We start from the raw sequence: 1,153,433 nt of genomic DNA on the forward strand, positions 1-1,153,433 counted from the left end.
CAGTGAGAATTTGACCAGCCCACAAATGAGATAGAGAGTGGGATTTAAGGCTCATGGAAGAAGTTGAGTATTATCCGGGTGGATGAGAAGTGGCTTAGTAACATAAGACTAAATTCAGTGCTAACTATTCCTCAAGGAGTTTGCTTTTATCTCCACTGCACATCATGTTTCAGATTTGCAGCTACAAGATCTAGTACTGTTCCCCGTGACAACTGTATACGACAGGTAGTGAGATGAAATAAACGTACTTTCAGTCAGGCATGCACGAATCTAACAAATCGATTTGAAATATGCAAGATATGAAACAATATAAGAATATACATATAATAACATACGGCAGGCCTACAAATCACCGGAGCTAGATAATCTACATCCTAGAGCGCTTAAGGAAATGGCCTTAGAAATAGTGGATGCATCGGTGGTCATCTTCCAAGATTCTACAGACTCTTGAACAGTTCATACAGATTGGAGGGTAACTAATGTAACCCCACTATTTATGAAGGGAGCAAGAGAAAAAAACAGTGAATGATCAGCCTGTAAGTCTGACGTCGGTAGTGGGAAATTCTAGATCCATTCGCAAAGATTTTATAGAAGATCACTTGGAAAACAGTGGCAGGGTCGGATAGAGTCAGTGTGGATTTTTGCTTGCCGAATCTACTGGAATTATTTGACGATGTAACTAATAGGGAAGCGAATGGATTGTGGTTTACATGGACTTTCAGAAGGTTTTCAACACAGTCCCACATAAGCGGTTAGTGTGTAAAAGTAAAGCGTGTGGGATTAGGGGTAGCATATTGAGAGGAATAGAAAATTGTCGGCAGGCAGGAAACAAGGACGAGGAACAAGTAGGTATTTTTCCACGCAGTGACTAGTGGGGCACTGTACGGACCGCTTAAGGGTGCCCAGCAATTCAGAATATATGTTAATGATTGAGAATGAGGGAACGTAATGCAGGTGACACAAGGCTAGGTGAGAGACTGAGCAGTGAGGAGGATGAGGAGATCCTTCAGTGCGGCTTGGACAATTTAAATGATGGTAAATGAACGGCAGATGCAATATACTTTGCATCAATGTGAGGTTATCCACTTTGGTACCAAAAACGGGGCGGCAGATTATTATCTGAATGGCCACAAATTAGGAGGGGGAGGGCAGCACGGTGGCTCAGTGGATAGCACTGCTGCCTCACTGCGCCGAGGTCCCAGGTTCGATTCCAGCTCTGGGTCACTGTCCATGTAGAATTTGCACATCCACCCCGTGTTTGCATGCGTTTCGCCCCCACAACCCAAAGATGTGCCGGGTAGGTGGATTGGCCTCGCTAAATTCCCCCTTAATGGGAAAAATATAATTGGGTACTCTAACTTTTTTTAAAAATAGGAGCGGGGATGGGCAGCGAGACCTAGTGTCCACGTACACCAGTCCTTGAAGGTAGGCATGCGGATGTGTCAAGTGGTAAAGAAGGCATTTTGGCATACTGGCCTTCATATTGATATCATTCGAGTACAGGAGCCGGAATGTATTCCTGCAATCATACCTTGTTGAGGCGACACTTGGAATACTGTGTGCAGTTCTAGGCTCTGTATCTGTGGAAAGGTTCTTGCTATAGAGGGAGTGCAGAGAAGGTTTACCAGGCTGTTTCCTGGGATGGCAGGACTGACGTTGGATGAGAGATTGAGTCGGTTAGGATTGTATTCACTGGAGTTCAGAAGAATGAGGATTGGCCTTATAGAAACCTCTAAAATCCTAACAGGACTGGCAGGGTAGATGCAAGAAGGATGTTCCAGATGATGGAGGTGTGCAGAATCAGGGGTCACAGTCTGATGATACGGGGTAGACCATTTAGGACTGAGATGATGAGAAATTCCTTCGCCCAGAGAGTGACCCACCTGCGGAATTCGCTACCTCAGAAAACAATTGAGGACAAAACATTGTGTTTCCAAGAAGCAGTTAGATATAGCACTTGGCGTGAAAGGGATCAAAGGATGTGGGGTAAGATGGGATCAGCTATGATCATAATGAATGGATGAGCAGGCTCGAAGTGCCGAAGGGCCTCCTCCTGTACCTACTTTCTTTGTTTCGATGCAATCCTGTGCACAACAAGAAAACCTTTCATAACGAGATGATCGCCGATCATGCCCTGAAAGCGTCTCAACAGCACCAAAGAGTGAGGAGTAAGGCAAATCGAGATTGCAGACATGTGTTTAAGGGACTGGCGTTTTACTCATATGAAATGATGTTGCGATTGAAGAACTTAATAGTCTATCTAGTTTTGGTGTGTAGTTTACGGGTTTGACCATTCTTTCTCAAAAAAACATTATGCAAATTTAAAGAGATATGAATGGTCCAAATGGTGATTCGGGAACATAGGGAATTAAAGTTTGAGGGAAAGGTTTAGGAGACTGAATTTTCACTTTAGAAAAGAACATTGATGTTACGGCATCCAAACGTTTATTACTTTTTCTGAGTTACAAAGCCAGGGCTCAGAGTGTGGGTCAGGAGCAAACCCCTAATCCAGCTCCTCGCCTGCTCCAAAAAGACTAATTCAAATTGAATCCAATTCATGGTCCCCACAAGAGAGACATACCAAATCTGAACCAAAGGCTCAATCTACATTACACTTGATCTTAGCCAAAAGGCCGAGAGCAGTAGACAAAATTGAAGATAACAAGCTGTTTAACGTGGGCTTGTGTATAAGTTTGGAAAGTGGAAAGATAACATTCTCAATATTAGAGCATGGTGAGAGATTGGAAAACAAAGAGCTTTCATAATTTAGTGGACGTGTGGTATCATAGCCATAGAGCGAGCACAGATAGAAGCCCTTCAGCCCACCCTGTCTACACCTGCCATCAAGCACCTATCTATTCTAATCCCATTTCCAGCACTTGGTCTATAGCCTTGTATGCTGTGGCAATTTCAGTGCTCATCTAAATGCTTGTTAAATATTGCCACCTCTACTACTCTTTCAGGCAGTGAGTTCCAGATTCCCATCACGCTGTGTGTGCACACGTTTTTCCTCAAACCCCCCCCTAAATATCCAGCCCTTTCGGTTAATGCTATGCCATCTGGTATTGACCCCGCTCCTAAGGAGAACGGCTTATTCCTACCTATCCTGTCTACCTCCCTCATAATTTTGAATACATCATTCAGTTGTCTATACTCTAAGGAAAACAACCGCAGCCGAAACAGACCCTCTTCAGAAAAAGCAAATGATTTGAGGTCAAACAATATATTTATAAAGCAACTGGGTGTATCTTCGCTTGGATGTCAAGCATAGGATTGCTTAAATCTTTATCGGAGAATCATAGTTTTCCTAGAGCACAGAAGGAGGCCATTCGGGCCATCGAGTCTACGCCGGCCCTCCAAAAGAGCACCCTACCTAGCCCAATCCCCCACCTCAGCCCCATAAACCCAGCTAACCGTTGGACATTAAGAGGCAATTTAGCGTGGCCAATCCACCTAACCTGTACATAGTTGGATTGTGGGAGGAAACCAGAGCAGTGGAGGAACATCATGCAGACGCGGGGAGAATATATAAACTCCACACAGTCACCCAAGGCCAGAACTGAACACAGGTACCTGGCGCTGAGACAGCAGTGCTAACCACTGTGCCACCGTACCGCCAGGGTACCGATTCATTGCTTCCATTTGAGGATTGCGGACTGATTAATCGATTTCAAGGAGCAATTACAGTTGCTGGGCATTACAAAACCATGATGGAGTATCATAAACGGACGATCAATGGAATCCAATTGATCGTCCTAAATGATATGGGTGATTTAAAATAAAAATCGAATACGTTTCTTCATGAATGATCTGTGAGATATTCGATGCAGTTTTCATCCGGAGATAAGTTTCAAAGGAGAAAGAAAAGTGTGGAATAGTGAAAGAAAAGCTTAATTCAGATTTTAGTTGTACAACAGTAAATAAAAATATTTTGAGCAGGTTTGAGGCGTCTCAGCTTTAAGAAATCTAGAGCACTGTGATTGGTTGTAATTTCGAATGCTCGTGTTCACCAATCAGAGGCTGAAATGCAACTGGGGATCTGGACTGCTCCCTTCACAAAGCAGACACCATCGCGTACGATCAGACTCGGTGTAAAATTGGATAGCGAGCGGCTCGGTGAAGGATTTGTGCCCGAATCCAGCGGCAATTTAATACGTGAAAATTAAAGTTGAATAAACCGACAGAATCGCAAACTGTGAAGGTACTTTAAATGCTGTTGTTGTTCGAGATTTTTTTTTTTAACTGTTTGAAGGATATGAATGGTACCGCGTCAGACTAAAAACAAATTGGAATGCTTTACGCTGGAAATGAGATATAAAATATATTGGTTGCTAAAATGCCAATTATTTTATTGTGTGTTTTCGTGGAACCTGGTTTCTGGGCAGATTCGTTACTCGATTCCTGAAGAACTGCAACTGGGCGCCTTTGTTGGGAATATCGCCGCCGATTTGGGTTTAAATATAAAGCAGCTCTCGGCTCGCAGTTTACAGATTGCGCCAGGGCCCAGGAACCAATATGTGGACGTAAATTTGAACAATGGGATTTTTTTCGTGAAGGAAAGGATTGACAGAGAACAGCTCTGTGGGCGTAGCCTGACTTGTGTGCTATCACTGGATGTTATGCTGGAAAACCCCCTCAGTCTGCACCAGGTTTCAGTGGAGATTCTCGATGTGAATGACAATGCTCCCGATTTTGCAAAGAGGCAGCTCCGCCTTGAAATCTCAGAGCTTTCTGCACCGGGAGCGCGTTTCCCCCTCGAGTCCGCGCACGATCCTGACATTGGACCAAATTCCTTGCAAACCTATGACCTCCTTCCCAACAATTATTTCATTCTCGACGTACAAATACGCAGCGGAAAGGGGAAATTGCCGGTATTGGTGTTGGAAAAGTCCTTAGACCGAGAAACAGAATCGACGTACACCCTAACTCTAACAGCCAAAGATGGCGGCACCCCTGTGAGATCAGGTACAGTTCATGTTATAATCATAGTAAAGGATGCAAACGACCACGCCCCTGCTTTTTCTCAGTCAGTTTATCGAACCAGTCTGATGGAAAACGCACCTCGAGGAACACTGATAATCACATTAAATGCCACTGACTTAGACGATGGACCCAATGGGGAAATAGTTTACTCTTTCAGCAGTCATAGTTCTGCTAGAGCTAGAGAGCTATTTGGCGTAGATTCGAAAACAGGTGAGATCAGGGTGAAAGGGAATTTAGACTATGAGGAAAGTAGCGCCTTTGAGATTAACATTCAAGCAATGGACAAGGGTCCATACGCAATGTCCGGACACTGTGATGTTTTGGTGGATATTATTGATGTGAATGATAACGCACCTGAGGTAACGGTGAGGACTTTGTCCAGTACAGTTTCAGAAGATACTCCCGTTGGAACTGTAGTCGCTCTTTTCAGTGCAGCTGATAAAGATTCGGGGCAAAATGGAGATGTTCAATGTCAAGTTTCAAAAAAGCTGCCCTTTAAACTAGATTCTTCCATGAAGAACTATTATAGACTGCTTATCCAGCATCTCCTGGATCGTGAAGATACCTCCAGGTATGATGTCATTATAACATGCACGGATGCAGGAAATCCTCCCCTCACCAGCAAGAAAATAATTCGGGTAGAAGTAGCAGACATAAATGACAATGTGCCACGGTTTACGCAGCACATGCACACAGCAAATGTGATGGAGAATAATGCTATCGGGACGTCCATATTCTCCTTGTCAGCTTTTGACGCAGATGTCGGACAAAACGCACGTCTAAAATATTATATTCTGGAGACTCAAGATCAGAACATTTCCGTACCGGCCTACGTTACTATTAACTCCGAGACTGGGGTCATATATTCTCAGAGATCTTTTGACTACGAGCTATTGAAGGCATTTCATTTCCAAGCTCAGGTCATGGACTCTGGGACCCCACCTCTCGCCAGTAATATTTCAGTGAATGTTATTATCCTTGATCAGAATGACAATGTTCCAGTGATCGTGCACCCATTAGCCGAGTATGGTTCAACGGTAACAGAGACCATATCCAGGTTTGCTGAACCAGGCTACTTGGTTGCTAAGGTATCGGCCACTGACGCTGACGCCGGTCAGAACGCTCGCCTTTCTTATTCCATTTTTCAAGCTACCCAGCTTAACCTTTTCACTATTTCATTAGATACTGGGGAAATTTGGACTATCCGTCGCATTGAGAATAAAGATGCCTCTAAACAAAGGCTGGTGATTGCGGTGGAAGATAACGGAACACCATCACTTTCTGCCACTGTGACCATTGTCTTAACTGTGGTCGGCACTGAAGCTGAATTACTCTCTGATGTGAACAGTTTATCAGAAGCTCCTGTTTTCACACCGGATCTGAGCATTTCCTTAGTCATAGCCCTAGGGATCATTTCTGCCATTTTTCTGATAATTCTGATTGTCCTCGCTGCAAAGGTTCATCGAAGCAGAAGTGGTTTGGGTGGTCAGCACTGTTCCTTGGGTGTCTGCTGCTGCTTTGGAGCAAGACATTCTATGAATGGAATTCAAAAGGCCAGTAGAAATCTTCAGATTCCACCGAACTACATTGAGGTATTCGGGGGTGATCCACTTTCTCAGAGTTTCCGCTACGAGTCATGTTCAACATTGCAGTCAACAAAGAGAGACTTCATAACGCCAAACACATGTGGGCCTTCTACACCCAAGTGCAAGATACAGAATATGTCTACTGGGAAAGACATGTCAGTGTTGCTGAATTATGAAAAGTACAGCAACATCATAAGCAATGAGGTGAGGAGGTGGCAACCAAAATAACAGTCTCACATATTATTTTTAAGTCTTGGATGTCTAAGGGAATATGTAAAACATTGATAGAAGGGATTGAATTAATACCCTGACTTTGAAATCTTTAGCTGCCTGTGCTCTATCCTGCAACCACTACCCCGTCATATAGCTCTGTAACGATGTCTCCCACGATGTGATTCTGCTCTGTCCTAATTATAGGTAATTCAGGTGCATTGTCCAACTGAGTGTAACAGGTGGCCGAGAAGGGCATCAATCTTTTAAACCTACTGTGTTTTATTTACATGCTTAAAAAGTGCGGACATTGTCCCACACTTGCTCAATATTTCCATTTGAATGAATTGGTGATAAATTCATAGATTGTATGTAACCATGAAGGAACAGACCACTTTCTGTTGTAGCAGTCTTGGACTTCCAGTGAGATTGTTTAAATAAGTGATTTTTGCTGAACGTGATCTCAGATCGAAAGCTCGGAAAACTGAAGAGCAGCTGCTTTCTCAATTTGAGATAATCTTAAAAAGGACATCTTGACTTGTATGATTGGGCTTCTTCCAATTTTCAAGATAACTGAGATCTCTTCAGCTCAATGATTTAAAATGATGAATTCTGAATCCATTCAGCATCGGCAGGGTTTCCGCGGCCTTTTGTGATCTATACTCATCAGCTAGGGATCAAAGAGCGTATTTACTCATTGAATAGGAGGACACGGCTGAGGTATTACCTGAATACTATGCTCCTATTTTTTTTCCGGGAACACGGCCATGGTAAAACAGAAGGTAATTCAGATGCTGAAGGGGTTTAGTGTGATAAGGGTGAGATATTATCTTGGCTGTCTGAATTTAAATGTTGACAAGACAACAGGACCGAATGCCATGTCACCAAATATACTGAGGGAAGTGAGAGTCGAAATTGTAGAGGCACCAGCTATAATTTTTGTGTCTTCCTCAGACGTAGGGATGTTTCCAGTACACTGGAGAATTGCAAATATTACACTACTGATCAACAAAAGGCGCAAAGATAAATCGAGCAATCACAGGCCAGTTGTTTAACTTAGGTGATGAGGAAGCTTCTATAAATTATAGTTTAGTGCAAAATTAATTGTCACTTGGGAAAGCGTGGCTTAGCTATAAAAAGCAAGCAAAGATTTGTTATGGGCAAATTGTGTTTAACTAACTTGCTGAAGTCTTTTGATGAATTAACAGAGAGGGTTGAACAACTTTTAAGTTCAGACAGCCTATATAATATCTCACCCTTTAAACCCCTTCAACATCTGACTTACCTTCTGTTTTACCATGGTCGTGTTCCCGGGGAAAAAAATAAGAGCAGAGTTTTCAGGGCACTGCTCCTGATGTAGTGTGCATGGATTTCCAGAAGTATAAAAGTGAACATCACAAAATGGCAGAAATGTATGTTCTACCGACACGATTGAAGGTAGAAGTTAAGTGGCATCTTCAAATGCAGTATGGGGCCTGCCTGCCATTTAGCCAACTGCTCCCAAACTGTATCCCATATCATGGGAGGAAGTTATATTGCGGAGGTACGTAATGACCGCATTCCTCCCCACCACTATTTTACCCACGGCATGGGGAGGACCATTAGGTAGGCTGACAGAAAGCCAGCATGGTGGCTCAGTGGTTAGCACTGCAGTCTCATGGCGCCGAGTCCCAGGTTCGATCCCGGCTCTGGGTCACTGTCCGTGTGGAGTTTGCACATTCTCCCCGTGTTTGCGTGGGTTTCGCCCTCACAACACAAAGATGTGCAGGGTAGGTAGATTGGCCACGCTAAATTGCCCCTTAATTGGAAACAATGAATTGGGTACTCTAAATATTTTTTAAAAGGTAGGCTGGCAGCTTCAACTGCACAGGTGGGTGATGAGTAGGAATGGGTACCACCTTTGGGGTACATTCTCTGTCTATCAAAGGTACCACCCAAGGTCATGCGCTGCCTGTAACTCTATTGCTTTTGGCCTCACAAACCCTGCTTCTCACTTCCCTTTCTGGAGTCTGTAAATCAGTCCCCATCGATACCATATACTGACCTCAGTCCAGTCTCCAATAGCTCCTCTTCTTGTGCTTCTGCCTGTAATACTGATGTGGAGATGCCGGCGTTGGACTGTCCAACGCCTGTAATACTGGCAGTGGCCACACTCGACCCTGGCGCTGCTAGGACTACACAGCTGCTAGCCATCCGAATGGCCATAAGACCATAAGACATAGGAGCAGAATTAGGCCACTCGGCCCATCGAGTCTGCTCCGCCATTCAGTCATGCCTAACATTTTTATCTTCCCCATTCTCCTGCTTTCTCCCCACAACCACTGACCCCCTTATTAGTCAAGAACCTATCTATCTCTGTCTTAAAGACGCTCAATGATTTGCCTTCCACAGCCTTCTGCGGCAAAGAGTTCCACAGAGTAACCACCCTCTGGCTGAAGTAATTCCTCCTCATCTCTGCTTTAAACGATCATCCATTTAGTCTGAGATTGTGTCCTCTGCTTCTGGTTTTTCCCACAAGTGGAAAAACCCTCTCCATGGTCCACTCTATCCACGCCTCGCAGTATCCTGTAAATTTAATTAAGATCCCACCACATCCTTCTAAACTCCAACGAGTACAGATGCATAGCCATCAACCGTTTCTCATATGACAAGCTCTTCATTCCAGGGATCATTCTTGTGAACCTCCTCTGGATCCTTTCCAAGGCCAGCACATCATTCATTCGATACGGTGCCCAAAACTTCTCACAATACTCCAAATGGGGTCTGACCAGAGCCTCATATAGCCTCAGAGGTACATCACTGGTCTTGTATTGCATTTGCCTTCCTGACTGCCGACTGAACCTGCACGTTAACCTTAAGAGAATCGCGAACAATGACTCACGAGTCCCTTTGTGCTTCTGATTTCCTAAGCATCTCCCATTTAGAAAAGTCTATGCCTCCATTTCTCCTTCAAAAGTGCATAACCTCACACTTTTACACATTGTATTCCATCTGCCACTTCTTTGACAACTCTCCTAGCCTGTCCAAGTCCTTCTGCTGCCCGCCTGCTTCCTCAATACTACCTGTCCCTCTACAGATATTTGTATCATCTGCAAACCTAGCAAGCGTGCCTTCAGTTCCTTTGTCCAGATCATTAATGAATGTTGTGAAAAGCTGTGGTCCCAGGACCGACCCCTGAGGCACACCACTAGTCACCGGCTGCCATCCTGAAAAAGACCCCTTTATCCCCACTCTCTGCTTTCTGCCAGTCAGCCAATTCTCCATCTATGCCAGGATCTTACATTTAACACCATGGGCTCATAATTTATTTAAAAGTCTCCTTTGCGGCACCTTCTCAAAGGCCTTCTGGAAATCTTAATAAATCACATAGTTACGAGAAGGGACGGGGATTTAAAACAGGAATTTAGGGAGCTAGGGTGGAAGCTGAGAGCCACGAAAAACCATGTTGTCACCTCTGGTTTGTTGCCGGTGACACATGCTAGTGAGGTGAGGAAAAGGGAGAGAGTGCAGATAAACACGTGGCTGCAGGGATGGTGCGGGAGGAAGGGTTTCAAGTACGTGGATAATTGGAGCACATTCTGGGGAAGGTGGGACCTGTACAGACAGGACGGCTTGCACCTGAACCAGAGGGGCACCAATATCCTGGGAGGGAAATTTGCTACGGCTCTTCGGAGGGTGAGGGGGGTTTAAACTAATTTGTCAGGGGGATGGGAAAACGAGCTGTAGTCCAGAAGCCAGTGTCGCGAGTAGTGAGGTACTGAGGAGGGAATCAAGGTCGCAGGAGTGTACCGGCAGTCAGAAAGTTGGGTTGAAGTGTGTCTACTTCAATGCAAGGAGCATCCAGAATAAGGTAGGTGAACTTGGAGCGTGGATTGGTACTTGGGACTACGATGTTGTGGCCATTACGGAGATATGGTTAGAACAGGGACAGGAATGGTTGTTGGAAGTTCCGGGGTATAGATGTTTCAGTAAGAGTAGGGAAGGTGGTAAATGAGGTGGAGGAGTAGCATTGTTAATCAAGAATAGTTTAACGGCTGCAGAAAGACAGATTGAAGGGGATCTGCCTACTGAGGTAATGTGGGCCAAAGTTAGAAATAGGAAAGGAGCGGTCACATTGTTAGGAGTTTTCTATCGGCCCCCAAATAGTAATAGAGATGTGGAGGGAGAAATTGCAAAACAGATTATGGATAGGTGTGGAGGTCTCAGGGTAGTTGTCATGGGTGACTTTAACTTTCCAAATATTGATTGGAACCTCTATAGGTCGAACAGTTCGGATGGGGCAGTTTTTGTACAGTGTGTGCAGGAGGGTTTCCTGACACAATATGTGGATAGGCCGACAAGAGGGGGGCCACATTGGATTTGGTACTGGGTACATTTGTTTTTGGGAGAGCACTTTGGAGATAGTGACCACAATTCGGTGTCTTTCACTATTGCAATGGAGAGGGAGAGGGCCATACAGCAGGGCAAGGTTTATAATTGGGGGAGGGGTAATTATGTTGCGATTAGGCAAGAATTAGGGAGCATAAGATGGGAACAGAAACTGTCAGGGAAAGGCACTAATGAAAAGTGGAGCTTGTTCAAGGAACAAATACTGTGTGTCCTTGATAGGCATGTCCCTGTCAGGCAGGGAGGAAATGGCCGTGTGAGGGAAACATGGTTCACAAAAGCGGTTGAATGTCTTGTCAAGAGGAAAAAGGAAGAGTATGTAAGGATGAGAAAACAAGGTTCAGTAGGGTCGCTTGAGGGTTACAAGGTAGCAAAGAATGAGCTGAAAAAAGGACTTAGGAGAGCTAGGAGGGGGCATGAGAAGTCCTTGGCGGGTCGGATTAAGGAAAACCGCAAGGCTTTTTACTCTTATGTGAGAAATAAAAGAATGACCAGGGTGAGGATAGGGCCGGTCAAGGACAGTATTGGTAACTTGTGCATGGAGTCAGAAGAAATAGGAGAGGCGTTGAATGAATACTTTTCTTCAGTGTTCACAAAGGAGAGGGGCCATGCTTTTGAGGATGAGAGTGTGATTCATGCCGGTAGGCTGGAGGAAGTAGATGTTCTGAGGAAGGATGTATTAGCAATTTTGAAAAACCTGAGGATCGACAGATCCCCTGGGCCAGATGGGATATACCCAAGGATTCTTTGGGAGGCAAGGGATGAGATTGCAGAGCCTTTGGCTTTGATCTTTGGATCCTCGCTGTCCACGGGGATAGTGCCAGAGGACTGGAGAGTAGCGAATGTTGTTCCTCTGTTCAAAAAAGGGAATAGGAATGACCCTGGTAATTATAGGCCAGTTAGTCTTACTTCGGTGGTTTGGAAGATAATGCAAAAGGTCCTGAAGGATTTTTGACCATTTGGAAAGATGCAGCTTAATCCGGGATAGAAATGGCGGATTCGTGAAGGGTAGGTCTTGCCTCACAAATTTGATTGAATTTTTTGAGGAGGTAACTAAGTGTGTAGATGAAGCTAGAGCAGTTGATGTTGTATACATAGATTTTAGTAAGGTGTTTGATAAGGTCGGCTCATGCAGAAAATAAGGAGGTGTGGGATAGAGGGAAATTTGGCCAATTGGATAGGTAACTGGTTATCACATAGAAGACAGAGGGTGGTGGTGGATGGAAAATGTTCAGGCTGGAGACCAGTTACCAGCGGTGTATCACAGGGATCAGTGCTGGGTCCTCTGCTATTTGTGATTTTTATCAATGACTTGGAGGAGGGGGCTGAAGGGTGGGTCAGTAAATTTGCTGATGACACCAAGATTGGTGGAGTAGTGGATGAGGTGGAGGGCTGTTGTAGGCTGCAAAGAGACATTGATAGGATGCAGAGCTGGGCCGAAAAATGGCAGATGGAGTTTAGCCCTGATAAATGCGAGGTGATTCATTTTGGTAGAAAAAATTTGAATGTCGATTACAGGGTCAACGGCAGAGTTCTGAGGAATGTGGAGGAACAGAGAGATCTTGGGGTTCATGTCCACAGATCTCTGAAGGTTGCCACTCAAGTGTATAGAGCCGTGAAGAAGGCTTATAGTGTGTTAGCGTTTATTAACAGGGGGCTTGCGTTTAAGAGCCGCGGGGTTATGCTGCAACTATACATGACCCTGGTGAGACCACATTTGGAGAGTTGTGTGCCGTTCTGGTCACCTCATTATAGGAAGGATGTGGAAGCATTGGATAGGGTGCAAAGGAGATTTACCAGGATGCTGCCTGGTTTGCAGGATAGGTTTTACGAGGAAAGGTTGAGGGAGCTAGGGCTTTTCTCTTTGGAGCGGAGGAGGATGAGAGGCGTCATATTGGAGATTTATAAGATAATGAGGGGGGTAGATAGAGTGGACGTTCAGAGACTATTTCCTCGGGTGGATGTAGCTGTTACAAGGGGGCATAACTATAAGATTCAGGGTGGAAGATATAGGAGGGATATCCAAGGTAGATTCTTTACTCAGAGAGTGGTTAGGGTGTGGAATGGACTGCCTGCTGTGATATTGGAGTCACATTTTAGGAACTTTCAAGCGGTTATTGGATAGGCACATGGAATGACAGGGAGTGGGACAGCTTGACCTTGGTTTCGGACAATGCTCGGGCACAACATCGAGGGCAGAAGGGCCTGTTCTGTACTCTACTGTTCTATGTTCTATGTCCTACGTCCTCTGGTTCCCCTTTGTTTAACTTCCTTGTTAGTTTCTCAAAGAATTCTAACAGATTTGTCAGACATGACCTCCCCTTGACGAAGCCGTGCTGACTTATCAGATTTTATCATGCAGATCCCCAACGAGTGACTTCCTAACTGCTGGAGGAAGAAGCCTTGCCCTAAGCCAATTGACGCTGCACCAATTATAAATGACTGTGGTGGCTAGTGAACTAGAGTATTGCATCCAGTTCTGGGTACCACACTTTATGAACGAAATGAAGGCATTAGAGAGTGCAGGAAAGATGTGTCAGAATTCTCCCGGATAGAGAATTTGAGACTGCTTCTCTGCAGAAGAGAAGGGTGAGAGGAGATTTTTTGAGGTATGCAGAATCACGAGGGGTCTAGACAGAGCTGAGAGGGATAAATTGTTCCCATTGTTCAAAGAATTGAGAACAAGAGGGCAAATATTTAAAGTAATTAGAAAAAAAGCAATGGCAGCACAGGAAAACGTTTTTCATGCAGCAACAGGTTGCGATCAGAATACATTGCCTGGGAGTGTGGTGAAAAGTAGGCTCGGTTGAGGTATTCAAGAGGAAATTGAATTGTGAAATTAAATAAAAGAATGTGCAGGGCTATCAGGCGAAGATGGTGGAATGGCACTAGAAAATGGCTTAATTGGAGTGTCAGCACAGATCCGAAGAGCAGAATTACCTCCTCTTGTGCTCTCACAATTTGGTGCTTCTGACATTTAGAAGCCAGTGAATGAAGCTTACTCCACTTGCATGAAATGATATGAAAATACCTGATAGCCTGTGAAGAGAAAGCACACGAGAGTGTTAGCCCATTGCCATCTAAAGACGTGGTAGGAGACTGGTACTTATAATAATCTGACCCCTGAGAGGAGAGGTAAAAATTGATCCAATTAGCCTTATTGGAGTTCGAGCCCACACCTAAAGGTAAAACACAATTGCAGTGTACCAAAATTCTCTTCGAGATTTTATTTATTCCCCACGTTGACACTATGATCAACCTTTGCAAAACAAAATGCGATGGTTGAGTGCAATTATGCTGACTGCACGATGGCGCAATGCGTAGCGCTACTGAAATGAAAAATGAAATGAAAATCGGTTATTGTCACAAGTAGACTTCAAATGGAGTTACTGTGAAAAGCCCCTAGTCGCCACATTCCGGCGCCTGTTCGGGGAGGCTGGTACGGGATTGAACCGTGCTGCTGGCCTGCCTTGGTCTGCTTTAAAAGGCAGATATTTAGCCCTGTGCTAAACCAGCGCCTTACCTCCCCGGGTTCAATTCCGACCTTAGGTGACTGTGGTGTGTTGCACTTTCTCCCCGTGTCTGCGTGGCTTTCCTCTGGATGCTTCGGTTTCCTCCCGCAGTCCAAAGATGTGCAGGTTAGGTGGACAATTGGGAAATGGTGGGGGTGCTCTTTCGGAGGGCTGGTGCAGACTAAGTGGTCCGAATGGTCTCCATCCGCACTGTAGGGAATCTATAGTTCTATAAGATTTCGTTTTATCGCCATAATATTTAATATTTTAATATGATTCCAATGTAATTTAATGTTATTCAATGTTCTATTCAGCAGTTTTATTCTAAGCAACTCGGGGACAAAGCACAATAATTGTAGTTTCGATAATCAGAAAGGGAAAATGAGATTCCAGTAATACCATATTAGTAGGTCTACCAACGAAAGTGGAATTATTTAATCTGGTCCGCACTTCACCCTTTCACTTTCATTTTTTGCTGACACCACGCCGACACCCACTCCGCCCCCACCCCAACCCATCCTCATTTCCGCTTCTTTTGTTGCTTCTCACTGTGCTTTTCACAGTAACTTCATTGAAGCATACTGGTGACAATAAGCGATTATTATTATTATTCAGTTGCTCAAAATCTATTACATTTCCACCGTTCTTCAGTTCTGATGAAGGTAATTAACCTAATCATTCATCCTGTTTCTGTTTCCCTCCGAAAGAGCACCACTCCCCCACCCTTTCCCCATAGTCCACCTAATCTGCATATCTTTGGACTGTGGGAGGAAACCGAAGCAGCCAGATAGTGTCTGGCCTCCTTAATATTTCCTGCGTTTTCCATTTTTATTACGGATTTTGAGCATCTGCAGTATTTTTCTTCAACAATGAGAACTCTTGCAGGATGTTCCCATTGACAGATTTCCTAAGAAGCCTTACCTAACAAATATAATAAAATAATTTGAGAGGCGACTAAACCACGATAAATGAATAAATGTAGCTTATTTACGTTTTTAATGGATGTCCCATAACCAGTGGGATTGTCATGATTGTCTATGGTTTGCAGAACATAAGACATTTTATATAGATTGGATAAACACTGGCTTTGCACCAAAACGCAGAGATCTGTGGTAACCGTTTCCATGCGTATTCCACACAGATGTTTCCTTTTATCCCTACGAGTAGAGAGAGGGAATGATATTAATTTCTTGAAATTACTTGATGGAATATTGGCATCGTTGCCTGGTCCAGCATTTCTTGCCCATCCCTGATTGCATGGCCATTACATTCAAGACCAATTGTTGTGTAAACCCACCTTGTTCACTAAAGCCCTTTACGAAATAAAATCTGCCATTGGTACCGGGTCTGGCACAAATGTGACTTCAAGCTCACAACAATTGACAATGGCTTTATCATCATCGTTAGACTTTAAATTCCTGATATTTAGTGAATCCAATGTCTCCATGGTATATTTCGAACCTGCGTCCCCATTGACCTCGGTCACCAGATTACAAGCTCAGTGAAAATGTCACGGCACCATCGTCTTCCCAGAAGCCACTAACTTGAAGTGGGCAGATAGCAATATAACTTGAATGTTATTATTTTCAGGGAGAATATTTTTAACATAAAATTGAAGTGCAAAGTATTCAGTATTCAGTTACAATATCAGTACCCATGTTTACCACAAAGATAGATCTCCACTGCCAGAAGTTGAAAGAGAATAAATTGATATGGGAGCCAGATTGAACATTTTATGAAAGCAGTAAGTTTTGAAAAAAATAGCAATCAGACAAAGCGAGAAAGGAGACGCACATGGAAGGTGGTAATTTTGAAGTTCTACTGGCATCATTCAATTGAACTTGGTTTGCAGAACAGAGGTCTCCCTTCTAGAGTTTGGCCTACAGGTTTTATCACGTGATCTCAGAAATAAAGTAGCTGCATTAGCAACAGTTTAGGCGATCTGTATTCTGACTTTATATATTCAGAAACTACATTTAACATTTACAGAACTGAAATTGTTTCACGTTGCAAAACATGGTCTACACAAGCGATTGCTTAAATGTGAACAGTTATAATTAAAATTAATGACAAGATGCTACTTAACTTTGAGTGAGTGTAATGTGATGAGTTGCGAACATGAAATTTGTAATAGTCGAGTAGGGTTAAATATTGAGGTATAAGCATTTTTCAATAGTTTAGTAACAGACTAAAGAACACCTTCATGAAGGGTCTTAAGAGGAGGTGATATTGTCACTGGGCTAGCAATCCGGATACCCAGAGTACTACTCTGGGGTCCCTGGTTCAAATTCCGCCATTGCAGATGAATTCAATAACAAAAATCTAGCGATGACCATAAAACCATTGTAGGTTGTCATAAAAACCCATATGGTTTTATGTCCTTTAGGGAAGGAAATCTGCCATGTGATCTGGCCACAGTAATGTGGTTGACTCTTGACTGGCCCTCAAGGGCAATTAGGGATGGGAAAAGATGCTGGTACAGACTGCGGCACCCAGGTCCCATGAACCGAAAAGTTCTATGGCTAAGAGGCGGAGTGTATATATATCATAATAGTATCAATTAGATGTTTTTCCATGGGAAATACTTTAATATTATTAAGCGGCACTCGACAAGCGCTGGTGATTAGAAAACAATGGAGGAATATTCAAACCGTGATTATGCAGGGAATTCAATTTCAAACTCATTGAGTTCTACTGCCATCATATATTTTTTTATTTAAATTCCTTCATCACGTTGACAAATCTGTTGATTCCTAGTATGCTAATTATACGGCTATTCTGGAGCGAAACATTTACAGCAGGCAGAATTAGCAACTCTGATAAAAAAGGATAAATCAATTTTTGATTGTGCACCAATAATTACAGATATTTTACACTGGTTTTGAACATTCCAGCTTTAAGAAACTGAGAGCATTCTGATTCGTTGAACTTCACAGTGCCTGTGTTCACCAATCAGAAGCGGAGATGTGACTGGGGATCTGGACTGCCCCCTTCACTCACCAGACACCATCGCGTACGATCAGACGCAGTGTAACATCGGATAGCGAGCAGCTCGGTCGGATTTGTGCACGGATCCACTGGCAATTTTAGGCAGAATGCGAACATTTCAATGAAGTCAGACGACTGTTTCGCAAAACGTACAGGTATTTTTCACATCGTAGATGTTCAGATTTAAAACAAATCCCCAAAAGACTGTTGAAACGATATGAAAAGTACAGTACCGTACTGAGAAAATTGGAATGTTTTACGCTGGAAATGAGGTATAAAATATATTTATTGGTTAAATGTCAGCTATTGTGTTGTGCATTTTCATCGTGGAATCTAGTGTTTGGGCAGATTCGTTACTCGATTCCTGAAGAGCTGCAACTGGGCGCCTTTGTTGGGAATATCGCAGCCGATTTGGGTGTAGACGTAAAGCAGCTGGCTGCTCGGAGGTTGCAAATTGCTCCTGGGCCCAGGAAACAATATGTGGACGTAAAATTAGACAATGGCGTTTTATTTGTGAAGGAGAAAATTGACAGAGAACAGATTTGTGGGCCCACCCTGACTTGTTCATTATCTTTGGATGCTATGCTTGAAAACCCCCTCAGTCTGTACCAGGTTGAAGTAGAGATTGTCGATGTGAATGACAATGCTCCCAGTTTCCCAAAGAAACAGTTCCTCCTCGAAATCTCAGAGGTTGCTGCTCCCGGAGCGCGTTTTACCCTCGACTCCGCGCACGATCCAGACATTGGAAATAATTCCCTACAGACGTATCAACTCCTTCCGAACGAATATTTTGTTCTGGATATACAAATACGTCGCCGGGAAGGAAAGCTGCCGGTCTTGGTGTTGCAGAGGCCTTTGGATAGAGAAACGATATCAAACCACAGGTTAACGTTAATAGCCAAGGACGGCGGGATCCCTGTGAGGTCAGGTACTGCTCATGTTATAATCACAGTAAAAGACGCAAACGACAACGCGCCTGTTTTCGCCCAGTCAGTATACAGCGCCAGTGTATTGGAAACCGCTCCGCTAGGATCCCTAATAACCACAGTAAATGCTACTGACCCGGACGCTGGTCCCAATGGAGAGATAATGTACTCGCTCAGTGGACATACTTCTGGGATAGTGCGTGAATTATTTGGAGTGGATTCCAAAACTGGTGAAATCAGAGTGAAAGGAAAACTGGACTATGAACAAAGAACTGTTTTTGAGATTAACATACAGGCAATGGACATGGGTTCTGATGCAGTGCCCGAACACTGTGATGTTTTGGTGGATATTATTGATGTGAATGATAACGCACCTGAGGTGACGGTGAGGACTTTGTCCAGTACAGTTTCAGAAGACGCTCCAGTTGGAACTGTAGTCGCTCTGTTCAGTGCAGCTGATAAAGATTCGGGGCAAAATGGGAAGGTTCAATGTCAAATCTCAAAAAACCTTCCCTTTAAACTAGATTCTTCCATGAAGAATTATTACAGACTGCTTATCCAGCATCTACTGGATCGGGAAGATACCTCCAGGTATGATGTCACTATAACGTGCACGGATGAAGGGGATCCTTCTCTCACAACCAAGAAAACCATTCCGGTAGAGGTTTCAGATATAAATGACAATGTGCCACAGTTCATGCAGGGTTTATACACAGCAAACGTTGTGGAGAACAATGTTATTGGGAGCTCCATATTCTCCGTGACAGCCATTGACCCAGATGTGGGACAAAATGCTCGACTCAACTATTTTGTTCTGGAGACTCAAGTTGAGAATGCGTCGATATCCACTTACATTTCTATAAATTCGGAGAGTGGTGTCATATATTCTCAGAAATCATTTGATTACGAGAAATTGAAATATTTTCAGGCCCAAGTTCAGGTCCAAGACTCTGGAACCCCACCACTCGCCAGTAATGTTTCAGTGAATGTTATTATTCTTGATCAGAATGACAATGTTCCAGTGATCGTGCACCCATTAGCCGAGTATGGCTCAACGGTAACAGAGACAATATCCAGGTTTGCTGAGCCAGGCTACTTGGTTGCTAAGGTATCGGCCACTGATGCTGACGCCGGTCAGAACGCTCGCCTTTCTTATTCAATTTTTCAAGCTACCCAGAAGAATCTTTTTACTATTTCATCAGACAATGGCGAAATTTGGACTATCCGTCGCATTGAGAGTAAAGATGCCTCGAAGCAAAGGTTGGTGATTGTGGTAAAAGACAATGGAACACCGTCACTTTCTGCCACAGTTACCATCATCTTATCTGTGATGGGCAGTGATAGTGAAACGTTTCCTGATGTGAGCAGCTTATCCAATGATCCTGTTCTCACAGCTGATTTGAGCTACGCCTTAGTGATAACCTTAGGTATAATTTCTATCATTTTTCTGGTAATTTTGATTTTCCTCGCTGTGACGGTTCATCAAAGTAGAAATCGTTTGGGTGGCCAGTATTGTTCCCTTGGTGCGTGTTGCTGCTTTGAAACAAGACATTCACAGAATGGAATTCAAAAAGCCAGTAGAAATCTTCAGATACCACCCAATTATGTTGAGGTATTCGGGGGTGATCCGCTTTCTCAGAGTTTCCGCTACGAGTCATGCTCAACATTGCAGTCAACAAAAAGAGACGTCATAACCCACAACCCATGCGGGTCATTTACAGACAAGAATTACATCTGGAATAAATCTGACGTGAATGAAAATCCAAGGTTGATTAATTCTGAAAATTACCCTCACACTGTAAACAATGAGGTGAGCCCCAACTTAAAGGAGAATTAAATACTGACAGGTTTTATGTATGTACATATATATTCGCGGAAATTCGGCATATTGAAAGGAAAGGAAGAAGTGGTATCTTAAGTGTGTCAGTCACAGTATTTTGCAACATTTCCATTTTTAGTTAATGTGCTAGTTTCCTTGCTGCATTGTAGTCACTCTCAGGATGTGTTTCCAGCCTTTTTACGTTGCTAGGTAAATGTTGAGTACTGTTCAGTTAATGTTAACAAGTTTACCGAGGCTCAAGGGAGTGTAAAGACTTTTTTTTTAAACCACTGGAGCTTGGCTAAATTCTTAGGACATGTTTGGATTTCCCTCACACCATCAACGTTTACATTTTAACTTTATGGAGAGGAGCACTGAGCACCATGCATGTCCATGCAAGTGCAGAGCAGTTTCTTTGGCAGCAGAAAAGGAGTACGGATTGTGTAAACAGTTTGGTTAGTTCTCAGATGAAGTGGCCTCAGCTCAGTGTTTGTAATTAACTAATATCAGGATGTTACTGAGTCCTCGGAAAAAAATGGTCAGGACAATTTTTATCACTATGCTGCTCACAAGTTACAGAAATATGGAGCTGAGGTCATGTCAAAAATTAAGACTACTATTGTTGAATATTCATCTGTCAACAGGGAATTAATGATTACATCAGATACAAGTGAAAGGATTTCCGTGCATATGTATGAACATGTGCAAAAATGCCTTTTATTTATTGGGAGACGAGACCTTACAACTCCACCCACTGCTTCAAACACCATCGATATGAGACTGGTGCCTGTATTATGTAGCCTTTGACAGAAAAAATAGTAAAGATCATTTCAAACAATAATTCTAATCGGAATTGAAGCTGATGCACAAGAGCAAAAAGGGCAATATGCTCATACATGTGCCAATCATGTTCTGGATTTGAAATTTCATCCACATATGTGAATCTACGAATGTACTTTGGCACAAATCAAATTAAAGGGGGCAATAAAAACATTATGGGCTGGATTCTGCATTCCTGAGTCTAAGTGCTGACGCCAACAGAGAATCCGTGGCGATTCATGTCAGAAAGATCGGCGCCACACCTGCACCGATTCCGCTACCGGTGAGTGGCTAGCACTGGCATTGCATAGATCAGCAGCAAAAGCCATGAAAAAAGGTTGCCAGTATCGCCGGGTCCATGATGGACACTCGCAGGGCTGACAAACAGCAGCCGCGCTTAACCTATACTCCCCCATACACACACACAATGAGCACGGCCGAAAAGATGGGACAGGTTGTGCTGGAGCGCCCAAACAGATAATGGATCGGTTGGGGCCAGAGGGCACCCAGTGGGGTGCCCCGGTAGATCACCTGTGCAACCCAGGGTACCAGGATTATAGCGGGCTGTCAGCGCCACGCGCAGATGCATGGCTGCCTTGCTGGCTGTGGTAATGGTGTTGCGAACCCGTCCACCCTGACACCACAGCTCACATCCTGGATACCCCCTATTACTCCCTCTAGCCCTGGCAGAAGCCCCCCGACGAGCGGTACGGCTGTCGGCGATGTATGTCTGTATGCCATCTCTCTCTCTCAGCAGCCACGATACCAGGTCATAATTTGTGAGAGTACACTTGGACCGCGCCATCAGCGACTCGGCCAATTGGAGGCCGAACATCGCGAGTGGACCCACTAATGAGATGCGAACAGTTTTTCAACTACTCGCGACGTACATCGCCATTGATGCAATTTTCGCGGAGCCGGAACACCACGGGCTGAAATCTCTATTTTAGAGACAAAGTCCCCACGCCAGCGTGAAAACATTAGTCTTTTACGCCAGGAAAACAGAAGTAAAACAGCCACCGATTCCCCGTTTTGCTCGGGGCTAGAAGGGAGGCAGCGTTGAGCCCGCAGCCCTGGCTGCTCATACAGCCCTCAGTATGTCCAGCTCTGAGGCCGCGCATGTGCACGGCGGACTGCAGTGTCCATGCCGGTACTGACCCCCGCCGGCTCAGAAAAACGCCAGGGCCTGGCGTGAATCTGGCCCCCATCAGTTGCCGAATTCTCCACACCAGATATTCGGCGGGGGTGGGAATCGCGCCGCGACAGTTGGCGAGCCCCCTCACCCCCCCCCCCCAGCGATTCTTCATCCCGCGATGGGCCAAAGTCCCGCTGCTGGAATTCCAGTCCCGCCGGTGAGAATGTAATCACCTCTCTTACCGCTGGGACCAGGCGGCGTGGGCGGGATCCGGGGTCCTGGGGGGGGGGGGGGGGGTGGATGCGGGGCCATCTGGCCCTGGGGGGGGGGTGCCCCCACGGTGGCCTGGCCCGCTATCAGGACCCACCGATCCGCAGGGGGGCACTCTTTTCCTTCCGCCTCGGCATAGCTTCCGGAAGCTATGCGCGGGGATGACGTCAGCAGCCGCAGGCGCTCCGCGCATGCTCGGACTTCCGCCAGCCAGCAAAGTGCGTTCGGCCCGGCTGGCGTGGCGCCAAAGGCCTTTCCCACCCGCAGGAGGCGCCAACCACTCCGGCGCAGGTCTAGCCCCTCAAGGTGAGGGCTTGGCCCCTAAAGGTGCGGTGAAATCCGCACCTTTGGGGCGGCCCGACGCCGGAGTGGGTCCCGCCACTCCATCCTGTCCGGACCCCCGCCCCGCCGGGTAGGGGAGAATCTCGGCCCTGCACCGTCAATATAGTGCCCTCCAAGCAGCCTGGATCGTCCGACCACAGTGCCCCTAGCCCTGGTTGAAGCCCCCCCCCCCCCTGTCCGTGGACCGGCTCTCCCCCACTGTAGCCTGCCCCGGACAGAGTCTGCAGCCGCTATGCCAGATTCATGAATGGTGTGAGCGCTCGCAAACCACCCCATCGGGGGCTTGGCCAATCAGGAATGGAGCTTCACAGGGCAGGCCCAGGCAATGGCCTGAGGCCGTGGATAACCTGTGCGGTGGACTCCTAGCGTATCCACTTTTCAGGGGGTGGAGAATTCAAAAACCGACGCCGCCCCCGATTTTGGCGGCAAAAGGGATTCTCCGCACCGTCGCCGAATGCGATTTCAGCGTCGGGGAGCGGAAAATCCAGACTCACAATTCGCCGTCAAAGTGGCGCCTGCTTTGATTTCAGTATTGGGGGCTATTCTTCAGGTTTCAGCCACGGCCAACAGAGAATCCCGCCACATTGTATGTTTGCAATGTGTTAGTACATTTCTAAGTTTGATAAACACAGCGCCTAGCAAACTAAGGGTAACTAGCTAGCCTCGGTGTTCAGAAAGATTTAAGGTATTCTATTGGTAATTACCCAATAGTTTTACTAATGTCTCAAGTGAGGAAATACTTGACACCCTGATCCCCTTTCTTCCGTTGACTGGAAAAAAGGTGCGGGTGGTGGTAAGGGGTCCATAAGCATTTCCCAGGACTATTTGCATATGGGGAATCCCCTGCGTTCCAAAGCAGTGCATATTAGGTGGATTGGCCATGCTAAATTGCCCCTTGGTGTGCAGATTAGGTGGGGTTATGAGGTTGCAGGGATAAGGACTGGAGTGGGCCTAGGTAGTGTGCACTTTTGGCGTGTCAGTACAGACTCGATGGGCCGAATGGCTCCTTCTGTACTGTGGGAATTCTATGATTTTATAACTGCATGTGCCGACTGCTGTGCTGTACCTAGGTACAATTCCGACATGTGTAAAGTCATCGCCAAAGTAAAGAAGCTAATCGACCTATTCTAGCAGGAAAGAATGTGTTTTGCTGCTGCCATGGTTCTGAGTCTCCCCGTGTGTGCCCATACTCAGGTTGTGGCTTTCCACCTTCAGGCATTGCAAAGATGACAGTATATTGAGGAACGTTTCAGATGGAATGTGACAACACCGGATTCCTCCTGCCAGCTGCATGTCCTCAATTATGCCATGCAGCTCCTCTTTGTACACCCGGAGGGCAGAGGGCCCTCCGTTAGGGTGCTCTCTGTTTTTTTACCAGAATCTGATTAAACCTGGAACTGTGTCCAGCCAAACACAACTTTTCTCATTGCGACAAATGTCCTCTGGGGGTTGCTGCTCACAATTATACATTTCCGTCAGTGCAATTTAAGTTGGTTGGCAGAGGTCAGGGACGTGGTTGTCAAGCTGATAAGAGTTGCATGTGTACTGCATTGTGGAGGAGAGACTGGATTATTTCCAGAGGAGCTGACGCAGCATAGCCTTTGGGACAGCGTCTGTCTCATGGCCATTAATATGATCAGTATAGTACTCCATCCTAACTCTGTGATATATGCTGAGGAGCCTCAGGCATGTGAAGCGATTCTATTTGAGCTAACCCACAGTCAGGCAGAATATCCCATCAAACCCCAACCCCAAAATCCGCTCCCAGTAGCTGGTGCCTCACAAATTGAGCAGTCAATTAAAATAACCCCGTGTACTCCTGCTCTGCGCAGAGAAGCATCCTCTTTTGGCTACCCCTGCTGTTTCTACGTCACGATCTTCAAATACATTTCAGACATATCTGGGGTCGCCGGTGAGACGTTGAATAAGTGGGAGTCCTCCCCTTCCATTGGGATTTGCTCTGAAGGATGGGGCATAAAGCATTCCGATGTAATAGCTATTTACGAGGTTTCAGTGACACTCAGCCTGGCTGGAATTCCTGCAGACTGAATATGTTGAGCTTAATGTACATGAAAAAGGTTGATGCCCATCTTCCAATATTTGATCAAATCTAATTAAACTTTGGTCTTACGTGTTGGATAATCACTCCAGTTCCCATGAGCCCATTGATCTCCAAATATACCTGGCGCACGAATGGATACCACGTACTCCCAATGCAGGAATCCCCAGATGTGAAAATAACATTGAAGAGAGGCATTGGATGAATGATCGCTCGACTGTGAACTGCCTGGATCTGTTGATGCCTTCCTAGGCCATGTACAGGTAAGTACTACACGAATATTTTCTGATCTGTCCCGCCCCAATTGCACTTCCACTGTTTGAAAAGGTTGTTCCCAGTTTTGTTTGCGGCACACCTCGGACCTTTGGCAATCGAGTGCAATTGGGGCGGGACAGATCAGAAAATATTTGTGTAGTACTTACCTGTACATGACCAAGGACGGCATTAACAGATCCAGGCAGTTCACAGTGGAGCGATCATTCATCCAATGCCCCTCTTCAATGTTATTTTCACATCTGGGGATTCTTGCATTGGGAGTATGTGGTATTCATTTGTGCGCCAGATATATTTGGAGACCAATGGGCTCATGGGAACCGGAGTGATTATCCAACACGTAAGACCAAAGTTTAATTAGATTTGATTAATTTGGTGGCTCAACGCCACCATTTCTCAAGTGAAATTAGAAATAGGCGGCACATTCTGGTATTCCCAGTGATTGGTCACATCTTATGAATGAACTTCCCAAAGTTTTATTGAAATGTTATTCAATGTGCAATTATTGATCTGCTAAACTGGATTCCAAACCAAAGTTTGAAGTCGATAACATAATCATTCTAACTGAATAACTAAAAGAGCAGAACTAACTCCCAGATGCTGCAAATGACCGGAGGAGCCATAGGTATCGCAAAAAGGTTTTGGAAGTAAAGGATTTATAGGTGTCACCGTAGCACAGTGGTTAGCACTGTTGCTTCACAGCGCTAGCACCCAGGTTTGATTCCTGGCTTGCGTCACTGTCTGTATGGAGTCTGCACATTCTCCCCGTGTCTGCGTGGGTTTCCTCCGGGTGCCCCAGTTTTCTCCCACATGTCCCGGAAGATGTGCTGTTAGACAGTTTACACATTCCGAATTCTCCCTCAGTGTACCCGAACAGGCGCCGAAGTGTGGCGATTCGGGACTTTTCACAGAAATTTCATTGTAGTGTTAATGTAAGCCTACTTGTGGCAATAACGATTATTATTGTACTGACGAAGGTGAAATTATTTCAGAGATAAAATTTCTACTCCATGATTAAAGGATACCAATTGCTTGTCAATTCGATTTTGTTTCGATGCAGAGGCATGGAGAATGCAGCAGGGAAAATTTATCCCACAAGCTTTGTATAAATCTAACGAAGGAAAGCAAAATCAGATCTGTTGAGGCATTGTCATGGGCCATTCATCATGGTGAATGAACAATGCTGAGCTAAGAATTACACTAACAACCAACTGAATGTTAACTGTCAGGCTGTCTATGTTGTTCACTTCCACTTTTCCCTCTACATTGGGCCTGGAGAGCACAATTTCCATATTTGCAAATGATGCAAATGATGCAAAACTTGTATTGTGAACTGTGAAAGGGATAGTGATAGATGTCAAGTGGATATAAAGGTGGCCTGGTGGGATGGGAAAACACAGGATAGATGAAACTTAGAGAAGGGAGGTGTGGGTGATACCTTTAAGTAGGACGAAGGATGAAAGGCAATATAAAATAAACGATACAATTCAAAAGTGGGAGCAAAGGGTCCTGGAGACATGTGTGCACAGATCGTAGAAGCTGACTGAAAATGTTTTGAAAGTGAGAACAAAGTAAAGCAAATCCTAGATGTACAAATAAAGGCAGAAAGTGTAAAACCACGGGATATTGATGAAAACGAAGCATGCATTTTATGTGCACTCATCAGGAAAGATGCACGAATACCAAATTTCAAAGAAAACAATTTATACTCCATGATTAAAGGGTGCTAATTTCTTGGCACGTCGATTTTGTTTGGCTGGGGCACTACATGGGGGATTTATCCCATAACCATTTTTTATATCCAAAAAGGGCAAGCCAACTCAGATCGGTTGGGGCATTGCCATAGGGAATGCATCATGGTGAAAGAACAATCCTGAGTGTGCGAGGAATTACACTAACAAACAATTGGATGTTAACACTCAGACTCGCCATCTTGCTCACTTATACTTGCTGGAAATTATCTATATTCATGCACATGGCTATGTCCTCTGCAAACGGAAATATGATGCCCAGACATTGTACTTTTCAAATTAAACACAATCATGGGAGACAACTGTCCCCTAGTGCATTTTCCATGGCAGAGCCTCAACCAATCAGACTCCACGGGTCAGTCAATCAATATCCTTGTCTCATGCAGTATAAATTGTTATTACCTTTGAAATTCTCTTTCTTCATCTGTCCTGAGCAGTGGCCAAAAGCATCGAAAGCATGTCTCAAATTTTAGCAAGATTTAATTCAAGATTTAGACTGCCAAAAGCAAGTAAGTTATGGGTAACCTTTCTAAACCACTGCTGGGCCTCACCTCAAGTACAGTATCCGATTCTGAAAACCACACTTCATGAAAGATGTGATTAAATTGGTGTAGGCGAAAAACAAAATAGGGAATGTTACCAGAGATGAGAGACTTCACTTACATCGGGGCATTAACAAAGCTTGGGTTGTTCCCTTTAGAGTATGGAATCTTGGGGGGAGATTTTACAGATGTGTTCAAAATCATGTGGGATCTGGACACAGTAGAAAGAGAAGAACACTTATCCGATTGGCACGGGGTCTAGAACCAGAGGACACCAATTTAAGAGGTTTGACTAAAGAAGCAAAGGCAACAGAAGGAAATGCATTTCTATGCTGCAGGCGGTTAGGATCTGCAATGTGCTTCCAAAGATTGTGATGAAAGCACATTAAACCATAGCTTTAAAAGGGAATTGAATAATTATGTGAAGAGAAAAATATAGTCGCTTGACGGCAAAATGCAAGGAAGCGGGACAAAATGAGAATCTCTTGCAGAGAGGCGACATGCACAAAGAATGGAATGGCTTCCTCTGTGCGGCTTAACCACGCTTAGATACCATGCATCTAAGCTAAAGTCAATCAAAATACGTATGTTATTTAGATTTTAAATGGACGTTTGACAACATTCCACAAGTGATACGGGTTCTGAACTCTCAGGCTCATAGAATCTATGAAATGAAAATTGCCTGAGTGCCAGAATGCAGGTGTCATTGCTTATTATTTCCAGGAGTATTTTCCAAACATTGTTTTTCAATTCCTTCAGTTCACAAATGTTGTAATTCAAATGGAAAATGTTTAATGGTGTTAATACTCTCCTCGGCGACAAAGGGGTATGCGGGATGTTAGAGGTGAATGAAACATAATTAATCTCAGAATCGCTTGTGCCGATTACAAACATTGTGTTGAGGTATAAAATAGGCACGTGGATTGAATGTGAGGTCATTTCTATGGATAATTCGTTCTAGCAAGCATGCAAGCAGAAAGAAAAGCTATCCACTGCCCAAGGCTGATAAATCAAATAAAAATAGTTATTGTCACGATCGTATACCATAACCTGAAAGATCCCAGTCATGGTGAAAGGGGTAGAAATGAGGCCAATGAGAAATGCCTGGAAGGTGGTGGTTTAAATTCATGACTTGCATATTTTGCCAAATATTGCTGTGACCTGTTCTGAAGTACGACCTGTTTCAGAAGGATGCATTAGAAAGAGCTTGAACAGAGGGGGTGATTTGAGATCTTCTGGAGTAGGTTTTCATCAAATTAATCCGGGTTCGCTTTCATTTTAGAGAAGTAAACATATGCATATATTGACTCATGCATTTAACATATCCAATGCTCTCTGTCTCCTTAGAGATAACAAATTAGTTCGCCCGGACACTAATTGTAAGACTAGTTGTTGCATTGGGATCTCAATAATCGAGAAGGTTAGGTAATTAAATCTATTTGATTTTGAGCTTTGACAAAGGATCATCTGGACTCGAAACGTTAGCTCGTTTCTCTCCCGCCGGATGCTGCCAGACCTGCTGAGATTTTCCAGCATTTTCTCTTTGGTAACAAATTTAGTGGATGTGTGGCACAGTGACTGGAATTAATGGAAAGACAATAAATACATTTACAAACCGACTGAATGGATTTTTGATTTTAATAGATTCCGCTGATTGATTATTTTTGTGCAATAACGAGATACTAATTTAGTCTTCCTTAAGGAGTAATCAGCATGTGGTGGGATTGAGAAACTTTAATGGGTTAATCATAGAAAAGGTGTAAATGGAATTGAATAGATTAGCGCATTGAATTATGTTGGCTCCTTCCCTTCTTCTGTCTTTATTTCTCCTCAGCAGATTGGTCTCTTATAATCTTATACTATTCATCAGTTCAGCTCAAAATAATTTTTCACAAAAACTGGAATATCTACTATGCTGAAAATAGCTTGACACAATTGTCATTGTGCAACAGAAATTGTAAGCAATGTGGACCTTCTGGCTTTAAGAAACGAATATCGTTCTGATTGGTTCAATATCTGTGTGCCGCTGTTCACCAATCGGAAGCGGAGCTGTGATTGGGGATCCGGACTGCCCCCTTCACTACCCATCTACCATCACGCAACGACCAGACGCGGTGTAAAATTGGAGAGCGAGCAGCTCGGCAGGGTTTGTGCGAATTTAGGCGAAATATACAGGTCTAAATGAAACAAAAATCAAGCGATTCGCAAAGCTTACAGGTATTTAGCACATCGTAGCTAACTGATTTTATTTTTCAAACGATACGAATAAAATTTAAAATGATAATGTTTGGTGCGTGCAACTGCTGAACAATTGGAATGTGTTGACTGGAAATGAGATATCACATATACTGCTTCCTAAAATGCCAAATATTGTGCTGCATATTGTCGTGGAGTCTCGTTTTGGGTCGGATTCATTATTCGATTCCTGAAGAGCTGCAACTGGGCGCTTTTATCGGAAATATCGCAGCGGATTTGGGTTTAGATGTAAAAGAGCTCTCGGTCCGCAGTCTACAGATTGCCCCCGGATCCAAGGAGCTGTATTTGGGAGTAAATTTAAACAATGGAGTTCTGTTCGTGAAAGAAAAGATTGACAGAGAAAATCTCTGCGGGTCGAGCCTCACGTGTGTATTATCCTTGGATGTTGTGCTTGAAAACCCCCTCAGTCTGCACCAGGTTGCAGTGGAGATTCTCGATGTGAATGACAATGCTCCCAGTTTCCCAAAGAACCAGCTCCACCTCGAAATCTCAGAGGTTGCTGCAGCTGGCGCACGTTTTCCCCTCGAGTCGGCGCACGATCCGGACATTGGAAACAACTCCCTACAGACGTACCAGCTCCTACCGAACGATTATTTTATTCTCGATGTACAGATGCACAGCGAGGAGAGAAAGCTACCGGTATTGGTCCTGCAGAGTTCCTTGGATAGAGAAACGATATCAACCCACAGGTTAACGTTAATAGCCGAGGACGGCGGGATCCCTGTGAGGTCTGGCACTACTCATGTTATAATCACAGTAAAAGATGCAAACGACAACGCGCCTGTTTTCCCCCAGCCGGTTTATAAAGTCAGTCTCTTGGAAACCGCTCCGCTAGGATCCCGAATAATCACGCTAAATGCCACTGATTTGGACGCTGGTTTAAATGGAGAGATTATGTATTCGCTCAGTAGCCATAATTCAGCCAGAGTTCGTGAACTCGTTAATGTAGATTCCAAAACTGGTGAAGTCAGAGTGAAAGGCAAATTGGACTATGAAGAAAACAAGGCCTTTGAGATCAATATTCAAGCAATGGACAAGGGCCCTCACGCAATGCCCGAGCACTGTGCTGTGTTAGTGAACATTATTGATGTGAATGATAACCCACCTGAGGTGACAGTGAGGACTTTGTCCAGTACAGTTTCAGAAGACGCTCCAGTTGGAACTGTGGTCGCTCTGTTCAGTGCAGCCGATAAAGACTCGGGACAAAATGGGCAAGTGCAATGTCAAATTTCAAGTAAGCTCCCCTTTAAACTCGATGCATCTTTGAAGAGTCATTATAGATTGCTTATTCAGCATCTACTGGATCGCGAAAATACGTCCAAATATGACGTGACTGTTACCTGCACCGATTCAGGAAATCCGTCTCTCACATCGAAGAAAACCATTCGGGTCGAGGTTGCAGATATAAATGACAATCCGCCGCAATTCACTCGGCGCTTGTACACAGCAAATGTGATGGAGAATAACGTTGTTGGGGTCTCTATATTCTCCATGACAGCCTCTGATCCAGATAGAGGAGAGAACGCTCGACTAAAATATTCTATCCTGGAAACGCAGGTTGAGAACGCTTCAGTGTCCACTTACGTTTCCATTAACGTGAACACTGGGGTCATATTAGCTCAGAGATCTTTTGACTACGAGAAATTGAAAAACTTTCAGATCCAAGCTCAGGTCACGGACTGTGGAACCCCACCTCTCGCCAGTAATGTTTCAGTGAATGTTATTATCCTTGATCAGAATGACAATGTTCCAATGATCGTGCGCCCATTAGCCGAGTATGGCTCAACGGTAACAGAGACAATATCCAGGTTTGCTGACCCAGGCTACTTGGTTGTTAAAGTATCGGCCACTGATGCTGACGCTGGTCAGAACGCTCGCCTTACTTATTCCATTTTTCAGGCTACCCAGCATAACATTTTTACTATTTCACCAGACACTGGGGAAATTTGGACTATCCGTCGACTTGCCACTAAAGATGCCTCTAAGCAGAGGTTGGTGATTGTGGTAAAAGACAATGGAACACCATCACTTTCTGCCACTGTGACCATCATCTTATCTGTGGTCGGTGGTGACACTGAAACATTCTCCAGCGTCAGTGAATTATCTGAAGATCCTGGATTCACTTCTGATTTGAGCTTTTCTTTGGTAATATCCTTAGGGATAATCTCTGTCGTTTTTCTCGTGATTTTGATTATCCTTGCTATTAAGGTTAATAAAAGTAGAAATGGTTACATAGGTGCTTGCTGCTGCTTTGAAACAAGACATTCACTGAATGGAATACAAAAGACCAGTCGAAACCTTCAGATACCACCCAACTATGTTGAGGTATTCGGGGGTGATCCACTTTCTCAGAGTTTCCGCTACGAGTCATGTTCAACATTACAGTCAACAAAGAGAGACGTCACAACCCCCAACACATACAGGGCAGCTACAGACAAGAATTATGTCTGGAATGAACCTATAAGGAAAGAAACCACGGGAATGAGCAATTCTAAAAATTACAGCAACCCTGTAAACACCGAGGTTAGTTGATTTTAAAATTAGACCAGTTTTCCCAAATTTACATTGGATGTGCAGGTATATTTGGGAAAATGCTGTACATTGAAACGAGACGGTTGAATGTAATAACTCAGATGAATCAACTGTTTTCTGCACGTATTCTGTTTTCTGTCACCATCCCTGTATTACTTCTATGAAGTAGTAAGATGCATATACATTCGTCTGTGAATATATGTCATGTGTTACATTGCCAAACCATGTTTGAAATGCATTATGAAAGTACACGCTGCCTGTTGGCAGTCTCTAAATCCACTGTAGTGTCCTTAAATGTGTGACAATGGTTGATTTTGTTCCATACACTCGAAACGTTTACATTTCCTATCTTGTGAGGGAAGCTGTTCACACACGAAAACACGCAAGTGCAGGATACATCTCTTACTCACAGAACACAAGGTGCGCACAAGTACTGTGGCCACTTGGTTATCCCTTAGTTGCCACTGTTTCGGTGTGATAGTTCTAATGTTCATCAGTGTTCCTCAGCATCAGTTGATTGTAAATTGATGAGGCAATCGCAAGGTATTAGGCTTTACTGAAGCAACAAAAACATGACTTTAGGTCAATTCAATGCTAATATTTGAAACCACTTTACTATCAATGGGTCGCCATGTCATATTTTCCTAACTACAATATCGATATCAATGAACAGATTGCTGTTCGCATGTGCAAACACGAGAGGGGTGGATCATGTTATTTGGAAGAGGCTGCAGGTGGACCACTATACAAATTCATCCACACCCTTGGGTCCCAGTGTGCTCTGAAGATGCGGCAAGAATCTGGCATCTGTATCATCTGCCCTTAATAACAAAAGTACACGGGTGGAATTGAAACCCGTGCTTTAGAGCAAAATGGCAATGTACCCCAGTAGTATGCCAACCTGGATGTGAAATTTGCGGTCCAAATGTGTATAAATCTGCACCTTAAGTGCTGTAAACTGCAAGGCTATGGGCCGTGTGCAGGAAGATGGGATTAGAAAGGATACCTAAGTGTTTTGGGGACAACATGGACAAGATGGGCTGAATGGACCCGTTCTTTGCTGTATCATTTTTATAGTTCTGTGTTTCTATCTCAAATCAAGATATATAATTAAATCAGCAGGTTTCAGCTTTGGCGTATTCACCACTGCGCACGCGTAATGCAATATTCATTGAGATTTGATTGTCATGCAGTCCTCTACAAATACAGCACCGAGGTATCTAAAGATAACTAATTGGTTTCAGTATTCATAAAATTAAGTAAATAATTATTCTAGTGATAACATAGCAATCCATCCACCACTCAATTTGAGCAAACAGTTCTGAATTACATGCAGAAGCTACAAATGGCAGTCCGGTTGCACAGGTATCCTAAAAAGATTTTAGAAGTGAAAGATTTGACCTTCAACCATAATATAATTCCAAGATAGGGAAAACCATTGGAAATGTTGACTTCTATTTACAATGGTCATTTGACATCAGCCCAAAAGTCAGACCGGTTATGGGGTTTTAGACTAATTGGACTGACGCAGGTTATTTATATTAAATGAGAATTGGCATGGTGCTAAAATACAGAGGTCAGTCGTTTTCCTACAATACAGAACCACAGACTTGTTACGTTGCAGAAGAAGGTCATTCGGCCCAACATGGCTGCACGGGCTCCCCAAATGAGCGTGATGAATTCTTGCCGTTCTCATGCGTTTTCCCTTGCACTTTGTTTCCATGTAAATTATCATCTAATGCCCTCTTAATGCCTCGATTGACCATGTCTCCACCACACTTCCAGGCAGTGCATTCCAGACCCGAACCACGTGTGCTGTGAAAAAGTTTTTCCTCGCCTCGTATTTTCTTCTTTTGCAAATCACTTTAAATCGGCGCTCACTTGTTCTTGATCCTTTCACGAGTGGTAACAGTTTCTCCTTATCTACTCCGTCCCGTTTCCTCATGAATTCGAGCACCTCTCTCCTGGTGGAGTGGAGTAGCGACAACACTCTCCCCCTCAATGTCAGCAAAACTAAGGAGCAGGCCATTGACTTCAGGGTGCGAAGTATTGTACACACCCCTGTCTGCATCAATGGTGCCAAGGTGAAGATTGTTGACAGTTTCAAAATCCCAGGTATGCACATCACCAACAATCTGTCCTGGTCCACCCACATCGACGCCATGACCAAGAAAGCACAACAGTGCCTATACTTCCTCAAGAAACTATGGAAATTCGACAAGTCCACATTGACTCTTACCAATTTTTATAGATGAAGCACAGAAAGCATCCTATCTGACTGCTTCAAAGCCTGGTATGGCAACTGCTCTGCCCAAGACCATAAGATACTGCAGAGAGTCGTGAACACAGCCCAGTCCACCAAGCGAACCCGCCTCCCATACATTGACTATGTCTACACCTCCCCCTGCCTTGGGAAAGCGGGCAACATGGACAAAGACTCGTTCCACCTGGGTTATTCTCTCTTCCAACCTCTTCAGTCGGACAAGAGATACAAAAGTTTGAGAACACGCAGTAACAGATTCAAAAACAGCTTCTTCCCCGCTGTTTCCAGACTACTCTTCTGGACTGAACTAATCTCTCCACGTATCTTCTCTACTACGTAGCACTACGCTCCGTATGCTTCACCCGATGTCTATATCTATTCATTTACATTGAGTATTTATCATATGTCCTATGTTTCTCGTGTATGGAACGGTCCGTCTGGTCTGTACACAGAACAACACTTTTCACTGTAACTTGGTACACGTGGCAATAAACTAAATATAAATCAAAATCAAGGAGAACAGTCCAAACCTCTCCAATCCATCCTCATAACTGAATAACTGAAGTTTATCATATCTGGAAACGTTCTCGTCAATCTCTTCTGCACTCTCTCCAATGCGTTCACATACTTCCTGAGCTCTGGTGACCACAATGTAGACAATAGTTCAGTTGAGGTTGAACTAGTGTCTTATACAATATACAATGGAGACAGCCGAAACAATTTCGGATGATCTGACACGCACAAATGTCCTGATATTAATTATTTAGAACTGTCGCACTGAGAAGGTCAGAAGGAAAATCGAGCCAGCCTGTTTAGAGTATCTGGGTGAAACCTCTGCGCTGATTGCAAGGTTAGTTTTGTGTGCTTGTAGGGTTATGTGCAATGTTTAGAGTTCCTCACAAGAATGTTACATTTAAATGTTGACAGGTTGGAAAACATTTAAGTTTTGAAACTGCCAGTGTAACGTCCTGATACCTTCTTCAAAGATCCTTTCTCGGATATCTACCTTTCACAGTGGTTATGGACGTGGTGTATTCCTGAAATTACTTTTCCCAGTGATACATAGCTGTGCGGGGACATGGTGATAAGAGTCATAGATGGTTACAGCATGGAAACAGGCCCTTATGTCCAGCTTGTCCATGTAGCACAGTTTCTATCACTAAGCTAGCCCCACTTGCCCGCATTTGGCCCATATCCCTCTATACCCACCCTGCCCATGTAACTGCCTAACTGTTTTTTAAAGGAACAAATTGTACCCGCCTCTACCACTGCCTCCGGCAGCTCGTTCCAGATGCTCACCACCCTCTGTGTGAAAAATGTTCCCCTCTGGTCTCTTTTGTATCTCTTCCCTCTCACCTTAAATCTATGCCATCTAGTTCTAGACTCCTCTGCCTTTGGGAAAATATGTTGACTATCTACGTTATCTGTACTCCTCATTATTTTATAGACCTCTATAGGATCACCCCTGAGCCTTCTATGCTCCAAGGAAAAACGTCTAAGCCTATCCAGCCTCTCCTTCTAATTCAGACCATCAAGTCCTAGTGGCATCTTCGTAAATCTCTTCTGCACTCTTTCTAGCTTAGAAATATCGTTCCTATAATATGGTGACCAGAACTGAACATAGCATTCCATGTGCTGTCTCACCAATGTCTTTTACAACTTCAACAAGACTCCCATCTCCTGTATTCAATATTCTGACCAATAAAACCCAGCATGCTGAATGCCTTCTTCACTGCCCTGTCCACATGCGATTCCACCTTCAAGGAACCCGTAGATCTCTTTGTTCTGTCACTCTCCCCAACTCCCTACCACTAACTGAGTTGGTCATGACATGATTTGGTCTACCAAAATGCATCACCTCACATTTATCCAAATTCAACTCCATTTGCCATTCATCGGCCCACTGGCCCAATTGGTCAAGATCCTGTTGCAATCTTATATAACCTTCTTACTATCCACGATGTCACCAATCTTGGTGTCACCTAAAAAAAAAAAACCTTGGTGTCATCTGCAAACTTACTAACCATGCCTCCGACATTCTTATCAAATCATTAATATATCTAACAATTAACAGTGGACCCAGCCCCGATCCCTGATGCACACCACTGGTAAAAAATGATTATTTTCAGAGTCGCAGGTAACGATTCAAAAACTGTTCAAGAGTGAATGGTGACCAGTGCTCCTGTCACTGGTCTAGTAAACCAGAGGCCTAGATGAATGCTGGACATGGGTTCAAATTGTTTAAATGCCGGTGTAATAAATAATTCCGAAGTGTAAAGCTGGTCTCAGTAATTGGGACCACTAAACTTTAATCAATTCTTGTAAAAAGCCATTTGATTCACTAATGTCCTTTATGAGAAGGAAATCTGCTGTCAGGGATGGCCTGCATGTGACTCTAGACGCATAGCATTGTGCTTGAGTCTTGATCCTCTTCATTGAATTATCAAACCACTCAATTCGAGGGCATCAAGGAATGGGCAACAAATGTTGGCCTTGCCAGTGACGTCAAGATCACATGAAAGAATTATACAACAATATGGAATGTATGTAACATTGAAGAAAACAAGCTAATAGGTATGTAATCTAATACAAAAAGTAAGAACAAATTGGAATGATAATACATCAAACGTTGAAAAGCTCCTCGGCAGAATGGAAGAGGTAATATAGCAAACTGAATATGCAGTGGCGCCAGGCAGTTAATGGTTTTGGAGTCATGACAAGTTATTATGCCAGCATTATGCCAATTATGTATATGGCCAATTATTGAGCATGGCATATAATATCTATCTTTTTTATTGTCTTTGCACTTGAAAGAAGAATATGATGATTAGGTCTTTCAAATTCAACCCGCTTAAATTCACTTTAGAAACGAGAACAGAGAGGTTAATGTGTGCACACTTTTAATACATTGAATATTACAGACAAAATTGAATATAACAAAAACATCACTTGGAAATGACTGTAAAACTGGAGTGTTCAGGATGTAATTCTCAACATTCATGCAAGGTTTCGAATTAGAACACTAAAAAAATCTTATCATAGAATTTACAGTGCAGGAGGAGGCCATTCGGTCCATCGCATCTGCACCGGCTCTTGGAACGAGCACCCTACTTAAGCCGACACCTCCACCCTATCCCTATAACACAGTAACCCCATCTAACCTAAGGGCAATTTAGCATGGCCAATCCACCTAACCCGCCCATCTTTGTACTGTGGATCAAAAGCAGAGCACCCGGAGGAAACTCACAACAGACACGGCGAGCACGTGCAGACTCCACACAGACAGTGCCCCAAGCTGGGAATCGAACCTGGGAACCTGGAGCTGTGAAGCCGTAATGCTGACCACTATCCTACCGTGCTGCCCAAAAACTGTGCATCCTGGAAATCTGGAATAAAAACAGAACATGCTGCAAATACTGAGTGGGTCTGGCAGCATCTGCGGAGAGGGAAGTAGAATTACAGTAGAATCAAATAAGATTTCTTCAGAATGTTTTCAGCACTTTTTCCTCCAATTTCAGATTAGAACGTACTTTAGTCATGGATCAATTGATTTGAGATTAAGTGAATGGAGTTTACTTTAGGTCAAATAACATACTGATACGATGGTCAGCTGGTTCTTTGGTAGGGAAGTGGAGGATTTTGGAAATCCCCATAAAGGATTGCTGTTACATTAAATTTACAGTGGAATGAGGAAATAACTGAGACTTTATTCAGTAGCAATTAGCAGCTACTTAGGGTTGGGAAACCAGGACAGAAGTATCATACATTGTTTATCCATTCAACTAAATTGATGGGATCGCCAAAGAATTATGCTGGCACCTTAAAAACCTATTCTCTTTTTTCTTTCTGTCATATGTTCTACTAAGTTGGTGTTTAAGTTCATTGTAATACGATTGTAGCGATAACGGTTTGCAGCACAGTGAAATAATACAGAATGGTGAACGAAATTAGCGAAGCAAATCAATTTTAATTGTGCAACGATAAATCGAAGTATGTGCGCTGATTCCAGCTTTAAGAAATGAACAGTATTTTCATTGGACGCATTGTAATGTGCCTTTGTTCACCAATCAGAAGCTGAGCCGTGATTGGGGATCCGGACTGCCCCCTTCACTACCCATCCACCATCACGCACCATCAGACGCGGTGAAAATTGGTGAGCGAGCAGCTCGGCAGCATTTGTCCACGAATTCACCGGCAATTTTACACAAAAATAGAACATTTCAATTAAATAATCCGAGCGATTCCTAAAGCAATCAGGTATTTGCGACATCGCAGTTGTTCCAGGTTTAAAATATATTGCTTTAACTGTAAAAAGGATAATTGAAGATACGGGCACGTTCTGAAACAAGGGGAATGTTTTTCGCTGGAAATGAGATATAAAATATATTGGTTGCTAAAATGCCAATTATTTTACTGTGTATTCTCCTCGTGGAATCTGGTGTTTGGGCAGATTCGTTACTCGATTCCTGAAGAACTGCAACTGGGCGCCTTTGTTGGGAATATCGCAGATGATTTGGGTTTAGATATAAAGCAGCTCTCGACTCGCAGTTTCCGCATTGTACACGGACCCAGGAAACAATATATGGATATAAATTTGGACTCAGGCATTTTATTTGTCAAAGAGACAATTGACAGAGAAGAGATTTGCGGACCTAGTTTGAGTTGTGTGATATCCTTGGACTGTTTGCTTGAAAATCCTTTAAAGCTGTACCAGGTTTCAGTGGAGATTCTCGATGTGAATGATAATGCTCCCAGTTTCCCAAAGAGAAAAATACCCCTTGAAATCTCAGAGCGTTCTACCCCGGGAACGCGCTTTCCCCTCGAGACCGCGCAAGATCCGGATATTGGAACAAACTCCTTGCAAACCTATGAGCTCCTTCCGAACGATTATTTTAAACTCGATGTACAGCTGAGCGACGGGGTGGAAAGAATGCCAGTATTGGTGTTGCAGAGTTCATTGGACAGAGAAGCGGAATCCAGCCACATGTTAACGTTAATCGCCAAGGATGGCGGGGTTCCTGTGAGATCCGGCACGGCCCAGATCTCCGTCATAGTAAAAGATACGAACGACAACGCCCCTGTTTTTACCCAATCGGTTTATAGAGTCACCCTATTGGAAACAGCACCCACAGGAACGCGGGTAATCATATTAAATGCCACTGACTTGGATGACGGTGTCAATGGAGAGATAACGTACACGGTCGGTACCCAAACCTCTGCGAGAGCTCGTGAATTGTTTGAAGTGGAATACAAAACTGGTCAGATTCGTGTGAAAGGGAAATTAGATTATGAAGAAAACAAAGCTTTTCGTATGAATATACAAGCAATGGACAAGGGTTCGGACGCAATGTTCGGGCACTGCGATGTTTTGGTGGATATTATTGATGTGAATGATAACGCACCTGAGGTGACGGTGAGGACGTTGTCCAGTACAGTTTCAGAAGATGCTCCAGTTGGAACTGCAGTCGCTCTGTTCAGTGCAACAGATAAAGATTCCGGGAGGAACGGGCAGGTACAGTGTGAAATTGGAAATAAACTCCCCTTTAAACTAGATTCTTCTTTGAAGAATTATTATGAATTACTTGTTCAACATCCCCTGGATCGCGAAAATACCTCCAAGTATGACGTCACCATAACATGCACGGATGCAGGAACTCCACCTCTGATGTCCAGGAAAACCATTCGTGTAGAGGTTTCAGATATAAATGACAGTGCGCCACAGTTTACCCAACCTTTATACACAGCAACCGTCATGGAGAACAATGTTATTGGCGCTTCTATATTTTCCATTACAGCCTTTGATCAAGATGTTGGACAGAACTCTCGACTAAAATACTCTATCCTGGAGATACAAGTTCAGAATGCCTCGGCATCCACTTACATCTCTATTAACTCGGACAATGGGGCCATTTTTGCTCAGAGATCATTTGACTACGAGAAATTCAGAAACTTTCAGGTCCAAGCTCAGGTCACGGACTCTGGAACCCCACCACTGACTAGTAATGTTTCAGTGAATGTTCTTATCCTTGATCAGAATGATAATGTTCCAGTGATCGTGCATCCATCAGCCGATTATGGCTCAACGGTAACAGAGACGATCTCCAGGTCTGCTGAACCAGGCTACTTGGTTGCTAAGGTATCGGCCACTGACGTTGACGCCGGTCAGAACGCACGCCTTTCTTATTCCATTTTTCGGGCTACACAGCATAACCTTTTCACTATTTCAGCAGACACTGGGGAAATTTGGACTATCCGTCGACTTGGCACGAAAGATGCCTCTGAACAAAGGTTGGTGATTGTGGTAAAAGATAATGGAACGCCATCACTTTCTGCCACAGTGACCATCATTTTATCTGTGGTCGGCGGTGACACTGAAACTTTCTCCAGCGTTAGTGAATCATCTGAATATCCAGGATTCACTCCTGATCTGAGCCTTTCTTTGGTCATAGCGTTAGGAATAATTTCCTGCATTTTTCTCGTGATTTTAATTATCCTCGCTGTGAAGGTCCATCAAAGCAGAAATGCTTTGGGTGCTCAGTATTGTTCTCTGGGTATTTGCTGCTGCTTTGAAACAAGACATTCACTGAATGGAATACAAAAGGCCAGTCGAAACCTTCAGATACCACCCAACTATGTTGAGGTATTTGGAGGTGATCCACTTTCTCAGAGTTTCCGCTATGAGTCATGTTCAACGTTACAGTCAACAAAGAGAGACTTCATAGCCCCCCACACATGGAAGTCAGCTACAGACAACAAGTATGTGCGGAATAAGTCTATGAGGAATGAAAATCCGGGAATGATTAATTCTCAGCATTACAGCATCGCTGTAAGCAACGAGGTGAGTTGTTTTTAAAAAAGATTGCAAGATCTTCCCAGATATTGTTTGACAGATATATTCGCTAAATCCTGCTCCTTTAAATGAACTGGATGGAAATAATAGCGTAACATTATCATTGACAGTTTTCTGCTCTATTTCTATTCCCGGTCAACAGCATGCTCGTTCCTGTGTTAAAGTCTCTTTAGGGTGAATTAGCATTGTTATGTGATTATATGTAACGTATTGTCCAGTCAATTTAAATCATGTCGCACACTTTGTAAATATTTAAATTTGTCTATCGTTTGAGAATCTAGAAAGTGCTGGTGTTGGTTATCGGTATCAGCTTAATATTCATCCGGTAACCACAGGGACATCGGACTTTGGAGCAGAAATAGGCACTTCGGCCTGCTTCCCGCATTCTTTAAGAGCATGGTTGGTCTGGTTGTGGTGTCAACTGCACTCCCCGCCCCCGCCCCCCCCCCCCCCCCCCCCCGCCGCCCCATCTGCAACCATAACTTCTGGATCCCTTGTTTATCGTAAATCTACCTAAGTCAGAATTCATTCATCCAAGGACCCAACCTCTACTGCTTTCTGGGAAAGAATTCCACATACTAACGACCCTTTATGAGAAATCATTACCCCCTCATCTCAATCTTGAAAGGCAAATTGTACGATCTTATTTGTAAATCATGTCCCCTTAGTTCTTCTTTCCCCACACTAGAAACAATCCTCCTGGATAGCCACTCCAACAAACCTCCTCGGGATCTTGTACGTTTGAATCCGGTCATCTCGCATTCTGGTAAACTCCAATGGATATAGGGCAAATTGGTCAGCCTTTCTCCATAACATAAGGCCTTCTGTCCAGGAAAGTGTCAAGTGAACCATATCTGAACTGATTCGAATGGAATTGCATATTTTTTCTAATAAGGAGGGCACAATTGTGCACAGTAATTCACATTTGGTCTCACCAAAGCTCTCTGTGGCTGCAGTGACACTTCCCTACTTTTATATGCCATTCCACTTGCAATAAACAACAATACTGCATTTCCTCCCCTATCACTCGTTGCATTTGCATCCTAGATTTTTCTGATTTATGTACCAGAACACCCACATCCCTCTGTGCCACCAAGTTATGCAATGTCTCTCATTTTAAATAGCATCCCGATGTTCTATTCTTCCTGCCAAAGTTGACACGTTCACATTATGCTGCCTTATTATTATCTGCCAAATTCTTGCGCACTCTTTATTTCATCTATATTTCGATGCAGTGCCTTTACCTCCTTTGGAAACTTACTCTCCTACCTATCCTGGTGTAATTGGCAAATTTTATGTTACTATATTGGGTCCGTCTATCCAAGTCATTGGTCTAGATTGTAAATAGTTGATGCTCCAGAACGGATACCTGTGTCACTCCACTAGTACCAGCCTGCCAATCAGAAGAAGCGCCATTTATTCCTGACATCCTTAATGAACAGAGATACACCACCATCTTTTCTGAACTTCGTATCTTTTCGAAATGTCAGGCACCGTTCAATATTCAGCGCCGAGATTTAGTCACTTTGCACCATGTCTCCCTAATGGCTATTGGTGTTAACGATTCATCCATTCTTGAAGAATGTTATGGGCATTCAGATGCAAGGTTTTTTACTCACTTTTTAACATTTTGCACGTTAACGTAATTTAATGCCTGGCCTTCTAATTGGTGCACTTTAAGGTTTGTACTGGGTTGTGATGAACCCATTTGTTATTATGAATGGATAGGAAGATCCTAGAGTGGGACCCTGGCTCAAAATATTGTAACTCTCACTTTTAGTGCATTAACTGTGGAACAACAGAATCATAGGACCACTAATTAATGTTAACAACAAAGAAATAACATTCCTCAAACATGGAAAAATTGGATTATAATATAATAGTTTTTTTCTGTCCCCCACGCCATCCACCGACCGCCCCCTCCCATTTTAACAAATACACACGGGGGTTTGGATTGACACGGATTGCAACGTACATATTAATCAACAATGGCTTCATTAACACAGAGTTCCTGTTAAACACACAAGATGACTATGAGCAAATGCACTCTCCATTCTGAAACCCAAGTGAATGTTTGTGGATGATTCCTCAGATTCCGCCAGCCACTCCCCCCCTCCCCCAATGCCCCCAGATGACTGTGACGTGAGAGGTTACAACCTCCCTCCACTTCCAAAAACACGTTTCAACATAGTGCCTCAGAAGTATGTTTCCCTTTAGCAGTTTGAATTCCGAAATCCAGACCAGGTTTTCCAAATTATACTTTTAAACAAAGCTTCCACTCCACTTTTAACGGATAACCCATTGCACTGTTGACTCTTAAATGCCCTCAGGGATGGACAATAAATGCTGGACCAGCCAGTGATGCCCACATCCCATGGACGAAATTTACAAAAACTACGAGAAGTTGTATAAGGCTAAGCCGGCTGGAGAGGTGGGGGATATGGGACGGTTTCTCGATGGGTTGGAGTCCCCAGTGCTGGAGGAGGCAAAGAGGCAGGCACTGGAGGAACCGCTGGGGCTGAGGGAGGTGATGGATAATATAATGGGATTGCAGTCGGGGAAGGCTCTGGGGCTGGATGGCTTTTAGGTAGAGTTTTGCTCGCGTTTTACCAGAGAGTTGGCCTCCCCCACGCCCCCCCCCCCCCCCCCCCACACCACAACTGTTGCCATGTTCAGTGAGGCGTTGGAGAGGGTGGAGTTGCCAGCAACATTGTCATGGGCATCGATATCTCTGATCCCGAAGACGCGGAAGGAGTTTGGAACCTACAGGTCCATCTCTTTGGTGAACACAGATGTGAAAGTACTGGTGAAGGAGTTGACATGTAGGTTGGAGGGGTGTGTGTCAGATATGGTCTAGAAAAATCCAACAGATGTTTTGAAAAGTAGGCAGCTCTCCAGCCACATTAGAAGGCTGTTGAATGTAGTTATGACTCTGTCAGGAGGCGGTTATCGGACGTTATTCTAACCATGGACGCGGAAAAGATCTTTGACCGGGTGGAGGTACCTGTTCAGAATTCTGGGTAGGTTTGGGTCTGGGCCAAAGCTTGTGGCGTGGGTGCAGCTTTTGTATGCGTCCCTGTTGGCAAATGTGCGTATGAACGAGACGAGTTCAGGCTAATTAGGGTTACACAGGGGAACGAGGCAGGGGTGCCTGCTGTTGCCTTTGTCATTTGCGCTGGCGATCGAGCCCTTGATGATGGTCTTTCAGGGATTGGCTGAGTGGCGAGGGATTGTGAAGGGGGCAGGGAGCGCCAGGTGTCACTGTATGCAGACGATCTGTGCTGTTGTTTGGTTCGGACCCACTGGAGAGTAGGGGCAGAATTATTAGCCTGCTGGAGAGGTTTGTGGCCTGTTCCAGGAATAAGCTGAATGCAGAGAAGAGCGAGGCGTTTTCGCTGAATGAGGTAAGGCAAGGGGCCAATTTGGGGGCGCTATCATTTAAAGTGGCAAGAGAGTTGTTTAAGTATTTGAGGATTCAGGTAATGCATGAGTGGGTCACGGCGCATAGGGGGAACCTGGCAGCATTAGTGAAGGTTACGGGGGATCTCAAGAAGTGGGATACTTTGCACTTGACGTTGGCAGGGAGGTGCTGGTGGTCAAGATTAATGCAATGCCAAGGTTCTTGTTTTTCGTTCAGGTCCTCATGGTCATTTTGCCGAACACTTTCTTCCAGAAGGTGGAGGCACTGATCTCGGAGGATATTTGGGCGGTGAAGGTATCAATGGTGAAGAGGGCTCTGTTGCATAGGCAAGGACAGAAAGGGGGGTTGGCGCTACCAAGCCTGCTGTGTTATTACTGGGATGCAAACGTGGTGAAGGTGAGGCATTGGTGGGTGGGGGGGGGGGGGGGCGGGGCGGTTGCGAAGTTGATCAGGTTGGAGGAGTCCGGCAGGGGGTCTCGTCTGAGGGCCCAGGTGATGGCGTTGTTGCTGTTGGCCTCGGGGCAGTATAGGCGGAGTCTGATGGTGCAGTCGGCGATCAGGATATGGAACCCGGTGAGGAGGCACTTGAACTTGGATAAAATGTTTGTGTTGACGCCACTGTGTGGGAACCACTGGTTTAAGCCAATGGGGAGGGGGAGGAGATGGACGGGTGTATGGGAAGTGGAGAGAGGCGGGGATGTGTTCTCTGAGGGGAGTTTGTGGGGCTTGATGAGCTGCGGGAGAGGCCTGAACTGGCCTCGTGCAGTGAGTTTAGGTATATGCAGGTGCGGGACTTTGTGCGAAAGGAGTGGCAGGACGTTCTCCAGGTTGCCAGAGTGCACATTGTCGGAGCAGTTGCTGCTCTCTGGTAATTTGCGGGAGGGTAGGATTGTGGAGATATACAGATTGTTGAGGGAGCAGGGCAAGGCACAGGTGGTGAGGATAAAGCATAAGTGGGAGGAGGAGGTGGGGAGGGAGATAGGTTGGGGACTCGGGACTGAGGCAATACGGCAGGTGAACTCAACCTCCAACTGTGCGAGGATGAGCTTGATTCAGTTCAAGGTAGTGCATATGGTACACATGACTCGGGCGAGGATGAGTGGGTTCTTCCAGGGGGCGACTGATGGGTGTCAAAAGTGTGGATGGGGTCCAGCGAATTATGCTCACATGTTTTGGGGCTGCGAGAAGCTGGAGAACTTTAGGGAGGTGGTGTTTGGGACGTTAGGCCAGGATAGTGGCGGCTTTGGTCAGGTCAGATCCTATGGTGGTGAACTTTGGGGTTTTGGTGGAGTAGGAGCTCCTGGAGGGAAAGGGGACCGGTGCAGTGGCCTTCACCTCTCTGATTGCCCAGCAAAGTATCCTGTTGAATTGGAGTTTGGATACTTCGCCAGGGGTGGCTGCCAGGCTGGGTGACTTGTACAACTTCCTGTGGCTGGAGAAGGTAAAGTTCACATTGAGGGGGGGTCAGAAGAAGGTTTCGAGGTGCGCTGGAGGAAGTTCAAGGTCTTATTTGAGGAACTGTTCATTTCAGAGGGGAAGGGGAGGGAATAAAAGGGGAAAGCTGTACAAACTGTTAATTATGCTTTGATGCTTGGGTGGTCTGTGTATTCTGTTAATGGTGTGTATGTTTACAATATAATATATATTTTTTTAAATAGCTACCCTAAAACCTAAAGGTTTATCTACCTTACAAGACCCCAGTTGCTAGGTAACACCCACAAATCGCTGCTGGCCCTCTTGCAATACAACTAGAATTTAACCAACCCCACACATAAAAACACCTTTGTCCAGCATTAATCTAACTCCAGGTTTTATTCTTCTCGGGACAGAAACATTAAATTAAACCAACCTAAAGCTACACATTAGTTCCAAAGTTTTCCAATACTAATATGAATCCCTTAAAATTATCTTTGTTTTCTAAACAATTCCCCCGTTGAAAGGAATAAATCTTCAAAATAATAAAGCTTTCTATACACAAGATTTACATCCACTTCATACAAACAAAACGTGACAAGTATCTAAACACAGTAACTCATTATATCATACAAGTACAGTCGATTTAGTTCACAATAATTAATGTAATACAATATGATCACAATAATTTAACCAAAACAAAGACAATAGTTTAACATCATCATCAGAATCTATACATGGTAACATTATCGTACTTACGTCTCGTGTTTATTTTTCTTCTGATTTCCAATTTTCAACTCAGAAAAGAATATTACATTTACGTCGACAGTGCAATCGTCCTTTTCATCAGTTGTAGGCATAGGTCTACTCTTAAGCCTACTTTCCAAATTCACATGCGATAAATTTGCATGTCGATTTAACACAGTCAAAATGTAATTTTCTTTGTTAACATCTCTTTTCTTCTCTTGTCAAAATCTATTTCACCTGTTCCAATAATGTCGTTATGGTGCTTCTTAGGTTCTCTCAAAAGAGTATTGTACTCTTGCTATGTTTGATCTTTGAGGTTTTTATGATCTTGTTGTTTCTCCCAGTTCCATTTTCTTTTCAATTCAATTTGAACCACGTCAATTACTTCCTCTCTAAAGTTTCATAGTTCGTTCTAACCCGTTAACTCGTTTGCACAATTTTGGAACTATCTCAGTAGATTATCAATGGTCTTTGGCAAACTGTTCACTTGCCTTTCTTCCAGCAACGACATCTTGTGTAGTATTGCTGACCTGAACCGTTGAATTGGCGCCTCTGGTCATCCACATACAAGCATCTTCACGCAGCATGACTCAACTCTAGGTTTTACTCTTCCAAGCACATAAATATTACATTAAACCCACTTAAAACTATGCCTTTTTCTAATGTTTACGAATGCAGCTATAAATTCCATCAAACTACCTGTGTTTCCCGAACAAATCATACTGTCCCTTCCTGCCACACTCTAGTTGTCATTACCCAAATTGCAACCTTGCTCTTTTTCCTCGTTGTTTTTCTTAGGTTTGTCATATCTCCTTGTACACGATTCTCCCTGAAAACCGTTTCACTTTGTCTAATTAGTCTGAGTGAAATTGAAGCCCCTGAATTCAAAATGACACTATGTGTTCATGGAATATGTCAAGCTTCGATCCTGGATTTGAAATGTGATCAGCATATGTTAAAACGGAGCCCAAACTTTCATAACCAAGATCAGTGTGGTAATTGTAACAGGAGTTTGGACTGGTAAAGCACCATAACATGAACAAAATGAAGGGTGGCACAGTACACAATGTCTAACACCGCTGTCTCACAGCACCAGGGACCAGTTCGATTCCGACTTTGGGCAGCTGTCTGTGTGGAGGCTGCACATTCTCCCCGTGCTGCGTGGGTTTCCTCCAGGGACTGCGGTTTCTCCCCACAGTCCAAAGATGTGCAGGTTAGGTGGATTGGCCATGATAAATTGCCACTTTGTGTTCAGAAGTTAGATGGCGTTACGGGTTTGCGGGGGAGTGGGTGTATGCAGGGTGATCTTTCAGAGGATTGGTGTGGGATTGATGGGCCGAATGGACTCCTTATCGACTGTAAGGATTCTATGATTCTCTGAAGTCTGCAGTTAGACCTACAAATGTTTTCAGACTCAGCTGTATGACCTAACGACAACAAGCCAGTTTCAATATTCAAAAGAGCAGTGTCAAACAAAACTGTGATTGACATCCAGTACACCTACCATCCAAACTGAGAAACATTTCTGAAATATTCGCACAATGGCACAAATGATAGCACAGGTATCCGAAAGAAGTATTTTAGAAATAATAGGCTGCATCATAAAATATAATAATTTGTCTGGTACGTAAGCGAGGGAAGGTATTGTTTATTCAGATTTTCGATGGATATGTGGCATCTGTCCAAAAGCACAAAGAGCCTGTTAATACTACCATTATTGAATGGAGAATGTTAATAATGGCAAAGGTAGGATAGCAGAATGTGTTAATAGGAGAAGAGAGGGCAGTACTCAGTGAACGCAAACTGAACAACATGGGACAGTGGCCATGTGTGTGTGTGTGGGGGGGGGGGGAGGCTTGTGTTGGCACAAGCCAGGAGATAAAATAGGGCTGTCAAGATGGAGGGGAGAGTTCACAGTCTGAGGTTGTTGAACTCAATATTGAGTCCAGAGGGCTATCAAGTGCCTAAACGGATGATGGGATGTTGTTCTTACAATTTGCGTTGGGCTTTAATGGAGCATTGCAGCAGGCCAAGGATGGTGTGTGGGCACAAGAGCAAGATGCTGCATTGGAATGGCCAGTTACTGAACGGTTGGGATCATCCTTTTGGATGGAGCAAAGGTGTTCTGCAAAGTGATCATCCAGTCTGCATTTAGTTTCCACAATGTGGAGGAGACCACATGGAGGACACCACTTACAGTGTATTCGAGTGGAAGATCGGGTGGCGCATGGCTGAAGATATAATTGTCCATCGACAGTCACGTTTTTAGACTTGAGCAATCATGTTTAACAGTTTAATAGATGCCTGTGGTTTATAAGTCAAAGAGCACATTAATATATTGTTAGCTGAAGATCTGGAAAAGAAGGGGGGGGGGGTATCGAAGTCTCAGTTAATCCAATTGACCATATTTCTGTGAATGGCAGTTAAATGATTTTGTTAACTTTCAACAAGAACAAAAAATTGGGATTGGAAAGCCATGACGCAATAATCATATATTTAAATAGTTCAACGACTTGTGACCAGTAATGGACTCGTATTTACGGACTGATTGTTTTATTTTATATTATGTTTCCGACAAATATAACATCTGCTGTAATTGGGTGCTCGAGAACTTCTGCAACAGACAGAGTCCGGCTAACAACTCAAATAAAATCGAAATTTTATTTTTCATTGTACAACAATAAATCTAAGAATCGACGCTAATCCAAACTTCCAGCTTTAAGAAATGAACTGTGATTTCAATGGTTGAATTTCAATGTGCCTCTGTTCACCAATCAGAAGCGGAGATGTGATAGGGATCCGGACTGCCCCCTTCACTACCCATCCACCATCACGCACCATCAGACGCGGTGTAAAATTGGAGAGCGAGCAGCTCGGCAGCATTTGTCCACGAATTAACCGGCAATTTTACACAAAAATAGAAGATTTCAATGAAATAATCCGAGCGATTTCTAAAGCAATCAGGTATTTGCTACATCGCAGTTGTTCCGGGCTTAACATATGTCGATATAACTGAAAAAAGGTAATTGATGATACGGGCACGTTTTGAAACACGAGGAATGTTTTTCGCTGGAAATGAGATACAAAATATATTGGTTGCTAAAATGCCAATTATTTTACTGTGTATTCTCCTCGTGGAATCCGGTGTTTGGGCAGATTCGTTACTCGATTCCCGAAGAACTGCAACTGGGCGCCTTTGTTGGGAATATCGCAGATGACTTGGGTTTAGATATAAAGCAGCTCTCGGCTCGCAGTTTTCGGATTGTACCCGGGCCCAGGAAACAATATGTGGATATAAATTTGGACTCTGGCTTTTTATTTGTCAAGGAGACAATTGACAGAGAAGAGATTTGCGGACCACGTTTGAGTTGTGTGATATCCTTGGACTGTTTGCTTGAAAATCCCTTAAAGCTGCACCAGGTTTCAGTGGAGATTCTCGATGTGAATGACAATGCTCCCAGTTTCCAAAAAAATGGCTTCGGCCTTGAAATCTCAGAGCTTTCTACTCCGGGAACTCGCTTTCCCCTCGAGTCCGCGCACGATTCGGATATTGGAACAAACTCCTTGCAAACCTATGAACTCCTTCAAAATGATTATTTTATTCTGGATGTGCAGGTGCGCAATGGAGTTGAAATATTGCCAGTATTGGTGTTGCAGAGTTCCTTGGACAGAGAAGCGGAATCCAGCCACATGTTAACGTTAATCGCCAAGGATGGCGGTGTCCCTGTGAGATCAGGCATGGCTCAGGTCTCAGTCATAGTTAAAGATGCGAACGACAACGCCCCTGTTTTTCCTCAGTCAGTGTATAGAGTCACCCTATTAGAAACAACACCCGCAGGAACGGGGGTAATCATATTAAATGCCACTGATTTGGATAATGGTCCCAATGGAGAGATAACGTACTCGTTCAGTGGCCACACTTCTGCGAGGGCTCGGGAATTGTTTGAAGTGGATTCCAAAACTGGTGAAATCATATTGAAAGGGCAACTGGACTATGAAGAGGTAAAAACCTTCGGCTTTAACATACAAGCAATGGACAAGGGTTCAGAGGCAATGTTCGGGCACTGTGATGTTTTGGTGGATATTATTGATGTGAATGATAACGTACCTGAGGTGACATTGACATCTTTGTCCAGTACAGTTTCAGAAGATGCTCCAGTTGGCACTGTAGTCGCTCTGTTCAGTGCAACAGATAAAGATTCGGGGAGCAACGGGCAGGTACAATGTCAAATTTCAAAGAAACTCCCCTTTCAACTAGATTCTTCCGTGAAGAATTATTATGAATTACTTGTTCAATATCCTCTGGATCGTGAAAATGCCTCCCATTATGACGTCACTATAACATGCACGGATGCAGGTAATCCTCCTCTGACATCCAGGAAAACGATTCGGGTAGAGGTTTCAGATATGAATGATAATGTGCCACGGTTTACCCAGTCTTTATACACAGCAAACGTCATGGAGAACAATTTTATTGGCACTTCTATACTTTCCATTACAGCCTTTGACCCCGATGTTCAACAGAACGCTCGACTAAAATACTCTATCCTGGAGACACAAGTTCAGAATCCCTCGGCATCCACTTACATCTCTATTAACTCGGAGACTGGAGTGCTTGTCGCTCACAGATCTTTTGACTACGAGAAATTGAAAAACTTTCAGGTCCAAGCTCAGGTCATGGACTCTGGAACCCCACCACTCGCCAGTAACGTTTCAGTGAAAGTTATTATCCTTGATCAGAATGACAATGTTCCAGTGATCGTGCACCCATTAGCCGATTATGGCTCAACGGTAACAGAGACAATGCCCAGGTTTGCTGAGCCAGGCTACTTGGTTGCTAAGGTATCGGCCACTGATGCTGACACCGGTCAGAACGCTCGCCTTTCTTATTCCATTTTTCAAGCTACCCAGCATAACCTTTTCACTATTTCAGCAGACACTGGGGAAATTTGGACTATCCGTCGTATTGAGAATAAAGATTTGTCTGAGCAAAGGTTGGTGATTGTGGTAAAGGACAACGGAACACCATCACTTTCTGCCACAGTGACCATCGTCTTATCTGTGGTTGGCGGTGACACTGAAGCATTCTCCAGCGTCAATGAATCATCTGAAGATCCAGGATTCACTCCTGATCTGAGCCTTTCTTTGGTCATCGCGTTGGGAGTCGTTTCTATAATTTTTCTCGTGATTTTAGTTATCCTCGCTGTGAAGGTTCATCAAAGCAGAAATACTATAGGGGGTCAGTATTGTCCTCTGGGTGTTTGTTGCTGCTTTGAAAGAAGACATTCACTGAATGGTATTCAGAAGGCAAGCACAAACCTTCAGATGCCACCCAACTATGTTGAGGTATTCGGGGGTGATCCACTTTCTCAGAGTTTCCGCTATGAGCCATGTTCAACATTGCATTCAACAAAGAGAGACTTCATAACCGCCAACACATGCAGGTCATCTACAGACAAAAATTATGTCCGGAATGAATCTATGAGGAATGAAAATCCGGGAATGATTAATTCTCAACATTACAGCAACCCTGTACACACTGAGGTGAGATGTTTTCGAACTTGTGAAATTTTTTTCAATGAACAGGGTGGAATTTGAGATTGCACTTTTCCTATTTCCTGTCATCATCTATGTGCCATTGCTCTCTCGTGGTCTCGTCCAGCATGTATGTGCATTTTTCTCCAATTATATGTAACGTACTTTCCTGTCACACACTAGTATAAGGTTGAGGAAGTCCGTGCTCTCTGCTTGAACTTTCCAAACCCACTGGAGCGTATTTAAATATATAGTGGTTGTGGACTTTATCACAGGCACTGCAAACGTTTAAACTGTAAACTATCCTCTGACGGATTTTGTACATACACTAATCCGTGCAAGTATAGAACACTTAGTTGGTAGCAGAATAGCATTTCCAGACACGTACTTTAAACCAATGTGTTAGTTACTAGTTGTCACAGCCTTAGCTGGGCAGTCCAATTACCTAATAGCAGAATGTTTCTGAATGTCAGAGCATTCTAAATTGATCAGATTCTTTTCCAATATTAACTTCAGCGAAGCTTGTGAAAATCTGTCTTTTGCTCAGTTCATTACAAGGTTTAAAAATATCCAATTTGAATCGCTTTAGTGTCAACACGGAATGTAGATCATATATTTTCGAACTGATATTTAGAGAGCTGTGAATGAAGAATTGTTCACATATGTAAACGTGTGAACATAAATGGCCCTGCTTTGGAGAGGCTGAAGGTGAGACCGTCATTCACCTCCAGTCACTTGATTGGCTCTCATTTCGCTGTGAAGTATGATAGTAATGTTGTTTCTACAACAGCAAAACTGGAGCTGTCGATTTCATAAAATTAGTCTGGTTGGAATTCAAGCCCCTCTATTAGAACAAAAAGGGAAATATGCAACATGCCAATCTTCGCCAATGTCTTGAAATCTGGTCGCACATGTTTAAAACTGCAGCCCAAAATTGCGCCCAACATTGCATAACTGAGATCAAGTTCTATAATTAGAACAGGAGCTTTTCATGTTTGGTAAATCACTACAACATAAGCATACTGCAATGGTTATTTAGACCTGGTAACGTGTTTTAGAGGTCTCTACATGGAGCAGCTGGGGATCTAAGGACAACTACTCAGTTACAATTTTCAAAAAAGTACAGAACTATACTGGTGATAACATACCAGTCAGATAAATATCATCTCATTTGAATCTTTCGACAACTCTGAATCTTTCGACTAGTGTACAAATGACAACAGGAAGCGTAGTTATCATAAGAAGCTTTTAGAAATTATAGGCTGCACCCTAAAAATCTAACATAATACGTTGAGAGGCACCTAAACAAGATAGCCTGTCGTTTGCTGAGATTCTCAACACTAATTTGCCAACAGCACCATTATTCAAGAAGGGATTAACCAGGAAACTATCGGTCACTCAGTCTACGCTCATTGGTGGGGACACTCTTGCAGCAGTTCTGAGAGATAGAATTAATCTGCATTTGGAGAATCAGGGATTAAACAAGAACGATCAGGATGGTTTTGGTAAGGGAAGGTCATGTCTGACCAAGTTGATTACATTTTTCGAAGTGGTCACCAGATGTGTATATGAGGGAAATGCATTTGACGTAGTCTACTTGGACCTCAGCAAGGCTTTTGATAAAGTCCCCCATGGGAGACTGATAGCGAATGGAAGAGCCTCTGGGGTCCAAGAAAATTTGGCAACTTGGATACAACATTGGCTGCGTGGCAGGAATCAAAGTCGTGCGGTTGAGGGGTGTTTATCTGACTGGAATCTTTTAACCACTGGGATCCTATAGGGATCAGTGTTGGGGCCCTTGCTGTTTTGGGATGCCCTTGCTCTTGTGATGCTAAGGCATACAAGGCTACGAGCCAAGTGTTGGGAAAGAGGACTAGAATACTTAGATGTTTGTTTCTGACCGGCACAGATGTAAAGGGCTGAAGGGTCTTTTTCTGTGCTGTAACTTGTATGATACTCTGATTCTTTGACATCTGCCCTGCCACCTTCAATGATCTCTGCACATATAAGCTCAGGCCCCTCTGCTCCTGTGCCCTTTTCAAAATGTTAAACTTTATTTTATATTGGTTCATCATATTGTTTGAGCAAAATGCATCAACTCACTCTTCTCTGCATTAAACTTCATTTGTCGCCTATCTACCCACTCCACCAACGTACCTATGGCCTTCTGACGTTCTAAACTGTCTTCTTCACAGTTTACAATAATTACAAGTTCTGTATAATCCACAAACCTTCAAATTGTCGCCTGCAGGTCAAGACCTAGACAATTAATATAAAGCAGGAAAAGCAAGGTCCAATACTGACCCTGGGGAATACCACCACAAACCTTCCTCCAGCCTGAAAAATATTCATTGACCATTACTCTCTTCTTCCAATTATTTTACCAATTTTGTATCATATTGATACTGTCCCTTTCATTCCATGAGACATGACATTTTTCACAACTCTGTTGTGAAAAGTATGGAATGCTTTCTCAAAGTCCAAGACAATCATATCAACAGCAGCACCCTATCGACTCTTTCTGGTACCTCCTGAAACACTCCAGTAATTTGACTCAACACGATTTTCCCTTTATAAATCTGTGCTACCGCTTCCTAATCAATCCACATGTTCCACGGTGACTGCTAATTGTATCCCAAATAAATGTTTCCAGAAACGTATCTATTACTGATGTTAACCTGACTGGTCTTTCATTGGTGAGTCTACCCTTACAACTTTTTTTCAACAGTCTTGATAACATTTCAAATCCATGAGCGAAGGTTGGCAAATTACATAGCACGCAACCCTTTTTACTTTAATCTCGGGGTTTCAATTCCAGACAGACTAATTCAATGTAATTAATTATCTTTCCATTTTTGCTGCTATCGGCCAGACATTACAGGTAACAAACTCTGACCTTTGGAGTACAATGAGATCAGAGGGATGAGTGGATTTGGACAGTGGCCCACCTGCAGTCTCTCCCAAACAGCAAGTTTTTTTCCACTTATTTACGCATGTGAACAAGTATCCTTACACTGGACTCTAATTATTAGCCCGCATAAATATGGCACCTCTGCCATGCTGACAAGAAGATTCGAAATGAATATATTTTAAATATTAACTTGACCTGAAATTAGTTTCTCTGTGGCTCAATGAAACCAAATTATGTATGAATAGCTGATCAATATAGAAGGGTTTCACACTTGGAAACATTATATTTTTATTCGTTCATGTGACGTGGGCATCGCTGGCTGGGGCAGTATTGATTAACCACCCTGATTGCACTTGCGAAGGTGTAGAAAGCGACTTTCTTGAACTGCTGCAGTCTCTGTGCTGTCGTAACACCCACGGTGCTGTTGGGAAGGGAAGTCAAGGACATTGACCAAGCAACCGTGAAGGAATGAAAATAGAATTCCAAGTCAGCAGAGTGCGTGACTGAGAGGTGAACTTGCAGGTGCTGGTGTTGCCATACATTCACTACTCTTGTCTTCCAGGTGGAAGATGTTGAAGGTTTGGAAGATGCTGTGCCAGGAGCATTGTTTAGTTGAGATGCATCTTGTAGATGGCACACACTGCTACTGTTGTGCGTTGGCAATGGAGGGAGTGAATGTTTTAGATGGTGGTTGGTGTGGTGTTCATTTGGGCTGATTTGTTCCGGAAAGTGTTGATTGTTGTTGGCGCTGCTGTCAGCCAAGCAAGTGAAGGCTAGCCCATCACACTCCCGACTCGTGCCCTGTAGATGGTTCTGAGGCTTTGGGGAGTCAGGAGGTGAATTCTTCTCTCCAGAATTCCCAGCCTTAGACCTACTCTTGTGGGCAATATATGTCTGGCCCGCTTCAGTTTCTGTTGAATGGGATGTTGATGTTAGTTCGTGTGAACTGTCGAATAGAAACTTTGAAAACAGGACTGGCTGAACCAGTCCGGCCATTTCTGTGCTGTAGAACTCGATCACGATATGGCCACAGAACTGAGAGTTTTTCAGAATTTTAAAGACTCTTCGAGTTGATGGACGTTAGGCAGATGAAATGCGAATTGGTTGCTTGCCTGAAGTCAGCTATCGGTAATTTTCCTACAGTACAAGAGGATCTGATCAATTTAGAATGATCTGATACTCAGCACTCTGATACTGGGAGTGGAATAGTTAAGCGCTTGATGGCCGGCACAGGCACAATGGTTCGAAGGGCCACTTTGTTTGACATAAAACTCACTAATTCTATGAACAAAAACTCTTCATATCAATGAATTGGAACTGGCGCACGGAGACTCTAAAAACTAGGAACTAACCAAATTGCTTAGAGTATCTGGCTGCAACTCTTGGTCTGGTATGAATAATGTGCTCAATATCTGCACAGTGATCTGTGCGCTCAGAGTTCCTCACATGATAAACAATGTAACTGTTAGAGACAATAGAACGAAGTAACAACACTTCTCATGCATTTAATTTTAGAAAGTAACGATAAAGCTTCCTGGCATAGTCCTCTTGAACCCTTGCCTGGACTCTTACCTTTCACGGTGTTTGTAAACCATAGGGACATGCTGTAATTTCTCACAGCGATACAGAGGTATGTGGCTGCGAGTATGGAGAAAGAACATTGGTTATTTTCAAAGTGAACGCTAACCAAGAGAAAAATTATTTAAATATTTGAAGTGTATTTGACGTACATACATAAGAACATGTGTATTGGGAGCAGGAGGCAGCCACTCGGCTCTTCGGACCTGCTGCACCGTTGACCAACGTCAATTCCACATTCCGACATCGCCCAATAACCTATCGCCCCCTGATGATCAAGAAGCAATCGAGATTTTAGAATATGTATATGATTAGACACATTGTGCCACCGGGCGGCAAAGTGGCACAATGGTCAAGCACTGCTGCCTCGATTCATAAGAACTAATTATGCCACCATTGTGCAAATCAATTACATGACCCGTTCTGGAGTATTCCCCCTAAGGTTGATCAAATATAATTTTCCAGTATAGGAACTCGAAAGGTGGCCATGATGAACTTACGCCTTTCGGATTAGGGCTTTTGAATAGTTTAGGGAATTGCATACATTGTTCACTTAAGAAGAGACGATGGGGAGTTCCTCAAAATATTGAACGCTTTAGATTAAATTGAAGATAACAAACCACTTAGTGTGCAGTTAACTGTAAGCCTGGCGTTAGGATGACGATGTTAAAGACATAACTCTATACTCATGCAAAGTTCGAGATGAGAAGCCCTATGTATCCACATGGTAATGGATGTGTTCCAGGGAGATTGGAGTTTATTTCAGATCAACCAACACTTTAGTGTGATGACACGCTGCATGTCTGGAAATGAAAAATGGACTTATGGAAATCTTAGCCAATGAGTGGTGATTGATTCATTTTTCGTAGGAGAGCAAGGAAATAATTTAGACTTGTATGGAAGAAAAATACTGCGGTTTCTGGAGATATGAAATTAAAACAGACAAAGCAGCAGTTTTGGGAGCATCCATGGAGGGAGAAACATCAGTACGTTTTGAAGCCAATATAATGCTATGTCGCAGTATTTCGGAATAACTTAAGGTTATTTTCAGTAAAAATTAACAATGAGTTGGAGCTGCAAAGCCTTCGCTTAATAATCATAGGATCATAATTTGAAATAACTTAATGAGAACAATCTATCATCCTGAAAACTTGGGTTCGTATCTTTGAATCATTGATATTTTTATCATGAATTCTACAAACTTGAGTCTGAAGGTGTTCATGTTCCAGAGATACGTTTTGCATCAGGCAGAAAAATGCAGAATACCGAATAAAAAGTAAATTTATTTTTAATTGTGCAACAATAAATCTAAGTATGTGAGCTGATTTCAGTCATTCCAGCTTTAAGAAATGAACTGTAATTTCATTGGTTGAATTTCAATGTGCCTCTGTTCACCAATCGGAAGCGGAGCTGTGATTGGGGATCCGGACTGCCCCCTTCACTACCCATCCACCATCACGCACCATCAGACGCGGTGTAAAATTGGAGAGCGAGCAGCTCGGCAGCATTTGTCCACGAATTCACCGGCAATTTTACACCAAAATAGAACATTTCAATGAAATAATCCGAGCGATTCAAAAACTCATCAGGTATTTGCTACATCGCAGTTGTTCCAGGCTTACAATATATTGCTTTAACTGTAAAAAAAAAAAAAGATAATTGATGATACGGGCACCAAACAAAGGGAATGTTTCTCGCTGGAAATGAGATATAAAATATATTGGTTGCTAAAATTCCAATTATTTTACCGTGTATTCTCCTCATGGAATCTGGTGTTTGGGCAGATTCGTTACTCGATTCCTGAAGAACTGCAACTGGGCGCCGTTGTTGGGAATATCGCAGAAGATTTGGGTTTCGATATAAATCAGCTCTCGGCTCGCAGTTTTCGGTTTGTACCAGGACCCAGGAAACAATATGTGGATATAAATTTGAACTCTGGCTTTTTATTTGTCAAGGAGACAATTGACAGAGAAGAGATTTGCGGACCTCGTTTGAGTTGTGTGATATCCTTGGACTGTTTGCTTGAAAATCCCTTTAAGCTGCACCAGGTTTCAGTGGAGATTCTCGATGTGAATGACAATGCTCCCAGTTTCCCAAAAAAACGATTTCGCCTGGAAGTCTCAGAGATTTCTACTCCGGGAATGCGATTTCCCCTCGAGTCCGCGGACGATCCGGATATTGGTACAAACTCCTTGCAAACCTATGAACTCCTTCCGAACGATTATTTTATTGTCGATGTACAGATGCGAAATGGGGTTGACAAATTGCCAGTATTGGTGTTGCAGAGTTCCTTGGACAGGGAAGCGGAATCCAGCCACGTGTTAACGTTAATCGCCAAGGATGGCGGGGTCCCTGTGAGATCGGGCACTGCTCAGGTCTCAGTCATAGTAAAAGATGCGAACGACAACGCCCCTGTTTTCCCCCAGTCAGTTTACAGAGTCACTCTATTGGAAACAGCACCCACAGGAACGCGGGTAATCATATTAAATGCCACTGACTTGGATGAGGGTCCCAATGGAGAGATAACGTACTCGCTCAGTAGCCATACATCTGCTAGAGCTCGCGAAATGTTTGAAGTGGATTCCAAAACTGGTGAAATCAGATTGAAAGGGAAATTAGACTATGAAGAGAACAGGTCCATTGGGGTTAATATACAAGCAATGGAGAAGGGTCCAGACGCAATGTCCGGACACTGTGATGTTTTGGTGGATATTATTGATGTGAATGATAATGCACCTGAGGTGACGGTGAGGACTTTGTCAGGTACAATTTCAGAAGGTGCTCCAGTTGGAACTCTAGTCGCCCTGTTCAGTGCAACAGATAAAGATTCGGGAAGGAACGCGCAGATACAATGTGAAATTGAAAAGAAACTTCCCTTTAAACTAAATTCTTATTTGAAGAATTATTATGAATTACTTGTTCAACATCAACTAGATCGCGAAAATGCCTCCCAGTATGACGTCACTATATCATGCACAGATGCAGGAAATCCGCCTCTGACATCCAGGAAAACCATTCGGGTAGAGGTTTCAGATATAAATGACAACGTGCCACGGTTTACCCAGTCTTTATACACAGCAAACGTCATGGAGAACAATGTTATTGGCGCTTCAATATTTTCCATGACAGCCTTTGATCCAGATGTTGGCCAGTACGCTCGATTAAAATACTCTATCCTGGAGACACAAGTTCAGAATGCCTCGGTATCCACTTACATCTCTATTAACTCGGAGACTGGGGTCATTTTCGCTCAGAGATCTTTTGACTACGAGAAATTGAAATACTTTCAGTTCCAAGCTCATGTCATGGACTCTGGAACCCCACCACACGCCAGTAATGTTACAGTGAATGTTATTATCCTTGATCAGAATGACAATGTACCAGTGATCGTGCACCCATTAGCCGATTATGGCTCAACAGTAACAGAGACAATATCCAGGTTTGCTGAACCAGGCTACTTGGTTGCTAAGGTATCGGCCACTGATGCCGATGCCAGTCAGAACGCTCTCCTTTCATATTCAATTTTTCAGGCTACCCAGCCTAACCTTTTTACTATTTCACCAGATACAGGAGAAATTTGGGCTATCCGTCGTATTGTCAATAAAGATGCCTCTCAGCAAAGGTTGATGATTGTGGTAAAAGACAATGGGACGCCATCACTTTCTGCCACAGTGACCATCATCTTATCTGTGATCGGTGGTGACACTGAAACATTCTCCAGCGTCAGTGTACCGTCTGAAGATCCAGGATACAAACCTGATCTGAGCCTTTCCTTGGTCATGGCATTAGGAGTAATTTCTACTATTTTTCTCGTGATTTTAATTATCCTGGCTGTGAAGGTTCATCAAAGCAGAAATGGTAGTCACTATTGTTCCCTGGGTGTTTGTTGCTGCTTTGGAACAAGACATTCTCCCAATGGAATTCAAAAGTCCAGTAGAAAACTTGAAATACCACCGAACTATGTAGAGATATTTGGGGGTGATCCACTTTCTCAGAGTTTCCGCTACGAGTCATGTTCAACATTGCAGTCAACAAAGAGAAACTTCATAACCCCCAACACACACAGGGCAGCTACAGACAAGAATTATATCAGGAATGAGTCGATGAGGAAAGAAAACCCGGGAAGAAATAATTCTGAAAATTACAACAACCCTTCAAACACTGAGGTGAGCTGCTTTGAAAAAGTAAATAAGATCTTTACAGATCTCATTTGGATGTACATATGTATTTGGGGGACTTGTGCACGTTGAACGGAAAAGCATGGAGGGAAACGGCAATTTCAGGGAGAAACAGAAGCCCCCCCCCCCCCCCCCCCCCCACGCCCCCCTCCCCCATCAGAACTAAAAAGCAAATGTATTTCTGTAGCATAACAACCTCAGTCCGGATTTGAATTTTAATCAAGGCATGTAACAACAGTGGCCCAAAGTGCACAACTGAGATAAATTGAACGATTAGAACAGCAAGTTGGTACGTTTGGAAATCACAACAACAAAAGCACAGTGAAATAGACCATTTAGACCTGGTGACGTTTATCAGAGGCCGGCAACTACAGCAGCTGGGGATGGAAGGACTGTTAGTCAGTTGCAATATTGAGAAAAATGCAGAACTAAACTGGTGATGACCTACCGGTCAGACAACTATCATCCAATTTGTGTAAACCCTTCTGAATATTTCAAAGGATGTACAAATGACAACCAGTGAGCACAGTTGTCGTAAGAATCTTTGAGGAAAGATAGGCTGCATCATACAAAATTCAATGTACTTTTTTGAGAGGTAGATAAACAAGATAACCTGTCAGTTACTGAGGTTCTCAACAGAAATTTGCCAACAGTCCAGAATTGATAGTGTTTCAGGATTTTAAAGTCTCGTGGAGTTGGCGGGCGGTTATCCAGAAGAAATGAGAATTGTCCAAAGGTTAAATGAGGTTAACAGGATATGGCGGGGGGGGGGGGGGGGGGGGGGAGTGCGTTCTGTCTGGAACGATCTATCGGAGTATTGGTGCAGACTCTATGGGCCAAACTCCTTCTTCTGCACTGCAGGGATTCTATAGTTCTATGTGTTCCACATCTGCACATTGATCTGTCTGCACAGCGTTCCTCTCAGGAAACTCGCATTTCAAACTTTGGAGGCAGGAGAACGAAGGACAACGCTTCCTATGCATTCCGGTGTAGAAAGTAGCGGTAAAATGTCTTGGCATTTTTGAATTTGTTTTGCTGGTTAGGCCAACATTTATTGCCCATCCCGAGCTGCCCTTCTAAAGGTGGGGGGAGTTGCCTTCTTGAACGGTTGCAGCCCCAGGAGCGTTGATACACCCACAGTGCTGTTAGTGAGGGGGTTCCAGGATTATGACCCATCCACAGTGAAGGAACGGCAATATAGTGCCAAGTCAGGGTGGTGAGTGACTTGGAGGGGTCTTTCAAGTGGTGGTGTCCCCAGGTATCTGCTGATCTTGTCCTTCTAGATGGTAGTTGTCGTGGGTTTGGAATGTGCTGCCTCAGGAACCTTGGTAAGTTACTGCAGTGCATCTTGTAGACGGTACACACGGCTGCCACTCTTCGGCGGTGGTGGAGGGAATGAATGTTTGTGGAAGGGGGAGCAATCGAGCAGGCTGCTTTGTCCTGAATGGTGTCGAGCTTCTTCAGTGTTGCTGGAGCTGCACTCATCCAGGCAGGTAGAGAGCATTCTATTCCTTCTGCACTGTAAGTTCTATGATTACACTCCTGACTTGCACCTTGCAGGTGGTGGACAGGCTCTGGGAGGTTAGGAGGCGTGTTACCCATAGTAGGATTCCTAGCCATTGACCTGCTCTCGTAGCCACCGTATTAAAATGCTTTGTTGACTTCAGTTTCTGATCAATGGTAACACATAGGATGTTGATTGTAACAATCATAATACAACAATATTTTTTGTCACAAGTAGGCTTACATTAACACTGCAATGAAGTTACTGTGAAAAGTCCCTAGTCGCCACATTCCGGCGTCTGTTCGGGTGCACGGAGGCAGAATTCAGAATGTTCAAATTACCTAACAGCACGTCTTTGTGGCATGAAACTGGAGCACCCGGAGGAAACCCACATAGACACGGAAAGAAAGTTCAGACTCCTCACAGACGGGAATCGCCAGGAATCGAACCTGGGACCCTGGTGCTGTGAGGCAACAGTGCTAGCCATGGTGCTACCATGCGCGATTGTGGGGATTCAGCAATTTAGTGTCATTGAATGTTAAGAGGCGAAGGGTAGATACTCTCTTGTAGTAGATGGTCATTGCCTGGCTCTTAATGTAACTTGACACTTATCAGCCAAAGCCTGGATATTGTCCAGATATTACTGCATTTGGATATCGACTGCTTCATTATTTCAGGAGTGGCAAATAGTGCTGAACATTGTGTAGTCATCTGCGAACATCCCCACTCCTGACCTTATGATGGAATGGAGGTCATCGATGAAACAGCTGGAGATGGTTTGGCCTCGGACACTAAACATAAAACATAGAAAATAGAAGCAGGTAGAGGCCATTCGGCCCTTCGTGCCTACTCTGCCATTCATCATGACCATGCCTGATCATCATTTCAATATGCTAATCCCACCTTCTCTCTAATATCCCTTGATCCTTTGAGCCCCGAGAGCTATATCTAATTGCTTCTTGAAACTGCACAACGTTTTGGCCTCAATTACTTTTTATGGTAGCGAATTCCACAGATTCACCACTCTCTGGGTGAAGAAATTTCTCCTCAACTTAGTCCTAAAAGGTTTACCCCTTATCCTCAAAGTATGTGACAAAGTTTTGGACTCGCCCACCATCGGGAACATTCTTTATGAATCGACCCTGTCTAATCCTGTTAGAATTTCGTCAGTTTCTATGAGACCCCCTCTCACTCTTCTAAACTCCAATGAATGTAATCCTAACCGACTTAGTCTCTCCTCATATGACAGTCCCGCCATCCCAATAATCAGCCTGATGAAACTTTGCTGCACACCCTCCATAGCAAGAATATCCTTCCTCAGATAAGGGCACCAAAACTGCACCCATTACTCCAGGTGTGGTCTCACCAATGCCCTATATAATTGCAGTAAAACATCTCTATTCCTGTATTCAAATCCTCTCGCAGTGAAGGCCACCATACCATTTGCCGTCTTTACTGCTTGCTATACCTGCATGCTTACTTTCAGTGACTGGTGCACGAGGACATCAAGCTGCCGCTGACTATCCACCTCTCTAAGTTTACACCCATTCAAATAATAATCTGCCTTCCTATGTTTGCTACTGAAGCGGAAAACCTCACATTTATCCATATTATACTGGATCTGCCATGCATGTGCTCACTTAGCCTGCCCAAATCCTGCTGAAGCATTTCTGCATCCTCCCCACAGCTCACCTTCCCACCCAAATGTGTATCATCTGCACATTTGGAGATAATACATTTAGTTTCCGCGTCCAAATCAATAATACATAATGTGAACAGTTGTGCACAGATCCCTGCGGTGTTCCACTAGTCATTGCCTGACAATCAGAAAGAAACCGATTTATTCCAACTTTTTGCTTCCTGTCTGCTAACCAGCTTTCTATCCATTTCAAGATACTGCCCGTAATTCCAATTTTACATAGTAATCTGGTATGTGAGACCTCGTCGGAAGCCTTCTGAAAGTCGAAATAAACCAGATCCACCAGTTCTCCCTGGTGAACTCTATTAGTTACATCTTCAAATAATTTGTCAAGCATAATTTTCCTTCCTATACGGAGGAACACCTGCAATGATGTCCTGGAGCTGAGATCTTTGACCTCCAACCAACACAGCCATCTTCCATTGTGCCAGGTATGACTCCAATAAATGGAGAGTTTTCCCCCTTATTCCCATTGACTCCGGTTTTGCTAGGGCTCCTTGATGCCATACTCGGTCAAATGTTGTCTTGATGTAAAAGGTAGTCACTCTCACCTCACCTCAGGCATTCAGCTCTTTTGACCATGTTGGAACAAAGGCCGTAGTGAGATCAGAAGCTGAGTAACCCTGGTGGAACCCAAACTGAGTATCCGTGAGCAGGTTATTGCGAAGAAAGTGCTGCTTGATAGCACTGCTGATGACTCCTTCCATCACTTTGCTAATGATGAAGAGTAGACTGATCGGGTGGTAATTGGCTGAATTGATTTGACCTGTTTCTTGTGTACAGGACACACCTTCTGAATTGCCGGGTAGGTGCCAGGGTTGTAACTGTACTAGAATCATAGAACCCCTACAGTGCAGAAGGAGGAAATTTGGCCCTCGGAGCCTGCACCGACTCACTGAAAGAGCACCCATGCCCTCACCTTATCCCCATAACCCAATAACCCAGCGTACCTTTTGGACACTAGGGGCAATTTAGCATGGCCAATCCACCTTTCATGCACATATTTGGACAGTGGGAGGAAACCAGAGCACCCAGAGGAAACCCACGGAGACATGTAGAATACGCATACACCAAATAGAGAGTCACCTGAGGCCAGAATTGAACCCCGGTCCCTGGCGCTGTGATACAGCAATGCCACCATGCTGTTTGGCGTGCGACAAGTTCTGGAGCGCAAGTCTTCATTATTACTGCCAGGATATTGTCAGTATCCAGTGCCTTCGGCCGTTTCTTGATATTACGAGGTGTGAATCGTATTGGCTGAAGACTGACATATGTGATCCTGGAGACCTCCGGAGGAAACCGAGATGGATCGCCCACCCGGCACCTCTGGCTGAAGATTATTGTTTATACTTCAGCCTTGTCTTTTTCACAGATGTGCTGGACTCCTCCATTATTGAGGATGAGAATATTTGTGGAACATCCTCCTCTGGTGAGTTGTCTAATTGCCCACCACCATGCATGGCTGGACGTGGCAGGACTACAGAGCTTAAATCTGATGTGTTCATTATCGAAACACTTAACTCTGTCTATTTCTTGCTGTTTAAGCTATTTGGCACAGACGTAGTCCTGTGTTGTAACTTCACCACGTTGATACCTCATTCTTAGGTATGCCTGGTGTTGCTCCTGGCATACGTTTAGAACTCTCCATTGAACCAGGGTTGATTCCCCTGGCTTGGTCGTAATTATAGAGTGGTTGATATGCGGGGTCGTGAGATTGCAGATTGAGTACAATTCTGCTACTGATGATGGCCGACAGCGCCGCATGGATGCCCAGACTTGAGTTGCTATATCTGTTCAAACCCATCCCATTTAGCACACTGGTAGTGCCACACAACATGATGGAGGATATCCTCAATGTGAACACCGGACTTTGTCTCCACGAGGACTGTATGGTGGTCACTTCTGCTGATACTGTCATGGACAGGTGCATCTGCAGCAGGACGGTTGGTGAGGATAAGGGCAAGTATGTTTTCCCCTCTTGTCGGTTCCCTCACCACCTGCTGCAGTCCCAGTCTAGCAGCTATGTACTTCAGGACCCGGCCAGCTCTGTGGTACTACCGAGTCACTCTTGCTGATGGGGATTGGACTCCCCAACTCAGATTACATTCTGCTCACTTGCCACACTCAGTGCTTCTGATTCAGTTCAGTTGGCTGACCGGAAGGATCGTGAAGCAGAGCGAGGCCATGAGCACAAGTTCAATTCCCCTACTGGCTGAGGGTATTCTCAATCTTGCCCCTCACCTGAGGTGTGGTGATTCTCTCATTAAATCACCACCAGTCAGCTCTCCCCCTCTAATGGAAAGCAGCCTATGATCATCTGAGACTATGGCGATTTTATTTTAATAAGTAAAGTCGCATATTGAAAATGGAGAAATATTTGAAAGGTAACGGTTTTCGAGTCAGAAGAAATGATTATGCCGCTGTTGTGCAAATTAATTATATGACCCGTTCTGGAGAATTCCCCCGAACGTTGATCAAAAATTCTGTTACAATATTGGAACTTGAAAGACGGCCATGGTCAATTAAAATCTCTCGGATTAGGAGTTTTCGAATAGTTTAAGGAATTACACATATTGTTCACGTGTTCACGTAAGACGAGAGGATAGGGGGTTCCTTAAAATATTGAACACTTCAGGTTAAATTGAAGATAATAAACTACTTAGTATGCAGCGAAGTGTAAGATTGACGGTGGGATATTGTTGTTAACTAGATAATTCTTCCTATTCATGCAAAGTTCGAGATTAGAACCCCTGTTTTTCCACAGGGTATTAATGGATGTGTCTCAGGGAGATTAGAGTTTATTTCAACTCAACCAACATTCTGATGAGATGACAAGCGGCAAGTCGAGAAATGAAGGGGGAAATTGTGGAAATCTTATCCAGTTACTGAAAATTGATAGATTTCTCGTAGGATTATCGGAAAATAATTTAGTCTTGCATGAAAGAAAAATTCTGAGACTTTCGGAGAAATGAATTAAAAACAGAAAATGCAGGAAAAACCCAACAGCTTTGGAAACGTCGGCGGAGAGAGCAACAAAATTAAACTTTGAAGCTAATATAAAACTTCATCATAGTATTTCAGAATAACTAATTAACTTTCAGTCAAAATGAACATTGATTTGGGGTTGCAAAGCCATCACTTATTGATCATACATAGCTCATAAATTGAAATAATTTAATGGGATCAACATGTTATGCTCACAACTTGGATTCGTATCCTTGAATCATTGATATTATTAACTGTATATTCTACAAACCTGACTATAAAGGTACTCATTGAATTCGTGTTCCAGAGGTATTTTTGCAGTCGGTAGAGAAATTCAGAATAGCGGGAAAAAAAGTAACTTTATTTTTAATTGTGCAATAATAAATCTAAGTAGCTGCTCTGATTTCAAGCGTTCCAGCTTTAAGAAATGAACTGTGGTTTAATTGGTTGAATTTCAATGTTCTTGTATTCACCAATCAGAAGCTGAGCTGTGATTGGGGATCCGGACTGCCCCCTTCACTACCCATCCACCATCACGCACCATCAGACGCGGTGTAAAACTGGAGAGCGAGCAGCTCGGCAGCATTTGTCCACGAATTCACCGGCAATTTTACACAAAAATAGAAGATTTCAATGAAATAGTCCGGGCGGTTCATAAAACCATCAGGTATTTGCTACATCGCAGTTGTTCTAGGTTTAAAATAGATTGTTACAACTGTAAAAAGGATAATTGATGATACGGGCACGTTCTGAAACAAGGGGCATGTTTTTCGCTGGAAATGAGATATAAAATATATTGGTTGCTAAAATGCCAATTATTTTACTGTGTATTCTCCACGTGGAATCTGGTGTTTGGGCAGATTCGTTACTCGATTCCTGAAGAACTGCAACTGGGCGCCTTTGTTGGGAATATCGCAGATGATTTGGGTTTAGATATAAAGCAGCTCTCGGCTCGCAGTTTTCGGATTGTACCCGGGCCCAGTAAACAATATGTGGATATAAATTTGGACTCTGGCTTTTTATTTGTCAAGGAGACAATTGACAGGGAAGAGATTTGCGGACCCAGTTTGAGTTGTGTGATATCCTTGGACTGTTTGCTTGAAAATCCCTTAAAGCTGCATCAGGTTTCAGTGGAGATTCTCGACGTGAATGATAATGCTCCCAGTTTCCCCAAAAAACAATTCCACCTAGAAATCGCGGAGATTTCTCTTCCGGGAACGCGCTTCCCCCTCGACTCCGCGCACGATCCGGATATTGGAACAAACTCCTTGCAAACCTATGAACTCCTTCCGAACGATTATTTTATTCTGGATGTACAGATGCGCAGTGGAAAAGGAAAGTTGCCTGTATTGGTGTTGCAGAGTTCCTTGGACAGAGAAGCGGAATCCAGCCACATGTTAACGTTAATCGCCAAGGATGGCGGGGTCCCTGTGAGATCGGGCACGATTCAGGTCTCAGTCATAGTAAAAGATGCGAACGACAACGCCCCTGTTTTTCCCCAGTCAGTTTATAGAGTCACCCTATTGGAAACAGCGCCCACAGGAACGCGGGTAATCACTTTAAATGCGACTGACTCGGATGAGGGTCCCAATGGAGAGATAACGTACTCGCTCAGTAGCCATACGTCTGCTAGAGCTCGGGAAACCTTTGAAGTCGATTCCGAAACGGGCGAAATCATATTGAAAGGTAAATTGGACTATGAAGAGAAAAAGGCCTATGAGATTAATATACAAGCAATTGACAAGGGTTCATACGCAATGTCCGTGCACTGTGATGTTTTGGTGGATATTATTGATGTAAATGATAACGCACCTGGGGTGACATTGACGTCTTTGTCCAGTACAGTTTCAGAAGATGCTCCAGTTGGAACTGTAGTCGCTCTGTTCAGTGCAACAGATAGAGATTCGGGGAGGAACGGACAGGTACAATGTGAAATTTCAAAGAAACTCCCCTTTAAACTAGATTCTTCCCTGAAGAGTTATTATGAATTACTTGTTCAACATCAACTAGATCGCGAAAATGCCTCCCAGTATGACGTCACTCTAACATGTACGGATGCAGGAAATCCTCGTCTGACATCCAGGAAAACCATTCGGGTAGAGGTTTCAGATATAAATGACTATGTGCCACGGTTTACCCAGTCTTTATACACAGCAACCGTCATGGAGAACAATGTTATTGGCGCTTCTATATTTTCCATTACAGCCTTTGACCCAGATGTTGGCCAGAACTCTCGACTAAAATACTCTATCCTGGAGACACAAGTTCAGAATGCCTCGGCATCCACTTACATCTCTATTAACTCGGAGACTGGAGCCATTTTCGCTCAGAGATCTTTTGACTACGAGAAATTGAAAAACTTTCAGATCCAAGCTCAGGTCATGGACTCTGGAACCCCACCACTCGACAGTAATGTTCCAGTGAATGTTATTATCCTTGATCAGAATGACAATGTTCCAGTGATCGTGCACCCATTGGCCGTGTATGGCTCAACGGTAACAGAGACAATATCCAGGTTTGCTGAACCAGGCTACTTGGTTGCTAAGGTAACGGCCACTGATGCTGACGCCGGTCAGAACGCTCGCCTTTCTTATTCCATTTTTCAGGCTACCCACCACAACCTTTTTACTATTTCACCAGACACTGGGGAAATTTGGACTATCCGTCGTATTGTCAGTAAAGATTCCTCCAAGCAAAGGTTGGTGATTGTGGTAAAAGACAATGGAACACCATCATTTTCTGCCACAGTGACCATCATCTTATCTGTGGTCGGTGGTGACACTGAAATATTCTCCAGCATCAGTGAATCATCTGAAGATCCGGGTTTCGCTCCTGATCTGAGCCTTTCACTGGTCATAGTGTTGGGAGTAGTTTCTATCATTTTTCTCGTGATTTTAATTATCCTCGCTGTGACGGTTCATCGAAACAGAAATACTTTAGGGGATCAGTATTCTTCCCTGGGTGCCTGTTGCTGCTTTGAAACAAGCCGTTTTCCCAATGGAATTCAAAAGTCCAGTCGAAACCTTCAGATACCACCCAACTATGTTGAGGTATTCGGGGGTGATCCACTTTCTCAGAGTTTCCGCTACGAGTCATGTTCGACATTACAGTCAACAAAGAGAGACTTCAGAACACCTAACACATTCAGTTCATCTACAGACAAAGGTTATGCGATGGATGAGTCTATGAGGAAAATAAACATAAGAATGAACAATTCTGAAAGCTGCCGCAACGCTGTAAACACCGAGGTGAGGTATACTTAAGAAATTGAATATGACCTTCGCACAATATGTGTTGGATATATACGTCTTTTGAGGAAAGTCCTCCATGTTGAATTGGCTGGAATGGAAGTAATACCATGAAGGCATCATTCACAGTTTCCTGCTATATTTCTATTTCATGTCAACATCCATCTTTCCTTACTGTGTAATGGTATATTGTAAGATTTTTTGGAATATTTTCTGATTATCTGTTAAATCGAGGTGCAGTTTTGTCCTGGTAGCCCATATTCTCTGTTGGTACTTTGTATCCCACCAGACATTAGCTGAACGTATGGGAATGTGTGACTTAGATCCACACTGTGTTTAAATGGTACTGTTATATGAGGAACTTTGTGCATGACAAAACTGTGCAAGTACAGAACACATTCATTGATAATGGAATAGTAATTCCATACAGCTTCTGTAAATGGCTAGTTCTTTATTGTCAGTGCTTGAATTATTTAACTAATACCACATGATTCTGAATGTCAGATCATTCTAAATTGACCAGGTAGTTCTTTGTTATCATTTACAATTGAAGATGCAGAAAAATACTCAGATTAATCTATGAGTCAGAATATATTTATTTTGAATCGTTTTATTGTTCACAGTGTACAATTGACCTATTTCTTCGAACTGATATTTAACATCCAGTGCAAGGAGATCTCTGCACACACATAAATACGTGAAATCAAACTGCCACATTGGGAGATTGCATAGAATTTACAGTGCCGAAGGAGGCCATTCGGCCCATCGAGTCTGCACCGGCTCTTGGAAAGGGCACCCTACCCAAGGTCCACACCTCCACCCTATCCCCATAACCCAGTAACCCCACCCAACACTAAGGGCAATTTATCATGGCCAATCCACCTAACCTGCATATCTTTGGACTTTGGATTGTGGGAGGAAACCGGAGCCCCCCGAGGAAACCCACGCACACTCGGGGCGGATGTGCAGACTCCGCACAGACAGTGATCCAAGCTGGAATCGAAACTGGGACCCTGGAGCTGTGAAGCAATTGTGCTATTCACAATGCTACCGTGCTGCCCTACAGTCCAACAGCAGCCATTCCCTTAGATCCCATTGCACTGCAAAGTATGGTAGGGTTAAGGTATCGATCATCTCTCGCCCTTTATAGTAAAGACCGAGATAATATTTTTAATGCAATTACACCGAGCACCATTGAAGCCTCTGGAATAGAGCAAGAAGGGCAGTGTATTCATGCATGATACAACCTTCACTATGGATTTAAAATTGGTCAGCACCTGGTAAAACTGCGGCCAAATTGCCATGCCTAATATAAAATTGGGTAATTACAATTGGGGTGCATAGGATCTGTGATTAATTACAACATAAGCATAATGAAGTAGTCCTTTCGACCTTTTAACATCATCCAGAGATTAATAAATACAGCAACTAGGGACCAAAATGCAGCTCATGATTTCAATATTCAAAAAATAAATAAAGGACTGCATTTTGCTACTTTCTGAACCCATTGGAGTTTACTGAAAGGTACGGGAACTGTTCACTTCGTGTCACAAACTCTTAAGTATTTCGATGTACCAAATTGTGAGGAATTCTGTGAATTCATAAAACTTTGCAATTACTTTCATTGACTAGTGAATACCAGTTTCACTCAGGCCATGTAAACCTTTTTCTTCATTCCCAGTGGCCACAGTCTCAGCTTGGTATTTCTAATGAACTATTATCAATATACCTCTGAGTGTCAGATCAACCTAAAGCCTTCAGCTGATGACATAAAAGTCCGCCCACCAGACAAATTGAGAAAACATTCCTGAATCATTCGCAGGTTGCTGTAGGTGACAGAACGGAAAGAGAAGACATCCTAAGACTGTACTGGAAATGATAGGCTGCAACATAAAATATTAGGGAATGCTCTGAGAGTTATCTAAGCATAGATAAATCAAAAGAAATTGTGAACGAAGATTTTCAAATACCATTTGACAACGGTTCGGAAGTGAGACTGGTTCTGGATTTTAACACTGAGAGACTTGATGGAAGATTGCCTAATAAAACGAGAATAGGCTTGGCGATAGCAGAGTATGGTACATTTCCAATAATACAAGGCAACCTGATCAATTTATGATGACCGGAAACTCAAAAACATCCTGATCGAATTGGATAGAACTGCCTCCCTGAGACAATGACAATGTGAACCATTCGGTTTACAGTACCTCGCTGAAACAGCAAGTTCCTGTTAAGAACACAGTCCTGTAGTTACACTGTTCTGCGTATGCTGAGATTTCCTCATAATGCTCATATGTTTGGAATGTCACACTGGGCTAAATCGCTGGCTTTTAAAGCAGACCAAGGCAGGCCAGCAGCACGGTTCAATTCCCGTTCCAGCCTCCCTGAACAGGCGCCGGAATGTGGCGACTAGGGGCTTTTCACAGTAACTTAATTGAAGCCTACTTGTGACAATAAGCGATTTTCATTTTTCATTTTCATGTGTCAAACAATGTCAATACTTCCTATGAGTTTCAGTTTAGAAAGCAGCAGTAGAACCTCCTGCCATATTCTTCATGGATCTGTTGTAGGATCCCACCTTTCACCATTTTTGTAAATCATATGGACATGTTGGCACCGTGACGCACAGTGTGGCATCCGGTACCAAAGGAAAGAAAAAAATGGGTGTGATCATATTGAAAAACCGAAAGCATCTATGCAGTATGGCAGCAGTAGCAATATGGCAAATTGAAAATGCGGAACTTCCTGGAAGTTAATGGTGTTGATTCAGGAAAAGTTATTTGTTTTCATTTATTTATGGGATGTGGGCGTCGCTGGTTATGCCAGCATTTATTGCCCATTGCTAGTTGCCCTTTAGAAGGTGGTGATGAGTTGTCTTCTTGGACCGCTGCAGTCCTTGAGGTGTAGGTACACCCACTGTGCAGTTAGGGAGGGAGTTCCAGGATGTTGCCCCAGCGACAGTGAAGGAACGGCAATATATTTCCAAGTCAGTGTGGTGAGTGAATTGGAGGGGAACCTCCAGATGGTGGGGTTCCCAGGTATATGCTGCTCCTGTCCTTCGAGAAGGAAGTGGTCGTGGGTTTGGAAGGTGTTATCTAAGGAACCTTGGTGACTTACGGCAGTGCATCTTTTAGATAGTACACATGGTTGCCATTGTTCATCGGTGGTGGAGGGTTTGAATGTTCGTGGAAGGGGGAGCAATCAAGCGGGCCACTTTGTCTTGTATAGTGTCGAGCTTCTTGACTGTTGCTGGAGCAAGTGCACAGTATTCCATTGCACTCCTGACTTGTGCCTTGTAGATGGTGGACAGGCATTGTGGGGTCAGGAGGTGAGATACTCGCCGTAGGATTCCGAGCCTTTCACCTGCCCTGTTAGCCATTCTATTGATGTGGCTAGTCCATTTCAGTTTCTGATCAATGGTAACCCCCAGGATATTGATTGTGAGGGATTCATCGATGGTAATGCCATTGAATGTCAAGGAGTGGTGGTTAGATCCTCTCTTCTAGGAGATGGTCATTGCCTGGCACTTGTGTGGAGCGAATGTAGCTTGCCACTTGTCAGGCCAAGCCTGGATATTTTCCAGGTCGTGCTGCATTTGCATATGGACTGCTTCATTATCTGAGGAGTCATGAATGGTGCTGAACATTGTGCAGTCATCTGCAAACATCCCCACTGCCGACCTTACGATGGAAGGGAGGTCACTGATGAAGCAGTTATTATGCAAGTGTTAAGCACATTAGTTAAAAGACTCACTCTGAAGGTTAGCCAGGAATATTCATCAACATCATATTTCCTACTTTAGAAATTGAATGGTGACCAGAATTTGGTCCTTGGAATAAGATGTTCCCAAAAACCTTCAGAACTTACATTTATGCTGGACTGTAGAAAAGAGAATGGAACGATGCATGTATCCATGCCTTTGGAATGTGGTGTAAGTCATGAAAGGCTCAAGATCACCAACACATGTTTTCAAAGAATATTGGGCGTGTCACGCAGTAAATGGAGTTCATGATTAGTCACATAACACTTGTATAAGGGGGTTAGCTAGATATTTGGCAGAGGATTATGTATATCTGTACAACAGTACCTACCAATGTATGAACTTTGTAAGAGAACGAGGAAGTAATTTAGACTTATTTTATTGAGAAGAAATAGCTCTTAAATGATGGAGAATATACTGGCAGGGAGTGAGAAATGGTTAACACAGAAAACAGAGCACAGGAATAAATGGGACATTTTCAGATTGGCAGGCTGCATTCATTAGGCGGCAAGGATCAGTGTTTGAGTCTCAGCTATTCACAATCTATATCAATGACTTGGATGTGGGCATTCATTCTATAATTTTCAAGTTTGCAGGTGACCCAACACTCGGTGAAAGTGTCAGCTGTAAGGAGAATGCAAGCACGGTTCAAGGGGAGTTGGACATCCCGTGCTCATGGCTAACAAATGACAGACAGAATGCAATGCAGAGAGGTGTGTGGATTTCCACTTTGGTAGAAGTAAACATAAATACAGAATATTTCAAGAACGGCGTGAGGCTGTGAAGTGTTGAACCTCAAAGGGACTTGGATGTCCAAGACCATGAGTCACAGAATCCTAACATACAGCTACACCAAGGAATTTAGAAGGCAATGGTGTGCTGGCCTTCATTACAAGACGATTTGAGTATTAGAGTAAAGGTGTCTACTGCAATTGTATAAAGCCTTGGTGAAACCACAACTGGAGTTAAGAGATCAGGTTTGCCCTTCTTACCTACGGAGATTTATACTTGCCTTTGCCAGATTGCAAGTAAGGTTTACCTGAGGAATTCTTGGGATGGAGGATTGGCTGGTGAGGGAAGAGTAAATAGGCTGGGCTTTATTCTCTGGAGTTTAAAGGAATGAGAGGTAATCTCATTCAAACATACAAAACTATTATAGATCTCGACAGGGTAGATGCAGAAAAGATTTGGCCGCTGGCTGTGAGGTCGAGGACCAATGTACGTAATCTCAAAATGAGGTGCAGGCGATTAAGGACAGAAATGGGGAGGAACTGCATCACTCAATGGGTGGTCATTCTTTGGAATTCTATACCCCCAGAGGGCTGTGGAAACTCAGAAGTTGAATAAAATCAAGACATCGAGCTATGGATTTCTACGGAGGGAAAACAACAAGGGATAGGGGAAGAGTGCAGTGAAACAGTGTTGAAGCAGCCGATCAGCATTAATCTTTGTCTGCAGTTTCAAAGGGCCCATTGGCCAACTCCTTCCTGCTGTTATGCTGTATGGTCCCATGACTGAAATCATTCCCGAAACAATCATTAATGTAATATTAATTGAATTCAATCATAGTATGAATAATTCACGCTGGATCCGATGGTGCTTTTTAAACTTTATTTTATTGACTATTTAGCCAAGTTGAGTCCAACAATGTACATTGCAAGTAGGTTCTAGTGGGAACATAGCCACAGACAGAAATAATTCAGAATAGTGAATGAAACTCCTAGGTTTCATGAGGAAATTTTTAGTTGTACAACAATAATTCGAACTGTCTGCATTCCTAACAGCCCTTCCAGCTTTAAGAAATGAACAGTAATATCATTGGTCGAATTTCAATGCGCTTCTGTTCACCAATCAGAAGCGCAGCTGTGATTGGGGATCCGGACTGCCCCCTTCAGTACCCATCCACCATCACGCACCATCAGACGCGGTGTAAAATTGGAGAGCGAGCAGCTCGGCAGCATTTGTCCACGAATTCACCGGCAATTTTACCCCAAAATAGAAGATTTCAATGAAATAATCCGAGCGATTCCTAAAGCAATCAGGTATTTGCTACATCGCAGAGCTTCAAGATTTAAAATATATTGATATAATTGTAAAAATCATAATTGATGATACGGCCAGATCCTGAAACAAGAGGAATGTTTTTATCTGGAAATGAGATATACAATATATTGGTTGCTAAAATGCCAATTATTTTACTGTGTATTCTCCTCGTGGAATCTGGTGTTTGGGCAGATTCGTTACTCGATTCCTGAAGAACTGCAACTGGGCGCCTTTGTTGGGAATATCGCAGATGATTTGGGTTTAGATATAAAGCAGCTCTCGGCTCGCAGTTTTCGGATTGTACCCGGGCCCAGGAAACAATATGTGGATATAAATTTGGACACAGGCATTTTATTTGTCAAGGAGAAAATTGACAGAGAAGAGATTTGCGGACCGAGTTTGAGTTGTGTGATATCCCTGAAGTGTTTGCTTGAAAATCCCTTAAAGCTGCACCAGGTTTCAGTGGAGATACTCGATGTGAATGACAATGCTCCCAGTTTCCCAAAAAAACAAACCCGTCTTGAAATCACAGAGCTTACTACTCCGGGAACGCGATTTCCCCTCGAGTCCGCGCACGATCCGGATATTGGAACAAACTCCTTGCAAATCTATGAGCTCCTTCAAAACGATTATTTTCTTCTGGATGTACAAATGCGCAGTGGAAAAGGAAAATTGCCAGTATTGGTGCTGCAGAGTTCCTTGGACAGAGAAGCGGAGTCCGGCCACATGTTAACGTTAATCGCCAAGGATGCCGGACTCCCTGTGAAATCCGGCACTGCTCAGGTCTCAGTCATAGTAAAAGATGCGAACGACAACGCCCCTGTTTTCCCTCAGTCAGTTTATAGAGTCAACCTATTGGAAACAGCGCCCACAGGAACGCGGGTAATCATATTAAACGCCACTGACTTGGATGAGGGTCCCAATGGAGAGATAACGTACTCGCTCAGTAGCCACACTTCTGCTAGAGCTCGGGAACTTTTTGAAGTGGATTCCAAAACTGGCGAAGTCAGATTGAAAGGGAATCTTGACTATGAAGAGAACAAGGCTTTTGAGATTAACATACAAGCAATGGACAAGGGTCCGGACGCAGTTTCAGAGCATTGTGATCTGTTTGTGGATATTATTGATGTGAATGATAACGCACCTGAGGTGACATTGACGTCTTTGTCCGGTACAGTTTCCGAAGACGCACCAGTTGGAACTGTCGTCGCTCTGTTCAGTGCAGATGATCGTGATTATGGGCAGAACGGGCAAGTACAATGTCAAATCTCAGAGAAAGTCCCTTTTAAAGTTGACTCTTCATTCAAAGAGTATTATGGGCTACTTCTCCAACATCCACTGGATCGTGAAAATGCCTCCCAGTATGACGTCACTATAACATGTACGGATGCAGGAAATCCTCCTCTGACATCGAGGAAAACCATTCGGGTAGAGGTTTCAGATATAAATGACAATGTGCCACGGTTTACCCAGACTTTATACACAGCAAACGTCATGGAGAACAATGTTATTGGCGATTCTATATTTTCAATTACAGCCTATGACCCAGATGTTGGACAGAACGCTCGACTAAAATACTCTATCCTGGAGGCAGAAATTCACAATTCGTCGGTGTCCACTTACATCTCGATTAACTCGGAGACTGGGGGCATTTTCGCTCAGCGGTCTTTTGACTACGAGAAATTGAAAAACTTTCAGTTCCAAGCTCAGGTCACGGACTCTGGAACCCCACCACTCGCCAGTAATGTTTCAGTGAATGTTATTATCCTTGATCAGAATGACAATGTTCCAATGATCGTGCACCCATTAGCCCAGTATGGCTCAACGGTAACAGAGAGAATATCCAGGTTTGCTGAACCAGGCTACTTGGTTGTTAAGGTAACGGCCACTGATTTTGACGCCGGTCAGAATGCTCGCCTTTCTTATTCCATTTTTCAGGCGACCCATCATAACCTTTTTACTATTTCACCAGACACTGGGGACATTTGGACTATCCGCCGTATGGAGAATAAAGATGCCTCTAAACAAAGGTTGGTGATTGTGGTAAAAGACAATGGAACACCATCACTTTCTGCAACAGTGACCATCATCTTATCTGTGATCGGTGATGACACTGAAACATTCTCCAGCGTCAGTGGATCATCAGAAGATCCGGAATTCACTCCTGATCTGAGCCTTTCGCTGGTCATAGCGTTCGGACTAATTTCTGTCATTTTTCTCGTGATTTTGATTATCCTCGCTGTAACGGTTCATCGAAGTAGAAATGCATTCGGTGGTCAGCACTGTTCCCTGGGTGTGTGTTGCTGCTTTCAAACAAGACATTCTCTGAATGGAATTCAACAGGCCAGTCGAAACCTTCAGATACCACCCAACTATGTTGAGGTATTCGGGGGTGATCCACTTTCTCAGAGTTTCCGCTACGAGTCATGTTCAACATTACAGTCAACAAAGAGAAACTTCATAACCCCCAACACACATAGGGCAGCAACAGGGGAGAATTATGTCCTGAATGAGTCTATGAAGGAAAACATGACGAGACTGACTAACTATGAAAACTGCCGCAACAGTGTAAACACCGAGGTGAGGTATTTTTCAGCAACTGAATATCGTCTTTGCACAATTTGTTTTGGATTAATAGCTATTTTGAGGAAAGTCCTGTACGTTGTATTAAGTGGAATGGAAATAATACCTTTAAGGCACCATTCGCAGATTCTTATGCAGTTTCAATTTCATATAAACACCCATTTGTCCTTGCTGTGCAATGGTATATTGTGGGATGCATTTGCAATATTTACAATATTTTTGACCATATGTAATTCAGGACACTTGAGGCCGAGGAGCAATTTTACCCAGGGAGTCCGTGTTATCTTTTGGTACTTTTTATCCCGCCATATTTCAGCTCAATGTTTGGGAATGTCTGACTTTTTTCCGCACTGTAATTTTTTTAATGTAACTGTGTTATGAGGAAATTTGTGTATGCAACAAACTGTGCATGTACAGAACATTTTCATTGATGATTGAGTAGTAATTCCATACAGCTTCTGTAAGTGACTTGGTTCGCCCCCTGCTGTCAGTGTGTGGGCTCTTTGACTAATATTACATTATTCTGAATGTCAGATCATTCTAAATTGATCAGGTATTATCACTCACCATTTAAGATGCAGAAATGTTGACTTCAGATCAATTTACTATTCAGAGCACAGGGCGGCACGGTAAGCACAGTGGTTAGCACTGCTGCTGTCTCACAGCTCCAGGAGCCCGGGTTAAATTCCGGCTCGGGTGGCTGTTTGTGTGGAACATCGAACATGGAACAGTACAGCACAGTACAGGCCCTTCGGCCCACGATGTTCTGCCGCCCATTTCTCCTAATCTAAGATCAACCTAACCTATACCCCTTCAATTTACTGCTGTCCGTGTGTTTGCCCAAGAGTCGCTTAAAAGTCCTGAATGACTCTGACTCCACCACCTCCGCTGGCAGTGCATTGCACGCACCCACCACTCTCTATGTAAAGAACCTAGCTCTGAAATCTCCCCTATACCTTCCTCCAATCACCTCAAAATGATGTCCCCTCGTGACAGCCATTTCCGTCCTGGGGGAAAGTCTCCGGCTATCCACTCTATTCATGCCTCTCACCACCTTATACACCTCTATCAAGTCACCTCTCTTCCTTCTTCGCTCCAGTGAGAAATGCCCTAACTCCCCCAACCTTTCTTCATCAGACATGCCCTCCAGTCCAGGCAGCACCCTGGTAAATCTCCTCTGTACCATCTCCAAGGCATCCCCATCCTTCCTATAACGAGGCGACCAGAACTGGATACAATATTCCAAGTGTGGTCTAACCAGTGTTTTATAAAGCTGCAGCAAAACCTCGCAGCTCTTAAACCCAATCGCACTGGTAATGAAAGCCAACACACCATATGCCTTCTTCACATCCCTATCATCCTGAGTGGCAACTTTGAGGGATCTATGTACGTGAACCCCAAGATCCCTCTGTTCCTCCACACTTCCAAGAATCCTGCCGTTAACCCTGTATTCAGCATTCAAATTCTACCTTCCAAAATGAATCACTTCACATTTATCTAGATTGAACTCCATCTGCCACTTCTCAGCCCAGCTCTACATCTTGTCAATGTCCTATTGTAACCTGCAACAGCCCTCGTCACTATCTTCAACACCCCCAACCTTCGTGTCATCGGCAAACTTACTAACACTCCCTTCCACGTCCTCTTCTCAGTTATTTATAAAACCCACGAAGAACAGAGGTCCCAGAACAGATCCCTGCGTGACACCACTGGTCACTGACCTCCAGGCGGAATACTTTCCATCCACTACCACTCGCTGTCTTCTTTCGGCCAGCCAATTTTGTATCCAGACAGCCAAATTTCCCTGTATCGCATGCCCCCCAACTTGCTGAATGAGCCGACCATGGGGAACCTTATCAAATGCCTGACTGAAATCCATATACATCACATCCAATGTCCGACCTTCATCAATGTGTCTCGTCACATCCTCAAATAATTCAATGAGGCTTGTGAGGCATGGCCTGCCCCTCACAAAGCCATGCTGATTATCTTTAATTAAACTATGTTTTTCGAAATAATCAGAAATCCTATCTCTCAGAATCCTTTCCAATACTTTGCTCACCACAGACGGAAGACTGATGGGTTTGTAATTCCCACGGATTTTCCCATTCCCTTTCTTGAACAGGGGAACAACATTCACCTCCCTCCAATCATCCGGTACTACACAAGTGGAGAGTGCGGACACAAAGATAATCGCCAACGGCGCAGCACTCTCCTCCCTCACTTCCCATAGTAACCTTGGGTATATACCGTCAGGCCCAGGAGACTTGTTTATCCTGATGCTTTTCAAAATTTCCAGCATATCCTCCTTCTTAATATCAACCTGTTCGAGTCTATTAATCCGGCTCACACTGTTCTCATGAGCAACAAGGTCCCTCTCTCTAGTGAATACTGAAGCAAAATATACATTTAGGCACTCCCCCATCTCCTCAGACGCTAGGCACATGTTCCCGCCACTATTCCTGATCATCTACTGTCACTCTGATCATCCTCTTATTTCTCACATAAGTGTACAACGCCTTGGGGGTTTCCCTAATCCTTCCCGCCAGTGCTTTTTGATGCCTCCTTCTAGCTCTCCTCAGTCCATTTTTGAGTTCCTTCCTGGCTAAGTTGTAACCCTCTCGAGCCGTGCCAAATCCTTGCTTCCTCAACCTTATGTAAGCTTCCTTTTCCCTCTTGACTAGAAGCTCCACTTCTCTTGCCATCCAAGGGTCCTTCACCTCATCATTCCTTCCTTGTCTCAGTCAGACAAAACTATCCAGCAAGCGCAGCAAGTGCTCCTTAAATAAACCCCACATTACTGTTGTGCATTTCCCCAAGAACAATTGTTCCCATTTGATGCTCCTCAGCTCCTGTCTAATACCAGTACAATTTTCCCTCCCCCAACTAAATATCTTCCCATACTGCCTGTTCCTAATCCCTCTCTATGACTATAGTAAAGGTCAAGGAGTTGTGGTCACTGTCACCGAAATGCTCTCCCACCGAGACATCTGACACCTGACCTGGTTTGTTGCCGAGCACCAAGTCCAATGTGGCCTCCCCCCTAGTCGGCCTATCTACATATTGAGTCAGGAATCCTTCCTGTACACATCTGACAAAATCTGCCCCATCCAAACCATTTGTAGTAAGGAGGTTCCAATCAATATTAGGGAAGTTGAAGTCACCCATGACAACAACTCTGTTACTTCTGCACCTTTCCAAGATCTGCCGCCCAATCTGTTCCTCTAACTCTCTGCTGCTATTGGAGGAGTATATAGAAAGCCCCCAATAAAGTGACTGCTCCTTTCTTGGTTCTGACTTCCACCCATACTGATTCAATAGACAAACCCTCCTCAATTACCTCCTTTTCTGCAGCTGTGATGCACCCCCTAAGTAACAGTGGCATCCCCCCTCCTCTTTTAGCTCCCTCCCTATTCTTCTGAAAACATCTAACCCCGGAACATCTAACAACCATTCCTGCCCCTGTGCAATCCATTTCTCCGTAATGGCCACAACATCGTAGTTCCAATTACTCATCCATGCTCTGTGGTTAGCTCCCTTGTGCCTGACACTCCTTGCATTGAAAGAGGCACACTTTAACCCATTCCACTGAGTGAAACTTTGTCCTATCAACTGTCCATCCTTCCTCACAGACTCGATGCATACTATTTCTGCCTCTTCAACAGCTACCCTCTCCGCTGATCCATAGCTCTGGTTCCCATTCCCCTGCCAAACTAGTTTAAACCCTCCCAAAGAGCTCCAGCAAACGTCCCAGCCAGGATATTGGTGCCCCTTCAGTTTAGGTGCAATTCGGCTTCATGTACAGGGCCCACCTTCCCCAGATGTTATCCCAATGATCCCCATGTCTGAAGCCTTCCCTCCTGCACCAGCCCTGTAGCCACGTGTTCAGCTGCACTCGCTCTCTGTTCCTTGCCTCATTTGCACGTGGCACCGGTAGCAATCCTGAGATGACTACTTTGCTTGCCCTGCTCTTTAGCTTCCAACCTAACTCCCTAAAATCACGTTTTAGATCCTCATCCCCTTTCTTCGCTATAACTTGGTGCCTAGGTGCACCACGATTTTTGGTTGCTCACCCTTCCCCTTAAGAATCATGTCGCCTCGATCCGAGACATCCCTGGCCCTGGCACCCGGGAGGTAACATACCTTCCGGGAGTCTCGTTCGTGACCACAGAATCTCCTATCCCTTCCCCTAACCATTGAGTCTCCTATCACTATTGCTTTTCTATACTCCCCCCTTCCCTTCTGAGCCACAGAGACTGGCTCGGTGCCAGAGACCTGGCTACTAGGGCCTTCCTCCGGTAGGTCATACCCCCCCCCCCCCCAACAGCATCCAAAACTGTATACTTGTTCTGAAGGGCCATGAGGGATCCCAACACTATCTGCCCGTTCCTTTTCCTTCCCCTGACTGTAACCCAGCTACTCCTGCACTGCATCTTGTGTGTGACTACCTCCCTGTAGCTCTTCTGTATCACCCCCTCTGCCTCCCTTGTGATCCGAAGTTCATCCAGCTCCAGCTCCAGTTCCCGAACACGGTCTCTGAGGCGCTCGAGTTGGGTGCTCCTCCCGCAGGTGTAGTGAGCGGGGACTCCAGTGGTAACCCTCACCACCCACATCCTACAGGAGGAGTATGCAACTGCCCTACCCTCCATCCCTCTGATCTGAATTCCCAAAGAGATTTAAAGGGGAATAAAAAGTTTGCACTTTCACCCTGTGTCTGCGTGGGTTTCCTCCGGCTGCTCCAGTTTCCTCCCACAGTCCTAACATGGGCAGGTTAGGTGGATTTGGTCTGCTAATTTGGCCCTTAGTGTCCAAAGGTGAGGTTGGGTTACGGGGATAGGTAGAGGTGTGGGCTTAAGTGGGGTGCTCTTTCAAGGGCCGGTGGCCCAGTGGCCTCCTTCTGCACTGTTGATTCTGTGAACATATTTATTTTGAATCTTTGTACTGTTCACGGTGTAGACTTGACCAATTTCTTCGAGCTGATATTTAAATTTCAGGGAAAAGAGGTCTCCATGAATGCACAAATTAGTAAAATCATTCCACCTCATTAGGGGGTTCCATGTGAGACAGCAGTCCAACCCCAGTCCCTCCCTTAGATCCCATCGTACTGTAAAGTTATGGAAGGATGCTGATATCGATCAACTCTGGCCTTTACAGCAAATAGCGATATAACATGTTTTCCTCAGTTAGACTGAGCGCTATTGAAGCATCTGAAATAGAGCAAGAAGGGCAGTATATTCATGCAAGTTGTCAACCTTCACTTTGGGTTAACGTTTGATCCGCACCTGGTAAAACTACAGCCAAATTGCCATGACTAATATCAAGTTGGCTAATTATAATTGGTGGTTATAAGTACTGTGATTCAGCACAACATAAGCATAATGAAGTAGTCATTTCGACCTTTTAACATTATTGAAAGATTAATACATACAGCAGCTGGGTACTCAAGAACAACTGCTTATTCCAATATTCGAAAAAGTTGTAATCGTCTATCATTTTGCCATTTTCTCAACCCTCTGGGGGTCACTTAAAGTTATGGCAATTGTTGACTTTGTGTCACACACTCTAACTGTTTCGATGTAACTGACTTGTGAGGAACTCTGTGATTTCACGATACAGTGCAAGTAAGGTGTATCGAATCTTAGTTAGACCACACTTGGAATATAGTGTTCAATTCTGGTCGCCACACTACCAGAAGGATGTTGAGGCTTTAGAGAGGGGGCAGAAGAGATTTTCCAGGATGTTGCCTGGTATGGAGGGCACTAGCTATGAGGAGAGGTTGAATAAACTTGGTTTGTTCTCACTGGAACGAAGGAGGTTGAGGAGCGACCTGATATAAAATTATGAGGGGCATAGACAGAGTGGATAGTCAGAGACTCTTTCCCAGGCTAGAGGGGTCAATTGCTAGGGGGCATAGGTTTAAGGTGCAAGGAGAAAGGTTTAGAGGAGATGTACGAGGCACGTTTTTTAAACAGAGAGTAATGGGTGCCTGGAACTCGCTGCCGGAGGAGGTGGTGGAAGCAGGGATGATAGTGACCTTTAAGGGGCATCTTGACAAATGCATGAAAGGGATGGGAAAAGAGGGATATGGACCTCGGAAATGTAGAAGATTTTAGTTTAGACGGGCAGCATGATCGGCACAGGCTTGGAGGGCCGAAGGGCCTGTTCCTGTGCTGTACTTTTCTTTGTTCTTTGTTCTAATTATCATTTCCACTCAGGTCACCTGAAACATTTTCTTAAATCTTAATTCCCAGTGGCCACAGTCTCAGCTTAGCATTTCTAATGACCTATTGTCAACATATCTCTGAGTGTCACATCAGCCTCAACCCTTCAGCTGATGACATACAAGTCCACCTGTCAGGCAAGTTGAGAAAATCTTTCTGAATCAATTGCAGGTTGCTGTAAGTGACAGGAGAGGGATAACAGAAGCTGGTAGGGGCTGTTTTAGCACAGTGGGCTAAACAGCTGGCTTGTAATGCCAGCAGCACGGTTCAATTCCCGTACCAGCCTCCCCGAACAGGCGCTGGAATGTGGCGACTCGGGGCTTTTCATGGTAACTTCATTAAAGCCTACTTGTGACAATGAGCGATTATTATTATTATTATAACGGAAGCTGAAGATGGTATTCGAAATTCTAGGCAACACCATAAAATATGACAGAATTCTCTAAGCTGCCTAAGCTTGGGTAAATCAACAAATATTGTGAACGGAACTGATCAAATATTTCAAGCATTTGGTAACAGTTCAGAAGTGAGACTGGTTCTGAATTTGACAACTCAGAGACTTGACGGAAGATTGCTTAATGAAACGAGAATTGGCTTGGTGCATCTCCTTTTTAAAAAATATATATTTTATTAAGGAATATATAATTTTAACAATTTTCAAAAGGAAAAGCAACAAAGCGAATAACACTCACCCAACCAATCCAGCCAACATGGCTTGTGTACACTATTCTCCATCGTCCTTTCCCACTAACTATTTCCCACCTCAACCAACGCCCCATACCTCCCTTTTTCCTTTTACCACCTCCTCCCCCACCCTCTGCTGACCGCTTAATTTTCCCAAAGTCCATAAACGGCTGCCACCTCCGGGCAAAACCCTATCATCGATCCTCCCAGGGCTTCTCAAGCCTGAGGATCCCGGTCATGTCGCTAACCCATACCCCCGATATTGGGATCTCCAAGTCCCTCCACGCCAATAAGATCCATCTCTGAGCTATTGTGAAGGCAAAGGCCACAACGTCAGCCTCTCTCGCCCCCTGGACCCCGGGTCTTCCGACACACCAAATATGGCCACCTCTGGGCTCGGAACCACCCGGATCTTCAATACCATTGAAATAGCGTTCGCAAATCCCTGCCAAAATCCCCTAAGCCTCGGACATGCCAAAACATGTGGACATGATTTGCGGGCCCTTGCGCACACAGCCCACACCTATACTCCGCACCTTCAAAGAACCTGCTCATTCAGATCACAGTTATATGCGCCCTGTGGACCACCTTAAATTACACCAGCTAAGCCTGGCACACAACGAGGACGAATTAACTCTACACAGGGCATCCTCCCACACACCTGCCTCTAATTCCCTGCCCAATTCTTCTTCCCAGTTTCTCTTCACCTCCCCTATCGGGGCTCCCTCCCATTCCATCAGAGATGCATTTACCAGTGCCCCTAAACTTGTGCCCATATCGGGCTCCATCCCATCAACTCATTTTCAATCCATGATACCTTCCCCTCCCCCACTCCCGTTTTCGACACCACCTTGTCCTGGACACCCTGGAGCGGCAGGTGAGGAAAGGTCAGGACCAGCCTCCGCACAAAATCCCTCGCCTGCAGGTAGCGGAGCCCATTCCCACTGGGCGGCTGAAACGCCTCCTCCAAGCACGGAAAGCTGCCATCGACAAACAAGTCCCCAAACCGCTTAAGCCCAGCTCGCTGCAATCTCATAAACCTCCCATCCAGCCCCCCGGTGCAAACCGCTGGTTGCCACAGATTGATCATACTGACGCCCCTCCACTCCCATATGCTTCCGCCAATGTCCCCACACACTCAAGTCAGCCACTACTACCGTGTCTGTGGAGTACCAAGCCGGCGAGAACGACAGAGATGCCTTTGCCAGTGCCCCGAAACTTGTGCCCCTACATGAGGCGCCTCCACCCGCCCCCACACTGACCCCTCCCTCACTGCACAGTTCCTGACAATTGGTATGTTCGCCACCCGGTAGTAGTTTCTGAAATTCGATAGGGCCAGACCCCCCTCCCCTCGACCCTGCTCCAGCAGCAACTTCATGACCTGCGGGGTTTTACCCGCCCACACAAACCCAGAATCGCCGCATTCACCCTCTTAAATAAATCCTTGGGGATAAAAATAGGCAGGCACTGCAACACAAACAGAAACCTCGGGAGAACCGTCAGCTTTACCATCTGCACCCTCCCCGCCAGTGACAACGGGAGAATATCCCACCTTCTGAAGTCCCCTTTCACCTGCTCCACCAACCCAGCCAGATTCAGCTTGCGTAGCTGCTCCCACTCCCGCACCACCTGGATGCACAAATACCGAAAGCTCCCTCCCACCACCTTGAACGTCACCTCCCCAATCTCCTGTCCTGTCCCATTGCTGGAATTAGAAAGGCCTCGCTCTTACCCATATTCAATATCTACCCCGAAAACGGGCCGAGTTACTCTACAATGCCCATGATTTGTGTGGTGCATTTCCAACATTACAAGGCAACCTGATCAATTTATGATGACCGAAAATCCCAAAACTTCCTGAGAGTAATTAATTAGAACTGCCTCCCTGACCAAGGACAACGCGACCCATTCGGTTTAAAGTACCTGGCTGGAACTGCACGTTATTGTTAGGAAAGTGTCCTGTACTCGCACCGTTATGCATATGCTCGGATTTCCTCATAATATAGTTACATTTCGAGTGCGTCAAACAAAGCCAAAATTTCCTATGAGTTTCAGTTTAGAATGCAACAGTAGAACTTCCTGTCATATCCATCATGGGTCAATTCTCGACCCCACGTTTCACAATGTTTGTAAATGTTATGGACACGTTGGAACCGTATAATTGCTTTTCCAAGTGACCCACAGTATATGGGCAGGAAGTGAGGTGAAAGAAAAATGATAATTTTCAGCGTTTCATTTAACCCTTTCTGTTAAAAATTCCTTATAATAAGAACTATATTTAAGATGCTAAATAATAAGTTCATACATGTAGCATCCGGTACCAAACGTAAGAAAAAAACGTGAGTGATCGTATAGCAAAATTAAAAACATCTATGCAATGTGGAAGGAGTCATAACATAGCAAAGTGAAAATGCAGAACGACGTGGACGTTAATAGTGTCGATTCATGAAATGTTATTCTGTTCGTTTTAAGCACATTCATTAAAAGTACCAGTCTGATGTATGGCCAGGAGTATTCATCAAAGATGTGCAGGTTCGGTGGATTGGCCATTCTGAATTGCCCTTAGTGTCTAAAAAGGTTAGGTGGGGTTACTGGGTTACGGGGTTAGGGCGGAGGTGTGGGCTTAAGTAGGGCGCTCTTTCCAAGAGCCGGTGCAGACTCGATGGGCCGAATGGCTTCCTTCTGCACTGTAAATTCTATGATTCTATAAAAATTATGTTTCCTGCTTTAGAACTTGAATGCTGACCAGGATCATTTTGGTCTTTGGGATTAGCTTTTCTCAAAAACCTTCAGAACTTACATGTGTGCTGGACTTAACAAAAGAGTATGGAATGGTTCATGTATGCATGCCTTTGGGCGTAAGTTGATATAACTCGCTACTCATGAAAGACTCAAGATCAGCAATTCTTCACAGAATGATAGATGTCTGACGCAGAGAATGGAGTCCACGATTAGTCAAATAGCACTCGACCAAGATAGCTAGATGGAAAAGAATCAGAGGATTATGGAAATATCAATGCAATAGTGCCGATTTATTAACTTTGTGAGAGAATGAGGAAATAATTTAGACTTATTTTATTCAGAACAAACGGCTACTCCAGGACAGACAATATACTGGCATGGATTGAGAAATCTTTAGGAAACAGAGCATAGGAATTAATGTGTCATTTTCAGGTTGGCAGGCTCTGACTAGTGGTGTACGGCAAGGATCGTTGCTTGGGTGTCAGCTATTCGCAATCTATAGCAATGATTTGGATGTGGGGAATAAATGTCATATTTCCAATATTGGAGATGGTCAATAACTAGGTTAATTATCAGCTATGAGAAGGATGTAAGGAGCTCTGGAGAGGCTCGGCTAATGAGCAAAAAGTTGGCAGATAGAATGCAATGCAGAGAAGTGTGAGATTATCTACCTTGGTAGGAAAATAAACAGAAATACGGAATAGTTAATTAACCGTACGAGGATGCCAAGTGTTGAACTTCAAAGGGACTTGGATGTGTTTCACCCTGAATCTCAAAAAGATAATATACAGATACACCAAGTAATTTAAAAGTCAAATTTTACGTTGACCTTCATTACAAGAAGATTTGAGTATAGGAGTAAAGATGTCTTACTGCAATTGTATAAAGCTTTGGTGAAACCGCACCTGGAGTTGTGTGATCAGCGTTTCATTCCTTACCTCAGGGAATATATACTGTCCATTAACAGAGTGCAACTGAGATTCACCAGAGGATTTCTTGCAACGGGCAATTGGCCGTTGAGGGGAGGGGAACAGTAAATAGCCTGGGTCTTTATTCTCTAAAGTTTAGACGGATGAGAGGTGATTTCATTCAAACCTATAAAGTTCTTCCAGGGCTCGGCAGCGTAGATGCAGAAAGGTTGTGTCACCTGGCTGTGAGGGCAAGGACCAGTCTGCACAGTCTAACAATATGGTTCAGGGATAGAAGGACAGAAATGGGGAGGAATTTCTTCACTCCGTCGGCGATGATACTTTGGAATTCTATTCCCCAGGGGGCTGTGGAAATTCAGTCATTCAATATGTTCAAAACCAAGAGCGATGGATTTCTTCATAAGGAAAACAACAAATGATGGGGGAATAGAGCAGGAAAACGGCGTTGAATCAGACGACCAGCAATGATGTCATTGAATGTGGGTTCAGAGGGCCTAATACTTACTCCTGCTACTATATCCTCTGCAGTTATGATGAAAGCATTGATGAATAATCGTGCACGGAATTTAAACTAAATTAAATGACAGAATGAATAAGTCATGCTGACACGGAAGTTTCCTTTACTACTTCTTTGATCGCATTTTCAGCAAACGTGAGTTTGCAGATGTTCATTGCCGTGCTGTTCTCGAGGTAACATCGCAGAAATAATGCAGAATAGTAAAAGAAACCCCTGCTTCAATTTTCAGTTGTGCAGCACAAAATAAAGTAACTGCATTGCTTTCAGCTCTTCCAGCTTTAAATAATGAACGGCAAATTCATTGGTAGAATTTCAATGTGCTTCTGTTCACCAATCAGAAGCTGAGTTGTGATTGGGGATCCGGACTGCCCCCTTCACTACCCATCCACCATCACGCACCATCAGACGCGGTGTACAATTGGAGAGCGAGCAGCTCGGCAGCATTTGTCCACGAATTCACCGGCAACTTTACACAAAAATAGAAAATTTCAATGTAATAATCCGAGCGACTCGCAGATCATTCAGGTATTTGCTACATCGCAGTTGTTCCAGGTTTAAAATATATTGATATAACTGGAAAAAAGATAATTGATGATACGGGCACGTCCTGAAACAAGGGGAATGTTTTTCGCTGGAAATGAGATTTAAAATATATTGGTTGGTAAAATGCCAATTATTTTACTGTGTATTCTCCTCGTGGAATCTGGTGTTTGGGCAGGTTCGTTACTCGATTCCTGAAGAACTGCAACTGGGCGCCTTTGTTGGGAATATCGCAGATGATTTGGGTTTAGATATAAAGCAGCTCTCGGCTCGCAGTTTTCGGATTGTACCCGGGCCCAGGAAACAATATGTGGATATAAATTTGGACTCTGGCTTTTTATTTGTCAAGGAGACAATTGACAGAGAAGAGATTTGCGGATCTAGTTTGAGTTGTGTGATATCCCTGAAGTATTTGCTCGACAACCCCTTAGTGCTGCACCAGGTTTCAGTGGAGATTCGCGATGTCAATGACAATGCTCCCAGTTTCCCAAAAAAACAAACAAGCCTTAAAATCTCAGAGCTTTCTCCTCCGGGGTCGCGTTTTCCCCTGGAGTCCGCTCACGATCCGGATATTGGAACAAACTCCTTGCAAACCTATGAGCTGCTTCCAAACGATTATTTTATCCTGGATGTACAGGTGCGTAATGGGATTGAAAAAATGCCAGTATTGGTGTTGCAGAGTTACTTGGACAGAGAAGCGGAATCCAGCCACATGTTAACGTTAATCGCCAAGGATGGTGGGGTCCCTGTGAGATCGGGCACGGCTCAGATCACAGTCACAGTAAAAGATGCGAACGACAACGCCCCAGTTTTTCCCCAGTCAGTGTATAGAGTCAGCTTATTGGAAACAGCACCCACAGGAACGCGGGTAATCATATTAAATGCCACTGACTTGGATGAGGGTCTCAATGGAGAGATAACGTACTCGCTTAGTAGCCACACTTCTGCTAGAGCTCGGGAAATGTTTAAAGTGGATTCCAAAACTGGCGAAGTCAGATTGAAAGGGAAATTAGACTATGAAAAGAACAAGGTTTTTCAGATTAGTATACAAGCAATGGACAAGGGTTCAGACGCAATGTCCGGGCACTGTGATGTTTTGGTGGATATTATTGATGTAAATGATAACGCACCTGAGGTGATATTGACGTCTTTGTCCAGTACAGTTTCAGAAGATGCTCCGGTTGGAACTGTGGTCGCACTGTTCAGTGCAGATGATCGAGATACTGGACAAAATGCGCAGGTACAATGTCAAATATCACAAAATCTCCCCTTTAAACTGGATTCTTCATACAAAGAATATTATAGGCTTTTTGTTCAACGTCACCTGGATCGTGAAAATGACTCCCAACATGACGTCATTATAACGTGTACGGATGCAGGGAATCCTCCTCTCACATCCAGGAAAACTATTCGGGTAGAGGTTTCAGATATAAATGACAATGTGCCACACTTTACCCAGTCCTTCTACGCAGCAAACGTCATGGAGAACAATGCTATTGGTGCTTCTATATTTTCCATTACAGCCATTGACCCAGATGTTGGACAGAACGCTCGATTAAAATACTCTATCCTGGAGACACAAGTTCAGAATGCCTCGGTATCCACTCACATCGCTATTAACTCGGAGACTGGGGTCATTTTCGCTCAGAGATCTTTTGACTACGAGAAATTGAAAAACTTTCAGATCCAAGCTCAGGTCATGGACTCTGGAACCCCGCCACTCGCCAGTAATGTTTCAGTGAATGTTATTATCCTTGATCAGAATGACAATGTTCCAGTGATCGTGCACCCATTAGCCGATTATGGCTCAACGGTAACAGAGACAATATCCAGGTTTGCTGAACCAGGCTACTTGGTTGCTAAGGTATCGGCCACTGATGCTGACGCCGGTCAGAATGCTCGACTTTCTTATTCCATTTTTCAGGCTACCCAGCAGAACCTTTTTACTATTTCACCGGACACTGGAGACATCTGGACTATCCGTCAACTTGCGATTAAAGATGCCTCTAAGCAAAGTTTGCTGATTGAGGTAAAAGACAATGGGACACCATCACTTTCTGCCACAGTGACCATCATCTTATCTGTGATCGGTGGTGACACGGAAACATTCTCCAGCGTCAGTAGATCACCTGAAGATCCAGGATTCACTCCTGATCTGAGTCTTTCCTTGGTCATAGGGTTAGGGGTAATTTCTACAATTTTTCTGGTCATTTTGATTATCCTGGCTGTGAAGATTCATCGAAGCAGAAATGCTTTGGGGGGTCAGCACTGTTCCCTGGGTGTGTGTTGCTGCTTTGAAACAAGACATTCACTGAATGGAATTCAAAAAAACAGTAGAAACCTTCAGATACCAACCAACTATGTTGAAGTATTTGGGGGTGATCCACTTTCCCAGAGTTTCCGCTATGAGTCATGTTCAACATTGCAGTCAACAAAGAGAGATTGTATAACACCTAATACATGCAGATCATCTACAGACAAGAGTTATGTCCGAAATGAGTCTCTGAGGAAAGAAAAGCCGAGAATGATTAATTCGGAACATTACACCAGCCCTGTACACACTGAGGTGAGATTTTCTTTTAATCGTGATTGAAGTCTCCTAGATTTCATTTGGATTTATCGATAATTTTGGAAATAGTGTTTATATTAAATCAATGCGATGGATCTAATTGGTTTCATCGCCGCGTCCTGGTCTATTTCTTTTTCCACTCAGCATTTCTGTGTTACCGTTGTGTCATGGTATTTGTAAGATGTATTTGCATTTGTTTGCAATTGTATCCGACTTATTACATTCTTCTCTCGGTAAGTAGTCTTACAACACCAGGTTAAGGTCCAACAGGTTTGTTTCAAACACTAGCTTTCGGAGCACTGCTCCCTCCTCAGGTGAATGAAGAGGTATGTTCCAGAAACATATGTATAGACAAAGTCAAAGATTCAAGACAATGCTTTGAATGCATTTGCAGGTAATTAAGTCTTTACACATCCAGAGATAGGGGTAACCCCAGGTTAAAGAGGTGTGAATTATCTCAAGCCAGGACAGTTGGTAGGATTTCGCAAGCCCAGGCCAGGTGGTGGGGGATGAATGTAATGCTTTCGTTTTTGAGCAGGCTGCAGGGTGTGTTTTAGTTTCAATTTCAGAGCTGGATAGCTGCAGTCACAGCCAGAAGGTGTATGAATCTCTCTCTGTAATCTAAAGCCTGTAAATCGATCCTGGTGATTGAAAACTAATAACAATAGTGACTTTAACCTGATGTGCTTCTGGTAAAAGGTGGTTTAAGTCTAATGGATGTTAAAAAAGGAAAGCTTTACGGTTTACTTAGTGTTGCAGTCTTTGGAGGTTGCATTTGAATTAATGGTTGTTGAGATGTTCATTGTATGTTTTTAAAAGGTTAATTTGAGTTCATAGAATAAACATTGTTTTGCTTTAAAAAATACTTTTCCATTACTGCTGTAGGGTGGGCCGTGTGCTCCCCATACCACAATCTATTAAAAGTTGTGGGTCAGATGAACTCCATGATACACTTTGGGGTTCTCTAAACCCTGGTCCATACCAATGTTTATCAATTGACTCTGATTGGTCGAGGAGTTATCATGAAGATCTATTGACCCTTTGCATTTCTTTAGTTCACAAAAACCTGCGATGCTGAAGGTGTTCGTTTTCCTTGCAGAGCACATGTCCTATGTATATAGATACATAGGATAACAAGCTTACAGAGTAACATACTGAACCCAAATTATAACGTTAAAATGGTTGTTAGTGTATTTTTATGACACTCAGTATTATTTTAAAAAGCTACCCAATTGCAAATTCCATCTAATAATAGACATGTGTCTGAGCTCTGCAAGCCTGGCCTGGTTTAATACAGTTACGAACCAAAGGAACACATTATTTTATACAATTAACCAGTTTTGGGATGTATGACTTTGCATCATAGTGTTTCAGAACCCCATATTTGTGGTCTGATGGCAGTACCCTGGTAATGAGAAATGTAACTTGTGTTGCTACCGCATAGTAGCTGAGTGACACAGTTAGCTTCAGCTGTTGCTGTTTTTTCTTTTGATATGCCTAACCGTTCAAGGGTTGAAGAAGGCTGGGCACCGACCAGCCCGTTTTCAACCAGACTATGTCTGGAAAACATCGCAAATGCTATCCAACATTAGATGTAGTTCTACAATTGGCAGCACTTGCTCGCCAATCCCTAGACCTTGAAGAATTAGATATTTTTTTTAATATTATCATTGGGGCACGCAATGTTTCTCGCATATGGTTGGTAGAAGCTTCATACATTCTATCCATGAAGAGCCCTGTCATCTGCAGGCAAAATGAACTTGTCCATGCCTTTTCGAATTAAACAAAACCATGGGGGACAATTGTTCCCTCCAGCATTCTCCAGGCCAAAACCTCGACCAATCAGACTGCACATGCCATCTTATCAAGACCCTTTTCTAATGAAGTGGCATCCCTTAAAAATGACATTCCTGCACCCTTCCCGATGAGTACAAGTCAAAAATATTTCCACTGAACGTCTCTTTTTCAGCAATACGCAACTGCTGAAATGTAAAGGAGACGAATTATTTAGAGATAATCAAAAGCAACATTTCAATGGAACCCTATGAGTGAATAATAATGAACTATTTATAAGTTGCATAAAATTATTTGGGCACATGTGTTATGCACATTCCTTTGGTACTTATTTATCTATGTTTTCATTTCTTTGATATTCTACAAAACGGACTCTAAAGCTTCGTTGTAACTGCGTGCTGGAATTCCTTTTCAAAAACAATGCAGAACAGTGAACAGAAATCTCCAGGTATTTTTAATTGTGCAACCATAAATCTAAGAATCTGAGCTTATTTCAGCCGTTCCAGCTTTAAGAAATGAACTGTCATTTCATTGGTTGAATTTCAATGTGCCTCTGCTCACCAATCAGAAGCGGAGCTGTGATTGGGGATCCGGACTGCCCCCTTCACTACCCAGCCACCATCACGCACCATCAGACGCGGTGTAAAATTGGAGAGCGAGCAGCTCGGCATCATTTGTCCACGAATTCACCGGCAATTTTACACAAAAAGAGAAAATTTCAATTAAATAATCCGAGCGATTCCTAAAGCAATCAGGTATTTGCTACATCGCAGTTGTTCCAGCTTTAAAATATATTGATTTCACTGTAAAAAATGATAATTGATGACACGGGCACGTTCTGAAACAAGGGGAATGTTTTTCGCTGGAAATGAGATATAAAATATATTGGTTGCTAAAATGCCAATTATTTTACTGTGTATTCTCCTCGTGGAATCTGGTGTTTGGGCAGATTCGTTACTCGATTCCTGAAGAACTGCAACTGGGCGCCTTTGTTGGGAATATCGCAGATGATTTGGGTTTAGATATAAAGCAGCTCTCGGCTCGCAGTTTTCGGATTGTACCCCGGCCCAGGAAACTATATGTGGACATAAATTTGGACTCTGGCTTTTTATTTGTCAAGGAGGAAATTGACAGAGAAGAGATTTGCGGACCTAGTTTGCGTTGTGTGATATCCTTGGATTGTTTGCTTGAAAATCCCTTTAAGTTGTACCAGGTTTCAGTGGAGATTCTCGATGTGAATGACAATGCTCCCAGTTTCCCAAAAAAACAATTTCGCCTTGAAATCGCAGAGATTGCTGCGCCGCGAACGCGCTTTCCCCTGGAGTCCGCGCACGATCCGGATATTGGAACAAACTCCTTGCAAACCTATGAGCTCCTTCCGAACGATTATTTCATTCTGGATATACAAGTGGGCAATGGAGTGGAGAAGTTGCCAGTATTGGTGCTACAAAATTCATTAAACAGAGAAGCTGAATCCAGCCACATGTTAACGTTAATCGCCAAGGATGGCGGCGTCCCTGTGAGATCGGGCACGGCTCAGATCTCAGTCATAGTAAAAGATGCGAACGACAACGTGCCTGTGTTTCCCCAGTCAGTTTATAGAGTCACCCTATTGGAAACAGCACCCACAGGAACGCGGGTAATCATATTAAATGCAACTGACCTGGATGATGGTCCCAATGGAGAGATAACGTACTCGCTCAGCAGCCACACTTCTGCACGAGCTGGGGAATTGTTTAAAGTGGATTCCAAAACAGGTGAAATCAGATTGAAAGGGAAATTGGACTTTGAAGAGAACAAGGCCTTTCGGATTAGTATACAAGCAATGGACAATGGTCCATACGCAGTTCCTGAACATTGTGATGTATTGGTGGATATTATTGATGTGAATGATAACGCACCTGAGGTGACATTGACGTCTTTGTCCAGTACAGTTTCAGAAGATGCTCCAGTTGGAACTGTAGTCGCTCTGTTCAGTGCAGATGATCGAGATTCTGGGCAAAATGCACTGGTTCAATGTCAAATTTCAAAGAAACTCCCCTTTAAACTAGATTCTTCTTTGAAGAATTATTATGAATTACTTGTTCAAAATCCTCTGGATCGTGAAAATGCCTCCCAGTATGACGTCACTCTAACATGCACGGATGCAGGAAATCCTCCTCTGACGTCCAGGAAAACTATTCGGGTAGAGGTTTCAGATATAAATGACAATGTGCCTCGGTTTACCCAGTCTTCATACTCAGCAAGCGTCATCGAGAACAATGTTATTGGCGCTTCTATATTTTCCATCACAGCCTTTGATCCAGATATTGGACAAAGCGCTCGACTAAAATACTCTATACTGGAGACACAAGTTCAGAATGCCTCGGTATCCACTTACATCTCTATCAACACGGAGACTGGGGTCATTTACGCTCAGAGGTCACTTGACTACGAGAATTTCAAAATTTTTCAGATCCAAGCTCAGGTCACGGACTCTGGAACCCCACCACTCGCCAGTAATGTTTCAGTGAATGTTATTATCCTTGATCAGAATGACAATGTTCCAGTGATCGTGCACCCATTAGCCGAATATGGCTCAACGGTAACAGAGACAATATCCAGGTTTGCTGAGCCAGGCTACTTGGTTGCTAAGGTATCGGCCACTGATGCTGACGCCGGTCAGAACGCTCGCCTTTCTTATTCCATTTTTCAGGCTACCCAGCATAACCTTTTTACTATTTCAGCAGACACTGGGGAAATTTGGACTATCCGTCGACTTGCCACTAAGGATGCCTCTAAACAAAGGTTGGTGATTGTGGTGAAAGACAATGGAACACCATCACTTTCTGCCACAGTGACCATAATCTTATCTGTGGTCGGTGGTGACACTGAAACATTCTCCAGCGTCAGTGAATCATCTGAATATCCAGGATTCACTCCTGATCTGAGCCTTTCCTTGGTCATAGCGTTAGGAGTAATTTCAATCACTTTTCTTGTGATTTTAATTATCCTCGCTGTGAAGATTTATCGAAGCAGAAATGCTTTGGGGGCTCAGCACTATTCCCTGGGTGTTTGTTGCTGCTTTGAAACAAGACATTCATTGAATGGAATACAAAAGTCCAGTCGAAATCTTCAGATACCCCCTAACTATGTTGAGGTGTTTGGGGGCGATCCGCTTTCTCAAAGTTTCCGCTATGAGTCATGTTCAACATTACAGTTAACAAAGAGAGACTTCATAACCCCCAACACATGCAGGCCATCTACCGACAAGAATTATGTCCTGAATGAATCTATGAGGAAAGAAAATCCGGGATTGATTAATTCTGAAAATTCCAACAAGTCTGTACACACTGAGGTGAGATGGTTTTAAACGGGAGAAAAATCGTCACAGATTTTATTTGCATTTATAGATAATTTTGGAAAATCCTTTACCTTAAAATGGATAAGATGGAACTGACAGGTTAAACTCGCCATCGTCACTTCTTGTACTATTTCTTTCCTCTCGGCATTCCTGTGTAATCGCTGTGTAATGGTATCGTGTATGTTGCATTTGCATTTCTTTGTGATTATATCTACCTTATTACACTGTCAGGTCTATTCAAAGGGATGGGCTGTGAGTCCATGTTATGTGCTGCCACTTTCTAAATCCTCTGGACTTTATTACCTGGTGGAGAATTGTTGTATTTGTCCCACATTCTCTAAACAATTAATCGTAATCATCTTGCTTGGAAATCGGTGCATACACGAAACCGTCCAAGTACAGAATACTTTCATTGATATCAACTCCACAAAGGTCCTGAAAGCCAGTTTTTAGTTCTCGTCATTATGGTCATAGCATGATAACTGTCACGTGTTTCTGACTGTCTGGTCTAAATTGTGCAGGTAGTCCTATATTTTAATTAAGCTTTCGAGAAACTTAGTTGGGTCAATCATTATTTAAAATAAAAATTTTGAGCCGCTTTTGCGCCATCTGGGGGTCTGTCTGGGGGTATTTTTAATTGATATTTAGATACCAGTGACATTTCTGATCGCATGGGAAAACAAGTGGAAGGAAAACCTTTCTATTTGGGAGACCCTTCCGCTGAGACCACTGTCCAAATGCACTCATCCCTAATTTCCCTTTCACTCACAAGCTACCGTCGAAGTCTGGTATTTTAATACCTTAACAGCAAATTTCATCCAAATGGTCTGAGATCAAGTGAACTCACTACAATATGCAACAAGGACGGTGTGTTAGTGTAATGTGCCAAACACCTGGCCGGGATTCTCAATTTGAGAAATACTTGTTCAAATAGCGGCCAAACGTTGCCTAACAGGATGATGAATTACAACAGAAAGTTGTAGCTTCGGTAAATCAACATAAGCACAATGAAAAAGTCACTTAGAGTGGAGCTGATGCCGTCCTTCAGCCTTCTAGAAATCAACACCTGCAGACCTAAGGGCAACTGATCAGTTTCAATGCTGTATTTAAACAAAATAATGAACATTAGTTTACATGCCAGTCCACCTACAATCCAAATTTAAAAATCATTTCTGAATCAAATGCCAGCCATGGAGGAGGGAAATGCTAGGACAGCCTGAACACCGAGAGGCTGCAACATAAAACATAATAGCATTCTCTGAGAGCTACCTAAACTAAGGTAAATAAATAATTACTGTTAATTAAACCTTTCAATAGGCATTTCACAGCAGCCGAAAAGTGAGAATGGGTCTGAATTGTTAGACTCAGAGAACTGGTGGCAGGGGTTCCAGGTGAAATGGGTAGTGTTTGCTGCCAGAAGATTGTCAGTTGCATTCCTACAATACGAGACAACCGGATCAATAAAGGATTAACTGATATTCAAAACGGTCCTTCGGTTTATTCGTTGGAATTCCCATACTGACACCATACCCACTAAGATCTAACCACTTGGTTTAGAGTACCAGCCCGAAATTCGCAGTCTATTGCAAAATGAAGAATTCTGTGCTTGTATGGTTGTGTGTATGCTCAGACTTCCTCACAAGATACTAATATTACAACATTGAGAATGTGTAGAATGAAGTCAACATTCCGTATGCGTTTAACTTTAGAAAGGATCAGTACAATTCCTGGCATATTCTTCAAAGACGTTCCCCAGTGTCACATAGATGAGTGGAGAGGTAGCGAAGTGGTATAAAAATTACTATCTTCAGGGTGTCATTTAACAACTATACAAATTCCATCAAGGCATAACATGTATTTGACAGTGATGAAAATCAGCTAGTACATCTGTGATCAGATACAAAACGTAAGGAAATAGGTGTGATTGTATAGTAAACACTGATGCCGATCCCGGCAATAGGAGCGGAGGAGTGATCTCACAAATTAAAAATGCAGAAGCACCTGCACGATAATGGTTTAGAGTCATTGTAAGTTATTATCCAAAGTAATTATATGGCCAATTGTGGAGTATGATCTGTAATATTGATCAAAAACATATTTCCTCTGTTAGAACTAGAATGACGACTATGATGATTTTGGGCCTTTGGGATTTGCGTTTCTGAACACCTTAAGGAACGACATGTGTAGGAATTCAGAGCAGAAGTAGGCAATTCAGCCCTGTATGCTACACTTTCATTTCATAAAAGAGGATTGAGGAGTTGATGTTTGCAAACCTTTGAAATATTAAACACTATGGATGAAATTGAAGAAAACGAAATATTTACACGGACCTGATAGCAAGACCAGAGGAAGCTGGAATTCAAGAATGTACTTCTTGATATCCATGAAAGGTTCGCGATCAGGATGCACTTTTGAACAATTGAATGCATATGTAGCACAAAGAATAGAGTTTACCATAGGTCAGCTAACACTCCAATGTGATGGTTTTCTGGATGTCTGGAAGAGAAGTAGACGATTATGGAAAATTACAATATGGTAGTGCCAATGGGTAACATTTAGAGAAGATTGAGGAAATCTTTTAGTCTGTAGTACTGCTGAAACAATTTTCTAAAAATTAATTTGTAGATAGTACACATGGCTGCCAATGTTCGTCGGTGGTGGAGGGGTTGAATGTTTGTGGAAGGTGGAGCAATTGTCGTCGCTAGTTAGCCAGCATTGTATTGCCCATCTCTAGTTACCCTGCAGAAGATGGTGGTTAGTTGCCTTCTTAACAGGCTGCAGTCCTTGACATGTAGATACACCCGCCATGTTGTTAGGGAGGGAATTCCAGGATGTTTCCCCAGCGAGAGCGAAGGAGCAGGGATATATTTCCAAGTAGCGAATGACTTGGAGGGGAACCTCCAGCTGGTGGGGTTCCCACTTATCTGCTTCTCTTATTCTTTCAGATAGTAGTGGTCGTGGGTTTGGAAGGTGCTGTCTAAGGAACCTTGGTGAGTTCCTGCAGTGCATCTTGTAGATAGTACACATGGTTGCCAATGTTCGTCGGTGGTAGAGGGGTTGAATGTTTGTGGAAGGTGGAGCAATCAAGCGGGCTGCTTTGTCCTGGATGGTGTCAAGCTTCTTGAGTGTTGTTGGAGCTGCATTCTTCCAGGCAAGTTGAGAGCATTTCATTACACTCTTGACATGTGTCTTCTAGATGGTGGACTGGCTTTAGGCAGTGGGGGGTCAGGAGGTGAGTTACCCATCGTAGATTCCTAGCATTTTACCTGTCCTGGTAGCCACATTATTGATCTGGTGAGTCCAGTTCAGTTTCTGATCAATGGTAACCTCCAGGTTGTTGATTGTGAGGGGTGCATTGATGGAAATGCCATTGAATATCAACGGGCAGTGGTTAGATCCTCTCTTGTAGCAGATGGTCATTGCTAGGCACTTGTGGGGCGCGAATATAACTTGTCACTTGTCAGAAAATGAACATGCTGTCAATGCTTTTCATCTTTCACGATCAGGAAAGCTGCAAGAATGGTAAATTTGAAAGGTACAACAATTTATACTGTATGGCAAAAGAGTGCTGATTGGTTGTCAATTTATTCTGATTGTTCAAGGCGTTTTCGTGAAGATCTATTAACCTTCATGCTTTCGTTTATTTTTTTTAAACTGCAATGTCTGGACAAGTTCCTTTTTCCTGCAGAGCCCAAGTCCTATGTATGAATATGTGTATCTTCTAACAAGTTTATAGAGACCAACTGGTAATTGTTAAACTGGTTGTTAATGTAATTCTGACCACACTCAGTATTTTTCAAAACGTGCTACCCATTTGCAGACTCAACCTAACATCAGACACACCTGAGCTTTCCAAGCATTGGCTGGTTGAATACAGTTAAGAGCCAAAGGTACATATAATTTGATACAATTCGCCAGTTTTGGGGTGTATGCCCCATATACCTTGCATCATAGGGGGCGGTACAGTGGCCCAGTGATTAGCACTGCTGCCTCACAGTGTCGCTGTGTGGAGTTTGCATGTTCTCCCCATGTCTGTGTGGGTTTCCTCCGAATGCTCCAGTTTCCTCCAACCATCCAAAGATGTGCGGGTTAGGTTGATTCGCCATGCTGAATTGTTCCATAGAGTCCAAAGGTCAGATGGGGTTCTGGGCATAGGGCGGGGAAGTGGGCCTTGATGGGGAGCTCTTTCAGAAAACGGTGTAGATTTAATGGGCCGAATGGCCTCGTGCTGCAGTATAGGGATTCTATGGTACCAGGATAGTGGTACAGAAACCCATAGACCCCGATACACATTGTGCAGTAGGAATAACTTATTATTGGCTTGACGGCAATATCTTGGCAGTGGAAAATGTAACCTGTGTTGCTACCACGTAGTAGCTGAGCGAAACAGTGAGCTTCAACAGTTGCTTAATTTTCCTTTGAGATACCTAACTGATCGAGGGTAATTTGAAGAAGGCTGACACCAACCAGCCCGTTTCAACCAGACTATGCCTGAAAAACCTGGATAATAATGTGTATACGTAGTTCTGCAATTAGCAACACTTGCTCACCAATCCCTAGACCACGAAGAATGACAGTAAGGAAAAATATCAGTTGGGCCCGCAATGTTGCTCACTTACGCTTGCCAGAAGCTTTATGTATCCATAGCAGAGCGGTCCTCTACAGGCAAAATGAATTTGTCCACGCCTTTTCGATGTAACAAAAGCATGGGGGAATGATAGTTTCCTCTAGCATTCTACATTACAAAACCTCAGTCAATCAGACTGGTCATGCCAACTTGTCAATGCCCTTTTCTAGTGCAGTGTCGACCCTTACAAATGACATTTTTGCATCCTTTCCGTTGGGGACAAGAAAAGGTTTCCACAGAACGGCTGTTTTTTAAGCAATGTACCTGACGAAGGAGCAGTGCTCCGACAGCTAGTGTTTGAAACAAACCTATTGGACTTAAACCTGGTGTTGTAAGACTTCTTACTGTGCTCACCCCAGTCCAACCCCGGCATCTCCACATCATTTTCAGCAATACTCAAGGACTGAAATGTAAAGGGACTAATTCAGTCGCCTTTTAGTGATAATCAAAAGTAACATTTGAATGGAAAACTGGGAGTGAATAACTTTACATGGTTTATTAACGAAATTAAATGAATTGGAGCAGTGAATTATGCCCACTCGTTTTGATGTCTTCATTCGCAAATTCTAGGAAACTGACTCCTGAGGTGTTCGTTGTAGCAATGTTCTGGAATTTCTTTACAAAACAAAGCAGAATAGCGAATAGACAACCTTGATTCTATTTTTAATTGTGCAACAATAAATCTAAACATCCGCGTTTATTTCTGAACTTCCAGCTTTAAGAAATGAAGGGAATTTTGATTGGACAAATTTCAATGTGCCTCTGCGCACCAATCAGAAGCTGAGCTGTGAGTGGGGATCCGGACAGCCCCCTTCACTACCCATCCACCATCACGCACCATCAGACGCGGTGTAAAATTGGTGAGGGAGCAGCTCGGCAGCATTTCTCCACGAATTCACCGGCAATTTTACACAAAAATAGAGGATTTCAAGGAAATAATCCGAGCGATTCCTAAAGCAGTCAGGTATTTTCTACCTCACAGCTGTTCCAGGTTTAAAATATACTAATATAAAAAGAATAATTGATGATACGGGCACGTCCTGAAACAAGGGGAATGTTTTTCGCTGGAAATGAGATATAAAATATATTGGTTGGTAAAATGCCAATTATTTTACTGTGTATTCTCCTCGTGGAATCTAGTGTTTGGGCAGATTCGTTATTCGATTCCTGAAGAACTGCAACTGGGCGCCTTTGTTGGGAATATCGCAGATGATTTGGGTTTAGATATAAAGCAGCTCTCGGCTCGCAGTTTTCGGATTGTACCCGGGCCCAGGAAACAATATGTGGATATAAATTTGGACTCTGGCTTTTTATTTGTCAAGGAGACAATTGACAGAGAAGAGATTTGCGGACCTAGTTTGAGTTGTGTGATATCCCTGAAGTGTTTGCTCGATAACCCTTTAAAGCTGCACCAGGTTTCAGTGGAGATTCTCGATGTGAATGACAATGCTCCCAGTTTCCCAAACAGGCAAATGCTACTTGATATCGCAGAGATTGCTGCGCCGGGGACGCGCTTTCCCCTCGAGTTGGCGCACGATCCGGACATTGGAACAAACTCCTTGCAAACCTATGAGCTCCTTCCGAACGAATATTTCATTCTGGATCTACAGATGGGCAATGGGGTTGAAACATTGCCTGTATTGGTGTTGCAGAGTTCCTTGGACAGAGAAGCGGATTCCAGCCACATGTTAACGTTAATCGCCAAGGATGGCGGGGTCCCTGTGAGATCGGGCACGGCTCAGATCTCAGTCACAGTAAAAGATGCGAACGACAACGCCCCTGTTTTCCCCCAGTCAGTTTATAGAGTCACCCTATTGGAAACAGCACCCACAGGAACGCGGCTAATCATATTAAATGCCACTGACCTGGATGAGGGTCCCAATGGAGAGATAACGTATTCGCTAGGTAGCCACACTTCTGCAAGAGCTCGGGAAATGTTTGAAGCGGATTCCAAAACTGGTGAAATCAGATTGAAAGGGAAATTGAACTATGAAGTGAAAAAGGCCTTTCGGATTAGCATCAAAGCAATGGACAAGGGTCCAAACGCAATGTCCGGACACTGTGATGTTTTGGTGGATATTATTGATGTGAATGATAACGCACCTGAGGTGACATTGACGTCTATGTCCAGTACAGTTTCAGAAGATGCTCCAGTTGGAACTGTGGTCGCTCTGATCAGTGCAGATGATCGAGATTCTGGGCAAAATGCGCGAGTAAAATGTCAAATTTCAAAGAAACTCCCCTTGAAACTAGATTCTTCCCAGAAGAATTATTACGAATTACTTGTTCAACATCCTCTGGATCGTGAAAATGCCTCCCAGTATGACGTCACTCTAACATGTACAGATGCAGGAAATCCTCCTCTGACATCCAGGAAAACCATTCGGGTAGAGGTTTCAGATATAAATGACAATGTGCCACGGTTTACCCAGTCTTTATACACAGCAAACGTCATGGAGAACAATGTTATTGGCGCTTCTATATTTTCCATTACAGCCTTTGATCCAGATGTTGGGCAGAACGCCAGACTAAAATACTCTATCCTGGAGACACAAGTTCAGAATGCCTCGGTATCCACTTACGTTTCTATTAACTCGGAGTCTGGGGTCACTTTCGCTCAGAGATCTTTTGACTACGAGAAATTGAAAATCTTTCAGATCCAGGCTGAGGTCACGGACTCTGGAACCCCACCACTCGCCAGTAATGTTTCAGTGAATGTTATTATCCTTGACCAGAATGACAATGTTCCAATGATCGTACACCCATTAGCCGATTATGGCTCAACGGTAACAGAGACAATATCCAGATCTGCTGAACCAGGCTATTTGGTTGCTAAGGTAACGGCCACTGATGCTGACGCCGGTCAGAACGCTCGCCTTTCTTATTCCATTTTTCAGGCCACCCAGCATAACCTGTTCACTATTTCACCAGACACTGGGGAAATTTGGACTATCCGTCGCATTGAGAATAAAGATGCCTCTAAACAAAGGTTGGTGATTGTGGTAAAAGACAATGGAACACCATCCCTTTCTGCCACAGTGACCATCATCTTATCTGTGGTCGGTGGTGACACTGAAACACTCTCAAGCGTCAGTGAACCTGAAGATTCGGGATTCACCCCTGATCTGAGGCTTTCCTTGGTCGTCACGTTAGGAGTAATTTCTATGATTTTCCTCGTGATTTTAATTGTCCTCGCTGTGAAGGTTCATCAAAACAGGAATGCTTTGGGTGCTCAGTATTGTTCCTTGCGTGTTTGTTGTTGCTTTGAAACCAGGCATTCACTGAATGGAACTCAAAACGCGAGTCGAAACCTTCAGCTACCACCCAACTATGTTGAGGTATTCGGGGGTGACCCACTTTCTCAGAGTTTCCGCTACGAATCATGTTCCACATTGCAGTCAACAAAGAGAGAGTTCATAACCGCCAACACATGCAGATCATCTACAGAGAAGAATTCTGTCCGGAATAAGTCTATGAGGAAAGAAATCCCGGGAATGATGAATTCTGAAAATTACAGCAAGCCTGTACCCACTGAGGTGAGATGGGTTTTAAAAAGGAAGAAATTCTCTCAGATTTTATTTGGATTATAGATAATTTTGGAAATCTTTTTAATTGAAATGAATAAGATGGAACTAACAAGTTAAAGGCACCTTCGCCACTTCTTGCACTATTTTGTTCCTCTCGGTATTCCTGGTTAATCGCTGTGTAATGATATCTTGTATGATGTATTTCAATTTCTTTGTGATTATATCTACCTTATTACATTATCAGCTCGATTCAAAAGGATGTTCTGTGAACCCATGTTCTGTGCTGCCACTTTCTAAACCCTCTGGGCTTTATTACCTGGTGGAGAATTGTTGTCTTTGTCCCACACTTTCTAAACAGTTAATCGTAACCATCTTCCGTGGAACTCTGTGCACATATGTAACTGTCCAAGTACAGAATACATTCGCTGATATCAGTGCCACAAAAAAAACTGTCACGTGTTTATGACTGCTAGGTCATTCTAAATTGTGCAGGTAGTCCCATTTTTAATTAAGCGTTCGAGAAACTGACTTGGGTCAAATTAATATTCAAAATATAGCAGTTTTGAGTTGTTCTTATGCCATCTGGGTGTGTGGCGTGTTTCATTGAATTGGTATTTAGATACCAATTGCTGATCACATGGGAAAATAAATGGAAAGAAAGCCTTGCTGTTTGGAAGATGCTTCAGTTGAGACCATTGTTCTACTGGACTCATCACTAAGTTCCCTTTCACTCCCCGGGTATGGTCAAAATATGGAACTTTTACTATCTGGATCTTAACAGCAAATTTCATCCAAATGGTCTGAGATCAATTGAACCCCTACGATATGCAACATGGACATGTGTTAGTGTAATCTGCCAAACATCTGTCCTGGATTCTCAATTTCAGCTACACTTGTTAAAATGACGGCCAAACTTTGCCGAACAGCATGGTAGCATTGTGGATAGCACAATTGTTTCACAGCTCCAGGGTCCCAGGTTCGATTCCCGGCTTGGGTCACTGTCTGTGCGGAGTCTGCACATCCTCCCCGTGTGTGCGTCGGTTTCCTCCAGGTGCTCCAGTTTCCTCCACAGTCCAAAGATGTGTGGGTTAGGTGGATTGGCCATGCTAAATTGCCCTTAGTGTCCAAAATGACCCTTAGTGGGGTTAGGGTGGAGGTGTTGACCTTGGGTAGGGTACTCCTTCCAAGAGCTGGTGCAGACTCGATGGGCCGAATAGCCTTCTTCTGCACTGTAAATTCTATGATCTATTCTATGAATATGATGGGGAATTAGAACAGAAAATTCTAAGCACAGTGAAATAGTCACATAGATGGAGCTGCTGTCCCCCTTCAGACTTCTATAAATCAGCACCTAAAGACCTAAGGGCAACTGATCAGTTTCAATGTTGTATTTTTTTTAAAGTGAACATTCGGTTTCATGCCAGTCCTCCTTCAATCCAAATTCTGAAATCATTCCTGAATCAAATGATAGCCATGGAGCAGACAAATGCTCAGACAGCTTTAAGGCTGCAACATGAAATATAATCCCATTCTCTATGAGATACCTAAGCTAGGTTAAATAAGTAATTACTGTTAATGAAACTTTCCCATGGGCATTTGACAGCAGCCGAAAAGTGAGAATGGTTCTCGATTTGTAGACTCCTAGAATTGATGCGTGGCATGATGGCGTAGTGTTTCGCATTGCTGCCTCACAGCACCAGGGAGCCGGGTTTGATTCCAATCTCAGATGACTGTCTGTGTGGAGTTTGAACTTTCTCCCTGTGTCTGCGTGGATTTACTCCGAGTGTTCCGGTTTCCTCCCACAGTCCAAAGATATGCAGTTTAGGCGGATTGGCTATGCTAAATTGGACCTAGGTGGGGTTACGGGGATAGTGTGGGGTTTGGGCCTAGGTAGGGTGCTCTTTCAGAGGGTCGGTGCAGACTCGATGGGCTGAATAGCCTCCTTCTGCACTGTTGGGATTCTATGATTCTATGTCAGGGATTCCAGATGAAATGGGGATTCCTTGCTGCCAGAAGACTGTCAGATGCTTTCCTGCAATGAAAGACCACCTGATCAATATAGGATTAATGGATATTCAAAATGGTATAGCTTTAAGTTCCCGGAGGTCCCCATCACCAACAGTCTATCCTGGTCAGCTCACGTTGATGCAACAGTCAAGAAAGCCCAACAACGTCTCTACTTTCTATGGAAGCTAAGGAAATTTGGCATGTCTGCATCGACTCTCACAAACGTCTACCAATGTGCCACAGAGGGCATCCTATCCGGCTGCATCACAGCTTGGTATAGCAACTTCTCGGCCCAAGATCGCAAGATAATGCAGAGTGTGGTGAACTCAGCCCAACACATTACACAAACTTGCCATCCTCCCATTGATTCTGTATACACCTCGTGCTGCCTCAGGAAGGCGGACAGCATTGCCAGAGACCCCTTACACCAAGGCTTTGCCCTCTTCCAGACCCTTCCATCATGCAGAAGATACAGAAGTCTGAAGATCCGCACATCCTGACATAGGAAAAGCTTCTTTCCACAGCTACTAGACTCCTCAACAACTCTCCCTTGGACTGATCGGTTCCCTGTAAGAACCCTATTGACGACGCCCTAGGATACCTTTGTTTGGCCTTGATCCGCACTGTAACCAATCACTATTTGTTGATGCATGACTGTCGATTATTCTTTTACCTACTATGTACGTACTGTGTACGTTCCCTTGGCCGCAGAAAAATACCTTTCACTGTACTTCGGTACGTGACAATAAATATCAATCAATCAATCAATTGCAAAATTAACAACTTTGTACTTGTTCGGTTGTGTGCATGCTCGGAGTTCCTCACAAGATACTTACATTCCAACATTTAGAATGTGTAGAATGACGTCAACATTCCCTATTCATTTAACTTTAGTAAGGATCAGCAGAATTCCTGGCATATTCGTCAAGGAGTCTTCCCAATGTTACATAGGTGTGTGGGCAGCTAGCGAGGTGAAAGAAATACTACTATTTTCAGGGTGACATTTAACAACTGTAGAAATTTCTTCAAGGCATCAAACGTATTTGAGTGATGAAAATCAGCTAAAACATATATGCTCAAATACAAAAAGTAGGAAAATGGGTGTGATCATATGGTAAACACTGATGTCGATCCTGGCAAGAGGAGAGTAGTGATCTCGCAAAATTAAAAATGTAGAAGCACCTGTAAGTTAAGGGTTTCGTGTCATTACAAGTTATTATGCAAAGTAATTGTATGGCCAATTTTAGAATAAGATCTGTAGTATTGATCAAAAACATATTTCGTCTTTTAGAACTAGAAAGACGACGATGATGAATTTGAGACTTTGGGATTTGAGTTTTTGAACAGCTTAGGACCGAGATGTATAGCCATTAGGAGCAGAAGTGGACAATTCAGCCCTGTATGCTACACTTTAATTTTATAGAAGACGATGGCGGAGTTGATGCTTGTACGCCTTTGAAATATTGAGCACTATGGATGAAATTGAAGACAACAAAATATGAACTTGGACCTGAAAGCAAGACCAGAGCAAGCTGGTTTTCAAGAATGTAATTCTTGATATTCAAGAAAGGTTCGTGATCAGATGCAGTTTTGCACAATTTAATGCATATGTAGCACAAAGAATAGAGTTTGCTATAGGTAAGCTAACACTCGAACGTGATGGTTTGCTGGATGTCTTGAAGAGAAGTGTAGAATTATGGAAAATTACAATACAGTAGTGCCAATAAGTAACTTTTAAAGAAGACTGAGGAAATATTTTAGTCTGTAGCATTGCTGAAACAATTTTTTAAAAATTAATTTATGGGATGTTGTCAAAGCTGATTAGTGAACATTTAATTGTCCATCTCTAGTTGCCCTTCAGACGATGGTGGTGAGCTGCCTTCTTAAACCGCTCCAGCCCTTGACATGTACGTACACCCACCGTGTTGTTAGGGAGGGAGTTCCAGGATATTGCCCCAGCGACAGTGAAGGAGCAGTGATATATTTCCAAGTCAGGCTGATGAGTGACTTGGAGGGGAACATCTAGGTGCTGGTGTTCCCAGGTATCTGCTGCTCTTGTCCTTCTAGATGGCAGTGGTCGTGAATTTAGGAGGTGCTGTCTAAGGAACCTTGGTGAGTTGCTGCAAAGCTTCTTGTAGATGGTACACATGGCTGCCACTGTTCATCGGTGGTGGAGGGTTTGAATGTTTGTGGAAGGTGAAGCAATCAAGCGGGCTGCTTTGCCCTGGGTGGTGTCAAGCTTCTTGAATGTTGTTGGAGCTGCAATAACGAAGCAAATGGAGGGCATTCCATTACACACTTGATTTGTGTCTTTCAGATGGTGGACAGGGTTGGGGTGGGGGGGGGGGTCAGAAGGTGAGTTGCTCGCCGTACGATTCTTGCCTTTGACCTGCCCCGGTGGCCACAGTATTAATATGGCTAGTCCAGTTCAGTTTCTGTTCAATAGTAACCCCCTCCCCCCCTCCGACATGTTGTTTATTATGGGGGACGTATTGATTGCACTGCCGCTGAATATCAATGGGCAGTGGTTAGATCCTCCCTTGCAGCAGATGGCCATTGCCTGGTACTTGTGAGCGCGAATATACCTTGCCACTTGTCAGCAAATGAACATGTTTTCAATATTTTTCATCTTGCACGTATCAGGACAACTGCAAGGATGGTAAATTTCAAAGGTAACAGCAATTTATAATGCATGAGAAAAGAGTGCTAAATGGTTATCAATTGACTCTGGTTGGTCGAGGCGTCTTCGTGAACATCTATTGATCCTCATGCTTTTGTTTATTTTTTTTTTTAACTGCAATTCCTGGACATGCTCATTTTCTACACAGCACATGTCCTATGTATGAATATATGGACCTTCTAACAAGCGTATTGTGCCCAACTGATAATTGTTAAACTGGCTGTTAGTGTCATTCTTATGATCTCAGTATTATTCACAACGTGCTCCCCAATTGCAGACCCAATTTAACATTAGACATGATATCTGAACGTGGCAAGCATAGGCTGGTTGAATATAGTTAAGAGCCAAAGGAACATATTATGTTACACAATTGGCCAGTGTTGGGATGTATGCCCCATATACCTTGCATCATAGCGAAGGCACGGTGGCACAATGGTTCGCACTGCTGCCTCACAGTGTCGCTGTGTGGAGCTTGCATGTGCTCCACGTGTCTGTGTGGATTTCCTCCGAGTACTCCAGTTTCCTCCCACAGTCCAAAGGTGTGCATGTTAGGTGTATTGGCTATGATAAGTTGTCCCATAGAGTCCAAAGGTTACGTGCGGTTACAGGGATATGGTGAGTAAGTGGTCTTTGATTGGGTGCTCTTTCAGAGGATCGGTGCAGATGCAATGGGTCGAATGGCCTCGTGCTGCACTACAGGGATTCCATTCCACCATGATAGTGGTACTGAAACTCATAGACCCCATTACTCGTTTGTGCAGTCGGAATAACTTATTTTTGGCTTGTTGGCAATATCCAGGTAGTGGAAAATGTATCTTCTGTTGCTACCAAATAGCAGCTGAGTAAAACAGTTAACTTCAACTGTTGCTTAATGTTCCTTTTAGACAGCTAACCGATCGAGGATAATTTGAAGAAGGCTGGCCAACAACCAGCCCGTTTCAACCAGACTATGCCTGAAAAATTCGAAAATAATGTTGAATGCCTAGATGTAGTTCTGCAATTGGCAACATTTGTTCACCAAAATGAACTTGCCCACGCCTTTTCGAATTAAACAAAAGAATGGGGGATAATATTCGCCTCCAGCATTCTCCACTGCAAAACCTCGACCAGACTGCACATGCCAACTTATCAAGACCATTTTCCAATGCAGTGTCGTCCCTCACAAATGGCTTTCTTGCATCCTTCCCGATGAAGGATGAAAAGGTTTCGACAGAACGGCTGTTTTTTCAGCAACACTCAAATACTGAAATGTAAAGGGACTAATTCAGTCTCCATGTAGTGAAAATCGAAATCAACATTTGAATGGAAAGCTGTGAGTGAATAATCATACACGGTTTATTAATTGAATTAAATGAATTGGACCAATGAGTTATGCCCATTCGTTAGGTAATTATTTATTTGTGTTTTCATGTCTTCATTCGCATTTTCTAAAAAGCTAACTTCTAAGACATTCGTTGTAACAGGGTTCTGGAATTCCTTTTCAAAAACAATGCAGAATAATGAATAGAAAACCTTGATTCTATTTTTAATTGTGCAACAATAAATCTAAACATCCGCAGTTAAGCCTGAATTCCAGCTTTAAGAAATGAAGGGAATTTGGATTGGACGAATTTCAATGTGCCTCTGCTCACCAATCAGAAGCGGATCTGTGATTGGAGATCTGGACTGCCCCCTTCACTACCCATCGACCATCACGCACCATCAGACGCGGTGTAAAATTGGAGAGCGAGCAGCTCGGCAGCATTTGTCCACGAATTCACCGGCAATTTTACACCAAAATAGAAGATTTCAATGAACTAATCCGAGCGATTCCTAAAGCCATCAGGTATTTGCTACATCGCAGTTGTTCCAGGTTTAAAATATATTGGTATAACTATAAAAAGGATAATTGATGATACGGGCACGTTCTGAAACAAGGGGAATGTTTTTCGCTGGAAATGAGATATAAAATATTTTGGTTGCTAAAATGCCAATTATTTTACTGTGTATTCTCCTCGTGGAATCTGGTGTTCGGGCAGATTCGTTATTCGATTCCAGAAGAACTGCAACTGGGCGCCTTTGTTGGGAATATCGCAGGTGATTTGGGTTTAGATATAAAGCAGCTCTCGGCTCGCAGTTTTCGGATTGTACCCGGGCCCAGGAAACAATATGTGGATATAAATTTGGACTCTGGAATTCTATTTGTCAAGGAGACAATTGACAGAGAAGAGATTTGCGGACCTAGTTTGAGTTGTGTAATATCCCTGAAGTGTTTGCTTGAAAATCCCTTAAAGCTGCACCAGGTTTCAGTGGAGATTTTGGATGTGAATGACAACGCTCCCAGTTTCCCAAAGAGGCAAATCTCCCTTGAAGTCGCAGAGATCGCTACCCCGGGAACGCGCTTTCCCCTCGAGTTCGCGGACGATCCGGACATTGGAACAAACTCCTTGCAAACCTATGAGCTCCTTCCGAACGATTATTTTATTCTGGATGTACAGATGCGCAGTGGAGTTGGGAAATTGCCAGTATTGGTGTTGCAGAGTTCCTTGGACAGAGAAGCGAAGTCCAGCCACATGTTTACGTTAATCGCCAAGGATGGCGGGATCCCTTTGAGATCGGGCACGGCTCAGGTCTCAGTCACAGTAAATGATGCGAACGACAACGCCCCTGTTTTTCCTCAGTCAGTCTATAGAGTCACCCTATTGGAAACAGCACCCACAGGAACGCGGGTAATCATATTAAATGCCACTGACGTGGATGATGGTCCCAACGGACAGATAATGTACGCGTTCAGTAGCCATACGTCTGCTAAAGCTCGGGAAACGTTTGAAGTGGATTCCAAAACAGGTGAAATAAGATTGAAAGGCAAATTGGACTATGAAGAGAACAAGGCCTTTGAAATTAGTATACAGGCAATGGACAAGGGTCCATACGCAATGTCCGGACACTGTGATGTTTTGGTGGATATTATTGATGTAAATGATAACGCACCTGAGGTGACATTGACTTCTTTGTCCAGTGCAGTTTCAGAAGATGCTCCAGTTGGAACTGTAGTCGCTCTGTTCAGTGCAGATGATCAAGATTCTGTGCAAAATGGGCAGGTACAATGTGAAATCTCAGGAAAATTCCCCTTTAAATTAGATTCTTCCCAGAAGAATTATTATGAATTACTTGTTCAACATCCACTGGATCGGGAAAATGCCTCCCAGTATGACGTCACTCTAACGTGCACAGATGCTGGAAAGCCTCCTCTCACATCCAGGAAAACTATTCGGGTAGAGGTTTCAGATATAAATGACAATGTGCCACGGTTTACCCAGTCTTTATACACAGCAAACGTCATGGAGAACAATGTTATTGGCGCTTCTATATTTTCTATTACGGCCTTTGATCCAGATGTTGGACTGAACGCCAGACTAAAATACTCTATCCTGGAGACACAAGTTGAGAATGCCTCGGTATCCACTGACGTCTCTATTAACTCGGAGACTGGGGTCATTTTCTCTCAGAGATCTTTTGACTACGAGAAATTCAGAAACTTTCAGATCCAAGTTCACATCACGGACTCTGGAACCCCACCACTCGCCAGTAATGTTTCAGTGAATGTTGTTATCCTTGATCAGAATGACAATGTTCCACTGATCGTGCGCCCATTAGCCGAGTATGGCTCAACGGTAACAGAGACAATATCCAGGTTTGCTGAACCAGGCTCCTTGGTTGCTAAGGTAACGGCCACTGATGCTGACGCGGGTCAGAACGCTCGACTTTCTTATTCCATTTTTCAGGCTACACAGCATAACCTTTTTACTATTTCACCAGACACTGGAGACATCTGGACTATCCGTCGACTTGCAAATAAAGATGCCTCCAAGCAAAGGTTGGTGATTGTCGTAAAAGACAATGGAACACCATCACTTTCTGCCACAGTGACCATCATCCTATCTGTGGTCGGTGGTGACACTGAAACTTTTTCCAGCGTCAGTGGGTCATCTGAAGATCAAGGATTCACTCGTGATCTGAGCCTGTCCTTGGTCATAACATTAGGAGTGATTTCTATCATTTTTGTAGTGATTGTAATTATCCTCGCTGTGAAAGTTCATAAAAGCAGAAATGCTCTGGGTGGTCAGCACTGTTCCCTGGGTGTTTGTTGTTGCGTTGAAACAAGACATTCATTGAATGGTATTCAAAAAGCCAGTCGAAACCTTCAGATACCACCCAACTATGTCGAGGTATTCGGCGGTGATCCACTTTCTCAGAGTTTCCGCTACGAGTCGTGTTCAACATTGCAGTCAACAAAGAGAGACTTCATAACCCCCAACATATTCAGGTCAACCAAAGATATGAATTTTGTCCGGAATGAGTCTATGACGAAAGAAAACCCGGGAATGAGTAATTCTAAGAATTACAGCAACCCTGTACACACTGAGGTGAGATGTTTTTTAAAAGTGAATCAGGTCTTCACAGATTTTATTTGAATTTCGAGATAATTTTGGAAACTCTTCACGTTGAAATGAATAGGATGGAAGTAACAGGTTAAAGGCGTTATCGCCAGTTCCTGTAGTTTTTTTTTCCCTCTCAGTATTCCTGTACCATCGTAATGGTATCTTGTACGATTATTTGCATTTCTTTTTGATAATATCTAACTTATTACATTATCAGCTCTGTTTAAAAGGATGTTCTCTGAGAATGATCTAAACTCGGGTAAATAAACAGTTATGGTTAATGAAACTTTTCAATGGGAATTTGACAGCAGAGTAAAATGGTCTGCATTTTAAGACTCATAGAATTGATAGCAGGGTTTCGAGATGAAATGGGGAGTGTTGGCTGCCAGAAGACTGTAGTAACCTTCCTACAATACAAGTCAACCTGACCAATGTAGGATTAACCGATATTCAAAAAGACCTGATGTTGATTAGTTGGAATTCCCACACTGACACCATAACCCCTGAAAAATAACCACCTGGTTTATAGTACATGCCTGAAATTCCTAGTCTAGTACAAAATTAAGAGTTCTGTACGTTCATGATTGTGTGCATTCAAGATATTTACATTCGAACCTTTAGAATGTGTAGAATGAAGTCAATATCCCTGTGCATTTAACTTTCGAAAGCATCAGTTGAATTCCTCGCATACTCATTGTGGACTTTTCCCATTGACACATAGATGTGCGGAGAGGGAGCAAGTTGGTAGTAAAATTATAAATTTGAGGGTGACATTTAATAATTATAAAATTTCCTTCAGTGCATAACATGTATTTGACATGGATAAAAATCAACTAATACACATATGGTCAGATTTTAAAAGTAGAAAAATGGCTGTGATCCTGTAGGATTATTACAGGCCTCATTACAGCCCTGAAAGGATCCCAGCAGCAGGAAAGGTGTAGTGATATAGCAAATTAGAAATGCAGAGGCACCTGCAAGTTTTGAGTCAGGACAAGCTATTATACAAAGTAATGATATGCACAATTCTGGAGTATAATCTGTAATATTGATCAAAAATATATTTCTAACCTTAGAACTAGAACGCCGATTATGATGATTTTAGGCATTTGTGATTTGTGTCTTTGAACAGTTTAAGGGCCGAGATGTATGCTCACCTTTGATTTTAGAAAAGAGAATAGCAGAGTGATGTTTGCATGTCTTTGAAATATTGAACACGATAGATAAAGTTGGAGACTACAAACTATTGTACCGGAACTGAAACCAAGATAGAGGAAGCTGGTTTTCAAGAACATGATTCTCGATGTCCATGTTCGAGATCAGAAGCAGTTTTGCGCAATTTAATGCATATGTAGCACGACGAATAGAGTTTACCATAGGTCAGCTAACACTCTAACAAGGTTGTTTTCTGAATGTCCGGAAGAGGAGTGGGGGATTACAACACTTGCATCTACCCGGCAATGTGGAAAATTGTTCAGGTGTGTCCTGTACACAAGAGACAGGACAAATCCAACCGAGCCAATTACCGCCCTATCTGTCTACTGTCCATCATCAGCAAAGTGATGGAAGGAGTCATCAACAGTGCTATTAAGTGCCACTTATCATAGATAATAGAATTGACAGTGCAAAAGGAGGCCATAGGCCCATCGAATCTGCTCCGGCTCTTGGAACGAGCACCCTCCCAAGCCCACACCTCCACCCTATCCCCATAACCCAGTAACCCCACCCAACACTGAGGGAAATTTTGGACACTAATGGCAACTTAGCATAGCCAATCCACCTAACCTGCACATCTTTGGGACTGGGAGGAAACCGGAGCACCCGGAGAACCCACACACGGGGAGAACATGCAGACTCCGCACAGACAGTGATCCAAGCCGTGAATTGAACCTGGGACCCTGGAGCTGTGAAGCAATTGTGCTAACCACTATGCTACCGTGCTGCCCAGTCTACTCTTAGTCAGCAATAACCTGTTCATTGTCGCCCAGTTTGGATTCCACCAAATATACTCAACATCTGACCTCATTACAGCCCTGAGGTCAAAAGAGCTGAATGCCACGGGTGAGGTGAGGTGAGGTGACGGTCTTTGACCGAGTATGGCATCAAGGTGCCCTAGCTAAACTGGAGTCAATGGGAATCAGGGGGAAAACTCTACATTTATTGGAGTTATACCAGGCACAAAGGAAGATGGTTGTGGTGGTTCGATGTCAATCATCTCAGCTCCAGGACACCACTGCAGGAGTTCCTCAGGATAGTGTCCTTGGGCCAATCATCTTTAGCTGCTTCATCAATGACCTCCCTTCCACCATAAGGTCAGGAGTGGGGATGTTTGCGGATGACTGCACAATGTTCAGCACCATTTGCAACTCCTCAAATAATGAAGCAGTCCAGGTCCAGATGCAGCAAGACCTGGATAATATCCAGGCTTGGGATGACAAGTGGCAAGTTACATTCGCGCCACACAAATGGAAGGCAATGGCCACCTCCTAAAATATGGATCGAACCAACGCCCCTTGACATTCAATGGCATTACCATCGCTGAATCCCCAATAATCCTGAGGGTTGCCATTGATGTGAAACTGAACTGGATTGTCATGTTAACATTGAGACAGGGCAAGGAAAAGGCTAGGAGTCCTACAGTGCACAACTCACCACCTGACCCGCCAAAGCCTGTCCACCATCCATAACGCGCAAGTCAGAAGTCTATTGGAATACTCTCCACTTGCCTGGATGAGTGCAGCTCCAACAACACTCAAGAAGCTCGACATCATCCACGACAAAGCAGCCTGCTTGATTGCTCCCCCTTCCACAAAAATTCAAATTTTCTACCACTGGTGAACAAGGTGTACCATCTACAAGGTGCACTGCAGTAACTAACCAAGGTTCCTTAGCCAGCACCTTCCAAACCCACACCACTATTATCTAGAAGGAGAAGAGCAACAGATACCTGGTAACTCCATCACCTGGAAGTTCCCTCCAAATCACTCACTACCCTGACTTGAAAATATCCTGAGAGACAGGATATTTGCACATTTGGAGAAAAACGGACTAGTTAGTGACAGGCAGAATGGTTTTGTACGGGGAAGGTCATGTCTCACAAACTTGATTGAGTTTTTTGAAGAGGTCTCAAAGAAAATTGATGAGGAAAGGGTTGTGGATATAGTTTATATAGACGTTAGTAATGCGTTTGACAAGGCCTCACATGGCAGACTGGTACAAAAATAACATCACGTAGGATTCGGGTGGACTGGCTAGATGCATACAGAACTGGCTTGATTATAGAAGGCAGCGAGTAACGGTGGAAGGATGTTTTTCTGAATGGAGATCTGTAGCTAGTGGTGTTACACAGGGATCAGTACTGGGACCTCTGTAGTTTGTATTATATATAAATGATCTGGAGGAAAATTTGGATGGTCTAATTACTGCGTTTGCAGATGACACGAAGATTGGTAGAGTTGCTGATAGTGCCGAGGATTGTCAGAACAGGATATAGATAGATTGAAAATTGGGCAGAAATGGCAAATGGATTTTAATCTGGACAAATGCGAGATGATGCATTTTGGAGGATCAAATCTCGGTATCAATTATACTGTAAATGGCAGAACCCTTAGTAACATTAACATAGAGAAGGATCTGGACATGCAGGTCTACAGTTCCCTATACGTGGAAGGCGGCTGGGAAACCGGAGAATCCCGCCCTATGTCTGAGCTGTGCAAGCATGGGCTAGTAGAATACAGGTATGCGCAAAAGTATCACATTATTTGATATATATTTGCCAGTTTTGGGATGTTTGGCATAAATGTCTTGCATCACACAGGCAGTGAAACCCATGTACCCCATTACGCATTTTAGTAGTAGGAATAACGTCTTTTTGACTTGATGGCAGTATCCCAGTCGTGAAAAATAGAACTTGTGTTGCAACCGCATAGTAGCCAAGTGCTACACTTAGCTTCTACTGTTGCTTATTTTTCTTTTGAGATACCTAACCGTTCGATGGTAATTTGAACAAGACTGGGTACCAGCCAGCCTCTAATCAACCAGCCCATGCTTTCAAGTTTTAGAAAATAATGTCGAACATTAGATATGATTCTGCAATTGGCAACACTTCCTCACTAACTCCTAGACCACGAAGAATGGAATTTTTTTAAACTATTTAAAATTATCATTGGAATGGTAATGTTGCTCAGTTATGTTGGCCAAAAGCGTCATATATTCATAATCAGAGCCCTGTTCTCGTCAGGCAAATGAACTTGTCCACGCCTTTTCGAATTAAACAACAGAATGGAACATAATATTCCCCTCCAGCATTCTCCATGGCAAAACCTCGACCAATCAGACTCCACATGCCAACTTATCAAGGTCCTTTTCTAATTAACTGTCGCCTCTTAAAATGTCAATTTTGCATCTTCCGATCAGTGCAAGTCGACATAATTTCGACAGAACGTCTCTTATTTCCGCAAAACTCAAGTAACAATAATAATAATCTTTATTTTCACAAGTGGGCTTACATTACCACTGCAATGAAGTTACTGTGAAAATCCCCTAATCACCACATTCCGGCTCATTTTCGGGTACACAGAGGGAGAATTTAGAATGTCCAAATTAACTAACGGCACATCTTTCCGGACTTGCGGGAGGAAACCGGAGCACCCGGAGGAAACCCACGCAGATACTTGGGAGAACGAGCAGACTCCGCACAGACAGTGACACAAGCCGGGAACCGAACCTGGGACCCTGGAGCTGTGAAGCAACAGTGCTACGCACTGTGCTACTGTGCTGCCCTCCTAAAATGTAAATCTAGTCTCCCTTTCGCGATAATCAAAAGTGACATTTGAATGGAAAGCTACGAGTGAATATTCATATACGGTTTATTAATTGAATTAAATTAATTGGACCAATGAGTTATGTGTGTTTTGATTTCTTCCTTCGAACATTCTACAAAACTGACTCTCAAGGACTTCGTTGTAAATGGGTTCTAGAATTCCTTTCCAAAAACAATGCAGAATAGGGAGTAGAAAACTTCGATTCTCTTTTTAATTGTGCAATGATAAATCGAAACATCCGCGCTTATTTCAGCACTTTCAGCTTTAAGAAATGAAAGAAATTTTGATTGGTCGCATTTCAATGTGCTTCTGTTCACCAATCAGACGCGGAGCTGTGATTGGGGATCTGGACTGCCCCCTTCACTACCCATCCACCATCACGCACCATCAGATGCGGTGTAAAATTGGAGAGCGAGCAGCTCGGCATCATTTGTCCACGAATTCACCGGCAATTTTACACAAAAGTAGAAGATTTCAATGAAATAATCCGAGCGATTCCTGAAGCAATCAGGTAATTGCTACATCGCAGTTGTTCCAGGTTTAAAATATCTCGAGAAAACTGTAAAAAGGATAATTGATGATACGGGCACGAAACAAGGGAAATGTTTTTCGCTGGAAATGAGATATAAAATATATTGGTTGCAACAATGCCAATTATTTTACTGTATATTCTCCTCGTGGAATCTGGTGTTTGGGCAGATTCTTTACTCGATTCCTGAAGAACTGCAGCTGGGCGCCTTTGTTGGGAATATCGCAGATGATTTGGGTTTAGATATAAAGCAGCTCTCGGCTCGCAGTTTTCGGACTGTACCCGGGCCCAGGAAACAATATGTGGATATAGATTTGGACTCTGGCTTTTTATTTGTCAAGGAGACAATTGACAGAGAAGAGATTTGCGGACCTAGTTTGAGTTGTGTGATATCCTTGGACTGTTTGCTTGAAAATCCCTTAAAGCTGCACCAGGTTTCAGTGGAGATCCTGGATGTAAATGACAATGCTCCCAGTTTCCCAAAGAGACAATTTCGTCTTGAAATATCAGAGCTTTCGACGCAGGGAACGCGCTTTCCCCTCGAGTCCGCGCACGACCCGGATATTGGAACAAACTCCTTGCAAACATATGAGCTCCTTCCGAACGATTATTTTATTCTCGATGTTCAAATACGCAGTGGAAAAGGAAAGTTGCCAGTATTGGTGTTGCAGAGTTCCTTGGACAGAGAAGCTGAATCCAGCCACATGTTAACGTTAATCGCCAAGGATGGCGGGGTCCCTGTGAGATCCGGCACGGCTCAGGTCTCAGTCACAGTAAAAGATGCGAACGACAACGCCCCTGTTTTTCCCCAGTCAGTTTATAGAGTCACCCTATTGGAAACAGCACGCACAGGAACGCGGGTTATCATATTAAATGCCACTGATTTGGATGATGGTCTCAATGGAGATATAACGTACTCGCTCAGTGACCACACTTCTCCTAGAGCTCGGGAAACGTTTGAAGTGGATTCCAAAACTGGTGAAATCAGACTGAAAGGTAAATTGGACTATGAAGAGAACAAGTCTTTTGAGATTAACATACAAGCAATGGACAATGGTCCTGATGCAGTTTCTGAGCATTGTGATCTGTTTGTGGATATTATTGATGTGAATGATAACGCGCCTGAGGTGACATTGACGTCTTTGTCCAGTACAGTTTCAGAAGGTGCTCCAGTTGGAACTGTAGTCGCTCTGTTCAGAGCAACAGATAAAGATTCCGGGAGGGACGGGCAGGTACAGTGTGAAATTGAAAAGAAACTCCCCTTCAAACTAGATTCTTCCATGAAGAATTATTATGAATTACTTGTTCAACATCCACTGGATCGTGAAAATGTCTCCCAGTATCACCTCGCAATAACGTGCACGGATGCAGGAATTCCGCCTCTGACATCCAGGAAAACCATTCGGGTAGACGTTTCGGATATAAATGACAATGTGCCACGGTTTACCCAGTCTTTATACACAGAAAGCGTCATGGAGAACAATGTTATTGATGCTTCTCTTTTTTCCATTAGAGCCTTTGATCCAGATGTTGGACAGAACGCTCGACTAAAATACTCTATACTGGACACACATGTTCAGAATGCCTCGGTATCCACTTACATCTCTATTAACTCGGAGACTGGGGTCATTTTCGCTCACAGATCTTTTGACTACGAGAAATTGAAAAACTTTCAGTTCCAAGCTCAGGTCATGGACTCTGGGACCCCACCACTCGCCAGTAATATTTCAGTGAATGTTATTATCCTTGATCAGAATGACAATGTTCCAGTGATCGTGCACCCATTAGCCGAGTATGGCTCAACGTTAACAGAGGCAATGCCCAGGTTTGCTGAACCAGGCTACTTGGTTGCTAAGGTAACGGCCACTGATGCTGACGCCGGTCAGAACGCTCGCCTTTCTTATTCCATTTTTCAGGCTACCCATCATAACCTTTTCACTATTTCACCAGACACTGGGGAAATTTGGACTATCCGTCGTATTGAGAATAAAGATGCCTCAAAGCCAAGGTTGGTGATTGTGGTAAAAGACAATGGGACACCATCGCTTTCTGCCAGTGTGACCATCATCTTCTCTGTAGTCGGTGGTGACACTGAATCATTCTCAAGCGTCAGTGGATCATCTGAAGATCCAGGATTCACTCCTGATCTGAGACTTTCCTTGGTCATAGCATTAGGAATAATTTCCATACTTTTTCTCGTGATTTTGATAACCCTCGCTGTGAAGGTTCATAAAAGCTGGAATTCTTTGGGGGATCAGCATTGTTCTCTGGGTGTGTGTTGCTGCTTTGAAACAAGTCATTCACTGAATGGAATACAAAAAGCCAGTAGAAACCTTCAGATACCCCCCAACTATGTTGAGGTTTTCGGGGGTGATCCACTTTCTCAGAGTTTTCGCTACGAGTCATGTTCGACATTACAGTCAACGAAGAGAGGCTTCATAACCCACCACACATGCAGGTCATCTACAGACACGAATTATGCCCGGAGTGACTCTATCAGAAAAAAAAACCCTGAAGTGATTAATTATGAAAATTACAGCAAGCCTGTAAATACAGAGGTGAGACACAGTTAAAAAAGTGAAAATGATCTTCACAGATTTCCTTTGGATGTACAGAGGTTTTGGAGGGAAATCGTGCATGTTGAACTGCATAGAATGGACGTAATATCTTAAGTAGATTATGTGTAGTTTTATACAATATTTCAATGTCCTGTCAACATGCAATTGTCGCCACTATCTTCTGGTTAAATGTAGCATTTGCATTGTTTTGTGATCATAGAATCATAAATTCCCTACAGTGCAGAAGGAGGCCATTCGGCCCATCGAGTCTGCACCAACCCTGTCCAAGAGCACGCTACCGAGGCCCACTACCCCGTCCCATGCCTATAACCACGTAACCCCACCTAAGCTGCACAACTTTGAACTGTGAGAGGAAACCGCAACACCTGGAGGAAGCCGGGTTAAGGTTTGCACTGGGAGTTCATTTCGTCTGTTTTTTAAACTGCTGGGTTTTGGTTAAATCTCAGGAAAAATTGACTTCATTGCACACACGGTAAACGTTTAAAGATAACCGTCTAATGAGGACCTCTTTGCAGTCAGGAAACCGTGCAAATATAGAACGCTTTCACTGATAATCGAATAACTGTTCCACAACAGCTCCTCTCAGTCACTTACTTAGTTTTGAGTGGCCATGGTCTCAGCCCGCTGGCTCATATTTACGAATAGCAGCATTTTTCCAAGTATTGGATCATTCCAAGTTGATTAGCCGGTCCTATTTTATTGTTGAGGAAGTTTGCAGTGGATATTTGATGGAGGAGCTGTGCTCCGAAAGCTAGTGATTTGAAACAAACCTGTTGGACTTTAACCTGGTGTTGTAAGACTTCTTTTTAATGCATCCTGAAATTGATTGGTTAGAACTGCTTACCTGAGAATGTAAATACGACGAACTAATCAGTTTTACAGTACCTGACTGAAATTCCCAGTCTGTTGTCAAGGGAACTTTCCTTTCAATGCACGGTTATGTGCACGCACAGAGTTCCTGGCAGCAGACTTACATTGGAGCATTACTAGAGTGTGTGCAGCGAAGTCAACACCTCCTGTGCATTTAAATTAACAAAGTGGCAGGAGAACTTCCTGGCATATTCGTCACAGATCCTTTCTGGAATACCAACATTTCGCAATGTTTGTCAGTCATATCATGTACACGTTTTACCTGTGCACTTGCATTTCCAAGTCCAAGGAAGGCGAGTCAGATGGATCGGCCATGCGTATTGCGCCTTAATATCCAAAGGTGTGTTGGTTAGGAGGGTTTACAGGGATAGGGCGGGGGGATGCGCCGAGGGGGGGTGCTTTTATAGAGGGTCAGTGCAGACTCAATGAGCCGAATGGCTCCTCTGCAGTGTAGTAATTATCTGATTCTAAGTGATGCATACGTCGATGAGCAGCTTCTCAGGTCAAAGGAATATGGTTATTTTCAGAGTGACATTTAACAATGAGAAAAAATGTCGCGAAATATATTCAATATGAGCCAAAATAAGCTGATTGGTATAGGATTCATGATTAATAGTAAGAAACAATGGAAATGATCTTACATTGAAAAGTGTGAGGACCATAGCAACGAGAAAGGGGTAGCAATATAGAAATTGTAAATGGAGATGTAGCTCGAGGTATCGAGTCGTGGAAACGAATTATGAAAATGTATTACCTCGTCAATTCTGATGTACGGTCTGCAATATTGTTCAAAATATTGGTCCTGCCTTAGAACGTGAAATATGACCATTATGATTTTTGGTGTTGGGACTAGTTTCCGATAATTTTAAGGAATTACATGTATGCTACAGATTAGAACAGAGGATGAATGAGCTCCTGCATGTCTGCTTTTAAAGTACTGAACTTCACAGGTGTAACTGACAAGAACAAAATATCTAACTTGATTGTAAATATAGGGGGTGCAAAATATGCAATTATTGATATTCGCCCAAAGTTCGAGATTAGACCACATGTTTTTTCACAGTGGGGTTTGTGGTGCAGAGCGTGGAGATTAGTGTAGATCCAAAAACACTCTGTCAAAATGGCCAGCTGAATGCCTGGAACAGAAGCAGAGGATTTTGGAAGTGTCTTTAGAGTAATGCCCAGTGTTTAATTTTATAGGAAATCGAAGAGATAGTTTTGCCTTCCTTTAGTGATGAATTGCAGCTTATTGGGAATGGAAATCTAGACAGACCATAGAACATACAGTGCAGAAGGAGGCCATTCTGTCCACCGAGTCTGCACCGACCCACTGAAGGCCTCACTTCCAAACTATCCCCGTAACCCAATAATCCTCCTAACCTTTTTAGTCACCTAGGGCAATTTTTCATGGTCAATCCACCTACCTGACACGTCTTTGGACTGTGGGAGGAAACCAGAGCACCCGAAGGAAACCCACACAGACACGGGGAGAACGTGCAGACTCCGCACAGACAGTGACCCAGCGGGGTTTCGAACCTGGGACCCTGACACTGTGAAGCCACAGTGCTATCCACTTGCTGCCCATAATTTGAATGGAATCATCATACATCAAAAAAGGAAACATACAAAATGAGCAGGAGTAAGTAATCTGGCTGTTTGAGGCTGCTACATTATTCAATGTGATCACGGTTGATTCTTTATCTCAATAGCACAAAGCTCCATACCACTTGATGCCTTTAGAGTCTAGAAATCTACATTTTTCCTCCTTAAATATATTCATAGACTTGATAACTCCAGCGTACTGTGCCAGAGAATGTCAAAGATTGACCACCATCTGAGTGAAGAGGTTTCTCTTCTTCTCTGTCCTAAATGGCATTTCCAGTATCGTGGGGCATTACCCGCTTCTGCTAGATGCCTCGAACAGAAGAGACATCACCCTTGCACCCATTCCGCCTACTCCAGTCAAAGTTTTATAAGTTTCAATTTAATACCCTCTCATCCTTCAAAATTCCAGTGAAGATAGGCCCGGTCAACCGAACCACTTCACATCCCTCCCATATATCAGTCTGGTTAACCTATGCAGCGCCCACTCTGTGGAAAGAATATCCTCTCTTACGTCAGGAGTGCAAACCTGCACACAGTACTCCAGCTGTAGCCTCACCAACGCCCCATAAATCTACAGCAAAACATCTTTGGTCCTGTGTTCAAGTCAAGCAATGAAGGCAAACATACCGGTTGACTTTTCAACTGCACACCATTAACAAACTGATTATGAATTAAATTCAATTGATCATGCCCACGAGATTTAGTGACACAGAACGTACTTTTGGTTCTCATTTTCCTGCCATCGATGATATCAACATCACTCTGAAGATATTCACTGTAATTCAGTTCCAGAGGTATTTTCGGTGACATAGAAATATGCAACTATGAGAAGAAAATCTTCATTCAAATTTTAATTGTGCAACAATAAATCTAAGTATCTGCGCTCAATTCAGAGCTCACAGCTTTAAGGAATGAACGATAATTTTATTGGTTGAATTTCAATATGCCTCTGTTCACCAATCAGAAGCTGAGCTGTGATTGGGGATCCGGACTGCCCCCTTCACTACCCATCCACCATCACGCACCATCAGACGCGGTGTAAAATTGGAGAGCGAGCAGCTCGGCAGCATTTGTCCGCGAATTCACCGGCAATTTTACACGAAAATAGAAATAATCCGAGCGATTCCGAAAGCAATCAGGTATTTGCAACATCGCACTCGTTCCAGGTTTAAAATATATTGATTAGGAAAAGGATAGTTGATGATACGGGCACGCTCTGAAATAAGGGGAATGTTTTTCGCTGGAAATGAGATATAAAATATATTCGTTGCTAAAATGCCAATTATTTTGCTGTGTATTCTCCTCGTGGAATCCGGTGTTTGCGCAGATTCGTTACTCGATTCCTGAAGAACTGCAACTGGGCGCCTTTGTTGGGAATATCGCAGATGATTTGGGTTTAGATATAAAGCAGCTCTCGGCTCGCAGTTTTCGGATTGTACCCGGGCCCAGGAAACAATACGTGGATATAGATTTGGACTCTGGCTTTTTATTTGTCAGGGAGACAATTGACAGAGAAGAGATTTGCGGACCTAGTTTGAGTTGTGTGATATCCTTGGACTGTTTGCTTGAAAATCCCTTAAAGCTGCACCAGGTTTCAGTGGAGATTCTCGATGTGAATGACAATGCACCCAGTTTCCCAAAAAAACAAACACGTCTTGAAATCTCAGAGATTGGGAGTCCGGGAACGCGCTTTCCCCTCGAGTCCGCGCACGACCCGGATATTGGAACAAACTCCTTGCAAACCTATGAGCTCCTTCCGAACGATTATTTTATTCTCGATGTTCAAATACGCAGTGGAAAAGGAAAGTTGCCAGTATTGGTGTTGCAGAGTTCCTTGGACAGAGAAGCTGAATCCAGCCACATGTTAACGTTAATCGCCAAGGATGGCGGGGTCCCTGTGAGATCGGGCACGGCTCAGGTCTCAGTCATAGTAAAAGATGCGAACGACAACGCCCCTGTTTTTCCTCAGTCAGTTTATAGAGTCACCCTATTGGAAACAGCACCCACAGGAACGCGGGTAATCATATTAAATGCCACTGACTTGGATGATGGTCCCAATGGAGAGATAACGTACTCGCTCAGTAGCCACACTTCTGCTAGAGCTCGGGAAACGTTTGAAGTGGATTCCAAAACTGGTGAAATCAGATTGAAAGGGAAGTTAGACTATGAAGAGAACAAGGCTTTTGAGATCAACGTACAGGCAATGAACATTGGCTCAGACGCATTTCCGGAACACTGTGATGTTTTGGTTGATATTATTGATGTGAATGATAACGCACCTGAAGTGACGTTGACATCTGTGTCCACTACAGTTTCAGAAGATGCCCCAGTTGGAACTGTAGTCGCTCTGTTCAGTGCAGCTGATAAAGATTCCGGGAGCAATGGGCAGGTACAATGTGAAATTGAAAATAAACTCCACTTTAAACTAGATTCTTCCATGAAGAATTATTATGAATTACTTGTTCAACATCCACTGGATCGGGAAAATGCCTCCCAGTATGACGTCACCATAACATGCATGGATGCAGGAAATCCTCCTCTGACATCCAGGAAAACCATTCGGGTAGAGGTTTCAGATATAAATGACAATGTGCCACGGTTTACCCAGTCTTTATACACAGTAAACGTCATGGAGAACAATGGTATTGGCGCTTCTATATTTTCCATTACAGCCATTGATCCAGATGTTGGACAGAACGCTCGATTAAAATACTCTATCCTGGACACAGAAGTTCAGAATGCCTCGGTATCCACTTACATCTCTATTAACTCGGAGACTGGGGTCGTTATCGCTCAGAGATCTTTTGACTACGAGAAATTGAAAAACTTTCAGATCCAAGCTCAAGTCATGGACTCTGGAACTGCACCACTCGCCAGTAATGTTTCAGTGAATGTTATTATCCTTGATCAGAATGACAATGTTCCAGTGATCCTGCACCCATTAGCCCAGTATGGCTCAACGGTAACAGAGACAATATCCAGGTTTGCTGAACCAGGCTACTTGGTTGCTAAGGTAACGGCCACTGATGCTGACGCCGGTCAGAACGCTCGCCTTTCTTATTCCATTTTTCAGGCTACACAGCATAACCTTTTTACTATTTCACCAGACACTGGGGAAATTTGGACTATCCGTCTTTTTACCAATAAAGATGCCTCTAAGCAAAGGTTGGTGATTGTGGTAAAAGACAATGGAATACCATCACATTCTGCCACAGTGACCATCATCTTATCTGTGGTCGGTGGCGACACTGAAACATTCTCCAGCGTCAGTGGATCATCTGAAGATCCAGGATCCACTCCTGATTTGAGCCTTTCCTTTGTCATAGCATTAGGAATAATTTCCATAGTTTTTCTCGTGATTTTGATTATCCTCGCTGTGGCGGTTCATAAAAGCAGGAATTATTTGGGTGGTCAGCACTGTTCCCTGGGTGTGTGTTGCTGCTTTGAAACAAGACATTCACTGAATGGAATACAAACAGCCAGTAGAAACCTTCAGATACCCCCCAACTATGTTGAGGTATTCGGGGGTGATCCACTTTCTCAGAGTTTCCGCTATGAGTCATGTTCAACATTGCAGTCAACAAAGAGAGACGTCCTAACCCCCAACACACACAGGGCTGCTGCAGACAAGAATTATGCCCGAAGTGAGTCTATCAGAAAAGAAAACCCCGGAATGAATAATTATGAAAATTACAGCAAGCCTGTAAATACAGAGGTGAGCCACAGTTAAAAAGTGAAGATGATCTTCACAGATTTCCGTTGGATGTACAGAGGTTTTGGCGGGAAATCGAGCATGTTGAACTGCATAGAATGGAAGTAATATCTTAAGTAGAATATGCGTAGTTTTATACAATATTTCAATGTCTTGTTAACATCCAATTGTCACCGCTATCTTCTGGTTAAATGTTATATTTCCATTGTTTTGTGATCATAGAATCATAAATTCCCTACAGTGCAGAAGGAGGCCATGCGGCCTCTCGAGTCTGCTCCAGCCCTGTCAAAGAGCACGCTACCAAGGCGCAGTACCACGTCCCATGCCTGTAACCACGTAACCCCACCTAACGTGCACACCTTTGGACACTAAGGGGCAATTTTGCGTGTCCAATCCACCTAAGCTGCACATCTTTGGACTGTGCGAGGAAACCGGAACATGTGGCGGAAGCCGGGTTACATTTTGCACTGGGAGCACATGTCGGCTGTTTTTTAAACTCCTGGATTTTGCTTAAAGCTCAGGAATATATGACTTTGTTCCACACACGGTAAACGTTTAAAGGTAACGGTCTAATGACCAACTCTTTGCAGTCAGGAAACCGTGCAAATACAGAACACTTTCACTGATAATCGAATAAGAGTTCCACAACAGCTCCTCTCAGTCACTTGCTTAGTTTTGAGTGGCCATGGACTCAGCGCGCTGGCTCATATTTACTAATAGCAGCATGTTTCCAAGTATTGGATATTCCATGTTGATCAGCTGGTCCTATCTTCTTGTGAAGGACGTTTGTAGTGGATATTTGACAACAGTCCAGTAGCGAGACAGCTTCTGGATTTCAATATTTAGAAATGGTGGCAGATTTAGTCGGTGAAATGAGAATTGGATTGGTGCCAGAAAACTGAAGATTTCCTGAAAATACAATCCAACTTGATCCATTTGGGATCATCCGATATAGACAAACATCCTGTGGAGCTTCCGGCGTTGGACTGGGGTGGGCACAGTAAGAAGTCTTACAACACCAGGTAAAAGTCCAACAGGTTTGTTTCGAATCACTAGCTTTCGGAGTCAACTCCTTCCTCGGGTGAGTGGACTCACCTAATGAAGGAGCTGCGCTCTGAAAGCTAGTGATTTGAAACAAACCTGTTGTAATTTAACCTGGTATTGTACGACTTCTTACTAAAAGCATCCTGAAATTGAATGTTTAGAACTGCTTACCTGAGATTATAGAAATTAGGAACTAATCAGTTTTATAGTACCTTACTGAAATTCCCAGACTGCTGTCAAGGAATCGGTCCTTTAAATGCATGGATATGTGCACGCACTGCACGCACAGAGATCCTCGCAGCATACTTACATTGGAGCATTTTTAGAGTATGTGCAATGAAGTCAACACCTCCTGTGCATTTAAATTAACAAAGTGGCAGGAGAACTTCCTGGCATATTCGGCACAGTTCCTTTCTTGGATACCAACTTTTCACAATGTTTGTCAATCATATCATGTACACGTAGTACCTGTGCAATTGCATCTCCAAGTCCAAAGAAGACGAGTTAGATGGATCTGCCATGTTTATTGCGCCTTATTATCCAAAGATGTGTTGGTTAGGTGGGGCTGTACTTTTCTTTGTTCTTTGTTACAGGGAGAGGGTGGTGGTATGTGCCTTTGGAGGGTGCTTTTGCAGAGGGCCAGTGCAGACTCAATAGGCCGAATGGCTCGCTGTAGTGCAGTAATTATATGATTCTAAGTGATGCATACGTCGATGAGCAGCTTCTTAGGTCAAAGGAATATGGTTATTTTCAGGTGACATTTAACAATGATAAAAAAGATTGCGTGAAGATATGAAATATATTCAATATGGACCAAAATAAGCTGATTGGTATAGGATCCATGACGAATAGTAAGAAAACAATAGGAATGATCTTACATTGACAAGTGAGAGGACCTTAGCAACGAGAAAGGAGTAGCAATATAGAAATTGTAAATGGAGATGTAGTTCGAGGTTTCGAGCCATGGAAACGTATTATACAAATTTATTACCTGGCCATTTCTGATGTACAGTCTGCAATATTGTTAAAAATATTGGTCCTGCCTTTGAACTTGAAATATGACCATGATGATTTTAGTTTTGGGATTAGGCGTTTCCGAACATTTTAAGGAATTAGATGTGTGCTACACGTTAGAACAGAGGATGAATGACTGTCTGCCTGTCTGCTTTTAAAGTACTGAACTTCACAGCTGTAACTGACAAGAACAAAATATATAACTTGATTGTAAAAATAGGGGGTGCTAAACATGTAATTATCGATCTTCGCGCAGGGTTCGAGGTTAGTACACATGTTTTTTTCACAGGATAGTGGGGTGTGTGCTGCAGAGCACGGAGATTGGTGTAAATCCAAAAACACTATTGAAATGGCTAGCTGAATGCCTGGAAGGGAAACGGGGGATTTTGCAAGTGTCAGAACAGTGACATCCAGTGTTTCGTTTTATAGCAAATCGAGGAGATAGTTTTGGCTTCCTTTGGTGATAATTAGTTGCGTTTTGGGAATGGAAACCTATAATGGAATCAACATACATGGATTATAGAAACATAAAAAATGAGCAGGAATAAGTCAATTGGCTTTTCGAGGCAGCTCCATTATTCAATATGTTAATGGTTGATCCTTCATCTTAATGCCACAAAGCCCCATACCACTTGATGCCTTCAGAGTCTCGAAATCTATATTTTCCTCCTTAAATATATTCATAGAGTTGAACTCCCCAGTCTTCTGTGCTGGAGAAGATCACAGATTCACCACCCTCTGAGTGAAAAGGTTTCTCTTCTTCTCAGCCTAAATGGCGTATCAAGTATCGCTGGGCTGTGACCCATTCTGCTAGATGTCTAGAACAGAGGAAACATCACTCATGCATCCATTCTGCTTACTCCGGTCAAAGATTTATAAGTTTCAATTTGATCCCCTCTCATTCTTCTAAACCTAGTGAATATAGGCCCGGTCAACCGAATCACTTCTCATACGACATCCCTCCCAGGAATCAGTCTGGTTAACCTATGGGGCGCTCCCTCTGTGGAAAGGATATCATTTCTTACGTCAGAAGAACAAAACTGCACACAGTACTCCAGCCGTCGACTCACCAAGGCTCCGTGAAGCTGCAGCAAAACATCTTGGGTCCCGTGTTCAAGTGAAGCAGTGAAGGCAGATATACCGGTTGACTTTTCAACTGCTTACCGTTGCTAAACTGATTATGAATTAAATTCAATTTGATCATACCAACGAGATTTGGTGTCACAGAACGCACTTTTACTTCTCATTTTCCCGCCATATACGCTGTCAACATCACTCTGAATATATTCACTGTAATTCAGTTCCAGAGACATTTTCGGCGACACAGAAATACGGTACTATTGGCAGAAAGTCTTCATTCAAATTTTAACTGTGCAACAATAAATCTAAGAATCTGCGTTCAATTGAGAACTCACAGCTTTAAGAAATGAACTGGGATTTCATTGGTTCAATTTCAATGAGCCGCTGTTCACCAATCAGAAGCGGAGCTGTGATTGGGGATCCGGACTGCCCCCTTCACTACCCATCCACCATCACGCACCATCAGACGCGGTGTAAAATTGGAGAGCGAGCAGCTCGGCAGCATTTGTCCACGAATTCACCGGCAATTTTACACAAAATTGAAGATTTCAATGAAATAATCCGAGCGATTCATAAAACCATCAGGTATTTGCTACATCGCAGATGTTCCAGGTTTGAAGTAGATTGATATAACTGAAAAAAAGGATAATTGATGGTACGGGCACGTTCTGAAACAAGGGGAATGTTTTTCGCTGGAAATGAGATATAAAATATATTGGTTGCTAAAATGCCAATTATTTTACTGTGTATTCTCCTCGTGGAATCTGGTGTTTGGGCAGATTCGTTACTCGATTCCTGAAGAACTGCAACTGGGCACCTTTGTTGGGAATATCGCAGATGATTTGGGTTTAGATATAAAGCAGCTCTCGGCTCGCAGTTTTCGGATTGTACCCGGGCCCAGGAAACAATATGTGGATATAAATTTGGACTCGGGCTTTTTATTTGTCAAGGAGACAATTGACAGAGAAGAGATTTGCGGACCTAGTTTGAGTTGTGTGATATCCTTGGACTGTTTGCTTGAAAATCCCTTAAAGCTGCATCAGGTTTCAGTGGAGATTCTCGATGTGAATGACAATGCTCCCAATTTCCCAAAAAAACAAATCCGCCTTGAAATCTCAGAGAGTTCGACGCCGGGAACGCGCTTTCTTCTCAAATCCGCGCACGATCCGGATATTGGAACAAACTCCTTGCAAACCTATGAGCTCCTTCAAAACAATTATTTTATTCTGGATGTTCAAATACGCAGTGGAGAAGGAAAGTTGCCAGTTTTGGTGTTGCAGAGTTCGTTGGACAGAGAAACTGAATCCAGCCACATGTTAACGTTAATCGCCAAGGATGGCGGGGTCCCTGTGAGATCGGGCACGGCTCAGGTCTCAGTCATAGTAAAAGATGCGAACGACAACGCCCCTGTTTTTCTTCAGTCAGTTTATAGAGTCACCCTATTGGAAACAGCACCCACAGGAACGCGGGTAATCATATTGAACGCCACTGACTTGGACGATGGTCCCAATGGAAAGATAACGTACTCGCTCAGTGACCACACTTCTGCTGGAGCTCGGGAACTGTTTCAAGTGGATTCCAAAACTGGTGAAATCAGATTGAAAGGGAAATTGGACTATGAAGAGAACAATGCTTTTCGTATTAATATACAAGCAATGGACAAGGGTTCAGACGCAATGTTCGGGCACTGTGATGTTTTGGTGGATATTATTGATGTGAATGATAACGCACCTGAGGTGACATTGACATCTTTGTCCAGTACAGTTTCAGAAGACACTCCAGTTGGAACTGTAGTTGCCCTGTTCAGTGCAGCTGATAAAGATTCCGGGAGGAACGGGCAGGTACAGTGTGAAATTGGAAAGAAAATCCCCTTTAAACTAGTTTCTTCCATGAAGAATTATTATGAATTACTTGTTCAACATCCACTGGATCGTGAAAATGCCTCCCAGTGTGACGTCACTCTAACATGTACGGATGCAGGAAATCCTCCTCTGACATCCAGGAAAACCATTCGTGTAGAGGTTTCAGATATAAATGACAATGTGCCACGGTTTACCCAGTCTTTATACACAGCAAACGTCATGGAGAACAATGTTATTGGCGCTTCTATATTTTTCCTTGCAGCCTTTGACCCAGATGTTGGACAGAACGCTCGACTAAAATACTCTATCCTGGAGACACAAGTTCAGAATGCCTCGGTATCCACTTACATCTCTATTAACTCGGAGACTGGGGTCATTTTCGCTCAGAGGTCTTTTGACTACGAGAAATTGAAAAATTTTCAGATCCAAGCTCAGGTCATGGACTCTGGAACCTCACCACTCGTCAGTAATGTTTCAGTGAATGTTATTATTCTTGATCAGAATGACAATGTTCCAGTGATCGTGCACCCATCAGCCGAGTATGGCTCAACGGTAACAGAGACAATATCCAGGTTTGCTGGACCAGGCTACTTGGTTGCTAAGGTAACGGCCACTGATGCTGACGACGGTCAGAACGCTCACCTTTCTTATTCCATTTTTCAGGCTGCACAGCATAACCTTTTTACTATTTCACCAGACACTGGGGAAATTTGGACTATCCGTCCTATTGCCAATAACGATGCCTCTAAGCAAAGGTTGGTGATTGTGGTAAAAGACAATGGGACACCATCACTTTCTGCCACGGTGACCATCATCTTATCTGTGGTCGGTGGTGAGGCTGAAACATTCTCCAGCGTCAGTGGATCATCTGAAGATCCAGGATTCACTCCTGATCTGAGCCTTTCCTTGGTCATAGCGTTAGGCCTAATTTCCAGCCTTTTTCTGGTGATTTTGATTATCCTCGCTGTGGCGGTTCATCGGAGCAGGAATTCTTTGGGTGGTCAGCACTGTTCCCTGGGTGTGTGTTGCGGCTTTGAAACAAGACATTCTTTGAATGGAATACAAACAGCCAGTAGAAACCTTCATATACCACCCAACTATGTTGAGGTATTCGGGGGCGATCCACTTTCTCAGAGTTTCCGCTACGAGTCATGTTCAACATTACAATCAACAAAGAGAGACGTCATAACCCCCAACACACACAGGGCAGCTGCAGCCAAGGATTATGCCCGGAGTGAGTCTATCAGGAAAGAAAACCCTGGAACGATTAATTATGAAAATTACAGCAAACCTGTAAATACAGAGGTGAGACACAGTTAAAAATTGGAGAAGATCTTCACAGATTTCCATTGAATGTACAGAGGCTTTGGAGGTAAATCGAGTACGTTGAATTGCTTCGAATGGAAGTAATATGTTAACTGGATTATGTGCAGCTTTATGCAATAGTTCTGTGCCATGTCACCATCCGTTGGTCACCGCTATCGTCTGGTATCCTGCATGTTGTATTTGCATTGTTGTTTTGAACATAGAGTCATAAAATCCCTGCAGTGCAGAAGTTGGCCATTCGGCCCATCGAGTACCCCGAACCTCTGAATGAACACCCTAGGTATGCCCCTATCCCGTCCTATCCCTGTAACCCCGTAACCCCACCTATCCTGCACATCTTTGGACATGAAAGGGCAGTTTAGCGTGTCCAATCCACCTAAGCTACACATCCTTGGACTGTGGGAGGAAACCGCAACAACTGGAGGAAGCCGGGTTAAATGTTGCACTGGGAGCTCATGTCGTCTTTTGAAATTTTTTTTAAAAACTGGATTTTAGTTAAACCTCTGGAAAATTTGTCTTAATTTCACACACTGTAAACACTTAAAGGTAACCATCTCATGAGGAACTCTTTGCAGTCAGGAAACCGTGCAAATACAGATCACTTTCACTGATAATCGATTAACTATACCACATCAGCTCCTCTAAGTCCCTTGCGTGGGGTTGAGTACAGCAAGCAGTCTTAGAACACCAGCTTAAAGTCCAACAGGTTTATTTGGAATCACTAACTTTCGGAGCATAGCTTACCTGATTAAGGAGCTATGCTCCGAAAGCTAATGATTCCAAATAAACCTGTTGGACTTTAATCTGGTGTTGTTGGACTTCTCACAATGCCCATCCCAGTCGAACGCTGGCATATCCACATCTTAGTTTTGAGTGGCCATGGCCTCCGCGCGTTAGCTCTGATTTACGAATATCAGCATGTTTACGAATACCGGATCATTCCAAGTTGATCAGCTGGTCCTATATTATTGCCAAGGATGTGTTCATTAGACACTTGACAACAGTCAAGTAGTGAGACAACTTCTGGATTTCCAGACTCAGCAGAGATAGAGGATTGAGTCAGTGAAATGAGGATTGGATTGGTGCCCAAAATCTGTGACGATTTCCTTGCAAAACAATCCAAACTGATCAATTTCGAATGATCCTATATTTTTTTTAAATCCTGAAATTGATTGGTTAGAACTGCTACCTTGAGGCTATAAAAATTAGAAATTAATCAGTTTTACAATACCTGGCTGAAATTCCCAGTATGTTGTCAAGAAAACTTTCCTTTCAATGCACGGTTATGTGCAAGCACAGAGTTCCTGGCAGCATACTTATATTGGAGCATTTTTAGATTGTGTGCAACGAAGTCAACACCTTCTGTGCATTTAAATTAACAAACTGGCAGGAGAACTTCCTGGCATATTCTTCATAGATCCTTTCTTCGATGCCAACTTTTTACAATGTTTATAAATCATATGATAAATCACGATGAGTCTGTGTAATTGTATCTCCAAATCCAAAGACGTGTGAGTTAGGTGGACTGGCCATGCTTAATTGCGCCTTATTGTCCAGAGATCTGTAATTTAGGTGGGGTTATGGGGTTACAGGGTTAGAGCGGGCGAGGAGGCCTAAATAGCTTTTGCTTTCAGAGGGTTGGTGCAGACTTGATGGGCCGAATAGCCTCCTTCTGCATTGCAGGAATCATATGATTCTATGATTCTAAGTGATGCATTGACCTATGAGCAGCTTGTGAGATCAAAGGAACATGATCATTTTCTGAGTGACATTTAACAATGATAAAACATATTCCGTGAAGATATGAAATATATTCAATATGGACCACAATAAGCTGATTGGTATCGGATCCATGACGAAACATAAGGGGAAAATGGGAATGAATATCCATTGAACAGTGTGAGGACCTTAACAACGAGAAAGGGGTAGTAATATAGTAAATTATAAATGGCCAAGTAGTTGGAAGAAAGTGGCATCGAATCGTGGAAATCTATTACCTGGCCAATTCTGGTGTACGGTCTGTGGTGTTGATCAAAAATATTAGTCCTGCCTTAGAACTTGAAAAGTGACCATGATAATTTTTGGTTTTGGGATTATTTGCTTTTCGAACATTTTAAGGAATTACATGCATGCTACATATTAGAGCAGAGGATGAATGAGCTCCTGCATGTATGCTTTTAAAGTACAGTACTTCACAGGTGTAACTGACAATAACAGAATTTTTAACTTGATTGTAAAACTAGGGGGTGCAGACTATGCAATTATCGATATTCGCGCAAGGTTCGAGATTAGAACACATGTTTTTTCACAGGTTAGTGGGGTTTGTGATGCAGAGCACGGACATTGGTGTAGATCCAAAAACACTCTAATGAAATGGCTGTCTGAATGCTTGGAACAGAAGCAGAGGGTTTTGGAAGTGTCTGTACAGTAACGCCCAGTGTTTCTTTTTATAGGATAATAAGGAGATAGTTCCGACTTTCTTTGGTGAGAAAGATAAGGTTCTTGGGAATGGAAATCCATAATGGAGACATCATGCATGAATTATAGAAACATAAAAATGCGCAGGAGTAGGTCATCTGGTTGCTCCACAATTCAATATGATCATAGTTGGTTCCATATCTCAACAGCATATTCCAACGCTCTCCACATACTACTTGATCCTTTTAGAGTCGAGAAATCTACATTTTTCCTCCTTAAACATATTGAGTGCCTTGATCACCACAGCCTTCTGTGGTGGAGAATTCTGCAGTTTCACTACCCTCTGAGTGACGAGCTTTCTCCACCACTCAGTCCTAAATGTCCTGTCCCGTATAGTGGAACTGTGGCCCCCTCTGCTAGACAGATCCTCCCCTGCCGCCCTCGCCCCTGCCCCCACCCTCAGCCAACCCCTGACAGAAAAAACATCACATCTGCATCCATTTTCCCGACCGCAGGCATAATGTTATCAGTTTCAATTTGGTACCTTCTAAACTTTTGAAACTCCAGTGACTAGAGGCCTCGTCGACCAAAGCGGTTCTCATACTCCAGTGCAGCCCTACCAAGAATCAGTCTGGTGAACGTATGCTGCACTCGCCCAATGGCAAGTATATGCTTTCTGAAGTAAGGGAACAAAATTGCGCATAATATTCCCGGTGTAGCCGCACCAAGATGTGGAGATGCCGGCATTGGACTCGGGTGGGCACTCTAAGACGTCTTACAACACCAGGTTAAATTCCAACTCCTTTGTTTGGAACCTCTAGCTTTCGGAGCACAGCTCCTTTATCAAGTGAGTGAAGTGGTGGGTTCCTCTTCAATGTGACTGTGGAACCCACCTCTTCACACACCTGATTAAGTAGCCTCACCAAGGCCCTGCACAGCTGCAGTGAGACATCCGTGCTCCTGTCCTCTTGGAATGAAGACCAACATACCTGCTGCCTTCACAACTGCTTGCAGCTCATAAATTGAATTATAAATGAAATTCCATTAATCAGACCAACGTGTTTCGCTGACACAGGTGGCACCTTTTTCCTCATTTCTCTCGTGATATATTCTGTAAACATCACTCTGAATATATTCGCTGCAATTCAGCTCCGGCGATATTTTGGCGACGTGGGAATATGCAAATATTGACAGAAAACCTGGATTCAGTTTTTAGTTGTGCAACAATAAATCGAAGTATCTGCGATGCTTTCAGAAGTTCCAGCTTTAAGAAATGAAGGATTTGTTATTGGTTGAATTTCAATGTGCCTCTGTTCACCAATCAGAAGCGGAGCTGTGACTGGGGATCCGGACTGCCCCCTTCACTACCCATCCACCATCACGCACCATCAGACGCGGTGTAAAATTGGAGAGCGAGCAGCTCGGCAGCATTTGTCCACGAATTCACCAGCAACTTTACACAAAAATAGAAGATTTCAATGGAATAATACGAGCGATTCCTAAAGCCATCAGGTATTTGCTACATTGCAGTGGTTCCAGCTTCAAAACATATTGACATAAAAAGGATAATTGATGATACGGGCACGTCCTGAAACAAGGGGAATGTTTTTCGCTGGAAATGAGATATAAAATATATTGGTTGCTAAAATGCCAATTATTTTACTGTGTATTCTCCTCGTGGAATCCGGTGTTTGGGCAGATTCGTTACTCGATTCCTGAAGAACTGCAACTGGGCGCCTTTGTTGGGAATATCGCAGATGATTTGGGTTTAGATATAAAGCAGCTCTCGGCTCGCAGTTTTCGGATTGTACCCGGGCCCAGGAAACAATATGTGGATATAAATTTGAACTCTGGCTTTTTATTTGTCAAGGAGACAATTGACAGAGAAGAGATTTGCGGACCTAGTTTGAGTTGTGTGATATCCTTGGACTGTTTGCTTGAAAACCCCTTAAAGCTGCACCAGGTTTCAGTGGAGATTCTCGATGTGAATGACAATGCTCCCAGTTTCCCAAAAAAACAATTCCCCCTTGAAATCTCAGAGACTTCTACACCCGGAACGCGCTTTCTCCTCGAGTCCGCGCACGATTCGGATATTGGAACAAACTCCTTGCAAACCTATGCACTCCTTCCGAACGACCATTTTATTCTGGATCTACAGATGCGCAGTGGAGAAGAAAAGTTGCCAGTATTGGTGTTGCAGAGTTCCTTGGACAGAGAAGCGGAATCCAGCCACATGTTAACGTTAATCGCCAAGGATGGCGGGGCACCTGTGAGATCGGGCACGGCTCAGGTCTCAGTCATAGTAAAAGATGCGAACGACAACGCCCCTGTTTTTCCTCAGTCAATTTATAGAGTCACCCTATTGGAAACAGCACCCACAGGAACGCGGCTAATCATATTAAATGCCACTGACCTGGATGATGGTCCCAATGGAGAGATAATGTACTCGCTCAGTAGCCATACATCTGCTGGAGCTCGGGAAATGTTTGAAGTGGATTCCAAAACCGGTGAAATCAAATTGAAAGGTAAATTGGACTATGAAGAGATCAAGTCTTTTCGTATGAATATACAAGCAATGGACAAGGGTTCGGACGCATTTCCCGAACATTGTGACATTTTGGTGGATATTATTGATGTGAATGATAACGCACCTGAGGTGACATTGACGTCTTTGTCCAGAACAGTTTCAGAAGATGCTCCAGTTGGAACTGTCGTCTCTCTGTTCAGTGCAGCCGATAAAGATTCGGGGCAGAACGGGCAGGTAGAATGTCAAATTTCAAAAACGTTGCCCTTTAAACTAGATACTTCTTTGAAGAATTATTATGAATTACTTGTTCAACATCAACTGGATCGTGAAAATGCCTCCCAGTATGACGTCACTATATCATGCACGGATGCAGGAAATCCTCCTCTGACATCCAGGAAAACCATTCGGGTAGAGGTTTCAGATATAAATGACAATGTGCCACGGTTTACCCAGTCTTTATACACAGCAAACGTCATGGAGAACACTGTTGTTGGCGCTTCTATATTTTCCATAACAGCCTTTGATCCTGATGTTGGACAGAACGCTCAACTAAAGTACTCTATCCTGGAGACACAAGTTCAGAATGTCTCGGTATCCACTTACTTTTCTATTAACGCGGAGACTGGGATCATTTTCGCTCAGAGATCGTTTGACTACGAGAAATTGAAAAACTTTCAGATCCAATCTCAGGTCACCGACTCTGGAACCCCACCACTCGGCAGTAATGTTTCAGTGAATGTTATTATCCTTGATCAGAATGACAATGTTCCAGTGATCGTGCACCCATCAGCCGAGTATGGCTCAACGGTAACAGAGACAATGCCCAGATTTGCTGAACCAGGCTACTTGGTTGCTAAGGTAACGGCCACTGATGCTGACGCGGGTCAGAACGCTCGCCTTTCTTATTCAGTATTTCAGGCTACACAGCATAACCTTTTTACTATTTCGCCAGACACTGGCGAAATTTGGACTATCCGCCGTATTGAGAATAAAGATGCCTCTAAACAAAGGTTGGTGATTGTGGTAAAAGACAATGGGACACCATCACTTTCTGCCACGGTGACCATCATCTTATCTGTGGTCGGTGGTGACACTGAAACATTCTCCAGCGTCAGTGGATCATCTGAAGATCCAGGATTCACTCCTGATCTGAGACTTTCCTTGGTCATAGCGTTCGGAGTAATTTCAATCGTTTTTCTCGTGATTATGATTATCCTCGCTGTGAAGGTTCATAAAAGCAGAAACTCACTAGTTGTTCAGTATTCTTCACTGGGTGTTTGTTGTTTTCGAACAAAACATTCTCTGAATGGAATTCAACAGGCCAGTAGAAACCTTCAGATACCACCCAACTATGTTGAGGTATTTGGGGGTGATCCACTTTCTCAGAGTTTCCGCTACGAGTCATGTTCAAAATTGCAGTCAACAAAGAGAGACTTCATAACCCCCAATACATACAGGGCAGTGACAGACAAGAATTATGCCCGAAGTGAGTCCATCAGGAAAGAAAACAACGGAATGATTAATAATCCAAATTACAGCAAAGCTGTAAATACAGAGGTGAGACATAGTTAAATTTGAAGCACATCTTCACAGATTTCTTTTGGATGTACAGAGGGTTTGGATTGTAATCGAGCATGTTGACTTACTTAGAATGGAAGTAATACCTTAACTAGATTATGCACAGCTTTGTACCATATTTCTATGTCCTGACAACATCCGTTGGTCACCCCTATCCTCTGGTATCCTGCATGTTGTAGCTCCATTGTTTTTTGTTCATAGAATCATAAAATCCCTAGAGTACCGAATGAGGCCATTCGGCCCATCGAATGATGCCAGACATTCTGAAAGAGCACCCTCGATATGCCCCTACTCCGTCATATCTCTGTAACCACGTAACCCCATCTAATCTGCACATCTTTGGGCAAGAAAGATAAAATATTAAAACATGCTGCTGTGCAGAGAGACCTGGGTCTGCTAGTGCATGAGTCGCAAAAAGTTGGTTTTCAGGTGCAACAGGTGATTAAGAAGGCAAATGGAATTGTGTCCTTCATTGCTAGAGGGATGGAGTTTAAGACTAGGGAGGTTCTGCTGCAATTGTATAAGGTGTTAGTGAGGCCACACCTGGACTTTTGTGTTCAGTTTTGGTCTCCTTACTTGAGAAAGGACGTACTGGCACTGGAGGGTGTGCAGAGGAGATTCACTAGGTTAATCCCAGAGCTGAAGGGGTTGGATTACGAGGAGACGTTGAGTAGACTGGGACTGTACTCGTTGGAATTTAGAAGGATGAGGGGGGATCTTATAGAAACATATAAGATTATGAAGGGAATGGATAGGATAGATGCGGGCAGGTTGTTTCCACTGGCGGGTGAAAGCAGAACTAGGGGGCATAGCCTCAAAATAAGGGGAAGTAGATTTAGGACTGAGTTTAGGAGGAACTTCTTCACCCAAAGGGTTGTGAATCTATGGAATTCCCTGCCCAGTGAAGCAGTAGAGGCTCCTTCATTAAAATGTTTAAAGATAAAGATAGATAGTTTTTTGAAAAATAAAGGGATTAAGGGTTATGGTGTTCGGGCCGGAAAGTGGAGCTGAGTCCACAAAAGATCAGCCATGATCTCATTGAATGGTGGAGCAGGCTCGAGGGGCCAGATGGCCTACTCCTGCTCCTAGTTCTTATGTTCTTATGTTCTTATAAGAAAGGACAGTTTCGCGTGTCCAATCCACCGAAACTGCACATCTTTGGACTGTGGGAGGAAACTGCAGTACCCGGAGGAATCCACGTTAAATGTTGCACTGGGAGCTCATGTCATCTGTAGAAATTTAAAAACCCGTGGATTTTATTTAAATCGCAGGAAATTTTGACTTAATTTCACATACTGTAAACGTTTAAAGGTAATCATCTCATGAGGAACTCTTTGCAGTCAGGGAACCGTGCAAATACAGAACACTTTCACTGATAATCGAATAACTGTTCCACAACAGCTCCTCTAAGTCACTTGCTTAGTTTTTCATACAGTAAGAAGTCTTATAACACCAGGTTCACGCCCAACAGGTTTAGTTCGAATCACTAGCTTTCGGAGCGTAGCTTCTTCATCTGATGAAGGAGCTACGCTCCGAAAGCTAAGGACTCCAAATAAACTTGTTGGTCTTTACCTGATGTTGGAAGACATCTTTCTGTGCCCAACCCAGTCCAACGCCGGCATTTCCACATCTTAGTTTTCAGTGGCCATGGTCTCAGCGCGTTAGCTCCCATTTACGAATATCAGCATGTTTCCGAGTATGGATCATTCCAAGTTGATCAGCTGGTCCTATTATATTGTTAAGGAAGTGTTCATTAGACACTTGACAACAGTCCAGTAGTGAGAGAACGTCTGGATTTCCAGACTCAGCAGAGATGGAGGATTGAGCCGGTGGAATGAGAATTGGATTCGTGCCAGAAAACTGTGAAGATTTCCTTACAGTACAATCCAAACTGATCAATTTGGCGTGATCCGATATTTAAAACTATCCTGAAATAGATTCGTTAGAAGCGCTAACCTGAGGCTACAAAAATTAGGAACTAATCAGTTTTACTCTACCTGACTGAAATTCCCAGTCTGTTGTCAAGGAAACCTTCCTTTCAATGCATTGTTATGTGCATGCACAGAGTTCCTCGCAGCATACTTACATTGGAGCATTTTTAGTGTGTGTGCAACGAAGTCAACACTTCCTGTGCCCTTAAATTAACAAAGTGACAGGAGAACATCTTGGCATATTCTTCATACATTCTTTATTGGATATCAACGTTTCACAATGTTTGTAAATCATATGACATGTCACGATGTGTCTGTGTAATTGTATCTCCAAATCCAAAGAGATATGAGTTAGGTGAACTGGCCATGCTGAATTGCGCCTTCGTGTCCAAAGATCTGTAATGTAGGTGGGGTTATGGGGTTACAATGTTAGAGCGGGCGAGTAGGCCTAAATAGCTTTCTCTTTCAGAGAGTCGATGCAGACTCGATGGGCCGAATAGCCTCCTTCTGCATTGTAGGAATCATATGACTCGATGATTCCAAATGATGCATTGACCTACGAGCAGCTTGCGAGATCAAAGGAACATGGTCCTTTTCAGAGTCACATTTAACAATCGGAAAACATATTGCGTGAAGATATGAAATATAGTCAATGGTATAGGATCCATGACTAAAAATAAGATAAAATGGAAATGAACATACATTGACCAGTGTGAGGACTTTAGCAATGAGAAAGGGGTAGTAATATAGCAATTTCAAAATGGCCAAGCAGCTGGAAGTTAGTGGCTTCGAATCGTGGAAATCTATTACCTGGCTAATTCTGATGTACGGTCTGTGGTGTTGATCAAAAATATTAGTCCTGCCTTAGAACTTGAAATATGACCATGAGGATGTTTGGTTGTGGGATTAGGTGTTTTTAGAACATTTTAGAGAATTACATGTACGCTACATATTAGAACAGGGGATGAATGAGTTCCTGCATGTGTGCTTTTAAAGTACAGTACTTCACAGGTGTAATGGACAATAACGAAATATTTAATATGCTTGTGAAAATAGGGGGTGCTAAACATGCAATTATCGATACTCACGCAAGGTTCGAGATTAGAACACGTATGTTTTCACAGGATAGTGGGATTTGTGCTGCAGAGCACGAAGATTCATGCAGATCCAAAAATATATCATTAAAATGGCCAGCTGAATGCCTAGAACAGAAGCAGAGGATTTTGGAATTGTCAGTACAGTGACGCCCAGTGTTTAATTTTATAGGAAAATGAGGGAATCATTTCGACTTCCTTTGGTAAGAATTATCAGTTTCTCGGGTATAGACAACCATAACGGAGACATCATACATGCATTGTAGAAACATAAAAAATGCGCAGGAGTAGGTCATCTGGCTTTTCAAGGTTGCTCTACTGTTCAATATGATCATGGTTTGTCCCTTATCTCAACAGCATATTCCAGTGCTCTCCACATGCTATTTGATCCTTTTAAAGTCGAGAAATCTATATGTTCCCTCCTTAAACATATTGAATGACTTGATCACCACAGCCTTCTGTGGTAGAGAATTTCGCAGTTTCCCCAGCCTCTGACTGACGAGCTTTCTACAATACTCAGTCCTAAATGTCTTGACCCGTATCGTGGGACTGTGGCCCCTTCTGCTCGACAGACACTCCCTTGCCGCCCTCCTCCGGCCAGCCACCCCCCCCCCCCCCCGCCCCCTCCCTGGGCCCCCCACCTCCCATCAACCCCAGGCAGAAGAAACATCACATCCAGTTTGCGTACCCCGGACATAATTTTCTAAGTTTCAGTTTGCTCCACTCTAAACGTTTGAAGTTCTCGTGATCGCAGGCTTCGTGGCCCAACCCGCTTCTCATACGCCAATCCAGCCCTCCCAAGAATCAGTCTGGTGAACTTATGCTGCACTCGCTCAATGGCATGTATATCCTTTCTGAGGTAAGGAAACAAAATTGCACATAATATTCCCGGTATAGCCTCATCAAGGCCCTGCACAGCTGCAGTGAGTCAGCCGTGCTCCTGTCCTCTTGCAATGAATGCCAACATATCTGTGACGATACGGAAATGTGCAAATATTGACAGAAAACCTTCATTCAAATTTTAATTGTGCAACAATAAATCTAAGTATCTGCGATGATTTCAGAAATTCCAGCTTTAAGAAATGAACGATTTTTTTATTGCTTGAATTTCAATGCACTTGTGTTCGCCAAACAGAAGCGGAGCTGTGATTGGGGATCCGGACTGCCCCCTTCGCTACCCATCCACCATCACGCACCATCAGACGCGGTGTAAAATTGGAGAGCGAGCAGCTCGGCAGCATTTGTCCACGAATTCACCGGCAATTTTACGTAAAAATAGAAGATTTCAATGAAATAATCCGACAGATTCGCAGATCATTCAGGTATTTGCTACATCGCAGTTGTTCCAGGTTTAAAATATATTGGTACAACTGTAAAAAGGATAATTGATGATACGGGCACGTTCTGAAACAAGGGGAATGTTTTTCGCTGGAAATGAGATATAAAATATATTGGTTGCTAAAATGCCAATTATTTTACTGTGTATTCTCCTCATGGAATCTGGTGTTTGGGCAGATTCGTTACTCGATTCCTGAAGAACTGCAACTGGGCGCCTTTGTTGGGAATATCGCAGATGATTTGGGTTTAGATATAAAGCAGCTCTCGGCTCGCAGTTTTCGGATTGTACCCGGGCCCAGGAAACAATATGTGGATATAAATTTGGACTCTGGCTTTTTATTTGTCAAGGAGACAATTGACAGAGAAGAGATTTGCGGGCCTAGTTTGAGTTGTGTGATATCCTTGGACTGTTTGCTTGAAAATCCCTTAAAGCTGCACCAGGTTTCAGTGGAGATTCTCGATGTGAATGACAATGCTCCCAGTTTCCCAAAAAAACAAATCCGCCTTGAAATCTCAGAGAGCTCGACACCGGGAACGCGCTTTCCCCTGGAGTCCGCGCACGATCCGGATATTGGAACAAACTCCTTGCAAACTTATGAACTCCTTCGGAACGATTATTTTATTCTGGATGTACAGATGCGCAGTGGAAAAGGAAAGTTGCCAGTATTGGTGTTGCAGATTTCCTTGGACAGAGAAGCGGAATCTAGCCACATGTTAACGTTAATCGCCAAGGATGGTGGGGTCCCTGTGAGATCGGGCACGGCTCAGGTCTCAGTCATAGTAAAAGATGCGAACGACAACGCCCCTGTTTTCCCCCAGTCAGTTTATAGAGTCACCCTATTGGAAACAGCACCCACAGGAACGCGGGTAATCATATTAAATGCCACTGATTTGGATGATGGTCCCAATGGAGCGATAACGTACTCGCTCAGTAGTCATACTCCTGCGAGAGCTCGGGAAGTGTTTGAAGTGGATTCCAAAACTGGTGAGATTCGACTACAAGGGAAAGTAGACTATGAGGAAACAAGCGACTTTGAGATTAACATACAAGCAATGGACAAGGGTTCAGACGCAATGTCCGGACACTGTGATCTTTTGGTTGATATTATTGATGTGAATGATAACGCACCTGAGGTGACATTGACGTCTTTGTCCAGTACAGTTTCAGAAGATGCTCCAGTTGGAACTGTCGTCGCCCTGTTCAGTGCAGATGATAAAGATTCCGGGAGGAACGGGCATGTACAATGTCAAATTTCAAAAGAACTCCCCTTTAAACTATATTCTTCCGTGAAGAATTATTATGAATTACTTGTTCAATATCCTCTGGATCGTGAAAATGCCTCCAAGTATGACGTCACTCTAACATGCACGGATGCAGGAAATCCTCCTCTGACATCCAGGAAAACCATTCGGGTAGAGGTTTCAGATATAAATGACATTGTGCCACGGTTTACCCAGTCTTTATACACAGCAAACGTCATGGAGAACACTGTTGTTGGCGCTTCTATACTTTCCATTACAGCCTTTGATCCAGATGTTGGACAGAACGCTCGATTAAAATACTCTATCCTGGAGACACAAGTTCAGAATGCCTCGGTATCCACTTACATCTCTATTAACTCAGATACTGGGGTCATTTTCGCTCAGAGATCTTTTGACTACGAGAAATTGAAAAACTTTCAGATCCAAGCTCAGGCCACGGACTCTGGAACCCCACCACTCGCCAGTAATGTTTCAGTGAATGTTATTATTCTTGATCAGAATGACAATGTTCCAGTGATCATGCACCCATCAGCCGAGTATGGCTCAGCGGTAACAGAGACAATGCCCAGGTTTGCTGAACCCGGCTACTTGGTTGCTAAGGTATCGGCCACTGATGCTGACGCCGGTCAGAACGCTCGCCTTTCTTATTCAATTTTTCAAGCTACCCAGCATAATCTTTTTACTATTTCATCAGACACTGGGGAAATTTGGACTATCCGTCGCATTGAGAATAAAGATGCCTCTAAACAAAGGTTGGTGATTGTGGTACAAGACAATGGAACACCATCACTTTCTGCCACAGTGACCATCATCTTATCCGTGGTCGGTGGTTACCCTGAAACATTTTCCAGCGTCAGTGAATCATCTGAAGATCCACAATTTACTCCTGACCTGAGCCTTTCCTTGGTCATAGCGTTAGGAGTAATTTCAATCACTTTTCTGATGATTTTGATTTTCCTCGCTGTGAAGATTCATCGAAGCAGAAATGCTTTGGGGGGTCAGCACTGTTCCCTGGGCGTGTGTTGCTGCTTTGAAACAAGACATTCACTGAATGGAATTCAGAAGACAAGCAGAAAGGTTCAGATACCACCCAACTATGTTGAGGTATTCGGGGGTGATCCACTTTCCCAGAGTTTCCGCTACGAGTCATGTTCAACATTGCAGTCAACAAAGAAAAACTTCATAACTGCCAACACATGCAGGTCATCTACGGACAAGAATGATGTCCGGATTGAGTCGATTGGTAAAGAATGTCCAGGGTTTTTGAGTTCTGAAAATTACAATGAGGTGAACAATGAGGTGAGCCGCTTAGAGAAAGGAAAGAAATTAAATTCAGTTGGTTGTCCTCATAAAACCAGCACCTGTAAATGAGAGAATTAGAGATTTTCTAGATCCATTCCCTTGTTCCATGCTGGGTGTTGGTATCTGACAGTATGTGTTTACAATGTTTTCTGATTAGATGTAACTTCAGTTCATTTTCAAGCTGTGCTTAGCATAAGTTCTGTTATCCACATAGTCCCGTGGGTGCATTATAAGCGGGCATGCCTTTAATTAAATGCTTAGCAAGTGCAGACTCTACCTACACTCACTATAACATTTAATTTTTAACTGATCAGAAACTCTAAGCTTGGACGTACCTATGATCGAGAATTGCAGTACGAGCTAGGGCTCGTAAAGCCTTTCCCTATTAATGGCATCTGGCATAGGTCCAAAATAAAGAGAGCTGAAATTTGATGACCCTGTGACTGACACTCCTCTCTTTGCCAACATTTCCATTTAAAAAAAATAACTGATCACCTTTCTACTCGCGGAACCCTCATTTCCGTAAAACTGGAAAGTGCTGTCCAGTTGATCAGCACCGAAGCGACTCGTGGAATATGCTGTTATTTAAGCGCTTTCTTACTAACTTAATAGCGTTCTATACAACTGCAGTTCCTTGCGGTTGCAGCACATCACACTGTTGGGCTAAACAGCTGGCTTGTAATGCAGAACAAGGCCAGCGGCGCGGGTTCAATCCCCATACCAGCCTCCCCGAACAGGTGCCGGAATGTGGCGACTAGGGGCTTTTCACAGTAACTTCATTGAAGCCTACTTGTGACAATAAGCAATTACTATTATGTGTGCTGAGTGATAAGGAGAACTGTAGGGAGGTTCGGCCGTGCGCTTACAAGCTGTGTACATTACATATTCTACCTGGCCAATTTCACTTCACCTCCGCCTATACCCCCTCCCACTCCCACAGTGGATACCGTGCCAACCAAAATCCACCTTGTACTGGGATGAGTCACTCAAATCAGACTTCTCAATCTTTTCTTTTCTCCAAGCAATACTATTGCTGAGTCATTAAATATTGCCGCTGTAGATCTGTAGGTAATGAATACTATACGTTGCCAAGTATAAGGTTAACTTCAAGTATAAGGTTAACTTCAAATAAATGTATTTAATGGAGAAAAACACAGAACATTAATAGTTTTTGTGATAAGTAGTGCCCAAAGAGATCTGTTTTGCTGAGCGAGAAGGAAACACTGATCCAATATTCAACATAAAATATTTCTCAATGAATACTTTATCACTGGGAACTAAAATCATGAAGGAAAGAAGATAGCCATATTTTTAACTGCACAACCCTAACAAAATGATTTGTGTAGACATTCTAGCTTTAAGAAGTGGAACGTACAACGATTGGTCGAACGTGAGAACTGATGTTAACCAATCAGAAGCTGAAATGTGACTGGAGATCTTGACTGCCCCCTTGCTTGCTCACCAACCATCACACGCAATCAGATACACTGTAACACCGAATGGCGAGCTGCGTAGCACATCTGAGGTCTTTGCGGCTATTGAAGGTTTTTAAGAAAACAGGAATGTTTATCGGCAACGATCTCGGTGGGGCGAAAATCGTGCAGACGTATTCTGCCTTTTAGGTCCTCTTCTCCAAGAAAACGATGCATAAAAGACCCCGACTTTAAGGATTGAATGAACGGCGCTGTATCGCGCTGAAGCAATTGGAATGCTTTGTGCTGGCGATGGGATATTATCAAATATACTGGTGGCTACATTGGCAACTGGTGTGCTGTTTGCCCGTTTTCTGGGCTGTAGTTTCTGGACAGATTCGCTATTCGATTCCTGAGGAGCTACAACCGGGCGCCTTTGTTGGAAACATTGCAGATGACCTGGGTCTACGTGCAGAGGAGCTCTCTGCTCGCAATTTTCGCGTGGTGCCTGGTCCCCGAAAGCAGTATTTGGAGGTAAATTTAGACAATGGGATTTTGTATGTCAAAGAAAAGATTGACAGGGAACAGTTGTGTGGTCCGGTCCTTGTATGCATGATATTTCTGGAGGCCGTGATCGAAAAACCACTGACGGTGTATCACGTCGAAGTGGAGCTTCTCGATGTAAACGACAACGCTCCTCGTTTTCCAAACAGCCAGTTTCGCCTTAAAATCTCCGAGCTCGCTCCAGCGGGAGCGCGCTTCGCCCTGGAGTACGCGCATGACCCGGACGTTGGAACAAATTCCCTACAAACCTACCAGCTGGTTGCTAACGGATATTTTGCATTAAATATCGATTCGCGGGGTGCGGACGGAAAGCTGCCGGTATTATTACTGGAACGGCCCTTGGATAGAGAAAAGCAATCAACCCACCGGTTAGAGCTGACTGCCAAAGATGGCGGGATTCCTACAAACTCAGGTACTGCTGAAATAATGATTGTAGTGCAAGATGAGAACGACAATGCACCGGTATTTTCAAATTCATCTTACAGGGTTAGCCTGTTAGAAAACTCCCCTAGAGGAACATTGCTTATCAAACTAAATGCCACTGATTTAGATGATGGGCGCAATGGAGCGATATTGTATTCCTTCAGTAGCCATACCTCAGTTAGAGTCCGTGAAGTGTTTAATGTGGATTCCAAAACTGGGGAAATCAGAGTTAAAGGGAATTTGGATTATGAAGAAGACACTGTGTTTGAGATTAATGTGCAGGCGCTAGACCAGGGGATCAATCCAAATATCGGATACTGCCATATTTTTGTTAACATCATCGATGTCAACGATAACGCGCCTGAGGTGACACTAACTTCTTTATTCAGTCCTGTCAGTGAAGACTCCAAAGTGGGGACTGTGATTGCTCTGATCAGTGTATCGGACAAGGATTCAGAAGAAAATGGACAGGTAGACTGTGAACTCGCAAAGAACCTGCCTTTCAGGTTAGATTCGTCATTAAGGAACTATTACAGGCTACTGACTCGGCAGCTGCTGAATCGAGAAAAGACCTCAAAGTTTGACCTTTCCATTATCTGCAATGATTCAGGTTTCCCCCCTCTGTCAACCAGGAAAACTATTCGAGTGGAAATTTCGGACATAAATGACAACGCGCCACACTTTACGCAGACTGCCTATACAGCCTATGTGATGGAGAACAACGTTATTGGGACTTCGGTCTTCGCTGTGACGGCTCTTGATCCAGATTTGAACCAGAATTCCCGGTTATTCTATTCTATCCTCGAGAGCCAGGTTCAGAGCGAGCCCGTGTCCAATTACGTTAAGATCAATTCCGAAAATGGGATCATATTTTCTCAGAGGGCTTTTGATTACGAGCAACTGAAAAACTTTCAGATCCATGTCCAGGCACGGGACTCTGGAGTGCCACCATTGGTGAACAATACTTCAGTCGATGTAATTATCCTTGATCAAAATGATAATGTCCCGGTGATCACCCATCCCTTCATGGAGTACGGCTCAACGGCGATGGAGACAGTGTCAAGGTTAGCAGAACCAGGCTACCTGGTCACTAAGGTAACAGCCACTGATGCTGACTCGGGCCAGAATGCTCGACTGTTTTACCAGATACTCCAGGCCACTGAACCTGGACTTTTCACCATCTCATCTGATACAGGAGAAATCTGGACAATCCGTGGCTTCATGAGCCGAGATGCAAATAAGCAGAGGCTGGTTGTTGGGATAAATGACAATGGAACACCAACGCTTTCAGCCACAATGACACTCGTCTTGTCAGTGGTGGAGGGCGATACAGAAATTCTCGCTGATCTGAGCAACTTATCAGAAGGCCCTAATTTGACTAATAATGCAAGTTTCTACATAGTTATATTTTTAGGGATAATGTCGTCCATTTTTCTAGTCATTTTAATTGCGCTTGCAATTACAGTCCATAAAACCAGGAATGACTTTGGTAGCGATGCCTGTGCTCTGGGTATGTGTTGCTGCTTTCGAACAAGGAGCTCGCTCAATGGGATTCAGAAAGCCAGTCGAAATATCCAGATCCCCCCGAACTACGTTGAGGTATTTGGGGGAGATCCACTTTCCCAAAGTTTCCGCTATGGGACCTGTTCGACTTCAGATTGGACCAAAGGAGAGGCACTGTACTCCGACAGGTGTAGTCCCTCTACCGGCAGGAACAAAACCAACAACCAATCTAAGTGGGATAAAGAAAAGCCATCGGCATCACATTCCACCAATTGTACGAATATTAGTGAGGTGAGCCAGTTGTAATGTAACTTTCGAAGTTACAGCAATTCTGAAGGAGAGTCAAATTGGACTCGAAACATTAAGTCTATTTCCTCTCCACAGATTCTGCTGAATCTGCTGAGTGTCTCAAGCACGTTCTGTTTTTATTTCATATTTCCAGCACCGGCAGTATTTTGCTTTTGTATTGTAACTTCATTAGTTACATCTGACCCACGCATATATGTTGTAATTGTTCATTTGCTGGTGCTGAGTTGCAATATGGATAACTAAACTTGTTCAGTCTCGCTTTGCTTTTCTGACTCATCGTGCTCAAAGCAAGCACCAAACTATGTGTGGTATCCACGAGGATGCTTCCCTCATTCAAAAAGGTTCTTGGCATACTTCTATGCTCCATCTCACCGGCACGATGGCACAGTGGTTAGCACTGCTGCCTCACAGCTCCAGGGTCACAAGTTCAATTCCGGCCTCGGGTGACTGCCTGTGTGGAGTTTGCACTTTCTTCCCTGTATGTGAGGGTTTCCTCCGGGTGCTCCGGTTTCCTCCCACAGTCCAAAGATGCGCAGCTTAGGTGGATTGGCCACCCTAAATTTCCCTTAGTGTCCAAAAGGGTAGGTCGGATTACGGGGATAGGATGGAAGACTGGGCTTAAGTCGGATGCTCTTTCTAAGGGCCGGTACAGATTCGAATGAGCTGTACATTTTATGAGTAGCTGAAATTAATTGAATGAATGGGAAGATAATATATTTTGGTTGAGTGTTAAATGTTGACCAAGACATTGGGACAACTCTCTTACTCTTTTTTGAAAATGCCGTATGATCTCACAGTCAGTCAAGAGGGCAGATGGGTTGAATGGAGGTTCGCCAGCCTGATTCTTGGGATGGTTGATTGACCTACAAAGAGAGATTGCGGAGATTGAGCCTGTATTTCCCAGAGTTTAGAAGAATAACAGAATCTAATTGAACCGTACATAATTCTTAAATGGCTGGACAAGGTAGAAGTAGGAAGGATGACTCCCCTGGCTGAGGGGAGTGGGGGACTGTTGACGGAGGAGTGCTGGAACCAGTGAGCATAGGGCCAGAACAAGGATAAAGCCATTTGGAACTGAGATGCGCAGCAATTTCTTCATTCTGATAGTAGTAAATCTTTCCACCGGAGGTCTGCGAATGTTCCCCAATTGAATGAGTTAAAGACAGAGATCGATAGATTTCTGGCTATTGAAGATATCAACGAATATGTGGATAGTGCGGGATATTGTCGTTGAGGTAGTTGAATGGCAGGGCAGGCTCGAAGGGCCGAATAGCCTACTCCTGCTCCTCTTTCCTATGTCCCCATATCGCCATGTTAATGTGCATTATACATCAGATCAATTCATTGTTAGTTTACCATAAACACGCACCACAATCAAATAAAAGGAAGATGTCCATCCAGAGACTACTTAGTTGACAGATTTGGACGGAATGTCAGGTGTATTGCTGAAACATATACGATGGAAGACATACAACTAATAGGTTCAGTAATGTTATTTTTATGATTCGTCTAAATTTACTTTGGTGAAGGCATGACGGCATCAAAAGCGCGCTCATAATCCAGAAATGTGCAGGTTAGGTGAATTGGCCATGCTAAAATGTTCCCTTAGTGTCCAGGATTACGGGGATAGAGTGGGGGAGTGGGCCAAGGTAGGGTGCTCTTTCAGAGTGTCGGTGCAGACTTGAAGGGCCGAATGACCTCATTCTGCACTGTAGGGATTATATGATTCTATAGACAGGTATGCGTCTATAGCACGTGATCAGGCAAATAACGAACAGTATAGCTGCACTATTCAGAAGCATTGAACTATCTGGTAACTGGGGCTCTGGGTGTCAAATCCACCTCAATATTATTCAATGGGAAAATCTTATAATAGACGCAGAACCAAAAGAAAGGAGAATGCCCGAACTGAAAATCAAACTGTGCATAGGCGAAAGTCATACGAACGATAAAAGATTGTGCGTGTAGTGTGGGGATGGACATTAATCAAATCAATTCAGTGCAAAAAGAAGAGCATGAAAGATATAATGGGAAGATAACAGGATGTCATGATATGTGAGGATGAACAGTTCTATTGATCTGAGTGGCAATATTTTGTTCCTAAAATGTATTTAATTTATCTGAGATACTTTAGAACTCGGGATCAGTTTGACATTCCAATTAAACAATTCAGTGCAGTATCAAATACTCTCATGTAAGATATAATACAGCAATCCGTACAGTGACACGCCAGATAATCTTACAACAAACTACCTGCACAATAAAACATCAAATACTCGTATCTAAGTAAAGCACAGCTATCTGTACAGTTGAGCATCAAATACTTTCATGTTAGGGAAAATACAACTCCCTGTGCAGTGACGAGTCAAATATCCTTGTTGACTAGAACACAGGTACCTGTATAATGAAGCATGAAATAATCGTGTTTTGGCTATAACATAGCTATCTGTACAGTAAAGCATCAAATACCTTCCTGCTCGGTATAACACAGCTACCTGTACAGTATAATGTATAATACTCTCATATTAGGTGTAACACAGCTACCTATACAGTGAAAAATCAAATACTCAAATTGTTGGTAGAACACAGCTCCCTATACAGTAAAGCATCAAATACTCTTGGTTTAGTTACAATACAGCCAGCTGTACAGTAAAACATCATATGCTTTCATGCTAGGTGTAACACATCCATTTCATCAGTAAAATAAATCTAATACTCTCCTATTAGGTATTACACGACCTCCAACACCGTAAAGCATAAAGAAGAACTCTCATGTTAGGTATAATAAAGCTACATGTACAGTAAAACATCCAATATTCTCCTGTTTGGTGTAACACAGCTACCTGAATAGTAAAGCTCCTAATATTGTCCCATTAGGTGGAAAGTAGTTACGTACAGTAAAGCATCTAACACTCTTGTTAGGTGTAACGCAGCTACCTGTACAGTAAAGCTTGTAATACTCTCCTGTTAGTTGTAATGTGGCTACCTGTACGGTAGAGCATCCAATACTCTCCTGTTAAGTGTATTACAGCTACCTCTACAGTAAAGCTTCTAATACACTCTTATTCGGTGTAACAGCTACCTGTACAGTAAAGCTTCTAATACTCTCCTGTTAGATGTAACGCAGCTACCTGTACAGTAAAGCTTCTAATACTGTCGTGTTAGGTGTAACACAGCTACCTGTAGGGTAGAGCATCCAATACTCTCCTGTTAGGTGTAACGCAGCTACCTGTATAGTAACGCTTCTAATATTATCCTATTAGGTGTAAAGGAGCTACCTATACAGTAAAGCTTCTAACACCCTCTTGTTAGATGTAACGCAGCTGCCTCTACAGTGAAGCTACTAATATTCTCCTATTATGTTTAAAGTAGCTACCTGTACAGTAAGCCTTCTAATACTGTCTTGTTAGGTGTAACACAGCTACCTGTAGGGTAGAGCATCTAATACTCTTCTGTTAGGTTTATCATAGCTACCAGTACAGTGAAGCTTCCAACACTCTCTCGTTAGATGTAACGCAGTTACCTCTACAGTGAAGCTTCTAATATTCTCCTGTTAGGTGTAACGCAGCTACCTGTACAGGAGAGCCTCTAATACTCTCCTGTTATGTGTACCAGAGCGACCTGTACAGTAAAGCTACTAACATTCTCCTGTTAGGTGTAACGCAGCTACCAGTACAGTAAAGCTTCTAATATTGTCATATTTCGTGTAAAGTTGCTACCTGTACAGTAAAGCTTTCAATGCTATCTGGTTAGGCGTAATAGAGCTACCTGTACAGTAAAGCATCTAATACTCTCCTGTTAGGTGAAACGCAGCTACCTGTACAATAAAGCTTCTAATATTGTCGTGTTAGGTGTAACACAGCAACCTGTAGGGTAGAGCATCCAATACTCTCCTGTTAGGTGCAACGCAGCTACCTGCACAGTAGAGCTTCTAATACTCTCCTTTTTGGTGTAACTGAGCTACCTCTACAGTAAAGCTTCTAATACTCTCCTGTTAGATGTTACGCAGCTACCTGTACAGTAAAGCTTCTAATATTGTCCTATTAGGTGTAAAGCAGCTACCTATACAGTAAAGCTTTTAACGCTACCTTGTTAGATGTAACGCAGCTACCTCCACAGTGATTTTTTTAATATTCTCCTGTTATGTGTAACGCAGCTACCTGCACAGTAGAGCTTCTAATACTCTCCTGTTAGGTCTAACAGAGCTACCTGTACAGTAAAGCATCTAATACTCCCCTGTTAGGTGTAGCACAGCAACCAGTACAGTAAAGCTTCTAATATCCTCCTGTTAGGTGTGCCACAACCACCTGTACAGTAAAGCTTCTAATAATGTCCTTTCAGGTGTAACGCAGCTGCCTATTCAGTAAAACATCTAATACTCTTATGTTGAATATAACACAGCTGCCTGTACAGTAAAGCATCAAAACCTCTCCTGTTGGCTAGAACACAGTCACCTGCACTGTAACACATCTCACACTCTCCTGTTGGCTAGAACACAGCTCTCTCGACGGTAAAGCATCAAATATTATCCAGTAGACTAGAACACAGTTACCTATACAGTAAAACATGAAAAACTTTCCTGTTGCCTAGAACACAGCCCCCTATACAGTAAAACACCAAATATCCTCCTGGTGGCTAGAACATATTTACTTTACAGTAAAACATCAACAACTCCCATGTTGGGTATAACACAACTCTCTGTACCATAAAACATAAAATATTCTCTAATTGGCTAGAACACAGTTTCCTGTACAGTAAACCGTCAAATGTTCTCTTGTTGTCTCGAAGATTGTTACATGTACAGTAAAGCATCAACACTCTCCTGTTATGTGTAATACAGATACCTGTATAGTAGAGCATCTAATACTCTCCTGTGATGTGTAACACAGCTACCTGTACAGTAGAGCATATAATACTGTCCAATTAGGCGTAACACAGCTACCTATTTGGTAGATCATCTACTGCTCTCCTGTTAGCTGTAATACAGCTACCTGTTCAGTAGAGCGTCCAATATTGTCCTATTAGGTGTGATGCAACTACCTGTGCAGTAGAGCATCTAATAATCTTCTGTTAGGTGTAATACAGCTATGTGTACAGTAGAGCTTCTAATACTCTCATTTTAGGATAACACAACTACCTGTACAGTGGAGCATCTAATACTCTCCTGTTAGGTGAAACACAACTATGTGTACAGTAGAGCATCTAACACTCTCCTTTTAGGAGCAACAGATCTACCTGTACAGTAGAGCGTCTACTACTCTCCTGTTAGGTGTAACATGGCTACCTGAATGGTCGAGCATCTATTACTGTCCTGTTAGCTGTAACACAGCTACCTGTACAGCAGTGCATGTATACTGTCCTATTGGGTGTAACGCAGCTACCTGTACAAGTGAGCATCTAATGTTGTCCTATTAGGTGTAACACAGCTACCTGTACAGTAGAGCATCTAATGCTCTCCTGCTAGGTGTAACATAGCTACCTCTACAGTAAAGCATGTAATATTCTCTTGTTAGGTGTAACACATCTACCTGTACAGTAGAGCATCAATACTCCCATGTTCGGTGTAACACGGCTCCCTGTACAATTGAGCATCTAATACTCTCATGTTACGGGTAACATAGCTACCTGTACAGTGAAGCATCAAATACTCTCCTGTTAGGTGTACCACGGCTCCCTGTAGAGTAGAGCATCTAATGCTGTCCTGTTAGGCGTAACATAGCTACCTGTACAGTAAAGCATCTAATACTGTCCTGTTAGGTGTAACACAGCTACCTGTACAGTAGTGCATCTAATACCTTCCTGTTCGGTAAAACACAGCACTATATACAGAAAATGCTAGATAAACTCAGCACGTCTGGCAGCACCTGTGGAGAGTGAAATACAATTAATGTGTCAAATCCTAATGAGCCATCAACAGTTCTCTAGGGGGGTGTTACGGACTCCAAACGTTAACTCTGTTCCAGTCTCCCCAGGTACTGCCAGGCCTGTCGATTGTCTCCAGCATTGCTGTTTTTATTTCAGATTTCCACCATCCGCAGTATTGTGCTTTGATTTGAGGTAGAACAGCGGTAACTATACACTAAAGATACAGCTGAGAAAAAGAGCCAGGGGGGAGATGAAGATTTTTTTTTATGCAGCATGTTGTTAGGTTTGGAATACGATAGATACCTGAAAGGGTCGATCAACCCTTTCAATACACTTGGATATATAGTTGAAAAGAATCATTTGCAAAGCTATTGGGACAAAGGAAGTGTGTGGGACAAATAGGATTAGTCTTTCAAACAGGCCACACAGGCACGGGGGATCAAATAGCATCCTCTCTATGATACGATTATGTGATCTTCTCTGTCCAGTGCATGAACCTCGCACCGGTGGTGAACTGATTCGTCACTGAGCTCCCTCTGTTGAAACGTTGTGAATGTTGTTCCCAAAAGGCCAGCAGACCCGTATGTTCTCACGGTAGAATGGACCCGGATCCATGGTTCAAGGTTTACTGTTAAGCCAATGATCTATCTGCCCTTTCTCATCAGAATCTCATACGGACTTTAGCATTACTGGCTTCTCGTAAAGCCACAAGCAAAAAAATATTAGATAATGCCAAACAAATCTATCAAAAGGTCAATAACATTTAGCTGCGTGTCCTCGGCGTTTCAAAGATGAAATGCCGATTTTAAAAAGGTGTTCCTACCTTGTTCTCTAAGCATTCTGAGTTTTCATATATCCATTGTATCCATGACTATAAAATAGTTTTGTACAACGAAGAAAAATGTCAAAGTGTTTTGAAAATATTATATTTTTGGTTGTACAACAAAAAACAGGAGATAATAAGGCCTTAACAGGACATCCTAGCTTTAAGACGTGAACGGTATTTTGATAGGCTGGATATGAGTCAGCCAATCAGAGATAAGTAAGTGCCTGGTGATCCGGACTGCTCCTTCCCATCCACCCTCATACTCCACCCGAAACAATGGGAAATTGGCCAGCGAGCTGCAGAGGGTGACAGCAGATATTCGCCGATCCGTGAATTGGAGGTTTTAGCAACAACGATGGAGACAGTTCTGACACCACTTCGACGATTGCTTAAAAATGAAGGTATTTTCTCTAGGCTGCAGACTTTTTAAGCAAAGAAATTAGGCAGCCATTATTCCAATCTCAGGAAGAAGCAGAACGCCTCGGAGCCGAGCTGGAAGAATTGAAATGTTTAACACTGGCGATGAGATGTTATAACGCATTCTGTATTTTGAAATGGAAACTGCTATCTTGCCTCTTTATCGCCTGGGATCTAATTTCTGGAGAGATTCGCTATTCGATTCCTGAAGAATTGCAATTGGGTGCGTTTATTGGGAATATTGCGGACGATTTCAGATTGGACGCTAACCAGCTTTCTGCTCGGAATTTTCGACTTGTGCCAGGTCCAGGAAAGCGGCATTTTGAAGTAGATGTAAACAATGGGATTCTATTCCTGAAGGAAAAGATTGACAGAGAACAACTGTGCGGCCCGAGCCTGACTTGCGTTTTGTCTCTGGAGGCTGTGCTTAATAATCCTCTAAATCTCTACCAAATTGAAGTGGAGATTTTGGATGTAAATGATAACGCTCCCAGTTTCCCAAAGAGTCAGATCCGCCTTGTAATCGCCGAGGTCGCTGCGCCGGGGACGCGATTCGCCCTCGAGTGCGCGCATGATCCGGACGTTGGAACTAACTCGGTACAAACCTACCAACTGGCTGCTAATGAATTCTTCTTGCTGAATGTTGAGGCGGGTATTGGAGACGGCAAGTTGCCCGTGCTGGTGCTGCAGAAGGCCCTGGACAGGGAGAAGCAATCGACGCACAGATTACTGCTCTTGGCCAAAGATGGCGGGGTACCCAAACGATCTGGCACTGCCCAGATCCACATCATGGTAGAAGATGCAAATGACAACGCGCCGCTTTTCCCTCAGCCGGTTTACAGGATCAACCTCGCTGAGAATGTGACGAGAGGGACCTTGGTACTGCAGGTAAATGCGACTGACTTAGATTCTGGCTCCAATGGGGACATTGTGTATTCATTCAGTAGCCATACAGCTGCCAGTGTCCGTGAGCTGTTTGTCTTGGATTCCAAAACTGGTGAAATAAGAACTAAAGCGAATTTGGACTATGAGGCAATGAGTGTTTTTGAGATTATTGTACAAGCAAAGGACAAGGGAGCTCACGCAATCCCAGTGTACTGTAACGTTTTACTGAACATTACTGATGTAAATGATAATGCGCCTGAGGTGACACTGACTTCATTACCCAGCCCAGTACCTGAAGACTCTGTGCCCGGGACTGCAGTCGCTCTGATCAGTGCGGCAGACAAAGATTCGGGTGAAAATGGCCAGTTACTCTGTCGAATCGGAAACAATCTTCCTTTCGCGCTTGATTCGTCCTCGAAGAAGCACTTAAAATTGCTCACCCAGGACCCGCTGGACCGCGAACATATCTCCACCTACGACGTGACTATCACCTGTAGCGATAGAGGAACCCCGCCCCTCACAACCAACAAAACCATTCTGGTTGAAGTTTCAGACAAAAATGACAACGCGCCGCAATTTGCGCAACCGAGCCTAACAACGTACGTGATGGAGAACAATAATATCGGGACGTCCATTTTCTCAGTCACAGCATTTGATCCCGATATAGGTGGAAATGGTCGGCTAGCCTATTCTATTCTGGAGAGCCGGGTTCAGAGCGAGTCAATCAGAAATTACATCGACATTAATGCAGAGAGTGGCGTTATATATTCCTATAGATCTTTTGATTATGAACAATTAAAAAACATTCAGTTTCACGTTGAGGCGCATGATCTTGGAGTGCCACCACTCGCTAGCAACGTTTCTGTCGACATCGTGATCCTGGACCAGAATGATAATGCCCCAGTGATAGTGCATCCAATACTGGGGCACGGGGCAGCAATGGCAGACAGCATATCCCGATTCGCGGAACCAGGGTACCTGGTAGCTAAGGTCACGGCCACTGATGCGGACTCTGGGCAAAATGCTCGCCTGTCCTATAGGATGCTCCGTGCAACCGACATGGGACTTTTCACTATTTCACTGGACACGGGCGAAATATGGACTATCCGCAGCATTACAAAGGCAGATGCAACCAAGCAAAGGTTGGTCATCCTTGTAAAAGACAATGGGACACCAGCACTCTCAGCTACAATGACTATTATCTTGTCAGTGGTGGAGGGAGATGGAGAAATGCTCAACGACCCAAGCGGTTTGTCTGAAAGCCCTGACTTCACTTCGGATACAAGATTTTACTTAGTCATATCGTTAGGAATCATCTCATCCATTTTTCTGGTGGTTTTAATCATCCTAGCCGTTAAAGTTCATGAAAGCAGGTATCCCTTTGGTGGGCATCACGGTGTTTTGGGACCGTGTTGCTGCTTTGAATCAAAGAATTCACGGAATGGAATTCAGAAAGCCAGCCAGAACATTCAGATAGCCCCCAACTATGTGGAAGTATTCGGGGGTGACCCGCTTTCCCAAAGTTTCCGCTATGAGACGTATTCGCTAAAGAGGGACCTCCAGTTTGCCAACACATGCAGTTTGGAAAAGAACAAAGCCAGAAATGAAATCATTGCAAACGGGGGGGAGACATCGTTCTCACATTCTGGGGATGCTTTACTTAACGAGGTGAGGTGCCTGAATGGAAAGAAAATTCGATCTTAATATAGCAAAGGCAGGTGAAATGGAATCAGGAATTTAGAACACTCGCTTTACTGTTGATATGCAATTTCCAATGGCCATTTAACAATCAGCCTGGAAGTGGGTGAACAAATAGATGTTTTAACATTCGTTTACAGGTGGCATTTGGTGCAGCTGCCGCTATACTGTACCCCACCCCAACCTGCCTCCTCTATGACAACACACAGTGGGTTATTAATTAGATTAGGTGTTTATTTGTTACAGCTAAGATATCTGCTCATGACGAGAAAAATAGGAGCATGAGTAGGCCATTCGGCCCATCAATTCTGTTCCGTCAATCATGTTTGATCATATTCTGGTCTTAATGTCACTTCCTTGTCTGACTCCCATAACCCTTGACTCCCTTACCAATCAATAATCTGAACATATTTAATGACTCCGCCTCCAAGGCACTTTGTAGAATTCGAAGATTAACGAGCCCCCAAGAGAAGAAATTCATCTTCATCTCCACCTTGAAAGGGCCACCAACTATCTTTAAACTGTGCTTCCTAGCTCGAGATTCCCTCCACGAGAGGTAGCACCCTCTCAGCATCTACTCTGTCAAGCCCCTCAGAATCATACCTGTTTCAATAAGATCACCGTTCAATCGCCTAAATTAAAATGAAAAAGGTCCAATATGCTCAACATTTCTTTATAATAATAATAATAATAATCACTTGTTTGTCACAAATAGGCTTCAATGAACTTACTGTGAAAAGCCCCTAGTCTCCACATCCCGGCGCCTGTTCAGGGAGGCTGGTACGGGAATGAACCCGCGCTGCTGGCATTGTTCTGCATTACAAACCAGCTGTTTAGCCCACTGTGCTGAACCAGCCCCTTCTTCATAAGACTACCTCTTCATCCCACTTCTAAGGTTAATTTATCGGGCTAAATCGGAAAGATTGTCATTGATTCAGTAATTGTGTTTAACAGTACATCATGGATAATTCATAATTTGTTTCTATTTTTCAGTTGTAAAACCAAGATCTCTAATATGAGGCAGTATTACTGTAGCAACCAATCTATTTCAACTCAATGGGGGGGGGGAGGGGCGTGGGGTTGCACCCTGTGGAAATATGTATTACAGGAAGAGTTTATTGAAATTCATACGTCTTATTTTTTTCCAGCAGAGAGTCACAATGTGCCCAAATGTACTAGATATGCTTAATTGAGAAATGAATTGGACAACCTGAGCACAGTGCTGAATCAAACGCTCGGCTCACCAATGAAGCCTTCGCTGATGTGTATCGTTTGATCAGGTTCTGTTATCCTGCCAATTAAATTTCGCGTTTATCCAAAGTATAATTATAAGTGCAACTGAGTTAAAGCAACACCAAAATAGTAAAGGAAACGGTTAGTTGGATTTTACATTGCACAACGTTAAATGTAAGTATTGCGCAAAGGTTTAGAAAGACAGTTCAGCTTTAAGAAATGCTCTGTGTAGTGATTGGCTGAATGTCAGTCAGCCATTTTCACCAATGAGAAGCTGTAATGCGACTGGAGATCCTTACTGTCCTCCCCTCCCCTTCCGCCATTATACACGGCCATATAGTGTGTAACGTTGGATAGAGCTGCATCTTGTTACATCAGATATTCTACATCCACGCACTTGCGGTTTTAAGAAGGAATGAGAAGGTTTGCCAGAAACGATTTCGCAAATTTTTTCAAGTACGTTTGTTGATTATGCAAGCTCGCTGTTTCGCCAAAATGGAAACATAATTGACGCTTTTGCGAGGAATTATTCAACGGCGCCGCGTTGTGCTCAGCCATTTGAAATGCTTTGTGCTGGAAATGGAATATTATAAAATACATTGGTCATTGAAATGGCAACTTTTATATTGTATCATCTATTCGTGGGAACTGGTTTCTGGTCAGATACGTTATTCGATTTCTGAGGAACGGGACCTGGGTTCCTTTGTTGGGAATATCGCAGAGGATCTGAGCTTGGATAAAAAGGAGCTTTCAGCGCGCGGCTTTCACATTGTGCCCGGCCCCAGTAAGCAGTATTTGGACGTAAATTTAGACAACGGGATTCTGTTTGTGAAGGAGAAAATAGACAGAGAGCAGCTCTGTGGGCCGAGCCACACATGCATCTTGTCGTTGGAAGCCGTGATTGAAAATCCCCTGAACGTGTACCATTTTCAAGTGGAGATTCTGGATGGAAATGACAACGCTCCGAGATTCCCAGAGAGCCAGTTCCATTTGGAAATCTCAGAGGTGGCTGCCCCGGGAACGCGCTTTGCCTTGGAGTGCGCGCACGACCAAGACGTTGGAACCAACTCCCTACAAAGCTACCAGCTGGAATCCAACGATTATTTCAGCCTGGATGTGGAGACGCGGGGTGGCGATGGGAAGTTGCCGGTTTTAGTCTTGGAAAGGCCCCTTGACAGAGAAAAGGAAAATACACACAGGTTAGTGTTAATTGCGAAGGACGGAGGGATTCCTGAAAGATCAGGAACTGCTGAAATAATGATCGCAGTGGAAGATGCCAACGACAACTCACCTGTTTTCTCCCAGTCAGTCTATAGGGTCAGTTTGCTGGAGAATGTGCCTAAAGGAACATTGGTGTTCAAACTAGACGCCTCTGATTTGGATGTGGGTCTCAATGGGCAGGTAGTTTATTCATTTAGCAGTCACACTTCGAATAGAGTCCGTGAACGTTTTGGGCTGGATTCAAAAACTGGTGAAATCAAAATTAAGAAGAATTTGGACTATGAAGAAAACAGTGTTTTTGAGATTAATGTGCAAGCAAAGGACAGGGGGCCTAACGCAACCCCTGTGTACTGTCACGTGGTGCTTGACGTCGTCGATGTGAATGATAACACACCTGAGATGACCCTAACATCTGTGTTCAGTCCTATCAGTGAAGACTCCCTCCCTGGAACGGTGGTGGCTCTGATTAGTTCAACAGACATTGACTCGGGGGAAAACGGGTTCGTGCAATGTCAAACCCCTGATGCTCTTCCTTTTAATCTGGATTCGTCCTTAAATAACTATTACAGATTAGTCACTCGGGAGGTACTAGATCGCGAGCATGTATCCAATTACAGTGTAACTATCGTGTGCACAGATGCAGGAATCCCTACACTCAGCTCAAACCGAACCATCCTGGTGGAGGTTTCCGATGTAAATGACAATCCACCGCAGTTTACTCAGCCGTTATATTTGGCTCATGTGATGGAGAACAATGTCATTGGCGCATCCATATTCTCGGTGACTGCTTTCGACCCGGATTTAAATCAGAACTCTCGCCTGTCCTACTTTATCTCGGAGACTCCGATTCAGGGTGAGTCAGCCTCCACTTACGTCTCTATTAACTCGGTGAACGGCGTCATCTATTCTCAGAGAACTTTCGACCATGAACATCTCCAAAGTTTTCAAATCCAGGTTCAGGCACGGGACTCTGGAGCGCCGCCGCTTTCTGCCAACACTTCCGTGGACATAATAATCCTTGATCAAAATGACAATGCCCCGGTGATCGTGCATCCATTACCCGAGGTCGGCTCCACGGTACGGGAGACGGTATCCCGATTGGCGGAACCAGGCTACCTGGTTGCCAAGGTTTCTGCTACTGATGGTGACACTGGTCAGAATGCCCGCCTTACTTACCAGATTCTGCAGGCTACTCACGCTGGCCTTTTCACCATTTCGCCAGATACAGGGGAAATTTGGACAATCCGTCCAATTATGAGTAATGATGCCACTCAGCAGAGGCTGGTCATCGGGGTGAAAGACAATGGATCACCGCCCCTTAAAGCCACAGTGACATTCATCTTGTCTGTGACGGGGACCGATGTACAGATGCTCTCCGATGTAACCAGTGAAGATCCTGGGTTGATGCCTGATACCAGTTTTTACCTGGTGATAACCTTAGCCGTCATCTCGTCAGTTTTCCTAGTGATATTGATTACTCTGGCTATTAAAGTCCACAAAAGCTCCTCTCTAGACACGTGCGGCTGTTTCACAGGAACTTCCCGACATGGGATTCAAAGAGGCAGCAGAAACCTTCAGATACCACCGAACTATGTCGAAGTGTTTGGGGGTGACCCATTCTCTCAGAGTTTCCGCTACGATACATGCTCAACGTCACGATCCACGAAGAGAGATTTGCCGCCTTCCAACAGATGCAGTCTGTCCACGCGGAAGAACAACGCCCCAAGTGGCCCTGTGGGGAATGGAATTCCCACACGGACGCCAATGACTGCGCAGTGCAGAGACTCTCTAAATAATGAGGTGAGGTTCTTATTCGAGTGCGAAAAGAACACCTCATGGGTTTGATTTGGAAATACAAACACCAACTGGAAACATATCGATGGTGGAGATCGGATTATACCCAAGAGGGAATCTTTTCAATCTGCTTTGCTATCTGAATTCCCAGTCGCTAATCCTGGAACGGCTTCTGTGCTATTCAATAAATTGTCGTTCGGTGGGTTAATATGGCTTTACCATCAGGCTAATTGCCATTTAAAGGAAGCTAAGGGGTTGTTTAGCACAGGGCTAAATCGCTGGCTTTGAAAGCAGACCAAGGCAGGCCAGCAGCATGTTTCAATTCCCGTACCAGCCTCCCCGAACAGATGCCGGAATGTGGCGACTAGGGGATTTTCGCAGTAACTTCATTTGAAGCCTACTTGTGACAATAAAGGATTTTCATTTTCATTTCATTGTGCACCATCCACAAACCCGGTGTCATCTCCACTTTAGAAACAGAAAGAACTGAAAGATTGGTCCCTCTAGAATTTCACCTGGGCCTGTGATATTGATGGTGGTACTCCACATTGCTGGCAAGAGTTATAATAATAATATAATAATCGCTTATTGTCACAAGTAGGCTTCAATGAGGTTACAGTGAAAAGACCCTAGTCGCCACATTCCGGCGCCTGTTCGGGGAGGCCGGTACGGGAATTGAACTCGCGCTGCTGGCGTTGTTCTGCATTGCAAGCCGGCTATTTAGCCCACTGTGCTAAACCAGGCCCAGTTACAGTTATTGTTTTACAATTGCATTTTTACGGAGAATTATAACCTGGCCTATAGTTCCCTCAGTGAAATATTCAATCAGAAGTCAGACAGCTGTATATATAACTGAATGGACTCGGTGGGGTTACAGGTGAACAAATTGGGATCCTGGCAATTTCTGTAGAGATGGGTCCTCAGGCGGGACATTCTGAGTCAATTCTCGTAATGTGTCATTCAGAAAAATGATAACCCAAATGCAGTTTTAAACAGGTTCTGAAGCTGTACTCCTTAGGAAATCCACTAAAGTTTGGAAACGGGAAAAATAATCTCCAAAACAATTCAGGGGAAGATAGGAGACATTTAGATTGTACAACATTAAATGCAAATAACACAGTGACTCGCAGAGACATTCCAGCTTTAAGGACTGTTCTGAATGGTGATTGGCTCAATCCCAGTTCACCAATGAGAAGCTGCATTGTGTCTGGAGATCTGGACTGCCCTTTTCCCTCCCCATCCACCATTACGTATATTCAGATACAGTGTAAACCCGCACAGCGAACTACGCGGCACATTATCCGGTTTTGTTTCCGCATAAAGTGGTAATTTGTGAAAGAAATCAGAAGAATAGAACCAAATCTCAGTGATATTTGCCAAATGCAGGTATTTTTCTGCAACATTGCTTCCTTTTATCGTTAAAAATGGTTTCTGCTGAATCTTACTCAAAAGAATTATTGAATGGCGAGTCGCGCTGAAGTAATTGGGATGCTTTGTGCAGGAAATGGGATTGTCTGAAATATACTGGCTGTTAAAATGGTCACTGTTATACCGTGTCTTATTCTCCTGGGTTCTGGTTTCGGGACAAATTCGCTATTCCATTCCTGAGGAATTGCAGCTGGGCGCCTTTGTTGGGAATATCGCAGACGATTTGGGGTTAGATGTGAGAGAGCTCTCGGCTCGCAGTTTTCGCATTGTGTCTGGACCCAGGAAGCAGTATCTGGATGTGAATTTGGACACTGGGATATTGTTGGTGAAAGACAGAATCGACAGGGAACAGGTCTGTGGGCCGAGCCCCCTCTGCACCCTCCCTTTGGAAGCCGTGATCGAAAGTCCCTTGAACGTGTATCATTTTCAAGTGGAGATTCTGGATGTAAATGACAACGCTCCCCGTTTTCCCAAAAGCCAATTCCGTTTGGACATTTCCGAGGTAGCCGCGCAAGGGGCGCGTTTTGCCCTGGAGTCGGCGCAGGATCCCGACGTGGGCATCAACTCCTTACAAACCTACCAGTTAGTCGCCAACCAATATTTCACAGTCGACATCCAGTCGCGCAGTGGAGATGGCAAGTTGCCAGTGTTAGTGCTGCAGAGGCCGCTGGACAGAGAAAAGCAGAGGACACACAGGTTGATGCTATTGGCCAAGGACGGGGGCATCCCTGAGAAATCTGGAACTGGTGAGATCATTATTACCGTTCAGGATGCTAACGACAACGCGCCCGTGTTCCCACAGTCAGTGTACAGGGTGAGGCTGCTAGAAAACGTGTCCAAGGGAACTCTGGTAATCAAACTAAACGCTACCGACTTAGACGATGGTCCCAACGGAGAGGTTGTTTATTCTTTCAGTAGTCACGCCTCGGCCAGAGTCCGTGAACTTTTTCAGGTGGATTCCAGAACTGGGGAAATTAGAATCAAAGGTAATTTGAACTATGAAGAAAGTAGCCTTTTTGAGATTAACGTGCAGGCGATGGACAAGGGGCCTTCTGCAACTCCTGTATACTGTGATGTGCTGGTGAACGTTACCGATGTCAATGATAACGCACCTGAGGTGACTTTGACTTCCATGTTCAGTCCTGTCAGTGAGGACACCCTGCCAGGGACTGTGGTGGCCCTGTTCAATGTGGAGGACACAGATTCCGGAGATAATGGACGGGTCCAATGCCAAATTGCAAATGGATCTCCTTTCAGGCTAGATTCTTCTTTGAAGAACTATTACAGGTTACTCACCCAGCAGCCACTAGATCGTGAAAATACCTCAGAGTACGACATTACAATCCGATGTAGCGACAGAGGAATCCCTCCTCTCGCAGGCAAGAAATCCATCCGCGTGGAGCTTTCCGATATAAACGATAACGTGCCAAATTTTACCCAATCTTCGTACACTGCCTACGTAATGGAGAATAACGTCATTGGTTCTTCTATCTTCTCAGTGACAGCTTTTGACCCAGATTTGAACCAAAACTCTCGCTTGTCCTATTCCATCCTGGAAAGTTGGGGTCAGGACTTGCCAATATCATCGTATGTGCACATTAATTCAGAAACTGGGGTCATATATTCTCATAAAACGTTTGACTACGAACAGCTGACAAGTTTTCAGATCCGGGTGCGGGCAGAGGACTCTGGCACGGTGCCACTGAGCAGCAACGCTTCAGTGGACATTATTATCCTGGACCAAAATGACAATGCCCCGGTCATCACACATCCAGCCCCACAATATGGGTCTACGGTGACAGAGACTGTATCGCGATTCGCCGAGCCGGGTTACCTTGTTGTTAAAGTGTCTGCAACAGACGCAGACTCTGGACAGAACTCTCGCCTCTCCTACCAGATTTCCCAGGCTACCGATCCGGGACTTTTTACAATTTCATCTGACTCTGGGGAAATATGGACAATCCGTGCTATCCTGAACAAGGATCTCAACAGGCAAAGGTTGGTCATTGTAGTCAAAGACAATGGGGCACCATCACTTTCAGCTACAATGACCATCATTATATCAGTGGAAGAAAGCAAAACAGAAATGTTATCCGAGGTGGACAGTTTATCTGAAGGACCGGCTTATGTTTCGGATAGAAACTTTTATTTAGTCATATCTCTGGGCTTACTTTCCGTCGTTTTCCTAGTGATTTTAATTATCCTCGCTGTTGAGGTTCACAGAAACAGGCAGGGCGTTAATGGCCGGGCCTCTTGCCAGGGTGCCTGCTGTTGTTTTGAGGCAAGAACTCAAAAGGCCGCCAGGAGCCTTCAGATCCCCCCCAACTACGTTGAAGTGTTTGGGGGCGATCCTCTTTCTCAGAGCTTCCGCTACGAGACGTGTTCATCTTCAGATGCGATCAAGAGAGACTTCATGTTTCGCAACATGTATAGTTCGCATGGGGGCAAGCAGAACACCCATACCGGGCCTATTGGCAAGGAAGAAACCCCGCCGTTGTTGAATGCTGCAAATTCTAGTAAGACTGCTGATAGTGAGGTGAGAGGCCCGCTGAAAGGCTGGGGTGGGAGAAGACGGAATGTGTTTGATTCATATTTACACATAGCACCCTGAAAATTCCTGCAGGTGCGCGTGAGGAGGTGGGAACGTTGTCTGCGTGGGCTATCAATGTTCCTGACATTTTAAATCATTATCTCTTTTAAAGTTAAACTAGAGAGGCATCGTTATCATTTCCTTTGTGATTATTCCGTTGTATACTTAATTGATATTCAGCGTGAAGCTATATTTAAAGTGCTTTGATACATGTCACAGAATCTGTTATTATACTTACATTTTTTTTTAAAACATGTTTGAGAAGCTGAGAGGCTGTTTTCCTGGGCTGGAAATGGAAAGTGTTTGCTCAGTGTGTCAAGATGACGGGCCAGCCATTTTACACTGAGGTGGGGGAACATTTCTTCAGTCAGAGGGTGGTGAATCTTGGAAATTCTGTCCTCCGGAGAGCAGAGGATGTTCAGTCACTGAGCACATCAAAACAGAGATGGATAGAGGTGTGGACATGAAGTGGGATAAGGGAGGAGGAGGTAATGCAGGAAGGAGGTGATGAAATAGCTGAGCCGCGATCTTATTGAATGGCGGAGCAGGTTCGATGGTCCCTCGAACCTGTTCTTATTTCTTATGTCCTCATGGTTTAGCATGTTATGACAGTAGAAATATCAGATTGTTTTCTGAAACACATATACCAAACTAATGAACAAGCTCCATTCCCTGTTTCATACAGGATCCTTCATTAGTGATTTTAAAGGTGAATTTCACGTTGGCCAGAATCTGCCCTGCCATTTACACATAAATAACAACAAGTGTCATTAACTTTACCGTTATTTTGTCGGCAAATTATGTCTCATAGTTTAAAGGGTTATTTGGCCGAGAAAATAAAATCAAAATATTGAAGGGAAAGGGAGGAAATATTTTTGGTTGTACAGCCATAAATATTACTTTTACGCAGAGGTTTAGAAAGCCGTTCTCGCTTTAAGCGATAGTTAGAGCCGTGATTGGCTGAATGTGAACAAGCCTACGTCCACCAATCAGAAACGAGAATTTGTCCGGAGATCCCCTTTCCCAACCCATCCACCATCAACGGAAGATCAGCCACAGTGTAAAATGGACAGCAAACTGCGTGCCGCTATATTAGGATTTCTACAAGCGTCTATGGATGTTTTTAGAATTTATAAGAACATTTGTCACAAATAACGGCAGGATGTTCAAGTAGTACAGGTATTTTACACGTTGTAGATCTTTTAAAATGATATTTGAAGTTTACTGAGACGATTTTGCGAACGGAGCGATGCTGTGCTGAAGCATTTGAAATGTTTTTCGCTAGAAATGGGATATGATAAAATAAATTGCTGGGGAAAATGGCAACTGTTGTGCAGTGTATTCCCCTTCTGGGTTCTGGTATCGGGACAGATTCGCTATTCCATTCCCGAAGAGCTGCAACTGGGCGCCTTTGTTGGGAACATCGCTGACGATTTGGGCTTAGACATGAGAGAGCTCTCGGCTCGGAATTTTCGAATTGTGCCCGGTCCCAGAAAAATGTATTTGGACGTAAATTTAGACAATGGAATCCTGTTTGTGAAGGTGAAGATTGACAGGGAGCAGCTCTGTGGGTCGAGCCCCATTTGCCTATTGTCTACAGAAGCTGTGATCGAAAGCCCTTTGAATATCTACCGAGTGGAAGTGGAGGTTCTGGATGTAAACGACAATCTTCCCCATTTCCCAAAGAGCCAAATCCGACTGGAAATCTCTGAAGTGGCGGCACCAGGAGCGCGCTTCCCCCTCGAGTGCGCGCACGACCCGGACGTTGGAACCAACTCCCTACAGAGCTATCGGCTGGTTGGAAATCAGCATTTCGCCCTCGACATTGAGACTCGTAGTGGAGCCGAGAAACTGCCAGTGTTAATCCTTGAAAGGCCACTGGATCGAGAGAAAAAGTCAACCCACAGGTTAGAGCTAATTGCCGAAGATGGTGGGGTCCCTCCGAGGTCCAGCACTGCTGAAATAATGATCATGGTGCAGGATGCCAATGACAATTCTCCTGTGTTTTCCCAGTCGGTTTACAGGGTCAGTTTGAATGAAAACGAGTCCCCAGGAACTTTGGTGATCAGGCTTAATGCAACTGACTTGGATGATGGTCCTAATGGTGAGGTAGAATATTCCTTCACCAGCCACACCTCCGGGACTGTGCGTGAGCTCTTTTGCCTGGATTCCAAAACTGGAGAAATCAGAGTGAAAGGTAATTTGGACTATGAAAAACACAGTGTTTTTGAGATTAATGTCCAAGCAATGGATAAGGGGCCGACCGCAGTTCCTGTCTACTGCCATGTACACGTGGATGTTACTGATGTGAACGATAACACACCTGAGGTGATCATCACCTCTCTGTTCAGCCCTATTCGCGAAGACTCTGCCCCCGGGACAGTGATCGCTCTGATTAGTACCACAGACAGAGACTCGGGGGGAAATGGCCAAGTCGATTGCCAAATCCCAAAGAACCTCCCCTTTCAATTGAATTCGCCCTTGAGAAACTATTACAAACTGCAAACCCAGGGACAACTGGACCGCGAAAATATCTCCAAATATGACATCACTATATTCTGCAGCGATTCAGGATCGACTCCTCTCACTTCCAAAAAAACTGTGCCGGTGGAGCTATCAGATGTAAATGACAACGCGCCACGTTTTCAACAGTCTGCCTACACAGCCTATGTGACGGAGAACAACGTCATTGGAGCCTCTATTTTTTCGGTGACAGCGTCTGACCCGGATTTGAAGGAGAATGCACGGATATCTTATTCCATTCCGAGGGAGCTGATCCAGGACGTGTCAGTGACCAACTACGTGTACATTGATTCGGAGAGTGGAATCATATTCTCTCGCAGAACTTTCGATTACGAGGAACTCAAAAGTTTTCAGCTCCAGGTCCAGGCCCAGGACTCTGGAATCCCCGCACTCAGCAGCAACATTTCGGTGGATGTGGTTATCCTTGACCAGAACGACAATGCCCCGGTGATCCTGCATCCGCTCCCCGAGTTCGGGTCGACAGTAATGGAGACGATGTCTCGCTCCGCAGAAGCAGGTTACCTGGTTACCAAGGTGTCTGCCATCGATGCTGACTCCGGCCAGAATGCTCGCCTCTCTTACCACATTACTCAGGCTACCGAGCCAGGACTTTTCACAATTTCACCTGACACAGGTGAGATCTGGACAGTCCGTGGCATTGGGGACAAAGATGCAACAAAGCAAAGGATAACAATCGTGGTAAAAGATAAGGGAACCCCAGCGCTTTCAGCGTTCACGACTATCAGTTTATCGGTGATCGATGGGGACACCCAGCTGCTTTCTGATGTTAGCAATTTGACCGAAAATCCTGGATTTAATTCAGATTTGAGCCTTTACTTGGTGATATCTTTAGGGGCGGTTTCGTCCATTTTTCTGGTGGTTTTAGTCGTGCTCGCTGTGAAAGTGCACAAAAACAGAACTGGGTTTGCTGTGTACAGTTGCGGCCTGGACGTTTGCTGGTGTTGTGAATCAAGAAATTCGCTCAGCGGGATTCAGAAAGCCAGCAGAAATATTCAGATACCCCCGAATTATGTGGAGGTATTCGGAGGCGATCCACTTTCACAGAGTTTCCGCTACGAGACATATTCAACTTTGGGGCGAGATTTCGCCTTTCCCAACACATGTGCATTGAAATATAACGTCAGTGGTGAAACTATTGGGAATGAAACTAATCCACACTCATCACCTTCCGCAAATTATAGAAAACCTGTAAACAGTGAGGTGAAGTATTGTTTCAAACAGGGCAAAATAGATACCTCACAAAGTTGATTTGGTGGTACTTAAAATGCAAATGATGAATTTCAATGCATAGTTAACTATTTCTGTGTGGTAATGTGAAGTTAAAGGCGATGCTAAAAATAACAATCATTTCCTTGTCCTTTTAAGCCAGCAATCAATGGTTTAGTGACACCGCCTGCTCAACTTGATTTACGATTGATTGTACATCATGATCTTTTCAGGAACTTACTCCCAATTGGAAAGAGATACACAATATCATAATAATGTGTTGCACATAAAAATATTGTGCGATAAATAAATGCATTTCCAAGTGAGGAACTTAAGAACAAATCTGTAAAATATCCTAACCCTAACGTCACTGGCATTACTCCAAATGCTGAATTCAGCTCTGAAGAAGAAGCCAAGCAGACTCGAAACTCTAACACTGTTTCCCTCTCCACAGATGCTGACGGACCCGCAGCATTTTTGCAGCATTTTCTGTTTTTATTATTGCTGAATTCAAATTTGATCTGGGAAAAGTTGTAACAATCGTATTTGTCAATATATTTGTTATTTGGTGACAAAGGTCCAGCATAACGTATGCATGAAAAAAACAGAATGCTGCAGATGCTGGAATTCTAAAATAAAAACAAAAAATGCAGAGTATTTGTGAAGAGGGAAACGCGGTTCACATTTCGGGTTAATGACCTTTCATCTGAACTGGCAATAGTTGGAAATGTGATGCGTTTTGATCAAGAAATGAGTGAGAAAAAGATAAAGGAAGGTTGGATTGGATTTGATTGGTTTATTGTCACGTGCACCGAGGTACAGTGAAAAGTACTTTTCTGTGAGCAGCTCAACAGATCATTAAGTGCATGAAAATAAATAAAAAGAAAATACATAATATGGCAATTTGTGATTGGGTTGAGTCTGGGAAGTTGTAAAGAGACCAATTGAAGGACGAGGTGCTGCATTCGCTATTCACAAACAGGTGTCCTCTCAGATTGGGTGTCTGCTTTGCAAGACACCCTATTTTGAGTCCACCCCACTTTTCCAGCGGTCTGTCATTTTAAGTCGCCACCTTTCACGCTGACCTCTCTGTCCTTAGCCTGCTGCACTGACTCAGTGGAGTAAGCTTGAGCAACAGCACCTCATCTTTCAATGAGACACTTTGCATTCAGTTCACCTATTTAACCCACTTCCTAATTCATTTCCTTTCCTTTTCTTTGTTTGTTGGGTTTTCTCTTGCTTCTGCCTTCAGCCAGCGGCAGCGCCTGCTCCAGGGACTTTTTTTGTTCTTTTCTTTCCCCATCACCATTACCTTGCACCCTGGAAAACTTACATATTTTCACTCAATCTTCGCGCCGTTCCCCCCGATCACAAATCTTCTTTTTGTCCTTGTCCACCCACCCCTTGCTCAAAACCTGTTGCTTTTCCAACTTTCCACAATTCTGATGGAAGGTCATCATTCTAAAATGTTAATTTTGTTTCTCTCTACTCATATTCTGCTTGACTTGCTGAATATCTTCCGAATCTTTCTGTTTTTACAACTCTTATGTACGATTCAGAAGTCAGAAAGAATATCAAAAATGCATACAGGATTGAGTCAACTAGAACTTTCGTATTAAGCTTCGAGTTTAAACAGTTCAATTAGGGATTTTAGTTAAAATCACTGTAGATGGCTAATTTGCATGCGTGGCAACAGATGTTTTGCAAGGAATTTCTATAAGATTGCTCCCTTGCTGACGTAAACGTAACTCCTTAAGTTCCTAACCCTAACCCTTCCTGAGGCTCCTCTTGAAAATATTTCCGCGGAATATTACATCTCTGACGTAATGGGTCAGCGATGCTGGTTACATTTTTGATTGCACGGCGTGAAATGTTGAACATCGAAGGCTGCTCGCTTTAAGAATTGCAGCCTATCGTGATTGGCTAAAGACGGATGTGGCTCCATTCACCAATCAGGAGCTGAACGGTGACTGGAGATCCCGACTGCCCCCTTCCCTTCCTGTCCGCCATCACATAAGACCAGATACAATGTGAAATTGGATAGCGAGCTATGTGACATTATTTGTATGTCCAACTAATAGTGATTTTAGAAGGACTGGGAGGATTTAGCAGACATTATCTCGGAGATTTATTCTGGTACAATGTAGTTCTTTCGTTTACGTTTTGAAAAATGATACGTAATCATTTTATTCCAATGAATAATTTGGGCAGCGCTGTGACGTGCCGGAGGAATTGAAATGCTTTGTGTTGGAAATGGGATTTTATCAAATATATTGGCTGCTAAAATGGCAACTACTGTGTTTAGTGTCCTCCTCCTGGGATGTGGTTTCTGGACAGATTCGCTATTCGATTCCTGAAGAGCTGCAGCTGGGCGCTTTTGTTGGGAATATCGCCGCCGATTTGGGTTTAGATGTAAAGCAGCTCTCGACCCGAAATTTTCGCATCGTTTCGGGTCCTAGGAAGCAACATTTCGAAGTAAATTTAGACAAGGGGATTTTACTAGTGAAGGAAAACATTGACCGGGAACGATTGTGCGGATCAATCATGGGCTGCACTTTGACTCTGGAGGCTGTCATTGAGGAGCCGCTGAATGTCTATCATATCGAGGTGGAGATTCTGGATATAAACGACAACGCTCCCCATTTCCCAAAGGAACAATTCCGTTTGGAAATATCCGAGTTAGCCGTGCCTGGATTTCGCTTCCCTTTGGAGTCCGCGTCCGATCCGGATGTCGGCACCAACTCCTTGCAAACCTATCAGTTAGCTCCTAACCAATATTTTAAGCTGGATGTACAGTCTCGCAGTGAAGACGGTAAACTCCCAGTTCTGGTCATGGAGAAGCCCCTTGACAGAGAGCAGCAGCCCACACTGCAGTTACTGCTCACTGCCACCGACGGGGGCATCCCAGAGAGGTCTGGCACGGCGCAGATTACCATCCATGCACTGGATGCCAACGACAACATCCCTACGTTTAGCCAGTCCCTTTACAGAGTCAGTTTGTTAGAAAATGTGCCCATAGGAACGTTGGTGACCAGAGTGAACGCTACCGACCTCGATGAAGGTCCCAATGGAGAAGTGGTTTATTCCTTTGGCAGCCACGCTTCTGCTAAAGTGCGGGAAATGTTCAGTGTGGACCCCAGAACGGGAGAGATCAGAATTAAAGGACATCTGGATTTCGAAACAGCAAAGGAGTTGGAGATTAATGTGCAAGCGGAGGATAAAGGCACATTATCTGTGCCTGTGCATTGTGACGTACTGGTGGGGATCGTTGATGTGAATGATAATGCTCCGGAGATAACACTCACCTCTTTGTCCAGTGCAGTCCCTGAAGATGCTCAGCCCGGCACTGTGGTAGCTTTAATCAGTGTCACTGATGCTGATGTGGGAGAGAACGGAAACATTCGCTGTCACATCCCAGATCGCCTTCCTTTCAAATTGGATTTAACGTTTAAAAATTACTACCGATTGGTCACCAAAGATTTACTAGATCGGGAAGTGGTCTCGCAATATGACATCACCATTAGCTGCAGAGATACAGGGTCGCCAGTGTTGACTTCGAACAAAACCATTGAGCTGCAGATCGCAGATATAAATGACAGCCCCCCACATTTCTCACAGACTTCATACACAGCCTATGTGACAGAGAATAATGTCATTGGGAGTTCTATCTCCTCGGTGCCAGCCTTTGATGCAGATATAAATCAGAACTCTAGATTGTCCTATTCCATTCTAAAGACTCAAATCAGCGATGTCCCAGTTACTAATTATGTCTCCATTGATTCAGACAGTGGATTAATATCTGCCCAGCGTTCTTTTGACTACGAAGAATTGAAGAAGTTTCGGATCCAAGTGCAAGCAGTGGACGCTGGGATTCCACAGCTCAGCAGCGAGGTTTCAGTGGATGTGGTCATTCTGGATCAGAATGATAACGCCCCAGTCATCATAACCCCAAGACCAGAGTATGGGTCCACATCGATGGAGACAGTATCGAGATCAGCGGAGCCGGGTTACCTGGTGACCAAGGTGTCAGCTATTGACGCTGATTCAGGCCCAAATGCAAGGCTTTCTTATCAACTGGCCCAGGCCAGTGACCCTGGTCTGTTCACTGTTTCCCCATACACGGGAGAGGTCTGGACCATCCGTCGCATTGTGGACAAGGATGCAGTTAGACAGCGCCTGGTTATCCTGGCAAAAGATGATGGGGTCCCACCGCTAACTGCATCAATTAGCATAATCTTATCACTGGTGGATAGTGATGCCGAAATTCTTTCTGAAGTGAGTAATCTAAGAAAGGATCTCGGCTTCCCTTCAGCTATGAGCCTGTACTTAGTCATAGCTTTAGGAGCAATCTCGTCCATTTTTCTGGTGGTTTTGGTTATCCTGGCTGTTCATGTCCACAGAAGTAGGAACGTTTTGAACCGCCGCCGCTGCTCTCTGGATACATACTGCTGCTGTGTGGGGTCAGCGCATTCCCTTAACGGAGTACAGAAGGCCAGTGTAAACCTTCAGATCCCCCCGAATTATGTTGAAGTTTTTGGCCGCGATCCAATGCCTCAGAACTTTTGCTACGAGGTACGTTCTACATTCAATAAAGATACAAGTGGCCACGCATTTCCCCAGACTGAAAGTCCAATAGCGACGAAAAACCGCATTAATGTGGCCAAAAGATATGTTCAGGCTTCAAACATTGTAAATAATAGAACCAATATATTCAATGAGGTGAGGGACATCGTGCAGGATCCTGCTGATTCTCAACAGCCGCCATTTGATTTGTGAATGTCCTCTGACTCACTGTCAACAATTGACAGAATATGTATCGATTGGTGTGTAGAATAGGTAAAATTGCGCCCCCCTCAGGCGATGTTTTCTATTGGCTGTTCTCCAAGTGCACATTATTTTCTAACATTTAAATTGGTCCAAATCGGTTACCACCTGCGCGAAATTGAGACAGCGCTGGCGCTAGTGTTGCCCATGTTAGATTCAGATAATAGAAAACAATATGAATACAGGGCAGCGGCGGGCATTGTGACCTGGATTATTCATAAATGCTGAACAATTTCAATATTCTGGGTGCTTAGCAAAACAATGTGTACTTCAATCACAGGCATGGTCTCGAAGCATTGGAGGAACCTTGGCAATATAGCTTGTTACTCCACCCCAGAGTGGTAAATAATGTCAAAAACTTTAGTTTCGGGCGTTAATTTCAATTTAAAGGTTAAAATTGATTGAGCAAGTAAGATTGTTCAAATAACAAACCAGACCAGGATGTTGTGTTTCTTTTTGAGAATACTGTATGAGAAAACAAACAAATCTTTGCAGTATAATCAAGTTTAATAGGATGAACGTTAATGGCTGGATTAAAGATATTTGCAAGTGACGGTCTTGAAATAAAAGCATATGAGAGCGGGATAATAAGCAATGAAATGCAAAACACTTGATTTGAGTGAAATCGTGGAGCGGTAGCATGGATACATCACGGTTAGAAAGTCAAAAGCAAATACTGTGGGTACTGCAAACTGAAATCAGAAAATGCTGAAAACACACATCACGAAGAGAAAGACAGAGTTAACTTTTCAGATTAAAGGCCTTTCACTGGAATTCCCCTAGAATGTGGTGGATGCCTTTTTGAGTAGGCTTTAATTCTTTTGCAGATTAATGGTACATTTGGACTTCAATGCTTCGGTTATTTTTGACCAATGCCTCACAGTTTACGGTCTCTGTAGGTCTAATTTCATTAACCAAGTAATAACTTCACATAAGTTTAGAGAAATATGGGGGTCATCTCTGTCCCTATTTTGGAATCCAATTCTTTGCAAATATAAGATGTTCTCGAAGGGTTGAGTCAGGATAGCTTGCTTTGGACACTTAGGTACAGTATTGTTGCAAATGTTAGACAACAGGCAGCTCAGCATTGACTGCTCACCTCTGACACCAATAAATTCCATTTGGTGAAAGGTTTGGAGATCTGTTTCTGAATCGAAAGATAGGAGACCTTTCAGAAGCAGAAACTCTATTCTAGACCAACCTTGGAATACCCTGAGGAGTGCACTCAACTGAAGAAGTGGATGTAGATGAAAAATTATCCCAGTTTTCCAAGGCATGAAGTACCACTCAAGCTGCTGAGTTTGCTACTCTACTGCACCGGGAGCGCATTTACATGAACTGTGTCCCAAATGGATAACTAAACACCGTTCCAACTGTAAATACAACTGACTGAGATTCTGGCAAACCCAACAAAATGATTTCTATGAAACTCTCTTGAAATTGAACTTGTTAATATACTGATCATCAAATAGATTTTGGGCTGTGGATTCGTTTCCATTAGAATATTGTCCACAATATCAAGAAAAATGGATTGCTTTCTCTAATTTAATCAGCCCGCTGCAGATTTCAGGTGCGAATGGAAATGTGGTACATTTTAAATAGCATGTTATATATTCCCTGCCTGCTGAAAAATAATGCCAGCATACATATGCTTCATGATGTTTCCAGCAGAATATATGTTCTGCTGCTCTACTCTGTAGATCTATGTAGTGGAGGGCCTTCCACATATTTGTGTATCTTGGTAAAATCATACAATGGGAACATCTACCCACTTCTTTCTTTTGGTTATGAAAAACATGATGTATATAGACAAGTACAACATGAAGTCCAGAATGCTGGACTCTCATCCTTAGCAGCAATATGAACACCTCGGCATTGATACACATAAGATTTGACAATGGTTTTAGATGCCAAAAAGTGGTAACTTCTCAATTCCACAATGAATTGCCTTATTCCATTGCGTGCATTCAGATAGACCTCTTGGGAGTTTTGTTTTTGGTGAATTACCTTTAGAGGTTTTCTTTATCTTTTTTTTGTTCGATTTTCCACACATTGAAAAATTAAGTTAAATATCTAATTCAGTTGAGTTCAACTCAGCTATTTTTTGAATATATTTAATAAAATGGATGAATGAATAACAGTAAAATGTCAAAAGCGATATAAGTCAATTGCAAACTCAAACATTCCAATTAAAATTTCACAGCAAGTTTGCTCCACGTTAGGAGATTTGTTAATTTCTGAAGGCTGAGATTTGTTTATCGGTAGTGTTCCACCACAACTTCTGAGCTGTTTTCCTTCACTCAGAAAATAGTTTTTGCTATTATATTGAAATTCAAGTTGTAGTCACTACACCTGTGCAGGTTTTAGCTGTTAAAGGATATATGTTAGCTGAAAGTAAGTTCTTCTGATTAGAGAAAGATTGTTCCCATGTTGTGGGTATCTTTCTAAACCCAATACCTATGCGAAGAATCCAGAAGACCTAAGTTATATTTCCAGGTCTTAGGTCCAGGGAAAGTGGAGTAAGGTGCTTGCAGACATGCATGAAGTTTTGCTCACTGGTTAAAGTTTAATGTTCAGAGAGAGCTGCCTGTCCATTTGGCCAAGTGAATCGTAAAACATTAAGTTTGATTACTTTTCAGGCCATATTAACAGTCATATTGAAGTTAATGTGAAGCTAAAGTGATGAGACTACCCATGGAGAGGCACTCCCAATAATGCGGTAAGCTGCAGTGATAAGGCCTGTATTCCATCAAAGCAAAGAGGCAGGATAATTTAAAAGTCATACCTGATTCTGAGAAGAAGCTGTCCAACACTACTTTGAGTACACACAAAGTAATCCAGCCAGAAGGTAGTTTAAAAATCGTTCATGCAATCTGTTGATAAACGTTCCTGATACTGTTTAAAAATAATATGGAACAGAGACATTTTAACTGAATCTACCTCAATATTAAACAGTAACAACAGAAAACATTCCATTTTTTTTCATGTGCAAACTATGCACGATTTCCCCAGTATAACTGGGATCTTCTTGGCTGGACTACATATTATCATTGCTACTCACTGCGAGTTCTAAGGTCTGGGAAGGGGCTTGAGTGCTTTAGGGACCTGCATATGGAGGGACAGTTTGCCAGCCAGGTGGAGTTTTCGGCAAAATCTCAATCATCAGGGCACACCTGTTCCGATATTTTCAATTGTGCAACTTTGTTTGTCGAGGTTGTCCTACTTTTACTTCAGCACCGCAACTCTCCATGCTGGGAAAAACATTGTTGTTGGTGAGGTCTGGAGGGGGGAGCATCTCAAATATGTATGGGTGGATAGTTTCAGTGGAATCTGCGCCGCTGGAACGGATGAGGGTGAAATGGGAGGAGGAGTTGAGACCCATTCTGGGTGAGGAAATGTGGATGAGGCCCTTTGTAGGCTCAGTTCCACCTCCTCCGATGCACGGCTCAGACTGATCCAACTCAGGGTGGTACACAGGGTGGTCCTGACTAAAATTAGGATGAGTGGGTTTTTTGCGGAAGTAGAGGACAGGTGTGAGAGATGCTCTCATGGACCCGCTAATCACACCCACATGTTCTGGTCATGTCCAAGAATTGTAAGCTTTTGGGTCTCCTTCTTTAGCACCATGTCAGTGGTTCTTAAGATTGATCGGGAGCCTTGTCCGTTGGTGGCCATTTTTGGGGTATCGGACTCGCCACAGCTGCAGACCTATGTGAAGGTGTATTCTCTTGCCTTTGCTCACCGATAGCTAGGAGAAGAGCAATTCTTGACTCTTGAGAAGGTCAAATTTGAACTGAGGGGAAGGATGGAGGAGTTCTACAATTCACTGTGCACTTTTGAGAATTGGATTACATTGAACATTCGGGGTTCAACATTCATTCCTTCTTGTTATTTGTTTATGTTAAAAAGCAGGCTAATGTTTGGTGGGTTGATGGGAGGATGGGATTGTTGCTATTGATATGGGGATTGACATTGCATTCGTTGTTTATTGTTGGGTGTAAATTTGGGAGAAAATGTGAAAAAGGAGGAGGATAAAAATATTTAAGACAGCTAGGAGAAGAGTTCTGCTAGGATAGAGAGTGAGCGCCTCGGCCTGGTTGGGTGACCTTATGGAGTTCTTATACCTGGAAAAGGGCAAGTGTTAGGGTGTTGGTCGAGGGGTTCTACCTGAGGCCATTTATCTCATATTTCAAGGAATTATTTACCATTATCTGTTAGGGGAGGTGCGTTAGGGTATAATTGTGGGACTGGGGGGTGGGGGGGGGGGGGTTATACATGTAGTTAAATGTGGCTTTTCTGTTTTTTGTTTTATTAGCCCGACAAATGTACCAGCTGTTTTCTGGGCTGTAATGAATTTGAGATCGTGTGTGTTATCTTTGAAAAATCTTTAATAAAATATTTCATTAAAAAACTCATTGCTATTCACAGCTCAGTTGTACTGTATAGTTTAAAGCAAACCCAAAATCATACTAAATATATGTAAAATGTATATCACCAGAAACTAAAATAATTTGTAAGAAGAAACCACATTAAAGCTTCGAGGAGATTTGAAAGGGTAGGACCGGAACTCAGATCATCACATTAATTATTAATTTTCACAGAATTTATTTGAAACTTTGTCATTCATTTACAAAAAATGGAAAGTTGCACCTTTTTTTTGTTCTCTCACCATTCTGCAGAATGATGTGATGTTAAAAAAGGGTTTTCCAATTAACTGAATAATGTGTAAAGGAATGGGTTCTCATGCATGCATTGAATAAATGTACTGAGTACTGGAATGATATATAAGCTAAATCATTGGAAATGGGGTTGGTGATTAATGAAAAACCTTAGATGATACGCTGCAAGGAACCATTCCTAAGCAACAGGTATGTTGGAGGGTCCAAAGTACATCAGTAAATCACAGATTTAATGGACACAGACCTTTTTCAACTTAATATTAGGCGTCACATAATGTGTAAATAGTTTTAACATTTAGAATGTGCTTTTATTTCATACTGATTGAGTGATGGTGAGTTTTATTTCCTTGATGTGATATACTAGGTCCATTTAGTTGCCTGGACAACGTAATTTTTCTATTTAAAGATCAATTATACAACTTACTTTTCCTTTTTTATATTTGGATAAAATATATAGAATAACTCTAATGAAAGTTCCTAAATCGTGTTTAGGTAGGGACGTTGGCAACACTTCCTGAAATAATCTTACTGCACTTTTATATTACAACTGTAGGAAAACTGTGCACTGCTGCTGCATTGTCTGAATCCTGTGCCTGTGACAGACTTGACACTTGACAGAGCCAATGTGAGAGTCCCTGGAAGAATTCCCTGTTAAATCAGACTTGCAAAATTGATATATGATCTCAGTTAAACAGGAGGGAACACATTTTTGGTTTCACACCTGCATAAAACATGAGGGGAGTCAGTGCACCACTTAAATATACATACACAGCATGCTTGCAATGACACCAACGCTGGTGGTTTAACACCAAAGCTATAGATCTCGGACTAGAATATAAGAATGACCTTCAGTATTATGACATTCAAAGTGCACAGTTGTACGAGGTAATGTCTGGTACATTCCGGTGTGATAAGATTAATCAGTTGTTGGTCTCTTCCCACCTAATGCTGGAAGCTGCTCATGTTTATTCAGAGATTTGTAGTTTGCCATAAACTGGGGCATTTCTGGCTGCTAGCCAACTCCTGGTTGCTTTGTGCTAGCAATGAACAAACATTTTTTACAGAATTGATTTTCAACTTGGTTATTTTAGTTTTTTCTGGTCATAGCTAGTATAAATTTTAAAATGCATCTTTTACCACAGTAGCAGTGCCAATAACCTATTCAAATACTGCACTGTCAACATTACATTTTTCTGAATAATTTCGCTTGCATTTAGTCCATTTTGTCTTCTTAGACAGCAATATTCATGATACGTTTGAAAAATTGTCTGCTGTGAAACAACTCTAATATATTATTATCCTCTGCCATTAGAGAACACAAGGTTTAGGTCAATGCATTTCTCAGCCGCTGCAAATGCTGATCTTTATCTGGATACTCTCCTGCTTAATTTTCACAACATTTTGAAGTTTAAAAATGGTTCTGCAGAGTAACTGACCATAATCAGCAATATGGCATTTTGAGCTCTCTGATTTGCTCTTAAGTCCCATTGTTCGGTAAAACTCAGTTTTTGAGTGAGCATTGCAATTATGATGCCCTGATAATGATGTTATTCCAATATAATTTACTCTGATCAAAATACATTAAATAGATAGTATTCACTAAATTAAGGCTTCTTTGTTCAAGAAAAATATGAATTTTTAGAGGTATAAGCTAAGAAGCAATGATGAGGCTGTGTAAAGTTTGACTTAGCCTTCAGAGTACTCTATGACTCCACACCACAATGAGAATCCTGGAACTTTGGAAAGGCTACAAAATACATGACCCAGATTCTGTCAGTTAAGAGACATTACAAAAAAGGCTTGAAAAATGTAGGCTCTTTACTGGAACAATGCTGATTATGGGCAACACAACGGAAACTTTCAGAATTCTGAAAGAATAGGACAGAGTAGTTAGAATTCAGTAGCATTGGTTATGGGGTTAGGAATCATTTCATGCTATTGGTTTAAGGTAAAAGATTTAGAACAGTGACCAGGATAACATTATTTGCATAAGAAGATATGAGACTGTGGGACTGATTTTCAGGGTTATTGATTGAGGTAGAACCTATGCCAATAGGTAATATTTTCCTGTGGGTTGCGGGTCCCTGACATCAGGACCAAATGCATCTCCCAACTCTGCACCCGCCAGCAGCCAGGCCGGTGAGCTATCGTTTGGGAGGCCACTTCCCAATTGGCATCTTCCTCCCTTGATGTCCTACTAAGGAGGGCAAACAAGTTCACAAGGCAGCTGGCACAATTGCAGGGCCAACAGTTATAAACCTTTGCCAACAATTCCCACCTTAACTACGTAAATTATAGAGGCGGCACGGTGGCCCAGTGGCTAGCACTGCTGCTTCACAGCTGTATGGTCCCAGGTTCAATTCCGGCCTTGGGTGACAGACTGTGGAGTTTGCACTTTCTCCCGGTGTCTGCATGGATTTTCTCTGGGTGCTCTGGTTTCCTCCCACAGTCCAAAGATGTGCAGGTTAGGTGGATTGGCCATGCTAAATTGCCCCTAGTGTCCAAAAAAAAGGTTAGGTTGAGTTACTGGATTAAACGGGTGCTATGGATGTGTGGGTTTAAGTAGGGTGTTCTTTCCAAGAGTCGGTGCAGACTCGATGGGTCAAATAGCTTCCTTCTGCACTGTAAATTCTCTGATTTACGGGATACTAGGATTCTATGAAATGGGTCGCTACCTGCATGCACCTGGCAATGATCAGGGGCCACAACTACATCAGAAATGGACAGGGTTTACCACTGGTTTCCATACACCCCACCGTTCTACCCTGCTGCCCCACTCTCGCTACCATAGAGCCAGGAAAACCCAGCCCAATGTTCAAGAGCAAGCTGGATTGGGGAAGAAGGGAAAATGGGTTGCAGTGATATGGGAACAGAGAGGGAGTAACTGGGATTTGAACTAGTTTTTCACAAAGATCGCAAATACTGCAATGAGTAGATTGGTCTAAATAGCCTCTTTCTATGCTGTAATGTCCGTACATTTATATCTTTATTTTAGGAGGAGTACTTTCCAAATTTATTTTCCTCTAAGCATTCAGGAAGTACTTTGATCCGAAATAACAGTCCTTTATCCATTCAACCTCTTTAGATGCGTCTTTCTTTGGAGAGTCAAAGTGGTAGACAAAATTTAAAACTTAGGTAGAATATCGTGCGTGCTAACCTGTGATAATATTTTCTTTGTAGGTGAAACAACCGAATGCTGACTGGCATTTCGCTCAGACTCACAGAGCTGAACTAAGCAGGTATTTGTTAATTTTTTTTTTCTGGAATTTGCTTTGTGTGCAGTGGATTCAACCTTCATGGTTGTGGATATTGTACAGGCATTGACAATTTTTCAAAAATGTATCCTTCCACGGAATATGGGTGTCACTGGCTGGGCCAGCATTTATTGCCCATCCCTAATTGCCCTTGAGAAGATGGAGGTGAGCTGCATTCTTGAACTGCTGCAGTCCATGTGGTGTAGGTACACACACAGTGCTGTTAGGGAGGGAGTTCCAGGATTTTGACCCAGCAAAGTTGAAGGAAATGCACTGCATCAATAACACCATATAAATAAGGGCTGGTGCAGACTCGATGGGCTGAATGGCCTCCTTCTTCACTGTAAATTCTACGATTCTATGAACTTGAGTTTTACATTTCTGGCAGCTAAATAGTTTGTGGACACTTGTTTTCTAGATTTTCACATGAAATGATGTATGAGGGAATATTTTGGAAATTGTGAAAACAATTATTGTTTTTTAAAAAAGGTAGCTGAGGGGCGATTTAATTGTAATGTATAAAATTATGAGGAATCGAAGTGAAGTATGTGGAAAGGAGCAATTTGCATTAACAAAGAGGTCAATAACCAGGGGGGATTACATAGAAACATAGAAAATAGAAGCAGGAGGAGGCCATTCAGCCTTTTGAGCCTACCTGCCTTTCATTATCATAGAATTTACAGTCCAGACGGAGGCCATTGAGTCTGCACCCACCCTTGGAAAGAGCACCTTACTTAAGCCCACACCTCCACCCTATCCCCATAACCCATTGAGCCCACCTAACCTTTTTTTGTACACAAAGGGCAATTTATCATGGCCAATCCACCCAACCAGCACATCTTTGGACTGTGGGAGGAAACCGGAGCACCCGGAGGAAACCCACGCATACACGGGGAGAATGTGCAGACTCGGCACAGACAGTGACCCAAGTCGGGTATCGAACCTGGGACCCTGGCTCTGTGAAGCAACAGTGCTCACCACTGAGCTTCCGTGCCACCCCATGATTATGATCATGGCTGATTGATTTAATTTGATTGGTAGAGGATTAGAGGGTAGGGGAGGAGGAATCTTTTCAACCAGGAGGATGATATGAGTCTGAAAATCACTCCATGAATGGGTAAGTGAAAAGCATGAAAATTACTTAGAAATGCACCAAAATTGACATAACTTGTAGGGCTATGGGAAAAAAGCAGCACAATGGAATTAGGCTATTTGTCCTACGGTGCTTGTGCCAGCTGCTTGAAAGAGCAAACCAAACAGTCTCACAATATATTTCTCAAAATATATTTATCCGTTTCAAGTATTCAGCCAATTTCCTTTTCAAAGTCGCTGTTGAATCTGTTTCAATCATCCTTACAGGCAGTGTATCCCACATTATAGCAACCTACTTGGTGAAAAAAATATCCTCTGCTTCTCATACCAATTATTCTAAAACTGTATGGTCTGGTTACTGACCCTGCTGCAAATGGAAACAGTTTCTCCTTATTTACTTTCTCAAAACTCTTCCTAGTTTGCAAACTTCTATTAAATGTTCCCTAACCTCTACTCCAATTAGATCAGCCACAGATTCCCTGGTCTTACCAAGGAACTGAAGTCTCTCATCATTAGTTTTACTCTAAGATACTTGTTTATGAGCTTATTCAGGTACATAAGATAGCTCAGTGAATAGATAAAAGTATATGACAAACATTACTTTAAATTAAACTGCAAAAGCTGGACGAAGTAAAAACATGTGTCAGGAAACTCTCGAACTGCAATTTCCATATCAAGAGTAATCAAGGTGTGAAATATACCCCTGATAGACTGGTGAAGGAGAAAACCATGAAATGATTTAAAAAATAAATGAAACACTTATGGTGGAGTTAAATTTTAAGATCCCTCAGGATGAATAAAGAATTAAAATAAGCTAAATAGATTTTCCCATGAAAGTTCTTTGCTCCAAAAACCATAATCCTGTGACCCTGTGAAATAAATGAAAGGAAATTCAACTAAATTAAAGTTTAAACAGAACCAAGTAAAATATCCCCACAGTAACAAAGTGAAAATTAAAAGCAGGTTTATTTTTACGCTTTGCAAATGTGACTAAAATCTGTTATCTTCCAGCAGAATTGAATACCAGCTGGCTTGTAAACGAAGAAAAATTTGCAAGCTGTTACTCATTCTACTTTGCAAATATGTGCTCCTGAACTTCCTATAGGCTAGTTTAACTGATACAAAGAAGTATGAGTATACATTGTTCCCAATTTGAGTAGCTAATACAGCACAATGTTACTTGCTTTACCAATTTCTGCATGGATGTCTGAAATGTCTGCCCCCAATCTGAGAGTGCTTTTTGTTACTGGGGCACTGTGGTTAGCACTGCTGCCTCACAGTGCCAGGAACCCGGATTCAATTCCGGCATTGGGTGACTGTGTGAAGTTTGCTTGTTCTCCCCATGTCTGTCTGGATTTCCTTCGTGTGCTCCGGATTCCTCCCACAGTCCAAAGATGTGCCGGTTGGGTGGATTGACCATGCTAAATTGCCCCTTAGTGACCAGGGATGTACAGGTTAGGTTACGGGGATAGGGCGGGGGCGTGGGCCTAGGTAGGGTACTCTTTCAGAGTGACAGTACAGATACCATGGGCCAAATGCCCTCGTTCTGCACTCTATATCGGTTTGTCTGAAGATTATTTTAAATGGGCTACCTAGTGTTTGCACTGGCTGTAGTTGAACTGCAATCCCCACTTTAAACGTTACTTTTAAAATTGAATGTGATTACACTGCCTTTAATGTGAAAAATGTTCACTGGTAGAAAGCGGATGTTTTCCTTGTCCTTTAATAAGAACAGGCTGTGAAATGAAGGAAAAAAACAATTCCTGGACATAAAGGGACAGTAATAAAGTGAGCACATGCTTACAATTTAAAACCGTTTGATCTGTCAGCAGATGACAAAGATACAGCAAAGTACTATAAAATAGCACTAAAACACACACACATTAATCTTCATTGTATAAATATTTACTTTTCCTTTCATTACTTATCCTGAACAGAATCTCCAAACAAGTTAAACAGAAATTGCCGAAATAAACAGCAAGCCAGTTAATATCAGCAGAGTAAGGATGGATTAAGGCATTTTGGGTTTGTGATGTCGACTGGCATCCATGTATTTCCAGCACTTCCTGTAACTATTTTCAACATTCAGTCTTTTAATTATGAGTTTCTTCAGTCAGTGACTCTGGATAATTCAGGGAATCTTTTCATGCACACTGGAGCACCAAATGAATAATTTTATAATCAGTGCCATTTTCTGGAAAGTTTTTGGCCTAAGCTCTCGGTTCAAACAATGACCATTTGCTCAAATCAGGGCAAGTCACCAGAGAACTCTGGAACCCACTCAACTCAAGAATATGGGGAGGAAGAGGAAGGGCCCGCTTGCCCCAATTTTGTCCACATTTTACCCCCCAAAAGTGTTCACTAATGCTAAGGTGTAGCGTACAGAGATCCCTCTACTTTTGCCCAATTGACCATTTTCACATAAGAACTTGCCAAGTGTGAGCTGAACGATTATTTAATTGAATCACAAAATATACAGCCCATCATGCTTGTGGCAGCTCGTAGGAAGAGCTATTAAGTAGCTATTCACCTTCTCTTTCAACATAGAACATAGAACATACAGTGCAGAAGGAGGCCATTTGGCCCATCGAGTCTGCACCGACCCAATTAAGACCTCACCTCCACCCTATCCCCGTAACCCAATAACCCCTCCCAACCTTTTTGGTCACCAAGGGCAATTTATCATGGCCAATCCACCTAACCTGCACGTCTTTGGACTGTGGGAGGAAACCGGAGCACCCGGAGGAACTCCACGCAGACACGGGGAGAAAGTGCAGACTCCGCACAGACAGTGACCCAAGCCGGGAATCGAACCTGGGATCCTGGCGCTGTGAAGCCACAGTGCTATCCACTTGTGCTACTCTGCTGCCCATTAACATAGTGCCACAAATTTTTATTTTCAACTACATATCTAATTCTCGTTTTATATCAGCCATTCAGGCATTCATTGCAAATCATTAAAACCCGCTGTGTAATGCGGACAGGCGGCGGAATATGGCGAGTAGGGACTTTTCACAGTAACTTCATTTGAAGCCTGCTTGTGACAATAAGCGATTGTCATTTTCATTTCATTTTCATTTCTCCTAATCTCCCCTTTCGCTAGTTGCCAGATACCTTATATTTGTGGCACTCAATGTACCTGAAGCCCTTATTTGTGGAAAGTTCCGGAAAATGCTCTCTGCACCCTCTGCATAGCTTCGCGATCCTTTGAAAAGCATGGTGCCCATGATTGGGCCCAATACTCCAGCTGAGGACTAGCTAGCGGTTTAGGAAATTCCAGCATAAATTCCTTTCTTTTGGACTCTGTGCCTTTATTTAGAAAGCCCAGGATCTTACATGCTTTAATTCAAGAAATAGATCAACTTGTGCCACCAATTCCAAATTTAAGGGTGCCAGAAACATTAACTTTCCTGTCACCAGACCTTTGAAGCTGTCGCTAGAATCTTGCCCCATCTTAAAAATAACAAAATCTTGCATTTATATAGTGCCTTTGATTAAATGTCCCAAGGCCCCGCAGAAGACCAATATCAAGCAAACTGCAACACCTAGCTTCATATCAAGATATCAGAGAGGTGAGCAGAAGCTTGGTAAAGGTGAGAGTTTTAGGGAGCATCTTAAAGGAGGAGAGGGTGCATGAGAGGAGAGGTTTACACAGGAAATTACAGTTTTCTGGGACAAGGACGCTGAATGGACATCTTGGGCACAATAGTGAAGCAATGTAAATCCTGCAGCTTCAGGAAATGAGCAAGAAATTTGAGGAAGGGAAGAAACTTGGGGAAAGAAAATCCTTGATTTGAAGGATAAGCGTAAGAAGAATTTGCGATGGAAAGCAAAACTCCCTAGTTGGCTCAGCTCAGCTCAGCCACTGGTACATTCATCCGTGATTTTCATACATTCCTAAGCATGCCCGGTGACTGTGTCCCTGTTGTTTCTACAGTGCTCAGTATCTGGAGGAGGAAGGGGTGCAGCGTGAGATACAGCGTGAAGTCCAACGAGAGGTGCAGTGCGACGTGCAGCGTGAAGTACCTCGTGACGTGCAGTGTGATGTGCCCCGTAACATTCAGCGCGAGGTTCAGCGAGATGTGCAGTGTGACATGCAGCGTGTTGTCGAGAAAGACCCTGGTGGACCAAGGAAGCCAATGTGTGCGCGGCCTGTTGCCATCCCTGGTCAGTGCTGGACAAATAGCAACATTCATGTTGGAGTCTACTGTTCAGATAGGTCAAAACTAACTTTTCACAGATGGTTTCCTTTTCAGTGTCATAACAGAAAGATATACTTATTACAAGATTCGCCCTTAGTGCGTAGAGCGTAACAGACTTGGAAATCATGCTGTTTGAATATTAGCATAAAAACACATGGGCCAGAATTCTTTTGGATTCTCTGTTCCTGCCGGCAGCGCATCCCTGCCCACAGGCTTTCCGGCACCGTAGGTGGCTTCAATGGGAAATTCCATTGACAAGCAGCGCTAACAGAGAATCCTGCTGCCAGAAAACAGCGCGCTTCCGAGAAACACAAACTGATGGATCGGAGAATCCAGCCCATGGTCTATATCCCTGAAATGCTTTCCTCCATCTTCTTAACAGAAATGCTATAAGCCATTGGCATTTCTGTTAAAGCAGACAAAGGAATATCATATGACCATACTTCAACGGCAGAATTTCACTGCATAAGAAAAATTAATTCATGTGGCTTGTGAAAAAAACTCCAGCAGATATAAGTTGGGAAAAATAATTTTAATTCAGAACATCTGGCATGTGATGTGCTTAGTAAAAGAATTGTTTTGTGACAAACCGTTTTGATGTCAAGCCTCATAACTTAGAACCAATCCAGACACTAACAAGTTCCGTATGTAGAGTGCACAGCAATCTATGGCCGAAGATCCCATTGCCATTTTAGTATCATCGCCCACAAAATGGACAAGGAGCCTGGGATCACTGTCAACAATATTTGGAGCAAAAGAGATGCTGTGTTGTGTAGGAAATTCCTGGATATTACTTTAATCCATTTATTAATCCATTCAACGTCAACAGATTAACAAATGCATCATACAGAGTAATTTTACCACCCAAATACTGAAAATATACAACTTTAATGAGCACCTGAAAAAAGAAAGAAGGCCCTCCAACCAAAACACAAAATATGCTTTGAGTGCTGGAATAAGTGAGAAATTAAAAGTCCAAATGCTTAATGCATTCGTCTCAAATTTCTCTCTCTGCTCTTTTTAGGGGAGGCTGTACAATATAATTTAAATAGGTTACAGCCTTCACTAAAATACTACTGAATGTGTTAAACATTTGTGCGCTGGTATCTCACTGTGGGGGCCTGTGTTTCCTTGAGTAAATGGTTTGTTCTGACAAAGAATGAACAGGATGTGAAGGTCTCTGGATTTGCTCCAAATGTCCTTTCTCCTTAATAAATAAAACATAGATCTAAAGAAAAATCACTGTCTTCAGCTCGACAAAGTTTTACCCGGTCAAGATTTCCTAAATAAGGCAGTGATAAAATTCATCAACATTTGTGTGCTATTTTTGGAAATAAATAAGAACACAATAAACTCCAGAGTAAGTTAAGATTACAGAATTCAGCAAGCACAAAGTAGAAACACATGCTCTATTTCCACATCTGGAGATTGGTCTGAATCTCAGCTGGAACAATTTAGAGGCCAGCGTCAGGGTGTTCACTCTCTCCAGTAAGTTATATAAACTGTATCAGTTTTGTTACTGAAATCCCTGTTCGGCCCACTTCTCCTTGCCAGGAGTGAGCAGGGACAAAAACTAACGTTGTTATCAATGTAAGTCTCCCTATCTGAGGTATATATCACACCATTGGGCTAACCTCAGTGCTTGCATCCTTTGAAATAGAAGATCTCGGTAAATATTGTTTAAGAACATGACTTTCAGAATCAGGAAACGTTATTCGTTCTGTCTAACAATGTCCTTTTACAATCGCTGTATAATCATCCTGAACCGGCAGGCCTCTTTAATTTTCTGTGGGAAAAGAGCTACAGAAATATTCCTTAATTCCACAAGGTCTAAGAAGCAAACTGGAAGGGAGTAGGAAAGAAGTTGGCAAAGTCACTAACTCATTTGTAGCAGTGTCAAAAGAATGGGGAAAAAAACTTGTCGCAAAATTTACTCGAGAAATTAGTTTGTACCATTTTCCTTATTATTTCATATAGCAGTGCCATCAGAAAGTTATAGCAATGTTCCCTACTTTCTGGAATATAGACTGAAAATGAGGCCACATTGAACGTCAAACCACAATTATGCTTATACGGAAGTTTGTGGGGAACTAAGTTGTGTCCTGTTTCATAGTGGAAGATTAAATGCTATCATCTGCACAATATAGTTGAAACCAGCCTAATTACTAGCATTAATCCAAACCTAACATGACTTCCTTCCTCGAGTTGATAGATTCGTGATGAAAGGCAGATCTCACATGGATCTCGCAAGAATGATCCCACACGCAACTGGATCCCATTAAAATTCAGAGTGCCAGTGCTTTTCATGATACAGCATTAAAATCCTGTGCTGCAGGATGTTGGTACACACTGTGTGCCACGTACAGTATGTTGCTTAATGTGCTTGTGCACATAATATCCCCATTGATGATAACATCAATGTCAATCAAGCCTTTGTGGGAAGGGAGTCATAGAGGCTGAAGATCACACCCGTAGGGAGTCGGGCAAAGGCACAGGAACCTGTTGGTAGAATCACTAGGGATTCTCAAGCATCATTTCATAGGCAGTTTCAAAGCAACAGTGCTGGAGGCCAGGGAACAAGTTACCTGAGGTGTTGGTCATGAGTGACATTGTTGGCATCATCGCCATCGTTGTGTTCATCCTATGTAGTCAAAGGTGACAATGACTAAGAATTCAATGTGTTTCACGTGTGATGTGCTCAAAGCTGACCGCTCGGTCGAATTTGAGCGCAAAACAATCTGTTACATGATGGACAAACATGCATTGTTGGCACAGAAGAGGTGCTTGAAACTCTAACTTCCTGATGGCCAGTACAATGCTGTTCTGTCTGATGAGACGGGGCCTTTGAAATGAAATGAAAATCGCTTATTGTCACAAGTAGGCTTCAAATGAAGTTACTGTGAAAAGCCCCTAGTCGCCACATTCCGGCGCCTGTTCGGGGAGGCTGGTAGGGGAATTGAACCGTGCTGCTGGCCTGCCTTGGTCTGCTTTCAAAGCCAGCGATTTAGCTCTGTGCTAAACCAGCCCCTTTGCTGTTAAGATATAGAGTGATCCTGTGTGAGGTTCTCTCATGTCTCAGGGACAATGTTAAAATTGTTTACTAACAACTTCAGGTTGTCCTGAAAGCACTTTCTCTGGCCTCCATGGGAACATTTCCTTTCAATTAGCTTGACATAGAATAGCTTTTTTGACAAGCATTCCTCAGGCATTCTGGCAACATGTGCTGTCCATATGACCTGAGTTCGCCTCAGCAGATTGTGGATGTCAGCCAGAGAGATAGTCTCAGTTTTTGGAACCTTGGACATATGACACTCATGACCAATGTCTAAGCCTTAAGCTGTGCCAAAACATCATTCAATGTATTTTATGCAGATCCAAGGGCGAAATTCTCCCGAAACGGCGCGATGTCTGCCGATTGGCGCCCAAAACGGCGCCAATCAGATGGGCATCGCGCTGCCCCAAAGGTGCGGAATGCTCCACATCTTTGGCGGCCGAGCCCCAACATTGAGGGGCTAGGCCGACACTGGAGGAATTTCCGCCCCGCCAGCTGGCGGAAACGGCCTTTGTTGCCCCGCCAGCTGGCGGGGAAATGACATCTCCGGGCGGCGCATGCGCGGGAGCGTCAGCGGCCGCTGACAGTTTCCCACGCATGCGCAGCGGAGGGAGTCTCTTCCGCCTCCGCCATGGTGGAGACCGTGGCGGAGGCGGAAGGGAAAGAGTGCCCCCACGGCACAGGCCCGCCCACCGATCGGTGGGCCCCGATCGCGGGCCAGGCCACCGTGGGGGCACCCCCCGGGGCCAGATCGCCCCGCGCCCCCCCCCCCCCCCCCCCCCCGGGACCCCGGAGCCCGCCCACGCCACTTGTCCCGCCGTTCAAAAGGTGGTTTAATCCACGCCGGCGGGACAGGCAATTTATCGGCGGGACTTCGGCCCATCCGGGCCGGAGAATCGAGCGGGGGGGCCCACCAACTGGCGCGGCCCGATTCCCGCCCCCGCCGAATATCCGGTACCGGAGACTTCGGCAACCGGCAGGGGCGGGATTCACGGCAGCCCCCGGCGATTCTCCAACCCGGCGGGGGGTCGGAGAATGACGCCCCATGAGTCAGATGTCACTTGGTAAACTAGACGCTGGGCAAAATAATTTTTGCATGCATAACTAGCATTTGTAGGCAAATTGTACAAGTTCTCAAATGGTTCACAACACTTACTGGAAAGCAAAACTTGATTTTGAACCTATTTAATATGAGGATACGTGTGTCAGATGACTCTTCACATATGGATAAGCAGGCAGATGCAGAACTCCAATCTGGTGTAAAGCAACATGGGAGCTGGCAGCTTAATTTCGGAACTGCAGATCTGTGAGCTATTCCACACATACTGTGCTGGAGAATGGTATCTGTAACATAACCTACCACTCAGCATGTATTGGCAACACAGCAGTAGTTCTGCTGCAAAGCACTTTCACTTAACAACAACGCTGCGATTATAATACAAGTGCACTCTCAATCCAGAGTCAGCAACTGATCTGACAGTGGAGCAGTGCAACCTACTCCTGCTCCTAATTTCCTTGAGCTCGTAGCAAGGGCATCTTTACAGGGTTGGGGGAGACAAGAACGTGGAGTTCTGGCCACAGTCAGTTCATCCTTATCAAACACGAAGGGCCGAATGGTCTACTCCTGCTCCTAATTTCTGTGTTCTTGGGTTCTTATGTTGTTTAGTGCAGAGAGATTCCCTAGCTCAGGAAGTTTGCTCTGCTACATATTGACTCCAGTTTGGGTCTTGACACATGATTTACATCCCACAGGAAGGATTTAAAATCAGAATGTGCTGAGCCAAGATGGAGTGCGGCTTGACCCATCGCAAGGCCCCCGGTCTTATTTACATGTCCCCGGCAACCTGCTGGTTATAGGAAGTTGACAGGCTCCAAAGCTGAGCAGTCCGACAGCCCAAACCTTGGGTGGTGAGAAGTGTTGCAGATTGGGATAATGGCCTAATTCAGGGCAGCAATATACCAGCTTCACCAGCAAAGAAAGGTCAAATCTCATTGGGCCGTTTTGTAAGTGGCCTCCAGACATTCATTTAAGAACCATTAATTAGTCTGTTAAATGCTGGGACAAATGAGAGGAGCGTGTGCTGCACTCAAAACCCATTTGTTTATCCATCAAAATTGCAATTTGGATTTTATGTGTGTGATAAGAACCCAACTTGCATGTTATAGTGGCTGCCAAGATGGTGGTAGCGGGGGGGCGGGATTTCCACAGTAACTTCATTGCAGTGTAATGTAAGCCTACCTGTGACAATAAAGATTATTAGCTGGAATGCCAGGGTTAATGGGACAGCAAGTGACCCATTTCCGGGCTGTTACCATAGTAACTGGAATCGAGTTAAAATCAGGCCTCACATGTATAAATGCACAATTCAAATCACATCACTCCAACATTAAACTTGTATGATGAATGTTCTGAGGTGATAAAGGAAAATTAGGGGACAAGGTTACTTCATGATAAAAGAGAATCTAACCCCACCCCCAGGTCTAGAGCGAATCAAGCTCCCTTTTATTCTTTGTGCGTCTCCCTCTCCATCCCTATTTATAAACATACTCATCTCTCTAAAGCTACCTGACCTCCATACATCCCACTGGATTCTGTCCCAGATAAGTCCCAACATGTTAGATGCTCCATCAATTGCTGTGGCACATTTTTTACTTGGTTTTGGATTTATTTTATTCCAATGAAACAAACACTGCAAAATTACAGCAAGAGCCATAGAAAATGAAATATCCACAGTGGAGGATAAATCCTGCACAAGTGTTAAAATATTTGAAAAAATGGCAAATTTATAATAAGAATACAATGTTTTCATGTATTGTTAGGCAAATCTATATTCCCGTCGACTGCACATTTTAAGTAGCCTGTATATTAGCAGAAAATGCTGAAAAGAGTGATCAGGTCTGGCAGCATCTATGCAGAGAGAAACAAGTACGTTTTGAGTCCGTACGACTCTTCTTCCGAGCTGCAGACAGGGTGATGTGGCATGGATTATATACTGTGTAACAGGGGGTGCAGCAGCTGCAGCAGAGTACAAGGTCAGTGGTAGGCCACTTTGGTGAGGCCACAGCTGGAGTACTGTGTGCAAGTCTGGTCACCAGGATATTGCCTGGGATGGAATATTTACGTTATGAAGAGAGGTTGGATAGGCTTGGGTTGTTCTTGCTGGAGCAGGGAACTGACGGGCGACCTGATTGAGATGTACAAGATTATGAGGGAAATGGACAGGGTGGATGAGGTACAGCTGTTCTCCTTAGTTGAAAGGTCAATTACGAGGGGCACAAGTTAACGGCGAGGGGCAGGAGGTTTGGTTGAGGGAGAATTTGAGGAAATTCTTTTTATCCAGAGGGTGGTGACGGTCTGGAATGCACTACCTGGGAGGGTGGTAAAGGCGGGTTGCTTCACATCCTTTAAAAAGTACCTGGATGAGTATTTGGCATGCCATAACATTCAAGGCTAGGGGCCAAAATTGGATTAGGTGGGCAGGTCAGGTGTCTTTAATGCGGCAGACTCGATAGGCCGAAGGACCTTTTCTGTATTATTCTGGGATTCTGGGATAGATGGGAGCTCGGAAAGATTACAACAAAGATGTGTCAAGCACAAGACAGAGGAAGTGTTAATGGCAATGTGAAGGATTATGGAAGGTGCTAGCAGTGGTATTAACGTAAAATAGCAGAAGATGTTAATCGGAGATCAAAGGGTGCCCAGTGAATACAAAACATAAGAATGAATGACAAATGGATGAGGGGGGGGGGGGGGGGATGAGGGGGGGGGGGGGGGGGGAGGGGGTGGTTGAGTTCAGAAAAAAAACTTTATTTTTAATAAAAAGGGGTCAAGATATAAGACAAAGGTCACAATCAATGTTGTTGAACTCAATGTTGAGTCTGTGCGCTGTAACGTGTCTAATTGGAGGGTGAGGTGCTGTTCCCCCAGTTTGCGCTGGGCTCCACTGGAACATTGAAGCAGGCTGAGGACAGACGTGAGGGCATGAGAGAAAGATGTTGAGTTGAAAAAGCAAGTAACAGGAAAGTTGAGATCATGCTTGCGGACTTAGCAATGGTGTTCCGCATAGCCGTCACCCAGCCTGCATTTAGTCTCCCCTGTGTGAATGGTCAAACCATCATTAGCAGCATCAGAGAGCTAAGCTAATATCAAAGCAAACAACTGCGGATGCTGGAATCTGAAACAAAAACAGAAAATACTGGACAACCTCAGCAGGTCTGACAGCATCTGTGGTGAGAGAATGTTTTGAGTCTGATGTCTTTGAAAAAGAGTCATCCAGACTCGAAACGTTAGCTCCCTTTTCTCTCCAAAGATGCTGTCAGACCGGCTGAGATTGTCTGGTCTTTGCTGTTTTTGTTTCTAAGATCTAAGCAATGAGTGTTTTCCATCCTCTCTGAATGGGGGGTGAGTGAGGCTGCAGATGCAGTACATGCTGCAAAACATTAAGTCAATCTGTCAGCATTTCAGGATCATGTTGTAAGGTATTTTTGAAATCACTCAGATTCTCTTTGAAGGTAACATGTGGCAATGGCAAAGTTTTGGATTTTGGGGCCCATTGTGTTGTATGCTGTTTTATGTTGAACATGTCTGCTGTCAAATGAAGATGAGTCTTTTCATTATGAAGGGTCAAGTTAATTAATTTCATATATTTTGTTCAGCCCTTGATTCAAAGGGACATTTTATCTGCCTTTGTTGTGCTGATTCAGAATTTAATTTTATTAGCAACAACCTCTTTATAGCCCTCATTGACAACCATCGCTCTAACAGACAGTACTGAGGCGTCACTAGGGAGAAAGAGAACACAGATTGTTCACGCATGATTTAGGCGTAGGCTTTTAAAAATATCAACTATGGTTCAGTAGCTAGCACTCACACCTCAGAGCCAGCAGATTCCCAGTTCAGAGACTTAATCACATAACCTGGGCTGAGACATTGTGTGGTGCTGAGAGAGCGAGGTGCTGTGTTTCAGATGAGACATTAAACCGAGGTTCCATGTGCCCTCCCAGTGAATGTCAAAGATCCACGTTATTGTTCAACAAAGAGCACGGGAGATTCCTCCAATGCCCAGCTCAATGTATATTTAACAATAAACATCGCTAAAGATTATCTGCAACTAAATAGATGGACAGGATACCTGGTCATTGCTGTTTGTGGGACCTTATTATGGACAAATTGACTGCCACATTTCCTTAAAAGTATCCATACCCCAAAAGCATTTCATTGTCTGTTATCACTTTCGGCATCTTGAGATTGTGATATGCTCAGTAGAAATGTGAGTTATTTGGGGTTTTTTACGGCTTGATTCACTTACTCTTATTATGGGCATGAACTTTTTCAGTTAACCAGAACAAAGATTGTACATTTTAATGTGGAGAAAGATGGACCTATGGTCGCTGAGTAGCTGTGTTATTTTGTGTGCTGCTAAGACCTGTTCTAAGTTGGCTGAGCTCAGAAAGGCCAGTGATAGGGACATTAAAATTGGCCTCAAGGTCTGTGCTCTAGAGAAAGAAAATCCAACCTTATTTAGAGAATGGTGTTGGAAAGTGAGAGTGTTTGTAGATTTTGGTTTGTGCACCATTGTTGAATTCATTAATGACTGAGATAGACAGATTTGAGGTCTCTTAGGAAATCAAGGGATATGTGGGTTGGGCAGGAATGTCGAATTGGAACCCAAGGTCAGCCATGATCGTATGGAATGGCGGAGTAGGCTTGATGGGCTGTATGGTCTACATCTGCTCTTATTTTGTGAGTTTTTAATGTCCTTCTGTATGAGTTAGAACAGTTTCACGCTGAGTTGAGATGCCCAACGCAGTTGAATAATTTGTTCTTTAAGCACTGTTGGAGCTCATTACCTGTTGCATCAGGCACTACATGAACTTAAAGCCCATTTGAGCTGACCTAGCATGAGGTAGTCCCTTCAGAAACGATTTTAAAAAATCAAATATTTGGCCAAAATCATAAGCACTCAATATCAAAAGCCTAATTACAATTTTATGACAAAAATTCATCTTACAGGTAGAGGCCCCACAATTTCTTTTATATTACTTTAGTAGAAAATTAGAATCAAATGAAAAAAGATGTGCTAAAAAATAGTTTTTAATTTTTACCCATTTATTTTCATTTAACCACACCCTCTTTTCTCCATTCCACCTCTCACCCTCCACCCAGCCCAATATCCTGTTGTAGCTGCTATTTGCTGATATATGAGGGTCGTCAAAACCAACCCAAAACCTAACCCTCACCCAAGTGCAATAGACTCACTTTCCACCAGGGGTCAGTACATAGAGGTTGGCAGCAATGACCAGGGCTATTTTTTAAAAGTATTTGTTTATGAGATGTGGGCATCGCTGGTAAAGTCAATTGCCCATTTCTAATTGCCCTTGGGAATGGCAACTTACCTGATCGTTACAGTTCTGCACCATAACTCACACTTACTCAAATAGCCATCGAAAGACCAACCCTGGAAGAAACTACCTTTCTCATTTTAAGCTGCAGTTCCCAACATGCAACTTAAATGAGCACCTTTAGAACTAAAGCACTTTGGGTAAAGTTTAATTTGCATGAGAAATTAAATCACAGTTTCTAGTGGAATTGCAATATCGATACAGCCAGAACGAGATTCTGCAAAAACATCAAGTAAAATTGAAGAATGTTTAATTCACTTGTAGCTTGCAACAAGCTAATGTTCAATAGTAATGCAAAATGTTAATGCCCAATCACTTGTGAAGAATTAGAAATTAAATCTATCTGAAAATAACAACATGATAAACGACTGCTCTGCAGCCTGAAACTGTTTCATATATACAAATATACACTTGAATTGTATCATTGCCCCTTTAAAATGTTATAGTTACACCATAGATTTCATTTTGAGTACGGATATAGTTCAAACTGACATACAAGCTTAGGAACCAGGATAGGCCATGCAGTACACCACTCAATTCAATCGTGCTCATGTGTACCTCACCTCCATTTATCCGCCTTTGATTGGCATCCTTACATAACGAAAATCTCTCGATCACAGTCCTGGAAATTCAAACTGACCCCCAGCACCGACCATTTTGTGGTGGGGAAGAGAGATTCAGATTTTCAAATATTAAAAAAACTGCTTCCCAATTTCTCCAGTGAGCTCATATTCACATTGTGTCCCCTTGTGCTGGAATCCCCAAACCAGAGGAAGTAGCACAAGTTATACTGCAGGCACCGTACAAGTTCCTGTGCATGGGCTCAGCTGTATGTGCTTGCTGATCAGTGGCAGATCCTTGGTGATTTTTAAAAAATGAATGATTAGTGGACTGTCTTGTTAGCTCTTAATTAAAATGTAAAATGCGACAGTGCTTCCAGCCTGGTGATATCTTAAACTTGATTTATTTTACAGTTTATAAACTCACGCAAAGTCAGTCAATGCAAAGATTGGAGATGAAAACTGAAACCTTGGATTTTCTTTTGTTTTAAGGTGGGGTGTGGAATACATTGGCCACTGTCCCCAAAGTGGTAGCACATCCAGGCGAGGTGGAGGCCAGGCCAATCTTAATGGTTGGGCATCCTTTCCATATATGTTTTCAGGGACCCACCTGGCCCCAGCTAGGTCCACTGCCTGGGTGGGAGATGTAAGGCTGCAGATAGGAAGCGACAGTGAAACACATGATGGGTGGGACAAGGTTCTCTGAGGTGGTCAGGACAAATGGAAAATGTACCCAATCCCTCCCAGGGGAATGGTACTGCCCTCCTGGTTTACAAGGAAGTAATAAAAAATCTAAACAAGCTAGATTCCTGGACGTCTTCTGTCCCACAGTCTCCCTCCTCATAACTCCATCCTGACAGGAAATCTATCACTGTCTCATTTTCAAGCTTCTGACGAACCATGCAGATCGGGCATAATTACCAAATTGGGTACCGAACTGCATGTTTAAGCGAGGCCCAATGGCTGGGTAAGGTTTAATTAAAAGAGCAGGTCAACTTCAGGATGCACTGGGAATGCAGTGGAATCAGAGGGGGTCAGATGCTAGCCTCATTTTAACTGTCTTTTCCTGCCCATTTTCCGCCTGATGTGGGTAGTTCATATCAGGGTCCTGAACTCACAGCAGGCCCCAGCGCACAAACCAGAAGGCTTTTTATAGTGTCACAAAATCTGCAGGAAAACCCCGGCAAGAACAAGCTGAGGCAATGCCCCTAAGGCGCATTCCTTCTGCAAAACAACTAATAGCCATATGTTATGTCAAATCTGATCTCATCTTTGTTTTAATGGATGTAGTTATCCGGGCTTTGTTAATATTTAGCAGTTAAAGGCCACACACCATGATGCCATAAAACATATTACATTTTGTTGCATGCAACAAATAAAGCCGTGGCATTCAAGGGGCATTATGTTCATAAAAATGCTTGGCACACCTTTTATACTTTCCAAACATACATAATGATCTAAATTTCCTTGCAATCCATCCCTGCATTGTTTCCTCATTGAAGCATCTTGAAGTGTCACTTGGATTTACATAGAATTTACAGCACAGAAGGTGGCCATTCAGTCCATCAAGTCTGCACCAGCCCTTGGAAAGAGCACCCCACTAAAACCCACACCTCCACCCGATCCCTGTAATCCAGTAACCCCACCGAACCATTTTGGATATTAAGGGCAATTTAGCATGGCCAATCCACCTAACCCGCACATCTTTGGACTGTGGGAGGAAACCGGAGCACCCGGCGGAAACCCACGCACACACGGGGAGAATGTGCAGATTCCGCACAGACAGTGACCCAAGCCGGGAATCGAACCTGGGACCCTGGAGCTGTGAAGCCACAGTGCTAACCACTGTGCTACTGTGCCGCCCAACAACTCCATTATTGTTCTAAAATCCAAATATCAGGATGAATAAAAGGCATACTAGATGGAACTCAAAATAAAAATGGAAAATGCTGGAAAGACTCAATCCATCTGGCGACAACTGTAGAGAGAGAAACAGAGTTAAAACAAGTCTGTTGAGCAATACAGACTCGAAAGATTAAATCTGTTTCTCTCTCCATAGAGGCTGCCAGACCTGCTGAGCCTTTCCAGCATTTTCTGTTTTTATTCCAGATTACCAACATCTGCAGTATTTTGCTTTAATACTCGAATGTCAGTTTCTTTCTGTCTAGTAATTCCTATTGTGTTGGTGAAGATATTCAGGGGTGGGTTTCTCCATCCTGCTGCACCAGATTTCTGGTGCACGCGCCCCCGGGATTCTCTGTCTCGCCAGCCGACCAATGGGGTTTCCCATTGTGGGCAGTCCCATGGCGTCAGGAAATCCCCGGGCTGCCGGCGCAACAGCGGAGAATCCAACCCACAATCTTTCGGTTTCCTTTTACTCCGGGTACAAAATTATTGCTGACATTATTTTTCATTATGCCAGTGTTCTCTTAATGTTTGAATACGACCTTCCATTTCAAGACTGTGAATGACAGTATCAGAATTGATTCGGAGGGGATTTTCACGTAACAGAGAACATTAAAGAACCAATTTTCCACACTGTCAGAGGACGATCAGTTTGAAAGCAATAATTTGCTTTTCTATAACGCCTTTAACTGCCTCAAAATATCCAAAAGCATTTAACCACCAATGAAGTACTTCTGAAGTGCAGCCATTGCTGCAATGTAAGAAATATGGTAGCCACTTCAGGCACAGCAATCTCTCACAATGTTACAGCAATCAGACCATCGGTTTTATTGTGGTTATTAAATACGTATTGTCCTGGACATGAGGGAGAAGCTTCAGAATAAAGGGCAGGCAGGGCCTCGGATTAACGTCTCATTCAAAAGACATCTCCGAATGTGACACATTTCCTCAGTCTTGCATTGGAATGTCAGTCTAGACTTTGTGCTCAAGTCTCCGGAATGTGACCCCGTAACCTGTGACAATTATTGAGCCCCGTATACATTTGTTAGAATTGTTAGTAAGGAATAAGTGAGTTTAGGGCATGATTGTCTGTTGTTTAGATATATTGTAACTGATGATTCACTCAAGAGTTAAGCATTGCCTACCAAGCTTAGTGTTGTTCTTTGACGCTAACATGTTAAAATCCTAATATTTCACTTGCACAAACTTCAAGCGCTGCAAGCTCATTGAGAATTGTATCTCAGAACAAAGGCACACTTGACCAGACGCATCTTGCAGAAGGACCCACCCTGTGTCCTCGTCTGTCCACAGGAGGATTGCCAAGCCTCCAGGAGTTTATAGGGATCAAAGAATAATTTTCAGGATACTGTTATGAGCAACTCAGAGGAAACATTTTACGGGCAATAAAAAATTGTTATTTTGTAATTTTATTGGAATACTGTCATTTATTGATATCAGGCATACTGGAGATAAGCTAAGAAACTGTTTCATTGGCAGTCAAGAAACATCCAACTGGGTAATAGTTCACTTTCCAATTGGTGTGGAAAGGTTAGATACCAGAAGGGTGGACATGTTGGATGACTAATGGAAGAGGTATGGGGCAAGGTCACGAGATATCTCCAAGACTATGTCCAGCCAAAGTCGTCAAACCCATGCGCATGGTCCAGACATAACTGTCCATGTGGCCAAACAACTGCAGCAGGAGCTGTAGCGCAGATCTAATTATAAATCTTACAGTTGAATGTGGGCTGGTATGAAAGGAAAAGAAAGTTTCCTTCCTGTTCCCTTGGCTTCCACAGATCACTCAGCAGCCTGGCTGCAGGATGTGAACCAGTCTGGAACCCATCAGTGCTTTGTTAGAGACTGGCAGCTTGTGTACGAATATTTTCATTCAGTGCCCAGACACGTTAAGTGAGGACAGAATTGACAGAGTGCGAGAAGCTGTCAGAATCTGGGACTTGCATGTACTGTGATATCCCAGATAAATTAGCTGCACTTTGTTTACCACAATCCATGTATCATTGTTGATTTGAAAAAATGATTTTCCCGTAAGTAACTTTGCCAATTATAATAAAACACAAACATTGTCTTCACTGAAAATGTCTGAGAGCTGCTTCAAATATTAATTCTTAAAGCTGTAATTGCAGAATTTCTTGTGTTACTGGATCTGCTAAATTCATGTTCATTTTGCAGATTAACGGTTAAAATTTGTTTTGACCACCCAATGTTCACGTATTCGTATATAGTGGCAGTGCTGCTTATGTGATTGTGAAGGGCAGTTTCTATTTAGACAATAAAACCATAAGAAATAGGAACAGGAGTAGGCCATTCAGCCCTTTGCGCATGTTCTGCCATTTAATAAGATCGGACGTGATCTAACACTCACTAAGTCCGCTTTCCTGCCTTCTCGCCGTAAACCTTAATTCCCCAACAGATTAAAAGCTTATCAATCCCAGCCTTGAAAATGTTCAAGGGTTCGACCTCCACTGGGCTAAATATTTCCACAGATTCACCGCTCTTTGAATGAAGAAATTCTTCCTCAAATCCATCTTAAATGAGCACCCCCTCTATTCTGTGACTGTGCCCTCTGGTCCTACACACTCCCATGAGTGGAAAAATCCTCCCAACATTTACCCTGTCTAAACCCTCTAAGAACCTGACATGTTTCAATAAGATCACCTCTCATTCTTCTGAATTCCAAGGAGTACAGACCCAACCTGGTTACTCGTTCCTCATATAGCAGACCCTCCACAACCAGGATCATCCATGTGCATCTCCTCTGCACTGCCTCCAATTTTTAAAAAATATATATTTATATTCTCCTTTTTCACATTTTCTCCCAAATGTTCACCTACCAACAATAAACAATAAGCGGTAACGAATATGATGTCAATCCCCATATTACTGCCTCCAGTGATAACATATGTTTCCTTAAATAAGGGGACCAAAACTGTACACGGTATTCTAAATGTGGCCCGACTAGTACCTTGTACCTTTCCAGCAACACTTCTTCACTTTTATAATCCAACGCCCTTGAAATAAAAGTCAGAATTCCATTTACCTTCCCTATTGCCTTCCACATCTGTGTGCTAACTTGCTGGGTTTCATGAACAAGGACCTCCAAGTCCCTTTGTGCTACAGCTTTCTGCACCCTCTCTCCATTTAAATAATAATCCGCTTTCTCATTATTTCTTCCAAAATGAACAATCTCACATTTTCCCACATTGAATTCCATTTTCCAATTTTCTGCCCACTCATGTAACCTGTCAATACCTCTCTGTGAACTATTTACAACCTGCCTTCCCTCCCACCTTTGTAACATCTGCAAATTTGGCCACAGTGCACTCTGTTCCTTTCTCCAAATCATTGATGTAAATTGTTACAGTTCTGTGTATATAAGGGGCGACTTGATAGAGGTTTATAAGATGATCAGGGGAATAGATAGAGTAGACAGTCAGAGACTTTTTCCCCGGGTGGAACACACCATTACAAGGGGACATAAATTTAAGGTGAAAGGTGGAAGATATAGGAGGGATATCAGAGGTAGGTTCTTTACCCAGAGAGTAGTGGGGGCATGGAATGCACTGCCTGTGGAAGTAGTTGAGTCGGAAACATTAGGGACCTTCAAGCAGCTATTGGATAGGTACATGGATTACGGTAAAATGATATAGTGTAGATTTATTTGTTCTTAAGGGCAGCACGGTAGCATTGTGGATAGCACAATTGCTTCACAGCTCCATGGTCCCAGGTTCGATTCCGGCTTGGGTCATTGTCTGTGCGGAGTCTGCACGTCCTCCCCGTGTCTGCGTGGGTTTCCTCCGGGTGCTCCGGTTTCCTCCCACAGTCCAAAGATGTGCGGGTTAGGTGAATTGGCCAATGATAAATTGCCCTTAATGTCCAAATTGCCCTTGGTGTTGGGTGGAGGTGTTGAGTTTGGGTAGGGTGCTCTTTCCAAGAGCAGGTGCAGACTCAAAGGGCCGAATGGCCTCCTTCTGCACTGTAAATTCAATGATAATCTATGATTAATCGAGGACAAAGGTTCGGCACAACATCGTGGGCCGAAGGGCCTGTTCTGTGCTGTATTTTCTATGTTCTATGTTAGGAGCGAGGTCCCATCATGATCCATGTGGCACTCCACTGGTTAAAATTCATTCTGCGATCTGGCTGTCACTGATTCAGCATTTATTGTCCATCCCTAATTGACCTTAATCAGTCATTTCAGTGGGGGGCAGTTAAGAATCAACCGCATCGCTATGTGAGTCTCTTGCCACATGTAGGCCAGACCAGGTTAAGACGGCAGACTTCCTTTCCCGAAGGACATTCAAATAGTAGAACCAGATGGGTTTTTATAAACAATCGGCTATGGTCTCATGGTCATCATTAGACTCTAAATTCCAGATTTTTATTGAATTCAAATTTCACCATCTGCCATGGTGGGATTTGAGCCCAGGGTCCCAGAGCATTATTTCTGGCTGTCTGGATCACTAGTCCAGTGACAATGACACTACACCACCGTCTCCCCTTCCAACTGCCTTCCAACCTGAGAAAGGCCCACTTATCGCTGCTCGCTGCTTTCTGTGAATTAGCCAGTCTTCTATCCATGCAACACGATGGTAATAAGAAAGGCAAATGGAATTTTGGCCTTTATAGCTAAAGGGATATAGTATAAAAGTAGGGAAGTATTGCTGCAACTGTACAAGGCATTAGTGAGACTGCACCTGGAGTCCTGTGTACAGTTTTGGTCCCCTTATTTGAGGGGGGATGGAGCTACATTAGAGAAATTTCAGATGACGTTCACTAAGTTGATTCTAGAGATGAGGGGTTTGTCTCATGAAATTAGATTGAGCAGTTTTGGCTTATACTCTCTCAAGTTTAGAGGAATGAAAGGAAATCTAATTGAGGTGTGTAAGATGATAAATGGTATTGAATAAATAGTTGTAGAGCAATGTTGCCTCCTATGGGGCAATCTAGGATGAGAGGTCATAGTTTTAATGTACGGTGTAACAAATTTAAAACCGAGATGAGAAGAAATTACATCTCCAAATGGGTCTTGAATATGTGGAATTCACTCCCCCAGAGTGCAGTGGATGCTGGGACAAAATTGGAGGAGATAGACGGATTGTTAATTAGTAATGGGTTGAAGGGTTATGGAGAAAAGGCAGGAAAGTGGAGTTCAGGCAGAGAGAAGATCAGCTATGATCGTATTAAATGGCAGAGAAGGCTCAAGGGGATGAATTGCCTAATCCTATTCCTAGTTCCTCTGTGTTCTTTATGCGCAGCACGGTCGCACAAGTGGTTAGCACTGTGGCTTCACAGCGCCAAGGTCCCACGTTCGATTCCCCGCTGGGTCACTGTCTGTGCGGAGTCTGTACGTTCTCCCCGTGTCTGCGTAGGTTTCCTCTGGGCTCTCTGGTTTCCTCCCACAGTCCAAAGACGTGCAGGTTAGGTGGATTGGCCACGCTAAATTGCGCCTAGTGTCCAAAAAAGGTTAAATGGCGTTATTGGGTTACGGGGATAGGGTGGAAGTGAGGGCTTAAGTGGGTCAGTGCAGACTTGATGGGCCGAATGGCCTCCTTCTGCACTCTATAAGCTCCTATCTTTTGTATGGCACCTTATCAGATATCTATACACTTTGAAATCTAAGTTTCACATCTTCTTTCTGTACTGCACAAAATCCAAAGTATAAAATGCATCAAAACAAAACAGTGTAAAGTTCTCACATGTCCATACCATGCTGATGTAATGTGTTGATCTTGGTTTCATAACATCCTCGACATAACTTGTTTGTGATTTGACTGACCTCTTAAAAATCCTTTTTATTAGCATTTTCATGCAATTGTCTATGATAGTTAGGACAATGTAAACCACTTTGGTATGAATGTGATTCATTGTATGAAAAGATGCCAAAGCTTCATCAACTTGGAAAGTGATAAAAGGCAATTGAAAAGGGCAGTTATTGGGAACCTTTTCCATTAGACAAGTCGGAAACTGCCTTTGCAAAATAAGCTTTTGTTTTCTGTTTCAAATGCAAGGCAATTTTGGTTTTCTAATCATGAATGGTTCTTTTTCTATTTTGCTGGGGACATTTAGAGTGTTTACTTAGACTTACTGGCACTGATACGAGACAGCAGGCTCACTGATTATTCCAGAAATCCCGCCAGCTACGCTGGAAAATTGTATTTAGGAGGATATAAGTTATGGGGTTCTAATAATTTGGAAATTACTTGCATTTGTATGAGCACATATAATGTAGCAAAGCTTCCCAGCATGCATCAGCAGAGCTAAGGAAAACATGTGCCGAGCCAATGAATCATCAGTTAGGAGGGCTGAACAAACAGCTTAGTCAGAAAGTCGTATATTAAAGGCGGAGAAGGAGAAAATTAGGCAGAGAATGGCAGCAAGTGAGAACTAGATGGCTGAAATCATGGTTATTAAAGTGGGCAAAAGGAGATAAGGTTGGAGCAAGACAAATCAAATATGGAATTATGTGAAATCCACTTTATAATAGTTTGTTCCCTCACCTCCCCTCTTCTCTTCAAGACACCAATTAGTGTTGAGATCTGAATCATAGAATGAAATAATCATAGAATCCCTACAGTGCAGAAGGAGGCCCTTCAGCCTATCAAGTCTGCACCGACCCTCCGAAGGAGCACTCTACCTAGGCCCACTCCCCTGCCTTATCCCTTTTGATCATGGTCAATCCACCTAACCTGCACATCTTTGGACTGTGGGAAGAAACCGGAGCACCTGAAGGAAACCTTTGCAGGCATGGGGGAGAAAGTACACACTCCACACAGATAGTTACCCAAGGCCGGAATTGGACCAGGACCCTGTTGCTGTGAGGCAGCAGTGCTAACCACTGCACCACTGTGTTGCCCCACCATTCCAGAGGGAACAACTAATGCCATATATCACCCAAGTGGCCATTCTACATAGGTGGGTACCAAGCTATAGGTTATAAGCAATGGCTGCTGCGATTTGATTGCCCATTGATACTCCTACATAGAATCACATGTAGAAAATTAACACTTGGGTGAAGTGCCAGAGGGCTAATGATCTGGAGATATGAGTTCAAATCCAATCACAGCACCTAGCCAATTTGAATTCAATTACGTGAATCTGGGATTTAAAACTAGTATCAATAAATGTAACCACAAAACTAACAGATTGTCATAATGATCCAAATAGTTCACGAATGCCCTAGTGTGAACTACATGTGGCCTTATTTTTTTGGATGGTGGGATTTCTTTTCCTGCCATCTGATGAGTTGGTGGGGTGGTGCTCCAAGTGCCCTGAACCATTCATGCTTGAATGGCCATTTAGTAGCTCCAGCAGGGTTTCTGCCCTTCACTCAGGAGGAAGGCCTGCCTGAGAGAGCTACTAGTCAATCTGATTGGCTGGCAGCTCCCCAATCCCTGCAGTGACAGCGCTGCAGTGGACAGAACAAGAAATGCAGGAGGACAGTGGATATTAATGGCAGGGAATTTGGTCCTGCCCATCCCAAGACCAGAAATTCCTGCCCCGTGGTCAACAGTCCTTTCAATGGTCCATAAAACTGTCCGTCCAGCCCGTGACAATTCCCACAGTGGGCGAGACGGAAGATTTACCCCTAAATCTGGACACCAGAGGCCAAGTCCCCAACAATGAAGTTTGCTCTAAAATGGTTTCGCAAACCAGTCTCATGTACTTAAGAAGACTCCCAAGGGGTCCCAGAGCGGGAAGGTAGGGAAGAACTTGGGGGGGGGGTTGCAAATTAAGAGGGTGATTGGGATCTCGATCTGGGGAGGAGCGAGGTCTAGAAGCCACAGGATTAGGCTTCTGATGGATGTGCCGCTTCCCAACCCCCACCCAGAGTCTAACTCTGCTGATTTTTAGCCTTTCCCTCTGCGAGCTCAAGCCTAGAAACCTCCCCAGCATAAAATCACTGTGTGCTCAGGACAAGCAGGAACTCGTACAAAATCCCATCCCTTAAATTTCACGCTCCAACCTGCCTAATAACCTACTGAAATGAAATGAAATGAAAATTGCTTATTGTCACAAGTGGGCTTCAAAATGAAGTGACTGTGAAAAGCCCCTAGTCGCCACATTCCGGTGCCTGTTCGGGGAGGCTGGTACGGGAAGGGTACTGATGGGGGAGGGTAAAATTCTGGCCTATGAGTCCCAGTCTCCAACAATGAAGTTTACTCTAAAATGGTTTAGCAAGCCAGCCTGATGTACTTAAGAAGACTGCTCGCCACAGATCTTTTCAAGGGCAGTTAGGGATGGGAAATAAATGCTGCCCTTGCCATGTTGCCCACATCCTGTAAATTAATGAAAAGAGAGAATTAAAGGAAAAGACATGTGTGACACATTAATTTATAGATTACTGTTCTTTGGCAATCAGATGCACCAAGGAATAGTACATCAGCAATGAAGGAGACCATGAATGCGCTGTAAAATGCATTCTGATTTTGCTATTGCTTGTTTGTGCAACCAGCCCAAAGCAATTTCATTCCCTTATTTCCTGAAGATAGCTTTGCAAACTTTAAATAAAGAGGCACTTCAGTACCACGATGATAGGAGTGACCCTGCTATCCAGTGACTAGTCCCAGCCAGTATAGACCGGGTCTGATCAAATTAAAAGTCTTGTATTACTATGGGGCATCGCAGACCACAATTGGATGAATGCAGGAGATTGCCTTTCTGGTCACTGCCTGTCCAGCCATTATTATTTCGCGAGTTTGAATTTTATACAATTGTACGAACAACAGAAGGAGGCCATTGAACCCAAACAGTTGGGCCTTTGAAAGAGCAATCAACCCCATTCCCCTCTGCCTCTTCCCTATAGCCCTGCAATTCGTTTTCCTTTTTAATTCGAGATTGAATTCCCTTTTGAAAGTTACTATTGAACCCACTTTCCTCACCCATTCAGGGAATGCATTCCAGAACATTCCAACTCACTGATTAAACGTTTCACCATATCTGCAACCAGTTCTTATTATACTTATCCTAATCTGCATCCTTCGGTTACTAACTCTCACAGCATTGGAAAAAGATTCTCCTTATTCCTGATTTATTCCATCGAAAGCCTTCAATTGAGTACATCTATTAAATGTCCCCATAACCTTCTCCACTCTAAACGGAATCATCCCAGCTTCCAATTGGTAAAGTTTATGCATGCGTCCATTCAGTATTCTCGATGAGTTTAATATACCTTGTAGCATGTGACAGTTGTGATGTTTTTTTTTACAATCTTTCCATATTGTCCTTCATTATTTAGTCTTCGAAGTCTTGTTGTCAGTCCCTTTCAGATTTTTTGTGTTCACTGGTCATTGAAGTTAGCTTAATGTACAGAGTGAGAATGTATGATAATCACCAGCAAGTGAGCTGTGATCAAGTTTATGGAAGTGATCAATAAGGGGATCAGGGGTTATGGGGAGAAGGCAGGAGAATGGGGATGAGAAAAATATCAGCCATGATTGAATGGCGGAGCAGACTCGATGGGCCGAGTGGCCTAATTATGCTCCTATGTCTTATGTTCTTATTGTCTTATGGTAGCAGGCCTCGTGAACTTGAATTAGACATTTACAGTCATCAGTTGTGAGGAATTTCCTGTCTCTGCAATGGTACCTTCCTTATGTCAAGCCCCAAACCCACTTAGCACAAGTGTTCTTGGGAACACTATGTTGTGCCAGAGAGTACACAACCAATAGTCCTGGGGCATAGGCCAACCCACAGACATCAATAGCATTCTAATGATGTCTTTCAAACATGTTTTGACCTAATGCAGAGTCTTTTTCAAAGCAAAGAGTAGAGGGCTTGTTAAGGGGAATCCAGCTTCCATATCCAACATACAATATTTTTGAAGGTTCTTGCCTGCAGACTCGACAAAGGATCTCTGGTCTGGGCTTCGCAAATTAAACTGTTTATACAGGGCTGGCACTCAAGAGACATACCAGACAACTAGTCACTGTGATATGTCAATGAAATAGAGCCAACACAAGCATTTGACCTTGTCATTTGGAATTGATTCTCAGCATGATGTACCTAATGACCTTGAATGGCACATTCAGAAAATTGATTTGAATGATATCTCACTGCTATAATATGGAGCAAAGATGTGCAGGTCAGGCAAATTGGTCATGCTAAATTGCCCTTCAGTGTCCAAAGATGTGCAGGTCCAGGTGGATTAGCCATGATCAATGTGCGGGGTTACGGGGATAGGGCAGGGGAATGGATATGGGTAGAGTGCTCTTTTGGAGGGTCATGCAGACATGATGGGCTGAATGGCCTCCTTCTCCACTTAAATCTCATCTGGAAATGTAGAACTCCCTCAGAAATCGGCCTAGGTTGTGCTCTCGTGCCGCGGGGGGGAATGCACATCCTACGGCCTCAGAGGCGGGAATACTCCCCAAATATATTCAAAAATCCCAGCCCAACACAGGCAAGGCTGACTGATTGCTGAGCATATCAGCAATGCTGAAAGTGTGAGGCCTGCATAATGGAAGCATCCTGCCTTTCTGCCAGCACATCTGGTGACCTAGATAGATGGAAACATCCAGTCACATCATCTCTCAGAGGTATGCGCACAATAAAGTCGATTGCAATCCCTCGCTTGTATGCCTCCTCCTCACATTGTCAGTCAAGGCTCCAGCTCTGCAGGTGTTGGTCTAAAAATAAACCCTTGCTTCACATCAGCACAACCACATGGGATTCAGTGCTGTTCAGCAATTACGCTCTGTAAAGAATTCCCCTTCCCCCACCCGCCTCTATCAAAACCCATTCATTTTCAATTTTCCTGCACTGATATAATTATCTCCTGAACTGAATTTGCTTGCTGAATTTTACACGCTACACTGTGGACATCCTTAACATTTGCATTTAAAAAAAGACATTTCCTCGGCTGGCAAAATAAATTTAAAAGCACGCATTAGGTTAGGCAGTATCTGCATGTGTACGAGGTGCAGGTGAATCCTCATCAATTTTATTCTGATTAGACATCTCATTCAAAGCATTAATCCATGTTCCTCTTTCAAATGTTGACCAAACTACTCCGGATTTCTATTTTTTTTGTTGCTCGTGTATATATCCTGTTTAAACACGACAAATTAGGCATGAGTTAAAATTCTTTGTGAGCTTCTTGGCTTCAAGCGTGTGTCCTCTGGGATGCCAGTGATTTGGTTGTTAAATGCATTATGACTATGGAATGTGTTCTGAGCTATACAGTGCAGGAGGATCTTGGACATGTTCCCAGGTCTAAGCTGAGCTGTATATATATTTTTTTTAAATTTAGAGTATCCAATTCATTTTTTCCAATTAAGGAGCAATTTAGCGTGGCCAATCCACCTACTCTGCATATCTTTGGGTTGTGGGGACAAACCCACGCAGACACGGGGAGAATGTGCAAACCCCACACAGACAGTGACCCACAGCCGGGATCGAACCTGGGACCTCGGAGCCGTGAAACTGCAGTGCTACCACTGCGCCACCGTGCTGCCCTGAGCTGAATATTTACCCTCCTTAAGTCAGAGAGGTTTCTGAATTAACTTCACCACCACTAGGCTAGGGAAGAGAAAATTAACCCAGTATCTTCTTGTGTATCAGGTAAGGACAGACTTGGGCTCAACAGCCTTCGCTGCTCGAACAGCCTGCTAAAACCGACTACCAATGTTTACACATGAAGAATGACTATTTGCCTAAGGATATCTGGTGCCTGAAGAACTCAATTCGAGAAGAGATCAATCATTTCATAAGAGGAGGCAAGGGTAGAAAATGGTTTTGATCAACATTTTAAATTTGATTTTATGGTACTTTCCTTTCTCACGGCACTCCTCCCCATCCTGCAAATAATTCCAGTAATCTAGCTTTAAGGAAATGTCTTTAACCTTGAAGAAATGTAATATGAGTCACTGGGGAGACTGTGTCATTATTATAAAGTATTGGGTTAACTCTGTACTGCAGAATGATTCACTGTATTTCTGGGAACAAAGCAGTGTAAGCCAATTATCGTCCACAGGCAAAGGAGGTGACAGGACCATCACAAGATTATTTCCCTCGTTGTAGCTAGTTGGCCCAGATCTACACAGGAGCTAAATATTTCCAAAAATAAATTTACTCTCCAGTGATTTAAAAAAAAATGTAAAATTAAAATTTTGTTGAGTGCACTTTCTTCAAAAGGCCACGAAGAATGGCATCAAAATTTTAACATAGTTTAGTTCCAAATCTACCTTCAGTGCATAGATAGATAGAACTTACAGTGCGGAAGGAGGCCATTCGGCCCATCAAGTCTGCACCGGCACTTGGAAAGAGCACCCTACCTTAGCCCAGACCTCCACCCTATCCCCGTAACCCCACCTAATCTTTTTGGGCACGAGGGGCAATTTATCATGGCCAATCCACCTAACCTGCACATCTTTGGACTGTGGGAGGAAACCGGAGCACCCGGAGGAAACGCACGCAGACACGGGGAGAAAGTGCAGACTCCACACAGACAGTGACCCAAGCCGGGAATCGAACCTGGGACCCTGGAGCTGTGAAGCAACAGTGCTAACCACTGTGCTACAGTGCCTTTGTGTCTGGGTTCCAAAAATGAAGCAACGCTTTTTAAATTTATCCCTTCATGGGATATGGGTATCACTTGCAAAGCCAGCATTTATTTTCAATCCAAACTGCCCTTTGAGAAGGTGGTGGTGAGCTGCCTTCTAGAACTGCTGCTGTCCGTGTGGTGTAGATACACCCACAGTGCTGTTAGGGATGCAAGATGTTGATCCAGTGACAATGAGGGAATGGCAATATATGTTCCCACACATTACTTCAGTTCCCATCAAAACCTCGTGTGGCTATTTGAAATGGAATATATGTGTTTTAGCTCTCGGTATTTGGCTTCATACAACAATGAGCAGCACACAAAACCATTGGTCCACCAGAAGGTGGGGTAGGGGGTACAATAGGAATTAATCCAGTGATCCTTTAAGGCTGTGATGCTGATGGCAGTTTCTGACTGGGAACACAAAGCACTCACCCAGAGTCAATCTTGTGAATTTACAGTGACAATTCTCTGTGTTGTGTACTTAAATCCATGTCCAAGGGCCGATCTCAGGGAAACTAGACCCCATGACAGTCCAGAATATCCCTAACTGGTTACAGATGTGGAAAAACAGACAGGCATATTCCCATGCATTTGTATTGTACCTTTTGCAGGATTGGGACATCAAGGAACTGTTGAATTGTATTCCTACTGTAATGTAGGAAATGCAGGAACTGACTTACACACAAGCTCCCACAAACAGTAATATGACAACAACCAAATCATCTGTTTTCAGTCATGTTGGCTGAGGGAAAAATGTCCCTTCCATCAACACCCTCAGCGGGATTCTCCACCGGCAGGAATGTGCGTTGCGCCAGCATCGAACCCCGCCAGTGGGTTTCCCGGCCACAATGGGAAATCCCATTGGCAGGTGGCGGGAATGGAGAATCCCACTGCCGGCGAGGGTGCGCCACCCAGGAAAACGTGGCTGGTGGACCGGAGAATCCCACTCTCTATGTCTGCAGTTGTTCAGCAAGTGGATCACCTCCTTCTCAGGTGCAAATAGAAAAGGGCAAAAAAAGCTGACCTAGCCACTGGCACCCATATCCCAGAAAAGAATAAATTTTAAAAATATCAGCCAAGACACGAGGAGAACACTCCTGTTCCTCTTTGTTACTGTACATTGGAATATTGTATGTCCATCTGAAGAGGCCAGGTGCGGCCGCAGTTTAACATTTCACCTAAAAGTCATCACCTCCAACAGTGCAGTATCCCTTTAGTCTAGATTTTGTGTTCAAACCACGGGAGTGATTCGACCCCCCGGATCTCCATGTTCAAAGGAAGCTACCACTGAGGCTAAGCCAAGCATAAGCACAAATCTACCATTCATTTTCAAGTTCAAGGACACATGTGGGGATGCAGGAGGTACTACTCAGCCGAGGAAGTCAGTAAGATCGAGGTCTTCAATATCCAGTCAGTGCTGAGTTAGCTAATCTCAGACATGAAACAATAGGAATTCCCCAGTGTCAGAAAGTGGACAATTACACAGACCTCCCTCTATTAATTGGACTAATGATTCAGTCTGGAAAATATACATACATGGACAATGGGTGAGAGTCATAGTGAACTTTGCTCTGATGGCTTCCATGATGAAACAGTTCACTGATACTCAATATCTGGGCTCACAAATGAAGAATAGCCACTGAGTGAACAAAGAAAGAGTGAAGCGCAATTCTTTAGATTCTCAATATGTTTTTCACTTCAACACCTGATTAATGTGACTTTATTAGGCAAAAACATAAAATCAATAATAATAATCTTTATTGTCACAAGTAGGCTTACATTAACACTGCAATGAAGTTACTTGAAAAATCCTTAGTCGCCTCACTCCGGCACCTGTTCGGGTACACAGAGGGAGATTTCAGAATGTACAAATTACCTAACAGCACGTCTTTCTGGACTGGTTGGAGGAAACCGGAGCATCCGGAGGAAACCCGCGCAGACACGGAGAGAACGTGCAGCCTCCGCACAAACAGTGACCCAGCTGGGAATCGAACTTGGGACCCTGCCGCTATGAAGCCTCAGTGCTAACCACTGCACTACCCTGCTCCTCCACAAGAGCAGGCACCGCTGAAATTCAAACCTAGGATCTCCTGTTTACTAGACAGGCGCTTTAACCGACTAAGACACGACGCCATTAATAGATTGCAGCATTTAGGCAGTCTTTGCCAAAGTACAATCGAGAATTATATTACCCTGTTGTCCTTTGGGGAGAAGCTCTGACTTAATTCCACAAACGCTGTACAATTACTTGCCCACTTGCATAATGCCGTCTGCTCTATCCTCTACCCTGAGTTGATTTTGAGTTGTCTTCTTATTCCCTGGATGTCCCTGTTTGCGCGTTTTCATATCATGCCTACAACAGTTATTGTAGCCTATCATATTGTCCATATAGCCTATGGAGGGCACCAGTCGTGCCGTAAAATATGGCGCCGGCCATGGTCGAACCCTAACCCACCACCGCGACCCCACAGCCCACACCGTGGCATCCCCCACCAGACCCCCCAGCCCTAGCAGAAGCCCCCCCCCCCGCCCCCAGCCAGCGGGACAGATCTCCGGTGAGTGGGGCAGCGCTGGATACTGTCCGGAGCCGGCACACTGGGTTGCCGACTGCTGGGACCACACATGGCCCGCACCGTCGGGAACTTGGCCCATCAGGGGAGGAGCATTGACGGCCAGCCAATGACGCGCCAACGGTGTTGCAATGGCGTGCGCCGCATGTCACAATGATGCCAGTTTGCAGGGGACTGGCATCAAACCGGCGCAGGCCCCAATTCTGGCGTGGAATCATTCTCTGCTCGGTCCCCGTTCACGATTTTGGTGTCGGGCTACGGAGAATCCAGCCCTTAATGTTTTCAAGTCAATCTATCTTATTTCCATTATCAAGCTATATTTCCTTACAGAGTGCACTGCACCTGAATTTTGAAAGATACGATGGCACAGCTAAATGAAAGAGCTGCTGAAACATATATACTTAGTAAGAAATCTTACAACACCAGGTTAAAGCCCAACAGGTGATTCATCTGAGGAAGGAGCAGTGCTCCGAAAGCTAGTGATTTGAAACAAAACCGTGATTTGACTTTAACCTGCTGTTGTAAGACTTCTTACTGTGCTCACCCCAGTCCAACGCCGGCATCTCCACATCATATATACTTAGAATATGCGGTCATTCACAAAATGGCTCAGTACATTTTTATAATTCTAGTTTATAAAGTACAGGAGTCGAAGGTATATATAAAATAATTTCTTAACTTTTAAAAATTAATTCATGATGTTTGGATCTCGCTGTCTCATCCAGCATTTATTGCCCACCCCTAATTGCCCTTGAGAAGTGGTGGTGTCTTCTTGAACCGCTGCAGTCATGTGGTGTAGGTCGCCCAAAGTGTTGTTAGGGAGGGGGTTCCCGGGTTGTGACACAGTGCCAATCAAGCGGGCTGTTTTGTCCTGGATGGCATCAAAGATCTTGAGGATCATTGGAGCTGCACTCATCCAGGCGAGTGGAGAAAGTTCATCACACTCCTGACATTGTGCCTTGTAGATGGTGGACAGGTTTTGGGGAGTCAGGAGATGAAATACTCACCACAGGATTCCTATCCTCTGACCTGCTCTTGTAGCCACAGTATTTATATGGCTAGTCCAGTTCAGTTTCAGGTCAATGGTAACCCCCAGGATATGAAAGTGGGGCATTCAATGATGGTAATGCCATTGAATCTCAAAAGGTGATAGTTAGATTCTCTCTTCTTGGAGATGGTCATTGCCTGGCAGGAATGTAGCACAAATGTTACTTTGCAGAAGATAATATGAACATTGGAGCAGAAGTAGGTCATTCAGCTCTTCAAGGCCATTGTACTATTCAGTTAGATCATGGTTGATCTGCACTTAGAGTCCATTTACTTGCCTTTGTTCCCTATCCCTCGCTACATCCACCTGACATAAATCTATCGAGCTTGTAAATTTTGATTGTTTCCCAGCATCTGCAGTCTTTTATGGGAGAGAATTACAGATTTCTGCTATACTCTGTGAGAAGACGTTTTTCCAAGTGTCACTTCTGAATGGACTGGCTCTTGTTTTAAGGTTTTGTCTAATAGCGAAAAACGTATATGCATGTTGAAAGTGGCAGAGTGCATTTGTATTCAGTACTTAATCAGGTAACGCAGTTGAGTGTGTGAAACAAAGAATTAAAAATAGAGATGTGAAATTCTCTCTCATATATCACGTTAATAACAATTTAAGGTGGCTGCCTGTAAATGTCAGGCAACAAGAAAGATAGCGAAAGCAGAGGTTAACATAGAAACACAGGAGAGATTTGAGCCAAATTCGAGATGCAGGAAAGCAGCTCAGGAAGCAGGTTACCATGGAAACCCAGGAAGAAAGAACAGAATTGAATTAATGGTGGGAAGCTTGGTGTGACAGAAAGGGGGGAGGGGGAAAAAGCATTAAATATCTCAATTATGAGTTATGATGCTGAGAGCTGCTTGCATTTGGAATGCATTACAGTATGATATTAAATCACAGTGTCAGTTTTATTATCGTGTTAAATATGGCTTCTCAATGGATGATATTAGACAAAGGAGGAAGCATGATTAATATGGTAAGAGGAAAGCACTGAGACAAATAGAATAAATAAGTTCAAGCTTTCATTTATGAAGGAAAAAAATGATTGGAGCTGGGATTAAAAAAAAGACAAATTCTCTCTATCACGAGAGAATGGCTGTTTTGACCCAAATGAACTAAAAATTCTTATCCTCTTGCATTCACAATGTTCAGATGTTCATCCCAAAATGATCAGTGTAACTCTTGACTGTAGTTTTAAATCTGAGGTTAACAAGTTTACTGATTCTCAGTGAACTGTGAAAATGCTAAATATTAATCCAATAGTTCAGAGTGATGTAATTAATGCCTTGTGCCTCTCAGAAATATCCTAAAATATTCCTCATAATGTTTGGAGTGCAGTGACAATTAGGCAAGTATGCAGAATGATTACAAAAACTGCAATGAAATGAATCAAGTTATCAGAGAGGAATAATAAATCTGAGAATCATAATCCTGAGCAGGAGGCCATTCAGCCATTATGCCTGTGCTAGCTCTTTAGTAGTACTGTCCAACTAATGCAGCTCCCCTGTAATTTGTTTTTCCTTGTAGGTTTGGCCAATGAGAAAGCTCCTTATTTTCTTTCAATAGTGTCATCTGATCCTTAATATTTAATCAACTGAACTACTGTAGGGACAAGGGATACGTCTGGTTTAACATCGCACCTGATATTACAGCAGGCTGATGAGATGCATAAAGGCCAGCATGGTGGTGGTAGGCCGAATTACCTGTTTGTCACAAGCACATGCTCAGAATTGTCCTGCACCATTGGCCTAAATTGCTGCTGTGACTTCTGGGCAGCACAGGGGCTGGAATATACTGGACATGAGCAACAATATTATTAACTACTTTCTCTTCGTAGTTTAGTTCTTTATTAGTTGTGCCCCCCTTTAGAGAGAGGAGACATTTGGTTAATAGCACTGGGGCAAACTAGAAGAATAGAATAGAATAATCTTTATTGTTACAAGCAGGCTTACATTAACACTGCAATGAAGTTATTAGTCTCACCTTATTCAGTATGTGGATGGACCGACTAGAGAGGGGGCAAAACTTGACCTCGTCTTGGGAAATAAGGAAGGGCAAGTGATAGAAGTGCGAGTGAGGGATCACTTTGGGACAAGTGACCATAATTCCATTAGTTTTAAGATAGCTATGGAGAATGATAGGTCTGGCCCAAGAGTTAAAATTCTTAATTGGGGCAAGGCCAATTTTGATGGTATCAGACAGGAACTTGCAGAGGTAGATTGGGGGAGACTATTGGCAGACAAAGGGACGGCTGGTAAATGGGAGGCTTTTAAAAATGTGTTAACCAGGGTGCAGGGTAAGCACATTCCCTTTAGAGTGAAGGGCAAGGCTGGTAGAAGTAGGGAACCCTGGATGACTCGAGATATTGAGACTCTGGTCAAAAAGAAGAAGGAGGCATATGACGTACATAAGCAACTGGGATCAAGTAGATCCCTTGAAGAGTATAGAGATTGTCGAAATAGAGTTAAGAGGGAAATCAGGAGGGCAAAAAGGGGACATGAAATTGCTTTGGCAAATAATGCAAGGGAGAATCCAAAGAGATTCTACAGATACATAAAGGGGAAAAGAGTAACTAGGGACAGAGTAGGGCCTCTTAAGGATCAACAAGGGCATCTATGTGCAGAGCCACAAGAGTTGGGTGAGATCCTGAATGAATATTTCTCATCGGTATTCACGGTGGAGAAAGGCATGGATGTTAGGAAACTAAGGGAAATAAATAGTGATGTCTTGAGAAGTGTGCATATTACAGAGGAGGAGGTGCTGGAAGTCTTAAAGCGCATCAAGGTAGATAAATCCCCGGGACCTGATGAAATGTATCCCAGGATGTTGTGGGAGGCTAGGGAGGAAATTGCGGGTCCCCTAACCGAGATATTTGAATCATCGGCAGCCACAGGTGAGGTGCCTGAAGATTGGAGAGTGGCGAATGTTGTGCCCTTGTTTAAGAAGGGCAGCAGGGAAAAGCCTGGGAACTACAGACCGGTGAGCCTAACGTCTGTAGTAGGTAAGTTGCTAGAAGGTATTCTGAGAGACAGGATCTACAAGCATTTAGAGAGGCAAGGACTGATTCGGGGCAGTCAGCAAGGCTTTGTGCGTGGAAAATCATGTCTCACAAATTTGATTGAGTTTTTTGAGGGAGTGACCAAGAAGGTAGATGAGGGCAGTGCAGTAGACGTTGTCTACATGGACTTTAGCAAAGCCTTTGACAAGGTACCGCATGGTAGGTTGTTGCAGAAGGTTAAAGCTCACGGGATCCAGGGTGAGGTTGCCAATTGGATTCAAAATTGGCTGGACGACAGAAGGCAGAGGGTGGTTGTAGAGGGTTGTTTTTCAAACTGGAGGCCTGTGACCAGTAGTGTGCCTCAGGGATCGGTGCTGGGTCCACTGTTATTTGTGATTTATATTAATGATTTGGATGAGAATTTAGGAGGCATGGTTAGTAAGTTTGCAGATGACACCAAGATTGGTGGCACAGTGGATAGTGAAGAAGGTTATCTAGGATTGCAACGGGATCTTGATCAATTAGGCCAGTGGGCCGACGAATGGCAGATGGAGTTTAATTTAGATAAATGTGAGGTGATGCATTTTGGCAGATCGAATCAGGCCAGGACCTACTCAGTTAATGGTATGGCGTTGGGGAGAGTTATAGAACAAAGAGATCTAGGAGTACAGGTTCATAGCTCCTTGAAGGTGGAGTCGCAGGTGGACAGGGTGGTGAAGAATGCATTCGGCATGCTTGGTTTCATTGGTCAGAACATTGAATATAGGAGTTGGGACGTCTTGTTGAAGTTGTACAAGACATTGGTACGGCCACACTTGGAATACTGTGTGCAGTTCTGGTCACCCTATTATAGAAAGGATATTATTAAACTAGAAAGAGTGCAGAAAAGATTTACTAGGATGTTGCCGGGACTTGATGGTTTGAGTTATAAGGAGAGGCTGGATAGACTGGGACTTTTTTCCCTGGCTTAGGGGTGATCTTATAGAGGTCTATAAAATAATGAGGGGCATGGATAAGGTAGATAGTCAACATCTTTTCCCAAAGGTAGGGGAGTCTAAAACGAGAGGGCATAGGTTTAAGGTGAGAGGGGAGAGATTCAGAAGGGCCCAGAGGGGCAATTTCTTCACTCAGAGGGTAGTGAGTGTCTGGAATGGGCTGCCAGAGGTAGTAGTAGAGGCGGGTACAATTGTGTCTTTCAAAAAGCATTTAGATGGTTACATGGGTAAGATGGGTATAGAGGGTTATGGGCCAAGTGCGGGCAACTGGGACTAGCTTAATGGTAAAAATTGGGCGGCATGGACTGGTTGGGCCGAAGGGCCTGTTTCCATGCTGTAAACTTCTATGATTCTATGATTCTATGATTAGTTTAATTAGAAGAGGCATACTCAAATCTTTGATCTCACAACCTCCTGGCTGACAGATGTGAGTTCCGGTATTTGAGTCAAATACCACCCATAATAATAAGAATCACATATTGTCACAAATAGGCTTCAATGAAGTTACTGTGAAAAGCCCCTAGTCGCTACATTCCGGCGCCTGTTTGGGGAGGGTGGTACAGGAATTGAACCTGCACTGCTGCTGATGTTCTACATTACAAGCCAGTGATTTAGCCCACTGTGCTAAATTCCACCATTTCAGTCAATGCATTCCAGACCATTAAACCCCTTCTCTGACATTATTACCCTCCATCTCCCTGGCAGATTTCTTTTTCAATTATTTTACATATTTGACCTTTGGTTATTGACTTATTTGCCAGAGGAAACAGTTTCTCCCTACTTGTTCTATCAAGGTCCTTATAATTTTGAATCCATTATGAGCTCTTTATTCCATTTATAGACTTTTGGATTTGAAGCTAACATATGTCAGAGCGAATATCTGGAGGGATCTATGGCTGTGACTTGGGATTTGAACCGCAGGATTTTTGTCCCATGCTATTTGAAATTCAGTAAGCCTGAGTTTTATTTCAGTCTATTTACAGGAGAATAAGTTACCTGTGCAACACACTCCAAATAATGCTGATAATTCTTCTTCTTTGGCGATTTAGCAGTATTAATGTAAGGATGTTGAATGCATAGCTATGGCCTTAATGTCTCTGCTATTTCAATGGAGGCATTGACCCCTGTGAGATAATGGGCTAATACCTCCCCTCGAGCAGCAAGCAAAGTAGTTGCAGGACTGTTGGTGTGCAGTGTTGCAAATCAATACAGCATTTTCACATTGAACAATGAGTTTTACTGTCACTGTTAACAAGAAAGCTGTTACACGTACATTTTGGTAGAAATAATCAGGAATGTGAATAGACACTCAGTGAAATGAGGAAGACTGTTTTTACCAAAACTCTTGTAGAAAATGGTACCAAAGAAGCTCATTGACGCAGAAAACATCAATGTGATCAAGAGGTTATCAGATCTGAGAAAGATGGATTGAAGGATAAGAACATAAGAACTAGGAGCAGGAGTAGGCCATCTAGCCCCTCGAGCCTGCTCTGCCATGCAATGAGATCCTGGCTGATCTTTTGTGGACTCAGCTCCACTTTCCGGCCCGAACACCATAACCCTTAATCCCTTTATTCTTCAAAACACTATCTATCTTTATCTTAAAAACATTTAATGATGCAGCCTCAACTGCTTCACTGGGCAAGGAATTCCATAGATTCACAACCCTTTGGGTGAAGAAGTTCCTCCTAAACTCAGTCCTAAATCTACTTCCCCTTATTTTGAGGCTATGCCCCCGAGTTCTGCTTTCACCCGCCAGTGGAAACAACCTGCCCGCATCTATCCTATCTATTCCCTTCATAATTTTATATGTTTCTATAAGGTCCCCCCTCATCCTTCTAAATTCCAACGAGTACAGTCCCAGTCTACTCAACCTCTCCTCGTAATCCAACCCCTTCAGCTCTGGGATTAACCTAATGAATCTCCTGAAGGGACGGGCGATGGCCTCCGTTGCCCTCAGCCAGGGCAGCACAGTAGCACAAGTGGATAGCACTGTGGCTTCATAGCACCAGGGTCCCAGGTTCAATTCCCCGCTGGGTCGCTGTCTGTGCGGAGTCTGCACGTTCTCCCCGTGTCTGCGTGGGTTTCCTCCGGGTGCTCCGGTTTCCTCCCACAGTCCAAAGATGTGCTTGTTAGGTGGATTGGCCATGCTAAATTGCCCTTAGTGTCCAAAAAGGTTAGGAGGGGTTATTGGGTTATGGGGATAGGGTGAAAGTGAGGGCTTAAGTGGGTCGGTGCAGACTCGATGGGCCAAATGGCCCCCTTCTGCACTGTATGTTCTATGTTCTATGTCCTCTGCACACCCTCCAGCGCCAGTACATCCTTTCTCAGGTAAGGAGACCAAAACTGAACACAATACTCCAGGTGTGGCCTCACTAACACCTTATACAATTGCAGCATAACCTCCCTAGTCTTAAACTCCATCCCTCTAGCAATGAAGGACAAAATTCCATTTGCCTTCTTAATCACCTGTTGCACCTGTAAACCAACTTTTTGCGACTCATGCACTAGCACACCCAGGTCTCTCTGCACAGGAGCATGTTTTAATATTTTATCATTTAAATAATAATCCCTTTTGCTGTTATTCCTACCAAAATGGATAACCTCACATTTGTCAACATTGTACTCCATCTGCCAGACCCTAGCCCATTCACTTAACCTATCCAAATCCCTCTGCAGACTTCCAGTATCCTTTGCACTTTTTGCTTTACCACTCATCTTAGTGTCGTCTGCAAACTTGGACACATTGCCCTTGGTCCCCAACTCCAAATCATCTATGTCAATTGTGGGCCCAACACTGATCCCCGAGGGACACCACTAGCTACTGATTGCCAACCAGAGAAACACCCATTTATCCCCACTCTTTGCTTTTTATTAATTAACCAGTCCTCTATCCATGCTACTACTTTACCCTTAATGCCATGCATCTTTATCTTATGCAGCAACCTTTTGTGTGGGACCTTGTCAAGAGCTTTCTGTAAATTCAGATATACCACATCTATTGGCTCCCCTTTATCTACTGCACTGGTAACGTCCTCAAACAATTCCACTAAGTTAGTTAGGCACGACCTGCCCTTTATGAACCCATGCTATGTCTGCCCAATGGGACAACTTCCAACCAGATGCCTCGCTATTTCTTCTTGATGATAGATTCCAGCATCTTCCCTACTACTGAAGTTAAGCTCACTGGCCTATAATTACCCGCTTTCTGCCTACCTCCTTTTTTAAACAATGGTGTCACGTTTGCTAATTTCCAATCCGCCGGGACCACCCCAGAGCCTAGTGAATTTTGGGAAATTATCATTAATGCATTTGCAATTTCCCTAGCCATCTCTTTTAGCACTCTGGGCTGCATTCCATCAGGGCCAGGAGACTTGACTACCTTTAGCCCGATTAGCTTGCCCATCACTACCTCCTTAGTGAAAACAATCGTCTAAAGGTCCTCACCCACAATAGCCTCATTTCTATCAGTCACTGGCATGTTATTTGTGTCTTCCACTGTGAAGACCGACCCAAAAAACCTGTTCAGTTCCTCAGCCATTTCCTCATCTCCCATTAATAATTCTCCCTTCTCATCCTCTAAAGGACCAATATTTACCTTAGCCACTCTTTTTTGTTTTATTTGTAGAAACTTTTACTATCTGTTTTTATATTCTGAGCCAGTTTACTCTCATAATCTATCTTACTCTTCTTTATAGCTTTTTTTAGTAGCTTCCCGTTGCCCCCTAAAAATTTCCCAGTCCTCTAGTCTCCCACTAATCTTTCCCACTTTGTATGCTTTTTCCTTCAATTTGATACTCTCCCTTATTTCCTTAGATATCCACGGTCGATTTTCCCTCTTTCTACCGTCCTTCCTTTCTGTTGGTATAAACCTTTGCTGAGCACTGTGAAAAATCGCTTGGAAGGTTCTCCACTGTTCCTCAACTGTTTCACCATAAAGTCTTTGCTCCCAGTCTACCTTAGCTAGTTCCTCTCTCATCCCATTGTAATCTCCTTTGTTTAAGCACAAGACACTAGTGTTTGATTTTACCTTCTCACCCTCCATCTGTATTTTAAATTCCACCATATTGTGATCGCTCCTTCTGAGAGGATCCCTAACGATGAGATCATGAATCAATCCTGTCTCATTACACAGGACCAGATCTAGGACCGCTTGTTCCCTAGTAGGTTCCATTACATACTGTTTTAGGAAACTATCGCGGATACATTCTATAAACTCCTCCTCAAGGCTGCCTTGACCGACGTGGTTAAATCAATCGACATGGAGATTAAAATCCCCCATGATAACTGCTGTACCATTTCTACATGCATCCATTATTTCTTTGTTTATTGCCTGCCCCACCATAATGTTACTATTTGGTGGCCTACAGACTACTCCTATCAGTGACTTTTTCACCTTACTATTCCTGATTTCCACCCAAATGGATTCAACCTTATCCTCCATAGCATCGATGTCATCCTTAATTTTGCCCGGGTGTCATCCTTAAACAACAGAGCTACACCACCTCCCTTACCATCCACTCTGTCCTTCCGAATAGTTTGATACTCTCGGATATTTAACTCCCAGCCATGACCATCCTTTAACCATGTTTCAGTAAAGGCCACTAAATCATAGTCATTCACGATGATTAGTGCCATCAACTCTTTACCTTATTCCGAATACTACGCGCATTCAGGTAAAGTACACTTATGCTGGCTTTCATACCTCTGTTTTGAATCTTAACACCTCAATCAGTAACCTCTCCGAAATTAATTTCCTCTCAACTTTTCTCCTAATTTTCCTTGTCGTTGAACCCATATCTTCATGTAACAACCTGCCGCGTCGCTTACCATTTATGTTTTTCCTTCCCGTTTTATTCCTTTTAGTATTACTGGGCCTATTCACTGAGCTCCCCTCAGTCACAGTACCTTGTACTGTCGCCCCTTTTGATTTTTGACTATGGCTTCTCTGCCTTACACTTTCCCCCTTACTGCCTTTTGTTTCTGTCCCTGTTTTACTACCTTCCGACTTCCTGCATCGGTTCCCAACCCCCTGCCACATTAGTTTAAACCCTCCCCAACAGCTCTGGCAAACCCACCCCCGCCTCCCCTAGGATCTCGGTTCCAGTCCTGCCCAGGTGCAGACCGTCCAATTTGTACTGGTCCCACCTCCCCAGAACCGGTTCCAATGCCCCAGGAATTTGAATCCCTCCCTCTTGCACCATCACTCGAGCCACGCATTCATCCTATCTATCCTGACATTCCTACTCTGACTAGCTCGTGGCACTGATAGAAATACTGAGATTACTACCTTTGAGGTCCTACTTTTTGGTTTAACTCCTAACTCCCTGAATTCAGCTTGTAGGACCTCATCCCATTTTTTACCGATATCGTTGCTGTCTATGTGCACCGCAACAGTTGGCTGTTCACCCCCCCCCCCCCAAGAATGTCCTGCAGCCGCTCCGAGACATCCCTGACCCTTGCACCAAGGAGGCAACATACCATCCTGGAGTCTCGATTGCGTTCCCAGTACCACCTGTCTATCCCCCTTATGATTGAGTCCCCTATCTCTATAGCCCTGCCATTCTTCTTCCTGCCCTGCTGCGCAGCAGAGCCAGCCACGGTGCCATGAACCTGGCTGCTGCTGCTTTTCCCTGGTGAGCCATCTCCCTCAACAGTATCCAAAGCGGTATATCTGTTTTGCAGGGAGATGACCGCAGGGGACACCTGCACTGCCTTCCTACTCTTGCTCTGTCTTTTGGTCACCCATTTTCCCACTCCCTCAGTAACTTTCACGTGCGGTGTGACCAACTCGCCAAACGTGCTATCCACCATGTCCTCAGCATCGCGAATGCTCAAAAGTGAGTCCATCTGCAGCTCCAGAGCCGTCAAGCGGTCTAACTAGAGCTGCAACTGGACACACGTCTTGCACGTGAAGGAGCCAGGGACAGTGGACGTGTCCCTGAGCTCCCACATCGCACATGAGGAGCATGACATGGGTCTGGGATCTCCTGCCATGTCTTAAACCTTGGGTTAACTTATACAACTACAATTCCAAAAAATGAAAGAAAAAATAAATAAATAAATTAGACAATGAAAAGAAAAACTACTTACCAGTCACTTACCAGGGTTAAAAAGCACCTCCTCCCCACTCAGCTTCGAATTCCCACCTAGCTTCAAATTCCCAAACTCACTATTTGCTGTCTCACTCTGGCTGTGTCTTCTCTGGCTCACTGGGATAACTTCTCTAGAACTTTCTATGTAAATCAGAAGCTAAGCACTGGCAGGGAATGCTGCCTTTAACAGTTATCTGTTTACCTGAAGCAAACTTGCAACTCCCACATATGTTCTAGAGACTGTGAAGTACAAAACCATTAGCTATTTCCTTGAGAGTCATGGTTGAATTATATTAAGTGTGTAAGATAGTTCCGAACTTTAAAAGAAAAGAAAATCTATCTATTGAAATTTTAAATTGGTTATGTGCTATTTATAATTAAATAATATATATTTTCTGATAGTGCAGTTGTCCACCTTTATCTCCCATACAGTTTCCATGTTTCACAGAACATCATCTGTTTTTGCAAAAGGGCAAAACTTTGCAAAATATATCTATGTTTCAATTTTCTGTTGATAGATTTATAAGTGAGAAGGAAGGAAATTGTGAATTTTACAGCAACTTCCATTTATATTGTGACTTTAACATAGAGAAATAACGCACAGTGCTTAACAGAGGCGTAATGAGACAAAAATAGAAGACAAAGGATATCTTAAAATGGGTGACTATAGCTTTGGTTAAGGAGATGTGTTTTAAAGTGAACCTTTGTCTTATGAAGAGAGATTGGCTAGTTTCGGCCTATGCTCTCTCGAGTTTAGGAGAATGAGGGGCGATCTAGGGTATGATTTGCCGGCCTCTCCACGCCAGACTCAGCACCGTGACAAGGCAATTAAATTTTTTGAGTGTCTCTCACAAGATTTACAGCCCTCGTAATGCCTCGCGGGATCTAATGAGACCTCGCGATGCGTCACAATCTGGATCCTGCCCAGAATAGGCAGAATCCAGATTTGCATATTCAAGAGCGAAGTTAGCCTCACTTGAATATGTCTACACCAGAGATACCTAAGGCATGGGGCCGAATGACCTCGCATTGGAGACCCTGACTGGGTGCCATTTAGCCAGTAACATGCCGCAGGTGTAAAAGCAATTAGAGGGGGGTCTCCCAGGGTATCGGGTCCCCCGAGTGATTGGGCTCTGGATAGGATGGTACTCTGGCACTGTTGATGCTGCCTGGGCAGTGTGGCACTGCTAGCCTGACACCCTGGCAGTGCCACATGAGCACCCTGGCATTTTCACCCAGGTGCCACCCTAGCAATGCCAGGGTGCACAGGTGGCACTGTCAAGCTGGTAGGGATGCTGCCAGGGTGTCAGTCTGGCAGTGCCAAGGTGCCCTGGTGGCAAATTTTTAACTAATAAAGGATTGAAGGGTTCTGGAGAATAAGCAGGAAAGTGCAGGTGAGGCTGAGAGGAGACCAGCCATGTTCGTATTGAATGGCGGGGCGGGCTCGAGGGGTTGAATTGTCCACTCCCGCTCCTAGTTCTTATGATCTAAGGGAAGGCAGGAGGGAGGTTCAATGGTGAAGGAAACTCCAGAGTGTCCGCTCTAGATCGCTGAAGGCACAGCTGGCAATGGTGGGCGTGTGGGTTGCCAATGAAGGTCAAAAAACAAAGATTTCAGGGCAGGAGGTAGTGCTGTGTTGGGCTGGAGAGGTTTGAAAGGTAGAAAGGGGCAAGGCCATGAAGGGATTTAAACACAAGTTTGAAATTGTTTAAATTGGGGCAGTGGGTGACTAGAGCTAATGTAGATCAGAAAGGGCAGGATTAATGGGTGACATGGATTTGGCCTGAGTTATGATACAAGCAGTAGAGCTGGGGATGAGTTCAAGTTCATGCAGAATGGATGATGGGAGGCTCTCCAAAGGAGTAGTGGAATAGTCGTGCCTGGAGATAACATAGCCATGGGCGAGGGTTTCAGCTGCAGATAGGCTGAGATAGGACAGAGGTGGGTGATGCAACACAGCTGGAGGTAGTAAATGCTACACTGAGATTCCAAACAGTCTGGATCAGCCTGAGACAATGGCTGGGGACAGGAATGGAAATGATTATTGAGACTGACACTGCTTAATCTCTTTCAAAATGTGAGCTGGAAAAAAAACAACCTGTCCAGACTCCAAATTGTAGAACAGATTTTTTTCTTCACTGAAAAAGTGATTATAACCTGGATGTTCATTTCAAGCACTTAATGGATTGAAATTTCTGTTCAAAGTACTTGACAGAGGAATTCAGTAAAGTGCGTTAAGTATTCATATGATAATTTGGTAATATTCAGGTTTATGCATCATCCCAATTTAATATTTTTTAGGAGAACGCTTAAAACAATTCTGTTAACGTATCAGTGCATATAACCGTTTCCGTCAGGTAGATATCAAATTAAGCACAAAATTAAATGATCACACACGATATTATTGTAAATTAAAATTTGTCAGCCAAATGTTTTATGGGAAGTAGGGTTTCTGAAAAAAAGAAATCAAGGTATTTAAATTATTAAATCAGTCATTTATTCATAAATATCAACCAGTGCACAATGTCAGGGTGACTTAGCAATTAGCAATCAGCATCTCTGGTCTGGGGAAAGAAATCAGATGTCGCTGCAATATTCAGATTGCTTTCCTGCCCAATTGAATTAACTGGCAAGGTCAGGGCAATGTACCAGCAAACCCTGATTGAATTGATGTAGCAGTGACTTGTTGATTATTTAGGACAGGCGTAGCATGTCTATATAATACACTGTAATTATTGGCAGAATATAAATAGGCTCAGTATGCTGTAACAAATGGCATGCTGCAGTAGCTGGCAATAGTATCTTTTGTCAAGATCTGGGTGAGGCAATTTGCTTCACTTCCTATCTCCAGGTTCCACTGCCTGAGATCAGTCAATCTGAAAATTCTTACTCAACACACATTGTACATTAGTGACCATTTATTCCCTTCATTTTGCTTTCAAATTTCTCTCTAGTCTCATTCTCGAAATATCCCGAGAACTCTCCCAGTGCTACAAACCTCCAAGAACTTTGCGCGCCTTCTGTTCTGGACTCTTGCGCCTTCTGACTTCCTTCGTTTCACCATTGCTGACCATGCTTTTCACTGCTTAGGCCCTAAACTTTGCTATTCACTCACTAAACATCTCTGTTTCTCCCATCTTTCTCCCCTCCTTCAAGTTGCTCCTTCAAACCTACCTCTTTGAAAAAGTTTTGGTCACATATCCTAATATCTCCTTATTTGGTTTGATTCAGGTCTGGTCTGGTCACGCTGCTATGCAGCACCGTGGGACATTTTATTGTGTTGAAGGCACAAAATAAATGTCAGCTGTTGCTGCAATTCCTTTAGGCCAAGAACTAAAAGTCTCAAGTTTTGAAATCAGATTTTGGCAGCTCACTTAGTATTTTGTGATCTCAATGTTTACGGCATGGAGTGAAGCATGTATTACATTTTCTTTATGAATTTAAAAACATATGAGTGAATGCAGTCTGTCAGCTACACAAACTAAGAAATCTCCAGACCCTAAGGTTGTGAAAGGTGTCACTGGTGTTGCGATCAGCGGTGGACTCGCGAAATGCAATTTTGGGTTTGCAAGTTCTGAGGCAGCAAGGCTACCATGGAGCTCAGAACTGAATGCAAACAGCTGTAAGGCCCTTCTAATTATTCCCATTTTTTCTCATGATGGGCGTGGCTTAACAGACAGATATTTGGGGCCTGGATGCCGTTGGAAAAAAACCTTGCAAGAAAGTTGGTGTTATTTCTGACAAACCTACGTTTAAAACTTCCTACCATGCTCAATCTCACTCCTCCCAGCCTTTCAAGAGGTGAAGCTCACCCAATGCCAAACAGTTGAAGATCACCCTCCCACTGCACCCGCCCCCCCCAAAAGAAACCCCACTTAGCAGCCGTAGGCCAATCTTAACCTCACCAGTTAAAAACTCTCAGATCTGCGCCCCACCCCCCCTAGATTTTCCCACAAAGTCAGGGACATTAAAATGGGTGTCACACCGGGAAAGGTTTTGGGAAACACAGGGCCATTTATGCAAGTTCCACCTTTCTGCATTCCTCATCTCCACATTACCAATGAATTTCCCAAATGAGTTCCACAGCTTGGGCAGAACAGATTGCATGTATTTTTTAAACAGATTGCCCGCATGTTTATACTATTTTTAGCCACTCCCTGATGGCTCCGTTGGCAAAGGCAGTCTATAGCTCAGCCGCACTAAAACTAGAAACTCAGCTTAATCAATGCCAGCCTGCATAGGAGCGCAGTCAGAGCAGCAGTTTCACGTTAGCATCGATGGACTTGGGAAGAAAAAACAAAACGAGTCAGGTCTCACAGCTGTTTGTTACTACCCACTGACCCGAGCTGGAGAAATGCATGCATGTGCCTGTGAGGAGAATCGTGACCTCTGCCCCGTAAGTCTGCCAAAACCCACCAATTAGGCTCTCAGATAAGCAATGGCTACTTGTCGCCTATCACTTGTACAAACTCTTCCCAACATGAGTCAGCGCCTTTGGGAAAATACAGGCAAAATTTGGAAGAGGAGGGGTGGGGTGCTGGGGGGGGGGCGAGGGAGTGCCAAATATTTTTTTTAAGCATTCGGGTCATCATGGTGTGATCGAGTGCTCAATTTGCTTGCTGGCAAAGGCCCACATTCTGAAGCATTCTGCTTGCAAGATAGCATCGCACTGTATTTTTAGGCCTACACACACTTCCTTTCATTCAGAAACCAACAAAGACATCATACAATTGAAATAACCCATGAATGAATTTAACGAAAATGGATTTAATTCATTGAGGACTCACAATAAATAACACGTGTGGGCAGTGTTATGTCTCCAACACATGCTTTGGTTGACGTCAGTGTAAATGGGCACTTGCAACACGTGAGAAAAAAATCCTTTCTGTTTTGTAGGAATAATAAATGTCTTGGAAAAAACACTGAAGCAAAAAGCTGTGAAAGCAGCATTAATAAAATGTATTGCGTTGAACTGTGGGTATTGGTTTGACAGACTCTCTTGCTGTCTGATTGGTGTGAAAAGACAGCACTGAGCAATACCATTTACTTTCCACTGCCTTCCCCTCAAACAAGAAAGAGCTCTGCTCACAAGCATATCTTAAAACCAAAGCATAGCATGTTGGGTTTCTGATGAATGAGGACACTGAGCTCCTCAAGCTCGCGGTAGTGTGGCAATTTATTGGACGGAAAACCTTTTTTCCATCTATATCGAGCAGAAATATGGCTGAACAGCCAAAGTTGGTGTAGAGCCTACCAACGAATTGTAGATGCCAGGCAGATGGTTGTGGGAGCTGCTCAGGGCAGGCTGGGCATAAGCAATCCTGCAATATTGAGGAAACTCAGACACAGTATTACTTGTGAGTTCCAGGAGTCACTCTCCTGCTTCTGCTTGCCCCCATGTAATGAAAACAAAAATACACCCAGGCCATTTTCTGAACAGTTTTGAACCCTTCTGAGATACCTGGATAGCCTGCGCAGTGCCTGGTCCAAATGGGCAAATTTATTTATTTCATCTTAGATCAGCACTGCACCAAGGGATGTTTTACTCCATTAAAGGTGCTATATACATGGAAATTGTTAATGCTGCTGAAACCATGTATCTCCTCTAAAGCTCTGTGTGTCTCCGGCATTATTATATGTACATATATCCCTGGATGGCACGGTGGCGCAATGGTTAGCACTGTTGCCTCACTAACCGAGGACCCGGGTTCGATCTCGGCCCCGGGTCACCGTCCGTGTGGAGTTTGCACATTCTCTCCGTGTCTGCGTGGGTCTCACCCCTCCGAACCCAAAAATGTGCAGCTCGGTGGATTGGCCACGCTAAATAATAGCAGCCTTAATTGGATACTCATAATATTTTTTGAATAAAAAAAGTTAAATTAAATAAAAAATATGTACACGTATGACAATTATATGGAAGCAATCCTGGAACAATGCTTCAACATATGCCAAGAGCAAGTGAACTATAAATACATAGTTAGATTTGACAGATGCCAGGAATTTAACCTTTACACTGAGGGTGCTTAAATGGATTTTCAGGCCAGACTGGACTACTTTGCGAGGCGGCTGGACGAGGGAAATGAGAAGATTATAGAGTTGGTGTTCTTGGATGATGAAACAAAATGGGCTGAAGAACCACCATCATCCAGATCTACCTTGTGATGCAAACGGTATCATAGTTAGATTTACCACAGAAGGAGGCCATTCAGCCCATCATGTCTACGCTGGCCCTTTATAAAAGTTATCCAGTTAGTCGCCAGTTCTTTTCCCATAGCCCAGCAAATTTCAGCTTTACAAATATATATCTGAGTCCCTTTCAAACGTTATTATTGATTGTGCCTCCGCCTCCCTTTTCAGGCAGTACATTCCAGATCATAACGACCAGGCTGCATAAAAGATTTCTGCTCTTTTTCCTTTGGGATCTTTTGTCAATTATCTTAATTCAAAGTGGTTACTGACCCTCCTATTAGTTACTCCCTTTCTACTCTATTACTTGTATGATTCACCACTGTATTTCTACAATGAACATTAATGAGACTCTGTGATCAGTTGGTCAGAGGAGCAGTTCAAGTGGGGTGGAATGGACAAGGTCTGCCTTCCTTCGACAAATTGCAGTGCACTACCTTGTTCTGGTGTGCATCCAGTATGTGGTCAAGGATTGATCACACTCACCGGACAGAGGTAGGCTAACCTGACTCTCTTTGGAAGGCGAAACATCACTGAGTGGGTTATTTATTATCACATGCATTATGCTCACTTTATTGCTTAAAACCTTTCCACTTTTTCTTGTGTTACATTGCACCTTTTCCCCCTTTAAATTTGCTATCGTCATTCAAGGTTACTTTTTATTTAATTGCCATGATTCCTTTCTGCAGCAGGAGCTATAATTTCTGCATAACTTCACGACTTACTTATTTTTTGCATTTATTTCCCTGATTTTGTTATATTTCTCCCCACGTTTCCCGCCTCCATGTACCCTCCATCAGCCGGTAGAGACGGGTGGACACTACCACGGACAGCTCCGCGAATGCAGTTGCAGATGACGCTAGGCGCTCACGTACCAGGAACCTTGCGAAGTCAGTATCTCATCCCCCGAGGTGAGCTCCTCAGCCAAGATTGGTGAAGCTCATCACCAGGGCTTCCTTCTGCTTTGCTTTCAAAGTTTTTTCCTTACTCGGTTCTTGAAAGTTGTTACTGATGATTACTAATGCTGGCTTTTGCACTTGATCTTCTAGTACGTTTTCATTAGGTGTGCAGTCATCGCTCTGCTGCCAAGAGCTTAACCATCAATATGTTCATTGTCCGAGGCTGCTCTTGCTGACTCCAGAGCTTTGTATGGCTGCTGCTGCACAAACATTTCTGAGTTTTATAACTTGCCATGTGCTTTTATTTCTCCCCACTCCCCTAACAATGCCATCCCATGATGGCAGCCCTCCCTCGCCTCAACCAGCTGGCTACTCTTCAATTATGAGCTTCAACAATGGGAGCCAGTAGGGTTTTCTTGGGCACCAATGCTTCCTGGTTATTGCCCTGGCCTGGTCTACCTGCTTTGGCACTGTTCAATACAAATGACCAGAGAGCAATCAGGAATCCTGAATGATAACCCTGAATGAGGGGTGGCATGGTGGCTCAGTGGTTAGCACTGCTGCCTCACAGCGCCAGGGCCCCAGGTTCGATTCCAGCCTTGGGTGACTGACTGTGTGGAGTTTGTATTCTAGCCTCGTGTCTACATGGGATTCCTCCAGGTGGTTCAGTTTCCGCTCACAGTCCAAAGATATGTGGGTCAAGTGGATTTGCGATGCTAAATTGCCCCTTAATGTCCAGGGATGTACAGGTTATGTTATCAGGTTATGGGGGAGTATAAATGGGTGGTGTGGTCATTTGAAGAGTCGATGGGCCAAATGGCCTCCTTCTGCTCTGTAGGGATTCTATATTCTACTCCCTCCAATAACACTGAGGGTGATTGTAGCATCCCTACAATGCCCCAGCTGAGGTTACTCAACACAAACTGGTGACTGAGCCTGGGACCTTTGTCCAACCTTATGATACATGGTGTCCTTTGCCACTGAGGAGCTTTACTTTTTACTTGTAATAGTCTGCCACCTTTCCCCTCTTTGTGTCTTTGTCCTGTGCTTTTCCATTGTCGCACTGTCCTGCTCCAGGTGAACAACAGTACAGTCTGAGCCACAGATTTCATCATAAGCCTACCATGTAACAGTAAGGTGTGTCTTACAGGACAGGTAGGTTCTCTGATCCCTTGGTGATTTCCTGTCATCCTTGTCCCGTGAGGGGACTTGGCCACAATGAATTTTAACCAAACGCTCCATCTATGAACCACTAAAGTGAGCCCATGGGAAATCGCTGGGGCTTTATGTCGGTCAAGGATCCGATTCAAAACTAGGAAAGTGAGCACTCAGGGTTTGGGAGCTGACAACACAGTAAGTTTCACAGTTGGCAGCTGGACAATAAGAAAGTTAAATTGGTCAATTGGTGGTAGTGGGGCAGCATGGTGATGCAGTGGTTAGCACTGGGACTGCGGCGCTGAAGACCCGAGTTTGAATCCCAGCCCTGGGTCACTAACCGTGTGGAGCTTGCACAGTCTCCCCGTGTCTGCATGGGTTTCACCCCGATAACCCAAAAGATGTGCTGGTTAGGTGGATTGGCCACACTAACTTGCCCCTTAATTGAAAAAAAGACAATTCGGTACTCTAAATGTATTTAAAAATTGGTGGTTGTGGAAAATGGATTGATAACGAATAAACATTTTCCTTTTTAAGCATTCAGTTTCCCTTACATGTGACCCTCCTCTTTGTTCGATAGTCTATCATTAGAACGATCCGGCAGACACGGGTTATTTTGTCCATTGTAAGAAGCTACAAGAATCTGAATTAGAACATAGAACATAGAACAGTACAGCACAGAACAGGCCCTTCGGCCCTCGATGTTGTGCCGAGCATTGTCCAAAACCAAGATCAAGCTATCCCACTCCCTGTCATTCTGGCGTGCTTCATGTGCCTATTCAATAACCGCTTGAAAGTTCCTAAAGTGGCCGACTCCACTATCACAGCAGGCAGTCCATTCCACACCCTAACCACTCTCTGAGTAAAGAACCTACCTCGGACATCCCTCCGATATCTCCCACCCTGAACCTTATAGTTATGTCCCCTTGTAACAGCTACATCCACCCGAGCAAATAGTCTCTGAACGTTCACTCTATCTATCCCCCTCATCATCTTATAAACCTCTATTAAGTCGCCTCTCATCCTCCTCCGTTCCAAAGAAAAAAGCCCTAGCTCCTTCAACCTTTCCTCATAAGACCTATCTTGCAAACCAGGCAGCATCCTGGTAAATCTCCTTTGCACCCTTTCCAATGCTTGCACATCCTTCCTATAGTGAGGTGACCAGAACTGCACACAATACTCCAAATGTGATCTCACCAGGGTCATGTATAGTTGCAGCATAATCCCACGGCTCTTAAACTCAAGCCCCCTGTTAACAAATGCTAACACACTACAGGCCTTCTTCACGGTACTATCCACTTGAGTGGCAACCTTCAGAGATCTGTGGACATGAACCCCAAGATCTCTCTGTTCCTCCACATTCCTCAGAACCTGCCTTTGACCCTGTAATCCGCATTCAAATTTTTTCTACCAAAATGAATCACCTCGCACTTATCAGGGTTAAACTCCACCTGCCATTTTTCGGCCCAGCTCTGCATCCTATCAATGTCTCTTTGCAGCCTACAACAGCCTCCACCTCATGCACTACTCCACCAATCTTGGTGTCATCAGCAAATTTACTGACCCACCCTTCAGCCCCTCCTCCAAGTCATTGATAAAAATCACAAATAGCAGAGGACCCAGCACTGAATCCTGTGGTACACCGCTGGTAACTGGTCTCCAGTCTGAAAATTTTCCATCCACCACCACCCTCTGTCTTCTATCTGATAGCCAGTTACTTATCCAATTGGCCAAATTTCCCTCTATCCCACACCTCCTTACTTTCTTCATAAGCCGACCATGGGTAATCTTATCAAACGCCTTAATAAAATACATGTATACGACATCAACTGCTCTACCTTCATCTATGCACTTAGTTACCTCCGCAAAGAATTTAATCAAATTTGTGAGGCAAGACTTACCCTTCACGAATCCGTGTTGACTATCCCGGATTAAGCTGCATCTTTCCAAATGGTCATAAATCCTATCCTTCAGGACCTTTTCCATTAACTTACCAACCAGCGATGTAGACTAACCAGCCTATAATTACCAGGGTCATTCCTGTTCCCTTTCTTGAACAGAGGAACAACATTCGTCACTCTCCAGTCCTCTGGCACTATCCCCATGGACAGTGAGGACCCAAAGATCAAAGCCAAAGGCTCTGCAATCTCATCCCTTGCCTCCCAAAGAATCCTTGGATATATCCCATCTGGCACAGGGGACTTGTCGACCCTGAGGTTTTTCAAAATTGCTAATACATCCTTCCACAGAACATCTACCTCCTCCAGCCTACCCGCCTGTATCACACATTCATCCTCAAAAACATGGCCCCCCTTCTTGGTGAACACTTAAGAAAAGTATTAATTCAACGCCTCTCCTATTTCTTCTGACGCCATGCACAAGTTCCCTCAACTGTCCTTGACCGGCCCTAACCTCACCCTGGTCATTCTTTTATTTCTCACATAAGAGTAAAAAGCCTTGGGGTTTTCCTTGATCCGACCCGCCAAGGATTTCTCATGCCCCCTCTTAGCTCTCCTCAGCCCTTTTCTTAGTTCATTCCTTGCTACCTTGTAACCCTCAAGCGACCCAACTGAACCTTGTTTTCTCATCCTTACATACGCTTCCTTTTTCCTCTTGACAAGACATTCAACCTCTTTTGTGAACCATGGTACCCTCACACTGCCAAGTCCTCCCTGCCTGACAGGGACATACCTATCAAGGACATGTCGTATTTGTTCCTTACAAGCTCCACTTTTCATTTGTGCCTTTCCCTGACAGTTTCTGTTCCCATCTTATGCTCCCTAATTCTTGCCTAATCGCATCATAATTACCCCTCCCCCAATTATAAACCTTGCCCTGCCGTATGGCCCTATCCCTCTCCATTGCAATAGTGAAAGACACCGAATTGTGGTCACTATCACCAAAGTGCTCTCCCATAAACAAATCTAACACTTGGCCCGGTTCATTACCCAGTACCAAATCCAATGTGGCCCCCCCTCTTGTCGGCCTATCCACATATTGTGTCAGGAAACCCTCCTGCACACACTGTACAAAAACTGCCCCATCCGAATTGTTCGACCTATAGAGGTTCCAATCAATATTTGGAAAGTTAAAGTCACCCATGACAACGACCCTGAGACCTCCACACCTATCCATAATCTGTTTTGCAATTTCTTCCTCCACATCTCTATTACTATTTGGGAGCCTATAGAAAACTCCTAACATCGTGCCCGCTCCTTTCCTATTTCTAACTTCAGCCCATATTACCTCAGTAGGCAGATCTCCTTCGAACTGCCTTTCTGCAGCCGTTAAACTATCCTTGATTAACAATGCGACTCCTCCACCTCTTTTACCACCTTCCCTACTCTTACTGAAACATCTATACCCCGGAACGTCCAACAACCATTCCTGTCCCTGTTCTAACCATGTCTCCGTAATGGGCACAACATCATAGTCCCAAGTACCAATCCACGCTCCAAGTTCACCTACCTTATTCTGGATGCTCCTTGCACTGAAGTAGACACACTTCAACCCACCTTTCTGTCTGCCGGTACACTCCTGCAACCTTGATACCCTCCTCAGTACCTCACTACTCTCAACACTGGCTTCTGGACTGCAGCTCATTTTCCCAGCCCCCTGACAAATTTAGTTTAAACACCCCCGAAGAGTCGTAGCAAATTTCCCTACCAGGATATTGGTGCCCCTCTGGTTCAGGTGCCAACCGTCCTGTCTATACAGGTCCCACCTTCCCCAGAATGTGCTCCAATTACCCATGTAACTGAAACCCTCCCACCTACACCATCCCTGCAGCCATGTGTTTATCTGCACTCTCTCCCTGTTCCTCACCTCGCTAGCACGTGGCATCGGCAACAAACCAGAGATGACAACATGGTTTGTCTTGGCTCTCAGCTTCCACCCTAGCTCCCTAAATTCCTGTTTTAAATCCCCGTCCCTTCTCTTACCTATGTCGTTGGTACCGATGTGTACCACGACTTGTGACTGTTCCCCCTCCCCCTTAAGGATTCTGAAAGCACGGTCCGAGATGTCACGGACCGTGGCACCCGGGAGGCAACATACCATCCGTGAGTCTCTTTCGTTGCCACAGAACCGTCTATCTGTCCCTCTAACTATCAAATCCCCAATAACTATTGCTCTCCTGCTCTCCCTCCTTCCCTGCTGAGCCACAGGGATGGACTAAGTGCTGGAGATCCATTCACCGTGGCTTACCCCTGGTAGGTTGTCCCCCTCAACAGTATCCAAAGCGGTATACTTGTTACTGAGGGGAACAACCACAGAGGATCCCTGTACTGACTGCTTCCTCCCAGCCCCTCTCACCGTCACCCATCTATCTTGATTCTTCGGAGTAACTACGTCCCTGAAGCTACTATCTATGACCACCTCTGCCTCCCGAATGATCCGAAGTTCATCCAGCTCCAGCTCCAGTTCCCTAACATGGTGTCTGAGGAGCAGGAGATGGGTGCACTTCCCACAGGTGAAATCAGCAGGGACACTGACAGCGTCCCTCACCTCAAACATTCTGCAGGAGGAACATTGCACTGCCTTCCCTGCCATCCCCTCTAGATAAAACAAGAAAAAAAAAGAAAGAGCTTACCTGTTATTCACTCTACCCCTTAGGTTAGAGGAGGTTGAAGGGTGACAGGTAATTGACAGGTAGTACTTCAGATTCACCAATTTATAATTGTAACTGAAAGAAAGTTAATAAGCAACAGACAGTGTTTTCAAGCATTATGACCACATTAATATTTCAGGCATCTCATTGACTCTGGTTAGATAACTGTATGTGTTTTGTCTAAATCATGGACATGCTAATATATAATATAGTAATGTTAATGACCTGGTCTGCTTAATTTATATTATTTAAGCACATTTATTCATCACATGCATTTAAATCTTTGCTAATAAATCTGATCAATTTATTCACATTTAAAGAATAACATATCATATTTTCAAAACTTTCTAGTCAGTGAACATGAAGATAAAAAAAATGTATCTGGAGTCAGCAGGATGCAATTAATTTTTGATGTGTTTCAGAGAATTCAAAGCTAAGGTGATGAGTGTAAGGATATATGAGCATGGATTATTACTTAGAATAAACTGATAGGCTTTATATGGAATTATACATCTAGCTGGTCTGGAGTATTGTAGAGTTAAAGCACACTTTAGGCAAGTACACAGATTTGTCGAGCGAGCTGTTCAGCCCAGCAGAAGTGAGGCTGAGAATAGTGTGCCAATTGATGAATTGGTACCAGAGTGACACGAGAAATACCCTTTTGTAATAAAGATTGGAAGAGATAAGGGACGAAGGGCTACATATGGCCACACATGCATGAAATAACAAACCAAAAAGACAAGTGAAATGAGGAAATGTTCCTGACTTAACCACTGTACAAAATTGACGCTGCAAGAGAACATGCACAGAAGGTAATGGCATGATGAAATCAGTGATTAACTATACAAATACAATCTACACTGTTGTACTTTAGGAACTGGGCTGAGTAAAGTGACAAAGAAAGACAAGTTAGAGGGACTCCAGTGATTCCAATAGTTGTTCTTGGGAGCAAAGGTAAATTGAGTGAAAAATGAAATCCCAGACTGTGGAAGCCCGGAAAGGATTCCAGTAAAAGGATGATGTGACGCGCTTTGTTTCCAGAATAGGAAGGACCCAGGCAGAAAGAGCCATGTCTACAAGGGAGAACAAGCACCAAATGTTCAGAGGATGAATGAATAGCAGTATTGGGGGGCAAGGAGAGTGAATACTTCTGTCCTTTCCCTTCTTGGACCAGATTTGCATCTAATTCAGACAAATTGTCGTTTTATCCCTGGCAGCTGTTCAGCGTGTTTAGAAAATAACTTTGGCAGGCCCTACGCCTGTATTCAGTGCACTGAATTTCCCACAGGATTACAACAGGAGTATAATAAATAAATAGAGTCAATTAGTTCTCCATTAACATTTTGAAAAACACATCACTAGCAAAAACATAGTCAGTGCCAAGTTTAACTTAACTCATTGAGAATTGGTACAGTGCAGAGCACTCTTTTATACCATACAACATGCGTTAATGATATACAGTTTGAAAGAAACAAAACCTATTTTCAGGAACAATAAGGCAATGTGGGTCAAATAAAGTCTTCGACCTGAAATATTAATGCTAACATTATTGATGACCTGGTCACTCATCTCATTGCTCTTTGTGAGACATTGTTGTGTGCAAAATGGCTGCCTCATTTGCCTACATGACAACAGCGATTGTAATTCAGTGTTCGCTTTGCAATGCTTGTGAGGGATGTGATAAGGTATTTTATAACTGGAAGTTTTTTCTTTTTCTTTCCCTAGCATAGGAGCGATGAAGCAAAATGTAGAAACTCAGCTTTTGCTCTGGTTGAAATCAGCTAATTGAGCAGAGCCCAGGGACCTTCTGCACAATGGGCAGTTTATGGACTCACTTACCCATTGGGGGAAACTATGATGTATAAATATTCCCATTCTGGCAAATGCCTGGGCTCATGAATGGTTTCCAAATCTGACCAGACAATGAATACAGCATTAAAGAGTAAAGGATTGGTTTGCTGTGGTGCATGAGTTTCCCCACGGTTAATATTTTGAATCATTGAGTTAACTTATTTAGACACATCAGCTGTTCTTGCATCAGCTTTGTGGTGGATGCAGATACCTGAATCCTATTTTCCGAACTAACCCTCCACTGTGTTGCATGTCTGTTCAGAAGGTTTTTGTTCACTATAGTACGGACACCATTCGTATGCATTGGTGGTCTGCACACTGAGCTGCTTGTCATGGATGATGTTACTAATGGCACTTTGATTGATGGATTCATTTCTAGGGGCTGGTTTAGCACACTGGGCTAAATAGCTAGCTTGTAATGCAGAATAAGGCAGCAGCGCGGGTTCAATTCCCGTATCGGCCTCCCTGAATAGGTGCCAGAATGTGGCGACTAGGGGCTTTTCACAGTAACTTCATTGAAGCCTACATGTGACAATAAATTATTATTATTTTCTGACTTTCCGACACAAGATGAGAAGTGAGCTTATGCAGTTCCTCTGAAATATCTCAGGATACTGCATTGTAAATTCTATGATAATCTATGCTGCCATTTATTCTTTGAGAGCTCTTGACATTAACAGCATATACAAAATGCCCCAAATTACACCTTCAGTGTGCCTGAGTTACATTGATTTCATGTTTCTGTAACTATGTTGTGCAATTAATTTGTCTCCATTTTGGGAAAGGTTTGTTTTATATTTTTGATTTCCATTATTTATTATTTTTCCTGTCCTCCCCCTCAGATCTATTGACGTTAAAATTCCTTTGGTTGCTTTGTGCAGCTATGCTAAAAATGTATTTGTAAAGATTTCCTCTCATCAGTATTTCTGGTGAAGTCATATCACTTAGTGATAGAATAGGGAAAATGATCTGATTGGTATTGTTCTACTAATGTGCGATACGTTTGTCGTGTTGGGTGTTCTGGTTCACAAACAAGCCAACAATGCTGGAAGTGGTGTGACGCTATTTTATTAACTGTTCAACTATGCTAACATACTGTAAACGTGGGTATGAGCAATACCAGCTTAACTGTGGACCCTTTCCTATCGCTAGCTATGGTGAGGCACCCAGCACATGGTGAATGTCTGTGATGCAGGCTGTGAGCTCTGTGCTCTGAGCTGGCTGCTACTAGAATGAGTGGGAACTCTCCTGTCCCCTGTCTTTATAGTGCTTGTGCTCTCACTGGTGATTGGCTGCAGTGTTATGTATGCTGGGTGGTCCTACTGCATGTCCATCAGTGTGTGTATGTGATTGCACCATAATGTACTGATGTATATTATGACAACTTTCATACTAAATCTGTCTGCAATATTTTTAACTCTGGTATTTAACCATTTAAGAATAACAGAAAATATACTTTTAGTAACTTGAGGACTCCAGTGGTTAAATTAACATTAATTTATTAAACTATTTACAGAGGTCTGCGCAAAGCAGCATATCGTTCCAGTAAAGGCCATGCGAGGACAGCTAGCCACACGAGGCCCGGCTTTGGGCAGCTTTTATATTAGTACATAACGAGCCCAAGGCAGGTGGCCTCCGCCTCCTATCTGAGGAACTCGTACTCCACGAGTTCCATGGGGAGATCAATGATAGTTTCCCTGTGCTTCTCATGGGGAGCATCACAATACTTCAAAGTGGTTTGGATTTTATTGAAAATACCTGAGTCAATCCTCACAACATAATTACAAATGCAATCATATCTAAGCAGAGTAATTCTTACACCCCTTTCTTCAGGGGTGGGGAGCAAAAATTGGAAGGATAAAAGAAAAATGTATTAGAAAAAAGTCAAATGTATCATTGTATATATTAGTCACTCACACCTCAAAAGATATATCAATTTTATGTGTTGTGAACTGTTGTATAAAAAAACGTTGTCATTCTTGATCAATATTCAGCCTCGGATGAGACACAAATTCTTCCACACACCATCAGGAATAGCAAAGTCAACTCTTCAGCATCACTGCCGCCCACCCCTGTTAGGAATGTTGATGTCTTATCAGAAACTGAAGCCCCCTGCCCCCCAGAAACCACATCCAGCACACACACACCACCACACACGCACACACACACGACACTTGGTATCTTGTTCAACCTTGAGTTTAGCTTCAGACCCCACCACAAAAAACATTTACTTTCACCATCACAGTATTTCTTACCCTTGTGTCTACCTGAGCTCTGAGCCATTGAAACCTCTTTTAGCTCACCATCTGTTTTCTTCATTGCAATCTGTGAAGCACTTTGGGATATTCTTTGTTTGAGGTGTATGACAGAAATGTAAGCTGTTATTGTGTCCCTGTACTTATCTATAGCTACATCCGTAGTCTTGCCCTACCTAATCTCAAGGACTTTGTCCCCTCACTTCCACTTTGCTCCTCAGACTTTGGCCTCATGTGACCCCCCCCTCCATACCTATTTGCCCATCATAGGTGACAGAGCCTTCAGATACATTTACCCTCATGACTAGAACCCTCTTACAAGACTGCTCTGCATCTCCATTTCTTACTTCATCTTAAAAAAAGGTTTCAAAATCCTTCTTTTCAACCAAACTTTAGATCATTCGGCCTAATGTTTACCATTGTAACAGGATATCCTGTCTCTTACCTACCTCTATCTTGAAAATTGCTGAAAAAAGAAATGCTGTTGAAGTTTTTAATCTTGCACTCATCAGGATGATGTCTCTTTGCGCCCTATCTTATCAATGACTGGTTCTGCACATCTGCAATCAGTTCTCAGCATATTTTCCACATACATGGTGAAAGATCCTTCACCTATCTGAAGACCATCTCGGACTTGCATATCGATAACAATTCTGTGCCCATGTGCTTGATTGACATTGTTAGCCTACTCACCAATGTACCACTCCAGGAAGTCATAGTCATTGGAACTGCATCACTGTATCATGGTGATCTAGACATGCCACTATTGTCTGTACCTGCAGTCACTGAATTTATGAACTCAGCAACTCGTGCAGTTGAGTTCAATTTTGATGGCACCACGTATGCCCAAATAGGTGGTATTCTCCGTTCCTGCAGCCGGCCAATGGGGATTCCCCATTGTGAGCCACGCCCATGCCACCAGGAAACACCCGGGCATGGGTGCGTGCCGGCGGGAGGAGGATCCCACCGACGGAGAATCCCACAGCACATGTTTGCTATATTTGAATCCACCACCATATGTAAGAATTTCTTTACACATCTTAACGGACTCCATCCTGCTCTCAAATTCACCTTTGAAATGGAGCAGAGAGTCAAATCAGCTCTCTTTCCTTGATGAAAGCAAGTTGAGAAATCTGCCAACAATCCTTTACTGCTGTCTATCTCAAGCCTTTCTTTACTGGTTAGATTGACGGCACCCTCATAGATAGGGCGAGAGCCACTTGCTCGCCATGCAAGATTGATGTGGAAATAAGGTGCATCAAAGCCATCCTGTGGAAGAACAGATACTCTGATCAGATCATTGCTTCTTGTATTTCACAAAAACTCATGAATATGTCTGAGGCTGCCTCTTTCAGTCCTGAAAAGTACCCAATCTATCTCAGATTACCCCGGAAGGGTAAGTCTTCGCAAAAATCCCAGCAACTGGTGGAGCTAGCCATTTCACAGTATTGCTATGCAGTAACAATACAAGTTGTATGTTCCACAAGCTGGATGCTACCATCAAGCCGAAAAGACATTCTGCCTATCACACAAATGCTAATGAGGCATGTAAATTTCAGTGCTGGCCATATGTCCCAGTGGTTGGCGGATTGTATCGAACAGCACGTCCCTTTGCTGTTCGCAACAGGCAAAGTACCAACTGTACCCAACCAGCCCTTGCTGTCAAAACCCAAAACATAGTATCCAACATTAGGTGTGATTTTGTGTTTGGACAGCACTTGCTAAACAATTCTGAATGTGCTAAAAATGACACTGCAAACCAATTTAAGATTATCGGTCAGGATCGCAGTGTGATTCATTTGTGCATGCGAGAAGCCGTATATACTCACATACAGGGTCTTGTCCTTTGCACACAGAAGGAGCATGTCCATGTATTGCACCTCCTTTGACTAAACAGAAGCCTGGGGAACAGCCTTTCCCTTGTTCATTCCCCATGGAAATACCTGAAACAATCAATAAGAAGTCTTACAACACCAGGTTAAAGTCCAATAGGTTTGTTTCAAATCACTAGCTTTCGGAGCACTGCTCCTTCTTCAGATGGCCTTTCACCTGATGAAGAAGCAGTGCTCCGAAAGCTAGTGATTTGAAACAAACCTGTTGGACTTTAACCTGGTGTTGTAAGACTTCTTACTGTGCTCACTCCAGTCCAACGCCGGCATCTCCACATCATGGCTACCATTAAACAATCAGAGTTGATCTGCCGAGTTTGAATTAAATTTAAATTATTGGAGTTAACTGTTCCAAGGTGCATTTTGCATGGCAATGCCTCTACCTATCAGAGTCCACTTTCCAACGCATCAGCACTCACTTCTTATGCAGCATGAATTGCTGTTCCCTTTACAATTGGTGTTCTTGCCAATCTGTCCTGATGAGTGCAAGACGAAAAACGTCAACGAGTCTCTTTTTTCAGCAATACTCAAGTTCTGAATGGCCAAATGAGTATTTGTCCACCTCAATCTGTGAATTGCATTTGGATTTTTTTTGAGTTAACATGTCAAACGTCAGTGGCTGTTGCCATTGTTATTGTTGCTGCTGATGTTGTGTGATAGAGTTTGAATTGTTGAATGTGCCTAACGTACACCCAGATGCACTTTTGCAACACAAGTGAAACTTTAACTTTATGTACCTTCTTTTATCTTCTTTACAGAGCTTCATACAAGTGGAGCATGTATCAGTAATTCAAGCGTGGAGTTCAGTGCACCTCTTATTGGCAGCCTGCATGGTCCAATGGCTGCAAATCAGACACGGTAACCGCTACACTTGAATTCCTGATATGCGCTTCAATCTGTGCCTTGAGCACACAATGATTGCACTAACCCTTTTGCACAATAGCTTTAAAATTATTTTATGTGTATGTCAGTGTGCTGCTGCTTAACCTTCTGCTCTATACTTTAGCCGAGGCATTAATCCATTTGAAATAAATAAGTTGTCTTTTAATAAATCAATGCAACCTCCTTAATATGCCATAATGTCAAGGCCAACAAGTTTTTAAAGACATTCTATAGGGAGGTGGCTGTACCTGTTTTCACTTTTTGATTCCCAAATGCTTGGAAACCTGCCACTACAAGCAGGAAACGTGAAGTCTATTCTTCCCATCTGTGTTAAATATTCATTTGTTACCTCTTTTTGGAGTTATTCACTAAATTCTCAGGGTTCATTGAAGTAAGGAGCCAGATCAAAGGTCCTTAATGCCAGGATGGGACTAAACCCCCAATGGCTAAGTTGGGAAATGTATTATGATTGGTTTTGTGTGATTTATTGACACAGACAAGTAAGGTCCCATATCCAATCCCTGGTCTGCACTGAGTCCCCTGAGATGGCAGTAGAAATGCTGTACGTTATTGACAATACACTGTTGAGAAAGGCAGTCGGGTTCACATTACTGATAGTTTGCCTGCTGGAAAGTGTTCACATGTATGGTACATGAATGGTCCCTTCCATAATATCCCCACAGGTAAACAGTCTGAAACACTCACTAATTTCACAAGTGGTAAATAGAAGGATGCACTAAAGGGCAGCCAGCACTAGGAGAGGACGATGAAGAGACAGGCAAGTTGAAGGAACAAAAGGATTGCAAAGAAAAGTAAAATATAGTTTCACATCCTTATGATTCTTATATCCAGTCATTTATTCCACCGCTTTAAATTAGTCATTAAAATTCCCCATCTGTACATCTTGTTTATTCTGCATGGGATATGGGTATCACTCACAAGGTTAACATTTGTCGCCCATCCTGAATTGCACTTTGATACTCTGTATCAAAGTGCAATGTACTTTAATACATTGTTGTGGATCTGGAGACACGTGTCGGCCAGACCAGGTAAGGATGGCAGATTTCCTTCCATACATGACATGAGATGCCCTTATACAATGTTAAAGTACTGGTTGAGCAAAAGGAATGTTAAGGAATGGAAACTCTCCTTGAAACATCCTTCGATCAATAAGTAATTGGAATTTCATTTTTAAGTACAAATTTAAATAGGAGCTCGAGTAGATCATATGGCCCCGCGGGCTGGCTCTGCCATTCAGTACAACCATGGCTGCTCATCAGTACTCTACTCACCCACATTATCCTGATGTCTCTTCATCCCCTCAATGTTAAAAAAAAAGCTACCGCTTTCATTCTTGAATATATTTAACCACTCAGCAGCCAGGATTCTCTAGAATAGAGGCAATGAAATGCATGTAGGGTCAGTTAAACGAAGGACAAACTAAACCTCTCTGTATTATAAAGGAAATTAGTGCGGGCAAGAAAAATGTGATGTGTTCAATAAAAATATTTTGTTTTAAGAAGATTCACAACCCTCTGAGTGAAGGAATTTCTCCTCATCTGAGATTTAAATAGCCTGTTGTGTTCCGTAGTTCCCCTAACGGTGAAGACACATACAGAACATAAATGCGTTGAACCAGAATGATGGTTTATTGTTAGTCACGTGGGAAGATAACTAACAGATCTATGTATAACCAAAGTTAATCAAGTTCCTAGGGAGCTACTCTAAGTGCGAATGTCCTTCTATCCGTACTACCACCAACTACCAAGTCCCGTCAGTCACATGATGCATGTCTGACGCCATCCATTGGCAGGAGGTCTTACCTGTGATTACATACATTGGTAAACGGCTTTATACACTTGTACAGTTATATACAGATGTGCATGTATGCACATCACCACATAGCCAACCAGCAGAGGGCAGTAGAGCGGAGCTGCTGATTGGCTGTTGAGGGGGCAATTTGCATACATCTGTTGTGCTCACCCTAACTTGAAGGTGTAACTGAGCAAGAGGCCCTAGCTGTTCAATTGAAGACAAGCATCCAGCAGAGGGCAGTAGAGTGGAGATGCTGATTGGCTGTTGCAGGGGCAATCTGCATACGTCTGTTGTGCTCACCCTAACCTGAAGGTGTACCTGAGCAAGAGACCCTAGCTGTTCAAGTGAAGACAAGCATCCAGCAGAGGGCAGTAGAGTGGAGCTGCTGATTGGTTGTTGCGGGGGCAATTTGCATACGTCTGTTGTGCTCACCCTAACTTGAAGGTGTACCTGAGCAAGAGACCCTAGCTGTTCAAGTGAAGGCAAGCATCCAGCAGAGGGCAGTAGAGCGGAGCTGCTGATTGGTTGTTGCAGGGGCAATTTCCATACGTCTGTTGTGCTCACCCTAACTTGAAAGTGGTTTGTGGAGGAGCTGTTGTCACGTCGGGTACAGGTTGGGCCATGGGGTACAGGTCTCTGGCACAGAGTCTGTCCCTGTTGCTCAGAAGGGAAGGGGGGAGAGGAGTAGAGCATTAGTCATTGGAGACTCTGTAGTTAGGGGGATAAATAGGAGTTTCTGTGGGAACGAGAGAGACTCGCGGTTGGTGTGTTGCCTCCCAGGTGCCAGGGTGTGTGATGTCTCGGACCGTGTTTTCGGGATCCTTAAGGGGGAGGGGAAGCAGCCCCAAGTCGTGGTCCACATAGGTACCAACGACATAGGTAGAAGAAGGGATAGGGATATAAGGCAGGAATTCAGGGAGCTAGGGTGGAAACTTACATCGAGGACAAACAGAGTTATTATCTCTGGGTTGTTACCCGCGCCATGTGATAGCGAGACGAGGAATAGAGAGAGAGAGGAGTTGTACACGTGGCTACAGGGATGGTGCAGGAGGGAGGGTTTCAGAATTCTGGATAATTGGGGCTCATTCTGAGGTCGGTGGGACCTCTACAAACGGGATGGTCTCCACCTGGACCAGAGGGGTACCAATATCCGGGGGGGGGGGGGGAATTTGCTAATGGTCTTCGGGAGGGTTTAAACTAGTTCAGCAGGGGATTGGGAACCTGAATTGTAGCTCCAGTATACAGGAGGTTGAGAGTAGTGAGCCATTTCGGAGACATGGATAGAGCAGGGACAGGAATGGTTGTTGCAGGTGCCGGGGTTTAGATATTTCAGTAAGCTCAGGGAAGGTGGTAAAAGAGGGGGAGGGGTGGCATTGTTAGTCAAGGACAGTATTATGGTGGCAGAAAGGACGTTTGATGAGGACTCGTCTACTGAGGTAGTATGGGCTGAGGTTAGAAACAGGAAAGGAGAGGTCACCCTGTTAGGGGTTTTCTATAGGCCTTCGAAAAGTTCCAGAGATGTAGAGGAAAGGATTGCAAAGATGATTCTGGATAGGAGCGAAAGCAACAGGGTAGTTGTTATGGGCGAGTTTAACTTTCCAAATATTGACTGGAAACGCACTTTACTTGGGTCCGTTTTTGTCCAATGTGTGCAGGAGGGTTTCCTGACACAGTATGTAGATAGGCCAATGAGAGGCGAGACCATATTGGATTTGGTACTGGGTAATGAACCAAGACAGGTGTTAGATTTGGAGGTAGGTGAGCACTTTGGTGATAGTGACCACAATTCGATTACGTTTACTTTAGTGATGGAAAGGGATCGGTATATACCGCAGGGCAAGAGTTATATCTGGGGGAAAGGCAATTATGATGCGATGAGTAAAGACTTAGGATGCATTGGATGGAGAGGAAAACTGCAGGGGATGGGCACAATGGAAATGTGGAGCTTGTTCAAGGAACAGCTACTGCGTGTCCTTGATAAGTATGTACCTGTCAGGCAGGGAAGAAGTGGTTGAGCAAGGGAACCATGGTTTACTAAAGCAGTCGAAACACTTGTCAAGAGGAAGAAGGAGGCTTATGTAAAGATGAGACATGAAGGTTCAGTTAGGGCGCTCAAGAGTTACAAGTTAGCTAGGAAGGAATGAAAGAGAGAGCTAAGAAGAGCCAGGAGGGGACATGAGAAGTCTTTGGCAGGTAGGATCAATGATAACCCTAAAGCTTTCTATAGATATGTCAGGGATAAACAAATGACTAGGGTAAGAGTAGGGCCAGTCAAGGACAGTATTGGGAAGTTGTGCTTGGAGTCCGAGGAGATAGGAGAGGTGCTAAATGAATATTTTTTGTCAGTATTCACACAGGAAAAAAACAATGTTGTTGAGGAGAATACTGAGATTCAGGCTACTAGATTGAAGGGCTTGAGGTTCATAAGGTGGAGGTGTTAGCAATTCTGGAAAGTGTGAAAATAGATAAGTCCCCTGGGCCGGATGGGATTTATCCTAGGATTCTCTGGGAAGCTAGGGAGGAAATTGCTGAGCATTTGGCTTTGATCTTTAAATGACCTTTGTCTACAGGAATAGTGCCAGAAGACTGGAGGATAGCAAATGTTGTCCCCTTGTTCAAGAAGGGGAGTAGAGACAACCCCAGTAACTACAGACCAGTGAGCCTTAATTCTGTTGTAGGCAAAATCTTGGAAAGGTTTATAAGAAATAGGATGTATAATCAGCTGGAAAGGAATAATTTGATTAGAGATAGTCAACACGGTTTTGTAAAGGGTATGTCATGCCTCACAAACCTTATTGAGTTCTTTGAGAGGGTGACCAAACAGGTAGATGAGGGTAAAGCAGTTGATGTGGTGTATATGGATTTCAGTGAAGCTTTTGATAAGGTTCCCCACGGTAGGCTACTACAGAAAATACGGAGGCATGGGATTTCGGGTGATTTAGCAGTTTGGATCAGAAATTGGCTAGCTGGAAGAAGACAAAGGGTAGTGGTTGATGGGAAATGTTCAGACTGGAGTCCAGTTACTAGTAGTGTACCACCAGGATCTGTTTTGGGGCCACACGGTGTCCATGTACATAGATCCCTGAGAGTTGCCACCCAGGTTGAGAGGGTTGTTAAGAAGGCGAATGGTGTGTTAGCTTTTATTGGTAGAGGGATTGAGTTTCGGAGCCATGAGGTCATGTTGCAGCTGTACAAAACTCTGGTGCGGCCACATTTGGAGTATTGCGTGCAATTCTGGTCGCCGCATTATAGGAAGGATGTGGAAGCATTGGAAAGGGTGCAGAGGAGATTTACCAGAATGTTGCCTGGTATGGAGGGAAGATCTTATGAGGAAAGGCTGAGGGACTTCAGGCTGTTTTCGTTAGAGAGAAGATGGTTAAGAGGTGACTTAATTGAGGCATACAAGATGATCAGAGGATTGGATAGGGTGGACAGTGAGAGCCTTTTTCCTCGGATGGTGATATCTAGCACGAGGGGACATACCTTTAAATTGAGGGGAGATAGCTATAAGACAGATGTCAGAGGTAGGTTCTTTACTCAGAGAGTAGTAAGGGTGTGGAATGCCCTGCGTGCAACAGTAGTGGACTCGCCAACACTAAGGACATTCAAATGGTCATTGGATATACATATGGACGATAAGGGAATAGTGTAGATGGGCTTTAGAGTTGTTTCACAGGTCGGCGCAACATCGAGGGCCGAAGGGCCTGTACTGCGCTGTAATGTTCTATGTTCTATGTTCTTATCCTGAGACTATGGCCTCGAGTTCAACTTATCCAACCTGAAGGAACAGCCTCTCAGCATCTCTACTGCCAATCTTGCAATTTCTCAGTTTCATTAATTATCTCTTGTTCCTCTAAACTCCAGAGTATAATCGTGTATTTTACTCATTCTCTCCCCATAGGACTCTCATCTCAGAAATCAATCTAGTCTTTACCATCAGAACCACCTATTCATTGAAAGATTGGGAGGCAGGTATACAGTTCCATCCCATCAGGAACCATGTCAGTGTCCTATCATATGACCCTTTGTATTTAGTTTGTGAATCTAAAATGTGTCTGCACCCTCGGCTTCAGAGGCACTGACGATTGTTGATGTTTGATTTGTACTGCACCTCACCAAAATGACCAGTATGCATGTGAAAGCCTGGACAAAGGTGTTGACAGGTGACTCGTCCATCTTGCATACCATATATGGGCCTGATCATGACTTTGCCACATTAATTAAAACACACTTTCCAGCAGGAGTCACGACATAGTGACCAGGAGTAGCGGCTGTGGTTGAGTTATTCACCCTCCCTTATGCAGGATCATGGACATTTCTATTGCTACCTCAGTTGACATCAGCACAAAACCAGGGGATCAAACTGGGGCGGCCTTCCCTGTTTGTATGCTAGGTGCATGTTTCATAAAACGTTTTTTCTCTGTGCTGCTGAAGACCACACAACAGATGAAGAAATTTGCCTCTTCCTATTAAGTCCACTCAACAAGAACTGTCCAGAAAGCCCTTAAATGTAACTTCTTTATTTCTGCGTGTGCCTTCCATTTGACAAAGATATCCTCATTAATGAGCTGCTACTGTGCTGTGAATGAATATTTTGCAGCACTACACTGTTTCACAACATGTTCCTGGTGTGCTAAATCTTTCACATAATCCAAACTTGCAAAGAGAAATGTTTTACTCTTTCATTTACAGTGCTGACTGAATGTTAATCCAGGAGAGTGTAATCCTCTTTCAAATTGAACAGATTAGTATTTGGCAAAGCTATCTCTGCTTTCCTGCAGAAATGATGAGATATCAATTATTTAATTTAAGAGAAATATCATCTGAAATATTTATGTTACCAGTTCATGAGCATTAGCGTAAGAAACAATTCAATTCCAAGGCACACAACTGCTGGAGATATTTATTTGAATTTCTTACTTGGGAATAAAAAGGTTGCATTGAAGTAAAACCAGGCTTGACTCTGAACTTGGCCTTTAGATGCTAGGACCCTAAGATTTAAACAAATGACAAAGACCATTTCACCACTCTTCGCTCATCTTTTTGCCAAGGCCGTTTTGTCATCTGAAAATGAAATGAAAATCGCTTATTGTCACAAGTAGGCTTCAAATGAAGTTACTGTGAAAAGCCCCTAGTCGCCACATTCCGGCGTCTGTTCAGTGCCTGTTATCTTTCCACTGAAGTCCTCCATCACAGCGCCCAACTGTTTCTGATGTGATTCAGAGGTCTTGTTTTCATGACCTTAACTCCACTCCAATGGCAGAACTTCACTAGGAAGGGGGTTTGAAACACTGCCCCCACCTCAACATGGAGTAACCACTACAAACCCAGCAAATATGGAGCAGGATTGGCTTCAAGACCATCAGGCCCAATTTTCTTTCAATAACTCGAATGTTTCTCTGCGAAATATTTTGATGGTTGAAAACGTTAGCCCGATGTCCATCTTTTTTTTTGGAAAGGAAAGAAAGCTTTGACAAATCAACACAGAATGCGTAGTGGAATCAGGAATATGTTGCGCTGTGAACTGCTCGTTTAGGGAATGCTTTGATTGAAAGAACAGTGCGTTGTACTTTATAAAGCATCCTTGAAATTGCACCAGCATCTGGAAATCATGTTGGCTGAAGCTCCACATGTTGATCTAATTAGGGTTACATGAACAGTTTGGGCTTCCCTCACCGTCTAGAGGCATTTTCTTTTTTTCCCCAATTGATTTGAGTTTGGAAAATAGGAATTCTCACTAATAAGCTATGATCTTGTAGTATTGATAACCAACTTTCAGATGACACAATAAATAAATATCGCATCTACGCTCTCAGTTGGAAATAGTAATAACTCCCCTGATACTATTCGAAGAGTAGCAGGGGAGTTCTCCCTGGTTATTCTTTACAAACAGACATTCCCAGGTCAATGTACTATTGCTGCTTGTAAGATCTCACGCTCAACAAAATTGCCAGCTGCATTTCCTTCATTTTTTTCTTTGTTCTTTGTTCTCTTTGTTCTTCGTTTCAAGGTTTTTGATTTTTTTTTTTCCTGAGATACATTCAGACACTCTGAAGTCATGAAAGGCGCAGCGTAAATACAAGTCTTTCTTTTATTTTTTACATATTTTTGCCAAGAGAGAAAAACATGAAGTAAATAATTTTTAAAATTGCATTTTGGAAAACTGATTCTGGCCTCAAAGACAAGATAGCCAAGATGGTTCTAGTAATCAAGGACCCAAATTATCAGCGAAAATTAAGGAAGATTTATTCTAAGGCAGTTTTGTGAGGATATTGTTGGCAGCGACATCCCCACCACCCTCAGCTGTGATGCCCCCACCACCCTCAGCTGGAAGGTGTTTACACAGGTTGCAGAAATAAAGAGAAGAACACAGAAAAAGAGGCAGAATTTCCTGTAAGATTCTACTCACGGGAGAGGGAGAGCAAATGGCGTAATTAAGGGCCATTTTAGTGATAGGAATAAACTTGTGCCTCCAGGCATCCACATACTGGTGTTCAAATCGCAGACTGGGTAACAATTCCCCACAGTGCCAAATTGAAGAGCAACAAAAAATAAATGAAGCTTGGCCAGCTCTCTGACAACCATGCGTGAGGCGAAAGCAGTCTCACATTATTGTCTCGTCCTGGGGCTATCATTGACATTTTACTCAAAATCTCCTTTTCAGAGATCATCGAGGCAACTCCAGTCCGGGTAGCAGGAGGCCAGAGTTGGACCCCCAGGCTCGCGGTGAAATTCCCTGTTCACCAACAGGCCAACGACTATCTACACAACGTCTACATTCCCGGGACCACCACCACGCTCTCCGGGAAGTCAACTACTGAGCGTGAAGGGAAGAAATCTTTCATTACGTTTGGGAAGAAGAAGAAGAGTGGTAAATAAAGCTAAAAGGAAGCAGAATGGAATAGAATATAATGGTGAGAATTATAAAATAGAGCTGCATGACTGAAGCACGTTTTAAAAAAAAAAAATTACTAAATGTCACTTAAAAAGAAAATCACTGGGCCGGAGCAGGTCCTTTGCTGCACTAAGTATTAATTTGATAGGGAATGGAGTTTTTTTTATTGCATTTCCAATGAGCACTTCGGTACTCCTCAATTAAAAATGCTTTGGTACTCCTCAAATAAGCAAACTGGTGCCAACTGCACATACTCCGTTGGTTAAGGTGAGAGGCAGATAATTTTCCCTGGCAACCCAAGGATTCAGCGAACTTACTCCTGACTATGTGGATGTGATTCTGAGTATCATTGCCACATGGAACTTGCTAGGGATGCTGTCACTTCATCAAAAATGCCAGGAAACAAATACAATTGTCAACATTTCCGTCAATGAGGTACAAACACTAGCATTGGCTTTACTAAGGGACCATTTTGGGAATATTCCAACATAGTGCGCTATGAACTGATGGGATTTGAGTCCTTCTCCACCTCTGTGGTTCCTTCCATGGTAGGCTCCTGAATTCAGTTCTGCTGTAGGGGATGCTGGGCCCTGGGCTTGCATTGTCACCAAATAGCATTTCTTTGCTGTTTCTGTATAAATTTCACGAAGTGAGGGAGTGTGCTGAAGACCACCAACATCTGGGATGGCTGTAACCGGAGGTCTAGAAACAGATAGAAGAAGCAAGTTTTCTGAGTTTCTCAGTAAGGAGGAGGTAGGTTGCGAATAGCCCTTGGGCCATCCAATGAGAATCACTGGCATAGACCCATTTTGGTCATCACTTGTCAACTGAGGAGAGAGAGCTTTTCCAATTTAAGTCACAGAGAAATTGTGCCTTTCCTGGAGAAATGGAAGATTGATTCCTCCTCACTACCAGGATGGAGGGAAATTAAGGAAAACATTTAAAGAAAGTCCATTCCCTTCTGTAAACAACTGTAACACAAATGCTAGCAGCCACAATTTTAATTCAGTCAACCATTCATTGTATCGTGTCTTCATTTATTCAGTCCAACATGTTAAGCAGCCTTAATATGGATTAAGGTACAGTTTAAGAGTCCATTTTCTCATTGTGCATGTTGACCACACTGAGGGTTATCGCTTGCATTATATTTTCTGTAATTTATTCACTGTTTAACACCCCGTATTTAGCTTTGGGGGGGGGGGGGTGTAACAGATCAGAAAAGAGCAAAGAGAAGCAAACAATTGAAAAAGGAAAATAATTGAGGCCTCATTTCCTCCAATTGTTGAACTGGATCAGGTGTCAGACAGGATTGCCAGATGGAACTGCCATGAGCGCATCAAATGGCAGGGCAAGTCTGAAGGGCCAAACGGCCTGCTCCTGCACCTAAGTCCAAAGTTCCTACGTTCCTGTGGAGTACTAACTAGAAACAATATCGGGCCAAGAACATAATGTTGTCCATCTTACTGCTTTGGAGTGCCATCTGACCCTAGGATGGCAGTGGTGATGACTGGTCGGCATTCAGAAAGTCATGGCTTTGAGTGCCCTTTCATCTGCCTGGTGTAAAAAAAATGATGGAACAAGGTCTCTCAAGAGGGAAAGAATGGGCAATAAGAAAGGAAGAAAGAAGAGTATAATGAAATACCAAAAAAAAAGACAAGGTTATAAATGGGGCTAGGGTTGCCACCTATTACTGAAAGACCCCAAACTGGACAGGGCAGTTGGATCAGACAGAGCTGCAGAATGGAATACTGGGCTTGTGTTCTGAGGTACCCTTTGCTGAGGATGGAAATTCATCAAAAACGTAATAATTCCTCCACTCAAGAGACATGGAAGGGCGAATAAAACCCAGGAAGGTTTTAGCGTCTGCTTCAAAGTTTAGAAATTTCCAGACATGGGATAGATTTTGACTTTGATGGTGTAAAACAGATGATAAGTAAGTCAGCAAGCTCAGTTACCTCTCTCTAGATGTTTCTCTCTCAAAGTAGGTAGAAATAAAATCTGGTGGAGATGTCGAACCTGTTGCCAACTCGCTGTCATGCATGCGACAGCTTTGCACAACGTTAAGATCAGCAACCCTGGGCGTTGCTCTCAGCTGACCTCAGAACAGATAGTAAGGAGCGAACCTCAGTATCCCGAGCTCAGTGAGGAGCAATCACCTTGCCTTCCTGCTCCAGTCTTCAGCCTAACAATCGCTACGAAAAGATCCATGTGAAAAGTACCACTGGGACAAGGTGCGGGAGTCCAGGCTGCGCCCATGGACCCCTGCAGTCAGAGTCAGTGCCTTCAGGAGCAGAGAAAACACAGGACAGGGAGGGAAAAAAGCAATTGGAAGAGGGGAAAAGAAAGCGGGTCGTCCAGTTCAATCCCAGTTAGGTGGTAGACATGAATGGGGCTAAAGTTTTGTGGAACAGAGACTTGAACTATTTAGAGATTCTAATTCCTGTCATTTAACTTTATTTAAATACTAGCGATAACCCTATAACCTATTTTCTCTAACATTGGATCAATCAGCCATAGCTTTGAGATTAAAGCCTTGGTAGCCAGTGTAGGAGAAGTAGTCTGTAGCTGTTTTAATATGTAGGCATGCTGAATGTGTCCTGTGAGTATTGAAAATGAATATATCCATATTAAAGTATCTGTCCTATTTCTTAGAAAAATTAAAAGACTGAATTAGATCTGGAGACATTGTGAATCTCTGTAGTTTTTTGAAGTTTTTTGCTAATACTTGTTTTATTATACTGTGTGGTGTTGTGGATTTCTTATACACTGCTTTTTAAGTACAATAATCCTACTGTAGTGAAATATGAAGTGGTAGATTCTTTCTAATAATGTACATGTCTATTTCTGAGCTTTGCTTGCAATTGCTAACATCAGGATAATAGCCTGTATTACACCGAGTGAGTATATTGTGTCCTGTATTTTTCTTCGAAACTAAATTGCTGTAATCCTAGTGCAAAAATATTGCTTTCCTTTAATTGCAGTAGATTGTAGTAGTAATGTTTTGCTCTAAATTCAGTCTTTCCATTAAAAATTATTCCTTTAATCCAACCGTTGTGTCTGTGTTTTGATATTCAGAGGTTCTCGTTCAACAGGGTGACAAATTCAGATTTGGAATATATTACTGAGCTGCGTTTTCACATAAACAAGGGCTTGTAAATAACAATGAGGGCAAAGAAAGACTTTTTTTAAAAATAAATATTTTATTGAAAATTTTTGGTCAACCAACACAGTACATTGTGCATCGCTTACACAATATTATAACAACACAAATAACAATGACCTATTTTATAAACAAAAAATGAATAAATAATAAATACCAAAAATGAAAACTAACCCTAATTGGCAACTGCCTTATCACAAGTAACACTCTCCAAAAATATAATTTAACAGTCCAATATATAATTATCTGTCGCAACGACCTATACATATTATACAGTATATATTAACAACCCTGATTCCTTTCACCATTTCTTCTACCTCGATCTGTGCTCCCAGTCCCACCCTTTCCTGCTCTTCTACCTTGGGAAATTCCAGCCGATCCAAGAAGCCCATCATTCTCTCCCTCCCATCCGGGGGTTGAGCTTCATATAATTTTTTATAAAATGACTTGAACACTCCATTCACTCTCTCCGCTCCCCGCTCCATCTCTCCTTCCTCATCCCTTACTCCCCCTATTTCCCTCGCTGCTCCCCTTTTCCTCAATTGGTGTGCCAGCAACCTTCTCCCCATATTCGTACTGTACACCCTGTGCCTTCCTCCATTGTGCCTCTGCAGTGCCCGTAGTCAGCAAGTCAAATTCTACATGTAGCCTTTGCCTTTCCCTGTACAGTCCCTCCTCCGGTGCTTCCGCATATTGTCTGTCCACCCTCAAAAGTTCTTGCAGCAACCGCTCCCGTTCCTTACTCTCCTGCTTCCCTTTATGTGCCCTTATTGATATCAGCTCCCCTCTAACCACTGCCTTCAGCGCCTCCCTGGACCTCCCCATTATCATTGAGTTCCAAGTACTTTTCAATGCACCCCCTCACCCTTAGACACACCCCCTCATCTGCCATTAGTCCCATGTCCATTCTCCAGGGTGGGCGCCCTCCTGTTTCCTCCCCTATCTCCAAGTCTACCCAGTGTGGAGCGTGATCCAAAATGGCTATAGCCGTATACTCCGTTCCCCTCACCTTCGGGATCAACGCCCTTCCCAGCACAAAAAAGTCTATTCGCGAGTAGACTTTATGGACATAGGAGAAAAACGAGAACTCCTTACTCCTAGGTCTGCTAAATCTCCACGGGTCTACACCTCCCATCTGCTCCATAAAATCTTTAAAGAAAGACTATTTATACCATTAAACTCTTCCCTCTCTCTTACGCAAATTGTCTCAGCATTATACCCAACTGTACCTTGAAAACCTAATGATTTGCCACAACTGGGTGAGATATTCTGGCCCTGCCATTGGTGCATCCCGTCGCAGGTTTCTCCGCAGCATGGGGTGGGTTCAATGGGAAATCCCAGTGACAACAGCAAGACCAGAAGATTCCCCGCCGGCCAACAGCAGGCGGCCTCCCACCGAGCAACACATTACGGGGAGGCCAGAGAACCTCACCCACTGTCTTATCTTGAAGATCATTCCAAACATTTCTCACTCATTCAGTAACAAGTTCTCCCTGATGCCCCTGATAAATGCCTCACGATAAGTGGACAGTCGTTTTGGATAGAGATTAGGAGAACTTTCTTAATTCCAAGGGTGGTAAATCTTTGGAATTCTCCGCTCCAGAGAGTTATACATTGTTGAACATATTGAAGCAGAGAGTGACAGATATTATAATTTAATAACAATCTTTATTATTGTCACAAGTAGGCTTACATTAACACTGCAATGAAGGTACCGTGAAAAGCCCCTACTCGCCACACTCTGGCGCCTGTTAAGGTTCACAGAGGGAGAATTCAGAATATCCAAATCACTAACAGCACTTCTTTTGGGACTTGTGGGAGGAAACTGGAGCACCCAGAGGAAACCCACGCAGACACGGGGAGAACGTGCAGACTCCACACAGACAGTGACCCAAGCCAGGAATCGAACCTGGGACCTTGGAGCTGTACAACCGTGCTGCCCATATTTAGCCTCTCAAGGAATCAAGGGATATGGGGAGCAGGTGAGTAAGTGGAGTTGAAGTTGACAATCAGCCACAATCATTGAATGGTGGAGTAGGGTCGATGAGCTGTATGATCTACTCCTGCTTGTATTACTTATGCTCTTGCCCGGAATGCTCCGGCTGTTGTGTTATTTGTTCATGCAGGCAGCACACGCCCGCCTGAGGGATTCCCGGTGGTGTGGGGTGACTTCAATGGGAAGTACCATTGACAAACAGCAAGAATGGAGAATCCCACCGGCAGCGATCGGCGCACCACAGAGAAACACACGGCGGGGGGCGGGGCGGGGGGGCGGAGTATTCAGCCCCTAATGTTAAATTCTCTCAACACTAGAATCAAAGAATCAGAGGACAGTTAGATCACAGAAAGTGACCATTCAGTCCATCGTGCCCATGCTGGCCCTCGACAAGAGCAATTTCATTAGTTCCACTTCCCCAACCCTTTTCCTGCACGCTGGCACTTCATTTTCATTCTAGCGCATATCATATTGCCTTTGGAAGGGAATGAATGATTGTATTCATCCCCATCACCCTTACAGTCAAGTGCATTCCAGATCAGAACTACATAACATTCATTTCTAATTTTGTCCGCATCCTAATTTTTTGTTTCATGTGAGTTACATTCAATTAAGCATTTTTAAGTATACTGCTGCAAGTAGCAAGATTTTCTACAAAGAGTACATAGTCCGATTAATCTTTTTTTTTACGCCATAGACATTGTGTGAGAGGCATGGGTGTCAGTTTCCTCAATACTTGACAAAGTGTCTATTCCTCTTGTATTTTTTTATAAAGTTAGAGTGCCTAATTAAGGGGCAATTTAGCAAGGCCAATTCACCTACCCTGTATTCCTCTTGTATGAGTCTAAATGATGAACGTACAGCATTATGCAGCAATCAAGCCTGGCCCGGATCTCACCCAGTGTCCGCACAGGATGACAATCGAAAGCAAGACATTTGAAGCTTTTTCCCCTCCGCCCCTGGGGTTGAGAGAATTTGTAGCACTTCAAAGAGATGAAATGTGCTGATTCAGATGAGAGACCAGTGGCGGGACTCTCCCATTAATCCCAGCCGCGTGTTTCCCGGGAGCGGGAGACATTGCTCCATTCGCTGGTGGCGGGATTCTCTGCTCCTGCCGGCACTAATAGGATCCTCCGGGGGGGGTGGAATGTGCCCCCTGGACAGGGCCAGAGTATCCACATCTAGGATTTTGACCCAGCGACAGTGAAGGAGCTGTGATATATTGCCATGTCAGGATGGTGAGTGACTGAAATGGCCTAGCAAACTCTGTAAAAACATCCAGAACCAATGAGCTGAATAGTTTATTAAAATCCTGCTCCAGTGGCACTTACTGGTGGAGCAGCATTGGCAGGCAAACTACTTGGTTTATAAAAGCAAATTACTGCGGATGCTGGAATCTGATACAAAAACATAAAATATTGGACAATCTCCGCAGGTCTGACAGCATCTTTGTAAAAGCTAGATAGAACTGGAAATGCGGTCAGATTAATACTGTGGTGAGGGGCGTGGAGCGGTGGAGCTGAATAGGGGGCCAGCGACAGGCCCTACTTGGTTCTCTTTGAACAGACAACCCAACCAATGTTTTAATATCCCTCCCATCTCCAGCGCTGACTGCAATAATACGCTGCAGTATGAGTTTCCAATACGTGCACAAATCCTACAGTGAAACACAAACACACAGCTTTCTGGCTCAGAGGGAAATGCTGCAAATTGAGCCAAATTACTTATTAATCATTTGAGATTTATTTAGGGAGTTATTTATTTGGCAATAAGCACTGGCCTTGCCACAGGCTCCCACATCCCATCAACAGATAATAAAACATAAAATAGTTTGAAATCCTCAAACAGTCAAGTGCAGAGTTTGATTACATTAACTACATTCAGGTTTTGCTCTCATAGAATTATAGAAACAGTCCAGACAGAAGGAGGCCTGTTGGCTCTGTCAAAGAGTGATCCAGTTAGTTTGACTGCCCCGCACTACCAGCATGTTCCTGCAATTATTTCACCTTTGAGCATTTATTCAATTCTCTTTTTACAGCAACAATTGATTCGGCCATAAGCAGCATATTCCAATTACATGCAATTCAATGCATAAGAACATAAGAACATAAGAACTAGGAACAGGAGTAGGCCATCTGGCCCCTCGAGCCTGCTCTGCCATTTAATGAGATCATGGCTGATCTTTGTGGACTCAGCTCCACTCTCCGGCCCGTACACCATATCCCCGAATCCCTTTATTCTTTAGAAAGGCATCTATCTTTTTCTTAAAAATGTTTAAAGAAGGAGCCTCAACTGTTTCACTGGGCAAGGAATTCCAGAGATTCACAACCCTTTGGGTGAAGAAGTTCATCCTACACTCCGTCCTAAATCTACCTCCCCTTATTTTGAGGCTATGCCCCCTAGTTCTGCTTTCCCCGACCAGTGGAAACAACCTGCCCCCATCTATCCTATCTATTCCCTTCATCATTTTATATGTCTCAATAAGATCCCCCCGCATCCTTCTAAACTCCAATGAGTACAGTCCCAGTCTACTCACCCTCTCGTCATAATCTAATCCCCTCAACTCTGGGATCAACCTAGTGAATCTCCTCTGCACTCCCTCCAGTGCCAACCTGTCCTTTCTCAGGTAAGGAGACCAAAACTGAACACAATACTCCAGATGCGGCCTCACCAACACCCTATACAATTGCAGCATAATCTCACTAGTCTTGAACTCCATCCCTCTAGCAATGAAAGACAAAACTCGATTAGCCTTCTTAATCACCTGTTGCACCTGCACACCAACTTTTTGCGACTCGTGCACCAGCACACCCAGGTCCCTCTGCACAGCAGCATGTTTTAACATCTTACCGTTTAAATAATAATCCATTCTGCTGTTATTCCTCCCAAAATGGATAGCCTCACACTTGGCAACATTGAATTCCATCTGCCAGACCCTAGCCCATTCACCTAACCTATCCAAATCCTTCTGCAGACTTCCGGTATCCTCTGCACTTTTTGCTTTACCACTCATCTTAGTGTCGTCTGCAAACTTTTACACATTGCCCTTGGTCCCCAACTCCAAATCGTCTATGTAAACTGTGAACAACTGCGGGCCCAACACTGATCATTGAGGGACCCCACTAGTTACAGGTTGCCAACCAGAGAAACACCCATTTATCCTCACTCTCTGCTTTCTGTTAGTTAACCAATCCTCTACCCATGCTACCACTTTACCCTCAATGCCATGCATCTTTAGTTTATGTAGCAACCTTTTGTGTGGCACCTTGTCAAATGCTTTCTGGAAATCCAGATATACTACATCCATTGGCTCCCCATTATCTACTGCACTGGTAACGTCCTCAAAAAATTCTACCAAATTAGTCCGACACGACCTACCCTTTGTGAACCCATGCTGCGTCTGCCCAATGGGACAATTTCCCTCCAGGTGCCCCGCTATTTCCTCCTTAATGATAGATTCCAGCATTTTCCCTACAACCAAAGTTAAGCTTACCGGCCTATAATGACCCGCTTTCTGCCGACCTCCTTTTTTAAACAGTGGTGTCATGTTTGCTACTTTCCAATCCTCTGGGACCACCCCAGAGTCTAGTGAATTTTGATAAATTATCACTAGTGCGTTTACAATTTCCCTAGCCATCTCTTTTAACACTCTGGGATGCATCCCATCAGGGCCAGGAGACTTGTCTACCTTTAGCCCCATTAGCTTGCCCAATACTGCCTCCTTAGTGATTACAATCATCTCAAGGTCCTCACCTATCATATCTTTATTTCCATCAGTCACTGGCATGTTATTTGTGTCCTCCACTGTGAAGACTGACCCAAAAAACCTGTTCAGCTCCTCAGCCATTTCCCCGTCTCATTATTAAATCTCCCTTCTCATCCTCTAAAGGACCAATATTTACCTTAGCCACTCTTTTTTGTTTTATATATTTGTAGAAACTTTTACTATCTGTTTTTATATTCTGAGCAAGTTTACTCTCATAATCTATCTTACTCTTCTTTATAGCTTTTTTAGTAGCTTTCTGTTGCCCCCTAAAAATTTCCCAGTCCTCTAGTCTCCCACTAATCTTTGCCACTTTGTATGCTTTTTCCTTCAATTTGACACTCTCCCTTATTTCCTTAGATATCCACGGACCAATATTTACCTTAGCCACTCTTTTCATAAAGTATTGGGCGGAATCTTACCGGAATGTCAGGCTCAGACAGAAAACCGGGGCGGTTTCTCCGTCCTGCCGCATCAGATTTCTGGTGCGGCATGCCGTTGGGATGCTCCGTTTCGTCGGCTAGTCAATGGAGCTTCTCATTGTGTGGCAGCCCCACACCGTCGGGAAACCCCTGGGCAACCTGAAAAACGGAGAATCCCGACGGCGGAGAATTCAGCCCCTGGTGTGTGACTTTCCAATTGCACAAACTAGTTTTCTCACGGAATCTTCAGCCTTTTACCGAAAGTAACTGAGTGGATGGTGTTTACGATGTCACTCTGGTGGCGCAGGTCCTCATAGAGCCAAGGACCGGCTCCAAAGAGATCGGGGTGCCATCTTTAAAGGGCGACCTGACCAACACTGCAGCCTATCGGCCCCCAGCCATATCACGGAGCTCTCATGGGCTCTCCATCGCTGGCATTCATCACCGGCAAATCACCCTCCCCCACCTCATCCTTGAAATTCGTCACCAGCATCACCCCCACACAATGCCGCTCTCCCTCGCCCTTCCTGCCACACATCAACGCATCTGCTATGGAGCTCCCACTAGGGTCTGCCCCATCACTACCCCCAGCACAGTTTGGCACTGCCAACCCGATTATGTCCCTCAATCGTCCCAGGGGCCATACTGACCTCTGCACCCCAGAGGGATCTGCTCGACTGCCTTCACGCCTGGGCGAACCTGTTGTAAGCCTCACTGACATGATTTTAGTGAGGGGGAATCATGTGGCAGAGGGGCTACTAATAATATTGAAATCGTAGAATTATGGAATTTACAGTGCAGAAGGACGCCATTCGTGCCATCGAGTCTGCAGCGGCCCTTGGAAAGAGCCTACTTACGCCCACCCTATCCCTGTACCCAGAAACCCCACCTAACCTTTTTGGACACCAAGGGCAATTTAGCATGGCCAATCCACCAAACATGCTCAACTTTGAACTGTGGGAGGAAACCGGAGCACCCGGAGGAAACCCACGCAGACACGGGGAGAACGTGCAGACTCCGCACAGACAGTCACCCAAGCCGGGATTCGAACCCATATTCCTGGCGCTGCGACGCAATACTGCTAATCACTGTGCTCCCGTGCCACCCCTATTGAAATTTATTAAAACGAGATTCACGCCCGTGAATCTCGTGATGTCATCAGCGAGGGGAGGGCAAAAGCAATCTCTCCGGCAAGAATCTCGTTTCCCGATTCTCGTGAGACTTTCAGCCCTTATTGCCGATCCCCTGGTGGTGAGTGCAAGATCAAGATTCAGCCCGTTACTTCTCATGTCACTTCCGCTTATTTTGTCAATCACCTTAAACGTGGGTACTTGGGCCATTAACCCTCTAGCCGTTGGGAATTCTTTCTGTCTTTGACTCTATCTAAACCTTTCCTGATTTTAAACACCTGATAAAGATAAAATCTCCTCTTAGCCTTCTCTGCTCTAAAGAGAACATTCACAGCTTCCCGGGTCTATTCCCATAACTCTAATTCCTCAGTCCTGGGAACATTCTAGTAAATGGCAACTGCACCCGCTCCAAAGCCTTAACTTCCTCCCTAATCTGTGGTGCCCCGAATCGTTTACAATATTCAGCTGAGACAGAACGAAAGTTTTATAAAGTTTAGGACGTCATGTCCTTCCTGTTCTGTGGCCCCGATTTCCATGTGGGTTCAGGAAGACCAGTCCCGCACATATTTGTGCCTTCCGAAATGCAGAGCTAACCTATGTGCAACTTTGCCCGAAACCTCTGTCTTTTTGCACAGTAGCCGAGTTTGAAGTGCATCTTGCGAGCCACGATAGAGTGTGTGAAGAGTATGGATGCACAGACCGGCTGGTTAAAATGCAAACATTGCCTCTCCAAAACAGCAGCATAGCTCCCAATATTTTTAAAGGAGCCCCATGTCCCCTCATATCGTCCATGCCACCCAATGCACCTCACCCCTTCACTCCCATGGTCCCTCAGATCACCCATGCCACCTCCATGTCCCCTCACCCACCCCCACCCCCATGATGCCTATGCCTTCTCAGATAACCCATGCTATTCATGCCACCATATGCCATCCCATGCCTTCATATGGTCGTTCCATTCCATGCCACCCCCATAGCCATTCACCCAGAATGCAGTACGTCCTCAGGGGCCATGGAATAGCAACAGGAACCATTTAAAAATAATTGAAAACAATCAAGCCTCTAACAATCTAATGAAGTCCTGAATTCAAACACATTATCATTGATACTAAAGGAAAAGAATCCTACTCCATGATTTAAAAAAGTGTAATCCCGTAAGTGGGGCCGGAAAGTGGAGCTGAGTCCACAAAAGATCAGCCATGATCTAATTGAATGGTGGAGCAGGCTCGAGGGGCCAGATGGCCAACTCCTGCTTCTAGTTCTTATGTTCTAAGTGCCTATTAGGTTTCTAAAGAACCAATAAACCAAATAACAGGCACATACTCTGTTATTACAGCCTCTTAAAACTTTATTCATTGGAACAATAGGCCACTTTCTGAGCTGAAGCTGCCAACAGCATTTGAAACCCAGCCAAGGATTCATAATGATGCAGTTGCCATAACAAGAACTTCCAACTATTTTGCCTGAAACTGACAGAATAGATGGTGTCCATTTCCATTTTAAATCAGTGTCTGTTAGTCAATGGAGGAGGGTCAGTGCTGGGATATTTTCAACTTTCAAAAGAAGGATCTTTATTTAAACAGCTTAGTTGTCAGTCAATTTAAATCACAGTACAAAATATAGCAGCAGAGGCTGACAAGAATATTTTTCAAAGAATTAATACATATGTCACTTTTGACCACAGGAGCTGTAATACATGACAACAATTACAAAATCCTGGTCCATGTGAGGGACAATTTACCTCTGCAGGGCAGGTTCCAATGATGAATCACTGCATTAAAACACACCTAAATTACAAAATGCCACCTAATACCCATACGTGAAGAAGGCAAAACCTTTTACACTTATCTGTCAGAATATTCCCAAATCCTCAGAAGGCATCCCCTTGTACTCACATCCTCTTCAAGAAGATTTACATATATGCATACAAATTAGGAACAGAACTTTGACAGATGCACCATAGAAACCATTCTTTCTGGTTGTATCACAGCTTGGTATGGTTCCTGCTCAGCCCAAGACCGCTGGAAACTACAAAAGGCCGTGAATGTAGCCCAATCCATCACGCAAACCAGCCTCCCATCCATTGACTCTGTCTATAATTCCCGCTGCCTCAGAAAGGCAGCCAGCATAATTAAGGACCCCACGCACCCCGGACATACTCTCTTCCACTTGCTTCCATCAGGAAAAAGATACAAAAGCTTGAGGTCACTTACCAACCGACTCTAGAACAGCTTCTTCCCTACTGCCATCAGACTTCTGAATGTATTAAGTTGATCTTTTCTCTACACCCGAGGTGTGACTGTAACATTACATTCTGCAGTCTCTCCTTCCTTCCCTATGTACGGTATGCATTGTCTGTACAGAATGCAAGAAACAATAGTTTTAACTGTATACTAACACATGTGACAATAATAAATCAAATCAAATCAAAACCAAAGCAGAAGTAGACTGTTCAGCAACTTCATCCTGTTCCACCTTTTAGTAATATCGTGGCCGGGATTCTCCGAAAGCGCCCCCCCCCCCCCCGCCCCGCCCCCGGCGATACTCCAGGCCCCGACAGGCCAAGTGGACGCCGAGTTTGGCCGAGTCCCACCGGCGTGGGTCACGTATGGTCCCACACAGCGGGACCTGGAAGTTCCATGTGCAGGGGCCATCCTGGTGGTGGGGGCGGGGGGGGATCCGACCCCGGGGATGGAGGGGTGCCTCCACGTGGCCTGGCCTGCGATCGGGGTCTACTGATCGGTGGGCGGGCTGGTTCCGTGAGGGCCTATATTCCCCCGCGCCGGGCCCCTGTCGGCTCCGCATATTGCCCGGGGGCCGGCGCGGAGACGGAAACCCACATGCATGCGCGCAATCATGCCGGCCGTAGTGCGCATGCGCAAACTCGCGCCGGCCGCGCCACGGCGGCTGGAGCTGCCGAGACCGCTCCAGCGCCGACCTAGCCCCCTAGGAAGGTGAGCATACCTGATGATCGAGGACCATTGATGCTGGAGTGGTTGGCACTGCTTTTCACGCCAGCATCGGAACTTGGCAGCGGGATTGGAGAATCCCGGCCCATGGCTGTCATGTTTGTGTTTCGAATTCCACATTCCCATCTACCCTAATAACCTTTGAATCCCTTGCCTCATAAGAATCTAGCTACCTCCATCTTCAGAATATTCAATGACACCCCATCCACTGACTTCTGTTACGATCCCAGTTGATGTTATAACTGAACGGGAAGATCTCAGAATGGAACCCTGCCTCAAAAGACTGTGGTCCGGATTTTCCGTTTCTGAGACTAAATGTTGATGCCAAAGGAGCATGTGTGGACTTTCACGACAGACAAATCAGTGGCAAACCCTCACTGATTCCGATACCAGTGAAGGGCTAGTCAAACTCACTCGGATCGAGACAAAAATGGCCAGAGACTGGCCGGGTCCCGGCCGCATATGCTCACGGCTGATGACCTGCACCAGTCACGCCGTAAAACATGGCGCCGGCCATGTGCGAACCCAACCCACCAACCGCGACCCACAGCTCACCCCATGACCACCCCACATCAATCTCCCAGCCCTAGCAGAAGTCCCCCCCCCCCTCCTGGTCAAGTGTGGCGGCACGGGACACAGTACACAGCCGGCACATCAGGTTCCCACAAGTTTGGGACCACACGTGACTCACCTCCTTGGGAACTCGGCACATCGGGGCAGAGCATCGCGGGTGGGCCAGCTTATGACGCGCCAACAGCGTTGAAACAGCGCGCGGCGCGTATCACGATGACACCGGTTTGGAGGGGGCGGAGCATGGCCGACCGGCATCAAACCGGCGGAGGCCCCCATTCCGGCGTCGGAATCCATTCTCTGCCCAATCCCCGATCACAATTAGGTGTCGGGCTATGGACAATCCAGCCCTGTAACTTTTATTCTTTTAAATAAACCGTGAAGGAACAGAGCTACACAGATTGCTAATTAATTTTCACAACAAGAAAAAATTGGATTATGATACACTACCCCATTACTCCCCCCCTTAGTTTAACAATTACATACAGATTTGAACACGGATTACAAAGTACATCTTAAGGTATGGTCTCATGAACACACAAGTCCCTTTTAAGCACACAAGGTGATTGTGGTCAAATATACACATTCCGCTCTGAAAACAAGTTATTATTTGTGGATTTCTTCTCAGAATCCCCTCAGATGATTGTCACATGAGTTTTCAAACACCACTTTCAAAAACATACTTTAAAATTTTTTCTGATGATAATACTTTCCCTTTATGGTCGCAGTCCAGATTTTTCAAATGACACTTTTAAACAAATCTTCCACTCCATATTTAGCAGTGAATCAAGTCCAGGATTTTACACCAGCCCCATTAGGATTTATTTGTCTTGACTGCTGTACAAACTGCTCACATTTGCTTTGACTATCGATTTTCACACTCTTATGAAAATGGTCTCAAATGTTTCATTTACCTCTGAAGTCTGCTGCCCCACTTTAAATCTGACATTTGTCTCTTTTACACTTCCTTGAATTCTTCTGATAAATAATTTGGTTTCTATTCTTTTAACTCCAGCTGTCATGGACATTCTTTCAGTCCCAATTCCATGCTTATCTGAACTGTATCTTGTTCCTTAGGCAGCTGCATCTTTGCAACTCCCTTGTGTTGTCCAGCTTCTCCTGGCAGAGTTGAGAGATATTCACTGCCCAGTGTCTTGTCTCCAACTGCATTATATTCCGCTAAAATTAAAACTTAAAAAGCTTTTTCCCTTAAAAGGGCCTCTAGTTGATAAGCAACACCCACATGCTTGTGCCTTTTATTTATTCTTCACACTGTAATTCTCTCGAAGCACGATTGGAACACAATTGGAACTGAAACCACACATTCAAATCCCTTTGTTCAGCATGAATCTAAATATAGGTTTTACCTTTCCAGACACAGAAATATTGAATTAAGCCTACTTAAAATTATACTTTACTTCTAATGTTTAAAGCTACCTTTAAATTAAAACTACCTTTGTTTTCCTAAAACCTCTGAGACAGAGTTCCAAACTTGTACCACCCTCTGAGAGAAAATATTTCTCCTCATCTCTCTCATAAAAGTGTAACTCCTAATTTTAAAATAGTGCTCCTTAGTTCTGCATGCATCCACAAAAGGAAGCATCCTTTCCACATCCCCCTTGTGGAGACCATTCAGGATTTTATAAATGACAATCAAGTTACCCCTCATTCTCCTAAACTCCAGTGGAAACACACCCAGTCAGTCCAACCTTTCTTCATAAGCCAACCCGCTCATTCTAGCTATCAATCTAGTAAGCCTCCTCTGAACCATTTCCTACACATTAACATCCTTTCTTAAATAAGCAGAACGAAACTGCACACAATATTCAAGATGTGGTCTGACAAATGTCCTGTATACCTGAGTATAACATCCTTACTTTATGTTCAATTCCTATCATAATAAGGGATAGCATTCCATTTGCCTTATAACTACTTGCTGTGCCTGCTTACAAACCTTTTGTGACTTGTGTTTTATTAGCGCTTCCAAAACTCGCACTACCACATGAACATGGGGCAGCACGGTAGCATTGTGGATAGCACAATTGCTTCACAGCTCCAGGGTCCCAGGTTCGATTCCGGCTTGGGTCACTGCCTGTGCGGCATCTGCACATCCTCCCTGTGTGCGCGTGGGTTTCCTCCGGGTGCTCCGGTTTCCTCCCACAGTCCAAAGATGTGCAGGTCAGGTGGATTGGCCATGATAAATTGCCCTTAAGTGTCCAAAATTGCCCTTAGTGGGGTGGGGTTACTGGGTTATGGGGATAGGGTGGAGGTGTTGACCTTGGGTAGGATGCTCTTTCCAAGAGCCGGTGCAGACTCGATGGGCCGAATGGCCTCCTTCTGCACTGTAAATTGTATGTATGTATGAAACATGGTCTGCAGAAGGAAATAGACATTTCCTGTGGTCATCAAAATGGGGACCCTGCCCTTGAAATGAGGTGCGCGTGTGTTTTGCACATCACGCCTTCTAGACCGCAAATCGGTCACATGAAAATGGCGTGGGGTCGGAAAGGCAGAGCAAAATGGGCGTTTTGCACTCTAATTTCCACCTCCATTTGGAGACAAAAATTCAGCCCCATACATCTAAAGCCTAGGGTCCCACGTGATTGAGCATAGTTACATCTTTATAGAACTTATAGGGCATGTCAGTGCATCTTACTGGAATTTGTACCTAGCAGGCATGAAGCGTGGAGTTCTACAATTCATTCCATGTTCAATGCGAATGATTTTCAGGAGGGGGTAATAGAGGTCAAACTGTTGCCCAGGTGGTGTCATATGCCTCCTAGTGGAATGAGGATGACCGGTATCAATAGATATCTGTTCCCTTGACCACAGAATGTGTTGGACCAACACAGTCGATTCTGGGAATTAATAAAGATGTTTTAATCCTTCAAGTAAAGTACTTCCAGTTTTCATATCTTTTTCCCAATTTGTTTAATACATCCCCTAAACTGAACCTTTTTTGAAATTGGTGCCAGCTATGACTCTGTTGATAATTCCCTCACCTTTGAATCATAGAGTTCTAGGTTCAAGTCCCACTCCCGTCCTCGAGCACAAAAAAGGTTGCAATACTGAGGGAACATTGCATTGCTGGAGGAGCCGCCTTCCTCATGAGATGTAAAACGTGGCCCCATCTGCCTGTTCAGCTGGATACAAAAGATCTCATGTCATCACTTTGAAGGACTATAAATAAATAAGCAAACTTTTATTGTCACAAGTAGGCTTACATTAACACTGCAATGAAGTTACTGTGAAAAGCCCCGAGTCGCCACACTCCGGCGCCTGTTCAGGTACAAAGGGAGAATTCAGAATTCTCCAAAATGTGAGGTTATCCATTCTTGTAGCAAAAACAGGAAGGCAGATTATTATCTGAATGGTCATAAATTAGGGCAGGGGGATGTGCAACGAGACCAGGGTGACCTCGTACATCAGTCGCTGAAGGTAATCATGCAGGTGCAGCAAGTAGTAAAGAAGGCAAATGGTATGTTGGCCTTCATGGTGAGAGGAATCAAGTACAGGAGCAGGGATGTCTTGCTGCAATTATACAGGGCCTTGGTGAGGCCACACCTGGAATATTATGTCCAGTTTTGATCTCCTTTTCTGAGGACGGATGTTCTTGATCTAGACGGAGCCTTTAGTATTGGGTGGGGTTGCTGGGTTGTGGGGATAGGTTGGAGGTGTTGCCCTTGGGTAGGGTGCTCTTTCCAGGAGCCGGTGCAGACTCGATGGGCTGGGTGGCCTCCTTCTGCACTGTAAATTCTATGAGTGTAGAGAAGGTTTACCTTATTCCTGGGATGGCAGGACTGATGTGCAAGGAGAAATTGAGTTCAGAAGAATGAGGTGGTGGTGGGGGGGGGGGGTGGTGGTGGGGGGGGGGAGATCGCACAGAAATCTATAAAATGTTATCAAGACTGGACAGGGTAGATGCAGGAGGGATGTTCCAATGATGGGGATGTCCAGAACCAGGTGTCACAGTCTGAGGATACAGGGTAGACCATTTAGGACTGAGATGGGGAGAAATTTCTTCACCCGGGTGTTGTGATCTTTGTGAGGGGTTTCCAGGATGGAAGGTGCAGTGATCACAAAGATACATGAAGCTCTTGTGAAGAACTAAACTAATTTTATTAACACTACGAAATTTGAGTTCGACACTTATTCTGAATAGCAAACATATATGTAAGAATTAAACTACACTCACTAACACCATCTCTCCTAATTATAACTATTATATCTTAACTAACTCTGCAATATGCTATGAATCGTAGCATTGTCAGCTCCAATCTAATCTCCTCCCTTTAGCTTAAGAGCCAGTGCAATTTATAGTTCTATCCGTTAACTCCCTCTAGTGGCCAGGCTTAACATAACATTAACTCTTCACATGCTGTACATTTGTATAATGTCACATCGGGGAGTGGTGAATCTGTGGAATTCACTACCACAGAACGCAGTTGCGGACAATACATTGTATGGTTTCAAAAAGTAGTTGGATATAGCACTTGGGCCTTGGGTCCACAACCCTCCTTGTTGAAAAGGATCCTATCACTCGCTGGGTCTGGTGTGGGGAGCATTTCAGGTATTTATGGGCAGGTCCTGTCCACGGAGGTACCTCCGCTGGATGAGGTGTAATCAAAATGGAAGGAGGACTGGGACCTACTTTAAATGAGGACGTGTGGTGTGAGGCCCTTAGGGTAAACCCCACATCCTCCTGCACACGATTCGGCCTAATTCAGCTCAAGATGGTACATAGGGCTCACTTAACGAATGTGGTTTCTTTTCGGGAGTGGAAGACAGGTGTGAGCAGTGTTCTCTGGGATTAGCTAATCAAACCATGACGGTGAGCTTTTGGGCGTCCTCCTTGAGCGCCTCCTTCTTCAGCACCATGTCAGTGATTCTTAACATTAATCTGGAGCCTTGTCATTTGGTGAACATTCTGGGGGATCGGACTCGCCGGGGCTACAGTCGCGCGTGAAGGCGGATGTACTCGCCTTTGCCTTGTTAATGGCGTGGAGGTGAGGTCAGTTGGGATGGAGATCTTGTAGTCCGCCCAAGACCTCGGCCTGGTTGGGTAGCCTCAGTCCTAAATGGTCTACCCTGTGTCCTCAGATACATCTGGAGAAGGTCAAGTACACCGTCTGAGGGGTTCAACTGAGGTCGAAGCCATTCATTTCCTATTTTAAAAAATTAGTCGGCATCAGCTGTAGGGGGGGGCGGGATTAGTCAGTACTGTTGGGGAAAGGTTGTTTCTTTCTTGGGGTGGTTGTGTTTTTCTAATATTGCATGATGTAATATCTGCTCTCAGTGTTGATACTGTGTTGATATTATGTTTGCTATAAATGAAAATTTTAAAATAAAAATAATTTAAAAAAAAGTTATAGCATTTGGTGTGAAGGGGATCAAAGGATATGGTGGAAGGTGGGACCAGTTGAGTTGGATGATCAGCCATGATCGTAATAAATGGCGAACCAGGTTCGAAGGGCCGAATGGCCTTCTCCTGCTCCTATTTTCAAAGAAGAGTAGGGGAGTATCCTGACCAATACTTATCGCTCAATTAACACCCAAAAAAACGGATTAATTTCTCATTACCACATTGGTCCTTGTGGGCGTTTGCTGCAGACAGAATAGTTGTGGCGTTTCTGACATTACAGCACCTGTATCTTCGTCTGGAAGTGCTCCAGGCTGACAGTGGATGCCTGATATGAAAGCGGTTGTATTGTCCATTACTAACACCTTGTAAGAGCAGCACTTAAATGTTAGTATTCACAAGGAATAGTTGAGGTGAACAGCAGAGATGCATTGAAGGGGAAGCATGAGAGGAATAAAGGAATAGAAAGTTACGTTGACAGGGTTAAGTGAAGGGGGTAGGATGAGATTCATGCAGAGCAGAAACAGGGCACAGACCAATTATACTGAATGACTCATCCCTGTAAAATAGATTCTACGTAACATGCAAGTTGAAAAGTCTCTGAATTGGAAGCTTCATTCTCTCCCTCACCCATTTTGAAGAACATAATGTTCCTTCCATTTTTAATTAATCTGGAATACTGCTCTCAGCTGCTAGCCAAGAGAAGAATTATGATTCACATCAGAATGACATATCGCACCCGTGAGTCATTATTTTAATGAGCAATCAATTTTCATTGTATTTAATGTACACTCAGAAAAGTAGATTGATCGTGACACAGCATTAATCTGAGCCTTTCATTCTTAATGCCATGATTTAGAATGGACTGATACAGTTAATTGCAGAAATCTAACCTGACAGAGCCAGAACTTAAACAATGAGTCAGTATAATATGCAAATATAGTTATACTTTTACAACCAATAAAAGCATCAACCAGGGATAACGTGGTTCTACTACTAAATCCAGGATACATGTGTAAAATCATAGAAATCATAGAAATTATAGAAATCATGGGAATCAATGGCCACGCCTGCGAGACCTCAACAGGACACCATTTAGCACTGCTTTCCCAATGCACCAGGTGTGACGGCACCTCGGGGGGTCTTGCAGACCATTGGAGACCCCCGGGTGGTCGAGGACAGGGCAGGGTAGTATCCAGACACTCCCCCTGGCGCCTGGGCACCATGGCACTGCCAGCCTGGCATCCTGGCAGTGCCACCCTGTGCTCGCCAAGAAATCAACTAAAGCGTGGCCTCGGTGGGGAGAAATTCCCCGAGGCCCATAAGCCAGTAAAGTGCCTGTGGAAAGCGCGGTGAAGCTCGGGCCTGCCTGCCAAGAAACACTCCGGCAAACCCATCCAAAACCCGACTTAGTTTCAAGCCCTCTGAATCGCGCCCGTTATTTCCAATCAGTCACAGAATTAAAATGTGAACTGGAGCAGAAATTGGATATGCTTTGCTGAAGTAACAAATGATCCACAGGGTGTTGTACTGAGCAATAGCATCCCAGATATGGGGCAGATAGTGATGTAATGGTAATGGCAATGGACTAAAAATACCGAACCCCATACTGGGGCAGATGGGTTCAAATCCCATGGGGGCAGGGTGTGGAATAAATATGGAATTGAAAGTTAATCATCCGTAAGGATGGAACTATCACCAATTTTTCCATTTGTTTCCCCATTCCTAATTGTCCTTGAAGGGGGCGTCTAACCGCCTTCTTGAACTGCTGCAGTCCCTGTGGTGTAGGTACACCCACTGTGCTATTAGGGAGGGAATTCCAGGATTTTGACCCAGCAACACTGAAGGAAATTAAATTAAATTAAATGAAAATTGCTTATTGTCACAAATGAAGTTACTGTGAAAAGCCCCTAGTCACCACATTCTGGTGCCTGTTCAGGGAGGCTGGTACGGGAATTGAACCATGCTGCTGGCCTGCCTTGGTCTGCTTTAAAAGCTAACTAATTAGCCCTGTGCTAAACCAGCCCCCAGTTCCAATTCAGGATCATGTGTGACTTGAAGGGGAACTTCCAGGTGGTGGTGTTCCTCTGTGACTGCTGCCCTTGCCCTTCGAGATAGTAGCGGTCGTGGGTTTATAAGGTGCTTCCTAATGAACCTTGGTGAGTTCCTGCTGTTCATCTTTTGGTGTATACACTGCTGTGTTGGTGGTGGAGGGAGTGAATGCTTGTGGATGGAGTGCCAATCAAGCGGGCTGCGTTGTCCTGGATGGGGCCAAACTTCTTGAGTGTTGCTGGAGTTGCACTCATCCAGGCAACTGAGGAGTATTCCATCACACTCCTGACTGTGCCTTGTCAATGATGGAAGTCTTTAGGGAATCAGGAGGTGAGTTCACTGCAGGATTTCGAGCCTTTGACCTGCTCATGTAGCCACAGTATTTCTATAGCGAGTCCAGTTCATTTTCTGATCAATGGTAACCCCCAGTGTGTTGATAGTGGGAGATTCTGTGACATTAGTAGCATTGAATGTCAAGAGCCGATGGTTCGATTTTCTCTTATTGGAGATATTCATTGCCTGGTACTCTTGGAGCGCGAATGTAACTTGCCACTTGTCAGACCAAGCCTGGATGTTGTCCAGGTCTTGATGCATTTGAGCATGGACTGCTTCAGTATCTGGGGAGTCGCGAATGGTGCTGAACATTGTGCAATCATTGGCAAACTTCTGACTTTACGATGGAAGGGAGGTCATTGATTAAGCAGCTGAAGATGGTTGGACCTAGGACACTACCCTGAGGAACTCCTACAATGATGTCCTGGAACTGACATAATTGACTTCCAACAACCATAAGCTAGCGCTCGCCAACATAGTCAGTTCAAACCACCCTAATTGCTGAGAGGCAGTTATGTGGCAGTCACCTGAGGCCTGTTTAGGGGCACAAAGGTACACATTGTATTCTTCTCTTAGAAGTTTTAGTGTGAGTCATCCTGAAGTCTGTATAAAAGACAGACAGAAAGCGCACTCAGTAAGCGTTGTGCTGGTCAAAGAGACACAGCCTGAGTGAGTGAGACACAGACAGAGTGAAAATTTGAAACTTTGTAATTTGGTGCAGTGAGGTAACCAGGAAAGGTAAGTAGTTAATCTAATTGTGCTGTTTTTCAGTTAAAAGTGCAGTGTAGATTAGTGTCTGATTGGCTGAAGCTGCCCCCACCCTAATTGCTGAGAGGCAGTTATCTGGCAGTCACCTGAGGCCTGTTTAGGGGCACAAAGGTACACATTGTATTCTTCTCTTTGAAGTTTTAGTATGAGTCATCCTGAAGTCTGTATAAAAGACAGACAGAAAGCGCACAAAATAAGCGTTGCGCAGGTCAAAGAGACACAGCCTGAGTGAGTAAGACACATCCAGAGTGGGAATTTGAAACTTGGTAATTTGGTGCAGTGAGGTAATTCGGAGCAGAGTGGGAGAAGGTGCTTTTTCCCTACTGTTTTGTTCTCTCTCCTTCTTCGGGCCTAATTTCGGGAGCCGTTCAGAGGAGGAGCAGTCTCTGTGAGTATAAAAATGGTAACTTCCTGTTTACCAGGTTTTTTTCAAAAGTGACGTCAGAGGGAAGCTGTGATCTGATTGGTTGTTAGCAAATCTGCCCCAAATTTTAATAAAACACAGCTAAACTCGTAAACTTAAATTAAACTAATTAATTAATTAGAGATGGCTGGTCAGGTGATGTGCTTGAGCTGCTTGATGTGGGAGCTGGCAGATCCCATTGCGAGCTGCAGCGACTACATCTGCAGTAAGTGTTGGCTGCTCAAAGAGCTCCGGCTCAGAGTTGATGAGCTGAAGTCTGAGCTTCAAACACTGAGGCACATCCGTGAGGGGGAGACTTACCTGGACACTGTGTTTCAGGAGGCAGTCACACCTGTCAGAGTAAGTAGTTTAAATCCTGCCAGTGGCCACGGACAGCAGGGTGTGACTGAAAATCAGGCAGGTAAAGGGAACCAGGAGTCAGGAATTCAGGAGCCTCAGCCCTTGACCCTGTCCAACAGGTATGAGGCACTTGCTCCCTGTGTGGATGGCGAACAGGGCTGCAGGAAGGATGAGTCAGCTGACCAAGACACCATGGTTCAGCAGGCCATTCAAGGGGAGGGAGTAAACAGGCAAGTTGTAGTTGTAGGGGATTCTATCATCAGGGGGATAGATAGTATCCTTTGTGAGCAGGATAAATAGTCCCGCATGGTATGTTGCCTGCCCGGTGCTAGGGTGCGGGACATCTCTGACCGGCTTGAAAGGATACTGGAGAGGGAGGGGGAGGATCCAGTTGTTGTAGTCTATGTCGGTACCAACAACATAGGCAAGTCTAAGAAAGAGGACCTGTTCAGAGATTATAAAGAGCTAGGATTCAAATTAAAAAACAGGTCCTCAAGGGTCATAATCTCCGGATTACTGCCCGAGCCATGTGCAAATTGGCATAGGGAGGCAAGAATAAGGGAGGTTAACACGTGGCTGAAAGAGTGGTGTGGGAATGAGGGGTTCCTTTTCATGGGACACTGGCATTAGTGTTGGGACAGGGGGGACCTATACCGTTGCGATAGTCTCCACCTGAACCGAGCTGGGACCAGTGTTCTGGCGAAAAGAGTAAATAGGGTGGTCAATAGGACTTTAAACTAGAGATTGGGGGGTGAAGGGAAAGTCAGGGAATCAAGAAGTGAAGTAATCAGTGGGAAGCGTAGCTGCTCAGGAATACAAAAAAGCACGAAAAGACAGAACTCAGGAGAGGTTACGATAGTCCCCATCTCACAAAATATGACAGTGTATGGAAAGGCTCAGTAAACCAAGGTCCACCACACTAAGAAAACAAAAAGGGACGGTCAATAGAGAATTAAAGGTGCTATATTTAAATGCGCGCAGTGTACGGAACAAGGTAGATGAGCTTGTGGTCCAGATTGTGACTGGCAGGTATGATGTGGTAGGCATCACAGAGACGTGGTTGCAGGGGGTTCAGGACTGGCATTTAAACATCCAGGGATTCACAACCTATCGAAAAGACAGAGAGGTGGGCAGAGGGGGTGGGGTTGCCTTGTTAATTAGGAATGAAATTAAATCAATTGCACTAAACGACATAGGGTCAGATGATGTTGAGTCTGTGTGGGTAGAGTTGAGGAACCACAAAGGCAAAAAAACCATAATGGGAGTTATGTACAGGCCTCCTAACAGTGGTCAGGACCAGGGGCACAAAATGCATCACGAAATAGAAAGTGCATGTCAGAAAGGCAAGGTCACAGTCATCATGGGGGACTTCAATATGCAGGTGGACTGGGTAAATAATGCTGCCAGTGGACCCAAGGAAAGGGAATTCATTGAATGTTTACAGGAGGGCTTTTTGGAACAGCTTGTGATGGAGCCCATGAGGGAACAGGCCATTCTGGACTTAGTGTTATGTAATGAGCCAGACTTGATTAAAGATCTTAAAGTAAGCGAACACTTAGGAGGCAGTGATCATAATATGGTAGAATTCAATCTGCAATTTGAAAGAAAGAAGGTAGAATCAGATGTAAAGGTGTTACAGTTAAATAAAGGTAAGTACAGGGGCATGAGGGAGGAACTGACGAAAATCGACAGAGAGCAGAGCCTAGTGGGAAAGACAGTAGAACAGCAATGGCAGGAGTTTCTGGGAGTAATTGAGGACACAGTACAGAGGTTCATCCCAAAGAAAAGAAAGGTTATCAGAGGGGGGATGAGGCAGCCATGGCTGACAAAGGAAGTTAGGGAATGCATCAAAGCAAAAGAGAAAGCCTATAATGTGGCAAAGAGTAGTGGGAAGTCAGAAGATTGGGAAGGCTACAAAAACAAACAGAGGATAACAAAGAGAGAAATAAGGAAGCAGATGATCAAATATGAAGGTAGGCTAGCCAGTAACATTAGGAATGACAGTAAAAGTTTATTTCAATACATTAAAAACAAACGGGAGGCAAAAGTAGACATTGGGCCGCTCCAAAATGACGCTGGTAATCTAGTGATGGGAGACAAGGAAATAGCTGAGGAACTAAATAAGTACTTTGCGTCAGTCTTCACAGTAGAAGACATGAGAAATATCCCAACAATTCAGGAGTGTCAGGGGGCATAGTTGAATATGGTAGCCATCACAAAGGAGAAAGTGCTAGAGAAACTAAGAGGTCAAAAAATTGATAAATCTCCGGGCCCAGATGGGCTACATCCTAGCGTTCTAAAGGAGATAGCTGAAGAAATAGTGGAGGCGTTAATTATGATCTTTCAAAAGTCACTGGAGTCAGGGAAAGTTCCAGAGGACTGGAAAATCACTGTTGTAACCCCCCTGTTCAAGAAGGGAACAAGGAAAAAGATGGAAAATTATAGGCCAATTAGCCTAACCTCAGTTGTTGGCAAGATTCTAGAATCCATCGTTAAGGATGAGATTTCTAAATTCTTGGAAGTGCAGGGTCAGATTAGGACAAGTCAGCATGGATTTAGTAAAGGGAGGTCGTGCCTGACAAACTTGTAAGAGTTCTTTGAAGAGATAACAAATTGGTTTGACTAAGGAGAGCCAATGGATGTTATCTATCTTGACTTCCAAAAGGCCTTTGATAAGGTGCCACACAGGAGACTGCTGAGTAAAATAAGGGCCCATGGTATTCGAGGCAAGGTACTAACATGGATTGACGATTGGCTGTCAGGCAGAAGGCAGAGTTGGGATAAAAGGTTCTTTTTTGGAATGGCAACCGGTGACGAGTGGTGTCCCGCAGGGTTCAGTGTTGGGGCCACAGCTGTTCTCTTTATATATTAACGATCTAGATGACGGGACTGGGGCATTCTGGCTAAGTTTGCCGATGATACAAAGATAGGTGGAGGGGCAGGTAGTATTGAGGAGGTGGGGAGGCTGCAGAAAGATTTAGACAGTTTAGGAGAGTGGTCCAAGAAATAGAACATAGAACATAGAACATTACAGCACAGTACAGGCCCTTTGGCCCTCGGTGTTGCGCCGACCTGTGAAACCACTCGAAACTCCATCAACACTATTCCCTTATCATCCATATGTCTATCCAATGACCATTTGAATGCCCTTGGTGTTGGCGAGTCCACTACTGTTGCAGGCAGGGCATTCCACGCCCTTACTACTCTCTGAGTAAAGAACCTACCTCTGACATCTGTCTTCTATCTAACCCCCCTCAATTTAAAGGTATGTCCCCTCGTGCTAGACATCACCATACGAGGAAAAAGGCTCTCACTATCCACCCTATCCAATCCTCTGATCATCTTGTATGCCTCAATTAAGTCACCTCTTAACCTTCTTCTCTCAAACGAAAACAGCCTCAAGTCCCTCAGCCTTTCCTCATAAGATCTTCCCTCCATACCAGGCAAATTTCTGGTAAATCTCCTCTGCACCCTTTCCAATGCTTCCACATCCTTCCTATAATGCGGCGACCAGAATTGCACGCAATACTCCAAATGCGGCCGCACCAGAGTTTTGTACAGCTGCAACATGACCTCATGGCTCCGAAACTCAATCCCTCTACCAATAAAAGCTAACACACCGTACGCCTTCTTAACAACCCTCTCGACCTGGGTGGCAAATTTCAGAGATCTATGTACATGGACACCGACATCTCTCTGCTCATCCACACTGCCAAGAATCTTACCATTAGCCCAGTACTCTGTCTTCCTGTTATTCCTTCCAAAATGAATCTCCTCACACTTTTCTGCATTAAACTCCATTTGCCATCTCTCAGCCCAGCGCTGCAGCTTATCTATGTCCCTCTGAAACTTGTAACATCCTTCCGCACTGTCCACAACTCCACCAACTTTAGTGTCATCTGCAAATTTACTCACCCATCCTTCTCTGCCCTCCTCCAGGTCAGTTATAAAAATGACAAACAGCAGTGGCCCCAAAACAGATCCTTGTGGTACAGCACTAGTAACTGGACACCAGTCTGAACATTTCCCATCAACCACCACCCTTTGTTTTCTTCCAGCTAGCCAATTTCTGATCCAAACTGCTAAATCACCCTGAATCCCATGGCTCAGTATTTTCTGTAGTAGCCTACCGTGGGGAACCTTATCAAACGCTTTACTAAAATCCATATACACCACATCAACTGCTTTACCCTCATCCACCTGTTTGGTCGCCTTCTCAAAGAACTCAATAAGGTTTGTGAGACACAACCTACCCTTCACAAAACCGTGTTGACTATCTCTAATCAAATTATTCCTTTCCAGATGATTATACATCCTATCTCTTATAAACCTTTCCAAAATCTTTCCCACAACAGAAGTAAGGCCTGGTCTATAGTTACCGGGGTTATCTCTACTCCCCTTCTTGAACAAGAGGACAACATTTGCTATCCTCCAGTCTTCTGGCACTATTCCTGTAGACAAAGATGACTTAAAGATCAAGGCCAAAGGCTTAGCAATCTCCTCTCTAGCTTCCCAGAGAATCCTAGGACAAATCCCATCCGGTCCAGGTGACTTATCTATTTTCACACTTTCCAGAATTGCTAACACCTCCTCCTTATGAACCTCAAGCCCTGGCTGATGAAATTCAATGTGGGCAAGTGCGAGGTCTTGCACTTTGGAAAAAAGAATAGAGGCATGGGCTATTTACTAAACGGTGACAACATTTGTAATGCTGAAGTGCAAAGGGACTTGGGAGTCCTACTCCAGGATTCTCTAAAGGTAAACTTGCAGGTTGAGTCCATATTTAAGAAAGCAAATGCAATGTTGCCATTTATCTCAAGAGTCTTGGAATATAAATGCAGGGATGTACTTCTGAAGCTTTATAAAGCATTAGTTAGGCCCCATTTAGAATACTGTGAGCAATTTTGGGCCCCACAGCTCAGGAAGGACATACTGGCACTGGAGCGGGTCCAGCGAAGATTCACACGGATGATCCCAGGAATGGTAGGCCTAACATACAATGAACGTCTGAGGATCCTGGGATTATATTCATTGGAGTTTAGGAGGTTGAGGGGAGATCTAAAAGAAACTTACAAGATAATGAATTGCTTAGATAGGGTGGACGTAGGGAAGTTGTTTCCATTAGCAGGGGTGTACCCGGGGGCACAGCCTTAGAATAAAAGGGAGTCACTTTAGAACAGAGATGAGGAGAAATTTCTTCAGCCAGTGAGTGGTGGCTCTGTGGAATTCATTGCCACAGAGGGCGGTGGAGGCTGGGACGTTGAGTGTCTTTAAGACAGAAGTTGATAAATTCTTGATTTCTCGAGGAATTAAGGGCTATGGAGAGAGAGCAGGTAAATGGAGTTGAAATCAGCCATGATTGAATGGTGGAGTGGACTCGATGGGCCGAATGGCCTTACTTCCGCTCCTATGTCTTATGGTCTTATGGTAGGGGCTTCAAACACCTAGCCCTTAGACTGAAAACAACAACTTATATTTATGTAGCTCCTTAAGCTAAATGAAAATCCCAAGGTGTTCACAGGATTATAAAACAAAGCATGATTCTGAGGCACGGGAAAACACCCATACACACACACGACACCCCAGGAGAACCCCCACACCACACCACCCCCAATCCCAGCCTAACCTATCCCCCTTTTTCCAACCTGACTACTACCCTCCAGCCCGATCCAGCCCTCTTATGGCCCTATCCCCACCCTAACCCCCAGGCCCCACCTGGCCCGATCCCCCCATTCAGAGATGCAACATTTCAGATGACACAATAGAATAGAATTCCATCGGCCCCTCAGGTAAATTGACTTGTCACATTTCTGACATTACGGCCTAAATCCTCCTGACCCGCCCACCACAGGAATCATCACGGGTGGGATGGCGAATTCAACATACAAGCAAATGGCCTGTTGACCTCAGGCTTGAATTTCTGGCACTGGGGCAGGTGGGTAGGACTGGAAAATCCCACCCTACATGAAGCATTCAGAGATGTCTGCAAGAGACGCGACGAGGTGTTACATAAATACAAGGTAAAGTGCTACATCACCGTGAAACTAAAGATGGTCAAAGATCACTATCAGGCAATATCACCGCCCTAGTGATGAAAATGGAACTACAACAGTGAAATGTTCCTGTGCAAGAGCACCACAATATGGGAGATTAACGACAGTGATTTGTTATTCTGAATAAATTATTAGGATGGATCATTTTAGCACCTAATGGGAGTTCTTTGATTTCTGACATTGCAGCTGATTTCCTGAGATAAGTGTCAGAATGAGCAACCTCACAGACACTGGTCTCTGAGATTACAGAAATAATATTAAATGCATTGCCCTTGAATCGTGGAAGGGCACATTAATCCACTGTAGCACCACCTACCAGTATGTTGTTTTCATCGTCTGAGCTTTAAGGCTCAATCTGCCAACACCACAATTATATTATAAACTTGAAAAACAATCCTTTCCCCTGCTGCTTTTATTTTTAATAACTCCTCTGATGCCTACATTTGATTCCTGCCTTTTGTGTACGTTTGATTCCAAGGCTGCCAGTCACCCGCTGGCTCTTTGCCCAATGGCCATTCTTCACATATGAACATTAACAGGCTGAAAATAAAAAGCTGGGCGTCAGTAAAAATTACCCCGAAGCTGTTGAGTTGTCTTCACACTTCGGCATCAACTGTCTATTGCACCCTGGAGTTATCGCAACCAAGCTCAACACTATCCTCACAGACTCATGTCCTCCTTTCGGGTGACGTCAGTGGAAGGTCATGGGGTCAAGGGGCAGCACGGTAGCATTGTGGATAGCACAATTGCTTCACAGCTCCAGGGTCCCAGGTTCAATTCCGGCTTGGGTCACTGTCTGTGCGGAGTCTGCACAACCTCCCAGTGTGTGCGTGGGTTTCCTCCGGGTGCTCCGGTTTCCTCCCACAGTCCAAAGATGTGCAGGTTAGGTGGATTGGCCATGCTAAATTGCCCTTAGTGTCCAAAATTGCCCTTAGTGTTGGGTGGGGTTACTGGGTTATGGGGATAGGGTGGAGGTGTTGACCTTGGGTAGGGTGCTCTTTCCAAGAGCTGGTGCAGACTCGATGGGCCGAATGGCCTCCTTCTGCACTGTAAATTCTATGAAAAAATTATATATATTTCAGAAACTTGAGCAAATCATGTCTGCTGACACTCCCAGTGCAGTACTGAGGGAGTGCTGCACTGTCAGAGGTGCTGCCTTATGGAAGAATCCATAAATGGTGCTCTTGTCTGCCTTCAAGGTGACTGTGAAGATCACAAGGCACCTTTTGAAAAGCAGAAATGTTTTCCCCAGCACCTCTGTGAATGCTCATCCTGTAATGGGAAAGCGGTGGCGTAGTGGAACTATCACTGGACCAGAGACCCAGGGCAATGGTCTAGGGACCCCCAGGTTCGAATCCCACCACAGCAGATGACAACATTTGAACTCAATTTTAAAAAGTCTGGAATTAAAGTCCAAAGATGTCCATAAAATCATGGTCAGTGAAAACCCATCTGGTTCACTAATATCCTCGAGGGAAGGAAATCTGCCACCCTTACCTGGCCTGGCCTACATGTGTCTTCAGATCCACCACAAAGGCCCAGCAAGACATTCAGTTCAAAGGCAACTAGGAATGGCTAATAAAACCCATTTTCCATGAAAGAATTTAAAAAAAAATAATAGAAATTCTCAAATTGCCATGGCGGGATTCAATTTACATTGTCTGGATTCTTGATCCAGGCCGATAGATTATCGATCAGGTAATATAGCTTCTAGGGCGAATTCTCCCATTTTGAGTCGAAGTGCAGTTGTAGGTGGCTACAGCGCCACCTGTCCGGCAGACCAGCATGGTGGGATCCTGCACCAGATTCTGCACTTGGACATCCATTAATTATGTACAAGTGGGTTCCCCTTGGCCTGTTGGCAGCTGATCCATCTGCTCGCCCTCAGCTGATGGTTTAAATGTCCCAGTCCCGTATTTAAACATTAGTCTTGCACTCTCATATCTCTCTCTCCCTAGCTCTGTTCACCGGACCGTGCATAATGTCAGCAACCCAGAGGGTGGAGCCCAGCAACCTCAAGAAGAAGTTTGTTCCTTGGCTCAACCACCACTCTCGAACCCACCACTCCCCTCAAAGTCTCTGGCGAACTGGGGACTGCCTTGCGCACGGCACTCTTCAGCGATTGGTTTGACGCCGACGAGAGTTACCCCTAGGGTAACACAAGATTGAAAGGCCTGACGGGATAGCGGCGGGCAGCTATTTAATGAACAGTTGTGATATGCAAATTAATGACACCACTTGCCAGCGGAAAGAGCATCTCGTCATTAACCCCACATTGCGAGAATTGCAACAGGATTTTACATCGGCGGGTTTCTGACATTTTGGCTCCTGACAAATTCTCTATCCTGCCCATTACCAACCTGCCACCAAATCCACCACAAAACCCGTCACTAGACTCATCACCAAACCCACCACCATATCCACCACCAAACCCACTGCAAACTCGGCACCAAACCCACCACCAAACCTGCTAAATCGCTGGCTTTTAAAGCAGACCAAAGCAAGCCAGCAGCACGGTTCGATTCCTGTAACAGCCTCCCTGAACAGGCGCTGGAATGTGGCGACTAGGGGCTTTTCACAGTAACTTCATTTGAAGCCTACTTGTGACAATAAGCAATTTTCATTTCATTTCATTTCATCACCAAACCCACCACCATATTCACCACCAAACCCACTGCAAACTCGCCACCAAACCCACGACCAAACCGGTCACCAAACCCACCACCAAACTAGTCACTAAACTCATCACCAAAGCGACCACCAAACCAGTCAACAAACCAGTCACCAAACCTGCCACCATACCCACCACTAAACCTCCTCACCAAACCCACCACCAAACCGGTCACCAAAATCATCACCAAACTCATCTTCAAACTCACCAGCAAACCGCCTGCAAACCTGCCACCAAACTCACCACCAAACCCACCCTTCGGATGAGATTCAACTAATTGGGAACAAAATCCCACACTGAGCATGTTTAGCTGCGTGTTTCCCAGTGTTCACAGCGCTGAGAAACACATGGCGATACAATGTGACTCGAGTTGTATAAGGGGCCTCAGTGGGGAATGCGCAGCCAAGGCCCCACATAGCCCCGTTTTATATACTGGGGAGCACCACCACCCAGAACTCCGAGGCCCTCGAAGCGACCCCCCCAGCCCGAAAGCAAAATGGGAGGGTCCCCATTCCCCCCCCACGCCCACTGAGGGCATCACCAGCCCGATAGCACAGATGCATAAAATGCCAGCTTGCCACCTTGGCAGTCCACAAGACCTGTACCCTGCTACCCTGGAAGTGACTGTGTGAGCTGCCAGTGCCTTGTGGGCACCTGGATAGTGCCAGGCTGCCACCCAGATGGCATGACCAGGGTGCCCGGATGGAACCAGCAGTGCAAGGGCACCACCCTGCCCAAAAGCAATGCAACTGGTGGCCTCTGATCTCCTGGGAGACCTCCAATAGTGCTGTTCTGCCTGGTCCCCGTTTCTGGAGGCCAGTACCAAACGACACTCACCCGAGGTCTTCAAGGCAAAGAGGATTATTCCCAAAGCATCAGGTACCTCGGGAATCTGCATATTAGAGTGAGACTATCCCACAATGGCCGGGATTTACATTGCAATGTCTCGCGAGATTGCGTTTGATCCCGCGAGGCGTTGCAAGCTGGGTAGAACCCGGCTTTCATCGGCCACGCTGCACCGCAGCGAGCTGCTTTTCAGGCGCAGTGAGGCCACTAGATCGCGCCCAATGATTCAGTTCTAAGTGCTAAACCTTTGCTGCAAACACACATTTCTGGGGGTTCTGTTGTTATTTTGTCAACATTTTCCTCATGGAAATTAGGAGAACAAGATTGAAATCATCACAGCACCATGCATCATTTATTCATTCATTTTCACGTGGGCATGTTTAACTGTAATTTAATAGGGGAGAAATTAAATCCAGTATCAGTAATGGTGAGCATGTTGCTTTGTTACAATATCTATTTGCTGTACATAGTTCTGATCATTACGGCAATTTGGGCCATAGCAAATCAATAAGGAGCATCACAAATGGGATAAGATATGTGAGTGCAATGAGAAATCAGACCAGGCAGCCAACTGAGAGCTTATGTGCCAAGTGCGCAGATTCTCTGCAAGCGTCAGGTTTTAATTTTTTACATTTTGCAAAATAAGGTCTCAAACGGTTGTTAGAGGATTTACAGGGTGGAATGTGTGTGAAAACAATGTTCCTAAATGCCATATTATGCTGCAGCCAGCACAGAATGAACATATCATGTGGTCCCAGTTTTTAATCCCTATTTTGTACTGAATATGGTTATCTCAGCGAGAGAAGCAGTAGAGGGAATAGCTGCCCCCAAAGGCCTCTCAATGTCACTGTTCCTCAGTCTCCTTCCTCTTCCCGATTGTTTGAACTTGGCAGGAATTGTGGAAAATTAGGCTGTTCACTTTTCTGGGAGCCATCCACATACTGCCTTTTATCCACATCTCTTTTGTTATTCCAATTGCCTTTTACATCATATTATAGCCTCAATCCAATAAACTACTTGGGTTGAACCATTCCTTATTCCAGTCATTTCAAAATCATGGTCATGACCCGTGTGGGTACTGGGAGGGTTGCGTGGCCATCGGTCACGGCATTCCCGATCGTGGGAAGAAGTGCACAACATCCGTGATCGGCTTTTAAAAAGGCATGCATGCCCCCTCAGCAATGTGCAGGCCCAGAGTCCAGCGAGGCAGACTGCCTCCTCCTAACATCAACACGCTGACCCAGGAGTAGATTCTTTTAAAATATCGATGGAGTCTTCTTTCCAGAGCGGCGGTAGAAAGCAGATCACACGCCCCGCATGCTGACATCACGTGCTTTGGGGGCAAGAGAGATTCCTCCATTTTTTAGCTGCCAGCAGTGCTGGTGTGAGCTCCAGGGCTTCTGGTGAACAACCCATGAAGAAGAAGCTGAAATCAGGGACAAAGCAAAAGAAAGGTGATTTTTTTTAAGGTATGAGTTTATTAATTGTGCCACAATAAGGATACAAAGATCATGTATGTTATATGCAGGGAAGTACTGGCGTTTAAAACTCTCAAAACATCAAGGGCATTTGAAGACAAGTTCAAGGACAAACTTCTTGATTTTTTTTCAATAGATGCAGTGAGAACTTCAATTGTCAGCTAAAGTCCTCAGTGTAAATGTAACATTGAATGGCAAAGCAAGTGAGGTTGTGAGGACCAAGCAAGCTCACCTGGCACATTAAAGGTAAGCGAAAATGGTAGGTCGCGAACGTCGGCTGGCGTGGGTCCCGCAGAATAGTCGGTTGGTAAAAATGGGTCTCGGGCAAAAATGTTTGAAAAACACTGCATTATTCAATATTAAAACTTTCTCCCAATTTCAATATTAACCCTATCGAATCTTTCATAATTTTGCAAATCTGTTTGAGCCTTCCTTCGTATTGTGGGGGAACCTTTTTTTTGAGAATTTCTTCATAATTATAACCTCTCATTTTTGGTATTATTCTTGGAAATCTGCACAGTAACATGACTTTGGCTTGAAATCTGGATTTACAAAGTTGGTAGCAGAACTTCAATAATTATCGAACCAAGATCTTATACTAATTGAATATTAATTCTTTATTTTTCGATACAATATTTATAGAATTCAGAGTCCCCATTTACCTTTCTTTTTTTTCATATTTGTACTTCCAACTTAAGGGGCAAATGGAACGGCACCTTTACAAATTTCAGTTGCTCTTGGTGATGATCTTACCAATTCAGGTACCTCTACATTTAAGAGGAAGCTCATCACAATGAAAAGAATAGAAAGTTATCCTGATATGGTCAGGTGAAGGGGGGATAGGAGGTGTGGTGCTTTGTGAGGATTGTCCCTTTCAGAGCAACACAGCAGAGTGAGGGTCACCTTGGGGGACCTGTTTGGGACGCAGAGTGGGTAATCATCCCATGGGGTGAAGTCCTCTCTTATGTAGGAAGCATCCAGGAGCTGCTGGCCTCTGTATAGTTTTTCTTATTAATAAATATCTTTTGTATTTCTAATGAAATCTGTGAGCATCATTACAGGAGGAGACCGATGTATAGCATAGGTCAGTTGTGCCGAACAGCCTATTTCTGTTTAGCCTGCTATTTGTAATACTCTCCCTTTAATGCTCTTTTCCTTAAAATGTGCTACTTCACATTTCTCTACATCAAACAAATTCTGCCACCTCGCTGCCTTCTCAATTGGCTTGTCTAATTTGTCATGCCCCTTACTTGGAATCATTTTTTGACGTATAAATGCAGTCTTTCTTTCTTTACTTTTTTTTGTTTATGCATAATGGAGTTTAATATTATTCCTCGAGTTGATATCCAAATCACTGACAAACATAAATCAAAATGGCCTCCTCTAAACCTTAATCTACTCTGGTCCTTTGGAATATTTATCTCCAGCAGTGACTCATCCACTTTCCGTTGCTACATTCCTGTTGAAAATGGATTCAGATTGAGGCTGATGTGGGATGCCCATTACTGAGGACCATCATGGCTTAAACGAGCACACTTGGGCAAGGTATGAGACTGTGCAAGTCTCCATGCAGCAGGAGGGAGTGCATTCACGAGGCGGATTGGGGTGGATAGGGGTTGGGTTGAGGGTTGAGGGGCGCGGGGGGGAGGGGGGCATAGGAACAGGAGTAGGCCATTCAGTCCCTTGTCTCGCCATTTAATGAGATCAATTAATGTGACCTAACTAGCTAAATCTATATCTGAACTAAAGTAAAATATTGCTGGAAATCTACAATAAAAAAAGAAAATGCTGGAAATGCTCAGCAGGTCTGGCAGCATCTGTGGAGAGAGAAACTGTGGGGGACTTTAATCCAGGTCACCATGGTGGGAAACATGACAACAGAGGGGGAAGGGGCCAATGTAAGAGACTTGCCCGTGAGCAGCAGAATGTTAATTACGCTCATTACTGAGACAATTCATACTAATTACCCCTGAGCCCACTGGAATTCAGTGGTAGTTCAGGGATCAAATGGGGGGCACACAGCTTTCCCATGCCTCCCAAAGACCACCCGCAAATCATGCTAGTTTTCTAGCTGTCTACCCCAGGGCGGGGGCATTCAGTGCCCCATTGAGGGGCCCAGCATTGGGAACCGGGGGGAACGGAGGGGAGGGGGTAGTCACCAACATTAAATCCAGCTCAGAGTTAACCTTTCATGACCTTTCATCAGAACTGGGAAAAGTTAGAAATGTTAAATTTACATTTATCTATCCGCCGTCTATTTGGGCATCATTGAATCTTCAGTAGGTCACTTGAGGCAGCCTGTGTTTCAGTTCTAAGAGGGATGAGATGTGGCTTGCACCTGTCAGAAAGATTTATCAGCTCCTTATATTTGTCCCCCTTTAGCAATAACATTTGTCAAAATGAAGAGACGCAAAGAATGTGCCGCGCGGAATAATAAACCATCGGTTTATTAATTAATGGATCTCCAAATTCCTTTGTGAAAACCACTTGATACTCTGTTCATGATGCTTGACAATCTTTGCTGTTTTTATTACTGCAGTGAAACATTCTCGTTGGATTAGCTCCGGAAACGCTCTGAACAGTAATTATCAAGATTAGAGGGGTGTTTTTCTACTCTCGATACAAAAGAGCTTTCGTGCAGAATGAAGTCAAGATCGTACAAATCATTGGCAAAATCCACACCCTAAATTGAGCACATGAATATGATGCTCAGTTTTATTATCCATGTTGTAGCAAATCTTCGGGAATACTCAATCCCCCATTTATCAGATTAAGGTCCATGAAAGCAAAGGCAAAACAGGGTTAATTAGTTCAAGACCAAGAAGCTTCTCCTTAGAGCTGTTATCACAACTTCACCACGTCAATCCAGTCGTCATAAATGCAGACGTGAGAGTCTGCAGCCTAGCAACCGGCAAATTAATGCAGCTGCTGCTTCACTCTGGCTTTGTCAAAGCTCGGCTTTTAAAGGGACTGTAATTCTTTTAAAAATAGAATTTGTTCCCAATCAAATTAAGCAGCCATTTAAAAAAAATCTTCAATGTCCCTCTTGCAGGCATTTTTATTTGAAGCCGCAGACTCTGGGTACTGCAGTTTGGCTGCTCTCTGGAGCCTCCTGAGAATTAGACACAGAGTCTGTTCCAACAGACATGCAGCCACACAGTTAAAATAAAACTAGGTCTTGCCAGAGGGAACGACACGACGTACTGCAGCAGACTCCCAGCGTTTGGCTCAATTCCAGAGTTCTGAATGAATCAAAGATGAAGCGCTCCCCGCCCCCCGCCCGCTGCTCATTTTCTTCCAAATGGAAAAATAAAATATGACATCTTTCTGAATTCAGCGCAAGGGAACAACATTGCAGACAGCAGCTCAATAACACAGAACATGCAAATACCCCATTAAAATGGAAATGAGGTTGGTTAAATACATTTTGTTCCAAAATAATTTAATTATAAATAAATGTCTTCACATTTTGAAGAAGGTTAAATTGCTGCCTGATTGGAGATCTGTCATTATGCATCTCCCTCCCTCCAAAGCTGTTCTCCCAATGTCACTGCTGCTGGGTTGAATGCTCCCTTTGCAAACTCAGGCTGACTATGCCCCAAGCCTTGGTTGAGCAACTTGCAGCTCATTGGATTTGATAAGGAATATTTCTCATTGGGGAAAGCTATTGAACTCTGTGGTGTTCTATGTGTTGCTAAATTTAGGATGGTCGGCACAGTGTTCACAAAGTCCACAAGATAGCTTTAAATTTGTTAACACTAATTTGGATTTGACACTTACTCGGAGATAATTAACAGTTGATGATAAACATATAATCTACACTCATCTACTGCGAATCTCTACACTATTACATTAACTATGATCTGCTCTCACTCACACTATCTTTCCTTCAGTCTGCTCTCTCGCCTTCTCCTCAACCTCTTACCACAGAAGGCTTAGCATCAATGTCTGATATACTTGTACATCTAGCTCCCTCTAGTGTTTGAGTTTGACATTTCATTAACCCTTGCAGCTCCTACATTTATGATAATGTCACAAACTCCATAATGAGCAAATTAAAAACTCTGCAGTACAGAAAGAAAGAAAGCATTTATATAGAAACTTTCACGTTCTCTGGATGTCCAAAGCATTTTATTTTTCTTTATTCATTTTACCGGATGTTGGCCTCTATTGTCCATTGTTAGTTGCCCTTCAGAAGATGGTGGTGAGCTGCCGTCTTGAATCGCTGCAGTTCCTGAGGTGTAGTTACACCCACAGTGCTGTTAGAGAGGGAATTCCAGGATTTTGACTCAGCGACAATGAAGGAGCGGCGATACATTTTCCAAGTTGGGGTGATGAGTGACTTGCAGGGGAACCTCCAAGTGATGGGGTTCGCATGCATCTGCTGCTCTTCTAGATGGTAGTGGTCATGGATTTAGAAGGTGTTGTCTAAGGAACATTGGTAAGGTACTGCTGTGCATCTTGTAGGTGGTACATACTGCTGTTACTGTGCATCGGTGGTGGAGGTTGAAATGTTTGCGGGAAAAGTAGCAATCAAACAGGCTGCTTTATCCTGGATAGTGCCAAGCTTCTTGAGTGTTCTTGGAGCTGCATTCATCCAGGCAAGTGGAGAATATTCCATTACACTCCTGACTTGTGCCTTATAGATGGTGGACAGGCTTTGGGGAAGTGGGGGGGGGGGGGTTGTCAGGAGGGGAGTTACTCGCCGTAGGATTCCTAGCCTTTGACCTGCTATGATAGCCTCAGTATTTATATAGAAACATAGAAAAAAGAAGCAGGAATAGGCCATTCGGCCCTTCAAGTCTGTTCTGCCATTCATTATGATAATTGGCTGATCATTCAAGTTAGTACCCAGTTCCCGCTTTTCCCCCATACTCTTTGATCCCTTTAGCCCCAAGCTATACGTAACTCCTTCTTGAAAACATACAGGGATTTGGCGTCAACTACTTTCTGTGGTGGAGAATTCCACAGGCTCACCACTCTCTGGGTGAAGAAATTTCACCTGATCTCGGTCCTAAATGGTTTATCACATATCCTTACCCCTGGTTCTGGACTCCCCCTCCACCTGGAACCTGTTTCCTGCATCTGCCCTGTCTAGTTCTGTTAGAATTTTATAACTTTCTGTGGTAGCGTGGCTATTTAAGGGGGTGGGTTCTCACAGTGTCACGTGACCCATGGGGCCAATCGGGCCTGAGCACTGAGCACTGAATCCTGAGACTGAGCGAGGGTTTTACTGTTTTTGCGAAATACTTCTATAGCTTTTCCAAAATATTTTCACAACCATATTCATACAGCAATTACAATATCTCAACCCCCCCCCCAAAGCCCCCACCCACAAAACCAAACCCACAAAGAACAAAAACAATCCCCTCCCTCGCCAGAACCTGACGGTGGCCAGCTCCTGAAGTGGGAAATGAATGGCTACCACCTCAGATAGAACACTTCCATCGACCACAACTTGCGCGGATGATGCACCAGAGCCCTAGAACACAAAGAAACCTTTCATCTACTTCTGAGAAGAACCCACACATCCGTGCCCTGGTCAGATATGCCCTATGAACCAACTTAAACTGAATCAGGCTGGGCCTAGCGCACGAGGAGGTGGAGTTGACTCCGTGTAGTGTCTCACTCCACACACTCCCCGCAGCTCCTTCTCCCACCTCCTCTTGACCTCATCCGGTATGAAAAAAATTGAAATGAAAATCGCTAATTGTCACAAGTAGGCTTCAAATGAAGTTACTGTGAAAAGCCCCTAGTCGCCACATTCCGGCGCCTGTTCCGGGAGGCTGGTACGGGAATTGAACCCACGCTGCTGGCCTGTCTTGGTCTGCTTTCATAGGCAGCGATTTAGCCCTGTGCTAAACCAGCCCCTAAACCAGTAGAGCCTGTTCCATTGACACAAGTTTATGAATATCCGACATCTTCCCTTCCACTACATCAACCACTGAAAGAACCCTATCCATCAACAAGGGCGAGGGTGCCAAGGGGAAGGAGAAAGCTCTTTGCGTACAAAGTCGCGTACCTGATAACACCAAAACGGATTAGCTCTCAGTAGCCGGTACTTTCCCAACCACTTCTCAAAACGAGCAAAGGCCCTGGGCTGGATTCCTCGCTCCCCGACGCTGAAATCACGTTCATTTTGGTGCCAAAATCAAGAGCGGTGCTGGTCATGAATTCTCCGTCCCCTGATGACCTTATCCACGGCCTCAGGCCATTGCCTGAGGCTTGCCCCGCAATGCTCCATCCCCGACCGGCCGAGTTGCGAAGGCGTGGCTTATGTGTGCTCACACGGTTCGTCAGCTCGGCCTGGGGGCTGTGGACTCAGTCCGGTGCCACCACAGTCGGTGGAGGACCAACCGGCGGGCGGGGGGGGTGGGGGGGGCACTGGGGGCCAGTGGGGGCCACTACTTTGGCAGTCCAGGTCCGCGGGCTGCATCCGCCATGGAGGATGACGCGGCCGCTGCAGGCCGCCGCCGCCATGCACAGGCGCGGCCTCTGAACCAGAAGTGCTGGGCCGTATCGGCAGCTCGAGCTGTGAGATCTACGCTGCCTCCCTGCTAGCCACCAGCAAAGCAGGAAATCGGTGGCCATTTTACGTCAGCTTTCCTGGCGTAAAACACCACCGTTTTCACACTGGCGTGAGGACTTAGTCTTCAGAACGGAGAATCCAGCCCCCCATCTACAAACAAATCCCTGAACCGCGACCCCACAGCCCACCCGCTGGTCACTACCGACCAGTCCCCCCAGCCCTAGCAGAAGTCCTCCTGGCCAGTGGCACAGATCCAGGCCGAGTGTGGTGGTTCTGGACACAGTCCGCAGCTAAAACGCTAGGTTCCCGCACCATTGGGACCACACGTAGCCCGCACCGTTGGGAACTCGTCTCATCGGGGGCAGAGCATTGTGGGTGCGCCTGCCGATCTAACGCCAACGCCTTTGAAACGGCACGCGTCACGATGGTGGAGTTTGGAGGGGGCGGAGCATGGCGGACCGGCGGCAAACCGGCGGCAAACCGGCGGCAGCCCTGATTTCGGCACGAAAATCCATTCTCCGCTCGATTGCCGAATGCGATTTCGGTGTCGGGCTACAGAGAATTCTGCCCATGATTTTTGTAATCACATGAAGACGTGCAGGGTAAGCCGCGCCAAATTGAACTTTATTGCAATACAAAGCAGCCCTGGCCTTGTTATTGCTGTACGCTTCTTGGCCAGCTCCGCTCCAACACCGTGACAAATTCCCATCGCACGGACGTCCCATCTGCAATCACGATGATCCTTTGTCCACAATAAAACTCTTTCTTTCCCCTGGAAGCAGTGGAAACGTACGATGATCACACGCAATGGCTCCCCTGCACGCGGCTTCTGCCTCAATGACCTGTGGTTCCGATCCAACTCGGGAGGGATAGCCTTTTCACTCCCCCGCCATCTTCCAAAACACTTGGGACATGAGCTCTGTCGGGCTCCGGCCCTCCAGACCCTCCGACAACTCAACCAGCCTCAAATTCTGCCTCTAGACCGATATTCCAAGTTGTGCACCTTGGCCTTTAATGTTTTGCAGTTGGCTGCCACCCGTGTTATCTCCACTTCCAGGAGATGATGTGATCACTCTGCTCCGCCCCCCCCCCCACCCTCCACCTCTTTCAGCTCCACGCTCTGCACATTCAGGAGCTCGTACATCTTAGCCAAGGCCACTCAAATCGAGGATATCGCTGCCAAAATCACTTTCTCCGAGACTTCCCGGCGTAATTTAGGACGCTCCCCCGTAACGATGCCTGTAAGCATCTCAGCAGTTAGTTGACTGGATCCTGATACCTCAGAAGTCTCCGCCTTTTTTTTTTCCGAACAGGGCTCTCAAAATTGCAAAGAAACTCTCAACAGAGGCAGACATCACCTTAAAGAAGGGATTAGAGATCGCCCAGGCAATGGATAGTGCGGAAAGGGGAGGGACGATGGAACAGTTCCAGAGTGTGCACGCAGGCAAGGTCCACCATGTTTGGTAGGTAGCTGCTGGTAGTTGTGATGCCAGTGATGAGGACGCAGAGAGTAAAGAGCAACGAGGCTCAGAGCAAAAGAGAATGCAGAGATGTGGGACTGTCCATTCCAGAAGCCCGAAACCTGTCTGGACGGCAGCGAGTCCCTGGGATCAGCCCCTCCTCCAACAGTCTGCCTCCTCGGAATTTCCTACCTCCACCTGCTGTACTGGAGCATGTCTGTGGTGCACAGCAGATAGTGCCCCAGGAGCCTCTTCACTATCATGGACCACCGAGGTGAGTGTCTCTGGGATGGTGGAGGGTGTTGGAGACAGCTGTAGCGGGAAATCTGTCTCATCCTCGGACTCGAGGCCCGGGGTCTCCTGGGATTTGGGTCGAAGGCTCCCGTCTCTGTCGGTGTCGTACTCGTCGCTGGTCGGCACTTGGGGTTCTGGCTGTGGCTGTGGCTGGGGTCGGGGGTGGGGGTCACAAGACGGACCCGCCCCACCACCAGCAGCTCTTGCAAGATACAAGACAAGACGCTTGATTAGACTGCGGGCCGAGGGGGAATGGGTGTGGTGGATGTGAGTTGGGGAGGGGGACGTGTAGGGGTGGTGGTGCTGGTGGAGCGGGAGAGTGCGGGTGGTCTGGGGGTGGTGGGTGGGGGTGCATGGTGACACACGTGTCATAGAGACCGTAGCTCAGTGGGCTCTTACTTCATCGCCCGATGCCGACCTCAACCTCGGCGACCTTACGCCCAGGGCCCTCTGCTCTGCTGCGGTGAGGGGCCGCAGGTCCGGCGGTCTCCCTCCAATCAGCTACCGCTCCCGGCGGTTGTGGACAGTCTTCTCCTGTGGGCGGTAACAGAAAAGGCACAGTGTTAGACAGTCCGACGCACGCAGCCCAGGAGGTGGGTAGCTGGTGGCTTCAGTGGCCAGTGTGGGGGATATGGGTGCTGGCATGTGGTGTAGGGTGGGGGTTCGGCCGCCCTCCGGATGGGCGGGGGTGGGGGTGGGGTTACGGGTGTCTGTTACGCGGGTTAGTGCCAGGGGCACAGCGCTGCCTACTCAGCCTGGCCTCCCTGAGGAGGCTGTGCAGTTTTTTCCTGCGCTGCTGGCCAGTCCGGACTGTGTTGCCCACGGCCCTGACCACATCTACCACCTGCGCCCAGGTACGGCGAACGGCAGCAGTGGGCACCTTCCCGGGCCAGGGTACAGGGTCACCCACTCCTCCTCCACGGTGGCCAGGAGGGTCTCCAGCTCGGCGGCTGTGAGTCTTGGGGTGGCTCTCCTCGCTGCCGTCTTGTTGGCTGGGATGAGTGTGTGTGGGGAGTGCAGTGTGTAAATGCGGCTGCAGCTTCCCAAACTCGGCAAACCCGGCACCGTTTCTCATTGGAATTGATTGTGTTCCACGTGGCACCGGTGCTAGCCCCTTAACGGTTGTTGGATCGGTCCAGGTGCTGCTTTGCTGTCATAGAACACAGCGAATCCTGCCCCAGTGCCAACATTTAGTCTCAGAAATGGAGAATTCCATCACAAATCTCACCACAGGGCTCAAAGCTGATGTGTTGCTAATGGGGCAGACGTATCTGAACACGATTGGATCTGATATTTCCAAATTTGGCAGGGAGGGTGGAGGTAAAACAGAACATACAGAAGAGACATCATGACTCGAGAAAACCTGAGAGAACATTTGAGATGGACGACTTGGTTTTTGTGAAGAATTTTGGTGCTGGTCCGAATTGGATCCCTGTTACAGTCATGGCCAGAACATGTCCAGTGTTGTATGAGATAGATGTCCAAGGAAACAGGGTGAAGGAATGCCTCGACCATTTGAGAGGGAGGGAATCTCACACTGGGCCAGTGGAGCGGATCGCCCCCAGTCTGCCTGTCAGTGATATTGTGATGGATGAAAGTATTGCTGTCGCAGCTACCCTGAGGAAGAGCCCAATAATGTCCCTGGGGAACTGGGGAAATTATCTGCACGGACGCACCTTCAGCAGATGAAAGTTAAACCATTGAGGTTCGAACCAAAGTTACCTCCCCTGTGGGAGCAGCCGATTGTGAATTACAGTACTCCCAAAGGAGCAGGATGTCCTCTGACCGACTTACCCTATAAGAGACTGTGTTAAGATTTAATTGTTGTATAATGTCATAAAAGTTCCATTGTTGTTGTAATGTGTTAATCAGGGACTTAAAGGGGAAGGGATGTAGCTTGCCCCTTTAGGGGGCCGAGTTCTCAGAGGATCATGTGATACGTAGGGCCAATCAGGCCAGAGTACGCGAATCCTGTTAGGAGTTTGGAGTCGTGGAGTGCAGTATCCTTTATCTCAATCGCTGTAAATAGTTATTTGCTGTAATAAACCGTTTATCTGTTAATCTACTTGATAGTCGCCAATCTTTCAAGATAGTACAGATTCTCTGCGATCCCCCCTTATTCTTCTAAACTCCAGTGAATATAACCGTAACCGACTCAATCTCTCCTGAAACGTCAGTCCTGCCATCCCAGGAATCAGTCTGGTAAATCTTCTCTGCACTATTGCAAGAACATCCTTCCACAGATAAGGAGACCAAAACTGGACACAATATTCCAGGTGTGATTGCAACAAGGCCCTGAATAATGCAGCAAGGCATCCCTGTTCCTGTACTCGAATCCTTTCACTATGAAGGCCCGCATACCATTTGCCTTCGTCACCGCCTGCTGCATCTGCATGTTTACCTTCAGTTACTGGTGCACATGGACACCAAGGTGTGGTTGCAAGTTCCCCTCGCTCAATTTATAGCCATTCACATAATAATCTGCTTTAGAGTTTTTGCTATCAATGTGGTTAACCTCACAGCTCCAGGGTCCCAGGTTCGATTCCCGGCTTGGGTCACTGTCTATGCGGAGTCTGCACGTTCTCCCCGTATGTGCGTGGGTTTCCTCCGGGTGCTCCGGTTTCGTCCCACAGTCCAAAGATGTGCGGGTTAGGTGGATTGGCCATGCTAAATTGCTCATAGTGTCCGAAATTGCCCTTAGTGTTGGGTGGGGTTACTGGGTTATGGGGATAGGTTGGAGTGTGGATCTTGGGTAGGGTGCTCTTTCCAAGAGCCGGTGCAGACTCGATGGGCCGAATGGCCTCCTTCTGCACTGTAAATTTTATGAAAACTATGTATCCGCATGATACTGCATACCATTCATTTGCCCACTCACTCAACTTGTCCAAATCACACTGAAGACTGAAGGATCTCTGCATCCTCCTCAAAGCTCACCCTCCCACCAAGTATTGTGACATGCATAAATTTGGAGTTATTAAATTTGTTCCCTCATCTAAATCGTGACTATACATTGTGACTAGCTGAATTGCAACATAATGAGGGAGCATTACCCTATCCCCAAGCGCGAGGAGATCACGTGCGAGATGGCTCGGGCCAACATCTTCACCAAACTTGACGCCTCGAAAGGATTCTGGCAAATTCAACTAGACAGGTCCAGCAGAAAGCTGTGTACCTTTAATACCCCGTTTGGCAGATACTGCTACAACAGGATGCCGTTTGGGATTATATCGGCATCAGGAGTATTCCACCGGATCATGGAGCAAATGATGGAGAGCATTGAGGGCGTGCGCGTCTATGTTGACGAAATCATCATTTGGTCCACTACCCCGCAGGAGCATATCAATCGCCTCCAGCGCGTTTTCAAGCGAATACGGGACCAAGGCCTTCGCCTCAACAGAGCCAAATGTTCCTTCGGCCAGACGGAACTCAAGTTCCTAGGGGACCACATCTCCCGGTTGGGTGTGCGGCCGGATGCGGACAAGGTGGCAGCCATCACGGCCATGCAGAAGCCAGTGGATAATAAAGCGGTCCTCCGATTTTTGGGCATGGTCAACTTCCTGGGGAAATTCATCCCCAACCTCGCCTCCCATACCACAGCTCTCCGGAACCTGGTCAGGAAGATGACAGACTTCCAATGGCTTCCCGCCCACAAGCGCGAATGTGAGGAGCTTAAGACCAAGCTTACCACGGCCCCGGTATTGGCATTTTTTGATCCCACGAAGGAAACAAAAATTTCAATGGATGCCAGCCAATCCGGCATTGGGGCAGTGCTCCTGCAACACGATGAGGCCTCATCATGGGCCCCTGTTGCATATGCGTCACGTGCCATGACCCCCATGGAACAGCGCTATGCGCAGATCGAAAAGGAGTGCCTGGGCCTGTTTACTGGGGTCGACAAATGTCATGGTTACGTGTACAGCCTCCCCCAATTCACTGTCGAGACCGACCATCGCCCGCTGGTCAACATTATATAAAAAGACCTGAATGGTATGACCCCTCACCTCCAGCGCATTCTGCTTAAACTCCGGCGGTACGATTTCCAGCTCTTATACACCCCGGGCAAGGACCTGATCATAGCCGACGCTCTGTCCAGGGCAGTCAACACCCCGTGTGACCCAGAGGGGTTTGTCTGCCAGGTTGACGCCCATGTGGCTTTCACGGCCTCCAATCTTCCGGCCACGGATGAACGCCTGATCCACATTCGCCGCGAGACTGCGGCTGACCCCCTACTACAGCATGTAGTGCGCCACATGACGGACGGGTGGCTCAAGGGCCAATCCCCGCAGTTCTACAATATCAGAGATGATCTGGCGGTAGTCGATGGTGTCCTCCTGAAGCTGGACCGCAACGTGATCCCGCACAGCATGCGCAAGCTCGTTTTGGAACAGCTACATGAGCGCCATCTTGGCGTGGAGAAGTGCCGATGGAGGGCCCGAGAGGCTGTGTACTAGCCGTGCATCAATGAGGACATCGCCAACACAGTGCTCAACTGCCCCACCTGTCATCGGTTCCAGCCGGCCCAACCACGTGAGACCCTACAGCCCCATGAGTTGGTCACGTCCCCTTGGTCTAAGGTTGGCGTTGACCGGTTCCTTGCGCTCGGCAGGGACTATGTTCTGATTGTAGACTATTTTTCAAACTACCTGGAGGTCGTACGCCTGCACGACATCACATCATCGGCGGTCATCCGTGCCTGCAAGAAGACCTTTGCTCGTCACGGCATCCCACTCACTGTGATGTCGGACAATGGCCCCTGCTTCGCGAGCCTGGAATGGTCCAACTTTGCCAGCAGGTACAACTTTGTGCATGTGACATCCAGTCCCCTGCACCCCCAATCCAATGGCAAAGCGGAAATGGGCGTCCATATCGTCAAACGGCTCCTCTGCAAGGCTGCCGATGCAGGATCCGACTTCTACCTCGCCCTGCTGGCCTATCGTTCGGCCCCACTCTCCACGGGCCTGTCGCCATCCCAGCTGCTCATGGGTCGCACCCTCAGGACCACGGTGCCATCCATTCACATCCCAGACCTCGACCGCGTTCCGGTCCTTCAGCGGATGAAACAGTCTCGTGCACAACACAAGGCGGCGCATGACGCTCGGGTGACTGATCTCCCTGCTCTGGCGCCGGATGGCAACGTCCGCATCCATCTTCCGGAGGGTGGCTGGTCTGCAACTGCTGTGGTTCTTCGGCAGGTGGCTCCCAGCTCGTTCCTGGTTCGTCTGCCAGATGGTTCCATTCGCCGCCGCAATCGGCGTGCCCTTCGTCTTGTTCCACGCTCGCTGCGTGATCCTCCACCGGTGCCACGCCATCCTGCTGTCCCCAACCTGGACTATGTGGAGATTCCGAATACTCTGCATCCTCCTCACTCTGCCGTGGTCCAGCCCGTTCCTCAGCCGGTGGCTCCTGACCCACCCTTGAGGCGGTCAACCAGAATTCGTCGCCCACCTCAGAGACTTGACTTATGAGTTTTACAAAGTTGGACTCTTTGATCTGTTCTGTTATCCTGTTTCATCGTTCCAGTAGTTTGTATATAATGTTCATTTCGTTGTTGGTGTGACAGGCACCTTCCCGTGTAAATAGACTAGCCTCATGTACATAGTCATGTAAATAACACACACACACATATTCAGGCACATTCACTACACAATATTTATTGTCACGCAGGCACATGTTCTTTATATAAAAGGTGGGATGTCATAATATACACCAGTATATTATGGTGCAGACACACACACGCTGATGGACATGCAGTGGGACCAATCAGCATACACAACACCGCAGCCAATCACCAGTGAGAGCACACGCACTATAAAGACAGGGAACAGGAGAGTTCCCGCTCATTCTAGTAGCAGCCAGCTCGGAGCACAGAGCTCACAGCCTGCAACACAGACATTCACCATGTGCTGAGTGCATCACCTGGTTAGGACGAGGCAAGGGTCAACACTTAAAGCTGGTATTGCATTTACCCACAGTTCAAGTATGTTAATATAATTAATCTCATAATAAAATAGAGTTGCACCACTTCCAGTGTTGATGACCTGTTTGTGATCCAGAACACCCAACACATCAAGACCAATTTACTCAATATCTCCTAATGTCATTATGTCAGTGGACCAAACATAGAGAATGCAATGTAAGGCTCCTTCCACATATAGAACTGAAGGGTGAATGAAGCACAGAATGTATTGATTTTTTTTAGAAGTAACACACAGCATATCATTCTGATGCTGAAGCCATATATAAAGGAACTTGTCTCTTGAAAGCCCACAAGGATTAATTGGTACAGTTATGCAAGTTCTGATGTCAATCACTGTGGCTGTTCATGTCCCTTTTCCTGAGATGAGACTTTGTCCCTGGGTTATTATCTATTTATGATTTGTTGTTATTTTATGATTATGATATTTGAAATGGTCAAATTCTACATTGGCAGTAAGAGTTACAGATGCACAAGGCTCCTTCCCTCTTTCCCTGGCAACTGCCTGAGGAAGAACCAGATTATTCACAAGCTTGGTGTCCTATTTGACCCTGAAATAAGTTTCTGAGCACATACCTCTGCCATCACTAAGACTGCCTATCTCCAATTCGGATATATCATCCAACTCTGTCTCAGCTCATCTGCCATTCATCTCTGCCCTCGTTATCTCTCGACTGGGCTATGCTAATGATCTTTTTGGCGAGGCTCCCATCTCCTCTCCTCCATCAACTTGAGCTCATCCTAAACACTGTGCCCTCGATTGTACCGAGGTCATATTTCTGCCAACTTGATATTAGTAATATGAGAGTGCAATGTGTTGCAACTCTAAAAATATCTGCTACCTTTATAAAGAGCGTCAAATTTTCAATTCTTTTAAGTGAATCGGATATTTTAAGTCTTCTGATTTTGTCCTCGCTAATCCTCTCTCTTTCCTGTCACGCTGTGAAATTCTGCTGAAATCGTCAGTGTTCCGAGCTCTTATCTCATACATTTTCTTATTCCAATCATCATTTCTAAGCATTGTGGCCTAATGTGGAACTGGCAGCAGTGAGTGCTGTTCCACACTGATTTTACATGTCCAAATAGCACAGGAAAATAGAAAACGACAGCTCATCCTCTTAAAGGCTCAGTTCATTAAAAATGCAGTATTGCAGCAAATGTAAAGAAACGACAGTGGTAGGAGTGGCTGGAAAAGGAAAGAGAAATAAGAGGGACAGGCTGATGAGAGGGCGACACTATATTTTGCGAATAACACACATTGGTTTAGTGAGAACAACTGAAAAGATTAATCAGGAAAATAAGTGCACAGATGCTATGGTTCTGATGTGAAAGAAGTCTGACAACACCAGGCCAAAGTCCAACAGGTTTCTTTCGAATCACTAGCTTTCGGAGAGCAGCTCCTTCCTCAGGTGAATGAGGAGCAGTGAAGTAGCAGTTCTCCGAAAGCTAGTGGTTTGAAACAAATCTATTGGACTTTAATCTGGTGTTGTAAGACTTCTTACTGTGCTCACCCCAGTATCTCTACATCATCTGATATGAAAGTCGCCATAGTCCCTTGGAAACATAGGCTGCTCTCCACTTCTGAGAGAGAGCTGACTGGTGGTGATTGAACCTGAAGGTCACCACACTTCAGGAAAAGGACAAGGTAAAGAGAGCAGGGCCTCCAGGATTGCCTTGACAAAAATCTTTGGATCCTCACTGTCTTCAGGTGGTGTCCCGGAGGACTGGAGAATAGCCAATGTTGCTCCTTTGTTTAAGAAGGGTAGCAAGGATAATCCAGGGAACTGCAGGCCGGTGAATTTACGTCAGTGGTAGGGAAATTACTGGAGAGAATTCTTCGAGACAGGATCTACTTCCATTTGGAAGCAAGTGGACATATTAGCGAGGGGCAGCACGGTTTTGTGAAGGGGCAGTCTTGTCTCACTAACTTGATAGAGTTTTTCGAGGAGGTCACAAACATGATTGATGCAGGTAGGGCAGTGGATGTTGTCTATATTGACTTCAGTAAGGCCTTTGACAAGGTCCCTCATGGCAGACTGGTACAAAAGGTGAAGTCACACGGGATCAGGGGTGAACTGGCAAGGTGGATACAGAACTGGCTAGGTCATAGAAGGCAGAGAGTAGCAATAGAAGGGTGCTTTTCTGATTGGAGGGCTGTGACTAGTAGTGTTCCGCAGGGGTCAGTGCTGGGACCTTTGCTGTTCGTAGTATACATAAATGATTTAGGAAAATGTAACTGGTCTGATTAGCAAGTTTGTGGACAACGCAAAGGTTGGTGGAATTGCGGATAGCGATTAAGACTGTCAGAGGATACAGCAGGATTTAAATCATTTGGAGAATTGGGCAGAGAGATGGCAGATGGTGTTTAATCCGGACAAATAATGCATTTTGGAAGGTACAATACAGGTAGGGAATATACAGTGAATGGTAGAACCCTTAAGAGTATTGACAGTCAGAGAGATCTAGGTGTACAGGTCCACAGGTCACTGAAAGGGGCAACACAGGTGGAGAAGGTAGTCAAGAAGGCATACAGCATGCTTGCCTTCATTGGCCGGGGCATTAAGTATAAAAATTGGCAAGTCATGTTGCAGCTGTATAGAACCTTAGTTCGGCCACCCTTGGAGTATAGTGTTCAATTCTGGTCGCCACACTACCAGAAGGATGTGGAGGCTTTAGAGAGGGTGCAGAAGAGATTTACCAGAATGTTGCCTGGTATGGAGGGCATTAGCTATGAGGAGCGGTTGAATAAACTCGGTTTGATCTCACTGCAACGACGGAGGTTGAGGGGCGACCTGATAGAGGTCTACAACATTATGAGGGGCATAGACAGAGTGGATCGTCAGAGGCTTTTCCCCAGGGTAGAGGGGTCAATTACTAGGGGGCATAGGTTTAAGGTGCGAGGGGCAAGATTTAGAGGAGATGTACGAGGCAAGTTTTTTACACAGAGGGTAGTGGGTGCCTGGAACTCGCTGCCGGAGGAGGTGGTGGAAGCAGGGACGATAGTGACATTTAAGGGGCATCTTGACAAATACATGAATCGGATGGGAATAGAGGGATACGGACCCCGGAAGTGCAGAAGATTTTAGTTTAGATGGGCAGCATGGTCGGCACAGGCTTGGAGGGCCGAAGGGCCTGTTCCTGTGCTGTACATTTCTTTGTTCTTTGTAACCTCAGCCAGCACTGGAATTGAATCCATGCTGTTGGTGACACTCAAACCAGCCAACTGAGCTAACCGACCCCAGTTCCGATATATATCATTTTGACCACACATTCTCTTTTTCCTTTAGACATTTAATTATGATGATCCGATCACATGGAATATGTCATGTCCTCTTGATGTTTTGTGGCAGGGCTGCAGTCGAGATCACATGCTCTGTATTAGTTTACACCGTACCTTCAGTTCAGATATAGGCCATTTTGTTGAGAAGGTCTCTGTCAGTGTTTATGCTCTGTTCAGACCCTCAGGATCTTAAACGTTTCAATCACGTTGCCTCGTACTCTTCTAAATTCCAGCGGATATCTAGCCTGTCCAACCTGTCCATATAAGATAACTCACCCACTCCAGGTATTAGTCTAGTAACCTTCTCTGAACTGCTTCTAACACATTTACATCTTTCCTTAAATATGAAGACCAATACTGTCCACAATACTCAAGATGTGGTCTCACCAATGCCTTGCTCAACTGAAGCATAAACTCCCTACCTTTGTATTCAATTCCCCTCTGTTACGACACCGTGGGCGAGTGCACGGTCAATTCCAGCTCCACAGGCCCCGGCGTCATTACACAAGTGAATTAACCAATAATTCATAGAAAAATACCCCAAAACTTTGGCCCTTGTCTGCCCAATAATTACAGTCACCAGTTTTGTAAGTTGAAACACAATTACTGTTTATTTATTACACCATTGATGGTGAAATAACATAGAATTTACAGTGCAGAAGGAGGCCATTGGGCCCATCGAGTCCGCACTGGAAAGACCATCCCACCTAAGCTCACACCTCCACCCTATCCCCACAACCCAGTGACCCAGTAACCCCACCTAACCTTTTTGAACTCTATGGGCAATTTAGTATGGCCAATCCACCTAACTTGCACACCTATTAACTGTGGGAGGAAACCGGAGCTCAAACCCACGCAAACACAAGGAGAACATGCAGACTCCGCGCAGACAGTGACCAAGCCGGGAATCGAACCTGAGAATCTGGAGCGGTGAAGCAACTGTGATAACCACTGTGCTAACATGCAGTGAACTCAGTTGAGTAACGACAAGCTAACGTACTACCCCCTTTAACTTTCCCACCCTGTACCCACACACACACAAGACAGACAAACACGGAGGGGGAGAATGTGTAATAATAATAATAAGGATGAAGGTCAAAAGATAAAGGGTGGGATTCTCCGCGGTTCAGCGCGCCCCCGCCAGCAGCAGGATTCTCAGTCCCGCCAACCGGCCAATGGGATTTCCCATTGTGGGCAACCCCACGCCATTGGGAAGCCCCTGGGCATAGGTGCTTGGTCGGTCAACCATGATCTTATTAAATGGAGGAGCAGGCTCGAGGACCTGAATGGCCTTCCCTTAATCCTTGTTCATACGATATGATGATTACTCTTTCCCAAATGCTCACTCACAGACACCTGATCCACTTTGCTTAGCTCATTCCCAGGATAAGATCCAACAATATCCCATGTCTAGTCAGGCTGAGAACATACTGATCAAGGAAATTCCCATGAACACATGTCAGAAATTCCTTCGCCTTGTTTCCCTTTATTCTAACTTCATCCCAATCAATATTCACATTTTTAAAGTTCCCCCAATATCACCCCTTGTCATCCTTGCACATCTCTGTGATTTCCCTGCAGATTTGTTCCTCTATCTCTCTGTCACTATTTGGAGACCTACACAGTAAGTGGTGTGATACTCACTTTGCTTCTCAGCTCTAACCCATGTGGATTCTGTCCTTCGCCCTTCAAGGACCTCCTCTCTTTCCAACACATCAATGTCTTCCCTAATCCAAATTGTCACCCCATCTTCCTTTTTCCCTTCCCTATCTTTTCTCAACACTTTATATCCTTGAACTTTAAACACCCAGCCCTGAAGTTAAAAACTCACCACTATTCTTAGAATTCCCCCTATACCAAAAAGGGTCGATATTCTAAATGGTGAACAGGGATTCTCACTCCCCGACTCCAATACAGGCTTCAGTGGGTGCTATTCAGGTCAAACTATATTTTCAAGTTATGCCCCGGTATAACCCTTACCTTCACAGAAGAATTTTATCTACTTACCACTTAGTAGCATCGATCCTGAGTCCCGCGTTGCTAAGTAAGTAAAGTAGACTTTGTAATAACCACTGTTCCAGGTTAAAACTTTTAAGTTATTTTATTATTATATTTTTTCTTTTAAAAGGTGCAATCACTGTCTTTACAGAGAACTAAAAAGATCTGGGGCGGGTTCTCTGACCCGCCCCCCCCCCCCCCCGACAGGTCGGAGAATCGCCGGGGGCTGGCGTGGATCCCGCCTCTGCCGTGTCCCAAAGTCTCCACCACCAGAGATTCGGCGGGGGCAGGAATCGCGCCGTGCCGGTCGGCGGCCCCACCTCCGCCGATTCTCCGGCCCGCGATGGGCTGAAGTCCCGCTGCTGGAATGCCTGTCCCGCCAGCGTGCATTAAACCACCTTTTGAACGGCGGGACAAGGCGGCGCAGGCGGGCTCCGGGGTCCTGGGGGGGAGGCGGGGCGATCTGGCCCCAGGGCGTGCCCCCACGGTGGCCTGGCCCGCGATCGGGGCCCACCGATCCGCGGGCGGGCCTGTGCCGTGGGGGCACTCTTTTTCTTCCACCTTTGCCATGGTCTTCACTATGGCAGAGGCGGACGAGACCCCCCTCCTCTGCGCATGCGCGGAACCACGTCGCCTGGCGAAGACCTTTCGGCCCCGGCTGGCGTGGTGCCAAGGCCTTTCCTGCCAGCCGCTGGAGCGGAAACCGCTCCGGCGCGGGCCTAGCCCCTCAAGGTGAGGGTTTGGCGCCTAAAGGTGCGGAGACGTCCGCACCTTTGGGGCGGCCCGACGCCGGAGTGGTTCCCGCCACTCCATCACGCCGGGGCCCCTGCCCCACCAGGTAGGGGAGAATCCCACCCCTTGCTTCTGGATTCTCCTGGTTGGTTGAAAAGACCTTCAGGTCCACCTTGACAATCACTTTTCTTTAGCTTTTGGTCTTCCTCAGATGGATTCACTGTTCTGCTCGGTTGCTACGCGCTATCTTTCCCATGTACCGAGCTATGAGAGCTGGCTCTGAGCTGACTCTGAGCTGACGCTGCTGGCTGTCCCCTTCCTTAGGGTTTATATCTCCCTTCTAGCAGTTATTAAGTTTTTATGACTTTATTGTAAAGTAACTGTTATTTCACTTGGATTGTAAAAGGTACCTTTAATTAGAATTTTTCTAACACTACTAAGCCTTCATTTTGAACATGACCTCATCTCATAGATCTCTGATTAAATTGTATCCTTTGTGATGTTCAAAAATGCTTTGATTTCAAAGTGGTGTGACTTTTGATTGCTGTCATTTCTATAGGTTTATTATTATAAAATTGTGTCCCCAGCTCATAATTTTGACTTTGATTTGGGTCTAATTTGTGTTCTCGTAGATAGGTTGTCTCCAGCTTTCTTTAATTTACCTGATGTCAGCAGACCATCACACCTATACTTTTGTCACCTAATTCAACTGAAAACCTCCCCCATTCTTTTCCAGCTGCTTACTTAGATAGCTAACTTCAAGCAGGTGCGAAACATTGCTTTTAGCTTTAGACTAAAATTCACTTGATTGTGTCTTGAAAGACCTACTGTTTTGTTTGCTAAGCCTGCTGGACTAAGGCTATCTGCATTTTACAATCGTCTCCTGCAGCTGCTGTTAACCCTTCATGTGATTTTTTTTTCCTACATTCTCTCATGTTTCTTCGATCAGGTATTGCCAGACCCCCATGTTTCAAATGGCATATCTTTCCATTTTTTCCATTACAGCCCTCAGCATTTTCAAACCACGTTCCCGTTATTGCTGCTGCATCATATTCCCGCACTGCTCTTTGTGTTCTCACCAGACCTATTTACCACAATTTGTGCATTTACACGTGTGTATTGTAAATGTCTCTTTGTACTATTTGCAGACCTTCTTAGTCCGGTCCTATCTAATATGGAAATATTCCCTTCGCTAGTACTGCCTAACACTCTCACTCAATGCACCTTGTTCACCTTTATTTGATGCTGGTAGCCACCCACTTCCAACTCAATTTAATCCCTCCCCAACCACACTAATCAACCTTCTCATGAGAACTGGTTCCAGTCGTGTTGAGATAGAGCCAGTCCCTTTGGGTGAAGGATTTCCATTGGATTTATTAACGACTACACTTCTCGTCCCCAATTCTGTTTTTCCCCCACAATTTGAAACATCTTCTCTAGATCTACCCTTCAGAAGATTAAAGACGTCTATCAGGGCAACCTTTTCTTTTTTGGAGACAACAGCACCAACTTGCTCAATTGTTTCTGATAGATATCATTTTATTAAATCTTCGGTGCACTTTCTCTGATTTCCAGAACACACTGTCTTGTTTGATGCACTGATATTTACAACAAAGCGTCTAGCTCTTTAAGCAGCCAAGCACAGTGATGTACTACAGCTGCAGAAGGTTCACCTTCGTTTCTGTTCCACTCCACTGGGATCCAATAAAGCAATTTCTTTCTAAATCAACATCTCTGCTCAGTGACGTGGAACTGGCAAATCAACCAGAGGCACGTGTATTAAAGAAAAGCCTCTTGCAGGAGGTAGGCAAGGACTGAAGCATCTCTAAAACTCGACCTGAACATGAGGCAGCACCAAACAGCACGCAGTCAAACTGGGAGGGGGTGGAGAGACGGGATAAGGAAGAGTAAAAGTCATTTCTTCATGTATTGATTTCTATATCTAATATACATAATTTATTTAAATATTCTTAGATATACTTCTCAGGGAATGTTACAACCATTACTGTAATTTCTATCAGCGATGCATACAAATGTACAGACATATATAAATCCATACATACATATAAATTAGAAGCAAGAGTGGGCCATTCGGCCCCTCATTCATGCTCTGCTATTCAATACGATTATGGCTGATCAGACTCTGTCCTCAATTCCACATTGCACCTACCCCCAATAACCTTTGACTCCCTCGTTAGTTAAGAATCTATCCACCTCTGCCTTAAAAATATTCAATATCTCTGCTTCCACCACTTTCCGGGGAAGAGAGTTCCAAAGATTCACAACCCCGAGAGAAAACATTGCTTCTCATTTCCATCTTTAATGGGAGACTCCTTATTTTTAAACTGAGTCAAGATAGGGAGAAATGAGTTCAGTTGGACAGGAAGAGGCTGATGCGATGGGTCTACCTGGACAGTCATGTTTGTGAATTTCAGGAAGCAGATAGAAGTGGGCTGTGTGGGGTCAGGGGACTATGAATTTGGAGACTGTAGAGGGAGAATCTCCAGAGGCGATGAGGTCAGTGACCATCCTGGAAAAAATGGTTGATGTTTGGTGGTGGAGTCTAGGTCCGGTAGGAGGAAGTGTCTGAGCGTTGGTACTCCTATCCTTTATTGGTGCCCAAAGATATGCAAGTTATGTGGGGTTACGGGGTAGGACGGGAGAGTAGGCCTAGGTCGGGTGCTCTTTCAGTGGGTTGGTGCAGGCTTGATGGGCTGAATGGCCTTCTTCTGCACTATAGGGATTCTATGATTCTATGATCTTGACTCTGTTCTTGCTCTCCTTGTCTTATCCCATCACCTATATTCGTAATTCTTCCATAGAATACTCACAATGCAGAAGATGGTCATTTGGCCCTGCAATTCTGTGCTGACTCCCCTGTAAGAGCACTGTCCAGGCCCACTTCATCCATCCTATCCCTGTAATCCCACCTACCCTGCACATCATTGGACTGTGGGAGGAAACCGGAGAACCTGGAGGAAACCCACAGACACAGGGAGAATGTGTAAACTCCACACAGACAGTCACTCTGAGCTGGAATTGAACCCGGGTCCCTGCCGCTGTGAGGCAGCAGTGCTAACCACTGTGCCACCGTGCTGCCAGTCACATCAACAATTTCCAGTTTCCTGGCCTTTACCACCTCTTCTTCACTATAGATGTCCAATCCCTCTACACCTCCATCCCCCACAAGCAGGGTCTGAGTGCTCTCTGTTTTTCCCTCGAGCAGAGCCCTGGACAATCCCCATCCACCACCACTCTCCTCCACCTGGCTGAACTTGGAATCTCACTCAACAATTTATCCTTTACTTTGTCTCACTTCCTTCAAATAAAAGGTGTGGCTATGGATACCCGCATGGGCCCCAGTTCTACCTGTCCTTTTGTGGGGTCTGTGGAACATTCTTTGTTCCAATCTTACTCAGGCCCTCTCCCAAAACTCTTTCTTCATTACATCGCTGACTGTACCAGTGCCATTTCATACTCCCACCTGTGCCTGGAAAAATGTTTCGCTTCCAATTTTCACCCTTCTCTCAGCTTCACATGGTCCATCTCCCTTCCTTGACCTCTCTGTCTCCATTTCTGATGATAGACTGACCTCCAATATTCATTCCAAATCTGCTCATTCCCACAGCTACCTTGACTACAGCTCCTCGCACCCCACTTCCTGTAAGCACTCCACCCCATTCTCCCAGTTTCTCTGTCTCCACCAGATCTGTTACAATTATGCCACCTTCAAAAATAGTGCTTCGGACATGTCTACTTTTCCTCAACTGAGGTTCTCCCTCCTTATATCTTTTAGTCATTCTTTGCTGTTTATTATATTCTGTGCAATTTTCTGATCTGCCATCCATCTTTGTTGACTCAAACACTTTTTCTTACATGTCTTCATGCCTTCACAATTTCCATTATTTAAGTTTAAAACACTAGTCTTAGAGCCACCCCTCACTCCCTCAAACTAAATGTGGAATTCTATCATATTGTGATCACAGCTACCTAGGGTACCTTGAAAATGAAGTTGTTAATTCTATCCCTTTGAACATCACCAGATCTAGCGTAGTCTAATCTCTGTCTGGTTCAAAAATGTGCTGCTCCGAGGAACTATGAGAAAATTATGAACTCATCATCTAGGCTACATTTGGCAATCTGATTTGTCCAATCTATATATTGAAATCGCCCATGCTTATCACCATACATTTCTCACAAGCTCCCATTATTTATTCTTATATACCCTGTCCTACAGAGTCGTTACTGTTACAGAGCCTGTAAACCACATACATAAGTGACTTCTTTCCTTTACTAATCCTGGTCTCAACCCAAACTGATTCTACATCTTGATCTCCAGAACTGAAGTCATTGCTCTGTACCAATGTCATCCTTAATGAACAGAGCTCTCCCTCCACATGTTCCTGTCCTTCCTAAATGTTACATCACCTTAAATATTCAGCACCCAGTCTTTGCCATCCCAAAGCCATGTCTCTGTAATGGCTATCAGATCATACATATTTATTTCTATTTGCATTGTCAGTGCATCAGTTTTGTTACGATGCAACATAAGTTCAGGTGCAAAGCCTTTAACTCTCTCGTATTCATTTTTGTAAATTTAGGGTTATTCATTCTGTATCTTCCTGCCATGCTCTGATTAGTATCTCCTTTATTTCTACCTTGCCCTCTTGCATTGTCTTCTCTATTTCATTATCGCACCTTCCCAAACTTGATCCCTCACCCCCACTTTTTCATTTAGAACCCTCTATGTTGCCCTCGTTATATGACATTGGTCCCAACACAGTTCAGATGAAACCATCCCAACAGCAATGCTTCCACCTTCCCCAATACTGGTGCCAATGCCCCATTAGTTGAAACCCGTTTCACCCACAGCAATTTTGAGCCACATATTTAACTCTCTGATCTGATTTACCCGACATCAATTTGTTCACGGTTCAGGTAGTAATACAGAAATTCTTATCTTTAAGCTTCTGCTTTTTAATGTAGCCCCTAACTCCTCATACTCACTCAGCAGAATCTCTTTTCTAGCTGTATCCATGTCCTTGCTACCAATGTAAACCACAACCACTGGATCCTCCCCCTCCCACTGCAAATTCCTCTCTAGCCCAGAGCTGAGGTCCCAAACTCTGACCCCGGGAAGGGAACACAACCATCTGGACTCTTGCGCCTGGCTGCAGAGAACCATGGCTATTTCCGCTGACCATACTGTCCCAAACTACCACTACATTTCTATTAACTCCTCACACTTGAATGGCTTCCTCGACCATGGTGCCTTGGTCAGTGTGGTAATACCAGGTATTGCAGTATCTGAGAGGTGGATGCCCATTGGCTAGACCTAGGGGTCTACCATTGGCTAACGCACATAGGTCCACCCTAAGAGGCGGGGTATAAGAACCCAGGCCGTCCCAGCAGCCTTCACTTTCTGTATCGAAGCTGCTGGGTACAGTTCTAGCTGATTAAAGCCGATCAGTACGACTCTCCTTGTCTCACGAGTAATTGATTGTGCATAAATTTAATCAGCTATTACTTCTGAAAGGATGGATCTCTGCATCAAGCCCGAGTGCCTTCAGCTCAGTCCCCACGCAGACAACTCCGCTGGTATTTTTAAGCACTGGCTGGCGTGTTTTGAGAGCTTCATCGACACAGCCGCCGACACCCCCACGGAAAGGCAGAAGATGCACCTTCTACTCTCCCGAGTCAGCCCTGCAATCTACCCTCTGATCGAGGAGGCGGAGAATTATGCTGCAGCTATCACGCTGCTAGAAGGACATTACATCCGTCCCCTGAACCAGGTCTACGCCCGTCACCTGTTGGCAACTAGAAGGCAGAGCCCTGAAGAAACACTGGAGGACTTCTATCGGGCTCGACTAGTGCTGGGCCAGAACTGCGGCTGCCCACCAGTCACGGGGAATGAGCACACGGAACTTTTAATTCGGGACGCTTTCGTGGCAGGTATGTCTTCTCCCGACATCCGCAGAAGGCTCCTTGAAATGGGCACGCTGGGCCTCACTGAGGCACGGGCCCTGGCAGGGTCTATGGACGTTGCGTACAAAAACGCACTGGCTTTTGCTCACGGGCGCACGGCACCCCCCTAGGCTGCGTGGCACCCCGTCGCGGCTGCCCCCAGACTTTCCCGCTAACCCCGCAGGCCTGTGCCGCTAGATGGCCCATTTTCACCGCCAGCCAACGCTGCTTCTTCTGTGGCCAAGCGAATCATCCGCGCGCGCGCTGCCCGGCCCGCACCGTCACCTGCAAAGGGTGCGGCAAGAAAGGCCACTATGTCGCGGTCTACCAGGCCCGTGCCGTGGCAGCGGTCGCCAGCGACTATCAGCAGCCTTTGTTCCAGGCCCCGGCCGTCCTAGGCCCACCGCGCCCTCATACCCACAGGCAACGTGCGACCCACGGGCGCGGCCATTTTGCCCCCCGGCCACCACGCTGGGTGGATGGGCACCGCCATCCTCTGTATCCCTGGACTCCATGTGCGAGCCATGGCTGACGCCATCTTGGATGGGGCCTCAAGCCCCCAGCACTGCCGACTCCACGCTGCCTGACCAGAACTCCTGCTTGCTGCAACTGGCCTCCGTGACCCTGGACCAGAGTCGGCCCCGGACGCTAGCGAAAGCCACCACAACGATCTCTATCAACGGCCACGTGACGTCGTGCCTAATCGACTCCGGGAGCACGGAAAGCGCCAACCCCAACACGGTAAGGCGCTGTTCCCTTGTCATCCATCCCGTAAACCAACGGATCTCCCTGGCCTCCGGGTCACACGCAGTGGAGATAAAGGGGTTCTGCCTAGCGAACCTCACTGTCCAAGGCAGGGAATTCCGCAATTTCCGCCTGTACGTTCTGCTGCACCTCTGCGCAGCCACCCTCCTTGGGCTGGATTTCCAGTGCCATCTGAAAAGCCTGACCGTTAAATTCTGCGGCCCTAATCCCCCCCTTACTGTCTGCGGCCTCGCGACCCTTAAGATCGACCCGCCTTCCCTGTTTGTGAACCTCACCCCGGATTGCAAACCCGTCGCCACCAGGAGCAGACGGTACAGTGCCCAGGACCGGACCTTCATCAGGTCCGAGGTCCAAAGGCTGCTGAAGGAAGGGGTCATCAAAGCAAGCAACAGTCCCTGGAGGGCTCAAGTAGTGGTGGTAAAGACCGGGGAGAAACATAGGATGGTCATCGACTATAGCCAGACTATCAACCGGTTTACGCAGCTGGACGCGTACCCTCTCCCCCGTATAGCCAACCTGGTAAACAGGAGTGCGCAATACAAGGCCTTCTCCACGATGGATCTCAAGTCTGCCTACCACCAGCTGCCCCTCCATCATGGGGACCGCCAGTACACTGCCTTTGAAGCAGGTGGGCGGCTTTATCACTTTTTAAGGGTTCCCTTCAGTGTCGCGAACGGGGTCTCGGTCTTCCAGCGTGAGATGGACCGAATGGTTGACCGGTACGGCTTACGCGCAACGTTCCCGTATCTTGATAACGTCACCATCTGCGGCCATGGCCAGCAGGACCACAACACCAACTTCCGAAAATTTCTCCAGACCGCGAACCTCCTTAATCTGACCTACAATAAGGAGAAATGCGTGTTTGGCACCGACCGTCTAGGCATTCTAGGCTACGTAGTGCGAAATGGAGTCATAGGCCCCGACCCTGAACACAGGCGCCCCCTCATGGAGTTCCCCCTCCCTCACTGCCCCAAGGCCCTAAAGTGCTGCCTCGGCTTCTTTAGCTATTATGCACAATGGGTCCCTAATTACGCCGACAAGGCTCGACCCCTAATCCAGTCCACAACCTTCCCCCTGTCGACGGAGGCCCGCCAGGCCTTCTGCCGCATCAAAGCGGACATCGCAAAAGCCATGATGTGCGCCATCGACGAGTCCCTCCCCTTCCAGGTGGAGAGCGATGCGTCCGACGTAGCTCTGGCGGCCACCCTCAACCAAGCGGGCAGGCCCGTGGCTTTCATCTCCCGCACTCTCCATGCTTCCGAAATTCGCCACTCCTCGGTCGAAAAGGAGGCCCTGGCCATAGTCGAAGCTGTGCGACACTGGAGGCATTACCTGGCCAGCAGGAGATTCACTCTCCTCACGGACCAACGGTCGGTGGCGTTCATGTTCGATAATGCACAGCGGGGCAAGATTAAGAACGACAAGATCTTGCGGTGGAGGATAGAACTCTCCACTTATAACTACAAGATCTTGTATTGACCCGGGAAGCTAAATGAGCCTCCTGATGCCCTGTCCCGTGGCACTTGTGCCACAGCACAAGTGGACCGCCTCCGATCCCTCCACGAGGACCTCTGCCACCCGGGGGTCACTCGCTTTTTCCATTTTATCAAGACCCGCAACCTGCCCTACTCCATCGAGGAGGTCAGGACCGTCACCAGGGACTGCCAAATCTGCGCGGAGTGCAAACCGCACTTCTACCGGCCAGAGAGGGCGCATCTAATAAAGGCTTTCCCGCCCCTTTGAACGCCTCAGCATGGACTTCAAAGGCTCCCTCCCCTCCACCGAACGCAACACGTACTTCCTTAACGTGATTGACGAATACTCCCGGTTCCCATTCGCCATCCCCTGCCCCGACATGACCGCAACCACCGTCATCAAGGCCCTCCAGGGTATCTTTACACTGCTCGGTTTCCTCACGTACATACACAGTGATAGGGGGTCCTCCTTCATGAGCGACGAACTGCGTCAATTCCTGCTCAGCAAAGGCATCGCCTCCAGCAGGACGACCAGTTACAACCCCCGGGGAAACGGGCAGGTAGAGAGGGAGAACGGAATGGTCTGGAAGACCATCCTGCTGGCCCTTCGGTCCAGGAATCTCCCAGTCTCCCGCTGGCAAGAAGTCCTCCCAGTGGCCCTTCACTCCATTCGGTCGCTGCTTCCTACTACCACAAACCAGACACCTCACGAACGTCTCCTTGTCTTCCCCAGGAAGTCCTCCTCCGGGACCTCGCTCCCAACCTGGCTAGCGACACTCGGACCCGTCCTGGTGCGGAAACATGTGAGGGCGCACAAGTAGGACTCGTTGGTTGAGAGGGTCCACCTGCTGCATGCCAACCCCCAGTACACCTACGTAGCGTTCCCCGACGGCCGGCAAGACACGGTCTCCCTTCGGAACCTGGCGCCCGCCGGAGCCCCACGCGCACCTGCACCATTGCCCCCACCCCCACCCTCCCCGCAGTACCTGACCGGAGGGTCAGAACTGCCGCCGCCCCTACTCAGCGTCGAACAGACACCGATGCCCCCTACAGGCGGCCCTCCCCCCTGCCCACTTTTCGCCCCAACAGCGCCGCCTAGGGGTGACGAAGCTGCCAGGGAGGAAGACACCACGTTCCCGGAGCCACAACCGCCGGGGCCCCCACCAGGTTCATCGCCGAAGCCCAGATGCTCCAGAAGGACAACCAGGCCACCCGATCGTCTGATTGCTGCACCATAAAACAATAAAAACTTTCTCTGTTACCCTCGACATCACGGTACCTGCAATACCTGGTCCTACCATGCAAAAGGCGACAGTAACACTGGCCATCACCCCGCTGGGTCCTTTTTTTAACAGGGGGTGAATGTGGTAATACCAGGTATTGCAGTACCTGAGAGGTGGATGCCCATTGGCTAGACCTAGGAGTCTACCATTGGCTAACGCACATAGCTCCGCCCTGAGAGGCGGGGTATAAGAACCCATGCCGTCCCAGCAGCCTTCACTTTCTGTATCGAAGCTGCTGGGTACAGTTCTAGCTGATTAAAGCCGATTAATATGACCCTCCTTGTCTCACGAGTAATTGATTGTGCATCAGTCAGTTTGCTCAACCACCCTGTAGCCACCACTTTCATCTACTCATCACAGATTAAATACGCCATTTTGTCTTCTCAAAGAAGTATTCGCCGAAAGGACAATACGGAAGGTTTTTTTAAACAGCATTCTTTAACAGGGGGCCTGATGGTGTAATGCCAATGTCACTGAACTAGAAATCCAGAGGCTAATACTCAGAAGATGAGGGTTCACATCCCACAATGGCACCTAATAGAATATAAATTCAGTCAAGTATATCTGGAATTGAAAGCTGGTCTAAGGAATGGTGACCATGAAACCGTTGTTGTAACACCCCACCTTGGTCACAAATCTCTGCTGTCCTTGGTCTGGTCTACATGTGACTCCAGATCCACATCAATGTGATCAACTCTTACCTACCCTCTTCAATGGCCTGGTAAGCCACTCAGTCCAAGGGAAATTAGGCAACTAATGCTGACCTTATCTGTGGCACCCACATCCCAAAGAATAAAAAAACTTGATAAATCTCTTGCTGAATGGGACAGCGAGAGCAGTAGGATCCCCTGTTACATTCCCAGCCTGTACTGAGTTAACTAATTGGGGCTGATTGGAGGTGTGAGTTTTCACAGGTACACTGTTGACACTCAGCTCTATCACTCTTGGCTCCTCCACTGTTGCTAAATTATTCGACTAAATTTTTGACATTCAGTACTGGATGATCAGAAATTTTCCCCAGTAAAAATGAAGAATACCGAAGATTGTTTTTAATAGATACCATCTCCAACTATCTCCTCCCTGGCAACTGCCTGAGACTGAAGCAGACATTTCACAACATTGGTGTCATATTTGATCTTGCGATGATAGCACCTACGCAAGTATGAGGCAGCACTTCTAACAAGCAGTCATACTGGGAGTGGAGGAGAGGAGAGAGTAAAAGCAAAGGTATTTTCTTTATGCATTCTTCATAAACTAGAGGTCACCCAAAACTCTTCTGTCTGTGTTTCAACTCACACTCAATCCCATTCACCTCTCACTCCTGTGACCTCCACTGGTTCCCAGTCAGGAAAAGTCCTGATTTTCCTCCGGGGGACACAATCCCCGAGATCGCCACACTCATTTAATTCTGGATCCTTGAGCATTCCTGATTTTAATCATTCGACCATTCTGGTCGTGCCTGGGTACTAAGTTCGGGAATTCCCTCCCCACATCTCTCTGCCTCACTACCTTCAGTTCCTCCTTTGAGATATTCCTTAAAATCTACCTCTCTTTGACCAAACTTTTGGAAATCTGACCTAATATCTCCATATGTAACTCTGGGTCATATTTTGCTTTCTGGTGCTGCTCTGAAGCACCATGGATATTTTGTCATGTTAAAATTACTCTCTCTCTCCCTCTCTCTCTATATATATATAACTATAATATATATACATAAGTTGTTATTGTTGTTAGTGCTAGAGTACATTCCTTCTCCTGATTATTAATCCATTTGCCTTCTGGAATCAAGGGGCAAGGAGGAGAAAGAGCATTTACCAACCCAAAAGGAGAAACTTTTCAATTCATAGAATTTACAGTACAGAAGGAGGCCATTCAGCCAATCGAATCTGCACCATCCCTTGGAAAGAGGACCCTACTTAAGCCCAGGCTTCCACCCTAACCTCTTAATCCAGTAACCCCACCTAACCTTTTGGAACTAAGGGGCAATTTAGCTTGGCCAATCCACCTGACCTGCACATCTTTGGGCAGTGGGAGGAAACCGGAGCACCCGGAGTAAACCCAGGCAGACACGGAGAGAAAGTGCAAACTCCACACAGACAGTCACCCGAGGCCGAAATAAATCCTGGGACCCTGGAGCTGTGAGGCAGCAGTGATAACCACTGTGCCACCGTGCCACCCAGCTTTTTGGAAACTGAACAAGCAATTGACTCGATCTAAACCACCTGCTGCCTGGGGAAAGCGGCAGCATATTCAAAGACCCCTCTCACCCGGCTTACTCACCCTTCCAACTTCTTCCATTGGGCAGGAGGTACAAAAGTCTGAGAACACGCACGAACAGACCCAAAAACAGCTCCTTCCCCACTGTTACCTGACTCCTAAATGACCCTCTTATGAACTGACCTGATCAATACTACACCACTGTATGCTTCATCCGATGCCGGTGTCTATGTATTTACATTGTGGACCTTGCGTTGCCCTTTTATGTATTTTCTTTTTCTCTTTGGCTTTTCATGTACTAACTGATCTGTTTGAGCTGCTCGCAGAAAAATACTTTTCACTGTACCTCGGTACACGTGACAATAAACAAATCCAATCCAATGCAGAGCAGTGCATGTGAAATGCCAACAATCATTGAAGGATCAATTTGATGTTACATTGGGGAACTTTGGGATCCTTCTGAATGGATTACTCAAGAGGGGATGGATGGCCTTCTTCATCTGTAATGATCGGGTTTTAGCATCATGATAATAGTTTGCAATAGGGCGAAGGATCATTGAGATTCTCCAAAGACCAGATGAACTGGAATGTTCCGTTATTCCGCTCTGAATGTGAATGAACACTTCGGTCATTCCCCTTATCCAAGACCCTTCCTTACCGAGCTCAACTGTTTAGGATCCAGTGTCCCCAACCGGTGTAAAGTGTTAGCTTTCTGTCTCAGGATGTCAGTGCGGAACTCCACAAAATCCATCTCTCTTCACGGGAAGGAGCCTTTTGTTTACATCTGGTCTCAATTTTAGAAAGAGGATGTCCTCTGCTTTGATAGCTCTGCCTTGCATCATACAATTTCCTTTCATTTTTTCCCCCTATCGTAATTGCATATTTTACATTGTTTACATAATGTCTGGGGTAGTTCCACATGGGAGGCCAATTCATTCAGCGTTGGAACAATGACATCAGCCAAGCCCCACACTGACCCCAGATACTAGGTCCACCCCCCAATGACAAATTGCTCATTTTATTCCGTCAGTCAGGAGCTTTTGTTTCTAAATTGTCTTGGCTTAAAGCACAAATTTAAATAAAGTTTAGGACATCTCAAATGCAGTTTTCTGATCGGTTACAGAGAAGCTTCTGAATAGTCTGTCCAAATCTCCCTGCCCATAGTTAACTCTGAAGAACAGATGCTTGGCTGAGTTACCAGAAAAACACTAGTGTCCCAGGAACTCCATCTCAGTTACAATGGGACTGAACAAAAGTAAATAGCTTGCAAAATGTGTTTTTAGAAAATACTCAAATTTATACCTTTCAAAACCTCAGGTCGTCCCAATTTGTGCACAGCAAGCTCCCACAAGCAGCATCTAAATAATAATCAGATAATCTGTCTAAGTTGTGTTGGCCACAGGATAAATATTGAAGAGGACACCAGGGATAATTCTCATGTTTATTTCAGCAGAACTCCACAGGATAATTTACATTAACCTGAGAGAGGGTTGACAGGGCCTTCAGTCTCAACCAAAAGATGGAACCTTAAACAGTGTAGCACTGTTAAATTAATCGCAGATTCACTGAAAGATTACAACTCAGAAGGGCGACACGGTAGCACAGTTGTTAGCATTGTTGCTTCGCAGCACCGGGGTCCTAGGTTCGATTCCTGGCTTGGGTCACTGTCAGTGCAGAGTCTGCACGTTCTCCCTGTGTCTGCATGGGTTTCCTCCGGGTGCTCCGATTTCCTCCCACAAGTCTCGAAAGGCGTGTTTGTTAGGTGAATTGGACATTCTGAATTCTCCCTCTGTGTACCCGAACAGGCGCCGGGTACTCCATGTGTGAATCGGTTCTTGAAATGAGCAATTCACTTATTGCCATTCCTCGTCTTCTCTCCATAACTACTTTCCCAGAGAACGGTCTAATTCTGTTTTGACTGCTTCGATTGAATCTGCCTCCACCGCGCTGGCAGGCAGTGCATTCCAGACCTTCATCACTTGCCGAGTGCAAAACGTTTTCCTCCGGTTGCTTTGGGCTTCTTCTGCCAATCACGTTAAATCTGTGCCCTCTCGCTCTCAATCCTTTCACAATTGGGAACAGTTTCTCTGTCCAGATCCCTCATAATTTTGAATATGTATATCAAATCTCCCTTCAACCTTCTTTTCTCCAAAGAAAATAGCCCCAACTTCTCCAATCTATCTTCGCAACTGAAGTTTCTCACCCCTGGAACCATTCTAGTCAACATTTCCTGAACTTCCTCCAATGCCTTCACAGCTTTCCGAAATTGCGGCATCCACTATTGTACACAAAACAGCTGAGGTCACAATAATGTCTTATATAAGTTCAACATAGCCTTGCTCTTGTGCTCTATGCCCTTAATAATAAAGCCCAGGATAATGTATACTGTATTAACTGTGCCCTTAGCCTGACCTGCCATGTTCAATACGCACATATTTTTTAAAAATTCATTTATGAGGTGTCTAGGCTAGCATTTATTGCACTATCCCTAGTTACCCTCAGAAGGTGGTGGTGAGCTGCCTTCTTGAACCGTTGAAGTATAGGGACACCCACAGTGCTGTTAGGGAGCAAATTCCAGGACTTTGACTCAGCGACAGTGAAGGAACGGTGATATATTTCCAAGTCACGATGGTGAGTGACTTGGTGATGAACCTCCAGGTGGTGAGGTTCCCAGGTATCTGCTGTCCTTGTCCTTCGATCTTGTCCTTTCTGATCTTGTGATGGAAGGCAGGTCATTGATGAAGCAGCTGAAGATGTTAGTGGCCTTGGTTTTAGAAGATGCTTAGGGTGTTCCTGCTGTGCATTTTGTAGATGCGGTTACTGTGCATCAGTGATGGAAGGAGTTAATGTTTGTAGAAGGGGTGCCAATCATGTGGAATGTTTTGTCCTGGATGATGTCGAGCTTCTTGAGTGTTGTTGGAGCTGCACTCAACCAGGTAAGTGGAGAGCAGTCCATCACACTCCTGACTTGTGCCTTGTACATAATGGACAGGCTTTGGGGAGTCAAGAGGTGAGTTACTTGCAGCAGGATTCCTAGCATTTGACCTGCTCTAGTAGCCACAGAAATTATATGGCTCAGTTTCTAGTCAATGGTAACCCGGGATTCAGCGATGGTAATGCCATTGAATGTCAAGGGACGATGGTTAGATCCTCTCTTGTAGGAGATGGTCATCGCCTGATACTTGTGAGGTGAATCGTTACTTGCCATTTGTCAGCCCAAGCCTGGATATTGTCCAGGTCTCGCTGTATTTAGTTATGGACTACTTCAGTATCTGAGGAGTCGTGAATGGTGCTGAACATTGTCCAGTCATCCGCAAACATCCCCATTTCTGACCTTATGATGGAAGGCAGGTCATTGATGAAGCAGCTGAAGTGGTTGGGCCTCAGACACTACACTGAGGGACTCCTGCAGTGATGTCCTGGAGCTGAGATGATTGACCTCCAACCACCACAACCATCTTCCTTTGTGCCGGGTATGACTCCAACCAGTGGAGAATTTTGCCCCCTGATTCCTATTGACTCCAGGTTTCACTGGAGCTATTTGGTGCCATACTCAGTCAAATGCTGCCTTGATGTCAAGGGCAGTCACTCACACCTTACCTCTTGCATTCAGCTCTTTTGTCCATGTTTGAATCAACGCTGTAATGAGGTCAGGAGCTGAGTGACCCTGGCGGAACCCAAACTGAGCGCCCGTGACCAGGTTATTGCTGAGTAATGTTGCTTGATCATAGAGTCATAGAATTTACAGTGCAGAAGGAGGCCATTCGGCCTATCAAGTCAGCACTGGCCCCTGGAAAGAGCACCCTACCTAGGCCCACACCTCCACCCTAATCCAGTAACCCCACCTAACCTTTTGGACACTAAGGGACAATTTAGCATGGCCAATCCACCTAACCTGCACACCTTTGGGCTGTGGGAGGAAACCGGAGCACCCGGAGGAAACCCACGCAGACACGGGGGGAACGTGCAGACTCTGCACAGACAGTGACCCAGCGGGGAATCGAACCTGGGACCCTGGCGCTGTGAAGCCACAGTGCTATCCACTTGTGCTACCGTGCTGCCCAAACTAAAAACAGAAACCTACCAGGGACTGAAAGCACATTAACTCCCCAGGGACTTCCCCTAGCAAACCACAGTGTACTAGCCCAGACTGATAAACACATTCCTTCTATTGCTTGCTGCTTATATTGTTTAGCACAGAACTAGTCCTGTGTTGTAGCTTCACCAGGAACAACACCATTTTTCGGTATGCCTGATGTCGCTCCTGGCATGCCCTCCTGCACTCTTCATTGAAGCAGCGTTGATCCTCTGGCTGGGTGGTAATGGTAGACTGGGAGATATGCCGGGCCATAAGGTTATAGATTGTGTTTGAGTACAATTCTGCTGCTGGTGGCCCACAGCACCTCATGGATGCTGTTACGATTCTAGTTGATGTTATACCTGGATGGGAAGATCCCAGGATGGAATTCTAGCTCAAATGACGGTTTTTACTTTTTTAATCAAACATGGAGGAACAGTGTCACAAGACTGTTAATTAGTTTTAACAACAAGAACAAAAGCATTTATTAAACATGAAAAAATCGGATTATTGTACAATACTGCTTTCCTCCCCCCTAGTTTACTGATTACACACAGATTTTAAGATTAACACAGATTACAAAGTACATCTTAAGCTACAATGGTCTCATTAAGACACAAAGTCCTTTCTAAGCACACAAGATGGCTGTGGTGAGACGCACTCCTATCTGAACCCAAGAGAATGTCTGTGGATTTCTCCTCAAAATGGCCGACACGGTAGCACAGTGGTTAGCACAGTTGCTTCACAGCTCCAGGGTCCCAGGTTCGATTCCCGCCTTGGGATACTGTCCATGCAGAGTCTGCACGTTCTCCTCGTGTCTGCGTGGGTTTCCTCCGGGTTCTCCGGTTTCCTCCCACAGTCCAAAGAGGTGCAGGTGTGGTAGATTGGCTGTTCTAAATTGCCCTTAGTGTCCAAAAAGGTTCCTGGGTTACGGATAGGGTGGAGGTGTGGGCTTAAGTGGGGTGCTCTTTCCAAGGGCCAGTGCAGACTTGATGGGCAATTTGGCCTCCTTCTGCACTGTCAGTTCTATGATTCTATGAAACCCCCCAGATGATTTTTATACTGTGAGCCACTTTGTCTTACTGAATTTCAGCTTCTGCGCGAGTGATTTCAAATTCTGTTTCCAAAATGTGACGATAGGAAGATTTTAAGACAACTGGATTAAAAATTTATGAGGCAATTTAAGGGTTAAACACCTGGGTTTAGAACCTGTTTGACTGCAATGGTCTTTTTAAAAATAAACAAATTCTGTTCTGCAGGGTCTGGGTGAAATTGCCGAAGGAATGTGTTTATCAGTCTGGGCTAGTGCACTGTGGTATCCTTGGGGAAGTCCCTGGGGAGTTAATGTGCTTTCAGTCCCTTGTAGGTTTCTGTTTTTAGTTTGGGGCGATGAGGTCATTGCTGGATGGAGCCAAGGAAGGGAGGCATTTTGAAAGCATTAGAGAGACAGGGTTTTGGTCAATGTGTACGCATCGAACTGGGATGACATGGCATTCATTAACAGATCTTGATTCACAACACAAGGTGCTGGCGTCTAATCCAAACGTTGATTCACATCAGCTAATTAATGGGGGTGGGGGGTACTTCAATTATGTTTTGGATCCTAGATTGGATAGGTTGAGACCCAAGACTCGGGGTCCATCAAGGGTGGATCATAGAATCCTTACAGTGCAGAAGGTGGCCATTCAGCCCATCGAGTCTGCACCGACTCTCCAAAAGAGTACCCTACCTATTTCCATGTCCCAACCCTAACCCCGGAGCACCCGGAGGAAACCCACGCAGACATGGGGAGAACGTGCAGACTCCACACAGTGACCCGAGGCTGAAATTGAACCCGGGTTCCCAGCGCTGTGGGGCAACAGTGCTAACCACTGTGCTGCCCAGAAGGGTGGGGAAGGAGTTATTGGTGTTCATGGAAGAGATGGGGGGGGGGGGGCAGACCCATGGAGGTTTAAGTTTCCGAGGGGATAAGGTGTTTTCTTTTTTGTCTTATGTCCATTGGGTTTACTCCCGGATTGATTTCTTTGTGGTAGATAGGTCTCTTTTCCCTGGAGTGAGGTGGGGTAGGATACTCGGCAATTGTTATATTGGATCATGCGCTATATATTGTGGACCTGATGTTGGAGCCGGGCCGCTCTCACCGACTCGGTGGAGACTGGGCACGGCGTTCCTCGCGGATAAGAGTTTTTGTGAGCAGGTATCCCCCTCTGCTATTGGGGAGTATGTCAAGTTCAACAGGAATGAGGCGGTCTCATCTTCAATGCTCTGGGAAGCCATGAAGGTGGTGGTCAGGGGGAGATAATGTCTTTTAAGGCACACAGGGATAAATCTGGGAAGGTGGAGAGGCAGTGACTCGTGAATTCTATTCTATTGGTGGGTTGACCTTTCCAGAGGTGGAGCAGGAGGGAAGGCAAAAGTTGGTGACCCCGATTGGGCTGGAGAAGATCACAAGTTGTATTCGGTTCATGCAGATAGATGAGCAACGCATCAAATCCGGATGGGTTCCCCATTAAATGTTCCAAACATTTTGCTGGTCAATTCGTCCTACTTCTGCTGGATATGTTTAATGATTCCATGCCCCGGGAGGTGATGCCGGCCACCCTGACACAGGCTTTGATTTCCTATATGCTGAAGGACAAGGATCCCATGGAATGTGCATTGCATCGGCCTATTGCGTTGTTAAAGGCTGACACTAAGTTGTTGGCCAATGTATTGTCAATGTGTTTGAAGCCCTGCCTACTGAGGGTGATTTTGGAGGAGCCAATATTAGGAGATTGTTAAATGTTGTGTTGTCCCCCTCCTTAGGGATTGAACCAGCGGTGATTATTTTGATGGATGCGGAGAAGGCATTCGATGGGGTTGAGTGGGGGGGGGGGGAACCCCTGAGATCCTGGGGGAGTTTGGCTTTGGGCCAAAGTTTATTTCATGATTAGACTTTTGTACAGGACCCCACTTCGAGTGTACGTTATTTTCAACTGAACAGGGGTTCGGACTCTTGTCTGCCCATTTCGCCAACTTATCAATGTCCTTTTCAAATTCGGCACTATCCTCCTCATAGTTCCCAAAGTTTTGTGTCGTCCGCAAATTTTGAAATTGTTCCCTGTACACCAAGGTCTAGGGCATTCATGTATATCAAGAAAAGCAAGGGTCCCAACACTAACCTCAGGGGAAAATATCTGTACAAATACTCCTCCATCACAAAAGACATCTATTGACCAGTACCCGCTGATTCCTGTCACTCAGTCAATTTCATACTCATGTTGCTACTGTCCCTTTTATTCCATGAACTGGAACATTACTCACAAATCTGTTGCGTGGCACTTTATCAAATACCTTTTGGAAGTCCCTGCACATCAGATCAACAGTACTGGCCTCATCAACCCCCTGTTATCTCTTCGAAAAACTCCAGCAACTTCGCTAAACATGATTTTTTTCCTTAATAAAAATGAACAGGTTTTCCTTCATTCGTCACATTTTCCCCCAAACCATTAATTTTGTCCCAAATTGTTGTTTCATGAAAGTTTCCTCACCACCAAAGTGACCTGTAATTGCTGGGCTTATCTTTACATCCTTTTTTGAATAAAACTGCGACATTTGCAATTCTACAGTCCTCTGGCACTAAAACCTGAGTCAAACGAAAACCTGAAAATTATAGCCAGTGCCTCCAGTTTCCAGCCTCTCTTCCCTCAGTATCCTTGGGTGCATTGTATCTAGTCCTGGTGCCTTATCGATGTTAAGCACAGGCAGCCTATCCAATAGCTCCTTATCATCAATGTTAAATACTTATTACCACCTCTTTCATCGTGGCCCAAGTAGTATCTCCTTCCTTGGTCGAGACTCACACACATTATTCATTTAATACCTCAGCTATTCCCGCGGCCTCCCTGTGTAATAATAATAATAATAATAATAATCACTTATTGTCACAAGTAGGCTTTAATGAAGTTACTGTGAAAAGCCCCTAGTTGCCACATTCCGGCACCTGTTCAGGGAGGCCGGTACGGGAACTGAACCCACACTGCTGGCATTGTTCGGAATTACAAGCCAGCTGTTTAGCCCACTGTGCTGAACCAGCTCCTAATGTGTAAATGTCCTTTTTAGTCCTTGATATGTCCTACTCTTCTTTTTACCATCCTTCTACTATTTATAATGTGGAAATGCTGGTGTTGGGCTGGGACGGGCACAGTAAGAAGTCTGACAATACTAGGTTAAAGTCCAACTGGTTTGTTTTGAATCACTAGCTTTCGGAGCACAGTTCTTTCATCACTCACGTTTCGAATCACTAGCTCCGAAAGCTAGTGATTCGAAACAAACCTGTTGGACTTTAACTGGTGTTGCAAGACTTCCTACTATTAATAACACATCTACAGAAGACTTTGGGATTCCATTTTATATCAGCTGTCCACCTCTTTTCATACTCTATCTTTGCTTGCTATTTACTTTTTCACTTCCCCTCTGAACCTTTAATATTCAGTCGGTTTTATTATTCGCCTGATATTCATCATTATCACACTTTTTCTTCCTCAGTTTAATCTCCATCTCTTATTATCGATGGAGCTCTGTGTTCTTTCCCTTCGAGGGAATACACTTTGACTGTGCCTGAACCCTCTCTTTGAAGGTAGTCCATTGCTCAGCTGCTATGAACATTGTGCTTAAGACTCTGCATTTGGGACTTGAAAACAACAAACTTCTGAGTCAGAGACAAAGGTTTTGCATCGATGTGTAGGTGAAAACATTCACGAATAGACCTTTGAGTGAGTAAAGAAGCAATTTATTAATTTTCAGAGCTCTGGGAGAAAAGGCCTTTGACCCCCACGGTCTGTGCAGCACCTTTTCTCGCCTGAGCTGAGGTCGCACTGGGTTAATATACAGAAGGAAAGCGGAATTAGTTTGAATTCGCATTTACATATACCCAATCAATTCTGTTGGCGTCACAATTCATAACATGCATCTTCAATGCCGTAAATGGCTACAAGTTAGCTCCTATAGCCTCTAATTGGCAGTTTGCCTTACCTGATCAATTCATTACATAGATAACGGATACATAAAGTCATGGGGTCAATAGTCCAGCCACGTTGAACATGTCCTTCCTCATTCCTTGCTAGTTCCTTAATTTGGGGCCCCTTTGTCAGTTACAAGTAGCTAAGAATACAGACATTGGGCAAAGGTTGCCCACGGCTCATGGTCTCTCCGGATGCATCTGGTTGTGGATCACTTGTTTTGAACAAGTCTTTACTACTTCAGCAGCAGACACTGATAATAACATAGGGTCAAGAACATTGACAGAGTCTATTTTATATCAGGCGGCATCCATTTTGTATTTTCTGTAGTCCGTTCGGAATTCTACCTCTTCAGATGTATTATTACAGTGAATCGGAGTTTCAGGAAAACAGTCCCATATCTTAGGTAATTGACAGAATGAATGTTCAGGATTGCGCATTAAAAATTTCCCAGTTTATTTTAGTGATTTATTGTTCCATTTTTTGCATCCTGTACTTGGAGCTAAAACTGTACTAGCCTCACCTCCTATCATGTCTGCGAGGAAGCAGCTGTGTAGGAGGTTGCAGCTTTTGCTCACGGTATCCCATCCCCCCCCCCCCACCCCACCGTGTCCATAAGCTGACATGTTCAGAGTATTAAACGTGAATTCGATCTCCAATGACAGTAATGAAGTTGGAGAATAAATCAGGTCTTGTTTATTGAACAGATCCTACAATTCTTTCACACTGTTCTGTGGCCGATGCACAATTCTCTACAGAAACATCAAAATCAGCAAGTATACACAGGGCAATAACTGCTTCAGTCATCTTGGTTCGATTCATACTCAGCCAAGCCAATGTAATTCTGTGCGTGGGCCCGAACCTAACAAAGGCTCAGTGATGGTAAGAAGTATGAGTCACTATTCTGACTCATTTTAACATCTAAACAGTCATAAGAAATAAAAGTATTTTTATTATGTTGTTGGTTTTCTTGAATATTTTTGCATAAGCAATGCTGTACAGGCAGAGATTTTGCCTTTTAGATTAGACATTAAATCGAGGCCCCCCTCAAGTGGATGTCAAGGACCCCAGGGCAGATTATATTTCAAGAGGTAGAGGGAAATTCTCCAATTCCCGTCCAATGTTTAACACTCAGAATTGCCACTAACTCTGGTCTCTTTTGCATTAGTAGTTGTGCCTTCAGTTACTTCGGCCCTAAGCTCTAAAATGCCCTCTCTAAACCAATCTGCCCCTCTATCTCTCTCTTCACCTTTGAAAGTCATTAAAACGGACTTGTCCCAGTTTTTGGGCCCCTGCCCTAATATTCGCTAATGTGGCTCTGTGTCAAATTTTGTTTTGAAATGCCTGGGGGTGTTTTATCAAAGGTGTTTCATAAATACAAGTTGTTGTTGTTATTGAATACTACTGGGGAGTAGCTCTACTGGCGTCTCACTCATGCTTCATGTGCACCGCTAGCGGAACAGGCTATTCGGATACGTAGGTCACCCACCAGCTTTCCAGCATTTTATTTGATTTTTACTTATCTGTACTCTGGAACGGGGAGCCCTAAGCCAGCAATCGGAGATGCTGATTTGGCCCCCTTCCATGCCGCAGATTACTGAAGCCAAATGCGGCATCTCCACTACTGTTCCTGTTCAGAACAGCCAGTGCCCTAAATAGCAAAGAACCAAACCTGGCAACTTCCTGCTCGAGATCTAATCACCTCACTGGCCTGTGTATTTACTCACAACTTGGGAGGTTTGATATATTTATGCATGGTTCTGTGAATCATTTCAACACAGTGCAATGTTTGCAGTGTTAAGCACCAGTCACCAGACTGATGATGCACTCAGCACCTTATCTAGAAACTACTGTAATCAGCTGCATCTGCTAAGAATATATTGAAGAATGACGTGATTTCTTGCCACTAACCTTTGCTGTCTGATAATTTTACGGAACTGCTCAAACAACAGGATCAGGGACAAGTTACAATTAGCAAACAGGAACAATATGCAGGTTTGAGTTTATTTTGACTACCCCAGTGTATGAGGCAAACTATTTATTGGTATAATCTTGTTCCTTTGAGAAGAAATCTCATTAGAATTAACAGTTTAGATAACTCCAACATTCAGACAGCAGCTTAGAATATCCAAGCAAACATTTCAATACTACATTTGACATATTGCGCAAGAGTGAACATCACATTTGCAAAGAATGACAAGGCAAAGTAGCAGGAAAATTCAACATTTTAATGACTGCTAAATAAGCTAGTTTTAAAAACATCTTCCTATTTCTCTATTTTTCTACATTTTCTATTAAAGACATCCTCTTGGGTGACCTCTCAAATTTTAACCTCTTCTCTCTGTCCTGCAGCGCGCTGTGACATCAACACCTCCATCGATCTTCTCTGCTTTTGTCTCACCTTGACTCAAACATAAACGGTCTTTTAGAAGGCATTCAATAAGGTTCTTCAGAATTGGTAGCACAGAAAATTGTCATTGACAAGTAGAGAATTGATTGGCAGGTAGGAGCCAGAGGGTGCAGACAAGGAGTGTCCACCCCAATTGGCAGGATGCGACTACGGTGCCCCTTCCCCCACACGCGCCGTCTGTAATGGACTTCAGCAATTCATTATATTTATAAATGACTCAGATGAAGGAAGAGAGCCATATATCCAAGATGGCTGGTGATACCAATTTGGGTGCCACAAGAAATATTGTACACACAAGTAGAAAGTTGCAAAGGGAATGTGAAGGCCTTTTCTTTAGATTCAAGATCAATCAGATTACTTACTAAATGGCAAAGAACTAGGAGCGGTCTGTTTAGGGGCCCCAAGTACAGAAATCACAAGTTAGTGGTCAGGTATAACTAATCATTTAAAAAGGCTAATGGGATGGGGTTGGAATACAAAGATGTGAAAGTTTTGCCATCATAACTCAGAAAGGATATATTGGCCTTGGATGGGGTGCAGATGAGATTCATCAGAACGATACCAGATTAGGGGGAGTAAATGATGAAGACTGGTTGCATAGAGTATTCCCTGGGTGTGGAGATTAAAGGTTGGTCGAATTGAAGTGCTTAAGATAATCAAAGGATTTGATTGGCAAGGTAGAGAGAAATTACTTCCTTTGGAGGGTTGGGCTGTCAAGAACAAGGGAGCATAATCTTAAAATGAGTTGGACCATTCAGATGTGATGTGACAAAGTACATCTTCAAAGAGGAGGCCAAATTGAAATTTCAAAACGGAGATTGCTGGATATTCGGTTGGCAAGGTCTTGACGTAAAGGACCTGAGGCCGGTAGCGGAGTGCAGAGCTCATCCATGATCTAACGGAATTATGTCACAAGTTCAAGTGGCTAAATGGCCTATTTCTGATGCTCCTAGATGAAGATAATGATACCACCTTAGCTCACCTATCCTGCACTCCGATAGCCCACTCAATCTCGATAATCAAGTTTCTTTACAGTCTTCAACTGCCTCCACTGCTCAAACCAGAACTCCATTAATTCCACATGTTGATAGGTGTGCGTGAACTTTCCTGGTGTCAATGCGAATTTAAACTTCTATTATCTTGAGCTCATGCCCCTTGTCCTGTCAGTATCAGCAAAATCCAGTTCAATTTTATCTACACTTAATTGGGTCTTTTTCCTGTCAACTGCCTTTATGTAAAGCACTTAGACATGAAGAACACTCCGCCAGTGTCTACTCTGTTGTTGGGAGTAGCCTGTCTTTATTGGAGTTGGTTGAGGGATGAAAATAGGCGAGGGCAATGCGGCTCATCTTCAACTGTACCAGGACATTTTTACATCGACCTCTGAGGTCAGCTGGAGGATCACAGTTTAATCTCTCATCACCTCTTGTGTCAGTCAAGATAATATACTCAGGTGTCTGGAGTGGGGCTCGAACCCTCAATCTTCCAGTTCTCCCAGTGAGCCAGAGAAGACACAGCCAGAGTGAGACAGCAAAGAGTGAGTTTGGGAATTTGAATCTAGGTGGGAATTGAATCCAATGAAATTGGTAAGGCAGTTCCTTTTAAATTTCAGGAGTTTAAATTAATTAATTAATCTAGAATTGTGCAGTGTAGGTTAACAAGGGCTGCCCCACCCACTCACATAACTGGTTGGCAGTTAAGTGTCAGTCACTTTAATCTACTTTGATCTAAAAGCAGTTGGGGGAGGGGAGTCAACTCAGGCCAATTTAAAAAGAGCAACTTGTAACTCACTCCCAGTGAGTTCTCCCAGTGAGCTGGAGAAGACAGCCAGAGTGAGACAGCAAAGAGTGAGTTTGGGAATTTGAATCTAGGTGGGAATTCAAAGCGAGCGGGGGGGGGGGGGGGGGCGGGGGGGGGGGGGCGGGGGGGGGGGGGGCGGGGGGGTGAACAGCCAGCTGTCGTGGTGCACATAGGCACCGACAATGTAGGAAAAAAATGGGACAAGGTCCTACAAGCTGAATTCAGGGAGTTAGGAGTTAAACTAAAAAGTAGGACCTCAAAGGTAGTAATCTCAGGATTTCTACCAGTGCCACGAGCTAGTCAGAGTAGGAATGTCAGGATAGATAGGATGAATGCGGGGCTCGAGAGATGTTGCAAGAGGGAGGGATTCAAATTCCTGGGGCATTGGAACCGGTTCTGGGGGAGGTGGGAACAGTACAAACCGGATGGTTTGCACCAGGGCATGACTGGAACCAATGTCCTTGGGGGGGGGGGGGTGCTAGAGCTGTTGGGGAGGGTTTAAACTAATGTGGCAGGGGGATGGGAACCAATGCAGGAAGTCGGAAGGTAGTAAAACAGGGACAGAAACAAAAGGCAGTAAGGGGGAAGGTGTAAGGCAGAGAAGCCACAGTCAAAAGTCAAAAAAGGCGACAGTACAAGGTACAGTGACTGAGGTTAACTCGGTGAATAGGACCAGTAATACTAAAAGGAATAAAATGGGAAGTAAAAACATTAATGGTAAGCAACACGGCAGGTCGTTAAATGAAGATATGGGTTCAACGACAAGGAAAATTAGGAGAAAAGCTAAGAGGAAATATAACTTAGGAGAGGTTACTGATCGAGGTGTTAAGATTCAAAACAGAGGTAAAAAAGCCAACATAAGTGTACTTTACCTGAATGCTTGTAGTATTCGGAATAAGGTAAAGAGTTGATGGCACTAATCATCGTGAATGACTATGATTTAGTGGCCATTACTGAAACATGGTTAAAGGATGGTCATGGCTGGGAGTTAAATATCCGAGAGTATCAAACTATTCGGAAGGACAGAGTGGATGGTAAGGGAGGTGGTGTAGCTCTGTTATTTAAGGATGACATCCGGGCAATAGTAAGGGATGACATCAGTGCTATGGAGGATAAGGTTGAATCCATTTGGGTGGAAATAAGGAATAGTAAGGCGAAAAAGTCACTGATAGGAGTAGTCTATAGGTCACCAAATAGTAACATTATGGTGGGGCAGGCAATAAACAAAGAAATAACGGATGCATGTAGAAATGGTACAGCAGTTATCATGGGGGATTTTGATGTACATATTGATTGGTTTAACCAAGTCGGTCAAGGCTGCCTTGAGGAGGAGTTTATAGAATGTATCCGCGATAGTTTCCTAGAACAGTATGTGACGGAACCTACGAGGGAACAAGCGGTCCTAGATCTGGTCCTGTGTAATGAGACAGGATTGATTCATGATCTCATAGTTAGTGATCCTCTCGGAAGGAGTGATCACAATATGGTGGAATTTAAAATACAGATGGAGGGTGAGAAGGTAAAATAAAGCATTAGTGTTTTGTGCTTAAACAAAGGAGATTACAATGGGATGAGAGAACTAGCTAAGGTAGACTGGGAGCAAACACTTTATGGTGAAACAGTTGAGGACCAGTGGAGAACCTTCCAAGTGATTTTTCACAGTGCTCAGCAAAGGTTTGTACCAACAAAAAGTAAGGACGGTAGAAAGAGGGAAAACCGACCGTGGATATCAAAGGAAATAAGGGAGAGTATCAAATTGAAGGAAAAAGTAAACAAAGTGGCAAACATTAGTGGGAGACTAGAGGACTGGGAAATTTTTAGGGGGCAACAGAAAGCTACTAAAAAAGCTATAAAGAAGAGCAAGTTAGATTATGAGAGTAAACTTGCTCAGAACATAAAAAGATAGTAAACGTTTCTACAAATATATAAAACAAAAAAGAGTGGCTAAGGTAAATATTGGTCCTTTAGAGGATGAGAAGGGAGATTTAACAATGGGAGATGAGGAACTGAACAGGTTTTTTGGGTCGGTCTTCACAGTGGAAGACACAAATAACATGCCAGTGACTGATAGAAATGAGGCTATGACAGGTGAGGACCTTGAGAGAATTGTTATCACTAAGGAGGTAGTGATGGGCAAGCTAATGGGGCTAAAAGTAGACAAGTCTCCTGGTCCTGATGGAATGCACCCCAGAGTGCTAAAAGAGATGGCTAGGGAAATTGCAAATGCACTAGAGATAATTTACCAAAATTCACTAGACTTTGGGGTGGTCCCGGCGGATTGGAAATTAGCAAACGTGACACCACTGTTTAAAAAAAGGAGGTAGACAGAAAGGAGGTAATTATAGGCCAGTGAGCTTAACTTCGGTAGTAGGGAAGATGCTGGAATCTATCATCAAGGAAGAAATAGATAGGCATCTGGATGGAAATTGTCCCATTGGGCAGACGCAGCATGGGTTCATAAAGGGTAGGTCGTGTCTAACTAATTTAGTGCAATTTTTTGAGGACATTACCAGTGCGGTAGATAACGGGGAGCCAATGGATGTGGTATATCTGGATTTCCAGAAAGCCTTTGACAAGGTGCCACACAAAAGGTTGCTGCATAAAATAAAGATGTATGGCATTAAGGGGAAGTAATAGCCTGGATAGAGGATTGGTTAATTAATAGAAAGCAAAGAGTGGGGATTAATGGGTGTTTCTTTGGTTAGCAATCAGTAGCTAGTGGTGTCCCTCAGGGATCAGTGTTGGGCCCACAATTGTTCACAATTTACATGGATGATTTGGAGTTGGGGACCAAGGGCAATATGTCCAAGTTTGCAGACGACACTAAGATGAGTGGTAAAGCAAAAAGTGCAGAGGATACTGGAAGTCTGCAGAGGGATTTGGATAGGCTAAGTGAATGGGCTAGAGTCTGGCATATGGAATACAATGTTGACAAATGTGAGGTTATCCATTTTGGTAGGAATAATAGTAAAAGGGATTATTATTTAAATTATAAAATATTAAAACATGCTGCTGTGCAGAGAGACCTGGGTGTGCTAGTGCATGAGTCGCAAAATGTTGGTTTACAGGTGCAACAGGTGATTAAGAAGGCAAATGGAATTTTGTTCTTCATTGCTAGAGGGATGGAGTTTAAGACTAGGAAAGTTATGCTGCAATTGTATATGGTGTTAGTGAGGCCACACCTGGAGTATTGTGTTCAGTTTTTTTTCTCCTTACTTGAGAAAGGACGTACTGGCACTGGAGGGTGTGCAGAGGCGATTGACTAGGTTAATCCCAGAGCTGAAGGGGTTGGATTACGAGGAGAGGTTGAGTAGACTGGGACTGTGCTCGTTGGAATTTAGAAGGATGCGGGGGAATCTTATAGAAACATATAAAATTATGAAGGGACTAGATAGGATAGATGCGGGCAGGTTGTTGCCACTGGTGGGTGAAAGCAGAACTAGGGGGCATAGCCTCAAAATAAGGGGAAGTAGATTTAGGACTGAGTTTAGGAGGAACTTCTTCACCCAAAGGGTTGTGAATCTATGGAATTCCTTGCCCAGCGAAGCAGTAGAGGCTCCTTCCTTAAATGTTTTTAAGATAAAGATAGATAGTTTTTTGAAGAATAAAGGGATTAAGGGTTATGGTGTTCGGGCCGGAAAGTGGAGCTGAGTTCACAAAAGATCAGCCATGATCTCATTGAATGGCGGAGCAGGCTCGAGGGGCCAGGTGGCCTACTCCTGCTCCTAGTTCTTATCTTCTGGCTCAAAGGCTTGAGTGTTACTACCGCTAAGTTAGATAAATGCAAAAGGCTTGAACTAACTGAGCCTCAGTAGTTGTAATGGCAGAGATCATGTGCATGTGCTGTGCAGGCTGCCATTTGGGTATCTTGACTTACAGGAGCCTGGTTTAGCTCAGTTGGCTGGGCAGCTGGTTCATGATACAGAGCGAGGCCAACAGTGCGGGCTCAATTCCCCTAGGTTAACTGCTGAGGTTATTTATGAAGGTCCCACCTTCTCAACCTTGCACTTCACCTGAGGTGTGGTGACCCTCAGGTTAAATCACCACCAGTCAGCTATCCCCCTCAAAGAGGAAAGCAGCCCATGGTCACCTGGGACTACAGTGACTTTACATTTTATATCTTGAGTTACAGGTTATACAATCGAAACAATTCTGAGCACATGTGGCAACAGACATGTGGCCTTGCGACACAGTAGAAAAGCAGCTGGGTTAAATCGCACAAGATATGAGATTTGTGGCTGAAAAGTCATAAGCAATTCTAAATTTGTAAATAATTCAGACATGACCAGTGTCTAGCAGAGTAAAGACAATGACAATGGAAGAACTCCAGAATAAAAATTCTTGTTTTAATTCCAAATGTCTAATGTAAGCTAGCTGCAGTATCGATCACAATTAGAAACAACTTGTGGGATATGACCAACTGAGAGGAGGAGAGTTAGAATCATAGAATCTACAGTGCAGGAGCCATTCGGTCCATCAAGTCTGCATTGGCCCTTGGAAAGAGCATCCTACCTAAGCCCACACCTCCACCCTATCCCCGTAACCCAACCAAACCTGTTTGGACACTCAGGGTAATTTAGCACGGCCAACCCACCTAACCTGCACATCTTTGGACCGCGGGAGGAAATCGGAGCACCCGGAGGAAACCCACGCAGACACAGAGAGAACGCGCAGACAGTGACCCAAGCCAGGAATCGAACCCAGGTCCCTGGCGCTCTGAAGCAACAGTGCTAACCACTGTGCTACCGTGCTGCCCTAAAGGGTCAACAGGTAGTAATCGTCCAGAGAGCTTTCATGTGTAGAGAACATAATCCGCTTAATCTCTCCAGCACCTGAGAGCAGAAGCTTTTATTTACTCTTTTATGGGATGTGGGTTAGGCCAGTATTTATTATCCATCCGAAATTACCCTCGAGAAGGTGATGGAGAGCCGTGCTTTAGAGCCACTGCCATCTATGTGGTGTCAGTACGCGCACGTCGCTGTTAGGGAGGGAGTTGGGAGACTCTGTTGCCAACTCTGTCTCACTCAAGTCAGAACCCACTCCTGGCTGTTTGTTCTCATTCAGTTCAACTGTCCATAATCACAGTAACCCTGTATTCACCTTGAGTCAAACTTAAAACCACATGTATCCAACCAAGACCACTGTGGGACTATTGTCTGCCACCACCTGCAATTACTCAAGCTCTCTTCCATGCCGTCATCAGGTTTAGGTTTAATTCCTCCAAAACATTCCTAATCGAGTTCTCAAACTCCACCCTATAAAAGCTACAAATTATCCAGAATTCATGTTTAGACACTATCTGATACAAACTTCCACACATTTCTCACACCATCCTAATCGGCCTCCATTGGTTACGCATCTCCATATTGTATTGCTTTTCAAATCCATATCCTTCTTTAAAATTGTTTTGTACAGCATTGTTGCGATCGTCGCCAGTCGTAAATGCCAGCTCACACCATCTGCTCTACTGTATGCGCCACATTCACTGCATTCAATCAGCAGTAACAAATACTAACCATCACCCAGTCATTTTCCTCATTAAATAATATAATGGTAACAGAACACAGAAAGAGCCACTGGACCCATCTTGTCCGTGCTGGTTCTCTGAAAAAAACTTGCCAAGTTTCACTCCCCGAACCTTTCCCTCTAACCATGCTATTTTTCTCTTCAGATATTTATCCAAGTCCCCTTTGAAAGCCATGTGATTGGATCTGCCTTCAGCAGACTCTCAGGCAGTAAGTACATTGTGGATATTTTGCCATTTGCCTTAAATTGGCGGCTCTGGACCCTTCTATTAATGAGCACAGCTTTTCTCTATCTGCTGTCCAGATCTCTCTCAATTTTGAAAACCTCCATCAAATCTCATCTCGACCTTCGCTTCAGTAAGGAGGTGTACATCATTATTCAATTTGCGTGAGGCAGTTGACAGCCAGGCTGAGATGATTTTCAAAGGTTTCATTCAAGTCAAAACATGCTTGCATAGTTCATTTGCAGTTTGGATACAATACTGTAAATAGTTAGACTTTCTACCCTCCTGGCAAAGTAAATTTATTCAGTTAAACTTGGTCTTCATGGAAAGATTTAAAACATTATAGGAGCTTATTCAGCTATACTAACTATAGACTTGGTCTAAACATCAAATGTCCTCCTTTCCAGGAGTATTTAGGCTAAACAAAGATATGTCAGAATAAAATATCCTGAGAGCAGAATAACTCCTCTGAATTAACCACTCTCAGTACACAGAATTTCCCATTTAAAAATAGAGAAATTAGGGATAAAGAGTGAGGTGCAAAGAATGAGTCTACAACTTTTACAATATTTACTTAACATTTTATTATAAGGTTAAATCCTGAATTACAATATCGTAATGGTTACAACAATACAAAGTCATTCACCTATAACATAAATGCAGAATATAAAATCCACTGAGGAGCAAATGAAGGACAACAAACACACCTGAAATTAAATGCAGGACATTTCAACAAACAACATACAAAATTTATACTCACAATCAAAGTATAAAGTATAGCCTTGTCTGGTCTCTATGAGGTGATCTCAAGTATGAGACATCAACTCTGTGGGCCAGTGGCTGCAGATCTGACTTAGTGCCTACCTTTTTAAAGAAATTCTGTCGGTTTAAGAACAAGTATTAATATCAATTTTCTTAAGACTTTATTGAGAATTCTTGAGGGTTAATGAGTGCGTGTATTTGTGCAGGTGTTTTCCAGCTTGTTTTAAACAGCCTTAAGGCCTTGGCCGGCAGCAAGCAATCTCAAGTGCTTCTGCATTTTCTATTTAATGTTGTCTCTCCCTGTTCTTGGCAAATATTTAAATTCTTCATTCGTTGGGTTAAATCCTTAACAATACAGTCAAAGACAATGGAGAGGTTTTAAGAAAAAAAAGGAAGAATTATTAGCATGAATAAAGGCTTGGTTTTTCAAGTTGGCAGGCAGTGAATAATGGAGCGCTGCAAGGATCAGTGCTGCAGCCTCAGCTATTTACAATCTACATTAATGACTTTGATGAAGAGACCGAGAGTAATGCATCTAAGTTTGCTGATGATAGCAAACTTGGTGAAAAGGTAAGCTGCAAGAGGCTACAAAGGGATATAGACAGGTCAGGTGAGTGAGCAACGTAGCAGATTATATAATATAGAGTGTGAAATTATTCACTTTGGTCATGAATAAAAACGCTGAATATTTTGTTTTTAAATTTAGAGTACCCAATTCATTTTTTCCCAATTAAGGGGCAATTTAGCGTGGCCATTCCACCTACCCTGCACATCTTTGGGTTGTGGGGGCGAAACCCACGCAGACACGGGGAGAATGTGCAAACTCCACACGGACAGTGACCCAGAGCCGGGATCGAACCTGGGACCTCGGCGCCGTGAGGCAGCAGTGCTATCCACTGAGCCAACTTGCTGCCTCTGAATATTTTTTATAAGGTGAAAATGTGCAAGTGTTGATGTTCAAAGATATGTGGGTGCGTTTAGGAATGCAGGAAGTTAATATGCAGTTGCAAAGAACAAAGCAGCATAGGAACAGTTCCTTCAGCCTTCCAAGTCTGTACCCGTCATACCATCCTTGGCCAAAACCCTCAGCACTTCCTAGTACCATATCCCTCTATACCCATCCTATTCATTGTCGAGATGCCTTTTGAACACCGTTAATGTATCAGCTTCCAAACCCTCCCCTGGCAGCACATTCCAGGTACTCACCACCCTCTGTGCACAAAAACCTGCCTCGCACATCTCCTCTAAACTTTGCCCCATGGACCTTAAACCTATGCCCCCTGGTGATTGACCCCTCCACCCTGGGAAAGAGTGCCTGCCCATCACTCTATCCATGGTCCTCATGATCTTGTAAATCTCTTATCAGGTCACCCCTCAAACTCCATCATCCTAATGAAAACAGTCCGAGTCTATTCAGCCTCTCCGCATAGCTAACACCCTCCAGACCAGGCAACATCCTGGTAAACCTCCACTGCACCCTCTCAAAAGCCTTCACATCCTTCTGGTCGTGTGGCGACCAGAATTGTGCGTAATATTCCAAGTGTGAATATTGCAGCAAACAATTAATAATAATAATCTTTATTGTCACAAGTAGGCTTACATTAGCACTGCAATGAAGTTAGTGAAAATCCCCTAGTCGCCACATTCTGGTGCCTGTTCGGGTACAGAGGGTGAATTCAGAATGTCCAAATTAACTAACAGCATGTCTTTCGGGACTTGTGGGAGGAAACCGGAGGAAACCCATGGAGACACAGGGAGAACGTAGAGAGTCCAGACAGACAGTGATCCAAGCTGGGAATCGAACCTGGGACCATGGCGCCGTGAAGCAACAGTGCTAACCACTGTGCTATGACATGTTGCCCATTGTTGCATCTGGAGTGGTGTGCACAGTTTTGGTCTTCACATCGAAGAGAAGAAATGCTTGCCTTGGAGGTGGTCCAGCAAACGTTTAATAAATTGGTACATGGGATGAGGGAGTTGTCCTATGATGAGAGGTTGAGTAAATTGGGCTATTTCCTTAAGTTTCTAAGAATGAGAGACAATCTAATTGAAACCTATAAAATTCTAAAGGGGCTTGATAGGGTGGATGTTTGTTTCAGATGGTCGGGGAACCTAAACCACAGGGGACAGTTTCAGGATAAGAGGCCAATTACTTTGGACTGAGTTGCAGAGAAATTGCTTCCCTTAAAGGGCTGTGAATCTTTGGAATTCTCTACCCTCAGTGGATGCACCATCATTGAATACATGTAAGGCCGGGGACAGAATTTTGATCTCCCAGGGAATGAAGCACCATGAAGAGTGAGCAGGAAAATGGAGTTGAAACCCAAGATCAGCCATAGCCATATTGAATTGGGGAGCAGGGTCAATGGGATGTGCGGTCTACTCCTGCTCCTATATCATGTGTTATGTTCTTATTGAGGATATAGCGCTCTTGGCTATGAAGGAACACATCAACATAATTGAGGCATTTGAAAATGCAGAGAAAGAACAATAATGCAAGCAGGTTGGGTAACACTGATACGTATCAAACCCAAGGATGAGTGTGTAGAGCTAATGAGCCACAAGCAATATTAGAAGAACTGCGAGTTGTTAAAGGAAAAATTTCAGCGAAGCAATTGGTGCAGGATTCTATTTGCTCGATACTCCACCAGCATTGAGCAATTTATTCAGTGAAGGATTTGCTATTCTCAATAAGTATATTTTCACAAATCAATCAGGACTACGCTGCTTATTAACCTTTGGAAAAATGGCCACCTTGAATTGATTTTTAAGATGGGTCGCATTCCCATGAAGTCCAAGACTGCTTTGAGTATCTTCTGTGCTGTTATGAAAAAGTAGACAATTTGTATTTAAATAGCATCATTCACGCCCTTGGGATGTCTCAAAGTGTTTTGTAATCAAGCAGCTACTTCTGAAGTGTAGTCTTGAGAGTAAACCTGGTCGATATCACAGCAATAACCAAAAGTACAGAATATTGTGTGTGAGTATGTCGAAACTTTGCAGCAGTGGGGTAGTACTGTGATAGGTATCAGCCATATCGGAGAGCAGTTCAAAATCTGATAATAAAGCAGCAAGATACCAGTGATCAAAAAAAGCTCACAAAGCAATGTAGTTTGATAAAATACTTTTTTTTATTTACAATTCAAATCAGAAATCTGATATAATTAGATTTCAAAGCAAGAAACAAATTTCAATGAAAAAACAAAATTCATTATTTTCACAATAATCCTACCGACCAAAGTCTCAGCTTTGGCCCATTTAGATTCTTGGTGCCTGCACTGTGAAGTGAGATGAAATGACTTACTGTATCGGATTATATAGTCACAAGACGTAAATACCTCAGGCCGTAGGCTTTTTTTTCCCACTCCAAGCATTCTGAATGTATATTTCAATCACATTCAAGTGGTTTTAAGAAAGAGAGCAGGCAAAAGTGATGCTGATTCTCATGCATCTTACAGTTTCATTGACATTGCTAAGGACAACTAATACTTATTCAGCCCTTCCAGTGACATTGCTAAGCTAAAATGAAAAAGAACTATCCCCATTACTGGTGAAAACAGCATAACATTCTGGAAATGTCCTTGCACTCCCTCCCCCACTAAGGCAACCTCCTGGCTGCAAAGTGGAAATAAATTGAATATATTCCTTTAATTAAAAAAAGTCTGACAATGCTTTAAAAAGTCCCTGAGTAACAAAACACGGAATGAATATCAATCTTGGCATGTTACCCCGGACAAGTATAGAGAACATCCTTACTTACACTCTTGTTACATGGTGCCTGGTATTGCTGTTGGGTTTGCTTTTCAATTGGGCCTACTTCAAAGTTATGGATATTAACTGGCAGTTTTGATGACACCCTACTGGATAAGTTGTAAAATATACAATTTTGGTGTAATATAGCTTCATTCCAGCAGTTACTTCCAGAAAATGCTTCAAAAGCAGCATACATCACTACATCATTCAGCCACCACTAGTGTCTCCCTTACACAATAATCACCCCATATCCATGAAAATATATAATAGTTCTTTATTATGTACTTTTTAACTTATTAAAATATGCATGAAACAGTGGGGCAAATGGCTGTGGAAAGAAATTAAGAAGTTCAGCATAAGGTAATCTAACTCGGGAGCTCTGCTCTTCCCAGTGCTGGTTAAGTGGGTCGAGGTCACTTGGTGCCTTTTTTGCAAAACTACTCAAATTTATAATCTGGAGCATTATATGATTGTGTCCAGAAAAACTATCAATCTGGTCATTCCCTGGAAAAAAAAAACATTCATTCTACAGGGAGGGAGGGAGGGAGGGAGTGGGCATTTCCTGATTCACGATTCATTTCAGAAAATGACAAGACCAGGAAAATGATCGATGTTACCGTGGAGGTACCATCTTTAAAATATTGCAGTAAACAGCATGTGAGAGCATAGAGGACAAGAGAAATTCAAAATGAGCTGACCAGCAACCTTTACTAATGTAGGCCTGTTTGCAGACAGAAATGCAAAAAAGGTATAATCAAAATAATTTTCACATATATATATATATATATATATATATATATATAAATGAAACAAACGCAGAAAATAAAACACCAATTTACAACTTTCCAATATTTTCTACTGCAGCCTCTAAATATACGTAAATCAAAAGAAATAAATCTAGCCCTGGCACCACTTTTTCATGGTACCCTAGCCATGATTTGAAATGACGGATAAGCTGAATTAACGTACAGGTTTACATTAATTAAATGTGTTAACCTACAGGTTTCAGATATAAATGGAACACACATTTCTCTGATCTTCCATAAAGCAACAATCAGTGTGATTAAAAACATGTCCGAAGCCCGCCCGCCCCCCAAAAAAGACACATGTTTTTTATATTTCAATGTGTTCATTTAGCAGAATCCTTATTTGATATTATCATTCCTTATGATTACCTCATCAGTGTCCTCAAAGTGCTTATAAATATTAGTTTCAGGGGGAATGCTGGCATCTTCAATAACTTAAGTCAACTACAACCATATTTACAATACAAATTCATGAATCATTCCAGCAGGACTTTTACTCAGTGATAACCTAACTCTGGAGTATCTGGTGTTCAGTAAGCAGGGGTTTTAGTAATAGGCTCGGTGATGTCTTCCAGGGATGTCTAGCTGGCAATCATTCACTGTTAAGCCTCATGTATAAAAGAATGACCACTTGGATAAGGTGTCAAAGGGGCTGCAAGCACCCATCTCACTGGGCACCGTGCCTTTCAGGGTGGAGTATTAACAGTTGGGAGGAATTTCTTCCTGGTGCAACTCACATATCCAAAGAAATTGTTGTCCCTCACCACAAAAATGCCTGTCCTTAAGGACCCAGGTCCTTTCTAACATCAGTGTACTACCATTTGCACTAAATTTTGCGAAAATTCTATGAACCTAGCTACCATAAAAATTGGTGAATTGTGATCGTTACACTGGGTTGCTGGCTACAAAACATTTCCCTCAGATCTAAAGATCAAACGTGCCCAAGGTCCAGTACATGCACTGAACTTTACAAAATCAAGAATCCATACCCAGATTATGCTTCCATTAGAAGCCAGTTTCGAAGTAATAAGAAATCACGTGCACAACAGCAATGTTTACAATATTTACCATTGAAACACCCACTAGCAACATAAACAGGGTGGTGGTGGGCATTAATGAACAGGCAGGGGAAATGGCAATAAAAGAAATGGCAAAATACATGGGAAAATACTAGCAATATCTGGTTCACCAAACCCAATTAACCCATAACCACTTCATACGCAACCTGCTAAATACTTATTGCAAACACCAGTCAGTCGTGTATTAAAGGGTAAGAATACTATGAAAACATTCAATGGATAATATCCAAAGTGTTTCAGTGCAGAACAAGTATGTTCTTTCTGAGAACAAAATCACTTGGTATACAGACTTAATTTGAGAGAAAGGGAGGAAAGCTCAATTGCATCTGATCTTAGGTGGTGTCCTGGACATTAGAAAGATGTTTCAAATTGATCATTATTTAATCAGGATTCAATCCTGTATACTGATTTCAACAGGTAGACGATTAAAATTGCTCGAGTCAGACTCGACTCACAGTATCATAGCCTAACCGCACATTGCTGTCAGGGCAAGTGATTTCTTATTACTTCGAAACTAGCTGCTAATGGAAAATTACAGTATTGGATCGTAAATCAAATTACACGTGACAAATAGAAAAGCTATCTAGTTTGATGCACAGCCCCGGTCAGGGTTGGTGTAAAATTAGCTTTTAGCTTAATTTTGTTATTGTATGAAACAGAACATTTCAAACATCCATTCAAAACCTCTTAAAAAATTATTCGAAGAATGTTTTGAATCTCTGAATGCTCATAAACTCGTGCAAATACAGGTTTGTGAGCTGAAGGGATTTTCTACGAACGAGTGCAGACACATTTATATTGTTGAAAGGGTTTTGCTTGCTTAATCCAGCTCAAATTTGGATGGCAGCAAAGAGAAGGTGGTGTTAATCAAACACCAGTGGAGGTCTAAGGGATGGTGGGTATTTGTTGCAGTATAATTGCACGGTAGCAACGTTTTTCCTTGGTTAAAACACCTCAAGCGCACATAATGCTTTAACTACGGGAAGATTCTGCTAGCCAAACACATTATTTAAAAAATTTTTTAAATAGAAATTCTGTAGGAATTTCACTTGTAAATTTGGGATTTACTTGCGGGTAGCAAAACTTGTTTGACCAAATGATGTGAAGTTGCATCCCAATCACGGAATATTTTCAAAACTTAAGGAATATCATTTAGTGGAAAAAGAAATCTCCAGACAGCCAAGAACATAGCTAGCAGAGCAGTTACAAATTGGAAGGGCAGCTGAAAGGGTCCAACACATACTCTAGAGTTTGCCTACACATACAGTGGTAAAATCCTATGAACCTGAAGCCAACTCCCGTCACTTAATGCAACTGACAGCCTCAACAGGGATCAATCCTAAATAAATACAGCAGTACATCACCTGAATTGGTACATCAGAGCCACCCAAAATAAATTAGTAGTTAAGCACTCTTTCTGATCAAGCATTCATTTAATCAGGGTTTTACAAAAACAGTGCTAATTGGGAAAGTTTTAAATGAATGCATTTTCAATTATACCCCAATTGTGGCATTATTTTAGTAAAATAATGGATGACACCTCAGGGGGGCATTTTCCTCCAGCTCTCATTTCCCCTCTAACTTCAAGTTATGAAAAAGCAGAGCTTTGTTTGGAATTACTTCTTTACTTTTTGTCCTGCAGTGTGGATTTAACATGTTGTGAGTGGAACTTAACTGGATGGACCTTTAATGGACAGGACATCTTCTTAGGCAGATCATACCTTTGTGATTATGACTTATCAGATGCTGTATTAAAGTTACGCATTAATATGTGTAGACAGTCCTTTGTTACACATAACATGCTTATATGAAACTCTTCAAACCAGTGTGGATATTAAAGGGGGGATATTTTCCACAGGCAACAAAATATACAACACAATTTTCAAACATCTTATTTGTTATTGAAGGTTTTTTCCCCCAATGGTGTCGACGAAGGATGATCAAACATACATGATCAACACATCTGGGGCATGGGAAATTCTCTTTAGGGTTTTATCAATAAACATAAAATATGATTTGGAAATGGAATCTGGTGAGAAATAACCGCTGAGGAATGATCCATCAAAGTGTTTAGAACATTAATGAAACTTCATGTGAACAAGGTGACGGAAATCATTTAAGGAAGTTTGTACGTACTAATTCAGTAATGGGTTCCAAATAAGTAAAAATTATTTAACCATAAATTTCAATAGTGGCTAATTAACTATCATTAATTAACTATTATTAATTAATTAACTATTCATTGACTAATTTACTATCTTTTCCTTTTTTAACAGTTCCAACTTGTGACCCATAGCAAAGTGGAAACTATTTCTACTCAACGGTCTGGTGTAGCTCAGAAAGAAAATGCTAGAAAATACTTGGACTTGTGAACTTCTAGTCCCAACGCACCAAATTTTCAGTGTGGAGGTAAGGCGAGATTAAAAGTGAGGGAGTAGCGAAAAGAGAATAATATAAAAAATGGTGACATTCCGGTTTATCTTTGAAAGTTGCTAAAACTAGACAGATTTCTGCCTTTCCAACTGTGTAACATATTGACCACCGTTAATATTTTTGAATCTTTTAAACTTTATAGCACATAACAAATTACCATTACTGGTTTCTATACACTAAACCTACACAGTATTCGTGTTTCAACAGTGCTGTGCACGGAGATGTGTAACTTGGTCACAATGGACAGAATTGCCTCCTTTCGTGCTGTTTTAACATTACCATTATCTCTGGTCAGCTCTGGAGCTGTATATCAAATGTCACATGTGATCGATGGTACAGTAAGAATGACCCTCTTCCACTTCCAATAAAATAGATGGCAATACTACGAAGAATGAATGTGAATAGAAACACCTACTAATTTACTTTAAGTGGCCTATGAGGCTGATGTGCAAAAATGTTTATTTTAATCTCACTAATTTGAGATAGAAATAAGACCCATCAAAGATGGCAATCAACACATATGTTTAAAACTTGAGAAAAATAAGCAAAGGCACCCAAAATATGAGGGGACCAAATATGAGAGACAAAATCTGCACTGCAGCATTGCCAAAAACTGATGTAGTAGAACAGTATTACACGTTGAACTATCGGCTGCCGTGCTCCCTTCAAATATACAAGAAGCCACCTGTACACGGTCAGGCTACTGCCATAAGTTTGAGAGATAAAATTAGTCCAGAAAAATCCAACTGTAACACATTCAGATTATAAAAAAAGCATCTAAACAGAAAAGTGGATTTATGGCACAGAATTAAAAAATCCAGATATTTTCCTATGGGTTTAACTGGAGCGCGTAAGAATGCCCTCCAGCATTTCATCTTGTTCCATTGGTGTTGTGACATCCTTGGCTTCCTTATCTACCTTCTGCTTCTTACTCATGGTCTGCCCGGCGGCATTGTCCTTGGTAAGTTCTTTGGCTAGAATAGAAGTCATAGCATTGCCTCTTCGATTAGCTGGGGAAAGAGAGAAAACAAAGGGCATCAGACTTCCTATTAAATTGCAACATAATACTCGTCAATTTTAGAAAATGGATATCAGACTACTGAATCCATGAAGTTTCCAATATTTCAGTTAAGACTCTGGGACAAAGGAATTAGAACTAGGTGACAGCATGGACAACCATAAAATGACGATTGGCCATAAAACGATTACAGCTCGGCTTGCCAAAATGACAACTCATAGTCACTGATTGCTAGAAATTAATATGGGTAATTATATTTACACACAATAGATCAGTAATGTTACAATGCCAACCGGTTCATTTAAACATTTGGAGAGTCACATCAGGTACGCATTGACCTTGCCTCACTCCAATCTTCATATGTACTGGTATTTTTACTTGGAAAGGCTGCAATTTAATTAGTGCTGTTTGTAAGTGAGGGTGCACTTTTCGTCACCATTTCTTTCCCGAAGACAGTTTCACATTTGCGAAAAGGCTAGAGATGAAATTATTCCTTTCACTGACCAGGCATGTCAAGTTAATGGCTATCTTCTGTCAAAGTAAATGGAGATTTCTGATAACGTCTATGCTTAATATCACTGAAATAACATGCAGGCATTGTAAAACAGTTAAGACTCACTGTCAGTAAAGCATGCTGGGTGCACAGAAGGGGAGAGGGGAGGAACAACAACATGAATTCAAAAAGATTAGTAAAACCACACAAATGCACAGCATGTCATTTTGGATAAACTTCTCACCAGTCTCGACTTGAACAAAAATGGTAAAATCACAACAACAAGTAAAGCCATCGGGGAAATGATCAGATAATATCAAAGAGGCTCTGGACTTTGTGAAACCTCTATTTTTATCATCTTATTCCAGCAGGCAATGCTGGATTATTTCACAATTGAGAAACATAAACATGCGGAGTCTGCACGTTCTCCTCGTGACTGCGTGGGTTTCGGTTTCCTCCCACAAGTCCCGAAAGACGTGCTGTTAGGTAATTTGGACATTCTGAATTCCCCTGAACAGGTGCCGGAATGTGGCGACTGTGGGATTTTCACAGTAACTTCATTGCAGTGTTATGGTAAGCCTACTTGTGACACTAATAAAGATTATTATTGGGCAGCACGGTAGCACAAGTGGATAGCACTGTGGCTTCACAGCGCCAGGGTCCCAGGTTCGATTCCCCGCTGGGTCACTGTCTGTGCGGAGTCGGCACGTTCTCCCCGTGTCTGCGTGGGTTTCCTGCGGGTGCTCCTGTTTCCTCCCACAGTCCAAGGACGTGCAGGTTAGGTGGATTGGCCATGATAAATTGCCCTGCGTGTCCAAAAAAGGTTAGGAAGGGTTATTGGGTTATGGGGATAGGGTGGAAGTGAGGGCTCAAGTGGGTCAGTGCAGACCCGATGGGCCGAATGGCCTCCTTCTGCTCTATGTTCTATTATTATTCCAGAGTTCATTAAGACAAATGTGGTGAGTTTGCGATGGTATTCAGTAGTTGATGGTGATAGAATATGGCACCTTGGGAAAAGGAGAGGACAGACTAATGGATGCCACCTACTCTCAGAAATGAGAGCAGCAATTGAGCAAGGACAAGAGACATACTTGACAGAGATTGAGATTCAAATTTTTAATCCTGGATTTAAACCTGGCTCGTGGAGCTGAGTTTCTGTGGAAGGCTTACTGCATAAAACGGTCATGAAGCAGTCCATGGTTCAGATAGTTCTTCTATCACAACTGAAATGAATGGGTAACAGGATGGTAGAAGGGCTACAAGGTAGGGGGAAATGGACAGGCCTCTTGTGGTTAATTGCCACAAGGTAACTCTGATGGAAAAGCATCTCTGTGATATCAGGGGAGAGGAAAATTAGGCTGAGTGAAGGTGCTGCCGAAGGTCAAATATTTAGACAATAGTTACAGCTTTGGGTCATTTGTTGCGATACTGTAGCCATTTCTTACTCCCACATTCCCCATTTGGAATCCTACCACAGGGAGAGGTTTAAAAAAATGGAAATAGATCATTTGTTCCATAATGAATGATCTTCACCTTGATGCAGAAATGCCTCATTACTTAAATCAGAAAAAATGACAACTCTTTCACAGAAGACCAAGAAAAATCTTTACTGCTCCTGTGTGAGCACCACTGAACGTAGCAGCAGGGAAGAAAGAATGGGGAAATTGATGACACACTGTCTGACAACGACATGTAGAGTTTCTTGAAGTTAGCATTGTAACCGTACAAATTATCAGAAGCTTATCTCACTGCAGTGACTGCCTCGTCAGGTTCCTCGCAAGGGATCAAATGCCTCCCAAAGACTTCACAGCAAGTGCCACCACTGGAATTTAATTAAAATGTCACGGCAGGTACATGAAATCTTCACTGTAAAAGCCCGGGAAATGTGAAAAACACCTAGTTATACGATTACAGATCCAGGCTTGATTAACGTGGGCTGTGTCTGTTCAATATCATTGATAGTTAAATGTCCGATAGTGTGTAGGGTAAATTACTGGAGGTTACAGGTCTGTTATTAGCAATGGTTAGTAACTGGCAGTTACAGATAAGAAACTTTAAATATGTTTTTCTTTTTTTCAACAAGCCTTTTTGCATTGATGGATTTAATATAACCTTAATGCCAGAGTGACAGTTTCATGTCATCTGAGGGATTCTTCAATTAATTCAACTTCTGTGCAAAGGAGTGGAGGGAAGAAAAACAAGTTGTAAATGCATTCCCTTTACTTTGTCCAAAGATGCACAGCAAAATTCAAACTTCACCCTTCAGCCCAAAGGCTCTGTGGTAGGGATTCACTGTTAGCACTCAAGGGATTGAATGGGGGATTAGGAACAATGCAAGTAGGAGGGAATAAACCAAACTACAGTAAAGCTGGGAAGAATTTGCTGAACGTCAGAAAGCCGGGATAGCCAAACACTGAACCTGTCACCCTTAGAGAAGCTTTGTCGAAAGTGGGTGTAAACTGTCCCTGGATGAAGGAGCCACCGACAAACAGTAGCAACGCCACTGGTAGTTTGCAGTAAGTGAATCAACTGCTTAAAATTACAGCCAAGATTCTTGCTTAAGAATAAAATTACGAGTGTACTGAGCAGACTACATCTATCTCCTTCACCTACATCGGCACAAATTGGAATTTAAGTTGTAATATTGTGGATACCAGCAGAATTACACAATGTCTCAGTGGATGGGACGAGGAGAAATAAAATGACCGAAGATTCTCACTGCTTTCTATTGATTTCTGCTGGCAAGTGCCTGCATGTGCATCTCAGATAAGTACAGGATTGCAATCCCCATCAGAATGCGCAGTCTATTAAAGAGCTACTGGTGTGTCTGTGCAGTTGGACTCCGGCATGAGGTCACTTTCTCAGAAGGGGGTGGAAAATCAGGGGGAATGAGCACAATACATTCAAATTAATTTTAGAATACACATCCTTGGGTGTGACCAAGTGGTTCCTATAGACTCTTATATTAACTTTGTTATTTTTGGACTGAAGGGAGACAAGTTACTTATAGACAGCCTTGCTAGACTGGTGATATTTAGAGCTGGAAGAAAAATCACAATAGAGATTTAACAGGAACTAGTTGAACTCAATATGGGAAGCATTTTCCTTTGCTTATCTCATCAGCAGTTTGGCCTCACCTCATCATCATTATAAAAATAATGCTCTCCCTTCTTTAATGTCACATTTGGTCAATCATTCAAGGTTGGGAATGCAACCAATTTCCAATCCTCTGGCAATGCAGTTGCACATCTCGGATCCTGCCATCCTCAACAGAGTCAAAATTGGAAACACATTGGCAAAAGTGCCAAACATCTCAACACCTGTTTAACATTTACGCATAACTACTTATATTCTTGATTTTAAAGTGAAGTATTTTCGGCAGGCATTGCTGGCAACTTTGAAATTGCTTGCCTGGGCAGAAAACCGGCGGAATAGAACTCGCCAGATTTCCATTTTGGTCAAATGAATGAACAGATTCTGTAAAACGCCAGATTACTACTCGGGCAAAGATGAAAATCACTCCAACGATTCAAGAAATCTTTCATAAATTTATGAAACAGATTGACATCATTCAGCCCATGATGCTCATACCAGCCATCTGTCTCCCTCCACCATTCGATTCCTGTAGCCCTGAAAGTTTACTTCCTTCAAGTACCCATCCAATTTCCTTTGGAAATCACTGCTTGTTTCCACTTCCACCACCCTTGCCTCCACTAAACCACAGCCAGTCCAAACATTAAAAACATTCACTCAAGGAATATAGGCTTCGCTGGCTCGGAGAGCATTTTTTGCCCATCCCCAATTGCCCTTGTAACCAAAAACACTATTCCTGAAAACACTCTTTCTAATTTATGCTTGCAGAAAACTATCTGCTCAGGTGATCTGCTAATGGTGTTAATTTTTGGTACTAAATAGACAAACTTAAATATTATTTACGGTTTCTGGTGTTTTGTCAATCTTTTAGAAACTGTAACAAAAAGATTGCTATCCTCAAACCTTTTCCAACTCCAACCAAACGTGGTTTACATTCCTGTTAAAATTATTTAACTTTTGTAGATTTCCCAAATATTACAGAACATGGATTTCACTTTAATTACATTTTTCTCATTAAGTTATAAACTACATGCCCACTTTACATTCTTTATTCCCCCGTACCCATTAGAAATACTTGATTCCAACAACAGAACATAAATATCAACTGAGTTTAGAGCAAATGGTTGCTATGGTGCCACATCTCACAAACGTCTGCCTTTACTGAAAGTACTTAAACCAAGGGATGGAAGATCAGATTGAAGCTGTATTGCCAGAGGACTTCAGACCAGGATTGACAAAGTGGGATTTGTACAGACATGAGTCTAGGCCTGGGCATTTTCACTTTGTTCACCAGCTTGGAAGTTCCCACCCACTGAAGTGAATCACTGAAGAGGAGGCCATTTGGGTAATTGTGTCTGTGCTGGCTGGGAAACTGTGTCGAAGTAGAAAACATGATCAACCTGTGCTTTATATTTGTTACCCATAATTATATTTTCTTTGCAAGATAAAAAAAAGTTAGCATGGCAGGTTAGGTATGCAAAATACTTGACTCTTAATATTTTCATTTTCTGCTTTAACGTCGCTAGCCAAAAATGGGGTTTCCCAGCATTACTGAAAGGGTTAAGATTACGGGATAGGAATCTGGAACAAGCAGGTAAACATTCTCATTTTTTACCAGATCACTGCCGTCACTGATATCAGAGAGAGACAACATTGAGTCTAAAGGAAATAAAGAGAAAATGTTAACTGTGCAGGTAATTTCAATAGGTACTGAAGTAGATAAACCACTAGAATATTTCTCTTTTGCCTGGGGAATGAGAGGGGAGGAAAAGGAGGGGAAAAATTATTAACCAAAAACTAGTTAATCACAATTAATTCTAAGTAGATTATAATAACTACATTTAAAAGATGAAATTAAACGTTGTACAGTAAGCCACCATTTTGTCAAACCTGATTCATATCAGAAAATGGAAATGGAGGCTGGAAGCGAAAAATACCATTTGTGTTATTTGATGCATGCAACCTGCATATTCCCGTCAAATTTAATGATTGCACAATTGCTTCACAGCTCCAGGGTCCCAGGTTCGATTCCGGCTTGGGTCCCTGTCTGTGAGGAGTCTGCACATTCTCCCCGTGTGTGCGTGGGTTTCCTCAGAGTGCTCCGGTTTCCTCCCACAGTCCAAAGATGTGCAGGTTAGGTGGATTGGCCATGATAAATTGCCCTTAGTGTCCAAAATTGCCCTTAGTGTTGGGTGGGGTTACTGGGTTATGGGGATAGGGTGGAGGTGTTGACCTTGGGTAGGGTGCTCTTTCCAAGAGCCGGTGCAGACTCGATGGGCTGAATGGCCTCCTTCTGCACTGTAAATTCTATGAACTCGGGCCGAATACTGACAAGTTTGCCATGGAACAAATCAGATTTCATCAGATTCATCAAAAGGAATAATCATCATTGAAGGCACATCTTAGATGTACTGTTTCTAGAGTGTACCTCTTGACTTCTCTTTCCGCCCCACCTAATTTCCTCCTCAGTGTCAGAAAGTGCCGGTTAGTCTTCAGCAAGCTACCAAAGTATTCATCCCGTAGCCAAGGCAGAGTGTGTCTGCCTTCGCACAACACGCAAATGAACATTCACTGAGTAATAAAGTAGAATGGAAACATTGCCAGAGTCCTCTTTGCCAGCCCAACTCTAGTGTTACAGCTGGCTAGAGGTGGAAAATATGGTATACATGGAGATTAAGCCTAGGAACCTTCTTCTCCATAGCTGAATTCAGCCTGACCTACGAGTAAGTCTATATCCTGTCCTTGGTGAACATTTCCAGAATATATTCGAGAAGGATCACATTATCTTCTGTTTGGGCCCCAAATATTAGACAGCGCTTTGCCGGGCCGTCAATGAGGTGATCAAGATTCCTTAATTTAGTGGCTAAAACAAGTTTTAAGAATTTATTGTAATAACTCAAAATAAATCCGTTGTGCTCTGAAATGCAGACATCAAATAGCAACACTGCTCATTTCTCTTGGCTGCACTGCCAGGAATGATATACACATATTTAGATTATGGCAGAATGGGAAATTAATAATTCAATAATTTCAAATAAATATTTATGAAGTACTGTTCAACAAGCACGGAACTGAATATGTGTTCGGTATTTGGGAACCCTAATTTGAATAGATCCCAGACTGGCGGAACTGAATTCTCCTCAAATGCTTTTGAGGGTCTAAAGTCAAGAAACATCAACCTCAATCTCAGTGGAAATGAAAGATCAAATAAACAAACAGCACATAGACACTGATAATTAATCGTAAATTGCAACCAAATGTGTGCTGCCACCTAAAGGCCACAGTAATAAGAACTTTAATATTCCGCTGCTGCCTTTGGATAGCTGACTGAATTGGGATCATGGGACATTGATGAAGATGTAAAGGGAGCATTACTCCACATCACCTATGATTAGTTTAAAAAAAAGGGTGAAAAATCCTGTTTTTCCTCATGATGAGTAAAATATTCTGTTCAATAGAAAACACAAGTGAGAAGAAACAATGCATTGGAACAAAGGAGTTGGTGACATTTTTTATAACTTTCTAATCTCAAGTTGAAAAATGAATGGAATTTTGAGACTTCAAAGCATTTTATTTATACAACTGCTTTTATTTAAATTTAGCTTAATTACAAAGCAGAAACATTTCATCTCAACATTAGAAAAGTCCTGTTGTCTAGATAAATACGGGATTGGGGAGAAAGAAAAATAGTATATTTGCACTTTTCCACTAGAGAGATGTTTTATGTAGTTCCTGCAAGTAATTAATGTTTAATTAAAAAGTAAAACTTAGGGGATTCACTGATCATCTGCAGAGGATCCACTACTTGATGGAATTCACATTCGATTGAAATACGATTTCCCAACACTGTCGCAATCGCCAACAATGTGTGGCGTTGAAAAACTATGCCAGGAGATATGTATTGCCACAAATTGCTGGGCGATGGGCTCTGCCCAAGGTTAGCCTCATTAAAACGTGACCTTGCTGTCAACCGCCTGGAGTGTGAGAAGAAACGTTTGGATTTTGTGCTATGAGAACTTTTCTGCAGCCTCTAGACTTGTAATTCTTGTCACATGAATCCCGCTCGTGATGCCATTTGTGGCCCTAACATGTAACAAATTCTAGGAGGCCAGAAAGGAAATCTGAAGCTAATAGGATGGCCAAGAAATTGTGAAATGGTGCATCTTGTGGCAAGTGCGATCAATTGGAATTTTTCCATCATTCTTCAGGTAAACAAATGAATTAATAATTTACTTAACTGTTGCTCATGGGACCGAGTTGCACACAAATCTTGGGCTGAATTCACCGCTGGCAGCGGGAAAAATCATGATTTATGCCTGGCACCAATTCTGATGCCTTGCTTCGGTCCCCCATGGTGGCAACATTGGTGAAGTTTGTGCCCTGCGCTGGCTGGCCCATGCAAAACAGTCATTTGCATGGATTTAAATCTCATTTGAGGTTGAACTCATTCATGCTGCAGCCGCTCAGGCGGACGTCACGTGGGCACGCTTTGGTACAAGTATTTACAAGCAGGGACTGAGCGCCATTGCTGTTGAAGACGGGGGTGGGTGGGGGTGAGAGGGTAAAAGAAACTCTCAAAACTTGTTGCGTTTGCAACATGAGGGGGGGGGGGGGTCGCAGGGAATGACTGGGTGCCAAGTCTGTGGATTCAGGGTGTTCCCCTTGGGATCAGGATGGCCTGGTTCAAACAGCCATTGCTGCAGTATGTGATCCAAATGCACTGCTCTGGTGCTACTTACAGGCCCCAGAGCTGTTCACATCGCTGACTACTGTAAATGTTCAGAGAGCCTCTGGTGATGTGGCCGCCCCAGTGGAAATCCTCATACCCCAGAGGTATCATCAAGTCGATGGGCATGTCCATGCTCAATCAGTGGCCCACCAGGTGTTGGCACTCCTCAAAAGTGCATCCTCACTGCAGAGGAAGCAGGGGATTACCAGAGCTCACCCTAACCAAAGGACTGTTTGGAGAGTTGGGCGGAGAGATGGCAGATGGAGTTTAATCCGGACAAATGTGAGGTAATGCATTTTGGAAGGACTAATGCAGGTAGGGAATATACAGTGAATGGTAGAACCCTCAAGAGTATTGACAGTCAGAGAGATCTAGGAGTACAGGTCCACAGGTCACTGAAAGAGGCAACACAGGTGGAAAAGGTAGTCAAGAAGGCATACGGCATGCTTGCCTTCATTGGCCGGGGCATTGAGTATAAGAATTGGCAAGTCATGTTGCAGCTGTATAGAACCTTAGTTAGGCCACACTTGTAGAGTAGTGTTCAATTCTGGTCGCCACACTACCAGAAGGATGTGGAGGCTTTAGAGAGGGTGCAGAAGAGATTTACCAGAATGTTGCCTGGTATGGAGGGCATTAGCTATGAGGAGCGGTTGAATAAACTTGGTTTGATCTCACTGCAATGACGGAGGTTGAGGGGCGACCTGATAGAGGTCTACAAAATTATGAGGGGCATAGACAGAGTGGATAGTCAGAGGCTTTTCCCCAGGGTAGAGGGGTCAATTACTAGGGGGCATAGGTTTAAGGTGTGAGGGGCAAGGTTTAGAGCAGATGTACGAGACAAGTTTTATTACACAGAGTAGTGGGTGCCTGGCGGAGGTGGTGGTGGTGGAAGCAGGGACGATAATGACATTTAAGGGGCATCTTGACAAATACATGAATAGGATGGGAATAGAGGGATACGGACCCAGGAAGTGTAGAAGATGGTAGTTTAGTCGGGCAGCATAGTTGGCACGAGCTTGGAGGGCCGAAGGGCCTGTTCCTGTGCTGTACTTTTATTTGTTCTTTGTTTTTGTTATTTAACACCTGCACAATGGCCATTGGAAATCTCCATGGCACACTGCCTCTCTCAGAACAGAGGCCTCACCAGTCACACCCACAAGCCGTCTCTTCCTGGTGAGGCTGGCTGCATTGACTTTCTCCGCCACCTCCTCCCAGGCACTGTTCAGGAGGGTGGGCTCGAGTCTGCAGCCCACCTTGGGAAAGAGGGTGTCCCTCCTCTCCTCATTGGCATCAGGAAGTGGGTCCACTTCAGATTCCCGATATTCGGTGGGTAGGTCTTCTCTGAGTCATCTTCGTGGCTGCAATGAGTGTGTGATGAGTGGATCACTTATAACCAGCTCCAGCTGGTAAGGCTCTTCAGCACCAATCCCAGTCCCAGTGGTTACACGGCTCTCTGGGCTGAGAATCGCTTCCAATTTAGGCCGACAATGTGTCCTAATCGCAGAATGAATCCCCCTCCCCCACACCCAAAAACGGGAACACGAATTGCATGTTATTCAGTTCCAGCAGGAAAACTACAGGCTGGATTGTCCAATTTTGCAGTTATGTTCTGAGGAAGCATCTGGTCTTATGACCAAAACGTCAGCGCCGCACCCGCACCACGATGCTCTGCCTGGAGGGGGACTAGCAGCCGCACCTCGTCACCGCCGGACCACCCTCCAAGTCCCCCCAGCCCGCATCAAAGCCTCTCTCTCCTCCCCCCCCCCCCCCCCCCCCGGCCAGCGGAACGGCTTCCTCCATCGACTGTGGCGGCCCTGGACACAGTCCGCAGCCGCCACGCGAAGTCCCTGAAAATTGAGGACACGCGACCAGCGTCGTCAGGAAGTCGGCCCATCGTGGGCGGAGGATCGGGGGAGGGCCTCAGGTGACGTCCTGAGGTTGTCCCAATTACTTGTGGCGTACACAGCAATTATGCCAATTTTGAGGGGGTGGAGCATCCGAAGAAGGGGGTCGCCCCCCCCGATTTCTGTGCAAAAACGGATTCTCTGGCCAATTGCCGAACGTGATTTTGGTGTTGGCAATCGGAGAATCGTGCCCTAATTCTCCCAAATGGAGAATTCAGACTCTTATTTCCTACATTTCAAAACTACTTCATTGACTGTCAAGTTTTTTTGATGCTAGATGTCATGAAAGATGGTTTAGAATGCAAGTTCTTTCTTTCAGATCACTTGTGAGCAGCACCAAGCAATAAGCCGATTATATTTAATTAGGTTTGCTTTAAATTACTATTACTTAGATGCCCCTGAGCAAAAGTGATAATGTGCTACAAGGTTGACAATACATGGGTCTTATCCTTTCATATGGAATTAAGAGCTGATTTTAATCAAATTATCTCAGATTGGAGTACAGAATTACCCTGACCATAGGTTACGGGAGCGATTCAACCAAAACCTTCCAAAGTGTCATTTTGGTCGGGTGACTTGCCAGCATTTTGGGTGAGATCCACACCAGTATTCACCCACACAGTCATTTCTTTTCTGCATTGGGGAGTTCCTCCCCGGTCCAACCCACATTTAGGGCGCGATTCAACAGAAACATTTCTAAGTTCATTTGTGGCAGGTTTTTCAGGGAGTTTAGTTTCCACTGCTATCCAATGATACTTAGTCACTTTTTTGGGGCCCTGGCGAGTTTCTCACTGGTTTAGCCCACAGGGAGCTGAACTGAGAGATCAGGCTGCCATTCTGAAAGGATGCCGTAATCTCTAAGTGAGCTTGTGAGTCCCCACACTCCCCATGCATGGACAATGTCACCCCCAATCACAAGAGGCCCCCACCTCTTCATGCCCTCCCATGCAGGCCCCTCCTTTCAGGACCCCCGGACCCATCACCCCCACAATCACCCAGAGGCTCCTACGTACCTGCCATGCACACCCCGCAGCCTCCATACTCCCCACCCTCTTTTCATGGGCATGGCCACGCTCTACCCGAGCCGTGGAAGTGTCACCTTGGCACTCAGGCACCCTTGCACTGCCACCCCGACAGCGCTCCTGCCAGGGTGGCAGTGCCAAGGTGCTAGCTCGGCGGTGCCAAGCTATCCATGTTCCAGAGGGAGGGCCAGGGGACACGTTTGTGTCCAGGCTGTGGCCTCGTTGGGGAGGCCGGCAGATCCCGGTAAGTTTGCCGAAGAAACTTTAAAACCGACTTTGGTGTGCCCCATTTGGTTTCACCCCTTTTGGGTGTGCTTCTGACCCCACTTGGGTGGATCCTGCAAGGTGCGAAGGCTGCCGGGAAACCCGCGGGAGGGGAGGCCTCTTCAGGCTGACACCAGCCGCAACTTTCTTGCGAGTGGATCGCACCTTTAGGATCATTGGGGAGCTGAACCCGTCGATGAAACCAGCTCCTCAGAGATCGTGGCCATCATTTGAAAGGGTGTTCTAATCTCTAAGTGAGCTTAAAGGCCCCCATACCCCCACCCGTGGGCAATGCCAACCTTCACAGACATGGGCATTATCCTGCCTCCCCCACCTCCCAAGTGAGGACACCCTGTTATGGGTTCGCTGACGGCCCCCACTTTTCAGGCTCCCTCTTCCCCTCTACAATCTTTGTGAGGCTCCTTCATGTCCTCCCCACTCACCCCCCAACCTTCATGCCACCCCTTTCATGGGCATGGCCCCTCTCAGGCCCTGACCCTCGGCAATGCCAGCCTGGCAGCCATGCCCATGGCACCCTGACATGCCGTTTTGGCACGGTCAGAGTTCCCAGGTGTCACGAGGTGTGCCAAGGTACTGTCCTGCTCCCAATCACCGGGGGGGGCCTCCAATGGTCTTAGATCCGAGTGACCATCACAAATGGTCGCAGTTTGTGGCACCAGGTGAATGCGACGTCAGCATATTTAAATGAGCCTAATGCCTCATTTAAATATAATCTGGATGGCGCCCAGTGAGGGTGTGATCTAGATCGCAGTGTAGAGAGTTGGGTGCCTTACGCTCAGCCTAGCGCCCGGTGCAAAGCCAGATTGGGCTCCCTTGCGCCCAACTCCATACCGGGCACAACGCAATAGCTGAACTGAACCCTACATCCTTTTACCCTAGCTTTGTAGCACAGAAACAGGACATTTGGCCCAACCCAATCATTCCTGGGTTAATGCGCCACTCAAGCCTCCTCCATCTCTTATTCAAGAGATCCAAATGTTCATGGCACTGTACAGAAACATGAGCTGCATTCTGAGAATGCATTCTGAGAATGGAGAAGCGAGCTGGAAGGTTGTGCCCGTTTCTTAAATTGATGCTACATATTGTCAGGAAACAGAGGTAGTTTTAAGTGACATACGTTTGTATTGTTGGATATTAGAAATTAAGGGCGGGAGTCTCGGCCCCGCCCCGCCACATATCTGCCCCGACCGGCCGGCGGCGTTCTCAGTTATGCCGGCTGGTCAATGGAGTTTCCCATTGTGGGGCAGCCCCCCGCCATCGGGAAACCCCCGGGTGCCGGTATAATGGAGAATCCCGGCCAAGGTATAGATTTAAAAACATAAATAAATTTAGAGTACCCAATTCATTTTTCCAATTAAGGGGCAATTTAGCGTGGCCAATCCACCTCGCATGCACATCTTTGGGTTGTGGGGGCGAAACCCACGCAAACAAGGGGAGAATGTGCAAACTCCACACGGACAGTGACGCAGAGCCGGGATCGAACCTGGGACCTCGGCGCCGTGAGGCTGCAGTGCTACCCACTGCGCCACCATGCTGCCCAGGTATAGATTTAAGTGATTTTAATTTATTCTCTCTGTGTGAGAAGGCATTAAAACTTTAGTTACAGATGAATCTACCAGGGTTTTGGTTTTCATTTCAAACCGTGTCTGCATTGTGATTTGAGAGTTGACGATGTGAAAAGCAAAGAGAGCTTAGAGGGGGACTGGGCTGTTCCTTAGCAACCATGGGCCACTTTAAGTTAGACGTCTTTTGAGTCTAGTTTTAACTGGACCCATTGCAGTTGGAGCTTACCAGCTAGAGAGGAAACAGATCTCACCGCTCTGCCAGAAGCAGGACAATGAAGTAATGGGAAGAAAGCAAGTTCCAGAAACTAAAGAGCAGCTGGTTCTCGAAACCCAGGAATGTAATGAGAGGTTCCAAGAAGATTGAAGTCAGAGAAACAAAGGGAATTGGAATTTGAACAAAGTACTGTTCATTGGAATTCAAATGAAAGGCAGCGAAAATGCTCTGAGTTAAAGAGACATCTGCAGTAACCAGATTTAAAAGTGAGGAACCAGACATCAGAGGTAAATCAAAAGTTTGATGTCAGCACGGTAGCACAAATGGATAGCACTGTGGCTTCACAGTGCCAGTGTCCCAGGTTCGATTCCCCGCTGGGTCACTGTCTGTGCGGAGTCTGCACGTTCTCCCCGTGTCTGTGTGGGTTTCCTCCAGGTGCTCCGGTTTCCCCCTCACAGTCCAAAGATGTGCAGGTTAGGTGGATTGGCCATAATAAATTGCCCTTAGTGACCAACAAGGATAGATGGGGTTATTGAGTTATTGGGTTACGGGGATAGGGTGAAAGTGAGGGCTTAAGTGGGTCGGTGCAGACTTTATGGGCTGAACGGCCTCCTTCTGCACTGTATGTTCTAACTTAATACAGTCTGTGTTAGTAGTAGTGTTCTATTGGCATGATAAAGTACCGGAGAGATTGTGTGAAAGCTTGAATGCATGTGGCAATTCAAGGCAGAGAAATACGGAAAAGAGAGTTGGAAATCCTGGAAGTGGATCGTTGCAGAAATCAGCTGAGAGGAAGCACTGTTTGAAAGAGATTCTAAGGCAGGGCTATTTGAGAGTAGTGTTTGGAAACACTTGTGTGGAAGCCATCGTCCAGTGAGACCAGATGCTCAAGGGAATTAATCGTCTGGGGGGATTTGAGGAAAACTCCACAGAAGTTCAATTAAGAAACGAAAAATGAAATGAAATGAATGAGGGTGGCATCTGGCCCTTGGTTTCAGAGTGAGATATGTTTGACCACCGTTAGCTTGTTGGTTCACAGGGATCATGTATTTACTAAGAACATTATAGTATAAGATATAGGTTGTAACCTGTGTTATTCTTAAAATCTGCGTACATTAGTGAAGATAAATGGGAGTGAAGTAGTATCATATTAGAACATAGAACATACAGTGCAGAAGGAGGTCATTCGGCCCATCGAGTCTGCACCGACGCACTTACGCCCTCACTTCCACCCTATCCCCGTAACCCAATAACCCCTCCTAACCTTTTTGGTCACTAAGGGTAATTTATCATGGCCAATCTACCTAACCTGCACGTCTTTGGTCTGTGGGAGGAAACCGGAGCACCCGGAGGAAACCCACGCAGACATGGGGAGAATGTGCAGACTCCGCACAGACAGTGACACAGCGGGGAATCGACCTGGGACCCTGGTGCTGTGAAGCCACAGTGCTATCCACTTGTGCTACCTTGCTGCCCAATTATAGTCAAGCTTTTCAGATTTAACCAAGTTTTTCTGTTGTTAGAGGCTAATTGCCAGTCCTGTGATTGTTCATCCATGTTTTCCAAGAAAAGTAAAAGTTACGGTGTTCTGAAGCAGGATTCCATTGTGGGACCTTCCGGTCCAATAGTATCAACTGGGGCCGTAACAATATTAACCGTTTTCTAACTAGGAATAGTTAACAAACCGATCAAAGTACAGGACAAAGGTATATTTTTCTCCTCTTCTGAAGGACAAACATACAAACGGGTTAGGAGGAGTAGCAAACCATTCGGCCCGTCAAGCAAGCTCCTCGGGATACGGATCCAATGGGTGTCGGCAGCTTTTTAGTGCCTCAGTTATCACAATTTGCCAGGGCCCAGAGCGGGTGTTAACAGGCTATTTGACATTTAAAGACATCACAGCAGAGTTTGATTATGTCTACGTCCGGCAATCCTGACTGTTTTTTCTCCTCTTTTATGTTGCTGATTATGTTCCACTGGATGAGTAACCAAGGGAACTGGACTTATTCAAAGAAGGTGAGTTCAATCCCACCATTCCAAGTTGAGAATTTGAATTCAATTTTAAAAAGCTGTAAGTAAAATGCTTGGATCAGCAGAAGACACCATGGAGCAGCTGGATTGACATAAACTCACAACTGACTAGCTAACAACTTTTGAGGGAGGACATCTCTCATCCTTATGTGCTCAAGTTTACATGCGACATCGTCTCAGAAGAGGCCGAGCAAGCCTCTTGTATTAAGGCCTAATCAGAACAACTAAGGATGGGCAACAAATGTCAGCCTCCCAGTGACACTCATGTTCCAGGATGGAATTAAAACAAATTATGCAACATAATGACCTGATTATGAGAAAACAGTATTCTTTCCGAATGAGTAATGATATTTCAACTTTCCCTGCTTTGGTGAATTTTTCCACAAATTAAATAAAGCACTCAGGGCAAATGGTAAAAATTTCACTCTTTAACTGATGAATTCCACAGAACGGAGACAATAAACCAAGAGCCTAAACGCAAATGATACTGTGTGCCGAAATATAATTCATCAGAAATTAAAATGTCAAATCAGCCTCGATTGAATTTCCAGGGCAGAGGACACGTTTGTACAAATTACAACTGCTGACCTGACAAATGACTGCCAGCCATCTGCTTTCTCCCCTAATCTTCCTATTCTCTGATTTTCAAGGCGATGGGAAGTCTTAAGGGAGGGAGGGAAGAATGCAATACCTCCTTTCACTAGAGGAAAATTATAACATTAGCAAATTCATTTCATGTCTTTTCTGGAAATGTTAATTTTTCTGGCGATGTGCAGTAGGCTCCAGTTGGGCTATTTGTAATGCAGCCAAATCCCAGACATACTGTGCGGTCATAGAAACTGACATCATTGAAGCAGCCTAGAAGGGCAGGAAAGCACCAGAGGGACTGTGTAGTAGCACGTAAATTAATGGTTACAGAAAGATCCAAATAATTTACAAGTAAATTTGTTAGTCTTCTTTCAAGAGGACGATGAAATGGGAGTATTTTGAATGAGTACTCTCCTAGACGTTCCTTTCCCATAAATAGTTGAAAAAAACTTGCATTTATATAGCACCTTTCATGATGTCAAGATGCTCCAAAGCACTTTAAAACAAATTAAATACTTTTGAAATATTGTCACCGGTTGCGAGAAAGCAACAGGCAATTTGTCCCACAGACAGCAGATTAAACAACAGATAATTTGCTTTATTGATAATGGCTGAGGGATAGAAAATGGCCGGAATATGGAGAGATCTTCCCTGGTCTTCTTTGAATAATGCTATTGACTCTGTTGTACCCACCTGAGGGGGCAATGGGGCCTCAGCTTAACGTTTCATGTGAAAGGCAACACCTTTGGCAATACAGTACTCCCTCAGTACTGCACTGATGTGCCAGCCTACATTATGTCAAGTCGTTATGACACAGAGGGCAGTCATTTGGCCCTTTAGCTATTCAAAGCCAAAAAACGTGTCTATTTCTTAAATAGATTCAATGATGGTGCATCCAGAACCCTCTGGGTTTGAGTATTCTAAAGATCCACAACACTCGGAAATGAAGAATTTTCTCCTCATCTCGGTTCCAAAACATCGATCCCCTGAAACTGTCTGCCCTTGTTCCAGACTCCCAGCCATGGGAAACGGTCTCTCAGTATCCACCCTGTCAAGCCTTTTTACAATTATGAATGTTTCAACGAGATCACTCTAATTTTTCTAAACTAGAGAATATCAACCCCCAATTTACAACCGTCTCTTGTCAAGGATCCTTTGCTGTACTGACTCCAACGCAAGTGTATCCTTCCCTAAACATGGAGACATTTTACATAGAACATTTCATAGAATTTACAGTGCAGAAGGAGGCCATTTGGCCCATCGAGTCTGCACCGGCTCTTGGAAAGAGCACCCTACCCAAGGTCAACACCTCCACCCTATCCCCATAACCCAGTAACCCCACCCAACACTAAGGGCAATTTTGGACACTAAGGGCAATTTATCATGGCCAATCCACCTAACCGGCACATCTTTGGACTGTGGGAGGAAACCGGAGCACCCGGAGGAAACCCACGCACACACGGGGAGGATGTGCAGACTCCGCACAGACAGTGACCCAAGCCGGAATCGAACCTGGGACCCTGGAGCTGTGAAGCAATTATGCTAACCACTATGCTACCGTGCTGCCCACACTAAAATTGCACTCAGTATTCTAGGTGTTGTCTTACCAAAGCTCCTACATTAGTAGCAAGACTCCTTTGTTTTACTCCAATCCCCTTGTAATAGGCAGCAACATGCTATTTACCTTCTACGTTGCTTGTTGTATCTGCATGCTAATTCTTTATATTCTTTGCACGAGTACAACAAATTCTCTGAACATCAACATTTACAAGTTTCTCACTTTTTAAAAAATATTTTGCTTTTCTATTCTTTTGATCAAAGTGAATAACCTCACATTTTCCCACATTATACTCTATCTATCACACTGTTGCCCACTCAGTTTGCCTGTCCGTATCTCTTTGGAGCTTCTTGGTGTCCTCCTCACAACTTGCACTGCCACCTGGCTTGGCATCATTAGCAAACTTAGATACAATACTCTTGGTCTCTTTATCCAAGTCATTCATATAGATCGTAAATAGCTGAACTTGTGCACTGTCCACCAGTGACAGCCTGTCAACATGAAAATGCCCCATTTATCCCTACACCCTGCTTCTGATTCATTAACCAATCCTCTATCCATGAGTCCTTATCTTGTGTGGCACCCTTTCTAATCCAAGTTTGCTATATCTTCTGGTTTCCTTTATTTACGCGTCTAAATTTGTCAAACAGGATTCCTCTTTCCTAAAACCATGTTAACTTGTTGTAATCAAACAGTGTTTTTCTAAATGCATGGTTAAGACTTCCTTCTGGCTCAGATGTGTAGGTGTTACCACAAAGCCAATGGTTATGCTTGATTATTTAATAATTCTTAGGATACGTGTATCCCTTAGATTCTTTCTTTCCTTTAACCCTAATATGGTATAATCCGTAAAAATTAACAATGTATGAGATTGTGCAATTCAGTAACAATTGAGTCGGATTATCCTTTCTTCGATCGCAGAGTGGTATATTCTGCTCTATTATTAAGTCTGTCTGCCTGTACTCTGTTCCTTCATTCCTGCACTAAAGCTGCATCATCGCTTCACTTGGGAATTATTATATATCTTTAAAATGTGCACTGGGTATAAAAAGAGTGAATCTCAAGTTGGGGGACAGCAATTCATTGCAGAAGACTGCGCTGCAGGTCATCAGCTGACTCTGAACTGAGGGTAGGAAAAGTGGTAGCCGAGCATGAGAGATTTGTACTTCACCTTCAACTATTCCAATATTCCAAAGGAAGGACAAAGAACAATCAGTACAACCTCAGTATGTGGAAAGGCAATTTCCGAATTGTGAAATGGATTATGCATCAACTTCATTGTTTTAGTTTTAAAATACGTGACATATTCAAGCTTTCTCTGGAGAATTCCTCAAGTGCAAAGCTTTGTGGATCACACAAGCAAGACAGAGTTTTGCATCATACTCCTTGTAGTGCGAAAGCCAACCAAATCAAAAGCCACGGTTTCTCAGCTTTGAGAAAAGCCTTACATTACATGCAATAAAGATGGAATTTAACTACAACCTTCACAAGCCAGTGGGTCTGATTATTTGGCAACTGCAGCCTTTTACATCGTTAAACATTATAAGTATTCTATATTCACTGACGGATATCCCAATGATTCTATCAGTCGCCCTCATCATCTAGTGTAGAATCCTTCCACAAGATTCGACAAACTTCCTTAGCAAATCTCCAAATACGCTGAACATTATGGCATCACTTGCACGTTTTCACTTTTGGACACCCAATAAATGTTATTCAACGTTCAAAGTGTGCATGTCAGTCGAGAGCTAAACTAATTGTAGCATATCAGCTGCTCAGTGTGTGCACTCAATTTTAATTATAATTTTTATCAATCAGGAAAAGGGAAATAAATAATGCATTGTGTGAAGAGCTCTCTCAAAGTGCCAGTAGTGAATCAGTGATTGGAACACGAAGTTGCAAAACCGAGGAAGTGCTGCACTGTTGGAAGTGCCATCATTCGGGCGAGATATTAAACCAATATCTGGCCTCTCAGACAAGCAAAAGATCCCATGGCACTATTTTGAGACGAGCAGGGAAGTTTCCCCAGTGACCTACATGAACAATAACATTAAAATGAATTCACTGTATATTATCATATTGCTGTTTGTGGAAGTTTACTGTGTGAAAACTGGCTTTAATGCTTTTTGCATTGCAACAATACTTCAGAAGTATTAATTGGCTGTGAAACGCTGTGGGACATCCTGAGGTTGTGAAAGGCACCATACAAATGCACACTCTTCCTTCCTAAACGGCGTGAAAATAGAAACTGAAGTCTGTTCTTCACCTGACTCATTCTTAAGCCAGCCTAGTCTTTTAGAGGAGCAAAGGCAAAGGTGAAATGAGGGCACTTGTGTATTACATTTACTGGATTGAAATTCTGTTCAGGAAAGAAAATGGGTCTGCACTCGCTAACATCTGAATGCCAGTTAAATTTAATGTCAGCAAAACATACATTGCCCAATTTTCTCCCAGCTAGCAGTTAAAAATCGACAGTTCAAGCTGGATTAGAAGTTGCAGGATATACAATGGATTGCTTGTGACCTTGTTCAAGCAGCACTTTATGTTGATTGCATCAAACCCCAGTGGATGTGAAGTTGGAGCAAGATTATCTGCCTAACTGCACTTTGGCTGACATTCGCAACCGAATTAGACTACAGAGCTGGCACTGATGCAACAACAAAACTACTTTGTGCTGAGATCATATATAATAAAAAGGTCATCTATGGTGCTTTAAAGGTTAATACACAAGTAGCAGATGCAAGTCTTTTTATGTATTATAGATAATGCAAAATTCAAATTAGGCCTGCTAATTTCAGTTACAATTGTCAGGAAGCATTATTCTGCTCCGTTTGAGAAAATGGGACCTTGGCTTGCAATCTTGTGTTATTGACCTTGATCGTGGCGGAAATGAAACTGCAACATAACCTCAATTTTCAGATTAATATGCTACATAAATGGTGAACTTTATTATCTACAATTGTCCTCAAATCCATATATAGTTGAATCTCTCCCTCTTCACATGCTTTTTGAAATTACTTACTAGATTCTGGAGCTTCCTCAAAATAAATTATTCAGTGCAAGATGGTTCAGAGCTCACGCCTGCACTGTAAATCTGCTATCTGTCAAAAAAACATGCACCTTTTTTGACCCATCTGCAAACTTTTATTTTTGTTAATAAACTTAAGTAAAAGTTAATGCTCGACATCTCCTCAGACAGTTTCACGTGTGTCTATACCTTGAATGCTCTTCCCTGAAGATAATCTGCAGTCTAGGCACTGAGCATCAATAAAAGAATCACAACCAATAGAGTGAGCATGCTCTGGCAGCTGACGTGCACTGGGCGTGTATGCAGAAATGTCAAGCTGTATCGAGGCCAGTGAAATATAGTGCTGCAGTAAGGCATCAATGCGACAGACTCTGGGTCAGGCTGGTGGGTAAAAATATAAAGGGACTTCTGTACAGAACCAGTGTGAATTACAGATCCTACCATATGAACTCATTGTGGTGACATTCATCAATCAGTTCATTTCTAATACATTGACACCATATTAAGTGTAGTGGAAAGCAAAACCTGAAAGCAGTTTGCTAAGCAATTAAATAAATGGAAGTCTGGCAGTGGTGGTTTGAAGAAATATGCTGATAATTTGCAGCCAACAGCAAATAAAATTAAAACCTGACGGGTAATTCATAATTTCTCCAATTCTACTCGAGGTTTATTCACGAATAAAGCAGAAACTGCCGCTCTGGCTATATTATATGGCAAACACAGCATCAACATGCGGGCTTCTCGTGATTTGTGTCATCTTAAACATTGATTGGGCTACAATCAAGTGACTCACTCGCCGGTATCTATCACAGTAAATGTATCAGCACAACAAAAAACAGGTTTTTACAGCAGAACTATGGAAAGTGTTAAATTTGTAAAATGTTGTTTGAATCACAAAGCAAAGCCATGAGCCGAACATATTCTCTTTCCTGCTACAGGACTGTGTCTGGAGCAGCTTTAATCTATAATGGAGTGTAATAATTTATGATTTTTAGTGCATTTGGCACTTAGATTGATGATATCGGTGTGTTACTTGCACAGAGACTGAATTAGATTGCATCGATTTTACTGTGATGGTGGTTTAGTGAAAGATGCTTTTAAGGAGATGCAATTTGTATTATATGTATAATCAGAATCACACTGTATTGCCATGTGGTGCAATATAAATACAGGTTATGCTGCGTAGGCGCGTCTGTGCTGTCTGGATCCGCCTGGAGAGAGATTTGCTGATTGGATTGCTGCAGGGTCATGTCTCAACTTTCAATTGGTTCTGATATGTGTTGTGTGTTGTTGCTGAGAGCTATCCTATTGGGTCGTTTCTGATCTGCTTTTCTCAGTCAAATAAAGAAACAGTGATGAATCAAAAAAATCTGGCAGATTCACCAGCCCAAAATAAAAGGTCAAACATCTGCTTATTATGTGCTGTTCCAGGGTCTTTGGGACTTCAATCTGACAGTCAAGAATTAGCACTCTGGCCTACAAATTCATCATCTCACCTTAATTTACAGATGTGGAGGTTATGAATCAGGTGGAAAGCAGATGCCAATAATGTAACATAATGGACCATTTTATATGACGGCAATTGGAAAGTTTTCACATGGAAGCAAGATGGGCAGCTATAATTAAAATTAATTTAGGCCAACTAGCAAATAGGGATTCACTTTCACACCAGATGAGAGATAAAAAGAGGAAAAAAAACCTTGGAATTGTATAATTAATCTCTTCAGTATTTACTAGATACTTGATAACCGTATCTAACGCTATAGTTCAAACAGCGATTAATTGTTGGCACATACTTGAGTATCAATTTCCTTGGCCATAATTTGTTGCGAAGCTAGTGGTAGAACTCAGCTTCACTTACCATGAATTGCTCATGGCAAATATCATCTCAAATTGCTAGGTGGAACTGCTTAGCTGCACTTCAGGAACAGCGTGTAACATAGCAAAATTTGTGGACAATACTAAAATAGGTGGGAAAGCAGGCAGTGAAGAGGAGATAAAGATTTTACAGACGGATAACAATAGGAAAGGAGATTGGGCCAAAATTTGGCAGATGGAGTTTAATATAGTTAAGTGTGGGGTTGTCCATTTTGGCCAAAAAAATAGAAAGGCAAATTATCTAAGTGGAAAGCAGAGTCAAAGTGCGTCTCGGCAGAGGGATCTGGGTGTCTTTGTTCATGAGTCGCAGAAAGTCGGTGTGCAGATACAGCATGTAATTAAAAATGTAAATAGAATGTTGCCGTTAACTGCAAAAGGACAGGAGTATAAAAGTAGAGAAATGTTGTTGCAATTGTACAGGGTGTTGGTGAGACCACATCTGGAGTATTGTGTCCAGTTTTGGTCCTTATTGGATGAAGGATGTGGTGGCATTGGAGCACTTCAGAGGAGGTTCATCAGATTGATTCCGGGGATGAAAGGGTCGACATAAGAGGAGAGTTTAAACTTATACTCACTGGAGTTTAGAAGAATGAGAGGGGATCTGATCGAGATACTAAAGCATACTAAAAGGAATTGATAAAGTAAACATAGACTAAATGTTCCCCCTTGTAATCTAGAAGAAGAGGTGACAGATATAGGTTAAGCAGCGGTAGATTTAGAACGGAGATGAGGAGGAACTACCTCTCGCAGAGGGTGGTGAATTTGTGGAACTCGCTGCCTCCAGTGTGGTGGAATCTGAGTCAGCAAATGGTTTCAAGAAGGAGAAATATATATTTCTGATTTCAAAAAATGGTTGAAGGGATACGAGGAAGAGGTCTGGAGGTGGATTTGAGACCAGGAAGAGATCAGCCATGATCTGATTGAATGGCGGAACAGGCTCAAAGGGCTCAATTGCCTACATCTATTCCTAGTTCCTATGATCCTATGCTAGTGGCCTCAATCGAGGTACGATCACTCTGTTAAGAATATTCTTTTGGAATTATTTTAATTTTAAAACCAAATGAGAATGTGTATGTGCTGTGTTCCTCCTTTCCTAATCTTCTCCTTCTCCTAAAAAAAGCACTGCGTCCTTACTGATGCCCTTGCACCAAGGTAGAGTTTCATACCACCTTAAGCCTCTGGTACCTTAACCATCCTTAACATAAGCTGAGAAAACATAGTCCACAGGGCGTTCCACTGGGAAAGTTTAGGGGGGAGGGGTGCAGGGTGGTGTACCAAGGTCAAGGCACGTTCCAACCAATTGCTATACAAGTGCACTTTCCAGCAGGGTTCACCCAATGGAAGGAAGATGGATTGATGCTTTCCCATCTTAGGCCCAGGTACATGGAGTCCCGAACAGCTGCTCCAATTTGGATCAGCTATCTCAGCACAGAAGAAAAATTAAAGTGCGACCACAAGAAATAGGAACAGGAGTTGGCCATTCGACCCCTCGAGCTTGCTCAGCCATTCAGTTGGACCATGGCTGATACAACATTCCTCATGTCCACTTTCAAGCCCTTTCATAAAAACCCTAAACCTTGCCCCTCTCACCTTAAACCTATGCCCCCTAGTAATTGACCCCTCTACCCCAGGGAAAAGCCTCTGACTATCCACTCTGTCTATTCCCATCATCATTTTGTAGACCTCTATCAGGTCGCCCCTCAACCTCCTATGTTCCAGTGAGAACAAACCGAGTTTATTCAACCGCTCCTCATAGCTAATGCCCTCCATACCAGGCAACATTCTGGTAAATCTCTTCTGCACCCTCTCTAAAGCCTCCACATCCTTCTGGTAGTGTGGCGACCAGAATTGAACACTATACTCCAAGTGTGGCCTAACTAAGGTTCTATACAGCTGCAACATGACTTGCCAATTCTTATACTCAATGCCCCGGCCAATGAAGGCAAGCATGCCGTATGCCTTCTTGACTACCTTCTCCACCTGTGTTGCCCCTTTCAGAGACCTGTGGACCTGTACTCCTAGATCTCTCTGACTTTCAATACTCTGGAGGGCTCTACCATTCACTGTATATTCCCTACCTGCATTAGATCTTCCAAAATGCATTATCTCACATTTCTCCGTATTAAACTCCATCTGCCATCTCTCCGCCCAAGTCTCCAAACAATCTAAATCCTGCTGTATCCTCTGACAGTCCTCATCGCTATCCGCAATTCCACCAACCTTTGTGTCGTCTGCAAACTTACTAATCAGACCAGTTACATTTTCCTCCAAATCATTTATATATACTACAAACAGCAAAGGTCCCAGCATTGATCCCTGTGGAACACCACTGGTCACAGCCCTCCAATTAGAAAAGCATCCTTCCATTGCTACTCTCTGCCTTCTATGACCTAGCCAGTTCTGTATCCACCTTGCCAGCTCACCCCTGATCCCGTGTGACTTCACCTTTTGTACTAGTCTACCATGAGGGACCTTGTCAAAGGCCTTACTGAAGTCCATATAGACAACATCCACTGCCCTACCTGCATCAATCATCTTTGTGACCTCCTCAAAAAACTCTATCAAGTTAGTGAGACACGACCTCCCCTTCACAAAACCATGCTGCCTCTCACTAATATGTCCATTTGCTTCCAAATGGGAGTAGATCCTGTCTCGAAGAATTCTCTCCAGTAATTTCCCTACCACTGAAATAAGGCTCCCCGGCCTGTAGTTCCCTGGATTATCCTTGCTACCCTTCTTAAACAGAGGAACAACATTGGCTATTCTCCAGTCCTCCAGGACATCACCTGAAGACAGCGAGGATCCAAATATTTCTGTCAAGGCCTCAGCAATTTCCTCTCCAGCCTCCTTCAGTATTCTGGGTTAGATCCCATCAGGCCCTGGGGACTTATCTACCTTAATATTTTTTAAGACGCCCAACACCTCGTCTTTTTGGATCTCAATGTGACCCAGGCTATCTACACACCCTTCTCCAGACTCAACATCTACCAATTTCTTCTCTTTGGTGAATACTGATGCAAAGTATTCATTTAGTACCTCGCCCATTTCCTCTGGCTCCACACATAGATTCCCTTGCCTATCCTTCAGTGGGCCAGCCCTTTCCCTGGCTACCCTCTTGCTATTTATGTACGGGTAAAAAGCCTTGGGATTTTCCTTAACCCTATTTGCCAATGACTTTTCGTGACCCCTTCTAGCCCCCCGACTCCTTGCTTAAGTTCCTTCCTACTTTCCTTATATTCCACACAGGCTTCGTCTGTTCCCAGCCTTTTAGCCCTGACAAATGCCTCCTTTTTCTTTTTGACGAGGCCTACAATATCTCTCGTTATCCAAGGTTCCCGAAAATTGCCGTATTTATCCTTCTTACTCACAGTTACATGCCGGTCCTGAATTCCTTTCAACTGACACTTGAAAGCCTCCCACATGTCAGATGTTATTTGCCCTCAAACATCCGCCCCCAATCTAGGTTCTTCAGTTCCCGCCTAATATTGTTATAATTAGCCTTCCACCAATTTAGCACATTCATCCTAGGACCACTCTTATCCTTGTCCACCAGCACTTTAAAACTTACTGAATTGTGGTCACTGTTCCCGAAATGCTCCCCTACTGAAACTTCTACCATCTGGCCGGGCTCATTCCCAAATACCAGGTCCAGTACCGCCCCTTCCCTAGTTGGACTGTCTACATATTGTTTTAAGAAGCCCTCCTGGATGCTCATTACAAACTCTGCCCCGTCTAAGCCCCTGGCACTAAGTGAGTCCCAGTCAATATTGGGGAAGTTGAAGTCTCCCATCACCACAACCCTGTTGTTTTTACTCTTTTCCAAAATCTGTCTACCTATCTGCTCCTCTATCTCCCGCTGGCTGTTGGGAGGCCTGTAGTAAACCCCCAAGATTGTGACTGCACCCTTGTTATTCCTGATCTCTACCCATATAGCCTCACTGCCCTCTGAGGTGTCCTCCCGTAGTACAGCTGTGATATTCTCCCTAATCAGTAGCGCAACTCCGCCACCCCTTTTACATCCCCCTCTATCCCGCCTGAAACATCTAAATCCTGGAACGTTTAGCTGCCAATCCTGCCCTTCCCTCAACCAGGTCTCTGTAATGGCAACAACATCATAGTTCCAAGTACTAAGCTCCAAGTTCATCTGCCTTACCCGTAATACTTCTTGCATTAAAACATATGCACTTCAGGCCACCAGGCCCGCTGTGTTCAGCAACTTCTCCCTGTCTGCTCTGCCTCAGAGCAACACTGTCCCTATTCCCTAGTTCTCCCTCAATGCTCTCACCTTCTGACCTATTGATCCCGTGCCCACCCCCCAGCCATACTAGTTTAAACCCTCCCGTGTGACACTAGTAAACCTCGCGGCCAGGATATTTATGCCTCTCCAGTTTAGATGCAACCCGTCCTTCTTATATAGGTCACACCTGCCCCGGAAGAGCTCCCAGTGGTCCAGATAACGGAAACCCTCCCTCCTACACCAGCTGTTTAGCCACGTGTTTAACTGCTCTATCTTCCTATTTCTAGCCTCACTGGCACATGGCACAGGGAGTAATCCCGAGATTACAACCCTAGAGGTCCTGTCTTTTAATTTTCTGCCTCGCTCCCTGAACGCCTGCTGCAGGACCTCATGCCCCTTCCTGCCTATGTCGTTAGTACCAATATGTACAACGACCTCTGCCTGTTTGCCCTCCCCCTTCAGGATGCCCTCTACCCGTTCGGAGACATCCTGGACCCTGGCACCAGGGAGGCAACATACCATACTGGAGTCTCTTTCACGTCCACAGAAGCGCCTATCTGCGTCCCTGACTATAGAGTCCCCTATTACTATTGCTCTTCTGCGCTTTGACCCTCCCTTCTGAACATCAGAGCCAGCCGTGGTGCCACTGCTCTGGCTGCTGCTGTTTTCCCCTGATAGGCTATCCCCCCCCGACAGTATCCAAAGGGGTATACCTGTTCGAGAGGGGGACAACCACAGGGGATTCCTGCAGTGACTGCCTTCCCTTTCTGGTGGTCACCCATTTCTCTGCCTGCACCTTGGGTGTGACCACATTTATACAACTACGATCTATGACGCTTTCCGCCACCTGCATGCTCCTAAGTGCATCCAATTGCTGCTCCAACCGAACCATGCGGTCTGTGAGGAGCTCCAGTCGGGTGCACTTTCTGCAGATGAAGCCATCCGGGACGCTGGAAGCCTCCCGGACCTGCCACATCTCACAGTCAGAGCACTGCACCCCTCTAACTGACATTGCGTCAATTAATTAGTAAATTAAAATTATAAGTTTAAAAAAAAAAGTTACTGTTAACTATCTGTTTCCTAGCACTAGATTTCCACTATAAATGTGAAAGCTAAATATAGTACTCTCCGATCTCTGGCTTAGATATCCCTCTAAATTATAATTAAGTAATTATGTTTAATTAGTTACCAATGCTTAATTTTTTAAATTTAGTGTAGATTCCCAACCAGCCACTCGGGTCACAGCTTTTCTGTGATGTCACGTCAGTTTCTCCCCCCCTCCCACACACACACACACAATTTGAAAAGGTAATAAAAATGAGTAAAAATCACTTACTTACCTTCTTACCTTCGGAGGGTCTTAGATGTTCTCAGCTTCTCTCCCTGACAGAGACTGCTCCTCCTCCTCCGAACGGCTCCCGAAACTAGGCCGCGATCTTTTAAAATCTCCGCTCCGACTCGCAGCTCCCGCTCTTTTTAAATCCTTTTTAAACGGTGTTCAGAAGACAATCCCTTCATACCAGGGATCATCCTCGTGAACCTTCTCTAAACCGCCTCCATTGAAATACCTTTCCTTAAATAAGGGACCAAAACTGCTCAGTGGTCCAGACATCCCTGCACTTAGACTCCAACCACTTCGAAACATTCCAATACCCTTCCCGATTACCAGCTGCACCTGTGTGCTACCTTCCTATGTTTTGTGCACAAGTATCCTCAAGTCCCTTTGTGTTGCAGCTGTCTGCAGTTTTCTCCATTTAAATAATACTCTGTTCTTTTGTTCTTCGTTCTGAAATTAACTCCACATTTTCCCACATTATATTCCATTTGCCAACTTTTTGCCCACTTACTTAACCTATCAATATCTGTTTGTATCCCTCTCGCAATTTGCCTTTCCACCTATTTTTGTGTCGTTTGAAAATTTGACTACAGTACATTCGCTTCCTTCGTCCAAGTCATTAATATATATTGTGACCAGTTGCAGTCCCAGCACTGATCGTTGTGGTTAGGTCGCCAACCTGGAAACCCCTTATCCCCACTCGCTGCTTCTTTATTTTTTTTTTTTTAATTGATTTTATTACAAACATGTATCAAAACAAGTTACAGCGAACAAACACCCCGGGAAACATGCTTCCCAACAATCAACTATACAGTCTGCATAGATTTTTCCCCTTTTTCACCACCCCCCCCCACCCGTGACAAACAGCCCCTCAAACTAGGTCACAAACATCCCCCATCTTGTTTCAAACCCCCATGAAGAGCCCCTTAACTCATACTTTATCTTCTCTAATCGCAGGAAGTCGTACAGTCACCCAACCAAACCGCTAGCCCCCCCCGATGGCGATGCCGACCACCACTCCAGTAAAATTCACAGCTGTGCAATCAGAGAGGCGAAGGCCACGACATCGGCCTTCCTCCTCTCCATGAGCTCCAGCTTCTCAGAGACCCCAAATATCGCCACCAAATGGTCCGGGTCCACCTCCTCCTCCACTAGCCTGGCTAAGACTGCAGCTCCACCCTCTCCCTTAGCTCCTCCAGACTGGCGAACCCTTCCTCAAAATAAAGATCCCTCACCTTGACCAGCCCCACATCCCTCCACCTCCTGTATACACTATCCCCCCGCCCCCCCCCCCCCCCCCCCCCGGCTCAAACTCATGATTCTCGCACAGCAGTGTTAGCACCGTCAACCCTTCCCCCATAAAATGCCTCCTCAACTGAGTCCATATCTTCACTGTGAACTGCATCACCGGGCTCCTTGAATACCTACTCGGAGCCATTGTCAACGCTGCGTCACCATAGCCCTCAAACTAGACCCCTTACAAGATTCCTCCTCCATCCTAACCCACTCTACCCCTTCTCCTTCCCACCACCGCCACACGTTGTCCACATTCACTCGCTGTTTCCTGCCCATTAGCCAATTCTCTATCATGTCCAACACTATGGGTTCTTATCTTATGACTTAACCTTTGTGAGAAATCGTGTCGAACACCTTCTGGACGTTCAAATGCAACACATCTACTGCTTCCCCTCCATACACGCTGATTGAGATTTCCTTGAAATATTAAAAATAAATTAGTCAGACACTGGGGGAGATTCTCCGTTGCCCGACGTGTCCAGTGCCACCACACTCAGCTGGGATCTGTACTGCTGGCCGGGGGGGGGTTTGGGGGGTAGCCTATGGGGTCACAATAGTCTTAGATACGGGTCGGGTCCACACATGCCTGCCGCCATGTTTAGTCGCGACCGCTGCAGGTCGTCGCCGTGCACATGCACGGCCAGGGACCCGGCCATGTTCGGCGCGGGAGCGGGGAGTTTCACCTGGCGCCGCTGCTAGCCCCTCACTGGTCCCGGAATATGTGAGGAGTCGTAGAACTCCCGTGAATTCTCCGTTTGAACCGGCAGTTAGCTGTTGAAACGGAGAATTCAGCCCACTATTTCACTCTCATGAACCCATGCGGACTCAGCTTGATTCGTTTATCTTTTTCTAAATGTGCTTACTTCCTTAACAATTAATTCCAACATTTTTCCAACAATTTGGCGTTTGGCTAATTGGCTGACAGTTGACTACTTTTTGCCTCCTTCCCTTTATGAATTGGGATGCCACATTGACAGTTTTCCATGCTTTTCCAGAATCCAAGGATTTTTGGAAAATTACAACCAACGCATCCACCATCTCTGTAACTACTTCTTTTAGGATCCTAGAATGAAAGCTATCAGGGCCAGGGCTTATCTGTCTTTAAACCCATTAGTTTCTCTAATACTAATACTGGTGATGCCATTTAATTCCTGCCTTGCATTCTTTAGTATTAATGGGACATTCGAAGTATCTTTCATCGTAAAGACTGATGCCATTTGCTCGTTCCCCACATCTATCTCCCCAGGTTCATTTTCTAAGGGGCCGATGTTGATTTTGACCTCTCTCTACCTTTTTATATATTTAAAGAAGCTCTTGTCAGTTTACATATTTCTCACTAGTTTGCCCTCGTAGTTTATTTTCTCCCTCTTTATTATCTTTTTAGTCCTCCTTTGCTGGATTCTGAATTTATCCAATCTTCTTTCAACTTAACACTCTCCTTAACTTCCTTGGTTAGCCATGGTTGGTTTATCCCTCTCTTAGTCGCTTTCTTCCTTACTGGGATATATTTTTGCTGAGAGTCACAAATTACCTCCTTAAATGTCTGCCATTCCATGTTTATTGCCTTCCCTACTAATCTATTTGCACAGCCCACTGTAGCTAACTCTATCCTTAATTCTTTGTAATTCCCTTTCATTTAAGTTAAACACAGTTGTTTCTCACTCTCAAACTGAATGTTAAATTCTGTCATGTTATGATCACTACTGCCTGGTGATCGTTTACTCTGAGGTCATTCATTAAACCTGCCTCATTACCCAATACCAAGTCCAAGAAAGCCTGTTCCCTGGTTACTTTCATTCTGAAATAGAACTCACAGAATGACTTAAAGAGTCAAAGGATCATTGTCGAACAGATCTTAAACATGCAATGTTCCAGTAGCCTTCAAAAGGCTTTGTTTAATTGTTTTATACACTTTGATTTGTGATTTAAAAATTGAAATCAAATTGCCTGGATTCTTTACAAGCCTGTAATGGAAACATAATACAAAAGAATTTACCTGGTTGTATTTCACCCATATCACTCATGTTTAAAAAAGCCTGAATTACATTATAGTGGACATTTGAGGACAGCAAACCATTTCTTCAGAGTAGAAAATTAACTGAAACAGGATCAAGAAGGCTCTCAAATTGCTCAGCTAAGATAACTAATTAGTACAGAAGTGAACTCTAAGTAGAGAGTTCCAAGGTTTGCTCCTCATCTGTACTGAAGTTCACTGGTTGTGAATGGAGCCAGACTGTGGGCTAAAATTGGTCTGGGCACATTTAGGATGCTGCAGGGAAAAAAATAAATCACTCGGGATTCCTTCTCCAGATCCCTACCTGTACTTATTGACTGAAAGAAGGGCAGGGCTGTGATACTGCACAACCAAACCATCTATTAACTCTAGAACATAGAACATACAGTGCAGAAGGAGGCCATTTGGCCCATCGAGTCTGCACCGACCCACTTAAGCCCTTACTTACACCCTATCCCCGTAACCCAATAACCCCTCCTAACCCTTTTGGACACTAAGGGCCAAAACATGGCCAAACCACCTAACCTGCACGTCTTTGGACTGTGGGAGGAAACCGGAGCACCCGGACGAAATCCACGCAGCCACGGGGAGAACATGCAGACTCCGCACAGACAGTGGGGAATCGAACCTGGGACCCTGGCGCTGGGAAGCCACAGTGCTATCCACTTGTGCTACCGTGCTGGCCCTAGCACAACGCTATTTGGTTCAGGTGCTGAAAGTCTACTGCCATGAGAAACCCATAGTATTGGTGGGGGGGGGGGGGTGCAGAGGTTTGTAGAACCCATAATACTGGGGTGTAGACGTGCATTGAGCCCTTATTACTGTGAAGTATAAATGAGTACTGAGTGGGGAGCTTGGTGCTGGGACCACAACAGCTTTTAATTTGCATAGGTCAATTGCTCATGGCAAAGTAGTCATTTGCAGAGGATGTCAAACTCGGACATGGAGGAAGTAGCTCACAAACTGCGGAATGAGTGGGACAAAAGCTGTAAGAAGGCAGAAAAATACAAAGATTTATGCAAACCGATGTAAATAAGCAACACATGAATTTTTGCCATGGATAGTGAAATAGCCAGACTAGATTCATGGGAGCTCTAGGCTATGAGTGGATTCTTCCGAAATGAATATTAATGTGAAACAAACTGCACTGCTTACTATGCATCAGACACATAGTTGTTACTGAGATTCTGCTGAAGTCCAATGGTAAATATGTAACATTTACCTCCTTGCAAAAACATTCAGCAACATAATCTTTTCCAAACGTGGGTTACGTCTGGAGAGCTTCCGGAGTGATCTAACACCAGAGTGAAGTATTAAGTGGTTGTCATTGATGATGGGCTTAGCTTGAGGAGATGAATTGAGTTTTGCATAAGACTGTCACGCAGTCTTGAAGTAAAATGGTTTAAGTGCAGCATTCACCCAGCATTGTCAGTGTTTGGCTCCATAAGACCACTGACAAGCCGATGCTTACCAGCTGCATACCCAGACGTAGAGCTCCATTATTTATCGTTATTAGAAAATCATCAGTTGTTTCCTGTAATGTTACTAATTCAGCTAGGACTCACCCACACACACAGCACTCTCAGAAAATCTATTTTGGGTAATGGTTGCACAGCTGAATTTGAGATAGAAAGAAAGCCTTTGATCTTATTCTCAATGTCAGGCAAAGTATTATTTACATAACTATTCCCTGAAAGCATTTCATGGTCTTATTTGACATATCTTTTATAAAACTTGCTTGTGATCCAGCTGCCGTTCCCAATCTTCAGTCTATTGTAACAACACAATAGCCAATTGAGTTAGCCGCCAGTCTAGGTGTCTAAAACACCTTTTTAAACCCACCATTTCGTATTGATTCAGAAAAGGCTGCATTAAGAAATAATGGGTGCACGGTCTTGCCAACATGAAAACAGAGTGAATAAATAAATATTAAGTCCACTAATCTTTCAGCCGATTATCAATTTGGCAAATCAGGGCACGTATAATCCAATAATGCTTTTCAAGTATACTGTAATATTTTCTCTATCTTCAGATTTATTCTTCTGTTTCTTTTCCTCAATTAATGTGAGCATAGAGGAAAAAAATGATTTTGTTGCATTGCCAAAGCTACCTAGTTTGGGAGGTGGGGGAGGGTGGTCCCTGTGAACAGATAAGTGATGTCTTATTGCAGGTTTCATGTCAACACCAAGTATGACACTGGGCCAGAAAGTACACATGGTCTTAGACCCAACTCCAAGTGTGAGCTCAGTAGTCAATTTGACCAAGCATAGTGATCCACGCCACTAAAAAAATATAAAAGGTTTTGGTAGTGTGCTGAACTTTGGAAATTGCAACTCAAATACCACCAATGGCAACCTGTAAAGCTACATGCAAAAAATCAGTCTTATTGACTCAAATAGTTGAAATAAAACACCAATGGGTTCACCAATTCCCTGTTTCTAGTTCATATTGTATGGTTGATTCTAATCCTTTGTAATGACTTTTCTGCTATACAAGCACTTAATTAAAAAGATCCACTATCACATTTTTCTGTGCAACCAGCTCTTCTCTCTGACATCATAAAAACAAGCTGTGATGACTTCCGGTTGCGGCGGTGACCAGCTAAGCCGCACGTTTCGGCGGCTCCAGCTCCAACGGACCTTCGGGCTCTTTTAAGAGCCCCAACGGGAAATTTTCGCGCGACGAAACCCAGTGTGGGGTGAGTGAATAGGGAGTCCCCCCCCCAACGAAAGAGGAAAATATCGGTGGCGGCGGCTGCAGCGCGAGGAATCCTCGACGATAGGGACAGAAAGGAAAAAGAAACAAGATGGCGGCGGAGAAAGCCCAGGCGACATGGGGGCCCGATCAAGACAAATTCCTAAGACGGTGTGTGGAGCTACTAAAGAAGGAGGTGCTGGCCCTGATGCTACAGGCAATTGAGGGGCTTAAGGAGGCACAAAGGACCCAGGAGACAGAGCTCCGCGTGGTGGAGCAGAAGGTGACGGATAATGAGGACGAGATCCTGCGCCTGGCGGTCAAAACACAGACGCACAAGGCGCTCCACAAAAAGTGCATTGAAAGGATTGAGGCCCTAGAAAACAGAGCACGAAGGAAGAACCTTCGATGCTAAGCTCGCTGATGGGAGCTGAGGCCCCTTTGGGCCCCTTAGAAGTGGAGGGGGCTCATCGGATCCCGGCGAGGAGACCAAAAGCGGGAGAACCACCTAGGGCGACAATCGTGCGATTTCACCGCTTTAAAGATAGAGAAGTGGTTCTGAGATGGGCCAAAAAGGTACGGAGTAGCAGATGGGAGAATGCAGTGGTACGGGTGTACCAGGATTGGAGTGGAGAGGTGGCGAGAAGGAGGGCGAGTTTTAACCGAGCCAAGGAGGTGTTACACAAGAAGGTGAAGTTCGGGATGCTGCAGCCGGCACGACTATGGGTCACGTACCAGGAGAGACATCACTATTTCGAAACGGCAGAAGAAGCATGGACCTTTATTAAAGATGAGAAATTGGATCGGAACTGAGGGACTGATATTGCAGGGAAATGTTACTGTCGATGTAAATAGAGAAGTAAATTGGGAAGGGGGGAGACACTAAGAAATGTGGGCGCCGGTGGGGGGGAAAAGAAGGGACATAGGCGGAGGATGAGGAATGGGAGTGGGATGGGAAAGGGAGCTGCGCCACAAGAGGCGGGTGAGCTATAGAGATGTTCCCGCGCCAGAAAGATAATGGCGGGAAGATAGGCGCAAGGTAGATGGGAGTTCCCCACACGGGGGGGTCAAGGAGTGAGCAGGAGTAGCCGGGGTCAGTTGAAGTCAGCTGACTTGCGGAAGTAATATGGGGGAGCAATCACGCTAGAGGGGGATCTAGCGGGGGGGGGGGATAACTGGGTTGCTGCTGCGGAAATCAAAGAGGAAATGGCTAAAGAGTGGGTGGTCGGGGCTGGAATGCGACACCTGGGGAACGAGTGGGAGCGCGGAAGCGGGACGTGGGACTGGCCTAGAGAAGGTGATGGCTAGTCGACACGGGAAGGGGGCAGGTAGCCCCCTAGTGAGGCTGATCACGTGGAACGTGAGAGGCCTAAATGGACCGATTAAAAGGGCCCGAGTGCTCGCGCACTTGAAAGGACTAAGGGCAGACGTGGCTATGGTCCAGGAGACGCACCTGAAGGTGGCGGACCAAGTTAGGTTAAGGAAAGGATGGGTGGGACAGGTGTTCCATTCAGGGCTACATGCAAAGAATAGAGGGGTGGCCATACTGGTGGAGAAACGGGTAGCATTCGAAGCAAGGAGCATTGTAGCAGATAGTGGAGGTAGATATGTAATGGTGAGTGGCAGGCTGGAGGGAATGGAGGTTGTGTTGGTTAACGTATATGCCCCTAATTGGGACGATGCGGGATTTATGAGGCGGATGTTGGGACGTATACTGGACCTGGAGGTAGGAAACTTGATATTGGGAGGAGACTTCAACACCGTGCTGGACCCAGGGTTAGATAGATCCAGATCTAAGACCGGAAGAAGGCCGGCAGCGGCCAAGGTGCTCAAGGGGTTTATGGACCAAATGGGGGGAGTGGATCCATGGCGATTTCTTAGACCGAGGGCCAGGGAGTTCTCCTTCTTCTCCCATGTTCATAAAGTGTACTCCCGGATAGATTTTTTTGTTTTGGGAAGGTCGTTGATCTCGAGGGTGGAAGAAGCTGAGTATTCAGCCATAGCTATTTCGGATCATGCCCCACATTGGGTGGACCTGGAACTAGGAGAGGAGAGGGAGCAGCGAGCACTCTGGCGATTAGATGTGGGATTGTTGGCGGATGAGGGAGTTTGTGGAAGAGTGCAGGGATGTATTGAGAGGTACCTGGAGGCCAATGACGACGGGGAGGTCCGAGTGGGAGTGGTATGGGAAGCACTAAAAGCGGTGGTCAGAGGAGAGCTGATCTCCATCAGGGCCCACAAAGGGAAAACAGAGGCCAAGGAAAGGGAAAGACTACTGGGGGAGATCTTAAGGGTGGACAGGGAATTTGCGGAGACCCCGGAGGAGGGACTGTACAGGGAGAGACGACGACTCCAGACGGAGTTCGACCTTCTGACCACCAGGAGGGCGGAGGTGCTGTGGAGGAAGGCACAGGGGGTGAGGTATGAGTATGGGGAAAAAGCTAGTCGCCTGTTGGCCCATCAGCTGCGAAAGAGGACAACGGCGAGGGAGATAGGGGGAATTAGAGACGAAAAGGGAGCTAAGGTGCGGAGAGCAGGGAAGATAAACAAGGTGTTTAAGACCTTTTACGAAGGACTGTATAGGTCCCAACCCCCGGACAGAAAAGAGGAGATGCGGCAGTTCCTGGATCAATTGAGGTTCCCGAGGGTGGAGGAGCAGGAGATGGAAGGCCTGGGGGCACCAATTGGGGTGGACGAGGTTATTAAGGGGCTGGGGAATATGCAGGCAGGGAAGGCTCCGGGACCAGATGGGTTCCCGGTGGAATTTTAAATAAAAATATGTGGACCTGCTGGCCCTGCTGTTGGTGAGGACTTTTAACGAGGCCAGGGAAGGAGGGACTCTACCCCCGACAATGTCGGAGGCGACGATATCGCTAATTTTGAAGCGGGATAAAGTTCCACTGCAGTGCGGGTCCTATAGACCTATCTCACTATTGAATGTGGACGCCAAACTGCTGGCAAAGGTGCTGGCATCGAGGATAGAGGACTGTGTCCCGGGGGTGGTGCACGAAGACCAGACAGGGTTCGTAAAGGGGAGACAACTAAATGTCAACGTGCAACGGCTATTAGGGGTGATAATGATGCCCCCAGTAGAGGGGGAGGCAGAGATAGTGGCGGCAATGGATGCAGAGAAGGCATTTGACAGGGTGGAGTGGGAGTACCTATGGGAGGTGCTAAGGAGGTTCGGGAAGGGGTTTATTAGCTGGGTCAAACTCCTTTATGGGGCCCCAATGGCAAGTGTGGTCACGGGTCGGCAAAGATCGGAGTATTTCCGACTATACAGGGGAACAAGACAGGGATGCCCGCTATCTCCATTACTGTTTGCATTGGCAATTGAACCACTGGCCATGGCGCTGAGAGACTCCAGGAAATGGAGAGGGGTGATTAGAGGGGGAGAAGAACACCGAGTGTCGCTCTACGCGGATGACCTACTGTTGTACGTGACGGACCCAGTGGGGGGGATGACAGAGGTCATGCAGATATTGAGGGAGTTCGGAGATTTCTCGGGATATAGGCTTAACATGGGGAAGAGTGAACTTTTCGTGATACACCCTGGGGACCAGAGTAGAGGGATAGAAGGCCTGCCTCTAAGGAAAGTGGAAAGAAACTTCCGATACCTGGGGATTCAGATCGCCAGGAGCTGGGGAACCTTGCACAGACTTAATCTGACACGATTGGTGGAACAAATGGAAGAGGACTTCAAGAGGCGGGACATGCAGCCACTGTCGTTGGCGGGCAGAGTGCAGGCAATTAAGATGATGGTCCTCCCGAGGTTCCTATTTGTATTCCAATGTCTCCCTATACTAATTACTAAGGCCTTTTTAAAAAAAATAGACAGGAGCATCACGAGCTTCGTGTGGGCAGGGAAAGTCCCGAGGGTAAGGAGGGGGTTCTTACAACGTAGCAGAGACAGAGGGGGACTGGCGCTGCCGAATTTGGGCGACTACTATTGGGCCGCCAATGTGGCGATGATCCGTAAATGGATGATAGAGGGAGAGGGAGCGGCGTGGAAAAGACTGGAGAGAAAGTCCTGTAAAGGGACGAGTCTAGAGGCGCTGGTGACCGTGCCGCTACCGCTCTCACCAAAATAATTTACCACGAACCCAGTGGTGGCGGCAACATTAAATATCTGGGGACAATGGAGGCGACAGAGAGGTGTGCTGGGAGCCCTGGTGGCGTCCCCAATCAGGAACAACCATAGGTTTGCCCCAGGGAGGATGGATGGAGGATTCCAGAGCTGGCACCAGTTGGGAATTAGGAGGGTGGGAGATTTATTTATAGACGGGACGTTTGCGAGCTTGGGAGCGTTGGAGGAAAAGTATAAGCTGCCCCAGGGAAACCTTTTTAGGTATATGCAGGTGAGGGCGTTCACAAGACAACAGGTGAGGGAATTTCCATTGCTCCCGACACAGGGGATCCAGGATAGAATGCTCTCGGGGGTGTGGGTCGGGGAGGGCAAGGTGTCAGAGATATACCGAGAGATGAGAGAAGAGGGGGAGGAGCTGGTGGGCGAACTAAAAGGAAAGTGGGAAGAGGAGCTCGGGGAGGAGATAGAGGAGGGTATGTGGGCTGATGCCCTAAGCAGTGTAAATTCCTCTTCCTCGTGCGCCAGGCTTAGCCTGATTCAATTTAAGGTGCTACATAGAGCACACATAACGGGAGAAAGGTTGAGCAGGTTCTTCGGAGTGGAGGACAAGTGTGGAAGGTGCGGCGGAAGCCCGGCAAACCACACACATATGTTTTGGTTGTGCCCGGCACTGGAGGGGAGTGACGGGAGTGATTTCAAAGGTGGTGAAGGTCCGGGTCAAACCAGGCTGGGGGTTAGCTTTATTTGGAGTTGCGGATGAGCCGGGAGTGCAGGAGGCGAAAGAGGCCGATGTCGTGGCCTTTGCGTCCCTAGTAGCCCGGCGTAGGATTTTACTCATGTGGAAGGAAGCGAAGCCCCCCGGACTGGAGGCCTGGATAAATGATATGGCGGGGTTCATAAAACTGGAGCAGATGAAGTTTGCGCTGAGAGGATTGGCTCAAGGGTTCACCAGGCAGTGGCAGCCATTCCTTGACTACCTAGGGGAACGCTAGAGGGAAGATAGATGACCAGCAGCAGCAACCCAGGGGGGAGGGGGAAAGTTTTATTTTATGTTAAATGATTAGTTTACCATGTTGGTTAGTTACTTGTTATTAGACTGTGGTTACTATGTTACATGTACTGTTAAACTTTCTTTTTCTTATGTTTGATGTGTAAGGGGAAAAAATTGTGATCGAAAAATTTTCAATAAAATATATTTCAAAAAAAATAAATAAAAACAAGCTGTGATAGCCTCCCAGAAGAGAGTAGTTTGTTTATATAGTACGCACTTGGACAGTATACCAAAGAGCTATCTTGTCCTGTCAAATGCTACCCGGCATTATGAATTTTGTGTGTATATTTAGTAGGATTTGCACTGGGAAAGCAGCAGCCCACAATAATGCGCAGTTTACTTCAAGACCACTTTTCAGAATTTGGGGATATCCAGAGTTATCATTTTGATGCATTGATTCGGAATTAAACAAAATCACGGAAGCAAACTTTCAAACCCAATTTCCCAAGCTTTGAAGTGTGATACAGACTGGAAACGCTAACTCTATTTCTCTTTCCACAGATGCTGCCAGACCTGCTGAGTTTTCTGGAATTTTCTGCTCTTATTCCCAAGCAAATAGTTTTGTGTCGAGATTGAAAAGTCCATGAAAAAGCAGTGTATGTAATGAATGATGTGATCATCTATCAATTTGAGGCAGGTTAGGAAAAAAAAACAACTTGTATTCTGAGGAAATGCAGCAGACAATTTGGGAACATCAAGGTTCCAAAATTAGCAATGAGATAAATGATCAGATCATCTGATTTAGTGAAGTTGTTTGAGGGATAAACATTAATCAGGAGACCACAGGGAGCTTGACTGAATAGTGCCAGGAGGTCTTTTTGTCCTTCAGAGGGCATGGTTTGGTTTAGATGTTGCATCCTAAAGGTGATATCTCCAACACTGCAGCACTGCGTTGTGCTCAAGTCTCTGGATGAACTTAGCACACAACCTTGACTTTAAACCGATTCGCACTGACGGCTGACACGTGTGTTAGATGTGTTTTTCAGATAAACAAGTGTAGAAAATGAACAATTCCACAATATGATTGCCTTGTTTCAGAAACTAACAGCAGTGTTAGTGCCGCAGTACTGTACTGCAACATGAATCAATTCAACATCTGTATTCGTTCAAATAGTTGCTGATTAAATGCAAGATGATGGTCAGTCATTTGGAACCTCTAAAATAAACTCTTTTGCTGACAGCTTCGAAGTTAAGACTGAAATTATGCTGAAAAGATAATATGGATTGCATTGATATCTGCAAGTTGTATGTAAATAAATAAATGTATATATTATACATCGATTGGCTGGATGGCTGGTTCGTTATGCGGAGTGACGCCAACAGCACGGGTTCCATTCCTGTACCAGCTGAGGTTATCCCTGAAGGCCCCACCTTCTTGATCTTGTTCCCTTGTCTGAAGTGTGGTGACCCTCAGGTCAAAGCACCGCCAAGTCAACTCTCTCTCAAAAGGGGAGAGCAGCTTATGGTCCGCAGGGACAATTGCAACCTTCATTACATTTTCATATATATAATGAAATTGAAACCTCATGTTTTGGTCAGGATACATGCAAAATACTGTAACATTCCTGTACCACTCAAGATTAAAGATCTGATTGAGCTATTTAAGATGTTTAAAGGAGTTGATAGCATAAAAAGAGAAGCTATTTCCTTTAGTGTGGGAGTCCCCCTAGAACAGGGAGTCAAAATTTTAAATTAGAGCTCAGGAACCATACTTTCACTCAAAAGGTGGTGGAAATTGAAAATCTCCCTGTTTGGACTGGGATCAATTGAAAATTTCAAAACTGGAATTGATAGATTTTTGTTCAGCAACGGCATTAAGTGTCACAGAACCAAGATGGGCAAATTGAGTTAAGATACAGATCAGCCATGATCTAACTGAATGGTAGACCAGGTTTAAGAGACTGAGTGGCCTTCCTGGATTCATATACGTCCATTACAAATTGAAAATGGAGCAGAATTGGATGGATTCCTGGATCCTAACTGTTTCCCTTGCCAAGCTATTGCAAATTGCTTCAGAAAAATGTAATCAGTTTTCATTTGCCTTGCTAAATGATCCAAGGTCAGAATGAAACCTGATTTTGAAATATGTGACAGAAAACCCTCAAGAAAATCTACAAAAGCAAAATACCGTGAATGCTAGACATCTGAAATAAAAACAGAAAATTCTGGTAATACTTGGCAGGCCTGCGGCATCTGTGGAGAGAGAAACAAAGTCAACGGTTCAAGTCAACGACTCTGTCAGAACTGAAAAAAACAGATGCTGCCAGTCCTGCTGAGTAATTCCAGCATTTTTTGTTTTTATTCTGAAAAAATTGTGTTTATACATAAAGTGTGTAGAACAACAATGTGACATTAGTAATGCCAAGGCCGGAAATACTTTCTTAACTTTTTGTCACAAGACTGTTGGAAAATCACAGCTTGTCGGTGAAGTTCCACAAAATTTCACTGGCACTCCTTCAAACCAACACTTTCCAGTTGATTAATAATGGTTTAAGGCCTTGTAAGTGTGCAGAAATATGTTTTATATTGTACATTAAAAAGCTGAAACTGTTCTTACCAGCTTGCCGCGGACCTCTCTTTCTCCTGAAGGCCGCTCCTGATTGAAGGGCCTCCATTAGGCTGTCCATCACCCCTGTGGAATCACCCTCTGCATGAGGATAAAGCACAACAAACAAGACGTCAGACAACAGTTAATCCAGTTAATACCGCAAGACAAATCAGAAATCTCAGCTGGCTCAGGAATTACAATGGCTTTAAGCATGAACACGTGCTACTGAGCTGACCTTTGGAATGGCCAAAATTAGTAGAATATAAGTATACAACAACAACAACATGTATTAATGCACAGAATACCTTCACAAATGCAGAATTCCACAATATCTAACACAAAAAATGACAATACCTTCTAGTTAAGTATGCATATCCCAAACAGCAATCTAAATTTCAATAATTCACCTATCCTACCTAGCTTTTGTTTCCATTCTTTCATGCAGGTATGGAGTCCTGCTGGAATTTAATGCTATAGATACCAGATTTACCTTTCATTATCCCCCCTGGCAGTGATCACCCATCATTTGTTTGACTGGGGATAGAGAGCACCATATCCATTATTACATGACATGTACACTATTCCCATTTGTAATCACTGAAGAAGAGCATGCAGCCGTGTGAACCATGACACATCTTCTTTCAAAGGACAACTTCCTCGTGTAAGAATTGATAATTCAACTCGGACAATGAAATCAAATCGTTAGACTCTCCTGGTCTTTATGACACAGTACGAAACAAAACAGGGAATTTATCCATTCATTACTGGAGAAGGATTTAATACTTTCTCAGGCTTTACACAGAATTTGCAGTGCAGAAGGAGGCCATTCGGCCCATCAAGTCTGCACCAGCTCTTGGAAAGAGCACAAGGTCAACACCTCCACCCTATCCCCAGTAACCCCACCCAACACTAAGGGCAATTTTGGACACTAAGGGCAATTTATCATGGCCAATCCACCTAACCTGCACATCTTTGGGCTTTGGGAGGAAACCGGAGCACCCGGAGGAAACCCACGCACACACGGGGAGGATGTGCAGACTCCGCACAGACAGTGACCCAAGCCGGAATCGAACCTGAGACCCTGGAGCTGTGAAGCAATTGTGCTATCCACAATGCTACCGTGCTGCTTATTAGAACAATATTTCATTTGACTAATAAAAGGGGAAATTTAAATTGAGAGAGATGCTACAATATTCATGAACATTTCACAGAATCTATATCTAGATACAAAATGGTATCAAAGGAGATTACTTGGTCTCTTGGTAAAAAGTGAACTCCAAAGGGCAGCACAGTAGCACAAGTGGACTGCACTGTGGTTTCACAGCGCCAGAGTCCCAGGTTCGATTCCCCGCTGGGCCACTGTCTGTGCGGAGTCTGCACGTTCTCCTCGTGTGTGCGTGGTTTTCCTCCGGGTGCTCCAGTTTCCTCCCACAGTCCAAAAACGTGCAGGTTATGTGGATTGGCCATGATAAATTGCCTTCAGTGACCAAAAAGGTTAGGAGGGGTATTGGGTTACGGGAATAGGGTGGAAGTGCCAGCGTCCCCGAAACAGGCGCCGGAATGTGGTGACTAGTGGCTTTTCACAGTAACTTCATTTGAAGCCTACTTGTGACAATAAGCGATTTTCATTTTATTTCATTTCAAGTGAGGGCTTAAGTGGGTCGGTGAAGACTCGATGGGCTGTATAGCCTCCTTCTGCTCTATGTTCTAAAGCAAAACAGCAGGATTTTTCAGACTATTTGTCCAGCCAGAACCAGCCTCCATATAACAGGGACACTAAATGTAGGTACACTAAATCATCTAACAATGCAGGAAAAAGCCCAACAAACAAACCTCACATATTGCTGGGAATTCAGAACAGATTCTTAAGCATTTGGAAGAAAATGTTTGTGACTCTGTCAGAACTCAGCTAATCTTTTCACTGTCAGATGTTAATCAACTTCCAATACATTTCTAGCAGTTAACATGTTTATTATTTTTGCATCAAAGAATCACTGGCAAACTGCCTCACCCCATCATAGTGTCACAGAAATTAATAGGGGCTGGTAAATGCTGAAATGAAACTAAACATGATACTGTGAGAATATACCTTTGGTAGTGAAGGTAAAAATGGTCTGTTCTCATTTCATCCCATTTACTTTCTCTCACTTTTCTACACTACAGCACACCAAATGTTCACAGTCACACAAAGGCCAAGTCAGCCAGGCTGTGCTTCTGATGTGGAACCCTGGTAGATGTGGGCAACAGTCCAGTTAACAGCACTCGAGTCCTGATTCTAATAAAATTCAGATTTGCTTAATAAAAGAACTTAGGGATGGATTTCCTATTGGTGAACTGACTGCCAGGAATGATATTCCTCTTCCATTTATATATTTGAAGGTGACACTGCCATTCCTACAACGTGGTTCAAAGTTTCAAAAGGTTAAGAGAAGAATCCACTATGAATAAAGAAATATACCATATGTCATTTACTTACTCAACTATCAAATTACAAATACATTTCTGATAGGAGTACGGAACAGGAATTTGAGACTGTCCTCTCCCACATAGGGTCACCCAAACATCTGCCCAGTGCCTCCTTCAGCGCTTTGCAGGTGTCACAGAAATAATGGCCAATTATACTGTAATTACATGGCATGCCACAATTAAGCATTGTCCCTATAATCCAGAAATGGACTGGTTTTATCTAAGAGTACCAAAGTAAAAGGGAAAAAAACCCAAATTAAAGCAGCTGCCTTCTGCTCCTCCAGGCTATTAGATTTCATTTTACCATTGCACAACACTGTTAATCATGGCACATGTCCAATTTAAAGAAACATCAATTTTGGATGTTTATCAGCTTAAATTGATTAAATGGATTCAACAAGAGAAAATATACTTAAAGCATGCTCAAGAATAGCTTTTCTGGTTAACTATGTTGCCAAATGTAGATTTGAGACAAGAAAGGTACCAAGCAATCAATTTTCTGTGCTGAGTGAGCTGACCACAGTTGCGAACAGTGGAGTTGCTGCAATTGGCCTCAATGCATGTGCATTAGAAAGGAGGAAAACATTACTAAGGGTTCTTCCACTCACTCACTAATTCACAACTCTTGCACGAACATACACATGGCCAACACCATTTGAGAATAAAATCAGTTTAGTTTCTGATCGTGTCAATTCCCACTCAACCTCCAATGGTTTGGCTTGTACATCACCATCAACACCTTCTCGTTCCATTTCTGCAGTTACCTCCGGTGTTCCCCAATGAGCCATCCTAGGACTCCTCCTCGCTCCTATCCATAGGCTGCTCCTAAGTAACATCACCTGAAAACACAATGCCGGTTTCTACACATAGAACCATAGAATTCCTACAGTGCAGAAAGAGCTCGTACAGCCCATCGAGTCTGCACTGACCCTTTGAAGGAGCATCCAATCTAGGCCCACTACCCCGTGCTATCCCTGTAACTCCACCTAACCTACACATTCTTGGACATTAAGGGACAATTTATCATGGCCAATCCACTCAACCTGCACATCTTTGGACTGTGGGAGGAAACCCATGCAGACACAGGGAGAAAGCGCAGACTCCACAGTCACCCATGGCCGGGATTGAACCGAATCCCTAGCACTGTGAGGCGGCAGTGCTATCCACTGTGCCATATGCTGACGACAACCAACTTTATCCCATCATCACTCTTTTTCGCATCAAAAATCATTGGCAAACTGTCTCACCCCATCATAGTGGCACAGAAATTAATTGGGGTTGAAATGAAACTTTAACTGAGAATTGAGAGAATGCAAGGTGAAAATAGTCTGTTCTCATTTCATTCCATTTACTTTCCCTCACTTTCCCACACTACTGCACACCCAACTGTTCACATACACACAAAGACCAAGTCAGCCACAGTTTTGAATCCTCTACTGACTTTAAATTGCCAGGCCAGCCTCAGTTAACATTCAGTACTGAATGGGCAGAAATTTCCTATAATTAAATATTGCGAAGACTGAAGCCATTGTGCCCCTGCCATAAACTCTGCCCCCATGACACTGACTCAATCATTCTCCCAGCAACCATCGGAGGCTGAACTGTGCCATGATATGCAAACATGCAACCAATGAACACTCAGAATAGGACACAACCAATGGGCAGTCAGGACACTCAGAGGTGGCACCACCACAAGGGGGCATGACATAAACACTATAAAAGGGATGAGGCACTCACACCCTGCCTCTTTCCACAGACAGACATCGAGAGAGTTAGACAGGGTTAATCAGCAGCATCACACCCCAGCACATGGCTTAGACCAAGCTGGTACAGTTAGAATGAGTTACTACAGTTATATTAGCAGAGAGTCGAACTCATTTGAGAACTGTGTTAATAGTTCAATAAACACGTTGAACTCACTTCAGAGTCTGGAGCATCCTTTAGTTAAGACTGCATCAAGTAGCAGCCTGTGTTATCCGAAGCTGCATAACACAACAAACTGGACTGTTCAAACTTTGGTATCAAATCGACTCTGAGATGAGCTTCCAATCACATAACATAACATCTCATGTTTCTGCCCCTTCCTCAGCTCATCTGTTACTGAAACTCTCACCCATGTCTTTGTTACTGCTAGACATGCACATTCTAACATACTCCTGGACAGCTTCCCACATTGTGAACGTTACACCTTGTTCATTAAAGGGGTGCAAGGACAAAGTCAGCAACTACAGACCAGTCAGTTTGATTTCAGTGATATGGAAACTTGTGGAAACGAGGTTTGGGTTAGCTGCTCCGACAAGTGCAGGATAATTAAAGAAAGCCATCAGGGATTAATTAAGGGAAATCGTGTTTAACAAAGTTGCTGGAGTTTTCTTTGAGGAGGTAACAGAGAAGGTTGACAAAGGGTGGTGTATATGGATTTTCAAAGCCATTTGATACAGTGCCACACAACAGACTTGTAAACAGAATTCTAGCCCATGGAATAAAAGAGAAACTAGGCTTTGGACATAGACACATTGGTGGATTGGCAGACAAGTGCCAGATGAAGGTCAATGCAGAGAAGTGTGAGCTGATTCATGTTGGCAGAAAGAATGTGGAGAAACAGTATTAATTAAAGGGAGAAACTCTAAAGGAGGTGCAAGTATACAGGGACCTCGGTACCTATGTACATAATTCATTGAAGGCGGCAACAGATTGAGAAAGCAGTTAATAAAGCAGACAGTATCTTCTCATTATTAGTGCCATTGAGCATAAGAGTAGGGACGGTCATGTTGAACTTGTATAAGATACGAGTTATGCCCCATCTGAAGTACTGTGTCCAGTTCAGGGGACCATACATGGGAAGGATGTGCAGGCATTGGAAAAAGCACAGAGGAGATTGACAACAATGATTCCAGGGATAAAGGACTGTAACTATGCGGATTCATTGGCGAGGTTGGGACTGTTTTCTTTGGGGAAAAGGCAGTTGGGAGGAGACTTGATAGAGGTATTGAAGATCCCAAGGAGTAAGGACAGGGCAAATAGTGAGAAACTGTTCCCTCTCAGGAGTGCATCACGAACGAGAGGGCACAGATTCAAAATAATTGGCAAAAGGAGAAGAACTGATAGGAGGAAAGAAATTCACTCGGAGGGCGGTTGGAATCTGGAACCAGCTTCCTGACAGGGTGGTGGAGGCAGGTTTAATTGAGGTATTCAATGGGGAATTGGATTGCTATCTGAAAAGAAAGAATATGCAAGGTTACGGGGATATAAGACAAGGGAGTGGGACCACGTACATTTACAGGCTATTGGGGTAAAAGCTGCGGTGTGGTGGAATAAACTGGATAATTGTTTCAAGGAGCTAATATAGGTACAACAGGCCAAATGAGGGGGAGGAGGGGGGCGAGGGGTAGTCTATTGTGCCAGAATGGGTGACTATACCGAGGTTATTTGTCAGTATTTTCAAGAGGAGACAATTAAAGTGCAAAAAATACGTTTCCATTGACACTGCTATTTTTCAAGGTATTGCCGTGAGAGATTGCCAGCACTGCCACTATATGTTGCGCCCTTTCAGCTTGACACTCCATCAAATATGATGCGAGCTTCTCCTTTACACGTCTGGTTGCTGCCACAATAAGATCAAAGAAACAGATTGCATTTCAGTTTTGTTTAAACGGAAACCAACCTCATTTCACTTTGTGGTTTTACCGCCTTATGCACTGCTCATTTCTTCTGGAGAACTAAGAGGTCAATTGTTCCTTAAAAGTGTTAAAGGATCAAACATAATGAATGACGTTGAAATACAGTTCTGTCATCTTCAGTCTTACTTCACATTAATTATCACCTCAAATTCATCAGCAATGTCCTTGCACTTAATTCCTTCCAACGCTATCTGACAACAATGTTCTATATCTGAAATCCATATGGCATTCATGTACACATAAGCAACCGCACAAATTTACAGTCTTTTGCTTAAAATCTGCACCAACAGTCTTTAAACTCTGAGTACTTAATGTTGTCTGTTTTTGGTTTAAGCTCAAAAAATGGATTAAGCACTTACACTCCCGACCAACCCAACTGCAGCTACCCAGTAACAACTCAGCAATCTTCCTTTTTGTCACAGAAATTTGTGAAAAGACACAATAACTGGTAGATGCAGGAGGTAAAATGGATGACTTCAGGTCACTGTACATGTGAGGCATGAACATTATAAAAATTCATCTCATTACTTTGGTGTCAGCAATCTTTTCTTATGCAGATTATATCAGCAATTTGTTTTGAAAGCAGATTAAACTGGTGGATGTGCGTTTCATTAGGGGGCATGTCAGAAAATTTGTGACCAGCCAAAAATCCCAACAGCGTGCTGCTGATGAATCTGGCTGAGGGCTCCATTTTCTACCACAGTTTATACGTGCAGAACGAGTTGTTTTCCCAGTTGATGTAGGAAGCAGCCAAGCTCCTTTCACATGCTCATGGAGACTGTTACTTAGCAACAGGCTTTAGCAGTGCGAGCGCATTGGTCTCTTAACAAGGGCAGCAAAGGCAGAGCTGTTAAAGGAGTAATGTCTGCAGCAAATGCCCATTACAGTTAACGGTGCCCACCTTGGATATGCCACAGTGAATCCGCAGCAGGATGACATGATGGGCTATGGCACAGTGTCAGGTTAAACAGAAGCCTCATTTTTGCTTTTACTATACAGTACAGCTTAACATCTTCCCCTCGCACTCCTTTTAAAGATGCCAATGTTTGTCCTCTGGGATCCCACTGCCATCTTCCAAAATGCTCATTATTTATTTGGGAGCCTACAAAGTATTGGCAGGCTTGGAAGGCATCACAGCCAAGCACAATGTTGTCTGCGCCCTCACACTTTCCAGCTGCAATTTCCCATTCCCTTTTACTGTGAAACAGAGGCCTATATTAACTCACTTGCCATTTTATTCTTGCTCTCACCAGTTCAGATGAGAAAGCCACCGGGGTCTATACGGTTCAGTAAAACATGAGAGAGCGCACTCAGCAACTGAGTAATTAAAGGGACAACATGGCACAGTTAAATTATTCTGGGTTTAAACTAAAATTAAATAGTGCCAGAATCCAGATTGAACCGTTTCCTTCTGGTAATTTTTCATCCTCATGGCAAACGTGAAGTTTATCTATGCTTGTGCATACCCCTCAATCCCAAGAGCTACCAAATCAAGTTGAGATGTATACCTGTGGTAGTCACCACTGTTGTATATATGGGTATTACGGTAAGGCCCCTGTACTACAGGTACGGGGGTAGATCCCTGCCTGCTGGCTCCGCCCAGGAGGCGGAGTATAAATGTGTGGGCTCTCCGAACAGCAGCCATTTCGTAAGCTGCTGTAGGAGGCCACACATCTCGGTGTAATAAAGCCTCGATTACTTTCTACTCTCGTCTCGTCGTAATTGATCGTGCATCAATTTATTACACAGCGATTTTTCAGAGATGGACCTCCGCATCAAGCCGGATCGCCTGCAGCTGCATCCTCAAGCAGACAACGCCAACAAGGACTTCCAACATTAGCTAACTTGCTTGAAGCATACATCGGGTCTGCGCAGACCCAATCTCAGCACTGAAGCTCCAGATTCTGTACACGCGGCTGAGCTCCAACGTTTTTCCCCTCGTCCAGGACGCACCTACCTACGCAGAGGACATGGCGCTACTGAAGGAGAATTACGCTCAGCAGACCAACAAGATCTACGCCAGGTACCTCCTATCCACGCGGCACCAACTTCCCGGTGCGTCTGTGGAAGATTTCTGGCGTGCCCTGCTCGCCCTGGTGAGAGACTGTGACTACCAGGCCGTTTCGGCCACTGAACATTCGAACCTGCTAATGAGAGACGCGTTTGTTACGGGCATAAGGTCTGACTACATCCGCCAGCGCCTCTTAGAAGGGGCCACGCTCGACCTCGCGGCGACCAAGAAACTAGTGCTCTCGCTCGCATCACGCAACGTACAGGCTTTTGCCCCTGACCGCACGGCCCAACCCCACTGTGCATCGTGGATCCTGCCAGCGGCCACTCCATCAGCGACTGCCCTCAGTCAACCCCACGCCTGAGCCGCGCGGCAGCCAACCAACCCCGGGGGTCCCAAGTGCTACTTCTGCGGACAGACAAAACACCCCTGGCAGCGATGCCCGGAGCGCGGAGCGCGCTCTGCAAGGCGTGTGGCAAGAAGGGACATTTTGCTGTAGTGTGCCCGGCCCGCTCAATCACCGCTATTGTCACGGCACCCCCCATGTGCGGCCAGTGGGCACCGCCATCTTCTTCTCCTCAGAAACAATGGGCACCGCCATCTTGCGTGCCCAGGACACGTGCAGCCCGAGGGCGCCGCCACCTTAGCCGTCTCAGGACCCCTGCCCATCGGGCACCTCATTGGGCCGCTCATCGCTGACGGCGAGCCGCGTCTCGCCTCGGTCACGATCGACCAGTCTCGACTGCACAACCTCGCGACAGCTTCGACAAAGGTGAAGGTCGACGGGCACGAGATATCCTGCCTTCTGGACTCCGGGAGCACTGAGAGCTTCATCCACCTCGATAATGTAAGGCACTGCTCCCTCACGGTACACCCCGCTAACCAAAGAATCTCCCTGGCCTCCAGATCCCACTCCGCGGCGATCCGGGGGTACTGCATCGCCACTCTCACCGTCCAGGGCGTAGAGTTCAGCGGCTTCCGGTTCTACGTCCTCCCCAACCTCTGCGCTGCCTTGCTACTCGGCCTGGACTTCCAGTGCAACCTCCAGAGCCTAACCCTGAAATTTGGCGGGCCCCTACCACCCCTTACTGTTTGCGGCCTTAAGGTCGACCCGCCTTCCCGGTTTGCAAACCTCACCCCGGATTGCAAACCCGTCGCCACTAGGAGCAGACAGTACAGCGCCCAGGACAGGACCTTCATCAGGTCTGAGGTCCAGCGGCTACTGTGGGAAGGTACCATCGAGGCCAGCAACAGCCCCTAAAGAGCCCAAGTGGTAGTGGTGAAAACAGGGGAGAAAAACAGGATGGTCGTTGACTAGAGTCAGACCATCAATCGATACACGCAGCTCGACGTGTACCCCCTCCCACGCATATCTGATATGGTCAATCAGATTACACAGTACTGGGTCTTCTCGACTGTGGACCTGAAATCTGCCTACCACCAGCTCCCCATCCGTAAGGCGGTCCGCCCATACACTGCGTTTGAAGCAGATGGCCGCCTTTACCATTTCCTTAGGGTTCCCTTCGGCGTCACCAACGGTTGGTCTTCCAACGGGAGAAGGACCGAATGGTTGACCGGTACGGGCTGCAGGCCACTTTCCCGTACCTGGACAACGTCACCATCTGCGGCCACGACCAGCAGGACTATGACGCTAACCTTTCCAAATTTCTCCACACTGCCACACTCCTCAACCTAACTTACAACAAGGAGAAGTGTGTGTTCAGCACGAACCGATTAGCCATCCTCGGCTATGTGGTTCAGAACGGAGTTCTAGGGCCCGGCCCCAATCGCATGCGCCCCCTCATGGAGCTCCCCCTCCCCCACTGCCCCAAAGCCCTCACACGCTGCCTGGGGTTCTTTTCGTAATATGCCCAGTCGGTCCCACACTATGCGGACAAGGCCCGCCCACTCATTCAATCCACCGCTTTCCCACTGACGGCCGAGGCTCACCAGGCCTTCAACCGTCTCAAGGCCGACATCGCCAAGGCACGCAGTCAACGAGACGCTCCCCTTTCAAGTCGAGAGCGATGTATCAGACGTCGCTCTGGTCGCCACCCTCAACCAGGCAGGCAGGCCCGTGGCATTCTTTTCCCGCGCCCTCCATGCCTCCGAAATTCGGCACTCCTACGTCGAAAAGGAGGCCCAAGCGATCGTTGAAGCTGTGCGACATTGGAGGCATTACCTGACCGGTAGGAGATTCACTCTCCTCACTGACCAACGGTCGGTTGCCTTCATGTTTAACAACACACAGCGGGGTAAGATCAAAAACGATAAAATCTTGAGGTGGAGGATCGAGCTCTCCACCTACAATTACGAGATTTTGTATCGCCCCTGTAAGCTCAACGAGCCCCCCGGTGCCCTGTCCCGAGGTACATGTGCCAGCGCACAAGTGGACCGACTCCGGACCCTGCACGACGATCTCGGTCACCCGGGAGTCACCCGTTTTTACCACTTCATTAAGGCCCGCAATCTGCCCTACTCCATCGAGGAAGTCAGGGCTATCACCAGAGACTGCCAGGTCTGCGCGGAGTGTAAACCGCACTTCGAACGGCCAGACCGCGCGCGCCTGGTGAAGGCCTCCCGCCCCTTTGAACGCCTCAGCGCGGACTTCGAAGGGCCCCTCCCCTCCACCGGCCGCTTTGGTACTTTCTTAATGTGGTCGACGAGTATTCCCGATTCCCCTTCGCCGTCCCATGCTCCGATATGACGTCTGCCACCGTCATCAAAGCCCTCAACACCATCTTCGCTCTGTTCGGTTTCCCCGCCTACGTCCACAGCGACCAGGGATTCTCATTTATGAGCGATGAGCTGCGCCAGTACCTGCTCAACAGGGGCATTGCCTCGAGCAGGACGACCAGCTACAACCCCAGGGGAAACGGGCAGGTGGAGCGGGAGAATGGGACGGTCTGGAAGGCCGTCCAGCTGGCCCTACGGTTCAGATATCTCCCGGCCTCCTGCTGGCAGGAGGTCCTCCCCGACACACTTCACTCCATTCGGTCGCTCCTGTGTATCGCGACCAACGGAACCCCCCATGAATGTCTCTTTGCCTTCCCCAGGAGGTCCATCTCCGGGGTTTCGCTCCCAACGTGGCTGGCAGCTCCAGGACCCGTTCTTCTTCGCAAGCACTGCGGCTCCACAAGGCGGACCCGTTTGTTGAGAGAGTACAGCTATTCCATGCGAACCCGCAGTACGCCCATGTAGCATACCCCGACGGCTGACAAGACACAGTCTTCCTCAGGGATCTGGCACCAGCTATATTCTCAATGTTCAAAGTGCTCTGGAGGCTCCTTTCTAAATCCTTCAGATAATTCTGTTCCATCGTGTTAACATTTGCAGGCAATTCTTTACGATTTGTATACCCAAGTGAATTATTTGACATTGTTAAAACATTTTTTTTAATAAATAAATTTAAACACCAATTTTAATTCTAATTAAGGGGCAATTTAGCATGGCCAATCCACCAGGCCTGCACATCTTTTTGGGTTGTGGGGGGGGAGACCCATGCAGACACGGGGAGAATGTGCAAACTCCACACGGACAGTGACCCAGGACCGGATCGAACCTGGGTACTCGGCGCCATTAGCCGGCAGTGCTAACCCACTGCGATTACGTACCTCCCTATTACTTTACATTAACTGTATCTTCCATACTTTCTATTCTCCTGATTCTAATGCTGTCTGCAAATTTAACAAGTCTGCAATTAGGTTCCTTATGTAAGTGAGAAACAACAGAAGACTAGCTAATGATCACTGGAGCGATTTCCTCAACACCATCCCTCAACAGGTACTAGATGTTTCACGAGTTCTCGGTGGTTTTTTTAATTTTCGGACTGACTTCTTAACCAACCCAATATTTTGGCCGCCATATTCATAACTTTAGTTTCATCAGTATTCTTGGGATCTTGACGTAAACAATATTATAGTGAGTTCCACTTCCTCTAAGTTGAGCTTCCCCTTAAGATTCTGCAAGGTCTGTTACAACATGCATATATATGTACCTTAAGCATACTGAAATGCCCGGAGGCACTCTTCACAGCAAACCAAATTTGTATTTGAGCCACATAAGGAGATATTAAGCCAATGGCCAGAGGAAAGAGAGGTGGAGAGCCAGAGCGATTTAAGTAGAGAATTAGGAAGCATAGACAGCAAAGCCAGTGTAAATGAAATTTGGAATGCTAATGAGATCATATTTGGTGAAAAGATCTGTGGAGCTATAAGGTTGTAGACGATAGAGATAGTTATGGAAGTAGTTTCTTAATATTTATTTATATATACACACAATATGGATAGAGTAGTTATTTATTGAGCAATTGTTTTACACATACTCCTCCAGCCTATTTCTTAAAATGGTTTCTGACATTTTACCTGTCACTAATAGGTTAAATCTTGATTAATAAGGGGATCAGGGGTGAAGGCAGGAGAATGGGGATGAGGAAAGTACCAGCCATGATCGAATAGCGGAGCAGACTCGATGGGCCGAGTGGCCTAATTCTGCTTTTATGTCTTCCAGGCTTATATATATTCGGTTGTCTACTTAAGTTCCACACCTCGGGTTAACAGTGTTTGCTTTTGTTCTGGCCAACTGAATGCTCCTAGTGAAAAAACAGCTTCGCTTTTTGGCTTCCAAACTTGTGTAATTGGCAGCTTGCCCAATCTCTTTGATCTACTGTACATTTTAAGAATTGGGTGAGCTGATTGCTGGAAATAGTTTTAATTTATTAAACTAGCACACAGAAATGGTGTGCTGGTAGCTCATTAATTTCTCTGTCCAGTACATTATTTATCTCTCTGCCAATGTTTTTAATGCAGGGATACTACATAACACAAAAGGCATGGCCTTTTACTTTTGTTGGCTTTGAATCCAGTGGTAAGATGTCATCTCATAATCAACTGAATTGATGGGGTGGAAGTAGAAAGGATAAATATTCTGTCAGTCCTATTTGGCAAAAGGTAAAGGCAACAGAGTGTTGCCCAGACCCTTTTAGAATGCACATCATCAATCACTGGAGAATCTTTAAGCTTTAAAAATATTTAGTACGTTCCCAGGCACGTTCTCTAGACCCATTCAGGGCAGAATTGGAAAGAAGTCAAGAGAAGTGTAAAGAAGTAGGTGAAGAAACTTGCATGAGAAGTTAACTTTCAGTTACAGAAATGTAGCAACTTTGGGTATCCCATTATCGGAAGGATGGCGAAGCAAAAGGGACACGTTGCAGATTCACGGGGATGTTATCAGGTATACGTTGAAATTAGGAGTAGGTCACTCAGCCCCTCAAGCCTGCTCCACCATTTAATCAGATCATGGCTGATTGTAACTTCACCCCCACAGACCTGCTTACTTTTTAAAAATTAATTACAGGATGGCCAGCATTTATTGTGCATCCAGAGTTGGTCTTCAGAAGGTGGTGGTGAGCTTCCATCTTGAACCGTTGCAGTGCCCGAAGTGTAGGTACAGCCACAATGCTGTTAGAGAGGGAGTTCCAGGATTTTGACCCAGCGATACTGTAGGAACAGCGATATATTTCTAAGTCAGAATCTGCTGATTTATCTGCTGCTCTTGTCCTTCGAGGTGGTAGTGGTCGTGGGTTTGGAAGGCGGTGCCTAGGTGAGTTCCTATTCCCGATAACCTTTCACTCCCTTGTTAATCAAGAATCTACTAGCTCAGCCTAATAATACTGAAAGGTGCTGCTCCTACTGCCTTTCCAGTTCTAGAGACCTCCTGAGAGAAAACAATTCCTACAGCGATGAAGGGACACTTGGGACTTCAGGATCTTTACACTGAAGCTGAAGAAGGATTCATGTAGTGCTCTTTAGGTTTATGAAATGTTGTAAGTTAAACGGTATTTTGATTCGTCACACTGGTTGGGAGCCAGTATCACGAGGCCAAGATGATCATGAAACACGTAACAAGGAGGTTAAAAAAAAAAAGAAGCTCTCTGCTATCCAGTCAATGATTTCCTTTAAAAGAGATTAGGAAGCTGTTCACCTCACCATCACCTCTTGCAATCTCTCCACTGTCCCTCTGAGATGTAGTACTGGAGCAGAAATTTACTCTGACTAAATATTGAGACGCCGTTGTCTTGCCAGAAACATCTAACCACTAATGTTTGGTAATGTCGGAGTGTGAACCCGTTTGCAAACTTTGTGCTGCATTTTGACTCTGAGATGAACTTCCAACCACACATCCATGCCATCACCAAGACTGCCTACTTTCATCATACCCTTGCACATTGAACCTGCCTCCAACACACCTGCTGGCCGTGCATTCCAGACCTGAACCACTGGCTGTGTGAAAATGTTTTTTTCGCACATCACATTTGCTTGTTTTGCAAATCACTTCAAATCTGTGCCCTTTCATTCCCGATCATTTTACAAGGGGTAACTGTTTCTACCTCGTCTACTCTGTCGAACTCCCTCAAAATTTTGAATATCTCTATCAAGTCTCCGCTTCAGCCTTTTTATTTCCAACGGCAACAGTCCCAACATCTGTAATCTATCATTTTATTGGTCAAGCCTTTGTTAATCTGCCCTCAGGGCACAACTTGAAGTGCAGTCATCGTCAGACATGGGAAACAAGACAGCAATGAATGCACAGCAAGCTCCGTCAAACTGTAACGTGGGAATGAAAAGCTAATTTATGTTAGATAAAACGGTGTTTGAAGAATAAATGTTAGTTATGATGGCGGGAAGAACTTGTGCGTTATTCACTGAAGATTGCCCTTTGATGTCCACCAGAGGAGGCAGTTTAATGTTTTATTTGAAAGGCGGTACCTGTGACAGTGGAGCACTCCCTCAGTACGGCACTGAAGCGCAAGTCTGCATTCTGGGAATGGATCACTGAAATGTGACTTGTACATCCAACCTTCTGTTCTGAGGTGATCGGTCCACTGAGCCATAGCTAGCTCCTGAATTAGCATTTTCTACCAGTAGACAGAGAATGACACCATAACAACAGTAGCTCAATGGTCAGCTTTACTGTTGAACAGAAGCTAGATGAAAGGTTTTGAAACTCTCGTGATTGAAATATAAAACACAAAGAGCTCTGCATTCATAGCTGTGGAAATGTACAGGCTCGTGATCCTGACATGCAAAAATGTTTGACTTCTGACTGAGATGACCTTTATGGTCCTGACTGGCATTTTTATGACTAAATCCTCTCAACTGAACAATTTAAATTGAAGTGGAAATATTAGAACTTGACAGAGTCTCTGGAGTGCCCTCACTCTACTGAAGGTCTTTTAAATGTATTCAGAGACAGATTTCACTGCAGTACTCTCCATAGTTACAAGCTCCAGCCTCCAGCTCTCACTGGGGAAAGAAAAATAAAAAGTCCAGCATCACAAAAGCAGCTCCTCGGAACATAAGACGGAAAAGATTTTGCAAATCAAAGTGAACCAACATGTCATTTCACCATGAACACAAAAATTTGATTTTATGAAGTATCAGAATAGAGAAATAACATTATACATTCAATGTTACTGCTGGGAAATTTAACAACCTAATTTTAACCATCCATTTTCAACATCAAATGTTCCCCTGCCAGGTGTTATCCTGAACCCCCCATTGACTGTAACAGAATCAGAATCTTCACGTTTTAGAATTAGGTGTGCAATTATAAAACAGAAACATATTTTACTCCAACTTTGTGTCTTGCTGTAGGCAAGTTCTGCTTGGCAACAACCTTTAACAGAGAATGGAATTTGGGACAGGTAGAAGCACAGGCATGAACACTGCCCCTATGGGCATTTGGGTCACGATGCACCATGCTAAATCTTGAAAGAATGTAGTCTTTAAAGAAAGAGGTGGAAGTGAGGAGGCGGCAGCGAGGGAGGGGGGCGAGGAGGCGGCAGCGAGCGGTGAGGGGGGCGGGGGGGGCGAGGAGGCGGCAGCGAGCGGGGGGGGCAAGGAGGCGGCAGCGAGCGGGGGGCGAGGAGGCGGCGGCGGCAGCGAGCGGAGGGGCGAGGAGGCGGCAGCTAGCGGGGGGGGCGAGGAGGCGGCAGCTAGCGAGGGGGGCGAGGAGGCGGCAGCTAGTGGGGGGGGGGCGAGGAGGCGGCAGCGAGGGGGGGCGAGGAGGCGGCAGCGAGGGGGGGCGAGGAGGCGGCAGCGAGGTGGGGGCGAGGAGGCGGCAGCGAGGGGGGGCGAGGAGGCGGCAGCGAGGGGGGGGCGAGGAGGCGGCAGCGAGGGGGGACGAGGAGGCGGCGGAGAGGGGGGACGAGGAGGCGGCGGCGAGGGGGACGAGGAGGCGGCGGCGAGGGGGGACGAGGAGGCGGCGGCGAGGGGGGACGAGGAGGCGGCAGCGAGGTGGGGGCGAGGAGGCGGCAGCGAGGGGGGGCGAGGAGGCGGCAGTGAGGGGGCGAGGAGGCGGCAGCGAGGGGGGGGGGAGGCGGCAGCGAGGGGGGCGAGGAGGCGGCAGCGAGGGGGGCGAGGAGGCGGCAGCGAGGGGGGGGGGCGAGGAGGCGGCAGCGAGGAGGCGGCAGCGAGGGGGGACGAGGAGGAGGCAGCGAGGGGGGACGAGGAGGCGGCGGAGAGGGGGGACGAGGAGGCGGCGGCGAGGGGGGACGAGGAGGCGGCGGAGAGGGGGGACGAGGAGGCGGCGGCGAGGGGGGACGAGGAGGCGGCGGCGAGGGGGGACGAGGAGGCGGCGGCGAGGGGGGACGAGGAGGCGGCGGCGAGGGGGGACGAGGAGGCGGCGGCGAGGGGGGACGAGGAGGCGGCGGCGAGGGGGGACGAGGAGGCGGCGGCGAGGGGGGACGAGGAGGCGGCGGCGAGGGGGGACGAGGAGGCGGCGGCGAGGGGGGACGAGGAGGCGGCGGCGAGGGGGGACGAGGAGGCGGCGGCGAGGGGGGGGAACGAGGAGGCGGCGGCGAGGCGGCAAGGGGGACGTGAAGTGAGGCGGCGAGGGGGAAGTGAGGCGAGGCGGCGGGGGGGAAGTGAGGCGAGGCGGCGGGGGGGAAGTGAGGCGAGGCGGCGAGGGGGAAGTGAGGCGAGGCGGCGGGGGGGAAGTGAGGCGAGGCGGCGGGGGGGGAAGTGAGGCGAGGCGGCGAGGGGGAAGTGAGGCGAGGCGGCGAGGGGGAAGTGAGGCGAGGCGGCGAGTGGGAAGTGAGGCGAGGCGGCGAGGGGTAGTGAGGCGAGGCGGCGAGGGAAGTGAGGCGAGGCGGCGAGGGAAGTGAGGCGAGGCGGAAGTGAGGCGAGGGGGAAGTGAGGCGAGGCGGCGAGGGGGAAGTGAGGCGAGGGGGAAGTGAGGCGAGGCGGCGAGGGGGAAGTGAGGCGAGGCGGAAGCGCGGCGAGGCGGCGGTGAGGCGAGGCGGCGAGGGGGAAGTGAGGCGAGGCGGCGAGGGGGAAGTGAGGCGAGGCGGCGAGGGGGAAGTGAGGCGAGGCGGCGAGGGGGAAGTGAGGCGAGGCGGCGAGGGGGAAGTGAGGCGAGGCGGCGAGGGGGAAGTGAGGCGAGGCGGCGAGGGGGAAGTGAGGCGAGGCGGCGAGGGGGAAGTGAGGCGAGGCGGCGAGGGGGAAGTGAGGCGAGGCGGAAGTGAGGCGAGGCGGAAGTGAGGCGAGGCGGCGAGGGGGAAGTGAGGCGAGGCGGCAAGGGGGAAGTGAGGCGAGGCGGCAAGGGGGAAGTGAGGCGAGGCGGCAAGGGGGAAGTGAGGCGAGGCGGCAAGGGGGAAGTGAGGCGAGGCGGCAAGGGGGAAGTGAGGCGAGGCGGCGAGGGGGAAGTGAGGCGAGGTGGAGCGAGGCGAGCCGGCGAGGGGAAGTGAGGCGAGGCGGCGAGGGGAAGTGAGGCGAGGCGGCGAGGGGAAGTGAGGCGAGGCGGCGAGGGGAAGTGAGGCGATGCGGCGAGGGGAAGTGAGGCGAGGCGGCGAGGGGAAGTGAGGCGAGGCGGCGAGGGGAAGTGAGGCGAGGCGGCGAGGGGAAGTGAGGCGAGGCGGCGAGGGGAAGTGAGGCGAGGCGGCGAGGGGAAGTGAGGCGAGGCAGCGGCGAGGGGGGAGCGAGGCAGCGGCGAGGGGGGAGCGAGGCGGCGGCGAGGGGGGAGCTAGGTGGCGGCGAGGGGGGAGCGGGGCGGTGGCGAGGGGGAGCGAGGCGGTGGCGAGGGGTAGCGAGGCGGTGGCAAGGGGGAGCGAGGCGAGGGGGAGCAGGGCGGTGGCGAGATGGGAGCGGGGCGGTGGCGAGGGGGAGCGGGGCAAGGGGGAGCAGGGCTGTGGCGAGATGGGAGCGAGGCGGTGGCAAGATGGGAGTGAGGTGGCGGCGAGGGAGGAGCGAGGCGGTGGCGATGGGGAGCGAGGCGGTGGCGAGATGGGAGCGGGGCGGTGGCGAGGAGGAGCGGGGTGGTGGCGAGGAGGAGAGGGGCGGTGGCGAGGAGGAGCGGGGCGGTGGCGAGGGGGAGCAGGGCGGTGGCGAGATGGGAGCGAGGCGGTGGCGAGATGGGAGCGAGGCGGTGGCAAGGGGAAGTGAGGTGGCGGCGAGGGAGGAGTGAGGCAGTGGCAAGGGGAAACGAGACTGCGGCGCGAGGTGGCAAGCAGAGAGACAGAGATGTAAGAAAGAGAGGGAAGAAACAAATATGCTGAGGTAACAAAAGAGGAGGAAAGAAGGAGATAGAATATAGAACATACAGTACAGAAGGAGGCCCTTCAGCCCATCGAGTTGCACCGGCCCCATAAGTCCTCACTTCCACCCTATCCCCTTAACCCCTCCTCATCTTTTTGGTCACTAAGGGCACTTTGTCATGGCCAATCCACCTAAACTGCACGTCTTTGCACTGTGGGAGGAAACCGGAGCACCTGGAGGAAACCCTGGCGCTGTGAAGCCACAGTGCTATCCACTTGTGCTACCGAGCTGCCCTAATGCATGGTACGGGTGAAAGTAGAGGTAAGCAGAGTAAAGGAAGTGAGCAGGAACAAGGAGAGGTTAGGAGGGGAAGGGTAGATGGGGAGAAAAAGTGAAGATAGGTCATGTCAGAATGGTGAAGTGGGTTGGGGAGAGGAGAGAAAAAACCCTCAATTTTGAAGAAAATTAAGAACTACTTTCTATTCTGTGGGATGCTCAGGATGTGCTAATATTGAAAAAAAACTCCCACCCGAGGAGTGAAAGGCAGAAAATATTGGACTACTTTCTTGAAAGGTATATGTTTAAAGAGTGCCCCCCTCAGGATTCATTTCCTAAAAATAAATTTGAAGAATATCATGTTGCTTTGTCTATTTTGCTTCGAACATTCATATTTCATACATTAGTGACTGCATCGAGCAACACAAGAGAGCTGATTCAACAAAGCCAGATGATGCTGGAGCAGTGACTGAATGACAGAATCTCTATTCATATAATTTCAGCCCACACTGCTGGAGCTCATTAGCTTACTTCAAAGCCATTTTGGGGAGATCAATGAGTGTTCAAAAATAAATATTCAGAGACAAACTTTCCTTGCACAATAAAACAATTTTTTTTTTAATGATTGCTGTGATTGCTATTTGCAAAGGGTTCTGACTCAGTGCAGTCACATTACACGTGCATGTCAATACCCGGAATGTGGGGACAATTGTGAAAAGGAATTGTGCATTGCAGCAGAAGGTACCACAGAATTTTGAAGCCGGTCAGTAACGCCACAAATAATACATACGTAGAACATACAGTGCAGAAGGAGGCCAATCGGCCCATCGAGTCTGCACCGACCCACTTAAGCCCTCACTTCCACCCTATCCCCATAACCCAATAATCTCTCCTAACCTTTTTGGACACTAATGGGCAACTTATCATGGCCAATCCACCTAACCTGCATGTCTTTGGACTGTGGGAGGAAACCGGAGCACCCGGAGGAAACCCACGCAGACACGGGGAGAACGTGCAGATTCCGCACAGACAGTGACCCAGCAGGGAATCTAACCTGGGACCCTGGCGCTGTGAAGCCACAGTGCTATCCACTTGTGCTACCGTGCTACCCAGGAATAATGTCCTGGAATAATCTCTAACATAATCATTGCTGATGCACAAATGCTTGCACGGCTTTATAATTATAGACACTGCACTAAAAAAAATATCACTCGGAACAATTTATCACGGTGCCACGTAAAGCTGACAGAAAGCACTTACTGCTTCAATCCACTTTCAGACACCCATATATGTCACTACAGTGCTTGCTGCTGTCTAGACAGTCTAGAAATACTGATGCTGCAGACAGTGTGGAGATTTAATCCATTTTATTAAGGATTCAGATATGTAATGAAAAACTGCCCTTGAAATTAGACTGAGCATTCAAAGGACTAGTTGTTCACTCTACAAAAAAAAAAACAGCAGCTATCAACCCATCTGAATAATGATCCATTTCCTGCTGTATTCACTAAACTACTGCAGCTGTGATAGGAAAACGAGTATGGATTCACTCTGGTTATTAATGGAATCGTGACCAGCTGCCTTTAAAATAAATAGCAAAATTCTCCCATTGCATAATACTCAAAAGGACGTGGCATTATTTTAAAATGTCCTTCCAACTCCTATGCAGCTCTTGGCGAAGGTAGCTTGCATGACTGCAATGTTTTAGGTTTTCTGGGAGTATCAGCCTTGGTTTGCACTTAGGGTTCCCTCATGGATCAAACTTGGCAGGGTCGACAGAGCACATAACAGTTAACACACCTCAAAAAAATACTTAAGATCACAGTTCAGTGCTCCCAATTGCTGAAATGAAATGTGGGCAGCACGGTAGCACAGTGGTTAGTACTGCTGCCCCACAGCACCAAGGACCCGGGTTCAATTCTGACCTTGGGCGACTGTGCGGAGTTTGCACGTTTTCCCAGTGTCTGCCCCGGTTTCCACTGGGTGCTCACGGTTTCCTTCCATAGTTGGAAGATGTGCAGGTTAGATGGATTGGCAATGCCAAATTGACCCTTAGTGTCCAAAGGTTAGGTGGGGTTAAGGGAATAGGGCCTAGGTAGGGTGGGCCTAGGTAGAGTGCTCTTTTGGAGGACTTTGCAAAGGGTTCGGTCTACATCTATAACATGCAGCAGCACTCGCATTTCAAAGAATCCCTACAGTGCAGACTTGATGGGCCAAATGGTCTCCTTCTGCACTGTAGGGATTCTATGAAATGAGGATGCTGCTGCATAATATAGATGTCCAGTCATTCACTAATTTTAGTTGTAAGGTCTCAACATCAAAATTCACAACGTTTCAAACTACCGAACGTTACAACAGACAAACATTCCGTGTAACATAATTCTGTTCCAATCCCTATATTTTCTTCATTTTCCAGTAATTATGCAATCTTTTTCCAACAAATTGATTGACTTGTTTCACCATTGGGTTGTGGCACAAAATTCCAATTTTTACTCCCAGTTGCATCAAACCTTTTGCCTAATGTTTTAATAAGTTGTTTTTATAACCATCTTCCTGTCATCTTGTTGCCACTGGGAAGAATCTCTCACTGCTTGCCTGAGGATTTCAAGATCTTGAAGACATCCATCAGGTCAATCTGAACGTGTTTGAACTAAAATAAGAAAAGCTCTATTGCTCAAGGCTCTCTTCACAACTGTACGTTCCAAAGCAGTGATCATCTACACTGCATTTTCTTTCATTTATTTTATATCTTCCCTTCAATGACCTACTAAATAAGATCCCAACTCAGTCCAAAATATTACCTTCTTTGTTTTGCATGCCGCATCTCCAAATTAATTAATTGTCCATCAATTTGTGCAGCTGCCTTTAATGGCCTTTGTATTTGCAATCTCTCCCAACCTTGTGTTTGTCATTAGGGTGCATTTGCTTGCCTTGCTCTTCCTTATGTCTTATCCCTTAACATCTAACTTGGTGTCACCAGGAAATTTCAAAACTGAGCCTTCAATTCCTTTGTCTTGATATTTTGTGTACAAAGTGAATATATAAGTCCCAACATTGAGCCCTGTGGAATACTAATCACATCTTCCAGCTGAGTGACTTCCTTTCACTATTACACTTTGGTTCATTCTTTCCACTCCCCATCTGCTCTCATTGCACTTAATTCCAAATGTTATTTCTCAGCCTCTTGTGCAGCAACTTAGCAAAGATTTTGAAGAAAGATTAAAAAGAAATCCATCTACTGCATTTCCTTCATCTGTCCTCTTGGTCAGACCACACATGACACTGTATGGAAATAAATGCTCTATCACATTAAATACTGACTGAGTGAGCAGGCACAGGCTCTCGCTTTAAGGAATGGTCCTGTGGCATTTAACTTAACAGCTGGGTAGGACAGCTCATATCCTGGGCACTTGATTTCTGCAAGTCTTCGAAGTGGTGCTGGCTTTGTTGAAGAACTTATTTTTCCACTAATTGACAAGCACTACCAGCTGGGATGATGAAGTATGATACGGTGTTTGTAAAAACAGATGAACTTCTCTCGGAGATTAAACAGGTTCACTGCTGTTCTCCTCTCCCAATTTTGTTGGTCACATTGGAAGTTCAGGACTTCCGGTTGCGGCTATGCGGAGCTAAGTCGCACATTCGGCAGCTCCCGCAAAAAACGGACTTTTGGGCTCTTTTCAGGGCCCCCAATGGCATTTTGTCGACGTTTCCCGCTGTGGGAAGGAGTGTACAATAGTTCCCCGACAGTATATGGCTTGGACCAGGAGCGGGGCGACTAAAAGAGTGGTGGTGGACCTGAAGAAGGTGCGAGGGAAGAGGAACAAAACGGCGGCGGGTGGGGACCAGGCAGCGTGGATGCAGTGGGCGCAGGAGCAACAGGAGGTTATCCAGCGCTACTTTAGGGAGATTAAAGCGGACCTGCTTGAGCCGATGAAGGCTTCTATCGATAAGCTGCTGGAGACACAGACGGCCCAGGGGGTGGCGATCTGCGAGGCCCGACAAAAGATCTCCGACAACGAGGACGAGATCTTAGGCCTGGCGGTAAAGGTGGAGGCGCACGAGGCGCTCCGCAAGAAATGGCAGGAGCGGTTCGAGGAGATGGAGAATCGGTCGAGGCGGAAGAACTTGCGGATTCCGGGCCTCCCGGAGGGGCTGGACGTGGGTGCCTATGTGGCCACCATGTTGAACTCGCTGATAGGAGCGGGGTCCTTACAGGAGCCCCTGGAGCTGGAAGGGGCCCACAGTGTGCTGGCGAGGAGGCCCAAGGCTAACGAGCCTCCGCGGGCGATGCTGGTGCGGTTTCATCGGTTCGCTGATTGGGCGCGTGTGCTCAGGTGGGCCAAGAAGGAGAGGAGCAGCAGGTGGGAGAACGCGGGGGTTCGAATATACGAGGACTGGAGAGCGGAGGTGGTGAAGAGGAGGGCTGGGTACAATTGAGCGAAGGCGGTGCTGCACAGGAAGGGGGTGAAGTTTGGCATGTTGCAGCCGGCGCGACTGTGGGTCACCTACAAGGACCGGCACCATTATTTTGAGTCTCCGGAGGAGGCGTGGGCCTTTGTTCAGGCCGAGAAGTTGGACACAGATTGAGGGTCGGAATGGGCGTTTGGGGATTGCGGTTGATATGTTACTTTTTGAGGGGGGGTCCTTTGCTCTTGGTTTTTTTTTTCTTCTTCTTTCTGGTTTGGTGAGGGTGGTTAGGGCGGGTTGGGCACCGTTTTGGTTGGGTTGGTCGGGGGGGCTCTTGGAGGGGGTAAGCAAATGGAACAGGGGTGGATGGCTGGCAGTGTGATGGGGCCCCGCGGGGGAGGGGGAGGCCCGAGTCGGGGGTGAGGGGTCTGGGCCTGTAAAAGGAGCTGCGTCAGAGATGGCGGGGTCGGGTAGGGGGTAAGCGCGGGCTTTTTCCCGCGCTGAAGACTGGAGGGGGCGGGGCTGGTGCGGGGAAGTGAGGGTTGTTTCCCGCGCTGGGGATGGAAGGGGGAGGTGGAGAGCCTGCGGCTGGGGAATGGAAGAGGAGGGTGTGTCACACAATGGGAGGAGTCGAAGGAGAGGCGGGAGTGGCCGGGGTCAGCAGGAGACAGCTGACTTGCAGAAGTGCAATGGGGGGGGGGGGGGGGGGGAGTAAAGCAGCTAGGAAGGGTCCTAGCCAGGGGGTGGAACGAGTTGCTGCTGCTATGGTCAAGGGGGAGCTGGAGCGAGTGGGGGGGGGGGGGGGGTCGAGGCGGGGGTCTGCCGCTCTGGGGAACGGGCCGGGCGTGGGGTGCGGGCGCGTGGCTGGCCGAGGAGTGGTTATGGCTAGTCGGCGGGGGAGGGTAGCCCCCTGATCCGGCTGATAACCTGGAATGTAAGGGGACTGAACGGGCCGGTCAATCGGGCCCGCGTGTTCGCGCACCTGAAGGGGCTGAAGGCGGACGTGGTCATGCTCCAGGAGACACACCTGAAGGTGGCAGACCAGGTAAGATTGAGGAAAGGGTGGTTAGGCCAGGTGTTTCATTCGGGGCTGGATGTCAAAAATCGAGGGGTGGCGATCTTGGTGGGAAAGAAGGTGTCGTTTGAGGCGTCGAGCATTGTGGCAGATAATGGTGGTAGGTACGTAATGGTTAGTGGTAAGCTGCATGGAGAGAGGGTGGTACTGGTCAATGTGTATGCCCCGAACTGGGACGATGCGGGTTTTATGCGGCGCATGTTGGGTCGGATCCCAGATATGGAAGTGGGGGGCCTGATAATGGGGGGAGACTTTAACACGGTGTTGGATCCGGCACTGGATCACTCCAGGTCTAGGACGGGTAGGAAGCATGCGGCGGCTAAGGTGCTGAGGGGGTTAATGGACCAGATGGGAGGGGTGGACCCTTGGAGATTTGCAAGGCCGGGAGCGAGGGAATTTTCATTCTTCTCACATGTCCATAAGGCTTATTCCCGGATCGACTTTTTTATTTTGAGCAGGGCGCTGATAGCGAGAGTAGAGGATACTGAGTACGCGGCAATAGCCATTTCGGATCACGCCCCGCATTGGGTGGACTTAGAGCTGGGGGAGGAGGGACCAGCGCCCGTTGTGGCGTTTGGAGGTGGGGCTGTTGGCGGACGAGGAGGTGAGTGAGCGGGTCCGAGGAAGCATAGAGGTACCTGGAGGCCAACGATAACGGGGAGGTCCGAGTGGTGATGGTATGGGAGGCGCTGAAGGCGTGGTTAGGGGAGAGCTGATCTCCATTAGGGCCCACAAGGAGAGGGGGGAGCAGAGGGAGAGGCTGGTGGGGGAGATGGTGAGGGTAGACTGGAGGTATGCGCAGGTGCCTCAGGAAGGACTGTTGAGGAAGAGGCGCAGCCTCCAGGCCGAATTTGGCCTGGTGACCACCAGGAAGGCGGAGGTGCAGTGGAGGAAGATTTATGAGTATGGAGAAAAGGCAAGCCGGATGATGGCGCATCAGCTTCGGAAGCGGGACGCAGCTAGGGAGATCGGGGGAGTTAAGGACAGGGGAGGGAGTGTGGTGCGGAGTGGGGTTGGCATCAATGGAGTCTTCAGGGACTTTTATGGGGAATTGTATCGGTCCGAGCCCCCACTGGAGGGAGGGAGGGATGAGCCGCTTTCTGGACCAATTGAGGTTTCCGAAGGTGGAGGAGGGACTGGTGGCGGGATTGGGGGCCCCAATTGGGCTGGAGGAGCTGACCAAAGGGATAGGGAGCATGCAGGGGGGGAAGGCACCGGGGCCGGACGGTTTCCCGGTTGAATTCTATAAAAAATATATGGACCTGTTGGGCCCGTTGCTAGTTAGGACCTTTAATGAGGCAAGGAAGGGGGGGGGCTTTGCCCCCGACAATGTCCCGGGCACTGATCTCCTTGATCCTGAAGCGGGACAAGGATCCCCTGCAGTGTGGGTCTTACAGGCCGATTTCGTTGCTAAATGTAGAGCCAAGGCGCTGGCGAAGGTCTTAGCTCAGATGATACCAGGATCCCAAGTCTGGTCTGGGAGGCTTTAAAAAGAAAGCCTTAAAAAAAAAAAAGATATTCTAAATGAATTAATAATTTTAAAACATTCTTGTAGCTTAACAAGGGGATGTTGAAAACAAAGTGATTGTAGGTTAAGGCTAACATGTTAAATTGTGATCATATCTAGCACATACCAATGGAACAGCATTCAAAAGAACTGCAGCAATGAGGGGTTTGCAATTTAAATTCTAGTTAGCTATGGTAACAACCTCAAACAAAATGCAGCAAGGGACTGCCAGAGCAACATTTTTCGAGGTCAAAACATGAATTGACTTCAGACTTTCAATTATACTGTGCAGGGACTAGAGGTAGGGCTGGGTCCCGCTTGTTGGGCAAGATCAAGAGTAGTGGTTATGACTGACAGGAGGGGCGGGGAGGGTGGGGTGGGGTGAGACCCCCGGTCCAAGTGATGATGTGGAACTTGCGAGGGTTGGGGGGGACTGGTGAAGTAAGCAAGAGTTTTCTCGCATTTGAAGTTTGAAAGCCGATGTGGTGTGGTTGCAAGAGACTCATCTGAGGGTGAAGGACCTGGTGAGGCTGCGGAAGGTGTGGGTAGGTCAGGTGTTCCACTCGGGCTTTGATAGGAATGCCCAGGGGCTAGCGATACTGCTGGGTAAGAGTGAGCTCCCAGATGGAGAGGGTGGTGGAAGTTCAGGGGGATAGGTACAAAATAGTAACGGGTGCTTTGGGGGGCTGGTGGTGTTCGTTAGCATAAACGCCCCGAATTGGTATGAGGAGGGATTTAGGAAGATGATGTTGGCTGCCATACCGAATTTGGATACGCACCAGTTTTCTGTGGGGATGGAGGGGGTGATTCTGTTGTTTGTGCGGGCAGGTAATGTAGCAAGGATTAGGAGGACGGTGTTCCAGAGAGGGCGACAGTTGGGGGGCTCAGCCCTTCCGAACGGGTTATACTAGTACCGGGTGGCGAATGCTGTGAAGGTGCGGGGCTGGAGTAGGGAGACGGAGGCTTTGTGGGTGAAGATGGAGGCAGGTTTTTGTAAGGGATCGGGGTTGATCGCATTGGTCATGGTGCTGCTTCCGTTTGCCCCAGGGAGGTATTCACGGAGTCTGGTGGTAGTGCTGAAAATATGGAGGCAGTGTTAAAGTTGATGCCGATTCAAGGGAGCCTGGGAGGATTGATGCAAGGTTTCGGGGATGGCAGGAGCAAGGGGTGGTGGAACTAAAGAATCTGTTTCTAGAAGGACGGTTTGCGAGTCTGGAGGAATTGGGTGCAAAGTTTGGGGTGCTGCGAGGGAAGGGTTTCAGGTACATTCAGGTGCGGAATTTTGTGAAAAAAGGTGTGTCGGATCTTTCCGGCGACACCGCCCTCCTCGTTGGACATCAATGGATCTTTTCTCTTCTCGACACATCACATTTAATACAAGTCTAAGGGCGGGGTGATAGCATTAATCTCGCACCATTATGACTGTACATTAAGCAGACGAGGCAATGGAATTCTTTTTATCCTACTTTCCAACTGTAATGCCAAAAAACACATTCATCAGTGGATAGGACGTATATTTACTTTGTTCAAACAGGCTTCATGGCAAGGAAGTCTACACAGACTCTTGAAATAGATGAAAACATTTAACAAAAGACCGGAGATCGAAGGCTCTATTTCTTTCAAAATCCAAGTCTGACGCAGAACAGGACAAGACGGATCAATACCAGCCTAAGTAATCCTTTAATATCTATAACAAAATCCAATCCTGGCAAAAAAAGAGAGTCTGGCGAAGAAAATCAATGTCTTAAAGGAACAGAATTTTAGCATGAGTAAAGGCAAACAGATCTCTCAAAGGCCGTGGTCAGTGTTTAATGGAATTCCTTGTGCACTTAGCATATAGGAGCAGAAGGCCATTCTGTCATTCAAACCTGTTCTGCCATTCAATGAGATCACAGCTGCTCTGTATTCTAACCCCATCCCTGAGTCTTCCCACCACAGACTTAATACAGGTATGCCATAGAAAGCATCCTATCTGGCTGCATCATCGCCTGGTTTGGCAACTGCTCGGCCCAAGACCACAAGAACCATCAGAGAGTCGTGAACACTGCCCAGTCCATCACACAAACCTGCCTCCCATCCATTGACTCTGTCTACACCTCCCACTGCCCGGGGAAAGCGGGCAGCATAATCAAAGATCCCTCCCACCCGGCTTACTCACTCTTCCATCTTCCATCGGGCAGAAGATACAAAAGTCTGAGAACATGTTACCAGACTCCTAAACGACCCTCTTATGAAGTGACCTGATTAATACTACACCCCTGTATGCTTCACCCGATGCCGGTGTCTATGTATTTACATTGTGTACCTTGTGTTGCCCTATTACGTATTTTCTTTATATTTTCTTTTATTTTCATGTACTAAATGAACAGTTTGAGCTGCTCGCAGAAAAATACTTTTCACTCTACCTCTGCATACATGGCAATAAACAAACCCAATCTACGTACTAAAGAGCCTCCTGACCCATCAAGCGTGGAGCTCACAATGTCCTTTTTTTGTCCCCACAGGAGCCCATAAGAGTGAAAGGGTGAGGGGGGGGGGGTCAGAAATCCAAGTCCTCACTCCCTAATAGAAACGAGCCCTGGAGATCTTGACCCTCACATCCCCACCCCACCTGACCACCTTGGAGGAGAGCTCAGAGGAGAACAGCAGCAATGCATCACAGCTATCACACACATCTTTCACTGGCACAGAGACACGCACCTTGGTGGGCAACGCGAGTAGTCAGGCTTCGGGGGCACTATCTGGTGAGCACCACACAGGGGGAGATAGGAACATCCAAGGGAGGCAGCAGTCGAAGGTCTGCTGGATCTCAGGACTCAGCTTGGTACCAGAGTTGATGCAGTTAATAGGACACAGGCGTGACATTCAGGAGGGGGTGCCAGCAACATTCCAGCGACTGCACGGCTGATTGGAGGAGCCCCAAAGCCTTCAGGTGCAGGAGATGGTGTTGCCAATGCGTGGCACCCAGGCCAATACTGCTAGGGTGGCGACTGCAGTGGGAAAACTGGAGCATGACGTCCGCGCCTTGAGTGGTGGTGTCCAAGGCATGGCTCAGTCTGTGATGGCCATGCTTGATGCCTCAACATCATGTCCCTGTCAATGAGGGATATGTCCCAGACACAGGTGGACATTGCAGAGGCACTCTCCATTGTTGAGGGCATCGACACCATGGTCAAACAATGGGGAGCTATCAGACTGGCAGTGCCAGATAACGCAGAGGTGCCTGGAGCTCACTCCAGCTGTCCCTCTGTCTCATGGAATCACCCAGGACCCTATGGGCACCCTCAGGGAGGACGAAGCGCTCAAGCTCAAACTGGGGCCTTCCACCAAGACGACGAAGCTGCCTCCAGTTCTTCTGAATTTCCCCCCTCTTGACACCGATGCATCTCAAGGGCAGCGGGCAGACCAGGGTGGCATGGCGACGCCTGTGATACTAGTAAGTAGGTCGGAAAACAGCCGGGTGCCTCCACCTCTGATGTGCTTCCTGGGGACACACCTAGATGTAGCATTAGACCACAGAGGATCACGAAGACTGAGGAGCACTGAGTGGGCACTGGTGAGGTTACTATCCATTGGTAGGGAGTGAGGGAGTGGTACAGTGGATCAAGATCAAAAGCCCCGATGCTGGCTCGGTCATGAGGATAGGTGTGAACACACTGTCAGCAGAAAGGCGTGAGTCAGATTTAATCAGATCCTGAGGGGCATTAAAGCTTTTCTCACAGTGAGATATTATCACTCTCCTGCCTTGTACAGTGACCCACTGACAGTGCCAACACAGGCCCAACACCCCGAGTGATGTTACACAGACCCTGCAGGGAGGAACAAGGTGGTCGGGGGTGAGTGGGGGTATTGAGCTGGCAGACACAGCCTCGTCTTAAGAGGTGATGAGGGCTTCCCTGCTGCTCCTGGCATGTCAGAAACTTGCTGCTGCCCCTTATCCCCCATCCTGCGGCTCGTCCTCCAACCCCTCCTACTCCTCAGGCGAGGCCACATGTCCCTCAGACTCCTCCAGTAGGTTGCCCTGCTGCTGTGTCAAATTGTGGAGGGCACACTCTTCTTGTGAAGATTGCGATATGCCACACAGACTACCCTCCTCTGGGGGGGAGGGGGTGGGGGAATGTACTGCAGTGCACTGCCAGAGCGGTCCATGCATCGGAACTATATTTTCAGCAGCCTGATGCACTGCTCAATGACAGCATGGGTTGCAGCATGGGCCTCATTTTACTGGGTCTCCGCCTCGGTCTCAGGTCTCCGCCCCGGCATCATCGGCGATGACCTCAGCGGGTATCCCTTATCCGCTACGAGCCAACTTGTCATCCTGGGGTGGTCCTCAAAGACACCGAGGATCTGTGAGCACTCCAGGACGCAGCTGTCACGCACGGTCCAGGGTAGCAGGCACACATGTACATGATCATGATGCTGTGGTCACACACTATAGGAACATTCAGGGGCTGGAACCCCTTCTGTTAATATAGGGCACTCCCTGATGCCCCAGTGTTTGGAGGGCGACATACGTGCCATCGATTGCACCCTGGACCTGCGGCATCCCAGCGATAGTGGTGAATCCTGCAGTCCGGGCATCTTGGTGGGCCTACTCCAGGTCGCAGGTGATACAGTCGAATGTCCAGCCATATAGAGCACCGGTCATCTCCCAGATGCACCTATGGGCTGAATATTGCGATATGCCACACAGGTCCCCACTCGAGCCCTGGAGTGATCTGGTGGCATAAAGGTTCACGGCCACCGGGAGTGGGCCTTCCGCCTCCTCCACGTGGTGCTTTGTCCTGCGAGGGCATGGCACAGGTGCCACACTGTCTCTCTGTTGAGATGCAGTCTTTTCTGGCATATGCTGTCTGTCAGCTCATGGAAGGACCAATGACTCCTGTGCACCTTGGCACGTCGCTGGCCTCCCATTCTGGGCCTTTCCTCAACCTGATGGGTGGCCGGGTCTTCACGGTGTGCGGCGCCCCCTGCATATGTGGTGCCGCCTCCAATGATGGCCTTGCTGCCGTCTTCGACGTCAGCCTGCCTCAGCTGCAACGAGCACAGTGAGGGCAGCCTCCACGGGATCTACACCAACAAACAGATTTGCATCCGGGAGGAATTGGAGCAGGAGAGACTGACAATCCGTCAGGATCTCCATCCCGGGACCCTCAAATCCCCCAAGCCTCCCCATGACTGTCCTGCCTTCTCCGAATGCCATCCAGCGAGCCAGTTGTGCTGGCAAACCTTGCTCTGCACACTCGCTCCCGACCAGATCAGGAACCCGTAGACCCCAGATCTCTGCCAACAACATTAGGGAGGTCATGCTCAGCTGTCACCTGCTCACCCAGATAGTAACCATTTGGCTGCGAGAAGGTCCTCAGTGGTAAACTCCTGCTCTTTTAATGTTTGATTGCTGGCAGCTGCCTCTATGGTGTTGCCACTCCTAGAGTAGAGACTCACTGTTCAGGCATCAAAGGGTGCAAGACATCCAATCCACTAATCATCAGACGCAGAGCTCAGCCCTGGGACGACCCCGACCTCTCCAGTCCCCCACCCCCCGAACAACCCCTCCCCTCACAGAGGAGCGGGAAGTGGTTTTGGTGCCCTTGTATGCCGGTAAATGGAAAGGCCTACGCACATCCTCACTTCGCCTCAGTAGCCATTGTGCCTGCTTCCCGATTTTGTAAAGGAGTACTAAACAATGCCTGACTTCTTGCTGAGGAGTCGGCTGACTCCTGGGAGACTACTGCATCAGACTTCAACCTAGCTAATGAGATTAAAATGAATTCAAATTAGGCTAAATGACCTTCTCACCATTTTTGAGCGAGATCCGAACTTGCTATCGGGAGCAGTCTGGGAGAATTGCAAAATGGCTTGCGCTTGGCATGAATCTTGATTTTAGCCTCTCCCATGATTCACCCAGCGTTCCCAGATCAGCACCGGGTGCAACGTGGTGGCTGAATTGCACCCAATAAGACTTTAGCGAATTGTATCTGGTGAAAATAATAGTATCAGATGGAAAATTATCTAGTCTGTGTGCGTACAATGTCACTCGCACCCATTCACCATTTCCACATTATACTGATTTTTAACTTCCCAGGACATGAGCGGGAGTAATCTGCAGCTTACCATGCAGCTAAACAACTAATCTTCATCAGAATCTAAATTTAAACCTGTTGTGTTATCGCATAAACTGACAATATTTAAAGAGGTTCTATTTTGTTCTCCTGCAAAGAGTTAATGAAAAGGAAAAGATTTTCTACTCAATGAAGAATTTAAATAGCGAACTGCTGGCTAAACTTTAAGCATTAGAATGCCTGCAGGGATAATTAGTGCTTTGAAAGTGGAGATTGTACGGATGCAGCCTTCCAGAAAGCCTATGGCCTGCAAATGTCATGAGACATGACAGCTATGCAATTGAAATTCTTTATCGGTTTAAGAAAATGTGGGCCTTGCAACTCCTCGACAAAACTAAAAAATACTCCCCATCATTGTAAAATATTGTACACTCAAAAATTTGGCAACAAACCCTCCCTCAGCATTAAAGGATAAAACCACTTTTTATATTAGAAAATACTGAGGATTGGGCAGTAAAATTCTGGGTTTCCTCCTCAAACAGTCAATTATTTGAACAAAAGGACTAACTTTTGAATTCGAAGACCTATTATTTCCAGTTGGTAGACTTTCAATAACGCTTTCCCTTGGGCTAAAGAACAGAATGAAGCTCTAATGATGTGAATTTATCTTCAAATGTTGAAATTGACTATTAGTTAGAATGTTTTAATTTGATTCTGGCCAGAAAATGGTACTCATCAAGTGGCTCAAGACAAGAGAGACAGTACCACCCGTCCAGGGGAACAAGGAATGAACAATAATAATAATAATATCTGTTATTGTCACAAGTAGGCTTACATTGACACTGCAATGAAGTTACTGTGAAAAGCCCTAGTCGCCACATTCCGGCGCCTGTTTGGGTACACAGATGGAGAATTCAGAATGTCCAAATTGCCTAACAAGCACGTCTTTCGGGACTTGTGGGAGGAAACCGGAGCACCCGGAGGAAACCCACACAGACACGGGGAGAACGTGCAGACTTCACACAGACAGTGACCCAAGCCGGGAATCAAACACGGGACCCTGGCGCTGTGAAGCAACAGTGCTAACCATTGTGCTACCGTGCCACCCATAAAAAATGATGATCAGTGCAGAATAAGAACTGGTTTGCAGCTGTGGGAACATGCTCGTGTACCCAGATTACCGGGAACATTTTATTATATTAAGTGGGGTTCATAAAAATTTCCAGAGTTTGAAGCTATTCAGCAAGCACCAAGAAGCATATATTGATGGGGTTAGACGAAGAAGGCTGGGAGGATTGTGTGCAGCATAAACAATAGAATGGACTTACTGGGCAGAACAGCTTGTTTCTCTGCTGTAAAAACTACGGAATACCATGGAAGAATGAAAATAGCATTTGGGAGGTAAAGAGTTAACATCCTGCTGACATTACCTTGAACATTCAGGGCAGCTGAAACTCATTCGCCTTGCAACAGGATATCTATTTATTGATTAACATCCTGCGCTCTGAAAGGATTTCACAGCTGAAACTAAATTTATATTACATTTCATGGCACAGCGTCTGTGAATTATGAGATGCAATATTGCATGTCCAGTTGGATCAGTGAACACAAGAAAGGCTGTTTTCTGTCATGCAGTTGTTAAAACCCCTCAGTTCATTCCACACATTACAATATGGCAAAAGAATAGAACAAAGGACCATTACCCAGTTTCCGTGCTCACTGCTAGAATTACAAAAATTGAATATTGTCCTCAAGGAGTTAAATAAAGCCCTGGCAGACTACTCCAAGATGGCTACTATCGGGTCTTTTTAAATAGTCTAGGAATTTCAAAAAATCGTAAATATTAAATATGTTACTCATCAGCAATGATGGTTATTTTGATCCTATTTTGTTTTCAAGGACTATTCAGCAACATATGCCCACTTGTCTCTTTACTGTCACATCCCTCTGAAAACCATGGAACAGTCCACTGAGCCACTGGTGAAGAGAGGAGGAGGGAAGGCGAAGTGTTGCACACCGTTGCAAAATTCTAACCTTGGTATTCTTACAGCCTGTAACTCAGCTGATGTGCAACTAACTGCACATTTCAACCCCTGCAATAAACTCCAATTTAAATATTCTTGACTTGCTATGGATCACCTGCTTCAAATAATTTTAGTGGCAAACTGACCTAATGTTTGAAATCATCATTGCTGGCTGCTGCTGCAGTGTTTTAAAATGTATCTCAACTGTCAACATGAAATGCACCCAGTACAATTCAACATTTGCAGTAAATGTGATGTCAAATTGCAAACAGCACTTTAGATTGAAAAAAAAAATCTGATGCATCATTTGTTACAGAACAATGGAGTAACTAGCTTTCATGGGAGTGGCATGTTTAAAGCTACAATTAATTTATTGGATAGGGGTGGGGTGCAGGGAGTGGGGGTGCGGAGAGCGATTTAAGTCGAAGCAGGCCACCTGGTGAAAAAGGTGGCACAGGAAATATCAGACTGAGCTGCACCGACTTCATCTGCTGATAGTTTGTGACGTTTCGTGGAAAGGAACAGAAACACGAAGAAGCATTAAAGAAATGTAAGGGGCCATAGTCACAGCCCAGGGAGTCTAAAAGACAGATCTCCTCAAAATTGTTGATCTACAAATCTAAACCAGTGTGTTTCGCATAGAGTCTGCTGCTAAATTATATTGTCCCAAGTAAATAGGAGGAACAGAACCTCTTTTTTACCAATTGCAACATCACTTAAAATGGCACCGGCCAATACATTTAAAAAACTGCTTCAGCAGCAGTGCTCAATCGTGTACACTGGTACTGCCACCTTCAGGAACAAACTGCATCTTTCAAGGCTATTGAAAGCAGCATCACATGGGGCTGTGATATAACAAAAATAAAAATGCAATTAAATATTTTTGATGATTGCTGGATGCACTATAATTCTGGTTTAAAGGCAGGTTTTCTCATGACTGAGAAAAATATGGGTTTCCACTGAGACCAGCCAGCAATAGCAAATCTAAGCAGTAAAAAATGAGTCCTTCCTGCTTGCTAACTGCTTTGGGATGCAGCATCTATTTTTCAAAAAAAACATTCCTGTTGATATATATTTTGGAAAAAAATCTTTTTTTCGCACTTTTTTAATCCCCCTTTTTTTGGTGGAGTCTGATTTGCCAGCATAAAAAATTGCCGCAGTCTCTTTGTGTCTTTTCCTGACCTCGACTCTTGCACCACCCGCTTTCCCGAGGTGTTTTTAATTTTGCTGACATGTGGCAGATTCGCACTTTCTCGACAGCTTTAACTGCAGCCTGCGTCAGATATTTAGCACTCAGCAGTACAATCTGTGCAATGGTGATAATCACAGCTTGCTTATTCTTACTGCTTTCCTGTGTCAGCTTCACAGTACGTGTGGGGGTGGGGGTGGGGGGGGGGGGGGGGGGGGGGGGTGGAATAGCATCCAAATTGAACACAGTGTGAGACACCAAATGCACTCGCCTCACTCCGCCTTAAACCCGCATCTCAAACAGAGTGCGCTAAATACAGCAAATGGACAAAGGAACAGCTAAGGGCATATTGTCCTTGACTGAGGATAATGCTTGTTTCGGTGTATGTTGTATCGTTTCTGTGTCCATGCAGACGAGAAGATGAGAAGATGGGGGGGGAAGAAGAGGAACGGAGAGGTGATTAGAGAAAGGAGAATCAGATTTTTCACCCCCCCCCCCCCCCCGGATCTCCAGCAGTGAACACTCCCATTTCTTGGATGGTGTCAATCAGTATTATACAGTACACGCCTCCCCATCTCTTACTGCTGAAAGCTCAGTGTAAGCACAGCACCATCTGGTGTTACAAATCACCATTTCTATTTCCTGCAATCTATGATTCTAACAAATTTAAGCAGTAACCAATTCCATCTTTTTCCTGCTAAAATATTTGTTTGTGATACTGACACAGCATCTACAATATCAATTTTCAACACATTCCTTGGTTATTATTCAAAAGCGTAACAATGATTCTGTGTTCTTTCCCCTTAGCTACAGCTATCACTTGTGATTGTCAACTAGAATTTTGCAATTACAACCAGAAAATGCTGCAAATACACAATAGGACTCTCAAAATACGAGAAGGCAGGTCATGTTCTTTCAACAGATCTCTAAACTTTAGCCTCACGTTTCTATTTTTGGACACATGTTGTCTAAATTCAACATTTTAAAAAAAAACTGCATATTGTCAACATGCTCAATTATTAATTTGACTATTAATGAAGGCGGTGAACCAAACAATGTTATGAATCTAGTGATGAAATCATGTATTCCCAAAAGTGTGTAGTAAATCCCCACCTGCCTGGACAACTCAAATTTTCTATACTGACAACAGGCAGTAGTCTAGAATCTCTGCAGCCCACTCTATAATTTGATAGGAAAGATCCAACAGATAGCATTCCATAGTTTTGGTATCTTAAGGAGGCCCTGATTTAAAAGCAACGTAGGTCTACATAGATTCCATGCTCATTCACTTGTATATATAGGTTCCGCTCTGGACTAGAGTCCAATATTTGTCCCTCTCCTCTTGTTCTTTGCTTCCTCCTGATCTCTCCTAGACCCTCATCCTTCTCATCATGCCTGCTTTCGCTTCTCTCTGATAGGAGGCCCCTTGCCCCTCCACCCCGATAACTGCCCAAAATAGTAGCAAGGAAGAAAACCAGCTTTGCAATAAAATATGGAAATACATTAGTAGCTTTAAAAAAAATCTAATCCTACTGCAAAGGGGATCTCATGCAGAGCTCCGAATAGCTCTTATTCAACAGGGGACAAGATGAGATACCTGGGTTGTAGAGTCTGGAGGGCATAGAGAACAGTGGTTCCCAAACTAATAAGCCATAGATGTTTTTAACTCCAACAAAGAGCTTGAGAATTTCAATTCAGCTAAAACAAGCTTGCAAAATAAAATACCGACAAGAGTGACCTTCCAACCACCATCAGATACCCTTGTATCTCCACAACACTACCCATCTCTGCCTCAGCTCCACTGCTGCTGAAACCTTCATCCATACCTTTGGTTGCCTCTTGACTTGATTATTTCCATGCTCTCTAAGTATGGGAATTCAAATTCTACCGCCCGCCCCATGAATTTAAACTCATTCAAGGCTTTGCTGCCCATATTTTAACACACAAGAAGTCCTGTTCACCAATTTAACCTTTTCTCACAGACTTACATTCGCTTCCAGTCAGGCAATGCCTCTATTTTAATACTCTTACTCTCTATCTTCAAATCTCTCCACATCCTCATCTTTCCAATCTCTGTAATCCCTCCAGTCCTATAATCCTTCCAGGTCCCTGTATGCCTCCAATTCTGGTCTTGTGTCCCCTGTTTGAATTACTGTACCTTTGATGGTGCCTTCAGATCCCAGGCCCCAAGCACTGGAACCCGAAGAAGGGAAAGGACCCATTGGAGTGTGGGTTGTACAGGCCCATATCATTGTTAAATACAGATGTGTATGTGTTGGCTCTGTTAGTGGCGGGCAGGGTGGAAGGATGCGTTCCGGGATTGGTTGCAGAGGACCAAACGGGTTTTGTGAAGGGAAGGCAACTTTCCAGTAACAGTAGGCGGTTATTAAATGAGATCATGACCCCTTTGAAGGGATGGGATAACAAAGGTAGTGGTCTCTATGGACGCAGAGAATGCTTTCGACTGGGTGGAGTGGCGGTATCTGTTTGAGGTGTTGGGAAGGTTTAGGTTTGGGCCGAAGTTTGTGGCGTGGGTACGTCTGCAGTACATGGCACGGTGGCGAGTGTATGGAAAAATTAGACGAGTTCACGGAGCTTTAGGCTGTCTTGGAGAACGAGACACGGGTGTCCACTGTTACTGCTGCTGTTCGTGTTGGCAGTAGAGCCTTTGGCAATGGCCCTTATGGGGGTCAGTAGAGTGGCAGGGGATTGTGAGGGGTTGTAAGGAACACCGGGTGTCGCAGTACGCAAACGACCTGCGGTTGTTCGTGACTGACCCACTGGAAAATATGGGGAGAATTATGGGCATACTAGAGAGGTTTGGGGCCTTCTTGGGCTATAAGCTGAATGTCAGAAAGAATGAGGTGTTTCCGGTGAATGTGACGGGTCGGGAAGCCAATCTTGGGATGTTGCCATTTACAGTTACCAGGGATAGATTCAAATATTTGGGGATACAGGTGACAGGGGTGTGGGCGACGATGCACAAATGGAACCTGACAAAGCTGGTGGAGGAGATTAGGGAGGACTTCAGGAGATGGGATACATTAGACCCGACACTGGTGGTAGGGTCCAGGTGGTAAAAATGAACATTTTGCCAAGGTTCCTGTTTTTTTCTACACTCGCCCGATCTTCATTCCTTCAAGGCCTTTTTCCGGAAACTGGATTTTGGGGTTTACATGAAATCTGCTGCACTGCTATCGGGTGGTGAATGCGGACGTGGGAAGGAGAGGGTAGAATGGGTTAGGTTGGAGGAGGAGTCCTGGGGGTGGGGAGAGGTAGGTCTGATGAGGGCGAGGAAGCTATACCTGGAGGGAGGTTTGCAAGTCTGAAAGAGCTGTGGGAGAAAGTAGAGCTTCTGAAGTGAGGGACTTTGCATGGAAGGAATGGAAAGGGTTTCCCAAGTTGCTGGAGTTTACCTTATCGGGGCAGTTGCTGCTTTCGGATATGGAAGGGGAGGGTAGGATTGAGGATCTATACGGGTGGCTGGGAAAGCTGGTTGTGAGGATTAAGGAGAAATGGGAGGTGGAACTGGAGGGTGGGGGGTGGGGAGAGATAGGATGGGGAGCGTGCGGCTGAGGTGATGCGCAGGGTGACTTCAACCTCCTCCTGTGTGATTCAGTTTGAGGTAGTACATAGGGTGCATTTGACTCAGGCGAGGATGAGTTTGTTCCAGGGGGTGGCAGACGACTGTGAGAAGTGTGAATGAGGCCCAGCAGATCACGTGCATATGTTCTAAGAAGGACTTGGGGATGAAAATGGGGAGACACTGAAATACGAAGAGGAACCTGGGGAGAACCGTCATCTTCACAGTCTGCACCCGTCCCGCCAGGGAAAGAGGGAGCATGTCCCACCTTTTAAACTCTCCCTCCATTTGCTCCACTTGCCGGGTTAAGTTGAGCCTGTGCAGGACATCCCAGTTCTTGTATCCCAAAGTACCGAAAGCTCCTCTCCACTATCCTGAGCGGGGGCTCCCTCAGTCTCTCCTCCTGGCCCCTACCATGGACAACGAACAGCTCACTCTTCCCCACGTTCAACTTATACCCCGAGAACCTCCCAAAGTCCCCCAGGATCCGCATGACCTCCCCCATCCCCTCTAACGGGTGCGAAATATACAACAGCAGGTCATCCGTGTAGAGGGAGACCCGGTGTTCCTCCCCTCCGCGCACCAGCCCCCTCCAATCCCTCGAAGTCTTGAGCGCAATGGCCAACGGCTCAATTGCAAGGGCAAACAGCAATGGGGACAGGGGACACCCCTGTCTCGTCCCCCGGTGCAGCCTGAAATATTCCGACCTTAGCCGGAACACACTCGCTACAGGGGCTTGGTACAGCAGCTTGACTCACCCTATAAATCCCTGCCCGAATCCAAACTTGCCTAGCGCCTCCCACAGATACTCCCACTTCACCCTGTCAAAGGCCTTCTCCGCGTCCATCGCAGCCTCCACCTCCACCCCCCCCTCCGAGGGCATCATGATGATATTCAGGAGCCTCCTCTCGTTCGTGCCTGCCCTTAACAAAACCCGCCTGGTCCTCCCCAATCACTCCCGGGACACAGTCCTCTATTCTGGTGGCCAGACATTTTGCCAACAGCTTGGCATCTACATTCAGGAGCGATATCGGCCTGTAGGATCCACACTAAAGCGGATCCTTCTCCATCTTCAGGATGATTGAGATCAATGCCTGCGACATTGTCGGAGGGAGGGTCCCTTTCTCCTTTGCCTCGTTGAAGGTTCTCAGCAGGAGCGGGCTCAGCAGCTCCGAGAACTTCTTACAAAATTCTACGGGGAAGACTTCCGGGCCTGGGGCCTTGCCTGTCTGCATGCCTGCCAGCCCCCCCGACTACCTCCTCCAACTCAATCTGGGCCCCCAGTCCCTGCACCCGCTCTGCTTCCACCCTTGGGAACCTCATCGGTCCATGAAGTGCCTCATCCCTTCCCCCTCCCCGGGGGGGTTCCGACTCGTATAACTTCCTGTAGAACTCCCTGAAGACTTCATTAACCCTCTCTGGGCTCAGCACCATGTTGCTTTCCCTATCCCGCACTCCCCCAATCTCTCTGGTCGCCTCCCTCCTGCGCAGCTGGTGCGCCAGCATCTTGCTCGCTTTCTCCCCATACTCATAAACTTCCCCCTTCGCGTTCCTCAGCTGCGCCTCCGCCTTCCCCGTGGTCAGCAAGTCAAACTCCGCCTGTAATTTCCGGCACTCGTTCAACAGCCCCCCATCTGGGGCCTCCGCGTACCTCCTGGTTTGGGACGTTATTAAAGATTGTGGGGGTAGAGGTCGGGGTCGGACCCTAAGGTGGAGATTTTGGGGTGTCGGAAATGCCAGAGCTGATGGAGGGGAGGAAGGGCGATGTTGTGGCCTTCGCCTCTCTAGTTGCCCGGTGAAGGATTCTGCTGGAATGGCGGTTGACAACGCCGATGGGGGTGGCAGCCTGGCTGGAGAACATGTATGACTTTCTCCAGCTGGAGAAGATTAAGTTTGAATTGAGGGGATCAGAGGAGGGCTTTGAGACATGGTGGGGACTGTTCATGACCATGTTTGGGTAATTGTTTGTTGCACGTGGTGGGGGGGGGGGTAAAAGAGGAGATATTTGCATAAACTGTGATCTGTGGAGATCTATTGATGTTTTTGTAGTTTTGAAAATGCCTGGAATAAAATACATTTAACAGTGGCAGCCGTGTGTACCATCTACAAGATGCACTGCAGTAACTCACCAAGGTTCCTTAGAGAACACCTTCCAAACCCACGACTACTACGATCTGGTAGGACAGGAGTAGCAGATACCTGGGAACTTCTTCTTCAATGCCAGGAGCATCCGGAATAAGATGGGTGAACTTGCGGGGGTTAGTACCTGGGACTTCGATGTTGTGGCCATTTTGGAGACATGGATAGAGCAGGGACAGGAATGGTTGTTGCAAGTGCCGGGGTTTAGATATTTCAGTAAGCTCAGGGAAGGTGGTAAAAGAGGGAGAGGGGTGGCATTGTTAGTCAAGGACAGTATTACGGTGGCAGAAAGGATGTTTGATGAGGACTCGTCTACTGAGGTAGTATGGGCTGAGGTTAGAAACAGGAAAGGAGAGGTCACCCTGTTAGGGGTTTTCTATAGGCCTCCGAAAAGTTCCAGAGATGTAGAGGAAAGGATTGCAAAGATGATTCTGGATAGGAGCAAATGCAAATGGGTAGTTGTTATGGGGGACTTTAACTTTCCAAATATTGACTGGAAACACTACAGTTCGAGTACTTTAGATGGGTCCGTTTTTGTCCAATGTGTGCAGGAGGGTTTTCTGACACAGTATGTAGATAGGCCAACGAGAGGCGAGGCCATATTGGACTTGGTACTGGGTAATGAACCAGGACAGGTGATAGATTTGGAGGTAGGTGAGCACTTGGGTGATAGTGACCACAATTCGATTACGTTTACTTTAGTGATGGAAAGGGATAGGTATATACCGCAGGGCAAGAGTTATATCTGGGGGAAAGGCAATTATGATGCGATGAGGCAAGACTTAGGATGCATCGGATGGAGAGGAAAACTGCAGGGGATGGGTACAATGGAAATGTGGAGCTTGTTCAAGGAACAGCTACTACGTGTCCTTGATAAGTGTGTACCTGTCAGGCAGGGAGGAAGTGGTCGAGCAAGGGAACCGTGGTTTACTAAATCAGTCGAAACACTTGTCAAGAGGAAGAAGTAGGCTTATGTAAAGATGAGACATGAAGGTTCAGTTAGGGCGCTCAAGAGTTACAAGTTAGCTAGGAAGGACCTAAAGAGAGAGCTAAGAGGAGCCAGGAGGGGACATAAGAAGTCTTTGGCAGGTAGGATCAAGGATAACCCTAAAGCTTTCTATGGATATGTCAGGAATAAACGAATGACTAGGGTAAGAGTAGGGCCAGTCAAGGACAGTAGTGGGAAGTTGTGCTTGGAGTCCGAGGAGATAGGAGAGGTGCTAAATGAATATTTTACGTCAGTATTCACACAGGAAAAAGACAATGTTGTTGAGGTGAATACTGAGATTCAGGCGACTAGACTAGAAGGGCTTGAGGTTCATAAGGAGGAGGTGTTAGCAATTCTGGAAAGTGTGAAAATAGGTAAGTCCCCTGGGCCAGATGGGATTTATCCTAGGATTCTCTTGGAAGCTAGGGAGGAGACTGCTGAGCCTTTGGCTTTGATATTTAAGTCATCTTTGTCAACAGGAATAGTGCCAGAAGACTGGAGGATAGCAAATGTTGTCCCCTTGTTCAAGAAGGGGAGTAGAGACAACCCCGGTAACTATAGACCAGTGAGCCTTACTTCTATTGTGGGCAAAATCCTGGAAAGGTTTATAAGAGATAGGATGTATAATCATCTGGAAAGGAATAATTTGATTAGAGATAGTCAACACAGTTTTGTGAAGGGTAGGTCGTGCCTCACAAACCTTATTGAGTTCTTTGAGAAGGTGACCAAACAGGTGGATGAGGGTAAAGCAGTTGATGTGGTGTATTTGGATTACAGTAAAGCATATGATAAGGTTCCCCATGGTAGGCTACTACAGAAAATACGGAGACATGGGATTCAGGGTGATTTAGCAGTTTGGATCAGAAACTGGCTAGCTGGAAGAAGACAAAGGGTGGTGGTTGATGGGAAACGTTCAGACTGGAGTCCAGTTACTAGTGGTGTACCACAAGGATCTGTTTTGGGGCCACTGCGGTTTGTCATTTTTATAAATGACCTGGAGGAGGGCGTAGAAGGATGGGTGAGTAAATTTGCAGATGACACTAAAGTCGGTGGAGTTGTGGACAGTGCGGAAGGATGTTACAAGTTACAGAGGGACATAGATAAGCTGCAGCGCTGGGCTGAGAGGTGGCAAATGGAGTTTACTGCAGAAAAGTGTGAGGTGATTCATTTTGGAAGGAATAACAGGAAGACAAAGTACTGGGCTAATGGTAATATTCTTGGCAGTGTGGATGAGCAGAGAGGTCTTGGTGTCCATGTACATAGATCCCTGAAAGTTGCCACCCAGGTTGAGAGGGTTGTTAAGAAGGCGTACGGTGTGTTAGCTTTTATTGGTAGAGGGATCGAGTTTTGGAGCCATGAGGTCATGTTGCAGCTGTACAAAACTCTGGTGCGGCCGCATTTGGAATATTGTGTGCAATTCTGGTCGCCGCATTATAGGAAGGATGTGGAAGCATTGGAAAGGGTGCAGAGGAGATTTACCAGAATGTTGCCTGGTATGGAGGGAAGATCTTATGAGGAAAGGCTGAGGGACTTGAGGCTGTTTTCAGTAGAGAGAAGAAGGTTAAGAGGTGACTGAATTGAGGCATATAAGATGATCAGAGGATTGGATAGGGTGGACAGTGAGAGCCTTTTTCCTCGGATGGTGATATCTAGCACGAGGGGAGATAGCTTTAAATTGAGGGGAGATAGATATAAGACAGATGTCAGAGGTAGGTTCTTTACTCAGAGAGTAGTATGGGTGTGGAATGCCCTGCCTGCAACAGTAGAGGACTCGCCAACACCAAGGGCATTCAAATAGTCATTGGATAGTGTAGCCACCTAAAATGGCTGATTCCCGATTAGAATGGTCAAACCCCGATCTAAAATGGCGAACGAAAGAGGCTGATGGGAAAATCAGCCAACAGGACTCAAACGGACAGCTGCAGGTAAAACAGTGTATTTGCCTCTGGGGAAGTCGGCCCCGACCGATACCTGCAGCCATCAACATCACAACAACCCAGCCATCTGCATATTAAGCAGCCATCCCTGGGAACAATTGCTACACATTAGCAACATGAAGCCGATCCAGACCTTTCGGCGCCATCAGGGGCTGTGACAAAGGAAGGTAGACGACCACCCCCCGATCAAGGAATCGCCCCATTATTGGAGCATATCGAACCAAGTGATTGGGACCAAGTCCAATCATTTGGAACCAGGTACGAAGTCCGCCCCGAGAGGCGGGAAGCCCCTGGGAACTATAAGAATAGGGGCCAAGTTCAGATCGACCCTTCTCTTCCTGCTCGCAACCTTCGAGACCCTTCGACAAAGAAAACAGTAAGTCTGACTCCAGCGATCGCTACCAGATAGGCGCTCCTGACTATCGACTTGTACCAGCTTTGAATCCCGCAGGCCCAGACCCAATTCGATAGACCATTCGTTTCCCTGACCTGGTGGGCCATCTCCAAAGTTAAGTACTGGTCTTTAGTGGTAGGTAGCAGTCTAGAAGTAGGATTATTGTATAAGTATTTATTGCTGTATATAATAAATGATCGTTGATTTAACCTTTATTAAGCTGTGTGCTGCATTATTAATCATTACTTGGGCTTGAACCACATGGCGGTATCAGAAAGATACCTGGCGACTCGTGAGCAAAGGTAACAGAATTAGAGCTAATAAAACTAAGGCTAATAAGAGCAACAATAGACATATGGACGATAAGGGAATAGTGTAGATGGACTTTAGAGTGGTTTCACTGGTCGACGCAACATCGAGGGCCGAAGGGCCTGTACTGCGCTGTAATGTTCTATGTTCTAAACCCACCACCTGGAGGTTCTATCCAAGTCACTCACCACCCTGACTTGGAAATATATCGCCGTTCCTTCACTGTTGCTGGGTCAAAATCCTGGAATTTCCTCCCGAATAGCACAGTGGGTGTACCTACACCTCAGGGACTGCTGTGGTTCAAGAAGACAGCTCACAACCACCTTCTGAAGGGCAACTAGGGATGGGCAATAAATGATGACCTAACCAGTGATGCCCACATCCCGTAAATACATTTTGAAAAACTGTCTAGAATTTAAATTTGATTGGAACAAAATCCAAAATCGACAAGGAAGAAAAAATGTGCATAAACCTCCTACCTTCATTCATGTCGATGATTGCATTCTTCTTTTGTTTTTCCAGTCTCTCCTTCTCTGCTTTCTCTTTGGCAAGTTTGGCTCTTTTGATTTTCTCTTCAGCTTCTTTCCGTTTCTTGTTCTCCATTACCGATTGCTGAGGATAATAGAACAGCAATTACAAGAATGAAATGCATTTTATAACGCACATCCCAAAGTGTTTTACAACCAATTACGTACTTTTGAAGTGTGCCTGAAGTGACCCATGGCAGCACAGTGGTAGAGTGGTTAGCACTGATCCTTCACAGTGCTGGGGACCCGGGTGCTCCGGTTTTCTCCCATAGTCTAAAGATGTGCAGGTTAGGTGGATTAGCCATGCTAAATTGCCCCTAGTGACCAAAAAGGTTTGATGGGGTTACTGAGAAAGGGCGGGGCATGGGCCTAGTTTGGGTGGTCTTTCGGAGGGTCGGTACAGACCCGATGGGCCAAATTGCCTCCTTCTGCATTGTAAGGATTCTACGATTCTAAATGCAGTCACTGTTGCATTTTGGATATGCGACAGATATTTTGCACACACAGGGCTCCATAAAAAGATGAATAACCAGATAAATTGATTTGGGCTATTGGTTGGAGACATTTAAAAAAAAATTCCTTTAAGGGATGTGGGCTTCGCTGGCTAGGCCAGCATTTATTGCCCATACCTAACTGCCCTCGAGAATGAATACTGGCCAAGATGTCGGGAAGAAATTCTCCTGCTGTTCTTCGAAATAGGGTCATGGGTCCTTTGATGTCCACCTAAGGGGCAGACAGTGCCTCAGTTAAATGTAATGCACGTTAGTTCAGCTAGATGTTGTACTCATGTCTCGAGTCAATGAAAAATTGCGTCCAACAGGACATTATATAATGTGCAAGCCACTTCGCACCAATGTTGTGTATGAGAGCTGATTAATGTCAATCGAGAATCCATTTTCTTGTGGAAAAGGCTTTGTCTCAGAAACATGTTTTGTCCACATCGTTCAGCGATAGATCAGTGTAGGCCAGAGCCCATCTCCCCTTCAAACATTTCTTCTCCTCGTCACAAACCTACCTCCCACCTTGTCCATGTTACACATGGACAAAACTAATTCCCTTTGTAGAAGACCTATGAATTGTAAACCACTCTAAGCACACAGGATCCCGTGGCTTTTTATCAGAAGGAGAGGGTAACAAAGCAAGGAAGTTATTCTAAATCTTGGCAAATCCTGGGTTAGGACTCAGCTGGAGTAGTGTTTAATTCTGAGCACCACAATTTAAGAATGTTGGAGAGGTTGAAGAAGGGATTTAGTCGAATGGTACAAAGTGTGATGAATGTAGGAAATACAGATATATTGTATTATAGGTATTTGGTGCAGTCAGGGTTAAAGCCTGGGATGTGTGTGCATGACTGCTGCAGTCATGGTTTTAAAAATACTGGTTTGAAAGGTTGGGAGCAGGGGTGAATTAAAGCATCGTAATAAGCTTCAACTAAAGCAGTTTTGCTTGGATTAAGTGGGGAAGGGGGTTCCCTTTGGAGTTGATTAGATTTCAGCTCGACAAGATGACGTAGTTACTGGGTGGAGCAAAGGTATCGGGAATTCTGCAGATAAGTAATTCAGTTCAGTTTTAATTGGAGCTGTGAGCAAATGTCAAGTATTTTGCTCTCACTGCAATTCAGTTGAACATAATAATCTTTAATCGTGTCATAAGTAGGCTTGCATTAAGACTGCAATGAAGTTTCTGTGAAAATCTCCTAGCTGCCACACTCTGGCGCCTGTTCGGGAACATGCCCAAGTCACATAACAAGCATGTCTTTCAGACTTGTGGGTGGAAACCGGAGCACCCCGAGGAAAACCACACGGACACGGGGAGAACGTGCAGACTCTGCACAGACAGTGACCCAAGCCGGGAATCGAACACTGGTCCCTGGCGCTGTGAAGCAACAGTGCGAACCATTGTGCTACCGTGCCACCCTGTCTGTAGACATGCTAGCAGTTTCTTTCTAAGCTTGTCTGGTTAGAAGGTGAGCTGAAACAAGCTGAGAAGCATCTTCCAATGGAACATAGCCAGAGTTTCCGAATGGTTTTGACAGGAGTCAGGTCTTTTCTTTAAGGCAGTGTCAAAAGGTCTCTCTTTCTCAAAGACATCTCTATAAAGCAAGTATTCCTGTGTGCTAAATGTATGAAACAGTGGATTGAGAGCGGAGACTTTTTTTGTTCAACAAGTGGGAACAAAAATAACATTTAAGGGTTACTGTATTCACTGTATTAATTAGCATTGTTTAAGGGATAATTATAAGCACTTTTCTCATGTGATGCTAAAGATATTTTAACAGTGTTTTAACTATAAAGTTTGTTTTAAAGTATCATATCCTTATTTCTTTGTGAAATCATTCCTGGAGTGAGGCATCCTTTCCTCACAGTCTTCAAAACTAAAACAAAATATTAGGGTTTCTGTCAATACCCTAACCACTGCTGGGGTCTGGACCGGGATCACAATGAAATGATGAGGAAGTTCAGTCGTGTGGAGAGACTGGAGTTAACATTGTTCTCCTTAGGGCAGAGAAGATTAAGATAAGCTTTGACTGGGGTACTAAAAATCACTGAGAGTTTTGACAGAGTAAATAAAGAGAAACGGTTTCTCATGATTGATGAGTTGATGGCCAGAGATTTAAGGCGAATGACACAGAGTCAGAGTCAACATGAGGATACCTTGATCTCTCTTACACAAGCATTTGTGATCTGGAATGTACTGCCTAAGAGCATGGTAAAAGCAGTATTAGCATTTTACAGAGAATTGGTTAACTATTTTAAGGTAACAAAAAATAACGACAGGTCTACAGGCAACGAGGGGGGGATTGGGATTAGTTTGTCAGCTTTACAAAAGAGCCATGAGGGCTCCCTTCTGTGTTTGGTCATTTTGATTCCATGAAGGAAATTGCACATGATTTGCTTTGGCCACAAGCTTAACTTATGTTGAGTTTTTGGTGTCTTTAATGCCGGATGGGAAATATCAAGGTCCTTCCTCTCTGTGGAACTGTCCTGAGGGAAAGTGTCCAGGCTGAAATGGCACTCACCAAATGGGACCAGATTATAAAGGTGACACCCAACACAAGAGTATGCATTTCACGATTACATTGCTTCATTTGCATTTATTAAGCACTTACCGAAAACATACTCTTGAAGTTACTAAGATCACCAAAGAACTCCTCAACAGACATCTTCTTGGTGTCAAAGACGAAATATCGTCCAAGATCTTCAAAATCCTCCTCCATGGTTTTGTGCATTTCTGAAAGTTTTTCGAACTGTTCCTTTGCAACCTTTACAAAACTGTGCCAAGGCTTTAATTAAGGAAAAATTACACTGAACTTGACATGGAACATACTCACAATATCATACAATTGCTCATTAACACAGATCAGTGTTATTTTCACTGACACGGGAACTATAACTTAGACAACTTCATTCAGTTTACATCACTGATGGTGAATTGCACTTTAAGACTGAGCTATATTCTATTGAGCATAAGGACAGGAAATGCTGGAAATACTTAACAGGTCAGGCAGCATCTATGGAGAGAAACAAATGTAACTTTTCAGGTCAATAACCTTTCATTTCTTTCTGAGTTCTGATAACAGGTCATCAACCTGAAACATCAACTATGTGTCTCTCTACGGACGCTGTCTCACCGGGTGAATATTCCCAGCACTTTTTTAATTTCAAATTTTCAGGATCCACAATATTATGCTCTCGTTGCAGTGAACATGATTATTCCAAAGACTGCAAAATTGAAAAATGAACAAAGCTCAACTGACTTTAAGAATTTGTTTCAAAATGTTTCGCTGGATTCTCCCACTGCATTGGATTTACATTCACTGCAACACATCCGACCAAGTGTCATCTTGAAATATACAAGGGTGGCGCAGTGGTTAACACTGCTGTCTCATGGTGCCGAGGACCCGGGTTCCATCCCGGCCCTGAGTCACTGTCCGTGTGGAGCTTGCAAATCTCCCAGAGTCACTGTCCGTGTGGAGCTTGCAAATCTCCCAATGTCGGTGTGGGTCTCACCCCCACAACCCAGAAGATGGATTGGCCACGCTAAATTGTCCCTTAATTAGAAAAAAAAAAATTGGATACTCAAAATTAATCTTTTTAAATCTTGAAGTATACAGATTGCTACCTCTCTTTTCATCATAGTAAAACCCTACTTGAATAAATTAAATCCATTAGCTACCTCTGAGGAAGTGGTCTAATATATACTTGAAGAAAATAAATTCGAAATTTAAAAAAAAAATGTAGTTAAGGCTGAATATGTACAATGCATGTCAGCTAACATTTGGAAAATATGTTGAAGTTTAGCTGCGGTAAATGCACAACTCGTACTCAAAAATACCATGTTGAATATTTTTTCATTGTTTTTTGACCCAATAAAATATTTCCAATGTTACATGCAAATCAAATCTTCCCTCCAAGAATAGTGGAATCTATGGAAGAGGAACAACAGAGGTCAGGCTGGAGATCTCCAGGAGTGTGTCAATTTTATCAAATGGTCCTCTGCACAGAAAACCTTGACATCTACTGTCATGGATTACATTGCTGACTGAACATCTGTGGCAAGAAAAACCTTTCATTTATCTAACTATTTGGAGGAGAGAAATTAATTGTAAACAGCCACAACGGATACCAGGAGATGATTATTCCTAACAAACCAGAGAGAAGTCTTTGAGGAAGCAATAGATGTAGAAAACAGGAAGAACAGTAGGTGTAGGTGAATGAACGTTTGGACAGTCTTTGACAGTGTATCACACAGGAGATTACTGGAGAAAGATTATGGGTTTGGTATACAGGAAAGGTAGAAAATTGGTTAAAACAGATTAGAAGAGAGCAAACAGTGTACTTGCTCAGGGCAGCTGTCCCTCACAGGGTTCTCTTCTGTGACCACTTCTGTTCACATGCATGATTAGGACTGTCTGGGCAAAACGGTTTGTTTCTCGGTTTCTACGCAATATTATGCGAAGTGACTTTTTAATATGGTATTTCAGGCAGCTTAATAAGCACCATTGTTTCACATGTCGATTCTAATAGAGAGCAGGCCACAGTAGGTGCAGCAAACTTCATTTGTTTATGAAGCCACAAACACATCAAAAATGTGACGTACAAGCAGGCATGCAGTCAGCTTCTGTTCGGTACACTGACAACACTCAGCTTTATCTCACCAAATGAGCCCCAATCCCACGAGTGCCACAATTACTAGCTGTCTGAGGAAGTCACGCACGAGCCTTAATCTCCTAAAGCAAATCAATGGCAAGCGTCATGCATTCAGTTCATCCCAGAAACTCCATACTCCAACCTGACTGCCTGTGCCCACTAGAGCTGACAGGAGTATAATTGTTTGATCAATTTCAGCTCCAAAAAGTTGACCACCTTGCACACGAGGATCTTGGTGTCAGCATGGTGTCACGGTTGTCAAAGACACTCGTCCTGAGGCGGCTGAAGGAGGCGCTCATAGGTTGGATACGACGTTGGATTTCCGCATCAATGTCAGCCTTAGAGGAGAGGTGGCTCCCCAGGTATGGGAAATGTTCCATGTTTGGTAGGGTTGTTCCATTGATCTTGATGGAGGGGGACACTGGATCTTGCCCTGGGGCAGGTTCGTAAAGGACTCGAGTCTTCTCGAGGTTGAGGCTGAAACCTATTCTTGGGCATGCTTCTCCGAAGTGTGTCAAGCACGGTTTGGAGGTTCTCTTTTGAGAGAGTGGAGATGACAATGTCATGTGCATGCTGAAGTTCCATGAGGGATGTCAGTGTCGTTTTCCTCTTGGATTTCAACCGGTTTAGGTTGAAACATTTTTCGTCCATCCTGTAGACAATGTCCACTCCAGTAGGAAGCTTGCTTGCTCTTGACAAGATGAAGGATGGTGGCAATGAAGATGGAGAAAAGGGTGGGGGTGATGACACATCCCTGCTTGACTCCAGTCTTGGCATCAAAAGTTTCTGTCTTATTTCCGTTGGTGAGGTCTGTTACCCAAATCTTGAAAATGAAGGTGTAGGAGGACGTTGATGGGGGATGCTGGGTGATCTCTTCTGGACAGATGGCCTTTGACAGGGTCTTCCATAGCATTTCCCGATTGACTGAGTCATAAGCCTTGGCCAGGTTGATGAAGGCAATGTAGAGTGGTTGATGTTGCTCCTGGCATTTCTCTTGGAGTTGCCGAGCAGTGAAAATCACTCTGCTGTTCCATGGTTTGGTTAGAAGCCACAGTGGCTTTCCGGATTTTTTCAGAGACTGGGAAAAGGCGGCTAGCAAGGGTTCGGGCGATGATCTTCCCGGTGAAGAAGAGTAGGGAGATTCTTCGGTAGTTCCCACAGTCCGCTTTGTCTGCTTTCTTGAAGATGGTGGCGAAGATGGCATTTCTGAGCTCGGCAGGAATTTCTCTGTCCCAGATATTCAGCAACAGCTGATGGAGATGCTGGGTGATCTCTTCTCCTCCAAGTTTGAAAATCTCCACTGGGATCCCGTCCACGCCTATGGTTTTTCCATTCTTCATGTGCTTAATAGTGGCTTTGACTTTGCCCATGCTTGGTGGGAGTCCAAGATCATCTTTGATGTGGAGTTGCCACAATTCTCTAAAATGTCAAGTGAATCAATCAAAACTTTAGATAAATGGGCTTTTGTTCAAACTTCCTCATCACTTCATAAGCTGCTTAAACCGATGATCAAGTTAAAATTAAAATACTTGATCATCAAAGCATTTTCAAAAAAACTGAAAGACAATCTTCTTAAAACTGTTCAAGTTTGCTGGTCTTTGAAAAAAATTCCAGAGCATCTTTTTTTTGAAGTATGTAAGAGCCAAAGAAAAAGGATTTCACTCTTAAAAATGCTATTACAGTGCTTTGGTCTAAAACCTACAGCTCTCATTTTGAATGTTCGACTTTACCCTTGAGGCATTTTGAATGTTGTGACCTCAATTAATTCTATACAATGTTCTTTAGCTGCGAATTGAAAACCACAGACAACACACAAGGATGTTGCTAATTCTGTCTTGGCCTTACTCTGATTGCTTCTCTTATTTCATTATTTTCCTTCACTGAAACTTCAATTATTGAATTGACAGGTCAGCAAGTTTAAAACTCTTTGCAACTAAAGGGGCAGAGAGAAATTTATTGTTCACCAACTGTTACACTGAACTTGATGACAAAAGAGACTACTGATGTGTAGCATGAATACAAATGTAATTTTCCTATAAAGCTCTACTTCAAATATTGCAACTTCAGAGTACAGTTTGCAACCATTACGTGATTTAATGCTTCAAAAGGTTCGGAACAATCTATAGCATTAGCAATAGTCCCGATTTTAACTACAAATCAGTTCGCAAAATTGTTTTACAATGCATGATTCACAGGAACAGAAGGGAGACAGTGAATTGCAGGAGCTGCAAACATGCAAAAGTCAATAAATAATGAATGCAGGCAACATAATCTGCAAATCAATTTCCTGTTGGGATCAGTTTTGCTTACGTCTGTTCACATCTGTGCTATTAGTGTTACGCAACATTTTTAGGTCATTTCTGTATACGTGCGGAGAATAAATAATTACTATTGCAATGTGCGCGCAAAACCCTTTTGAAAAGTCAAACAGGGTAAGTACTGGAAAAATGCATCAGCACAAATACAAGAATGAACAAATGAAGAATTGGCATAGTAAATTAAATCACGACCCTGCATCGGAATTCCTGCTCGACAGTGAGTGCATGGCGCTCCTAATTCTCATTTATTTCTGCCAGTTGTCTGATTATTTCTAATGGGTTTCCTGTATCCCCTTATATATTAATCAAGTTGCTTCAGATTGAGAATTATTCTGACCTATATATGGGGATCATGTCATTCAAAGTACTGGTTAGGGAGTTATTCACAATAAGCTGTTTTGACCCTATTTGCCTATGCTCCTGGATTATCTTCCTTTATTACTTCTGGTCTTGTTTATGCATTTACTGAGTCCTTTGCATTATTGAAAACAAATGCAGCAAAAGTTTTAAAAAAGCAATGTCAAATAAATGCGGAACAACAGCATGGCACTCAAAAACGTACAGGCCAACATTTTGCATGGCAACTTCATCAGGACTCTTACAGGACCTGGCTCTGAATAAAAGCCAATATTTCTACTATAGGCAAGGCCATCAACCCAAAATGACGCTTTTACAGCACCAAAACAGCTATTCGGCCCAAAATGTGTTTATGTTCCACATCAGCCTCTTCCCACTTTCATCAGCTAACCTCATCAACGTGCCCTTTATTTATTTCTATCTTATGTGCTTATCTAGCTTTCCCTTACATACATCAATACTGTTCACTTCAACTTCTCCTTTTGGTAGTGAGTCCCATTTTCCAACCATTCTTTGGGTAACACAGCTAAAACATTTGCCAAAGCTCCTTCGTCAGCACATTCCAAACCCATGATCTCTACCATTTAAAGAACAAGGGCAGCAGATACGAGAGAATGCCACCATATAGAAATTCCCCTCAAAGTTGCAGACCATCCAAACTTGGAATTAATCGCTATTCCTTCACTGACAGTGTCAGAATCCTGGAACTCCCTCTGTTAAAGCACTAGGTGTCCCGATACTACATGGACTGCAGGAGCTCAGGGAGGCAGCTCAGGACCATCTTCTCAAGGGCAATTAGGGAAGAGGAACAAACATTGGTCTCGTTATTCATGCCCACATCACATGAAAGAATAAAAAACATGTTTCTCCTGAATTGCCTATTGAAATTATTCCTGACCATTTTATTTTTCTAGCCCCTCGATCTGATCTCATTCAAGTGGAAACATCTGTTTCTCTCTCCACAGATGCTACCTGACCGGCTGCGATTTCTGGTATGTTTGTTTCCTATTTTCCGATCAGATGTTCAGGTCCCTATTCTAAAGTCAGATGACAAAGATTTATGATTTTCCTTTTATTCTCAAAGTAGTTTTTAAAAGGACAAACTATATTCAAATTGTGTGAAGATAACATTTGGAAAAGTACAATTAATTTTCAGGTATTTTGCTCAAACTCATGTTTGACTAAATGTGTAATTTCACGTGCTATATGCCATTGCAAATGTATTTTCATCTCCCTTAAATTACGTCAATGTAAAATCATGACTATCTCGAGAGCAAACACCAAAAGGCTACATTATGCTGGACTTCAAAGCCCAAATAATAGTGGCGCCTGAGGACCATGCAAATTGTTACTGTCTCCTTTGGCATCTTGCAACAAATTTCAGGGAATTAGTTCTTGCTCGAGTCATTAAATAAACTACTTTGGGTTGAATCGTTGTATTCTCCCACAGCCAAACAGATTGCCAAACTTCAAAAAGTTGTTTTACAGAAAATGGAGAAAATCAATGAGCTGCTGTTAATTTTTTTTTAAACACAAAAGTGGATCTTTGCCAGATCATTGAAATAGAAATAGCACATCCAGTAAAGCTCTTACTGTGCTCTCAATTTGACTGACAATTGTGCAGTACTTGCAGCATCATCTTTCTGCTCAGTTCAACTGTATAAAATCCCTATTTTAAGCTTTAAGCAAGGTTCATAGTCCGTGATGTGCTGCGACTCCGTTCATGACCGTCGAATTTCCCAATTTTGATTCCCACTTTGTGTTGCATTTGCTGATCTCAGCGCTCCATGTGAATCTATTGGGCCCACTGCACGGTGTGTGTGTGTGTGTGGGGGGGGGGGGGGGGGGGGGGCAGGCAGAGATATTATTACAATGACTCCCCAACGGCAAAGAGAATGGAGCATTTTTTAAAATTCATTTACGGGATGTGGGCGTCACTGATTCGACCAGCATTTATTGCCCATTCCTAGTTGCCCTTCAGAATGTGGTGGTGAGTTGCCATCTTGAACCGCTGCAGTCCTCGAGTTGTAGGTACACCCACTGTGCTGTTCGGGAGAGAGTTCCAGATGTTGCTCCAGCGACAGTGAACGAATGGCGATATATTTCCAAGTCAAGGTGTTGAGTGACTTGGAGGGGAACCTCCAGGTGGTGGGATTCCCAGGTACCTGCTGCTCCTGTCCTTCTAGATGGTGGTGGGCATGGGTTGGGAAGGTGCTGTCTAAGGCACCTTGGTGAGTTAATGCAGTGCATCTTGCAGATGATACACATGGCTGTCACTGTTTGTTGGTGGGGGAGGGTTTGATGTTTGTGGAAGAGGGACCAATCGAGCGAGCTGCTTTGTCCTGGATGGTGTTGAGTTTCTTGAGTGTTGTTGGCTCTGCATTCATCCAGGCAAGTGGAGAGTATTCCATTACAGTCCCAACTTGTGCCTTGTAGGTGATGGACAGGCTTTGCGGGGTCAGGTGAGTTACTTGCCGTAGGATTTCAAGTCTTTAACCTGCCCTGGCAACCACAGTATTAATGTGGCTAGTCCAGTTCAGTTTCTGATCCATGGTAACACCCAGGATGTTGATTGTGGGGGACTCAGCAATGGTAATGCCATTGAATGTCAAGATTCTCTCTTGTAGGAGATGGCCATTGCCTGACATGTGTGTGGCACGAATGTAACTTGCCACTTGTCAGCCCAAATCTGGATATTGTCCAGGTCTTTTTGGACATGGACTGCTTCATTATCTGAGGGGTCACGAATGGTGCTGAACATTTACAGTCATCGCAACATCCCCATTTCTATTTATTTTTTAATTTATTTTTAAAAAATTTAAAAACATTTCAAAGAGAGTCCTCAATTAATTTTTTCCAATTAAGGGGCAATTTAGCATCTCCGAACCACCTACCTTGCACATCTTTGTGTTGTGGCACTATTCCTGTAGACAAAAATGAATTAAAGATCAAAACCAAAGGCTCAGCAATCTCCTCCCTAGCTTCCCAGAGAATCCTAGGATAAATCCCATCCGGCTCAGGGGACTTATCTATTTTCACACTTTCCAGAATTACTAACACCTCCTCCTTATGAACCTCAAGCACTTCTAGTCTAGTAGCCTGAATCTCCGTATTCTCAACAATATTGTCTTTTTCCTGGGTGAATACTGACGAAAAATATTCATTTAGCACCTCTCCTATCTCGTCGGACTCCACGCACAACTTCCCACTACTGTCCTTGACTGGCCCTACTCTTACCCTAGTCATTCTTTTATTCCTGACATATCTATAGTCTGAGACGGTGTCCTCTGGTTCTACTTTTTCGTACAAGTGGAAACATCCTCTCCACGTCCACTCTATCTAGGCCTCGTAGTATCTTGTAGGTTTCAATAAGATCCCCATCTCATCCTTCTAAACTCCAACGAGTACAGACCCAGAGTCCTCAAATGTTCCTCATATGACAAGTTCTTCATTCCAGGGATCATTCTTGTGAATATCCTCTGGACCCTTTCCAAGGCAAGCACATCCTTCCGTAGATAAAGGGCCCAAAACTGCTCACAATACTCCAAATGGGTTCTGACCAGAACCTTAAACAGCCTCAGAAGTACATCCCTGGTCTTGTATTCTAGCCCTCTTGACATGACTGCTAACATTGCACTTGCCTTCTTAACTGCCAACTAACCTGCACATTAACCTTGAGAGTCGTGAACAAGGACTCACAAGTCCCTTTGGGCTTCTGATTTCCTAAGCATTTCCTCATTGAGAAAATAGTCTATGCCTAAATTCCTCCTTCCAAAGTGCATAACCTCTCACTTTTCCCACATTGTATTTAATTTGCCACTTCATTGCCCACTCTCCTAGCTTGTCCAAGTCCTTCTGCAACCCTCTTGATTCCTCAATTACTTGTCCCTCTACAGATCTTTGTATCATCTGCAAACTTAGCAACGTGTGCCTCCAGTACCTTCTTCCAGATCATTAACGTATATTGTGAAAAGTTGTGGTCCCAGCACAGACCCTGAAGCACACCACTAGTCACTGGCTGCCATCCTGAAAAAGACCCCTTTATCCCCTCTCTTCGACCCTTCGAATGAGAACTCGACCCATGTCCATCCCGTCCTATCTCCATAACCCCAATGCCTTACCTGGACATCCCCAGACACTAAGGGGCAATTTATTATGACCAATCCACCTAACCCGGACATTTCTGGACTGTGGGAGGAAACCGGAGCATCCGGAGGAAATCCACGCAGACACGTAGAGAAAGTGGAAACTCCACACAGACAGTGACCCAAGGCCGGAATTGAACCCGATTCCCTGGTGCTGTGAGGCTGCAGTGCTAATCACTGTGCCTCCCCATATTGAATGGATTAATATATTACTCTCAAATCACCACATTATCTGCATGGACATCACTCACGTCAGTCAACATTCCAACTGTGTATTTGTCTGGAATTCACAGTTCAGGGAGCTGCTCCTTTGCCAGGTGCACAGGGTTTAATAAATCTGCTCTGGAGTGATGATTACACGAGGAACTGGAATAGAAAATTGGCAGAATAAACGATGCAATGATTGTTTGGGTAAAACAGACTTGAGAGGCCGAGTGACCCACTCCTGCTCTTAATTCGTCTGTTCGTAAAACAACTTTGCATCGTTTACATCCCTGTTGGAAACAAAACATTTGCTTATTTAGCAATGTGCTCTTCACTGCTTCATTAAGACAGCTCTCACTGTCTCTGTTCTTGGCTCCTCCATCTTCAATAAGGGATAAGTGCTAAACGTTTTATCCACATTATGGCCATTTAACTAGATCATGACTGATCTTCTCCCTTATCGCCACCTTCCTGCATCATCAGAACGTTAAGTATGCTCTATCATTGAATATATTTAAGGCTGGTTTAGCTCCGTTGGCGGAACAGCTGACGCGGAGCGAGGCCAACAGCGCAGTGGGTTCAATCCCCGTACTGGCTGAGGTTATTCACAATGGCCCTGCCTTCTCAATCTTGCCCCTCGCCTGAGGTGTGGTGATCCTCAGGTTGAATCACCGCCAGTCAGCTCTCCCCCTCAAGGATGAAATCATCCTATGGTCATCTGAGACTATGGCTACTTTACTTGTATTTAAGGCTGAGATGGACAGACTTGGTGTCTCAGTGAATAAAGGCATGTGGAGAGCAGACAGGAAACTAGAGTGAAGTTGAAGATCAGCCATGATCGTACTGAATGCAGGGCAGGCTCAGTGGGCGGTTAAACATCTCACACAGATTACCCCCTCTGTCTTCGAAACACAAACATGTGTGTGGTGAATACGTACACATCCTCTACATTAAATGTTGTAATTACATCATTTTGCACCTGGCAATTGGTAGTCAACTGTTTAACGCAAGGTGCTGAAATTCACTAGTCATAAAATCTACAGTACAAGAATAATTAGCATTATTCTAGATTTTCCAATTAGTAATAATATTGGCTGTAACTCCAGCAATAACAAAAGTGGTGAATGCTGAATGGAAAATCTAGAATAATGCTAATCACCACCCATTTCTTTTCAGCTCAAGCTCACGTTCCCAAACTCTACATTTGAAACTTTTGAAACAAAGGTATGCCGGCTAATATCAATAAAAATCAAATACAAAGAACAGGTTTAAATTTAATTTAGCAAAGAGAAAGGATATTGTCATTTTCTCCACAAACTTGTCTTGATCGTCACTGGATTGTGGGAAGGTTTCGATGTCTTTTTCCAAAGTGGAAATCTGTTTTCCCATTTGTTCGAGGCTCTTCTGTAGCATTTCTGCAGAAACTGTAGATAACACAAATATGTCAATTATCTGAGCACTAGTTGTTTTACAGCTTCTTAAATATGCGCTGTGTGGAATTACAGGAACAGAGGCCTTCTGTGTGGAGATAGATGATCTGAGTTACCACAGCAGGGAGGTTATATTCATCCTCAAAAAGGGAATCAGTCGAGTATCCCAATCATTAATTATTCTGGAGTCATACAAGTCATGAAAACAGGCCCTTCGGCCCAACTTGTCCATGCCGTTCAGTTTTTAATCACCAAGCTAGTTCCGATTACCCACATTTGGTCCATATCCCTCTCCCCAGCTTTTTCATATAATTGTCGAAATGTTTTCAAGAGACAAAATTGAATCCGCTTCTACTACTGTGTATGGCAGCTCGTTCTGGACACTCACCACCCTCTGTGTAAAAGCATTTTGCCCCTGGACCCTTTTGTATCTCTCCCCTCTCACCCTAAACCTATGCCCTCTAGTTTTACACTTTTCTATCTTTGGGAAAAGATTTACTATCTACCTTATCCATGTCCCTCATTATTTTATAGACCTCTATAAGGTCACCCCTAAGCCTCCTACACTTCCAGGGAAAACTGAGCCAGTCTATCCAGCTTCTCCTTATAACTCAAACCATCAAGTCCCGGAGGCATCCTAGTAAATCTTTTCTGCACTCTTTCTAGTTTAATAATATCCTTTCTATAATAGGGCGATCAGAACTGTACACAGTATTCCAAGTGTGGCCGTACTAATGTCTTGTCCAACTTCAGCAAGACGTCCCAACTCCTGCATTCATGTTCTGACCAATGAAACCTAGCATGCTGAATGCCTGCTTCACCACCCTGTCCACCTGTGACTGCACTTTCCAGGAGCTATGAACCTATACTCCTAGATATTTTTGTTCTATAACTATCCCCAAGTCCCAACCATTAACGGAGTAGGTCCTGCCCCAATTCGATCTACCAAAATGCGTCACCTCACATTTATCTAAATTAAACTCCATCTGCCATTCATCGGCCCACTGGCCCAATTGATCAAGATCCCGTTGGAAACTATGTAAATGGACAGGTTGCACAAAGGAAGGTTTAAATTTGCTCCATGACTACATTTTCTACATGTGAATCTAAACTATTAACAGTTAGGTCTGGCATCATGGAGCAGTCAATTTTCCATAGAAGCATCATATTTGAGGAAGATTGCAGTCTTGTTTGTTCATCATCTGCTTCCCTGCACTGTCTGGCAAAAATCACTGACAGTGATCAGATGTGCTGATTTATCCTTACTCCAGCCCAGCAATGAGAGGAAAGATGAAGGCAGTGGGCAAATAAATACTTCTGGCCTCCTCCTATTTCTGCATCATGGTGACATCATCTCAAAAATGTCAGATTCCACATGTGCATTGACAATAGGCAACTCGCTCTCAATGCTGCCTCTCTCAACCCCTTCAGTACTGCCAAACTGTCTAACTGCTCGTCTGACATCCAGAACTAAGTGGGTAGAAATTTCCTGAGTAACTGGAAAATCATTGTTTTTGTCCCAGGCTCTGCTCCAGTTCTTCTCCCTGGCCCAAGATAGAAGCAAACTGCTCACAATATGGTCCCATTGGCCCTAGCTGACCTTTTCTGACGTGATGTTCGCTCCATCACGGAGGCCATCTACTTTCATCTCTGCAACGCTGCCCATCTCTGCCTTGCCTCAGATCACCTGCTGCTGAAATCTTCATCCACGCCTTCTGTTATCTCAAGACTCAACCAATACTCTCCTGCCCGCCTCCCAACTTGCTCTAGATACCCTGTGCCATCTGTCATGATATCCACATCAGCATTTCATGGTGCAATCACACGCACACACTGATGGACAGGCAGTTGGACCAACCAACACACACATAACATCGCAGCCAATCACCAGTGAGAGCACACGCACTATAAAACAGGGAACACCACAGTTCCCGCTCATTCTAATAGGAGATAGCTCAGAGCATAGAGCTCACAGCGTGCCACTCAGATATAGTCCATGTGCTGAGTGCCTCACTAAGATAGTGGTAGGGCTGGGTCCACAGGTTAGCTGGTGAAGCACGTACCCAAGCCAGCAGTTAGTTGTAACCGGTGTTAAGATAATAAAACAGAGTTGTACCATCTACAGCCGTGTTGGATCATTTGTGCGTCGGAACACCCAACACGACACCATCCAACACTCTGGTGTCTGTGCCTCAATTCACACCATGTTCATCTCTCACCTCTATGCTGTTTGACCTCTGTTGTTCATGGCAACATGTCAATTTCAAAAATTCCCATCCTTGGTTTGAAATCCCTCCCTTGTCTTGTCTCACCCTATTTCTGGAATATTCTCCAGCTCTATAACACCTGGAGATCTTTGCAATCTTCCAATTCTGCTTTCTGTGCACCACAATTTTCATCACGTAACCACTGTAGCCATGGTTATTGCTGCCTGGATACGAAGCTCTGGAATTACTTTTCTACATACCTTTCTCTTCCTTTAAGATGTTTATTAAAATCTAACTCTGGGACTTCTGGTGGTGGGCAAGGAGTGAGTGGTCGCACATTTGGTGGCTCCCGCTCAAGGTGGATATTTTCGGTCTTTCCCTGCCCGAAGGGTGTTGTATTTGAGGGAAAAAGGTGCAGGAGTGCCCAGGGAAGGGAATACTCCTTTGGTGTGGCTGGTGCATGGATCAGCAGACGCGGATCGCCACGAGAAAGAATCAGCAGTTGGAGCAGGAGAGTTTTTGTGGTGTGCCACAGGTAAAGATGGCGGAGGGTAAGGGGGGTGCGCTCCCTGCCCAGTGGTTGACGGAGCAGCTGGTGGAGTTCTTGAACAACAAGTTCCAGCAGCAGAGAAAGAGACCCTGGAAGACCTGGCCAAGATGGTGGAGCCGCTGAGATCTGGGATTGAGCGAGTGGAACAGAGGCTGGAGTCCCAGGGCTGGGTGATTCAGAAAGTGGTGGAGGCGGTGGGGGAGCATGAGGAGCAGATGGTCTCATTGGCAGCAGAGTTGGGAAAGCCAGGAGAGACTGAGGGAGAAGGTGGAGGATTATCATAGAATTTACAGTGCAGAAGGAGGCCATTCGGCCCATCGAGTCTGCACCGGCTCATGGAAAGAGCACCCTACCCAAGCCCACACCGCCACCCTATCCCCATAACCCAGTAACCCCACCTAACACTAAGGACAATTTGGACACTAAGGGCAATTTATCATGGCCAATCCACCTAACCTGCACATCTTTGGACTGTGGGAGGAAACCGGAGCACCCGGAAGAAACCCACGCACACACGGGGAGAACGTGCAGACTCCGCACAGACAGTGACCCAAGCCGTGAATCGAACCTGGGACCCTGGAGCTGTGAAGCATTTGTGCTAACCACTGTGCTACCGCTCCAGGAAGCAGAATTTGAGGGTTGTTTGGGATGCCTGAGAGCACTGAAGGTGCGCAGACCGCTGTGTATGTGGCAAGTATGCTGGAGAAGTTGATGGGGGAGGGGGCCTTTGATCGACCTCTCTAGGTGGACCCAGCGCATAGGGCGCTGAGGCGATGGCAGTGCAGCTGCATCACGTTTTTGGATAAGGAAATGATCATACGATGGGCGAGGCAGACCAAGTACACCTGGGAAGGGAGTGAGCTGCAGTTCGACCAAGACCTGGGTGCGGAGTTGGCGAATAGGGGGGCCAGGTTCAACTGAATAAAGGCTGTCCTCTTTGAGAAGAGAGTGAAGTATGTAGTATTATACCCGGCCTGCATGTGGGTGACTTTCCAGAAACAGCTCTATTTTGACACGCCAGAGGAAGCGACGGACTTTATGAGGGACAATGGACTGGGAGGAATGTGAAGACATTGAACTTTGGAGTTGTGTGCACTTTTCAAAATATCTGGGGGTGGGTATTCTGGGGCAGGTCTCGGCGAGGGAGGAGTGATGGTGAGTGTGCCTTTTGTTACTCTTTGCGCATTAGCGGTTGGGATGATCAGGGTTAGGGGGGAAATGGAGAGAAGAGGAGAGGTTGGAGGTCTTGGGTGGGGGCTGCCATGCTGGGCGGGCTAGTTAACTGGAGTGACGTGGAGGATTGCCAGGAGGAAGGTGGGGTGGGGGGTGATGGAGCTGTTTTTTCTGTTTGAGGGTGCGGGGAGGAGGGTTGCTGACATTGATGTGGTTGCTGTGGCGCAGTTTGGAAGGGATCAATGGCAGTGAACATCCGAGGGCAGGCCTGGAGGGGCGTGTCACGCGGGCCGGGGGCTGGCCCAAAAAGGAATATAGCTGATCGGCAGGGGAAGGGGACGAGGAGCCCCCCGATCAGGCTGGCCACGTTGAATTTGAGGGGATTGAATGGGCTGGTTAAACAGTCGCGTGTGTTCACGTGTCTGAGGAGTCAGGTGGTGGTGTTGGCCAATAAGAGGGATGTGTTTGAAGCTGGAGGGATGCTGGTGGTTCTGGTAAACGTTTATGCCCCAAATTGGGATGATGTGGATTTTATGAGTCCCAAATTGACGAAGGTGTTGGCTGAGGCGAGATAGCTGAGGGGGTTCATGAAGTGCACGGAGGGGTGGATCTGTGGAGGTTTTGGAGGCCGAGGGAGAAGGAGTTTTCATACTTCTCCCATGTGCACTGGGCGTACTCAAGGATTGACTTTTGTGTGGTGGACAAGGCGCTGCTGGCGGGGGTGGCCGACTCAGGGTATTCGCTGATTGTGGTTTCCGACCATGGGCCGCATTGGGTGGATTTGCGGGTGGTTCGGGGGAGGCCAAAAGGCCGCAGTGGAGATTCTGGCGGATGTGGTGGTGTGTGAGCGGGTGCAGGCTGTCATTCGGGGCTACGTGGAGTTGAACGATACGGGGGAGGTCAAAGCTGCCACATTGTGGGTGGCACTTAAGGCTGTAGTTAGAGGAGAGTGTATTTTGATTCAGGCGCACAGGGAGAAGGTGGAGGGGGAAGAGAGGGCAAGGCTGGTGGATGGGATATTGAGGGTGGACAGGAGGTAGTCGGAGGTGCGGGAGGCATGTTTGTTGAAGGAGAGGCAGAGGCTCCAGATGGAGTTTGGGTTAGTCTCCATGAGGAAGGTGGTGGGACAGCTGCGGAGGGCCAGAGGGGCAGTGTATGTGTACGGAGATTGGTAGTTTAGGGATGATAAGGGTAAGGTGGTGATGGACCCGGAGGGGGAGAACGGGGCATTGGAGGACTTTTATAGGAGGCTGTATGTGTCAGAGCCCCCGACCGGGGAGGAGGGGATGTAGTGGTTCCAGGATGGGTTAGAGTTTCCCAAAGTGGAGGTTGGGCTGGTTCAGGGCCTGAGGACCCCAATTGGGCTGAGGTTGGGAATGGACGGTATGGTGGCGATGCAAGCAGGGAAGGCCTGGGGGCTGGACGGGTTCCCGAGTTTTATAAAAGGTTTGGGGTGGACCTGGGGCCACTGCTGGTGAGGGCGTACAATGAGGCGAGGGAGAGGGGGTGAATTCCACCTACACTGTCCATCTCCCAGATTCTAAAGAAGGACAAGGATCCGGAGCAGTGTGGGCCGTACCATCCAATATCTTTATTGAACGTCGATACCAAGTCATTGGCGAAGGTTTTTGCATTGTGGATTGGGGATTGTATATTGGGGGTGATAGGCGAGGATCAGACAAGGTTTATGAAGGGAAAGCAGTTGTTGGCAAATGTGTGGAGGCTACTCAATGTAATTATAAAGCCTTCGGAGGGACAGGAGGTAGAGGTAGTGATGGCGATGGATGCAAATAAGGCTTTTGATCGGGTCGAGTGGGCGTATTTGTTGGAGGTGCTGGGTGGTTCAGGTTCAGGCAGGGGTTTGTGAATTTGGTCCCGCTGCTATATAAGGTGCCGGTTGCGTGCTTGCAAATGATCCGAGTGAGTTCGGGGAACTTTGGGCCACATCGTGGACGAGGCAGAGGTGCCCGCTCTCCTCGTTGCTTTTTGCCTTGCGTTAGAGCCATTGGCAATGGCGCGTAGGACGTTGAGGGATTGAGTGGGGGCAAATCTCGGCGTATGCGGATTACCTGTTGTTTATCTCGGACCTGGTAGGCAGCATTGGAGGTATTATGGAGAATTTGGGGAAATTTGGCCGGTTTCCGGGATATAAATTGAACATGGGTAAGAATGAGGTGTTCCCGATTAATGTCAGAGGGCATGAAAGGAGGCTAGGAGAGTTACCTTTTCGGGTGGTGGGGATGTGTTTCAGGTATTTGGGAATCCAGGTAGCACGGAGCTGGGCGCAGTTGGATAAACTGAACTTAGCTCGACTGGTGGAGGAGATTTTAGGAGGTGGAATGTGCTGCCGCTGGTAGGGTGGGTGCAGGCAGGAAAAGTGACGGTGAAGTCTAGGTTTCTGTTTGTGTTTCAGAACTTCCCTATCTTTGTCCCCAAGTCGTTCTTTCGGAAGGTGAATGGGCTGATCTCTGGGTTTGTGTGGATGGGGAAGGCCCTGCGGGTGTGGCAGGTTTTTTTGAAAGGTGGGCAAGGGGGGGGGGGGGGGCGGTTGCACTGACAAATATGATAAATTATTATTGGACGGTGAATATTACAATGGTGAGGAAATGGGCCTTGGAGGAGGGGGTCAATTTGGGCACAAGTGGAGGTGGCATCATGTAGGGGAACGGGGTTGAAGGCTTTCTTGTTGGCCAACCAGATACTCCGCGAGCCCAGTAGTGGTGTTGGCCCTAACGGTGTGGAGGCACTGGAGGCAGCATTTGGGGCTGGAAGGTGCCTTGGTGTGGGCAGCAGGCAGGGATTGAGCGCTTAAGGGACATGCTTATAGGGGGCAAATTTGCGGGGCTGGAGGACTTGGAGGAAGTGCATGAGTTACCGAGAGAGAACAGCTTTAGGTACCTGCCGGCTCGGGATTTTGTGAGGTGCCATCCTTTCCTGGGCTTCCACCCCTGGGGGTGCAGGAAAAGTTGCTATCGAAGGATGGAATGGAGTAGGGGAAGATGTTGAATATTTATAAGGAATTGATAGAGTGGGAGGAAGCCTTGGTGGGGGATATTAAGCGTGAATGAAAGGAGGAGCTGGGAGGGGAGGTGGGGGACAGGAGGTGGGCAGAGGTCTTGCGGCGTCCTCGTCGTGTGCGAGCTTAAGCCTCATCTAGTTTAAGGTGGTGCATAGGGCCCACATGATGGTGGCGAGGATGACTTGGCTCCTTGCGGGGGTAGGAGATAGGTTTGAGCAGTGTGCGGGGGTGCCCATGAATCACATCCAGATGTTTTGGGCATGTCCAAGACTGGCGGGGTTTCTGGCAGGGGTTCTTGGACGTGATGTCCAAAGTGTTGGGTGTGGGGGTGGGTCCGAGGCCGGAGTTGGTGATATTTGGGGTGTTGGAAGACCCGGGAGTACCGGGGGTGAGAGAGGCCCATGTTTCGGCCTTTGCCTCCCTGATAGCCCCGAGAAGGATTCTGCTAGGGTGGCAGGACTCGGAGCTTCCGAAAGCAGGTGTGTGGGTGAGCGACCTGGCAGAATTCCGGAGGCTCGAAAAGGCCAAGTACGCTCTGATTGGGTCGGCAGAGGGGTTCACCCATCCGGAGGTGGACGCCGTTTATCGGTTTCTTGGAGGAGGATTAAGGGGTCAGCAAAGCGGGAATGGGGTAAGGGGGTTAAATCAGGGAAGGCAGGATGTGGTGGGGAGGGGGGAGAGGCAAGTTGTGGGTGCTTATTGAGTTGTTTTGCTGTTAATCTGATATTTTGTGCATATATGTGAAAATGCCTTGAATAAAAATATTTTAAAACAGAACCTAACTCTGACCAAATTGTTGGTCACTTGTCCTAAAATCTCTTCGGTGGCATAGTTATTAAACAATGTTCGTCTGAAGCATGTTGAGATGTTTTACTACATTAAAGTAACTCCATAAATATAAGTTGCTATTGGTAGAAACACAGCTGCTTAAATAGCACCTGAAGAGGTTAACATTCCAACAGAAGCCAGTTCCCATACAAAATATTTGTGCAAGTTTTCAAATGCGCAAGTGCAGCAATTCTGCTTCCTGAGGAGGTTACATGGCTGTGGGTGGGTCAGGGTGTTTCTAATCATGATTCATGCATCACAAATAGGCCAGGTTTAATAAACTAGATGGTATTTGCCTGTCGATAATTTTTTTAATGCAGGCAATATCTCAAAGGGTTAAGGCACACACTGCAAGCTGAAGCAGTGAAAGCTTTTGATGGAACCACAGTGGGCCCTAGCGATGATAATCTTTATTACGAAACGGATAAATTTTAAACCATGCTCTGATTACTAATTGAAGCATGCACACATCCCTGTTGGTGTACATCTCCAGGCAGACAGCCCTACCCCTCTGACATCAGTAGGTTTTTATCAATCTCAAGCTATTTGCTCCTTTTAATGTGATCATGCATTTTATTATACATTAGAGAAACCAAAAATCATTGTGCAATGCGCCTGTGCTTGTAAAACAAATTGAATGCTGGAGGCAGAGTTTTCAGTGCTAAGTAGGTCAGGAGCATAGAGGATTGCTGTACCAGCTCTGATCAATGGCTACACACTTTTCAGGAGCATTAATGGATGATGAGAGTAATATTTTCTACCTCGCTCTATTTAAAAGCTTTATACATTTCTTACCTCGGCTTGCTTTTTCCACGTGATTTAGCTCTTCTATGAAGTGAATAATTTCGGGGTATTGTTCTTCACACATTTCCGCTATAAAGTGCATCAGTGTCATCTTCTGATCAGCGGATTTTGTATCTTTTAACTGTTAAGAAAAGGAAGCAAAATAAGTATGGAACACGAGTTATAATATAAATCCATGGTCAGGAGAAGCAAATATATTTTTGTCTGCAAAGAATCCCTACAGTGCAGAAGGAGACCATTCAGCCCATTGAGTCTGCATTGACCTCTGATAGAGCACCCCACTCGGCCGACTCCCCACCCTATCCCCTCAACCCCACCAAACCTCCACATCTTTGGACACTAAGGGGCAATTTAGCACAGCCATTCCATCTAATCTGCACATCTTTGGTGTGGGAGGAAACCGGAGCACCCAGAGGAGCAGACACAGAGAAAGTGCAAACTCCACACAGATAGTCACCCAAGGCTGGAATTCGAACCCGGGGCCCTGGCACTGTGAGGCAGCAGTGCTACCCACCGTGCCGCCCTAGGAAACTAAAAAATTCAGTGGCACAATACTCTGGCTGTGGTACATTCTGAAAGATGCTGGACTTCAGTATTTTGTTCAATCTTCCATTCTTCATCGTGCCACGGTGGGGCAATTTTGACTGTGAGATGGTGTAAAGTGAGCAACAATGAAATGGCAGACAGTTTTACATCTCTCCTGATATTTGCCATTGACGTCAGGGGAAAATTAAATTGGGAGGTATAGAAAATGAGCTGCCAACAAAGTGCCACCACCTTTACATTACCGACCGAGTCAAAATTATCCCCAGGGAGTCTAAAAAACATTCACAGCCAAGACCAATCCCATCTTCAGCAGTCATTTCATCACCAGTGTGTAAGTGTTGCGGGCCGGTTTAGCTCACATCGCTAGATAGCTGATTTATGATGCAGAGCAAGGCCAGCAGCGCAGGTTCAATTTCCGTACTGGCTGAGGTTATTCATTAAGGTCCCGCCTTCTCAGTCTCAATGGAGGTGTGGTGATCCTCAGGTTAAATCACCACCAGTCAGCTCTCCCCCTCAAAGGGGAAAGCAGCCTAATGTCATCTGGGACTATGGCGACTTTACCTTGCCTTTAGAATGTTGGGTCTACCTCCTGGTCTTTTCCTTCACTCAGTTATTGAGGTCAACCTCACTGCCACCCTAATCGAAATAAGGGGCGGGGTTCTCCGTTCCCCCAGCAACATGTTTCTCGGCAGTGCCGCTCGCTGGCGGCAGGATTCTGTACTACCGCCACTTGTCAATGGGATTTTCCATTGCAGCCAGGCCCTCCCCCCGCAACACCACCAGAAAACCTGCGGGCAGGGGTGCACTGCCAGCAAGAAGAGAGAATTCTGGCCCAGATAATTCAGTCCAGATCAGAAATTGATCCGGAGTGTAGCCACGTAAAATGGCTGCGTTCCGATTAATCTGGCCAAAACCCAGTTTAAAATGGCTAACCCGAAAGACTGCTGGGAAAAACAGCTAAGAAGACACAAGCAGGCAGCTGCAGACAGTATTGCATATTCGGCTCTGGGAAGTTAGCCCAGATCGATACTCAGGGCTATCAACAGCCCATCAACCCAGGTATTCGCAGTTGCATTCAGGACTGTTTGCAGCCCATCTATTCAGACATCCACAGTTAAATCGGCTATCCCCGGGAACAATTGCAACATATTAGCAATTGAATACCGGGCCAGACCTGTCAGCGCCTGCAGTGGCCGAAACAAAGACAGGTGAGCGACCACCCCCCGATCAAGGAATCGCCTCACCATTGGACACATCGACCCCAGAGATTGGGGACAGATCCAATCACTTGGAACTCAGGGTCAAGGGCCGCCCCGCGAGGCGGGAAGCCCCTGGGCCCTATAAAAGTGAAGGTCCAAGTTCAGATCTCTCTCTCTCTCATCTTCGCCTGCTCGAGACCTTCGCAAGACCAGCCACCGGCAATAGTAAGTTTGAATCCAGCGATCGCTATCCGGTAGAGACACCTAGCCACCGACCTGTAGCAGGCTTTTGAATCCCGCGGGCCAGATTTGATTGGACAAGCCATTCGTTTCCCTGACCTGGTGGGCTCTTCCTAAGTTAAGTATTGGCCAGTAGTGATAGGTTTATTATATAAATAGTAGTATTAGGGTATTAATATTGCTTGTTGTATATAATAAATGACCGCTGTTTTAATCCTTACTAAGCGGTGTGCTGTGTTATTAATCATAACCTGAACTTGAACCACGTGGCGGTATCATAAAGATACCTGGCGACTCATGAGCAAAGGTGACGTAAACAGAGCAAATAGACTAAGGTTAAAAAGAGCAACAGGAGAGCCACCTAATCTTTGTGGCTCAGATCAACATAACGCACATCCTCAAGATAAAGCTGCAAACACTTTGGATTATAGATACTGAAAGCACACTCAATAAATGCTTTGCCAACTCAATCACAAATGCATTATTGCTAATTTGTGACACTCTTATAATGCAAGTCTCCCAATAATAAGCACAAGCATGGTGGGTGTTGCAGATGAAGGAACTAGAGATGTGTTTGCAATGTAAGTGTGCTTATGGCAGTGTGTAAGCTAGCAGTATCAATAGCTCAGTGACCTCATTTCTGATCACTCTGCAGAAATTGTTGTAGAAATGAGTGTGCAATGACTGGCTGAAGACAAGATTGAGTTTGGCTGCAATGATCTTCTCTCACCCCATGGCCAAATAGCCTGCTACGTTCACTGTCCAGGCACACAGCTGAGGCATAATAGGTGTCCACAATACAGCACTAGTTTAAAGCCAGAAAGGAGAAAAGTGGCAAAAACTGAGGTGTTAAAACAACGATTTTGAAACACAGGTTCAGAATCATATTTTCAGACAACTGCACTGACTTTCACTCCCTTTTATAGTTGATCCATGCCATTCATCATTTGTAATAAAGATACAGTGACCCGCTCCCAGAATGTTACTCTTTCACCTCAGTTGGCTGCTTGTTTAGATGTGCGAGTGTGAGACGGGTGCGTGGGGGAATACAATGGGCTATTTCAAAAGACCTTGATGGCCTCCATCTGATCAATAAATCAGGAGAGAAAAAGTGTTGCAAAGCAATTAGCATTACTGGCTCTTTGCATCTTTCCTGGGCAACTCTGCTGACAAAGACTATTGCAATACATTCGGCATTACTGACCCGCATTTTGTTATTATATTCTTGTCAAGTCTGCACTATGTATGGAAATCACAAACTTATTTCCAAAAACTTGCCGTTGATTTTGCTAAACACATGGTGCATTTGATTATGTCAGAATTTCTCAATAGCAGGTAAAACAAATACTGGCTTGTAGAAAAAACCCAAACTTCTCAGAACTTAACATATTAGATGGCACATCATAAAGAAATGCCTAATTTCAAGTTAATCATCATGAAATCATTGTTGGCAGCACTCCTGTCTCTGTGTCAGCAGCCTGTGTGTTCAAGTCCTACTCCAGAGACATGAGGATGTGACCTAGGCTGATGCTATATTTCACTGCAGCATTGAGGGAGTGTTGTCCTGTTGTCTTTTGAGTGAAACGTTAAGCCAAGGCAGGTGTATGGAGATAGACTACAGATCAACCATGATCTCATTAAATGGCGGAACAGGCTCGACTGGCTGAATGGCCTACTCCTGTTCCCATCTTCCTATGTTGTCCTCTTGGGTGAATGATACTACTTGAACAAAAGCAGGGAGCTCTTCTCTGTGTCTTGAACAATATTTCTCCCTAAACCAATGTCAGTAAAGCAGACAATCTGATCATCATCACATTGTATGTATGTGGCACCCTGCAGCATGCATGCTTTGTTTCCAACATGACAACAGTGACTACTGTGGACAGCACGGGCTCCAAGTTGTGTTGCATTCAGTTTCTCAGGGATCAGTTTCTGACGTATACTGCAGGTACAAATCTCAGCACTGAGCATCAGCAGTTCCTTCAATCGCTCAGAGCACTGCAGCAGAAGAACATTGCAAGCACAGTGGTTAGCACTGCTGCTTCACAGCTCCAGGGTCCCAGGTTCGATTCCCGGCTTGGGTCACTGTCTGTGTGGAGTCTGCACATTCCCCCCGTGTCTGCGTGGGTTTCCTCCAGGTGCTCCGGTTTCATCCCACAGTCCAAAGATGTGCAGGTTAGGTGGATTGGCCATGCTAAATTGCCCTTAGTGTCCAAACAGGTTGGATGGGTTACTGGGTTACGTGGATAGGTTGGAAGTGGGGGCTTAAATGGGGTGCTCTTTCCAAGGGCCGGTGCAGACTCAATGTATCAAATGCCTTCCTTCTGCACTGTAAATTCTATGACTATACTTCATAAAGTACTTAATTGGCTGTAAAGTGTGATGGGTTGCAAGCCTTTTTCTTTCTTTCATGGACAGATTAATTTAATTCAGTTGGCATTTGGGATCTTCACTTGACAAAACATTTTTTTAATATAAATTTAGAGGACCCAATTCTTTTTCTCCCCAATTAAGGGGCAATTTAGCATGGTCTATCCACCTACCCTGCACATCTTTGGGTTGTGGGGACGAAACCCACGCAGACACGGGGAGGATGTGCAAACTCCACACGGACAGTGACCCAGGGCCGAGATCGATACCGGCTCCTTGGGGCCGTATGCAGCAGTGCTAACCATTGCGCCGCCATGCCACCCTTTCACTTGACAAAACATTGAAGTGAATTCAATGATCCAATTCATTCTCCTGCAAAGACTATCGCTCCCAGGAATGAGCTTTCAGGGGTTATAGATCAGGTTTGCGAGACTGTAAATGGACGTCTTAATTACAATCACCTCGATAATCACTTTCTGACATGTTATTTTATAAATTGTGTTTTTAAAGAAACTCAAAGTGCATGAATGCAATGAGAAAGTATGCGAAACTAGTAAAGATTTGAAAATTACAGATTAGAAGCATGGGAACTTCAAAATTACAGATTTCAGCTAGTTACTGTCTTACACGAAGAAGAAAAACAGTAATTTGTTCAGAGAACATTACACAGTGTAAATCAAACTCCAGATATTAAGATTTTGAGAAAAAAAAATTGTGACTTGAGCCCTTTCCAATTTTTCCTCGAGCTCCAAGTTGTATTGCATACACAGTTTCTCAGGGATCAGTTTCTGACATATACTGCAGGCGCAAATCTCAGCACTGAGCACCCGCAGTTCCTTCAATCGCTCAGAGCACTTCAGCAGAAGAACACTGCAACTGCTGTCGTTGGTATGCGATCAGGAAGGGGAGAACACCTCTTGAGGGTCCTCAGCATCACTGATTCCAGTCTTCAACCAATGTGCTTCACTACACTTGATAAGAGGAAATAGCTGAAAGCACTGGCTACTACAATGGCTATGGGCACTGACCACATTCCAGCAATAGTCCTTAAGATCTGTGTTCCAAAATTCGTCACTCCCGTAACCAAGCTGTTCCAGTACAGCTAAAACATAGACATTACCTGACAATGTGGAAAATCGCCCAGGTGTGTCCTGTCCACAAAAATCTTATCTACAAAAATCAAGTCAACAAATTCAATAAAGCCAGTTACCGCGCTTTCATTCTCCTGTCAATCATCAGCAAAGTGATGGAAGGTGTGTTCAACAGTGCTATGAAGCGGCACTTCCTTAGAAATAATCTGGTCACCGATGTTCAATTTGGGGTCCGTTAGGGTCACTTACCTCCTGACCTTATTACAGCCTTGGTTCAAATATGGACAAAAGGAATGAATTCTAGAGGTGAGGTGAGGCGAGTGACTGTCCTTGACATCTAGGCAGAATTTGACCGAGTGTGGCATCAAGGAGCCCTTCAAAATTGGAAGTCAATGAGAATCAGGGGAAAAAAAATCTCCATTAGTTGGAATCATACCAAGCAAAACGGAAGATGTTTGGAGGTCAGCCAACTCAGCCTCATGGCACCGCTGTAGGCGTTCATCAGGATAGTGTCCCAGGCCTAAGCATCTTCAACTGCTTCATCAATCACCTTCGATTCATACAGAACAGGGGACTTGCTGATGATTACATAATATTTAGTACCATTCGTAACCATCCGCAGATACTGAAGCAGTCAACGTCCACATGCACGCTGTGGGTGTATGTACACAACAAGGCCTGCAGCGGTTCAAGAAGGCAGCTCACTCGAGGATGATTAGGGATGAGCAATAAGTGTTGGCCTAGCCAGCGATGCCTACATCCTACAAATGAATTTATAAAAGACCCAAACAACATTCAGGCCTGGGTAGTTAAGTGACAAGTAACATTTCTGCCACACACCATTTCTGACCATCATCAACGCCCGAGAATCTAACCATCTCTGATTGATATTCAATAGCATTACCATCACTGAATCCCCAATATCAACATCCAGCGTTTACCATTGACCAGAATCTGAACTGGACTAGCCATATAAATACAGTGCCGACAACAGCAGGTCAGAGTCAGAGAATTGCGAGGCAAGTAACTGACCCACTTATTCTCCAAAGCCTCCCACAAGGCACAAGTCAGGAGTGGAATGTAATACTCTCCACTTGCCTGATGAGTGCAGCTCCAAAACACTCAGGAAGCCCAACACATCCAGGATAAAGCAGCCTGCTTGATTGACACCCCATCCACCAACCTAGTCCAATCCACCACCTACATCAGTGGCAGCAGTGTGTACCGTATACAAGTTGTACTACAGCAGCTCACCAAGGCTCCTTCGACAGCACCTTCCAAACCTGCGGCCATTACAACCCACCCGATTGGTAGGAAGACAGGAGCGGGGAGTAAGCCATTCGGCCCATCCAGCCTGCTCTGCCATTCAAACAGATCATGGCTGATCATTTACCGCTACATAATTTTTCCTGACCATACTTTGATGTCATTAGTCTCCCGAAATGTTTTCTATCTTGAACATGGCTCAATGACTTCCACATACCCCTAGGGTAGAGAATTCCAAAGATTCACCATCCTGAGTGAAGAAATTCCTCCTCATCTCAGTGTAAAATGGTCTGCCCTTTGTTCTGAGACTGTGACCTCTGGGTTAGACTCACCAGCTAAGTGAAACAGCCATATCATCCAACTGTGTCCCTGCCTCAGGTCATCAGCTGCTGAAACCCTCACCCACACCTTTTGTTCCCTCTGGTCCTGGCTATTCCAATGCTCTTCTGACTGACCTCCCATCTTCCACCAAAACTCTGCTGCCCCTAAGTCACACCAAGACCCGATCATTCCTCACCCTCATGCTTGCTGACAACATGTGGAAGGATCTGGTGGCATTGGAGGCAGTTCAGAGGAGTTCACCAGACGGATCCCGGGATTGAAGGGTTGACGTTTAAGGAGCGATGAAACAGTTTGGGCTTATATTCCCTGGAGTTTAGAAGGATGAGAGGGGATCTGATTGAGGTATATAAAATAATAGAAGGGATTGATAAAGTGAATGTTCCCCCTTGTAGGACAATCTAGAATGAGGGGTCACAGAGGCGGTAGATTTAGAACTGTGATGTGGAGGAACTACATCTCGCAGAGGGTAGTGAACTTGTGCCACACCAATGACCATCATCAACATCTGAGAATCTACCCATCTCTGATTGATATCCAATATCGAGGTGAGGTGGAGTCTGAGTCATTAAATGGTTTAAAGGAAACAGATATATTTCGGATTTAAAAACCAGGTTAAAGGGATATGGAGAACAGGTACGGAGGTGCACTTTGTGTTGTGACATTTTATGGCCTACCTGTGGAAACCGGACATCGTCTCAGGTTTCATTGCTTCCCAATATGTTGAATGAGGAAGAAATTCTTGCCTGCATCTTCAATTATCTTTTCACTGCCATACTATCTATTGAATAAGGTAACACACTCTTAACTTCTGACAAGTTATCATCGTCTCATAACATATGGCTATGCTTCAAATAGGATAAAGAAGCAGTGGCAACATGAGGAGAAACGTTTTGGCATGACGAGCAGTTGGGATCTGGGATTCTGTCGAAAAGTGTGGTGGCGGCAGGTTCAACCCAGCCATTTGAGAAGGAATTAGATTATCTGGAAAAGAAGAATGTGCAGGGCTATGGAGAGAATGATGGGGAGTGACACTCAGCAAATTGTTCCTTCAGAGTTTGAGCACAGACATGATGGGCCGAATAACCTCACTCCATAATTCAATCATTTTTGGACTCTGTGATAAAACAGGCAAAGGAACCTCCCAAAAATTAATCAGCAGCCTGAAATGACAAACCATCAACTAACCTGGAAGTAGAGTATGATCTCACTGATATGGCTAGTGAGGGGGCCTCCTTGCCAGTTTGGGTTATATTCTGCAAGTGTCGAGTAATACACTGATATTGAAAACGGACCAGTAAGATTTGCAGGATGCCAATTTAAATACAATATTCTGCCATTTGCAATTTCTGCAACCCTGACACCAACCTATCAGCCTGCACCACGATCTTGGTTCAAAATGTGTCTTTTTCCTGCCCACCATCTTGGTACGTCAGGAGGCTGTTTAATGGCCAAACCAGATGGACGCTACAGGATCGAATTCCTACTCTAATTCAAATTGTTAATGTGCACTGTGTGGAGCGATATATATGTGTTCATTAAATGGTACAATTTTTGTTTTGATTTCTCCCTGAAAAGCTTTTTTTAAAAATAAAATGTTCTTTTCTTATTATGTCTAGCTCTTTTGTCAAATTCCAACTTGTTTATTTGGCACTTTTACCCTCCAGCCTGTAAAAGGAAGTGCAAATGCATTTGGTCTCTGGCAGGATGTTTTTTTTTTTGTGGCATAATTAATCATGCTCACAAAACCTGGCATTCTCTCAGTTTAAAAGACTGAATATTGTACTTGGGCATCCATTTAAAAGAAGGTGTGGTGGAAAAATACTAGCACCGGACAAATACATAGAATGACCTAATTCCGACCTATCTTTGACTAAAAGGAAATACAGAATTTTGCAATTAAGCACCTGAAATATTTGGCAGCTAAAGTACCAGAGGAAAGAAAACAGAAAAACCTCCTCTGCATTATTAAAGAAAGTTTAATCAAAAAGGGATGCATTGGGAAATGGAGAAAATGGGACAAGAGAGGGCAAAATAGAGTCAGAAGCTGATTGTTTAATACGCTTTGAATTGGTCATTTAAGATGTGCAATTTCAAGTTGGCAGCTTGTGGAAGCTGATCCCGTACAGTCGTTGGCCATGGCGAAAATTAGCTGCAAGGTCAAGTCACTCACCAACAATCGACGCAATGGCAGCTTGCAAAGCATATGTAGTTATATGCTTGAAAAGAAAAACAAATTGCAGGGTTATGGGGAAGAGCAGGGAAGTGGGATTATCGATTCGTTCCAAGAGGAGGTTGCCTCTCCTGGGAGAATCTAGAACTAGAGGGCATGGTTTCAAAACAAGGAGCCTCCCATTTATGATGGGCATGATGAGGAACTTCTTATTTCAGAGCATGGTTAGCCTTTGGAATTCTCTTCTCCAGTGAGGGGAGCGGAGTCATTGAATACATTCAATAGCGAGTTGGACAGATTTTTGATAGTTAGGGTTATGGAGGACAAGCAGGAAAACGGATGTAACGCCACAATCAGATTAGCCACAACCTTATTGAATGCTGGAGCTGACTCGATGCCCGGTGGGCCAAATGGCCCACTCCTGTTCCTATTTCAGATGACCCAACAAGATTTGACACAGGTATGAAGGTGGAATGTTCTATGTTCTATGTATGAAGGGCAGAATGGTCTCCTTCTGTGGTGTAAGATTCTATGGCTCTAACATTTATTGATGTGCCAATGAGCTACTTCAAACATGCACTCTATCATTAAAGGAAATGCTTGTCGTTTTGTTCATGGAAAAAAAAATCTGTTTTAGGAATGTAGTACATGACCAGTGACACAGAATTTCTTTGGTGGATATTCATACTCGTTAGTGAATGATCGCCAAAGAAGATATAATAGGGGAGGAGGTCCAGACAGCAACGTGGAGAAGTGTGAAGAAAGTACACTTAACTGAAGAGATATCATTGCCCGAATTCACCAGAGTGTAAGCAGCCCCACTTGCAAAACTCTCAAACTTGCTAGCTTCTCTTCTTTGCTTTTTCCCCTGATTTAAATGCACCTTTTCACCCATTCTTTGCCCTTTTCTTACTCTTCATCCTTTTTAATTTTTAACTTTATCTTCTCTGATTACAATGCCTGCATTGGTTCTTGTTCTATTTCTTTTCTAGTAAGACAGTATGCCCATGCGAAGGGAAGCCTCATCAGAAGAACCCAGGCAGCAAACTGCAAAATAAAGTGGGGAATGGGGTGTTCTTCATCAGGTACATATTTTTGCCGTGGCAGCCTTATTGAGGGTGCAATGGTGGTGATAAGCAGGATTATTAAAGGCCTGGCTCAGGAGTGTGCCTCTCTCTTCACTGTGTAAGTGGTGGATAGAACTTTTCTCTTATAAGGAAGGCAGGCAGTAGCACTGAATCACAGCTCTCAATGCAGCCTACAACTGGGTACCCTTTGAATAGAGGTCTAATGCCTAATTCCTGTACCGGCCTCCCAAACAGGCGCCGGAATGTGGTGACTAGGGGTTTTTCACAGTAACTTCATTGAAGCCTACTTGTGACAATAAACAATTATTATTAATGGAACAGCAGGTCTGAAGACCACGGAGAATGTGCACAGGGGCAGTCGGAATCATTTTAGCCTTTAATATATCCTGCCACACAAGTATCAATTCATCTTAGTTTCTGGATTAAAAATAAAATCTAAAATACAGATGATAAAAATGGCATGATTTTTATTCATGTCTTAACTCCAAATGTGCAGTCAAACGTTTTGTTGCGATGGCCATCACTTTAGGATAGCAAGGTGGTACGGTGGTTAGCACTGCTGCCTCATGGCGCCGATGTTCCAGGTTCGATCTGACCCTGGGTCACTGCCCATGTGGAGTTCGCACATTCTCCCCATGTTTGCATGGCTCTCACCCTCACAACCCAAAGATGTGCAAGCTAGGTGAATTGGCCATGCTAAAACTGCCCCTAATTGAAAAAGATGAATTGGGTACTCTAAATTTATAAAAGAAACAATGGCCATCACTTCATTAGCGACTCGATTTAACTAAAATCACAGCTAGTTACCATTACTCGTTATTGTGTCACTTTGCATTAGGTTTTAGGTACAGTTTAGCGCTGCTGCTCTTATCTGAGCCAGAAGGTTGCCGGTTCAAATCCCAAAGTGGAGACTTGAGCACAAAATCTACGTTAGATACTCCTGTACATTAAATAGAGGGAGTTCTGCATTGTCCGAGGTGCCTTATTCTGCATCCTCATGGATCGAAGTCCTCGAGTGCCCCCTGAGAGGATGCAAAAGATTCCGTGGCACTATTTCCAAGAAAAACCTTCATGGCGACCTGGTCAATAATACCTCTTGAGCCACATCACAGCTAAACCAGATTACCCAGTTATTGCCACATTGCTAATCTGTGGAAGTCTGGAAATTGAATGCTGCATTTCCCTAAATTACATCAGCGACTACACTTTCAAAATACATAATTTGTTGTAAAGCACAATGATTCTGACTGAGATTGCGTAAGACATGGTATAAATGCAATTCCTGTAGGGTCATCATTTTTTAAATCCAGGTTTTCGCCAGGAAAAATCATGGCTTTAGGAAAGAGGACCCTGTCAAAACACAGGTTGTTGGTTCCAAGTTCAGAAAGGACAAAACCTTTTCCAATGCTAAACCAAATCCAACCCCACCCAACAAAGACTATGATCACCTAATCGCCGGCTCCAAATTGGGTAGCGAGGCAATGACATCCACCAAAGGAGATGATGGGGCCCATCGGATGGCAGTTCACACAGCGTATGATATTCCAGATCAGGAGTTCGTATTATTCCACAATACCAGTCAGACAAGGGGGTGAGAAAACACCCACATTCAAACAAAGCTTTCTGTCCCGGGAACCTATCGATACAATTTGGTCTTTGTTTTCACCGTCTGGTTGAATTTAGGCAGAAAACTGTATAACTGGGGAAGGTTCTGAAACAAAAAGGGGGTCAAACTGTGGGGTTAAACAAAAAGGAAGGAACACGAGGCATACAATTCGACAAGATCGTTACATCAGGGCAGCCTCTGGCTCTCTCACTCTCCCTCTACAAACAGGACCTAAGGAAGTTGCAAAGCACTGTTGATTGCATTATTCATCATCCTTCAGCATGGTTCATCAATATAAGCACACACCGTCCACTGTAAATGAATCAGTTCAGTCCTGGCCAGTCAGGCTGAAATGCCCTCACAGGATCAGAAACAGCCTACATTCAGTCTTTCTTATTAATACCAAATTTTTCAAGCAATCCAGGTGACAAAGCTAAATGCAGTAATCACATTCTGATGATACCACTTACTTTACAAAGGAAGCTGATACTGAACCCAAACGCTCCAGCATTCCGCGATCCTGCATTCATGAAGTTTCCCACTAACAGAATAATTTCCATCAGTTTGGAAAAATTTTCGCTGCTCTTCACTTCCTCACAGGCTGCCTTCACCGATACAATGTCTGGTTTAATGTTATTCACCTGCTCTTCAAACTGGAGCAGGAATAGAATTGCATTCAGCCGCGGCCTCAGACGAGTCACAGAACTGATCTGCAATTAGAAAGGACAGCAGTGGTTAATTGTGACTGAGAAGGAAAAACAAAAATCTTTGTTACAGACTAAAGCCAGTTGTGAACCTGAGACTTAAGCACATTATGTAGGGTGACACTCCAGTGCAGCACTGAAAGAGTGTAGCAATACAGGAGGTGCCATCTTTTGGATGACAGTCATTACACATGAGATTAACTAACCCAGCACAGGCTAGAGCTGAATTCAGGCCATCTTTTTGGTCGCAAAATAAAGTTTGGGAATTTCCTTGTATCTGTTCCAACATAACTTTATCAGAAGTGTGCAGAAACCTTGCATTTGAAAGGGATGACTAATATTTGCTTTGATCTATGGAAATAGCAACTTATAATTCGGATGAAAAGTCACTGAAACAGTGAAGTCTGTTTCTCTCCCCTTCTCAGAAGCTGCCTGACCTGCTGGATATTTCACAGCACCAGGGTTCCAGGTTCCATTCCGGGCTGAGGTCACTGTCTGTGCGGAGTCTGCACGTTCTCCCTGTGTCTGGGTGGGTTTCCTCCGGGTTCCCCGGTTTTCTCCCACAAGTCCAGAAAGGAGTGCTGTTAGGTAATTTGGACATTCTGAATTCTCCCTCAGTGTGCCTGAACAGGCGCCGGAGTGTGGCGACTTGGGGATTTTCACAGTAACTTCATTGCAGTGTTAAGCCTACTTGTGACAATAAAGATTATTTCCAGCATTTTCTGTTTTTGTGACGGATTTCAATATTTTGCTTTTGTAACATTCAAACAATTGGGGAGAAGTGCACAGTCCATGTTATTCTTAGACAGGCTTTGAATCAGCACCTTGACATGTTTTGTTACACCAAAGGTGCTTAGTAAATGCTAAGTAAATCCAAATTTCTGTTGTTGATAAGGGAAGACAGGAAATCATGGAAAGCAATGGAAGAATGAGGAATTATAATGCCCACAACGGTTTGAAACACACCCTTGTGTTGAGCAATGGAGCAACTAACATTCCTGGTTATCCTCAACAGTTGCAGGCTGTCTCAGCCAAGGTTAAAACAGTCCTCCATGCTTCTGGCAAAGCCCAGCAGGTAGGATAGGAGTACGATTAGCTCAACTTTGTTAACAATGAAACAAGATAATGAAGTTATAAACTTAACTTTACATTAGCTGTATTTATTCCCAACACAGCAGTGTTATAAATATCAGTTAATTATTCATCGTAATATTTTGAGGGATAAATTTTTAGTTTTGGGAATATTAAAGCTTAGCTGCAGAAAATAGGATAAATGCAACTAAAGCAGTTAAAACTATTACACTTAAATGGTTGGGACCTGTATAAAAGTCTTTAAGGGACATCAGCGTGACATCACTGGAAGGGAAATGTGTCATGTGATCCAGTCTTGGTTTCACTTTTGCTTTTGAGCCAAATTCATGTACACAGTTCTGATATCTTCAAGCTTTATATCAATGTATACTGTGTCCATTGTGCCTAGTCTTATCAAATTAATCCACAATGTGTTCACCAAATCCCTTTTGAGCGATTGGTGCCTTGTACAGTAACTAAGCCCAAGGTATTATATTATTGCAACAACGATGATTATGGTGATCAGTGGTGGTGAGACGGTGGCAGCAAGATTAAGTACAGGTATGATATGGTGAACAGCCTTAGATTGGGTTACATGGCATGAGAAGACCTCTAACTGGTCAGAGTGCGAGAAAGCTGCAGCCTTGGGAGTGTTGTGAGCGCAGCATGGCAACTGTAAAGAAAAGCTTCGGAGACACAGCTTCAAGCTACTGCTCAAGTAAATAGTTGGTAGACAGGTCCATTGTGGAGAGATTACAGCTGGTCAATTACGTAATAATAATAATCTTTATTGTCACAAGTAGGGTTACATTAACACTGCAATGAATTTGCTGTGAAAATCCCCTTAGTCGCCACATTCCGCCGCCTGTTCGGGTACACGGAGGGAGAATTTAGAATGTCTAATTCACCTGACAAGCACATCTTTTGGGACTTATGGGAGGAAACCGGAGAACCCGGAGGAAACCCATGCAGACACGGAAAGAACGTGCAGACTCCGCACGGACAGTGACCCAAGCCGGGAATCGAACCCTGATCCCTGGTGCTGTGAAGCAACAGTGCTATGCAGAACAAGATGTCAAAAGGACAGGCACTGGGTTAGCACAGTCAGGAAAGGCAAGTGGCCAGGGTGTGGGCCAGATCAACAGAAGCGAGAGTCAAACAAAAAAAGTCAGAAAAATTGGGCCAGGGAAGGTCGTGACTATGACAGGTGCCTTCTGAACTTGAACAATAAATTGAATACTAGGCAATGATGCCATTACTAGTTTCTGTCATAACATGTCTTTTGTGGGCAGAGCTTCAGAAAGGTGCACAAAAGCGGCTGTAGTGACACCCATCCCAGGTACTACGGAAGGAGGATCAAAAGGTCATTGTCATAAAATTCTCCAGTTTGAATTGGGATGCAGCTGATCTATTATCCAAATTTTTCAATAGCATTTTGAGCTATAGTTTCTGGATTTAGGCGTGTCAGGACCAGACAAGCAAGACAAAAAAATTCACCTACCAATTGGAAATTAAGGCTGTACGCACCAGGATTAACAGGGAAGATCTTAAAGGATCGGCAAAATAATAATAATAATCTTTTTAAAATAATATTTTTGTCACAAGGAGGCTGACATTAACACTGCAATGAAGTTACTGTGAAAATCCCCTAGTTGCCACATTCCGGCGCCTGTTCGGGTACACTGAGGGAGAATTCAGAATGTCCAATTCGCCTAACAGCATGTCTTTCGGGACTTGTGGGAGGAAACCGGAGAAAACCCACGCAGACACAGGGAGAACGTGAAGACTTTGCACAGACAGTGACTCAAGCCAGGAATTGAACCCAGGTCCCTGGCGCGGTGAAGCAACAGTGCTAACCACTGTGCTACCGTGCCGCCCATAGAACGTTATTGGATATGTCGTTATGGAGATGGCTGAAACTTAAGAAAGTGCTTGGGTTTCGATGTATCTGTGTGTTTGTTGTGTAGTGAGTATTCTGGAACAGGGGAAAAGGCCACTGAAAAGGTGCAGCTGCTAGTTGGCTGTGTAGTTAGGGGTTAGGAAAAGACCTGGGGAGCCGAGAAGGGGCCAGAAGGTGACTGTCTACATGCTGGAAAGGGTTAGTTTAAAAAAAATCATTCATGAGATGTGGGCGTCACTGGCTGAGCCAGCACGTACTGCCCATCCTGGAGGGCATTAAGAGTCAACCGTATTGCTGTGGGTCTGGAGTCACATGTGGGCCAAAATGGGGAAGGACAGCAGATTTTCCAATAGGACATTAATGAACTAGATATGTTATGATACTTTATCTCAATAGATTTTTAATTTCGAATTTTCATTGAATTAAATTTCCCACCTGCCTTGGTGGGACTTGAACCCGGTCCCCAGACTATTAGCCTGGGTTTCCGGATAACTAGTCCGGTGACAATACCGCTAAGCAGCTTCCTCCCCCGAAACCATGATGGTTGTTAGGGCTCAGAAGAAGCCCTGGGAGCCATTGATAGCTTGGTACAGCTGGGGCGATTGAAGCTTGATGAAACCCAGGGGCAGCATAAGCCCAGTGAAGCTAGCCAGATATTAAAGAGCTAAAATTGTGCCAGTAAGTATAGGCTGGAGTTCATACTTGGAAATCCAGGGGAACAGAAACTTGGGAGACAAGACTGAAAATCCGGTGAAGTGTGCAGTCACTGAGATAGTCCAAGTTGGAGTGGCTTGAGTGAATTCAGAGGCTTAATTTTCAAAGATGTGGAGATGCCGGCGTTGTACTGGGCTGAGCACAGTAAGAAGTCTTACCACACCAGGTTAAAGTCCAACAGGTTTGTTTCGAATCACTAGCTTTCGGTGCACAGCTCCATCCTCAGGTGAATGAAGAGGTGGGCTCCAGAAACTCATATATATATAGACAAAGTCAATGATGCAAGCCGATACTTTGAATACGAGTCTTTGCAGGTAATTAAGTCTGTCCAGGTCCAAATGGAGCAACTGGAGAGAGGGATAATCACAGGTTAAAGAGGTGTGAATTGTCTCAAGCTAGGACAGTTGGTAGGATTTTGCAAGCCCAGGCCAGATGGTGGGGGGTGAACGTAATGCGACATGAATCCAAGGGATGGGGCCGTACTCATGTGTGCAGAATTTGGCTATATGTTTCTGCTCGTTACTTTTCAAAAGTGAAACGTTTGGAGTGTCTCATGAGGGAGACAGACTTTCAGTGAGATTGGTTGACTCACAGTATTTACTGATGTCTGAGTGGATTGCTGTGAATTCCACGTGATCGATCTTGGTCATATTTGCTATTTATTAAACCATGTGGTGTGTTTAATCACAGTTTGCTTGTTAATTCACACGTACCTCAGACTAATGCTGAATGTTAGGGTAGAAGATATATATTATAAATTCTTTTATCTTTTTGACCTTGTATACTTTTGTTTGTTCAGAACCTGTGAAATCTATTGCCTCTATTCTCTTTGCAAGTTCTTGAATTTCAAACATTGCCTACCTTAATCGACGGTTATTGGTCCCTAATCAGATCCCATAAGAACTTGGGGAGTCTGGTCCAGGATCATAACAGAAGCAAAATGAGATATAATTGGCCGATATAATATTGAAAGTCATAAGTATCAAGTCCACTGACAAGAGGAGCTGGATGATAGGCAGGTGAAATACAAAGTATTGATTTTTTATAAACCACATCATTAAAAAGCACTCAAATGAAGAGGAAATAAAATACATTTGCTCAAACCTTTCCAATGCAGAACATGGGAGGAAATCCAAATACACCCAGAATTTTACAAAGTCCTTTTTTGTGTAGAATCAAATCTCCCCACAATGAAAGAGCATAGTTATCAAAGGGAAAACATTTACAATATTAATGTACTTCCAGGCAATGTTAGCGTGAGATAAGAGGCACAGCAATAAAAGGTGATCAACTAAAAGTCAAGTCCCGCAGTGCTTCAAATAATCTACTGTCACAACTCTGAACCAGTTCTGTTGGATGCATTCCAAAGACCGGAAGCGAAATGTGAGCAATTTTCTTTTAGCATAATCAGGGAGTATCATCCTTCAGTGACATTGTAAAGCACAATTAATACCATCCACAGCATGACTTCCTTGTAACAGTCAAAGTCTGAGAATTAAGCCCGAACTAGCATTTACTGGCAGCTCATAGACTGGTCTCATTGCGTTTTGCATCGATTGTAAGAGGCTTTGAGTATCAATGCATAACTGTTGGTATGATCCAGGAGTTAGGTTCGCAACTGGAATGCAAGGGATGTAACGCTATCAAAGGTAGCCTCATGAACTAGTGGGTTACATGCTGATGATAGGATAACTGAAGTTCAGTGCAAAGGTAACTTTATATATAATGCTGAATAAAAGTTATCACATCGTCACTGGTTTAGAGCAATCCAGGGGCTGCAAAAGTAATTGGGGTCTCCCAGTTCTGTGTGGTGTTAGTGCAAGAATGGTACGTGCAGCATAACTGCACAACAATGACACACCATTTGCTCATTTGTCATAGCGTTGGCAAGAAATGAATACATACAATTACTCCAAACTGCTCTGGTTCTGAGAGATCATTGTATTCTTCTTTCAGCTCAGTTAATGCATTCAACTGTTCCTGCTGAGGAAGCTGTTTAATAAGGTTCTGAAAAGAAGATCAATTCACGTTATTATCCACGGTATCCAGTAATATTTTAACAGTGCCAAACTGCAAAAAACTTTCCAACGCACTACAGAAACCATGGCCGGTTGACCAGCATATAATCATTGGTGCATCATAATTAGTCAGGGAGAAAATGCTCCATTGACTGGAGCCATGAGTCATAAAATAAGATGATTGTGGTTGTTGGAGACCAATTATTTCACCGACATGACATCACTGCTTGACCTCTTCAGAAGAGCATCCCAGGCCCAACCATCCTCAGCTGCTTCATCAATGGCGGGGGTGGAGGGGGGGGGGGGGGGGGGGGAAAGAGAAGAAAAGGAGAGGGCGCATTGACCAGAAATTTAACTGGTCCAGCCATGTAAATACTGTGGCTACAATAGCAGCTGACAGGCTGGGGATTCTGTGGTGAGTAACTCATCTACTGACTCGCTAAAGTCTGTCCGCCATCTCAAAAAGCACAAAGTCAGAAGTGTGATGGAATATGTACCCCATCCCGCCTGAATGAGTGCAGCATGGGAAACATAAAAGGCACTACATAAATACAAGTTCCTGCTGTAAGGCGCTTTCCATCCATCCCACTCTTAATACTTGCGATAAAGTCAGAGCTACACACCAGATAAAAGGAAAAACTTGCCTGGATTAGTGATTCTGTCAGAACCTTCTCATCCACCTCAAGAATTACTCTTTTGATTTGATCGTATGACAAACGGAAAGAACCCAAGAAGATAGCTATATAAAACAAAACACATCATGCATACATACAGTGCAATCCACATGCGGGTTTGGCCAAACAGATAAAACAGGAAGCAATTTGACAAATTCAAACCAGTCTACACAGGACCTATTGCAGCAGTTTACTCACCACAAACAACAATTTCAATTTAGTAAACATTTTATCTAGTTTTGATTATTTTGTTTTGTCACTAAATAAAGTTATTGATGTTACTTTAGAGAGACAAAAGGTGGATTAGACACATCAATATCATTGCATACTAATAAATACTTTTACATTCTCTCCATGTACTTACATAGATTTTGTGCTGTTTTGCCATCCATCACCTTTAGCTCTTTCACTTTCCTCTTCTGCGTTGTTTTGCTGTCATTTATGTCTTGCTGCTCCTTCTTGGCTATAATAATAATTATAATAATAATCTTTATTATTATCACAAGTAGGCTTACATTAACACTGCAATGATGTTACTGTGAAAAGCCCCTAGTCGTCACACTCCAGCGCCTGTTTGGGTACACTGAGGGAGAATTAAGAATGTCCAATTTACCTAACATCACGTCTTTCGGGACTTGTGGGAGGAAACCAGAGCACCCGGAGGACAACGGGTAGAACATGCAGAGTCTGCACAGACAGTGACCCAAGCGGGAATGGAACCTGGGACCCTGGCGCTGTGAAGCAACAGTGCTAACCACTGTGCTACCGTGCCGCTGTGGACAAATATACGCAATGTTTCTCAGATTTGATGTTTAACAATGAAGGCTAACAAAATAAACTGATAAATGCGATACAAGGACGCAATAGTTTTCCTTTTAGATATATACTACAACCACACTTCAAAGCGCTATTGAGTCAAGAGGGAACACAAATTTGGAGCAGTGGTTAGCACTGCCGCCTCACGGGGCCGAGGATCGGGGTTCAATCCCAGCCCCGGTTTACTGTCCACGTGGAGTTTCCACATTCTCCCAATGTCTGCGTGGGTCAAAGTAGGTCAACGATAATCGGGAAATGGACTTGTCATGAGACAACACATGTGCAACAGGGTTTGGGAGCACTAAAGGTTAACTGAAAGTAGAATGAAGGAGACCAGTCAGGACTGCATTGGCATAGTTAAGTCTAGAGGTTATGAATGAGGGTTTCAGGATCAGATGAGCTGAAACATTACCGAGGGAGTTGTTATTGTCAAAAGAGCTCTCTTTTGGATGAAATATTAAACCGAGACCCTGTTTACCAACTCAAATGATCGAAGGGCACATTAAGAACAAAAATGACATCTATTTATCACTCAACCACTGTCACTAAAATAGACTAACTGGTCGTCATCACATTGTTGTATGTGAATATTGCTAAATGCATACCGGCTGTCACAGTAACCAGACCTTTTAAGCTATAAAGTTCTTTGAGTTATGAAAGGCACAACATTAATGTAAATTCCTTATTTCCTTCTTTCAAAACAGCTTCTATCTCGCCATTTCTACATAATTGATCAAGTTCTGTTGGTTATGAATCATAATTTGCTCTTTTTGAAGAGTTGTGTTTTTACCTCACCAACTGGGCCAGAATTTGTTGCTGGTCCCCGGTCACCCTTTAACCACTGTTGCTGATCTTGTGACAGACACTACAATAATACAACACGTTATCAGACCCTATATCAGCTCAGGACCAGACGTGTGCCAGGTTTGGGGATTGCCATGTTTGGGGATTGCCATGTTTGGGTCCCAGGCCGAGCATGTATAAAGTATGAAGACTAAAGAATAAAAGAGTCTTATTCAAATTGAAGGACCTGAAAACTAACTACCTTCAAATGTAGTTTGGTTTTTGGATCCTTCTGGATTTTGGGACGCCTTACCGGTAATATCACTATGCTGATACCCAAAATCTCATTAGGTCGTAAACAAAGAAGCTGATCATCAGTCTGTTCAGTCAACAAAGTGTTGAAAATAAATGCTGAAGATCGCATTGGAGGCTGGGCTCAAAGTTTGGGAAACAAATAACAATTCAGTTATGATCAAAGAATGAAGCAGTCAAGCACGCGGTTTTCCTTTTCTTGTACGTAATGAGTAACAGCTGGGACAATTACCAGCCATAGCGCTCTCACCATATGAATTAGGAATAGGCACCTCGGCCCGTGCGTGTTCGGCCATTCTAAATCATGGCTGGTCAGATTTCAACTTCAACTCCACATTCTTGCATACCCCTGATAATCTTTTGCCCCTTTGCTCATCAACAATCTATGCACTGTGACCATAAAAATATTCAGGAACTCTGCTTCCAGTGTCCTTTGAGGAAGAGAGTTCCAAAGACTCCAAACCCTCAGAAAATAATTCTCATCTCGGTCCTCAACAGTAATCCTTTGTACTATACTCTCTCAAGAGGAAATATCCTCTCCACATCGACCCTATCAAGACCCTTCAGGATCTTGTATATGTTTCAATTAAAATGTTTACCTTACTTGATCCAATGTTTGGGAGAAGACTTTTATTGGAATGTATTTCCTAACTGGTTGTTAGACGCACCTACACCACAGGGACTGCAACAAATGCTGGCCTTGCCTTCAACGCTCACATTGCGTAAAATAATTTATTTTAAAGAAGGGAGATTACTGCCCCTCTACTGAGCTTCATGAGATATGTGGAACTGGTAAGATAAAAGAGGATTGGAAAGAAGAAAGGAATTTATATTTATGTAGTACCTTTCACAGCCCAGGGATCTGAGAAAGCACACCATGGGCAATTAATGAATAATTTTTGGAGTTTAGTCACTGTTGTGCAGGGAAATATGGCATCCAATCTACGCATAGCGAGGTCCCAGATAGAATCACTGAAATTTACAACACAAGAGGTCATTTGACCAATCATGTCTGTGCTGGACAAAAGAGAGTTACCCACCTAATCCTAATTTCCAGTTCCTGGTCTGTAACCTTGTGGGTTATGACACTTCAAAAGTACACCCAAGTACTTTTTAAATGCAATGAGTTCTAATGAAAGCTCACAGTCTGGAAACCTTATCTCTATTTCTCTCCACAGATGCTGCCAAACCCTGCTGAGTTTTCCAGGAATTCGGTTTTTATTTTAGATTTCCAGCATCTGCAGTATTCTGCTTTTTGATTCGGTAATGAGTCAGATATGAACTGACAAGAATGGGTTGTTCCTGTGTTGCTACTGCTGTTATTCCTATCCCACAACACGTACACGGGCTCAAAACACTGAGTGAAGCTAAAAGTTGAATCTAGCATTACATGCAATTTTTAAAAAAATCATTCGTTTTCAACACCACTTAATAAATATTCGAAATGTGATGATCACGCTACACAACTGGCTGACCCCAGTAATTTTCTTTCAAATCCAACATCAGATCTTCAGTGCTGCTTCAGAAACCTGACATATTCAACTACTGTATTATGTTTAGTTCAATACTGAAGATTCAGTTCACCGCACATCACTGAAGGAGAATTGAATGAGGTTCATCAAGGACTAAATCACACTTCATCATATTTCTTATATATTGTGTGTATATATATATATATATATATATATATATATATATAGATAGAAGCAAACAGTTTTTCCAAAGAGGCCCAAGGACAAATTGGCATTCAGTCATGCAAGACTGAGCCTGCACTTGCACGACAAGCAGCACATTTATGGAGACACACTCCAGCCACTGTATTTATCTGCAGTACTGCAATGCAGTGCAGATTTTCCATCTTACGTATTGCAGAGAATGTATATAACCATGAGAGTAAATCCTGAATACTTTTTTATGTAATTATGTTCATCCATTCATAAAAGCTGGGCATTAGATATTTCAGTGTTATCCAATTTATTGTCTTTCAGGTATTGCGAGCTTTAATGTATATTTTAAGAATCTATTCTAAGTTTTTGCTGAGTACGATGGAAAGAAAGATGATCTTGTACTTTTGGAGTTCCAAAGAGCCTTGTAATCAATTAAATATTCTTGAAGTATTGATATTTCAATCTCTTTCCTACCTCGTTCATCACATTTTTGGTCATCTGTCTTTACTTTCTTATGTGGCTTGATGTCAAAGTTTGTTTGATAATCCTCCTGTGAATCACCTTTGGATATTTTATTACATTAAATACCCTTTGTAAACCCAAGTTGTTATTCATGCAGGAAAGCCGGCAGCCAATTTGCGGACAGCAAGTTCCCACAAATCGGCATGTAATAACGACTAGATAATCAGTTTTTTATTCATTTTAGTTGAGAGATAAATATGGGCCAGGACACCAGAGGAAACTCACTATTTTTGAAATAGTATCATAGGATCTTTTATGTACATCAGAGAGAGCAGACGATGTCTCAGTTATATGTCTCACTCGAATGACACCACCCTCCTCAGTACTGCACTGAAAGTGTCAGCTTTGATTTTGTGCAAGTCTTTGAAATAAAACTAGCACTCTTCCTCCTGATTCAGAAACTTTTAGGGTAGGGTTTAAACCCTAATAGCTTCTGAATCAGGAGGGAGACTGCTAGATTGTATTCCTGAAGGCGTCCGTCAAGGCTCAATATTGAGCCATATTGAACACCTTTAGTCTCAGATTCCTGGAATCTACATGATACAGGACATGATACAGGACATTTTCCTCACAATGCCCTTTCTGGTTCTATGAAAGAGCTATCCAATTAGTCGCACGTTCCTTGCCCTTTCCCAATAACCCAGCCACTATTTCCCTTTCAAATATTTATCGAATTCCCTTTTGCAAGTCATGATTGAATCTTACACCAGCCTTTCAGGTCATGCATTCCAGATCACAATGTGATGCATAATTAAAAAATCTCATCTCATCTCTGGCTGACCTATCAAATACCTCAAGAGCATAAGACCATAAGACAGAAGCAGAATTAGGCCACTCGGCCCATCTAGTCTGCTCCGCCATTCAATCATGGCTGATATTTTTCTCATCTCCATTCTCCTGCCTTCTCCCCATAACCCCTGATCCCCTTATTAATCAAGATAATCTGTGTCCTTTGGGTATTAACCCCAATATCAGCAGAAGCTGAAAATAATTCTCACTTACGCTCATCAAAAGACTTCATGATTTGGAACACCCCTATTGAATCTTCTTTTAACCTTTTCTGCTCAAAGGAAAACAACTCCAGCTTCTGGAGTCTCTCAACATACCTCAAGTCCCTCAACCGGGTTACCATTATAGAAAATCTGCTGTCACCAGCTAAGGCTTTGACATTCTCATAAATTGTGGAAACCAGTATTGGACATGATACTCCAGCTGTAGCATTACCAGCGATTCATAAAGGTTTAGCATACCTTTGTGTTTTTTTTTTTTTGCTCAATGCCTCCACTTATGAAGGTTCCTGCAAGCTTTAGAAAAACAGCTGTGCTTAATTCGCTGATCTCATCAGGCAGGATGCTGGTAGGGATGTTATAATTGGCCTCTGAGCTCTTGGACGAGAGATAAGCTCAAGTTAAATATGAAAAATTGAAAAAAGGTGACACAGGGTTCCTGCTCCACTTCACTATCTAATGAGTCTTATCGGAAAATGGTGGTAAGTGGATGCCTGCCATGGGCAGAATCACACTCGGGTGAGATTTCCTCTTCCCCGCCTCATCTAATGGCGAAGTTTGTCAAAGCTAATTTCCAACATTCGAGTCAGAAATGGCCATTCAGCAAGCACTAGACATGTAGCACTGCTGCCTCGCGGCGCCGAGGTCCCAGGTTCGATCCCGGCTCTGGGTCACTGTCCATGTGGAGTTTGCACATTCTCGTGTTTTTGTGGGTTTTGCCCCCACAACCCAAAGATGCGCAGGGTAGGTGGATTGGCCACACTAAATTGCCCCTTAATTGGCAAGAATTAATTGGGCACTCTAAATTTATTGAAAACAAGCAAGTACTCGGCATCAGTCAATGTCTTTGGAATCAGATCCCACAGAGATGGCGTATTCAGTAGAAAAAAAGCAATCAGCAAACATCTGTGCTGCTAATACAGGCCATAAGTTTAACGCTAAGGGATTAATAAAATGCTGGTTTCAAATTCAGCAGTTGGCCTTCCCATCACCAGCAGAATCTTCTTAATGAGGTCCAAAACATAATCATTCAGGATCTGAACTTTCCGTTTGTCATCTTTACTATTAGTCTTGCTGTTGCTGACAAATGTTTGTTTTCCAACATTCGTAACAATCTTCAGCCAAAAGTACCGAGTGGATGATCCATTTTGATGTCCTCGGGAGGACCTCAGAATCATCAGCCAATTTGACTCATTTCACGCAAGATAAAGAAACGGCTGAAGACACTATAATGCAAAAACTATGGGCCCTGACCATATTCCGGCGATAGTCCAACATGTCGTGTACCGAACCAAGTTGTTCCAGTACACTGGCATCGAACCGGCAATGAAGAAAATTGTCCAGATATGTACTGTACACAAGAAATATCAAGAATTCAACCCGGACAATTACTGCCCCATCAGTCTGCTCTCGAACATCAGCAGTGATGGAAAGTGTCATCAACAGTTCTATAAAGTGGCACTTAGCAATACCACTCAACACCATCCAGGAAAAAACAGCCCGCTTGATTGCTACCTCATCCACAAACATTCAAACCCTCCACCACTGACGAACAGTGGCAGCCGTGTGTACCATCTACAAGATGCAGTGCAGTAACTCACCAAGGTTCCTTAGACAGTACCTTCCAAATCCAAGACCACTACCAGCTAGAAGGACAAGAGCAGCAGATACCTTGGAACACCATCACCTGGGAGTTCCCCTTCAAGTTAGTCACCATCCTGACTTGGATGCTGTTCCTTTGCTGTCGCTGGCTCAAAATCCTGAAGTTCCCTCCCTAGCAACACTGTGGGTGTACCGACACTTCAGGGATTGCAGCAGTACAAGAAGGAAGCTTAGCACCACCTCTGAAGGGCAATTAGGAATGGGCAATCAATACTGACCATAAATAGGGACACCCATGTCCCGCAAAATAGATAAACATTAAAAGTTCTACAATACACTGGTTCCAACCATTTCTCACCTGTTTTCACCATGCATCTAACAGTAAATATGTCAATTCATTTCACACACCAAGGAAAGTTTTACAAACCCTAAGTTTTCATTACTTCTAACGTTAGTGAAGAGCTTGTGTTTCGGTTCACTTTGAAATTGAAACTAATTTTTGAAAGAGGAAAGTGAGAACGCAGCAAAGAAACAGCAGGTAACTGGCACCTGTCAGATGTGTATTACTCTCGCAGTCTCACTCAATAGTACATACACACGTCATTCAATTTTGTGGTTCTACTGATCTCCATAAAGCTCTTATACTTTATTTTCTCCATTGCATATCTGTTGGAAAGTTATTTGGGCAGACCCAGTGGTCTTTATCGTTCTTGTGTGTTAACCATCACCTCATCCATTTTAGCTCACTTGGCGTTTGAACGTTTGGTTTGGTTGACAGAAGTCATCTCGAAGACATTCAAGCCTTACTCTGGAACTTGAGCTATAATGAAGATAAATACTTATGCACTACCCCATCACCATGGAACTGCTGTCTTCTGAAATGTTAAATGTCTCCCTGTTCAACTGGGCACTGAAGATCCTACAGCACTCTTTGAAGAATAGCAGGAAATTTTCCTGGTGTCCTGGCCAACATTTCGAACACAAGTATATCTCAATGTCTAAAAAAAGGCATTTTGTTGAAGCTTTTCATCTTGCACTCGTCAGGATAATGTCAGGGGAAACAACAAATTGTATGAGAAAACAGTACTGATTGGTTGGCAAGTGGATTTTGATTGGTTGAGGCATGCCATGGAGCATGCACCATGTAATGGTGCATCAGTAATGTGGTATATGAATTTTAGTGCCAGTGTGATGCTTGATATGTCGGCCATACGTCCGTCCCAAAGACTGGTGGATTGTATCAAACAGTATGTGCCTTCAGTCATTCGCAATGGGTAAGGTACACACCGGATCCAACCAGCCCATTACAAAACACAGAGTGTCCAAAATTAGATGTGATTTGCACTTGGACAACATTTACTACATAATCCTCAGTGTGCGAAAAATTACCCTGACGAGTCGGGTTCAAGGTGTAGCTTGTTTGCATGTACTGAAAGTTGCATATGTGAATACACAGGTGCCTGAGCTTTGCAGACAGAAAGAACATGAACATACATTGCTTGTTTCAGCTACACAAAATAAGTGAAAGCCATTCATTGGTTTATTCTGCAGGGCAATGCTTTGACAAGGGTCAAGCTGCCTAGTTTAAATTTGCAAACAATTCTCACCTCTACGAATTAGAGTCCACAAATCCAATTAGAGATTGCCAACAAATCAGTGCACACTTAGTGTAAATTTAAAAAAAACGTTCTCAATTAAGAGACAATTTAGCGTGGACAGTAACATGGGGCTGGGATCGAACACGTGTCCTCGGCACCATGAGGCAGCTGTGCTAACTATGGTGCCACGTTGCTGTCCTCCACTCAGTGAAAAGTTGTTGTTTCCCCTGACATTGGCATTCTCACTATATTCCTGACAAGTGCAAGACAAAAAGCTTTGACAAAATGTAGTTTTTCAGCAATACTCAAGTTCTTGACTGCCAAATGATTATTTAAAAATACAAGTGATTAATTCATCGTTCTCCTCATTTGAATTTAGCAATGATGCTAGAACTTAGAAATAAAAGCGGAGAAGTGTTTTGAGAACGCGAAGCTTATAACGTGGCTTCTTGCTTTACTTTTCGGCTGAATGCTTCCTTCCGACAGATTTCCCTTCTTCAACAAAGGCAACAGGAAATTCTGGAATGTGGCCTTCCCTATGGCCCGTAACCAGGTCACTCTATGATCAAGCAACAGGAAGTACAAGTCAGAACGGTCTTTGTCAAGATTGAGAGTCCTGAATTTATAAATCTCCCCCCCCAAAAACCAAGATGTGTCATTTAAGAACAAATGGCCGTCAATCTGCCATCACATTGGCTAACGCTGGATTTACTTACTGCTGTTGCTCTGGCTGTTCAAAATGCCAGAAACCTCAAAAGACTGTCTTTAAAAAGCAGCTTCTGTAGCATTTTGGTTTTCTCCTTTTTGTTCTAACTGTCACTCTTTTTTTAACCTCCTAAACAAATGACTCTTATTGGGGTGCAGCATTTTGAACTCCTCCCCATCACTAGCATTTGTCTGAACACCATTCTGCATGCGTGAGCTTAAATGACCTGTCGGCAGACGAATTGAAGCCGATCAAAATCCTGTCCTCACCCGGCATCCTGACGTGGTACGTTTCAATATGGGGAACTGGATATCGTAGTGAGGGACACTAAAGATGACTGCAGTTGCTTGACCGCTATCCTGGTTGAGTTCATCAATTTAGCACAGGTTGTGGATCAAACACTGGGTCTTGTCCAACTGAGAACCACAGTGGTCAAAGCAGTGATCCGCCAAATCAGCATTTATATTCCCTCCATGTTTTATTTTTAAGGGCAAGAGTGATCCAGCTGTCTGCATACGTCTGGTGTATCATTGTGGCTCAATTTTTACCAGCCTTGTTCCTGGGCAAAAGGTGAGGGGCCGAGTCCCACTTTAACACAAAATCTGAGTTGACAACTGTAACTTCAGAGGTTAAATCAATCCAAGTTTCATTTCTATAGAATTGTTGCTGCACTTTCTTATACATCAACAGCCACTACGCTGACATAATATAATGTATGTAAAACTCTCGGGACATTGGAGACTGGATAAATTACAATATAGAAATTCTCTTTCTTTTTCCATCTCTCTTGACACCAAAGAGAACATTAGGAGATCTGGGCAGGTAATTTGCAGATGCTCTTTTTTGGAATTTAATATGCCTGGACACAAAGACCATGGGCAAAAGAAAAGGCACCCTTTCATCTAATTCAAAAAGAATATATCTTTTGTGTCTGAACATCATTTCAGAAATGGATGATATGCAATTTACCAAAGATCAAAAAAGAACTTTCAACAAGTACTTCAGTACCAGTATTAACGAGAGTCTAATCTGGCCCCACTGAGGCTTTTTTTCCCCCCTTCCTTTCCTCTTTTTAATTAAACTAATGCACAGCAGCTATTCAGAATAGTAATTTTCTTGGATCAAACAGGTCAGAAAAGTAAGATTCTACTGATTACTATATCTCATTCATTAGCCCACACAGAAGAAAATTTACAAACAGGTCTCCTCTCTCGGGGGAGGAAGACTGCAATCTTCATCAAAGAAAAAAAAACAATCAATCCATTTCATTAGAACAAGGCTGTGTGTGCAGGAGACCCAAGAAGAGTCATTAGAATTTAAATTCTTTCCTTAATTAATCTTACAGACAAGTAGGTCAGAATAACGATACAGAAGACTAACAAAGATTAACATAAAATTCAGCTTCTTAAATTGAAGGAACTCTGCTTTATATTGAGCACAGCCAGACCCCTTGCAAAATTTAAGTGAACTTTCTTTGCCTTTAGATGGGGGCATCATTAGTACCAGAAGCTGAAAATTCCAAATCAGTAATGGATTGAGAAATCTGTATGCCTTGATTTTCTGTCAACAAAAGCAAGGAAAATAAATAATAAATTAACCTTTATTGTCACAAGTGGCTAAAACTGACTGGTCTGCAAGGAGATTATAATATGAAGCAAGCTTGCCTACTATTAGGTTTAGGTGACAATAGTGGGACGATTTACATCTTTAACAATTCTATGCTGCACTTCCAATCCCATATCTATCCCATCACGAAAACTGGCTGCGGCTACCTTCAAATTCCCTATCACCAATCCTACACCGCTTGTGCATTGCGGAAACATTCTTACCCGTTTTCATTACCTCTAGACTTCACTATTCTATTCCTCCATATTTCATAGTCATAGAACATACAGTGCAGAAGGAGGCCATTCGGCCCATCGAGTCTGCAACGACCCACTTAAACCCTCACTTCCACCCTATCCCCGTAACCCAATTACCGCTCCTAACCATTTTGGTCACTAAGGGTAATTTAGGGGGTTGTTTAGCACAGGGCTAAATCGCTGGCTTTGAACGCAGACCAAGGCAGGCCAGCAGCACGGTTCAATTCCCGTAACAGCCTCCCCGAACAGGCGCCGGAATGTGGCGACTAGGGGCTTTCACAGTAACTTCATTGAAGCCTACTTGTGACAATAAGCGATTTTCATTTCATTTCATTTATCATGGCCAATCCACCTAACCTAATTTCACACCCGATAAAATTGATCTCAGCCAAAGTTTTACTACCCATGAAAATGAAAATCGCTTATTGTCACAAGTGGGCTTTAAATTAAGTTACTGTGAAAAGCCCCTAGTCGCCACATTCCGGCGCCTGTTCGGGGAGGCTGGTGTGGGAATTGAACCGTGCTGCTGGCCTGCCTTAGTCTGCTTTAAAAGCCAGCGATTTAGCCCAGTGTGCTAAACCAGACCATGTCTAGCTTGCACCAAGTCCCATCCCTGAATCACCATTAGGCTCTTTGGGCTACACTGGCTCATGGTCCATAATGTCTCAATTTTTAAATTCTCAACTGTGTGCGCAAATCCCTCCATGGTCTCCTCTTTCCAAAGTCTGTGACATTCCCAGCACAATAATGCTTTGGGATCTCAGTCTTCCTTCAATTCAAGTGTCTTGTGAATCTTCAACTTCTATTGCTACAACATTTGCAACTGTACCTTCAGTTATCTGGGCCCAAAGCTCTCAAATTCCCCCACCTAACCTCTCCAGCTGTCTTACCTCTTTGGAAATGCTCCTTCAAACATGCTCTTGACTAGGCCTTTGGTCATCTTCTTAATGACTTCTTTGCCTTTCAAGTTGCTTTGATAATATTAATAATCTTTATTAGTGTCACAAGTAGGCTTACATTAACAGTGTAATGAAGTTACTGTGAAAATCCCCTCGTCGCCACACTACGGCACCCGTTCGGGTACACCGAGGGAGAATTCAGAATGTCCAATTCACCCAAAAAGCATGTCTCTCGGGATTTGGGGGAGGAAACCGGAGCATCCAGAGGAAATCCACGCAGACACGGGGAGAACATGCAGACTCCACACAGTGATCCAAGCCAGGAATCAAATCTGGGTGCCTGGCACTGTGAAGCAACAGTGCTAACCACTGTGCTACCATGCCGCACCATTCCATGTTAAACAAGTGATATAGAAGTGCAAAAGGTTGTTGTAGTAACATAAAATGCAAAGTTATGCCACGGATAGTGGTTTGAAGTCATCACCTACTGATTGAGGGATGGTCAGAATTGCACTGCTGACAGCATATCATGCCCTCTCTAAGTGTGCACTTACAATACAGTCAGCTCCCCGATAATGTAAAAGAAAATTCATTTTGCACAAATTGCAGATAATCAATTTTTCAAGGTACTCGGACTCCACTCACTTAGATTTGGTGGCTTTACATTCGAATCATCTAGTTATTTGATGTAAAGCCAACATTCACATAACATCAATGCAAAATATGTTACTGGCTTGCTTGCCTCTTTTCTGTCCTTAAAATTGGCAGATTGTAATTTAGCAGCAAAAACGAAGAATTTTGTGGAAGGAAGAACAATTGTGTCAAGAAGTATGTGGAAGATAAAAATATCAACATCAACAGTGGACCTTAAAATGAAGAAAATACATCTGCAAAACAGCACTATGAAGCCTATGCCAGGATAATTACAATAGACCTGACAGCGAAATAAACCTGTACTTTTCAAGTCATAAATGGCATAAATAATAAACTAATCTCTGATGATGTCACAATTAAAATGACTCCACCTCTTTCAGAACAGTTACCTGAGACTTTGGACCGTTAAGTATTTTGGAATAGAATTAGAGAAATTGCTCTCCCCTCCTCACCCATACGGATCAAAATTGGTTTCAGATTGGGTAACTGATATGCCGCTGAAAAAACGCCTCAATACCGATGGCACAGAGGCCGAGAGTTCAAATACCACCAGGGTCCAGGTTCGTTAGTGTCATCTGCCAACTTCATCTGGTCTACGGGACTCCAGTCCACATCACATGGTTAATACTCAGCATCCTCCAAGGTTGCCGAGGAAGTCACTCAGTGACCATGATAGTCCCATTGGTGTTGCCCACGTCCCGTGCAAGGGTATTTAGAAAATAAAGGTGAGACAATGCCACAAAATTATTCAATCTCTACGTTTGGCAGGCATGAATGCAAACCTCTGTTCTTAAGTGCACATCTTCAATGTCAGGGTGCTATCGCTGCCCCTTTATTTTACATTTCTCATCCACAAGTATAAATGGCAAGCATTTAATTATTTCATAGAGTATTTACCCTCAGAACTGTCATTAACTCATGCACTGTATAATTAAAACACTAAGTGGTATGGTTCAGAGAATCCAGACAAACCACTCAGTGGTCAACGGTTTAAATACGAGGAAACAGGAGAGGGAACAAGAAAGGGCAGTCAGGCTGAATTTTTGAATTGAAATGGTAGTAAAGATGTTGGATGAAGTAATGAGGGTGGCCATTGAATTCAGCATTGTATAACAACACTTATGTTTGTATGGCACCTATAATGCAGTAAAGCATCGCTAGGTCTTTCATGGAAGCCTTGCTGTGTTGTTTTGTGCCAATCTTTGTTTCCTAATCCTTCTCTAAAATGCTTTGGGATGTTCTATCATGCTAAAAGAGCTGTTGTAATAGAAATGGGGCTTATGGGCCACAATCCCATGCCGATATCATCCAGGTTCACACACCAACCATCCAATCAGCAAGGCAACAAAATGAAAACAGCTCATATCAACAATGCAAGCTCATATTGACCCCCTTTCCACACCCTTGTGAAGTATGTTCACTGACATTTTATATGTGCTTATCTACCAGATTTATCAAATCATTAGTTTAGCAAAGCTGTTTATGATATTTTCTCGAGTTGTAACGTAAGAAAGCAATATTACAATAAAGCGATAAAAAAATATTCCATTCTCGAATGCGATCTCACTTGTCCTGAAATCATTTGCTGCAAAGCCATTGCTTTTCTCTACTTGCACATCTGTGCTGCTGAAATCCCCGAGGATCAAACTGCCTAACCCAGAAACATCAGCAAATTACAGAGCGTGCAATGAAGATTACAGCTCTTCAATCCACCGTGGTCCCTCTCAGCAGTACAATTCTTGGTGCATAAAAGTTTCCTGCAGGAATGTGGTGCTAAGCTTAGAACAGTGCCCCTGTAAGCAATTTAAATGAGGATGATTAAAATGCCACAGGACTGAGAGACATTGGATACATCATATAGTCCTTGGTATTTTAGAAGTATTACACATTCTACCATTGGCAGCGATTTACTGCTACAGATCTTTAGGTATGACGCACCAATGGCAGCTGCATGTTACACGATATATAAATATAACATTGCTCATTTTGGTATTCCTCGTGTTCATTATAGAGAGAAAATAAAGGAAACCAAATTACAAACATCTGGTTTCAATAGGAAGTCAGTGAGCCTTCAAGCCCTTCGAGCTTTTTCTAGTTCTTTGTTTGCTCTGTAATAAATTTAATATGTTCCTTTGATCTTCCCTTCAGAATCAAGTTTGCTTTATAGGCAACCTTTGGTTTGAAGTTCTTCTATCTAACTGCAGAGGATATTCCAAATGTAGCATAAAATATTCCACAGCTACCCTGCCTTTGAACTCTTGCAGGACTATGATATCAATCGACAAGAAAGTAAAAACATGAAAAATGAGATACACATGCACCAACCACAGTTACAGATAGAATTTATGGCACCATATTTGGATACCAAAATCCACAATTAATTCATAACAGATTTACTGAACAATATTCAGGTTACTCATAAGTATGACTTTTAAAAAATATAAAACTTTTTTTCCAGAAAAATATAACTAAGTTACAAATAGAACAGATAAAGATCTAGTTCGAATTGAACAATGACGGGACCAGATGTCAAATCGTGAATTACTTCATATTTTATTTCAGATGAAGCTGTAATGCGCTTTGGCAATTTTATTACATTTGCAATTTAACAGAGGAATGCATTTACAGCTCCTTGTGGCAAAGAAACCACAAACCAACAAAGGAATTTGGACAGTCAAAGGGTTAAAAGGTTGTTCAGCTTCCATTTAGCACTTCAATCTGTGACTAGTTCCCATCAGCTCGATCTGCTGTTTAAAATGCAGAGATGTATAAAGACTGGGAAAAGCCAACTCAAAAGAATATGACAAAAGGTGAAGCTTCTGTTTTTTTTAAATAATTTTTTAAAAATCAGCATTTGGCAAATAAATTACAGAAAACTTCATTAAGCTACATGAATCAAGGTCCTAACTATATTAGTTAAGTCTATTTCACCTGTTTAACATCCTTGTCTGTCTTAATATTGTGAAATTAATCAAGCAATTCTAATGTTTTGATGAGATCTGTTTACTACTGACAAATGAAAAATGAAATGAAATGAAAATCGCTTATTGTCACAAGTGGGCTTTAAATGAAGTTACTGTGAAAAGCCCCTAGTCACCACATTCCGGTGCCTGTTCGGGGAGGCTGGTACGGGAATTGAACCGTGCTGCTGGCCTGCCTTGGTCTGCTTTAAAAGCCAGCTCTTTAGCCCTGTGCTAAACCAGCCCCTTGACTCGTAGATTAAAACTAAAGGAAATGTTTACCACATATGAAGACAAAATAATCATAATCTTTATTATTGCTACAAGTAGGCTTATATTAACACTGCAATGACGTTACAGTGAAAGGCCCCTAGTCGCCACATTCCGGCACCTGTTCGGGTACACAGAGGGAGAATTCAGAATGTCCAATTCACCCAACAAGCACCTCTTTCAGGACTTGTGGGAGGAAACCGGAGCACCCGGAGGAAACCCACGCAGACACGGGGAGAACATGCAGACTCCGCACAGTGACCCAAGCCAGGAATCGAACCTGGGACCCTGGCACTGTGAAGCGACAAATACATGCCAAGCTTTCTTTTAATTCTAACAGATCTGCTCCCTGCTAATTCGCACTGCAGTTTTTAAAACCCATTTATGGGATATGGGCATCGTTTATTGCCCATCCCCGATTGCCTTTTAACTGGGTGGCTTGCTAGGCCATTTCAGAGGGCTTTTGAGAGTCAACCACATTACTGTGGATTGGAATCACATAGGCCACATCAGGTAAGGATGGCAGATTTCCTTCTCTTAGGGACATTAGTGAACCAGATGGGTTTTTATGACAATCGATAATAGTTTCATGGACATCATTAGACTTTAAATTCCAGATCTTTATTGAATTCAAATTTCACCACCTGTGAATTATCGTGGGTCTCTGGATTACTAATCCAGTTCATGCACCTTGGTGGAAATTCTGGTTTCTATTTGGTTATCTTAAGGCGTGAGGGGATATTTGCTGTATGATGCCGAAGGTTCATGACATATGAAGTATGTCACTCAATGGGTCCATGCCAATGTTTATTCTCCATCTTTTCTCATCTAAATGTTTCAACATAACCCCTATTTCCTTCTTCCTTGTTGGTTTGTCCAGTTTCCCCTTAAATGCTTTGCTTCAGCCATGCACTGTGATAGTGACTTCCACATGGGGCAGCACAGTGGCAGCCTCAGAGCACCAGGGATCCGGGTTCAATGCCGGCCTTGGGTGACTGTGTGAAGTTTGTACTTTCCCCCTGGATTGCATGGGTTTCCTCCGGGAACTCCGGTTTCCTCCCACAGTCGAAAGTGCAGATTCGGTGGATGGGCCATGCTAAATTGCCTCTTAGTGTCCAAAGATTAAGTGGGGTTTCGGAGATAGGGCAGGGGAGTGGGCCTAGGTAGAGTGCTCTCTCACAGCGTCAGTGCAGACTTGGTGTGTTGAATGGCCTCCTTCTGCACTGTAGGGATCTTATGATTCTATTAAAAGTCTTCACGTGAAGAGATTTCTTCTAAATTCCCTCCTGGATTTCTTGGTGACCATCTTAAATTGATGGTCTTCAGTTACATTCTTACCCACAAGAGGGAACATTCTTTCGGTATCCAGTATTCTGTATCAAAACCTTTCATAATGATGAAGACCTCTATTACATCATCCTTCAGCCACCTTCTTTCATGAGAGAGCCTATCAATCCTTTTCTGATATGCAGACCCGTGAATATTTAATATCATCCTTGTACATCTCTTCTGCAGCCTCCATATGCTTTTTATAATGTAGTGACCAGAACAGCAAGCAACATTTGGACCAAGGCTCGATAAAGAATTAGCACAACTTCCCTACGTTTCAATTCTATCCCTCTAGAAATAAAACCAAGTGTTTTGGTCGCTCTTTTTATTGCCTTGCTAAACGGTGGCACAATCTTTAGTGATGGGTGGAGTGCACTCAGATCCCTTTATTCCACGAGTGATTTGGGGCTCTCAAACATTCAGTGATAAGCTTTGTTTATCAGGAGGTGACCAACTCCCAGGGAATCCTCCAGGATGTTTAACCCCAGTACGGTTAGTTTGACAGTGCTCTGAATTTACTGGTGGTATTACAGAGTGTAATTTGGATCATTGGGGCATATACAGGGTCATACAAACATTTGTTCAAAGCTTATGGAAGCAACCAGAAAATAACCATAATAAACAATTCCAGTTCACAAGCAGTTGTTTGTAAGTGGCACTTGCAATTTCGATGCATGTGCCTATGAAACTTGTCACAATGAGAGGAGGACCGTACAGTTCAGCTAGCTAGAAGGTTCAGGGTGAAACAAAATGGCAGCTCATCATTGCCTCTGGTGGCACTTTACCTACTGGCTGGGGAAACCATCACTTAAAATGGGTTGGTTAGGACTGATACTGACTTAATATTGAAATAATGATTGGAGGCAGATTTGGCATTGACAGCATTTCACGATAAGATGCAGTATTTAGTGTCAGTTTAACACCTACACTATTGCTATTAACTGCTGCTCACGGATGTGACTCTTTTGAGATTCGCACACATGAAGTATCAATCCCATGGGCAGTCTAATTACAGACATAAAAGAAAAAGATTCCATTGTTACTTTCTCACTAAACAGGAACATTCTCCATGTCTGAAAAGAAAATTACAGAGGGTTGAATATCACTTCGTTGTTCGCATTGTGAATTTTATTCGAAATGTCAAGTTCGAACAAAATTTCCAATGCTAGAATGTAGAACTGTGTGTACTCGAAATGCACTCACGGCAAAAAGAAAATCCTCACAATTCAATTGGCAGTATTTAGCAGTTAAATGCTGTTCATATCTCCAAACAAACTGCAGCCAACTATCATGAGAAAGCACTGGACAATCGCAGCAGGTTTGACAGCAGCTGTGGAGAGAAAGCAGCTGAACGTTTTGAGTCTGGGTGACTCAGTCAAAGCCATCCAGACTCTAAACGTCAGCTCCCTTCTCTCTCTCCCCACAGATGCTGTCAAACCTGCTGAGTGTTTCCAGCATTGTGTTTATTTCAATTTCCAGCATCTGCTGTACTTTTGAGCCTGTGTACTTCAGAGGGTGTTTTATCCTGACCATTTTCTTCCCTCCTCTGAAGGTTCCAATTGATGCTGTGATTAATAAAGAACTTTCATTTTTATATATAAAAATACATATATCCTTAAGTGCTATACCGCCAATTAACTACTTTCAAAATGTAGGTCACTGCTGTAACGTAGGAAACATGGGAACCAATTTGCACAAAACAAGCTCCTACACACAGCAATTTTGACAATTACCAGCTAATTGGTTTTCTTTAAAAGTGACTGATTGCGGGATAAAGACTGTCCAGGATACTGGGGAGACTCTCCTATTCTTCGAAATAGTGTTGGAGATTTGCTACATTGACCTGAGAGCACAGAGGGTTTTTCACCTCATTTGAAAGATAGTAGCTTTGTCAGTCCAGTACTTAGGATTTTTGTGCTCATGTCTCTGGAGTGGGATTTGACTTAGTGACAAGTGTGCTTACCACTGAGTCATAGCTGACACTTTAAATTACCATATTAAATGACCATACCAAGGGGCAGACCATTTTCCAAGAGCTCATCCCCAAGTGGCTATTCTTTAAGTGCAGAAAACTAATCATCCATAAAGACATTATGGCCAAGCCTGGTGTTATCCACACCATGCAATTTCCAGTAGGGAGTCAGTGAACAGGTATTAGATGTGAGAACAAACGCAAGACAACAAAGGGCATTTGCTGCACCTCGACAGTTGTCAGATAAAGAATTCCTGCATTTGTTTGAAGTCAATTCCTTCAGAACAGGGGTAGAGAGAAAATTGGAGCCCAAAAAATGTTGATTCAAACACATCTGACTTAGCTGTATACATTGAACAAATGCATGTACATAACTGACAGTAAAGGAAACACAAGAGCATTTCAATCCAAAATATAGGTCAGTCCTACCCAGAGGCATTTTATTTCAGTAAAATTCCAATTATTTATCCCCTTTGCTTAATTACCTCCCAATGCGATGCCGACAGACAAAAAGAAAATTTGTTTCTACCTTTTAAGGCTTCGCAAACTCCAAAAACCCCCCAGAAAAATGTATTAATGCACTCATTTCCACAGAAACAGAAATGCATTTAACATAAACAAGTCTCTGGCATTCTATTTTCCAAATCACAATTTGTTCCAGATTTAGGTTGCAACAGCAATAGTAATCCTTGCACATCACATGTGGCCTGGAAAATGTAGAGTGGGGCTGCGGGGGGGGGAGGAACTTGAAGCAAATAATCATGGATGATGAATGCAAGTGCTTGGGGGAGGGGTGACTTGGAGAAGGGCAAGAACGGAATCACTGGGAGCAGAACTGTACTAGGCAACCAATATAAGGAAAATATTCATGACCTGAATGCAGTCACGCAGTTACCATGAACCAATCAGCTTTGACAGCACAAATGAGCAGATAAGTAACATTTTGCACATAAGAATATTGCAAAAAATAAGCAAGCAAATAATTGAAACCCACAATTATCCCAACACCTGTCAGAGCATACAGAAACAGAAATCAAGTGTGAACACGCTCCTCCACCCGTATACTCTGGCTGAAGCATATCCTAATTATGGATAATTCTTATTATCTTATTCTGGCTTGGACAGCGAGTGCAAGAAAACTAATCATCCATAATTCTGACATTATTCTGACCGTACCTCTGCCCCTGCATCCTTGGCCACAAAATAGGACAAGAACAGCAAGGTCATGAAAACATCTTCGTCTCCAGGTTCTTTGCCAAGTCACACACCATCCTGAATTGGATACATATGGCTGTTCCTGCAATGTCACTGGGTCAAAATCACCATCATGGGAAGCACAGATAATAATAATCTTTATTAATGTCACAAGTGGGCTTACATTAACGCTGCAATGAAGTTACTGTGAAAAGCCGCCAGTCGCCACATTCTGCCGCCTGTTCGGGTACATTGAGAGAGAATTCAGAATGTCCATTTCACCTAAGGAGCATGTCTTTCGGGACTTATGCGAGGAAACCGGAGCACCCGGAGGAAGCTCACGCAGACACGGGGGAGAACGTGCAGACTCCGCATAGACAGTGACCCAAGCCAGGAATCGAACCTGGAACCCTGGCGCTGTGACAAGAAGGGACAGTACCTCTTCAAGCAGAAGGTTCATCACCGCTGCATCATAATCTTGGGGCAAACAGGGATGGGTAATAAATTTGGACACCCACTTCTTGAGAATTATCCTTTCAAGAAGATTGCTGTAAGTTTTTGTAATTTATTTGGCAAAATCATGACAATTTTAAGACCATCGAAAAGTACTAAAAAGGTTATACAGATGCAGAGTCACTGAACTGTTGAGTCAAAAATAAAACTGTAAAACACTTTTATGTAACTGTCCTCATTTTACATATTTAGTTTGCTCATTGCATTACCTGCAATGTTATACCTGGTTGGCTGCCAAAACCACAATGTTCAGAGCAATAATTTTCCACATTAAGCTAGAAACAAAAGAATATTCATGAAGAAACAAAAATAAAATATTTTAAGATTGCACAGCGAGAGAACGTCCAGTTATGAAGCGTTGGTGCTGACAACCTCAGCTTTTAGTAGTCATGGCAACCCCATCTATTACTTAAAGCACCGTGATCAGACGGCAGGAGGAAGTAAGCAGTCAGATCTACAGAAAATACAGGGTTAAAGCTCTAGAAGGTTTCTTCATGTAAATAGTCATAGAATTGCCAATTTTGCCGTTTTGAAACATTAATTTTACACCAACAAATTGTCATAAAGTTCCACAGTATGAAGCATTTCTCCATTGCCCAGGAACTTTAGCAAAATAGGTTCTCAGTTTGAAAAAAGCCTTGCCAGAGTCTAAAACTGAAAACACAGACACAAACCTACATTATACTGATACTGACTCAGTTGTCGTGTCATTCAAGGACATGCCACTGCTTGGTTAACCAACACGAACTGAATGAATCTTGCAATACAATACATGATTTTATTCTAGAGGGGCAATAAGAGTTCAACAACTTGTACAGGAGATCAGCAAAGAAGTCCATTTATGGTATTTAGCATTACTTCACAATATACTGTTGTACTGTGAATTAGAGGATTACACAGAGACTTACTACCAAACAAGTGACTAACAGAAGTAATTTTCCATTCCCCGAATGACATGTTGGGTATGCCCAATGCAGGATGGAGCATGAATTGAGGCCAGGAAAGTCTGGCTCCAGATCTCATCCACAAACATGAGTTAGCTAGCGTTGACCTACTATGATTAGTCTCTACATCCTTGTACTTGAGTTGGAAAAAAAATTGTTAATACCAATTCTCCATTGGTTCTTCTGGGAGCTATGGATGAAGTCAGTGTTTTTCAAACTTTTTTCCCCGGGTGCCATTTGTACCAGCCGGCCAGCCTTCGTGACCCACCATTATTGCTCACCTTTATTGTGACAGGTGAGCCAGCTTGGTCCACATGATCTCACTTGTGGCGGGTGCCAACAACCAGGCTACTTGCTGAATATTATGTGCCCTCCTGCATTCATACCCGGCAGCAGGAAAGCATAAAATACAGCCCTATGTTTTTTTTAAAAATTGCCTAATTAGTAGTATAGCACTTTGGGAGGTCTCCAGCCAACCGGTCTTCACCAGAATGTGCAGGATGTCAGCAATCCAGAGGAAAAAGGTTGCAGTCTCAAGTCTATTTCTTGATTCACAGTTGCACGGTGGTTATCACTGCTGCCTCACAAAGCCAGGGACTCGGGTTCAATTCTGGCCATGGGTGAATGTCTGTGTGGAGTTTACACTTTCTCCCCACGTGTGCGTGGGTTTCCTCCGGGTGCTCCGGTTTCCTCCCAGAGGCCAAAGATGTGCAGGTTAGGTGGGGTTATGGTATAGAGATAGGGTAGGGGAGCGGGCCTAGATAGGGTGCTCTTTCAGAGGGTTGGTGCAGAGTCGATGGGTTGAATGGCCTCCTTCTGCACTGCAGGAATTCTATGGTTCTATCTGCCCTTCTATTTATCTCGGATTTTAAGGGGGCCTATTGAACACTCCCAACAATGTGATTGGTCCTTTTTGTTTTTTATGTTCCACCCATATAGCTTCAGTTGAAGAGCCTTCTAAGATATTGTCCTTCCTTACTGCTGTAATTGATTACCTGATCAAAATTGCGAAATCCCCTTCCTCTTTTATCTCCTTACCTATCTAGTCTGAAGATCCTATAACCTGGAATATTGAGCTGCCAATCCTGAATCTATCAACCATGTCTCAGTGACAGCAATGACAAAGAACAAAGAAAAGTACAGCACAGAAACAGGCCCTTCGGCCCTCCAAGCCTGCGCCGATCATGGTGCCCGTCTAAACTAAAATCTTCGAACACTTCCAGGGTCCGTATCCCTCTATTCTCATCCTATTAAGGTATTTGTCAAGGTGCCCCTTAAATGTCACTATCGTCCCTGCTTCCACCACCTCCTCCGGCAGTGAGTTCCAGGCACCCACTACACTCTGTGTAAAAAAAAACTTGCCTCTCACATCTCCTCTAAACCTTGCTCCTTAAACCTATGCCCCCTAGTAATTGACCCCTGTACCCTGGGAAAAAGCCTCTGACTATCCACTCGGTCTATGCCCCTCATAATTTTGTAGACCTCTATCAAGTCGCCCCTCAACCTCCATCGTTCCAGTGAGAACAAACCAAGTTTATTCAACCTATCCTCATAGCTAATGCCCTCCATACCAGGCAACATCCTGGTAAATCTCTTCTGTACCCTCTCTAAAGCCTCCACATCCTTCTGGTAGTGTGGCGACCAGAATTGAACACTATACTCCAAGTGTGGCCTAACTAAGGTTCAATACAGCTGCAACATGACTCGCCAATTTTTATACTCAATGCCCCGGCCAATGAAGGCAAGCATGCCGTATACCTTCTTGATTACCTTCTCCACCTGTGTTGCCCCTTTCAGTGAACTGTGGACCTGTACACCTAGATCTCTCTGATTGTTAATACTCGAGGGTTCTACCATTCACTGTATATTCCCTACCTGCATTAGACCTTCCAAAATGCATTACCTCACATTTGTTTGGATTAAACTCCATCTGCCATCTCTTCGCCCAAGTCTCCAAACAATCTAAATCCTGCTGTATCCTCTGACAGTCCTCATCGCTCTCCGCAATTCCATCAACCTTACAAATCAGACCAGTTACAGTTTCCTCCAAATCATTTATATATACTATGAACAGCAAAGGTCCCAGCACTGATCCCTGCGGATCACCACTAGTCACAGCCGTCCAATCAGAAAAGCACCCTTCCATTGCTACTCTCTGCCTTCTATGACCTAGCTAGTTCTGCATCCATCTTGCCAGCTCACCCCTGATCCTCTGTGACTTCACCTTTTGTACCAGTCTGCCACGAGGGACCTTGTCAAAGGCCTTACTGAAGTCCATACAGACAACATCCACTGCCCGACCTGCAATCATCTTTGTGACCTCCTCGAAATACCCCATCTAGTTTGTGAGACACGACCTCCCCTTCACAAAACGATCCCCTTGTTTGTGAGATTGTCATGCAACTTTTCAGGGTGCAGCTTCCATCCCCATGGTATTCCCTCTGGCTTCCATTGTTCAGCACTCTCATCGTCCTCCTTGCTCCATTGTAAGCCCTCACCTCCACCCCTCCCCATACACATTGCACAGCCCTCCTTTCACATTGACAAATGTTTTTATCAGAGTATATGGGGGGAAAAAAAAGAGAAAACAGCCATGGCTTTCAAAAATGACTCCCAATAACAAACACTTTCAGGGACTGCATTAAGCAAAAATAAATCGATGGCTGCATCATGGAAATATTTAGTGAAGTATAAAAACAGTGCAAAGTAATTTGCCCAGGAATGGGGTTAAGCCACCGCATGGTTCTTATTCCAATTTCTTTCTATTGCAAAATGTGGCATTGCAACCCCCACAGTTTGTGATAATACATCGACTGAGAGCCAATTAATTTTATTTGACAATTGAAGAACCTTGACAATAAACCACCAATGTAGCCTTATTGTAAAGGTGGAAAACGTTATTTTGCTGCGGTTTATCTGTAATTCTTGCTTGGCTAAAGTACATGGCTGCTCATTTCAAAAACATGAACAAAAGTCCAGTGTTGCTTTTCTTTAGGAAGTTGCTGTTCAGCAAATGTAGATTAAGTTTTCCTTTCTCTATTACCAATTAAATTGCTGCGCATGGGCTGAACGCAGATCAAAACGCACAGTGACAAGTCAATCTCCAAGCAAAAGCTAGCTTTTCATGAGCAGTCTAATAGTGCTCAGGTTAAGATACTTCATTTTACATCACTGCGGCTACTGCGCTAACCCAGAGAAATGTCAGACACTAACCCGGAGATATAAAATTGCAATCTTGCGGTACATTTTAGATTATCAGAGAGTTCCTGGGGCGCAAACAATCCCACATTATTTGTGACAGCACCACTGGAGCTCCTCAAATACAATGTCTTCTTAATCCTGTGATTGTTGTAATTGTTTTAAGAACAATTCTTGATATTCACTTATGCTTAAGTTTACCTGAAGATAAAATGAATGCATTTAAGCCCATGAATCAGCTCCTTTATTCTGAAGCACTGAATTAGGAGTTAAGTCTGCCATCTCCCTACTCACCCTCTTAATTCAACAGCTGTGTGTGATGACAGGTGGGAGTTTTACTCTTTTATCTTGAAGAGAAAGAGATAATTTGGATTTTGGATGACAAATAATTCCTATCCGCACACTACTTCATCGTAGGTTATCAGATAGCATCAGGAGCAAGAACACAGACTGATTACAAAGAAACCTGACTGAGAATAAAGTTCAGGCGGATGAGCATCAGATATAAAGCCTGATGCATTTCTGCACCATGTCACTCAACAATCTGAGCAATTCATTCACTTACACAAGACAATGGGAGTGAAGTTTTATTAAAAGCCATGACACAAAGAAGGCACTTCACTGTGAGAACCTTAGAAGGAAGTAGTTGGCCTGATCCGGAAGACATGGCACGGGACAGCTGAACTTGCTCGTGCAGTGATCAGGGTGATCATGAGAATCATTTTAATTCGCTCCATCTTGCTCCCCTGGCTAGAGAAAGGTGCGCGAAGGTGGAACAGTTGTGGCTGAGAAGCTGTGAAAACATTTGGAAAGCTGCCATATGTCACCCCACCCTCCACACTCTCCCAACCTGAAAACCCAAAATGATTCTGCCCACGTGTTCCTGTGTCCTTTTTCATCTATTTACATAAGGCTGGTTCCTTATCATCTATCTGCAGGCACTGAGTAATGAGAATACCACTTGGAAATGTCAGCCAAGACAGATATTGCAAATTGACATTTGAAAAACAAATTTAAAATTACACAGACCGAGAGCTCAAGCACTAAATCAGCAAAAAAAAAAAAATATATATATTTTCTGAAGTTCAGAAAAACACATTACAGATTTAACAAAATGTCAGGACTGGTCAAATCACTGATGGTGTGCATCTCTGTGACACACTACGAATTAACTGTACATGAAATAGAAGTACTTTATATCATGCTGAGTTAGTAATCAGAAATAAAGTTTAAAGTCACATTTTTAATGGCTTGCACTTCTTGTCCAAGTTTCTCTCAACCCCGCCGAAGGACATCATTTCATGAGGCAGCAGACTTCTGAATCGCCTCTCAATGCACATTCTTCACGTGCAAGTCAAGATAATGTTTGTGGCACGTCAAATCATAGGGATAGGATGGGAGGAGGGTGACGGCCATTACAATTAAAGTTGGCTCTGACAGATATCCACACAGATACAGCTTTCAGCAGGGGTTGATAGAAGCTCTGGCTGATTCTTCACAGATGGTTTAGCACAGGGCTAAATCGCTGGCTTTTAGAGCAGACCAAGGCAGGCCAGCAGCGCGGGTTCAATTCCCGTACCAGCCTCCCCGAACAGGCGCCGGAATGTGGCGACTAGGGGCTTTTCACAGTAACTTCATTTGAAGCCTACTCGTGACAATAAGCGATTTTCATTTCATTTTTTTCATTTCACTCTCGGGTCTGGCTGAAGTCAATTAACACAGAAACATAGGAGGAGGATGCCATTTGGCCTTTCGAACCTGCTCTGCAATTCAATATCATGGCTCATCCTTTCTCAACACCATATTCCAGTGCTCTCTTCACATTCCTCAACACCTTTAGAGTCTAGAAACCTATTTCCTTCTGAAATATATTCAGTTACTTGGCCTCCCACAGACTTCTGTGGTGGAGAATTCCAGCAGTTCACTTTTGAGTGAAGAGGTTTGACTGTGTGAAGTCTGCACGTTCTCCCCGTGTCTGCGTGGGTTTCCTCCGGGCGGGCCGGTTTCCTCCCACAGCCCAAAGATGTGCAGATTAGGTGGAATGGCCATGCTAACTTGTCCCTTAGTGTCCAAAGGTTAGGTGGTGTTCCGGGGATGGAGTGAGGGAGTGGGCCTAGGTAAGGTGCACTTTCAGAGGGTCGGTGCAGACTCAATGTGCCCGGTGGCCTCAATCTGCACTGTACGGATTCTATAAAAAGTGTAATGTTTCTCCCCATCGCAGCCCGACCCAGTACCCCAAGGCTGTGACCCCTGATTCAAGATCCCCCAGCTGGAGGAAACAACATCCCTGCATAGAGTCCATCCAGCCCTGTCAGAATTTATACATTTCAAATATCTCCCCTCTCATTCTTCTAAACTCCAGTGATTACAGGCCCCGTTGACCCACTCTCTCCTCATACGAATATTCTGCCATCCCAGGAATTAGTCTGGTGCACCTTTACGGCATTCCCTCTTTCTTAGATAAGGGGACCAAAACTGCAAAACAATACTGTGTATGATCTCACCAAGGCCTTGCACAGCGGCATAAAACATCCGTGATCCTATATTCAAGTTCTCTTGCAATGACGGTCAATGTACCATTTACCTTCCTAACAGCTTGCTGTACCTGCATCCTTACTTTCAGTGGTGGTGTGCCAGGACACCCAGGTCCCTTTGTAAGTCAACATACATTCCCTAATCTGATCACGATTTAAATAATACCCTGCCATTCCGTTTCCCCATATGAAGTGGGTAACTGCACATTTATCCATTTATACTGCATTTGCCATGTATTTACCCACTCACTCAGCTTGAATCATCTTGAAGACTCTTGACATCCTCCTCACCAATCTTGCAAATATTACTTTGGATTCTCTCATCCAAATCAGTGGTGTATATCGTGAATAGCTGGGGCCCAAACACCGGGGTATCCCTGCTGGACCCCACCGGCCCTTGGAAAGAGCACCCTACTTAAGGTTAAGGCAACACCTTCACCCTATCCCCTTTGCCAACCTAACCATTTGGACACTAAGAGGCAATTGATCTGGGCCAATCCACCTAACCTGCACATCTTTGGACTGTGGGAGGAAACCGGAGCACCCGGAGGAAACCCACGCAGACACGTGGAGCAAGTGTAACTCCACAGTCACCCGAGGCTGGAATTGAACATGGGTCCCTGGAACTGTGAGGCAGCAGTGCTAACCACTGTGCTACCATGCCGGTGGTGGACCATCCACACGTTGGACACCCACTGGTTCACCCTTATCTATTTTACTAGTTAAGATCTCAGTAAACTTCAATAGGTTTGTTAAATATGATTTCCCTTTAATAAATCCATGTTGACTTTGTCTGATCCCGTTGATATATTTTAAGTACCCTGTTATTGCATCCTTTATAATAGAGTCTAGGTTCCCTACAGTTGAGGTTATGCTAACCGGTCTGTAATTTCCTGTTTTCACCCTCCATCCTTTCTTTAAAATAGCAGGGTTACATTTGCTACCCTCCAATCTCTAATCCAGAATAAATAGAACTTTGGAAGATGACAACCAAAGTATCCACTATTTCCACGGCCACTTCCTTTCGTGCCATCGCTGTCGATTATGAAGCCTGTTGTTTTATTGGCTTTCAGGTCCATTAATTTCTCCAGCGCTATTCTTCTAGTAATGCGAATTATCTTCAATTACTCCTTCTCCTTGGTTTCTAGCATTTTTGGGAAGTTATTTGTGTCTTCCACCATAAATAGTTATTTAACTGTTCTGCCATTTATCCTTGTCCTTTATTATAAATTCTTCTGTTTCATTCAGACTATAAGAGAAATTGTCTCCACTAATTTTTTGCTTTTCATATACTTATGGAAGCCTTTGCTGTCTATCTTACTTGCAAGTTTACTTTCATACTTTATTTTTCCCCATTTAATCAGTCTCTTAATCCTCCTCTGCTGAATTCTGACCTGCTCCCAATCCTCAGGCTTGCTACGTTTTCTAGCAACTTTATACGATTTCTCTTTGGATCTAATACTATCTGTAATTTCTTTTGTAAGTCCTGGCTGGGTCACTTTTCTCAGTTTTGTGCCAATGCAGGCCAATGATAGCTTTTCGAACTTTACAACTTCACAGTGGACACTAATATTTACCAAAAGCAGAGTCTTTGGGGTACGTTTAAAATCGCAATTACTTCTTTTTGGAAGTGCGGTCTTCGCTAATCTTTTGCTTTTCAAATAATTATAGAAGCTTTTACTGTCTTCTATTCTCCCCCATTTAATCAATCTCTTAATGTGCCTAGAAATATCGATTTAAAAAAGACTGGCATTCCTTTTTTTTGCCTTGGCGAAGATGCAGAACAAAAACACCAAATAGACATGAGGGAATTTAGTTCTGTGGAGAGACTGGAATTGTTCTCCTTCAGAGCAACTGCTCATCATGGCAGCGAGCGGTCAGTAACCAGAGGACACAAAAAGCCAGGGGTGGGTGTGTAGAAGCCAGGTATTTCTAATACACCTAATATGGGTAAAAGATAGCTGTTTACGCGTAAATATTAAGCCCCAGTTTTAAATTAAGGATTGAAGAGACGCATATTCTGCAAATTCATTTTACATAGTTTTAAAGTAACACCAAAGTCTGATAAAACAAACACTTGTAACTACATTTCTTCAAGGACAAGGGCTGAATTCCATGGCAACGAGGTGACAAGAGTCCAGTAACTTAAAGGCTCTATTGTTCTCATTTCGGGCCATTAGTGATTACAGCGTGAACCACATTCCATAACTTAAGGCTGAAACATTTATTTTTAAAAAAAAAATGTAAAATAATTTTTAAGGTTTTCATAAAATATCAATAACAAAATGAAAAAAGAACCCAACAGGGTTAAGTACAAAACACAGGCTAGAAGAGCAACCCTCCATAGACCCCCTCCCCCCTGTACATAAATAATAAATTAACATTAACACCCCGACTTAACACAACAGGTATATACACCCCCTCAGACACTTCAGTGTAAATAACAAAAACAAAAATAAAGTAAACCCCCCCCCCCACCGAGTTGCTGCTGCCATTGACCAATGTCTACCGTTCTGCCAGGAAGTCTAAGAACGGTTGCCACCACCCAAAGAACCCTTGTACCGACCCTCTCAAGGTGAATTTCACCCTTTCCAATTTAATGAACCCTGCCATATCGCTGATCCTGGATTCCACGCTTTGGGGCCTCGCAACTTTCTACTGAAGAATCATCCTTCGCCGGGCTACCAGGGACGCAAAGGCCAGAATACCGACCTCTTTCGCCTCCTGCACTCCCGGCTCCTCTGCCACCCCAAATATTGAGAACCCCCAGCCCGGTTTGACCCTGGATCCTACCACCCTTGACACCGTCCTCGCTACGCATTTCCAAAATTCCTCCAGCGCTCGGCATGCCCAGAACATATGGGTGTGATTTGCTGGGCTCCCTGAGCACCTAACACACCTGTCCTCACCCCCAAAAAACCGGCTCATCCTTGTCCCGGTCATGTGTGCCCTGTGCAGCACCTTAAACTGTATGAGGCTGAGCCTCGCCCATGTCCCTTCCTCAATTTCCACTCCCAACCCCTCCTCCCACTTACCCTTTACCTCCACCACCGAGGCCTCCTCCTCCTCCTGCATCACCTGGTAAGTTTACGAGATCTTCCCCACTCCCCCCCACCCCCCCGAGAATACCCTGTCCTGTACTCTGTGTGGCAGTAGCCGCGGGAATTCCACCACCTGCCGTATGGCAAATGCCCTTACCTGTAAGTACCTGAAGGTGTTCCCCGGAGGGAGCCCATACTTCTCCTCCAGCTCACCCAGGCTCGCGAACTTCCCGTCCACAAACAGGTCCCCCAACCTTCGTATCCCTGCCCTGTGCCACCCCGAAAACCCTCCACCTGTTCTCCCTGGGGCGAACCGGTGGTTCCCCCATATTGGGGTCCACGCCGAGGCCCCAACTTCCCCCCTATGCCGCCTCCACTGCCCCCAAGTTTTGTGGGCAGCTGCCACTACCGGGCTCATGGTATACCTCCTTGGAGGGAGCAGCAGCGGCGCCGTTGCTAGCGCCCCCAGACTCGTACCTACACAAGACGCCGTCTCCAGGCTCTTCCATGCAGCCCCCTCCATCACCCACTTGCGCACCATCGGCGCATTGGCGGCCCAGTAGTACCCACAGAGGTTGGGCAGCGCCAGTCCCCCTCTATCTCTACTCCGCTCCAGGAACACCCTTCTCACCCTCGGAGTCCCTTGCGCCCACACAAACCCCATTATACTCCTGTTAACCCGCCTAAAAAAAGCCTTCGGGATAAACACGGGGAGGCACTGGAACAGGACCAAAAACCTTGGGAGCACCGTCATTTTGATTGACTGCACCCTACCCGCCAAGGACAGCGGCAACGCGTCCCACCTCTTGGAACTCCTCCTCCATTTGCTCCACCAGCCTTGTAAAATTAAGCCTATGCAGGGCCCCCCAGCTCCTGGCCACCTGGACCCCCAAATACCTGAAGCTCCTCTCCGCCCTTTTTAGTGGGACCTCACCAATCTCCCTCTCCTGGTCCCCTGAGTGAACCATGAACAGCTCGCTCTTCCCCATGTTGAGCTTGTACCCCGAAAAGTCCCCGAATTCCCTAAGAATCCTCATTATCTCCGGCATTCCCCCCACCGGGTCCGCCACATACAGCAGCAGGTCGTCCGCAGAGAGTGACACCCTATGCTCCACCCCACCCTGCACCAACCCCCTCCAGTTCCTTGACTCCCTCAGTGCCATAGCCAGGGGTTCAATCGCCAGTGCGAAGAGCAGGGGGGACAGGGGACATCCCTGCCTCGTCCCTCGGTGCAACCGAAAGTATTCGGACCACCTCTTGTTTGTGGCCACACTCGCCATCGGGACCTCATACAACACACTAACCCACCTGACAAACCCCTCCCCAAACCCGAACCTCTTCAACACCTCCCACAGGTACCCCCACTCTACCCTATCGAAGGCTTTCTCAGCGTCCATCGCCACCATTATCTCTGCCTCCCCCTCCCTCGCCGGCATCATGATAACGTTCAAAAGCCTCCGCACATTCGCGTTCAACTGCCTCCCCTTCACAAACCCAGTCTGGTCTTCATGGATGATCTGCGGCACACAATCCTCAAGGCTAAGACCTTCGCCAGCACCTTGGCATCTACATTTAGCAAGGAAATCGGTCTGTAAGACCCACACTGCAGGGGATCCTTGTCCCGCTTCAGGATCAAGGAGATCAGTGCCCAGGACATCGTCGGGGGCAAAGCCCCCCCCCTCCCTTGCCTCATTGAAGGTCCTGACTAGCAACGGGCCCAACAGGTCCATATATTTCTTATAGAATTCGACCGGGAAACCATCCGGCCCCGGTGCCTTCCCCGCCTGCATGCTTGTTTGGTCAGCTCCTCCAGCCCAATCGGGGCCCCCAATCCCGCCACCAGTCCCTCTTCCACCTTTGGAAACCTCAATTGGTCCAGGAAGCGGCCCATCCCTCCCTCCTCCCGTGGGGGCTCGGATCAGTACAATTCCTCGTACAAGTCCCTGAAGACCCCATTGATGCCAACCCCACTCTGCACAACACTCCCTCCCCTGTCCGTAACCCCCCCCGATCTCCCTAGCTGCGTCCCGCTTCCGAAGCTGATGCGCCAGCATCCGGCTTGCCTTTTCCCCATACTCGTAAATCGCCCCCTGGGCCTTCCTCCACTGCACCTCCGCCTTCCTGGTGGTCACCAGGTGAAATTCTACCTGGAGGCTGCACCTCTTCCTCAACAATCCTTCCTCGGGCACCTCCGCATACCTCCTTGTCTACCCTCACCATCTCCCCCACCAGCCTCTCCCTCTTCCCCCGCTCCTTCTGGGCCCTAATGGAGATCAGCTCTCCCCTCACCACCGCCTTCAGCGCCTCCCATACCATCCCCAATCGGACCTCCCCGTTGTCGTTCGTCTCCAAGTACCTCTCTATACTTCCTCGGACCCGCTTGCACACCTCCTCATCCGCCAACAGCCCCACCTCCAAGCGCCACAGCGGGTGCTGGTCCCTCTCCTCCCCCATCTCCAAGTTCACCCAATGCTGGGCGTGGTCCGAAATGGCTATTGCCGAATACTCAGTATCCTCTACTCTCGCTATCAGCGCCCTACTCAAAATGAAAAAGTCGATTCGGGAATAAGCCTTATGGACATGTGAGAAGAATGAAAATTCCCTAGCCCCCGGCCTTGCAAATCTCCAAGGGTCCACCCCTCCCATCTGGTCCATAAACCCCCTCAGCACTCTAGCTGCCGTCGGCTTCCTACCCGTCCTAGACCTGGAGCGATCCAGTGCCGGATCCAGCACCGAGTTAAAGTCTCCCCCCATTATCAGGCCCCCACTTCCAAGTCTGGGATCCGACCCAACATACGCCGCATAAAACCCGCATCGTTCCAATTCGGGGCATACACATTGACCAGTACCACCCTCTCTCCCAGGCTGAAACATTTTAATGGACAGTTTATAAAACATCGAATCAAATATATATTTGATTCCAACTTTCTCAAAACATAACAATTCACATTTTGCAAATCATTGTCCAGCATTGCATGAAGAGATTACATGAAGTCTCCATTGTTACAATAGCCAAGCCAGCATAAAACCAGTTGTTTGCTGGTAAAGATAAAGCAGAATATCGCATTCCTTAACATACACAAGTATGCAGATCCGTAACAATTAGAAGTAATGTCACATATTGAAGATGGATGACTTGCTGTCAAATCAAATGTGTTTATGAGTCTGACCCAAACCAATTAGGATTATATTGGGGTGTGATTAGATGACTTAAGACAGATATGAAAAGGTATAACTAAAGAAGTTTCGGCCGGCCATTTTGAATTTTAGTTTGTGTTTAGTTGGGGATTAGTTTTGTTGTAGATTAGTTTTTTAGGTAGATTGGTAGGGTAGGTTTTTGTGGGTAGTTTGTTAGTTTTTGTTTTGTTGGTTTGAAGCTGAAGATTAGCTCTCTCTCTCTCTCTCTCTTTTTCATATTTCATTTTCAGACTTTGACTTTTAAAAGTTATTGTCGAGCTGTTTGCCTAAGCAAGGAGATAATGTCCGTGATTCTTTAAAAGCTTCAAATTGTCTACGAATTGCCTTTTAAATGACTTTCAAATTGTAATCAATAGAAGACAAATAAAACAATTCTTATTGGCACCCGAGAAGTTTTAACTTAAATTTCTGCTGAGTTCCAGTAATCGCAAAGTGCTGCTGGTAACCGAATGGTAGAAATCCTTCAGGGTGCAGCAATAAGTTTCAAACCTTTAGTGGACATATAACAAAAAAAGGACACAATTGCAGGGCTATAAGGAAAGAGCAGGGGAGGGGATCTAATCGGATAGCACTTAAAAAGCCAGCACAGGTACAATGGGCCAACCATCTCCCCTACAGCAGGATTGTATTTATATAGTGCCTTTCACAACTTCAGATGCATGAAAGCCAATGAAATACTTTTGAACTGTGGTCACTCTTGTGATGTAGCAAACATCTTGTGATCTTGGGGAGTCTAGCAGTCCACAACTAGACTTTGATGAACTTAAACAGTGCTGTCTGCTTTGTGAGGCAAGAGTTATAACCCTCAAACTGTAGGAAATTGCCCAAGTAATAGTTTCTTTTGTGAAAGGCAACCAAAATTCATTTCAATCTTTCCTGTATGCTGAATCCATTTTGTGAACACGAGAAAAAGCAATACGCCATCATGTACCTATGGCCAGTTATCAACTATTCGTTGACAGTAAGCTTTTGATGATTCCATCAGTTATCCATCCATCAATACGAACATTACACGGTTACCAAAATAAGCACATCTGATAAAAAATAAACAAAGTCACCCGAAACAGCACTCCATGACCTTTCAAGGCAGCAGCCTCATCTCATGGGATCAGGTAACAGTTCTAAATTGCCTGCTCTTTGTAACTTTGGAGTCCCTTAATAACAGCACAGCCTTGTAATCACTCCCAGGTATCCGTTATACTAAAACTCTCAAATATCTTTCACATCTTGCCTACCCTGCTGTGCCCTGCACACAATAGGAGTCCAGATTCCACGTGACCTCCTGGGGTTGAAAGGGCAAATCAGGGCAACATTTGGCCCAATTTCCAGGAAGTACAAACAAGATTAAATAGTTAATGTCAACACTGCTGTTCCCCGAGGTACAACATATTGTGAGGTGCTGGTCTTAGAAGTCCAGCAGAGGAGAAACACAACCCAGCTGTGGGAAACAGATTCAATCTGAACGACCCTTACTAAAAACTAAATAGTCTTTTTTGAAGTGAACTTTTCTTCATGTCTAAAAAATGTTGCATTTTAAAAATCTACATTATAAAGATTCCTCCAATGTGCAGCTGCTGGCTCCTGTAGAATAGTCTTCCCCAAACTTAGGCCAAATCAGTTAACTTCATCTACAAAAAAAGAATTTGCATTTGTTTGGCACCTTTCAAGGCTTTGAAACGACCCAAAGTGTTTCACAGCAAATTAAGTACTTTTAGAAGTGAAGTCATTGCTGTAACATATGGGAACATGGCAACCAATGTTCACACAGCAACTCCCACAAACCAGGATAAGATAACTGTCCAAATAATCTTTTTTTAGTGGTGTTGGTTAAAGGATAATTATTGGTCATGGTTTCATTAGGCCAGGTGACCACAGTTATCCAAGGGCAAGTATGACTTTGAAATGCCTCACGGCGCCGAGATAGAACATAGAACATAGAACATACAGTGCAGAAGGAGGCCATTCGGCCCATCGAGTCTGCACCGACCCACATTAATCCCTCACTTCCACCTTATCCCCGCAACCCAATAACCCCTCCCAACCCTTATGGACACTACGGGTAATTTAGCATGGCCAATCCACCTAACCTGCACGTCTTTGGACTGTGGGAGGAAACCGGAGCACCCGGAGGAAACCCACGCGGACACGGGGAGAACGTGCAAACTCCGCACAGACAGTGACCCAGCGGGGAATCGAACCTGGGACCCTGGCGCTGTGAAGCCACAGTGCTAATCACTTGTGCTACCGTGCTGCCCGTTAATCTCAGGTTTGATCCTGACTCTGGGTCACTGCCCGTGTGGAGTTTGCACATTCTCCACATGTTTGTATGGGTTTCGCCCCCTCAACCCAAAGATGTGCAGGGTAGGTGGATTGGCCACGCTAAATTGCCCCTCAATTGGAAAAAATGAATTGGGCACTCTAAATTTATTAAAATAAAAGTATGACTTTGAAACAGTATTGTGGAACCTTTTATGACAGCCCGAGAGTGCAGCAAGAATTTCAGTTTAACTTTTCATCTGAAAGGTGGGGAGAATGCTACCCACTGAACCATGAGGAGGCAAATCTATACAACTGAATTGATACCTTATGGCCTTACGACAAACAAATCCTAAACTATCCATACTGTGGAATATTTAAATTTCAAAAGAGGGACCAGAAGCTGCAGCTTTTATGAGGGCAGGCTTGTGCTACAGGGAGTAAATCCCTTGATGCGAATGAAGAGTAAATTTAATCATGTTCCTAAAAATCATGAGATTACTTTGCCTGGTTAGGGAGGCAGTGAGGAGGACGCATGAATCTCAGTGAGGAGAGCAGTAGGGGAAATGCAGGGTTGTGGCAGGGCGGAATGCTTTGCCACAGGGAGCAGTTGAAGCCAATGCATCAGTTAAAGGATACTGGACAAACATCTGAAGTCAATGATAACATGAGGCAATGGAGGAGGGGTAGAGGAGAGTGCAGGGTGGGAAGCACAGGGCAGTGGGATTAGTTTAAAATTGCTCTCAGGCACATAGGAACTGGTGGTGTCCTGTGCTTTGAAGTTCCATAGTTTTACAATCAATTTAACAGGAATTCACCTTTTGCCACAGACATAATTATTTTGAACAAAATGAACTCTCAAGCCCACCTCCTACAGTAAACATTTTTGTTCTATTTGTACGCTTGTGAAGTAATGTGCATTCTTTTTAATGAGCACCGCTCTTCCACCTTCTCCATTCCTTAGTTGGGGAACTGCGTATCTTTCAACTGAAGGCTACAGAACAGAGAAAACAGACACACTTGCTGTCCACTGAGACACTGCTGGAAATGCTTCCAAATTGACAGGAAAGGGGCGATTTAAGTTTTTTGGAAAATTTTCACTCCATTTAATCACAGCTTTTTTCTTTCTATACAAGGTACAATAATTTATTTTCTGCTACTTTTGTGCCAGCTTGGGATCACATCTCAACACTTGGCGCTATTCTCCCTACAGCCTCTCTCACTTCAGTTGCACCATACGTTGACCCAACATTAGAAAAATAATAAGAGATTAATACTTGCAACAGTTCCCTTTAGGCTCCAACCAGCTCTACAGACAGCATGCACTGGGGACTGGTGGTTCATATCAAGGCTGCCGTAACTTGCTCATTTCATATGGTCAGTAATTCTTGGTGGCTTAAATCTATTGGGCTTCCCAAAGAAACCCCCTCTCCCCTTACCCGACTGCTGGCCACAACATATCAGCCATAAACTCCTGCACTTTAGAATTATTTTCCAAAACACTCTAACCTCTGCTAACTCTCTCCCTCTCTTGCACATAATCTGAGTAGTCACCATAACCCAAAAAAAGTACCTCTTCAGCTGAACCCGAGCTTAACATTTGGCCCACTTATTGGTCATTATCTACCTGTTCTCCAAGTAAACATCTAGACTTCTGTTTCATGAAAGGTGCTATATTAATGTAAAACGCTTGTCTCCAACTTGTGCCCTCATTTAGTTCACAGGTTTTGTCAGTGAGATCAAATACTAGGTAAACACAGAAGGAAGAAGAACGTCAACGCAAATATGTATTTAGAATACTTGGGGTGAGTTGTCCTCTACAAATTAAACTTTTAAAAAACATTATCTGCATTTTTAAGTGGAGGAAGTTACAGAAATCACACATCCAGATAGTAGTGAATTTTTCTCAGAGATGGATGATACAGGATATCATTTCAAACCACACTAATAGCGACTGTTGTGACAATAAAGGTGCTTGCTCTAGTATACTAGACTGGCCTTCAGATTACTGGGCTGTTAAGGCCCACTATGTAGGAGTTTCTATTTGAGTAAAGCTTTTTAATTTGTCAATACCCATATTCTCCCTTCTCCACAATGTAACAATAAACACTCCATCCAGACTTTTCTTTAATTTTCTAAGACTGTGATCACCTCCTTTACTGATTAAATGCCATATGGTACTTAGCTCACAGAGTGTAATTATAACTCAGTCACAGCTGGGAATTCTGTGCAGCAAGCTTTACTTTTCAGAACCATTATCACTCATTTTTATAACCATGTGCAACTGAGTTTTATGCTCCATTTGCATTAAAACATAAAGATGATCAATTTTCATAATTTCACAAGGAAAGGTGAGCACGACTGCAGTGTGGCATTTCCCGCATTAGAATAAATTTGTAACAAATTTAGGGTCTTCTCTTGGATATCGTTTTGTTCTCACCTCCTGTTAGCAATGAGTATCTGATTTCTGGAGGGTCTGTCTGCACTACTCGGTAAAGAATAGTATCTCATTGTGCTGTGAACAGAACATTGATGTTCTTTACTAGTATACACGACACCATTCAATCTTTGTGAAAGCAATTAGCAAAAAAATGCCAATCATAAAGCTGCTTTATTTCAAGGCAAGTTAAAGTTCCTAGAGCAAATCATGTGATAGGACTTAAAAACGCAGCCAGAATAACTTTATGCAATATTAAATTGCAATTATGGAAACCTGGTTAAAGGAGGGATAGGAATGGCAGCTTAAAAGCGGCATAGTGGTTAGCACAGTTGCTTCACAGCTCCAGGGACCCAGGTTCGATACCCGGCTTGGGTCACTGTCTGTGTGGAGTTTGCACGTTCTCCCCGTGTGTGCGTGGGTTTCCTCCGGGTGCTCCAGTTTCCTCCCACAGTCCAAAGATGTGCAGGTTAGGTGGATTGGCCGTGCTAAATTGCCCTTAGCGTCCAAAAATGTTAGGTGGGGTTACTGGGATGGGGGGGGGGGGGGGGGTAGGGTGGAGATGTGGGGCTTAAATAGGGTGCTCTTTCCAAGGGCCAGTGCAGACTCGATGGCTGAATGGCCTCCTTTTGCACTGTAAATTCTATGATTAACATTCCGGGATATCATTGTTTTAGACGGGGCAGAAGGAGAAACAAAAGAGGTGGGGAAGTTGCACTGCAGATTAGGGAGCAGACCACAGCTGTGTTGAGGGAGGACACATTGGAGGGATCTTGTAGTGAAGTATTATGGGTGGAGCATCTGCCTAGTGGCAGGAATGTTCCCTTCCAGTCGGGGAACACTTCAGCAGTCAAGGGCATTCAGCTTCTGATATTCGGGTAAGTGTTCTTCAAGACAGCCTTCAGGGCGCGCGACAACGCAGAATCACCGAGCAGAAACTGATAGCCAAGTTCCGCATGCATGAGTATGGCCTCAACTGGGACCCTGGATTCATGTCTCATTACATTCACCCCGCCCCCCCCGCCAACCATCTGGCCTGGGCTTGTGAAATCCATCCAACTATCCTGGCTTGAGACACTTCACACCTCTTTAACCTGTGATTATCCCTCTCTCCAGTCAAACCAACTGGACCTGTAAAGACTTAATTACCTGCAAAGATTCACATTCAAATTATCATCTTGCATCATTGACTTTGTCTATATAGGTGTTTGTGGAACCCACCTCTTCACTCACCTGATGAAGGAGCTGCGCTCCGAAAGCTAGTGATTCCAAACAAACCTGTTGGACTTTAACCTGGTGTTGTGGGACTTCTTACTGTGCACATCCCAGTCCAATGCTGGCATCTCCACATCTTAGCCAGAATAGTGGAGGTGGACCCGGACTCTTTGGTGGCGATATTTGGGGTTTCAGAGAAGCCGGAGCGCATGATGAGGAGGAAGGCCGATGTCGTGGCCTTCGCCTCTCTGATTGCACGGCAGTGAATTTTACTAGAATGGCTATCGGCATCGCTGTAGGGGGTAGCGGCTTGGTTGGGTGACCTGTACGACTTACTGCGGTTGGAGAAGATAAAAGTACAAGTCAAGGGGCTCTGCAGGGGGGTTTGAGAAAAGGTGGGGATTTTTGTGACCGTGTTTGTGGAGCTGTTCGTCGCCGGGGGGGGGGGGGGGGGGGGGGGGGGGGGTTAAAAAGGGAAAAGATCCGTACAGACTGTGTAGTTGATTGCTGGAAAGCAAGTTTCTGGTGGTGTTTATTTGCTGTAACCTGTTTTGATACGTTAGTAATAAAATACATTTAAAAAAAAAAAAGTTGCTCTCTTTCCCATTCCCAAGGCCATAAGCTTCACAGTGTGGATTCTTTTATAAGGACATACTTACAAATAAGCACATAATTTCAAATGAACAATAAATTGCTAGGGATACCTGACAAAGAGAGGCTCCTAAAGAAGGCAACATCTTCTGATAAAGATTTTCTGGCAAACTTTCTATTGTTTGAGCAGAGAAGACCCTGTACAGGTTACGTGCCACTTTGGCTACATACAAGTGAGGTAATGCTTTCTTGAGGCAGTTGCATCGTGTTGTATTTAGAAACAAAAACATGTTTTGCCAAGTATTTTGTTTTGTTCTAGTGCCCTTTTAACACAAAGGACGTTTAACACCCTCAAAGAGAACCTGGGTTCCCATGGAGAAGTAATTTAGATTCTGTCCCTAGCTGTGACATTTGGTGCGCCTTGAAAGTTTATTCATTTAAAGTAATCTAAATAATCACTATTTTGAATTAGTTTATTCAGCTGTTTTTTTAAAAACATCTAAATAACATTTAGCATACCCTTGTGCCTGCAATTTAAAGGACAGCGATATTTGTAAATCATTGGAAAATGTAAAAAAAATGAAGACATTTACATAACAATTATACATAACTGACTTCAATATTTTGAGAACAAACAATTTTCTCAAAGTACAGAATATTTATTTATTTCCATTGTGTTTCCTGTAAACTCCTACTACTAAAAGTAGTCACGGCACTTTTTTTTTAAAGGATTTAATTGTTGAATTCAAAGCTACTTTTTTCCCCAATTGCGAAATGGTATATACTCAATGCTTTCACATTCCTAACACCCTGACCAACGTTTGAAATGTTGATTCCTGTTGGTGTATTTTTCCATGGGGGTGGCAGGTGAAGGGGAGTGGGTTTGGATGATTTTTCTACCTTGCTAAATGGTCACAGTTTGTACGTGAGCCAAGATGGAGTACGTGAGAAGGTTATTTGACTTTACAGTCCAATCCTGATCCTATCTAAATTCGATCTATACATGTGGTTTTCCAGAAGGATTAGACAGGAGTGGAGCAGGATCCTTACCTCTGTCGGTACAAGTCAATGAATCTAATTGCTGAGCTCCCAGTGTCACATTAGCTGAAACCAGGTATCGTGATCTTTCACACATAGTCTTCATAATATGGCCGGGGGCTCATTTTTGACCAACCGAATACCAACCGCAGTGTGGCTTCCTTCTGTGCCATAAACCTTTACTAACATTTCTAAATATCTGAAAAGGAGGAAGGTGGTGAGAGGGTGGGGGAGTGGCAGTGAGTTGCACCTTAGGAGAGCTGGTGTGGGCATGATGGGTCAAATGGCCTTCTGTGATGTAAGGATTATAAGATTTCATGATTCTATAATGCTGACCTAAACACGGTCAAGATTGCATCAACCCGAGTTCTCCATCTCACTTTGTTTGCAACAGTATCTACAATTGTGTAGTGATATGCACGCAGGCTTCACATCATCGTTGAACTATATATTAATTCACCCTGTAATGCACCATATTGACTTTGCAATTCCATTAACTTCACAGACACACAACTCCAGTTTTATGAATTTATGGGGTGGAGCACAAAGAGTAAAGTCACTAAAAGAGCCATCAATCGAAACAAAAAGGTGTGAATTTTCTGTGTTTTGCTTGGGGCATTCACTTTTACTTCCCTCTTGCACAATCAGATTGACGTTACAGCAAGCACAGCTTTCCCACCATCCTTGGCAGAGGTACACTGAGACTTTATTCTCAACAGGATCTGACCCCCCCCCCCCCAATCAGCAGCAGCATTAAGCTCAACCTTTTTTTTCTGCACTACATAATTAAATATGACCAGCTCAATTCAAAATTTTATTCAGAGTTGAAAAGCTAATGCGATATGGAGCATAATTCATCATAAATTTCAAGAGTGTTTGTTTCCAGTCGAACAGGAGCGCAGGTACACACCTTTTCAAAATGAACGCAGGAACATTAAAAGACTTTCAAACAAAGAAAAATTATATTTTGACAATCTACTTATTCATCTACGTACCCCCATAATAAAACAAGGAAAACACAGAATGTGCACTGAATATGCAGCACATTACAAGCCATTCGACCCTGCAGGTCTTTAAAAAAAATATTATTTGGCGGGATGTGGGAAATGCCTGCAAGATCAGCATTTGGTGCCGAGCCCCAATTGCCCTCGAACTGAATGATGGTTTAATGGGCTATTTCAGAGAACAGTTAAAACTCAACCACATTGATGAGGATCTGCAATCATAGAGGTCAGATCGGGCAAGGACAGCAGACTTCCTTAATTAGTGATTAAATATGTTTTTTTTTACAACAATTGATGATGGTTTTGTGATTGCCATTACTGAGACTAGCTTGCAATTTCAGATTTTATTAACAGAGTTCAAATTTGACCAGCTTCCATGGTGGAATGTGAACCCAGGTCCCCAGGGCATTAACCTTGACCTCTGGATTAAGAATCCAATGACATTACCAATAGGCCACCATCTTCCCTGGCATTTAAGTTTCACACCAGACTCCTCGCACACTACTTTTCATTCAACAACAGCATAATTGCACACTTGGCCTTGCAGCAATATGATTTACAAAACTTGTCAAGGGTGGGGTCGCTAGCACTCAGCCAGTTCAGACACGTGGTCACACAACTGCCCATCGATAGTGCAGATCTAGGGCATCGGTAGAAAGTCAAAGTACTGCGTCCACTCTCACATCCACAAGAACCCAGTAAATATAGAATTTGGATAAAGTGGAAAAGCATGACACCAGACATTTGCAATTTTCAATTCAGTATTAAGCTGCAATTCCGAGAAAACAAATTTTATTGGCTTTTAGTAGGTTTACCCTCCTCTTGGCTCTTGGAAAATTAAAATTTTACTGCTGTACTTAAGTGACAGCTGGGTCCAAATAGCTGTCCAGCACTAATGTAGGTTTCAGCTCTCACTGCTGTTCCAGAGAGGAGTGCTGGATGTGTGTCTGTTGTATTGCCGTGAGAAAGCCAGCGAGCCATTGTGACTCAGCTGACGGCCATTTCCTACAGTTCCGTGGAATGAAGCAGGGTTTACATTTCAGTGCTGAGGTAAATAGTTAAAAGCTGTGTCTGCAGTTTGACACAGAATTCAAAGATTAAAGCATGGGCATGGCTTGCTGTTTGGTTTATAGCTGGATATGTTTGTGAGATGATGAAAATTATGTTTCCATATGATCCGACCATGCTTTTTTCAAGCTGCCGAAATTAAAACTGAAATTGGAGATCGAAAACAAAAAGCTGAAATTACGCAGGTTGATGAGGTGACCAGTTCCCATCCCTGAAAGGCATTAGTGAACTGATCAGTTTTTACCACCATCCGGAAGTTGCAATGGTTATTTTTCTGCTTCAGGCCCACAAATTACACGATTTATTAAACAGAGTTTCACAGCTCGTCAAAGTGCAATTTGAACGCACAACCTTTCAAGTGAGGTACCAAAATCACCAGGCTGTATTACCGGAATGATTTTAATTTTTATATGATGCCCCTGAGTAATACTTCCATATCTCAATTAGTTAAATCATTAAATAAAACAATAAAGTGAGAGATGCGGCAATATTACTAGGGAGAAATAAAAAAATCATCCAGCAATCCAGGACTTTCACATTTACTTCCAATGGAAAAACTTGTTGGGGCGTGAGCCTACCAGATAGGCCTTTCAAGGAGCCGGCACATGCATAAAGGGTCAAATGGCCTCCTTTCAGTGCCGAATGGCACTGATTCAATCAGTCCACTACTTCCTCTCCAAATGTGTCTGCTTGATAATTATTTTTTCTTCCCTGTCTCTTTATCTGATTTTATTCAGAAGCTCTTGCAACTCTTATCGGAAGGATATAGACCCAAAAACAAATTTTCTTCCCACAGATGCTGCCTAACCTGCTTGATGCTTTGTTCTTTTGTTTAACATTTCTAGCTTTTCCACTATCTTGCTTTATTTTAAAATGAGGGTAGGAATGAAAATCATCTAAAGGGATTAGATTTGTGGGATACGTTAGCACAGAAGGCCATTAAGGTGAGCATCAATGGGTTTCAGAAGGAGTGAGAAAGCACTTGCGTGACGGGCTGCAACCACAAAAGAGAGCCCGAGATGCAGAGTGAGGCCAAATGAGCAGGAGAGGGTGTGGGGGAATCAGGGGGAGCCGAGAGAGCGAGGAGGGGAGAGGGGAGAGGGAGGAGGGGAGAGGGGAGAGGGGAGAGGGAGGAGGGGAGAGGGAGGAGGGGAGAGGGAGGAGGGGAGAGGGGAGAGGGAGGAGGGGAGAGGGAGGAGGGGAGAGGGGAGAGGGGGAGGGGGAGGGGAGAGGGGAGAGGGGGAGGGGGAGGGGAGGGGGAGGGGAGAGGGGAGAGGGAGGAGGGGAGAGGGGAGAGGGGAGAGGGAGGAGGGGAGAGGGAGGAGGGGAGAGGGAGGAGGGGAGAGGGAGGAGGGGAGAGGGAGGAGGGGAGAGGGAGGAGGGGAGAGGGGAGAGGGAGGAGGGGAGAGGGGAGAGGGAGGAGGGGAGAGGGGAGAGGGAGGAGGGGAGAGGGGAGAGGGAGGAGGGGAGAGGGAGGAGGGGAGAGGGGAGAGGGAGGAGGGGAGAGGGAGGAGGGGAGAGGGGAGAGGGAGGAGGGGAGAGGGGAGAGCGAGGAGGGGAGAGGGGGAGGGCGAGGAGGGGAGAGGGGAGGGCGAGGAGGGGAGAGCGAGGAGGGGAGAGGGGAGAGCGAGGAGGGGAGAGGGGAGAGCGAGGAGGGGAGAGGCGAGAGCGAGAGGCGAGAGCGAGGAGGGGAGAGGCGAGAGCGAGGAGGGGAGAGGCGAGAGCGAGGGGGAGAGAGGCGAGAGCGAGGGGGAGAGAGGCGAGAGCGAGGGGGAGAGAGGCGAGAGCGAGGGGGAGAGAGGCGAGAGCGAGGGGGAGAGAGGCGAGAGCGAGGGGGAGAGAGGCGAGAGCGAGGGGGAGAGAGGCGAGAGCGAGGGGGAGTGAGGCGAGAGCGAGGGGGAGAGAGGCGAGAGCGAGGGGGAGAGAGGCGAGAGCGAGGGGGAGAGAGGCGAGAGCGAGGGGCAGAGAGGCGAGAGCGAGGGGCAGAGAGGCGAGGGGCAGAGAGGCGAGAGCGAGGGGGAGAGAGGCGAGAGCGAGGGGGAGAGAGGCGAGAGCGAGGGGGAGAGAGGCGAGAGCGAGGGGGAGAGGGGCGAGAGCGAGGGGGGAGAGATGAGAACGAGGGGGAGAGATGAGAGCGAGGGGGAGAGATGAAAGCGAGGGGGAGAGATGAAAGCGAGGGGGAGAGATGACGGGCAGCAACCACAAAAGAGAGCCCGAGATGAAGAGTGAGGCCAAATGAGCAGGAGAGGGTGTGGGGGAATCAGGGGGAGCCGAGAGAGCGAGGAGGGGAGAGGGAGGAGAGGGGAGAGGGAGGAGGGGAGAGGGAGGAGGGGAGAGGGGGAGGGGGAGGGGAGAGGGGAGAGGGGGAGGGGGAGGGGAGAGGGGAGAGGGGGAGGGGGAGGGGAGGGGGAGGGGAGAGGGGAGAGGGAGGAGGGGAGAGGGGAGAGGGGAGAGGGAGGAGGGGAGAGGGAGGAGGGGAGAGGGAGGAGGGGAGAGGGAGGAGGGGAGAGGGAGGAGGGGAGAGGGAGGAGGGGAGAGGGGAGAGGGAGGAGGGGAGAGGGGAGAGGGAGGAGGGGAGAGGGAGGAGGGGAGAGGGGAGAGGGAGGAGGGGAGAGGGAGGAGGGGAGAGGGGAGAGGGAGGAGGGGAGAGGGAGGAGGGGAGAGGGGAGAGGGAGGAGGGGAGAGGGGAGAGCGAGGAGGGGAGAGGGGAGGGCGAGGAGGGGAGAGGGGAGGGCGAGGAGGGGAGAGCGAGGAGGGGAGAGGGGAGAGCGAGGAGGGGAGAGGGGAGAGCGAGGAGGGGAGAGGCGAGAGCGAGAGGCGAGAGCGAGGAGGGGAGAGGCGAGAGCGAGGAGGGGAGAGGCGAGAGCGAGGGGGAGAGAGGCGAGAGCGAGGGGGAGAGAGGCGAGAGCGAGGGGGAGAGAGGCGAGAGCGAGGGGGAGAGAGGCGAGAGCGAGGGGGAGAGAGGCGAGAGCGAGGGGGAGAGAGGCGAGAGCGAGGGGGAGTGAGGCGAGAGCGAGGGGGAGAGAGGCGAGAGCGAGGGGGAGAGAGGCGAGAGCGAGGGGGAGAGAGGCGAGAGCGAGGGGCAGAGAGGCGAGAGCGAGGGGCAGAGAGGCGAGGGGCAGAGAGGCGAGAGCGAGGGGGAGAGAGGCGAGAGCGAGGGGGAGAGAGGCGAGAGCGAGGGGGAGAGAGGCGAGAGCGAGGGGGAGAGGGGCGAGAGCGAGGGGGGAGAGATGAGAACGAGGGGGAGAGATGAGAGCGAGGGGGAGAGATGAAAGCGAGGGGGAGAGATGAAAGCGAGGGGGAGAGATGACGGGCAGCAACCACAAAAGAGAGCCCGAGATGAAGAGTGAGGCCAAATGAGCAGGAGAGGGTGTGGGGGAATCAGGGGGAGCCGAGAGAGCGAGGAGGGGAGAGGGAGGAGAGGGGAGAGGGAGGAGGGGAGAGGGGAGAGGGAGGAGGGGAGAGGGGAGAGGGGGAGAGGGGAGAGGGGAGAGGGAGGAGGGGAGAGGGGAGGAGGGGAGAGGGGAGAGGTGAGAGGGAGGAGGGGAGAGGGAGGAGGGGTGAGGGAGGAGGGGAGAGGGAGGAGAGGAGAGGGGAGAGGGAGGAGGGGAGAGGGGAGAGGGAGGAGGGGAGAGGGGAGAGGGAGGAGGGGAGAGGGGAGAGGGAGGAGGGGAGAGGGAGGAGGGGAGAGGGAGGAGGGGAGAGCGAGGAGGGGAGAGCGAGGAGGGGAGAGCGAGGAGGGGAGAGGCGAGAGCGAGAGGCGAGAGCGAGGAGGGGAGAGGCGAGAGCGAGGAGGGGAGAGGCGAGGAGCGAGGAGGGGAGAGGCGAGAGCGAGGAGGGGAGAGGCGAGAGCGAGGAGGGGAGAGGCGAGAGCGAGGAGGGGAGAGGCGAGAGCGAGGGGGAGAGAGGCGAGAGCGAGGGGGAGAGAGGCGAGAGCGAGGGGGAGAGAGGCGAGAGCGAGGGGGAGAGAGGCGAGAGCGAGGGGGAGTGAGGCGAGAGCGAGGGGGAGAGAGGCGAGAGCGAGGGGGAGAGAGGCGAGAGCGAGGGGGAGAGAGGCGAGAGCGAGGGGCAGAGAGGCGAGAGCGAGGGGCAGAGAGGCGAGAGCGAGGGGCAGAGAGGCGAGAGCGAGGGGCAGAGAGGCGAGAGCGAGGGGGAGAGAGGCGAGAGCGAGGGGGAGAGAGGCGAGAGCGAGGGGGGAGAGAGGCGAGAGCGAGGGGGAGAGGGGCGAGAGCGAGGGGGGAGAGATGAGAATGAGGGGAGAGATGAGAGCGAGGGGGAGAGATGAAAGCGAGGGGGAGAGATGAAAGCGAGGGGGAGAGATGACGGGCAGCAACCACAAAAGAGAGCCCGAGATGAAGAGTGAGGCCAAATGAGCAGGAGAGTGTGTGGGGGAATCAGGGGGAGCCGAGAGAGCGAGGAGGGGAGAGGGGAGAGGGAGGAGAGGGGAGAGGGAGGAGGGGAGAGGGGAGAGGGAGGAGGGGAGAGGGGAGAGGGGAGAGGGGAGAGGGAGGAGGGGAGAGGTGAGAGGGAGGAGGGGAGAGGGAGGAGGGGTGAGGGAGGAGGGGAGAGGGAGGAGAGGAGAGGGGAGAGGGAGGAGGGGAGAGGGGAGAGGGAGGAGGGGAGAGGGAGGAGGGGAGAGGGGAGAGGGAGGAGGGGAGAGGGAGGAGGGGAGAGGGAGGAGGGGAGAGCGAGGAGGGGAGAGGGGAGAGCGAGGAGGGGAGAGGGGGAGAGCGAGGAGGGGAGAGGGGAGAGCGAGGAGGGGAGAGCGAGGAGGGGAGAGGCGAGAGCGAGAGGCGAGAGCGAGGAGGGGAGAGGCGAGAGCGAGGAGGGGAGAGGCGAGAGCGAGGAGGGGAGAGGCGAGAGCGAGGAGGGGAGAGGCGAGAGCGAGGAGGGGAGAGGCGAGAGCGAGGAGGGGAGAGGCGAGAGCGAGGAGGGGAGAGGCGAGAGCGAGGAGGGGAGAGGCGAGAGCGAGGGGGAGAGAGGCGAGAGCGAGGGGGAGAGAGGCGAGAGCGAGGGGGAGAGAGGTGAGAGCGAGGGGGAGAGAGGCGAGAGCGAGGGGGAGAGAGGCGAGAGCGAGGGGGAGAGAGGCGAGAGCGAGGGGGAGAGAGGCGAGAGCGAGGGGGAGTGAGGCGAGAGCGAGGGGGAGAGAGGCGAGAGCGAGGGGGAGAGAGGCGAGAGCGAGGGGGAGAGAGGCGAGAGCGAGGGGGAGAGAGGCGAGAGCGAGGGGCAGAGAGGCGAGAGCGAGGGGGAGAGAGGCGAGAGCGAGGGGGAGAGAGGCGAGAGCGAGGGGGAGAGAGGCGAGAGCGAGGGGGAGAGAGGCAAGAGCGAGGTTGAGAGAGGCAAGAGCGAGGTTGAGAGAGGCGAGAGCGAGGGGGAGAGAGGCGAGAGCGAGGGGGAGAGGGGCGAGAGCGAGGGGGAGAGGAGCGAGAGCGAGGGGGTGAGAGGCGAGAGCGAGGGGGTGAGAGGCGAGAGCGAGGGGGAGAGAGGCGAGAGCGAGGGGGAGAGAGGCGAGAGCGAGGGGGGAGAGATGAGAACGAGGGGGAGAGATGAGAGCGAGGGGGAGAGATGAAAGCGAGGGGAAGAGATGAGAGCGAGGGGGAGAGATGAGAGCAATAGAGTTGAGAGCGAAAGAGAGATGACAGCATGGGAGATGATATGGCGAGAACATATGGTGAGGGGGCAAAGAAGGTGGGAAGCTTGTCTTTCCCTTTTCTTATTGAATATGCTCTGCAACAAAAATCTCCCTATAATTCCCACAACATTCAACTTAAACTCAAACACTGACAGAAACCATAGTTTGGGCTTCACAGTACATCAAGGACAGGATTTGTAAAGCTAATTAAAGCAGTGCTGGTTGCTGAATAATTTGAAACATAATTTGCTTTGCTAGACACATCCAAAAGTGCTATACAGTAATTAGCTGTGCTATTGGATGCATCAATTATCTAAGAAGTGTCTCAAGATGGAGTTTATAAAAAAACTGAAAGAAAAAAAGTCTATTGACAGAAACTGAACAGACAGTTCCATTAAACCTTGCAAAAACCTATTAAAGAATAGCACTCTGGCATATAAATCCCAATTGATATCATTTTTTTTTAGGTTGGAAGTGCTCCACAACTGGGCTGCAACATGTGTGTTCAATTAATCTATCCATTAATAGGAGATGGAAGGCAGCTTTCAATGGAAGGTCACTTTCATCTGGCTGAACACATCACCCAAGCATGCACAATAGATTTAGTTCATTTCCGTGAAAGGCCCAAGCACCTTTTAGAATGTACAACACTCCCCAAACGTTACCTGTTCATATTGCTAGATTCCGACCATCCCGGAGAAGAACCAAGTCACCCACAGTGGCTTTCATAGCTGCTGGGTTATGTCACCTGGCTCATTATCACTGTGAGTACTTGTGTTAATTGAAGTCCCTGTAATACTCTCAACCTTTGTATTCTTCCGAGAACAGAAATATCTGGGGTGCTCGAAATTTGAAATAATGTTGGACACATTGATCAGCACCTGCCAGAGAAGGATGAAAGCTGCCAGTAACAGCTGACAAAGGACCATCTCCTGCAACATGAACCCATTATATCTGCCAGATGCCAAATAACCTACACGTTCTTCATTTCTGTTCTGTTGTTCTGGGGTTCTGTTGTTTTTTCTTTTGTGTATCTTTATTTATTCTTTTGTCTGTCTTTATTTAACACATTTATTTATTTAAAAACAGAACGCCTGTTCTGAATTTCTATTAGTATTTTGCTGTTTGAATTTACTAGAACCTTAGAATCGCTACAGTGCAGGAGGAGGTTATTTGACCCATCAAGTCTGTACCCACCCTCTGAAAGAACACCCTACCTCAGCCCAATCCTCAACCCACTCTTAAGCTTATTCAATCTTTGCCTAAGGGCATTTTTGAACCAGTGTTACTGGCCCATGAATCATGGCTAATTCGCCCTCCCTCATTCACTGATGCTAAAATCTACCTGTAACACTCCCACCACTATCCTGGCTCAGACCTAATTTGAACCTTCCTGCTCTGCGTGGTGCAGCTTCAGATCAGCAGTATGCTGAAGGCATTGCTGTAGAGGTTGTAAGGTATTGCTGTAGAAGGGGTAACGTATTGCTGTAGAAGGGGTAAGGTATTGCTGTAGAAGGGGTAAGATATTGCTGTAGAAGGGGTAAGGTATTGCTGTAGAAGTGGTAAGGTATTGCTGTAGAAGGGGTAAGGTATTGCTGTAGAAGGGGTAAGGTATTACTGTAGAAGTGGTAACTCATTTCTGGAAGAAAGCAACTCCATATTCTATTAAATAATTGAGGCTTGAATAAAAGGATACCAATCCTCAATAGGTCATATCCTCTTTGATTCAAAGGCTGATGGGAATCAAATAAAGGAGTATTATGTAAAAGTATTTTTACCAGCCAAAACAAGCTAGAAGCAAACACAATGTTCTTTCATCGAAACAAATGGGTTTTCTGCTGCAGAAGCTCTTACCAATGGGGTCGCTGGCATTTGAAATAATGCTTTGTGCTATTAGGCACAGTAAGATGAATGTCTGCTGCCAGGGAACCAAGCAGCATGAAGCTGCTGCAATGAAATTTTATTATTGTGTAAAAACCACTTAAGAGACTTTATCAGCCTGCATTCTGAATAAAAAACAGAAATCATGGAAACAATTAAAGCTACAGTGCATTCATCTAGATGCATAGTTTGATTCACTGAAGCAATGTTTGGGTCAGTAGCTGGGAGTCTTTTACTGACCCAAATTACAGCGAGGAAGGCAGGTAATACTCAAAAGGGGCAGCACGGTAGTGTTTTGTTATGCTCTTGTCATAGCATAAGCTGTTTCCTTGATGTGCACTCTGACAAAGGAAGATTCAGACTTGGAGATAGCTTTAACACATTCATTACTGTTAACAATTCTCCTACTTGGATTCGATGCTACTGTTAAGCCTTCTATAGCTACTCAGACTGACTAACCAGTCTGCTACAATCCACGTGGTGGGAGTGATGTTCAATCAACCCTGTGTCTGTACTCAGAGCGTCTCCACTGGAAAGAGCCTGAGCATGTGTGATGTGACCTTTTATATGGGTTGGTGTAATGCCCTCCTGTGGTAGTGTCACCTCTATGTGTATTGTGAATGCCTATTGGTCGTGTCCTATCTTACTGACCTATTGGTTGACTGCCTGTGTGTCATGTCTCTGGTGTTCCCTCTAGTGTCTAGCTAGGTGTAGTGTATGTACATTAACCCTTTGTGTACTTAGTGATGTATATCACCACATCCCCCTTTTTTCGTGTAACATATTTCTGTACAGTGTTAAAGAAAATTGAACAAACTAGGTAGATGAGTGATACTCTGTACAAGTTATGATAACAGTGATCATTAAACAACAAGTCCAAATCATATGCACGAGTCCAAAGTTCATGAATCATTATGGTCGAGTGGCTTTCTTGTTTGGTTGGTGAGTTGGTGATGTTGATGGTGGCATTGCATTGCAAACGCCATCAGTGGCCCTGTGCTGAAGGAACCAAGAAATGGTCACATCACTTCGTTGCCGGATTTGGACTCTTTTTTTATTCTTTTGATGCTTGTGGTGGTAGTTCTTCATGGCATCTGTCCTGAAAGCTGGTTTGCCTGTTGGTAGTGGAGCAAACGTGAATTGGTAAGATGCATCATCCTGCCATGGCATGTCATTGTACTGAGCTGAGCAGCAACAGTGTCCCTCATTTGCAGAGTTGTACCATGTCGTACCGGTCGTACTTCCATTGGTGTTGTTTTTGTCGTGCTTGTTGTCGATGTTGTTGCCTTTGGTACGCTTCTGGATGTTGTTGTTGTGTTGGTTGTTTTTGTTGTCGTGTCTGTTGCGCTCAAGGACCACACTCTGTGGATAATACGAGTCCTTCACACAGTTACTCGTGTCAGCGTGCTTTGTGGCGTCTGCTGTCTCCTTGAGCGTGCCGTCACGGAGTTTGCGGTGCTCCCCGTCTGGAGTCACGTCCTGCTAACTTGAATCAGCTTTGGCTTGTCGATTCTCCCTGTCTGGAGTCTGGTCTGTTTCACCCGAGTCAGTTTTGGCTTGTCGATGCTCCCTGTCTGGAGCCCTTTCTGGTTAACCTGAATCAGCTTTAGTTTCTTGATGCTCCCCGTCTGGAGTCATTGCAGGTTCACTTGAGTCAAGACCTGCCGAGGTTTCTTGCTGCTCCCCGTCCGGAGTCAAAACATTCAGGAATGCATTTGCTTGTGGAGAGGCGCGAGTGAATGAGGTTTGAAGTAACGTGGTGTCACCAGTAGTCTCACTGTGATTGTCGAGTGCCTCTGTACATTCTAACTGAGGTCTGTCACGTTGCACATCTTGTATGGGAAGTCGTCGTCGTCACTTGTCTCACATACAGTGGGTAGAGCCTCAGTGTCTTCTTGTTGTTCACTTGAGCTGGGTAGACCGTCAGAGTCTTCTTCTGGTGGCTCAAATAATCTGGGTGGACTGTCATAGTCTGCTTGCTGTACACTTGAGCGTGGTAGACTGTCAGAATCTTCTTCTTGTTCACTGTTGCGTGGTAGACTGTCATAGTCTGCTTGCTGTACACTTGAGCGTGGCAGACTTGCATTGTCTGCTGCTGGTTGCTCAGAGGAGGTTGCTAGACCCTCATGGTCTTGTTCATGCAAGGACTGCGCTTTGGAGTCTTGCATTGCTTCTATTGTGGAAGCTCGCTGTGGAGGCTTGTGTCACTCCCTCTTTGGAGTCTTGCAGCGTTCCTTGTGTGGAATCGTGCATTGGTCTCTCTGTGAAAACGGTCATCACTTCTGGTTCATGCAAAGACTGCGATCTGGAGTCTTGTGTTGCTTCTATCGTGGAGTCTGTCCACGAGCTCTCTGTGGAGGCTTGTGTCACTCGAGTCACTTCTTGTTCATGCAAGGACTGCCTGCGGAGTCTTGCGTTGGGTCTATCGTGGAGTCTGTCCACGAGCTCGCTGTGGAGTCTTTCATCGCTTTCTGTGTGGAGGCTGGGACCCTTTGCTTGGACCACTCTCTGTGGCAGCAGGCTGCTCTCTGTGGGCTTGTACCGCTCTCTATCTCTTGGTGTCAGGCCGCAGCATAATCCTGCACTCGCACAAATCCGAAGAACTCGTCGTCAGGGTCGTCAATGTGCAACACGTCTAGTTGCAGATCGGATTTGGTACTGGGGTAGCCTCCCAAGGTGAAAGGTTCGCCTGAGTAGTTTTCTTCCAAGACCATATCATCACGTTGTGTGTCAGAGCTGGCATTGGGCTCGCGATGTCCAAAGAAGAATTCAAGGCCTGAGTCATAGTCTTCAAGGGCTGTATCATCTCTTTGGGCGGTGCTAACTGCTTGTTGCAGGATTCTGCGGAGATTACTTTCAGCTACTGGTCGAATTTCAGGCATTGTGCTGTCGTTCCAGGTGGTTTTGAGGCTTTTAATTTTTCCCCCCGTGTTTTGGGACATTTCCCCTTTAAGTCGGCGTGGTCCGGGGCCTCTGACATCATGACCCTTGTGACGTAGTGCGTAGGAAGCGATTGCGCATGCGCAGATCGCTGTTCCTTACTTGGGGCCTTTTTAGCAATTGCGCATGCGTGGTTTCTCGCGCATGCGCAAACGGACCTTCCCGTTCTGTGCGCTCTTCGCGCAACTGCGCATGTGCAGCACCTTTTCCGAGATGGCTGCAATTCACAACTGCCGTTCGTTGCTACAAGCCTACCTCGCGGTGAGTTTTGGTGCCTCTTTTACCTTTTCTTCTTGTTTGTTCCTCGCAGATTTCTTGGAATTTGTCCAGGGCTGCCTGGAAATCGCTCTTGTTTTGCCCCTTAGAGTATTTGAAGGTCTGGAAGATTTCAGCTGCTTCTGGACCCGCGATGGTAAGTAGAAGCTTTGTTTTCTCTGCATCCGCCACGCCATCTAGGTCGCACGCTACCAGGTGGATCTCGAATCTCTGCCGGAACCAACGCCAGTTTTCACCGAGATTGCCTTGGTACTGGAGCTGCTGTGGAATCGGAATCCCGAACATCATCTTGCTGGCCTTTGTTGCTGGTTGTCACTGTTTTGTTGAGTTGGGTTATATGGATTTAACAGTCCACTCCTGGAACCATGTTTTATTATGCTCTTGTCATAGCATAAGCTGCTTCCTTGGTGTGTACTCTGACAAAGGAAGGTTCAGACTTTGAGATAGCTTTAACACATTTATTACTGTTAACAATTCTCCTACTTGGATTCAACGCTACTGTTAAGCCTTCTATAGCTACTCAGACTGACTAACCAGTCTGCTATAATCCACGTGGTGGGGGTGATGTTCAATCAACCCTGTGTCTGTACTCACTGAGCGTCTCCACTGGAAAGAGCCTGAGCGTGTGTGATGTGACGTTTTATATGGGTTGGTGTAATGCCCTCCTGTGGTAGTGTCACCTCTGTGTGTATCGTGAATGCCCATTGGTCGTGTCCTATCTTACTGACCTATTGGTTGACTGTCTGTGTGTCATGTCTCTGGTCCCTCTAGTGTCTAGCTAGGTGTAGTGTATGTACATTAACCCTTTGTGTACTTAGTGATATATATCACCACAGGTAGCACAGTGGTTAACACTGTTGCTTCACAGCTCCAGGGCCCCCGGTTCGATTCCTGGCTTGGGTCACTGTCTGTGAGGAGTCTGCACGTTTATCATGGTTTATCAGACCATGTAAAACCCAAATACATTTAGGATAAAGAATAAATATTGTGCACAAATCCCGCATTCAACATTTGGTAAAACATGAAATGAACTTGTTAAATCCGGCCCATCAACGGTACAGGCTATCATCACCTCTACACCATTTACTTCCTTGCAAACGGCGGCGGTGTGACCCGACCACCTCTAACCCCAGAACAGAATTGCACAGGACCCGCCGTTGGGAGACAGCACCCCTGGCCTAGATCCTATTAGCCTAGGTTTTTGCCTGCAGATCCTTTTGGTCCTATACCTTACTTAGATACTTATTTTACCAAGTCTTTTGTGATCTCCTTACCAAAATATAACCTCTTACAATTACCAGTACTGAAATATATTTGCCAATTATACTTTCAAAGAGGAAGAAAGCATATGTCCAGAAACTCATTTTCTTAAAACAAAAACGACTTGGATGGACACCATGTGGTGTTCTGTGTTGCTAAATTCAGGCTGGTTGGTGTAGTGTTCAAAAAGACCACAAATAGCTTTTAAATTGAACAAAGCTATAAATTTATTAACACTACTTAATTGGATTTGACACTTACTCCTATTTAATACAGTTGATAATTAACATATAATCTAAACTGATCTACTACTAATCTCTACACTATAACATTAACAATGATCTGCTCTCACTCACACCATCTTTCCTTCAGATGCACTCTAGCTTTCTCCTCAACCTCTCACCCACAAGGCTTAAGCATCAATGCCTTGTATAGTTGTACAGCTAGCTCCCCTAGTGGTTGATTTAGACATTGTTAACCCTTGCAGTTCTTACATTTATGATAATGTCACACACTGTACCAACAAAAAATATCCCAGTGCACCAAATATAAATATTTAATAATTACAAACATAAAGATGACCATCAATTGACAGTAATTGTCAGCAATTTGAATATCGTCCTCATTTGACTCCCACAGATGCATTTTTCCAGAAGACTCACAGGATAGCCAGTAAGAGCAGAGGAGGTTGGCTAATTTATCCAAAGACATCTGAAGTTGATTGCACTCCTGGCTGAGAGCCACTAACTCAGCACAAATCCTCGTGGATTAAAGCTTGGGTCCTTCCTGGACTGTAATGGCTTCTCACCACATTTATTGGCAGAGCTAACAAAGTGAATGGTTTCTAAAGCGTGACAGTTTAACAGTTGCGCAGTGGCTTGAATGTCATGCAGTTGCAAAAGCTTTTCACTGCCATTCCCAACTCAAAAGTTGTTACCATACCAAATGATTACATCAAATTTACAGCATAGAAACAGGCCATTCACCCGACTGGTCCACTCCAATATTTAAGCTCCACAGGGGCCGTCTCCCACCTGATTTCATCTGAACATAATCATCATCTCCATTTTCCCTTGTGCATTCTTCATTCCTCTTGAATGCAGTTGTGCTATTCACCTCAATTATTTAATTTGGTCGTACTTCCATAAATTTCACTGCTGGATTTATTACTGTACGAAGTCTTACCACACCAGGTTAAAGTCCAACAGGTTTGTTTCGATGTCACAAGCTTTTGGAGCACTGCTCCTTCCTCAGGATTTATTACTGGCCATCTTATATTTATGACCCCAGTTTTGGTTTCTTGCACAGGTAATGCGTTTTATATCATACAATTTCAAGCCATGAATATACGCCTCTATTAGTTTGAATGGCTTAGCTGGAAAACCTCTTCAGAAATCCAACTTCTCCCATCTAAACATCTGGTGTTTGGATCTAAGAAACAAATGAACAGGTCCGCATTTCATGTCACTGTTCTTAGAATCAGTATTCAAAGGGTCTGGATGAAAGGAACTGGAGAGTGCAGTGGGTCAAGCTCACTGGCCTTTCAATTCGGGAACCTTATCACCAACACGTTAAAGACCTTTCTTTAACAGCTGCAAGGCCTTTGCATAAGTCAATTACACAGAACCCTCCCCAACCCCCTGCCCCACCAAACCCCATCCTCTCCTCCTGCTTGGATCCAGTCACCGCCTCAAAGCCACCCTAGGGTTGACTCGCTATGTTGAAAAGTTCGTGTGAAAGTTGGTGCAGCAAAAAGAACAGCATGTACATTCACAGCAAGTCAGTCAACATTCGAAAGTCAAAGGTCCAGCACAAGCATCTATCATTTAATGGTTAAAACCAGTCACTGAACTTTCCCAACTCCTTGAAAATTCATCTGCTAAAAATTCTGAGGCTTAAATGTTTTATCAGGCAAAGAAACCAAAGTAAAAGAAGCATGTAAATAATATTAAAAAAGCAAGAGTGAAAAAACTTTTTAAAAAAGAATATGGATTCCTTATGATTCCTAAGTTTCAATTTATCTGACAGAAACTAATCTGGTTTCGTTTTAGGGAAGTATAGTGATAAAGAATGATCCGAGTGAAGAGCAGCATAGTTACAGTCAGTGATGGTGAGAATTACACCCTCAAGTTTAAGGCTGTTAGACACGAAACAATAAAGCCTTATCAGATGGTTCCTTTTTTGATTTTGTGTTATACTAACAGCTGATAACAGTTTAAATCTGACAGAAGTAGTTTTATCTGCTAAGAGCAATGAAAGCAGAGTCATTTCCCCCAAATATTTGAGCAAACCATATGCCACTAACTTAGTTTAAAGTTGTAAAGATTTGGTTATCAAAACCAGAGGTTCATTTTCCAAGGACTACAGCGCAATTCATGGAGCAAAATGAAGTTACTTTTGACCAGGGATGAAGTGAAACAAGTAGAAAGATGTTTCTCTTCACTTAATTCATTCTAATGATACGGGTTTCACTGGCAAGGCCTGCATTTGTTGCACACCCTTAGCTGCCCTGACTGGCCACATCTGGGTGGAATTCTACCGGCAAAGGTCAACAACGATGTGGGAACGGTGCTACCAACAGGCCGTAGTGGATAAAGATGGTGGATTTCCTTCACTAAAGGACATAAGTAAGCAGCTGAATCTTTACAACAAGTTGGTAACTTATTTTTACTCCAGACTCAAACTTCTTCATAAACCAGCTTGTTGATTCCAGGATTTTATTTTAAAATTGAACCTGTGGTAGGATTTGAACCCACATTTTTGGGATTACTAGTAAAGGCCTATAGATTACTCGTTCAGAAATATAACCACAACACTACCAGCGATTTAGATTTGTCACGTGAACCGAGGTATAGTGAAAAGTATTGTTCTGCGTACAGTCCAGGCATATCGTTCCATAGATGATCGTTCCATGCAGACAAAACAGCAGTCGCTCTTAATTCACAAATAAAATCGACATGGAAGGAAGCTGGAAGTAAGCATGCGTTTTATGAAGTCCCATGGTGTTTCTACCTTAATTCAACATCAAACTAATGCAATAGGCACCTCATGTATATTCAGCACGATAATGGATACTTAGTAAGTGTACAACTTCATGCATACAAAATTACTTTCCTAGTTACGTATGGATATGGAATACTAATATAAAACGCACTGGCCCTGAAAATATTATCCAGTTCATTAGCCATAATGCTTTTGGAAAGGGAAAGACAGATTAATCTCCAGGTGCAAGCTAATCCTATAAAAGATTGCACCCAAAACATTAAACTACCTTTTCTTTTTCAGATGTCGACTGACCTTGCCGGCCTTTATTTTAGATCTATTATTAATGGATTGTTTATTTTATCCTCTCCACTAGGAATAGTTTCATTAAATCTCTCTTCAGAAATCCAGGCTCGTGTGAACCCAGGGCAAAATGAATTTGGAAAGAATTCAGCTACTTTAAATTAAGGCAGAAAAACCTGCCACCGAGAAAAAAAAAGCACATCCCTTAAAAGTATACGGTACACTACTTTCTTCACAACCCACTGATGTGAGAACAATGCAATTGATTACACCGCGAAAGGCAAGGCACCTGCTTACTATGGATTATTGTACAAATTTACCATTTAGAATGGCCCAAGTAATTACATATTGAATTAACCGAGAGTAGGTGTATCCTAGCTGTGTAAAAGTATTGCAAATTTCCGTCAGCAATAGAATGGGTACAAGGGAAGACAGGAGATAAAGTAGAAAATTAAGCTGTCTAGCCAACCTTTTGATGTGGAAAACAATTAATAGATTTGTTTTCTGGCCCAGTGTACCATAAAACTAACAGCAGCACACTTAGTTAACTTAAATTGAATTGAGTAAAAACCTCCAATACGAGTTGATTAATTTTCTTATGACATTGCATGGTTAGTGCACTTTGTCGTGGAATGATTAGTGGTCACCTCTCTAGTCACATGGCAGATCACAGTCACGATGGCAAGTGTAGATATACATAGAACATACAGTGCAGAAGGAGGCCATTTGGCCCATCGAGTCGGCACCGACCCACTTAAGCCCTCACTTCCACCCTATCCCCGTAACCCAATAACCCCTCCAAACCTTTTTGGTCACGAAGGGCAATTTAGCATGGCCAATCCACCTAACCTGCACATCTTTGGACTGTGGGAGGAAACCGGAGCACCCGGAGGAAACCCCGCAGACACGGGGAGAATGTGCCAACTCCGCACAGCCAGTGACCCAGCGGGGAATCGAACTTGGGACCCCGGGGCTGTGAAGCCACAGTGCTATCCACTTATGCTACCGTGCTGCCCAGTATAATACACATACTTGGAGCAAAGCGGAGTCCACTGGTAAGGCTGAGTTCATGCTGCTCAGTGAAAGAGTGCCAATGAATTGCAATCCAATTCAAAGGAACTCGCATGCCTGCTCTCCTATGCTTGTGAATGGTGCCCTACTTCATTGTATTAAGGGAGGAAGAAGAGACTAAGGAGGACATTTGAAGTAGGTCAATTTGACAAGAGTCTCAGCGTAGCATATTCTTGATGGTAATGAGTTAAGTCTAAGGTTCCAATTACATAAGTCTAAGGTTCCAATTACACTCCAATCAGAGTGTGGCCGGAATTCTCCGGCCGTTGGGATTCCCTGTCTGCGGGTTTCCCGGCAGCGTGGTGCGGTTTCAATGGGAAATCCCATTGACAAGTGGCAGGAAGATAGAATCTTGCCACCAGTGAACAGCACGTCGCCGAGAAACACAAACTGGGGGCAATCCAATCCAGTGTCTTATCATTTGCCTGAATGCAATTTGGATGCATTCACATCCATATTATATAGGAATTGCACTGATAATATTCCAAAATTGCACTGCACAAATACCAGGCAAGGCATATGGTCTGCAAAAGAGCCTCCCACCAATTTTATCTACACTTCCCTGCCCGAGGTCCCAGTAATGAGGGCGTCATCCAAGTATATGGCCACCCTGGGCAGACCCCTCAGCATGTTCTCCATAACCCGCTGGACTATCACACAGGCCAAGGAAACCCTGAATGGCAAACAGGTTTATTCATACAGCCCGCTGTGGGTATTGATGGTGGTGAACCACCAGGAGCCCAGATCCAGACCAATTGGAGGTACATGTGGCTCATGTCGAGCTTGGTAAACGTCTTGCCGCTGCTGAGCTTGGTGTACAGGTCCTCGACGTGTGGTACTGGGTAACAGTCGAGGTGGGAAACCCGGCTCACCTTCATTTTATAGTCCCCATACAACCGCACGGATCCACCAGATTTCAACCCCGGTACTACTGACGCAGCCCAGTCAGCGAAGTGGATGGAGCGGAATATGCCCAGACGCTCCAGCGATCCAACTTGCCGTCGACCTTGGGGCGCAGTGCGTATTGTATCGGCAGAATCCGGAAATAGCAGGGTTACACATGCGGGTCCATGCTGATTTTAGCCACTGTAGCCAGTCGCAGCCCAATAAACTGGGGCTACCACCGTGACCACCACCATTGGTAAGCATGCCGACTGATTCCCCAAACGTCATGGCTACTTGTGTGGTGTCTCAATGGCACGAGGCTTCCCCACAAACGTAGTCAACCTGACATCCATGTTTCGGAGGGCCAAGATCTGGAGACCGGACTGCATCATGGTAAACGTCCGGCGGCTGACGACCGATACCACTGCTTGGGTGTCGAGCTCCATTCTAATGGGGTACCTGTTGACTTGCAGCATTATCCTGATGGGTGCGACTCTGGGAGCCATTACGCAATGAAGCTGTTGGTAGGCATCTTTAGTCTTTGACATGGTATGCCTGGCCTCTAGGAGGTGCAGCACCGTCTGGGGAGGGGCTGGTGGGGTGCGACATTTTCACGGGCTATCCCGTAATCCCGGTGTCAAGTTTGCTGTCTGCGGCAACCATCTTGCTATTCCGGCTCGGGGGAGTCGTCCCAATTGATCCCAGGTACGCCATGGCGACAGCCTCTGTTCCTGCGGCGGGCCCCACCCTGAGGCGGGTCGTGTACTTCGGGTACGGTCCCGGCCAGCCGGCGATTGCTCCGATGGCGGAGGTTCAGGCCTGCCATGTCCTGAAGCTCTTGAACACCACACTCTTGCGCTCTCCAGGGAGATGACAATGTCAATCGGCCACTGGAGGGTCAAGTGGATTTCTGTCAGTAACTTACATTGGGTAACGACACTGCAGAGCCAACAAATAAAACAGTCTCGCAGGGATTCAGTCAATGTGTACCCAAACTCACAAGCGGCAGCAAGCGTCCTCAAGCGCACCAAGAAGTTGCCGTTGGGCTCCCCCTGGGCCTGTACACTGTGGAAAAGAAACCTTCTGACCAAAACCTGGGGTTTAGTGTTCAAATGTGCCTCGACTAAAGCCATCAATGCAGCAAAAGACTTGGGAGTCTGGCCTGTCCAGGCTCTTCATCAGCATGTAGGTTAGCCCATTGACTGTGGTCAGTAATATCACAGTTTGTCGCTTGTCCCCAATTATTGCATTCGAGCGAAAAATATATAGTAGCTCTCAATGTACTGGGTCCAGTCATCGCTACTCACATTGAACAGTTAAGTTTCCGAATGTGCAGCATCTCTATGGCTGAAGTAGAGGCCTCCTTGGACCTAGACAAAATGATTCAGCGGTGCAGTATACGATGCCTGCGGCAGCTCCACTTCAGCCTTGTCGCCAATGTAGAATCCAATAAAGAGACATAGGAATGCAAGGTAGGATAAAATGAGCTCCAGTTTATTCAGGTACACACAACTAACTCTCCTCGCCCTGAAGGGTCATCCTCTCTGACCTGCACCCAGGTTTTATACAATGAGGTTTCCCCTGTTTTACCAGGGGTGTTCATACTCAGTGGTAGTCATGGGGAACCGGATGGTGCACAGTCCGTGGCCTCCGAGGGGGTCGTAACTGAACATTGTGCCTTCATCAGCAAACATCACGACATCTGACCTTATGATAGAAGGGAGGTTATTGATGAAGCAGCTGAAGATGGTTGGGCCTGAACAACTCTTGCAGCGATGTCCTGGAGCTGAGATAGAACATAGTGTAGAAGGAGGCCATTCGGCCCATCGAGTTGGCACCGACCCACTTAAGCCCTCACTTCCACCCTATCCCCTGAACCCAATAACCACTCCTCACCCTTTTTTGGACACAAAGGACAATTTAGCGTGGCTAATCCACCTAACCTGCACATCTTTGGACTGTGGGAGGAAACCGGAGCACCCGGAGGAAACCCAAGCAGACACGGGGAGAACGTGCAGACTCCGCACATGGTGACCCAGCAGGGATTCGAACCCAGGACCTTGGTGCTGTGAAGCCACAGTGCTAACCACTGTGCTACCGCGCTGCCTTAATAATTAACCTGATGATTAACCTCCAACCACAACAATTACCTTCCTCATGACTCTAATCAGCAAAGGGTTTTCACCCTGATTTCCACATTCTCCAGTTTTTCTAGCTCTCCTCGATGCCATACCTGGTCAAATGCTGCCTTGATGCCAAGGGCAATCATTCTCATCTCACCTCTGGAGCTGAACTCTTGTCCATGTTTAAATCAAGGCTGTAAGGAGGTCATGAGCCGAGTGACCCTGGTGGAGCCCACACTGAGCGTCATTGAGCACGTTATTGCTGATTAAGTGTAGCTTAATAACACTGTTGATGACCCCTTTCATGACTTTACTAATGATTGAGAGTAGACTGATAGGGCGGTAATTGGCTGTGTTGGATTTGTCCTGTTTCGCGTGTACAGGACATACCTGGGCAAGTTTCCACATTGTTGGGTAGATGTCAGTGTTGTAGCTGTACTGGAACAGCTTGGCTAGGGGTGTGGAAAGCTTTGGAGCACAAGTCTTCAGTACTATTTCCAGAATATTGTCGAGGCTCACAGCCTTTGCAGTACACAGTGCTCCAGCTGTTTCTTGATATCACGTGGAGTGAATCGAATTCGCTCAAGACTGACACCCGTGATGATGGGGGCCTCCGGAGGAGAGCAAGATGGATCATCTACTCGGCACTTCTGGCTGAAGATTGTTAAATGGCCGTTTCAAAACTCCTTTCTACTGAACTCTTTGAAGCTGGCTTGACAGCTGCTCAGTTTCTTTTTAACCATTATTTCTCTTATTTTATTTTCCTCCTCTTCATGGAAATGCTTTGAGACATTTTCTCCATTGAAGTCACTACAAAACAGCATGCATTTATGTAGAATTTCAATGCAGTAAAAGATCCAAGGCATTTCACAAGAGCATTCACAAAATTTGACTCAGAGCCACATATTAGGACACATTACCAAAGGCTTGGTCAAGATGAGGGGTGGATCTGTTTAGAGAGGGCATTGTTAGATTTTAGACCTCGGCAGCTGAAAGCATACGACTAATAGTGAAGCTAATAAAATTGAGAATGGGCCAAAGGGCCACGGAGGAGTGCAGAGATGCTGTGGAGCATGGTTGGGCTGCTGGAGGTTACAGAGATAGATACAGGTGAGCCCTTGGAGAAAGCTGAAGGATGAGAATTTGAAAACCAAGCTGTTTTCAGACTTGCAGGTAATGTAGGGTCGGCAAGCAGAAGAATAGTGCGATTCGGTGGGAGTGGGAATTAGAATACCGGCAGTGGGGCTTTGGACGAATGGGCGGCAAGGTAGCACAGTGGTTAGCACTGTTCCTTCACAGCGCCAGGGTCCCAGGTTCGTTTCCCACTTTGGTCACTGTCTGTGCGAAGTCTGCACGTTCTCCCCGTGTCTGCGCGGGTTTCCTCCGGGTGCTCCAGTTTCCTCCCACAAGACCTGAAAGATGTGCTGTTTGGTGAATTGGACACTCTGAATTCTCCCTCTGTGTACCTGAACAGGAGCCGGAGTGTGGCGACTAGGGGCTTTTCACACTAACTTCATTGCAGTGTTAACGTGAGCCTACTTGTGACAATAATAAAGATAATTAGAATTCAAATTTTAAGTTGGAAGATGGGAGGCTGTTCAGGAGAGCTCTGGAATAGTTAAGTCCAGAGCTAACAATGGCATGCTTGAGGGGTTTCAGATACAGTGGAGCTGAAGCAGCAATGGAGATGAATGAAATGAGTTGAAGTTATCCTTGTTGATGACAAAAGCTCCCATACATACAAGGTATTAAATCCCAGTCTTACTCTTAACTTCCATGACATTAGTAGCATTGCTTTAGGCATGCAACATGACTAAAACTTAGCCACAGAATTCCTTCGAGCCATTTTTCAGATACCATTAATGTAAGCCAGCATTGTAAACTTGTGCTTTTAAAATTAAAGCGGCTCAAAAGGAATGTAGTTAATTTTTAATCAATGTGCAGAAGCATGGGGCAGAATGCAAGACCTATGGGCAATCATAGATCTGGCGAGGTTAATTAACAATCATTTTCTATTTAATGTATGGGGTTAAGGAGTGTATCGACACAGAGAAAATTTAGCAGAGAGGAATTTATGGAAATCGTAGTGATTCATTACTGAAAACGTAAGATGTTCTGAAAGCTGAAACATCAAAAGTACACCCACAACTGATGTTACATACTTGAAGGGATAAACCGATTATCTCTCTGCCAAGCAGCAGGGCTTTGGAACAGCTCACTGACTACAGACAGGATCACAATGATTCAGGGGAAAGAAAAGAAAATAGGGTAAATGTATTACATTTTACCATAATCCAGATAGTTTTTATATTTGAGAAGGCATACTGACACTGAAAAATATAATTCTTAAAACAGGAAATTAAGTCGCTAGAACAACAGGAGTTTTACTAATCAGCATCTGATTCAGTCTCTAGATCTCAGTCTCAGCAGTAGTGATTACCCATTTCTCAAATAAACAGAACATTAGAAAATAAAATAAACATCTGGTTTGAATGTGGGATATAGTTCTTTCAGATTATTTGTTGCTGGAAGTTGAAGATCTCTCAAGTAATTGGAAGTAAGTGAGGGGTGGTTGTGATTAGTGATACAAGTTATTGCAGTCCCTGCCGCTTGCTTGGCTGTCTTTGAGATTTGTAAAGAGTAATTTTCTTCAATTAGTCTAAGGCTTTTTCCTCCTCTTTTTTTTGGCCTCTCTCATTTCACAGTCGGCAATACATTATTGAGAGCAGTCCTGAATAATATATTAGAAATAAATGTAAAAATGTGATTAGTCTACTTAATGACAACCGTGGGTGGGGTTCAAAGCAGTGTGCACACGTGCACAGATTAGCCATTGCTGAAAGCAATGCAGAATTTTAAATTTTCATTTAGTTTAAAAAGTCAAAACGAGAGGGAAGATTAGTTTGAGCTCTCATGTGCATGTAGCCACAGAAGTAATTGAAAGATCTTTTTTTTTTTAATGCGCACTCAATTATTGACTGCCACAAGAGCTATCTTACATCAATAGGTGGTGGGTTGGGTTTGCTGCAAATCAGCTATTCATTACTCAGGGTAGAGTTGGGGCGTGGGAGGGCAAGATAGTGAAAGAGAAAAACATGGCACAAATAGTTTGAAATGCACGTTACTGTTTTGAGGGAGGCAGTTTAACTCAGTTGGCCAGACAGCTGGTTCTTGATGCAGAGGAAAGCCAACGCCGCTGGTTGAACCCCCCGTACCGGCTGAGGTTACTAATGAAGGCGCGCCTTCTCAACTTTGCCCCTCGCCCGAGGAGTGGTGACTCTCAGGTTAAATCACTACCAGTCAGCTCTCCCCTCAAAGGGGAAAGCAGCCTTTGGTCATGTGGAACTATGACAACTTTTATCGTTTTGAGCGCGAGGTTGAGAATACTTAATTCTCATGGAAGTGGAAATAAAATTAGGAAATACTGGAACTAATAATAATCTTTATTAGTGTCACAAGTAGGCTTACATTTAACACTGCAATGAAGTTACTGTGAAAAGCCCCCAGTCATCACTTTCCGGCACCTGCTCGGCTACACAGAGGGAGAATTCAGAATGTCCAATTCACCAGCATGCCTTTTGGGGCTTGTGGGAGGAAATCGGGGCACCCGGAGGAAACCCACGCAGTCACGGGGAGAACGTGCAGACTCCGCATAGACAGTGACCCAAGCCGTGAATCAAACCTAGGTCCCTCGTGTTGTGAATCAACAGTGCTACCATGCCACCCACTACAGAGGATACAGTCTGCATCGGAATGAGAAAGGAAAGCATATTTCAGGTAAAACCCTTCAGAACTCCTGGAGGGTCTTAACTCCTGCCTTTTCCTTCCGGATGCTGAATGGACTGTTCTGTAATATCAGGGGTTATCACCACATTTTGAGCATTCAGTACTTCTCCAAGTGGTAAATTCAATATTGATTTTGCTATGATTGAAAATACATTTCCTCATGTTGTGATGGAAGATGAAAACTAGCTTTTCTTTCCTGAAGGAAAAAGGTTCAGTGAAAATGAAGCATTGAATAGGGCTAGTGAATCAGACTATGCCCGCCTTTTGCTCCAGCATTGCATATATTGGGGCAGAATTTTCTAGGACAGAGGAGCTCTCGATTTGGATAAATGGCAGCAAACCACATTCTGACTGTTTGAAATACAGTACATGCGGTTTCATATTTTTGAAGCCATGCAGCCATTGTTAGTTTCATCCCTGGATCATGGTCAATCTTAAATTTGAATTGAAAATAAACTCCTAGGCTGCCCTCTTTATCCAAGTAAGTTTGTGTTAAAGATGAAGCCAAGGGCCGTCCACGTTTACAATCACAGTGACAAAATTGCAAGGAGCAATCACTCGTGGGCCTTTCAAGCACTTCTTCCCTCAGGAAATTTGACTTTTAGGATAGATTCCCCATCCTATTTTCTTTTCACTTGAAGGCGATGACCCATGCTGAGAAACAGACGCATGAATACTCTCTGGTATTCCACCTGACAACGCTGCTTTTCACCCAAGACACAGTGCAGGCGAGCTATTTCACCAGATGGCTGCCTCAAAGCTTTTGCTGTGTGAGTTACTGGCCAAGACGAAAGAAGTCGCAACCAACATCCCAACTGAGCTCAACTCACCAAGCACAGACTCAGAGCTTCTGGTTAAATGCTAAAAATTATATTTTCTCATTAAGAATCATGACAGAATGTATAGATTATGACTTTCTCCATGTTTGTTAATACGGTCAATATTCAAATCAACAGAGGAATCCACAAGCTGTAGATCAAATATGCCACATCCATTAGATTTTTTAAACCCACGTAGCCCTGAGGTAGGACATGAATTTGCACATGGTGCTCAATACGTCAGGCAAAAACACAAAATTTAGCAGGTCGGTGATAAAACAGGCAGCTGGTAAGAAATCAAACTGAATAAAATGACAAATTGAGTATTTTGACTGTTTAAGGAAATCAAAAACAAATTGTGTCAGCTCAAATTGCTGTTCAATTATATGTGCTACAAACTTTTTCAGGTCTTCAAAATAACCTTCATATCATAAGCTGGGGTAAGAAAACAAGTGATCATGGCAATTAAACTAAGTGCAGCATCAAGCAGGCATTACCATTTTCAAAATTCTACATAAGTCAGCTGAGTTACTGGACAGAAGTTGGTCCAACACTGCTGTAGCCTTGTAAAGACCACTGCTGATTTAGAATCACAGAATTCCTCCAAGTGCAGGAGAGGGCCAGTCGGCCTATCGAGTCTGCATGAACCCTCTGAAAGAGCACCGTACCGAGGCCCAACCGCCCGCCCCATCCCCGTAACCCCACCTAACCTACACATCTTTGGACACCAAGGGACAATTTATCATGACAATTCCACCTGGCCTTCAGGCAACAGTGCTAACCACTAGGCCACCGTGCCGCCCACTTTAGTAGAGTAATAAACGTCTTTAAAAAGTTTAGGAGAGGTGGGAATGAGGAGAGAGAACCTCACACAAAAAGCATGCTCAATTCATCTGTCACTTAACACATACAAACTTTACACTGACTTTTGGAGGGATTGCTGGTTTTTTAAAATGTAGATAAAAGGTAAGCTCCTCAGGTACCATTAGGCAGAAGCGAAACCACTTGAGATAATCCTGCACGGATTCCTCACAGATCATGTTGGCACTGTTCCCTTTTACGTATTAACGGAAAGATTTCGGATCAGCATCAGGGCACAAAAAGACAGAAGCATTCCAAGTCTATGTATTTTGAACACATTAATTAAAAACAAAATCACAAATGGCTTTTCAGTCGATTTCACTGAGGATTTCAATGTCTATTTCACGGTGCAGTAACAAAAGCCAATTTTGTCATTTGATTTTCCTCTCCTGCAATCCCCATTGTTCTCAAACGTTCAAGGGGATCATTGCATATTTTTTCTGAACACTCTGGGCAGGTGCAGAGAGGTGAAAACATTTGTCTCCTCCAAGCATTATTTCAGTCTGCAGGGCTGGTCTGCGGCACGATCGGACCGAGCCAGAATATCAAGTAAGCATCATCCAGCCTTACAAAAGAATATTAATAATGCAGCAATACTTTCACTTTGCCTTTGTCAGTTAGTCAGACACAGTTTCTCAGATTGCTCAGGAACAACATGAAAGGCACATCAGGCGTCTCCAAAATAACAGAATACTAGTGCAACTACAATCTCACTTGCTTTACATACTTCAGTCAGGTGGCTTAGTATTAAATGCTGAAGTAAAAGCAGATGTATTCTTCCAAACTTTGCATAACCTAAAGTACATATTGAGAAGCTCTCAATATACAGGATAATAATATTTGCGATTGGGGTTACATTTACAAATAGTTTATTAATACAAGTTAGGCAGCTTTAAAATAAAACATTGAACCTCTCCCCCTTATTTGCTGAGTTTTGCGCAGTTCAAGAAGTGTAACCAACCCTCAGTACTACCCCTGCCTGTATGCTTCACCTGCGAGTTTAGAAAGTGAATGCCAATGGGTGTTTTGATTATGGTGGACACAGTACTTCAGTTCTATTCTGCCTAATACATGCATGCACACATGTCCACATAGCAATTACTCAACAGAATGCAAGGGATACAGAACATCATTGAGAGAAATCCTCCGAAGCCCGAGTGCATTGCCACAAACTATTCTGTCTCCAGCCAGGCTGACAAACTCAACACAGGCCAGGAATTCAACGTGGAACCTTCTTGGTTTGCATGTTTCCATGTACACCCTGTACTGTACTTACACTCCAAAACACAGAGAATTTAAGAGTTGCATTGTTACAAACAGATATATAAATGTGAAGATTGATATTGAGAAAAATATGCATTGGTTTCAGAAAATATAAAAATTGATCCGCAAAGACAGACTTGGCCCAGAAAGGATCATAACTTGAACCATTCATTTATGAGAGGAGTGCTTTGTTGGCTAGGGCAGCATTTATTGCCCATTCTGAATTGCCCTTGAGAAGGTGGTGGGTTACTGTCTTTATGAACTGCTGCAGTCCATATGGTGTAGGCACTCCCAAGTGCTGTTCGGGAGGAGGTTCCAGGAATTTGACATAGCACCAGTGAAGGATTGATAAATGTTTAAGTCAGGATGGTGAGAAATGATGCTGCCACCTTGGTTGGGTCCGCGCTGCTGGTGGGATGGTGATGGTGGTATCTGGGACATTAAAAGGTATGTTTCCATATGTCAGGTTTTTGATTCATTTGTCTGTGAGACAGCTGTCTCAATTTTGGCACGAGTCCCCAGATGTTAGTAAGGAAGACTTTGCAAGGTTGACAGGGCTAGACTTGCTATTGATTTTTCCAGTGCCTTGGTCGATGCTGGGTGGTTCATCTAGTTTCATTCCTTTTTATTGATTTATTAGTGGTTTGATTCAACTGAGTCCACTTAGAGTCAATCACCTTGCTTTGAGTCTGTGGTCATGTATAGACCAGACCAGGTGAGAAAGAGTTATTTCCCTAAAGGACCAGGTGGGTTTTTAGGACAATGGTTTTGCAGTCACCATTCGACTCGCATTCTGGTTTCATGAATTCACCAGCTCAGTTCCGACTTCTGCAGACCATGTTGTTCTGGACATGTTCTGCACTGGCATGTTTTCTGATTGGTGTTGTGGAGCTGGGAGCGGGGCAGGGACTGGTGTAAAACCGATTTTTGGACTTCTGCTGAATTCTACAGCCCCCCTCCCAGCTTGCTATTGAACTCGCTGATGGGGTCATGGGAGAACTCCACCCATGTAATCCGGTGTTCTTTGAACTTCGGAAATCTTACCAGTGTACACGCCAAACCAGGGGAGAAACACCACAAGAATGGAGATGACTGCCTGGTGTCAACTACAGGTACTATTAACAAAAAGGCTCATCAAGCAATGTGAGGATTAGCCTCCAGAAGAAAGTGGCGCAGCAGCAACACATTTTCTGAAGTAGGACTGTCATTGTTGCAGTTGTGAACAGAGGAACACTTGAGCTAATGATGCCAATTGCTGCACTCGATTTGCATGAGAAAATTTTAAAAAAGCAACAAAAATTTGCAATTCCCTGAAGAGGTGCTCCCCGACTGAAAAAGTGGTGACATCAATTGAGCACATCTGTTCTCATCATGTCTCTGTCTCCCCAAACTGTGGATAAAGGATTAGCACAGAAGCGCTGCTCACACGGAAAAGGCTTTTTTTTCCCCCCTTCAAAAAGACGACAAAAGCAGAGAAATATTTATTATGCTGAAAGGATCCTTTCACCCCTCCTCACTCCAACATTTTTCTTCCATAATTGATTACAGCTCAGAGTCTCGTGAAAACATTTTTTTACAGAACCAGTTTTCTCTAAAGATCAGCTGTCCCCATCTCTTTTATTGCACTCACATTCCCAATAGAGCCATTTAACCTGAACAGCCCCTCACTGCTACCCAGATGCTGCTCAACTTGGCAGCGACTGCCACATGAATATGGAGTTAACAAAAGCAGCAGTACAGAAAATATGTTTATTCAAATCAGATTATATCATTCCAATAGGCCACGGAGTAGATTAAGTCATCACCATTTTGTTTTAGTCATGTAACAAACAAAAATGGAACACTTAAAAAATAATATTGAATGGAAATTTAAGCTTCCAACAAAAGTTTCTACAAGACGAAATAATTGTGTGGATCAATGCACTTCCTCTCTCCCCCCCATCCAAAATACTTTTCTTATGAGCTTAGTTTTTCCTACAAATTGAGGAATTTATTTCATAAGAGTACGCTAGCACAGAATTTGGAACATAACCATGAGACCATTCCCACAGATGCTTATGACTTTATGATGCTTAAAAAATAGTGACAGTTGTGCAGCTCTTGTTCAAGATGTAAGTGCTTCAGGGCAGTGTTAACCTAATGTAGGTTTTGGCATACATCAGAGGAACACATTTCCTATGTTAGTACCAGGAAGGATCATAACTTAAACCATCTATTGTCCCTCTGTGGCCAGTATTTGATTTGCGCCAGTGCATATACAATAGTTTTATACTTCATTATCAAATTTGGAAGTTATATTCTTAGCATTTATGGTCATGCCATTTGAGACTACATTATCTAGGTTGCGAATGGGCCCACCCCTTTCCTCCCCTCTTCTTTGACAGTTGTGAACAGCTATCTGTAGAAGCATGCAAAAAAAGGGCAGCACGGTAGCACAAGTGGATAGCATTGTAGCTTCACAGCGCTAGGGTCCCAGGTTCGATTCCCCGCTGGGCCACGGTCTGTGCGGACTCTGCACGTTCTTCGCGTTTTGCGTGGGTTTCCTCCGGGTGCTCCGGTTTCCTCCCACAGTCCAAAGACGTGCAGGTTAGGCGGATTGGCCATGCTAAATTGCCCTTGGGTGTCCAAAAAGGCTAGGAGGGGTTATTGGGGTACGGGGATAGAGTGGAAGTGAGGGCTTAAGTGGGCCAGTGCAGACTCGATGGGTCGAATGGTTTCCTTCTGCACTGTATGTTCTATGTTTGGCACCGTACCTCCTGGGCATGACAGACATGGGCCAGATCCTACATGCCTCTCAGTTATAGATACCTGCACACACACAGTATTCAAATGGCAACATTGTTTTCCAGCTGTTGGATCTTCTCCAGTGGGTAAGATTCTACATACAAGCCAGCAAGTGAGAAACTGCATTATTGGCCTCTATTAGTGAGCTGGTTATGCAGCTGGTGGGTTGTCTCGCCAACAGCAGAGTTAACAATTGACTGTGAAGCCACTGGGGAAACTTCCCTCTTTCGACGGGTTGACAATCAGTGTAAATATGCATGATCTACTTTGAATCCCCATGGTGTTGCATAGAATCCTACAGAATAGTGGCCATGCGGCCTGCCCTGTCTGTGGCAGCTCTTTGAAAGAACAGTCCAATTTAACCTCACCACCTAGCTTTTTCCATGAAAATTACTCCTCTTCAAGCACATGTTTAATGCCATTTACTATTCAATTTCAGCTTGGTTTTGTTAAAAATGCTCCCCCAGTCAAAATTAACGTCACAAAAATTGAGGGCATAAAAGTACTTATTTTGAACTCAGGAAGCTTGGTACACGGAAAGCGACTAACTTTACAGTCATGAATATGAAGCTTTAATTATAGATTTTGTTCTCTAATGGGCTTGAGTATTTGCACGTAAAATATTTTATTTCACTTTAAAACAACTCAAAAAACTGAAATAAGCAAAAGTTACAGAGAATCATAGTGCAGCACAGGGTGATGTCATTCAGCCAGTCAAATCTGTGCTGGCTCTTGGAAAGAATAGTCTTGCACCCAGTTTTTAGTCCATAACCCTGCAAGTTCCTCATCCTCAACCCCCTATTAAAATGATTTTTGTGTAAGCTTTCGCCACTTTTTCAAGCCGAGCTTCTCAGAACCTGACAACTCTCCTAGATGTGACCTTTCCAAGCCAAATCTCCAAAAAGCAATTAAGCGGTGGATATGTCAATCAGCCAGCAAGATTGTCAGATTACAGGAACGCAAAATATCTGACATGAATATTCAAGCATTGAGAGCAGATAGGGCCCTAACCTTGACTATTCACTGAATATTGCTTTAAACAATCTACCATAACCCTTAACCTACATTAAAGCTCAGGAGTAATTAATTTCATTCACTATTTCTAAATCATAGATCTTCCAATGTCTACATTATTGTTTTGGGAATTACAAACCAGGCCCACGATGAACAAAAGCAACCACAAAAAAAGTTTAAATTCACAGCACTTTTCCAACAAACTGAAAAGCTGTCAGCTTGATGTACTTTGGGTGAAAACATATTGATGTAACCTTCAAAAGGAACATGGTTCAAACATCATGTGCTAGGCATATATATCACACTGTCTGCATAATTAAATTTGTTTTAACCACCGTTCTCTGACATTTATTCTCCACATGCGTGCCAATATTAAAAAATATTAAAGTTAACAAAAATTATATTCAGGAGGTCAAAACAAATGATAAATTGAACTAACACTTCAGGAAAAAATGGGGCATTACAAGAAATATCTGTAGTCTCTGTATAATATAAATAAATAGCTACGCATATAGTCTTTCATAATCACAGGATTTCCTTAACTACATTTAATACGAGAGTGCACTCCAATTAATTGTTATCCGAAATATAGAATTTGGAGAGTGACAACGAAAGGCAGAAATATTCACAAGGACAAGTCATCCTATTCACTACTCGAAGCTCTATTTCAGGGACTTCAGCAAAACAAATCCAGGCCGACACTCCAGTGCTGTGTTAGAAGTGGCATCTTTTGGACGAGATGTTAAATCAAAGTCCTGTCTTAGCAGGTTGTAAATGACCCCCTGGCACCATTTTGCAGAAGAGTTTTTCCCCTTTTAAACAAGAGTAGGGCTGCCCTGCCCAGTATTAATCCCTCAACAAACATTTGTTTTCTCGCCATTATCATATTATTGTTTGTGGAACTTTGTTGTGCACAAATTGGCTCCCATATTTCCTACAATGCACAATCAACACACCTCAAAAAAATACTTAACTACTTGCAAAACGCCACGGGTCAAGAACTATTGATAAACGTAGCATGTCTGTGATAAAATGGGAATAGGAATTTACATCTTGAAAATAAATCTTTGTTTACACCATTACTCAAACTCTGCTTGTAACTTCAACCTGATTAACAATTCTTTTACAGATCTGAGGGTTAAACCTCATTCATCAATAGTGTTTGCATTACATGGGTGATGTGTTATTTATGACCCTATAGCTCTTCAATGAAAGCCAAGATGCACTCAAATGGCATTGTGGTCAGACGCTGGAGCTTTCAACCCGCTTTCATATCCACAGCAAAATGTTCCTCCCCAGTAATCCCCTTAAGGAAATGACTATGTGTGAGTAGGATCCAGTCCACCCAGCTGCTAAAGAGGGATCAACTGAAACTTTGCGTACATTACCTGTTTCTGTCCATAAGAACGTCAAACTTGCAGACATTGACCTGTACAGCAGTGTGGACATTGCAAGGAGCTCGAAGAGCTGTTTGCCGAAAAATTTTACATCGAATTCAAAGCTGTAGCAGAGTTTCCACAGGTTATGGAAAGGTTCCATAAACTAAGTTTGCATTCTGAAGAACATGGATAATTAAGAGGTTTTTTAAAGCAGTTTGAAAGGAATTGAGAGTGTTGGACGAGAGAAACATGTTTATCTGGTGGAATGAGTATAGGACAAGGGAATACAAGCTTAAAATCAGAGTGTGCCAAAGAAAGAAGTTAGGAAACTACAAATTTGGAATTGATAGACTTGCGAGTGAGAATGGAGTTGGAGCCATTGCAGGCAAATCAATCAGGATACAAATAAGCTCTCTCACAGAATGGCATCATCAGGCTTGAGGGCTTGAATGGCCTGATCTTCTTCCTCTGTTCCTTCAAAATCTATTTTCAATTATCCTCGAGCGCACTTTGATTTGCACTTAGGTCTAGAAAATATTTCACATTGTGCAAATCAACTATGCAAATCAACCGCATAAACTTTGTAGTGGCTGAATGAGGCACTACTTGAAAACTACAGGGGGCACGAAGCAGAGTGCTAGCAATAAAAGGGTAATTTGCCAGAAATATAAATGAATAAAGCAAGTTACAAATACATTTTCTGCATATTTAAGATAGTTTAGTAGAAACTAGTGTTTCAAAGAATATTCAAGACAAGGATAACAGAGATTGATGCAACCAAAACCATTCGGGGATTATGAAACTGCAGTTGGTTTGTCTCAGTTCCAAATGCACATGGACCCCATAAATTGTAATTGGGACGAGTTCTATTTTAGTTTCCGTCCCAATGGTGATGCACTTCTAAATTATTTCCACCCACAGATACTGTTGTTTTATCTGGCAAGTGAACTTGACACATGAAGTGTACTTGGCATATTTGGTCCTAACCTTGTTTTCAAATTAATATTTGAATGCAACAGCTGTGGCCAGATTGCCAAATCACCCTGGTAATGGAATTGCTTCAGGCCAGTTCATTAGATTAGATGTGGTCTTTATAAAACTTAACCTTTGGATGACCAAATATCAATATATTTTTCAATGTATTGTATGTGCATTTTATTTATATCCTATTTATATCAGGACTTCCATGACAGACCAATTTTCATTGACTTCTTGCGAAAAAGTGAGCCTTGTGGGCACTGGATACAGAAGAGGATTGGGACCATAGAATCATGCGGTACAAAGGAGGCCGATTGTCCCACTCTACCTGTGCCATCTCTAATTAGTCCTCCAGCCATGCTTTTTACCCATAATTCTACATACATTTCTTTGAGTTTCCAATTTTCCTTTTGAAAATTACTACTTTTTAAATTATTCGCTCAGGAGATGCGGGTGTCTCTGGCAAGGCGAGCACTGTTGACCATCCCTAACTGCCCCTGAGCTGTGTGGTTTGCTCGGCTATTTCAGAGAGCATGTAAGAGTTAGCCACATTGCTGTGGGTCTGGAGTCACATATAGGCCAGTCCAGGTAAGGATGGAAATCTCCTTGCCGAAAGGACATGAGTGAATCAGATGGGTTTTCACAACAACCAATCAATGATAATTGCATGGTCAGTATTGCTGAGCCAATTTTTTTCAATATCCCAGATTTTGGATCAATTGATTTTTAAAATTCTACCAGCTGCCATGGTATTGAATCTGCATCCACCACCATTTCAGGCTGTATATTCCAGATTGTTACAGCTTGATGCATGAAACCAATTCTCAACTCCCCTGCATTACTTTAGTCACTTACTTTAAGCATGTCTCCTCTTGTTAGTGACCCTTCTGACACTAGAAACAGGTTCTCCTTAATTATATCAAAACCCTTCATGGCTTTGAATAGCTCTATTAAATCTCCTAACTTTCTCCTTTTGAAAGAGAACTATTCCTCTATTCTCTTTACATAACTGAAGTTTCTTTTCTCTGATAACGTTCTGGCAATTCTCTTCCAAACCTCTCGCCAAGATCATGACATCCTTCAAAGTGTGGTTCCCAGAACTGAGCACACAATCCAAACTGAGCCTAACCAGTGATTTATGAAGTTTAAGCATAACATCCTTGCTTTTGTACCCTATGCCTCTATATATAGATTCTAGGAGCACGTGTTTTACAGTTTATTAACTTGACCTACTTCTTTTGAAAGTTTGTGTATGTAATCTTCCAGATCTCACTGCTGTTGTATCTCCTTTAAAATAGTACCAGGTAGTTTATAAAATAAAAACAGAAAATGCTGGAAATACTCAGCAGATCTGGCAACATCTGCGAAAAGATAAACTGAGTCACTGCTTCAAACTGATGGCTTTTCTACAGAACTGAACAATGTCTACTGCCTTATTCTTCATTCTTACTTTGAAAGCTTGTTACTTCACACTTCTGCGAAGTCCTTTCATTGTCAACAGGTCCATTACTCCAAAATTTAGAATGCTCTCTCTTAAGGTGAGGAGCTGGAAGGCTGCTGTTCATGAAAATATCGTTTAACAAGAGTTTTGTTGGGGGAAAAAGAAACTAACACAGGAAAAGTATGAACTGATCTCTCGTCAGGCACTGCTGCTTGGGAGCAGTTCATTGATTGATGGCACGAGTTTCACTGCAAATGGCCACACCATGTTGGGTCCCATTAATTAATATAAACTAATTATTCTAAAACCACGGTGTGCAATCAATACGCTTTCATAAGAAATTATACCATTGCAAATGCAATCACGAGTTCAAAAAACCTCAGCAACATGCAAGAAATTCTGGAAAGATTGTTCAGTGGGGGACACAAAGTCCAAGAGACTTGATCTCAATCATTGAACAAACAACCTGGCAAGCATCAAAATTATCTCAACATTGCACAATTAAGCACTATAAAAGCACCAAGGGTGCCAAGATCTGTTCCAGTACCAATCCTGCCTGTTTTGATTGTCGTTGGCATGGCAAATTGTGCATTTCTGCACTCAAAACATTTTCCGATATAAATAATGGATTGGGGCATCTTTTATTATTGAAATGCTGTTTTTAAAATTGCTCAGTCTTGAAGCATTAAACATTCAATTTAAGGTACATTTAAAATTCTATTTCTCTCAGTCAGATCAGTAAACCGCATTGGGTGATATTGACTGACGTAAGCAAGGTCCAGAAACGAGCATACAAAGTGGCATAGATTAGTGGGAGACTAGAGGACTGGGACATCTTTAGGGGGCAACAGAAAGCTACTAAAAAAGCTATAAAGAAGAGTAAGATAGATTATGAGAGTAAACTTGCTCAGAATATAAAAACATAGTAAAAGCTTCTACAAATATATAAAACAAAAAAGAGTGGCTAAGGTAAATATTGGTCCTTCAGAGGATGAGAAGTGAGATTTAATAATGGGAGATGAGGAAATGGCTGGGGAACTGAACAGGTTTTTTGGGTCGGTCTTCACAGTGGAAGACATAAATAACATACCAGTGACTGATAGAAATGAGGCTATGACAGGTGAGGACCTTGAGAGGTTTGTTATCACTAAGGAGGTAGTGATGGGCAAGCTAATGGGGCTAAAGGTAGACAAGTCTCCTGGCCCTGATGGAATGCATTCCTAGTGATACTTTACCAAAATTCACTAGACTCTGGGTGGTCCCGGCAGATTGGAAATTAGCAAATGTGACACCACTGTTTAAAAAAGGAGGGAGGCAGAAAGCGGGTAATTATAGGCCAGTGAGCTTAACTTAGGTAGTAGAAGATGCTGGAATCTATCATCAAGGAAGAAATAGCGAGGCATCTGGATGGAAATTGTCCCATTGGGCAGACACAGCATGGGTTCATAAAGGGCAGGTCGTGCCTAACTAACTTAGTGGAATTTTTTGAGGACATTACCAGTGCGGTAGATAACGGGGAGCCAATGGATGTGGTATATCTGGATTTCCAGAAAGCCTTTGACAAGGTGCCAGACAAAAGGTTGCTGCATAAGATAAAGATGCATAGCATTAAGGGGAAAGTAGTAGCATGGATAGAGGATTGGTTAATTAATAGAAAGCAAAGAGTGGGGATTAATGGGTGTTTCTCTGGTTGGCAATCAGTAGCTAGTGGTGTTCCTCAGGGATCAGTGTTGGGCCCACAATTGTTCACAATTTACATAGATGATTTGGAGTTGGGGACCAAGGGCAATGTATCCAAGTTTGCATACGACACTAAGATGAATGGTAAAGCAAAAAGTGCAGAGGATACTGGAAGTCTGCAGAGGGATTTGGATAGGCTCAGTGAATGGGCTAGGGTCTGGCAGATGGAATATAATGGTGACAAATGTGAGGTTATCCATTTTGGTAGGAATAACAGCAAAAGGGATTATTTTTTAAATAATAAAATATTAAAACATGCTGCTGTGCAGAGAGACCTAGGCGTGCTAGTGCATGAGTCGCAAAAAGTTGGTTAACAGGTGATTGAGAAGGCAAATGGAATTTTGTCCTTCATTGCTAGAGGGATGGAGTTTAAGACTAGGGAGGTTATGCTGCAATTGTATAAGGTGTTAGTGAGGCCACACCTGGAGTAGTCTGTTCAGTTTTGGTCTCCTTCCTTGAGAAAGGATGTACTGGCACTGGAGAGTGTGCAGAGGAGATTCACTAGGTTAATCCCAGAGCTGAAGGGGTTGGATTACGAGGAGAGGTCGAGTAGACTGGGACTGTACTGGTTGGAATTTAGAAGGATGAGGGGGGATCTTATAGAAACATATAAAATTATGAAGGGAATAGATACGGGCAGGTTGTTTCCACTGGCGGGTGAATGCAGAACTAGGAGTCATAGCCTCAAAATAAGGGGAAGTAGATTTAGGACTGAGTTTAGGAGGAACTTCTTCACCCAAAGGGTTGTGAATCTATGGAATTCCTTGCCCAGTGAAGCAGTAGAGGCTCCTTCATTAAATGTTTTTAAGATAAAGATAGATAGTTTTTTGAAGAATAAAGGGATTAAGGGTTCTGGTATTCGGGCTGGAAAGTGGAGCTGAGTCCACAAAAGATCAGCCATGATCTCATTGAATGGCGGAGCAGGCTCGAGGGGCCAGATGGCCTACTCCTGCTCCTAGTTCTTATGACACTGGACAGGTATCGTGTGATGTGCCAGATTCTATCTACAGATCCTTGCCATAAAAACATCCCGAATTGGTGAATATTTCCACAATTTTCTGTCGATACCTCTGAAGTATTTCATTGGCCGGAAAACACTTTAGGATGCCATGTATTGCTGTGAAAGCAGTTACAAGTAACTTTGTAGCCACCTAAAATGGCTGATTCCCTATTAATTTGGCCAAAACCAGATTTAAAATGGCTAACCGAAAAGGCTGATGGGAAAAGCAGCCAACAGGACACAAACGGACAGCTGCAGACAGAATAGCGTATTCGGCTCTTGGGAAGTCGGCCCAGATCGATACTCAAGACTATTAGCAGCACATCAACCCAGATACCTGCAGTTTAATCGGCTATCCCCGGGAACAATTGCAACATATTAGCAATTGAATGCCGGGCCAGACCTGTCGGCGCCTGCAGTGGCCGAAACAAAGACAGGTGAACGACCACCCCCCGATCGAGGATTCGCCCCGTTATTGGACATATCGAACCCAGTGATTGGGAACAAGTCCAATCACTTGGGACTCAGGGTCAAGGGCCGCCCCGAGAGGTGGGAAGCCCCTGGGCCCTATAAAGTGAGGGGCCAAGTTCAGATCTCTCTCTCCCTTCTTCACCTGCTCGCAGCCTTCGCAAGAACCTTCAGCAAAGGACCGTAAGTTTGACTCCAGCAATCACTACCCGATAGAGATTCCTAGCCATCGACCCGTATCAGCCTTTTGAATCCCGTAGGCCAGATCCAATTCGATAAGCCATTCGTTTCCCTGACCTGGTGGGCCCTTCCTAAAGTTAAGTATTGGCCAGTAGTGGTAGGTTTCGATATAGATAGTAGGATTATTGTGTAAGCATTAATTGTTGTATATAATAAATGACCGTTGATTTCAATCTTACTCAGCGGTGTGCTGACTTATTAATCATAACTTAAGCTTGAACCACGTGGCGGTATCAGAAAGATACCTGGCGACTCGTGAGCAAAGGTGACATAATCAGAGCTAATAAACTAAGGCTAAAAAGAGCAACAAGTTCTTTCCTTTTTGCTTTCAAGTGGAGCAAATGCAGCTGGGAAGCGGAGAAATCATTTGTGATTTTAAAAAATATATTTAATGGGCTGTGGGTTCCACTGGCAAGGTCAGCATCTATTACCTATTGCCCATCCCTAATTGCCATCAAACTGAGTGGTTTGTGAGGCCAGTTCAGAGCGCAGATAAGACTCAACACCATTGCTGTGAATCTGGAGTCACATGTAGGCCAGGCCAGGTAAGGCAGGCAGATTTCTTTCTCTAAAGGACATTAGTGAACCAGATGGGTTCAACAATTGATGAATGTTTGTTGCACAAATTTAACTTAAATTCCATCAGATATGATCTCCTGTCCCCAAAGCATTATCCTGAGCCTCTGGATTACTAGCCCGTAGGGACATTACCACTACACCACTGTCTCTCTTTCCTTTGTTGAAACTAGCCACTAACACTCACTACCCAGACCTGTACATGAAGAACACCAGCTTACAAATAATAAAGGAGAGCAGGAAACCTGATGGAACCACACCTCAGTATGACTCAGCTTTCACAAGGAGTAAGGGAAACAACCAGATGAGAGAAATTGAAGGTAGAGAGAAAATAACAAGTGTTAGAAAGTGGTGACATTCAACAAGACTCAACTTGTCAATTGTCAATACAAGTCAACAGTGTAAACTATGAAACAGAAAAAGAAGGATTGATATTTCAGAACTGGATATTTTAATGTTAAATTAGTCTTTTTTTAGGAAAGCATGTACACTAAATGCTGGACAACCCTATGATATAAATCCCCAAATAAAACAATAGAACATCTCCTTTATTTTACAGACTGTAGTTATCATGCTGTTTTAATAATGATACTCTTTGTCACAAATCGGTTTACATTAACATTGCAATGACGTTACTGTGAAAAGCCCCTAGTCGCCACATTCCAGCACCTGTTCGGGTACACAGGGAAAATTTAGAATGTTCAAATTACCTAACAGCACGTCTTTCGGAACTTGAGAGAGGAAACCGGAGCACCCGGAGGAAACCCACTCAGACACGGGGAGAACGTGCAGACTCTGCATAGACAGTGACCTAAGCCAGGAATCGAACCCGGACCCTGGCGCTGTGAAGCCATAGTGCTAACCACTGTGCTACCGTGCTGCCCTCAGCTTTGATGCTATTACCTTGAGGTCTCAGTTAATCATTGGCCAGAATAAATCATTTGATCCGAATCATGATTGCAGATTTAGCAGCCAAACCCAGATGTTGATAAACTTTGTAATTACATCATCTTCGCAATTAGAGTGGCACCTTTGGTTTTTAAGAGTTAGGTGTCGCAAGCGTTTAAATAATTATAATAAAAACCATGAAAACTTCAATTACAAATCAAGCATAATAGGCTTACCATAAATAAACCGCTCAAAAATGAGTAACTTCGGTAGTGGTTACAATTCAACAAAACTCATCAGAAGCAATGCCCACTAATGAAGGCAACTGAAAATAAATGTGGGCCCTCACCAGTACAGATAACAGGCAAAGCCCGTCTGCTAATCCATAATATTACAGTGGTTGCCAATAACTCAAATTACAATGTTACTTTTACAGTCTGCAGTCTTTGGCTCTTTTTTAACATGATGCACACATAGAAAAAAGTGTAAAAGATTCAGAGATTAAGAAGCTGTGGAAATCTTTGTAAAGCATTGCCACTCGATGAGGTAGAACGGTTCATGAAACAAGGTTCATCTGTGATATTAACCCACTTTGAAACCATAGGAATGCGGTCTCCGGCATATCGAAATTTTCTGAGCAGCCCTTCAGTGGAATCACTAAATTGAGGAACCTATTTAATTTGATTAACTATCACCTGCACACTATGTGAACTCCAGCACATTGCCATTGGTTGCCTATTCTACCACTAAAATGAAAGCATTTTTCACTTCTACCATTGAATTTCACATTTGAGTAATTTCCTGTGCACCTGAAAGAACTAATATAGGAATTATATAGGGGGAGGGGGGGGGGAAGAGGGAGAGAGAACAGAGACCGTAATTTTTTTTGGGGGGCGCGATAAATTACCTAATTTCTACTTCGTACAAGACCTACCAATGTACTAATCCTTCACCTTTTTACTCGGGAACCACTGCAGTGATGTTATGGGAACAAGATGATTGACAATTCAACAATACAACCATCTTCTTTTCTGCTAAGCATGACTCCAACCAGTGGAGAGTACCCACACCCCCGATTCCCACTGACCTCAGCTTTTGTCAAGGGCAATCCCTTTTACCACACTTGCTGAGGTAAGCCCATTTGTCCCTATTTGGATGAAGGCTGTAATGAGGTCAGGACCGAGTGGCGCTGGCAAACCCAAACTGAGCGTCAGCAAGTAGGTTATTGCTGAGTAAATGCCCGTTGAGTGCAGTGTCACCAACAATTTTCCATCACTTTTCTGGTGGTCAAGAGTAGGCTGATGGGGTGGTAATTGATCGGGATGGATTTGTCCAGTTCCTGTGTACAGAACTTACCTGGGCAATTTGTCACATTACTGGGTGATGCCAGTGTTGTAGCTGTACTGGAACAGTTTGACTGGGGCACGTCTAGTTCTGGAGCACAAGTCTTGCCGGCATGCTGTCAGGGTCCGTCGGCTTTTCTGAATTCAGTTCCTTCAGCCATTTCTTGATATCACGGGGAATGAACCAAATTGGATGAAGACTGGCATCTATGATGCTGGGGACGTCAGGAGGATATTCAAGATGGATCATCTACTTGGCATGTCTGGCTGAGGATGGCTGCAAATGTTTCAGTCTTGACTTTTGTCGTGATGTGCTTGGCTCTGCATCATTCAGCATGGGGATATTTGTGGAGCCGCCTCCTCCAATTATTGTCCACCACGATTCATGCCTGGATATGGCAGGGCAACAGAGTTTAGATCTGATCTGTTGGTTGTGGAATCGCTTACCTCTGCATATCGCATGCTGCTTCTGCTGTTTGGCATGCATGTAGTCCTGAGCTGTAGTTTTACCAGATTGACACCTCATTTCTAGGTATGCCTGGTGCTACTCCATGAATGTCCTCCTGTACTCAGGGTGGCGTGGTAGCATTGTGGATAGCACAATTGCTTCACAGCTCCAGGGTCCCAGGTTCGAGTCCGGCTTGGGTCACTGTCTGTGTGGAGTCTGCACATCCTCCCAGTGTGTGCGTGGGTTTCCTCCGGGTGCTCCGGTTTCCTCCCACAGTCCAAAGATGTGCAGGTTAGGTGGATTGGCCATGATAAATTGCCCTTAGTGTCAAAAATTGCCCTTAGTGTTGGGTGGGGTTACTGGGTTATGGGGATAGGGTGGAGGTGTTGACCTTGGGTAGGGTGCTCTTTCCAAGAGCCTGTGCAGACTCGATGGGCCGAATGGCCTCCTTCTGCACTGTAAATTCAATGATAATCTATGATTAATCTGGGACAAAGGTTCGGCAAAACATCGTGGGCTGAAGGGCCTGTTCTGTGCTGTATTTTTCTATGTTCTATGTGTACCCGAACAGGCGCCGGAGAGTGGCGACTGGAGAATTTTAACTGTAACTTCATCGTGCCCCTGTTCAAAAAAGGGACTAGGGATAACCCTGGGAATTACAGGCCAGTTAGTCTTACTTCGGTGGTAGGCAAAGTAATGGAAAGGGTACTGAAGGATAGGATTTCTGAGCATCTGGAAAGACACTGCTTGATTAGGGATAGTCAGCACGGATTTGTGAGGGGTAGGTCTTGCCTTACAAATCTTATTGAATTCTTTGAGGAGGTGACCAAGCATGTTGATGAAGGTAAAGCAGTGGATTAGTGTACATGGATTTTAGTAAGGCATTTGATAAAGTTCCCCATGGTAGGCTTATGCAGAAAGTAAGGAGGCATGGGATAGTGGGAAATTTGGCCAGTTGGATAACGAACTGGCTAACCGATAGAAGTCAGAGAGTGGTGGTGGATGGCAAATATTCAGCCTGGATCCCAGTTACCAGTGGCGTACCGCAGGGATCAGTTCTGGGTCCTCTGCTGTTTGTGATTTTCATTAATGACTTGGATGAGGGAGTTGAAGGGTGGGTCAGTAAATTTGCAGACGATACGAAGATTGGTGGAGTTGTGGATAGTAAGGAGGGCTGTTGTCGGCTGCAAAGAGACATAGATAGGATGCAGAGCTGGGCTGAGAAGTGGCAGATGGAGTTTAACCCTGAAAAGTGTGAGGTTGTCCATTTTGGAAGGACAAATATGAATGCGGAATACAGGGTTAACGGTAGAGTTCTTGGCAATGTGGAGGAGCAGAGAGATCTTGGGGTCTATGTTCATACATCTTTGAAAGTTGCCACTCAAGTGGATAGAGTTGTGAAGAAGGCCGATGGTGTGCTCGCGTTCATTAACAGAGGGATTGAATTTAAGAGCCGTGAGGTGATGATGCAGCTGTACAAAACTTTGGTAAGGCCACATTTGGAGTACTGTGTACAGTTCTGGTCGCCTCATTTTAGGAAGGATGTGGAAGCTTTGGAAAAGGTGCAAAGAAGATTTACCAGGATGTTGCCTGGAATGGAGAGTAGGTCTTCCGAGGAAAGGTTGAGGGTGCTAGGCCTTTTCTCATTAGAACGGAGAAGGATGAGGGGCGACTTGATAGAGGTTTATAAGATGATCGGGGAATAGATAGAGTAGACAGTCAGAGACTTTTTCCCCGGGTGGAACAAACCATTACAAGGGGACATAAATTTAAGGTGAAAGGTGGAAGATATAGGAGGGATATCAGAGGTAGGTTCTTTACCCAGAGAGTAGTGGGGGCATGGAATGCACTGCCTGTGGAAGTAGTTGAGTCGGAAACATTAGGGACCTTCAAGCAACTATTGGATAGGTACATGGATTACGGTTAAATGATATAGTGTAGATTTATTTGTTCTCAAGGGCAGCACGGTAGCATTGTGGATAGCACAATTGCTTCACAGCTCCAGGGTCCCAGGTTCGATTCCGGCTTGGGTCACTGACTGTGCGGAGTCTGCACGTCCTCCCCGTGTCTGCGTGGGTTTCCTCCGGGTGCTCCGGTTTCCTCCCACAATCCAAAAATGTGCAGGTTAGGTGAATTGGCCAATGATAAATTGCCCTTAATGTCCAAATTGCCCTTGGTGTTGGGTGAAGGTGTTGAGTTTGGGTAGGGTGCTCTTTCCAAGAGCCGGTGCAGACTCAAAGGGCCGAATGGCCTCCTTCTGCACTGTAAATTCAATGATAATCTATGATTAATCTAGGACAAAGTTTCGGCACAACATCGTGGGCCGAAGGGCCTGTTCTGTGCTGTATTTTCTATGTTCTATTACAGTGATTGATTCCCTGGCTTTGACAAGACTCGAAACCTTATTCCCATTTCTCTACACAAATGCTGTCAGCCCGACTGAGATTGTCCAGTATCTTCTGTTTTTGTTTTGATTCCTTGGCTTAATGGTAATGTTGAGTGGGGGAGATGTCACAAGGTTACAGACTGTGGTTGTACAGAATTCTGCTGCTGCTAATGGCCAATCACACCTCATGGATGCCCAGTATTGAGCTGTCATATCTGTTCGAAAGCAGTGGTAGTACCACACAACATGGTGCAGGGTATCCTCAATGTGAAGATGCAACTTCAATTCCACAAGGACTGCGTGGTGGTCAATTCTACCAATACTGTCATGGACAGATGCATCTACCACAGTTAGATTAGGGCAGACAAGGTCTAATAAGTTTTTCCCTCTTCACCTGCCAGAGATCCACTCGAGCAGCAATATGCTTTAGGGCTCAATCAATTCGGTCGGTAGTGGTGCTAGAGAGCTACTTTTGACGATTGACATTGATGTCCCCCACCCAGAGTACATTCTTTGCCCTCACTACCCTTAATGCTTCCTCCAAGTGGTATTCAACATGGAATCTACAGATTCATGTGAACATTCGAATTAGGAGTAGGCCACTCGGCCCTTCTAGTCTGCTCAGTCATTCAATAAGATCATGGCCAATTTGATTGTAACCTCCCGCCTAACCCCGATAAAATTTCACCTCTTTGTTTATCAAGAATCTATCTACCTCTGTCTTAAAAATATTCAAAGACTCTGCTTCCAATGCCTTTTGAGGAAATGCGTTCCAAAGAATCATTACCCACAGAAGAAAAATGATCCTCATCTGTCTGAAATGGGAGAGCCCTTATTTTTAAACAGTGACCCCTTAGTTCCAGATTAATCATTGGGGGTGGGGGGATATAGGTGGGAATAAGCTGGAGTTTTTGTTGCCCTTATTTCACGGGACCCAGAGTCTATGTTGAGGACTCGCAGGGCAACTTCCTCCTGACTGTGCCACCACCTCTGGTTAATCATCCCGTCAGTGGGGCAGGACATAACAAAGGATGGTGGTGGCTGGGAGATCGGATTCTGTGAATATGACTATATCAAACTGTTGCTGGACTATTCTGTGGACTATTCTGGACTCTCCCAATTGTGGCACAAGGCACCAGATGTTAGAAAGGTTGACAGGGCTTTGTTTCCGATGCTTAAGTCAATGCCAGATGGTCTGTCTAGTTTCACTTCTAGTGGTGTGCTATGACTGAGTGCCTTGCTGGGCAATTTCAGAAGGCATTTAAGAGTCAGCCACATTGCTGGGGTCTGGGGTCATGCGTCGGCCAGACCAGATTTCCTTCCTTAAAGGATCAGATGGGTTTTCATGGCAAGTCACTTGTTAAAGCGGGTGAAAGTGGTATGGGATTGGGATGGTGGGTGGTGGAGGCTAGCCAAAGAAAGGTAGGAGAAACATGGATAAAGGGGAATCCAGAAATTCAATGGGGAATGGAAGTTGAAGATGGTCTGAAGCGGAGGCGAATAGGAGACACCAGTTTCAAATTGTGGGCAGGTGGAGCAAAGGCGAGGGGCAGTTCGGACCCAATCTATCCATTCATAAGGTCATAAGTCAGAAATGTTTGCTCGGGGTGGTAGAGGGACTTAAGAGAGCGAGAGAGAAGAGGGAAGGCTTGTAAAGGGAGAGTGCGCACCTTGATCATTGGATAAAGACATTGCATTGGACAAAATTGGTGCCCTTAGGCCTTGGGAGATGGAGTGGGTGATGCCACAGCAATGGGGCCATCATTTACTGAGCAAATGTTCTTTCTGTGAGCTAGGCCTGTGAATGTGGAGGGAATGGAATGTTGCACTCGCGCTACAATTTTATTTTAATTGTGGGAATCTGTTCTTCCACACAGCAGTGACAGGAGACACAGGATGGGCAGTAGATCAAGGAACAGGTCAATAGGGCACACTGGAGAGGGGGTGGGGAGCTTATAATTTGCTTTTTCAAAGCACCTTGAAAGTAAACATGCATTTCGCTGATTTCCTCCCTGCCAACAGGGCTCCCCACCCCCACATCTCCCCTCCCTCTCATCGACTTGGACTAGCTGGTGCTGTGTAAGCAATAGGAGGAAAAAGAATATTTAGTAAAATAACTTATTTCCCCCAATGCTCCGAAAGCAAGAGTCTTAAAATGGGAGGGATGGTCAAAACAGATCATATTTTGGTTATCTGGCTAGTGAAAACATGTAGGTTAATTTATCGCTTGAAGTTGCCGTTACAAAGTCAAACACCACAGATCAGGATATTTGTGTTTCAAACATGAAGCACGGACAGGTTCTCTCCAGAACGAAAGTCCTTGAAAAAGCTGCTTTGTTTTGATAAACAACACTGACAATTGCAGTCAAATATATGCAGACTGTTGGAACTGGTAAAACTGCCTGACTGTAGTGAACAATAAGCTCTCTGTCACAAGCTGGCAGCATGGACACAGAGGAACATTTAAGTGCATATTACAAATCTTACTGAAAATGTGTACGGATCCTTAGGGGTTGTGGAATTATGTCAATGACAGTTCAGATGCAATAGTTAGCCTCCTCAGAGAAAACAACAAAGGGTAGCTTTGAAAACAATGAGGGGGTTTACCCCCACTTTAAATACAGGGTACGCAGCGAAGATACCACTGAAATGTCACAAGTGTCAGGCATTCAGGCCATTTTATGAACCCCATTGATACAATGAACCCCTACAGTCAGCTCCCTAATACAACCCCACCTGATGAAGTTCAATTTGGTGTTAAATCTTTAGCTTGTGGAGTTAAATACTGTCCAAACCACACTGAAGCTAAATTCTCACATTTGAATTGCAATCCAAGCCTAAGAATTATGCTGTGTTCTATCACACAACCTAATTATTAATGAGCTATGTGAAATTTCTCTACTTCATAATTTTTCTTCAAATAGCAGCAAAGAAAGTTTGAGCAGAACCATGCAAAATGCATACTGTGAAACAGTGCGCAATTTCTCAGGTGCATAGTTAAATTGCATATATTGAATTAAAGATACTGCGAGACAAAGATGTAAACAAGTTTGTACTCTGATTTGGAATTGCAGTGGAATATTACAGCATCATTACAAAGCAGCTTCAAATGATTTCTTCATCTGTAAATAATAAACCCTCTTCCTGTCCCAAAAATGAAAAATTCGACAAGCTTTCTAAACAGAATATATCATGGCTAGCCACGGCATATGCCTTGGAGTACATTCACACTCCACAAGTTAAGTAGTGTTGCAAATCTCAAAGCCGCTTTGTGCCAGAAATTAATGTGAAGATCCACGTTTACTCAAAGTTGAAGCAGAGCAAGATCCTCTCCTCCAAGGAATCGCCCTCCGCCTGGTTCTGAAGTCAGGTTAAATCTGAAGAACCAGATCCAGCCATATTTACGCAATAAATATATCCGAATGAAGAAAAAACACTCACTCCTCAGCTGTACTTTAATGCCAATACAGACCAATTCTCCAAATAAATAAACATAACTTTTGTTCATTAGCTTTCACCTCTAAATAAAAACTAAACTCACCACAAGCACGCAGGTGTACAATTATTCAACACAAGCTGATTAAATTGAGATCAGTTATTACAAATATCTCCCAGTAGGCAACGTTTCTTGTGGTTTAAATACAATGAAAGGAAAACAATAAAAAGAGAGTTTGGATTAATTTACTTTCATTTAAATTTTACCATTTTATGCAAACCAGGAATTGCGATGGAACAATTAAAGAAGATCTAAATTAATGTTCACCTATCAAGACTGCAGTATCAATATCAATCACATCCAGTAAAAAACAAAATGGAACAAAATGAAATTTCTGCCAGTCAATACTTTAGTCAAGGCTTCCTTTTTAAACTACTGGTCGATTTGGACAACACATGTTATTAAATAGCAACTAACAGCATAATCAATCCAATATTACTCCCCCAAAAATCAATAAAGTCAGGATAAGAAATATGAAGAACAGATTTAGTTCCAGACTCATAAATTAGATAATCCCTCAAGGATGAGGGAAGCAATCAAAACAGATTTATTTTGGCTTAGCTCCCTCCCACATTAAGTAAACTCAGATTAGAGTTTCTAGCAACTTCTTTTGAAACTTTTGTGCCCAATTGTTTAACCAAATTGGTCTTTTTAGCTATTTGTATTAAACATTTCCACAGTTTTCTTTTTCATACTTGAAACTTGCAATCCAAAAGCTAAATAATGGGCCAGCTGTTTTTAAACATGCTCAGTCGCGGTGCATGGAACCTCGCTTGCAGCTCTCGAAAACTTCAGTCTGCTCAAGAAGCTGCAATATCCAAATCAGTGTGCTTGAGGAACCACCAAGTATATCGACAAAACCAGTTTTGAAAAAAAAAATAAAACATGATCTTACCTTTACTAGCTGCACAGGTCACCATTGTGGAGAAATTCAAAGCAGGAAAAGGAAAGGAAAGTCATTGTCAGTACCAGGGCACAATACCATTAAACAAATAAAACTTGAGCTACAGAAATGCAAGTTGGATCATTAGAGTAACTTTTCAATACCAGGGAGATCTTTTGCTGCTAAGTTTAAAATTGATCTGGAAAACTGTGAACTCGCTCACTTTGACAGGAAGAATAGAAAAGCAGCATATTATTTAAATGGAGAATGATTGCCGAACTAACAGCAGAGGGATCTGGGTATCCTGGTATGTGAATCAGAAATACGTTAGTATGCAGGTACGGCAAGTGATTAGGAAGATAAAAGGAATGTAATTTATTGTAAGGGAAAAAGAGTATAAAAGTAGGGAAGCTTTGTTAGGGTGCAGGGTGTTGTATCTGGGCTAGTATGTACAGCTTTGGCCAATCCTAATTGGTTAGCACTGCTGCCTCACAGCGCTAGGAACCCGGGTTCAAGCCCACCCTTGGGTGGCTGTCTGTGTGGAGTTTGCATGTTCTCCGTGTCTGTGGGGTTTCCCCCGGGTGCGCCGGTTTCTCCCACAGTCCAAGTTAGGTGAATTGGCCATGCTAAAATTGCTCCTTAGGGTCCAAAGATTAGGGTTATGACGATAGGGGAGTGGGCCGAATGGTCCCCCTTCTGTACTGCAGCGATTCTAGGATTCTTCTATGATAATTGCATTGGAAGCAGTTCAGAGAACGTTCAATTGACGGATTCCTGGGACAAAAGGATTGTCTTACAAGGAAATGCTGGGCAGGTTGGGCCTGTATCCATTGGAGGTTAGAAAAATGAGGGGTGACCTTTCTGAAACATGCACGATTCTGAAAGGACTTGACAGGGTGGATGTTGAAAGGATGTTTTTCCTTGTGGGAGAGACTGGAACTAGGGGACAAGTTTAAAAATAAAGAGTCTCCCTTTTATAACGGAGATGAAGAGAAATCTTCTCTTTCATGTCTCTTCCATAGAGAGCAGTGGAAGCAGGGTCATTGAATATCTTTACGGTCGAGTTAGATAAATGTCTGACTGGCAAGGGAGTCAGAAGATATTGGGAGTAAGGCAGGAAAATATAGGTCGCAATCAGATCAACCATGATCTTATCAAATGGCAGATCAGGCTCGAGTGGGCAAATGGCCTCCTCCTGCTCCTAATTCTTATGCTCTTAGAACTGTTCTATCATTTGATAGAATAGAAATAACTGAGATAATATTGTGCACGTTGAAACAATATTCTCGCAATGATTCAATTACACTCTAGTTTCCACTAAAGATGGACATCAACATGTAATATTTACAAATGAAGAATACAATTAAAGGGAATTCATTGGAAGGCAATTGAAACCATGACACCATAAGATATAGGAGCAGAATTAGGCCATTCGGCCCAGCGAGTTTGCTCCGCTATTCAATGATCACTGATATATTTCTCATCCCCATTTTCTGGTCTTCTCCCCATAACCCCGATTAATCAAGAACCTATCTATCACTGTCTTAAAGACACTCAATGATTTGGCTTCCATAGCCTTCTGCTAGAACAGGAACAAGCTGATGAGAAAACAATGTGATCAGAATATAGCCAATAATCCGAACAAAAAGATATGGATGCATCACAGAGGACTGGCAAGATGCAAGACTAGCAAAACTATGGCAATGGTTGTTCGAGCTGGTGTCCGAGTGCATAACGACTGTTATCAGGAGCGGCTAGAAAAGAAAGTGAATTTTCAACTGTTCCTGTTTACTTCACTATTGAAGTGGCGTGGCTGGTCATCCTTTTAATACCATTTCCATTCAGAAGATTACAATGGGATATGATTAAAGTTGGTTCATTTCATATGCACAATGTTTCTATGATGAATATTACATGTAGGAGTCGGCATTCCAATTTGGAGGCTTTTTATGAGATAGTGATGTTGACCTTGATAAATAAAGCAAAATACTTTGGATGCTGGGATCCGAAAAAAAACCAGAAAGCTGGAAAAACACAGATCAGGCAGCATCTGACGGGAGAGAAAATAGAGTTAACATTTCAAGACGGTATGACTCTTGAAAATGAAAATTGCGTATTGTCACAAGTAGGCTTCAATGAAGTTACTGTGAAAAGCCCCTAGTTGCCACATTCCAGCACCTGTTAGGGGAGGCTGATACGGGAATCGAACCGTGCTGCTGGCCTGCCTTGGTCTGCTTTAAAAGCCAGCGATTTAGCCCTGTGCTAATCAGCCCCTCTACTCAGAACTAAGCAGAGGGACTCATTTGTTGAATTATATATTGTATGGGGGGGGGGGGGACACGACGACAGTGGGAGCGAGGAACAATTGCAACAAAGCTGTAGCAAAATTTAAGAACAAGTGACAGATGGCCCGGTGGGGGAGGGTTTTTGGATAGGAACAAAAATATAAAAAACGTCAAGGTGGAGGAGAAAGGTCAGACTAAATTTGTGGAACTCAATGTTGAGGCCAAAAGTGCCATCTTGAAGGTGGCATCATCAGAAATGGTGTGAAGCAGGGGGAGAAACTGGGAGAAGGAGATGGAATCCTTACAGGAAGCAGAGTGTGAGGAGCTGTAATCTTATACAGTATACAATCCAATACAGTTTTCACTCTCTTTAGTTCTTAGTGTTATACGGACTCGAAAACCCTTCTCCCTACAGACACAGCCAGACCTGAAGATTTTCCAGCATTCTCTGATGTTTATAAAATTGGAGATAAAGATCCCACAGGGATTTCTGTTCAAACTCTATGGAGGTTTGTTGATTATGTTGACCATTCACATCTCTGCCCCACCCAAAGGGGTTTGTCTTACACATCACACTGTCTGAATGCCCTCAGAAGTTGCTTACCTGTTGGAAATACAATTACTACTCAAGAAAGAAGCTTGCTACCACCTTCTTGGGACAACTAGGAATGGGCAATAAATATGGCCATGCCAGTGTCAACCACATCCACTGATGAAACAAAAATAACCTAATGCACACTCCAAATGATATCTCAGTGTACAAGAGCGAAAATTTGACCCAGCATGTGAACCCCAACATTGGATTGGGTGGCACAGTAGCACAGTGGTTAGCACTGTTGCTTCACAACTCCAGGCCCCGGGCTGAATTCCCGGCTTGGGTCACTGTCTGTGCGGAGTCTGCACGTTCTCCGCGTGGTTCCTCCGGGTGCTCTGATTTCCTCCCACAGTCCAAAGATGTGCAGGTTAGGTGGATTGGCCATGCTAAATTACCAGTGCCCAAAAAGGTTAGTTGGGGTTACTGGGATGGGGTGGAGGTGTGGGTTAAATGGGGCGCTCTTTCCAAGGGCCGGTGCAGACTCGATGGGCCGAATGGCCCCCCTCTGCACTGTAAATTGTATGATTCTATGGTTTACTGAATTAGAGGAGTTATTAGAGGTACCTTCTGAATGCGATTTGGGATCTCCCTGCCAGATAAGATGGTGGATTTACAGTATGCTCTGGCCAAAAAGCATTGCAGACACCAGACTTTATCATTGCGCTCCTTTTACAATTCATTTTCAGGATGTGGGTCCTGCTGTCAAAGTCGGTATTTATTTCCCGGCACCCACTACCCTCTGTGTAAAAAAACTTGCCTCGTACATCTCCTCTAAACCTTGTCCCTCGCACCTTAAACCTATGCCCCCTCTACCATGAGAAAGTCTCTGACTATCCACTCTGTCTATGCCTCTCATAATTTGTGTAGTGTTGCATTACTAAGTTATTTTGTGCTGTCAATTCGTCTACCCCTAACCTGTCTGGCATTCATTTCAACAGGCAATGACCTTCGTCCATTCTTCATCCTTACACTGAAATTCAAGAGCTCATTTGAAGACGTAGGATTCTCAACAGCATGCACATATTTCGGTATGGAGTTTCCTGTGCTTTATTAAATACATACTGTTGATGAGATTGAGAATTGTTATATCCAGTGCACTGTGATGCTTAATCAAGTAAGGGATTGAAGTTGAAATCAGCTTTTTGATCTCAATAGAATAGGTAGATGCATACTTCATCCACCACAGCAGACGTGGAATCTGAACAGAATTTAAAACGTGTGGTGCATGTACATATCTGCCAGGCAAAATGGATCACTTGTTTAACGATATCTCCATTGTCTAAATGTTGTATTTATAAGCGACCTTGGAAATTTTATAATGGTTATGTGCCATCAGCATGCCCTTCTAACCCACTTCTTGTGAATAATTCAGCAGATTACTATTCTACTATCTGGTATGATTAAACTGTGGTTTTCCAAATTTAATAACATGATCAAGTTTCTCTGACAATGGAGCTGGTATTATTCTGTTTCCAAGCTTTATAGTTTGAAGATGTGTGTTGAGTACAATAATAGCCATTCTCCTCAGCCATTCCATTATTTGGCAATTGGAAAAGATTTTGACAATATAATTAGGTTCTATAACATTTGTCCTCAAATTTGCTGTTCCTTCATTCCAAGCCCCAGAAAAACAGAGCCCACTAATTTGATGCCAAACTTGGGAATGCTTCGAAGAAACTCTTGCCCATAGATCCCAATTTAAGCATGTCAAAGGTTCTATCTCCTCACATCTAGCTTCTTTTTTAAAAAAAATCTTATTTAGTCTTCACCTTGATCAATTCAAATCTAAATTGGGAGGAGAAAATTTGAACGAATAAATTGCAAGTCCAACCAGTTACTTACACTTTGTCTGTGCAGAGAATGCAACAGTGAGTTTTGCAAAGAGCTCTTTACTTTCGTATTTGTCCTCCTTCACCTTGACCCAGAAACACTTTTCATTCATATCTTTAGGCACAAGCTGAAAGCAAAGAAGATTACGTTTATGATATAACCAGCTATATTGAAAAAAAAAGAATCAGAGCGTTGTAAAGGGCTTGATTTACAGAGAAGATAGATTAGTAATTATGAAGGGATAACCTGGTAGGATACAAGTTAGAGAAGGGTGTATCTAAACGACAGTGTGCTAGACATACATCCTTTTTGAGTTCGATGTCCACTTTCTGCAGCAGAGAAACAAAGGTGGTATTCAAGGTCTGGAGGTAATGCAAAGAACTAATCCTGGTCCTGAGGTCCAAAGGACAGGCCGAGATTGGAGAACCTTTGGCTTTTCAGACGGGAAAGGGGCATACGAGAGGTGATTTTATAGAGATAAATAAAATGGTTAAAGCCTACAGAAAATCAGGAAAGTCAATTTAAACAAGCCAGGATGGAAAAAGGGATACATGTTGAAGGGCAGCACAGTGGCACAGTGGTTAGCATTGCTGCCTCACGGCGCCGAGGTCTCAGGTTCGATCCCTGCTCTGGGTCACTGTCCGTGTGGAGTTTGCACATTCTCCCCGTGTTTGTGTGGGTTTCGCCCCCACAACGCAAAGATGTGCAGGGTAGGTGGATTGGCCACGCTAAATTGCCCCTTAATTGGAAAAAATGAATTGGGTACTCTAAATTTATAAAAAACTAAAGGGATACATGTTGAAACCAGTTGAGGGAAAATATGGGATATCAGGAAGTTAATAACTAAAGAGTGGCCTTGGAATAAGAATGGAAACAAGACTGAACCCAGGAACTATAAGAATAAGCTGAACACTAGAATTCACAATAGGGGGCTGGATTCCGCATCGACGGGATCCTCGATTTCGCCAGCAGCGCGCTCACGGTTTCCCGACGGGTCGGAGAATCGCCGGGGGCTGCCGTGAATCCCGCCCCTGCCGGTTGCCAAAGTCTCCAGCACCGGAGATTCGGCGGGGGCGGGAATCGCGCCGCGCCAGTTGGCGGGCCCCCCCGCTCGATTCTCCAACCCGGATGGGCCGAAGTCCCGCCGATAAATTGCCTGTCCCGCCGGCATGGATGAAACCACCTTTTGAACGGCGGGACAAGGCGGCACGGGCGGGCTCCGGGGTCCTGGGGGGGCGCGGGGCGATCTGGCCCGGGGGGTGCCCCCACGGTGGCCTGGCCCGCGATCGGGGCCCACCGATCCGCGGGCGGGCCTGTGCCGTGGGGGCACTCTTTCCCTTCCGCCTCCGCCACGGTCTCCACCATGGCGGAGGCGGAAGAGACTCCCTCCACTGCGCATGCGTGGGAAACTGTCAGCGGCCGCTGACGCTCCCGCGCATGCGCCGCTCGGGGATGCCCAGCTGGCGGGGCAACAAAGGCCGTTTCCGCCAGCTGGCGGGGCGGAAATTCCTCCGGCGTCGGCCTAGCCCCTCAATGTTGGGGCTCGGCTCCCAAAGATGCGGAGCATTCCGCACCTTTGGGGTGGCGCGATGCCCGTCTGATTGGCGCCGTTTTGGGCGCCAGTCGGCAGACATCGCGCCGTTTCGGGAGAATGTTGCCCCAGGTCCAACAGTGCATCATTTTTTATTGGACTGGACACAAATTGCTGCAGAAGATTTTTCTGAACACAATCCAAGGAATGCTGTCCCTCTCCGCCCTTTAGACTTCTACTGTCCCAGTCTACATTCAGGTAATTAGAAGTTCCCCCATTATAACTAGTCAACAATGTTTGTATCTCCACAGAATCCCTACAGTGGAGGAGGAGGCCATTTGGCCCATCAAGTCTGCACTGGCCCACCGAAAGAACGTTCTACCTCGGCCCATTGTCCTGCCCCTATCCCCGCAACCCTGTGCATTGATTATGGACAATCTATTTAACATGCACATTTTTGGACGCGAAGGGGCAATTTAGCATGGCCAATCCACCTAATTTGGACTGTGGGAGGAAACCGGAGCTCTCGGATGAAATCCATGCAGACACGGGGAGAACGTGCAGACTCCGCACAGTGAGTCACCCTTGACCGGAATCGAACCGGGTCCCTGTCGTTGTGAGGCAGCAGTGCTAACCAGTGTGCCACCCACACCGTCATTTCCCTTCACAATTTCCCATTGTAATTTCCCTGCACATTTGTTTCTATCTTTCTCCTACTTCATCTATGAGCTTATTTTTCTCTATAATAGTACTCTCTGTCCCTCTTGTGCATTGAGATATTTCTCTCTAATACTTCCTGCTGGTTCCCATACCCCTGCCAAGTTAGCTTACTTCCATTCATCAGGAGCAAAACCCTCACAGCAAAAGAACTGGTTCATCACCAAAATAATCATATCGCCCAATTGGGGCGCATACTCAAAGATATGAAAGAGAAGGAAAAATATAAACCAAACAAAATCAAGAGAAAACCCCAATTTCATCATTATCACAGTTTTCCATGGCCTTTTACCTTGGTCTCCCATGTGGGACCTCATCAAAAGTCTTGCTGAAGTCCAAGTAGACCAAGTCCAATTCATTGCCTTCATCTTACACACCTGATCATCTCTTTTTTTGTCGAAGAGGTGATCAGGTGTGTAAGAAGGGCAGACATGACCTCCCCTTAGCAAAACCATGCTGACTGTTCCTGATTAATCGCTGCCTCTCTAAATGCAGATTGATTCTGTCCCTCAGAATTGCTTCCAATAGTTTCCCCACAACTGAGGTTAGACTGACTGGCCTGTAGATTCCTGGGGCGGCATTCTCCGAAATGGAGGCAGAGTGTTCGCGCCGTCGAGGTTCACGACGGTGGGAAACGGCCCCTATCCCGACCGATTCAGGGCCCGATAATGGGCTAGGAGTGGCGCAGTGTCATTTACACGCGCCAGGCCTTGAAATCGCGTCAAGGCGGCGCCGCATACATGACGTGGCCGGCGCCGCATAACTTGCATCACCCGCGCATGCGCGGGTTGGCCGGCGCCAACCCGCGCATGCGTGGTTGCCGTCCTCTCCGAGTCCGCCCCGCAAGAAGATGTCAGACGGATCTTGCGGGGCTGCGGAAGAAAGGAGGTCCTCCTTCAGAGAGGACGGCCCGACGATCTGTTGGTTGTGGAATCGCTTAGCTCTGCATATCGCATGCTGCTTCTGCTGTTTGGCATGCATGTAGTCCTGAGCTGTAGTTTTACCAGATTGACACCTCATTTCTAGGTATGCCTGGTGCTACTCCATGCATGCCCTCCTGTACTCAGGGTGGCGTGGTAGCATTGTGGATAGCACAATTGCTTCACAGCTCCAGGGTCCTAGGTTTGATTCCCGGCTTGGGTCACTGTCTGTGTGGAGTCTGCACATCCTCCCCGTGTCTGCGTGGGTTTCCTCCGGGTGCTCTGGTTTCCTCCCACAGTCCAAAGATAGAACATAGAACAATACAGCGCAGTACAGGCCCTTCGGCCCACGATGTTGCACCAAAACAAAAGCCATCTAACCTACACCTACAGATGTGCAGGTTAGGTAGATTGGCTGTGATAAATTGCCCTTAGTGTCCAAAATTGCCCTTAGTGTTGGGTGGGGTCGCTGGGTTGTGGGGATAGGGTGGAGGTGTTGACCTTGGGTAGGGTGCTCTTTCCAAGAGCCGGTGCAGACTCGATGGGCCAGGTGGCCTCCTTCTGCACTGTAAATTCTATGATTCTATGATAACGTCTGTGTGAAGCATTACTTAGCATTTAGATGCAAGTAATTATTATTCATTAATTTTAAAATTAAAATTGACACTCAACAAGTGCGTACCTAGCTTTCTGATAACCTGTGAATCACATTTTTCTATCTTCTTTCTCGGATTAATTGCTTTTTAATTAATCAGTCACAGATCCAGCAATAATTTATATTTTAAATTACCCAAAACCTTTCTCAAATTATATGCGATGTAACTGACTGCAATGTAGCAGTTGCAATTTACACACAATTTAGATTTTAGTTTGTGTTGAAAATTCAGCTATCACTGAATGTGTATGAACAACTTTCCCATCAAAATGGTTCTTTTGAAATCCTGATTTCCACCCCAACTTTCCGAAGATTTTGATTCCTCGTGATGTGTAGTTTCATGTCTCTTGGTAAACACATCACTGACCACTTTTCACCTATGGAGGTCTGCAGGCTATTTGAACAGGCAAGCCTCTCAGCTAAGCCCAGTGTGCGGCAGGGATCAGTGGACAGCAAAAGGGAACATTTCACCTCCCTACACAGTGTACTTTTTATAATATTTATTCGAGAGATATGGCGCTGCTGGCTAAGCCAGCTCCTATCACCCATCCCCAATTGTCCTCGAGAAGGTGGTGTGAGCTGCTGTCTTGAACCCTGTGCAATCCATGTGGTGTAGGTGCACCCAAAACGGCGGGTTCCCCCCGGCGCCGTCCACACCTGGTCGCTGCCGGCGGGAACACTGGGGGGGTGCGGCGGGGGGGGGGGGGGGGGGGGGGGGGGGGGGGGCCTCAAATGGGGTCTGGCCTGCGATCGGTGCCCACAGATCGTCGGGCCGTCCTCTCTGAAGGAGGACCTCCTTTCTTCCGCAGCCCCGCAAGATCCGTCTGACATCTTCTTGCGGGGCGGACTCGGAGAGGACGGCAACCACGCATGCGCGTGTGACGTAAGTTATGTGGCGCCGGCCGCGTCATGCGTGCGGCGCCACCTTGACGCGATTCCAAGGCCTGGCGCGTGTAAATGACACGGCGCCGCTCCTAGCCCATTATCGGGCCCTGAATCGGTCGGGATAGGGGCCGTTTCCCGCCGTCGTGAACCTCAACGGCGTTCACGACGGCGCGAACACTCTGCCTCCATTTCGGAGAATCCCGCCCCAGGAATCTACAGGCTAGTCAGTCTAACCTCAGTTGTGGGGAAACTATTGGAAGCAATTCTGAGGGACAGAATCAATCTGCATTTGGAGAGGCAGCGATTAATCAGGAACAGTCAGCATGGTTTTGCTAAGGGGAGGTCATGTCTGCCCTTCTTACACACCTGATCACCTCTTCGAAAAAAAAGAGATGATCAGGTGTGTAAGATGAAGGCAATGAATTGGACTTGGTCTACTTGTACTTCAGCAAGACTTTTGATGAGGTCCCACATGGAAGACCAAGGTAAAAGGCCATGGGATCCAGGGAAATTTGACAAATTGGATCCAGAATTGGCTGAGTGGCAGGAAGCAGAGGGTGATGGTCGAGGGGTGTTTTTCTGACTGGATGCCTGTGCTCAGTGGGGTCCCGCAGGGATCAGTGTTGGGGGCCTTGCTGTTTGTGGTTTATATAAATAATTTAGACATGAATGAAGGCAGGTTCATCAGTAAGTTCACTGATTAAATGAAAATTGGTCGCGTGATAAACGGCAGGACCCTGGGAAGCATCGAGGATCAGAGGGACCTTGGTGTGCATGTACACCTGTCTCTTAAGGTCGCAGGACAGGTGGATAAAGTGGTTAAGAAGGCATAGGGTATACTTGCCTTTATTAGTCGAGGCATAGAGTTTAAGAGCAGGGAGGTTATGCTGGAACTGTATAAACTTTTGTTAGGCCACAGTGTGCCGTTCTGGGATCCACATTCTAGGAGGGATGTGATAGCACTGGAAAGGATGCAGAGGAGATTGACGAGGGTATCGCCTGGGCTGGAGAATTTTAGTTATGAAGAGAGATTTGATAGACGGGGGTTATTTTCCTTGGAGCAGAGGGGACTGAGGGGCGACATGATTGAGACGTATAAAATTATGAGGGACATAGATAAACAGGGAAAAACCTTTCTGCTTGGTGGAAGGATCAATGACCTGGGGGGAGAGATTTAAGGCAAGGGCAGGAGGTTGGGAGGGGATGTAAGGAAAATCTTTTTCACTTAGGTGGTGGGAATCTGGAACTCACTGCCTGAAAGGGTGGTGGAGGCAGAGAGCATGATAACATTTAAGAAGCATTTCGATGTGCACCTGCGATGCCAAGGCACACAAGGCTATGGACCAAGTGCTGGAAAATGGGATTAGAAAAGGTGGTCATTTTTGACTGGTGCAGATGCGATGGACTCAAGTGCCTTTTTTGTGCTGTGGACCTCAATGACTAAAATCACAGCAGGCAGAAAAATAATCTGTTTCGGTGGTGTTATTTTGGCAGGAAAGAAATGTTAGCTAATTTTAAGTCAGGAATATCAGCCAAAATCCAGCACTTATACCATAAGTCACTGAGTTATGTACTGAAGTGCCAGAAGATTTTCTGCTTGAGAGTTGGAGTAGGTCCTGAATGCACAACCATCTAACTTGAGATGACAGTCTACTATCTAGTCCAGTTAAGTACCATCAACTAGAGTACAGCCTAATAGCCTTGGGAGAGGATGCAATTCCACATCTTGTCAAAGATTTGGAAATATGTAGAAACTAAAGGGACCTGTATTGGTCTTAACAGTAAAATAGAACAAAGCAAGATAATTTATTTTTAACCAAGATCATTCAAATTCCAGTTGGAAGAGATAGTTGAATCATAAAAGTCAACTCTCAAGATAGAATTGTATCCCTGGTGTGTAAGAGGGTGGAAATAATTCAGATAGATCATGAGTCACAGCATTGGCAAGGGACCAATGCTGCACTTAGTTGTATTAAACAGAAGGCTAGGCATGATTCAACCAAAAAACTATGCACCATCTACGAGATGAGGAATGCATCAGATACAAAAACTTCAGTACCAATAATCACATTGCAAGTGACTTCACTGGAAGAGAGAAATATGGCAAAATGATAATAAACAAAAATGAGCAGAAAAGCTAAAGCGAAGATACACTACAGTACATAGAACATAGAAAAATACAGCACAGAACAGGCCCTTCGGCCCACGATGTTGTGCCGAACCTTTGTCCTAGATTAATCATAGATTATCATTGAATTTACAGTGTAGAAGGAGGCCATTCGGCCCTTTGAGTCTGCACCGGCTCTTGGAAAGAGCACCCTACCCAATCTCAACACCTCCACCTAACACCAAGGGCAATTTGGACATTAAGGGCAATTTATCATTGGCCAATTCACCTAACCCGCACATCTTTGGACTGTGGGAGGAAACCGGAGCACCCGGAGGAAACCCACGCAGACACGGGGAGGACGTGCAGACTCCGCACAGACAGTGACCCAAGCCGGAATCGAACCTGGGACCCTGGAGCTGTGAAGCAATTGTGCTATCCACAATGCTACCGTGCTGCCCTTGAGAACAAATAAATCTACACTATCATTTTACTGTAATCCATATACCGATCCAATAGCTGCTTGAAGGTCCCTAATGTTTCCGACTCAACTACTTCCACAGGCAGTGCATTCCATGCCCCCACTACTCTCTGGGTAAAGAACCTACCTCTGATATCCCTCCTATATCTTCCACCTTAAATTTATGTCCCCTTGTAATGGTTTGTTCCACCCGGGAAAAAAGTCTCTGACTGTCTACTCTATCTATTCCCCTGATCATCTTATAAACCTCTATCAAGTTGCCCCTCATCCTTCTCCGTTCTAATGAGAAAAGGACTCAACCTTTCCTCGTAAGACCTACTCTCCATTCCAGGCAACATCCTGGTAAATCTTCTTTGCACCTTTTCCAAAGCTTCCACATCCTTCCTAAAATGAGGCGACCAGAACTGTACACAGTACTCCAAATGTGGCCTTACCAAAGTTTTGTACAGCTGCATCATCACCTCACGGCTCTGAAATTCAATCCCTCTGTTAATGAACGCGAGCACACCATAGGTCTTCTTCACAGCTCTATCCACTTGAGTGGCAACTTTCAAAGATGTATGAACATAGACCCCAAGATCTCTCTGCTCCTCCACATTGCCAAGAACTCTACCGTTAACCCTGTATTCCTCATTCATATTTGTCCTTCCAAAATGGACAACCTCACACTTTTCAGGGCTAAACTCCATCTGCCACTTCTCAGCCCAGCTCTGCATCCTATCTATGTCTCCTTGCAACCGACAACAGCCCTCCTTACTATCCACAACTCCACCAATCTTCGTATCGTCTGCAAATTTACTGACCCACCCTTCAACTCCCTCATCCAAGTCATTAATGAAAATCACAAACAGCAGAGGACCCAGAACTGATCCCTGCGGTACGCCACTGGTAACTGGGATCCAGGCTGAATATTTGCCATCCACCACCACTCTCTGACTTCTATCGGTTAGCCAGTTCGTTATCCAACTAGCCAAATTTCCCACTATCCCATGCCTCCTTACTTTCTGCATAAGCCTACCATGGGGAACTTTATCAAATGCCTTACTAAAATCCATGTACACTACATCCACTGCTTTACCTTCATCCACATGCTTGGTCACCTCCTCAAAGAATTCAATAAGATTTGTAAGGCAAGACCTACCCCTCACAAATCCGTGCTGACTATCCCTAATCAAGCAGTGTCTTTCCAGATGCTCAGAAATCCTATCCTTCAGTACCCTTTCCATTACTTTGCCTACCACCGAAGTAAGACTAACTGGCCTGTAATTCCCAGGGTTATCCCTAGTCCCTTTTTTGAACAGGGGCACGACATTCGCCACTCTCCAATCCCCTGGTACCACCCCTGTTGACAGTGAGGACGAAAAGATCATTGTCAACGGCTCTGCAATTTCATCTCTTGCTTCCCATAGAATCCTTGGATATATCCCGTCAGGCCCGGGGGACTTGTCTATCCTCAAGTTTTTCAAAATGCCCAACACATCTTCCTTCCTAACAAGTATTTCCTCGAGCTTACCAATCTGTTTCACACTGTCCTCTCCAACAATATCGCCCCTCTCATTTGTGAATACAGAAGAAAAGTACTCGTTCAAGACCTCTCCTATCTCTTCAGACTCAATACACAATCTCCCGCTACTGTCCTTGATCGGACCTACCCTCGCTCTAGTCATTCTCATATTTCTCACATATGTGTAAAAGGCCTTGGGGTTTTCCTTGATCCTACCCGCCAAAGATTGTTCATGCCCTCTCTTAGCTCTCCTAATCCCTTTCTTCAGTTCCCTCCTGGCTATCTTGTATCCCTCCAATGCCCTGTCTGAACCTTGTTTCCTCAGCCTTACATAAGTCACCTTTTTCCTCTTAACAAGACATTCAACCTCTCTTGTCAACCATGGTTCCCTCACTCGACCATCTCTTCCCTGCCTGACAGGGACATGCATATCAAGGACACGTAGCACCTGTTCCTTGAACAAGTTCCACATTTCACTTGTGTCCTTCCCTGCCAGCCTATGTTCCCAACTTATGCACTTCAATTCTTGTCTGACAACATCGTATTTACCCTTCCCCCAATTGTAAACCTTGCCCTGTTGCACGTACCTATCCCTCTCCATTACTAAAGTGAAAGTCACAGAATTGTGGTCACTATCTCCAAAATGCTCCCCCACTAACAAATCTATCACTTGCCCTGGCTCATTACCCAGTACTAAATCCAATATTGCCCCTCCTCTGGTCGGACAATCTACATACTGTGTTAGAAAAGCTTCCTGGACACACTGCACGAACACCACCCCATCCAAACTATTTGATCTGAAGAGTTTCCACTCAATATTTGGGAAGTTAAAGTCACCCATGACTACTACCCTATGACTTCTGCACCTTTCCAAAATCTGTTTCCCAATCTGTTCCTCCACATCTCTGCTACTATTGGGGGGCCTATAGAAAACACCTAACAAGGTGACTGCTCCTTTCCTATTTCTGACTTCAACCCATACTACCTCAATAGGGTGATACTCCTCGAACTGCCTTTCTGCAGCTGTTATACTATCTCTAATTAATAATGCCACCCCCCCCCCCACCTCTTTTACCACCCTCCCTAATCTTATTGAAACATCTATAACCAGGGACCTCCAACAACCATTTCTGCCCCTCTTCTATCCAAGTTTCCGTGATGGCCACCACATCGTAGTCCCAAGTACCGATCCATGCCTTAAGTTCACCCACCTTATTCCTGATGCTTCTTGCGTTGAAGTATACACACTTCAACCCATCTCCGTGCCTGCAAGTACTCTCCTTTGTCAGTGTTCCCTTCCCCACTGCCTCATTACACGCTTTGGCGTCCTGAATATCGGCTACCTTAGTTGCTGGACTACAAATCCGGTTCCCATTCCCCTGTCAAATTAGTTTAAACCCTCCCGAAGAGTACTAGAAAACCTCCCTCCCAGGATATTGGTGCCCCTCTGGTTCAGATGCAACCCGTCCTGCTTGTACAGGTCCCACCTTCCCCAGAATGCGCTCCAATTATCCAAATACCTGAAGCCCTCCCTCCTACACCATTCCTGCAGCCACGTGTTCAACTGCACTCTCTCCCTCTTCCTAGCCTTGCTATCACGTGGCACCGGCAACAAACCAGAGATGACAACTCTGTCTGTCCTGGCTTTTAACTTCCAGCCTAACTCCCTGAACTGGTTTATTACCTCCACACCCCTTTTCCTACCTATGTCGTTGGTACCAATGTGCACCACGACTTCTGGCTGCTCACCCTCCCCCTTAAGGATCCTGAAGACACGATCCGAGACATCCCTGGCCCTGGGAGGCAACATACCTTCCGGGAGTCTCGCTCGCGACCACAGAATCTCCTATCTATTCCCCTAACCATTGAATCTCCGACTACTATTGCTTTTCTATTCTCCCCCCTTCCCTTCTGAGCCCCAGAGCCAGACTCAGTGTCAGAGACCTGGCCGCTAGGGCCTTCCCCCGGTAGGTCATCCCCCCCAACAGCATCCAAAACGGTATACTTGTTTTGAAGGGGAACGGCCACGAGGGATCCCTGCACTTTCTGCCTGTTTGTTTTTTTCCCCCTGACTGTAACCCAGCTATTCTTGTCCTGTACCTTGGGTGTGGTTACCTCCTTGTAACTCTTCTCAATCACCTCCTCTGCCTCCCGGATGATCCGAAGTTCATCCAGCTTTAGCTCCAGTTCCCTAACACGGTCTTTGAGGAGCTGAAGTTGGGTGCACTTCCCGCAGGTATAGTCAGCGGGGACACCGGTGGTATCCCTCACCACCCACATCCTACAGGAGGAGCATGTAACTGGCCTAGCCTCCATCCCCTCTTACCTGACAGAATATAGCTGCCCTGTGGACTAACTAGATCTCCGCCCTCCGACCCTGCTCCCAGTCAGCTACACTTTCTGTAAACTCCTGGCTCTCTTTGCGGAAATGTCGGAAACAAAATGAAAGGAGCACCTAACTCCCTCGGTCACCAAACTCTCACTATCGCACTCAAATGCACCAAATTCAGCACTCAGTGCAAACAAAGTCTGCACTGTAGGGGATCACTTTTATACTGTGAATCTAGCCTCTGAAAACTGGCCTAATCCAATTTACTAATTAACAAGCTCCAGCTGCAAGTGCCTCCAAGTAGAAGCCTGTTTAAAGCTTATTGAAAATTCACCTTCTTCTAAACCAAACAGCAACTTTTAAGTTAATTAACTAAATGAAAGAAAGACTAAACTTTAGATAAAAATGAAGCCTTATACTCCCTCGGTCACCAAACTCTCACTATCGCACTCCAATGCACCAAATTCAGCACTCAGTGCAAACAAGTTATGGTGAACAGAACGCAATGTATTGTGGTACTGTTAGGTATCCCAGACAAGGGAAGAGCAGTTGGAACCCGTCAGCAAGAAAAACTAGTTTAGTATTACAGTTGAGCAAAATCTCTTAACCACAAAGTGTTTGTATTTATAATGTGCTTGCTATAACAGAGAGGAATTATTTGCGAACATTCTGAAGTTAAATATTGAAATAAAAATTACAGATTATATTAATTGCCAATAGAACATCAAAACAACAATTGCAACTACCAAATAAATATGCTAGTTCAACACTTAAATATTGAAAGCAGGATATCCTTACTTTTGGCCAGTTAGGTCTTTTGAGTTGGACTTCCAGTTTGTACTCTTTTTTTGGTGCCAGCCCAAATGGCAAAACGGGAACGGCTGGAGCAACAGGACCGCCAAAAAATCCAAGTGGTGGAGGAGGAATTCCAGGGAACCCAGGTGGTGGAGGTGGTGGTGGCGGCCCACCTTGTCCTGGTAGCGGAGGTGGTGGTGGCGGTCCACCTTGTCCTGGTAGCGGAGGCGGTGGAGGAATTCCCATCTGGCCCGGTAATGGAGGTGGAGGAGGTATTCCCATTTGCCCTGGTAGCGGAGGCGGTGGAGGAATTCCCATCTGGCCCGGTAATGGAGGTGGAGGAGGTATTCCCGTTTGGCCTGGTAGAGGCGGTGGTGGAGGAATTCCCATCTGGCCTGGTAATGGAGGTGGAGGAGGTATTCCCATCTGGCCCGGTAATGGAGGTGGAGGAGGTATTCCCGTTTGGCCCGGTAGAGGTGGTGCTGGTGGTGGTGATGGCCTGTTCACCTGATCAGGTGCTGGGGGCAACTCTTTTGGAATGTTGGCCAACTTTGTCTTTGCATCTTCCAAGTCCTTGGATAATAGTGTACGCTGTGGTAAAATTAACACATTGTGAACTCATGAGGCTATAGAATCAAATAACTATTGCAGTTTTCACAAAATAAATGACCAAGATAAAAATATTTTACATTAAAATTAAACACAAATCTAATAATTTGATAAGAAACACAAAATTAATAGTTCAAAGTCACAAGTAACATTGGTACAATGTCTGCAACAGGTCTAATTGTCCATATCACAGTAACACTAGGAACAATGTAAGAAGGACCGAAAATACAGAAAAACCTGAAAACACATTTTCTTTGGCGAAAAAAAACATCTTTAGTCAAGGTAACTAAATACAGAACTTTGCCAGGTCCACCAAGGGCAAAGTACTCAGTTACATAATAGACTTCGAACATTTATGGTAAAGATCTGGGCCGAAATTCTCCGGTATCGGCGCGATGTCCGCCGACCGGCGCCCAAAACGGCGCAAATCAGTCGGGCATCGTGCCACCCCAAAGGTGCGGAATCCTCCGCATCTTGGGGGGCACAGCCCTAACCTTGAGGGGCTAGGCCCGCGCCGGACTGATTTCCGCCCCGCCAGCTGGCGGAAGTGCCCCGCCAGCTGGCGCGGAAATGACATTGCCGGGCGGCGCATGCGCGGGAGCTTTAGCGGCCGCTCACGGCATCCCCGCGCATGCGCTGTGGAGGGAGTCTCTTCCTCCTCCGCCAGGGTGGAGACCGTGGTGAAGGCGGGAAGGAAAAGAGTGCCCCCACGGCACAGGCCCGCCCACGGATTGGTGGGCCCCGACCCGGGCCTGGCCACCATGGGGGCACCCCCCGGGGCTAGATCGCCCCACCAGGAGCCCGCCCGTGCCGCCTTGTCCCGCCGGTAAGAGAGGTGGTTTAATCCACGCCGGCGGGACAGGCATCCTAGCAGCGGGGCTTCGGCCCATCCGGGCCGGAGAATCGCGGGGGGGGGGGGGGGGGGGGGAGGGGGCGGCCAACCGGCGCGATTCCCGCCCCTGCCGAATCTCCGGTGCCGGAGAATTCGGAAACTGGCGGGGGTGGGATTCACGCCAGCCCCCGGCGATTCTCCGACTCGGCAGGGGGTCAGAGAATCTCGCCCCTGATCTTTGATGGTGCCATCTTACTAACACTAATGATTTAAACAAAGACAAGAATATTTGTACAAGTAAAAAAAAACATTAATCAACAATCGATTCATATCCAACGGAGGTATATAATCCCATTACTTCGGAGTGCTTTTACTTGTGTACAAAGACAGCCACAGAGGCTGGACAAAGATCTGTACCAATCTGTATGCTAATTTGACCACTGCTTCTTCAACAGACTCTAGACTTTAAACAAGATTCTCGTGACTCAATATTTTAAGTCAAGTTGATGCACTAATATTACAAGAATGGTAAAATAGGGTTGCTTCATGGCACAGTTCCATCAGTTCAGAGGCAAGACTGGAAGAAATTTTGCAACAGGGATAAAGTACTGGCACATGAAACACTTGCTGAGAGTTTGGTGCGAAACATACTTAGCTGGAAAGAGTGTAAAATCAAGTGAGATAGCAGCTCATCTTCTCGATACAGGGGAGACATTATACCTTAGACTCAAAACGTTAACTCTGCTTCACTTACCACAGATGCTGCCAGACATGTTAGATCTCCAGCATCTGCACTATTTTGGTTTTATTAAAGAATAAAGCATTGGTCCAGAGTAGGTGTTGATAGCAGAATAAAGGCCAGAGCTGTCTGAAAGCAAAAACGTGAGAACAAGATACAGACTGGCCTTGCTTGGGGGTGTGAACAAAATTCAAAATGGAGAACAGAGTTCGTGGTCTGAAGTTGTTGGGCTCAATGTTAGTCCAGAAGTCTGTAAAGTGCCTAATCGGAAGATGAGACGTTGTTCTTGCAACAAATTAACATTTGCATGGTCATGGGAAACAGGTTAGTAGAACAAATTGCAGAGAACTAGCACAGGCACAAGGGGCCCAATGGCTTTCTTCTGTGCTTCATGATTCCAAAATATTATTAAATAGCTTCTCAAGCCGTCGGGTTCCAGTTTCCCCGAAAGTCCCATTTTTTTAATGTTAGGCCGAGTTGCTGCCATGACTCTGAACCTTTTCTCAAAGTTGGGTATTTCAACATGATTTGAGTGAGACTGGCTCTTTAATGGAACTCACATGGCCAGGAAGCACGTACACTAATTTTCTCCTCCCAAATTACACACCGCAAATACAGTCCCAATGTGAACCAGATGCTCCATATTCCGCCAGCACCGCCGAGCCTCCCTGGTGAATCATTACTATCAAATGGAAATGATCTCAAATGTTCCACTTGCTAATTTCTTGGACCTTTCAGTCAATTCATGAGAACATTAGTTCAAACACACGTCTGCTTTGCAGGCAGCCTCAGCTACAAAAGAACTCAGAAACTGGAGTGTCTTGGTACATGAACCAGCAAAGTTAACATGCAGGTGCAGCAAACAATTAGGAAGCCAAGCAGTATGTTAGCCTTGAAGGTGAGATATTAGAGTGCAACATAAAGGAAGTCTTGCTGCAATTAAATTGCTGCTTTGGTGAAGCACTCATGGAGTACTGCGTGCAATTTTATTACCCTAACTTGCCTAACAGGAAATGCAACCAAGGTTCAGATTGATTTTTGAGAAGAGGGGCTATTTGGTGAGGAGAGAGAGATAGAGTTCAAAGGGCTTAGATTCACTGGAGTTATTCTCCTCATTTGTCATCTTAAATGGGAGACCCCCAATTTTTAAACTATGCTTCTTAGTTTTATTTATTTTACTTTTTAAATTTGAGTACCCAATTATTTGTTTTTTTATTCCAATTAAGGGGCAATTTAGCGTGGCCAATCCACCTAACCTGCACTGGGGCTGGTTTAGCACACTGGGCTAAATCGCTGGCTTTTAAAGCAGACCCAAGGCAGGCCAGCAGCACGGTTCGATTCCCGTACCAGCCTCCCCGAACAGGTGTCGGAATGTGGCGACTAGGGGCTTTTCACAGTAACTTCATTGAAGCCTACTTGTGACAATAAGCGATTTTCATTTCATTTCATTTCACATCTTTGGGAAACCCACGCAGAATGTGCAAACTCCACACGGACAGTGACCCAGGGCCGGGATTCGAACCCGGGTCCTCAGCGCCGTAGGCAGCAATGCTAACCACTGTGCCGCCTTTGCTTCTTAGTTTTAAATTGCCCCATAGGAAACATGCTCGCAACATCCACCCCCTCAGCATCTTATGTTTCAAGAAGATTACCATTCATACTTCGGATAAGCCCAACCTGTTAAACCTTTCCTCATATGACAACTCTTCCAGGAATAGAACCTACTGAACCTTCTCTTAACCGCTTCCAATGCAAGTGTATCCCTCCTTAAGCAAGGAGATCAAATGGCACACAGTGCTCCAGGTGTAGTTTCACCAAAGCCCTGTACCTTTAGCAGCGTGATTTCTATACTTTTTATAGTCCAGGCTCCACACAATAAAGGCCAACATTCCGTTTTGCTTCCTAATTATGTGCTGTACCTGCATGCTAACTGTTAGTGACTCTTGTACAAGGGACACCCAGATCTCTTTATACTGCAGTCTATCTATATTTAAATAATATGCTGCTTTTCTATTCTTCCTACCAATCTGGACACAACCGTACATTTTCCCCACTCCATCTACCAAACTTTTGCTCATTCACTTATCTATATACCTTTGCTGACATTTTATATCCTTCTCACAATTTGCTTTCTTATCGATCTTTTGTATTGCTAGCAAATTTAGTTACAATACAGTTGGTCCCTTCATCCAAGTCTTTACTATAGATTTTATTCAGTTGAGACCCCAGCATTAATACATTAATACAATACCCACTAGTTACATAGAAAATCGATGCAGGATGCCATTTGAGCCTGCTCTGCCATGCATAATGATCATGGCTGATCATCAAGTTAAATACCCTGATCTCACCTTCCCCCTCAATATCCCTTGATCCCTTCAACCCCAAGAGCTATATCTAATTCCTTCTTGAAATTACACAACACTTTGGCCTCAACTACTTTCTGTGGTAGTGAATTCTACAGATTCAATACTCTCTGGGTGAAGAAATTTCTCTTCACTTCAGTCCTAAAAGGTTTACCCCTTATCCTCAAACTATGACCCCTAGTTCTGGACTCCACCCCACCATCGGGAACACACTTTCTGAACTTAAAATTCGAACAGAATTAGATAGGGTATGAGTTTCTATGACGTCCACTCTCCCGCTTCTAAATACCCAATGAATATAATCCCTAACCGACTTAGTCTCTCCTCGTATGACAGCTCCGCCATCCCAGGAATCAGCCTGGTAAACCTTCAATGCACTCCCTCCATAGACACCAAAACTGCACACAGCACTCCAAATGTGGCCTCACCAATGACCTATACAATTTACCAACCTGCAAATTACCCATTTATCCAGTCTCTGGTTGCCTGTTGGCCAATCCTCTATTCATGCTGGTATATCACCCCAATGACTTCTTACCTTGTGCAGTAACCTTTTAGATGGCACTTTATCCCATACCTTTTAGAAATCAGAATATGAGCATATTCAAGACCAAGATCACCCGATCTCCAAGAGAATCAAGGGATTTGTGGATAGGGCGGGAAAGCGGAATTGAGAGAGAAGATCAGCCATGATACTAGAGTGGCGGAGCAGGCTCAAAAATGTCAGTCTACCCAAGCTTCTATTTCGTATGCAAGGTATAGAGTACTAAATTCTGAACTTTCATTTCAATTGAGGAGTCCAGAAAACAAGAGAAGAGCAAATCAAACCGAAAACAGCGTGTGTTAGGGAGGGAGTTCCAGGGTAAGGAACAGCGATATTGTTTCAAAGCAGGATGGTGTGTGGATCAGGAAGCGAATTTGCAGGTGGTGGTGCTTCCATGCACCTGTTGCCCTTGTTCTTCTTGGTGGTAGAGTAGCAGGTTTGGAAGGTGCTATCAAAGAGGCCTTGGTGAATTGTTGCAGTGCAGCTTGTAGATGGTACACATCACAACCGCTGTGCATCGGTGGAGGGAGTGAATGCTTAAAGTGGGTGGGTGCCAATCAATCAGGCTCCTTTTTCCTGGATGGTGATGAGCTTCTTGAGTGTTATTGGAGCATGAATTACATGACTTGTATTTGCATCCTATCACTCAGGAGAAGATTCAGTCAGTATAACAGCTATATGGGAGAAGCGATAATGTTGCACAATGGATGCATGGTTTATGGGTTGGAAACGAAACAAATTATTTTATAACTTTGGAAGATATCTTAAAATGCAATTTCCATTTTAAACATTAGGCACATTCTCCCCGTGTCTGCATGGGTCTTACCCCAAAGATATGCAGGGTAGGTGGATTGACCATGCCAAATTATCCCTTAATTGGACATACGTATTGAAAAAAATTAAAATATTAGAATAGATTTCCTGTAGTGCCGAAGGCGGCCATTCGGCCCATCGAGTCTGCACTGACCTGCTGAAGAGCACCCTCCCTCGGCCCACTCCCCCATCCTATCCTTGTAACCCCACCTAATCTGCACATCACAAGGGGCAATTTAGCGTGGCCAATCCACCTAACCTGCACTTCTTTGGAGGAAACCTGAGCTACCGGAGGAAACTTAAGCAGACAAGGGGAGAAAAGTGCAAACTCCACAAAGACAGTCATCCAAGGCCGAAACTGAACCCGGGTCCGTGGCGCTGTGAGTAAGCAGTGCTAACCACTGTGCCACCGTGCCGCCCTATTGCTATTTTGTCAAAAAGATATTTCCCCTGAAACCAGGATAGTTTAATGCAATAGATGGGTGCTCACCTACTTGAGAAAATGATAATCGATGTGCATTCCTTAGGTCTCAACTTTGATATCCAATAATAAGATTTTGAACAAGTTTTACTGTATCCCATGCAGATTGAAAACAGCAGCCTTTGGAACTTAAGGTTTCGAGAAGGTGGAACTGGAGAAGGAGCCTCACTACATTTACTGTGGGATTGTTCTCATGTCTAGGTATGTTGCAGGAAGATTTTCTAATATAAGGATAAATATTTATTATTTTGAATACTTAATATGGTGGCAATCTGGAACACTCTCTCAAAAAGCTATTCAGGTTAGGTTAATGGAAAATATCAAAACTAGGATTTATGGATATTTATTCAGGGTACAAATGATTACGAAGAGACACAGTGATGAAAATGAATGGCAAACTGGTTCCAGGAGCTGAATGGCCTAATCCTCCTCCTAAGAGCCAATTCTTTGCATTAGCAAGACTCGATCTGGACACCTGGAGTGCATTCTAAAACTACCATGGTCCTATTGGGATGATCGGAGTTGAGTTGAGTAAAATATCAAAAAATGGGGTTACGCCCATTAACTAGAGGTGTTTATTTGTTCCATAATCTTTAGATTTGGAACAAATGATTTAATAAAAGGCAAAAAATCTAATCACTATAAAACAGTCAAAATTATTATAAATCTTGGTTTTGCTCATTTCGGAGAGCTGCATGAGAGACTTGGCAATATATAGCGGGCCAGGGAACAGAAAATAATCCATAGATCACTTGTGATTTTCTTTTGTAAATTGTGTAATTTACTAATGGAGCATTGCATAATCCATCTATTTCACATTGAATGAGATTTTTAATCTAAATTCACCAAAATAAACTTTTATCCCATGAAAGCTACACTTAACTAAATCGATACCGGTTACAAAATGCATGACCTCATTTACCAGCAACCCATCCTCTCGCATCCACAAGGCACCATTTAGAAGGAAATAGCTGAGTGATGAGGCAAAGAAAGTATTGGATAATTTTACACCATCATTTCATGGAATCCTTTTATCTACATGCCAAATATCAATCTTGCACTGCAACATCAAACTCATTGGAACATACAAGATTCTGAAGGGAGTTGATAGGGTCGACACTGAGAGGTTGCCCCCCTCCCTGCTCTGGCCAGGTAATCCAGGACACCGGGGCATATTCTCAGTAAAAGCGGCCACTCATTGAGGACTGAGAGGAGGAGAAATTTCTTCACTCAAACAGTTTTAAATCATTTGAATTCTCCACCCCAGAGTGTGGATACTCCATTGTTGAATTCATTTAAGACCGAGATAAACAGATTTTTGGTCTCTCAGGGAATCAAGAGATATGACACGCAGGCACAAAGGTGGAGTAGATGCTGAAGATCAGCCATGATCTTATTGATTGGCAGAGCAGGTTCAAGGGGCCATGTGGTCTACTCCTGCTCCTATTTCTTTTGTTCTCAGTATCCTGCTCGGAGCGCTGCCAACAGCTGCTGCTTGTGTCACCTTGATAGGAATAACCACGCTCTGCACCAAGTGGAAAGCTCAATCCATTTGTCGGCCAGTTTACCCCCGTACAACAACAGAGCACACTTCCTTCTCCCTGCATCCTTGTTGTGAAAAAGAACATTCTCCCATCTAATACATTAACTCCTCAAATCACAAAATTGTGGAATTCCTTCCTCCCTCAATCTTTCTTTTATCCAACAATATAAAAACGCATTTAAAATCAGGGCCTGGTAATACCTGATCATTTATTGACATTTTTCATCTTTATCTCTCTTTCAATTTCAATCTTAATTCGTTGCCCTTCACTATCAGAATAAGACAGAATGCCTCTCATTCACATGGTACAAGCAAATATTTATTTTAATTTAACAAGGGCTGGAAAACAAGGGAGCCAATGGATTATTTGGGAGAATAAAGAAGTTTAGACTCAACTACAGGCAGGTTTTATGTTTACATTGTCTAAGTTCTGCTTAATTCTTCTTAGTGAATATGCAAGGCATGCAACCAATTTATCCTCCCAACTAACATAAAAGCAATCACTTGCTTTGTTACAAGAAACAGACTGGAAATTGATCTGGCATAGGCTCTTCTCTAATTTGGACACAAAACGTTTCAAATGAAGGTGGGCTGGAATCTGATACAACCTCGTCTCAGTCGACTGCCAAGAGTTAACAGCAGAGATTTACACTTAGTTCTCTCTTTCACCCAGATTGTCCATCATCATGGTGGGCAGTCCGGTTTTCAAACACTCTCTTCCACAGGGTGACATATCCTGGAGTTACTGAAAAGATATTGATTCTTTCCGTGAGCAGAATTTTGGTACAGCATTGTAATGCAAAACAGTTGAAGCAGGCCTGGCCAAACATATGGACGGAACATGATAAAGCTGCGTCTTCATCCAATGGGGTTTTTGTGGAATGCAGGAGCTTGGGCAGATGTCTTATGGAATTCACAAAAGTATTTTCTTCTCTATTCTGGCTCCACATTAGTGCCTAGTTTATTACAATCATTAAGCTGTCGGCTTTCTGGGTGCCACAATGGTACCATAATAGCTAACTTGCAACAGTTGGCCAGATGGCCCATGTGCCGCTCCGAATTTCTGCTATTTGGTGCAAACAGCACTGCAACAGGAATGAAAGGTCAAAGGCACGGCATATGGAAACTTTGCTTTAAAAGGACTGAAGTAAAGGGAAGGGAGCGCATTCAGGAAGCGTGACTTAAACATGAACTCGGATTACAAATACAATGGACCTCATTAATTCAGTTTTTGTTACAAGAAACAATTGTTGAGCATGTTTCTCGCAAAAGTGATCTATTCAACTTTAACTCCTGATTAAATACCCTACTCAAGCCTCAAAAATTATGTGGCACCGACAAAATCTGTAGGCTTCTACAAGAAATTACAGTGGTTTAGAAAGATATTTAAAAATTCTGGATAAGTTTTATTTTTCAGGCTGCAGGGCTCAAGCGGTTTAAAACAAACAATTTATTGTTCATTTAAAATAATTTTAAACCAAAAAAATTGAATTGCCTAATAGCATGGAACGAGCAATTTGAATTAATCTAAAATAAGAGTCATCTATAATCAAGTCAAGCATAGCTCGTTATTGCTATGCATCTCAAACCAACAGCTACTTTTAAAGTGAACTTGTTTGCGAAACTGTGCTGACGCAGAAAGAAAAATTCACTGAAACATCACTGGCAGCACTTTTTAAATACCAAAGAAAAGGCACAAAAAAAGCACTGTTCTTGATCAGTGAATAGAACAGCTGCTAAAGTAAACATTTACTGGGTAATAGTGTTGGTTCTGCCTCTCTTTTATCTTTTCAGCAACATTAGGAATCAGCTGCTCCCAAAACATCAGCAGTGAAGTACAAATTATAGCATGTACTAATCACAACGAAGCATTGAAAATTTAAGTTTTTGGTTTAAAAAAGCTTGTTAGTTTGACTCAAAACAAACTAACTTTTCTGCTCATCTCTAACCTCCATCTAAGTCAGCATAGTTCTACATTAATCACATTAAATCCACACATTTGCCAGAACAAGGGCCAACAATGGTCATGATGCAGAGCAGATTTCTGCTTCCCCTTTATCCATTGTGACTTGGGAGGAAAGATCACATACACTGAAAGGGAAATAGCACCAGGAACAGATGCAGCATTCTTGCCACAGACAAGGAAGCTGCCCAAAAGGAAAAAAAAGTCAATCCCCGTAGCTAGAGTAGCACAATACAATACATAAACTTCTGGGAGATAATCCCACTGCCCGTGCCAGACTTCAAGTTTGGAATGGTAATTTGTGTAAAGCAGATGAGAAAGTTTTCAGCTGCAAAGGAGGGCAGTCCATTGAGGGGGTGGGGGAAGATCAGTGCTCTGTCAAGAGCGGCCACACTTCAGAATTCTGTGGGTCTGCAAAGTCCAGAGCAGAACGGAAGAGAACAGATATCCCATACCTTAAATAGCTACACATTAAACCGTGAACACAGGAAACATCAGGTAGGATCATCAATGTCTACAAAGGAAGACGGCAGGTTAGAGGTCCAGGTGCGGCTTCCACTTGCCAGAACACTGCATAATTTCCTAAAGTTATTCAATAAAGTCTGCCGTTCTGTCAAAGGTTTCCTTCCCATGTAATAAACTGATCTATTTTTGCTGGTGTGTACTTCCAACTAGAGGGAACTGTCTTTTTTCTTAATATGCACATGTAAAGGAAGGCTCAGAGTTTTCATTTTCTGTTGGCAAGTACATCTCATTTTGACAAATGGTTTAACTAACTAATAAAATACTGGACTTCTGTTTCTAAATACCAGCAGGATCATACCGCCAGACCAGCAAGAACAACTGTGACAATACAATGTCTCGAGATGGAACTGCGATCTAAAGGTTGGGCATATAGTGCCACATCAGGCCCACTTGCAACAGCTTCCCACTTATATTCAGCTGCTGCTACTCGTCACCTTCCTTCACAAGAGGAACAGCCAGTGAGCAATCTGGGTGGCTGCAAGAAGTTCTAAAGCAGATCCCCAGCATGTCCAAAGATATCAAGAGCTGTTTTAGAGTACTTGCTTTACAAAGAGGAAGGTGTTCAACAGAAGTTACAAGAAGCTGACTCAAAAAAATCAAGTCAGGATGAAGATGAACCATGACAAAAGGGTGACTGTTGAGAAGCAGATTATCATCCATATATCATACAAGTATCAGCATCAAAGGGCAGTGCCTTCTCCATCGTTTTAGCCAAAGGGGTCATCTTGTGGCAGTCGCTGGACTTTGAGAGGAAAGGGTCTTTGGTCAGAAATTAAGTCTCCTTCTTGGAGACCAAAGTATAATGCGCTTTGCCTGAAGATACATTATCAAATCTCTGCTAATCAACACGCCCATTGACCGCAGAAGCTGAGTTTAAATGACCACTTTGATGAATACTGCAAGGACAACTGAGGATTTGCTGTAGGATTATGACAAATTTCCAAACCCAAGTATTTATGCCAAGTATGCTTCAGAAAATCCTGAGCAACAATACGATTCCATATGACAGCTTCCATCCCAAGAATCTTTGCAAATTCATGATTTCACAAGTCAGCTATTGCTAAGCTTTTGAAAAATGCAAGGAAAGCAGGCAAGAGGTCCATTGGTCACTTTACTCATCAGTTGGAGTTAGGAACCATAGAATCATACGGGACCAAAGGATGTAGTTTGACCCATCAAACCTATAACAGCTATTGGAAAGAGCGATCCAACTAGTCGCAATTCCTTGCTCTTCCACCCCCAGACACCTTACAGGGGCTGGTTTAGCACAGGGCTAAAGAGCTGGCTTTTAAAGCAGACCAAGGCAGGCCAGCAGCATGGTTCAATTCCCGCACAGCCTCCCTGAACAGACGCCGGAATGTGGCGACTAGGGGCTTTTCACAGTAACTTCATTTGAAGCCTACTTGTGACAATAAGCGATTTTCATTTAATTTAATTTTGATTTTGATTTCATTTCAAAACATGGAATAGAAAACCAAGAATCTAACGTACTTTACCGATGTGGAATACTAGAGATATGATCCATGTTCAGATTTGTGGGAGAATTGGCATTGCCGAGAAAGGAACTGCTTTTTTAACCCAAGAATCTTATAAAGGGTTGCTTTAGCAAGCTGAAACCTTGGCTGTCCCTCATCGGGAGTGAATAACGCAAAGGAAGAAAGGTACATACCCGCTGCTGTGAGATACTGCATTAATATGTAGGTCAAGTAATAAATGTGAGATGGGACTGCCATCAGGATCTCTCCTGGGTTGCTCGCACCAGGAGACGTGCAGTCAGATATTATATAAATGTGAACGGAATTCTGGTGGGGAAACAGTGTTACAAATGGGGCTGAGGCATGCACTTGACAAACATATGACTGCAATTTCATGACACTATTAATAGACAACTTTTTAATAAAGCTTGAAAAGAATGTACTCTTGCCCCAGGCTGGCTAAATATTAATTGGTTATAAAGTGGGAACACAGTAAGCTTCCAGACACAGTTTTACCATGTGTGGATTATTACCATGAGAGGAATGTCTGCACAAACGCGACATCATTAAAACAAAGTTTGTTGAAGAGATCAAGTTTCTGCTACATACAGATTGAAAGAAATGCTCAGCCTTTTTGATATCCCCTCCAATGGGAATAGAGGCAGCCACAAGTGAAATATGCAAACCGTGGCCATTAACTACTAACTGAACTCGGGTTACACAAAAGCATAAAAAGGCAGCAGATGGTGAAAGTTTGGCAAGAAAAAGGTTTTGGAAACGCTCAACAGGTGAGACTGCATCTGAGCAGATGGCAGCAATGTTAACTGCTGGGACGTGGTCAAATTCAAAACCAGTTTTGATGATGGATTCTAATCTGAGCGGTTAGCTGGCGAAGTGTTCTTCCGAGAGGCTGCCTGGCCTGCTGCTGACCGTCATCAGTGTTTTCCCATTTTTATGTTTCCTATGACAAAATGCTTAGAGGCTACATTTTTGACAGTATGGTGGTAAAATATATTTTTGACACTTGATAGACAAACATCCTCGTCACCAAAGCAGGTAATTAAAATGTGAAGACAACAGGGTAGCGGATGAGTCACCCAGTATACTCTCCCTCTACCCAGATCATACTTGCTATTGACCATAATAGAAAGAACAGAGGACACGGTGGGTTGTAAAACAAATGGCTGATCAAATGTTGCCTGTCTTGATCCTGACCCAGTTGCATTTTACCATCAACATTGTTTGTTTGGCGGTTACAAAAACATATCTTATGATCAAACAGCTGTACAAGTCAATATTTAGAATGTTTTGTCAGATTTGTTTTAAAGTATTGGGACAAGTCACAATGTTTATTGATACATCTCTTCACATTCACTCCAATAATAGTTAATTAAGAAAAAATTGAAACATGGGTATTGGAGAAGGCCATTCAGTTCTCTCAAGCCTCTTCTGTCATTCAATTGGGTCAGATCTATTTCTGAACTCAATTCCCCTGCCTTTGCTTCATATCCCAGATGATCTCACCCAACAAGATCTATCACTCGCAGTCCTGAAAGCTTCAACTGGAGGTAGAGTGTTCCATCCCCCTTTGTGTGAAAAGGGATCTCTTAATTTTACCTCCAAATGGCTTGGCCCTAATTTTCTGAGTACCACCACGCCTTGGCAGTTTTCCCCAACAAGACTTCTCCGTTTCTGCTCGACCTATTCCATGTATCATTTCAATCATCTTAGTTCGATCACCCCATACCAAACAAGCGCACGTTTGGAAAGCTAGAGAGCGATTGCAGTGCTCCAGGGAGTTAACATGCAGCATGTTACACAGTATTTTGAGTGAATTACCTCATCCTTTAGTTGACTAATCTCGCTCTGCAGTTTCTTATTATCAGTCTCCACCTGGGTTTTATCAGTCTCTAGCACCTGTTGCTTTGCTTGAAACTCAGAGACCTTCACTTCAAATTCGGTTTCTTTTCTCCTAATTTCCACCTGGAGTTCGTGTCGAGTTGTCAATTCCAAATCAAGCTGTTTTAAAAATAACAAAAGTATTTATCGCAAACAGAACATTCCAGCAGAGGAGGCCATTCAGCCAATCATATCTCTTTGGTAGAGCCATTCAATGATTCCCATAACCAAAGAGAAAATGCTGGAAAATCTCAGCAGGTCTGGCAGCATCAGTAGGGAGAGAAAAGAGCGAACGTTTCGAGTCCAGATGACCCTCGAAACGTTCGCTCTTTTCTCTCCCTACAGATGCTGCCAGACCTGCTGAGATTTTCCAGCATTTTCTCTTTGGTTTCAGATTCCAGCATCCGCAGTAATTTGCTTTTATCCAATAATTCCCATTCACCTGTTCTCTCCACATAACATTGTATGTACGATTGGGAACAATGAAAATGATGTCAATGGAGACAGTGACTGGGATGGGAATTAATAAGACAGTTTGGTGATGGGACGACATAATTACCAGACCAAAAGTTTGGCGAAAGAGGTAGATTTCAAGGAGTGCCTTAAAGGAGAAAAAGTGAGGTGGAGAAGTGGCGCAAGGTGCAGTGAGGAATTGAGGAATTTCCAGAGATGGACAGGCTAAGGTCAAGTCACCAAGGTGGAGCAATTAAAATCAGGGATGCTCAAGAGACTAGAATTAAACAAGCATAGATATCTTGGGAGGGTTTTTTTGGGGGGGGGGGCTGGCGGAGATTACAGAGGTAGTGAGGAGCAAGGCCGTGGAGGGACTTGAAAACAAGTATGAGAATTCGAAAATCAAGCCATTGCTCGTCTTAAAGCCAATATAGGTCAGCAAGCACCGCGGGTGGTAGGGAACAATATATTTTTTAAAATTTGTTCTTGGAATGTGGATGTCACTAGCTGGGCAAGCATTTATTGCTCATCCCCAGTTGCCCTTGAAGGGGCAATTAAGAGTCAACCACATTGCTGTGAGTCTGGAGTCAAATGTAAACTGGGCCAGGTAAGAATGGCAGATTTCCTTCCCTAACGGGCATAGGTGAACCAGATGGTACGAGTTAAGACACATGCAGTAGAGTTTTGAACTACTTCATGTTTATGCAGGGTTGAAAGTGGGAGACAAGCTAGGAGGGTGTTGGATTGGTCAATCACATAGGTAGCAAAGGCAAGAATGAGTGCTTCAGCATTAGAAGAGCTGAGGCAGGGACAAAGTAAAATAATCTTGGAAGTAAATATAGACGGTATTAGTAATGATGTGAATATGTTGCTGGAAGGTCATTTCAGAGGACAAACATGAACTTAAAGATTGCAAAAGAATGAGTTAGTCTCAGACTGTTACCAGAGTGTGTCAAAGGCTGCAGACACATCGAAAAGGATGAGGAAGAGCAGTTTGCCTAATCAGGCATGCAGAATGTCACCTGTGATTTTGATAAGAGCTATTGCAGTACTGTGGCAGGAACAGAAACTGAACTGGAGAGATTCAAATAGAGAGGTCAAGGAAAGATGGTATTGGATGTTGGAGGTGACATCACGTCCAAAGTCTTTGGAGAAGAAAGTTTGCAAGGTCAGATTGTTTTTGTTTTTTGTAAGGACAAATTGTTGGTTTTTTTTTTTTAAGGAGAGTGGCGACAACAGCAGAATTGAGGGAGAGTGTGACAAAACTGGAGACACAGAGAGAGTGACAATAACTGGAGGCAGAGAGAGAGAACCGTTCACAATATTGACTAGCATGGGGACAGGGAGGGAAAGTGGTTGGTCAGCAGTTTAGTAGGAATAGCGTCAATGAACCAGGAGGTGCGCCTCATATATGATGAGCTCAGAAAGGGCATGAACAAACAATGGAGAGAAACTACAGAAAGACGTAGAGTTCCAATAAAGCTTTAAAAATCACAAATTGGTACTTATAAAAGTATTTGTTCTGAGCATGTGGGCATTATTGGCAAGGCCAGCATTCATTGCCCATCCCTATTTCCCCTTGAATGGTGGTGAGTGACTTGCTGGGCCATTTCAGAGGGCAGTTAAAAGTCAACCACATTGCTACGGGTCTGGGTTTGCATGTAGGATGCCCGAATTCCTTCCCTGAAGGACAAGAGTGAGCCGTTGTGTTTTTATGACAAGCTGGTATTTTGTGATGAGTATTAATAGGACTCGCACTTCATTCCATGTTTATTAATTAATTTAATTTAAAATCCTCCAGCTGCCTAGGTGAGATTTGAACATTCATCCACAGAGTATCACATGACTGTTACTGTGCAGAGGCCATTCGGATGGGATGCACCAGCTCTCCAAATGTCTTTCATTGAAAAGATGAAGATTTGGAGTAGGATAAGAAAGGAGAAGGGAAGAAAATTAGACAGAGAGAAAAATAGGGAGAAAGAGAGAAGAGATAGGTGATAGAAGGAGAAAATGAGAAACGAAAATAAATACTGTATAGAAGCAGAAGCATTTTCAATTACAATAAACTAAAATAACCCAGTGTATGTTTTTTGGAGAACCAAGTAAAAGGACCTTATTATAAAAAAAAGAAGAGCCTGGACCAGAATATCAGGGTATCTTCATCAGTTTCCTCTCTCATCTGTTCTTTCCTTCCTCACTCACTCTTATCCCACGGAGGTCAGTGAAAGCAAGGTCAAGTAACATAATCAAACCAATGCCATAAAATATAAAGTGATGGATGATCTGGGCTTTGACAACCTCTTAAATCACTTAGAATTTGGCAATTTCTCCAAACCGTGTCTTATTTGTCCATTTGCCTAGTTGACTCAGTCCTCCCTTCCCCGCAGAGGCCGATTGTTTTGTGCTTTTTTTCTTCACTCCTGCCTCAGGTGAGATATTTCAGAGGAGGACAGTTAGAGTAGAAGAGTGCAGAGATACTGAACACAATTTTCCAACCTTCCATAGAAAGAGGGGTGGTGCCAAAGTACTAGAGGTTTGCAAATATTACATCCTGGCTCAAAAAACAGGGAGAAGGTTAAACCAAATTAACGACAGCCAATCAAACACTGGAAATAATAATCTCAGAAAAAATTAACAGATTATTAGCAGTCATCAAAACAACTCCTAAATTAATAAAAATACAAGAAGTGCGTGTGGAAGGTGTAGGCCAGAATCACCTTGCAATGGAATACAGGGGGCAGTCTGATGTGCACTGCCACTGACAGCTGAATTAATTTTTTAATGAAAATGTACTATGCTATTTACTAAGCACTGCTACAGCTAACCTTTTTTGTCAAACTATTAAATGCAAACATCTCTATATGAAACTATTAACAGCCAGCTGTTTGAATGTTCCAACAGTGCTTTATTAAAAGCCTGACTGCTTGACATCTCCAAGGCTGGCTCGGAGTAGAGCTGTCTATCACATGTTGTGCAAAGGCCATACCTACCTTCAAAACTAAATTAACTTTTTTTGCTGAATTACCTTTTTCTCCAGTTCTGCGGCTTTAGTTTCACTGATTTCCACTTTGGTTTTGTCAATCAAGTTGTCTGCAAAACATAAACCCATCCGAGTGTTGTTAGGCACTTCCAACCTGACACACTGTGCAGTTCCAACATTGAAACAAAACAAAGGAAAAATAAATGCTTGCCCTTGGACAATATCTTAATACTTCATTGATGAGTCTCAAAGAACAAAGAAAAGTACAGCACAGGAACAGGCCCTTCGGCCCTCCAAGCCTGCGCCGACCATGCTGCCCGACTAAACTAAAATCTTCTACACTTCCTGGGTCCGTATCCCTCCATTCCCATCCTATTCAGGTATTTGTCAAGATGCCCCTTAAACATCACTATCGTCCCTGCTTCCACCACCTCCTCCGGCAGCCAGTTCCAGGCAGCCACTGCCCTTTGTGTAAAAAAACCTTGCCTCGTATATCTCCTCTAAATCTTGCACCTCGCACCTTAAATCTATGCCCCCTAGTAATCGATCCCTCTACCCTGGGAAAAAGCCTCTGACTATCCACTCTGTCTATGCCCCTCATAATTTTGTAGACCTCTATCAAGTCGCCCCTCAACCTCAGTCGTTCCAGTGAGAACAAACAGAGTTTATTCAACCTATCCTCATAGCTAATGCCCACCATACCAGGCAACATACTGGTAAATCTCTTCTGCACCCTCTCTAAAGCCTCCACATCCTTCTGGTAGTGTGGCGACCAGAATTGAACACTATACTCCAAGTGTGGCCTAACTAAGGTTCTATACAGCTGCAACATGACTTGCCAATTCTTATACTCAATGCCCCGGCCAATGAAGGCAAGCATGCCGTATGCTTTCTTGACTACCTTCTCCACCTGTGTTGCCCCTTTCAGTGTCCTGTGAACCTGTACACCTAGATCTCTCTGACTTTCAATACTTTTGAGGATTCTACCATTCACTGTATAAGGTTCTACCATTGACTGTAAGAACTACATACAATTAGTTAACTTTGCGACGCAGCGGTAGTTATCTGAGCAAAATCAATCAGCGAAAGATGATCAGAAACTGTATTTACCTATTAAATGCTCCACGTCCAGGGTGAATTTTCTGCATTTGAAGTCAGGGTCAGATCCATTTTTCTGTAGGACTACCTGAGAGACACATTCATCTAAAAGTCTATAATACTGTGGCCTGAAAACAAAGACGACATTTTACACAATTAATTTATTTCCAGCTTCATTCTGGGAAATGATAAGTAAACCAACTTGCACAATATTTGGTTTAGTTTTGGCATTAGCTCAGTGTGGAGGTGGTGTAGAGGATTCGAGTTCAAGCACGAACCCAGATTTGAATACAAAATCTCGGCTGATGCTCCAATGCCGTGCCCGGACAGAGTGCTGTACTGTTGGAGGCGTCATCTCTCAGTGAGACATTAAACCAAAGGCCCCCTCATCCCTCTCAGTGGATGTAAAAGTTCCCATGGAACTATTCCAAGAGCAGCAAGACATTTCTTCCCAATGTCCAGCCAAACATTTACCCCTCAACCAACCCCACCAAAACAGACTACCAGGTCATTATCACAAGGCTGTTTGTGGAAGCTTGCTGTGTGTAAATTGGCTGCTCCATTTCTCATATTACAACAGTGGCTACACTTCAAAAGAACTTCATTAGTATTTTGGGACATCCAGAGATTTTGAAAAGCACTGTATAAATCTAACTTTTCCTTTTTGTGTTGACAAAAATTACACATTTTTTCTGACATGCTATAAACTTATACTTTCAAGCTACTATTCGAATCAACTATTATCTAATCATGGCTTACAGGGGAAATTAGAGATAGTATTAGAGGCAAGAAAAAGGCATGCAAATTTTCCGTGAAAAAAAAGTCCTGAGAATTGGGAGCAGTTTAGAATTCAGCAAAGAAGGACAAAGGGATTGATAAAGGAGAAAATAGAGTACGAGAGTAAGCTTGCAGGGAACATAAAAACTGGCTATGTTACCATCTGGAAATTGGGAGAGAGTGTAGTAATGCTAATTAGTGGTGTTAAATGCAGTGATGAGGAAAAGGGTCCAGTACGATCATTGCCAGTTAAACTTAGCCGTCGCAGCCTTTATCCAGAGTTAACGGGCAACATTTTAGGCAGCTTCTGGTCATCTGTATGATCTAATGTCCAGAAAATAGTCACTGCTGTCAACAGATATGCAGAATATTCTGCTTTTAAAGATTTCAGTCTGCCAGCCAGACTATTAGTAAATCAATTTTGTTTTTAAACAGACCAGATTTGATCCCTCAATTGTACATTTAGAAAAGCACAACTATTCATTTTTTAAAACTAAATTTAGCGTACCCAATTCATTTTTTCCAATTAAGGGGAAATTTAGTGTGGCCAATCCACCTACCCTGCACATCTTTTGGGTTGTGGGGCGAAACCCACCCAAACACGGGGAGAATGTGCAATCTCACGCGAAGTGGCCCAGAGCCGAGATCAAATCTGGGACCTAGGCACCGTGAGACAGCAGTGCTAACCATTGCGCCATCGTGCTGCCCAAAAGCACAACTATTCTACCGCAACAGCAGAACATGCTGGAAATGCTCAGCAAGTCAGTGGAGAGAAATAGAGTTAATGCACCCCCCGCTCTCCCATGCCAGATTCTCTGTGGTGTCAGCAGGAAAACACGCCGACGTGAAACCCACTCAGAATAACATGCAGATGTCGGGACTCATGCTTGGGGTCTTGGGGTTGCCTCCAGAGTTGGGGATAGGGACTGCCCGCAACCCTGGAATGTCACAGCAATGGGTCAGATGTCCTGGAGGAGGTCCATCTTTCAGCCTCAGAATATTTCTGGAGATCCATATTCTGGTCTCAGAGTCCCCCCAGAGATCTATCTTCAATTTCAAATGGTCCACGTTCTTTATCCAATGGTGGGTTAATGATGTTGGACACCTTTTCATTATGGCATTCAGGCACATTACACACTATCCAGGTGTGCACTGAATAAGTTGTAAAACATCTTGGTGCATAATTAATGAGATTGGAGCTGAAAGCTTTGGCATGTTTTCCTGCTCGCCACCGCAGCAGGAAACACACCATGTTCCTGACCTCAATACAGCACTCAGTTTCCAAATGGGAGCATTTGGCCCAATATTTCAGTGTGAGATGACCTTTCATCACAATGTTCTTTGACATTAATAGAGTCCAGTTTTATTCATATAGGGGCTAGTTGAATGCATATAGCTAAAGCAGCAAAATATTAAAAGTGTCTTGACTGTGGGAACCCAGTCATTTCTCATATAATGAATTAACCATTGTTCTCTGGTGTATTCAGCACTGAGAACTTATTGCTCTCTGTCTAATCAACTCATCATTTCTAGCTAGGTCTCCGCCAAGCTATAAGAAATTGCTGGCGAGAGAAAACGTATTCAGTACTTTTCCCAAGACTACGCATGCAGACTCTAAGCTAGTTTAGATAGGCATCAGTCAATCTTAAGGAATGTCCAATGTTTGATGAACAAGTTATCCTCTAAGTAACAGACATTCATTTGAACAAAGCAGGGGGGTCTCAGCTGAGAATTAGAAGCCAATGAAAGTAAATGAGGGGTTAAACTAAAGATAAGAATTCCCTTAAAAGTAGGATCTCGTGGTTGAGTTCTTTCTTCCTGAATTCTTGAATCACCTATTTGTTTGTTTGTGATTTCTTTGGTGCTTAATGCATTTGCCATGTGCTTGACTTTTTAAATGTATTATTTGGTATTTTGTTTCTAAGTTTTTATTCAGTTCTTATCCAAATGATCATCAGTGAGTAATCAGCAATAAAGTCGGATTTTTGACATCTCCCACCAACCAGACTACAGATTCTTATTCACAGGTAAAATAAGAGTCCCCACAGACAGGAAGAAAGAGCGAAGGAAGGGAAGGAAAGGACACAAACATCAACTAAAGGTGGCTCGCCTGAATCAGGGTCTGCCAAATTCCTCTGGAAAATGAGATTTGCCTGTGATATTTTCCACTCACCAGAGCCAACATTCACTCAGGTTCACCCACACAAAATAGGGACAGAAGTGAGATTAATAAAGGCAAGTAGCACCTCAGAATGTATCAGCACCTCTAGTGGGCAGGGGTAAGAGAGGAAAATAGAACGGCCCATATTCCTCCTTCAGCTTTTGGGTTTTTTTCTTGGTCAACAGCTTCTGTGATGAACAGATGCACAACAACAAACAATCAGGAGCACAATCAATTCTCAGACCCAGGCAGCTTGGCCAATTAAACCTTTGTTGCATTCTTCCTTCTATGAAGCCAATATTGAAAATTGTGGCAGTGTGAAATCAAAGAATGAGTGGTTTGCATTAAACCTGTTCACGGGATAAGTTATGTTTAATGGAAGCAATAAAAGCTGTATACACCGTTCAACAAGTTATTTTTAAAGCAGGTTGCAAGTCCTTGCTAACATTATATGTACTGCAATTTTTTGAAAAAGTAAACTTCACAAATTCCTGGGTCTACATGTACAATGGAAACTAACTATGTCGACCTGTCACACTGTAATTACACCCTCCCATCCCAAACAAGGATTACAATGTCACCACTGGTTTGTGGCTGCAATTATGTTGACTTTTTTGTTCTAAATGGGTGATATAGGAGTTTATAATGCCAGTATAAAAAGAGGACAGAATGCATAGTGTAAAAATAAAGACTTTGAATTATCCTTGTTCTCCAATTCTGCTTCAGTTGCAGCTTGCCTTGGTTCTCTGTATTCTACAGGCAAAGTTCCACTTGGGCGCAACAGAAAATTCCAGTATCCAAGATCCAAATGCTTCCAAACTGTTACTTTGTGCACTACGATTAACTGAACAGTGCTTTGCACCGTTACAGGTGGCAGCGACGTAGCGATAATGTCACTGGACTAGTAATGCCCGGGTTAATGCTCTGGGGACACGGGTTCAAATCCCACCTCAACAGCTGGTGAAGTAATTTAATAAAGCTGAAATAAAAAGCTAGTCTCAGTAACGGTGAGCATGATTGTCACAAAAAACCCATCTGGTTCACTAATGTCCTTTAGGGAAGGAAATCTGCCATCCTTACCCGGTCTTGTTCGGCGAGATGTTAGGTCAAGGTGCCGTCTTCCCACTCAAGTGGGCACAAAAGATTCCACAGCACCTTCTCGAAGAGGAGCAAGCAGGTTACCCCAGGTGTCCGTAAAAATATATTTTAATCATTGCCCCAAAAGAACTGAGGCAGAGAGGCTCGTGGACACCACTTGTTAGATGTGGTCACATCGCAGCTTCAGGAAGTGCAGTCAGAAGGGAGGCAGACAGGTAGCCAGGGAAGCCCGAGAGTGCATTATACCCAAGAACCATTTTTCTGCGTGGGAAAAGGATGTGCGTGTTGGCTCCTCTGGGGAGCGCAGCCAGAGCGAAGTTCACGGTACTGTGGGTGGCTCAGCTGTACAAGGGACAGGAATAAGAGTAGAAGAGCAATAGTGGGGAGTGCAAACAGGCATTTCTGCTACCGTAGAAGTGACTCCAGGAGGGTGTGGTGCCTCCCTGCTGCCAGGGTCAAGGTTTTCTCTGAATGGCTGCAGAGCATTGTGAAGGGGGAGAGTGAACAGCCAGAGGGCGTGGTTCCCATTGGCACCAACGACATAGGTAGAAAGAGGGATGAGATCCTGCAACAAGAGCTAAGTAGCAGGTTGTAAAGCAGGACAATGACGGTTGTAATCTCTGGATTATTCCCGGTGCCACATGCTAGTGAGTATAGGAATAGGAGGAAAGAGCTGGTCAATGTGTGGCTAAAGAGATGGTGCACGATTGATGTCTTTAGTTTCCCTTAATCGGTTTCTGGGGAAGTTGGGACCTGTACAAGTCAGACGGGTTGCACCTGACCAGAATGTGACTAATTACCCTGCGGAGGGGTTTGTTTTGTTTGGGGGTCAAAAATGACTGCAGTGAGGACTGATATCTTAGCTCTTGCCTCAATTGAGGTCATATGGGTGAAATTGTAAACCTAAAAGGAGGCAAGCTCATTGCTGGGAGTGTTCTATAGGCTTCCAAACAATCATGCACAGATAGAAGAGCAGATAGTAGATCACGGCTGGCGTCGGGGCGGAGAATCCAGTTCCCCCCCTGGAATCGGGACCGGCGCCGGTTCCCCGATTCTACGGGGCCTGAAAAGCGGTGTAGTCGGAGATTCAGAGAATAGGCCGTGTCGCACATCCCCTTACCTGGGGCCATTGTTGGAGGGCCACTCTGCCATTCCCAGCCCCCAACCGGCTGAAGTCCCGATGGCGTGGATCTAATATGGTTCTGCCGGTTGGGACACAGTCTGCAGGCGACCTGGTCGGGGGCAGGCCGATTGGAGGGAGGGGGAGCCTTATAGGCAGCCAGGGAAGTCTTGGGCGGGTGGTCTGGGTCGGGTGCGCAGCAGATCGGGGGGGGGGGGGGGGGGGGGTTTATGTTCAGGGTCCATCTCCGTGGTCCAAGTCGGCCATAGAGTACGGCGCGGCCCCTGGAGGCCGCCGCCGTGCGCTTGTGCAGCCTCCGACCCGGAAGTGCAGGGGCCCGCATCTGCAGCAAAAGATGCTAAGTTCACACCAGGTTCATGCTAGCCCCCTGCAGGGCTAGGAATGTGGCCCTTTCGCGCCAGTTTTTCCGGTGTGAAAGTCCAGTTTTTACAACGGTGTGGGAACATAGTCTCAAAAACAGAGAATCCAGCCCAAGGTTTCTGAACTGGGGAAGGCCGATTTTAATAGGATAAGACAGGATCTGATGAAAATGGAATGGGAGCAGCTATTTGGAGGAAGATTCACATCAGAACAGTGAGATGTTCTGATGGGCAGAACAGAGGCAAATGGAATTTAACCCCTGAAAAGTGAGGTGCTCCATTCTGGGAGGACTAACAAGGCAAGGGAATATACAATTAATGGTACGATGCTGGGAAGCACAGAGGACCAGAGGGATCTTAGGATGCATGGCCAAAGATCCCTGAAGGCAGCAGGACAGGGAGAGAAGGTGGTTGAAAGGAATATGGGATATTTGCCTTTATTAGCAGAATACAAAAACAGGGAGGTTATGATGGAACTACAGTTAGGAGTACCGTGTGCAGTTCTGGTCACCAGAATATAGGAAGGATATCTTTCAACTTGAAAAAGATGCATTTCAGCTATGAAGAGAAAATGAAATGAAATGAAAAAATGAAAATCGCTTATTGTCACAAGTAGGCTTCAAATGAAGTTACTGTGAAAAGCCCCTAGTCACCACATTCCGGCGCCTGTTCGGGGAGGCTGGTACGGGAATTGAACCGTGCTGCTGGCCTGCCTTGGTCTGCTTTCAAAGCCAGCGATTTAGCCCAGTGTGCTAAACCAGAAGCTGGATAGACTGGGATTGTTTTCCCTGGAGCAGGGAAAGCTGAGGGAGGACCTCATTGAGGTGTAAAAACCTCTGAGGGACATCAGTAGAGTAGATAGGTGAGGGATCAATAACCAGAAACGTAGATTTAAGGTGAGGGGCAGGAGATTGAGAGAGGATCTGAGGAAAAATGTTTTCACCCGAAGGGTGGTGGGAGACAGGAACTCAGTGCCTGGAAGGGTGGTAGAGGTGGGAACCCTCACAACATTTAAGAAGCATTTAGATGAGCATACATGGCTATGGACCAAGTGCTGAAAATGGGATTTAGAGTAGATAGGTGTTTGCTGGCCAGCACAGACATGATGGGCCGAAGGGCTATTTCTGTGCTGTAAAACTCTATGATGTATTATGTGGCCACTCCAGGTCACACTGCTGTTTATAGGAGTTTCTGAATGCAAGTAGATTACGTGTTCCCCACTTCCCACAGTACAACAGTAACTACACTGTAAAGTGCTTTGGGACATCCTGTGGTCATGGAGGCTGCTACATAAATATATTTTTTCTTCTTGAAATCTTCTGTTCCTTTCTCCCTCAGGTGTTAAGCTTATTCTTAAATGTACCTGCTCCAATTGCCTGAACTACTTCTTGCAATAGCAAGTTCCACATTCTTACCACACCAAGCGCACACATTTCTCCTGAATGCTCGAATGGAATTATTGGTGGTTCCCTTATATTTATGATGCTTATATTCACATCTACAACAAGTGAAACACTCTCTCTGATTCTAACGATTGGGCCACCCTTCACTTTCCGAGAGAAAACGGTCCCAGCTTGTTCAGTTTTTCCTGATAGTGCTAATCACTTTTCTGTGAACATCCTAATGAATTAAAAAAAAATTTTTTTGCACCTTCTGTGATGACTCCAGTACAGCCACGTATACAATTGAGCCACCTTCCTAATCAAATAATCTCTTGAGAGGGGGGGGGGGGGGGGAAAAAAAGTCAGCCTAATTTAAGAATTGCTCTGGCACATTCCCCAAGGAAATCAAGCAGCGCGTCAGGCAGAGCCACAAATCCTTGTACTCCCAATGAACCCACAAGTTGCCCCCTATGACATCAACTAGTTCCAGAAATCAACTGTATGCATAAAAACACTTTGCAAATGACAGAGGCCGCAGGCATACTGAGGAGATGAGATGCAATTTAATGCAACGAAATGGGAGGTGGTGCATTTTGGAAGGAAGGATGAGAAAATCAATGTTAACTAAATGGTACCATCCTAAAAGAGATGCAGGAATAAAGAGAACTGGGCTCACATACGAAAATATTTAAAGGTGGCAGGACGGCACGGTAGCACAGTGGTTAGTACAGTTGCTTCGCAGCGCCAGGGTCCCAGGTTAGATTCCCGGCTTGGGTCACTGTCTGTGCGGAGTCTGCACGTTCTCCCCGTGTCTGCGTGGGTTTCCTCCGGGTGCTCCGGTTTCCTCCCACAGGTCCCGAAAGACGTGGTGTTAGGTGAATTGGACATTCTGAATTCTCCCCCTGTGTACCCGAACAGGCGCCGGAGTGTGGCGACGAGGGGATTTTCACAGAAACTTCATTGTAGTGTTAATGTAAGCCTACTTTGTGACAATAATAAAGATTACTATAAAAAATTAACAAGGCTGCTAAAGAGGCATATGTGGCCTTGGGCTTTATAAATAGAGAAGAGTATGAAAGCAAGGAAATTACGTGAAACATTTCTGGTTATGCCTCAGCTGGGGAACTATTATGGGCATCACACCAGAGGAAGGATGTGGAGACCTTGGGAGTGTATACAAAGATTCAGCCGAATGTTAGCAGGTGCGAGAGATTTCAGTTAGATGAAGAGAGTAGTTTACGGTTGTTCTCCTTTGAGCTGCGAAGAGCAAGGGGAGATTTAATCAAAGTGCATAAAACAATGAGAGGTCTTGATAGGGTAAAGAAAGAGTAATTATTTCAAATGGCAGAATGAGTTGGGGAAGTGGGTAGATGGGTGGCAGATGAAGTTCAATGTGGAGAAGGGTAAGGTGATGCGTTATGATAGGAAGAACATGGACAGGCAATACAAAATGGAATCATAGAATCCCTCTAGCACAAGAGACAATTTGGCCCATCGAGTCTGCACCAACCCTTCGAAAGAGCCCCCTACGTAGGCCCAATTCCCCTAATCCCTGTAACCCCACCTAATCTTTGAACACTTAGGAGCATTTTAAAGAACAAAGAACAGTACAGCACAGGAACAGGCCCTTCGGTCCTCCAAGCCAGCTGCCGTCTAAACTAAAATCTTCTACACTTGCGGGGTCTGTATCCCTCTATTCCCATCCTATTCATGTATTGTCAAGATGCCCCTTAAACATCACTATCGTCCCTGCTTCCACCACCTCCTCCGGCAGCGAGTTCCAGGCACCCACTACCCTCTGTGTAAAAAAACGTGCCTCGTACATCTCCTCTAAACCTTGCAGCTCGCACCTTAAACTTATGCCCCCTAGTAATTGACCCCTCTACCCTGGGAAAAAGTCTCTGACTATCCACTCGGTCTATGCCTCTCATAATTTTGTAGACCTCTATCAGGTCGCTCCTCAACCCCTTTTGTTCCAGTGAGAACAAACCAAGTGTATTCAACCTATCCTCATAGCTAATGGCCTCCATACCAGGCAACAGCCTGGTAAATCTCTTCTGCACCCTCTCTAAAGCCTCCACATCCTTCTGGTAGTGTGGCGACCAGAATTGAACACTATACTCCAAGTGTGGCCTAACTAAGGTTCTATACAGCTGCAACATGATGTGCCAATTCTTATACTCAATGCCCCGGCCAATGAAGGCAAGCATGCCGTATGCCTTCTTGACTACTTTCTCCACCTGTGTTGCCCCTTTCAGTGACCTGTGGACCTGTACACCTAGATCTCTCTGACTGTCAATACTCTGGAGGGTTCTACCATTCACTGGATATTCCCTACCTGTATTAGACCTGCCAAAATGCATTACCTCACATTTGTCCAGATTAAACCCCATCTGCCATCTCGCCGCCCAAGTCTCCAAACAATCTAAATCCTGCTGTATTTTAGCGTGGCCAATCCACTTAACCTGCACATCTTTGGACTGTGTGAGGAAACCGGCACACCCAGAGGAAACCCACGCAGACACGGGAGTAAAATTCTTAAAAGGATGCAGGATCAGAGGGACCTGGATGTATATGTGCAAAGATCATTGAACGTGACAGGACAGGTGGAGAGAGCAGTTAAGAAAGCAGATAGCATCCTGGGCTTTATTAGTAGCGTATAAGGTTCTGTTGAACTTACACAAGACACTAGCTGTAATAGTGTGCGCAGTTCTGGGTGCCACACTATAGGAAGGATGTGTACGAATTGGAGAGACTGCAGAAGAGGTTTATAAGAATGGTTCCAGGGTTGAGAAACTTCAATTGTGAAGATATATTGTAGAGGTTCAAACTATTCTCGTTGGAGAGCTGGCCAAGGGGAGATTTGATAGAGATGTTCAAAATCATGAGGGACTGGATCAAGTACATAGGGAGGGGGAAACTGTTCCCACTCATAAAAAGATCAAGAACAAGAGAGCATATATTGAAAGTGATTTGCAAAAGCAGCAAATGGTATGTGAGAAAAAACTTCTTGACACAAGCAGTGCTTCGGTCTGGAATGCACTGCCGACAAGCGTGGTGAGGCAGCTTCAATTGATGCATTCAAGAGGGCATTCCATGATTATCTGAGTAGAAACAATGTGCAGGGGTATGGGGAAAAGACAGGGGAATGGCACTAAGTTGTGATGCTCCGTTGGAGAGCTGGTGCAGACATGATGGGCCGAATGGCCTCCTTCTACACTGTGACAATTGTGATTCCGTGAAGTGTTGACAAACAGGAGGCACAGGATTAAGGTAATTTGCAAACTTACCACAGGGAGATTTTTTTTTTTTTACACAATAGAAACATAGAAAATAGGAGGCGGCCATTCAGCCCTTTGAGCCTGCTCCGCCATTCATTATCATGGCTGATCATTCAACTCAATAGCCTAATCCCACTTTCCCCCCCATTTCCTTTGATCTCCTTTGCACTAAGTGCTATATCTAACTGCTTCTTGAAAACATACAATGTTTTGGCCTCACCACTTCCTGTGGTAACAAATTCCACAGGCTCACCACACTCTGGGTGAAGAAATTCCTCCTCATCTCGATCCTAAATGGTCTACCCCATATCCTCAGACTGTGACCCTGGTTCTGGACACCCCCACCATCAGGAACATCCTTCCTGCATATTCCTGTCCAGTCCTGTTAGAATTTAATAGGTTTCTATGAGATTCCCCCCGCAATCTTATGAACTCCAGTGAATACAATCCGAACTGACTCAATCTCTCCTCGTACGTCAGTCCCACCATCCCAGGAATCAGTCTGGTAAACATACACTGCACTTCTTCCATAGCAAGAACATCCTTCCTCAGATAAGGAGACCAAAACTGCCCACAATACTCCAGGTGTGGTCTCACCAAGGACCTGTATAATTGCAGCAACACATCCCTGCTCCTGTACTCGAATCCTCTCACAATGGAGGCCAGCATACCATTTGCCTTCTTTCCCCCTGCTGTACCTGCATGCTTACATTCAGTGACTGATGTACGAGGACACCCAGGTCTCGTTGCACATTCCCCTGTCCTAATTTATGGCTATTCAGGTAATAGTCTGACTTCATGTTTTTGCTCCCAAAGTGGATAACCTCGCATTAATCCAAATTACACTGCATCTGCCTCTCATTTGCCCACTCGCTCAACTTGTCCAAATCACACTGAAGGATCTCTGCATCCTCCTCACAGCTCATCCTCCCACCCAGCTGGATGACATCTGCAAGGAGTGCTGTGATCTGTAGCGCAGTGACTTAAAGAGTGTGAGAATCTGATTTTTTAATAACTTTCAAAAAGGGGATCGGATGTACAGTTGAAAGAGAAAAACCTGCATGGCATTGGGCAAACAATTCAGGAATGGGGCAAAGTGCAGAGCTGGGATGGTACATTGGGCCAAATGGCCTCCTTTTTCTGTGCTGTAGATTCCATGGCTCTATAGACAGCAAAGCCATGGTCTCCTGAAGGCAGTTTCAGTAAGCTTTGCCAATCAAAATAATTGTTCCCAAGTCCAAGTCTCAACCCACCTCCGACTTCAGTACATGGAAAATGTGCTCTCAGGATGGCTGACAAAAGGCCTGCAGCGATCATTATATTTGGAAATGAAATTTAAGCAGTTAAAAAATGAAGGACCTCAAAGAGACAACAGCCAGAACATAACATTCATTGTGTATGCGTGATCGAAGGTTGCTGAGCACTGAATCCAGCTTCCTGCTCTTATGCCTCAATTCAAGGTTGTCACAGGTCAGGGATTTGGCCGGAGCTGCTCTGTAAACAGGACGCTGACGGATTGGCCGGAGCTGCTCTGTAAACAGGACGCTGATGGATGATTCAGAAAGGAAATCAGTTTTCCACACTCAGCTCAATTTTACTTTAACTATCTTCCCCTGTTTAAGGGAACAATCGTTTCCTGGCAGTAATTCCTCTGCATTATTAAAGCCAAAGGATTGTATATTTTGAAATGATGATACAAAGCAGCTCCTGCAGTGACCCGTCCTTTCCAAGCCCTCTAACGGCACGTAGTGCGGCACTCAGATATAATGCTGTTTTTCCCAGCTAATATTCACCCCCCCAATCAGCATGTCGGAAAAAAGCAGCCATTATTTAATTGCTGCTTGTGGAAAATGCTTTACAATCAAAGTACTTCTGATATGCAGCCACAGCTGTAATGTAGGAAATGCAGCAGCCCATGTGCATACTTCAACACCAACAGCGACGAGATTATGGACAGCCAAGCTCTTTATTGATGCTGTTTGAAGGATAAATATTGACCAGAGAGAATACCACTGATCTTAGAAATAGCTGCCATGGGGTCCTTTATGCCCACTTACAAGGACAATCAGGGTTCCCAGTGATGCCTCGCCTGAAGGACAGCAACTGCAGTGGCGCAGCACTCCCTCAATACTGCAGAGGTGTCAGTTTATTATACTATTAAATTACTCCTGATCACCAGGCAAACAGACAAAAAGTCAATCAGCAGGAAACCAGTGAGTCTACAGACTGCTGCACTCAACAATGTGGTAACTGACCAACATAACGCCAACACTCCCGACCTTCTGGTAGCCCGGTAACAATGTAGTGACTACGTGGAGATTGAATTAAATTGGTTCGACAACAGCATCCCTAAGCTAAATTGAATGCCTGCTAGCACTCAGGATTTAGGCTTATAAGGTTACACATTTTGCCAGTATTACTGGGAATGGATCACATTTTAGGAGAGAGGTGGGAGCGAAGGGGGGGGGGGGGGGGGGGAAATGAAATCAACAGAAAGCAATAGCATGTGGAGTAAAATCCACATCAATAAATGTTCAACCTTCCTGGACTGAAAAAGGATTTGCCTTTTAATAGTTTTTATTTAAAAAAATAAAAGGTCATGTTAAACTCATTCTGCTCGACTGTTGCAGCTGCTTTGGGACTGGAAGGGTTAAAGGCTGGATTCCGTCTCTGGTCGAGCAGAACATGTCCTCTATTTCACCTCCACCAAATCGTTTTTCCCCAGCAGCAGTCTTAATATGAAGAATCAACTTTACACAAATATTTATCTAACGGGCGTCGCTAAACAAATCCTCAGCAATTCAGAGAGTAATGAACAGTTGAAAGAATGAGAAAATCCTGCTGCAGCCTTGAGACAGACAAAGGAGGGAGGGGCACGAAGCAGGGCACACTGCGACTGCAGTATGTGCAGCACACAGACACAGAACAAATCTCTGCCATTACCAATTCATTCGATGCAAGATGCGTGTGCTCAAGATTTTATTTGCAAAAATTCACATTGGTACGTTTATAGAAATAAATGTTTTTTTTTTTTAAATCACAATATATTCCAGGATAAGTCACTCGCTGCATTTTCCCCATTTTCATCAGCCTCAATTTTGGGTCTGACTGCTGACCGTCTGGTGTGATGGTGGTGAGGGATGAAAATAGCTTTAATCGAACTGTCTCGCAATTTAATTTATTAGAGAGAGGCTCACAAGTAAGCCTTTGCTCAATAATCCCCGAAAAAGCTTTCTCGCAAATTGAAGCTGCCAGGTTTCTCCTTGGGTGGGTGGGGGGAAAGAAGAGAGAGAAGAGAGCTGCGTTATAATATTGGTGCCAGTACTGCAGAATGCTGCAAAATGGAGTTTGTGAAGGAGACATGAAGGAAAATGAATCACTGAACACAAAGGAGCTTGCATGTTTTTTTAAAAAACATCACCAAAACAGGACTTTTCTCGGACAAAATTCCCAGAAAAGGTTGGGGAAGAAACAAAGGAAGGGTTTCAAGCATTTTTTGCGTTAAAACATTTCTCGGAACTATTTTTAAGCTTTATAAAAACTGATTGTGGTTTGGCAAGGCAGCTGCATTCATTGTTACGACCATCTGTCCAGAATTAGAGACGTGCACTTTGGTTCGATTCAGAAACATAAACAACATCGTGTAACGGACTGCCGTCTCTTACAGCATATGTGGAAATTGCAAAACACGCAACAGAACATTTTGAAATGTAAAACAGTGAGAAAAATAAAGAAAAATAAAGATTTCCTTGTGCTGTTTTTTTAAACAGGGACAACACCCAGCCTTTTACTTAAAGGGCAACAGTGACACCTACTGTTTCAAAGCAGTCGGTACCACAGCCCTCTGGCATCTGACAGCTGCCTATCAGAAAGAAACCACTCCCCCACTCCCTGCATATATTATTTTTTAAAGCTGGTCTGTCACCTGAAATTATTTTTTAAAAATGTTTAAATACAACTCGAAATGGTTATTAAACACTTATATGAACAATTTATTGAAAGATTTCAACAAATTATGACAATTCATGCTTTATTCCCCTGACGAAACACTATGGCAGATCTACACTGCTAATTCTACGTCACATTGAAGGGTTTTCGGAGACACCTTTACTGCGTGGGTTCTTTCCAGGTGTGCCGGCTTCCTCCCACAGTCCAAAGATGTGCAGGTTAGGTGGATTGGGCATAATCAACGCGCGGCAGCTACGGGGATAGGGCAGGGGAATGGGTCTAGGTAGAATGGTCTTTCGGAGGGTCGGTGCACACTCAATGGGCCGATTGGCCTCCTTCTTGACTGGAGGGATTCTATGGAAGCATAGAGGGAGAACTCAGCAATCGGACGGACACACAGTGTGGATTCTAAAAAAGTCAAAACAAACACTTCCCGGGCACGTCATCGCTAGCAAACCTGCATTTAAGTTCTGAAAAAGAGAAAGCGCTTGCATTTATACATCGCCGATCGCAGCTGCACAAAGCCTCTACAGCCCTTTATCATCAATGGGGTAATCACTATTGCAATGTGGGCAAACGCAGGAACCAGCATCTCCACAGCAAACTGCCACAAACAGCAGAGAGATGAATGACTAGGTAGTCTGTTTTGCAATGTGTGATGTTCATTGAGAGATGAATATTGTCCGGGGTACGTAGCAGAACTCCCCTGCGCTATGCCACAGAAACTTTCACATCTTTCATAGGGGGTAAACAGCTATCAGTGTAATATCTCATCAAAAAGATGGTACCATGACAGTACAGCATTTCCTCTGTACTACACTGGCAGCATTTCGGCCCAGATTACGCTGTCAGGTCACTGAATTCTCAACCCTCTGGCTCAGAGGGCAAAGTTCCAGAGTGAGGCAGGGCTGATGCTGTATCCTCTGGGTTTTGGGCAAGTGGCGATATTTTGGGGGAATTGTGCGCGCACTGCACCCCAGTTAAACAGAGACTCGAGTGGTTTAGAGAATACAAAACAAGGTAACGCATCTCCGGGTCGATCAGAATCTGTCACTTCAAAGTAAGTATCAGGAGGAAGAATAATGAACCTTTCACGGAAAATTATTCCATCTATATTTTTAAAAACTGTACTTCAGGACAAAGTCTAAAAGGTCTAGAAGCATATAGCTGTGTGGAAAAACTGTGGTTCTGATGATGGAACAACACTGCCACCTACAGGCTCAATCACTTACAATGGCTGGTTTGAAATGGAGCATATAAATAACTCCTGTAAAATTTTGCACTAGTACTCGGACACTCATATTGAAACTGTTCTTTTCTTCAGCAACGTTCTGACACAAATTCAATAAATCAGCACTGACCAAGACCTCCTTTTGCTTCAAGCCATTCTGACTGGAGGCTGCAAGTTTCAAATTTGCAAAGGGTCACAAGTTATAATGAGGTAATGGGTGACTTGTCTCAACCGCAGTCTGCGAGCTCTTACAAAAAGAATATTGTATCGCCAAGGCTTCCACAAAGAGCAGCAGTGACACATTAAAAGCTCATGTTCAATTCCTGTATATCTGACCTGTCATGTACTCAGAACAATGAGGAAATGTTTTCCTACAGTCTGAACTTATTAATCAGATGTTGAAATGCTTCTTTCATTAAAAAAAAAACTCTTTCCAGTCAAAAATCAAAACAATTTACTGTGTCTAGCAAGGGCCGTCACACTGTGGATAAACAAGGGCTTGCATAGAACGCAGGAGAACGATGCATTCATTGCATCCTGAACAGAGGTCACATCGTGTGGAAGGCAAAGTAAAGTGCTTTTATAGATCGCCTGAGGGTTTCGGAGGAAGTTTCCGGAGTATTTCTTCCCTCATCAGTCTTGGGTTTCTGTTTGCTCTCCCAAAAGATTAAATGGCCACGTAGAGAGAGGGAGCAGTGAATATTAAGGCTGCTCCAAACCCAAAGTGCAACAGGTTTACAGAAGCAACTGGTCCTCCCGGGTTTGACAACCCCAACTATTTACAATTCCTGCGCGGCCTCGATTCCCCCTCTCTGCCTAATCCCTTCCAGCCCTACACCCGCCCCATAAACTTACTTTTGCTCACTTTGTCCTCTTGGGCAACTTCCTTTCTCTTCACCCCATCATTGGTGGTCACATGTTCAGCTGTCTAGCCCCCGTCTTCTGGCATTCTCAGGCTACGAATCTTCTTTCTGTCCTCTCTCTCCCACCCTCAGGTCCTGCTCACAAAACTCTTTGATGATACTGGGAAAGAGTTGTTGTCACATTGGGAAGAGGTCGCACCATGAGGGGTGAGGGTCGAGAAGGGAGGACAGTCAGATTGGGCTGGGTCGCGGGGGGGGGGGGGTCATTTGTGTGGGCGGTCTCCTTTGTGAGGCTGTGTCTGCATGTTTAAATAACTACTCTGGAGTTAGAAGTGATATTTTCCCCCTCTAACTCTTTCAGAGTAGCTATCTGGGAAAAACTGGTAGATCCATCTGAAGTTAATAATAGTAATAATAATCTTCATTATTGTCACAAGTAGGCTTACATTGACACTGCAATGAAGTTACTGTGAAAAGCCCCTAGTCGCCACACTCCGGCGCCTGCTCAGGTACACAGAGGGAGAATTCAGAATGTCCAATTCACCTAACAAGCACGGCTTTCGAGACTTGTGGGAGGAAACCGGAGCACCCGGAGAAAATCCACGCCAGACACGGGAACGTGCAGACTCCGCACAGACAGTGACCCAAGCCGGGAATCGAACCCGGGACCCTGGCGCTGTGAAGCCAATGTGCTAATCACTGTGCTACCGTGTCGCTCATTAGCGATTTAAATTGCTTGTCAGATGGTTCCCAGCCCAGCTCAAATGCCCAGAGGAAGTTAGCGCTTCTGGGCCATTGCCAGGTAAACCCCCACGTGGGAACTTCCCTCGAGGGATTCCCCAGCTCATTATTGGGGTACACCCTAAATGCGACGCTGGGGAACAAGGACGTTATGGTCCCTGTATTCAGTTTATCACCAATTCATTCAGGCTGCCAGACATCTGAAAAGTGATTGCAAAAATATAAAATAAATGCTTCAGAGGGTGTAAGACAGCTAGAGTAAGGACATCAACAATTGTCACACTGAACAAACCAGACAGCATCTTAATTGAAAGAGCAATAGTGCCATCTGCTGTTCAACATCATTCATTACCCCAACACTCAGACATTCTAATATGAAAAGCTCGATTTTGTTTATTGTAAGTGGAGGACAGTAAATGCTATTCCAGTGGATTGCCCATTGTTCAATAATGCAGGTATGTAATTCTGTGGGCTGCACAGGTATGTACCAGGGAGTCTCAGTACCAGCGATGAGTTTAAAATCAACATTTGCAGAATCTTGTAAACATTGCAAGAGAATCATTACAGCACAGAGGCCATTCGGCCCATCAAACCCATATGCTCTTCAAACTGAATGCCGGGGGAATGAAGGGTTATGTTGCATGGAAATTTAAAATATCGAAGTGTGACTAGATAGAGGAGCAGGTTAATGAGGCTGATTGTTACCAGAAGATGAAAAGGGAGAGCATGTGACATCATAAGCGGCACGGTAGCACAATGGTTAGCACTGATGCTTCACAGCACCAGGGACCTGGGTTCGATTCCCGGCTTGGGTCACTGTCTGTGCGGAGTCTGCACGTTCTCCGTGTGTCTGCATGGGTTTCCTCCGGGTGCTCCGGTTTCCTCCCACAAGTCCCGAAAGACGTGCTGGTAGGTTAATTGGACATTCTGAATTCTCCCTCTGTGTACCCGAACAGGTGCCGGAGTGTGACGACTATGGGATTTTCACAGGAACGTCATTGCAGCGTTAACGTAAGCCTACTTGTGACAATAATAAAGATTATTATTATACCAGGGAATCGGGCAAGAGGAGGAAAAATTTATAATAGGTCTACAAAATTATGACGGGCATGGATACGGTGGATAGGCATGCACTCTTTCCCAGGTTGGAAGGGTCAGTCACCAGGGAGCATAGGTGTAAGGTCTGTGGGGCAAAGATTAGAGGAGATGTGCAAGGCAGGTTTTTTTTTATACAGAGGGTGGGGAGTGCCTGGAACGCGTTGCCAGGAGAGGTTGTGAAAGTAGATACATTAACGGCGTTCAAAAGGCACCTCAATAAATACATGGATGGATGGGTACAGAGGGATATTGCACAAATGCTGAGGGTTTTGGCCAAGGGTGGCATCATGACCGGTAAAGGCTTGGAGGGCCGAAGGGCCTGTTCCTGTGCTGTATTGTTCTTTGTTAATAGGCCAAATTTTTAGTTATTGTATCGGAGTGCACATAGCATTCGGAATACAATTAATGAGTTAACAGCTCAAATAGAGATAGCGAGGCATGACTCGGTGGCAAATACTGAGACACAGTTACAAGGAGGTCAGGTCTGAGAATTGAATTTTCTAAGGATGCTCGGTGTTTTGGAAGGATGGACAGAAAGGAAAAGCAGTTGGTGTAACTTTGTTAGTAAAAGGAAGGTATCTGTGCTGTAGTGAGAAATGATATTGGCCCTGGAGGTCAAGACATAGAATCAGGCTGGGTAGAAATAAGAAATAGCAAAGGAAAGAAGTCCCTGGTGGCAGTAATCTGTAGGTCCTCGAATAGCAGTTCCACAGTAGGACAAAGTATAAACCAGGAAGTACTGGGAGCTTGCAAGAAAGGTACGATAATAATTAGGGTTATATTAATATGCACATGGACTGGATTAATCAAATTGGCAATGGTAGCCCCAAGGGAGAATTCAAAGAGTGTATTTGAAATTGTTTCTTGGAATAATATGTTGTCAAACCAACCAGGGAGCAGGGCTACTCTGGATTTGGTATTGTGTAATGAGATAGAAACATAGAAAATAGGAGGAGGCCATTCGGCCCTTCGAGCCTGCCCCACCATTCACTATGATCATGGCTAATCATCCTACTCAATAGCCTAATCCCGCTTTCCCCCATATCCTATGATCCCCTTCGCTCCAAGTGTTCTATCCAACTGCTTCTTTAAAACATACAATGTTTTGGACTCAACTACATCCGGTGGTAACGAATTCCACAGACAGGGATTAATGATCTTGCAGTAAAGGATTCTAAAGGGAAGTGTGATCTTGCATGCTTCAATTTTGAATTCAGCTTGAGGACAATAAACTTGAGTCCCCAACTAGTGTTCTGCTGTTAAACCAAGGTAATTACACAGACATGAGGACTGATTCGGCCCTAGTGGACTGGCAGAAAGACTAAAAGGTGAGACAGTTGATAAAATGGCAGATATTTAAGGCGATATTCATTTCTTCCGAACTAAAATATATTCCAGAGAGAAAGAAAGATTATAAGTTGGGGAAATTGTAAAATGGCATTGCTGGTTAAACAAGGAGGTTAAAGATAACTGAAGGGTATCAGTTATTTTGATAGGTAAAAGGCCATTTTAATGTAAATATGAAAGCCCAGTCTTTAATACCCATTTTAAAATAAGGATTTCAGTATTCATAACCTTACGTCATGACAAAACACATAACTTAAACAAAAGTACAGAACTTGACACATCCAGACTAGTTGAAGATAAATGCAACATTTTTACTGACAATATGAACTGACTATTGTTCTAATGAACAGATTTCAAAATTAGTTTCATATAAAGAAATGAGCTTTCCCAGTAATCAGATCAAGAACCAGACTCGATGACAGCACAAAATCACATTCCATAGCGCACACAAATATTCAAACATGAAACATTTAAAACTTATGTTGCACATTGAGGATTGACAGTTAACTATCCAATCAAATGTATTTGAAACTCACCCAAACCAATCAGGACGACATAGAGGTAGGGACAGATGGCCTCAGACTGATAACATTTTCCTTAAACAGGAGGGCCTGGACAGCCATTTTCTATCCGGATCAATCTATATTTTTACTTGACTATTCGCTATCCTTATTTTCATATTTTCCCTTCTAAACTCTTGAAGTCTGCGCAATCTGTCTTTGCCTTAAGCAAGAAACCATTTCTGCATTATTTTTGAAAGTTCAAATTGTTTTATAAATTACTTCTCTTTAAGTCTTTTGCTGGCAAGGCTTTATCGAGAATAGATTTAAGTTTCTCTCAATTGTAATCAGTAGAGGCAATAAAAGATTCTTACTTTGCATCCGAGAAGTGTAACTCGCATTTCTACCGAGTTTTAAAGTGTATGCGAGACAGCGCTTGAACCGCATGGTAGATCTCTACAATAACCTAAAGGTATTGTCACTGGACTAGTAATCCAGAGACCCAGGGCAATGCTTGGGGTCCTGGGTTCAAATCCCACCAGGGCAGGTGGTCAAATACGAATTCAATTTTTAAAAAATCTGGAATTAAATGTCTAACGATGACCATGAAACCATTGCCGATTGTCGTAAAAACACATCTGGTGTACTAATGTCCTTCAGGGAAGGGAACCTGCTGTCCTTGTCCTGGCTATATGCGACTCCAGACCCACACAGCGATGCAGTTGACTCTAAATGCCCCGCCCTGAAATGGCCTAGCAAGCCATCACTCGGGAAGAAAATACTGAACAAGCTATTGGGATTAAAGGCAGACAAGTCCCCAGGGCCTGATGGCCTACATCCTAGGGTCTTTAAAGGAAGTACCAGCAGAGATAGTGGAGGTATTGGCTATAATATTCCCGCAATGCCATGGATTCTGGAAAGTCTAATAATGTTCAAAAAGAGAAAGGCAAAAAAGTGGGAAACTATAAACCAGTTAGTTTAATGTCCTGTTGCTTTGAAACTGTTGGAATCCATTATTGAGGAATTAGTCACTGGACATTTGGAAAGTCAAACCGCAATCCATCAGCGTCAGCATGGCTTTATGAAGGGTAAATCATGTTTGACTAATTTTCTTTGAAGATATAACAAGCCAAGTGGATCCTGTTGATATAGGGTGCCCGGACTTCCAGAAGGCATTTGATAAGGTACCACACAAAAGGTTAGTGCACAAGATAAGCTCCCATGGGGGTAATATATTAGCTTGGATAGAGAATTCGCAAACCAACAAAAAGCAGAGACTCGGGATAAATGGGTCCTTTTTCTGGACGGGAAGCTGTGACTAGTGGGATGCTGCAGGGTTCGGTCCGCAGGCCCCAACTATTTACAATCTTTATTGATGACTTGGATACAGGGATAAGCCAAATTTTCAGATGGCACTAAAATAGGTGGGAAAGCAAGTTACAATGAGGAAATAAGAAATTTACAAATGGATGTAGATAGGCGAGTGGGCCAATGTCCGGTAACAAGAATTTAATGTGGCGAAGTGAGAATTTATCCATTCAGGTCAGAGGAATAAAAAGGTAAATTATCTACATGGAGAGAAACTTCAAAATGCTTCGGATATGGGTGTCCTCGTGCGTGAATCGCAGAAAGTTAGTAAGCAGGTGCAGCAGGTAGTAAGGAGGGCAAATTGAATTTTGGCATTCATTGCTAATGGAATAGAGTATAAAATTAAGGAGGTGCTGTTGCAACTGCACAGGACATTGGTGAGACTGCATCTGGAGTAATGCGCAGAGCTTTGGTCCCATTAGTTGAGGAAGGATGTAGATGCATTAGAGACGGTTCACAGAAGGTGCACTGGATTGATTCCAGGGATGAAGGACTTGTATTATGAAGGGAGACAGAGCAGTTAAGGCCTGTACACTCTGGAGTGAAGAAGAATTGTAGGAAATCTAATTGAGGTATATAAGGTGCTAAAGAGGATTGACTGGGTAGACGTAGAGTGGATGTTTACCCTTGGTGGGCACTCTAGAACAAGAGACCATAGTTTTAGGGTAAGGGGTGGCTGATTTAAAACCGCAATCAGGAGGAATTACTTCAGTCCTGTGGAATTCTCTAGCCCAGAGTGCAGTGGATCCCTGAATAGTAAACAAATTTGAGGAGATAGATAGGTTTTTAATTAGCAATGGGATGAAGGGTTGTGGGGAGCAGGCAGGAAGGTGGAGATGAGGTCAGCCATGGTCGGATTGAAAGGTGGAGCAGGCCCCAGAGGCTGAATTGCCTACTCCTGCTCAGAGTTCTTAGGTTTATGTTCAAGAGCAGCTCAGTGAGTCCCACTCCTCTGTCCTTCTCCTGTACCCCTACAAATTATTTTTCCCTCTTCCAGGTCCTCATCCAATTATCTTCTGAAAGCCATGATTGAATCTTCCCCATCACCCTTTCAGACAGTGCATTTTAGATTGTAAGCACTTGTTATGCAAGAAATATTGTCCTCAACACTTCACTGCTTCTTTTGCCAATCACAGTATCCTCAGATAATTTATCCCTCTGCCGGTGGAAATAGTTTTTCCTCACCTACTGCCCCCTCAACATTTTGAGCACATCCATCAAATCTTCTCTCAACCTTTACAAAAGTCTACAAAAATTATGAGGGGCATGGACAGAGTGGATAGTCCGAAGCTTTTTCCCAGGGTGGAAGAGTCAATTACTAGGGGACAAAGGTTTAAGGTGCGAGGGATAAAGTTTAGAGATGTGCGAGGCAAGATGTTTTGTACACAGAGGGTAGTGGGTTCCCAGAACTCGCTGCTGGAGGAGGTGGTGGAAGCAGGAACGATAGTGACATTTAAGGGGCATCTTGACAAATACATGAACAGGATGGGAATAGAGGGATACGGGCCCTGGAAGTGTAAGTGTTAAGGTTAGACGGGTGTAAAAGGTTTAAGGTTAGACGGGCAGCATGGTCGGCGCAGGCTTGGGAGGGCCGAAGGGCGTGTTCCTGTGTTGTACTTTTCTTTGTTTGTTGTTTTCATCTCAAAAGGGTGACACGATAGCACAGTGGATAGCACTGTTGCTTCACAGCTTCAGGTTCCCAGGTTCGATTCCCGGCTTGGGTCATTGTCTGTGCGGAGTCTGCACGTTCTCCCAGTGTCTGCGTGGGTTTCCTCCGGGTGCTCTGGTTTCCTCCCACAGTCCAAAGATGTGCAGGTTAGGTGGATTGGCCATGCTAAATTGTCCTTAGTGTCCAAACAGGTTGGGTAGGGCTACTGGGTTACGAGGATAGGGTGAAGGTGTGGGCTTGGGCATGGTGCTCTTCCAGGGCGGCACATGGCACAGTGGTATCACTGGGAATGCGGCGCTGAGGACCCGGGTTCGAATCCCGGCCCTGGGTCCGTGTGGAGTTTGCACATTCACCCCATGTCTGCGTGGGTTTCACCCCCACAACCCAAAGATGTGCAGGTTAGGTGGATTGGCCACGCTAAATTGCCCTTAATTGGGGGGGAAAAAAATAATTGGGTACTCTAAATGTATTTTTAAAAAAGGGTATCGTGGTCTTCCAAGGGCCGGTGCAGACCCGATGGGCCGAATGACCTCCTTCTGCACTGTAAATTCTATGAGCTATTCTTATAAAAAGAACCCCAACTTCCTGACAGATCTTCGCATTCAGATTGAGGGTTCAAATACTAGTGATCGAACACTACAAAAAAAAGGCTCCTCTAAACTTCCAGCCTCAAAATTCAGGCAGGATCGACGGGCTGAAAAGAAATGAAAGTGTGGATGTGACACAGTTACTTGAGCTTCAAAGACTGTATGGATCCTCGTCCCAAAATGGTGCCTACTCCTAATTCAAGCAATTCAATAATTAATATTTTAAAGCACTAAAATCCAATTTTGCTACATTATAACATTTAGAATCAGTTGTGACTATAACAGTAAAATATCCCAAGGCACTTCACAGAGCTTTAGCAAGATATTAAGTTTTAAAGAGCGTCTGGGGCTGGTTTAGCACAGTGGGCTAAACAGCTGGCTTGTAATGCAGAACAATGCCAGCAGCGCTGTTTCATTTCCCCGCCGGAATGTGACGACTAGGGGCTTTTCACAGTAACTTCATTGAAGCCTACTTGTGACAATAAACAATTATTATTATTAAAAGAATAGAGAGCGAGGGAGAGAGTGCGTGGTTTTGGGGCAGACCTTAGGGCCTTGGAAGTTGAAGGCACGACCAACAATGATGCAGAAAAGGAAACAGCGGGATGTGCAGGAGTCCAGAATTGGAACAGCAGAGTTCGGAGTTTTGGGAAATGGATAGGATTTCCTGATGGCGGTATGGTAGCAGTGGTTAGCACTGTTGCTTCACAACACCAGGGTCCCAGGTTCGATTCCCAGCTTAGTTCACTGTGTGCGGAGTCTGCACTTTCTCCCCTTATCTGCGTGGGTTTACTCCGGGTGCTCCGGTTTCCTCCCACAAGTCCTGAAAGACATGCCGGAATGTGGCGACTCGGGGATTTTCACAGCAACTTTAATGTAGGACTACATTAATAAAGATTATTATTAAATTTACACAAGTTTTTAAGTAGGAGGCTGAAAATAATTGTCATCTGTAGGGGAGGCAAAGTTACCATGACAACTTACTTCAGTGATGGTCAATGTATTCTGTCACCTACAACACATCTGTGGATTTCTCAACCACTGTGTTTCCTTATGAAATTTAACAGTAAGCAGAATAATCCAGTCTCTACTCAAAGGTTTTGTGTCAACTCTTTTTATGTGAACATCGCACGTCAAATAAAAAGGACTGTTATGTGGGGAATGAGTGGGACTGCGCAAGAGGGGCTTGGTCGAATACCCTTCCAACAATTACGAACCAAACTGATGCTTTAAAAGTGGTTGAAGTACTGGGAGAGTGGTTGCTTGAACTGGGGAATTGCACCCAACAAAATTCAAATGAAAGAACACAGGAGAAATTGTTTAAATCTGCAGCAGATAATCAGCCTTTTTCATTGTCAAATAATTCTCTCTATCATTACATGAACTCCTATCATCAAAGTATTCTTCCTCACTGACCTCTGAAACACAGACATTCATTATTTTCTACCAATTTTAATCCCTCCAACCTCTCACCCATTGCGACGATTACAGGCTTGTTTTCGCTTGGACTATTGCTTGAGTAATCTGCAAATATTCTTCCATATATATGACAGAGAACCCAAAACCAAGATGGAGCAGACACAGAGTATAAACCTAAACAAGTATTGAACTGGAAAAAATTCCTAGTGTGTTACAAATGAGATTTACAATCTGATGTAAATATTATGAAATGTTTATGGGTCAGTAGCATTCCAAATTGACACTGAAGACACCTACCTGACTTGGTAATCATTGCGAATCAGAAGCAAGTGCTGAAGGATAGACAGGAAGTACTGTTCTGCTTTGGAGTCCTTCACAGTGTTCAGCAGCATCTGGAAGATTTCATTCACATCTGTACAGCTATTGTTAAGGGAACATATCAACAATACCTCGATTCTCGTGGATAAAGTAGTCTATTCAGTTCCGCAGGATCCCATAGATTGTTGCTGAAAGTTGAACGGAAGACGGGGAGGAAAGAAATCCTTCCAACGTAAAAGGACATGTCTACCACATTAACACAAAAAAGTTGAGGGAACACCACATGACAGAAGAGAACCAGGCCCAGGTTTTCACTACCGAGGTAGGAAGCTCGAGGGAAATCTTCTGACTTGCCAGAGTCATCTAGGTAGAAACGCCCCCTGAATGGCACAGCTTTCGCTCTGGGCATCTGGGGGAGGTGGAGCAGTGGAGAAATGGATGAACGATAGAGCCAGGCCTACTGCCCCCAGAAGCAAATCGGAGGCAGCCACAGGAACGACTGGTTAACAGGTCCACACAGTTCTCAGATTCTTTGCCCCAGTGCTGTTACACTGTTAAAGACTGTTACCTCCCCGCCCCCAGTCCGTGCCCCTCACATAATGCATAATACGGACAATGAGGACAGATGTAAGGCAATTTTCAGTAGAACAGTAGTTGGCCTCATTATGTATGTTTGGGTGAAAACCCAGACTCAAAAATATTGTTTTCAGCAGGGATTTCAGTTCTGACAGCTGGAGGGGAATTGGCAACATTGTTTGATTGATATCTTTAAGTGGTTATAATAAATTGCTCTATGGTCTCTTTTGTCAATGTCTCAATTTTTATTGGTGCAATGTTAAAAGGTGTTAAGTGCTTGAAGCCTCTGTTAGCGATACTGTAGTGGTATGTTCGATTGAAAATTTTTATGGGATTGTGGGATCAGCACTTTTTATAAATACAAGTTATCATTCTTATTGATTGCTGTCATTAACACAACTACTGATGGCCGAGAATAGCATCCAGCCCACTTGCGGTCGCCCACAAAAATGCTGAACAAGCCAAGTTTAATATCAGGACAATTCTGAGAGTGATGGTGGGCTAAGTGGTTTGGAAAGGGAAGGGAGTACATTATTGATGATACCCCCTTAACCCTGCACTACGTCTCCCCCTGCTGATACTTGCATTCCTGAACTTGCCTAGTAAATAATATGGCCTCCCTCTACTCATTATGCTCCCACCTGCCAGTAATAGCTACACCATGAATTCCACCCAGTCAATATACCCACAAACCTGCATTCCCTCCCTGTCGACAATACCCTCATAGTCCTACATGCTCCCTCCATTGATAACTGTCTAACCCCAAATCATGAGGAGCTGTGAGTCAGAGCGGAGATTTTAAAAGATCGCGGCCTAGTTTTGGGAGCCGTTCGGAGGAGGAGGAGGAGCAGTCTCTGTCAGAGAGAGAACCTGAGAACATCTAAGACACTCAGAAGGTAAGAAGGTAAGTGATTTTTACTTTTATACCTTTTTCAAATTGTGTGTGTGTGTGTGTGTGTGTGTGGGGGGGGGGGGGGGGGGAGACACACGACTGAAGTGACATCACAGAAAAGCTGTGACCCGAGTGGCTGGTTGGGAATCTACACTAAATTAAAAAAATTAAGCATTGGTAAGTAATTAAACATAATTACTTAATTATAATTTAGAGGGGTATCTAAGGGTCTCACCTTCTGACCTATTGCTCCCGTGCCCACCCCCCTGCCATACTAGTTTAAACCCTCCCGTGTGACACTAGCAAACCTCATGGCCAGGATATTTATGCCTCTCCAGTTTAGATGCAACCCGTCCTTATATAGGTCACACCTGCACCAGAGATCGGAGGGTACTATATTTAGCTTTCGCATTTATATTAGAAATCTAGTGCTAGGAAACAGATAATTAACTAACTTTTAAAAACAATTTTTAAAAAATATATTAAAATTTTTTAAAAAACTTTAAATTTTAATTAATTGATGCAATGTCAGTTACAGGGGTGCAGTGCTCTGACTGTGAGATGTGGCAGGTCCGGGAGGCTTCCAGCGTCCCGGATGGCTTCATCTGCAGAAAGTGCACCCAGCTGGAGCTCCTCACAGACCGCATGGTTCGGTTGGAGCAGCAATTGGATGCACGTTGGAGCATGCAGGTGGCGGAAAGCGTCATAGATCGCAGTTATATAAATGTGGTCACACCCAAGGTGCAGGCAGAGAAATGGGTGACCACCAGAAAGGGCAGGCAGTCAGTGCAGGAATCCCCTGTGGTTGTCCCCCTCTCGAACAGTACCCTTTGGATACTGTCGGGGGGGATAGCCTATCAGGGGAAAACAGCAGCAGCCAGAGCAGTGGCACCACGGCTGGCTCTGATGTTCAGAAGGGAGGGTCAAAGCGCAGAAGAGCAATAGTAATAGGGGACTCTATAGTCAGGGGCACAGATAGGCGCTTCTGTGGACGTGAAAGAGACTCCAGGATGGTATATTGCCTCCCTGGTGCCAGGGTCCAGGATGTCTCCAAACGGGTAGAGGGGATCCTGAAGGGGGAGGGCAAACAGGCAGAGGTCGTTGTACATATTGGTACTAACGACATAGGCAGGAAGGGGCATGAGGTCCTGCAGCAGGAGTTCAGGGAGCTAGGCAGAAAGTTAAAAGACAGGACCTCTAGGGTTGTAATCTCGGGATTACTCCCTGTGCCACATGCCAGTGAGGCTAGAAATAGGAAGATAGAGCAGCTGAACACGTGGCTAAACGGCTGGTGTAGGAGGGAGGGTTTCCGTTATCTGGATCACTGGGAGCTCTTCCGCTGCAGGTGTGACCTATATAAGGACGGGTTGCATCTAAACTGGAGAGGCATAAATATCCTGGCCACGAGGTTTGCTAGTGTCACACGGGAGGGTTTAAACTAGTATGGCAGGGGGGTGGGCACGGGAGCAATAGGTCAGAAGGTGAGAGCATTGAGGGAGAATTAGGGAATAGGGACAGTGGGGCTCTGAGGCAGAGCAGACGGAGAAGTTGCTGAACACAGCGGGTCTGGTGGCCTGAAGTGCATATGTTTTAATGCAAGAAGTATTACAGGTAAGGCAGGTGAACTTAGAGCTTGGATTAGAACTTGGAACTATGATGTTGTTGCCATTACAGAGGCCTGGTTGAGGGAAGGGCAGGATTGGCAGCTAAACGTTCCAGGATTTAGATGTTTCAGGAGGGATAGAGGGGGATGTTAAAGGGGTGGCTGAGTTGCACTACTGGTTAGGGAGAATATCACAGCTGTACTGCGGGAGGACACCTCAGAGGGCAGTGAGGCTATATGGGTAGAAATCAGGAATAAGAAGGGTGCAGTCACAATGTTGGGGGTATACTACAGGCCTCCCAACAGCCAGCGGGAGATAGAGGAGCAGATAGGTAGACAGATTTTGGAAAAGAGTAAAAACAACAGGGTTGTGGTGATGGGAGACTTCAACTTCCCCAATATTGACTGGGACTCACTTAGTGCCAGAGGCTTAGACGGGGCGGAGTTTGTAAGGAGCATCCAGGAGGGCTTCTTAAAACAATATGAGGACAGTCCAACTAGGGAAGGGGCGGTACTGGACCTGGTATTGGGGAATGAGACCGGCCAGCTGGCAGAAGTTTCAGTAGGGGAGCATTTCGGGAACAGTGACCACAATTCAGTAAGTTTTAAAGTGCTGGTGGACAAGGATAAGAGTGGTCCTAGGATGAATGTGCTAAATTGGGGGAAGGCTAATTATAACAATATTAGGCGGGAACTGAAGAACATAGATTGGGGGCGGATGTTTGAGGGCAAATCAACATCTGACATGTGGGAGGCTTTCAAGTGTCAGTTGAAAGGAATTCAGGACCGGCATGTTCCTGTGAGGAAGAAGGATAAATACGGCAATTTTCGGGAACCTTGGATAACGAGAGATATTGTAGGCCTCGTCAAAAAGAAAAAGGAGGCATTTGTCAGGGCTAAAAGGCTGGGAATAGACGAAGCCTGTGTGGAATATAAGGAAAGTAGGAAGGAACTTAAGCAAGGAGTCAGGAGGGCTAGAAGGGGTCACGAAAAGTCATTGGCAAATAGGGTTAAGGAAATTCCCAAGGCTTTTTACACGTACATAAAAAGCAAGAGGGTAGCCAGGGAAAGGGTTGGCCCACTGAAGGATAGGCAAGGGAATCTATGTGTGGAGCCAGAGGAAATGGGCGAGGTACTAAATGAATACTTTGCATCAGTATTCACCAAAGAGAAGGAATTGGTAGATGTTGAGTCTGGAGAAGGGGGTGTAGATAGCCTGGGTCACATTGTGATCCAAAAAGACGAGGTGTTGGGTGTCTTAAAAAATATTAAGGTAGATAAGTCCCCAGGGCCTGATGCGATCTACCCCAGAATACTGAAGGAGGCTGGAGAGGAAATTGCTGAGGACTTGACAGAAATCTATGGATCCTCACTGTCTTCAGGTGATGTCCCCGAGGACTGGAGAATAGCCAATGTTGTTCCTCTGTTTAAGAAGGGTAGCAAGGATAATCCAGGGAACTACAGGCCAGTGAGCCTTACTTCAGTGGTAGGGAAATTACTGGAGAGAATTCTGCGAGACAGGATCTACTCCCATTTGGAAGCAAATGGACGTATTAGTGAGAGGCAGCATGGTTTTGTGAAGGGGAGGTCGTGTCTCACTAACTTGATAGAGTTTTTCGAGGAGGTCACGAAGATGATTGATGCAGGAAGGGCAGTGGATGTTGTCTATATGGACTTCAGTAAGGCCTTTGACAAGGTCCCTCATGGTAGACTAGTACAAAAGGTGAAGTCACACGGGATCAGGGGTGAGCTGGCAAGGTGGATACAGAACTGGCTAGGTCATAGAAGGCGGAGAGTAGCAATGGAAGGATGCTTTTCTAATTGGAGGGCTGTGACCAGTGGTGTTCCACAGGGATCAGTGCTGGGACCGTTGCTGTTCAGAAATGATTTGGAGGAAAATGTAACTGGTCTGATTAGTAAGTTTGCAGACGACACAAAGGTTGGTGGAATTGCGGATAGCGATGAGGACTGTCAGAGGATACAGCAGGATTTAGATTGTTTGGAGACTTGGGCGGAGAGATGGCAGATGGGAGTTTAATCCGGACAAATGTGAGGTAATGCATTTTGGAAGGTCTAATGCAGGTAGGGAATATACAGTGAATGGTAGAACCCTCAAGAGTATTGAAAGTCAGAGAGATCTAGGAGTACAGGTCCACAGGTCACTGAAAGGGGCAACATAGGTGGAGAAAGTAGTCAAGAAGGCATACGGCATGCTTGCCTTCATTGGCCGGGGCATTGAGTATAAGAATTGGCAAGTCATGTTGCAGCTGTATAGAACCTTAGTTAGGCCACACTTGGAGTATAGTGTTCAATTCTGGTCGCCACACTACCAGAAGGATGTGGAGGCTTTAGAGAGGCTGCAGAAGAGATTTACCAGAATGTTGCCTCGTATGGAGGGCATTAGCTACGAGGAGCGGTTGAATAAACTCGGTTTGTTCTCACTGGAACGAAGGAGGTTGAGGGGCGACCTGATAGAGGTCTACAAAATTATGAGGGGCATAGACAGAGTGGATAGTCAGAGGCTTTTCCCCGGGGTAGAGGGGTCAATCACTAGGGGGCATAGGTTTAAGGTGAGAGGGGCAAGGTTTAGAGTAGATGTACGAGGCAAGTTCTTTACACAGGGGGTAGTGGGTGCCTGGAACTCGCTACGGGAGGAGGTGGTGGAAGCAGGGACGATAGGGACATTTAAGGGGCATCTTGACAAATACATGAATAGGATGGGAATAGAAGGATACGGACCCAGGAAGTGTAGAAGATTGTAGTTTAGTCGGGCAGCATGGTCGGCACGGGCTTGGAGGGCCGAAGGGCCTGTTCCTGTGCTGTACATTTCTTTGTTCTTTGTATGACCCATCTTTTCTCTCCCAGGTGCCAACAAACCTGGTGTCCATTTCCAGTACTTTCTGTTTATATCAGAGAATTTTCAACAATTTATTTCAACTTTTTTTTAGACCCACCCGGATAGAACCATGAAAAAAGGCTGCACAGTAGACCAAGAGCTAGCAAGCCCTCGCAGCTAACAGTTCATTTGGAGCAGCGGTTAATTGGTGTGGTTTCTACTCCTATAACAGGCCAAGATGAGCTCAGTGACTGAGGATAACAGAACTAATGGAGCAGCAATATAGACACAAACCTTTCCTTTTTATACAAAATGAATCATTTGCTGTCATAGACTAAGCACTTTAGTATGGAAACTGCATGCACGAGGCAGACACACTGATTGGTAATCACACCGCGTTGTTTGAAGGATCCACATTTAGTGCACCCATTATATATTTAATACCAGTCTTCAATGCAAAATTAGGAGAGAAATCTGCCACGAATTTCATAATGCCACAGAATTTAAATGATTCAGCACTACTGTCATAATTACAAGGTCTTGACTATTCCCCCATTATCACTGCACAAACCATACATCTGCACGTGAAATAGAAAAATCATTTTTATCCCCTGCCTATTCATTTGCAATTCTAATTGAAGGAGTCGGACTGTCTTACCTGAACACCACACACTTTCTTTTTGAAGGAACAAATAACATCGACAGAACAACTATAATTTCAATAGCCCAATCACTTTGCCCAACTAAAAATACCATCAAACGATTAAAACTTTTAAAAGAAAGTGCTACAAAGTTTAACTCTCAAACTACAAATACAAAGTTGGTTCATAAGAGATGTGCAGATTCACACCTGTTCTACTGGCTTTGCCAGTAGATTTCACATCCCATTTTGAGTTCAAAAAATACCGACTTAATGGGATAGCTACCATAGGTGTGAAGGGCATATATCTGCACTGTAACATTTGATGATTTAGTGCATAAGCTGCATGCCTAAGTCACGCACACAGATCTAAATATCCCACTCTCTACCAGTAGAGCACCTTGGGACATTTCACTACTTGACAAAGACTTTATATAAATGGAAGTAAATGTTAGCTGAGCAGCGTTATGTCTCAGACCCGGTCCCTGGCATGGGCAATATGCAATCCTGAGCATCTTGGCAGTACCAAGATGACATTGCCAAGTGCCAAGCTGGCAGTGCCAAGGTGCCAGCAGGAGTGTCTATATTGTGTCTATATTGCCCAGAGCTAGACGGCCTGGTGGCCTTTCCTCCCCCCCCCCCCCCCCCCCCCCCCCGCCCCCCCATCCCCAGGTGCTGTTATGCCTGATCCACGTTTGTGTGGACCAGTACTAAATGGCACTGTGGTGAGGTCGCCCAGACATGGATGTTTGCTCCGAAGCCTCGGGAGAATCAGGCACAGACATATTTAAATTAGCCTAATGGCTCAGTTAAATAAGTCAATCTGGATCACACCCAACAAGGGCGACATCCAGATCGCGACGTGATCTCGCCAGGCGTTCCATGTCTCGCAATTCGTGAGAGGAATATCATGCGATTTAAAGGCCTCATCCAGTCAACGAGTCGGGAGCGACGAGGCCATTCGATCGTGCCCATTGTAAATTTTATTTTTCTGACCTGGCACAGTAGTTTATTTTATTTGTTCAAAATCTATAGAATCTAGTGGTGATATTCTCTTAGTGAGGACTTTGGATCTGAAACTTTGTCCAGTTTAAACTAAAAGCCATGGTCCCAAAATTGGATCAGACCAAAATCTGTGGGCCTGGTACTGGGATCAGAAAATAAAAGGTGGGTTCCGGGTGCGGCGATGACCAGCTAAGTCGCACGTTCGGGCAGCTCCTGGTGGAAAGGACTTTTGGGCTCTTAATAGGAGCCCCAACGGCAATTTTAACGGCTAAAAACACTGTGCGGTAAACCAGAAGGGAATCCCCCCTGGACACGGATGGAAAAAGGAGAGGAAAGTGGCCGGATTGCGGTGGATCCTCTAGAGCAGCGGCCAGGAAGGCAGGCACAAAGCAAGATGGCGTCGGAAGGAGGCAGTTTAATATGGGGCCCTGACCAACAAGAGTTCCTGCGGCGTTGCGTGGAAGAACTTAAAAAGGAGATGAAGAAGGAGCTGCTGGCCCCGATATTACAGGCGATTGAAGGGCTAAAGGAGGAGCAAAAGACCCAGGAGCAGGAGCTTCGGGTCGTGAAGGCAAAGGCTGCTGAGAATGAGGACGACATACAGGGCCTGGTGGTGAAGACAGAGATGCACGAGGCACAACACAAAAGGTGTGTGGAAAGGCTGGAGGTGCTGGAGAATAATGCGAGGAGGAAGAATTTAAGGATTCTTGGTCTTCCCGAAGATGCAGAAGGGGCGGACGTCGGGGCATATGTGAGCACGATGCTGCACTCGTTAATGGGATCGGAGGCCCTGACGGGCCCGTTGGAGGTGGAGGGAGCCTATCGAGTTATGGCGCGAAGACCGAGGGCTGGAGAAATTCCTCGAGCCATAGTGGTGAGATTTCACCGATATAAGGACAGAGAGATGGTCCTCAGATGGGCAAAGAAAACTCGGAGCAGTAGGTGGGAGAACGCGGTGATCCGCATATATCAAGATTGGAGTGCGGAGGTGGCGAGAAGGAGGGCAAGCTTTAATCGGGCCAAGGCGGTGCTGCACAAAAGGAAGGTTAAATTTGGAATGCTGCAGCCGGCAAGACTGTGGGTCACACATCAAGGGAAACACCATTACTTTGAAATGGCAGAAGAGGCGTGGACATTTATTGTCGAGGAGAAACTGGAATAAGCGGGCTAGAAAAAGAACGTTTGGGACAAAGTGGTGGGGCGAATATGTGGGGTGAAGAGGGGGAAAAGGTGGAAGAGATGATTTCCCAAGTTGTCAATCCTGCGACCCTGTAACTTTTCTCTCTCCCCCATGTCGTGGGGGAGGGAGGATGAGGAGCTGGGGGCGCCGGCCATTGGGGGCGGGGCCAAATGGGAAGCGCGGGCTTTGTTCCCGCGCTATGGTAATCATGGTGGGAACAGGGAAGCAGGAAGGAGGGGCCCCGCACAGTGGGAGCCGAGGTCACGGGGGGAAGCCGAGGTCGGCCAGTTTGCTGACTTCTGGGAGCAACATGGGGGGTGCAATTACGCTAGTGAGGGATCTAGTGGGGGGGGGGGGTTAACTGGGTTGCTGCTGCTGGGGAGAAGGGGGAGCTGGTATGGGGTGGGGTGGTCGGGGCGGGAGGGCGCCGTTGGGGGGAGATACGGCTACGTGGGAACCGGGTGAGGAGCTGGACTGAAAAAGGAGATGGCTAGTCGACAAGGGGGGGGGGGTAAAGAGCCCCCCAACCCGGCTGATCACGTGGAACGTGAGAGGGCTGAACGGGCCGATAAAGAGGACACGCGTACTCGCACACCTAAAGAAACTTAAGACAGATGTGGTTATGCTGCAGGAGACGCATCTGAAACTGATAGACCAGGTCAGACTACGCAAAGGATGGGTGGGGCAGGTGTTTCATTCAGGGCTAGACGCAAAAAACAGGGGGGTGGCTATACTAGTGGGGAAGCGGGTAATGTTTGAGGCAAAGACCATAGTGGCGGATAGTGGGGGCAGATACGTGATGGTGAGTGGCAAATTGCAAGGGGAGGCGGTGGTTTTAGTGAACGTATATGTCCCGAACTGGGATGACGCCAACTTTATGAGGCGTATGTTAGGATGTATCCCGGACCTAGAGGTGGGGAGGTTGGTAATGGGTGGAGATTTTAACACGGTGCTGGACCCAGGGCTGGACAGATCGAGGTCCAGGACCGGAAGGAGGCCGGCTGCAGCTAGGGTGCTTAAGGACTTTATGGAGCAGATGGGAGGAGTAGACCCCTGGAGATTTAGTAGACCTCGGAGTAAGGAGTTTTCGTTTTTCTCCTATGTCCACAAAGTTTATTCACGGATAGACTTTTTTGTTTTGGGAAGGGCACTGATCCCGAAGGTGACGGGGACGGAGTACACGGCTATAGCTATTTCGGATCACGCTCCACATTGGGTGGACCTGGAGATAGGGGAGGAAAAAGAACAGCGTCCACCCTGGAGAATGGACATGGGATTATTGGCAGATGAGGGGGTGTGTTTAAGGGTGGGGGGGTGTATTGAAAGGTACTTGGAACTCAATGATAATAGGGAGGTTCAGGTGGGAGTGGTCTGGGAGGCGCTGAAGGCAGTGGTTAGAGGGGAGCTGATATCTATTAAGGCACATAAAGGAAAGCAGGAGGGCAGGGAAAGGGAGCGGTTGTTGAAAGAACTTCTGAGGGTGGACAGACAATATGCGGAGGCACCGAAGGAGGGACTGTACAGGGAAAGGCAAAGGCTACATGTAGAATTTGACTTGTTGACTACGGGTAATGCAGAGGCACAATGGAGGAAGGCACAGGGTATACAGTACGAATATGGGGAGAAGGCGAGCAGGTTGCTGGCCCACCAATTGAGGAAAAGGGGAGCAGCGAGGGAGATAGGGGGGGGTGAGAGATGAGGAGGGAGAGATGGAGCGGGGAGCAGAGAGAGTGAATGGAGTGTTCAAGGCATTTTATGAAAGATTATATGAAGCTCAGCCCCCGGATGGGAAGGAGAGAATGATGTGCTTTCTGGATCAGCTGGAATTTCCTAAGGTGGAGGAGCAGGAGAGGGCGGGACTGGGAGCACAGATTGAGACAGAGGAAGTAGTGAAAGGGATTGGGAGCATGCAGGCGGGGAAGGCCCCGGGACCAGACCGATTCCCAGTCGAATTCTATAGAAAATATGTGGACTTGCTGGCCCCGCTACTGATGAGAACCTTTAATGAGGCGAGGGAAAGGGGGCAGCTGCCCCCGACTATGTCAGAGGCAACGATATCGCTCCTCCTAAAGAAGGAAAAAGACCCGCTGCAATGCGGGTCCTATAGACCTATTTCCCTCCTGAATGTGGACGCTAAGATTCTGGCCAAGGTAATGGCAACGAGGATAGAGGATTGTGTCCCGGGGGTAGTTCATGAGGACCAAACTGGGTTTGTGAAGGGGAGACAGCTGAATACAAATATACGGAGGCTGCTAGGGGTAATGATGATGCCCCCACCAGAGGGGGAAGTGGAGATAGTGGTGGCGATGGATGCCGAGAAAGCATTTGATAGAGTGGAGTGGGATTATTTGTGGGAGGTGCTGAGGAGATTTGTCTTTGGAGATGGGCATATCAGATGGGTACAGTTGCTGTATAGGGCCCCGATGGCGAGCGTGGTCACGAATGGACGGGGGTCTGATTATTTTCGGCTCCTTAGAGGGACGAGGCAGGGATGTCCTCTGTCCCCGTTATTGTTTGCACTGGCGATTGAGCCCCTGGCCATAGCATTGAGGGGTTCCAGGAAGTGGAGGGGAGTACTCAGGGGAGGAGAAGAACACCGGGTATCTCTGTATGCGGATGATTTGTTGCTATATGTGGCGGACCCGGCGGAGGGGATGCCAGAGATAATGCGGATACTTGGGGAGTTGGGGGATTTTTCAGGGTATAAATTGAACATGGGGAAAAGGGAGTTGTTTGTGGTGCATCCAGGGGAGCAGAGCAGAGTAATAGAGGATTTACCGTTGAGGAAGGTAACAAGGGACTTTCGGTATTTGGGGATCCAGATAGCCAAGAATTGGGGTACATTACATAGGCTTAATTTAACGCGGTTGGTGGAACAGATGGAGGAGGACTTTAAGAGATGGGACATGGTGTCCCTGTCACTGGCAGGGAGGGTGCAGGCGATTAAAATGGTGGTCCTCCCGAGATTCCTTTCTGTGTTTCAGTGCCTCCCGGTGGTGGTCACAAAGGCTTTTTTCAAAAGAATCGAGAAGAGTATCACGAGTTGTGTGTGGGCCGGGAAGACCCCGAGAGTGAGGAGGGGATTTTTGCAGCGTAGTAGGGACAGGGGGGGGGATGGCACTACCGAGCCTAAGTGAGTACTACTGGGCCGCCAATATTTTAATGGTGTGTAAGTGGATGGGAGAAGAGGAGGGAGCGGCGTGGAAGAGATTGGAGAGGGCGTCCTGCAGTGGGACTAGCCTACAAGCTATGGTGACGGCGCCGCTGCCGTTCTCACCGAAGAAATACACCACAAGCCCGGTGGTGGTGGCTACATTGAAAATTTGGGGGCAGTGGAGACGGCATAGGGGAAAGACGGGAGCCTCGGTGCGGTCCCCGATAAGAAATAACCATAGGTTTGTTCCGGGGAGAATGGATGGGGGATTTGGAGCATGGCAAAGAGCAGAGGTAGCACAATTGAGAGATCTGTTCGTAGATGGGACGTTTGCGAGTCTGGGAGCGCTGACGGAAAAATATGGGTGGCCCCAAGGGAATGCATTTTGGTATATGCAACTGAGGGCTTTTGCGAGGCAACAGGTGAGGGAATTCCCACAGCTCCCGACGCAGGAGGTGCAGGATAGAGTGATCTCAGAGACATGGGTGGGGGATGGTAAGGTGTCGGACATATATAGGGAAATGAGGGACGAGGGGGAGAACATGGTAGATGAGTTGAAAGGGAAATGGGAAGAAGAACTGGGGGAGGAGATTGAGGAGGGGCTGTGGGCTGATGCCCTACGTAGGGTAAACTCATCCTCGTGTGCCAGGCTAAGCCTGATACAATTTAAGGTGTTACACAGGGCGCATATGACTGGAGCACGGCTCAGTAAATTTTTTGGGGTAGAGGATAGGTGTGCAAGATGCTCGAGAGGCCCTGCGAATCACACCCACATGTTCTGGTCATGCCCGGCACTACAGGGATTTTGGGTGGGGGTGGCAAAGGTGCTTTTGAAGGTGGTGGGGGTCCAGGTCGAACCAAGCTGGGGGTTGGCTATATTTGGGGTTGCAGAAGAGCCAGGAGTACAGGAGGCGAGAGAGGCTGATGTTTTGGCCTTTGCGTCCCTAGTAGCCCGGCGCAGGATATTGTTAATGTGGAAGGAAGCCAAACCCCCGGGTGTGGAGACCTGGATAAACGACATGGAAGGGTTTATAAAGTTAGAACGGATTAAGTTCGTATTAAGGGGTTCGGCTCAAGGGTTCACCAGGCGGTGGCAACCGTTCGTCGACTACCTCACAGAAAGATAGAGGGAATGGAAAAGAAGACGACAACAGCAGCAACCCAGGGGGGAGGGGGGGGGGGGGGGGGGGGAGGAATCGGGCGGACTCTCAGGGATGTTATTGTATATGTATAGGCACTTGTTTTAGGTAATGTATATTGGATTGTTGGATTGTATCTTTGGAGAGTATTTATTTTTGACCAGGCAGTTGCCATTTAGTTTGGTTTTTGTTTCTGTTCATATATTATTTATTTATTTGTTTAAAACTGGCCACTGTTATTTATATTGCTTTATTGTTGTTTAAAAGAAACACTACGTACTGTTATGTTTGGCCAAAAAATCTTGAATAAAATATATTTTTTAAAAATAAAAAAATAAAAGGTGCAATTATGACTATTGCACAAAGGAGTTGTTTTCCTGTCATTTGTTGTTAATACTCACGGTCTCCAGAGCTCCGTTTTCAAAACACAATCTGACCACAGCTCTGTGCAGTTTGATCAGGACTTGATGCCTGGCACGTTTTATGGTGTGCTTCGTAGCCCCAAACCTTGATGATATAAAGGCTTAAAACAGAAATACTACAAAACAGCCTAAGTGAGTCAATGCAGGTGGTTTCCATTCTCAATTCTCTCACAGCTGTGGAATTTGTCACTAAAGGATTTGCCAGAAACTGCAAATCACATCGTGATAGCTTGAAAACCTTCTGCAAAACAAACGTCAACCTCCATCATTTTTATCCACATTGTTTCAACGCAGAATCTTTTGAAAAAAAAGTCAGTGATTGGTTTCAAGTTCGCGACTATGCTTTAAATTTGATCCCAGGAATGTTAACAAATGGCAGCTGCTCTCCTAACCGTGCTGCAGTTGAGCACAGAAGCAACAACAACTCATTAACACGCTCCCTGCCGACGTCCGACCAACTAGACTCACGCCCAAGCAATGATTTTGGCCAAGAAAGCACAACAGCACCTATCCTTCCTCAGGAAACTAAGTAAATTCGGCATGTCCACATCGACTCTTACCAACTTTTACAGATGCACCATAGAAAGCATCCTATCGGGCTGCATCACAGCCTGGTATGGCAACTGCTCGGCACAGGACCGCAAGAAACTTCAGAGAGTCGTGAACACCACCCAGTCCATCACACAAACCTGCCTCCCATCCATTGACTCCATCTACACCTCCCGCTGCCTGGGGAAAGCGGGCAGTATAATCAAAGACCCCTCCCACCCGGCTTACTCACTCTTCCAACTTCTTCCATCGGGCAGGAGATACAGAAGTCTGAGAACACGCACGAACAGACTCAAAAACAGCTGATTCACCACTGTTACCAGACTCCTAAATGACCCTCTTATGGACTGACTTCATTAACACTACACCCTGTATGCTTCATCCGATGCCAGTGCTTATATAGTTACATTGTATATGCTGTGTTGCCCTATTATGTATTTTCTTTTATTCCCTTTTCTTCTCATGTACTTAATGATCTGTTGAGCTGCTCGCAGAAAAATACTTTTCACAGTACCTCGGTACACGTGACAATAAACAAATCCAATCCAAGGCACAGGCACTGTGCTCGACTATCTTGCAACGGCTCAGGGAGCCACTTAGCTGTGGTCATTAGAAATGAGTAACGAATGCTGACCAACACCCACCCGTTCCCTGTGGAATACAAAAAAAGAGAGAATGCAAGGACTGTGGGACCCTGCTCCAAAAACAACTAAAAAGCTGACAGGAGGTGGGGCACAGAAAAATAAAATACTGGTGGCACAAAAATGACTGTCCCACAATTAAAACAGACTTGATTCTGCGTCTGTAATTAACGTAAAATTAACTAGTGGCTGTCTATGTTGTGCCAGCTTTCAGCCCATTAATTACTACCTCAAAGCTATTTTAGAGACTCTAGGTTATGATGATTAGCCTGGAATGAATGACAGATTGTTGAAACAGAAAGTTTCAGGACAGGATTTATGCTGTTATTGCTCCTCGTAGCCAAGACCAGGAAATTCCACGAATGAGCTATGTATCCATTTTGAGCAGGCGCCACTGCGTTTAGGATTTGCAGATCTGCTTTCACCAGAACATGGCTTCTGGAAGATTCAAACCAGATGTTTCCAGCATCGTTGCAAAAGTTTCAGGGCGTTTCCTTTTGCTGTGGTTTTGCTGCCCTCCTGTGGCTCAGCTTCACTATAGCAAGCAGCTCCAACACAGGCCACTCTCAAGATAACTGAAAAGCCGGGCTGCTTTTCGTTAATGGGAAAACGGATCAAAGTTTAAATCATTGATAAATCTGCACTGTGCTACATTCAGGTCCCGTGCACACACCGGGTGTTTTGTTTGAACGGCATATAATTTATACGAGTTTTGTTGTGCATCGACTTCAAAGCTGAACTAAAACCGAAATCAATTTTCTTTCGAGTCTGGAGACATCGGGGCACATTCCAACTCGAAGAGGAATTCTTGAGGGTGTAGCAGAAAGAGAAATATGAAGTAACCAGGCAAACCTAAAATCACCACTAATGCACCAGAGGAATGAATAATGTGCGTAAGAAGTGGTTGGGTTAGAATTCCTTCAAAAGCACCAACTCAGCATGAAGCACGCAGACACAGGCATAAGAAAAATAAAAAACTGAATTTCTAAGTTACCCATAAAATGTTATCCTGGAGCTGTAAAGAAAATTGCAGTCCACGCAGTCAATCTCAACGTTATAAGCAAAATACCACACGTTATCTCCCTAACATATTAGTTCTAGACTGTTCTGGCAATGAGGGGCACAAACAGGGAGCAAAACTTTCTTCCTTCTATGTTCCAAACGTCTGCAGTTCAAATTGTTTCTTTTGCGATAAAGAAAATTTAGACTGTATTTGAATTTGCTGACAATACTCGTGTTCAGGCCCATCCATTTTATGTTACGTCTTTATCGTTTCTCGGTTCTACTGGATGGCAGAGTTTGCTGTTTGTGGTCATAGATTATCATTGAATTTACAGTGCAGAAGGAGGCCATTCGGCCCATCGAGTCTGCAACGGCTCCTGGAAAGAGCACCCTACCCAAGGTCAACACCTCCACCCGATCCCCACAACCCAGCAACCCCACCCAACACTAAAGGCAATTTTGGACACTAAGGGCAATTTATCACGGCCAATCCACCTAACCTGCACATCTTTGGACTGGGGGAGGAAACCGGAGCACCCGGTGGAAACCCACGCACACACGGGGAGGACGTGCAGACTCCGCACAGACAGTGACCCAAGCCGGAATCGAACCTGGGACCCTGGAGCTGTGAAGCAATTGTGCTATCCACAATGCTACCATGCTGCCCGATCATCAAAGCTCAGCAAATTGTTACCTCTTAGAAGCCTTCGAGCCTTGAACAGAGAGAAGGTCTTCCCTGAGCTTTCTTTCTCACAGTCCTTCATGCTGTGAAGTGACTTGGGATATTTTATTATGGTAAAGGTACTATATGAATATTTGTTTCCTGGTAGCTCACATAACGAATAACCAGACTATGTTCCCTAGTCCTAGAGTCCCCAAAGTGGAAATTGGCATGGGTCAAGTCTCATACTGAATAAAAGAATAAGGGTATCATTTCAGAACTCGAGTGCGAGGGTTAAAGATTTAATTAACACTGGCACCTCCAATGTCCAACTCTCAAATGTGATCTCTGTTAACTGTGTAAATAATTCATTCAACTTAACTGTGTCTTGGAACTTAAGAACAAAGAGTCATCCAAACTCAAAACATTAGCTCCGGTCTCTCTATTCAGATACTGTCACACCGACATAGAAACATACATAGAAAATAGAAGCAGGAGGAGGCCATTCAGCCCTTCGACCCTGTTCCACCATTCATTATCATGGCTGATCACCAAATTCAATACCCTGACCCCGCCTTCCCCCCCATATCCCTTGATCCCTTTAGCCCCAAGAGCAGTGTCTAATTCCTTCTTGAAATGACAACATTTTGGCCCCAACTACTTTCTGTGGTAGCGAATTCCACAGACTCACCACTCTCTGGGTGAAGAAATTTCTCCTCACCTCAGTCCTGGAAGGTTTCCCCCTTATCCTCAAATTATGACCACTAGTTCTGGACTCCCCACCATCGGGAACATTCTTTCTGAATCTACCCTGACTAATCCTGTTAGAATTTTATTCTTTGCTTCTAGGAGATCCTCTCTAATTCTTCGAAACCCCAAGGAATATACTCATAATCGACTTAGTCTGGCCTTATATGACAGTCCCACCATCCCAGGAATCAGCCTGATAAACCTTCCGTAGCAAGTACTCCCTCCATAGCAAGAACTTCTAAAAGACTAAATAAACCACATCCACTGGTTCTCCCTGGTCAACTCTATCAATTATATCTTTGAAGAATTTTGGAGGTTTCTCGAGCGCGATTTCCCATTCGTAATTCCATGCTAACTTTGTCTGATTATACCACTGCTTTCCAAATGCAGGGCTATGAAATCCTTAATAATGGACTCTAGCAGCTTCCCAACAACAGGTGTTAGGCTCACTAGTCTACAGTTCCTCGTTTTCTCTCTATCTTCCTTTGTGAATATCTACCCTCCAATCTGTAGGAACCATTCCAGAGTCCAAAGAATTTTGGAAAACAACCACCGATGGATCTACTATTTCTAGGGCCACTTCCTTAAGTAGTCTGGGCTGAAGATTATCAGGCCCTGGAGATTTATCCAACTTCAATATCATTAATTTCTCCCAAACCATTTCTTTACTAATACTAATTTCCTTCAGCTCCTCACCGAAACTTGTGTTTCTCAGAACTTCTGGTACATTAGTCATGTCTTCCTTTGTGAAGACAGAAGCAAAGTATGAATTTAGTTGCTCAGCGATTTCGTTGTTCCCTGTTCTAAATTACCCCGTTTCTGACTGTAATTAATTTTTAAATCAATCTTTTTCTCTTTACATACCGATAAAAACTAAGTTTCCATGTTCTCAGCTAATTTACTTTCATATTGTATTTTCCCTTCTTAATCAATCCTTTGGTCCCCGTTGGCTGAATTTTAAACCGTTCCCAATTCTCAGGTCTGTTGCTTTTCCTTGCTAATTTGTATGCCTCTTCTTTAAATCTAATACTATCTCTAATGCGGAGATTGTCCAGTATTTTCTGTTTTTGTTTCAGATTCCAGTTTCCGCAGTAATTTGCGTTTATCTTCGAGGTTAATGGTCTTGATGCTTTCACAGTGTTGAAATGAAACATAGATTTCCTCTGAATTTACCCTGGTTATTTGGGCCTTAATTTACCTTCACCATCAGCACCCATCATTCTCCACCCCCACTCGCAGTACCCCTCTCAATCTTCTCCCACCTTTTAATGTTGAAAATAAAGTGAACTTGGAGCTTTTAAGATCGGCAATTAAAACTGGTTTCAGAAAGTCATCATACATGTTTAAGGTAGATACCAGGGGAAAAAAACAATCGAGTACACCGAAGATAAAGGAGGCCTGTTAAATGTTGTTTATCTGCTGAAGCAACTTCAGCTGGTGTAGCGTTTTGGACAGCTCACTGACAAAAACAGTGTTGCCAAGAAGGCCAATTTCATAAGAAACTAAGGTTAGAACAGGCCCCTCAGAGGGCACGACAGGCAATTTCTATCCCAGGAGTGACGACAGGAAGTTTTCAGTTCTTTTTGACAGAACACAGTAACTTTCACATACTTTGCATACTGGAATCTGTAAACAGTTTTATTCCAGGAGGCCCACTGTAACACACCCACACACGAGCTGAAATTCACACAAAACTATGCCACAGCAGTCCAGTGGTTTATCTTTGATCAGTTCATTAACTCTCAATTTAAATAACAACAAGCTTTTAGGAAGGTGAATCCCATGAGAAGCAAAACAGGCCAATAAATAAAGCTACCTTGGGAGATGTATGTGCCACACACCAGGCTGATTACTATCAGCTAATTGGATTTTAGCAGCACGTTCCACTAGATTGCTCTGGTCTCATTCAAATCGGATGGCATCCGAGCGCGGACACTTTTGTACTACTTCCCAGCACCTCCTGCAGCACTTTATTTCTCTTAGGCATTAATGCAACAACACCTTGCTTTTATACAGCACCTTTAAAGCAATAAAATAAATCTCAAGCCAGCTCCAAGGTAGGCATGAATGGTCACTAGATAAGCAGTGGCACAAAAGAAAAAGTACATTGGTCTAACCACCTGCATTGCGCAAACCATGGTGATCAGAACAAGAGAGGAAACTGGAGGCGAAGTGCAGGGGTAAAAACACTGCATTAGCATCAGGCAAATCAGGACGTTTAAAAGAACTATGATTAGAGCACCCCAATAAGGTAGGAAAGCTTTGAGACAGTGAGAGTTTCAGAATGCTGATCCAATCATAGTGAAGGTGCATTTCCTAGTCAGGGTGGTGTGTGGCTTGGAGGGGAAGGTGCTCCCATGTTGTATCTCCTGCTCTTGTCCTTCGAGATAGTAGAGGTCAAGAAGGACTTGTTGAAGGAGGGCGAGCTGCTGCAGCGCAGTGGGGACATTCTGCTGCCACCGTGCATCAGTGGTGGAAGGAGTAAGTGCTTAATGTGGTGGACGAGGCGCCAATCAAGCCGGTTGCTTTGTCCTGGGTGGTATCAAGTTTCTAACTGCACTCATCCAGGTGAGTGGAAAGGGTTCCATCACTCCTGACTTGCGTCTTGTACATGGTTGTCAGGCTTTGGGGAGCCAGGAGATGAATTACTCTCTACAGATTTACCAGCCTCTGACCTGTTTGTGTAATCACAGCATTGATATGGTTGGTCCAATTAATATATGATGAACTACAGCACTCAGGATGTTGATGGTGGGAGATTAAACTATGGTCATACCATTGAACATCGAAGGGAGATGGTTAGATTCGCTTTTGTTGGAGATAGTCACTTGTGTGGCATGAATGTTACTTGCCACTTAACAGCCCAAGACTGAATGTTGCCGAGGTCTTGCTACCTATGGGCATTAACTTCTTTGGTATCTGTCGTGAAATACAATGCGATCATCAGCAAATGTCCACACTTCTGACCTTATGGAGGAAAGGTGAAGATGGTTAACTTGGACACTACCTTGAGCAACTCCTACAATAATGGCCTGGGACTGAAATGATTGGCTTCCAACAACCACCAGCATTCTCCTTTGGGCTAAGTGAAACTCCAACGAGCATATACTGTGTCCCTGTGATATCCATGGTTTTAGTTCAGTATACTAGGATATTGTGAAAAGGGTATTCGGAGTTCAACAGACTCCACAAGAACCAATTGAAACCAGACTGCTGCCCAGCACAGAATTTGAACAAATTTAACTGTTCATCTCTACTCAAAGTGGGAAGGTTTCAACACCTTGTGTGTGCCAAGGTTTTTCTTACGAAACTAAATCTACCTCCATGACAAAAAGACACAGGATTGGATTTTGTGGCCTGCCCGCTGCCGGGATCATCTGGTCCTGCAAGTCACTGAACGGCTCGGCACCATAATGGTCAGCACTTGTGCCTCGCAACGCCAGGGACCCAGGTTCACTTCCAACGTCAGGTGACTGTGTGTATGTGGAGTTTGCCCTTTCTCCCCATGCCTGCGTGGGTTTCCTCTGGGTGCTCCGGTTTCCTCCCACAGTTCAATGATGTACGGGTTACTTTGATTGGCCGTGCTGAATTGCCCCTCGGTGTCCAAAGGTTAGGTGGGATTAGAGGGACAGGGTGCGGGATTGGGCCTAAGTATGGTTCTGTCTCGGAGGGTCGGTGCAGACCCGCTGGGCCGAATGGCCTCCTTCTGCATTGTAGGGATGCTAATACTTCTGACTGGGACGCCGAATCTCTGGCAGCAGGACCCATCACAATGGGGCCGGAAATATACTGGCCACAGACAGACACACAGCTACCGAGCACTACCACGTGCGACTGAAAGGATATTCCATTTCTATTCGAATATCTTCGAGACGGCTTTTCAAATCGTCCGAATCTTCCTCTGCATGATCATCAAAAACAGACAGCTGCACATTTAGTTCTTCAGCTCCAATTTTCCTCAATTCCTAGAAAACAGTAAATGAGGCAATACAAATACTTCCTGGTGCTGTGGATGCATTAACGCTTCTGACCTTTAAACACTTTGCGCCTTAGAGTGCCAAGATGTGTAGAGAATTATAGAAATCCAAATGCCCATAAAATGCAAGAGAAGTAGACCATTCAGCCCATTGAGACCACTCCACCGTTCAGAAACAATATTCCTCAACTCCACTTTCCCACCTTATCCCCATAATCCTGGATTCATTTATTGACTAAGAATCTGTCTATCTCAGCCTTGAACATACTTAACAACCCAGCCTATACAGCTCTCTGCGGTAAAGAGTTCCATAGACACACTACGCTCAGAGAAGAAATTCCTCTTCATCGGTGTCTTAAATGGGCGACCCCTAACTCTGAGATGATGTCTCTGGTGCTAGACTTTCCCATAAGGGGAAAGAACCTCTCAGCATCTACCCGGTCAGGCCACCCGAGAACCCCATGTCTCAATAAGGTCGCCTCTCATTCTTCTAAACTCCAGTGAGTACAGGCCCAACCTACTCAACCTCTCCTTAAAGAATATCCCTCAAAACCCAGGATCAACCTCGTGAACATTTGAAACGAAACTTGCTTATTGTCACAAGTAGGCTTCAATGAAGTTACTGTGAAAAGCCCCTAGTCGCCACATTCCGGCACCTGTTCGGGAAGGCTGTTACGGGAATTTGGATCATGTTCTCTATAAGGAGGTAAGTTTTTTATGAGAATTGTTTAGATGCCTTGAGGAAAGAGATGGCATGAGGTAAACGTCAAGTATATGCCGATCACCATGTGCGCACACTTCAGCACCTCTCTTGACCTCTCCGTTGCCTCTGCGCTGTTAGATTACTCATCCGTTATCCAACATTGGATCGGCCCCAATTTCTCCCAGTTAAATACTGCATTGTTCAAATCCATCACCTCCCTTCACACCATCCTTCCAACAATTCCCAAACACTTTAGATCTTCAGACTCTGACCTCGTGAACATGTTTCCTCCCTTTGCCTCAACACCAACAAAAACACATCCAGCTAATTCAGACGCATACTCCGGAATTCCCTTTGGGATCCCCAACATCTCCATTTCCATCTCCTCCATTAACAGCCCCCTTAAAAGTTTTCTCATCAGTCATGAATCTTAAGCAACCTAATAATTCCTTCTGTGTAATTTACTTACAAGTCATCTACCCAATCAAAATTGTTGATCATTTGCACGAACAAAGTTCATTTGAAATCACATAGAAACTGACGTCCCCGGGGAGATGAGCGTTATTGTATCGACTGAGGTTCTACAGGTGGACAAGAGTCGAATGGAATCAGGATGTCCAAACCTCAATGTTTCACTCTGTGAATAAATCTATACTAAGTAAAGGTTATCTTTGGTTTCTTCTTTCATCGGCAGCTATAGGGAGTATAACAAAGCGCTTACCGGTAAGATCTGTTGGAGACCTAAACGCATGAACTCGCTCCGCAAGTGAATCTTGAAGTCGAGTTCGTCTGCAGGAATGATGAGGGCATTAACGAACTGCATGCATGCCACCTGACCAAAAGAGAAAAGAGTTGCAGAGCAGTTGAAAGACAGTTGTGCCGACGGCGCCTCATAACTGAAAACCCAATTATTTTCACAACATACATAGCAGAGATAATTCAAAGAACTAACAGGGTCTCGGGTTCGACTTATCGCAAGGCTGCTGATCACAGTCGGGGCAGGAGTCAGGGTGCTACAACTGAGCAGAAAAAGAAGAAAAAACATCGGCCTGGGTTCCTCCACCTGAACTTCAGGATGAGAGAGTTTCAGATTCCCACTCCCCTTTGTGTGAAGAAAGTGCTTCCCGACATTGCTCCTGAACTCATTTTAACACCATGCCCCTTTTTATTGAACTCTCCCTTCAGAGGAAATAGTTTCTCTCGGTCTATCAACTTCTCCACTCATTTTGAACACACCAATTAAATCATATCTTTATCTGCTCTATTGAAGTAGTCTATGCAACCTCTCCTCATATTATATAACTATTTTCCCTCTTTATCAAACCCTGTTGGAAAATAGGCACAGAAGGCTGGTAAGCCAGCCTTTCAGACTCGAAACGTTAGCTCGGTTCTCTCTTCACAGATGCTGTCAGACCTGCTGAGATTCCCCGGCATTTTCTGTTTTTGGTTGAAGCCAGATGTCAACTGTGTTGAAATGTGATCTACCCCAAGGTCCTCACTGCCAGAGCTCACAGTCAGCGGTGATTTGCCAGTACATCATGGAATCAAACTCCAAGAAAAAATAAAATAAATCAGGAGTGGAGGGAAAGAAAATTGGACACGTCAACAAAATATATATTAATCGTAAAACTGCAAGGTAATTGTTGAGAATGATGGTGCGCAAATCAAAGTGAAATTCTAAAGAGGATCTGGGCATCACTGGCAGGACTGGCATTTAGTGGCCGTTACCAGCTGCTCGGAGTGATGGTGGTGGACGTTTTTTTTGAAAGTGCTGCAATCAATTATTTGGGGCAATTTTATGCAGCTGAGGAGCTTGCTCGGGGTATAGATTCAATCGGGTTGGTGGGGGGTTGGAGAGGCCCATCAAGTCCCTTTATGCAGACACAAGAGGTAATTACAAATGCTCCCTCCTTAAAGATGCAGCCCATCAGCCAAAAAGGCAACAGAATGACTAGGTTTAAAAAACACAATCCAAAGCCATATCCCATACGGAGGCTCTGAGCTCGGTACAGCACATGTTGCCATGGGAAAAAAATCCAGATTAAATTGTTGCATTAACTCTCCCTCTTTGCCGATTCCCTCATGCACTGCAGTTAGGAGAGACTTCACCAGTAAGAAATATTCCACAGAAAAGGTTCAACTAAGATACAGCAGCAAACTTACTGCGGCATGGTGCCATATTTCTACCCCACAACTAACAGGTACATAACTTGATATTTATTACTTTATTTACAAAAGAATACAGCAATAAAAACCTTCAAGTATTAGAGGTCGAAAAGTGAGTTTGAATATTTTTCACTCTGCAGGTTGATGATCTCAATGAGTTTGCCGACCATGTCACTACAAAGTCCCACAATTCTCTCTTCGTCATGTTACATCAACACCAATATTAAACATAACTTGTCAGATACACATCACAGCGTAACAAGTTAAAGTGCCATTTGTATTGGCTGAGCAATATCATTACGGGATCCTGGATGTTCAATCATTTATCATTACTTCACACATCTCCATTATTACCACCATCCATGTGTAAATACCCAGTGTATTCTAAATGAATAAAAGGGTATATTTGAAGTATAACAGGACCAGTGAAAGGGGTATGTACTTTCCATCAAAAGGAAATTGATAACTTCAACATAAATCAGGGTAAAACTACGGTTTTTAAAAGTGGACTGAGTTTTTATCCGATTTGTTTTCTCACAAGTGTGACTTGCCTTCAGTGGTATGCTCTGTTCCTTCTTTAATCCATCCAACAGTGGTTTGAACCTTGCACAATCTTTCTGCTCCGCTCGCTCTGTCACTGCTTCCAGTACTTTTTCATGTCTAGAAGGTCGAAAGAAGCATCAGGAATAAGGTGGGTGAACTTAAGGCATGGATCGGTACTTGGGACTACGATGTGGTGGCCATCACGGAAACTTGGATAGAAGAGGGGCAGAAATGGTTGTTGGAGGTCCCTGGTTATAGATGTTTCAATAAGATTAGGGAGGGTGGTAAAAGAGGTGGGGGGGTGGCATTATTAATTAGAGATAGTATAACAGCTGCAGAAAGGCAGTTCGAGGAGTATCACCCTATTGAGGTAGTATGGGTTGAAGTCAGAAATAGGAAAGGAGCAGTCACCTTGTTAGGAGTTTTCTATAGGCCCCCCAATAGTAGCAGAGATGTGGAGGAACAGATTGGGAAACAGATTTTGGAAAGGTGCAGAAGTCATAGGGTAGTAGTCATGGGCGACTTTAACTTCCCAAATATTGAGTGGAAACTCTTCAGATCAAATAGTTTGGATGGGGTGGTGTTCGTGCAGTGTGTCCAGGAAGCTTTTCTAACACAGTATGTAGATTGTCCGACCAGAGGAGGGGCAATATTGGATTTAGTACTGGGTAATGAGCCAGGGCAAGTGATAGATTTGTTAGTGGGGGAGCATTTTGGAGATAGTGACCACAATTCTGTGACTTTCACTTTAGTAATGGAGAGGGATAGGTACGTGCAACAGGGCAAGGTTTACAATTGGGGGAAGAGTAAATACGATGTTGTCAGACAAGAATTGAAGTGCATAAGTTGGGAACATAGGCTGGCAGGGAAGGACACAAGTGAAATGTGGAACTTGTTCAAGGAACGGGTGCTACGTGTCCTTGATATGCATGTCCCTGTCAGGCAGGGAAGAGATGGTCGAGTGAGGGAACCATGGTTGACAAGGGAGGTTGAATGTCTTGTTGAGAGGAAAAAGGAGACTTATGTAAGGCTGAGGAAACAAGGTTCAGACAGGGCATTGGAGGGATACAAGATAGCCAGGAGGGAACAGAAGAAAGGGATTAGGAGAGCTAAGAGAGGGCATGAACAACCTTTGGCGGGTAGGATCAAGGAAAACCCCAAGGCCTTTTACACATATGTGAGAAATATGAGAATGACTAGAGCGAGGGTAGGTCCGATCAAGGACAGTAGCGGGAGATTGTGTATTGAGTCTGAAGAGATAGGAGAGGTCTTGAACGAGTACTTTTCTTCTGTATTTACAAATGAGAGGGGCGATATTGTTGGAGAGGACAGTGTGAAACAGATTGGTAAGCTCGAGGAAATACTTGTTAGGAAGGAAGATGTGTTGGGCATTTTGAAAAACTTGAGGATAGACAAGTCCCCCGGGCCTGACGGGATATATCCAAGGATTCTATGGGAAGCGAGAGATGAAATTGCAGAGCCGTGGCAATGATCTTTTCGTCCTCACTGTCAACAGGGGTGGTACCAGGGGATTGGAGAGTGGCGAATGTCGTGCCCCTGTTCAAAAAAGGGACTAGGGATAACCCTGGGAATTACAGGCCAGTTAGTCTTACTTCGGTCGTAGGCAAAGTAATGGAAAGGGTACTGAAGGATAGGATTTCTGAGCATCTGGAAAGACACTGCTTGATTAGGGATAGTCAGCACGGATTTGTGAGGGGTAGGTCTTGCCTTACAAGTCTTATTGAATTCTTGGAGGAGGTGACCAAGCATGTGGATGAAGGTAAAGCAGTGGATGTAGTGTACATGGATTTTAGTAAGGCATTTGATAAGGTTCCCCATGGTAGGCTTATGCAGAAAGTAAGGAGGCACGGGATAGTGGCAAATTTGGCCAGTTGGATAACGAACTGGCTAACCGATAGAAGTCAGAGTGGTGGTGGATGGCAAATATTCAGCCTGGATCCCAGTTACCAGTGGTGTACCGCAGGGATCAGTTCTGGGTCCTCTGCGGTTTGTGATTTTCATTAATGACTTGGATGAGGGAGTTGAAGGGTGGGTCAGTAAATTTGCAGACGATACGAAGATTGGTGGAGTTGTGGATAGTAAGGAGGGCTGCTGTCGGCTGCAAAGAGACATAGATAGGATGCAGAGCTGGGCTGAGAAGTGGCAGACGGAGTTTAACCCTGAAAAGTGTGAGGTTGTCCATTTTGGAAGGACAAATATGAATGCGGAATACAGGGTTAACGGTAGAGTTCTTGGCAAAGTGGAGGAGCAGAGAGATCTTGGTGTCTATGTTCATACATCTTTGAAAGTTGCCACTCAAGTGGATAGAGCTGTGAAGAAGGCCTATGGTGTGCTCGCGTTCATTAACAGAGGGATTGAATTTAAGAGCCGTGAGGTGATGATGCAGCTGTACAAACCTTTGGTAAGGCCACACTTGGAGTACTGTGCACAGTTCTGGTCGCCTCATTTTAGGAAGGATGTGGAAGCTTTGGAAAAGGTGCAAAGAAGATTTACCAGGATGTTGCCTGGAATGGAAAGTAGGTCTTACGAGGAAAGGTTGAGGGTGCTAGGCCTTTTCTCATTAGAATGGCGAAGGATGAGGGGCGACTTGATAGAGGTTTATAAGATGATCAGGGGAATAGATAGAGTAGACAGTCAGAGACTTTTTCCCCGGGTGGAACAAACCATTACAAGGGGACATAAATTTAAGGTGAAAGGTGGAAGATATAGGAGGGATAGCAGAGGTAGGTTCTTCACCCAGAGAGTAGTGGGGGCATGGAATGCACTGCCTGTGGAAGTAGTTGAGTCGGAAACATTAGGGACCTTCAAGCAGCTATTGGATAGGTACATGGATTACGGTAAAATGATATAGTGTAGATTTATTTGTTCTTAAGGGCAGCACGGTAGCATTGTGGATAGCACAATTGCTTCACAGCTCCAGGGTCCCAGGTTCGATTCCGGCTTGGGTCACTGTCTGTGCTAAGTCTGCACGTCCTCCCAGTGTCTGCGTGGGTTTCCTCCGGGTGCTCCGGTTTCCTCCCACAGTCCAAAGATGTGCAGGTTAGGTGAATTGGCCAATGATAAATTGCCCTTAATGTCCAAAATTGCCCTTGGTGTTAGGTGGAGGTGTTGAGTTTGGGTAGGGTGCTCTTTCCAAGAGCCGGTGCAGACTCAAAGGGCCGAATGGCCTCCTTCTGCACTGTAGATTCAATGATAATCTATGATTAATCTAGGACAAAGGTTCGGCACAACATCGTGGGCCGAAGGGCCTGTTCTGTGCTGTATTTTCTATCTTCTATGGTCTAGAAGGGGAGTGTGTTAACAGAAATCAGTGTTGAGCAGCCACGAGCGAGTCTACATTTCCAATAATCACTTCACAAAGCGCAGCTGTGATGGCCGGGTGGTTAAGGTGTTGGATTTGAATTCCAATGGGGTTTCCTCGTGCAGGCTCGAACCCTGCTCACAGCAATTAATTTCAAAGGGGAGGCAATGGCATAGTGGTATTATCGCTGCACGGGTAATCTGGCGACTCAGGGTAACGCTCTGGGAACCTAGGTTCAAAACCCATGGCAGATGTTGAAATTTTAATTCAATAAAAGATCTGGAATTAGAAGTCTAATGCCGACCATAAAACCATTGTCGTAAAAACCCACCTGGTTCAGTAATGATGTCCTTTAGGAAAGGAAATCTGCCACCCTTACTGTAGATTTTTTTCTATTCGTTCATGCAATGTGGGCATCGCTGATTGGGCCAGCACTTATTCCCGGAGGACATGTAAAGGTCAATCACATTTCTGTGGGTCTGGTGTCACAGGATGTCAGAGATCCTTCCCTAAATGACATTAGTGAACCAGATGGGTTTTTACGACAATCGACAATGGTTGCATGGCCACCATTAGACGTTTTTAAGTCCAGACTTTGTATTGAATTCAAATCCCACCATCTGCCCTGGTGGGATTCGAACACCGGTTCCCAGGGCATTACCCTGGGTCTCTGGTTTACTAGTCCGGTGACAATGCCACTGCCTCCCCGAAATGTGGCTCGAGAACATCAGCAACGTGGTTGACGCTGAAATGGCCTAGCAAGCCACTCCGATCTGGGCAATTAGGGATGGGCAATAAACACTGGCCCAGCCTATGAACAAATTTTTAAAAATGCATAGCTAACCTTTCCATCTTCAGCTTCCTTTTAACATTCACATCTGACTGCATAAACACAGATTCACAAAACGACATGATAAAACATATGAATTCTGAGGTATACACGTAATAATATTCAAAAGATTGGTGGCAGTTTTGAAAGATTTACACTGCCTTGGTACCAAAACACATGCAATGGTATCAATAAATCTGTTAATGAATGCTTGTGCAACAATTGTTACTTTTAAAGAATATGTGCTTACATATTCTCGGGGCCTTGTATGATGCAGATAGCAGATAGGAGCTTGGCAGCATCAATCATCATGGCTGGAGCATTGGGATCAACAGCTTTCACCAACAGCAGAATGCCATCTTCTGAATCCAGCATCCTTTTTATTCCATACTGCAAAGTGAAACGTGAAAGAAAGAACATCACCTTCCACAAGTAGGACTCGTGAATAAGTTAAGAAAAAGCTGCCGGCGTTAAAATATGTTCTAATAAAGGGTGTATACCAGAAAGATGAAGCTATGTTTGCTCATTTAAGAATTTAAGCGGCCCTCTTTCGTGCCCAAATTATTTATTTTCATTGTGTTTTATTTACACATCTTCAATACCTTGCCTCAGAAGGAGAGCCGTTAATCCCAACAGAGCTCTGAAGCATGGACTAGCTGGAGAACTCAAAGCCAGATTATTCTGCAGAATTAGTGGTTTATAGCCATCTCCAAAATTTGTACAAATCTTGCCAGATGCACACTGTAATATTCTGCAGATCTTAGAATGGCTTCGCATAACATTTACAGTATTAGGAAAGAATGTTGTTGTTAATTACGAGGGGAATTGATTACAAAAGTAGTGAGGTTATGCTCCAGTTGTACGGGACATTGGTGAGACCGCATTTAGAGTATTGTATACAGAATATACAGAATAACAGCATAGTGTAGGTTAGATGGCTTTTGTTTCGGTGCAACATCGTGGGCCGAAGGGCCTGTACTGCGCTGTATTGTTCTATGTTCTAATTGGTCTCCTTATTTAAGGAAAGAGGTAAATACGCAAGAAGTACTTCAAAATCCCAAAAGACATGCTGTTAGGTAATTTGGAAATTCTGAATTCTCCCTCGGTGTACCCGAACAGGCGACGGAATGTGGTGACTAGGGGCTTTTCACAGTAACTTCATTGCAGTGCTAATGTAAGCCTACTTGTGACAATAAAGATTATTAGAGAAGGTTTACTTGACGAATACCAGGAATGGGCGGGTTGTCTTATGAGGAAAGGTTGGAGAGGTTAGGTTTGTATCCAGAGTTTAGAAGAGTAAGAGGTGACTTGATCAACACCTTAAAGATCCTGAGGGGTATTGACAGGGTAGATGTGGAGAGGATGTTTCCTCTTGTCGGAGAACTAGAACTAGGGAGTCACTGTTTAAAAATAAAGGGTTGCTCATTTAAGACAGATGAAGATAATTTATTTCTCATAGGGGCAGTGAATCTCTGGGTCGAAGCAGAGTGTTTGACTACTTTTAGGACAGAGCAAGATAGATTTTTGGTTAACAATGGGGGTGGGGGGAGGAAGGCTATCAGGGATAGGCAGGGTGTGGGGTTAAGGTCACAATCAGATCAACCATGATCTCATTGAATGGCGGAGCAGACCCGAGGGGCCGAGTGGCCTATTCCTGCTCCTAATTTGTGTATTTTATGTCCAGTGACCAGAGGAAGAAGTATCCAAAAATGAAGTACCCATGAGATTATTTATTTTTAAAAATGTATTCTTTCATGGGATGTGGCCACGGCTGGCTGCCCTCGAGAAGGTGGTGGCAAGCTGCCAAAAGTGATCTTTGTCAGTGGGAAAAATAGGAGAGAAATGGGCAAAGGAGGGCAGAAAGCCCTCCACCCAGTCTTTATTTCATCCCATTTGGTGGATTTTCTCCCCCTTGTGTGCTACCTTCAGTAACACTGCAGTCAGAAGCTGAACATTCCGAGAGCCGCAGAAAAAGGAACATCCGAGTATTTAATGCTTTTGCAAATCATAAACGGTCCCTCTTCTGCATTCCGGAGTTGGTCTATGATTGATATTATTTGGCGCTTACAGGTATTTAAACAAGGTTAATAAGGATATCGATAAAATTCCAAGTGTTAAGAAATTGAAGTTCCATTAATTGGCTCCAACACCAACCTATCTGTCGTCAATGAAACACTCACCGTGTTGTTCATAAAAGCTTTCAGGCACCTAATAATTTCATGTTGGATTTTGTAGCCCATACTGTAAAGAGAATAACGCAATATTAGCACACGTAAACAGAAGTTGGCGCTGCAAGTAATTGTGCTTTCAATCCTGTGGCCAACTAACTGCAACAGGTCAGCCAGCACAGATAAAGCTGCAAAGATAGCAGCTGTGGAAAAACAAGCACCTGCTGACTTTTCAGGCTTTAGGACCATTCCTCAGGAGCTCAGCATTGACCTTACTGACATCTACACACGTTCCATAGCTTCACATGACCCATCTTTCACTTGTTCCACTAACAACCCCCAATTGCATCGCACCAACTTCCCTTTTGTCATTCAGTTATTCCTGCCTTCTGCCTGATCACAACCTTCCTGAAGTCCCTTCCTCACCTCCCTTTCTTTGCATCTGCACGTGTTTAAAAACTGGTACATCTCCAACCTCTACCCAGTTTTAAAAAGCTATCAACCTCAAACGTTGCATCTGTTTCTCTCTTCACAGATGCTGCCAGGTCTCTTGAGCATTTGCAGCATTTTCATAGCGTCTTTACAGCATAAAAAGAGGCCTTTGGGTCCATTGTGCCTGCGCCAGGCATCAAGTACCTATCTCTTCTACCCCTTTTTCCAGCACTTAGCCTTGTATGCAACGGTGCATCGCTTTTCATTCTGCACGTATGGACCCAGGCCCAGCTAAGGGCCCATGGTTATGAGCCACAGTGAACTGCAGAATTAGTGACGTTTTGCCGATGGTGGCGGAAGAGCTAGTGTCTCGAGGATCAACAGCTGCAAATAGATGGACAAGGTTTGAGAAAAGGATCTGCGTTTCCTTTAAGCACTCAAGGAATGCAATGGGAAACCACCTTGTGCGTTCCTTTCCCTATCATATTGCTCGCTAATGTTGAAAAATGAGAAGTTTTTGAGAGAAACTGATGGAGGAAGTGCAGGGCAGTAAGTCATGGAGAAATGAACAGAGGACCTGCTTTTGGGCAGGTTAGCACTACCTTCGCCCTCCACCATGGGATACTGGGTATCTACTATCAAGAGGCCTGGTAGTTTCCTTTAATCTTTTCCTAACCCAAGGGTTTCTGTTGCAAACTAGATCTGAAGAAGAGATCAACACACTGAACACAGACCAGGGATTGCACTTGGGACCATCCCTCAGTGCCAGAGGATGAGTGCTTTTGCCAAGTCAACCCTTGGTATTTTCAATTTTTGTTCGGATATTTACAACTTTCTAAAGAAGGCAAACAGTTTGAAAAGAGGCAGGGTTTAAAATAAGGCTGTTCTGAGATTGAAGAGCAGACCACTTAAGCACAGTAGTTCGCACTGTTGTTTCCCAGCACCAGGATCCCAGGTTAGATTCCCACTTGGGTCACTGTCGGTGCGCAGTCTGTACGTTCTCCCCACGTCTGCGTGGGTTTCCTCCAGGCACTCCGGTTTCCTCCCACAAGTCCTGAAAGACGTGCTTGTTAGATGAATTGGACATTCTGAACTCTCCCTTTATGTCCCCGAACAGGCGCCGGAGTGTGGCTACTAGGGGATGGTCACAGTAACTTTATTGTACTGTTAATGCAAGACTACCTATGACACTAGTAAAGATTATTATTACTGTTTTTAATGAAGATACTTGATTCAAGGCGATCAAGTCAAGTGAAAAGGAGGTCACTAAATAGTGTGATAACTTTACCTTTGATCCTGCTCATCCTGCAATCCTTTCAATATATTCAATAGCGTTGCTAGCCCCTCAGCACCGAAGTTCTGCACCCAGCTGTTTAAAGAAAAAAACAATTATTTATTTTATGGTTTGCAGCCATTGGAACAACATGAGGCTTTGCTTTGGACAATTCTTGGGTTATGGCTCAGTGGACTTTCCAATGTTACTCAGAGAAATATTTATTCATAGTTCTGATGATCTCTGAAAATAAGCTGAAGGTACCCAATAGCAAGACTTGCTCAGCAGCAGCTGGTTCGGGTAATAGATTAATGTTATTCAATGTCAGTGAAGGGCTAATGTTGACCAAAGGCATTAACACCTTGGTGTTTCCCCGACACCAATGGGTATCACTATGTTCAATAACAACCAAACGTGTATCAGTGCATTTTTAGGTTTACTGTTTTTGCCTTATTATGACCTGAGCGACATAGAAACCAGCTTCAATCATTCCTTACTGTTTCAACTTAGGAACTTAAGTAGATTTTGCAAGTTGTAGTTTTGTGTTGGGGAACAAAAGCTTAACCTGACTGAGCACCAGAAATTGTTAAAAGGCAATCGCTTTTTGCACAGCATTTAGTTTTTCAAAAAAATGGTGTTAGTACAAACAAGCTGAAAACTCCAGAGGATGTGTCTTTTGGTAAAGGTATTACTTTGTATTAGTCTGTGCTGAAGGATGCATTGGACCTTAGGATCAACATGGGGACCAAACCTGCACAGAGTAAAATGTAATCTGTGAATCCCCCTATTCATTTTGTGCCACCCTAAAATCTCCCTCTCCTCCTATTAAGTGTCCCTCAAAATCTATCTCTGTACCAAGTTCTCACTAGGCTGTCCAAATGTCTTCTTTAGCTTGACATATTAATGCCCAATTACACCCGTGAAGTACCATGGGCAGTTTTACTACAGTAAAGTGGCCAGATAAATACAAGTTGCTCTTGTTGCGCCTTACATGTTTTCTATATTACAATATTATCCATACTTCAAAAGTACTTAATTGTCAAGGTTGTGAAAAGTACAAAAGGCTTTTCTTTGACCTGTTATATGTCAAAATCATATTCAATTTTGAATATCTTAACATCATTATTTTGGGTCCATGCCACTACTATACCAGCTAACAGATCATCTTTCTTCACTTTGCTTGTTCTGAAAAAAAAATCAACTGGTTCACCAAAATTAAGCACTGGAGGCGCCTGGGAAACCAAAAAGTAAGCATTAAAGTCCCAGAGTAGTCAGATTAATCAACAGCATGTTTCATATCTCAATGTCACTCTGTGCTGTGAAAGAAGCCAAAAACTGTCTTAAAGAAGTCAGTCTTGGTTTCGTGCACAGCATTTTCATCAGAGTCAGAAGATGGGTGCAATGCCCATTGAAGATACTTGAACACAACCTAGACTGACACAGGCCCAGTCTCTCACTCTCTCCTCATAGGACATTCCGCCACTCCAGGAATCAGTCTGGTGAATCTTCAATAAACCCATTTGCCCTCTTCGACGAGTGAAAAAGTTCACAGAACATTTTCAAAGAAGAGCAGGGGAGTTCTCCCAATATCATAGTCAATGACTAACCCTCACCCAAAATACATTATCTTCTCATTTATCTCATTGGTGCCTGTGTGACTTGGCTGCGCAAACTGATCGCCACATTCACCAACATTATAACAAGAACTATATTACATAAGTATCTAATTGGTAAAACAAATCTTTGGGTTGCAAAGGTTGCGGTGTAAAGAACATGAACAAACACATGGTCAAAGTCTGCATACTGTGCAGAAGTATGTGCTCACTGCAAATCTAAACCAATAGTTATGTCATGGTGAACACTTTATAAAGCACACCCTGAATCATAGACTTTACAAACAAAATATATTTTATAAACTTTACTGAGAAGGAGATTAGCATGAATTAAATAAAATATTTTATGCTCACTTTTCATTTCTTTTTTGAAACTGTCCATATTATTTTGCCGTATTCAAAAGCACAAAAGTTTGCCTGGAAACATTCAGGAGACTAGCGTTTTCAATGGATGATCTAGAGACTGGAATCAGCATTGTTCATGGAATGCAGAAGAAAGAACCTCCCAAAATTTAACTTCTGCCCCTCAAAAAGACAAGAGCAACAGCCATTTTGTAAGGAACTGGCTAAATCCTTATCCGTTTTGTGATTCTCCTTTCGATCCCTGTCCCTGCAACATTGCAATTTTGTTGGTGGAGCCATCCAGAATCTTCTGGAAGAAAGGCTGGTCAGAAGAGCCTCCATTTTTATCTTAGATCTGTTCGGACCTCAAGAACAGCCAGGAGCTGGTTTAGTTATCTTCTCCCTATCAGACCTGCAACGGTTTAAATCTCGGATTGAAGGCGAGGGAGCTGAAACTGGGGAGGGGGAATTCTCAGTATGAAGACCCACATTGTTAAAAGTGATTTACCAGAGAGCAATCTGCAGCCTGCAGGTTCTGGTTGAAGACCACCATTAGATTGCTGGCTACAAAGATCGCTACCTCAACAGCAACGAACCATCTCACGCCTTTTAATCCCTGGTATTTTCAATCCTTTCTATAATCCTACTGTATGTTTGTCTTGTTTGTGTCTGGGTGGAGGATGGGATGGGGAATAGTTATATGAGCAGACCATTGTTCTAGTCTTACATTATATATTTATCTTTTTCCTCGTTATAAATAAAGTTTTTCATTCTTTTTCGCCCCGAGTAGAGTCAACACGTCCTCGACGTGTGGCAGGCTCAGCCTGATACAATTCAAGGTGGCCCACAGGGCGCATCTAACTGTAACCCGTATGAGCAGGTTCTTTGAAAGGGTGGAGGCGTTGTGCGGGAGGGCCCGCAAATCATGGCCACATGTTCTGGGTACATCCGAAGCTTAGGGGATTCTGGCAAGGGTTTGCCGATGTCATGTCCACAGTATTAAAAACAAGGGTGGCACCGAGTCCAGAGGTGGCGAGTTTGAGTGTCAGAAGACCCGGGAGTCCAGGGGGCGAGAGAGGCTGACATTGTGGCCTTTGCCTCCTTGGTAGCCCAGAGACGGATCTTACTGGCATGGAGGGACTTGAGCACCCAAAATCGGGGGTATGGGTTAGCGACATGGCCAGGTTTCTCAGCTTGAGAAGATTAAGTATGCCCTGAGGATCAACGTTAGGGTTTGTCCGGAAGTGGCAGCCGTTTAATCGACTTCCTTGGAGAAAATTAAGCTATCAGCAGAAAAAGATCTCAGGAAATTACACAAAATCTTGGTTAATTCACTTGTGTTGGGACTTAGGGCGGCACGGTAGCACTGTGGTCAGCACTGACTTCACAGCGCAAGGGACCCGGGATCACTTTCCGGCTTGAGTCACTGTCTGTGAGGAGTCTGCACGTTCTCCCCGTGTCTGCATGGGTTTCCTCCGTGTGCTTGGGTTTCGCCCCACAAGTCCAGAAACATGTGCTTGTTAGGTGAATTGGACATTCTGAATTCTCCCTCTCTGTACCCGAACAGGCGCCGGAGTGTGGCGACGAGGGGATTTTCATAGTAACTTCATTGCAGTGTTAAGGTAAGCCTATTTGTGACACTAATAAAGATTATTTATTATCATTTGGGGTCTGTGGGGCTGGAATTTGACCGCGCACCCGCCCAGGGTGTCTTAATAATGTGCGATCACGGACTTCCAGGTGCGGCTATGCAGAGCTAGGTTGCATATTCGGCAGCTCCTGCTTGGAATGGACTTTTGGGCTCTTTTACAGGGCCCCCACGGCATTTGTTTGACATTTCCCGGTGTGGGAAGAAGGCTGCAATATTCCCCCGACAGTGTCCCCCAGGAAGGGTATGTCTCTGGGTTGCTAGACACGGCAGAAACAGTAAAAGATTTGGCTGCAACTGCAGGATAAACAGGGCCTCTTCCAGCATGCAGGCGGGGGAAGGGCAAGCTTAAAGCTGCAAGCTGACCTGAGGGCCTGTATCAAAGGTGAATTCTAGCAGCAGATGGAACAACTGTGAAAAGACCTCATCAAGGCCACTGAAGGGACTTCCAGTTGCGGTGATGCCTAGCTAGCCGCACGCTTCGGCGGCTCCAGCTCCGACGGACCTTCGGGCTCTTTTAAGAGCCCCAACGGGGAATTTTTCGACGACGCAACCAGGTGTGGGGTGTGTGAGAAGGGAGTCCCCCCCAAACGAAGGAGGAAAAAACCGGCGGCGGCGGCTGCAGCGCGAGGAATCGTCGACCAAAGGGTCAGAAAGAGAGAAGTACAAGATGGCGGCGGAGAAAGCGCAGGCGACATGGGGGCCTGAACAGGATGAAATTGTGAGACGGCGCGTGGAGCTGCTGAAGAGGGAGGTGCTGACCCCGTTGCTACAGGCAATTGAGGGGCTCAAGGAGACATTAAAGACCCAGGAGACAGAGCTCCGCGTGGTGGAGCAGAAGGTGACAGATATGGAGGACGAGATCCTGGGCCTGGCGGTTAAGACACAGACGCACGAGGCACTTCATAAAAAGTGTACTGAAAGGATCGAAGCCCTAGAAAATGGAGCGCGAAGGAAGAACCTTCGGATACTGGGTCTCCCTGAGGGTGTGGAAGGAGTGGACTGTGGAGCGTACGCAAGTACGATGCTGAGCTCACTGATGGGTGCTGAGGCCCCTAGGAGGTGGAGTGGGCAAATCAGATTCCGGCGAGAAGACCAAAAGCGGGAGAACCACCCAGGGCGATAATCGTGCGATTTTACCGCCTCAAGGATAGAGAAGAGGTCCTGAGATGGGCTAAAAAGGTGCGGAGTAGCAGATGGGAGAATGCAGTGGTACGGTATACCAGGATTGGAGTGCGGAGGTGGCGAGAAGGAGGGCGAGCTTCAACCGAGCCAAAGAGGTGTTGCATAAAAGGAAGGTGAAGTTCGGGATGCTGCAGCCGGCAAGACTATGGGTCACGTATCAGGAGAGACACCATTATTTCGAGACGGCGGAGGAAGCATGGACCTTCATCAAAGAAGAGAAATTGGATCGGAACTGAGGGACTGATGCTGCAGGAAATGTTATTGTTAATGTTATGGTTGAAGTTAATTGAGAAGTAAATTGGGAAGGGGTAGACATTGGGGAAATGTGGGCGCCGGTGAGGGGGGAAAGACGGGACATAGTTGGAGAATGGAGAAGGGGAGGGGGAGGGGAAAGGGAGCTGCGCCATAAGAGGCGGGTCAGGTAAAGGGATGTTCCCGCGCCAGAAAGAATAAGGCGGGAAGACAGGCGCAAGGCGGATGGGAGTTCCCCACACGGGGGGGTCGAGGAGTGAGCAGGAGTAGCCGGGGTCAGTTGAAGTCAGCTGACTTACGGAAGTAATATGGGGGGAGCAATCATGCTAGAAAGAGATCTAGCGGGGAGGGGGGGGGGGGGGGACAACTGGGTTGCTGCTGCGGAAATCCAAAAGGAAATGGCTGAAGAGTGGGTGGGCGGGGATGGTGTGCGACGCTGGGGGAGCGAGCGGGAGCGCGGAGGCGGGATATGGGACAGGCCTAGAGAAGGTAATGGCTAGTCGACACGGGAGGGGGGCAGGTAGCCCCTTACTGAGGCTGATCACGTGGAACGCGAGAGGCCTGAACGGACCGATAAAGAGGGCCCGAGTGCTCGCGCATTTGAAAGGACTAAGGGCAGACGTGGTTATGCTCCAAGAGACGCACCTAAAGGTGGCGGACCAAGTTAGGCTAAGGAAAGGATGGGTGGGACAGGTGTTCCACTCAGGACTGGACGCAAAGAATAGAGGGGTGGCCATTTTGGTGGGGAAACGGGTAGCATTTGAAGCAAAGAACACCGTAGCAGATAGCGGAGGTAGATATGTAATGGTGAGTGGCAGGCTGGAGGGAATGGAGGTCGTGTTGGTTAATGTGTATGCCCCAAACTGGGACGATGCGGGATTTATGAGACGGATGCTGGGGCGTATACCGGACCTGGAGGTAGGAAACTTGATTTTAGGAGGGGACTTTAATACAGTGCTGGACCCGGGGCTAGATAGATCCAGCTCAAGGACCGGAAGAAGGCCGGCAGCGGCCAAGGTACTTAAGGGGTTTATGGACCAAATGGGGGGAGTGGATCCATGGCGATTTCTTAGACCTAGGGCTAGGGAGTTTTCCTTCTTCTCCCATGTCCATAAAGTGTACTCCCGGATAGATTTTTTTGTTTTGGGAAGGTCGTTGATCTCTAGGGTGGAAGAAGCTGAGTAGTCAGCCATAGCGGTTTCGGATCATGCCCCACATTGGGTGGACCTGGAATTAGGAGAGGAAAGGGAGCAGAGAACACTCTGGCGATTAAATGTGGGACTGATGACGGATGAGGGAGTGTGTGCAAGAGTGCGGGGGTGTATTGAGAGATACCTGGAGGTCAATGACGACGGCGAGGTCCCAGTGGGAGTGGTATGGGAAGCACTAAAAGCAGTGGTCAGAGGAGAGCTGATCTCCATTGGGGCCCACAAAAGGAAAACAGAGGCCAAGGGAAAGATTACTGGGGGAGATTTTAAGGGTGGATAGGGAATTTGCAGAGACCCCGGAGGAGGAATTGTACAGGGAGAGGAGACGACTCCAGACGGAATTTGACCTTCTGACCACCAGAAAGGCAGAGGTACTGTGGAGGAAGGCACAGGGGAGGAGGTATGAATATGGGGAAAAGGCTAGTCGCCTGTTAGCTCATCAATTGCGAAAGAGGGCAGCAGCGAGGGAGATGGGAGGAATTAGAGACGAAAGGGGAGACACGGTGCGAAGGGCAGGAAAGATAAATGAGGTGTTCAAGACCTTCTATGAGGAACTGTATAGGTCTCAACCCCCAGAGGGAGAGGAGGGGATGCGGCAGTTCCTAGACCAATTGAGGTTCCCGAAAGTGGAGGAGCGGGGGGTGGTAGGCCTGGGGGCACCGATTGGGGTGGACGAGGTTATTAAGGGACTGGGAAGCATGCAAGCAGGGAAGGCCCCAGGACCAGACGGGTTCCCGGTGGAGTATTACAGAAAATATGTGGACTTGTTGGCCCCGTTGATGGTGAGGACGTTCAATGAGGCCAGGAAAGGGGGGACTCTACCCCCGACGATGTCGGAGGCGACGATATCGTTAATTTTGAAGAGGGATAAAGATCCGTTGCAGTGCGGGTCCTATAGACCCATTTCATTATTGAACGTGGACGCCAAATTGTTGGCAAAGGTACTGGCATCGAGGATAGAGGACTGTGTCCCGGGGGTGGTGCACGAAGACCAGACAGGGTTCGTAAAAGGGAGACAACTGAATGTTAACGTGCGACGACTATTAGGGGTGATAATGATGCCCCCAGTGGAGGGGGAGGCAGAGATAGTGGCGGCAATGGACGCAGAGAAGGCATTTGATAGGGTGGAGTGGGAGTATTTATGGGAAGTGTTAAGGAGGTTTGGGAACGGGTTTATTAGCTGGGTTAGACTTCTTTATGGGGCTCCAACGGCAAGCGTAGTTACAGGTCGACATAGATCGGAGTATTTCCGACTATATAGGGGAACAAGACAGGGATGCCCGCTGTCTCCATTGTTGTTCGCGTTGGCAATTGAACCTCTGGCCATGGCGTTGAGACACTCCAGGAAATGGAGAGGGGTGATTAGAGGGGGAGAAGAACACAGAGTCTCGTTATACGCGGATGACCTATTGTTATACGTGTCGGACCCAGCGGGGGGGATGATAGAGGTTATGCGAATTTTGAGGGGGTTCGGGGATTTCTCGGGGTATAGGCTAAACATGGGGAAGAGTGAATTATTTGTGATACATCCAGGGGACCAGAGTAGAGAGATAGAAGGCTTGCCTCTAAGGAAAGTGGAAAGAAACTTCCGATACCTGGGGATTCGGATCGCTAGGAGCTGGGGAACCTTGCACAGACTTAATCTGACACGGTTGGTAGAACAAATGGAGGAGGACTTCAAGAGGTGGGACATGCAGCCTCTATCGCTGGAGGGCAGGGTGCAAGCAATTAAGATGATGGTCCTCCCCTAGGTTCTTATTTGTATTTCAATGTCTCCCTATACTAATCACCAAGACCTTTTTTAATAAAATAGACAGGAGCATCACGAGCTTTGTGTGGGCAGGGAAAGTTCCGAGAGTAAGGAGGGGGTTCCTTCAGCGTAGTAGGGACAGAGGAGGATTGGCACTACCGAACTTGGGCGATTACTATTGGGCCGCCAACGTGGCAATGATACGTAAATGGATGATGGAGGGTGAGGGAGCGGCGTGGAAAAGACTGGAGAGAAAGTCCTGTAAAGGGACGAGTTTAGAGGCGCAGGTGACGGCGCCGCTACCGATCTCACCTAAAAAGTTTACCACGAACCCGGTGGTGGCGGCAACATTGAATATCTGGGGACAGTGGAGGCGACAGAGAGGGGTGCGGGGAGCCCTGGTGGGGTCCCCAATCAGGAACAACCATAGGTTCGCCCCAGGAAGAATGGATGGAGGATTTCAGAGCTGGTACCAGTTGGGAATTAGGAGGGTGGGAAATTTATTTATAGATGGGACTTTTGCGAGCTTGGGAGCATTGGAGGAAAAGTATAAGTTGCCCCGGGGAAATTTCTTGCGATATATGCAGGTGAGGGCATTTACTAGACAACAGGTGAGGGAATTTCCGTTGCTCCCGACACAGGGGATACAGGACAGGGTGCTTTCAGGGGTGTGGGTCGGAGAGGGCAAGGTGTCAGAGATTTACCGAGAGATGAGGGAAGAGGGGGAGGAGTCAATGGGCGAACTAAAAGGAAAGTGGGAAGAAGAACTAGGGGAGGAGATAGAGGAGGCTATGTGGGCTGATGCCCTAAGCAGGGTAAATTCCTCTTCCTCATGCGCCAGGCTTAGCCTGATTCAATTTAAGGTGCTACATAGAGCACACATAATGGGAGCAAGATTGAGCAGGTTCTTTGGAGTGGAGGACAAATGTGGGAGGTGTGGCGGGAGCCCGGCAAACCACGCACATATGTTTTGGGCGTGCCCAGCACTGGAAGGGAGTGACGGGAGTGATTTCGCAGGTGGTGAAGGCCCGGGTCAAACCAGGCTGGGGGTTAGCTCTATTTGGAGTTGCGGAAGAGCCGGGAGTGCAGGAGGCGAAAGAGGCCGATGTCGTGGCCTTTGCGTCCCTAGTAGCCCGGCACAGGATTCTACTCATGTGGAAGGAGGCGAAACCCCCCGGACTGGAGGCCTGGGTAAATTATATGGCGGGGTTCATTAAACTGGAGCAGATAAAGTTTGCCCTGAGAGGATTGGCTCAAGGGTTCACCAGGCGGTGGCAGCCATTTCTCGACTACCTAGGGGAACGTTAGAGGGAAGACAGATGACCAGCAGCAGCAACCCGGGGGGGGGGGGGAGAGAAAGGGGGGGTTTAGTTGAGTTTAGGTCAAAGATAAAGGGGTTTTGTTACTTGTGTATTGTTAAAAAATTCTGTATTGTTATTGTTGCGTTTGCTTTGTAAGAGGGGAAAAATTGTTGTTTGGGGAAAAAATTTCAATAAAACATATTTTTAAAAAAATAATAATAATGTGCGATCACCATTATCTTCAAGTTCCCCACCATGTCACATGCTACATCAACTAAACACCTTGCCGTTCCTTCACTGTCGCTAGGTCAAATACCTGGAATTCCCTTCCTAACAGCATTATGGACGAACCTCAATGGTTCAAGAAGGTGGCTCAGCACCCCCTTCTCAAGGACAATTAGACATGTGCAATGAATGATGGCCTTGCGACCATACCTACATCCCTTGAATGAATCGAAAAGTTTGTGAAAGCATGGGCATTGTTTGCTCAAATAACATAATATGGCTGTTACTCTAGTTTAATAACAGAACCTTAATTCCATCTCTTCAACATATATGAAGCTAATTAGAAACGCCCATTGAGATTAGGCATTCTACCAGTGCCCTATCAAAGTCAGCATTTCAATTGAGACCTCCCATAAGCTGCTACGGGCAGACATGGGTTATTTTTAATGGATATCTCAGATGTCATACTGGATCTGACAGTCAGCAAAATTGTTCAATAACTTAACGATCCATATTGGTGGAATCCTGCTGTTTTCATTACCTGACTGGGTTATTGCTGAGAGAAACACGCAAGGACTCCAAACAACTTAGCAGCTGATTCTCCCGTACTCCCGACTTCAATTCTTGGATGTACATCAATGCTGATCTGGAACTTTCTTTCTGATTTTGCCCCTAAGAGAAAAGTGAATTTCACATGAGAAAGACTTCATTCAGATTGAACAACCGAGGGAGATAGAATTTAACAAACAGCAAGTTAGGATTGAGTTAGAAGAGAGCTATTCATTTTGTAATAAAAACTTACTAAGAATTTTAAACTCCAAATTCCAAATCTTCTTTATAAAATAATTACTATGTTAACTAAACAGTCAGTGATTCTTCCTTTACAATATCCACGAAGCGAGTTAGCTGCTGCATTGAGGGCAAGAAACAACCTGTACTGAATTTCCCAGTACAAGCAGCTGTCCTTTCCAAATTATCTTCCCAAGGAGGACATTTTGGTGTTCAAAATTAGCAAGATTAATCCTGGACAATGCTATAATTCCCCTCTAGTATGGCACCAATTCATTCCGAAAGCACAACATATTAGATTCAGGTTGAGGCTGGGGAGAGAAGGACCATTAGTAATAGCGACCTTATCATCTACACACCAAACCCTAGAATTGACTCCCTAATGCTGTTGATTGCCTTCCTAGCTCCCTCTCATTTGAGGTCGTCCTCGAAGCCCATCAATTGACCAAAGAGTCACCCGTAACATCTCCTGCTTTGGCTCAACATACGTTTTTGTTTGATCTGTGAAGCACTTTGGGATGTTGTCCGATGTTCAAACTGTCAATAAATGCACATCATCATATCCTACAGGCAGATATCAATCAACTATTATGGCAGCCAATGTAATAAGATCTTCCGCGAATCTATTAACTGTTAATCCGTGTGCAGGACTAATAGGTCATAAAATTATAATGAAGTTACGTTCTGTGGCAACATCCCCTGAAATGCATATAAGTCACAAGCTTACACATGTTTGGAGTGCAGCTGGTACCAAGTGTAATTACTGCAAGTCAGGGGAGTAAGGGAGGAGGAGAGCAGCTCTTTCCTTTTTCCTATCTTTCCCAGCCTCCAGGAGTTGAAAAGCTGCACGAAAGGGCTAAAGTTTGAAAAACTAAATCAAAGAGTGACACCTTAGAAGATACACAAGTTAATTGTTTGGTGACAAAACTGCTGTTAGGGAGTGTCCTTACTTAGCTGAAAGTTAGAAAAATGCATTATTTTTAGAAGAAGTTGCTACTTAGATTGAAGAAAGAAACACAAGCAATCTGGAAGTAAATTTAAGTCAAGGCTGGGTGAAATAAAATTATATAAGTAAACCAAGGTAAAATAAAGTTAACATAAGGGGGGGTAAACTGAAGCCATGACAAGACAGCTTGGTCATGTGGAATGCATGTCCTGTAATGTGTGGGAAGTCGTGAATGCTGCCGGCGTCCTAGACAACCACATGTGTAAGAAGTGTCACCAGCTGCAGAAACCGGAGCTCCAGGTTTCAGAGCTCAAGGGTCAGATAGAGTCACTGTGGCACATCTGCGAGGCTGAGAGCTACGTGGATAACATGTATTGAGAGGTGGTCACACCGCAGTTTAGGAACCGAGGGGCAGAAATGGAATGGATACCCACCAGGAAGTCGAAGAGAACTAAACAGGTAATGCAGGAGTCCTCTGGGATCCTTCTCACCAATCAATTTTCCATTTTGGATACTGGTGAGGACATTGGTTCCTCAGAGGAGTGCGGCCAGAGCCAGGTTTCCGGTATCATAGGATGATCTGGTGTACAGGAAGCAGGGGAAAGATGGAAAAAAGAGCAGTAATGATAGGGGATTCATCAGTTGTGGGAACAGATAGGCGATTGTGTGGCCTTAGATGTGACTTCAGGATGGTATGTTGCCTCCTTGGTGCCAGGGTCAAGGACATCATGGAGCAGTTGCAGGACATTGTTCTGGAAGATGGTGATCAGCCAGAGGTCATGGTCCACATTGATACCAATGACTTAGGCAGGAAAGGCGATAAGGTCCTGAAAGTAGATTTCAGGGAGCTAGTAAGGAGATTGAAAAACAGTACCTCTAAAGTAGTAATCTCAGCGTTACACCAAGTCTACATCGATTTAGAGAGGAGAATTTTACAATCGAACATGTGGCAGGAAAGTTGGTGTCGGAGGAGGCTACAGATTTAAGAGGCATTTGGACCAGTTTTGGGGAATGTGGGGCCTGTACAAGCCCGATAGTCTACAACTGAACAGGACTGGGACAAACATCCTCGCCGAGAGATTTGCTGGTGCTGTTGGGGAGGGTTTAAACTAGATTGGCAGGAAGTGGGAACCAGAGGGCAAATTCAGAGCAGGAAATGGGAGATGGAAAATTAGCTAAGCCACTCTGGAAAACAGATGAAGCACAAGTTTAAAAGTGTAGAACACAGGAGTATGGCAGTGTTATGAGATATATATGTAAATGCAAGGAGCATAGCAAATAAAGCAAATGAGTGGAGGATGCAGATAGATACATGGCAGCATAATATCATCACTATAATAGAAAGTTTGCTCAAAGGAGGCCAAAAAAGGTAGCAAAAAATGAAAGCAAACTTTGCAAAGCTGAGGTGCACTAGTGAAAGTGTACTGGATACAGCCACTAGAAGGGAAAACCGTGTCAAATCAGTGGTTGGCATTCAAAATTGACACTCTACGGGCACAGCGTAGTCATGTCCCCACAAAGAATAAGGGTGGTATTGCCAAATCTAAAGAACACTGGTTATCCAGAAGCAGACAGGGAAAGAAAAAGCAGAAAAATAAAGCTTCTGACAGTCACAAAGAGGTTTAATATAGTAGAAAATCTACAGGAGCATATAAAGTACAGGGATGAAGTAAAAACAGAAATTACGAAAGCGAAGAAAAATTAGGAAAGCAAAGAGAGGATATGGCAGATAAAATCAAAGAAAACCCAAAGATGTTTTACCAGTGCATTAGGAGCAAGAGAATAACTGAGGGAACGATATGGCTTATCAGAGGTGCGCATGGTAACTTAGAATCATAGAATCCCTTTAGTGCAGGAGGCCATTTGGTCCGTAAATCTGCACCGGTCCCTGCTCCGGTAGAGCACCCCACCTAGACCCATTCCCCTGCCCTATTCCCATATCTCCACCTAGCCTGTGGGCAGTATAGAGGCAATATTAGCATGGCCAATCCATCTGACAAAGAACAAAGAAATGTACAGCACAGGAACAGGCCCTTCGGCCCTCCAAGCCCGTGCCGACCATGCTGCCCGACTAAACTACAATCTTCTACACTTCCTGGGTCCGTATCCCTCTATTCCCATCCTATTCATGTATTTGTCAAGATGCCCCTTAAATGTCACTATCGTCCCTGCTTCCACCACCTCCTCCGGTAGCGAGTTCCAGGCACCCACTACCCTCTGCGTAAAAAACTTGCCTCGTACATCTACTCTTAAACCTTGCCCCTCTCACCTTAAACCTATGCCCCCTAGTAATTGATCCCTCTACCCCGGGGAAAAGCCTCTGACTATCCACTCTGTCTATGCCCCTCATAATTTTGTAGACCTCTATCAGGTCGCCCCTCAACCTCTGTCGTTCCAGTGAGAACAAACCGAGTTTATACAACCGCTCCCCATAGCTAATGCCCTCCATACCAGGCAACATTCTGGTAAATCTCTTCTGCAGCCTCTCTAAAGCCTCCACATCCTTCTGGTAGTGTGGCGACCAGAATTGAAACCTATACTCCAAGTGTGGCCTAACTAAGGTTCTATACAGCTGCAACATGACTTGCCAATTCTTATACTCAATGCCCCGGACTATGAAGGCACGCATGCCGTATGCCTTCTTGACTACCTTCTCCACCTGTCTTGCCCCTTTCAGTGACCTGTGGACTTGTACACCTAGATCTCTCTGACTTCCAATACTCTTGAGGGTTCTACCGTTCACTGTATAGTCCCTACCTGCATTAGACCTTCCAAAATGCATTACACATCTGACCTACACATCTTTGGTCTGTGTCTTGGAGCACCAGGAAGAAACCCATGCAGACATGGGGATAATGTGCAAACTCCACAGACACTCACCGAAGGTCAGAATCAAACCCAGTTGTTGGCGCTGTGAGGCACCAGTGTTAACCGTGCCGCCTTATGCGGTGATGCAGATGTGGGCAGGTTCTCAATGAACACTTTGTCCCTTTTTTCGCTAAGGGAACTGGAGTAGCGCCGCTTGAAGGGGCTCGGCCCGTTAAAGGATATTCTTGGAGGGAAGGGTCATGTGACCCACTAGTCCAATCAAGGAGAAAGTTGGGAATTCACTTTTTTATAAGTTAACTGATGGAGCCAATTCTTGAAGTTATTACAGAGACTTTCTAGTTAAAGAGGAGCGTGACATTTTAGATACAATGAGCATGAGAGAGGAACTGACATCTTTGAAGGTAACCAGGGCCGGATTACTTGTATCCCAGACTATTAAAGGAAGCACAGAAAGGAACAGCAGATACTCAGAGGATCATTTTCCAATCTTCACTTGATACAGGTGAGTTACCAGGTGACTGGAGGTCGGCAAATATCGTACCATTATTTTTACAAGAGTGTGAGGGACAGGCCAAATAATTATGAGCTGTGCGGCTGTGGGAGAATTATTGGAATCAATTCCAATAATTGATCCAGGATAAACTGTCACTTAGAAAGGCAGCAATCAAACAGGGATAGTTAGCATAGTTTTGTAAGGGGAAAATACTGTCTTACATAAGAACTAGGAGCAGGAGTAGGCCACCTGGCCCCTCGAGCCTGCTCCGCCATTCAATGAGATCATGGATGATCTTTTGTGGACTCAGCTCCACTTTCCGGCCCAAACACCAGAACCCTTAATCCCTTTATTCTTCAAAAAACTATCTATCTTTATCTTTTTTTTAAAAATATGTTTTATTTAAATTTTTTTCTCAAACAACAATTTTTCCCCTCTTACAAAGTATCTTTATCTTAAAAACATTTAATGAAGGAGCCTCTACTGCTTCACTGGGCAAGGAATTCCATAGATTCACAACCCTTTGGGTAAAGAAGTTCCTCCTAAACTCAGTCCTAAATCTACTTCCCCTTATTTTGAGGCTTTGCCCCCTCGTTCTGTTTTCACCCACCAGTGAAAACAACCTGCCCGCATCTATCCTATCTATTCCCTTCATAATTTTATATGTTTCTATAAGATCCCCCCTCATTCTTCTAAATTCTAACGAGTACAGTCCCAGTCTACTCAACCTCTCCTCGTAATCCAACCCCTTCAGCTGTGGGATGAACCTAATGAATCTCCTCTGCACACCCTCCAGTGCCAGTACGTCCTTTCTCAAGGAAGGAGACCAAAACTGAACACACTACTCCAGGTGTGGCCTCACTAACACCTTATACAATTGCAGCATAACCTCCCTAGTCTTAAACTCCATCCCTCGAGCAATGGAGGACAAAATTCCATTTGCCTTCTTAATCACCTGTTGCACCTGTAAACCAACTTTTTGTGACTCATGCACTAGCACACCCAGGTCTCTCTGCACAGCAGCATGTTTTAATAGTTAATCATTTAAATAATAATCCCTTTTGCTGTTATTCCTACCAAAATGGATCACCTCACATTTGTCAACATTGTATTCCATCTGCCAAACCCTAGCCCATTCACAGCCTATCCAAATCCCTCTGCTGACTTTCAGTAACCTCTGTACTTTTTGCTTTCCCACTCATCTTAGTGTCGTCTGCAAACTTGGACACATTGCCCTTGGTCCCCAACTCCAAATCATCTATGTAAATTGTGAATAATTGTGGGCCCAACACTGATCCCGGGGGGACACCACTCGCTACTGATTGCCAACCAGAGAATCACCCATTAATCCCCACTCTTTGCTTTCTATTAATTACATTTTTTGAGGAAGCAACAAGTATTGCTGAGGGTAGGTGTTATCTGCAAGGATTTCAGTCAGGCATGTGACAAGGTCCACATGGCAGACAGGGCGAAAAGTGTAATCCATGGGATACGGGGAAGGTGGCGAGTTGGATCCAACGTTGGCTAAGCAACAAGAAACAAAGGGCAATGTTTAATGAATGTTTTTACAACTGAAAAGCAGTTTCCACAGGGCTCAGTGTTGGGGCCTTCCTGATTGTTGTATACATTAATGATTTGGACTTAAATGTGGGAGACATGATTGGGAAATCTGCTGATGACACAAATATTGGTCATAATAATAATAATCTTTATTGTCACATTAACACTGCAGCAAAGTTAACATAAAAAGCCCCTAGACGCCACATTCCGGTGCCTGTTCGGGTACACAGAGGGAGAATTCAGAATGTCCAATTCACCTAACAGCACGTCTTACATAGATACATGGAAGATAGGAGGAGGCCTTTTGGCCCTTCGAGCCTGCTCCGTCATTCGTCACGATCATGGCTGATCATCCAACTCAATAGCCTAATTCTGCTTTCACCCCACAGCCTTTGATCCCATTCTCCCCAAGTGCTATATCCAGCCGCCTCTTGAATATATTCAAAGATTTAGCATCAACTACTTCCTGTGGTAATGAATTCCACAGGCTCACCACTCTTTGTGTGAAGAAGTGTCTCCTTATCTCTGTCCAAAATGGTTTACCCTGAATCCTCAGGCTGTGACCCTTGGTTCTGGACACACCCAACGTTGGTAACATCTTCCCTGCATCTACCCTGTCTAGTCCTGTTAGAATTTTATAAGTCTCTATGAGATCCCCCCTCATTCTTCTGAACTCCAGCGAGAACAATCCCAACCTAGTCAATCTCTCCTCATATGACAGTCCCGCCATTCCTGGAATTAGTCTGGTAAACCTTCGCTGCACTCCCTCGAGAGCAAGAACATCCTTCCTCAGAGAAGGAGACGAAAACTGCACACAATACTCCAAGTGTGGCCTCACCAAGGCCCTGTACAATTGCAGCAACACATCCCTGCTTATACACTCGAAACCTCTTGCAATGAAGGCCAACATACCATTAGCCTTCTTTACCGCCTGCTGCACCTGCATGCTTACCTTCAGCGAATGGTGCACAAGGACACTCAGGTCCACCTGCAAACTCCCCTTTCCCAATTTACAACCTTAAGGTAGTAATCTGCCTTCCTGTTTTTGCTTCCAAAATGAATAACCTCACACTTATCCAAATTATACTGCATCTGCCATTGGTTTGCCCACCCGCCCAACCTGTCCAGATCTTGCTGTAGGATCCCTGCATCCTCGTCACAATTCACCATTCCATCTAATTTAGTATCATCCGCAAACTTTGAGATGTTACATTTTGCTCCCTCATTCAAATCATTAATATATATTGTGAATAGCTGGAGTCCCAGCACCGACCCCTGTGGTACCTCACTAGTTACTGCCTGCCAATTTGAAAAGGACCCATTAATCCCTACTCGCTGTTCCCTCTCTGCCAACCAGTTTTCTATCCACCTCAATACATTTCCCCCAATCCTATGCGCTTTAATTTTGCACAATAATCTCTTATGCGGAACTTTGTCAAACGCCTATTGAAAGTCCAAATATACCACATCGACTGGCTCACCCTTGTCGACTGTACTGGTTACCTCTTCAAAGAATTCCAACAGATTTATCAAGCACGATTTTCCCTTCATAAATCCATGCCGACTCTGGCTGATCCTGCCACTGCTTTCTAAATGTTCCGCTATAAAGTCCTTGCTAATGGATTCAAGCATTTTCCCCACTACCGTTGTTAGGCTTACTGGTCTATAATCCTTGCTTTCTCTCTACGTCCCCTTTTGAATATCGGAGTGACATGAGCTACCCTCCAATCTGAAGGGACAGTTTCAGAGTCTATAGAATCCCAGAAGATGACCACCAATACATGCACTATTTCCAGAGCCACCTCCTTAAGCACTCTGGGATGCAGATTCTCAGGCCTGGGGATTTATCTGCCTTCAATCTCACCAGTTTATCCCAGTACCATTTCTCTACTAATGCTGATCTCCCTCAGTCCTCTCCTCTCACTAAACCCTTCATTCTCCAACATTTCTGGGATCTGATTTGTGACCTCATTTGTGAAGACAGAACCAAAGTATGTATTCACTTGCTCAGCCATTTCTTTGTCCCTTATTATGCATTCCCCTGTTTCGGTCTGTAGTGGGCCTACATTTCTCTTTACCAATCTCTTTCTCTTCACATATCTGTAAAAACTCTTCAGTGTCAGTCTTTATGTTCCCTGCAAGCTTCCTTTTGTACTGTACTTTCTCCTTCTTAATCAATCCCTTCGTCCTTCTTTGCTGAATTCTAAACTGCTCTCAATCCTCAGAACTATTATTTTTCTTGGCCAATCTGTATGCTTCTTCCTTGTATCGAATATTATTTCTAATTTCCTTTGTAAGCCATGGATTGGCCCTCTCACACCCTTAGCTTTTGTGCCAGACAGGAATGAACAGTTGCTGTAGTTCCTCCATGCGTTCCTTGAATGTTTGCCATTGTCTATCCACTGTCATCCCTTTAAGTAACGCTTCCCAATCTATCAAGGCCAACTCATGCCTCATATCATCATAGTTCCCTTTATTAAGATTCAGCACCCTGGTCTCCGAATCAACTACTTCACTCTCCACCTTGATAAAAAATTCTATCATGTTATGGTCGCTCATCCCCAAGGGATCTCGTACAGCCAGATTGGCAATGATTCCCTTCTCATTCCACAGTACCCAACTAAGATGGCCTGCTCTCTAGTCTTTCGGGACTTGTGGGAGGAAATCGGAGCAGACACAGGGAGAATGTGTAGACTCCGCACAGACAGTTACCCAAGCCATGAATCGAACCTGGGACCCTGGCGCTGTGAGGCAACAGTGCCAACCACTGTGCTACCATGCCACCCTCATATAGTTGATGTTGAAGAGGATACTTGTTGTCCCCAGGATATTAATAGTTTGGTTGAGTGGACGGAAAAGAGGAAAATGGAATCCAATCCAGAGAAGTTTGAAGTAAGGCATTTGGAGAGGGCAAACAAAACAGGGGAATATGCAATGAGAGGGGATTGAGAGTGGTAGAGGAAGTGAGAGAGACCTTGGAGTGCAGGACCACAAGGTGGAACTATAGGTGAATGTGGTAAATAAAGCATATGAAAATGTTATTTCATTGAATGAGCTGTTGAATACAAAAGCAGGGATTTAATTCTGGAACTGTATAAAACACTGGTCAGACTACAGCTGGAATTTTGAGTGCAGCAATGGTCACCACATCACAGGTAGGACATAATTGCTCTGGAGAGTGCAGAGGTGATTTACAAGGATGTCGCCAGGGATTGACAATTACAGCTATGAGGATAAATTGGATAAGCTAATGTTTTCCTTTCAGCAGAGAAGGCTAAAGGGTGACCTGATTGAGGTGTACCAAGTTACCTCCTGTTAGACCGCTTGGTTCTGGAGCTGCGAATAGACTCACTTTGGAGCATCCGCGATGCTGAGGACGTCGTGGATAGTACGTTTACGGAGTTGTTCATACCGCAGGTGAAAGTTACTGAGGGAGATAGAAAATGGGTGACCAAAAGACAGAGCAAGAGTAGAAAGGTAGTGCAGGTGTCCCCTGCGGTCATCTCCCTGCAAAACAGATATAGCGCTTTGGATACTGTTGAGTGAGATGGCTCACCAGGGGAATGCAGCAGCAGCCAGGTTCATGGCACCGTGGCTGGCTCTGCTGCGCAGCTGGGCAGGAAGAAGAATGGCAGGGCTTTAGTGATAGGGGACTCTTCGTAAGGGGAATAGACAGGGCAGAACACAACGCAATCGAGACTCCAGGATGGTATGTTGCCTCCCTGGTGCAAGGGGTCAAGGATGTCTCGGAGCGGCTGCAGGACATTCTGGGGGGGGGGGGTGAACAGCCAGCTGTCATGGTGCACATAGGCATCAACGATATAGGTAAAAAATGGGTCGAGATCCCACAAGCTGAATTTAGGGCATTAAGAGTTAAACTAAAAAGTAGGACTTCAAAGTAGTAATCTCAGGATTGCTACCAGTGCCACGACCTAGGCAGAGTAGGAATGTCAGGATAGATAGGATGAATGCATGGCTCGAGAGATGGTGCAAGAGGGAAGGATTCAAATTCCAGGGGCATTGGAACCGGTTCTGGGGGAGGTGCGACCAGTACAAACTGGACGGTCTGCACCTGTGCAGGACTGGAACCAATGTCCTGGGGGGGGGGGGGGGGGGGTTGCGAGAGCTGTTGGGGATGGTTTAAACTAATGTAGCAGGGGATGGGAACCGATGCAGGAAGTTGGACGGTAGTAAACCAGGGACAGGAACAAAAGGCAGTGAGGGGGGAAAAGTATAAAGCAGAGAAGCCATAGTCAAAAATCAAAAAGGGCGACAGTACAAGGTACAGTGACCGAGGGGCGCTCAGTGTATAGGACCAGCAATACTAAAAGGAATAAAACGGGAAGTAAAAACATTAATGGTAAGCGAAGTGGCAAGTTGTTACATGAAGATATGGATTCAACGACAAGGAAAATTAGGAGAAAAGTTAATATAACTTAGAAGTTACTGATCGAGCTGTTAAAATTCAAAACAGAGGTAAAAAGCCCAACATAAGTGTACTTTACCTGAATGCTCGTAGTATTCGGAATAAGGTAAATGAGTTGATGGCGCAAATCATCGTGAATGACTATGATTTAGTGGCCATTACTGAAACATGGTTAAAGGATGGTCACGACTGGGAGTTAAATATCCAAGGATATCAAACTATTCGGAAGGACAGAGTGGATGGTAAGGGAGGTGGTTATTTAAGGATGACAGCCGGGCAATAGTAAGGGATGACATCGGTGCTATGGAAGATAAGGTTGAATCCATTTGGGTAAGGCGAAAAAGTCACTGATAGGAGTAGTCTATAGGCCACCAAATAGTAACATTATGGTGGGGCAGGCAATAAACAAAGAAGTAACGGATGCATGTAGAGATGGTACAGCAGTTATCATGGGGGATTTTAATCTACATGTCGATTGGTTTAACCAGGTCGGTCAAGGCAGCCTTGAGGAGGAGTTTATAGAATGTATCCGCGATAGTTTCCTAGAACAGTATGTGACGGAACCTACGAGGGAACAAGCGGTCCTTGACCTGGTCCTGTGTAATGAGACAGGATTGTTTCAGGATCTCATAGTTAGGGATCCTCTCGGAAGGAGCGATCACAATATGGTGGAATTTAAAATACAGATGGAGGGTGAGAAGGTAAAATCAAGCACTAGTGTTTTGTGTTTAAACAAAGGAGATTACAATGGGATGAGAGAAGAACTAGCTAAGGTAGACTGGGAGCAAAGACTTTATGGTGAAACAGTTGAGGAACAGTGGAGAACCTTCCAAGCGATTTTCACAAGTGCTCAGCAAAGGTTTATACCAACAAAAAGGAAGGACGGTAGAAAGGAGTGAAAATCGACCGTGGATATCTAAGGAAATAAGGGAGAGTATCAAATTGAAGGAAAAAGCATAAAAAGTGGCAAAGATTAGTGGGAGACGAGAGGACTGGGAAATCTTTAGGGGCAACAGAAAACTACTAAAAAAAGCTATAAAGAGTAAGATAGATTATGAGAGTAAACTTGCTCAGAATATAAAAACAGATAGTAAACGTTTCTACAAATACATAAAACAAAAAAGAGTGGCTAAGGTAAATATTGGTCCTTTAGAGGATGAGAAGGGAGATTTAATAATGGGAGCTGAGGAAATGGCTGAGGAACTGAACAGGTTTTTTGGGTCGGTCTTCACAGTGGAAGACACAAATAACATGCCAGTGACTGATGGAAATGAGGCTATGACAGCTGAGGACTTTGAGAGGATTGTTATCACTAAGGAGGTAGTGATGGGCAAGCTATTGGGGCTAAAGGTAGACAAATCTCCTGGCCCTGATGGAATGCATCCCAGAGTGCTACAAGAGATGGCTAGGGAAATTGCAAATGCACTAGTGACAATTTACTAAAATTCACTAGACTCTGGGGTGGTCCCGGTGGATTGGAAATTAGCAAACGTGATACCACGGTTTAAAAAAGGAGGTTGGCTGAAAGCGGGTAATTATAAGCCAGTGAGCTTAACTTCGGTAGGAGGGAAGATGCTGGAATCTTTCATCAAGGAAGAAATAGCGAGGCATCTGGATGGAAATTGTCCCATTGGGCAGATGCAGCATGGGTTCATATAGGGCAGGTCATGCCTAACTAATTTAGTGGAATTTATTGAGGACATTACCAGTGCGGTAGATAACGGGGAGCCAATGGATGTGGTATATCTGGATTTCCAGCAAGCCTTTGACAAGGTGCCACACAAAAGGTTGCTGCATGAGATAAAGACACATAGCATTAAGGGTAAAGTAGGAGCATGGATAGAGGATTGGTTAATTAATAGAAAGCAAAGAGTGGGAATTAATGGGTGTTTCTCTGGTTGGCAATCAGTAGCTAGTGGTGTCCCTCAGGGATCAGTGTTGGGCCCACAATTGTTCACAATTTGCAGAGATGATTTGGAGTTGGGGACCAAGGGCAATGTGTCCAAGTTTGCAGACGACAGTTAGATGAGTGGGAAAGCAAAAAAATGCAGAGGATACTGGAAGTTTGCAGAGGGATTTGGATAGGCTAAGTGAATGGGCGAGGGTCTGGCAGATGGAATACAATGTTGACAAATGTGAGGTTATCCATTTTGGTAGGAATAACAGCAAAAGGGATTATTATTTAAATGATTAAATATTAAAACATGCTGCTGTGCAGAGAGACCATGAGTCGCAAAAAGTTAGTTCACTGGTGCAACAGGTGATTAAGGCGGCGAATGGAATTTTGTCCTTCATTGCTAGAGGGATGGAGTTTAAGACTAGGGAGGCTATGCTGCAATTGTATAAGGTGTTAGTGAGGCCATACCTGGAGTATTGTGTTCAGTTTTGGTCTCCTCACTTGAGAAAGGACGTACTGGCACTGGAGGGTGTGCAGAGGAGATTCATTAGGTTCATTCCACAGCTGAAGGGGTTGGATTACGAGGAGAGGTTGAGTAGACTGGGACTGTACTCGTTAGAATTTAGAAGGATGAGGGGGGATCTTATAGAAACATATAAAATTATGAAGGGAATAGATAGGATAGATGCGGGCAGGTTGTTTCCACTGGCGGGTGAAAGCAGAACTAGGGGGCATTGCCTCAAAATAAGGGGAAGTAGATTTAGGAGGAACTTCGGTTGTGAATCTCTGGAATTCCTTGCCCAGTGAAACAGTAGAGGCTCCTTCATTAAATGTTTTTAAGATAAAGATAGATAGTTTTTTGAAGAATAAAGGGATTAAGGGTTATGGTGTTCGGGCCGGAAAGTGGAGCTGAGTCCACAAAAGATCAGCCATGATCTAATTGAATGGCGGAGCAGGCTCGAGGAGCCAGATGGCCTACTCCTGCTCCTAGTTCTTATGTTCGTATGTTATGAGAGGACTAGATATGGTAGACAGGCTAGACCCGCTTCCCCTAGCTGAATGGTCAATTACCAGGGGACTTCAATTTAAGCCGATTGGCATAAAGATTAAAGTGGACGAGGAAAAACTTTGTTCATCCAGAAGGTGGTGGACATCTGAAATGATGGTTGAGGCTGAAAGCGCAATAAAAGAGGATCCCAAAATACATTGAAATGAAGTTTATGACATGGAATCTTGAAAGTAAAATTCATAGAACCTCTCGAGTTCAGTAGCAGCAGGAATAGTTCAGTACTTACTGCTTTGGAAGTATGCAGATACTGTGAAACCATTTCTCTTTTTATCGTCATATCTTTGTTTCTCAAAGGCTTCTGCTTTTCTCCATTCAAATTCATGTCAAGCTATTGAAAAATTAAAAATAAATTTCACAACTTTACTTCTTGAATGGAAATTAACAGTTGGGGTCATTGTTATCTTACAACAGTTTACCCCAAGTGACCCACGTTCAAAAATCTCTCCCTAACTTAGTGTAGCATAACAATCCTGGGAACAAATGCTCATGGACAGGAGTAAAGCTTTCAAGCTTCTACCCTCGCTTCCAATTTAAAAAAATTTAAAGTACCCAATTCTTTTTTTTTACCAATTAAGGGGCAGTTTAGCCTGGCCAATTCACCTACCATGCACATCTTTTGAGTTGTAGGGGTTAGACCCATGCAGACACGGGGAGAGTATGCAAACTCTACACAGTGATCCGGGGCAGGGATCGAACCTTGGTCCTCGGCGCCGTGAGGTAGCAGTGCGAACCATTTCGACACCATGCTGCCCGACCCTCACTTCCTGAAGGGCACGCAGAGGTACAGATAGAACATAGAACATTACAGCGCAGTACAGGCCCTTCGGCCCTCGATGTTGCACCGACCTGTGAAACCACTCTAAAGCCCATCTACACTATTCCCTTATCGTCCATATGTCTATCCAATGACCAGTTGAATGCCCTTAGTGTTGGCGAGTCCACTACTGTTGCAGGCAGGGCATTCCACGTACTTACTACTCTCTGAGTAAAGAACCTACCTCTGACATCTGTCTTATATCTATCTCCCCTCAATTTAAAGCTATGTCCCCTCATGCTAGACATCACCATCCGAGGAAAAAGGCTCTCACTGTCCACCCTATCCAATCCTCTGATCATCTTGTATGCCTCAATTAAGTCACCTCTTAACCTTCTTCTCTCTAATGAAAACAGCCTCAAGTCCCTCAGCCTTTCCTCATAAGATCTTCCCTCCATACCAGGCAACATTCTGGTAAATCTCCTCTGCACCCTTTCCAATGCTCCCACATCCTTCCTATAATGCGGCGGCCAGAATACTCCAAATACGATCGCACAAGAGTTTTGTACAGTTGCAACATGACCTCATGGCTCCGAAACTCAATCCCTCTACCAATAAAAGCTAAGATGTGGAGATGCCGGCGTTGGACTGGGGTGAGCACAGTAAGAAGTTTTACAACACCAGGTTAAAGTCCAACAGGTTTGTTTCGATGTCACTAGCTTTCGGAGCGCTGCTCCTTCCTCAGGTGAAGGGAGGAGCAGCGCTCCGAAAGCTAGTGACTTCGAAACAAACCTGTTGGACTTTAACCTGGTGTTGTAAAACTTCTTACAATAAAAGCTAACACACCGTACGCCTTCTTAACAACCCTCTCAACCTGGGTGGCAACTTTCAGGGATCTATGTACATGGACACTGAGATCTCTCTGCTCATCCACACTACCAAGAATCTTACCATTAGCCCAGTACTCTGTCTTCCTGTTATTTCTTCCAAAATGAATCACCTCACACTTTTCTGCATTAAAGTCCATTTGCCACCTCTCAGCCCAGCGCTGCAGCTTATCTATGTCCCTCTGTAACTTGTAACATCCTTCCGCACTGTCCACAACTCCACCGACTTTAGTGTCATCTGCAAATTTACTCACCCATCCTTCTACGCCCTCCTCCACGTCATTTATAAAAATGACAAACAGCAGTGGCCCCAAAACAGATCCTTGTGGTACACCACTAGTAACTGGACTCCAGTCTGAACGTTTCCCATCAACCACCACCCTTTGTCTTCTTCCAGCTAACCAATTTCTGATCCAAACTGCTAAATCACCCTGAATCCCATGCCTCCATATTTTCTGCAGTAGCCTACCGTGGGGAACCTTATTAACGCTTTACTGAAATCCGTATACACCACATCAACTGCTTTACCCTCATCCACCTGTTTGGTCACCTTCTCAAAGAACTCAATAAGGTTTGTGAGGCATGACCTACCCTTCACAAAACCGTGTTGACTATCTCTAATCAAATTATTCCTTTCCAGATGATTATACATCCCATCTCTTATAAACCTTTCCAAGACTTTGCCCACAACAGAAGTAAGGCTCACTGGTCTATAGTTACCGGGGTTATCTCTACTCCCCTTCTTGAACAAGGGGACAACATTTGCTATCCTCCAGTCTTCTGGCACTATTCCTGTCGACAAAGATGACTTAAAGATCAAAGCCAAAGGCTCAGCAATCTCCTCCCTAGCTTCCCAGAGAATCCTAGGATAAATCCCATCCGGCCCAGGGGACTTATCTATTTTCACACTTTCCAGAATTGTTAATACCTCCTCCTTATGAACCTCAAGCCCTTCTAGTCTGGTAGCCTGAATCTCAGTATTCTCCTCAACATCATTGTCTTTTTCCTGTGTGAGTACTGACGAAAAATATTCATTTAGCACCTCTCCTATCTCCTCGGACTCCAAGCACAACTTCCCACTACTGTCCTTGACTGGCCCTACTCTTACCCGAGTCATTCTTTTATTCCTGACATATCTATAGAAAGCTTTAGGGTTATCCTTGATCCTACCTGCCAAAGACTTCTCATGTCCCCTCCTGGCTTTTCTTAGCTCTCTCTTTAGGTCCTTCCTAGCTAACTTGTAACTCGCGAGCACCCTAACTGAACCTTCATGTCTCATATTTACATAAGCCTCCTTCTTCCTCTTGACAAGTGTTTCGACTGCCTTAGTAAACCACGGTTCCCTTGCTCGACCACTTGCTCCCCGCCTGACAGGTACATACTTATCAAGGACATGCAGTAGCTGTTCCTTGAACAAGCTCCACATTTCCATTGTGCCCATCCGCTGCAGTTTTCCTCTCCATCCGATGCATCCCAAGTCTTGCTTCATCGCATCATAATTGCCTTTCCCCCAGATATAACTCTTGCCCTGCGGTGTATACCCGTCCCTTTAAATCACTAAAGTAAACGTAATCGAATTGTGGTCACTATCACCAAAGTGCTCACCGACCTCCAAATCTAACACCTGTCCTGGTTCATTACCCAGTACCAAATCCAATATGGCCTCGCCTCTCGTTGACCGATCTACATACTGGGCGCGATTCTCCGACCCCCCACCGGGTCGGAGAATGGCCGGGGGCCGGCGTGAATCCCGCCCCCGCTGTGTCGCGAATTCTCCGCCACCGGGGATTCGGCGGGGGTGGGAATCACGCCGCGCCAGTCAGTGGGAATCCCCCGGCGATTCTCCGGCCCGCGATGGGCTGAAGGCCCGCCGCTGTCAACCCTCTCCCGCTGGCGTGGATTAAACAACCTATCTTACCGGCGGGAGCAGGCGGCGCGGGCGGGCTCCGGGGTCCTCGGGGGGGGGGCGCGGGGCGATCTGGCCCGGGGGGTGCCCCCACGGTGGCCTGGCCCGCGATCGGGGGCCACCGATCCGCGGGCGGGCCTGTGCCGTGGGGCACTCTTTTCCTTCTGCCTTCGCCATGGTCTCCACTATGGCGGAGGAGACCCCCTCCACTGCGCATGCGCGGGGATTCCGTGAGCGGCCGCTGATGCTCCCGCGCATGCCCCGCCCGGCAAAGTCATTTCCACGCCAGCTGGCGGGGTGCCAAAGGCCTTACCCACCAGCCGGCGGGGCGGAAATCACTCCGGCGCGGGCCTAGCCCCTCAAGGTGAGGGCTCGGCCCCTCAAGATGTGGAGAATTCCACACCTTTGGGGCGGCGCGATGCCGGACTGATTCGCGCCGTTTTTGGCGCCGGTCGGCGGACATCGCGCCGATTACGGAGAATCGCGCCCACTGTGTCAGGAAACCCTCCTGCACACATTGGACAAAAAGGGACCCATCTAAAGTACTCGAACTATAGCGTTTCCAGTCAATATTTGTAAAGTTAAAGTCCCCCATAACAACTACCCTGTTGCTTTCGCTCCTATCCAGAATCATCTTTGCAATCCTTTCCTCTACATCTCTGGAACTTGTCGGAGGTCTATAGAAAACCCCTAACAGGGTGACCTCTCCTTTCCTGCTCCTTTTTTTTTTTTTTTAAATAATTTTTATTAGGGTTTTCTCAAAATATCAACAACAGAATGGAAAAGAAACTTAATAAAATTAAATACAGAACAAATTGAAACAACCCCCATGGCCCCCTCCCCTCCTTATACATAAATAATAAATTAACACCCAGAGTTTAACACAAAGCAAACAGCAAATATATACACCCCCTCAGATCCCCCATGGTAAATAAACAAAAATAAAATTGAACCCCTCCCCCCTGTTGCTGCTGACCATTGTCTACCGCTCTGCCAGGAAGTCCAAGAACGGTTGCCACCGCCTAAAGAACCCTTGTACCAATCCCCTTAAGGCAAATTTCATCCTCTCCAATTTAATAAATCCCGCCGTATCGTTGATCCAGGATTCCACGCTTGGGGTCCTCGCATCCCTCCACTGAAGAAGAATCCTTCGCCGGGCTACCAGGGACGCAAAGGCCAGAATGCCGGCCTCTTTCGCCTCCTGCACTCCCAGCTCCCCTGCAACCCCAAATATTGCGAGCCCCCAGCCCGGTTTGACCCTGGATCCAACCACCCTCGACAACGTCCTTGCTACGCCCTTCCAAAATTCCTCCAGCGCTGGGCATGCCCAGAACATATGGGTGTGATTTGCTGGGCTCCCTGAGCACCTAACACACCTGTCCTCACCCCCAAAGAAGAGTCTCATCCCTGTCCCGGTCATGTGTGCCCTGTGCAGTACCTTAAACTGTATGAGGTTGAGCCTCGCACACGAAGAGGAAGAGTTCACCCTCCCTAGGGCATCTTCCCACGTCCCCTCTTCGATCTCCTCTCCCAACACCTCCTCCCACTTACCTTTCAACTCCACCACCGAGGCCTCCTCCTCTACCTGCATCACCTGGTAAGTTTCCGAGATCTTCCCCATTCCAAACACCTACCCCCCCCCCCCCCCCCCGAGAGCACCCTATCCTGTACTGTGCGCGGCAGCAGCCGCGGGAATTCAACCACTTGCCGCCTGGCAAACGCCCTTACCTGTAAATATCTGAAGGCGTTCCCCGGGGGGAGCCCATACTTCTCCTCCAGTTCACCCAGGCTCGCGAACTTCCCGTCCACAAACAGGTCCCCCAACCTTCTTATCCCTGCCCTGTGCCACCCCGAAAACCCTCCATCTATTCTCCCTGGGACAAACCGGTGGTTCCCCCGTATTGGGGTCCACACCGAGGCCCCAACTTCTCCCCTGTGCCGCCTCCACTGCCCCCAGATTTTGAGGGTAGCCGCCACCACCGGGCTCGTGGTATACCTCATTGGAGGGAACGGCAGCGGCGCCATTGCCAGCGCCTCCAGACTCGTACTCTCAAGACGCCGTCTCCAGCCTCTTCCATGCAGCCCCCTCCCCCTCCATCACCCACTTATGCACCATCACCGCATTGGTGGCCCAGTAGTACCCACAGAGGTTTGACAGCACCAGCCCCCCCCCCATCCCTACTCCGCTCCAGGAACACCCTTCTCACCCTCGGAGTCCCTCGCGCCCACACAAACCCCGTTATGCTCCTGTTGACCCGCCCAAAGAAGGCCCTCGGGATAAAAATGGGGAGGCACTGGAACAGGAACAAAAACCTTAGGAGCACCGTCATCTTAACTGACTGCACCCTACCCACCAGGGACAGCGGCAGCGTGTCCCACCTCTTGAACTCTTCCTCCATTTGCTCCACCAGCCTTGTGAAATTAAGTCTATGCAGGGCCCCCCAGCTCCTGGCCACCTGGACCCCCAAATACCTGAAGCTCCTCTCCACCCTTTTTAGTGGGAGCTTGCCAATCCCCCTCTCCTGGTCCCCTGGGTGAACCACGAACAACTCGCTCTTCCCCATGTTGAGCTTGTACCCTGAGAAATCCCCAAACACCCCGAGGATCCTCATTACCTCCGGCATTCCCGCCACCAGGTCCGCCACATACAGCAGCAAGTCGTCCGCATAGAGCGACACCCTATGCTCCTCCCCGCCCCGCATCAACCCCCTCCAGTTCCTCGAGTCCCTCAGTGCCATAGCCAGGGGTTCAATCGCCAGTGCGAAGAGCAGGGGGGACAGGGGACACCCCTGCCTCGTCCCTCGATGCAAACGAAAGTACTCAGACCTCCTCTTGTTCGTGGCCACACTCGCCATCGGGACCTCGTACAACAACCTAACCCACCTGACGAACCCCTCCCCAAACCCAAACCTCTTCAGCACCTCCCACAAGTACCCCCACTCTACCCTATCGAAGTCCTTCTCAGCGTCCATCACCACCACTATCTCTGCCTCCCCCTCCCTCGCCGGCATCATAATCACGTTCAGGAGCCTCCGCACATTCGCGTTCAACTGCCTCCCCTTCACGAATCCCGTCTGGTCTTAGTGGATCACCTGCAGCACACAATCCTCGATTCGCGTGGCTAAGGCCTTCGCCAGCACCTTGGCATCTACAGTTAACAGTGAAATCGGCCTGTAAGACCCACACTGCAGAGGATCCTTGTCCCGCTTCAGGATCAAGGATATCAGTGCCCGGGATATCGTTGGGGGCAAAGCCCCCCCCTCCCTTGCCTCATTGAAGGTCCTAACTAGCAACGGGCCCAACAGGTCCACATATTTCTTGTAGAATTCAACCGGGAAACTGTGCCCCGGTGCCTTCCCCGCCTGCATGCTCCCTATCCCTTTGGTCAGCTGCTCCAGCCCAATCGGGGCCCCCAATCCCGCTACCAGTCCCTCCTCCACCTTCGGAAACCTCACTTGGTCCAGAAAGCGGCCCATCCCTCCCTCCCTCCCGTGGGGGCTCGGACCGATACAATTCCTCATAAAAGGCCCTGAAGACCCCATTGATGTCGGCCCCACTCTGTACCACACTCTCGCCCCTGTCCTTAACTCCCCCGATCTCCCTAGCTGCGTCCCACTTCCGGAGCTAATGCGCCAGCATCCGGCTTGCCTTTTCCCCATACTCATAAATCGCCCCCTGGGCCTTCCTCCACTGCACCTCCGCCTTCCTGGTGGTCAACAGGTCGAATTCGGCCTGGAAGCTATGCCTCTTCCTCAGCAGTCCCTCGTCCGGCACCTCCGCATACCTCCTATCTACCCTCACCATCTCCCCCACCAGCCTCTCCCTCTCCTCTCCTTGTGGGCCCTAATGAAAATCAGCTCTCCCCTAATCACCGCCTTCAGCACCTCCCATACCATCCCCACTCGGACCTCCCAGTTATCATTGGTCTCCAGGTATCTCTCTAATCTTCCTGGGACCCGCTCACTCACCTCCTCGTCCGTCACAACCCCACCTCCAAGCGCCACAACGGGCGCTGGTCCCTCTCCTCCCCAGCTCTAGGTCTACCCAATGCGGGGCGTGAACCGAAATGGCCGAGTACTCGGTATCCTCTACTCTCGCTATCAGCTCCCTACTCATAATAAAGAAGTCAATCCGAAAGGAAGTCTTATGGACATGCGAGAAGAATGAAAATTCCCTCACCCCCGGCCTTGCAAATCTCCAAGGGTCCACCCCTCCCATCTGGTCCATAAACTCCCTCAGCACCTTAGCCGCCGCCGGCTTCCTACCCGTCCTAGACATGGAGCGATCCAGCGCTCCCGGATCCAACACCGTGTTAAAGTCCCCCCCCCATTATCAGGCCCGCCACTTCCAAGTCCGGGATCTGACCCAACATGCGCCGCATAAAACCCGCATCATCCCAGTTCGGGGCACACACATTGACCAGCACCACCCTCTCCCCTTGCAGCTTACCACTTATCATTACGTACCTGCTGCCATTGTCTGTCACAGTGCTCAACGCCTTGAACGACACCCTCTTTCCCACCAAGATCGCCACCCCCCCCCTCCCCCCGATTTTTGGCATCCAACCCTGAGTGAAACACCTGACCTACCCACCCCTACCTCAATCTTACCTGGTCTGCCACCTTCAGGTGTCTCTCCTGGAGCATGACCACATCCGCCTTCAGCCACTTTGGGTGCGCGAAGACCCGGGCCCACTTTATAGGCCCGTTCGGTCCCCTTACATTCCAGGTTATCAGCCGGATCGGGGGGGCCACCCGCCCCCCTCCCCCGCCGAGTAGCCATAACCCCTCCATGGCCAGCCACGCGCCCGCACCCCACACCCGGCCCGTTCCCCACAGCGGCAGACCCCCGTCCCCAACCCCCTCTACTCCCCCTTGGCCATAGCAGCAGCAAGCCGGTTCCTCCTAGCTGCTTTACTCCCCCCATTGCACTCTCGCAAGTCAGCTGACCCCGGCTACTCCCGCCTCTCTTTCGACTCCTCCCATTGTGGGACATATCCTCCTCCTCCATTACCCATCCACAGGCTCTCCGCCTCCCCCTTCCATCCCAAGCGTGGGAAACAACCCTCGCTTTCCCGCCCCGGCCCCGCCAGCTTTCAGCGCGGGAAAAAGCCCGCGCTTTCTGCCTGCCCGGCCCCGCCACCCCTGTCGCCGTTCCTTTTACAGGCCCAGTCCCCTCACCCCCGACTCGTGCCTCCCCCTCCCCCGTGGGGCCCCATCCCCCTACCAGCCATCCACCCCTACTCCATTTACTTACCCCCCTCCAAGAGTCCTCCCGACAGACCCAAACAAAAGTGTCCAACCCACCCTAATCACCCTCATCGAACCAAACAGAAATAAGGGCCAAGAACCTCCCCTCAAAGCGTAACACCCCAACAACGATCCCCGACCATCCACCCGGACCCTCCGTTTGTGTCCAATTTCTCGGCCTGAACAAAGGCCCACACCTCCTCCGGGGACTCAAAATAATGGTGCCGGTCCTTGTAGGTGACCCAGTCGTGCCGGCTGCAGCATGCCAAACTTCACCCCCTTTCTGTGCAGCACCGCCTTTGCCCAGTTGTACCCGGCCCTCTTCTTCACCACCTCCGCACTCCAGTCCTGGTATATCTGAACCTCCGCGTTCTCCCACCTGCTGCTCCTCTCTTTCTTGGCCCACCTGAACATGCACTCCCGATCAGCAAACTGATGAGACCACACCAACACCACCCGCGGTGGCTCGTTCGCCTTGGGCCTCCTCGCCAGCACACTATGGGCCCCTTTCAGCTCCAGGGGCCCCTGGAAGGACCCCGCTCCCATCAGCGAGTTTAGCATGGTGACCACATAGGCTCCCACGTCCGACCCCTCCAGCCCCTCCGGGAGGCCCAGAATCCGCAAATTCTTCCGCCTCGACCGATTCTCCATCTCCTCGAACAGTTCCTGCCATTTCTTGTGGAGCGCCTCGTGCACCTCCACCTTTACCGCAAGGCCTAAGGTCTCGTCCTCGTTGTCCTTTTGTTGGACCTCGCGGATCGCCACCCCCTGGGCCGTCTGGGTCTCCAGCAGCTTGTCTATAGAAGCCTTCATCGGCTCCAGCAGGTCCGCTTTAATCTCCCTGATGCAGCGCTGGATAACCTCCTGCTTCTCCTGCGTCCACTGCATCTATGCTGCCTGGTCCCCACCCGCCGCCATTTTGCTCTTCTTCCCTCGCACCTTCTTTGGGTTCACCACCACTTTTCTAGTCGCCCCGCTCCTGGTCCAAGCCATACACTGTCGGGGAACTGTTGCAATCTCCTTCCCACACCGGGAAACGTCGAAAAAGTGCCTTTGGGGACCCTGAAAAGAGCCCAAAAGTCCGTTTTTAGCGGGAGCTGCCGAATGTGCGACTTAGCTCCGCTTATCCGCAACCGGAAGTCCCCCTGTTCCTGTTTCTAACCTCAGCCCATACTACCTCAGTAGACGAGTCCTTATCAAACGTCCGATATAGACAGACTTCCCCCAGCCATTGTTTGTGTGAATTTAAAAAAGATATTGCCTCTTCAACAGCAGGAGCATAATTTCCAAGCTTACATAGAATTTACAGTGCAGAAACATGCCATTCAACCCAACAGATTTATGCTAGTATGCCAATATATTCCACCTGAACTTTCTTGCAGCCCTTGTCCAGCTAACTATCAGCCCAACATTCAGTTCCTTTCTCCCTGATTTGCGCTTCTAGTTTCCCCTTAAATGCATCATCTGTCCAATTGCTTCAACTAGTGGTAGTGGAGTTCCAGATTCTAACGATCCAAAGCAAATCTGATCATCACATTTTATTTAAAGTTAATTGTCAAGTAAAAATGTTATACACTACATTGAAGGACCATTACAAGGCTTGGGCCAACACTACACCCCTGTCCCTGCCAGGTCCCAACAATAGATTGAACCCAAGACTTCCAATGTGGCTCAATAGCATATGAGAATCTAATTACTTACCTACCCCACTGCCTAGTGTCTTGTCTCAAAGTGAATACTGGTAATTTGCAGTTTAACTTATCTTATCATACAAATTAATATTCTTTGATGAAATCAGCACTCATGCAGTATAAATTGTTGTGCCCTTTACAATTGGCATTCGTATGAATCTGTCCTATGAGTGCAAGATGGAAAGATTCAACAGCATGCTGAAGCTCTGGACTCGCAAACAAAAATTAATATCCATTTTATGGATATAAAATTTGTTGAAACTCTGTACCACCTCAAAGATAAGCCAGTTTTTCTCCCAACAAACGTTGTTGGATCTTCTGCATATTTCCAGTACCTTTTAGTTCTATTTCACATTTACAGCATGTTTAAAGGTTTGAAGCCATCTAATATCAAATTATAAAATGCTGAAAGGGCAAGCACCTACCAACATCTGCTCAAACAGATCGAGCACCTCAGCATCAGACAGAGAGTTCAGCGCGGAGGTTTGGGTTTCATAAATTGGTGTTGGTGGGTGTTTTGACTGAACGTACGGCTTCTCCTTCTTCCGCATACTGGTGAATCGTTCCAGCTGCAACACAGGATCAGAAAATAATGAACCACCTATACTCCATTTAATATAACAAAGCTCAATGTATTTCACAGGAACATTATAACACAGAGGCATATTGGGAGATGTTAGGTCAGATTCTCCAAAGCTTGATCAAAGTTTTAAGGAGCGTCTTAAAAGAGGAAGGCGGGGTAGAGAGGGGGAGGAGCAGAGAGCGGATCGACACAGCTCAAGGCACCGCCACAAAAGGGTGTTCAGGAGACCAAAATTAGATGAGCACAGATATCTCAAAGGATTGTGGGGCTGAAGGTCTGAAGAGATAGGAACTCTACACCCCCATGTGCTTCACCCGATGCCAGTGTTTACGTAGTTACTTGTGTACCTTGTGTTGCCCTATTACGTATTTCTTTTCTTTTCATGTATTTAAATGATCTGTTGAGCTGCTCACAGAAAAATACTTTCACTGTACCTCGGTACACGTGATAATAAACAAAATCCAAATCCGAAGGCACATGATAATGGAAGGGTTTGAAACAGAGTGAGAATTTTAAAATAAAGATGCTTCTTCACCAGGAGCCAATGCTGACCAACAAGCACAAAGGTGATGGGGGAAATTGGGCTTTTTAATAATATAATAGTCTTTATTGTCACAAGTAGGCTTACATTAACACTTTAATGAAGTTACTGTGAAAAGCCCCTAGTCGCCACATTCCAAGTTTAGAGGTAATGAAGGAATGGCTGAGGGTGTCAACAGCAGACGAGTTGAGGCAGGGATGAAGTACATAATTGAAAACAGGCAGTCTCAGGGATGGTGAAAATAGGTGGTCAGAAGTTCATCACAGAAGGGCGGCACGGTGGCCCAGTGGTTAGCACTGCTGCCTACGGCGTTGAGGACCCGGGTTCGATCCCAGCCTGGGTCACTGTCTGTGTGGAGTTTGCACATTCCCCCTCTGACTACGTGGGTTTCACCCCCACAACCCAAAGATGTGCAGATTAGGTGGATTGGCCTCACTAAATTGCCCCGTAATTGGAAACAAAAAGAATTGGATACTCTAAAATTTAAATTAAAAATAAAGTTCATCACCGGTCAAATAACGAACCAACAAACTTTAGTCAGAGTGCAGCTAGGGAGAGGGATGGAGTCAGTAACTAGAGAACGGAATTTAGAGTGGGGACTGAAAACAATGGCTTCAATCTTCCCATAATTAAACTGGAAGAAATTGCTCTTCATGCAGTACTGGATGTCAGCTAAGTTACCTAATAATTTAGCAATAGTGCAGCAGGAATTGAGAAAGATGGTGACAAGATTGAGCTGGGTGGCTTCAATGTACATGCAAAAACTTCCACATAATGTCACCGAGTGCACGCAAGTGGGAAAGAAGGGGACCAAGTTTAGATCTCTGGAGGGCAGGCAGACAAAACACCATAAATAATTATCCAGGAGCGAGAAAGAAAGCCATTGCAAATTATACTGACTGCGTTCCAATGGATCAGAATGAAACCAGGGTGAGAGAAAGCCCACCCACCTGCACAATTGTGGAGAAACCTTGGAGGAAGATTGTATGTTCAACTATGTCAAAGGCTGCAGACAAGTTGAGAAAGACAGGAGAAATAGTTTACCTTTGTCACAGTGACACAGGATACATTTTTAACTTTGATAAGAGCTGTTTTGATTGATTGATTTATTGTCACATGTACCGAAGTACAGTGAAAAGTATTTTTCTGCAGCCAAGGGAACGTACATAGTAGACAAAAAGAATAATCGACAAAGTACATCGACAAATAAGTAATTGGTTACAGTGCGGAAAAGGACCAAACAAAGCAAATACAATATGAGCAAGAGCAGGATAGGACGTCATAAACAGATGAGGGAGAGTCATTGAGGAGGCTAGTAGCTGTGGGGAAGAAGCTGTTCCTATGTCTGGATGTGCGGGTCTTCAGACTTCTGTATCGTCTGCCTGATGGAAGGGTGTGGAAGAAGGCAAAGCCTGGGTGGGAGGGGTCTCTGATAATGCTGTCTGCCTTCCTGAGGCGGCAGGAGGAGTAGACAGAATCAATGGGAGGATGGCAAGTTTCTGTAATGTCTTGGGCTGAGTTCACCTCACTCTGCAGTTTCTTGCGATCTTGGGCCAAGTAATTGCCATACCAAGCTGTGATGCAGTCGGATAGGATGCTCTCTATGGCACATCTGTAGAAGTTTGAGAGAGTCGATGCAGACATGCCGAATTTCTTTAACTTCCGTAGGAAGTAGAGATGTTATTGGGCTTTCTTGACTGTCACATCAACTTGAGACTGGACCAGGAAAGAGTGTTGGTGATGGTGACCCCCAGGAACTGAAAGCTATTGACCATCTTCACTATGGAGCCATCGGCGTGGACAGGGGTGTGTGTCATACTGTGCTTCCTGAAGTCGATGATCAGTTCCTTGGTTTTGCTGACATTTAGAGAGAGGTTGTTTTCGGTACACCATGCAGCCAAGTGATCTATCTCCCTTCTATAGTCTGACTCGTCGCTGTTTGAGATATGAGCCACCCCAGTCGTATCATCCGCAAACTTATAGATCGAATTATAGTTAAATCTTGCCACACAGTTGTGTGTGTTTTTAGGGAGTACAGTAGAGGACTAAGCACACATCAGTCATTTTAGTACTGTGGCATGGCAGAACTCGGATTTGAAGAATTCAGAGCCCTGGTAAAGATTGGCATGCATTTGGGAGGTAATAACATATTCAAGCACTTGAGAGAATAAGAAGGTTGGAGTAAGTTTGCAGGCAAGATGTGTTTTTTCTTGAGGAGTCAATTATGATAGCATGTTTAAAGGAGAGACAACACCTGAAGAGAGCATGCCATTACCAACATCGTCTAACATGGGGACCCAAGGGGGGAAACTCGGATGTCAATAATTCAATGGGAATAGGATGGAAGAAGCAGGGGAAAAAATATTCACCAAAAAAAAGTCAATCTCAAGCATCCAAGTTTTAAAATGACATAACTTTGCTGTATTATGGCCTGCCCAACTCCCCTAAACCCCATCCCAATGGCTCACATCATCGCGGAGGGCCCGAACTGACACGGACAGGGAAACTGTGCTTTCCCCCAACTGGCTGCATCATGCTCTTGTGGGGGAAAACTGACGTGCCAAATATATATCCATATACACCCTTCCAGATCACATGCCCACCCCTGGTTTAGCACAGGGCTAAAGAGCTGGCTTTTAAAGCAGACCAAGGCAGGCCAGCAGCACGGTTCAATTCCCGTACCGGCCTCCCCGAACAGGCGCGGGAATGTGGCGACTCAGGGCTTTTCACAGTAACTTCATTTGAAGCCTACTTGTGACAATAAGCGATTTTAATTTCATTTTCATTTTCAATCTGCAGCAAAAGTAGAAATGTGTAGAGAAAGGGAACAAGAGTCAAGCGGTGCTAATCAGACTGGCAGGACGAGGTGTTCTACAAGATTTAGTGCAGGGATCACTCTTGTTCGCAAATCATAATGTGCAAAGGGTTGTTCTTCCCGGTGGTCTAATGCCAGTAGTCATCCACTTTGCTAATATTGCTGAGACAGACCATTATTAAACTAGAAAGAGTGCAGAAAAGATTTACTAGGATGCTACCGGGACTTGATGGTTTGACTTACAAAGGAGAGGCTGGATAGACTGAGACTGTTTTCACTGGAGCCTAGGAAGCTTAGGGGTGATCTTATAGAGGTCTACAAAATAATGAGGGGGCACAGATAGGGTAGATAGTCAACATTTTTTTCCAAAGGGAGGGGAGTGTAAAACTAGAAGGCGAGAGGGGACAGATACAAAAGGGTCCAGAGGGGCAAATCTTTCATACAAAGGATGGAGTGTCTAGAACGAGCTGCCACAGGCATAGTAGAGGCGGGTGTGATTTTGTCTTTTAAAAAGCATGGAGACAGTTGCATGGGCAGGGTGGGTATAGAGGGATACGGGGAAAATGCGGGCAATTGGGACTAGCTTAGTGGTAAAAACCGGGCGGCACAGAAAGTTGGGCCGATGGGCCTGTTTCCATGCTGTAAACCTCTATGACTCTATAGTTGAGGAAAATCCAAGCCATACAGATAGCTAGGATAGAAATGTTGTTCATTAAATTCAGCCAACTAAGTTCTGTTCTCGAAAAAGAGGAGTGACAACTTCACACTGCAACAGCGACTTGATATTCATCACAAAACTGCAGAGAGACTAACAATGTGCTCACTGGTGGACTTGGAAATGCAGGTACGCAAGGGACTAAAATATCTAAAAGACACGGGCCATTTAATGGAAATAACCAGTTGTTAACAATAGGAATAGATCCAGCGTTGTTTTAATAAGATCACCCCTATGCCTCCTACGCTCCAGGGAAAAAAGTCCCAGCCTATCCAGCCTCTCCTTATAACTCAGACCAACAGGTCCGGTAGGTAAGGGAACCCAGAGGGCAGGATGCATCAACCTCTGCAATTGTCTAACAAGTTTGAGGCTCTCTCAGCTTGTCTGGATGAGAGTGGGGGGCTGCAGGGTGGATGAACTGTTTGGACCATGGCACAGGAAGCCGTTCAAGAGGGGGGGGGGGGAGCACATAAGAATGTAGTGGTTAGGGGACAGTATAGTGAGGGGGATTGCTGTTCTCTATAGCAAAGAGTGGGCGCCCAGGCCACTGTGTTGCCTCCCCAGTTCAAGACATCTGCTCAGGCCTGGAAAGGAACTTGCAGACGAGGGGGGAGGAGCCAGCGATCGTTCTCCATGTAGGCACCAATGATAAAGGCAGGATGAAGGAGAGGATTCTGCATCGTTAGAATGAGGAATTAGACACCAAATTAAGTAGAATCTCAAAGGCAATTTCTGAATTATTACCTGAGCCACGTACAAATTGGCATAGGACAAATAAGATAAGAGAAATAATGCATGGCTCAAAGAGTGGTGTGGGAAAAGTGGATTCTGGTCCGAGGGGCACTGGCACTAGTACTCGGGAAAGCGGGATCTGTAAGGTTGGGACGATCTACACTTGAACCGTGCTGGAGCTGCTGTTCTAGCGAGCTGCATAACTAGTGAAGTAGAGAATTTCAAAATAAATAGTGGGACAAGGGTTCAAATTTGGAAAGATGAGGTATACCAAACAGTAGAGATAAGACAAGAGAAATAGGGACTAATGTGGGAAATGTTAAACAGAATGTGGCAGGAGGGACACAGGAACGTAAACGTAAGAATAAATCCACAGGTAAGACTAAATGCGACAAAAATAAAAAGGACAACACTAAAGGTTCTGTATCTAAACACACGTAGCATTTGAAACAAAACAGATGAACGGATAGCAGCGCAAATAGAAATTAATCAGTACGATTTGCTAGCCATTACAGAGACATGGCGACAGGATGACATGGATTGTGACCAGAATACTGAATGGTATAGAAAGTGCATCTAGGGAATTGATAATGGAAAGCAGGGCTATGGCAGATGAATTGAACAGGTATTTTGCAATTGTCTTCACTATAGAGGACACAGTAACATTCAAAGATAGCAAATGGAAGCTAGGGAGAAACTCCGGAAAATTGCAACCACGAGGATGGTAGAAGCCACTATTAAAGATGTCATGGCATAGCACTTGGAAAAATTCAAGGCAATCGAGCAGAGTCAGCATGGTTTTGAGAAAGAGAAATCATGTTAAACCAATGTATTGGAGTTCTTTCAAGGAGTCACACATGCTGTAGATAAAGGGAAACCAGTGGGTTTACTGCACTTAGATTGCAGAAGGCAATTGATAAGGTGCCACATCAAAGTTTATTGCAGAGAATGAAAGCTCATGGTGCAGGGGGCAAGATATTAGCATGGATTGAAGATTGGTTACTAATAGGAGACAGTTGGCACAAATGGGTCTTTTTCGAGTTGGCAGGATGTAACGAGTGGTGTGCCTCAGGGATCAGTGCTGGGGCCTCAATGTTTTTCACAATTTATAGAAATGACTTGGACGAAAGGCATGGATGTTAAATTTGCTGATGACACAAAGATGGGTAGGAAAGTAAATTGGGACAAGGATGCAGCAAAGGAACAGATAATAGGTTAACTGAGTGTGCACAAATCTGCTGAATGTAGTATAATGTGGGTAAATGTGAAATTAAAAAAGCAAAGTTTTGAGGTGTAGAGGGATTTGGGTGTCCGAGTGAATGAATCACAAATGGCTAGTAAACAGGTACAGCAATTAATTAGGAAAACTAATAGAATGCTATTATGTATTGTGAGGGGAATTGATTGCAAGAGTAGGGATGTTATGATCCAGTTGTACAGAATATTGTTGAGAGCACGTCAGAGAAGGTTTACTAGACTAATACCAAGAATCGACAGGTTGTCTTATGAGGAAAGGTTGGAGGGGTTAGGTTTGTATCCACTAGAGTTTTGAAGAGCCAAAGGAGACAGGATTTAAACCTTGAAGTTCCTCATGAGCATTGTGAGGGTGGATGTGGAGAGGATGTTTCCACTTGTCAGAGAATCTAGAACGAGGGGTCACTTTTAAAAGTAAGGGTCACTCATTTAAGACGGTGACGATGAGAAATTTACTGAGCGTCCCGAGTGTCTGGAACTCTCATCCTCAAAAGCCAGTGGAAGCAGAGTCTTTGAATATTTTTAAGGCTGAGCGAGATAGATTCTTGATTAACAAGGGGGTGAATGGTTATCAGGGATTGGCAGGAATGTGGGATTGAAGTTACAATCGGATCAGCCATGAGCTTATCAAATGGGGGAACAGGCTCGAGCGGCTGAGTGGCCTACTCCTGCTCCTAATTCATAGGTTTGTATACAACACCCCTTCCAACAGCCTATGCCCTCATGAATTCCATTAACTATCCTCCTCACAGTTCAAAATCCGTCCAGATTTAGGTGTTATGCACAGAAAGTATTAAGTGCTTGTGCACATGTACAGGAAATAATCAAAAAATGAATGGAGAAAGCAGTCCACTTAATTGGCACCCAATCCACAAGCATTCACTCCCTGCACCATCGATGTGGCAGCAGTGTGCATCGACTACATGAGACACTGCAGCAACTCACCAAGGCTCCTTAGACAGCACCTGATAACCTGTGCCCTCTACTAGCTGGGACAGGGGCAGCAGATGCAGGACAGTGATGTAGTATTGTTGTTGATGGACTAATAATGGAGAGATAATGCTGTGGGACCCGGTTCGAATGCCACCACGGCAGGTGACTGAATTTAAATTCAGTAAAACAAATGTGGAATTAAAAGTCTAATGATGATCATGAAACCATTGTTGATTATCATGAAAACCCATCTGGTTCACTCGTGACTCCAGATCTGCTGTGGTTGACTCTTAAATGCTTTCTGAATTGGCCTAGTCCAAGGGCAAGATGGGCAATAATTGCCAGCGGAGCCAGAGAGGCCCACATCCCATGACTGAATTTTTTTTTCTCCTGACTTGGAAACATATCGCCGTTCCTTCACTGTCGCTGGGTCAACATCCTGGAACTCCCTCCCTGACAGCACTGTGGGTGTACCTGTACCACATGGACTGTAGCTATTCTAGAAAGCAGCTCAGCACCACCTTCTCAAAAGGCAATTAAGAATGGACAATAAGGACTTCCAGTGGCGGCCATGAGCTTTGGTCACACACAAGGTGCCTCCCGCTTGGAGGTGTGGCTATGGCTCGTTCTTTGTCCCTGGGGGAATGTCGTATCTTAGCGCGGTATCACACCCGGCAAAAGTCGGTGAGAGCCCTCCAAGTGTATCCTCCAAGAGTTGGAGGATACACTTGGCGAAACACCAGGGGAAAGAATGGCGGAGGGGAAAGGGCCATCGTCAACTCCTGCCAGAGAATTCATGTGGATGGCGGAATTTGAGAATCGTAGGTCTGCCAGAGGGTCTGGCGGGAAAGAATACTACGTGCTAAGTTTCGAGGATGATCGAGAAGTTGGTTGAAGCAGAGTCTTCGAGAAGGCCCCAGAGATGCGTCATGCCCATCGGTCATTGAGATAGAGGTTCAGAGCTGGGCAGCCACCACAGGCGGTGATTGTGCGAAGCAGAAGTTCCAGGGTAAGGAAAGTTCCAGGAAAAGGAGAAGATTTTGAGGTGGGTGAAGGCAACTCGAGACTGTAGCTAGGAGGGGAGTCGGATCTGGTACTATCAGAATATTGGTGCCGAGCTGGCCAAATGGCGGGCTGGTTTAGCTCAGTGGGCTAGACAGCTGGTTTGTGATGCAGAACAAGGCCAGCAGCACGGGTTCAATTCTCGTACTAGCTGAGAATTCTGAACTCTTCGTGTACCCAAACAGGCGCCGGAGTGTGATGACTAGGGGCTTTTCACAGTAACTTTATTGCAGTGTTAATGTAAGCCTACTTGTGACAATAAAAAGATTATTATTATAAGGCCAAGTGGCGCTCTTTCGGAACAAGGTTCGTTTTGGGGTGTTGTAATCGGCTAAACCTTGGGTTACTTTTATAGGCAGGGAAAATATATCAGAACGCCTGAGGAGGTGGATGACTTGTCAATGAGCATGGGTTCAGGGACGGTTAATGTTGGGAACTTTTATATGATTTTTATGACCTGTTATGTACATGCTAGTTTTGTAATTGATGTGTTGTTGTTTTTTCGCACCTGCTGGGTTTTGGTACAAGTTGTTTTGGAGTTAAATGTGTATACATGATGTGTGTGTATAGGCGCCCAATTGGGACAATGCTGGCCTTGTTCAGAACTTAATAGCGTCCAGACTAGACTTAGATTCCCATCAGTTGATTATGGAGGACAATTTTAATGGGCGGCATGGTAGCAAATTGGTTAGCACTGTTTCACAGCGCCAGGGTACCAATTCCCGGCTTGGGTCACTGTCTGCGCGGAGTCTGCACGTTCTCCGTGACTGCGCGGTTTTCGTCCGGGTGCTCTGGTTTCCTCCCACAGGTCCCGAAAGACGCGCTGTTGGGTGAATTGGACATTCTGAATTCTCCCTCCGCGTACCCGAACAGGCGCCGGAATGCGATGACTAGGGTTTTTTCGCTGTAACGTCATTCCAGTATTAATGTAAGCTACTTGTGACAATAAAGATTATTATAATTGTGTTGGACCCTAGGGTGAATAGCCCCAAGTCAATGGTCAGGTCAGGAGTGGCAAAGGAAATGGGGGGAATACATTGGCGATAAGGAATTACGTGGAGCTTAATCAGGACGGGGAGGTTTCTGGCTCCACATTTTGGGAAGCGTTGATGTGGTGGTCTGGAAGGAGATTAATTTGTAGAGGTGGAATGGAGGTACTCAGAGGCACCGACTAAGGAGCTGTTGTGGAATGGAAGAAACTGCAGGGACTGTTTGACAATAGAGAAGAGGGTGGGTCAATTTTGCTGATCAGGGGGTGCCCCGTATGAGTATGGGCAGAAGGCCAGTCGGCTGCTAGCCCATCAGTTGAGGCGGCAGGTGGCTGCTCGTGAGATTCCGCAGGTAAGGGAGGGGGGTTGGTGATGACACCGGAAAATATCAAAAAGGCATTTGAGGCTCTCTCTCAGGGAAAGTTTTAGTGAAGCGGTTGGAAGGGTGTGTACCGGAGGTGGTCTCGGAGGACCAGACAGGGTTTGTTAAGGGGCGGCAATTGTCAGGTAATATCAGGAAGTTGTTGAATGTGCTGTTGATTCCTTCACAGGGCAGTGTGCCCGAGGATCATTTCAATTGACGTGGAGACGGTCTTTGACGAAGTGGAATGGCCCTACCGGTTTGAGGTTCTGAGGTGGTTTGGGCCAATGTTTTGTTTCATGGGTGTGATTGCTGCATGCTTCCCCCATGGAGGGTGTGAGGCTAAATGTGATACATTCGGGGTATTTCAGGTTATATAGGGGAACAAAGCAGCGATGCCCGCTGACCCCACTGTTGTTCACGTTGGCTATAGAACCCTTGCTGTTTGCGCTGTGGGCTTCCAGAGAATGGGAAGGCATTGTGGATGGAGGTAGTTAGCACAGGGTGTCTTTATATGCGGATGATCTGTTATTATATGTCCCAAACCCACTGGAACATGTGGAAGATTATGGACCTGCTGGGGAAATTTGGTGCATTTTCAGGGTACAAATTGAACGTGGCGAAAAGCGAGGTATACCCAGTGAATGCCCAAGGGGGGAGTGAATTTCTGAGCACTACCATTCAAAGTGGCCAGGATATAGTTTCGGTATTTGGGTATGCAGGTGGCACAAATGGAATCTGCCAGTTTGGTGGAGGTCGTTAAAGGAGGTTTGAAGATGTGGGATGTCCTGTCGCTGTCTCTGGTAGGAAGGGTACAAACTGTGAAGATTAATGTCTTGCCGAGGGTTTTGTGTATTTTTCAGTCCCTTCCAACATTCCTTCCTAAGGCCTTTTTCTGGAGGGTGGATACGTTGATTTTGGAATCTGTATGGGCAGGCAAAACACCTAGGAGGATCTTTTTGCAGAGTGGGGGTGTTGGCACTCCCAAACCTGTTGTATTATTACAGGGCAGCAAACGGCAAAAGGTGAGATGTTGCTGGGGAAGGTGGGGAGGGGTGTCAGAATACGTACAGGTGGAGGCCCCGTGTGTGGGTCAAGCTGGAGGGTCCTGTCTCCTGTTTTCTCCCGGTAGGTTGGGTCGTCTCTCAAAGCTAGGAATCAGTTGAGGTGGCACTTTAATGTAGGACATATGTCAGTATTAGCAACCACAGGTTTATTCCAGGAGGGATGAACGCGATGTACAGGATTTAGCGTAGGCAAGGGATAGATCAGGTAAGGGACCTTTCCATTGAGGGGAGGTTTGCAGGGCTGGCAGAGTTAAAGGAAAAATTCAAATTGTCAAGGGGGAGTGAGTTTAGATATTTTCAGGTTCAGGGCTTTGCACGGAAGGAGGTGCCCTTGTTCCCTTAGCTGCCAAAGCACACACTGTTAGATAAGGTATTAACTCCGGTGGGTCGGATTGGGGATATTTACGGGTGGTTGATGAAGACGGAGAAGGCTCCAGTGGAGGAGATAAAGTAGAAATGGGAAAAGGAATTGGGGATTGAGCTTGGGTGGGGATGCCTGGACTGAAATAATGCTTCGGACCAATTCAACCTTGTCCTATGCTGGGATGGGCCTTATACAGTTTAAGGTACTGCAAAGGGCACACGTGACTCGGGTTCGCATGAGGAGGTTTCCCCCAGGGTTGGAGGACGTATGTGAAAGATCTGGGAGGGCCAGCAAACCACACTCACTTGTTCTGGGGCATGCGTGAAGTTGAGCGGTTTCTGGGCAGCGGTTTTCGAGACCCTGTCACAAACAGGGTATCGCCGTGCCCTTTGGTGGTGATGTGGGGTTTCGGATTTGCCGGAGCTGGAGGGGAAAGGGGCCGATGTCATGGCCTTCACCTCTTTATTGCCCACCGGGAATCTCATTGAGTTGGAGGTCTTGCAACGGCGCTGGGGGATTTGTAGGAGTTCTTAAGTCTGGAGAAAATAAAGTGTGATCTTATAGGTTGGAGGAGGAGTTTAATGTTTGGTGGAGGATTTTTCTAATCTTGTTTGAAGATCTTTTTGTCGCCAGTAGAGAGAGAGAGCGAGAGAACGAGAAAGAAAGAAAAAGAGAGAGAGATCGTGACCCAGGGGGAGGGGGGAGGAGAAAGAGCCCAATGCCCGGGAAGGGAGAAAGAGGCCATTTCCAAAATGGCCGTACGAGAAACATTAAAATTAAATTTGTGATGATCAATGAGATTACAGGCCTTATTAAATTACCGGCATAAAGCGAGACAACGTTAAAAAAGGATTTACTGTGCTCCCAACTCAGGTAATTTCTCCCAACATTTCTGGAGCCTTCACATCTCCCGCCCTCCTCTGATCTGAAAACAGCACAGGGTTTTAACTATCCGAGTTCAATGAGATTGACTATGTTGTATATACACAAGAAAATTACATTTCTTGAGTGTTTACAGTAGGAAATCCATTTGTAAATAACACAAGTTCCACACTTCACAGTAACTGTTTTTACAGTATTTATCTACATTTTGCAACTAATCGCAGAAATAAAACACTTGAAGCTGACACAAAATAACGCACATTACAACAGCAATTTACAAGGTGCAAAAACATGAAAGCACAACCAAAGAAGAGCAGAACAAAATAAAATCATGCAAGGTGCTCACCTCATCGGGAATCAGCTTCTTAAAGGTCTATAGATTGGAAGTAAATAGAAAGAAAAACAGATAAGTGTCAGTCCACCACCAAAGAGAAAATACAGCTCAGAAAACAGCCAAACACCCAATCTGCAAAAACAGCACCCTTCCAGCAGCTTTAAGGAACTCATTTCACCCGATGCCTGTGTCTACGTATTTACATTGTGTAGTTATGCATGTCCTATGTTATGGAACCATCTGTCTGGACTGTACGCAGAACACTTTTCACTGTACCTCGGTACACGTGACAAATCAAATTTCGTGATATCGGGAATAATCAGCATTTTAGCTCCAATGCATAATTAGTGGTACAGAGATAGAGAAACGGAGCACTTGGGACTTAACACTCAGTTTTTAGTACATCCCCATGAAATTGGCCCCGCCATCAGGAATCAACACTGGGAACAGATCATTCAGCCCCTCCAGCCTGCTCCACCATTGAGTAAGATAATGGCTGATCTGTATTGTAACTCTATCACCCGACTCAACTTTTATAACCTTGCCTATTAATTGAACTTTTCATGGAGTTTTAATGCTGATACCAAGCGGGCAATTGATTTTGAATCAGATGGGTAGCCACCGTTGGGTATGTTGCAAATAATATGAGGGCTAGCACACAGCCTTGCTTGACCCCAATCCTGATTTTGAAGGTGTCTGTTTCAGTCAGGTCCCAGGTTCGATCCCGGCTCTGGGTCACTGTCCCGTGTGGAGTTTGCACATTCTCCCCGTGTTTGCGTGTGTTTTGCCCTCACAACCCAAAAGATGTGCAAGCTCGGTGGATTGGCCACGCTAAATTGCCCCTTAATTAGAAAAAAATTAATTAGGTACTCTAAACTTCAAAGAAAATGAAAAAAAGACTTGCAGTCAAGTCTTAATACATCAAGACATGGACAATATTCAGGCTTGGGTTGATATGTGGCAAGTGACATTCATGCCTTACAAAGACCATCTCCAACAAAAGAGAATTGAACCATCTCCCCATGACATTCAATGGCATTACAATCGCTGAATCCCCAACTACCAACATTCTGGGGCTACCATTGACCAGAAACTAAAACTCACCAGCCATATAAATACTGTGATAGAAGAACAGATCAGAGGCTGGGAATTCTGCGTCAAGTAACTCATCTCTTAACCCCATCAAAGCCTGCCCACGATCTACTAGGCACAAGTCATGAGTTTCCACCCACTGTCCAAAGACGTGCAGGTTAGGTGGATTGGCCATGCTTATTGTCCCTTAGTGTCCAAAAGGTTAGGTAGGGTTACTATGTTAAGGGGATAGAGTGGAGGCGTGGGCTTAAATAGGGTGCTCTTTCCAAGGGCCAATGCAGACTCGATGGGCCAAATGGCCTCCTTCTGCACTGTAAATTATATGATTCTATGCCTGGGTGAGTGCAGCTCCAACAATATTCAAGAAGCTCAACACGATGCAGGACAAAACAGCCTGCTTGTTTGGCATCCTATCCATTACCTTAAATGTTCATTCCCTCCACCAGCAACGTATAACCTCTAAAAGATGCACTGCAGCAACTCACTAAGGCTCCTTCAACAGCACCCACCAAACTCATGACCTCTACCATCGAGAAGGACAAGGGCAGAAAATATGTGGGAACACCCCACCTGGAGGTTCACCTCTAAATCACCCACCATCCTGACTTGGAAATATATTACTGTCCCTTGTGGGTCAGAATCCTGGAATGCTCTTCCTACCAGACTGCAGTATCAAAAAGGCAGCTCACCTACCTTCTCAAGGGAAATAAATGCTGGCCTGGCCAGCAACACCCATATTGCACAAACAAATAAAAAAAAAATAATATATCATTGTGAAACAGTTGTAGGGATTGAGGTGGTTTCTTGCATATCCAAATATTTGGAGTACATTGCACGCAGTCTCGCGATTTACTGAATCAAATGCTTTGGTCACATTGGTAAGTTAATTAGATAGAGGAGCAGAATTAGCCCATTCGGCCCATCGGGTCTGCTCCACCATTCTATCATGGCTGATATGTTCCTCATCCCCATTCTCCTGCCTTCTCCCCTTAGCCCCGATCCCCTTATTAATGAAGAAATCCCCTTATTGATCAAGAACACCAGATTTGTGCTTGAGGTGCCGTTACCTACAGGGCCTCAGATGAAGAGCTGGAATTAGAAAAGTTTTTTTCTTAGAACACAAGAACTAGGAGCAGGGGTCACCAATTAGCCTCGAGCCTGATTCACCATTCAATATCATGGCAGATCTCATCATGGCCTTATCTCCACCGCCCTGCCCAGTTCTCTGTAACCCTTCAACCCATTACTAATTAAAAGTCTAACTCCTCCTTGCTCACTGTCCCAGCATCCACCATCCTCTGGGGTAGCGAATTCCACAGATTCACGATCCTTTGGGACAAGTAGCTTCTCCTAAAATCGGTTTTAAAATTTGTTACCCCTAATCCTGAGACTATGACCTCTCATACCAGAATGCCCCACAAGAGGAAGCACCCGCTCCACGTCTACTTTATCCATAACTTTTATCTACTTTAGCCATAACTTTATCATGTTTATCTCAATTTGATCTCCCCTCATTCTTCTAAACTCTTATTAACAATCAGGTTCCTTTTAGAATTATTGTACTCCCCAATGTTTCAGTGAACGCAATATAAATGCTATTAAGTTTTATTTACATTTTCGTGAAAATACTGCCCACGATATCAGCTTTGGGGCAGCACGGTAGCATAGTGGTTAGCGCAATTGCTTCACAGCTCCAGGGTCCCAGGTTCAATTCCCGGCTTGGGTCACTGTCTGTGTGGAGTCTGCACGTTCTCCCCGTGTGTGCGTGGGTTTCCTCCGGGTGCTCCGGTTTCCTCCCACAGTCCAAAGATGTGCGGGTTAGGTGGATTGGCCATGATAAATTGCTCATAGTGTCCGAAATTGCCCTTAGTGTTGGGTGGGATTACTGGGTTATGGGGATAGGTTGGAGGTGTAGATCTTGGGTAGGGTGCTCTTTCCAAGAGCCAGTGCAGACTCGATGGGCCGAATGGCCTCCTTCTGCACTGTAAATTCTATGAAATCTATATGAAATACTAACTGCTGGTGTGGGTGATTTAGATGCAGTGCTAGATTATTTCCACCAGAGGGGGGTGGTGCATTTGAAATGCAGACACAACCCACAAAAGTATTTCATGATTAGGTTTGATTTTCTGCATAGAGCAAATACATCGATTTGCAAAGATAACTTGTCAATTATACATGTCACACTGCCCCACCCAACTACAAAAGTGCTGTGGCATACTATAAATTCTTCAGGAGGCCAGAGAAGGGGAGATAAACACAGATTTATTCTTAAGACAAACGGTGGGTCTGGTGAGGGTTATTGCACACGCTGTGCCATGATTCCAGGATAACATTCATTCTTTAGGTTTATGCAGGGCACTGCCCCCAAGTCAAATTTTGTCCCATTTGACATATGTGCATTTTCCGCAGGTGTTACCGGAAAGGGTTCAAGAGCAGTAGGTCCAGGTTAATTTTCACATCTCCTGCCCAAGGTCACCTGGCTCACAATTGATAACAGTACGAAGTCTTACAACACCAGGTTAAAGTCCAACAGGTTTGTTTCGATGTCACCTGTTGGACTTTAACCTGGTGTTGTAAGACTTCGTACTGTGCTCACCCCAGTCCAACGCCGGCATCTCCACATCATGGCCACAATTGATAAAGTACTATATAAGAGTTGAGGGGTTCACAAACTAGGCTCCTGAAGAGCCTCCCTGGGGTTCTGCGGAAGGGCAGACAGACCTGTACAGTTTGGGTTGCATGCGGTTTCTAACTCTTCCAATCAGCAGCTGGATTTTCCAGAATCGTAGGAGTTAAAAGTCTGGCTTAAAAACTTTGGGAAACCCTGGCCAACTTCCTGAGCATTGAACGAGTGGAAGAATTTGATGCTGTCTGACCTACTGTGTTTTTAGCATGTTCTGTTTTCATTTCAGATTTCCATGTGTATTTTACCGTTGTGTAATGTTTGTAAGTCTTGGCCAATTATCTATGGAGAATGGAAGCTGTGGAGTTCATGTCAGAGGTATTAGACTTGCTTCTGAAGATTCAGCAGGATTACAAAGAACAAAGAAAAGTACAGCACAGGAACAGGCCCTTCGGCCCACCAAGCCAGCACCGACCATGCTGCTCGTCACACTTTTGGGGTCAGTTATCCCTCTATTCCCATCCAATTCATGTATTTGTCAAGATGCCCCTTAAACGTCACTATCGTCCCTGCTTCCACCACCTCCTCCGGCAGCGAGTTCTGTGTAAAAAAAAAAAAAAAAAAAAAAAAAAAAAAAAAAAAAAAAAAACAACTTACCTCATACATCTCCTCTAAACCTTGCCCCTCGCACCTTAAACCTATGCCCCCTAGTAATTGACCCCTCTACCCTGGGAAAACATCTCTGACTATCCACTCTGTCTATGCCCCTCATAATTTTGTAGACTTCCATCAGGTCGTCCCTCAACATCCTTCGTTCCAGTGAGAAGAAACCAAGTTTATTCAACCTCTTCTCATAGCTAATGCCCTCCATACCAGGCAACATCCTGGTAAATCGCTTCTGCACCCTCTCTAAAGCCTCCACATCCTTCTGGTAGTGTGGCAACCAGAATTGAACACTATACTCCAAGTGTGGCCTAACTAAGGTTCTATACAGCTGCAACATGGCTTGCCAATTTTTATACTCAATGCCCCAGCTAATGAAGGTAAGCATGCCGTTTGCCTTCTTGACCTCCACCTGTGTTGCCCCTTTCAGTGACCCGTGGACCTGTACACCAAGGTCTCTCTGACTGTCAATACTCGTGAGGGTTCTACCATTCACTGTATATTCCGTACTTGTATTAGACCTTCCAAAATGCATTACCTCACATTTGTCCGGATTAAACTCCATCTGCCATCTCTCCGACCAAGTCGCCAAACAATCCAAATCCTGCTGCATCCTCTGACAGTCCTCATCGATATCCGCAATTCCACCAACCTTTGTGTCGTCCGCAATCTTACTAATCAGACCAGTTACATTTTCCTCCAAATCATTTATATATACTACAAACAGCAAAGTTCCCAGCCCTGATCCCTGCGGAACACCACTAGTCACAGCCCTCCAATTAGAAAAGCACCCTTCCATTGCTACTCTCTGCCTTCTATGACCTAGCCAGTTCTGTATCCATCTTGCCAGCTCACCTCTGATCCCTTGGGACTTCACCTTTTGTACCAGTCTGCCATGAGAGACCTTGTCAAAGGCCTTACTGAAGTCCATATAGACAACATCCACTGCCCTACCTGCATCAATCATCTTAGTGACCTCCTCGAAAAACTCTATCAAGTTAGCGAGACACGACCTCCCCTTCACAAAACCATGCTGCCTCTCACTAATACGTCCATTTGCTTCCAAATGGGAGTAGATCCTGTCTCGAAGAATTCTCTCCAGTAATTTCCCGACCACTAACGTAAGGCTCACCAGCCTGTAGTTTCCTAGATTATCTTTGCTACCCTTCTTAAACAGAGGAACAACATTGGCTATTCTCCAGTCCTCCGGGACATCACCTGAAGACAGTGAGGATCCAAAGATTTCTGTCAAGGCCTCAGCAATTTCCTCTCTTGCCTCTTTCAGTATTCTGGGGTAGATCGCATCAGGCCCTGGGGACAAATCCATCTTAATATTTTTCAAGACGCCCAACACCTCGTCTTTTTGGATCTCAATGTGACCCAGGCTATCTACACACCCTTCTCCAGACTCAACATCCACCAATTCCTTCTCTTTGGCGAATACAGATGCAAAGTATTTATTTAGCGCATCGCCCATTCCCTCTGGCTCCACACATAGATTCCCTCCCCTGTCCTTCAGTGGACCAACCCTTTCCCTGGCTAGATTCCCTCCCCTGTCCTTCAGTGGACCAACCCTTTCCCTGGCTAGATTCCCTCCCCTGTCCTTCAGTGGACCAACCCTTTCCCTGGCTAGATTCCCTCCCCTGTCCTTCAGTGGACCAACCCTTTCCCTGGCTACCCTCTTGCTTTTTAGGTACATCTACAAGGCCTTGGAATTTTCCTTAACCCTATTTTCCAATGACTTTTTGTGACCCTTTTTAGCCCTCCTGAGTCCTTGGTCAAGTTCCTTCCTACTTTCTTTATATTCCACAGAGGCTTAGTCTGTTCCCAGCCTTCTGACTCTGACAAATGCTTCTTTTTTCTTTTTGACGAGGTCTACAATATCTCTCCTTATCCAAGGTTGCTGAAATTTGCCATATTTATCCTTGTTCCTCACAGGAACATGCCGGTCCTGAATTCCTTTCAACCGACATTTGAAAGCCTCCCACATGTCTGATGTTGATTTACCCTCAAACATCCACCCCCAATCCAGGTTCTTCAGTTCCCGCCTAATATGTTATAATTAGCCTTCCCCCAATTTAGCACATTCACCCTAGGACCACACTTCTCCTTGTCCACCAGCACTTTAAAACTTACTGAATTGTGGTCACTGTTCCCGAAATGCTCCCCTACTGAAACTTCTACCACCTGGCCGGGCTCATTCCTGCTATACCAGGTCCAGTACAGCCCCCTCCCTCATTGGACTATCTACATATTGTTTTAAAAAGCCCGCCTGGATGCTCCTTACAAACTCTGCCCCGTCCAAGCCCCTAGCACTAAATGAGTCCCAGTCAATATTGGGGAAGTTTAAGTCTCCCATCACAACAACCCTGTTGCTTTTCCTCCTTTCCAAAATCGGTCTACCTATCTGCTCCTCTATCTCCTGCTGGCTGTTGGAAGGCCTGTAGTAAAGTCCCAATATTGTGACTGCATCCTTCTTATTCCTGATCTCTACCCACCTGCCTTACCGGTTATACTTCTTGCATTAAAACATATGCACTTCAGGCCACCAGTCCCGCTGTTTGCAGCAATATCTCCCCGTCTGCTCTTCCTCAGAGCCATACTGGTCCTATTCCCGATTTCTTCTTCAATCTTTTCACCTTCTGACCTGTTGCTCCGGTATCCACCCCCCTGCCATACTAGTTTAAACCCTCCCGTGTGACACTTGCAAAGCTCGCGGCCAGGATAATTATGCCTCTCCAGTTTAGATGCAACCCGTCCTTCGTCTTCAGGTCACCCCTGCCCCGGAAGAGCTCCCAGTGGTCCAGATAACTGAAATGCTCCTTCCTACACTAGCTGTTTAGCCCCGTGTTTAGCTGCTCTATCTTCCTATTTCTAGCCTCACTGGCACGTGGCACAGGAAGTAATCCCAAGATTACAACCCTTGAGGTCCTGTCTTTTAACTTTCTACCTAGCTCCCTGAACTCCTGCTGCAGGACCTCATGCCCCTTCCTGCCTATGTCGTTAGTACCAATATGTACCACGACCTCTGCTTGTTTGCCCTCCCCCTTCAGGATGCCCGCTACCTGTTCTGAGACATCCTGGACCCTGGCACCAGGGAGGCAACATACCATCCTGGAGTCTCACGTCCACAGAAGCACCTATCTGTGCCCCTGACTATAGAGTCCCCTATGACTATAGCTCTTCTGCACTTTGACCCTTCCTGCTGAACATTAGAGGCAGCCATGGTGCCACAGCTCTGGCTGCTGCAGTTTGCCCCCGATAGGCTATTCCCCCCGACAGTATCCAAAGGGTTATACCTGTTCGAGAGGGGGACAGCCACAGAGGATTCCTGCACTGATTGCCTGCCCCTTCTGGTGGTCACCCATTTCTCTGCCTGCACCTTGGGTGTGACCACATCTATATAACTGCTATCTATGAGTCTGCACGTCCTCCCCGTGTGTGCGTAGGTTTCCTCCGGGTGCTCCGGTTTCCTCCCACAGTCCAAAGATGTGCAGGTTAGGTGGATTGGCCGTGATAAATTGCCCTTAGTGTCCAAAATTGCCCTTAGTGTTGGGTGGGGTTGCGGGGATAGGGTGGAGTTGTTGACCTTGGGTAGGGTGCTCTTTCCAGGAGCCGGTGCAGACTCGATGGGAAGGGTGGCCTCCTTCTGCACTGTAAATTCTATGATAATCTATGATTAATCTAGGACAAAGGTTCGGCACAACATCGTGGGCCGAAGGGCCTGTGCTGTGCTGTATTTTTCTATGTTCTATGAGGCTGTCCGCCACCTGCATGCTGCTAAGTGCATCCAACTGCTGCTCCAACCGAACCATGCGGTCTGTGAGGAGCTCTAGTTGGGTGCACTATCTGCAGATGAAGCCATCCGGGACGCTGGAAGCCTCCCAGACCCGCCACATCTCACAGTCAGAGCACTGCACCCCTCTAATTGACGTTGCGTTAACTAATTAGTAAATTAAATTAAAAAATATATATATTTTTTTTTAAAGTTACTGTTAACGATATGTTTCCTAGCACGAGATTTATACTATAAATGTAAATGCTAAATACAGTACTCTCCGATCTCTGGCTTAGATACCCCTCTAAATTATGATTAAGTAATTAATGTTTAATTAGTTTCACAATGTTTAATTTTTAAATTTAGCACAGATTCCCTTCCAGCCAATCAGGTCACAGCTTCCCTGTGACGTCACTTTTCAGTTTTTCTCTCCCCCCAAAGTCGGATCACTCAGAATAGCAGAATAATCAGAAAGGAATCGAATCTGGGACCCTGGAGCTATGAAGCAACTGTGCTAACCACTATGCTACCGTGCTGCCCATTAACTTCTCCTGAGAAGGCTATTTGTTTTTTCTGTGACTAGGTTAGTATTCCAGCGCTTGCCGATTAACCAGTCATTCAGTGCAGTACTCTGCCAGAACTTGTTGCACGCAATTGGCTATCCGAGAATGGTGACAATTTTATACAGACAACAGGAAAATGATCTAAGTCATGACAAACACTTCAAATGATATATTTGAGGCGATCCACCAGTCAATTGCATCTACAGCCTACATACCTGGCATCACACCAGCAAGAAATTCATATACCACCACCATCTGTATGGCAGGCAGAACAACCTTTTGGCTTGATCGTAGCATCCTATGAGCAGACAATTGCTCACGGTGTTTTGTGCACCCCCACAAATAGGCCTAAAGCCATCACTTTCGGATCTGGAAAGTGCACAGTCCACCTCAAGTTGACCTGGAAGGATGACGTCTCTCAAAGGTTTGAGCGCAATGGGTTTCATGCTGCTACTACGCAATAGCGACAGCTTGACCAGAGTTGAATCGCCAGCCAATCAACACCCTTTTCTCATGCACTATTTGTTGCTCTCTTTGAAATATGGCAACCTTGATGGTGCAAGATGAAAAACTTGGTCAGCATACCTTTCTGATAACATAAGAACTGGTAGCGGTGCTAGGCCATCTGGCCCTTTGTGCCTGCTCTGCCATTCAATGAGATCATGGCTGATCTTTTGTGGACAAAGGTGATGGAACAAAGCATACAAATCATATACATTCCAATTAGAGCCTTAGACCGTAAGATGTAGGAGCAGAAGTAGGCCATTGGGCCCATTGAGTCTGCTCCGCCATTCAATGAGATCATGACTGATCTGATAATCCTCAACAGTCACTTCACCACCTTATCCCCATAACCCTGCATTCCCTTACCGGTTAAAAATCTGTCTACTGAAGTCTTGAACATACTTAACGACCCAGCCTCTACAGCTCTCGGCTGCAAATAATTCCACAGATTCACTACACTCAGAAGAAATTCTTCCTCAGCTCAGTTTTAAATACGCAACCCCTTACTCTGAGGGTATACCCTCTGGTCCGAGACTCTCCTAAAGTGGCAAACATCCTTCCAGCATTTACTCTGTCAAGCCTGCTGAGAATACTACATGTCTCAACAAGGTTGCCTCTTCTTCGAAACACCAATGAGCACAGGCCCAACCTATCTCAACCTCTCCTCACAAGAAAATCGCTCCATACCCAGGGTCAAATAATAGAGCCTTCTTTGGACTGCCACCAATGCCAGAATATCTTCGCATCGGTAAGGGGACCAGAACTGCTCACAGTATTCCAGGTATGATCGAACTAGTGCCTGGTATAGTTTTAGCAAGACTTCCCTATTTTTATACTCCATTCCCTTTGAAATAAAGGGCCATCATTTGCTCTCCCAATTACCTGAACTGGCTTGCTAGCATTTTGTGATTTATGCACAGGCTCCTCCAAATCCCTATGCTGCAGCTTTGAGCAGTCTTTATCCATTTAAATAATATTCCACTCCTTTATTCTTCCTACCATAACTTCATATTTTCCATCTGCCAACATACTCAATTAACCTGTCCATATCTATAGTCTGAAAACTCTTGGCGCAATCCTCACCAGTTGCCTTTCCACCTATTTTTGTATCAGGAGGAACGGTTCAGGACTCTGGGTCTGTACTCATTGGAGTTTAAAAGGATGAGGGGGGGGGGGGTCTTATTGAAATTTACAGGATACTGCGAGGCCTGGATAGAGTGGACGCGGATAGGATGTTTCCATTGTAGGAAAAACTAGAAGCAGAGGACACAATCTCAGACTAAAGGGACGATCCTTTAAAACAGTAATGAGGAGGAATTTCTTCAGCCAGAGTGGTGAATCTGTGGAACTATATGCCGCAGAAGGCTGTAGAGGCCAAATCATGGAGTGTCTTTAATACAGAGATAGATAGGTTTTTGATTAATAAGGGGACCAGAGTTATGGGGAGAAGGCAGGAGAATGGGAATGAGAAAATATCAGCCATGATTGAATGGGGGAGCATACTCGATGGGCCGAGTGGCCTAATTCTGCTCCTGTCTTATGGTCTTATTCGCAAACTTGGCAATGGTACATTCACTTCCTTCATTCAAATCATTAATATATATTGGAGATAACTGTGGTCTCAGTATTTATCCCTGTGGCAAGGTGCCATCCAGAAATTGCCCCTCTTCTCCCAACTGTCTTCAATTAGTTAGCCAATCCTCTAACCATGCTAATATACTATCCCCAATCTTATCTTATTAAGTGCGGTTTTGCTATTTTTAGCTGGTCAGTTACGGAAAAGCTAATGGGTGTTGTGAACACAATAAAAAGTTAATTTGTGCTGGAATATCCAGGTCATACATCCCAGTTTTATCAGATGTTTCCAAGGAAGACACTAGTGCCAGCTTGAATTGGGCCTGATCAAAGTCTCAGACCAGACAGATCAATGTGGAAGGATGTGGAAGCATTGGAAAGGGTGCAGAGGAGATTTACCAGAATGTTGCCTGGTATGGAGGGAAGATCTTCTGAGGAAAGGCTGAGGGACTGAAGGCTGTTTTCGTTAGATAGAAGAAGCTTAAGAGGTGACTTAATAGAGGCACACAAGATGATCAGAGGATTGGATAGGGTGGACAGCGAGAGCCTTTTTCCTCGGATGGTGATGTCTAGCACGAGGGGACATAGCTTTAAATTGAGGGGAGACAGATATAAGACAGATGTCAGAGGTAGGTTCTTTACTCAGAGAGTAGTAAGGGCGTGGAATGCCCTGCCTGCAACAGTAGGGGACTCGCCAACACGAAGGGCATTCAAATGGTCATTGGATAGACATATGGACGATAAGGGAATAGTGTAGATGGGCTTTAGAGTGGTTTCACAGGTCGGCGCAACATCGAGGGCCGAAGGGCAATGTGTTTCAGTTCCAAAGTCAGGTATGGCTAACATTCTGAAATTACTCGAATTTCAAAAACCTGTCTTCCCGATCAAGCTTTAGAAACCAAACTTGAAAGTGAAATATCTAATGAAAACTATTTTTTTTTCAGGTTAAAATCTGACATTTTTTTTAAAATTGGCTTTATTAGAACCATAGAAAAAGGAATAAAAATAAGCAATGACTAGCAAGCAATTCAAACACACCCAGTCTGCACAAATGTTGACAGGATTACTCGTCTGTATAGAAGACTTATAATTTTAGAATGAATGAATCTGCTGTGTCTGAGCAGTGTACTGACAGCACAATGGGAAACCAAGCTGTTTACAAACTGTGCAGTCACACAAAACACAGCTCCTTAGCCCCTCAGAATTTCTACCCAAAATAAAGATGCAAAAAAAAAACAAAGGGCAAATACTTAATATAAATCAGAACTGAATGACACTACACTCAAAACTTCAACCTTCTTTAACAGATGGACATGGACCGAGGCAATTAGTCACAGCCCACAAAGGAACATGGACATCTCTCTCCATTAGAGACAATTCGTTAGATACTTCAAGGGGCACCACTCCACAAGTGTGGGGCAAGGTGAGGAGAGTCTTCCATGAACTACCACAGCCAGCACGTGGATTAAATTTGTGCCGTTGGCATCATTCTACACCGCATCCTAGCCATCTAGCCTAGTGAGGTAACCAACCGATGTATAGAATCATACAGCACAGAGGCCATTCAATCCATGAGACACAAGAGCAGAATTAGGCCGCTCGGCCCATCGAGTCTGCTCCACCATTCAATCATGGCTGATATTTTTCTCATCCCCATTCTCCTGCCTTCTCCCCAAAAGCCCCGATTCTCTTATTAATCAAGAACCTATCTATCTCTCTCTTAAAGACAGTGATTCTGCGGCAAAGAGTTCCACAGATTCACCACCCTCTGGCTGAAGAACTTCCTCATCTCTGTTTTGAAGGATCGTCCCTTTAGTCTGAGATTGTGTCCTTTGGTTCTAGTTTTTCCTACAAGTGGGAACATTCTCTCCACGTCACTCTATCCAGGCCTCGCAGTATCCTGCAAGTTTCAATAAGTTCCCCCCTCATCCTTCTAAACGCTTAACGAGTACAGATCCAGAGTCCTCAACACATCAAGCTTTTCATTCCAGGGATCATTCTTGTGAACCTCCTCTGCACCCTTTCCAAGGCCAGCACATTCTTCCTTAGATACGGGGCCCAAAACTGCTCACTATAGTCCAAACGGGGTCTGACCAGAGCTTTATGGGTAGCATGGTAGCACAGTGCTTAGCACAGTTGCTTCACAGCACCAGGGTCCCAGGTTCGATACCCGGCTTGGGTCACTGTCTGTGGAGTCTGCACGTTCTCCCTGTGTCTGCGTGGGTTTCCTCCGGGTGCTCCGGTTTCCTCCCACAACTACAGAAACATGTGCTGGAGGTAATTTGGACATTCTGAATTCTCCCTCTCTGTACCCGAACAGGCGCCGGAATGTGGAGACGAGGGACTTTTCACAGTAACTTCATTGCAGTGTTAATGTAAGCCTCCTTGTGACAATAAAGATTATTAGAGGTTTACTTGACTAACACCAGGAATGGGCGGGTTGTCTTACGAGGAAAGGTTGGAGAGGTCAGGTTTGTATCCAGAGTTTATTATTATTATACCACCTCAGAGGTACATCCCTGCTCTTGTACTGCTTTGATCCCCATTGACATGTAAATCTGACAGCATCGGTGTGGAGAGAAACACCTGAAATGTTTAATCTGTTTCTCTCTTCACAGATGCAGACTGACCCAAGTGGTTTCAGCACTTTCTGCTTTTAGTTCAGATTTCTAGCATCTAGAGTATTTTACTTTTGTGTTGTTCAATGATGCCTGCTCTGGCTGGCGCCTTCCTGAACATCAGGTGAGAACTGGGGCAGTCACTTCAAATGCTCGATTGAAAACCTCACTGGCACCGATGCTCAGACTGTATTTTGCCCTCTTGGGCAGAACACATCCCAAGACAAAAACATGAGATCCTGAGGCGATGGAACAGGGTGGACCAGCCTGTCATGCGGGACAGGTGACCCGTGAATTACCTGCAATGATTGTTTTGCGCATAAACACATCACACTTTGCTGATGGGCATGTGGGAGGGATGTGGCGGAAGAGCTTTCCCTCACAACGTCTTTGTGCATTTTATTTTATTTGATCTCCTTTGCACACAAACTACATGCCATAGTCTGGATCAAACAGTTTTGCAATGTCAATTATGCAGTACTGTGGAGGTAAACGAGCTGAATAGGAAGAAGTGCAGTATTGAAAACGTTTCCCCATTGAAGGGCACTTTAACCTGGTCACATTTTTTTGGTATTACACATTTTTACAATCCAGATTACAACAAATACTTGGTGACAATGAGTGTAATGTTAATCAAATCACTTGACAAAGCAGCTGCTTTGCCAACTAGGACAACGTGGATTGAACACACAGCGTAGTTCTATTTGACTTCTATCCATGGGGAAGGTCACTGTATAAGACTTTTCATAGTACACCAAGGGGAAGGGAAGTGGATGGAACTCCTCCGTCTGCATGACTCACATTGAATGTATACAGTAAATATTACATGTATCACGATTGTATCGAAGCACCTCAGAGTGCAACTTGATCAATGTCGACAACTTAAATGCCTTTGCACCATTTGTAATTACCTTTTTGAAATGTCTGTAATTTTTTTTTGACTGGATTGAAGCACCTCCAGACTGCAACATGATCTATGTAGAATACCTGAATATCACTGCACTCTGATGGCCATTTTGAAATGTTTGTAATGTTCTAAAATACATTCTCGCAAAATAAAATCTTTCAAAGCCTGACCTGCGCTTCCTTCCTCGTATGCGCTTAACTCTGTTTAAATAAGCCAACTAAAATAAACAGAAAGTGCACAACGATCAATGGCCAAAACTTTCACCAATGTAAACTCAGCCGGTTACTGTCTGTTCGAATGGATTTTCTGACCATCAATTCAGAAAGTACTAACGTGTTTTGTACAAGCAGAGCAATGGTGGCAGATGTAGCCATGTAAAATGGCTGTGTTCCGATTAATCTGGCCAAAACCCAGTTTAAAACGGCTAACCCGAAAGACTGCTGGGAAAAGCAGCAAAAAAGACACAAGCAGGCAGCTGCAGACAGGTTTGCAGCTTCAGCTCGGGGAACGTAGCCCAGATCGATACTCAGGGCTATCAACAGCCCATCAACCCAGGTATCCGCAGTTTCATTCAGGACTGTTTACACCTAATCTACTCAGACATCCACAGTTAAATCGGCTATCCCCGGGAACAATTGCAACATATTAGCAATTGAATACCGGGCCAGACCTGTCGGCGCCTGCAGTGGCCGAAACAAAGACAGGTGAGCGACCACCCCCCCGATAGAGGAATCGCCTCACCATTGGACACATCGACCCCAGAGACTGGGGACAGAATCCAATCACTTGGGACTCAGGGTCAAGGGCCGCCCCGGGAGGCGGGAAGCCCCTGGGCCCTATAAAAGTGAAGGTCCAAGTTCAGATCTCTCTCTCTCATCTTCGCCTGCTCGAGACCTTCGCAAGACCAACCACCGGCAATAGTAAGTTTGAATCCAACGATCGCTATCCGGTAGAGACACCTAGCCACTGACCTGTAGCAACCTTTTGAATCCCGTGGGCCAGATTTGATTGGACAAGCCAATCGTTTCCCTGACCTGGTGAGCTCTTCCTAAGTTAAGTATTGGCCAGTAGTGATAGGTTTGTTATATAGAAAGTAGTATTAGGGTACTAATATTGCTTGTTGTATATAATAAATGACCGTTGTTTTAATCCTTACTAAGCGGTGTGCTGGGTTATTAATCATAACCTGAACTTGAACCACGTGGCGGTATCATAAAGATACCTGGCGACTCATGAGCAAAGGTGACCTAAACAGAGCAAATAGACTAAAGCTAGAAAGAGCAACACAGACAAATTCTGAGAATGCTAGCATCATTCAAACAAAACCTATTTTCGGTCTACCATTACATTTACGGGAAGTCCAACCAAGTTAGCGAAGATTCACAATTCCTCAGTCGTCTGAAGTCCCACCCATCCAATCAAACACGCGGTGGACACACATTTCATGTGCCAAAATACAGGACTTCTGCCCGCCATCATTCTGGTGAATCACAGAAAACAGTTGCAAAAAGCAAATTACTGCAATTCTTTTCACTTGTGCCGGCGAAGAGGTCATCTGGAACGCAGCTAAAATAATCCGCTGTTCAAATTAAATCTGTTTTGAATGAAAGGAACTTGCATTCAGATAGATTGCATGCAAATAGTATTTGCAGAATGTACCAAGTACTTGGTAGCTAGTGAAGTACAGTTAGGCTAGATGGAACAACAGAAACCTGTGCACAGCAAGGTGCCAGTTGAGGAAACCAATGGTGGTTGGAAATCAATCATCTCAATTTCAGGACAACACTGCAGGAGTTCCTCGGCCCAACCATCTCCAGTTGCTTCATCAATTACTTCCATTCCATCAGAAGGTCAGAAGTAGAGATGTTTGCTGATGACTGCACAATGTTTAGCACCATCTGCGACTCCTCCGATACTGAAGCAGTCCATCCTTCTCCCAGTGAGTTCTCCCAGTGAGCCAGAGAAGACACAGCCAGAGTGAGACAGCAGAGTGAGTTTAGGAATTTGAATCTAGGTGGGAAATCGATGCTGGGTGGGGAGGAAGTGCTATTTTATCCCTGGTATAGTTTTTCGGTTTCTTTTCATTGGTATATGTATTCATTTTTAATTTGTTGTTTTTTTTTTTGGGGGGGGGGGGGCGGAATTGTAGTTGTTGAAGTTAACCGAAGGTTTAAGACATGGCAGGAGATGTCAGACCCGTGTCATGCTCCTCGTGTGCGATGTGGGAGCTCAGGGGCACGTCCATTGTCCCTGGCTCCTTCACGTGCAAGAAGTGTGTCCAGTTGCAGCTCCAGTTAGACCGCTTGGCGGCTCTGGAGCTGCGGATGGACTCACTTTGGAGCATCCGCGATGCTGAGGACGTCGTGGATAGCATGTTTAGCGAGTTGGTCACAACGCAGGTGAAAGGTACTGAGGGAGCTGGAAAATGGGTGGCCAAAAGACAGAGCAAGAGTAGGAAGGCAGTGCAGGTGTCCCCTGCGGTCATCTCCCTGCAAAACAGATATACCGCTTTGGTTACTGTTGAGGGAGATGGCTCACCAGGGGAAGGCAGCAGCAGCCAGGTTCATGGCAGCGTGGTTGGCTCTGCTGCGCAGAAGGGCAGGAAGAAGAATGGCAGGGCTATAGTGATAGGGGACTCAATTGTAAGGAGAATAGACAGGCGGTTCTGCGGACGCAATCGAGACTCCAGGATGGTATGTTGTCTCCCAGGTGCAAGGGTCAAGGATGTCTCGGGGCAGCTGCAGGACATTCTTGGGTGGGGGGGGGGGGGGGGGGGAAAGAGAAAGAGAGAGGGTGAACAGCCAGCTGTCGTGGTGCACAAAGGCACCAACGATATAGGTAAAAAAACGGGACGAGGTCCTACAAGCGGAATTCAGGGAATTAGGAGTTAAACTAAAAAGTAGGACCTCAAAGGTAGTAATCTCAGGATTGCTACCAGTGCCACGAGCTAGTCAGAGTAGGAATGTCAGGATAGATAGGATGAATGCGTGGCTCGAGAGATGGTGCAAGAGGGAGGGATTCAAATTCCTGGGGCATTGGAACCGGTTCTGGGGGAGGTGGGACAAGGACAAACCGGACGGTCTGCACCTGGGCAGGGCTGGAACCGATGTCCTGGGGGGGGGGGGGGGGGTTTGCTAGAGCTGTTGGGGAGAGTTTAAACTAATGTGGCAGGGGGTTGGGAACCGATGCAGGAAGTTGGAAGGTAGTAAAACAGGGACAGAAACAAAAGGCAGTAAAGGAGAAAGTGTAAGGCAGAGGAATACTAAAAGGAATAAAACTGGAAGTAAAAACATTAATGGTAAGTGACGCGGTAGGTTGTTACATGAAGATATGGGTTCAACGACAAGTAAATTAGGAGAAAAGGTAAGAGGAAATATAATTTAGGAGGGGTTACTGATCGAGGTGTTAAGATTCAGAACAGAGGTTTAAAAAAAACAACATAAGTGTACTTTACCTGAATGCCCGTAGCATTCGGAATAAGTTAAATGAGTTGATAGCGCAAATCATTGTGAATGACTATGATTTAGTGGCCATTACTGAAACATGGTTAAAGCATGGTCACGACTGGGAGTTAAATATCCAAGGGTATCAAACTATTCGGAAGGACAGAGTGGATGGTCAGGGAGGTGGTGTAGCTCTGTTAATTAAGGATGACATCCGGGCAATAGTAAGGGATGACATCGGTGCTATGGAGGATAAGGTTGAATCCATTTGGGTGGAAATCAGGAATAGTAAGGCGAAAAAGTCACTGGTAGAAATAGTCTATAGGCCACCAAATAGTAACATAATGGTGGGGCAGGCAATAAACAAAGAAATAACTGATGCATGTAGAAATGGTACAGCAGTTATCATGGGGGATTTTAATCTACATGTCGATTGGTTTAACCAGGTCGGTCAAGGCAGCCTTGAGGAGGAGTTTATAGAATGTATCCGCGATAGTTTCCTAGAACAGTATGTAATGGAACCTACGAGGGAACAAGCGGTCCTTGATCTGGTCCTGTGTAATGAGAATGGATTGATTCAGGATCTCATAGTTAGGGATCCTCTCGGAAGGAGCGATCACAATATGGTGGAATTTAAAATACAGATGGAGGGTGAGAAGGTAAAATCAAACACTAGTGTTTTGTGTTTAAACAAAGGAGATTACAATGGGATGAGAGAAGAACTAGCTAAGGTAGACTGGGAGCAAAGACTTTATAGTGAAACAGTTGAGGAACAGTGGAGAACCTTCCAAGTGATTTTTCACAGTGCTCAGCAAAGGTTTATACCAACAAAAAGGAAGGACGGTAGAAGGAGGGAAAATCGACCGTGGATATCTAAGGAAATAAGGGAGAGTATCAAATTGATGGAAAAAACATACAAAGTAGCAAAGATTAGTGGGAGACTAGAGGACTGGGAAATCTTTAGGGGGCAACAGAAAGCTACTAAAAAAGCTATAAAGAAGAGTAAGATAGATTATGAGTGTAAACTAGCCCAGAATATAAAAACAGATAGCAAAGGTTTCTACAAATATATAAAACAAAAAAGAGTGGCTAAGGTAAATATTGGTCCTTTAGAGGATGAGAAGGGAGAGTTAATAATGGGGGATGAGGAAATGGCTGAGGAACTGAACAGGTTTTTTGGGTCGGTCTTCACAGTGGAAGACACAAATAACATGCCAGTGACTGATGGAAATGAGGATATGACAGCTGAGGACCTTGAGGATTGTTATCACCAAGGAGGTAGTGATGGGCAAGCTAATGGGGCTAAAGGTAGACAAATCTCCTGGCCCTGATGGAATGCATCCCAGAGTTCTAAAAGAGATGGCTAGGGAAATTGCAAATGCACTAGTGACAATTTACCAAAATTCACTAGACTCTGGGGTGGTCCCGGCGGATTGGAAATTAGCAAATGTGACGCCACGGTTTAAAAAAGGAGGTAGGCTGAAAGCGGGTAATTATAGGCCAGTGAGCTTAACTTTGGTAGTAGGGAAGATGCTGGAATCTATCATCAAGGAAGAAATAGATAGGCATCTGGATGGAAATTGTCCCATTGGGCAGACGCAGCATGGGTTCATAAAGGGCAGGTCGTGCCTAACTAATTTAGTGGAATTTTTTGAGGACATTACCAGTGCGGTAGATAACGGGGAGCCAATGGATGTGGTATATCTGGATTTCCAGAAAGCCTTTGACAAGGTGCCACACAAAAGGTTGCTGCATAAGATAAAGATGCATGGCATTAAGGGGAAAGTAGTAGCATGGATAGAGGATTGGTTAATTAATAGAAAGCAAAAAGTGGGGATTAATGGGTGTTTCGCTGGTTGGCAATCAGTAGCTAGTGGTGTCCCTCAGGGATCAGTGTTGGGCCCACAATTTACATAGATGATTTGGAGTTGGGGACCAAGGGCAATGTGTCCAAGTTTGCAGACGACACTAAGGTGAGTGGGAAAGCAAAAAGTGCAGAGGATACTGGAAGTTTGCAGAGGGATTTGGATATGCTAAGTGAATGGGCTAGGGTCTGGCAGATGGAATACAATGTTGACAAATGTGAGGTTATCCATTTTGGTAGGAATAACAGCAAAAGGGTTTATTATTTAAATGTTAAAATATTAAAACATGCTGCTGTGCAGAGAGACCTGGGTGTGCTAGTGCATGAATCGCAAAAGATTGTGCAACAGGTGATTAAGAAGGCAAATGGAATGTTGTCCTTCATTGCTAGAGGGATGGAGTTTAAGACTAGGGAGGTTATGCTGCAATTGTATAAGGTGTTAGTGAGGTCACACCTGGAGTATTGTGTACAGTTTTGGTCTCCTTACTTGAGAAAGGACATACTAGCACTGGAGGGTGTGCAGAGGAGATTCACTAGGTTAATCCCAGAGCTGAAGGGGTTGGATTACGAGGAGAGATTGAGCAGACTGGGACTGTACTCGTTGGAATTTAGAGGGATGAGGGGGGATCTTATAGAAACATATAAAATTATGAAGGGAATAGATAGGATAGATGCGGGCAGGTTGTTTCCACTGGCGGGTGAAAGCAGAACTAGGGGGCATAGCCTCAAAATAAGGGGAAGTAGATTTAGGACTGAGTTTAGGAGGAATTTCTTCACCCAAAGGGTTGTGAATCTATGGAATTCCTTGCCCAATGAAGCAGTAGAGGCTCCTTCATTAAATGTTTTTAAGATAAAGATAGATAGTTTTTTGAAGAATAAAGGGATTAAGGGTTATGGTGTTCGGGCCGGAAAGTGGAGCTGAGTCCACAAAAGATCAACCATGATCTCATTGAATGGTGGAGCAGGCTCGAGGGGTCAGGTGGCCTACTCCTGCTCCTAGTTCTTATGTCCAAATGCAGCAAGACCTGGACAAAACCTAGACTTGGTCTGACAAGTGGCAAGTGACATTCGCATCTCATAAGGCAATGACCATTTCTAACAAGAGAGGATCTAATCCTCATCCCTTGGCATTAAATGGCATTACCCATTGTTGATTCCTCTGCATCTTGGGGATTACCTTTGACCAGAAACTGAATTGGACTAGCCATATAAATACTGTGCTAATATTGATACAAGACACAATTCAGGAGTGTGGTGGAACACCGTCTACTTGCCTGGATGAGTGCTGCTCTCACAACCCTCAAGAAGCTGATCCGCTCGAATGTTCCACAAACATTCACTCTCTCCACCACCGACGCTTGGCAGCAGTAGTATGTTCCATCTACAAGATACGCTGCAGGAACTCACCAAGGCTCCTTAGGCAGCACATTCCAAACCAATGATTGCTGTCATCGAGAAGGAGAAGGGAAGCAAACACATGGGAACACCACCACGTGGACGTTCCTCTCCATGTCACTCACCATCTTAACTTGGTAATACATTGCCTTTTCTGGTCAAACATGCCAAAGGCTGCAAATAAGTTGAGAAGAATGAGGAAGACGATAGGACCATGAAACATAGGAGCAGAAGTATGTCATTCAACCCAACGAGTCTGCCCACCATTCATTGAAATAATGGTTAATTCGATAGGATCTTTAACACGACTTCCCTGTCTTGATCCCATAACCCCAGACTCCCTTGCTGATTAAAAATCTGTCTATTTTGGCCTAAAACATACTTAACGACCCCACCTCTACGGTAAAGAATTCCACAGCTTCACTACCATCAGAAGAAATTCCTCCTCCTCGCTGCCTTAAAGGGCTGACGTTTACTCTGAGGTTATGCCCTCTGGTCTTAGAATCACTTTCAAGAGGAAACAGTCTCTCCGCATCCACCCTATCAAGCCCCTTAAGAATCCTATATGTCTCAATTAGGGGCAGCATGGTAGCATGGTGGTTAGCACAATTGCTTCACAGCTCCAGGGTCCCAGGTTCGATTCCGGCTTGGGTCGCTGTCTGTGTGGAGTCTGCACATCCTCCCCGTGTGTGCGTGGGTTTCCTCCGGGTGCTCCGGTTTCCTCCCACAGTCCAAAGATGTGCAGGTTAGGTGGATTGGCCGTGATAAATTGCCCTTAGTGTCCAAAATTGCCCTTAGTGTTGGGTGGGGTTACTGGGTTATGGGGATAGGGTGGAGGTGTAGGGTGCTCTTTCCAAGAGCCGGTGCAGACTCGATGGGCCGAATGGCCTCCTTCTGCACTGTAAATTCTATGAAATCTATAAGGTTGTGCCTCATTATTCTAAATGGCAATGAATACAGGCCCAACCTACTTAATCTCTCCTAAGAAAATCTCTCCATACCCAGTTTAACCCAGTGAACTTTCACTAGACTGCCTCCAGTGCCAGTCTGTCTTTCCTTAGATAAGCTGACCAGTGTTCCAGGTGTGGTATAACTAGTGCTATGTATAGTTTTAGCAAGACTTCCCTATTTTTATACTTTGCTGTCTTTGAAATAAAGGACAGCATTCCATTTGCCTTCCCAATTTAAAAAAATAATAATTTACAGGATGTGTGCCTCGCTGGTTAGGCCAGCATTTATTGCCCATCCCAAGTTGCCCTTCAAAAGGTGGTGGTGAGCTGCCTTCCTGAACCGCTGCAGTCTTTGAGGTGTAGGTACACCCACAGTGCTGTTGTGGGGGGGGGGGGGGGGGGGGGTGTCAGTATTTTGTTCCAGCGACAGCGAAGGAACGGCGACATATTTCCAAGCCAGGGTGGTTTGATTTGATTTATTGTCACAAATACTGAAGTACAGTGAAAATTATTGTTCTACTGCAGAGGGAACGTACACAGACGTACACAGACAAAAAGAATAATCAACTGAGTACATTGACAAATGGTACATCGACAAACAGTGATTGGTTACAGTGCGGAACAAGGGGCCAAACAAAGCAAGTACATGAGCAAGAGCAGCATAGGGCGCCGTGAAAAATGTTCTTACAGGGAACAGATCAGTCCGAGGGGGAGTCATTGAGGAGTCTTGTAGCTCTGGGGAAGAAGCTGTTCCTATGTCTGGTGCCCGCTGGGATGGGCAATAAATGCTGGCCCAGCCAGCGACGCACACATCCCATAAACGAATAAAATCACAGCTCTGGTTTTAGTAATATTAGTAAAATAGGGCAGCACGGCAGCATTGTGGATAGCACAATTGCTTCACAGCTCCAGGGTCCCAGGTTCGATTCCGGCTTGGGTCACTGTCTGTGCGGAGTCTGCACATCCTCCCAGTGTGTACGTGGATTTCCTCCGGGTGCTTCGGTTTCCTCCCACAGTCCAAAGATGTGCAGGTTAGGTGGATTGGCCATGATCAATTGCCCTTAGTGTCCAAAATTGCCCTTAGTGTTGGGTGGGGTTACTGGGTTATGGGGATAGGGTGGAGGTGTTGACCTTGGGTATGGTGCTCTTTCCAAGAGCCGGTGCAGACTCGATGGGCCGAATGGTCTCCTTCTGCACTGTAAATTCTATGATATCTATGATGTGCTGGTCTTCAGACTTCTGTATCTTCTGCCTGATGGCAGGGTCCGGAAGAAGGCAAAGCCTGGTGGGAGGAGTCTCTGATAATGCTATCTGCCTTCCTGAGGCAGCGGGAGGTATACAGAATCAATAGGAGGGTGGCAGGTTTGTGTGAGGCGTTGGGCTGAGTTCATCTCATACTGCAGTTTCTTGCGATCTTGGACCGAGCAGTTGCCATACTAAGCCGTGATGCAGTCAGATAGGATGCTCTCTATCGCACATCTGTAGAGGTTTGAGAGAGTCGATGCAGGATTTCTTTAGCTTCTGCAGGAAGTAGAGAGGTCGTTGAGCTTTCTTGACTGTTACATCAACGCGAGTGGACCAGGACAGACTGTTGGTGATGGTGACCCCCAGGAACTTAAAGCTATCGACCATCTCCACTTCGGAGCCATTGAGTGTGTGTTGTGCTACACTTCCCGAAGTCAATGATCAGTTCCTTGGTCCTTCCGACATTTAGAGAGAAGTTGTTTTCGGTACACCATGCAACCAAGTGATTTATCTCCCTTCTGTAGTCTGATACGTCATTGTTTTAGATATGGCCCACCACAGTTGTATAATCCGCAAACTTACAGATTGAGTTGAGAGTTAAATCTTGCCGCACAGCCGTGTGTGTATAGGGAGTACAGTAGAGAACTGAGGAGACATCCTTGCAGGACTCCGATGTTGAGGACTATTGTGGAGGAGGTGTTGTTGCGTATCCTGACAGATTGCAGTCTGTTGGTGAGGAAGTCAAGGATCCAGCTGCATAGGGGAGGGGTCAAGTCCAAGGTTGCAGAGTTTGGTTATTAGTCTTGTCGAGTGAGTGACTTGCAGGGGAACCGCCAGGTGGTGGAGTTCCCAGGTATCTGCTTCTCTGGTCCTTCTAGATGGCAGTGGTCATGGGTTTGGAAGGTGCTAAGTAACCTTGGTGAGTTACTGCAGTGCACCTTGAAGATGTTACACATGGCTGCTGCTGTTCGTCAATGGTGGAGGGTTTGAATGGTTGTGGAAGGGGGAGCAATCAAGCGGGCTGTTTTGACCTGGAGCTGCACTCATCCAGGCAAGTGGAGAGTATTCCATTACACTCTTGTCTTGTGCCTTGTAGATGGTGGACAGGCTGTGTGTGTGTGTGTGTGTTTGTGTGTGTGTGTGTGTGTGGGGGGGGGGGGGGGGGGGGGGGGGGGGGGAAGAGAAAGTTACTCGCCGTAAGATTGTTAGCCTTTGACCTGCCCTGGTAGCCACAGTATTGATATGGTTAGTCCAGTTCAGTTTTTGATCAATGGGAATCCCCATTGATTCAGCGATGATAATATCATTGAATGTCATAGGGCGGTCGTTAGATCCTCTCTCATAGTAGCTGGTTATTGCCTGGCATTGCGTGGCGCAAATGTAACTTTGCAAATGTAGACATGTGGACTGCTTCATTATCTGAGGAGTTGTGAATGGTGCTGAACACTTTGCAGTCAGCCGTAAACATCCCCATTTCTTTCCTTATGATGGAAGGGAGGTCATTGATGAAGTAACTGAAGATGGTTGGCCCAAGGACACTATCCTGAGGAAATCCTGCAGCGATATGTCCTGATGCTGAGATGATTGACCTCCAACCACCAGAGAGTTTTACCACCCCCGCCCCCCACCCTCGGTTTTCATTGACTCCAGTTTTGCTAGGGTTCCTTGATGCCATACGCGGTCAAATGCTGCCTTGATGTCAGGGTCAGTCACTCTCACCTCACCTGTGGCATTCAGCTCTTTTGTCCCTGTTTGAACCAAGGCTTTATTGTGGTCAGGAACGGCAAAACCCAAAATGAGTGCTTGATAGCATTGAGGAGAACGTGCAAGCTCCACACAGACAATCACCCAAGTTAGAATTGAACCCAGGCCCATGGCGCGGTGAGGGAGCGCGCTAACCACTGTGCCACCATGCCGCTGAAATGCTCGATTTTTATAAGAAATGTGATTTGAAAATATTATTAATAAAAGTGCTATGCATTTCCATATCCAGCAGGTGGCAATTTTATAGGCACCGTGCAATTATTAAATTGTATGTTCAGCAAAACCAACATGAAGACAATGAAAAGATGCTGGAAGCCAGAAATATAAACAGGAAATGCTGGAAACTCTCAGCGGTTCAGGGAGCATCTGTGGAGAGATAAACAGCTAAGATTTCAGGTCTGGGACGCACCCGATTCTCTCAATTGGTGTCTCCGAGCCCACCAGAGTACAGTTCACATGTTCTCTCAAAAAAAACTGGTAATCGAAGTGCATTTTGTGCTAAAGGACGACCCTCTGCTATGTTAATGTAATTAAGGTAATGGATAATATGAATTAGTTTAAGCACCAAAATGACTTTGAATTAAATGTAGTTGCCAGAACAAAATCCCACCGCAGCTGTTTCTTGCTGCAGTACCAGCATCTAATATAAGACCACCTCATCTCATCAAGGCTAAGTGACGGCACCAGTGTTACCAAATGGATAATAAAAGTGGAGAAAAAAAAACAACTTGTTTACCCAAAGTGAGGTTACAATGTGGAACCGGGTGCCACATGAAGTCATTGATGAAAACAGATAATTCTATTTAAGGGAGCTGGATATATTCATGAGGGAGAAAGAAAGGGAAGGCGACATTAACAGGATAAAGTAAAGAAAGATATGAAGAGACTCACATGCAGTGCACAAAATGGCACAAATTGACTCAAATGTGGGTGCTGCTGACTGGACTAGCATTTATTGCTCATCCCTAATTGCCCTCAAAGGTGGTGGTGAGCCATAGCTTGAACCGCTGCAGTCCATGTGGTGCAGGTACACCCACTGTGCTGTTAGGGAGGGAGTTGCAAGATCTTGACAAAGCGACAGTGAAGGAACGGTGGTATATTTCCAAGTCAGGATGGAGGGGACTTCAAGGTGGTGTTCCCATGCATCAGCTGCTTTTGTTCCTCTTGGTGGTTATGTAGTAAGTTTGGAGGGTGCCATCGAAAGATCCTTGCTGTAGACCATCTTGTAGATGATACACAGTGCTGCCACCGCACATCAGTGGTGGAGAGAGTGAACATTTAAGGGGGCGGATGAGGTACCAATCACGTGGGCTACTTTGTCATGCATTGTGCAAAGCTTTAAGTGTTATTGCACTCATCCAGGCAAGCAGAGAGCATTCAATCACACTCCTGACTTGTGCTTTGTAGATGTTGGTCCGCTATCGGGAGTCAAGAGTGAGTTACTCGCAGTCTCTGATTTGCTCTTGTAGCCACAGTATTTATACCGCTGGTCCAGTTCAGTTTCTGGTCAATGATAATATTGTGGGTCTGGACCATAAACCAATTTTAGTCAAGACCCCGGATTAGAAGCCAACTATTTGCATTTGATAAAACTGTGATTACACTGACAACTTTTATATCAAAACAAATTTTAATTTGAACACAGAATTAAGCACAATAGCAACAAAGTAATAGTTTTCCAGTTAACAGGTACAGCATCTTAACTTGCTTCCTGAAACCTGCCTCGACATTCCAATTAAGCAACCCATATATTTCAAATACCACTTAAGTTAACAACCAGGTTTTACTTGCTTATCTTGGTGCAGAGTCCTTGGAGAGAGAAACCTTCCTTTATGACCAAACTGAAAAACTGCTCCATTTAGACCCCTGAAAACGCTTTTGTCCAGACAGGCCTACCCTCACCCATTAGCTACATCAGCAGCACTCAAAACACACAGCATTATTTTGTCTCTTATTACAAGATTTGCCTTGATTTCTTTAGACAGGCTCAATCTGTTATTACATTCGCTCTCTAACTGCAAAAAGGTAACATGGCTTTTAATATCTATTAGCAAGTTCGAAGCCCGCCATGGCAGAAATAAAAATAAAATCAGGAATTAAAAGCCTCATGTTGACCAGGAAGCCATTGTTGATGTCGTACAAACCCATCTGGTTCACTAATGCCCTTTAGGGAAGGAAATCTGTTGTCTTTACCTGGTCTGGCCTACATGTGACTCCAGATCAATAATGATGTTTGGTTAACTCTCAAATGCCCTCTGGGATGGGCAATAAATGCTGGCCCAGCCAGCGACGCCCACATCCCATAAACAAATAAAATCACAGCTCTGGTTTTAGTAATATTAGTAAAATAGGGCAGCACGGTAGCATTGTGGATAGCACAATTGCTTCACAACTCCAGGGTCCCAGGTTCGATTCCGGCTTGGGTCACTGTCTGTGCAGAGTCTGCACATCCTTCCAGTGTGTGCCTGGGTTTCCCCCGAGTGCTCCGGTTTCCTCCCACATTCCAAGGATGTGCAGGTTAGGTGGATTGGCCATGATAAATTGCCCTTAGTGTCCAAAATTGTCCTTAGTGTTGGGTGGGGTTACTGGGTTATGGGGATAGGATGGAGGTGTTGACCTTGGGTATGGTGCTCTTTCCAAGAGCCGGTGCAGACTCGATGGGCCAAATGGCCTCCTTCTGCACTGTAAATTCTATGATAATATTACTGCAAAAATGCAAACTTGAAGTATGAAAAATGTTGTATTCATCGCGGTACCCATAGGCTGTTGACAGTATGCGATTCAGCAATGATAATGCCATTTAATGTGAAGGAACAGTGGTTAGACTCCCTTTTGTTGGAGAATGCCTGCCACTTCTGTGGCATGAATGTAAATTGCCTATCAGCCCAAGCCTTAATATTGTCCAGGTCTTGCTACATAAGGGCACAAACAGCTTCAGTGTCTGAGGAGTTGTGAATGGAGTGAGTGTAGGTGATCCACATGGCCATTTTCCTTTTTGTTTGGTTCCATGGAGAAGGGAAGAGGTGAGAAGAAAAGATAGCAACATCAAATCCCTCAGCTTGCGCAAATAATAATTGATGCCAAGTCAATTGCCAACTTTAAATCGGAGATTGCTAGATTTTTATTAACCAAGGGAAATGGGGCAAAGGTGGACACATGGAATTCAGTCAGAATTGAGCTACGATATTACTGAATGGCGGTAACAGGCTCAATGGTTAAACATCCTACCCTAGTTCCTATGTTTAGGTTGTATGATGAGTGGCACGGATCATAGCTGTATTCATAAACCCTACTCTGCCATTCTTAGCAAGTTAATACAGAAAAGATAAATGACAAAGTCAAAGTGTGAAACTGACCAGTGGCAACAGTCTTTCCTGAAGCCACTAATGTTTTTGCATAAATGTTTTTGCATAAATATGTTTGCATGTTGAGATTAAGTAGTTTCAGGTGGCGCTTCTCTTTAAATTTCTGGCAGTGGTGAAAATCAAAAACAAAAAAAATCAAGTTAATTCTCTAATCTTGTCATTATCCAAAGTAAAATTATCAAAATGCATTAGAATGAATTCACTGGCTTCAAGTATGTTCTCATTTGCTCTGCATCAGGAGAGGTGGGGGAACCTTAACCTACAAAATTCCTTTATGTAACGTATTTGAGCATTTCAAACCAATGGAACCAATAGTTAGTGCTCCTCTGTATTATTAATGAATTGGTTCCATTTATTTTTCTGCAGCATAATAAAATTCCCAAATGGACTGGGTGAATACACAAAGATGTAGGTTTTCATTGGCCTGTGATAAACAGAGAAAAAGAAGAAAGATTTTCACATTATTGTAACATCTTATATTCCCACTGAAGTTGCCAAACTGAATTCCTTTGGCAATGTCATAGATCAGACGAAATAGGGCCATTCTGCCCTTCGACTCTGCTCCAGTCATTCAATAAGATCGTGGCTGATTATAGGGGCCTCATCTCCCCTTTCATAACCCTCAATTCCTTTGTAGATCCAACTCAGCCTTGAATCTATTCACTGACCCAGCCTCCACTGCTCGCTGTGGAAGAGAATTCAAAATACTAACTAGCCTCAGGAAAAATTCTTCAACATCTGTCCGAAACGGGAGACCTTCTATTTTGAAACAGTGTTCCCTGGTCAGAGATTCCCCCACAGAGGGAAAAGTCCTTTCAGTATCGACCCTGTCAAGCTCCGTCAGAATCTTGTGTTTCACTAATATCACCTCTCATTCTTCCAAACTCTAATGGATACAGACCCACCTCATAAGACAATGCCCTTCACCTCATGGGCGGCAAGGTAGCACAGTGGTTAGCTCTGTTGCTTTACAGTGCCAGGGACCCGGGTTCAATTCCCGGCTTGGGTCCCTGCCTGTGCGGAGTCTGCACGATCTCCCAGTGTCTGCGTGGTTTTCCTTCGCGTGCTCCGGTTTCCTCCCACAAATCCCGAAAGACGTGTTTGTTAGGTGAATTGGACATTCTGAATTCTGTGTACTCGAACGGGCGCCGGAGTGTGGCGACAAGGGGATTTCCACAGTAACTTCATTACAGTGTTAATGTAAGCCTACTTGTGACACTAATAAAGATTATTAGAATCACACGAACAGGAGTAGGCCATTTGGCCCTTCAAGCCTGCTCCTCCATTTGAAAACAGTTGATCAGATTGTGGCCTCAACTCTACTTCCCTGCATAACCCTCAACTCCCTTGTTAATCATAATCCAGCCTCCACTGCTCTCTCAAGAAGACAATTCCACATGTTCAACCTTGTGAACCTTCTCTTACCAACCTCCAATACAAATATACCCTCCTTTGATAAAGTGACCAAAATTGCACTCAGTATTCTAGGTGCAGTCTCGTCAATGCCCTCTCCAATTTTAACAAGACTTCCCTGCTTTTACACTCCATCCCTCTTGCTATAAAGGCCAATATCCATTTGCCTTCCTGATGACTCACTGTAGACACACAATCAAATTTTTAAAGTAATGTACAGGGGATACCCAAGTCCCTTATACTGCAGAACACTCTCTCTCTGGAGTGTTGGGCGGAGAAATGGCAGATGGAATTTAATCCGGACAAGTGTGAGCTAATGCAGTTTGGAAGGTCCAATGCATGTCGGAATTACATAATAAATGGTAGAACTCTTGCGTGTACTGACAGGCAGAGAGATCTGGGCATGCATGTCCAACGATCACTGAAAGTGGCAACGCATAAGGTGGTCAAGAAAGCATCCGGCATGCTGGTCTTCATCGGTAGATGCATTGAATATAAAAATTGGCAAGTCATGTTGCAGCTGTACAGGACCTTAGTTAGGCGTCATTTGGAATAAAGTGTAGAATTCTGGTCGCCACACTACCAGAAGGATGTGGATGCTTTGGAGAGGGTACAGAGCGGATTACTAGGTGGTGCTCTTTCCAAGAGCCGGTGCAGACTCGATGGGCCGAATGGCCTCCTTCTGCACTGTAAATTCTATGATAAATGTTGCCTGGTATGGTGGGCAATAGCTATGAGGAGAGGTTAGATAAACTCGGTCTGTTCTCACTGTAATGACGGAGGTTGAGAGGTGACCTGATAGAGGTCAACAAGATTATGAGTGGCATGGACAGAGTGGATAGTCAGATGGTCTTTCCTAGGGTAGGAGAGTCAAGTACTAGGGGACAAAGGTTTAAAGTGCATGGGGAAACGTTTAGAACTGATGTGCGAGGCAAGTTTTTTTTTTTTAAACACAAGGGGTGGTAAATATATGGAACGCGCTGCCTGGGGAGGTGGTGGGAGCAGGTGTAATAGGGGCATTTAAGGGGCATCTAGACAAATATATGAATAGGGTGGGAATGGAAGGATACGGACTCCGTAGGTGCATATGGTTTTAGTTTAAGCAGGTACCATGGTCAGCGCAGGCTTGGAGGGCCGAAGGACCTGCTCCTGTGCTGTATTGTTCTTTGTACATTTAAATAGTATTCGGTTTCCGCTGCATAGGCTAATTCAGATGTAGATTTGTGCAGAGCAAGGTTTTACAAAAAGTAAATCATAGTAGGTTTTTTTGGCAGAATTTATTTAAAGAGGTAAATTAGTCAGGACAAATTGGGAGAATACTCTGCCATTCTTTAAATGGTCGCTTGAGATTTGTGACATCTACCTGAACAGTTTGACAGAGGTTCAATTTAATTTATTTGAAGAATGGCACCTCAGACAATACTCATATTTCATACCGATATAAGAAGTGAAACCAAACTGTTCCGTCAGAGGTGGAAGTATTCCCAACTGAGGCTGGATGACACTTGGAAAGAGTATAGTGCAATCACAGTCCATGTACCAATAGGAATCTTCATTAAAAGAACTCCTCAATATTCAGATGGACGACAGCAGTCTTTGCTATCCCAGTATGTTCCGAAATCTTAATTCCTGCTGTGCTAAGGTGTTGATCGCCACTTAAAATAAACCTTAACCTAACCATTTAATTCTCAGGACCAGTCAAAGCAATTGGTTACGGCAGCTAATGCTTTGAATTTCCCTCCATTTTCATGCTGAATAAAATACACATGCAGTTTCTTAAGAGTCATACCAGTCATGTGAAAGGAGAAATCTTGAGCATGGCAAGGATGTTCTAAAGTTATTATTGTGGACAATAGGGGAAGGCCTGCACAGGCTAGGATAACGCAGCAAATAGTGCCAGAGTGCTTTGTCCAACCACAGCAATACAGTAAATGGAGCCACCTCTCATTCATTTCCACATTTAAATGCCGCATTAATGGTCTTATATAGCCAACCAATTATGTAGTTATTAAAACCCTCAATTAATCTGAATTCTCAGTTACAGTACAGCGTTATAGCTACTGGTATATGCTTCAAGATCAGCTATTTCAATAATATAATAATCTTTATGCCATAAATAGGCTTACATTAACACTGCAATGAAGTTACTGTGAAAAGCCCCTAGTCACCACACTCCAACGCCTGTTCGGGTACACTGAGGGAGAATTCAGTATGTCCAAATTACCTAACAGCACGTCTTTCGGGACTTGTGGGGGGAAACCGAATCCCCCGAGGAAACCTACGCAGACACAGGGAGAACGTGCAGACTCCACAGTGACAGTGATCCAAGCCGTGAATCGAACCTGGGACCCTGGCGCTGTGAAGCAACAGTGCTACCCACTGTGCTACCGTGCTGCTCCAATGCAAAGTTTCATGGAGATAAAGGTGAACAGATACGGTAGATTGGGAGAAAATATTTTTGTGAGTTGGGGAGTCTTGCACTAGGACTAGGGGGCAAATCAAAATATTAAGAGGCAGACTGTTCAGCTGTGAAATTAGGAAACACTTTTCACTCAAAAGGTGGCTAAGTTTAGAACTCCCTTTCACAAACAACAAATTGATGCTACATTGATCATTTTAAAACAGATTAGCCAAAGATCATACGGGAAAAGATGAGCATATTAAGTTCAGTGGTAAATCAGCTGTGACAAAATGGTGAACAGGTTCAAGGGGCTAAATTGGCTATGCCTGTCCACTGTAACAAACTCCTGACAGTAATTCTGAATACTATTAAAATAAAAAAGGTTTTACTCAACTCACGTTGCATTAGATGCCGGTGCCATCAGAATACAACCAGAGAAATTACACTGAAAGTATCCCATTCTCAATACCAGGACTCGTTACAGACAAGCAGTCTTTTGTTAGCACACAGGACACAAACCCTGGCTCCCTATTTCCCCAAAACCCTTCCAGCCAGGAAACCTTTGCAAATCTGTCCTTTGATATTCAGCTAATTCCAAACGTTTTGACGCAGTCAAGTGAAATTTATTAGCGGACAAAGAGAAAGTCCAATCAATAGATTCCCTCAGCATACATCCTGGAGAACTCACATTGCTCTGATCATGGAATTGCTTGGAACAAACAGCCTACAACAGAAATAAATCATATCATACATTTCTTGTACTGTCTCCATTACTACCTTCAGAACAGATGTTTACAAAATGAGGTGAGGCACAGCATCAATGAAACAACCATTTTGGTTTCTTTTAAAGACCAGTTTGCATGTCATGTGGATTATGTAAAACTTTTCATTACAGAGCTGAAAAGAAATGTAGCTCACAATATCATAAATTAAAAACAAAACTTTTTTTTTTGTATACTTCTGACTGTTGAAATACATGAGCAGGACAAGGCCATTCAGTCCTTGGAGGGCATTCTACCATTGAATTACATCATGGTTGATCTGTAATAACTCAACATTCACTTTGATGGGGCTTCACGGTGGCGCAGTGGTTAGCGCTGTTGCCTCATGGCAGAGGACCCGAGCCAAACACAAAGATGGCTAACACGGCTGCTGCCACTGTGTATTGGTGGTGGACAGTATCTGTTGAAGCTGATGGATGGGGTACCAATAAGCGTGCTGCTTTGTCCTGGTGTCCAGCTTCTCCTGTCCTGTTGGAGTTGCAGTCACCCAGACAAGTGGAAAGCATTCCACCACACTCCTGACTTGTAGATGGTAGACAGGGTTCAAAGAACAGGAGGAGAGCTGCTAGCCATAGGAATCCAAGCCTCTGACCTGCCTTTGTAGCCACAGTATTTAGATGGCTAGTCCTGCTCAGTTTCTCGTCAATGGTAACCTCCCAGGATGTGGATACTGGAGCATCCAGTAATGGCAATGCCATTGATAGCCAAGGGAAGAGGTTAGATCTTGGACATGGTCGTTGCCTGGTACTTGTATGGCACTTGTATGCTTTTTATTTATTGTTCCAATTAGGGGCAACTTATCGTGGCCAATCCACCAGCCCTGCACATCTTTGGGTTGTGGGGGTGAGACCCACACAGACACGGTGAGAATATGCAAACTCCACACGGACGGTAACCCGGTTCCGATCCCGGCCCTGGGTCCTCGGCGCCGTGAGGCAGCAGTGTTAACCACTGCACCACTGTGCCGCCCGATATTCAAATAATTTAACAATAAAGCCCTCGTACTTTCTAATTAAATAGAAAATATTGGATATAGAGTAGGGTGGCACGGTAGCACAGTGGTTAGCACTGTTGCTTCACAAAGCCAGGGTCCACATATTAGATTCCAGTTTGGGTAGCTGTCTGTGCGGAGTCTGCACGTTCTCACCGTCCTTGCGTGGGTTTCCCCCGGGTGCTCCGGTTTCCTCCCATAAGTCCCCAAAGGCATGCTTGATAGGCGAATTGGACATTCTGAATTCTCCCTCAGTGTATCCGAACAGGCGCCGGAATGTGGCAATTAGGGGATTTTCACAGTAACTTCATTGCAGTGTTAATGTAAGCCTACTTGTGACAATAATAAAGATTATTATTAATGTTTCAGAGCAGTGACCTTTCCTCTGCTGGACCCCCTCCAATGCCACATATCCTTCCTCAAATGCGGTGCCCAAAACAGTCCATTACTCCAGAAAGGATCTGACCAAGCCCATCTGTAATTGAAGCTTTGTAAATTACTGGATTACAGCTCTTTCGGAATTAAGACCAACATTCCATTTGTAACTTTGCTTCCAAATTTCACCTTTTCCTTGCCTTTAGATCGCTCATTTCTAACTCTTCACTTCCTTTGACTTCTTTTCGAATTTCTGGTGGAGTCATCGACCTGTAACGTTAACTCCCATTACTCACTCCACAGATGTTCCCAGAGCTGCTGAGTATTTCCAGCATTTTCGGTTTTCATTCCATTTGTAGCTTCGTACCAGCTTTTTCTGAGACATGATCCTGAACACAGAAATCCCTTTGTTTCTTCTCACTTCCCACCGTACACCACCAGTAACAGCCTACCATCTGATGAATGATCCGTTTATTTGTACTCTGCCTGCTAACCAATTCTGGGTCCATACTAGTGCATCTCCCCCAATCCCATGCGCTCTAATTTATTAACCTCCTGTGTGGGAACTTATCAAAAGGCTGTGCTGCTGGTATGTTCAGAACTTTCAAAAGGAGTCTCAGAAAGTACCACATATTAGGCTTGCTATCAAAACTGCAGTCAATGAAATAAAAATAAAAAATTGGTTCATGGGCAAAAAAAGTGAGTTATCGGTTGTGGGAATGAGGAGGAAAATAGGGAGTAATACCCGGAAGCACAAATATTGGGAGGGACAGAAAGTAATAGTGTAGAGAATAGTAAGTTAATAAGTGGAGTTGGAGCAAGGGAGAAAGTAATGACGTCTAAATCAGGGTTACTGTGCATGTATGCGAATGCAGAAAGTAAATAAGATTGGGGAGTTACAGACGCAGCTATGGCGATAACAAAGATCTAACTCAAGGAAGGGCAGGACTGGGTGCTAAATATTCCTGGGCACAATGTGTTCAAAAAAGATGGGAAAGGGAGGTGACAGTAATCGACTATTTCCTGATAGATCTGATAGGTAAAAGAAGGCCATTTAGTGCAAATATTAAGCCTCAGTTTTAATACCCATTTTAAATGAGGATTTCAGTACTCATAACCTCCGGTCATGATAAAACACTGGGGCTGAGAATGAATTACCTGATAAATATTTGTGTGCACAGATTAAATTGGCAACCTTCAAAAGGGAATTAGAAAGATACTTGGATAAATTGCAGAAATACAATGAAAGAGGCAGGAAGTTAAAACAGTTTAGCAAATGTGTATGCCTATAACAGAAAATTAATTCTGAAAGAGAAATTGGACTTTTATCTAAGTTTTTCTTCATAACTCAAATCATTTTGTATTTGCAGGTGGTTTTCAGCCCAACTCTTCCTCAACCCGCAACTCAAATATCACCCTTTTCTTACATTTCTTCTTATTTTTTTACTGTTAATATGGTTGCCAAAGCCCTACCCCTCTCCTGCCTTATCAAGTAATGCAGTGTGGGAAGCTAAGAGTTTCACTGGGAGTTACTGCACAGCTCGTACAGGCTAGTAATCATGCTTTTCCATGAACATCCTGCTAAATTTTGGGGTGTTGGCGAACCTGATGACTCAGTAGTGCGGCTTTGCATCACGCTTGAGCAGGTAACGGTATCCATGTAACATAACAGCCCAATTCTAAATGTTATCAATGCAAACGATGGCTGTTTTCCTTGATAATTTTCCTCTCCTCCTCTTACAATTACCAGTTCAATAATACTCAAGAATGAAAATAAGGTGGCACAGTGGTTAGCAGTGCTGCCTCACTGCGCCGGGAACCCGGGTTCGATCCTGGCCCCCGGTCACTGTCCGTGTGGAGTTTGCACATTCTCCCAGTGTCTGCATGGGTCTCACACCCACAACCAAAGGATGCGCAGGGTAAGTGGATTGGACACACTAAATTGCCCTTAATTGGGATTTTTTTTAAAAAAATGAATGAAAATAAAACACTAGCTCCTAACAGCTATTTTTGATCTCCAGTCAAGCAAAATCCACTTTTAATGCAGTTAGCCGACCCAAGAATACTTCTGGAAAGAGACGTCTTGGAATGCCTTTAGAGAAAGAACCTTCTGGAACCAGATTTCAGATTCTGGTCTGTGTCAGACCATTGTTCAACTTTCCAGCCTTTTCAGAATCTGCTGTTCTGATCACAGACAAAATCTTTTTAAGAACCTGTTTTGAGAGAAGTTGCTGACTTATCATCCCAATTGTTAACTGAACTAAAATGCCAACACCTGACTGCTTCAGTGCCTGACTGCTCACATTAACTACATCACCATACTAAGCTAAAACATTATCTGCTCCCCAGGGAACCTTCTTTATATAAACAAAATTCCATTCGCCCTTATTTTTACGATGCTTTAATTGCACATTTTATATCGGAAATAAAAAGTAAGTGCTGGGAAAATGCTGCAGGTCGGGCAGCGTTGAGTCCAATATATCTCTTCTTTGGAATGTTTCTTCTTCTGGTTTCTAAAGCAGAGTCATATTGGACTCAAAACACTAACACTGGTTTCCCTCTCCACAGATTCTGCCAGACCATCCTGGATTTTTCCAGCATTTTGTGTTTTTATTTCAGATTTCCAGAATGCACAGTACTTTGCTGTTATTTAAGTATTTATCAGTCACATCATTCCAAATCCTAACATCTCGTTGGCCAAAATAAAATCCTCATTACTAATGGGTCTTTTGAAGTTCATCTTAAATTTATGTCCTCTGGTTATCAATCCTTCAGGCAGTGTGAACAGTTTCTACTTACTCTTAAAACCTTAATGATTTTTAAAACCTTCATGATTTTAAACATCTGCATCAAATCTCCTTAGCATAATGAGCTTGATCTATAATTGCATCATCACTCTCTGTAATGGCAGGTGCTATCCAAGATCAATAACAACTTGCATTTATAATCACAGAATGGTAAATCACGGGAGGTGGGTATTTGGCCCACCATGTCCATGCCAGCTCTTTGGTGAAGCACTAACATTGCAATAAAAATATTCCAAGATGCGTCAAGTATTATTGGAGATGGTATGGCAGCCAAAGTGTGGGTCATAAAAATCAGGGACACACAAGAAACTGGGATTGGAGGAGTGCACAGAGATCTCAGCTAGGTTGTAGGCCTGGAGGAGGCCACAGAGATAGGGAGGGTGAGGCCATGAAGAGACAGCAAGAGAGAATTACTAGTGTCCGTCTTTTCAACTGGGGAAATTATCTTCTGATGAAATAGACTATGGTTACAAGACAAAAAAAAAATCAAGAAAAACGAAAAAAAAAACCATTCCTTTCTCCATGGATTGAACCCCATTGCCTACGTTAAAAAAGCCCAACAATTAGTCCCCCGGTGGAACGTTTCAACTCAAAATCAGTTCAAAAATAAAAGTCGGAAAGAATAGTGCATGCTCCTCAAAGATGCTATGGCTTCTTCATGTTTTTCCTGAACTGCTCACTGGTAAATAAAACATACTGAACTCCATACAACCAAAGGCACCTGCATATGTAACTTGCTACAGGTCCCAGGGACCTCACCCACTGAACGTGTCGCGATGTTGAAGTTGTCGAGAGTATTAGCATTTTTGTGTCATGACACAGTCCATCGCAGAGCACATATTCGGATTCTGTTCAGTACCAGATTTCTTCACACCACATGTGAAGTTCAGAAAAGATCACAAAGGCGATATAATGGAACAGTCTGCAAGGAATCCGCTATTAGTTACCTTTACAAACACGGGGAAAGTATCTTGTTGATTGCGATCTTTACATCAAGACCCAAATAAATGTAAAACATTAAAACAAAGGCAAAATACTTCAGGTACTGGAAATCTGAAATATAAACAGGATTGCAGGGAATGTTTAGCAGATCAGGCAGCATCAGCAGAGAGAGAAAAAAAAACAAAGGACATGTTTCAGGTCTGTGATCCTGAGGAAACTGCTTCTCAACATTAACAGAGTTATAGAATTGTCAAGTACATTGGCGGCCACTCAGTTCATCAAGTCGAAGGTGATTCTTTGGAGAGGCATCTAATTCGTCCCATTCCCTTGCAATTTACAATTACTCCTGCAATGTTTTCCCTTTCGATTATTTATCCAATTTTCTTTTGAAGAGTAGAGCTGACAACCTCTATCACTATCCTATCAGGCGAGCAGTCAGAAACTAATCAGAAGCTGCATAAAATGTTTTTCCTCATCTCTCTCCTGATTATTTTAACAATCATCTTAAATTTGTGCCCTCTGGATATCGACACTTTCAGCCAATGGAAACAATTTCTCTTTACTTTATTTAAAACCTTCATAATCTCTCAAGGACAGCATGACAGCATAGTGGTTAGCACTGTTGCTTCACAGTGCGAGGGACCTGGGTTCGATTCCCAACTTGGGTCACTGTCTGTGAGGAGTCTGCATGTTCTCCCCCGTGTCTGCGTGGGTTTCCACCGACTGCTCCGGTTTCTTCCTACAAGTCCAAAGATGTGCAGGTTAGGTGGATTAGCATTCTAAATTGCCCTTAGTGTCCAGAAAGGTTTGGTGGGATTACTGGGATAGGGTGGAGATGTGGGCTTAAACAGGGTGACCTGGGGCCAGTGCAGACTCGATGGGCCAATGGCCTCCTTGCTCCAATTAATGCTTTTAGCCTTGCAGCTCTACGGAGAACAAACTCAACTTCTCCAGGTCTATCCACATAACTGTAATCAATTCCCCTTCCCTGGAAACATTCCAGCAACTCTCTTTTGTACCTCTCCAAAGCCTTCAAATCCCTCCTCAAGTGTAGCCACCAATAAGTCAAATTCTACATTTAATTACTCAGATTTCAGGGTAGCTACTATTCCTTCGGGAGCTGCATTTCATACTTCTGTCAACTCGAATGTAAAACTCCAGGCAAGAACATGGGCTTTAACTTATCTCAAAAAGCAGGCAGAATTGATGTCAGGAGGATTTGTTTGTGAAATAAGCAACCAATATCAGGAATAGCCTTCCAGATAGAGCACTAGAGGCAAAAGCATTGCAATCATTCAATGTGATGAGGGCACCCACGTCTTTATGCAAGGACTGCCCACATGGGTCAAAGCTTTCATTTTCACTCCACAATATAAATATTTCCCACTTTCTCGGTCTGTTGGCTTTGACAAAGAGTCATCGGACTCGAAACGTTAACTCTTTTTTCTCCCTACAGATGCTGCCAGACCTGCTGGGGTTTTCCAGCATTTTCTCTTTCGCCCCACATGGATCAAACTGGCTTTTTCCTGTGCTGTGAACTTATATGAACTCAAAACATTAACTCTTTCTCTCGCCACAGGTGCTGCCAGACCTGCTGTGTTTTTCCAGCAATTTCTCTTCTTATTTATTGCCCATGCTCTTGGCTACCAAAAAGGTTACACATACAATCCAGGGAGTGCAAGGAATGAGGAGCTTCGCCCAACCCGTAACTGTCCCTCCCCATTCCCATGTAATGTCTAAGCTTGACTTATAGGAATGAAATGTTCACAAATTTGTTTCTTAGGGAATATGCAGCTTGTGTCACTCTCAGTCTCAATAACAAACAATAAGAAGCGCACTCTAGTACATTGCTTACTGCCTTTAACTTCTATACATTTCCCCCCCCCCCAATTAAGGAGCAATTTAGCGTGGCCAATCCACCTACCCTGCACATCTTTGGGTTGTGGGGGTGAGACTCACGCAGACATGGGAGAACGTGCAAACTCCACACGGACAGTGACCCGAGGCCGGAATCAAACCCGGATCTTTGGCGCCATGAGGCAGCAGTGCTAACCACTATGCTGCCCCCACTTTTATTCATTTAACTGCAATTCCGCCGGTGTCATGTGATTAAATAAAAATATATTTTGTTTAAAATGGCAAAATTGGAACAATTTGCACATCTATTTTTGAAATTCTGGTTACTTTATAAACAGGAAATCAGAGCAGTGAATGTCATCAGTTCTGCACATATTTTGAATTTCCTACATTTTATAGATCGAGATGATTAGTGCTAACGTATTACAGCAGCATTAAGCACTCCCAGGCAAGGTGCAGCAAAATTGAAAGCAATGTAAATCTCTCCTTACTCAACCCAAACCAGCGTGTTTCAAGTCCAACCTCAAAAAAACCAAGTAACCTGCTGGAACAGGCATGATGGGCCAAATGGCTTCATTCTATACTATGTTATTCTACAAAAACAATCCTTCAGCACCAGAATGTACCTTTCATTCCCCAAACCCACACACATCCTATGGTTTTGTCTGACAATTCCAATTTTGTAGCAAATTAAGCCACTGCTTCAGGGACTTTGTGCAGTATTAGAAATTAAATCGGCAGTCAGAAACTCATTCACACAAGACAATTGCAGTGAACAGGAGGTAATGATCATCACAATTCCTTGCTTCTCTTTGGAACACAGTCAACCCTTGTGCAATCCAGCCTCTTGAACTCAGCACCAACCAAGAGAAATAACATGAGGGAAGCAACAGTGGTTTAAAGTTTGATGAAGTTCCTCTGAACTCTTTTGGTGTGTCTTTTATAAAAATGACTCAACCACCAAGCAAAGAGGCCACACCTTTTGCATTTACTCAGAATACAGGAAGTTGAGAGATTAACAGACATCATGTAAAATTAGCTTATTTAAGTGCTTAAAAATTAAATCAACACTATTTTAATCTGATCAGTGTTGATTAGATTGTTAAGGACGGTTTGAATATTTAACCTTAAAACATTATTTATAACATTTACAGCATCAACTAACAAAACCACAATTAGTCAGAACATTTATCTTCTGGTACAAGACTCTCATTATCTGTGACAGATAACTGCCAATCGGGCAAGAAAACAATAAAAGATGAAAATACTTTACTAGTTTTATTCATCTAACCCTACTGTTAAGTAGGCCTCACTCAAGAATTCTGAATAACTCTTAGTCACCAAAGGATGTAACTAATAAAGTTGACGAGTGGGAGCCAGTGGATGTGGTATATTTGGACTTTCGCAAGCCTTTTGACAAGGTCCCACGTAAGAGATAAGCGTGTAAAATTAAAGCGCATGGGATTAGGGGCAGTGTATGGAGATGGGCAGAAAACTGGTTGGCTTACAGGAAACAAGAGTAGGAATTAACGTGTCTCTATTAAATTGGCAGGCAGTCACTAGTGGGCTACTTTAGGGATCGGTGCTAGGGCACCAGCTATTCACATATATATTAATGATTTAGATCAGGGAACACAATGGAATTTCTCCAAATTTTCAGATGACACCAAATTGGGTGGGAGGATGAAGAGGTCCTTCAATGTGATTTGGACAAATTGAGTGAGTGGGCAAATGAATGGCAGATGCAGTATAATTTGGAGAAACGCGAGGTGATCCACTTTGGTAGCAAAAGCGAGAAGGCAGATTATTATCCAAATGGTCAGAAATTATGCGGGGGGGGGGGGATGTGCAACGAGACCTGGGTGTCCTCTGAAGTCACTGAAGGTAAGCATGCAGGTACAGCAGACAGAAACGCTAATGCTATGCCGGCGTTCATTGAGAGAAGATTCTAGTACAGGAGCAGGGATGTCTTCCTGCAATTATAAAGGGACTTGGTGAGGCCACACCTGCAATAATGTATGCAGCTTTGGTCTCCTTATCTGAGGAAGAATGTTCTTGTTCTACAGGGAGTACATAAAATAATTGTCAGATTGTGGTTATGTTGCTGAACTAAGAACCCTCAAAATGCAAAACTGCTGGTATGAATGAGTGAATATCCCAACCACATACCACTTCACGACCAAGGCAACTTACTTCCATCTCCCTAACATCAAATCATTGCCCTTGCCTCAGCCGAAACCCTCATCCATGCCTTTGATATCTGCAGGCTTGAGTATTTCAATGGTCTCCTGTCCAGTTTTCTCCCTTCTGTCCGCACAAATCTGAACTCATCCAGAATTCTGCTGTCTTCATCCAAACTTGCATCCTGTTCACCATCACCCATGTTTTCTGACCTACTGCCAAGCAACATCTCAATTTAAAATTTATGCTCCCAGTTTTCAAATCCCTCCATGGCCTCTCTCCTGTTCATCTCATTAGCCTCCTCCAGCCCCAGAACATTCCATGCACTTCTTCACTTCTGGTCTCTTGCGCATCCTAATTTTAATAGTTCCACCATTGGAAATCAGGTCGAAAGCTACATGGGCCATATATTCTATAATTCCTTTCCTAAATCTCTCCAACCCTCTCTCACCTCTTTTAAATGCTCCTTGAAACTTACCACTTAAATGATGGAATAGTTTCCACATGCTATGGTGAGCGCAGCTCCAACAACACCAGAAACTCGACAGAATAAAAAAAGCCCACTGGATTGGCACCCCATCCACCACCAACACAGTTACTCTGTACCGTCGAGAAGATGCACTGCAGCAACTCATCAAGGCTCCTTCAACATCATCTTCCAAACCTACAATCTCTACCACCTAGAAGGACAGGAGCAGATGCATGGGAACACCACTACCTGTGCCCCTTCAAGCCACACACTATCTTGACTTGGAACTATTTCACAGTTCCTGTTCCTTCACTGTCGCTGGGTTCTTTTCCTAACAGCACCATGGGTGTACCTACACCACAAGGACTGCAGCAGTTCAAGGTATCAGCTCACTGCCATCTTCTCAAGGGCAATTAGGAATCGGCAATAAATGCTGGCCTAGCCTGCGACATCCACATTCCATGAATTAATAGATTCTTAACAATATTCTTAACAATAGCACACAAAATGATCAGGGGGTTGGATAGGGTGGACAGTGAGAGCCTTCTCCCGCGGATGGAAATGGCTGGCACGAGGGGACATAACTTTAAACTGAGGAGTAATAGATATAGGACAGAGGTCAGAGGTAGGTTCTTTACGCAAAGAGTAGCGAGGCCGTGGAATGCCCTACCTGCTACAGAAGTGAACTCGCCAACATTGAGGGCATTTAAAAGTTTATTGGATAAACATATGGATGATAATGGCATAGTGTAGGTAGATGGCTTTTGTTTCGGTGCAACATCGTGGGCCGAAGGGCCTGTACTGCGCTGTATTGTTCTATGTTCTATGTTCTAATAGTTTGAAGTCCTTAGCCACCCGTCTTAATACTTCATTATGCACTGGTATCGAACTTTGTTTGATAATCTCCCATAAAGTGCCTTGAGATGCTTTTCTACATTAAAAATAAATAAATGCAAGTTGATGGATAGCCAAGGAGGCATCAGCCACCTCAAAGAAGTCAGTTAATGCAGAATTCTTTGGTTACTCTTTTGTTACGGAATAGCCGATGAGAAAAGAGGAATGAAAATTATCAAAAAAATAGCAGCAAAGACATTTGGAAACACTTTCACAAACACGGCATTGAAGGAAAATAATATTGATATAACCAGAGATAGTAAAGTTTCAAAGAGAATTTATTTTTTTTACAGAAAATTCTATCGAGGGACTCATCTCACTCTATAAAATTAATAGTTTCCTGTTAGCATGTCCTATAATTCCTTGAATGACGAAATATACGAGCAATGACTGTTAGTTCACAAATTTGTTGCAGCCAATGTTGCAACTGCGAATGACTTTCAAACTCGCACCACATTTCTCATATGCAGTTCCCAATCATTCAGAGTGCGGATTGTTAAGGTTTAGTTCAGAAACGCAATCAATTGATGCTCATTTTTAAAAACAAAGGAGAAAAAAAATGAATGTTTTGAATCCGCTGCAACCTGTTCAAGCAAACATTACACAACGTGCTAGGTTGTGCCACAACCCTTGTTGATTCCAGAGAAATAGTCGTTTTTGCTACTTCTCTTTTGTGGTTGCCATCACAGGAAATATCAGCTTCTAACTTTGGTGCTTGAATCTGAAAATGTATGTGGGCTTTTACATCCTCCCACTGAGCATGCAATTGCAGAGTGCCATTTGGCAATAAGCAGGTTAAATTCTTTGATTTGTAGTTTAGCTGAGGATTCTGATGGGATTAAAACGAGTAATGAATTTTCCTCAAACGTTGTAACTGAAAGTGCAAATTTAAAAAATTTTAAATCCTGGATTTTCTCCTATAAAGGTGTTGATTCTTGCTGTGTTGAAGGTTCCACAGATAGCAACAAGTGCAGAATATCTTGCCCAAGAGGTCAATCCCCATGAGACCTCTGGCACCAAACATTAACAGAATATTCCACCGTAATAATAATGATAATCTTTCTTATTGTCACAAGTAGGCTTACATTAACACTGCAATTAAGTTACTGTGAAAATCCCCCAGTTGCCACATTCCGCGCCTGTTCGGGTACACAGAGGGAGAATTTAGAATGACCAATTCACCTAACAAGTACGTCTTTCGGGACTTGTGGAAGGAAACCGGAGCACCCGGAGGAAACCAAGATCATAGCCCAAGGCAATCTTTCCTTCAATCAACCAATATCCAGGCATTTTTTTCTACCACAATGTACTTTTATGAATAAGGTATATTACATAATATTTAAACGTTGACAACCAAATTTGTTTCTTCCAATGCTGGATATTACTCATTACATTTATAATGACAGTTAATATACATTTATAATGTGTTAATATTAATGCTGGGAAAATGTACAAACTCTACACAGACAGAGGCCGGGATTGAACCCGGGTCCCTGGTGCTGTGAGGCTGCAGGGCTAATCACTGCGCCACCATGCCGCCCCTAAAACCTTAGAATCCCGACAGTGTACGAGGCTATTCGGTACATTGAGTCTGTACCGACGCTCCAAAAGAGCCCCTTCCTCGGCCCACTCGCCCACCCCACCCCCATCACCTAACTTGCACATCTCTGGATACGAAGGGGCAATTTAGCATGGCCAATCCACCTAACCTGCACATCTTTGGACTCAGGGGGGAAACTGGAGCACCCGGAGGAAACTCATGCAAACGTGGGGAGAACATGCAACCTCTACAAAGACAGCCACCCAAGTCCGGAATTGAACCCGGGTCCCTGGTGCTGTGGGACAGCAGTGCTAGCCACTGTGCCGCCACCCCCACCCCCAGTACAAAATTTAGTGAGTTGCTACAAACGGTGCAAGTGCGCCCAATGCACTTGATTAAATCTGGAGTACAGTGATTACATTGAAAACAGTTGGTTTGGCAAATCAGATACCCAAACAATTAAACATGTAAAGGTGAGTCAGGTTTTGAAGTATAAAATGCATTCAGTCTTATGATTCATGCACCCAGTGACAGTTTTGAGTAAGAGATTTCTGATGCAGATCAAGATAATGGCAGCATGATCAATGAAAATTAGTGACTTGGAGTTGAGAGAGTGGGTTAGTGGAATTTAAAGAATTTAAACAATTCAGACAACAGCCTGGTAAATTGACATCTATGGAGATCCTAAAACACTCATCTTCCTCGCTGGTCTGTAATACTGGCAAATAATATTCCGACCCAAACTTCCTACTTGTGGTTAAATGTCATCCTAAGCTTGTATCTATATGGAGTCTTCCATAATCTAAAAAGACTTCACAGCCACTTAAGTGCTTTTCAAGTGCCAGTGTTGTAATGTAGGGAAACGTGGAATACAGCTTGAACTCAAATAAATAAAATGGCAAGCTAATTATCTTTAGTGATGTTGGTTGCAAGATAAATATCAGCTGGCACAACTAAAGAATCCCACTACTCTTCTTAAATGTGATATAGGATCTTGGAAGTAGGTGGGGCCACAGGTAACATCTCATCCAAAAGACAGTACTGCCAAGCATGCAGTTGCCCACAATGCTGCAATGGAGTGCATCTGTTCAGTCCCTTGCCTCGATTCTGAGGTATAGTGCCGCCACTGAGCAACTATAGTGCGGACGCTGAAAAAACAAATTCAGTTCCCATTCACCAGTAAATCTTACATAAATATATATATTTTTGTTTATTCTTTCACAGGGTATGGGTGTTGCTGGTTCCACCAGCATTTATCGCTCAGCCCTACTTGCCCTCAAGGTGGTGGTGGCAAGCCACCTTCTTGAACCACTGCAGTCCATATGGTGCAGGTACACCCACAGTGCTGCTAGGAAGGCAGTTCCAGAATTTTAACCCAGCAGCAGTGAAAGTCAAGATGGTGTGTGGCTTGGAGAGGAACTTCCAGGTGGATGTTTCCATGCATTTAGTAGTAGAGGTTGAGAGTCTGGAGGGTGTTGTAGAAGAAACCTGGAGTTGCCAGCGCATCTTGTAGATTGTACAGATTGCGTCAGTGATGGAGGTGTCCAAGTTGAATTGGCAGGTGGGATGCTGATCAAGCCAAAATGAGCATTAGTGAACAGGTTTTTGCTGAGTAAGTGCCACTTGACAGCACTGTCATAAATTGCTTCCATCAATTTGCTAATGATTTAAGAGTAGATAGTTGAGGCAGTAACTGGCAGAGCTGGATTTGTCCAGCTTTCAGGAAAGACAATATACTCAAGCACTTTTCTTCATTGTTGAACAGATACCAACGTTGCAACTGTACTGGAACAGCTCGTCTCAGGGTGCAGCTAACTCTGGAGCACAAGTCTTCAGTACTATTGCTGGAACATCGTCAGGGCTCAAAGCCATTGCATTATCAGAGCCTTCAACTGTTTCTTGATAACACATGGCGGTAAATAGAATTGTCTGAAGACTGGCAACCGTGATGCTGAGGACCTCCGGAGGAGGAGGAGACCAAGATGGATCATCCAGTGGGCAATTCTGGCTGAAGAGACTGCAAAAGCTTCAGCCGTGCCTTTTGCACTGATGTGCTGGACTCCCTCATCATTGAGGATGGAGATATTTAAGGACCCGCCTCCTCCAGTGAGTTGTTTAATTGTTCACCACCAGACTGCAGAGCTTAGATTTGATCCATTGGTTTTGGGATCGCTTTACGCTTATCACATGCCACTTTTGCTGCTTGGCATGCAAGTAATCCTGTATTGCAGCTTCACCAGGTTGACATTTTTAGGTATACCTGGCTCCTGGCATGCCCTCCTGTACTCTTCATTGAATAAGGGTTGATCCTCCGGCTTGATGGTAAAGTAGAGAGGGGAATATGCCAGACCATGAGGTTATAGGTTGCGGTGGAGTACAATTCTGCTGCTACTGATGGCCCACAGCGTCTCCTGGATGTCCAGTTTTGAGTTGCTTGGTCTGTTTGAATTCTATTGCATTTGGCGCAATGGTTGTGCCACACAACATGAAGAAGGCCATCCTCAATTTGAAAACAGGAATTTGTCCCCATAAGGACAGTGCAGTGACCACCTGTGGCATCTGTAACAGGTATATTGGTGGGATGCGGTTAAGCAGGTTTTTCTCTCTTGTTGGTTCCCTCAACACCTGTTGCAGTCAGTCTGTTAGCAATGTCCATTAGGGCTCTACCAGTAGTGGTGCTGCCGAGCCATTCTTGATGATGGATATTGAAGTCCCCACCTAAACTACATTCTGTGACCTTGCCATCCCCAGTACTTCTTGCTGGTGTTCAACATGGCGTACTGATTCCCCAGCTAAGCAGGAAAGGGGGGGGGGGGGAGGAAGAGTGTCTGCGTTTTGTTCAATTTGTTCTACCTGAGTATGAGCATTAAGAACACCCAGGTTATGGGACTAGGTTTGCATCTCTGCCCCTGATCACACTGAATAACACCCTGCAAAGTTTGCTGCCTTGCGACAGACAATCTATTCTTTGATGCAAAACGTGTACACGGATCGGGAAAGCAGCTACCACCTTTAGCTAATTCACGAAATGTGGCTAATTCACAAATTGCACATGGAATAATATTAAGTTGACCCTTAGGACCAAGCTAACGGTTTATAAGGCCTGTGTTCTTAGCACCTTGTTGTATGGCTGTGAAAAACGGATGACTTGCAGCTATTAAGAAAAGCTCAACAATGTTCCTCTGCGCATACTATGGGTATATCCTGACAGGGCAAAATCAAAAATGGGGCAGTCCTCTCAAGGCAGAACACCCTAGTTTGTATGCATTCATCAAACAGAGGCGGCTTAATTGTATTGGGCACATCCACAGGATGGAAGATAGTCCTATGATGAGTGAATTGAGCTTGTATTCTCTGTTCTGGAGTTTAGAAGAATGTGTGGCAATCCCATTGAAACCTACAAAATTCCAAAGAGCTTTGATGGAGTGAACGCTGAGAGATTGCTCCATTGGTCAGGGGAATCTATAACACAGGAGCACAGTTTCTGGATAAGGGGCCAGTCTGAGTTGAAGAGAAATTACTTCATAGAAAAAGTTGTGAATCTTTGGAATTCTCTACCAAAAAGAGAGTTGTGGATGCTCCATCGTTGAGTACATTTACAGCTGGGATAGACAGATATTTGGGACAGATAGATATGGACCCCAGCTTTTATGTTACATGCCCATGGACTTTGTCAGGAAAGGGGGCCAAAGCCAGATCACCAGTAGGACACCCAAAGCTCCACTGCAAGGATGCTTGTAATCTTAAAATGACATGAAGGCCCTGAACACTGATTATCACACCTGGGATTCAGTAGCTGGTGAGAGAAAAATGTCAACAACACTTATGGGCTGCCATGCACTACCATTTTGTTAAATAAATTTAGAGTGCCCAATTCATTTTTTCCAATTAAGGGGCAATTTAGATTGGCCAATCCACCTACCCTGCACATCTTTGGGTTGTGGGGGTGAGACCCACACAAACACGAGGAGAATGTGCAAACTCCACACGGACAGTGACCTAGAGCCAGGATCGAACCTGGGACCTCGGCGCCGCGAGGCAGCAGTGCTAACCACTGTGCCTACGTGCTGCCCTAGGCATGCACTACCATGACAACCAATGGCGACAGAGGCATGGAAACAGACAACAATTCAGCACAGCACCGGATAGTTTCGTGTGCGGCATTTGTGGCAGAACCTGCCTCTAAAGATTTCACCAATTCAGCCATCAATAAAGGTCTGCCATATGAAGACACCCCATCAGAAATGGATGGGACGATGGTGACAAGATCTGGGTCGGGAAGGATGGGTAGTTAGGGAATGGCATGTGGGGGAGGAAAGAAGAGTCTAGAACAAGGGATCATCCATTTCAGTCCGAGATGAGGAGAAGGACACCATGGCTGGTGCTATTGTATTCCTGTTGGGAAAACTGGTCCACTTAAAAACAGGGAGGCACAAATAAGCTGAAAGAATCACTTTCCTAAAATAGCTTTCAAGCCCAGCCCTGTATTACAGTACATTGCAGTATCAAGGTGGTTTGTTCAGTCTAGTTACTGGAACATCACAAAACCTGCAGTAACAGAGATAATACCACAAAGGTATTCATTTCAGCATTTACAGATATACCTCCACAGGAGTACAGTAATATTTTGAACTTTCAAGAACAAAGAACAATACAGAACAGGAACAGGCCCTTTCGGCCCTCCAAGCCTGTACCGGTCATGATACCAACCTTTGCCAAAAACCCTCAGCACTTCCTTGTGCCATATCCCTCTATACCCATCCTATCCATGCATTTGTCAAGGTACCTTTTGAACGCTGTTAATGTATCTATTTCCACAACCTCCCCTGGCAACGTGTTCCAGGCACTCACCACCCTCTGTGTAAAATATCTGCCTCGCACATCTCCTCTAAACTTTGCTCCATGGACCTTAAACCTATGCCCCCTGGTAACTGACCGCTCCACCCTGGGAAAAAGTGCCTGCCCAACCATTCTATCCATGCCCCTCAATCTTGTAGACCTCTATCAGGTCACCCAATAACCTCCGTCTTTTTAATGAAAACAGTCCGAGTCTATTCAGCCTCTCCACATAACCAACACCCTCCAGACCAGGCAACATCCTGGTAAACCTCCTCTGCACCCTCTCCAAAGCCTCCACATCCTACTGGTAGTGTTGGGACCAGAATTGTGCGCAATATTCCAAGTGCGGCCTTACCAAGGTTCTATACAACTGAAGCATGACATGCCAGTTTTTATACTCGATGCCCCGTTCAATGAAGGCAAGCATTCCGTATGCTTTCATGATTACTTTGTCCACTTGTGTTGCCACCATCCAATATCTGTGGACCTGCACTCCCAGATCTCTCTGACTTTCTATATTCCTAAGAGTTTTGCCATTATAGTGTAGATGGGCTTTAGAGTGGTTTCACAGGTCGGCGCAACATCGAGGGCCGAAGGGCCTATACTGCGCTGTAATGTTCTATTTACGGTATATTTCCCCTCTATGTTAGACCTACCAAAATTCAATGCAACAAATGTTCCACTAAGCAAAAGAATGGCACCCCACCCTTTCAGTTCTATTTAGTAACCAACACCTTAAAATAATTCAAGTTTGGCTGTAAATCCTGGGCCTTGCCCTGTGTGCTCATATTTTGCAACACTGACAACTTGCACACCACTAAACTGTGTTCAGACAACAAAAGAGCCCTCACAGAAAATCAATCAGGCGATAAGGCTTTCTGTTGTAACTGTAACCAACGTGCTTTATCAACAGAAAGCAGTATGCACTTAACTCCTCAGTGTACAGCTCAGAAGAATATCAAGGCCTTGGACAGGGAGCAAAAAAGCAGCCCATTTGGTTGACACCCCATCCACCTGCTTAAACATTCACTCCCTCCACCACTAGCACATCGTGTCTGCAGTGTATGCCATCTACAAGGTGCAGGGAAGCAACTTGCTAAAGTTTTCTTAGTAGCATTACCCTAACCCGTGGCCTCTACCACCATGAAAGAAAAGGTCAACAGGCAGATGGGAATGCCATCACTGCAAGATCTCCTCCAAGTCATGCACCATCCTGACTTGAAACTATATCACTGGGTCAAAATCCTGTAACTCGCTTTTTTACAACACTGTGGGAATACCTTCACCACGTGGGATGGCAGAAGGTGAAGGCAGATGGTGTGGGTAACAAATGCCAACCTTGCCTACAGTACCCATATCTCGCAAATGCATTTATTTTTAAAAGTTTGGATTTTTCTCTTTCGAGCAATAGATTAAAGCAAGACCTAGACGTGTTCACAATGATGAAGGGTTTTGATGGTATAGAAGATTAACTGTTTCCACTGACAGAATTGTAACCAAAGGATACAGATTTAAAACAATTAGCAAAGGAAAATCCAAGAATTGGAAGAATGTGAAGGTTTTTTAACGTGATGAGTTATGTACGCAACCGGATGGCATGCAGAAGCAGATTCAATAGAAAACTGGATACATGTTGGAAAAGGAGTAATTTGCAATGCAATGGGGAAAGAGCAGTAGAATAGGACTAATTGGATAGCTCTTTCAAAGAGCCAGCACAGACACAAAGGGCCTCCTTCTGGGTTTTTTTGTGATATGATTAAAATGGAACAATTGATGCTGCAAATCTTCGCTGAACTACCACCACTTCTTGCCAACAGAACATTATTTGTCAAGGGCTATTCAACTATTGTACAGCCAGCAAGACTTACCCAAACGTGTTTCGTTAAGAAATGCAAATAAAAAACATTTTAGAAAAATTCTGACAAAGCTCCAATGTTGTAACAAGTGAAGGGTTAATCAACCCAACTCTCCAGTTCAAAGTATATTCTGGTAGAGTCTGGTAGGGGTGCTACAATACTAAATTAATTGGGAACAGTCCAGTCACAAGACTAGTTCTTTCCTCACACGGTGTTGGCCTGACCTTTTATCCTCACTAAAATCTTTTGCACCCCTTAAACATCCCAATATAGGCATTAGGCAGTAAAAAGGGGCACATCATCATGATAAAAATGTCAAGACACTGAACATGAACAGGTTGTCTCCTCCATATTTTAAAAGCACGTAGTAAAATTTCAGACTTGTTTTTTTAAATTGAAGTTTCATTATAGCTCTGAATTAGCAGTGAAGCTGCCCCCCCCCCCAACCGAGACAATAGGAGTTGGAATTCTGTTTGATCAGATTACATAATTTTCCTCTTAATTGGATGTTTTGGGTCACATGACACAGCTGGCCGGAACATCCGAGGATGTTGTTCCACCCGAGGCAGGGACCAAAGTAGAAACATTGAAAATAGAGCAAGGAGACCATTCGGCCCATCAAGCCAGCTCTGCCATTCACTACGATCATGGCACATCATCCAACTCAACAGCCTAATCCGGCCTTCCCCTATATCCTTTGATCTCCTTCGGCCCAAGTGTTATATCTAACTGCTTCTTGAAAGCATACATCGAGGTTTCTACACTGCAAACTATATTACCTTACCTTGGATTCATGCGTCTTCCTGGTCACTTGCTCAGGCGGAAATGAGCAGCTTGCAGCCTTGGACGTTTACATAAGTTCTTGGATATAATTTCCAAAAAGGTGGCCTACTTTCACTTCTGCGATATCACCCATCTCTGTTCCTGCCTCAACCCATCTGATGCTGAAGCACTCATTCATGTCTTTGTTACCACCAAGCTAGACTATTCCAATGGTTTCGCAGCTTATCCTTCCATCTTTCACTCTCTGCAAACTTGGGCTCATTCAAACTCTGCTACCAACTAATACCCTAGCAAGCACCAGGTTCCATTAATTCTGTCAGCGTTGCCGGATATTGTTTCTCAGCCCACCAAAACATTGATTTCAAAATTTTCAACCGGCTGCTCAAATAGCCTCATGGCCTCACATCTGATTATTTCTGCAACCTGCTTCAGCTCTACATCTCCCTGGAATTCTGTGCTCACTAACTTCTTGCTACCGCTTCAATGACCCAGACTCCATGTTCTGGATTTTCCTCCCTGAAACTTCAGACCACTCCTCCTTTAAGATGCTCCTTAAAACCTATCTCTGACCAATCTTTTGATTATTTGCTAGAATATTCCATCATTACCTCCCAGAGTCTATCAGGACAACCATGCCATGGGAGAGGGTAATGGGTAATGTTGGTAAACGGGGTCCAGCACACTGTATTCTCACTTGAATGAGACTGGCTTACCCTGAATATATCTTTTAAGTTACCAAAGCAGGTAGTCACAATCGGTTTACTTCTGGAACAGATATTTAAAATGAAAATAGGGAGAGACAGGCCAAAACACCTCTGTTCTCTGGCTGAGTCCACAGCTGCCAAAACTGAAAGTGAAAGTAAAAACAGCTCACAGCCGCAGCTCAGCTCCACTCACAAAATGACATCTCTGAAGCCATGTGATAAGACAAAAATCTTTCTTAAAGGGACACTCCCATGACAAATGGGTTTTGTACTCTGGGCATGACAAAGACCAATCACCTCACACGGGGGGGGGGGGGGGGGGGCAGCACGGTAGCACAGTGGTTAGCTCAGTTGCTTCACAGCTCCAGCGTCCCAGGTTCAATTCCCGCCTTGGGTCACTGTCTGCGCACGTTCGCACCGTGTCTGCGTGGGTTTCCTCCGGATGCTCCGGTTTCCCCCCACAGCCCAAAGATATGCAGGTTAGGTGGATTGGCCATGCTAAGTTGCCCTTAGTGTCCAAAAAGGGGTGGGGTTACTGGGTTATGGGGATAGGGTGGAGGTGTTGGCTTAGGTAGGGTGGTCTTTCCAAGGGCCGGTGCAGACTCGATGCGCTGAATGGCCTCCTTCTGCACTGTAGATTCTATGATTCATGCTGTCCAGTGAGACCCAGAAAGCATTTATCTGTTGGGAACCAACTCAAGAATAACAGCAACCTTCAGAACAAAGCATCAAAGGATACAATTCCGTGTCACCGTGTTATGCTCCCACATAAAATGTCAATGATAAAGATAAAGACAAGTTCTACAACAGGCTGCAACAGGTGATAGGAAACAATAGCTCACAGAAAGAGATTATAGTGTTGATGGGGGACATAAACACAAAGAGAGGTAATATAAACACAGGATATGAGCTAGTTATAGGGAAAGGAGTATTAGGAGATACGAGCAACAATGGAGAGAAGTTTGCAGATTTGTGAGCAGAAAGCGGCCTGGTTGCAGGAGGGCCGATTTTCCCAAAGAGGGAAAAACATTTAAGGGGCATCTTGACAAATACATGAATAGGATGGGAATAGAGGGATACGGACCCCGGAAGTGCAGAAGATTTTAGTTTAGACAGGCAGCATGGTCGGCACAGGCTTGGAGGGCCGAAGGGCCTGTTCCTGTGCTGTACTTTTCTTTGTTCTTAGAATGTCCACAAAGCCACATTGGTAGTTGCAAATCACACAAGAGAACCAAACTGATCACATCTGCATCAGTAAGACCTTCAGGAAATTCTTACTAGATGTCAGAGTCAAACGGGGAGCAGATGTATGTTCAGATCGTCACCACCTCGTAGCCAGAGTCCAACTGAAGCTCGAGAGGTGCACATGGAGTCAGCTAGAATAAAATTCAGCTAGAGTAAAATTCAACATCGACAATCTCACGGACAAAGCAATATCAGACTTGTATCAATTCACATTGCAAAACAGATCCCAAGCTCTTCATGAATTACAGGTTATAATCTTTTACTTTGTCACAAGTAGGCTTACATTAACACTATGAAGTCCCCTCGTCACCACACTCCAGCACCTGTTTGGGTACACTGAGGGAGAATTCAGAATGTCCAATTCACCAAACAAGCACGTCTTTCGGGAGTTGAGATAGGAAACCAGAGAGCCTGGAGGAAACCCACACAGACACGGGGCGAATGTACATACACAGGAAGTGACCCAAGCGGGAATCGAACCCGGGACCCTGGCGCTGTGAAGCAACAGTGAAGGTTATTGAAACATCATTAGAGGATTTATGGCAACACCTAAAGGTTACTTGGAAGAGAACATGTGAGGATGAATTGGGACGGAACGAAAGACAACACAAGTCTTGAATTTAAAATGATACTCTTGGAAAAATTGAATTCAGAAAGAGGAAGAAAGAGGAGATGAACAAATGTCTCAAAAAGTAAGTGCACAAAGGGAATACAAAGAGGCTAACAGAGAAATTAAAGCTACTATAAGAACAAATAAGAGGAGAAACATTGAAAATCTTGCACAAGAAGCAGAAAAAACAGGTCAGCAGAACATGAAAATGCTCTACGAAAAAACTAAACAGCTATTGGGAAAATTCAAACAGATAAACGCCCAAATTAGGGACGTAGGTGGAAAACCTTCGCTTTTACAAAGGATCAGCCATTTCAACCAAATCCTGAACAGACCCTCACCAACCGAATCAGCTGACATACAACTTCCAGAAAATCTACTGGATAACAGTTGTGAACCACCAACAAAAACACAAATAAGGAAGGTCACCTCATCACTGAAATGTAGCAATTCAACTGGACCAGATGACATACCAGCAGAAGCTCTCAAGGTGGATAGTAACATTTTTTTGGATATCCTCCATGGACCCCAGAAGAAAATATGGGGGGGGGGGGGGAGGAGGAGGAGGGGGAGGAGGAAAGGATTGGAAGGAAGGTTATATGGTGAAGCTTCCAAAGGGCAATCTTAGTCTTCGTAAGCATTATCTTGGGTTAATGTTGCGCTCTCTGTACCAGGGAAAGTACTGTGCCACACCATAATGGACAGAATGAAAGGGGCAGTAGAAGATATCTTAAGGGACAACCAGGCAGGATTTTGCCAAGGACAACGTTGTATGGATCAGACAGCAACCCTATGGATAATGATTGAACTATTATTAGAATGGAACTTACCAATCTACATTAATTTTGTCGACTACGAGAAGACATTTGACAGCACTGAGCAAAGCACACTGTGGAAGTTAATGGCGAGCTATGGCATCCCAGGGAAAATAATCTCCCTCAAGAAGAATACCCATGATCGAATGAGCTGTCAAGTCTTGCATAGAGGAGCCCTCCAAACAAAAAGGCGAAATTGGGATTGGACTGGCCGTACTTTGAGAAAATGATGGAACAACATTACATGGCAAGCTCTCAGATGGAACCTGCAAGGAAAGAGAAAGCAAGGCAGACCAAGCAACACATGGAGGTGGGATATAAAAAACGAGATGAGAACAGAGGGCAATATATAGGTCAAACTCTCCAGTTGTTGCCAAGACAGGATCATATGAAGAGAATTTGTCCATGGCCTGTGCTCCATCAAGGAGTGAAATGGCCAAGAAGAATATTCCATCAATGGCTCCTCAATGTCCACAGTTTAGGATTATACTTTGAGATAGTTTAGCGCATTCACTTTTTATATAAATACAAGTCAATGCTTTGTTGTATGGTTGAAAAGGAGGGAAAGAAAAAGGAATAGAAACAGGCATTTTCAACAGGACTTCTATTTTATATCTCATGTTAGATAGTTCCAAAGCCGCAAGGCCTAAACATCCTCTTCATTTGGAAAAAACAGGCATTCCCTTTAAATCTGTATAAATGCCAGGTAGCTGTCCAACACAACGTGCAATTATGAAAGACTGTGGGTGTGGACCAAATCTGTCCTTGCCCTCCTTTCAATCAAACAGTTCTCTTCCTACAAAAAAGATAAATCATTACCCATGGCAATCTAGGTTGGACTGGTCCCAACTCTAGGATGGGCTGGTCCCAACTTGATTGTGAAACAGGATGATGGTGATAATAATAATAATAATAATAAAAAATCTTTATTAGTGTCACAAGTAGGCTTACATTAACAATGCAATGACATTACTGTGAAAAGCCCCGAGTCACCACATTCCGGCGCCTGTTCGGGTACACAGAGGGAGAATTCAGAATGTCCAATTCACCTAACAGCACATCTTTCGCGACTTATGGGAGGAAACCGGAGCACCCAGAGGAAACCCACACAGACACAGGGAGAACGTGCAGACACCGCACAGACAGTGATCCAAGCCTGGAATCAAATCCAGGTCCCTGGCGCAGTGAAGCAACAGTGCTAATCACTGTGCTACCGTGCCACCCATATGCAATCTGACATAGTTTTCAGGGGACACTAAATTCAGGGCACAGTCAAGTCTAATGAAGCAACCAAGAAGCTAAAGACCAGGAAGCTAAATCTTACAAGAGAACAGAACAATGACAGGTGAAATTCAATATGTACACGTACAAGTTATTACACATTGGAACAAACAATGGGAGACCTACTTACTGAATGAATGTTATAATTAATTTGAGAGGCTACAAAATACATCATACTTAATCTAGATTTTCTGATTCATTCATTCCAGGACAAATCTGAAATAGGGGGTTAATGTTGGTCATCGAGTCATCGAGGTTTACAGCATGGAAATAGGCCCTTCGGCCCAAGTTGTCCATGCCATCCTGTTTTTACCACTAAGCTAGTCCCAATTGCCTGCATGTTAAAACAATACCAGTAGAGAAATCTAAACGATGATAGCCAAGTCACTGCAGCACAGCAATCAGAGAAGCTAAAAGAAAGCTAAATCAGCCAATCGGTCGATTACAAATTGTGACCCTCGCGCTGAAACCATGCAGTGTGCTGGTCAAGCCACACAAAGAACAAAGAAATGTACAGCACAGGAACAGGCCCTTCGGCCCTCCAAGCCCGTGCCGACCATACTGCCCGACTAAACTACAATCTTCTACACTTCCTGGGTCCGTATCCTTCTATTCCCATCCTATTCATATATTTGTCAAGATGCCCCTTAAATGTCCCTATCGTCCCTGCTTCCACTACCCACTCCGGTAGTGAGTTCCAGGCACCCACTACCCTCTGCGTAAAAAACTTGCCTCGTACATCTACTCTAAACCTTGCCCCTCTCACCTTAAACCTATGCCCCCTAGTAATTGACCCCTCTACCCTGGGGAAAAGCCTCTGACTATCCACTCTGTCTATGCCCCTCATAATTTTGTATACCTCTATCAGGTCTCCCCTCAACCTCCTTCGTTCCAGTGAGAACAAACCAAGTTTATTCAATCGCTCCTCATAGCTTATGCCCTCCATACCAGGCAACATTCTGGTAAATCTCTTCTGCACCCTCTCTAAAGCCTCCACATCCTTCTGGTAGTGTGGCGACCAGAATTGAACACTATACTCCAAGTGTGGCCTAACTAAGGTTCTATACAGCTGCAACATGACTTGCCAATTCTTATACTCAATGCCCCGGCCAATGAAGGCAAGCATGCCGTATGCCTTCTTGACTACCTTCTCCACCTGTGTTGCCCCTTTCAATGACCTGTGGACCTGTACTCCTAGATCTCTTTGACTTTCAATACTCTTGAGGGTTCGACCATTCACTGTATATTCCCTACCTGCATTAGCCCTTCCAAAATGCATTACCTCACATTTGTCCGGATTAAACTCCATCTGCCATCTCTCCGCCCAAGTCTCCAGACAATCTAAATCCTGCTGTATCCTCAGACAGTCCTCATCGCTATCCGCAATTCTACCAACCTTTGTGTCGTCTGCAAACTTACTAATCAGACCAGTTACATTTTCCTCCAAATCATTTATATATACTACAAAGAGCAAAGGTCCCAGCACTGATCCCTGTGGAACACCACTGGTCACAGCCCTCCAATTAGAAAAGCATCCCTCCATTGCTACCCTCTGCCTTCTATGGCCTAGCCAGTTCTGTATCCACCTTGCCAGTTCACCCCTGATCCCGTGTGACTTCACCTTTTGTACTAGTCTACCATGAGGGACCTTGTCAAAGGCCTTACTGAAGTCCATATAGACAACATCTACTGCCCTACCTGCATCAATCATCTTAGTGACCTCCTCGAAAAACTCTATCAAGTTAGTGAGACACGACCTCCCCTTCACAAAACCGTGCTGCCTCTCACTAATACATCCATTTGCTTCCAAATGGGAGTAGATCCTGTCTCGAAGAATTCTCTCCAGTAATTTCCCTACCACTGAAGTAAGGCTCACCGGCCTGTAGTTCCCGGGATTATCCTTGCTACCCTTCTTAAACAGAGGAACAACATTGGCTATTCTCCAGTCCTCCGGGACATCCCCTGAAGACAGCGAGGATCCAAAGATTTCTGTCAAGGCCTCAGCAATTTCCTCTCCAGCCTCCTTCAGTATTCTGGGGTAGATCCCATCAGGCCCCGGGGACTTATCTACCTTAATATTTTTTAATACACCCAACACCTCGTCTTTTTGGATGACAATGTGTCCCAGGCTATCTACACCCCCTTCTCCAGACTCAACATCTACCAATTCCTTCTCTTTGGTGAATACTGATGCAAAGTATTCATTTAGTACCTCGCCCATTTCCTCTGGCTCCACACATAGATTCCCTTGCCTATCCTTCAGTGGGCCAACCCTTTCCCTGGCTGCCCTCTTGCTTTTTATGTACGTGTAAAAAGCCTTGGGATTTTCCTTAACCCTATTTGCCAATGACTTTTCATGACCCCTTCTAGCCCTCCTGACTCCTTGCTTAAGTTCCTTCCTACTTTCCTTATATGCCACACAGGCTTCGTCTGTTCCCAGCCTTTTAGCCCTGACAAATGCCTCCTTTTTCTTTTTGACGAGGCCTACAATATCACTTTTTCTTTTTGACGAGGCCTACAATATCACACCTTGAATAATTACATTCGATTGTGGCCACCAAGACATTGGGGAAGCATGAAGCCATGGAGTCAGGAAAGAGCATCAATGCTGATGCCCAGCGCCAGGGCCCTACAACTCAGCCCGTGCATAAGAGGGAAATTTTACAAAATCAAGGATACTAATTGGAATGTAAATTATAAGCATAAAGCACTATTTTAAGCCTTAGCTCAAGAAAGCACATGAGAGTTGTTTTGCAAACAAAGTCTCTCTCGCTAGAGAAACCAGTGCCCAATGAGACCAGAATATGAATAAATATTGAATCAACGGAGGCTTGAGAAAAGACAGAGAAGGAAAATATTAAAACAGTGCAAAAACAAATGTCCTTCAAATAAACAGAACTGACAATTTGCAGACTTGAATTAGAAGACTGCAAAGTAATCGCTTTGAAAGACCTTCTCTTCCTCCTACTACCACCCTCCTCCCTCACCACAAGCAACCAAGAAAATTTACATATTTATAGCATAATCACAATTTAAGGTACATTTAGAACATACAATAGCAAAATACAGGAAAGAGTTCAAGCCAAATAAAATAATTTTCAGACATTGCTAATGAAGCTAAATTGCATCTATTCCAAATTCACCTCATGCATGTCTGTAAATCTGAATTACCAGTTGCAGCACCTGAACTGTAGAAAGTGGGTTTTGCGGCTTCCACCTTAATTTATAAAATGTTTCTTCCCAATTCACCGAAGTAACTCAAAATATCTGTCCGAGTTTAAAGTCACAATCTTAACGGTATTTTAAATTTGTTTCCCCCAATGTGCAAAACACCATTTGTTTGCTAAGGCAGGCTAACGATTAGTATATGGTAGTAGAGAGCTTGATGTTCAGAAGGGTGGAAGTATTATCAGGACCAAACCCTCTAGAGACATAGCCACTGGGCAATTGACTTGACGTGTTAGAAGCATCTTGCTTTCTTGACAACTGGCAAGGAAAGGAAATAGCCCTTTTTTTTTTTAAACAACTGAAGTTTGGGAGTTAACAAAATTACCAATTTTGAAAAATACAGATTAATATAGATTAAATAGAGGAGGTAACATATGTAAACTAACTATTCATTCTTCTTACTTTGATACAATTGCCAATTGTCCTTGTCACTATCTGCAGTGACACTGTAAACTCTTCACTTTGCTATACAAAATGACTAGAACAGTCCTTCCCTATATCTCTACCCACTCTTACAACACTCTTTTCTTTTCACCGGTCTGTATTTCCCAGGTTTTTCCCTGCGGCCCTTCTTAAACAAAGGCACAACATTTGCTACCCTCCAATCTTCAGGCACCTCACCTGTGGCTGGCAACGATACAAATATCTCTGCTAGGAGACCCGCAATTTTCTCCCTAGCCTCCCACAACGTCCTGGGATACATTTCATTAGGTCCTGGGGATTTATCTACCTACAAGATGTGCTTTAAGACTTCCAGCACCTTTCTCTGTAATATGTACACTCCTCAAGACATCACCATTTATTTCCCAAAGTTCACCAACATCCATAACTTCCTCTACAGTAAATACCGTTGAGAAATATTCATTTAGGATTTCAGCCATCGCTTGTGGATCCACACATAGATGACCTTGTCGATCCTTAAGAGGCCGTACTCTCTCCCTAGTTACTCTTTTGCCCTTTATCTATTTGTAGACCGTCTTTGGATTCTCCTTTGCCTTATCTGCCAAAGCAATCTCATGTTCCCTTTTTGCCCTCCTGATTTCTCTCCTAACTCTACTCCGCCAACCTCTATGCTCTTCAAGGGATCCACTTGATCCCAGCTGCCTACGCATGTCATATGCCTCCTTCTTCTTTTTGACCAGAGTCTCAATATCCGGAGTTACCCAGGGTTCCCTACTTCTACCAGCCTTGCCCTTCACTCTAAAAGGAATGTGCTTACCCTGAACCCTGGTTAACACACTTTTGAAAGCCTCCCACTGACCAATCATCCCTTTGCCTGCCAACAGACTCCCCCAATCAAGTTTTGAAAGTTCTGTCTAATACCATCAAAATTGGTCTTGCCCCAATTTAGAATTTTACACTTTTGGGTCAGACCTATCATTCCCCATAGCTATCTTAAAACTAATGGAATTATGGTCCTAACTGGTCCAAAAGTGATCCCTCACTAACACTTCTGTCACCTGCCCTTCCTTATTTCCCAAGAGGTGGTCAGCTTTATCCCCCTCTCTAGTCGGGCCATCCACATACTGAATGAGAAATTCCTCCTGACTACACTCAACAAATTTATCTCGATCCAAGCCCCTAATGTTATGCCTGTCCCAGTCAATGTTGGGAAAGTTAAAGTCCCCAACTATCACCACCCTATTTTTCTTGCAGCTATCTGTAATCTCCTTACATATTTGTCCCTCAATTTCCCACTGACTATTTGGAAGCCTGTAGTACAATCCTATCAAAGTGATCTCTCCCTTATTTTTCAGTTCTAGACGCAGTGGGCGAACCCTCAGATATATCTCCTCTCAGTACTGTTCTGATACTCTCCCTACTCAAAAGCGCAACTCCCCCTCCTCTCATCCTCCTGTTCTATCTTTCCTATAGCATCTGTACCCTGGAACATTGAGCTGCCAGTCCTGCCCCTCCCTTAGCAATGTTTCAGTAATAGCTATAATATCCCAGTCCCATGTACCCATCCATGCCCTGAGTTCATTAGCCTTGCACATCAGGCCTCTTGCATTGCAATTCACGCAGTTTAATCTAGACTTACCTTGCTCTCTGCCCTGCTTTCTCAGACCATCTGTCCGTTCATGTTTTGTACATTTTCCCGGTGTTTTATTTCTCTTCGCCTTACTGGACCCACTTACTGAGTTCTCCACAGTCTCTGTATTCTATACTGTGGCCCTTTTTGATTTTTACTTTGGTTTCTCTGCCTTTCACTTTTCCCCTTACTGCCTTCTGTTTCTGTCCCCACTTTACTTCCCTCAGACTTCCTGCATCGGTTCCCATCACCCTGCCACATTAGTTTAAACCCTCCACAACAGCACAAGCAAACACTCCCCCTCGGACATTGGTTCCGACCCTGCCCAGGTGCAGACCGTCCGGTTTGTACAGGTCCCACCTCCCCAGAACCGGTTGTAATGTCCCAGGAATTTGAATCTCTCCCTCTTGCACATCTCTCAAGCCACGTGAATTGCTACTTAGGAGAACCAGCACAGGCACCACAGACCAAATGGCCACCTTCTGTACTGTGATGATTCCGCTCAAAAGCAGATGCTAAACGATAGGATAATATGGTCACCCATAGCACAATCTACTTAGGAGATAAGAATCTAGACACAAATTCCACATTAATCCTTGGCTTATCATCCTTTAAAATCATAAACAGATCAGGCATTGACATGAAATCCTGCAATTAATTCAGTTTCATTTTCCAACTGCAGTATTTCCACTAATCTTGCTCACCGCAGGCTTTTGGCAGAGCACTTGATGACATCCAGGACTGCCACACTAAAATCTTTCATTTTCTGCCTAAAGTGCCACTAAGAATGTGGCTCTTAGATGAACTCAAATACTGTATGAGAAGACTTCCGGGTGCGGCGATGACCAGCTGAGTCGCACGTTTCGGCACCTCCCGTTGGAACGGACTTTTGGGCTCTTATTAGGAGCCCCAACGGCAATTTGTGACGGCTAAAACCATTGTGCGGTGAAATAGAAGGGAATCCCCCCGGATATATATGGAGAAAGAAGAGAGTAGTGGCTGGATTGCAGAGGATCCTCAGGAGCAGCGGCAAGGAAGGGAAGCATGAAGCAAGGTGGCGGCGGAAGGAGGCCGTTCGGTGTGGGGCCCGGAACAGCAAGAGTTCCTGTGGCGTTGTGTGGAGGAGCTGAAGAAGGAGGTGTTGGCCCCGATGCTACAGGCGATTGAAGGGCTAAAGGAGGCACAGAAGACCCAGGAGTTGGAGCTTCGTGATGTGAAGGCAAAGGCTGCTGAGAATGAGGATGAAATACAGGGCTCGGTGGTGAAGACAGAGACGCACGAGGAACTGCATAAAAGGTGTGTAGAGAGGCTGGAAGCCCTGGAGAATAACTCGAGGAGGAAGAACTTAAGAGTTTTGGGTCTTCCCGAAGGTGTAGAGGGGGCGGACGCCGGGGCATATGTGAGCACATTGCTTCACTCGTTAATGGGACTGGAGGCCCCGACGGACCCCTTGGAAGTGGAGGGAGCATACCGAGTCCTTGCGCGAAGACCAAAGGCAGGAGAAATACCTCGAGCCATAGTGGTGAGGTTTCACCGCTATAAGGACAGGGAGATGGTCCTGAGATGGGCGAAAAAGACACGGAGCTGCAGGTGGGAGAATGCGGTGATCCGTGTGTACCAGGATTGGAGTGCGGAGGTGGCGAGAAGAAGGGCGAGTTTCAATCGGGCCAATGCGGTGCTACATAGAAAGAAAGTTAAATTTGGAATGCTGCAGCCAGCGAGACTGTGGGTTACACACCAAGGGAAACATCACTACTTCGAGACGGCAGAAGAGGCGTGGACATTTATTGTAGAGAAGTTGGACTAGACTGGAGAGAGAAAGAGTTTCTGTAATAAAGTAGTGGGGGGATTGTATGGGACGGGGAAGGGGGGGAAATTTTCTCTATTCCCCTCGTGGGGGGGGGGGGGGGGGGGGTATGGTGAACTGTGTGCGCCGGTGGGGAAGGAGAGGGGGAAGGAGAGAGGGAGCTGCGCCATTAGGGGCGGGGCCGAGTGAGAAACGCGGGCTTTGTCCCCGCGCTATGGTAATTGCGGTGGGAAAGGGAGCGCAGGAAGGAGGGGGCCTTACACAATGGGGGGCCAAGGATAAACGGGGAAAGCCGAGGTCAGCCAGTGTTTGCTGACTTCTGGGAGTAACATGGAGGGAGCAATTACGCTAGAAAGGGATCTAGCGGAGGGGGGGGGTTAACTGGGTTGCTGCTGCTAAGGGAAAGGGGGAGCTGTTATGGGGCGGGGTGGTCGGGATGGGAGGACACCGCCGGGGGGACAAACGGGAGCGTGGGAACCGGGTGAGGAGCTGGTCTAAAAAAGGGGATGGCTAGTCGACATGGGGGGGGGGGGGGTAAAGAGCCCCCCGACCCGGTTGATCACGTGGAATGTGAGAGGGCTGAATGGGCCGATTAAGAGGGCAAGGGTACTCGCGCACCTAAAGAAATTAAAGGCAGATGTGGTCATGCTACAGGAGACACATCTGAAACTGGCGGATCAGGTCAGATTACGTAAAGGATGGGTGGGACAGATATTTCATTCGGGCTTGGATGCGAAAAATAGAGGGGTGGCTATATTAGTGGGGAAACGGGTAGTGTTTGAGGCAAGGACCATAGTAGCGGACAGTGGGGGTAGATACGTGATGGTGAGTGGCAGATTACAAGGGGAAGCGGTGGTTCTGGTGAACGTATATGCCCCGAACTGGGATGATGCAAACTTCATGAAGCGTATGCTGGGGCGTATCCCGGACCTGGAGGCGGGAAAGTTGGTAATGGGGGGAGATTTCAACACGGTGCAGGATCCAGGGCTGGATCGGTCCAGGTCTAGGACCGGGAGGAGGCCGGCAGCGGCCAAGGTGCTTAAGGACTTCATGGAGCAGATGGGAGGAGTAGACCCCTGGAGATTCACTAGGCCCAGGAGTAGGGAGTTTTCCTTCTTCTCCAATGTCCACAAGGTGTATTCTCGGATAGACTTCTTTGTCCTGGGAAGGGCACTGATCCCGAAGGTGACAGGGACGGAGTATTCGGCCATAGCCATCTCGGACCATGCCCCACATTGGGTAGATCTGGTAGTAGGAGAGGAAAAGGAACGGCACCCACTCTGGAGATTAGATATGGGACTGTTGGCGGATGAGGGAGTGTGTGTAAGGGTGAGGGGATGTATCGAAAGGTACCTGGAGATTAACGATGATGGAGAGGTTCAGGTGGGAGTGGTCTGGGAGGCACTGAAGGCGGTGGTCAGAGGGGAACTGATTTCCATAAAGGCCCATAAGGGGAAACAAGAGAGTAAAGAGAGGGAGCGATTGTTGAGAGAAATTTTGAGGGTGGATAGGCAATATGCAGAGGCTCCGGATGAGGGACTGTACAGGGAAAGACGAAGGTTGCATACGGAATTTGACTTGCTGACCACGGGCAGAGCAGAGGCACAATGGAGGAAGGCACAGGGAGTACAGTATGAGTACGGAGAGAAGGCGAGCCGGTTGCTGGCCCAACAATTGAGGAAGAGAGGGGCGGCGAGGGAGATAGGTGGGGTGAGGGATGAGGAGGGTGAGATGGAACGGGGAGCAGAGAGGGTGAACGGGGTGTTTAAGGCATTTTATGAGAGGCTGTATAAGGCTCAACCCCTGGAAGGGAAGGAGGGAATGATGCACTTCCTGGATCAGCTGGAATTCCCGAAGGTGGAGGAGCAGGAGAGGACAGGATTGGGAGCACAGATTGAGGTGGAGGAGGTGGTAAAAGGGATTGGGAGCATGCAGGCAGGGAAGGCCCCGGGACCAGATGGGTTCCCGGTGGAATTTTATAGGAAATACATGGACCTACTAGCCCCGCTTCTGACGAGAACCTTTAACGAGGCCAGGGAAGGGGGGACGTTGCCCCTGACGATGTCGGAGGCGACGATATCGTTGCTCCTGAAGAGGGACAAAGACCCGCACTGCAGCGGGCCTATCTCCCTTCTGAATGTAGATGCCAAGCTCTTGGCCAAGGTGATGGCGACGAGGATCGAGGATTATGTTCCAGGGGTGGTTCACGAGGATCAAACTGGGTTTGTTAAGGGGAGACAGTTGAACACTAATATACGGAGGCTGCTAGGTGTGATGATGTTGTCCCCGCCGGAGGGAGAGGCGGAGATAGTGGTGGCGATGGATGCTGAGAAAGCATTTGATAGAGTGGAGTGGGATTACCTGTGGGAAGTGTTGAGGAGATTTGGATTTGGAGAGGGGTTTATTGGGTGGGTTCAGCTCTTATATAGGGTCCCGGTGGCAAGTGTGATCACAAACAGGCAGAGATCTGACTACTTCCGTCTATATAGAGGGACAAGACAGGGGTGTCCCCTGTCCCCGATACTGTTTGCGTTGGCAATTGAGCCGCTGGCCATAGCGCTGAGGGGCTCTAGGAAGTGGAGGGGAGTACTTAGGGGAGGAGAAGAGCACCGGGTGTCATTATACGCGGATGATTTGTTGTTGTATGTCGCGGACCCAGTGGAGGGGATGCCCGAGATAATGCAGACACTCAGGGAGTTTGGGGAATTTTCGGGATATAAACTGAATATGGGGAAGAGTGAGCTGTTTGTGATGCACCCTGGGGAACAGAGCAGGGGAATAGATGATTTGCCGCTGAGGAGAGTAACAAGGGATCCAGATAGCCAGGAACTGGGAACCTTGCATAAGCTTAATTTAGGAAGATTGGTGGAGCAGATGGAAGAGGATTTTAGGAGATGGGACATGGACATGGGACAGTCACTGGCGGGCAGGGTGCAGGCGGTCAAAATGGTGGTACTTCCGCGATTTCTTTTTGTGTTCCAGTGCCTCCCTGTGATGATTACCAAGGCTTTTTTCAAAAAAGTGGATAAAAGCATTATGAGCTTTGTGTGGGCTGGGAAGACCCCAAGAGTGAAGAGGGGGTTTCTGCAGCGTAGCAGGGATAGGGGGGGACTGGCACTGCCGAGCTTAAGTGACTATTATTGGGCCGCCAATATATCAATGGTATGCAAGTGGATGGGGGAAGGGGAGGGAGCGGCGTGGAAAAGACTAGAGATGGCGTCCTGTAGGGGAACCTGCCTGCAAGCATTAGTGACGGCGCCTTTACCGTTCTCCCCGAAAAAGTACACCACAAGTCCAGTGGTGGTGGCAACACTAAAAATTTGGGGGCAGTGGAGACGACATAAGGGAGTGACGGGTGCCTCGGTGTGGTCCCCGATAAGGAACAATCATAGGTTCGTCCCGGGAAGGATAGATGGGGGATTTAAATCTTGGCAGCGAGCAGGAATTGCGAAATTGAAGGACTTGTTCTTAGACGGGACGTTCGCGAGCCTGGGAGCACTGACAGAAAAATATGGGTTGCCACCTGGGAATGCATTTCGCTATATGCAAGTGAGGGCATCTGTGAGGCAACAGGTAAGGGAATTTCCGCAGCTCCCGGCGCAAGAGATCCAGGACAGAGTGATTTCGGGGGCATGGGTGGGTGATGGTAGGGTGTCAGATTTCTATAGGGAAATGAGAGATGAGGGGGAGACGATGGTAGAGGAGCTGAAGGGAAAATGGGAGGAGGAGCTGGGGGAAGAGATTGAGGAGGGGCTGTGTGCAGATGCCCTAAGTAGGATAAACTCTTCGTCCTCGTGTGCCAGGCTCAGCCTGATACAATTCAAGGTTCTACACAGGGCGCATATGACGGGAGCAAGGCTGAGTAGATTTTTTGGAGTGGAGGATAGGTGCGGGAGATGCGCGGGAAGCCCGGCGAACCACACCCACATGTTTTGGTCATGTCCGGTATTGCATGGGCTCTGGGTGGGTGTGGCAAAAGTGATTTCAAAGGTGGTGGGGGTCCGGGTCGAACCAGGCTGGGGGTTGGCTATATTTGGGGTTGCAGATGAGCCGGGAGTGCAGGAGGCGAGAGAGGCCGATGTTTTGGCCTTTGCGTCCCTAGTAGCCCGGCGAAGGATTCTACTTATGTGGAAAGAAGCTAAACCCCCGGGCGTGGAGGCCTGGATAAACGACATGGCAGCGTTTATAAAATTGGAGCGGATAAAGTACGCACTAAGAGGTTCGGCTCAAGGGTTCACCAGGCGGTGGCAACCGTTCCTTGACTACCTCGCAGAACGATAAGGGAAATGGAGAAGGTAGCAGCAGCAACCCGGGGGGGGAAGAGAGGGCTCACGCGGGCCCTCAGGGGTTTCCTATAGTTGTTTGTATATTAGTTATTTATACTGGCGTGTGGTACTTTATTGTCTTGGAGAGTTATTATTTTGTTGTTGGCAGTTGCCGTTTAGTTAATATATTATTTATTTGTTAAAAAAAACGGTCATTATTATTTATATTGTTTTAAAGTTGTAAAAAAGGGGGAAACCCTGTCCTGTTCTTGTTTGACTGAAAAAATTTGAATAAAATTTTTTTTTTTTTTTTTAAATACTGTATGAGAATATTACAATACTGTTACAAATGGACAAATAAGTCTTGATTTCAAAGAGGCTCATAATTAACCATTAAGTATACTGACAAAGTAGTTTGGCCGAAGGAAATGCATGGATCCTTCAAGATGTAACACAATGATCAAGTGAACAGCTGAGCCATTCAACAATTTGCCTTTATATCACACCTGTAATATAGTAAAATGTCCAAAGGTGCTTCACAGGAGCATCATCAAACAAAATTTGGCACCAAACCACATAAAGGAGGATTTAGGGCAAATGACCAAGAGTTTGGTTAAAGAGGTAGGTTTTCAGAAGCATCATAATGGAGGAAAGAGAGAAAGAGGTGGACAAACAGATGCCCAAGAGGAAATGCCAGAGGCAAGCGGCCAGGCAGCTGAAGGCACTGCCGCCAATGGGAAAATCAGGGATGCACAAAAGGCCAGACCCTGGCGCTGGGCAATGGCCTCGAGGGTACGCTAGAGACAGTGTACATGTGTGTGTATATGGGTTTTGGTGGGGGTAGGGGTGGACAAAGAGAGGAACAAACCAATGGAAGGATTTGCAAATTAAAAAAAAAAAAATCAAGGTGTTCTTGGTCAGGGAGCCAATGCAAGTTAGTGAATACAGTGGTGACCAGGACATTGTCAGTAGGGCCCTGAATTGAAGTACTTCAAATATCCCTTGATTAAAACAAGTTTCAGTTCACAAACATAATGAGAAACCTCTACTGGAAAAGGAAATATACTTTGGCAGTAAAGAAAAGTCGTAATACCGATGTTAATTGGCCAGTCTGCATCCACTGTTGGAACTCGTGCATAAAGGGTCATTTGGCTGAGTTACCCAAGGACAACCATTAACTATGGAGCAATATTCCAGCAAGCAGTTAACGCCCAAGGAAAGGAAATTGACAAGTAAAGATTTAGAGAAATGCAAACTGTTAGATGGGCCAGTAAACATTAAACTAATGCCAACCCACTAGCGCTCTCCCCCATGTTATATCTTATTTGTAGATACATTACAATCTACAACACGCCTAGTTCATTCCATTGTAACATACCAATGTTTACAAAAAAAGTCACAAAACAATTTTTGTTAATTACCAACCTGATGATGATTCTATACCCTGAGTGCCAGATTATATATATATTTTTAAAAAAGAGTATTTTAATAAGGATTCAGAAATCCTTCACATATTCAAGTTATATGGCGCAGAACTGTACACATTTATTTCAGAAGACTTTACATTTTGCTAAATCAATTTAAAAATGATGGTGCCACAATAATAATGATAACAATAAAGATTAGGTAGGCTTACATTAACACTGCAATGAAGTGACTGTGAAAATCCCCTAGGGCCTGGTTTAGCACAGTGGGCTAAACAGCTGGCTGTAATGCAGAAAAATGTCAGCAGCGCAGGTTCAACTCCCGTTGAACCGGCCTCCCCGAACAGGCGCTGGAATGTGGCGACTGGGGGCTTTTCATAGACGCCTACTTGTGACAATAAGCGATTATTATAATTATAGTCGCCACATTCTGCCACCTGTTCGGGTACACTGAGGGGGTATTCGGAATGTCCAAATTACCTAGCTACATTTCATACAACAGACTGAGTTATTGCTCACCGATAGTATAGCGTACAAATGTGATGATTTGCTGATAAACTGGAGCTGCATTTACCCTAGTCTGTCTTATTCTATTATTGCCACTTCCTCAAGCACACTATGCATAAAATTAATCTACACAGCGATTGCAGCTGTTTATAACTTAAATTTCTGCCCTATTACCTCTCTCTCAACCTCATGCCGACGAGCACCGGCGTCTATTTATTTTATCAAAGTAAGGGCTGTTAATTAAAAGAAATTGAGCTCTCCCCAGTCCCAGGTCAGTAACACAGCCTGATGCAGAGTACGTTCCCTCTACATTATCCCAATAACATGCCTTAATCGAATCCCAACATCAGTTCCTCCACATTTCACTTCTCCATTTCCCACACCAGCCATCCTGTGACCTCCAATGCAACAGTAATAATTGATCCCAGATCAGAAACAGTTGGTTGCATGCAGTCAGTCAGTATACAATCGGAACACATTATCCTTACACTCCTCAGCTCTGAAGGAGAGTCAAAGGAACTCAAAACGTTAATTATTTTTCTCTCCACAGATGCTGCCATACTTGCAGAGCTAGTCCAGCATTTTCTGATTTTATTCCACATACAGTAGGAACTGGACTGTTAGCACCCAGAATTATAACCAACAAACCGAGGAGAATATCACACCATTAATCTCATCTCAATTTGAACTCAAAAAGCCACGGTCCAACTCTCATCAAACTCAAGTTTCCCATTCTACTAATCTTTTCCATTACTCAGCACCAGTTCTTTTCCATGTGAAGTTAGGTGAAGGGAAACCAGTAGATGTACTAGACTTGGATTTCCAAAAAAACAATCGATGAGGTACCACACAATAGTCTACTGAATAAGGTAAGAGCCCTTGGTGTTGGGAGTAGTATACTGGCATGGATAGAGGATGAATTGAAGACAGAGGGTTGGGAAAAGAGTGCCATTTTCAGGATGGCAATCTGTAACTAGTGGAGTGTTGCAGGAGGTCCTGCCAAAACTATACAAGGCACAAGTTAGACCACACCAGGAATACTGTGAACAGTTTTGGTCCCCTTATCCAAGGAAAGATATATTGGCATTGGAGGCAGTCCAGAGAAGGTTCACTCGGGATTTTCTTAAAAAGCGAAATTAGGTAGGATGGTCTGTATTAGAACATAGAACATACAGTGCAGAAGGAGGCCATTCGGCCCATCAGGTCTGCACCGACCCACTTAAGACCTCACTTCCTCCCCATCCCCGTAACCCAATAACCCCTTCTAACCTTTTTTGGTCACTAAGGGCAATTTATCATGGCCAATCCACCTAACCTGCACGTCTTTGGACTGTGGGAGGAAACCGGAGCACCCGGAGGAAACCCACGCAGACACGGGGAGAACGTGCAGACTCCGCACAGACAGTGACCCAGCAGGGAATCAAACCTGGGACCCTGGCGCTGTGAAGCCACAGTGCTAATCACTTGTGCTACCGTGCTGCCCACTGTATTCATTTGGAGTTTAGAAGAAGGTCTGTATTCATTTGGAGTTTAGAAAATTGAGAGGCAACCTTATTAGAACAAACAAAGAACAAAGAAATGTACAGCACAGGAACAGGCCCTTCGGCCCTCCAAGCCCGTGCCGACCATGCTGCCCGACTAAACTACAATCTTCTACACTTCCTGGGTCCGTATCCTTCTATTCCCATCCTATTCATATATTTGTCAAGATGCCCCTTAAATGTCCCTATCGTCCCTGCTTCCACTACCTCCTTCGGTAGCGAGTTCCAGGCACCCACTACCCTCTGCATAAAAAACTTGCCTCGTACATCTACTCTAAACCTTGCCCCTCTCACCTTAAACCTATGCCCCCTAGTAATTGACCCCTCTACCCTGGGGAAAAGCCTCTGACTATCCACTCTGTCTATGCCCCTCATAATTTTATATACCTCTATCAGGTCTCCCCTCAACCTCCTTCGTTCCAGTGAGAACAAACCGAGTTTATTCAATCGCTCCTCATAACTAATGCCCTCCATACCAGGCAACATTCTGGTAAATCTCTTCTGCACCCTCTCTAAAGCCTCCACATCCTTCTGGTAGTGTGGCGACCAGAATTGAACACTATACTCCGAGTGTGGCCTAACTAAGGTTCTATACAGCTGCAACATGACTTGCCAATTCTTATACTCAATGCCCCGGCCAATGAAGGCAAGCATGCCGTATGCCTTCTTGACTACCTTCTCCACCTGCGTTGCCCCTTTCAATGACCTGTGGACCTGTACTCCTAGATCTCTTTGACTTTCAATACTCTTGAGGGTTCTACCATTCACTGTATATTCCCTACCTGCATTAGACCTTCCAAAATGCATTACCTCACATTTGTCCGGATTAAACTCCATCTGCCATCTCTCCGCCCAAGTCTCCAGACAATCTAAATCCTGCTGTATCCTCCGACAGTCCTCATCGCTATCCGCAATTCAAAGCTAGTCCAGCATTGAAACAAACAAGATTCTCAGGAGGCTTGACAGAGTGGATGCTGAGAGGATGTTTCTTCTTGTGCGAGTGTCCAGAGGGCATAATCGCAGGAGTAAGGCATCACCCATTTAAGGCAGAGATGAGAAATTTCTTCTCTTGGAATGTGGCGAATCTGTGGAATTCTTTATGGCATAGAGCTGTGGAGGCCGGGTTGTTAAGTATGTTCAAGGCCTAGGCAGATTTTTTTTAATCAGTAAGGGAATCAAGAGTTATGGGGATAAGATGAGAAAGTAAAGTTGAGTATTATATCAGATCAGCCAGAATCTCATTGAATAGTGGGGCTGACTCGATGGGCTGAATGGCCTACCTCTGCGCCTGTATCTTATGGTCTAAGTGCCTTAGAATGAAGTTAACAACTACGTGAAAATGCAAGTTGCTGTGGTTGATCGTGATGAGAAACAGGTTTATCTCCGGTCTAGCCCTGGATTACTAAATGAAATGGCAACACCTTGGCCTGTCTAAGATCAAGCATAGCAACAGTTGAGAATTAGACCTCTTCTGCACAACAACCCTCTCTATGTCTTTATCCACTTGGGGAGCTTAAGCAAACTTTTAAAATATTCTTCAAAACTACAAATTTTGAATCACCCACTATGTGGAAGCAAAGAAATCGGGCAGCTCAGCAACCCCCGTGACATTTCTCACAGCAAGACAGATTATTTGCTTTCCCTCCTGCCTATCTCTGCTACTACCACTTTGCAAGGCATACCCATTGGGTGTCCTTGTTCCATCTGCCTTTGCCAAGCAATGTTTTCCACTTAATTTCGAGTTTAACAACTTCAGACTGTGAACTCTTTCCTCCACCTTCAGCCTATTTTTATTTCTATGAATTTATTTTCATTTTTTCCATTGATCTGCTTTCCCCTCACCATTGTCTTCCCTTCCCCATTTGGAATATCTGCTCCTTCTTCCCAGTTGTCCTTTGACACACTGCTTACCTTTGTTCTGCCATTAACACTTGCTAATGTGCCATGATCAGCACCATCTTTAGCATGGATTACCCCAATTTACATTTGTTTTGCATTTCTGTCGACAACAGCTTTGTCGATCTCCACCTGTCTCTGCCCACCTATCCAGCCCCACTGCTCCATGTTCCCCCCCCCCCCTCCCCCCGCAACAACAGTATAAATCTGTTGTCTCCAGCTTTGACAAAGAGTCATCCAGACTCAAAACGTCAGCTCCCTTCTCTCTCCACAGGTGTTGTCAGACCTGCTGTGATTGTCCAAATCTTTTGGTTTGGTTGTTTCAGATTCCAGCATCTGCAGTAATTTGCTTTTATTTTACCTGTGCCATTGAGCTTCTCTCTATTGATCTTACATTTTACTTTTCTCTGCCTTTGTTGTGTTCCTCTTTCTCAGCCTCGACATGATTCTCTCTCCCTTCCACTGACTGTTCTTGGAGATGGATAGTATTTAAGTTTCGGCCTTCAACCATCTTTCTGATCACACTCCTGGAGGGAGGTATTTATTTTGGACTTCAGTAACGCTACATTCAAATGCATCTTTGGAGCTGGCCGGAGGATTGGGCAAGGGAGGGCACTGCTGCTTATTTGACTCTCTTTAGGAGGAATTAATTGTTCCAAAGAGAAAATGCTGGAAAATCTCAGCAGGTCTGGCAGCATCTGTAGGGAGAGAAAAGAGCTAACGTTTCGAGTCCAGGTGACCCTTTATCCAAGTTTGTCATAGGTGTTCTGCCTCCGTCGAAGCTAGGAATACTAGTTAAAGAGGTTAGTTTTTCCCATTGAGTAGATAATGTGAATACTGATGACCCTAATCACCTTTTTGCATATTCAGCTATGGAAGTTGGATCCCAAAATAATCAGAGTTAGCAGACAGAATGAAAAAGAAGCCTTCCCGATTTATGGGCTATGCACCTCGAAATCAATACATTTTGTTGAAGGTGATCTGAAAAACATAATGCATGCATTCACTAATAGCTAAAAAGGAAATGGCGGCTTGGAACACTCAAAATAAATAGAGGTGCAATGAAAATATTGAAAACGGGGGGACTTCCGGGTGCGGCGATGACCAGCTGAGTCGCACGTTTCGGCAGCTCCCTGTGAAACGGACTTTTGGGCTCTTGATAGGAGCCCCAACGGCAATTTTAACGGCTGAAAACACCGTGCGGTAAACCAGAAGGGTGTTCCCCCTGGACACGGATGGAAAAAGGAGAGGAAAGTGGCCGGATTGCAGCGGATCCTTTGGAACAACGGCAAGGAAGGCAAGCAGAAACCAAGATGGCGTCGGAAGGTGGCAGTTTCATATGGGGCCCTGAACAACAAGAGTTTTTGAAACGCTGCGTGGAGGAGAAAAAAAAGGAAATGAAGAAAGAGTTGTTGGCCCCGATATTACAGGCGATTGAAGGGCTGAAAGAGGAACAAAAGACCCAGGAGCAGGAGCTTCGGGTCGTGAAGGCGAAAGCAGCAGAGAATGAAAACGACATACAGGGCCTGGTGGTGAAGTCGGAGATACAGGAGGCACACCAGAAACGATCTGTGGAGAGGTTGGAGGCACTGGAAAATAACGCAAGGAGGAACAACTTGAGGATTCTTGGCCTTCCTGAAGGTGTGGAGGGGGCGGACGTCGGGGCATATGTGAGCACGATGCTGCACTCGTTAATGGGAGTGGAGGCCCCGACGGGTCCGTTGGAGGTGGAGGGAGCATACCGAGTTATGGTGCGAGGATCGAGAACAGGAGAAGCTCCCAGAGCCATAGTGGTGAGATTTCTCCGTTTTAAGGATAGAGAAATGGTCCTTAGATGGGCGAAGAAAACTCGGTGTAGTAAATGGGAGAACGCGGTGATCCGCGTCTATCAAGATTGGAGTGCGGAGGTGGCGAGAAGGAGGGCGAGCTTTAATTGGGCCAAAGCGGTACTTCACAAAAAAAAGATAAAGTTTGGAATGCTGCAACCGGCAAGACTGTGGGTCACATATCAAGGGAGGCACCACTACTTTGAGACGGCAGATGAAGCGTGGACTTTTATTGTAGAAGAAAAATTGGAATGATTGGACTACGAAAATGAACGTTTGGACAAAGTGGTGGGACGAGTGGGGGGGGGGGGGCGAAGAGGGATTGTATGATTAATCCTGCGGTATGGTAACTTTTCTTTCTCCCACAGGTGGTGATGGGGGGAGGTGGGGAGGGAGAGGAGATGGGGCGTTGGCCATGGGAGGCGGGGCCGAGGGAGAGGCGCGGGCTTGGTTCCCGCGCTATGATAATTATGGCGGGAATAGAGAAGCAGGAAGGAGGGGGCGCCGCACGGGGCGAGCCGTGATCACGGGGGGAAGCCGAGGTCAGCCAGAGTTTGCTGACTTCTGGGAGCAACGTGGGGGGAGTAATTACGCTAGCGGGGGGTCTAGCGGGGGGGGGGGGGAATTACTGGGTTGCTGCTGCTGGGGAAAGGGGGGAGTGGGTACGGGAAAGGATGGGCGGGGGGGCACCGTCTGGGAGAAATACAGCCGCGTGGGAACTGGGCGAGAAGCTGGAAAAAGATGATGGCTAACCGGCAAGGGGGGGGGGGTGGGAAGCCCCCCAACTCGGCTGATCACGTGGAACGTGAGGGGGCTTAACGGGCCGATAAAGAGGGCACGAGTACTCGCACACCTTAAGAAACTTAAAGCAGATGTGGTCATGTTACAGAAAACGCACCTGAAACTGATAGATCAGGTTAGGTTGCGCAAAGGATGGGTAGGGCAGGTGTTCCATTCGGGGCTGGATGCGAAAAACAGGGGGGTGGCTATATTAGTGGGGAAGCGGGTAATGTTCGAGGCAAAGACTAGTGGCGGATAACGGGGGCAGATACGTGATGGTGAGTGGCAAATTACAGGGAGAGATGGTGGTGTTGGTAAACGTGTATGCCCCGAATTGGGACGATGCCAATTTTATGAGGCGAATGCTAGGACGCATCCCAGACCTAGAGACCGGAAAGCTGATAATGGGGGGAGACTTTAACACGGTGTTGGAACCAAGGCTGGATAGGTCGAAGTCCAGGACTGGTAGGAGGCCGGCAGCAGCCAAGGTGCTCAAGGATTTTATGGAGCAGATGGGAGGGGTGGACCCGTGGAGATTCAGTAGACCTAGGAGTAAGGAGTTCTCGTTTTTCTCCTATGTCCATAAAGTCTATTCACGCATAGACTTTTTTGTGTTGGGTAGGGCATTGATCCAGAGGGTGAGGGGAACGGAATATACGGCTATAGCCATTTCGGATCATGCCCCACACTGGGTAGACTTGGAGATAGGGGAGGAAACAAGAGGGCGTCCACCCTGGAGAATGGACATGGGACTAATGGCGGATGAGGGGGTGTGCTTAAGGGTGAGGGGATGCATTGAAAAGTACTTGGAACTCAATGACAATGGGGAGGTTCAGGTGGGAGTGGTCTGGGAGGCGTTGAAGGCGGTGGTTAGGGGGGAGCTGATATCAATAAGGACACATAAAGGGAAGCAGGAGAGTAAGGAACGGGAGCGGTTGTTGCAAGAACTTTTGAGGGTGGACAGACAGTATGCGGAAGCACCGGAGGAGGGACTGTATAGGGAAAGGCAAAGGCTGCATGTGGAATTTGACTTGCTGACCACAGGCACTGCAGAGGCACAATGGAGGAAGGCGCAGGGTGTACAGTATGAATATGGAGAGAAGGCGAGCAGATTGCTGGCACACCAATTGAGGAAAAGGGGAGCAGCGAGGGAAATAGGGGGGGTGAGAGACGAAGATGGAGAGACGGAGCGGGGAGCGGAGAGAGTGAATGAAGTGTTTAAGACATTTTATAAAAATTGTATGAAGCTCAACCCCCGGATGGGAGGGAGAGAATGATGGAGTTTTTGGATCGGCTGGAAATTCCCAAGGTGGAAGAGCAGGATAGGATGGGATTGGGAGCACAGATCACGGTAGAGGAAGTGGTGAAAGGAATTAGGAACATGCAGACGGGAAAGGCCCCGGGACCGGACGGATTCCCAGTTGAATTTTACAGAAAATATTTGGACTTGCTCGCCCCGCTACTGACGAGGACCTTCAACGAGGCAAAGGAAAGGGGACAACTGCCCCCGACTATGTCAGAAGCAACGATATCGCTTCTTTTAAAGAAGGAAAAGGATCCGCTACAATGCGGGTCCTACAGACCAATCTCCCTCCTCAATGTAGATGCCAAGGTCTTGGCCAAGGTAATGGCAATGAGAATAGAGGAATGTGTCCCGGGGGTGGTTCATGAGGACCAAACTGGGTTTGTGAAGGGGAGACAGCTGAACACGAACATACGGAGGTTGTTAGGGGTAATGATGATGGCCCCACCAGAGGGTGAAACGGAGATAGTAGTGGCGATGGATGCCGAGAAAGCATTTGATAGAGTGGAGTGGGATTATCTGTGGGAGGTGTTGAGGAGATTTGGGTTCGGAGAGGGGTATGTTAGATGGGTGCAGCTGTTGTATAGGGCCCCAGTGGCGAGTGTGGTCACGAATGGACGGGGATCGGCATATTTTCGGCTCCATAGAGGGACAAGGCAGGGATGTCCTCTGTCCCCATTACTGTTTGCACTGGCGATTGAGCCCCTGGCGATAGCGCTGAGAGGTTCCAAGGGATGGAGGGGAATACTTAGGGGAGGAGAAGAACACCGGGTATCTTTATATGCGGATGATCTGCTACTATATGTGGCGGATCCAGCGGAGGGGATGCCAGAAATAATGCGGATACTTGGGGAGTTTGGGGATTTTTCAGGGTATAAATTGAACATGGGGAAGAGTGAGCTGTTTGTGGTGCATCCAGGGGAGCAGAGTAGAGAAATAGAAGACCTACCGTTGAGGAAGGTAACAAGAGACTTTCGTTACCTGGGGATCCAGATAGCTAAGAATTGGGGCACATTGCACAGGCTAAATTTGACGCGGTTGGTGGAACAGATGGAGGAAGATTTCAAGAGATGGGATATGGTAGCATTGTCAATGGCAGGGAGGGTGCAGGCGGTTAAGATGGTGGTCCTCCCGAGATTCCTTTTTGTGTTTCAGTGTCTCCCGGTGGTGATCACGAAGGCTTTTTTCAAAAGGATAGAAAAGAGTATCATGGGTTTTGTTTGGGCCGGGAAGACTCCGAGAGTGAGGAAGGGATTCTTACAGCGTAGTAGGGATAGGGGGGGGCTGGCACTACCGAGCCTAAGTGAGTATTATTGGGCTGCTAATATTTCAATGGTGAGTAAGTGGATGGGAGAGGAGGAAGGAGCGGCGTGGAAGAGATTAGAGAGGGCGTCCTGTAGGGGGACCAGCCTGCAGGCTATGGTGACAGCCCCATTGCCGTTCTCACCAAGGAACTATACCACGAGTCCGGTGGTGGTAGCTACACTGAAGATTTGGGGACAGTGGAGACGACATAGGGGAAAGACCGGAGCACTGGGGGGGTCCCCGATAAGAAACAACCATAGGTTTGCCCCGGGGGGAATGGATGGGGGATATGGTATGTGGCAAAGAGCAGGTATAACGCAATTGAAAGATCTATTTGTGGATGGGAAGTTTGCGAGTCTGGGAGCGCTGACCGAGAAATATGGGTTGCCCCAAGGGAATGCATTCAGGTACATGCAATTGAGGGCTTTTGCGAGGCAACAGGTGAGGGAATTCCCGCAGCTCCCGACACAAGAGGTGCAGGACAGAGTCATCTCAAAGAAATGGGTGGGGGACGGTAAGGTGTCGGATATATATAGGGAAATGAGAGACGAAGGGGAGACTATGATGGACGAACTAAAAGGGAAATGGGAAGAAGAGCTAGGGGAGGAGATTGAGGAGGGGATGTGGGCAGATGCCCTAAACAGGGTAAACTCGTCGTCCTCGTGCGCCAGGCTAAGCCTGATTCAGTTTAAGGTATTACACAGGGCACATATGACTGGAACACGGCTCAGTAAATTTTTTGGGGTGGAGGATAGGTGTGCGAGGTGCTCGAGAAGCCCAGCGAATCATACCCATATGTTTTGGTCATGCCCGGCACTACAGGGGTTTTGGATGGGGGTGACAAAGGTGCTTTCGAAAGTAGTAGGAGTCCGGGTCGAACCAAGCTGGGGGTTGGCTATATTTGGGGTTGCACAAGAGCCGGGAGTGCAGGAGGCGAAAGAGGCCGATGTTTTGGCCTTTGCGTCCCTAGTAGCCCGGCGCAGAATACTGCTAATGTGGAAAGAAGCCAAGCCCCCGGGGGTGGAGACCTGGATAAATGATATGGCGGGCTTCATAAAGTTAGAGCGGATTAAGTTCGTCCTAAGGGGGTCGGCTCAAGGGTTTACTAGGCGGTGGCAACCGTTCGTCGAATATCTTGCGGAAAGATAGATAGGGGAGAACAAAGAAGGCAGCAGCAGCGGCCCAGGACTTTGGGGGGGGGGGGGGGGGGGGGGGAGGAGGAGGGATGGGGGGGGTGTGTGTGGCCTGAGACAAGGCAGTTGCCAATTAGGGCTAGTTTTTATTTTTTGTTATTTAATATTTATTTATTTGTTGTTGTTTTTGTTTAAATTTAAAAAGGTCATTATTATCTGTATTGTTACAATGTTGTGTAAAGGATGCACAATGTACTGTGTTGGTTGACCAAAAATTTTCAATAAAATATTATTTAAAAAAAAAAAGAAAATATTGAAAACGGGTCAAGGTGATCCTGCTTTCTTCACTTAAGTGTATCTGTGTTAACTCCACATCGAATAATGCAGAAAAATCTGCTAGATGTGTGTCTGTGTACATGTATATGTGTTGACATCCGCACCTAAATGCACACATGCTGTGAAGTTTGTTGCTAAGTTAATGTCTCACCATGCAATGATTCATGACAAACTTGCATCTCAAGATCCAAGACTTAAGCCCTAATCCTATTAGCTAACAGTTTCACTGAATTATTTCTTTGAGTTCTAAAGAATTTCAACACGATAATTATGCATGGCTCCCAAGCTATGATCTTGAGTTTCCAATTAACAGTTAATACTTTATCTAATCGTATTTCAGAGGAGAGAAAAATCAGCAGTGGGAAAGCGCATAGGTCTAAAGCTGAATATTGTAATCCTTCACGACCAAAAGACCAGTAGTCAATTGAGGTGCAGCAGGACCAGCTTCCAGCCACTAAGGTGAAGAATTTATAGGGCAAGAATTTACAAATGCTGCAAATGCAACAGTTAAGACAGCATCTGAGAAGAAACGATGATGGTTAGGTAAAAGTTTCAGTGTGATGACTGTCTACCAGAACTGGGATATGTGCAGAAGAGCAAGTTAGGAGAGTTAGCAGATCATGGAAACTGGAGACGGAAACAAAAATGGTCAGATAAAAAGGAGAACGAGTCATCAAATATACCTCATATAACGTTTCAGTCTCAAATTTCTCTCATCCGGCCTCTTGTCACCTGACCTGTTATATGTTCCCAACATTTTGATTTTTGTTAAAGAATTAAACAAAATCAGTCATTTTATACTGTGTATTATGATTTGAAGAATTACCACGATTTGTAATTGAATGAAAACTCAACTACTGTATTCGCTAAAGACAATCAATATGACTAGCTTGCTAAAGGGCTAGTCGGAATTCTCTTAATGTTGTATTGAAAATAAAGTTACCAGTGGACTTTGCCAAAAAGGACAGACTTGACCTCTGTTATTTGGGAACTGAGAAGGGACAACAGATATCCAGGGTTACGAATAGACACAGAGATCCATCAACCACCTGGCACCCGAAGATCTTGCCGTCAGCACAGATGTAGTGGTCGTCAAAGACTCTCGCCTTTAGGCGCTCGCGGATTGGATACAACATTGTATCGCTGCATCAATGTCAGCCTTAGAGAAGAGGTGGCTCCACCATTGGGAATGTTTGGTGGTGTTTCTCCGTTGATCTTGATGAAGGGAGACTGGGTCTTGCCCTGGGGATTGGTACAATAAAGGTGAACATGCAATTTGCCTTCATAATTGCTTGCTCTAACTGCGTGGTACCTTTTCATACCCCTTGTACAAGTTTCACACTGCTTTAAAAAAATTCTGCTACTCTAGTCTTACAACATAAATAAATAACCTCACATTTCCCCACATAAAACTCTATATGCCGTCTTGTTGCGCACTCACTCAGCCTGTCTATATTTCTTTAACCCATCTATATTTCTTTGCAGCTTCTCCGTGTCCTCCTCACAGCTTGAAAGAAAATGAAAATCGCTTATTGTCACAAGTAGGCTTCAAATGAATTTACTGTGAAAAGCCCCTAGTCGCCACATTCCGGTGCCTGTTCGGGGAGGCTGGTACGGGAATTGAACCCGCGCTGCTGGCCTGCCTTGGTCTGCTTTAAAAGCCAACGATTTAGCCCTGTGCTAAACCAGCCCCTTACATGCACGCCAAAATTAGTGCATGTATCTTCAACCAAATCGTTGATATAGATTATAAATAGCTCAGGCCCCAGCATGGATCCTTGCGGCACTCATTAGTCACAGCCTGTTAAGTTGAAAATTCCCCATTTATCCCTACTCTTTCCTACCTCTCCATTAATTAATCCTCCTAGCTGCAACTCAAATTCATATTTTTGTCAGCTCCTGATTCAACTGTTCCCATGCTGTCACAGCCAATTTCCCACATTCCAGCCGATATAAACTTAAGCTCATCCAAACTAAGGTTGCAAGCAATGGAGTTAAGTCCTACTTATCCATCACTCATGTTCACTGATCTACATACTCCCCATCCACAACTCCTCAAATTTAAAATTATCCTCATGTTCAAATCTCTTTGCCGCCTCACTCCCTATTTCTCTGTAACTTTGTTAGCCTACACAGCCTTCCAAGGATTTAAAGCTTTTCCAACTCTGGTCTCTTAAGCATCCCCACTTCTATCACCTCATTGCGGTCAGCCAGGTTCTGAGCCTCCCTAACCTCACCCACTCCTCCAATTTTAAGACACTTAAAATATAACTCAATAACCAAACTTTTATTCACTGCTCCACCATTCCCTCTGACTTGGGGTACACTTTTATCTTCTCATGGAGCTGTGATTTATCCTGGGAGTTTCATAATGTTACAGATGATACATTAATGTCGACTGCAGTTGCCCATTGCAGATTAGGATAGATGGATTTTTCACATTAAAAATAATCCTAGCCCTGGAAAATGCAGCAAAGAGCTGCAAAAACTATACAATAGGTATTTGAACAAAGATAATTATCAATGAAAAGTTAGGCAATCTGGTCTTACATATTGCATTTACTACAATTTTATTAAAATCCATTCAGAAATTAAGTTATGAACATGCCACAGTACACCTGTCTATGACATCATTTACTTTCTTTAGCTGAATATAGATGATAGTGGTTTTACTTTGCTATGATAAAACGCATCAACTTCCCCCACTGACGCATTAAGCACTGCACCAGAATCTTATTTCCAGTAGCATGGAGAGAAAGAGAAATGCATTTATAAAGCTTTCACAACTACAGGAGATCTCAAAGACCGTCACAACCAATGTAGTACTTTTAAAACAACGTTTTCCATCCAAATGAAAGGTTTAATGTCTCATCTGACAAATATTTCCTCAGATGGCGGCACGGTGGTTAGCACTGCTGCCTCAATGCCAGGGGCCCGGGTTCAATTCCGGCCTTGGGTGACTGTATAGAGTTTGCACTCTCCTCCGACTCCAGGTGCTCTGATTTCCTCCCACATGCAAATAGAACATAAAACATTACAGCGCAGTACAGGCCCTTCAGCCCTCGATGTTGCGCCGACCTGTGAAACCACTCTAAAGCCCATCTACACGATTCCCTTATCGTCCAGATGTCTATCCAATGACCATTTGAATGCCCTTAGTGTTGGCGAGTCCACTACTGTTGCAGGCAGGGCATTCCACGCGCTTACTACTTTCTGAGTAAAGAACCTACCTCTGACATCTGTCTTATATCTATCTCCCCTCAATTTGTAAGTTAGGTGGATTGGTCATGTTAACTTCCCTCGTGTCCAAGGATATGCAGGTTAGGTGGGGTCATGAGGACAGGGAAAGGCAGTGGGGCCTAGATATGATGCTCTGTCAGAGGGTCAGTGCAGGCTCGATGGGCGGAATGGCCTCTGCACTGTAGAAATTGTATGTTTCTGTAGCACAGCCCCCTTTCAAATACTGCACTGAAGTACTTAAGTCCTGGAAGGGAACTTGAACTCATAACTTTCTAGCTCAGAGGTGAAAGTGCCACCAACTGGGCTACGCCTAAGCAGCTTGTTGCAAAATCCATCACTGCACTAGTTCAAAGCAAGGTGCAAGTCAAGAACTAAGGCAAAGCACAAGAAAACAGTTGAACTGCAGCTATTGTTTTAAAAAAGGCAACAGCATAAAACATAAGACAACACTTTGCTTTCACCAAGTCCAAAAAAACCTAACATTTATACAACACAGTTAACATAATAAAACGTAGAATAAAAGTTGAGACAAACCACTAAAGGAAACTCTAGGGTAGGTGACCAACAGCGTAAACAAAGATGTAGGCTTTAAGAAGCATCTTAAAGGAGGAGAGGTAGAGGCAGAGAAATTTAAGGAAGGAATTCCAGAGCTCAGGGACTTTGCAGCTGAAGGCAAGGTTACATCAGTGAAGGGAAGAAAATCACAAATGGCCAAGAGGCCATAGCTGGAGGAGCACGGACATCTCAAGAGGGTTGTCAGGATGGAGAAGCTTCTCGAGATAAGGAGTGGTGAGTCCTTGGAGGGATGCGAATACAGTAACAAATTAAATCGCCAGTTCTTTTTTAAACTTAAACTGGACACTATAAATTGTTACTTTTCTTTGCTTAGGAGTACACAGCCAATTGCATCTTAGCGTGATGGTTGATTTTGAGCCACAGACACCTATACGGCCTTATAAATTACTCATCCCGAACAACTTAGTACTGACGAAAAGGTCATGAACCTGAACGGTTGAGACTTGTTTCTCTCTTTACAGATGCTGCCTTATCTGCTGGGAGTTCACAACTAGGAAGGCAGCATTGTCTTGCAACTGTTTCCTGCTTGATCGCAATCCAATGACTGTCGAAAGTGCGCAAGTCATTCACGTGCTGCAGATCACATGACTGAACAGCCTGTTGATCACCAATATCACCGTTCATGTGAAGAATAGCCTCTCAGTTTACATAACAGTGCACTGCCAGAAACTGCAAACGTACACTACACTCGAGCTCAAGCCTCAGAACTGGAAGCAGGAAATGAAAAAACAACTTGGAGCAATAAAAGTTTCTTTAAACCTAATTTGCCTGTGGAGGTTACGACCACGCGTTCTCACAACTCTCACCTCAAATCATTCCTACAGCGTATCCTGCCCCATTTTGCCCCCCACTCTTATCCTTCAATAATTTTCTGATCCTGCCATCCCACAGATCCCTCGACAAGCCTAAAGTTTCTCTCTGTTACAATCTAGGCCTCTTCCAAAACAAAAACAAAATACTGCAGATGCTCAAAATCTGAACTAGAAAGCATAAATCACAGAAAATAATCAGATCAGGCAGCATCTGCAGCGAAGGAAGTGGTCAATGTTTCAGTTCTGTGACCCTTCTCCAGACCTTCCAGCACCACCAAGTCAATACATCTCCCATTGTTGGCTGACACAAAGTAACTTTATCCCCTTTTGCAATCACATAGCCCCACTCCGGGCTATGAGATTCCTCTAACCTTCTCCATTACCCGCTCTACTCTGCCTTCTCCTGTGATTGAGCTCCTCAGTAGCCATCCCACCAGATCAACTGCCCTACAAAATGTCCACAGAATATAACAGTGCAGAAGAGGTCCTTCGGCACATCATGTCTGCACCGACACCTGAAAGGCCCTGACCTGCCCACCTAATCCCACTTGCCAGCATTTGGCCCATAGCCTTGAATGTTATGACGTATCAGGTACTTCTTGAATGATGCGAGGTATCCCGCCTCTACCACCCTCCCAGGCAGTGCATTCCAGACTGTCACCACCCTCTGGATAAAAAAGGTTTTCCTTAAATCCCCCCAAACCTCTCACCCCTCACTTTGAACTTTGCCCCCTTGTGACTGACACTTCAACTGTTCCCTATCCACCCTGTCCATGCCCCTCATAATCTTGCACACCTCAATCAGGTCACCCCTCAGTCTTCTCTGTTCTGGAAAAAACAACCCAAGCCTATCCAACCTCTTTTCATAACTTAAATGTTTCACCCCAGGCAACATTCTGGTGAATATTCTCTGCACACCCTCAAGTACAATTACATCCTTCCATTGCAAGAGGTTTCGAGTATAGAAGTAGGGATGAGTTGCTGCAATTGTACAGGGCCTTGGTGAGGCCACACTTGGAGTATTGCGTGCAGTTTTGGTGTCCTTCTCGGAGGAAGGATGTTCTTGCTCTCGAGGGAGTGCAGCGAAGGTTTACCAGACTGATTCCAGGGATGACGGGACTGTCATATGAGGAGAGATTGACTAGGTTGGGATTGTTCGCGCTAGAGTTCAGAAGAATGAGGGGGGATCTCATAGAGACTTATAAAATTCTAACAGGACTAGACTGGGTAGATACAAAGAAGATGTTACCAATGATAGACGTGTCCAGAACGAGGGGATTCTGAACACCTGAGGATTCCGGGTAAACATTTCGGACAGAGATAAGGAGACACTTCTTCACACAAAGAGCGGGTGAGCCTGTGGAATTCATTGCCACAGGAAGTAGAAGTAGTTGATGCTAAAACTTTGAATATATTCAAGAGGCAGCTGGATATAGCACTTGGGAAGAATGGGATCAAAGGCTATGGGGAGAAAGCAGGATTAGGCTATTGAGTTGGATGATCAGCCATGATCGTGATGAATGGCGGAGCAGGCTCGAAGGGCCAAAAGACCTCCTCCTGCTCCTATCTTCTATGTATCTATAATGTGGCGACCAGAATTGCACACGGTACTCCAGCTGTGGACTCACCAAAGTTCTATCCAATTTCAACATGACCTCCCTAATCAATGCCCCGATTGATAAAAGTGAGTGTTCCATATGCTTTTTACACCACCCTATTAACCTGCCCTTCTGCCTTCAGGAGATCTATGGATAAACACGCCAAGGCCCCTTTGTTCTTTGGAACTCCCCTGTGTCAGACCTTTCATAGTACACTTACTTGTTAAATTACCCCTTCCAAAGTATATCACCTCACACTTTTCATGGTTAAATTCCATTTGCCACTTATCCACCCATTAGACCATCCCATCTATATCTTCCTGTAACCCAAGACACTTAACCTCACTGTTAACCACCCAGCCAATCTTTGTGTCATCCACTCTCTTGTAAACAAGGCATCACTTTCTTCAGGACAAGCGAGCATCTATTTAGCCTTACTAAACACCTGGCGTGTCAATGTTAATTTCCCAAAACCATATTGGCAGTAAAGTTGCACTCCTTTTCAGGTTCCATTTCAACCTTTTCCTTGCTCCAAGGTAGCCGAGCAGTATGGGACAGGAAGTCAAATACTTGGTCAAAGAAGTAGGTTTTAAAGTGAATACGAGAGAAGGAGTGCTGCGGCAGTTTTGCGAGCCAATTACTCAGCAGAGTCTAGGAGGCCGAACAAATAAATATATTAATTGGAAAAGGGGAAGGATTCAGAGAAAGAGTTTGAGGAAGTGCTGTGGTTAGGGAGGGGAAAGGGCAGCGGAGGAATTTAAACGCAATAATTAGAATTTTAAATTAGAGATGCTGACACAGTGAGAACAGGGAAGATGGCAGACAGGAATTTGTTGCAGGTCACAATTTGGGCAGTAGGGTTTTGTAGGAACTAAAATTGCAGCAATGTGGAGCAAGGTAATGCATTAAGACAGCATCAGAGAGGTGATGAAAGGTAACAAGGCATGCCTGGTCTATGGACGGAGGAGGCATACATTATTAGAGGTGGAAGTGTATGGAGCGGACATGGAGTTAAGAGGTTCAGAGGTCAGATCAGGGTGAACTGCCCTGGTCTATGGGCCAAGGAGGCATACATTATTAGAGGTGGAAGTGTATGGAGCGGACATGGAGTTAAAAAGTTCAGAGGTCAGATCAGGGTGAACTGCCCTGGTCGCGAAGAGCGGGTTCAGCCGAAGAGACTCGTCAAAAAGAGAGATGGAGTCAGTGGTACAGGCCACTGAGTATGTGGTGGAAGTGAGGGATGACAACTAGTTTTTCCCAGTGCTTGGTTGGATTAACTCATGGCTCATCCCAGGCTGGATGGTCGTCAAGCAGCCTGACATTTCAGAGGAAGTGGCGGGATCAATATAGAACATAACAGCGCAGTACAGCAGCTATCTTCCCTGCTTGGCTCACTGTCTTTGCGGAGTCTGCACGTTCTCCCCGTGTCTGCGTGGGTTTCCTCCCACAATCCAAAGGTGTGCAGGTTAGATGGATTGGCCGTGATAAATTGCCCTTCGTGTCCAAAAAGGTTAGGTGGGCATACTGGGATTAGGTAGAGGTGTGGGCTTACGTAGGGTGCTCTTTCCAAGATCCAGTGCAGACTCGATAGGCCAAATGGCCTCCTTTTGCACTGTAAATTCTCTGAGTCTATTACGATCCCAGACCAGGCCCCAGCAGTTGTTAGGATTCCAGACAGACACCCCAATATTTTATTTAATTTTTAAAACTGTGAGGATAGGATACCTCGCTCCAGGAGTGATGCCATGCACAAATGGGGATATGGTATATTAAACAAACCTTATTACTAGCACAGCATTACTAACTTCATCACAAGAAAATAACTTCCAAACAATGCTCAACAATGACAATGAAACATTTCCATCTTTTATCTCCACTGAAGTAAAATCCATCCCAGGTCAAAATCCACAATGCACTTAGCAGACCCAGGTAAAATTTCTGGATAAAAATGGCTTGGATACCCTGCTTTGAGAAAGAGATATACTTCAGGACATAACTTGCAGATTCCCGCCTGTCTCAAACTACTGTTTAACCTGCCAGCCTTTGAGACACTTTCCTGTCCTGTTCAGACAAATCTTTCACCCATTGTTTTGCGAGAAACTGCTCCTGTTCACAGAGCAGAGCTCACTGTTGTGAGGGCAGCTGCTGGTCTGTTCACAGTCAAATCTTTAACTGAACGACAAAACTGAAAATTCAACACCTGACGGCTTCAGTCCCTGGCTCATCCCATTAACTACATCATCTTACTAAAACTAAACACAATATCTCTAATTAACTATTCCCCAGGGAACTTTCTTCATTTAAACAAAATTCCATTAGCCCAACTTATGATGCTTTAATTGCACCTCTTGTAGCCACAAAGCCTGGCTATCTTGCAAACCGGGATTTTTAAAAAAGTACTGCAGCAGTCACACACACTAACCCAGGTTTTTAACGCTTACTGAACCAAATGCATACGTCTGAAATTCCTACATTCACATAGGAAAGGGTAGAGTTGTATGTTATCAGCATAATATTTTGAAATTCACTCCTTGGCATCGCCAAGAGATATCAAGTAATTTGCTAGGGTGGGGGGAATCAAGGATATATTCAAGATGATGCAATGGTGGGATTATTAATTAGAATACAGCAAGGTTGATGGTCAAGAAATAATGCACCACAGGTCACAATTACAGAGAATGTCCTTTGTGGCTTTGATTTTCGATCGTGTGCCATAGGCAGGAAATCTGAGTGGAGTGATTCAAAAAGGAATTGCAGGAGGGATGGGCATAGATCTGGAATGTGTAAGATTTGTAGGAATTTGGAAAGGGAAAAAAAGTTGATGCGGTGATAGTCTACAAGATCATCAGGGTGACAGGTGGAATTTCTGAAGGAAGGTGATGACAGTTATATTGAACAAGAGGAAGCGAGTGCCCGAGGAAGGGAAATCATTAAAAATGTCAGCATAAAGGAAGTGACGCATTAAAAATCAAACTATGTCACATTTCCAGCATTGCCCAAAGTTATTGCCGTACACAACTCAACAAGCAACTGCTCTGCAATGTTGAAAATCAAGTTTGCCCAGTAATCACGTCATTCAAAGCAACACTAATATCAACAATGGCTACAAATACTTCCCATTTGTAATGATGTTGAGATGCCGGCGTTGGACTGGGGTGAGCACAGTACGAAGTCTTACAACACCAGGTTAAAGTCCAACAGGTTTGTTTCGATGTCGCTAGCTTTCGGAGCGCTGCTCCTTCCTCAGGTGAATGAAGAGGTCTGTTCCAGAAACACATATATAGACAAATTCAAAGGTGCCATCGCATTCCTAGCATTGTTTGGCATCTTTGAATTTGTCTATATATGTGTTTCTGGAACAGACCTCTTCATTCACCTGAGGAAGGAGCAGCGCTCCGAAAGCTAGTGACATCGAAACAAACCTGTTGGACTTGAACCTGGTGTTGTAAGACTTCGTACTGTTCCCATTTGTAGACCTGGTATTACCCAGAAACAAATACAAGTACAGGTAGTAATTAATTGCAACTTTCAGCACCAGCTGAAAATCACAGTGATGTTAGAACTTAACCAGATGATTCCACCAAGTGTGACAATTGTTGATCAATTATTATAGAGCAAAAGAGTCAATTTGCTAGCCATATATGTATATATATATACTGTCTTCCACCACTGAAAATCAACAGGAAATCGCTGGAACAGTACTAAGGCAGTATATGTCCAAATGCAGCAAGATTACGAGGGACATGAATAGAGTGGATGGGCAAGCACTCTTTCCCAGGGTGAAGGGATCAGTCACTAGGGGGCATAGGCTTAAGGTCCATGGGGCAAATTTTAGGAGATGTGCGAGGCAGGTTTTTTTTTTTTTTGCACAGAGGGTGGTGAGTGCCTGGAACGTGCTGACGGGGGAGGTTATGGAAGCAGATAGGCATCTAAAGGCCGTTCAAAAGGCATCATGACAAACACATGGATATGATGGGTATAGAGGGATACGGCACTAGGGGTTTTGGCCAAGGGTGGTATCGTGACCGGTACAGGCTTGGAGGGCCGAACGGTCTGCTCCTCTGCTGTATTGGTCTTTGTAGATGAAGACCTGGACAATACCCTGGCTCGTGCTGGCAAGTAACATTTGTGCCACAAGCACGAGGCAATAGCCAGATAAATACTGTGGCTACAAGAACAGGTCCAGAGGCTAGGAATTCTGTGGCAATTAACTCACCATATGACTCCTTAAAGTCTTATCATGATCTAAAGACACAAGTCAGGAATGTGATGGAATACTCTCCACTTGCCTGAATGAGTGCAGCTCCAACAACACTCAAGAAGCTCAACACCATCCAGGACAAAGCAGGCTGCTTGATTAGCGCCCCATCCACAAACATTCGCTCCTTTCACCACCGATGCACAGTGGCAGCAGTGTGTGCCATCAAGATGCCAAGCAAGAACTCACAAAGGCTCCTTAAATACATCCCAGGGTTCTAAAAGAGATAGCCACGGAGATGGTGGAGGCATTGGTGATGATCTTTCAGGAATCACTGGAGGCAGGAAAGGTCCCAGAGGACTGGAAAGTAGCCAGTGTAACACCACTGTTTAAAGGAGGGAGGCAGAAGACGGGAAATGATAGGTCGGTTAGCCTGACTTCAGTTATTGGTAAGATTGAGTCCATTATTAAAGATAAGATCACGGAGTACTTGGAAGTGCATAATAAAATAGGACTGAGTCAGCACGGCTTCGTCAAGGAGAGGTCATGTCTGACAAATCTGTTCGAGTTCTTTGAGGAAGTAACAAGGAAGTTAGGCAAAGGAGAACCAGTGGACATGATTTATTTAGATTTCCAGAAGGTCTTTGACAAGGTGCCGCATAGGAGACTGTTAAATAAGTTAAGAATCCATGGTGTTCAGGGCAAGATCCTGGCATGGATTGAGGATTGGCTGACTGGCAGAGGGGGGATAAAGGGGTCTTTTTCAAGATGGCAGCCAGTGACTCGTGGTGCACCTCAGTGGGCGGTGCTGGGACCACAACTTTTTACAATATACATTAATGATCTGGAGGAAGGAACTGAAGGCACTGTTGCTAAGTTTGCAGATGATACAAAGATCTGTAGAGGGGCAGGTAGTATTGAGAAAGCAGGTGGGCTTCAGAAGGACTTGGACAGGCTAGGAGAGTGGGCAAAGAAGTGGCAGGTGGAATATAATGTGGGAAAGTGAGGTTATGCACTTTGGAAGGAGAAGTGGAGGCATAGACTGTTTTCTAAATGGAAAGATGCTGGAAATCAGAAGCACAAAAGGACTTGATGGTCCTTGTTCACGATTCTCTTAAGGTTAACATGCAGTTAAGCATCGGCAGTTAGGAAGGGAAATGCAATATTAGCATTCATGTTGAGAGGGCGAGAATACAAGACCAGGGATGTACTTCTGAGGCTATACAAGGCTCTAGTCAGACCCCATTTGGAGTATTGTGAGCAATTTAGGGCCCCGTATCTAAGGAAGGATGTGTTGGCCTTGGAAAGGGTCCAGAGGGGGTTCACAAGAATGATCCCTGGAATGAAGAGCTTGTCGTATGAGGAACGGTTGAGGACTCTGGGTCTGTACTCGTTGGAGTTCAGAAAGATGAGGGGGAATCTGATTGAAACTTACAGGATACTGCGAGGCCTGGATAGAGTAGACGTGGAGGGGATGTTTCCACTAGTATGAAAAACTAGAAGCAGAGGACACAATCTCATACTAAAGGGACGATCCTTCAAAACAGAGATGAGGAAGAATTTCTTCAGCCAGAGAGGGTGGGAATCTGTGGAACTCTTTGCTGCAGAAGACTTGAGGCCAAATCACTGAGTGTCTTTAAAATATAAGGGAATCATGTGTTATGGTGAGAAGGCTGGAGAATGGGGATGAGAAAAATATTAGCCATGACTGAATGGCGGAGCAGACTCGATGGACCGAGTGGCCTAATTCTGCTCCCATGTCTTATGGTCTTAAACAGTACCTTCCAAACCCATGACCAGTACTGTCTAAAATGGACAAGGGCAGCAGACACATGGGTACACAACCACCTGCAAGTTCCCCTCCAAGCTATTTAACACCCTGACTTGGAAATGTACCGCCGTTCTTTCACTGTCGCTGGGTCAAAATCCTGGAAATCCCTGCCGAACAACTTTGTGGGTGCATCTCCATGACTTGGACTGCAGCAATTCACCACCACCCCCTCAAGGGCAATTACGGATGGGCAATAAATGCTAGCCTAGCCAGCGTAGCCCACATCCCTTGCATGGACTTTTTTTTAAAAATTACACATTGGAAAGAGACTTGGGTTTAGGAGACTTTCCACACATAAAAGCTGGAAGCAAATAAAGCACATGTTTGCATCTGTTTTTCATAGATGTCGTTTCCCATTCTTCCACCTGCCTTAGGGATGTTGGAAGGATTTTCAGGTTGACAATCAACCTGTTTGGCCATGTTGTGAACACATCATCCATGGGCAACAAGTCCTGGAGTTGAGCTCAAAACCAGAGCTTCTGGCTCCAGGCCGGGGCGCTACACCTGCAGTGCCACAAGGCCTCCGCCATGGGAGAATACCAGCAGATAAAATTTCTCGATCTGAAAATCTTTTACACAGGGGTTAAAACTAGTTTTTAAAAACAGCATCAGAAATTGACCATAACTTCATGAATAGGTTTCAGGTTTTATACGCTAATAAGGCACAGCTGAATTTCACTCCAATTGTACCGTGTGCAGGATTAGCCCTCTGGCAACAACCTCTCCATCTCCACACCCCAAATCAACAGGCAGCTACTGAAATATTAGGTTATTTTTTGTAGACCCTGGTGTGAACGCAGAAATATTTCAATGGTAGCACTGCACACCAATGCCATTAGTACCCATTGTCCCCAGCAACCACTTGAAGAACCTTAAAAAAACAACTATATATTCTACATAGGGGAAACTAATTTTATATTGATACTGTTATTACAACAAATTTTGCTTGGCAAAATGTGATGATTAATGGTTACATTGGATTTTCTTACATTCCTATAAATGGTGTCAGCTCAGTGACAGCACTGTCAGGACAAGAGTTCAAATTTCATTCAAAGCAAAACAAATCTGGGAGCGCTGCACTGACAGCACTGCAGCTCATTGGGTAGGACAATAAATCTGTCACGTTGGTGTAAAAGGTCCTATGGCTCTATTTCAAAGAGTAGTAGAGCTCCCCCATACAGTCTTGAGTAATATTTATCCATCAACCAGCATCATTAGCACAGATTATCTGACCACTGCATCTTTGCTAGTCTGTGGAGCCTTGTTCCACACAAATTTTTGCCCTGTTTCCCACGGTGACAACATTACAAAGTATATAGAATGTCCCAGTGTGGTGAAATGTGCTATTTAAAGGCAAGTTCTTTCTTTCGCACTGTAGAATCGCAAATTGCCCAATGCAGCACCAGATTCCTGAAGGTGAACAATCAAAACAATTTCTCACTTTTCAAGATAAACCAAGTGCCGGACACAAAAATTGAGTCTCCAAAGCAAGTTGAGAAATACGTCCAGGGAGAGTTTCTGTTTCCCAGTGTAGCGGTGTAAGCTCTCTCCACAATTTGGAGAAATCAGCAAATTAAGGTAGAGGTTGCAGGATCAAGGCGCAAGGACCCAAGTGTACAGGTACAGCAGCATTAAGGAGGTAAAACCATGCAGCCTACAAGCATCGTGTAATGTTCAGCTTCAAGAGGAACTTGAAACACTGGAAACAGTACACATGGCACAACAAATAGAATGTTCTGTAAAATGATTTGATGGAGAAGAGGAGGTGGTTAAATGGGAGAAGTGAAATGCACTGAATGACAAAAGGAGGTACAATGAGAGAAAGAACAGAAATGTTAAAAATGTACAAGAAAGAAGTGTGTAAAAAAAGGGCGGCACGGTAGCACAGTGGTTAGCACAGTTGCTTCACAGCACCAGGATCCCAGGTTCGATTCTCATTTGGGTCACTGTCTGGGCGGAGTTTGCATGTTCTCCCTGTGTCTGCATGGGTTTCCTCCGGGTACTCCGGTTTCCTCCCACAAGTCCTGAAAGACGTGCTGGTTAGGTGAATTGGACATTCTGAATTCTCCCTCTGTGTACCCAAATAGGCGTCGGAATGTGGCTAGGGGATTTTCACAGGAGCTTCATTGCAATGTTAATGTAAGCCTACATGCTACAATAATAAAGATTATTACTACAAGATAAAAAAGGAACAGAAAAACAGAATGCGAAAATGGCAAGGCACCAAAAAAACTGGCAAGGCAGAACACAGAATTTAGTGTGGCATGGCGTTAACACTGCTGCCTCACAGCACCAGGGTCCTGGGTTCGATTCTGACCTCGGGTGACTGTGTAAAGTTTGCACATTCTCCCCTTGTCTGCTTGGGTTTCCTCCCATAGTCCAAAGATGTGCAGGTTAGGTGGATTGGCCATGCTAAATTGCCTCTTTGAGGTGGAGTTGCAGGAATAGGACAGGAGAATGGGCCAGGTAGGGTGTTCTTTCAAGGGGTCGGTGCAGACTCGATGGGCTGAAGGGCCTCCTTCTGCACTGTAGAGATTCTATGGAAGAGAAAGAGTGAAGAGGAGATACCATCACAGAGTCCCAACACCAAGTGCCTAGATATTATCTTCCCACATTACCAGAGACTCTGGCACACTCATCCTCCATTTACTGCCAGAGAAAATGAGAAATATAGTTGAGGTCTAAAATTATGGCCTGAGGGTTGCAAAGTGCCAAATAGAAAGAGGAGGTATTGTCCCTTCAGTTTACACTATGTTCCATACTGTGTTGGCCTAGGATTATGCTTCAAAGTGGAAATTCCACTTAAAGCAAGAAAAGATCACCATTTTTCACATAACAGGTCTACACTTTGAGTTCCAGAAAGTACCCAAACCGCCCAGCATACATGCAAGATTTCCCAGAGGGTTGCCTGGACTTTTTTTGAACTCGTGTCACCAATTGGACCTAAAAAAGATCATACTATCTCCATTTCCTCCTCCAAAGAGAGTTACCGGTTGGTCTGTACACAACTGGCAAATGTCGGCTGAACCTAATCAACATGGCAAGGATGGAAACAGTAGCATGATACTAATGTTACCAGATTAGTAGCCTAGAGGGGCTGGTTTAGCACAGGGATAAATCGCTAGCTTTTAAAGCAGACCAAGGCAGGCCAGCAGCACGGTTCAATTCCCGTACCAGGCCCCCCGAACAGGCGCTGGAATGTAGCGACTCGAGGCTTTTCACAGTAACTTCATTTGAAGCCTACTTGTGATAATAAGCGATTTTTATTTCATTTCGTTACCATCTGAAGACAGATGTTCAAATTGCACTGCAGCAGCTGGAGGAATTTAGATTTGATTCATAAATCTGGAGTAAAATGTTAGTCTCACTCAGAAAGATCATGAAACTACTGGCTTTCCATAAAATTCCACAGGGTTTACTAATGTCCTGTGGGGGAGGAAGTCTGCCATCCTTACCCAGTATGACGTACATGTGATTCCAGACCCATAGCAATGTGGTTGACTCTGAACATCCCTCTAAAAGGCCCAAGTCATTGAGCTGAAGGTGGCTCACCAGCACCTGTTCAAGGACATGGGCAATAAGTGTTGGCTTTGCCAGCGATGTTCATATCCGAAGAAGGAATTTATGAAAAAACATACAGAAGGACACAACATAATATGGGATCAGCACAAGTCACTTACTAATAAAAATCAGCACACGGTCCAAGCAGAGGAATGATAACAAGGGTGGTGTTACCCCATTGCTATTCCATGACCATTCCACAAATCAGTTAATCAAGCGCAGCTTTATTGAGCTGGGGGTCATACTTGTGGCTATGGCAAACACCATGAAAACAATGGTGGAATACTAGTGAATTATTTAAATTCAACATAACATGGTTCACAATGTGCTTAATCCTCTGTCTTTCAGCATGTGTGGTTACTGAACAGCTTCATTCACCAGAATACTGCAGCTGCATGAAGTCTAAAATAATATTTTGATAAAAGGTCATTTTGCTCTTGTACAGATGCCACCAGATCTGCCATGCGTTTTCAACATTTTCTAATTTAATTCTAGCTTAATCCACTGATTTCCTATCCTGGATCTGTATTGTCCACAGTATATGGGGTGGGGGGATTTTTGCACCACCTCAAGTACAGTGCATTACAGATTATAAAAATGTGCGTGAAAAAAATTCAAGGTTAGCACTGGTTGTAAAACCTTCTAACATTTGAAATATGACAAATATTTCAGGTATTTTTCTTCATTTTTTCGATTACTTCCATTTGAAAATGGAAAATGGACCTTTTTGTGCAGAAATTGTTTCAACTATCACTGACTGGAAGCAAAAGAAGTCTTAATAGTTGAATTTTTTTAAAACTATATTGCCACTGGAAGTCTTACAAATGAATTTCACCAACTCTGGACAAATTCAGAAACAGAGAGTGTAAAATAAATCCAATACTTAAGCACTTCTATCACTGCCAAGGACAATTGTTCCTCTGAACTGAATGCTGTAAAGCACTCAAAATATAGCCTGAGAAATGCCTAATTCAGCTTTCAAATACTGTTACTATCCAAGGCACCAGTTACATATAAACTTGTTCCTCATCTGCATGCATCTTGCCAACATTCATCATTTTGTTAACGATTTTGCATTTATATTTTAAAGTGCCACATTCACAAGGACATTTCCCAAGAATGTCACACTCTAAAACTGCAAAAGATCGATAAGCCATTTCCAAAATTAGGTGTCTTCAACATAGCACCACACTAGTTTAAACAGCATCCATCAACTTCATGACTTACAGCCAAGCAAACAATTTTGAAACATAGCCATGGTTGTAATGTATGAAACATGGTAGCCAATTTGAGCAGAGCAAGCTCCCACAAAGAGCAATTTGCTATTAAAAACAGATTATCTGGTCAGTAGGGATCCGTGATTAGCACTGTTGCTTCACAGCACCAGGGACCAGGGTTCGATTCTCGGCTTGTGTCATCGTCAGTGCGGAGTCTGCACGTTCTCCCAGTGTCTGCATGGGTTTCCCCCGGGCACCCCAGTTTTCTCCCACAAGTCCCGAATGGTGTGCTTGTTAGGTTAATTGGACATTCTGAATTCTCCCTATGTGGATCCGAACAGGCACCGGAAACAGCGGAGAGTGCAGAATCCAGAGAGTCCCACCCACCCACCTCAACAAACACCACCCGTCAAACCTGTGGCAGAGTCTGAGGATCCAGGATTGCACAATTCAGCTACCGCAGATATCACCTCCCCGAAGTGGAAGCAACTCACCCTCGACCCTGAGGGGCTGACCAAGATGATTAAAAACAGATTCTCTGGTCAGTATTTTTATTTTATTGATGTAGGCCTCGTTGGCTGGGTCAACATATATTGCCCATCCTTAAATGCTGATTGAGGGATATTTACCTTGATACCAGAACTGCCCTTTTCTTTTTGAAAATAATTCCATGGGATCTTTTACATCCACCTGAGAGGGCAGACAGGCCTCAGTCCAACATCCAGCCTAGGCCTGAATTGTCAGCCGTTATTTTGTGCTTAAATCTCTGGATTGCGATTTGAAGCCACAACCCTCTGATTTAAAGATGAGATTTCAGTGTGAGCCACTGCAGGCACCCACAAGGCAGAGGTTACTGAATAGCGCCTTTGTAGTATAATAAAGCTAGTGCTAGGTCACAGGAATCTGAAGTTTGAAATTTGATGGCATTTGAGATAATTTTCATTGCAAACACAATGTTCCAGGTGACCCAATAAGCTTTCCAAGATACAAAACTTAAAATTTATATGGTGTCTTTTGCAACACAAGAAAATTTATTCCGAAACATTGTCATTATTGTTTTTGCAAGCAAATGTGGCAGCCAATCCAAGCACAAAAGGAACCCGCAAAAAGCAATGCAATGAATAACCCATGACATAACTATCACGGGAGAGCATAAAAACAATAGAACGATTGATAATTAGAGAAAGACACCAAGGGCTGCAGTTTAACGGTAAACAAATTAAATCTATCAAAAGCAACAGGCCCACAAAGCCAAATGATAGAATGTTGTTGTGAAGTTTCTCAGATATATACAAAGAGAACGTAACATTTGCAAAAAAAAAAAAAATTGTATTTTTTAATTGGACAAAATATGAAAAGACATCAATAATAAAATCTACAGTATTTCCCCCAGTGGACAACTTTATTGAGGCAAAATAGGTGACAGGCCGAAGTAGAAAGAGAATCTACTGTGGTATAGTTAGTACAGGGCACACTTAACAAACAACTGGTTACATATGTATGTAGTGGAATGAACAAGCACCTTAATTACACCCGATTGCTGTAACTGTCTCAAACAGTCACGCTACAGTGTGCAATCCAGGCATTCATGATCTCTCCATTTGGCTGGCTGGAGACATGTTGGCACCGCAGAATCGGTGAACACGTGTAAAGCAAGTTTCGGTGAACAGAGGGGGAACTTGAGACTTTTTCGTTTGTTTTTTTAAAAGTCCCCTGACTTCAAATCGGCGCTGAGAATGCTGGAGGAATGAACCCTATTGCTCGCCAGTTTGAATTAAGAGCAGCGACCTAGCACTGCGGGAAATGTGTGAATAAAACGAGAACAAGTGCACAGGGACACAATTCGGAAGCAGCGGTGGAGTGTTTAAACTTCGGCGTGTAGAGAGTGTGAGTGAATGCGACGGAGGGTGGGATGTTCCTGGGCAATGCGAGGAGGAGAGAGCCACATGTCCTCCACGCACACACCTGGAGGGAGGCTCTGGGAGAAGAGGGGCCTCGGGAGTACCTGCACAGCCAGGTGAGGGAGCAGCAGCTTCCTTACCCACACTCACTCACTCCCTCTCGCACACCGTCACTTCCTCAGTCACTCACTCCTCCCTCCCTCTCTCGCTCACACCCTCACTCTCTCTCCCTCCATCACACATTTCCTCTCACTCTCAGTAACTCACACACTCACCGTCTCACGCACACTCCCTCTCACACCCTCACTCTCAATAACTCATTCACTCTCCCTGCCTGTCTCTCTCACACTCACAGCCCCTCTCTCTCTCCCTCCCTCCCTCCCTGTCTCTCACTCTCAGTAACTCACACACTCACCGTCTCACGCACACTCCCTCTCACACCCTCACTCTCAATAACTCACTCACTTCCCTCACACTCACTCAGCCCCTCTCTCTCTCCCTCCCTCCCTCTCACTCACTCCCTCTCTCTCTCACTCTCTCCCTCCCTCTCACTCTCAGTAACTCACACACTCACCGTCTCACGCACACTACCTCTCACACCCTCACTCTCAATAACTCACTCACTCTCCCTCTCACTCACTCAGCCCCTCTCTCTCTCACTCCCTCCCTCTCACACCCTCACTAACTCACACTCTCCCTCCCTGTCTCTCACACTCAGTAACTCACACTCTCTCACACTCCCTTCCTTACAGTCTCTCACACTCCCTCTCACACCCTCAGTAACTCACTCACTCTGCCCGTCTCTCTCACACTCACTCACTCCCTCTTTCTCTCACACACTCCCTATCTCACACCCTCACTCTCAATAACTCACTCACTCTCCCTCACACTCACTCAGCCCCTCTCTCTCTCCCTCCCTCCCTCCCTAACTCACTCTCCCTCCCTGTCTCTCACACTCAGTAACTCACACTCTCTCACACTCCCTTCCTTACAGTCTCTCACACTCCCTCTCACACCCTCAGTAACTCACTCACTCTGCCTGTCTCTCTCACACTCACTCCCTCCCTCACAACCTTCTCTGGACTCTCCCCCCAACCCGGTTAAAGACAAACTTAGAGCTGACAGACACTCACAAATTTGGTTTTCTTCTCTCCCTCGTCCAGGCTTTTCTTCGCCTTGCTGGACTTTTCTTTGCCTCTGGAAGGAGCCGAAGCCTCACTCCTCTGATGTCCCTCCATCTCTCGCTTTTTTTTCTTCCAATTTAAACTTTTTTGATTTTTTTTTTCTGGCGGGAGGGTTTTATTCTGCCTTGCCTCCTTTTACTTTTTTTTTTTAAAAAACCTCCCCTTTGCACCGGGACTGTCGGCTGGAGCGCGAGGCCTAGGCGCAGGCTGTCGGCTGTAAATCCTACGCAAGCCCGCCGAGGGCAGCAGGCTGGGTGTGTGCACCTCCCTCGCTCGCTGACGTTTTTTTTTTGAAGCAGGTTGTAATGGCCTGTCACCGCGCGGGGGGGCAGCGCTGAGTGACAGCGCGGGGGCGGGGCACAGATCGGCGGGGCGGGAACAGGCGCTGCCGCCGCTCGCTGCGCGGGTGAGGGATGTTCCCGCTGTGAGGAGGGGAGCTGGCCGCGCACGAGCTGCGTTGAGTGACAGGGCAGGGGCGGGACAGAGCGCGTGAGGGGGTGGGGGGGGGGGAAGAGCGCTGAGTGACAGCTCAGGGGCGGGAACAGGCGCTGCTCCTGCTCAGTGCGCGGGGCAGAGATGTTCCTGCTGTGACGCTACGAGCTGACCGCTCTCGAGCTGCTCTGAGTGACGGGGCGGAGCGCGGGGGGCGGGGTGGAGCGCTGAGTGACAGCTCGGGCGGGGCGCGGAGTGCTGAGTGACGGCCCGGGGGCGGAGCGAGGTGCTGAGTGACAGCTCGGGGGGCTGGGCGGTGGGGGGGAAGCACATTGCATTGTATTATGTTGGTGCCCTTGTACTCTCCGCCTATGGCTCCACCCCCTCGGTGGAGGTATATAGATCTGCAGCCTGTAGGCTGCACTCAGTACAGACAGTCCCAGGCAGGCACAGTTCTAGCTGATTAAAACCACTGTTCACTTCAACTCTCCGTCTCCTGTGAATTGATGGTCGCATCAATTTAATCAGCTAAGATATCGCAATGGAAGCAGCCCTCAAACCTGATCGACTGGAACTCGACCCACAGGCAGCTGGAGCCAAAGGAATTTTTTCACACTGGCTGCGCTGTTTTGAGGTCTACCTCGCCACCTCCTCCTCGCCCACCGTCACCGACGAACAGAAACTGAGTCTCCTCCACGCCCGGGTGAGCCACAGAATCTCCGTGCAGATCGAGGAAGCGACCACGTACGCAGACGCGGTCGCGATCCTGAAAAGGCAGTACGTGAGGCCGGTGAACGAAGTGTTTGTGCGGCATCTCCTCACCACTCGTCGTCAATGCCCCGGGGAATCGCTGGAGGAATACCTACGCGACCTGAAGGTACTCGCTCGAAACTGCAACTACATGGACGTCACGGCCTCGCAGCATATGGAACTCTCCATCCGGGACACCTATGTGGCTGGAGTCCGGTCCAACTACGTCAGACAGCGCTTGCTGGAAAAGGGCGCCCTCGACCTAGAAGAGACGGTAAAACTGTCCACCTCCTTAGAAGTAGCGTTTCGGAGCCTCAATGCTTTCCCCTCCGACCACGCAATCCCCTCATGGACACACGACCAGAGGGTGCCCAGGCCTGTGCCACGCCCACCCAGTCCGGGGGCTGCCCTGCTATTTCTGCGGCCAGAACCATCACCTCAGGCAGCGTTGCCCGGCTCGGAACGCGACTTGTAGCGACTGCAGCAAGAAAGGACACTTTGCCAAAGTCTGCCTGGCCAGATCCAAATCTTCTAAATCACAGTCCTGACTTTCAGACTCACAGGCCCGCAGACGCTGCAGCGCGGGCGGGTGCCTGCCGGCACGGTCCCCTTCAGACGCGTCATCAGCCTCGTGCTGTCCGTGGGGGAAGCCATCTTTAACCCTACCCAACACGTGTGACTCACGGAGGCCGCCATCTTCATCGCTGCCCGACAGGTGCGACCGGCGGGGGCAGCCATCTTGGGATCACCCCACCACCTCCGACCATGCCGACTACCCGCAGCTCGGCACTGTCACCCTCGACCAGTCACGGTCCAAGCACCTCAGGAACTCGATGATGACAGTCTGGGTCAATGGGCACGAAACGCCCTGCCTGTTTGACTCTGGGAGCACGGAGAGCTTTGTACATCCAGACACGGTAAGGCGCTGTTCTCTCCAAATTTCCCCCGCATTCCAAACAATCTCCCTCGCTTCCGGATCGCATTTGGTGTCCTCACCGACTGCTGCGCTCCTCTCCTGTTGGGACTGGACTTCCAGTATAACCTCAGGAGCCTGACCCTGAAGTTCAGCGGCCCCTACCCCCTCTCACCAAATGGAGCCTCGCGACTCTTAAGGACGCCCCTCCCCCGCTCTTCGCGAACCTCACCCGTCGCCACCAGGAGCAGGCGGTACAGAGCCCAGGACAGGACTTTTATCAAGTCAGAGGTCCAGCTGCTCTTGAGGGAGGGGGCCATCGAGGCCAGTAATAGTCCCTGGAGAGCTCAAGTGGAGGTCGCCAAGACCGGGGAAAAGAACCGGATGGTTGTAGACTGCAGCCAACCCATAAACCGGTACACGCAACCCGATGTGTACCCCCTTCCCCGGATAGCGGACATGGTATATCAGATTGCACACTACCATGTGTTCTCCACGGTAGATCTGAAGTCCGCAAACCACCAGCTTCCAATCCGACCGGAAGATCGCCACTACACGGCCACATTTCCGTACTTGGACAACATCACCATCTGCGGCCATGATCAGCAGGACCACGACGCCAACCTTCAGAAGTTTCTCCAAACTGCCCAAGCACTCAATCTCACCTATAACAAGGCGAAATGCGTTTTCCGCCAACCCGATAAGCCATCCACGGCTATGTCGTGGAAAACGGAGTCTTAGGGCCCGACCCCGACCGCTTGCACCCCCTCCCCCAAGGCCCTGAAAAGATGCCTCGGGTTCATTTTGTATATGCCCAGTGGGTCCCCAACTATGCGGACAAAGCCCGCCCACTTATCAAAGCCAGCAACTTCCCCCTGACGACTGAGGCCCGCCAGGCCTTCCGCCGCATCAAGGCAGATATTACAAAAGCCGCGATGCGCGCGATGGATAAGTCCATCCCCTTCCAGGTGGAGAGCGCCGCGTCAGAGGTCGCCCTCGCCGCTACCCTTAACCAGGCAGGCAGGCCCGTAGCCTTTTTTTCCCGTGCCCTCAACGCGTCCGGAATTCGATGCTCCTCAGTCGAAAAAGAAGCTCAAGCCATTGTGGAAGCTGTGCGGCACTGGAGGCACTACCTGGCTGGTAGGAGGTTCACCCTCGTCATCGACCAACGGTCGGTAGCCTTTATGTTCAACAATACACAGCGGGGCAAGATCAAGAATGATACAATCTTGAGGTGGAGGATCGAACTCTCCACCTGTAACTACGATATTGTGTATCGTCCAGGGAAGCTCAACAAGCCCCCAGATGCCGTGTCCCGCACATGCGCCAGCGCGCAAGATGACCGACTCCGGGCCATCCACAATGACATCTGTCACCCGGCTTCTCCACTTCCTCAAGGCCCGCAACATGCCCTACTCCACCGAGGACGTCAGTGCCATGACCAGGGACTGCCAAGTCTGTGCGGAGTGTAAGCCGCACTTCTATTGTCCAGACGAGGCCCACCTGGTGAAGGCATCCAGGCCTTTTGAGCCCCTCAGCATCGACTTCAAAGGGTCCCTCCCCTCCACTGACGGCAATGCGTATTTTCTTAACGTCGTTGACGAGTACTCCCGTTTCCCCTTTGCAATCCCTTGCCCCGACATGACCGCGGCCACTGTCATTAAGGCCCTGCATAGTATCTTCACCCTGTTCGGTTTCCCCACTTACGTCCACAGTGACCGGGGCTCCTCGTTTGTGAGCGATGAGCTGCGTCAGTACCTGCTCGGTAAGGGCATTCCTTCGAGCAGGACTACCAGCTACAACCCCCGGGAAAACGGACAGGTGGAGAGGGAGAACGCGACGGTATGGATGGCCGTCCTTCTGGCCCTACGGTCTAGGAGTCTCCCAGTTTCCCGCTGGCAGGAGGTCCTCCCCGACGCGCTCCACTCCATTCGGTCGCTCCTTTGCACAGACACGATCGAGACCTCTCATGACCGCCTATTTGTTTTCCCCAGGAAATCCACCTCCGGGGTCTCGCTTCCGTCCTGGCTGACAACACTGGGGCCTGTCCTCTTCCAAAAGCACGTGAGGAGCCATAAGTCCGACCCCCGGGTCGAGAGGGTCCAGCTCCTTCACGCCAGCCCCCAGTATGCCTACGTGGCGCACCGCGACGGCCGACAAGATACAGTCTCCCTCCGGGATCTGGCACCCGCCGGTTCCCCTGCGACCATCACCTACCCCCCCCCCCCCCCCCCCCACCCTACACCAAACACCGCCCCCGCCCGTACATGGCCTACAACCCCGCTCCCCCCATCAACGACCTACAGGGGTGAAGCTCCAGAAGACACGCTCCCGGAGTCAACACCTGTGCCGCAGCGACAAGTTCAATACCCGTGCCTGCAGCGAGACCAGAGCTCAGGCGATCGCAGCGAACGATCAAGGCGCCGGACAGACTCGATCTGTGAGCCCACTTCATCCCCGCTGGACTTCAATTTTTAACAGGAGGCGAATGTGGCGGATGTATTACTGCTACCATTCACCATTGTATTACATTACATTACATTGTATTATGTTGATACAGGGGCTGTTTAGCACAGGGCTAAATCGCTGGCTTTGAAAGCAGACCAAGGCAGGCCAGCAGCACGGTTCAATTCCCGTAACAGCCTCCCCGAACAGGCGACTAGGGGCTTTTCACAGTAACTTCATTTGAAGCCTACTTGTGACAATAAGCAATTTTCATTTCATTTCATTCATGCCCTTGTGGGCTCCGCCTATGGCTCCGCCCCCTCAGGGGAGGTATACAGATATGCAGCCTGTAGGCTGCACTTAGTACAGAGCAGTCGCAGGCATGCACAGTTCTAGCTGATTAAAACCACTGTTCACTTCAACTCTCCGTCTCATGTGAATTGATGGTCTCATCACAGTGCAGTCAGAAAGTTAAGGTGACGAACGTGCCCACTGCTCACATCGGGTAATATTGTCCTTGTCCTAATTCTAACACTCAGCTTTTTGTGTTTTATTTAAAGCAAGCTCTGCAAACTGGAAGGGAGATCGCAATGAACAGAGTCACAGTTTTCACAGCACGGAAAGAGGCCCTTCAGCCCATCGTCTCAGCACCAGCCGTCGAGCACCTATTTACTCTAATCCAATTTTCCAGCACTTAGCCCATAGCTTTTCATGCTCTGACATTTCAGATGCTCATCTAAATACTTTTTAAATGTGAATCGAATTGGCTGCAGTTATCCAATAGTTTCCCTACCACTACAGAGTGAAAGAACATGCACTGTAATTCCGCAATTACACCACTTGTAACGCAGTGTGAAAGTACATGCATTGCAGTTACACCACTTGTAACACAGTGTGAAAGTACATGCACTGTAATTCAACACTTGTAACGCAGTGTGAAAGTACATGCATTGCAGTTACACCACTTGTAACGCAGTGTGAAAGTACATGCACTGTAATAACACCACTTGTAACGCAGTGTGAAAGTACATGCACTGTATTTACACCACTTGTAACGCAGTGTGCAAGTACATGCATTGCAGTTACACCACTTGTAACTCAGTGTGAAAGTACATGCACTGTAATTACACCACTTGTAACACAGTGTGAAAGTACATGCACTGCAGTTTCACCACTTGTAACGCAGTGTGAAAGTACATGCACTGTATTTCCACCACTTGTAACGGAGTGTGAAAGTACATGCACTGCAATTACACCACTTGTAACATAGTGTGAAAGTACATGTACTGTAATTACACCACTTGTAATGCAGTGTGGAAGTACGTGCACTGTAATTACACCACTTGTGACGCAGTGTGAAAGTACATGCACTGTAATTACACCACTTGTAACGCAGTGTGAAAGTACATGCACTGTAATTACACCACTTGTGACACAGTGTGAAAGTACATGCACTGTAATTACACCACTTGTGACGCAGTGTGAAAGTACATGCACTGTAATTACACCACTTGTAATGCAGTGTGAAAGTACATGCATTGCAGTTACACCACTTGTAACGCAGTGAGAAAGTACATGCATTGCAGTTACACCACTTGTAACGTACTGTGAAAGTACATGCACTGTAATTACACCACTTGTAACACAGTGTGAAAGTACATGCACTGTAATTCAACACTTGTAACGCAGTGTGAAAGTACATGCATTGCAGTTACACCACTTGTAACGCAGTGTGAAAGTACATGCACTGTAATAACACCACTTGTAACGCAGTGTGAAAGTACATGCACTGTATTTCCACCACTTGTAACGCAGTGTGCAAGTACATGCATTGCAGTTACACCACTTGTAACGCAGTGAGAAAGTACATGCATTGCAGTTACACCACTTGTAACGCAGTGTGGAAGTACATGCACTGTAATTACACCACTTGTGACGCAGTGTGAAAGTACATGCACTGTAATTACACCACTTGTAACGCAGTGTGAAAGTACATGCATTGCAGTTACACCACTTGTAACGCAGTGAGAAAGTACATGCATTGCAGTTACACCACTTGTAACGTAGTGTGAAAGTACATGCACTGTAATTACACCACTTGTAACACAGTGTGAAAGTACATGCACTGTAATTCAACACTTGTAACGCAGTGTGAAAGTACATGCATTGCAGTTACACCACTTGTAACGCAGTGTGAAAGTCCATGCACTGTAATAACACCACTTGTAACGCAGTGTGAAAGTACATGCACTGTATTTCCACCACTTGTAACGCAGTGTGCAAGTACATGCATTGCAGTTACACCACTTGTAACGCAGTGAGAAAGTACATGCATTGCAGTTACACCACTTGTAACGTAGTGTGAAAGTACATGCACTGTAATTACACCACTTGTAACACAGTGTGAAAGTACATGCACTGTAATTCAACACTTGTAACGCAGTGTGAAAGTACATGCATTGCAGTTACACCACTTGTAACGCAGTGTGAAAGTACATGCACTGTAATAACACCACTTATAACGCAGTGTGAAAGTACATGCACTGTATTTCCACCACTTGTAACGCAGTGTGCAAGTACAGGCATTGCAGTTACACCACTTGTAACTCAGTGTGAAAGTACATGCACTGTAATTACACCACTTGTAACGCAGTGTGAAAGTACATGCACTGCAGTTACACCACTTGTAACGCAGTGTGAAAGTAGATGCACTGTATTTCCACCACTTGTAACGGAGTGTGAAAGTACATGCACTGCAATTACACCACTTGTAACGTAGTGTGAAAGTACATGTACTGTAATTACACCACTTGTAATGCAGTGTGGAAGTACATGCACTGTAATTACACCACTTGTGACGCAGTGTGAAAGTACATGCACTGTAATTACACCACTTGTAACGCAGTGTGAAAGTACATGCATTGCAGTTACACCACTTGTAACGCAGTGTGGAAGTACATGCACTGTAATTACACCACTTGTGACGCAGTGTGAAAGTACATGCACTGTAATTACACCACTTGTAACGCAGTGTGAAAGTACATGCATTGCAGTTACACCACTTGTAACGCAGTGAGAAAGTACATGCATTGCAGTTACACCACTTGTAACGTAGTGTGAAAGTACATGCACTGTAATTACACCACTTGTGACACAGTGTGAAAGTACATGCACTGTAATTCAACACTTGTAACGCAGTGTGAAAGTACATGCATTGCAGTTACACCACTTGTAACGCAGTGTGAAAGTACATGCACTGTAATAACACCACTTGTAATGCAGTGTGAAAGTACATGCACTGTATTTCCACCACTTGTAACGCAGTGTGCAAGTACATGCATTGCAGTTACACCAGTTGTAACTCAGTGTGAAAGTACATGCACTGCAGTTACACCACTTGTAATGCAGTGTGAAAGTACATGCACTGTATTTCCACCACTTGTAACGCAGTGTGAAAGTACATGCATTGCAGTTACACCACTTGTAACGCAGTGTGAAAGTACATGCACTGTAATTCCACCACTTGTAACGCAGTGTGAAAGTACATGCACTGCAATTACACCACTTGTAACGCAGTGTGGAAGTACATGCACTGCAATTACACCACTTGTAACGCAGTGTGGAAGTATATGCACTGCAGTTACACCACTTGTAACGCAGTGTGAAAGAACATGCACTGCAGTTACACCACTTGTAACGCAGTGTGAAAGTACATGCACTGCAGTTACACCACTTGTAACGCAATGTGAAAGTACATGCATTGCAGTTACACCACTTGTAACGGAGTGTGAAAGTACATGCACTGTATTTCCACCACTTGTTACGCAGTGTGAAAGTACATGCATTGCAGTTACACTAGTTGTAACGCAGTGTGAAAGTATATGCATTGCAGTTCCACCACTTGTAACGCAGTGTGAAAGTACATGCACTGTAATTCCACCACTTGTAACGCAGTGTGAAAGTACATGCACTGCAATTACACCACTTGTAACGCAGTGTGGAAGTACATGCACTGCAATTACACCACTTGTAACGCAGTGTGGAAGTATATGCACTGTATTTCCACCACTTGTAACGCAGTGTGAAAGTACATGCACTGCAGTTACACCACTTGTAACGCAGTGTGAAAGAACATGCACTGCAGTTACACCACTTGTAACGCAGTGTGAAAGTACATGCACTGCAGTTACACCACTTGTAACGCAGTGTGAAAGTACATGCATTGCAGTTACACCACTTGTAACGCAGTGTGAAAGTACATGCACTGTAATTCCACCACTTGCAACACAGTGTGAAAGTACATGCACTGCAATTACACCACTTGTAATGCAGTGTGGAAGTACATGCACTGCAGTTACACCACTTGTAACGCAGTGTGAAAGAACATGCACTGCAGTTACACCACTTGTAACGCAGTGTGAAAGTACATGCACTGTATTTCCACCACTTGTAACGGAGTGCAAAAGTACATGCACTGCAATTACACCCTGAGGCAACTTTCAAAAGTGGTTGGGGGTCTATGCGGTGAGACTTTGTTATCGGGTTTCGGGTCCACGCAGGGAGGGAGAGTTTGTGATAGGGTTGGGGGTCCATGGGGGGGGGGAGGGGAGAGAGAGAGAGTTTGTGATGGGGGTCCGGGGAGGGAGAGAGAGAGTTTGTGATGGAGTTGGGGGTCTGGGGAGGGAGAGTTTGTGATGGAGTTGGGGGTCCGGGGGTGGGGGGGGGAAGTTTGTGATGGAGTTGGGGGTCTGGGGAGGCAGAGTTTGTGATGGAGTTGGGGGTCCGGGGAGGGAGAGTTTGAGATGGGGTTGGGGGTCTGGGGAGGGAGAGTTTGTGATGGAGTTGTGGGTCCGGGGGGGAGAGAGAGCTTGTGATGGGATTGTTGTACTGAAGGGGGAGGGTGTAGAGTTTGTGATGGGTTTCGGGGTCCGGGGGTGGGGGGGGGAAAGTTTGTGATGGAGTTGGGGGTCCGGGGAGGGAGTGTTTGTGATGGGTTTGGGGGTCCGTGGGGGGGGGAAAGTTTGTGATGGGGCTGGGGTTCCGGAGGGGGAGAGTTTGTGATGGAGTTGGGGGTCCGTGGGGGGGGAAAGTTTGTAATGGAGTTGGGGGTCGGGGGAGGGAGAGTTTGAGATGGGGTTGGGGTCTGGGGAGGGAGAGTTTGTGATGGAGTTGGGGGTCCGGGGGGGGGAAAGTTTGTGATGGGGCTGGGGTTCCGGAGGGGGAGAGTTTGTGATGGAGTTGGGGGTCCGGGGGCGGGGGGAAGTTTGTGATGGAGTTGGGGGTCGGAGGGGAGTTTGTGATGGCGTTGGGGGTTCGGGGGGGGAAGTTTGTAATGGGGTTGGGGGTCGGGGGGGTAGTTTGTAATGGGGTTGGACGTCGGGGGGGGAGTTTGTGATGGGGTTGGGGGTCGGTGGGGGAGTTTGTAATGAGGTGGGGGGTCGGTGGGGGAGTTTGTAATGAGGTGGGGGGGTTGATGGGGGAGTTTGTGATGGCGTTGGGGGTTCGGGGGGGAGTGAGAGTTTGTGATGGCGTTGGGGGTTCGGGGGGGAGTGAGAGTTTGTGATGGCGTTGGGGGTTCGGGGGGAGGGAGAGTTTGTGATGGCGTTGGGGGTCCGGGGGGGGGGGGAGTTTGTGATGGGGTTGGGGGTCGGTGGGGGAGTTTGTAATGAGGTGGGGCGTCGGTGGGGGAGTTTGTGATGCCGTTGGGGGTTCGGGGGGAGGGAGAGTTTGTGATAGTGTTGGGGGTTCGGGGGGGGAGAGAGTTTGTGATGGCATTGGGGGTCTGGGGGGGGGGGAGTTTTTCTGATGGGATTGGGAGTCCGGAGGGGGGGGGATGGGGGCAGTAGAGCTTGCGATGGGATTGGGGTTCCGAGGGAGGGGGTGAAGGAGGGTTGAGTTTGGGATGGGGTTGGGGATCTGGGGGGGTAGGTGTCGAGAGTTTGTGATGGGGTTGGGGGTTGGGAGTCCGGGGGGGGGATGAGGGGCGGTAGAGTTTGTGATGGGGTTGGGGTCACGGGTGGGCTGGGGTAGATTTTGTGATGGTGTGATGGGGTTGGTGGTCTTCGGGGAGGGATAGTTTGTGAGGTGTGGGCGGAAGGGGCGGAAAGTTGGGAGTGACGCAGAATTGAAGGTGAGCACGGGGCCCAACACACTGGAAATCCACTCTGTTCCTAATTATTTTTTAAGCTAACCCCAGACTCCCAAACGGCTTCCACAGCACAGGGACAGTAATTTCCGGTTCTGGGGAATGTTTATATTGTTTCAATCTCTCATTTATATATGTCCTCTGTCTGGTGTATATTTTGTACTAATTCTCTATGTACTGGCAGGAATAGGCTCCAATGTAATGTACGAGAAAGATAGATTTGCATTTATATGACACCTTCACCACCTCAGGACTCCCTGAAGCCAATGAGGAGTTTTCAAATGGAGTCGCTGTAGTAATGCAAAGAGGTAAATTACACCACCTATTATATGCCAATTGTTTAAACAATGGTTTTAGAACTGGATTAAACATGAATCAATAAATTGATTTACTCTCTTGTGCAATACCTTCAGACTGTTTCTTTTGTGTTCAGTTTTGGTCTCCTGACCTGAGAAAGGACGTACTGGAGCTGGAGGGTGTGCAGAGGAGATTCACTAGGTTAATCCCAGAGTTGAGGGAGTTGGATTACGAGGAGAGATTCAGTAGACTGGGATTGCACTCGTTGGAATTTAGAAGGATGCGGGGGGGGGGGGGGGGGGGGGGATCTTATAGAAACGTATAAAATTATGAAGGGAATAGATAGGATAGATGCGGGCAGGTTGTTTCCACTGGCGGGTGAAAGCCAAACTAGGGGGCATAGGGTAAAATAAGGGGAAGTAGATTTTGGACTGAGTTTAGGAGGAACCTCTTCACCCATAGGGTTGTGAATCTTTATGCGACCATCAATTCACACGAGACGAAGAGTTGAAGTGAACAGTGTTTTTAATCAGCTAGAACTGTGTCTGCCTGCGACTGCTCTGTACTGAGTGCCGCCTACAGGCTGCAGTTCTATATACCTCCCCTGAGGGGGCGGAGCCACAGGCAGAGCCCACAAGGGCATCAACATAATACAATACAACATAATGCAATTACAATGGTGAATGGTAGCAGTAATACATTCACCACATTCACCCCCTGTTAAAAATTGAAGTCCAGCGGGGGTGAAGTGGCCTCACAGATCGAGTCTGTCTGGCGCCTTGATCGTTCGCTGCGATCGCCTGAGCTCTGGTTTCGCTGTGGGCACGGGTATTGAACTCGTCGCTGCAGGCACGGGTGTTGAACTCGTCGTTGCGGGCACGGGTGTTGGGCTCGTTGACTCCGGGAGTGTGTCTTCTGGAGCTTCATCACTGTAGGTCGGCGATGGGGTGAGGGGGGGGGGGTTGTAGGCCATGTAGGAGCAGGGGCAGTGTTCAGTGTAGGGTGGGGGTGTAGGTGATGGTTGAAGGGGAACCGGCAGGTGCCAGATCCCGGAGGGAGACTGTATCTTGTCGGGCGTTGTGGTATGCCACATAGGCATACTGAGGGTTGGCATGAGGAACTGGACCCTCTCGACCAGGGGTCGGACTTATGGCTCCTCACATGGTTTCGGAGGAGGATAGGCCCCGGTGCTGTCAGCCAGGACGGAATCGAGACCCCCGGAGGTGGATTTCCTGGGGAAAACAAATAGCGGTCATGAGGGGTCTCGTTCGTGGCTGTGCAGAGGAGTGATCAAATAGAGTGGAGCGTGTCGGGGAGGACCTCCTGCCAGCGGGAAACTGGAAGACTCCTAGACCGTAGGGCCAGAAGGATGTCCTTCCATACCGTCGCATTCTCCCCCTCCACCTGTCCGTTTCCCCGGGGGTTGTAGCTGGTAGTCCTGCTCGAGGCAATGCCCTTACCGAGCAGGTACTGACGCAGCTCATCGCGCATAAACGAGGAGCCCCGGTCACTGTGGACGTAAGTGGGGAAACCGAACAGGGTGAAGATGCTATGTAGGGGCTGTTTAGCACAGGGCTAAATCGCTGGCTTTGAAAGCAGATCAAGGCAGGCCAGCAGCACGGTTCGATTCCCGTAACAGCCTCCACGAACAGGCGCCGGCATGTGGCGACTAGGGGCTTTTCACAGTAACTTCATTTGAAGCCTACTTGTGACAATAAGTGATTTTTCATTTCATTTCATAATGACAGTGGCCGAGGTCATGTCGGGGCAGGGTATGGCAAAGGGGAAACGGGAGTACTCATCAATGACGTTAAGAAAATACGCGTTGCGGTCATTGGAGGGGAGGGACCCTTTGAAGTCGATGCTGAGGCGCTCAAAGGGCCGGGATGCCTTCACCAGGTGCGCGCTGTCTGGATGATAGAAGTGCGGTTTACACTCCGCACAGACTTGGCAGTCCCTGGTCATGGCCCTGACCTCCTCGGTGGAGTAGGGCAGGTTGCGGGCCTTGATGAAGTGGAGAAGCCGGGAGACCCCCGGGAGGCAGAGGTCATTGTGGGTGGCCCGGAGTCGGTCATCTTGCGCGCTGGCGCATGTGCCGCGGGACAAGGTATCTGGGGGCTCGTTGAGCTTCCTGGGACGATACACAATATCGTAATTATAGGTGGAGAGTTCGATCCTCCACCTCGAGATTTTATCATTCTTGATCTTGCCCCGCTGTGTATTGTTGAACATAAAGGCTACCGACCGTTGGTCGGTGACGAGGGTGAACCTCCTACCAGCCAGGTAGTGCCTCCAATGCTACACAGCTTCCACAATGACTTGAGCTTCTTTATCGACTGAGGAATGTTGAATCTCGAAGGCGTTGAGGGTATGGGAAAAAAAGGCTACGGGCCTGCCTGCATGGTTAAGGGTAGCGGCCAGGGCGACATCTGACGCGTCACTCTCCACCTGGAAGGGGATGGACTCATACACCGCGTGCATTGCGGCTTTGGTAATATCTACCTTGATGCGGCTGAAGGCCAGGCGGGCCTCAGTCGTCAGGGGGAAGATGGTGGCTTTAATAAGTGGGTGGGCTTTGTCAGCATAGTTGGGGACCCACTGGGCATAATATGAAAAGGTTCCCTTCGCCAGCAGCTCCTGAAAGTCAAGCAGCTCACCCTCACCATCGCCATCGAAACGTGCGTTCTCCACGAACATGCTAACAATCGGTACTCCCACATCAGGGCGGCAGAAACGGCAAAGCTAACCTCCCATGAGGCGGAACGGGTGCAGGCCATCGCACAAATGCAGGGCCTAAGTATCGAGGAGAGTGGCCATTCCGCGCGCTTTCCCCGGGCCCCTGCGCATGCGCGCCACGACCGGGGGGACGGCGAGACCAACGACCAGACTGCGCAGGTGCATACATCGTTCGACCGCACTGTGCATGCGCGATGGCGCACGGAACGCGCTGAGGTTGGCGTCATGACGTGTCCGAATTGTGGCTCCGCCCATTTAAAGCGGCAATGTCCGGCAAAATCACGAAGGTGTCTACAGTGTGGCAAGCTTGGCCACTACGCAGCCCTTTGCAGATCTGCTCCACTGCCCAGCATCCAGCGATCCCAGCCGCGGCGCAGAAGCGCCCGTTCAATACAGCAGGCCATGCCAGACTCCGACCCCGACGGCCCAAGAGATCCTGATGCTGCGTGCCTCAAATCTCCATACCGGGTGGGCATCATTACGAAGCATGCGCTGCCTTTCTCCAAGACAGCGAAGCACCTCCCGATCCTCAGCGTGGATCCCGACGACGAGTGGTGTGCTGTCCTCACAGTCAACAAGGCTCGCATCCGGTTCAAACTGGACACCGGCGCAATCGGCGAACCTCATCTCCAAATTCGATTTCGACACCATCCGCGTCAGACCAAGCATTCTTCCACCGGCCTGCCAGCTCCTTGACTACAATGGCAATGCCATAGCTGCCAGTGGCTCATGCCAACTCGGAGTTTCCAATAAGTCATTTAAAGCGACACTGCGATTTGAGATCGTGGGACCTGACAGAGCATTCCTGCTCGGTACTCGGGCCTGCAAACTCCTGAACTTGGTTCAGCGAGTCCACACCATGTCATCCTCACAGGCGACGGCCTCACCTGATGAGAACTTCCAGACTGAAATTGATGACATCATCACGCAGTAACACAGCATGTTCGACGGAATGGGCACACTCCCATACCAATACAAAATCCTGCTCAAACCAAACGCCACCCCTGTGATCCACGCACCACGTCGGGTGCCGGCACCCCTCAAGGACCGCCTCAAGCAGCAGTTACAGGACCTCCAGGACCAGATCATCATATCATAGGTCACAGAACCCACGGACTGGGTCAGCTCCATGGTCTGCGTCAAGAAGCCATCAGGGGAGCTTCGAATCTGCATCTACCCCAAGGATTTAAACCGCAACATCATGAGGGAACATTACCCGATACCAAAACGAGAAGAGTTGACCAGCGAGATGGCTCATGCCAAACTCTTTACGAAGCTCTTTACGGACGCCTCCAAGGGGTTCTGGCAAATACAGCTGGATGCAACCAGTCGCAAGCTGTGCACATTCAATACCCCGTTCGGTCGCTACTGCTACAACCGGATGCATCATTTCTGCCTCAGAGGTATTTCACCGCATCATGGAACAGATGATGGAGGGTATCGAGGGGGTGCGTGTCTATGCTGACAAAGTCATAATCTGGTCCACAACTCCTCAAGAACACATTGATCGCCTCAAGCAGGTATTCCACAGAATCCATGAGCATGGCCTCCGACTCAACAGAGCCAAGTGCTCATTCGGTCAATCAGAAATCAAATTCCTTGGTGAACACGTCTCGCAGCAACGCGCGCGGCCAGATGCTGACAAGGTCTCGACGATCAACGCCATGAAGACCCCAAAGGACAAGAAGGCGGTCCTCCGCTTTCTAGGGATGGTCAACTTCCTCGGGAAGTTCATTCCCAACATGGCAGCACACACCACAGCCCTCCGCCATCTCGTCAAAAAGTCGACGGAATTCCAGTGGCTGCCCGTTCATGAGAACGAATGGCGTGAGCTGAGGGCAGAACTCACCACAGCCCCGGTTCTGGTGTTCTTCGACCCTATCAAAGAGACCAAAATATCCACTGACGCGAGCCAGGCCGGTATTGGGGCGGTGCTCCTCCAACGGGATGATTCCTCCTCATTGGCCCCAGTTGCGTATGCCTCCAGAGCCATGATGCCCACTGAGCAACGGTACGCTCAGATCGAGAAGGAATGCCTGGACCTCCTAACGGAAATCGACAAATCTCACGACTATGTGTATGGCCTCCCAAAATTCACGGTTGAGACGGACCACAGGCCATTAATCCACATAATCCAGAAGGATTTGAATGACATGACGCCTCAGTTACAACGAATCCTTCTCAAGCTACGCCGCTATGACTTTGAACTTGTTTACACGCCAGGCAAAGAACTCATTGTTGCAGATGCCCTTTCCAGGTCTATCACCACACCATGTGAACAAACTGACTTTGTCTGCCAAATCGATGCACAGGTGCAATTGTGTGCCCCCAACCATCCGGCCACTGATGAGAGGGTCATCCCACATTCGTGAGGAAACGGCCAAGGATCCTCTGCTACAGCGTGTGATGCAGCACCTCACGAATGGCTGGCAGAAGGGACAGTGTCCCCAGTTTTACAACGTCAAGGACGACCTGTCGGTGGTGGACGGCATCCTCATGAAGCTCGATAGGATTGTGATTCCGCAGAGCATGCAAGCTATGGTGCTCGGCCAACTCCATGAGAGTCACCTGGGGGGTTGGGAAATGTCGACGCAGAGCTCGAGAGGCAGTCTATTGGCCGGGCATCAGCCAGGACGTTGCCAACACGGTCCTCAACTGCCCCACATGTCAGAAATTTCAGCCAGCTCAACCAAAGATACACTGCAGCAACATGAGATAGTGACCTCCCCATGCTCCAAAGTCGGTGTCGACCTTTTCCACTCCAAGGGGTGTGACTATGTCCTCCTGGTCGACTACTTCTCCAATTACCCTGAAGTGGTGAAACTGTCCAACCTCACATCGAAGGCGGTGATTAAAGCATGCAAAGAAACGTTTGCCAGGCATGGGATACTGCTCACGGTGATGAGTGACAACGGTGCCTGTTTTTACAGCCAGGAATGGTCTGATTTTGCCCACCTGAACAACTTTCGTCACGTAACCTCCAGCCCCCACTACCTGCAGTCAAACAGGAAGGCTGAAAATGGGGTCCATATCGTCAAGACATACTGTGCAAGGCTGCGGACTCAGGCTCCGACTGCAACCTGGCGCTGCTGGCATACAGAGCATCCCCGCTGTCCACTGGGTTGTCTCCCGCGCAGATGCTCATGAACCGCACTCTGTGAACCACGGTTCCAGCCATCCATGTTCCAGACTTTGACCACCTCACGGTCATACAAAAGATGCAGCAGTCTTGGGCCCAACAGAAATCAGCATACGACGCTCATGCCATGGATCTCCCTGAGCTGGTCCCATATCCACACGCACATACACCTTAATATTTATTATCTCAACACACACAATACAAAACAAAATAAAGGGGGGGAGATGTCATAATATACATCTATGTATACAATGGAGTGCAGACAGGCAGTGATTGACACACAGGATGACCAGTAAGCACATGGAACAGAGCAGCCAATCACCAGACAGGACACGACCACTATAAAGCCAGAGGGCATCAGTTTTCCCGCTCTCTCGGGACCCAGTCTCTGGGACAGTCAGAGTTAGTGAGCTGGCCAGTGCAAACACCATGTGGTAGCTAGTAAGTCTGGTTAGGCTAGTATCAGGTCTCCAGTCAAGTCAGCATAGCGTCAACCCACAGTTGAACATGTATAATAGTTTAGATGTTAAATAAAATCGTGTTGCATCTTATCAAGTGTTGGAGGTCTGTCTTGGCTACACTGCATCAAGGGCAGTCCACATCGACCCAGCCTACCCAACACATCACCCGAGGCATCTTTTCAGGGCCTTGGGGCAGTGGGGGAGGGGGAGTTGCAGGAGGGGGCGCATGTGGTTGGGGTCGCGCCCTAGGACTCCGTTTTCTACGACATAGCCGAGGATGGCCAGTTGGGTTGTGCGGTAAATGCATTTCTCCTGGTTATAGGTGAGATTGAGGGTTTGGGCGGTTTGGAGAAACTTCTGAAGGTTGGCGTTGTGGTCCTGTTGATCATGGCCGCAGATGGTGACGTTGTCCAAGTACGGAAATGTGGCCCGCAGCCCATACTGGTCCACCATTCGGTCCATCGTTCTTTGGAAGACCGAGACCCCGTTAGTGACGCCGAAGGGGACCCGGAGGAAGTGGAAAGGCGGCCGTCTGCCTCAAAGGCCGTGGAGTGGCAATCTTCCGGGCGGATTGGAAGCTGGTGGTATGCGGACTTCAGATCTACCATGGAGAACACCCGGTAGTGTGCAATCTGATTCACCATGTCCGCTATCCGGGGAAGGGGTACGCATTGCGTTGCGTGTACTGGTTTATGGTTTGGCTGTAGTCTACAACCATCCGGTTCTTTTCCCCGGTCCTGATGACCACCACTTGGGCTCTCCAGGGGCTATTAATGGCCTCAATGACCCCCTCCCTCAAGAGCAGCTGGACCTCTGACTTGATAAAGGTCCTGTCCTGGGCACTGTACCGCAAGGCAACAAACGGTGAGAGGGGGTAGGGGCCCGCCGAACTTCAGGGTCAGGCTCCTGAGGTTGCACTGGAAGTCCAGTCCTAACGGGAGAGGAACGCAGAGATTGGGGAGGACATATAGTTTAAAATTGGCGTCCTCAGCGGCCTGTGTCGGGAGGTTTGCGACACAGTATCCCTGGATCTGCACTGAATCCGGAAGCGAGGGAGATTGTTTGGAATGTGGGTGAAATTTGGAGAGACCAGCGCCTTACCGTATCTGGATGTATGAAGCTCTCCGTGCTCCCAGAGTCAAACAGGCAGGGCGTTTCGTGCCGATTCACCCGGACATTCATCATCGAGTTCCTGAGGTGCTTGGGCCGTGACTGGTCGAGGGTGACAGCACCGAGCTGCGGGTAGTCGGCATGGTCGGAGATGGTGGGGTGATCCCAAGATGGCTGCCCCCGCCGGTCGCACCTGTCGGGCGGCGTTTAAGATGGTGGCCATGATGGCGGACCCCTTCGGTCGCGCGTGTCGGGCGGCGCTGAAGGTGGCTGCCAAGATGGCGGCCCCCATGAGCCGAACGTGTCGGGTAGGGTTAAAGATGGCTGCCCCCACGGACATCACGAGGCTGATGACACGTCCAAAGGGGGCGGTACCGGCAGGCAGGCAGCCACGCTGCGGGGTCTGCGGGCCTGTGAGTCTGAAAGTCGGAGCTGTGATTTAGGAGCTTTGGATCTGGCCAGGCAGACTTTGCAAAGTGTCCTTTCTTGCTGCAGTCGCTACAAGTCGCGTTCCGAGGCAGGCAACGCTGACTGAGGTGCTGGTTCTGGTCGTAGAAATAGCAGGGTTGGGCGGGCACCCGCGCGGCACAGGCCCGGGACAGCCTCTGGTCGGGTGTCCACGAGGGGATCGCGTGGTTGGAGGGGAAAGCATTGAGGCTCTGAAACGCTACTTCTAAGGAGGTGGATAGTTTTACCGTCTCTTCTAGCGCTGTCTGACGTAGTTGGACCGGACTCCAGCCACATAGGTGTCCCGGATGGCGAGTTCCAAATGCTGCGAGGCCGTGACGTCCATGTAGTTGCAGTTTCGAGCGAGTACCTTCAGGTCGCGTAGGTATTCCTCCAGCAATTCCCCGGGGCGTTGACGACGAGTGGTGAGGAGATGCCGCGTGAACACTTCATTCACCGGCCTAACGTACTGCCTTTTCAGGATCGCGACCGCGTCGGCATCCGTGGTCGCTTCCTCGATCCGCACGGAGATTCTGTGGCTAACCCGGGCGTGGAGGAGACTCAGTTTCTGTTGCTCGGTGACGGTGGGCGAGGAGGAGGCGGCGAGGTAGGCCTCAAAACAGCCGAGCCAGTGCAAAAAAGATTCCTTTGGCTTCAGCTGCCTGTGGGTCGAGTTCTAGTCGATCAGGTTTGAGGGCTGCTTCCATTGCGATATCTTAGCTGATTAAATTGATACGACCATCAATTCACATGAGACGAAGAGTTGAAGTGAACAGTGGTTTTAATCAGCTAGAACTGTGTCTGCCTGCGACTGCTCTGTACTGAGTGCTGCCTACAGGCTGCAGTTCTATATACCTCCCCTGAGGGGGCGGAGCCACAGGCAGAGCACACAAGGGCATCAACATATTACAATACAATGTAATGCAATTACAATGGTGAATGGTAGCAGTAATACATTCACCACAAATCTATGGAACTCCCTGCCCAGTGAAGTAGATGAGGCTCCTTCATTAAATGTTTTCAAGATAAAGATAGATAGTTTTTTGAAGAATAAAGGAATAAAGGTTTATGGTGTTCCGGCGGAAAAGTGGAGCTGAGTCCACAAACGATCAGCTATGATCTCATTGAATGGTGGAGCAGGCTCGAGGGGCCAGATGGCCTACTCCTGCTCCTAGTTCTTAAGTTCTTATGTTTTCATAATCATCTGATTGGCAGTGCCGTTCAAAGCACAGTCATAGCAATTAATAACAGAACTTAGCTGCAATTTCTTATTGAACTTTACATTTGTAGCATTCTAAACTTACATTCCTGTTTTCGCTAACAGGAACGTTGGGAGAATATTCCGTCATATTCTGGACTTGTATCTTGCAGATGGTGCATTGCTTTGAGGAGGCAGGATTTATATGCCAAGCTTGCACATCTTTGGGTTGTGGGGGTGAGACCCACGCAGGCACGGGAAGAATGTGCTGGAGTACTACGTTTGAAGGGATTTTTATACTTTGTGTTTTGTTGTGCTGTAAGCATTTTTCTTCACTCTGACTGGGAGCCGCCCTGTGTCAAAGAGTTAGGTAACAGAAGTGGCACTGTGTGGTTAACTGCAGCTCATTATAATAGTTCTATTTTCGAAAATGAGCTTAGTGTTGTTCTATTCGGGGTTAGGCTTAGTAAGAGTAGATTTTAGTTGTTTATGTTCGCCTTGCTGTTTTCTGTATGCGTGTTTGGGTGTAGTGATCAGGGCGGGGAAGAGGAGGGTGCTGGGCGGGAGGTAGGGGAAGTTCGCTGATGGTGACTGCAGACATTTCTTTGTTTGATCTTGTTAGTGGGTTTGGTGGCCATTTTGGGTGGGCCTGGTTGCCGTGCTTTCTATGTTACTATTGGATAATCCCTCTTGGTGCAAATGGTTGACTCTGGATTGAGGGGGTGTATTATCGGGGGCCAAGCTATAGCCTACAGAGTCGGGGATCTGGTTATCCCATAGAGAGAAACAAATTCTTTTGTACGATTTATTTGATTTGATTTATTCTCACATGTACCGAAGTGCAGTGAAAAGTATTTTTCTGCGGCCGAGGGAACGTACACAGTACGTACATAGTAGACAAAAGAATAATCAACAGAGAACATTGACGAATGGTACATCGACAAACAGTGATTAGTTACAGTGTGGAACAAGCAAATACATGAGCAAGAGTGGCATAGGGCGTCGTGAGTAGTGTTCTTACAGGGAACCGATCAGTCCGAGGGAGAGTTGTCGAGGAGTCTGGTAGCTGTGGGGAAGAAGCTGTTCCTATGTCTGGATGTGCGGGTCTTCAGACTTCTGTACCTTCTGCCTGATGGAAGGGTCTGGAAGAAGGCAATGACTGGGTGGGAGTGGTCTCTGATAATGCTGTCTGCCTTCCTGAGGCAGCGGGTGGTGTATACAGAATCAATGTGGGGGTGGCAAGCTTGTGTGATGTGTTGGGCTGAGTTCACCACACTCTGCAGTTTCTTGCGATCTTGGACCGAGCAGTTGCCATACCAAGCTGTGATGCAGTCGGATAGGATGCTCTCTATCACACATCTGTAGAAGTTTGTGAGAGTCGATGCAGACATGTCAAATTTCTTTAGCTTCCGTAGGAAGTAGAGACATTGTTGCACTTTCTTGACTGTTGCATCAACGTGAGTGGACCAGGACAGACTGTTGGTGATGGTGACCCCTAGGAACTTAAAGCTATCGACCATCTCCACTTCGGAGCCATTGATGCAGACGGGAGTGTGTGTCGTGCTGCGCTTCCTGAAGTCGATGATCAGTTCCTTGGTCTTTCCAACATTTAGAGAGAGGTTGTTTTCAGTACACCATGCAACCAAGTGATTCATCTCCCTCCTGTCGTCTGATTCGGCGTAGTTTGAGATACGGCCCACCACAGCCATATCATCCGCAAACTTATAGATTGAGTTGGAGTTAAATCTTGCCTCACAGTCATGTGTGTTTAGGGAGTACGTATGTCTACTATGTACGTACTGTGTACGTTCCGTTGGCCGCAGAAAATACTTTTCACTGTACTTCGGTACATGTGACAATAAATCAAATCAAACCAAATCAGAACTGAATCCAAGAGGAAGTAAATATAAATCAAAGGCTCAATGGAACAGTTTGTAAGTTGTAAGGAGTAGATGATAAAGTGATGCAGTCATTATGGATTGATTCCAGTATTTGCAGGTGAGTAGTTGATTCTTTGAATCAGGTCATCTCTGGTCAAGACAAAGGAACACGATGGCTATCTCGTCTAAAAGACCCTTGGTGTAATTGCCTCCCTAAACTGACTAGTGGATTCAAATCCAGTTGGAATACACAGAGGAGGGAGTTAAAAAGCTAAAACGTTCTGTAGTTTGGCAGAGATTTCAGTTCATTTTTCCAGCTGCGAGCGTTTTATTTGCTGGCTGGTTGACTTCCACAGTCAAAGAGAGAGTTTTTAACTTTCCTGCGAAAGATGGTTATTTCCCTTTTTAAGGGTAACTGTATCATACATCCTCAGTATGGAAAACCCTCCAGCTGCTTTACCTTACAACACATATACACACACACACACATCAGATCGTCAGGGCAGGCAGGCAGGCACTGGGCAACCCTTCTTTGTGTATTCTAACTGGACCCTGAATCCACTCATCAGTCTAGGGAGGCAATTACACTCAGGGTCGTGTTCCTTTATCTTGACCAGAGATGGTAATCAGTCTTTGCCTGTCTCTCTCTCTCTCTCTCTTTCTCACTCCCTCCCTCTTCGTCCTTTATATATTTTTTTACCAATTCTGTATTAGTACTGCACAGAGGGAGGCATGACTTATATTCCCTTTTGAGGGCATTGTTTGAAAGTTTCTCAAATGTAAGCAAAAATATACTTTTCCTTAAAAATCTGTTGCTCCCTTATTGCCATATTATACATATGCAATGGCAATAGTTATTAAAGTTTTCTGTAAATTTTAATCGGCAGGAGTGAAGGCATGTCTGAACTCAAGGCTGATTCCAGCATCATGTGTACTCTGGATTGTTTTGTACCTGATAAAAAGTGATACATCTCACAGAACGAGGAGGTCAAGTGACACCATTCGCAGGTTAAAGGTGGAACAGTTACATGAACAGTTTTTCAACCCAAGTCCGGAAGCCAATGATTTATTCACCTGTGGTTAATCTTTAATGCCTCTTTTCTGCATGACAGAATTTTGAGTTTAAAGGTTTGCTAGTTTTTGAAAGTCTGCTGCGAATTCATTTTGAATGTAATTGTAATTGCAAATGTAAAACATTGCACAAATCTGTTTGAAAGTGACGTGCCCCCAGGAAACCCAGGTACGGTGAAGAAGACTGAAACAGGTTGTACAGTTGTTAGATTAACCAACAGGAAGATCTGTAGAAGAAAGAAAGGTGGATCCAGGGATTTGCACTTTGCAAATGGTGAAATGCTTTTGAACTGTAGGTTGTTGTCGTAATGGAGGAAATGCAACAACTGGAGCCTCAAACCTCCTGGGCGGGATTCTCTAATCCTGCGGCAGAGTGTTTTACGACGGCATGAACGGGCCGACCCCACGACCAATTCTGGCCCCTACAGAGGGCCAGCACGGCACTGGAGCAGTTCCCTTCCCACCGCTCCAGCTGCTGATCTTGGCACGAACTGGGCGCCGCGGGATCAGCGCATGCGCAGTGGCACCGGTGCTTCCTTCAACGCGCCGGCCCCGACGCAACATGGCGCAGGACTACAGGGGCCGGCGCATTGGAAAGGAGGCCCCCAGCCAGAGAGGTCGGCCCGCCGATCGGTGGGCCCCGATCGCGAGCCAGGCCATATTGGAGGCCCCCCCCCCCCCCCCGGGGTCGGACCCCCCCCCCCCCCCCCCCCCGGGCCGGACCCCCCCACCCCCCCCCCCATGGGCCGCCCCCCCCCCCGACCCTTCCACGCCGAGTTCCCGTCGGCTGAGAGCAGGTGTAGACGGCGCCGGCGGGACTCGGCATTTTCACGCCGGCCCATCCCGGGCACTGATTCTGCACTCTGCGGGGAATCGCGTGCCGGCGTCTGGGCGGCGTGGCGTGATTCATGCCGGTCGCGGGGATTCTCCGGCCCGGCCCCGGGCTGAGAGAATCCCGCCCCCTTGTGTCACATAAGCCAAGAACCTCGTGGCTCAGAGGGGAGAGTGCTACCCACTGAACTAATAGTCTACCCCTATACCCTAACCCCTGTTTTCAAGGTGTGGGTCGCGACCTGCCTGTGGGTCGCGGGCAGGTGTCAGAAGGGTCACGGAGCTAAGGGCCACGGTGTTTATGTGTCTGATCTCCGCGCCGGATTTCTGGGTCCTTCCTGTTTCCTGTCATAGGATCACACAGCTCTCCTGCTTAGGCCTGTGCTTTCTTGCTGCCGACAGCGTTATTTGAAAAGTATTTGTGACAGGTTGTTGGGTTGGAATCCAGTCACAAGTCCACCCAAAGTCACACGAGCAGTGAGGGTATCACCCTGTGCATTGGCTGATCCCAAAATTTATCCCAATATTTTAATTATTCTCAGCATTTATTTGGAGCTGAGTTGTGTGTGTGGAATTTTATTCCAGGACCAGAGATGGTCATTAGTGAGAGAATAATTATATCAACATAAGGAGGGGCACCAATATCCTGGGAGGGAGGTTTTCTAATACCTTTCGGGAGGGTTTAAACTAATTTGGCAGGGGAATGGGAACCGGATTTGTAGTCCAGCAGCTAAGATAGCCGATGTTCAGGACGTCAAAGCGTGTAGTGAGGCAATGCGGAAGGGAACACTGACAAAGGAGAGTATTTGCAGGCACGGAGATGGGTTGAAGTGTGTATACTTCAACGCAAGAAGCATCAGGAATAAGGTGGGTGAACTTAAGGCATGGATCGGTACTTGGGACTACGATGTGGTGGCCAACACGGAAACTTGGATAGGAGAGGGGCAGAAATGGTTGTTGGAGGCTCCTGGTTATAGATGTTTCAATAAGATTAGGGAGGGTGGTAAAAGAGGTGGGAGGGTTGCATGGTTAATTAGAGGTAGTATAACAGCTGCAGAAAGGCAGTTCGAGGAAGATCTGCCTTCTGAGGTAGTAAGGGTTGAAGTCAGAAATAGGAAAGGAGCAGTCACCTTGTTGGGAGTTTTCTATAGGCCCACAATAGCAGCAGAGATGTGGAGGAACAGATTGGGAACAGATTTTGGAAAGGTGCAGAAGTCACAGAGTAGTAGTCATGGGTGACTTCAACTTCCCAAATATTGAGTGGAAACTCTTTAGATCAAATAATTTGGATGGGGTGGTGTTAGTGCAGTGTGTCCAGAAGCTTTTCTGACACAGTATGTAGATTGCCCGACCTGAGGGGAGGCCATAATGGATTTGGTACTTGGTAATGAACCAGGGCAAGTGATAGATTTGTTAGTGGGGGAGCATTTTGAAGAGAGTGACCACAATTCTGTGACTTTCACTTTAGTAATGGAGAGGGATAGGTGCGTGCAACAGGGCAAGGTTTACAATTGGGGGAAGGGTAAATACGATGTAGTCAGACAAGAATTGAAGTGCATAAGTTGGGAACATAGGCTGTCAGGGAAGGACACAATTGAAATGTGGAACTTGTTCAAGGACCAGATACTATGTGTCCTTGATATGTATGTCCCTGTCAGGCAGGGAAGATATGGTCGAGTTGAGGGAACCATGGTTGACAAGAGAGGTTGAATGTCTTGTTAAGAGGAAGAAGGATACTTATGTATGGCTGAGGAAACAAGGTTCAGACCGGGCGCTGGAGGGATACAAGATAGCCAGGAGGGAACTGAAGAAAGGGATTAGGAGAGTTGAGAGAGGGCATGAAAAACCTTTGGCGGGTAGGATCAAGGAAAACCCCAAGAGAGTGGTGCTGGATGGCAAATATTCAGCCTGGAGCCCAGTTACCAGTGGCGTACCGCAGGGATCAGTTCTGGGTCCTCTGCTGTTTGTGATTTTCATTAATGACTTGGATGAGGGAGTTGAAGGGTGTGTCAGTAAATTTGCAGACGATACGAAGATTGGTTGAGTTGTGGATAGTGTGGAGGGCTGTTGTCGGCTGCAAAGAGACATAGATAGGATGCAGAGCTGGGCTGAGAAGTGTCAGATGGAGTTTAACCCTGAAAAGTGTGAGGTTGTCCATTTTGGAAGGACAAATATGAATGCGGAATACAGGGTTAATGGTAGAGTTCTTGGCATTGTGGAGGAGCAGAGAGATCTTGGGGTCTATGCTCATAGATCTTTGAAAGTTGCCACTCAAGTGGATAGAGCTGTGAAGAAGGCCTATGGTGTGCTAGCGTTCATTAGCAGAGGGATTGAATTTAAGAGCCGTGAGGTGATGATGCAGCTGTACAAAACCTTGGTAAGGCCACATTTGGAGAACTGTGTGCAGCTCTGGTCGCCTCATTTTAGGAAGGATGTGGAAGCTTTGGAAAAGGTGCAAAGGAGATTTACCAGGATGTTGCCTGGAATGGAGAGTAGGTCTTACGAGGAAAGGTTGAGGGTGCGAGGCCTTTTCTCATTAGAATGGCGAAGGATGAGGGGCGATTTGATAGAGGTCCTCAGGGGAATAGATAGAGTAGACAGTCAGAGACTTTTTCCCTGGGTGGAACAAACCATTACAAGGGGACATAAATTTAAGGTGAATGGTGGAAGATATAGGGGGGATGTCAGAGGTTGGTTCTTTACGCAGAGAGTACTGGGGGCATGGAACGCACTGCCTGTGGAAGTAGTTGAGTCGGAAACATTAGGGACCTTCAAGCAGCTATTGGATAGGTACATGGATTACAATAGAATGATGGGGTGTATATTAATTTATTCTTAATCTAGTACAAAAGTTTGGCACAACATCGTGGGCCGAAGGGCCTGTTCTGTGCTGTATTTTTCTATGTTCTATGTTCTATGATGACACCTCGTTTCCGTTCCCTCCAGATTTTCCGCTTGGGTCCCTCATACAACGCGAGTTGCGAGCACAGGGCAACACGCAGCTCAACGCACTCGCTATGGGACTTTGTTCCCAATTAGTTGAATCGTGCTCCAAGTGTTCGAATCTGGAAGATATTACCCAAGAGTGTAGCTGAAGTAGATTCAGTCGTGGCTTTTGAAAGGGAATTGGATAACTACTTGAAGAGACACTTTTTTGCAGGGCAATGGGGAAAGAGCAGAGGAGTGGATCTAGGTGAGTTGATCTTGCAGAGAGCCAGTATGGACACCCCAAGTGCTAAATTGAATCCATCTGTGCTTTACGATTTTGTAAATCTGCATTTTGTTTTACTTATTCATGGTACATGGACACCACCAGCTAGACCAGCATTTATTGCCCAACACTAACTGCCCTCGGTAAGGTGATGGTGAGTCACCCTCTTGAACCGCTGCAGTCCATGTGGTGTAGGTACATCCACAATGCTGTTAGCGAATTTGAGCATTTTGACCCAGCTAAAGTGAAGGAACAGTGATATATTTCCAAGTCAGGATGGTAAATGGCTTGGAAGGGAACTTGGAGATGGTTGTGTTCCTATGCTTCTGCTGCCCCTGTCCTTCTAGATGGTAGTGGTCGGGGGTTTGCAAGGTGCTGTCCAAGAAACCTTGGTGAGTTGCTTCAGTGCATCTTGTAGATGGTGCACATGGCTGCCTCTATTCGTTAGTGGTGGAGGGAGTGATTTCGCATTTCTATTAGAAATCTAGTGCTAGGAAACAGATAGTTGACAGTAACTTTGACATTTAAAAAAAAATATTTATAAAAAAAAAAAGACAAATTTTAATTTGAATTTTAATTAATTGACGCAATGTCAGTTAGAGGGGTGCTGTGCTCTGACTGTGAGATGTGGCAGGTCCGGGAGGCTTCCAGCGTCCCGGATGGCTTCATCTGCAGAAAGTGCACCCAACTGGAGCTCCTCACAGACCGCATGGTTCGGTTGGAGCAGCAATTGGATGCACTTAGGAGCATGCAGGTGGCGGAAAGCGTCATAGATCGCAGTTATGTAAATGTGGTCACACCCAAGGTGCAGGCAGAGAAATGGGTGACCACCAGAAAGGGCAGGCAGTCAGTGCAGGAATCCCCTGTGGTTGTCCCCCTCTCGTACAGATATACCCCTTTGGATACTGTCGGGGGGGATAGCCTATCAGGGGAAAACAGCAGCAGCCAGAGCAGTGGCACCACGGCTGGCTCTGATGTTCAGAAGGGAGGGTCAAAGCGCAGAAGAGTAATAGTAATAGGGGACTCTATAGTCAGGGGCACAGATAGGCGCTTCTGTGGACGTGAAAGAGACTCCAGGATGGTATGTTGCCTCCCTGGTGCCAGGGTCCAGGATGTCTCCGAACGGGTAGAGGGCATCCTGAAGGGGGAGGGCAAACAGGCAGAGGTCGTTGTACATATTGGTACTAACGACATAGGCAGGAAGGGGCATGAGGTCCTGCAGCAGGAGTTCAGGGAGCGAGGCAGAAAGTTAAAAGACAGGACCTCGAGGGTTGTAATCTCGGGATTACTCCCTGTGCCACGTGCCAGTGAGGCTAGAAATAGGAAGATAGAGCAGCTAAACACGTGGCTAAACAGCTGGTGTAGGAGGGAGGGTTTCCATTATCTGGACCACTGGGAGCTCTTCCGGGGCAGGTGTGACCTGTATAAGAAGGACGGGTTGCATCTAAACCGAAGAGGCATAAATATCCTGGCCGCGAGGTTTGCTAGTGTCACACGGGAGGGTTTAAACTAGTATGGCAGGGGGGTGGGCACGGGAGCAATAGGTCAGAAGGTGAGAGCATTGAGGGAGAATTAGGGAATAGGGACAGTGGGGCTCTGAGGCAGAGCAGACGGAGAAGTTGCTGAACACAGCGGGTCTGGTGGCCTGAAGTGCATATGTTTTAATGCAAGAAGTATTACGGGTAAGGCAGGTGAACTTAGAGCTTGGATTAGTACTTGGAACTATGATGTTGTTGCCATTACAGAGACCTGGTTGAGGGAAGGGCAGGATTGGCAGCTAAATGTTCCAGGATTTAGATGTTTCAGGCGGGATAGAGGGGGATGTAAAAGGGGAGGTGGAGTTGCGCTACTTGTTCGGGAGAATATGTACTGCGAGAGGACACCTCAGAGGGCAGTGAGGCTATATGGGTAGAGATCAGGAATAAGAAGGGTGCAGTCACAATGTTGGGGGTATACTACAGGCCTCCCAACAGCCAGCGGGAGATAGAGGAGCAGATAGGTAGACAGATTTTGGAAAAGAGTAAAAACAACAGGGTTGTGGTGATGGGAGACTTCAACTTCCCCAATATTGACTGGGACTCACTTAGTGCCGGGGCTTAGACGGGGCGGAGTTTGTAAGGAGCATCCAGGAGGGCTTCTTAAAACAATATGCCGACAGTCCAACTAGGGAAGGGGCGGTACTGGACCTGGTATTTGGGAATGAGCCCGGCCAGATGGTAGAAGTTTCAGTAGGGGAGCATTTCGGGAACAGTGACCACAATTCAGTAAGTTTTAAAGTGCTGGTGGACAAGGATAAGAGTGGTCCGAGGATGAATGTGCTAAATTGGGGGAAGGCTAATTATAACAATATTAGGCGGGAACTGAAGAACATAGATTGGGGGCGGATGTTTGAGGGCAAATCAACATCTGACATGTGGGAGGCTACAGGCCAGTGAGCCTTACTTCAGTGGTAGGGAAATTACTGGAGAGAATTCTTCGAGACAGGGTCTACTCCCATTTGGAAGCAAATGGACGTATTAGTGAGAGGCAGCACGGTTTTGTGAAGGGGAGGTCGTGTCTCACTCACTTGATAGAGTTTTTCGAGGAGGTCACTAAGATGATTGATGCAGGTAGGGCAGTAGATGTTGTCTATATGGACTTCAGTAAGGCCTTTGACAAGGTCCCTCATGGTAGACTAGTACAAAAGGTGAAGTCACACGGGATCAGGGGTGAGCTGGCAAGGTGGATACAGAACTGGCTAGGCCATAGAAGGCAGAGAGTAGCAATGGAGGGATGCTTTTCTAATTGGAGGGCTGTGACCAGTGGTGTTCCACAGGGATCAATGCTGGGACCTTTGCTCTTTGTAGTATATATAAATGATTTGGAGGAAAATGTAACTGGTCTGATTAGTAAGTTTGCAGACGACACAAAGGTTGGTGGAATTGCGGATAGCGATGAGGACTGTCGGAGGATACAGCAGGATTTAGATTGTCTGGAGACTTGGGCGGAGAGATGGCAGATGGAGTTTAATCCGGACAAATGTGAGGTAATGCATTTTGGAAGGTCTAATGCAGGTAGGGAATATACAGTGAATGGTAGAACCCTCAAGAGTATTGAAAGTCAAAGAGATCTAGGAGTACAGGTCCACAGGTCATTGAAAGGGGCAACACAGGTGGAGAAGGTAGTCAAGAAGGCATACGGCATGCTTGCCTTCATTGGCCGGGGCATTGAGTATAAGAATTGGCAAGTCATGTTGCAGCTGTATAGAACCTTAGTTAGGCTTGGAGTATAGTGTTCAATTCTGGTCGCCACACTACCAGAAGGATGTGGAGGCTTTAGAGAGGGTGCAGAAGAGATTTACCAGAATGTTGCCTGGTATGGAGGGCATTAGCTATGAGGAGCGGTTGAATAAACTCGGTTTGTTCTCACTAGAACGAAGGAGGTTGAGGGGAGACCTGATAGAGGTATACAAAATTATGAGGGGCATAGACAGAGTGGATAGTCAGAGGCTTTTCCCCAGGGTCGAGGGGTCAATTACTAGGGTGCATAGGTTTAAGGTGAGAGGGGCAAGGTTTAGAGTAGATGTACGAGGCAAGTTTTTTACGCAGAGGGTAGTGGGTGCCTGGAACTCGCTACCGGAGGAGTTGGTGGAAGCAGGGATGATAGTGACATTTAAGGGGCATCTTGACAAATATATGAATAGGATGGGAATAGAAGGATACGGACCCAGGAAGTGTAGAAGATTGTAGTTTAGTCGGGCAGCATGGTCGGCACGGGCTTGGAGGGCCGAAGGGCCTGTTCCTGTGCTGTACATTTCTTTGTTCTTTGTTCTTTGTTGAATGTTTGTGGCTGAGGTGCCAATTAAATGGATTGCTATTTCCTGGATGGTGTCAAGCATCTTCAGTGTTGCTGGAGCTTCATCCATCCAGGCAATGAAGAGTATTCCATCACATTGCTGACATGTGCCTTGTGGATCATAGATAGGCTTTTGGGGAGACAGGAGGTGAGTTACTTGCCACAGGATTCCAAATCTCTGACCTGCACTTGTAGCCACAGTATTTATAAGGCTAGTCTAGTTCAGTTTCTGGTCAATGATAACAACTAGGATATTGGTCATCGCGGTTCAGCAATGGTAATGCCATTGAATGTGAAGGGGTGATGGTTAGAGTCTTGCTTGTTGGAGATGGTCATTGCCTGGCACTTGTGTGGCATGAATGTTAATTGGCAATTGTCAGCCCAAAACCTGAATATTGTCCACGTCTTTCTGCATTTGGCTATGGACTGTTTCAGCATCTGTGGACTCATGAATAGTGTTGAACATTGTGCAATCATCAGCGACCAACCCCACTACTGACCTCATTTATGAAGCAGCTGAAGATGGTTGGGCCTGGGACACTACCCTGAGGAACTCCTGCAGTGAAGTCCTGGATTGATCTCCAACAATCACAACCATCTTCCTTTATTCTAAGTAAGCCACCGGTCAGCAGGGATTTTTCCACCAGATTCCCATGGACTCCAGTTTTGCTCGGGCTTCTTGATGCCATACTCAGTCTAAGGCTGCCTTGATGTCAAGGGCAGTCACTCTCACCTCACCTCTTTTGTCCATGTTTGAACCAGGGCTATAATGAGGTCAGGAACTGAGTGACCCTCGCAGGACCAAAATGAACATCATTGAGCAGATTATTGCCAAGCAAGTGCCACTTGATATCACTGTTGCTGTCATTGTCCAAAGGACCAAAGGCTCTTTTTAGGTGATGCTAAATTTCACTTGCGCTTCCTCCAATTTGCTCTATTGCATTCGCTGCTCCCAATGTGGCCTGCTCTACATTGTGGAGACTAAACGCAGACTGGGTGACCACTTTGCAGAACACCTTCACTCTGTCTGCAAGCGTAACCCCAACCTTCCAGTTGTTTGCCATTTCAATTCACCACCTTGCTCTCATGCCCACATATCCGTCCTTGGCCTGCTGCAATGCTTCAGTGAAGCCCAATGCAAACGGGAAGAACGACAACTCATCTTCTGATTGGGCACATTACAGCCTTCTGGACTCACCATTGAGTTCAACAACTTCAGACTGTGAACCTTTTCCTCCATCTTGATTCTCCTCTTTTTTAGGTTATTCACTTCCCCTGACTTGTCCCAACATTTTTTTTTTTTCCTTTCTTTTAAAATTTAGAGTACCCAATTATTTTTTTTCCCAATTAAGGGCCAATCCACCTAACCTGCACATCTTTGGGTTGTGGGGGTAAAAACCCACGCGGACACGAGGAGAATGTGTAAACTCCACAGACAGTGACCCAGGGCCGGGATTCGAACCCGGGTCCTCAGCGCTGTGGGCAGCAATGCTAACCACTGTGCCACGTGCCGCCCATAGTCTTGTCCCAACATAACCCCACCCCTCTCCCATGTGGTCACTGTCTCTTGTTGTTCAGTTTTTCTCCCACTGAACACCGACCTCTGTTCTCCTACTACCACATTCTGCTATCCTACCTTTGTCACTGTGAATGCTCTTCATTCCCTATTGGCACCATTAACAGCCCCTTTCTCTCATGTCCATGCCATCTTTGTCAATCTCTCCTTAGCTCGGACATATCACCGATTTCCATTCTGTCCCATCCCGCTCTAAGTATCTAATTCATCACATTTTGATCCCTTTTCAGTCCTGTACAAGGGTTAATGGACTCAAAACATTAACTGTGTTTGTCTCTCCACAGATGCCGCCAGATCTGTTGAGTTTATCCAGCATTTATTTCCGATTTCCAGCATCTGCAGTATTTTGCTTTTATTCTAGCAGACTGAATTGTTGGCTTGGTGATCACATCCACTCCCATAGAATCATACCAGTAAGAGCTACTAGAATAGCCCAAAATGTATCGCATTGAGGTGGATGTAAATACTCAGCGGTCCTCGCAGATTGATGACGTTTACAGATCCTAAGAACAAGCACAGATGTTGACGCACTCACGAGGACACTCAAACGTAGAAAGATATGCAGAAGGTGTGGTCTTCTACATGCAAGGAAATCCCCTGCCTTTAATTAACTCTGTAAGGCACGTGGAGGAAAGGGCCATTGTTGGCAACGGTGCACTTGGAGCACTAGAGCAAAGGTTGGTGCAGCTACAAAGAGCCATGCATTGATTGACATTGACCATATACAACAAGTAATAAGAATGACCACCCGGTGTCCCATCCAAAACATACACAGGAGGTGGGTGACAAGCAAGGAAACGATGATGATGTGCACTCCCCACCCTCTCAATCCAGCACTCCAAATCATTCACTCACATCGCTGGGACTCACCGGACTTACCGTCAGTTTGGCCTCCAGAAACACCTTCTCTTCAGGCCCTGACTGTAGTCCCAGCAGTGGTCACCGCTCGAACCTGCCATCTTTTGGACTGCAGAGTTGCAGGACAATTGGAGTGGATGTCTGCTCTCTAAGGCGGGACTTCCTCACCAAATGGGGGTAGGCGTCTTTCCCTGATACCATGGCGCACCATTAAATCCAGCCGACTGTATTTGGTTTCCAGCCCTCTTCTTTCGGAAAGATGTCCCAAGTCAAAGAAAAGACAGAAAAAGTTTACTCGGGTAATGTGAGGGGACGGAGGCTTTGGATAGGAATAGAAAACAAATATTAATATTGTTTCAATTATGTTACGACCCCCTGCGGGGAGAGACTGAATAGACTCGGACTGTTTTCATTAGAACGACGGAGGTCGAAGGGTGACCTGATAGAGGTCTACAAGATTATGAGGGGCGTGGATAGAGTGGATGGGCAAGCACTCTTTCTCAGGGTGGAGGGGTCAGTCACCAGGGGGCATAGGTTTAAGGCCGTGGGGCAAAGATTAGAGGAGATGTGTGAATCAGGGTTTTTACACAGAGGATGGTGACTGCCTGGAACTCGTTGCCAGGGGAGGTTGGGGAAGCAGATACATTAACGGAGTTCAAAATGCAACTTGACAAATACATGGATAGGATGGGTATAGAGGGATACGGCACGAGGAAGTGCTGAGGGTTTTGACTAAGGTTGGTATCATGACCGGTACAGGCTTGGAGGGCCGAAGGGCCTGTTCCTGTTCTGTATTGTTCTTTATTACAGCCATGCCCAGCTGGAAAGCAGAACTCTCCCAGAAGGCAGAACTCTAGGCTAAAAGCTGCTGACTTGAAAACTTCAAAGAAAAGGTAAACTGAACTGAAGGTTTCCGAAATTCAAAGATGACTCATGGGTGGTAACTATTTGTGGGATTTATCTCATAGAGTGATACTATATGGGACCACGACAGGTGGTGGAATTTAAACACAATAAAATATCTGGAATTAAAAGTCTAACGATGACCATGAAACCATTGTCAATTGTGGTAAAAACCCACCTGATTCACTAATGTCCTTCAGGGAAGGAAATCTGCCGTCCTTACCTGGTCTGGCCTACATGTGACTCCAGACCCACAGCAATGTGTTTGACTCCTAAATTCCCCCTGAGAAGGCCCAGCAAGCCACTCAGTTGTATTCAACCGCGACAAATGTACGAAAGCGGAATGAAACCGGACAGACCATCCGGTATCGACCCAGGCACCGGAAACAACAAGGCAAACCTGTTGACCCTGCAAAGTCCTCGCGTCTGGGGACTTGTGCCAAAGTTGGGAGAGCTGTCTCACAGACTAGTTCAGCAACAGCCTGACATAGTCATACTCACAGAATTAAACCTTACAGACAATGTCCCGGACACCTCTATCACCAATCCTGGGTATGCCCTGTCTACCTGTCGGGACAGACCCAGCAGAGGTGGCGGCACAGCGGTATACAGTTGGGAGGGAGTTGCCCTGGGAGGCCTCAACATCGACTCTGGACCCCATGAAGTCTCATGGCTTCAGGTTAAACATGGGCAAGGAAACATCCTGCTGATTACCATGTACCATCCACCATCAGCTGGTGAATCAATATTCCTCCATGTTGAAAACCACTTGAAGGAAGCACTGAGGGTGGTAAGGGCACAGAATATACTCGAGATGATGTCTTCAATGTCCATCATGAGTGGCTTGATAGTACCACCACAGACCGAGCTGGCCAGGTACTATTGGACATAGCTGCCAGACTGGGACTGCAGCAGGTGGTGAGGTAACCAACAAGAAGGAAAAACATACTTGACCTCGTCCTCACCAATCTGCCTACTGCAGATGCAGTGACCACCACACAGTCCTTGTGGAGACAAAGTCCCGCCTTCACATTGAGGATACCCTCCATCATGCTGTGTGGCACAAAGGTCCATCATCAGCAAACAGCATTTACTCAGCAGTAACCTGCTCACAGACGCTCAGTTTGGGTTCTGCCAGGGTCACTCAGCTCCTGATCTCATTACAGCCTTGGTTCAAACATGGGCAAAAGAGCTGAATGCCAGAGGTGAGGTGAGAATGACTGCCCTTGACATCAAGGCAGCATTTGACCATGTATGGCATCATGGAGCCCGAGCTAAACTGAATCAATGGGCATCAGGGGGAAAATCTCCGCTGATTGGGGTTATACCCGGCACAAAGGAAGATGGTTGTGGTGGTTGGAGGTCAATCATTTCAGCTCCAGGACATCACTGCAGGAGTTCCGCAGGGTAGTGTCCTCGACCCAGCCATCTTCAGCTGCTTCATCAGCGACCTCCCTTCCATCATAAGGTCAGAAGTCGGGATATTCGCAGATGACTGCATAATATTCAGCACCGTTGACGACTTCCTTAGATAATGAAGCAATCCATGTCCAAATGCATCAAGACCTGTACAATATCCAGGCTTGGGCTGACAAGTGGCAAGTTGCATTCACGGCATCTCCTACAAGAGACGATCTAACCACCGCCGCTTGACATTCAATGGCATTACCGTCACTGAATCCCCCACAATCAACTGAACTGGACTAGCCATGTTAATACTGTGGCTACCAGGGGAGGTCAAAGGCTAGGAATCCTATGGCGAGCAACTCACCTCCTAACACCCCGCCAAAGCCTGTCCACCATCTACACGGCACAAGTCAGGAGCGTGATGGAATATTCTCCACTTGCCTGGATGAGTGCAGCTCCAACAACACTCAAGAAGCTCCACACCATCCTGGCCAAAGCAGCCCCGCTTGATTGCAATTCCTTCCACAAACATTCAAACCCTCTACCACCGATGAACAGTGGCAGCCGTGTGCACCATCTACAAGATGCACTACAGGAACTCGCCAAGATTCATAAGGCAGCACCTTGCAAACCCATGGCCACTTCCATCTAGAAGGCCAAGACCAGCAGATACTTGGGAATCCAATTACCTGGAGTTTCCCTTCCAAGTCAGTCACCACCCTGACTTGGAAATATATGGCTGTTCCTGCACTATTGCTGGGGAAAAACCCTGGAACTCCCTCCCTAACAGCACAGTGGGTGTACCTATACCTGAAGGACTGCAGCAGTTCACCACAACCTTCTGAAGGGCAACTAGGGATGGGAAATAAATGCTGACATAACCAGCGATGCCCCCATCCCATAAATTAATTTGAAAAATAAATGATTGTTTTGGGACAAGGGACATTTTGCAGAATTCAGAAATGTAGCTAGATGGAAATGGGATTAATTCCATTATGCCATTATTCTAGAGGAGTGTACCTTTGTTGTGTATTGTGGCCTTTCTTGTCGACTATTTTACCTGTTAAAAAGCCTTCTTTTATTAAGTAGTTACAACAAAACCGGACCTTTCCCTCACTGGTTGCCTATCTATCCTCACATTATACCAAATTTTAAAAACACTTAACAACCGGCATTCTAAATTGCCCTTCCAGGCTTTGGGATACTCTTACATCTAAAATCAACAGAGTTCTTAACAAGGTAAACTGAGAAGTTACCAGAGAAAGGTGATGTGACTTAATCTTCTGTTGTGTGAACTTAGCTGTCTGATGGTTCAATGAACTGAATTAGATTAACGATTGTACAGTTCATGATGTATGAAAACATTGTGGGGATTTCCTAATCTTGAACATGAACCTTCCTTTGGCACAACTGATTTAAATTCCTGGCAGAGACAGGAAGTTCTCTTTTGGATTTAGATTTGTTTGTTGTCACGTGTACCGAGGTACAGTGAAAAGTATTTTTTCTGCGAGCAGCTCAAACAGATCATTTAGTACGTGAAAATAAAATATTGTTGAGTCCAATGTAGCCAAGGCAGGATGACAAGGGTAGAAAATCGTTTCCCTCTCTTTATATTGGCAACAAATCTTGGGTCTGATTCCCAAACATTTGATGGTGAACTTTGTGCTGGGTATCAATGATGGGTATCAATAAAAGTCCTCTCCTGGGATGGGACATGGCTGGCAAGGCAAACATTTGTTGGTATTCAGTGAGGATCCCCGAAGAAGTAAGTCAGATGTAGTTTATTTCCCGCTCACAGTTAAGAAACACAGCAACAATCCAAGTTCTAGCCGGGACCATCCTAAAATATCGGCTCTCTCTTGGGCCATTTTTTATCTTGGAGAATTAATGAGCCCCACGTTGGGACTCCGCCTCTCAGCGGGGGAACGCGTACTCCATGAGGTCGATCGGGTTGCCCCAGTGGGTAACAAACCTCCGCCCTCAAAGTCAGTACGTCCCTCTGTCGTGGGGAGTGGAGGAGTCTGTTTACTCCGCTTCGCCCGCGATTGCGCCCCATGCCTGTTGCGTGACTAGGTTGGGACGTGTAGCTTGTCAGGGAATGTTGTTTTGCGTCTATCGTCTATGGGGCACTGTCGCCGACTGCTCCCCGGTGAAACTGTCGTCTGAAAGCGTGGAAGCCTGAATATCCATGTTGGATCCTGAATGCTCCACCTCACGCATTTCAGTGTCCAGGTCCCGAGGAGTGATGTCCCCAGGTCCCCTTGTGCTGGGCAAATGGGGCCAGACTATGGTTCCTCTGGCGGGGTTCGTCCTGACCGTGATTCCCTGCTCAGGAGGTGGTCCAGATGCTTCCGAGCCATCCGTTCTCGTGTTTTTATCCTGTAAGATACCGGTTCACTGGGAACCGTCTCTGAATTTTCGAATATACAGTTGGAAACATCTGTCCTGCAAACATCTGGAGGTCTTGTCTCCATTCCATTTTCCCGCTAATACCGGGCAATGTTGGGCTAAGGCGGCTTCTGAGCCTCCGGCCCATCAGCAGTTCTGCCGGTGTCACTCGTGTTGTACCGTGTCGTAGCTGAACAAAAAACATGTCCGCCTCGTCTCCATGGTTCCCTGGCCTGTTTCCTGATACTCTTCTTAAAAAATCCACCCTGCTCATTCAGCCAGACCACTTGAGGAAGGGTATGGGGCTGTCCGGATGTGCTTTACTCCATTTGTCTTCATGAAGCATGCAAACTACTTGCTCGTGAACAGGGTACCATTGCTCTTGACTAATACATCTGGGGTGCCATGGGTACTGAATGAGAGTCATAGCTTCTCTTGAAGTGGTGGATGGCATTCTAACCATTTGGGATGGGAGGTCCACTATCAGCAAGAACATTGAGCCTTGAAAAGGTCCGTCAAAATCTGCATGTACCAAGGCCAGCCCGGCCACTCCCATGGGTGGAGGCGTGCCACTTTCAGGAGCTTCTGATGTGCCTGGCACGTGGTGCATTGCTGAGCCAATCGCTCGATGTCGCCTCCCAGGTCCGGCCACCATACGTAGCTCCTGGCTGGAAATCTCACCTTTGACACTCCCAGGTGTCCATTGTGTAGGTCTTGAAATATGGTCTGTCTGCCCTGACTTGGAATCACAATCACAATGCGAGCTCCCCACAGGAAGATGCCGTCCTCCATGCTGAGATCTTCTTGCTTGGTCTCAAAACCCCGCAGCTCTTTCAGTGGTTTCCCTTGCTGACCACCATGTAAGACGACATAGCGTAACTTTGCCAAGACTGGGTCCTTCTGTGTCCAATTGCGAATTTGTGTGGCGGTGACGGGCAAGGTATCCATAAAATCTAAGGTCGATACAACCTCGTCAGTCCTTGGTGGAGATGGGGGGGGGGGGGGGGGGGGGCATGTCGGCAATGGGAGCTGGCTCAGGTGTCCACGTTTCCGATCTGCGTGTGTGGGTGATACTCAAACATGTACTCATACGCTGCTAACATTAGGGCCCAAAGCTGTATCTGAGCAGATGCTATTAATGGAATCGCCTTGTCCTTTTTAAACAACAAACCTGAGGAAGGAGCAGTGCTCCAAAAGCTAGTGATTCGAAACAAACCTGTTGGATTTTAACCTGGTGTTGTAAGACTTCTTAATGTGCCCACCCCGAATGACAACCTTGCTTATCCATAGAGGCCTCTGTGGATACTAATGGTCACAAATTTTCTGGAAGTTGGGTCTAGCTCCAATTGGAGGCACGCGTGACTCATGTTGAGTTTAGGAACAGTGTGTCCTCCAGCCAGCTTTGCATAGATGCCCTCTATCATAGCATTGAGTATCGAGAGGCCTTGTTCGCTGTTAGCTTGTAATCCCCACACAGGCAGGCGGTTTTATCTGATTTTAGTACTGGGAATACAGGTGCTGCCCAATCTGCAAATTGTACTGGCTGGGTGGTTCCTAGGCTTTCCAAGCAGTTGAGCACATCTCTACTTTGTCAGCAATGTACAGGAGGCTGGGCGGGCCCTGACATACTTCGGTTGGGCCTCAGGGTCTTCGTGAATCTTGGCTAAGGCACCTTTGATCTTACCCAGGCCCTCCTGGAAAAAATCGGGTCCTTCCCCAGGACTTTGTATAATCTCCCAGTGCCCATCCTGAAAACCTGCTGCCAGTCCAAACGGAGCCTCTGCAGCCAACCACAGCCCAGCAAAGAAGGCCAGGGCACGGCACTATTGGCCAGGCCAACCTGATGGACTCGTGTCCTGAGGAAACTGGGATCCTTGTTGTACCCACGATGTCTTGTGGTTCCCCCGTGTACGTTGCCAACCTTGCCTTGATATCTCGAAAGTTCAAATGCTGGATTCCCGTCCTGATCTTTTTGAACATCTGCCGTCCAATTACTGAGACTACAGCCCCCGTGTCCAGTTCCAGTATGAGTGGGGGACCATTCACTTGGACAGTGATGGGGGAGCCTGCGGTGTGGCGATGCAATTCAACTGCATGCACTCATCTTCGTTGGGCTGCTCTAAGTGGACGGTCCTGGCTCTAGGCGGGTGCCTCCCTCGACCAGGGCGATGCCTTGTTGGCTGACCTGGCATTGCTAGTCCCAGCGATTTCTCCGCCCACAGATTCCGCCCCTTTGTGAGTCCTCCTCCTGTGGTTCCAGGGTCACCTGGCTGCAGTGGCCTTCAGCCAATGGATCTGGCCCTGAGGGTGTTCGGACAAGAGCTGGGTCCCAGAGGTTCTGTTCCTAGGGGTAGCCACTCATCTGAATGGGGGGCGGGGAGCATCCTGCGATATTCATCTCCATCTCTTTCAGACCCTGGAGCTCCTAGACTCCCTTCTCCATGCTCCCCTGTAAGAGCGAGATCTGGATGGCTCTATTTTTAGGTCCAAAACTGGTTCGGTCACCAATTATGCTGGGTCACCATATTGTTAACTCCGCACACAAGGCGGTCTCATAGCATCTCTGGTAGGGATGCCCCATAGTCGCAGTGTTCTGCTCGTTTGTGTAAATGTGCCAAAACTCAGTAACAGACTCCCCCGGGGTTCTCTCGGGCGTATTGAATCGATATCTTCAGACAATGACCGACGGCTTGGGGGTCACAGTGGTTTGTCACGAGCAGCACCAATTCATCAAATGTCTTGGCGTCTGGGACCACAGGGTAGATTAGGTTTTTTATGCTACCGAAAGTGGGGGCCTCACAGGCAGTCAAAAGTATCACCTTAGACCATAAGACATAGGAGCGGAAGTAAGGCCATTCGGCCCATCGAGTCCACTCCACCATTCAATCATGGCTGATTTCAACTCCATTTACCTGCTCTCTCCATAGCCCTTAATTCCTCGAGAAATCAAGAAATTATCAACTTCTGTCTTAAAGACACTCAACGTCCTGGCCTCCACCGCCCTCTGTGGCAATGAATTCCACAGACCCACCACTCTCTGGCTGAAGAAATTTCTCCTCATCTCTGTTCTAAAGTGACTCCCTTTTATTCTAAGGCTGTGCCCCGGGTCCTAGTCTCCCCTGCTAATGGAAACAACTTCCCTACATCCACCCTATCTAAGCCATTCATTATCTTGTAAGTTTCTATTAGATCTCCCCTCAACCTCCTAAACTCCAATGAATTATAATCCCAGGATCCTCAGACGTTCATCGTATGTTAGGCCTACCATTCCTGGGATCATCCGTGTGAATCTCCGCTGGACCCGCTCCAGTGCCAGTATGTCCTTCCTGAGGTGGGGGGCCCAAAATTGCTCACAGTATTCTAAATGGGGCCTAACTAATGCTTTATAAAGCTTCAAAAGTACATCCCTGCTTTTATATTCCAAGCCTCTTGAGATGAATGACAACATTGCATTTGCTTTCTTAATTACGGACTCAACCTGCAAGTTTACCTTTAGAGAATCCTGGACTAGGACTCCCAAGTCCCTTTGCACTTCAGCATTATGAATTTTGTCACCATTTAGAAAATAGTCCATGCCTCTATTCTTTTTTCCAAAGTGCAAGACCTCGCACTTGCCCACGTTGAATTTCATCAGCCATTTCTTGGACCACTCTCCTAAACTGTCTAAATCTTTCTGCAGCCTCTCCACCTCCTCCAGACTACCTGCCCCTCCACCTATCTTTGTATCATCGGCAAACTTAGCCAGAATGCCCCCAGTCCCGTCATCTAGATCGTTAATATATAAAGAGAACAGCTGCGGCCCCAACACTGAACCCTGCGGGACACCACTCGTCACCGGTTGCCATTCCGAAAAAGAACCTTTTATCCCAACTCTCTGCCTTCTGCCTGACAGCCAATCATTAATCCATGTTAGTACCTTGCCTCGAATACCATGGGCCCTTATTTTACTCAGCAGTCTCCCGTGAGGCACCTTATCAAAGGCCTTTTGGAAGTCAAGATAGATAACATCCATTGGCTCTCCTTGGTCTAACCTATTTGTTATCTCTTCAAAGAACTCTAACAGGTTTGTCAGGCACAACCTCCCCTTACTAAATCCATGCTGACTTGTCCTAATCTGACCCTACACTTCCAAGAATTTAGAAATCTCATCCTTAACAATGGATTCTAGAATCTTGCCAACAACCGAGGTTAGGCTAATTGGCCTATAATTTTCCATCTTTTTCCTTGTTCCCTTCTTGAACAGGGGGGTTACAACAGTGATTTTCCAATCCTCTGGGACTTTCCCTGACTCCAGTGACTTTTGAAACATCATAACTAACGTCTCCACTATTTCTTCAGCTAGCTCCTTTAGAACTCTAGGATGTAGTCCATCTGGGCCCGGAGATTTATCAATTTTTAGACCTCTTAGTTTCTCTAGCACTTTCTCCTTTGTGATGGCTACCATATTCAACTCTGCCCCCTGACTCTCCGGAATTGTTGGGATATTACTCATGTCTTCTACTGTGAAGACTGACGCAAAGTACTTATTTAGTTCCTCAGCTATTTCCTTGTCTCCCATCACAAAATTACCAGCGTCATTTTGGAGCGGCCCAATGTCAACGTTTGCCTCCCGTTTGTTTTTAATGTATTTAAAGAAACTTTTACTATCATTCCTAATGTTACTGGCTAGCCTACCTTCATATTTGATCCTCTCTTTCCTTATTTCTCTCTTTGTTATCCTCTGTTTGTTTTTGTAGCCTTCCCAATCTTCTGACTTCCCACTACTCTTTGCCACGTTATAGGCGTTCTCTTTTGCTTTGATGCATTCCCTAACTTCCTTTGTCAGCCATGGCTGCCTAATCCCCCCTCTGATAACCTTTCTTTTCTTTGGGATGAACCTCTGTACTGTGTCCTCAATTACTCCCAGAAACTCCTGCCATTGCTGTTCTACTGTCTTTCCCACTAGGCTCTGCTCCCAGTCGATTTTCGTCAGTTCCTCCCTCATGCCCCTGTAGTTACCTTTATTTAACTGTAACACCTTTACATCTGATTCTACCTTCTTTCTTTCAAATTGGAGATTGAATTCTACCATATTATGATCACTGCCTCCTAAGTGCTCCCTTACTTTAAGGTCTTTAATCAAGTCTGGCTCATTACATAACACTGAGTCCAGAATGGCCTGTTCCCTCGTGGGCTCCATCACAAGCTGTTCCAAAAAGCCCTCCTGTAAACATTCAATGAATTCCCTTTCCTTGGGTCCACTGGCAGCATTATTTACCCAGCCCACCTGCATATTGAAGTCCCCCATGATCACTGTGACCTTGCCTTTCTGACATGCACTTTCTATTTTGTGGTGCATTTTGTGCCCCCGGTCCTGGCCACTGTTAGGAGGCCTGTACATAACTCCCATTATGGTTTTTTTGCCTTTGTGGTTCCTCAACCCTACCCACACAGACTCCACAGCATCTGACCCTATGTCACTTAGTGCTATTGATTTAATTTCATTCCTAATTAACAAGGCAACCCTGCCCCCTCTGCCCACCTCCCTGTCTTTTCGATAGGTTGTGCATACCTGGATGTTTAAATGCCAGTCCTGAACCCCCTGCAACCATGTCTCTGTGATACCTACCACATCATACCTGCCAGTCACAATCTGGGCCACAAGCTCATCTACCTTGTTCCGTACACTGCGCGCATTTAAATATAGCACCTTTAATTCTCTATTGACCGTCCCTTTTTGTTTTCTTAGTGTGGTGGACCTTGGTTTACTGAGCCTTTCCATACACTGTGTCATATTTTGTGGGATGGGGACTATTGTAACCTCTCCTGAGTTTTGTCTTTTCGTGCTTTTTTGTATACCTAAGCAGCTACGCTTCCCACTGATTACTTCACCTCTTGGTTCCCTGACTTTCCCTTCCCCCCCCAATCTTTAGTTTAAAGTCCTATTGACCACCCTATTTATTCTTTTCGCCAGAACACTGGTCCCAGCTCGGTTCAGGTGGAGACCATCCCAACGGTATAGGTCCCCCCTGTCCCAAAACTGATGCCAGTGTCCCATGAAAAGGAACCCCTCTTTCCCACACCACTCTTTCAGCCACGTGTTAACTTCCCTGAGTCTTGCCTCCCTATGCCAATTTGCACGTGGCTCAGGCAGTAATCCGGAGATTATGACCCTTGAGGACCTGTTTTTTAATTTGAATCCTAGCTCTTTATAATCTCTAAACAGGTCCTCTTTCCTAGACTTGCCTACGTTGTTGGTACCGACATGAACTACAACAACTGGATCCTCCCCCTCCCTCTCCAGTATCCTTTCAAGCCGGTCAGAGATGTCCCGCACCCTAGCACCGGGCAGGCAACATACCATGCGGGACTCTTTATCCTGCTCACAAAAGATACTATCTATCCCCCTGATAATAGAATCCCCTACAACTACAACTTGCCAATTACTCCCTCCCCTTGAATGGCCTGCTGAACCATGGTGCCTTGGTCAGCTGACTCATCCTTCCTGCAGCCCTGTTCGCCATCCACACAGGGAGCAAGTGCCTCATACCTGTTGGACAGAGTCAAGGGCTGAGGCTCCTGAGTTCCTGACTGCTGGTTCCCTTTACCTGCCTGACTTGCAGTCACACCCTGCTGTCCCTGGTCACTGGCAGGATTTAAACTACTTACTCTGACAGGTGTGACTGCCTCCTGAAACACAGTGTCCAGGTAAGTCTCCCCCTCCCGGATGTGCCTCAGTGTTTGAAGCTCAGACTCCAGCTCATCAACTCTGAGCCGGAGCTCTTCGAGCAGCCAACACTTACTGCAGATGTGGTCGCTGCAGCTCGCAATGGGATCTGCCAGCTCCCACATCAAGCAGCTCAAGCACATCACCTGACCAGCCATCACTAATTAATGAATTAGTTTAATTTAAGTTTATGAGTTTAGCTGTGTTTTTTTTTAAATTTGGGGCAGATTTGTTATCAACCACTCAGATCACAGCTTCCCTCTGACGTCACTTTTGGAAAAAAAAACTGGAAAACAGGAAGTTACCGTTAGGTTTTTATACTCACAGAGACTGCTCCTCCTCCTCCGAACGGCTCCCGAACTTAGGCCCGAAGAAAGAGAGAGAACAAAACAGTAGGGAAAAAGCACCTTCTCCCACTCTTCACCGAATTACCTCACTGCACCAAATTACCAAATTCTCACTCGGTCTGTATCTCTCTCACTCAGGCTGTGACTCCTTGACCTGCGCAATGCTTACTAATGTGCGCTTTCTGTCTGTCTTTTATACAGACTTTAGGATGACTCACACTAAAACTTCAAAGAGAAGAATACAATGTGTACCTTTGTGCCCCTTAACAGGCCTCAGGTGACTGCCAGATAACTGCCTCTCAGCAATTAGGGTGGGGGCAGCTTCAGCCAATCAGACACTAATCTACACTGCACTTTTAACTGAAAAACAGCACAATTAGATTAACCACTTACCTTTCCTGGTTACCTCACTGCACCAAATTACCAAATTCTCACCTTCTGTGGTCCTCCGCAGTAATAGCTTTCCCCTGAAAAGATAGCGCATACGCTCTGCGTACTGAGCCCAGTCTTCCACACTCGCATCAAAGTGTTGAGTCTACTAAGCCGCAGCATTTTTTGAAACAGTGCTAACCTTGCTCCTCTGTGTTGAAATGCAGCTGTGGTCTGAATGTCTGGCAGTTCTTTTCGTATTTCTATTTTATTCTCTTCGCCAATATTGAAGTCAATGAGGAGCCCCGAACATTTAAGTCAGAAGTAATTTACTTCCTACTCACAGTTAGGAAGTTCAGAAACTAAGGAACACTCCAAGTCCCAGACGGGACTGTCCTGAGATTCCGGATCTCTTGGGCCGCCTTTTATATTGGGGAATTAACAAGCCCCACTGCTGGGCCTCCGGCCCTCAGCAGGGGAGCTCATATTCCACGAGTCCCATGGGGAGATCAATCGGGTCATCCTCGTGGGTTTGTGGGGGTTATAACACCATCCCTAATTGCCCTTGAATTGAGGGCAGCTGAGGGTCAACCACATTGCTGTGGATTTGGAGTCACGTATAAGCCAGACCGGGTTAAGGAACAAAGAACAAACAAACGTACAGCACAGGAACAGGCCCTTCAGCCCTCCAAGGCTCCACCGACCATGCTGCCCGTCTATACTAAAATCTTTTACAATTCCAGGGCCCGTATCCCTCTATTCCCATCCTATTCATGCATTTGTCAAGACGTCCCTTAAACGTCATTATTGTCCCTGCTTCCACCACCTCCTCCGGTAGGGAGTTCCAGGCACCCACTACCCTCTGTGTAAAAAACTTGCCTCATACATCTCCTCTGAACCTTGCCCCTTGCACCTTAAACCTATGCCCCTAGTAATTGACCCCTCTACCCTGGGGAAAAGCCTCTGACTATCCACTCTGTCCATGCCCCTCATGATTTTGTAGGCCTCTATCAGATCGCCCCTCAACCGCCGTCATTCCAGTGAGAACAAGCCGAGTTTATTCAACCTCTCCTCATGGCTAATGCCCTCCATACCAGGCAACATTCTGGTAAATCTTTTCTGCACCCTCTCTAAAGCCTCCACATCCTTCTGGTAGTGTGGCGACCAGAATTGAACACTATACTCCAAGTATGGCCTAACTAACAGCTGCAACATGACTTGCCAATTTTTATACTCAATGCCCCGGCCAATGAAGGCAAGCATGCCGTATGCCTTCTTGATTATCTTCTCCACCTGTGTTGCCCCTTTCAGTGACCTGTGGACCTGTACACCTAGATCTCTCTGACTGTCAATACTCTTGAGGGTTCTACCATTCACTGTATATTCCATACCTGTATTAGACCGTCCAATACGCATTACCTCACATTTGTCCTGATGACACTCCGTCTGCCATCTCTCTGCCCAAGTCTCCAAACGATCTAAATCCTGCTGTATCCTCTGACAGGAATGTAGATTTCCTTTCCCAAAGGCAGTTTGTGAACCAGATGGGTGTTTATACCAACAAGCAATGGTTTTATGATCACCATTACTGAGACCAGCTCGATATTCCAGGATTTGAACCTGTGCTCCCAGAACATTATCTTGATTCTCTGGATTAGTTGTCCAGTGATATTACCATCCCCCACTTAATAATGCACAAATTGAGATCTCCCTGCGAATGCCATGTGACCGAGGGGAGAGGAGAAGCTGCGTGAAAAACTTGCCTTGCAAATCACCATTTCTCCCATTGCTTTTTCTTGTTCTGATGTCCTATGTTGTGCTGGAAGTTCATTCTCTCGCTTGAACTGCCTGATCAATGGAGAGAGGACTTTGCAGTCAGAGTCCAGCCTTCTGATGTAGTTACAGAAATGGACCATGAACGTTTGAAAGCCAAGCAGCGGTGAAGGCTGATCGGCCTTTAAGCAATTGATTTTTGGAACAAGGAAAGAGACAATATGTCAGGCAACAATTTTGTTTGCATAACAAGAATGAGTAGGGGTTTCCTGACTCAGGAAGGATGACGGAAAGCAGCTTAGGAGTGGGATGTGCGGGTCCAGAGATTGATGTGTGGAAATACATGAATACAGACAGGAGTTTTCAGCTGGCAGTATAATTTATCAATGACATGAAGGATATTCAGGGTCAGATAGTTCTTAGTCATCACTGTTTCCAACAATGTTGCCAACAATAACACAGGGAGGAGAAAAGACAACTGGTTGAAATTTAGCATTTAACATTTTTTTTTACTTAGCAATGTTTAGAAATGGCAAATGGAGTTTAATCCGGACAAATGTGTGGTGATGCATTTTGCTAGGTCTAACATAGAGGGGAAATATACCATAAATGGCAAAACTCTTAGGAATATAGAAAGTCAGAGAGATCTGGGGTTGCACGTCCACAGATCTTTGAAAGTGGCAACACAAGTGGCCAAGGTAGTCAAGAAAGCATACAAAATGCTTGCCTTCATTGGATGGGGCATTGAGTATAAAAACTGGCAAGTCATGCTACAGTTGTATAGACCCTTGGTAAGGCCGCACTTGGATAATGCGCACAATTCTGGTTACCACAGTACCAGAAGGATGTGGAGGCTTTGGAGAGGGTGCAGAGGAGGTTTACCAGGATGTTACCTGGTCTGGAGGGTGTTTGTTATGAGAGGCTGAATAGACTTGGACTGTTTTCATTAGAAAGACAAGATTGAGGGTGAACTGATAGAGGTCTACAAGATCATGAGGGACATGGATAGAGTGGATGGGCAGGCACTCTTTCCCAGGGTAGAGGGGTCAGTCATCAGGGGGCATAGGTTTAAGGTCCGTGGGCCAAAGTTTAGAGGAGACGTGCGAGACAGTTTTTTTACGTAGAGGGTGGTGAGTGCCTGGAATGCGTTGCCAGGGGAGATTGCAGAAGCAGATACATTAACGGTGTTCAAAAGGCATCTTGACAAATACATGGATAGGATGGGTATAGAGGGATACGGCACAAGGAAGTGCTGAGGGCTTTGGCCAAGGTTTTTATCATGACCGGTACAGGCTTGGAGCGCCGAAGGGCCTGTTCCTGTGCTGCTTTGTTCTTTGTTATTCAGATAATTCCAAAGCTCATAGTTCGAGTGACCCATTATAACAAGGTTTGTGATTAACATGCAGTTTCAGCCAGGAATACCATAACTGTGAGTTGCTGTAACTCATTTTGATAAGCAGATTGAGAGAGAGAGCGGGAGAGACCTTAAACACCTTCCCCAATCTCAGGACATTCCAAAGTGCTTCACAGCTGTTGAGATACTCTTGAACTCACGGTTGTTCTGGAGGAAATGTGGTAGCCAATGACATCTGACAAACAGCAATGTGATATGACCAAATAATCTGTTTTTGTGATGTTAGTTGAGGGATAAATATTGGCCGAGACATCGTGAAGAACTCCCCAGCTCCTCTTCAAAACAGTGCAATAGGATCCTTTTCCATCTACCCAAGAAAGCAGTTGGGACCATGGTTAATGTCTCGAGTGAAAGACAGCACCTGATATTAAGCTATTAATATCAGGTATAAAGATATTAAGCCTTTTTGGGATGAGGTTCCACAAGTGATGGTTGAACCTCATTAGGGAACCGATACATCTATCTCTCTGAATCAAGATTTGAGCCTGAGATCAGTGAAGCTTAGATTTTCCAGTGTAATTTTTTTAACCCCAGTTTAAATGGGTTTAACTTGATGTTGAATTAACATTGATTGTATAATGCAGGCGTGAGAGGTGGTGACTGTTCCCAGCTCCATAGACCCATCCTTGGGAACACTAAGACCAATTAGAATTCCCCTACTTGCTGCCTGATGTAGGATCAGCTGACTCATACAGAAAAATAATTGAAGATGGGATTTTCGGCTTTGTATGAGTCAATGCCACATTAGGCTATTGATCAGAATTATCACACAGGAAGTTTATATTGTATTGTAATTCCCATCACCAGAAAACAGGTGTGGCAGGATGGAGAATCCCGCCCATGGCATTAAATGTAATAATAATGTAATAATCGCTTATTGTCACAAGTAGACTTCAATGAAGTTACTGTGAAAAGCCCCTAGTCGCCACATTCCGGCACCTGTTCGGGGAGGCCGGTATGGGATAATACATTGGTATAGGGGTAATACATCAGCATGGGTTGAAAATTGGTTTGCAGACAGCAAATAATAATAATGATCTTTATTATTGCCACAAGTAGACAGGATAGATTGAACCGGCTTGGAGTCTTCACTCTGGAAAAGAGATGGCTAAGGAGTGATCCCATAGAGGTTGTTAATATTATGAAAAGTTTTGAGAGGACAGATGTACATGACTGATTCCACCGTGTCCAAGATCAAAACTCAGGGCCTTAAAAATAACATTGGGCAGATTTCTCCCAAACCCTCCCCAGTGGGTTAGATGGCGGGCATGGGGGGAGAATATGGTGGCAGCCCCAGAAATTGGTTTCATGCCAGCATGAATTTACAGAGTGATCTTCCGCTGGTGTCCACCACAGCTGGTCGAAAACCCACCAGCGGGCCACATGAACCTCATTGGAATCCCATTGTTGGGGTGCAGGTGAAGACGCAACGGTCATGCCAGATTCTCCATGATGCCAACAGGAAAACACGCGGGTGTGAAACACGTTAGGACAACGTGGTGTGCAGGCATCGTAACCTATCTGAACCATGTCTGGGGCTACCTCTGGAGTTCAGGATGGAGGCTACCTACAACCTTGGACCCTGAAACCCCACAGCGGTGGGTGAGGGGAGCATTTGCAGGTGGACGCTTCAGATTCGGTGTCCTGGAGATTGTCTATCTTCCAGCCTCAGAATGTTCCTGAACATCCATCTTCGTCCTCAGGACATCCAACGTCTAGTCTCAGGGTACCCCCAGAGAACTATCTTCGATTTCAGGAGGTCCACCTTCTTTCTTCAATAGTAGGTCAGTGATGTTGGACGCCTTTTCAATATGGCGCCTGGATAGACAGCGGTCTAGGCGATGCAATGGGAAACACTCCATGTTCCCACCCCCACCATGGGACTTAGCCTTGAACTGGGAGAATTCCTCCCATAGTCGTCCAATGAGGAATTCAGGAGAAGCTTATTTATGAAGGGGGCGGCTACACCATGGTACTGACCGACTCTCGGAGTGGCTGAGTGCGCAGACACATTAAAGGGGAAACTAAAGAAACACACGGGGGAGAAAGGAACACAAGGTTATGCTGATAGTTGAAATGAAATAAGCTGGGAGATGCTGGGATGGAGCATAAACATTAGTGTAGACCAGTTAGATGGAATGGCCTGGATCTGCGGTATAAATTCCATGTAATTCCTATTATCGCCTGCACCAGTGTGAAATTCTCTATTTCTGATCATCTCTAATATTAGATAACTCTTGGAGTTTGAGTTCCAACTTATTGCTTGCTCTGTTGAACCGTGTCCGCTGAATTGAGAAATCACCCGTGTCGCCCGTTGCAGCTGGCAGAGGGGCAGCTTTCCACCAATAAAATGAGACGTGTTTCAGATACAAATGAAACAAATCACTGTGATATTCAGTGTCCTCTCTCCACTGTACAATCCCTGCAAGAATGACAATTCTGGTTAGCTACTTGTAAAAAATGCAGGCTTAAGTTTAATAAAAATTTAAATTGCTGTGAGGCACAGAGAAGGGTGACTGAAATATTTTCTTATCCATGGCTCTTTTCTGTGAATTTACAACAGCCTGTTAATGAAAAGGAACTAGGACATGACAGTCCATATTTTAATAGATGGAATAGGTATTCCAGGAATGTAATTGCAACTAAGAAGAACTTGACTTTTGTAAAATACACATAACATTTTCTGAATGGGCAGCATGGTAGCACAAGTGGATAGCACTGTGGCTTCACAGCGCCAGGGTCCCAGGTTCGATTCCCTGCTGGGTCACTGTCTGTGCAGAGTCTGCACGTACTCCCCGTGTCAGCATGGGTTTCCTCCGGGTGCTCCGGTTTCCTCCCACAGTCCAAAGACGTGCAGGTTAGGTGGATTGGCCACGCTAAATTGCCCTTAGTGTCCAAAAGGTTTAGGAGGGATTATCGGGATATGGGGATAGGGTGGAAGTGAGGGCTTAATGTGGGCCGTTGCAGACTCGATGGGCCAAATGGCCTCCTTCTGCACTGTATGTTCTATGAATCTTTTTACCAGAAGTGCCAATACATCATATGATTGAAATATCTAATTGTTCATCAGAAATCAGCAAATAATTTTGATACAGAATATTTAAGTGTGACATTCTATAAAGTGAATATTGCTGATAAGTAATTTAATATTTACTTGCCATTTACTCATCTCTTTTAGAGTGCTTGTTTGATGTTGAAGTTCTTGAACGAATTAAGCCTCTTTGTGTTCCCTTCCTGAATTGTCAAATGAAACAGAAGAAAAAATAAATTAAATTACAGCCCAGCCTATAATGTCACCAAAATGTTTCATGTTTTTTTCACATACTTAATTCCTTATTTTGAGGTTAGGTATTATAAATGCAGTAATTTATTACAAATCATTTACTATTTTGAGCCAATAGCAAACATGTTAAATCATCCTTCAGATGGATTATCAAGATGATAGTGGAACATTGGAACAGAAGTGGCCTTTCAGCCTCTCGAGTCGATCATAGAATCATAGTTGCACGGTGGCACAGTGGTTAGCACTGCTGCCTTAAAGATCCAGGGTTCAATTCCGTCCCCAGGTGACTGTCTGTACGGAGTCTGCACGTTCTCCCCGTGTCTGCGTGTGCTCCTGTTTCCTCCCACACTCCAAAGATATACAGGTTAGGTGGATTGGCCATGTTAAATTTTCCCTTAGTGTCCAAAAAAGGTTAGGTGGGGTTACTGTGTAACGGGGGTTGGGTGGAGGTGTAGCTTAAGTCGGGTGCTCTTTCCAACGGCCGATGTAGACTCGATAGTCCGAAAGGCCTCCTTCTGGTGTTCCTTGGCCTATTCTGGGTGACCACAGTCACACATCTGGAGAGCTTTTAATTTTCCATTTGCGCATCTGCCATGGTTTGTCCAGATGCGCTGGTGATCGGATGCCTCAGGGGGCACCTTTGACATTGCAGCACTCTCTCAGCACTGCACCGGAGGGTCAGTCTCGATATGTGTTCTCAGGTCTTGGGCCGCGATTTTCCGGCTCCCACGTTTCTCCAGCGCGGATGCAGCGAGCCAGTGACCACCGGTGGGATCTTCCGATTATGGCTCGTCTGCCCTGCGCCAGTGGGGATCGATTTCAGCAGAACCGGGTGACCCCACCAGGGGGAGGGGTTTGAAACCCCTGTCCGTGGAATGCAACGTGAAACCCCCAACCTTCTGACTCAGTGGAAAGAGCTCTACCCATTGCATCTGACAGTCTTTCAAGGGTCAACGAGACTAATCATGTAAAAAGTGGAACTCCACCTCAAATCAAGTGATTTCTAGCATTTCTATCTGCAGTGACTTCAACAGTGAACCCTTTGGATGAGCGGGGCAGAGAGTGACAGCAACTTCTGGATTCCTGCCTCGTACTGCCTGTTGCTGCCAGTCTCACAATTATAACGATGACAAACGTAAACAAGTTCCCATCATCGCAACCCTGAAATCCAACCATTGTGGTCAGCATTTGCCGATGATTATTGCCAAACAGTAATTTCTAACTTCAGTCTTCTTTGAAGCATACAAATCTAATAGTAAATAATAAGGAGGGAATAAATTAACCTTGACTGAATTATTAATAGATAGTGCAGTTTATTTCCAGAACAAATTCACACTAATATTTTTAGATAACATCCTTTCTCCAAATATTGAAGTGCCTATTGTTTTATAATCATTATCTCGGAATGGTATTTTCTCGGAGTTAATTGGCAGCGTAAAGATAATTGATGCATTATTGACCTGCAGTTTGTGACGTGATTGAAATAGGACCTGCTCTGAATATCAGAAGTCTCATTGGAGCTATCGGAGTTTATAATCAGTAAGTATCATATTATCTATTCCACATTAGCACTTCAGTTGTGTTGAGAGACTCGGGAAAATGTGATGTTCGCCATAGAGCAGAGAGGTTTGCAGGGAGACTTGCTAGAAGTGCACAACGAGAGATGATGGCGTAAAGAAGGAAAAGCTGTATCTCCTGGTAGAATAGTCACTGATGACGGGTAACTTGAGGGCATGGATGTACAGAAATTGACAAAAGAACCAGAGGCTCGATGAGGAGAATTTTCTTGCTGAGCATTTCCTGAAAAATGCATTTTGACTAAACGTTTTGTCTTGCATCAACAGGGTAATTCCAAAATTATTGTAGGTCATCCTCTGAGAAGGTGGAGATGGCGATGTCATTCACATGCTGAATTTCCACTCGCGATGTCAGTGTTGTTTCTTCTTGGATTTCAACCGGTTGCGGTTGAAAGGTTTTCCCTCCATCCTGTTGACAATGTCCACTCCACTGGGAAGCTTGTTCTTGACTAGAAGAAGGATGGTGGTGATAAAGATGGAGAAAAGGGTGAGGGTGATACATATCCCTGCTTGGCTCCATTTTGGCCTCAAAGATTTCTGTCTTATTTCCGTTGGTGAGGACTGTCACCACCATCTTGTCGTGGAGGAGTCGGAGGATGTTGATGAATTTCTCCGGACAGCCGACCTTTGACAGGGTCTTCCATAGCGCTTCCTGATTAACTAAGTCAAAAGCCTTGGTCAAATTGATGAAGGCAATGTAGAGTGATTGATTTTGCTCCTGGTATTTCTCTTGAAGTTGCCAAGCAGTGAAAATCACGTCTGCTGTTCCATGGTTTTGTTGGAAGCCACATTGGCTTACTGGACTTCTTCAGAGACTGGGAGAAGGTAGCACAGTGGTTAGCACTTTTGCTTCACAGCCCCAGGGTCCCAGATTTGATTACGGGCTTGGGTCACTGTCTGTGGGGAGTCTGCACGTTCTCCCCGTGTCTGCGTGGGTTTCCTCCGAGTGCTCCGGTTTCCTCCCACAGTCCAAAGATGTGCAGGTTAGGTGGATTGGCCATGCCAAAATTGCCCTGAGTGTCCAAAAAGATTGGGTGGGGTTACTGGGTTACGGGGATAGTGTGGAGATGTGGGCTTGATTAGGGTGTTCTTTCCAAGGGCTGGTGCCGACATGATGGACCGAATGGCCCCCCTCTGCACTGTAAATTCTATGATTCTAAGGTGGCTGGCAAGGATTCCGGCGATGATTTTCCCGGTGATGGAGAGTAGGGAGATTCCTCGGTAGTTGCCACAGTTCGTATTCTTTCCTTTCTTGAAGCTGGTGGCGATAATGGCATCCCTGAGGTTGGCAGGAATTTCATCTCTGTCCCAGACTTTCCGCAACAACTAATGGAGATGACGGGTGATCTCTTCTACTCCAAGTTTGCAAATCTCCACTGGGATCGCGTCCACTCCTGTGCCTTTTCCATTCTTCATGTATATAGTGACGGCTTCGACTTCATCCACACTGGTGGGAGCCCAAGATCATCGTTGACGGGGAGTTGGGGGATTTTCCTCAAACACGTTCTCAGCTATGGTTGTATCACGATTTAGGAGTTATTTGAATTGTTTTCTCCATTGAAGGCTGTCTTTCAATGAGGTTCCATTCTTATCCGCACCAGTTTGAGGACTAGGGTATTGGGCCCGCATATTTCCCAGGGCGCACTGAAGAAGCTACGGGCATTATGCTCGTCAGCGAGACTACTGCTTAACTTGACAGTTTTTGCAGACACTGCTGTTGGCTCAGAGTCACAACTAAAACTAACTCAAGACGGACTGTCCCAGACCTGACTCCTTCCATTAATTACATCATACACATTCCACTCCAATCCCATGACCTACTTGCTTAAGTTTTCATTGCACCTTCTGTAGCCACAGTGCCTGGGCGGGATTCTCCGTTTGGGAGACTTCTCCCACCAGAGCGGAGTTGCTTGTGGTTTGCCCTCGGAACGGTGGCCAGAGTCGAATCACTGACCCTTGTCATGCAAATCTATGCATGGCGGGGATCGTGGGTGATTCCGTCATAAATCCCGCTATCAGGCTGTCGTTTTAAGCAAGGTCCGTCAGCTGGCCCACCACCCCCCTGCAATGCAAATCCTGCCCCCGCCCCCATCTGACAAGTAGGGGCACCCTTCTCCCACCACAGGAATTGCTGGGGCAACCCCCCAAAAGTACACACGCATGAGAGTGAACTGACCTCCCCCACCGATCACCCCTTCATAGAATGTACAGTGCAGAAGGAGGCTATTCAGCCCATCGAGTCTGCACCGGCCCTTGGAGAAAGCACTCTACCCAAGCCCACACCCTATCCCCATAACCCAGTAACCCCTACCCCACCTTCTTGGACACTAAGGGCAATTTAGCATGGCCAATCCACCTAAACCGCACATCTTTGGACTGTGGGAGGAAACCGGAGCACCCGTAGGAAACCCACACAGACACGGGGAGAAAGTGCAGACAGTGACCCAAGCCGGGAATCGAACCTGGAACCCTGGAGCTGTGAAGCAACTGTGTTAACCACTGTGCTACAATGCTGCCTTTTTTTTAAGAAAAAAAAAATCAAGCAAATTTTATTTTTTCTTATGATAAATACCAAGGAAAGAGACAATTAGCCTAACATACCCACTCCACCAAACAACCCCACCAGACCCGTCCATCAGACCCCCCACTTGAACCCCCCCACTGGGAGCCCCATTAGAACCCCCATCAGACCCCTCCACCAGCTCCATAGCATTTCTGCAAAACCTCATTTAAGATCTCACTCACAGTCCCTAAATTCAATAAACCAATGAAATGGCGCTGGCATTTGACCTAATAACAATTTGGGCGGCACAGAGCTACACAGATACATAGATACATAGATACATAGATACACAGATACATAGATACACATATACATAGATACATAGATACATAGATACACAGATACATAGATACATAGATACACAGATACATAGATACATAGATACATAGATACACAGATACATAGATACACAGATACATAGATACATAGATACATAGATACATAGATACATAGATACACAGATACATAGATACACAGATACACAGATACATAGATACACAGATACACAGATACATAGATACACGGATACATAGATACACAGATACACAGATACACGGATACACGGATACATAGATACATAGATACACAGATACACAGATACATAGATACACAGATACATAGATACATAGATACATAGATACATAGATACACAGATACACAGATACATAGATACACAGATACACAGATACATAGATACATAGATACACGGATACACGGATACATAGATACACAGATACACGGATACATGGATACACGGATACATAGATACATAGATACACAGATACACAGATACACAGATACACAGATACACAGATACATAGATACATAGATACATAGATACACAGATACATAGATACATAGATACATAGATACACAGATACACAGATACATAGATACACAGATACATAGATACATAGATACATAGATACATAGATACACAGATACATAGATACATAGATACATAGATACACAGATACACAGATACATAGATACATAGATACACGGATACACGGATACATAGATACATAGATACACAGATACATAGATACACATATACACAGATACACAGATACATAGATACATAGATACACAGATACATAGATGATAGGAGCAGGAAGAGGCATTTTGGCCTTTCGAGCCTGCTCCGCCATTCATCACGATTATGGCTGATCACCCAACTCACTGTGCACAGTAACACAGTGGTTAGCACTGTTGCTTCACAGCATCAGGGACCCGGGTACGATTCCTGCCTTGGGTCACTGTCTCTGCGGAGTCTGCACATTCTCCCCGTGTCTGCGTGGGTTTCCTTCGGGTGCTCCGGTTTCCTCCCACGAGTCCCGAAAGACGTGCTGTTAGGTGAATTGGACATTCTGAATTCTCCCTCAGTGTACCCGAACAGGTGCCGGAATGTGGTGACTTGGGAATCGGACCCGGGTTCCGAACGCTGTGAAGCAACAGTGCTAACCACTGTGCTGCCATGCCGCCCATTTCAGAAGGCAATCAGAGAAGGGAAACAAATGCTGGTTTTTCCAGCGATGTCCACATTCCATGCTAGAATTTTTTTAAACAATCATTGTGGGAGAAGGTGAGGCCCCAAGAGCTCCCTCAGACAGTACAGGGATTGTACCCATGCTGGTCACATTATTCAACACCAGGGGCTGGATTCTCCGTTTCAGAGATTAAGTATTGATGCCGGGACTGAACCAGTGGACCTCCACGACAACAAGTTGAGCGCCTGTCCCGGGCCAATTCACCAACTGGGCTAGCACCGGCGCCACGCAGAACGCAAGCGATTCCAATGAAAAACGGTGTCTGATTCGCCCGGGTCGGGATTGACACTCGAGAGGCTGACAAGCTGCAGCCGCATATGACCACTTCACCCCGCGCACACACTCATCCCAGCCAATAAGATGGCAGCACAGAGAGCGGCACCTCGGTTTGCGGATGGGAAGCTCGAGACCCTATTGGGCACAGTGAAGGAGAGGCGGGCCACCCTGTACCCTGGGTGGGAAGGAGATTGCCAACTGCCACCGTACACCGGGACTGGCTGCAGGTGGCAGAGGCCGTGAGCGCTGTAGGCCCCACCGCCAGGACTGCGCAACAGTGCCGGAAGAAGCAGTTGTGGCATCAGCAAACTCAGGTCAATATTTTACTACTTTAAAGGTGCTATGTAAATGCAGGCTCTTGTTGTTGTCCGTTAAGATGAAGTCTCACCAATTCGCCATATCAATACAGCAAGGCTTCCAGCTCCTATACTCCAACCCCTTTGCAATAAAGGCTAATATACAATTGTTTTTTCCTGGCTACTCGCTGCATATATCTGATAAGGAACAAATGCAATGATAAGGAACCAAGAGGAATAATCCTTTTATTCTAAAACCCTCATGTGTCGCAATTTGCCATCTCAAATTTTGCCAATGATCTAACACAACTACGCTGCATATTACTGGGTTCTGTTTATTTCCCGAGAGCAGATGTTCCAGGACTGCACACTGGGAATGAAAGGATTCCCTTGCAATGTGTCAAGCAATAATTATTACTCTCCTTTTTTGTTCAAATTTAATTTGGCGTTGATTCTGAGCTTAAAAAAAGAAAATCTGTTTAAATCTCAGTTGTGTATTTGTTAAAATGAAGCAAACACCTGGTGGAGAATTAAAGAAAACTAACGTTAAGATGGGACTGAGTCAGAGTGTTGTTGTCTCACATGAGGGATGCCTAGGGCTAATCAATTGCTTTTTAGTAAATTCAAGCAAAATAATTAAGACAGCAGACAGCTCCCAGAGGGTCTGATATGTACTAAATGAGGCAGATTCCACAGGCGTCTCTGAAATTATTGACACAAGCAGCTAGAATGTTTTTGCATTTCACAGCCAATGAAGTCCATTTGAAATGTGAGGTAATGCATTTTGGCAGAAAGGAGAGGAAATTTATACTTTTTCACACAGTTCTAAACAATGTTCAAGGACAAAGGGAACTGGCAGTTCATGTGTATATATCTTTGATGGTGGAAGGACATTTTAGGAGAGGAGTTAGGGAAACATTTGGGATCTTAGGCTTCATAAATATTGGCTACATAAACAGAACTTTTATCAAGCTGTGGTTAGGTCACAACTAGAGAATGGTGTCCAGTTCTGGTTACTGCACCACAGGAAAGATGTGACACTCCTTGATATTTTGCAGAGACAATTTACCGAAATGGTTGCAAGGATAAGAGATTTTAGTTGTAAAGTTATATTGGAGAAGCTGAAGTTGTTCTTCTCGGAGCAAAGGAGATTGAGGAAAAATATGTGGAAGTGTATAAGATTGTGTGACAGCTTTTTCGACAAACATAATGGCCGGCTGGACTCTCAGCCAAGCCCCATTATGTATGCTTGGCTGAGAGCTCAAACAGCTATTAGAGCACTCAAACACCTTCTCCCCCAGAGGAAACATTGCATGATTGGCAACTTAGGTTCTCTGATCTCGGCAGCCAATTATTGTTTGCACAAATTAAGTAGTTTCAAGGCTTTGTGGTTTGTAGCTTTTGATACTTTAAAGGGCCTGGATGATTGTCGTGGATTTTTCAAACCCAAGAGAAAGTTATGACTGGATTACTTCCTTTGCAAAGTTTTTTTTATGCATTCAACGATGTACTGGGAGTTGATTGGTTACAGAAAGTATAACAGGCGGTCAATGGGCATAGAAATGCCATATCTTGGCAAAAGGAACCATAGTGGGCTGGTGCAACAACATCAGACGCAAGTGGCTAGATGGGAACAGCATTCCAAAAGTAAAGACTTTGTCATGGGAACGTGTTCTTGCGAGAAATTACACTTCAGGTGGAAAATCGACTCATGGAATTGTATTGGATAAAACAGGCCCGATTTCATATACTGTACAATCTGATGATGAACGAATTTGGCGTCGGCACGCTGAACAATTATTGTCAGAACGTAGTGAGAGTACAGAGTCTGTACCAGATTTTGTCACCACAGAAAGTATGGAGAGCAACATGCCCGACTTGAGAACTACAACTGCCAAAGTTACAGAATCTGCTATGACAGAATCATCCACACAACCAGAGACAGTTCTTGAGCTGGTTTTGCCAGATATAACACTGACCAGTGTACAGGGAGACAAATTCCTGAACGTTGTTTTCTGCCAAAATATACATGTGTATCCATAACATAACAAGATGTTACAGTATCTTGTGTTGGATCCGTATTAAAGTGCTTGATTGAGTAAAAATGTCGGAGACACTAAAGGAGTAATGAGGGAGGGGTGTTAAGTATCAGAGTAACACCATTGGCTGGGTTAATGTCACTTGTTATGCAGTGACATTATCGGAGCGTATCACAGGTTTTTGTGGAGTTCACCATCGTGCCCTGTGTGGGCAGCACCTTGTAAATAAACCCCTTGCACTGTTACACAAACTGCCACCTCTGATTCTTTCTCTTTAGAGTCATAGAGGTCGACAGCACAGAAAAGGCCCTTCAGCCCACCGTTTCTGCACCGGTCAAAAACAACCACCTAACCATTCTAATCCCATTTTCCAGCACTTGGCCCATAGCCTTGTGTGCCTTGGCATCGCAAGCGTGCATCTAAATACTTATTAAATGTTAGGAGGGTCTCTGCCTCCACCACCCTTTCAGGCTGCGAGTTCCAAACTCCCGCCACCCTCTGGGGGAATAGGTTTTTTCTCACATTCCCTCGAAATCTCCTGCCCCTTACCTTCAATTCTTGCTCCCTGGTCATTGATCCCTCCACCAAGGGGAAAAGTTTCTTCCTGTCTACTCTATTATGCCCCTCATAATTTTATACATCTCAATCATGTCCCCCCTCAGTCTCCTCTGCTCCAAGGAAAACAACTCCTGGCTATCCAATCTCTCTTCATAACTAACACTCTCCAGCCCAGGTAACATCTGGGTAAATCCCCTATGCACCCTTTCCAGTGCTATCACATCCCTCCTGTAATGTAGATTTCAGAACTACTCACAATACTCTAGATGTGGCCTAACCAAAGTTTTATACAGTTGCGGCATAATCTACCTGCTCTTAAACTCTATGCCTCAGCCAATAAAGGCAAGAATACCATATGCCTTCTTAAGAGACATGTATACCTGCACACCAAGGTCCCTCTGATCATTGGTGCTGCCCAGGGTCCTGCCGTTTATCATGTATCCCCTTGCCTTGTTTGTCCTGCCCAAGTGCATCACGTCACGCTTATCCAGATTGAATTCCATTTGCCACTAATCAGCCCATCTGACCAGCCAGTCTATATCCTCCTGTAATCTAAGGCTATCTTCCTCACTATTTACCACCCCACCAATCTTCATATCATCTGTGAACTTACTGATCAACCCTCTTACATTTATGTCAAAATCATTTATATAAATCACAAACAGAAAAGGTTTGCTGCTCCCTGCAGGACCACACTGGACACAGGCTTCCTTCCAGTCAGAAAAACACCCCTCGACCATCACCCTCTGCTTCCTGCCACTCAGCCAATTATGGATCCAATTTGGCAAATGTTCTAGAATCCCATTGGCTCTTACCTTTGTTATCAGACTCCCATGTGGGACCTCATCAGAAGCCTTGCTGAAGTCCAAGTGGACGACGTTGAATGCATTTCCGTCATCTACACACCTGATCACCTCTTTGAAAAATTCAATCAAGTTAGTCGGACATGACCTCCCCTGAACAAAACCATGCTGACTGTTCCTGATTAATCCCTGCCTCTCCAAATGGAGATTAATTCTGTCTCTCAGAATTGCTTTGAATAATTCCCCCAGCACTGAGGTTAGACTGACTGGCCTGTAGCTTCTCAGTTTACCCCTTCGTCTCTTCTTGCATGATGGTGTCTTTGTGGATACAACGAAGAATCTAGCAGTTTGTACCTTTGGGCCAGATTTTTAGACCCTTCCTGCCGGCGGAAACTTCCGGTTCCACCGAAGGCGACGACCTGGAGGCGGGTTCTCCAGCGACTGAATTAAGAATAAGGTCGGGAATAATCTTTGTATATTCTGGGGAATTTTGGAAAATCATAACCAGCACATCCACTACTTCTCTTTTGGAACTGTGGGATATGGCCAGCACATCCTGGGAGGTTGTTAGCTTTTAATGCCTTAAGTTTCTCTAATACTTTTTCTCTGCTGATATCAATTACTTTTTATAACCCACTTGGTAACATTTTATTTCTGATATGTAATATGTGCATTCTACTGTGAAGGCAGATACAAAAGATTTGTTAAACGATTCTGTCTTGTCCCTATCACTAAGGGACTAGTGTTTACTTTACCTACTCTCCTCCTTTTCATATGCTTGCAAAAGGTTTTAAATCTATTTTTATTATTCTTGGTTGCTTTACTCTCAGGTTTTATTTTTCTCCATTTTAATGAAACTTTTGGTCGTCCTTTGCTAGTTTAGCGTAGTTGCTTGTTGCAAAATGCATTGACATAATTTACTAAGCGTTTGGTCTGCTGCTTCTGTGAAATACGATACTATCCTAGTCTGAGGTCACTACCTTTGGTATGAAAATGGTCTTCACAAGTTCTCTTCAGTCTTTGGGTGGAAAGACAAGGCTCCTTTTCCATACTAGTTCACAGGGTGCACTCCATTCACTTCCTCCACCACCAACACACAATGGCAGCTGTGTGTACCATCTCCACAATGCACTGCAGTGACCCATGAAGAATTCTTCTGCAGAATCTTGCAAAGTACGACCTGCATCGCTGAGGATATCAGGTGCATGGGAGCACTATCACCTTCAATTTCCCTTCAAGTCACATATCCCAACTTGGACATTTATCATTGTTCCTTCTACGCCACTGGGTCAAGATTTTGGAACTTCCCATCCAATAGCACTGTAGGGATACCTTAAATACATGGGACTACAGTAGGGACCCACCATGACTTTCACAAAGACAACTAATGATGGACAGTTAGTGCCTGTGACAGTCATATTCGAAGAATGAATTGTTTTTGAAGGGAGGAGATGTTGTTATAACTGGAACATTATTGCATTGTGAAATAAATCAGATTTTGCATCAACGTGTGATAGCTCATTTTATCTGCTGGACGCAAAAACAGCTGGTAATCTCTAATAACACTATCATAAGGATTCCGGACTTCAGGATCACTATTCATCATCCATGTGGGAACCTGACAAGCTGGGTAGAATTCTCCCAAAAAGTGTTTATATTTGGTCTCCATTGGGATATGAGTTGTGGTTCCTTCCAGTGGGTTGGGCGGCATTCAGAATGCATGCCCACCCACACTTGGAAATTGTTTTGGAAGAGGGAGAGTTTCGCACCAACACTGAGAGGGACAGGGTCGAAACATAGAAGTTACAGTGCAGAAGGATACGGCCCATCGAATCTGCACCGGCTCTTGGAAAGAGCACCCTACCCAAGATCACACCTCCACCCTATCCCCATAACCCAGTAACCCCACCCAACACTGAGGGAAATTTTGGACACTAAGGGCAATTTAGCATGGCCAACCACCTAACCTGCACATCTTTGGACTGTGGGAGGAAACCGGAGCACCCGGAGGAAACCCACGCACACACGGGGAGAACGTGCAGACTCCGCACAGACAGTGACCCAAGCCAGGAATCGAACCTAGGACCCTGGAGCTGTGAAGCAATTGTGCTAACCACTATGCTACCGTGCTGCCCTAAGGTGTTTAAGGTGCTCATCCAAGTGCATTTTAAACACACTGTCAAGCCTGAGAACGGGAGGCCCTTCAAAGGAGGACCCGATTTCAAAGTGACAGTGAAGACCACCCCCACCAACATCGCTGGCATTGGGTGGTTAGTGCCCCCTCACCATCCTCATTGGGATAACTCCCCTCTGCCCCCTTGTGCCCAAGGATCACTGCCATCGGGGCCTCCCCATTGAGTCTCCCTACAGACACCGCCCTTCTTGCGGGCATCAGGGTCCTTCAAATCTCTCGTGCCCACAGCCCCCACCACCCCAGCCAAGCAACACCATGCCATGGGGTCTCCAGATGCCCTGCCCCTTCATGCCCCTTCATACCCCCCCATTAATCTCCAATTGCCTTCAGGCCCCGTCGCTATCACGCCCTGCCCCATCATAGAATCATAGTGTACAGCACAGGAAAGGCCTTTCGGCCCATCGAGACTACACCGACAATAACTACCTCTAATCTCGCACTAACCCTGCTTACCAACATTTGTTCCATATCCTTGAATGTGATGGTGTTTAAGGTGCTCATCCAAGTGCTTTTTAAAGGTTGCGAGGTTTCCCGCCTCCACTCCCTTCCCAGGCCGTGCATTCCAGATTCTCACCACCCTCTGAGTGAAATCTTTTTCTCAAATCCTCTGGGAATTTCTTGCCCCTCACCCCAAAGCTATGCCCCCATGCAATTGACCCCTCAACCAAGGGGAACAGTTGCTTTCTATTTACCCTGTCCAAATCCCTCGTAATCTCATCGGCCTCAATCAAATCGTCCCTCAACCTTCTCTGCTCCAAAGAAAACAATCCAAGCCTATCCAGGCTCTCCTTATAGCTCAGATGCTCCACCCCAGGAAACATCCTAGTGAATCTCATCTGTACCCCCTGTAATGATATGTATATAGGTATAACACTAAAGGGTTAATTATTACATCTCAGTGTAATGTAAACACTAGAGGGCACCACCAGTTCCCAGCATAAATATTGAAGCTCAGTGAATCTTTGGTAGTTTAGTGTTAGCAGGAGAGAGAGATGGATCACAGCTCCAGGACTAGTTAGGTTAGAGAGAATTAGCACATGTACTTCGTTCGTTAATACTTAATCATCAATTATAGTTTAACAGACTCAATATTACTTTATTACCAGTTACAGCTCAGTAGAGTGTGCAAACTCACTCTTGCGCAGATCAGCTGGCGGGGGTATTCGCAGACATCTTCAACCTCTCTCTACAACAATCCGAGGTCCCTATCTGCTTCAAGAAGACGACCATCATCCCTGTACCAAAAGAAAGTCAAGCAGCGTGCCTTAATGACTATTGTCCAGTGGCTCTGACATCCATCATCATGAAGTGCTTCGAAAGGTTAGTCATGGCACGAATCAACTCCAGCCTCCTGGATTGCCTTGATCCACTACAGTTCGCCTACCGCTGCAACAGGTCCACAGCAGACGCCATCTCCATGGCCCTGCACTCTACCCTGGAACACCTAGATAACAAAGACACCTATGTCAGACTCCTATGTATCGACTACAGCTCAGCCTTCAACACCATCATTCCTACAAAACTCATCTCTAAACTCCGTGGCCTTGGCCTCGGCTCCTCCCTCTGTGACTGGATCCTGAACTTTCTAACCCACAGACCACAATCAGTAAAGATAGGCAACAACAACTCCGCCACGATCATCCTCAACTCCGGTGCCCCACAAGGCTGTGTCCTTAGCCCCCTGCTATACTCCTTATACACCTATGACTGTCTGGCCAAATTCCCCTCCAACTCGATCTTTAAATTTGCTGATGACACCACCATAGTGGGTCGGATTTCGAACAATGACGAGACAGAGTATAGGAATGAGACAGAGAAGCTGGTGAACTGGTGCGACGACAATAATCTCTCCCTCAATGTCAACAAAACGAAGGAGATTATCATCGACTTTAGGAAGCGTAGTGGAGAACATGGCCCTATCTACATCAATGGGAACGAAGTAGAAAGGGTCGAGAGCTTCAAGTTTTTAGGTGTCCAGATCACCAACAGCCTGTCCTGGTCCCCCCATGTCAACACTATAGTTAAGAAAGCCAACCAACGACTCTACTTTCTCAGAAGACTGAGGAAATTTGGCATGTCAGCTACGACCCTCACCAACTTCTACAGATGCACCATAGAAAGCATTCTTTCTGGTTGTATCACAGCTTGGTATGGAGCCTGCTCTACCCAAGACCGCAGGAAACTACAAAAGGTCGTGAATGTAGCCCAGACCATCACGCAAACCAGCCTCCCATCCATTGACTCTGTCTATAATTCCCGCTGCCTCAGAAAGGCAGCCAGCATAATTAAGGACCCCACGCACCCCGGACATACTCTCTTCCACCTCCTTCCGTCAGGAAAAAGATGCCAAAGTTTGAGGTTGCGTACCAACCGACTCAAGAACAGCTTCTTCCCTACTGCCATCAGACTTTTGAATGGACCTACCTCGTATTAAGTTGATCTTTTTGCTACACCTTGCTATAACTGTAACATTATATTTTGCAGTCTCTCCTTCCTTCCCTATGTACGGTATGCATTGTCTGTACAGAATGCAAGAAACAATACTTTTCACTGAATACTAATACATGTGACAATAATAAATCAAATCAAATCAAATCAACTTAATTTAATCGTTATTCAATAAATCAGTTTTGCTTCAAGATAAAGATTGGTGGTTTCTTGATCATCACACTATCAGACCATTCTGGATTACGAGGCAAAGGGTAAATTATCACAAAGTGTACTTAACACCCCCTCCAGTGCAAGCACCTCCTTCCTATAGTGAGGTGACCAGAACTGCACACAGTACTCCAGCTGCGCCCGAACCAAAGTCCTGGACAGCTCCAACATAACCGCCTTGCTCTTCTATTCCATGCCACTACTGATAAAGGCAAATGTCCCATGTGCCTTCTTAACCACCCTATTCACCGGCTCTGCCGCCTTCAGGAATCTGTGAATAAGTACCCCAAGATCCATCTGTTCCTCTGAGCTTCCTGGTGTCCTGCCATTCATCACATACTCCTGTCTTGTTACCTGTGTGGTAGGTAACTTGTGCTACTCAATCCTTGGTTGATGGTGCGGTCTTCTGAATTTCGATGAAGCAGACTCAAACTCGTCCAGTAACAACAAAGGTTTATTGAGTAACTATAACAACAAGTGCATGAGTTCTTTACTTTAACTTTGAGACTAATGATAAGGTTAACACGATCTAACAACAGTGACTATATGTAACTCCACTAACTATCTGTACTATTCTGATATTACCCTGATCACAGTGCACCCGAGAGAGAGAGAGACAGAGACTGCCTAAGACCCAATGTGGTTGCCTTTTACACCCCAGTTGGTCCGGCCCTCTAGTGATCATGTGGTGCTACTGATTACTCATTAACCCCTTGTGTACATGCACATACAGAGATCACTACAACTCCCTTGTCCTGTTTCTTGTTCAAAAGCGGATCACCTCACACTTATCACGGTTAAGTATCATCTTCCACTGCTCTGCCCATCCTCCTGTAACCTACGATCCTCTTCGTCACTGTCAATTACCCTACCAATCTTAGTGCTATCTGCAAACTCACTTATTATTCCCCCATGTTCCTGTCTATATCACTTATATGTAACAAAAAATAAAGTACCCAGCACTGATTCCTGTGTTACGCCACTGGATACCAGCCTCTAGTTGCTTTCTACCTTACCTTCTGTGTCCTATTACTAAGCCAGTTTCAGCCCTATCTCACCAAATTTCCTTGCATTCCATATGCTTCAACCTTCTCAATCAGCCTCCCATGTGGGACCTTATCAAAGACTTTCCTAAAATCCATATAAACTACATCAACTGCACTTCCTTCATCCACACATTCAGGTCACTTTATCAAAATATTCTGTCAGGGCAGCACGGTGGTGCAGTGGTTAGCACCGCTGCCACACGGCGCTGAGGTCCCAGGCTCGATCCCAGCTCTGGGTCACTGTCCGTGTGCATTTGCACATTCTCCCCGTGTTTGCACGGGCTTCGCCCCCACAACCCAATAATTGTGCAGGGTAGGTGGATTGGCCACGCTAAATTGCCCCTGAATTGGAAAAAAAATGAATTGGGTACTCTAAATTTAAAAGAAAAAGATTCTGTCAAATTTGTTAAGCTTGACCGCAGTCTGACAAAGCCGTGCTGACCTAATCAACCCATGCCTTTCCCGGTGGAAATTAATGTTCTCCAATAGTTTCCCTACAACAGCACGGTAGCATTGTGGATAGCACAATTGCTTCACAGCTCCAGGGTCCCAGGTTCGATTCCGGCTTGGGTCACTGTCTGTGTGGAGTCTGCACATCCTCCCCGTGTGTGCGTGGGTTTCCTCCGGGTGCTCCGGTTTCCTCCCACAGTCCAAAGATGTGCAGGTTAGGTGGATTGGCCATGATAAATTGCCCTTAGTGTCCAAAATTGCCCATAGTGTTGGGTGGCGTTACTGGGTTATGGGGATAGGGTGGAGGTGTTGACCTTGGTGCTCTTTCCAAGAGCCGGTGCAGACTCGATGGGCTGAATGGCCTCCTCCTGCACTGTAAATTCTATGAAACAGATGTGAGACTGACCGGTCTGTAATTCCCTGGTTTATCTCTACCATCCTTCTTGAAAAATGGAACATTAGGTGTTCTCTAGTCCTCTGGCATTTCCCCCATGTCCAGAGAGGAGGGAAAACCTTGTATCAGAGTCCCTGCAATTTCCTGCCTCGCCTCCCACAGCAGCCTGGGATGCAATTCATCCGTGCCTGGGGATTTGTCCATTTTGAAGCTCCAATACCTCCTCACTTCCTTTGTCAAACCGCTCAAGGTCCTCACAGTCTCATTTCCTGAATTCTGTACCTACGTCCTCCTTCTCCTGAATGAAGACCGGCGAGAAGCATTCATTTAAAACCCCAGCGATGTCCTGCGCTTTCACGCACAGAATCCCCCCTTGGTCTCTGACCCTGCCCTTTCAGGCGACACCCCCAGTGAGGGTGTGAATCAGAGGCCCCACCCCCAGTGAGGGTGTGAATCAGAGGCCCCACCCCCAGTGAGGGCATGAATCAGAGGCCCCACCCCCAGTGAGGGCGTGAATCAGAGGCCCCACCCCCAGTGAGGGCATGAATCAGATTACGTCAGGTGCAGTGGGCCGCAAACATGGTGCTCTGTGCGGTGTGTCACGCAATCCCGGGCTAGTGCACGGCCAATTACAGCCTCGCTTAACCCGGATTAAAAGCCCAGGTGAAATTATTGTTTGGGCAGGGAATTCTCACGAGCAGGAGGATAATAACTCAAGAATTGGTCTCAGATGAAAGATTAATTGGAATGGAGGGAACTGTTGCATAATTATCCCATTAATTGAAAAACGAACAAAAACAAATTCAGTTATTGAGCTGAGGAGAACATTTTTAATTTCCAGTCAAGTTCTAATTAATTCCCTGAATTGATCAGCTCTGCAAAAAGTAAGTAAATGATTTTCAAATCAAAAATGGTTTAATTCTGCTACACCGCGTAGCCCCTGGAGGATGGCTTCCATCACCCTCTGGAATATCGGACATGGAATTAGATCCCAAAGGGGAGTCGAATATACGTATAGACCCCTGTCGGTATTGATGGTCACGTACTTCCGAGATGCTGGATTTAGTTCCAGTTGGAGATATGTGTGGCTTATATCCAGTCTCGTGAATAATGCTTCATCCGATGCCGGTGTTTATGTAGTTACATTGTGTACCTTCTGTTGCCCTATTCTGTATTTTCTTTTATTTCCTTTTCATTTCATGTACTTAATGATCTGTTGAGCTGCTCACAGAAAAATACTTTTCACTGTACCTCGGTACACGTGACAATAAACAAATCCAATCCAAGTGGCCCCCAGTTAGCTTTCCATACAAATTCTCCATGCGCGGCATGGATTATCTGACCTAGCGGGAGGCCTATTCACAGTTATTTTATAATCGCCGTAGAGGAGAACCGACCTCTCCGGTTTCAACACCAGCTCCATTGGTGCGGCCCATTCTGCAAATCAGACCGGGAGTATGATACCCTCGCTCTCCAGGTGCCCTAGCTCAGTTTCCACCTTCGCGAGCAGGGCGCAGGGGACTGTTGCTCGCTGAAGTATTTGGGCCTGGGCCTCCGGGTCATCGTAAATTCTCGCCCCGGCCCCTTTTATTTTACCCAGGCCCCCCGTGGAATTTCTCCGGATATTTCCCGAGGACCTCGTTCAGGCTGCCCATCCGGAAAATCTGCTGCCAGTCCAAACGACATGTTTGCCGCCAATCGCCGCCCAACAGATTGTGTGCCGGCCTCTGTATCAGTATTAGCCATCAGTCTGACTGCCTGCTGCCAGTGGGTCACCAGAGTCATGGTGGTTCCTATAATGTCCAGTGGCTCGCCAGTATATGTCATTGCCTCGGTATCGTGCAAGTTCAAAGTCAGGATTCCTGTGCGAAGTCGGCGGAAGGTCTCCTGACCGATAATGGAGGTGGCAGCCCCTGTGTGTGTCTTAATTACTAGGGGGCTCCCGTTGGCTTGAAGTCAGATTCGAATTGGTGCCACTTCAGGGGCCGCGATACAGTTCGGCTGCATCAAGTCATCCTTCTCAGGGTGGGCCACCGCGTGCAAGGCCCTGACTCGAGGTGACTTTATCGTCTGCCCAGGGCGATGTGTTCTTTACTGATTCTGGAGGCCTTGGTCGCTGCGCTTGGCAACGTCGCTGGTACTCCCCGTCGTCCTCTGGGGAGATGTCACGCTGGTCTGTGGTGGCCCTTGACCATTGAGTCTGGACATGGTGTTGCACAGTTGGTTGCTGTCTTGGTGGTGATCGGGTCATGCGAGCACGGCCCTGAGAGGGCACTGCACCCCTGTACAGGGGTTGACCAACACTATGGACGCTGTAGTACACAGAACCCTGGAGTTCTTGAACCCCCTTCTCAACATTCTCATTGGACAGGGCTAGCTCAATGGCTCTTTCCAAGTCCACTATCGGTCCCACCCACAACGTCCTCTGGTTTGCCACATTGTTAATCCAGCACGCCAAACAGTCTCTTAACGTCTCTGAGAGGAATGTGGCGAACTCGCAATGCTCAGCCAGCTTGATAAAACTCAGCTCAGCACCTCTGAAAACGCAGCAATCCCTCAGCACTGAGCTGAAATATCAGCCTAGATTTTGCAGGTTTGATTCACAGCATTAGCAAATGCAGTTTGTCAACTGCTTATCGAAATGAGGCAGTTTATAACTCATCTCTACCAAGTGCTGAAATCTAAACAATACTAAAATCCTCAATCCATCTGAAACAGCAAGCAAGTTTAATTGGCCGGCTCTTTCAGTCAGGACAAGATGGGCTGAATGTCCTCCTTCACTGCAGTTTGTTTTAATGATGAATTCAATTTGTTTGTGGACCATGGTTATCACACTGGTCTAGACTGCCCTTTGCAGGCCCCATTTGAAACAGATTAGTGATTATTTTAAGATAGTGAAGACGAGTGTTTATCAGGAACTGATTAATCAATTTATGTTTAAACCATTCCAGAGAGGCGATTAAACTCCAATCTTTCTCCACCGTAAATTAATCACTTTTTTATGGTTTCGCAAATGGATGTGTTTTTTTTTTCCTCAAACAGCTTTGCTGATGTGCACTGGTACCTCGGGATATTTGTGCGTTAAGACTATTAGAAATCCATTGCGAGCACTTCCAGGATGGCATCGGGTAATGAAGAGGTCAGAGCAATTGCCAGCGTCAACCCTGGCGATTTACAGAGATGAAAAGCTCAGGAAGGATGGCACCTTTTACTCCAGTTTCCAAGGTATCCTCACCTTTTGACAGCTTCCGAATTATGTTTTTCAGCGGAACCTCATCGCCGCGTCAAACTCAGAATTCGATTTATCGAGGGTCAAGTTTCATAAGCATTAGACTTGCGAAGCTTGGGGAAATTAATGTTTCCTGACACACATCGACACAAAGCACAGCCTTCAAGCCACAGGACCCTTGCATGTAGATTAATATTATTCAACACTTCAAAATCTATTACGACTCCTATCGTTAAAATAGATCACATTAAAATGCAATCATTCAACTCGCCCAGCAAACAGTCCCCTGAGCCACAACTGCCCGACTGTCGTAGAAATGTTCAAGATATCATGGAAAATATGCTGTTTATTGCAAATTCTGCAAAAGTGAAAGTAGAGTGAAAGTGGTCACTTTACATTTTTCAAAGATGAAACGTGATCTTGCTTCAGCCCAACTGTCCTTTGCCACCTTTGGTAGCATATAATAATAATGTTTATCGTCACCAGGAGGCTTACATTAACACTGCAATGAAGTTACTGTGAAAAGCCCCTAGTCGCCACATTCCGGCACCTGTTCGGGTACACTGAGGGAGAATTCAGAATGTCCAATTCACCGAACAGCACGTCTTTCGGGACTTGTGGGAGGGAACCGGAGCACCCGGAAAAAACCCACGCAGCCACGGTGATGCACTATCAATTACCACAAAGATGAGAGTAGTTGAATAATCGAGGCTTTATTGAGCAAATATGTTGTGCCTCCTGTAGCTGGAACCAGAATGGCTGCAGCACCGGTGAGCACACGGTAGCATTGTGGATAGCACAATGCAGGGTTCCAGGTTCGATTCCGGCTTGGGTCACTGTCTGTGCGGAGTCTGCACATCCTCCCCGTGTGTGCGTGGGTTTCCTCCGGGTGCTCCAGTTTCCTCCCACAGTCCAAAGATGTGCAGGTTAGGTGGATTGGCCATGATAAATTGCGTTCAGTGTCCAAAATTGCCTTTAGTGTTGGGTGGGGTTACTGGGTTATGGGGACAGGGTGGAGGTGTTGACCTTGGGTAGGGTGCTCTTTCCAAGAGCCGGTGCAGACTCGATGGGCCGAATGGCCTCCTTCTGCACTGTAAATTCTATACGCTGCCTACTGGGTGGAGCCAGCAGGCAGGGATTTACCCATGTATTCTACTATACGGACCTTACCGTAATACATGTAACAGTACTAGTGGTGACTACCACACACGGGGAGAACGTGCAGGCTCTGCACAGCCAGTGACCCAAGCCGGGAATCGAATCCAGGACCCTGCTGCTGGGAAGCAACAGTGCTAACCACTGTGCTATCGTGCCAACTCGCCAGTCAATGAAGACAAGTTCTCCGTATTGTCTCTATCGCTACCTCTCTTAATTTTGAATTAGCTCCATTTTAAAGTCCAGTTATTGTTGTAATATAGGGAAACATGGCCGTTAATTTGTGCACAATAAGCTCTCACATGCAGCAATGAGATAAATAATCAGGTAATCTGGCTAAATCTTTTCAGCGTTGCTGGTAAAGTATAAATCCTTGGTCAAGACATAAGGAGGAGAGTCTCTGCAGACGCAGGTCTCTGCTAATGCAGGGGTGTTTGACAGGCGAGATACAGGGAACCTATTTCCTCTGGTAAAGGAATGCAGATCCAGGAGACACAATGTTAAGATAGAGGCTACACTATTGAAAAGTGAAGCCAGGAGTACTTTTCACACAAAGCACAGTGAAAATCTGGGACTCTGTCTGATAATAGGCTCTGGATGCTGCGGTGGGGATGGGTGGGTGGAGGTTCTAATCTAGAGGGTGCTAATTGGAGTGTTCATATCTGAGATCAATAGCTTTTTGTTGGATAGGGTCATGAGGGACATTTAAGCGATTCTTGGACAGGCACACGGACAACAGTAAATTGAAGGGGTGTAGGTTAGGTTGATCTTAGATTAGGCTAAATGGTCGGCACCATATCATGGGCTGAAGGGCCAGTACTGTGCTGTACTGTTCTAGGTTCTATATGAAGCAAAGGTGGGTAAATAGAGTTCTGATACAGATCAGCAACAGCTGACTCGAAAGGGTCGGCTTAGCTCAGTTGGCTAGACAGCTAGTATGTTTAGCACACTTGGCTAAATCGCTGGCTTTGAAAGCAGACCACGGCAGGCCAGCAGCACGGTTCAATTCCCGTACCAGCCTCCCCGAACAGGCGCCTGAATGTGGCGACGAGGGGCTTTTCACAGTAACTTCATTTGAAGCCTACTTGTGACAATAAGCGATTTTCATTTCATGTAATGCAGAGCAAGGCCAGCAGCGTGTGTTCAATTCCCCGAACTGGCTGAGGTTATTCATGAAGGCCCCGCCTTCTCAACTTTGCCCCTCGCCTGAGGTGTGGTGATCCTCAGGTTAAATCACCACCAGTCAGCTCTCCCCCTCAAAGGGGAAACAGCCTATGTTCATCTGGAACTATAGCGACTTTACTAGAAAGGTAGAATTGGTTCAAAAAGCCTCCTCCTGGTCCTATGTCAGCTCGCACGCCGTTTGTCATTTAATAGTGGCGAGGCACTATCGATTTTATTTGTGTTCATGTTAATATACTTTTTAGCTCGGCCATAAATCCATAGGTTGATTTTGCTGCCTATTATTGCCTTTATTAGAAATGTGCTTTTGTGGAATTTTCTGACACTTGTTTTACCGATCAATGCAGAACAATTTTCTCTTCCCCATAAAAATCGATGTGTATTTGTAAACCCCCGAGCTGGAGACCTACGCACAAAATCTGGCTTTCCACTTCAGTGCAATACTGAGAGTGGGCCACACTGTCGGAAATACTGCCTTTTGGATCAGACAATGAACCGTCTTCCATTTCAGCTGGATGTGAAAGGTTGTATGGCAGTATTTTAAAGAAAGTTATTCCCCGTGTCCTGGCCAACATGGATCCTTCAGTGAACATCGGAAAAACAGATTATCCGATCATTATTGCAGTGCTGTTTGTGAGAGCTTGCTGTGCAAATTGGCTCCTTGAGGTTTTCATTGGTTGCGAATCGAGCTACATGTAATTTATTTTCTTTCCTTTCTTGCTAGCTTTCTCACAATATTTAACCATCCTTTCATCGACAAAGTTAACGACAGAACAGAGGAAATAGGAGCAGGGATAGGTTATTTGGTCCTTTGGATTTGCTCCATCATTTAATCAGGGCATGGCCAATTTTCCCTCTCAGTTACATCTTCCTTCACTAATTCCATATCCCTTAAGTCCCTTAGTACTGAAAAAATGACCAATCTCTGTCTTGAATATACTCAGTGATTGAACATTTACAACCCTCTGAGGCAGAGGATTCCAAAGATGCACAACCCTTTGAGTGAATAAATCTTTCTTCATCTCGGCCTTGAATGGCCAACCATTCTGATGCTGCACCATTGTGTTGTAGGTTCTGGATCCATCTGGGATGGCCACTTCCCGATTACAAAATGGACACTTTGCAAAGATTGCAGGGAAAATGGACAATACTGAGAAAACAGCAGGTTCAGGATTTGTCTGTATATTGGAGCCGCAGCTCCCAGACAAGACCAAAACTGTAGGCCCATTAGCATACTAATGGCCCATCTCTATTTGAGTAACCGATACTAAGGCAGACACCCTGGCACCAGAGGAGAACGAAACAAAGCAGGCCAACGGCCACCTAGGACACGCCCAGCCATCAGGGCACCCACCCCTTTATTGGATGAAATCAATAGGAATGATCAAGAAACGGCCCAATTGATTGGGGCCAAGTTCAAGGCCCGCCCAAAAGAGCGCGAAGCCCCTTTGGGTATAAGAAGGAGCCCCCAAGAGAGAATCGCTCTCTTGGACCCGGCTCTCACCGAGGAGAGACCCATCCACCAGCTGCACCAGAAGCAAGTAAGTCCAAGGTCAACGCTCGCTACCAGACACACGGCCTTAGCTGTTCCCCTGTTCCAGTTCGACCCCAGCAGCCTCAGAACCGAACAACGGCCATTGTTCCTCTGACTGAGTGAGCGCCCGAAGCTAAGTATAGGCTTTAGCAGTAGTGATAGTTTAGTCTGTAGAGTTTCGTGCATGAGTATATTTAACTGTGTGTGTAAATAAATATGCATTGACTTTGAACTAACTAACTGGTGTATCGAGTCTTTGATCAGTATTCGGGTTTGAACCTTGTGGCGGTATCGAAAGATACCTGCCGACTCTAGAGCAAACGTAAGTAGAATTAAGGAAGGTGACCATATTGACCGCCATATTCAGAGCCAACCAAAGAGAGCAACAATTACTGCCGACCTCTGACGGGACTCGACCTAGAAGTGGCCTAGTCACTCCGAGAGAACCAAAATGTGAATTGGAATCCAATTGGAAACAGAAAAATCACAAGTGTGGGAACGATACTGATCAAACCTCCGAGATTCGGAAGTGTGTTAATGCATGCGCACTAACAGGGATATAAGGTAAACCTGAGAGATTTTGTTGCGTAGAACTGTCGGGGGCTTTGTAGGCCAGAAAATAGCGTAAGCCGTACCCGTGTTTACATCACCACTTTATCACACCTGTTCCAAATTCATTAGAGAACCCAGAGATAGAGAGAAAATGGCAATGAAGGCAATGGAACGCCTTATGAACCCCCAAGAATTCGAGGTCGCAGCAACCAGTAGAGTAGGACAGTGTCCCGTATGGGAAGAAGGGATCAGAAAATATCTCAAAGGGAAAGGATGGTCCCTTTGGAGTGAATTCTGTGGCAATGACGAAACAGGTCCCGGGAGTATAGGACATACTTGATGCGAAAACCTGTCAGAGATTCACAAGAAGAGCTTGGGGAAAGCTCGCAAGCCGATGGCAATCGTGTCCTGCTTGACACAATTGCGAGGCACAGAGGAGGTCGTTAGGACGCTCCGTAGAGAGATAGAGGAGAGAGACAGAAATAGTGAGGGCGATGTGAGCGAATTTGAGAAGGAGAATAAGGAGTTAAGAGAACAGTTAGCAGCGAGGGACAGAGAGGTGGATGATGCCAAGTGGGCACACCAGTCTTGTCTCGCCCATTTGAGTAGTTTTCAGACCCAGTATGATAAGGCCTACCAGGACACGCAACACGCGGTCTTGGTAAGACAAGAAACCGAGCAACAGGTAGAGCAATTGCAGAAACAGTGCAATGATTTAAAAGCAGCCCTACGAGCGCTCCACACTTCCACGACGGAACAAAGGCAGAGCTCCGTAGATCACGCAAAGTGCCGGAAGCAAATTGCAGAATTGCAATCTCTGCTTTCTGTCCAGAATGGGTTTAAAAGCACATTTGGACCCCAGTTAGATTAGGAAAATGGCCCCGATTGGCAGGAGTTAAATGAAATTGCCCATAGATACGTACATGGGACATGTACGCAAGAAAACCCCCAGAAAAGGAAAGCACCCCAACCCCCGACTGAACAGACAGAACACCCCCCCATGAACCCTGTAACCACACACCGCAGGGCCGCAGCAGAAGAAAACGCAGATTTCCTATATACAACCCCGTTAACCGTGACCCAATTACAGGACGCGTGTGGAAAAATTATACCGTTCCTTCCCACATCAGACCACCACCAGTTTTTCACTAGAGTTAAACAGCAGGCTACCATGTACGGCCTGGATGAAAAGGAGCAAGTGAAGCTCACAGCTTTAAACCTCGACCCTTCAGTCGTGGCAGCCATTCCCGACCCACAGAATGTAGGAGGAGGCACACTCCAAGAAATGCACACCGCGATCCTGGATGCAATCAGTTATAACAGAGGAGACCCCGTAGAAGGCCTAAATAAGTGTAGGCAAAAGAAAACAGAGCACCCCACAGCATTTGCTGGACGCTTGTGGATACATTTCACAGCAGTATTTGGAGAGTTGGCCCGCGCCCATTTGACCCCAGATAATGTGGCCAAATGGACTTGAATCCTAGTCTCTCATGCGACAGAGGCAGGACAGAGAGCTTGCGCAAATTACGACCCCTCAGACGAGGCCCACAACAAGAAATGGGTTTTGAAAAGATTGTCCCGCACTTGGGAACAATCCGTCCAAGGCAAAACCGCATTTGCAAAACCAGAGGAAGAGCAGGCAGACATGAATCCTGTTAGGACGCACCAAAACCCCGCATGGGTAATTGAGGGCAGGAACAGCCCACCGCAGCCTAAATCCCAGGAATGCTACAACTGTGGACAATTAGGACACTATGCACGAGAGTGCAACGCACCCCAAAAGCAGCAGAGAAACCAACAGACACACCCTAAATAAGAATAGGGCAAAGGCAATCCATAGTGTTAGCGCCCGTTCAGAGAACGCAGACATGAACGGCACCAACTGACGGTGTTCGGGCTCCCCAACTTGGGTCTGCGACACCCTTTGGGACAAGTCCGGTAGACCGGTAGTCGCAGACAAAGTCCGGGGACACCCCGTAGAATTTCTCTGGGACACAGGAGGGTCCCGCACCGTGCTCAATTCCTCCACGATGTTTCAACGAGACACGTGGCCCACAACAGACACCATCACACTCAGCGGCTTTACATGTCATTTACAACAAGGACACATCACAACCCCTGTAGCAATACAAATAGGGAACATTACGACTAAACACCCCGTAGTTTTGGTCGATCTACCCCAGACAACTGAACACATTCTAGGAATCAAACTTATGAGCTCCCACAACCTCTCATTTGATCCGGTAAGTAAATGTGTATGGAGAATGGCAAAGGCAGCACGAGCCCTCGCCACGCTCACAGTTGGAGAGTATGCAAACAGAATCAGCGCAGTAGGAGACTTCTGGTTCAACCCTCGAGCCATTAGTCAGGACAAACAGGTTAAGGAAGTCCTACAGCAGCACAAAGCAGCATTTGCACAGCACAAGCATGACTGTGGCAAGACAGCTGGCTTAGTGAATATTACAGGTCCCTACCCCAGACCCCAAAAGCAGTACGGTTTTCCCCAAGAAGCAGAGGGAGAAATCTCCAAAGTAATAGCCAGTTTGCTGGATCAGTAGCCTCCATGAACAACGCACCAATTTGGCCCGTCAGCAAACCCGCTGGATCATGGCGACTGACCATTGATTACCGGGAACTGAACAAAGTAACCTCAGTAGCAGCCCCCACCTTGGCCACGAGTCCCGAGACCATGCTCAGACAGGGACTCCAGTCAAATCTTTTTTCGGTTTTGGACATTAGCAACGGCTTTTGGTTCATTCCATTGGATAAAGCGTGCCAGTACAAATTCGCCTTTACATTCCAGGGACAACAATACACGTGGACGTGCCTTCCACAAGGCTTCCACAACTCCCCCTCCATTTTCCACTGACAGCTGGCAAATGGATTAGCAAAATTTTCCCGACCCGATTGTCTGGTCCAGTATGTAGATGACTTGCTACTACAGACATACACAAAGGGAGAGCACATTTCGCTTCTCGCCGAACTCCTAGGACTCCTAAAACAGATTGGATGTGAAGTCAACCCCAAGAATGCTCAGATTTTGCAGGAAAAAGTGATTTACTTGGGTACAGTAATCACACATGGTAAACGCGAGATCGAGCAAAAGAGAATTGACTCAAATTGCCCCTTCCCCATAATGTCTCAGCCCTCCGGTCATTTCTAAGATTGGTTGGCTACTGCCGAAACCATATCGACGGTTTTGCCACAAAAGCAGCGCCCTTATCCTAACTTCTCAAGAAACAGGCACCTTGGGAATGGCTTCCACAGCACACGGATGCCGTGGATGCTTTAAAAAGAGCACTCGGCACAGACCCTGCATTATAGGTCCCAAATCCACTTTCCCCGTACGCAATCGAAGTAGCAAGCACTGACCGAACCCTTTCGGCCGTACTCCTCCAGGAACGCCATGATCGCTTAGGCCCCGTGGCATACGCCTCACGCGTGTTAGATCCTGTCGAGCAAGGAATTTCTGCCTGCGAAAGGCACCTGCTCGCAGTTTTTTGGCAGTACAGTACTTTGCCTACATTACAGGACTCCACCCCATCACCATTCTCACTGAACACACCCCAACACATCTATTATTAGACGGTCGACTTAAAGATGGCACAGTCAGCCAAATCCGCGCAGCCCGTTGGACCCTTCTTTACAGGGACGGGACATCACAGTTAAGAGAACCAAGACCCACACTTTCGTAGCCGACAATTTGCAATATGCAGGTACCCCACATGAGTGTGAGATCATCACCATAAACCATAATTCAGGCCCATTTATACCTAAGTCAGCTCCCAGGAAAGCAGGTAATACACCCCAGAGACCCCAGCCCACAGACACGTGCGCACCCCTGTAAATTTATGTGGATGACTCCTCCACAGTTTTGAATAGAAAGAGAATCACCGGTTGCGGCATTTATGTCAAGGACGCGCAGGGATGCGCCCTTGAAGAGATTTTATTAAAGTTGCCAGGACATCTAGGCTCGCAGGCAGCAGAACTGGCAGCCTTAGCTTACATTGTTGATCACCCTGACTCGGTTCCGACCCCAGCAGACATATATTCGGACAGTTTATATGTCTGCAATAGTTTAACGGAATTCCTACCCCTGTGGGAAACTAGAGGATTTGTTTCCGCAGACGGAAAGCCCCTACCCTCAGCCCCATTACTCCGGCATATCCTCGGGACAGCTAAAGATAGGAAATATGGTATCATTACGGTTCGCAGTCTTCACCATTCTTCCCCCCCCCGGTAATGTTAAAGCAGACGCCCTAGCGAAGGCAGGTTCCAGACATGGTTACTTTTGAACTCCGCCCCCCCCCCCCCCAAGAGCACCCCCTCTCTGCTGGTGGCCTGATTTAAAAGCCGATGTAACCCATTACATTGAAAATTGCTTGAACTGTGCCCAGAACAATCCAGACAGATATGCAAGAAAGGCTCATCTTAGTCACACCCGCCCCGTTAATGGCCCCTGGACGAATATGCAGATAGATTACATAGGACCCCTACCCCCCTGCAGAAATGGTTTTAAATATGTGTTGGTGGTCATCGACACCTTCACAAAATGGGTGGAAGCTTTTCCATCCAGAACGAATACGGCCAAAACAACTAAAATCCTAACACTGCACATCTTCACAAGATGGGGCCTCCCACGCAGTATAGAGTCCGATCAAGGCTCCCATTTTACAGGACGAGTAATGAAGAACATCCTCACAATTTTCGGAATTAGGCAGAAGTTTCACATAGCATACCACCCCCAGTCAAGCGGCATTGTAGAGAGGATGAACAGAACTCTAAAAGCCACTCTCAGGAAAATGGTGCAACAGAACAACAGCACCTGGGATTCAGTTCTCCCCTTTGCACTGATGTTCATAAGAAACACGGTATCCACGTCCACAGGATACACCCCCCACACCCTCATGACCGGACGCCCCATGAAAGGGACAGAGTATTTATTAGGACTGGATTTGGCCAGCCCCGCAGTCACCGCCCTCACGCATGAAAATGCTGTACAGCAGCTTATTAAGAATATAAAGGCAGCCCAGCTCGCAGCAGCTGTTAGACTTGGAACCAGGAGGAAACAAAGCAAGGCTTGTTTCGATAAAACGGTACACGCCACCGAGTTTGTAGTAGGGCAGCAAGTGATGCTTTCCCTATACAACCCCAGTTCATTCCTTTCCCCCAAATTTTCTGGACCGTACTCCATTTCGGACAAAGTCAGCCCCTCGGTATACAAGATCACATATCCCAACGGAAAGTCTGTGTGGTTTCACATAAACTAGCTTAAGGCTTATGGCTCGCAGAACAACCATGCACACCACATCTCGCTCGCAGCAGCGGACGAGCACGCCCCGCCCACAGATGACGTATTCCTACCCTCCCTCAGCCAGTCCAGCCCGTCCTCAGACACATCTTCAACTCCACCCCCAGAGGCACGACTCCGCCTCTCCCTTCCTGCAACCAGCAGCGACAGCGACAGTGATAGTGATAGCAATGACGACAGCCACAGCACACCACGTTATGATGACACCCCTGCACCAGGCCCCACTCCCAGCGAATCCGAGCATGATTCCAGTAACCCCTTCGAAATCACGTACATCAAAGCCCCTGACCCAGACCTGCCCGATTTTACGGATTAAAACCTAATAGCTCCAACCTCGACACATGATTCTGGCACCGAGACAATTCGTTCAGGCTCATCCGGAATGATTAGATGGACCCCAATTCGCCCCAAGCAGCTTTAGCCAAACTACTCCAGTGAAGAGTATGGCAGCCGGGAGAAGATGATGACATAGAGTTTGACTCCCACCAAACGAATCCCTTTGCGACCCTGTTCGCTACTGAGCAATGAGGTGGCCACATGATGGTAAACAGGAACCGATGGAGAGATACGGTGTCCTTTCTGATGGAAACGGCACCATGTTTGTCGTATGTTTGTCCGTTTAATGTACATGTTAAATGTTGTTTGGGAATTTAAACGTTTTCATGGCCCCACGCCACCACTCTTTTGACGCCCACTGGCAGTTAATGGAACAAGTTTGTCGACAGACAACCGTTCAGAGGAACTAGTTTGTCGGCAGACACCACTCATAGCTACTCTTCTGATTCGATCATAAGAGGAAGCCCCCACAACGACCACATTCTTACCCGTTCTTGCCGGTCGCTCAGGCAGTGGAGAAACGGCAGTGGTCCCCGCCTGAGGACCCCCCTCTGGTCAGCTACGCTCGGGTAGAGCACATACGGCACTGGTCACCGTCCTACCCGGGGATTCCACCCAATCTTACCCGTCGCGGCCCAAACGCACCCCATTTTGGCACTTTTAGTTTGAAACTTTTTTGTTTGTTTCTGGCGACCCTTGGATTGCTTCTGTATGCTGTTTACATCCTCAAACACTAGGATGGTAGATCGCACAGGCTGCGAGACGGCTCTCACTGTGTCAGTATTTTTCTCGGATGTCGTCCAAATATTCGGTTTTTTTTTTAAATGAGGGAGTCACAGATGGTGACCAATCATAATGGGTAATTGGCAACAAAGGACAGACAGACATACAAGATCTTAAGCAAGATAATAACAGATATTATGCTTGTGTCCACAGAACTCCGGAACCCCAGAGGAAGAAAAAGAAGCAGACCGACAAAAGGAAAGAAAAAGCCAACCTTCATGCTTTTCACCTGGATCTTAGCGGGATCCCTTCAGTTGCGCGCGGGCGCTACCCCCCTGACCCCCACCACACAGGCCGTGAATGATTCCCACCCCTTCCATACACTGTACCCCGAGATAGTTAACCCCGAGACAGTTAACCCGAGATAGTTAGCCCCGAGACAGGTACTGACACCCCGACCTGGTGTGACAGGTATATCACCTGGTATTCACTATCTTAGATCGTAGAAGCACTCTTAGTACTGGCGATACTCTGCAGTGTCGTGCAGACACTTAGACTCAGAAAATGGCGAAGGAGTGCCTCCTGCTCTCGCACCCCGGCATACACATTTAGATCACCTATCTTCGGACTCCAACAAACTCCCCAAGTGAATTAACGTGCATCCGTTTTTTGTGTATGTTTTGTTTGGTTAATAAAGAAATGTAAAACTCTGTGCTTGACTGTCAAGCCAGAGAGACTGTTGTTGCTGCTTTTTGTACAGTTTAAAATGTTGTAGATTATTTTTGATTGGTTAAGTGAGGATAGTTTATTGAGGATAGTTAGAGGTTCCAGTTTTTTAAATTTTGTAATGCATGCCTGAATGTCATAGCGCCCCATAGAGTTTTATAATGATGTATGTATGTAAAATCATTTTAAGTAAAGTTGCAATTCATAGGACAGAGCAGTGTAGAGCCTATGAAGTGCTTATGGGTGCCCAGCTTGGTCAGAAAATGAAGACGACGCGGTAATGTGATCCTTCACGCTTTGCGTTGAGAATCACAAGGAGGGAGTGTAGCCATCTGGGATGGCCACTTCCCAATTACAAAATGGACACTTTGCAAAGATTGCAGGGAAAATAGACAATGCTGAGAAAACAAGCAGGTTCAGAGCTCGTCTGTATATTGTAGCCGCAGCTCCCAGACAAGTCCAACACTGTAGGCCCATTAGCAGACTAATGGCCCGTCTCTGGGAACAAAAGAGTAACATTTGTGTAACCGATACTACGGCAGACACCCCGGCGCCAGAGGAGACCGAAACAAAACAGGCCAACGGCCACCTAGGACACGCCCAGCCATCAGGGCACCCACCCCTTTATTGGTTGACATCAATAGGAATGATCAAGAAACAGCCCAATTGATTGGAGCCAAGTTCAAGGCCCGCCCAAAAGAGCGCAAAGCCCCTTTGGGTATAAGAAGGAGCCCCCAAGAGAGAATCGCTCTCTTGGACCCGGCTCTCACCGAGGAGAGACCCATCCACCAGCTGCACCAGCAGCAAGTAAGTCCAAGGTCAACGCTCGCTACCAGACACACGACCTTAGCTGTTCCCCTTCACCACTTCGACCCCGGCAGCCTCAGAACCGAACAATGGCCATTGTTCCTCTGACTGAGTGGGCGCCCGAAGCTAAGTATAGGCTTTATGATTCTATAGATAGTTACATGGGTAAGATGGGTATAGAGGGTTATGGGCCAAGTGCGGGCAACTGGGACTAGCTTAATGGTAAAAACTGGGCGGCATGGACTGGTTGGGCCGAAGGGCCTGTTTCCATGCTGTAAACTTCTATGATTCTATGATTCTATGATTTAGCAGTAGTGATAGTTTAGTCTGTAGAGTTTCGTGCATGAGTATATTGAACTGTGTGTGTAAATAAATAAGCATGGACTTTGAACTAACTAACTGGTGTATCGAGTCTTTGATCAGTAGTCGGGTTTGAACCTTGTGGCAGTATCGAAAGATACCTGCCGACTCTAGAGCAAATGTAAGTAGAATTAAGAAAGGCGACCATATTGACCGCCATATTCAGAGCCAACCAAAGAGAGCAACAGCTCTCCAAACAGGGACACTTCCCGCACATATTTATACAGAGAGGATCAGCTGTTATAGACTCGGATTGTGGTGAGTGTCGTCAGTGGCACCAATCACACTAATCAAGACAGGATGAAAAAGGGAGATTAACCAGGAGCAAAAGGTCTCAGGATACTAGAGGACCGAGGTACACCTATAGGTCCATATTCCTCTGGCGCAGGCCCACCGCCAAATGAAGACGAGGATAAAATGCTGCTCGTTCAGACAAAAGAACGCCCCAACCGTAAGGGAGATCTACAGAATATCAACCACAGTACAGGACCTAGCTCAACCTCATATCCTCGTGCACTCAGGAGTTAATAAACAAAGGATTTCAAGCACATCAAAGCCGCAGCCTCTCAGGATGTCCTAATAAGTGCCTTTGAGAAGGGACATCCCAAGCATTAGGCACCACAGCACCGGAACTGGCCTAGTCCAGCTCACTCTGACACAAAGGATGTCAGGACACCCAGGACACCCGGCGCACGTCAGGACCCACCACCTGGCCAGCCCTGCACCTCACTAACCTCACCCAGGGCATCGCACCAACCTCACCGACAATAGATAAATCAGTTCAATCTTGATCAAGGAGACCCCACATCGAAGACAAGAAGACTCATCAAGTCACCAATAACTGGGAATTTGGGGACTGGGGCTGATTCCCTCCCACTGGCATCGATAAGGGGAACTCTGCTGTAACCCACTGGACCAAAACAGGGCTTATGTCAACGCGCTGCTCGTTCAGATGAAGAGAAGAGATCCCCCCCTAGTGGGGGGAAATGCTTGAATAACCCAAGAATGTTAGGCAGAGATCAGCACTGTATTCCATTTCAGGAAGGATTTTAGAGGGCAGAGCAGCCCTTCCTCAACTGAGACAGAACCACTGCCTCCTGCGGAAGACCCAGCTACAGTGGGAAGGTCACGCAGGAAGTCATTATCTAAGACCACTTGGAGGGGGGGCATCTCGCTCTCCCATCAAACCTACCCTCAAATTGAAGAAGGGCTCCAACAACCAATGCAGAAGCAGAGCACATAGACTCTAACTTATCAAACAGGAATTAACGGCGCACATCCAGGCGTGTGCTGCCACTCATTTCCATCCCCACTCCAACAGCCCTAAAAACGGCAACAACAAAAAAGAATCGGAAGGAACCTTGTCCTCTTTGCGATACATGATCTGCCCAGGCAAACGAAACAGATTCCTTGGGATAGTCAATCAGGTAAGCATGTTCCGAGCACATTTGGTAGAAATCAATGAGCCATATGGGCAGCTGTTGAGCCAAGTTTAACAGCAGTGCTGGAACATGGACCGAAAGATCAACAGTGTCCTAATTGCACCAGAAATTCTATTGCGCCACAATCTGGAGTCGCAGCAAATGCATCATCTGCTTTGGGCGCAGCGCTGTTTCAAGTTTCAAATTTTATAAATAAGACGGCAGGGCGGCACAGTGGTTAGCACTGCTACCTCACAGCGCGAGGGAGCCGGATTCAATTCCGGATTTGGGAGCCTGTCTGCGTGGAGTTTGCACGCTCTCCCCGTGTCTGCGTGTGTTTCCTGCCGGCAGCTTAGGTGGATTGGCCACGATAAATTTTCCCTCCGCATCCAAAAGGTTATGTGGAAGAGGGGCGGGGAGTGGGTTGCGCTTTCAGAGGGTCGGTGCAGACTCGATGGGCTGAATGGCCTCCTTCTGCACTGTCGGGATTCTATTCTATGAAGACCAGTTTATCACACCTTAAGATCTCTGATGGACACCAAGACGTAAGCAACCATTGAGAAAGAAGCTTTAACAGCCGCAAAACCAGCAGAGTGCTCTCTGATTATGTTTTGGAATTAAGGTTTAAAATGGAAACTGATCACAAACCTTTGGTACTCTTCTTAACCTAAAGGAAATTGCTAAAAAGCTGCCTAGAATTCAACCTTTCAGACTGAGACTAATGAGACGCTATCCATTTACTGAATGCATTCAAGAGGATTACCAAGCTATAATGGCGGCATTATCAAGACTACCAGTGGAAGGAGTCAAACTGGAAGATTTAAATTTTATTGAGCAGGTAGAAGCATATACTTCGCTCATTCCCAAACTCTTCGCAGCCCCTGAGAGGCGATGACAAGAGATTAAAAAAGCACCACAGCAGGATAATGAGTACATTCAAATAAAAGAGTATTGCCAGAAGGTCCCTTTGAAGGTGGCACAGTGGTTAGCACTGCTGCCTCACAGCATTTGTATACGACTTTGGTTCGGCCACATTTGGAATACTGCGTTCAGTTCTGGTCTCCACATTACCTAAAGGATGTGGATGCTTTGGAGAAGGTGCAGAGGAGGTTCACCAGGATGTTGCCTGGTATGGAGGGTGCTAGCTATGAAGCGAGGTTGAGTAGATTAGGATTATTTTCATTAGAAAGACGGAGGTTGAGGGGGGGACCTCATTGAGGTCTACAAAATCATGCGAGGTATAGACAGGGTGGATAGCAAGAAGCTTTTTCCCAGAGTGGGGGACTCAATTACTAGGGGTCACGAGTTCAAGGTGAGAGGGGAAAAGTTTAAGGGAGATATGCGTGGAAAGTTTTTTACGCAGAGGGTGGTGGGTGCCTGGAATGCATTGCCGGTGAAGGTGGTAGAGGCGGGCACAATAGCATCATTTAAGATGTATCCAGACAGATACATGAATGGGCAGGGAGCAGAGGGATACAGATCCTTAGAAAATAGGCAACAGTTTTAGATAGAGGATCAGGATCGGCGCAGGCTTGGAGGGCCAAAGGGCCTGTTCCTGTGCCATAATTTTTCTTTGTTCTTTGTTCACCAGGGAGCCGGGTTTGATTCCGGCCTCGGGTCACTGCCTGTGCGAAGTCTGCACGTTCTCCCCGTGTATGCATGGGTTTCCTCCGGGTGCCCCGGTTTCCTCACACAGTACAAAGATGTTCGGTGGATTTGCCATGCTAAATTGCCCCTTTGTGTCCAAAAGGTTACTGGGTTATGGGGGTAGGGTGGGGGCATGTGCTGAAGTAGGGTGTTCTTCCAGAGGGTGGGTGCAGACTCGATGGGCCGAATGGCCTCCTTCTGCACTGTAGGGATTCTAAGTGATTGGATCAGAGGAACAGGAGTGTGCCATTCAGCCCCTCAAACCTGTCTGCCATTCAATGAGATCATAACTGATCTGTGACCTAACTCCATATACCGGCCTTTGGCCCATTTCCCTTAACATCCTGGCTTAACAAAAAATTACCCATTGTGGTGGTATGTATTAGGGGTCATGTGGGACTGTGAAGCCGTGATGCTATTGGCTGACAGATCCCGGGTCCTGGTTGGCTGTTGACTCCTGGCTCCGCCCTGAAGGCGGAGTATAAGAACCCGAGCTTCTCCCCGCCACTTCATTCTGTTGCTGAACTGCTGGCGACAAGTCTCGCTTAATAAAGCCTCATCGACTTCATCACTACTCGTCTCTCTCGTAAGTCATTGTGCGCTACAATTTATTAAGCGAGCTTAAAGGACTATGAAGCTCCGGATCGCCCCGGAATGCCTGCGGATCAGCCCCCACGCAGCGAACTCGGCAGCAGTATTTAAACACTGGCAAGCATGTTTTGAAGGCTACCTCCGAACGGCCCCCGGCCGGATCACAGAAGACCAGAAAATGCAGGTCCTGCATTCGAGGGTAAGCCCGGAAATTTACCCTCTCATAGAAGACGCAGAGGATTTCCCGACGGCGTTCGCAGCACTGAAGAGCATCTACGTTCGCCCCGTGAACCAGGTCTACGCGCGCTACCAACTCGCAACGAGACGGCAAAGTCCCGGAGAATCGCTAGAAGAATTCTACGCCGCGCTGCTAATTTTGGGACGGGGCTGCAGCTGCCCGCCGGTGAACGCGATCGAACACACGGACATGCTAATTCGCGATGCGTTTGTGCAGGTATGAACTCGCCCCAAATCCGCCAAAGACTTTTAGAAAGAGAGTCGTTAGGACTCTCAGATGCACGGGCCATTGCAGCTTCCCTAGATGTGGCCTCGCAAAATGCCCGCGCCTACGGCCCCGACCGTGCGGCAGCCCCTTGGGCTCCGTGGACCCCCGTCGCGACAAAACCCCCCCTCCCTCACAGGCTTGCGCGGTTAAAGCGCCAGACCATCCCGGGGGGGGGCCGCTGCTATTTCTGCGGGCAAGCGAAACACCCCCGGCAGCGCTGCCCGGCCCGCGCAGCTATTTGTAAAAGCTGCGGCAAGAAGGGCCATTACGCGGCTGTGTGCCAGTCCCGGGGGGTCGCCGCAATCCCCAGAGAAGAACGAGCCCAGCATAGCCCAAACGCTCCCCAACCCCCCCAGCGCCCCATGTGCGACCCGCGGGCGCCGCCATTTTGGGTCCCGGGCACCACGAGGGGAGGATGGGCGCCGCCATCTTGTGACCCCCCAGCCACGTGCGATTCATGGGGGTGGCCATTTTGTCCACCCCCGACCACGTGCGATCCATGGGGGCGGCCATTTTGTCCACCCCCGGCCACGTGCGATTCATGGACGCCACCATCTTGGTTGGCAACAAAGGATCCCGGCATCGACGGCTCCACGAGGTCCGAAGAAGACGCCGTGACACTACTACTACGACTGGCTTCGGTGACTCTGGATCAATCACGGCCCTGGACGCTCCAGACGATGACAAGAAAGGTGCTGATCAACGGACACGAGACACCGTGCCTGATCGACTCCGGGAGCACTGAACGTTTTATTCACCCAGACAAGGTAAGACGCTGTTTTCTGACCATCCATCCAAGCACGCAAAAGATTTCCCTAGCTGAAGGATCCCACTCCGTAGAGATCAAAGGGTTCTGCATCGCGAACCTAACGGTGCAAGGGAGGGAGTTTAAAAACTACAGGCTCTACGTCCTTCCCCAACTCTGCGCGCGCACATTACTGGGATTAGATTTCCAGTGCAACCTGCAGAGCCTAACATTTCAATTCGGCGGCCCAATACCCCCACTCACTATCTGCGGCCTCGCAACTCTCAAGGTTGAACCGCCGTCCTTGTTTGCAAACCTCACCCCGGATTGCAAACCCGTCGCCACTAGGAGCAGACGGTACAGCACCCAGGACCGGATATTTATTCGGTCTGAAGTCCAGCGGTTGCTGAAGGAAGGCATAATCCAGGCCAGCAATAGTCCCTGGAGAGCCCAGGTGGTAGTAGTAAAGACCGGGGAGAAGCAAAGGATGGTCATAGACTATAGCCAGACCATCAACAGGTACACACAGCTAGATGCGTACCCTCTCCCCCGCATATCCGACATGGTGAATCGGATTGCCCAGTATAAGGTTTTCTCCACCGTGGACCTCAAGTCCGCCTACCACCAGCTCCCCATCCGCCCAGGTGACCGCAAGCACACAGCCTTCGAGGCAGACGGGCGTCTATACCACTTCCTAAGGGTCCCATTTGGTGTCACGAACGGGGTCTCGGTCTTCCAACGGGAGATGGACTGAATGGTTGACCAGCACGGGTTGCAGGCCACGTTCCCGTATCTCGACAACGTAACCATCTGCGGCCACGATCAGCAGGACCACGACGCCAACCTCCAGAAATTCCTCTAGACCGCTAACGCCTTGAACCTCACATACAACGAGGAAAAGTGCGTTTTTAGCACAAACCGGTTGGCCATCCTGGGATACGTAGTGCACAATGGGATAATAGGCCCCGACCCCAAACGCATGCGCCCCCTTATGGAATTTCCCCTCCCCCACTGCTCCAAAGCCCTGAAACGTTGCCTGGGGTTCTTTTCATATTACGCCCAGTGGGTCCCCCAGTATGCAGACAAGGCCCGCCCGCTAATACAGACCACGACCTTCCCCCTGTCGACAGAGGCTCGCCAGGCCTTCAGCCGCATCAAAGCGGATATCGCAAAGGCCACGATGCGCGCCATCGACGAGTCCCTCCCCTTCCAGGTCGAGAGCGACGCATCCGACGTAGCTCTGGCGGCCACCCTTAACCAAGCGGGCAGACCCGTGGCCTTTTTCTCCCGAACCCTCCACGCCTCAGAAATCCGCCACTCCTCAGTGGAAAAGGAAGCCCAAGCCATAGTGGAAGCTGTGCGACATTGGAGGCATTACCTGGCCGGCACGAGATTCACTCTCCTCACCGACCAACGGTCGGTAGCCTTCATGTTCGATAATGCACAGCGGGGCAAAATTAAAAATGACAAGATCTTAAGGTGGAGGATCGAGCTCTCCACCTTCAACTACGAGATCTTGTACCGTCCCGGAAAGCTGAACGAGCCGTCCGATGCCCTATCCCGCGGCACATGTGCCAACGCACAAATAGACCGTCTCCAAGCCCTCCACGAGGACCTCTGCCACCTGGGGGTCACTCGGTTCTTCCATTTCATAAAGTCCCGCAACCTCCCCTACTCTGTGGAGGAAGTCCGTACAGTCACCAGAAACTGCCACATCTGCGCAGAGTGCAAACCGCACTTTTTCAGGCCGGATAGAGCGCACCTGATCAAGGCTTCTCGCCCCTTTGAACGCCTCAGTTTGGATTTCAAAGGGCCCCTCCCCTCCACCGACCGCAACGCATACTTCCTGAACGTGGTGGACGAGTACTCTCGTTTCCCCTTCGCCATCCCCTGCCCCGACATGACAGCGGCCACAGTCATTAAAGCCCTTGGCACCATATTCACACTGTTCGGTTGCCCCGCATATATCCATAGCGACAGGGGGTCCTCCTTCATGAGTGACGAGCTGCACCAGTTCCTGCTCAGCAAGGGCATAGCCTCGAGCAGGACGACCAGCTACAACCCCCGGGCGAACGGGCAAGTAGAGGGGGAGAACGGCACGGTTTGGAAGACCGTCCTGCTGGCCCTACGGTCCAGGGATCTCCCAGTTTCCCGGTGGCAGGAGGTACTCCCGGATGCTCTCCACTCCATCCGGTCGCTGCTGTGTACCACCACTAACCAAACGCCCCATGAGCGCCTCCTTGTCTTCCCCAGGAAGTCCTCCTCCGGAACGTCACTGCCGACCTGGCTGGCGGCCCCAGGACCCATCTTGCTCCTGAAACATGTGCGGGCGCACAAATCGGACCCGTTGGTCGAGAGGGTTCACCTTCTCCACGCGAACCCGCAGTACGCCTACGTGGCGTACCCCGACGGCAGACAGGACACGGTCTCCCTGCGGGACCTGGCGCCCGCCGGCAACACACCCCCCCCCCCGACACCAATCATCCCCTCCCTACCACCGGCGCACCCCGCAACCGCCCCCTTCCCGGGAGGATCGGTCCTCCTCCCGTGCCCGCCCAGGAGTAAAACAGGAACAAACACCGAAATGCTCCCGGAGACGACAACGCCTGAACAAGCACCTGCACCACCATCGGGACTGAGGCGATCGACGAGGAAGACCAGACCGCCCGCTCGACTCGTGGCATCGGCGTGACACCAAGAATGTTGTTGGACTGTAACAAAACATTTTTTCTCTTACTAATATTGTAAATAGTTTCACAAACCTTGTACATTGCCCAGTGTAGGGCTAAAACTGTAATAACATGCCCGAAATGTTCCTCCCAGGACCAGCCTTGTAAACCCCTACCACCATGCGAACCACCACCTCGCCGGGTTCCTTTTTAACAAGGGGTGAATGTGGTGGTATGTATTAGGGGTCATGTGGGACTGTGAAGCCGTGATGCTATTGGCTGACAGATCCCGGGTCCTGGTTGGCTGTTGACTCCTGGCTCCGCCCTGAAGGCGGAGTATAAGAACCCGAGCTTCTCCCCGCCGCTTCATTCTGTTGCTGAACTGCTGGGGACAAGTCTCGCTTAATAAAGCCTCATCGACTTCATCACTACTCGTCTCTCTCGTAAGTCATTGTGCGCTACACCCATCTCAGATTTAAAATTAACAACTGATCTCGCATCAGTTACCATCTGTGGATGAGAGTTCGAAGTCTCTATGACCCATTGTGCGTAGAAGTGCTTCATAACATCTCCCCTGAACGGACTGACCCGGACTACACTCCAAACAACCCAGTACTTCGCCAATACATTGAACAAATTAAACATCTCACAATCAACGACCATTTCTTAGTTTTTAATGACAGACCCGCATCCCTAAAACACTTTAACTCGACTTTCTGCAGAAAATCCATCAAAGTCACTTGGGAAGAGGACGACATGATGACGCAGTGGTTAGGGCTGCTGCCTACGGCTCTCAGGGCCCATGTTCGAATCCCTGCCCTGGGTGACTGTCCATGTGGAGTTTGCACATTGCCTGCGTGGGTTTCACCCCCACACCCCAAAGATGTGCAGAAGGCGGCCACTTGGCCCATGCTAAATTGCTCCTTAATTGGGAATGGTGAAGACAGAGCAAGAGCGTGACAGTCTGTGGCCGGGCAGCTGACACTCCAGCACAGAGTTAATCACAAATGACCTTCTGTGGGCAGTGAGTAGCCAGCAGCAGAGAGAACCACTGGAACAACACACTTTTATTTCGACTCCGCAGCAGCACCGAGGAATAAATTGAATAGAATGTGAAGGCCAAGTTATCATCACCGTCGCGGACTGCCACTCCAGGTGGTTTGAAATGAGGGGGCTTCACAACACCATGGCAGAAGCAGCCGTGACATCACGACGAAGAATCATGGCATCCTGGATGTTGTGATGTCAGCCAACAAACTCAATTTGCTAACCAGCTGTTCTATAACTTTGCACAGGAATACGGTTACACGCATGAGTCTTGTTCGCCTTGATATCCTCAGCTGAATGAGAAGCAGAAAGAGGAGTCCCAACAATCAAAGAATTGGGGTCAAAGAATGACGATAATGATTTTTTAAAAATCCATTCACGGATGTGAGCGTCGCTGGTTATGCCAGCATTTATAGCCCATCCTTAGTTGCCCTTCAGAAGGTGGTGGTGAGCGGCCTTCTTGAACTGCAGCAGTCCTTGCGGTGTAGGTGCACCCACTGTGCTGCTAGGGAGGGAATTACAGGAATTTGACCCAGCGACACGGAAGAAACAATGATATATTTCCAAGCCTGGATGGTGAGTGACTTGGAGGACAACTTCAGCTGTCCTTGCCCTTCTAGATGGTAGTGGTCGTGGGTTTGGAAGGTGCTGTCTAAGGAACCTTGGTGAGTTACTGCAGTGCATATTGTAGATGGTACACACGGCTGCCACTGTTCGTCGGTGGTGGAGGGTTTGAATGTTGGTGGAAGGGGTAACAATCCAGCGGGCTGCTTTGTCCTGGATGGTGTAGAACTTCTTAGTGTTGTTGGAGCTGCACTCATCCAGGCAAGTGGAGAGTATTCCATTGCACTCCTGACTTGCACTTTGTAGGTGGTGGACAGGCTTTGTGGGATAAGGAGTTGTGTTACTCGCTGCAGGATTCCTAGCTGTTGACATGCTCTGGATTCATATAACTAGTCTTTGTAATAATCTTTTTAATTGTGGTAATCACCATTGTTGTATATATTAGGAGATGTGTGGTAAGGCCCTGTACTACAGGGCAGCACGGTAGCATTGTGGAGAGCACAATTGCTTCACAGCGCCAGGGTCCCAGGTTCGATTCCTGCTTGGGTCACTGTCTGTGCGGAGTCTGCACATCCTCCCCGTGTGTGCGTGGGTTTCCTCCGGGTGCTCCGGTTTCCTCCCACCGTCCAAAGATGTGCAGGTTAGGTGGATTGGCCATGATAAATTGCCCTTAGTATCCAAAATTGCCCTTAGTGTTGGGTGGGGTAACTGGGTTATGGGGATAGGGTGGAGGTGTTGACCTTGGGTAGGGTGCTCTTTCCAAGAGCCGGTGCAGACTCGATGGGCCGAATGGCCTCCTTCTGCACTGTAAATTCTATGATACAGGTACGGGGGTAGTCCCTGCCTGCTGGCTCCGCCCAGTAGGCGGAGTATAAATATGTGTGCTCCCTATACAGCAGCCATTTCGCCAGCTGCTGTAGGAGGCCACACATCTTGAAATGAAATGAAATGAATCTTAGAGTAATGAAGCCTCAGTTGTATTCAACTCTCGTCTCTGTGCAATTGATCGTGCATCAATAATCTTTATTATTGACCTAAGTAGACATCTTTATTATTGACCTAAGTAGACTTACATTAACACTGCAATGAGGTTAATGTGAAAAGCCCCTAGTCGCCACACTGCGGCGTCTGTTCGGAATACAGACTGTCCAATTCACCTAACAAGCACGGCTTTCGGGACTTGTGGGAGGAAACCGGAGGACCCAGAGGCAACCCACGCAGACACGGGGAGAACGTGCAAACTCCACACAGACAGTGACCCAAGCCGGGAATCGAACCTGGGACCCTGGTGCTGTCAGGCAACAGTGCTAACCACTGTGCTACCATGCCGCCCTGTCCAGTTCAGTTTCTGATCAATGGTAACCCCCTGGATGTTGATAGTGGGGATTCAGCGATGGTAATGCCACTGGATGTCAAGAAGCGATGGTTTGATTAGCAAGGTGGCCATTTTGGATGACCCCCTAACAAAGGGAAACCCCGGAGTGCAGGGGCGCGTTCACCAGATAAGTATGGTTGATCCCGCAGGAACGTGGGGTCAGAAACACACCCACTAGAATAGTCACCTGGAATGTAAGGGGACTTAACGGTCCGATGAAAAGGTCCAGAGTCTTCGCCCACTTATGTAGCCTGAAGGCCGACATAATCTTCCTGCAGGATACACACCTGAGGGAAAAGGACAGACTGCTGGTAAGAAAGGGTTGGGTGGGACAGACGTATCATTCATGTTACAGGACAAGGGCTAGGGGTCGGTAGCACAGTATGGGCAGCATGGTAGCACAGTGTGTAGCACTGCTGCTTCACAGCTCCAGGGACACGGGTTCAATTCCTGGCTTGGGTCCCGGAACGTGCGGAGTCGACACGTTCTCCCCGCGTCTGCGTGGGTTTCCTCCGGGTGCTCCGGTTTCCTCCCACAAGTTCCGAAAGTCGTGCTTGTTCTGAATTCTCCCTCAGTGTACCTGAAGAGGCGCTGGAATGTGGCGACTGGGGGCTTTTCATAGTAACTTCATTGCAGTGTTAATGTAGGCCTACTTGTGACAATAAAGATTATTATTATTATCGTAGTTTCAGTGAGATGCAATGCTGCCAATGGCCACCAGATGGTGATATCACCCTGTTCTTTGAGATACATTCTTGAACTCAGTCAGCACTTACAGAGGCTGCACCTTGCCTGATAGGCAGCTGCTGCCTAATCAAGTATTAGCTGAACAAACAAGTCTTCGCTTGGCATCTCTGGGGAGGTACCGCGTCTAATATTCATAAACACTGAGTGGAGAAGTGCTGCAAATCATTGTCATCTGTCCTAAAGACCTGCAATGCCTCTGCCATTATTCCCAGACAGATTAAAGGCTGGTGTTGACAATGCGTAAAACTGTAATTATCTGCTTTCAGCTCTGAAAGTAAAACCTTATTTGACTAAAGAGTTGGGAAGGCAGCAGCACTAAAAGTCATAATTATTGACAGGTGGAAATTATTGATAATCATCGCGCAGATATTTCTGCTGTTTATTGACCTGAATGGGAAGTGAACTGGTGGACTGTAAGGACTCTGATTCAATGTTGACGTTGTCTGCTGTCCTCCGCTCCCTGGCACCACACCACGTCACAGCGAGGTGGACCCAATCAATCAAACCACGCCGAGGCTCCCTGTGGCATTGCCACTTCAGGGATCTTTGGCAGAAATAGAGATAATTAGAAGAAAGTGCGAACCCCATTTGGACAGCACGGTAGCACAGCGGTCAGCACAATTGCTTCACAGCTCCAGGGTCCCAGGTTCGATTGCCGGCTTGGGTCACTGTCTGTGCGGAGTCTGCACATTCTCCCCATGCCTGCGTGGGTTTCCTCCGGGTGCTCCGGTTTCCTCCCACAGTCCAAAGATGTGCAGGTTAGGTGAATTGGCCATGATAAATTGCCCTTAGTGTCCAAAAAATGTTAAGTGGGGGTTACTGGGTTACGGGGATAGGGTAGATACGTGGGCTTCAATAGGGTGCTCTTTCTAAGGGCCAGTGCAGACTCGATGGGCCGAATGGCCTCCTTCTGAACTGTAAATTCTGTGATTAGTGACCTTTTCTACTGAACACATTCACAATTACGCGCAGCAGAAAAACAGTCCGTACAGAAACAACAGATTTCTGCAAACATTTTAAGACAGCATGCTGTGCAAAGTGATGTAGAAATAGAAAATAATTGGGACTAATGGTCTGACATAGCACAACACGAAGATTGATCCGAAATATCCCAGCACAGGGTGCGAGTCACTGAGTTAGATATCAGTGTAGGATCACAATGAGGATATTGTTACTGAGTTAGATATCAGTGTAGGATCACAATGAGGATATTGTTACTGAGTTAGATATCAGCGTAGAATCACAATGAGGATATTGTTACTGAGTTAGATATCAGTGTAGAATCACAATGAGGATATTGTCACTGAGTTAGATATCAGCATCGATCACAATGAGGATATTGTTACTGAGTTAGATATCAGTCTAGGATCACAATGAGGATATTGTTACTGAGTTAGATATCAGTGTAGAATCACAATGAGGATATTGTTACTGAGTTAGATATCAGTGTAGAATCACAATGAGGATATTGTTACTGAGTTAGATATCAGCATCGATCACAATGAGGATATTGTTACTGAGCTAGATATCAGCGTAGAATCACAATGAGGATATTGTTACTGAGTTAGATATCAGTGTAGGATCACAATGAGGATATTGTTACTGAGTTAGATATCAGTGTAGGATCACAATGAGGATATTGTTACTGAGTTAGATATCAGCGTAGAATCACAATGAGGATATTGTTACTGAGTTAGATATCAGTGTAGGATCACAATGAGGATATTGTTACTGAGTTAGATATCAGCGTAGAATCACAATGAGGATATTGTTACTGAGTTAGATATCAGCGTAGAATCACAATGAGGATATTGTTACTGAGTTAGATATCAGTGTAGGATCACAATGAGGATATTGTTACTGAGTTAGATATCAGCGTAGAATCACAATGAGGATATTGTTACTGAGTTAGATATCAGTGTAGGATCACAATGAGGATATTGTTACTGAGTTAGATATCAGTGTAGAATCACAATGAGGATATTGTTACTGAGTTAGATATCAGTGTAGGATCACAATGAGGATATTGTTACTGAGTTAGATATCAGTGTAGGATCACAATGAGGATATTGTTACTGAGTTAGATATCAGCGTAGAATCACAATGAGGATATTGTTACTGAGTTAGATATCAGTGTAGGATCACAATGAGGATATTGTTACTGAGTTAGATATCAGTGTAGAATCACAATGAGGATATTGTTACTGAGTTAGATATCAGCGTAGAATCACAATGAGGATATTGTTACTGAGTTAGATATCAGTGTAGGATCACAATGAGGATATTGTTACTGAGTTAGATATCAGCATAGAATCACAATGTGGATATTGTTACTGAGTTAGATATCAGTGTAGGATCACAATGAGGATATTGTTACTGAGTTAGATATCAGTATAGAATCACAATGAGAATATTGTTACTGAGTTAGATATCAGTGCAGGATCACAATGAGGATATTGTTACCCTATCTAAGCCATTCATTATCTTGTAAGTTTCTATTAGATCTCCCCTCAACTTCCTAAACTCCAATGAATATAATCCCAGGATCCTCAGACGTTCATCGTATGTTAGGCCTACCATTCCTGGGATCATCCGTGTGAATCTCCGCTGGACCCTCTCCAGTGCCAGTATGTCCTTCCTGAGGTGTGGGGCCCAAAATTGCTCACAGTATTCTAAATGGGGTCTAACTAATGCTTTATAAAGCTTCAGAAGTACATCCCTGCTTTTATATTCCAAGCCTCTTGAGATGAATGACAACATTGCATTTGCTTTCTTAATTACGGACTCAACCTGCAAGTTTACCTTTAGAGAATCCTGGACTAGGACTCCCAAGTCCCTTTGCACTTCAGCATTATGAATTTTGTCACCGTTTAGAAAATAGTCCATGCCTCTATACTTTTTTCCAAAGTGCAAGACCTCGCACTTGCCCACGTTGAATTTCATCAGCCATTTCTTGGACCACTCTCCTAAACTGTCTAAATCTTTCTGCAGCCTCCCCACCTCCTCCATACTACCTGCCCCTCCACCTATCTTTGTATCATCGGCAAACTTAGCCAGAATGCCCCCAGTCCCGTCATCTAGATTGTTAATATATAAAGAGAACAGCTTTATATATATATATATAAAGAGAACAGCCCCAACACTGAACCCTACGGGACACCACTCGTTACCGGTTGCCATTCCGAAAAAGAACCTTTTATCCCAACTCCCTGCCTTCTGCCTGACAGCCAATCGTAAATCCATGTTAGTACCTTGCCTCGAATACCATGGGCCCTTATTTTACTCAGCAGTCTCCTGTGAGGCACCTTATCAAAGGCCTTTTGGAAGTCAAGATAGATAACATCCATTGGCTCTCCTTGGTCTAACCTATTTGTTATCTCTTCAAAGAACTCTAACAGGTTTGTCAGGCACGACCTCCCTTTACTAAATCCATGCTGACTTGTCCTAATCCGACCCTGCATTTCCAAGAATTTAGAAATCTCATCCTTAACAATGGATTCTAGAATCTTGCCAACTGTGGATTTCAGTCGGGAGCGGAGCAGGCTAGTCAATTTCAGCGGGAGCAGTGCGCAAGTGATTTCTGGGAGGTAAGTTTCTCCTTTAAAAACACTTGTCTTTGCAGGAGCAGGCCAGTCGATTTCAGCGGGAGCGGAGCAGGCTAGTCAAGTTCAGCAGGAGCAGTGCGCAAGTGATTTCTGGGAGGTAAGTTTCTCCTTTAAAAACACTTGTCTTTGCAGGAGCAGGCCAGTCGATTTCAGCGGGAGCGGAGCAGGCTAGTCAATTTCAGCGGGAGCAGTGCGCAAGTGATTTCTGGGAGGTAAGTTTCTCCTTTAAAAACACTTGTCTTTGCAGGAGCAGGCCAGTCGATTTCAGCGGGAGCGGAGCAGGCTAGTCAATTTCAGCGGAAGCAGTGCGCAAGTGATTTCTGGGAGGTAAGTTTCTTTTTTAAAAACACTTGTCTTTGCAGGAGCAGGCCAGTCGATTTCAGCGGGAGCGGTGCGTTAGTGATTTCTGGGAGACCTTCACAGGAGCAGGCTAGTCAATTTCAGCGGTAAACACTTACCTGGTCCTGTTTTCGGTCCCTCTTTGCTGTTTTTTAAAAATTTTAGTGTTTAAGGCGGGAACAGGAAGTTCGACCCGCGGACTTCTGGGAAGACCCTCACAAATAAATTCTGGTGGAGAGGAAACCCGAGACACTACACGTGTAGTGTCTCCCACCCGCCCTCCTCCTCTAACCTAATAATAAAACCCATTGGTGTGAGGTAAGTACCATATTTTATTATTATTATTATTATTTTTTTCTTTAATTTAATTTAGTTGTTAGCCAGATCTTGGTAGAAAGTTAGAGGGATGGCAGGGAAGGGAGTGCAATGTTCCTCCTGCAGGATGTTTGAGGTGAGGGATGCCGTTAGTGTCCCTGCTGATTTTACCTGCAGGAAGTGCTGCCATCTCCAGCTCCTCCAAGACCGAGTTAGGGAACTGGAGCTGGAGTTGGAAGAACTTCGGATCATTCGGGAGGCAGAGGGGGTCATAGATAGCAGCTTCAGGGAATTAGTTACACCAAAGATTGGAGATAGATGGGTAACTGTAAGAGGGACTGGGAAGAAGCAGTCAGTGCAGGGATCCCCTGCGGCCGTTCCCCTGAGAAACAAGTATACCGCTTTGGATACTTGTGGGGGGGGGGGACTTACCAGGGGTAAGCCATGGGGTACGGGCCTCTGGCACGGAGTCTGTCCCTGTTGCTCAGAAGGGAAGGGGGGAGAGGAGCAGAGCATTAGTAATTGGGGACTCGATAGTCAGGGGCACAGATACGAGATTTTGTGGGAGCGTCAGAGACTCACGTTTGGTATGTTCCCTCCCAGGTGCAAGGGTACGTGATGTCTCGGATCGTGTTTTCCGGGTCCTTAGGGGGGAAGAGGAGCAGCCCCAAGTCGTGGTCTACATTGGCACTAACGACATAGGTAGGAAAGGGGACAAGGATGTCAGGCAGGCTTTCAGGGAGCTAGGATGGAAGCTCAGAACTAGAACAAACAGAGTTGTTATCTCTGGGTTGTTGCCCGTGCCATGTGATAGTGAGATGAGGAATATGGAGAGAGAGCAATTAAACACGTGGCTACAGGGATGGTGCAGGCGGGAGGGATTCAGATTTCTGGATAACTGGGGCTCTTTCTGGGGAAGGTGGGACCTCTACAGACAGGATGGTCTACATCTGAACCTGAGGGGCACAAATATCTGTGGGGGGAGATTTGTTAGTGCTCTTTGGGGGGGTTAAAACTAATGCAGCAGGGGCATGGGAACCTGGATTGTAGTTTTAGGGTAAGGGAGAATGAGAGTAGAGAGGTCAGGAGCACGGATTTGACGTCGCAGGAGGGGGCCAGTGTTCAGGTAGGTGGTTTGAAGTGTGTCTACTTCAATGCCAGGAGTATACGAAATAAGGTAGGGGAACTGGCAGCATGGGTTGGTACCTGGGACTTCGATGTTGTGGCCATTTCGGAGACATGGATAGAGCAGTGACAGGAATGGATGTTGCAGGTTCCGGGGTTTAGGTGTTTTAGTAAGCTCAGAGAAGGAGGCAAAAGAGGGGGAGGTGTGGCGCTGCTAGTCAAGAGCAGATTTACGGTGGCGGAGAGGATGCTAGATGGGGACTCTTCATCCGAGGTAGTATGGGCTGAGGTTAGAAACATGAAAGGAGAGGTCACCCTGTTGGGAGTCTTCTACAGGCCTCAAAATAGTTCTAGGGATGTAGAGGAAAGGATGGCGAGGATGATCCTGGATAAGAGCGAAAGTAACAGGGTAGTTATTATGGGAGACTTTAACTTTCCAAATATTGACTGGAAAAGATATAGTTCGAGTACATTAGATGGGTCGTTTTTTGTACAGTGTGTGCAGGAGGGTTTCCTGACACAATATGTTGACAGGCCAACAAGAGGCGAGGCCACGTTGGATTTGGTTTTGGGTAATGAACCAGGCCAGGTGTTGGATTTGGAGGTAGGAGAGCACTTTGGGGACAGTGACCACAATTCGGTGACGTTTACGTTAATGATGGAAAGGGATAAGTATACACCGCAGGGCAAGAGTTAGAGCTGGGGGAAGGGAAATTATGATGCCATTAGATGTGACTTGGGGGGATAAGGTGGAGAAGTAGGCTGCAAGTGTTGGGCACACTGGATAAGTGGAGCTTGTTCAAGGATCAGCTACTGCGTGTTCTTGATAAGTAGGTACCGGTCAGGCAGGGAGGAAGGCGTCGAGCGAGGGAACCGTGGTTTACCAAAGAAGTAGAATCTCTTGTTAAGAGGAAGAAGGAGGCCTATGTGAAGATGAGGTGTGAAGTTTCAGTTGGGGCGATGGATAGTTACAAGGTAGCGAGGAAGGATCTAAAGAGAGAGCTAAGACGAGCAAGGAGGGGACATGAGAAGTATTTGGCAGGTAGGATCAAGGAAAACCCAAAAGCTTTCTATAGGTATGTCAGGAATAAGCGAATGACTAGGGAAAGAGTAGGACCAGTCAAGGACAGGGATGGGAAGTTGTGTGTGGAGTCTGAAGAGATAGGCGAGATGCTAAATGAATATTTTTCGTCAGTATTCACTCAGGAAAAAGATAATGTTGTGGAGGAGAATGCTGAGACCCAGGCTAATAGACTAGATGGCATTGAGGTACGTAGGGAAGAGGTGTTGGCAATTCTGGACAGGCTGAAAATAGATAAGTCCCCGGGTCCTGATGGGATTTATCCTAGGATTCTTTGGGAGGCCAGGGAAGAGATTGCTGGACCTTTGGCTTTGATTTTTATGTCATCATTGGCTACAGGAATAGTGCCAGAGGACTGGAGGATAGCAAATGTGGTCCCTTTGTTCAAAAAGGGGAGCAGAGACAACCCTGGCAACTATAGACCGGTGAGCCTCACGTCTGTAGTGGGTAAAGTCTTGGAGGGGATTATAAGAGACAAGATTTATAATCATCTAGATAGGAATAATATGATCAGGGATAGTCAGCATGGCTTTGTGAAGGGTAGGTCATGCCTCACAAACCTTATCGAGTTCTTTGAGAAGGTGACTGAACAGGTAGACGAGGGTAGAGCAGTTGATGTGGTGTATATGGATTTCAGCAAAGCGTTTGATAAGGTTCTCCATGGTAGGCTATTGCAGAAAATACGGAGGCTGGGGATTGAGGGTGATTTAGAGATGTGGATCAGAAATTGGCTAACTGAAAGAAGACAGAGGGTGGTGGTTGATGGGAAATGTTCAGAATGGAGTTCAGTTACAAGTGGAGTACCACAAGGATCTGTTCTGGGGCCGTTGCTGTTTGTCATTTTTATCAATGACCTAGAGGAGGGCGCAGAAGGGTGGGTGAGTAAATTTGTGGACGATACTAAAGTCGGTGGTGTTGTCGATAGTGTGGAAGGATGTAGCAGGATACAGAGGGATATAGATAAACTGCAGAGCTGGGCTGAGAGGTGGCAAATGGAGTTTAATGTAGAGAAGTGTGAGGTGATTCACTTTGGAAGGAATAACAGGAATGCGGAATATTTGGCTAATGGTAAAGTTCTTGGAAGTGTGGATGAGCAGAGGGATCTAGGTGTCCATGTACATAGATCCCTGAAAGTTGCCACCCAGGTTGATAGGGTTGTGAAGAAGGCCTATGGAGTGTTGGCCTTTATTGGTAGAGGGATTGAGTTCCGGAGTCAGGAGGTCATGTTGCAGCTGTACAGAACTCTGGTACGGCCGCATTTGGAGTATTGCGTACAGTTCTGGTCACCGCATTATAGGAAGGACGTGGAGGCTTTGGAGCGGGTGCAGAGGAGATTTACCAGGATGTTGCCTGGTATGGAGGGAAAATCTTATGAGGAAAGGCCGATGGACTTGAGGTTGTTTTCGTTGGAGAGAAGACGGTTAAGAGGAGACTTAATAGAGGCATTCAAAATGATCAGGGGGTTAGATAGGGTGGACAGTGAGAGCCTTCTCCCGCGGATGGAAATGGCTGGCACGAGGGGACATAGCTTTAAACTGAGGGGTAATAGATATAGGACAGAGGTCAGAGGTAGGTTCTTTACGCAAAGAGTAGTGAGGCCGTGGAATGCCCTACCTGCCACAGTAGTGAACTCGCCAACATTGAGGGCATTTAAAAGTTTATTGGATAAACATATGGATGATAATGGCAGCTGTACAAAACTTTGGTAAGGCCACATTTGGAGTACTGTGTACAGTTCTGGTCGCCTCATTTTAGGAAGGATGTGGAAGCTTTGGAAAAGGTGCAAAGAAGATTTACCAGGATGTTGCCTGGAATGGAGAGTAGGTCTTACGAGGAAAAGTTGAGGGTGCTAGGCCTTTTCTCATTAGAACGGAGAAGGATGAGGGGCGACTTGATAGAGGTTTATAAGATGATCAGGGGAATAGATAGAGTAGACAGTCAGAGACTTTTTCCCCGGGTGGAACAAACCAATACAAGGGGACATAAATTTAAGGTGAAAGGTGGAAGATATAGGAGGGATATCAGAGGTAGGTTCTTCACCCAGAGAGTAGTGGGGGCATGGAATGCACTGCCTGTGGAAGTAGTTGAGTCGGAAACATTAGGGACCTTCAAGCAGCTATTGGATAGGTACATGGATTACGGTAAAATGATATAGTGTAGATTTATTTGTTCTTAAGGGCAGCACGGTAGCATTGTGGATAGCACAATTGCTTCACAGCTCCAGGGTCCCAGGTTCGATTCCGGCTTGGGTCACTGTCTGTTCGGAGTCTGCACGTCCTCCCCGTGTCTGCGTGGGTTTCCTCCGGGTGCTCCGGTTTCCTCCCACAGTCCAAAGATGTGCGGGTTAGGTGAATTGGCCAATGATAAATTGCCCTTAATGTCCAAATTGCCCTTGGTGTTGGGTGGAGGTGTTGAGTTTGGGTAGGGTGCTCTTTCCAAGAGCCGGTGCAGACTCAAAGGGCCGAATGGCCTCCTTCTGCACTGTAAATTCAATGATAATCTATGATTAATCTAGGACAAAGGTTCGGCACAATATCGTGGGCCGAAGGGCCTGTTCTGTGCTGTATTTTCTATGTTCTATGTTCTATGTTCTTTTATGGCATAGTGTAGGTTAGATGGCTTTTGTTTCGGTGCAACATCGTGGGCCGAAGGGCCTGTACTGCGCTGTATCGTTCTATGTTCTATGTTCTAACCGAGGTTAGGCTAATTGGCCTATAATTTTCCATCTTTTTCCTTGTTCCCTTACAACAGCGATTTTCCAATCCTCTGGGACTTTCCCTGACTCCAGTGACTTTTGAAAGATCATAACTAACGTCTCCACTATTTCTTCAGCTATCTCCTTTAGAACTCTAGGATGTAGCCCATCTGGGCCCGGGGATTTACAATTTGGAGACCTCTTAGTTTCTCTAGCACTTTCTCCTTTGTGATGGCTACCATATTCAACTCTGCCCCCTGACTCTCTGGAATTTTTGGGATATTACTCATGTCTTCTACTGTGAAGACTGACGCAAAATACTTATTCAGTTCCTCAGCTATTTCCTTGTCTCCCATCACTAGATTACCAGCATCATTTTGGAGCGGCCCAATGTCACCTTTTGCCTCCTGTTTGTTTTTAATGTATTTAAAGAAACTTTTACTATCATTCCTAATGTTACTGGCTAGCCTACCTTCAAATTTGATCCTCTCTTTCCTTATTTCTCTCTTTGTTATCCTCTGTTTGTTTTTGTAGTCTTCCCAATCTTCTGACTTCCCACTACTCTTTGCCACATTATAGGCTTTCTCTTTTGCTTTGATGCATTCCCCAACTTCCTTTGTCAGCCATGGCTGCCTAATCCCCCCTCTTAACCTTTCTTTTCTTTGGGATGAACCTCTGTATTGTGTCCTCAATTACTCCCAGGAACTCCTGCCATTGCTGGTCTACTGTCTTTCCCACTAGGCTCTGCTCCCAGTTGATTTTCGTCAGTTCCTCCCTCATGCCCCTGTAGTTACCTTTATTTAACTGTAACACCTTTACATCTGATTCTACCTTCTTTCTTTCAAATTGGAGATTGAATACGACCATATTATGATCACTGCCTCCTAAGTGCTCCCTTACTTTAAGATCTTTAATCAAGTCTGGCTCATTACATAACACTAAGTCCAGAATGGCCTGTTCCCTCGTGGGCTCCATCACAAGCTGTTCCAAAAAGCCCTCCTGTAAACATTCAATGAATTCCCCTTCTTTGGGTCCACTGGCAACATTATTTACCCAGTCCACCTGCATATTGAAGTCCCCCATGATCACTGTGACCTTGCCTTTCTGACATGCCCTTTCTATTTCATGGTGCATTTTGTGCCCCTGGTCCTGACCACTGTTAGGAGGCCTGTACATAACTCCCATTATGGTTTTTTTGCCTTTGTGGTTCCTCAACTCTACCCACACAGACTCCACATCATCTGACCCTATGTCGTTTAGTGCCATTGATTTAATTTCATTCCTAATTAACAAGGCAACCCCGCCCCCACTGCCCACCTCTCTGTCTTTTCGATAGGTTGTGAATCCCTGGATGTTTAAATGCCAGTCCTGAACCCCCTGCAACCATGCCTCTGTGATGTTTTTTTGTATACCTAAGCAGCTACGCTTCCCACTGATTACTTCACCTCTTGGTTCCCTGACTTTCCCTTCCCCCCCCAATCTTTAGTTTAAAGTCCTATTGACCACCCTATTTACTTTTTTCGCCAGAACACTGGTCCCAGCTCGGTTCAGGTGGAGACCATCCCAACGGTAAAGGTCCCCCCTGTCCCAAAACTGATGCCAGTGTCCCATGAAAAGGAACCCCTCTTTCCCACACCACTCTTTCAGCCATGTGTTAACTTCCCTTATTCTTGTCTCCCTATGCCAATTTGCACGTGGCTCGGGCAGATATTGTTACTGAGTTAGATATCAGTGTAGGATCACAATGAGGATATTGTTACAGAGTTAGATATCAGCATCGATCACAATGAGGATATTGTTACTGATTTAGACATCAGTGTAGGATCACAATGAGGATATTGTTACTGATTTAGAAACAGTGCTGTCAAGAATCTTCTTGCCGTCTTCCTCAGCATTAATCAGTCTTGCCGACCATCACTGTAACCTCACAGTATTAGCATTTACCACATTGTTTTACATCAGACACAGGCTTTTGAACACCCTATTGGAATGATTGATTTGTCCTTTAAACCACATGCTATTTTATCTCCCATTATGTGAACATGTTATGTTGCGATCTGCTTTGCATCATTACTTTGTGTAATTATCAAATTCTTAAATACCCAGAAACTATTTCCTCAAATGCTTTGAGTTATTTCACACTGCTCCGTGTCCCAGCAGAGAGAGAAAAAAAAAGGAAGGCGAGCATTTAAATAGCGCTTTTCCCGAGCAGCAGCATCTCAAAATTCTTGACAACGAGAATGGCAGAGAGACTTGTGGTGAATGCTATATGCAAGTACATAAGGGGTTAATGTGTAATCAGTAGCACCAGATGATCACTAGAGGGCCGGACCAACAGGGGTATAAAAGCAACTGTATTGTGTCTCTCTCTCTCCCTATTTCGGGTGTACTGTGACCAGGACAGGAGTATAAGATTAGCTCAGATGGTTGGTGTAGTTAAGCATAGTTACTGTAGTTTGATCTGGTTGACCTCATCACTAGTATCAATAGCAACCAAGGTTTGAGTAACACATATTACACTCCGTAGCATATCAAAACATATGAAGGAGTGTAATAAAAAACGACTTTAAAGGGAAGCTGGACAACGATATGAGAGGGAGAGAAAAATGGGAAGGCTGTTTGTGTGAGAAGAGCCAGAGGCGTTGTGTAAACACCAACCTGGCCATTTCAGCCAAATGGCCTGCTTCTCCACTGCAAAAGATACATACTAACATGTAACATTTCCACCATATTCCGTGTGACCAAGTGCTTCTTGCTTTCACTCTGAAATTAGTCTTTCTGTAAATATCCAGGCTTGGGCTGACAAGTGGCAAGTTACATTCACACCACACACGTGTCAGGCAATGGCCATCTCCGACAAGAGAGGATCTAACCATCACCCCATGACATTCAACCATTGCTGAATCCCCCACAATCAACATCCTAGGCATTATCATTGATCAGAAACTGAACTGGACTTACCATATTAATACCATGGCTACCAGGGCAGTTCAAAGTCTAGGAATCCGCGAGTAACCCATCTCTTGACCTCTCAAAGCCTGACCGCCATATACAAGGCACAAGTCAGGAGTGTAATGGAATACTCTCCACTTGCCTGGATGAATACAGCTCCAACAACGCTCAAGAAGCTCGACATCATCCACGACAAAGCAGCCCCGCTTGATTGCTCCTCCTTCCACAAACATTCAAACCCTCCACCACTGACGAACAGTGACAGCCGTGTGTACCATCTGGAAGATGCACTAAAGTAACTCACCAAGGTTCCTTAGACAGCACCTCCTAAACCCACAACCACTACCATCCAGAAGGACAAGGGGAGCAGATATCTGGAAACCCCACCACCAGGAGGTACCCCTCCAAGTCACTCACCACCCTGACTTGGAAATATATCGCTGTTCCTTCACTGTCGCTGGGCCAACATCCTGGAACTCCCTCCCTAACAGCACCTCCTGACACCTCCGGGATTGCAGCGGTTCAAGAAGGCAGCTCACCCCCACCTTCTGAAGGGCAACTAGGGATGGGCAATAAATGCGGGCCTAACCAGCGACACCCACATCCCGCAAATGAATTTAAAAAAAATTCAACAGCAGGTTCCACCCATCCCCGTTTGTGCTGTAATCCCTCAATTCTTCCTTTCTCCAGATTCACAACTTGTTACCTTCCCAACTCAAGTCAATTGTCCGGTTGAATGGTCTCTGCTGTTATTTCCCTGGAGTGCTTTCCCACTTCTTTCCGCCCTTTCTGGGTCCTGAACACAATAACCAAATTGAATGGGTGCCTCCACTTTTTTAATTATGGGAAAATCCTCCATCATTTACTGGGGCATGATGATTCTCTGGCACAGGCAATGCGAAAAGTACACGGAGCAAATCCATCATCAGGAATGAAAGATCGGGTTATGGTGCTGAGCGCATCAATCACAGCTTAATGCAATATTGGAGCTAAGTAGAGAATTATTACCACTGCACATATTTCACAGCATAAATGTCGCTGTCACCCTTGTGAGACCGGAGCAATTTGATGATGCAGTTTCACCCCCCCTCCCCCTCCCCTGACGGCCAGTAGGTGCACTGCAAGACCCCACAAGCAGCAATGATTATCTAATTTTTCCTAATGTTGGCTGAGGGATAAAACATCCTTGCAATGGATACAATATAACGCCTTGTGCAAATATCAGGCATTTCAAAACATTTAAAAGACAATTATTTCTTCTAAATTCATTTACGGGATGTGGGCGTCGCTGGTTAGGCCAGCATTTATTGCCCATCCCTAGTTGCCCTTCAGAAGGTGGTTGTGAGCTGCCTTCTTGAACCGCTGCAGTCCTTGAGGTGCAGGTACACCCACAATGCTGTTAGAAAGGGAGTTCCAGGATGTTTCCCCGGCAACAGTGAAGGAGCGGCGATATATTTCCAAGTCAGGGTGGTGAGGGACTTGGAGGGAACCTCCAGGTGGTGGGGTTCCCAGGTATCTGCTGCTCTTGTCCTTCTGGATGGTAATTGTTGTGGGTTTGGAAGGTGTTGTCAAAGGAACCGTGGCAAATACCTGCAGTGCATCTTGTACATGGTACACATGACTGCCATTGCTCATCGTTGGTGGAGGGTTTGAATGTTTGTGGAAGCTGGAGCCATAAAACGGGGCTGCTTTGTCTTGGATGGTGTCAAACTTCTTGAGTGTTGTTTTTGGCTCTACTGAATTTCACAAATAAAGGGTAATTCAAATGCTTTTTGTCCTTAGAAACCATAGAACGATTTAATATTTGGGTGACAGAATGTATTGTTTCTTTAGGACAGGTAGTTAAGGTACAGCAGGTATGGCTTGGTCGGTAGCCCTCTCCTCTAGGTCAGAGGGTTGTATGCCCGTAGTCTCACTCCAGATATTTCAGCCCATGATCCCGGTTGAGGGAGGGCTGCATTGTCAGAGTTTCTGCCTTTCAGATGGATGTAAAAGATCCCATGGCATTAGTTTAAAGAGGAGTGAGGGACTTCTCACTCGTGTCCTGAGCAACGTTTATTTCTCAGGCAACAATTAAAGCTGATGGTTTGATGGTTTATCACTCTGTGAGAGCTAGTTGTGGCTGCCATGTTCTATACATTGCAACAGTTGGAAGCGCCTCATTGGACGTCCTGAGGTCAGCAAAGATGCTCATGAATATTAGCGGACAATCATTCCTGCCAGGTTACCTGCTTAGGCGATTCCCAGAAATTGACCAATTGTCACGTTTATTCTTCCAAATAATTTCTCTGGGGTTATAAAATCTTTCCTGTGCAGCTTGTTTGTCAGGTATTGGTAAAGTACAGATCCACTGGTTACATTCTGAATAAATCTCATGCATTATTTCTAAGGCAGATCTCCACTGGGATGCAGTTTCTCATTAATAATATTCTATTATTTATACATCTGCACTCAACGATGTGAGCTTTCATAGCTCAACATAGCTGTGAGCATTCTTTACAAGGTAGAGTTTGGAAGATGGGTTGTATTGTTGGAGGTGAAGTCTTCTCTTCACTGGTGCAATTGTGTTCAGTAAGGGAATGGATCAGGTAGCTGGAGAGTCGAGCATTACCTGATTTGTGCCTTGCCTCAAACCGCCATGTGTTAAGGAATGTGTTAAGAGACATTCTAATTAGATGCCTCATTGATGTTAAGTATCCAATAATTGACACTGATATGTAAAGGGGTTGCAGGTGGCTCTTGTGGGATGTGATGTGGTGATAGAGTTTTGTATAGAGTGCGTTCAAGAAAAATAAAGGTGCTTGTGAAAAAGAACAGAACTCTTGACTCTCTACTCAACAGCAGTCAGAAGCTAACGTCATGTTGGGCATGACATTGAATGCAGTAACATGAATTTAACATTTTTTTCTTTATTCCTTCACGAGCTACGAGCATCGCTGACAAGGCCAGCATTTCTTGTCCATTTCTAATTGCCCTTGAACTGAGTTGTTTGCTCAGCCATTTCTTGAGGTGCAGTTAAGAGTCAACCACATTGCTGTGGGTCTGGCCAGGCCAGGTAGGGATGGCAGATTTCCTTCCCTAAATCGCATTCGCGAACCCGTTTCATGGTCACCATTACTGAGAGTAACTTTATATTCCAGATTTGTTTGCATTGACTAAACTTAAAAGCCACCAGCTGTTGTGGCGAGATTCAAACCCATGTCCTCAGAACATTAACCTGGGTTTCCGGATTACTAGACAGGTATCATCAGCACAATGCTAATCTCTGAAATTGGTTACCAAAGGGGCGGAGCAAAATAGAAGGTTAGTGACACGTGTGAGCAGGTGTGGGTGAACAAAGGTGTTGAGGGCACAAGACAAAGGAAGTGTCAATGGCAATGTTAAAGGCTATAGAAGGTGCTGATAGTGGCATAACAGTGCGGTAACAGAATGTGTTAATAGGAGATCAAAGGTGGGATTTTAAAAAATGGTCAAGGCTGAAGAGAACGCTCACAGTCTAAAGTTGTTGAACTCAATGTTTATTGCAGAAGGTTGTAATGTGCCTAACCAAAATTTGAGATGCTGCTCCTCCAGTTTGCGTTGGGTTTCACTGGAACTTCAAGGGGCAGCACGTTAGCACAGTGGTTAGCACAATTGCTTTACAGCTCCAGGGTCTCAGGTTCGATTCCCGGCTGGGTCACTGTCTGTGCGGAGTCTGAACGTTCTCCCCATGTCTGCGTGGGTTTCCTCCGGGTGCTCCGGTTTCCTCCCACAGTTCAAAGATGTGCGGGTTAGGTGGATTGGCCATGCTAAATTGCCCTGAGTGTCCATAAAGGTTATGTGGTGGTTACTCAGTTACGGGGATAGGGTAGGTACGTGGGCATGAGGAGGGTGCTCTTTGCTTCTTTGCTGGTGCAGACTCGATGGGCCGAATGGCCTCCTTCTGCACTGTAAATTCTATGCAATACTATATGTTCACAATAGGCCAAGGACCGACATGTGGGCATGAGAGCAAGATGGTACGTTGAAATGACAAATGACAGGAAAGTTGGGCTCCTGTTTGCTGAACAAGTGAAGGTGTTCTGCAAAACGGTCACCCAGTTTGTGTTCAGTCTCACTAATGTAGAGGAGACGACTTTGGGAGCAGCGAATACAGTCAACCAAATTGAAGGAGGTGCAAGGGAAACGCTAGAAGGAGTTGTTGCACCTTCTGCGGTTGCAGGGGAAGATGTAGTGGTTAGGGGATGAGGTGTTGAGGTTGATGGGGGAATGCACCATGGTATCAATAGTCCCTGCAGAGTGCACATATAGTGTCCCAGTTAATATTGCTTGTATATAATCTTATCTGCAAATCAAGAACACACATTATTGTTTTACAAATCCTTGTCATATCATTGGTATGGTTAAAGTCTTTCTTAGTGTCACAAGTACGCTTACATTAACACTGCAAGGAAGTTACTGTGAAAATCCCTGAGTTGCCACACTCCGGAGTCTGTTCGGGTATACGGAGGGAGAATTCAGAATGTCCAATTCACCTAACAAGCACGTCTTTCGGGGCTTGTGGGAGGAAATGGGAGCGCCCGGAGGAAACCCACGCAGACACGGGGAGAACGTGCAGACTCCGCACAGACAGTCACCCAAGCCGGGAATCGAACCTGGGACCCTGGAGCTGTGAAGCAACAGTGCTAACCACTGTGCTGCCGTGCCGCCCAATATTGAAAGGAAGGACATAACAAGGTTGGCAGCGTGATTCTTGAAGATTTGACTGAGAATTCTACGAGCCCCAACCCTTTCAAATGCAGCAGAAGAGCTGGTGTGGAAGTGAAACAACAAGGAAGTATCAAGTCACGGTGCGCAAGTAATCCTGCAACAGCGCAAGAATCCAACACACTGTGAATTCATCCTGGGACATTGCTCCAAAGCCAGCTGTGAATCCTGTTCAATTTGCCTGTGAAGCAGGCAGTTCCATTTCAAACCAAAATCACAGTTTTGTGGGTGGAGCTGAGGGTAAACCCAGGAAAAGCAGAAACAGCCCAACAGTACCACCATTACAATCAAAGAACAACCTATGACCAGTCGAGGTTGTGGTCAGTAAAGGTACTGCAACTCCGAGAGCTAAATCAAGTTCTGAGGGGCTGTCAGAAAAGCCTAAATAGTTGTCCTCTTCCAGAAGGTCAGAAAGTAAACCTGCAAAGAAAAGCCTCAAGGTGACCACAGCATTTCCAAAAATCAATGGACCTCCTGTCGGATTTGACTTTGTTCTGACAATATGTAGAGCTGTGCTTGTTGGACCTCATTATTCCCCAACCAGACAAACAAGCCATTAAAGTTGAAATTGTTACAAGCTATGAACGCCTCTACAGTTAGAATATTTTGGACATGACCACAACTATCCAGATAAAATATGGTCAACACTTGAAGATCAATTGTGGGGTGACGTTCAACTTCAGAATACACTGGGCGCGATTCTCCACTCACGCGCCGGTTGGGAGAATCGCCTGGGCCGCCAAAAGTTCCCGGGACGCCGGTCCGACGCCCTCCCGCGATTCTCCCAAGCGGCGGGAACGGCCCCGTCGGGTTCCGCGGGCCGCAGGCTGGAGAATCGTCGGAGACACCCAAAACGGCGATTCTCCGGCACCCCCGCTATTCTCAGGCCCGGATGGGCCGAGCGGCCAGGCTAAAACGCCGGGTTCCCCCCCGGCGCCGTCCACACCTGGTCGCTGCCGTCGGGAACAACGCGGGAACGCTGAAGGGGCGGCCTGTGGGGGGGGGGGGGGGGGGCGGGTAGTGGGGATCCTGCACCGGGGGTACCTCAAATGTGGCATGGCCCGCGATCGGTGCCCACTCTCTGAAGGAGGACCTCCTTCCTTCCGCGGCCCCGCAAGATCCGTCCGCCATCTTCTTGCGGGGCAGACTCAGAGAGGACGGCAACCACGCATGCGCGGGTGACGGCAGTTATGCGGCGCCGGCCGTGTCATCTATGCGGCGACAAGGCCTGGTGCGTGTAGATAACGCGGGCCCGATCCTAGCCCATTGTTGGGGCCTGAATCGGTCGGGATCGAGGCCGTTTGCGCCGTCGTGAACCTCGACGGCGTTCACAACGGCGTGTGCACTTCGGCGCTAGAGTGGAGAATCCCGCCCACTGTGTGGGATTCATGTCTTCCAGGCAACTACCAACAAAGACTGTTGGTGAATTCATGAGTAGATGCAGAAATAAGGGGCATGATCGCGACATCACGGTTGCAAAGCTAGCTTGCAGACAAATTGAGCATGTGATAGCATCTAACCCAATGGAAATATTCCAAAAAGATCTCTTGGACAAAACAAGTGGTTACACCATCGAAGCACTACTACCAAGTTATAAAGCCATATAACTGGGTGGACAGAGTCTACAGGCTATGCGTAAGTAATTTACTGTTATAACCTGCCTACTTACCATTGGCTGGGGACTAATGACTATCCCACAATCCTGTGGGAGTATGAGCTTCCCCAATGAGGGGGGCGGAGAAACCACTAGTAAACTCCTAGTATAAATAAAGCTGGCCAGTTCAGGAACCAGAGGAAGGAGTATGTAGCAAGGGAAGTTACTGCTACTGTTATGTATATATGTTATAGTAAATAAATGTTATTACTTTGTATCCTTAAAACTCGTGCTGGCTAGAGGTGCATAAGATGCAGGGGACAACGTCCTGCGCAACAATTGAAAAGATGCGTCTATCGTTTAGTACGCATGGCGTCCCCGAGGTGCTGGTCACGGATAACGGCACTCCATTCACGAGTGAGGAGTTTGCGAGGTTCACGAAAATGAACGGCATCCGCCATATCCGCACTGCCCCTTACCACCCGGCTTCAAATGGGTTGGCAGAGCGCGCAGTGCAGACATTCAAAAGAGGCCTAAAGAAGCAGTCTTCTGGATCAATGGACACGAGACTGGCTCGCTTTTTGTTTATGTACAGGACCACCCCCCATGTAGTGACTGGGGTAGCTCCCGCAGAACTCCTAATGGGACAGAGGCTTCGCACCCGCCTTAGTATGGTTTTCCCGGACATTGGCGCAAAAGTACGCCGCACACAAGAACGGCAGGGACAGGGATTTTTTCGGCATCGGCCGATTTGGCAGTTTGCGCCTGGTGACCCAGTGTTCGTTCGGAATTTTGCTGGTGGTGCCCAAACGGGCCCTATATCTTACCAAGTTCAAGCCCAGGGTCGTCTCCAGCGAAAACATGTAGACCACGTTCGGTCCAGAAGACCATCCCCTCAAAAGATTCCCCACCTCCGGAGCTCATTTCAACAGCCGCAGAGACCAGAGACAAGGGAAGGTAGTCCTCACAATCTTCCACTGGTGCCTCACTCGAAGCCTGCGCAGGTCGTGAAGGGACCAAATGGAGATAGAGATGCTGACATGATGGAGGCAGCAGACTCTGACTCCGAGATGGAGACACAGGATGCACCAGAGGGGGAATCCTCGGGTCCACGGGCCGTGGATGTACAACCGCGCCCTTCATCACGGAAGCGCCGGTCTCTGTCTCGTTACACGCCGCCTGATCCAGTCCGCGTGCAAATGGTGTCCGGCCTGCGGCCAAACGAGTCCGACGCCCTCCTTCGCCAGGGTCTTCGGTGGATTCCTTGGACTTTGGGGGGGAGGGATGTTATAACCTGCCTACTTACCATTGACTGGGGACTAATGACTTTCCCACAATCCTGTGGGAGTATGAGCTTCCCCAATGAGGGGGGCGGAGAAACCACTAGTAAACTCCTAGTATAAATAAAGCTGGCCAGTTCAGGAACCAGAGGAAGGAGTATGTAGCAAGGGAAGTTACTGCTACTGTTATGTATATATGTTATAGTAAATAAATGTTATTACTTTGTATCCTTAAAACTCGTGCTGGAGTCTTCGTGGCCCTCAGAAAATTTACCATTGGCACAATAGTCAAATCCGGCAAGCCTAATACGCAATGCCAATGTTGTGGCCTTACACATGTGCTCAGAAATTGCCCAGTTTTTCACAATGTCTGCATAGCATGTGGCACCAGAAGAGAATGGAAATGCCAGTGCAGAAAGCAAAGGCCAGAATAAGTGGTTCGATACCACGAGAAGCCACAAAGGTGATGAGAATGACCAGACCATCAATACACAAATACAGCAGACATTCAGCACGGTGAACATCAAAGAGCACATTGGCACAGTGATAGCAACAGAAACCTTTGCCGCAGTCCAGATTATCTGCCCACAGATGAAAATTCAGCATAGCCTATATGTACAACCAGGGCCGCCGGAAATGCCCTTCCACATCATACACTGAAAGGTATGTACCCGCAGACGTGGATAGTGATGGTTCAACTAACCACTGTCAAAATCACTGTATACAATGGCTGAGACATTCCATCTCTGGAGTCCATTATACTCAAGTGTCGCTGCAAAAATTCACCCGCCATCCCAGATATATTATGCTGTAGACAACGGGGTGTAGTGATCAAAGGCCTACCGGTTTGCAGGAATATTGTCCTTGGTTACCATCTATGGTACCCTCAAGAAAAGGGTGAGGACCACAGACCACAGGGAAAATCATTAGAAACCTCAGACTTACAGTTGGAGAAGACCACCTAACTCTGCAATGCAGATCACGAGTCAACACACTGCATTGCACCATTGGAAACGAGTATGTATACCCTTTCTGAACTTTCATACTTCATTGTACTGCGGAATCAATTTGGAATTGCTGTTCGGGGGACAGCCTTGCCTGAAGTAAGATCTTATCAAGTACGAACACCAAATGGCATGACAGTGTGACGGAACAGATGCCAAATCTGAATAATACCGCAATCAGAAACGATTCCAGCCACAATCGCTGTAACTAAGCTGAGGCGGATAAGCAAACCACTGACACATTTCAGGGAAATTCTTAATTTATTGCTTTGTGTTACGGTTTATTCCGACACAACGTTACTTCCTTTTGCTGTCATGTAAATGGGAAATAGTCTGGCAGGGTGAATCTCCAGTTAGAAAAGAGGGGGGATGTTGCGATATGATGTACACATATCTTTAAGGGAGCGTGTCAATCCTTACCACTGAATTCAGGATAGGATGTATTCGTCCCGTGGCTTGAACTCATGAGTACAACAGCAGATAAGAGAAGTCAAATATATACCTGTAGCTTCCCAAGTTAACGTTGTCTGTCTTTAGATTTATCTTCAAATAAAGAATCCACATTTTAGTTTTACAAAATCTTTGTTGGTATGTTGACGTCAAATAGAAGAACCATAACATTTCCCAACAAGTAAGTTGTTTGAGAAATTGAATATAAAAGTCGGGAGATTACGCTTCAGTTGGACAGAACACTAGTGAGGCCACATCTGGAGGACTGTGTACAGTATTTGGTCTCCTTTAAGGAATGCATTCGAAGCAGTTCAGAGGAGGTTTGCTGAACTAATATCAGGAATGGGTGGGTTGTCTTATGAGTAATTGGGCAAGCTGGGCTTGTACCTACTGGAGCTTAGAAATGTAAGAGGCGACTTGATTGAAACATGTAAGATCCTGAGGGGTCTTGACAGGCTGGATGTGAAGAGGATGTTTCCTCTTGTGGGAGAATCTAGAACAAGGGGTCACAGTTTAGAAATAGGGGGTTGCTCATATTAGGAAAGCAAAGGTAGTTTTAAGGGATTTTTATTTGTATTGGTAAACATTAGAAATAAGGTACAGTTTTAGGTGTGTTCAATTTAAATGTTTTATGTCTGGAAAAGCCTATAGTTAGATTCATGTTAGACAAGGGTGTTTGTGTGTGCTGGGCTTGGTTAAGTTTCAACTGTGTTTCTATTGCGCTTAGAAAGGGCTACGGTGTGAAAATAAATAAAATGCATACGCGTGTGGGCATTGCTTAGCAACTGGAAGTCCTTATCAGTTAAAAGGCTTTAAATTTTAGTTTAGGCAATTTGAGAGCAGTTGGGGACAGGATCTTGGGGTGTGAATATCGTTCAACTCTGCCAGAAGAAAGGCTGGACAGGATGGGAGCTGCAAAGAAGCAGGTTTCCTAAAGTTATAGCCCAGATAACCAGGGAATTGGGACAGAAAGAGTGTCTAAGGAGACTGGAGTTAAGTGAACTGAGACCAAGATATTGTTCAGAAGAATTCAAAGAAGAGTAAAAAAAAAATCTGTCCTGATTGGAGACAATTGCAGTAACTAGATTTAAAGTGGGACAACAGACTTCAGAGGCAGATGAAATATTTGAAGTCCTTGTGATACAGATTGGGAATCTAAAGTTAAAGAAATTGTGAGCAGTTTGCACAGAAGTCAAGACAAAGAAATCGGAAAGGGGTTGGTATGAAACCCTGGACTGGATTTTCTATTAAAAGTGGAATGGAAGCTTTGTTTGAATGTATCATTTGGATTGGATTTGTTTTATTGTCACGAGTACGGATCTACAGTGAAAAGTATTGTTCTGCGCACAGTCCAGACAGATCATTCTATACATTAAAATAAACATAGGACATACATATAAATACACAATGTAAATACTTAGACACAGGCATCGGGTGAGCATACGGATTGCAGTACTACTCAGTAGAGAAGTTGTGTGAAGAGATCAGTTCAGTCCAAAAGAGGGTCATTCAGGAGTCTGGTAACAATGAGGAAGAAGCAGTTTCTGAATCTGTTAGTGCGTGTTCTCAGACATTTGTATCTCCTGCCTGACGGAAGAAGTTGGAAGAGAGAATAAGCGGGGTGGGAGGGGTCTTTGATTATGGTGCCCGCTTTCCCAAGGCAGCGGGAGGAGTAGAGGGAGTCAATAGATGGGAGGCGGGTTCGCATAATGGACTGGCTGTGTTCATGACTCTCTGTAGTTTTTTGTGGTCTTGGGCCGAGCAGTTGCCATACCAGGCTGTGATGCAGCCCAATAGGATGCTTTCTATGGTGCATCTGTAAACGTTGGTAAGAGTCAATGTGGACATGCCAAATTTCCTGTTTCGCTTTCTTGGTCATAGCGTCAATGTGGACGGATCAGGATAGATTGTTGGTGATTATGTTCACCATTTGTAAAACCTGACGAGATTTCAGGAATCATTATTATGAGAGAAGAGTTTAAAGCATGTTTTTGGGATTGGGGTTTGGAAACTCTCATGTGACAATCATCTGGGGTGGGGGGGGGGGGATTCTGAGGAGAAACCCACAGCACTGTCTTGGGTTCAGAGCGCAATGTGTGTATTTGACAACAGTTATCTTGCGTGCTTAAAAGGGACATTTTGCATTTATGAGACCATTGTCGCTTAAGATGTACTTTGTGATCAATGTTAACCCTCAAATCTGTGTATTTGTTAAACTAAAGGGGGAATCATATCATATAATTTACAGTGCAGAAGAAGGCCCTCTGGCCCATCCAGGCCCTTGGAAAGAGCACCCCACTTAAGCCCACACATCCTTATCCCTGTAACCCAGTAACCCCACCTCAGCTTTTTTGCACCTTAAGGGCAATTTATCATGGCCAATCCACGTAACCTGCACATCTTTGGACTGTGGGAGGAAACCGGAGCACCCGGAGGAAACCCACACAGACACGGGGAGAACGTGCAGACTCCGCACAGACAGTGACCCAAGCGGAAATAGAACCTCGGACCGTGGAGCTGTGAAGCAACTGTGGTAACCACTATGCTACCGTGCTGCCCCTAAAGTAAAGGAGTATTGTATTATAATCCAATTTTTCATGTTTAATAAATGTTTTTCTGCTTGATAAAACTAATTAGCAGTCTTGTCACTCTGTTCCTCCACATTTTATAAAATTAGTAAAAGTTACTTTTCTTTGAGCCAGGGTTCGATTCTGGGATCTTCCCAACCAGGTATAACATCAACGAGGTTCGTAACACGCATTTAAGGCAGAGATGAGGAGAAGATTTTTTTCTCTTCGAGGCTGGTGAGTCTTTGAACCTTCATTCCTCAAAAAGTCAGTGTCACCTTTATATCTGGAAGAAGCAACAGCAATATAGAGAGTAAACAGAGGGGATTGGAACTAAACAAATAGCTATTTCAAAGAGATAGTACAGAAATGATAGGTCTGAATAGCCTTCTTCTGTGCTGCATTATTCAATCATTCTATAAGCAGACTAATCCCTGCATCTTCTGGGGTGGAAGGATTTGTGTTGAATGGATTTGACCACTTTCAACTCAGTGCCTAGTGGGAATAGCCTTCAATTTGGTATTTATTGGCACGAGACTGGAAAACCATGTAGAGAAGCCACGGGATTGCTGACATTGGAAGTGAACAAGGCCAAATGGGAAGCAGCATCTGAATGGATAGTCCAGATTGGTGACGGAGAAAAGCTACGAGTTCCTGGTGTGTTTAGTAACGCACTGAGGGAGGAACGCGGCAGGAGAGAGGAATTTCAGGAGGCACGGACTATTGGAGGAAATACAATTGTGATTAGCTTTTGCTTTCAGTTTTCCCACCAATAGAGCCTGTAACTCCTCTGCCACAAACGCTCACGTGTCTGGTTGCCTCCTGGATTTACACTCATGCCCTCACGTTCTTTGCTGGTGCTCACTTTAAACCCAATTCTGGCACTCACTGCATTCATTGCCGGCTGGCATCAAATACCACCTTCTAACTAATCAGAGACTTGTCAGAAAGAGCCAAAACTGTCCAATATTGGCAAGAAAAAACTGAGAAAGCTTTGAACTTGCTATGTAACAGAGCACTGATGTGTTTTCTGCACCATTATGGATGTTGAATGATTTAAATACCATGGAACACAGTTAATAATATTTCCATTAGGAACATGTATAGTTCTTGTACAAATTATTTTTTAATAGGATGAACATTGTGCTTCCTTTTCTTATTGGTTCAAGTCCAACCTAATTGCGAAGCCATTAACAGGCATACACTCCGACGTTAACACATCTGTGAGTAATAATATCTGACATTAATTCATGTTTGGTGGGGAAATGTCATGAATTTCCTTTTACTGATAGAAGTCGGGGAATCTGAATATTGCAGTGAATTCCAAAAATAGTGTCACGTTTCTGCTCTGAGAGAACTTTGTTCCTTTAAATTATGGTCTTCTGAACATTCTCGATTTCTAATTTTCCAACATTAATGGCCCTGCCGTCACCAGCCTGGGGCCTTTTGTGGACCACAAACTAATCCAAACCGAGGTAGTAAAAGAAACTAGGTTTATAATAACAATCTTTATTATTGTCACAAGTAGGCTTACATTAACACTGCAATGAAGTTACCGTGAAAATCCCCTGGTCGCCACATTCCGGCGCCTGTTCGGGTACACTGAGGGAGAATTCAGAATGTTCAATTCACCTACCAAGCACGTCTTTCGGGACTTGTGGGAGGAAACCGGAGCACCCGGAGGAAACCCACGGTGACATGGGGAGAACGTGCAGACTCCGCACAGACAGTGACCCAAGCCGGGAATCAAACCCAGGTCCCTCCGCTGTGAAGCAACAGTGCCAACCATTGTGCTACCGTGCTGCATTCAATTGCAAAGCAATTGTATTTACAATATACTCTGTCGGTTCCATACCTGCCCGACTTTGTACAGATCTTAACCTTGAATGATCCAGGACTCCCCGCACCCCTCACGCGTGAGCTCATCTTCGGCGAGACTCGCAGCGAGGTGGATTGCTCCAACCCCGTAGGTCTCCTGCGGGTTATAACAGGGCCGAAGTGCGGGCAGCACGGTGGCACAGTGGGTTAACCCTGCTGCCTCATGGTGCCGAGGTCCCAGGTTCGATCCTGGCTCTGGGTCACTGTCCGTGTGGAGTTTGCACGTTCTCCCGGTGTTTGCGTGCGTTACGCCCCCACAACCCAAAGGTAGGTGGATTAAACACACTAAATTGCACCTCAATTGGAAAAAAATGAATTGGGTACACTAAAGTTATATTAAAAAATAAATAAAAGGGCCCAAGTTCTGGAATTCCTTCCCTGAAGCAGTTCCTGTTCAAATGCAGCAAGACCAGGACAATATCCAGGCTTGGGCTGACGAATGGCGAGTAACATTCGCGCCACTCAAGTGCCAGGCAATGACCAATTCCAATGAGGGAGGATCTAACCATCGCCCCTTGACTTTCAATAGCATTAGCATCGCTGAACCCCTCACCAAAATCATCCTGGGGGTTACCTTTGACCACAAACTAAGCTGGACTAGCATTAGAAACAGAGGAGCAGGAGGGGACCATTCAGCCCTTCGAGCCTGCTCTGCCATTCATTATGATCATGGGTGATCATCCAACTCAGTAACCTGCTCCCGCTTCCCCCTATATCCTTTGATCCATTTAACCTCAAGAGCTACATCTAACTCTTCCTTGAAAACATACACTGCGGGATTCTCCATCCGGAAATCCTCCGCTTTGCCGGCAGTGCACCCACACCTGCAGGTCTCCCGATGGTGTGCGGTGGCCACAATGGGAATGCTATTGGCCAGCAGCGGGAAGGGAGAATCCCACTGCCAGTGGTGGTGGTTGGGAGGGGGGGGTGCGCCGTTCCGGAAAACGGGGCAGGCGGGGCAGAGGATCCCGCCCACAATGTTTTGGCCTCGACTATTTTATGTGGTAGTGAATTCCACAGGCTCACCCCTCTCTGCGTGAAGAAATGTCTCCCCATCTCAGTCCTAAATAGTTTACCCTGTATCCTCAGACTGTGGCCCCTGGTTCTGGACACACCCACCATTGGGAACTTCCTTCTTGCATCAACCCTGTCCAGCCCTATTAGAACTTGGGGGTTATAGAATTACTGAAAGATGGTTAAAGGATGGTCACAACTGGGAGTTAAATATCCAAGGGTATCAAACTATTCGGAAGGACAGAGTGGATGGTAAGGGAGGTGGTGTAGCTCTGTTATTTAAGGATGACATCCGGGCAATAGTAAGGGATGACATCGGTGCTATGGAGGAAAGGTTGAATCCATTTGGATGGAAATCAGGAATAGTAAGGCGAAAAAGTCACTGATAGGAGAAGTCTATAGGCCACCAAATAGTAACATTATGGTGGGACAGGCAATAAACAAAGAAATAACTGATGCATGTAGAAATGGTACAGCAGTTATCATGGGGGATTTTAACCGACATGTCGATTGGTTTAACCAGGTCGGTTAAGGCAGCCTTGAGGAGGAGTTTATAGAAAGTATCCGCGATAGTTTCCTAGAACAGTATGTAATGGAACCTACGAGAGAACAAGCGGTCCTAGATCTAGTCCTGTGTAATGAGACAGGATTGATGAATGATCTCATAGTTAGGGATCCTCTCAGAAGGAGCGATGACAATATGGTGGAATTTAAAATACAGATGGAGGGTGAGAAGGTAAAATCAAACACAAGTGTTTTGTGCTTAAACAAAGGAGATTACAATGGGATGAGAGAAGATCTAGCTAAGGTAGACTGGGAGCAAAGACTTTATGGTGAAACAGTTGAGGAACAGTGGAGAACCTTCCAAGCGATTTTTCACAGTGCTCAGCAAAGGTTTATACCGACAAAAAGGAAGTACGGTAGAAAGAGGGAAAATCGACCGTGGATATCTAAGGAAATAAGGGAGAGTCTCAAATTGAAGGAAAAAGCATACAAAGTGGCAAAGATTAGTGGGAGACTAGAGGTCTGGGAAATCTTTAGGGGGCAACAGAAAGCTACTAAAAAAGCTATAAAGAAGAGTAAGATAGATTATGAGAGTAAATTGCTCAGAATATAAAAACAGATAGTAAAAGTTTCAACAAATATATAAAACAAAAAAGAGAGGCTATGGTAAACATGGGTCCTTTAGAGGATGAGAAGGGAGATTTATAATGGGAGATGAGGAAATGGCTGAGGAACTGAACAGGTTTTTTGGGGCAGTCTTCACAGTGGAAGACACAAATAACATGCCAGTGACTGATGGAAATGAGGCTATGACAGGTGAGGACCTTGAGATGATTGTTATCACTAAGGAGGTAGTGATGGGCAAGCTAATGGGGCTAAAGGTAGACAAGTCTCCTGGCCCTGATGGAATGCATCCCAAAGTGCTAAAAGAGATGGCTAGGGATATTGCAAATGCACTAGTGATAATTTACCAAAATTCACTAGACTCTGGGGTGGTCCCGGCGGATTGGAAATTAGCAAACGTGACACCACTGTTTAAAACGGAGGTAGGCAGAAAGCGGGTAATTATAGGCCAGTTAGCATAATTTCGGTAGTGAGGAAGATGCTGGAATCTATCATCGAGGAAGAAATAGCGTGGCATCTGGATGGAAATTGTCCCATTGGGCAGACGCAGCATGGGTTCGTAAAGGGCAGGTCGTGCCTAACTAATTTAGTGGAATTTTTTGAGGACATTACTAGCGTGGTAGATAACGGGGAGCCAATGGATGTGATATATCTGGATTTCCAGAAAGCTTTTGACAAGGTGCCACACAAAAGGGTGCTGCATAAGATAAAGATGCATGGCATTAAGGGGAAAGTAGTAGCATGGATAGAGTATTGGTTAATTAATTGAAAGCAAAGAGTGGGGATTAATGGGTGTTTCTCTGGTTGCAATCAGTAGCTAGTGGTGTCCCTCAGGGATCAATGTTGGGCCCACAATTGTTCACAATTTACATAGATGATTTGGAGTTGGGGACGAAGGGCAATGTGTCCAAGTTTGCAGACGACACTAAGATGAGTGGTGAAGCAAAAAGTGCAGAGGATACCGGAAGTCTGCAGAGGGATTTGGATAGGTTAGGTGAATGGGCTAGGGTCTGGCAGATGGAATACAATGTTGCCAAGTGTGAGGTTATCCATTTTGGGAGGAATAACAGCAAAAGGGATTATTATTTAAATGATAAAATATTAAAACATGCTGCTGTGCAGAGAGACCTGGGTGTGCTAGTGCATGAGTTGCAAAAAGTTGGTTTACATACAGGTTTACAAAGTTGCAACAGGTGATTAAGACGGCAAATGGAGTTTTGTCCTTCATTGCTAGAGGGATGGAGTTTAAGACTAGGGAGGTTATGCTGAAATTGTATAACGTGTTAGTGAGGCCACACCTGGAGTATTGTGTTCAGTTTTGGTCTCCTTATGTGAGAAAGGACGTACTGGCGCTGGAGGGTGTGCAGAGGAGATTCACTAGGTTAATCCCAGAGCTGAAGGGGTTGGATTACGAGGAGAGGTTGAGTAGACTGGGACTGTACTCGTTGGAATTTAGAAGGATGAGGGGATTCTTATAGAAACATATAAGATTATGAAGGGAATAGATAGGATAGATGCGGGCAGGTTGTTTCCACTGGCGGGTGAAAGCAGAACTAGGGGGCATAGCCTCAAAATAAGGGGAAGTAGATTTAGGACTGAGTTTAGGAGGAACCTCTTCACCCAAAGGGTTGTGAATCTATGGAATTCCTTGCCCAGTGAAGCAGTTGATGCTCCTTCACTAAATGTTTTTAGGATAAAGATAGATAGTTTTTTGAAGAATAAAGGGATTCAGGGTTATGATGTTCGGGCTGGAAAGTGGAGCTGAGTCCACAAAAGATCAGCCATGATCTCATTGAATGGCGAAGCAGGCTCGAGGGGCCAGATGGCCTACTCCTGTTCCTGGTTCTTATGTTCTAACTTCATAGATTTCTATGCAATTCACCCCTCATTCTTCTAAACGCCAGCAAACATGATCCTAACCGACACAATCTCTCCTCATACATCAGTCTTACCATCCCAGGAATCAGTCTGGTAAACATAGATACAGAGAAAATAGGGGGGAGGGAGGCCATTCGGCCCTTCAAGCCTGCTCCACCATTCATGATGATCATGGCTGATCATCCAACTCAATAGCGTTAGGGCAAAGCAGCCTACTTGATTGCTACTCTTTCCATAAACATTCACTCCCTCCATCACCGACACACAGTGGCAGCCGTGTGTACCATCTGCAAGACACACTGCAGGAACTCACCATGGTTCCTAAGTTCCTTAACTTTCAAACCCACGATCACTAGCATCAAAAAGACAGGCACAGCACGCACCTGGGAATCCCACCACCAGGAGGTTCCCCTCCAAGTCACTCACCACCCCGACTTGGAAATATATCACCGTTCCTTCACTGTGGCTGGGGCAAAATCCTGGAACTCCCTCCCTAATAGCACAGTGGGTGTACCTACACCTCAGGGACTGCAAAGGTTCAAGAAGGCAACTCACCACCACCTTCTGAAGGGCAACTAGGGATGGGCAACAAACACCGGCCTAACCAGCGACACCCACGTCCCATAACCAAATAAAATAAAAACTCTCTGCCTCTCTCTCCCCTCCATTCGGACACTCCCTAATACAGACCTTATGGGCCAAATACTTGGCCGCCTGTCATATTATTCCCTTCTTTGTCTTCATATACAATTCTATTTGATAATTTCTCCAGCAAGGCACCTTTGGGCATTTCTTACTTTAACAGTATTGTATAAATGTAAGAAGTCTTACAACACCAGGTTAAAGCCCAACAGGTTTGTTTCGATGTCACTAGCTTTCGGAGCGCTGCTCCTTCCCCAGGTGAATGAAGAGGTCTGTTCCAGAAACATATATATAGACAGATTCAAAGATGCCAGACAATGCTTGGAATGCGGCATCTCCACATCATGTATAAATGTAAGTTATTATTGTGCTCCCAGGTCCAGATAGACCATTCAAATATGGGCTGACATTGAATGCCCTCCCCGAGGTGAGTTTGAAGATGAGAGGGGCGTTTAATTGGGTGGGAGAGTGGTGGGAGGAACCCCACCATCTTCCTGCTTCCACTCTGATTAATGTGGGAATGGGATGGTCTGTGGACAGCCTTCCTTGCCACTAATGGAGGTCTGTAAGTGGGTAACTCATGCCTGCTGAGAAGGCCTCATCGCACCACCACCGATATCACCCAGGAACAAGTGGAAAAGCTGGCAGAAGGGAACCCTGGAAAGTTGTGAGCTCCAATGGAGGGGGGGTCACGCGTTCAAAGGCACTCAGCATCGGACCGAGAGGTTCAGCAATGGGAAGTGGGGCTGCTGCGAGTCACCCCCCTCCACCCACCCTGAAGCCCTTGCTGCCGACACCCCTCCCCCATTACCCCCATCCCACCCTGGCTTCCTTTTGGCCTGGGGTCCCTCACTGGACCCGTCCGGTGGGGGCATTGCTGAGGGCTGGCACCACTCCCGCTGGTGCTGCCAGCTATGGAGAGCTGCCGACTCCGATGGGCTGACAGCTCCCGGGCGAAGGACCTTTGCCATGGTACCCTTGATCCTGGGAAATGCCTATCACCTGACTGTGTTTGGCCTCCACAGGGCTCTCGTTGGCTCTCCAACTGGCAGGTGAGACCACCTTTACCTGCATTAAATACCACCGTAGAACTGAAAATATGACAAGTGCAAACTCTTTTATTGATCTCTGCTTCACACCATTTGTAGACATTGCGTGGGGAGGAGTGTACAACAAAGTGTACATTTGTAGAGGGGCGTCAAGTGAAACCTGTTTGGTAAATGGATTGAAGTTGACCACAGCTGGTTAACAATCCAGGGTCTGATTGTGGACACCTTTCCTGTGCAAAGCTGACAGCCAGTATACCACACCCTGCTGGTTCAATCTGCACCTCCCCAGTCGCTGATTATTTTTCGTGCTGGATCTGCGGACAACAACAAAACCTGTTCACAAAAAAACGGAAAGAGAACAGGTGCTCCGATCCATCCACAATCCGCCGAGTCTGTTGTAAACATAGGGGACGCGATCGAATGGCCTCGCCGAGGGGCAACTTGCGGGATTTACGATGCTCGGGGCACTTGGCGAGATCTCGTGAGACAGCGCGATCTGGATCTCGCCTTCACTGGGTGGGATCCAGATTTGCATATTGAAGTGAGCAGTTAGCGTCACTTAAACCTGTCTGTGCCTCCCACGGCCCGGGATCGAATGCCTGCGTCTGGGAGACCTCGCCCGGCTCCGCATTGCACTGGTTTCCGCAAATGTGGATGGGGCATAACAGCACTGGTGGGGGTCTCCCAGGCACCAGGAGGGCCCCGGGTGGTCGGGCTCTGGACAGGGTGGTACCCCAGCACCCGCGGTGCCATCCAGGCAATTTGGCACTGCCAGCCTGGCACCCCGGCAGTCTCACAGCGTGCCCACATGGCACTACTAAGCTGGCAGGGGCACTGCCAAGGTGCCAGGTTGCCTGTGCCAGGGATCGGTCCCAGGGGTGCCCTTCCCATATGAGTTAGGGTGAGGGGACGGGGGGGGGGGGGGGGACGGGGGGGGGGTGGGGGGTGGAGGTGCTTGAGGACCTCCTAACTGGTAAGTTGGGTCGTTGCGGCATTTAAAAATGGTGTCCAGGTCACTTCCTGTATTGACAAGCTTAGCACGTCAGTGCAGGAAGTGTAGGTAATTGCAGCCTTTGCTGGACTTTCCTCGCTGAGGCGCCAACAACAGTGGGGTCGTTCACGGCGCTGAGGAAAACCCTGCTAAACGCGCCCAAAACGGGACTCGTTTTTTGCCCCGTTAAATCGCGCCCAGGGACTGAAATCATACCCAGGGAACATCAGCTCTATCCTGTGCCGTAGTGGAGGTACAATTAGTGCGATATGCAAACATTACAGTAACTGAGGCTTGGAGTCAGGTTTTGCTGAAACATCGTTGAATCATTGTGGTAGTCACCACTGTCTGTATAATACGTGTATTAGAGGTAATACGGTGAGGCTCCTGTACTACAGGTACGGGGGTAGACCCCCTGCCTGCTGGCTCTGCCCAGTAGGCGGAGTATAAATGTGTGTGCACACCGAGCTGCAGCCATTTCGGCAGCAGCTGTAGGAGGCAACACATCTCTGCTGAATAAAGCTTCGATTACTCTCTACTCTCGTCTGGTCGTAATTGATAGTGCCTCACTCATCGAACTGAAATGTTCTGTTTTTCTCCCTCCACAGATGCTGAAAAACCTGCTGAGTATTTCCAACACTTCCTTTTTTAAAAATTTCATTTTAGGGTCATTCATTTCTCTTGCAGTCTGTCAGTCAGGCACCTGGAACATTCAATAAGAAGAGGCCCTCACAATTGTGTGCCAGGAATTTGCAGCTTTCCTTTCCTGCCATTTTGTGTGCTGTTTTCCGTTTAGTTTTATGGTCTGCAGTTTACAATATCCTGCTGTGCTGCTCATTGTACCTGCGACTAATGGGATTGTATTTACACGGCTCTCCACTCCAGCATCTCAAATCAAATTTAAATCCGAACGTGCAAATCCAAGACAAAAGGTCTTGGGTTACTAATTGAACTTCGACCTCTACGGGTCAACTGGTCAGAGGCAGACGAGTAAGAGCAGCGGAGGTAAAAAATTATTAATTCCTATTGATCTCGGCTACTACTGACTATCAGTGATTTGAACCCATGCCCCTCCAGTATGAGGACTGCACAGGGCCCTGGAGAATGGAGGTGATAACCTCTCTCGCTGCGCAGGGCCCTGGGGAATGGAGGTGATAACCTCTCTCTCACTGCGCAGGGCCCTGGGGAATGGAGGTGATAACCTCTCTCTCACTGCGCAGGGCCCTGGGGAATGGAGGTGATAACCTCTCTGTCACTGCGCAGGGCCCTGGGGAATGGAGGTGATAACCTCTCTGTCACTGCGCAGGGCCCGGGGGAATGGAGGTGATAACCTCTCTCTCACTGCGCAGGGCACTGGGGAATGGAGGTGATAACCTCACTCTCACTGAGCAGGGCCCTGGGGAATGGAGGTGATAACCTCTCTCTCACTGCGCAGGGCCCTGGGGAATGGAGGTGATAACCTCACTCTCACTGAGCAGGGCCCTGGGGAATGGAGGTGATAACCTCTCTCTCACTGCGCACGGCCCTGGGCAATGGAGGCGATAACCTCTCTGTCACTGCGCAGGGCCCTGGGGAATGGAGGTGATAACCTCTCTCTCACTGCGCAGTTCCCTGGGGAATGGAGGTGATAACCTCTCTCTCACTGTGCAGGGCCCTGGGGAATGGAGGTGATAACCTCTCTCTCACTGCGCAGGGCCCAGGGGAATGGAGGTGATAACCTCTCTCACTGCGCAGGGCCCTGGGGAATGGAGGTGATAACCTCTCTCTCACTGCGCAGGGCCCTGGGGAATGGAGGTGATAACCTCTCTCTCACTGTGCAGAGCCCTGGGGAATGGAGGTGATAACCTCTCTCTCACTGCGCAGGGCCCAGGGGAATGGAGGTGATAACCTCTCTCACTGCGCAGGGCCCTGGGGAATGGAGGTGATAACCTCTCTCTCACTGCGCAGGGCCCTGGGGAATGGAGGTGATAACCTCTCTCTCACTGCGCAGGGCCCTGGGGAATGGTGGCGATAACCTCTCACTGCGCAGGGCCCAGGGGAATGGTGGCGATAACCTCTCATTGCGCAGGGCAAAGGGGAATGGAGGTGATAACCTCTCTGTCACTGCGCACGGCCCTGGGGAATGGAGGTGATAACCTCTCTCTCTCTGCGCAGGGCCCTGGGGAATGGAGGTGATAACCTCTCTGTCACTGCGCAGGGCCCTGAGGAATGGAGGTGATAACCTCTCTGTCACTGCGCAGGGCCCTGGGGAATGGAGGTGATAACCTCTCTCACTGCGCAGGGCCCTGAGGAATGGAGGTGATAACTGTCATGATATTCAAACACACACATCATGATGGACACACCAACAGACAAATCAGAACACACAACACCACAACCAATCACACACAAAGACAGGAACCATATAAAAGCACGAACACGACACCTGGTGGACAGTAGGTCTGGGGACACGGACACGGACACGACCTGTTTTAACATCACCAACAGGGAATCCCCACGTGCAGAGTATCAAGACAAAACTGTACATAGAAAGTTTAAATAAAATAGCGTTGTACCATATACAACTGTGTTGGCTCATCTGTGTGTCAGAACGCCCAACACCACATGGTACAGGAGTGGATCGATACCTGCCAACTAACCTGCCATTCTGGACATGGACCGCACCGACAAACCGCAGCCGTTGCAAGTCGCGGGGAACCTTGGTACCAATTGGAAGCTCTTCAGGCAGCGATTTGACCTGTACATCCGAGCCAACGAGAAACAGAGTGCCTCGGATGAAGCAAAGATTGTACTGCTCCTCTTCTACGCAGGGCAGCACGCCCTCGACGTCTTCAACTCACTGGTGTTCGAAGAAGGGGAAAACCAATTCAAGTATGACACGGTCATCCTCAAACTGGACCAGCACTTTAATGTTGAAGTGAATGAAAGTTTTGAAAGATACCTCTTTCAGCAACGCCTGCAAGGTAAGGAGGAGCCTTTTCAACCCTTTTTGACGCACCTCCGAATTCTAGCGCAGTCCTGCGGTTACGGCAGCACCACAGAGTCCATGATCAGGGACCAGATTTTTTTTGGCGTTGCCTCCAGTGGCCTACGCCAGCAGCTTCTTAAAATTAAAGGCCTCACCTTAGCGTCTGCTGTGGCAGCCTGTGTCCTCCACGAGAATGCAACCAGCCGTTTTGCCCGATTTCAGGCGTCCGAATTGGCACGGAGGGGGTCCCCTGCCGTCGAATCGGCAAGCCAGGCCGCCCATGACGCCGAACGCATCCAGGCAGTCGATTACTTCCCGGCCCGCGGCCCCGACGAGAGCGGCCGCTTCCCGCGTTCTTTGCGGTCTCCCGCGCTGGTGCGCGCCAAAAATAACGGCCACATCGAGGGACGCACTGCGCAGGCGCGCCCACCGCAAGATCGCACTGCGCATGCGCAGTGGCGCAACGAACGCCGTGACGTCATGACGTGCGGCAATTGTGGAGCTGTACACTTAAAAGGGCAATGTCCTGCTAAAAACCGACAGTGCCTCAGATGTGGCAAGATGGGCCACTATGCTGCCCACTGTCGTGCGGCTCAACCCATGGATCCTGCACATCCCCGACAATCTCGCAGACAAGTCAGGACCGTCCAGCCCACGCGTCAAGACTTCCAGTTAAGTGATGCAGATGACCAGGATGCCTTCCTCGTTTCCGTCATCGATGTCAACAAGGTCAATGCCATCAATCCAGCCGATGAGTGGTGTGCCACCCTGACGGTCAACCGATCGCGCGTCACCTTCCGTCTGGACACCGGCGCATCCGCCAACCTGATTGCATATTCTGAATTCCAGGCCATGAAGGTCAAACCACCCATCACGCCATCCCGGCTCAAGATGGTTGATTATAACGGGAACGTCATCCCGTCCATAGGATCTTGCCAGCTACAGATAACTCACAAGACGCACACGGCCACACTCCCCTTCGAAGTTGTCGGCTCATCAAAAGACTCGTTACTGGGCGCACAGGCGTGTAAGGTCCTTCACCTGGTACAGCGCATTATGTCTCTCTCTCCAGATGAGATATCCGACTTCCCGGATGCTGAGTTCCACGCAAATCTCCATTCCCTCCTTGCTCACAACCAGGAGGTTTTTGAAGGCATGGGGACATTGCCACACACATACAAGATTCGACTCAAACTGGACGCCATCCCTGTCGTTCACGCATCTCGCAGGGTTCCTGCGCCACTCAAAGACCGCCTCAAGTTGCAGCTGCAGGCTCTTCAGGACCAAGGGGTCCTATCCAGGGTCACGGAGACCACGCCATGGGTCAGCTCCATGGTCTGTGTAAAGAAGACCTCTGGCGAGCTCCGTATATGTATAGATCCTAAAGATCTGAATAACAACATCATGTGGGAACACTATCCCATCCCGAAACGAGAGGAACTCACCAGCGAGATGGCGCAAGCCAAAATATTTACCAAATTGGATGCGTCCAAAGGATTTTGGCAGATCCAATTGGACCCGGCCAGCCGAAGGCTATGCACGTTCAACACCCCTTTTGGCAGATTCTGCTACAACCGGATGCCATTCGGCATCATTTCAGCATCCGAAGTTTTCCACCGCATTATGGAGCAGATGATGGAAGGCATCGAAGGGGAACGTGTATATGTGGACGATATCATCATTTGGTCCACCACTCCGCAGGAACACATGCATCGTCTACGACGCGTCTTCACCCGCATACGACAAAATGGCTTGCGTCTCAACCGCGCCAAGTGTGCCTTCGGCCAGACTGAGCTGAAATTCCTCGGGGACCACATCTCACGATCAGGGGTCCGTCCCGATGCAGACAAAGTTAGCGCCATCACAGCCATGCCACGGCCGGCTGACAAGAAGGCTGTCCAAAGATTCTTGGGCATGGTCAACTTCCTTGGGAAGTTCATTCCCAACCTCGCTTCTCATACAACGAATATGCGCCATCTCGTAAAGAAATCAACAGAATTCCACTGGCAACAATCGCATCAGCTGGAATGGGAGGAGCTCAAGCACAAACTGGTCACGGCACCAGTGTTGGCGTTCTTTGACACGGCTCGCCCTACAAAGATCTCAACGGATGCCAGCCAATCTGGTATTGGAGCGGTACTCCTGCAAAAAGACAGCACGTCGTCATGGGCCCCGGTTGCATATGCCTCACGAGCCATGACCCCTACCGAACAGCGCTACGCGCAAATAGAAAAAGAATGCCTGGGCTTGTTAACTGGACTGGACAAGTTCCACGACTATGTGTATGGTCTTCCACGATTTACGGTTGAAACTGACCACCGCCCCCTGGTCAACATCATTAACAAAGACCTGAACGACATGACCCCTCGCCTCCAGCGCATCTTACTTAAACTCAGGAGGTATGATTTCGAACTGATCTACACTCCGGGGAAGGATCTCATTGTGGCGGACACGCTCTCCCGAGCAGTGAGCACATCACCAGATGCGGAGGGGTTCGTGCGTCAAATCGAGGCACACGTGACTCTGACAGCAGCAAATCTGCCAGCTGATGATCCAAGTCTGGCCCACATACGCGCAGAGACGGCGACTGACCCCCTTCTACAGCGAGTGATGCGCCACATGGCGGAAGGGTGGCTCAAAGGGCAGTGCCCCAGTTTTATAATGTGCGAGATGACCTTACCAACATAGACGGGGTCCTTATGAAATTAGACAGGATTGTTATTCCGCACAGCATGTGCCAGATGATTCTTAATCAACTACACAAAGGCCACTTGGGAGTCGAGAAATGCAGACGAAGGGCCCGAGAGGCGGTATATTGGCCGGGTATTAATGAAGACATAGCCAACATGGTGCTCAATTGCACAACCTGCCAGAGGTTTCAGCCGGCGCAACCTCCGGAGACGCTTCTACCACACGAGTTGGTGACGTCCCCCTGGGCGAAGGTGGGTGTTGACCTATTTCACGCGCTCGGCAGAAATTACATCATTATTATAGATTACTTCTCAAACTACCCGGAAGTCATGCCTCTACATGATCTGACGTCGTCCGCAGTCATTGGGGCCTGCAAGGAAACATTTGCTCGCCATGGCATTCCAAGGACTGTCATGTCAGACAATGGACCCTGCTTCGCCAGCCGTGAATGGTCGTCCTTTGCCGCAGCATATGGTTTCACTCATGTGACGTCCAGCCCTCTACATCCACAGTCGAATGGGAAGGCAGAGAAGGGCGTCCACATTGCCAAGCGGCTCCTGTGCAAGGCGGCTGCTGCCGGATCGGATTTTAACCTCGCCTTGCTGGCCTATCGATCGGCCCCGCTTTCCACGGGTCTCTCGCCAGCGCAGCTCCTAATGGGTCGCTCCCTCAGGACGATGGTACCATCCATCCTGGCACCAACAATGGACCATGAGACGGTTCTTCGTAATATGCAAATGCAGCATGATCGCCAGAAAAGTCAGTACGACACACGAGCGACGGACCTGCCCCCCCTGTTGTCCGGGGACAAAGTACGCGTCCATCAACCGTATGGTGGCTGGTCAGCACCGGCCGAAGTCCTCCAACGTGTGGCTCCCCGCTCGTTCCTGATTCGCATGCCGGATGGTTCAGTGCGTCGCCGCAATCGGCGCGCCCTTCGCCGACTTCCATGCTCGCAGCCACACAGTGCACACACGCCAGATCCTCAACAGTCTTCCGAGGATGACTTTGTGGAGCTGCCGCAGATCACGCCCTCTCCATCGCCACCCATGGCCACGCTTGCACATCAGCTGGTGGTTCTTGACCCACCCTTGAGGCGGTCAACCCGAACTCGTCGCAAACCCATTAGACTGGACTTATAACACCATTCATATGTTCAAAAAGTTACACACTTCTGTATTATAACCTGTTGTTTATCGTTCCAGATATCGTCTGATTGGACCACTGTTCAAGTTTTTTTTTCTAGGTTATGGTACAACCTTGTTGATGTGACGCACCCGACATCGCCCCATGTAAATAGTTACGTCATATGCACATGCTGTACACAACACACACAGATTCTTAGATGCACTCACGACACGATTATATTTATTACCACGTAGGCACATATCTTTGTAAAAAGGGGGGATGTCATGATATTCAAACAGACACATCATGATGGACACACCAACAGACAAATCAGAACACACAACACCACAACCAATCACACACAAAGACAGGAACCATATAAAAGCACGAACACGACACCTGGTGGACAGTAGGTCTGGGGACCAGGACACGGACACGACCTGTTTTAACATCACAAACAGGGAATCCACACGTGCAGAGTATCAAGACAAAACTGTACATAGAAAGTTTAAATAAAATAGCGTTGTACCATATACAACTGTGTTGGCTCATCTGTGTGTCAGAACGCCCAACACCACAATAACCACTCTGTCACTGCGCAGGGCCCTGGGGAATGGAGGTGATAACCTCTCACTCACAGCGCAGGGCCCTGGGGAATGGTAGTGATAACCTCTCTGTCACTGCGCAGGGCCCTGAGGAATGGAGGTGATAACCTCTCTCACTGGGCAGGGCCCTGGGGAATGGTGGTGATACCCTCTGTCTCACTGGGCAGGCACCTGGGGAATGGAGGTGATAACCTCTCTGTCACTGCGCAGGGCAATGGGGAATGGAGGTGATAACCTCTCTCTCACTGCGCAAGGCCCTGGGGAATGGAGGTGATAACCTCTCTGTCACTGCGCAGGGCCCTGGGGAATGGAGGTGATAACCTCTCTCTCACTGCGCAGGGCACTGGGGAATGGTGGTGATAACCTCTCTCTCACTGCGCAGGGCCCTGGAGAATGGAGGTGATAACCTCTCTGTCACTGTGCAGGGCCCTGGGGAATGGAGGTGATAACCTCTCTCTCACTGTGCAGGGCCCTGGAGAATGGAGGTGATAACCTCTCTCTCACTGCGCAGGGCCCAGGGGAATGGAGGTGATAACCTCTCTCTCACTGCGCAGGGCCCTGAGGAATGGAGGTGATAACTTCTCTCTCACTGCGCAGGGCCCTGGGGAATGGAGGTGATAACCTCCCTGTCACTGCGCAGGGTCCTGGGGAATGGAGGTGATAACCTCTCTCACTGCGTAGGGCCCTGGGGAATGGAGGTGATAACCTCTCTCACTGCGCAGGGCCCTGGGGAATGGAGGTGATAACCTCTCTGTCACTGCGCAGGGCCCTGGGGAATGGAGGTGATAACCTCTCTGTCACTGCGCAGGGCCCTGGGGAATGGAGGTGATAACCTCTCTCTCACTGCGCAGGGCCCTGGGGAATGGAGGTGATAACCTCTCTCTCACTGCGCAGGGCCCTGGGGAATGGAGGTGATAACCTCTCTGACTGGGCAGGGCCCTGGGGAATGGAGGTTGATAACCTCTATCTCATTGCGCAGGGCCCTGGGGAATGGAGGTGTTAACCTCTCTGTCACTGCGCAGGGCCCTGGGGAATGGAGGTGTTAACCTCTCTGACTGGGCAGGGCCCTGGGGAATGGAGGTGATAACCTCTCTGTCACTGCACAAAACCCTGAGGAATGGAGGTGATAATCTCTCTCTCACTGCGCAAGGCCCTGAGGAATGGAGGTGATAACCTCTCTCTCACTGCGCAGGGCCCTGGGGAATGGAGGTGATAACCTCTCTCACTGGGCAGGGCCCTGGGGAATGGAGGTGATAACCTCTCTCTCACTGCGCACGGCCCTGGGGAATGGAGGCGATAACCTCTCTGTCACTGCGCAGGGCCCTGGGGAATGGAGGTGATAACCTCTCTCTCACTGCACAGGGCCCTGGGGAATGGAGGTGATAACCTCTCTGACTGGGCAGGGCCCAGGGGAGTGGAGGTGATAACCTCTCTGTCACTGCGCAAGGCCCAGAGGAATGGAGGTGATAACCTCTCTCTCACTGCGCAGGGCCCTGGGGAATGGAGGTGATAACCTCTCTCACTGGGCAGGGCCCTGGGGAATGGTGGTGATACCCTCTGTCTCACTGGGCAGGCACCTGGGGAATGGAGGTGATAACCTCTCTGTCACTGCGCAGGGCAATGGGGAATGGAGGTGATAACCTCTCTCTCACTGCGCAAGGCCCTGGGGAATGGAGGTGATAACCTCTCTGTCACTGCGCAGGGCCCTGGGGAATGGAGGTGATAACCTCTCTCTCACTGCGCAGGGCACTGGGGAATGGTGGTGATAACCTCTCTCTCACTGCGCAGGGCCCTGGAGAATGGAGGTGATAACCTCTCTGTCACTGTGCAGGGCCCTGGGGAATGGAGGTGATAACCTCTCTCTCACTGTGCAGGGCCCTGGAGAATGGAGGTGATAACCTCTCTCTCACTGCGCAGGGCCCAGGGGAATGGAGGTGATAACCTCTCTCTCACTGCGCAGGGCCCTGAGGAATGGAGGTGATAACTTCTCTCTCACTGCGCAGGGCCCTGGGGAATGGAGGTGATAACCTCCCTGTCACTGCGCAGGGTCCTGGGGAATGGAGGTGATAACCTCTCTCACTGCGTAGGGCCCTGGGGAATGGAGGTGATAACCTCTCTCACTGCGCAGGGCCCTGGGGAATGGAGGTGATAACCTCTCTGTCACTGCGCAGGGCCCTGGGGAATGGAGGTGATAACCTCTCTGTCACTGCGCAGGGCCCTGGGGAATGGAGGTGATAACCTCTCTCTCACTGCGCAGGGCCCTGGGGAATGGAGGTGATAACCTCTCTCTCACTGCGCAGGGCCCTGGGGAATGGAGGTGATAACCTCTCTGACTGGGCAGGGCCCTGGGGAATGGAGGTTGATAACCTCTATCTCATTGCGCAGGGCCCTGGGGAATGGAGGTGTTAACCTCTCTGTCACTGCGCAGGGCCCTGGGGAATGGAGGTGTTAACCTCTCTGACTGGGCAGGGCCCTGGGGAATGGAGGTGATAACCTCTCTGTCACTGCACAAAACCCTGAGGAATGGAGGTGATAATCTCTCTCTCACTGGGCAGGGCCCTGGGGACTGGAGGTGATAACCTCTCTCTCACTGCGCAAGGCCCTGAGGAATGGAGGTGATAACCTCTCTCTCACTGCGCAGGGCCCTGGGGAATGGAGGTGATAACCTCTCTCACTGGGCAGGGCCCTGGGGAATGGAGGTGATAACCTCTCTCTCACTGCGCACGGCCCTGGGGAATGGAGGCGATAACCTCTCTGTCACTGCGCAGGGCCCTGGGGAATGGAGGTGATAACCTCTCTCTCACTGCACAGGGCCCTGGGGAATGGAGGTGATAACCTCTCTGACTGGGCAGGGCCCAGGGGAGTGGAGGTGATAACCTCTCTGTCACTGCGCAAGGCCCAGAGGAATGGAGGTGATAACCTCTCTCTCACTGCGCAGGGCCCTGGGGAATGGAGGTGATAACCTTCTGTCACAGCGCAGGGCCCTGGGGAATGGAGGTGATAACCTCTCTCTCACTGCGCAGGGCCCTGGGGAATGGAGGTGATAACCTCTCTGTCACTGCGCAAGGTCATGGGGAATGGAGGTGATAACCTCTCTCTCAATGCGCAGGGCTCTGGGGAATGGTGGTGATAACCTCTCTGTCACTGCGCAGGGCCCTGTGGAATGGAGGTGATAACCTCTCTGTCACTGTTCAGGGCCCAGGGGAATGGAGGTGCTAACCTCTCTGTCACTTCGCAGGGCCCTGGGGAATGGAGGTGATAACCTGCGCCTCACTGCGCAGGGCCCTGGGGAATGGAGGTGATACCCTCTCTCTCACTGCGCGGGGCCGTGGGGAATGATGGTGATAACCTCTCTCACTGCGCAGGGCCCTGGGGAATGGAGGTAATAACCTCTCTCTCACTGCGCAGGGCCCTGGGGAATGGAGGTGATAACCTGCGCCTCACTGCGCAGGGCCCTGGGGAATGGAGGTGATAACCTCTCTCTCACTGCGCAGGGCCCTGCGGAATGGAGGTGATAACCTCTCTCTCACTGCGCAAAGCCCTGGGGAATGGAGGTGATAACCTCTCTGTCACTGCGCAGGGCAATGGGGAATGGAGGTGATAACCTCTCTCTCACTGCGCAAGGCCCTGGGGAATGGAGGTGATAACCTCTCTGTCACTGCGCAGGGCCCTGGGGAATGGAGGTGATAACCTCTCTCTCACTGCGCAGGGCACTGGGGAATGGTGGTGATAACCTCTCTCTCACTGCGCAGGGCCCTGGAGAATGGAGGTGATAACCTCTCTGTCACTGTGCAGGGCCCTGGGGAATGGAGGTGATAACCTCTCTCTCACTGTGCAGGGCCCTGGAGAATGGAGGTGATAACCTCTCTCTCACTGCGCAGGGCCCAGGGGAATGGAGGTGATAACCTCTCTCTCACTGCGCAGGGCCCTGAGGAATGGAGGTGATAACTTCTCTCTCACTGCGCAGGGCCCTGGGGAATGGAGGTGATAACCTCCCTGTCACTGCGCAGGGTCCTGGGGAATGGAGGTGATAACCTCTCTCACTGCGTAGGGCCCTGGGGAATGGAGGTGATAACCTCTCTCACTGCGCAGGACCCTGGGGAATGGAGGTGATAACCTCTCTGTCACTGCGCAGGGCCCTGGGGAATGGAGGTGATAACCTCTCTGTCACTGCGCAGGGCCCTGGGGAATGGAGGTGATAACCTCTCTCTCACTGCGCAGGGCCCTGGGGAATGGAGGTGATAACCTCTCTCTCACTGCGCAGGGCCCTGGGGAATGGAGGTGATAACCTCTCTGACTGGGCAGGGCCCTGGGGAATGGAGGTTGATAACCTCTATCTCATTGCGCAGGGCCCTGGGGAATGGAGGTGTTAACCTCTCTGTCACTGCGCAGGGCCCTGGGGAATGGAGGTGTTAACCTCTCTGACTGGGCAGGGCCCTGGGGAATGGAGGTGATAACCTCTCTGTCACTGCACAAAACCCTGAGGAATGGAGGTGATAATCTCTCTCTCACTGGGCAGGGCCCTGGGGACTGGAGGTGATAACCTCTCTCTCACTGCGCAAGGCCCTGAGGAATGGAGGTGATAACCTCTCTCTCACTGCGCAGGGCCCTGGGGAATGGAGGTGATAACCTCTCTCACTGGGCAGGGCCCTGGGGAATGGAGGTGATAACCTCTCTCTCACTGCGCACGGCCCTGGGGAATGGAGGCGATAACCTCTCTGTCACTGCGCAGGGCCCTGGGGAATGGAGGTGATAACCTCTCTCTCACTGCACAGGGCCCTGGGGAATGGAGGTGATAACCTCTCTGACTGGGCAGGGCCCAGGGGAGTGGAGGTGATAACCTCTCTGTCACTGCGCAAGGCCCAGAGGAATGGAGGTGATAACCTCTCTCTCACTGCGCAGGGCCCTGGGGAATGGAGGTGATAACCTTCTGTCACAGCGCAGGGCCCTGGGGAATGGAGGTGATAACCTCTCTCTCACTGCGCAGGGCCCTGGGGAATGGAGGTGATAACCTCTCTGCCACTGCGCAAGGTCATGGGGAATGGAGGTGATAACCTCTCTCTCAATGCGCAGGGCCCTGGGGAATGGTGGTGATAACCTCTCTGTCACTGCGCAGGGCCCTGTGGAATGGAGGTGATAACCTCTCTGTCACTGTTCAGGGCCCAGGGGAATGGAGGTGCTAACCTCTCTGTCACTTCGCAGGGCCCTGGGGAATGGAGGTGATAACCTGCGCCTCACTGCGCAGGGCCCTGGGGAATGGAGGTGATACCCTCTCTCTCACTGCGCGGGGCCGTGGGGAATGATGGTGATAACCTCTCTCACTGCGCAGGGCCCTGGGGAATGGAGGTGATAACCTCTCTCTCACTGCGCAGGGCCCTGGGGAATGGAGGTGATAACCTGTGCCTCACTGCGCAGGGCCCTGGGGAATGGAGGTGATAACCTCTCTCTCACTGCGCAGGGCCCTGCGGAATGGAGGTGATAACCTCTCTCTCACTGCGCAAAGCCCTGGGGAATGGAGGTGATAACCTCTCTCTCACTGCGCAGTTCCCAGGGGAATGGAGGTGATAACCTCTCTCTCACTGCGCAGGGCCCAGGGGAATGGAGGTGTTAACATCTCTGACTGGGCAGGGCCCTGGGGAATGGAGGTGATAACCTCTCTGTCACTGCGCAAGGCCCTGAGGAATGGAGGTGATAACCTCTCTCTCACTGGGCAGGGCCCTGGGGACTGGAGGTGATAACCTCTCTCTCACTGCACAAGGCCCTGAGGAATGGAGGTGATAACCTCTCTCTCACTGCGCAGGGCCCTGAGGAATGGAGGTGATAACCTCTCCCTCACTGCGCAGGCCCCTGGGGAATGGAGGTGATAACCTCTCGGTCACTGCGCAGGGCCCTGGGGAATGGAGCTGGTAACCTCTCTCACTGCGCAGGGCCCTGGGGAATGGAGGTGATAACCTCTCTGTCACTGCGCAAGGTCATCGGGAATGGAGGTGATAACCTCTCTGTCACTGTTCAGGGCCCAGGGGAATGGAGGTGCTAACCTCTCTGTCACTTCGCAGGGCCCCGGGGAATGGAGGTGATAACCTGCGCCTCACTGCGCAGGGCCCTGGGGAATGGAGGTGATACCCTCTCTCTCACTGCGCAGGGCCCTGGGGAATGGAGGTGATAAACTCTGTCTCACTGCGCACGGCCCTGGGGAATGGAGGTGATAACCTCTCTGTCACTGCGCAGGGCCCTGGGGAATGGAGGTGATAACCTCTCTCTCACTGCGCAGGGCCCTGGGGAATGGTGGTTATAACCTCTCTCACTGCGCAGGGCCCTGGGGAATGGAGGTGATAACCTCTCTCTCACTGCGCAGGGCCCTGGGGAATGATGGTTATAACCTCTCTCTCACTGCGCAGGGCCCTGGGGAATGGAGGTGATAACCTCTCTCTCACTGCGCAAGGCCCTGGGGAATGGAGGTGATAACCTCTCTCTCACTGCGCAGTTCCCTGGGAAATGGAGGTGATAACCTCTCTCTCACAGCGCAGGGCCCTGGGGAGTGGAGGTGATTACCTCTCTCTCACTGCGCAGGGCCCTGGGGAATGGAGGTGATAACCTCTCTCTCACTGCGCAGGGCCCAGGGGAATGGAGGTGTTAACATCTCTGACTGGGCAGGGCCCTGGGGAATGGAGGTGATAACCTCTCTGTCACTGCGCAAGGCCCTGAGGAATGGAGGTGATAACCTCTCTCTCACTGGGCAGGGCCCTGGGGACTGGAGGTGATAACCTCTCTCTCACTGCGCAAGGCCCTGAGGAATGGAGGTGATAAACTCTCTCTCACTGCGCAGGGCCCTGGGGAATGGAGGTGATAACCTCGCTCACTGGGCAGGGCCCTGGGGAATGGAGGTGATAACCTCTCTCTCACTGCGCACGGCCCTGGGGAATGGAGGCGATAACCTCTCTCTCACTGCGCAGGGCCCTGGGGAGTGGAGGTGATAACCTCTCTCTCACTGCGCACGGCCCTGGGGAATGGAGGCGATAACCTCTCTCTCACTGCGCAGGGCCTGGGGAATGGAGGTGATAACATCTCTGTCACTGCGCAAGGTCCTGGGGAGTGGAGGTGATAACCTCTCTCTCACTGCGCAGGGCCCTGTGGAATGGTGGTGATAACCTCTCTGTCACTGCGCAGGGCCCTGTGGAATGGAGGTGATAACCTCTCTGTCACTGTGCAGGGCCCTGGGGAATGGAGGTGCTAACCTCTCTGTCACTGCGCAGGGCCCTGGGGAATGGAGGTGATAACCTGCGCCTCACTACGTAGGGCCCTGGGGAATGGAGGTGATACCCTCTCTCTCACTGCACGGGGCCGTGGGGAATGGTGGTGATAACCTCTCTCACTGCGCAGGGCCCTGGGGAATGGAGGTGATAAACTCTGTCTCACTGCGCAGGGCCCTGGGGAATGGAGGTGATAACCTCTCTGTCACTGCGCAGGGCCCTGGGGAATGGAGGTGATAACCTCTCTCTCACTGCGCAGGGCCCTGGGGAATGATGGTTATAACCTCTCTCACTGTGCAGGGCCCTGGGGAATGGAGGTGATAACCTCTCTCTCACTGCGCAGGGCCCTGGGGAATGATGGTTATAACCTCTCTCACTGTGCAGGGCCCTGGGGAATGGAGGTGATAACCTCTCTCTCACTGCGCAGGGCCCTGAGGAATGGAGGTGATAACTTCTCTCTCACTGCGCAGGGCCCTGGGGAATGGAGGTGATAACCTCCCTGTCACTGCGCAGGGTCCTGGGGAATGGAGGTGATAACCTCTCTCACTGCGTAGGGCCCTGGGGAATGGAGGTGATAACCTCTCTCACTGCGCAGGGCCCTGGGGAATGGAGGTGATAACCTCTCTGTCACTGCGCAGGGCCCTGGGGAATGGAGGTGATAACCTCTCTGTCACTGCGCAGGGCCCTGGGGAATGGAGGTGATAACCTCTCTCTCACTGCGCAGGGCCCTGGGGAATGGAGGTGATAACCTCTCTCTCACTGCGCAGGGCCCTGGGGAATGGAGGTGATAACCTCTCTGACTGGGCAGGGCCCTGGGGAATGGAGGTTGATAACCTCTATCTCATTGCGCAGGGCCCTGGGGAATGGAGGTGTTAACCTCTCTGTCACTGCGCAGGGCCCTGGGGAATGGAGGTGTTAACCTCTCTGACTGGGCAGGGCCCTGGGGAATGGAGGTGATAACCTCTCTGTCACTGCACAAAACCCTGAGGAATGGAGGTGATAATCTCTCTCTCACTGGGCAGGGCCCTGGGGACTGGAGGTGATAACCTCTCTCTCACTGCGCAAGGCCCTGAGGAATGGAGGTGATAACCTCTCTCTCACTGCGCAGGGCCCTGGGGAATGGAGGTGATAACCTCTCTCACTGGGCAGGGCCCTGGGGAATGGAGGTGATAACCTCTCTCTCACTGCGCACGGCCCTGGGGAATGGAGGCGATAACCTCTCTGTCACTGCGCAGGGCCCTGGGGAATGGAGGTGATAACCTCTCTCTCACTGCACAGGGCCCTGGGGAATGGAGGTGATAACCTCTCTGACTGGGCAGGGCCCAGGGGAGTGGAGGTGATAACCTCTCTGTCACTGCGCAAGGCCCAGAGGAATGGAGGTGATAACCTCTCTCTCACTGCGCAGGGCCCTGGGGAATGGAGGTGATAACCTTCTGTCACAGCGCAGGGCCCTGGGGAATGGAGGTGATAACCTCTCTCTCACTGCGCAGGGCCCTGGGGAATGGAGGTGATAACCTCTCTGTCACTGCGCAAGGTCATGGGGAATGGAGGTGATAACCTCTCTCTCAATGCGCAGGGCTCTGGGGAATGGTGGTGATAACCTCTCTGTCACTGCGCAGGGCCCTGTGGAATGGAGGTGATAACCTCTCTGTCACTGTTCAGGGCCCAGGGGAATGGAGGTGCTAACCTCTCTGTCACTTCGCAGGGCCCTGGGGAATGGAGGTGATAACCTGCGCCTCACTGCGCAGGGCCCTGGGGAATGGAGGTGATACCCTCTCTCTCACTGCGCGGGGCCGTGGGGAATGATGGTGATAACCTCTCTCACTGCGCAGGGCCCTGGGGAATGGAGGTGATAACCTCTCTCTCACTGCGCAGGGCCCTGGGGAATGGAGGTGATAACCTGCGCCTCACTGCGCAGGGCCCTGGGGAATGGAGGTGATAACCTCTCTCTCACTGCGCAGGGCCCTGCGGAATGGAGGTGATAACCTCTCTCTCACTGCGCAAAGCCCTGGGGAGTGGAGGTGATAACCTCTCTGTCACTGCGCAGGGCAATGGGGAATGGAGGTGATAACCTCTCTCTCACTGCGCAAGGCCCTGGGGAATGGAGGTGATAACCTCTCTGTCACTGCGCAGGGCCCTGGGGAATGGAGGTGATAACCTCTCTCTCACTGCGCAGGGCACTGGGGAATGGTGGTGATAACCTCTCTCTCACTGCGCAGGGCCCTGGAGAATGGAGGTGATAACCTCTCTGTCACTGTGCAGGGCCCTGGGGAATGGAGGTGATAACCTCTCTCTCACTGTGCAGGGCCCTGGAGAATGGAGGTGATAACCTCTCTCTCACTGCGCAGGGCCCAGGGGAATGGAGGTGATAACCTCTCTCTCACTGCGCAGGGCCCTGAGGAATGGAGGTGATAACTTCTCTCTCACTGCGCAGGGCCCTGGGGAATGGAGGTGATAACCTCCCTGTCACTGCGCAGGGTCCTGGGGAATGGAGGTGATAACCTCTCTCACTGCGTAGGGCCCTGGGGAATGGAGGTGATAACCTCTCTCACTGCGCAGGACCCTGGGGAATGGAGGTGATAACTTCTCTGTCACTGCGCAGGGCCCTGGGGAATGGAGGTGATAACCTCTCTGTCACTGCGCAGGGCCCTGGGGAATGGAGGTGATAACCTCTCTCTCACTGCGCAGGGCCCTGGGGAATGGAGGTGATAACCTCTCTCTCACTGCGCAGGGCCCTGGGGAATGGAGGTGATAACCTCTCTGACTGGGCAGGGCCCTGGGGAATGGAGGTTGATAACCTCTATCTCATTGCGCAGGGCCCTGGGGAATGGAGGTGTTAACCTCTCTGTCACTGCGCAGGGCCCTGGGGAATGGAGGTGTTAACCTCTCTGACTGGGCAGGGCCCTGGGGAATGGAGGTGATAACCTATCTGTCACTGCACAAAACCCTGAGGAATGGAGGTGATAATCTCTCTCTCACTGGGCAGGGCCCTGGGGACTGGAGGTGATAACCTCTCTCTCACTGCGCAAGGCCCTGAGGAATGGAGGTGATAACCTCTCTCTCACTGCGCAGGGCCCTGGGGAATGGAGGTGATAACCTCTCTCACTGGGCAGGGCCCTGGGGAATGGAGGTGATAACCTCTCTCTCACTGCGCACGGCCCTGGGGAATGGAGGCGATAACCTCTCTGTCACTGCGCAGGGCCCTGGGGAATGGAGGTGATAACCTCTCTCTCACTGCACAGGGCCCTGGGGAATGGAGGTGATAACCTCTCTGACTGGGCAGGGCCCAGGGGAGTGGAGGTGATAACCTCTCTGTCACTGCGCAAGGCCCAGAGGAATGGAGGTGATAACCTCTCTCTCACTGCGCAGGGCCCTGGGGAATGGAGGTGATAACCTTCTGTCACAGCGCAGGGCCCTGGGGAATGGAGGTGATAACCTCTCTCTCACTGCGCAGGGCCCTGGGGAATGGAGGTGATAACCTCTCTGTCACTGCGCAAGGTCATGGGGAATGGAGGTGATAACCTCTCTCTCAATGCGCAGGGCCCTGGGGAATGGTGGTGATAACCTCTCTGTCACTGCGCAGGGCCCTGTGGAATGGAGGTGATAACCTCTCTGTCACTGTTCAGGGCCCAGGGGAATGGAGGTGCTAACCTCTCTGTCACTTCGCAGGGCCCTGGGGAATGGAGGTGATAACCTGCGCCTCACTGCGCAGGGCCCTGGGGAATGGAGGTGATACCCTCTCTCTCACTGCGCGGGGCCGTGGGGAATGATGGTGATAACCTCTCTCACTGCGCAGGGCCCTGGGGAATGGAGGTGATAACCTCTCTCTCACTGCGCAGGGCCCTGGGGAATGGAGGTGATAACCTGTGCCTCACTGCGCAGGGCCCTGGGGAATGGAGGTGATAACCTCTCTCTCACTGCGCAGGGCCCTGCGGAATGGAGGTGATAACCTCTCTCTCACTGCGCAAAGCCCTGGGGAATGGAGGTGATAACCTCTCTCTCACTGCGCAGTTCCCAGGGGAATGGAGGTGATAACCTCTCTCTCACTGCGCAGGGCCCAGGGGAATGGAGGTGTTAACATCTCTGACTGGGCAGGGCCCTGGGGAATGGAGGTGATAACCTCTCTGTCACTGCGCAAGGCCCTGAGGAATGGAGGTGATAACCTCTCTCTCACTGGGCAGGGCCCTGGGGACTGGAGGTGATAACCTCTCTCTCACTGCACAAGGCCCTGAGGAATGGAGGTGATAACCTCTCTCTCACTGCGCAGGGCCCTGAGGAATGGAGGTGATAACCTCTCCCTCACTGCGCAGGCCCCTGGGGAATGGAGGTGATAACCTCTCGGTCACTGCGCAGGGCCCTGGGGAATGGAGCTGGTAACCTCTCTCACTGCGCAGGGCCCTGGGGAATGGAGGTGATAACCTCTCTGTCACTGCGCAAGGTCATCGGGAATGGAGGTGATAACCTCTCTGTCACTGTTCAGGGCCCAGGGGAATGGAGGTGCTAACCTCTCTGTCACTTCGCAGGGCCCCGGGGAATGGAGGTGATAACCTGCGCCTCACTGCGCAGGGCCCTGGGGAATGGAGGTGATACCCTCTCTCTCACTGCGCAGGGCCCTGGGGAATGGAGGTGATAAACTCTGTCTCACTGCGCACGGCCCTGGGGAATGGAGGTGATAACCTCTCTGTCACTGCGCAGGGCCCTGGGGAATGGAGGTGATAACCTCTCTCTCACTGCGCAGGGCCCTGGGGAATGGTGGTTATAACCTCTCTCACTGCGCAGGGCCCTGGGGAATGGAGGTGATAACCTCTCTCTCACTGCGCAGGGCCCTGGGGAATGATGGTTATAACCTCTCTCTCACTGCGCAGGGCCCTGGGGAATGGAGGTGATAACCTCTCTCTCACTGCGCAAGGCCCTGGGGAATGGAGGTGATAACCTCTCTCTCACTGCGCAGTTCCCTGGGAAATGGAGGTGATAACCTCTCTCTCACAGCGCAGGGCCCTGGGGAGTGGAGGTGATTACCTCTCTCTCACTGCGCAGGGCCCTGGGGAATGGAGGTGATAACCTCTCTCTCACTGCGCAGGGCCCAGGGGAATGGAGGTGTTAACATCTCTGACTGGGCAGGGCCCTGGGGAATGGAGGTGATAACCTCTCTGTCACTGCGCAAGGCCCTGAGGAATGGAGGTGATAACCTCTCTCTCACTGGGCAGGGCCCTGGGGACTGGAGGTGATAACCTCTCTCTCACTGCGCAAGGCCCTGAGGAATGGAGGTGATAAACTCTCTCTCACTGCGCAGGGCCCTGGGGAATGGAGGTGATAACCTCGCTCACTGGGCAGGGCCCTGGGGAATGGAGGTGATAACCTCTCTCTCACTGCGCACGGCCCTGGGGAATGGAGGCGATAACCTCTCTCTCACTGCGCAGGGCCCTGGGGAGTGGAGGTGATAACCTCTCTCTCACTGCGCACGGCCCTGGGGAATGGAGGCGATAACCTCTCTCTCACTGCGCAGGGCCTGGGGAATGGAGGTGATAACATCTCTGTCACTGCGCAAGGTCCTGGGGAGTGGAGGTGATAACCTCTCTCTCACTGCGCAGGGCCCTGTGGAATGGTGGTGATAACCTCTCTGTCACTGCGCAGGGCCCTGTGGAATGGAGGTGATAACCTCTCTGTCACTGTGCAGGGCCCTGGGGAATGGAGGTGCTAACCTCTCTGTCACTGCGCAGGGCCCTGGGGAATGGAGGTGATAACCTGCGCCTCACTACGTAGGGCCCTGGGGAATGGAGGTGATACCCTCTCTCTCACTGCACGGGGCCGTGGGGAATGGTGGTGATAACCTCTCTCACTGCGCAGGGCCCTGGGGAATGGAGGTGATAAACTCTGTCTCACTGCGCAGGGCCCTGGGGAATGGAGGTGATAACCTCTCTGTCACTGCGCAGGGCCCTGGGGAATGGAGGTGATAACCTCTCTCTCACTGCGCAGGGCCCTGGGGAATGATGGTTATAACCTCTCTCACTGTGCAGGGCCCTGGGGAATGGAGGTGATAACCTCTCTCTCACTGCGCAGGGCCCTGGGGAATGATGGTTATAACCTCTCTCACTGTGCAGGGCCCTGGGGAATGGAGGTGATAACCTCTCTCTCACTGCGCAGGGCCCTGAGGAATGGAGGTGATAACTTCTCTCTCACTGCGCAGGGCCCTGGGGAATGGAGGTGATAACCTCCCTGTCACTGCGCAGGGTCCTGGGGAATGGAGGTGATAACCTCTCTCACTGCGTAGGGCCCTGGGGAATGGAGGTGATAACCTCTCTCACTGCGCAGGGCCCTGGGGAATGGAGGTGATAACCTCTCTGTCACTGCGCAGGGCCCTGGGGAATGGAGGTGATAACCTCTCTGTCACTGCGCAGGGCCCTGGGGAATGGAGGTGATAACCTCTCTCTCACTGCGCAGGGCCCTGGGGAATGGAGGTGATAACCTCTCTCTCACTGCGCAGGGCCCTGGGGAATGGAGGTGATAACCTCTCTGACTGGGCAGGGCCCTGGGGAATGGAGGTTGATAACCTCTATCTCATTGCGCAGGGCCCTGGGGAATGGAGGTGTTAACCTCTCTGTCACTGCGCAGGGCCCTGGGGAATGGAGGTGTTAACCTCTCTGACTGGGCAGGGCCCTGGGGAATGGAGGTGATAACCTCTCTGTCACTGCACAAAACCCTGAGGAATGGAGGTGATAATCTCTCTCTCACTGGGCAGGGCCCTGGGGACTGGAGGTGATAACCTCTCTCTCACTGCGCAAGGCCCTGAGGAATGGAGGTGATAACCTCTCTCTCACTGCGCAGGGCCCTGGGGAATGGAGGTGATAACCTCTCTCACTGGGCAGGGCCCTGGGGAATGGAGGTGATAACCTCTCTCTCACTGCGCACGGCCCTGGGGAATGGAGGCGATAACCTCTCTGTCACTGCGCAGGGCCCTGGGGAATGGAGGTGATAACCTCTCTCTCACTGCACAGGGCCCTGGGGAATGGAGGTGATAACCTCTCTGACTGGGCAGGGCCCAGGGGAGTGGAGGTGATAACCTCTCTGTCACTGCGCAAGGCCCAGAGGAATGGAGGTGATAACCTCTCTCTCACTGCGCAGGGCCCTGGGGAATGGAGGTGATAACCTTCTGTCACAGCGCAGGGCCCTGGGGAATGGAGGTGATAACCTCTCTCTCACTGCGCAGGGCCCTGGGGAATGGAGGTGATAACCTCTCTGTCACTGCGCAAGGTCATGGGGAATGGAGGTGATAACCTCTCTCTCAATGCGCAGGGCTCTGGGGAATGGTGGTGATAACCTCTCTGTCACTGCGCAGGGCCCTGTGGAATGGAGGTGATAACCTCTCTGTCACTGTTCAGGGCCCAGGGGAATGGAGGTGCTAACCTCTCTGTCACTTCGCAGGGCCCTGGGGAATGGAGGTGATAACCTGCGCCTCACTGCGCAGGGCCCTGGGGAATGGAGGTGATACCCTCTCTCTCACTGCGCGGGGCCGTGGGGAATGATGGTGATAACCTCTCTCACTGCGCAGGGCCCTGGGGAATGGAGGTGATAACCTCTCTCTCACTGCGCAGGGCCCTGGGGAATGGAGGTGATAACCTGCGCCTCACTGCGCAGGGCCCTGGGGAATGGAGGTGATAACCTCTCTCTCACTGCGCAGGGCCCTGCGGAATGGAGGTGATAACCTCTCTCTCACTGCGCAAAGCCCTGGGGAGTGGAGGTGATAACCTCTCTGTCACTGCGCAGGGCAATGGGGAATGGAGGTGATAACCTCTCTCTCACTGCGCAAGGCCCTGGGGAATGGAGGTGATAACCTCTCTGTCACTGCGCAGGGCCCTGGGGAATGGAGGTGATAACCTCTCTCTCACTGCGCAGGGCACTGGGGAATGGTGGTGATAACCTCTCTCTCACTGCGCAGGGCCCTGGAGAATGGAGGTGATAACCTCTCTGTCACTGTGCAGGGCCCTGGGGAATGGAGGTGATAACCTCTCTCTCACTGTGCAGGGCCCTGGAGAATGGAGGTGATAACCTCTCTCTCACTGCGCAGGGCCCAGGGGAATGGAGGTGATAACCTCTCTCTCACTGCGCAGGGCCCTGAGGAATGGAGGTGATAACTTCTCTCTCACTGCGCAGGGCCCTGGGGAATGGAGGTGATAACCTCCCTGTCACTGCGCAGGGTCCTGGGGAATGGAGGTGATAACCTCTCTCACTGCGTAGGGCCCTGGGGAATGGAGGTGATAACCTCTCTCACTGCGCAGGACCCTGGGGAATGGAGGTGATAACTTCTCTGTCACTGCGCAGGGCCCTGGGGAATGGAGGTGATAACCTCTCTGTCACTGCGCAGGGCCCTGGGGAATGGAGGTGATAACCTCTCTCTCACTGCGCAGGGCCCTGGGGAATGGAGGTGATAACCTCTCTCTCACTGCGCAGGGCCCTGGGGAATGGAGGTGATAACCTCTCTGACTGGGCAGGGCCCTGGGGAATGGAGGTTGATAACCTCTATCTCATTGCGCAGGGCCCTGGGGAATGGAGGTGTTAACCTCTCTGTCACTGCGCAGGGCCCTGGGGAATGGAGGTGTTAACCTCTCTGACTGGGCAGGGCCCTGGGGAATGGAGGTGATAACCTATCTGTCACTGCACAAAACCCTGAGGAATGGAGGTGATAATCTCTCTCTCACTGGGCAGGGCCCTGGGGACTGGAGGTGATAACCTCTCTCTCACTGCGCAAGGCCCTGAGGAATGGAGGTGATAACCTCTCTCTCACTGCGCAGGGCCCTGGGGAATGGAGGTGATAACCTCTCTCACTGGGCAGGGCCCTGGGGAATGGAGGTGATAACCTCTCTCTCACTGCGCACGGCCCTGGGGAATGGAGGCGATAACCTCTCTGTCACTGCGCAGGGCCCTGGGGAATGGAGGTGATAACCTCTCTCTCACTGCACAGGGCCCTGGGGAATGGAGGTGATAACCTCTCTGACTGGGCAGGGCCCAGGGGAGTGGAGGTGATAACCTCTCTGTCACTGCGCAAGGCCCAGAGGAATGGAGGTGATAACCTCTCTCTCACTGCGCAGGGCCCTGGGGAATGGAGGTGATAACCTTCTGTCACAGCGCAGGGCCCTGGGGAATGGAGGTGATAACCTCTCTCTCACTGCGCAGGGCCCTGGGGAATGGAGGTGATAACCTCTCTGTCACTGCGCAAGGTCATGGGGAATGGAGGTGATAACCTCTCTCTCAATGCGCAGGGCCCTGGGGAATGGTGGTGATAACCTCTCTGTCACTGCGCAGGGCCCTGTGGAATGGAGGTGATAACCTCTCTGTCACTGTTCAGGGCCCAGGGGAATGGAGGTGCTAACCTCTCTGTCACTTCGCAGGGCCCTGGGGAATGGAGGTGATAACCTGCGCCTCACTGCGCAGGGCCCTGGGGAATGGAGGTGATACCCTCTCTCTCACTGCGCGGGGCCGTGGGGAATGATGGTGATAACCTCTCTCACTGCGCAGGGCCCTGGGGAATGGAGGTGATAACCTCTCTCTCACTGCGCAGGGCCCTGGGGAATGGAGGTGATAACCTGTGCCTCACTGCGCAGGGCCCTGGGGAATGGAGGTGATAACCTCTCTCTCACTGCGCAGGGCCCTGCGGAATGGAGGTGATAACCTCTCTCTCACTGCGCAAAGCCCTGGGGAATGGAGGTGATAACCTCTCTCTCACTGCGCAGTTCCCAGGGGAATGGAGGTGATAACCTCTCTCTCACTGCGCAGGGCCCAGGGGAATGGAGGTGTTAACATCTCTGACTGGGCAGGGCCCTGGGGAATGGAGGTGATAACCTCTCTGTCACTGCGCAAGGCCCTGAGGAATGGAGGTGATAACCTCTCTCTCACTGGGCAGGGCCCTGGGGACTGGAGGTGATAACCTCTCTCTCACTGCACAAGGCCCTGAGGAATGGAGGTGATAACCTCTCTCTCACTGCGCAGGGCCCTGAGGAATGGAGGTGATAACCTCTCCCTCACTGCGCAGGCCCCTGGGGAATGGAGGTGATAACCTCTCGGTCACTGCGCAGGGCCCTGGGGAATGGAGCTGGTAACCTCTCTCACTGCGCAGGGCCCTGGGGAATGGAGGTGATAACCTCTCTGTCACTGCGCAAGGTCATCGGGAATGGAGGTGATAACCTCTCTGTCACTGTTCAGGGCCCAGGGGAATGGAGGTGCTAACCTCTCTGTCACTTCGCAGGGCCCCGGGGAATGGAGGTGATAACCTGCGCCTCACTGCGCAGGGCCCTGGGGAATGGAGGTGATACCCTCTCTCTCACTGCGCAGGGCCCTGGGGAATGGAGGTGATAAACTCTGTCTCACTGCGCACGGCCCTGGGGAATGGAGGTGATAACCTCTCTGTCACTGCGCAGGGCCCTGGGGAATGGAGGTGATAACCTCTCTCTCACTGCGCAGGGCCCTGGGGAATGGTGGTTATAACCTCTCTCACTGCGCAGGGCCCTGGGGAATGGAGGTGATAACCTCTCTCTCACTGCGCAGGGCCCTGGGGAATGATGGTTATAACCTCTCTCTCACTGCGCAGGGCCCTGGGGAATGGAGGTGATAACCTCTCTCTCACTGCGCAAGGCCCTGGGGAATGGAGGTGATAACCTCTCTCTCACTGCGCAGTTCCCTGGGAAATGGAGGTGATAACCTCTCTCTCACAGCGCAGGGCCCTGGGGAGTGGAGGTGATTACCTCTCTCTCACTGCGCAGGGCCCTGGGGAATGGAGGTGATAACCTCTCTCTCACTGCGCAGGGCCCAGGGGAATGGAGGTGTTAACATCTCTGACTGGGCAGGGCCCTGGGGAATGGAGGTGATAACCTCTCTGTCACTGCGCAAGGCCCTGAGGAATGGAGGTGATAACCTCTCTCTCACTGGGCAGGGCCCTGGGGACTGGAGGTGATAACCTCTCTCTCACTGCGCAAGGCCCTGAGGAATGGAGGTGATAAACTCTCTCTCACTGCGCAGGGCCCTGGGGAATGGAGGTGATAACCTCGCTCACTGGGCAGGGCCCTGGGGAATGGAGGTGATAACCTCTCTCTCACTGCGCACGGCCCTGGGGAATGGAGGCGATAACCTCTCTCTCACTGCGCAGGGCCCTGGGGAGTGGAGGTGATAACCTCTCTCTCACTGCGCACGGCCCTGGGGAATGGAGGCGATAACCTCTCTCTCACTGCGCAGGGCCTGGGGAATGGAGGTGATAACCTCTCTGTCACTGCGCAAGGTCCTGGGGAGTGGAGGTGATAACCTCTCTCTCACTGCGCAGGGCCCTGTGGAATGGTGGTGATAACCTCTCTGTCACTGCGCAGGGCCCTGTGGAATGGAGGTGATAACCTCTCTGTCACTGTGCAGGGCCCTGGGGAATGGAGGTGCTAACCTCTCTGTCACTGCGCAGGGCCCTGGGGAATGGAGGTGATAACCTGCGCCTCACTACGTAGGGCCCTGGGGAATGGAGGTGATACCCTCTCTCTCACTGCACGGGGCCGTGGGGAATGGTGGTGATAACCTCTCTCACTGCGCAGGGCCCTGGGGAATGGAGGTGATAAACTCTGTCTCACTGCGCAGGGCCCTGGGGAATGGAGGTGATAACCTCTCTGTCACTGCGCAGGGCCCTGGGGAATGGAGGTGATAACCTCTCTCTCACTGCGCAGGGCCCTGGGGAATGATGGTTATAACCTCTCTCACTGTGCAGGGCCCTGGGGAATGGAGGTGATAACCTCTCTCTCACTGCGCAGGGCCCTGGGGAATAGAGGTGATAACCTCGCTGTCACTTCGCAGGGCCCTGGGGAATGGAGGTGATAACCTCTCTCTCACTGCGCAGGGCCCTGGGGAATGGAGGTGATAACGTCTCTCTCACTGCGCAAGGCCTTGTGGAATGGAGGTGATAACCTCTCTGACTGGGCAGGGCCCTGGGGAATGGAGGTGATAACCTCTCTCTCACTGCGCAGGGCCCTGGGGAATAGAGGTGATAACCTCGCTGTCACTTCGCAGGGCCCTGGGGAATGGAGGTGATAACCTCTCTGTCACTGCGCAGGGCCCTGGGGAATGGAGGTGATAACCTCTCACTCACTGCGCAGTTCCCTGGGGAATGGAGGTGATAACCTCTCTCTCACTGCGCAGGGCCCTGGGGAATGGAGGTTATAACCTCTCTGTCACTGCGCAGGGCCCTGGGGAATGGAGGTGATAACCTCTCTCTCACTGCGCAGGGCCCTGTGGAATGGAGGTGATAACCTCTCTCTCACTGCGCAGGGCCATGGGGAATGGAGGTGATAATCTCTCTGACTGGGCAGAGCCCTGGGGAATGGAGGTGATAACCTCTCTGTCACTGCGCAAGGCCCTGAGGAATGGAGGTGATAACCTCTCTGTCACTGCGCAAGGCCCAGAGGAATGGAGGTGATAACCTCTCTCTCACTGCGCAGGGCCCTGAGGAATGGAGGTGATAACCTCTCTCTCACTGCGCAGGGCCCGGGGAATGGAGGTGATAACCTCTCTGTCACTGCGCAGGGCCCTGGGGAATGGAGGTGATAACCTCTCTCTCACTGCGCAGGGCCCTGGGGAATGGAGGTGATAACCTCTCTGTCACTGCGCAGGGCCCTGGGGAATGGAGGTGATAACGTCTCTCTCACTGCGCAGGGCCCTGGGGAATGGAGGTGATAACCTCTCTCACTGCGCAGGGCCCTGGGGAATGGAGGTGATAACCTCTCTCACTGCGCAAGGCCCTGGGGAATGGACGTGATAACCTCTCTGTCACTGCGCAGGGCCCTAGGGAATGGAGCTGGTAACCTCTCTCACTGCGCAGGGCCCTGGGGAATGGAGGTGATAACCCCTCTCTCACTGCGCAGGGCCCTGGGGAATGGTGGTGATAACCTCTCTGTCACTGCGCACGGCCCTGTGGAATGGAGGTGATAACCTCTCTGTCACTGTGCAGGGCCCAGGGGAATGGAGGTGCTAACCTCTCTGTCACTGCGCAGGGCCCTGGGGAATGGAGCTGGTAACCTGTGTCACTGCGCAGGGCCCTGGGGAATGGAGCTGATAACCCCTCTCTCACTGCGCAGGGCCCTGGGGAATGGAGGTGATAACCTCTCTTTCACTGCGCAGGGCCCTGTGGAATGGAGGTGATAACCTCTCTCACTGCACAGGGCCCTGGGGATTGGTGGTGATAACCTCTCTCACTGCGCAGGGCCCTGGGGAATGGAGGTGATAACCTCTCTCACTGCACAGGGCCCTGGGGAATGGTGGTGATAACCTCTCTCACTGCACAGGGCCCTGGGGAATGGAGGTGATAACCTCTCTCTCACTGCGCAGGGCCCTGAGGAATGGAGGTGATAATCTCTCTCTCACTGCGCAGGGCCCAGGGGAATGGAGGTGATAACCTCTCTCTCACTGCGCAGGGCCCTGGGGAATGGAGGTGATAACCTCTCTCACTGCGCAGGGCCCTGGGGAATGGAGGTGATAACCTCTCTCTCACTGCGCAGGGCCCTGGGGAATGGAGGTGATAACCTCTCTCTCACTGCGCAGTGCCCTGGGGAATGGAGGTGATAACCTCTCTCACTGCGCAGGGCCCTGGGGAATGGAGGTGATAACCTCTCTCTCACTGCGCAGGGCCCTGGGGAATGGAGGTGATAACCCCTCTGTCACTGCGCAGGGCCCTGGGGAATGGAGGTGATACCCTCTCTCTCACTGCGCGGGGCCCTGAAGAATGGAGGTGATGACCTCTTTGTCACTGCGCAGGGCCCTGGGGAATGGAGGTGACAACCTGTCTCTCACTGCGCAGGGCCCTGGGGAATGGAGGTGATAACCTCTCTCACTGCGCAGGGCCCTGGGGAATGGAGGTGATAACCTCTTTGTCACTGCGCAGGGCCCTGGGGAATGGAGGTGACAACTTGTCTCTCACTGCGCAGGGCCCTGGGGAATGGAGGTGATAACCTCTCTCACTGCGCAGGGCCCTGGGGAATAGAGGTGATAACCTTTCTGTCACTGCGCAGAGCCCTGGGGAATGGAGGTGATACTTCTCTTTCACTGCGCAGGGCCCTGGGGAATGGACGTGATAACCTCTCTCTCACTGCGCAGGGCCCTGGGGAATGGAGGTGATAACCTCTCTGACTGGGCAGGGCCCTGGGGAATGGAGGTGATAACCTCTCTGTCACTGCGCAGGGCTCGGGGAATGGAGGTGATACCCTCTCTCTCACTGCGCAGGGCCCTGGGGAATGGAGATGATAACCTCTCTCTCACTGCGCAGGGCCCTGGGAAATGGAGGTGATAACCTCTCTCTCACTGCGCAGGGCCCTGGGGAATGGAGGTGATAACCTCTCTGTCACTGTGCAGGGCCCAGGGGAATGGAGGTCATAACCTCTCTCTCACTGCGCAGGGCCCTGGGGAATGGAGGTGATAACCTCTCTCTCACTGCGCAGGGCCCTGGGGAATGGAGCTGATAACCTCTCGGTCACTGTGCAGGGCCCAGGGGAATGGAGGTCATAACCTCTCTCTCACTGTGCAGGGCCCAGGGGAATGGAGGTCATAACCTCTCTATCACTGCGCAGGGCCCTGGGGAATGGCGGTGATAACCTCTCTGGCTGGGCAGGGCCCAGGGGAGTGGAGGTGATAACATCTCTCTCACTGCGCACTGCCCTGGGGAATGGAGGTGATAATCTCTCTGTCACTGCGTAAGGCCCAGAGGAATGGAGGTGATAACCTCTCTCACTGCGCAGGGCCCTGAGGAATGGAGGCGATAACCTCTCTCTCACTGCGCAGGGCCCTGAGGAATGGAGGCGATAACCTCTTTCTCACTGCGCAGGGCCCTGGGGAATGGCGGTGATAACCTCTCTCACTGCGCAGGGCCCTGGGGAATGGAGGTGATAACCTCTCTGTCACTGCGCAAGGCCCTGGGGAATGGAGGTGATAACCTCTCTCTCACTGCGCAGGGCCCTGAGTAATGGAGGTGATAACATCTCTCTCACTGCGCAGGGCCCTGGGGATTGGCGGTGATAACCTCTCTGTCACTGCGCAGGGCACTGGGGAATGGAGCTGGTAACCTCTCTCACTGCGCCGTGCCCTGGGGAATGGAGGTGATAACCTCTCTGTCACTGCGCAAGGCCCTGGGGAATGGAGGGGATAACCTCTCTCTCACTGCGCGGGGCCCTGGGGAATGGAGGTGATAACCTCTCTGTCACTGCGCAGGGCCCTGTGGAATGGAGGTGAGAACCTCTCTCTCACTGCGCAGGGCCCAGGGTAATGGAGGTGATAACCTCTCTCTCACTGCACAGGGCCCTGGGGAATGGAGGTGATAACCTCTCTCTCACTGCACAGGGCCCTGTGGAATGGAGGTGATAACCTCTCTCACTGCACAGGGCCCTTGGGAATGGTGGTGATAACCTCTCTCACTGCGCAGGGTCCTGAGGAATGGAGGTGATAACCTCTCTCTCACTGCGCAGGGCCCTGGGGAATGGAGATGATAACCTCTCTCACTGCACAGGGCCCTGGGGAATGGTGGTGATAACCTCTCTCACTGCGCGGGGTCCTGAGGAATGGAGGTGATAACCTCTCTCTCACTGCGCAGGGCCCTGAGGACTGGAGGTGATAACCTCTCTCTCACTGCGCAGGGCCCAGGGGAATGGAGGTGATATCCTCTCTCTCACTGCGCAGGGCCCTGGGGAATGGTGGTGATAACCTCTCTCACTGCGCCGGGCCCTGGGGAATGGAGGTGATAACTGCTCTCTCACTGTGCAGGCTCCTGGGGAATGGAGGTGATAACCTCTCTCGCTGCGCAGGGCCCTGGGGAATGGAGATAATAACCTCTCTGTCACTGCGCAGGGCCCAGGGAAATGGAGGTGATAACCTCTCTCACTGCGCAGAGCACTGGGGAATCGAGGTGATAACCTCTCTCACTGCGCAGGGCCTAGGGGAATGGAGATGATAACCTCTCTGTCACTGCGCAGATCCCTGGGGAATGGAGGTGATAACCTCTCTGTCACTGCGCAGGGCCCTGGGGAATGGATGTGATAACCTCTCTGTCACTGCGCAGGGCCCTTGGGAATGGAGGTGATAACCTCTCTCTCACTGCGCAGAGCCCTGGGGAATGGAGGCGATAACCTCTCTCACTGCGCAGAACCCTGGGGAATGTAGGTGATAACCTCTCTCACTGCGCAGGGCCCTGGGGAATGGAGGTGAAAACCTCTCTCTCACTGCGCAGGGCCCTGGGGAATGGAGATGATAACCTCTCTGTCACTGCGCAGGGCCCTGGTGAATGGAGGTGATAACCTCTCTGTCACTGCGCAAGGCCCTGGGGAATGGAGGTGATAACCTCTCTCTCACTGTGCGGGGCCATGGGGAATGGTGGTGATAACCTCTCTGTCACTGTCCAAGGCCCTGGGGAATGGAGGTGATAACCTCTCTCTCACTGTGCAGGGCCCTGGGGAATGGGGGTGGCAACCTCTCTCACTGCGCAGGGCCTTGGGGAATGGAGGTGATAACCTCTCTGTCACTGCGCAAGGCCCTGGGGAATGGAGGTGACAACCTCTCTGTCACTGCGCAGGGCCCTGGGGAATGGAGGTGATAACCTCTCTGTCACTGCGCAAGGCCCTGGGGAATGGAGGTGATAACCTCTCTGTCACTGCGCAAGGCCCTGGGGAATGGAGGTGATAACCTCTCTCTCACTGCGCAGGGCCCTGTGGAATGGTGGTGATAACCTCTCTCACTGTGCAGGGCCCTGGGGAATGGAAGCGGTAACCACTCTCACTGCGCAGGGCCCTGGGGAATGGAGGTGATAACCACTCTGTCACTGCGCACGGCCCTGGGGAATAGAGATGATAACCTCTCTGTGACTGCGCAAGGCCCTGGGGAATGGAGGTGATAACCTCTCTCTCACTGCGCAGGGCCATGCGGAATGGTGGTGATAACCTCTCTCACTGCGCAGGGCCCAGGGGAATGGAGGTGATAACCTCTCTCCCACTGCGCAGGGCCCTGGGGAATGGTGGTGATAACCTCTCTGTCACTGCGCAAGGCCCTGGGGAATCGAGGTGATAACCTCTCTCTCACTGTGCGGAGCCCTGGGGAATGGAGGTGGTAACCTCTCTCACTGCGCAGGGCCCTGGGGAATGGAAATGATATCCTCGCTGTCACTGCGCAAGGCCCTGGGGAATGGAGATGATAACCTATCTCTCACTGTGCGGGGCCCTGGGGAATGGTGGTGATAACCTCTCTGTCACTGCGCAAGGCCCTGGGAAATGGAGGTGATAACCTCTCTCTCACTCTGTGGGGCCCTGGGGAATGGAGGTGGCAACCTCTCTCACTGCGCAGGGCCCTGGGGAATGGAGGTGATAACCTCTCTCTCACTGCGCAAGGCCCTGAGGAATGGTGGCGATAACCTCTCTCTCACTGCGCAGAGCCCTGAGGAATGGAGGTGATAACCTCTCTCTCACTGCGCAGGGCCCTGGTGAATGGTGGTGATAACCTCTCTCACTGCGCAGGGCCCTGGGGAATGGAAATGATATCCTCGCTGTCACTGCGCAAGGCCCTGGGGAATGGAGGTGATAACCTATCTCTCACTGTGCGGGGCCCTGGGGAATGGTGGTGATAACCTCTCTGTCACTGCGCAAGGCCCTGGGAAATGGAGGTGATAACCTCTCTCTCACTCTGTGGGGCCCTGGGGAATGGAGGTGATAACCTCTCTCTCACTGCGCAGGGCCCTGGGGAATGGAGGTGATAACCTCTCTCTCACTGCGCAAGGCCCTGAGGAATGGTGGCGATAACCTCTCTCTCACTGCGCAGAGCCCTGAGGAATGGAGGTGATAACCTCTCTCTCACTGCGCAGGGCCCTGGTGAATGGTGGTGATAACCTCTCTCACTGCGCAGGGCCCTGGGGAATGGAGGTGATAACCTCTCTGTCACTGCGCAGGGCCCTGGGGAATGGAGGTGATAACCTCCCTGTCACTGCGCAGGGCCCTGGGGAATGGTGGTGATAACCTCTCTCTCACTGCGCAGGGCCCTGGGGAATGGTGTTGATAACCTCTCTCACTGCGCAGGGCTCAGGGGAATGGAGGTGCTAACCTCTCTCACTGCGCACGGCCCTGGGGAATGGAGGTGATAACCTCTCTCACTGCACAGGCCCTTGGGGAATGGTGGTGATAACCTCTCTCACTGCGCAGGGTCCTGAGGAATGGAGGTGATAACCTCTCTCTCACTGCGCAGGGCACTGGGGAATGGTGGTGATAACCTCTCTCACTGCGCAGGGCCCTGGGGAATGGAGGTGATAACCTCTCTATCACTGCGCAGGGCCCTGGGGAATGGTGGTGATAACCTCTCTCTCACTGCGCAAGGCCCTGAGGAATGGTGGCGATAACCTCTCTCTCACTGCGCAGGGCCCTGAGGAATGGAGGTGATAACCTCTCTCTCACTGCGCAGGGCCCTGGTGAATGGTGGTGATAACCTCTCTCACTGCGCAGGGCCCTGGGGAATGGAGGTGATAACCTCTCTGTCACTGCGCAGGGCCCTGGGGAATGGAGGTGATAACCTCCCTGTCACTGCGCAGGGCCCTGGGGAATGGTGGTGATAACCTCTCTCTCACTGCGCAGGGCCCTGGGGAATGGTGGTGATAACCTCTCTCTCACTGCGCAGGGCCCTGGGGAATGGTGGTGATAACCTCTCTCACTGCGCACGGCCCTGGGGAATGGAGGTGATAACCTCTCTCACTGCACAGGGCCTTGGGGAATGGTGGTGATAACCTCTCTCACTGCGCAGGGTCCTGAGGAATGGAGGTGATAACCTCTCTCTCACTGCGCAGGGCACTGGGGAATGGTGGTGATAACCTCTCTCACTGCGCAGGGCCCTGGGGAATGGAGGTGATAACCTCTCTATCACTGCGCAGGGCCCTGGGGAATGGTGGTGATAACCTCTCTCTAACTGCGCAGGGCGCTGAATAATGGAGGTGATAACCTCTCTCTCACTGCGCAAGGCCCTGGGGAATGGAGGTGATAACCTCTCTCACTGTGCATGGCCCTGAGGAATGGAGATGATAACCTCTCTCTCACTGCGCAGGGCCCTGAGGAATGGAGGTGATAACCTCTCTCACTGTGCAGCGCCCTGAGGAATGGAGATGATAACCTCTCTCACTTGTAATTGATAATATGGAAAAATGTTTCATTTGAAACATGGAAGTCTGGCAATATCTGGTCTGAGAGAAACATGAGAGAATGCAGGGAAAGATCCCACAAAGGGTTAACAGCAGCTGCCAGGAAAAGGATTGTAAAATGCAGATATCCTTGGTCAAGCAGGCTGTGCAAACAAGACAAACAGGATTTTGAATGAAGCCAAAAACAATGGCTCACACCTTCATTGAAATTAACTATCTTAGTAAGGATCTGGAAAAGAATGGATGAGTTCAGTTGAATTTTGTGATAATTCGAAGTGTGAAAGTTTGCTAATACCAGGTAAATTAAAGAAAACTGGAGGCTCTCAGTCTATGAGAAACATAATATCAAAGCCAAAATCTAAGTCAAAATTGAGCGAGGACACAATTGGAAAATAAAACTATAGAAATGACTGGAATTAAAAGTAACACCTCTTGAAACCAAAGCATTTTGAACACCACAAAGGACACAATGTAATCAGATCTATGAGATGAAGTCATGTCAAAATGTATACTTAGTTGGATTAAAAGGGTTAGATCAAAAGCTCCTTTTTACAATCAAAGAAAATAAGAGTTATTTTACAATAACATCAAAAAACTTAATTGTTAGAAAGCAAATATAAACCTCGAGACCAGGGCAGGAAAGATTCAGATCCAGATCCAGATCCAGATCCAGAACCAGAACCAGAGCTCAGAGGGAGAGAGAGAGAAGCAGAGAAGGAACAAGCAGCTAGACTCAGATTACAATCAGTTCGGCCATGGGAAATGGACAGGGCCGAGCAGCCGAGCTAAAATAGCTAATACATCTAAAGCAGACCAGACTTTAAAGAAGATTGATTGTCAAGTTGGGCCTGAAGGTCCCTTCAACCAACCAGAAGGATCCAGAAGCAAGATCTTTTTACTTTTCTATGAAGACAGTAATTGCATCTTTTAAAAAGAGGAAAAAATATATAATAATAGAATAACTTAAAAGTTGTAACCTGAAACAGTGGTTATTCCAAAGTCTACTTTACTTACTTAGCAATGCGGGACCCAGGATCGATGCTACTAAGTGGTAAGTAGATGAAATCTTCGATTGAAGGTATGGGTTATACCAGGGGATAACTTGAAAATATAGTTTGACCGGAATAGCACCCACTGAAGCCTGTATTGGAGTTGGGGAGTGAGAATCCCTGATCACCATTTAGAATGTCGGCCCTTTTTGGTATAGGGGGACTTCTAAGAATAGTGGTGAGCTTTTCAAAAACACACTGCGCAAGGCCCTGGGGAATGGAGGTGATAACCTCTCTGTCACTGCGCAGGGCAATGGGGAATGGAGGTGATAACCTCACTCTCACTGCGCAGGGCAATGGGGAATGGAGGTGATAACCTCTCTCTCACTGCAAAGTGGTCATTCAGCGGCATCACTTCCATCTGAATCGAGTGAACACTGCCTCGGGGATTGTATTCCTGAATCAGCAGGGTGTGAGTCTGAGTGCGAGGCAACTGTGCCCACTGTCATTGAATAGAAAACAAAACCTTGGCTCTGATTACTGGACTGATGTGCTCTGAGATTATCTGGTTCACTGTTGCCCTTTAGGGAAGGAAATCTGCCGTCCTTACTTGGTCTGACCTACACGTGACTCCAGACCCACAGTAATGTGGTTCACTGTTAACTGCCCTCTGAAATGGGCGAGTAAGCCACTCAGTCCGAGGGCAATTAGGGCAACAACTGCTGACCCAGGCAGCGACATCCACATCCCATGAAAGAATACATTTAAAAAAAGATTGGGATCTTTAGCCTTGGCTGAGAAATCTGGAGATAATAACCATGAGGAGAACAAGAACAATTAAACTTTTACAGGCTCCAGTATTCGACATTGAGTTCAACAATTCCAGACCATGATATCTGCTCCCATTCTGCTTCCTTTTTATTGCAGTTTGAGTCTTAATTGTGTCTTTCCCTTGTTTTTCCATTCAGAGAGCAGCTGTTCATCATTCTGCCACTTACATCTCCTCTAGGCACGTCGTTTGTTTCTTTACTTGTCCCGTTACTGCCCCCTCCGGCTCTGCCCCACCAACTCTTTTGTCATTTAATGTCTCCCACCTTAAGCCTGATCAGACATTCACTTTTGTGGCCCCCCCCCCCCCCCCCCCCCCCGCCCCCACCCCCACCCCTGCCGTCCACCCGAAGCTCCCTCATTTAATCTGCTGAACCTAACACATTCCTGACAATTCCCAGAGTTTTTAGGAATATGGGTGATGGATCGGGTACACCGGATATCGAAAGTGCAGACCCAGAAGAGACCATTGTCTGAAAAAGAATCTTTGCAGGAGCTCTGAGCTCACTAGAAATCAGATGCTTGGGGGCAGCACGGGGACACAATGGTTAGCACTGCTGCCTCACGGCGCCGAGACCCGGGTTCGTTCCCGGCTTTGGGTCACTGACCATGTGGAGTCTGCACATTCTTCCCGTGTCTGCTGTTGCTCTCTTTATTTGGTTCTAAATATGATGGTCAATATGGTCGCCTTCCTTAATCCTAATTATGTTTGCTCTAGAGTCACCAGGTATCTTTCGATACCGCCACAAGGTTCAAACCCGAATACTGATCAAAGAGCCAATACACCAGTTAGTTAGTTCAAAGTTAATACTATTTATTTACACACTCAGCAATATCTACTCATGCACGAAATACTACAGACTAAATTATCTCTGATGCTAAAGTCTATACTTAGCTTTGGGCGCCCACTCAGGCAGATGAACAATGGCCGTTGTTCGGATCTGAGGTTGCTGGGGTCGAAGTGGTAGAAGAGAACAGCTAAGGTCGTCCGTCTGGTAGCGAGCGTTGACCTTGGACTTACTTGCTTCTGGTGCAGCTGGTGGACGGGTCTCTCCGCTTTGAGAGCCAATTCCAAGAGAGCGATTCTCTCTTAGGGCCTACTTCTTATACCCGAAGGGGTTTCGCGCGCTTTTGGGCGGGCCTTGAACTTGGCCCCAATCAATTGGGCCATTTCTTGATCACTCGTATTGATCTTGACCAATAAAGCGGTGGGTGCCCTGATGGCTGGGCGCGTCCTAGGTGGCCGTTGGCCTGGCTTTGTGTTCTGCTTTCGGTTTGGGGAACTGGTGCCACGAGGTCTGGAGCCAGATCGGTTACTTGAGTATCTCCCCTTTGTTCCCGGAAATGGGCCACCAATATGCTAATAGACCTACAGTTTCAGTCTCGTCTGGGAGCTGCCGTCCCAATACACATACAGGCTCTGTGCCTGCCTGTTTTCTCAGCATTGTCTACAGTTCCCTGCAATTTTTGCAAACATCCATTTTGTATTCTGGAAGTGGCCATCCCAGATGGCTACATTGCGTGGGTCTCACCCCCACAGACCAAAGATGTGCGGGGCAGGCGGATTGGCCACACTAAATTGCCCCTTAATTGAAAAGAAAAATAATTGGGTACTCCAAATTTGTAAAAACAAGTAAGCAGATGCTTAAGCTGAGGACCTAAAGTTAGTTTTTAAAGTTATAACCAAAACCTTTGAAGGCATTTGAAAGAAAAAATCTCATAATTAATTCAAGAATTGTATCACTTCTTACATTGGTTTGGATCATCTCATGTTCAAAATTATTCTCAGAAATAATTAACATTGCAAAATGTATAGAACTGAACTGACTTGGGGTTTGGGAAAAGATATACAGAAAATAAATCACTAACAGCGGATCCAATATTGAATGCTCATATCAATGAAAGCTGATGGAACAATGAGTAATAATGCGGCCTGTGAATAGAACATAGAACATTACAGCGCAGTACAGGCCCTTCGGCCCTCGATGTTGCGCCCACCTGTGAAACCACTCTAAAGTCCATCTACACTATTCCCTTATCGTCCATATGTCTATCCAATGACCATTTGAATGCCCTTAGTGTTGGCGAGTCCACTACTGTTGCAGGCAGGGCATTCCACGCCCTTACTACTCTCTGAGTAAAGAACCTACCTCTGACATCTGTCTTATATCTATCTCCCCTCAATTTAAAGCTATGTCCCCCTCATGCTAGACCATCCGAGGAAAAAGGCTCTCACTGTCCACCCTATCCAATCCTCTGATCATCTTGTATGCCTCAATTAAGTCACCTCTTAACCTTCTTCTCTCTAACGAAAACAGCCTCAAGTCCCTCAGCCTTTCCTCATAAGATCTTCCCTCCATACCAGGCAACATTCTGGTAAATCTCCTCTGCACCCTTTCCAATGCTTCCACATCCTTCCTATAATGCGGCGACCAGAATTGCACGCAATACTCCAAATGTGGCCGCAGCAGAGTTTTGTACAGCTGCAACATGACCTCATGGCTCCGAAACTCAATCCCTCTACCAATAAAAGCTAACACACGGTACGCCTTCTTAACAACTCTCTCAACCTGGGTGGCAACTTTCAGAGATCTATGTACATGGACACCGAGATCTCTCTGCTCATCCACACTTCCAAGAATCCTACCATTAGCCCAGTACTCTGTCTTCCTGTTATTCCTTCCAAAATGAATCACCTCACACTTTGCTGCATTAAACTCCATTTGCCACCTCTCAGCCCAGCGCTGCAGCTTATCTATGTCCCTCTGTAACTTGTAACATCCTTCCGCACTGTCCACAACTCCACCGACTTTAGTGTCATCTGCAAATTTACTCACCCATCCTTCTACGCCCTCCTCCAGGTCATTTATAAAAATGACAAACAGCAGTGGCCCCAAAACAGATCCTTGTGGTACACCACTAGTAACTGGACTCCAGTCTGAACATTTCCCATCAACCACCACCCTTTGTCTTCTTCCAGCTCGCCAATTTCTGATCCAAACTGCTAAATCACCCTGAATCCCATGCCTCCGTATTTTCTGCAGTAGCCTACCATGGGGAACCTTATCAAACGCTTTACTGAAATCCATATACACCACATCAACTGCTTTACCCTCATCCACTTGTTTGGTCACCTTCTCAAAGAACTCAATAAGGTTTGTGAGGCACGACCTACCCTTCACAAAACCGTGTTGACTATCTCTAATCAAATTATTCCTTTCCAGATGATTATACATCCTATCTCTTATAAACTTTTCCAAGACTTTGCCCACAACAGAAGTAAGGCTCACTGGTCTATAGTTACCGAGGTTGTCTCTACTCCCCTTCTTGAACAAGGGGACAACATTTGCTATCCTCCAGTCTTCTGGCACTATTCCTGTCGACAAAGATGACTTAAAGATCAAAGCCAAAGGCTCAGCAATCTCCTCCCTAGCTTCCCAGAGAATCCAAGGATAAATCCCATCCGGCCCAGGGGACTTATCTATTTTCACACTTTCCAGAATTGCTAACACCTCCTCCTTATGAACCTCAAGCCCTTCTACTCTAGTAGCCTGAATCTCAGTATTCTCCTCGACAACATTGTCTTTTTCCTGTGTGAATACTGATGAAAAATATTCGTTTAGCACCTCGCCTATCTCCTCGGACTCCAAGCACAACTTCCCACTACTGTCCTTGACTGGCCCTACTCTTACCCTAGTCATTCATTTATTCCTGACATATCTATAGAAAGCTTCAGGGTTATCCTTGATCCTACCTGCCAAAAACTTCTCATGTCCCCTCCTGGCTCTTCTTAGCTCTCTCTTTATGTCCTTCCTAGCTAACTTGTAACGTTCGAACGCCCTAACTGAACCTTCATGTCTCATCTTTACATAAGCCTCCTTCTTCCTCTTGACAAGTGTTTTGACTGCTTTAGTAAACCACGGTTCCCTTGCTCGACCGCTTCCTCCCTGCCTGACAGGTGCATACTTATCAAGGACACGCAGTAGCTGTTCCTTGAACAAGCTCCACATTTCCATTGTGCCCATCCCCTGCAGTTTTCCTCTCCATCCGATGCATCCTAAGTCTTGCCTCATCGCATCATAATTGCCTTTCCCCCAGATATAACTCTTGCCCTGCGGTATATACCTATCCCTTTCCATCACTAAAGTAAACTTAATCGAATTGTGGTCACTATCACCAAAGTGCTCACCTACTTCCAAATCTAACACCTGTCCTGGTTCATTACCCAGTACCAAATCCAATATGGCCTCGCCTCTCGTTGGCCTATCTACATACTGTGTCAGGAAACCCTCCTGCACACATTGGACAAAAACAGACTCATCTAAAGTACTCAAACTATAGCGTTTCCAGTCAATATTTGGAAAGTTAAAGTCCCCCATAACAACTACCCTGTTGCCTTCGCTCCTATCCAGAATCATCTTTGCAATCCTTTCCTCTACATCTCTGGAACTTTTCGGAGGCCTGTAGAAAACTCCTAACAGGGTGACCTCTCCTTTCCTGTTTCTGACCTCAGCCCATACTACCTCAGTAGACGAGTCCTCATCAAATGTCCTTTCTGCCACCGTAATACTGTCCTTGACTAACAATGCCACCCCTTCCCCTCTTTTACCATCTTCCCTGAGCTCACTGAAATATCTAAACCCCGGCACCTGCAACAACCATTCCTGTCCCTGCTCTATCCATGTCTCCGAAATGGCCACAACATCGAAGTCCCAGGTACACCCACCTTATTCCGGATGCTCCTGGCATTGAAGAAGACACACTTTAAACCACCTTCCTGTCTGCCGGCACACTCCTATAACTTTGAAACCTTACTCATGACCTCACTACTCTCAACCTCCTGTATACTGGAGCTACAATTCAGGTTCCCAATCTCAATCAATTCCAGCCAATCTGGGATTCTATTTCTTGCTCATTGTGGTAAACCACTGTTACACCTTTATTAGGTGATGTCAGGTAGGACCTGTACTACAGGTTCGTCGGTAGTCCCTGCCTGCTGGCTCCGCCCAGTAGGCGGAGTATAAATATGCGTGTCCTCCATTCAGCAGCCATTTCGCCAGCTGCTGTGGGAGGCCACACATCTTAGAGCAATAAAGCCTCAGTTGTATCCCACACCAATCTTTGTTCAATTGATCGTGCATCACTCATTGTTTGTCCTGGACGTTTGGAGGTGGATTTTGTTTACCAATAACAAAAACTGACAACTTAAATTTTCAAACTGCCTTCACAGGAGAAAACTTGATGCTGGCTCTACAATGGAGATGTTAAAAAATCAAATGCTGGAAATACTCGGCAGGTCATGCAGCAGCTGGGGAGAGAGCATCACGGTTAACGTTTCAGGCCTGTCACCTCTTTCCAGAAGTCGGAAGAGTTGACAATTTAATAGGGAACAAGCGGGAGAAGGACAAATGGAGCGTCCGAGATAGGGTGGAAGACAGGAAAGATTGAACGACAGAAGAGTTTGTCATTCAGGGCAAAAAACAAACCGAAAGATGCGTCGAGAGCAGTGTTGAGACTTAAAGCAAAAATAAGAGGAAAGGCGAAATAAGCAAAGAGAAGGAATCAAAATAGAGGCAAATATAGATTGGTATTTAATGGTCGGCGTAGACATGGGCCGGGATTCCGCGGTCAAGTTCTGACACCGGCATGAAAAGCGCCGAAAACCACTCCGGCGACAATGGTCCTCGATTGTCAGGTATTCGCCCTTCCGCGGGGCTAGGTCAGAGCCGGACTAGTCTCCGCGGCTCCAGCCGACGCAGCGCGGCCGGTGTAAGTTCGTGCATGTGAGTTCCGGCCAGCGCGAATTCGCGCCTGCGCGCCGTGGCTGACGCGAGTTTGCGCAGGCGCATGGGTTCACGTCTCCGCGCCGGCCCCCGGGCAATATGGCGGAGCCCTGCAGAGGCCCGGCGTGGAGGAACACAGGCCTCCACGGAAACAGCCTGTCCGCCGCTTGGTAGGCCTCGATCGCGGGCCAGGCCGCCGTGGAGGCCCCCCCACCCCACGGGTCGCATACCCCGCCCCCCCGTCCCCCACCAGGACGGCCCCGCAGACAGAACTTCCGGGTCCCGCCGCGGGGGACCATACGTGACCCACGCCGGCGGGACTCGGCTGAACTCGGCGGGCACTCGGCCCGTCTAGGCCCGGAGAATCGCCGGGGGGGGGGCCACATTCAACAGCCCCCAACCGGCCCGCGGGCGCCCGAGAATTGGCGTCAGAGAATCGGCGTGCCACTGCGGGATACAAAAGAATATTTTTCTCCCCAAAATCTCAAGGAGCAGCGTTTGCCTGAAGGGCTGCATGCCCAGTTGCCAGGATGGAAGGATTGTGCTGCGCCAAGCAGCTTACTGTCCATCTAGCTGGGTGGGGTGACGCGGATAGGGTGGAGGTGTGGGCTTGGGTAGGGTACTCGTTCCAAGGGCCGGTGCAGACTCGATGGGCCGAATGGCCTCCTTCTGCACTGTAAATTCTATGATTCTCGCCAGACTCTACCTTCAAACTCTTCTGGGCTCGGTAAGCAACTCTTGTGGGCCGTATTCCTGGAGTTTTCATCACATGATCTCCTACCTCTATTTCCATGCCGAGTTACTCTCCAAGTATTCTTGTAACCAAAAAACAGGTGTGTTCCACAGCGAATGAGTAAAACCTGCACCACTGCCTCCCCTCCGTGAAGCATAGATTTAAAGTAATTGGTAGAAGAATTCAGGAGGATTGTTTTCACCTGGGTGGTGGTGGGGGGGTCTGGAACTCACTGCCTGAAAGGCTGGTGCAGGCACCTGTGTAGGCACCTGTGTAGGCCAAAACCTACAGGCCGTAGACCAAGACAAAAGCAGGGTTTGACAGGATAGCTCCGTATTGGCCAGCACAGGCACGGGGGACCCTGCACCTTTCTCTGGGTTGGGTTTGTACTTTTTGGCGGACTCAGCAAGGCAGACTGGAAAATGGTGTTTTCAGCTCCACCAATTCAGAGCCAGATGACCAATTAGTGGCTGTCCATTAGGAAGGAGGCTATTGGAGCTACAAAGACGAGGGTGGGAGTGGAGAGGAATGTCCGCATCTCATCAACTTTGTGAAACAGGACGTCATATGGTAGGGCAGTAATATCACAAACACGGGCGACACGTGGCGCAGTGGTTATCACTGGGACTGTGGCGGGGAGGACCCGGGGTTTTCCCGGCCCTGGGCCACTGTCTGTGTGGAGTTTGCACATTCTCCCCGTGTCTGCGTGGGTTTTATCCCCACAACCCAAAGCCCAAAGATGTGCAGGGTGGGTGGATTGGCCGCGCTAAATTGCCCCTTAATTGGAAAAAAAATAATTGGGTACTCTAAATTTATAAAGAAAAAGGTAATGTCACGAACAGGAAGTCGGTCATGTCGGCTGCAAGTTTACAAGTGCCCCCCCCCCCCCGCTCTCTGAATCTACCTTATTTTATTGGCGGCGCAAAGGAAACCCGGAAATGAGCTGACCAACAAAAACCAGGCCGACACTGCCACCTTGACCAGAATCCGCTGCTACACCCCCCCCCCACCATGGCCCCGGTCGAGCCAGGCTTTTTACTTCACCTCACCATAGCTGCCATGAAACACTCCCAAACTTTTTCAAGCCCGCCACCTGAAAGATGGATTGCACAAGGAACAATTTCAGACCATTGGGTCGTCAACAAGCTGGTTAATTAGTAATTTCGAAATGGTGGGAGGGATGCTGACCTCCGCGTGCACTGGTGTGATGATGTCATATTGTTGCCCAGACACCATCACACTCGTATTTAATATTCACTGGGTGGGGTGGACAGGATGTGGGTGGGTGGGTTGGGTGTGGAGGTTTAGGTGGGTCGGTGGGTTGGGTGGGGAGGTTTGGGTGTGGTGGGTGGGTTAGGGTGTGGCAGGAGGTTTGGATATGGTGGGTGGGTTGGGGTGGGGGGGTTGGGTGGGTGGATTGAGTGCGGGAGGGGTTTGGGCGTGGTGGGTGGGTCGGGGTGGGGTGGATGGGTTGGGGTGGGAGTGGGCTTGGTGGGGTGGGTAGATCAGGGTGGGGAGGAGGTTTGGGTATGGTAGGTGGGTTGGGTTTGAGGATTTGGGTGTAGTGGGTGAGTTGGGTGGAGGGGTTTGGGTGTGATTGGTGGGTTTGGGTGGGAGGCTTGGGTGGGGGGGGGTGGGTTGGGTGGGGAGGCTTGGGTGGGGTGGGTGGGTTAGGGGGGGTTGGGTGTAGTGGGTGTTTGGGGTGGGTGGGTTGGGATCGGGGGACTTGGGTGGGTTGGGTGGGGGGGCTTGGGTGGGTTGTGTGGGGGAGCTTGGGTGGGTTGGGTGGGGGGGTTTGGGTATGGTGGGTGAGTTGGGTGGAGGGGGTTGGGTATGGTGGGTGGGTTGGGTTGTGGGGGTTGGGTATAGTGGGTGGGTGGGGGGGGTTGGGTGGTTGGGTGGGGGGGTTGGGTATAGTGGGTTGGGTGGGGGGGTTGGGTATGGTGGTTGGGTGGGGGGGTTGTGTATGGTGGGTGGGTGGGGGGGTTGGGTATAGTGGGTTGGGTGGGGGGGTAGGGTTTGGTGGGTGGGTTGGGTATAGTGGGTGGGTGGGGGGTTGGGTATGGTGGGTGGGTGGGGGGGGTTGGGTATGGTGGGTGGAGGGGGTTGGGTATAGTGGGTGGGTTGGGTGGAGGGGGTTGGGTGGGGGGGGGGTTGGGGGGGTTGGGTATAGTGGGTGGGTTGGGTGGGGGGGTTGGGAGGGAGGGTTTGGTATAGTGGGTGGGTTGGGTGGGGGGGGTTGGGGGGTTGGGTATGGTGGTTGGGTGGGGAGGGTTGGGTATGGTGGTTGGGGGTGGTTGGGTATGGTGGGTGGGGGGGGGGGTTGGGTATAGTGGGGGGGGGGGGGTACTTCCTGATTTGTGGATATAAAATTTAGCCACGTGTTTCTCTGCTGTTTTTCAGCAGCCCCGTCAATAACCGACGGAGGTTCTGTTGGGACATTGTGTGAACTGCGGGAGAAATCCAGGCCCACGGTTTTCAATGACACTGTGCCACGTGCGTGATGTTCATTGTCCAGCTTAGCATGCAGGGGCACAAGTGAAAACTTCCTTCTCGAAGCCCCCTCTACCCCTCCCCCTTTTCTCCATGATCGCTCTCCGGCCACAATGCTACACAGAAGCATGCTGGGATAGTTGACCATTTAAGCCACTTCACAATGCCGCATTCTAACGAATCTTTCTGCTGTTCTCTCCTCTTTCTACAACCTCCTGGATTTTAATGTGTAACCTCAGTGTCATCTAACCACCTGAATACAGAGATCCATGCAGCACCGCAGGAGCCCAGTGATCCCATTATACCTTTGCTAGCTCATTGAAAAGGATATCCAATTAGTCCCACTTGCCCCACTGCCCTGCATTTTTTCCCCCTTTCAGTACGGAGACAATTCCCTTTGGAAAGATATTATTGAATCTGCCTCCTGCTGCTGATTCATCACAATTTATTTCATCTTGTCTCTCCCAGTTATTTCGAACCTCGGTTTTATGTGGCATCATGCTGCGTCTCAGTTTCCCAATGTGGAAAAAAACGGCAGCGTCTTCACTGAACTCAAGGAAAATTTCAACATCGGACAATAGAGGGAGCTGTTGGCTTTCCTTTCTGCTCAAAAAGACCCCAGCCCTTTGAGAAATGCAGCCGCCAATCTCGCTAATGGATTTGCGCCAATTCAGCAACAGCAACTGAAGCAGAATCATTACATCTCTTGTTAATGGACACGCTAGGTTGGATAACTGTGTACATGACTAATCTGGAGATTTTAGGCAGTCCTGTTTACTAACTGTGGCTGACAAACTCAATGACGACTTGGGAGGCGTGACAAGATGCCGATTATGACAGATGGACTCTGTAAACTTTGAATTAACTGCTTAACTACACTTTCGGTGTATACTTTAGAAATGTTAAATCTTTTGTTAAGCGGCATTCGAAACAATGGTCATTACCAAAATCTAACTTTCTTTTTCCTCCCCTTGGTTTTCTCATGTTCCTTTTCTGTACTCTTCCTCTGTTTTCCTCATGGAAGAGTTGGCGGGCATTTCTCCACGAACCATCATTGTTACTCCTTGGCGAAGCATGACTAAAGTAGCAGAGGAGAGATGAGGACGACTGTTTTTGTGCTGTGACCTGTCAATCACCTAGATTATCTGTTCATCCTCACGTTTATTGTTCATGGGATCTTGCTGTGTGCACCATGGGCTCCCGTACATCCCACATTGCAACACTTCAACAGCTCTTCATGGGCTGTAAAGAGCTTTGAGATGTTTGGCGGTTGTGAGAAGTGCGACACAAATTCAGGTCTCTCTTATTTCTCGTGCCGCCTCTTTAAAGAACAGTGCAATTAACCCCACTCCCCAGCCAGAATTTTCCAGACCCGCCCCCAGTGGGATCTTCCAGTCCTGCCAAAGTCAATGGACCTTCCCTGGCTCTGCCCATCCTGATCTTTCCTTACAGCCTTGTAAAATTCCCTTTCCACACACAGATAATGACAATACTGACGTTTTGTCCCCTGCTCTATTTATCGATTGGATTTTAAGGGATGCATCTATTGGTGGGTTTATTTTGCGGGTGGTGTCCAGTACACGCGGTGGGGCGTGCAAAGGACTAGCACGCACGACGCACGTGCAGCTGCCAATGGTCGGTGGTGGCACGGTGGTTTGGGGGAGGGCAGGGGGTTGGTGATGAAAAAGACAGCGGAAGGTAAGGGGAACCAAACTACAAGGTTAGCCTGGCTGCAGGGATTGTTTCCAGGGGGATTGTGCTGGGATTGATGGCAGGGATGAGGGATGGCATGAGGAATGCAGATGGCGCAGGAAGGAGGGGGTGGCATGGGAGGGGAGGCTTGGGAGGGGTGGATGAGATGGTGGAATTGGTTAGGTATGGCATAGCAGTAACAATTATTTGAATCAACTTAACATTTGAAAACTATCTGTGCTAAAGGTGAAGATTCACCAGATTTGAATAAAAAAATGTTCAGCAAAGTTATCAAGTAAATAAAAAAATACTTGTGTGTCGATTCTAAAGATGGAGAAGATGATAACAGTGTACACTCTCTAGCGTATCGGCACAGCCTAACCCCAATCGGTATGCAACAGGACAAACATAGATTCAAAACATGTAAAATGCTGCAATGGGGTCTGAATACTAAACTAAGGCTTTGCCAAGAAACACATGATGATACATTCTGAAATTAGAACAGCCAGATTTCAAACAAATGGAGTATTTTTTATTCAAATAGTATTGAGCCTATCAGAGGTAAACCTGCCTTCTCAACTCAGGAGTAAACCCTGCCCAATTAGACTTTCATATTCTATGAAAAGGTCTTTGCCAAAATTTATATTTATATTCCTTGGCCTACTTTTGCACATCATTAGCTTTGTGTAGCTTTTACCAAAGTGAGAAGTATTGATTCTGTTGAAGCCTTTGGTAAATGACTAACTTAAACAAGTAACATTTCATCAGCAAATGTGTGGACGACTGCGTGCCAAAGAAAGCAGTACGTACGTTCCCCAACCGGAAACCATGGCTCAATTGCGAGATTGACTCCCTACTGAAGGACAGGTCTGAGGCTTTCAAGTTAGGCGACCCTGACCTATACAAGAAATCCAGGTACGACTTCCGCAAAGCCATCCGAGATGCCAAGAGAGAATATCAAACCAAGCTAGAGTCACAGACAGACTCTCGGCGGTTGTGGCAAGGACTAAACAACATAACCAGCTACAAAGAGAAACCGAGCAGTATCTCCGGCAGCAGCGCACCCCTCCCCGATGAACTCAATGCATTCTATGCTCGGTTCGAGCAGGAAACCAACGATACGCTATTGAATGCCCCAGCAGCCCATAACTCACCCGTACCCACCATCACAGCTTCCGAAGTCAGATCGGCCTTCCTGAAAGTGAACCCTCGGAAGGCGACAGGCCCGGGCGGGATCCCTGGTCATGCACTCAGAGCCTGTGCGGACTAGCTGGCATAAGCCTACCATGGGGGACCTTATCAAATGCCTTACTAAAATCCATGTACACTACATCCACTGCTTTACCTTCATCCACATGCTTGGTCACCTCCACAAAGAATTCAATAAGACTTGTAAGGCAAGACCTACCCCTCACAAATCCGTGCTGACTATCCCTAATCAAGCAGTGTCTTTCCAGATGCTCAGAAATCCTATCCTTCAGTACCCTTTCCATTACTTTGCCTACCACCGAAGTAAGACTAACTGGCCTGTAATTCCCAGGGTTATCCCTAGCCCCTTTTTTGAACAGGTGCACAACGGTCGCCACTCTCCAATCCCCTGGTACCACCCCTGTTGACAGTGAGGACGAAAAGATCATTGCCAACGGCTCTGCAATTTCACCTCTTGCTTCCCATAGAATCCTTGGATATATCCCGTCAGGCCCGGGGGACTTGTCTATCCTCAAGTTGTTCAAAATGCCCAACACAGCTTCCTTCCTAACAAGTATTTCCTCGATCTTACCAGTCTGTTTCACACTGTCCCCTCCAACAATATGGCCCCTCTCATTTGTAAATACAGAAGAAAAGTACTCGTTCAAGACCTCTCCTATCTCTTCAGACTCAATACACAATCTCCCGCTACTGTCCTTGATCGGACCTACCCTCGCTCTAGTCATTCTCATATTTCTCACATATGTGTTAAAGGCCTTGGGGTTTTCCTTGATCCTACCCGCCAAAGATTTTTCATGCCCTCTCTTAACTCTCCTAATCCCTTTCTTCAGTTCCCTCCTGGCTATCTTGTATCCCTCCAATGCCCTGTCTGAACCTTGTTTCCTCAGCCTTACACAAGTCTCCTTTTTCCTCTTAACAAGACATTCAACCTCTCTTGTCAACCATGGTTCCCTCACTCGACCATCTCTTCCCTGCCTGACAGGGACATACATATCAAGGACACGTAGTACCTGTTCCTTGAACAAGTTCCACATTTCACTTGTGTCCTTCCCTGACAGCCTATGTTCCCAACTTATGCACTTCAATTCTTCTCTGACAACATCGTATTTACCCTTCCCCCAATTGTAAACCTTGCCCTGTTGCACGTACCTATCCCTCTCCATTACTAAAGTGGAAGTCACAGAATTGTGGTCACTATCTCCAAAATGCTCCCCCACTAACAAATCTATCACTTGCCCTGGTTCATTACCAAGTACCAAATCCAATATTGCCTCCTCTCTGGTCGGACAATCTACATACTGTGTTAGAAAAGCTTCCTGGACACACTGCACAAACACCACCCCATCCAAACTATTTGATCTAAAGAGTTTCCACTCAATGTTTGGGAAGTTAAAGTCGCCCATGACTACTACCCTGTGACTTCGGCACCTTTCCAAAATCTGTTCCTCCACATCTCTGCTACTATTGGGGTCCTATAGAAAGCTCCTAACAAGGTGACTGCTCCTTTCCTATTTCTGACTTCAACCCATACTACCTCAGTAGGCAGATACTCCTCGAACTGCCTTTCTGCAGCTGTAATACTATCTCTAATTAACAATGCCACCCTCCCACCACTTTTACCACCCTCCCTAATCTTATTGAAACATCTATAACCAGGGACCTCCAACAACCATTTCTGCCCCTCTTCTATCCAAGTTACCGTGATGGCCACCACATCATAGTCCCAAGTACCGATCCATGCCTTAAGTTCACCCACCTTATTTCTGATGCTTCTTGCGTTGAAGTATACACACTTCAACCCATCTCCGTGCCTGCAAGTACTCTCCTTTGTCAGTGTTCCCTTCCCCACTGCCTCATTACACGCTTTGGCATCCTGAATATCGGCTACCTTAGTTGCTGGACTACAAATCCGGTTCCCATTACCCAGGCAAATTAGTTTAAACCCTCCCGAAGAGTACTAGAAAACCTCCCTCACAGGATATTGGTGCCCCTCTGGTTCAGATGCAACCCGTCCTGCTTGTACAGGTCCCACCTTCCCCAGAATGCGCTCCAATTATCCAAATACGTGAAACCCTCCCTCCTACACCATTCCTGCAGCCACGTATTCAGCTGCACTCTCTCCCTATTCCTAGCCTCGCTATTACGTGGCACCGGCAACAAACCAGAGATGACAACTCTGTCTTTTCTGGCTTTTAACTTCCAGCCTAACTCCCTAAACTCGTTTATTACCTCCACACCCCTTTTCCTACCTACGTCGTTGGTACCAATGTGCACCACGACTTCTGGCTGCTCCCCCTCCCCCTTAAGTAAGACACGATCCGAGACATCCCTGGCCCTGGCACCCGGGAGGCAACATACCTTCCGGGAGTCTCGCTCGCGACCACAGAATCTCCTATCTATTCCCCTAACCATAGAATCTCCGACTACTATTGCTTTTCTATTCTCCCCCCTTCCCTTCTGTGCCCCAGAGCCAGACTCAGTGCCAGAGACCTGGCCGCTAGAGCCTTCCCCCAGTTGGTCATCCCCCCTAACAGCATCCAAAACGGTATATTTGTTTTGAAGGGGAACGGCCACGAGGGATCCCTGCACTGTCTGCCTGTTTGTTTTCTTTCCCCTGACTGTAACCCAGCTACTCTTTTCCTGTACCTTGGGTGTGGTTACCTCCCTGTAACTCTTCTCTATCACCCCCTCTGCCTCCCAGATGATCCGAAGTTCATCCAGCTTCAGCTCCAGTTCCCTAACACGGTCTTTGAGGAGTTGGAGTTGGGTGCACTTCCCGCAGGTATAGTCAGCGGGGACACTGGTGATAGCCCTCACCACCCACATCCTACAGGAGGAGCATGCAACTGGCCTAGCCTCCATCCCCTCTTACCTTACAGAATAAAGCTGCCCTGTGGACCAACTGGACCTCCGCCCTCCGACTCTGCTCCCAGTCAGCTGCACTCTCTGTAAACTCCTGGCTCCCTTCTCGCTCTTTGCGGAAATGTAGGAAACAAAATGAAAGGAGCACCTTACTCCCTCCTCACCTAACTCCCTCAGTCACCAAACTCTCACTATAGCACTCAAATGCACCAAATGCAGCACTCCCTCAGTCACCAAACTCTCACTATAGCACTCAAATGCACCAAATTCAGCACTCAGTGCAAACAAAGTCTGCACTGTAGGGGGTCACTTTTATACTGTGAATCTAGCCTCTGAAAACTGGCCTAATCCAATTAACTAATTAACAAGCTCCAGCTGCAAGAACCTACAAGTAGAACCTTTGTTTAAAGCTGATTGAAAATTCACCTTCTTCTAAACCAAACAGCAACTTTTAAGTTAATTAACTAAATAAAACAAAGACTAGACTTTAGATAAAAATGAAGCCTTATACTCCCTCAGTCACCAAACTCTCACTATAGCCCTCAAATGCACCAAATTCAGCACAATCTAATGTGCAAACATTCCTTTTTTGCTCTCCCAATGTGAAAGAAAACAAATCCGTGGACGAGATGCTTGAAATCCGGAAAAGAAATTGTGCTGGAAATCCTCAGCAGGTTTGGCAGCATCTGGGGACAGAAACAGGATTAGTGTTATGAGTCCTCTTACTCTTTGTACCCATGATAGTGCATTCCACTGTGAGATGGACTCTTCCATTCCTCCTTCTCCTCCAGGTACCTTGCCCGAAGAGGGAGGTGGTGATCATGAACTTCCACTGGATTGGGCAAGGATCATGCTTGGCAAAGTACTGCAGTGGTTAGCCATGACCAGGAACCTCTCCCGCTCATTACCATCTGCCACCAGATGTATCTGAAGCACTTACAGGCTGACAACCAACCTGTTTGGCCGCATTGTGGCACACCTTCCGTGGCTGTCAAGTCCTGATGCAGGACTCAAAATCAGAGCTTCTAGCCTAGACGTAGGGATGTCACCCACTGCGCCATAAGACTTAACCGTTCTATTAAGTTTCCCGTAAGAAGCATGGTTGAAAGTACAGCAGCGTAAGGTTGCTAAATCTGAATCTCCCGCTTACTCACATTTGAGCCATTCTTCTGCTCCCAGTGGGGGTGTTGAACAGCCGAAAGAAGTCGAAACCAGAGCACGACCTCAAGACATACTATGATAATAGGGCAGCGCAGCACACGTTCCAACCCAGGAGGAACATCTTGATGTCAGCAAACTCATCATTGTTCAAAATGTTACACTTGTGAAGTATAGGAGGCAAAAAATCGTGACATAATTCTAGTGACAGGTGGATGTAATGACGACTTCATAGCTGGAATGGATGTCGAAGTTAAGTTGGGCTGAACATTCTCCATCATGCAGCGAGTTGTCGTGATCGGCAATGGGCTGTCTGAAACGGCGGTGGAAGTAGATTTCCCCCAAAAGGGACTTGGATAAATACGGGAAAGGTCATTCAGAGCTCGAGGGAAAGGGACGAGGAATGTGTCTCAATTGGATAGTTGTCCAAAGAAGTGAAAAGAAAAAAAACAACAACTTGCATTTATATAGCGTCGCTCACGGCCTCGGAATGTTACAAAGAAAATGTTTACGAGCCAATGAAGTACTTTCTTGAAATGTCATCACTGATAAAGTATAAGGAGCCTGGCAGCCAATTTAATCACAGCAAGCTCCCATGATGTGATAATGAGAGGTGAATACCCTGGAAGCGTAGAAGATTTTAGTTGAGACGGGCAGCGTGGTCGGCGCAGGCATGGAGGGCTGAAGGGCCTGTTCCTGTGCTGTACCTTTCTTTGTTCTTTGTTTGTTATTAAACTGGACACTGGGCAGAACTCTCCTGTTCTTCAAAACATATTTATTTCCCCCCGGAGAGGCAGGTGAGGCCTCGCTTTGACGTCTTGCCTCAAAGATGAAAAATAGGGTGGCCGATAACAGAGCTTTTTGCCATGGTGGAAGGGAAATTTAAGAAGAAATTTGACTGGACTCTGAAATTATTCAAGTGTATGATGAGGCAAATAGGGAAATCATGCTTTCACAAGTTAATGAGTTGGAAACTAGAGAGCAAAAATTTAAAATCATCGGTAAAGGTACAAAGAAAGGTGTTATGGAAAATATTTTTATGTGCAGGGTTCTTCGTGCATGGACGCTTCTGTTTAATGTCTCTTCCAAAAGAGATTGCCTCCGACAGTCGACAGTGCAGCACCCTCTCAATACTGCAGTGGACTTGTCGGCATAAACGATGTACTCAAATCGCTGAAAGTTTCAGAAGCTAAGCTAAGACCATAAGACATAGGAGCACAATTAGGCCGCTCGGCCCATCGAGTCTGCTCCCCCATTCAATCATGGCTGATGTGTTTCTCATTCCCATTCCCCTGCCTTCCCCCCATAACCCCTGATCCCCTTATCAATCAAGAACCTATCTATCTCTGTCTTAAAGACACGCAGTGATTTGGCCTCCACAGCCTTCTGCGGCAAATAGTTCCACAGATTCACTACCCTCTGGCTGAAGAAATTCCTCCTCATCTCAGTTTGAAAGGATCGTATCTTCAGTCTGAGGCTGTGGCTCCGGGTTCTAGTTTTTCCTACTTGTGGAAACATCCTCTCCACGTCCACTCTATCCAGGCCTCTCAGTATCCTGTAAGTTTTGATAAGACCCCCCTAGTCCTCCTGAACTCCAACGAGTACAGACCCAGAGTCCTCAACCGCTCCTCAAATGACATTTGGAGCAAAATTTTGGAAAAAAACATACTTCGGCTGCAGAATTGGGAACTCTTGTAAAGAGGCCTTCAATAAGCTGTTATTCAAACTATCACAGTATCAGCCATTATCTGCTTGATTGCATTGTGACTGTATGAATGCACAAACATTACAACAGATGTCAGACAGAAGCTAATCGTTTCCAGGTAGTTGCGAAAAATGCTGCGGAAACTGCATCAGACTTCCTCATTAAAAATATACACATGTAATTGTGTTAACATTATTAGATTATTGTTGGAATGATTGGGAATAATTTTCAATGCGAATGCAGGGTGGAGCTAATGATGTCACATAGCTGATCTAGATGATTATCACAACAAGGTTTGGCAGGAATTTACCAGAGGCAGATTGGTACGTCATGGCAAAAGACTCTTTGATAGCAATGACCTTGCCATGAAACCTTTATTCGGTAATCAGATGTGGACTGCCCATTAGAGCAGCATTTCTGCTTCATGTGCGCGTATGTGTTGTGGGGGCATCCTGGCACTGAACAAGCTTCTCTGGGCCAGCTGTAATGGGCATTCCATTGCACTGGGAGAAACACCATGCCCACTGAGTTCCCTGAAGGCGTTGACGTTCCTTTCCCCAGTACATCTTCCACAATTGGTTGAAAAGGTCCATTAAGGGAAATTAATCATGAACCACCAGCAGAAAATGTTGCTGTGTTTATAATGTTGCTTAACATGTCTAAATATCAGGACAGGGTTTGAGGTGGGAGTAACAGTGAGGCTAATAGTGTCAGGGAAAAAAACCTGTGACCCTATTATTTATCTATTTGACAGCGAGACAAGTCTTAACTATTTCTGAACAACTTCCCCTGGCACTGAAACGTAACTTTAACAAATTGAGGAGTGCGATTCTTTCAGTTTTTCGTATTGTTGCAGATTTAAAAAAAAACACATTTAAAAAACATTTCCGATTAATTTCCATGCTATTTATGCATGGTGCTGACTGGATGGGCTGAAGGCCCTCTTCTGTGCAGTATTATTCTGTGATTCTGAACTTACCTTTCTCTTAACCCCACCTTTACTCCTCTCCTGATGTTTTGTTTTCTGCATCTGATTCGCCATTGGATTAAATATTTCAACTGTACTGCTTGTTAGAGATTGTTTAATCTGACTCAGTCGGGAAATACATTGAAGAGGTACGCTGTCACTTGCCCTGATCACACAGGCCATGTTTCTGCCGCAGAGACTGTACTTGTTGGCCTGCGGATTTGCAGCAAGCTCCAGTCCACATGTTTGTGGAAAGTGGGATGCCAGAGCTCCAGGTGAACCAGGGGGCAGAGGTGCGTGCAGTGACCATTACTAAGGAGAAGGTTCTGGGGAAACTGAAAGGTCTGAAGGTGGATAAGTCACCTGGATCGGATGGACTATACCCCAGGGTCCTAAATGAGATAGCTGAGGAAATTGTGGAAGCATTAGTGATGATCTTTCAGGAATCACTGGAGGCAGGAAGGGTCCCAGAGGACTGGAAAGTGGCTAATGGAACACCAGTGTTTAAGGGAGGGAGGCAGAAGACGGGAAATTATAGGCCAGTTAGCCTGACTTCGGTCATTGGTAAGACTTTAGAGTCTGTAATTAAAGATGAGATCGCGGAGCACTTGGAAGTGCATGGTAAAATAGGACTGAGTCAGCACGGCTTTGTCAAAGGGAGGTCGGTCTGACAAATCTGTTAGAGTTCTTTGAGGAGGTAACAAGGAAGTTAGACAAAGGAGAATCAGTGGACGTGATTTATTTAGATTTCCAAAAGGCCTTTGACAATGTGCCGCATAGGAGATTATTAAATACGTTAAAAGCCCATGGTGTTAAGGGTAAGATCCTGGCATGGATAGAGGATTGGCTGACTGGCAGAAGGCAAAGAGTGGGGATAAAGGGGTCTTTTTCAGGATGGCAGCCGGTGACTAGTGGTGTGCCTCAGGGGTCTGTGCTGGAACCATAACTTTTTACAATTTACATTAATGATCTGGAAGAAGGTACTGAAGGTACAGATGATACAGAGATCTGTAGAGGGACAGGTAATATTGAGGAAGCAAGGGGGCTGCATAAGGACTTGGACAAGCTAGGAGAGTGGGCAATGAAGTGGCAAATGAAATACAATGTGGAAAAGTGTGAGGTTATGCACTTTGGAAGGAGGAATTTAGGCATAGGCTATTTTGTAAATGGGGAAATGCTTCGGAAAGCAGAAGCACAAAGGGACTTGGGAGTCCTTATTCACGATTCTCTTAAGGTTAATGTGCAGGTTCAGTTGGCAGTTAAGAAGGCAAATGCAATGTTAGCAATCATGTCGAGAGGGCTAGAATACAAGACCAGGGATGTACTTCTGAGGCTGCATAAGGCACTGGTCAGACCCCATTTGGAGTATTGTGAGCAGTTTTGGGCCCCGTATCTAAGGAAGGATGTTCTGGCCTTGGAAAGGGTCCAGAGGAGGTTCACAAGAATGATCCCTGGAATGAAGAACTTGTCGTATGAGGAACGTTTGAGGACTCTGGGTCTGTACTCGTTGGAGTTTAGAAGGATGAGAGGGGATCTTATTGAAACGTACAAGATACTGCGAGGCCTGGATAGGGTGGACGTAGAGAGGATGTTTCCACTTGTGGGAACATCTAGAACCAGAGGACACCATCTCAGATTAAAGTGACGATCCTTTAAAACAGAGCTGAGGAGGAATTTATTCAGCCAGAGGGTGATGAATCTGTGGAACTCTTTGCTGCAGAAGGCTATGGAGGCCAATTCACTGAGTGTCTTTAAGACAGAGATAGATAGGTTCTTGATTAATAAGGGGATCAGGGGTTATGGAGAGAAGGCAGAGAATGGGGATGAGAAAATATCAGCCATGATTGAATGGCGGAGCAGATTCGATGGGCCAAGGGCCTAATTCTGCTCCTATGTCTTATGGTCTTATGGTGTCAGCATGGTGAACTGCTCGTGCCTTTAATTTACCATGGCCCACAATATGCAACCCAATGTCTCAAAGCGTTTGCACCATTGATTAGGAACAGGAGCACTCTATTCATCCGCTTGAGGCTAGTCCGTCAGTTAGACTTTGACCAACATCGAAACTCCATTGTCCCCCTTTGACCCATCCCCATTGATACATTTAACGAACGCATGCCAATCGCTCCCAGTTTTAAAGCTTTCAGTTGACCCCCATCATTGACTGGAAGAGGGGGGGGGTGAGACCTTCACCTTTGTGTGAAGAACCACAAGTGGGGCAGCACGGTAGCACAGTGGTTAACACTGTTGCTTCACAGCGCCAGGGTCCCAAGTTCGATTCCCGGCTTGGGTCACTGTCAGTGCGGAGTCTGCACGCTCTCCCCGTGTCAGCGTGGGTTTCCTCCGGGTGCTCCGGTTTCCTCCCACAAGTCCCGAAAGACATGCTTTTTAGGTGAATCGGACATTCTGAATTCTCCCTCTGTGTACCTGAACAGGTGCCGGAATGTGGAGACTAGGGGACTTTCACAGTAACTTCATTGCAGTGTTAATGTGAGCCTACTTGTGACACTAATAAAAATTATTTAAAAAAAACAAAACTGCTTTCTCATTTTGTTCCCGAATCGCCTAGCTCCAATTTGAAGATTGTTCTGGACTTGACTTTGGGAGTGCAATCCCAGTTGTTATGTAGGTGAATACAGCAGCTCACCATCACCTTCTGGGGATGTGCAATGAAAATACTTGTCCAGCCAGTGCCGCCCACATCTCCTGGCAATATCTTACACAAAGCAGCATCCCACAAACAGTGATGTGCTGATGAGCAACATATTGCGCTTTTGATAACATTGGCTAAGGGAGGAATGTTGGCCGGGACAGCAGGCGAATTCATTGCTTCACTTTGAACGGTATCATGGTATCTTCAACATGCATTGGAACAGGAGTTTGGTCAATCAAATTGTTGTGGGAAAAATCAACCACTTCGGGAGTCAGACTTGCTGTGTTCAAATCAGTGCAGTTTTATTGTTACACGAAGCTTCGGGAGAAAGCGTACGTACCCCACGGTACGGTAGCCAGCCTTTCTCGTGGTTTGAATGGCAGTCATTCATTTTATACTTTGGGTTCACAATGAGCCCAGATACAAAACAATTATCACGTGGTTATCTTTAAACATTTTATAGATTGTACATCGCTATTTGTAAGCGTTTTGCCATTTACACATGGTTATAGTTAAAGAGGTTTTACAGGTTACAGGTAGCAGCAGGAAAGCAGTATCGATTGTCCCTTTGTTTTAGGAAATGGCCCAAGACATTCGTATTAGCATATCATTGTGTACACCTTGGCTGAAGTCAGCTTTATTCAAGTGGTGTCCTGCATTTATGTATTTCTTAATCTTCCTGTCTGGCTCTCTTTGTCCTGGATCTGTTCCTATCTGTCCTACTGGCACCCCGCTGGACTCCAGGCATCAGTTATGTCTGCTTTATTCTCTGTGTCTCCATCTTGTGTGACAGGCAGCCATCTTCTGTGCCAAGTGCCCTTCTGAACTATTTCCCACTTCACAAATAATGTAGCTCTCCCTTTTTACTGTACGAAAAGGTCAGGCTGTGTTGAGTATCCATCTGGAGAGGCTGTTGAATGCACTGAATTCTTCCAAAGCAAGAATGTTTCCATTGAGCCAAGCAGGTGGATAATGTATTATACAATAGAACAAAATAACATCACTGCACAGCAATGTGAATGATCTTTATATGCGGAAAATATATCTTATGTGAGAATAAGACAAACATTTAGTTTAGATTAGGTTGTGAGGTTGCTAGAGGGAAAACTAATGAAACAGGAAGTGTCAGTGTAATACACATTATAGAGAATCAAAGGGTTTGTGTATTATAGTTAGTTTGTGGTCAGCATTTTGTCTGCTTTCATTCTGTGACATTTGTAACTAATCAAAATTGTGTTACTCCCTACATAAATTACACTTGCGGCAAATGTTTCCCAACCTAGTGGGCACGGGAGTGGGTGTGTGTGTGGGAAGACAAATCCCGTGAAATCGACATTGAGTTGGGATTCTAACATCGTCTCGCCCTCTTCTGGCTTTCCTCTCAGTGTCCAGAGGAAAAGTCATTCAAAAAGGGCAACTAAGAGCCTTTTTAATCCTTGGTTCCTTCTTTCCCAATAATGCAAGGGTTCCACACGGTGTCAGCAACTTTCGATAAGGCGTAGGAGATGATGTAAGCCAAGCCATTCGGCCCATTGAGTCTGTTCCGCCATTCAATGACATCATGACATCCTCAACTCCACTTTCTTGCCTTATCCCAACAACCCTGGCTTTTAGATTATTCCTTCTGGTCTTAGACTCTCCCACAAGGGGAAACAGCCTCACAGCATCTACCCTGTCGAGCCCCCTGAGAATCCTATCTGTTTCCATAAGGTCGCCTCTCATTCTTCTGAACTCCAATAAATACAGGCCCAATCTACTCAACCTCTCTTCATAAAAAAAATCCCTCCTTACCCAGGATCAACCTCGTGAACCGTCTCCGGGCTGCCTCCAATGCCAATATATCTTCCCTTAGATAAAAGGACCAAAACTATTCACAATATTCCTATGCGCAGTGTACGGAAAAAGATAAACTAGCTTGTTGCGCACATTGAAATTGGCCGGTACGATGTTGTGGGCATCATAGAGACGTGGCTGCAAGGAGATCAGGGCTGGGATCTAAATATACAAGGATATGTGTCCTACCGGAAGAGGGTAAATTCTGGTTCACCAATGTCCTTTAGGGAAGGAAATCTGCTGTGCTTACCTGGTCTGGCCTACATGTGACTCCAGATCCACAACAACGTGGTTGACACTTAAACTCCTTCTGAAATGGCCTAGCAAGCCACTCAGTTCAAGGGCAATTAGGAATGGACAACAAATGCTGGCCCAGCCGTCGCTGCCCACATTCCAAGAACAAATTTAAAAAAAAAACCTTAAAAGTATTTCATTGGCTGCAAGGAGTCCGAGACCGTGCAAGGTATGACATAAATGCAAGCCTGTGTTTGTAATTTGCATTAATTAACTTCATTTAACACTGCCTTGTAGGATAGTGTGAATGTGCGCAGTCTAACCTGTGAAGACCAGTGATGTGAAAGGCAACATTCCGATTACTGCAGTATGCAGAGTTCCTGGGAAAGTCACTATTAAGTTTGGATGTGACACTTCCCGGGTAACACTGCCATCGCCTCATTTACCTTAGAACCTGACATCTACAAAGTAAATGAATGTGAGTGGAAGAATGAAGGAATCGGGATAAGCAGACAGGTAGCGTCTCCTCTAACTAAACTTTAATGCTTCTTTTCTAGTTAGTTTTTCTTCCTTATCTGACATTTGGAAGTCTCCAGAATGCTGGACTCACTTACAGAATAATCAATATCTCTGTCCATTTGCGAAAGCAAAAAGCCTCTCAGCATATCCATTAGCAAGAACTTTCAAACAAGAGAAGCAAAAAAAAACCTTACGCCACAAATGGATATCGTGGATCAGAATGTGCTTATTGCACAAACTTCACTCTTGCTAAAATCTCCATCATATCCTGGAATCAATCAATACAGCATTGGGTGGAATAAAGAACTGTCTTTGCTGAATCAATATAGTGCTGAACTTGATGATTACAGCACAGCAAGCCCCTGATCTACTCAATCAGTGAGCAGGTCTTTAATTTTTAATTATGTTCTCTGCATTGCTGTTGAATTAACTTTCTGTTTGGTTGACTGTCTGTCCGCTGTCTGACTGTACAGCCCCATGCATAGGTAATGACATTAGATTAATTAAAAGAGCAAAAGTAGATTAAGAATATATATAGCATTTCAATAGCAAATGGAATGCTAGTTAAAAGTGAAATAAATTAATTGGAAATTGAAAAGTAGACCGCTCTCTATTAAAAACCATAAATCTATAAACATTAATATGATAGAATCAAAAGCTTTGGTTTCTGAAAAGATGAAATGGAACGGGGCAAGGGGACTAGATGGTTGTTCAGAGATTGTGTGATATTAAAATAAATGAGAATTGTAAAAGTATGTTGGTTTGGAACATATATATCATACAAATTAAAATCCATAGGGATAGACACGGTCATTAAAATACTGCTCCCTTAGACACAAGCGATTGAATCGTTAGAGACTTGACTGAATTGTGGGTGTAGGGTGACAAATGTTGGATCTGGGGGTTTAACAAACATGATATAAGTGGCAGCGTATAATGTTTAAACAATAAATGATTGCCTATGTGTGGAAGAGCCTTTGCAATACATTAAAAAATTAAGGTTGCACCATTAAACCGCTTCTTGTTTACGGGTGAATGATCGGGTGTAAATAAAAATGCACAAAACTGACAGGAAATCAATGTTGAACATCAGCATGAGTGTTTAATTATAAAAACAGCACTATATGAATTTAAAAAAGCTAAAAATTAGCATGTTAAAGCTAATAAAATTAAACATCTAGTTTTGCTAAGAGTTTAAATAGCAATTTTAATCACTGCACTCAAAATGGAGGTTACATATTCATTACTCAACTACTTATTTGTTGTGAAGGGGGTGGACCAATTTGATCTCACCTGATGGATCTCTGTGTCTATTCGGAAGCCTGGCCGTTATCCCGTCTCAGTTCCTAAATAACAGAGATCTAGTCTGTGGTTTTTGGCAAAGTCCACTTGTACTTTATTTGTCAGCTGTGCCACTGGTAACCTTCTTTTCAACACAACATTTAGGAAGTTCCGACTAGCCCTGCAGCAAGCTAGTCAGGTTGATTGTCTTTAGCGAATACAGTAGTTGAGTTTTCATTCAATTACAGATCGTGGTAATTCTTCAAATCATAATATACAGGATAACATAACTAAGTGATTTAAACAAAAGAACGATGGCGATTAGCAAAAGCAAGCAGCAAAGAAATAGGTTTCAGAAATATAGATAGGGTGATTCTGGTATGAGTTTTTCCAACCCGGTAAGTGATTCTTAAGGAGATTATTATCTTTAGGCCTGGCTGTCTTTTTATTTCTGATTGGCTTTAACTAATTTATAATTCACTCAATTCGGCCAAACTGTCTGTCCATCAATTTAAGAGATATATATATTTAAATATATTGGTGGCAATTTCCCATTCCATCGCTTGCCAATTTAATTAGAAAAACACAGTTTTCGTTAAGAAATTATCAGCCCTAGACTGGCTGTTACTATAGAAATGGGACTACTCATACTGGACAGCTGTCCAGTTTTACCATACAATGGGGCCTTTTAGCTAGTTGACGTCACTGACCTTGTAGTCTCAGGCATCTTGCAAATGTGAAATTTAAGTTTAAGAATTAAAGAGTATTATTTGGATTAACCCTTAGTTGATTCCCAGCTACTGTTGCACTGAAGTAATGCTTAATATGATTGTAGTTAATCATTCTTGATGAGTTCTCAATTAAACCTCTATCATCTTCCCTTACTCTCATGGTTATAGCTGACGAGAAAAGTCAATTTCTATCATCACCCTAGTACCTGTGCTGTATTTTCCATGTATCTAATTTAACCCTTAACTACTAGCCTGTACCATGGTCAAGCTCAGCCAGAAAATTACCTTCATCCACTGAGCTCTGGTGTATCAAGAGAAAAATGGTAACAATAGGAGTTGCGCATCACGGCGAAAGTTGTCTTCTCAAATTTCCCTCAATTTCGAGCAAAGCACGTAAAACAGGCTCACACTGAATCGGCAGCTGATTTTTTTCACCACGTCAGTCATTTCTCCCATTGATTTGGAAAATATGGGCAAGGTTTTTAATTTCAAACCAGTTAAAAGTGTGAATGAGACGAGGGAAAGGGTTTGAACTATCATCGGGTGAACTGCATTGGATAAAGAATCAGGCACGGTACAAAAGCAGCTGCTGATTGGTCACGAGCGTAGCCTAAGTCCACATCCCTAAACTGCGTTTAGCGGGAATGGGAGCAGGCGGATCAGAGAGGCATATGTGCCCAAATCGGCCAAGGCCACAGTGCAGGTTAAGAAATGCATTTGGGATTTTGAGCGCAATAAATAGAGGCACGGAGTTCAGAATTAAGAAAATTATGATAAATCTACATGAAACAATGGTTCGCCCATAACTGGAGCATGGTGTCCAATTCTGGGCACCACACTTTGAGAAAGATGTGACGGCTTTAGAAAATATTCACAGGAATGTTTCCAGGGATGAACAACTTCAGTTATGAGGATAGATTGGAGAAATTGGGACTGTTCTCCTTGGACAAGGGAAAGTTGTGTTGAGATTTGGTGGAGGTGTTCAATATCATGAGGGACTTTGAAAGAGTAGGGAGTAAGAAACTGTTCTCATTGATGGAAGGGTAGGGAACAAGAGGTCACAGATTTAGGATAATTGGCAAAAGAAACAATGGCGGCATCGGGAGAACATTTTTAGGCGAGGGGGTGGGATGTGGACTGTATCTACCTCTTTCTCTTATCTCTCTCCTCATCAATGTTTACTAACAATCCCAGATCCATCCTGAAATTTTCAAGTTATTCAAGTTATATCTATGTATAAATATACAGACATTTATACAAAAAACAGTGATCCGAAAATATCTGAGTTTCATATCATAGAATTTACAGTGCAGAAGGAGGCCATTCGGCCCATTGAGTCTGCACCGGCTCTTGGAAAGAGCACCCTACCCAAGGTCAACACCTTCACCCTATCCCCATAACCCAGTAACCCCACACAACACTAAGGGCAATTTTGGACACTAAGGGCAATTTATCATGGCCAATCCACCTAACCTGCATATCTTTGGACTGTGGGAGTTAACCGGAGCACCCGGAGGAAACCCATGCACACACGGGGAGGATGTGCAGACTCCGCACAGACAGTGACCCAAGCCGGAATCGAACCTGGGACCCTGGAGCTGTGAAGCAATTGCGCTATCCACAATGCTACCGTGCTGCCCAGTTGTGATGTCAATAAGGGAGCCGAGCAAATATCAATCGCTCGAGGAAGCAAATAGCTGCCACAGCGAACAGTTAACTCAACTTTTATTCAGGGTCTGAGTGCATAAAATGTTGTAAAAGTAAATCATTTTTCAGTTGCTTGTGCCTTTTGTGATTTATAAATGTAGTGGCAGCTCATTCTGGGTACAATTTCTGCAGCTGGATAATTAAATCACCATAAATGATACCGGTTTTGGGATTGTCAGTATAAACAAAGGAAAGCACAGATGCAGCAATCAATCTGTTTACAACTCTACATTTGTGCTTAATGGCTTTAGTGTAAAGGTAAAAGCCGAAACTGAGGTTTATGTTGACAGCCTGTGCTTTATGTTACTGACGTATGTTAGGGTTAGGTGACCAGATGCACTTGCAGCTCCACCAGGGAGCACTCACACACAGAATTCTTCCATGAGAACGAGAATCTTCCACCTGTTTGGCTGTTTGCCAGGCTTGGAGTCAGAAGCTTATGGGTTTGGGTCGCACGCTGGAGACTTGAGTGCAAAACTGTTATAACCCGCACGAGACCTACAGCGTTGGAGCAATCGGTCTCGCCGCTGTTACGTTCTGGTGCTTGGCCGGTAGGAATGATGCACAGAAGAACGTCTAGCTCCTGAATAGTTAAAGTGTTTTATTATAAAACAAATGCGTGGTTCAGATAACTATGAGAAATATATTACAAACTACTAATAATGATAAATTATCCTAGCGCTACTGCAAGCATGACCATCCACTAACACGACTATCACCCAACTCCTCCAGGTACAGAGTCACATGGTAGATTTGCACTGCCACCTGCTGGTTGGAGGTTGTTTACATCATTATATACATGATTGCTTATGCATATCATCACATCTGTGTGTCTCGCTGAATACGAGCACCCTCGCGATGGGAGCGGGGAGCCCTGGATCATTCACGGTTAAGTTCTGTATAAAGTCGGCCATGTTGCAGGGAAAAATCCCTTGTACCAGTGCGTTCAAGAGGCCGAGTCTCAAGGCAAGGTTCAAAGCGTTGTTCTTTATTGTACAATTACTGAAGCCTTCAGGGAGACCCACGCAGCCAGCTCAGAAACAATGGCTTGGCCACGTTGATCTCGACAATTACACATTCGCTCTGGATTTTTATAGGAATCCAAATTCGAGCGGGAACATTTGCTCATACAAAATAGTTAAAGGGTAGTTTTGATTTAGATCTCTCAGACAGGTTTAAACTGAGAATATGCATCTTTGTCAATTTGCATCTGTATGGTGAGTGTCCGTGTTGATGAGATTATCTGTGCTCGCTCCGGTGTCCCTCCCTTCTCTAATGTGTTTTCCATTATCTCCCTGATGTGTCTCCTTAACTAAATCGACCTCCGATGTCTGTGGCTGTGCTATGCTTTTGTTTCTGTGTTTGCTAGATGAGGTGTTAATGTCATCTTTGTCCTGCTGTGTGTCTAGGGGACGCTAATCTAATCTATACATTTCTTTTATTCCTTCTATTCTGGTTTCTTTGCCTGCCTTGGCCATTTTATTAATATATTATTTCATTCTTTCATAAGTCTTTGCAATACAGTTGTGCCATATATCCCACTGCCAGGGTCTTGACTCGCAGATATCCCGATCTCCTGGCCATGGGGCCGTTTTAAGATGCAGCTCTGTGCTGTTGCTGGGCAGAACAAGTGTCTTCCATCATTAAGATGCAGCTTCGTGCTGTTGCTGGGCAGAACAAGGGTCTTCCATCAATTTCGAATTAAAGGTCTCCCAGCTGTGCAGAAGGGGATTTAAACGAATTTCCATCCGGGTGTCCCCTTCTGCATTGTGGGCACATTATAAACGGTGCCAATCAGTCCAATAAAACAGTCCAATAAATGTTAAACGGTGCGAATCAGTCCAATAAAACAGTTTCATAAATGAAGAATGTTTGATGAGATAAAAATATGGTCTTGGAAAATGGCCTACTTCAATCCCTCCTCTTGTCCAGGGGGTCCCATTCATGGCTGACCCCCCATGGACGATCTTCAGAGGTATAGAGACCTGTGCAGATGTCGTCCTTGCTGTTGTTCCTCTTCCTCTATGGTGTGGTGAAATTTTTGCATCTGGATACTGGCAGTGGGTAGCGTTCTCGATACAATATTCGCACATATCATTTTAATACAAGTTAGGCCCAGGCAGAGTGTGAACAGGATGGCTACTACTAAAATTAATCCTTTCATGATGTATGCTCCCCAAACTGTGTTAAACAACCACCCTAACCACTCATCAGTCCCTGCGAATCCCTGTTTAAAGCTATCCAATTGCTTTTGTATCCTGGACATGGCTGCTGTTATGTTTAATGTTTCGTCATGTACATATGTAATGCATTTTTCTTTGATGATGGTGCATACCCCTCCTTGTCTGGCTAACTGATAGTCTACTGCATATCTCGTTTGCTGTGTGTATAGTCTGAGCTCCGCGAGTTCTTGGTCAATTGCCCCTAGTGCTTGTAGGGTGCTGTTCCCTAAGATGGTCAGTCCGCATATGAAGAAATTCCTATTCTTGGCACTGACCACTCCTGGAGCGCCCCCTAGGGATAGTGTCCCCAGAAATCCATATCCCAAAGAAGATCCTAATGTGACAGGGGCCTGCCAGTTGGCGCAGAATTCTGCACTGATGGCCCTGGTCACTATGTTTTCTCGACATGCCCTTCGCTTGGGCATGGAACCGTGAGGGGCCTGATTGTCCCTACGGCAAAGAACCTTGGAGGCCTGTCTGTGGCTATCATGTATATATTTTAAAATAAAAACACATAACCCTCTTTAACCCGATAACATGCATTACCCCTGGGTCGGCTGTCCCCATGGTTCCATGTTGTGGAACCTTCCCTCCCCCTGGACTGCCCACTCGATTGTACCCCTTGGTGAGAATGGAATGGGTATGTCCACGAGGCTGAGCTTACGTGGGTGCCGTTGCACTTACCACACATGAGCTGCCTACCCGTGGCTGCAATGCATTTTTGTTGCTTACAGTCACAGGTGAAGTGTCCTTCCCGGACCCGGCAGTCCTGGAGTGCACAATGTGTCTCAGCGCACGAATCATTTTTAGGAACAAAGGCATGCACGCACCCCCATCCCTTTCCCTTAAAACATTATGGGTAGTCCCCATGTGTGTCTACCCATTGGGGTCCCACCCCCCATGGAATTCCCGGCTCAGTGAGCTCTACACACCTCCCTTGTATCCCTTGTTTAAAGTACCCACTATGTTCCTTGCAGGGCGCCCCTGATGTGTCGATAGTGAATAACTCTTGTGGGTGCCACCCTGGTGTCGCGATGAATAGGGAGTTTACTGACCGCGCTGAAGGGTAACAAGCGGTCCTATTCCCATAGATCTGAATGTGTGTTCTCAGGAATAGGTTTTCTTCCACGATTGGTGGTGCTGCTCCCCTAACCCTCATGTGTTGGATCTTATCTACAATGGTCATGGCTATCATCAAATGTGTCCGTATTCCCATATCGTTTTTTTTTTACAACAGTATTTTTTATAGTTATAGTATATACAGAAAATAAACCGGTAATTAAATTAAAAGTTGTTTGTTTCGACGTCTTGATAGTAGATCTGGTCCTGGTCCCTGTGGAATTAAATATAAAAGAAAAATAGTATCTTTAATTCATTTGTCTTCATACAGCTTCAATTGGGTCCAGTGTTTCCAGATCCCCTGTCCCCTTATATCTATACAGGCACAGGTATCTCCGCTAATAATGACCTCGTAAGGTCCGTGCCATCTCGGGGCAAATCCTGGTTTTGCAGGAAGCATTTTTGTTAAGACCCGACTCCCGGCCTTTGGGACCTCCGGTAATATTTCTGAGTCCTCCTTTGTGTCGACCTGTGCCTGATTTAGAATTACGGACCGGCACATCCCCTTTAATTGGGTGCTAAGGTCTCGGATGTATTGACGGATCTTATCCTTTATCGGGCCCACGTCTGTCCCGCCTGTAATAATGCTTTCGGGTAAGTGCATTGCTCGCCCGGTCATCAGCTCGTATGGAGTCAAGCCGGTAGTTCGATCTGTGGTCGCCCTAAGCCTCACCAGAACTGCAGGTAGGACTTCTGCCAATTCCTACCTGAGGATTGCATTGCATTCGCTATGGTTATTTTTAGAGTCCGATTCATCCTCTCCACCATCCCGGAGCTTTGTGGGTGGTAGGGGATGTGCAATTTCTGTTTTATTCCCAATAGTTGGCACATATTTTTCATAACTTTTCCTGTGAAGTGCGTTCCCTGGTCCGAATCAACCTGAATTGGCATCCCCCATCGGGGAATGACTTCTGCTGCCAAGGTCTTGGCTACTGTTGGGGCTGTACAATTGGTTGTGGGGAATGCTTCCCCCCACCTGGTGAATTGATCTACTATTACCAGGCAGTATGTTTTCCCGTGAGAGGGAGGCAATGGTCCTATGAGATCCATTTGTATCTGTTCCCAGGGTCCCTTCTAGTCACACTTGTGAATTTCGGGGATGTGGTGCCTCCGGGGTTGGTCTGTAGTGGTCTTGGGGTCTCCCATGTTCCCCCCAACACGTTGCCTCGGTGTGCCCTGCCCTGTGGCAGTGGTCACAGCGGGGTCCGCCATTCTCTGGTCTCTCCCTGAATGGTGCCCCCCTGCAGAATCTAGCCATATGCCCTGGCTGGCCACACGTGTAGCAGCTGAGCCCGGTTCTTCCCTCACCTCCGTTATGGGGGGCTCCGGTCCTCTCTGGTCTGGGCTTTGTCTGGGCAACCTTCCCTTCCTTTATCCCGCTAGCCCACTCGACTAACTCGTCATAGTCCGGGGATGCTGTCACCCCCATCTTAACGATTTCTTGGTGTGCCTCTGATAGCCCGTCCTTGAATGCCTGGATAAAAGCCCTGTCTCCCCTATCCACATTGTCCTGTACTTAACGCTCCTTATATACCTGGAATAATCTCTCTCCAAACTCCGATGCACTTTCCCCCCGTCCTTGTTTAGTATTTGTGATCCTGCTCCAATTAGTGGGGGAGTTCCCTAAGACCCGTTGGAATTCTGTGTTAAAGAATGTGAAGGGTGCCTGCTGGGCGTCTATCTCAGCCGTTACAGGAACGGCATGTGTCCACCTTCCTCCATGATAGTCCTGTGCTGCTTGGGTCGCTGGTCCTCCTGCCACTAGCCTCCATTTATCCGCTGGACAGGCTGCCCTGACCAGCTGGTGTATGTCCCTTAAATGTAACTGGTGCCCTACCCAGAGTGTATCTAATTCGCCCCAAAATTCCAGGTTTGCGCTTCTGGGTTTTAACTTCCCCAGTGAGGCCATAATCAGCTGCCTTTCCCCTGGGGTGAAAGGCTTATAGGTTGCTTTCGGTTGTGCTGCCGTCCCTCCTCTGGTGACTGGCGCTAGATTGTAATTTTTTATGTCCCACTCTGATACTGGAGCGGTTGCATCACTCTGCACTGACTCGTATGAGGGCAGAGGGTCAGTTTCCTTTGATCTCTGCACTATCTCCGCAGTGTGGTTTCTGCGTTCTAATTCCCTCACTCTCTCCTGCAACACCTTAATTTGTTCTGTCTCTTTGTGTCTCTCCTCCATGGAGGCATTTACCCTCTCAATTACTCCAGCTAACTGGGTCACCAACATTACTCCCATTACTTTTGTTTTGTCCCGTTTTACTTCGTCCACCCATTTTCTTTGATCTTCCAAAGGTTGTGATGCGTTCCACCCTTTCCGTTTCATCTTTGCAACTATCGCTTCTCTGGCTAACAAATACTTAAAAATGAGAGCTACTGCATGTGGTGGTATGTATTAGGGGTCATGTGGGACTGTGAAGCCGTGATGCTATTGGCTGACAGATCCCGGGTCCTGGTTGGCTGCTGACTCCTGGCTCCGCCCTGAAGGCGGAGTATAAGAACCCGAGCTTCTCCCCGCCGCTTCATTCTGTTGCTGGGGACAAGTCTCGCTTAATAAAGCCTGAATCGACTTCATCACTTCTCGTCTCTCTCGTAAGTCATTGTGCGCTACAATTTATTAAGCGAGCTTAAAAAACTATGGAGCTCCGGATCGCCCCGGAATTCCTGCGGATCAGCCCCCACGCAGCGAACTCGGCAGCAGTATTTAAACACTGGCAAGCATGTTTTGAAGGCTACCTCCGAACGGCCCCCGGCCGGATCACAGAAGACCAGAAAATGCAGGTCCTGCATTCGAGGGTAAGCCCGGAAATTTACCCTCTCATAGAAGACGCAGAGGATTTCCCGACGGCGCTCGCATTGATGAAGGGCATCTACGTTCGGCCCGTGAACCAGGTCTACGCGCGCCACCAACTCGCAACGAGACGGCAAAGTCCCGGAGAATCGCTAGAAGAATTCTACGCCCCGCTGCTAATTTTGGGACGGGGCTGCAGCTGCCCGCCGGTGAACGCGATCGAAAACACGGACATGCTAATTCGCGATGCTTTTGTGGCAGGTGTGAACTCTCCCCAAATCCGCCAAAGACTTTTAGAAAGAGAGTCGCTAGGACTCTCAGAGGCACGGGCCCTTGCAGCTTCCCTAGATGTGGCCTCGCAAAACGCCCGCGCCCACGGCCCCGACCGCGCAGCAGCCCCTTGGGCTCCGTGGACCCCCGTCGCGACAAACCCCCCCCCCTCGCAGGCTTGCGCGGTTAAAGCGCCAGACCATCCCGGGGGGGCTCGCTGCTTTTTCTGCGGGCAAGCGAAACACCCCCGGCAGCGCTGCCCGGCCCGCGCAGCTATTTGTAAAAGCTGCGGCAAGAAGGGCCATTACGCGGCAGTGTGCCGGTCCCGGGGGGTCGCCGCAATCCCCGGAGAAGAACGAGCCCAGCATATCCCAAACGCTCCCCAACCCCCCCAGCGCCCCATGTGCGACCCGCGGGTGCCGCCATTTTGGGTCCCGGGCACCACGAGGGGAGGATGGGCGCCGCCATCTTGTGACCCCCCAGCCACGTGCGATTCATGGGGGCGGCCATTTTGTCCACCCCCGACCACGTCCGATCCATGGGGGCGGCCATTTTGTCCACCCCCGGCCACGTGCGATTCATGGACGCCACCATCTTGGTTGACAACAAAGGACCCCAGCATCGACGGCTCCACGGGGTCCGAAGAAGACGCCGCGACACTACTACCACGACTGGCTTCGGTGACTCTGGATCAATCACGGCCCTGGACGCTCCAGACGACGACAACAACGGTGCTGATCAACGGACACGAGACACCATGCCTGATCGACTCCGGCAGCACTGAACGTTTTATTCACCCAGACAAGGTAAGACGCTGTTTTCTGACCATCCATCCAAGCACGCAAAAGATTTCCCTAGCTGCAGGATCCCACTCCGTAGAGATCAAAGGGTTCTGCATCGCGAACCTAACAGTGCAAGGGATGGAGTTTAAGAACTACAGGCTCTACGTCCTTCCCCAACTCTGCGCGCCCACATTACTGGGATTAGATTTCCAGTGTAACCTGCAGAGCCTAACATTTCAATTCGGCGGCCCAATACCCCCACTCACTATCTGCGGCCTCGCAACTCTCAAGGTTGAACCGCCGTCCTTGTTTCCAAACCTCACCCCGGATTGCAAACCCGTCGCCACTAGGAGCAGACGGTACAGCGCCCAGGACCGGATATTTATTCGGTCTGAAGTCCAACGGTTGCTGAAGGAAGGCATTATCCAGGCCAGCAATAGTCCCTGGAGAGCCCAGGTGGTAGTAGTAAAGACCGGAGAGAAGCAAAGGATGGTCGTAGACTATAGTCAGACTATCAACAGGTACACACAGCTAGATGCGTACCCTCTCCCCCGCATATCCGACATGGTAAATCGGATTGCCCAGTATAAGGTTTTCTCCACTGTGGACCTCAAGTCCGCCTACCACCAGCTCCCCATCTGCCCAGGTGACCGCAAGTACACAGCCTTCGAGGCAGACGGGCATCTATACCACTTCCTAAGGGTCCCATTTGGTGTCACAAACGGGGTCTCGGTCTTCCAACGGGAGATGGACCGAATGGTTGACCAGCACGGGTTGCAGGCCACGTTCCCGTATCTCGACAACGTAACCATCTGCGGCCACGATCAGCAGGACCACGACGCCAACCTCCAAAAATTCCTCCAGACCGCTAACGCCCTGAACCTCACATACAACGAGGAAAAGTGCGTTTTTAGCACAAACCGGTTGGCCATCCTGGGATACGTAGACCGCAATGGGATAATAGGCCCCGACCCCGAACGCATGCGCCCCCTTATGGAATTTCCCCTCCCCCACTGCTCCAAAGCCCTGAAACGTTGCCTGGGTTTCTTTTCATATTACGCCCAGTGGGTCCCCCAGTATGCAGACAAGGCCCGCCCGCTAATACAGTCCACTACCTTCCCCCTGTCGACAGAGGCTCGCCAGGCCTTCAGCCGCATCAAAGCGGATATCGCAAAGGCCACGATGCGCGCCATCGACGAGTCCCTCCCCTTCCAGGTCGAGAGCGACGCATCCGACGTAGCTCTGGCGGCCACCCTTAACCAAGCGGGCAGACCCGTGGCCTTTTTCTCCCGGACCCTCCACACCTCAGCAATCCGCCACTCCTCAGTGGAAAAGGAAGCCCAAGCCATAGTGGAAGCTGTGCGACATTGGAGGCATTACCTGGCCGGCAGGAGATTCACTCTCCTCACCGACCAACGGTCAGTAGCCTTCATGTTCGATAATGCACAGCGGGGCAAAATTAAAAATGACAAGATCTTAAGGTGGAGGATCGAGCTCTCCACCTTCAACTATGAGATCTTGTACCGTCCCGGAAAGCTGAACGAGTCGTCCGATGCCCTATCCCGCGGCACATGTGCCAACGCACAAATAGACCACCTCCAAGCCCTCCACGAGGACCTATGCCACCCGGGGGTCACTCGATTCTACCATTTCGTAAAGTCCCGCAACCTCCCCTACTCTGTGGAGGAGGTCCGTACAGTCACCAGGAACTGCCACATCTGCGCAGAGTGCGAACCGCACTTTTTCAGGCCGGATAGAGCGCACCTGATCAAGGCTTCCCGCCCCTTTGAACGCCTCAGTTTGGATTTCAAAGGGCCCCTCCCCTCCACTGACCGCAACGAATACTTCCTGAACATGGTGGACGAGTACTCTCGTTTCCCCTTCGCCATCCCCTGCCCCGACATGACAGTGGCCACAGTCATTAAAGCCCTTGGCACCATATTCATACTGTTCGGTTGCCCCGCGTATATCCATAGCGACAGGGGTTCCTCCTTCATGAGTGATGAGCTGCGCCAGTTCCTGCTCAGCAAGGGCATATCCTCGAGCAGGATGACCAGCTACAACCCCCGGGGGAACGGGCAAGTAGAGAGGGAGAATGGCGCGGTCTGGAAGACCGTCCTGCTGGCCCTACGGTCCAGGGATCTCCCAGTTTCCCGGTGGCAGGAGGTACTCCCGGATGATCTCCACTCCATCCGGTCGCTGCTGTGTACCACAACTAACTAAACGCCTCATGAACGCCTCCTTGTCTTCCCCAGGAAGTCCTCCTCCGGAACGTCGCTGCCGACCTGGCTGGCGGCCCCAGGACTCATCTTGCTCCGGAAACATGTGCGGGTGCACAAATCGGACCCGTTGGTCGGGAGGGTTCACCTTCTCCACGCGAACCCGCAGTACGCCTACGTGGCGTACCCCGACGGCCGACAGGACACGGTCTCCCTGCGGGACCTGGCGCCCGCCGGCAACACACACACCCCCCCGACACCGATCATCCCCTCCCTGCCACCGGCGCACCCCGCGACCGCCCCCTTCCCGGGGGGATCGGTCCTCCACCCGTGCCCGCCCAGGAGTGAAACAGGAACAAACACCGAAACGCTCCCGGAGACGACAACGCCTGAACAAGAACCTGCACCACCACCGGGGCTGAGGCGATCGACGAGGAAGACCAGACCGCTCGCTCGACTCGTGGCATCCGCGTGACACCAAGAATGTTGTTGTATTGTAACAAAAACATTTCTTTTTCTTGCTAATATTGTAAATAGTTTCACAAACTTGTACATAGCCCAGTGTAGGGCTAAAACTGTAGTAACATGTCCAAAATTTTCCTTCCAGGGCCAGCCTTATAAACCCATACCACCATGCGAACCACCACCCCGCCGGGTTCCTTTTTAACAAGGGGTGAATGTGGTGGTATGTATTAGGGGTCATGTGGGACTGTGAAGCCGTGATGATATTGGCTGACAGATCCCGGGTCCTGGTTGGCTGCTGACTCCTGGCTCCACCCTGAAGGTGGAGTATAAGAACCCGAGCTTCTCCCCGCCGCTTCATTCTGTTGCTGAACTGCTGGGGACAAGTCTCGCTTAATAAAGCCTGAATCGACTTCATCACTTCTCGTCTCCCTCGTAAGTCATTGTGCGCTACACTGCAGTTTCTCCCTTAGTAACATGGTCTGCCATTTTTCTGTCTAGCAGTCCTGCAACCCCCGTGTGCTGGTTCCAACAGTAACAGCGCCCCAACTCTCTCTCTCTTATCCCCTTATGATTGATACTGCTCCAGCACCGTCTGTATTGCTGTAGGGTCTCGTAGTGGGGCCCCAGTGAGTCTCGGCCCCTGTGCTCCCCCAACTATTCCTGACACCTCACGCTTGGCCTATTTTGTGTTGTCTTATTGGGATGTGTGCTGGTCTTTAGTGGGTTTGTCGGCCCCTATCCCCAGCCCCTTTAAGTACAACGCCTCCCGCTTGGCCACCACCTCCACTAGCAAGGCTGATCCGTCACCCCAAAGAGGGAGCCTCAGCTCCCTGGTACCCTGCTATGGATTGTGGTGTTCCCTACAGACGAACAAGGTTATCAAACTCCGCCCGGGCCCCTAATGGACTCTCCATCGTCGTGTCTCTTGGTCAGGGTGGATCGGGTCCCCTTTTCCTCAACACTTACACATGTGTATCTGTTATCAAAGCCCCTGTTATAATTAGTAACTGTGTCGACTCTGCGTTGTTCGCCCCTACAGAGTCTGTGCTGTTACCCGATTTACACTGTCCGTGCCTTGCACCCTGAGTGCCTGTGCCTCTCAGTGCCCGCTTCAACACCCAACCTTAGCGTGGGAGATTTCACCTCTTAACGTTCGATTTAAGGTAGGGCACCTTGAGTCAAGCACTCCCTTGTCCTCTTGCCTTGGCACAGACAGCGGTTTCACTTACAATCCTGGGTTAGTCACACCAATTAGTTCTGCATGCGGTTCTTATCCTTATTTTAGTCTTAATTCCTTATTCTCGTTATCAAAATACCCCAAAAACTGTTATCTTTACCTCTGGTCCTCTATTTCTTCTATTAAAAGTTTCACATAAGGTTTTACTTACCTTCTTCCACACGGTCGTTTTGACCTATACCTCTTTAACGCACGGTATCTCTGTCCGGCGTCCTCTTTTCCTCAAAAAAATTCTCTGTTTTAATTCAAAAAAACTTAGGCAACATTATACAATTCTCGAGGACAACATTTAAACGGACAAACCCTAACCCTTAAAGCTACCTTACTTTGAACGGAGACTTGTACCCGTTGTTGACTTCCCTGGATTTTTATCAGATTAGTTTGAATTTGATCCCGGCTTCCAGACCGTGGCCACCAGTCAGAAGTCAGACATCAAACCCTGCTCTCGCAGCGCCATTTGTTGTAGGGAAAAATCCCTTGTACCAGTGCAGTCAAGAGGCCGAGTCTCAAGGCAAGGTTCAAAGCGTTGTTCTTTATTGTACAATTACTGAAGCCTTCAGGGAGACCCACGCAGCCAGCTCAGAAACAATGGCTTGGCCACGTTGATCTCGACAATTACACATTCGCTCTGGATTTTTATAGGAATCCAAATTCGAGCGGGAACATTTGCTCATACATAATAGTTAAAGGGTAGTTTTGATTTAGATCTCTCAGACAGGTTTAAATTGAGAATATGCATCTTTGTCAATTTGCATCTGTATGGTGCGTGTTCGTGTTGATGAGATTATCTGTGCTCGCTCCGGTGCCCCTCCCTTGTCAATTTGCATCTGTATGGTGTGTGTCCGTGTTGATGAGATTATCTGTGCTCGCTCCGGTGTCCCTCCCTTGACAATTTGCATCTGTATGGTGTGTCCCCGTGTTGATGAGATTATCTGTGCTCGCTCCGGTGTCCCTCCCTTCTCTAATGTGTTTTCCATTATCTCCCTGATGTGTCTGCTTAACTAAATCGACCTCCGATGTCTGTGGCTGTGCTATGCTTTTGTTTCTGTGTTTGCTAGATGAAGTGTTAATGTCATCTTTGTCCTGCTGTGTGTCTAGGGGACGCTAACCTAATCTATACATTTATTTTATTCCTTCTATTCTGGTTTGTTTGCCTGCCTTGGCCATTTTATTAATATATTATTTCATTCTTTCATAAGTCTTTGCAATACAGTTGTGCCATATATCCCACTGCCAGTGTCTTGACTCGCAGGTATCCCGATCTCCTGGCCATGGGACCGTTTTAAGATGCAGCTTTGTGCTGTTGCTGGGCAGAACAAGTGTCTTCCATCATTAAGATGCAGCCTCGTGCTGTTGCTGGGCAGAACAAAGGTATTCCATCATTAAGATGCAGTCTCGTGCTGTTGCTGGGCAGAACGAGGGTCTTCCATCAATTTCGAATTAAAGGTCTCCCAGCTGTGCAGAAGGGGATTTAAACGAATGTCCATCCGGGTGTCCCCTTCTGCATTGTGGGCACATTATATACGGTTCCAATCAGTCCAATAAAACAGTCCAATAAATGTTAAACGGTGCCAATCAGTCCAATAAAACAATTTCATAAATGAAGAATGTTTGATGAGATTAGATAAAAACATGGTCTTGGAAAATGGCCTACTTCAGCCAGGTATGGAACCAATAGGGATGCATATTGTAAATTTAATTGCTTTGCAATAAACCAAGTTTTCTTTTTACAATCTCGGTTTGGACTTGTTTAGCCTGACCCAGGCAGCACGACATTGCACTGAGGGAATGCTGCACTATTGGATGTGAAATCTTCAACAGGAGCATGCTTTGTCCTCTCACATGGATGTAAAATAACTCATTGTAACTTTCTTCGACTTGGCACCAACTTGGTTACAAGTGCTCTATACTGAGCTGAATTACGTCTTGACTCATTCAGCCCAGAATTCTCTGGCCATTCGCTGGCGGCGAACCTCTAGTCCAGTTGGCAGTGTACCCCTGCCAAGAAACAGGCGGCTGGGGGGCTGGAGAATCCCATCCACAATGTCTTAAGCAATCGTCAAGCAGAGAAATGAACAATATTGCCATTTTTTCACTAAGTAGAAGCCACCTTTGATTCTTTCATCCTGTCCCTCTCTCTCTGAGTTCTGAAGAAAAGTTTAAGATTTTTACAGTGTTCCCAGCGTCAACAACCATCTCTTAAAAAGGCTTCATTTTTTTCAGATTACAAACTAATCTGTTGTTGATTTTTCTGTTTATGTTGCAACCTAACCCTTAATCTGCGAGACCAGACTGCTTATCCAACCATGTCATTCATACCTCAAAGGATGTTGGGAAAAAACTTCTTGACCATCTTATTGTCGTGCTTATTGACAGTACAAGACTTTGAACTATCTGGAAATGAAAAAGAAAAAGCAAGAATCATTGTCATATGAAATTAAACCAAGGTTTTGTGTGACAGTATGTAGTGCTCCTGTCTCTAAACTAAAGACTCTGGGTTCAACACCCACTCCGGGGATGGTTGACCATGGTAGGAGTGTCGTGCTGTTGTTCGACAGGTCGGTAGTCAGCTGACTAACCCCTCCCCAGTATTTCCCAGTGGGGAGAATGTGGTCAAAGACATGCGGCTGGATACTCCATTAGCAGGACCCTACCCTTCGCCCCGCACTCGCGCCCGCGGATTTCCCGACGGCGTGGGGGTGACCACAATGGGAATCCTCATTGGCCGGCTGGCGGGATGGAGGATCCCGCTGCCGGCGGGGCCGCGCCGTGCCGGAAAACGTGTGCGACAGGACGGAGAATCCTGCCCCTGAAATAGTCCAATCTAATTCTATGTCGACCAGGGTATTTTACACCACGACGGGGTAATGGGGACCAGATGGAACGGCACGCGTGGGGTCTCCCAGGGGTTTGGAGGCCACCAGCTGCATGCCCTTTGGGCAGGGTGGTGCCCTGGCACTGCTGGTGCCACCTGGATACCCTGGCAGTGCCACTTGGGTGACATCCTGGCATTGCCAAGGTGCCCAGGTGGCACTGCCAAGGTGCCAAGCTGGCATTTGTTGCACGTGAATGGGCCGGAGTTGCCCGGCGGGGACCCTCTCATATTGCGTTCAGGCTGGGGGGGAGGTCGGGCATTGTTTTGGGAGCCTCAGAGATCGGGACACCATTTTTTCCGGTCTCTCGCCACACTGGGGAATTCCGGTAAGCGGTGCTCCCCACTGTACAAAACGGGGCTATGTGTGGCCTCGGTCACACGTTCCCATTCAGGCCCCTTATTCAACCTTACTCGAGTTGAACAGCCATGTGTTTCTTCACACTGAGCGCCGGGAAACATGCGGCTAAATGCACTCGCTCGAGGACTTTGTTTGCTTTTGGGTGAATTGCGCCCATAGAGAAGATGTTTTCTCTGAAAGTCAGAAATATTTTGACACAGGTGAAGGCCATTCAATGGTGGAATCTTAGAATCATAGAATCCGTACAGTGCAGAAGGAGGACTTTCAGCCCATCAGGTCTGCAGCGACCCTCTGAAAGAGCCCCCTGCCTGGGCCCACTCCCCCGCAATCCCCTAACCCCACCTAACCTTTCGACATTAGGGGGCAAGTTAGCATGACCAATCCACATAGCTTGCGCACCGTTGGACTGTGGGAGGAATCCGGAGCACCCTGAGAAAACCCAGGCAGGCATAGGGGGAATGTGCAAACTTCGTGCAAACATCGAAATTGGGTCCCTGGCGTTGTGAGGCAGCAGTGCTAACCACCATGTCATCGTGCTGCCCCAATCTGACCATGCTGGCCCATCTGACTAAACAATTCCTCTGACCATTATCACGTTGGGGTGTGCGGTAGCTTGCTGTGCACAAATTAGCAGTCCTGTTTCCTATATTAAACCATGACTACACTTCAAATGTGCTCCATTGGCTGCAAAGCACTTTGGGGGTTTGTCGGAAGACGATATAAATTTAGGCCTTTCTTTTCTTATTGAAGTTGTTGTGTAAAACCTCGCGACCACATGGAATGGTTGAGACGCAGAGGGATATTCCTGCTGCTTCTGATGATCTTGTGAGCATAAAGGCATTTAAGGTGAAGCTGGAGGGATATGTGAGGGGAAGAGGAAGAGTTTGGCGATCGGGCGCGATGGAGTCAGGTTGCAGGACGTCCTGATGGAGCATCAACATTGTTCAATAGACGTGTCTGATTGAAAGGGAGGTTCCTGTGCCGTTGGGAAGCTGGAGAAAAACATCTTAACCCAGAGAGTGGTGAGAATGTGGGATCCAGTACCGCAGGGAATAGGTGAGATGAATGGCAATGAAGGGCTTCAAGAGGTAAACACGTGAGGGTGGAAGGAATGGAAGGCTTTGTAGACGGGGTGAAATGGCAATAGGTAGGAGGAGGTTTCTGTGTCGCACAAACTCCAGCATAAAGCAGTTAGCCTGCTTCAGTTCTGTAAATGCTACGTCAGGACGGCACGGCAGCACAAGTGGATAGCACTGTGGCTTCCAGGTTCGATTCCCCGCTGGGTCACTGTCTGTGCAGAGTCTGCACGTTCTCCCCGTGTCTGCGTGGGTTTCCTCCGGGTGCTCCAGTTTCCTCCCACAGTCCAAAGACGTGCAGGTTAGGTGGATTGGCCGTGATAAATTGCCCTTCGCGACCAAAAAGATTAGGAGGGGTTATTAGGTTACGGGAATAGGTGGAAGTGAGGGCTTAAGTGGGTCGGTGCAGACTCGATGGGCCGAATGGCCTCCTTCTGCACTGTATGTTCTATGTTCTATGTAACTGTAAGATAAATTTGGCAGTATAAAAATTCAGTGTAATTGGATTTGCTTTCCCTCTCCCATTGGTCCATTCTCACTGACACCTGGCAAAATGATTTGTTATCTTCATATGTTGCTAATTGTTCTTCGCTGTCAGCTGCTCTTCGAGCTTTATCTATCCTCAGTCAGAGCAGACGGCGGTGGCCTGTAATGAGCACTCCATTGCCTGCACTGCACAAAGGCAGGAGAGCTTTAATGGAGCAATATGCAATTAGGAATCCGTAGAGAAAACACATCAGCTCCTTCTCACGTCCCGCTCAGCGGCGAGAGTTGTAAGCATCTGCATTTATTATTTGTTTGAAGCATTTAGCTTGATCCTTCCACAATCGCGCTGGTGGCTAAACCTGGGGTTTTCTGACGATGAGCACACTCGCTCTTTATTTTTTGACTCAAGAAAGCTCTTGCGGGATATTTTGAAGTGGATTCGAGCAAAAATATTCATCCTGAAAATTGGACTGTTTACCTGTATGTGAGCAACAAGGGGTGTGGGGTCGGGAGATGGTTCTGGTTAATGGCAGGTCCCTTGCTTATGGTTTTCGGTCTGTGGAGTTTAATGCTTCCCCAGCTGATAGTGCACTCTGGTGAGAATGTTATACACTGGCCTTCTGGAGCTTGGTCACATCCCACCTGGAATACTGTGCTCAGTCCTGACAAATGCACCTCTGGAAGGATATATTGGCCTTGGAACAGGAGCAGATTCGCCAATAGGAATGTGGGGTTGTAGACAATTTTGAAAAAAATCCATATTTGGCAGTATGTGGCTGTCTCAAGGCAAACCAACAATTATTGCCCATCCCACATGAGAAGGTGGTGGTGAGCTGCCTTCTTGAACCGCTGCAGTCCATGTGGTGTAGGTATATCCACAATGCTGTTAGGGAGGGAAGTTTCAGGAATTTGACCCAGCGACAGTGAGGGAATGGCAATATATTTCCAAGTAACATGGTGAATGGCTTGCAGGAGATCTTGCAAGCGTGGTGTCCCCATGTAACTCCTGCCCTTGTCCTTCTATGCGGAAGACGTTGCGGGGTTTGGAAGGTGCTGTCGAGGGAGGTTTGGCAAATTGCTGCAGTGCATCTTGTAGATGCTACACACTGGTGCCACGATGGTGGTGGATGGGGTGCTGATCAAGTACACTGCTTGTCCTGGATTGTGTCAAGCTTCTTGAGTGTTGTTGGAGCTGGACTCATCCTGGCAATAATAATAATCTTTATTAGTGCCACAAATAGACTTACATTAACCGTAAGTACATTCACATTCCGGCACCTGTTCGGGTGCACAAAGGGAGAATTCAGAATGTCCAATTCACCTAACAAGCACGTCTTTCGGGACTTGTGGGAGGAAACCGGAGCACCCGGAGGAAACCCATGCAGACACGGGGAGAACGTGCAAACTCGACACAGACAGCGACCCAAGCCGGGAATCGAACCTGGGTCCCTGGCGCTGTGAAGCAACAATGCTAACAACTGTGCTTCCTCACCTACTGACTTGTGCCTTACAGATGGTAGGCAGGCTTTGTGTAGTCAAGAGTGCGGAATTCCAAGCCTCTGACCTGCACTTGTAGCTACAGCATTTATATGGCTGGCCCAGATCAGTATCTTGTCAATGGTAACCCACAGGATTTGATCGTGTGGGTTTCAGTGATGGTAAACCATTGAATGACAAGGGGAGATGGTTAAATTCTTCTTATTGGAGATACCTTGCTGGCACTTGTGTGACATGAATATTAGTTGCCACTTATCAACCCAAGCTAAATGTTGTCCGCGCCTTGCAGCATGCAGTCACATTCTGCTCCAATATCTGGCGAGTTCCGAGTTGCACTGAACAATAAGCAATCGTAAGTGAATGTCCCCACAGCTCAAGATGGCTGGGCCTGGGGACTAACCTGAGGAAGTCCCGGGACTCACAAGAACCACCACCATCTTCCTTTGTGCTTGGCATCATGTGTACGAGTGGAGAGCTGTCCCCTGATTCCATTGACCTCGGTTTTGTGAGGGTTACGTGCTGCCGCACTCTGTCACTGCTGTCTTAATGTTAGGGGCAGTCACTTACCTCTGCCAATGTTTGAACCGAGACTGAAATCCAACCTGGAGCTGAATGATCCTGAGGAACATTGATGGCACTGTCAGCTTTACTGATTATTAAAGGTAGGTTGATGGGGCTGCTGATCAGTTGGAATGGATTTGTACTGCTTCTAATGGATAGGATATACCGGGGTATTTTTCCACAATGCTGGGGAGATGCCAGTGTTTAGGAACAGCTTGGCTAAGAGCAGCTAGTTGTGAAGCACAAGTCACTAGAATTGAAATGAAATGAAATGAAAATCGCTTATTGTCACGAGTAGGCTTCAATGAAGTTACTGTGAAAAGCCCCTAGTCGCCACATTCCGGCACCCGTTCGGGGAGGCTGGTACGGGAATCGAACCATGCTGCTGGCCTGCCTTGGTCTGCTTTAAAAGCCAGCGATTTAGCCCAGTGAGCTAAACCAGCCCCATAAAAGCTACGATGTTATCAGGACCCCACAACCTTCCCAGCATTCATTGCACCCAGCCAGCCCATCATTTTGTTCAGAACGTACCCTTGAGATAAAGGATAACATTCCACTAGCCACTTCAATTATTTTTGTACTTGTCCACCGGCTTTCCCTGATGGATCACTGTAGGTGTGTATTTTGAACATACGAACATATGAATTTGTAGTGGGGGTAGGCTGTAACCAGTCTGATTGACACCTTGGGCTTTCTGCAGTCATGTGACAATGCCACGAGGCTGCCTCTGGAGGCAAACATCTTCAGGTCAGCTCAGTAAAACCCCTCACTGAGATCACAATGGTGAAAACTGCAGTACTGATAGTTTGAAACAGGCGATTTGACTCCTTAAGTCTCTCTGCCATTCAATCTGAGTGAGTGATCTGATTGTGACCAAAACTCCACTTTCCAGCATATCATTGATAACCATTGACTCCGTTGTTGGTTATGCACCTATCGACCTCTTCCTTAAAAATAATGAATGACCTGGCCTCAACCGGCCCCTGGGGAATTCCACAAACTTGAGAGCTTCTGAGAGAAAAAGAATCTCCTCACTTCTGTCTTAAATGGAAGACAGTTTATTTTCAAATAGCGTTCCTCTGGTCTGGTCTCTCGCACAAGGGGAAACTCCCACTCAGCATCCCCTCTGTCAAGCCCCCTCAGGATCTTTAATGTTTCAATAAGACCGACTCTCATCCTTTTCCAATCCAATGGATAGAGACCCAAACCAGTACAACCTTTCCGCATACGATATTCCCCCTCATCCCAGTCACATTCTCTGGAGTTTAGAAGAATGATGAGTGATTTAATTGAAGTGTATAGTGTTGTGGGAGGGTTTGAAAGGGCAGGTGCTGATTGGCTGGAGAGTCTAGAATGAGGGGGTGGGGAGGCTGCAGAAAGATTTAGACAGTTTAGGAGAGTGGTCCAAGAAATGGCTGATGAAATTCAACGTGGGCAAGTGCGAGGTCTTGCACTTTGGAAAAAAGAATAGAGGCATGGACTATTTTCTAAACTGCGCCAAAATTCACAAGCTGAAGTGCAAAGGGACTTGGGAGTTCTAGTCCAGGATTCTCTAAAGGTAAACTTGCAGGTTGAGTCCGTAATTAAGAAAGCAAATGCAATGTTGTCATTCATCTCAAGAGGCTTGGAATATAAAAGCAGGGATGTACTTCTGAAGCTTTGTGAAGCACTAGTTATGCCCCATTTAGAATACTGTGAGCAATATTGGGCCCCACACCTCAGGAAGGACATACTGGCACTGGAGCGGGTCCAGCGGAGATTCATACGGATGATCCCAGGAATGGTAGGCCTAACATACGATGAACGTCTGAGGATCCTGGGATTATATTCATTGGAGTTTAGGAGGTTGAGGGGAGATCTAATAGAAACTTACAAGATAATGAATGGCTTAGATAGGGTGGGCGTAGGGAAGGTGTTTCCATTAGCAGGGGAGACTAGGACCCGGGGGCACAGCCTTAGAATAAAAAGGAGTCACTTTAGAACAGAGATGAGGAGAAATTTCTTCAGCCAGAGAGTGGTGGGTCTGTGGAATTCATTGCCACAGAGGGTGGTGGAGGCCGGGACGTTGAGTGTCTTTAAGACAGAAGTTGATTAATTCTTGATTTCTCGAGGAATTAAGGGCTATGGAGAGAGAGCGGATAAATGGAGTTGAAATCAGCCATGATTGAATGGTGGAGTGGACTCGATGGGCCGAATGGCCTTACTTCCGCTCCTATGTCTTATGGTCTTATGGTCACCGTATTCGGATACGAGATTTGCTATTTAGGGCTGGGATAAGGAGAAATCTATTCTTCACGGATGGTTGTGAATCTTTCAAATACTCTTCCCCAGAGAGCTTCTGATACTCGACGTATTCAAGACAGAAATTAATAGACTTTATGGACTCTAAAGGAATTAAGGGACAATGAGACCAGGAGGGAAATTGGAGTTGATGCAGATTTGGTTGATAGAGCAGGCTTAATTTTTTTAAAATTAATTTGTGGGATGTGGGCGTCGCTGTTGAGGCCAGCATTTATTGCCCATCCTTAGTTGCCCTTGAGAAGGTGACGGTGAGCTGCCTTCTTGAACCGCTGCAGTCCTTGAGGTATAGGTACACCCACTGCGCTGTGAGGGAGGGAGTTCCAGGATGTTGCCCCAGTGACAGTGAAGGAACGGCCAATATATTTCCAAATCAAGGCGGTGGGTGAGTTGGTGGCGAACCTCCAGGTGGTGGGTTTCCCAGGTATCTGCTGCTCTTGTCCTTCTAGCTGGTAGTGGTCATGGGTTTGGAAGGTGCTGTCTAAGGAACCTTGGTGAGTTACTGCAGTACATCTTGTAGATGGTACACACGGCTGCCACTGTTCATCGGTGGTGGAGGGATCGAATGTTTGTGGACAGGTTAGCAATCAAGTGGGCTGCTTTGTCCTGGATGATGTCGAGCGTCTTGAATGTTGTTGGAGCTGAACTCATCCAGGCAAAGGTCATATGGTTCGTACTTGCTTCTATTTGTTATCTTCTGATGGACCACTACTCCTATTTTGCGTATTCCTGTGTTTGCATGTTTTTGAATATCTTTCCCTTCTTTCAGTTTTCCTCATGCAAGAGATCTTGTTTTAAGGGCAGACTGCCTGTGCCATAGACGGAGTGCAGTGGAGGTTCACCATATAAACTCTGGGATGGCGGGATTGTCTTATGCGGAGAAATTGAGGAAATTGGGCCTGCATTATGTAGAGCTCTGAAGAATGGGAATTGATCTCAATGAAATTTACAAAATCTTGTAGTGCCTGACAGGGTAGACATGGATACAATGTGTCCCCTGGCTGGTGAGTCTGAATCCAGGGGACGCAGGGGCAGGAGAAGGGGCGGGGCATTTAAGACTGAGATGAGGAGGACTTTCTTCACTCGGAGGGTGGTGAAGATTTGGAATTTCCACCCAAAGGGCTGTGGAACCTCAGTCATTGAGCAAGTTCAAAACAAAATTCAATAGATTGTTGGATACTAATGACAGGGATAGGGTGGAGGAGTGGGCCAAGGTAGAGTGCTCTTTCAGAGGGTCGCTGCAGTCTCAATGGCCTACATGGCCTCCTTCTGCACTGTAGGGATTCTATGGACATCAAGGGAAATGTGGATAATGGGGAGCAATGGTGTAGAGGTATTTGGTCAGCCATGATCTCTTTGAATGATGGAGCTGGCTCGATGGGCCGAGTGGCCTGCTCCTGCTCCTATCTTCCTAAGTTGTAGTGTTGTCCTTTCATTTCTGGGAACCTGCATTTGAATCTGAATTGCGATTGATGGGATAAGTTGTTTTTATAACTTCCTATCAACCGGAAGAGTTCTTATTTATTGTGCCTGTGTCAGCTTAATTCTTCTTCATAGGCTAGACACCCAGGGTGGGATTCCCTGGCCCGCCAGTCCCGTTTCCCTGGGCGGCGCATCCTCGCCGACAGTGGGATCCTCCATTCCCGCCACCAGCCAATGGGATTTCCCATTGTGGCCTCCCAAGTCGCCGGGAAACCCACGGGCGTGGGTGCGCTGCCGGCGCAATGGGAATCCCACCAGTGGATAATCCAGCCCCCATTGCTACAACCGTTAGGAACTTTGAGCAATTTCTCAACAGGTTGGCAGTGTCACTCAGGTGGACCTGAATGAAAGGCAACGGAGGAGTCATAGAATCATAGAATTTACAGTGCAGAAGGAGGCCATTCAGCCCATCGAGTCTGCACCGGCTCTAGGAAAGAGCACCCTACTTAATCCCACGCCACCACCCTATTCCCGTAACACAGTATCCCCACCTAACCTTTTTGAACACTAAGGGCAATTTAGCATGGCCAGTCCACCTAACCTGCACATCCTTGGACTGTGGGAGGAAACCGGAGCACCCGGAGGAAACCCCGCAGACACGGGGAGAACGTGCAGACTCGGCGCAGACAGTAACCCAAGCCGGGAATCAAACTTGAGACCCTGGAGCTGTGAAGCAACTGTGCTAACCACTGTGCTAGCGTGCTGCCCGTCAGAATCAGAAATGTCAACATCCATTGTTGGGATGGGCAAATTGTGAGACTGCAAAACCAAACCTGGGGAGAAAGAAAGAGCTTGCATTTTTGTACTGCCATTCACAACCACAGAACATCCCAAAATGCTTCACAGCCAATGAAGTACTTTACAAGTGCAGCCATTATTGTAACACAGGAAACATGGCAGCCAATCTACACAGTGCGGGGAGATGGGGGCTGAGGTGGAAGGTCTTGGTGAACGCTGGAGCAGGTTTGGAGGGTTAAATGGCTCCTATTTCTGATGTCATTATGAATTGAAAATCGCTTATTGTCACAAGTAGGCTTCAAACGAAGTTACTGTGAAAAGCCCCTAGTTGCCACATTCTGGCACCTGTTCTGGGAGGCTGGTACGGGAATTGAACCGTGCTGCTGGCCTGCCTTGGTCTGCTTTCAAAGCCAGCGATTTAGCCCTGTGCTAAACAGCCCATTATGGACACGATGTGTGAATGGGTGTTTAGATGTCGGAACATAGGACTTAGGAACAGGACTGGGCCATTCGCCTAGGCCATTGTGAGGAAGGAAGAGAGCAAGAAAGGAAAGAATTAAATTACATCCATACTTCCCATGAGCTGCAATAGTCTCAAAGTGGTTTTCCAACAATTAAAAACTTTCGAAAAGTGTAGTCACTGTAATGTAATGTAAGCAAATGCTAATTAATGCACAGTGAGCTCCCATACGTAGCATTATAACAGCCTGACCATCCATTTTAATGGTAATTACTGGCCAGAGCACTGTGGAATTCTCCCTTACACTTCTATGAAATATTGCCATGGGATATTTATGCCCAGTTGAGAGGTCAGATAGGATCTCGCTTTAACGTCCCCGCTGAAGGGCAACACGGCAGCATCGTGGTGAGGACAATGGCTTCGCAGCGCCAGGGTCCCGGGTTCGATACCCGGCTTGGGTCACTGTCTGTGCGGAGTCTGCACGTTCTCCCCGTGTCTGCGTGGGTTTCCTCCTACAGTCCAAAGATGTGTAGGGGTAGGTGGATTGGCTATGCTAAATTGCCCTTAGTGTCCAAACAAAAAGGTAAGGTCAGGTGGCGTTACGGGGATAGGGTGGAAGTGTGGGTATAGGGTGGAGGTGTGGGCTTAGGTAGGGTGTTCTTTCCAAGGGCCGGTGCAGACTCGATGGGCTGAATGGCCTCCTTCTGCACTGTAAATTCTGTGAAGGACAGGAAATGGAAAAGGGTTCAGAAAGGGAATGGACCATGGTTTGTGTTCATTGAAAATGTTAATGGTGTCAACAGACAATGCTTCTATAGGGAAGCAAGTGAGTAAATGTATAGAGTAAATGTATAGATCTGAGATTTCTAGATACTCCTCTTGACATCTCAATTGTTCAGTCCTGATCCAGATAGGTGGTTTAATGTTCTTGTTGGATGGCTTGATTTGTATTACAAGAACACGTGCAGCTAAAGCTACAAACGATTTATTAACATTAACCGTGGGTAAACTATGTACAAAACAACAGATGAATAACAGTATGATCACTCACAAGCAACCTCCCTCTCCGGCTTCCTCCAGCCAGTCTGAGGGACTCTAACATTCACTAAAATACTAATGAGACTCCTAATGGTCAGTCGGTGAATTACAACACAACCATGATACCACGACAGGTGATATTGGACCACTATAATCAGAACTTTAAGCCAAACATATCTTGTGCCACAGCTACCCTGAAAATGGTCTGCTTGGTCCAAAATATAGAACATTGCTCAGTGCTATTCATCTTACTTGGATGAATGAAAAGTCTAACATTACTCATCAAAATTCTGATAAATAATAATTACATTTTTCATGCACCAACTGGCCCATCTACCATGGCTAAATTCCTCTCAGTCTCTCTCTCTCTCTCTGTATCTCTGTATCTCTTCATCTCTGTCTCTATCTCTCTCTCGCTCTGTCCCTCTCTCGCTCTCTCTCTCTCTCATCTGTTCGCCTTTAAAATCCATGAAGGTGGGGCCCACGGCCTTTGGTTCTCCTGCTCAAGGATGAAACAGCTTATCATGATTGGTATTATTCAGTCCTTTCTAGATCTCGAAACCCTCAACCCCCTCCCCTGGTGAAAACATGCCCAATTTGCATAATCAAGTCTGTGAAGTGTTCTGGGTGTGAGTGTGATGTCAGTTCTGTTGTTGAGATGGAGTACAGTGAACGCATCTTCTCCTGTTGTTCCTGTCCGCAGACTGTGAATTTAAACCGTTCGGCAGTCACATCTTAAAGCTGCAGAAATTCTGAATTGCATTTCGCAGCACCCAAAACATTTCTTTCCAAAAGCAATAGTCTAGGAGCAGTGCAGGCGCATATTCAACAAATGCGGGCCTGTCTCTCACCGAGAGATGTAAAATCTCTCATTAAGTACCATGTGAAGACTGTCAGAGATGTTGTTGTTGGTTGTTGTGTTGCAGAGCCCAATAATGAGTGCATAAATACACCAGAAAGGTGCGGATGCTGAAATCTCAAATGAAAATAGAAAATACTCTCACAGCCCTAAATGTTGCAATTCCCTCTCTCCCTGGAACTTCCCATCTCTACTTCTCTCTTTTCTCATTTAACTTGCTCCATAAGATCTAACTCTTAGACAAAGCTTTGGCCAGGAAGCACTTTGGGACGTTTACTGCATTATGTAAATGCAAGTTGAAATATTCAGCAGGTCTGGCAGCATCTATGGAGAAGGAAACAGTTAACGTTTCAGGTTAATGCCCGCGCCGTGACTGGAAGGTATTAGAAATAAGCAGGGTTTGAAGCAGTGGGAGGAACATAGGGAACGGCGACCGAACAAAGGACGCGGAGGACACGAGCGCTGGTGCAAAGCAGAAAGAAGGAATTGATGATGAGACCAGGACAGGAAGGAAAGATTTATTTTTTCTTCTTCCATGGGATGTCACCTACAAGGCCATTTTAATTTTTTTTCCAATTAAGGGACAATTTAGCGCGGCCAATCCCCCTACCCAGTGCATCTTTGTATTGTGGGGGGCGAAACCCACGCAGACATGGGGAGAATGTGCAAACTCCACACAGACATTGGCCCAGGGCCGGGGTCGAACCTGGGACCTCGGCGCCGTGAGGCAGCAGTGCTAACCACTGTGCCACCGCGCTGCCGTAGGTCAATATTTGTTGCCCATCCCTAATGGAACTGAGTGGCTATTGTGAGCTAGGCCATTTCAGAGTCAATCACGTAGCTTTAGGCCGAAGGGCCTTTTTCCGCACTGTCAAAGTCAGACCAGGTAGCGAACGAACTGGGTCTTTACAACAAGCAGCAACCATTCCATGGTCACCATTACTGAGATTAAAGTTTAATCCAAGATTTATGAAGTGAATCTAAAGTTCTACAGTGGGGTTTGAACCTGTGTCCCAAGATTAGCCAAACCTTCTGGATTACTAGCCCGGTGACATTACCACTACACCACAATCTCCCTTTAAGGCAATGCATCCAGAGAAGCTGTAAATGGTGTCAAGAGAAGAGCAGAGGTGGTGAGGGAGACCCCATCACTCCCCCATCACCTCACCGCCCACGCTCACCCCCAGTTGGCACATGCAGCTCTCTGCTGTGCCCCGCAGCCAGCATAACACTGGTGAGGCTGCAAAATGTCTCCTAATTTGGGGGGGCTTGTTTTACAAATTGGCTTTATGCCTCCGTGGTGAGGGAAGCTGGACCCCATTTCTGCCTGCCTCTCGGGATACCTCCCGACCAGTGGGAATACGTTTCGGAGATGTCCTGCCGTGGCTCCCCTCTACCTTCCCAGCTCCTCCTGGGGATTCCAAGTCCACCGCCCGGGCTGGCACAGACTCTGCCTGTTAACTCTTGTTCTCTGTCCTCAGATACTGGCAGTATTTTCTGTTTCCACTTCGGATTTCTAGCAGGCACAATATGCTCATTCTGACCACTGTCTGAGCCATTCTGCCGTTGCAATTATTTCACACAGAAGATGCTTGGAACGAGCTGCCAGAGGCTGCAGTAGAGGTGGGTACAATTTTGTCTTTTAAAAAGTATTTAGACAGTTATATGAGTAAGGTGGGTATAGAGGGATATGGGCCAAATGTGGGCAATTGGGACTAGCTTAATGGTAAAAACTGGGCGGCATGGACAAGTTGGGCCGAAGGGCCTGTTTCCATGCTGTAAACCTCTATGACTATCTGGCTTTGACCTGTCTTTTGTTCTGAAGTCTCAGTTCACTGAGGTTAGTCTGAAATGCAGGGAGCCAATCAATGACACAGAAACATAGAACATAGAACATAGAACATTACAGTGCAGTACAGGCCCTTCGGCCCTCGATGTTGCGCCCACCTGTGAAACCACTCTAAAGCCCATCTACACTATTCCCTTATCGTCCATATGTCTATCCAATGACCATTTGAATGTCCTTAGTGTTGGCGAGTCCACTACTGTTGCAGGCAGGGCATTCCACGCCCTTACTACTCTCTGAGTAAAGAACCTACCTCTATCATCTGTCTTATATCTATCTCCCCTCAATTTAAAGCTATGTCCCTTCATGCTAGACATCACCATCCGAGGAAAAAGGCTCACACTGTCCACCCTATCCAATCCTCTGATCATCTTGTATGCCTCAATTAAGTCACCTCTTAACCTTCTTCTCTCTAACGAAAACAGCCTCAAGTCCCTCAGCCTTTCCTCATAAGATCTTCCCTCCATACCAGGCAACATTCTGGTAAATCTCCTCTGCACCCTTTCCAATGCTTCCACATCTTTCCTATAATGCGGCGACCAGAATTGCATGCAATACTCCAAATGCGGCCGCACCAGAGTTTTGTACAGCTGCAACATGACCTCATGGCTCCGAAACTCAATCCCTCTACCAATAAAAGCAAACACACCATTCGCCTTCTTAACAACCCTCTCAACCTGAGTGGCAACTTTCAGGGATCTATGTACATGGACACCGAGATCTCTCTGCTCATCCACACTGCCAATAATCTTACCATTAGCCCAGTACTCTGGCTTCCTGTTATTCCTTCCAAAATGAATCACCTCACACTTCTCTGCATTAAACTCCATTTGCCACCTCTCAGCCCAGCGCTGCAGCTTATCTATGTCCCTCTGTAACTTGTAACATCTTTCCGCACTGTCCACAACTCCACCAACTTTAGTGTCATCTGCAAATTTACTCACCCATCCTTCTACGCCCTCCTCCAGGTCATTTATAAAAATGACAAACAGCAGTGGCCCCAAAATAGATCCTTGTGGTACACCACTAGTAACTGGACTCCAGTCTGAACACTTCCCATCAACCACCACCTTTTGTCTTCTTCCAGCTAGCCAATTTCTGATCCAAACAGCTAAATCACCCTGAATCCCATGCTTCCGTATTTTCTGCAGTAGCCTACCGTGGGGAACCTTATCAAACGCTTTACTGAAATCCATATACACCACATCAACTGCTTTACCCTCATCCACCTGTTTGGTCACCTTCTCAAAGAACTCAATAAGGTTTGTGAGGCACGACATACCCTTCACGAAACCGTGTTGACTATCTCTAATCAAATTATTCCTTTCCAGATGATTATACACCCTATCTCTTATAAACCTTTCCAAGATTTTGCCCACAACAGAAGTAAGGCTCACTGGTCTATAGTTACCGCGGTCCATTTGCACCATTTCGATTTACCTAAGCACGTCCACAATCCCTCCCCATATTGTTACCTTGTCTCCAGTTTAACCCAATTTAAGGAGATGTTTATATCAAGATAATGGCATTTCAGGTATAAACCATTGCCACGTGAGATGGTTTCACTCTTTCTTTTTTTTCTACCCTCCTTTGTACCGCAAGCTAATCAGCCAGGACCTTATCGAATGATACAGCAGGCTCAAAGGACCCAAAGGCCTACTCCAGCTCCTGTGTTTCTAACCCTCAAACCCATGAGAAACTGGGGTAAAACGTTCATAGGGGGCTGGGTTTTACAGCGGGGTGCACTGCTCGGGAACTGACTGACAAGGAAAGGTCTGACCCACAGCAGAAACGCGTAGTGGGCAGCAACAACAAGGGGAGTTTGCGACTTCCGCTCCTTGCTGGAAGGAAGGCCCGCCCTCGGGACCTGCTAGCCAACCTGGCAGCACTTGGCATCTCAGCAGTGCCAGACTCAGTAGTGGGCACTGCCGGAACTGCGAGCAGGCCTAAGAGGAAGGCCTCATTGGATTCCGGACTCAGTTAAGTCAGGGATATTGGGTGGGGAGGGTTCGATCGCCTAAGAGAATTGGATGAGCGATTGGACTGTGTATTTTTCAGGGCAGGTTGGGAGGAAGGATAGAGGGGATAACTATCTACAGGGGGATGGGGTGGATGGGTGCGGGAAGGTGCAGTCCCTGGTGCGCCAAGGGCCCACGCCCCAAAATAATATCCTTCCCACCCTTTTAAAAACATCTTTGAAAGAACAGGCTGCCCACTCTTGTCCGTCTGCCCAAGCTGACCCTGTTATGGGCAGGGTAATATTGGGGTCAGTGGTAAACAAGCACAATTGACCCTTAATTACTAATTTGCATATGGTGGGTGGGCTGTCGATTTTGGTGCCTTGCATTATGGGGGATAGCTTGAGCCTGGGTGGGAAATGGTGGCATATCCGCCCGTGTAGTTTACAAACCTCTACCCCCAACCCCCCTCCCCCACAACCACCACCACTGCTGAAAAGATGCCTGACAGCAGGGGAACCATCTGGGAATCCAGTCTATGATCGGATATGGTTGGGCGGCAGGGTAGCACAGTGGTTAGCACTTTTGCTTCATAGCTCTAGGGTCCCAGGTTCGATTCCCGGCTTGGGTGACTCTCTGTGTGGAGTCTGCATCCTCTCCTCGTGTCTGCGTGGATTTCCTCCAGGTGCTCCGGTTTCCTCCCAGAGCCCAAAGATGTGTAGGTTAGGTGGATTGGCCATTCTAAATTGCCCATTAGTGTCCAAAATGGTTACGTGGGGTTACTGGGTTACAGATGGGGTGGTGACATGGGCTTAAATCGGGAGCTCTTTGCAAGGGCCGGTGCAGACTCGCTGGGCCAAATGGCCTCCTTCTGCACTGTAAATTCTATGATTCTATGCTACCAGTCACACCATTTCTCCATCGATTCTGTGGAAATTGGAACTGCAAGATGAGGAAAACGTTACCTAACGTGACAGCAGGCTCTCTACTCGTCCTGACCCGGTGTGTCAACATCTAGGCCAAATGTTCTGGCTGCTCGTGCTGATATGATCTCCTGTTCCCGCTGATGGCACACCCTCGTCGTGGGTTTAGCGGCGGTGTGCGGTGCATTCAACGGGAATGTCTGTTGACGATGGCGGGACCAGGACATCCCACCACTGGCCAACAGCGGATGCCTCCGCCACCGCGGGTTACATGGAAAACCCTGCCTCTCGTTTTAAAATTCTCATCCTTATTTCCAGATCTCTCGATGACCTCACTTCTTCCCTTTGCAACCACGTCCAGCACCTGCGCCAACATTCGCAACAACTTGCAATTTAGTTGGCACCTTTAAAGTAGGAACACATCCCCAGGCACTCCGCAGGAGTCTTTTCAAACAACATTTGACACCAGTCACGAAGCAGATATTAGGACATAAAGTAAAACGTTTGCTCAAGAAGGTAGATTTTAAGCTGTGTTTTAGATGGGGAGAAAGACAGAGAGGGGAAGAGAGGTTTAAGGAGGGAATTCGCGAGCTTAGGACCCAGGCAGATGAAGGCAAGGCCGCCAATGGTGCAACAATTAAAAGCAAGGGTATATAAGAGGCCAGATGTGGAGCAATCTAGTTGTCTGTGGGGGCCGTGGGGCTGGGGAAGGTTATAGAGTCAGGGAGGGGTGAGGCTAGGGAGGGATTTGAAGACAAGAATGAGAATTAGAATTGTGATATTGTCAGACTGGGAGCCAGTGTCAGTCACTGAGAAACGTGGCTGATGGGTGAATAGGACTTGGTATGAATGAGGAATGAGGAATGGAACATTAGAGTCTTGTAGACCTTGGGCGGGATTCTCCGTAATCGGCGCGATGTCCGCCGACCGGCGCCAAAAACGGCGCGAATCAGTCCGGCATCGCGCCGCCCCAAAGGTGCGGAATTCTCCGCATCTTGAGGGGCCGAGCCCTCACCTTGAGGGGCTAGGCCCACGCCGGACTGATTTCCGCCCCGCCAGCTGACGGGAAAGGCCTTTGCTGCCCCGCCAGCTGGCGCGGAAATGACTTTGCCATGCAGCACATGCGCGGGAGCGTCAGCGGCCACTCACGGCATCCCCGCGCATGCGCAGTGGAGGGGGTCTCTTCCGCCTCCACCATAGTGGAGACCATGGCAAAGGCGGAAGGAAAGAGTGCCCACACGGCACAGGCCCGCCCGCGGATCGGTGGGCCCCGATCGCGGGCCAGGCCACCGTTGGGGCACCCCCCCGTGGCCAGATTGCCCCGCGCCCCCCAGGACACCGGAGCCCGCCCGCGCCACCTTGTCCCGCTGGTAAGAGAGGTGGTTTGATTCTCGCCGGCAGGACAGGCATTCCAGCAACGGGACCTCGGCCCATCACGGGCCGGAGAATCGCCGGGGGGGATGCCGCCGACCGGCGCGCCGCGATTCCCAGCCCCGCCGAATATCCAGTGCCGGAGAATTCGGCAACCGGCAGGGGCGGGATTCACGCCAGCCCCCAGCAATTCTCCGACCCGGCGGGGGGTCGGAGAATCCCGCCCCTTAAGTGTACAGTCCTCCGAGATCTCTGTCATTTTTCAATTCATGATGTGGAGATGCCGGCGTTGGACTGGGGTGAGCACAGTAAGAAGTCTTACTACACCAGGTTAAAGTCCAACAGGTTTGTTTGGAATCACTAGCTTTCGGAGCACTGCTCCTTCCTCAGGTGCATGAAGAGGTAGGTTCCAGAAACATATATGGATGGACGGATTGGATGGATTTGTTTATTGTCACGTGTACCGAGGTACAATGAAAAGTATTTTTCTACGAGCAGCTCAACAGATCATTAAGTACATAAGAAGAAAAGGGAATAAAAGAAAATACATAATAGGGCAACACAACATATACAATGTAACTACATAAGCACTGGCATCGGATGAAGCATACAGGGTGTAGTGTTAATGAGGTCAGTCCATAAGAGGGTCATTTAGGAGTCTGGTGACAGTGGGGAAGAAGCTGTTTTTGAGTCTGTTCGTGCGTGTTCTCAGACTTCTGTATCTCCTGCCCGATGGAAGAAGTTGGAAGAGTGAGTAAGCCGGGTGGGAGGGATCTTTGATTATGCTGCCCGCTTTCCCCAGGCAGCGGGAGGTGTAGATGGAGTCAATGTAGCCTATGTACCAAAGTCAAAGATGCAAGACGATACTTTGAATGCAAGCATTTGCACGTACATAAGAACTAGGAACAGGAGTAGGCCATCTGGCCCCTCGAGCCTGCTCCGCCATTCAATGAGATCATGGCTGATCTTTGTGGACTCAGCTCCACTCTCCGGCCCGTACACCATATCCCCGAATCCCTTTATTCTTTAGAAAGGTACCTATCTTTTTCTCAAAAACGTTTAAAGAAGGAGCCTCAACTGCTTCACTGGGCAAGGAATTCCAGAGATTCACAACCCTTTAGGTGAAGAAGTTCCTCCTAAACTCGATCCTAAATCTACTTCCCCTTATTTTGAGGCTATGCCCCCTAGTTCTGCTTTCCCCGACCAGTGGAAACAACCTGCCCGCATCTATCCTATCTATTCCCTTCATAATTTTATATGTTTCAATAAGATCCCCCCGCATCCTTCTAAACTCCAATGAGTACAGTCCCAGTCTACTCAACCTCTCGTCATAATCTAATCCCCTCAACTCTGGGATCAACCTAGTGAATCTCCTCTGCACTCCCTCCAGTGCCAATATGTCCTTTCTCAGGTAAGGAGACCAAAACTGAACACAATACTCCAGGTGTGGCCTCACCAACACCTTATACAATTGCAGCATAACCTCCCTAGTCTTGAACTCCATCCCTCTAGCAATGAAAGACAAAACTCGATTAGCCTTCTTAATCACCCATTGCACCTGCACACAAACCTTTGCGACTCGTGCACCAGCACACCCAGGTCCCTCTGCACAGCAGCATGTTTTAACATCTTACTGTTTGAATAATAATCCATTCTGCTGTTATTCCTCCCAAAATGGATAGCCTCACACTTGGCAACATTGAATTCCATCTGCCAGACCCTAGCCCATTCACCTAACCTATCCAAATCCTTCTGCAGACTTCCGGTATCCTCTGCACTTTTTGCTTTACCACTCATCTTAGTGTCGTCTGCAAACTTTGCCACGTTGCACTTGGTCCCCAACTCCAAATCATCTATGTAAATTGTGAACAACTGCGGGCCCAACACTGATCCTTGAGGGACCCCACTAGTTACAGGTTGCCAACCAGAGAAAAAAAACATTTATCCCCACTCTCTGCTTTCTGTTAGTTAACCAATCCTCTACCCATGCTACCACTTTACCCTCAATGCCATGCATCTTTAGTTTATGCAGCAACCTTTTGTGTGGCACCTTGTCAAAAGCTTTCTGGAAATCCAGATATACCACATCCATTGGCTCCCCGTTATCTACTGCACTGGTAATGTCCTCAAAAAATTCTACCAAATTAGTCAGACACGACCTACCCTTTATGAAGCCATGCTGCGTCTGCCCAATGGGACAATTTCCCTCCAGGTGCCCCACTATTTCCTCCTTAATGATAGATTCCAGCATTTTCCCTACAACCGAAGTTAAGCTTACCGGCCTATAATTACCCGCTTTCTGCCGACGTAATTAAGTCTTTACAGATCCAGAGAGAGGGGTAACCCCAGGTTGAAGAGGTGTGAATTGTCTCAAGACAGGACAGTTGGTAGGATTTTGCAAGCCCAGGCCAGATGGTGGGGGGTGAATGTAATGCGACATGAATCCCAGGTCCCGGTTGAGGCCGTAGTCATGTGTGCGGAACTTGGCTATAAGTTTCTGCTCGGCGATTTTGCGTTGTCGCGAGTCCTGAAGGCTGCATTGGAGAACGCTTACCTGGAGATCAGAGGCTGAATGCCCTTGACTGCTGAAGTGTTCCCCGACTGGAAGGGAACATTCCTGCCTGACGATTGTCACGCGATGCCCGTTCATCCGTTGGCGCAGCATCTGCATGGTCTCGCCAATGTACCACGCTTCGGGACACACTTTCCTGGTGTTGTAAGACTTCTTACCATTCTTCACTTCAGGCCTTTGATTGCTACTGGTGGCCATGTCTTCTGCTGCCAGGGCTGTAAGCTCTTGATTTCCCGCCCGAAACCTCTTCACCTCTCGACCCTTCTCTCTTCCTTTCAAGTGATCCTTGAACCCTATCTGATTGGCCAAGCCTAAAATAACCTCTCATTACATTGGTCACTGTCAAATCTTGTTCTGAGCTTAATGGTCTTCAGAAATGCATTGTGTCCGTTTGACTGCACAGGTTCTGACTTAAAGTGACAATCAGTGTTCTATTTACCTCGCAGGAACCCAATTTCCACATTAAAAGGCATTTATCAGCTCAGTCTTCTGGATGTTTTAGCTCCTGGCAGTTGTTGCATCATCAAATAGAAGCTGGATTATCAGAGTTACTGGCGCGATAAGATTATTTCACATTGATCATATTTTGAGTCGATTCATGCCAGCAGAAGATGTTTATCGTAGGGAATTCGGAAGAAGTCTCTTTACTCAGGGAATGGTTAAATGCTGAACTCAGTACCACACAGAATCATTGAGGTGAATTGCGTAGATATATTTAAAGGGAAGCTAGATAATTACATGAGGGAGTTAGGACTAGAAGGTGATGCTTTAGGCTCGTGTGAATCATAAACACCAGTTGAGTCAAATATCCTTCTTGTGCGCTGCAAATTCTATGTACTTGCGACCTCGGAAAGTAAACAAGGTGAACTCAGAGTATCTCAACTCGTTTCTTCTTCTTGTGCCCTATAATCTGAAGCGCAACCTCTGATTTTCACAGTTGCCACTATATTTTATACCGAGTTAAATAAAGAAACATAGCTCAACGTGGGAACCTGCCTTAGGTATTTGAGTACCTCTTCGAGCCACTCACACTTAAAGAGTCTGGATCGCAGAATCTCCTCGGGGATGAAGTTGCTCTTGCCAGTAAACAACCAGTTACTCACTCCGTCAGTCATCATTACCCCATTACGACTTTTCTACTCATGCAGAAAGGAAGAGCAGTGAAAGTTCCTTCAGCGGCTTTGACGCGTCAGTGCAGACAACTTAAGGCCCCCCTGGGAACTCAATGTCCGACCCTGGCATCAGGCCAATGATCATGTGTTTGTTTCCTGAAGCCAGTTAAAATATCATTTCAACTGACACTGTATTTCCCTGTCTGTTGACGAAACCTTTACCTTTTGACGTGGCTTGATTTAAAAAAAAATTTCAATTGAATTCAGTGGGCAGGGATGTGCAAACCCACTCCCACATAGCCACACCTGCCTTACACTCAATCGCAAGGTGTTTCAGTTGGGGTTCATTAGCTGTACTACAATTGATCAGGGTCCCTCTGCTCACAGCAAGAAAGAAACTAACAATTTCATTTCGCCCACTGCGCAGTGATTTCTGTTCAACTATTAGTTGAAGAGGATAGCAAACCACAGGCAGAATATGTGCGCTAAGGTTTTATACGGGATTCGGGACCCGGACTTATCTTATCCGGGACGGTGTAAGGATCCTTCCTGTTGTCTACAAAATTATGAGGGGCATAGACAGAATGGATAGGCAGAGGCTTTTCCCCGGGGTAGAGGGGTCAATTACTAGGGGGCATAGGTTTAAGGTGCGAGGGGGAAGGTTTAGAGGAGATGTATGAGGCAACTCTTTTACACAGAGGGTAGTGGATGCCTGGAACTCGCTGCCGGATGAGGTGGTGGAAGCAGGGACGATAGTGACATTTAAAAGGCATCTTGACAAATACATGAATGGGATGGGAATAGAGGGATACGGACCCAGGAAGTGGAGAAGATTTTAGTTTAGACGGGCAGCATGGTCGGCGCAGGCTTGGAGGGCCGGAGGGCCTGTTCCTGTGCTGTACTTTTCTTTGTTCTTTACTCCCTTATTACCTCTTTCTTTTACTTTGCCGTTATTATTTTTGATCCATGGACGATTAATGGACGTGCATCTTCAATGCAAGCAGCAGAATTCATAAATTACAAAGGAAATACCAGTTATTGCTGGGTTGAGTAGGAGCTCCAGACTTCTTGGCACCAGAGAGAGACAGATGGGTTGGGACTTGGTTTGATTGATTGGTGGTGGCCAATGAATTGGCCCAAAGGACCGTACTCTGCCCGGTAACAGGTGGTGATTGGATCGTATACAAGGGGAATGATTTTCAGAGTCCCAAGGAGTTTCAGTTTTGAACTTGCACAGCACAGAGGTAAGGTACTGCTACTCTCTCTCCTGCATATTTTATCTCACCAGAAAGGCTGTGACTGCTGTATTTCCGAAGTTGCAGAGAACCTGACTGAATGAATCTACAGAGAAGGCCATTACAGGTGACAAACAGAGACTTTAATCTGCAAGGTTACTGTGAAGGAAGGTGTGCTAAAAAACACCATCTGAAATAAAGACTTTTTCCTGTTCCACCCCTCTGTGTTTGTCCGTCTTATGCGTGAGTATGTAGAGGGTGGGGGGCAAGTTAAATTGGGGATTAGGAATTAGTTACTAGTTAACCAGTTGTATTGAATGCATATTTCCTGCTAGTTCTTGTTATAAATAAACAATAATTGTGTTTACATTTACAAACCTGGTGACTGTAATATTGGAAAACTCTCAATCCACCATTAGACCACAGGCACTCAGGGACATTTGCTTTTCGGAGATGTTATTTGAGAAAGAGAGATCGCTGGCCGTTGCTTTAAAGAAAAGATCTGACTCCCGGCAGACCCATGCAGAAACCTTGGCTGGATTTCTTCAGAAGCTGTTTCAGCTGGTTTATCACCTTTCTAACTACACTGCTCTTCTGCCTGCAGACACATCTTTTAATTGAGCTGCAGATAGCAATCTGCTTGTCTTGTCACCGCTTCAGCTAGAACTCCACTGACCTGCTTTTCCTGCAAAATGCCTGATACCTTGGCTCCACCCACTAATGACATCATCTTACCAAGCTGAACTCTAATTAACTCCACAGGGAATCCCCATAATCAAAACAACATTGCATTAGCCAAGCTTTTTGAGATGCTTTAATTGCACCCCTGGTTCCCAGTCTTTCAAACTAGGACTACTTTGAAACATGACTGCAGCAGTCAAACACACGCTAACCTAGGCTTTCAACCCTTACTGCGCCAAGCACCTATAATATAATACATCTGAAATTCTTACATTCATCACATCCATCAGTGGCCTCCATCAGAGAAATGCAACAGAGACCCCCATAAACCAGCCTGGGGCTGGATTAGCACACTGGACTAAATCGCTGGCTTTTAAGGCAGGCCAGCAGCACAGTTCAATTCCCGTACCAGCCTCCCCGAACGGGCGCCGGAATGTGGCGACTAGGGGCTTTTCACAGTAACTTCATTTGAAGCCTATTTGTGACAATAAGCGATTTTCATTTAATCAGAAAGATGAAGGGCAGTCCAGATAGTGGAGGGAAAGTTCATTGTACTTTTACTTACCCATCCCTAATACCTGCTGCCTCAGCCAAAAGTGTTCAAAGCGGCAGCTGTTACAAGTGTCAGAGGCTTCCTTGAAAGACAAGGACATTGCAAAAGGCTTCAAATCCCTTGGCAGCCTTTGAAATGCAAATTTTACATTTAATTTCACGCAGCAATTCATTGCATTAGCCAGTGATTGACAGTTTTATTACTCCAGAGACAGCTTCTGGTTGGATAGCTGATGTAGCTTTCCCTTCACACTTGAATGCTTCTCAAGTACCCTGCTTTGTTGCTAACCACAGTGTTTATAAACACTCTTGCTATGATTGGCAGTTCCTCACCATATCAAAAGAAGCTAAACCCTTTCTGCTGGGGAAAATAGCTGGCTGCCATTGCTGGCAGGGAACTGGAGCATCGGAAGAAATTAACATCCAGTGCCGATCCTGCCTTTGGCCAATGCTCCATTCTCCGGCCGATTGAGTGACCCATTACTTGCATCAGATGATGGAGAATCCACCCCCATATTTTTTATTTTCTCTATTGGAATCCTTCGTGATTTTGAGCACCTCTATCAAATCACCCTTTGATCTTCTCTGTTCAAGGGAAAACAATCCCAGGTTTCCCAATCTCCTCTTGTGACTGGAATACCCCATCCCTGGAATTATTTTGACAAATTTCCTCTGTGGCCTCTCCAAAGCATTTCAGTGAGTTACTCCCTTTGAGCTTGAGAAAGCACAGCTGCTGTGTCAAGCATGACAAGAGAACCTCATATTGAAAAACCCTTTTCTTCAATGATGGATTGTTGAGTGCAAGATACCAGTACGGGACATTTGACAGAAGCAGGGCTTCCAGAATGATAGAGGCAGCTGGAGTAACTGCCTTTAGCTGACCTGTGACACTGGAAGATGAAGGTTTTCTGGGAATTCCCTTGAATCCAGCCTCCCAGCTGTCCATTGGCTGGGACATCTCAACGAGGCTACCTAAGGGGAGGAAGAGGATGATGGAAGTTCTTCAGGAAATTTTGCTTAAATTGGCCCCCCTATTAATTTGTCAATCTATCTGTATGAGTCCTCGGATTGGGTGGGGAAGGGTGTAAGATTGGCAACTCTCTGGATTTAAGTTGAAGTTTCCATGAATTTGAGATTAATCTCCAGGACACAGCTGCAAGCAACAGAGCAGAAACAAAGCCATGGAGGTGATAATGCTTCTGACATGCTTAACTTTTTCAAACATTTCTGTTTGTGAGTTATCAAAAATATTGGAAATGGGGAAACAAGATTTGTTGACAGTCAAGGACCTGAGGATTGAGTCCTTGAAGAGTCTATTTGCTTTCCAATTTGTTTGGGAAGGCTGAACACTCCTAAAATAATTCCAACGTGAGTAAGGAGGAATGTGCACCAACCAAAAGTTCCCCCGGATCTGGTTTTCTATTTTCCAACAGTCCCTCATGAGTAGATTTTTGACATGATTCTAAATTTGCTTCCCTGGAAGCAAGCAGTTAATTAAACAATAATCAGAAGAACATAAATAATAGGAGCAGGAGTGGATACCCTGAGCCTGTTCTGCCACTTAGTAACATTACAGTTAATTGTCAAACTCAACCCCGCTTTCCTGCTTGACCTTCATATCCCTTGATTCCCTTGCCGTCCAAAACTCTATTGATCTCAGTCTTGAATATACTCAATATCCGAACATCTACCACCCATTGGAGTAAGGAATTCCAAAGATTCACAACTCCCACCTCATTCCACATGGTTCGACCGCTTGTTCCAAGATCCCCTAGTTCCAGAACAGTGAATGGTGGTGGACAATTAAACAACTGACTGGAAGTGGAGGCTCTGCAGAAATCCTCATCCTCAACGATGGAGGAGCCCAGCACAACAGTGCAAAAGACAAGGCTGAAGCATTTGCACCAATCTTTAGCAAGAAGTGCCGAGTAGATGAAAATATCAGCCATGATTGAATGGCGGAACAGACTCGATGGGCTGAGTGGCGTAATTCTGCTCCTGTGCTCTTATGGTCTTATAATCCATCTCGGCCTCCTCCGGAGGTGCCCAGCATTACAGATGTCAGTCTTCAGCCAATTCAATTCATTCCACGTGATACCAAGCAATGTCTGAAGGCACTGGACACTGCAAAGGCTGTGGGCCCTCTCACCATTGTGGCAATAACACTGAATCTTGTGCTCCAGAACATTTTTCCGTCCCGACCCAAGCTGTTTCAGTACAGCTACAACACTGGCAACTACACAGCATTGTGGAAAATTGCCAAATAAAAATTAGTCTATTGTACGATCATCAGTAAAGTGATGCATGGGTGATAAACAGTGCGATCAAGTGGCACATACTTAGCAATAACCTGCTCCCTAATGCTCAATTTTGGTTCCGCCAGGGTCACTCAGCTCCTGACTTCATTACAGCCTTGCTTCAAACATGGACAAAAGAGCTCAACACCGGAGGTGAGGCCAGAGTGCCTGCCCTCCTTGACATCAAGATAACAATTGACCATGTGTAACATCAAGTAGCCCAACACAACTGGAGTCAATTGGAATAAGAGGGAAAACTCTTCACTGGTTGGAGCCATACCTGGCACAAAAGAAGATGGCTGCAGTTGTTGGAAGTCAGCCTTAACTGTAATATCAGGTGAATCACTGCAAGAGTTCCCCACAGTAGTATCTTAGGCCCAACCATCTTCAGCTGCTTCATCAATAAGGTCAGAAGTGGGGATGTTTGCAGATGACTGCACAAAGTTCAGCACCATTCGCAACTCCTCAGATAATGAAGCAATCCATGTTCAAATGCAGCAAGTCTGCAGCAAGATCCAGACTTGGGCTGACAAGTGGTAGCTAACGTATCACAATGGTTCCAGACAACAGTCATCCCCATCAAGAGCTGATTCAGATTTAGATTTATTTAGATGTATTGTCGCATCTACAGAGGTGCAGTGAAAAGTATTGTTCTGTATACAGTCCAGACAGATAATTCCATAGGATTAGGACATACGATAAATGTAAATACATATTAAGAAGTTTTACAACACCAGGTTAAAGTCCAACAGGTTTGTTTCGATGTCACTAGCTTTCGGAGCGCTGCTCCTTCCTCAGGTGAATACATAGACATTGGGTGAAGCATATGGAGTATAGTTCTAACCCTTGCCTCTTCATGTTCAATGGCATTCCTATCGCTGAATCCCCCACTATCAACACACTGGAGGTTACCATTGACCATAAACTGAGCTGGACAAACCATATAAATACTGTGGCTACAAGAGCATGTAAGAGGCTAAGAATCATGCAGCAAGCAACTCCCCTCCTAACTCCCTAAAGGCTGTCATCATGTACAAGGCACAAGTCAGGAGTGTGATGGAATACTCCCTACTTTCCTGTATCGGTGCAGCTCCAACAACACGCGAGAAGTTTTTACCACACAGGATAATGCGACCCGCTTGATTGGTGCCCCGTCCACAAACATTCACTCCCTCCACCACCGATGAACAGTAACAGCAGTGTGTACGATCCACAAGATACACTGCAGGAACTCACAAAGGTTCCTTCAACAGTAATCTTCCAACCCCACGAGCGTGACCTTCTAGGTGGTCAAGGGCAGCAGACACATGGGAACACCACCACCTGGAAGTTCCCCTCCAAGTCACACATCCCCGTGATGTGGAAATATATCGCCGTTCCTTCACCCTCCCCCACTGCGGGAGAGTGAACCATGCAAAACACTGTACAATGGCAGGACTGGAAGATCCTAATGGAGGCCAACAGCCATCGGAATCCACACTGAGGGGCGGGGGTGGGGTGTGCAGAATATCCAGGGCTTCAAAATTTGTTGAAAGGTCGAACGGAAGACCTCAAAGAAATAAATTCTTGAGCTCGTTTTTCTTTCTATTCATTCATGGGATATGGGTATCCTCTTCGGGATCACCATTTATTGCCCAATCCTAATTGCCCTTGAGCTGAATGGGCTTGCTAACCATTTCAGAGGCTATTTAAGAGCCAACCACATTGCCGTGGGTCTGGAGTCACAGGTAGGCCAAACCACGTAAGGATGGCAGATTTCCTTCCCTAAAGGACATTCGTGAACCGGGTTGGGTTTTTCCGACAATTGTTTCATGGTCATCATGAGAATTTTAATTCCAGGTTTTGATTCAATTCAAATTGAATCCTCCATTGTGGTGGTGGGCGGGATTCTCTGATCCTGAGGCTGCGTTTCTCGACGGCGTCAACACGGCCTCAGGATCAGCAATTCTGGCCCCGACAGGGGGCCAGCAAGGCACTGGAGCGGTTCACGCCAAACAGCGCCGCGGCAAACACGTCGCGCCAGTGGCGCTGATTCTCTGCTCTGCGATTCAGGCTTTTCGGGCAGCACGGTAGCATTGTGGATAGCACAATTGCTTCACAGCTCCAGGGTCCCAGGTTCGATTCCGGCTTGGGTCACTGTCTGTGCGGAGTCTGCACATCCTCCCCGTGTGTGCGTGGGTTTCCTCCGGGTGCTCCGGTTTCCTCCCACAGTCCAAAGATGTGCAGGCTAGGTGGATTGGCCATGATCAATTGCCCTTAGTGTCCAAAATTGCCCTTAGTGTTGGGTGGGATTACTGAGTTATGGGGATAGGGTGGCGGTGTTGACCTTGGGTAGGGTGCTCTTTCCAAGAGCCGGTGCAGACTCGATGGACTGAATGGCCTCCTTCTGCACTGTAAATTCTATGATCTATGATCTATTGTGGGTAGCACAATTGCTTCACAGCTCCAGGGTCCCAGGTTCGATTCCCGGCTTGGGTCACTGTCTGTGCGGAGTCTGCACATCCTCCCCGTGTGTGCGTGGGTTTCCTCCGGGTGCTCCGGTTTCCTCCCACAGTCCAAAGATGTGCAGGCTAGGTGGATTGGCCATGACAAATTGCCCTTAGTGTCCAAAATTGCCCTTCGTGTTGGGTGGGGTTACTGGGTTATGGGGATAGGGTGGCGGTGTTGACCTTGGGTAGGGTGCTCTTTCCAAGAGCCGGTGCAGACTCGATGGGCCGAATGGCCTCCTTCTGCACTGTAAATTCTATGATATGATGTTGGTCGCAAGGATTCTCCGGCCTGGCCCCGGGCTGAGAGGATCCCTGGGTCCGATCCAGATTATTGGCTCCAGTGGCAGCACCACTACCCTGTCGCCTCGCCAGATCCTATTAGAATCTTACAGCACAGAAGGAGGCTTTTCGAAAGAGCCGTCCAATTCAGTCCCGGTCTGACTGTCGCCTGCAAAATGCAAATTGTTGAAAATATTACCTAACCACTATACGTTATTTAACTCGTCCTTTGGCTTAATCTTTTTAACCTTACTCAATGAGCCTTGACTATCCACCTGTTTCCCTCAATAGAAAGGAATGAGAGGGAGATAAAATAGCTATTTAATTCCTTGGAAAAGAATCAAAATGGCTTCATGCCTCGAGTGACTTTGATTTGTGGGGAGAAATGTATTGATGCCAGTCAGATGGAAGGGAAGTAATTAGGCTTCTGGATGTGAACAAGCTCCTCACTCAGAGAGAAACAAGAACAATCTAAATGAACACATTACACTCAATTAACTTAATCAATAAAATGCTTAGATACAGACAATTAACCCATTGAGGACTGAGTTTTCTCTGAAGCGTTCAGGATTTACAAATAGGCAAGCGAGGAAACAGATCTGAAATTAATTGGTAGAAATACTTAAACTGTAATTTAAACAGCCAGTTTTGCAGATCAAAGTATTGTTGCAAAGTTATTTGAAGGTCCCTGTTAAAGGACGCGTTGCCAATGGTTATTCTTGCTCATTTTACCTGTGATTCTTTGTGCATTTAAATCATCTCTTTTTCTATTCTGTAAAATGCCATCAAACCGAAAAATGCTTTATTGTTGCAGAAAGGTCATTGATGGATTTCCCTGACAGACCCTTGAACAGGAGGACTGAGGAATGAGGGAGAGAGTGGAGTGGTGATCATGTCGCCACACTCGTTATCCACAGGATCAGATTTTAAAAATTTGTTCATGGCATCGCATTTATTGCCCATCCCTAATTGGCCTTGAGGGGCAGTTAAAAGTCAACCACATTGCTGCGGGCTTGGAGTCACATGTAGGCCAGACCGGGTAAGGACGGAAGATTTCCTTCTCTAAAGGACATTAGTGAACCAGATGGGTTTTTGCAACAATCGACAATGGTTTCATGGTCATCGTTAGACTTTTAATTCCAGATTTTTATTGAATTCAAATTTCACCTTCTGCAGTGGCGGGAAGCTGGGACCCCAGAGCATTACTCTGGGTCTCTGGATTACTCGTCCAGTGACAAAACCACTGTGGCATCGCCTTCCTGATATACGCTGGGGACACATGTTCAAGGCAGTTGGTGGAATTTGAATTCAATTAATAAAATATGGAATATAAGCTAATTCCAGTCATGGCAACAATGAAAACTAGTATAGATTGTTGTTAAAAATCAATCTGATTCATTAATGTGCTTTAGGGAAGGAAATCTACTGTCCTTACCCGGTCTGGCCTACATGTGGCTCCAGACCCACAGCAATGTGGTTGACTCTGAACTGGCCTCGAGTAGCCAAGCAAACCATTCAGTTCAAGGGCAATTGGGGACGGGTGACAATGTTGGACCTGCCAATGATGCCCACATCCCGGGAAAGAACAAAGAGAAAAATATTTCACCTCTTGCTGGAGTTAATCCAAAAGGAGGCATCATGGATCTTCCCACAGACCAAATGGCTGTTCAATTCAAGAAAGGCTTGAGCACCGATGGAGGCCATCCTGCCCGTTGTGTCCATACCAGCTCCTTGTGATCTGGGCATCATTCTTAAAGGTCGTCACAATCCGTGAAAGCAAAAATAGAACCACTCCCCCCCCCCCCCACCAACTTTCCCCCCCTTGCAACAACCCCCCTCCTCCGCCCCCGACACTGCCCTGGAACTGCCCCCACCACTTCCCGGCACACACGGCCCAGCACTGCTTCTGGCACTGCACTGGCACTGCCCCCTATCACTCTCTGGGCACTCGCCCTGGCACTGCTCCCAGGACTGCACTGGCACTGCCCCATACCACTGCCTGGGCACTGACCCGCAGCACCCTCTGGACACTGTCCCTGGCACTTTCCCCTGGCACTGCCACTTGGCACTGATGGTGGGCACTACTCAGGCAGTACCCCTGAACAGCTCAGGACGAACCTCTCCCCATGAGCGCTGCACTCTCCTGAGCTCCTGCGGAGGGTCTGCCTACCAGGTGCACGCCTTGGGAGACCAGCCTCGATGTCCCCTCACACTGACTCAAATGGATAATGTAACGGGGCAGAGGGATTAACAGGGGTAGAAGCCTGATAAATGGAATAACATTTATTACAATAAGGTTACTGAATTGGATGTTGGGAATCCCGCAGTGACACGGGCGAGGGAGTGGTGACAAGTGCGATGGGACTTCCTGCTGCGTATAATGCGATCTTGCGAGATTTTGCTCGCCTGTTGCCATTCACGCTCGACATGAACAGGAGCTCGAAACCCCGGTCTATGTCCCTATTGATAAGTCCCAGCATGCCCTTTGCTTCATTCACCTCTTTCCCAACCTGCCCTCTCACCATCAGCGATTTGTGCACATATATTCCGAGTTCTCTCTGCTCCTAAACCCCATTGGAACTGTTGCCTCTAATTTGTAAACTTCAAATAGTTTGATCCTTTGAAATTAGCAACTGAACTACACTGAGCATTCAATAACCTGACATCTCATGTCAGCAACCTAACACAGAACATTGATGAAGAATGATCCGGAATGTACTGTCAGTCTGTTATCATCGCTGTGGGTCTTCACGATCTGGACTTGCAGATACTGTGGGAGATACGGCTCTTGAGGAACTTCACCTTTTATTGAACATTATACAAACTATGTAGAGTACAGACATAGCACATGTCCTTTAGGGAAGGAGATGTGCCGGGCAGCATGGTGGTCAGCAGTGTTGCCTCACAACTCTCGGGTCCGAGGTTCAATTCCGGCCTTATGTGACTGTGCAGAGTCTGCATGTTCTCCCTGTGTCTGCGTGGGTTTCCTCCGGCTGCTCCGGTTCCCTCGCACAGGCCATAGACGTGCAGGTTAGGTGGATTGGCCATGATAAATCGCTCCTTAGTGTCCAAAAGGTTAGGTGGGGTTACTGGGTTACGAGGATAGGGTGGAGGTGTGGGCTTAAGTAGGATGCTCTTTCCAAGGGCCAGTGCAAGCTCGAAGGGCAGAATGGCCTCCTTCTGCACTGTAAATTCTACGATTCTTATCTGCTCTAGCTTACATGTGACTCCAGACCCAAACCTTTTAAAAAGCCTCTGAGCGAGGGTAATTAAGGGTGTGTAATAAGTTCTGGAATAGCCAGTGATGCCCACATCCAATGAATTAATTTGCTATTCCCACTGGTGGGATGTTCGCATCCTGCCAAAGGTGACCCCCCCCCCCCCCCGCCCCGCCATGCAACAAACTCCCTGGTGGTGGGATGGATGAGCCACGCAAAACATCGTGGGCATCGGCGGGACAGGTGATCTCGCTGGTGTTCAATAGTGAGTCGCCTCCACCTCCGGAAAACACGCGGCTGGCCGGAAGGAAAATCCCACTCAAGGCTCTACATAGAACTATCTCTCAGCAAACACTGCTGTCATGGGATCTTACATCAGTGGTGGCGTAGACGATACATTTTCATATTTCACATTAACCCTTTTATGCACCAGGAGTGTTTGATAGGAGCGGATTCAATGGCAAGGTCGTGGGGGTCACTTGGATAGTTCTTTCAAAGAGGTAGGTGGAATCCTCGGCGCTCCCGGGTGATTCGGTGCCTCACCTGATGTTCGATCTTGTGTCCCTGGGCAATGATTGGAAACAAAATTCCTGGTTGGTTTTTCTCATTCTGAGCACAAGGATGCTGAGTTGAATCGTAGCCCAGCTCATGCACCACGATTGAACAGAGGAGAGATTGTTTTCAGTGTCTTGCTCACTTGTAGGACACTATGGTGGTTATCATGACATTGTGTGATGGTGGAAAGGGCATGGGAATGGGGGGAAATCAGATAACTCCTTCAAAGAACTGGAGAGACTGAACAATCTCAGACTATATGGCAGCAGAATCATAGAAAGGTCACAGCGCAGAAGAGACCATTCAGCCCCTTATGTCCATGCTAGTTCTCTGCACAAGCAATTCAGCTAATCCCACTCCCTCCTCCTTTATTCTGTGGCCCTGTAAATATTTTCTCCACAGCTAATTATCCAATTACCTTTTGAAAGTCCTCAGTGCATCAGCCTCCACCACATTCCAGATCCTTATCACTCGTCTTTCCTCATGTCATCATTGGGGGATTTTCACAGTAACTTTATTGAAGCCTACTTGTGACAATAAGCGATATATTATTATATTATATTATCATTGCTTCTTTTGTCAATCATCTTAAATCCTCTGGCTTTTCCCACCCTTCTACCAGCGAACTGTTTCTCCTTTTCCGTGTCCCGGCCCCTCACGATTTAAACATTTTCTTTTTCTTAATTCTTTCATGGGATCTGGGTGTCGCTGGTAAGACTAGCATTTGTTGTCCGTACTTAATTTCCTCCCTCGCTTTCAGAGGGCATTTTTGAGACTCATTGCCTTGGGTCTGGAGTCACGTGGAGGCCATACCAGGTAGGGACACAGCAGATTTCCTTCCCTAAAGGGCATTAGTGAACCAGATGGCTTTTTACTACAATTGTTTGCTGAGCATCGTTAGACTTTCCATTCCAGATTTTGATTGAATTCAAATTTCACCATCTGCCAGGGCGGGATTCGAACCCAGGGTCTCAGAGAACTCCCCTGGGTCTGTGGATTACTAGTCCAGTGACGATATCTCTACGTCACTGCTTGCCCTGAATAGGAGCCTAGATTTGTTTTGAATCACTAGCTTTTGGAGCGTAGCTCCTTTCGCCAGATGAAGGAGCTGGTTTAGCTCACTGGGCTAAATCGCTGGCTTTTAAAGCAGACCAAGGCAGGCCAGCAGCACGAGTTCAATTCCCGTACCAGGCGCCGGAATGTGGCGACTAGGGGCTTTTCACAGTAACTTCATTGAAGCCTACTTGTGACAATAAGTGATTTTCATTTCATTTCAAGGAGCTACGCTCTGAAAGCTAGTGATTCCAAACAAACCTGTTGGACTTTAACCTGGTGTTGTAAGACTTCTGACTGTGCGCACCCCAGTCCAACGCCGGCATCTCCACATCATAGGAACCTCGGAACAGGATCAGACTATTCGGCCCCTCGAGTCTGCTCCATCATTTAACACCTCTCTCAAATCTCCCTCTGCGCCATGTCTAAAATGTTCACATCCTTTCCTAAAGCATTGTGTTCAGAACTGGCCAAAAGGCATCACCTGAGGCTGGCCTTGGTGATTTATTAAGATTTTGTGATCTATTTCTAAAGCTCAGAGTCCTGTATGCTTTTGTCAGCTGCTCTCCCATCCTACCCTGCCACCATCAACAATTTGAGCGCGTTTATTCCCAGCTCCCTCGCCTCCTGCACCGTCTTTACAATTCAATCCTTTTTTTCACGTTGAACGATAATTGTATTATGAGATTGTGAGGAATATAAACAAGCTCCGCTGGGGAATAAATATTTACAAACAAGCCCTGATTTGAAAAATTGCTAGAAAACCCTGTGAAGGAATAATTCAAGAGGGGCCCAATCTTCCGGCTTTCTGTAACAGACCCCATCGTGGAGGAGGTGCAGTGTTTACCAGCAGCCTCTGCAATTATTGCAACAAACTACTTCAGAGAATTGGGCAGAACATTTGCAGAAAGCTGAGTGTTAGCAGAAGCTTTCAATTTATCTCCTGTCATTTCCCAGCATGCTCACAGCAGACACCAATTGATATTTATCTCTTTGTGTTATTACCGAATTTCCTCCTGTCACAAGAGTCTATAATCTCTGTATTGTTGCTCAGCTCCGGCAAGGCTGCCTACTGATGTTGATGGGGGCCTGTTTAGCGGATGCCTTAATGATCAAACGTACAGTGATAGACCTTGAGAGGGGGTCGATTGGCTCAGTTGACTGGACGGCTTGGTCCTTGATGCCAACAGCGTGGGTTCAATCCCCGTACCAGCTGAGGTCATTCATGAAGGCCTCGCCTTCTCAACCTTGCCCCTCGCCTGAGGTGTGGGGACCTTTGGGTTAATTCCCCACCAGGCAGCTCTCCCCCTCAAAGGGGAAAGTAGCCAATGGTCATCTGGGACTGTGCCCACATCTTCACAGTTTTCATTTCATTTTCATTTTCAAAAGAAAGGCTTGCATTTATATGGCACCCTCCACAATCTCAGGTCAACCCATAGCTGACCAAACACTCTTGAAGTGCACTCACTGTTGTAGCACAGGAAATGTGCCGGTCACTTTGCGCGCAGCCAGCTCCAACAAACTGCAAAGTCATAATAATTTGCCCATTTAAAAAAATAAATTGAGAGTACCCAATTATTTTTTTTCCAATTAAGGGGCAATTTAGCGCGGCCAATCCACCTAACCTGCACATCTTTTGGGTTGTGGGGGTGAAACCCACGCAGACATGGGGAGAACGTGCAAACTCCACACGGACAGTGACCCAGGGCCGGGATTCTCGGGCCCTCAGCGCCGCAGTCCCAGTGCTAACCACTGCGCCACATGCCGCCTTCCAGTCTGCCCATTTTTAAAAGATGATGTTGTTTGAGGGATAAATACTGTCATAAAGACTGGTGGGCAATTTCCCTTCGGAATACAATCATTTATACCCACCTGAGATGGAAGAAAAGACTTGAACACATTATTTGAAAGACCGTAAGGGAAATTCTCCCATTCAGAGACTTAGGGCGCGATTCTCCGGGAAGATTTCTATGGGTGGCATGGTAGTCTCTGGTTCGATTCCCGGCTTGGGTCACTGTCTGTGCGGAGTCTGCACGTTCTCCCCGTGTCTGTGTGAGTTTCCTCCGGGTGCTCCGGTTTCCTCTCACAAGTCCCGCAAGATGTGCTGTTAGGTGAATTGGACATTCTGAATTCTCGCTCAGTGTACCCGAACAGGTGCCGGAATGTGGCGACTTGGGGCTTTTCACAGTAACTTGATTGCAGTGTTAATGTAAGTCTACTTGTGACAATAAGGGGCTGGTTTAGCACAGTGGGCTAAACAGCTGGCTTGTAATGAAGAACAAGACCAGCAGCGCGGGTTCAATTCCCGTACCGCCCTCCCCGAACAGGCGCCTGAATGTGGAGACTAGGGGCTTTTCACAGTAACTTCATTGAAGCATACTTGTGACAATAAGCGGTTATTATTACAGATTATTATTATTAAGAATGGTGCGATTCTGCAGCCTTTTACGCTATCGCGGGAGAGGCCAAAAACAAGAACTGCGCAGGTGCCAAACAATTTGCGATGCAACCGTCCCACTCCATTAGGCAAAATCGGGATCTCGCCGGAGCGAGACGAGAAACCAATTCTCACTACTTAAGCCCAAATTCCATACAATTAACAAGAGCCACCTCATATCCTGTCATTGATTGGCCTCCCCAGCAAGTGGTCACGCTGGCACCAATTAGAACTCCTTTTGAAAAACGCGAACCTTGCGAAGGGCTTCTGTGGGGAGCCGAGGAGGTGAGCAGCCATCTTTACCTATAGGCAAAGAGCAAGAAGTCACTGAGCTTGCCAACGCAGTGCTCAGTGGGGGGTGAGGGACCCTTGGCTGGGGGTGGGGGACCCTCTGCTGGGGTGGGCCACCATAGGAGCATGGGGGGAGATGGTGGGGGGGGGGGGAGAGACGGTGGGGGGGCGGGGGGGGGGAGGGAAACCGGCAGGTAACCGCTCGTGGCACCACCATGCCAACCCCCAGATTATGTGTACCCATTCCGGGGGCAATCTGTGTACCTGCCCATCTGCCCCAACGGCCACCCATAATCCCCACCAACTGCTGAGGCCTCTTGCCTTGCGCCCGAAGGCTATTGCTACACCGTGCAGCACGAGTGAGTGGGGGGGTGGGGGGCTGCACTATTGGGAGAATGGGGATTGTATTACACATTATACATCCTGGTGAACAACCATTATGACGCCTCTGTCACTTTCTTCCGCAATGCGAGCTGACCTCCGATCCCTTGGCCCATCTCTCCAGGCATCTCCCCCTCCCTGTGGCACCTACCCACCCTCCGACTGTGGACATGCCCCCGGAGCTGTACCCCTTCCCCTGGGTGTTAGGATGTTGGCTACTGCGTGTGTGGTGTGGTCTCCCGCTGTGTTCAGGCATCAAGGTGTGATTGGGATGTGTGAAGTGCTCAATTAACAAAGATTACCAATTCCCTATTAGCGATCGCCTTTAACTGCAAGTCCAGAGGCCTCGGATTTGGGTAGGGGCTATGGGTGGTCATTGAGGCAGACTGGCTGGGACATGGGTTGCCCCCGGAACTGGTACACACCATCCAGGGGTTGGCATGGTGGTGCCACGAGCAGTTGCCCCCTCTGGATTCCACACTAGCGCTTACCCCTCCACCTGCCTATGTCGGCCCACCTCTAAGGACGGTTCCCCGCCCCCAGCCGAGGGTCCCCCACCCCCACCGAGCACTGGGCTGGCGAGCCCAGAGCCCTCGGGCTCTTTGCCTGTGAGCAAAGATGGCTCCTCACCTCCCCGGCTCCCCACAGAAGCCCTTCCGCCAGGTTCACATTTTCAGTAAGGAGAACTAACCGGCGCTAGCATGACCACTTGCTGGGGAGGCCGCTGAATGACAGAGGGCCATTGGTCAAGGAGACGCGCCTGTTAATTGTATGGAAATAGGGCTTAAGAGAGTCCGATTTCGCTGATGGGAGCGGCCGGTTGCATCGCAAACTGTTTGCCGCCCGGGGCGGTTCTTGGTTTTTGGTCTCTCTCGCTATTCACCGGCCTCGTTCCGCTTGAGCGAGAGCGTAATGAGGCCAGAGAATTGCGTCCCAAGTGTGGTGGGGGGCAGCTCTGACGGCACCTGTCCCACTGACCACAATGGTGGGATCCTGCGCCAAATTCAGCGAGTCGCCCCCCCCCCCCCCACCCCGACTCTCCTGGCAGGGCTGCAGCTGATTCATCCACCGGCCCTCAGCTGGCGAGTTGAAAGGTCGCGGTGCCGTATTTAAAACCCACTCCAGCACACGCTTATCTCTCTGTCTTTGCCAGACTGTGCAGGATATCAGCAACCCAGGGGGAGCAGCCTCAGGAAGTCTGTCCCTTGATTCAATCGCCCTCCCCCCCTCCGCGTCTGTCACCCGCGAGGTGCCCATGCCCCACTTGGACCCTAACTCTTCGCCTGTGGAGTCTTCATCCATCACCTTCCAATAAACAATATGGTATCCATTTGACCCCCTTTTTTGTCGCCTTTTCAGGGTCCAACTTCCCTCCTTTCGATTTCTCTTTGCCTTCCATTGTTAGTCACCCTCATCCACCTCCTTGCCCCCCTGCCTGACATTTTGAGCCCTTCCGTTCCCCCCCCCTCCTTGTACAGCCCTCCTTCCAGATTGTGTCCCCCCTAGTCTTCGTTAGGCCACCACCATCACTCCTGCCTCACCTCACACACCAATCCCCGAATGAATTTCAGACTTGACTGCATGAGTGCCGCAGCACGGTGAAGTCCAGATAAACACTGGTCTGTGACACCGAGGGCCTCCTAACCCCTGCACCTAACCACTAACCTCCTAAACCCTGCACATCCCAACCCTGGCACAATGCTGAACAGAGGCCGTGTCACAGGAGGGTCCATGGGTCCAGCATCAAAGGATTATCCATGAAGACCAGCTTAGTGTGGAGATGAAGGGCAGGAACCGGTTGTGGTGATATGCATTGCACAGTAATGTATATAGTTATCTATTAATGTATATAGTTATCTATACAACCTCCGACCAGCAGGTGGCAATAGAGACCTGTTGTTCTTTTTAATGAGTGGAATACTATCCCACCAGCGTCATCAATAATGTTGCCAAATTAACTAGATATGGCAGTTATTAATGATAATGATGCTTTTCAGAGTCGCCAGGTATCAAATGATACCACCACAAGGCTTTACCGGCTATCGATCAAAGACCAAACAACCAGTTAGTCAGTTCAAGTTCAAAGATAGTTTATTTACACACAAGGATTACTTCGACATGCAACATAAAACATTACAAGTTAAACTACACCTAACAACTACAATAACCTATGCTTAACTTCAGGGCAACCGGCTCTATGCAGATGGACAAGGCCTTTGTCCGGATCTTGCGTGGCTGGGTAGAAGAAGTGGCTCTGTTTCTGCTGGGCTCATCCGTCAGGTAGCGATCGTTGGTCTTGAACTTTTCTGTCTGGTCGTTATGCAACACTTGGTTTTAGGCGTAGGCCGGATCCAAGAGAGACCAAGCACATGGCTGTTTCTCTTTTTATCCCTCTGGGATTTCGCGCACTTTTGGGCGGCCCTTAGCTTTGGACCCAATAATTCGACAGGCTTCGATCACTGCCTTCGATTTTGGCCAATAAAGGGGCAGGTGGCTTGATGGCTGGGCATGTCCTGAGCGGTCATTGACCTTGGCTGTTTGGGCTTTCTTAGCAAAGGGAGTGGCGTCGGTTAGTCTGCATCTGTATTGGTTACCTGAGTACAGTCCTTTTGTTCTGGGGAACTGGGCCATTAGAATGCAAACGAGCGGGGGTTTCGATCGCGTCTAGCTATCTGGGTTGCAAATACACACACAAGCTCTGAGTGTGTCTGAGTCCTGTGTTGGCCATAATTCCCATGGTCCTTTGCAGGTGGCCATCTGAGATGGCTACATCCACACCATGTGACTCCACAGCTCAGCAGTTGGTAGTAAGTCATACTAGAGGACAGCCGCATTAGATGTAGCTCCAGGAGAATTCACTTATTCACAGTTTGTTAGTTATCTTTCCACATGTTCATTCTGCCAATAAACTATCTTACTAATAAAGAACTAGATGTTCTGTGTGCACCTTTACAATGGCCATGACACGAAACATAACACCGGCCTGCCCCAATGTGCTGGTCTGCCCCGGGTCTGCCCCGGTCGAGAGGTGATCAGCGCATCAGGAGCAGTGCGGCACTGTGACAGAAAGTTGCTGCACTCACCTCGAAGTTTCTGGCGCAATGAGGGCTGCCTTGCGCGCGCCACTCTTTCGGCATCGGGTTCGACGCCGATGTGACTTCCTGACGGTGCGACGCAAGATCGGAATGCTGATGGCATGCCGATGCTATTTTAATGAGCATTCATTCGATGCAAATGAATGAAAACGACACTTGCGCCACCTGCCAGCGGTTAGAGCGACCCACCATTAACCCGCCATCGGGAGAACCGCAACAGGATTTTAGGCTACGGGTTTCCAATGTTTTGGCTCCCGCCAAATTTACCGCACCTGCCTGCCCGCTGCCAAACCTGCCTCAGGCTATTTGAAGAGTTGTGCCCTGTGTCTCCAGCAGTGCAGCACTCCCTGGATGTGGCAGGCATTCCAGTCGCTTTCGGAGGGCTCGAACCCACAACATCTGTGCCTCAGCAGTGAGAGAGTTACTCAATGAGTCACAACCAACCCTCAGGTTGAACTGACTCAAACTTCCTCACCCTTAGCTTCGGCAGAGGGGAATCGGGCAGTTACTAATTGTTGTTCAGTCACCCCTGAGGTAAAGTCCCACCCTTCAGCTAAGATAGGATTGATGTGAACCGTGATGGCCCCTGAGTGACAAGTCTCATGCGTGAAGTACAATTACTTCAGTGAGGTACAGGGGGAGGGAAAATTCCGGGCTGCAGGGAGGGAGCCTGTGTCTGACCTGCCAAATCCTTCACAATTCCTGTTCCTTCTGTAGTTGAAATTTAATTCTGCGCAGGTATCTCTCCGGGTAACAAAGGCACAGTATTAGGCAAGGTAATAATTTTTGGGAGGCTGAATTAATCTTCGATGGAGCAATGCTTGCAATTGGAAATCATTATGAGGTTACCCACAAGACATTAATTCAGCGAAAAGACACATCTCATCAAAGTTTAGCCGGGAGAGACTGTACGATGTAATTATCTCGCAAATATGCCCCTTTTGTCAGGTTTTTTTTTTGTTGTCTCTGACAGGATTCTGTTGAAAATTTAATGGCTGGTAACTTTACCGGAGGGTTCTATCCTGCTGTGCTGAGCGATCAGCCATTGCATCATATCCCAGCCAGGCTGACACATACCATCAATGTTTGCAGCTCTGTGCCTGGGGATATTTGCATGATTTATGTCTGCTGTTTGACAAAAAGAAAGCTTTTCTTTTGTTTCAATGTGTTCACTGCTCTCTGTAACCTCCAGCTCTGCAACCCTCTGAGATTCCTGCACTGCTGCCTTTCTCTGACTTGCATTCCTCCACACCATTGGCCGCTGTGCCTTAGCAGCCTGGCTCCTAACCTCTGCAATTCACTGCCAAACCCTCTTCCCCCTTTCTCTCCTCCTTCAACACACCCCTTCAAACTTACCTCTTTGATGACACCTTTGGTTGCCTGGACTCCGAAGCTGAAATTGTAAGGAAGGATTGCACAAATCAGGTTGTATCCCTGAAGTTTAGGAGCTTTAGGGGCGCTTTGATTGAGATTTTAAATATTAGGGTTGGTGCAGGTTTGAAACTCTCTTCCACAAATGCCAATTTTTGCGGGATGAATTATAAATTTTAAATCTAAGATTGATTACCTTTTGTTGACTAAAGGTATGAAGGGATGTGGGGCTAAAGTGGAAAGATGGAGTTGGATCACAGATCAGCCATGTTCTCACTGAATAGCAGAACAGGCTCGAGGGGCCAAATGGCCTCATCCTGTTCGGCTGTTTCTGTGTCTGCAGCCCCAATGTGGTTTGGCGTCAAAGTCTGTCTATGAATGCTCCTGTGCACTGCCTTGTGGCAGTCACAGCAATGCAGGTTGCTGTTGGTGTAGTTGCTCTGAAGCCAGCAAGATGGTAAAAACTATTTTTCTCAAACGTTTGGAGCGAAACAAATAAGTTTTCTTCCCTCTCTGATGTACCGTCAATTACCACGAGACGAGAATGGCGAGACAATCGAGGCTTTATTGCACAAGATGTTGTGCCTCCTGCAGCTGGAACCAGAATGGGAGCAGCGCAGGAGAGCTTACACTTTTATACACCGCCTGCTGGGAGGAGCCAGCAGGCTGGGATTTACGGTGGTACCTGTAATACAGGGGCAGTACCGTAATACATGCAATGTGTTACTAGTGGTGTATACCACATTCTCACAGCTTCCCTTGAAGATGTTGATTTACGTTGGAGAACGACTCGAAGACTGCTGGTAGCCCTTTGCTACTTTGCCCAAAGTAGTCATTAGGTCTGCATTGAGTTTAACGCAGAAAATCTCGCAGAACGGTTATGGTGCAGAAGAGGGTGATTCAGCATGATGCTTATGCGTGGGGGTGGGGGTGGGGTGGGGGTTTGAAGAGCTGACCAGCCCAATGTTGTCCCGAATCTCCCTGTTGCCTGTTGTGCTCTCGCGTTTTGTGCTTCCTCATTGATTAGAGACCCTGCTGTAGAAAACCAATCGTTCACAACTTAAAGCCATTTGCAAAATTTCAGAGTTGTAATTTCTGTTGTCAAATAACGCTGCCATTTTATATAACGTTATGCTTGAGCAGAAAGCTCATTTGCTGAATGCAAAATAAGATATTCAAAAGTTGAAAAGCTCCTCTTGCTTCAACCTCCTTGATGGCATATCACCCCCTGTGAACAACTCAAAACCTTTGAAGCAGATTGGACCAATGAGGTGAATGAGGGGGCGTTTACAATTTGAAAATGCCCAAGTGACACCATCGACCCAAGTTACACTGATCCCAATCATGTGGCTTCAGAATGTTGATGTAACCAGATCTGTTGTTCTCTGTCACAATTCAACAAAACTCCGGGAATGAACATATGCCTCTGAACTTTCAGGAGGGAACATGGGACGGAGAATCAGAGCATCAGTGGACTTCTTAAAAACTCTCCTAAGTATGTGAAACTTTCATATGCAAATTCTTTATCTGCAAAAATGGGTAATAAATCCAGCAAGAAAAGTGGACAAGCTAATTTCAAATGATTACGATCAGCAATTGTATGCTGATATCATGCATAATAACTTGAAGGCTGGAGTCTTTTTCCTAGTTACATCAATAGATCATTTAAGCCTTTGTGTCTGATACCTCCTTATAATCACTAATGTTGACATCAAATGCTCACTGGCCAATTGATGTGCTCGGAATAATTCTGAAATATAATTTAATGTATGATTGCGCTGATTTCCAACCTAAAATTGAACAAGTCCATTTCTAAATGTGTAGCATCAATAGCCAAGACAGGTGTCAGAGGTAATGAACAATGTTCAAAGTGTAATCAATAGCAACTCATTTTCCAGCTTTCTGAACTGTTTCAGTGATGAGCTGATATCCGGAAGGCATTTAGAGTTAATGTCAATGACAGCCAGCTCCTTAAACATATGGGCTCTTTGATTGAAGAAACAGTGTGGAGGAAATTGACTGTATGTTTTTTACAGAAAGAAAAAGCATCAAACAGTGCTGGTCTCAATATCTTAAAAAGGTTGTGGAGATGCTGGAGAAGGTGCAAAAACAGAATTGCAAGAATGATGGTAGATAGCTATCACTATCATTGACTTCAGGAAGCAAAGTGTCGTACAAACCCTGGTCTGCATCAATGGTGCCAAGGTGGAGATGGTTGACAGCTTCAAATTCAGAGGTGTGCACATCACCAACAATCTGTCCTGGTCCACCCACGTCAACGCTACGACCAAGAAAGCACAACAGCGCCTATACTTCCTCAGGAAACTAAGGAAATTCAGCATGTCCACATTGACTCTGAACCAACGTTTACAGCTGCACCGTAGAAAGCATCCAATCGGGCTGCAACACAGCCTGTTATGGCAACTGCTCGGCCCAAGACTGTAAGAAAGTACAGAGAGTCGTGGACACAGCCCAGTCCATCACACAACCCGCTTCCCATCCATTGACTCTGTCTACACCTCCCATTGCTTTGGGAAAGCGGGCAGCATAATCAAAGACCCCTCCCACCCAGAGCTTACTCACTCTTCCAACCTCTTCCATTGGGCAGGAGATACAGAAGTCTGAGAACACGCACTAACACGTTCAAAAACAGCTTCTTTCCCGCTGTTACAAGGCAGCTGAGGAGATTACAGATAGGGACGGTCAATAGAGAATGAAAGGTGCTATATTTAAATGCGCGCAGTGTACGGAACAAGGTAAATGAGCTTGTGACCCAGATTGTGACTGGCAGGTATGATGTGGTAGGCATCACAGAGACGTCGTTGCAGGGGGTTCAGGACTGGCATTTAAATATCCAGGGATCCACAACCTATCGAAAAGACAGAGAGGTGGGCAGAGGGGGCGGGGTTGCCTTGTTAATTAGGAGTAAATTAAATCAATAGCACTAAACAACATAGGGTCAGATGATGTGGAGTCTGTGTGGGTAGAGTTGAGGAACCACAAAGGCAAAAAAAAACACAATGGGAGTTATGTACAGGCCTCCTAACAGTGGTCAGGACCAGGGGCACAAAATGCACCACGAAATGCATACGTACATAAAAAGCAAGAGGGTAGCCAGGGAAAGGGTTGGCCCACTGAAGGATAGGCAAGGGAATCTATGTGTGGAGCCAGAGGAAATGGGCGAGGTACTAAATGAATACTTTGCATCAGTATTCACCAAAGAGAAGGAATTGGTAGATGTTGAGTCTGGAGAAGGGGGTGTGGATAGCCTGGGTCACATTGTGATCCAAAAAGACGAGGTGTTGGGTGTCTTAAAAAATATTAAGGTAGATAAGTCCCCAGGGCCTGATGGGATCTAGCCCAGAATACTGAAGGAGGCTGGAGAGGAAATTGCTGAGGCCTTGACAGAAATCTTTGGATCCTCGCTGTCTTCAGGGGATGTCCCGGAGGACTGGAGAATAGCCAATGTTGTTCCTCTGTTTAAGAAGGGTAGCAAGGATAATCCCGGGAACTACAGGCCGGTGAGCCTTACTTCAGTGGTAGGGAAATTACTGGAGAGAATTCTTCGAGACAGGATCTACTCCCATTTGGAAGCAAATGGACGTATTAGTGAGAGGCAGCACGGTTTTGTGAAGGGGAGGTCGTGTCTCACTAACTTGATAGAGTTTTTCGAGGAGGTCACTAAGATGATTGATGCAGGTAGGGCAGTAGATGTTGTCTATATGGACTTCAGTAAGGCCTTTGACAAGGTCCCTCATGGTAGACTATTACAAAAGGTGAAGTCACACGGGATCAGGGGTGAGCTGGCAAGGTGGATACAGAACTGGCTAGGCCATAGAAGGCAGAGAGTAGCAATGGAGGGATGCTTTTCTAATTGGAGGGCTGTGACCAGTGGTGTTCCACAGGGATCAGTGCTGGGACCTTTGCTCTTTGAAGTATATATAAATGATTTGGAGGAAAATGTAACTGGTCTGATTAGTAAGTTTGCAGACGACACAAAGGTTGGTGGAATTGCGGATAGCGATGAGGACTGTCGGAGGATACAGCAGGATTTAGATTGTCTGGAGACTTGGGCGGAGAGATGGCAGATGGAGTTTAATCCGGACAAATGTGAGGTAATGCATTTTGGAAGGTCTAATGCAGGTAGGGAATATACAGTGAATGGTAGAACCCTCAAGAGTATTGAAAGTCAAAGAGATCTAGGAGTGCAGATCCACAGGTCATTGAAAGGGGCAACACAGGTGGAGAAGGTAGTCAAGAAGGCATACGGCATGCTTGCCTTCATTGGCCGGGGCATTGAGTATAAGAATTGGCAAGTCATGTTGCAGCTGTATAGAACCTTAGTTAGGCCACACTTGGAGTATAGTGTTCAATTCTGGTCGCCACACTACCAGAAGGATGTGGAGGCTTTAGAGAGGGTGCAGAAGAGATTTACCAGAATGTTGCCTGGTATGGAGGGCATTAGCTATGAGGAGCGGTTGAATAAACTCGGTTTGTTCTCACTGGAACGAAGGAGGTTGAGGGGAGACCTGATAGAGGTCTACAAAATTATGAGGGGCATAGACAGAGTTGATAGTCAGAGGCTTTTCCCCAGGGTAGGGGGGTCAATTACTAGGGGGCATAGGTTTAAGGTGAGAGGGGCAAGGTTTAGAGTAGATGTACGAGGCAAGTTTTTTACGCAGAGGGTAGTGGGTGCCTGGAACTCGCTACCGGAGGAGGTGGTGGAAGCAGGGACGATAGGGACATTTAAGAGGCATCTTGACAAATATATGAATAGGATGGGAATAGAAGGATACGGACCCAGGAAGTGTAGAAGATTGTAGTTTAGTCGGGCAGCATGGTCGGCACGGGCTTGGAGGGCCGAAGGGCCTGTTCCTGTGCTGTACATTTCTTTGTTCTTTGTTCTTTGAAATAGAAAGGGCATGTCAGAAAGGCAAGGTCACAGTGATCATGGGGGACTTCAATATGCAGGTGGACTGGGTAAATAATGTTGCCAGTGGACCCAAAGAAAGGGAATTCATTGAATGTTTACAGGAGGGCTTTTTGGAACAGCTTGTGATGGAGCCCACGAGGGAACAGGCCATTCTGGACTTAGTGTTATGTAATGAGCCAGACTTGATAAAAGATCTTAGTAAGGGAACACTTAGGAGGCAGTGATCATAATATGGTAAAATTCAGTCTGCAATTTGAAAGAAAGAAGTAAAGATGTTACAGTTAAATAAAGGTAACTACAGGGGTATGAGGAAGGAACTGACGAAAATCGACTGGGAGCAGAGCCGAGTGGGAAAGACAGTAGAACAGCAATGGCAGGAGTTTCTGGGAGTAATTGAGGACACAGTACAGAGGTTCATCCCAAAGAAAAGAAAGGTTATCAGAGGGGGGATTAGGCAGCCATGGCTGACAAAGGAAGTCAGGGAATGCATCAAAGCAAAAGAGAAAGCCTATAATGTGGCAAAGAGTAGTGGGAAGTCAGAAGATTGGGAAGGCTACAAATCAAACAGAGGATAACAAAGAGAGAAATAAGGAAAGAGAGGATCAAATATGAAGGTAGGCTAGCCAGTAACATTAGGAATGATAGTAAAAGTTTCTTTAAATACATTAAAAACAAATGGGAGACAAAAATAGACATTGGGCCGCTCCAAAATGACGCTGGTAATCTAGTGATGGGAGACAAGGAAATAGCTGAGGAACTAAATAAGTACTTTGCGTCAGTCTTCACAGTAGAAGACATGAGTAATATCCCAACAATTCAGGAGAGTCAGGGGGCAGAGTTGAATATGGTAGTCATCACAAAGGAGAAAGTGTTAGAGAAACTAAGAGGTCTAAAAATTGATAAATCTCCGGGCCCAGATGGGCTACATCCTAGAGTTCTAAAGGAGATAGCTGAAGAAATAGTGGCGGCGTTAGTTATGATCTTTCAAAAGTCACTGGAGTCAGGGAAAGTCCCAGAGGATTGGAAAATCGCTGTTGTAACCCCCCTGTTCAAGAAGGGAACAAGGAAAAAGATGGAAAATCAACGGCCAATTAGCCTAACCTCGGTTGTTGGCAAGATTCTAGAATCCATCGTTAAGGATGAGATTTCTAAATTCTTGGAAGTGCAGGGTTGGATTAGGACAAGTCAGCATGGATTTAGTAAGGGGAGGTCGTGCCTGACAAACCTGTTAGAGTTCTTTGAAGAGATAACAAATAGGTTAGACCAAGGAGAGCCAATGGATGTTATCTATCTTGACTTCCAAAAGGCCTTTGATAAGGTGCCTCACGGGAGACTGCTGAGTAAAATAAGGGCCCATGGTATTCGAGGCAAGGTGCTAACATGGATTGACGATTGGCTGTCAGGCAGAAGGCAGAGAGTTGGGATAAAAGGTTCTTTTTCGGAATGGCAACCGGTGACGAGTGGTGTTCCGCAGGGTTCAGTGTTGGGGCCACAGCTGTTCTCTTTATATATTAACGATCTAGATGACGGGACTGGGGGCATTCTGGCTAAGTTTGCCGATGATACAAAGATAGGTGGAGGGGCAGGTAGTATTGGGCCAGTGAGCCGATGAATAGCAGATGGGGTTTAATTGAGATAAATGTGAGGTGATGCATTTTAGTAGATTGAATCGGGGCAGGACATATTCAGTTAACGGTAGGATGTTGGGGAGAGTTATAGAACAAAGAGATCTCGGGGTACAGGTTCATACCTCCTTGAAGGTGGAGTCACAGGTGGACAGGGTGGTGACGAAGGCATTAGGCATGCTTGGTTTCATTGGTCAGAATGTTGAATACAGGAGTTGGGACGTCTTGCTGAAGTTATACAAGACATTAGTAAGACCACACTTGGAATACCGTGTATAGTTCTGGTCACCCTATTACAGAAGGGATATTATTAAACTATAAAGAATGCAGAAAAGATTTACTAGGATGCTACCGGGATTTGATGGTTTGAGTTATAAGGAGAGGTTGGAAATGAAAAAATGAATGAAATGATAGACACGGACTTTGTTTCCAGGAGCCTAGGAGGCTTTGGGGTGATCTTATAGATGTCTATAAAATAATGAGGGGCATAGATGAGGTAGATAGTCAACACCTTTTCCCAAAGGTAGGGGATTAAAACTAAAGGCAAAGGTTTAACGTGAGAGATACAAACGTTCATAGGTTCATAGATATAGGAGTAGAATTAGGCCATTCAACCCATCGCGTCTGCTCCGCCATTCGATCATGGCTCATATGTTCCTCATCTGATACCTGCAATGTTACAGACCAAGAGCTGGATTGTGAAATCAGCCAGAACATCTCCTCCCTATAACACATGACCTAGGAGCGGGAGTCGGCAATTTAACCTCCCGATCCTAACACCCTCAATGTCATCATGGCTGATCCCATCCTGGCCTCAACTGCCCCGTCCTGCCCTTTCTCCATAACCTTGCAACCCATTACCAATTAAAAATCTGTCTAACTCCTCCATAAATTTACTCACTGTTGTTCCTTTGTTTAAGAAGGGTAGCAAGGATAATCCAGGGAACTACAGGCCGGTGAGCCTTACGTCAGTGGTAGGGAAATTACTGGAGAGAATTCTTCAAGACAGGATCTACTCCCATTTGGAAGCAAATGGACGTATTAGTGAGAGGCAGCACGGTTTTGTGAAGGGGAGGTCGTGTCTCACTAACTTGATAGAGTTTTTCAAAGAGGTCACAAAGATGATTGATGCGGATAGGGCAGTGGATGTTGTCTATATGGCCTTCAGTAAGGCCTTTGACAAGTTTGTAGATGACACAAAAGTTGGTGGAATTGCGGATAGCGATGAGGACTGTCAGAGGATACATCAGGATTTAGATCATTTGGAGACTTGGGCGGAGAGATGGCAGATAGAGTTTAATCCGGACAAATGTGAGGTAATGCATTTTGGAAGGTCTAATGCAGGCAGGGAATATACAGTGAATGGTAGAACCCTCAAGAGTATTGAAAGTCAGAGAGATCTAGGAGTACAGGTCCACAGGTCACTGAAATGGGCAACACAGGTGGAGAAGGTAGTCAAGAAGGCACACGGCATACTTACCTTCATTGGCCGGGGCATTGAGTATAAGAATTGGCAAGTCATGTTGCAGCTGTATAGAACCTTAGTTAGGCCACACTTGGAGTATAGTATTCAATTCTGGTTGCCACACTACCAGAAGGATGTGGAGGCTTTAGAGAGGATGCAAAAGAGATTTACCAGGATGTTGCCTGGTATGGAGAGCATTAGCTATGAGGAGCGGTTGAATAAACTCGGTTTGTTCTCACTGGAACGACAGAGGTTGAGGGGCGACCTGATAGAGGTCTACAAAAGTATGAGGGGCATAGACAGAGTGGATAGTTAGAGGCTTTTCCCCAGGGTAGAGGGGTCAATTACTAGGGGGCATAGGTTTAAGGTGTGAAGGGCAAGTTTTTTACACAGAGGGTAGTGGGTGCCTGGAACTCGCTGCCGGAGGAGGTGGTGGAAGCAGGGACGAGAGTGGCATTTAAGGGGCATCTTGACAAATACATGAATAGGATGTGAATAGAGGGATACGGACCCAGGAAGTGTAGAAGATTGTCGTTTAGTCAGGCAGCATTGTCGGCACGGGCCTGGAGGGCCGAAGGGCCTGTTCCTGTGCTGTACCTTTCTTTGTTCTTGTTCCTTGTTCTTTGTCCCAGCATCCACCACACTCTGGGGTAGCATTTTTCAGGGTGGCAGCCGGTGACTAGTGGTGTGCCTCAGGGGTCAGTGCTGGAACCACAACTTATCACAATATACATTAATGGTCTGGAAGATGGAACTGAAGGCACTGTTGCTACGTTTGCAGATGATACAAAGATCTGTAGAGGGACAGGTAGTATTGAGGAAGCAAGGGGGCTGCAGAAGGATTTGGACAGGCTAGGAATGTGGGCAAAGAAGAGGCAGATTAAATACAATGTGGGAAAGTCTGAGGTTATGCACTTTGGAAGGAGGAATTTAGGCAGAGACTATTTTCTAAATGGGGATATGTTTAAGAAATCAGAAGCACAAAGGGACTTGGGAGTCCTTGTTCATGATTCTCTTAAGGTTAACGTGCAGGTTCAGTCGGCGGTTAGGAAGGCAAATGTCATGTTAGCATTCATGTCGAGAGGGCTAGAATACAAGACCAGGGATGTACTTCTGAGGCTGTATAAGGCTCTGGTCAGACGCCATTTGGAGTATTGTGAGCAGTTTTGGGCCCCGTATCTAAGGAAAGATGTGCTGACCTTGGAAAAGGTCCAGAGAGGTTCGCATGGAATGAACAGCTTGTCATATGAGGAACGGTTGAGGACTCTGGGTCTGTACTCGTTGGAGTTTAGAAGGATGAGGTGGGATCTTATTGAAACTTACAGCATACTGCAAGGCCTGGATAGAGTGGACGTGCAGAGGATAATTCCACTTGTCGGAAAAACTAGAACCAGAGGACACCATCTCAGACTAAAGGGACGATCCTTTAAAACAGAGATGAGGAGGAATTTCTTCGGCCAGAAGGTTGTGAATCTGTGGAACTCTTTGCCGCAGAAACCTGTGGAGGCCTTTAAGTGTCTTTAAGACAGAGTTAGATAGGTTCTTGATTAATAAGGGGATCAGGGGTTATGGGGAGAAGGCAGGAGAAAGGGGATGAGAAAAATATCAGCCATGATTGAATGGTGGAGCAGACTCGATGGGCCGAGTGGCCTAATTCTGCTCCTATGTCTTATGATCTTATGGTGGTGAATTCCACAGATTCACAACCCTTTCTGAGAATTAGTTTTTCCTTAAATCTGTTTTAAATTTGCTAATTTTTATTCTAAGATTATGACCTCTGGTTTTAGACTGCCCCACAAGATGAAGCATCTGCTCCATGTCTACTTTATCCACACTGTTTAGCATCTTGTGTACCTCAATTAGATCTCTCCTCATTCTTTTAAACTCTAGAGAGTATCGGCCTAAACTGCTCAACCTCTCCTCATACGGCAAACCCCTCATCTCTGGAATCAACCTAGTGAACCTCCTCAGAACTGCCTCCAATGCCACTCCATCTTTCCTCAAATAAGGGGACCAAAACTGTGCACAGTACGCAAGGTGTGGTCTTACCAATGCCTTGTATAGTTACAACAACACTTCCTTACCTTTACACTCAATTCCTTTTGCTATAAATGTCAATATTCCATTTGTTTTCCTTATTATCGGCTTGTCCCGCATGCTAGTTGTCTGTGACTCATGCACGAGGACATCCTGATCCCTCGGCACCGGAGCTCCCCAAAGTCTCTCCCCATTTAGATAATAAGTTGCCTTTCCATTTTTCCGACCAAAATGCATGACCTCACACTTATCCACGTTAAACCCCATCTGCCACATTTTGGCCCACTCTCTTAACCTATCCATATCCATTTGTAAGGTTCTTATTTCCTCGTTGCAACTTACTGTCCTGCCTATTTTTGTGTTATCTTTAAATTTGGCTACAGACCCTTCTATTCCTGTATCCAAGTCATTAATATAGATTGTAAATAGCAGGGGCCCAAGGACCAAACCCTATGGCACCCCACTAGTTACATTGTGCCATCCAGAAAAAGACCCATTTATCCCGACTGATTTAACTAGAGAAAAAAGTTTTGAGTGACAACCCAATGGAAAATGTTAAAATTCTGAATGGGATTGAGAGGGTCGGTGTAGAGAAGACGCTTTACACTTGGGGGAGTCTAACATTAGGAGCCATAAATTTATTAATGACTCTAATAAGGAATTTTGGAAAAAAGTCTTTGCCCAGAGAGTGGTTAGAATGTGAAACTCACTACCACATGGAGCGGTTGAGGTGATTAGTTTAATTGCATTCGAGGGGAAACTAGGTCTGCACATGAGGGAGAAAGGAACAACACGATATGTTGATGGCATTAGATGAAATAGGTTGGCAGGAGGCTCGTGTGACAGGGCAGCACGGTGGCGCAAGTGGTTAGCACTGCAGCCTCACGGCGCCGAGGTCCCAGGTTCGATCCCGGCTCTGGGTCACTGTCCGTGTGGAGTTTGAACATTCTCCCCATGTTTGCGTGGGTCTCGCCCCCCACAACCCAAAGATGTGCAGGGGAGGTGAATTGGCCACGCTTAATTGCCCCTTAATTGGAAAAAAATGAATTGGGTACGCTAAATTTGTAAAGAAAGGAGGCTCATGTGGAGCATAACTCTAGCACAGACTAACTGTGCTGAATGGCCTTGGGAATTCTGTAAATTCTGTGTAACTGAATGTAATTCATGACATTAGGGCATGCCAATGCAATTTATTATGGAAAAGAAAGTCAAGCAAAAGCATCAGGTGTGAGATCTAAACTTCAGTCTGTTCAACCTCAGCTTGTAAAGTCACCATAGTCCCAGATGGCCATTGGCTGCTTTCCCCGTTGAGAGGGGAGAGCTGACTGGTGGTGATTTAACCTGAGGATCACCACATCTCAGGCGAGGGGCAAGGTTGAGAAGGCGGGGCCTTCATGAATAACCTCAGCCAGTACAGGGAATTGAACCCACACTGCTGGCCTCGCTCTGCATCATGTACCAGTTGTCCAGGCAACTGAGCTAGTAGGAGTTGCTACAATTGGTCCCACTTAATTTGGACTAGGGGCATTGTCACGTGAATGTCCCTTTAAGAAAAGTGTGTTTTATCAAATGGCTGCAGTGATGTCATTGTGTGGGTGGAGCTGGAATGTGATTCTGCTTTTTACTTTCGTTTTGAGCTGGAAGCTCTTTTTGGCTCTGTGTTTTAGTTTCTCTCAGTTGGAGAGCTACATTCAAACCAAGCAGATGTGTATCGATCACTTTCTCTGCAATCTAAAGAATGTCTCCAGATCTCTTGATGATTTCAAAGTAATAACTGTTTCTGTAGAGAATTCAAACCTACTGTCTTTGTTAAAAATTGTTTTGGCTTATGGATATTGTTAGGAAAATTATTAAGGGTTACCTATAGAGTACTGTATCTTTTTTGGGGGTTATCAGTGTTGGTAGTTGGTAAGATGTTTACTGTGGGTTTACAAAATGTTAACTGGATTCATAGAATTAACATTTGTTTTTGTTTAAAAAGACTTTAGACCTCTGTTGCATCACACCTGTAAAGTGGCTCCCCATAACCAAAATCTATTCAAAGTTGTGGGTCAGGTGAACTCCACGATATACCTTGGTGTTCTCTAAACCCTGGCCCATAATAACATGAAAAGTTAGCCACTGGTTCAATTTATGATCACTGACCAATGCATCTTACTGTATGGTTGATATTCATGACCTCCTATGGCTGGCATTAACCTTATCATGTACATATTACTACTGTTCTCCCTATAGCTGCCCAAGCGCAAACATGCCATAGAATTTACTGTGCAGGAGGAGGCCATTCGGCCTATCGAGTCTGCACCGGCTCTTGGAAAGAGCACTCTACCCTACCCAAGGTCTACACCTCCACCCTATCCCCATAACCCAGTAACCCCACCCAACACTAAGGGCAATTTTGGACACTAAGGGCAATTAAGCATGGCCAATCCACCTAGCCTGCACACCTTTGGACTGTGGGAGGAAACCGGAGCACCGGGAGGAAACCCACGCACACATGGGGAGAACGTGCAGACTCCGCACAGACAGTGACCCAAGCCGGGAATCGAACCTGGGACCCTGGAGCTGTGAAGCAATTGTGCTATCCACAGTGCTACCGTGCTGCCCTTATCTGATGCCCAATGGTATTGTGTTGGAGGCTGACACTTCTGTGCAACACGGTGGAAGTGCTGCGCTTTTATAAGCTCTGCCCTTCAGATAAACCGATTGCCCATCTACCTTCTCAGGTGGATGTACAAGTTTCCGAAGCGCTCTCTGAGGGAGAGCAGGGGAGGTTTGACCAGTGAAATAAACTAACAGAAAATGCTGGAAAACACAGCAGGTCCAGGTAGGCAGAATTATTAGAGAGTGAAACAAAACTGGGTCATCAATGCAAAATGTTAACACTGTTTCTCTCCACAAATGTGGAGATGAAGCGTTGGATTGGAGTGGGCACAGTAAGAAGTCTTACAACACCAGGTTACAGTCCAACAGGTTTATTTGGAATCTCGAGCTTTTGGAGCGTAGCTCCTTCATCAGTTGAGTGAAGAGGTAGGTTAGACATACCTCCCTTTCAAAATATCATCTTGCATCATTGGCTTTGTCTGTATATGCTGTGTTTGTGTAACGTACCTCTTCACTTACCTGATGAAGGAGCTACGCTCTGAAAGCTCGTAATTCCAAATAAACCTATTGGACTTTAACCTGGTGTTGCAAGGCACCTCACTCTCTGCACAGATGCTGTCGAACCCAATGGTTTTATTTCGGAGTTCCGGCATCTGCAGATTTTTTGCTTTACCATCAAATCTGTCCCCAGTGCCCGTGCCAACACCAAAAAAAGATGATCTGGGGTATTTATTTCACTGCTGTTTCTGGGACCCAGGTGCATGCCAATGGGCTGCATAATTTCTTGCAACACTGCTCAATCATCAAAAGGAAGCATTTCATTGACTGCAGCATGTACTTTGGGTTGTTCTGAGGCACCATTTACAAAAAAAATCTTTCTTTATTTTACAGTATTCCATTCAACGTGGCGCTTTGATACATTTATGGCATTTAATGAGCTGTTACCAATCAATGGCATTGCTTAAGGTGAATAGGATGATTCGTTATCACAGTACTGAGGTTAATACCAAGAGGGGATATTACCAGTCTTTTTTATCTGGGTGATGGAATGAAAATTTACCCAATGGATGCTGAATTTAAACCCAGAAGTCCATTATCCAACAATTATAGTCAAAAACAATTCATTTGCACTGACAAAGCGCTGGTGAGCTTCCCTGAAGAGCTCTAAAGTATTTTGAGAAAGCGTGCATTGCTTTTTTTGTCAGAGCTTTGAGGGTGAAGAGAAACAAGTCTCTGACAAGCTGTTTTGCCATTCTGTAGAGGGACATTGTGTTCTGATATTCTCATGCCCGGGACTGCAAATCTTTATTCTAACAGCTTCGCCATTTGGTTTTATCGAGGAACTGCCTTTTTAAAAAATAAGACCAGTTCTTTCTAAGCTCTCCCCACACTGCAAACTGGGCTCTTGGGAAAGCTTTTATAGAAAACTACTTTCTTTATCACCGTACCTGTGGCAGAGGTGGAGAAGCGAAAAAGAATTAAACTTAGAAATTACATGAAACGAAGAAATTGCTTTTTTAAAAAAAACCTAGTTCATTGATCAATTTCATTGTGTGTTACGGTGGAAAAGGAATTGGGCAATTGTGAAATTAATTAGGCACCAAGGAATCAGATTGCATGTGTGCGTGCTTCATGCAGGTATTAGTGGAGCAACACAGGAATTGCTGGCTGAAAGATCAAGGTTCATCCTGTTTTTTTGTTCACTCATCGGATGTGGCCATCACTGGCTAGGCCAACATTTGCCCTTGAGAAGGTGGTGTTGAGTCACCTTCTTGAACCGCTGCAGTCCATGTGGTGTAGGTACATCCACGTTGCTGTTTGACTTCTACTATCTATAGCCCAGGCACCAAGTCCATTTTTTCCTGGACACTCTGCTTACCCTCCTCATCAGATGAGGCCTGGCATTCATCCTCCTCCCCCAGCATGTCCCCCTCTGCTGCCCGATGTTGTGCACGACACGCCAAGTCAACATATGCTTGAGACCCTCCTGGGCTATAACATTGCTTTGACAAAGAGTCATCCAGATTTGAACCATTGGCCGCGAGCTTCCCAAAGCATGTTACAATGACACCCATGCAGCAACCAGGAGAGTCATGGAGCGGTACACCAGCATGCTCAAGATCCGCTCCCAATGCCTGACCCGCCACGGTGGAACTCTCCAGGAGCCGGGCTGGCAGGGCAGGCTGCCCAACCTGTGCTCCAGGGTCACTGCCAATAGGACAACCTCATCACTGCAAGTATTTCTTGGGATCGGGCAGCCCGCCGACTGCCCGTTCCCTCAGGAATCCCTGTCTCCATCTGAGACACCATGCAGCATGGGTGAAGTGCGCAGCTCAAGGTGATTTTTGTGAGGCCCACGAAGAGTCCAGCACAACTTTGTTGAGTCAAACAGAAAGTAACTTTAATTTACTAACAATATTTACTCAACACCAATAGTTCACCACTTGTTCCCTCTCTAGCCGGTACCACACTGGCCAGCTCTATTTATACAGCTGAAAGGATAACGATGGCCCAGCCCCCTTATTGGGGGAGCTCATATTCTCCAGGATCCATGGGGGTAACCTCTTTTCCCCAGCCAATAGGATCCGGGAAAGTTACAGCAGTGACCCAGGAGCCCCTGCACTAAAATGCCCCGCTGAGGTGATAGTCTCTGCGATGGTGGAGGTTGCAGGTGGCAGCAGTGAGGAGGTGCCAAGACACCTGGACAATACAGGCGTTGAAGTTTGGTGGAGGATGGGATGTGAGGAAGATGCAGGCAGGTGGGCTTTGGTTGACCTCCAGGGGATTGGGGAGTGATGTGAGGAGTGAGGGACAGGAGTGATGCGAGGGGCACAGAAGTGACGGCTCACTCGAGGTGCCTTAAGGACGTTTTTTTCTGGCACTGTGTCCCAGTCCTCCTGATGAGGCTGGCGGCACTGACCACCTCTGCCACCTCCGGAGAATCATTGCATAGAATCATAGAAGCCCGACAGTGAAGAAAGAGGCCATTCAGCCCATCAAGTCTGTACCGACCCACTGAAAGAGCACCCACCCCAGGGCCACTGCTCCACCCTACCCCGTAACGCCATCTAACGTACAAATCCCTGGACATTAAGAGGCAATTTAGCATGGTCAATGTACCAAACCTGCACATCTTTGGACTGCGGGAGGAAACCGGAGCACCCGGAGGACACCCACGCAGTCACGAGGAGAACGTGCAGACTCCGCACAGAGAGTGACCCAAGCAGGGAATCAAACCCAGGTCCCTGGCACTGTGAGGCAGCAGTGCACGGTAGCACAGTGGCTAGCACTGTTACTTCATAGCACCAGGCACCTGCACTCGATTCCCAGCTTGGGCCACTGTCTGTGCGGAGTCTGCACGTTCTCCCCGCGTCTGCGTGGGTTTCCTCGGGTGCTCCGGTTTCCTCCCACAGGTCCCGAAAGGCGTGCTTGTTAGGTGAATTGGACATTCTGAATTCTCCCACAGGCGCCGGAATGTGGCAACAAGGGGATTGTCACAGTAACTTCATTGCAGTGTTAATGTAAGCCTATTTGTGACACTAATAAAAATCATTATTATTACCGTGCAGCCCAGGCCCGGTTGCTGGTGGCGGGCTTTAGCCCCCTGCTCACCCTGGAGAAGAGGGTGTCCGTCCTCTCCTCCACCGTGTCCAGCATTCTGTCCAGCTCACTCTCCATGGTGATGGCCCTCCTGGAGTAATCTCCTTGGCTGGAATGAGAGCGTGTGGGCAGTGGAGTGGCGACAAGCAGCTCCAGCTTGTCAGGCTGTTGAGCCCCAATTCCAACCCCAGCGAATCGGATGCCGGTGGGAATGGGAATTGCTCTCAATTCACATGGGTGGAATGTCCTGACTCGCTTCCCGAATATCACCTCCGACCATAACGCGAGCCGCACGCAATCCAGTCCCGGCCGCACCACTTAGTCTCCCAAGTGGAGGAACCCGTCCCTTATCTGTGCTCATCCCACCAGTCTACAAAATATCAGGTGGAGTTTTCCAGCCATTCCCGCTGGCGGGATCTTCCAGTCCCTCGAACAGTGACCCACTTCTGTTGGTTCGCCAGTGGCGGGGGGGGGGGGGGGGGGGGGAGGTTCTAACAACAGGAAACCACATTGACAGCGGTGGGACTGGAGGACCCCACAGCCAGCCAATGGCGGGTCAGCTCCGCCGCTGCAGAAGACGCCCACTTACGCCATCATAAATTGCTGTGACCATATTTAGAATGGGAAAAGCCGATGTAAACTTGTCATGTTGTAATTACACGGTTCTGCCAGTTGTGGCGCTGTGGTCTCTCAGCTGAGAGGGAGAAAGCCTCCCCCACACCAACAAATTGATAATATTTTACAATTTATTTACAAATTATGAGATGAAATCAAGGATTTTGATAAATTTATGTGGGACATAAAATGGGAACAGAATTATGTCCTTCGATCCTGGTCAAATTGTTCTCACACCCACCAGCCCCGTGTCTCAGAATCCCACTTTATATGAAGAATACACTTCGGGTTGAATCCCTGTTTCAACGCTACAGGGGATTTCTGAATATATGGATATATAAGAACACACCGTTGCCTACACCACTCAGAATATGTTCTGTTCCATGAGTACTTCGCCCCAAAGGCAGACCATAGTCCATTGTCTGCTGATGCCTATTTTTCTTCGCAGTTTTTAATAACAATGATAGTCGCTTATTGTCACAAGTAGGCTTCAACGAAGTTACTGTGAAAAGCCCCTAGTCGCCACATTCCGGCACCTGTTCATGGAGGCCAGTACGTGAAATGAACCCGCAAATACGGGAGTAATCATTGCCTTGCACATTCAGGGGCAGGACGAAGAGGCAGATCCCAGATCTACCCCAGCTGGAACAGGAATGAAACCCTCGCTCTTGGCGCTGTTCGGAACCATATTCGAGCTGTCTAGTCAACTGAGCTAATCAACCGCCTTGGAATAGGTCAGAAATTGTAAAAAGGAGCAATGGCAACTTTTCAAAGTGCAAAATTTGAGTTGTCACAAAGGCACCAACAGAAACACAGTGCAGAGTGCCTATTGCTGGGGGGGGGGGGGGGGGTGGAGATGTTCTAAAATATTTAATAACAGCACACTGTGAAAAAAAATGTTTTTTTATGCTAGTGGGTTAATATTATAGATTATTCTAGCTTCCACAGTGAATTGTGTCTGCTTTGAATGACTGGGCGTGAATTTCAATCAGCAAATTGGAACTCTTGCCTGTGTAAAAGTATCTCTATAATTCAGATGTATTTATTTTGTATTTAGTAGGCGGCAAATTTGATCTCGTCCATCACATTGCTGCCCATATCCAACCTCGCACCAAATATCAAAGAGAAGAGTGTGAGAGGAGGACCCTGGGTCAGGTAGTCAGCAGCACTTATAGGAGAGTTCAAGTGGAGGACGCTGAGCCAGGCAGTCAGTGCCTAACATTGTAAGAGAAATATATGTTCATTGGTTGGTGAGAAACTGCTGTAGGGAGGGTCATACAGCGCCAGGGACCCGGGTTTGATTCCCGGTTTGGGTCACTGTCTGTGCGGAGTCTGCACGTTCTCCCCGTGTCTGCGTGGGTTTCCTACGGGTGCTCCAATTTCCTCCCACAAGTCCCGAAAGAACTGCTTGTTAGGTGAATTGGACAATTGGAATTCTCACTCTGTGTACCCGAACAGGAATATGGTGACTAGGGGCTTTTCACAGTAACTTCATTGCAGTGTTAATGTAAGCATACTTGTGACACTAATCAATATTACCATTATTATTATCAAATATCTGAGAATTAGATAACCACATTCTTTTTAAAAGAAGGGGCTACTTAGATTTAGGTAAGTAGCACAAACAACAGGGAAATAAAGTTACGTTGGTGTCAGATAAAATAAAGTTGGACAAGTAAACCAAAATAAAACAAAGATAAGTAAATTGAAGCCATGGCAGGACAGCTCGGTCATGTGGGATGCGTGTCTTGTAACATGTGGGAAGTCCAGGATTCTCTTGCTCTCGACAACCAACTGCGCAGGAAGTGTCACCAGCTGCATAGTCTTGAGTTCTGGTTCTCAGAATGTTTGCAGACACTGTGGCACATCTGTGAGGCTGAGAGCTACGTGGAGAGCGCGCTCAAAGAGGCTAAAGGCAGTGAAGCTGCCTCTTTGAATATTTTTAAGGCCGAGCTAGATAGATTCCTGATTAACGAAGGGGTGAAAGATTATCAGGGGTATGGGCAGGAATTTAATAATAATAATTGTTTATTGTCACAAGTAGGCTTCAATGAAGTTACTGAGAAAAGCCCCTAGTCGCCACATTCCAGCACTTGTTCAGGGAGGCTGGTACGGGAATTCACCCCACGCTGCTGGTTCTGCATTACAAGCCAGCAGTTTAGACCACTGTGCTAAACCAGCCCCTATGGAACAAGCATGATCTTGTTGAATGGTGGAGCAGGCTCGAGGGGCTGGGTGGCCACCTCCTGCTCCCAATTAGCATGTTTGTATGTTCATATCACCAGAGAATGAAGGGAAGTTGTCCTGATTCCAGCTTCACCTTGCTGCAAGCAAGGAGCCCTTTAACTCGGGTTTTGAATGAACCTTTTCTGAACTCCATGAGCTGTTATTTGTGGGAAGGTTGGGAAAGTGCTGGTGTCAGCCTTGATTGACATCAAAATTCCATTGAGAAGTCTCAATGTGGACAATGTCCTGAGAGGCTGCCGGGGGGGGGGGGGGGGGGTCTCCATGCCCTCCGCTCTCACGATGTTCAGTATTACAGAGACTAGGGGCACGATTGTACCACTGTGCTGTGCCCTGTGGTGATCCCGTTAATTTGGGTGACAGCGGAAGAGGGCACAAATGGGATTTGCATGGGCGTCACCCGACCCATTATGCCCGACGTGACCTGGATCACGCCCTTGCTGGGTGTGGCCCAGGTCACCATATTTAAAGGAGTCATTAAACTCCTTTAAATATGCTCAGTCCACTCGAGGCCGCAGTATGCCGACTCCCGGTACTTACCAGCCCCACCGGCGAGACCTCACACTGACACAAATTAGTACTGGTCTCCCGAAACAGAAACCAGACCTGATGGCCACACCGGGGGCGGGGTTTCACCTGACCCTCACTGACCTCAGTTTTATTACAGCTTTTTGATGTTATGCTTGGTCAAGTGCTGCCTTGATGTCAATTGAAGTCACCCTTTCCTCACCTCTGTTATTCAGTCCTTTTGTTGTTCTTGCTTTAACTAAGGGCTGTAATAACGTCTGGAGCTGGGCGGCCTGACAGAACATAAATTGAGCATTAATCAGCAAGAGCTACTTGGTACTACTGTTGGCAAAGCCTTTGCTGGTGATGAAGATAGACTGATGGGACGGTAATTGGCCAGTTGGATTTGAATTGCTTTTTGTGGGCTCGACATACCTCACTAATTATTCACATCGTTGAGGAGCTGCCAGTTTTGTACCTTTACTGAAACAGCTTGGCTAGTTAGTCCTGGTGTGTGGTGATACACCACTGTACTTCCCTAGCATTGTACATAGTTATATAATATTTGTGTGTAACGTGGCCCTGTAATCCTGTGTATTGTACTGTGTATTGTACTGTAGCTCTGTAGAGGTTCGGTCACCTGTATGTAACCTGACCTGGCCACGGAGAGCTCCGCCTTAGCCACTCCCCCGGGAGTTCAGTATAAGACCCAGCTTCTGAGACCTGACCCATTTTGTCTGGGGTCGTCTGTGTCGGGTAAGCTTCCTATGTAGTGTATTAAAGCCTTGGTTAAAGTCTCACATGTCTTTGTGGTCCTTGACGCTTAGTGCATCATGGTGCACAAGTCTTCAGTGCTCAAGAACTTGGATTTGTGAGGATTCTTGCCCCTGAATCTTGCGTGCTCATGCTCACAGGAATGATTACCCAGGGTTTCCACTTCTGACATTGATGGAGTGTTGATGAAGCAACAAAATATATATTCACGTCACGATAGTGAATTGGTGAAGATGTTCTGATGAATACCCTTCAGAATCCAACTTTTTAACTTGTGCTTTGTATGTTGTTTCGTTATTTTCTGTATCTTAACACGTGCTTACGTATGGCTGGAGTAGAAAGGTAATCCTGCTAGTTTCCCAGAATATATCATTTGATGCATCCTTATAAAAGTGACGGAGTGTCCCTGAATGCTTGGTTGAGTTAAGTGCAACTATGGAGTGCATTCCAGAAATAATAATAATAATCTTTATTAGTGTCACAAGTAGGCTTACATTAACACTGCAATGAAGTTACTGTGAAAATCCCCCAGTCGCCACATTCCGGCGCCTGTTCGGGTACACAGAGCGAGAATTCAGAATGTCCAATTCATCTAACGAGCACGTCTTTCGGGACTTGCGGAAGGAAACCGGAGCACCCGGAGGAAACACACGCAGACATGGGGAGAACGTGCAGGCTCCGCACAGACAGTGACCCAAGCCGGGAATCGAGCCTGGGACCCTGGAGCTGTGAAGCGACAGTGCTGACCACTGTGCTACTGTGCCGCCCAGTTCCCGTTCTGAACAGTCCACTTTGAAAGAGAGTCAAAAACTACAGCAACTGTGCATGCGTCTTAATGACGAGCCGGCAACATACAACAACCCTGGATATTAATGTTTTAAATTAGAAAGAGTTATCAACCTTTCATAGGGCAGATATAGATTTCAATTAAAACACAGGGTAATTGCATTGTACAGGTATTGATTAACAAGCTCAGCTGCTTATGCACAGCCACACCACAATAAGTGGGGATGAGAGTGGATAATGCACTTGGGATCCTCTACGTCTCATGTTTCGTGGCGTCTTTCATTGTGTAATCTTTGGATCAATGGATCTGAATGTACAAAGGGAAGGTCACCAGTTTCTTTCAATGCATCAACATTGAAAAACGGAAAACGCCCAACATCGCCTGGCCCCTTGCAATATTGAAACAAAAACAAAATCCCGCAGATGTGAAAATAAACCAAAATATGCTGAAAATACTCAGCATGGTTGTCAGCATCTGTGGGGAGAGAAACAGAGTTAACGTTCCAGTGTTTAGTTCTGATGAAGGATCACTGACCTGAAACTTTAACTCTCTTTCCCTTTGCGCAGATTCTGACAGACCTGCTGAGAATTTCCAGCACTTCCTGTTTTGTTTCCTGCGATATTGATGCTGCCTTTCATCCCGGAACAGAATTCCAGCGACATCTTGAATGACAATGGATGTCATCTGTTGACACACGTCACATGCATGTTCTGGAGGTCCGCCAACCTTGGGAGCCGATTGGCTGAAGGAGTTCTTGGCAGGACTTGTGAAGTCAAACAATTTTAATGGTTCATCAAGAGCTTGTCTGATAATACAGAAAATTGGACATTTGATTCCTGACCCTGAGGTTGTGGATTTGAGATGCAGCTCTCAATGTGAAATGAATAACCTAAATCCAAACACTGGGTTATTGTCAATTATAGAGGTGTTTATTGCTCAGCACATTGTGCAATGCCAATCCAATTGCGTGAAATTAGGCAATCAGTGCTTGTATCGAGCATTAAAAAGATGACAGTTCAGGGTTGTTTACGTAGCTTCATCGGGGAGGACAACATCAGCACGAGGCAATTGATAATAAAGTAATTGGTGGTTGTTCAACATGCCTCAGTGGGTAGTTCCCACATCTCTGAGTCTGATGGTTCAAATTCCGACGGCAGATACTTGACCACAGGTTCCAAGCTGACACTTCACTGCCGTACTGAGGGAGTGCTGCACTGTCAGCGGGGTTGATTACTTTTGTTTGAGATGTTAAATCCTGTCCGTCCTCTCGGGTAAAGGACACTGGGCCAAGGCTATGGGCCAAGTGTTGGCATTATGTGGGCAGGTCAAGGCCTTTCACGTGTCAGTGCAGACTCTATCGGTCTCTTCTGCACGGCAGTGTTCTGTGAATCTGTGCGCTATTTCGAAGTTATCATGAGTTGCCTGGAGAATAATTGTCTCTCAACCAACATCATTGAGAAAAAAGAAATTACGTGGTGATTACCACATTGCTGGTGTGGGACTTTCCTGTACACAAATTGGCTGCTGAATTTCTTACCTCTGATAACACTTCAAAAGTATTGGCTTTGTCAGTAAACCTATCCGGGAGGTCTTGTGGTAAGGCGAGCAGTGTTCCTGCCTCTGAGCCTAAAGCTCAAAGGTTGAGTTTCACCCCAGGACTTGATAGCCGAGGAAGGAGTGTTTAGAACAAGGCCAAACCACCTGCAAATCTTTCGAACACACTCCATAGGTGGGTGGTAACAGCGGGAGAGATTTCTGGTCATCCATTGATGGAAAGACTGTTGGAGCTCCGAACGTCACTCTCCATGGCTCCAAGCTACACAACATGTGTGTCAGAACATAGGAATATAGGAACATTGGGGGATGATTAGACAATTCAGCTCTACTCTGCCATTTAACACAAGCATGGCTGATTGGACACTTTCACGCCTTTTACACCCATATCCCCATAACCCTTGATGTTATTGTTAATCAGAAATCTATCAATCTCTGCTTCAAACACACTCAATGACTGGGTTTCCACAGCCCTTTGGGGTACAGAATTCCAAAGATTCGCCACCCTCTGTGTAAATAAATTTCTCCTCACCTCGATCCTAATTATTTTGAAATTGTGCCCCTGGTCCTGGACTTCCCTACCCAGGCAAACATCTTACCTGCCTGTGTAGCCTGTCTATTCCTTGATGGATTTTGTAGGTTTCAATGAGATCACCTCCCATTCCTTGAAACTCTGGAGAATACAGGCCGAGTTTGGCCAATACAGTCCGTCCATCCCTGGAACACGTCTGGTGAACATTCGTTGCACTCTCTCTATGGTAATAATATCCTCCCTGAGGTTAGGGAGTCAAAACTCCACCCAGTACTCCAGATGTGGAATAACCAAACTTCTCGACAGTTGAAGCAAGACCTAATTTATAAACACAAAATTTCCCAAGCAGGAACCTCGGGTAATAAATGGCTCGAGGCAATGAGTTCAAATTCAACCTTTCAATAAATCTGATGAGATGTGTCTTGGCCATGATCACTGCTGAATTGGTGTAGAGAAACAACAGGAAAAGTCATCTGGCTGCACCCATGATTCATTGTTTTTCTCTAATGCCCAAAGGGCATTTAGGTTTGGAAAATAAATACAGCCTCACCACTACCACCCAGCTGAGAGAACAAATGGGTGATACTGGATGAAAGTGTGGCAGAACATCAAGGGAAGTGTGTGCATGTGTTACATGAACCCCATGTGCGTCATCTGAAAGTGCAGTCACAGAATCACAGAAGGAGGCCATTCGGCCAATCGTGTCTGTACCGGCTCTCCGAGTGAGCAGTTCACTGAGTGCTATTCTCCTGCCTTTTAAGAACAAGGAACAAAGAACAATACAGCACAGGTCCCTCGACCCTCCACGCCTGCGCCGACTATGGTACCTGCCTAAACGAAAACCGTCTGCACTTACAGAGTCCCTATCCTTCCATTCCCACCCTCTCATAACGCTGCACGTTCTTCTTTTTCAGATAGCAATCCAATTCCACATTGAATGTCGCGATTGACCCTGTCTCCCCCACACCCTGAGGTAGCACATTGCAGATCCTAACCACTCGCTGTATTAAACAGTCCCTCCTCATGTCTCCATTGCTTATTTTGCCAAATACTTTAAATCTGTACCCTCTGGTTCTCCACCCTTCTGCCAAGGAACAGTTTCTCCGTGTCTACTCTGTCCAGACCCCTCATGATCTTAATGAGCTCTACCTCCAAACTAAAATAGGAGCCAATTTTCACTCACAAACAATGAGTGAGTGACCAAACATTCTGTTATTTGATGGCCTTGGTTGAAGGACATATTCCTTCTGCCTGGACAGATTGGGATTCTCAATCTAAAACAAGAACAAACTTACGTTTATGTACTCGCGACTTCAGGATGTCCCACTGAGCTCACCAGCCAATTAAATCCTTTTTGAAGTCTTCTTACTGCGGGATTGGATGGAAACAAAGATGAGCACAGCAAGGTTCCACAATTAAAAATTAATGTCTGACTTGTCTGCTTCTGGTGATGTTGATTGCAGGGTAAATATTGGCCAGGACACCGGGGAGAACTCCCCTGCTATTCTTCAAATGTGTAAATGAAATGGATTGGTGAAGTCACAGAAGACGGTCATTCAGTTGTGTTGTCTTTCTGAAAGAGCAAATTTGCTAATTCCACTCTCCTGTCCTTTCCTTGTCGTCCTGCTATTTTATTCCACTCTGGTGCGTATCCAAATCTCTTTTGAAAACCACAGTTGAATCTATAGCCACCATGCTCTCAGGCAGGGCATTCCTGATACTCACCATTTACTGCACAAACATGTATTTCATTGTGCAGGACCAGTGCCAGGGTTCAGGACATCTGCTTGAGGCTGGAGAGGAGTCAACCGTATGAGGGGGATGACCAAGCATCATGGTCTATGTAACAGCAAAAGGGATTATTATTTAAATGATTAAATATTAAAACATGCTGTTGTGCAGAGAGACCTGGGTGTGCTAGTGCATGAGTCGCAAAAAGTTGGTTTACAGGTGCAACAGGTGATTAAGAAGGCAAATGGAATTTTGTCCTTCATTGCTAGAGGGATGGAGTTTAAGACTAGGGAGGTTATGCTGCAATTGTATAAGGTGTTAGTGAGGCCACACCTGGAGTATTGTGTTCAGTTTTGGTCTCCTTACTTGAGAAAGGATGTACTGGCGCTGGAGGGTGTGCAGCGGAGATTCACTAGGTTAATCCCAGAGCTGAAGGGGTTGGATTACGAGGAGAGGTTGAGTAGACTGGGGCTGTACTCGTTGGAATTTAGAAGGATGAAGGGAGATCTTATGGAAACATATAAGATTATGAAGGGAATGGATAGGATAGATGCGGGCAGGTTGTTTCCACTGGTGGGTGAAAGCAGAACTAGGGGGCATAGCCTCAAAATAAAGGGAAGTAGATTTAGGACTGAGTTTAGGAGGAACTTCTTCACCCAAAGGGTTGTAAATCTATGGAATTCCTTGCCCAGTGAAGCAGTAGAGGCTCCTTCATTAAATGTTTTAAAGATAAAGATAGATAGTTTTTTGAAGAATAAAAGGATTAAGGGTTATGGTGTTCGGGCCGGAAAGTGGAGCTGAGTCCACAAAAGATCAGCCATGATCTCATTGAATGGTGGAGCAGGCTCGAGGGGTCAGATGGCCTACTCCTGCTCCTAGTTCTTATGTTCTTATATTCTAAGCACCAATGACACAAGCAGGTTAAAGAAGGAGGTTCTGCGTAGTCAACATAAGGGGCTAGGCATCAAATTAAGAACCAAGACCTTAACATTCCTAATTTCAGGATTTTCACCTGTGTGCAAATTGGCGTAGGACAAATCAGATTGGGGATGAATGCGTGGCTCAAAGGCTGGTGTGGGAGAGGTGGGTACCAGCTTGTGGGCATTGGTGCCAGCACTGTAACAAGTGGGGCAGTCTACATCTGAACTGTGCTGGGACCGATGTTTTTGTGAGCCACATGACTCGGGAAGTAAAGGGCGTTTTAAGTAGGGGGAGGCAAGGGATCACATTTGGGAAGATGTGTTAAATCAGGGAGTAGAGACAAGGCAAAAGGGAAAGGTGTTATTACGGGAAATGAAAAACAGATTGTGATAGGAAGGGTTAGAGAGCACAAATCTAACAGTAAATCAACAGATGAGGTTAGAGGTTATAAAATAAATAACCTGGGGCAGCACGGTAGCCTTGTGGCTAGCACAATTGCTTCACATCTCCAGGGTCCCAGGTTCGATTCTGGCTTGGGTCACTGACTGTGCGGAGTCTGCACATCCACCCCGTGTGTGCGTGGGTTTCCTCCGGGTGCTCCGGTTTCCTCCCACAATCCAAAGATGTGCGGTTAGGTGGATTGGCCATGATTAATTGCCCTTAGTGTCCCAAATTGCCCTTAGTGTTGGGTGGGGTTACTGGGTTATGGGGATAGGGTGGCGGTGTTGACCTTGGGTAGGGTGCTCTTTCCAAGAGCCGGTGCAGACTCGATGGGCTGAATGGCCTCCTTCTGCACTGTAAATTCTATGAAAAAACAAGGATAAAACCAGAGGCTCTGTGTCTGAATTCACAAAGCATTCAAAACAAAACAGATGGACTGAGACTGCATGTGGAAATAAAACACGATTTTGAGTCATTGCAGAGGCATGGTTACAGGAGGACATGGATTGGGAGCTTAATATTAACGGTATCGGGAATTTAGGAAGACAGGACATGAGGGATAGCTCTGTTAGTTAATGATTGCATTCTCACACTGGAGAGGGATGGCCTAAATTCAGGGAACCAGGGTGTGGATATGGTTTGGGTAGAGATGAGAAATGGTAAATGCAAGAAGCCAATTATGGAGTTGGGTACAGGCCCCTTAACAGTAACCACATGGTAGGGTGGAGCTGGAAGGTCAGAGGGCAAAAGGAGCTGAGATAAAGACTTCATTGCATGTTTTCAGGACAGTGTCACAGAGCAGCACCCTCTAGAGCCAACCCGATAGTGACCCATATCAGGCCTGGAACTGTGCAGTGAGCTGGGAGTCATTAATCATCTCATAGTGAAGGTGCCCCTAGGTAGCAGTGACCATAATATAACTGAATTTTGCATTCCGTTTAAGGGAGAGCAGAGTGGGTTAGAGTCTATGTTTTTAAACTTAAATAAGAGCAATTGTAAGGGCGTAAAAGCAGAGCTGGCTAAAGTGAGTTGCCAAATTAGGTTAAGGAATGGGTTAACAGAGATGCAATGAAAGACATCGAAGGGGTTATTTCAGAATGCACAAAATAGATACATTCCAACGAGTTAGAAAAAGTCCAAGTTGACAGAACCAGCATTAGCGGATAACTAGAAAGGTTAAAGACAGCATCAAACCTGACTTCCGGTGGCGGCTATGAGGGAGTGAGTCGCACATTCGGTGGCTCTCACTCCAGCTGGCTATTTGGACCTGGTTCCCTGACTTTTCGGAACTTTTGAGCGCTTGAAAAGACGGCCACAAAGTTGCTGAGTGCAGTGTGCGCAGCTGTATGGAACCAAAGAAGAGCAGAAAGCAGCGAAAGCAGGAAAAGAAGGGGCAGAGACAAAGTGGCGTGGGAGCTGACCCGGGACCAAAGATGGCTGACCGGACCGTGGACCAGACGATCCAAACAGCGCTGGACAATATGCTGCAGGTCAAAAAAGGAAGTTTTGAAGACGGGAAGCGGGATAACTTAGAACCGCTGCAGAAAGCGGGGGAGCAAGGGAACCAAAGACTAGAGGCCCAGGACAAAAAGGTCAAGGAGCTGGAGCAAGCGGTGGAGGAACAGGTGGACACACAAACGATCGCTGCAATAGAGATAGATGGGTTGAAGGAGCGACAGAGAAGGCTGCTGGACAGAATTGAAGACCTGGAAATCGGAGCCCGCAGACAAAATTTGAGAATTATTAGCCTCCCAGAGGGGGCCGAAGGAGCGGACGCCACAACGTTTGTGGCAGACCTGTTGCAGCAGCTGATGGGGGCTAACTCCTTTCCGCGACCGCTGGATCTGGACGGGGCACACGGGGTGCAGGTGAGGCTGCCGCGACCGGGGGGTCCCCCCCCCCCGGACCAGTGGTGGTCAGCTTCCACAGGTTCACAGACAAGGAGCGGGTCCTCCAGTGGGCAAAGAGTACGAAGAGCTGTACATGGAACAACAATGTCCTGCGCATCTACCAGGACCTGAGTCAGGAGGTGGCCAGAATTAAAGAGATTTTGTTCAAAAAGCATGTGAGGTTCGGTCTGCTTTTCCCGGCCCGGCTGTGGGTCACGCACCAGAGCCAGCATTACCTCTTTCTGGACCCCGATGAGGCGGTGGAGTTCGCAAAGGATCAGGAACTGAGGGCCCACGGACCAAAGTCAGAGTCTGATTATTATTGTCTGTGGGACTTCTAGTTTTCTTGGACTGACTTTATATTTTTCATTGCTTTACAGGTGCTTGGTAGTTGCTTTTTTCCGTTTTTGCTGCTACATTCGGCGAGGAGGGGCCCCCTCTCTCTTTTGGGTTGGATTTTTGCTTTTTCTTCGGGTTTTTCTCATTTTGGAGCTTCCAACGTAACAGAAATGTGGCCGGGAAGCGATGGGGGTTAAAGGTATTGGACATAGGGGGGTGACGCGGGTACTGTGTTGCTGTGTGTTTTTATTATTAATGCACAGAAAGGGGTGATCGGTATCACTCATCTGTTTACACAACTGGAACAGCATTACAGCTGGAGCGGGCTCGGGTCTTTGTTTGATTGCCCTTGTTTTTGGTTTGAGCTCCCTTACTGGAGGGAGACTGCTCGAGCAGGACACATCAGGGGGATGGGTGGGGGGATGAGTTCGGGGGAACAATGGGAACGAGACAAGTGGGCGCTGGAGGGTTGAGTCACCGGGCTAGCAGGAAGCTAGTCAAGGGAGTCGGGTGGGGGGGGATGCATACAGCCAGTACATGGCAGGGGTCGGGTTACAGAGGGGTGTTGTTGCTAGAGGGGGGGGGGGGGGAGGGGGAGAGGGGGACAAACGTTATTTTGCTGACATGGGAGGGATCTAAAGCAGGTAACAGAGTGGAGGTCGGGGGTGGGAGCTGCCAGGAGGCAAACTGGGAGGGGCACGGCACAGGGGCTGGGGGCGGGTCCAAGAAGGGGGATGGTTGATTGTCAATGGGGGGGTGGGTGGAGGCAGGTGCCCTCCAACCAGGCTGATCACCTGGAATGTCAGGGGACTGAACGGGCCAGTGAAGAGCGCGCGGGTGTGTTCGCGTATTTGTGGGCTCTAAAGGCGGACGTAATCATGCTGCAGGAGACACATCTGAAAGTGACTGACCAGACCAGACTAAGGAAGGGCTGGATTAGCCGGGTCTTCCACTCGGGCTTGGACTCCAAGTCCAGGGGGGTGGCAATCATGATCAATAAATGGGTTCAATTTGAGGCGGAGGACACAATTGCAGACGGAGGTAGTAGATTTCTTATGGTCCGGGGTACGCTTGAGGGGGTGAAGGTAGTCCTGGTGAATGTATATGCTCCAAATTGGGACGATGCTGACTTCATTAAAACGGTACTGGGGAAAATCCCAGACTTAGATTCACGCAAGCTGATCATGGGTGGGAACCTCAACACGGTCCTCGACCTCGGACTAGACAGGTCACGCTCCAGAACGGGTAGGCTCCCAGCGATGGCAAGGGAACTGAGGGAGTTCATGGAGCAGATGGGGGGGGGGGGGCGGGGGGGGAGGGTAGACCCATGGAGAGCCAAACGGCCAACGGGAAGGGAATATTCGTTCCACTCGCATATTCATAAAGTATATTCTAGAATCGATTTTTTCATCATGAGCAGGGACTGTGTAGGCGGGGTAAAAAATCTGGGGTACTCGGCGATCACCATCTCGGATCATGCCCCACACTGGGTTGATCTGCAGGTCTGCAAAGGGAGCTACCAATGCCCGCAATGGAGGTTGGACATAGAATTGCTAACGGAGGAGGGGGGGTGCGAGAGACTGTGGAAGTGCATGCAGGACTACCTGCAGGTTATTAACACAGAGGAAGTCTCAGCAGCGACCCTGTGGGAGGCGCTGAAGGCAGTGTTAAGGGGGGGGAGCTGATTTCAATTTGGCACACAGAGATAGAACGGACAGAGCGGAGATGGACAGACTGGTCAAGGAGATCCACCAGGCAGATAGGGAATACGCAAAGGCCCCGAGGGAGGACCTACTTAGAGATAGACGGAGACTGCAAGCCGAGCTGGGAGTGTTGTCCACGAGCATGGCAGTGGAACAACTCAGGAAGGCAAAGGGGTATGGGGAGCAAGCTAGTAGAATGCGTGCGCAGCAACTCAGGAGGAAGGAGGCGGCCAGAGAAATAGGCAGGGTAGTGGACGGTATGGGGAACAGGGTGGATGACCCATCAGGACTGAACACGGTGTTTCGGGAGTTTTGCAGCAAGCTCTATACCTCGGAACCCCCTGGGGAGCCGGAGGAGATGAACCGTTTCTTAGACGGACTGATCTTCCCAAAAGTGGGTAGGGGGCTGGTAGACGGACGGGGGGCCCTGATCAGAGCTGAGGAAGTACTGGGGGGCTTGAAGGCCAGGCAGTTGGGTAAATCCCCAGGGCCCGATGGATACCCAGTGTCGTTCTACAAAAAGTTCTCGGAGATAGTGGGGCCGGTGCTGACTAGGGTATTTCACAAGGCGAGGGACAGAGGGACGCTACCCCCGACGATGTCACAGGCTACCATTTCGCTGATATTAAAACAGGGTAAAGACCCGGAAGCGGGTGGGTCATACAGACCAATCTCCCTGGCCATAGAACCGCTGGCGATGGCCCTGAGAGCTGTGAGGGGGTGGAAGGGAATGATTAGGGGAGGGGTGGAGCACAGGGTATCGCTGTACGCGGATGACCTGCTCCTGTACGTATCGGACCCACTGGCTGGGATGGACAGTATACCAGGAATATTGAGAGAATTTGGCAGGTTTTCAGGGTACAAACTGAACATGGCTAAGAGTGAGATGTTTGTAGTGCAACCTCAGCAACTACTACTGGGAGGCCAACATAGCCATGGTAAGGAGTTGGATGGTGGGTACAGGGTCTATTTGGGGGCGAGTGGAGGCAGCTTCGTGCAGGGGCACCAGTTTGGCAGCCCTGGTCACGGCCCCCCTACTGCTCCCGCCGGCCAGGCACTCCACCAGCCCGGTAGTGATGGCAGCCCTGCGGATCTGGGGCCAGTGGAGGAAGCATGTAGGGGAGGTGGGAGCATTGGTCTGGTCTCCAATATGCGACAATCACTGATTCACCCCTGGGAGTATGGATGGTGGATTCCGAGCGTGGCGGCGGGCGGGGGTGGGATATGATCTTGGGGGGGAGCTTCTCGAGGATGAGGGCCTTGGAGGAGAAATTCGGACTAGTCAGAGGGAATGACATTCGGTACTTGCAAGCGCGTGACTTCATATGCAGACAGGTCCCATCCCTCCCACGCCTCCCGCCAAATGGGATCCAGGACAGAGTAGTGTCGAGGGGAGAGGCAGGAGAGGGGAAAGTCTTGGATATTTACCGTGAACTTATGAAAGGGGAGGAGTCCCAGACAGAGGAACTGAAGCTCAAGTGGGAGGAGGAACTCGGCGAGGAGATGGAGGAGGGGGTATGGGCGGAAGCCCTGAGGAGGGTAAATTCAACCGCAGCATGTGCCAGGCTCAGCCTGATTCAGTTCAAGGTCGTCCACCGGGCCCACATGACGGTGGCCCGGATGAGTAAATTTTTTGGGGTGGAGGACAAGTGCGCTAGGTGTGCGGGAGGGCCAGCGAATCACGTCCACATGTTCTGGGCATGCCCAAAACCTAGGAGATAATGGGAGGGATTTGTGGATGTCATGTCCCAGGTACTGAAAACTAGGGTGGTGATGAGTCCAGTGGTGGCAATTTTTGGGGTCTCGGAAAACCCGGGGGTCCAGGAGGAGAGGGAGGCCAACGTATTGGCCTTTGCTTCCCAAGTAGCCCGGCGACGTATACGGCTGGCGTGGAGGGACTCAAAGCCCCCAAAGACCGAAGCATGGCTCTCGGACATGTCGAGCTTATTAGGGCTGGAAAAAATTAAGTTTGCCTTAAGACGATCTGTATTAGGGTTCGCCCGAAGGTGGCAACCATTCATCGACTTTTTCGCGGGGAATTAAATGTCAGCAGGGCGGGGGAGGGGGAGGGGGTAGATTAGAGTAGAATAGGAGGGATAAATAGACGGGTACTGTTTATGAGAGAGGAGTGGTCTTTTGCACTATGTTTCTGCTTTGTGTTGATATTTGCACATTACTGTACACTGTAACTGTTTCCAATGCCAAAAATACCTCAATAAAATTGTTTATTAAAAATAAAAGATAGCATCAAACCTGAAGAGAAAGCATATAATAGTGCAAACGCAGGTAGAAGGTCAGAAGATTGGACAGACCTCAGGTGACTGTCTGTGTGGAGTTTGCCCGTTCTCCCCGTGTCTGTGTGGGTCCCCTCCGGGTGCTCCCCAGTCCAAAGATGTGCAGGTTAGGTAGATTGGCCGTGATATATTTCCCTTAGTGTCCAGGGATGTGCAGGTTAGATTATGGGGTTACAGGGATAGGGCGGGGTAGATGGGCGGAGTGTAAATGAGTAGCTCATTCGAAGGGTAGGTGCAGACTCAATGGGCTGAATGGCCTCCTTCTGTACTGTAGGGATTAGAACATAACATAAGAACATAAGAACTAGGAGCAGGAGTAGGCCATCTGGCCCCTCGAACCTGCTCCGCCATTCAATGAGATCATGGCTGATCTTTTGTGGACTCAGCTCCACTTTCCCGCCCGAACAGCATAACCCTAAATCCCTTTATTCTTCAAAAAACTATCTATCTTTATCTTGAAAACATTTAATGAAGGAGCCTCAACTGTTTCGCTGGGCAGGGAATTCCATAGATTCAAAACCCTTTGGGTGAAGAAGTTCCTCCTAAGCTCAGTCCTCAATCTACTTCCCCTCATTTTGAGGCTATGCCCCCTAGTTCTGCTTTCACCCGCTAGTGGAAACAACTGCCCATATTTCTCCAGGGATGTCCAGAGTGTTTTCTCGCGGGCATGGGGACGAAGCCCCAATATCAGAGAATTCCGCCCCTTATATTTATAGTGGAAACTAGTGGTGCCCTCTAGTGGTTGTGTTACACAGAGATGTAATAATTAACCCTTCACGTGTCTACATATATACATATCATTACAGATCGGCACTGGCCTCACGCTGTGTCGCTGGGGGATGAATCCTGGGAGCTGGGCGACTCTGCCTTTGAATGGGCTGTCCATATTTAAATGAGTTTTATACTAATTTAATATGTGTAGCCATTCGAGGCCGGAGTCTTAAGTTTGGACTTTTAAGATCCATTTAAATATGCCCAGCGAGGGCGTGATCCTGATCGTGTTGGATGTCGCGCGCAATGCGGTCAGAAAACTGCACCCCACATCTAGAGTATTGTGTACAGTATTGGTCACCTTGCGTAAGGAAGGATGTAAATGTGTTGGAAGCAGTTCAGAGAAGGTTTCCCAGACTCATACCTGGAATGGGAGCGATGTCTTATGAGGAAAGATTGGACAGGCTAGGCTCGTATCTGCTGGAGTTTAGAAGAGTGAGAGGTGACTTGATTCTGACCTGCACCTATTCCTATGTTCAATAAGTTGTGCACACATCACTCCAGGGTGTCTGTAGAGTTGGAGAACGCTGTGTCCACTGGCATGCTTTAGGCTTTCCACTACAGGGCTGGAGTGTTTCATCAACCTCAGAAACAACATTTTAATTTTATCAGATAAATTTCCTTTAGAAGTTCCAGTTCTTGTTACAGTGCCCCTTTAAGGAGCTGTGCATTTAATTAGTTCAATTTACAGGTTTGATAGAAGAGCATTAGTCCCCAGGCAAGACCACCCAAAACTCTGTTTAAAGTAGATTTGAGAGGCAGTGAGGGGCGATACAAGGTGCCGTGGAGCAAGGGAAAAGGGAGATCCAGGACTGATCTCGATGTAGACTTAAGGAGCCGTTGGACAACACGATGCCTCACTGGCATAGGCCCAGTGAGTACCCGGACCATTGTGGGCACATCTTAACTGCCCACTTTCCCCAAGCTTCAAGAAATTTCTGTGCCTGGCCACCCTCTGAGCGGTGACAGCAGAATGGCCCGTTCCAGACATCCTGAGCAGGCCCCAGTGCTCATACGTAAAGAATCTTTCTTTCTGTGTTTTGTTTGAAGTGGGGACTCAAAAGTGTCGCCTCGGATTTTAATCACTTCTGACATTTGCAGCCGTGCCTTCAGTCGCCCGGGCCTCACGCTCTGGAATGCCCTCCCTCCATCTGTCCGCCTCTGTGCCTCTCCCATCAGGCACTCCTTAAAATCTCCTTCTTTAGCCAAGCTTTTGGTCATCTGACCTCATACCTTATTACCTGGCAGGGCGTCAAATTTTCTTTGCTAATGCCACTGTGACGCAACTTGGGAGTGTTTTGTTTTGTCAAAGATGCTAAAAGTTGTTGTTGTTGTAAAGCGTGACTGCCCCAGGTCACGTGTCCTCTCCAAAATGGCTGCCTGTGTGACCGGCAGGTGGAACTGGGATTCATTGCCGAGTGTCAGGAACTGCTGTGCCTGGGTCCAGCTGGATTCCTGCTGGGTTCCTGGGTGGGCTTCTGGTGGAAGGGCTGAGATTTGAGTTCCCCGCTGCTCTGCGTGAAGTAACAGATCCCATTCCCGTGCTCGCCAGATCATGGTTTTCCCGCCTGTTCGATTTAATGGATGGGAACTGTGAGCTGATGGGAACGAAAGCTGGAGCTTCATTCCTCCCATGTGGAAATTATGCGACACAAAGTCAAAAGAATGAGCTCGAACCCAGTCGATGTAGGACAAATTAAATGGGGGCTTCCTTCCAGGAATGGCTGACTACAATCCAGTTGTCTTGCTCCCCTGGCCGCAGGAGTTGTTTGGCTCAAGAACTCCAATGTGGAATCCCAAGCAAGATGGCATTGGACACTATATTCTGACTGATTGAAGAGCTCATTGCAAAGGTAGGAAATAGAGTCAAAACCGGACTGGTGCTAAATCATTCCACTCTGCTTGCCCAGAATGGTGTGAATTTTATTACCCATCCTTTCCAATTGTTGCCCTGCAGTTGGACAGTGCTTTTTTAAAAATTCATTTACGGGATGTGGGCGTCGCTGGTTAGGCCAGCATTTTATTGCCCCTCTCTAGTTGCCCTTCAGAAGGTGGTGGTAAGTTGCCTTGTTAAATCGTTGCAGTTCTTCGGGTGTAGGCCCTCCCACTGTGCTGTCAGGGAGGGAGTTCCAGGATTTTGTCCCAGCGACAGCGAAGGAACGTGAGATACTGCCCTTTGTCGTTGACAGAGGTTTGGATTCAGTGAGGTTAAACTTGGTTTGCAGCAACATTAGCCGTTTAAAAAATCCAATTATTATTCTTTATCCAAATTAAAACATCTTAAAAAGGAGGAAGAAGGAGAAACGCACATCCCAACTGATACAGTGCGGAGACAACAGTTCTACAAGATGCAGTGCAGCACCTCCCAAGTTGCGGGCTCAGCAACCTAGAAGGGCAATAGTTGCTGGTGTTTGGGAACACCTTCAAGGCAGAGTCCATACTAACTTGGCTAGATATCAGCCACCCCCTCACATGTCTGGGTAAAAGCCTGGACCTGCCTCCCGAGCGGCACAGGGCTAAATCGCTGGCTTTGAAAGCAGACCAAGGTAGGCCAGCAGCACGGTTCAATTCCCGTACCAGCCTCCCCGAACAGGTGCCGAAATGTGGCGACTAGGGGCTTTTCACAGTAACTTCATTTGAAGCCTACTTGTGACAATAAGCGATTTTCATTTCATTGCCGTTCATGGCATGCGGTTGTCACTGGCCGGGCTAACATTTATTGCCAATCTGCCAGGGCATCTAAGAGTCAACCACATTGCTGTGGGTCTGGAGTCACATGTAGGCCAGACCAGGTAAGGACAGCAGATTTCCTTCCCTAAAGGATATTAGTGAACCAGATGGGTTTTTCCGACAATGGCTTTGTGTCATCATTAGACGTATCCTTTCAGGTTGATATTGAAATCAAATTTCACCGAGGTGAAATTTGAACCCGAGTGCCCAGAGAATTATTGTGGGTCTCTGGATTCCTAATCCAGCGACAATACCACTGCCCCCCCCATAAAGGAGCACCATCACCACATGGACTGCAACAGTTGAGGAAGGTGACTTGCTGGCGCAGGCCACATCTCCAGAATTGTTACAATTAAACTAATGCGATAGAATGAGGATAAGGCGCTTCGCCTAATAGAGGAGCAGTCCGACAAATTAACTTGATGCTAATTTCAGACATCTGTTGCTGCGGTATTATCCGTGCGCGGGATCCTCCGGCAGCGCAGCCACGCCCCCGCGCATTTCCCGACGGCAAGGGGTGGCCCACAGTGGGGAAGCCGCATTGGCCGGTTGCAGGAACGGAGAACCCCCTGGCGGCGGGGGCCGCGCCGCGCTGGGAAATGCGGCTGGCGGGACGCAGAATCCCACCCCTGACATCCCATAAACTCCAGCTTCTGAGCAAGCAGAGGTCTCAAAGTTATTCCACGGGATACATGTGTATGATGATTTTGACGAAGTTCTTCTCTCTCACCATTTTAGTGAAGATTTCAATGTGTTAAAGTAAATGAGTCGCGGGTCTCCGAAAATAACCCTCAGAGCAATTTCGGGTTTCGTACCTCCTTGGATGGAAAGCACCCTGGCTGTGCTGCGGTGCTACACAAATGCAGGCTAGTTCAATCCTTCTCTCCTTCAATCTTTCACCCCCCCCCCCCCCACCCTAGCTCAGAATCCTCTTCAGCATGACTGAAATATGTTCGTCTCAACGCCCGGGATATTTCACTTACAACCAAATGGAGCAGTGAAGCGAAAATAGACAATGAAATAATTTTCAACTCAATAATTCATTCCTTCACACTTAAAGATTGAACGGTTTTCATAGAAAAATAATCATTATCAATGTAAGTGAAGTGGATATTACCAGTACACCGGATTTGAAAAGATATGGGCCAGTCACAATGATTTAGCTAAATATCAAGGAACAGAATTAAAACTGAATTATTCATGCTGTGAGATGGACATGCCAGATATTTTTTCTTCTCAAATTGCAGTCAAAACCAATCACGGTTTCACACAGCCGCAGGCTAGTTTTTTTTTAATAACTTGGAATGCTAACAAGTTCAACCGATGTAAGCCAAGCTCGAGTATTAAGGGCTTACGTAAAATGATTTTTACCCTGTGAAGGCCAATGCCTCAGTCAGGCCACAGCTGAACACAGCAAACAGCAGAACAAGTGGCATTTACACAGTGCCTTCAGCATAGCAAGTGTCCCAGGGCACTTCCCAGAGTAAAAAAGTAGAGTGGGAGAAACCTGCTCCTCTTAAAAAGCCAACTTGATTCAAGATACGGTTATGTAGTTAAGATATTTGTCAAGAATAAAAAGTTAGTTGTTAGTGTGTATATATGTAAGTTTGTGTATACACGTGTATCTGTATGTGTGTGTATTTATGTATATGTGTATCTATATGTATAACTGTGTCTATATGTACACCTGTGTGTATGTGTATCAACATATGTACGTGTATGTGTGTATATATGTATGTGTCTATATATACCTGTGTGTATGTGTGTATATATATATATATCTGTGTATGTGTATCTATAGGTACCTGTGTATGTATGTGTACATGTATGCGTGTATGTATGTGTGCGTATGCGTGTATGTTTTATTTGTGTATGTGTATATATGTTATTTGAATATGTGTGCATGTGTTATGTGTATGTGTGTGTATGCATATGTGTATGTGTATATGAGTGTTTGTATGTGTTATGCATGTATGTGTGTGTATGTGTGTATATGTGTGTATCTTCGTGTGTATGCACGTGTGTGTATATGTGTGTGTATATATGTGTGTATGTTATGTATGTGTGTGTATGGTATGTGTGTAGCTAAGTGTGTGCATGTGTGTATATGTGCATGTGTGTATATACCTGTGCGTGTGTATATGTGTGTATGTGCATGTATGTGTATATGTGCGTATGTATGTGTGTGTAATTATGTGTGTGCAGGTATGTGTGTTTATATGTGTGTATGTGCGTGTGTATATGTGTGCATATGACTATGATTTAGTGGCCATTACTGAAACATGGTTAAAGGATGGTCACAACTGGGAGTTAAATATCCAAGGGTATCAAACTATTCGGAAGGACAGAATGGACAGTAAGGGAGGTGGTGTAGTTCTGTTATTTAAAGATGACATCTGGGCAATAGTAAGGGATGACATTGGTGCTATGGAGGATAAGGTTGAATCCATTTGGGTGGAAATCAGGAATAGTAAGGTGAAAAAGTCACTGATAGGAGTAGTCTATAGGCCACCAAATAGTAACATTATGGTAGGGCAGGCAATAAACAAAGAAATAACAGAGGCATGTAGAAATGCTACAGCAGTTATCATGGGGGATTTTAATCTACATGTCGATTGGTTTAACCAGGTCGGTCAAGGCAGCCTTGAGGAGGAGTTTATAGAAAGTATCCGTGATAGTTTCCTAGAACAGTATGTATTGGAACCTATAAGGGAACAAGCGGTCCTTGATATGATCCTGTGTAATGAAACAGGATTGATTAATGATCTCACAGTTAGGGATCCTCTCGGAAGGAGCGATCACAATATGGTGGAATTTAAAATACAGATGGAGGGTGAGAAGGTAAAATCACACTTGTTTTGTGCTTAAACAAAGGCGATTACAATGAGATGAGAGAAGAGCTAGCTAAGGTAGACTAGGAGCAAAGACTTTATGGTGAAACAGTTTAGGAACAGTGGAGAACCTTCCAAGCGATTATTCACAGTGCTCAGCAAAGGTCTATACCAACAAAAAGGAAGGACAGTAGAAAGGGGGAAAATCGACCGTGGATATCTAAGGAAACAAGGGAGAGTATCAAATTGAAGGACAAAGCATACAAAGTGGCAAAGATTAGTGGGAGACGAGAGGATTGGGAAATCTTTAGGGGGCAACAGAAAGCTACTAAAAAGCAATAAAGAAGAGTAAGATAGATTATGAGAGTAAACTTGCTCAGAATATAAAAACAGATAGTAAAAGTTTCCACAAATATATAAAACAAAAAAGAGTGGCTAAGGTAAATATTGGTCCTTTAGAGGATGAGAAGGGAGATTTAATAATGGGAGATGAGGAAATGGCTGAGGAACTGAACAAGTTTTTTGGGGCGGTCTTCACAGTGGAAGACACAAATAACATGCCAATGACTGATGGAAATGAGGCTATGACAGGTGAGGACCTTGAGAGAATTGTTATCACTAAGGAGGTAGTGATGGGCAAGCTAATGGGGCTAAAGGTAGACAAGTCTCCTGGCCCTGATGGAATGCGTCCCAGAGTGCTAAAAGAGATGGCTAGGGAAATTGCAAATGCACTAGTAATAATTTACCAAACTTCACTAGACTCTGGGGTGGTCCCGGCAGATTGGAAATTAGCAAATGTGACACCAGTGTTTAAAAAAGGAGGTAGTCAGAAAGCGGGTAATTATAGGCCGGTGAGCTTAACTTCGGTAGAAGGGAAGATGCTGGAATCTATCATCAAGGAAGAAATAGCAAGACATCTGGATGGAAATTGTCCCATTGGACAGACACAGCATGGGTTCATAAAGGGCAGGTCGTGCCTAACTAATTTAGTGGAATTTTTTGAGGACATTACCAGTGCAGTAGATAACAGGGAGCCAATGGATGTGTTATATCTGGATTTCCAGAAAGCTTTTGACAAGGTGCCACATAAAAGGTTCCTGCATAAGATAAAGATACATGGCATTAAGGGTAAAGTAGTAGCATGGATAGAGGATTGGTTAATTAATAGAAAGCAAAGCGTGGGGATTAATGGGTGTTTCTCTGGTTGGCAATCAGTAGCTAGTGGTGTCCCTCAGGGATTAGTGTTGGGCCCACAATTGACATAGATGATTTGGAGTTGGGGACCAAGTGCAATGTGTCCAAGTTTGCAGACGACACTAAGATGAGTGGTAAAGAAAAAAGTGCAGAGGATACCAGAAGTCTGCAGAGGGATTTGGACAGGTTAAGTAAATGGGCTAGGGTCTGGCAGATGGAATATAATGTTGACAAATGTGAGGTTATCCATTTTGGTAGGAATAACAGCAAAAGGGATTATTATTTAAATGATAAAATATTAAAACATGCTGCTGTGCAGAGAGAGCTGGGTGTGCTAGTGCATGAGTCGCAATAAGTTGGTTTGCAGGTGCAACAGGTGATTAAGAAGGGAAATGGAGTTTTGTGCTTCATTGCTAGAGGGATGGAGTTTAAGACTAGGGAGGTTATGCTGCAATTGTATAAGGTGTTAGTGAGGCCACATATGGAGTATTGTGTTCAGTTTTGGTCTCCTTACCTGAGAAAGGACATATTGGCACTGGAGGATGTGCAGAGGAGATTCACTAGGTTAATCCCAGAGTTGAAGGGGTTAGATTACGAGGAGAGATTGAGTAGATTGGGACTGTACTTGTTGGAATTTGGAAGGATGCGGGGGGATCTTATAGAAACATATAGAATTATGAAGGGAATAGATTGGATAGATGTGGGCAGGTTGTTTCCACTGGCGGGTGAAAGCAGAACTAGGGGGCATGTCCTCGAAATAAGGGGAAGTAGATTTAGGACTGACCTTAGGAGAAACCTCTTCATCCAAAGGGTTGTGAATCTATGGAATTCCTTGCCCAGTGAAGCAGTAGAGGCTCCTTCATTAAATGTTTTTAAGATAAAGATAGATAGTTTTTTGAAGAATAAAGGGATTAAGGGTTATGGTGTTCGGGCCGGAAAGTGGAGCTGAGTCCACAAAAGATCAGCCATGATCTCACTGAATGGCAGAGCAGGCTCGAGGGGCCAGGTGGCCTACTCCTGCTCCTAGTTCTTATGTTATGTTCTTATATGTGTGTATGTGCGTGTGCTTATATATGTGTGTGTGTGTATGTGCGTGAGTATATACATGTCCATGCATGTATATGTGTATATGCATGTGTATACGTGTGTGTATATATGTGTGTGTGTGTGTGTGTGTATATATGTGTGTATGCGTGTATGTATGCACCTGTGTATATATGTGTGCGTGTGTGTATGTATACGTGTGTGTGTGTATATGTGTGCATGTGTATATGTGTGCGTGTATCTGTGGGTATGTGCGCGTGTGTGTGTGTGTGAGTATGAACTGGTAATTCTAGCAGGGACCTTGATTGGTTCTTTCCTCCCCCATGTCCCTAGCTGACACATGCTGGATTCAGCCACTCTGGCTAAGATCATGGCAAAGTGGGGAAAAACGTATGACCTTCTTGGTCAGTATGCCTGGGTAAGAGATCGGGTAATGCCTGTCTCGGCTGAGGCAGCCTCTTATTCAGAGGCTCTTCCACAGCCATGCTCAGCGGGAGCTCTCTCACCATTGGGTCAAAAGGTTGTGGGTTTTCATCCCACTTTGTGACTTCAGTACATAGCATAGCATACAATAGAACATACAATGCAGAAGAGGCCATTCGGCCCATCAAATCTGCACCGACCCACTTAAGCCCTCACTTCCACCCTATCCCCATAACCCAATAACCTGAGGGAGCGCTGCACTGTCAGAGGGTCAGTACTGAGGAAGTGCTGCACTATGAGAGGGTCAATACTGAGGGAGTGCTGCACTGTCTGAGGGTCAGTACTGAGGGAGTGCTGCACTGTCAGAGGGTCAGTACTGAGGAAGTGCTGCACTATGAGAGGGTCAATACTGAGGGACTGCTGCACTGACTGAGGGTCAGTACTGAGGGAGTGCTGCACTGTCAGAAGGTCAGTGCTGAGGGGATGTTGCACTGTCAGAGGGTCAGTACTGAGGGAGTGCTGCACTGTCAGAGGGTCAGTGCTGAGGGAGAGCTGCACTGGAAGAGGGTCAGTACTGAGGGACTGCTGCACTGTCAGAGGGTCAGTACTGAGGGACTGCTGCACTGTCAGAGGGTCAGTACTGAGGGACTGCTGCATGACCAGAGGGTCAGTACTGAGGGATTTGTTGCTAACTTTGGTTGGCTCTTAATTTGTTGCTCGTTGTATCTTTACTTAATTTGCTCTGTTTCTATAACCTTTGCTCTAGAGTCGCCAGGTATCTTTATGATACTGCCACGAGATTCAAGTTCAAGTACTGATCAATAACTCGACACACCAATTAGTAAGATTCAAATCAAAACACATTTATTATACACAGTCAATCACTACTCATGTATAAAACTCTACTTACTAGACTATCTCTAACACTAAAAGGCCTATACTTAGCTTTGGGACTGGCCCACCAGGTCAGAGGGAACAAATGGCCTTTCGTTCGATTCTGAGTCTGCAGGATTCAAAGCTGGTGTGGACTGGTAGCTAGGAGCGCCTATCTCGTAGCGAGCATTGACTGGAGACTTACTTGGTTGATGCGGCAGCTAGGCAGCTCACTGTCAAGGGTTGTTTCGCGCTGCTGAGTGACTCTGCCAAGAAGGACAAATTGAACTTGGGGACTCTACTTTATAGTCCCCAGGGGCTTTGCGCCGTTTGGGGCGGACCCCGTATCTGGTTCCAAGTGATTGGACTACGTTAAATTAAGGTTCCATCCGTCCTCTCAGGTGAACTTAAAGGATCCTAAGACATTATTCCAAAGGAAACCAGGGAGCTTCTGTCCATACAGTGCCCTGGCCATTATTTAGCCATTGGCTAACGTATTATGTGGTCATTTCCTCATTGCTGTCTGTGGGAGCTCGCTACATGCAAATTGTATGTTGCATTTACTGCATTACAGCAGTTGACCACACTGACTGTAGAATACTTTGTGATTTCCTGTGGTTGTGATAGGTGCTATATAAATGCGAGCGTTTCTTTTGTTTGTCTTTGACTTTAGATCTTCTGGGGTTCTGAGCTGTTGAGCTCTGTGTAAGTGTTGAGTTGCTGCCTGGATTCAGCAAAAAATCTTTGAACTCAGTAGGAACCATAATGATTAGGTTCAAGACATTACAATTAAATATTTAGTACTTGAATACAATCAACTCCACTTTACTCTGGGTTAAAGGGTCTGTTTTATTGTACCATTCCAGTATAATCATTTCACAAGGAACATATAAAATGATCCAATTTAAAACTGTACACGGCACAATTCCCTTAAACAAAATCATCCCTGTTCTCGGCAACACTGGAGAATTTGTTGAACGATTACATTATTTGCAGTAATATTTTAATAAGCATTTTATCACAGATCTTCTCATTTCTCTCACACTGTGGCCGTCACGTCACTGACTTGCTCACATAAGGTGCAGAGCATGACAGCTACTGTTCCATTATATTCATCTTAAAACCACCAGTTAAAATGGTTTATTGTCAAAAATATTTCACGGTGTAACAGAAGGGAATATAACAACAGCAGTCATTTAGTTTAAATGTGATCCTATTCTGACCAGCCTGACACACACGTATGCATATGCAGAAGTCACTGGGTAATAGCACGACAGACTCTCAGCGGTTGTGACAACATAACGGGCTACAAAGCGAAGGCGAGCAGAATCTCCAGCAGCAGCGCACCCCTCCCCGATGAACTCAATGCATTCTACACTCGGTTCGAGCAGGAAATCATCAAACAGCTGTCGACTGCCCCAGCAACTCCGGACAAGCCCACCGTCACAGCTTCCGAAGTCAGATCGGCTTTCCTGAAAGTCAACCTTCGGAAGGCGACGGGTCCGGCGGGGGTCCCTAGCCATACACTCAGATCCTGCGTGGACCAGCTGGCAGATGTGTTCACGGAAATCTTCAACCTCTTTCTACTCTGTTCCAATGTCCCCACCTGCTTCAAGAAGACCATCATACTGGTGCCAAAGAAAAACCAGGCAACGTGCCTCAATGACTACTGTCCGGTGGCCCTGACATCGATCGGAATGAATTGCTTCGAGAGGTTGGCCATGGGGCACATTAACTCCACACTCCCAGAACGCCTAAATCCACTGCAATTCGCATACCGCTGCAACCGGTCCACAGCAGACGCCATCTCCCTGGCCCTACACTCATCCCTGGAGCATCTTGACAGCAAGGTCTCCGACATCAGACTCCTATTTATTGACTACAGCTCCGCCTTCAACACCATAATCCCAGACAAGCTCATATCAAAGCTCCAAAACCTAGGACTTGGCTCCTCCCTCTGCAACTGGATCCTCGACTTTCTGACCCACAGAACACAATCAGTAAGGATAAATAACAACATCTCCTCCACAATAGTCCTTAATACCGGGGCACCACAAGGCTGCGTACTTGGCCCCCTACTATACTCCCTGTACACACAAGACTGTGTGGCAAAATTTGACTCCAACTCTATCTACAATTTTGCTGACAACACAACATTGAGGGAGAGATGTGGGTCGGATCTCAAACAAAGATGAGTCCGAATACAGGGGGGGATAGAAAACCTGGTGGCATGGTGTAACGACAACAATCTCTCCCTCAATGTCAGCAAAACTAAAGAGCTGGTCATTGACATCAGGAAGCAAAGTACTGTACACACCCCTGTCAGCATCAACGGGGCCGAGGTGGAGATGGTTAGCAGTTTCAAATTCCTAGGGGTGCATATCTCCAAAAATCTGTCCTGGTCCACCCACGTCGACGCTACCACCAAGAAAGCACAACAGCGCCTATACTTCCTCAGGAAACTAAGGAAATTCGGCATGTCCACATTGACTCTTACCAACTTTTACAGATGCACCATAGAAAGCATCCTATCAGGCTGCATCAAAGCCTGGTATGGCAACTGCTCGGCCCAGGACCGCAAGAAACCTCAGAGAGTCGTGAACACCGCCCAGTCCATCACACAAATACGTCTCCCATCCATTGACTCTGTCTACACCTCCCGCTGCCTGGGGAAAGCGGGCAGCATAATCAAAGACCCCTCCCAACTGGCTTACTCACCAATCACAGGACTTTGCAGCAGAGGGCGTTTGAAATATTGCGGCTAATTTCCAAAGCCCGCGTCCTGGGTTGGAATCCATTCATTTGGGTGGGATTGTGGCAGATGTTTCGCCCGTTAGTCTCAAGCCCAGAAGCTGAAAACGGTGCCACTCTATCCTCCTCGCCCTCGCCTTATCGGCCAAGGAGCTTGCGTAAACAATGCAGCCATCACGGCACTCACTAAAGTCAAACCCATTCTGAGAGCTGCTGTGAAGTACCCCAGTCGCTCATCAGCTATTTTTGAAGAGTCATTCATCAAGACCTTTGGTTAATTCAAACCTTTTAGCTCCTGCCATTGCCACCCCCCCACCCCTCCAAAACACACACGCAAAAACTTTACCAGGTGGTGTTGTTTAAACTCATCTAATTGCATTATCTTTCCGATTATAATTCTGAAATGACAAGTCAAATTAATGAGTTTGCTAAACTGAATTCATGTGGCTCATTGCTAGCCCCCCCCCCCCCCACCGTATTACAAGTCCAGTTCCAATGCCTGAGTTGGTTTGTGTGTAATGATGGCAGAGGCTTAAAATAGTTAAATTTAATTTATTTTGCTGTGATATCGCCTTCTAAATTGCGTCGGAAAAGACATGACAGGGTTTTAACCTACAGATGAATTCGTGTTTTCTGAATTTGCAATTAATAACTTTGCCCGGCTGTGTGAAGTTAAGTAACTAAAACTGGGTCCAAAATCTTCCGTGGGAGTTTGATTTTCAAAGTTTGTTTCTGTGTATAATGCAGCTGTCACACACAATTTCAAAAGTCACAGTGTCACTTGTTAACACAGATTCGGGCACACTGTGCATTTGTAACATTTTGTGAATCCTGAGTGCGATAAATATAATTTTTATGTAATTACTGAAATAATACATTTTGGTACATGTTCTCCAGTGTTAGCTGAAGTTAATGGATGAAGTGTTCAGTTCAACTCCGTTATTTTCTGCCTCTTGTTGGATCAACGTAGATTGGTGTTAAGGACAGTTTGGTGAGGGTTATGACAATTTTAAAATATTTTTCAGGGTACTGGACAAACTCAGTTTGTTCTCACTGAAACGTCGGAGGTTGAGGGGCAACCTGATAGAAGCCAACAAAATTGTGAGGGGAATGGATAGAGTCAATTGCTGGGGGACAAAAGGTTTAAGGAGATGTGCGAGCTACGATTTTTACACAAAGGGTAGTGGGTGCCTGGAATTCGCTGCCGGAGGAGGCGGTGGAAGCAGGGACGATAGTGACGTTTAAGGGGCGTCTTGACAAATACATGAACAGAGGGGGATAAAGGGATACGGACCCCAGAAGTGGAGAAGGTTTTAGGTCAGATGGGCAGCATGGTCGGCACAGACTTGACGGGCCGAAGGGCCTGTTCCTGTGCAGTACGTTTCTTTATTCTAATACACACCGTTTGTTACTCCCTGATCATTTTCTGAGAGGTGAATTCACCCCCCTGCTCCCCTCGTTGCTCCAAGGGGCTACTCTCATAAATGATCATAGAATTTATAGTGTAGAAGGGGGCCATTCGGCCCATTGAGTCTGCACCGGCCCTTGGAAAGGGCACCCCAATTAAGTCCATACCTCCACCCTATCCCCATAACCCAGTAACACCACCTAACTTTTTTTTGGACACTAAGGGCAATTTATCATGGCTAATCCACCTAACCTACACATCTTTGGACTGTGGGAGGAAACTGGAGCACCCGGCAGAAACCCACGCACACACGAGAAGAACGTGCAGACTCTGCACAGACAGCGACCCAAGCTGGAACTGAACCTGGGACCCTGGAGCTGGGAAGCAACTGTGCTACCGGGATGCCACAGCGCCTTTCGGAAGTGATGATTTTTCACACAGAAAATAATTGCAAACTTGCCGCTGGGTGGAGTGGCTGAGGTGGAATTCACTGATGTATTTTGGGCTTCAATGGCCCCATGAATCTAATAGATCATCACTGGAGCTTGTGACTGGTCACTTCTCAAGAGAGAGGGAAGTGGTAGCTTGTATAAAGAAACTGGGAACCTGCCAACCTTTGTGTAGGTAACTATCCCCATGGAAAATTGGAAAAAAACAGGAACATCCCCATGTTTGCCCATCTGTTTGTTGGTATTTAAATAATTAACTAGTTATTCACCAAATTACTGTCTGTAGGATCTGGCTGTAAACAAAATACTTTACTGAATGAAATAGTGATACTTCAAAAGTAATTCACTCTGTGTACAGTTAGTTTGCTTTCTTGCATGCTCGCTCTCTCTCTTCTGTGCTCCCTCTTTGCCGCTTATATTGTGGGTGGCATGGTAGCACAGTGGTTAGCACTGTTGCTTCACAGCTCCAGGGTCCCAGGTTTGATTCCCGGCTTGGGTCACTGTCTGTGCGGAGTCTGCACGTCCTCCCCGTGTCTGCGTGGGTTTCCTTCGGGTGCTCCGGTTTCCTCCCACAGTCCAAAGATGTGCGGGTTAGGTGGAGTGGCCATGATAAATTGCCCTTGGTGTCCAAAATTGCCCTTAGTGTTGGGTGGGGTTACTGGGTTATGGGGGTTAGGTGGGTTACTGGGTTATGGGGATAGGGTGGAGGTGTGGACCTTGGGTAGGATGCTTCTTCCAAGAGCCGGTGCAGACTCGATGGGCCGAATGGCCTCCTTCTGCACTGTAAATTCTATGTAATCTATGTAAGACATGGCAAGTTGACAGGATGAGTAGGAATGATAGCACCATTCATCAGCTGGGGCACGATCAGTGGCTGCCTGGCATTGATAACTTGTGCTGAGAGTCCAGGTTGACACATTGGCAACAATAGAAAGTGAGTCTATTGGACAGAGAGGCTGGTTAGTACTGCTCACTGTAGTGCGAGAGTGCCAATCCAGGGGCCATAAATAAATAAGTCACTCATAAATCCAATTGGAAATTCAGCAGAAATGGTTTTGTCTAGAGAGTGGTTGGAATGTGGAACTTGCTACCACATAGTCTTATTATAGGTAAGCAATTGATAATGGGAGGGTCTGATGGCACTGTGGATAGTGTCCTAGCCTCAGCCTTGCAGGTTCTGGGTGCTTTCATGTTCCAGCCCAGGATTTGGTAAGGAAAGTGTTTCCATAATGTGGCCAAACAGGTTGATCATGAAGCTGCAATTCCTTCCAACTTACGTCAGTGGCTGAGAGTGGGGGAGATTCCAGGCGAGCCACGTGACGGAAAGGACTTGAATCCTCGACCATCACTATCCATAGCCCCAGATCGCAGCAAGCGTGTAAAAGTGCAAATTGTCACAACTCACAGTCCCTGAGTGAACTGTAACGCACCACCCCCCAGTCAATAATGAGTTTGCATTTATATCGGTTCCAGCCACATCTTTTGTTTCTCAATTTATCTCCCTGCCACATCCTTATGCTTCGCACCATTAACTCCGGGGTCATTTAATCTTTTATATCTTTTTTTATTCTACCCACCTTTGCCTCTGCACTTGTTGAAAACCTGTTACACCTCTAAACCTTCCAGTTTTGATGAAAAGTTATTAACCTGAAACATTAACTTGTTCCTCTCTACATAGATGGTGCCTGAGCTGCGGGGAATTTCCATTATTTTCTGTTTGTGTTTCAGCCAGAGAAGTACATGCGGTGGAAAGGAATCGAATGGGTGGCATGGTCACACAGTGGTTAGCACTGTGCTTCACAGCTCCAGAGACCCGGGTTTGATTCCCGGCTTGGGTCACTGTCTGTGCGCAGTCCCACTTTGCACGTTCTCCACGTGTCTGCGTGGGTTTCCTCCGGGTGCTCCGGTTTCCTCCCACAAGTCCCGAGAGATGTGCTTGTTAGGTGAATTGAAGATTCTGAATTCTCGCTCTGAGTACCCGAACAGGCGCCGGCATGTGGCGACTAGGGGATTATCACAGTAACTTCATTACAGTGTTAAAGTAAGCCTACTTGTGGCACTAATAAAGATTATTATTAGAAAGACCTGTTATGAGGAGGAGATGTAGAAGGGCGGGAGGAAGTTAATCAGGAACATAATACTGGCACAATCGGCCAGTTTCTGCACTGTGAATTTAATGTAATTTATGTAATATTACAGAGGAGGCTTGGCAAAGTTGACTTAAGAAAAGTTGGGTAAAACTACACAGAGTTCCCCGAAACCTGGAGTTCATGGGATGTGGTCATCGCTGGCTGCGTCCGCATTTAGTGCCCTTTCCAACTGCCCTACATTTCAGAGCATGTTTGAGAATCAATCCCATTGCTTTGGGTCTGGAGTCACCTCATAGAATTTACGGTGCAGAAGGAGGCCATTCAGCCCATTGAGTCTGCACCGGCCCTTGGAAAGAGCACCCTACCTAAGCCTATCCCCGAAACCCAGTAACGCCACCTAACCTTTTTGTGGACACTAAGGGGCAATTTATCATGGCCAATCCACCTAACCTGCAAATCCTTGGACTGTGGGAGGAAACCGGAGCACCCGGAGGAAACCCACGCAGACACGGGGAGAAGGTGCAGACTCCGCACAGACAGTGGCCAGGCAGGGAATCGAACCCAGGTCCCTGGCGTTGTGAAGCTACAGTGCTAACCACTGTGCTACCGTGCCATGCCGCCGTAGAACAGATCCCTATGGACAGCAGATTTCCAAAGCCTGAAAGTCATGATTTTGTCCTCTATCTGGCTGCTCCTCACCCTCCGCCAGAAAATATCACATGTCAGAAATTATTTTAAGAAAATTGAAACTCGGAGATCTAAGATATCTCCCTCTTTGTATGTTCTCCACTTTGGAACTTTGCCAACCAATTACTGTCCTTTTGGCTTGTGGGATCTGACGGTGTAGAATCTGACTGTACTTTAACCTTTCCACCATTTCAAAGTATTAGTCTTTACTTTCACTCCCTCACAGCAAGGAGGACTTGCTTGTCTCTCGATGTATTAAAGGACTCTGTTAGTGACAATTCCAATGACCTTCCCAGTGACTCCTGATTAATATGCCCACTGTGTGTCATTATTCTCATCATAATCAGCCTTGTCACTTTTCCTCTGTTCCTGAGCTGGTTCAATGACCCTCTCATTACTCATTTCTCTTATCCGACTAATTTTATTTTAGCAAACGTGAGTAGCATCATAACTAAAAAGCCTCCGATCTTCTCCTTTCAGTATTCAAGGTCCAGTTTTTGATCCTATAGTTGACCCCCATGGAAACACCTCAACACTCTACTTATCGCCTGCTCTATTTGAGTCTTGCACATGTTGTTAAACGGCTATTTTGCAATTACAGTTCTCCATGTAACTTCTTTGTTGCTTTGTCCACTTGATGTCAACAGATTATTCAAGCTAAAGAACAAAGAACAAAAAACAAAGAACAAGGAAAGAGACAGCACAGGAACAGGCCCTTCGGCCCTCCAAGCCTGTGCCGATCATGGTGCCCAAACTAAAAACAAAACCTTCTGCTTTACTCGGTCCGTATCCCTCCATCTCCTCCCTATTCATGTTATTAATAAGAGGGGAAATATTAACTTCTGGGATGTCCTCTATCTCTATGATGCAGACATGTACCACACACAAGATGCACTGCAGCAAGGCTCCATTGATATCACCTTCCAAACCTGTAACCTCTACCACCTAGAAGGACAAGGGCGGAGGTGAATGGGGTCAACACCTGCAATTTCCCTTCCAAATGGACTTCAACCAGCAATGGTGGCCTTCCTGCTGGTCGCCGCAGTCCTGGCGGCTGTACGAGTGGACGCTGCCCGAGGAGGAGGAGGACGCTGCAACAGCGGAGCGTGTCCCAGAGGAACAGGAGACAGCCGCCCAGGATGGAGAGCCGGCCGCCCAACAGGCCGAGGAAGTGCCGAGGAGGCTGTCATTCGAGGACCTGCCGGATCTGGCATGCCGTCGGAGACTCTGGCTGAGCAGGGAGATCTGCCAGACCATGGCGCAGCTGGCACCGTGGGGGTATGGGGAGGACACCCGCTCCTGTTGACTATCAAGGTGAGGGTCTCCCTGAACTTTTACGCTACAGGGTCTCTCCAGGCAGTGAGGGGGGACCTGTCCGGGAGCTCACAGACCTCGGTGCTCAGGTGCATCCGTGCAGGTTATGGAGGCCCGATATGCCCAGGCGGCTCATTACATCCATTTCAATGTGGACAGAGCCCACCAGGATGCCCGGGCAGCAGGGGTTCGCCACCATCGCAGACATGTCTCGGGTCAGACATTCACAGGGAACTCTGGGACTGGGCCACCCCCATCTGAGTCTGCACCACGCCGGCCAGCACCTAGGCAGTGCCGCCGACGTTCCCAGCAATGGCCTGCTGTGACTGGGCTATGCGCAGGAGCGCCGCTGCGTTTTCAAGGTGCCTCTCGCACATGGCTGCCTGTGAGAGGGCAGCCCTGTCCTGGGCCTCGGCCAGTGCCTGGACAGAACGCCCCAGGCCTTGGACATGCTGATCCACAGCCCAAACCATCGCCCACAAAGCCTCCACCGTGGACGCCACCCGTGCAGTGTGACCTGGGTGGCACGCATGTCCGGCACCACCTCCTGTTCCTGCACGTGGGTGGACTCCTCCAACTGCCCCTGCAGGTGCTGGGTGTTCGCCGACATCTCCTCCTGTGGTCCCTGGCTCTGTGACTGCGTCTCCACAATCGATGGGACTGTCCGTTCCAGGAGCCCGAAACCCGTCTAACGGCAGCTGGTCCGACCGTCCGGCCCCTCGGGAGTTCCTACCTCCACCGGCTGTACCGGATCAGCTGTGCGGTGAGCACCAGAGAGTGTCCCAGGAGCCTCTACACTAAAGTGCCCGACCGAGGTGAGTGTCTCTGGGATGGTGATGGGAGTTGTGACAGGCAGTCAGTGTCATTCGCTAATGTGAGCTGCGTCTCAGGCGGAGAGCTGCCACGTCTGAGCTGCTCCCAGTCACTGCTCAGCTCACGGTGGGGGGGGGGCTCTGGCTGGGGGGGGGAGGAGGCGGAGACGCTAGATGGACCCGTCCCATTGCCAGCAGGTCCTGTAAGACACAAGACAAGACGCATGATTAGACGAGGGAGTGAGTGCGCATGGTGGGGGTTTGAGGGTGTGGGTGGTGTGTGGGTGAGGGTGAGAATGTTGTGGGGGTGAGGGTAAGTGTGAGGGTGGTGTGGGGATGAGAGTGAGTGTGAGGGTGGTGTGGGGGTGAGTGTCAGAGTGGTGTGGGGGTGAGGATGTTGTGTGGGGTGAGGGTGAGGGTGTTTGGGGGTGAGGGTGGTGTGGTGATGAGGTGAGTGTGAGGGTGGTGTGGGGGTGAGTGTCAGAGTGGTGTGGGGGTGAGGATGTTGTGTGGGGTGAGGGTGTTTGGGGGTGAGGGTGGTGTGGGGATGAGGTGAGTGTGAGGGTGGTGTGGGGGTGAGTGTCAGAGTGGTGTGTGGGTGGTGTTGGGGGAGGGTTGACGCATGTCATGGGGAACCGCATCTCAGGGGGGTTACACTTCCTCACCCGTGGCCGAACTCCACCCCGATGACCTCCCTTTCCTCTGGGCCAATGACCACGTCCAGGGCCCTCTGCTCTGTCACGGTGAGGAGCCACAAGTCCGGTGGTCCTCCTCCTGTCGTCTCCCACTCCTTGCGGTTGTGGGCAGCCTTCTTTTGGGGGGAGGGCAAATAGAAGATGCGAGTGTTAGACAGTCCGAGCAAACAGCCCCGGGGGTGGGTCGTTGGTGGCCTCAGTGGCCAGGGCTCCCGGCCAGTATGGGTGCCCGCATGTGGTGCGGAGTGGGAGTTCAGCTGCCCACCGGGTTGAGGGGTGTGTGGGGTTACGGGTGTGTGGGATGTGGGTTAGAGCCCGGTGCAGTGCTGGCGACTCACCCCAGCCGCCCTGAGGGGGTCGTGCAGTTTTTTCCAGGCACTGCTGTCTGCTCCGGATGACGTTACCCATGGTGCTGACAGCCTCTGCCAACTGTGCCCAAGCACAGCGAACGGCGTGGCTGGCAGCCTCCTTGCCGGGCCGGGGTACTGGGTCGCCCACCCCTCCTCCATGGCGTCCAGGAGGGTCTCCAGCTCGGCGGCTGTGAATATTGGGGTCGCCCTCCTCGCTGCCACCTTGTTGGCTGGGACGGTGTGTGTGTGTGGGGAGTGTAATGTGTGTGTGCGGCTGGGATGAGTGTGTGTGGGGAGTGGAAAGTGTATGTGCGGCTGCAGCTTGTCAGCCTCGTGAGTGTCAATCGCGAAACCGGTGAATCCCGCAGCGTTTCTCATTGGAATCGATTGTGTTCCACGTGACGCCGGTGCGAGGCCCTCCACAGTCGCTGAATCGGTCCAGGTGCGGCACCTGTTTAGCTGTCGTGGAACTACCCGGGTTCTGCGCCAGCATCAACACGGAGTCTCAGAAACGGAGAATCTCGCCCCCCCACAATGTTTCGGCTTCAGCTATTTCCTGTGGTCGCGAATTCCACAGGCCGACCACTCTCTGGGTGAAGAAATTACTCCTCACCCTTATCCTAAATGGTCTGCCCCGTATCTTCAGACTGTGCCCCTGGTTCTGGACACTCCCACCATCGGGAACATCCTTCCTCCATCTCCCCTGTCCAGTCCTGTTAGTATTTTATAGGTTTCTATGAGATCCCCCCTCATTCTTCTGAACTCCAGCGAATACAATCCGAACAGACTCAATCTCTCCTCATACGTCAGTCCTGCCATCCCAGGAATCAGCCTGCTAAACATTTGCTGCTCCCGCTAGAGTTAGAATACCCTTGCTCAGATAAGGAGACCCAAACTGCTCACAGTATCAGTGATGGTGGATGACTACCATCATCGATTGTTGCAAAAAACCTATCCGGGTCATTTTTCGGGAAGGAAATCTGCTGCCCGTACCTGGTCTGGCCTACAGGTGATTCCATACCCCGAGCAATGTGGGTGACTCTTCACTGCCCTCTGAAATGACCCAGAAAACCACTCAATGGGCAACAATTGCAGCCTCTGCGATCGGCAGCCACATCCCCTCGATAACATGGAATGGAGCCGCTGATAAAGATCAGCAAATGATGCCTACCAGGTGGCACATAAATGCAAAACAGACTTAATTTGAGTTAAATTATGAATTCGGTACCAATGCTCCTTCCCACTGAGTTGAAATGATAATAATGAATTTACTCTGCAGGAGATTCCGAATTATACTCCACTAGAAAGGTGAAATAATTAACCCGCTCACTTGGAGAATAAATTATAGAATAAATAGTCGAGATCTAGATTAACATTGCTGGGAGAAATCTTCGTTGGAAAAGCAATGTGTTCTATTGATCTGAGAGCACTTGGGTTTTGCATGTCCCGGGATTTGTTTTCCTCAGGATCCCGGGAAAGGGAATTCATTTCACTGGCGGTGTCTCACCCTCCCCTCTGGGTCGGAAGGTTGGTGGGTTCAGGAGATTGCGGGAGTGTGAAAGGAGCTTTTCTGATGAGATACTAAGCCGACACTCTAGCCGGGGGGGGGTGGGGGGGCGCGGGTTCTCCAGTCCCCCAGCCGCTGGTTTCTCGGCAGCGCGCCATTCGCTGTCGGCGGGATTCGCTAACCCCTCCGCTTGAAGCCACCCCACACCGTCGGGAAAGCCGGAAATGTAGGCGAGGATGTGGTGCCGGAACGAACAGAGGATCCAAATGGTTGGAGAATTGCGGTGTCTGTCTTCCTGTGGGTGTAATGGATCTTATGGCACCATTTCAGAGAGGAATAAATCAGCGGTCCTTGGTGCCCTGGCCAATATTCGCCCCTCAATCCAACATCACTTGGTCTAGCTTGCCATTTTTCAAATTGTTACTTGCGGGAGCTTGCTGTGCGCAAACTAGCTGGGGCCTTCCTACATTACAACAGTAAGCAGCTGCGTAAAGGAGGAGAGAGGAGACACGGGATTCCAATGCGTAGGGTCTAGGCCAGGGTTTTTCAAAGTGCAGATCGCGACCCGGGGGTGGATCAAGGCGGAACAGGGGGGCGATTGGGAGGACCGCAGAGCGATCGGTCATGCTGTACCCATGGTTGTCCCAACCACGGGAGAAGCGGCCAATGGCTGCTATCGGCTTTTACGCCAAAAATGGAGGCCACTGCCGCTTTTTAAATGGAGATAAATGAGGCTGTGTGGAGTCTTCCGACCACAGGCAGCAGCAGAGAGCAGGTCACGCGCCCTGCATGCACACCTGATGTCAAGCGCCCTCCAAATCACCGAGCAGTGTTGGTTTCATTTTCCAGCTGCTGGGAAGCAAGGCAAGTGAACTGTGATGATGAATGGTTTTCTTAAAAGTAAGAGATGACCAGAGACTCAAATAGACAGTTTACCTAATGGACAGTATCTACTGGAGAGAGCTGCTCAGGAGAGCCCAGAGCAGGACAGAGCAGTACTAGTGTTGAAGGGCAGCACGGTAGCACAGTGGTTAGCATAATTGCTTTACAGGGTCCCAGGTTCGATTCCGGCTTGGGTCACTGTCTGTGTGGAGTCTGCACGTTCTCCCCGTGTGTGCATGGGTTTCCTCCGGGTGCTCCGGTTTCCTCCCACATTCCAAAGATGTGCAGGTTAGGTGGATTGGCCATGATAAATTGCCCTTAGTGTCCAAAATTGCCCTTAGTGTTGTTTGAATGGGGTTGCTGGGTTATGGGGTTAGGGTGGGGGTGCGGGTTTGGGTAGGGTGCTCTTTCCAAGAGCCGGTGCAGACTCGATGTGCCGAATGGCCTCCTCCTGCACTGTAAATTCTATGATAGTGTTAGCTCTGCACAGACCTCTAGGGTCGCTGGTTAACAGCCGACAAAGAAGAAACTTAACTTGGAAGAAAGCAGTATAAAGATGATTTCTTGAGATATGGTTTTGTCAATTGTGCCAATGCAAATCATGATGCAAAGCCCATGTGTGTTATCTGCAGGGAAGTACTGGCAAATGAGAGGTGCAGTTTCAGAATTTGAAAGAGAAGTGGTGGGTGAAAAATTCCTTTTCAGGGTGAGACCCAGAGTCAGTTACAAACTTAGAGCTGACTCTAAATTAAAAGTCTACGCTGCTGTACCTGATCGGTGTTACCACATTAAAAACATGCCAAAAGCCCTTGAGACTGTCAGCATTGTGGAGTGGCATCTCCCAGGAGTATGCAGTGCTGAGCAAAATAAGCACATAGTTGCGATTGTCCTTCACAGCGACCTTCCTGTGCGAGGTTGGATTTTCCGTTTTCATAGAGTTGAGGATAGCACAAAGAAACTGGCTGAAGTCGGCAGCTGATATGCTCGGTGTCCTCTCCTTTTTTGAACCTGATTCAAGAGAGATTGTGAGGCGCACGGAGGCTCCACTTTCACATTAAAGGTGAGTGAACGTGGCATGGGTCGCGAAGGTCGGCCGGCTTGGTTTCTGAGGCACGATCAATTCAACAAAGACTAGAGTTGGATACAACTGAGGCTTTATTGCTCTAAGATGTGTGGCCTCCCACAGCAGCTGGCAAAATGGCGGCTGAATGGAGGACACACATATTTATACTCCGCCTACTGGGCGGAGCCAGCATGCAGGGACTACCGGCGAACCTGTAGTACAGGTCCTGCCTTACATCACCTAATACAGGTGCAACAGTGGTTTACCACATTCACCCCCTGTTAAAATTGAGTCCGGCGGGGATGGTGGAGAACTATATACAGCAATGAATCTATATTTACAGCATTTCATCAGAAAAAAAATGTCTTTTGAAGTCCGGTGCCAGTTAGAGATTTAACTGGTCTGGTGCCTTGATGTTCCGCTGGAAGCGACGTAGAGGTGGCGGCGTGTCGATGCTGGCCTGATGTTCGGTGACTCCAGTAGTGGGCCGAAATCCTCTTCATCCTCGGGCATGGGCAGGGGAAGGACGGATGGCGCCGGGCCAGAGAGGTGTGTGTGTGTGTGGAACCTGCTGGTGCCAGGTTCCTATGGGAGACGGTATCTTGGCGGCCGTCGGGGTACGCCACGTAGGCATACTGGGGGTTGGCATGGAGCAATTGCACCCTTTCCACCAACGGGTCCGCCTTGTGGAGGCGGATGTGCCTATGGAGCAGGACTGGTCCTGGAGCTGCGAGCCAAGTCGGGAGCGACACCCCGGATGTGGACTTCCTGGGGAAGGCAAAAAGACGTTCATGGGGTGTGTTGTTAGTGGCGGTGCACAGCAGTGACCAAATGGAGTGGAGTGCATCAGGGAGGACCTCCTGCCAGCGGGAGGCTGGGAGGTTCCTGGACCGTAGGGCCAGTTGGATGGCCCTTCATACCATCCTGTTCTCCCTCTCTACCTGCCCGTTTCCCCAGGGGTTATAGCTGGTCGTCCTGCTGGAGGCGATACCCCTGCTGAGCAGGAACTGACGCAGCTCATCGCTCATGAATGAGGATCCCCCGTCACTGTGGATGTAGGTGGGGAAACCGAACAGGGCGAAGACAAGTGTTTAGGGCTTTGATGCCGGTGGCAGACGTCATGTCGGGGCATGGGATGGCGAAGGGGAATCTGGAGTACTCATCGACCACACTGAGAATATACGTGTTTCGGTCGGTGGAGGGGAGGGGCCCTTTGAAATCCACGCTGAGGCGTTCAAAGGAGCGGGAGGCCTTCACCAGGCGTGCACGGTCTGGCCGGTAGAAGTGCGGCTTGCACTCCGCACAGACCTGGCAGTCCCTGGTGATTGTCCGTACCTCCTCGATGGAGTAGGGCAGGTTGCGGGCCTTTATGAAATGGTACAACCGTGTGACTCCCGGGTGACAAAGGCTGTCGTGCAGGGTTCGGAGTCGGTCTACTTGTGCGCTGGCACATGTACCTCGGGATAGGGCATCTGGGGGCTCATTGAGTTTGCCGGGGCGATACAAAATCTCGTAATTATACGTGGAGAGCTCAATCCTCCACCGCAAGATTTTATCGTTTTGATCTTTCCCCGCTGTGTGTTATTGAACATGAAGGCTACCGACCGTTGGTCTGCGAGGAGAGTGAATCTCCTGCCGGCCAGGTAATGCCTCCAATGCCGCACAGCCTCAACGATAGCTTGGGCCTCTTTTTCGACGGATGAGTGCCGAATTTCTGAGGCATGAAGGGTGTGGGAAAAGAACGCCACAGGTCTGCCTGCCTGATTGAGGGTGGCGGCTAGGGCGACGTCCGATGCGTCGCTCTCTACTTGAAAAGGCAGCGTCTCGTCCACTGCGCGCATCCCGGCCTTGGCGATATTGGCTCTGATGCGGGCGAAAGCATGTTGTGCCTCGGCCGTCAGAGGAAAATGGGTGGACTGAATGAGTGGGCGGGCCTTGTCCGCATAGTTTGGGACCCACTGGGCGTAGTACGAGAAGAACCCCAGGCAGCGTTTGAGGGGCTTGGGGCAGTGGGGGAGGGGGTGTTCCATGAGGGGGCGCATGCGGTCGGGGTCGGGCCCCAGAACTCCGTTCTGGACGACATAGCCAAGTATGGCTAAGCGGGTCGTGCTAAACACGCACTTCTCCTTGTTGTAGGTGAGGTTGAGGAGAGTGGCGGTGTGGAGAAATTTGGCAAGGTTGGCATCGTGGTCCTGCTGGTCATGGCTGCAGATAGTGACGTTGTCTAGATATGGGAAGGTAGCCTGCAAAGCGTACCGGTCGACCATTCGGTCCATCTCCCTTTGGAAGACAGAGGCCCCGTTAGTGACGCCGAAGGGAATCCTGAGGAAGTGGTAGAGGCGACCGTCCGCCTCGAAGGCAGTGTATGGCCGGTCCGACCTCCGGATGGGGAGCTGGTGGTAGGCGGATTTGCGGTCTACCGTTGAGAAGACCCGGTACTGTGCAATCTGATTGACCATATCAGATATGCGTGGGAGGGGGTACGTGTCGAGCTGCGAGTAGCAATTGATGATCTGGCTGTAGTCCACGACCATCCTGTGTTTCTCCCCAGTTTTAACTACTACCATTTAGGCTCTCCAGGGGCTGTTGCTGGCCTCAATAATGCCCTTCTTAAGCAGCGGCTGGACCTCGGACCTGATGAAGGTCTTGTCCTGGGTGCTGTACCGTCTGCTCCTAGTGGCAATGGGCTTGCAATCAGGGGTTAGATTGGCGAAGAGGGAAGGCGGATCGACCTTTAGGGTCGCGAAGCCGCACACAGTGAGGGGTGGTAGGGGCCCGCTGAGTTTGAGGGTTAGGCTCTGGAGGTTACACTGGAAGTCCAGGCCGAGTAGTAGGGCAGCGCAGAGGTTAGGGAGGACGTAGAGGCGGAAGCTGCTGAATTCTACGCCCTGGACCGTGAGTGTGACCGTGCAGAACCCCGGGATCGTGAGGGAATGGGATCAGGAGGCCAGGGAAATTCTTTGGGTTGGCGGGGTATACTGCGAGGGAGCAACGCCTCACCGTATCCGGGTGTATGAAGCTTTCGGTACTCCCGGAGTCCAGCAGGCAAGAGGTCACGTGGCCATTGATTTTCACACTGGTCGATGCGGTGGCCAAGTTGTGCGGACGAGACTGGTCGATTGTCACTGAGGCGAGTCGTGGTCGGTCGTCGCTGACATCGGATGATGGGGAGCCTGGGGGGCCCAGGTCCTGGAATGCTGTCGGTGTCCATGACCCGTGGGGGAGACAAGATGGCAGCGCCTGAAGATCCTGCGAGGGACAAAATGGCGGCGCCCATGGGCTGCACGTTACGGGGGTTGGACAAGATGGTGGCGCCCAGTGGCCGCGCGTGGTCCGGGGAGATGAAGATGGCGGCACCCAGTGGCTGCGCGTGGTCCGGGGAGATGAAGATGGCGGCACCCATTGTGTGTAGGCTAGGGGGGTGGGGGGCGATAGTGGCGACTGCGCGGGCCTGGCACACCACGACAAAGTGCCCCTTTTTGCCGCAAGGCTTGCAAAGGGCAGCGCGGGCCGGGCAGCGTTGGCGAAGGTGCTTCTGCTGGCCGCAGAAGTAACATCAGGGACCCCCGGGGTGCGCGGGCTGGCATGTGGCGCAGGCGTACTGGCTGGGTAAGGCTCCCGCTGGGTCGGCCGTCTGTGGGGTCCACAAGGGGTAGGAGGGATGGGCCACGCGGCTGGTGGGGTAGGCCTGAATGTTATGTGAGGCAACCGTCATGGAGCGCGCTAGCTTCTTTGTTTCAGCTAGGTCGAGCGTGGCCCCTTCTAACAGTGTTTGGCGTATGAGGTCCGACCCAATCCCCGTTACGAACGCGTCCCACAGAAGAAGGTTGGAATGTTCAGTGGCCGTAACGGGTGACAGTCACAGTCCCGGACGAGTGGGTTTAGGGCCCGCCAGAAGTCTTCGATGGACTCACCAGGGAGTTGAGAGCGAGTGGCGAGTGCGTGCCTGGCGAAGAGCGTGTTTGTTTTCTGTGCGTAGTTTTCTTTGAAAAGCGCCATGGCGTCGGCGTAGTTCGTTGCGTCCTGGATCAGCGGAAACACGTTGGAGCTCAACCTTGAGTACAGGATCTGTATCTTCTGAGCCTCTGGAACAGGGGTGGTCGCTGAGTTGCTGTACGCCTCGAAGCAAGCTAGCCAGTGATTAAAGTCCTTTTCGGCGTCTCTTGATTGCGGATCCAGCTGCAGGCAATCTGGCTTGATACGGAGGTCCATCGTTTAGAAAATCTTAGAGCAATAGATTGAGGCACGATCAATTGAGCAAAGACTAGAGTTGGGCACAACTGAGCCTTTATTGCTCTAAGATGTGTGGCCTCCCACAGCAGCTGGCGAAATGGCTGCTGAATGGAGGACACGCATATTTATACTCCGCCTACTAGGCGGAGCCAGCAGGCAGGGACTACCGACGAACCTGCAGTACAGGTCCTACCTTACATCACTTAATACAGGTGCAACAGTGGTTTACCACAGGTTCCAAAGGTTGGCCGGTGTGGGTCGCGAACGGCAGCTGGCGTGGGTCCCAAAGGTCGGTCGGCTTGGGTTCCAAAGGTCAGCCGGCAGAGGTCATGAAGGTCGGCTGGTTGGCAAAAGTGAGTCTCGGGGGAAAAAAAGTTTGAAAAAAACACTGGCCTGGGCAGCTGAATGCACAGGCACCAATAATGCAGCAATTAAATAACGAGTGAGTGAGTGTCCAGAATTGGAGGGGCACAGACATTTTGGAGGTTTTGGAGCTGGAGCAGGTTACAGAGATAGGGAAAGGCCAGGATGCGGAGGGATTTGAAACAAGGATCTGAGTTGTAGAATCGAGGATCATTCTACCAGGCTCAGGGGGTATGGGGGTCATGGATGAGTGGCATTTTATTCGAGCTAGGAGACGGGCAACAGGATTTTTGACCTTCCGCGGGTTGGAAGGTGGGAAAAATCCTGAAGAGTGAAGTCTGGAAATAACCAAGTCTTCGATTGGGGGGGGGGGGGGGGGGGGAGCAGAAGATTGACGCAGATGCGATTACGGATTAGAACGTAGGCAGTTTTGCTGGTGAGAAGTTAATTAAAAACATTCTTTGCCAAGTGTAGAATTAATTTTATTTACTTGCCTGTAACCTTTATCTTGGACCTGCCTGTTGGTCAGCTGTGCAGATAGCTGCTTTTGTAACGCTGTATCAAACTTTATTTCAAAGCACTCTTGTGAAATGCCTGAGAATGTTTGATTATGCCAGAAGTTGTTGATTTTGTATTCCATTGTGTGCAGCACTAAGGGAGACAGTGCTGGATTCCCAGAGACTGCATCAATCCAAGCGACAGTGTTGTAGATTATAGTCTGTTTCTTTTTCCTTTTGAAGCACCAAAAACTTAGTTCAACCTGCACCTTGTAACAATATAAACATAACAATTCCATTTCCCATCTGTATCTGACGACTAAACAAGTGTCAATTAATATTGAACTTGAGGCTATTTTGTTCAAACGGCAAGTGTGCATTGGACTCAATAGAATTGCTCTCTTAAAACCTTTAATGTCTTCAGAGAGAAGAATCTATTCCCTTTTCAGTCTAATCTTGATTCAAATGTGGATCCTGGAGGTGAAAGAACGGTGCTGTGGACTAATGTGCGTGGATAATCAAAGTCTGGACACCTTGTAAGACAAAATTATTTCAGTGCTGCCTCTTAGGATTATGTTGAGCTTTTATTCATCTAAGGCACATTAGTTGGCTCGGGAAAATGGCACATTGTATTATATTTTATTCATAGACTCATGCAATAGAGAAGGAAGCCATTTGGCCCATAGTGACGATGATAGCACTGTGAAAGAACTGTCCAATTACATTCCCTGTGCTCTTTCCTTGCATAATTTATGGTCTGCAAGTATTTATCCCATTCCCTTTCAAAAGTTACTCCTGAATCTGCTTCCACCGCCCTGTAAGGTAGCACCATCCAGATCATAATTACTTGCTGCACAATGTGTTTTTATTTTCCTCATTTCATCTCTGCCTCTTTTGCCAATTCTCTTAAATCTGTTTTAATTAACACAACAAGCACTTCTATTTCAAACAGCTTTCTCCGGGCTCAACAAAATATTGCCCGATCGATGAGAGACATGTATTGAATGCTTGAACTGTACTTCATAGCACACAAACTTCCAGCAGGCATTAAGCTGTTTATCGCGAATTGCTTAACTGCTACTTACAATTAGCACACGCAGGAATATTGAACGAGCATTTTAATACATGAACGTCGCCAATCGACGTCTTGTCGAGGAAAAGGCCGACAGTTATTGTCTCTCTTTCACACACTTTGAATAAGTGTGTGATACATGATAGTGTAGCCTGTGGATAAAACATTGCAGACACCAAGGCTGAGGGATCAGCTAAACCGAGCTTTTCTGTTTGATGTGCTGTCTTTCAAACTTTTGAAGATCTCCTAATAACCATGCTCCTTCATACTTTTGCCCACATCAAAGGCACATGACACAGGTGAGACCCCATGACATATCTACTCCTGAATCCTTTTGAAGACAGATCATTCATGTAAACTATCAGTTTCCTCTAAAACTACTTTCCTTAAATATGATTTCCTGGCCTTTTTGAAGAAGAACAGTTTTTACTAGCCATTATCTTTCTACACTATAGTTAATGGATCCCTAATGCTACGTTTATTATCCTAGCCAATAACGTTAATCAGTTTTGGCTGAAATCATTCGTCACATATTCCCTTTACAAAAACATAACACATACATTCTAAAAGTAGAAGTCAAGTTGTATACATATTCCCAGGACACTTCAAAACCATCCTGTTTATCTTCGGAAGTCTGTTGCTCCACAATACTAAATAAAATTTGACTGTTAACCTTTAGCTCTCTAAGGTGTCCAACAGGATTTCCAAGAGAAAGGAACGACATATGAGGCAGGTCAAGATAGGAAAGTAACAAAGACTGAAACCTGTTTTGCTACCCCAGCCTGGGTTAATTTCACAAATGTTGTGACGGTGAACATTTTCTCATCATGAACATAGAACATTACAGTGCAGTACAGGCCCTTCGGCCCTCGATGTTGCGCCGACCTGTGAAACCACTCTAAAGCCCATCTACACTATTCCCTTATCGTCCATATGTCCATCCAATGACCATTTGAATGCCCTTAGTGTTGGCGAGTCCACTAATGTTGCAGGCAGGGCATTCCACACCCTTATAGATGACCTGTACCCTGTCTAGGTATGGGGCTGTTTAGGGAACTACAGTACTCCATGTCTGAGGTTTCCAAAGAGAATGGAAAGAAGAGGGTGAGCGGGATTAATTGGAATGACCTTTCAAAGAGTCATGTTGCCACGATGGACTGAATGCCCTCCTCGATGTAGTAAGATTGTATGAATTCAATAACCATTTGACACTGTGTGGTGTCAAAAGGGATGAATGATTATATTGGTGGAGGCCTCGTACCCACAGAACTTTACGCTGGCACAGGCCAGCGTGGTCAGGCGATGACGGTGAAATGCTTCACTTTATGGTTGTATTTTGTGGATTATATTCAGAAGTTAACATTTTGGGATACAGTATTATGTGTAACTTGAAACATGATGATATGTGTAGCATTTCTGGGAGCAAGAAATGAATTGAATCTATGGTACCCAAAGTTCTCACCGTTAGGAGTTTACTCTCTCTATATCTGGGTCTTGTAGACCAATTGATGTGGGACTCACTGCCACGAGGATTAGTTGAGGTGAATAGCAGAAATATGTTTGAGGGGAAGCTAGGTAAATGGGCGGCACGGCAGCACAGTGGTTAGCACTGTTGCTTCACAGCTCCAGGGTCCCGGGTTCGATTCCCTGCTTGGGTCACTGTCTGTGTGGAGTCTGCACGTTCTCCCCGTGTCTGCGTGGGTTTCCTCCAGGTCCCGAAAGATGCGCTTGTTAAGGGAATTGGACATTCTGAATTCTCCTTCAATGTACCCGAACAGGCGCCGGAATGTGGCGATGAGGGGATTTTCACAATAACTTCATTGCAGTGTAAATGTAAGCCTACTTGTGACACGAATAAAAATTATTATATTATTATTATACAAGAGAAAGAAAGGAATAGAGGGTAATGCTCATAATCCAATCTTCCCGCACCTCGTGCTGCACTAAGGTGGACTTTTGTCTGTTTCCATAGTTAGTTATTCCTGGAGCAGGTCACTAGTCTGTTGCCAGGGGCTTATAGCTTGAGGGGCACTGCTCCACATCAAACATGGCTGACCAGAAGTCACTCCTGCTCTTTCCACCAGCCATTGGCGTGCTGGAAGGATTTGCAAGTTGACTCTCAACCTATTTGACTGTGTTAAAAAACGTTCCTTCCTTGACCATCACCAACAGTCTGTCCTGGTCCACTCACGTTGATGCAACAGTCAAGAAAGCCCAACAACGTCTCTACTTCCTACGGAAGCTAAAGAAATTTGGCATGTCTGCATCGACTCTCAGAAACTTCTACAGATGTGCCATAAAATGAATCCTATCCGGCTGCATCACAGCTTGGTATGGCAACTGCTCGGCCCAAGATCGCAAAAAACTGTAGAGCGTGGTGAACTCAGCCCAACGCATCACACAAGCTTGCCACCCCCACATTGATTCTGTCTACACCTCCCGCTGCCTCAGGAAGTCAGACAGCATTATCAGAGACCCCTCCCACCCAGGCTTTGCCCTCTTCCAGACCCTTCCATCAGGTAGAAGATACAGAAGTCTGAAGGCCAACACATCCAGACAAAGGAACAGCTTCTTCCCCACAGCTACTAGACTCCTCAACGACTCCCCCTCAGACTGATCTGTTCCCTGTAAGAACACTATTTACGATGCCCTATGATGTGTTAAGTGAGTTGGTTCAACGTTGACTGCAACTGGATTCAGTGAAACTAGAAACAGGCTTCTGACACAGGAGATGGTCCAACACTGTTTTATTGAACTTCCTGATTGCTGTACATAGTCTGCTGTGAGTTGACACTCTATTGATCTCACTGATAACCTCCTACTGGCTTGACCAGACTAACTCTCTACCTCATGGTGATAGTGCTCACTGGCTTGTGCACTTCAACTATCTCAGTCGCTGTGTCCTGTGAGAGAGGGAGACCTTAATGCCCTGTGGGCTTTATAGTGGTGGTGTCCTGTCTGGTGATTGGTTGTTCTGTGTCGTGTGTGTTCATTGGTTATCCTGTGTGTCAATCACTGCCTGTCTGCATCTCATTATATACCCGAGTGGATATTATGACACCCTATACTGCTTTTGCTCACGTATTTACTTTGCTTGGCCTCTTGTTCAGCACTGTAACCAATCACTATTTGTTGATGTTCTCTGTCGATTATTCTTTTTGTCTACTATGTGCGTACTGTGTATGTTCCCCTGGCCGCAGAAAAATACTTTTCATTGTACTTCGGTACAAGTGACAATAAATCAATCAATCAATCATCAGGTCGTGGGGTGGAACCTGAACCCGGGACTTCTGGCTCAGAGGGAGAGATGCTACCCACTGCACCACAAGACCCCCCCAATGCTGACATGGGTGAGATGAACAATGGGGCGGACCTGGCTTTTGTGGAGCATAAATACTAGTGCAGACAGGCTGGTCAGAATGGCCTGTTTCTGCACTGTAAATTCTACATAATGTGTCCACAACATGAGCGGGATTCTCCCTTACCCGACGGGGCGGGGGGTTCCGGCGTAATAGAGTGGCAGGAACCACTCCGGCGTCGGGCCACCCCAAAGGTGCGGAAGTCTCCGCACCTTTAGGGGCCAAGCCCTCACCTTGAGGGGCTAGGCCCGCGCCGGAGTGGTTTGCGCGCCGCCGGCTGGCAGGAAAGGCCTTTGTCGCCATACCAGCCGGGGCCGAAAGGTCTTCGCCAGGCGACGCGGATCGGCGCATGCGCGGGAGCGTCAGCGGCTGCTGATGCCATCCCCGCACAGGGGAGGGGGTCTCTTCCGCCTCTGCCATAGTGAAGACCATGGCGAAGGCGGAAGAAAAAGAGTGCCCCCACGGCACAGGCCCGCTCGCGGATCGGTGGGCCCCGATCGCGGGCCAGGCCACCGTGGGGGCACCCCCCCGGGCCAGATCGCCCCGCGCCCCCCTTAGGACCACGGAGCCTGCCCGCGTCGCCTTGTCCCGCCGTTCAAAAGGTGGTTTAATCCACGCTGGCGGGACAGGCATTCCAGCAGCAAGACTTCGGCCCATCGCGGGCCGGAGAATCGGTGGGGGGGGGGGGGGGGGGGGGGGGGTGGAGCCCGCCGACCGGCGCGGTGCGATTCCCACCCCCGCCGAATCTCTGGTGGTGGAGACTTTGGGACACGGCGGGGGCGGGGTTCACGCCAGCACCCGGCGATTCTCCGACCCAGCGTGGGGTCGGAGAATCCCGCCCCATATCTCTCAACCTCTAAACCTGGCACGCTCCCAGCACTGGTGTCACACGCCCCTTTAAAAAATCATTCCTGTCACTAACGCCCTGTACAAAAGAAAAAAATGATTACCTGCAGCTATGACATCATGCACAATTGCTTGTAACAAGCAGCTTACTGTAGCAAGCGGCAACCTTCTTTCAGCCCAACACCTTCAAAACATTTGCTGCGGCAATTATTCAACACACACAAAAACATTTGGTTCTTGCGAGAGGAGCTGGTCTGCTATCTGATCAGAGGGAGCAGGCAGGCAGAATATTAAAATACTCAATCTGCCACTGAAAAACAGGACTGTTGAAATGGAAAATTAACTTGAATTGAGTATTTCAATTAAGATAAATAATAAAATGCCATTATATTAAACTGCTAGTTAATACTTGCCAGAGCTCTCCCTCAGCATCTTGAATCCTGATCTCTCGTACGTTCCCCACTCCCCGAGACTGTCATTGTCGCCTGAATTACAAACTCTGGACTTTCTCCTCTAAACCTCGATATCCTGTTATCCACCCCACCCCCACGCCCCCCCTTTGACCAATCTTTCAGTCACAGAAATACAATAATACAGCACAGAACAGGCCCTTCGGCCCACGATGTTGAGCCGAACCTTTGTCCTAGATTAAGAACAAATTAATCTCCACCCCATCATTCTACCGTAATCCATATACCTATCCAATCGCCGCTTGAAGGTCCCTAATGTTTCCTAATGTAAGGCACTAAAGAGATGCTAATTGTTGTTGTTGGGAGTAACTCATTTGGAGAATGAGCCCCAATGTTGGGCCAGTTTCTTTTGCTGCAAATTTTCTGCAATAACATTATTGACTACTGACTCTGCGATAGCTTTGCTCAGATGTTTGAGAAGGATGGTGACATTGCCATCTACTTACTGGCCCAATCACCTTTTTAATAATAATCTTTATTATTGTCACAAGTAGGCTTACATTAACATTGCAATGAAGTTACTGTGAAAATCCCCTCGTCGCCACACTCCGGCGCCTGTTCGGGTACACTGAGGGAGAATTCAGAATGGCCAATTCACCCAACAAGCACGTCTTTCGGGACTTGTGGGAGGAAACTGGAGCACCCGGAGGAAACCCACGCAGACATGGAGAGAGTGTGCAGACTTTGCACAGCCAGTGACCCAAGCCGGGAATCGAACCTGGGACCCTGCTGCTGTGATGCAACAGTGCTAACCACGGTGCTACCGTGCCGCCCTCCATTGGAGGCAGCGGCAATTGTAATTCTACAGGCCACTGGCTGTTGCCGGGCTGGGCGGCTCCATTCTAAAGCAAAGCTCGAATGGATGAGAGGCGCTCTCACCCTAAGCGAGTGGCATCTTATTTAAATTTTCCAGCTGGAGCCAATTTCCATTTGCAGCATCAGAGTGAAAAGGGTGGACCTTTCAGCGTGTCCACTCTGCCCGCTGTTGCCAGACATGCATCGGCTAATCCCCACCCTGTAAAAGGGTCTCTGCAGTCTCTTCCTTCTACCCTGTGTAGAATAGTGCACAATGAATTGATTGAAAACCACTTCATACAGAACATCTTGGTATTCTTGGAATGCATTCTTTTCAGCAGTGCCTTACACATTGCTTGCTGAAGTTGCTAGGATTCTGCGGGAAATGCTGTTTTAGCAATTTAGAAGCAGAGAATGGCTTGTCTCAGGTCTGTGTTTAGTCAGGAGCCAAAATTTTCTGTTCTGCTGTAACAATTTTGTTAAGGTGGAATAGTAACAATCTTGCAGAATTGTCTTATAATCCATTGAAAATTGACATGGGGCGGGGTTCTCCGTCCCGCTGCACCAGTTTTCTAGTGCGGTAGCCCCCCCCCCCCCCCCCCAGCAATGGGATTCTCCGTCTCGGCAGCTGGCCAATGGGATTTCCCATTGTGGGCAGCCCCATGCCTTCGGGAATCCCGACGGCGGAGAATCCAGCCCGTAGGGCGGGAACCCGAGACCAGGAATTCCCGCCGAGGTCAGTGGACCTTTAAATGGCCCAGCAAATTATCCGTCCCTCCTGCGATGATCCCCTCGATGGACAGGACTGGAAAATTTACCCCCATGACATTGCCGCAGACCAGGGTAGGAGCACGTCAAATGTTAATATTCCAAGACATGAATGTCAGAATTGCGAGGTTTAAATCATCTGACATTTGTCCATCCAGATGTGTAAAAAGATGTGTATAAGCACCTCTGCACCAGTCAAAGATCTGGAGACATGGTGGGATGGAATGGAGTGGGCTGGGGCAGGAATCACTGCAGAACTCCCCATAAACAGTCTCTTTTGCAGCAAACAGGCTATTTAAGCAGGAGACTACAACAGTCTACAGAGTCTATTGATACAGTTCTCTCGCAAATGGAACCCACGGGCAAGACTGCAGTGACATTTCCTAATAAAGCAGGGTGATTTCTCCCACAGAATGCAGCAAGTGGAGGATAGTGTCGATAAATAGTGTGAATAAGATCAATTTCAGTCACTTATAGCAATTCAGTCTCTCGGGGATAATTATCCAATGTTTTCCCATCCTGGCTGGGACTAAGTTGGTGTTACACCCAGGGGCTGGTTTAGCACAGTGGGCTAAACAGCTGGCTTGTAAAGCAGAACAAGGCCAGCAGCGCGGGTTCAATTCCCAAACCAGCCTCCCCGAACCAGGCGGCGGAATGTGGCGACTAGGGGCTTTTCACAGTAACTTCAATTGAAGCTTACTTGTGACAACAAACAATTTTCATTTTTTCATATAGCAGCATAAATAGGCTTATTTCTGGTAATTATTCTACATTCTGTGCTGAGAACTCACCCAGGTTAATTCGAATTAAAGATCAGACTGATGGAGTATCACTCCTCTCAATATCACACTTTTCTTATGATTGCTGGATTAGTCCACATGACTAATTCTGTTATTGTTATGTTCTTTGTTGTCGCCACAAAGAGAAAGAATGTGGTGTGGCACACATCGAGTTCATACAACACAGTGAAGGGGTTTATTTACAAGGTGCTGCTCAGACAGGTACAATGGTGAACTCCACAAAAGCCCGCGAAATGTGCGAATGATGTCATTGCGTAACACGTGACATGACATTACACCACCAATGGTGTTACTCTGATACATAACACCCCTCCCTCATTACTCCTTTCGTGTCCCCGGAATTTTTACTTCATCAAACACTTTAACACAGATGCAACACATTACGCCAGAACTAACGTTGTCATGTTACTCCTGCAGTTTATTTCTTTGTCACAAAATAATCGGATGAGTCTCAGATACAGAACGGTCGCTCATTGACCAATGCATTGGGAGCGCACAGCTACAGAGAATGACCTCCGGAGCTGACTTGACCAACGTAAAGAATCAGTTAGCATTGAACCAGAGTGCGGTTATGTATATTGTTTACATTGGATCTTGGCTGTTTTTAATTTTACATTAAACAAATTAAGTGTGTGCACTCGGGCAGAGTGAGTGTTAAGTACCCTTATATCCCCTTCATTTTTCGATGGATCCCACCCGAACCGCCCTACTTGGTGCCAGAACCGATAGCTGTGTCTGGTCCTTAGGTCGAGTTAGAAAAGCATGTTTGTTAACCTTTAGGCTGACTGCTGTAGCTTGTGTTCTAAGGACAACTGCTAAGGTCACTGAAATCTGGGTCAACTGAACATGTTGCTTGATCCAGATGCTGACTTCTGTAGATGGCACCACATCAATTCTTAGCTGATATCTTGATGAAAATTACTTTAGTGTATTGTACCATACTATATAGATTCAAAATCTCTTATAGCAAGTGATAATTGTCTTAATACATTGTTGTTAATAAATCCTAATTATTTGCCTTCCCACAACAGGTACAGATACATATGTACATTAGTAAGAATGTCTCTTGGGTGGAATTCAGTCTCGATTTGGCAGAGCACAGCGTTCAGGAACTTGACTCTTACGGATACCAGGAATGTCTTCCTGGACACTGGTTGGTGTATATATATGGCGAAACCAACTGTCTCTGTTGTGTGGATGATTCTGTCGTAACAGATTCTGTAATTTTGGCAGTTGTAGTCTCCAAGTCGGGCATGTCACTCTCCATATGCTCTGTGGTGACAACATCTGGTCCAGATTCTGTACTCTCACTCCAGTCCAAAGACGCACAGGTTAGGTGGATTGACCATGATAAATTGCCCTTAGTGACCAAAAAAGGTTAGGAGGGGTTATTGGGTTACAGGGATAGGGTGGAAGTGAGGGTTTAAGCGGTTTGGTGCAGAGTCGATGGGCCGAATGGCCTCCTTCTGCACTGTAAGTTCTATGTTCTATGCTGACAACAACTGGTCAGCGTGCCGATGTCAAATTCGTTCATCACCAGATTGTAAAGTGTATGAAATCGGACCCGTTTTGGCCAATCCCAATTGCTGGAGTCCATTTACACCTGAGCGGTAATTTCTCGCAAGAACACATTCCCCACGGCCGAAGACTCTGCTTTTGGAATCCTCTTTCCTTCCAGCCACTTGCGCCGGATATTGTTGCCTGTAGACATTGCAGTATTTTTCTTGGTACTTCCGTTCTGCTGAGGAAGGTTGGCGTGACCAACCTAGAACATAGAACATTACAGTGCAGTACAGGCTCTTCGGCCCTCGATGTTGCGCCGACCTGTGAAACCACTCTAAAGCCCATCTACACTATTCCCTTATCGTCCATATGTCTATCCAATGACCATTTGAATGCCCTTAGTGTTGGCGAGTCCACTACTGTTGCAGGCAGGGCATTCCACGCCCTTACTACTTTCTGAGTAAAGAACCTACCTCTGACATCTGTCCTATATTTATCTCCCCTCAATTTAAAGGTATGTCCCCTCGTGCTAGACATCACCATCCGAGGAAAAAGGCTCTCACTGTCCACCCTGTCCAATCCTCTGATCATCTTGTATGTCTCAATTAAGTCACCTCTTAACCTTCTTCTCTCTAACGAAAACAGCCTCAAGTCCCTCAGCCTTTCCTCATAAGATCTTCCCTCCATACCAGGCAACATTCTGGTAAATCTCCTCTGCACCCTTTCCAATGCGTCCACATCCTTCCTATAATGCGGCGACCAGAATTGCACGCAATACTCCAAATGCGGCCGCACCAGAGTTTTGTACAGCGGCAAAATGACCTCATGGCTCCTAAACTCAATCCCTCTACCAATAAAAGCTACCACACTGTACGCCTTCTTAACAACCCTCTCAACCTGGGTGGCAACTTTCAGGGATCTATTCACATGGACACCGAGATCTCTCTGCTCATCCACGCTGCCAAGAATCTTACCATTAGCCCAGTACTCTGTCTTCCTGTTATTCCTTCCAAAATGAATCACCTCACACTTTTCTGCATTAAACTCCATTTGCCACCTCTCAGTCCAGCGCTGCAGCTTATCTATGTCCCTCTGTAACTTGTAACATCCGTCTGCACTGTCCACAACTCCACCGACTTTAGTGTCATCCGCAAATTTACTCACCCAACCTTCTACGCCCTCCTCCAGGTCATTTATAAAAATGACAAACAGCAGTGGCCCCAAAACAGATCCTTGCGGTACACCACTAGTAACTGGACTCCAGTCTGAACATTTCCCATCAACCACCACCCTTTGCCTACCGTGGGGAACCTTATCAAACGCTTTACTGAAATCTATATACACCACATCAACTGCTTTACCCTCATCCACCTGTTTGGTCAGCTTCTCAAAGAACTCAATAAGATTTGTGAGGCACAACCTACCCTTCACAAAACCGTGTTGACTATGTCTAATCAAATTATTCCTTTCCAGATGATTATACATCCTATCTCTTATAAATCTTTCCAAGATTTTGCCCACAACAGAAGTAAGGCTCACTGGTCCAGAGTTACCGGGGCTGTCTCTACTCCTCTTCTTAAACAATGGGACAACATTTGGTATCCTCCAGTCTTCTGGCACTATTCCTGTAGACAAAGATAACTTAAAGATCAAAGCCAAAGGCTCAGCAATCTCCTCCCTAGCTTCCCAGAGAATCCTAGGATACATTCCGTCTGGCCCAGGGGACTTATCTATTTTCACACTTTCCAGAATTGCTAACACCTCCTCCCTATGAACCTCAAGTCCTTCTAGTCTAGTAGCCTGAATCTCAATATTCTCCTCAACAACGTTGTCTTTTTCCTGCGTGAATACTGATGAAAAATATTCATTTAGCACCTCTCCTGTCTCCTCGGACTCCAAGTACAACTTCCCACTACTGTCCTTGACAGGCCCTACTCTTACCCTAGTCATTTGTTTATTCCTGACATATCTACAGAAAGCTTTAGGGTTATCCTTGATCTTACCTGCCAAAGACTTCTCATGTCCCCTCCTGGCTCTTCTTAGCTCTCTCTTTAGGTCCTTCCTAGCTAACTTGTAACTCTCGAGCGCCCTAACTGAACCTTCATGTCTCATCTTTACATAAGCCTCCTCCTTCCTCTTGACAAGTGTTTTGACTGCTTTAGTAAACCACGGTTCCCTTGCTCGACCACTTCCTCCCTGCCTGACAGGTACATACTTATCAAGGACACGCAGTAGCTGTTCCTTGAACAAGCTCCACATTTCCATTGTGCCCATCCCCTGCAGTTTTCCTCTCCATCCGATGCAAGCTAAGTCTTGCCTCATTGCATCATAATTGCCTTTCCCCCAGATATAACTCTTGCCCTGCGGTATATACCTATCCCTTTCCATCACTAAAGTAAACGTATTCGAATTGTGGTCACTATCACCAAAGTGCCAAATCTAACACCTGTCCTGGTTCATTACCCAGTACCAAATCCAATATAGCCTCGCCTCTCATTGGCCTATCTACATACTGTGTTTGGAAACCCTCCTGCACACTTTGGACAAAAACGGTACATCTAAAGTACTCGAACTATAGCGTTTCCAGTCAATATTTGGAAAGTTAAAGTCCCCCATAACAACTACCCTGTTGCTTTCGCTCCTATCCAGAATCATCTTTGCAATCCTTTCCTCTACATCTCTGGAACTTTTCAGAGGCCTATAGAAAACCCCTAACAGAGTGACCTCCCCTTTCCTGTTTCTAACCTCAGCCCATACTACCTCAGTAGACGAGTCCTCATCAAACGTCCTTTTTGCCACCGTAATACTGTCCTTGACTAACAATGCCACCCCTCCCCCTCTTTTACCACCTTCCCTGTGCTTACTGAAATATCTAAACCCTGGCACCTGCAACAACCATTCCTGTCCCTGCTCTATCCATGTCTCCGAAATGGCCACAACATCGAAGTCCCAGGTACCAACCCATGCCGCAAGTTCACCCACCTCATTGCGGATGCTCCTGGCATTGAAGTAGACACACTTTAAACTACCTTCCTGCCTGCCGGTACACTCCTGCAACTTTGAAACCTTACTCATGACCTCATTAGTCTCAACCCCCTGTATACTGGAGCTACAATTCAGGTTCCCAAGACCCTGCTGAACTAGTTTAAACCCTCCCGAAGAGCATTAGCAAATTTCCCCCCCAGGATATTGGTACCCCTCTGGTCCAGGTGTAGACCATCCCGTTTGTAGAGGTTCCACCAACCCCAGAATGAGCCCCAGTTTCCAGAAATCTGAAACCCTCCCTCCTGCACCATCCCTGTAGCCACGTGTTCAACTCCTCTCTCTCCCTATTCCTCGTCTCGCTATCACACGGCACGGGTAACAACCCAGAGATAATAACTCTGTTTGTCCTAGATCTAAGTTTTCACCCTAGCTCCCTGAATTCCTGCCTTACATCTCTATCCCTTTTCCTACCTATGTCGTTGGTACCTACGTGGACCATGACTTGGGGCTGCTCCCCCTCCCCCTTAAGGATCCCGAAAACACGATCCAAGACATTACGCACCCTGGCACCTGGGAGGCAACACACCAACTGCGAGTCTCTTTCGTTCCCACAGAATCACCAATCTATCCCCCTAACTATGGAGTCTCCAATGACTAATGCTCTACTCCTCCCCCCCTTCCCTTCTTGCAACAGGGACAGACTCTGTGCCAGAGACCTGTACCCCATGGCTTACCCCTGGTAAGTCCCCCAAACAGTATCCAAAGCGGTATTCTTGTTACCAAGGGGAACAATCTGTCTTGTAATGCGACCAACTTTACCACAGTTTTTGCATTTGTTCTCCTTTCTCCAACAATCTCCAGCCGGATGTCCCACTTGGTTGCAGCGATGACCTGGTAGGTTCCTGGTGGACCTGCTTCTCACAGACTCCAGCTTACTGACTTTAGCTCGAACTCCAATCAGCGAAGCTTCCCTCATGGCAAGTTCCATAGACATTGCAATTTCTATATCAGATTTTAGGGTAAATACCTCTTCAGTCAACAATTTCTTTTGGATGGCTTAATTCCTGAGGCCGCAAACTAATCGGTCGCGAAGTGTATCATCCAAAGTCTGCCCACATTCTCAGTGCTTTCGCAGTGATGCAGCAAATTGTGAAATAATTTCCCCTTCCTCCTATGGACAATGATGAAAGCGGAATATTTCAATGGTGGATGGGGAGAGAAATGACAGTCACTAACTCATCCTGTGACTTGTCTCCAGGTTTAGCCGGTGTAATAAATTCTGTAGCAACAGGAATATTTTCTCCCAACTGAGCTGAGAAAGGTCTCAGTGCGCAGGTCTGCTGGTGTCTGATTGGCTTTAAGGGGCGACTGGAATATTTCCTCACTATAGTATCATGTCTCCTCCTCCTCATCAAACACGTCCATTGGTGCCTTTCCCTCCGGCCAGTTTTGGATTTCAGCTCCCTGATCTGTGCTACTCCGCCCTCAGCCTGTCTCCCTGCCGTTTATTTTCTCTGTTTAAAGCAGACAAACAGGCAGGGCACAAGCAGACCAGCTGTTTGTGAGCCTCGCTGTCGATTCCCGGGCAGTGGGCCGCAGAGTCGCACCCCCCTAGGTTCCCGTTCCCGCGCCCTTCTAGCGCCTCTTGCCCATCTCCGCAGCTCGACCCACGGCAACAATAAGTGTCCAGAAATGTCGATTCTCCGTGTGCAGTAAGCCCCCGGTAACCCGCAGTTTTCCGATGGCTCTTGCTGTTTGAAAACCCTTTTACTTGCACGAGTGGTTGTTGCGATCGAGCGGATGATTCAACGAAGCCTCACTACAAACTGTACCGTGTCCAAGTATTTATTTGAGATGTATTTTTACTTGGCACAATGATGATTCCACCTTGGAAGACGATGATATTCCTCCCGACCTCACTCCCGATGGTGAGTGGGTCTCGATCTCCGTCGATGATTCTTTCTCCTGGCTCACAAAATTGGCGTCGAAAGTTGTTTTATTCCCTCCTCTTTGTTTACGACCCAGACCTCGTCGGCAGTTTCCCCATTGTCGCCGCCGCAAAGAGAAAGAACCAGAGGCGGCACGCCTAGAGTTCACTAACTAGTGCAAAGGGTTTATTTACAAGGTGCAATAGTGAACACCACGAATGCGCGGGGAACGCTCCAATTACGTCATTGCGTAACATGTGACATTACACCAGCCAATGGTGTTACTCTGTGGGCTCGTTTGAAGGGTCGAATGCGATTTACATTGTGGCTCTCTTTAGCTCATAAAGATTAATTTGTTTCACGGAGGCTGATCTGTATTTAATGTATATTAGTTATTCCTTTCATTCTTCACTTGTGTGAAGGAGATTTTCGTGCAACAAAGGACAACCTGCCCCACTCGCTCATTAACCTCCAGCGACCCAACAGCTGCGAGAAGCCTTGAACACCTGTTTTCATTTGGTCAGTAAAGGATGTAAATCAGCAGAGTAACACTTTTGAACGCACAGATGCCACTGGTACCTGTTGTAAACACCTGACATCAGGTCTGATATATTGATTTTTTTCAGGTATCCTGGGATATGATTCTGGGTGTGTGGCCTGTTAATATATTGCAATGAAAGGGAATGAATGCATATATCTCCATCTTCTTGATTCTCTCCCCAAAGGCAGGTCCTGAGCAGTTATTTTGTTGAACTACGGTGCTGTGTAGGGCAAGGTGTTGGGCCTCGAGACTGCCTCAGCTGGTACATTATCACATACACACATTTGATATATATGTTTTATATCTACATATAAAGTAGATGGTTAAATCAATAAATGAAGGCATCGTTCATATCTTCAGGGTGTTTAAAACCAATAAATTACTTTTGTTCATCTATAATTGCTCTGCGGGCAAATGCAGTAACCAAAATGCATACAGCAAAGTTCCACGGGCAGTAAAGTTAACTGAAGAGTTAACTGCTTTGATGAGGTTGGTTGAGAGATAATCCTTAACCAGGTTAAGAGCTTGCCTTTCAGTGCCTTTTGTATGTTTCACATCCACTAGAATATGTGGAAAGGGCTTATCCAACATCTCAAAGACATCACATCTGACAATGTAACACCTCCTGTGGTAACGTATGGAGGTGGCAACATAGAGGAAGCAGTCAAATTTTGGAGGCCAACTAGAGTCCAGTGGCACTGGGTTGGTTAACTCTGTGTTAAACATCGTCTGGCATGGCTCGGGACCCTGACTCTTCCATGCCAGTCTCTGCTGCATTTTCTGCAGAGCGAGACAATGGGCTGAGAAGATGCTCGATTCACTGGCTTCTGCAGAGGTGGACTTACATTTTTGGGGACCCTGCACCCTCCCTTTTCTGTTGGGGCCCCACGTCCCGACAATCCCCGCCATTATGCGACCCACCCCAATGATGTAGCACCCTGCCCACAATGATATAGTGCCCCACCCCCAATTATATAGTGCCCCGCCCCCAATTATATAGTGCCCCGCCCCCAATTATATAGAGCCCCGCCCCCAATGATATAGAGCCCACCCCCCAAAGACATCGAGCCCTGCCCCAATCAGAAATCGTATGAAGTCTTACAACACCAGGTTAAAGTCCAACAGATTTGTTTCGATGTCACTAGCTTTCGGAGCGCTGCTCCTTCCTCAGGTGAACCTGAGGAAGGAGCAGCGCTCCAAAAGCTAGTGACATCGAAACAAACCTGTTGGACTTTAACCTGGTGTTGTAAGACTTCGTACTGTGCTCACCAACGCCGGCATCTCCACATCATGGCCAATCAGAAATGACTGACACGAACAAAAACAATGAAGTCAACATGCAAAAAACAATGAGAAGAAAGAAGATGTTGGTCGCTGCTGTGGAAGGGACGTTAATGTGAGGATTAGTTACCCGTTTAGAGAATACATTAATATTAGTTGCTATTAAAGAAAAGGCACTTTAAAGCATGATGGGATTGCTTGACTATATTTTAACCCTGCTTCTGAGAAAAACTTAGAGGGTCGGATAATGTAAACAAAATATTGCTGAGAAACAATTGTTTTAGCAAGGGCAAGAAAATACGTACTGGATAAGGAACCGAGAGTATTCCCAAGGTGTGTTTAACATAAATAATGAAGCCAGCTACTGTTTACTTCTTTAGTTTGTATTTCAGACTATAAAGATAATGGTTTTGAACTGTGTAACTTTAGAGTACTGTGGAATGGCTATTTAGCCAACTCTCCACGATATTGTGTCAAATAAAAACGTAACGAAGCTCAAAGCCTTTGTCTCTATTATTATTTTCACGACAGCTGCCCAGACCTCTCACTCTCAGCCCTGCCTGGCCGGCCTCTGGTCTAGTTTTTCCTGAACCCGCTGGCTGCCACTCCCCGATTCCCCAAGATACAACGCCAGTGCTTGCCTGGCCTTCCTTGCACCTCCCGTCTGCTTGCCTCTCATCTGTCGCTCGACAACCGCGTGTGCTCCTGCCTGACTTGCTGGCCTCTGTGCTTTTTGGTTGGTTGCCGACCCGCCTCTGCCCTGGCATGGAGTTCGACAGTTTCCCCGCTGCTCCCCTCCTTGCCTCACTGAAAGCTTTGCAGGCTCGGGTTCCGATGTTAGGTCGGCGATATCACTTTTGCCTCAGGCTGGCCGCCATTCTGGTTGCCAGAAACCTGGCTGCTGCTTTGCATCTTTACTTAATGAATGTTCAGAAACTTCAGACGAATCAGGAGATCCGTGTCTGAGCTCTCTAATTGTTTTCCCGCTCTAAAAGGGAGTCCACCAATCAGAGCCTGATGTTGATCTGTATTGCCTGATGATAGGCTCATTGAATGTATCAGCAAATTCAGGGCTCCCAAGGGTCTAATTGGTGTTCCCAACACAACAAGTCACCTCTCGGTATGGGACACCTCACTAGCCGGGGCCCCGTGCTGCAGTGCTGTGTGTTTCATTGTAAGTCTTCCTCTGTGCTGCTATTTCCTCTGGGCAGCCTTCTCGGGTGGCTGAGCTTCAGTTTCTGCTCGCCTTTTCCATTGGCCCTTCCAAAAAACAGCCACAGAGATCACGGCTGTCAGTGACCTTCTCCCAGTTGTCAGTGTCCATATCTGCCATCTTTGTATATCACTTGCAGACGTCCTTGTAGAGGGTATGGATGTCCAGGAAGCTGGGACCCTGTGACCAGTTTGGTGTACAGAAGACTTTTGCGCATGCGGCCGTCACCCAACCAATGAATATGGCTGAGCCAGTGCAGGTGTTTTTGGCTTAGCAATGAGTCTAGACTGATGGAATCAGCATGCTATAGGACCTCTGAGTTGGTGACCTTATCCCGTCAAGAGATGCTAAGTATACGTCTGAGGCAGTGAAGGAAACTGTTCAGCCTTTTATCCTGCCGAGCACATGTTGTCCAGTTCTCACCACTGTCGGGGGGAGTGCCCTGAGAATGCAGACTTCAAAGACCCGCAGATCTGTGTTGTTCCAAACTCAGCTTTGAGAAAGAGTCATCGGACTCGAAAAGTTAGCTCTTTTCTCTCCCTACAGGTGCTGCCAGACCTGCTGAGATTTTCCAGCATTTTCTCGCTCTTTTGTACCAAACGCATTCAGCTTGAACACAACTGCTGTAGCTTTGGTGACACGGGTGTTGATTTCAGCATCAAGTGACAGATTGCTGGTGATTGTGGAGCCTAGATATGTGAAGCTATCAACAACATTCAGAGCGTCACATTGTCAATGCTGATAGCTGAAGTTATGCTGACATCCTTAACCATGACGTTAGTCTTCTTGAAGCTGATGGTCAAATCCAAAACTTCAGAGGTGTGAGAGAGTCTGTCCCATTGCTGCTGAAGGGTTCCTCTGTATGGAAGGTTGGTGCAGCATTGTGAGCACAGAGAAAATCCGTGATGAGAAATTAGTGCACCTTTGTCCTGACCCCTGCTGTGGATCTGAGTGTTCCGTGGCTGCCTTGTCACAACTGATCTTACACATCATGTTGCCATGGAAAGAGCAGATCACTTTGAGCAGCTTCAATAATTTAACAGCTTAAATGGTCCGCCTCTGCTCACATGGTAGGAAGCCTGGGCGACCTCAGCAACATATATTGGTCTACTTTGCTCACATAGTGCAGCTGCTGGACTGAGACGACCATGTCATTTGTAGAACTTCCAGCTCTGAAACTACACTGGGATTCAGGATTGATGCATTCAGTCAGGATCTGCAGTCTGCCAAGGGGAACACAGGATTCAGCAGAATAGTAGTTGAAATCACTGTGGTTGTGTTTGTTCTAGTACAGGGTCACAATCTTTGCATCAGGCATATCTTGAATCACTGCCAGCTCCCTCCAACAGAGACAGAGGAGTTTGTGGAGATGCTTGAGTGCTGGTTTCCCATGTCTGATCTTCTTGGACACACTCGTCTCCATCAAGGACGGTCACCTCAGCACTTCGCTTTACCGCAAACCCACGGATAACCTCATGATGCTCCACTTCTCCAGCTTCCACCCTAAACACATTAAAGAAGCCATCCCCTATGGACAAGCGCTCCGTATACACAGGATCTACTCAGACGAGGAGGAGCGTAACAGACATCTACAGACGTTGAAAGATGCCCTCGTACGAACGGGATACGGCACTCGACTCATCGATCGACAGTTCCAACGCGCCACAGCGAAAAACCGGACCGACCTACTCAGAAGACAAACATGGGACACAACTGACAGAATACCCTTCGTCGTCCAGTACTTCCCCGGAGCGGAGAAACTACGTCATCTTCTTCACAGCCTTCAACACGTCATTGATAACGATGAACATCTTGCCAAGGTCATCCCCACACCCCCACTACTTGCCTTCAAACAACCGCGCAATCTCAAACGAACCATTGTTTGCAGCAAACTACCCAGTCTTCAGAACAGTGACCACGACACCACACAACCCTGTCATGGCAATCTCTGCAAGACGTGCCAGATCATCGACATGGATACCACTATTACACGTGAGAACACCACCCACCAGGTACGCGGTACATACTCGTGCGACTCGGCCAACGTTGTCTACCTCATACGCTGCAGGAAAGGATGTCCCGAAGCGTGGTACATTGGCGAGACCATGCAGACGCTGCGACAACGAATGAACGGACATCGCGCAACAATCACCAGCAGGAATGTTCCCTTCCAGTCGGGGAACACTTCAGCAGTCAAGGGCATTCAGCCTCTGATCTCCGGGTAAGCGTTCTCCAAGGCGGCCTTCAGGACCCGCGACAACGCAGAATCGTCGAGCAGAAACTTATAGCCAAGTTCCGCACACATGAGTGCGGCCTCAACCGGGACCTGGGATTCATGTCGCATTACATTCATCCCCCACCATCTGGCCTGCGAAATCCTACCAACTGTCCTGGCTTGGTACAATTCACACCTCTTTAACCTGGGGTTACCCCATCTCTGGATCTGTAAAGATTTAATCACCTGCTAATGCTCGCATTCCAAGCATTGTTTGGCATCTTTGAATTTGTCTATATATGTGTTTCTGGAACAGACCTCTTCATTCGCCTGAGGAAGGAGCAGCGCTCCGAAAGCTCGTGACATCGAAACAAACCTGTTGGACTTTAACCTGGTGTTGTAAGACTTCTTACTGTGCTCACCCCAGTCCAACGCCGGCATCTCCACATCATAACTGAGTCAAAAGCTTTGTTAAGTTCCTCCACCTTGGGTTCAACATCCAGCTGTACCATTACAGATAGGCTTTCTATGGTGTTCAGATCTTCCCACCTAGGGACAGTGTTCTACCTAAAGTAGAGCTCATAATAGTGTTTTACACTGAGCTTTGCATTGAACAGGCTGACACTTTTAGCTGCACACTCTTTCAAAGAAGGTTGACCATTCCTTTCTGAGGAATTTAAAAGTATGATAATTACTGTGTGATCCAGATGCTTTGACTTCACCATTTCCGATGCTCGTTATCCTTTGGTGATGTCTGGCCAATGCTTGATTAATGCATTTGTGGACTATTTTGAAAAGTAATCATTAAAATAAATGGGTTAATTATCAGGATACAATAGCGCACACAGAAATTTAAATCAACTCATTAAGCAGGAAATTCATCTGCAGATTATTTGAAAATAAATAAAAGGGTTATTGGAAAAATATACCTGGGGAATGGGACTAAGCTCATAGCCCTGTCAGAGTCAGGGTGGGATGGGCTGGATGACCTGTAAAACCATAAGTCAAAAACTTAAAAATTGATCAAAATGTTATAACGTATGGAGTAAATGTGCTGTCATGTGAGAGTACCTTTAAAAAGTGGGTGTTTATAAATGGGTGTGTATATAAATATCTGTAGTGAGAGCAACTTTAAGAAATGGGTGTTTATAAATGGGTGTGTATATAAATATCTGTAGTGAGAGCACCTTTAAGAAATGGGTGTTTATTACTGCAGTGATGTCAGAGAATGGGTGGAGCTGGGCTGTCTGTCAGCTTTTTACTTTCGTTTTTGAGCAAGCTGCAGGGTGTGTTTTAGTTTAGTTGTCAGTGTGGGAGCGGAAGCCAGACAGAGCAGCTGTACTGTTGATCTCTCTGCCATCAAAAGACTATCTCTTGATCATTTGGTGAATTCAGAATTATAAATGTTTTCAGTAGTGACTTTAGCCTAATGTGCTTCTGATAAAGGTTTTGTTTTTAAGTCTAATGGATGTTAAAAAGGAAAACTGAAAGGTTTACTTAGTGTTGTAGTCTTTGGGGGTTGTATTTGAATTGATGGTTGCTAAGATGTTCACTGTATGTTTTAAAAGGTTAACTTGAGTTCATAGAATAAACATTGTTTTGCTTTAAAAAATACTTTTCCATTTCTGCTGTCCCACACCTGTAGAGTGGGCCGTGTGCTCCCCATACCACAATCTATTAAAAGTTGTGGGTCAGGTGAACTCCATGACACACTGGGGTTCTGTAAACCATGGCTCATAGCAATGTGCATACATGGACACATTTACTTTTAAAACTTATATTTGTACAATGATTAGCTCATATAATTCCCCTCCAAAGCACATGTTTGCGCACGCATTTGCAATTGAATCCCACTATGGGCGGCACAGTGGTTAGCACTATGGCTTCACAGCGCAGGGTCCCAGGTTCAATTCCCGGCTTGGCTCACTGTCTGTGCGGAGTCTGCACGTTCTCCCCGTGTCTGCGTAGGTTTCCTCCGGGTGCTCCGGTGTCCTCCCACAAGTCCCGAAAAACGTGCTTTTTAGGTAAATTGGACATTATGATTTCTCCCTCAGTGTACCCAAACAGGCGCTGGAATGTGGCGACTAGGGGCTTTTCACAGTAACCTCATTGCAGTGTTAATGTAAGCCTGCTTGTGACAATAAAGATTATTATATTGCAAATGTTATCCCTTGAACTGATCAGTGATTGTACATATTGGAGAATTCTAACTTCACTGGAGTCAGAATATAACGCACATGGAGCAGCAATAATGAATTCAAAGCGAGAGCCCTTGTGACATTGTAAAGTCAGCAGCAGCAATACCCCATTATAATGTCATTAGTTTAACAGCAGGGAACGCATTTTCCTAAAACCTTTGGAGCCGCACACCTTCCCAATCACTGGCCGCATTTGCTATCCTTGCAGTTTTATTTCACAGGAGGTCTCTCGGATTTACACAAAGCCTCTCCAGCTGAGAGGACGACACTGCGGTTAACTAACAGAAGGTAAATAAGCAGCGGGTTAAGATTCTAGGTTTCTACTCCCTGCGAAGCAGAAAGAGCTTCATTTTTAAACAAGGGTCAATGATCAGCACTGAAGGGAGACAATTGCATTTACATTGTGACTGTAAATGTACTTTTTAAAGCAGTCTTATGCCATCATAGAATATGCCACAAGCTGCCATTCAAATGAAGACGTCGGGAAAGTTGTCCAATGTAGCACTGATCGATGCAAACCATTCCGCATTGCAAACTTGCTTGGCTATTCAATTAGATCAAGAATCACCCCGACCCCTCTATTCCTCTCATATCCCTTGCCTGACAAAAATTGATCAATTGCTGCCTCAAAAGCTCCAATAATGCTCGCATCCACAGCTTGTTGGGAGACAGAGATCCTGATTGCTACTGTACTCTTGTGTGAAAAATGTTTCCTGATCTTGTTCCAAAATTTCTAATTTGAATATAATGTCCCCACGTCCTTAATCACCACCACAAGGTATAATTTCCCAATATTTCATTTTCTTCCCAGGAGGTGGGCACTACTGCCAAGGCCGGCATTTATTGGCCATCCCTATTGATCATGAGAAGGTAATAATGAACGTGACGACTGAGATTTTTAAAAATTATTTTATGTGGACATTGGTGGCAAGGTCAGCAATTGTTGCAAATCCCTAATTGCCCTTGAGCTTGACTTGCTGGGCTATTTCAGAGGGCCGTTCAGAGTCAACCAGTTTGCCGTGGGTCTGGAGTCACGTGCAGGCCAGACCGGGTAAGGATGGCAGTTCTCCTTCCCTGAAGGACATTAGTAAACCAGATGAGTTTTTAAACCACAATTTGGTGGATCGTTAGGTGGTGAATTGTTAGGTTAGGTGGATTGGCCATGTTAACTTGTCCTTTAGTGGCCAAAAGGTTAGGTGGGATTACAGGGATCTGGGGATAGGGTGGGGGCATGGGCCACGGTCGAGCGCTCATCCGTAGGGTCGGTGCAGACTCGGTGGGCCAAATGGCCTCCTTCTGCACTGTAGGGATTCTGTGATTCTGTGAATGATGTTTTCATGGTCACCTTTCCTGAGACTAGCTAACTGAGTGGCTTGCAGACAATTAAGAGTCACACACTGGCCAGACCAATTATGGAAGGCAGATTTTCTTCCTGAAGGGCAATAGTGAACCAATTAAGTTTGTACAACAATCCAGTAGCTATATGGTCACCATTACTGGTGTCAATTCTCAATCATTAGACAAGACTCCACGGTATACATTAGTCCAGTAGCAATAGCACTATGCTGCCATTCCCTGTCTAATCCTTTCAATTTTTTAAACAATTCAACCCAATCACCATCCACACTTAAGTAAATAAAAGTCATGTTTATGTGACTTGCTGTGGCTGGGCGCCACAAAGCACAAATTCTCACTTATCCAATGCAGGTTACTTTACCACAGATGATTACTGAATATATTTAATGTAAAACAACATTTTCCCAGGTTTTCGAATCATTCTTGTCAATCTCCTCTGTCTCCAATTCCTTCACATTCTTCCTCAAGTATGACACCCAGAACTGGACACAGTCTCCAGATAAGGCTGTCTTAAACAAGTTCAACATGACCTCCTTACTCTTGTACTCAATGCTTCGATTAATAAAGTAAGAAGTCTTACACCAGGTTAAAGTCCAACAGGTTTGTTTCGATGTCACTAGCTTTCGGAGCGCTGCTCCTTCCTCAGGTGAATGAAGAGGTATGTTCCAGAAACATATATGTAGACAAATTCAAAGATACCAGACAATGCTTGGAATGCGAGCATTAGCAGGTGATTAAATCTTTACAGATCCAGAGATGGGGTAACCCCAGGTTAAAGAGGTGTGAATTGTGTCAAGCCAGGACAGTTGGTAGGATTTCGCATGCCAGATGGTGGGGGATGAATGGAATGCGACATGAATCCCAGGTCCCGGTTGAGGCCGCATTCATGTGTGCGGAACTTGGCTATAAGCTTCTGCTCGGCAATTCTGCATTGTTGCGCGACCTGAAGGCCGCCTTGGAGAGCGCTTACCCGGAGATCAGAGGCTGAATGCCCTTGACTGCTGAAGTGTTCCCCGACTGGAAGGGAACATTCCTGACTGGTGATTGTCGCGCGATGTCCGTTCATTCGTTGTCGTAGCGTCTGCATGGTCTCGCCAATGTACCACGCTTCGGGACATCCTTTCCTGCAGCGTATGAGGTAGACAACGTTGGCCGAGTCGCACGAGTATGTAGCGCATACCTTTTTGGTGGTATTCTCACGTGTAATGATGGTATCCATGTCGATGATCTGGCACGTCTTGCAGAGATTGCCATGGCAGGGTAGTGTGGTGTTGTGGTCACTGTTCTGAAGGCTGGGTAGTTTGCTGTGAAGAATGAAGAACATACCTCTTCATTCACCTGAGGAAGGAGCAGCGCTCCGAAAGCTAGTGATATCGAAACAAACCTGTTGGACATTAACCTGGTGTTGTAAGACTTCTTACTGTGCTCACCCCAGTCCAACGCCGGCATCTCCACAACTCGATTAATAAAGCCTAAGATATGCTCTCTCAACATGCTCTGCCATCTTCAATGATTTATCTACATATATAGTGAGTTCCTTTGTTCCTGCATCTCCTTTCGAGTTAGGCCTTTATGTTATACTGAGTTTCCATATTATTTATGTGAAAATGAATCATACTTCTCTGCATTGAACTTCATCTGCCACTTGCCTGCCCAATCCATCGATGCGTCTGTGTCATTTTAAAGTTCAAGACTATCCTCATCACAGTTAACATTTCCAATCTGTGCACCACCTATAAATCATGCCCTGCACACCACAGTCTAGATCATTAATAATAATCTTTATTGTCACAACCAGGCTTAAATTAACACTGCAATGAAGTTACTGTGAAAATCCCCCAGTCGCCACATTCCGGCGCCTGTTCGGGTACACTGAGGGAGAATTCAGAATGTCCAAATTACCTAACAGGATGTCTTTCAGGACTTGTGGGACAAAACCGGAGCAGCCGGAGGAAACCCACGCAGACACGGGGAGAACGTGCAGACTCCGCACAGACAGTGACCCAGCCGGGAATCGAACCTGGGACCCTGGCGCTGTAAAGCATCAGTGCTAAGCACTGTGCTATCGTGCAGCCCATTAATATAATCAGGTCGAGCCAGGGGTCCCAACACTGACCCCCTCCATTACAAACACTCCTCCATTCCGAACAAACAGCTGTTTGCTGTCACTCAGCCAACTCCTTATCCCAGTGGCTACAGTCACATGTCCTTTGTCAACTCTGCAGCACATTGTTTCGTAATTAAAGCAAAGGTGGACTGAGGTGAAAGGATATTTACCCAATGAAGGTTATCCAATTTGCCACTTTGTGTGGATGTAAAAAATTCCCAGGCGCTAATTTGAAAAAGAGCAGCAGAGTTCTCCCTGAGCAGGACGCGCTGGCCAATATTTATCCCTCAACTACAATCACTAAAACAGGTTGTCTGAGCATTGTCACACAGCCGTTTGTGGGAGCTTGCTGTGTGCATATTGACATTATGTTTTCTACTTTGCAACACTTGAAAGTAATGTTTAATTGGTTGTAAGGTTGAAAGATGCACAAAAGCCAAGTCCTCCTTTCACAATATTTCAGGCACTTTTCCCTTCCTTTGGGCTCTGGCTAAATGACTGGTGTGGCGACTGTAAGATTTTAGAGAATTGGATTGTAAATGTAATGGGCAATTTAAGAGTTAAATGCCTGGGGTTAGTGCGGTTTGACAAGGGGAAGTCCATAGAGAGTTATTCTCCGTCCCGCAGCATCCGTTTTCTGGCAGCGACGGTGCGCCACCCAGAAGCACGGGGCTGGGGAGGTGGAGAATTCACCCCGCTGTGTTTTCACCTTGAGGAGACGAGGTCACTGCTGGGTGGAGCTCAGAGAGAAAGTTTTGTTTTAAAATAACCCAGCCCTATTTCTTCATGATGTGGAGATGCCGGCGTTGGACTGGGGTGAGCACAGTAAGAAGTCTTACAACACCAGGTTAAAGTCCAACAGGTTTTGGACACAACAAACAGACAAAGCCAATGATGCAAGTTAATACTTTGAATGTAACCTACCTCTTCACTCACCTGATGAAGGAGCTATGCTCCAAAAGGTTGTTATTCCAGATAAACCTGTTGGACTTTAACCTAGTGTTGTAAGACTTCTTACTGTGCCCACCCCAGTCCAACGCCGGCATCTCCACATCTGTGGAGAGAAACAGAGTTAACATTTTGCGTTGACCCAGCTTTGATTCACTCTGCAATTTTTCTGCCTGCCTGGACCTGCCTGCAAACGGCCGGAGAAGTCCGGCTAAGGACGGCACAGTGGTGGAGAATTCACCCCGCTGTGTTTTCACCTTGAGGAGACACTGCTGCCTCACAGCGCCAGGGACCTGGGTTCAATTTCGGCCTCGAGTGACTATGTGGAATTTGCACATGTCTGCGTGGGTTTCCTCCGGGTGCTCCGGTTTCCTCCCACAGTCCCAAAGATGAGCAGGTTAGGGGATTGGTCATGATAAATTGCCCCTTAGTGTCCAAGGGGTTAGGTGGGGTTACTGGGTTATGGGGACAGGGTGGAGGTGTGGGCTTAAGCAGGGTGCTCTTTCCAAGGGCCGGTGCAGACTCGATGGACCGAATGGTCTCCTTCTAACTGTAAATTCTGTGATCCTATGAAAACTCCTTTGGAATGCAGGTGTTATGCGACAGCGATTTCTACCCTCCTTCAGATGACGAAGCTTGGAACATATTTGGTGATATCATCTGGATAAATACATACTGAACACCTTAAAAAGATTGGTGTTGTTCCCACTTATTTTCATTGTATCCTACCACAGTGATTGCTGTACGATAACACAACAATGCTGCCACTAAACGATTGAAGTAGTCATCTTAAAAGTGAGAGGAAAACACACGGATGATACATAACTCGCATTTTGCTAACATCGCCACAGTATCTCTATTGACACTGGAAGATTGCTAGTCAGTCGGCTATTTCACCACACAAGAAGCAATGCCAATATCGACACTCATCAGGCAGTATCCATGTGAGATTGCAGCATAGCTCAATGCATCGTGCCTGTGGAATCATACCCTGATGTTTCTCATCACATTCAGGTTAAGAAAGAGAAAAATTAGATTGTCGTGGGAGGGATACGAAAATATATCAATAAAGTTTCAGAATGGATGCACAAAAGGGCTATTAACTTCAATATTGGTAATTATGAGGTGTTGCATCTGGTGCGAAGAAAGAGAAGGCTGTTTATTGACCAGGCATTAAGAGTCTAAATGGGGTAGGTACAGAAATACTTTGATTCCAGACATCACAAAGTTCTTTCCAGCCAATGATGTACTTTTGAATTGTAGTCGGTCTTGTAATGTAGGAAACACATAATAAGTAGCGCACAGCAGGGAGGAATGAGATAATAATTGGATGATTTGTTTTTGTGATGTTGACTGATGGATAAATCTTGACCAGGACAACAGGGATAACGACATAGGGACAGGAGTAGGCCGTTCAGCCCCTCGAGCCTGTCCCGCCATTCAATGAAATCATGGCTGATCTGTGATCTAATTCCACCTTTGGCCCATATCACTTAATATCTTTGCTTAACAAAAATCTATCTATCTCAGATTTAAAATTTACAACTGATCCAGCTTCAGCTGCTGTTTGTGGGAGAGAGTTCCAGATCTCTACCACCCTTTGAGTGAAGAAGAGAGAGGCAGATTCTCCCCTGCACCTTTTTCAAATAGTGTCGTGGGATCTTTTATGTCCAGCTGAGATGATGGATGAGGGCTTCAATACCATGTCCCATCTGACGGTGCAGCAGTCTCTCAATACATCACTGTCAACCTTGATTTGGGTTCTCAAATCCTGGAGTGGGGCTTGATCTCAGAAACCCAGAGGTACGGGTGCTACCAACCAAGTGAACTGTGGCTATGCACTCACAGCTCATCAGGGGTAATGATGGAAGTTAATGGCCATTAAATGTTCAGATGAGGCCCTGGGATTGATTTTCAGAGGAACAGAATTGAATAGCAGGGATTTTATGCTAAACCTGTGTAGAATCATGTGTTGGCCTTGCATGTTACAGGTCTGGTCTCCGTATTACACAAAAGAATATGAAACTACTGGAGAAGGTGCAAAAAATACTTGTGGAGGTGAGTCTAGAACCAGATGGCATGACGGTGGACCTGTAAAGACTTAATTACCTGCAAAGACTCGCATTCAAAGTATGATCTTGCATCATTGGCTTTGTCTATATGTGTGTTTGTGTTAGCCACCTCTTCACTCACCTGATGAAGGAGCTGCGCTCTGAAAGCTAGTGATTCCAAATAAACCTGTTGGACTTTAACCTGTTGCTGTAAGACTTATTCTGTGCCCACCCCAGTCCAACGCCGGAATCTCCACATCACGACTAATAAATGCAAGAGGGAATTGAGGCGAAACTGCTTTGGCCAGAGAGTGGTGAAGATGTAAACTCCTATTGACATGGAATAGTTACAATGAATAGCACAGATGCATTTAAGGGGAAGTTGCGATACAGGATAAACAAAACCTTAGAGCAGGTGGATTAAAAAGTATGTTTTTATTCTGTAAATGCCATGTCGTTCGAAGCAATGTCCTGCATCATTGAGCAATGTGCATATTGTCATCGCTGAAACTTTATTAAATGGGGATTTGAAACCATTTTTCGCGAGTTGCGCCGATGTGATGCAGGTCATCCTGAAGTAAGTCAGAAGATATCATTTGTGATTTGTGAGCATTAGTGATTAGTTAATGACTGAAGAAACTCTAGCCTCACTCTGCGTTGGAGCCCCAGCGTCAATTAGTGACACAGGATATTGAGTTATTTTCCTAATTAATGGTGTTCACAGAGTTCATTTCAGCTGGAATCAAGCCTACAATCAGATCATAGAAGCAAACAGCTTAATTCAGAATTAACTCAGCTCCAGTAAATGACAAGCACGGCAAATTTTGCTTTGACACAATTTACAAAGAATGAGAGGAAACTGATAGTTTGGAACTCAGCTCGATAGATAACTAGAATTAAAAAACACAAAGGTCTCTTAATCATGAGTGCTATTTGTAGCATAAATACAAATAACATTTATAGTGGATTATGGGCAAGAATTTGCCTCTCATGTCGGTTGGGTTGATTCTCTGTCTCACCCTTCAATCCAAAAATTATTTTTCCCGGAAGTCGGAGAAAGTGTGGGATGATAATAGGGCAGTGAAGGAATGAAGCATCTCGGGAACTCAATGAGTGACAAGATCAACAGTCTGCCTCCATAACCAATGAGATTTCAGGGTAGGGAAATAGGTAAATAAATTGCGGAAAAGGAAAAAGATAAGGTGGGATTCTCCGTCCCGCCCCCGGGATTCTCCGTCCCGCCCCCGGGATTCTCCGTCCCCGTGCACCTGCTTCTCGGTAGTAGAGTTTGTGGGCGCGATTTTCCCAGCCCCGCGCCGGGCCGGAGAATCGCCGCAACCGCGCCACGCCGCCCGACGCCGGCGCGCGATTCCCCGGGGTGGGGAGAATCGGCGCCATTTGCGCCGGCGCGTTTGGAGCGGCGCCGGTCGCAGGCCGCTGTACGAGGCTGGGCCGCCGATTCTCCGGCCCGAATGGGCCGAGCAGCCGAGCGGAAAAAGCAGAGTCCCGCCGGCGCCGTCCACACCTGGTCGCTGCCGGCGGGAACGCTGTGCGAAGGGTCAGGGGGGGGGGGGGTGGGGGGCTCCGTCCCCGGGCGAGCCTCCGATGGGGCCTGGCCCGCGATCGGGGCCCACCGATCGGCGGGCCGGCCTCTCCCCGCCCGGGCCTACTTTGTTGCGCGTCTGGCCCCAGAACCCCCGTGCCAAGTTACGACGGGGCCGGCGCGTTCCGTAAAGCTACCGCGCCTGCGCGGGTTGGTGCCGACCCCAGTGCGCACCAGGAAAGTGAGGCTGGAGCAGTGTGAACCACTTCAGCGCTGTGCTGGCCCCCTGTGGGGGCCAGAATCGCTAGTGCCCGTGCCCGTTTCGTGCCGTCGTGAAACGCGACGGCGTTCACGACGGCGTGGACACTCTGTCCCGCGATCGGAGAATCGCGCCCCATAGGTTTAGAAGGTGCTGTCAAAGGAGGCCTGATGAGTTGTTGTAGTGCATCTTGTAGATGGTACGCAAGTTTACTGGCAGTGGGGGGAGTTCATATTAAGGTGATGGATGGAGTTGATCAAGCGGGTTGTTTTGCCTGGATGGTGTCGAGCTTCTTGAGTGTAGTTGGAACTGCACTCATCCAGGCAACATTCCACCACATCCTGACTTGTGCCTTGCTGATGGCGGACAGGCTTTGGGGAGTCAGAAGGTGAATTGCTCATGACAGAATTAGGCCATTCAGCACATCGTGGATGCATCAACCCTCTGAACGAGCACCCTGCCCGGGCCCACACCCTCAACCTATCCCTATAATCCCATAGCCCCACCTAACCTGCATATCTTTGGACTGTGGGAGCAAACCGGAGCTCCGGGAGGAATCCCAAGCAGACACAGGGAGAAAGTGCAAACTCCACTCCACACAATCAGCCAAGGCAGGAATCGAACCAGGGTCCCTGGCGCTGTGAGACAGCAGTGCTAATCACTGTGTCACCGTGTCACACTGAATTGTCAGCCTCTGCTCTTTTAACCACAGTATTTATATGGCTGGTCTAGTTCAGTTTCTGGTAAATGGTAACCTCCAGGATCAATAGTGGGGATTCAGCAATGGTTATGCCTTTGGATGTCAAGAGGAGAACATTTGATCTCTCTTGCTGCAGGTGGTCAATGCCTGTAACTTGTACAACGTGAATGATACTTGCCACTTATCAACCGGAGCCTGAATGTTGTCCAGTTCAACTGCATATTGACCAGGACTGTTTTAGTATCTGAGGAGTTGTGAATTGAACTAAGGACCACGTAATCATCAGCGGACATTCTCACTTCTGATGTTATGTTGGACGGACGATCATTGATGGAGCAGCTGAAGATGGCTGGGCCTGGGTCAGTACCTGAGGGAATCCTGCAGTGATGTCCTGGAGCTGAGATGACTGACCCCCAACCATCACAACCACCTTCTCTCGTGCTAAGTATGACTCCAACCAGCGGAGAGTTTTCCCCCTGATTCACATTGACTCCAGTTTAGCTGGGGCTCCTTGATGTCATATTGGGTCAAAAGCTGCCTTGATGGCAAGGACAGTCACTCACACCTCACCGCTGGCATTCAGCTTTCTTGTCCATTTTTGAACCAAGGCTGTAATGAGGTCAGGAGCTGATTGACCCTGACGGAGCCCAAACTTAGCGTCATTGAGCAGGTTGTTGCTGAGTAAGTGCCACTTGATAGCACTGACAACAACATTTTGCTGATGATTAAGAGTAGACTGATGGGCGGTAATTGGGATTTGTCCTGCTCTTTGTGGACAGATCACACGTGGGCAATTTTTCAGATTGCCGGATCGGTGTCAGTTCTGTCGCTGTACTGCAACAGCCTGGCTAGGAGTCCATCTCATTTTGTAGTACAAGTCTTCGGTGCTACAACTCGGATGTTGTCAGGCCCCAGAGCATTTGCTGTCTTCATTTGTTTCTTGATATCACATGGAGTAAACCGAATTGGAAGAAGGCTGGCATCTGTGATGCTGGGGCCCTCGGGAGGAGACCAGCTGGATCATCTACTCAGCACCTCTAGCTGAAGATTGTTGCAAGTGCTTCAGCCCAGATGTTTGGGCATCCCCATTATTGAGGATATGGATATTTGTGGAGTCTCCTCCTCCAGTGAGTTGTTTAATTATCCTCTACAATTCACTACTGGATGTGGCAAGACTGCAGTTAGATATAAGACCATAAGACATAGGAGCAGAATTAGGCAACTCGGCCCATCGAGTCTGGTCCACCATTCAATCATGGCTGATATTTTTCTCATCCCCATTCTCCTGCCTTCTCCCCATAACCCCAATCCCCTTATTGATCAAAAATCTATCTATCTCTGTTTTAAAGACACTCAGTGATTTGACCTCCACAGCCTTCTGCGGCAAAGATTTCCACAGTTTCACCACCCTCTGGCTGAAGAAATTCCTCCTCATCTCTGTTTTAAAGGATCGCCCCTTTAGTCTGAGATTGTGTCCTGTGCCTCAAGTTTTTCCTACAAGTGGAAACATCCTCTCCACATCCACTCTATCCAGGCCATGGAGTATCGTGTAAGTTTCAATAAGATCCCCTCTCATCTTTCTAAACTCCAACGAGGACAGACCCAGAGTCCTCAACCTTTCCTCATATGACAAACTCTTCATTCCAG

General features: G+C 46.1%; 2 protein-coding genes and 1 non-coding gene across 8 annotated transcripts; 2 read left to right on the forward strand and 1 right to left on the reverse strand.

Moving 5' to 3' along the window:
- Window positions 1–49,917: 49,917 nt before the first annotated feature.
- Window positions 49,918–263,243, forward strand: LOC140427203 (protocadherin alpha-C2-like). 4 transcript variants are annotated; one of them, XM_072512798.1, is made up of 7 exons: window positions 49,920–52,627; window positions 58,892–61,273; window positions 188,205–188,263; window positions 193,308–193,537; window positions 238,746–238,856; window positions 251,362–251,461; window positions 259,965–263,243. In XM_072512798.1, the coding sequence occupies exons 1-7, from the start codon at window positions 50,159–50,161 to the stop codon at window positions 260,119–260,121; spliced, it is 5,508 nt and encodes a 1,835-aa protein (XP_072368899.1). In that variant the 5' UTR covers window positions 49,920–50,158; the 3' UTR covers window positions 260,122–263,243. The 4 variants fall into 4 exon arrangements, with proteins under 4 accessions (XP_072368903.1, XP_072368900.1, XP_072368902.1 ...); XM_072512799.1 differs by lacking the exon at window positions 251,362–251,461 and having other exon boundaries at window positions 49,919–52,627; XM_072512801.1 differs by lacking the exon at window positions 238,746–238,856 and having other exon boundaries at window positions 49,919–52,627.
- An 86,167-nt stretch (window positions 263,244–349,410) lies between these two features.
- On the reverse strand, window positions 349,411–813,979 carry LOC140427204 (protein diaphanous homolog 1-like). Of its 3 annotated transcripts, XM_072512805.1 has the most exons (28): window positions 813,613–813,979; window positions 713,038–713,064; window positions 700,819–700,962; window positions 690,133–690,234; window positions 676,439–676,569; window positions 666,389–666,469; window positions 664,681–664,741; window positions 662,751–662,890; window positions 658,358–658,466; window positions 656,362–656,472; window positions 654,807–654,926; window positions 633,891–634,006; window positions 608,636–608,751; window positions 607,571–607,635; window positions 604,033–604,212; window positions 590,307–590,894; window positions 578,392–578,506; window positions 483,699–483,797; window positions 483,305–483,399; window positions 482,548–482,649; window positions 476,724–476,963; window positions 464,327–464,456; window positions 455,623–455,748; window positions 445,260–445,423; window positions 442,103–442,235; window positions 397,048–397,137; window positions 360,589–360,632; window positions 355,201–355,379 (listed from the first exon to the last, which is right to left on the reverse strand). In XM_072512805.1, exons 1-28 carry the CDS (start codon window positions 813,715–813,717, stop codon window positions 355,356–355,358), a joined length of 3,558 nt encoding a protein of 1,185 aa, XP_072368906.1. In that variant the 5' UTR covers window positions 813,718–813,979; the 3' UTR covers window positions 355,201–355,355. The 3 variants fall into 3 exon arrangements, with proteins under 3 accessions (XP_072368904.1, XP_072368905.1, XP_072368906.1); XM_072512803.1 differs by lacking the exon at window positions 360,589–360,632 and having other exon boundaries at window positions 349,411–355,379; XM_072512804.1 differs by lacking the exons at window positions 360,589–360,632; window positions 713,038–713,064 and having other exon boundaries at window positions 349,411–355,379.
- trnas-uga (transfer RNA serine (anticodon UGA)) lies at window positions 661,736–661,817 on the forward strand. Its single transcript has one exon. It is a non-coding gene; the product is annotated as a tRNA-Ser (tRNA).
- Window positions 813,980–1,153,433: the final 339,454 nt, after the last annotated feature.

Source organism: Scyliorhinus torazame, chromosome 7, assembly GCF_047496885.1.
Source record: "Scyliorhinus torazame isolate Kashiwa2021f chromosome 7, sScyTor2.1, whole genome shotgun sequence".
Lineage (NCBI taxonomy): Eukaryota > Metazoa > Chordata > Chondrichthyes > Carcharhiniformes > Scyliorhinidae > Scyliorhinus > Scyliorhinus torazame.

Excerpts from the sequence above, each read along its gene's own strand:
- LOC140427203 (XM_072512798.1), top strand. The coding sequence starts at position 50,159 with ATGAGATACAAAATATATTGGTTGCTAAAATGCCAATTATTTTACTGT. Across the intron at positions 61,274-188,204 it reads ACAACCCTTCAAACACTGAG|GTGAAACAACCGAATGCTGA; the intron begins GTGAGCTGCTTT and ends TTTTCTTTGTAG. Across the intron at positions 193,538-238,745 it reads GCGGCCTGTTGCCATCCCTG|CCGGTAGAGACGGGTGGACA; the intron begins GTCAGTGCTGGA and ends ACCCTCCATCAG.
- LOC140427204 (XM_072512803.1), bottom strand. The coding sequence starts at position 813,717 with ATGGAGGGACATCAGAGGAGTGAGGCTTCGGCTCCTTCCAGAGGCAAA. Across the intron at positions 442,236-445,259 it reads ACTTCAAGAGTATGTTTTCG|CAATCGGTAATGGAGAACAA; the intron begins GTAAGTGCTTAA and ends TATTATCCTCAG. Across the intron at positions 397,138-442,102 it reads AATCATCGACATGAATGAAG|AGGGTGATTCCACAGGGGTG; the intron begins GTAGGAGGTTTA and ends ATCCTCATGCAG.